Here is a 1,153,433-nt window from a genome sequence, read left to right as displayed (position 1 = left end):
AGTATTACACAATCCTCATTTTTGACACTCTCTTTGGCATTCTCTCCACCGTATCAGAATCACCATGGGAACCAGGAGACCAGACCTATGTGCAATAGTCAAAGTGAGGTCTTATCAAGGCTTTGCAAAGAGTCAAAATGACTTCCTTATCTTTACATGTCAAGCTTCGGTTCAGCATGCCATTATTCTCTGAGTTGTATTTACAATTTTTGCTATATGACTCTTGAACTTCAACTTCATCTTACTATCTACTAAAACTCCAAGATCCCCAGCCTCATCACTTTCTTCAAGCATAATCCCACAAATATAATGCGCTATTGGATATCTAATGATACCAAAGTGCATGGCCTTATATGACCTTTTATTAACATCAAAATGACAGACATTTTCATATGTCTACAATTCCAGTCTATGGTATTCAATATCCCTCGCAACCTTTGACTCCAAACTACAAAGAAGGGCGTTATAGCAGATGTTACATGTCACTGTTCACATCGCTCGGCAAGTGGAACAGAGACTGTGGTAATGGCATTTCTTATGAGGAATACGTAAAGGGAAACGTTCTCTATGAATTTGACTTATCGCCAGATCAAAAATGCTGTTGCTTCCCCCCCCCCCCCGCCCATGTCAGCCTGTTAAGAAGAGGAAGTGTGCACCTCGAAGTTAAATTTGCAAAACCTCTTCCTGAAAACATCACAGTGGTTCTTTATGCAGAATTTGAGTGTACGTTATCCATAACAAACGATCGTTCTGTGTTACTGGACTATGAACACTAAACAGTTAGAACCTACCACAAGAAAGGTGGGTTTAGGAGTTTGTGCTCGCGATGAATTGCCACAAAATCCGATCAGACAACAACAGTCGATGTTCGTCGTGAACACAGCTTCGACTTGGTTGCCAGGACAAGATTGGCAAGCTATCTATATCAAAGACAGACAAACACGGCGATTTTTTCGATAGATTCGGTCGTCCACCCGAAAGCGATATTGTTAACTTTCTGAATGTCAACACTAATATATGGCATTATCATACTTTACCTGTACAAGCCAAGGAATCTGTCACATTTTGTTTGCACTGTGTATATTTTTGAATATATTGAGATGTCGTGGTCTTCCTATGCAAAATATTATTAGAATTGCTTTCTCCCCTATCACCTATGCTGTAAGAGCTCATTTACTAAAATTAAAAAATAATTAAAAAAAACATTTTTTTTCACTTACTGTATGCCCACAGATGCGAGACCCTTTGACACTTCTGTGCATGTTAAAAGAAGGAGAATCCATTCCGTTAATAGGGTAATCAATCCGCTTGTGGGATGAGTTGTTTATTATTACACGTCGGTAAATTAACTTTTCTTTTATGAACATTGTAAAGTGGTAACTATTTTTCTTGTATAATAGTTGGAAAATTTCACACATAAAGCACGTGATTTCGCAATTGGTGACCAATTCGTACATCCTTCATTGCTTTCTCCCCTTCAGCATGAATTGACTCTTCTTGGTATGTTGCCAGACTAGGGTTTCAGATATTGGTCGGACAATACCATTTTTTCCGTAGTAGTTTCTTATTCCCACATAATTTTTGGGGAGATAAAAAGACGAAATTGTCATTGGTTCTCCGACTTCTCCTTCAGATGGGGAGTGCACCGGAAACATTTTCCTCACTGGGAGTGACTGATGTTGATGCCTGATGGGGAAGGGGCTGGGTATTCTGTTTGCACACTGTAGGATCCGGATGCTTTTTTCCTAATGTGACAGCCAATGCTCCTGTTGCTCTTCTGTGTGAGCCAGTTGGTTTTTCAAACCTAAATAGTTCTGCAGAACACTTAAATATGCTTTTACTTTTTCGCTGGATTTTCATTAGACCTTTTTAAAATGACGCTCATTTCATCGTCTAGATTGTACAATTCACACTAGTAGTTGTAGAAGCATAAATGTTTTAAGCACACGATTCATTTTCTAATAAGTGAACTCAATAAAGGAACAATGATACTGCCTAATAACGGGAATAATGCTCCCCCGTGCTGTAAAACCAGTTTTCTTCTAGAAATGAATGGAATCGATTTATTTCTTAGTGCTCTTATAATTTTTGTTTCTTTCATAGACGTGCCTTCTGGTGATTATTCAGTGGAATATTGTTAGATATAACATTTTTGCATATTTCACAGAGCGTCGTGATTTGCGCTGTGAAATCACGTGTTTTAGAGCATCATTTGCCTGTTTGGGAGAGGAATGAGATAAGTACTTGATGAGATATGCATATCGTTTGAGTCGAGCAACCATTCTGGAACGTAGACAACATTGGGTTCTTCCCCAGGCAATATTTGTGAGTGCAAATGTAAATTATCCGGTGTTTCCTGTCTAAAGTCTGAAATTAAAAATGAGTGGGATTCCCGTGTTGTGCTTATCTAAATGTCTACTAACACACCCGACTGCCCTGGAAACACTTGAGCAGCAAGATGAGAAATTTATGAGTCTTGGGGATTTTTAAATGCAATAACATAGTGGCTATTGAGAGAAATTGTCTGAAAATGTGTTCCTCGAGAGAATAAATTTTGTGTCAGCAGATTGACGCTGAGGTTACGATGATGTGAACCTTTTCTGAAAACATCAGCTATTTCCATGCTGTCCTTAGTCTGGTGAACCAAATCATCGATTATGAGTAAATTACTCACATTTGGATCAAATTCAAACCATTCACGAATTCTATGTTGGTAATTTTTTAAAATTTATCTTGATTTTCACTGTCACAGTATATGATTCGCTCCGGTGGTGGGTTGATTAGATGTTTACAATGTTCTATGACAGACAACACGAATGTTGTTTTTCCTGACTGAGTAGCTCCTGAAATAATGCATGTAAATGGATGTATGAACATATCGAAAATGATAACATAATAAGACTGTGATTATTTTTATATAATCAGAGATCATAAGAATAGATACATAATTGTTCTTTTTTAATAGCAGTTAAATCTCCCGATCAAGATTTTTTTTATCGCAGCCGCCATGTAACTATTCAAAAGTGTTCACTCAATCATGGCTGAACATTTGGGAATGAAACGTGTTTGCGCCCGATGGATTCCCAAACTCCTGACACCGGAGCAAATGCAGCATTGAGTGGATGTGTGCACAGAATGGAAAGAAAGACTGGAACAAGAAGGCGACAACTTCTTAAAACGCATCATTACGGCAGATGAAGCTTGGTTGTATCACTATGACCCTACAATGAAACAACAAAGCAGTGAATGGAAGTATCCGTCTTCGCCTACCCCCAAGAAAGCAAAAACTGTAAAATCAGCTGGTAAAGTTATGACCATAATGTTTTTTGACTACGAAGGCATTGTTTACGAACACGCTGTAGAACCCGGGAATACTGTAAACGGCTCATACTATACGGATGTTTTACGGACAATGGTACAGCACGTCAAAAGGAAGCGTCCATTGCTGAAGAATGGCTTCTTATTGCACCACGATAATGCAAGGCCACATATTTCTGGTGGTGTAGTGGAAGTTTTGCAGAAGAACAACATAGATATCCTACCACACCCTCCATACAGTCCTGATATTGCACCGTGCGATTTCTGGCTGTTTCCTCAGCTCAAGAAACCACTAAGAGGCCGCCATTTCGAAAGCAACAAAGCATGTGTAAAAGCTGCGGAGGCGGTTTTGAAAGAACTCTCAAAAAATGGACTTTCACATGTGTTTAAGAAGTGGACGCAACGTTGGGACAAATGCATCGAGTCTCACGGTAGTTACTTCGAAAAAGACCATGTAAATGATGACGATTAAAGGTAATCTGTTTTCTGTATGAATATTGTCTTATAACTTATTTAACAGCCTCCGTAACTTTATCCGACCGTAGGTAGCTGCAAATGAAGAGATGACAGCATTCCCTTTCCTATTTGCAGGCTCGGTGCCCCCCCCCTCAATAGGAGAGTAGGCAACCATCATCTGCTCTTCCGAAACTAACCGGGCATCTAGGATAACTTTACTGTTATCTAGGAATAGTTCTTTGAGGTCTTCATAACAGGAAACCACATGGGTTTGATTTCTCAATATTCTTATGCCAAGCCTTCCCCATAGGGAATTCAAACAAAGATTAGCAAGCGAATGCTTACCAGGGTTTTTACTAATGTGTTCACTATCTAACATAATACCTTCCCTTATCAAAAACTCATCCAGATAAGCTTGTTGGTTTTTACCCTCAGGCCATCCAGATGATTCTAGATGCCACTAGAATAACAGCACCTAAAGACATAGGTGATCTCTTGGCATTGTTTTCCTCCTCTAATTCTCGCATAGACGAAACATCAAATTATCTCCACAGAGTTGTCCAAAGAATTTTGAATAATCTCGTTAACAGAAATTCTCAACAATGCACTAGCTGATTCAAATACGAGAAAGGCCCGGGGTTCGACGGAGTTCACCCGGAATTTCTTATTCATGCTGGCAAAAATACCAAAAAAATGGCTTGCCCTTATCTTCTTGGAAACAATGAACATCCGCGTGTTACCGAAAGAAGTTAAGATAATAGCTCTTCCCAAACCCGGAAAATCAACTGACGACTCACAAAACTATCGTCCAATCGCACTACTAAGCTGTACATATAAGTTACTGGAAAGACTATTGTACAACCGCATAAGCAACACCATCCTTGAATAGGTTCCGATAGAACAGGTAGGTTTTAGGCCCAATTGTTGTTGTTGTAAAAGAGTTTTGGCGCTTACGTCCTATATAGAAGTGGGCTTTCAACGAAATTTAAAAACTTCTGCAGTTTTCCTTGATCTAACTGCCACATACGACAATGTCTGGAGAGCGGCCATGCTGTATAAATTAATGAAAGCACTACCGTGCCGAAGAACAATACAATTTGTTAATAATATGCTCAGCAATAGATATTTCCGTGTTGTTCTTGGAGAATATTAGTAATCAGTTGTAATAGTTGTAGTTGAAAATATCAGTTGTAGTTGATGGATTGAGTGGTCGAGACAGAGGGCTGTAGAGTAGGTGCCCTCCCTCGATGAGTCTTTGGACTCTCTGAAGGGATCACGTAATAATAATAATCAGAAGAAACTTAACAACAGCCTACCACAAGGCGCAATACTGGCCCCTCTCTTATTTATCTTATACATAGTTGACCTGCCAGATGCAGTATCTAGAAAATTCCGATATGCGGATGACAAAGCGTTAGCCTCTAGAAATAGAGAATTAAGACGGACGGAGGAAATTCTCACAAACGACTTTTCCTGTATGCATACCTACTTTAAAATATGGAGACCGCAACCAAGCCACAGTAAAACTGAAGTGTCAACTTTCCATCTCAACAATAAACTGGCACATGACGAGCTGAACATCCCATTTGGAAATTCAGTCCTACGCTATAACAAATATCCTAAATGCCTAGGAGTTAAACTTAATCGTACCCTATCATATAAAAAACACGCTGAAAACATTGCTGGAAAAATAAGAACTAGAAACAGCATTATCCAGAAATTATGTGACACTTCTTGGGGTGCAGCAGTAAACACATTACGAACATTTGTATTCGGATTGGTTTTTCGGTGGCAGAGTACAGTTCTCCAGTTTAGCTCAACAGCTGCCACACTAAACTATTTGATCGTCAGCTTAACACCACAATGTGACTTATATCTGGAATCATAAAAACAGTTCCTATCTATTGGCTTCCAATGCTAAGTAACATGATACCACCAAACCTATGAAGACGTGACGCTCTACTACGAGAATATGATAAAATACTCAGAAATACTGAATTGCCTATACATAACGACATACTAGAGCTACAGCTCAACAGTCTGAAATCAAGAAAGCCCCCTCTCAGTGAAGCTAAACATCTGAGAATGACCAACTATAATATCAAAGAACAATGGAAACGGGCATGGAACACAAATACATAATGCCCAACTCGAAACTTGGTTTGATAAGCATTGTCTCAACGTTCCAGGTACGGAATTGAGCTAAAAGACATGAATAACACTGAACAGGATTCGTACCGGCCATGGAAGATGTGCAAGCTTTCTGTACAATTGGGGAAAAATTCCCTCAACGGAGTGTGACTGCGGGCACCCGAATCAATCAATCAATCCACCATATTTCCACTGAGTGCAGTCTTTGTGCATATACAGGTCAAAGAAACGATTGCCTAGAGGCGACAACGCCTGCTATAGACTGGATCAGAGAATTCTATCTTAACTTATAAGTATTTTGTTCATTGAAAGTGTAATTGTCTTTGTTTTACTCCAACTGTTTGTCCCTTACATTTTACATACTTATATTACTGACATGTACCTTTATAACTGCCTCTAGATTGGCTTACGCTAAATAAATAAATAAATACACAACAGAAATTCTTGTCCTGATGGTTATTGATTATTAAAGCTCTCACCCGTACTATACATCTCTGGACGCTTTTATGCTCGCTTAGCATCTATCCTGTCGCAGAGAAGCAAGTGTATATTTAGCCCATCCAGTGGCCTGCCAGTTAATACATATATAAATAATATATAAATTACATATCTTCTACTTCACATTATACCCTGAATAAAGTTACATATAAATTAGTTTCGTTTTTTTATATATTCAAGTGTATATTTAGCCCATCTAATGCTTACCAGTAACAACTGACGAGTGGATTCCATCATACTAAATCCATAGCGGATTTACTAGCTTACTATCTTCTCCCCCCCCCCCTCCCACCATGCAAAGGTTGAATAAACTCCTTCCCTCGATGCTTGCTGGCTGAGTTGTTAGCGTATCCGTTTTCCAGCTAAAAGGCTGCGGGTTCGAATCCCGCCCGGGGCATAGTTGTTTGTGATTGACGATCATACTTTGTGAAAAGGGCTTCTGCGAACCTCCCACTTCTTCTAAGACTTCCCTCCCAAATCTCAATAAAGTACGGGAGTGACAAACGACGCCATAATGACGTCACCTGTGAATAATTAACTAATTGATCTGCCTTCCACTCTAAGAAAATTTGCTGTTCATTATATTTTCATATCTCATTAGACGATTTACATATCTGCTACTTCACATTATACCCTGAAGGCAGTTAAAATTCATATATATAAATTACTTTCCGTTTTTTTTTTAATTTATTCTAATGCATAAAAAAGCCGAATCCGTATTTGTACTAGGATAAGGAGTTTAAGTCACTTTTAACATGAGTTACCTTGAGTGACTTATACTTGCCGCTTGATTCAGATAATCTGATCAGAAGCTAAGGTTTTGATCAGACGGACTGACAGATGAACGACGACTATCATCTTTAAATTATACAGATTTGATGCGGGGCAAATTTATCTTGGAAGTTTAGTACAAATTCACATTGACTTGTGAATTAATTTATCAGATATTTCTTGATAACAGAAATTGGAAAATAAGTAATTGACTTCTTCTTGTGTATATACAGCTAATTCTCTTTTTATACGACCTTTTTACACGATTTCGAAATAGCACAGTTTAGAAAACAAAAGCAATTCTTATTTTACGCTGTATATTTTGATTTAACGCGGTTCCAATGGCACTTATTTTAAAAATTTTTTGTTTGAATTCAGTTCTGTGAAAAAATGGTATTTCCATTATAATTATCATTTCCTAGTATGGTATATATGTACTTAAACTTGAATTTTGGAGAATCCCCTCGATGTTTTAAATATCAGGGATTACTCCACGCTACAGAATGTAGACAAATGCCAAGTAGAACTTATATAGCGAAATCATAAAAAATTGTTGCTGGGTTTAAAGCAGCTAAGGATCGTGTGACTATTAGTTTTCAGCAGTGCTTCAGGAGATCGTATATTAAAATTATTTATTAATCGATCCCTAAGACCGCGGGCAATTAAAGGTGTGGCTTTTAACACGCTACTAGTGCACTGGAAGGCAAAAAAAACAAGGCTGGTTTACAAAAGACATTTTTAATGAATGGTTCCATCAATGTTTTGTTCCAGAAGTTAAACGCTATTTGATGGAAAAAATTTGGACTTTAAAGTTTTATCGATTATAGACAATGTGTCTGTCCATCGTATTTTAGAACACCCGAATGTGGAATTTTGTTTTCTGCCACCTAATACAACATTCTTGATGCAACCACTAGACCAGGGTGTGATTACTACCTTCAAAACTTACTATATAAGAAGAACATTCCAATACATTTTGGATAAACTAGATAAGGATAATTTACGGTCAGTTATTGATGTGAGGAAGACATTTTCTATTTTGGACTGCATTAGACTTGCTAAGTTGGCGTTAAAGGTTAGTCGATTGGTAGAGCCTCTGCTACTAATGGCTCACGCAAAAAGTTAAGCAAGTTTGAGCAGGGTTAGTAGTTGGAAGGGACAAATCGTTCGATGCTGTTGGCACACTCTCCCTCGATGAGTCTTTGGACTCCCTGGATGTGTTAAATAATAATAATTATGAAATAATTTATCAAATTGAAACCATCAACTTTAAATGCATGGAAAGCTACTTGGCCAGAATATGTGAAAAAGAAAAACTCTATACCTTTGCATACAACTGATATAACCAGATTAGCACATGCAGTTGGTGGAGAAGGATTTGATGATTTTTCGTCTGCAGATATTGAAGATTTGATGGTTGACAAGGCTGTTAGGGATGACGAAATAATAGAAGCTGTTCTTGAGAATCTCGATGAAAAAGAAAAAAGTGATGACGATGAAGAGATTCTACTCACTGCAGGATTAATTAAAGAACGGCTTCAAATGGCTAGTAAAATTGCAAAGTCATTTCTTACGCATGGTCCAAATACTGAATGAGCTGAATAGGTTAAACATGAATTGAAGTCATGTATGGTGCGATATGAAGAATTATACAAAGATCTAGTCAAAACAGGATTTCAACGATTGATTACAGAGTTCGTGGAGAATAAAAAAAAAACCTTCACAATTATTGGAAATTAGTGCTAATTTAGTTCCTTTTACCGAAGAAAACGTTTCGCCATTGCAGTTTGAACAGGATGGCCAAAGTGTTTCAAATGATGGAAGTGATTTAATTCCAGTCTCACACAAAAGAATGCGGCTACTGTGAGAAAGTGGCGGCGAATAAAATTTAACTAATAACCATATGCACGAATGTATTTGGACCTATTCGAATTTCTGTTTTATTAGTGACACACTATTTTCTTTAAGAGATGCATATATATAACAGATATTCTCTGAAAGGTTCTCGGCCTCGACCATACATGGCAATACTATCGGCAAGATTTTTTTTCCAAGTTGGTACATCTGTCATAAGCATCCTTGTGAAATTGCAAGTCATTCTATCAAGTAGTTTGTTTTCAGCTGTCTAAAGCAAACGTGTTGTCCGTATCCCTTGAAATGGATAAAATTGAGTATCGTGCGGTTATAAAATTCTTTGTAAAAGACGGTTTAACGCCAAAAGAAATTCATTCGAAGTTCATCAAAGTTTATGGGCACTCTTCTCCCTCGTCTTCGACAATTAAGAAATGGGCTGCCGAGTTTAAACGTGGCCGTACCAGCCTTTAAGATGATCCACATGATGGATGTGCAAAAAGTGTAACAACACCAAAAATCATTGATCAAGTGCACGATATGACCGGTGAGTGAACGTGCGTGAAATTGCTGAGACTATAGACATTTCAAAAGAACGTGTAGGTTATATTTTGCGTGAAGAATTGTAAATGAAAAAGCTGTGCGCAAGATGGGTGCCGCGCTTGCTCACAGCAGATCAAAAACGCACTCGCATGAAAATCTCTGAACAGTGCTTGGAGCGTTTTAACAAGAATAAAACTGATTTTGTGGGTCGAGTTATTACTACGGATGAGACTTGGATTCACCATTGCACACCAGAATCCAAACAGCAGTCAAGTGGACAGAAGCCGTTGTTCAGCACCAAAGAAGACAAAGTCGGTTTTATCAGCAGAAAAGGTCACGGCATCGGTGTTTTGGGATGCTAAAAGCATTTTGTTTATAAATGATCTTGAAAAGGGTAAAACAATAACCGGGGAATATTATTCTTATCTTTTAACCAGACTAGACAAAAAAATTCGTGAGAAAAGACCCGGTTTGAAGAAGAAAAAAATCATCTTTCATCAGGACAATGCACCTGCCCACAAAGGTGTTTTGGCAATGGGAAAATTAAGGGATCTGCAGTATGAATTGTTGGAACATCCACCCTATTCCCCAGATTTGGCTCCCTCTCACTTCTATCTCTTTCCAAAACTAAAACTCTTCCTCGCTGGTCAGTGTTTTTCTTTGAATCGAGAGATGATTGCAGCTGTAAAGGGGTATTTTGCAGATCTTACCGAGAACCACTACACGGCTGGGATAATGGCGCTGGAGCATCGCTGGAATAAATGTATTCGTCTTAAGGGAGATTATGTTGAAAAATAAAAATAATTTTGAAATTATACATTCGTTTTTTCATTGTTAGGCCGAGAACTTTTCAGACCACTCTCGTATAGCTGTGTGTGTTTTGTTTGAAAATAACTTATTGTCCGTATCGGGTTTTCACATCCTGATCCCTTTCTAATGAATAGAAAGGGATCAGGAAACCGTGTCCGCGGACAAAGGGCAGCAATAAACATGAAAATTGCTTATGACCTTAACCATATCTTCACAATATAGTGTCCTTGGAACTGCATCCTGCATCTTAAGATAAAAAAATAACTTAAATTGGAATTTGTCGTTAAAAATAATGAGGTCAAGGAAGGCATTCGGTATCAACCGAAGACTGCTGTCGGTTCAAACTCTGCTTCAAAGTCCTTTCTATAAGAATGCATAATTACAGTTAAGAAAATATTTTTTAGTATCTTGCAAAATCTATAATAATATATTCCGAGCAACTGACCTGTTTGGTCTAGTGGCTAGCGTATCCCCCCTTTCCAACGATCAGGCTGCGGGTTCGAATCCGCCGTAAGCATCTCTGATTGTTATTAGGTGGGAGATGAATTTCATGGTCTGTTGTGAGACCACTTCCTCACTTATTGGAGTCCTGAAGAGGCTTGAAAGAGTTCCGTCTCTCGTGCAAGGTTTCTGGTTTACGTAAAATAATAAATAAAAAGACCGAATCTCTCTATATATAAACAATGTTAATAGACGAAGATGAATGCGGTGGTGTGCTTCTCTGGCAAAAGTACGCTGTGATTACGAAAGGTAAATTTCTAACCACTTGCAATGAATAAAAAGTAATCTAACTCCTCGGATCATTTCAGTGTTTACTTTTTATAGACAGTCCTTCCTGATTTACTTTTACACGTGGATCCATACGATACCCCGCAGGTTTGTTAATTCCCCTGTCCAACGTCTGTATAATGGCATGTGTTCTTCTAACGGATTTGTCTGCCATGCGGTATGAAAAACCTAAATTTCCAGGAGGAAAAAAATCCTGCTACTGCCGTATGAGATCTGCACTCACCTTCAGAAGAAAAGCAGTGATAAAAGTTATTCAGGTCTTAACAAAGAAAGGTCATCGTCGAAAGCGACTAAACTACGGAGGTTCTTATATACAATACATGGTCGATAATGTAATTAAATTAGTTTATGGAGGCCTGAAAAGGTGATTATAGCTGTTTGGTCTAGAATGAATAAAAAGTAATCTATGACGAACTGTGTTTCGCTATCACATATTAAAGCTGCAATAAGATCGTACACATACCAGCCACTGAATTAGAAACCTTTAAGCAGATGTAAGCATACATCACTTATGCAGGATATATGCAAAGTACTGGTCACGTGCGTCGCAACGTGTTCTAGGCAACTATTTACGAATGCCACTCTTCAGTAATCGTCAATAGTAATCGTTGATCACAATGGGAAAAACAAAGGATCTTTCAGAGTTCGAAAAAGGCGTTAACAGACACCATATTGTGAGGAAAACAACAGCCATGGCACCCACCTTAATAAGATATAGTATCGCCTTTCGCTGCGATGACTGCAGTAATCCTACCGGGCATACTTTCCACAACCATACTATAGCGATCTTTGAGAATTTTTGACCATTCTCACGTAAGCAATTAATGAGGTCCTGGACTGTTGTGGGGTGGATGTCCCATAACATCACCTATCACTCCAATTCATAGCACAGATGTTCAATATTGTTGAAATTAGGGCTCTGTGGAGGCCAGTCAAGTGTGGTGACGTTCATGTCCACAAACCATGTAGTTACAGCAGCAGCCATATGACACATTGTCTTGTTGAAAGAGACAATGATCAGTTCCGTAGAAATTCAAGAAAGTAAGAAGCATTGCATTGTCCAGAATTGTTCATTTTCCTCTCAGATTTCAGTGTTCGTGCACAACAAACAGTGGACCGAAGCCAAACCAAGAGACGTTCAACGTGCATCCACCATATCCACACTGGTCCATCTGCTCGGTAGATGGTGTGGAGTGATTTGTCGCTCCATAAACAGCTTTTCAAGCTTCAGGCTGCTCACGCTCTTTACACCACTGAAGACCACTCTGCATGTTGGTTCGGGTAGTGTGGCATATTGCACTCCTACCATGGAAACCCATATTGTGACCCTCAGTTCTAAATGTTTTTGCGGAGATTCGTGTTCCAATCGATGCCCGGAACTCAGCATTCAATGTGTCAGCTGACGAATAGCGGTTTATACATATTAACCTTCGTAGCGCCCTACGGTCACGTTCAGTGAGTGTGGTGAGTTGTCCACTGCCAGTAGCACTTTCAGTTGACTTCCTGCACTTCCATTTCAGTAAGGTATCATTGATTATTGACTTGGGATTGCCTAATTTGTCAATAATCATAGGCCTGCAACATGGAATCCTATCACAGCACCTCTTTCAAACTCTGCCAGTTCCTTACTTGCGGTTATTTCACCCGGACGTAGTTGCACTGACTTGGGAGCATCATATTCCTCCAATTTATACTGACTACAAACACGTGATTCGTTACATGGCACGATGCACTTTGTCCATAGGGATGTCCATTGACTGCTTTCCAAGCAGTATAGGTGCTCGTCTGACTGCAGCCACAATTTTGAAAACAGCAGAGCTGACTGTGATAACGAGCCAAAAGGCTATTTTACCGGCGACATAAGTTAAGGTAAAGGGAGATGGTAAATCACGTTTTATTTTATAGCCGGGCACGAAACTCGGATCGAAATCCATAGAGTTTCATGCCGAAAAAACTATTGGCGAGCCCAAGTGTAAGTAATCACTTGGGTAGTACAACACCAGGGCAACTCCAAGCAAAGGTGGAGCAAGCTCCGTCACTAACCTTAATATTCTCTCATAATGTAAAAGGTTGAAAAAAGGTTGAAACCGGTCTGTGTAGTGACCTCTTCTCATAATGTGAAAAAGTAATACATCTCTTAGGAGCTGTGTTTTACATTATGAGAGAATATGAAGGTTAGTGACTGAGCTTGCTCCACCTTTGCTTGGAGTTGCCCTGGTGTTGTACTACCCAAGTGATTACTTACACTTGGGCTAGCCGATAGTTTTTTTCGGCACGAAACGCTATGGATTTCGATCCGAGTTTCGTACTCGGCTATAAAATAAAACGCGATTTACTATCTCCCTTTAACTTAGCAGAGCTGACTGGTTTCTCAATAGGTCAGATATAACGGGTGTTTAATCAGTGAATATATAATCCACATTACCCACACGTTTAAGAGACGTACCTATGGTCGTAAGACCATCTGTTAGGAACGAGATCGCCATCGTCTGAGAAGGCTTGTAGGGTCAAACAGAACTTCGTTTGTGCAGCAATTGACCGATTACGCAATTTAATGAAGGCTGTTGTACCAACCTATATCTCATTGAACTATGCACAGGGAATTGAAGAGGATCAGTATTGATAGTCGCATGTCTATAAGGAAGCCACTGATTTCTGCGAAGAACCAGAAAGTTCGTTGACAGTGGTGTCATTAACTCTGTGACTAGACGCTGGAAAATTGGAAAAAGGTCATGTGATGCAACGACATACTTCTTTACCGACGGTTGGGAGAGAGTTTGGCGGGAGCCTCATGAAGCAATGAACCCAGTTTGCCTTGAAAACATAACTCACAGTTCTAGAGGTGGTGTAAATGTGTAGGGCATGTTCTGGTGATACGGAACGGGTCCCCTGAGATTGCTGGAAGGTCGGATGTTCTCCAAGGAATATCTGAACATTGTTGTCAATCAAGTTCATCCTGCAATGTTGACTTTATATTCAGCAGTAATGGTTGTTTCATGGACGACAATGCTATTTTTATTCAGCAGTGGTTCAGAGAGCATAACAGCGACTTCCACCGTCTTCCTGGCCACCATAAAGCCCGGATCTGAACCCACCCCATTTCGAATATATGGAACATGTTAGAAAAACAGATCCGGGATTACAGTCCTTCTCCGTCAAATCTCAGCTAGTTAAAGGACTGTCCGATATGCTGTAATTCGGGCTAAAGGAGGTCCAACACAGTATTAAATAAAAGTTTCTAAATTCATTGGCTGGTATGTATATATGGATATACATACATATGCACATATGGATGTATCCCATTTTTTTCTTGAGTGTTAGGCTTATTGGCCTCTCACGGCTAAGTGACTTAGCTTTTTTAAAACCTCATCAATGTTCAGATAGGACAATTCATCCTATCTGAATAGTATCATATAACTGTCAATTGCGTGTATTCGTCTGGTCTGTTTGCCTGCCTGCGAGATGAAAAACCCGAGAAGAAAACCTACAAACCTCATATGAGAACGACTTGCTCACTTATATTTGAAAAGCCCTAAGAAAGAATTTACGTTATAAAAATGACAACAATTAAAAGAGAAAGAGACCAAATACTGCGATAGGTGACATGGACGACGATGCTGCCACAAAGAGATAGTAGCGTCGTCATCCTGATATCCACATCTCTGGATTGAACCGAGACCTAGATCGAGCGAATGATTAGAGACATTATTATTCCTCTAATCGGGGTATAATTTAGAAATTATATCCCGATTAGAGGAATAATAATAATTAAATACATTGTTTAGAAAAATACGGCTCGCTGCCAGCTTTTTGCCATAACCATCTCAAATAGATGCGTGTGATTTTAGGGTGCCCAAGACATAAAAATACTTTCCCTCCGACCCCTTCAAGGAACATTGGTCGCATGGAGGATGCATCGGTGAATGACGAAGATGATGCCTGGAAAAGGTGTTGGTTAGGATTCGACAGGTAACTGTAAAGTATGCATCAAGGATATGCATGCTATATGGGCGTGCACATCCTTGATGCATACTTTATACAATACTAGTTATACAATACCCAAACGCAAGGGCGTTTAGGTATTGCAGCATGAAGTATTAAAAAGAAAACTGTGTTGGGGGGGGGGGGGTCGTATCCACCCAACAGTTACTGATGAATGTTGAATACCGCAGTACTTGACAAAAGCGTTTAAAAAAAATTCTAAATATCTTTTGACTAAAAAGATTTACTGAAAACAGAAATAACAGTGCTTATAGACGAATCTTACGAAACTGGTTTACAGTTCAGAAGTAGTTTTCAGTGGAGTTTGTCCTTTTGATTTAATCAGTACACGAAGGAATAAATGAAGTAATGTGCACCGTTTACGTTTCCGTGTAAATCGGAAATTTGTGCTATTACTTTAAACTTTCTTTTTCATGCTGTGAATTCTAATGTCTGTATATCATCTGTTATGAACGAAACATTCCTGAAACAGCTGTCTTCTCAAGAACTGCCCATAAATATGTACACTAACCTTATGACACTGTTTAACTAGGTGTTAAATTTAAATAATAATCCATAATCCTAACCCTGTAGTTACTGGCACGTTTTCCTTAAGAAATTATCTTTTTCTCAGATGTGACAAAGTTTAATCAAAATGAAAAATCACAATTCTAGTTTCGTATTATTTAACTGTGAAGTGAATGTTAGTCTTCAACCTGCCTCGTGTAAGAGTTGTGCAACCTGAACTTTCCCATGCATTTAAAGAGTGCTACTGAAACGATGCGGTAGGTAAGTTATGTCTGTCAGTAGTCTTCAAAACCGATTATCTGGACGTCTTCAAGATTGCATACTCTAACATTTATCAAAATACGTACGCGTTGCTGCGGCACTCTCATTAAAATAAACAAGGTGCGGTGTCGAAACATTTAAGGTAAAAGGAGATTCCGTACATTTTTGCATTCAGAGAAAGAATTTTTTTAAGCAGAAAATTATTGAAGTAACTTCCCCCAAATTCAGTTATTTATTATAATCACTTACCAATAAATAACTGAATAGAATTTGGGGGGGAAATCATGTACACTGCCTACCTTGAATGTTATAGCACAAAGCAATAACTACTTGCAGTATGCAGACCTGCTAATTAAGCAGATATCTCATTTGATTATTGAGTAATAGAGGATGACCATAAATAATAATAATAATTAATGATGATAAAAATTTTCATTAGCATAAAATAAATTATTGTAGCTTCTGTATAATGCTTTTCAATGTCCATGATAAAAAGTTCCACGCGATAATTGATGAAACGCTCTTGTTTAAATCAGGTTTCCGATGAAGAAGCAACCAAAATTTAAACATGTGTTCTCGTCATAATGTGGATTTGATAGGCAACTGTGAATATTGCGCTGCTGTTCAATGTACCCAAACATTATTTTGAAGAAAGGATCTTAAAAATTCCAGCTTGGTTAATACACATAGGCACAAACAAATGGTTTTAGTCAAGAAAGATAAAATTGATAAAATCCTTTCTAAAGATATTTATTAGCCAAAAAAAACTAATATTTCTTAGCAGCAACTAATGTTAAGCTAATTAGTAGGCTGACGTTTTTGGAACTATCATACATTCATTGATAAGTTAGATACAAACGAAAGGTGAAATACGGTTTCCATCAGACTAAAGCCTTTCAAAGGCTGCAATATTTAGTTAGATGACGCTAAAGGTGTGGCAAGCCCTGAATGCATAAATAATGCATCGGAAACTTGTTTTATTCTCTTCTGCATTCTGATTTTCTCTGGAGATTTCTTCCACTTTTAAAATTGGACAGTTTGGTTTGTACGTAATACTAGTCATGCATCTTGAAATGGTCCTTAATCTATAATAATTCCTTTCTTCATTTAACATTTGAACATACTTCGGCTTGCACCAATTATTGCTTTTTGTTTCCAAGAAGGTTCATTATAATGCTACTGCTATTGGATGTAGAGTTAGAGGTTCATGAAAATGAGGTTGAAGAGCTGTTGCTTAACCTGGATAATTATTTGTCTATAGGGACAGGTGGAATATCTGCTCGTTTGTTAAAGGAATGTTCAACCGAATTGACTACGCGTTTCACATGTTTGTATAACTTGAGTCTCGGATCAGGAATAATACCACAAGGATGGAAGGAAAGTATGATAGTTCCATTGTACAAGGGTGGTGCAAAAACTGGTGTATCTAACTACCAACCTATCAGTATTCTGGTGTAGTAGTGAAGATTTTAGAAAAGTTGGCAAGAACTTCCACACAGAAATGGGTAGACAAACAAGATATACTCATGTTTTAGTAATTTGCTCATATTTTACAACAAAATTACGGCCGAATTGGATAAAGGAAATGGATCCACCATTGATAATGTTGGATTTTTCTAAGGTATTTGATAGGATACCACATGAAAGGCTGTTGCATAAACTGGAGAATATGGGATTGGAATATAAACTCTTGACTTGGATCAGGGGATGGCTGACAGACAGATATCAAAAAAGTGGTATACAGAGGGTGTGAATCTTCCGGATTTAAGGTGACCAGTGATGTACCTCAGGGTTCAGTCCTTGGGCCATTATTGTTCAATCTATACATTAATGAGATCAGGCTGGGTCTAACATCAGATGTGCAATTGTTTGCCGATGATGCGAAGATAAGCAGGGCAATCAGGGATGCTACTGATATTCAGCAATTACAAAATGATTTGGATAGGCTGGAAATTTGGGCAAACGAAAATGGCTATCACTTTGGCGTGATTAGAGTTCCAGTGGCATATATCAGCACTACATATGGAATACATAGTGGCATACATTCAGTGGTGTATATTAGCGGGATTATGCTGCGAGAAACTGAGGAGCAAGCGACCTTGGCGTATTGGTGGATAGGAATTTGAAGTTCAAAAGTCACATAGCAAAAATTACAAATACAACTCAGGGGATAACTGCGATGTTTAAGCGAACCTTGACATGTAAGGATAAGGATGTCATTTTGCCTCTTTATAAGGCTTTGATAAGATATAGGGGCTAAAGAAGCTGTGGAAAGGGTACAAAGATTATATCCGGATTTTGGGATTTAGATTATGAGGACAGATTGAGAGTATGTGAACTGCAGACTCTGGTAAACAGGAGAAAGACTGATGATATGATAGAGGTCTATAAACTTTTGAATGGATGTTATAGGATATCGTCTGATGAATTTTTCGTTATATGGAAGGTGGGGAGAGAACACGGGGGCATCTATGAAAGTTTGTTCACAGTCGAGAAAGGGGTAAGAGCTAGGCTTTTCTCTCACAGAGCTTGAGTGGAATAGTTTGCTTTTAGGGGTAGTGAGTGCATCTGGTGTGAATGAATTTAAGGGAAGGAATATGACAGTCCTGGATGAGTCCTTGACTCCCTGGAGGTCTCAGATAATAATTTTTTTAATGGATGGATATAATCACTCTATATTGCATACTTTTGTTACAGTTATTACACACATTACATACATTTGATTACATATAATACATTACTTACATTTGTTTACATATGATACTTACATTACATACTTTGGTTTACATGTGATACGTACATTGCATGCACTTGGTTACATATGATACATCTTGGATGAGAACTAATTTCTCTATTTAGTTTAGTCTAGAACTAAAATAATAATAATAATAATAATAATAATTTTTTTATTATTATTATTTCTCAGATAAATTACATACATTATATGAACACAATTATGCATTACAAATACTTTCTCGCACATGAAGTTTTTTTTTAAATAATAATAATAACAATAACTGTTTACAACATATATTATTATAATATTCATAATGATGATTTTTACAGATGTTTCTTTGCAATTTTACACTCTATATATACAATATCAATGGATACAATCACTCTATATTGTATACAGTTATTACATACATTTGGTTACATATGATACTTACTTTACATCCATTTGGTTACATATGATACTTACTTTACATACATTGGTTTTCATGTGATACGTACATTACATGCACTTGGTTACATATGATACATCTTGGATGAGAACTAATTTCTCTGCTTTCATCCTCGAAGCTTATATGTAATAATAATAATAATAATAATAATAATAATAATAATTTCAAACTTTTTTAAATTGGAAAAACAGAAAGAAAATATTTCTATTTAGGATTTTTTATTTTTATTTTTGGTAATAGATTCCTGTCAGGTGGACAGAAATCTTTTGTAAACTTCTCCTTTTTTACTTATTCCTTAGCATTACGAAAACATCATAGCGTATTAATTTTCATTATTTCTAGGGATTGGGAATAAAAGTCTATCTTTCGAAAATTTACAGCTTATTTCATAGAAGGATCATTGAAGGGAAAGAAAATTGCTTAATAATTGGAAATGAACTAAGATAATTAGCCATCCTGTTGGTTCATACCACGGCTTTCTTAATAAATGATTCCCCAAATCTTTTTCTCCTCTTCCATAGAAACTGGAAGAAAGTATCTCTTTCTCTGATGACTCCACCATTCCAGAACTTAGCAATATTGTATGCCTTAAATAAAACATTAATACCCGCATTAAATTTCATCCAAACTTATCTTTACCATCTAGACGTGTTTGGGATCGTATTATCTTTTCATCATTGATCGGACAAAAGAAATCATGTCTCGACTTCTTAGGTTGATGAAAGGTGATAATTCAGATGTTGATTGAAACCATTCAAGCCCATTTGCGTGCAACTAAAAGCCTGCATTTGCTGAAAATGAATGATGGTACTCTGCAAGTTGTTTTCTCTTGATTTTGCGACTCGATTAATGTGAAGTTATGGAATCACAGCTGGTTGAATCTACTGATTGAGTTATAGGGTCGTCACAGTGTTTTGCCTATCATTCATGTATTACTCGTACTGGTTTCGAAACTCTTCATGACCTTAATACTATGAACAACCATGTAAAGAAATGCAAAGCACGACCATTATGGTTTTATCTTTTTCAAATGCGTAAAAAAGTTTTTTTTTTTAAAAAAACAAAGTACAGGAAAGTGAAATTTCTTTGATTAGTAAAGAATTTAGATTTTTATTAGTTAAAATTATTAAATTATTAAATTGTTAAAGAGTTTATTATTTATTATTAAAATTTAAAATTAAAAGTGATTTATAATTTATTAAATTGTTAAATTATTAGTTAAAAAACAAAACAGGAAAGTGAAATTTTTTTGATTAGTAAAGAATTTAGATATTTTATTAGTGAAGGATTCATTTCTTGTATTATTGCAAAATTTAGGTTTTTCATTAGAAGAATAGATTAGAGCTGAGTAAATTAGAGAGGTATTAGAACAGCGGTCGATTATTGGTAAGACATGCTAGCAAAAGAAACGATGTCACAGATAAATAAAAATGAAACGAACATCTTTGTATGGAGTAATATGATTGCAATAGGCGAAATATAATCTAAAGTGAGGACTGTGCAAGCCTGAAAGTTGAAAATAGTTTGATAACATCAGAGAGCATCGTCAGTAATCTAATGAGTCTTCTGAGTTCATTATGGCTCTCTTGTAGTTGGCTACTACCCAACTACAATCGGAAGCGGAAAAGATCTGAGCATACGGAATTCCATTCCCCCCACCGTACAATATCCGTCGTGTTATGTTAATAATTCTCTCATTCCGAACACTACTGTAAGCACTGAATGGTCGTGTATTACATTAGTCTGCGTATTTCTCATTAATTTTTTTAATGTTAATCTTACCCAAACAGAGGCTGTTAGCCTATGGTACTTTTAATTGGTACTGTATGGCTTCAGTGCTGTTAAGTCCACGTTACTAATATTAATGTATTAGTATAATTTGTATTCATATAAATTAAGTGGATATTAAATCCAACTCCTTTCAAAGCCGAATACAGAAACTATAAAACAAACTAAAATTGATCAGAGAGCTTGCGGGAATACACCGCGGCCATACTACGAGTTGCCCTAGCCTGACCCTAATGGGAGAAGCACGAACCCTAAAAACGCCCGTATATTACCTTCTATTGGTCCATTTTGATAGGTTTGACTACAGCTGTCAGACTAGTGAAACCTATCAAAATGGAAAAATAGAAGGCAATATACGGGCGTTTTTAGGGTTCGTGCTTTTCCCATTAGGTTCAGCTAGGGCAACTCGTAGTATGACGGTGGTGTATTCGCGCAAAGTTCTCTGGTCAATTTTCGCAGAGAACTTTGCGGGAATACACCGTCGAAACTTTTATACTTTCTGCACGAAACTTTTATAGTTTCCGTATTCCGCTTTGAAATGGTGTTGGATTTAATATCCACTTAATTTATATAATTTTGCGTCGAAATGAAGCCTTTGGCTCTTTATTATAGTTTTTATTCATTTATATTTTGATAGCAAAACAGACGAAAATTTTCTAGAAATAAACATTTCTTCCCACTTCAGAAATACCAAGAAATAAATTTTATCTTTGCTCCTAACTTGATGAAATGTCATTGCCCGTCTATCTCTTTACTTTGATAACATCTGGTTTCTAAGAATTTCCGCGATTTTGAATTGTGATGTTCGTCTGCTTCCTTTCTCAACTATGCATACGTTGATTCCAAGAACACCAAAGACACCCACACTTTTTGTGAAAGTTTCTGCAATTTTTTTTTTTTTTTTTAGTTTTATTATTCTTTTTCTTCTCGGTACTGAATGCATGCACAATCACAAAAATGAAATCATTGTCACTTTAGCGATGTAAAGTTATCACGAATTGTCCATATCAATATAGCTTTGTTCACTATGCATTAACCAAATTAAGCAATGAAGAAAAGCATGCGGTGATTTGGGGGAAAAAATCATGTAACGCAGCATGTGATTTTGCTACAAGCAAAGTGCAGACAATTTACATTCTCGAGGAGCTGTTTTTGTTTATTTATTAATTGTATTATTTATTTATTTATTGTGAATCCGACTCACGAAAGACTATCAACCTATGTTACTATTTTACAGCTTTAATTCTTACAGTTACTAACGAACTATACGGTGCTAATGTGCTATACTATAATACAGTAAGTACATTGACACTGTGGGTGGGTTAAGGATTAAATAATTGGAAGCCCTACTCTAGAAACCAGACATGGAACCTTTTCAAGTCACTTGTGGCATTCAGTAAGCAGGGTGGTAATCTTGCACAGGGAAACAAAAACAAAACGAATCCAATATGTATTCTTGAGTGTGTTGCGACGCGCATCTAAAAATAGCCTATGAATAACTGACGAAAAATAATTAGAATGTCGATCTAGGACTAACTAATAAGAGTGTTGATAAATCACACATTAACTCAACAAGAATGGCAACCGCTAATGGAATGATAAACTGACTGCAAATTAATTACGGCTCTGTTTATAAAGTCAACATTCACAACTAATTTCACTTTTAGGGAAATACAACGTATACTAATATATTAATTAAATAACTTTAATTAATACTTCCTATATTTCGGTTATGTTACATTACCATCTTCAGGGAACATAAAAAATAATGATATGTGCACGCAGGTACCAACACTGAACAAATATGGCTGAAGACAACAACTGAAGTCGGTCCTAGAGTCCTAAAAGGTGCATCTAGTGGGCAAATTGGGTAGTAGTTTTGGCTGTTGGACTGATGTTCTAAGAATGCAAGCTTCCCATATTTGGGGCAGTCTCATGCATCCAAATTTGTCGAGGTTTGGGGAGTTTTTTTAGAGCTGAGGCTGATTCCATGAATAATCTCTCATATTTAAACTTGCTGCAGTGTAGTGAGGAGGCTTTCTTCCAGCGTATTTTATGGCGGGTGTCCAAAGCATGGTCAGCAAGTCCTGAGTGACTGTATTGGTGGGAACGGATATAATCCTTATGTTCAGATATCTTGATATTAGCTGTCTTGCCTATTTGGTCCTAGTAAGACAGTCTGCAACTACAAGGCACCTGGTATACTCCAGGTAGGTCCAGGGGAAGTGGCTGGTCCTTGGGGGAGCGGATAAGAGATGCTAATTTTTTATATGGTTTGTAACAAGTTAAGTGATATTTTTTTAGGATTTTAGTTAACTTTTCAGAAGTACCCCAAATATAAGGAATAGTGATAGATTTAGAGTAGTCCTTGTTATGGAGAGGAGGAGGTTAACTAGTTTTAATATTTTTTGGATTTTATGGGGGTTGTAGGCATTGGCTACAAAGGTGTTAAGAATATGATTAAGTTCAGTAGTAAGAGTATTATTATCTGAACCGATTAATTTTGCCCTGTTATATAGGGTTTTTGTAATCCCATATTGTTGGGAGGGGGGGGGGTGATTGCTGGTGAATGTATCTACCTGTATGTGTAGGTTTTCTGTAAACAGAGAAAGTCAGGGATCCACCAGGCTGTCTTACTACGGCCAAACAGGCCGGACAGCTAATATCAGGATATATGAACATAAGAATTATATCCGTTCCCACCAATGCAGCCACTCAGGACTTGCTGACCATGCTTTGGACACCCGCCATAAAATACGCTGGAAGAAAGCCTCCTCACTACACCGCAGCAAGTTTAAATATAAGAGATTATTCATGGAATCATCCGCAGCTGTAAAAAAACTCCCAAACCTCAACAAATTTGGATACATGAGACTGCCCCAAATATGGGAAGCTTGCATTCTTAGAACATCAGCCCAACAGCCAAGACTGCTACCTAATTTGGCCCACCAGGTGGCACCTTTTAGGACTCTAGGACTGACTTCAGTTGTCTTCAGCCATATTTGTTCAGTGTTGGTGCCTGCGTGCACATATTATTTTTTATGTTCCCTGAAGATAGTAATGTAACATTACAGAAATATAGGAAGTATTAATTAAAGTTATTTAATTAATATATTAGTATACGTTGTATTTCCATAAAAATTAACAGTAATGTATCACCAACGTATAAGTCTATCTGCAAGAATAATAATTTCACTTTTGTGAAGCCTGTTGGATATGTTTTTCCATACAAAAAACGTTTGGAGAAATCTGATAGTCGTTTGAGCTGATCTTGAAAATAATGACCTCTTTCTAAGGCGCACAGAGAGGAGCGCAAATATTAACTAAGTGATTAGCATGAATACATGACATCCTCTGTCAAGAAAGTCTGCGTGGTTAGCCGAGTGGCTGGTTGTTTCGCAACCATATGCCTGGGAAAGGAGTGTCCATTGTCAACGATTTCCTTCGCTGACATGAGTAGCTTAGGATCTTTCTTAGACAAAGCAAAGTTAGCTGGTGTTGGGCGAGGACTGCAGGGTTTTTCTCCCCAGTTTATATGGGATTTTTCCTCGCGCAAGAAGACAAACTGGCCTTGATAACGTAACGCTTCTGCAGACATAGGATACGCTGGAAGGCATAGGCCAACCACCTCATCCTCGTATAACGGTTGCCGTTATAAGGAATAGAAACCCTCGACACCGTAAAGGTAAAAGAGGGATGTATTATTTATTTAGATATCCATAATAGTTTTTATTCTTATACAGTGAAAGTAATATTTTATTGATTGGTGAGTCTCCTAATTTTTGTTTCATCTTAAAATGGAATAAATATTCTTTCTTACTTTGATACTACAGATTCTGTTGATGGAATATTAATATTCATAAAATTATAACCGCAACCGTTAGACGAAGATAAAGTGGTTGGCCTTATCCTAGTAGCCTCCCAGTGTATCCTATGTCTGTAGAAACGTTATCTTCTCAGGGCCAGTTTGCTGTTTGCTTGCTTGCTTGCGGGAGGAAAAACCCCACATAAACTGGGGAGAAAAACCCTGCAGTCCTCGCCCAAGACCGGATAACTTGGCTTCGTCTGAGAAAGATCCTACACTCCTCACGTCAACGAGGGGAATCGCACCCAGGACACTCCTTTCCCAGGCATATGGTTGTGAAGCAACCAGCCACTCGGACTAATACACAGATACATAATAAAATTATATTTTGTGAAATTTATCTTGCACTGCATTTGCATTTTATATATCGGTATTAATGCAATTCATTTTAGTTTTCTAGCGAATAACATTTTCGGCGAATTTTTTCAGCGATCAATAATAGCTTGAGCGATGAATTTTTCTGTGATGAATTTTTTTTGCGATGAATTGTCCCCACGATGAATTGTCCCCACGATGAATTGACCTCGCGATGAATTGTTCACGATGAATTGTCCGTGAACCGTGGGTGAGGCACTGTACGCTATGTTTGCAAGTCGGTAATCACATATCAGGCGATGAGATTTATATCACAACCAAAGAAATTCACTAGCAGTAGGATTTGAACCGATGACCTCAATGTTGGTGAACGGAGACGCTATCTGTTCTGCCATATAGTTATTTATTTTGTATTTTTTTTTTTTTTATGGAATTACAGCCGTAGTAAGCAAGGCTGAGAAAGCAGTGAAACGTCGGTTTACTTTTTTTCGCCCGAACTAAACACCAGGAGTTCTGGGAGTTAAAATCCGTAATGACACCACCTAGCTCATTTGCATTATGAAAAGTCCCTTATAAAAGATTTGAACCAATATCTCTAACCCAAGGGAATACTGTTTCCAGTTGAATCGCTTAATGTCCCATCATTTTTTCAATTGCACTACAAAGGCGCTTTTTTAGAATAAGAGGCCACTTGTGTTTGTGTGGTTGAATTATATGAAATTAAAGCCGAAGGAACTTAGCTATGAGACCAGTGAATTAAGCTATTAAAGGCTAATCTTCTTATGTCAGACTTTCTCTTTTCTGGGATCAAAAATCGAGTTTCCATCATGAAAAATACCTCCACTATGTTATGAGACCGTAACTCACTTTCAGAGGAAAAGCTCTTCATTTCGAAAGCAGTAACTCGAGCGTATCGAGAATGGTGGGATAAATAGAAAATCGGACATGTTACAGGAAACTACTGATAGCAAGAGAAATCGACGAAGGATCTTAAAATTGTGCAAGTGGACCAATGACTATGCAGTACAATCACGGAAGTAATGTATCTGAAAGTAAGAATTAGTTTGTCAGAAACCCTGCTTGGACTACCTGAATGAATATGATGCTTGTTCATAAAACTGCATCTACAGCGATGGTTGGCGTACAAACGTTAGCACTGACAAAGGTGTAATAGAGTGATAAATCCTGTTTCATGTTATTTTATACCCACGGAAAGTCAAGAACATGACAACAACACTAAACTATCTACTCATCTTTCTTGGTCACAAAGCGATCTCAATGTAGTGATGGTGCCGGGATATTCCCCCCCCCCCCCCCCACGCCTCTTATTCTTCTTGATACCACTAAAAAGGCTGAATTGTGCTGCCTAACTGAGCATTGTTGCCGATCACATTCACTCATCTCGTTGCAGGTGAGGGGTGGATGATTCTTTTATCCTCAAATAATGCAGTAATGATAGAGTACTACAGGCTCTGTCATATATTTTCTTCTGCATATCAGTGAATTGAAAAACACTTTACTAATTCATTTTGCCAACCTGATATGCAATTTTGATGTTCTCAGCACATTGCATCCCTCATGTCACATAAATAGTATGTGCTATTTGTAGCAATGCTAGTGATGCCTATTTTTTTTTTTTTTTGTGAAGGATATTGAAGAGATGAGGAATGGCTATAAAGTCCATTATCTCCATTCCTTATCAGTTCAGGATTCCAGTAAACGTCTAAAGCGAATCCCAGATGTTTTTGATATCACGGCATCAAGAAAAGGTAACTTGTTTCATTTTCAATTCTAAGGTAAATTTGATTTTGGAGTGAAATTGAAAAATAGATCTTCAATATTATGCTTACAGACAATAAAAATTTCATGCACATATCTCCACCAAATAGCAGGCTTAGGGTTGGCTGACGAAAGAACTTTTTCTTAATTATCCTAAAAAAGATTTGCAAAAAGCATGGGAAGGATAACGGGCTTCCCATGGTGAGGCCAAAAAGTTATATATAGACGATCGTTCCATATGAAGTAATTAGATTGTATGCACTGCTTGAAAGTCTTATAGCATCTGGTGAGAAGAGACTCATTGAGACTCTCAAACTGCCTGGAAACAAACTGGGGCATTTCTTAAAGAACCTAATTTTCCGGTTTTCAGTTCCATTTATAGGCCGAACCATCTTTCCCGTGTCATTATCATAGCAACAAACAAACATTTTTTTTGAAATTCAGTAAACAGAGGAAGCACATAATACATTTTACTTCTTCTATATTGCCTTAAGGCCACATACTGAAACTCTATCCTAGAAATGAAATATGAACATATTACATCATGAACAAGTCAAGAACAGATCAAGAAATGATTGTAATTGCTCTTCACTAGGAAAATGAAGGTAAAGTAGTATCGCCATTTGTATCTTTACTTTTTTACATTTTACTGATCTCTCCAGAGAATATTTCAGTTATCGTGAAACAAATAAAACATACAGGAAAGGTAACATCATCTCACTGTTAATCAGATCAGACAAGTTCATTGGGGGTGATACTGTTCCACACCTTTATTTCCTCGTGAAGAATAATTATATCGTTTCTAGACCTTTTCATGAAGCAGTATGTGCTGGCTTAAATAAGTAGTACGTGGCCTTTAGGAAGTACAAGTGAAGTGAAATATGTCCTGCATGCTTCTTTTGTTTACTGAATTTCAAAAAAAAAAAGTTTTTTTTTTTTTTTTTCTATGAGATTCTCATATGGGATTCTGTTGTTGAACTGGTGCTGAACCTTCAAATTAGACTCTTTAAAGAAAACAAGAAGGAAGGCTTCGAATGAACAACAGCACAAGGATGAACTAAGAGGAAGAAAATTTGTCCTGAAAGTTTGGTGGGGAATTGATGGCCTTTTTGTGTGACCAAAGGGAAAATGTCTTGAATTCGGAAAATAGAATAGCAATTCATGATTTTCTTGAGCAGTTATTTGATGTGTATTTTGAGAAATGTTTCCTGGTATCGAAATTTTATCAAACGACGTTCACTTTATCAGCATAGGAGTACAAGAAGATATAGAGATAACACAAGCCGAATTTATGACCCCCTTCAGGGGATCATAAATTTGGTTTGCAATCCCCGGAGGCTACTTCAGGGGATACTGCATTGTTCAAAACAGGGATACAAAAAACATCCCTAGTCCACACACATGACCAGGAAAATAGTCAAGGGGCATGAACACGTACATCTCTCATCCCACTAATTCCTCCCCCTCTCCACACTCTGCTGTCCCCTCTCCCCCACGGATACTCCCCACACACGACTGACTGGTATCCGCCTGGAAAACACCCACGGAACAACGAACACGTACGCTTCTCTATCCCACCACTTCCTCCTTTCTTCCTCCTAACTCCACTCTCCCCTCCCATCACCTTCCCCACCGATACTTCCCCACTCCTCGCACTTCACCAGCTGGTACTCGGGGGAAACGAACACGTCACCCTCTCTTCCCTTCTCAACACAACGACAGTCAGTTCGAAAAGCAACTGTAACCACACAAGTGGTAATTAAACACCTGGACCACATACCTCCCTTCCATCTCAACAAAAGCATGAAGAAACATGACAGGGTTTGTGAGTGACGTAATATAACCCTTCATTTCTCAGGTCTATTACTGACCAGTTCAGACAAAGACAGGGGTGCAAAAAGGTCGTGTTTACATCAGTCATTAAATAAAGTGCAGAAATCAATTTCTGATAGTTGTTACAATGGCTGGGGGTAAAAAAAAGCTTTAAAGTACACATTCTTTCGAGGATCAAAAACCACCCTACATGTTTAAAATACTGAGTGCCAGTTCTTATCCTTCAAGACAGTTTCACAGCTGTTACGTTTTCTCTCGAAGAGCGGAATGCTGTTTATTAGAAATGGATGGATATAGCGAACTATTTACAACACAGAATTGATCACGAACATTATGTAGATGAAACTCTGGTTTGGAAGGGGAACACAAATATCTTCTCATTTGAAGCAATACAAGGTAGGGATTCAAAAATCTTTACCCTGAGTAATGATGAATAACTCGATTTTTATTCAAGTTGCAGCCCATACAATTTATTTCTGCTCTTAGAATTGAAAGTCCAGGTTTCAGAATAACGAATCGAATAATTGCAAGTCATGTATGAACTTCTGTGGAGCAACGACCTAATGCAGTGCGAACAAGAAGAAACCTTTTTGCCAATATATCAACATTACTCGTTTCCCTTTTTTGACAGTTTCCCTTTATGAATCGTACTCAGTTAATGAAAGTGAACCAGTATTTACCGAGCTAATAAAAATGAACCACTTAAAAACTCGGTTCACTTGTTTTCAGATTTATAATCCTGTGGTGACAATGTTACGAGTATGTGAGTTAAAAATTTTAATGAGAAAACTGTTTTAATTGATTTGTTACTCTGTGTGTTTTGAATTTGGAAAAAATCAGGTATGCTATATTATACTTGCTCTCTTTTCTGTGTCATGCATGTTTTTAATTACAGTAACTTGATTCTGTACTTCTCACTGTATCATTAGAGCCTCCGTAGCTCAGGTGGTATAGGCGAAGCCCTTTGGTCGGAAAAACATGGTTCGATTCCCGTCCATGACGTGAGGAACTTTTATCTGATCTCTTCTGATTAAAGGTGAGTTAGCTGGTCTTATACGGAAGAAGAAGTGTTTTTCTCCCGGAAACTCGGGTTTCTCGTCCCGCAGAACAGGCAAACCGACCCCGTGAACAAACACACGCTGCTACAGTCAAAAATACATACTTAATCCCTCATTAGGAGGGTTCAACCAGTCCTAGGGGGAAGGTCGAGGAGCGGGGTGAACCCCGCACGAATAAATAAATAAACTGTATACTTTCTTGTGTAAGTTCGGCAGTCGATAGGTGGTTATGGTTTTATTTTATTATTTTAAAGATGTATTGTTGGTTTATTTTGTTTTGTAAGTACATTTGAAAATTTCGATTTCCTCTACTTGGTGGACAATTTCCGTAGTTGTTCCGGGTGGTTTATTTTAGATGTATTGTTTGTGGGAAACACACCCACTCAAAATTCAAATCACAACACATAGAAACAGCACTAGAAAACTGATAACTCAACTATTCTCGCATCCACAAAAAAATTATATCTATAGAAATCTACACTCTCATCCCACAAAAATAGATGCACCCGCCAGAACAGCCCCATTCCCGAGGCTACGTGATACAAAAAACACAAAACACCCCCACTCCTCACACGCAACCGGGGAAAAACACCCAGGATCAACAAACACATACCTCTCTCATCCCACCCATTCCTCCACATCACCTGGCCGCAGATACTTGAAAACCAATTTATAACCCCCTGAGGGGGGTAAGAATTTCAGTTTGAAGTAGTTCCATAACTTCTAGTACATTAGAGCAAGTTTGTCATTCTATTTGCCATTTTTATAAATAACTCTTAAACGATAAAAACTAAGACTTCCAAATTTGGTATACTTTTATATCAAACTTGGAGTTCCTAGCTAATGATCATCTAGCTTAGCGTTTCTCAAACTTTTCCTACGACGGAACACTTCAAAAATCCTGAAATTTTAACGGAACACCTTGGTTAGAGTCGAGTATCATCGGTCTCGTATTCAATGTAAAGCTAAGCTCACACTATCTCCGCAGCAAGTTGTATCGCATCGCAAAAATGGCGGCAGCGCACAGTACAGGCGTGCCGGGCCGCATCGCATCGCATTGACCTTGATTGTGACCGCACGAAAGATATCGCCATACTTCACTCGCTCTCGGCGGTGTCGACAATCGCGGCCGGCTGTCAGCCAGCTGCTGAGTCAAGGCCTGCGCACGCTGGCCTTAATAGCGCAATCCACACGCAAAGTGAGAAGCGCCTGATTTTCAAACATGTTTGCAGAAACCATTCCAGGCTCATATTAATTTTGATAATTTTTCACAGAACACTTATTCACTTTCCGCGGAACATAGTTGGGAAACGCTGATCTAGCTACATGAACGTTCGCAGTAGCTAGGCTGAGTTCACGAGATGTATTCAACCCTCTTTTTCGAATGTTCGCAATGAGAAACTGTTTAGTTATTTGATGATCTACTGGCGAGCAATAACAGCATTAAGCATTAAAAATTGATGTTTTTTAAAAAAATCCAGGAAAAAACAAGCCCCATTCCCGAGGCTACTTGATATAAAAAAAACATCCCCACTCCTCTAGGAAACCGGGGAATAGGGTCAACAAACACGACCTCTCTCATCCTCCCTCCCATTCCTCCACTGATACTTTCCGACTTCCCACACATGACCGTTGAACGCTTACGAAATAATAAATAGGTCGAAAATGACTGAAGAAAAATCGTGCGAAGAACAGTCTAAAAGCATAAAGAGAAGAAACGAAAAAAGAAGATAGTTTTTATCCCACTAATTAAAAAAAGAAAAGTTAATGAAGGATAAAAGACCTTCCCCATTATCCTTTTGAAGAGTAAAAGGCTTTAGAGAATTTCTTTTTATTTTATCTTCCTTAAATTTCATTAGTGATGTTGAATGAGATAAGGGCTCCAGACACGCCAGGTAGTTTTGCTAGCGTCTTGTAAAATAGTCTGGAATTTAGAATAATATACAACCTCGAATTTGTATATTATTCTAAAAAAAACTAAGTGAAATAAAATTTAATTTTGTTTGTTACGTGAAGATTAGATATATTTTACTGTTATATGTAATTAGAAGTTTGATACGCCGTGTATTTATTTATATTTTCTAGAAAACTGAATCGAGAATAGTCATTAATCAACTAATATAATATAACATGATGTCGCATACCAGACGAGCCGTGTTCAGTTTCCGAGGTGTCAAGGTATTTTAGGTTGGATAATCACCTGATTTTTAAGTGATATGTATAAAGTTTCTCAATAATATTGGCATTCTCATTTTGGCGCCGATATCTTTCTAGTCAAGATAAACTACTAACAATGAAAGATAAAAACAATCTAGAAACTGGATCAATACAAAATATTAAAATAATCTGGAAGGACTACTATCAAACATTATTTCAGAAAGAAAGAGCAGGACAGAGTATAACAGAAGAGATGATATATGAAAAGGCAGCACCCATAACTGCAGCAGAAATTATAAATGCAATGAACCAAATGAAACTCTCGAAAGCTACGGGCAAAGATGAAATATCTATAGAACTATGGAAATATGGTGGCAAGGAAGCCATTAACTTCTTAATGAAATTATTTAACCAAATTCTTTATACTGGAGTAATTCCAACTAACTGGAAAACAGGAGTTATTATACCAATTTATAAAAAGAAGAGACAAAAGAATATGTGAAAATTACAGACCCATAACACTCTTAAGTCATAGTTATAAACAATTTATCCGAATTATTCAAAAGAGAATATAGGTGCTTACAGAAAAAAATATAGAAGAATATCAAGCAGGAATCAGGCCACATAGATCCATTATAGACCACATCTTCACTATTAATAATATAGCAGAAAAATATTGGGAATGCAACCTGTCCATACACTGTTGTTTTATAGATTTCAAGCAAGCCTTTGATTCAGTTAATAGAAATAAATTGATAACCATTTTAAAAAGTATAAAAATGGATTCTGATGGTTTAACATTTATTACAAATTATTATGGAGACACTAAAGCTTTTGTTAAAACGAACAACGACCACGGATTTCAGAGTTGAGCAAGGAGTAATGCAGGGTTGCCCTCTTTCACCTCAACTCTTTATCATCTTCCTAGAAGAAGTCTGTAAAACGATAGCTAATGAACCAGGTCTAAAACCAATAGCACCAACATTAATCACATCAAATATGCTGATGATATCATTATCCTAGCAGACTCTAAATCACAGTTAGAAAAAACTATTGATATCTTAAATGACTGCTGTAAAACCTATGGTATGAAAATAAATATTCATAAAACAAAAATAATGAGGATAGGTAGAGAAGAAGAAAATATTTCTATAAATCTCGAAAATCATCCTTTGGAACAAGTTAATAAATATGTCTATCTTGGCAGTCTCATTTCTAGTAACCTCAACAACATGGAAACGGTAAAACACAGACTAAACCTTGGTTGTACCAGCATGAATAAACTAAATAAAATATGGAGAAAAAAAAATCCCAACAAGTCTAAAACTAAAATGATATAAAACAATTATCATCCCCACGGCTATCTATGCTTCAGAAACCTGGAGATTAACTCAACAACCAATCAAGAAACTTCAAGCATTTGAAATGAAATGCCTCAGAAAAATCAATAACACCCACTGGATGCAACACAAGACCAATGATCAAGTCAGATTACATTTAAACTTCCCAGAGGATATAATAGATACAATCATTAAGCATCAGCTGAGATGGTTTGGACACATCCAGAGAATAAACCCTCATAGATTGTCATATTTAGCTCTGAATGGATGTATAGGAGGTAGAAGACCTAGAGGCAGACCAAGAAGTACTTTGATAAAGTTGCTGAAAGAACATTCTCATCTCCCCAGCTATAGAGTCATGACTGAGATGACCAAAGATCGCGATAAGTGGAGAACCTTTCTTCTTAGTGGACTCAATCCGTTACCAAGCAGATGAGATGATGATGATGATCTTTCTAGTTGAGAATAATTCATCATATGGTTTTATCGAAGTGGTCTGAAGAACCTTAAAACAGTTCATTGTTTGGTCCCTGGAGCAGGGTTTCGGAATTAACTGACCCTTAGCTCATCTCTGATACTAGTAATTAATACACCGTAAGTTTACAGCCATATGTGGACGGGATTCACATAAAAAAAATAGAAAAAAAGAGCTATTTAAACTGAATGATAGGGAAGCAGACTTGCCATTTAAATTTTATTCCCCATAATCCCAGCGACTACAGTTGCATATTATGTAGTACACCAGGTAAAATAACCATGTGGGGTCTACTAAAAATTCACACCCTATTATGTAATGATATATTCAAAAAGTAAATACAGAATTTGCAGATGGGAGGAAGGACAGCATACAAAAATATCATTACACAATTTTCATAATTTTAAAGAAAAATTTTCATCATAAATATAGTGCAGTTAGTAACACTAGCTTAATTCTTCTTAATGTCAGGCAGTTAGACTTTTATTGCGTTCTTCTCTTGTAACATATCATGAAAGAAATACGTTAGTGATCAGCATGCTACCTTCAGGTAAGATGATCTATTTTTCAGATACCTCTAATTTAAAACAGCACTTGCATTATTGGTGCCAGGATCTTTTAAATTTCTCAATGAAAAGAAGTGTTTAAAAGACGATTAAGACTGTTTTGGGGACAATAAATAACCATGAAACACTGCTAAATTTAACAGTAATGCAGTTGAATATATATTTTGTCGATATTCATTTCTTTCAAATGTAAATTCGTTTTTTTTTCATTTTTTTACGGTGGGATATTTAAATGGTGGGATAAAACCTGGGTTCGAAATCCGTCTAGGACTCGAAGAAATTTTATTACGAGCTTGCATTTCAAGGCGAGCCAGCATCGAATATTTCCATCCTGCTGGAAACTCTAGTTTTTCATTTAGCAATCGGGCCAAAAAAAAACAGCCAGGAGAACACACACACACACACACACACACAATGTTGACAAAATAATTTGGACAACTAGTTGTGGTCAAAAAATGCGGTTCAATTACATTTTTATAGCGAGTGGGACCAACTTTGGCCTGAATGACAGCAACTGTCCTTTGTGGAATACTTTCAATCAAATACGTCACAACAGGAATATTCTTCCATTCCTCGCGCAAAAGCAACCCACTAATTGCTGACTAATGACTGTTGCTGTGGTCTTTAGCGAATTTGGCGTTGAAATTCGTCACAAAGATGTTCAGTGGGGTTGAGGTCTGTACTCTGGGCAGACCAGTCCAGCACTTCAACTTTGTTTTGAGGAAACCAGTCTCGGACGCACAGTGCAGTACAGTGTGAGGTATTGTCATGCTGAAACATGCAAGGATCGCTGATAACGAAGTACTTCCAGAGTGTGGGAAGCACGAAATTGTTCGGGATGTCCAGATAGCCATCAGGCGTCATGATTTTGGACACACCAATGGACTACGCCCCATCTAACTGAAACACCCCCATACGATGCAGTCCTGCCGGAACCGTTCCCCGAGTAATCTCCGGATCCAAACACAACCATTAGAGTGAAACATCTGCAAGCATGATTTGTCGTTCCATAGAACCTTTTTCGAATCATCTATGGCCCACTAATGTTAAAGACACCAGTCCATACGTCGTTTGGCTTTGAGGGGGAGATGATAATGTGTGGCTTCTTCACAACACCACTGCCATGGTAACATAAGGCATGGAACTCTCTGCAGACATTTCTAGTGCTGACATCTCCCTGTAGCATTTTACGGGTTGATTACGAGGTTCACTGTTGATAGCGTGCAGGATGCTCGAGCATTTCCGGACAGAGCTCGTCCATTTCGGTGTGTGAATGTCGGTAGCCTCCTCTGGCGTTTTTCTGATGTGGTAGCACCATCAGCTTTAAATCTACGAATGACATAAGCAACTTGGATTTCGGTATATTGAGACAAATAGCAATGCCACAGACAGAAAGTCCATACAGTACAATACATGTAGCACAACTCACCTTTTATTACCAGATTTACGCAGACACTCCCTGAATATTTTCATGTGGTAGGATCTGAAATTTGCATGGCACGTAAGGTGTCCAAATACTTTTGCCAACATAGTGTATATATATACTGTATATACACTATGTTGGCAAAAGTATTTGGACACCTTACGTGCCATGCAAATTTCAGATCCTACCACACCTCATACTGGCAGGGGATTTCGCACGCTGGATTCTGCAGACAAACAACAATGCTAAGAACCTCGACACTTACTAGCTCAGCTTCTCCAGGATGTAATCAATGACTATGAGTTCACTGACATCTTCAGACATCTGCATATGAAAAAGTGTTCTCTTGGAAGGTCAAATGTGGTCCTACCAGAGCCCTATACCCTTCGTAAGGAAAGTTACATACCATCCATCTCATGCATCAGACCATGATTCTATCCTTCTGAGCATTTGCATTCCTGGACACAACGAACACAAAGGAGGAGCATATTGGATATTTAATAACAGCCAACTACAGGACACAGAATATCTCAGAACCTCCAAAAACTATATCACAACTCTCATCAGAGACATGCCTACTTTCCAATCAATTTCCTTGGTGGTCACTCTTTAAGGTCAAAGAGTATACTTTTGGGTAAATATATATTTATCCAAAAGTATAGTCACCAGAGGAATCTAAATAAACATTCAGTCTTAAAAAATCTGTTACAACAGCAATTACATCATCCGGAATCTGAGGAACATCAGTCCCTGAAAGCCACCATACGCTCACACCTAGAGCACTCTGCAAGAGAAGCATTAATAAGAGCACGACGCAGACACATTAACTTCGCAGATGCACCCACAAAGTATTTATTTTCACTGGAAAAGCAGATATATTGGTGCACTCTTGTGCACCAATATATCTGCCATAACAACAGATAGTGGAAACATCATAGAAAATCATGACGAAATCCTTTTATATACCTTGCAGTACTGCAAAAATTTATACCAAACTCAACATCCTGGATGCCATTGATATTCTATCTGATGTGAAAAATCTCTCACCAGCAATGTGGCATAAGACAGAACTCCCCATCACGCTATACTATTGGACAACTGCCTTCACCTACTTAGCTAAAGATAAATCTCCTGGCATAGACGGGCTCACCATTGAATATTTCCAGTCCTTCTGGGAACAGCTAGGACCTATCCTCTACAGAGTATACGTCGAAGCCAATACCAATGGCTTCCCACTCAATATGCCAACACATGTTATTAAGCTTATTCCAAAGAGAGGAGACGAAACAAAATTAGGAAACAAGCGACCCATCTCCATCATAAACACCGACTGTAAATGATGTTACAGTTATAGCCCGCAAAGAAGAGGATTTCTATACCAACAATACCAAGCAGCCTCAGGAGGCAAGTCAAATGTACATAAAACTACAGGACTGTGGTGCGGCAAATTATTATTATTATTATTATTATTATTATTATTATTATTACCACGGGCTACTCCAGGAGTCCTTAGACTCATCCAGGGAGGCCCTAAACATCATGTTCACACAGCTGTTCAACATTCTCACAGTATCTATCATACCTTGCCTTGAACTCGCTCACTGTCATAGCACCCACAACAGACTCTGGCAGCTTATTCCACTCATTTACCACTGTAAAAGTAAAGAACCCAGCTCTAACACCCCTGCTAACCACACTCTTGCCCAGCTTCCATGGGTGTCCCCTAGTTCTCCCACCACCAATCCTGATCTCAAAAATATCCTCTGAATTAATCCTATAGAATCCTTTTAGCAAATTGAATGTCTCAATCATATCTCCCCTTTTCCGCCTATCAACTAGTTTCTGCAACCCACAAATCTTCAACCTGTTCTCATATGGTTCACATATACCTGCTATCATCTTAGTCACTCGCCTCTGGATCCTCTCAACCTCCTCCCCATCAAGAAGGAACCGAGGTGACCAAATCTGGGCACAGTAGTCGAGATGAGGTCTTATCAGGGCTCGGTACAGAGGTACAAGAACTTGTTTTTCTCTGCTCGTCAAGGTATTTTTCAACAACCAAGTGAGTTGATGAGCTGATTTAGCTACTTTCGCAATGTGCCCCCTAAACTTCATCTCCCTATCCACCAACACTCCCAAGTCCCTGGCCTCATCAATCTCTTGGAGTACAGTTCCACCAATGTGGTATACTGCTGCTAATCTTTCACTCCGAAATGCATAACCTTACATTTTGTCACATTAAATTGACATCCATTCTCCTTAGTCCAGAACTCCAATCTATCTAAGTCATCTTGCAAGACTTTGACATCTTCTGCATTCACTATCGCCCTACCCAACTTTGCATCATCAGCGAACAAATGAACTGTCCCACTTAGACCCTTCCCAATATCGTTAATGAACAGATTAAACAGCAGTGGTCCAAGAACAGAACCCTGTGGCACACCACTAGTCACAGGCCGTTTTTTGGACTCTAATCCTGAATAAACTACTCTTTGATATCTCTCCATCAACCACCCAGCTATCCATCTCACCAACCCTATATCCATTCCCATATGTTGTAGTTTACGGATTAGAATTCCATGTGGTATCCTGTCAAACGCCTTTGCCAGGTCCAGCAGTATCACTGTAAACCCATTTCCCTTATCCAGTTCAGCTGTCACCTTGTTATAAAACTTGAGCAAGTTACTGAGGCATGATCTACTCTTCACAAAGCCATGCTGTCCTCTGTACAGTATCTCATTTTCATCAATCCATTCCTGTATTTTTCCCTTGACTACTTTCTCCAAGACCTTGACAACGACTCCTGATATGCTGATCGGTCGGTAATTTGCAACCATAGTCTTGGATCCTCCTTTATGCAGTGAAACTATTTTCCCCTCTTTCCACGCCTTCGAGACTAAGCCAGACCTGAGACTCAGATTAAACAACATGGTCAAGGGCACTGATAATTCATTAGCCGCTTCATGCAAGACCCGTTCCGGTATACCATCCAATCCCACAGATGTATTCACATTAAGGTTCTGTAATAGACTATTCACCTCCACTTCATTCATCACAATTCCCATATAAACTAATGGTTCCTTCATTTTTTCAACGTCACCACCTGGATGATATACTTTTGCAAAGTGCGCGCTCAGTAACTCCACTATATCGACTGGTTCAGTGCACTCTTTACCATCGTCATTCCTTAAAATCATTTTGCCATGTACAGTTTTTTTCTTGCTTGCAGCATATTGAAAGAACTGTTTGGGATTCTCTTTTGCTTGCATAGCTAGTTTCCTTTCATAATCAGCTTTTGCTGTTTTTACCACACTCGGTACCCTTCTGGCCTGTACTTTATACCTTTCGTGTGCCTGCAGGTCACCCCTTTCTTTAAATTCCCTCCATAGTTGTTTCTTTTTTTTGCAGCTCAAGCTTAATGGTGTTATTCATCCATTTAACCCCTCCTTGTTTCACTATTCGGACCTTAGGTATACAATCAGCCATAACCTCCTGTAAATGCTCTCTGATCACTTCCCATGCTCTATCGACGTCCAGCCCTTGCAGTTGTACATGCCATGGCACTGATCCATGCAATCTCCTAAGCTTGTCATACTTGCCAGCACGGTAATTCCACATATACCCTGTCTTAATCACAAATTTCACACCTTTAGCCACCTCCCAGGTCAAGACCTTATGATCACTCTCACCAATAGGTGGCAACATGGTCATATTCATTATTGTCAAATTCTCAGATACTATTACCAGGTCAAGCACTCTCACACCCCTAGTATTTTCAATTACATGCTGTTTCAGATAGTTATCCCTTAATAATTGAATAAAATCCATTTCCTTCCTCACATATGTCCTCTCCTCCTTCCAATCAATGTTACCATAGTTGAAATCCCCCATAATAATTACCCTCCTTCCACTCATTTCATCAATTTGTTTATGCATACCATCTCCACCATCTATTCCATCACCTGGTCTATAGCAGCACCCAACTGTATATTTTATTCTGCCAGTATCAATCTCACACCAAATAGCCTCAAATGAGCTCCTTTCACTATCCTGCAATACTTCAATTTTCCTTGGCTGTAGTTCATCAGCTTTCATCAATAACACCCCTCCCCCAATTTTATTCGCTCTGTCCCTCCTAAACATACTATAACCTACACATTCTATCCCACTAACTATATCATCTTCCGTCAGCCATGTTTCACTAATGCCAATAACCTGTGGCCAGGAAGAGTCAATCAAGGCCAAAAATTCTTCCTTCTTGTTCCTAATACTCCTGGCATTAGTATACATGAATTGCAGTGTTCCCTTTGTCCCACCCCTATCTTGATGCGTTATTCTAAATATCCCATTCCCATTTTTTGTCCTTATTGCTGGCTCAGGTACATTATATACATTTTTACACTCAACTGTCTCACTGATGTCTGGATATCCACTTCCCCCCCTCCTTGGTAGTTCTAGTTTCCCTGGTTCTGCACATCCATTTTCACTTCATTCAGCAACACTTTTTCCAGTCTCCGCACACCAAGTCCATTCAAATGCAGGCCATCCATCTTGTATAAGTCCTTTCGCCCATCAAACTCATTCCACACGTCCACAAATTCCACACCACACCGTCCGCATAACCTGCGCATAATATCATTTGCGATTATGGCCCTCCTTGTAAACTCCTCTCTGTCATACCGCGGTAACAGACTCACCATTCTAACTCTGTCACTCTTTTCTTTCGCTACCTTTAACAATACTTTCAAGTCCTCTCTCATAAAAAATTTATCACCTTTCAATTCAGCCACAATTGTTATTTCTTTCACCCTCTGTTTTTGAACTCTAATGCTCTCACTTACATCCTTAAATTTCGCACCCGGTAAGTACGATTTAGTTACACTCCCATCTATTACTCCTCTTAATAACGACTCACCATAAAACACTCTCTCCTTCATTTCGGAAACTCGCCCACGCTGTTTATTAACGTTAGCCGAATCACTCTGGAAAGAGTTTTGCAGGTGCTCTAATTGCCGCTGCGCATCTTGTATCACTGCGCGCAGCCTAGCGATCTCACTTCCTACAAATAATTCCTCATTTTTTTTATCATTCAAACCATTTCCTCTTTCTGTATAATTGCTCTCACTCTTTCTTAGATCACCGCTCACATTGCCATCTTGTACACCGCAATTCCCTATCGAGCCACTATTTTCACTCGCGTTCTGGCTTTCTTCAACCATAACTGTCTCACAACCTGACACATACAACTTCGACTCCTCACTCTGCATACACTTTCTACACATTCTCCCACCACTATCACTTTCAATCCATACTCCAGCCTCATTCGGGAATGCATACATTCCACACCCATCACATTGGACAAATTCTCTCGCATTATAGTTTTTAAACAATGGCGTCGTATTTTTGGACGCCATTATCTTACGTCGCATTGGCGCCATATTCAAATATATGAAACGTATCGTTAAAGACTAAATTAATTTACGGAATTTACACCAAAATCACACAGACACAACAAGCTACCAAATTTAGACAATATTACGTTATGATTTTTAACATATATTCTAATTTCCATTCAAAATTGTACTTAGCTTTCGGGAGCTCCCTGAAAACACGACCGTTCCCCTGGCCCTCTAGCGGCGAATGTAAAAACCTAACCGATTCCCCAATGTCTGGTCACTGGTCCGCAGAAGGAGACAAATACCTGGGGATTTACCTAGGAAACACGCCCTCTTACGTGGATAAGAACTGGGAAACACGAATTAAACGTTTCAAGCAAGTACTAGGAAAGTGGGCAGCAATACTACCCTCTGCCTCCACAAGAGGGAAAGCAATAATCGTTAACCAAATAGCCACCAGTGTCCTTTGGCATACGTTGAAGATTCTCACGCCACCAGTGAAATTCATCAAACAAATAAATTTACTCGGGATCTACACATCTATGAAATTAATTTAACTGACTAGAACCCGAGAAAGTATAACAAAAACCTTTAATAAATCACGACTAGTTTCATCGGTGCTCCGACTTCTTCAGGTGAGAAAGAAAGAAATAACATAAGACTTATAAAAATAACAAGGTAAAAATAACATGGACTTTCGAGCTTAATAAAAAGAATTAGAATAGTAACAGTCATATTTGAATAGGTGATCGCGTGCTACCGTTAGCATGAGTTGAATGTGTGCGACAGCTAATTTTAGAGCGCCAGTACAAGATTACTGCGCTATGGGAATCAGGCAAATTGTAGCTTAGATTGTTGTTCAAGTGTGAAGGGTCCAGAACTATTTCTTTTGATTCGATAATTCTTCTTTCAAATTCATCCTTGCATATATATAAATTAGTAGTGCGTTCCCAATCAACTTGGTGTGGCTGTTCTTCAAGGTTAGAGTCCATGTTTTTTACCTTGTTATTTTTATAAGTCATGTTTTTTCTTTCTCACCTGAAGAAATCGGAGCACCGATGAAATTAGTCGTGATGTATTAAAGGTTTTTGTTATACTTTCTCGGGTTCTAATCAGTTAAATTAATTTTATAAATCTATACATCCCGAGTAAATCCTAATTTCAATAATATTTATCTACCTTCTGACGAGATTAATGTACATCTTATCAAGGATTATGAAAAAACTCTGGTAAAAATTGGACTTTTTATTAATAGGTTAGTTTTTCTGAAAAGATGCAAATTTCACTCTGTCATCCCAAAGTTTTTAGATTTTAAAGAATCGATTTGCACTAAACGTGCTCATAATATCTATCGCAAGGCTAAACTTGATTTATTATATGAAAGAATCGCAGATACCAAGTCCACATTAGCTTCTTTGTTCTGCAAAAGAGATTCTTTTGAAAATAACTTGAGTTCATCTTTAGATAACAGGTCCTGGATTAATATTAAAAACATGAGCTCTCTCCGTGCTTCTAGATCGCAACTCTCCAACAAATTAATTCTTATCAGAAAATTCAACCGACTTAAACAGGAGCAAACTCGCCAATCCCATATCAATTCACAAAATTTAAAAAATGTTGTGATTAAAAAATTCTATCACACACTTTCAGAACTTAGTGTGCTCTCAAAGGGCCTTTCTCTTGCAGAACTTAGTGTGCTCTCAATAACAGCCTTCTCTGACCTTCATTCCTAAAGAACTCTTTCTTACAAAAGTTGAAAAGACAGCTGCGCAGTTACCAAAACAAACTGCGAATCTACTTAGGATCGATGCCATCTTTACCATAAACAACAGTCGTTGTCCTACAGATAATCTATCTCCGGCAGAAAGGAAAGCAATACACCAACTTCGTAAAATATGACATTATTATCTTACCTGCTGATAAAGGGAATGCAACTGTAATCTTAGACAAAGCTAACTACCGTTCAAAGATTAACAGCTTATTAAGTTCTAATACCTATTCTATTCTAGAAAGTGATCCCACAAGAGAACTTCATAACCGTGCAAACAATCTTCTGAAATCAACTTCTGAACTTCCCCCTCTCTCCATCCCCTCATTCCTCGGTTGTACTGCCTAAGATCCATAAGGCTGACACTCCTTTAAGACCTATTGTGGAAGGTATTGACTCATCTACGTACAATCTGTCTAAATATCTTGCGGCTTCTTTAAAACATTTAGTTGGCAATTCCTCCTCCTTCATCAAAAACTCTGACGATTTCATCTCAAAAATAAAAAATTTGAATCTTATAGACTCTGACAGAATGGTGAATTTTGACATCGTATCTCTGTTTACGAATGTACCTACAGATGAAGTTCTGACTCTTCGTAAGGACAAAGTTTCTAAAAAAATGTTTGCTCTTCTAACTCACTGCATCAATTCCGGCTATTTCTGCCATGAAGATAAAATATATAAACAAACTAGCGGGTTAGCTATGGGTAGCTCTCTATTCCCCAGTCTTAGCTAACATTTTTCTAGAAGATTTTGAAGAGAAACCTAGTTCTTTAGCTACTTTAAAACCTAAACTGTGGTTACGCTACATTGATGACGTCTTCCTTATCTGATTTAAATTTAAATTTAAATTTAAATAAAAAATCTATTTTAAAATTAGCTGTCTCACACGTTCAACTCATACCAACGGTAGCACGCGGTCACCTATTCAAATATGACTGTTACTATTCTACTTCTTTTTATTAAGCTGGAAAGTCCATGATTTTTACCTTGTTATTTTTATAAGTCTTATGTTATTTCTTTCTCACCTGAAGAAGTCGGAACACCGATGAAACTAGTCGTTATTTATTAAAGGTTTTTGTTATACTTTCTCGGGTTCTAGTCAGTTAAATTAAGTATATATATATATATATATATATATATATTCATATTTATATATACTGACTATAACCGAGACTAGAATAACAATTAAATTTATTCAAAACGCAACATGTTTCATCGGATTGTCCGACTTCTTCAGTCGTGGGAACATAGAAAGCAAGTAAACACTATAAGAAACATCGTATCACTATAGAACGACTATTATAAAATCAGTTAGCTTTGAATTGTAGCTACAGTCCGTGTTGAAGTTCTATTGTTAAGTAGCTGCGTGCGTCTGATTTCACGCGCGTGCCACTATCGGATAGCAGAGCTGAAAGAGTCCGGTAGATTATAGCTGAGGTTATTATTTATATGATGAGGTTCCATAACAATTTTCTTAGACTCGACTATGCATCGCTCCACCTCGTCACGGCATATATGAAGATTTGAGGTTGTTGTCCAGTTTATCTCATGTTGACGGCCTTCATCATTTGTGTTTACTGAAAACAGTACATGGCTTGACAGGGCACTTGCTCTAGTTCTTTTGTAGGCAATGTCTCTCTGATGTTCTAGACGTAGGAGGATGGATTTTTCAGTTTGGCCATAGTATTGCTTCCCACAGTCACACGTGATTTTGTACACTCCTGGGAATTGTAGATGGTTGTGAGCTTGTTTGTAAGGATGGATTTAGCAGTCTGGTAATAGTATGGCCAGTCTGCTAAATAAATCTCAGTAATCTAAATAATTCTCAGCTTTAACAAGAGATCCCATGACGGCACTTCTTTTATTTTTCTTCTCTCTCTCTCTCTTGTAACATAACATAAATCGAAAGTAAATCCATATACTTCTACGTTTGGAAGAACACTGTAGAGATATCTCCTATAACGGGACTAGAGCCAGCGCTCTCTCTCTAGCCACGTTCTTTTTTCAGTTAACTCAGACGAAGGCCGCCAACACATTGCGAACTGGACTTCAACTTCTAAAATCCATGTGTGCTATGACGAACTCGAGAGAAAGATTGTCGAATCTAGAGAAATTTCTCTAGATTCTTCTCATATCAATAACAGCCTAAGTTTCAATCTCTCTGACGCACACATTGCCTCTGTTCAGTATTGGCGCACTCGCGACAGCGCGTAGTATACGTTTGTTTGGAACTCAAGCTCGCTCTTTGTTTTCAAACACGTTACTGTCTTTTTTGTACTTGTTCTGTTATTACAATTTTAAGTCTCTGTAATTCTTTATATACTGCTTTTATTCTGATACCTGAAGATGTTGATCAATTCAACGAAACTAATAAACTAGTAGTATTTTTTCAAATATACCATGTTATCTTTTTTTCTCTCGGTATCAGTCATTAAAGCTTTTTCATAATATTCCAACCGAGTAAAAATGAATTCTGAAAAAAAAAAATTTTTTTTAAATTAATTAATTAATTAATATATATATGTATATTGTTTTGCATTAATAATCTAGTTTTTTTTATTTTAATTATACTAATTCTATTAATACTTGAAATGTCTATTTTTGTTATGTATGCTAAGGCTAACTGAACTTAGCATACATAACACATGAAGATATGCGTATAAGTAGTCTTCAGTAACAAAGAACGGGTCATATCAATTTGTCATATCAATCATATTCTAAACATTCTGTAGTTCAAACCACTCCCATGCAATTTAAATTTTATTATTACAGTATATGAATGTATGAATAATGGCATTTACTCTTTCGTGATGCTTAGATATCACGGATTATTAATTATATATAATTTTGTATCGGAATTTAACTATTGGAATGTAATTGAAATTTAATTTAAATAATAATAGTAAATTAAAAATAAGGTCAGCCCTTCTTTCCATGATTTTTATAATCAATAAATGATATGAAGCGCACACAGAACCAACATAAAACTCTACTCACATGAAATTGTATTTTAGTACTGAGGAAGGGTGAATCCGATTTTTCAGGTTATGTGGAGCTAATAGTCATTTCTTCTTTTTCATATTTTTAGTAAATCAGATATGCTTATGTTCATTGTTGGTTCGATTCCCTGTTGTATGTAGGATCAAAGCATAAAGTTCTTTTCCTTATCAAATCAAACAGGAAGGATGCCTTCTCAGCGATCCGTTGGATTCTTCAAATATACCGGATTCTCAGCTTTAACAAGGATCCTATGAGGATCCCTTCAAATAATACTATTACCAATGTCTTTTACTATTACTTAATGTCTCTTTAGCTGAATGTTTTTTTTAAGTGAGAATTTCTTTTTTTTTATTGAGATATTCAAATAATTGAAATAATTCATTTCAATTATTTAAAATGATATTTTTTTATCTTTTGCTATCACTGGACTGTATTAATAAGAACTATGCTATTTGTATTTCTGAAAAAAGGTTAGCTGCCTGTCATCCCATTATATATGTGTGTAGTGAAGATGCTCTTTTGTTTTTTAAAACGTCTTGGTTCGATTCCCATTATATTGTGAGATGAACATCTAACCGGTGATTACGTTTTTTCTACTCCTTCGAAAAAAAAAAAAAACCTCATAGGTATAGTCCGACCACAGAAGCGGAAGCTCTCGTTGGCAGACTGCCAAGAAGAGTCAATTCATGTTGAAGAGGAGAAAGAAATAAGGCGATGTAGGAATTGCTCACCAACAAGCGAAATCACGTGCTTTATAAGTAAAATTTTCCAACTGTTATACAAGTAAAATAGTTATCACTTTAAAAACGACAATGTTAAAGTTAATTTTACGACGTGTAATAATAAACAACTCAACCCACAAGACGGATTGATTAACCCATTATTAGATTCTCCTTCTTTTAATATGCGCAGAAGTGTCGAAGGGTCTCGTATCTGTGGGCATACTATACACGCGCAGTTTATAGACATCCTCACCTCATGCCTTTCGGAAAGACGTGGGTTCGAATCCCCTGTATGAGGTGAAGAATCATTATAAAGTCGTTTTTTTTTCTTTTTAATGAATTAGCCGCTCTCCTACGGAGGTGGCAGGGTTTTTCATCCCATGAAAACATGCAAACCGTTAAGAAGAATATAAACATTCCCACACCTCATACACTAACGTATAACTTTAGTTTTTTTGGGCATTATTCAAAACGATAATCCAACCCAACCTTTGTTACTTTAATTGCATTAGAATAATCTAAGCAAAGAAACAACAACAAACTGTTCATCTTCTGTTTCTTCTAAGTAGCCGATTCAATGTGTTTTCTTGCATACCATGACAAATGAGCCTTAGTTTTTATTATAGATGTTCTATATTGACACGTGATTTCATGTTGATATACGAAATCGAGTTCGAGATCTGCATTATCTCTTTATTTCGCCAATAGTTGTCTTATCAGAGATGGCCGACTTGCCCTGTGTTCAATAAAACTACAAATTGAAGGCTAATATATTACGCAAAAATTAATTCCATATAATGTTGTACTGTACTAGTTATCATTATCCTTCATAACGGTTTCTTTCTCCTGTTATCCCTAACATAAAGTATAATGGGAGTGAGGGTATTGATAATCACATTTATAACTTATAAAGGATTGTTTTAACCTTGTCCATTGTTTTGTGTAACACTATGCTATAATAAGGCCATTGATAGAGCTGTTGACGGGGTCATGCAAATCATGAACCAGATATGTCAAAATGATCAAATCTGTAAATGTAACATGGAGAAATCGAGGAAAGAGATAAAGGAGCAAAACAGTATTATTGTTCTTGTACAACAAAAAATAATAGTTAAGAGAGCTATATTTGAAATACGAAGATCTTAGACTCATAAAAATCGTGCAGGAGAAGCAACAAAGAAATACATAAAGAGAGTCATGTTTAAGGAAGGGAAATAGAAATACACGTTTAAGGAAGGGAATGATCTCAAGCGTTTCGAGTGGCTGTCCTGTTGATAGCAACCAAACGGTAACAGCCAAATCTGACCTTTTGGACCTGAACTGCCTTCTGAGAATCAATCACGAGTTGACATATCTTATCGCCACTTTAACCTCAAAGTTTGTTAGGGTCATCTGCCACCATTTTCTTCCATGATACTTTGCGAACTCTGGCCATTGCTTTTCTGAGCACTGGTATAAAAGATGAGGTCACGCTTTTGTCCGTATAAACCGTTTTACTGCTGGCAAAGAACTGAAAGCCAGTAGAACCTTCCATTACAGCTTTCATCCGAATGCAGCGATGAACTACAAACGTGTAGTTCTGCTCTTGGCCTTCGTAGCTAGTGCAGTTGCAGGTAAGCGGATTTTTCTTTTTATGAGTCTTTGTTTTTTAACTCTCAGGACACACGTATTAAATAATATGTTGTTGCCGGAGAGTTAAATTTCATTTTGCAAAGAAGGATGCTTTTGGTTGTTCACACATTTCAGTTTTATTCAAATCATACGCATTATTAGACTGAAGTTGTTCGCCCACCCAGTGAATGATGGCCGTTCAAAATCCAAATTACACAATGGAATGACCAGAATTCTTAATGAAGAAACTAATTTTGCGCTATTGTAGAGCCATTGACAGCATAACATAAAATAAATTTGATTTTCTTCAAGAAAAATGAATAAAATGCATTTGAAAAATCTGAAGATGCCAGTGGGAACTGTGCGCTTATGAGAGATACTCACTTTGCCAAAGGCACTTTACGTTGTCACAGATTCACTGTAGAATGAATAATTACCAACAGTTCTTCCAGATGATGCCTGTGCACACTTGTGAAGATTAGTGCATTCTGGCTGGTGCACATCTCATAAATATAAATGCCTTATTTTTAAACTGCCTATTACTTTTAGAGCAGTCTGTCGTCAGTATGTAATTTCCACATGATATGTACACTACACTTTTCCTTTCAAGAGGTCGATGATTATTAAATACTACGGTAAAAATGTCAGAGATGAGGGCATAATTTTTACGACAAAACTGAAAGTGGAGGGGGGGGTAAAGATACAATTTTTTGAAGAAATTTGAGATGTTTGTAAGATAACAGATTTCGTTCATTGTTTTTTTTTATTGTTGTAGTTATTTATATTTGTTATGGGAATGCCTCTCTTCCGCTCAATCTAATAATAATGCCAACAGATTTTTACCATCAGGAGGAGCGGAGTATAATTTGGAGCCTTTTTTAGGTTGCAGTGAGCAGATAATTAGTCCATCACGGACTAATTCCTATCTCTGCAAGAAACTATATGAACTTCCCCTATCCCCAACAGCAACATTTTTCTGTCGCCTTTTCCGCTGTTCTTCAGAAAGGATGATGTCCTCCAATTGACATTGCTCCTCGATATCTAAATTGAAAAATACTTCAAGCGTATAGAGAGAGAGAGAGAGAGAAAGTGCTGAATAAATATTAAATGTGCATAAATGTTAATGAATTGAGTTATGCAATTTATTAATTAAACTATAATAACCATAATGTTGATAATTAACGATTATCAAGAATTAATAATGACAATATTTTGCTGATTATTAATAATTAATAAATGTATTCTTGCTACTTTTAATAACTAATAATTACTGATAATTAATAAGTGTGAATGAGTATATATATCACTTTCATCCACGACTGTTTTACTACTGTACTCCTATCAAGGGCCTGTATTATAATTTAAATTATATATGTTAATTGGTATTACATAACACTGCAATACCTTCATAGTGTCCTAGGACACTATGAATGAAGGTATTGTAGCGGACTTACCCTTACCGTGTAAGTCCGCTCAGAACTACAATCCAATTTAGAATTCAGTGTAGCAGATAGTGAATTAATAGAATTCACTATCTGCTACACGCTCAGTGTTTTATTTGTTAATTTCTATGTTCTTTGGCCATTTTGCACGTTTTTATGGATTTTATGAAGCCCAACTGTCGGGTTTTAACACCGACGTTTTATCCCATGCTTGGAAAGACAGGGCTCGAATAATCCCACATGACTTAATTATCCCATACGACCACAATTCCAAATAACAACAACAACCCTCGTTTGAGACCATCTAATAAACTTTCATTTGAAAGATTTCTTCCTTTCTTCTTTTTTCCAATTGAACGCTGGTATTGTGCAAATTAAACAAAACACACAAAAGTGTGTTTTGTTTAATTCTAGTACAAAGCGACTCTAGCACTTTAGTTTGGGGATATTCGTTGGGAGGGGATAGGATATTGAGAATTATTTCTTCTTTTTTTTTTATATCATACATCTCCTAGAGGAGATGTATGATGTTTTGACGGCCCCTTGCCTTTAATACAAGACATCATACATCTCCTCTAGGAGATGTGTTTTGACATTAAGGGTAAATATAAAGATTAGTGATCAGAGCTTATGCCACCTTTACCACGAGTTGTCTTGGTCTTGCACTACCTGTAGGATCAGCTAGACTTGCAACATTTGCAGGCGCAAACTTGACTTGTTTGTCTGTTTACTTACTTGGGAAATGGAGTAAAACCAGGTTTAAAATTGCTTGGTATTTTTAACATATATATATATATATGTTAACGGAATAAAATTATATTAAATATTAAATATGTTCACAGTTATTCTTCTTCTATATGGATATTACATTATGAAAGAAAGTGACGTTAAACCCGATATCAGACTTAGAGATATTCAACTCAGCTTTTCTACTTTATGCAGGTGATGTTATACTCTTAAATAAACTCAGTAGAAGTCATCGGGTTTCCCTAACTAAAGCTGCTCCCATATATTTGGTATGAAAATCAGCAATAAAAAGACAAAGACGATGAAAATAGGCAGAAATATTTAAAAACATCAACTGCATTCTGAATGGAGAAAATGCCTACAGAACAAGTAAAACATTTATAAGCTATTTATAAATATAATTCACAAAGCTGCTATGGCAGGAAGTCAACGGAATAAATTTATATTAAATAAGAGAGAAATTGGACGCGCTTCGTCAAAACTCTAAATGAGCTGTATTCAAGACCAATTTTAAACTTCTTCAAACCAATTTTGACTTATGGATCTGAGAGCTGAGTTAAAAATAAAACACTTGACCAAAGACGGGAGATCACAGATATGAGAGAGATTATGGGAATGAACAGATAGAATAAATCGCAGCATCATATTAAAAAAAAATAGAGGATATCAGGAAATAATTTTAGAATTCAGGAATGGTTATCAGAGCATATGGCCATTTAAACAAAATGGGAGAGGAAAGGTTAGCAAAATAAGTGTTCTTTGCCAAGATGGCATGAACAAGACCCAGAGGAAAACCAAGATCTTAAAAGACCGAAATATAAGATATGATAATTTGTTTACAGGAAGTTAGTAATGATATAAACGTTCCAAAATATCATAATATCTTTGCCATGATATGTACATCCGTAAGGATCATGTCAAGAATTTGATGATGATCAACAGTTATGCTTCATAAAATCTAAGTCAGGCTCTGAAGAAAATTTTCTCTCCTATGCGTATAACTGCTTTTATCTGAGATCAGTAATTACACTGAAGTATTTGCTTAATCAGTACAATTGGTTTCTTATGCGTTAAGTTGTTCTTTGTTTGCATTTTGTTGTTTGACTCGCTTCGTCTTATTTGTATTATTTTTGATGCCGAAGTAAAACCAGCAGCTCATAATTTTTATTTGAAACAGACGTTTGTCTTTGTTTTTTGAATATAGTCACAGTTCCATTTAGTTGAAATTACGTAAGGCCACAGAAATAATACATAAGTATATACTGGACAATACACATAATACGTAAGGCCATAAACATAATATACAAATATACATACATAATAAACATAATACTTAGGCCACAGACATAATGCATCATGCCTGTTAATGTTAGTGCTCAGCCGGTTTGTGTTATGCAGAATAGTTAAAAAAGAAAGAAAGAAAAGCATACAGAATCAGTTTCATTTGAAAAGCGTATATAAATACGCATTACTGTGCCCTAGACGGATTCTAAACCTAAGGGCAATAGTTACGTTGTTCTTAGGTTCTGATAACGCCGCTAAAAGCGAAAATGCGATCTTCCTTCCGGTTCTTCATTTTAAGGACCATCATGCCATGATAAAAGTCTGCTGTGCAAATACAACTAATATCTGTCGCTAAGAAACTGAAATTTCTGAGGGCAGTGCTTTGTCCGTTTTTCACCTTGCCTAAACATTAAAAAAATGGCATCATTTTCCTAATAATACTCCTAAAAAGTAACAATTTTTTTTTTACCAAAGGAAAAAAGTTCGCTGTACGTAAGCTTGAAATAATAGATGATCTTGCATCGCTCAGTGTTAGATCACTGTCCTTTTCTTTAATTAATAAATGATCCGAAGTGGTTTGAAAGAGTGCCATATATGGTCTCTAGCGTAGGATTCCTGGGTTATCTAAACTTTAGTTCCCCCCCCCCACACACACACACAGACGGTACTGATGTATTATAGGTTTCTTACTCGAAGATGGGCTATAGTTATAAAAATTCTCTACTTATCAAAAAAAAAAAAAGTGAGAGAGAAAGAGAGAAAATAAATAGCTCCCATTGCATTGTGATCATTGTGTTTCCACTCTCTTCAAAACACTCGTCTCTTTCTGTGAAAAGCACACTCCACCAAAGTAGCGTTTTTTTTTTTGTTTTTTGTTTTTTGTTTTTTTCTCACAGAGAGAGAGAGGAAAAAATAGTAACTAGCAGAAGACTATCTGTTCAAATAAGACATAGAGGGACAGTTACGAAATATTAAATGTGTGTGTGTGTGTGTGTGTGTGTGTGTGTGTGTGTGTGTGTGTGTGTGTGTGTGTGTGTGTGTGTGTGTGTTCAGACTTAAAACACACACCGATGAAAACAGAATAAATGATCTAAGAAACAAAGCAGGTCACTCACTTCGTGCTAGATGCGTAGCAAATACAATTCTTTTGTATTTGTTACGCATCAGAGTAAACATAGAAAATCATACAATGATTTTCTATGTTTACTCTGAATTTAAATCGATCAAACTGTTGTGGTTAGAAGAGTTTTGAACTGACTCGCATCCGACCATAATTTTTGTGATTTTAAATTTAACTTATGCAACAGCTTTGCTTTCTTTCATTACATTAAGTGGTTAGTTTTAGGGCATATTCAGCCTGGTTCAGTTCACTATATTTCTTTATTGCATAATATACTTTTCTTAATCTTTGCATCGGACCATAGTAGTCTATTCTGCGTGTCCGAAAAAAATACCGAATTCCCAAAAAAATGAAATGCTTTAAATTTCCTGGAAGGATAAAGAATCCTGGCGGCAATTGGTTTAAGTTGGTAAGAATTTTATCTAGTGGGTTGCACATTTCTAATTGTCTAACGTTCAGATGGTAGCTAATTATTTGCACTGCCCTTTTAATATAACATAGAAAAATGGTGTACGTGTAATAGTTAGGAAGTGGGTTAAGTAATTTTTACCAGGAATTTGGTAAGGTTTATTATTATTTTTTTTTTTTTTCGTCGCAGCTGTTTTGTTCTAAAATTGTTTGGAGAGCCCGTTATTCCAGATAGGATACTAGTCCCAGTGAAAATTCGCTCTTGAAAATACTGTCTTGAGAATGAAATCTTAAAATGTCTTGATTTAGCTGGATAGTGATATGAAGTGCCATGCACTTCACGCATACTGGCAGGTGTCTGCCGGTATACCTGGGTTTAGGATACACCAGACACGTGAGGTTTCTCTGCTACTGTCGTATTACGGAAGACCAAAGGTTCTTCATTTTCAATTTCGAAGGTCACTCTAATTCTAGGATTGGATATTATTAATAAAAAAATATAAACTATGAGAGAGAGAGAAAGAGAGAGAGACTCATGGCACTTGATGTCAAAGATTTACCTGGAAACCAAACACGCAACTTTTTTAAGCCACTTTGTCTTCAAAACACAGGGTGACAATCTCGCACCCGACGAAAGAAATTTATCTATCACCTAAAGACATTACACTAAATGTCTTTAGGTGATAGTATGGGATTCGACCCCACATCCCTTTTGGCTGGAGTACACGTACCTTTTCCACTCGGACAAAGAGGTCAGCAGACATATTGTATATATTAAGGGCACAACAGATTAATAGGCTGGATTCTGAAATGTAGCAATATGGACGACCAAAGAGTGGAACTAGCTCAACATGTTCTAGATAGTAATCCCTTCACTAGTGGAGGAAATCAAAATTATTGAAGTTTTGTGGAGTCATTTTAACTTTATCCCGAATATGCCAACCTTCGTGGCTAAGTGTATAGCGCTCTGCAATACAAACCGTGGCTTTGAATCCTCACTACGGCATGAATATTTGTGAAGGATCTTTTGATGATAGATGATTTTTATTGGCAGGCATGAAACCGCCACCTTGCATGGAGGCATGAAAGAGTTCCATGTTTGGTCATTAGGGCAGATTCATCGGACTCCCTTATGCCATTCACTATTTTAATTATGCTATAGATTATAATGAACGTTGCTAATGCAAAAAGCCGCCACATGAATTCTGACATTCATAAATTAGCATCAAGCGTACGACTTTCTTTGTTTCTTGGGTCATTCGAGTTCTGGGTTCTCGTGTGTGTGTGTGTGTGTGTGCGCGCGCGCGCATGGCCGCATGTAAATGCCTAGATAATACAAGTGAAACGCTAGTTTTGCAAATGTATAGTGCATTAATTAAAATGCTATATTCCAGTTTCCTACTAATCGTATTTCTTCTGAATGTGGAAATACAGCTGAACAATATCTATTTAGAAAAAAAAAATAATACACTTTTTTTTTTAAAGAACGAAAATGAAAAAGAAAGAAAAAAGACCACGAGTTATAAATTTTCCGGATACCTTCTTTTAATAAAGAAGATACACTTTTTTGGTTTATTCGTTTACACTGTCGGTAAAATTATAAGATTTCACTTGCCTGTTTGACTGATTCAGATCTGCATGTTATTAAATTTAATTAAACATGGTGATTATTGATGTACTTGATACTTTTCCTCCTTTTCTTTGATTGCCTTACTAATGCTTTCGTTATTCTTTTACAGTTCCGCTGGAATTCCGCAGCGAGCAATGTGCAAGGCACTGCACGGGTAAGACGAGTTTTTTTTCGTAATTTGTCTCTTTATTTAAATATGTTTTCTTAGTCAGGTAACCATTTTCGTAAACAACAAAGTGAAATTCTGTTCTCAAATAATACAGTTGCAAAGTAGAGTTTGCTTAGTTGATTGTTTAGTACCCGGATAGCGTACTTAGAGAGATGATATACGAAATGAAATATGTTTTATTTTCCCAAAATTTCCTAAATCCGTGATCAGATTGATTTGCTGTCTTCCGTGCTCTGAACTTTACAGACCGATATGTTAATTTCTGCAATTCGAATCAAGTACGCAGCTTTTTTTTTTTTTCGAGGAATCCCGCATAAAGCATCGATATTTGTAACATCGATTATCATATTAAAAGATGCGATTGAATATCATTAAATTAAAGAAACAATTGAATAATTAATGATTAAATCTATAATAATTAAGAAAAGAGTACAAACACGTTTCACATGGTCTTCCCTGAACCGAACCGTTACATATCGTGATAGCTGAACACGGATTTGGATAGCATTCCACCGTTGGGCTGTTTATATGTGCCGAAATTACATTTAGGATCATATTGACATTATCTACAGTGTATTACTGCTACCTCGTGAAAGAAACTTAACGGTGCCATAAAATCAGCTATCAAATACAAAGATTCTTTCAGAGAGCACGATGGTGTGGTTTTGATAAGTAATTGTTAAATTTGGTTCTGTTAAAGTATACAGTCGTAAATGCATTATTATTATTATTTATTACAGTAGACAAAAGCACAACCAGTTCAAAATTAATATTACTATTTATTTATTGTCTATGCATCTCCTCTCCCCTTCCTCAATGAAATTACGATAACACTTAATATTTTTACATGACAGAAATTTTACTGTTCGCTACAATACTGAGTGATTTTTATTCTGGTCTTGGTACACGCATGCAAACGGAAGCATACTTTAAAAAAAAAAATAATAAATTTATCTTAATACAGTATTTACAGATCCGTTTGTTACCATTAAGTAAGTTATTACGTATTAGTTCACCCATGGCACAATATATAATAGATTTAAAACCTTTTCCTGAGTGCGGTGTTCATAAAAAATAATGCTACCAACTTTTATACAGCAGCAGCATTTATGTAGTGCAAATAATCTTTATTTCTTTCATACAGAGAACAATGCTTTCAAATACAATCCAGGCACTTATACGTATGACTATGAAACGACAACGGAGACATCCGTTGAAGGTATGACCGAAGAAAAGTCCCGACTGCAGTTTACGGCCAAAGTTGATATTCATGTAATAACGAAGTGCGAATATGCTCTGAAAGTAAGTATGACACTTGTTTCCTTATCTTAATCTTATGTATTTTACTGCGATTTGTACATATGAAACGAAATGACAAAGATTCTAATTACGCTGCTGGGTTTAGTTTAGCTTAGCCTAGTTAAAACTAAACCTAGGTTTAGTTTTAATTAAAAGCGACAGGTAATAATTGCTGGTATCAGTGGGACTCCTAAAAGTCCAGTCCAGACTATAAGGAAAGTCTTATTTCTACACGTTTCTGAAAATAAAAATAAATAAATAAATCTTCTAGCTCTTTTTATTCCGAAGTGAATATGCAGAGACATAAATTGTGTCCTAATCAGGGCCGCCGAGAGGGGGTGACATCTGAGACTTCTGTCACGGGTCCGGCATTGAAAAAGGCCGACCGTCGGGCCCGGGAAATAATCGTATCCAGTAGATACAATTATTTCCCAATTTCACATCTTTAAAAAACATTCAGAATTTATTTTCACCAATATTAAATTTTCAAACAATGAATCATCAAGAAATTTCTGATTCGTGCAATAATTTAATAAATAAATATTCGAAAGACTTAACATCATCTCTGAAAGACGAAATCTATCACATAAAAAAGATTTATAACGCCACGTTTAAAGACGTTATACCAGGACTAGATTTATTAAATACCATTTAATATATCAATGCTCCAGGAAAGATTAAACGGCCTAGCTTTGCTATCAATAGAACATGACCTGGCAATAAAAATTGATTATGACGAGGTGATTAAAGATTTCGCTAACCATAAAGTGAGGAAGTGAATGAGGCAATAAAAATTTAAAAATTCTCTTTTTATTTAATGTTTGTATTTTGTGTGGTATGTAATGTATCGAATTTTGAATTTATTATACACTTTTTTTAAATTAATGTTTAATGTTTTATATGACTTTTTTTTATTAAACAAAAGTGATGCACTTTTTTAAGTGGGGCTCGGACCACAGACTTGTCACGGGCCCGAAAATTTCTCTCGGCGGTCCTATCTAATGTTTTGCAGATAGATGAGCAGCCAATCTATGTCTTTCAAGTCTTCACTGGAAGTGAGTCGAAGCTGTCGATAAATTAAGACTTTTCAGAGAGAGAGAGAGAGTGTTAGACAACTTCCGCCATTTTGTGGTCCTAAACTTTAACACTCGTATTATTGTCTGTAATAGTGTGGGTTCGAAAATGGATTTTTTTTTTAGATTCATGGTTTAAAACCTGAGTTTCAGGCAGAAAAAAATCCAACTTGCCCATGCCAGAGATCGACTAACTTGAAAACCAGCCTGCAGAAACTGGTAAAAATATAAACAACGTGCCGGTGTGTGTTTTAAATGAAAACTTATTATGAATGTCAGTAAGTATATTGCAACCAACTGCGCTGGTTGCAGTAACTTCATGAAATGCGATAGATGGCATAATAAGTTTAGAGGAAAATATGATCAATCTCATTCAGTTTGTGAAACTCCTTTAACTAAAAGATCCCTTATTATTGCTTATATCAAGTTCCAAATTTAAGAATTACGGAAAATTAATTGAAGTTCACAATGAAGTTCAATTTTCGTCCAGATCATGAAGTTCTGATGTCCGCTACACTTTGAACAGCAACTTCTCCTCATGCTTCGCCTTTAACTAAAAGATTAAAGGAGAAGCCAAGATATTTCTTTTTTCGTGTGATACTGCGCACTACCCTGTGGTTTGCCTTAATGGTATTACTAGACAGAAGCTACTTGTCTCTGATCAAAAGGTGTAGACTTACCTCATGGCCTGCTGAAAAATACCACGCGATTGATGTCTCAGGAAGGTATCCACCGGATTGCTTGCGATGACAAAAACACAAGTTCACGTTCCCACCTTACAACACAGAGGTTTTCTTTTGAGAACTTGTTTAGCCGTAATGGTTTTTAGTGACAGTAGAATGGTGTTGAGTTTTATGTGATTTGAAGTAATACCTTTCTGGTTTTTGTTTGCACGAAACTAAGTGTCTGGGCGAGAAAAATGCCACGCAGTAGGCTAGGATTTAATTCAGCCTCGGTTGCAATGTGTTAGAAAACTTAGTTGTGTGAAATTGTAAGGAACTTTGAACCAAGCATTTTCAACCAATAGCCAGACAGTATTATTTCATTCCGATTATCAACTGAGGCGTCTTGTGATATATGCTTAGTATTGGCAATGCAGGCTTCTCGCTTCACTCATTTATCAGTGTTTTGGTGTTCTGAGTAATAAAATGCATTTGCGATTTTGAAATATACGTACTTGAAGAATGACTGTAAACAGCTGCTCTGTAAATGGAGCAGGGACGATTCCTTTTAAGCGAAAATTTAACTGAAGATTTACGTTCCTTGACCATTTGTGTTTCTCTGTATGAAATGTTCATCGGTACATTTTGTCGTATAATACGGAAAGAAATCTTTGATATTAAATTCTACTTTTGAGAAGGGGGATATGATACCCGGTGAATATCCTTAGGTCAGTAGGTATCGACGATGTCTCCTTTGGTTGAAAAGACCTGAATCTGAATTCTGTCTAGGACACGAAGAGTCTTTATTGAGGGTTTTCTCAACTGGAATTGAGTTATCCAGTAACATAGGAAGGTGATAGGGTTTTTCATCCCGCAAGCCAGACCAGTAAAACACATGCACTCCTTATCCTATTAAAAATATGGTTACGTAAGCCAAGGATACTTTGCACGTCTTGGGCATCTCAGCACTATTGATGAATGGATGAACCCTGCTCAACGACAATTCTTTCCTAAATCGTTTCTACGATTTAGGAAAAAATCTTAACACTTTATCAGGTAGATTGTGGACGCTCTTACCACCAGAGGTCATTATAAGAGTGTGGGAAAGGAAAGAACCACTGATTGAAATTGACTAATCATTCATTTGGTGAAGTAATCTCGTTTCTTTTTGGCTTTTCGAATCGCAACCAATGAACTTATCGCCAATTGTTTATTCCACTGGTCAAATGCCTCTCGACCTACGATTTCGAGAACGGACGATAACCTTATAGTCGTTCTGACTACTACATTTATAAAAGGTCATGCTGAAGCTGTTGCACTGATATCCTGACAACATTAGCTTGGATAGTGCAGTTCACAGTTAATTTCTTTTGAAGTGCTTTCCACAATGAAGGTTGTTTACTCCGATCTTTGTAGCTCAGTTCAGTCGTAGGAATGCTGAAAACAAGATACCAGACAAGATTGACAAACATACCGTTTTGAGTGATATTTTAGTCGATGCAATACCATATTTTCTCCATATGTTCTAAACAAAATTCATGTTCTTTCAGAGATAATTAGTTGCCAGATTACTAATAATATTCTTGATAAAAAACTATTTCTTAAAAGAGAGTATAATAAATATCCCAAATGCTTTATATCTAAATAGAAAAACAATTGGAACATTTCAAACATTGCAATGAAATATGTTTATTATCTTTTTTTCCACAGAAAAAGAAAACTTTTAGACTATTTTGTTATAAACGTATATTCTTTATTATACCTCTATAAGATGTTATTTTCTGTGAAATTTGATAGTGATATGGGACCATTACTTTAAGTATATCATGTTATTATTATTATTCTGCATCATCGCGTAGTTTATATCCCCCTTTTCACAGCGTAACCCTGGCCTCTTTTTTGTAACTTACTTCAGGGTATACAATGCGTTGCGTGAAATATTTCCTTCCAACGGCCATTTCTCTTTGCCTTTATCGCGTGTAGAAGGGATGGAATTTTTATCCATTCAAAGATATACTTAAGTAACCTTCTTGTCCACTTCTGCTTTATATCCTTTACATCTTTCTCCCTTGCCAACTTAAAGTATAGATTATTTAGGCTGCATAAAAGAAGTATAGTTAGAACCAGTGGCAGCCCGTGCATAAGCACTGCGACACTGCAGCACCCCCAAGGAAAAAATTCAAAAATTAAATTTTGTGTTTATAAACAATAACAATGCTTACAACATTATAAAATGCAGTATAACATGTTAAAGGTTACAGCTTATGTTTTGACATTGATTGAATAGTTAATAATTGGAATTGTTCGATCAACGCTTTAGATTACGAAACAAATACACTGCGATCCAACGCAGTGTCGGAATTGTCAGACTTGCAGATATTCGTGTGCGCTTGTGATTGCACGTTACAAGTCATTCAGACACTGCTCGTTTGGGCAGTGTATCGTATGCTTGTACGTGCTATTTCTGTGAGATACGAAACTTTTATTATTGTTGCGTGCTCGTGGTGAGGGTGAACTATTTTTTGCAAATCTTATTTTATTCTGTTAAAATAACATATAATTATTTATTTATTATAGCAACAAGGCTGAATTATGACGAGTGTCACTGTTGAAAATATGAAAAGAATTATATTTTTTCAATTATCGTTCCATGAAACAAATACCCTGCGATCTAATGCAGTGTCAGAATTATCGCGTTTGGCCAAATGCAGCCAGACTCGCCGATATTCGTTTGCACTTGTGATTGCACGTCACAAGTCATTCTGAAACTGCTCGTTTGGGCAGTGTATCGTATGCTTGCTCGCGTTATTTCTGTGAGATACGAAACTTTTATTATTGATGTTTGCTTTATTAAAAATATTTCACCCTCACCACGAACAATTTTTTAATATGTGAATTTATTTATTAATAAATTGGTTACTGATTAGGAAAAAAAGAATTTTTATTTTTTATTTTGTATATGCAGCACCCCACTTTTGTCGTTCCCCAATTGTTTTGTTATAGTGTCTCCCTGTGTCTCAGTTAAATAATTTAATTGTAATGAGCTGCTGCTGGACCCACTCTTTCTCTTGACAATATTACGTGCATTCACAAATTAAAATGTGTGCACCAAAGCTTCAAAAATAGTATCCCCAAAGTTATCCCGTTATAAATAAGTAAAACTTTTCAGTGGTGCAACTGGTAAGTCGTAAAAAAGCAAAAGGTTCTGAGGTTTTTCTTCGCAAAAATCATTGTATTTCTGGAGGTGGGGAGTTGGGCGGCATACTGCTAAGAAAGCTATTGGATTGCTACTGTATCTGTGCTTTAATCTATGATCGCAATAAGAAACTGGAATCAGGGAGTGTGAGTAAGAAAGCGAATGCTTTGTTGTCCTGATACAAGGTCTGAAATCTTTCAAGATTATAATTAGACATTCTGTTGTCTGTAAAATGTAGATTAAATTGAAGACAAATGTCATTTTAGTGTTATTTGTACATATTAAATTTCTTTAAAATATTATTTCACCATACTTGAATATATAAAGAACTTCAATTCTTTATGTGGTCATTTCCTGTAATTTTACCGCAAATATATTTATTTCATATTCACGATTTTAAATCTTTGAATTACATCACTTCCTCCTTTTTGTTATTTTTAATTTCAGGTTCGAGAGGTAAGACTAAAACAGTCGAATCCTCAAAATCCAAGTAATGTAATTAACGTTAAAGGCAGTCGAGAGTTCTCGCGGGCAGTGGAGAAAAACACGCTGCGGTTCTCTTTCCAGGATGGTAAAATTGAAAGTCTGTGTCCTGTTGATGGCGAGTTGCCTTGGGTGCTTAACATCAAAAGAGGTATTCTGTCCGCCTTTCAGACGTCAGTAACAAATCTGGGGTCAAGAGAAAAGGTAGAAGAGGTGAGTTTAATTATGTGTTATAAAAAAGCAAAAGTAGGATTATTAACAAACTTCATTGCCATATAGATATATTAATGTATTGCATATAATGATCTTATTTTGATCCAAAGCTTGTTTTCTTCGTCATTCCCTTGTATGCCAGGGAATGTGTAGAATACTGCAATAGTTCAACATCACTAAATTTTCATTATTACTAACGAAATTTCTCTCAGTCATTTTTCTTTTACTTATAAACAGTGAGTTGTCAGGCCTCAATATTTCAGCCTTTATCTTTTCTTCTATTATTATATCCACAATAAATGTCTTTATTAGGTGAATTTTATTTCCTGCTGCGAGACTATTGCCCATGTTATTGGAAGCTGGATTATCTAACCATTACTCTACCCATAGCAACTGCTTCACTATTGGTTTACAACCTTTCGTGGGTGGAATTCACATAAAAAGTGAACAACCTCTTCTTACAGAGAATGCTAATAATGTTAAATTCTCTTATGATGTCTTCGTTTTAATTGGTTCTGCCATTGCTGACATCTTTTCTCTTGTCTAATTCATATGTGGTCCAATGTTTAATTAAGTGTTTTATTATATACTTCTAGCTTGGTGTGTTGTTTGGTTTATCTCTTGTTTCATGTTATCCATGTTAGCTTACCATATTAACTTAAAATAATTATAAACAGATAATAGAATAAGTATTATCTAGTCTCTCAACCTTTTCAGTGATCTTCCTCTTGGTCTTTTCCTCTCCATTTCATACATTCTTCTTGGTATTCTTTCTAAATTCATTCCCATTATATGATATGTGTAAACCACTTCAATCGAGAGTTCACATGCATTTCTTCAACACTTTCTAGTCCCCAAACATTCCTATCGTCTTTCTTTTTTTTGGCTCACGTCGACTTCAAAACTTTCATTTCCATTGCTTGCTATTTCACTGAGGTCTCTTTCAGGTAGTCTCCATGTTTGCTGCAGAATGCAAAATGGGCAAAAAAAGTATACTCTGTTAATCAAAAGCTTATATTTCAGTTGGACCTCACTGCCTCAAAATAGACTACTGGTAAAAAAATCTTTCTCACACTAAAATCCTCAGCATCCCCTGATATCAACTTCCATTACTGGAAAGCGCGCACTTCCCAAATGCGGGCTAGGTTTTTTTTTAAATAATTTTTGGTAATTTTTCTTTATTTGCTGCATATCCCGCAACCCCTACACTAGAGTTATATAAACATGAAACTTTTTTAATCCTCTAATATGCGAGGAAGTGGTCTTATACCGGATGTTGATATTTATCTCCACTCAAAGACAAATATACTCAGTACGGAATTTGAACCCATAGCTGTTACGAATGTTCTTTCCATTAGAACCATGCCATAACTCTTCTTGTTATGTAATGCACAATTCTGTGTCACACTGCCACTTGTTCTGTTTCTTCTTTCTCTGTTGTTAATCGTATCTAGGATACTGTTCATCATCACCGTGAACAAAAATAACCATAAGATACTTCCTTTTTCACAGCAGTCTATTCCATTATTAAGTGGAGCCACTTCGAATTACCAAATTTAGTCTTCACACAGCTCTAACATGTAACATACATAACCTTGAACAATCAGAACACATATTTCAATCTTGATTTCTTTTCCTGTTGAACTAATAGTTCAACAGGAAAAGATAGTTCATCTATCTTAAGTGATTTTCCATTCATCTTCTGAATGCATATTATCTCCCTCATTCTTGTCTCTGTATTCATTCCACTTTATTTTACAATGGCTTAGATCATTGTAAAATTTATTTTGTGGCTGGTGTTTCCGATCTCGTATTGTACCAGGCCAGCTTTGTAAGGTTTGATGAGCCTGATGTGGTCTTGATAATCACGGATGCGTTTGTTGACAGATCTTCCTATTTGTTCGTAGTAAGACAAGGTGCTTTCGACTAAAGATGAGTTAGTCGGTCTCATAGGAGATAGGGGTATTTTTTCACCTGAAAAAAAAAAAAAAAAAAAAAAAACTCGGGTTTTTCGTCCCTCAGAACAGGCAAGCCGGTCCCGTGAACACACATGGATTACAACCATGAATACGTCCCAGCTATATGCCTGTCCCGAGCCGGGGGATTGGGGGATTAGGGAAAACAATGGTGAACCACCTTGTAAAAATCTCACCAGGAATACTTTGTGGGCAATGCCTACAAAGTCACCTACGGTCGGAAACGACTGAAAGGGAAAACCAGTAACACAAGATGCGCGAGATGGTCCTTTGTACCTATGATAGGTAGCATCAATGTGTTACCAGGTAGCTATAGCCACCGATGCTACCAGCCACACAATCTAATTGGAAAACACCAAACTGTTACACAGAGCGGCATAAACATGAATGTTTATACAAGGAAAGTTCTGAAGCCCTATTCACCGACCTAATGGCAATCGTGACAACTGCCTCACCGTTCTAAAGTGTGGGAAATTGTCATCCTTAACTGTGTTAAATAATTTGTATTCTCAATTTTAACTCAAAATTATCGAATTTTATTTTATTTTCAGTCTAATATTTCTAACCATTGAACACGCAATTGTTTATATCGAGGGATTCCAATATAACGCATGCGCTCTACTGTGTTTTAAATTCCTTATTGTTCTCTGTGCACACTGATGATGTGATACGATACATAAGGCGAAATAGCTGTATAATAAATAATAAATATTTTTTACCGTGGTACACGTGTGATTCTACAATAATATTTAACTCTTTCGTTCCACCGGCGTGTTTCTTTTCCTTTTCTGCTTCTACTGCATTGAATGATTCAACTATGGTACAGTATGAGAGCAAAATAAATTTTCATTTGGAAGCTCTCTTACCAGCAAATTAAAATTTAATTATTCATTACCATCTTGTTTTGACCGGATGCTTCTCTTGAGCATTTTATCACTTGGTCTGTTAAAAAAAAATGAAGAATTAATAAATACATAAAAAAAAAAAGTCATTTTAATCTTAGATTGGAAAACTCGAAACCTCACTATCTCCAAAGAAATTAAACGCCCAGTAAATGCACCAAAGAAGCGTTACTGGTTTGGAAAAAAAAATAGTAATCTAATCAGCGATAGTAGTTACTAAATAATTGTCGTTTCTATTCGTTGTCCGTCTTTATTTTAAACACTGCGCTCAAAAACTTTCTATTAAAACTTTTCCATTGAAGGTTTGCTATTTAATGGCGTATGATTGTTATCAGAAATTATTTTATGAGACCTGTCATGTGTAATTGGTTTATTTGTTTTCCAGATTGACGTAGCTGGAAGATGTACTGCTGAATATCAGTTACTAGGAAAGAACTGGAGGGGGGCGCTTACCATCCGAAAGACCAAAGATCTCACGTTATGTACAGATCGTCAGAACAGTCAAACAGCACTTCAAGCTACTCCTTATTCAGACGACAACGTAAGTACAGCTAAACTTAATTGCAATAGAATTGAAACATTTGTGGAAATGATAAACGTCTATTTGTATAGATTGTGTGTGTGTGTGTGGGGGGGGTGATCCTGAATTTCAGGCTGTACCATATGCCGAATTGTTTGAGCATCATTTCGAGCGTATTAGTTTGTTTTCGTTGTTGTTTTAAACTCGAAACTGGTTAAAATATTTATTTTACTTCAACGTTTTCTGCCCAAAATTAAGCCTCACTGCAAAAATATATTACCTGCACACTGGCGTCAGTTGCAAATCACTCATCAGCCAGCCAAATGCTGCTTAGCGGTCTAAAGAGATTCAGGCACTCAATGCAAGATTAGCACCGTGTAGGTAATGGTCCATTAATCTCTGGGTTTTAACACTCTGTCTTATGCATAGTTTTTCTTCATTTCTTCTGTGTACAATCAATAAAACAATAATGGTTTCACGTTCTTCTTCTATGGAAAAGTACATTGCTCTACCAACGGTGTCCTTTAATGCTTTTCTAAATACACCTTCAAAATTACCAATCAACAACATGCATAGGGACTACGTACCTTTCAGACATGAGCGTCTGCGATATTTTGATTTCAAAATAGCTGTTTAATATAAATATATAACTTGACATGCCTATCGACTGACTGCATTATTTCGAACTGGTTCTTTTCGGATGCCATCAGCCGATATCAAAAAAAAAAAAAAAAAAAAAAAAAAAAAAAAAAAAAAACGGGAGATAACACGTACGTTTTTTAACGTAATTTATCATTTATAATACTTGCACAACATCAAGCACTGTTCCATAGTTTAGTGTAGTATAGTATAAAATAATATATAGTTTTATCCATTCTTCAATAAATTTTAATGTCAAACGAAGATTTATAAGTCTCTTTCTTATTATGCATACGTTTGATTTAATGTCTGTAAGGAGAAAAGGGAACTTTGCAATGCACCAATATGCTCATTTATTATCAGCTGGACAAAACATAAATCTTCATTTCAATAGGAAGTTTGTTTAGTTTGCAAACTAAAAAATAAAAGTATACTTCGATTTTCAGTCTAGTTTGCATGTTGATCAGAAGCTTGATTGCTTTGCTGTTCCTTAAATTTAATCCATGCTTGATTTTGTTTTTATCATAATACTGGATATGCTCCGTCCAAAACTATCTTCCACACATGGCCGATATCATTCCTTGGATGGTAGGAGCGCCGATGATAGAGCCTACGTAGTTCACTCGGGAATCGAACCCGGGTCGAAAAGACCCGGGTTCGATTCCCGTCCATGACGTGAGGACCTTTATTCTTTTTTTACTAAAGATGAGTTAGCCGGTCTCATACGGAGGTAAAGAGTTTATTCACCGGAAACTCGGGCTTTTCGTCCCTCAGATAGGCAAACCGGTCCGTGAACACACGGTCAAAAATACACACTTAAAATCCTTTAGCCGTCTTAAGGGACAGATGAGGAAAATTGGGGGAATCCCATACGATAACAACAATAGCACCGATGATAATGATATACAGCAAGATGATCTTTTACTTTTTAAGGGCTTCAGGCAGATAAATTAGGCGGTATTAATAATGAAAATTGAATACAGAGTTCCTGTTCCGTTAAGACTGCTAATCAGGTAAATCTATTTTACCCTTGGAATGTCTTTCAAGTAGTACACCACCAAGGCATCTTGAATTTTATGATCTATTATTTTTTAAAAATTCTTTTGAAATTTCAAACATCAGTTTTATTCTTTGTCTTCTTCCATGCATGTTTTAAATCAAATTATATTTATAAATTGTATGAAAATTGAGAACGGAAAAGGCAAAATAATGAAACCGAAATACGACGGCGTGAATAATGAAAATATAAAGACAGTAAATATACTGAGAACGTAATAGAAGTGAGAAAGAGCAAATGAAATAATGCCAAATATAAAAAAGTCCAAAATTTATGAAACAAATAAAAATTCCATATTCATTCACATTATTTACTTTTGCAAAATATATTGTAATTACAATTAATTAACCCTCAGTCTTCTAATCTAAGTAGTGAGTGGAATTATATTTCTGAGGGAATCACATAAGTTATGGAAACTTCATTCTATTCATTTCAGCTCTACAAATCCACACCTTTGGTCAAAGGAGTTCAGGAATGTGAACAGAACATCGCTGAGGGCGTCTTGCAAAGTGCAGCTTGCACCGAATCTCACACCTTCATGCCGTTCTCTCGTCAGTCGAACGGAGTTGTGACTACGGTGACACAAAAACTTGCTTACAGCAGCTTTAATTCTCAGGTGCTTGCAGGTGATGGTGAGTGTGATAATCAATATTATTATTAGTGTAGGTTTATAACAGTCTGTTGTTAATTCAGGCAGAAATCTAAAACTACACCAACTTTTCTCAGGTTACCAGTTATACGCACTTCTCCCCCCCCCCCCCGTGTGTGTGTGTGTGTGTATCAGATACTGAATCGTTGTGAAAATAATAAGATTAAAATGAAAACACTTATTTTTTAAAGAAGCTCATTCTGCGTGGGCTATTTGTGAAAAAAAGGCTTAAGGCTTGCATTCTTACATTGTTCACCTTAGTTAGAACAGAGTATCATTTAATGGAAGGTCAGTTAATTACGAGTCCTGCTATATTTCTGCCAGGTTTCTCATTCATTTTAAAGGGCATGTTACGAGCGCTGATTTAACAACTCCCTGCGTCTAGTATGCGTGTATGCACCGGTGATATACATGATGATTTACAAACCTGCATGTTACCCAGTATTGTCTATCGTGCAACCCTTCTCTTTGCAAATGAACAGACGAATAAAAAATTATCATTTAAAGAAAAAAGAAAGTAATTAAGTAAACTAAACTAATGCCAAGAGCTAAAACTTGTTCATGAGTGGCAATCAGTGTGAAACCACCACTGTAAACAGCGTGCTACTTTGGCCGAATAGCAAGGATACGGGGAGGATTTTTGACGCATTGTGTGTGTGTGTGTGAGAGAGAGAGAAAGAGAGATAGTGGGATTTTTGTTATTACTTTTGGTACGAAATCATTCCCAAACTGTTCGTACTTTCCAGATTTCTGAGGAGGGTCCTTTAATGATAATGCTTTCTTATGTAATCTTATAATGTAATCTTATGCCATCTTGCTTAATTAGTCAGGTGTACTTCTCAGTTCTGAATAGGAAACTTATCAAGCGGGTTCAGTTGTAATTCTTCTTTCTGTGGTTGCAGATTACCGACCTACAAGGGACGACATGCTGTTTGATCACGAATACGAAGATGTCCCTAAGAACGTTGAAAAACAGGCAGAAGTGGCATTAGCCGATCTCTGCCAGGCAGCAAATGACGACATCCAGTCTTCAGTGCCCGCGAAATTTGCATCTTTCGTGTACCATCTGCGCAACTTGGACAGCAAGAATTTGCATCAACTCTTCCTTAAAGTTGACAGAATTTGTAACAGTAACTCCAAAGCCAGGTAGGTGAACCTTAAGAAAGGATGAGTAGTGCATATTTATTTTTTACAAGTCAAATTTTTTTTTTTCAATTTACATGAATTGAAGAATAAACTAGGTATCCCCACAATTGCTAGAAACAGAATCTAACATGCTAACGCTTTTAATACGTTTTGAAAATATTTTAAGACAAATACTGTATTCTGTTAAAGAAGTTGGTTATAAATATCTCCAATGGAGACATCAAAAAAGTGGCCAAGACATCTGTTGATTCACGAGGTGAATGTCTGAAATATTGATGTCATACTGCCACATGCGGGAATGTGTCCACAAGCATTTCTGCTGAAGAAGTCGGTATTAAAATGCCATGGATTCACTGTTGGCATTATATTTGTTCCTCTGTGGTCAATTCGTATAGAGACATGAAATTTAAATTAACAATTAAGAAAAAGTAAAAATGATAAAATTTAAAATAACAATAACACATTCCCTAGTGATTCATTCAGATAGTGATTAGGCATTCTCTATTTTTTTTATATACTTAGTAGCTTAATTGAGGACATGTTTGAATAAACCACATACGGAAAGAAAAAAAAAACTTTGGGATGATTACGAAACGACTTGCGCCATCTAAGTTATACATAAATATCAGAAATGTAATCCGTAAAACAGAATTGAATATGTATATCAAGTAAACAAACCAAAAAATAAAAAAGTATCCTTAATTATGAGGGCGGTCTGAAACGTTCTCGGCCTCGACCATAGATGGCAACACTATCGGCATGATTTTTTTTCTAAGTTGGTACATCTGTCATGAGCATCCGTGTGAAATTGGAAGTCATTCTATCAAGTAGTTTTTTTATACAGCTGTCTGAAGCCAAAGTGTTGTCTGTATTCCATGAAATGGATAAAATTGAGTATCGTGCGGTTATAAAATTATTTTTAAAAACGGTTTAAAAGAAATTCATTCGAAGTTCATAAAAGTTTATGGGCACTCTTCTCCTTCGTTTTCGACAATTAAGAAATCGGCTGACGAGTATAACTTGGCGGTACCAGCCTTGAAGGGATCATCTTCAACACCAGAAATCATTGATCGAGTGCACAACATGGTATTGGATGACCGGCGAGTCATGCGTGAAATTGCTGAGACTATAGACATTTCAAAAGAACGTGTAGGATATATTTTGCATGAAGAATTGCAAATGAAAAAGCTTTGAGCAAGATGGGTACCGCGCTTGCTCACAGCAGATCAAAAACGCACTCACATGAAAATCTCTGAACAGTGCTTGGAGCGTTTTAACAAGAATAAAACTGATTTTGTGTGTCGATTTATTACTACAAAATGAGTCTTGTATTCTCCATTACACACACTAGAATCCAAACAGCAGTCAAAACAGTGGACAGAAGCCGGTTGTTCAGCGCCAAAGAAGACAGAGTCGGTTTCATCAGCAGGAAAGGTCATGGCATCGGTGTTTTGGGATACTAAAGGCATTTTGTTTGTTGAAAAAAAGGGTAAAACAATAACCGGGGAATATTATTCCGATCTTTTAACCAGATTAGACGAAAGAATTTGTGAGAAAAGACCCGGTTTGCAGAAGGAAAAAAATCATCTTTCATCAGGACAATGCACTTGCTAACAAAGGTGTTTTGGCAATGGGAAAATTAAGGGATCTGCACTATGAATTGTTGGAACATCCACCCTATTCCACAGATTTGGATCCCTCTAACTTCTGTCTCTTCCCAAAACTAAAACTCTTCCTTGCTGGTCAGCGTTTTTCTCCGAATCAAGAGGTGATTGCAGCTTTAGAGGGGTATTTTGCAGATCTTACTGAGAACCACTACAGGGATAGGATAATGGCGCTGGAGCATAGCTGGAATAAATGTATTAGTCTTAAGGGAGATTATGTTGAAAAATAAAAATAATTTTGAAATTATAAATTCGTTTTTTCATTGTTAGACTGAGATTTTCAGACCACCTTCGTATATGTTACCATAGATATAAGCTTATTGAAAAAAAAAAATAATAATAATAAAATCTACCAAATCATTCAAAAGTTCTCGCATGATGTCTGCTTTTTATTGTCATTTAGGAAGTTCTTTTTGGATGCTGTTCCTGTTATTGGAACAACAGATTCAATCCGCATGATGAGTGAAATGATAGCACGTCAGGAGGTTACCGAAGAAGAAATTAAATTCTGGTTGTCTTCTATAGCATTCGTCACGAAACCGACACGGGAGATGATAAACATCCTGACTGTAAGTACACATACTGTATAAATCAATGTAGTTGCAGTAGCTTTTATATATATATATAGACTGCATAATATGCTGCCTAATGGGCTATATCAAAAGGAACCCGAAAAATTCAGATTTTGTCTTAGTTCTTAATTTAGACTTCTTTAACGAGAATATCCGGTGAGTGGCATCCATCTTCTGACGGCGGGTGTCACTAACTTGTTTATATGGGCTTTGAATACAAATAGTGCAAAGTCGTGGTCACTCCTCTTATATCGTGCTGCTCCCCAGCGCCGTCGCGTGCTCTTATTTTTAGCCACGCTGGTACCTATGAAAACAAAACTTACTGCCTGAACATTTCTTGAGGATACATAGCGATTGTTACAGGGTTCCGTTTATTACGAATAATATATCGCTGACTGTAGCAAAATTCAATTTTGAAAGAATTATTGTTTTATGTTATTGGAAAATATGATTAAACTGTCTAGTTCCTGTCCCATTTTCCGGTTTCTTAAATATATTAAAAAAAAAAATAAAATACGGTCTTGGTATTAATGCAATGAATACAAAGCAACGTAGACGAACTGTCGCTTGTGCGTTGCTTTATACGTGTTACACGGGCAAGAAAACTGATGACATAGATTGTCTATAGGTACAGTATCACAGCTACATTTTCGGAATATGTCAGCTCCAAAAAAAAAAAAAAAAAAAAGTCGCAATTCATATTATTAAACTAATCTGCGAAAAAACGCAACATTTCCTGAGAAAATTAACGCTTCGTGATATTAATTTCTTGTAATTGAATAATGATAGTTATAATGAACATATATTTGGTCGTTTTCAAAAAGTATCATCGAAATGAAAAACAATACATTTTTAACTTTTTTTGTAAAAGGAAGTGCGTGATTTTAATCGAAATTAATTAAATATCTTTGTGTTCCGTGTAGCTTGACGAAGTATTTTATCTTACTGTTTTTGTAGTTTCATTGAGGAAATTGGGATTTTTATTTCTCTTGTTGCTGTTTTCTATTTTCAAGTCTATTGCCTCCTCCCTCACCACTAAAAACTCTGTACTCACTGCCTATTAGTGCGTGCTTCTCTCCCTCACTCTCACACAAAGATGTTTAGCAATTTAATTGCCTATATGTGTACAGCGTATGTTAAAGTACCGATCATAAATCCAGCTGGAGAGTCAACTTCGCTGTCGATGAAGATTCTTCACTTCATTTTTTTTTTTTTTAATCAGAACAGCGTTGCATCTGTAAGAATGCTTTTTTGAATTTTACAAGCGCTCTGTTATTGGGAGTTTGGAAGGTTGAGTACCTTTCAATCGATAATGCAATTTCCATTATCGCTTGAAAGATTTGTTCTATTAAAAAAAAACAGAAGATTCGCCATTCGTGTTGAAACATACACGTATCCGGATTTCTCCTAATTAGCGACATAATATTCTTGGATATTACGGTCTGGGCTAATACATGAAGATATCTGTAACTGCGGACGATTCCTTTCTTCGTTTGAATCACCTGCTTTCCTTTCATAGGTTTGTTTAGAAATCCAGAAATATGAAAAACCACAGGTGAAGAAATATGAAGAACTCCAAGACTCTGAAAACGACAACTTCCATTCTGTTTTTGAAGTCGTTAGTGTTAATTTTGTAGTATGGCGACCGATGTTATAACACCCGTCCTACTTAACTCTTCTGTATCTTAACTGTCTAAACTTCTTCTTTGTTAATATCACCGCATTCCAGAAATTCAATCAAGAGAGGATGCTTATAACGAAAGAATAAACAGAAATCTGGCCTTTCCTAAGATGGGTGTTTAACGTAATCTCCTGGTTGGCTGTAATGAGCGAAATTTCATTTGTTTTAGCTTGCTTTTTTTTTTTTTTTTTTTTTTTTATCTCAGTAACCACCATTTACCAAGGAATCGTGGAATTCTCGTTGAAAGATACTGATATCAGTTCTGTCGAGTTTGACATTGTAGTAGCTGAAATTTTGTTGTTCATTTGTACTTTCCTGATGGAGACAGTGGGTGCCTTGTTCGGGAAGACGCTCCATTCGGCATAATTCATTGAATAAGTTGTATGACCATCTTATGGTATGTGGTATGGCATAATCAAACTGGAGCATGTAATTTCATTCGCCAGAATTCAGGTCGTTTAGCTAATTCTCAAATTTTCATATTTTGTTCGCTTTCTTTCCAAGCGGATTTACTATTGGGAAATGTTAAGCATGGACATTGGTTCAAGCGTTATTCACATTCCAAAACTATCAGTTCGAAAGTTAATTAATTTTCAGAAATATTGGCTGAAATTCCGAAGCAGTGATCACGCATTATACAGAATTAACTCTCATACTCCACGAGCATTTGTGTGAGACGCACTTTATACTATTTCAGGCATTGAAATTTCGTTGTTTAGCTATCATTTTCTGATGAAATCAGAACCTATTGTTTCAGCAAACTCTCTAATGATTTTTGAGGATCTTTCCATATGTTTACTTATGTAATGAGACGAAAAAAGTTATAGCAATTCGAATGCGTTTCCTGCGAAACTGATAATTCAGTTTCGCAGGAAATATTTCACTGAGCCAGCCTAGTACGAAATAAGGGTGGCTACTAGAAAGTACCATTACGGGGAGGAGACCCTGTACCGATGAGTTTATTTTGTTTTGCTTTATTCACATGGCGCTGTGTGTGTGTGTGTGTGTGTGTGTGTGTGTGTGTGTGTGTTATAAAACTTGATAAATAACAAATAATATATATAAGAATGCATGAATAAAATAAAACACTGTTTCCACCAGACTGCGTTCGTGACTCCCCCCCCCCACCAACACACACATCCGTCTTCGCTGTTTGCTGACTCAGAAAATAAACACTTTCACTCGATAATCATTTTTTTTTTTTTAGAGTTATTGAAGGTTAAAAAGTGCTTTGTCATTCACACTAAAAAAAAATCTTGAATTTACAATTCTTGCATGCACTGCACATCAATGCCGTAGAGTTGAGGTCAGCATGGTATGCAAAAACGATACCATAATAATATGTAAATCATACTATGTATGATTTACCAATTTGCTATCTTAATTGGTTTTTCTCATCTCCCCCCCCCCCGATTTTCTACCTTCTGGAATGTATTCCAGATGTAGCCGTGTAAGTAGCGGACATATTAAGAATTACTTGTGTAACAATAACTATTTATTTCAGCATAGAAATTTTGATCTATGTAATATTATCACTATGAATCTATATTATAAGATGGTAGTTTAAAAGAAGGAATAACGAAAAGCAAATTACAAAAAAAAAGAGAGAGAATAAAGAGTGATACTACGGGATGTTAGAGACACATTTTATTTTGTTTGCTAATTATGTAACACGTCGTGAGTTTAAGAATTTATTGTGTTTTCATTAAATCATCTATCACATAGATGTGGTAGATTTTGGAGCAACATTGCCTAAGTTAATACCTTGTCGTAATTGGTTCCTCACTGTGTTTTTCAGCCTCTTCTAAACAGTCATGAACCAGCCATTTTAGGAATATCTGCCCTCATCCATACTTATTGTATTAACGATGGGAACTGTGGCTCCAGCTCTGAGGTTCGGGAGGCTGTGTCATCAATAGTCAACAATCTAGGAGAGAGTTGTTATGGACCCAGTGAGAGAAAGGTAATGAGTGCTGAGGAACTGAATATTGCTGTTATTCATTATTAGCTTAAAATAATTTGCAGGACATTCTGATTACAGGATTTTTATTAATTTCCAGGTAAAACCTAACAAATAATTGTCATTACATAAAATGACAAAGTGAAATTTTGCCATTCCCTATAATGACAAATCAACAGACGAAATTTAATTTTAAATATCTTGATTTAATCCTATCATGCATTTCATTATCTTCTGATACTGTTTTTGCAAAAGCAGCCTTCATATTTATTTCTTGGTGTAAGGGTGCTAAGAAATTTCTGTTTAATTTATGATTACAGGTTTTTTTTTATTTTTATGAGACTGGAACAATGTTTCTTTCGATGCTCGAATTCATAGTATATAAGCACATGGCTACTCTTTTATTTTCTCACCAGTGAAATAGTTTATTCAAAATATTGTGACCATCGGCCTAATAGTTCGTACCATCCTCTCGATGCTGGAACTGCCGCTACAGCTTGGCGTAACATAAATTCTATAAGACTTTGAACACTGCAAGTTGCCTCTGTTGATCTTTGAGTGGTTCAGGATGGCAAATTCAAACGCCAGATTTCTCGATCAGGGAAATCCCAGAGATGCCCGATGGAATTCAATCTGGAGAAATCAGCTGGCATGTTATTACGTGTCACGGCATATTATGTTGGTGGATCACCCTTATGCCATCTAGGAAGACGGTCACCATGAAGGGGTGTTCCTGATGGCCACAAGATATAGGTACTTCACAACATTCATGGTATGATCTACGGGTTTCAGGACTTCAAGAAATTTCCAAGAACCTCCCCTCCCCCATGCCATATCGGTGCCACATCCAGTCTTGCCCTGTAGGACCACTCGGGTTTCCATCTAACCCACGGTCCACACGATATAGCTAGAAACGGGATTCATTCAAAAAGTCAAATTTTTCCCTCTTCTTCAGTGGTCCAATGACATCTCCAGCTGCAAACTGTAGCTGTCGGTGATTAGATGTAATCATAGGTACATTGACTTGATTTACTGTAGAGGCACATACGGAGAAATGTGGATGAATCGTGGTCTAGGAAACAAACACTGCCATTTATTCCCTAGTTAAATTACATGATCAGTCGTTACACAGTTTTTTCTATGACTTGCACAAAGTGGAACAATTTCCGTTCACTATAAATAACCAGAAGATTCGGCACCCACTATTGTGCCGCCAGCTGTTATTCTGCCCAGTATTATTCCATTCTTAGAACACCTGAAGTACAGCACTCTGCGAACAGCCAACAAAATTGCAGCTTGCTGGATACTGCCAGCCTTCAACTGCTACCCTACAGCCATGCCTTTTATCGAAGTCCATCATGTTATGTTTTTTGTCCATTGATCAGCAGCTTCGAATGAACAGCATGTCACATGTGGATGTATGAAATAACGAGGGTGGTCTTATAACATTTTGAAGCATTTTTTCATAATTTAATGTCTACTTTTTCAAAAATATATGCGGTTCAGTTCCAATTGTTTGGAACTAAATAGCTCCAAAGTATCACTGCAAATGAACCACAATGCATAACCAGGTTTTAACTATTAATAATTGTTAACTGGTTAAGAAAAAAAAAATCTTGATTAAGTTTTAATAAGTTTCCCTGTTAAGGGCTATCCTACGGATTTTTTTTTTTTTTTTTGTAGATTTTGGCAAATTATGGAGAATCATTACGGTCATATTCTTAAAAAATAGAAAATATTATCCAGTGGTTCCTAAATAATAAAACCAAGAGTATTTTCTGCTTAGGATTTGTATTGCATGATATATGCAAGTTTCTATATAACCGCAGATATGTTTTTTTTTTAAAAAAAAACATGTTCTTTATGTGCATGTATTGTATTGCAGAATATACTAGAAAATGTATTCCACAAAGTGAATCTAAGTGCACTTCATTACCATCAGTTCAGTTAAGTGTTTCTTACAACTAGCTTGATTGGAGATAGTAATTTTATGTGAATTATTTTTACTATGAATGAACTGGAACTTCTCTTTTTCTAATATTCGCAGGTGCTGTTGAGTCTAAAAGCAATAGGAAACATTGGACAGATCTTTGGTAAAGAAGAGATCCTGAAAAAATGCTACAGCAATCCTCAAAACACCATCGAAGTGCGACTAGCAGCTATTCAAGCCTTCCGTCGTTTCTCCTGTGATATATCTGTAAGTAATGGTCCATTTTGATTTGGTGTAATACTGTGACTTAACTACAAATTGTGCGTAGGTCACACATTTGATTCTTGTCTAAGATATACACTTCGTATTTTCATGGAGGAATCTGATTTATAAGAATTACAGATTTGTTTTCATCCATTAATCTCGTCACGAAATTTCATGCATAATCTTTCTTTCTTTTTTTTTTTTTTTGTGCATGTGTGTTTGTGCATGCGCGCTCGCGTGTCAGTGGTATGAACGATCAAAGCAGATTGAAATATACATACACGCCCTTTTTAGAATTGGAATTTGACTGAATTCCGTCATATTAACTCTCACTTTAATTCCTTCAAAGCAGACATGCTTAGCACACGTAGTCCATAATAACAGCAGACAAAAATAGAGTTACAGTTAGCTCTGTTTCATCTGTTTTGATTATCCAAGATCGTGTTTGTCATAATCTTGACAAACACGTGATGGGAATTACGAAATGAATAACTATGAATAATTGGGCAACGATGGCTTTCTGAAAAAAATTTTCTTTATATATGATAATTTACATATGCTATAAAATTAAACGTATTTGTTTCATCCGTACTAATTTTAGACGTTCTTTACAATAAACATCAGGTTTTCCAACCTAACTTAAACATTTTACGTTTACTCTGCAGGTGAATTAGAATTGTCACATTTAATAACTGAACTTCACATCCTGTCTTAATATGCCACAAGGAATTAGTTTTGGTCTCCTAGATCTATAGTTTACGAGATCAACAAATTGGGAGGGTTGTGACGGAACTATCCCTTATCAAAATTTAGAGCAACTTATTTTCAGTTGGGCTCTTGAGAGTTCTGAAAAGAGAAAGGTGTATCCAGATTTAGGATTCTGCTCACTCTTATCATAAATTAACACTTTCATTGCCAAGCTGAAAATAATTGGAATTTCGTGTGGTGGGCAATTTTTTTTTTTTTTACTTTTTTATTTAGTTAGCGACGTCCACGCGATAACGCGTAATCGGCCGTTTGGTGAGAACTCGCATCGCGCGATATCGCGTGATTGGCAATGAACATGTTAATGCAGTTACTGCTTTAACTTATGATAAGAGCAGAAACGGAAAATTTTGCTTGGAGTTATTAACGTCGGTCATAATTTTTAAAAACAAGTCATGTCCAGGAAACAGAATCGGAAAACCAGTATAACCACAATTATGAAAACTCAATATTGTAAAAGCAGGTTAAAACGTTTTTATGTACTTTTATCTGCTCTGTTGAAAAATTACAATACCTTTTTTAAAAATTATGGAGATTCACTTCCCAGCGCCAAAGCGGAATATTTCTTTCACATATTGCGAACTTAAACATTTGGCATTTTGTTCGGTATTCATCAGTTCATATCAGCAAACTTTAAACTTTGAGTTTTTTTTTTTTTTTTAAACTGCGTCCCTGTGGACATTAATATGAATTTACCGAATGCTATTTACTTACTGCTTGGATGTTATTTTTCATATTTATGTGCAAAAGATGTATTGCATTTTATATAAATCTGAGTTTTAAGTAGTTTCTTTTCTGTAATTTAAAGGAGAACTGTTTTTCTTAAGAATACCTTAACGAATCTATAAATTATAACAGAGCTGGAGAATATATCTCTCGTTATTTATTCATTCAAGTGCGGTTTAAATTTTAATGATGGGTTCGTTTTTCCTGATCTAGAGAGAAGATCTGATCGATCTGTATTCCAATTACAACGAAAACACCGAGCTGCGAATTGGGGCTTACTTATCCATTACGAATTGTCCCACTCATTCAACTATCACGAGAATTAAGACAGTCCTAGAAAATGAAAGAATTAATCAGGGTAAGTTGTGCAGCAAATATATACTTTTATAACGCATTCGGCTATATAGTACAATTTCGTTTTTCCATAATGTGAGGGTTGCTGCTGATTTGATCGGAAAATTATGAAGTATGGCTATAAGGTATTGAGGATATAAACATACCAATATGACTTTTCACCTCAGAAGCTTAGAAGTAACTGATATTGTATTTCTCAATACATCCGAACCTACAAACTTCCCATCTGGCTTTTCCAAATTATTCTACGTTTCATTACCAATTTTATTTTCCAAACTCCTGAAACATCAGGAGAAATGACCGGTTTATGATGGCGTTGCATGATGTAAAGAGCACATCTTTATTAGAGTGCAAGTGAAGTTTTTCGTATATTTACTCAGGAATATCGATTGATTATTTATGCACGCCTTGCTTCTGAGAGATGCTGGACGTGGTTGCTAGAATTGGTTGATTCTGATACGCTTCTGTCGAGTTGTAATTTTGAGACTTGTACGTCATATCTTCATGGAATGGATTCTGTGGTTGTTTTTGATGAATAAATAAGAAATCTGTATTTGATCAGATATACGATGTTGAAACTGGCAAAACTCGGATAAGCAAGATATCTTGAACTGAAAAGTCTACAGGACAATATGACAAAAAAAAAAAATTCTCTTATATATATATATATATATATATATATTGATTCTTAGGCAGTTTAAATGTTCATTAATAAAGCTGAATCTTCTTGCTGTTATTTTTACGAAAATTAATTATCAGTTAATTAAAGCTTTTGTAATTACCTAAATAAAACTTAATAATTTGGCATAAGAAAAAATAAGAAAGGCGAAGGAGGGTTAGTGAGAGGTGTTCTGCTTTATGAATTCCTATTCTGATAAACTTCTTGGCCTCATTTTTTTTTTTTTTTAATTTTTCTTCTAGTTGGATCCTTCGTGTGGAGCCACTTGAACAACTTAGAGAAGATCGACAGTTCTCTCAGGCATAGTGTCGGAGAAATTCTTTCCAACTTGTACCTCATGAACAAGTTCAACGGAGATGCTCGTAAATTCTCTCGAGCTTACTCGGGTTCTGTGTTTTTCGACTCCATCAGCACTGGAGTTCACGTGGACAGTAACGTTATTTTCACGCCAGAATCTTACATCGCTACGTCAGGCATGCTTAATTTCACCTTTGACTTGTTTGGTCGGACCTGCAACTTGTTTGAGGTATTTCTGCTTCTTCCTTTGTAAGTTTTTAATGAATACATTATTTCAAAAGGAGGAACGAACCATGTTTCGTGTATTTCTTTTCAGAACCCTTATATTTACATCATCAGATAACGTAATATGAGTACCAATCAAAAAACAGCGCGGCTCTGAAAAGAAAATAATTGTAAAGAAAGAACCTTTAGATTTTTCGGAACTCAAGATAACACGTCAGAAGAGGTTTCCAGAGTTCCTGCTTACTGTCTAGAAACTCCTTTCGAACACAGTTTTCGGCATCATTAAAAGCTGCCTCGTCACAGTTAGTTTTAGTGTATTAGTGCCATCGAATATTTTGCCTTTCGAGGTTCTTCTAAGGAAACAACAGTTAAAAAAAAATCGAAGAGGGAGTCATTCCCGATACTTATATAGCGCTAATTATGCACATAGATTAATTTCTAAACGATGTGAATCATTTTTCTTATGAATAATATTATTTATAACTGTAACAAAAAAAAAAAAGATCTCGTTTTCACTTTTTTCTTTTTTCTCTATGCGAATTCACACGGAACGTCCGTGTGAATTCGCATAGAATTCACACGAATTAACAGGAAATTAACACGGATTTAACACAGAATCTAATATTTAAGGCGCTGATTTTGTTTGATTTAAATGCGATTCACAAAGCATACGCATAAAAAGACGTTACTATATACTCGCGTGTTTTTATCCATTCGTTCATCCATTTGTCCCCATACCAATAGCTAGCTAGATTTTAATAATAAATACTATTTGAGATCTGTAGTAAAAATTTTAGAACCTTTTTTTTTTTTTTTTAAATTTTGGTGTCATTTAGACAGAGTTACTATTTAGATTATGCAATATAGACACGAGGTTCTGAAATACTGTTTATTTATTTTATTCTATTAATGAAATGCGCATAAAATTATTTTTCAGTTAAGTATTGTTTCCACCTTTTTCTTTTCTTTAGATTGGAGGTCGAATTGAAGGACTGGATCAAGTGGTCGAGTCTTTCTTTGGTCCCAAAGGGTATTTTCCCAAGAGCTCAATCAGTAAGATACTTAACAACATGAGAGAGAAAAGATCAATTTCCGACAACAAAATTGATGAATTTGATTCTCAGGTAAGTTTTTTTTTCTCCGAAAACAAATAACCTTTTATTTTCTGTAAGTATGAATTACGTAGAAAAGTGAGTAATGTTAACAAGAGGAGATACCACAGATCATTCTATACAAACTCTAGAAAGAATCATCCTGTATAAATGGAAGTAAAGGTGTAAAACGGGAAAAAAAATCATAAGGGCGTACTCTGATGGTTTTCAAACAGCATCCTCCACACCTCAACTACTGAAACTATAATAGCCACCCATTGGTTGTCCAATTCAGTTCTCTTTCTTCCGTTCAGCGACCTCAAGTTATTTGCTGTTAACTAAGGCATAATATAGGTTTCCAAACTCGCCTCCTTAGCATGTCGGAAGGACAACATCATTTGCTTGAAAAGATTATGGATTTGGATCCCTTCTAAGACGCGGATTACTGAAGCTGAGTTAACCAATCTCATAATAAATGAATACGGAGGCGAGAGCTGTTCTCTCGGAAACTCGGATTTTTCTTCTTAAAAACGAACCAACCAGAGAACGAAATCAGTTGACTGAATTATGGAAATAGGATTACACTTCTGCGCGCGCGCACGCACACAGTTACCAAAATTAGGTTTATTAGAAGCTAAAAAAATACTTAAGCATAAGGGACCGTAAAATACTTGGTTCTCAAATAAGCTCCTTGTTTGACCTATATATATATAATTTGGCCACTTTTATTACGGATAAAAATATATAAAATTCGATCTTTAAAGTTTTCATTTGATTAAACTAGTATCAAAAATGCGAACTGTGAATCAAATTTATAAGTAGTGAAGAAGGGAGAGGTAGACGGCTTTGTAGATACGAGTTTGTATAGAATGATCCTAAAGTTTTCTAGGGAGAATATCGAGTGCTTGAAATTTGGTGCAAATGTATGCATATGTAAATAGCAAACATATGCCAAAACACGACAATATAATTAAAAATAAACAACTTTTATAGTAAAACGTTAAACAATATAATTATTAAGTACATTAATTCCTTATTTATTTAAATTTACCAAACTAGATTAATTATGAACACGGAAAGTAATAAAATGAGAGTTGTATGCGCAAAATTGGTAATATAAAACTACTCAACTGATCGCAGCCTCTGACAACTTCTCGTTATTGCTTATATTATTGCTCTCTTTCAGTTTGATGCCAAGTCCCGTTACTACCGAGATCCCTTAGGATCCATGTATTTAAAAGTTTTCGGCAATGAACTGTTTCACACAAGTATAGGTAGACAATTTGGCGAAGACTATGATTTCAATGTTATGGACATCATCTCTAGACTGGCTAAACAACAAGACTACGAATTCTCAAAAAGTATCATGTTTTTGGACACCACTTACACCATTCCCATGGCAACTGGCATGCCGCTTCGTTTGGATATTAATGGCACTGCAACCGTCGGACTTAAAATGGGTGGGAAGTTCCACGTAAGATCGTTCAAAGAAGTTGATATAAGAGGACGCTTCGAACCCAGGTATGAATAATATCTACTTTTAGTTTTTGTAAGTAGATCTTGATGAATTCGTGCATTTCGCTTCATGACGAGAAACTATCAGCACTTTCAACTCGATTACGTTTGCTAGAATTTGGAAGATCTTTTACTCTCTCTCCTTCTCCGTATTTTTAAACATAAGTTGAGTAATCTAAGGATAAGAAAGGACAATATAGCGACAATTCAAAACGCTGCACGTGTTTTATTTTATAATAAAAATAAATTTTCATATTTTTATGTCATTAATCGAAGAAATAAATGCTCAGGACAATGAGCTGTTTCATATTAGTCCATCTGGCTTTTATTTCGTTTTTTTTTTTAATGTAAATTGTAGAATTATCGCGAGGTGTGGTCTGGTGGGTTTTTAATTAAGATTTTTTTTTCTTTTTTTTTACTTGAAATATTAGCCATATATTTCAAGCAAAACACAATTTTCAAGTAAAACAAAATTGTAAAATTCCTTAAAATAGACTAACCTGGTAGGGGGAAGTAATTTGTACATAAGTCTGTATACTTCCTTTATGGTTTCACTTGTTATGGAATGAAGATGGATTTCATCCCGCATTTCAAGTGATTATTATTAGAGATGACGGAAATGGATGATAACTAAAATTAGATACAGTAAGTCGTCTGGTTTAGACTTCGGACTTAGACTACCCAATATTTAACCTCTTTCATCTTATTTATGTGTCCAATTTAGTTCTGTGTTTTATTAACATTAGAGAAAAATCATGTAATTGTTGAGCAAGCCAAGCCAATGACTTGGCGTGCTCAACGATTGACTCTACACGAGTCAGGTGTGATTAGCAAACGTTCAGTGTCTCGTGCTGAACTTAAAAGAAATGCTCCTGCATTTCGTTTATTGTGATTTTAATAAATTTCATTAATAGAGGAACATGATTGTATGCATTTAATTGTGAATGACTATTATTCCACAGAATTATTAATAACCGCTGCGCTTAATTAATGGACATTACCTTATCATTTGCATATCATTAGATTACATATCATTCATTTAAATTTTCTTTGAAAATGATAAAAATGTAAAGCAATGACATCCTATGTATAACCCAAGAGCATCAGTTCATCCGAGTTACAAGAAGTGGAACAAAATGCACAGCATAAATAGTACACAAAATATTGACAGTATATTTAGTGAATAATGTGTGTGTGTGTATATGTATAAAAAATACATATACACACACATTATATATATATAACTACTAGTCGTACACGTGGAATAAGAACAATGAAGTTTAGTAATTACTTGGATATTTTGTATTGGTTAATTTCTCTTGGTATAAATTGGTTAATTACTTTTTACGCAATTATTCTAAACAAGTTTTCAATATTCTTATAAAACTTTAGGTACTGTCTAATTAGATTTCTGTATGTGTTCGTGTTGTTTTCCTTTCGTATTAAGAGCGGTAAGCCGTTGAAGATTTTTGGAACCAAATAGATAGTGTTTGTGTATTATTTCTTTTTTGTGCTTTAGGGATAAAATATTTTAAGCCCGCTTTTCTGCAGAAGTAATTAAATGTCTTTTCTAATACTTACGTGTTGGTTAACAGTCTTTTGGAAAAGGAAGCATCCTGTAAATATATAGTTGTCTAAGTGGAAGGATATTTAATATTATAGGTATATTTAGCGTTCACTGTAGTGTCTCTATATTTACTGTTGGTTAAAATGCGTATTAATTTATTTTGTAAAGAGATTAATGGCGTCAGTGTGGTGTGATATGTTCCTCTCCCAGTTTAGTACGCCGTACTGTATAACAGTTTGCATCCAGGCAAAATATAATGTTCTTAACATTGTCAGAATTAAGAATCTCTTTAAGAAGAAGAGATAGCATAAATCTTACTTTGTTGCATACTTCTGTAATATAATTAAGTTTCTGTCTATTTTAATCCTCAGTAGGTTATAGTATCACGTGTTCTATCTCCATACAGTTACAATTTTGGTTACTTTTACAGTTCGTTATGTGGAAATATATGAATGGAAAAATTGGTTTTACTATTAGGTGTATTTTTGAGTTTAAAAATTATGAATTTTGTTTTTACAGCATTGAAAGTGAGTTTGTTCGCATGAAACATATTTCATAAATCTTTGAAATCGAGAGAATAATGTCTGTCGCTTAACAGATCAATATTTATGCCACCAATTATCATAACATTATCAGGAATAGAAACCCTCGACATCGTAAAGGTAAAAGAGGGAAAGATTAAGAAAGAAGAAGAAGAAAAAAATATAATTAATATATTAATATTATTAACATAATTAATATTATTAATTATAAGAAATATAATTAAACAATTAATCCAATTGCTTAATTAAATTAATACAGATTAATCAGCAAAACGGATTACGAGATTAAAATGTCTTTCATTAATGAATTACTGGTAAAAATGTTTTGTTGTACAGTATGTTGTACACAACCAATGACCTACTTCAACTTATCTCCAACCCAATACACAGTGTTGCAGATGACAGCACATTGCACTCATCCCTTTATTTTGATAAACCTTACTCCACACAACTCATCTCAATCTACAGATCAGCAACCACCACTGCCCATAATTCAGACCTCCAGGCCATCCTCCAATGGGTTCAGATAACCTAGTCAATTTCAATGCAAATAAAACTCAGTACTGTCCCATTTATCATAAAAAAGAACCAATTTCTCCCAGTATTATTTTTGACAATACTCAAATTTTCAGATAATCTGAGATTTCTCTTCTTGGAATTACCCTGACATCAAGCCTCTCCTGGCACAAACACATCACAACCACTGCATTCTCAGCTTCTAAAAAACTAGGGTTTCTCTTTCGCTCAAGACGTTTCTTCACCCCTGAACAGCTATTAACCTTATACAAATCACAAATCCGCCAAACTATCGAATACTGCTCCCACATATGGGGTGGGCCCCCAAAAGCTCCCTCAAATTCTCGACTATAATTTAATTGACCATACAGAGGAGAGCAATCAGACTTATTAATGACCCATCTCTTACCAACTCACTCCTCTTACTTTCACACAGACGATCGGTCTCTTCACTATGTGTCTTCTAAAAATATTTCCATGGAAAATTTTCATCCGAAATAGCATCAATAATTCCCCCACTTAGTACTAAGCTCATTGGAACACGTGCAGCAGCTGCTCAACATCCCTTCACATTGCACCTTGAAACCCACAGAACAAGTTTCTTCTCCTCCTCCTTCGTCCCTGCAACCGCTATAATATGGAACAGTCTTCCCCTTCATGTGCTCCCTAGGGAATACAATCTACAGTCATTCAAATCTATTGTGAACAAGTACCTTTTTTCCCAATCCATACACGGTACTAATATACTATATGTTGAGCTACCAACCTCTCGTGTATGGGCTCAAGATAAAAACTACTTACATCATTTAACTTTTATATTAATAATTCTTACAAACTGCGATATTTCTCTCTCTCTCTCTCTCTGTCTGTCTGTCTCGCACGCGCGCGTACACACACACGTTTTATATATGCAATTTTAATATCTACATAATGTGCATTAAAGGAACATCTAATTGGAGCAGTAGCACGAGATAGGTATGCTATGAACTCGTCCTTTAAAATGGAATCTCCAATTTACAATATTTAACTAGTCAGTGATGACCTCTTTAATTTTTTTTTATTTATTGTCAACTTCTTATATTTGTTGGTAAATCATTTTCTTTGTTGTATAGCGGTGCTATTGAAATCGCTACCTTAATGACGGTGGATGCTGGTAAAGCAAAGACAGGACTCCGAGTAGTTGCCACTATGCATTCTTCGTCATCTGTGGATGGGCTAGTAGAGGTCAGCAATGGTCAGGTGGTTCGGGCACAGATTAACGCTCCACGTGATAGGATGGATATTATAAATATTCAGTAAGTATGCTACTCGCCTTAGACTGATCGAAATCCTTGTAGCTTTGTATATGTATGTGTTTATTAAAATTGAAAAAAAAAACATTTTGAATAACTGGTGAAAAAAACTATTTCCATTTACAAAATTAAAACAAAAGGGATTATGAAACATAAAACAGGAATGGGGGAAATATTTTTTAAAAAAAGAAGTTTTTGTTGTAACAGGAAGCTTATAGCCTACGATTTCTGGATCACTTACAGCTTCACGAAAATCTTCATTCTTTTTTCTATTCCAAGTAAGCATATTGTGTTCCACCTTTCGTTGAATTGGGCTGGAGTTGTTTCTTTTTCTCCGTGATCATGATATACAAGAAAAAGCCTACTCTGTAGTTTCCTGCATAAGATACATGTGAAGAGTTAGTCGAATCCAGATGTTATCTGATGTCATGGGCGTCCGCAGAAAATTTTCCAGGGAGGGGGGGAAAACTTGGAGACAAATAATTACATCAATAAATTTTTATTTAATTACTTAATTTTTTGGTTTTTTTTTCACAAGTAGATCCCAGGGGAAAAGTTATCCCCCCCCCCTCTGCGGACGCCCACGTATGATGTTACAGGACCATGATAATGTTATCTATAATGATGTAGATGATGGCCATAGTGCAAGTGAGGAATTACATGGTTTGTGTCTTGTGATCTATATGGAATAAATACCAGTAGTCTTATTGAGTGTATATATATATCGTTGTAGGTTCTGAGGCAGCGTCCAGAGCATATATGATCATTTTTTATGTGAATCTTACCCACGAAAGGTGTAAACCGTACATTAGTATATCCTCTGACACAATAGTATTTGTACCGAGAACAGGGTAAAGATTACATAATCAGGAAACCATGTTCCAAAACGAAACATGCAACTTGGTAAGCCACTTCAGGCCTCCAGTAGTACATGCAAAGACATCCATTTTTACTCTCGGATTCGAACCTACAGGCTGTTGGTTGGAGGTGGAAAGTAACAAATGAAGTAACATAGATACGATTGCGAGTGTATGAAATATTTTCGTAGTGCGATTTTATACAGGCAAAGTTTTTCCTTTATTTCAGAATGATTACCCTTTATTTGGATGGCGCTTATATACTTTGTACCGTACGCGAGTGCTGAAGTAAAGGTTAGGCGGAGTGCTGCACATCAAGGTATCTCTTGTCAAACAATAGAGTAAGCGAGCGCTATATGCTGTTGAAAATGCAATCAGAAGATGAATATTCATTTTTATTTCATCAGTGTCTCAAACGTTTCTTCTCTGTACTCGTCTCTTATACTTCTCTTCTTTGGGACAGCATTTCTTTCGCTGGTATTTGTTAAAAATTACAAACACACTTGTTGGATTTCTCTTTTTCCCTACTTTGGGTCCGGGAGAAGGGAAAACTGGTATGCTATATTTGACAATCTTGTGGGGATTACTATAATAAAAACATCTGCTAGGAATGCAAAACTGGTGAAATGATGTCATAATGGGAATGAGCTACTTATTCTTCTCTAATTAAATACGAATTCTTTATAATCTCAATGTAATCAGTTCGGTTTAACAGTTCTGATGCTTTGCACAGGCTACAGCAGTGTTTCTCAACGTTTTTTGAATCATGCCCCACGTCAACGTCTCAAAGATCTTGATGTCCCCACTCTAGCATAATAGTCAACCAAGTTCTGAAAAAGTATAATATAAATATGTACATGTACATTTTCTAATTGCCCCAAAATATTCAAATTGACCCCCCTTTGGGACATACGCCCCACGTTGAGAAACACTGGTCTACAGTCTCCATTAATCCATTCTGCAAAAGTCCTCGTTGATGTCTATACCAACCTTTCCAGTCACAAACCAGGAATAAGGAAATTCTTATCCTGTCTCCCATAACGAAATAATGAATTGTTCCAGAAATTGGGCATAATCAACACATTTAACAAAATCAACTATACATTATGTGTGGATTATACCCAATTTCCGGAACAATTCATTATTTCACTATGAGAGACAGAATAAGCAATTCCTTATTCCTGGTTTGTGGCTGGAAAGGTTGGTACATACATAAGACACCCATGAATTGTATTTGTATATTAATTAATATCTTTAAAACCGTACGTTTTAAAGCAGTTTATGATAGTATCACACAAAATTTAATTTGAGAAATATATTGTCGTATTCAGTCGTATTTTGTAATCCGTTCTAAAATAGAGAAAAATACTGTAAATAAAGAATTTCTCTAAAATTTTAAATTGTGGTATATAATTCGAATCTGTTCAGATTCTAATAGCATTAGGAAGTTGTTGTTGTTGTTGTTTAAAAAAAAAAAAAAAAACAAGATTCATTACTGAGCAGTCAGTGTAGTGAGTGAGTCGTTCCATTTTTTAAACTAGGAGCAAAATATATTTGGTGCATGGACAAGAGGAAAGAGAACAGACGGGAATTACAGACGAACATATTGATGTCCGAAGATGCAGTGGAACATTCACTAGCACTGTATTCGGGATGGAATTATGCGGAGAAGTCCAGGTTCCAGGGGGAAGAAATAATGCTCCATTATTTCCCATCTCAGGTCCAGCCGCCGTTCGCATTTATCTGAAAAAAACTGATCCTTCTCTGACCAGTTACAATTTTGAAGCTAAATGGAACAAAGAAGAGGTAAGATTTTGTAATCATCATGTACACGAAATGTATAATCTCCTTTTCCTCCTTTTAGTATCGAACACAATTTAACTTTAAGTTGTTCCCCCTTTCGTATACAATGTACGATATTGTTAACTTTCACGTATTCGTTACACAGTGTTTACGGTATTATTTCTGTATGTTTCTTCTAAAACATATCACTAAGTTCTAGAAGATGCATATTTTTCAGAATTCTTCATATGCTATTTTCGTTTTTATTTACGTACTCAATTTATAAGCCAAAATTGTTAACATTATTTATTTTACTTTCCATTTTATTAAACGTTCGACATAAATTCCTCACGTGGAATGTTGTTATCATGTTATGTTATCACCATGACAGATGATGCTTCCGTGAAGGAGTAATAATGTATTTGCTAACTAAACGCTAATAGAAGGAATATTTTTTTTTTATCCTTGCGATTTGTAAAGGGTGTAACATAATGTAGACACTCACCTTAAGGGTAACCATTCATAAAATGCTTAACCGATGTTTTTGTATACGATGTTAGTAATCACTCAGGAGGGCACAAACAAATCTTGACAAAAATACCGAAAAATGTGTGACGTAACCTTGCGCCATCATTTCTGCGAAGACATCCAGTACTGTACTATTCAAGAATGTGCGACAGTTATATCGATTGAACTGATCAGTTAATTTCCATCGACAACTGTTTAGTAGCATTTCGTTACGATTATCTCTTAAAAACATTCATTTGCAAAAAAGTGACCTGAGTACTGAGGAAGATTAAAGCCTAAGGTTTACTGATGTCATTTTTCTTAGTAGTATTGTTATTGTAGAAGAAATTTTAGAAATTTTTCACTTCTCAATTACAGATAATCTGCTTCTTCGCCACTTATGATCTACGTAGGGGAGGTGGGCTTCTCAGCCTCAACAATTCCTCCCTCTCTTCATTTTAGTCTGATTAGGCCGAATTTCACAGATGACTATGAGCAACATCGTAAACGACGATATATTGGTTGAAATCAGTTGAATGATGGGGGCATGTAGAGGTTATTTAAATTAAGGGGATATTGAATCCCACATTGTTTTAAAACCGAATTAGAAACTCAAAGATTGAAATCAGAGAGTTTCATGCCGAATATAGTAAACTATAAAGTATCAGCGAACACTAGCGTGAGCTAATGCAAGTGACCCTAGTACGTAGTACAATACCGCATGTAGAGGTGTTCTTTTTTTTGTTGTTTTAATATCTTGCCGTTTTTAAATTCACTCTTGAACTTAAAAGCATAACTATTTAGTCAGAAACTTCAAGAAGGCTTCCGAAATGCTTGTCCTTCCGCTTAATGCAATAAAATCAAGCCTGGTTCCTGCACCAGATTTGGTTTTTGTTCGTCAAAAATGTCACATCTACAGACCTTGGCTACGACATGCTTTACGTTATAGTGCCCACTAATGCACCTGCTTTCACGCGTTCATTGTTTAGTTTAATTTTATCATCCGATGTTCTCTTCCTTGCTTAATGTGATAGCAATGAATCCGGATTTTTGTAACATTCACTAAGCTCCGGACGTAGCGTACGTGTCGACACACGAAACTAGTAGACATTTATTAGTTGAACAAATTAGTTTTATGCTTCTCCACGTCACATGGTCATTAAACTTGAAATTCGAAGAACGTTTTCAAAAACCACCACGGAAACCCCAAACTTTCATTTCATTCTTCGTTGTTCATTAAGATGTACAAAGAAAGTTCGCAGTAGCATGGAAAATTATATGATAGCAGCCACAAGAAAACGAGATTGAAACTATTTGTATTTTTTTAATAAAAATGATAAATGGAACAAAAATCATGTGATATTGAATCTCGAAAGCCGATAATTTTTAATAAAAGTGTTTGAATTGACATGATTTAGTTTGAACTTATTCCAATTTCGACATAATTTTAAACTATTTCATGTGTTATGTCAGATGATTTTGAAGCTCATTTTAAACGTAGCTTTTTCTGCTGGCATAAAGATTGTGATAAATCTTTGGTACAACACACCAGTGAGCACCTGACGTGATACTCATTGTTGTGTTGCAGAATTTATTAGTATTCTCTGTTGCAAAACTCAACTAATTCTTTTCCTCCTTTTTTACTTTTGTGCAGGACTCTAGAAATGAATACATCCGTCAAATTGCCATATCTTTGAACACTCCGAATTCAAACATTGACCGTGAAATAAGTGCAGACTTCCGCATCAACCAACTGGAAGGTTCAACTATGCTGAAATTGAAGACGCCGTTTAAACGCTTTGGCATGAATGGTAAGAAAATTATTAAAATTTGTGTATGTAAAACAGAATGCTCAATCAGGACAAATAAAAAAAAAAAAATGTCGGTTCGAATCCCACTGTGGCACGATGTCTTGTGGAAGTCTTTAGATGGTAAACGATTTGCATCGCCAAGTATGGTAGCTTATTAATTTATTAAAAGCATGACAGTTTGTAAAGTGTTTTCACGCTTGAGCAGAGTTTCCGATTACCTTCCCTTAGTCCCTACATGGTATTCTAAAATATGTTGTGGGTCTCAGACCTTTCATGGGTTAAAAAAATATTAAAAAGTATTATTAAAAAATATTCTTACAAGGTTTATTATTATCATACAGAGCATTTACGTAAATATATACAATTAAAACATTGTGATTACACTTACTGTTCAGTCCAAAATACTAATTAATTCATTTTATAAAGATCCACAATAATAATATAAGTTTGTGTTCAGCTTAATTTGGGGATGATATCGGATAGTGGTGGTTTTAGCTCAGTATTCAGAACACTTGAGATGTCAGTTTAACTGTTTGTTTCTGGTTTAGCATACAGAAGCGAACACACACACATTGGCCTCTTCGAAGGAGAGAGAAGGGATGTTTGCGAGGTATTTGAGAAAAATTTCAATATGCCGATTTGGAGTAATTTCTCTCTAATTTTCCATGTCGGTACAATATCGATACACTGCTCTTTTCAACTCCCTAATTAATCCCAGATTTTCTCTTACCTAATGGCAGGTTATCGATCATGTCGGTCAGTAGCACACATCTTGGGGGGGGGGGGGGTAGACGATCTGCAATGAGTGCTAATTCATAAGTAGCATATACAAATAAAAGACACGACACAACATAAATAAAAAAAAAATGAATTTTAATTAGAAAAAGATTTTTGGAAAATTTTCTACTGTTTTTTTTTTTCCTTTTTCTTTGGGGGAAGGACCAGGGCCCTTCCCCCCCTGTGTGCGCCACTGATGTCCGTTATAATATCTCCGGGTGGTTTTCTTCGTGACTGTTACATTTATATCGATATAATTTGTTGATGATGGTCTTGTTATCTGATATACTAATCTAATTATTCTGCAGTTATGATTGCAGTGGTGTTTACTTGACTGTGTAGTAGCAGGAGGATTTAATATTTTAAGATAAAACACTTTGTTCTCAGAAAATCTGTTTCATCGTTTTATATTGCAACAGTTGTAGTCTGCGTATGTTGTTATTGCATATCTTAAGATTTTTTTTTTTCACATAATGACTTATAGATTGGTGTTTTCATGTATGGGGGAATTAGTTTTAATCAGTATAGTTTGTTTGCTGTGCAGGCAGTTTATATGGCTGTCCCAGTTAAAATCGGCGTCGAAGTGACGTTCGAGGTATCGTGTTGTATTGACCTATGTGATAGTTTAGTTGTGATTTTAATAGGGATGGTTCTTCGTCTATTGGAGAACGGACGTTGGATAGTGAGATTGTTTCCGTGAGTTGGAACAGTGGGTTTTTAAATATCATTAGCTTTGATTTTTCAGAGTTTAGGTGTGTACAGTTTTCGGTTAGCCGCCAGATTAATATTTTGTTACGTAGCTGTGTTCGCATTATTTAGAGATGGTTACTATGGCGTCTGTGTATTAAAAAATATAAAGATATTACTTTTTAAAGGGAGCTGGTTAATGTGATGAGTGTGCATGTTTAGCTGAATTGGAGAAAGAAAAAATTGCTTGTAGGTCTCCACAGGTTACCTCGCATAGATTTTATGCAAAGCATGTGGCTAATTAATCAATATTTTGTTTATTTAATCAATATCCTGTCTGTTTATCGCTCCCAAATCTGCTGGCACTGACATTGATGCACCATTTGAACTTTGCCAGAAGTTGTCGAGTATCACAATTTTGGCTTAAAGCGTAGTGACTTTTAGTCCTAATTTTATACTAACAACAGGTTCAATTATGCGTTATTACGAACATCAGTAAACCAATCCGGCCTACGCCGAAAACAGGTTTCGAAGTTACTGTAATCATAAATAACAGCAGAACAAAAGTTAGTGCTTTAGCTGATCACCCGTTGTCTGTTTAATCAGAAATTATATTAGACGGCCTTATGCTGCGGCGGCTATATATTTCCGTTTCGAAGCTGGGGTTTTCATTCTTTAAAACGCAAAACCGTCAGAAAAACATACGTACTTCTGTCGACAGCAGTAATGCAATACTATAGCGTTCGTAGCATTCTACAAATCGGATGGTAGTATGCGTTAGCAGGCATAACATGTGCAGTATACTATACTTATTTCTGGGAATATGAACTGTTGGAGGTAAGTGTTCCCCAAAACATACAGACATAACTTATATTAGACGTAATTTCAGAAAAATTTTCAGTGAATTTGGAAAATACTATCTTGAAAAATAGAAAAATATCTTGGAAAATAGAGGAAGGGGAATCATCTCCATCTTTGCTAGGGGCGTGGCTCACCAGTTATTAATGTAGTGAAGGTATTAATATTACTGTTATTATTCATTAAATTTATTTACTGATCTGAGTAAAAATAGTAACTTACATTTCATTTCACCATCAAAGTTATCTAAGAATGTAACCGCTCCAGCTGAAAGTCCGGAGGTTCAACAAGATAGCTCAATTTTCTCATTAAGATTTGCAATTAGTCAGTGAATATTTTGTTACTTTATTATTTATAATATTATGAATTATGTTGTCTTCATTAAACCATTTTGCTTGTAACCGTTCATTGTCATAATTTTCCTTTCCGATTATTTTTATGAAAATTTGCAGACGAGTTTCGCAAACAAAATATTTTTGGTTTAGGAGTTTATTTAAAAAAAAAAAAAAAAACTGTTGCTAATCGTTTAATCTGGTTTTTGAGACTTATTTGCGGTAAAAAGACAGGATATGTAGAGTTTTACGAAAGAATTACATTTTAATTGATGTATCAGAAAACACTTGGATTTAAAAAAAAAAAAAGAAAAGTGATACGTGATGTCAGAGAATCAAAATATTATTCGATAAATAAAAAAACTGATTATTTAAAAAATTAAGCATGAATGCATAATAACAGTGTTGGTATTGTCTTTGTACATAATACTTTAAATGTGTTTTCAATTACTATGTCGAGGGAGTATCCGCTGATCTTGTAATCTCCAGTATTACCATCGACGTTCAGCAGCATATGAAAAATGCTGGTTGGTATAACGGTACAGATATTCTCTTATTGCTGGGTATAATTATAAAATTGTACTCTGCCACGTATACAGTATATAAATATTTTCACTTGGCACAACCGATTCTAATAGTAAATTTATCGGGTTAGTTGGCTGATGATAGCATATCCGTTCTCCATCCGCCGTGAGCGATTGTTTTTAGGTGAGAAATGAATTTAATCGCCCAGTGTGAAACCATGTCCCACTTATTGGGGAGCCTAAAGCGGTTTGTAAAAGTTCCATGCTTGGTATTTAGAACAGAGCTTCCGGACAGTGCAAAAATTAATTTTAAAAAATCCTTTGTCTACTCGCGGTAATAATGTACTATAAGCTTACAAAAAGAAACTTTTTTTTTGTAACAAAAGTTTAAGTTGACTAATCATGGATTTTTTTAATCTTTTCTCAGTTGCAATAGTGAAATTAATGTATTGTAAAGTATTCCAGTACTTTAATCCCGTTAAGGAAGCCAAGAATATATCATAGTTCTTTTCATCTGATGCTGCGATAGCCAGTCTTGAAGGAGGGTGAAAGCTTGTCCTGCAGTAAGTCCCTGAGGAGAAAACCTCCTCCCACAAAACGGAAAACCGATCGCTAAATACGCGCATCTGATTGACCTATTTATGTTACTGTGCTGTTAGAATTTTTAGTAAGAAAATGAAGGGTTGAAATTTTAAATCTCGTATTTATTACATAAGAGATTATCAGAAAGAATGAATATGTCGATGTAAAGTTGCTTTGGAATATTCAAAACCGAGGTCAAATGCAGTGCTGTGAAGTAACTGTTTGAAAGAATTGAGCTAGGAGACATTCGGTGCATCGAATCTCATCATTTTCTTTTTTTAAGTAATGAAACTGATAATTTGGATTTTGATCACCTGTGAAAGTATTTAATAAACATAAATGTTTGTTTCCTTTCAGCTAAATACGTCAATGAACCAAGTCAGAAACGTCTACACTTCAGTCTGACTGTGGATGACAAGGAAAAATTTGCTATTCACTCTGAATTGAGAACTGAAGCGGAATCTGGAGGCGTTCGCTACACCCCAGTATTAGAGATTCGTGGAGCTTCAACTCGATATTTGAGAGTAAGTGGGTCCAGTTCGCTTCGGTACGGCCAGAAATACAGCGGTCAGTTAACAGTGGAGGAACTAACAAAAACGCCAGTTGTTTTGAGAGGTTAGAATTAAAATTGAAGGTTTAATTATTTTTCTATATTCACATAAATGTATTGATGTGTACAAGATTATATATTACATTATCTAGGTGGGGGATGGCGCATATCAACTCACTGCTTCTGTAATTGTTTACCTGATATTTTTTTAAAATGTCAGGTAAACATTTTTTTAATTTTTTAAAAAAAATTTATTAATTAAAAAAAAATCATCATTCATTTTTGGCATTCGACTAATTAAAAAAGATCTTTGACTCGTCGTGCCTTTTGCATCTTCTTTTCTTCGTTTTCAAATATTCATCCTTCCTAATTGAATGTGATGGGTATAGTGTGTTCAGGAATGACAGGGAGAATAAAATGGGGGGGGGGGATATTGTTGATGATAGCTAATGAGCTGCAGCCAAGAAGAATAGAAGTTGAATTGCATGATGGAGAAAAGAGCACATTTGAGGCCATTTGGTGTGAGATTGTGGCTAGCAGAACAAAATATACAATTGGGTGCTGCTGTAGACCAGGTGATGGAAAAGGTGGTGGAGATAGTATGCATAAGCAAATAGAAGAAATGAGTGGAGCGAGGGTAATTATTATGGAAGATTTCAACTATGGTAGCATTCATTGAGTGAGGAGAGGACACACGGGAGGAAGGAATTGGATTTTATGCGGTTATTAAAGGATAACTATCTGCGACAGCATGTAATGGAAAATACTAGGGGTCAGAGAGTGCTTGACCTAGTAATTGCATCTGAGAATTTGACTGTAACTAATATGACCACATTGCCACCAATTGGTGAGAGTGATCATAGGGTCTTGACTTGGGAGGTGGCTAAAGGTGTGGAATTTACAATTAAGACAGGATACATGTGGAATTATCGGGCTGGTAAGTATGAGCTTAGGAGTTTGATTGGTTCAGTGCCATGGCATGTGCAACCGCAAGGGCAAGAAGTTGATAGTGCATGGGAGGCGGTTAAGAAGTGTTTGCAAGAAGCAATGGCTGACTGTATACCCAGAGTCCGAATAATAAATCAAGTAGGGGTTAAATGGATGAATAACACCATTAAACTTGAGTTGCAAAAAAAGAAACAACTATGGAGGGAATTTAAGGAGAAGGGTGACCGGCAGGCACATGAACGATATAAAGCACAGGCCAGAAGGGTGACGAGTGTGGTAAGAAAAGCAAAAAAGGAATTCGAAAGAACATTGGCCATGCAGGCTAAAGAGAATCCTAAACAGTTTTTTAGATATGTTGCAAGCAAAAGAAAAAATGTATATGGCAGAATGATTTTAAAGAATGCCGATGGTAGGGAGGTAACCGAATCAGTTGATATAGTTGAGTTACTGAGCGAGCACTTTGCAAGAATATATCATCGAGGTGGTGACATTGCAGAAATGAATGAACCAGTAGATTATACAGGAATTGTAGTGAATGAAGTGGAGGTGAGTAGTCTATTGCAAAACCTCAATGTCAATACATCTGTGGGATTGGATGGTATACCAGCTCGGGTCGTACGTGAAGCGGCTAAAGAATTGTCAGTGCCCTTGACCATTTTGTTTAATTTGAGTCTCGGGTATGGGTTAGTCCCGAGGGGGGTGGAAGGAGGGGAGAAAATAGTACCACTGCATAAAGGAGGTTCCAAGACTGCTGTTGTAAATTACCGACCGATTAGCATATCAGGAATCGTTGTCAAGGTCTTGGAGAAATTAGTCAAGAAAAGAATACAGGATTGGATAGATGAAAATGGGATATTGTATGGGGGACAACATGGTTTTGTGACGGGTAGATCATGCCTCAGTAACTTGCTCACGTTTTATAACACAGTGACGGCTGAAGTGGATAAGGGTAATGGGTTTACAGTGATTCTACTGGACCTTGCCAAGGCCTTTGACAGGATACCACATGGAACTCTAATCGGTAAACTGGAGCAGATGGGGATGGATATAGGGTTGGTGAGATGGATAGGAAGGTGGTTGATGGAGAGAAACCAGAGAGTGGTTTATTCAGGTGTTGAGTCCAAAAGACGGCTTGTGACTAGTGGTGTGCCGCAGGGTTCTGTTCTTGGACCACTACTTTTCAATTTGCATCATCAGCAAACAAGTGAACACTTCCTCTCAGATCCTATATCATTGATGAACAAAGTTGGGTAGAGCAATTGTGAGTGCACAGGATGTCAAAATTTTACAGGATGATTTGGATAGTTTGGAGGACTGGGCTAGGGAAAATGGATGTCAATTTAATGTGGCAAAGTGTAAGGTTATGCATTTTGGGGTGAAAAGCAGCAGTATATCACATTGGTGGAACAGCACTCCAGGAGATTTAGCCACTTTTGCAATGTGCAAAAGTCGCTAAATCAACTCATCAAATTACTTGGCTTCTGAAAAATACTTTAACAAGCAGAGACAAGTTATTGTTCCTCTGTATCGAGCCTTAATAAGACCCCATCTAGACTACTGTGACCAGATATGGGCGCCAGGGTTTCTTCTTGATGGGGAGGAGGAGGTGGAGAGGATCCAGAGACGAGTGACCAAGATGATAGCAGGTCTGTGGAATGAACCTTATGAGGACAGGTTGAAGATTTGTGGGTTGCAAAAATTGGTCGATAGGCGGAAAAGTGGTGATATGATTGAGACATTCAAATTACTGAAGGGTTTCTATAAGATTAATCCAGAAGATATTTTTGAGAACAGGACTGGTGGTGGGAGGACTAGGGGCCATACATGGAAGCTGGGCAAGAATGTGGTTAGCAGGGCTGTTACAGCTAGGTTTTATACTTGGAGAGTGGTGAATGAGTGGAATAAGCTGCCATAGTCTGTTGTGGGTGCTATGACCGTGCATGAGTTCAAGGCAAGGTATGATAGATACTGTGTGAATGTCGAATAGTTGTTCTTGACATGATGTTAGGGCCTCCCTCCCTCGATAAGTCTGTCGACTCCTTGGAGTTGCCCGTAATAATAATAATAATTTTGGTTCTAGCCTCCGACTGGAGTAACTTTTTCTCGCTCTTTGCTTTAGCTGGTCCCCCAAATCGCTGGCCCAGGCAAGTAAGGTTTTTCTACTTTTCTGGTAGAAAGGTGTCAGGATCAAGTTAGCGGCAATTGTCTCAAAACTTCTGCTTACTGTAATCCTGACATTAAAACAAACATTTATTTAACAAAACACATTTAATACGTATACCTTCAATATAATATCCACTTTATCTTACGACCGCTAACCAACATTTGAGAAAATCTTATACTCCTGTCGGCAAACATTTTTGTTAATGTGTTTAATAAGTCGGAGTGATTTTCTCAGTTTAGGAAACGGATCAAACTCTAAACGGATCTGACTCGTGAGAATTCTACTTTTCATAAGGTCGGGTACTTCTTAAAATCCATACGATGAAATTATTCCTTTAAGTCTTATTTTGCAGAAGAAGTTGAATACTAGAAATTGAAAACAAGCACACCTCGTTTTTACTCAGTCTGCCTTACAACCGATGAAAGTGGAAACTCTTACTTCATCCCATTTGCTACGCATGCGCTATGGCGATGTGCCTAACTTTTGAAAAGTGGCGTTAGTGTATATGAAATACAGTTGACCATTGAACAACGTGAAAGTTAGGGGCGCCGACCCCCCCCCCCCCCCCCCCCGCGCATTGTTCAAAAATCTGCGTGAAACTTTCTACTCCCCAGAAACTTAATTATTAATAGCCTACTCTACTGTTGATTAGATACCGATAACATAAACAGTCGATTAACACATATTTTGTATGTTGTATGTATTATATACTGTATTCTTACAATAAAGTAAGCTAGAGAAAAGAAAATGTTATTAAAAAATCATAAGGAAGTGAAAATACATTACTAAAATGCACTACATTTATCAATACTGTAAGTTTACGTCGTCTGTGTACAAGATGAATTATATGTCTGTCAGTACCTACATCAACATTATCTTATATGATACAAAACGCTCTACATTTTATTACGTATTATTACTAACACTAGATATCAATAATGGAAAGATAATGTGAAAAAGAAATTATTCGTATTTATTTACAGGTATAGCGATTCATGCATTGATAACAAAGCAGCAGCACTATGATTGCCTTATGGTAGCCTAATGCAATCGATACGATTGCTTCACGGTAGTTTAGCCTATGCACTAATGATTGAATCGTTATAATTTTTTATTTTATTCTAATTAATTTAATTTACTAATAACAGTTAATCTTATGCAGTTATGATTTAATATTACAGCTTTACGTTTGTTTACATTTCTTCGGACTGTAAATGGCGCCTTGTACAGTCTCTAAGCTTTTGTGTGCGCAAGTTTTGAAATTTTAACTTTTTATAATAGATTTGTGTATATTTTATGGTAGAAATGATAAAATAGACTAGTATCTACCAATGTTTTATGCATTCAAAACATACTTTACTTTATCTTAATTTTTTTCGATATTTCTAGCTAGCGGTTGGTCTGCGAGTTTTTTCAAATTATCGTAAATCTCCAAAAATGTTTCCAATATAGTTTCCAATAATAAAATGTAGAGCGTTTTGTATCATTAAAAAAAATCCGCGTATAAGTGTACCTGCGCAGTTCAAACTCGCATTCTTCAGAAGTCATTTGTATACTGTAATATAACCTCCAACTCTATAAGCCAAAACAGTATATATTTCATTGATTGCATATTGTCAGTGGCATGTAATGCATTTCAAAATGTGTGTGTTATACAATGTCATATGATTGGTCTGTCTGTTTGTGATATTGGTAAATAATGTCTCATTCAAAGTGACTTGTGAGCAAGGCAACATAATCGGCTGATGGTAATGTGAGGGCAGCCTCGGCCAAGAAATGCACAGAAAAATCTAAGAAGCTAAAACTGTTTTCCAACAGAGTTTTAGCTTTTTGGATTTTTCAAATTGTCACAAATTTGGAAAACCCACTCGAAAGGTAGTATGGGTGTTATCAGTGGTGGCTTGAAATGGTGGGGATGCTGCAACTTTCGAAATATACATACACACTGTATATACGTATTTGGATAAAATATCAAAATTACGGTAAAAATTAAAAAAAAATAAACATGAAAAAATATTGTTTATTATCGGTAAAATTATACAGTTTAGTATACTTAAAAATAAAATCCATTCCTTTAATTGTAATGTCCAAATATTTACTGCATATAAACGACAGTGGAACGGCGCGACGGACAGTGCCGTATTACGCTAATAGCTCGCATCTATGCAAACTATTCACTGTGACAACATGGGTTGAGGAAAATGAAGAGAGGTACACAGGTTTCAGAATTGCTTGTATAATCTCCCAGTCTGAATCCTATAAAGCATCTCTGAAATTAGAATTCTATTTGAAGGGCGAATGGAACCAGGGTATTCGACTTCACTAGGAGCGACTCATTTATATGCAGGAATGGACTGATAGCAATTTGTTGATATGGCCGAAGCAAATAAAGCTGCGATGCCAGCGTATTGTCTTTTAATTGTGCGTGTTGTTCTTGCCAGTTTGTTTAGTTTGAGGGATGAAAAAACCTGAGGTTTTTCGCGTCCTAATTCTAACCCAGGCCATTCCAACCAATGCGCGTTGTCAATACCGACTGAGCTACGGAGGCTCTGTGAAGAAATGGAAATTTTAGTGCAAAAGCATCCGAGCATCTGCAAAAAAGGAGCAAAGCATTATATCTAGGTTTATGAAAATAAGGATTTGCGAAATTCTCAAGTATCCGTATAATTTTCGTAGTATAGTTCATATAGGGAACCTCTGTAATTCGGTCTGTTTCGACTATGCACTTTAGTTGGAAAGATTTGAGTTTGAATCCCATCCAGCATACGAAAAAACATTTTTCTTGGCCTTTCAATTCAGGTGCGAGTTAGCGCAAAGGAGGTGGCAGATTTTTGGTGCCTGAAACTCGTATTTTTCATCTCGCAAAACAGGCAAACCAGCCAGAATAGCATATGGACTTGAGAACCATAATATATTGTGCAGAGAGGATTTACTGCTCTATCAAAGAATTAATCAGGTTTCGAAGAAGCCAAGCTTATTAGTCTCACCGGCTGTGAGAGGCCGGTGAGACTAATAAGCAATAGGAAATGGGATGAGATAATTTACTAGTATATGTATATATACAGCTTGTGTAGCTCAGTGGATGTGGATAATACAGAATTCCATGGATAGTAAAGTTATGTTACATTAAAAGAAAAATACTGCTCAACTCATGTAAAAAGGACTGTAGGAAGAAGCAGACACTGAGCAGATTACTGATGTTAAAAATAAGGAAAAATAAATTGTACATAATATATATTATTAAGATCAAGAAATGTAAATCAAAATGCCAATTAGAATAAGCATTCTATGTACAAATGTATATATATTTATTTGGATTGTACGTAGATGCTTTATGGTTAATAAAATATACTCAGTGGATGTGGCGTTTGCACACCACAGCACTTAACCTCACGAAGGAAGACTTTGTTTCGAATCTAGTCGGCGACTAGAGGAAATTTTTCTAAACCTTTTTGCGACCGGTTCCCGAGTTAGTCGGTCTCTGGCACAGGCAAGAGGGTTTTTTTCTCCCAGAAAATCGACCGTAGAACCCACATTATTTCGGACATTAAATATATTGTGTCAAGGTTAGGGACCACGAGATGGCGGCACTTGTGCTGTCTCTCTTCACTGCATGCTGCTTAATTAGTGATAGCCTTGGGCCAGCTATCTCTGATTGGCTACCAGTAGAGATTGAACTGCCCACTCAGTCTCCAAAAGTTAGATAGGGTAAACGGCCTCGCTTACTCCCTGTACGGGAACAAAAAGGCGTTAGCTGATTTTTTTTATGTATATATGCAATATCATGTGAATTTTACATCCTAAAAAAGGGACACTATTGAATTGCATTGTATCTTGAAGAATACCAGACAACACTTTATAAATGTAACGTAGTAAGATTCATGATAGCTTTCTCTGGAATTCAGTTCAGTTATCAAATTGAAAATAAACGTATAATAGAATATGTGTTTCTAATAATTTAACCTGCCGCTTGTATCAATACAATGATGATCAATCTATTTTCCCACCCACTACAGGGTGAAGGCTTCTCCCATTGCGGGAGGGTTGGGTCTACTTCTCCCATGGTGATCCAGTCCATTTTGGGAGAGTGTTTATTCACTTGTATGAATGAATGTATGAAGGTGGAAGACAATCGCAAACTTCCATGCGTAAGTGGGATTCGAACCCTCAGCCTCTTGGCTAAAGAGTGGATACACTAACCAATTACTTGTATTAATATTAATAATTTTTGTCATGAATAAAAATTATTTAATAAAATATAAATTTTACTGTTAGTTTATTATATGACCTATGCAAGGTTTTGTCACTGAAAAATTCGTATTAATTTATGACTGCGTTTTTCAAAATAAAAAAGTGAATGCCTAATTGGTGCAATTGCTTGATATAACAACAATTAAAATACAGTGGCGCGACTGCGAGTTAAAAATGTAGTACAGTCATTAAAATAAATGGAGTTATATATATATTTTTTTTTTCAGGAGATATAGACATCAAGGATAGGGAGAGGTACGAAGGTCAAGTTACGCTCAATTCTTATTTGCTAGACACCACAGTTAAAGGCTATACTCAATTCGTTGACAACATGGCTTGTAAACTTACTGTAGACTATCAGCTGATGCAGGGCCGTCGAGAGAAAATAGATCTGAGTGGAAAATTCCGCGATCTTTCTGCCAGTACCCTCACAAAATATACTGGAGTTTTGAACTTTCAGTCCACGGCATCACCCCAGTATTCCACCGTTCTGTCATGGGAGATGCAGAGTACAACGGGACATGTGGAGAACACCTTGCAAATCAGCATTGGTGACAGCCGTCGTAGCAGAGTCCACAAGATCACCTTACAAGAAATTGTACGCTATGAAGGATCGTTAACGAATAACAAAGGATCGGCGACTCTCAAAATGCTCTACCCTGAAAGGGGAATCAACTATGAAATCAACGTCAAGCACGAAAATACGGACACAGCCCTCAGAAATCTCGTAAATATACAATATGCAGCCGGTAAACAAATAAACACTGAGATTGATCTTACTGCTGATATGAGCGACCGCTTGCAGCTCAAAGGGGATCTGAAACTGCAATATCCCGGAAGAGAAATGCGTTTAATGACCGAACTTAAGAAAGTTCGTTCCCTTGAATATCGAGCTGTTTTCACTACCCAGTGGCAGAGAGGACAGCAAGCCACGGCAGTTGCCAATTACAAGAATCGAAGTGATAGACACCAACTGAAATATGATGTAGATGCTGAAGTGAGGATTCCTCGTCGTCGTCGTCCTTTGAAGCTTGTCGCATCTTTAGATGTTTCTGTAGGAAGGTATGATATTCTAGGGGAAGTGGATCTCGGAAATGAAAAATACAAAGTGACAGGAGAATATACCACCGATTTCCTTTCAGAGCATCGCATAAAAGTTATGGCTAACTGTAAAGAACGCACCTACACAGCAGATGCAATGTTACAGTATGATCAGGAAAACCTAAATGTCAACGTTGACTTCAAGCATGTTTCCGGCCAAAGGTTGACCTCCAAGTTTACTCTGAAAACTAATAAACTTTTGGACAGTGTATCTTTTGATGTGAAGTGGGATGCTGATCGTAATCCTTCTCGCAGAATCACAATTGATGCGGAAATTCGCTGTCCTTCATCTGGGCACCAAGGTACAATGACGATTACTATTCCTGATCGAACCATCAGAGGCTCATTTTCCACTTCCATGGATGGAAAGATATTTACTGGAAAGTTCAGAACAAATAACAGGGCAGAAATCGAATGGGCCCCAAATAAGAAGGCTGCCCTTACTCTCGATGTTAACTCTGTTCTTACCCGTGGTAACCGACAGATATTAGGGGAAATCAACGTTGCTACTCCCTTCGTAGACTGTGAAAACATCGGTTTGAAAGTAAGTCACAGCGGAAATATTCAGGAATGGAACAGTGAAATAGTAGCCCTACATGAGCAGAGGGAAGTATTCACAACATCTGTGGAAGGCAAGTACAATCGTTATGCAAAAAATATACTTGCTAGCTTGAAGTTAGCGACTCGTATTCAAGGATACGAGTCAGTCGTTTTGGGTGTAACTCACAGCAGTGGTCCATCGGAGATATCAAGTAGGGGTGAGCTTCTCTTGGGTTCAGATCAAAATTTCGCAGTCGGCATCTATGGATCTGCTGCAGAAAATGGTTTGCGTGGTGGTTTGAACATTAGTACTCCTTTCAGAAAGCTCCGCGACATTTCTGCCACTGTTGTTCACAGTTGCACTCCAGGATTTTTCAAAACTCAAGGAGAACTTCAGTGGGATGTAACAAAAAAAATCACTGTGGAATTGGAAGGCAGCCATTCCTTATCCAGAACAAGATATACATGGTCGTTGTCTGTCAAATGCAATACTCCATTCCGAGGTTATGATTCTGCATCAACGCGAATCACTTACAATAAAGAAGGCAATGCCATAATAGTAAATACTGAAATCAACTGGGGATACAACAAAGTTGGATTTGGTCTTTTCGGATCTAAAAAGAACGATTACAGAAGTCAGAATTTAGAAGGGAAAATATATTTTACTAGTCCTTTCCGTCACTACGAAAATCTTCAAGTCATAGGGACCATACAGAATGACGAAAGTGTTTTATCCGTTAATGTAGATGCTCAGCTGCCGTACAACAAAGCGATTAACCTGAAGAGTAAAGGAAAATTGATCTCCATCAACAATTTTGAATTTAATGCAATTCTCAGTTCTACATTCCGCAATTTCGAGACTGCTACACTAGACATGTCGCACAAATTTCAACAAAATCTCCGTACATCTTTCGACGTTACTTATGGTGGGAAGAAAATAACTGCTTTACTCACTGGAAGTCATAGCGGTGGTTACAAGTCGTTTGTCTGTGAATCTACTCTACTGATAACAACACCATTCGAGAGTTTTGAGGAAACGAAGGTTTCTCTTAGCCATAATAAAAGAGACACGAAATACATTACTCAAATAAGGGCCAACAGGAACAGAAATGCTATAATTCTTGCTCATGAAATGAATATAATAGATTCTTTCAACTTCAACAGTGATCTTCAAGTTTCCACTCCATTTCACATGCTGAATACTTTGCAAGTCGCAGTTAATCACGCTAATACACCTGGTGAAACCAAACACAACACAAATATACAATGGAACAGGAATAATAAAATAGAGCTCTCTAGCCATTATCTCAACAGTAGTCCAAATAATGGAAACAACAGAATTATTGCTATCAAGCTGACTACCCCTTTCAGGAAATTAAAATCTGTTGGTATTGAAGGATCTTATGAAAGTAACAGACGAGAATTCAAACCTAAGTTATCATTGCAGTGGAACGAAGACAGAGCTTTGATTGAGGGTAACCTTTTCCTCCATCATCGGCTGCAGCGTGCAAATGGTAAGCTGAGCTTCACGAGCACTGGACCGGGCTATGAGCATTTTAGTCTATCCGGCATGTATGACATTTCTACTCCTAAGAAAACCGCACAGATTGTATTACAACAAGATCGAGAATCAGTGACGTCTCTGAAGGGTTCAGTTTTCTATGACGGATCAACTGGGCAAATGGAGATCACCGCAGTTACTCCTATTCCTGAATACGAGAAAATTATTCTTAATGGAAATTACAACCAGAAATCTTTCTTAGTAACTTATGCATGGGGAATTAAACAAGTGGAATTGTCTGGAAAAATAGAAAGCAAGAACAACGGGGCACAGGGAAGTTTAACTCTCACTACACCATTTCAAAATATGAAAGAGATGGTAGCCTCAGGAAAATATGCTTTAAACAGTTATCACGTGAAGGGGGAACTAGCTTTTCAATGGGCTCCTGAAAAGAAATTGCTGATGAGTGGTGAATATGATCAAAGAAGCACCGGAATTAATTTGAAAGGACTAGTGAACTCGCCATTTCCTGGATACGAAGTATTAATAACAGAACTCAAGACAACCCAGAAAGACAACAGTAAAGTATTTAGTTGTTTCTTCCAGTGGGATGTTTTCAAAAAGGTAGAACTCGTGTCTGAGATAGAGATAATCCCTAAGAGGGGCGGTAAATTGAATGTAGTAATTCGTACCCCGTTTAATCAGTATCAACAAATTTCTTTCAACGCCATGCTGACAACAGATTATAATAATATTCAGTTAGAAGGAACCTTTCAGTGGGAGACAGAGAAAAAGATAACCCTCACCACTCAGATCGATCACAATACTGTTTACCCAACGGATATACGTCTAAATATCAACTCGCCGTTTAGTCCTTTTAGAGATGTCAAATTTACGTTTGCGGTTGACAACAGAAATCGCCAATTCGGTCTTACTTCGACTCTTGAATGGGAACGTAACAAAGCTGATTTGGTTGTGTCGTTGAAAAATTCTGACGATAGTTACATTGAGGGGATGGTGAAGCTGAACACTCCTTTCACAGACTTTCGCGAGATGGGTATAGAGGGAAGTTTAAAGAATGACTACCGACTTCTGGATGGACGACTGATGCTCAACACTCCCATAAAAGGATTAGAGACCTTTGGCATTACAGGGCAGTTAAAGACTACCGCACATGGTTACGAAAGTGAGATAGTCATTGAGTCGTCTGCCAGCAAGTACTCTGTGTCTGGTCTAATAAGAAATAATCGATTCCGGCCTTTTGAAGCCAAACTAGTAATAAATACTCCCATTGCAGACTACAAGACTTTAACATTAGCAGCAAAAGTCATCAGTGATAGCAGCACTGCTTCAGTTGATCTCACCTGCAATACACCTTCAGCCACTCACAGCTTTAATGTAGTCGTTAAAGGAGAAACTGGAGTTACTTTCGTAGAAATCAAGATAAATTCCAACGTATTAGACGTCCGTACAGTAAATCTTCTCGCAGATATTAATTACAGCGACAACTTGCAAATTATTCTGTCCTTGCACTATCTTGGGATTCAGCATAGCATCACACTTAACCACAGATCCTCACCTTTTGAGGTCATTGCCAAGTTGGAAAGTCCAATTATTGCAGAGCGGGAATTGACAATGAAAATCGTCTACAATAACAGACGTAACAGGAACATTGATGGCTTGTTCCAGATTGGCACGCAGTCAGCGTTTCATGAAATAAAAGCAAAATATGACGCCAGAAATAGACAAACTATGGCTTCAATGGAAATAATAAGCCCGTGGCTATGTTTCCGCAAAATTACAACAGAACTGAAGATAATTAACAGCAATAATAGGGATACGGAAGCAATTCTAACTTTGACTACACCCAACTCAAGACATTCTCTAACAGGGATCTTCAAAGATTATACTATAGAAAAACAAGCTGAAATAAGGATTGAGAGTCCCCTCCTTGAATTTCAGTCACTCTCTGTAACTGGAGCCATGAAGAATGATAATCAACAAATAATGGAAGGCATTTTCACAATATCAACACCAACCCAAGAGCTCCGCATAGCTGGCAACATGAAAGGTGATGGGTAAGTACACGTATATTACTGAATATTGTATGATAACATATTACTAACTATAGCTGTTTAATACAACTGTTTCACTGAAGTAAGAGCTAACAAGAATATTTAAGAAATTATTTAATATTTAACAACAGAACTGAACATAACAGCAATAACAAGCACACAGAAGCCATTCTAACTTTGTTCATACTCATTTCAAGGTATTCTCTAACAGGGATCTTCAAATATTCGCCCTATGAATATTAGCATGTGTGCGTGTCAATATTTTAAGTCTTATGGAGCAGTGCAACTCAAATCTGATGCGTCATTCCCTTGTCCATCTACTGCTACTTAACTCTTGCTTGCGTGTACGTTGCGTTCGAAGGAATCAGGAGAAAACCGCCTTACGTAACATCACAAATGCAGTGGTTATGTCTCTTCACTGCACTATTATGGAATAATTCTGCTGTGTTTAAGAGTAATATCAACTCTCTCTCTCTCTTTGAAACAAGATGCCATTCGAACATCAATTTCGCTGGTAATATAGAACAATTCAGATTCTACCTAAGAATAGTCTGTCAGGTAGCGTCGTACGATATGGGCTATTGCACGTAATGCCGTTTTTTGTAGATCAAGTTGAGTTTGTTCATGTTTAATTCTTGTAAATAGTTGGATAGCTTTTTAACATTATACCAAGATTATACCCTGATTGTTTGTTGTGATTAATTACTTGGTACTGTGATGTCAATAATACAAACTTGTCGATGTTCAATAATTGTAATGATAGGTCTACTGTGTTCCAGTGGGCGATCAGTTTTTGTTCTAACGTTTCAGAGAATTTTTATTGTTTCGTTTTCAATACTGTTTTTATTTTATGCTGCCACCAGTTATCACAAATAGAAAACTTTTTTTTTTTTTTTAGCATACATGACAATGAATTGTTTTGGCCATTTGATCATGACGGTATTCATCACTTCGTCGATATATTGCATGGTGCATAGTCGTTAACTTTGGAGTTTTGCCGTCCAATTTGTTCGGATCTTCTTTTATCCAATCTATTAAGCCAGCTGTATATCTGATCACTAGTATACCAGAAGAGTTCATTGCTCAAATTGTGTTCAATCCATTGTTTCAGAATGTTAACATTTTGGTGTATTCCTCTGATGCTTGCTATTAAACGTTTGACGGGAGAATATTATTGGCGCCTAATATTCTTAGGTATTTACAGTGCTTGCTACTTGAAATTACTTTTGTATATCTCTCCTGGTGAAAATTAAAAGCGTCATTAATTTTTCTAGTTTCTTCTTCTGCAGCTTATCCCACTTAAGTAGGATCGCCGTTTTTAATGCGTCTCCACATTTTCCTGTCTTGGGCTGTATCCATATCCAAGTTCATCCTCAGGTCCTCCTCTGCCAGCTTCCCCATCTCTTCTTTGGCCACCACCGCTTCCTCCTCCCTTGCACATCCATCTGCATGACCTTTCCTCCCTCTTCGTCACATGACCAAACCATCTCAACCTTGCCTCCTGTATCTTCACTCCTAAGTTCGTGACTTTCACCATTTCCTTTTCATAGTCATTTCCCAGACGATCCCTTCTGGTCACACCACACATCGACCTAAGCATTCTCATCTCTGCTACCTCCATCCTGCTGATGTTATTTTTTCTCAGGACCACAGTTTTAATAGCATACATCATAGCTGGTTCCACCACTGTCCTGTAGAATTTTCCCTTTAGATTGATTGGCACCCTCTTATCACATAGCACTCCAGCCATCCCTCACCACTTCCTCCATCAATCTTGTATCCTGCATCCCATTTCCTTCTCAGCCTCTGCATCCTCTTTCACTATTGAACCTAAGTACCTGAAGTCACTAACCTTCCTGATGGCATTTGCTTCCAGCTCCAGATCTGTGTCTTGGCTGCAATCCACTTGCAACACATGTACTTACTTCTGCTCAGCCTCATATCTCTCTTCCTATACTCTCCTCCATCTTTTCAGTTTACCTGCCATTCTTCTCTTCATAGTGCACAGAGCACGATGTTATCACATACAACATTGTTCAAGGCGCATCCTCTCCCACTTCTTCCTTCATCACCTCCATCACAATATTAAACAGGAACGGACATAATGCTGACCCTTGATGCAAGCCATCTGTCACTGGAAAGCTTTCTGTCTCTCCCAAGCAGGTCTGAAACTCTTGTCTTTACATCTCCTGCACCAACCTAACATATTTTTCTGATACTTTCTTCTCCCTCAGATACCTCCAGACCTCTTGCCTTGGCACTCTATCGTATGCTTTCTCCAGATCAATGAACACCAGTTGTTTCCCTCGAAACCTTTCTATCATCTACCATAACCCAAAGATAGCATCCGTCGTCGATCAACCAGGCATGAAGCCAAACTGCTCCTTTGCTGGGACATGAACTTTATTCCTCTGTAATTTCTTACCATCTTGTGCATTCCCTTTACCCTTGTAAATAGGGACAAGAGCACTTTCCCTCCACTCCTCAGGCATTTTTCCTGTTGGCAAACTTTTATGAACATATCCCACAGCAGGTAAATGCTCTTTTCTCCCGGTGTCTTCCATGCCTCTACTGGGGTCCTCTCAGGGATTTTTTTTTTGTCTAGTTTAATAGATAAAATTTACGCATTTATCCCAAAGAAATGAGCCTGTGTAGCTCAGTGGATGTGGCGTTTGCCCACCACGGCGCTTGGCCGCACGAAGGAAGACTTCGTTTCGAGTCTAGTCGGCGACTAGAGGAAATTTTTCTAAGCCTTTTTTCGACCGGTTCCCGAGTTAGTCGATCTCTGGCACGGGCAAGCGGGTTTTTCCTCCCGGAAACGCAGGTTTTTCGTCCCGTAAACTCAAGAAAATCGACCGTAGAACCCACATTATTTCAGACATTAAATATATTGTGTTAGGGTTATGGACCACGAGATGGCGGCACATTTGAGCAGTCTCTCTTCACTGTGTATCGCTTAATTGGTGATAGCCTTGGGCCATCTATCTCTGATTGGTACCAGTGGAGATTGAACTGCCCACTCAGTCTCCAAAAGTTAGATAGGGCTAAATGGCCTCGCCTACTCCCGTATTCGGGAATAAAAAGGCGGTAGTTGATTTTTTTTCCCCCAAAGAAATGTTATTTTGATTTCCTCATTGAAAATACGAACTATATTCAGTAATAAGTATTTGCTGTGCCAATTTTCCATATAACTTCAAATCATCCATATACAGCAAATGGGAAACTTTAATATTATTTTTCGGAATTTCATTATTTCATCATTATTATTTAATATATTAACCCTGTAATCTGTGGATGGATACTGTTTATAATTGTGTTACTACTGATTTTGCAGGTGGAATGACTTTGAAGCCTTTATCACCATCAACACTCCATTCAGTATTCTACGCATGGTTCGAATGGATACCAAATTCCACAATGCCATGTTCCAGGACATTGAAGGTAGCATACAAATCGAAACTTCTCACAAAGCTGTTAAAATGGCAGGCATTTCTGGAAAATTCCGCCGTGGCACCAACTTGGAAGATCTCTCTGTGATTCTACGACTGCCGAGTCATCGATACAGTTCCATTGGTCTATTGGCCAACGTCCATTATAACCAGGATTTCACATCTGTGACCCCCAGAATCACTCTTTCCTTTCCCCGGGAAAGATACAGCGTATTCGGTAAGTTTGAGAGCAAATCTGGAGAAATCTCAACTTCTGTTGGTTACGAATGGGGACAGACGGCTAAAATAGATCTCTCTTTTAATCTCCAATATGGCAGGAGTCACATCAAGAGCCAAGTTACTTTCGTAACCCCATTTAGAGGACATGAAAACTACGATCTTCTCATGACCTTTATGAGACGGGATCGACGATATGACATTGTAATAAGCTACAAAAATCCCAGTGATATGCTGAGCACAATTAAAACTATATACACCTACAAGGACTTGTTAAACTTCGATGCCGACTTTAACCTGAATACACCTCTCCGTAAATATCGAGATATATCTGCTAAAATACAACAAGAATTCATCGGAGGTCTTTGGCGTACTAACTTTGAATCATCATGGGCCAGCAGTCAGAAGATCACAATTGATATAAACCACAGATACAATGAAACTCATCATACTGGATCTGTAGAAATAAATACATCATTCAGGGCTGCGAGATCCGCTACCGTGGGTTACAATTTTAATAACAATTACTGGAATACTGAAGCCGCGATAAATGTTAACTTTAACAGTCGTAATCTAATACGAAGTGAGTTCGCATCATTGTATGACCGCCATACTCGTAAATCTGGCAAAACATTGATGGTTGATCTTCCAGCATTACCTTTCAGTGTTTCTGCATCTTCCAAGCCCTTGCCTGCAGGATATGAAATATCTGCGAAGACTGTCTATCCAACCAGGTCTTTAGGATTTCAAACCATGTACCAAATGACTACAGAGGTTTTAAGCCACGAGATGACTCTGAATTGGGATGATATTGCACATAAAGGACTGTCTTATGAGGTGCGAGTTTCCGACACTTCTCGAGGACGTGGTATTGCAAACGACATTTACGGCCGTCTGAACCTTCCGATCCGATCCTTCGAACTGAAAGGTACCCATTCGTCCAATCCGAAAGGAGTTTCATGTGGAATAGACTTTTACTGGGACGTAACACGCAGTCCTCAAAAACATATAGTGATTGGTTTTGAGCATCGGGATCTTAGCACCAGAAGTCAGTCTGCTCACATAGCGAAGATCACGATGTCACATCCACGAATGAACAAGGTAATTTTACAGATATATTTTCGTTGTATTTTTCTTTGCATTAAATGTGTTAATGTTTAGCACATTAAGCCGAACCAAACCTCGATCTTTTTCTTCCATCGCGTGTGGAAGAAAGAATACTGAACAGATTCCACTTGCTTCCCGGCAAGATAAAATCTAAGACGACACACTCCGTCATCGCTCGACTAAATAATAATTGGTAATAACTGATTTCATTAAAATAATAACAAAATGAAACTAATTCTCATATGTTAAAAAAGAAAAGTGATTCATGAATAGAGGAAATAGGAGATTGACTGCAATTTAGAAGGCTGATTCACTTACATTTTTTTTTTTTTAAAGGGCTTCTCCACACGTTATGATACTCTACGAATTTCGGAGTGCAATTTACATCTTCATAGATGTAGCTCAGCGGATGTGGCGTTTGCACACCGCCGCGCTTGGCCGCACGAAGGAAGACTTGGTTTCGAGTCTAGTCGGCGACTAGAGGAAATTTTTCTAAGCCTTTTTTCGACCGGTTCCCGAGTTAGTCGATCTCTGGCACAGGCAAGCGGGTTTTTCCTCCCGGAAACTCGGGTTTTTCGTCCTGTAAACTCAAGAAAATCGACCGTAGAACCCACATTATTTCACACATTAAATATATTGTGTTAAGGTGACCACGAGATGGCGGCACATTTGAGCCGTCTCTCTTCACTGAGTAACGCTTAATTAGTGATAGCCTGGGGCCATCTGTCTCTGATTGGGTACCAGTGGAGATTGAACTGCCCACTCAGTCTCCAAAAGTTAGATAGGGCTAAATGGCCTCGCCTACTTCCGTATTCGGGAATAAAAAGGCGTTAGCTGGGTTTTTTTTTTTTTTTAGATAAAGCAACATGCCAGCAAAATAGATGCTTATAAACTTCAAACTCCTGTTTCCTTTTAATACTTGGCTCGATTTTATGATTTTTTTTTTTTTTTGTTTTAAGAACAATCATTTTTTATGTTTTGTGAAGAATGATTGCCGATGTGACTATTATAGGGATCTAACCCACATTATTTCAGACATTAAATATATTGTGTTAGGGTTAGAGACCACGAGATGGCGGCACATTTGAGCCGTCTCTCTTCACTGAGTAACGCTTAATTAGTGATAGCCTTGGGCCATCTGTCTCTGATTGGGTACCAGTGGAGATTGAACTGCCCACTCAGTCTCCAAAAGTTAGATAGGGCTAAATGGCCTCGCCTACTCCCGTATATACGGGAATAAAAAGGCGTTAGCTGATTTTTTTTTTTTTTTTTTTTTTTAAGAAAGAAGCAAGCAACCAACCTAGGCTTACTGGCCTGGTGGATATTTGCCCTGGGACCACATATGAATGGCCTAAATATCTATTATTATTATTTGACACCTCCAGGGAGTCCAAAGACTCATCGAGGGAGAGTGTGCCAACAGCATCGAACGATTGGTCTCCTTCCAACTACTAACCGCGCTCAAACTTACTTAACTGAGCCATTAGTAGCAGAGGCTCTACCAATCGGCCAACAATATCTGCCAAGTTTTATTTTTTATTTTTTCAAGCGTAAAACAACGACCGTAAATAAAACCCGACAAAATACTGTAGTGTAACTTGCTTTAGTTAGGGCCTACTATCAATTCAAGACTTGGGCAACAGCTTATTGATTGTTCAGCTATCCATCGTTCATTTGTTTGATTAGTGAGTAATTAAATGTATTTGGGGCTGCTGAATAATTGAAATGACTATTATATAATGTTATTATGCAATAGCGTATCCATAATTATATCAAAAAGGAAAGCAAAAGGTGGTTGGGAAAAGTTAAAAACACTAAAAAAGGATGTTACAAGCCGAATTACAATGCAAGAAATTAACAGATATATTTTCAGTCACATCACACTTCAGTTGTGATTGTGATCATTATTTCACACCTAATGCAAATATTGAAGCAGAGGCAGACGGCTTTGGTTCATCACAGTTTGAAGAAATGCATAAGTTAATTAGATAAACATATCAGAGTCACAGAATTTTGAGTTTATACATAGCGACGTAGTATAATGTAATGAGGCTTTTCTGTCAATGTTAAATTCAGAAGATTTTTGCTGGTAACTGCAGTGATTTTATTTCTGTCTCATTGTTGTAGTTATCCTCAGATGAACATGAAGATAATGGACGCAAAATTTATCATTTCTTAGGCCCAAAACACATTAAATTAGTTTTCTAAGTTTCATCAGAAACAACTAAATTTTAATAGGTAATTTCTGAATCTCCCTTAATGAGTCTTTGGACTCGTTGGATGTGTCAAATAATAATAATCAGAAATTTGAAGAAATTGTTCAACAGATCCTTTTTTTCAGCATCAAACTTGTAACAATAGTAAATGAAGTCTCAGAAAACGTTTTTTTTTTTTAAATTGATTTTAAAGATAAATTGACTACTATTTAAAAAAAAAAAAAAATCCTTGAGAAACCGGTTTCATAACATACAGTCAAGTCCAAATGAAACATATTGTATAAATGTTGGTAATGTAGTAATTGATAGAGAAAGTATTGCATTGTTTGAATCAAAAATAGGTAAAATAATGTAATCTTCATGAAGAATTTTCATATTGGATTCCAGGAATTTGGAAAATATTCAAAATCGTCTCTATGAAAATGCTACTCTGAATCTGTTATTAAAAAAATCAGCAGTGCTATTCCAAAAGAAATATTACATGCAAAGCTGGCGAATTCAGCAAGAAAATGGAGAAAAATTCAGTCTATCTCTTACTGAAAATGTACCGTATGGATACGTTGACACTAACAATGATGATAACTGCAATGAGACTGTTATTTTATTGAAAATTATAAATCTTGATGTTTCATGTTAGAATGGCAGAAGAGAAACTCAAAGAACATCAGGATGTAGGTGGATTGATGAAGTAGTAGTAGTGCATTAAAAGACCAAAATATTAATTTTATCATACTGGATAATGTGATCATCCAGCGTGATCATGATAATGTGATCCTTTCTAACCTTTGGATCACAAGTATAGTCACTAACAACTAAACAAGCAACCAAGCTAAGAACATGTCAAAGAGCAATGGAAAGAAGTATGTTAAACATCAGAAGGATAGAAAAAATGAGAGCCCTAGAAATTAGACAGAAAACAAAAGTCACTGATGTATTAAGAACAATAAAAATCCCTAAAATGGAAATGGGCACGACACTTGATGAGAAAACAGGATGATACATGGGATAAACTCACCACTTATTGGATACCTAGAGGGGGAAAGGGAAGTAGAGGTAGACAGAAGACCAGATGGAGAGATGAACTTATTCTAATGGCAGGATCAACATAGTTGAGAACAGCCCAAAATAGAGATGAATGGAATAACATGGGTAACAGAAAACTCTGTTGACCATATTCCCTTAAACTGACTGCATACTCAACCTGATTATGATAGTCCTGAGACTATCATAATCAGGCATTAATCACCTTCTTATTCCCTCTTAAATAGTAGCAGTTATCTGGATAACCTTTACAACTTTCATGTGTCATGTGAACTTCAGTCCTCTATCCACTAGGATTACCAGATCACTCACTTACTCCACCTCCTGGAACAAAGTTACTCAATATAATAAACCTCATTCCATGTTCTATGCCCAGAGTTACATGTACCTCATCTTGAGGTACGTGACTTCATGCTTAGCAACATTGAAGTGATATCCCCAGAGGATCTGAATAGGATGAATAAATTTGGGCTGAATAAGTATTTCGATAGGTTGGCATGTTGGTCTCAGCCCAATGTATATCCCCTCCCCATTAAAATCCTGTTGTAACAACATCACATCAGAGCATCCTAATTTGGCTCATCAAAAAAAAGTTGAATGTTACCTGTTAAACCTCAAACTGTAGCATTAATAAATAAATTAAACAGTAGTGGTCCTAGAACAGAGAGCTCTGTATTTCTATTTATTTGGGATACTACATCCTTCGTGCCCTATCAGTAGCTGGTTCCTATCAGCCAACCATTCCTACAACCAAGCTACCAAACTATCCATAAATTCTGTTCAGTTTCAGCAGTGGTTTATCATGTAATACTATATCAAATGTTTCAGCAAAATTCAGAAAAATCACTGTGTGAGCACCAGTGGCACACTCAGGATTTAATCTTGGAGGGGGCTGAGTGCTCAGGATTTAACTTTTTTTGGGGGGGGGGGGGAGAGCGAGTTGAGTAGGCGATTTGTGAATACATGCTGCACATCGCATGCGACCTATGACTGAACATCTGCAGTGATCGCTAATTCATAAGGTATAGAAATAGAAGACACAACACAACATAAAGAAAAAAAATGAATTTTAATTAGGAAACGATTTTTGGAAAATTTTCTAGTGTTTTTTCCTTTTCTTTGGGGGGGGGGGTGCCGGGTCCCTTCCCCCCTCTGGGTGTGCCACTGGTGAGCACTCCTTTGTTTAATACATTTGTCACTGTATTATGAAATGTAACCGAGTTACTGAAGCAAAGTACAATCCATGCTGGTATTTAGTCTTGAGCCTCTTTAACACTTTCACTGCTGGATTTTATATATACACTGCTGTCAAACACCACTAACTTTGATTCTCATTTGTGCAGTGGCATTATTTTTCCTTCTTTTCACTTTTCAGGGACTTTTCCTTCCATGCTTTTGTGTAATCAACTCAAGCACACTGTCATTTTTTTTTTTTTTTTTTTTCACATTCCCTTAATATACATGATGATATCTCATCTAGTTGAATCTTATTCTGTTGGTCTTCTTACCATTCCTTATTGTTATTTCACACTGCTCTCCTCCCCCACCCCAAACATAAATATACTAACAATACTGGTGCTAGAAAATTAACACTATAATATACAGTAGTGTATTTAGATTTTGCAAAGGCTTTCGATAGATTGCCACAAGAGAAACTAGTAGTTAAATTGGAACAGATGGGGTTGGATATTAAATTAGTGCATTGGATTAGAGATTGACTGTCTGATAGATATCAGCAGGTTGTGTATGGGGAGAAGTGGTATCCCAGAAGAGGAAAGTCACTAGTGGTTTGCCCCACAGTTCTGTTTTGGGGCCATGTTGTTTAATTTGTATTGTAAATGACATTGGAAAGGGCTTAAATGGTGATATACAGTTGTTTGCAGATGATGCAAAGTTAGAGAAAGTTTTGAGAAGTAGAACAGATGTTGTAGCTTTGCAAGAAGACCTAAATAGACTGTCTGAATGTGAGTGTGTGTGTGGGGGGGGGATATCAGTTTAATATTGCAAAGCATAAGGTTTTAAACCCGTGTGTAGAGGCTTAAGTGCTGTGAGGACATCATGTTGGAGGCTTAATGGAGTGTATACAGCACTCAGAAAGGATTAAAACAGAATTTAATATTTCATCTCAGTCACTGAGACATCTTCAGGGATTACAAAAAAAAACTAATGTAACATATACACAAATACCACACAATACTAAGCCCAACCACATGGGTGACTCTAAAGTCCTATCTAGGTGAAGCGCCCTCTAAGGGCGGTTGTAGGTAGCCTTTTTTTCAGATTTTTTCATAAAATATCTGGAGAAGGGGAGAAGCTATCCCGGAAAGCTATTCAGATGCAAAGAAATCTATTTGGGTGACGAATAGATTTCTTTGCATGGAGAGTGGTAGGTAATTGGAATGCATTGCTGCAGAGTGTGGGGAGTGCAGGTACAGTAAATGCATTTAAGTCAAGGTACAATGAGCTTTGCATGTGAGAGTGGGACTTCCCATGATGAGTCTCTTGACTCCATGGAGGTCTGTTAATAATAATAATAATAATAATTTGTGGATGTGGCTATAATTGGTCCCTGGCAACTAATATGACTCTTCCACATCCATCCTTTCTTCTTGTTTGGTTTCATTAGGGCTAGTGGTAAATTAGACAAACAAATTTATGTGTATAGACACTGGATAAATGATAAATTCTGTTAAAATTGTTGAATTATTAAAATTTTGGTTTTATTAAGGTCACTATTTCTTCATCAGTTGTTTATGTCAAATTAATCAACAAAATGATGTATATAATACAACTGGATTGATATGACACCACTGTATAAGAATCCAATTGCAAACAATGAGAATGATCATATATAAGAAACCAGTTACAAGTAATTGGATTCTTGTATATGATCATTGTTATTCTTGTTGTTTACCATTTTTAGTTTTCATTTGTATTCTCATTTCTTTTTATAAGTGAAAAAAATATTATTAATACACATTTTTAATATGTCATTTCAGTTTTTTATAATATGCTTCACAAATACAATTACAAAAACTATTTTTAAAAAATCAGATTTAATATTGAGAACTGCTCAACACAAAATAGACTCACTTGTGATTTCTAACATAATAGGATATGGTTGCACTAGCACAGTACAGCTTGAATCCCTCTGAAATTCATGGAAAGATGGAACTGGATTATTCTCGTGATCATCAAAATAACATCCGTCTAGAAACCCGAGCCAAGAACTTGTCTGTCAAGAAAGAAAGCACTCACTATACTTGGTTTCTTACTGCCCAACATCCTGTTAGTAATGTTGAAATGAAATTGTCAGCTGAAGTCATTAATACTCAACAAGAGATATCCACCCAGATTCGTTTGAATCACTTAAACAGTAGGAGACAACAGTGTGTGCATGAATTGAAAGCCAAAATACTGAAGCTGAGAAATGAGATAAACTTGTTGGTAAGTTTCTTTAAATTAATATGATTTGAAATACCTTCTTTTAAATGCAAACAGACTGTCATTTTAGCCAACTATTAACTTCCATTAGAAAGCATAGATCTTTAAACTTATATATACATCTCCTTTTGAAATATATCACTTGTATGAACTTTATAGACATTAGCTTTTTTATATACGAGGGATGCCCAGAAAGTAAGTTCTGTTTTTAAATATTTTTTCACTGCAGTGCTGTGATTGCAGTGATGTACATGCATGCTGAGTTTGTTGATTCATTAGCAAGGCGTTGCTGCCATTTTCAGACATTCTCGCAGTGCATACGCTTCTTGGTGTGTGTTTATAATGTCTAAGAAAATCGAATCGCCCGCCTCATGTGAAATTAGGTCAGTTATCTGTTTCTTGAATGCGAGGAACGTTAAAGCAGCTGAAATTCATCGACAAATTATTGAGGTTTATGGAGAACACGCAATGAGTGATTCAGTGGTCAGTGTAACATAACAGCTTCTTGCCATATTTGGTTGGTAACAATTCCATCATCCCCCCATTTAGTCCTGACCTTGCGGCAAGTGACTTTCACCTGTTCAAACATCTGAAATTTTTCCTTGATGGCCAGCAGTTTTAAGACGACGACGAGGTCAAAAAACCAGTCAATACATGGTTTGCATCACAGGTGACAACCTTCTACAACGAAGGTATATAACTCTTGGTGCCCCATTAAGATAAGTGCCTGAACAGTGGTGGAAATTATGTAGAAAAGTAGTGAAAGATGTCTACTTTAATTTCCAATAAAGTTTTTTTTATAAGTATATTTTTGTTTCTCTGACAGCCTATCGGAACTTTCTTTCTGGACGTCCCTCATAAAATAATTTAGTATAGTCCAACCTCAGAAGCGAGAGCCGTAGTTGGCAGGCTGCCAAGAAGAGTCAATTCATGTTGAAGGGGAATTAGTCACCAACACGCGAAATCACATGCTTTAAAAGTAAAATTTTCCAACTGTTATACAAGCAAAATAGTTACCACTTTAAAAACTACAATGATGATAAAAGTGAAGTTAATTTTCCAACATGTAATAATAAACAACTCATCTTACAATATGGATTGATTACCCTATAATTGGAATGGATTCTCCTTCTTTTGACATGCGCAGAAGTGTGGAAGGGTCTTGCATCTGTGGGCGTACTATAACAAGCCTTAATGGATCATAATATTCATATCTAAGAAATGTTTACAAGCATTTCTTAGATATAAGTATTATATAATTCATGTGGTTTTATGATTAGAAAACATCATAGAGAATGCTCATGAATACTAATACAAATTTCAAAAATTAACACTGTCCTAATAACTTTTGAATTTTATGCCACTTAAAATTTTTCCACATATAAACTCAGTGGCCAGTTCACTAGCTTCAAGCATTTTAAACAAAGCATGGATCAAGCATAGGTTTAACTGATTTTGAACAGTGTGACTCTAAATGAAAAAAATCAGGAAATCAAGTTCAGCCAGAGTCCAGTCCTGGCTGATAGATCCGTCATATGCTGAGAAAAACCAGCATATTAAAGGTTGCTGGCTGAGTTGTTAGTATACTCCAAAAAACTGTGTTCAAATTCCACCACAGACTTGAATATTTTGGGAATGTCTAAGTCATGAATGAGTTTCAAAACAGTTTCATCACCCAGTGTGAGAATGCTAGTCACTTACTGGAGGCCTAAATCAGCTTTAAAAAGTTCCATGTTTGTCTCTAGAGCAAAGCTTCTGGAATATGGTAACATGATTCAGGTGGCAAGAGATTTGAGGTTAATGTTAGTTTGTATGGCAGACATGTGAGAGGGAAGATAGTAAACGTGTTACTCAGATATGATAATGCAGAATTGCAAAAAAGAACAGTAATAATAAATGACACAATAGCAAGAATGTGTCAAACAAGAGGCTTGGGTTATTTGTATTCCTGGAATGCATTTGACATTAACTACTCTAGTTTCCCTACTAGGGTAGGGAAACTAGAGTTGCCAGAGAGGATGGTAGTGGAGATGACCACCTGTAGGGATAGGTGAAGGTATGGTATATTGCAGAGTCAGGAGTCTTGGGGAATAGCAGTAGGTGTAGGAATAGTGATCATGCATTGATGCATCTCTATACAAATGCTGGGGGGGGTATTAAGAATGAAGGGAATGTGGTATCATTAATAGCCTCAGCCTGTCCAAAGATTATTGGGATTACTGAAACATGATTGACAGAAGAGGATATTCTGACAGGAATAGAAGTAGAGGGATACAACATGTTTTGGCAGGATAGGAAGAGTAAATGGAGTAGTGGAGTATTATAAGTAATGTTGCATCCTCTCAGAGAGCGGAGAATTTTGAGGGAAATGTTGCTAATGGTTTAGAAAGTGTATGGCATGAGATGGAGGTGGACCGGACAATATATTTAGTGGGATGAGACCAGAGAGCATAGAACAAGGAGAGTAGGAGATGTTTAGGTAGTTAAATTTGGCAAGATGCAAAAGAGTGATCGTTATTGGAGATTTTAACTACAGCAGTTTAAATTGGAAAAAGGAAATAGCAGTGATAAGGAATGGAATTTCTGGAAAATAGGTGAATATATGGTATTCACCTATTTTCAGATGGAGTCAAATGGAGTCCAGTGCATGGGAAGTAGTAAAGAAATATTTATTAGCAGCAATGGCAAGATGAATATCTCAAGTGGAAAGATAAATTGTTTTGGTGTAAAACAGATGACTAACAAAACAGAAACTACAGATGAAAAAGCAGTTATGGAAAAAGTATAAAGAGAAGGATGGAGGATAGTTGCATGAGGAATATAAGCTTATTCCTGAAAGTGACTAGCATAGTAAGGAAGACAAAACTGGACTAAGAGAAAAGATCAGCCCTGTGAACTAAAAATAGTCAAGAATAATATTCTTAGATGAAATGGAGGTTGACTGACGAATGAAAATAACAGTGGAAATGTTTAATGATTGATAGCTTTATTGGATTATTTCATCCTGGAAAAGGAGGTTTTAGTAATTACTAGCAGGGATTCGAGGTTTAGAAGTGCATGAAGAGTATGTGTTTTGAGTACAAAGTACTCTGGATGGCAATACAGCAGTTTAGCCTGGATGGGATTTTGCCACATATTTTAAGATAATGTGCTAAGATGCTGACACTCCATTGATCTGGCTTTACAGTGAAAGTCTGCTATGGGAAAGGTGCCTAGGGATTGGAAGGAGGATAAGATAGTGTCATTGCTAAGATGAAAAGCCAAACGGCTATTTTTTCTGGCGAGGTTGATAAGTAAAGGAGGATAAAAATCCCTTATTGTGTTTCAGCCAGTATGCGAAACTCTAAGATCGATAACTACGATCTAAACGTTTCATTCCGACGAACTGTCGGCGGATCCAAGCGTAAGTGACCACTTGGTAGTGCCACACCAAGGCAACTCGATGCAAAGGTGGAGCAAGATCCCTCACTATTCTTGATATTTTCTCATAATGTAAAAACACACAGCTCTTAGGAGATGTAGTACTGCTTTACATTATGAGGACCTCTCCTCATTTACATTATGAGGACCTCTCCTCATAATGTAAAGCAGTACTACATCTCCTAAGAGCTGTGTGTTTTTACATTATGAGAAAATATCAAGAATAGTGAGGGATCTTGCTCCACCTTTGCATCGAGTTGCCTTGGTGTGGCACTACCAAGTGGTCACTTACGCTTGGATCCGCCGACACTTCGTCGGCATGAAACTTTTAGATCGTAGTTATCGATCTTAGAGTTTCGCATACTGGCTGAAAAACAATAAGAGATTTTTATCCCCCTTTACTTATAGTGTCATTGCATAAGGGTGATGGTAGAATGGTGTCAAATTATAAACCAGTATGTATTTCTTCTTTGTTTAAGATTTTGGATAATTTCGTGAGTCATTGTACATCACTGGGCAAACAAGGGTAATATTATCTGTAAGGGTCAGCATGGATTTATTAAGGAAGTGCTCTTGTTTCAGTAATTTCCTTGCCTTTTATAATAAAGTAACAAGAGTTGTTAATGAAGGAAAGGCATATACTGCCATTTTTTAATTTTTTTATTTTACAAATGTATAGGCATTTGACAGAGTGCTGCATGATAAGCTGATATTAAAGTTACAACATGTGGATTTAGATATTAGGTTAAGGAACTAGTTATGAGACTAGCTGTCTGAGAGTTGAGTACAATGGGGTCATGTAAAGAAAGGTCATGTAAACAGGTGGGGTACCACAGGGCTCAGTACTAGGACTTCCACTTTTTAACCTTATGTCTATGACATTGTCAGTAGATTGCAGGGAGTGGGATATTCATTGTTTGCTGATGATGTGAATTGAGGTAGGACTATTAGTAATAGTGACAATGTAATAGCACTTCAGAAGGATTTAAATAAACTGGACAGATGAGCAAAGGAATGGGGATGTGAGTTTAATGCAACTGAGTGTAAAGTCTTGAAATTCAGGATCCACCAGTGGGAGGCTGCATACTCTATTGATGGAACTATATTAGAGGAAGTGGAGGGGCAGGGATCTTGGGGTGGCGATTGATAGAAATTTAGGGGACATATCGTGAAGGTGATAAAATTAACCCAGAGGATTGCTGTACTACCAAGAAGGACATTGATCACCAGATATAGAAGAGAGGTCATTCCATTGTATAAAGCCCTGAGCAGATCCACATGTGGATTACTGAATTCAGATCTGGCCACTGGAATTTGAATGGGATAAATTAACTTTGGAAAGGGTGCAGAGGTGGATAACAAAAATTATATCAAGATGGTCCAGTGTTGATTTTGAGGATAGGCTAAGGTGTTCTTGTGGGCTGCAGAGTTTGATGAATAGAAGATGAACAGGAGATATAATTGAGACATTTAAACTCTTAAAAACAGTTATAGGATTGGGACAGGAGATCTTTTGTATAGTAGAACAAGAGGGGGGGGGAGGATGGAGTGGTTGGCCCATGGAATTCATTGCATGGTATGGTGGTGGAAGTACAAATGGTGTAAGAGTTTAAGGCATAGTATTATTATTATTGCTCAGGATCACTATGAAGTCACAAGACTTACTGTGGGAAGCCCATGTCAGAACAATATAAACTCTGTCATACTATCTAACCCATAACCTAAGCCTACCCATGGTACTTGTTAGTAATATACTAATACTAAGGCTAACAACTTTTTGAGTGAGATTCATATTAAAGATATATATATATTCATGGAATGCACTTGATCTGATAATCCAGTTATAAATATCTTTGCTCACCAAATACATTGTTTCGTTTGATTCATTTAATTTATACACTATCAGCAAGATCCTGAAGTAGTATTTTCAGATAAATGACTAACCTCTGTTTTTTTCTTTGTTAATCTTCCATGTACTTGAATATGAACCATATCTCACTCATTGTTCTGCAGTTGAGAGATGCTATGAAATACTCTCCAAGAGTTTGGTGAATTTGAATAGTGCAATCAAACCTCGCCTGCCGCTGCTATAAAAGGGTGAGCACTATCCATTTGTGAATCAGTATGCCACCATCCAGCAAACTGAGATGCTGTATTCTTGGGTTATGTGCATTTTTGTACTGTCATGTTTTAGTAGTTTGGGATTTTATTTTCAAACTGAAATGGTGGATATTAAGGAGCAAAGCATCTGCATCAAATTTTGCTTCAACCTCAAAATCACTGCTACAGAAACCCGCCAAATGCTTAAGGAAGAATCTGTCTATCTGTAATGTGAGATCGTAGTGACTGTCATATGATTTGTGAGATTGTAGGACTGTCATATGGGACTTTGTCAATGCATTTTGTCAACCATGACATGTCTGCCCACACATCACTTATTGTTTGACAGTTCCTGGTTTTCAAAAACATAAGTTATTCACTTGACCTTTCCCCCTGTGATTTTCTGTTCCCCAAGATGAAATTCTAGGGTGTTGTCTTCATCTGATTAAGGAGATCGAAGCAGAATCGCAAGAGGTGCTCAATACAGTCACACATGAGGACTTCCAGGGATGTATGGAATTATGCAAAAACTGCTGGATTGCTATATATGTGCCCAAGGGGAACTACTTCGAAGGAGATGGTGGAAACTAGTTAGGATAAGTAAATTTTTTTTTTAATGATTAAATTTCCCTAACTTTTTAGATAGCACCTTGTATATCAGTTTAATGCAAAAGGATTCCATTATATGTGGAATTGTCATCATGCACAATGGCATTCAACAGTTATTGGGTATACATTAGGCAAATGTATATCCAATATATGTATGTACACAACCCTTGTATACATTAGTCATATGTGAATTTTAAATTAAATGGTTTACCTGTTGGGAGTTTGAGCAGAAATATACTAGGATAGTGGTTTAGCAGATTGTCGTTTGACAATGTTACGTATGAAGAGGCAAGAAGAATGAGGTATGAAGCCGCTGTATATTAATGCATGCTAGTTGTTGAGACCAAAACATCACCATGATTTGGATGTCAGCCTTTTTGGTGTTCAGTCTGCCAAATGAAAACAATTTTTCCCTAAAAAAAAAAAAAGCAGTGCCAATATGGGGCATTGCCTGTATTGTTCTTTTATTAATCCCTAATGCATTAATATTATTTCTGAGTTTTAGATCTTTTTCTCTGTTTGGAGGATTCCACAGTATGCCATCATTATGATAAATGGATAGTGCTAGTTAACTGAATAGTGCTAAATAGATGCTAAATGGATAGTGCTAGTTAAATGGAATTACACAACTGAATCACTTAATACTTCGAATAATTAGAGTTACTATGATTGAACAACATTAGTACTGTGATTGCAACATTATCATAAATTATTACTAAGATTCCTATTTCTACATAACTTGTTAATTCCATCTGACCTTATTCTCTTAGATGAAAACTAATGCCAAGGAATCACTTATTACTGGACGAATGTTTAACAGAGATGGAGATTTTACCATTGCTGTGGAGAAGAAACTTAATGAACAACATATTCTTCATTCTCATTTAAGGTTCAGCAAGAGGCATAGGAACATTGATCTCAACATAACACTTCCAGGTATGTTCAAAATATATATGCTGAGGCAGTTGAATCCATATTATTTTGATGTAATATTTAAGGAATGGGTTTATCTCTGAAATGATACTTGTAATTAAATTCCCTTAAATTGTTATCTCTTGGTGATATATACTGCTCAAAACAATTAGGGGATATTTTGGTTTTCTTCTAAATTATAAAGTTATAAAAATAATTTACAAATGTAACACATTTTATTTTATAATATTTTTAATACACAACTGCATACAAAATCATGTTAAGACTTGTTGATACGTGTCTTAGCCGTATTAGCATGTGGGTGGGGGTATAAAAGTGTAGCTTGTTGTGCTCACTTCCACAGTGCATGATTATCACTTCAGTTGCAAGCTTGTGTCACCTACCACCCATTATTTTATTAAAAATGGCAGAGCAACATGATATCCTGGAATCCATGGTTTGGAGAGCCATTGGTCGATTAGGAGCTGGACAAACGCAGCAAATTGTCGCTCATGCCATGTCGTGTATCTCAAAGCATAATTTTGCGACTTTGGAATCACTTTCTGGAGACGGGAAATTTCGCTTCAAGAGTTCGAAATCATCTTCATGCCATAGGTTTATATACTCGAAGACCAATGGTTTGCATTCCACTTACTGCAAATCACAAAAGAGCCCGAAGAATTTGGGTACAGGAACTCTGCAATTGGACCAATGAGAATTGGGCTCGTGTACTTTTTATTGATGAATCCAGGTTCAGTCTGCAACCAGATAACGCACGTATCTTGATATGGCATGAAAGTGGAACAAGAAATAATCCACAGTTTGTTCGTGAAAGACCCCAACATCAAGGTGGGAGTTTGATGGTATAGGCTGGAATAAGTATAGATGGCCATACTGATCTCTATTTTATCAGAAATGGTTCTTTAACAGCCCAAAGGTATTGCAATGAGATTTTGGAACCTATAGTTCATCCATATGCTATTGCAATTGGCCAAGAATTCATTTTTATGGCTGACAATGCTCATCCACACTGTGCAAATTTGGTACAAGAGTGGTTTGAGGAAGAAGGTATCGAACGAATGGACTGGCCTGCCTGTTCACTGGATTGTAATCCAATCAAACATACCTGGGATGCTTTAGGTAGGCACGTTTCTGCTCGAAAGGTGCTACCACGATCGCTTCAAGAGCTCGAAATTGCCCTCATAGAAGAGTGCAGAAACATCCCACAAGAATTGCTTGATCATCTTATCTGGTCCATGCAATCAAGTACTACCGCTGTTTGGCTGTTAATGGAGACCATACGCCCTATTAAAAATTAACAAAAGTTTTTGGCTATTCTTGTTAAAATTATTTCACACAAAATGTATAATTTACTAAATTTGTAATAAATATCGATTATTTAAACAATATCTCATCAATTACACCCTATCCATAAGTAAGAAATATTTATTCATGTATAAAGTACCCAATAGTTATAATTATTTGCAGAAATTTATAATTATCTGACAGAAACTAGAATATACCTAATTGTTTTGAGCAGTGTATTTTACTGATAGAAAGGAAACTTGAAAAGTAATACTTCCTATTTCCCTATCTTTCATTAAATCAATAATTAATAGTTTTCTTTAATTTTCTACAGTTTTTCAGAATCATTTTTCAATGTCTGTCTGGTCCACACATTTCTACCCATTCAGATAATTTTTCATGAGATCCTCATGTTAGAACTGAATATTTTTCGAAGGTTCTCTTGGTTTATGAGAAGAGATGTACATTTGATAGTCAAGTCGGATTTACAATGGGTGGCTGGACAATAAACTCAGTAAACTGCAATCCCCTGCAGTTCTGTGTTGGTGTGTATATCATGTGGAAGAAAAGCTACTGCCTGCCAGAGCCAATTTTTTAAATGTGTGCTTTCTGGTTTTGCAACACTGATGTGTTGCAAAACCAGAAAGCACATTCCCACACCCTTGTCAGATGAAAGTTGTTTGCCCCCACTGTGTCTGTCTGGTCCACACATTTCTACTCATTCAGATAATTTTTCATGAGATCCTCATGTTAGAACTGAATATTTTTCGAAGGTTCTCTTGGTTTATGAGAAGAGATGTACATTTGATTTGTAACTTTTGTAACTTTCATCTGCCAATAATGTTGTCAAACACTGGAATATTTTCTACATTCAGAAACTCAGTGATAGCATGCTGTTTCATCTACACTGACAGTATTATTATTATTATTATGATAAGTATCATTAAACCTTCAAGGAGTCAAAAGACTCATCATGGGAAACTAACTATAGAATCACATGTACTACAGTAAAAGTTAATTTATTATACAGATATCATCATATAAAGTCCATGGTCCCACACTAAAAAGATCAGTGAACAATGTTTTAAATCCATTTGCAATTTCTGCAATCATCAGACTCTCAAACTGCATTCCACTCAACAACCACTCTGTATACAAAGCACACTCCCTTGCTCACATCCTCCTTTTACAGCTTCCAGGGATGGCCTCTTGTTCTGCCCTTGTCTCCTTCCACTCTATGAAAAATCCCCCCCCCACATTAATGGGTAACAATCCCTTACAATTTTTGTCTCCATCACATTTCCTCCTCTATCTTCACAAGCTGTCCCACATTCCAGAGACTTGACACTGACTTAGTAAATTTTTTCTGAACCCTCTCTAATATATCTTCATTAGAAGTGAAAATCAGCTGACCAAATCTTCATACAGGAGGTCGCATATCTTACAGAATTGAATGATAACCTCTTTGCTTCGTCATATCAGGGTCCTCCTTATCATTTCCATAGTCTCTTGTGATGTTCTTACAAGAGACTATGGAAAGTCTCTAAATGTTTAGGGGTCACATTTTAGCAATGTGACCCCTAAACTTCAAATCTCTCTCCACCCCTACTTCCTGATCTCTCATCTCTTCCACCTCCTTCATAATTCCCCAATTAGTTGAGAAATTAATATACTCTGCAGTCCATTCTTGCCAACCAGATTCCAAGCCCTTACAATTTGCAACATGGAACTGGAGCTCCACACTTTTGCCCACTCATGTCTATTCATATGTTCCTGTAAGGCCACATCATCTCATAGTTCTTCACTGAACAGATCCATACAGTATATTGCTAATAACCTTCCTCTTTTGGGATATCACTCCCTATACACAACCTGCTGATACCTGTCTCAGAGCAAACCACCTATCCAACTCGCTAGTCTCTTATCCAGATGGCAATCAATCAAAGGCCTTTGTAAAATCCAAGTATATCACTATATTATTATTATTATTATTATTCAGGCCTCCAAGGAGTCAAAAGACTCATCGAGGGAGGTCCTTCCTAAGACATAAAGTCTGTCAAGACTCATCGAGGGGAGGTCCCCCCCCTTGAGAAACACAAAGTCTATCATACCACTCTTTAAACTCACTGACCGTTCTTGCTCCCACCACTCCATCAGGCAATGCATTCCACGGCTCAACCACCCTCCACCCAAAGAAACCACTCCTTACCCTCTTGCTCACAATTTCCTTTTGTAACTTCCAGGGATGGCCTCTTGTCATCGCTCCTTCCCGCTGTTCAACCAAGCGAAAGAACTCCCCGGTGTCAACACCTGTAACCACCTCTCAACAGTTTAAAAGTCTCAATCATATCACCTCTCCTTCTTCTATCCACCAAACTCTGCAGTCCACATTCTCTCACCCGATCCTCATAACTATCCTTGTACAGTCCTGAAACCATCTTTGTCATCCGTCTTTGTATCCTTTCCACAGTTAATTTATCCCCTTCAAATCCTGGGGACCAAATCTGAGAACAATAGTCCAAGTGTGGTCTGATCAGAGACTTATACAACGGAATGATAACCCTCTTATCTCTGCAGGTCAGTGTCCTTCTGATAATAGCAGCAATCCTCTGTGTTACCTTCACCACCTTTGCAATATGTCCCCTAAACTTCAGGTTTCTATCAATCATCAACCCCAGATCTCTTGTCTCCCCTACTTCCTCCAGTATAACTCCTCCCATAGAGTATGCAGCATCCCATCGATGTTTCCCAAACCTCAAGACCTTACATTTTGCTGCATTAAACTGAAACCCCCATTCATTTGCCCATCTATCTAGCTTATTTAAATCCTCTTGCAGGGCTACCACATCTGCACTATTACTAATAATCCTTCCCAGCTTCGCATCATCCGCAAACAACTGAATATCCCCCTGCAATCCACTGGCTATGTCAATGATATAAAGGTTAAACAATATAGGTCCTAGTACTGAGCCCTGTGGGATCCCACTTGTAACCCTCTGCTTCCTGGAAACTGCTCCACCATACACAACTCTCTGATACCTATCAGACAGCCAATCCTGAATCCAGTTGACCAATCTGACATCCAGACCCATGTGCTGCAACTTAAATATCAGCTTATCATGTGGCACCCTGTCAAATGCCTTCGCCAAGTCTAAGAAAATTGCAGTATATGCCTTTCCCTCATCTAATGTTCTTGTAACATTATAAAAGGCTAGCATATTGCTAAAACAAGAGTGTCCTTTCACAAATCCATGTTGATTCTCACAGATAACATTACCCTCATCTGCCCAATGCTGTATACGGTCCCTCACTACTGATGACACACAGACTGGCCTATAATTAGACACTTCCAGTCTGTTACCACCCTTATGCAATGGCACTATCTTACCTTCCTTCCTTTCCCTGGGCACCTTTGCCAAAGCCAGCCTTTCATTGAAAAGCCACGTTAAAGGCACTGTCAATTCCCTAGCACATTCTCTCAAAACTCGTGGTGAAATACCATCCAGTCCCACAGCTTTACTGACATCCAGAGTACTCAGTATCTGAAACACACTCTCCTCCTGTACCTCCAGACCTCGAACCAGTCCTATCCCTCTAGCATTAAAACTGACTCCTCTAGGATGAAATACTCCAATAAAGTGTTCATTGAACAATTCCACTATGTCCTCTGCATCAGTCACTCTATTCCCATTTTTATCCCACAATATCATTCTTCCACAGTCATTTCTCCTCCTACTGGCCACATAGCTAAAAAATTCCCTAGGATTTTCTTTGGATCTTAGGGCCAATCTCCTCTCATATTCCAGTTTCGCTTTCCTTACCACACTAGTCACTCTTCTGGCCTGTGTCTTATATTCTTCACGCATTCTCTCTTCACCTGTCTCCTTATATCTCTTCCATAGCCTCTTTTTCGCATGCAATTCCTGTTTAATATTGTTTGTCATCCACTTTACTCCAAATTGCGTCCTCTTCTTCACTCGTGGTATACAACTTACCATTGCTGCTAACAAATATTCTTTCACAATTTCCCACACACTAATGATATCCCGGCCTTCCAATTGATCCCTCCATGAAACTTCCCGAAGTTGACGTCTAAGACTATTATAATCACCTGCCTTATAATTCCACATAAGTTCCCGTCTCTTTGATACTCCTGCATGTCTATTCATTTTCCAAGTCAACACCATCTGGTCACTCTCTCCAACTGGTGGGAGAGACATCAACTCAGTTATTATCAACCCTTCTGATGCTATAACCAAATCCAAAACTTTTGAACCTCTTGTTCCCTCTGTTACATGTTGCCTAAGACATTTGTCCTTCAAGAATTCTAGAAATTCCATTCCCCTATTGCTACATGCATCTTCCTCTCTCCAATTTATACTACTGAAGTTAAAATCTCCCATAACAATCATTCTTCTTGCACTTGCCAAACTTAGCTGTCTAAACATCTCCTGGTCCCCATCCTCTGTGCTCCTGGGTCTGTAGCAACACCCCACTAAATATCCTGTCTTGCCTACCTCTACCTCACACCATATGCTCTCAAAATCATTTGTCTCACTTCCTTCCAAATTCTCCACTCTTAGAGGACATAGGTCATCACTTATCATAAGCAGTACCCCACCACCACGCTTTTCCCTCCTATCCTGACGAAAAATGCTATACCCAGCGACTTCTATTCCAGTTGTTATATCCCCTTCTGTCAACCACGTCTCAGTGATCGCAATAATTTTTGGCCAGGCTGATGCTATCTGCACCACCAATTCCTCTCCCTTATTCCGGATACTCCTAGCATTGTTTATCCAGTGAATTTGTTTCCTTGCTGTAATACCTAAGCAGATTGTTAAGACATTGCCAACTGTCACAGAGAATATTGTTCTGCCCTTGTCTCCTTCCACTCTATGAAAAATCTCCTCCCACATTAAATGGGTAACAATCCCTCACAATTTTTGTCTCCATCACATTTCCTCCCATATCTTCACAAGGCTGTCCCACATTCCAGAGACCTGACACTGACGTAGTAAATTTTCTCTGAACCCTCTCTATGAAGATATCTTCATTTATCTTCATTCCCGTGAAAATCTGCTGACTATTATCAACCCTAACCCTCATCAACTTCTCCTGCATCTTAACCACAATTGCACATGCACAGACCAGGCAATAATTTATAGCCTCTATCTTATCCATACTTCCTTTTATGAAGTGGAACAATTTTGCTCTGCTGAAAGATGAGCGCTATTAATTCTCTGGAGCATTCTTTCAAGACATGCAGTGACATGCCTTATTAAGATCAAGTTTATTATCTCCTGCTCACTCACTATCAGTCATTCTTCCACAGTATCTTCTACACTCAAGCTCCTCATGATGTTGCATTCATGTGCATATGCAGTGGCATGCTTGAACTACCCCAATAAACTGCTCATTAATTAACTCAACTTTATTCTTTGCAGCTATTAGATTGCTAACTGCTGCAAAGAATCCTTTCATCACCCTCCCATAATTCTTTCTTCTGCATGCCACATCATTTCCTCATCTGTCTCTTTTTTCTGCTATATTTTAAAGCCTCTGGCAGCAGTACAAAACTTAACCAAATGCAATACAATTTAATGTAAATTTTAGTTTACATTTGCATGTGGGTTTGCTTTATTAAGAAGGAAAAAAAAAAAAAAAAACGTGGCATTTTTCTTCTTCTAATGGATGACCTATTAGAAGAAGGCCTATAACCCATTTCTGGTTAATGGCCTTCTCCATTTGTTTTCTTCTTTCTCTGTTACAAACAATCTCCAACCCTTTCCACTAGGTCATCCTTCCATTTTTTCCTCTGATCATCCATTTATTTTCCTTCATATGGATGCCACTCAGATTGCATTGCTTTTCACCCCTCTCCAAGTATGTCTTATGCATTTCCATTTTAATTTTAAAATCTCTTCTCCTATATTCAGCACTTTTGTTTCTTTTCATATATATTCATTCTTTATTTTGTCCTGTAATCTGATAATTAGCATGGCTCTCTCTCTCTCTCCATTATGCACTCAGTTTTCCCTCTTTCTGTCCAATATTTGTTTGGTTATTGGCTGTGTCTCTGATCTATACGTATCTGTATGTATTTTGCCATTGGCTGAGTGGTTAGCGCATCTGCTCTCCAGCCAAAAGGCTATGGGTTTGAATCCTGCCGTAGGCATGAATGTTTGTAAATTTCTGTGGAAATACCAATGGTGGTGGTGAGCGGTAGATGGCGTTGGTGTAGTTGCAGTTAGTTGTAGTTGGAGACAGAGAGTTATAGAGTAAGCCCTCCCTCGATGAGTCTTTGGACTTCATGGAGGTGTCAAGTAATAATAATAATAATCAGTTTCTCGTGTTTCAAATGGTGATGTGATATTCTGTTTATTTATTTCAGATTTTTGTGCCAACAACAAAACATCCACTTCAGGCCAGCAGGCCCTTGAAAATTAAATTATTTCGAGTTAGCTAGTCTTTGGTGTCTCTGTTTGCAATATTGGCTTTTTCTTATTTGTGGGTCTTCTTGTTTCTGTACACTGATATGTTGATTTTACTGACTTTAAGAGGTCGGATTTGCTTTTGCTTTCCAGGGCTGTAAACTGGAGGTGTGTAGTAGTATATTTGGTTCTTGGTCCTAGCATTTTTATTATTGCTATATGTTTTTATTTATTACTTTTTTTGTAATTTTATTTTTCTGTTGTAATTTCCTGTAACAGTTAGGTGAAAATAATAGTTGGAAAACTTATCTTTAATCATTTTTGATATCTGTGTAACACGAGATTGTTATGATGCGTTCTGTAAATTGTGCTTTTCTTGCATCTGTCAGTGTTGTTATGACTATTATGATATTGATGGCATTTGGCAGTTTTTTTCTGTTGTTAGTGTTTGTTTTGAGTTTTTTAATATTTATGTTGAGATCATTGTTGATGTTGATAGCATTTGTAGTATTTCTTTAATTAGATGTGTACCTTATATCTTGAGTTTCTGTTCTGTATGTGATCTGCATTCTCTAGACATTTTACCTGTCTCGGCACAAATCTTGATGTATTTGCTGTGTTTGTTGTTGTTTCTCTATTTTATAATTGGGATGGCATTTTGGTATTCTTTTTTCTCCTATATGTTTTCTTTGTGTTATAATCATATTTTTAGTTATAAATAATAATTATAATTTTGTTGAAATATGACTTGGTACAGATTTTATAAAATTGTACCATGTTGAACATCCCATTGTTCATGAAATGTTCAACATGCAAACTGTAATCCTCTGATATGTAAGAGGTGGAGGCTGTTCCAGAAAAACAACAGTATAGAGTTTGAAGGTTATTTCAGATTTTGTATTTTCTTATTATTGTAAGAAAGCTAAAATTCACTAGAACTGAAATCAGATTTCTGATTCCTGATATCTCATGTCTTGTATCTTCTAGGTCACTATCTGGGTTAATTTTAATTTTCATATATCATATTTAAGGGAGAAAGAAAAGAAGATAGGATCAAAATTTAATTAATGAAAGGAACTTGAATTTAAAAAAAAAAAAAATCCAAATTCATGTTAAGTTTAAAAAAAGAAAAGTAAATGCATGTATGGAAGAAAAAACATTTAATGTCATTTTCCTTTCAGATCATAATGGTATTCATGTCAGGGGTTCCATACCAGATTCTTCTGCACAATTTAAAGTTCTTCACACAGTCAAAAGTAGACAAATATCTGATGCAAACTTTTATATAGGTCTTGAAGATCCTTATACATTGAAGTCACATCTTATCTGGCGTCCAGAACTGATGCAAGAACTTCAGGTAAAGAATTGTTGCACCTTTAGATCATTGTTATTAAAGTTGATGTTGGCTGTTAATGGAGCATAGTTAGGTGCACTTCTTAATGGTCACAGAGAAAACTTTTGAAGCATTCATTAATATTCTGTTGAAGTTTTATTTATCCTTAAAGTTTTATAAAACTATTAAATCTTTTTTGGTGTGTGTGTGTGTGGGCATTCGTGCATGCATACTTACAGTGGAAAGCCATGACAGGTAAAATTTCTTAGACTTCACTTTGATGTCATCAGTTCATTAACACTAATACTCAACAATTCATGGGAATTCCTGATGTGAGTTTCTAGATTACACCAGAGTTTTTCAAGGAACTGTTGCAAAGTAACACTGTAAATTGTTAACTGTGATATTGTTAAAGTATTAGTATGCATTTTCTGCATTATCTGAGTATTTTCTAAGTATTCTTCCATCTAGTCTTAACATCAGTTAGTACTTTGTTCTGGTGATGTAACTGTAGTTCTAACTCTATAAAGTATTTCATATGCTACGAATAATGCATTTCTTTCAGTTTTTACTTTGTTAGATTTAAAACAAGATGCTGTTTTTTTTTCTTTTTTTTTTAAACAGACCTGTTTATACCTTTCTTTTGTTATAAGAACAACATAAAGGAAGAAAGAAAAAAGAAGATAGCATCGAAATGTAATTTGATACTAATTTAATTTAAAATTTTCTTTCATTGCAGATTTTTGCAAACTATCAATTTCTTAATATCGTTCAGGATTAACATGTCCTCTCTAGTTTTGTGTTTTGCTTTCTGAGAAGACTGTTGTCTTTATTGAGTCTTAGTTCTAGCACACAAAACTCATTTATCAGTGTGAACTTCTGTATTTCCCAAATAGTGCTCCAATAAACAATAAAATTAAACAACAGATTGTATCCAAAGTTGCTAATTATTTTTGTAACATAACATTATGAAGAAAATAATGATAAGGCTGAAAATACAAATTATATACCATTCTGCATACCTGCAGTTGAAGTTAATTTTGGAGATTAATTTTGGTGAGAGTTAAGATAGAGCAGTATGTTCATAAACAGCACTATTCACTGTGATGTTCAACATGAGTTTGCTAAAGGAAGGTTATGTCAGTTGAAACATCATTTCAGTGATGAGTGTGCATTCACAAATATATTTTTGATAAATTGATATAGTAACAGGCTGCTAAGAAATTCATCCCAAATTGTATTTCAGAAAAGGAAACATCTACTTCTTGTAATTTTTTGAGATAAAGTATATGATGATAAAGTATGATTTGGGACAATAGACAAATATGACATGTTTCCATGGAAATAACAGATTTTACCTATGTGGCAAAGAAGCATGCATGTTTCACCGTGAGTAGATGTAATTTGTGGCTTAATGATAGTGGTAAAATGTGTGCTGTTATTTTGATTCTAATTGATTACACAAATATTTTTTTGAAGTGATAAAAATAAATGAATGAAATGATCAATATTTAGGCACGTTGCACAGGCAGCAAAATACTACTTATTAATAACAATAATGTATTCTTTCTGCTCATAAAAATTTTGCTTTTCAATTGTAAAGCAAGAATTTTAATGGGTAATCCTCTTGTCTGCCTCATTTAAATCCTGTTTTTGATCTGTAAAAAAAATATAAAGATGCATGTATGAATTTATCTGTATTACCACAAACAGTCTAAGATACTAATTAATTTGATTGCATGTTGTTTGAAAAGTTCCTTTATTTAGTTGGAACAGGGAGTTTATTTATTTGCAAGTCTTCAGTCTTAGCTCTTAGAAAGCTGAAAATGTTTAATGGGAAATCACACATCACATGGACCTCTTTTGATTATAGATGTCTTGTTGCTCATCCAGTCAGTTACAATCTCTGAAAAACACACACACATATGAGAGGTCATAAAACATATAATCTTCTTGTCCTGCTGTGTGCATATGTGGGTTAAGTGATTTGGGAGGAAGAAATAATCTGTTAATGTGTTTCTTGAAGAGCTGTATATTGTATTGGGTGATATTCATTGGGGAAAATTATATCGGAAAGGTTGTTCCAAAGAACAAAGGCAGACAGAATGAAAGAGGAGAATGAGAAGTTTGTTATTATTATTATTCCCTAAGCCTTCATGGAGTCAAAGGCCCATCATACCATACCTTAAATACATTCAAATTTCTGCAGATGCAGACAACATTCTCTGGCAATGCATTCCAATAATTCACTACTCTCCATACAAAAAACCTGCTTCTCACTTCTTTGCTCACACCCTGTATACAGCTTGCAGGGATGACCTCTTGTTCTGTCACCATTCTGTGAAAAACTTCAATATTTATCTGATAAGAACTCCTTACTAGCTCACCCCTCCCCCTCCTATCCACCAAACTCTGTAAATTGCATCTTATCAGCCATTCTTCATTCTCGACATTCCAGAAACTACCTTAGTCAATTCCCCTTTCCAATACTTCTTCATCCTGCAATGGAACTAGAATCTCCCTATTTCTACAAGTCAGTGTACCTCTGCATCAGTGCCAGAATTTGTTGTGTTGTCCTCACAATTTTGGATATGTATCATCTAAATTTTAGATCCATATCCACCATCACAGCCAGATCTCTTATTTCCTCCACCTCTCCAATATATTCCCACAAATTATATGCATTACATCCCATCTTTGTTTTCCAAATTTTAACAAATTATACTTTGCAGCATGGAATTGGTAATCCCACTCCTTTGTCTATTCACACAGTCTATTTAAGTCCTCTTGTAAAACTACAACATCTGCTCTACTTCTCATAGTTCTTCCAAACTTTTCATCATCTGCAAACAACTGATTATCTCCATTCACACATTTTTGCAATATTATTAACATGCAGGTTAAACAGCAGTAGCTCTATAAAAGACCTTTTTCAGGCACACCACTACTGAATTTCCTCTTCTGGGATACTGCTCCCCATACATAACTTGCTGATATTTATCTCCAGTCCAATGAACTAATCTAATATCCAACTCCATGCATTCTAGTTTAATTATCTACTTATCATGTGATAATCTATCAAGCCTTTGTAACATCTAAGTATACTACTGTGTATCTACCTCCTTGTCCAATGCACCTATCACCTTATTGTAGTAGGTATGCAGATTACTAAAATATGACCTTCCTTTAACACTTGTGCTGTCCATCAAAGAGAATACTGTGTTGTCAAATGAAATCTGGATGTTGGTTTTTGCTAACCTCTACAACACTTTAATCACAGCCTGATACACAGACTGGCCTATAATTTCAAGGTTGAGTTTTACCACCTCCTTTATGAAGCAGTGCAATCTTTCTTTCATACTGGAACCAATGTAAGATGCACATTAAACACATATGCCAAGGTAGATGTGAACTTCCTGGCACGTTCCCTCAAAGCATGTGATGACAGGTCATCAAGTCCCGCATCCTTATTAAACATTGAGTTTGTTAAATTCACTCACAGTCAGTCTCTCCTTCTCCCCCTCCCCTCCCTTCCATTGCTCTCAAACTCTGCGTGATGTCACATTCATAAGGATGAAATACCTTTATGAACTGCTCATTGAATATCTGACCTATATCCTCTGTAGCAGCAGTTCTCCTTTCAGCATTTTCTTCAATCCATGTTATGATTCTATAATCATTCTTTTTTCTGATAGCTACATCATGCTGAATGCCTAACTGCTACTTATATTTACTTTTGCTAATTTATGAACCAAGTCATTCTCCTTGCCTGTTCCTTGAACTTCTCATGTATCTGATTATTACCACTCATGTTGCCTCCATAATGCTTTTTTCCTCTGTACTGCATGCTTAATCTTTGCATTCATCGATTTCACTACTTTATTTAATCTTCTGATTCTCAGAATACATTTAGACATTGCTTCTACTAGATAATTTTTGAATATCACCCAAGCAACACTGATCTCCTTTTCACCCAACTCCTCATTCCATGTGACAGCAGCAAGCTGTTTCCTGAACTTTTCATAATCATCAGCCTTGTGGTTCCACATATATCATTTCCTCACAAAAGTCCTAACATGGCTGGCAACCACCCAAGTAATCACATCATGGTCACTCTCACCAGCAAAGAGATTTGACAATTTATTTATAATGACATCCTCTGATAAGTTGATCTTATCCAAGATACTTGATCCTCACATACCATCTGTTACAAACTGCCTAATGTGGCTTCTTTGTGATCTGATTTTCCCTTTCAGTCGTTTCCGACCATAGGTAATTTTGTAGACATTGTCCACAAAGTATTCCTGGTGAGATTTTTACAGGGTAGTTCACCATTGCTTTCCCCAATCCCCCAATTTTAATCTTGGCTCGGGACTGGCATATGGCGGGATGTATTCATGACTGTAATCCATGTGTGTTCATGGGGCCGGTTTGCCTGTTCTGGGAGACGAAAAACCTTAGTTTCTGGGTGAAAAAACCCTATCTCTGTATGAGACAGACTAACTTACCTTTAGTCGAAAGAGACAGATAAAGGTTCCTCATGAAAGGAATCGAACCCAGGGTTTTGTCTATACTGACTGAGCTACGGAGTTCTGGTTGTCTCTCAAAAACTTGAAATTAATTTCCTTTACTTTCAGATGCTACCTCTTCATTCCAATACTATAATTACAATCAGCTATAATGATCACCCTGTTTCTATTTACTTGGTTAATTTGCTTATACATCTCATAGTCACCACCCTTCACATTATCAGGTCTATAGCAACATTCAACTAAGTATTTCATTCTGTTCATTTCTATCTCACACCCTACTGCCTCAAAACCATTGCTACTATTTTCCCTATGCATTTCTACCTTGCACAATAAATTATCAGGAACAAGGGGAATGAAACTGTTGCATTGATTGAATTTATTCATCCAAAAATTGTTGGAATAAGTGAAACATGGTTGGATGAGGATAACATCCTCACAGGAAAAGAGATGAAAGGACATGATTTTTTTTGTAATAACAAAAAATGATAAAAAGGAGGTGGCTTGCTGTTTTCCATCTCTATTCCTATCAGGATGTTATCCTCATCTAGCCATGTTTCACTTATTCCAACAATATTGGGTGAATAAACTCAATCAATGCAACAGTTTTGTTCTCTTTGTTTCTAATACTTCTAATCATTCATATGCAAACACAACAGTTCATTTCTGGATCTATAACAAGTTCCACTGATACCACTTATTAGATGTGACTTCTCCATGCCTTCTTAGAACCTTTCCTTCCTGTCATTATCCATCCTGTGCCCTGTTCAAATGCAGCTGCCCCCCCCCCCTACATCTCAGGCCATCCTATTCCTTTCTTGTCTACTCACACTTTCACTTCCTCTTTGAACACAGTACTTTCTCATGCTATGTTTCCCTGTTCACTTTAGGTCTCCCCTGTTTCCCTATCTGTCTTGTGTACTTGTTCTCTTATTCTCTACAATCTATCCACTTCTTCATTCATAAACACCACTTCAATCCCTCCTTCCTTACTCTTCTGCATTGCTTCTTACATGCTCATTATGCTCCTTTCCTCCCCAGATGATTCACATCAAACTATTCAAAGTCCATCACTCCTATGCAATTCCATTCATCCTTCAAACTCATTCCACACAATCACAAACTGCACTCCTTTCTCTTCAGACATTTCTGCCAACATATTCATAATCCTTTTACTCTGCCTTATCTTGTTATTGTTTGGGAGCTGAACTATATATGGATATTACATATTGATTACACTGGCCAACAAAAAAAATTTTTTTTTTTTGCTGATTATGATCTGACACTTGTTTTTTACTAATTTGGGTGCACTGATTTCAAATATTGAACCCATTTTTCTCTATCACGTCAGGTTTTTCTTCTATGGCATTTTCTTTTTGCTAATTTGTAAGTTTTTGATAGTTTTAAGGAGGCAGTACTATTTAGAGGATCAAAAAAATCGATTTTTTAATATTATTTTCTGAAAGTACGTACTTTTAAAAATCTGTTCCTAACTTTTTATCAAGAAATTCGAAAAATTCCCGAAGATATAGCCTATTATTCAAAGCGGTGCGCAGATCAGAATCGGAACGTTCACCGCTCTTGCTTGTTAGTAAACGAATAAATGCGTAAGAACCTGCTACGCACGTATTGGCGCTTTGAATGTGAGAGAGGCTGATAACCAACCTAATACATTTAGGTGATGAAAAGTAGGCGATGACAACTGCCTAAAACAAATGAATGCTATATGCGTCATAGCGGACAAAAAAAGATCGAAATCAGTCAATCATTAACCGATCGTGAAAGTATGATGAGCACTTATAACGTTTCAGTAAAGTCTCTGTTTTTTTTTGTTTTGTTAATTGTATGTTAGTCGGCAGTGAAGAAAATACATGATGTCTACTACTCAAAATTGTGTCAATAGTGTAGATTCCTTCTGCTACATTTGTGGCAGCTTTACTGTTCCCAGTTAAAGGACAAATATCACTGATTTCATTAAGAAAGTGTACTTTGCATACTTTGACATAAAACTTGCAGATCAGGACAGTTCATGGGCTCCAAATAAGGTGTGTAAGTCATGTGTAGAAAATTTACGACAGTGGAGCAAGGGAAAATGCCAAAAATTAGCTTTCGGCATTCCAAAGATTTGGTGTGAACCGAAAAATCACGTAGATGATTGCTATTTTTGTTTAGTTCAGACTTCTGGTTATAATAAGAAGAATAAGAAAAAAATTGTGTATCCAAATCTCGACTCAGCAATTCGGCCAGTTGCTCATTCCGATGAAATAGCCATGCCAATTTATAAAGGACTTCCTTTACTTGAGAACGAGCATGATCGGGATATGCCAGATGTTCTTGAGGAGCAAGACCCGGAAGTTGATTTAGACAATGAAAATTTAATTTCTAGTTCTGGACCGCAACGTTTTACTCAAGCGGAATTGAATGACTTAGTAAGAGATTTGGGCCTATCAAAGGAATCATCGGAATTGTTAGCTTCAAGATTAAATGAAAAAAACTTACTGGAGCGAGATACGAAGATAACTTTTTATCGTAGCAGGGAAAGTAATCTTGTACAATATTTTAAACACGAGTGTGGGTTTGTTTACTGTAACAATGTGTCAGGTTTACTAACTGAAATGAGTTGTACAATATCATCCAAATGAGTGGCGTTTATTTATTGGCAGTTCAAGCAGAAGTCTCAAGTGTGTCTTACTACACAATGGGAATTTATATGGCTCAATTCCTATTGGCTATTCAGTCCACTTAAAGGAAACATATGAGGACATTAAAAAGGTTCTGAAGTTATTAAAATATACAGACCATAACTGGATCATCTGTGTGGATCTTAAAATGGTGAACTTTTTACTTGGCTTTCAAAGAGGATATACAAAGTTTCCGTGTTTTCTATGCTTCTGGGATAATCAAACGAAACAACACTGGAGTCAAAAACATTGGCCTCTTAGAATATCCTTAAATGTTGGAGAACAGAATGTTATAAATCAACCTTTAATCGACAGAGAAAAAATCATTTTTCCACCTCTACACATCAAACTAGGTCTTATGAAGCAGTATGTTAAAGCTTTAGATTTACAAGGTGACTGTTTCCAATACATATGTGAAAAATTTCCACGACTTAGTTATGAAAAAATTAAAGCCGGTGTATTTGATGGACCGCAAATTAGAACTTTAATGAAAGACCCAAATTTCATCAACTCTATGAATGAAATTGAGAAAGAGGCCTGGACTTCATTTACGATGGTTGCGAATAATTTTCTTGGAAACAAAAAAGTGTGCAATTACAAAGATCTAGTGGAAACAATGCTTGAAAATTTCCAGTGCCTTTCCAACATGAGCATAAAGCTTCATTTCCTATACAGTCATCTTGATAGATTCCCGAGAATTTAGGTGCTGTAAGCGATGAACAAGGCAAAAGATTTCATCAAGACTTAAAAACTATGGAAGATCGGTACCAAGGAAGATGGGATTCTCACATGATGGCCGAGTACTGTTGGAGTATTCAAAGGGATTGCCAAAACAGAACACACAGCAGAAATTGCTACAAACAAAAATTTATTTCCTGAAACTCATGTGTAAGTAAAATTGTTATTTTTTTATAAATATTCTTGTAATTTTTAATGAATATTGTTAAGTAGTTATGTATCTAATTATCGGCCTCTCTTGCATTCAAAGCACCAGTACGTGCCGTTGCAGGTTCTTACGCATTTATTCATTTACTAACAAGCGAGAGCGGTGAACGTTCCGATTCTGATCTGCGCACCACTTTGAATAATAGGCTATATCTTTGGGAATTTTTCGAATTTCTTGATAAAAAGTTAGGAACAGATTTTTAAAAGTACATACTTTCAGAAAATAATATTAAAAAATCGATTTTTTTGATCCTCTAAATAGTACTGCCTCCTTAAAACTATCAAAAACTTAACAAATTAGCAAAAAGAAAATGCCATAGAGGAAAAATGTGACGTGATAGAGAAAAATGGGTTTGATATTTGAAATCAGCACACACCCAAATTAGTAAAAAACAAGTCTCATATAAAAGTCAGCAAAAATTGTGTTCGACTGTGTTGTCAGCTACTCATTTTTGTATATAGAGGAGTGGTGGTGCTCAGCTCAGCAGATTAGTGCCCATGAAAATACTCATAATTAAAATACATTAAAAAACAGACAATGCAGAAATAGTGTCTCAGAAAGCTCATAGATGCTCTCATAAATTCCCTTCATAGGAACTAAGTGTCTATGGGGGGGGGGAGAGAGAGAGAGCCATCTGCTAAAGTGGATTGCCCTGTTCTGAGATTTGTGCAGGTGAGAAGTGGCATTTTGAACAAAGGAGGACACAAGTTTATTGGCGGCTTAGTAGGCTATAGATATGTGAAATCAAACCAAGAAGAGAAAATCAATCTTGACTAGAGATTGGAATAAAATCAAAAGGGTGAAGGAAGTCCTTGAATAAGAGAGGATTATGTTTTGATAGCATTGATCACTTGATTAACTTCACCCAACTTGAGAAAGGAGTTTAGGGGGAGAAGGGAGAATCATCTAATAAAGTGGAATGCCCTGTTCTGGATAGCATCGGACATTGTTAGGCAGGTGTTTGTTGGTTCATCCTTGTAATGCCCAAGTGATTCGATCTTGAAGCTTGATTCACTTCAGCATTAAATGGTTTTTACAATATAAAGAAGAACAGTAAATTAATATATTAGTACAGAGTCCCTTCCTTCACCTAGCAGCGACAGAGAAATCTAACAGAGGAAACTATCCACCATGATACACAGTGAATGGCCAGAGAGGAAACTGGATACCCAGTCACAAAGGGCAAGTGTGCAACCACAAAATGGTAACTTGGTAAGAGGGTCACTAGGTCAGACTCGATCAAATAAATGCCTTGGAAGTATCAGGAGTAACTACACTAGTGTCCAAAACCTAAGGATGAACACTGTTTCTGAAGATTACAACTGTAATTCAGACAAATCAGCTTGTGGCCATTTGTATAACTGACGATTTCCAGTGGAAAGCGAATATACATTAAAATTTTCGAATTGCAAAGGAGTCATGGGGTAGCATTGAGCATGATAGAAAGCAAAACACAGCACTAATCAAATTATTGTTTGATTAGTGCTCTTTTCATAAAGGAATAAAGTTGCAAACTCAAACTGGGATGTCTTGTAATGTCTCAAGACATCATCTAGATGATTTCAGGGAAGAATTATTGGAAAGCTGGAAGAAGGCCACAGGAGAGTTTGGAATTACTCATACTGCAAGAGAGTTTGGAATCTCACACAATGTTATATCTAGGCTCTGGGTAGCATTTCAAACCAATGGAATGTGTTCCAGAGGTTGGCTAAAAGGATGCTCTCACTCTACCATGGAGCATGAAGACAGTTTGTTCATAACAGCAAAACATAATTGACACACCATGGCAGGTCAGCTTGCAAATCAGCTTCATTCAAGAATAGGCATGCAGATGTATCAAAAAACTCTGGCAAGATATCTGCGACAAATAGGCCTATACACCCGTTGTCTGTGTCCCTTTATCCACAGCTCATCATACAGAACGTTTTCAGTCATGTTGTATTCATAAAAATTGGACAAGACACCAATGGGTTAATGTACTCTTTACAGATGAGTCACTTTCCTCCGATTTACAGATGAGTCTTTCCTCCGATTCTAGACAACAGTTCAACTGTTGTCTAGAATCGGAGGATACTGCTTACCATCACAAGGATGTTTTTGAAAGAGTTAGATACGCCGATGCTGGGGGTCATGATATGGGGAAATATTATGCTTAATAGTTACACTGAGCTACAAGTGCTGGAAAAAGGGACTGTGACTGGTGAACGATATTACAACCAAGTTCTTCAATATCATGTCATTTGATTCTTGGTGCTGTAGGCAAAGGATTCATTTTATGGATGACAATGCCACATCATATCATACACAACCAGTAGAAACACTTCTGAAGACTGAGGATATTGACTGAATCGAGTGGCCAGCATGCTTCTCGGATCTCAACCCCCCATAGAACATGTTTAGGATGCAATAAGGAGATGCATTGCTGTTCGAAATTTCCTTCTAAACAAGAAACAAGGCCTTATCCTTGCTCTGAAGGAGGAGTGGGCAGTTTGCCTCCTGAATCACTTGGTGTTAAGCATGGTACGACATTGTGAGATCTGCATCGCAGTTCAGGATGTGAAATGTCTCTCGACAGTTTTCTGTAAGCACTGTACATTAATTCCTTAGAAATTTGTAACTTTTGCCAAAAATGTACTGCAATTTAATTTGTTTGAAATTTATAATGATGCAGAAGAGGTTGTTCAGTTAATGAGTGCCCATTTCGTTAAAAGCTATCAACCTGGTGAATGCAACATTGAGCTCACTGTTACCTCTGGAAATAGATGAATAGATGAAGAAATGCAGGTGTGTGAGGCCGAGGTATTAGAGCTGTGGCACAAACTGAATAAAAATTCAGCAATAGGGAGTGATGGAATATCAGCAAGTGTAATAAAAGAGTGTTCAACTGAACTGGCCTTTCCTTTGACCAGGATGTTTAATATGAGTCTCAGAACAGGTAAGACTCTGCAGGAATGGAAGGAATGTATGGTAATTCCATTGCACAAGGATGGTGCAAAGACCGATGTATCCAACTATCGACCAATTAGTATCTCAGGAGTGGTAGTGAGGATTTTGGTTAGGGCCACATTCAGAAATGGGTTGACAGTGAATATCTACTTTGCAATGAACAACATAGGTTTACTAAGGGAAGGTCATGTTTTAGCAACTTTCTCACATTCTATAACAATGTTACCATTCAACTAGACAAGGGGAATGGATACACCATGATACTTTTTGGATTTTGCTAAGGCTTTTGACAGAATACAGCATGACAGGCTGCTGCATAAATGGAGAAAATAGGTTTGGGTTATACAATATTAGCATGGATAAAAGGATGGCTGACTGACAGATACCAAAAAGTGGTATATGGGGGATCTGAGTCTGCAAGGTTTAAGGTAACAAGTGGCGTACCACAAGGATCAGTGCTTGATCCACTGTTATTCAATCTATACATTAATGATATTGGGAAGGATTTGACAAGTGACATACAGTTATTTGCTGATGATGCAATGATAGGTAGGGTAATCAGGATTGCTGCTGATATGCAGTCTTTGCAGAATGATTTGAATAGGCTGGAATTGTGAGCATGGGAAAATGGGCATCAGTTCAATGTCAGTAAATGTAAAGTCAGTCACTTCGGCATGATTAGATATCCAATGTCATATTATATTGGTGGGATTAGGCTAGAAGAAACTGATGAGGCTAGGGACCTTGGGGTGTTAATAGATAGGAAGTTGAAGTTTACTGGCCATGTGGCAAAGATTGCAAATAAAACTCAAAAGATAATTGCACTGCTGAAACGAATGTTCACATGTAAAGATAAGGATGTTATTTTGCCTCTTTACAAGGCCTTGATAAGACCTCACTTGGACTATTGTGTGCAGGTCTGGTCTCCTGGTTTCTGTTGTGATTCTGATATATTGGAGGGAGTACAAAGGAGAGTGTTAAAAATGATAATGTCTTCATAATCAGGATTGTGGAATACTGATTATGAAGACAGATTGAGAATTTGTAGACTGCAGACACTAGCAAACACGAGAAAGAGAGATGATGATATGATTGAGACTTACAAACTTCTGAAAGGGTCATATAGGATTTCAGTTGATGGAATTTTTCAATTTATGGAGGGTAGGAAAAAAAGACAGGAGGGCATCCTTGGAAGCTAAGAATGAAGGCTGCCAAGAAGGGTGTGAGGGCTAGATTTTTCTCTCTAGCTCTCATGATTGGAATGGATCGCCATTGGATGTTGTGAGTGCAAGCAGTGTGAATGAATTCAAGAATAAGTATGATAGCTGGTGTGTGTAGTATGTGGCCTCCCTCGATGAGTTTCCGACTCCCTGGAGGTCTCTCTTAATAATAATACATTTTTATGTAATATTATTATTAAGAGAGACCTCCAGGGAGTCATGAGTTTTTCTAAACTTTTCCATTACTTGAAAGGCAGGTATGGTGGGTTGTGAGACCTACTGTGGAGTGAGAATGGTATAATCCATACTGGTAATCACCAATAATTGGTGGGCCTCCAGGTTAAGTAAAAAAAAAAAGGCTGATGATGACATTCATAATTACTTTTGATGGCTTGCTTTTATCTCTTATTTTACGGACAGGCAAAATAAAGGTGATAAACGTTCTACCATCAGGCTATCAACCTATTGCTCTCACATCAGTTTTATCCAAAATAATGGAGAAGGTTACCAAGTCAACTTTTTTTTTTGACACCTGAGAACTTTCAGCTAATTTGTGACCACCAGTATGTATTTCACCAATCTATACTAGATCCACAGGTGCTATGGAAAGGTTTAGAGAAACCTGTACTGTTGTACTTGACATTTCCATGGCATTTGATATGTTCTGGCATTGAAGGCTTCTCAACAAATTACCATAATAAAACTGCCTTTGTATTTGGATTGCCAATTTTTTTTCAGAACACTTTCACCATATAATGGTAGACGATGTTCTCTCTTCACACTTTCCTATTAATGTAGGTGTCTTTCAGGGCTTTGTTATTTCATCCACTCCCTTCCTGATACATATATATGGACTGCTCTCGCTGACTTCAAACCTATTCATAGCTTTCCTGATGGTAGCACTCTCCAACCTTCCTATGTAAACAACAAGCACTTTCAATACTTAAACGAGCAAATTAACTATCAATGTTTTGAAGCGGAGAGAGTTACACTCTTTGCAGTTTTTGCCAGCCTGGTTGGCTGAGTGGTTAGCGTATCTGCTCTCCAACCAAAAGGAAGTGGGTTCGATTTCTGCTATGGGAGGAATTCAAAAGTTTGTGATTGCCTGTGAAAATACTACTGGTGTTAGTGGGCAGTAGATGGCATTAGTGTAGATGATGTAGTTGGTGGAGACAGAATTGAGTAGGTACCCTCCCTTGATGAGTCTTTGGACTCCTTGGAGGTGTCACGTAATAATAATAAAAAATAAATAAACTTCTCAAGCCTCATGATCATCTGTAATAAGTGCCCTGAACATTGATCTCCACAGTATCTTCAGTGGGGTGAAAACAACCTAGTCACCTTCAGTGCTTTCAAAGCAGTTTTCTGGAACCATCACACCGTCTTATCACCATCCAACCTTCTTTCTTCTGTATATCAATGACCTATTTTTTTTTTGTGCAATAAAGACCTTAGATCTTCTCTACTTATTTTTGATAATGCTTAACTCAATCATGACCAGATTTCTCTTCTCAGAATGAGTCTTATTCCAAACCTTTCCTTTCATAATCACATCATTTCTATAGTATCCTCATCTTCCAGCAAAGTTGGCATCCTTTTTTGCCCAACTCCCAAACACCATAGATCTCCTCCTCACCAATTCCCTTCCAAAAAATTTGTGCAGATGGCAACACTATTGGCACAATTTTTTTTTTCCAAGTTGGTACATCTGTCATAAGCATCCATGTGAAATTGCAAGTAATTCTATCAAGTAGTTTGTTTTATACAGCTGTCTCAAACAAACGTGTTGTCTGTATCCCTTGAAATGGATAAAATTGAGTATCGTGCGGTTATAAAATTATTTTTAAAAACGGTTTAACACCAAAATAAATTCATTCAAAATTCATAAACGTTTATGGGCACTCTACTCCTTTGTTTTCGACAATTAAGAAATGGGCTGCTGAGTTTAATCGTGGCCATACTAACCTTGAAGATGATCCTTGCGAAGGACGTCCAAAAAGTGTAACAACACCAGAAATCATTGATCAAGTGCACGATATGGTATTGGATGACTGGCGAGTCAAAGTGTGTGAAATTGTTGAGACTATAGGCATTTCAAAAGAACAAGTAGGATATATTTTGCATGAAGAATTGCAAATGAAAAAGCTTTGTGCAAGATGGGTGCTGTGCTTGCTCACAGTAGATCAAAAATGCACTCGCATGAAAATTTCTGAACAGTGCTTGGAGCATTTTAACATAAATAAAATTGATTTTGTGCATCGATTTATTACTATGGATGAGACTTGGATTCACCATTACACACCAAAATCCAAACAGCAGTCAAAACAATGGACAGAAGCCGGTTGTTCAGCACCAAAGAAGACAAGGTCATGGCATCAGTGTTTTCGATGCTAAAGGCATTTTGTTTATTAATTATCTTGAAAAGTGTAAAACAATAACTGGAGAATATTATTCTGTTTTTTTAACCAGACTAGAGAGGAAAAAATTCATGAGAAAAGACCCGGTTTGAAGAAGAAAAAAATCATCTTTCATCAGGACAATGCACCTGCTCACAAAGGTGTTTTGGCAATGGGAAAATTAAGGGATCTGCACTATGAATTGTTGGAACATCCACCCTATTCCCCAGATTTGGCTCCCTCTGACTTCTATCTCTTCCCAAAACTAAAAATTTTCCTCACTGATCAGCATTTTTCTTTGAATCAAGAGGTGATTGCAGCTGTACAGGGATATTTTGCAGATCTTACTGAGAATCACTACAGGGATGGGATAATGGCGCTGAAGCATCGCTGGAATAAATGTATTAGTCTTAACAGAGATAATGTTGAAAAATAAATAGGCCGAGAACTTTTCAAACCACCCTCGTATATATTCTCTTATTCCATTTGTATCTATCCCACTGCCTGAAAATTATCCTATATTTAACCCATTTCCAAGAAGAGCGACAAATCACTGTTTTCTAACAACTGCCCTATCTCACTCACCTTAATCCTAGCTAATGTAATGGAGAAAATCATAAAATCCCAACTCCTACACTACCTCGAAGGCACCCAGCTAATAAACGACCACCAGTATGGATTCCTTTTGCTGCCGATCAATAGCAGATCTACTGACATAGATCACCCATCTCTGGACAAATGCCATGGAGAAGCTTGGCAATTTTCAAGTGGTTACACATGATATCTCCAAAGCGTTTGACCAAATCTGGCTCAAAGGCTTACTAAGCAAGCTCCCATCATTTGGACTGTCTCAGGACTTCTGCAGTTGGATTGCTAACTTTTTTTTCTGGACGCACACTATGTGTGATGGTAGATGGTTCCTTATCTTCTCACCATCCAACCTTCTTTCTTCTGTATATCAATGACCTACTTCAGTTGACCTCCAACTCAATACACAGTTTTGCAGATGACAGCACATTGCCCTCCCTTTCACAATTGATAAAACTTGCTCTACACAACTCACCTGAACCTACAGAACATTAACCACCACCACCACTGCCCTCACTTCTGATCTCCAAGCCATCCTCCAATGGGGCTCAGATAACTCTGTCAATTTCAATGCTATTAAAACCCAGTTCTGTCTTATTTCTCACAAAAAAGAATCATTTTCTCCCAGTATTATTTTGATAACACTCAAATTTCCAGACAATATGCGATTTCTCTTCTTGGAATTACCTTGCCATCAAGCCTCTCCTAGCATAAGAACATCACAACCATTGCATCTTTAACTTCTAAAAAACTAGAATTTTTCTTTCACTCAAGATATTACTTCACCTCTGAACAGCTATTAACCTTATACAAATCACAAATCTGCCCAGCCATTTAATACTGCTCACGCATTTGAAGTGGGGCTCCTAAGAGCTCCCTCAAAATGCATGACTCAATACAGAGGAGAGCAATTAGATTGATAAATGACTTATTTCTTACCAGCTTGTTTCCCCCCCACACACACACACACACTTTCGCACAACGTTCGGTTTCTGCAACGTGCATATTCTATAAATATTTTCATGGCAAATGTTCATCTGGAATAGCATCAGTAATTCCCTCACTCAGTACTAAGCCCATTGGAACATGGGGTCCAACAGGCTTAGTACTGATTGCTGTCCAACATCCCTTCATAGTACACCTTGAAACCCACAGAACAAGTTTCTTCTTATTCTCCTTCCTTCCTGCTACTGCTGTTATCCCCTGATGTGTTTTCCAAGGAATATAATATACAGGCTTTTAAATCAAATGTAAACAAGTTTCTCCTTTCCCAATCCACTACTCATATATGGTACTAATGTACTATATGTAGGTTGGTCAATCAACTTCTGGTGTATGGGCCCAACATTAAAAAAAAAAATGTCTTTGCCAAGTCTTATTTTGCTTTGTTGGTGATTTTTTTTTTTTTTTTTTTTTTTTTTTTTTTTTTTTTTTTAAGATATACTGTGAAATCTAGTGTAGTTTACTTGAATAGTGGTTGGAGGTTTTATGTGGGATAAAGCATGAAGGCCCTTGTTACAGCAAGGATTATTTCAGATATTCAGTTGAAGCAAATGTGTTTTGATCATGACTGCAGAAACAATAATCAAATCATAAAATATAGACATTTCTGAAATTCCTTGGGTTGACATATGACATAGTGCCAAGAGGAAAGCTCTTCAAAATGCTACGAAACTGTAGCGTTTTGAAGTAAAATCAGTGTGCAACAAGGATGCACATTATCTCTACTTATTCATTATTTATATGGATTATGTTATCAAGGAATGCAGTATTAAATCTGACATCAAAATTAGTGATGTTAATCTTAGCTCTTTACTTTATGCAGATGATGTTATACTTCTGAATAAATCCAGTACAAGTCTGCTAGATATCCTGCCTAAATTGAATAAGTATTGTAATAAATTTGGTATGAAAATTAGCAATGATAAGACTAAGACAACGAAAATAGGCAGAAACATTGAAAACATTAACTGTTTCCTGAATGAGAACAAATAAAACATTTCAGCTATTTAGGCACAATTTTTAGTGAAGATGGTAAATTAGATATGGAAAGACAACAGAATTGGTAAAGCTGGTATGGTAAGGAAGTCAGCTGAATAAATTTATATGGAATCAGAAAGAAATTAGTCAAAACACTAAATTATCTGTATACAAGATTGTGTCCAAACCAATTTTTAACTTATGGATTTGAGAGCTGGGTTAAAAATAAAACACTTGATCAAAGATTGGAGACCTCTAATATGAGAGTTTTGAGAAAGATTAGTTGAGTGAGTAGATGTACTGTGAATAGATGGCTGAGGAGGCCATCTATTCACAGTATCACATTAAAATGAGAATATTAGGAAAGAACTTTCCATTGTTAGCATTCAGGGATGTGTTAGTAGAGCTAATCTCAGATGATATGGTCACTTAAACACAATGATAGAGGAAAGCTTAGCAAAACAAGTGGTTGCCAGGGTAGCAGGAAAAAATCTCAGAGGAAGACCAAAATGTAGATGGATTGATACAGTAAAGAGCACCTTAAAAGATAGATAATATTGGAATCTTGACAGATTAATATGGAAGAAAATTGTTGATCTGAAGATAGTAATGGTGTAACTTTTTTTCATGTAGTACTATGATAATTATCCTGTATATCCCCTGAGAGTACATATAAGGAATTTGATGATGATAATGTTATATTTCATAGTTGGTGATATTAGAAACTTAGAGAGCAGAGAGTACAGTTGGGGTGAAATTTTTGTGAACATGACTTGCAAGACTCCAATCTAAGAATGGCTTTGGCAGTGCTCCTACATGCTACTATTCTTGGGACTTCCTCCAAACATAATCTGACAAAGTACGTAGCAGCAGGCTTATCTGCCAACTGCCACAGTTTGAATTCAAGGTTTCTTAATCTCTTGTATGGAATCTCAAATCTGAGCAATGCATGTGTTCCACCATTCTTAGGAAAGAAATCATGCAGACTGTAATTAGGATAATTAAGATGAACTACAGTGCAGCAGATGCCAGTTTTCAGTAAGTTAATAGCAGATAAGGTTTGCCACATGCTGATGTGTTAATGTTCATGTTGAAGCACCAGATGTTGGTGAAGTGGATGTGGACATTTTTTTTTCTTTTTCATGGGATTTTTTTGTTGTTTTGTCATAAAGCAAAATATGCACTGTGTCTCTTTTTATCCTAGATTTCTTTTAGTAATCCATGTTTCTTCCTCACGTAGGGTGCTCTTACTGCAAGGTATCAATATGTTAATCAGCTTCTTCTTGAAACCCCTTCCTCTGTCCTCAATGATGTTTCATCTTATTTCAAAGATAGTATGTCTGAAATAGCACACTCAATGAAAGAGGAAATTGGACCTTTCCAAAATGAATTCTCAGAAGACCTGAAGTTGCTGATGACTGATATCCGGAGGATATCGGATGATCTTTACCAGATGTACAGGAACAATGAATTCTACATGAAAGATATTGCTACATCTCTTAATACTGCCAGAAGATACTTATGGTAAGTTTTGTTAATTTGATTTGTTCAGTATGAGTTCCAAAAATAATACACCGAAGTGTCATTGAATTAGAGATAGCTATCTAGTAATATGTTGGACCACTTCTGGCCCTTGATAATGGCTGCCACATGATGAAGCAAGGAATTCACAGGCATGGCAACCCATGCATCCTCTAGAACTGTCCACAGTTCATTCAAGTTTTGGGGGCGATGGGACATGGACCTGAACACTTTACTTGATGGTATCCCAAAGATTTCAATGGGATTTAAATCAGGACTTCTAGGTGACTACTTCATTATTTCAAAGTCAACAGAATGCTCCGGGAACCAAACAATAGCCTGCCTGGACCTGCGAAATGAACAGTTGTCTTGAAAATTTATTTTTCACTTGGTCAGACTATAATAAATTTAGTTTAATCCTTTATCCAAGTGTGTGCAAACAAAGTTTGCGCCTGAAAGTATCTTCAGGACTGGAGTAAAGTGGGGCAACACCGGGCGACTCCTTGCAAAGGTGGAGCAAGCTACCAACACTCTTATCTCAGTATCTCCCATAATGCAAAACACATCTCCTTGCAGATATGCACTGTGTTTGGCCCTTCCCTTAATGCATAAAATTATACATATCCACAAGGAGATATGTTTTGCATTATGGGAGATACTGAGATAGGAGTGTTGGTAGCTTGCTCCACCTTTGCAAGGAGTTGCCTGGTGTTGTACCACTTTATCCCAGTCCTGAAGATACTTTCAGGTGCAAACTTTGTTTGCACACACTTGGATAAAGGATTAAACTAAATTTAGAACAGTCGTCTTGCTCATAGATTCCATCTCCATTGGGATGCATGATGGACATAAATGGATGTAAATGATCAGCCATGAGTTTCACGTACCAGGATTCACTGAGAGTCGTTGGTACACGTACCAAAGGCCCTAAAGATATCCAGCTGAAGACACCTCAGGCCATTACTGAGCCACTGCCAGTTTTTACAGTTCTGACTTGACAAGCAGGATCCTTGGCTTCATGGGATTTGTGCCATATCCCCAGTCTTCCATCGGCGCTATGAAGTTTAAATTATGATTCATCGCTTCAGGCTACATGTCGCCAATTTTCAGTCATTCAGTTTCGATGTTGTTTATCCCTGGCAAGGCATTCATCCCAGTGTTGTGCCACTAGAAGTGGGAGTCTCGTAGGTCAGTGGCTCCCAAAGCCGAGAAGGTGAAGTGAACATTGCACAGTCCTTGCACTAACTTTCCAGTTGGAACCCTCATTCATATGGGAGGTAACAAGATAATGTCTGGCTCCTATTGGTCCATATGATGTGAGTCAGATGGCAAGGCTAATGATCATTCATGGCTGATTGCCCTTTGCAGTTTGTTTTGGTGCTTGTTTTTTTGCCAGAATTTTCATATTCCTGGAACAGTCTTGTAACTGTTGTGTGAGAAAATCCAAGTTCACTGACAATCGGAGATCGAGTGATCCATATGTCAAGCACCTACAATCTCCCCTCTGCATCTGAAACCTGCACCTTTCCCATTATTCTTCTCATGACAAATGCTTGGAAAAGCCAACACTGGCAACTAAGTATAGCCACAGTTTCGGCCACATGTGTGCAAATGCAGGAGTTGTGTTACAGAATTTGCATAGTCTCCTATCCGTAATTCAATGGCACTTCAGCGTATATAGAAAAATCATTTTTCACTGTAGAAAGTTAAGCCTGTCCATAAATAACATAACATTGTAGAGGAGGATGAGATGGAATTAGGAAGTTAATTTTTTGTGACCTTAGGTACATTATAGACAATAATGTCATCTTGTAACATAAATTAAAGATGCCAAGAAATTATATTCTTGGTTTCATCCTTTATCTAAGTGTAAGCAAACAAAGTTTGCACATGAAGTAACTTCACGACTGGGCTACTTGTATATAGAGGCTAATGACTTCGCATTACTTGCTTAGTATCCCATAATGCAAAGCACATATCCTTACAGACAAGTATAATGCTCTGCATTATGGGTAGAGCCACTACCCAGACTGGTTTCATTAGATAAAGATCTCATTGGTATCAGAAGTGATACCAATGAGACCTTTATTGAGGTCTCATTGGTATCACTTCTGAATCTGGCTTCCACTGATGAGACTGCAATAAAGGTTGAAACCAGATATAGATAAACTAGATACTAAAACTATTTTTGATATTTACATAAAATGAGAACCTCTTAAACTTTTGGGAGAGGCATTCGTTCCGATTGAGGTTTGGCTGATGCAAAAAGGGCTTCTCAACTTTCTTTGAAAAGGCCCTGATATATAAAACTGCTTTTATGGAGAATACGAGATTCATCCTACAGGATACTATGTTTTGTGTCAATACTGTGTTGTGCCAGACCAGACTTTTGAGATTTTACGTATTCAATACTGATGTTCATTAATTCTTTTTTCCACAGAATGGCTTGTCTGCCCAAAGTATGTCAAATTACATTCACAAGGTATTCTAGCAAACACTAGGTAATGACAGAGGTGATTGTCTTTTGTAGAAGGATATCAATCACTATCTTTTTCACTACCTGGAGAAATCCATTTGATAAATCCTTGATATTTGTAAGGTGTTTGATTTCATCTGCCAGCATGGATGTCCAAACAAGCTACCATTTTGTGTTATCCCTTCTGCCCTTTATGATTGGATTGCCAGTTTCCTCTGTGGTCATTCGTTGTGTATTTTATCAGTGCTGGAGTACCCCAGAGTTCTGTTCTGTACTCTCCCTCTCTCTGACTTCAAATCCTATTCATAGTTTTGCTGATGACAATACTCTCCATTCCTCTTCTCCATTGAAAAACCCTTTAGTACACAAATGATTGAAGCCTCAAGATATTCCATAAGAAATGGCTTAAATATTGACTTCCTCATCATTCACAAGTGAGGTGAAGATGACTTAATGAATGACACTGCTATTAAAACTCTTTCCTGTCTTATTACCTGCAAGCAAGATCCTTCTTTGCTCCAACTTGATGACCAATATTCCTTCAAGATCAGTTTTTCCCTTCTTGTGCAGTCTAAAAATACTCAGCCTCTAAAACACTTGGAGTTCTTTTTTTTTTTTTTTCATACAAAGCACTGCTTCTCTCCCACTCAACTTCAAACCCTAAGTCTCAGATCTGACTAACTTTGGAATATTCTTCTCATATTTGAGGGAAGGTGCACCCAAAATCTCCCTAAGAATTCTCCGTGATATACAGAAGAGGGCGATCTGCTTAATAGGTGATCCCTCTCTCACAGACTCCCTTCAGTCACTTTCTCATTGGTTTCTGCATTGTGCTTTTCTGTAGGTACTTTCATGGGCCCCTTGAGGAAGCCTGAAATGCCTAGAGGGCACATCCTCAGATGGGAGATAGGAGAATGCCTCTCAGATGAGTGGTAGAAGAAATGAAACACTTTCAATTGAACAACAGGCAAAAGCAGTGTCTGATCTATAGTGGGCAGCTGCAATGATTTGTTCCCCATGTTAGGAGTGGCTGAAAGAACCACCAAGCTTGGTCAGATGAGTGTTGATGTGCTGATTGTAAAAACAAAACACAATTGAAATTTGATGCAATATAGAAGTGCAAAGGAAAGATATATCATATTGGCTTGGACTTTGCCTGGTAAACTAGTTCTGCTTACCCAACTGAATGAGCAAGATTGGATTGATAAATACTGAAAGAAGTATAAAACCTTATTTTGCAAAGAGATGGAGCAGTACTGATTTTAAATTCTTGGATTAGCAGAGAGATGCACTGACAGAGTCGGGAGAGATGAAAGGTAGTCTGGTCTGGCAATAGTATAAAACAGAAAAAGAGAAAGAGCAGCACCATTAGAGTACAAACCAATAAATGAAAGGATAATAATCGCAAGATTTTCAGATGTAAAAATCAGAAACCACTTCATGAAGTACTAAAGGAAGTTATTGTATAGCAATTGCTGGCCTGGTTGGCATATTTGCCCTCCAGCCAAGAGGCTGCAGCTTCGATTCCCACCATGGGCGTGGATGTTCATGATTGTCCAACTATGTGTGGAAAGGGATTCTGTGAACCCTACCACTTCTTCTAGCAAAAGGCTTCTCTGCCCCAAACCCAATGAAGTATGGGAGTGACCATGTGGTGTCAAACTGACATCAGATGTGAATAACTAACGATAGAAACTTGGAAATCTTGAAATTAGTACCAAAGAAAGATATGCTAATTCTTGGACGAGATTGGAATTTGAAGTTTGGAAATTACAATGAAGAGTGGGAAGAATAATGGGTAAATATAGACATAGAGGAAGCAATAAAAGAGGAGCAAGAATGCTTGAATTTATGTTGAAACATGGCATGGTAATTTGCAACACAAAATTCCAGCAAAAGGACTGCAGGACGGGGAGCACTTGAATGAATAAAAGAGCATTTTAGACATGATATTCCTAAGAAAAGAGATAGGACAGATCACTTCAGCAGTGTCAAACATTTTAAGGAACAGACACAGAATTGGATTATAGCTTAGCGATTGCCGATATCAAGTTGAAACTCAAGCGATAAGTGATCAGAGAGAGAGAGAGAGAGAGATAGATAGATAGATACAAGGACACTGAGTGAAGACATCACAGAGAAATTGTGTAGGAAATGCTCGAGGGAGAAATACATTATGGAAAAGGCACTGGAGGACAGAAACTACAAAGTAGTGTCTGCAATCACGAGAGCAGGGAAGCAAACAGTTCAATAGAAAAAGAAACCAAAGAAGAGGTGGATCTCACAGAAGACATTAAAGATAATTCGAGAAAAAAAGAGCATTAAAGAGTAAGAGTGAGATCGCTGTGGAAATAATGGAAGAACAGTATGGAGCAAAATGCAGTGAAGCAAAGAAAGCAGTTAGAAGAGACAAATCAAAATGGCTAGAGAAACAGTGCAAGGATATCAGTATAACATGATCGGAAATATCAACAAGAAATGGAGCCCAAAGCGGTGAACCATAAAAAATGAAAATCGTGAAATCTTGATGAACACAGAAGAAATAAGAAAGAGAGAGAAGATCTGATCCGTTATATAAGACACAGGGAGATATCGAGGTCTAAAAGAGGTTAATTGATGATTTGAGGGAAATATCACCCCCAAACACAGAGGGAGCTCTGTGCTTGATGGTGATATTCACCTCAGTATATCAGTAGATGTACTGAGATATGCAATAAAACATCTGAAAAACCATAAACGCTCCAGGAATGATGAGATCACTGGAGAGATGCTGAAACATGATGGCAAGGTAAACATAGATGAACTATACTGGTTGTGTAACAATGGAAGAACAAGATCAATCCAAATACCCATTCACAAAAAAAGAAAGCAAAATGGACTGAAAAAATCTACAGAATGATTGCTCTAATGAGTCATGTAGGAAAAGTACTTATAATGAGATTAACAGAAAGAATAAGGAAACTGATGGAAGAAAATATGGAAGATGAGTAAGCAGGATTTAGAAGATACAGAAGTACTCTGCTCCAAATATTAATTTTAAGATTAATTGTGGAGAAGGCGCTATGTAAAAATGTTTATACCTGCTTTGTTGACTTTCAGAAAACATTTAGCAGTATAGATCAGAAATTGGCATGGGCTGAACTCAAATCTTATGGAGTGGACAGAAGCCTGATATGTCTGTTGCCGAACATCAATGATAATGCAGAGGTTGCTGTGAGAAATTGTGGAGAATAGAAAAATGGTTCTGGACAACAGGAGGCACAAGACAAGGAGGCTCAATATCCAAAAGCATCTTTATAATGAATTTGGAAAGAACAATGGATGTAATAAAGCATCATATAAGGGGAATTTCAATTCATGATGCAAAACAAATAATTTAAATTTTGCAGATGACACAGTCATTATTGAAGAAGATAAATCAGAACTTGAAAGAACAGTTCTGAAGTTAAGTGAAGAAAGAAAGAGATATGGGTAATGAAATTGACAAAACAAAAAACATTGATACTTGGAGAGAACAGAATGAAAAAAAAACAAAAAAACAAATAAAGGTCAGTGGACAAGAGCTGGAAGAGGTTTGGAACTTCACATACATAGGGAGCAACATAACACATGATTTAGACTGTAAAAAAGGGATAAAATCTCTGATAACAAAAGCAAAAGTATCTACAGGTAATGGACAAGACATGGAAAAGTAAATCAGTGAGTCTTCCCATAAAGCTGAGACTACTGGAAGCATGCATAATCACAGCGCTCTCTATTGTTGCAAGACATGAGTAATGGTCAAAGATTCTGTGAAATGAATATCGGCTTTTGAAAGAACATGTTATAGAAAGAGTCTATGAATTGGATGAGTGCAAAAGGTAGCAAGTGAACTGTATAGCAAGTCCACTGCAAAGAGAATCTGATGTAGAAAATAATTTGGAGCAAACTAAAGCTTTTTTTTGGACTTATCTCTTCAGGGAGACAAGAGATCTGGGAGTGATGATTGAAGATTCTAAGGAAAATTCTAAAAATAGGATGGGTACAGAAAATCACAAATGAAGAGCTCTATCAGAAGATACAACCAAAGGAAAATCTGATGCAGAAGATTATACAATGGAAGCTGCAATTATTTGGACACATCTGCAGGATGATTGAGGACAGGAAGATAAAGACATCCATGTTTGGTATTAAGCTGTTTGCATAGTTGCAAAACGAAAATGAACCACTTTCAGTGGAATAGAATAATAAGCAGCTATCATGACATCTGCTATAAAACACATCAATAAACAAGAAGAAAGAAAGAAAGAAAAAACCTGGATAACACGAGAAGTAATCAACCTTATCGATGAAAGAAGAACATGGAAAAGAGGAGCAAATGAAGAAGAAATATTAAGATATAAAACAGTGGATAAAAGAATCAAACAGTTATGCAGAAGATTGAAAGAAAACTGGATAAATAGGCAGTGCACTGAGATAAAAGAATTACAAAATGGGAACAAAACCAGAGAAGCATTCCTGAAAGTGAAAGAACTTAATGGAAAAGCAAAATGTACACAGTCTAATAACATCAAAGACAAAGATGGAAACATAAACATAAACATAATCATAAACATAAAAATAAGGAAAAGATAAATGGAAGATGGGTGGAGTACTTATCAGATCTCTATGATAATTGTAATGGTAACGTGATAGATGATTCACAACGCCGTAACAACAGATCTACCAACAAGAAAAGAGATAGAACATGTAATTAAGAAACTTCCTAATAATAAATCCCCTGGGTGCAATAATATCTTGGCTGAGCTGCTGGAAGCTTTGACTGGCAATAATAACAACTATTTAGTGGAATCCATTTAGGATATCTATAAAACAATAGAATTACCTGAAGTTTTTACATCTGTCTACACATCAATTCCAAATAAAAATAATGCACAAAATTGTGAGGATTACAGAACTGTGAGCCTAATATCCCATAAATCTAAAATTATTTTAACCATTGTTAACAAATTGAAAGAGCCTTAATCAGTGAATTAAGAAGAGATATTATCAGAGGAATGGGAACCATTAATGCTATCCTGGAACTAAAATTTTTAATAGAAAGATCACTTGAAAGAAATAGGAACATTTACTTATGCTTCATAGACTTTCAGAAGACTTTTGACTGGGTAAAACATAATAAAATGTTCAATATATTAGATAAATTAGACATAGAAGATCATGTACCTAAGATTATAAAAATGATTTACACCAAACAGAAAATGCAGCTATTTAACTCTGAGACTTCTGTAGTGAAAATAAAAAGAGGAGTTAGACAAGGTTGTATCCTTTCACCAAATCTATTTAATATCTATAGTGAGACAGTGATGAAAAATGAAAAACAAAAAATAGGAATTAGTATCAATGATATAAAATACAACAATCTTAGATATGCTGATGATACCATTCTAATAGCAGAAAACAGAAACAAATTAATCAAATTACTGCAGCTACTAATTGAAGAAGGTAAAGAATTTGGATTAGATATAAATGCAAAAAAAGACCAAATTTATGAAAATCTCAAAAGAAACAGATCTCAGCCAGAAATACTCATAAACAATATGAAAACTGGACATACAACAGAATACAAATACTGAAGCACCTACTATACTACAGATGGAAAGCAAGATAAAGAAATTCAAATAAGAACAGCCATAGCTAAAGATGCATTCTGGAAAAATAGAGATCTGCTCAGAAGTTCTGTGAGTATTGAGACAAAGAAAAGAATGATAAAAACATTAGTGTGGCCAAATTTTCACATATAGAAGTGAAACCTGGATATTCAAGAAGAGAGTAAGGCAACAGATAATGGCCTTTGTTCTCCAGAGAATGAGAACACAGATCTTTATTACAGGAAATGATCCAGAGAAAGATGAGATTGGCAGGACATGTACTGAGTAGTTCAGCAGGACAGAGGATACTAACAGTTTTAGAAGGAAAAATTATGGGAAAAGGATCAAGAGGCAAAAAACGAAGGACATGGCTTGAATATATAAGTTCATGGACAGGATCACATAGCTATGCTGAAACAAAAAGAAAAGCCACCAATAGAGAGAACTGGAAGGACATGGTGCTGCACTCTCTCACTGAGGAAGCTACATGAAGAAGATGATTATGGATGGTGTAAAGAGAAGAGGTAGACCATACAGAGAATGAATAGATGACATAAAGGACTGGTGTGGAATGGGGCTACAGACACTGTGCACTGGACAAAAAAAAGGTGGAAGAAGATAGTGAAGGAGGTATCATACATCAACTGGCAGTGAGCCCATGGTTCGTGATGATGATGAACTTGCCAGGACACACTGTTTCAAAGAAACCTGAGCTAAAAAAAGAAAATACACTCATTGAATAGTAACAGGGTACTGTTATTAGATATATGAAGAGCCAAAGTCTTCAATTCGGCAACATATGACTGGTTTAAGTTAAGGGATATTACATCCCTTAATATATCAAGAATAGTGATCGGAGCTTGCACTACCTTAAGGGTCAGTTGCTGCAGTATCCAGGTATTTGCTTATGCTTGGAATCGCCGAACTTTATATAGTTTCTACTATATTCAGCATGAAACTCTTTGAGTTTCTTATTCGGCTGAGAAATGATATGGGATGTAATATCCCTTAACTTAAACAGGGTACTGTATTTCCTTCACCTGCTCAGGTTTCTTTGAAACGGTGCATCCTGATGCTCCTAGTGTTAAAGAAGATAGTCATTTTTGTACATTCTTCACATTGATCAATACTAGTCTGACAAGGATCTGACTAGTCTGATTAGTCTAACTCATGCTCAGTTCAAATCTAACAAGCATTAGTTTACATTTAGACTACAAGAAGCAACAAGTACTAGGAAAAACTGTGCAGAGTTTGGTATGGATTATGTACATCTCTTACCATGGAAAATAGTTTCAAGAGAAAACTAATATATCGCATCATGGAGTTAGCTAGGCTTCTCCATGATGTGATAGAATGCTCATTATTTCTATAAGAGCACATCTGCAGGACTAGTGGTTCAGTGTACACAGGCAACACACCGCTGAGAATTAAAAGTACCATATGGTCCAAAAACATACATTTTCTAAGAATGAAAGAAGGCACACATTATTATTAACATCACAGACTCTATGGCACAGACTTATCATGGAAGGCCTAATGTCTCTCTCTCTCTCGCACACCAATAATCAAACTATGCTTTTAATCTCATTCATTGTTTCTGCACTCTCAGATAATACATCCCACTCATCAATTTCGTTCAGTGCAAAAAAAAAAACTACCTCTCAGTCATACCAACTTCTCCTTCTATTTGTGGAGCTATGTGAATTATATTTCTTAAATCTTTCTTCATGGCCACCATTCCAGAGACCAGAAACTGCCTTAGTCAATCATCTCTGGATCCTTTCCTCATTCTTTTATAAACCAGGTGACTGGCATTTGGTTAAATAGATAACACTTCTACTCTCTAACAAGTAAGTTGTGTTTTGTACTAATGTATATCCTTTCATGGATGGGATTCATATATATATATATATATATATATATATAAAATGCACTGTCACACCTATCCATAAACTCATTCACTGTCAGAGCACTCACAATATCACAATACTCCAGTCATTCACCAATCTTCAAGCAAAAAATTTTGTCTTTATACCTTTATTAACCACATTCTTACATAACTTCCAAAGATAATTGTCAATATATTGTCATCATAGAGAGCATTCCACAGACCTATCACCATCCCAGTTACTCACCTTTAGATCTTCTCTACCACCACCTGATCCCTAGGAAACATGTGACCAAATCTGTGTGAATAGTAGTCCAGATGCAGCCATATCATAGCCTTATCAAGCGGGATAATAAAATCTGTAGTTGTCAATATGTTCTTCAATGTTCCAGTTCTGGCAACATTGGATGTCAAAATAATATGTCCTTTGAACCTCAATTCTCTGTCCATTAAATCACCAAATCCCTAGCCTCATTATTTTTCTGCAATATAGTACCATCAATGTAATACAGAATATGTAATCTTTTCATTCCAAAGTACATAACCTTACATTTTTCTACATTAAAGTGGCAACTACTATCTTAACATACAGTGTCAATTTCTTTAAATCACTGGAGAAACTCTGCACCATCTTTATTAACTGTTATTCTCCCCAGTTAAACAGATGCTTTCTGATGATACCAAACTGGGGAGATATACACTCCAGTAATTCCCTATATCATTAATATACAAATTAAAGCAGTGGCCCTAGTACAGAGCCCTGAAGCAGAGCACTAGATTCTATTCTATCATATCAAAGGTACCCAAGGAGTGGAAGGAAGGTGAGCTAGTGCCATTGCATAAGGGTGGTGGCAGACTGGAAGTGTCAAATTATAGACCAGTTTGTGTTTCATCACTAATTAAGATGTTGGAGAAATTAGTGAGGGACCTTATACAGCATTGTGCAAATAAGGGTAATGTTATTTATTGAGAGTCAACATGGATTTGTTAAGAGGTGCTCTTGCTTTAGTAATATGATTGCCTTTAAAGTGACAAGAGTGGCTGATGAGGAAAAGGCATTCTTTTTGGATTTTACAAAGCATTTGGCATTTGACAGGATATCACATGATAAATTGCTATTTAAATTGCAGCACATGGGTTTACATTTCAGGTTTGGCTGTCTGATAGGTATCAGAGAGTTGTGTATGGGGTGGACAGTATCAAAGAAGCAGAACGGTACAAGTGGGATCCGACAGGGCTCAGTACTGGGACTATATTGTTTAACCTTTATATTAATAACATTGTCAATGGATTGCAAGGGAATATTCAGTTGTTTGCAAATGATGTGAAGCTTGGAAAGGTTATTAGTAATAGTGCAGATGTGGTAACCCTGCAAGAGGATTTGAATAAACCAGATAGATGAATGGGGATGTCAGTTTAATGCAACCTAATGTAAAGTCTTGAAGTTTGGGATTCATCAATGGAAGGCTGCATACTCTGTTTGGGGAACTATACTGGAGGAAGTAGGGGAGGCGAGGGATCTGGAGGTGATGATTGATCAAAACCTGAAATTCAGGGAACATATTGCAAAGGTGGTGAAGGTAACCCAGAGAATTACTGCAATACTGAGAAGGACACTGACCTGCAGAGATAAAAGCATTGTCATTCCATTGTATAAAGTTCTGATCAGACCACACTTGGAATATTGTTCTCAAATTTAGTCTCCAGGATTTGAAGGAGATAAATTAACTGTGGAAGGGATGCAGAGGCAGATAACAAAGATGGTTTCAGGACTATACAACGTTAGGGAATGTGGACTGCATAGTTTCATCAGTTGAAGGAGAGGTGATATGATTGTGGCTTTTAAACTGTTTGGAGGTAGTTACAGAGTTGACACTGAGGAGTTTTTCTGCTGGTGGGAGAGGAGGAAGGAGTGAGGACAAGGGGCCATCCCTGGAAGTTATAAAAGGAAGCTGTGAGCAAGAGGGAGAGGAGTGGTTTCTTTGCATGGAGGGTGGTTGAACTGTGGAATGCATTGCCTGATAGAGTTGAGAACATGAATGGTCAATGAGTTCAAGGAATGGTATGGTAAACTTTGTGTTTCCTAGGATGGGCCTCCCACGATGATTCTTTTGGCTCCATGGAAGCCTGAATCATAATAATAATAACAACAACATACCTTTCAGCCACTTCCTTATCCATTCCCATTTCCTCTAACTACTTATGTAATAGTTTTTCATGTAATATTATAAAATATATTACAATCACAGTGTAGGCATTTCAGCTGTCACTGTATTATAAAATGTGAGTAAATTACTAAGGAAGGACCTACCTTTCATAAAGCCATGCTACTCACCATAGAGTATCACTTTCAAATCCTTCCATTCCAAAATTCTACTTTTAACCAACTTTTTGAATAACTTAACTACCATTCATAAGATACTAATTGGTTTGTAATTTGCTACTTCTGTCTTGGAGTGTTCTTTATGTAATTGGAAGTATCTTGCTCTCTTTCCATTCCCCTGGAACATTGCCGGAGATGAGATTAAATATCTTGGTCAGAAGCACTGACAGTTCTCTTAAACATTCTTGTACCTCATGGGCTAATATTCCATCCAGTCATGCCAGCCTGGTTGGCCAAGTGGTCAGCATATCTTCTCTCCATCTAATAAGCTGTGGATTTGAATTCCTCTGCAGACGTGATTGTCTTTAGGTCAAAACAAGGTGAATTTCATTGCCTAGTGTGAGACCACTATCCCACTTACCGAAGACTGAAGTGGCTTGAAAAGTATTCTCTGTCCGGTTTTAGAGCAGGGTTACTCGATTATGTATACAAATCATAAAAAAAAATGAAATTAGTAAAAAAAAAAAAAAAAAAAAGAGAGAAATTCTTAATGCACCCATGGTATGAGTGGGAGTCACATAAAAAAAAAATCCCACTGCTGTATTCACATTGATAATTCTTAATATGCTGAGCACATCCAGTTCATCTACCTCAATTCTCATCTGTCTCTGTGACATCAACAACTGCAGTTTCCTGCAATTGTTGATGTCACAGATGTACTAACTTCCTCTATGCAGATGTACTAACTGGTATCGGCTGCATCCAGGTGGATGCAGTCGATACCAGTTAGTACATCTGCATAGAGTGCAAAGGGTACAGTATTTTTAGGAAGGATAGCTGATAATGATATCAGATGATTTTAATCCTGTTAGAGTTGAGACCTATATCTGCAAATCTAGTACTAGTTTTTCATGTTGCAGTGAGTTTGAAGCCATCTGATGTGAGGCGGAGTCTAACAAGATTAAATACATAGTGGGATGATGTTACAGACCTGGTGGATCAATTGCTAGTGATGAAGAAATGCATCACCAAATATTGTAAATATGATGGGTGCGAAAAGAGTAATCATAATGGGGGACTTTAATTATCTGAACATTGATTAGGTAGCTATGAAATTACTTGGGAAGAATGAAACTGAATTTATTGAGCTGTTGTGAAACAACTTCCTCGAGCAGCATGTAACGGAAGAAACTCATGGTCAGAGAGTGTTAGATTTGATTATAGTGTCAGAGGAGGTTTCAGTTAAAGACATAAATATTCTGTTTCTGATTGGTGACAGTGATCATGCAGTACTCACTTGGTTAGACTATAAATTATATATTTAGTTTAATCCTTTATCCAGGTGTAAGCAAACAAAGTTTGCGCCTGAAGTATCTTCAAGACTGGGGCAACTTGTGGCAAAGGTGGACAAACTTCACATCACTTGCTTTAGTATCCCATAATGTAAAGCACATCTACTTGTGGACATGTATAATGCTATGCGTTATGAGAAGGTTCACAAAACCGGTCTGGGTAGTGATCCTTCCCATAATGCATAGCATTATATATGTCCGTAAGTAGATGTGCTTTGCATTATGGGATACTAAGGCAAGTGATGTGAAGTTTGTCCACCTTTGCCATGAGTTGCCCCAGTCCTAAAGATACTTCAGGTGCAAACTTTGTTTGTTTACACTTGAATAAAGGATTAAACTAAATATATAATTTCTGAATGTTCCATTCAGAAAAGTTTACATGCTGAACTTCAAAGCAGGAAATTATGACTGCCTGAGGGATATGCTGGGTTCTGTGTCATGGTATCAGTTATTAGATAGGATATCAACAGTGCATGAGGAGTGTTTAAAAAATATTTAATGATACAATATAAGAATGTGTCCCCAGAGTTTGAAGAATAAATAAAGTAGGAGTGAAATGGATGTGTAATCTAATTAGGCAAGAGATTCGTAAGAAAAAGATGACATGGAAGGAATATCATGTGCATAAGGATGATGTCAGTTATGATAATTATAAGCAGAAGGCCAGAAGAGTCACAAGGGTTGTACAGTAAGCTAAATCCGAGTATGAAAATAAACTGGCTCTGCAAGTTGAAGTCAACCCAAAAGAATTCTATCATTATGCTGCAAGAAAAAGAATGAATGAATTTGATAACTCTATGGTCAAATGCAGATGGCATGTGGATGACTGATGCAGAAGCAACAGTTCAACTAATGAGCAGCCAACCTGGTATATACAGCATTGTACTCACTGCTACCTCTTTACTGTATGAGGAAACTCATGTGGATAAGAAGGAAGTACTAGAGCTGTTGCACAAAATGAATAAGAATTCTGCAATAGGAAATGAGGGGATATCAGCACGGATGCTAAAAGAGTGTTTTCAACTGAACTGGTTATCTCCTTTGGCCTGGCTATATAATTTGTCGATGTATCCAACTATTGACCAGTCAGTATCTCCGGAATGGTGGTGAAGATTTTAGAAAAGTTGGTTAGGGCTTGCATTCAGAAATGGGTTGACAGAAATCTCTACTTTGCAACGAACAGCATGGGTTTACAAAGGGAAGGTCATGTTTTAGCAACTTGCTCACATTCTATAATAATGTTACCACTGAGTTAGATAAGGGGAATGGATACACCATGATACTTTTGGATTTTGCTAAGGCTTTTGATAGAATACAGCATGGAAGACTGTTGCATAAATTGGAGAATATGGGATTGGATTATAAATTATTGGCATGGATAAGAGCAGGGCTGCGCCAACCCGAGGGTGCAAGAGCTACACCACACCCGGGCAGCAACATTGATAGGGTGGCATTTTATGTAGCTAATATCTAATTTGGATTATACAATGCAGTATTAGGGGTGGCCGATAAAAGTTTGCACCCGGGTGGCAAATACCCTTGATGTGCCCCTGGATAAGAGGATGGCTGACTAACATACCACAAAATTGTATATGGGGGTGGAGTGAATGTGCAAGATTCATGTAACCAGTGGTGTGCCTCAAGGATCAGTCCTTGGTCCATTGCACTTGATCCATTATTCAATCTGCACATTAATGACATTGGGAAGGATTTGACATGCGACATACAGTTATTTACTGACAATGCAAAGATTAGATAGATTAATCTTAGCAAACATTATTAGCTAATTTTTGCATTCATTGATTTAAATTGAAAAATGCATATGCCCTTTGATTGTTCTCAGTTGAATGCCATTTTTATTTGTAATGGGGCTCGAAAAATCAGTTCTCAGTTATTTCAGTGCAAAAACTTGATAAATAAAATAACATCCTCCTCCTCCTCCTCCTAAAGTAAGTTTTAAAAGCATTCACCATATATAAAAACCATGGACATAACTGAAATAATATACTAATATAAACATAGCTTGACAAGTTTTACTTATTTATAAATAAGCTTTTTTCCCTTTCAGTTCTTTTACAGAGTACTTGCTTGTTCTAACTAAAGATGCTATCAGTGGTTTAATTGAGATGATGGGAACTATGGTTACCTATCTTTACAGTCAGATGATAGATGGTTTGCTGTCTGTGATGGACATAGCTAATTACTACCTCAGTGAACTTATCAGTTTGTTAAATAAACTTGAAGATTACCTCCTAAGAATCACTCAAAAGGGTTTAGAATTCACAGTAAAATATGCCATTAGTGCAGTTGAGTTCTCTATTCAGAAAGTAGAGGATGTCATTTATTTTTTCAAGGAAAGTGGTCTATATTTAATTCGTCGTTTTGTTCCATTTGTTGAAGATTGGTATGTGACAATAAAGCAACAAATGGAAGGAATTTCAGGTAGGTGCATTACTTTTTCTTCTTGATTTTATTCTCTATTTGAAAGATATTAACATTTATTTTAAGTTCATTTAAACATGTTTTTTAAATTTAGTTCTTATTATTCAGGACCTCCATGGAGTCAAAACTCATTGTGAGAAGTCCATTTTAGATAACAGTCTGTTATACTACTCCTTTAACTCATTCATTATATGTGCGCTCTATCTCAGGCATCATATATATGTTCTTGTGACATTTCATACCAAAAAGCTACTTCTCACCCTCTTATTCACCATTTTCTCTTCTATCTTCAAGGGATGGCACCTTGTTTTTATTCTCCTTGTTCTACAATATGCAAAATCTCCTCAGACTCAATCTGGTAAATGCTTTTCAACAGTTTAAATATCTCTATCATATTGATCCTTCATCTTCTCTCCACCAAACTACAGATTTTGTGACCTCTGTCTGTATGCATAACCAACATTCCATAGTCTGTCTGTTGCCACTCCAAGGTTACTTCAAATGAGTAACTTTCAAATCCTGATGCCCAAATCTGAATGCAATAATCTAAATGTGATCTGATCAGAGCTTTATACTGCAGAACCATCAGTCTCTTGTGCAGGTGGTGGTTGGATTCACCAACTCTACAGTATGTGCTCTAAGCTTCATATTTCTGTCAGTAAAGAGATTATAATTCTTTAGGATCATTATAATCCTTTAGGATTTGACAGTTCTCACTTTTGAAATACTCAAAAACTGCAGACTCAATCTAATTATAAACATATTAGATAAGAAATTATATTCTTATTTATATTAAATCCATTTTTTTTTCTATAATTGCATGTATTATTATTTTTATTTATTTTTTTTTTTTTTTTGCCTTCAGACAAATCTTTTCTCTGTAGTCTAATACTATAGATTTAAATTTCATTTCCCTGATGAACACCCAACTCAGTCAAATTTTATACTTGCATTCCTTTCAATCCAAACCTTTTTTTATAACAAATTTTGATAATACTTAATGATATTAAGATGTGTTATTTAATAAACAAAAGGAAAGAATACTAATGTGAAAAAAAAATAAGTTGGAGATTACATTCACTAGTTAATATTCCAGTTGAATTAAAATCAGCAATATCTACTGTGTGAATTTTTTGCATAAAATTAATTTTTACAATGAAAATGCAGTTTGAACGTAAAATTAGACTTACGTGGCTTAAGTATTAAGTTTCATCCAGATCACTTCATTCATTCTTGAGTTGTTTCATGTAGATAGATGGACAGATATTACAAGCTAATAGGTGCTCTTCTCTTATAAACATAACTAAATATCACATCTATTATTAATAAACAGAAAATTATGTAATTTTTTGGTTTAGTATTATATAAGAATTAGCTGATGGAAACCTCTGAGAACCTGCTGATCTTACAATTCCTTCTACCTTGAAAATTTGTGTGAATTTATACACACGAAAACTTAAGGAGTATAATGATCATGATCAGAAAAATAATAAAATGCTAATCTCTTTCTTTAAATGCTACTTAAAAAGAAATGAGATACAGGTCTCATCTATCCATGCAGAATACATGAGACACTTCAGCATCTTCAAGAAGAGAGAGAGAGGATGTTCTTTCTAGTCACTTTTTTACCTTTTTTTTATGGGACTTCCACTCCCAAAATAAACTTTTATTTATTATATTTGTGCATGCATGTGTATTTATTACATAATCCAGAGAATCTGCTCTAGGGACCAAACATGGAACTGTTTTTATCCCCTCAAGTCATTTCAGGCATCTGATAAGCAGGGCAGTGCTCTTACACTTGGAGATGAAATTCATCTCTCACCTAAAGACATTCAGAAACATATATGTTCACAGTGAGATTTCAACCTGCAACCTGCTGGCTGGAGATTAGGTATGCTAATCACGTGTCTAATTAGGCTAGCACTTATCCAGCATAAGAGCTAAATAAGTGGTGTTTTGTCTATGTACAAAATTGTTCAATGGAAATAGTATCAAAAGTCTGCATTCAGAGCTGATTTTATGATGAAATACCATGATGGGAATTTCAGGAGTAAGAAAGTAATGTAATCACTGTCTTGCTTCCTTGTAACACAGTAAAATAATTTATTTTCTAATTTAAAACATTTCCTAATTTAAAATGTAATGAAAATAAAAAAGAAGAATTTCATGAAAGATCAAGAGATTTCATAGAACATCATTGTTTTTTGCTTCATTACTGTCATATATCGTGTTTTACTTAATGTTGTATTGCTTTTATCATAGTACTCTGATTATATGTCAAGCTGACTTTAATTCATATTTCTTATGTTACTTTGTAGGTAAAATGGATGAAATGGTGACATCTATATATGAGCACCCTTATTTCTTAGCTCTGTTAAATTATTGGAATCGTGTTCTTACAACCTTTAACACCTTCCGTGAGAACAGTATACAGGTCACATACTCAGATGTTTTGAACTTCTTCCAGTCTGCTTCCGATTTAGCTGTTGAATATTACAGTGGGATCATTAACCACCCCAAAGTTGAATACATCAGTGACATTACCAATCATGCAATAACAGAGGTAAGATACTGTAAATTTTCTTATTTTTATAATTAGTAGAATTTTTAGAAAGCAGTCCTTATTCAGTTGAAATTAGTTCTGGGGTTGCTACTTTTTCTAATACATACAACATTTTCATGAAAAATTGAAGATTTGACTTATAAATGCATCAGGGGGTTTTTGTTTTGTAATGTTAATGCAAATAATATAATCAATCATATTTATTATTTTTTTTTATTTCAGAGTATTAAGATTTATAGATATTTAGGGTTGGATTCAGTGATGAAGCATTCCTTGAAATTGGCTCTTCAGCACACCAAGAATGTACTAATGGATGCCAGTCATAATGCTGTGAATGAGATCTATCGAATGAAAACTTTGCCAACATATGAAATCAAACCTGGCTTCATTAGCTTTGAATATGCAGTAATAGTCCCGGAATTTATCTTAAATGAAGTTGGTTTGGGATTATTTAAAGATTCTGAGGTCGCAGTAGCAGATGTACTATCTGAATATAGATTTTATCTATGGGATTTGTATTACAGTATGAAACGTCATCTCCATCCAAATAACTGGATCCCACCTTTCAACAGTAAGTAATCTCTTTTGTTTATAATAAAATAGTTTATTTTGGTTGTCGACTAAGGTGCATGTGACATTGTGCTTCTATATTTGCATGGAAACAATGGGTTCTGTTTTTACGCAATAATCAATGAGGTTTTTACTGTTGTCAAAAAAAAAAACATGTTAATAAATGTTCTTTATTTCTAGTTTAGTGTGTTATTAGAAATTTGTGTGTTATATATTTTTTAATTTATTTTGTTGTTTTGGCTATTAGATAATAGTTTCTGGATGATAGCATTTATTATTATTATTGCACAGGCATCTCCATGGAGTCCCACGATTTATTGTGGAAGACCCAAACAATCAACACAATATATATCGTACTTCTTGAAACCATTAACAGACAAAGCACTCAGAACTGACTCGGGAAACCAATTCCATTCATTCACTACTCTCCAAGTGAAAAATCTAGTCTTCACAACCCTACTAACTATACTTTTACTCAACTTCCAGGGATGAATTCTTGTTCTGTATCTTTTAGCCAAGTGCTGAAACACTTCCCCCATCAGTCTATAAAACCCTTTAAGTAACTTAAACATATTTGTCATATCCCACCTCCTCTTTTTTGCACTTACAACCAACTTTTGTAAATCCTCAGTCTATCCTCATAGGGAGCATTCCACAGACCACTCGCTTCTGGATCCTCTCCACCACTTCCTCATCACTAAGAAACCTGGGTGACAAGATCCACATGTGGCTTTATAAAGAGGAATGATCTTCTTCTTCTGCAGCTTCTCCCACTTAAGTGGGGTCACTGTTGATGATGAGTCTCCTCCACATCCCCCTGTCTTGGGCTGTCATCACATGCAAGTTCTTCATCCTCAAGTCCTCTTCTACCAGCTCCCTTCTATAAACAGGAATGATAACACCCTTATTAATGCTTGTTAGTGCCCTTCATAATCCTGTGAGCTACCCTGGCTACTTGAGCAATATGTCCACTAAACTTCAACTTTCTATCTACTACTATCCCCAGATCCCTGGTTTCATGGAATACAGTTCCCTGAATATGATACACAGCTTGTAATCTTTATATCCCAAAATGCTTTTTCACACTAAACTGACATCCATTGTGTTTTACCCATACTGTCAGCCTATTTAAATCATCCTGCAAGCTCTCTAAATCACCTTGATTAACTATTACTCCACCAAGCTTTGCATGATCAGCAAACAACTGAATATCTTCCTTCAGATTATTTCTTAGATCATTCATGTACAAATTAAACAGCAGTGGTAAAACACAGAGCCCTGTGGAACATCACTAGCCTTCCTACCTTCTTCCTTCCTACCTAACCTGCCTTATCCTGAATTCTGCTTCTCCATATACTACTTTTTGGTGTCTATCCATCAGCCACCATTATCCATGTCACCAGTTTCATATCCATCCCCATTTGTTGCAGTTTGAGTAACAGAATTCCATGTGGTATTCTGTCAAATGCCTTTGCAAAATCCAGCACTATCATTGTAGCCATTCCCTTTATTCAACTCAGCTGTCACTGCATTATAAAATTTTAATAGATTACTAAGGCATGGCTGACCTTTGCTAAGCCATGTTGTCACTCGTTGCGTATGATATTCTTATCCACCCATTCCTGAATTCTCTTTTTGACCAACTTTTACAGTAATTTTACCACCACCACCAATCCTGAGTTACCGATTGGTCTATAATTTTCCACTACAGACTTAGATCCTCTTTTATGAAAAGGAATTAGTTTGCTCTCCTTCCACTCTCTTGGGACTTTGCCAGATCTGTGACTTCAATTAAACAGCCTAGTCAAAGGCATCACCAGTTCTTCTGCACATTCTCTTGAAGCGCAGGCTGATATTCTATCCAATCCTACAGTTGTATTTGCATTCAGATTGCAATATCCTAAGTACCTCCAGTTCATCAACCTCTGTTCTCACATCAGTCACTTGCACCTGTTCCATAACAATATCTTCATTTGAATGATATACACTTGCAAAGTGGCAACTCAGTAGTTCAACAATTTTGTCTGCCTCTATCACCTCTCTGCCATCTGCACTCATTAAAGTTATCCTTCCATAGCCATTCTTCCTCCTGCTACTGCATAACGAAAGAACCCTTTGGGATTTTCTTTGACTTGCTCAGTCACTTTCTTCTCATAATCTGATTTTACCTTCCTTACCGTGCTGCTGGTCACTTTTCTTGCCTGATCTTTGCACTGTTCCTGAGTTAGCTTGTCACCTTTCTCCTTATATACTCTCCACAACATTTTCTTTCTTTTTTTTTTTTTCCAGCTCATACTTAATGCTACTCATTCATCTATCTCCTACCCAATTCACCCTCCCAACCTTGGATATACCACATAATACTGCTCTCTGATATTTCTTCAGTGTGATATTCCTCCAGGAATATCACACTGAAAAGAAAAATGTACTAAATGTTGAATTTTGTTGCAAACTATTTTATAGGCAGAGTGACATATATTGACTAGTGTGGAAAGCAAGATGGCAACAGTCTGTTCTGCCATGTAGCTCAACTTCAGTCAAATTGAAGTGTGAAGTAGATAAATATGTCTTTGTTAGATTATGTTGATAAGTTTCAACTGCTGTGATTGAGGTTGAAAGTCACAAGAAAATGCAGCAAAGAGGAGTGCTTGTGTGACAGCTAAGAAAGATTGTTAATGGAAGAGCATTGAGCAAATTATAAGAAAATTTCAAAAATGGGAGCAAGTAATCTTGTGAAAGAAGTCATCAATAATAGTGTGAATGGCATAAGTGATGTGGGCAGAGTGAAAGTGGGATAGAATGAATGTGGTATACTACCAGCGAATGACACAATAGACGTGTGGTGAGGGGAGGAGGAACTGCAGAAAAATTGACCCTGTTGATAAGAATAAGTGATTTGTGAGGAAGTGGACATCAAAGTGGAAGAGTGTGTGAGGGAGAACTGGAAGTATGTTGCTAAGGTATGATAGTAGTGACCTGAGATAAACAATTATTATGAATATCATGAGAGCTATGATGTGTAGGAAGAGATATCATATTTGTATATATAGAATAAATTTGAAGGTAAGAGAGCTGTTTACTGGAAATGATCTGTATTTGAGTGAGTGGCAGTGTGAAGCTGGACAGATTGATGATGAGAAGAGAAGAAGACTGCCCAGGCAGAGAAATGAAAATTAGATGATGTGCTGTGAGCAGAAGCTGCCAGGATTAGTGTGAGATAAATTATAATAGAATGAACAATAAAGATGGCCTCAGTGGGAGCAACAAAGACAAATATAATATTGAATGATGGGGTGAAGAACTGTTAGAAGGAAAGGGGGACCAAGGACAAACTACTATGCTTATACTGCAATGTTAGGTAGTATTAGGAATAAGGGGGCAGAATTTATGGCTCTGACAAAATTATTTGGCCTCCAAGTCATTGGAATTAGTGAGACATGGTTGAGAGAAGATTATATACTGACAGGAATAGAATATGATGGTTTTAGCATTTTTTGAAAAGACAGAAAGGATAAAAGAGCAGGGTGACTTATTACTGATGATCTCAGAAGAGTTTGTGTCCTCTCCATGTGTAACATCAAGGAAACTGTAGTAATATTGGCTCTGATATGAAGTTGAGGCGTACAGGAAGTCTACATATTTAATAGAGTATTGCTATATGCCAGGAAATTATAAGCATTATAATATTTCATAATCTCTGCTTATAATATTATAAGCGGATATTGGCTGAAACAGTAAAGGAAAATTCTAGAGAATATTGTACAGTTATCTGACTAGTAGAGGAAAGGATGAATATGGAAGACTGAATTTAGTTGCTAGAGATGACACGGCTTTAGAAGATATAATGTGATGTATGGAGACGTGGTGTGCAAGATAGGATGCCAGGAGTGTTTGCCTATAGGAATGATAGAAATTTGGCTATGGCAATTAAGTGGGATGAAAGGGTGGATGAGATGATTGTGATAGTGGTCACGAATGACTTGAGAGGCAATGTAAATCGGGTGGCGAGAGATCTGAGATTCTTGCTTGAGGTTGTATGAAAGAAATCGCAGAGAGGAAGCTGGGTAGGATTATTAGTAATAGTACAGATGTGGCGGCGATGCAAAAGTATTTGAATAAACTAGATAGATGGGCAAATGAATGGAGGTGTTGGTCTAATGCAGCAAAATGTAAAGTCTTGAAGTTTGGGATACATTGATGGGAGGCTGCATACTCGATTGGAGGAGCTGTACTAGAGGAAGTAGAGTAGACAAGAGATCTGGGGGATGATGATTGATAGAAAACTGAAATTCAGGGAGCATATTGCAAAAGTGGTGAAGGTAACCCAGAGGATTGCTGAAATACTGAGAAGGATGCTGATCTACAGAGATAAGAGTTATTGTTCCATTGTATAAGACCCTGATTAGACCACACTTAGACTGTTGTTCTCAAATTTGATCCCCAGGATTTGAAGGGGATAAATTAACTGTGGAAAGGGTATAGAGGTGGATAACAAAGATGGTTTCAGAACTGTACAATGTTAGTTATGAGAATTGCAGAGTTTGGTAGATAGGAGGAGAGGTGATATGATTGAGACTTTTAAACTGTTGAGAGGTAGTTACAGGGTTGACACTGGGGAGTTCTTTTGCTTGGTGGAAGAGCAGGAAGGAACGATGACAAGGGGTCATCCCTGGAAGCTATGAAAGGAAGCTGTGAACAAAGGGTGAAGAGTAGTTTCTTTGTGTGTGGGGGGTAGTTGAACCATGGAATGCGTTGCCTGATAGAGTGGTGAGAGCAAGAACAGTCAATGAGTTCAAGGAGGGTATGATAGACTTTGTGTTTCCTAGGAAGAACCTCACATGATGAATCTCTTGACTCCATGGAGGCCTGAATAATAATAATAATATAAGAAATGTTCTGTGAGTGTTTTGTCAGTATATCTTTTGTTAGTGGAAGAGGATTAGGAGCAACAGTGAGTAGCAATGATAAAGAGGAAGAAGAAGAAAAGAATACTAACAGTTCATGAATATGAAGTGTTTATTTAGAATTTTAAGTAACTTGATGTTAATAAGGCTGTAGAACTGAATTGGATATCACCATATATCTCATTCAGAAAAAAAAAAATCACTGTATGCTTATATAATGAGTTTTCTGGATTTTGCTGAAGCATCTGGTAGAGCACCACATGACAGACTGCTGTTAAAATTGAGCAGGATGGGGATGGACAGTTGGCTGGTATCCTGGTTACACAGAGGAAGGGTTACAAAGCAGGACACCACAAAATGTGATGTTTAACATAATATATATCAACAATACAGTTCAAGGTCTGAGAGGAAATTCCTCTGAGAGAGCATTTGTTGATCAGCGAAGTAATATCAACAGCTGAAAGATAATCATATTTGAAAATAATTAGTAATATTGAATTTATCTGATTATTACTACTAATGGAAGGAAAATAAAGCATTTACAATAAACTACTAATATTTCGTGATGAGTATCTCATCTTATCATTGAATATGCACAAAGAGAATGGCTCACTAAATGAAGTAAGAAAGAAATGACCAGAGATTACAGAGTGGCAGAATTCTGTTTTGCCACTATCTGGCTACTCATGTGATACTATTAGGAATCTGTGGATTCCTATATACAGGGTGTTCGGGATAAATTTGACATATTTATAATTAATTATATTTTTCCGTAAGTTACATGTATTAACACACACTTCTCTTCATTTAAAAGTTTGGACCCTTCTTCATTCATATACAAGATGTCAGAAAGGATGGATAGCTGGAACCCACCTGAATCATGGAAGAGAATAACTTGTATCATGATGATTCGTGCCCGCCATCAAAATAAGGATATTACGACTGCTGCCCAATGCTCCCTGAATACAGTAAAAACAATCAGGCATGAACTAGAGACTTGCAATGGTGACTACGAGGATGTAGCAAGAAGAAAGATCCCTAGCAGACGATCTGATTGCGTTCGTACAGCAGAATTCCTCGCAAATCTGCAGGAACAGGTGTTGAAGAACCCTGGCATTGGAATTCGGGCTTTGTTCGTGGAGTTGCTAACTGTAGTCAAGCCCTGGATAACAAGGGTAGCCAATGGTAGGCCATATGTATGGCAGCAGGATTCGGCCCCTTGCCACACCTCTGGGAAAAGTCAAAAATGGTTGTCTGAAAATTTCTACGACTTCACCAGTCCAAATGTTTGGCCTCCAAACTCCCCAGACCTTAACCCCGTGGATTATTTTGTATGGGGCGCAGTTGAAAAAGACACCAATCGCACTTCCAGTAATACAAAAGCCCAGTTAATGGATAAAATTAAAACAGTTTTTGCGGCCCTTCCCAGGGAGACTGTAGCATCAGCTTGTTCGAGGTTCCGAAGCAGAATTGAAGCTGTGATCGATGCTAATGGTGGTTATTTTGAGTAAATCTTGTTGATAGTATTGTAATTAACTCTGCCTGTAATGTTTTTTTGTCAATTCATTAAATTTAATAGATACAAAGAAGATTTTCTTTTTCCTTACGAAACTGTCAAATTTATCCCGAACACCCTGTATATATATTACTATTACTATTATTACGGGCAACTCCAGGGAGTCATTAGACTCATCGAGGGAGGCCCCAAATCATATTCATCATAACTATTCGATATTCATACAGTATCTATCATATCTCGCCTTAAACTCATTCACTGTCACAGCATCCACCACAGACTCAGGGAGCACATTCCACTCATTCACTACTCTAAAAGTAAAGAACCCAGCTCTAACACCTTTACTAACCACACTTTTGCCCAGTTTCCATGGATGTCCCCTAGTCCTCCCACAACCAGCCCTGTTCTCAAAAATATCCTCTGAATTAATTTTATAGAAACCCTTCAGTAATTTGAATGTCTCAATCATATCTCCCCTCCTCCGCCTATCAACCAATTTTTGCAACCCACAAATCCTCAACCTGTTCTCATAAGGTTCATTCCACAGACCTGCTACCATCTTGGTCACTCGCCTCTGGATCCTCTCCACCTCCTCCCGATCAAGAAGAAACCTAGGTGACCAAATCTGAGCACAGTAGTCGAGATGGGGTCTTATCAAGGCTCGATACAGAGGAACAATAACCTGCTTGTCTCTGCATGTCAACGTATTCTTCAGCAACCAAGTGATTTGATGAGCTGATTTGGCCACTTTTGCAATGTGTCCCCTAAATTTCAATTCCTTATCCACCAACACTCCTAAATCTCGTGCCTCATCAATTTCCTGGAGCACGGTTCCACCAATGCAGTAAACTGCCGCCAATCTTTTCACCCCAAAATGCATAACCTTACATTTTGCCACATTAAATTGACATCCATTCTCCTTAGCCCAGACCTCCAATCTATCCAAATCATCCTGCAAAATTTTGACGTCATCTGCATTCACTATTGCCCTACCCAACTTCGCATCATCCGCAAACAAATGAACTGTTCCTCTCAGATCCTTTCCTATATCATTTATGAACAAATTAAACAGCAGTGGTCCAAGAACAGATCCTTGTGGCACAGCACTAGTCACAGGCCATCTTGTGGACTCTACTCCTGAGTAAACCACTCTCTGATATCTCTCTGTCAACCACCCTCCTATCCATCTCACCAACCCTATGTCCATACCCAGCTGCAATTTACTGATTAGAATTCCATGTGGTATCCTGTCAAAGGCCTTAGCAAGGTCCAATAGAATCACTGTAAACCCATTACCCTTATCCAGTTCAGCTGTCACTGTGTTATAATACGTGAGCAAGTTACTGAGGCATGACCTACCCTTCACAAAACCGTGCTGTCCCCGATACAGTATCCCATTTTCTTCTATCCAATCTTGTATTTTCCTCTTGACTATTTTCTCCAAGACCTTGATAATGATTCCTGTTATGCTGATTGGCTGGTAATTTTCAACAGCAGCCTTGGAACCACCTTTGTGCAGTGGAACTATTTTCCCCTCTTTCCACCCCCTTGGGACTGACCCAGTCCTGAGGCTTAAATTAAACAAAATGGTCAAGGGCACTGACAATTCTTTAGCCGCTTCACGTATGACACGAGCTGGTATACCACATGTGGACTGAGTCAACAGCTTGTTTTTCAAAATATTCCATTAAAAAATTGTCAAGGGCGTTGGGGGGGGGGGGAACCCACAGAGGTACCTTCTGTTATTAAATTTTTTTCTTCCAAGAGAAATATCTAGAATGAATAGCAAAGGAAAACATATCTTTAATATCAGGAGGAAAAACTTTTTTTTTTTTTATAAATGATAAAGTATCATTGAAGGGAATGTGAATAGTGAGGTGATATTATTTAACATTAAATTCTCAATAGAAGTTTTAAAATTAGCAGAGTTTTTTATATCAGATGTGGTATGACCAGTGAGAGGGATAAAAGAGCTTGCTGTTTTGCTCATTTATAGCACATCTGTATCATGGGGGGGGGAGAACTGAAGGGTTTTTTTTAATTTAAATTTTTGATTTGAGATTTAGTAGGATTCTGATATAATGTCTGTGCGTGGAGGAAGCAGTCTCTGAGATTGATATCTTTTTTTTTTTTTTTAAATTGTATTCATTGGCATTAAGAATAACAATAGCACTTCCTTAAGTAGTATTCTTAGGATAAAAAATATTTAGCTTCTAACATGAGTTTTTCCTAGCACTTAAGTCTTAACACATGGAATACATTTAGCATCATTTGCTGAATGTAGGTCCTCAGGTCCTGAAATCACACAAGGTGTAAGAGTGGTTGTGCACCTAAGAAGCTCTTGATTAGTGTTATGAAAATTAAGATGCATGTTTAGTGGTATTGCTCATAATTGTATTAGATATGGTTTATATGTACTTTCAATTAAATGTGTTAAGTTTTGTGTACTGAATGTTTCATAGTGTGGCAAAGTTTAAAAAGTTTAACTGGAGAGACTTTGTGCAGTAGTGTGTGTGACATGCATCCTTTACTAAGAGTGAGTGGATTTTGGTTTGAAAATGAGAGTGGTGAGCAAATGTGCAGGAAGTGTTTGAGAGTGAATGCCAGAAATGTAAGCAAAGTCTAAGGAGATTGAGTGAAGTGGTAGATAGAGAAAAAGTGCAGAAATGATGTGAGTGATGGAGGATAGGAATGAGATAGATTAAGAATGATGGCATGTATGATGTGAGGAATGAAGAGTTAGTTTTAGTGAGAGAGCACACTTATATGAATCTATCACAAGATAAAGCATGCATATGAAAGACTACAAATGTCTGGTAAGTGGTACAACTGAGAAGAAAAAAAAAAGAGGTGCAAGGGAAGAGAAAGGAATAAGTGAGACTAAATGAGAAAGAGAGAGTGAAAAGAGAAATCAGTATGGTGATTACGTAATAAGGGGAATGCTTGACCAAAGTATGATGAAACTGTGTTTCCAGATGCAAAGGTAAGATATTAGCCCCATTAACAATGTTAATGGGGCTAATATGATACAGAAAGATAAAGTGAAAGAATTGATCATTGAAAGGCAGATACATATGATTTCAAAGAAGACAAGTATGGCATGAAGAAGGGCATGAAAGAGTTCCAGTACTGAATGCAGCAAAATAGAATTTAAGAGGGTAAAGATAGTGAAGGGAGTCTGTTGCCACAGTATGATAGAGGTGAGTTGAGAAGGAGGACCATGATTGAAAATGAGTCATTGTATGGGTTGTGCAGGAAGAATGATGTGCAGTTTGTGGATGTGTGGAGTGAGTTTGATGGATGAAAGAATCATATAAGAGTGATGGTTTGCACTTGAATGGACTACGTGTTTGGAGTCTGGAAAAAATGCTACTGAATGGAGTCAAATTGGAGGTGCAAAGTAAGGAAAACTAGATCTGTTGGAGGATTACTCAGGCAAGTGAGCATGAGAAAGAACAAAAAATGCTGATTATAGTTCTGCAAGTAACAAATCAATATGGAGAGTTGTGAATGATTGGAATGCATTGCTGTAGAGTGTTGTATCTGCAGAGAATATGAACATATTTAAGGTGTGTGTGTGTGTGTGTGTGTGTGTGTGTGTGTGTGTGTGTGTGTGTGTGTGTGTGACAGAGGGACCTCTCGCGATGAGTCTTTGACTCACCAAAGATGATAATAACAATAATATAGACCATTGCAATATTTTTAGTTTATTTCATTTGTTATTTAATTTAGAAATCAGGCAGTATAAACTGCCTGATTTCTAAATTAAATCAGGCAGTTTGCCTGATTTAATTTATGATCTGATCTGATTAAATGCCTCAAGATAATAATATTCCACTTTTTGTTTTCTAACAGCTCATGCAGTGATTGCTGGTAATCAACACTACATGACATTTGATAAATTTTTCTTTGATTTTGCTGGAGAATGTAGCTATCTCTTAGCTCGTGATTTTGTGGATGGCACATTTACTGCAGTAGTCAATTATGCCAGTGATGGGCAGCAAGTTGTCAGAAAATCTATGACAATTCTAAGTGATGGTAAAAAGATTGAAGTAAGCTCAGATTACAAAGTTACCATTGATGACATGAAAGTTGAACTACCACAGAAGATTAACCAAACTACTATTAAACGGGAAGGCCCAGTAGTTCACATACACAATGATAAAGAAATTGACATCTTCTTTAATTTTATCCATGATGTCTGCACTGTGAAAATGTCTGGTTTCTATTTTGGCAAGACTGCTGGTCTCTTAGGCATTTATGATTATGAGCCTCATCTGGATATGATGACACCCGACAGGAAGATTGCTGATAGTATTGAATCTTTTGCAAATAGTTGGGAAGTTGGAACAGGGAAGTGTCATAGTCATGGTAACATGGCTTCTGTTGCATCTAATGATTATAGGGTGAAAGAAACGTGCAGGGAGCTGTACAAGAATGAAAATTTCAGGCTGTGTCTCTCACAGGTTAGTGACCTTTCTCAGTACTTTAACTCCATTTGACTAATTACAATATTTTTTATAAATAAAATTACATTGGTATCAGTTAACAAAAAAGCATTAAAGAGTGTTTAAGCCTTAATTGATTGCAATTAATTGACTTGCTACATGTAGAAGAAACCAGAACACGTGTAATCCACTTTAACATGCTCTGCTTTTTAAAATGAACAAAACACAATTAAATGTTATCAGTTTTATCAACTAAGTCATCATAATATCCCACTTTGGCAATATTTTTATTATTGACTATTTATTCTTAACTGAAATTTAAGATGCATGATAAATGTACATAACTGTTGTTTTTAAAAGGTAATGTAATGATGCTAAGTGTTAAATAATTTAGAAATCCTGCTCTACCAATCAAATATACAACTTTTAGTTTAATCCTTTATCCAAGTGTGAGCAAACAAAGTTTGCGCCTGAAAGTATCTTCAGGATTCCCCAGTCCTGAAGATACTTTCAGGTGCAAACTTTGTTTGCTCACACTTGGATAAAGGATTAAACTAAATTTATTATATTCTAACCAAGTGAAAAATAAACTTTCAACATCTTTCTCTAAATCCAGAGTAATTTATTAAAAAGGTAGCACACCAATTGGCAACTCCTATAGGTAGAGATGACCTGCTAATGCTTCTGGCTGGTATCTCCACTTGGGCCTGGTTCCCACTGAAGAGACCTCAATAAAGGTCGAAACTAGTCTGGGTAGTGGCCCTTCCCTTAATGCATAACATTAGACATATCTGCAAGGAGATGTGTTTTGCATTAAGAGAGATACTGAGACAGGAGTGTTGGTAGCTTGCTCCACCTTTGCAAGGAGTTGTCCTGGTGTTGTACCACCTTACCCCCAGTCCTGAAGATACTTTCAGGCGCAAACTTTGTTTGCTCACACTTGGATAAAGGATTAAACTAAATTTATTATATTCTAACCAAGTGAAAAAAAAATAATAATAATAAATTTTCAATATACAACTTTTTTTTCAAGTCACTGCAGTGTGCAGGGTGGTGGTGGGGATGATAATTTCAACAAATATTATTTACCACCTAAAAACATTGTCAGCCTGATTGGCTGAGTGGTCTGCTCAAAAGGCTGCAGATTTGACTCCTGCCATAGGCATGGATGTTTGTGATTGCCCTACTAACTTTGTACGGAAAGGGCATTTGCAACCCTACCATTTCTTCTAACAGAAGGCTTCACTCCCAACACCCTATGGAGTACAGGAGTGACCATACAGTGACCAATGATGTCATATGTGATTGATTAACTAATCTAAAAACATTCACAAATATTTGTACCACAATAGAATTTAAATCCACCACCTGTGTGTTTAAGAGCAGAGATGCTGTCCATTTGGTTAGTCATCCATGGCATGGATGTTTGTGAATGACTCTAGAAGGCAGATGATTTTCATAGTATGGGTATTAAAATTATTATAGTAGGTATTAAAATTCAAAATACCACAATCTACAATGTCTACAAACCACCATTACAGTCATGACCTGATCAGATGAACTGGCCACCACCTCACCCTGCTATCTATGTTGGTGGTTTCAACTCTCATCACACCATGTGGGGCTATTCCTCTTACAATCAAGATGGTAATAATCTAGTTAATTAGTTAATTGGATGGATACATATAACCTGTATTTGATCTATGATGCCAAGCAGGAAGGCACTCTTCACTCAGCCAGATGGAGTAGAACCTACATCCCAGATCTGTGCATAATCTCTAAAGACTCTGAAGACCACCCTCTGCCAATAACCAGAACCATCCTCAACAGATTCCCTAACAGCCAATTTGAGAAACAAATTGAGCAAATCATTACAGCAATACCACCCACCCCTAATTGCTATCCCAGATTTGTTAAACTAATCAAAACTGCAGCCAAAACCTCTATTCCTAGAGGCTACAGAAAACAATACATCCCATGCTGGAGCAGGGAAACTGAGGAACTTTTAGCAAAATATGAAGAAACTGAAGACTCAACTGTTACTAAGGGGCTCATAGCAACACTCGACCAAATCTAGCTGGAAAAACTGTCACTTCTGAGTAAATTCCTGATCAATTTCATGGAGTTATCTGAATTAACTCCTGATCAAATGGCTAATCATTTACTGAAACCTACAAGATACATCCCAACTCTATCAGAAAAATGATTGTGCAATCTTCCATCAGAAAAAATCTGAAGATGGGCCCTGAACTTGTACACCCAGTATCTTGAGAAGAGGTACTAGAAGCATTAAAACTCACCAAGAATGACAAGGCTGCAAGAGTGGATGGTATCCTCCCGAGTTTCTAAAACATCTCAGCCAACGAAGTCAAACATGGCTGCCCACCCTTTTCTTAAAAATTATAACAACTGGAAATCTACCAAATCTGTGGCAGGAAGCCAAAATAACTGCCGTGCCCAAACCAGGGAAAGATCCAAATGATGTCAAAAATCTACGACCTGTCTCCTGTTGCTTTGCTCCACCTTTAAGCTTTTTGAAAGAATTCTCCGTAAAAGAATTTCACCACTCATCGAAAGAGCAAGCTGGCTTCAGGCCGGGAAGAAGTTGCTATGACCAGGTCCTTGCCCTGACAACACATTGAAGCAGGCTTCCAGAAGAAACTTAAATCCAGAGTCACTTTCATTGACCTAACATCAGCTTATGACACAGTCTGGATCAGGGGCCTCCTCCTAAAGCTAGACAATATTATAAGGTGCAAAAAACCTTTCCAGCTTTTTGAATCCATTCTCTCCAACAGAAAGATCTGGGTCCATATTGGTGGAAAAAAAGAGCAGGCCCAGATTCTTCCACAACAGTCTCCCATAGGACTCCTATGTTAGCCCCTTTACTCTTTAACATCTACGTGTCTGACTTAGCACATACCAGCTCAAGCAAATATATGTATGCCGATGACCTAGCGATCCTACACCAATCTACCTCCTTTATCAACCTTGAACATAGACCTGAACATCCTGGAAGAGTACTTCAAGCAGTGGTATCTGAAACCAAATCCAACAAAAACTGTCTCCACAGTATTCCACCTGAACAACACAGAGGCAAATTGACACCTCAACCTCTCTTTCTGTGGCAACAATGGTAGAACATGAACCTCACTCGAAATACCATGGAGTGAGCCTGGACAGAAGCCTAGCATATAAAGGTACATCACCAACCTGTCCACCAAAATTAAAACAAGAAATAATATCATTTCAAGGCTTGCTGGAACAACCTGGAGTTGTGGTGCAGAAGTCCTAAGATCGTCTGCACTAGCTGTTGCATTCTCTGCAGCAGAATACTGTGCTCCCCCATCTGGAAAAGAAGTGTGCATACTAACATTATAGACACCCAGCTAAACTCTACCATGCACAATTAGCGGGACACTGAGAAGCACCTCTCTCCCCTGGCTGCCTGTCCTATCTAACATTACTCGACCAAATATATGGAGAAGACAATCCTTGATTAAAGAATTTAATAAAGTAATGAGCAACCCACTCTTGCCTCTGCACCATACTCGCATAAATCTACCTAGTCTTCGTCTAAAATCAAGAAACCCTTTCTGGTCCATGGACGAACTCTCTTCAGCTGCCTTACCATCAACACCTGACATGTGGAGAGAACACTGGTCCAGCAATCTTCCAACAAATGGCTTCCTGGTTGAAGATCCCTGTGCTCTGCAGCCTGGTTTTGCTCTTCCTAGGAAGATTTGGTCATTTATCAACAGGATCAGAACTAACCAGGGCAGATGTGCCTACCTACTGTCTAGATGGAGACTGTCAGACCACCCTTATTGTGACTGTTCTCCTGTGGCCCAGACAATTATTCATATTGTGAATGACTGCCCAAGGCACCAATTCCACGAGGTGACGGATAAGGCCCTGGATTGGCTTTCTAGAATGGACATTGACCTGTAGCTGCTTTTTATTCCTTTTGCCATAAGAATAAATAAATAGTATGGAAACTCCCATTTTGCTTACTGGATGTCTAAAGAAGCTTGAAAAAGTCTCATGCTTGAGGCAAATTTCTTGGATTATCTAACCCTTTGTCTAACTCAATCACAGCACTAAAATGTGCTGGAGGATTCTGACCTTTCATAAGTGAGATTAATTTAAAAAAATGAGTGAAAAGTATATCAAAATTTTGAAACATACACTCACCCAGCTACTAACCATATATAAATCCCAAATCTGCTCATCCTTAGAATACTGTTCACACATTTGGGGTGGTGCTCCTAAAATTCTTGATGTTCTCCAGAGAAGGGCAATTTGGCTCATAGATGACTTTTCCCTCACACACACACACACACACACCTTTCAACATCTGTCTTGCAGACGCAGTGTTTCAGCTTTGTTTCTATTCTACAGGTCACTTTAATTGGCAAACATCATTCCTCAACTTGCTATTGGATCTGTTAAAAAAAAAGGAGCAACAGCTGCCCAACATCTCTTTTCAGTACAACTGCAAATACATTGAACCTACTTCTCCTCTTCCTCATTAATTCCATCTTCCTTGTCCTCTGAAACAGCCTTCCTCATAATGCTTGTGTCCCAACAATTTCAATAGGTTTCTTTGTTCTCAATCCATATCTGCACTTCGTGCACTGACATGCTGTAGGTTCTTGTATCTCTCTTGCATGGGATAAATATAATATATATATATTAACAGAAGAATAACTTGCAAAATGGTTATTGCATATATCCTATTTGTAAGTTACTTCCATTCAGTAGCATAATAAAATCAATTTTTTTTAAACTCCATTGTACAGGGAGGACAAGGCATGGTTGAAGATAGTGTTTGTTAGTTTTTAATGGCCTTTGTGACATAGTAACAATTATTAGATAGACATATTCACAAGAATAAAGAATAATACTTTTTATTATTGTAAGTATTTTAACCAAAAATTAATGGGCTATCATCAGTGCATCAGCATAATCACAAGGTAAAACTAGAACAAAGAACATTAATTTTATTTACAGTGCTAAGCCAAGTACTGAAGTGCCACTATAGATGTTACAAAATAAAATGAGATTGCAATTAAAGATAAAACTAAAAATAATTTTGAAATAAAGTTAGATAAATAAAATTAGTGAATGACATAGCATTATATTAAAATGAGGAGGGATGCAACCTTTGTTTGCCATTTATGAGGACAAGTCTCTCCCAAGCTTGGCAATGGATAGACAGTTATTCTGATTTAAGTGTGCGCAGTGTATCAGTGCTTCAGTACTCTGTTTAAATAACTGCTGAACTAAATTGGCACCAATGTAAAAGGTGAGTATTGGACCTGAGGATATTGTGATCTGTGTCCAGTCCATACTGAGCAAGGCCATAAAGGTAAAAATGTAGGGACTAAGCTGTATCTTTTCAGGATCTTTGCAGTTGTTTTCAAGATGTCTGTGATGTATGGGATAGGGACTTACCAGACAAATTCAGGATTAGGCTTGTAAGTGCCCAGGATCTATTTATACTTCCTTCAGGTGAAGAAGTTCTGTAGTATGTTGCATTGTATGGTGCTCAGTTTTCGTTGGAGATCCTCAGAATTGGAGCAGATAGCGTGTGCCCTATTGGCATAAAGATTTGAAGATGCCTATTTTTTGAGATGGGTGATGTTGGTCTGAATCTTGTTTTATGTAGTAAGTATTCCAGATGGGGTAGGGATGGAGGATGTCCAAGAAGGCTAATTTTCTGTCTTTTTCTTTTTTCATGGTGCAGTTGATGTTTGAGAGAGATGCTTCTGAGTCTGACCAGATGGCAAACACACCATCCATGTAACATATCCAATATTTTTCTAACCATCCTCACATCAAACACCTGTTTTACTAATATTTCCTCTCCCATTTTGTTTACAATTATCTTAGATAAGCTCTGCTCACTCATAACAAATGACAATGATGTGAAGTTCCTTTCTGATATTTTCATTATTAATAGAATTCTCCCATTGATGCTATCTGTTCACATTCCTAATTTTCTTTGATTTATTGGAAATCATAGAAAATCACACATCTGGGAAGAACACTAGATAAGATTAAAGAAGAGGGTGGAGGCATTTCAATAAATGGCATGAGAGTAAACTACCTCTGCTTTGCAGATGACATCATCCTGATTGAAGAAGACGCAGCAAGGCCGGAACAGACATTGCAAACACTATACACAGAAGGAAAAAGATATGGACTAAATGTCAATTTTGTAAAAACTAAAACAATGATATTTGGACAACAGGAGTTACTGAACAAAGTTATGATAGACAGATTTCAACTGGAAAATGTGGAACATGACACATGACTTGAACCCCAAAAAAGAGATAAAAATTAGAATAGCCAGAGCAACAACTATTTTAAAAGCCATGGACAAAATATGGAAGAGCCGAGCTATAAAGATGCAAACTAAACTGCGCATTGTAGAAACCTGTATCTTCAGCAGTATGCTCTATGGATGTGAGGCCTGGATACTCCTGAGAGAATCTGAAAGGAGGATATTAGCATTTGAGAGGAAGTGCTATAGAAAGATCTTGAGAATAAGCTGCATCCAGAAAGTGAACAATGAGGAAATCTACAGATGAATACAACCAAAAGAAAACCTGATCCAGAAAATAATCAAAAGGAAACTACATCTCTTTGGCCATGTGTGTAGAATGAATGATGAGAGGAAAATAAAAATGCTGCTGTTTGGGATGATTGATGGAAAGAACAAAAAAGGAAGACCAAACAGAGAATGGGGCGATGACACTGTCAAATGGTGGAAACTCTCTACACAAACTGAGTCATCTTGCACAAAATAGAATGCAATGGAAGAATAATATCAAGATGGCATCGGACACCTATGGGCATAGGACCCATGGTTGTTGATAATGATGATAGAAAGTTAAGAATTTATTGGAAATTTGTTGACTTATTTCTAATCTGTTTATAAAATTTCAAATCCATGGGTTAAAACTGGTTTGAACACTGTTATGCCATTAATTTAGAGTTTGGGTATCAGTTTTTTCATCTGGTTCCCTACAGTATTTGCTTTGTTATTCTGTGGCTAATTCTATAAAAACTGTGCTTAAATACTGTAGCTGAAATGTTGAATCACCTCTCCATAGAGAATGCAACTGATACTTTCCATGCTGCTACTTGTTTTCACAGATTTTTTCTTTAGTTTGTTATAATCCAAGAGACTTGCAGTGGATTTATGTATAAAAAAAAAACATAATCAAAAAAGTCTTTCAATTTTGTACTTGCTGAGATGCAAAAAAAAAAAAAAAACCTGCTGTGCTTCACTGCAGCAAATAAGAACTTGACGTTTTTTTTTAAGAATTGCAGCAGATTAAAAAACCAACCTAATATAAATAAATATGGTTGTGTTAAACTTCTCAACATTGAGAAACATTAATTCTTAGGGTGTTTAATTAGGAGTGCTTAAGGGTCAAAGCTGTATAATTGAGAGGAGACCTCTAGATATAATTGAGAGGAGACCTCTAGATAGTCTTTAAAGGAATGTAGAGAACTGACCAGAGCTTCTGACCTAATGTCCAATCCTCACCTTGTCATAGTGCACTCTGTTACCTGGATACTGAACAATGAGGATGGGCTGGCAATTTGGGATTTAGCTGACCAAATTGTATTCTTATTGGCTTAAACCACAATATAAAATGATGGTACAACATGACAGAATTTCATGCTGGCTGGGTTGTCACCCCATTAAACAAGGCTCCCATTTTTTGGGAGCTCCCATTTTTTGGAGAGAAATCCAGGGAACCAGGGCAAACAGCAAAAAGTTAGCTACTGGAACAAATCCTGAAACACACCCCAACTCGACATCACCATGGGTAACTGAAACAAAAAAGACAAAAACTGGTGATATCTTTCTGAGCAATAAATACAAAATATTATATTCAAGCAATGAAAAGAAAGAAAAGCTATAGTATTCAACACTAAATACAATGCTAATCTTCTTGAATGGCAGACAATATCAAGTAGAGTGATGTAGCAAATATTAGAATGGGGAACTAGACAATGAGACTTATTTGGGCCTGTGGTCCCACAGAAGGTTCTACTAAGGTAGAAGTGGAAGAATGTTTTGAGGCTTTAGAGAAAGCAACTGACACAATGAAAAATTGGTCCTTGTTGGTGATCTAAATAGCAGAGTAGGAAATGATTCCCAGACATACAAAAATAATTTCGGAAAATTTGGAGAAAAGAGCAAAGCTAATAATGATGGCAAATACCTGTTAGATATCTGCTCAGGACATGGACTGGTTATTACTGACTCAATGTTCCAACATAAAAATGTGCACAAATTCTCATGGAGAGAAGAGGCAAGTAATAAGAAAAGTATCATTCACTATGTTATTGTTGATAGTGATGTTTTCTCTCTGGTGCAGGATACTAGAGTATACAGAGGATTTGAAATTGGAAGTGATCACCATTTAGTCTTGAGCAGGATAAAATTGAATTTCATATTGAAAACAAGAACATATAAGAAAGTTTTAAAGCAAATAAAAATTGAGCAGCTCACAGATGTAAATGTAGACTAAATTACACAAACATTCTTGAAGAAAAATGAAAGCGTTTGAGAACAGGAACCAAACCTTTGGAGATTCAGTGGCAAGCCCTGAAGAAAACATTGATTGATTCAGCCAGTTGCAGACAACCTCACCACAGCCAGAGAGGCATTTGGTGAGGTTGTCTGCAAGGATACAAAAATCAAAACTCCATGGTGGACACAGGAAGTTAAAGAGGCAGTGAAAGAAAAGAAGAAAGCATATCAAAAGTTCCTGGCAAATATGTCAGCTTGTGCTTTTAGAGAATAAAGAGACAAATGTAAGAAAGTTAAACACTGTGTAAACCTAGCTAAACAAAAGTCATGGGAAGACTTTGGTAAGAAATATCGAGAAGGTGGCAAGATATTCTGGAGGTTGTTCAGAAATGGAGGAAAGAGTGTTATAAAAGGAATTAGAGATGACAAAGGTAACATGAAAACTGGAGAAGAAGATATCCTTGAAGTATTGAGCAACTACTTCGAGAAATTGCTAAATGAAACAATCAGTGACAGCATAGTGGTAAAACACACTGACCAGGCATTCAATCAGGAATACATATCCATACTTGAAGCTGAAAAAGCCATCAGAAGTCTGAAATGTGGAAAGGCAGCTGGAGTAGACGATACAGTTAACAAATCTGACCAGAAATGCTCAAGTATGGAGGTATAAAAGTCTTACAGTGGCTGTTCTGCATAATTCAGAAGGCCTGGACAGAGGGACAAATTCCAGATTATTGGAGTAGAGCTCTCGTAGTACCCATTTATATAAAAAAGGAAATAAAACTGAATGTGAGAATTACAGAGGTATTTCTCTACTAATTGTTCCTGGTAAGATTTATGCAAATATACTTGAGAAATGGTTGAGAAGGTTTGTGGAAAGAGAAGCTTGGTGAAGAACAAACTGGATTCAGGCCAGATAGAGGCCAGGATCAGATTTTCACTTTATGACCAATAGTTGAGATATTATTGGAATATAACAAAGATCTGTATTTAAGTTTTGTAGATCTGGAAAAGACAAGGTGCCAAGATAAAAGCTATTCCAAACGCTACAGTTGTATAGTGTCAGTGGGGCATTATATCAAGCAATACTTAGTCTTTATTTGACTTACAGTCAGCAGTTAGAATTGAAGGAAGTATAGGAAGATAATTTGATGTTAAATCTGGTGTCAGACAAGGACATACATTATCCCCTTAGTTGTTTATTATTTACATGGATCACATTATGAAGGAAAGTGGTATTAAACCTGATATCAAAATTGGAGATGTTAATCTCAGCTATTTGATTTATGCAGATGATTTTATACTTGTAAATAAATCCATCACGTCTGCAAGATTCCCTGACTAAATTGAATAAATGTTGTAATAGATATGGTATGAAAGTTAGCAATAACAAGACAAAGACAATGAAAATAGGCTGAAGCATCGAAAATATCAACTACATTGTGAATGGAGAACAAGAGTAAAACATTTCAGCTACTTAGGCACGATTTTTAGTGAAAATGGTAAATTAAATATGGAAATAGACAGACATTAGTCAAAACACTAAATTAGCTGTATACAAGACAGTATTGAAACTATTTTAACTTATGAATCTGAGAGCTGGATCAGAAGTAAAACACTTGACCAAAGACCAGAGACTGCAGATATGAGAGTCCTGAGAAAGATTAGGGGTGTGAACAGATGGCATTATCATATTAAAAACAAGAATATCAGGAAAGAACTTGACATTATTAGCATCCAGAATGTGTTAGCAGAGCTAATCTCAGGTGGTATGGTCACTTAAACAGAATGAGAGAAGAAAGATTAGCAAAACAGGTGTTCTTTGCCAGGTCGGCAGGAAAATGACCTAGAGGAAGACCAAGATATTGGTGGATTGATACAGTAAAAAGTGCCTTAGAAGATAGAAATAAGATCTGATAATGTTGGAGTCTTGATAGGTAACAGATTGATTTGGAGCAAATTTGTAGATAGGAAGTTAGTAATGATGTAAATTTTTCATGTAGTACTATCATATCCTGTACACCCCTTGAGGGTACATGTCAGGAATTTGATGATGATGATGATGATAATTCTTCGGCTCCCCACACAGCATTCTAGGACTTAAGCTTCTATTCTTCTTTTTCCACTTATTGTTTTGTGTGTTTTATTACAATTTTAATATTGTTTTTTCTTGAAGATGTTTCTGTGACAGAGATGCAACGTAGGAACTATTAAACTTTTGTTTAATTATTTCTGTGTGTTATATTCATTTTATTAAATCCAATTATGAGTGCAAAAGCTCCTAAGTCTAAATATTGGAAGATTAAGGATGACAGTAAGCCTGTTAAGATGGAGAAAGAAATTTTTTTGGCAGGCACAAATAATCTGTCAGGGAAAATGTTATACATGAAAAGCTATGGAGTTGTTATACAAGGAAAAAGGAGGAATGAGAGAGTGAAGACAGAATCTGCTGCCATGGCCATAGAGGTGAGGTGAGAAAATAAAGCTATGATTAGTGCAGGATCAATAGCATGCAATTTGTGGGTGTTTGGATAGGAGTACTTGTATATGAATGATAGATTGCATTCGAATGGATTTGGAATTAGGAGTCAAAAGAAAATGTTGTTCAGTTTGGCAGGCTTGTATAGATACATTTTAAATCTTTTATATTTTATTTCAGACGACTTTTTTTAATAACTCCTGTTAATGATTATAAGTCTAATAATAGTTTGTTTTTAGGTTTCACATGAACCTTATGAGCGTATGTGCATTAATGATCTTTCATTAGTACATGAGAGCATGTACAACACAGCTGTTTGCACATCTGCTGCAGCTTATGTCCAAGAGTGCAAAGAAGTTGGAATACCTTTGAAGATGCCCAGCTCTTGCTGTAAGTATCATCCCAGGCTATGGTTGGTAAAATTATAAACTAGTCATGAAATTCTCTCTTTTCTGATAAAAATTTATGGTTGATAAAATTATAAACCATGAAATTCTCTCTTTTCTGATAAAAACTGCATCAATAGTTTACATAAAATGTTTAATGTTTATTGTACTATATAATAATAGACTATGAATGAAATTCAGCTCAGTATATATGTAATATGGATACACAGAATTCATTTAACCATCTTACCAGCCATTATGGATCAAATATGAATCCTCATATGCTTCGTATCCAGCATATATTTCAATGTAATATCAATGGTGTTACAATTTTAATAAGCACTTTGCATCCATGATAACCTTGACGTCTATAGACGTCTTGGCCGGTAGCGTAATTAATACAATTCTTTTATGGAAATCATAGTGTAGTTCAAGTATAACAAATTCATCCACTTTAACTATATTAATGAACCTCTGTAGCTCATTTGATTTTGACAAGTCTTTTGGGTCGAAAGACCTCGTTCAAATCCTGTGTATAATGTGAGAAACCTTTATCATGTCTTTTCAATCAAATCAAATGGTGAGTTAGCCAGTGTCATATGGAGGTGGAGGGTTTTTTATTCCTCAAAAGACAAACTGGCTTGGAAAAATCCATGTAATATACAGACATATGACACTTTGGGAATAATGATTAACTGCTCTGTTCCTTCAGATTTGGTTTCAAATACCAGCACAGTGAAGTGTGGGTTATGCTACACGTGTTAGCATAAATCAAGAAGAATTATATTAATAAAGCATATAGATTATGCTGATCCTGATCTAAAGCCTATCTGAAGATGGGAGTATTCCTTTTGTTTTTGATAGACTGTGAGCTCAAATCCCATACTGACATGAATGTTTGTAAAAGTCTTTAGACAATAGATAATTTCCATCACTTGATGAGAGTCCACCACCTAGCTTATTGGATGGTTGAAGTGACCTGAACAAGCACAATGTGTGATATCTATTGATCAAGGTTTCTGGTAGTCAGCTGTTAAAAATAAATATTTTAATATTTTTTTATTAACTGGATCAGTTGCTGTGAAGGCATGTAATTGCTTCCTTGTGTGGAAGAAAACATTCTTTTTTTTGCTTAAGATTACTTAAGATAACCTAGGAATGCAGCAAAGGAAGACTAAACAACAGTAGATTCTAAAAAGCTAATGTAAATAATGTTCATGCCACCACAATGTAGCAAAAAAAAAAAAAAAAACTTGGTTTACTTTCATGTTTTTGGGGTTGTCAGCAACTGAATATATCTGCAGCCAGTAGGCATTAACCCATGACCAGAAGAATCTGTCTAGGAATTAATTAATGTAGGCATGTATTGATATGTGGAATTCACCTCTTGCTTAAATGCAAAGGCTAAGCCTTGGTGATAAAGGAGTTTCAACATCCAGTGTAGTACCACTACTTTCATTACTGGAAGCTCAAATTTATTACAATACCTTGTCAGATCACAGAGCATAGACTGGTTTACACTTTTTTTCTCCATTTCTTCCAGCATATAATACAAATGATGTTCTTGGGTTGTCAGACAACATGCTGAGACCCAACATTTTGACTTTTTTAAGGGTATATGGTTTTATTATTATTATCCCCAGACTTCCATGGAGTCAGACTCATCATGGGAGGTCTCCCAGTCATATGCACAGGTCAACATACTTTGCTTTAAATCCATTCACTTTTTCTGCAGACACCACACTCTGAAATTTCAATCCCAATCATCTGCCACATTAAATGCAAAACCTCATCTCACTCCTTTGCTCACACAATCCTTATACTGCCAGCAATGGCCTCTTGTTTTCCCATCTCTCAAAATTCTATGAAAAATGCCTTCAACATTCATTTCATAAGAAGCTTAATACATCTCCTCCTATCCACTAGACTCTAAATTGCATCTTCTCAACCATTCTTTATATTTGACATTCCAAAGACTAGAAACCACCTTAGTCACTCGCCTCTGGATCCTTTCCAATACTCTTCAAAACCAAGTGAACAAATCTGTGTATATAGCAGTCTAATCAGTGTCCTCTGCATCATTGCCAGAATTCATTGTGTTGTCCTCACAATTTTAGAAATGTTCCACATTTTAGATTCCTATCCATCAACATCCAGATCCCTTATTTCCTCCACCTTCTCCAATATATCTCCACCAAGTGTACCATCTTTGTTTTCCAAATTTTAAAACCTTACACTTTGCAACATCGAACTGGCATCCCCACTCATGTGCCTGTTCACTCAGTCTATTCAAGTCCTCTTGTAAAGCTACAACATCTGCTCGATTTTTCATAGTTTTCCCAATTTTGCATCATCTGCAAACAACCGAATATCCCCATTCAAACCTTCCCCAATATCATTTATGTACAGATTAAAATGTAATGGCCCTTAAACAGACCCTTAAGGCACACCACTAGTGATTATCTTCTTCTGGGATATTGCCCCCCCCACACACATTTCACACATTCACTGTTTGATACCTATCAGACAGTGAATATCCAATGCAAGCCATATGATAAATAAATAAATAAATATCCAATGCAATGCCACTAATCTAATTCTAGTTTAACTATTAATTTATCATGTGGTAATCTATCAAAAGCCTTTGTAAAATCTCAGTGTATTCATCTGCTTGTCCAATTACAATAAGGTGACTGATCCAATGTACCTGTCAAACTTATTGTAATAAGTAAGCAGATAAATAAAATATGACCTTTCTCCAGCAAATCTGTGCTGCCCATCAAAGCGAATGCTACTCTTGTCAACTCGATTCTGGTTCTCACTAACTGACTGACAAACTTGACCCACTATAAGACTTAAACAAGCATCCCAAGGCAGATGTGAACTCCCTGGCACATTCCCTCAAGACACCTGGTGATAGATCATCAAGTTTGCTAAATTCCCAACATACCTCTTGTCTTATTCATAGTCTTTCCTCCTCTCCTTCCATTGTTCTCAAACTCTGCATGATGATACATTCACAAGGATGAATATCTTTTTGAACTGCTCATTTCATATCTCAACTACATTCTACACAGCAGTTATCCTTTCACTATTTTCTTCAACTAATATCATCCTGTTATAGTCATTCTTTTCTGCTTGCTGCACATCAAAAGACACTCCCTAGAGTTTTTCTTAATTTTTTTTATTACCTAACTGCTGCCCATACTGCACCTTTACTACCGTTACCAACTGAGTCACCCTCTTTGCTTGTTCTTTGTACTCCTCATGGAACTGATTATTACTACTCATCTTATGAGTATTATTACTCCATTAAACCTTCTTGCTCTGTATTGCATGCTTAATTTCCGCATCCATCCATTTCACATGCACCTTATTTAACCTGCTGATCCTTGAAATACATTTAGAAATCTTTCAACTAGATAATTCTTGAATATCATGCAAGCAGCACTGATCTTTTCCACTTCTTTTCTACTTTCTTTTTTTACTATTTCTGTGAGGATGTCATCCTCATCCAACCATATCTTGCTTGTTCCAACAGTTTTGGTTGAAAACTCAGTCAGTGCAACAATTTTGTTCCCCTTATTTCTGATACTTTTCACATTCATTTACAAACATAATAGTTAATTTCTGGATCTATAATTTCTGAAACTATAACAAGTTTCATTGGTATCGCTTTTTAAATGTGACTTTTCCATGCCTTCCTTGAGCCATTCCTTTCTTCCTCATTACCCATTCCAGTACCCTCTTCAAACCCTGCTGTTCCTCATACAATGATTTAAAATGGTTTTTCTGCAGCCTGGCTGTAGGATAACATACTGGACCAAACCAGTATTTCAGCTTCTTGATTACTATGTTCAGATATGGCCAGCATGATTTAAAGAGGATGAAATGACTTTGGAGAGGATACAGGGGCAGATAGCAAAAATGATATGGCCTTCAGAACATTGGTTGTCAGGATAGACTGAGCTTGTACTCAGTCTTCCAGATAGAAGACGAAGGGGTAATACAATTAAGACATTTAAACTGTTGAGAGGTATTTACCAAACTGATTCCAGAGAGAGATTTTCAGGCCATTTCCTGGAAGTTTCTAAAAGAAGTAGATATAGTGGGTGAGAGGTAGGTTTTTGCATAGAGAACTGTTGGAGCATGGAATGCATTGCTTGAGTAGGCTAAGAGTGCAGACCATGAGAGTGCTGCATATTGATTCTTTCTAGTCTCCTAATCTCTTCTTTCACACTTGAACTCATTCCTCATACAGATGGCAAACACATCATCTACATAGTGTAACCACACTTGTGCTTGGCTTGTATATAGCTGTGTAAGTAGTTTGTTTTCAAAATTTTCCATGTAAAAATTTTGCTAACGGGGGGGTGGGGGATAGAATGTAAAATTGGGTATAAACAGCAATTCTCTCTCCACTATTGTCAACTGTCAACTATATGGTAACATTATGATGGTAAGTGGAATTAAATCTGATATTAAAATTGAAAATATTCATTCTAAACTTATGCAGATGATGTTATACTTAAACACATCGAGTCAAGTCTGCAGGACTCTTTAACTAAAACAAATAACTGCTTGAGCAAATCTGATATGAAAATCCATAACAAAAAGACAAAAAACTGTGAAAGTTGCAGGAGCATGGAAAATATCAACTACATTCTTAATAGTGGTCAGAAATTTTGCCTTAGTAGCTATAGCTACTAATAATGTCAACATAATCATATATCCTATATATTCTTTGAGAGTATTTGTCAGGAATTTTATGATAATGATGATAATAATAATATATGTATATCAAAACTGAACTGCTCTTAGTATTTTTATATCTAGTTTTAAACTGTGAATTTCTAATGTTTTTATTTCAGTACACTGTGAGATGCATGATGAAACTGTGATGAAGGTTGGAGATGCCATCAAATTTACCAAAGAGGACTCTGTTAATTCTGCTGACATTGTATTCATTGTAGAGGAACAGGAGTGCAACAAAGGCATTAGGAAAATGTTGAGCAAACTAGCACAAGGTATAGAGGATAGCTTTAAGCAAAAAGGATATCGCAAGATTCGTTATGCAGTTGTTGGATTTGGTGGTGATAACGTACATTCAGGCGCACACATCCATACCATCGATGGACAAATATTTGGCAACATCAGAGCAGTTGACTCTGCATTCTCTAGTCTTACTGTTGGTTCCACTGAGACAAACATAATTGATGCCCTCAGATATGCAGCAAACCTCCCATTCCGTGCAGGTGTTACTAAGAGCTTTGTTCTAGCCAAGTGTACAATATGCAAGGCAGAAGATGTGAAGGTAAGATTAGCTCTTGTTTATTGACTTTTCCATTTTCTAATAATTATATCAGAAAAATTTATGTGTGTTGCATTAGAAATCTGGTTGCACCATTTCTTGCAATAAATTTAATATATATATATATTTTTAATATTTTTTATATAATATATATATATATTTTTTTTATATAATATATATATAAATGAATTTAATATATGAGTTGAGGAGTGAGAGGCAGGTTTTTTTTCGTGCAGAGTTGTAAATGATTGGAACCTTGCCTGAGAGTGTGGTGTCTCTGCAAGGAGTTTGAGTGTGTTTAAGACATGGTATGATGAGCTGTATGTGATAAGAGGACATCCCAGATGAGTCTTTGACTCCATGAGGTCTTGAGGTAATAATAATAATAAATAATATATAACTAACTAATGCATATATAGATGGACATTCACAACACATAGCATAGTTGACTGCTTCTTCCTCTTTTAAGACACTGATTACTTTTCATAGTGATTTATACTTATCTGTTGGTGAAGCTATCATGCAGAGGTTGCTGTGAGAAACTTGGAGAAATAGGAAGATTGTTCTGAACAACATGACCGCACGGTTAGCCTAGTAGCTTTGCGCTTCGCAACCATATGACTGGGGAAGGAGTGTCCCAAGTTCGATTCCCGTTGTAGACGTGAGGAATTTGAGGATCTTCCTCAGGCATAGCCAAGTTAGCCGGTCTTGGGCGCGGTCAGTAGGGTTTTTTTCCGCCAGTTTAGCTGGCGTTTTTCATCCCGCAAACAGGCAAACCGGCCCTGTGAACATACACCTCTACAGTCAAAAATATATCCCCCCCCCCAGCGGCAGACCAGGCGACGGGTCGGTTGGGAGTAGTACTAACAAGTAGTCGCATCTAAGTAACACGCGGACCCTGCATGGGAAGCGGGAATAACGCGAAGAAGAAGAAGAAGAGTTCTGAACAACATGAGGCATGAGACAAGGAGACCCAATAGCTCTAAGCATCTTTATCCTGCAGTTAGAAAGAAGAGTGGATGTCAAAGGATAATGTAAGGGTAATTTCATTTCAAGGTACTTAAGATAAACAACTTGCAATTTGCAGATAATATAGTCATTATTGAAGAAGATGAAGAGGGACTAGAAAGAACAATGATGGCGTTAAGTGAAGAAGAGAAATGGGCTGATAATTAACATCAATAAAACAAAAATAATGATTTTCAGAGAGAAGAGGATGAAAAAGCAATTAAAGGTCAATAAACAAGAGCTAGAAGAGGCTAGAAACTTTGCATAAGTAGGGAGCAACATGATGCGCGAGTTAGATTGCAAGAAGAAAATAATATCTTGGATAATATGATAAGATGCCAGCCTGGTTGGCCGAGTGGTTAGTATATCTCTAGCCAAAAGGCTGCAGGTTTGAATCCTGCCATGGGCATGGATGTTTGTGATTGTGTGTAAAAACTAGTGGTGGTGGTGGGTGTTAGATGGCATTGGTGTAGCTGGTTAGTTGTAGTTAGTGAATTGAGTGGTGGAGACAGAGTTGTAGAATAGGTGCCCTCTCTTGATGAGTCTTTGGACTCCCTGGAGGTGTCACATAATAATAATAATAATAACAAAAGCTAAAGTAAACCTACAGGCAATGGACAAGATATGGAAAAGTAAATCAGTGAGCCTTCCCATAAAGCTGGGACTGTTCCAATGCACATGCTCCGGGCCCTCATGGGGAATGTGAGCACACGATTGATGTGCAATTAGTGTTGTTCGTTTATTCAGCTATCGAGGTTGTATCACTGCTGGTTACCAAATTACTACATACGCATTGTGATGTGGCCTTAATGCAGCCCTCGGATTACCTAAGGTTGGACAGCTCTGATGTAATTGATAGTTTAAAAAAAAAGAAAAAAGTGCACTTTCCTCTCTTTTGACAATATGACAAAGTTACAGAATATTTCTGATTGAATGTACCATTTTGTGTTTGCTTTGCACTTCCACATGAAAAATGTGGAAGTGCAAAGGTTTTGATTCTACATGAAAAAAATATTCATGTAGAATCAAAACGTTGAATAATCCTACACATACTGTGATAATTGTTGGAGGTTATGAGCAACACTGGTATCCTCTGTTGTGAATTCCTGTATTCATGGAGCAGAATCCTAGAGTTAATGAAATTCCAATGAGATGCTAGCACAGTCTGCAATTTTAGTCATTGATCAGTTGTGCAATTACAGCACACTTAAAGTATCTGAGAACAACAATGGATGTTATGATTAATAGATTTTGAAATGTAATGACTAAAAAAATGAGTAACAATCTAGTGGTGGTGGTGGTGGGCAGTAAATGCCGTGGTGAAGTTGCAGTTAGTTGATTGAGTGGTGGAGACAGAGTTGTAGAGTAGTTGCTCTTCCTCGATGAGTCCTTGGACTCCCTGGAGGTGTCACATAATACTACTAATAATAATAATCTGGATTGAGCTTAAAAAAAAAAGGATTGTGCATACTTCCATTTCATGCATCAGTGGAATTTTGCAATCAAGAATTCATAGTGTTGAGTTATTGCTGGAGCATTTAGAGCATTTCATACTGAACTTTGTCAGAAGATTGCTACTTACAAGTATACATCATGTGATGCATCAATGCTTGAAGGAGATCAAAACAGCAGACCATTGGAAAATTGTGGTATGAAGTGAGAAATCATGATAGACATGATTTAGTTGCAAGGAGAATGTTATTGACCGTAGTATCCCATACAGGTTTAGAACATTTTACAGATGGAATTGTTACAAACAAAAAATGAAAAAAATCTATCTGTTAGGTGTGATGTTGATACTGTTAGAGTGAGGCATGCTGCTTTCTGTGGACTTAGAACTCTTGACCATGTACCTGGAATAACAAACACTGAATTAGATTGACATTCTGGATAATTCTGTGTTGATTATGCCATGGTAGTTCTATGGAAGTAATCCACTTATGTATCATTGTGATAATACACCAGTTATATTACAAGTATTATATTAACAGGACTTAAAGTAGAATGGCTAGCACAGATTCCCAAAAGTGCTTCATAGGATTTGGGGAATCCTATGAAGCACTTTTTTTGTAATTGAAGATGATTATACATACCGTTTCATTACAGGAACTGATTGTTATTTCAGGTAGGAAAACAAGTCCAAAATATCTATACCTATTCATTTGTTGACCTTTACTTGTCACCAGAAAACATACCCAGAAAAGTAGCATGAAATGACATATTGAGCTTTGTACTGTACACTGTACTGTGTGTAATATACACCTAAAGTTGTGTATATTAAATCATATGAAAGAATTGAAGAGTACGTTTAAAAGATGGCCAAGTTTTCATATTGGTATCTGGTTATAATAAGGAAATTTTTGTTATCCTCAAGTGTGACATTAAATAAAAGTGTGCTCTCATTTTTTTAATGATGGCTCTATTCTATGATGACAAGTGTGCTGTGATAATGATAACCTGTCCTGAATGAATGAATGTGATTACATTGCTATCAAATGAACTGAAATAAAAATAGCTTAATTTTTTCATCCCACTAGGACATGGATTTTTGTGAATATCTTTAGGCAGCTGATAATTTACACTGCCTGGTGTGAGACCAAAACCACTTTCCTTATTAGAAGCCTGAAACAGTTTGATATTTGATTCCTAAAACATGGCTCTTGACATATCTTTAATTCACTAATGGATACCAATATGTTGATTTACAGCCCCTTGTGGAACTGTGATAAAAAGTTTCAGAGGGTTAAAAATAGGTTAGTTATATGAGGCTGCTGCATGTAATATGCTCTGGAGTCGTGTATTTCAAAAGCATCCATCAATCTATGGAATTCATCATAGATGAATATTCACCATATTTGTTATATTATCTTGTCAATACTCAGTCATTATGGGTTAGTTACCACAGAAAATCATCTGCTCTAAAAATATCCATAGTGTCCTTTTTTTTTTTAGAACAGTGATTTTTTTCTGTGGCTCCTCAAGCAAAGATTACATTATACTTATTTTAATTTCAAGCTTTCTTCTTAAATTATTTTATTAAATTACATTCTCTCTACTGCAATACATTTTAAAATTAATATGTTGGTTTTTAGGCCAGATATAGTGAAATGCTACGAACCTTGCTTGATAGTGACATTACCCTCCATTTACTGAGTGAACAGAGATATGACACCAAGACAACATCTAAGAAAACAAAAGTCAGCAAAGTTGTTGGTAAGATAATGCTATGTGATAATTCCAGAGATTTTTCAATTCTCATTTCATTTAAATGAAAATGCATATACTATTAATTACTCATCTTCATACATGTATGTCCTCTTAGCAAACTCATATTTCTCATCCAGATTTAATCTTTCATGACTCATTTTGATAGTTCATGAGCAATATATATGAAATGTAAAGTTTCATTTCAAAATAAGCTGTATCTAGTGCTGTCTCTATTATTATTAACAGCTGTTGCATAATAAATCTAAGAGTTCCAAAAGAAAGCAAAAGGGCTCAACTACAGTCATTAATGCAGCATATGTGTTCCTAAAAATCACCGAATTATGAAATTTCTTTATTATAAATGTATTACTGGAATATGTTGTTAATGCAGGGAGTGTTAAAGATTTTAAGATTCAGTATGATAGATATGTTGTCAGTTAAATGAATCTTCCACGATGAGTCTGCTGACCCCATGGAGGGTATAACAATATTATGTTATACCCTCCATGATAAACCTCCAATTTATATCTCCAATAATAAAGCAACAAGTTTCTTTTATTTTCACAGTGTTGTTCTGATAGTGTGTGATGTGGATTTCTATAAGCTTGTTTCTCTTGCAGTATCACATATACTCTCATTTCTTTCAATACATTTTATTTCAAGCTTCTTTTATTAAAGAGAAGCTTGAAGTAATGAAGTGTATTTCAGACTTGCCTTTTTCATTCACTACTAGATTTCTTATAACCAGAATGCTTGCTTATGTTTTGGAAGCTGTATTAAATTATTTTATTAGGAAAAGTACTTGGGAGAACAGCATGATGCAATGCATGTAGGCATAGTGGAATGAGAGAGAGAGAGAGAGAATGATGTTTATTCCTTTATTTATCAATCACACATCCATAAATTCATGCATTAACACACCTTGTAATAGAAGTCATAGAAGAAGACTTATATACCACCACTTATATATCTGGAATGAACTTGACATTGTTTACATTCAAGAATGTGTGAGCAGGTTAATCTAAGGTCACATAAAATAGAATGGAAGAGGAAAAGTTAGCAAAACAGGTGTTTAATGCCAAGGTGTTAGGAAAAAGACCCAGAGGGGACAGAGGTCTCGGTGGATTGATTCATTCAGAAGTGTCTTAGAAGAACAAAATGTTAGATAGGACAGTATTGGAATTACAGGTAATAAGCTAACAAGTAACATACTAATTTGGAGGAAAATTGGGAGATTAATAATAATGTAAACTTAATCATGTAGTACTGTCATAGTAGTCTGAATACCCCTTGGAGGCATATATCAGGAAATTGATGATGATTACATAAAGGTAAGGACTCATTGCAGGTGGGCACTCTGCTCTGCACAAGCCACCATCTGCATATGTGCCATCTACTGCCCACAATATTTTTTCTGTATGTTACATATACTTTATGGCCACTGTGACACAGGATGAAATTTGTTAAGAAAAAGCTCCAATACCTTTGTATGAGTTCAGCTAACTCACCGTCAATCAAAAAACGTGTAATTAAAAAAAAGCATTTATAAAGATTCCTGTTGTCTTGATGAGAATCAAACTCAGGTCTTTTCAATTAAAGGATGTAGTGTTCCATACTTCATCCAGTAGTGCTATGAAGGCACTGAATTTTGCAACTGAAATGAATAATAAGAGAATAATTTAAATATCACAACGGGTGCTTAAGGGTCAAAGCTGTATAACTGAGAGGAAACCTCCACATAGCCTTTAAAGTAATGCGGAGAACCATCCAGGGCTTCTGACCCAATTCTCACTTTCTCGTGGTGGTGCACCCTGTTGGATATCTACCTGGATACTGAACGAATGTGGATGGGCTGGCAGTTTGGGATTTAGCTGACCAAATTGTATTCTTATTGGCTTAAACCAAAATACAAAATGATGGTTCAACATGACAAAATTTCATTCCGGCTGGAGCGTCGCACCGTTAAACAAGGCCCCCGTTGTTTTAACCAGGGAACCAGGCTGAACAGCGAAAAGTATACTACCAGAACAAATCTGAAAAAAAAAACACCCCAACTCAACACCACCAGAATTAAAGATCGGTACTATCAACATAAGAAGCCTGAATGGCAAGGAAATGGAGCTAGCTGAGGAATTAGATAAGTACTAGATCAACATAATAGGGATGGCTGAAACAAAAAAGACAAAAACTGGTGAGATCTTTCTGAGCAATAAATACAAAACGTTATATTCAGGCAATGACAACCAAGGAAAAGAAGGAGTAGCCATTGTATTCAACACTAAATACAAGGCTAATCTTCTTGAATAGCAGGCAGTCTCAAGTAGAGTGATGTGGGCAAATATCAGAATGGGGAACTGGACAATGAGACTTATTTGTGCCTATGGTCCCACAGAAGGTTCTACTAAGGTAGAATGAAGGAAGTTTTTGAGGATTTAGAGAAAGCAGCTGACACAATGAAAAAGGAAAATTTGGTCCTTGTTGAGGATCTAAATAGCAGAGTAGGAAATGATTTTCAGACATACAAAAGTACATTGGGAAAATTTGGAGAAAGGAGCAAAGCTAATAATAATGGCAAATACCTGTTGGATTTCTGCTCAGGACATGGATTGGTTATTACTAACACCATGTTCCAACATAAAAATGTGCATAAATTCACATGGAGAGAAGAGGCAAGAAATAAGAAAAGTCTCATTGACTATGTTATTGTTGATAGTGATGTTTTCTCCCTGGTGCCACAGTGTACAGAGGATTTGAAATTGGAATGATCACTATTTAGTCTTGAGCAGGATGAAATTGAATTTCATATTGAAAAGAATAACATGTAAGAAACCTTGGAGATTCAGTGGCAAGCCTTGAAGAAAACCTTGATTGATTCAGCCAGAGAGGCATGTGGTGAGGTTGTCTGTAAGGATAGAAAAATAAGATGGTGGACACAGGAAGTTAAAGAGGCAGTGAAGGAAAAGAAGAAAGCATATCAAAAGTTCCTGGCAAACAAGTCAGCTTGTGTTCTTAGAGAATACAGAGACAAATGTAAGAAAGCTAAACACTGTGTAAAACTAGCTAAACAAAAGTCATGGGAGGACTTTGACAAGAACAAAGAGAATAAATATCAAGAAGGTGGCAAAATATTCTGTAGGTTGTTGAAGAAGCTTAGAAATGGAGGAAAGAGTGATGTAAAAGGATCTAGAGATGATAAAGGTGACATGAAAACTGGAGAAAAAGATATCCTTGAAGTATAGAGTAATTACTTCGAGAAATTGCTAAATGAAACAAGCAGTGATAGAACAGTGGTAAAAAACACTCAACAGGCATACAGTCAGGAATACTACATATCCATACTTGAAGTAGAAAAACCCATCAAAGGCTTGAAATGTGGAAAGGCAGGCAGGAGTATATGATATTTGACCAGAAAAGCTGAAGTATGGTGGTATAAAAGTCTTGCAATGGCTGCACTGCATAGTTCTGAAGGCCTGGACAGAGGGATGAATTCCTGATGATTGGAGTAGAGCTCTCATAGTACCCATATATAAAAAGGAAAATAAAACTGAATGTGAGAATTACAGAGTAGGGAAATAACTGAGAATTACAGTTATTTCCCTACTGAGTTTTCCTGGTAAGATATATGCAAGTATACTTGAGAAATGGTTGAGAAGAATTGTGGAAGAAAAGCTTGGTGAAGAACAAGCTGGATTCAGGCCAAATAGAGGCTGACAGGATCAGATCTTCACTTTACGACAAACAGTTGAGAAATCGTGGGAATATAACAAAGATCTTTATTTAAGTTTTGTAGATCTGGAAAAGGCATATGACAAGATGCCAAGAGAGAAGCTATTCAATACACTACAGTTTTATGGTGTCAATGGGGCATTATATCAAGCAATACTTAGTCTTTATTTGAGTTGTATGTCAGTAGTTAGAATTGAAGGGAGTACAGGAAGATGGTTTAATGTTAAATCTGGTGTCAGACAAGGATGTACATTATCCCCTCTTATTCATTATCTATATGGATCACATTATGAAGGAAAGTGGTATTAGACATGATATCAAAATTGGAGATGTTAATGTCAGCTCTTTGCTTTACGATGTTATACTTATCAATAAATCCGCTACAAGTCTGCAAGATTCCTTGACTAAATTGAATAACTGTTGTAATAGATATGGTATGAAGGTATACAATTAAAAGACAAAGACAATGAAAGTAGGCAGAATCGTTGAAAATGTCAACTGCGTTGTGTACGGAGAACCTGTGGAACAAGTAAAATATTTTGCCTACTTAGGCACAATTTTTATTGAAGATGGTAAATTAAATATGGAAATAGACAACAGAATCAAAAAATCTGGTATAAGACGGTGTTGAAACCAATTTTAACTTATGGATCTGAGAACTGGGTCAGAAGTAAAACACTTGATCAAAGACTAGAAACTGCAGATATGAGAATTCTGAGAAAAGTTAGAGGCATGGACAGATGGCATCAATGGCAATATCATATTAAAAACTCAGATATTAGGAAAGAACTTGACATTGTCAGCATCCAGGAATGCATTAGCAGAGCTAATCTCAGGTGGTATGGTCATTTAAACAGAATGGGTAAAGGAAGATTAACAAAACATGTGTTCTCTGCCAGGTTTCCAGGAAAACAACCCAGAGGAAGACCAAGATATAGGTGGATTGATACGGTACAAAGACGACAGAAATATAAGATTTGATAATATTGGAATCTTGACAAGTAACAGACTGATTTGGAGCAAATTTGTAGATAGGAAGTTAGTAATGATGTAAATTTTTCATGTAGTACTATCATATCCTGTACACCCCTTGAGGGTAAATGGCAGGAATTTGATGATGATGATGATGAATATCACATTCATTCAACTTTAGATGAAAAAAAAAAAATTACTTGAATATTTTTCATGCCGTAAAATTATTCTAAGTCACTGAAACATACACCTTAATAATACTAAATAACATCACTTTATTTATTTAGCTTGGAGAGGAGAAATTCCCTTTAAACTCTTAATCAAAAACAACCAATTTCTTACACAAATCTTAAAGAAGCTGCTGATATAATAAAATCAGTGCATCATTTTATTAAAAAGCAGTCATTTTTTGGCAAGAAATTAATAGTGTTTGATCATTTCAGGACTGGACAAGAAGTTTGCTTATACCATAAAAGACATAAAGGATTCTTTGCTGAAAGGAGATGCAGACTTGCTAGCTCAGCTTAGAATTGTTAAAAAGGACATTTGTGTTCCACTTGCATTGGAGACAGATGGATCATCTTTCTCATCTCAAATGTTACTGGAGAATAAGAGGAACAATTACAAGAAATTTTTTGATGTCTTCTCTCGTCGCATTGCAATGACAGCTGAACCCTCAGACTGTCAGATCTGTGAATGTATCAATAGTGAAGAAGGTATTGGTAAGAGTGTTTGCCAACGTTGCGTTTCAAGCGCTATTGCCAATATGATCTCGGTAAGTATGATGTCAAGTTATCATTAGAAATGTAGAAGTGTATGAAGTTATAAAACAGTAGTATAAATAATGTGCATCTTATTTGTTTTTACAATTTCTATTTTGTTTTATTTTTCATGCCACAACAAAAAAAAATAAAAATAAATAAAAAAAAAACAGGTGAGACTTTTAGATAACTACAAGATGTTATGTTCAGGTAATAATGATCAGGGAAATGTAGGCATAGACATAATATTCACCACTAAACACGAAGATAAACTTCTTGAATCGAGTCAAATTTTAAATGATGTGAAAAAACATGAAAATTGTAAATTAGACAATGAGACTTATTCGTATCTATGGTACCGCATAAGATTGCACTAAGGAAGAAGTGAAGAAGTGGAGGAATTTTTCAAAGGCATCTTTATTCAGATGCTTCTTTAATAAAGGCATCTGAATAAAGAAAAAGCTGGTCATTGTTTGGAGGTCTATGTTACAGAATAAAAAATAAATATCAGATATATAAGCATGAAAAATTTGGAGAAAACTGCAAAGCTAATAATAATGGTAGGTATCAGCTGAATTTCTGTTCAGGACAACAGATTAGAATAGTCATCATTAACACCATGTTCCAACATAAAGTTGTACACAAATTTATATGGAGAGAAGACACAAGAAATAAGAAAAATCTCATTAATTATATTATTGTGAAAGTGATATCTTCACACTGATTCAAAGCACAAGAGTATACAGCAGATTTGAAACAGCCATATGAAGATTTCTGAGAAGAAAGAATATATGAAGAGTTGAGCAGTAAGGAAATACATGCTGCTTGGGAACCGACACGAAATACATAATAGCACCAATGTGTGAAGTTATTCCAATAAAAAGTCTTACTAAGGTAGGTGTACAATGGATAAACGAGGGAATTAGGATGAAATCGTACTTTGAAGGCAGCAAAATATGAATACTAGTAATAATCAGTTGTATAAAGAGCAGGCTAGGAACGTTACTGAGTTGGTAAGGACAAAGTTTTTCATGAATTTTTTCAATACTTGGCAAACAGAAGGAAGGATAATTATGGTAAGATGCTGTTAATGGATGAAAGTGGGAGATTAGTGACCGCTGCAGGAGACAGTTATCATTAGAAATGTAGAGTGAAAGTGAGTGAAAGATGTTCAGTGAACAGTTCATCAGGGTGTTGCACCCTCAGCATGATATCATAAGCTCCAGTTAGAGAATAAAATGAGAGAAGACTTAATGGTGAGCAAGCAAGCAAGAGGTGTATGAGGAGGTAAATAAGCTAGATGTCAATAAGGCAATAGGACTTCATGACATATCACCACGCCTTAAGAGAATGTTCTATGGAGTTGTTTCAGCCTTGGCCTACCTGTTTAACAAGTCTTGCAACAGCACAAGTCCCAAATGAGTGGAAGGAAGGCAAAATTATAGGCCAATTTGTATATATGGAGTTAAGGTTTTGGAGAGGTTGGTGAGATATAGGATACAAAAAGTTGGTTGATAATAGTAGCATTCTTTATGCTTATCAGCATGGGTTTGTTAAGGGAAGGTCATGTTTTTACAAACTTGAATGTCTACTATAACAAGGTGATGAATGTACTGGACAAGGGAGATGCATATATATATACAGTGGTATACTTAGATTTTACAAAGGCTTTTGATAGATTGCCACACCACAAGTGATCACTAAACTGAAGCAAATGGAAATCGATGATAGACTAGTGAGTTGAATAGCTGCATAGGTATCAGCAAACTGTGTTTAGGGGAGCACACTGAATGAAAAAAAAAAATAAATAAATAAAAAATAAACGCTGCTTGGGAACTGACAAACAGATACTTAACAGCATCAGTGTGTGTGAATGTATTCCAGTCAAAAGGCTGAATAAAAATTCAATTTTTTGCTTTCTCCACTCTTTTAATTTGAGGAATTCCATGAATAGTAAGCCATGTTGAATGAAAATTTCTCTATTTATTATCTGGAGTTGTGATGAAGATACTGGAGAGATTGGTGAAAAGTAGGATACAGAATTGGGTTGAAAACAGCAGAATTCTTTGTGGTTATCAGCATGGGTTTGTAAAGGGGAGACGATGTTTTACTAGCTTACTTATGTACTATAACAAGGCGACAAGTACCTTGGACAGGGGAAATACATAAACAGTGGTGTTACTTGGATTTTGCAAAAGCTTTTGATAGGCTCCACATGACAAACTATTGACTGGCTGTCAGATAGGTATGATGTGGTGTACTGCATAGGTCAGTTTTGGAAGCATTGTTGTTCAATTTGTATATTAATGATATTGGGATGGGTTTAACTAATGATATGCAGCTGTTTGTAGATGATGCAAAATTGGGGAGAGAAATGCAGAGTCAAGCAGATGTCATGGCCTTGCAGGAGGACTTGAATAGATTCATATTCAAGAGATATGAGTACTGAGACATAAGCTAGTCAGGGATTGTTATAAGGCTGACATGGAAGAGATTTTTCATAAAATGGGAGAGGTGGGTAGAATAAGAAGCCATCGCTGGAAACTGTATGAAGAGGGTGTGAGCAGAGGAGTGAGAAGTTTCTTTGCATGGAGAGTGAGTGTTGGTGAGTGGAGTGTGTTGTGAATGTAGACACATTGAATCATTTTAAGGCACAGTTGAATGAACAATTATGAGTACCTCCCACGATGAGTCTCTGACTCCATGGAGGTTGGATGCTAATAACAGTAAAAAGAAGAAAATAGATGATTCAAGAAATTAAAGTAGAGCAAGTATTAACTAAAAAAAAAATGTTTCTAGTGAAAGATAATGTGTGTGTGTAAATTCAGAGTGGAAAAATATCTTTGCTTTATAGAAATAAATTCAAGAATTCTTTGAGAAATTGGTTATTTATATATAATGTGGTATGATGAGCTGTGCATGTGAAAGTGGGACCTCCCACACAATGAGTCTTTTGACTCCATAGAGATCTGATGATGATGATAATAAAGATTCTGAAGCCATGTTGGACTATCATATTTTCCAGCAAAAAAAAAAAAAAAAAGTACAGCAGACCATTTCCAAATTTCCCATTGACATAAGTAATTTGCAGAAAAGCAGCAATTCATTAAGTAACCCATCATCATTACAGTTTCTACTGATAAAATACTTGTGGCTTTTGAAGTAAATTTATCTGTTAAATTTGTTGAAATTTAAAGCTAGAAATGCTCTCATATACATTCTTTTAAAAGTTTATAAACTTTATCATAATAAATCAGTATAACCATTCTTCTTTTGAAATGAAACATTTCAGTATCATTTTTGCATACGAGTTCATCTATATATTCCATACCTTTACTAAATTTCTCAACTGCATCAACCCTTTCCACATATTTCCATTATACAGTTACTTTAGGAGTGCTTAAGGGTCAAAGCTGTATAACTGAGAGGAGACCTCCACATAGCCTTTAAAGAAATGTGGAGAACCAACCAAGGCTTCTGACCTAATGTCCAATCCTCACTTTCTCATGTTGCACCCTGTTGTTTTTGCCAGGAACCAGGGCAAACAGCAAAAAGTCAGCTACTGGAACAAATCTGCAAACACACCCCTTCCTTAACATCACCAGAATTCAAGATTGGTACTATCACCATAAGAAGTCTGAATGGCAAAGAAATGGAGATAGCTGAGGAATTGGATGAGTATCAGATCGACATAATATCTGTGACTGAAACAAAAAAGACAAAAACTGGTGAGATATTTCTGAGAAATAAATACAAAATGTTATATTCAGGCAATGACAATCAAGGAAAAGAAAGAGTAGCCAGAGTATTCAACGCTAAATATTGGGCTAATCTTCTTGAATGGCAGGCAGTCTCAAGTAGAGTGATGTGGGCAAATATCAGAATGCAGAACTGGTAATGAGACTTATTTGTGCCTATGGTCTACTGGAACAACAGAAGGTTCTACTAAGGTAGAAGTGGAGGAATTTTTTGAGGATTTAGAGAAAGCAACTGACACAATGAAAAAGAAAAAGTTGGTCCTTGTTGGGGATCTAAATAGCAGAGTAGGAAATGATTGTCAGACATACAAAAATATTTTGGAAAAATTTGGAGAAAAGAGCAAAGCTAATAATAATGGCAAATACCTATTGGATTTCTGCTCAGGACATGGATTGGTTATTACTAACACCATGTTCCAACATAAAAATGTGCACAAATTCACATGGAGAGAAGAGGCAAAGAATAAGAAAAGTCTCATTGACTACAATAAATTTAGTTTACTCCTTTATCCAAGTGTAAGCAAACAAAGTTTGCACCTGAAAATATCTTTATTTAAAAGTTTTAAAGAAAATAAAAGTTGAGCAGCTCTCAGATGTGAACTGTAGACTAAAATACAGAAAGATTATTGGAAAAAGAATGAAAGAGTTTGAGAACAGGAACCAAACCTTGGAGATTCAGTGGAAAGCCTTGAAGAAAATTCTAATTGATTCAGCCAGAGAGGCATGTGGTGAAGTTGTCTGCAAGGATAGAAAAATAAGATGGTGGATACAAGAAGTTAAAGAGGCAGTGAAGGAAAAGAAGAAAGCATATCAAAAGTTCTTGGGAAATAAGTCAGCTTGTGCTCTTAAAGAATACAGATACAAATGTAAGAAAGCTAAACACTCTGTAAAACTAGCTAAACAAAAGTCATGGGAAGACTTTGGTAAGAACATAGAAAATAAATATCAAGGTGGCAAGACATTCTGGACGTTGTTGAAGAAGCTCAGAAATGGAGGAAAGAGTGCTGTAAAAGGAAATAGAGATGACAAAGGTAACATGAAAACAGGAGAAAAAGATATCCTTGAAGTATGGAGTAAGTACTTCTAAAAATTGCTAAACGAAACAATCATTGACTGCACATTGTTAAAAAACACTCAACAGGGATGCAGTCAGGGATACATATCCATACTTGAAGTAGAAAAAGTAGCTGAAATATCATCTACTTTCCACATTTCAAGCCTTTGATGGCTTGAAATGTGGAAAGGCAGCAAGAGTAGATGATATTCGACCAGAAATGCTGAAGTATGGTGGTATAAAAGTCTTACAGTGGCTGCACTACATAGTTCAGAAGGCCTGGATGGAGGAACGAATTTCCGGTGAGTGGAGTAGAGCTCTCATAGTACCCATATATAAAAAGGGAAATAAAACTGAATGTGAGAATTACAGAAGTATTTCCCTACTGAGCGATTCCCATGATTTCTCAACTATTTGAGAAATCATGGGAATATAACAAAGATCTTTATTTAAGTTTTGTAGATCTGGAAAAGGCACATGACAAGGTGACAAGAGAGAAGCTATTCAATACGTTACAGTTATATGGTATCAATGGGATGTTATATCAAGCAATACTTAGTCTTTATTCGAGTTGTAAGTCAGCAGTTAGAATTGAAGGAAGTACAGATAGATGGTTTAATGTTAAATCTGGTGTCAGACAAGGATGTACATTATCTATATGGATCACATTATGAAGGAAAGTGGTATTAAATCTGATATCAAAATTGGAGATGTTAATGTTAGCTCTTTGCTTTATGCGGACGATGTTATACTTGTAAATAAATCCACTACAAGTCTGCATGATTCCCTGACTAAATTGAATAACTGCTGTAATAGATATGGTATGAAGGTCAGCAATAACAAGACAAAGACAATGAAAATAGGCAGAATCATTGAAAAAGTCAACTGCATTGTGAATGGAGAACCTGTGGAACAAGTAAAACATTTCAGCTACTTAGGCACGATTTTTAGTATAGATGGTAAATTAAATATGGAAATAGACAACAGAATCAACAAAGCTGGTATGGTAGGACGTCAGTTGAATAAATTCATATGGAATAAGAGAGAAGTAATTAGTTGGAACACTAAATTAGCTGTATACAAGACAGTGTTGAAACCAATTTTAACTTATGGATCTGAGAGCTGGGTCAGAAGTAAAACACTTGACCAAAGACTAGAAACTGCAGATATGAGAATCCTGAGAAAGATTAAAGGCATGGACAGATGGCATCAATGGCAATATCATATTAAAAACTAAGATATTAGGAAAGAACTTGACATTGTCAGCATCCAGGAATGCATTAGCAGAGCTAATCTCAGATGGTATGGTCACTTAAACATAATGGGCAACGAAAGGTTAGCAAAACAAGTGTTCTCTGCCAGGTTGGTAGGAAAACGACCCAGAGGGATACCAAGATATAGGTGGTAAAAAGCGCTTTAGACGATATAAATATAAGATCTGATAATGTTGGAGTCTTGACAAGTAACAGACTGATTTGGAGGAAAATTGTAGATAGGAAGTTAGTAATTATGTGAATTTTTCATATAGTACTATCATATCCTGTACACCCCTTGAGGGTACATGGCAGAAATTTAATGATGATGATGATGATGAGTTGCTTTACACATGCATGTACACAACTCCTATATATGAGGGTGGTCTGATAAGTTCTTGGTCTAACAATGAAAAAACAAATTTATAAATTAAAATTAATTTTTATTTTTCATCATAATCTCCCTTAAGACTAATGCATTTATTCCAGCAATGCTCCAGTGCCATTATTCCATCCCTGTAGTGCTTCTCAGTAAGATCTACAAAATACCCCTCTACAGCTGCAATCACCTCTTGATTCGAAGAAAAATGCTGACCAGCAAGGAAGAGTTTTAGTTTTGGGAAGAAATAGAAGTGAGAGGGAGCCAAATCTGGGGAATAGTTGGATGTTCCAACAATTCATAGTGCAGATTACTTAATTTTCCCATTGCCAAAACACCTTTGTGGGCAGGTGCATTATCCAGATGAAAGATGATTTTTTCTTTTGCAAACTGGGTCTTTTTTCATGAAGTTTTTCATCTAGTCTGGTTAAAAGATCGGAATAATATTCCCTTGTTATTGTTTTACCCTTTTCAAAATAATTAATAAACAAAATGCCTTTAGCATCCCAAAACACCGATGCCATGACCTTTCCTGTTGATGGAACCGACTTTCTCTTCTTTGGTGCTGAACAACCTGCTGTTTGGATTCTGGTGTGTACTGGTGAATCCAAGTCTCATCCACAGTAATAAATCGATGCACAAAAAAATCAGTTTTATTCTTGTTAAAACGCTCCAAGCACTGTTCAGAGATTTTCATGCGAGTGCATTTTTGATCTGCTGTGAGCAAGCACAGCATCCATCTTGTACAAAGCTTTTTGATTTGCAATTCTTCATGCAAAATATATCCTACATGTTCTTTTGAAATGCCTATAGTTTCAGCAATTTCACGCACTTTGACTCGCCAGTCATCCAATACCATATTGTGCACTTGATCAATGATTTCTGGCGGTGTTACACTTTTTGGACGTCCTTCACGTGGATCATCTTCACAGCTGGTACGGCCACGATTAAACTCGGCAGCCCATTTCTTAATTGTTGAAAACAAAGGAGAAGAGTGCCCATAAACTTTTATGAATTTCAAATGAATTTCTTTTGGCGTTAAACCTTCTTTTACAAAGAATTTTATAACCTCATGATACTCAATGTTATCCATTTCAAGTGATGCAGACAACACTTTTGCTTTAGACAGCTGTATAAAACAAACTACTTGATAGAATGACTTGCAATTTTACATGGATGCTTATGACAGATGTACCAACTTAGAAAAAAAAAATTGTGCCAACAGTATTGTCATCAATGGTCAAGGCCAAGAACGTTTCAGATCACCCTCGTATTTCAACTATGATTTCTAGCTTACAGTAGAAATCACATTTGAGATTTAATAGCTACTGTTCTAATACTCTCTAATATTATGCCACATTTTTTTCCTATTACAGACTGGCCTGTTTCAGAGTGTGTTCATGTACATGAATTTATTTGTTATTGTAAAACTGTTATTTAACTTTCATTTTGAGATTTCTTCTTTAGTAGCAGTGGTGTCACCAGGAGATTTTTGCAAATTATAGACTATATTCTATTATTCAATTTGGCTTAAAGTACTTAAATTGTTTTTTGGTGTAAGATGGGTGAAGATAAAAAAAAAATGTTAGAATGCGAATCAAGAAGGTAAAAGAGTTGATAGTTTGGAAGTTACAAATGATTTGAAAGTTGACAAGATTGCAGTGAAAGAGAATATAAAAGAGTTACTGAATAAAGTGAAAAAGTAAAGCAAGAGAGTAAGAGTTCTGTCAGTTGCCACAGTATAATAAAAACAGACTGAAATTTGGAGACAGTGAATGCATAGGTTATATATAAGAAAGAATGGTGTACCGTTTGTAGATATATGGAGTGAATTTAACAGACAAGGGGTTATGAACGAGATAAGTTCCTGAGAACGTCTTTAGGTCGGATTTGCATGTAACTTGGATCCCTGATGAACAGTGCGTATATGGTAATAATAATACTACTATAATGGCTCATATGTAGCAATAATAATACCCCTGTACTCTAATAATAAGTTACAAAAACTATTGTGCTCTTTCTTTTAATTCAAACAAAACAAACAGAACATAAAAAAAACTCATACATGTGGGTTTGTTTACATGCATGGAAGAAACTAGTTCCTGAATTATTAATTTAATTATTTAATTCAGTGGGTCCCAAACATTTTCAGTTCATGGCGCTCTTAGTATATCAGGATATTTTCATGGCGTCAAGTCAGAACATTTGCCTACCTAACAGTTGCAGTGCACAGTTGATGCGGTTATTTCAGTGAAAATATTGGAATATTTTGCAGGTCACAGTTTGGGAACCACTGATTTAATTATTAATTATCCTTATGGGGAGCCCATTCATAAGTACAGAATGCCATAACCCAGGGACTGCCTGTATTACTGATGGTCTATGTTTGAATGGAGATGGAGCAAGGTCTCCAAGAAAATAGAAGTTTTTCAAGAAATGGAAGTGCAGAATCAGAGAAACTAGGCTTATTGGGGATGGGGGACAGAATGCAGGTGAGTCTGTGTGAAATGGGAATGATCAAATGCTGAAGAAAGTTTCTCAAGTCTCAAATATGAATGGACAGTCATGAATCGATACAATATTGTAGAGATAAGATATTGTAGTCATAAGTTTTAATAAAGGAATACTGTGAGCAGACATATAAATACAAAATTAATAACGGAAAACTCATGTGAAAATATTATTTAATTATACCATTAAATAATCTTTTTACGTGAGTTTTCCATTATTAATTTTGTATTTATATTGTAGTCACGTATACTAATGATAGAAGTATCAGGAGGAGAAGTTTTAGCCATCGGTTAGTTTGGCATGGCCAAAAGTTATAGACTTGGAAGAATATAGTTACAAGGATGGAATGTAAGGAAAATTATATTTTCACTGAGTTCTGAGAGAAGAAGATCAGGGGAGGGATACTACTCATGACAGCAGAAGAACTGCAACCACAAGAGTAGAAATTCTTTAGGAACTCAATCATGAAAGGTAATGCATTTGAGGCTATCAAGTGGCCAAGCTAATAGGATTCATGCTAATAATTGACAGAATTGCCTAAAACAGCATGTGAAGATTCCCATGGCATTAGAAACTGCAAGAGAAGATGTTAGTAATGCATGGAAATTATATATAAGGTGTTGAGGAAAGCGCTCTCAGATTGTATATCTAGAATAATGTGGAAGTAAAATGAACTGATAACACTATTAAGCAGGAGCTGCAAAAATAAATAAAATAAAAATTAATATTTCACACACACACACAAATTTGTTAAGGAATATATGAAAAAATTTAATCAGCAAGGTCCTGTCAGTATAATATAAGTGCACTCAAGAAAGGTGGCAGCAGCAAAGAAGGTAAAATCAGATTATGCAAAAAAAAAAAAAAAAAAAAAAATCAGTTGAATAAATTAAATGTAATTAATCCCAGCATTCTATGGCAAGTAAAACGAAGAATGATTATGGAAATATAACTTTAATGCAGATGGTAGGAAGGTGAAGGAAGCAGCAGCGATAGTCTCTCACTCAGTAATTCACTTCTGTTTGGAGTGAATTACTGAGTGACTACTTTGAGAAGTTGTATCATCCTGGTAGAGAGAGATAGGTGAACAAGAGGTGCTCAGGATATTACAAAATGTTGACATCAATAAAGCTATGGGACTAAATGGTCTGTCTATTATGAGAAAATGCAAGATAATAGCACAGGCTGTTTAATCTACATGCTGACAGGAACCCTGAGAGACAAGTTGAATTTCATAAAGGAGGCTATAAGAGATAACAAATTTTAGAGTAGTCATTCTTCATGTCAGAAGTGGTAGTTAGGTCAGTGTGGATAAGAATTTAAGTTCTATAATGAAGAAACAGTTGAGTTTAATAAAAGAAATGGTACATGATTATCTTGTTGGTTTTTGCAAGGTATTTACAAGCATTCTGCATGGAAATCTATTATGTAAATTAGAACAACTGGGAATGGATGCAAGGATGGTGACATGAATAAGAGAGTGGCTGCTAAACAGATATCTAAGAATAGTATAAAGTAAAGCAGAATCAAAATAAAGGCAGATGACCACAGGACTCTGTACTTGGATGAGTGCTGTTTATTTTCTAAATTAATAATATCAGGGATGATTTTAGAGGAGAGGGAAGAATATCCAGTTGTTTGCTAATGATGTTAAACTGAAGAGGGCAATAGTGATGGAGAGATTCTGCAGGATTATTTATTATTATAATGCAGCTATCTGCACACAATACCTATAATACCTCTCCTTAAATTTGTAGACATTCAAACAGATTGATAGGGTGGGAAAAGATTAATAGCTATCAGTTCAATTTTGCAAAGTGTTATGCACTTTGGGCTGAAAAAATTACACAGTATGTATGACATTGATAGAATTCCATTGGAAGTGATGGTGGACAGAATTTAAGTTTAGAATTCAGAGAGCATACTGCCACAGTGGTCAAAATAGCTCTTAGGATCACTTGGATATTGAAAAACACACCGAGAAGATGGATAAAAAAAAGTTGTAATCCTGCTTTATAATGCAATCTTACATCCGGACTACTGTGCTTAGATTTGGTTGCAGTAGATTCGTAAATTGTTGAACCAAGAGGGTGAAAGGTCTGTAGAATGTGCCTAGTATGGAGAAAATGAAGGCTAATGAGTTACAAAAGTTTGTTAATAATCAGAAAACAGAAGAAGATATGATAGAAACATAAGTTACAATGGAGATTTTTATGTTATAGATGCAGAGGAAAATTATCAGTATTTGACCTGAGAGGAAAGAACAAACAGTTATACCTGGAAGTTGAATAAGTTGTGGTTAGCAAGATGTGAAAAGTAGATTTTTTCCCCTCCCTTCTTTCTTCTTGGAGAGGAGTGAATGATTGGAATGGCTGTCAGAGGTATACCTGGAAGCTGAGATGTGTGGTTAGCAAGGATGTGAGGACTAGATTTTTTTGTTTTATATTTGCTTGGAGAATGGTGAAAGAGTTTGAGAGGAATGATAGCCATTGTTTGAAGAAATTAATGATTAGTTTGGGCCTCCTGCAATGAGTTTCAGACTGTGAATAATAATAATTCCAGATTATTATTATTATTATTATCCACAGTGTGAAACTCCATATTATTATCCTGCAATTATCATGCTGAGACACCACTGTCAAGTTGAATAGAGACAAATGTTATTTTAGCAAGATTTTTTTATTTCTTTTCTTTTCTTTTTTTTAGGCTGATTTATCTCCTACATATTTCACAAACACAGACAAGCAAGAATTTAATGAAATAAAATAGGTATCTGTACTGAACAGAATCCTTCTCTCCAACCAAGAAACTGAAATGGAAAGGTAGATGTTTTATGTAAATTAAAAGAAGAAAGAGACAGAGGGAAAAAAAAAAAGCAGTATAAACTTTTTTATAGCTACAGAATGTTGCTGTAGTGTGTATAAAGATGTGGTGTTCATAATCAGGGAATTATAAAAATAACTTCATGTCATTCCACTAATAACTGTGTGGTGACAGTGCTTGCAGTACAATGCAATGTCCGTGTACATTGTTAATGTGTCTTGTGTGTTCATCACGTAACTACATTTTGAGGTAAGATATGCTGTGCACAACATTTCTTAAGAGCAGATTGTATCATCATTCCCTGCTAGTTTATATGCATACATACATTTTGTCAATGTTATTTACTATTGGAATTAAATAAACAAATGCTGCAGCCAAAGAGTATTATGTGAAATTATTATAATGTAATGATATGACTTTCAACATACAAACAAAATATGTAATATATAATATTAATTGTGTGTTTGCAGCTTGAATATAACGAGTTTCCTTTTGTGTATAGATTTTTTTTTAAAAATAAATAAAATACAAACTGGACACCTTGTAAAACTAGTCCAGTAATACAGGGAAAATGGTACATACTGTAGATGATATTTAATGATAAGTTTATAATTATCTTAGTAATTATAAGTTCTTTATACTGTAATATGGAAGCTTTATACAATATAAGACAAGATAGGAAGTGTTCTGAGATATGACAGATTTTATCAGTTTTTGAGAGATAAAAGGGAAACAAAAAAATAAAAATGACAGCAAATATAGTTATCAAATATCTTACATGGTATTATTGTTACTCTATTTATTTTTACACTGAGTATTTGTTTTTGTTAAAAATTACAAATAAGATAATAAAAAAGTTATCCCCAGAAATAGCACGTAATATGAAATTGTTTAAAAACACCAAGTTTTAACAAACGTGGGAAAATGTTCACACAAAATGTCTGTTAAAGCATAAACTTAATTATTACTTATTGTATTATAGGTTGTAAACCTATAGTATATCAGTACTATAAGTGGCTAAGTTTTTTTTATTTATTTATTTATAATAAATATCAATATATTTTTTATTACACAACAAATGGGATAGTTTAAAAACCAACAAATAAGTTTTTATTAGATAAAATTTTCAAAAGTGTGTCTGGCTGTATATCTGTGATAACAAGTATAAAAGTTATCAATGTTGTGGATTTAATAAGCAGTAATGGCCAACAAAGTTGCCATATTCATAATTAAATATTGATTATTACTCCTCAATAGACTAATTAGTACCTACAGTACTAATGTACTGTGAGCAGTAAAGATTTTTCAATTTTTGGTGAAAATCCATTCAATTATACCTCAATTAGAAATAAACAAAAACTGTAATAATTACACTACATAATTTCATGGACATAGAACCACTTATTCAGGGAGCAATGATCCTTCAAAAAACAATCTTTACACCTGAATTTTCAGATGTAAAGTTTCCATCAGATGGTGATGGAAACTTTTAATAGTCTCTAAAACTGTTTGAACTCAACAGTTTTCAGTATTCCACTGTATCTGAAGAACTTCTTGTATTATTTTCAGTTTCTTCCATTAATGTATTTTTCTCTCTGCTATTTTTTTTTTTTTCCTGGATGTAGTATTTTGCCTGTTAAATTTCTACAGCTTTTATCTTATCTCAATCTTGTCTGGTGGTAGATCCTGTAGCATTTAACCTCATCTCTCTTAATATTGCATTATAATATCTTTACATGCATTATTGAAGCATTTGTTTTAATTTCTGTTTGTTGTTTGTGAATTGAAAAGTTTCTTCTGCACAATGAGTAATAATCGACTTTCTATGTTTCACCCAGTTATAGGAGGAAGCAAATATTGTATAAGTTTCAGTAAGGAAATACTGTGGGGACATATTACTTACAATTATAATAACAGAATTAACTCACATAAAATATTTCCAGGTTTGAGATTTGATCATCTCATCACAGGGTGTCATTATAAATGGAGGTGTCAAATCTTCCTCCAGTTGGTGAGGGTGACCATAAAGTGATTACCTGAGTGGTTGCCAGCCATATGATGTAAGAATATATGTGCTACTACAAGCCTGGTGATTATGAATAGCTCAGGATACAGCTAGCAGCTGTCACATGTGAATGAGGAGTTGGGTGGAAAGCTGATTAGTCTATTTGCATAATATTCAAGAATTACCTAATAGATGCGACATCTAAATGTATTCCAAGGATCAGCAGGTTAAATAAGGTACACATGAAATAGATGAATGTAGAAATTAAGAATGTGATGCAGAACAACAAGGTAGCTGCAGTGAGCTAATGAAGCCAAAAAAAAAAAAAAAAACCCAAAAAAATCTAGAGAATTATTTTGATATATAACCAGCAGAAAAATGAATGATTATGAAAGGATGGCATTAGTAGAAGAAAATGGTAAAAGGATAACTGAACTGAGGGATATAATTGAGATATGCAATAAGCAGTTCATAAAGATCTTCCATTCTTGTGATTGTGACATCATGGAGAATTTGAGAGCAGTTGATGATGAGGAGGAAAGACTACGTGAGCAAAGATATATAACGAATTGAGCAAACTTTATGTTAAGGCTGTGGGACTTGATGATATATATGACTATGTGTTTTGAGGGAATGTGCTAGGAAGTTGACATCTGCAGTGACATACTTGCTTAATATGAGTCTTACATTGGGTCAAGTTCCAAAAGAGTGGAAGTAAGGCAAGATTGTAAAATTTTATAAGGGATGTGTCAGAAGTGAAGCTTCAAATTATTGGCCAACCTGTGTGTGTCAGGTGTTATGGTTAACGTGTTGGAGGGTTCATGAGAACCATATTCAGAAATGGGTTTACAAGAGTGGTATTCTCGTGATTGTGACATCATGAGAATACCACCGAATGTAATGGTTTAGCAGTCTGCTTACTTATTACAGTAAGTTGACAGGTGCATTGGGCAAATGAGATAAATACACAATAATACACATAGATTGTCATATGATAAGTTGACAGTTAAACTAGAATGGATGGATGACTTTAGATGTCAGATTAGTGCACTGGATTCGACACTGGATGTCTGATAGGTATCAGAAAGCTGTGAATGGGAGAACAATATCCCAGAAGATGAAAGTCACTAGTGGAGTACCTTACTTAGTCACATGGGATCAGAATCAGAATCACCCTTACTCCACAACTGATTGCTCTGACAGCTGGCACGTGACAGATTCAACACATAGGCAGCAAGAAACTCAGCTAATCAAAATCACAACAAAAATTCATCATTGGTTTTGTCAGAAATAGAACTTGAATGACAGCTGGGGTCAAATGGATCCCATGGTGGTTAGAACCTTAAATTTAGAAGACACATTTCTAAAATTATGAGCACAACAAAATTAATTCTGGCAACGAATGCAGAGGACACTGACTTGCAGAAGGAGATTCTGGTTCCACTGTATAAGGCCTTGATTAAGCTACATATGGACTACTGTGCATAGATTTGTTTACCTGGTTTTGAAAAGGATGAAGGGGTATAGGAATGAGAATAATGAGAAGAAAAAAAAAAGATTAAAACCCTTTTATTTATGGATGTTTATTCTGGCAAAGTAAATACTAAGAACTAAGTTTTTGAGAGGATTTCATCATTACTCTACTACTGAGTGACTATTAACTAGATTAGCAGTCTCACCTGGCTGTACCCTAAAATGCTTAACCATTAGAAGAGAATAATTAGATTTATTAATAATGCTTATTATTATTATATGGGCACCTCCATGGAGTCCAAAGACCCAATCTATCATAGCTCTCCATGAACCCATTAACAGACAAATCACTCACAACTGACTCTGGCAACTCATTCACCACTCTCCAAGCAAAAAATCTAGTCCTCACACCCCTACTGACCATGCCTATATTCAACTTCCAGGGATGAGCCCTTGTTCTAGTTCCTCTAGCCAAGTGCTGAAAGATTTCCCCTACATCTATCCTATCAAACAACTTCTGCAATCCACACACCTTCAATCTGTCCTCATAGGGAACATTCCACAGGCCACTCACCATCTTGGTCACTTGCCTCTGAATCCTCTCCACTGCTTCTTCATCCCCCAAGAAACCCTGGGGACCAGACTTGAGCATAGTAATCCAGATGTGGTTGTATCAAGGCCATAGGATTACTTCAGCCAAGTAATCTTAGGTTAATTTAGCAACCTTAGCAATATGTCCTCTAAACTTTAATTCTCTGTCTACCCCTAAATCTCTAGCTTTATTTATTTCCTGAAGTACAGTGCCATCAATGTGATACACAGTTTGTAATCTATTTATCCCAAAATGCATAACTTCACATTTCTTGACATTAAACTGACACCCATTAACTTTTCACCATACTGACAGCCTATTTATATCTTCCTGCAAGCTCTCCTCATCATCTTGATTAACTATTACCCTTCTTACTTTCACATCATCAGCAATCAACTGAATATTTCCTTTCAGGTTATTTCCTATATCGTTTATGTGCAAATTAAACAGCAATGGTCCCAGCACTGAATGTTGTGGCACACAACTAGTCATCTGTTTATGCCTCGATTCTGTCCTTCCATATACATATGTCCAGCAGCCACTCTCTTATCCACTTAACCAGTGTTCATATCCATCCCCATTTGTTCTAATTTGCATAACAGTTCGCCACGTGGAATTCTGTTAAATGCCTTTGTACAATCATCATGTAGCCATTTCCTTTATCCAACTCAGCTGTTACTCTTTAAAAATTAAAATGATAAAAATTTAGTAAATTACTAAGGCATGACCAACATTTAACAAACCATGTTGACCCTCATAGTCATATTTTTATCTAACCATTCTTGAATTCTCTTTTTTACTAAATTTTCTAGTACTTTTACCACCACATCTGAGATACTGATTGGTCTATAACTTGCTACTGTAGTCTTAGAACCTCCCTTATGCAAAGGAATAATTTTGCCCTTTTTCTACTCCCTTGGAACTCTATCAGAGCTGAGACTTAAACAACTTAGTCAAAGGCATTGCCAGTTCCCTTGCACATTCTCACAAAACCCTAGCTGACATCTCATCTAATCCCACAGCTGTATTTACATTGAGATTCTGCAATATCCTAAGAACCCCCCAATTCATCCACCTCTGTTCCCACATTAGTGTCTGTCACATATGTTAAAGTAGTAACCTCACTAGGAAGATATACGCTTGCAAAGTGGTCACTCAGTAAATCAACAATTTTATCTGCTTCTGTCTCCTCGTAGCCATCATCACTCAGTAAGGTTAATCTTCCATAGTTATTCTTCCTGTTACTTGCCATGTAACAAAAGAACTCTTTGGGATTTCCTTTGGCCAACTGGACTAAATTCTTCTCATAATCTGATTTTACCTTCCTTGCCATGCTGATCACCTTTCTCTTTATATACCCTCCACAGCATTTTCTTCTTCTGCAGCTCATGCTTAATGATGTTATTCATCCATCTAACTCCTACCCAATTAACCCTCCTTACCCTTACAATTTAATACTGCTTCCTCTAGATGACCTTAACTATATTTCATGCACTACTAACATCCTTACCCTGCAGTGTTTTTATGCCATGGTACAGATTTAAGCTTTTTCCTAAGCATCTCATAATCACCTGCTGTGTAGTTCCACAAATACCCCTTCTTGATAGAATATTCCTCATGTTTTTGGTCACTTTCACCAATTGGAGGCAATGTTGTCACCTTGGTTATGGATAGCTCTTTTGATCCTATGACCAGATCCAATACTCTCCCACCTCCATCACATGCTGCCTTAAGTAATTATCCCTCAGCAGGTGTATAAATTCTGTTTCCTTCCTGCCATGTGATCTTTCTTCCTTCCAGTCTATATCTCTATGGTCGAAGTCCTCCATAATAATCACTCCACCTGTACTCATTGTACTAATTTGGCGATTCATCTCTTCTAGATCATCTGCAGAACTCCCTGGCCTATAGCAACAACCAACTGTATATTTTGTCTTATTGGTCTTAATATCACACCAGACTGCTTCAAATGAACAGCCACCCTCCTTCCTGTCTCCTATTCTTTTTGGTTGCAATTCATCTGCTATCATTAGCAGTACTCCTCTCCCCATCCTATCATCTCTGAAAATACTAAACCCTTCACATTCAATTCCTGTAACTACATCATCTGCTGTTAGCCAGGTCTCACTAATGCCTATAACTTTTGGCAAGGTTACACTAACCAATGCCAAAATTCCTGCCTCTTGTACCTGATACTTCTGACATTAGTATATAGAAATGGCAACATCCCTTTATTCCTTCACCCACCTTTACTTTCTGAATTGACTACCCTATTCAATATTTTTGCTTGAGAGACTAAATTCCTCACTTGGTCATTCTCACACTCACTTGCTTCATGGGTGCATTCAAGCAAACTCAGTTTCTTCCACCCTAACTGCTTAAGTTTCCCTGAATTTGCACATCAGCATGCTCAGTGAACAAAGCTCTCTCCAGACATTTAATACCAAAACCATTCAGATGCAGTTCATCTGCATTATACAAATCCTTCTTTCCATAAAACAGAGACCACAGATCCACAAATTCTACATTATTCCTTTTGCACAATTTACTTATAGACTTGTTGGCTATCAATGCTCTCCTCCTCAGTTTGCCTATATCATAGCGTGGTAGGTGACTTACAGTCTTCACCTTCTCACTCAGTTTTGTGAGAAGTCTTGCCTTTCAAATCATCATTACCAACCAAGACAATCGTTTCCTTCAACTTATCTTTTTGCATCCGGAATTTTTGTCCCTGGGAAACACAATTTGGTCATATTTTCGTTAAGTACTGTCCTTATTAGTGAGTCTCCATACATAATTTTCTCTTTACCTTGTTTTTCTTGTTTGTTTGGCTGATCTTTATTATTCTTTCAGATCACCTGCTTCTTTCTTTTTTCAGCCCTGCTTAACTCTTGCCACTTCTGCAGTTTTTCAATTTTGAGCTTTGTTCTATGAAGGATAACATTTAAGCATGCTATTTCTTTATTGATATCCATTTTGTTATCCTCTATTTCTGCAGCTGCACTTTCAACATCATTTTCCATCTTATCATCGGTATTTGTTGTGTTCTCGTCACCTAACAGACACTCATTTTCAAAACACTTAATACATACATTCTCTCTTTCTCCAGTTATAATTTCCTTCTACATATTCTTTAATTTTCTCGATGCATACATTATTCACCAGTTCACTCCATTCTCTTCCAGACAGATGTCCAATTTCTGCTGTGTATATTTGTTACAATTTACACACACACACAGACATGATCACTGTTCAATGAAATTGGTAATTTCTCCACTCTGCTTTAAATCTGTTAGGATGTGTATTGCAGCTAGTCAGCATCCCTTCACAGTTCAACTCACAACTGAGATTTTGTTCATTCTCATTACCATAACAAGAAAGGCTGTTCTTGCCTCTTGTTATGTAATTCCTAAAAAGTACAATCTACAGGTCATCAGATGAAATGGTAAGTTTATTTTCTTTCTCCTTAGCTTTCTGTCTGGCAATGGCTGAATAACTACTTGTATCCACACGCATGGTTCTCGGACAGAAGTTTCCAATTATAGACCAGTCTCTATAATTGCAGCTGTAGTCAAGGTGTTGTAGAGATTGTTTAGAAATAGAATACGAGAATGGGTTGATGGACATAGTATTCTTTATGGTCAGGGTGGATTTGTAAGGTTTTGTTTTAGTAATTTACTTGCATTTTATGATAAAGTAATGAGCATGTTAGATAAGGGAGAATCATATACAGTGATATTCTTGAAGGACTTTGCAAAAGCATTTGGTAGATTACCATATGATAATTGGTGTAAAAGCCGCAGAGGATGGGAATAAATAGTATATTGGTTAGATGGATTGGTGATTAGCTCACTGAACGATAACAGCAAGTTGTGTATGATAGAGTAATGTCTCAAAAAAAGGAGGGTAACCAGTGGCATGCCCCAGGATTCTTTTCTTGGGCCCCCTGCTGTTTAACTTGTTTGTAAATGAATTTGTCAGAGGTGGAGGAAATAAGAGATCTGGGGGTGATAGTGGATAAGGATCTGAAATTTAGGGAACACATAGTCAAAATTGTGAAGACAACACAAAGGCTTCTGGGAATGATGCAGAGCACACTGATTGTAGAATTTGCTTTGATTAAGCCACACATGGACTATTGTGCCCAGATTTGGTCACCTGGTTTTCAGAAGGATGAAGAGCTGTTGGAAAGGGTCCAATGGCAACTGACTAAAGTATTTCTAACCTATGGAACATCGGTATGAGGAAAGATTGAGAAGATGCAATTTACAGAGTCTGGCAGACAGGAGGAAGAGGGGAGATATGATAGAGACCTACAAGTTAGTAAGGGGTTTTTATTGGATCAATGCTGGAGAGGTGCTACAGAAAATAGTGGGAGATCAGGGGAGAACCAGAGATCATCCCTAGAAACTGTATAAAGAGGGTGTGAGAAGCAGGTTTTTTCATGCAGAGTTGTGAATGATTGGAATTGCCTGAGAGTGTGGTGTCTGCAGAAAATTTGAGTGTGTTTAAAGCACAGTATGATGAGCTGTGTGTATGATAAAAGGACTTTTGACTCTGTGGGGTCTTGGGTAATAATAATAATATATATCATGTTGACTGACTAGGGGTCTTCAGTTGTTTGCTGATAATGCAAAGTTGGAGAGAACCCTAAGTAGCACTGCTGATGTTAATATGTGCAAGTCAAATCTTTCTGAAGGGAAGATTTGACTTAGACAGTGGGGTTGTACTCATAGATTTAACTTTAATAAGTGCATTTTGGAGTGTGGAAATATAACGCTGTGTACTACTATTGATGGTGCTGTACTGCAGGAAGTAGATGAAATTCGAGACCTGGGAGTGATGGTTGACAACAGACTGAAGTTTAGAGTGCATATTGCAAGTGTTGCGTACATCGTAATGCTGCTCTGATGAGAAGTGCACTGACATGTACAGTTAAGGAGGTAGTTGTGCCACTGGTCAGACTACACTTGGACTATTGGGCTCAAATTTGGTCACACGAATTTTGTTGTAATGTGCAAACAATGGAGAGGGTCCAGAGACAAGTGACTAAGACAGTGTCAGGATTCTGGAATGTTAGCTATGGAGAGAGGTTGAAGGAATGTGGATAGAAGGAAAAGAGGTAATATGATTGACTTTTAAGTTAGTGAGAGGATTATAAAACAAGTAGAAGGGGGAGAGGGGAAGAAGGGTGCAAGGAGTAGATTTTTTTACATAGAGAATTGTGAGTGAATGGAAAACAGCACTGGAATATGTTGTTAATCTATGGAGTGTTAAGGATTTTAAGATTCAGTATGACATGTCAGTTGAATGAACCTCCCATGATGAGTTTGCCGACTACATGGAATGTGTAATAATAATGTGAATACATAAATATCAAAGTAAGGAGGAGCCAAGTCAAACAGAGTGAAGGTCACTAGTGGTGGGGGATGGAGCATAATATCAGTTGCTTGTTTGTTTGCTGATGCTAAATTGGGATTAACAAGGATTGTTTCCGATATGAAATATCTGCAGAATCCTTTGAACACGCTTTCCACACCATCAAGACTGTGCCAGAACTAAGGCATAAGTTTGGTCAGAGGCACCACCAATTTTCTTACAAATTCTCATGACACACTGGCCGATGTGAATATCCACAGCTGTATTCACATTGTTATTTCATAATGTGTTCAAAATCTTCAATTTGTTTTTTTTTTTCTATTTTTATATTAGTAACTGTGATATCTCCACTTGGATGATACACCCTTGTAAAGCAATCACTCAGTAGCTTGACTGTTTCTACTACTTCTGTTGCTTCCTACCATCATTCTGCCTCTTGAAGAAACTATTTGGCCTGCTCATTGAATTTCCTCTCATAATCTAATTTTGTCTTAATTTTCTCTTACCATGTCAGTCAGTCTTGCTGCCTGTGCTTTATACTGCTCATGAGTCTGCTGACTGCAAACAGAATAAAGAAAAAGTAAACTTTTTTCTTTTTCCTTGCTGGCCTAGTATAACCATATTATTTATGCATGTAATTTCAACATGGTTTATCTTTCTGATCCTAGGCAATCTGTCTGATACCACTTCCCTCAGATACTCCATCTAGCCATTTTCCATGCACTACTGACATCCTTTGCAGTTTCTTATGTTGCAGAACTGCTCCTGGCTGCCTCCTAAGTTTGTCATAATCCCTGTCTCTGTAGTTCCACATATACCCTATCTTAACTAAAAATTCAGTGTTTAGAAACCTTCCTGGACAAGACAACATGATCACTCTTCTTCAGAGACAAAGTGTTACCTTGGTTATGGATATATCTTCTGATTCCCAGATACAGCTTAGGTCTGCTCTATCACATACTGTGGTAATTTCAGGTAATTTTCTTTTAGTTACACTATAATTTACATTCTGTCATACACTCTTTCCAGTCTATGTTCCCACAGTTGTTGAAGGCCTCCATTATAATTATTTGGCCTGAACTCGTGCTAATCTGCTGATGCATGGCATCACCATCTTTCTGCATTCCATTGGCAAATATAATTTGTTCTCTGTCATACCAGATAGCCTCAAATGAACCACCTCTCTTTTCATCTCTACATTCTTCTTAACTTCTACTTTTGCTGCTGTGTTTCTTCAGCTATCATCATTACCCCCCCCCCTAACATGTGTTATAAATATTAATTTTTTAATTATATCAGAATAGTAATGTGTGCCAAAAAAGATTTGAAACTTTTCATTGGCAAATGATTACCAATACATTCAGGACAATGGTATTCAGTACGTTGTAATGTGTCTTTGGAATCAGAATCTTGAGTTTTCATAGTTTATGGATAGTGACACTAAATGTCACTATACATAAACTCTTCATATATTAAAAAAAAAACACAACATCATAAACAAATAAGGAAATGTTAGTAAAAAATCATATTCTTGCATGGCAACATCATTCATTACTACACTACTGGATCTGGAACCATTTCTGGTATATGTACTGTAAACAATTCCCACTCCATAATTTTGCCTTTAGAATAGTCAAATTGAAACAACAAATTTTATTAAATTTCATCAAGCTAGGAAAATGGTTCCATTCTCATTCTCATATTGTTTTTGCAGCATGAAATGGAACTATAACAAAACACTCACGTTCAGTAGTTTAAAACCCAAGACAGGTTCAAGATTACTGCACTAAATTATTCTAATTTTAAATAAAAATATAATTATTTTAAAAAGAAGGAAATAAAAATGTATCAAGTAGTATTGAACCTAGTTTTCATTTCAACTATTCCTAATATCCTGTACATTATTATGATACCAAATCAACAATAATGTAGGCAGCATTCAATACAAAATGAGACTGTTCGAAGTAATATTTCTGATTGTTGATATTTCCTTTGGCTTCACAAAAGCTATCATGAATCTTTAGCAAAATTACATTATTTAAAGAACTTCAAGTGGTGGTGCCTCTGAAAAAAAATCCCATGAGCGTGATTTTGAACATTCTACACATCACGTCAGTAGTCATCACAATACAATGTGAATTATGCACATAAAAATATTTTGTATTGCTGATACTGCTTGTTACAAAACCCATTCAATGTAATATCAGTTGAGAATTTTATTTCACCCTCATAATGAATTATACCATAACATTATGTACACAGAACAAGTAGAGATTAAAACTTAAATTGTTCAATTAAACAGCCTCTATACTATTTTCAATTAAACTTATATATAGTCTAACACAGTGGTCGCCAAAGTGGTCGATATCGATCCCCAGGGATCAATATAACATTGTTAAGGGTCGATTTGGGCTCAGGGTCGATAGAAAAATATAAGACATCATTGTATGGGTAATATTTAATTTGGTTAACCTCCATCCTGAATGACAACACAATTAAGAGTGAATCGTGGGAACAGTGACATGAATAGGACTTGTAAGATGGAGCAAGGTCATGAAAATAGTTACAGAGGCCAATCAAGTAGGCCAAAATGACGTATTTACTAATAACAGATGTCGGCGGTTCCTGCCCGGCCGGCGCATACATGGTTGAAGCTGGTTTCAGTCATGTTAATTCCATTTTAACAAAACAAGGAAATAAGCTAGATATAGAATTCCATGGCGATTTAAGGCTGAAACTTGCTAATTTTGAACTCAACATTTCTAATCTTGTAAAGAGTCACGGAGCACACCCTTCACATTGACAACGTTAGTAAATTGTATACTAAGTTAATAAAAGTCTTATTTTCATTATTTAAATGAAGGGGATATTAAATCCCACATTATTTCAAAGCTGAATAAGAAACTCAAAGATCGGAAAAATCAAAGAGTTTCATGCCGAATCTAGGATTTAATATCCCCTTCATTTAAATAATGTTACATCGCCGAAGTGAAGCCCATTGGCTCTTTTATTTAAGTCTTATTTTCATATATATAAGGAAGATCATATTATTGTTATTTTGTTATCTAAATTAAATTTTATGTTTTACATATTATTTATCCCTCCTATCAAATATGTAATGTTAAGAAGGACGTCAAAAACGTATCCCTTTGATGTTAAGCCAATATAATAATAATATATACTATATTATACATACAATAAACACTGTAACTATAAAATAAATAATCTAAAAACTCACATAAGCGTCTTTTTTTTTGCTTGTCCTATTATAATTACGTAATAGTAAAATGGAGGGGATCGATGAAAAGTCAAGAAACTCTTGAAGGGGTCGACGGTCAAAGAAGTTTGGCGACCCCTGGTCTAACATGATAGCTGTATTCATAATTTTGTCCTAATGAATGCTGATTACTGTGTAACAGCAAAGGAAAGGATGATGATGTCCATTTGGTTTTTGGTGCTGAAGTGAGGTTGAACATCTTGGATGGGATGTAAGAGATGAGAAATGCAGGTTGAAAACAAGGAACAATAAAATATGAATATTAGCTAATTCAATGTTGAGAACATAAACTGTGTATTAAGACACTAGTAATAAAAATCTGTAACATACACTATCTACCAATAATTATCTGGACACTTTAGCAATTTACAATTGATACCAGCAGGCAAACCCTAATATCAGGTATGTCCACCTTTGGCTTTGATCACCTCCTGCACCCTTTGAGGGAGGCTTTCTACCAATGTGTGACAGACATCAGGTGGAATTTGTTTCCATTGCTCCATCAAAGCAGCACTGAGTTTAGTGACAGATCGAGGACATACTGATCTGGACCTCCATTTCTACTCCATTTCGTCCCACAGGTGTTTGATGGGGTTGAGATCAAGACTCTGTGCAGGCTAGGGCAGTTGTTTAACACCCATCTCTTCATACCATTCCATAACATGGAATTTGTGCTTGCCATGGTGATACTGGTGCTCTGGAACTCTTCAGGGATGATCTGTGCCGATTGTAGCCAGTTTTTGTGTTCCACCTGTTTTAACATTCTCCTGTACCTGTCAGTCATTTTTGGCAACTGCCCTGGGTGTTTTCCTGCGCTAATAATACCAGAACTTCTACATTTGTTGATCACATCACCAACTGCTGATTTCGGAATGCTTCAATTGAACAGCAATGGCACCAATGTAACAGCCCATGATGACAACCCTCTCGAAGTCACTGAGTTCACGTTGTGTTGCCATACCACTTGTATTCAACTGCTACAATGAAATACTGCTTCCTACTATCTGTACATTGGTTTTTATGTTATTAACAAACCTGGAATGTTCCATAACTTCAAGAAACATTCATAAAAGGCCATTCATGAATGGCCTTGAGAAATCACTATGGAAGAAAAGAATGCTGGTTATGCAATTGTCACAAATTTAACTGGTTTCAGAATATGGGAGAGTAATTTAATTTAATGTTTAGTTTGACTGGATGATTTTGATAGTTGTAAGGATTCATACTTGTAAAATGGATTTTGAATGGGTTTGATATTAGGTGTTTGAAGAAACTGTTACTCATTCACTCCAGAAGGAGTGAACGTGAATAGTCAGGGAAACTAGATTTGTTTGAGTGATTGCATGAAAGCATAGATGTATGTATTAAATTAAGGAGCCTTAATAGTGTACATTGGTACACTATTAAGTTTTTTCTCACACAGAGAGTGAGAGAAAAAAGTATGGTAATTATGGTAACTTTAGTGAAGAAAGAAACATGAAAACTATTGAAAAACATGGTAAGAGGATATGGTTGAGAAATCGATTCTAGCTTCCTATTTCTCAGAACTTATGGTAAAGGTACTGGAGAAGTTGGTCAAAGGCAAAATTCAGAAAAGGATGGATAAGAATACAATACTCTATTCAGAGCAACATGGCTTTGTTAAGGATATTTCATGCTATAGTAATTTACTCAGTTTATATAACAGAATGAGAGTTGAGATGAATAAAGTGAACAGCTGATGAATTGCAAAAGCATTACACAAGATACTGCATGGAACTCAGTTATACAAACTGTAAAGGTTAAAATTGATATGAAGCTGGTGCTATGGATACCAGATGGAGCTCATCATCAGATACTAAAGAGTAGTACAGGCAATCCCCAGGTTATGGATGAGATACGTTCCTGAAAATGTGTTTAGGTCAGATTTGTATGCAACTCGGACCCTGATGAACAGCACATATACAGTAATAATAATAATATAATGGCTCATATGTGGTAATAATAATAATACCCCTGTACTGTAATAATAAGTTACTGAAACTATTGTGCTCTTTCTTTTAATTCAAACAAACAGAACATAAAAACAAACTCATACAAACAGTTTAGATTGGAGATAGGAGAAATTTCGAAAAAAAAAAAAAAAAATTAAAGGTTAACACTCACCTAATGTTGCATCAATATCTTGCTTACTGGAAGAGGCATTTTTGAGGCAAGAAGATAAGATAACATTAATTAGAAGATGATGATGGAGATAGTGCAGTGGGTGCTGGAGAATCAGGAACAGATTCTGGTGCTAGAGAGGATGGACTTGGTGCTAGAGAATAAAGATTTAATTCTGTTGCTGGAGGAGGGGAGCTTACTAATTAAGTCGGTTGAAAAGTTATCTAGGGTTGTTTGCACAGCCTTTTTCTTTTTTTCATCATAAATGGCCTTGTAGCAGCTGACATTCTCAATAACTGCATGGTAAAACTTTGTAAACCGCTCAATATTAAAATCTTGCTCCTCAAGCTTAGCAAATCCTGCTTCAACGAGACGAAAGGCTTCAGCTAATTCTTCTGTTGTAAACTTTCTTTGCTCTGGATCTGCTGATTTTTCGTGTTCTTGTGTTTCTATCAGCTGATTCTCTATCTCCATAAGGTCTTTATTGGTTAATTCTTGTGAGTTAATTCTTACTCTAGTAAGTCAATGACATCAGTTTCATTGATGCCCAATTGTAATGCATTACCACTATCCACCATTTGTTTACATGCATGGAAGAAATTAGTTCCCAAATTGTTAATTCAATTATTTATTTATTAATTATCCTTATGGGGAGCCTTGGGAGCCTGTTCTTAAGTATGGAACACCATAAGTTGGGTTGTCTGTGACCTGGGGACTGCCTGTATATGGAAGAGAAGAATCTAGGAGAAGGCAAAAGACCAGTGGGTGCCACAGAGTTCTGTATTTGGATTTCTGCAATTTAATTTGTGCATTAATAGAAAAATGTTTTAAGGAAAATATTCAATTGTTTGTTGATGATGCAAAATTGGGTTAAGTAACAGTTGTTCAAGGCAGCAAAGCTTACAGAATGATTTGAATAGACTAACTGTATGAGAAAAAGATAATAGGTACCAGTCTAATGTGGAACACTGTAAAGTTATGCTCTCTAGCATGCAGTGTGTACCACAGTTTCAAGCTAGAGATTTGAGGTTATTGTTAGATAGGGACTTGAAATTCAGAGGGAATATTGCAAACATGAATTCAGAAGTAGAATGTTCTCTACAATAATAGCATTGAGGATATGTGGGTTGCAGAAGTTGGCTGATAGGTCGAATAAGATGATATGACAGGAACAGTTATAACAGAATTTTATAAGAGTACAGAGAAAATTTTTCAATACTTGACTAGAGGGAGCAGAACAAGACGTCATATCATACCTAAAATTAAGTAGGATTGTGGTTCACAAGGATATCAGGATAGGTTTTTTTTTTTTTTTTGGGGGGGGGGTGGTGAGTGGGCAGAGTGTGTTTCTAGAGTATTTTGTGAGTGCTTTGTTGGTGAATGTGTTGTAGGAGAGATATTATAGTTATTGCATGAAGAGAGTTATTCTAAGGAGCCTGCAATGAGCATACTATACATTCCATGCAAAGCAATAATAACAATTATAATAATTGTTATTATTGCTTTCTATTCTCTCAATCCTCACACAACATTCCAGAGACTAGAAACTGACTTGGTGAATCTGGTCTGAACTCTCTCTAGCAACTCATCATTTTGAAAACCAGGAGACCAAATCTGTGAAAAGTAATCCATAAGTGGCCTGAACAAAGCATTGTATAATAGAATCATGACATCCTTACTTCTATATGTCAGTGTTCTCTGCATCATTCCCATAATTTGCTGTGTTGTCCTCACAATTTTAGCAAAATTGTCCACAAAATTTCAAGTCTTTATTCACGATCTCCTCTAAAACATTCCCGCCAATCCTATATTCTGCATCCCATCTTTGCTTCCTAAATTTTAAAACTTTGCTACATTAAACTGACATCCCCACACACTTGTCCATTCAGACAGTCTCTTCAAGTATACATTTTCAAAAACACATTGTTCAAGTCATGTAAGGTATGACAGAGCAGAGATATCTGCTCTCAAGAATACTAAAGTTCTAAAGAGTACAGATTGTTATTACCATTATTATTATTATTGTCAACAGAACTCTATGAAGTCAAAAGACTCATCTCAGGAGGTCCCACTCTCATGCACAGCTCATCATACCTTGACTTACATGCATTCACTGTCTCTGCACTTACCACACTTTCAAGCAGTGCATTCTAATCACCCACCACTCTACATGCAAAAAATCCATCCCCCCCCTCCTCCTCTTCATATAGCTTCCTGGGATGACCTCTTGTTCTTCTTGTTTCCAAACAATTATGAAAAATCTCATGCACATTAATTGTAATTACCCCTTATCCCCACTTCCTTATAACTACTAGGCTCAGCAATTTGCATTCTCTCAATCTGTCCTCACACAAAATTCCAGAGACTAGAAACTGACTTGGTGAATTTGAAAACCAGGAGACCCAATCTGTGAAAAGTAATCCATAAGTGGCCTGAACAAAGCATTGTACAATAGAATCATGACATCCATACTTCTATATGTCAGTGTTCTCTGCATCATTCCCATAATTTGCTGTGTTGTCCTCACAATTTTAGCAAAATTGTCCACAAAATTTCAAGTCTCTATCCACGATCTCCTCTAAAACATTCCCACCAATCCTATATTCTGCATCCCATCTTTGCTTTCCAAATTTTAAAACTTCGCTACATTAAACTGACATCCCCACACACTTGTCCATTTAGATAGTCTCTTCAAGTCCTCTTGCAAGGCCACTACACCTGATCTATTTCTCCTAACTCTCCCCAATTTTGCATCATCTGCAAACATGCATATCATCACTTAAGCCCCTTCCAAAGTCATTTACATACATATTAAATAACAATGACACCAAAACAGACCCTTGGTGCATGCCACTGGTGACTTTCCTCTTGGATATCAGTCCTCCATAAACATCTTGCTGATACCTATCAGACAGCAATCTCCATTTCAACCCAATCTGTTCCAATTTAACTACTAGCCTGTCATATGGCAATTTATTGAAAGCCTTTGCATTGGATAAGGGGGATGCATATACTACCATATATGCATCCCACTTATCCAATGTATTCGTCACCTTGATATAATAAATAAGCAGATTGCTAAAACATGATCCTCCTTTAGCAAACCCATACTGTCCATTAAAGAGAATTCTGCTGCTCTCAACCCACATCTGAATCCTTGCCCTCACTAGCTTCTCCAACGCCTTGACCACAACTCCAGACAAGCAGATTGTCCTATAATTCAAAGCCAAAGTCTTATCATCCCTTTTATAAAGCAGAACAATTTTGCCCTCTTTCCACGCCTTTGGAACTAGGGCCAGTCTAAGACTCATGTTAAAAAGTTAAGTTAAAACTGTCATCAACTCCTTGAAACATTCACATAACCATTCAATATGACTATGACCATTCAATTCCTCATATACCTCCTGCTTACATCAGTCATTTAACACTGTTACACCTGATATCTTAAGAATGTAGAATTCTCAGCTATCATGGTGTAACATGAAGAATAAATAAATTAAAAACCCTGCAAAAGAGATAATAGATGAATTATTTAAAAGAAATATTCTTGCATCCAATAAAATATATAAAATATAAAGGTGTTTGTTGAACTAACTAACAAAAAGAAAGAATATATTAATGTTGTAATATGATATAAAAGAGAAAATTTAACTAAATAAGACAGAAAAGGATTAGTCGTAAGAGATGGTATGTGAGAGGCTAGAGATTAAAATATTAAGTGAATTCATAGAGAAATTTTGGAAAGGGGATTAAGTTAGAGGCTAGCAGAAGAAAAACAACAGACTATCGCTCAGGGGCGATTTCCGGATTGAGACATAGTTTGCTCGCCGACCAAAGGACGTTTGGCAGAAAAAACGCCACCCTAATTGGTCGGTGAAGTAAAATCAAAAAGGGCGTGGAGAAAAGAAGTTAAAGAGGGTGCTGTTAGGAGAGCAAGTATAAAAGGGTTGGAACCCCCCCCCCCCAGAGGAGGCTTTTGGCTCTGTTCCAGGAGAGTTCTTCGCGCGCTCTTTCGTATGGATTTCATGGTGTTTTCCTGAGTGGCGAGATAGGGGTTATATCTCCGTCGTCACAACACGGAAACGAAAGTGAGCGGGATTTCGATTCCTTACTTCCTATGTAAGAAGTGAGGAATGCCATATAGTCAAAGAAAAGAAAGCATATTCTTTGTGTTTCAACTCCAGTGTCAACTACGAGAAAGGGAAAGAAGTAAAGAAATCGATGTCCACGTCGCGAGTTGTACAGCCGTTATATAGATGATTCAAAGTGTTATGAGAGGTTAAGACCGCGTAAGCATAGTTCAGTTCCAAAAGGAACGTAGGAGAAACAGATTATCGGAGAGGTTATACCAAGATAGTTCAATCAGAAAAAGGTAGAGGCCCATATGGAAAATTCAAGAAAGAAAGGTACTGTAAAATATATCTCGTGTTAACTAAGATTCGTCTGTATTAGTTATCATTATTCTAATACTGAACTGTTGAAGTGACCAAGAAAACAATAATAACAATATATGACAGAATATAATGAAAGTAAGCTTACTAATGTTAATATTATATGAGTAATTAAGTGTCCTGAGAATTTTTCATGTCTAATATATTGTATAAGAAAGTTTAAATGTCATAGTTATGTGTCAGTGCAGTAAATGGTTTAGTTAATCTACTTAAGTTTGGATAGTTAAATAGTGTGAATTAATCTTATATGTCCGTGTTAAATGAATTTATGTGTTGAATGTGTATGGCGGCATGATCGTAATACCCATTATAGGATCATAGCTTAATTATTTATGATAAGCTAATGTCAGTTTGTAAATATTTAGTATAGCATTGAATTGAGTAATAACTAATATTTGAATTGTACCATGTTAAGGAATTTAATAAACCTTTTGTCCAATGATAAAACAGTTGTCTGAAATTGCTGTCCAATGCGCCACTTGAAAATTACGAACCTAATCACGCGGGAAATTAATGTGTTAAGAAACAAGATAAAGTGTCACGACTGCAACATAGTTTCACTTTCAGACATATTTTAGTTCTTTCTCCTTGTTTTTGTATATAATATCTTAAACTAAATGTCCCAAAAGGCACAGCATAATACAAATATTAGGGATACTAAGGGGAGAAATAACTTAAGTATTAGTAAAAATTTTGGTGATATCTCGAGCATAGATAATAGTAGAACATAGATAAGAGGAAATTACTAGATTAGAATAAAAATCATAAAATGGGACACAACAACACTCCTACTATATCCTCCTCAGTGTTTATTATATACCCATTATCATTTACCAACATCATTCTTCTTCCAATGGCCACATATCAAAAAAACTCCTAGGATTTCTTTTAGCCTCATTTGCCAAATGCTGCTCATATTGCACGTCCATTACCCTCACCAAGCAAGTTACCTCCTTTGCTTGCGTGTAACTGATTGCCATTCATCTTATGCTGCCTCCACAATGCCTTTTTCTTAAATTATAAATGAATATGCCTATTATCATTTACCAACATCATTCTTCTTCCAATGGCCACATATCAAAAAAACTTCCTAAGATTTCTTTTAGCCTCATTTGCCAAATGCTGCTCATATTGCACTTCCATTATCCTCACCAAGCAAGTTACCTCCTTTGCTTGCATGTAACTGATTGCCATTCATCTTGTGCTGCTTCCACAATGCCTTTTTCTTCAAGATTACATGCTTCGCCTCTTTAGTCATCCATTTCACACCTACCTTATTTAAATTCCTGACTTTTGGAATGCACTGTCATTGCCTCTGCCAAATAATTCTTGAGTAGGGACTGAGCAGCATTGATTTCCTTCCCATTCAATTCCTCATTTCATGATATCGCTGCAAGCCAACTATTGAGTTTGTCACAATAATTAATTATCTTGAAAAGGATAAAACAATAACTGGGAAATATTATTCCGATCTTTTAACCAGACTATACGAAAAAATTCGTGAGAAAAGATCCAGTTTGCAGGAGAAAAAAATCATCTTTCATCAGGACAATGCACCTGCCCACAAAGGTGTTTTGGCAATGGGAAAATTAAGGAATCTGCACTATGAATTGTTGGAACATCCACCCTATTCCCCAGATTTGGCTCCCTTTGACTTCTATCTCTTTCCAAAACTAAAACTCTTCCTTGCTGGTCAGCATTTTTCTTCGAATCAAGAGGTGATTGCAGCTGTAGAGGGGTATTTTGCAGATCTTACTGAGAACCACTAACGGGACAGGATAATGGCGCTGGAGCATCACTGGAATATATGTATTAGTCTTATGGGAGATTATATTGAAAATTAAAAATAATTTTGAAATTATAAATTTGTTTTTTCGTTGTTAGGCCGAGAGCTTTTCAGATCACCCTTGTATACTAATGCTAGAAAAATTCAGAATAACGGAGAAGCTCAACTTTGTCAAAGGTTATAGACATTAGTGAGACTTAGTTGACTGAGATAGTCATAGGGACAGGCTGCAGGAGATATAGTATTTTCAGAGGGGACAGAATGGAAGGTGGGTTTTACTAAAGATATTGATAATGATTGTGCAAATTAGTACAATGAGTGCAGTCGAGTAATTATTATGGAAGATTTCAACTATGGGAATAGATTGGAAGAAAGAAGTCGCAGGGAGGGAAGGAAATGAAATTTACATAGCTACAAAGAGATAATTACTTGAGATGACATGTAATGGAGGGAATGCAAAGTTCTAGAGTGCTGGATCTAGTCACAGCATCAAAGAACTTTGCAATTACAAATACAACATTTCAATGGGGAAAGCAGGAAATGGTTCATGTGGTCTTGATGTGGGAGATTGCTAAATATACAGAATTTTCTGTTACAAAGGGTATGTCTGGAATTTACAAAACAGGTGATTATGGCAAACTAAGGAGGCAGCTGAGGTCAGTGCATGGAATTAGTCACAGAGTTTGAAGAAAGCAGTTTTAGACTATATACCCAGCATCAGAAGGATGAATAGCATCATCAAGCAGGAGTTGCAGTAAAAGAAAGAAAAAAAGCATACCTATGACCAGTACATAACACAAGCAAATGAAACCTGTATGGTAAGGAAGGTCAAAGCTAATTATCAAAGGAAGCTAGCTGATGAGGCCAAAAGAAATGTGAGAGAGTTCTTTCACTATGTGACAAGTAAAAGGTAGAATGAGTATGGAAGGATGACTTTAAAAAGTGCTGATGGTAGGGAGATAATAGAAGCAAATGAAATATTTGAGATACTGAGTAATCATTTTGCAAGGAAATAGGTTCTCAGGAGTAGGTTAAGATATGGGAGAAGTTGGTAAAAGACAGAATTCAGGAGTGGTGGAGGAATATGATACTTTATAGAGAGGGCAACACGGTTTTGTGAAGAATAGGTTTTGGCTTAGTAATTTGCCTACTTTTATTAATGTTGAAATGGATAAAGGAAATGGCTATGCAGTGATATTGCTGGACTTTGCAAAGGCATTCGACTGGATTCCATGTTGAACTGTGCTACATAAATTGAAGCAAATGTTGCTCTGAATGCAGATGTATACGTAGCTAATGATTTGGATAAGAGGGTAGTTGAAACAAATTTCAAAGAATTGTCTATGGAGGTAATGAGTCCATGAGAGGGTAAGTAACTAGCATTTTACTGCAGGGTTCAGTACTTAGGCCTGTGCTTTTTAATTTATACATTGATGATATAAGAAATGATTTAAGGTAAAATATTCAGTTCTTTGCTATGATGCAAAGTTGGGAAGAGCAATAGTCAATGAAGACACTGTAGATGTTCTGCAAGATGACTTAAATAGATTGGCACTGTGGGAAAAATGCAAATGGCTGCCATTGTAACTTGAATAAGTGTAAGGTGATGCACTTTGGTTAAAAGAAGAGATCACAAGCTGTTTATTATACTGATGGAATTGAACTGCAGGAAATCAGTGAGGCCAGGGATTTGGGGATTGACTGTGGATAGGAAGTTGAAGTTTAGGGGCATATTACAAAGGTAGCTAGTATGGCACATCAGATAATGCAGTTGAAGAAGAACACAATGACAACCAGGGATCTGGAGGTTATTATTCTCTTTATACAGCCTTAAGACCACAACTAGACTTGCAATGGAATTCTGTGGGAATGAATAAGTAGTGTAGAGCAATGCTTCCCAAACTGTGGGCCGTGGCTCCCTTGGGGGCCATTAGTTTTGTTCAGGGGGGGACCATGAAATAATGAAAACAAATTTTAAAATGTTTTAAGACCATGTCAAATGGGTCTGTAAGATACTAAAAATGTAATATTTGCATTTGATTTTTGCAATATTTGCTGTATATGTTTTGTATTGAATATAAAAACAATAAATATTATAATAATATATGTCTGTATTACAATTTTTTTTTTCAATGGGGGGGGAATGAAATGTTTTAATTTTTTGAAAGGGACCTTTACATCCATAAGTTTGGGAAGCACTGGTGTAGAGGATCCAAAAGCAAGACAAAGATAGTGATAGATCTATGGAATGCTCCCTATGAGAATAGACTGAAGATCTGTGAGCTTCAAAAATTAACCAATAGGCAAAAAAAAAAGAGAAGACATGATATAAGTTGAACTTTTTTGAGTACAGGAGCAAACAATGGATTACCTCTAGAAATTGTTTTCTAGAGGTATAAGTATTGTGTGAATAACGGGTCTTCTGACTTCATGGAGATTCCCACTCTAATAATAATAACAGGGCAATATTATTGGTGGAAGAGAGTTGAAATCTGTTTAACAATGGCAAGTTGAATTTAACAAAGTAACTTACAAATATGGGGAGAGCATACACAGTAATTCTTATTAAGATTAGGCTTGTGCAATAATGCTTTGTAGTTCTTTTTTACAAAGTCTCTGCTCAGCAGAGCACTAGAGTCCTGGAGTATAAATCAGTATGATTATTAGAGAGTAAGGTGGAGTTAATATCTGTTAAAATAACAATGGTGAGGAGAATTTAACAGAAGTTCCATAAAGTGAGAGGGGTATAGACAATAATTACCATGAAATAAGCTTTTCATTTGGTTACAAAGTAAATTATAATAGACAAGAAATTATATTCTTATTCTAATCCTTTACCCAATCTTCACAACTAGGCTACTTGTGTGGAGAGGCTGCCTTAATATCCCATAATGCACATCACATTTTCTTTCAGACCTATAAGCAAATATAATTTCTATGCAATATGTTTATTTACAACTTGGGCAAAGAATTAAAACAATAATATAATTTTTTTTTCTATTATAATTTATTTTGAAATATGGAAATGATCCATGAAAGAACTAACATTTTATCTATAAGAAAAAAACCTCATTCGTCCAAGAATGATTCATTATAAATTATTTTAGAGCATTCAGATTCGTAGCTATTTTTGAGGTTCTTCCAATGAAACTCCATTGATCTTACCCAGATGGCTATAATATGAAAAGATATCATGGCACTTAACAGCAGAAATGGATAATGGATGTAATCAACATGTCTATAGGAGAAATTAAAAGAGTTTTTAGGTTAAACAATATATGTCTTGAAGATTTTATTAGATGAGTTGCACCTTTATGTGTTATTAGCCTAATTTGATAAAATTTATGCTGTTACCATTATATAACTAACGAATGCAGTGAGCATGAATGGACTTACTACAACAATGTTCTGATGGTACCAGATTTATGATTGGAGTGATGAGATAAAAACTTATGTACACTGACCCATGCAAGTTTTTTTTTTTTTTTGTGTAAACAGTCACAAGGCTCATCACAGGAAACTGAAGTCTCTACAGACAACAATGCATCACCTTGGACATATTTAGCATTGCTACACTCACCTCCCACTCCAGTATTGTATTATAATAGTTCACGACTTTCCATGAAAACAATTTACTTCTCATTTATGTGATAGGCTCCTCTCACCAACTTATATGCATCACTCCTTGTCATCCTTTCTCCTGAAATATGCTGAGCACATCCCTTCAATCTGTCCTCATATTCAATATTTCATTGTCCAAAGACAGGCCTGGTTATCACTTCTGTTTTTTTTTCTCTAATGTTTCCAGATATATTCATGTAACTAGATCAAATAGAGAAATTTAGATGTAGCCTGATCAATGCTTAATACAGTAGGAATACTACCTCCTTATTACCTATTTGTCAGCTGCATTATGGCAGTAATTTTCAATGTTCCCTGAATTTCAGCTTGCTATCTACCAACACCTCCAGATCCCTTAATGCTACCATTTTTTGAAGCAAACCTTCTGTTACAATACATCTCCTCTTGACAAAGTGCATACTTTACACTTGGTAGCACTGAACTGACATCCTTGTGAACTGGCCAAAGTGCAAACCTCTTCAAATCCTCTTATAACAAGGGCATGTCAGTGCTCTTTGCTATTACTCTCTCTAATTTAGCATAACCTGTAAAATGTTTACAGATGCCAGATGATTTTCATTGTCTTACATGAGACCACTACCCTGTTTGCTGGAAACATTGAAGTGATTCGAAAAAGTACCATATTGGAAAACTGCAGCTGAGGTTTATCTAAATCTCAGCTCACCCACAGTGCAAATGTACAACAGGTTTACCAACTGGGATATAGTGGGATTCACATTAAAAAAAAATCTCCTCTCAAACCTTAAAACTACTGTATATCATCAATATAAAATAAATTATTTTATATAAATGAACTTAATGAATGATTCTTGGATAAATGAAGTTTATTTCTTGTAGTTAAAATTTAGTTCTTCCATGAGCCATTTCCATATTGCAAAATATCCTCTACAAAATAATACTAAACTTAAATATGTGTTATATTGAGGATAATTCAGAATACTTGACTGAACTGATCAAGACTTAAATTTCTATGAGCAAACAAGCAAATTTTGTCACATAGTCAAATCCAAGTCTTTCTGACCTGGCTTCATCTGTACGCTGACTGAGCTACGGAGGCTCTATTTATATCTTTCTGCTTCGATACCTTCAGATGCTTCCAAGTCAGGACTACATGTTCACTTTCACCAATGGGGGGGAGGGGGAGGGGAGTATGCCATCTCAGTCACAATCAGATCCTCAGATGTTATATGACCAACTCTAAAACTCTTGATCCTCATGTTACCTTCATGACACAGTTCTCTCAAGAAATCAAAAAATTCAGTTCCCTTATTGCTGCATGCTGTCTGCTTTGCCCAGTTGTTATCACTATATCATCATATCATCATGAACCATGGGCTCACTGCCCGTTGGTGTCCGATGCCTCCTTCACTATCTTCTTCCACCTTTCTTAGTCCAGTGCACAGTGTCTGTACACCCATTCCACATCAGTCCTTTATATCATCTATCCATTCTCTGTACGGTCTACCTCTTCTGTTTAAACCATCCAAAATACCAAACATAAATGTTTTTATCTTCCAGTCCTCACTCATTCTACAGATGTGTCCAAATAATTGCAGCTTCCATTTTATAATCTTCTGCATTAGATTCTCTTTTAGTTGTATCTTCCAATAGAGCTCTTCATTTGTGATTTTCTGTACCCATCCTATTCTCGAAATCTTCCTGTAACAAGTTCTCCCAAAATTTTTTTTCTTGATTCCTTATTTATTACCCATGTTTCAGATCCATACAGTACACCGCTAAAGATGCATGTTTCCAGTACTTTTAGTTTTGTTTGCAGGAAACATTGAATGATCACTTTACACTTTTCCAGATGTTATCCATGGCCTTCAGATTTGTTCTTCCCTTTGCAATCCTGATCTTTATTTCTTTTTTACAGTCCAAATCATACGTCATTTTACTTCCCAAATATGTGAATTGTTCTACATTTTCTATATCAGTTCCATCCACTTGTATCTTTTGTTTCATGTTCTTCTCACCAAATACCATTGTCTTTGTTTTTTCCAAGTTCATAACAAGTCCAAATCTTTTCCCTTCCTCATTTAACAGTTTCAGTGTTTTATATAGTTCTCTTTCGTCTTCTTCAATAATAACAATGTCATCTGCAAATCTCAGATTGTTAATTCTCATTCCATGTACAGATATTTCTTTTGCATCTTCCTTAATTTTCTCCATTGCTCTTTCTAAATGTGCAATAGAAATGCTTGGTAATATTGGGTCCCCCTGTCTACTACCTCTGCTTGTTCTAAGCCATTTCCCCAAATCATCACCTATTCTAACTGCTGCAACTGCGTTCTGATAAACATCTTTTAATATCACTATTAGTTTTTTTATCAATTCCATAGTATTCCAGAACTGCTAATGTCACTTTCTGGTCAATACTGTCAAATGCTTTCTGAAAATCAACAAAGCAAGTACAGTATATATGTTTCGTTAAACTTGTGCATCCCAATTTTATCGTAATTTTATCTTTTTTGTGCAAAATAAAGTAAACGGAATACAGAGGGTACTAAGGAGCCAGTTACTTCTACACAACTCGTAAGTACCCATAGTCCTTCATATCAGTTATTTTTCAAGTAAAAAAACAGCCACGTGAAAGCCCTGATATGCCTACCATGCGAAGTAAAGATCGCAGCAACAAAGGCCAACAATGAAAGATTACTTCTAGTCCCGTCAGCGTAGCACAGCCGATAGCCAACAAACCGAAAGACAATGTGAAGTGCTGCAGTTGCAAAACCGAAGTTACCGAAAGGAAAAAAGGTATATTGTGCGATTTCTGTTGCAACTGGCTACATACCTCCTGTGCAAAAATAGATGAATCGGCACTCAAGCTTTTTATCGAACTGAACCAGCCTGTTTTCTGTTCGAAAAAACAGAAAAAGGCTTTTCCTTCTGGTAAACAGCTGTTGAACCTAGGCAAATGAGTTGAAAATCTCGAACAACACCTTAATGACACGATCGATACTTTCTCGTCCAAAATCCGAAAGTTGGAAACAAAGTTCGAGATACTCGACGACCAGCGGCCGATCGCAAGGGCATCTGTACCTGCTAACGAACTCCGTGATTTAATCGCATCAACGGTACACGAGTCGCTTGAGGCCAAAAACAGGAGATAAATGTCGTTCTTCTGAACTTTCCAGAGGAAAACGGTAAACCTTTAAAAGAAGAAGTTAGCAAACTAGCAGGTGAATGAAACTTCGATCCCAGGTATATCATCAAATGTCATTGCTTCGATCCCATAAACAAAAGAAAGGATGGAACAAACTTTACACGTCTCGTAAAAGTGATCTGTGATACACCAACAAACACTTCCAAATTAATAACGGCGATAAATAGCAAGCAAAAGGACAGTTGCCCCAATCGCGTGTATGTGCTCGACCTGACTTAACCTTTGAACAAAGATGCCTACTCCGAAGATAGCTAGAAGAAAAATGCCAAAATGGAGACAACAGCTGGACCATAGACTACAAACAAACCAAACTAGTGCAAAAACCAAGTGACGCCACTAGTAGCCACCAAGGAGACCAGTATTCAGGCACCGCATAGGAAACGTGCAAGACCCTTGCGGTCAAAGCCATTCCCCACAGACCCTTGCATATCCACTACACCAACATACATGGTCTCAACTCCAACCTTAATAGCGTTCACTATCATCTACAGTCAACCAAACCCCACCTACTCCTCTTAACAGAAACTCAAATTTCATCTTCCCGGCACCATCCATCTCAGCCGTCCAAACTATTCACTATTTAACTCCTTTCGACCCAAAGGTGCGCATATATCCGCTCTGACATACCCTATCAGAGAGCACCTAACCTAGAATCGCCCGAATTTGACCTTCTTTGGCTAAAAAATATCCCTCCCCACTCAGTAAAATTTTTCTGCTACCTCTATCGCTCTCCCAGTGCCACCAACCACTCCGAGCTCTTTAATTTCCTCTCCTCAAAAGTTGATTTCCTCCAGTCCCACTATCCTAATAGTGAAATCATCTTTCTTGGTGATTTTAATGTCCATGACACCAACTGGCTTTCCTCTTCCAGTTGTACAGATCCTGCAGGCAGAGACACCAAAATATTTGCCATCACCAACAACCTTACACAAATAGTTCACAAGCCGACCAGAATACCAGATAACCCAAATCACTCCCCAAATACCCTAGATCTCTTCCTTACCAATGACCCTTCCAAATATACAGTGAATGTAGTGAGCCCCATGGGTAATTCTGACCACAACTTAGTGCTCATCTCCTGCCCCATGCAACAATGCTTACACAGTCACACATGCACAAGAGTAGTCTGGCATTATAACAGTGCCAAATGGGACAACCTCTGTTACTACTATGCTTCATTCCCATGGTTGGACTATTGTTTGCAGTCTTCCAATCCAAACATATACACTGAACACATCACCAAAGTAATCCTCACTGGCATGATAACATACATTCCCCACACCATGCTGACCCCAACCCCTAGTTCTCCAAACGATGTGCCAAGGCTGTACTAATGAAAAACCAGGCATACTACAAATGGCTCAAATTAAGAACTCCACCCTCCTTCAGTGTCTATACTGAAGCCCGAAACAGATGCCAAAAAATTATCAATCATTCCAAAACAGAATTTGAACGGGCAAAAAGCAGGAAACTTGCAGCCTGTCCTAGCGGCAACCATGCCTTTTGGTCTCTTGCCAAAGCAATTGGTCGTAACTTTTGCCCTACACTACTTCCACCCTTATCATACACAGATGGCTCAATTGCAACATCACCCACAGAAAAAGCTAATCTCCTGGCTTCACACTTTGCCTGCAATGCACGCATAACCGACATTGGCAAATGCCCCCCAGTCATTCCAACTGCCCAACATACAATGCCCTCTGTATCCTTTTGCCAGAAAGATATCATAAACCTGTTGTCAAAATTAGACACAAAAAAAGCTGCTGGTCTTGATGGCATTCCTCCAGTTGTCCTGAAGGTCTGTGCAGCAGAACTGACTCCTATCTTATGCCGTCTGTACACACTATCTTACTCCACTGGTATATATCCCAAAGCCTGGAAATTGGCCTATATTCAACCCATTCCCAAAAACAGAGACAAATTGCTGCCATCTAACTATCACACCTTATCTCACTGACCTCAATCCTATCTAAAGTGATTGAGAAAACCATCAATTCTCGACTACCACCCTACCTTGAAGGTACCCAGCTATTAAGCGACCACCAATATGGATTCTGCTGATGCCGATCAATAGGTGAACTACTCTCATATATCACCCATCTCTGGACATATACCATGGAAAAATTTGGCGAATCCCAAGTAGTTGCACTCAATATCTCTAAAGCCTTTGACTGGGTCTGGCACAAAGGCTTACTAAGCAAACTTCCATCATTTGGACTGTCTCAGGACTTCTGCAGATGGATTGCCAGCTTCTTGTCTGGATGCACATTATGTCTAATAGTAGATGGCTCCCTATCCTCCCACTATTCAACTAATGCTGGGGTCCCACAAGGTTCAGTTCTCTCACTGACCCTCTTCCTTCTATACATCAATGACCTACTTCAGTTGACCTCCAACCCAATACACAGTTTTGCAGATGACAGCACATTGCACTCCTTCCTCTTATTTGATAAACCTTACCCTACACAACTCACTTCACTTCACAGAAGATCAACCACAACTTCCCTTAATGCAGTCCTCCAAAACACCCTCTGATGGGGCTCAGACAACCTCATCAACTTCAACGCTAGTAAAACCCAGATCTGTCTTATTTCCCCCCAGTATTATTTTTGATAACAGTCAAATCCCCAGACAAGACGAAATTTCTCTTCTCGGAATTACTATGACATCAGGCTTCTTATGGCATAAACACATCACAACCATTGCATCCTCAGCTTCCAAAAAACTAGGCTTTCTCTTTCACTCAAGATTACTTCACTTCAAAACTGCTGTTAACCTTATACAAATCACAAATCTGCCCAGCTATCGAATACTGTTCTTACATTTCGAGTAGGGCTCCTAAAAATTACCTCAAAATACTTGACTCAATACAGAGGTGAGCAATTAGACTGATCAATGATCCATCTCTTACCGATTCACTCTCCCCCCACTTTCACATAGACGTTTAGTCTCTGCAATTTGTACATTCTACAAATATTTTCATGGAAAATGCTCATCTGAAACATCAGTAATTCCCCCACTCCGTACTAAACCCACTGGAATACGTACAGCCACCTCCTAACATCCCTTCACAGTACACCTTGAAACCCACAGAACAAGTTTCTTTTCCTCCTCCTTCATCCCTGCTACTGCTGTACTGTGGAACATTCTTCCCCTGAGGTATTTCCCAAGGAATACAATATACAGGCTTTCAAATCGAATGTTAATAAGTTCCTCTTTTCCCATCCCACTACCCATATACGGTACTAAAGTACTATAGGTTGACCAGCCAACCTCTTGTATATGGGCCCAGCACAAAAAAAAAAAAAAAAAAAAAAGTTTTTGTTTTTTCTCCTAGCTTTCTCTGCTATTAACCTCATTGTCAAAATCTGTTGAATTGTAGTTCTATACTTCCTAAATCCTGCTTGCTCATCTGCAATCTTTCTGTCAATATCATCATCACTTTACCAAAGTGACTTGTCAAGGCAATTATTCTATAATTTTTACAGTCTAGTTTATTTCCTTTCTTGTATTGATTTATATTGATTTCATCCACTCCTCTGGCATTTTCCCTTCTTTCCATACCATATTACATAGTTGGTGCATTTCTGTAACCATACTTTCAGCACCATATTTAATCATTTCTCCAGTGATATTATCGTTATCAGGACTCTTGTTGTGTTTTAGCCGTCCTATTGCTTTTTCTACTTCTCCTCTTAAAATGTCCATATCATGCTCATCACCTGGTGGTGATATCTGCTTCAATTCTTCAGTCAGTTTCCCAAGCTATCTAAATCTAGTTTTTCTTCATATAACACTACAGCATCTTGTCTGCTGCTGTACAATTTTTTCTTTATTCATCAATACTTTGCCTTTTTCATCTTTAATTGTGGTCTGTTTTGGTTGCCACTTTCTATTAATGGTTCTGATCATTTTGTATACCTCCCTTGTTTTATGCTCTCCATAGTACTGTTCTAAATTGTTGCATTGGGCTTCTAACCATTTCATCTTATCCATTCTGACTGCTTTTTTCATCTCATTACACTTTCTTCTATATTGCTCCTCTATTTGTTCTGATGTATCCCTTCTTATCTGCAACATTCTTTTCTCCTGTACTAACTTCAGTGTTTCTTGTCTAATCCATTTCTTCTTGATCTCTTCTTCTGGTACTGTTTTTCAACTGCACTTCTATCGCCTTCATTACTCTTTTCACTCTTAGATTCGAGTTGTTTTTTTTCTCAACACTTTTAAGTTTCTCTTCTAACACTGTTCTGTACCTTCTCCTATTTCTGCTTCACTTATTTTTGCTGTATCTCTTCTATTCTGATGTTGGGGTTTATATTTCTTTTTTAATTTCAACTTGATGTTTGCAATCACTAAACTATGGTCCGAGTCTATATCTGCTCCTTGAAAAGTTTGACACTGCTGTACAGATGTTATCCATCTTCTTTTAACCGTAATTGTATCAATCATGTTCTTGGTTTTCCTATCACTATAGTTAGTTACATATCACTATAGTTCACCGATAATGATTGGTTGATAGCAGAAAAAGAGGGAACATGATAGAAACATTTAAGTTGCTTCAAGGATTTATAGGATTGATGCAAGGGAAATGTTTCAGCACTTGGCTGGAGGGGTCAGAACAAGGGATCATCCCTTGAAGTTGAATAAAGGTGTGGTTAGTAGGGATGTGAGACTAGATTTTTTGCTTGGAGAGTTCTGAATGAGTGGAATGGGTTGCCAGAGTCAGTTGTGAGTGCTTTATCTGTTAATAGGTTTCAAGGAGAGGTATGACAGATTGTGTGGATAATTTGGGTCTCACATGATGAGTCTTCAGACTCCATGGAAGTGCCTGTAGAATAATAATAATGATCACCTGCTTTGCATTTGCCAAACTAATTTGCTTAAACATTTTTTACTCATCACCAGTTATATTCCCTGGTCTGTAGCAACATCCTGCAAATATCTCATCTTATAAACATCTATCTCACACCATATACTCTCAAAGCCATTAGTGTTATCTCTCCACTGTAATTTTCTTCTCAGAGAGGGCATAAGTCATTTATCATGAATAACACTCCACCACAATGTTTACCCTCCCCTTATCCTGCCAAAGTATGCTATACCCTTATTTCTCTGCTAGAACACCCTCCTCAGTTAACCAAATTTTAGTGATACCAACAACCTTTGGAGAGACTGAGTCAATCAATGCCACAAGTTCATTCCCTTTATTTCTAATGTTTCTAAGATTTGTATACAGAAAAAAGAACACAAAAAAGAAAAAAGAACAGTGTACTGCCAGTATTCTTATAGCCATTATTACTCTCTTCATACTTCACCTGGATCTGTACACTCTCTGAACATTATTCCATCTACAATTCTAGTTTCTCTGCCACAATACACTCACTTCCCCAGAAAAAAAAGAAAAAACTTTTGAAATGCCTATGCCCTTCTACATTCAAATGTAATACATCTCTTGCATACGTGCTCTTCCATCCTCAAACATACTCCATGTGTACACATATTCCAAGACCTCTTTTCCTACACATTCTGTCATCTTAATATTTATTACCACTCTTCTCCTCCACTCTGCATTATCATACCAGGGCACTGCTGCCCTGGTATGATAATGCAGAGTACGTTCACTATTTTTCCTAGGACACATTTTTGCTGCACCATCTCCATCATCAACCTCAAATCTCACACTACCTCTCAGATCATTTGTCCCAATCATTACCATCATCTTCTCCACATTTTAACTCCTCTTCACTGCTAATGCCACACTACTATTCCACCAGGCAAGTACTCCTCTGTCATGCTACTCTGTACACTGAATCATCAACTCTCCATATATGATGCTCTGAACAGATTCATTCATTCTTCTCTCACTGGCATCCCTGATTCTTACAGCTACCAATCTCTCCCTCTCCTTTCTTTCCCACTCTTCCTCTCATCTCTCTATCCCTTGCTTCCACACTCTCTCAACGTTTTTCAGTTTCATCTCCCATTGTCTCTCTCCTTCTTCTCTGATTCCATTCTCTTACACTTACTCTTGTGCTTTTCGCACTAGCCTACCTCTCCATCCTCCTAATATCTTCATTCATCCTCTTCAGCTCTGTCTTCATTCCTTGCATCTCCTTTCTCAGTAGTTCTATTTCTCTCTCCACACATCCTGCTTTCAGTTACATTCGCACACACACAATCATGAACATCAGATAAACATCTCCGTCTGCTACATTGCTAAAGTTGAATCCATGTATATGTCTTTATTCTCCCCACTGCTGGTATCCACAAACTGAATTTCACCCATTTCATGAGATTGAGATACTTGTCTTCAGGAACTTCTCACTGCCTACATTTCATGCACATTCCTGTCTCACACTTGCCACATTTTTAAACAATGGGATGGTATACACCACATACAGCACGCCACAAACTCATCAACTATGCCAGCGATGGCAAACCTTTTTATGTATGCATGCCAAAAATTTATAAATCGAGTTGCTGACGTTCCCCCCACGTGCCAAAAATTTACTAATCAAGTTGCTGACGTGCCAGGCAGTTTTTAATCGCGGAAAAATTAATAGAAAATTAATCTAACATAATTTATTCATAAATTTATAATATATATATTTATTTATAATATTTTATAAATAATTATTTATAATTTTAAAAATAATATTTATTTATATATAAATTTATAATATTATTCAATGTAAAACTGATTATTATATTATTAAATTGATTTTAATGATGTTGGTTTGAAAAAAATAGTTATGCATTTAACACACCATTGAAGTTCGCTGACCAGTGGAAGCAGCAGAAGGATACCAACTTGAAGGTGAAATGCTTACATATTTATTTACTCGAAAATAACTTGCACCCCTGATTTTACTTTACAAAAAAAACACATTAAAAAGTTTTGAATATACCTCTCACATGAAAAATGTTTAAACATGTTCACTCGAGGCGATAGTAACTCACTCCCCGCAAGTAACAACACGCCCTCCCCAACACCTGTTATGCTGCAGATGCAAGAAAAAGTAGTTTTATTGTATCCCTGAATAAGGTACAGAGCCTTTTGCAGACTGCATAATATATTTCTCAACAAATAGTGTAATTACAGACAGCTGAAATAAAAACGGCACTAACTAATGAATCACATGTCCCCTCTCATAGAAACTATGCCCTATAGACTTAAGCAAATATGTTGCACTGGAAACACAGTATCTAATTAAAAATTCTTGTTCAGTTTTTCAATTACATGAAATAAGTATTTGTTTTATTGCATCTGAAATTCTCGATGTTGTTATGACAGATCACAAAGGCTAACTTCAAATAAACTTCTAGCACAAATTGAAATATGCCATATAATAATTATTATTACCACCCCAAGACCTCATGGAATCAAAGACTCATCTGGGAGGTCCTTTTATCACATGCACAACTCATCATACTGTGTTTTAAAAACATTCAAACTCTTTGCAGACACCACATTCTCAGGCAAGGCATTCCAATCATTCACAACTCTACACGAAAAAAACCTGCCTCTCACTCCCCTACTCGCACCCTCTTTATACAGTTTCCAGGGATGATCTCTGGTTCTACCCTGATCTCCCACTATTCTCGGTAAAATTTCTCCAACATTGATCCTATAACAACCCCTCACCAACTTTTAGGTCTCTATCATATCTCCCCTCTTCCACCTGTCCACCAGACTCTGCAAATTACATCTTCTCAATCTTTCCTCATACTCGACATTCCAGAGGTTAGAAACTACCTTAATCAGTCTCCTTTGTACCCTTTCCAACATCTCTTCATCATTCTGAAAACCCAGTGACCAAATCTGGGCACAATAGTCCATGTGTGGCCTAATCAAAACCATATACAATGGAACAAGAATCTCCCTACTTCTACACGTCAGTGTCCTCCACATCATTCCCAGAAGCCTTTGTGTTGTCTTTACAATGTTGGCTATGTGTCCCCTAAATTTTAGATCCTTATCCATGATCACCCCCAGATCTCTTATTTCCTCTACCTCCAACAATATATTCTCACCAAGAATAAATTCTGCATCCCATCTTTGTTTTCCAAATTTTAAAACCTTACATTTTGCAACATTGAACTCATATCCCCATTTCCGTGCCCAATCACTCAATTTATTCAAATCTTCCTGTAAGGCCACAGCATCTTCACTACACTTCATGGTTCATCCCAACTTTGCATCATCTGCAAACAACTGAATATCTCCACCCAAATCTTCACCTATATCATTAATATACAAGTTAAACAGTAATGGACTTAAAACAGCTCCCTCAGGTACTCCACTAGTGATTATCCTTTTCCTGAATATCATTTCCCATACACAACTTGTTGATACAATAGTTCCGCTGCATAAAGGTGGTTCCAAGGCTGCTATTGAAAATTACCGGCCAATCAGCATAACAGGAATCATTATCAAGGTCTTGGAGAAAATAGTCAAGAGGAAAATACAAGATTGGATAGAAGAAAATGGGATACTGTATCGGGGACAGCATGGTTTTGTGAAGGGTAAGTCATGCCTCAGTAACTTGCTCACGTATTATAACACAGTGACAGCTGAACTGGATAAGGGTAATGGGTTTACAGTGATTCTATTGGACCTTGCTAAGGCCTTTGACAGGATACCACATGGAATTCTAATCAGTAAATTGCAGCATACGGGGATGAATAAAGGGTTGGTGAGATGGATAGGAGGGTGGTTGACAGAGAGATATCAGAGAGTGGTTTATTCAGGAGTAGAATCCACAAGACGGCCTGTGACTAGTGGTGTGCCACAAGGATCTGTTCTTGGACCACTGCTGTTTAATTTGTTCATTAATGATATAGGAAAGGATCTGAGAGGAGCAGTTCATTTGTTTGCAGATGATGCAAAGTTGGGTAGGGCAATAGTGAATGCAGATGATGTCAAAATTTTGCAAGATGATTTGGATAGATTGGAGGTCTGGGCTAAGGTGAATGGATGTCAATTTAATGTGGCAAAATGTAAGGTTATGCATTTTGGGGTGAAAAGATTAGCAGCAGATTACTACATTGGTGGAACTGTACTCCAGGAAATTGATGAGGCATGAGATTTAGGAGTGTTGGCGGATAAGGAGTTGAAGTTTAGGGGCACATTGCAAAAGTGGCCAAATCAGCTCATCAAATCACTTGGTTGCTGAAAAATACATTGACAAGCAGAGATAAGCAGGTTATTGTTCCTCTGTATCGAGCCTTGATAAGACCTCATCTCGAGTACTATGCCCAGATTTGGTCACCTAGGTTTCTTCTTGATGGGGGAGGAGGTGGAGAGGATCCAGAGGCAAGTGACCAAGATGATAGCAGGTCTGTGGAATGAACCTTATGAGAACAGGTTGAGGATTTGCGGGTTGCAAAAATTGGTTGATAGGTAGAGGAGGGGAGATATGATTGAGACATTAAAATTACTGAAGGGTTTCTATAAAATTAATTCAGAAGATATTTTTGAGAACAGGGCTGGTTGTGGGAGGACTAGGGGACATCCATGGAAACTGGGCAAAAGTGTGGTTAGTAAAGGTGTTAGAGCTGGGTTCTTTACTTGTAGAGTGAGTGGTGAATGAGTGGAATGCGCTCCCAGAGTCTGTGGTGGATGCTGTGACAGTGAATGAGTTTAAGGCGAGGTATGATAGATACTGTATGAATGTAGAATAGCTGTGATGAATATGATTTGGGGCCTCCCTCGATGAGTCTAATGACTCCCTGAAGTTGCCCGTAATAATAATAATACCGATCAGATAGCCAGTCTCCAATCCAATGCACCAATCTATCCAACCCCATCTGCTCTAGTTTGACTGTCAACCTATCATGAGGTACTCTATCAAAAGCCTTTGTGAAATCCAAGTATATTACTGTGTATCCTTTTCCTCTGTTCAAGGAAGCAGTCACTTTATTGTAATAAGTAAGTAGATTACTAAAACATGACCTCCCTTTAGCAAATCCATGCTGTCCATCAAAAATAATACCATTGTTATCAATCCAACTCTGGATCCTAGTTCTCACAAGCTTCTCCAATAACGTAACCACAACACGTGACACACAGATAGGCCTATAGTTTGATGCTTGAGTTCGATCACCTACTTTATGAAGCGGCACAATCTTGCCCTCTTTCCACTCCTCAGGAACTTGACCGAGTGCAAGACTCATATTAAAAAAAATGTCAAGGCAGGTGTCAACTCCCTGGCACATTCTTTCAGAATATGTGGTGATATATTATCAAGTCCCACAGCCTTATTACCATCTAGTTTACTCAACTTCCCATACACCTCTTGCTCACCTACAGTCAGTCTCTCCTTCCCATCATCAACTGCTCTCCATGAAATCACATTCACAAGATTGAAAGATCTTTATGAACTGCTCATTAAGTATCTCCATCACACATTCTGCGTCAGCTGTTTTTATAACATTTTCTCTAATCAATGTAATCCTTCCATAATTATTCTTTCTTTTGCTGGCTACATATCGAGAGAACGCTTAGGATTCTTTTTGGCTTCATTAGCCAACTGCTGTTCATACCTCTCTTTAGCTACCCTCACCAACTAAGTCACCCTCCTTGCTTGGTCTTTGTAGACCTCATGGAATTGGTTATTTCCACTTCTCTTACGCTGCCTCCACAATGCCCTTTTTCTCTGTCGCATGCTTAATTTCTTTATTCATGCATCTCACACCCACCTTATTTAACCTTCTCACCCTTGGAATACATTTAGACATTCCATCTACTAAACAGTTTTTGAAAACCCCCCAAGCTGATTTTGATCTCTTTTCCAGCTAACTCCTCATTCTATGCTACACCTGCAAGCTGTCTCCTGAGCTCTTCATAGTTACCCCCCCTTGTATTTCCACATATACCTTTTTCTCACAGAGGTTCTCGCACTGCTGACAACCACCCAGGTAATCACCTCATGGTCAATCTCACCAATTGGTGGATGATTTGACACCTCATTTATAATTACATCCTCTTATGGGATGACCAAATCCAAGAACATCAATCCTTGTGTGCCCTCTGTTACATACTGTCTGAGGTAGTTAACCCTCAAAAACTCAAGAAACTGATATTCTTTACTTCCAGTTGCTATCTCATCATTCCAGTCTATATTGCCATAATTAACATCACCCATAATGATCACCCTTTTCTTATTTACTTGGCTAATTTGATTGTACATTTCATTACACATTGTACACCATCCACATTACCTGGTCTATGACAACATCCCACCAAGTTGATTCCATTCACCTCAATCTCACACCATATTGCCTCAAAACCACTGGCACTATTTCCCTCTTGCATCTCTACTTTATATGGACATAACTCTTTCTCTATCATCAATAGCACTCCCCCCTCCCCTTTTATCCCTTCTGTCCTCACGAAACATATCATACCCTTCCATCTCTATTCCTGTCAGGATGTCATCCTCTTCCAACCATGTCTCACTTATTCCAACAATCTTTGGGTGAACACACACAATTAGTTCAACCATTTCATCTGCCTTGTTTCTTATACTTCTAGCATTTGTATGCAAACACAACAGCTCATTTCTGGATCTATAGCTAGTTACACTGATACCACTCACTCGATGTGATCTGTCCATGCTCAACTGGGGCCATTTCCCTTTCTGTTACTTCATTTTAAAACCCTTTTTAATTCCAACTGTTTCCTCCTGATCCCTAGTCATCCCATTCCTTTCCTGCCTACACATGCTCACCTCCTCTTGGAGCATCCCCTGTCCACCCAGAGCCTCCTCGTTTCTCTGCTCCTCTTGCGCACCCATTCTCTCATTTTCTACACTCATACCACTCACTTCCCCATTCATAACCACCTCTTCAATCTCTCCTGTCTTACTCTCCCTGCTCTTCCACATCACTTCCCACTTGATCTCATTCATTCTCTCTATTCACTTCTCTACCTTCCAGCAGCAGTCTCTCCAAGCGACTCACACCGTAACCACTCAAATGCAGTCCATCGCTCTCATACAGCTCACTTCGTCCCTGAAACTCATTCCACACATTAACAAACTGTACTCCTGTCTGCTCACACATTTCAGCCAGCATATGAGGAGTTAGCTGGAAAAGAGATCAATGCAGCTTGGGGGATTTTCAAAAACTGTTTAATAGATGGAATGTCTAAATGTATTCCAAGGGTGAGAAGGTTAAATAAGGTGGGTGTGAGATGGATGAATAAAGAGATTAAGCATGCGATGCAGAGAAAAAGGGCATTGTGGAGGCAGCGTAAGAGAAGTGGAAATAACCAATTCCATGAGGTCTACAAAGACCAAGCAAGGAGGGTGACTTGGTTGGTGAGGGTAGCTAAAGAGAGGTATGAACAGCAGTTGGCTAATGAAGCCAAAAAGAATCCTAAGGCGTTCTTTCGATATGTAGCCAGCAAAAGAAAGAATAATTATGGAAGGATTACATTGATTAGAGAAAATGGTATAAAGACAGCTTATGCAGAATGTGTGGTGGAGATACTTAATGAGCAGTTCATAAATATCTTTCAATCTTGTGAATGTGACTTCATGGAGGGATTGAGAGCAGTTGATGATGGGGAGGAGAGACTGACTGTAGGTGAGCAAGAGGTGTATGGGGAGTTGAGTAAACTAGATGTTAATAAGGCTGTGTTACTTGATAATATATCACCACGTATTCTGAAAGAATGTGCCAAGGAGTTGACACCTGCCTTGACATATTTTTTTAATATGAGTCTTGCACTCGGTCAAGTTCCTAAGGAGTGGAAGGAGGGCAAGATTGTGCCAGTTCATAAAGTAGGTGATCGAACTCAAGCATCAAACTATAGGCCTATCTGTGTGTCACGTATTGTGGTTAAGTTGTTGGAGAAGCTTGTGAGAACTAGGATTCAGAGTTGGGTTGATAACAATGGTATTATCTCTGATGGACAGCATGGATTTGCTAAAGGGAGGTTATGTTTTAGTAATCTACTTACTTATTACAATAAAGTGACTGCTTCCTTGGAAAGAGGAAAAGGATACACAGTAATATACTTGGATTTCGCAAAAGCTTTTGATAGAGTACCTCATGATAACTTGACAGTCAAACTAGAGCAGATGGGGTTGGATATTAGATTAGTGTATTGGATTGGAGACTGGCTATCTGATAGGTATCAACAAGTTGTGTATGGGGGTGCAATATCCAGGAAAAGGGAAGTCACTAGTGGAGTGCCTCAGGGGTCTGTTTTGGGGCCATTTCTATTTAACTTGCATATTAATGATATTGGTGAAGATTTGGATGGAGATGTTCAGTTGTTTGCAGATGATGCAAAGTTGGTACAAACCATAAAGAGTAGTGAAGATGTTGTGGCCTTGCAAGAAGACTTGAATAAATTGAGTGAGTGGGCAAGCAAATGGGGATGTGAGTTCAATGTTGCAAAATATAAGGTTTTAAAATTTGGAAAACAAAAATGGGATGCAGAATTTATGCTTGGTGAGAATGTATTGTTGGAAGTAGAGGAAATAAGAGATCTGGGGGTGATAAGGATCTAAAATTTAGGGGACACATCGCCAAAATTGTGAAGACCAAACAAAGACTTCTGGGAATGATGCGGAGGACACTGACGTGTAGAAGTAGGGAGATTCTTGTTCCGTTTTATAAGGCTTTGATTAGGCCACACATGGACTATTGTGCCCAGATTTGGTCACCTGGTTTTCAGAAGGATGAAGAGATGTTGGAAAGGGTCCAAAGGCGACTGACTAAGGTAGTTTCTGGCCTCTATAATGTCGAGTATGAGGAAAGATTGAAAAGATGTAATTTGCAGAGTCTAGTGGAGAGAAGGAAGAGGGGAGATATGATAGAGACCTACAAGTTGGTAAGGGGTTGTTATGGTGGAGAAGTTCTACAGAGAATAGTGGGAGATCAGGGGAGAACCAGAGGTCATCCCTGGAAACTGTATAAAGAGGGTGTGAGTAGGGAAGTGAGAAGCAGGTTTGTTTCGTGCAGAGTTGTGAGTGATTGGAATGCCTTGCCTGAGAGTGTGGTGTCTGCAAGGAGTTTGAATATGTTTAAGACACGGTATGATGAGAAGTGTGTGCGAGATAAAAGGACCTCCTAGATGAGTCTTTGACTCCATCAGGTCTTGTTTAATAATAATAATCCTTTCTACAGTCTGCCATTCATTGTCAACAAAGTCTTACTAATGCCTGTGACTCTAAGGTCACAAACCAATGACAAAACCTCCTGTTGATGTTTAAAAAGTAGATTTTAAAAGTTGGATTTTGGCATTTTTAATATAAAACATACATTTATTAAATAGATTATTAAAAGGATCCCAAAAAACAAGTTTGTTTTTAAAAAAACAAGTTCTATTTTTATATTCTCTGCCTTAAAATATATAGAATCATTCACCTCTTTTGATGCTTACTATAAAATAAAATGTAGGTAAATCTTTGTGTCTGTGTGTGTAAGACAAAAACAATTTTAAAAAGAATGAAGATAAAAAAATATGGAATTTGTGAGGAAGCTATGACCAGTATGCTGCTAATATATTGTCTATAGAACTTGAGATTTAAGGTTAAGTGATAAATGATTTTTATTGTTTAGGTGCAACTCCATTTTGCTTAAAAGATGAATAGTGGCATAATAAAAAAAAATAGTGGGGTGCTTAAGCGTCAAAGCTGTATAACTGAGAGGAGACCTCCACATAGCCTCTTCAAAGGAATGCAAAGAACCGACCAGGGCATCTAACCTAATGTCCAATCCTCACCTTGTTGAAGTGCACCCTGTTAGGAATATACCTGAACACTGAATGAATGAGGATGAGCTGGCAATTTAGGATTTAGCTGACCAAATTGTATTCTTATTGGCTCAAACCATAATATACAATGATGATACAACATGACAGAATCTCATGCTGGCTGGGGTGTCGCCGGCATGAAATTCCGTCATAAACAAGCCCCCAGTTGTGTTTGCCAGGGAACCAGGGTGAACAGCAAAAAGTCAGCTACTAGAACAAATCCTGAAACACACCCCAACTCAATATTACCAGAGTTCAAGATTCATACTATCAACATAAGAAGCCTGAATGGCAAAGAAATGGAGCCAGCTGAGGAATTGGATAAGTACCAGATCGATATAATAGGGGTGACTGAAACAAAAAAGACAAAAACTGGTGAGATCTTTCTGAGCAATAAATTCAAAACGTTATATTCAGGCAATGACAACCAAGGAAAAGAAGGAGTAGCCATTGTATTCAACACTAAATACAAGGCTAATCTTCTTGAATAGCAGGCAGTCTCAAGTAGAGTGATGTGGGCAAATATCAGAATGGGGAACTGGACAATGAGACTTATTTGTGCCTATGGTCCCACAGAAGGTTCTACTAAGGTAGAAGTGGAGGAATTTTTTGAGGCTTTAGAAAAAGCAACTGACACAATGAAAAAGGAAAAGTTGGTCCTTGTTGGAGATCTAAATAGCAGAGTAGGAAATGATTGTGAGACATACAAAAATATATTGGGAAATTTGGAGAAAAGAGCAAAGCTAATAATAATGGCAAATACATGTTATATTTTTGCTCAGGACATGGACTGGCAGGGCCGAGCCATGCAGTTGTGCAGATTGTGCACCGCACAAGGGTGCTTGAAGATAGGGGTGCCATTTCAAAATGGAAAATAATAAAAAAATATATATAAATTTTCTTATTCTTGAATTATATCGTTTGAAGTGAAACGTTATCAATATTACCACAGATTTTATTTCACAGAGTAAGCATCGATTCAGTGAAAATTTTATAAATATTCTCACTTGTTTATTATATTTTTAGTGGAAATTGTTAGTTTAAGACAGACCGTGAATTCATTCTTACGCTGTGCTTTGCCCAGTACCGTCGACAGAATGTAGCATAGAGGCAGCCTGCCTCACAGCGCTGCTTAATAAGGGTGCTCGTTCAGCCGTATTACGGCAACAAGATATTTTACAAAAATACAGCATTTAGTTTACCAAATAAAAATGGCACCATTTCCCACTGACAGTTAAATATGTGATTATTAAATTTTATTAATAAAAAAATCATAGCCATACATACTAAAACTGAACATTTTAGAACACCCGCTTATTAGATACTTAAGGAAACAACCCATAAAGTATCATACGATGTGAATTTCATAAACTTTTATAGTCTATATATATAAATATATATTTATATTAAATTATATTATGCATGAATTCTCCTACTCAAATTGCGAGTCTCTATCGCCCCGAATTTCACATTTGAGCGATAATTCGCTCCCTGCAGTAAACAATACACTATCCCCAACAGCCATTATACTGCAGAAACACGAAAACCAATTAGTTTTATCATGTCACTGGATAAGGTTCACAGACATCATTTGCAGACTGTGTAATATATTTCTCAACAAATAGTGCAATTACAAACAACTGGGAATATAAACACTAACTAATGAATTACATCTTCCCTCCAACAGAAACTGCTATACACAGCAGGTGCAACATATGGTTTTGCTTGATCCATGACGGGGTAGTGATTTTCATCACTACCCCGTCATGAATGTGTTAAAACTAAGAAATATTTCTTTCAGATATTATGGAAATTGGTTTAAGAGAATTAGCATTTCAATTCAATTGTCAGCTTGTTTTGTTTGGGTAGCGCAATCTTTTGTTAATACACCAATCATATGCACTTCTTAATAGGTGGCTTTTTCTCTATTATACTGGCCTACAATCACGTACATCTTTCACTTCTCATTAGTAATTTGTCGAGGATTGTTCATTACGTATCTCAAGTCTTAAATTACTGGTAATTTTTGCTTGATATAATGGGAAAGAAGATGACTCTATTTGGGTAGATAACTTTGATTGCACACAAGGAAACCACAAGTAATACAGGAATTATATAATTATTTTTCAATATCTGTGAAGTGTTGGGCTATATTAAAAAAACATTCGTGTTTTAAATTTGAAACCATTTTCTGCTACTAGGTGGGAAAGTAGAGTAGAAGCAATAAAGCCACTTAAAAATAAATTTCCTTGATAATTTATCAGGCTCTTTTTGATATTACAGAAGATGAAACTGAAGATATTGATTCTAGAGTTCAGGCAGACAACTTAATTTCAAAGATTTATTTGTTTAAATTTATTTGCTCTGTTCATAAATGTTGTTACGAGCTCAGTCTCGTAAATGTTGCAAGCAAAATAATGCAGAATCTGACATTTGATATAGGAAAAATTACAGAAAATCTTGATTATGTTATACAAGAATTAAACACTCGCCGAACAGGCCAATATTTTGAACATATTATTAGAACTGCAAAAGAAGTAGCAAATGATCTTAATATTGATCCTATTTTTCCAGACATTCTCAAAAGAACAAAAACAAAAATGTTTGGTTACGAAGCATCAGATGAGACAACGCATGATCCTAAACAAAATTTTAAAATAAATTTTTTCTTCGCAATTTTAGACACAACAATAACTTCAGTCATGGAAAGATTCATACTGTTAAAACAACATAAGAGGACTATAATGTTATGAGACATTAGCAAATTAAAAGATTGGAGTGATGAAGATTTAATGAAACATTGTAAAGATTCGTGCTTAAAACTGAGCGACAATCAAGATGCTGATAATCGTGATATTGATGGTATAACTTTATTTGAGGAATTAAAAACTTTGCAATGTTTTATTAAAAAAGAGTCAGCTCCTCAGAATGTTTTAAATTATATATACGAAAATAAATTAACCGACACTTTTCCGAATATTTATATAACATTATCAATATCCATAGCATCAGGGGAAAGAAGTTTTCAAAACTGAAACTAATAAAAAATTATTTGTGGTCAACAATGTCTGGAGAGCATCCAAAGGATTTATCAATTATATGAATTGAAAATAATATTATGGATTCATTAGACATTATTAAAAATTTTGTGCCGGCTAAAGCAAGACTGATAAATATGTAAAATAAATCTACATTTATACTAATTGTTATATAGTTAAACGCATATCTCCAAATTATCTTTGTTATGTAATATTCCTTTTTATATTAAAATAAAAGTGATTTTTGTTTATATATATATATATGTGTGTGTGTGTGTGTGTGTGTGTGTGTGTGAGAAAAGTTTTTTTACCTTGGGAATAATACATATTAAGGATACCACCAAGTAATTTTATAAACTTGGTTTTTTCACTCCTTCTCCCAAGTAAGCAAAACAGTTAAGTTTGCACCTGAACGTAGTTCAAGTCTAAAGGTAGTGCAACACTATGGCAACTCATTGTAAAAGCTATGATTACTATTCTTAGTATTTCCCATAATGTAAAACACATCTCACTAAGAGATGTATACTGTTAAACATTATGGATGGAGGGGTCACTACCCAGATCGGTTTCAACCTTTTTTGAGGTCTCCTCAGTGAGTAGCTAGACCCTGAAATACCAAGGTTTTTAGTAATACAGAGCCTCCTTATCAACTTTACCTATACAAGTTGCTACAAGGTGCTTTTACTTTGAATAAGAAACTCTTGTGACCCCCCACCCATAATGTATAACAGTATACATCTCTTAGTGAGATGTGTTTTACATTATGGGAAATACTAAGAATAGTGATCAGAGCTTTTTTCCACCTTTACAATGAGTTGCCCTTGTATTGCACTACCTTTAGACTTGAACTACGTTCAGGTGCAAACTTAACCGTTTTGCTTACTTGGGAAAAGGAGCAAAAAAAACCAAGTTTATAAAATTACTTGGCATCCTTATTATATATATATATATATATATATATATATATTGTTGTATTTATATATTAAAATAACCATTTCGGGGTGCTTAAGGGTCAAAGCTGTATAACTTAGAGGAGACCTCCACATAGCCTTTAAAGGAATGTGGAGAACCGACCAGGGCTTCTGACCTAATGTCCAATCCTCACCTTCTCGTGGTGCACCCTGTTGGGTATCTACTTGGATATTGAACGGACGAGGATGGGCTGGCAATTTGGGATTTAGCCGACCAAATTGTATTCTTATTGGTTAAACCAAAATATAGAATGATGGTACAACATGACAAAATTTCATGCCGGCTGGGGCGTCGCCCGGTTAAACAAGGCCCCCGTTGTTTTCGCCAGGGAACCAGGGCGAACAGCGAAAAGTCAGCTACTGGAACAAATCTGAAAATAAACCCCAACTCAACATCACCAGAGTTAAAGATCGGTACAATCAACGTAAGAAGCCTGAATGGCAAAGAAAGGGAGCTAGCTGAGGAATTAGATAAGTACCAGATCGATATAATAGGGGTGACTGAAACAAAAAAGACCAAAACTGGTGAGATCTTTCTGAGCAATAAATACAAAATGTTACATTCAGGCAATGACAATCAAGGAAAAGAAGGAGTAGCCATAGTATTCAACACAAAATACGAGGCTAATCTTCTTGAATGGCAGTCAGTCTCAAGTAGAGTAATGTGGGCAAATATGAGAATGGGGAACTGGACAATGAGACTTATTTGTGCCTATGGTCCCACAGAAGGTTCTACTAAGGTAGAAGTGGAGGAATTTTTTGAGGCTTTAGAAAAAGCAACTGACACAATGAAAAATGAAAAGTTGGTCCTTGTTGGGGATCTAAATAGCAGAGTAGGAAATGATTGTGAGACATACAAAAATATTTTGGGAAAATTTGGAGAAAAGAGCAAAGCTAATAATAATGGCAAATATCTGTAGGATTTCTGCTCAGGACATGGACTGGTTATTACTAACACAATGTTTCAACATAAAAATGTGCACAAATTCACATGGAGAGAAGAGGCAAGGAATAAGAAAAGTCTCATTGACTATGTTATTGTTGATAGTGATGTTTTCTCCCTGGTGCAGGACACCAGAGTGTACAGAGGATTTGAAATTGGAAGTGATCACTATTTAGTCTTGAGCAGGATAAAATTGAATTTCATATTGAAAAGAATAACATGTAAGAAAGTTTTAAAGCGAATAAAAGTTGAGCAGCTCTCAGATGTGAGCTGTAGACTAAAATACACAAAGATTATTGAAGGAAAAATGAAAGAGTTTGAGAACAGGAATCAAACCTTGGAGATTCAGTGGCAAACTCTGAAGAAAACATTGATTGATTCTGCCAGAGAGGCATGTGGTGAGGTTGTTTGTAAGGATAAAAAAATCAGAACTCCTTGGTGGACACAGGAGGTTAAAGAGGCAGTGAAGGAAAAGAAGAAAGCATACCAAAAGTTCCTGTCAAATAAGTCAGCTTGTGCTCTTAGAGAATATAGAGACAAATGCAAGAATGCTAAACACTCTGTAAAACTAGCTAAACAAAAGTCATGGGAGGACTTTGGCAAGAATATAGAAAATAAATATCAAGAAGGTGGCAAAATATTCTGGAGGTTGTTGAAGAAGCTTAAGAATGGAGGAAAGAGTGCTATAAAAGGAATTAGAGATGATAAAGGTGACATGAAAACGGGAGAAAAAGATATCCTTGAAGTATGGAGTAATTACTTTGAAAAACTGCTAAATGAAACAAGCAGTGATAACAGCACAGTGGTAAAAAACACTGACCAGGCATGCAGTCAGGAATACATATCCATACTTGAAGTAGAAAAAGCCTTCAAAGGCTTGAAATGTGGAAAGGCAGCAGGAGTAGATGATATTCGACCAGAAATGCTGAAGTATGGTGGTATAAGTGTCTTACAGTGGCTGCACTGCATAGTTCAGAAAGCCTGGACAGAGGGACGAATTCCCGATGATTGGAGTAGAGCTCTCATAGTACCCATATATAAAAAGGGAAATAAAACTGAATGTGAGAATTACAGAGGTATTTCCCTACTTAGTGTTCCTGGCAAGATCTATGCAAGTATACTTGAGAAACGGTTGAGAAGAATTGTGGAAGAAAAGCTTGGTGAAGAACAAGCTGGATTCAGGCCAAATAGAGGCTGTCAGGATCAGATCTTCACTTTACGACAAATAGTCGAGAAAGCATGGGAATATAACAAAGATCTGTATTTAAGTTTTGTCGATCTGGAAAAGGCATATGACAAGGTGCCAAGAGAGAAGCTATTCAATACGCTGCAGTTATATGGTGTCAATGGGACATTATATCAAGCAATACTTAGTCTTTATTTGAGTTGTAAGTCAGCAGTTTGAATTGAAGGAAGTACAGGAAGATGGTTTAATGTTAAATCTGGTGTGAGACAAGGATGTACATTATCCCCTCTGTTATTCATTATCTATATAGATCACATTATGAAGGAAAGTGGTATTAAACATGATATCAAAATTGGAGATGTTAATGTCAGCTCTTTGCTTTATGCGGATGATGTTATACTTCTAAATAAATCCGCTACAAGTCTGCAAGATTCTCTGACTAAATTGAATAGCTCTTGTAATAGATATGGTATGAAGGTCAGCAATAAAAAGACAAAGACAATGAAAATAGGCAGAATCATTGAAAATGTCAACTGTGTTGTGAATGGAGAACCTGTGGAACAAGTAAAGCATTTTAGCTATTTAGGCACGATTTTTACTGAAGATGGTAAATTAAATATAGAAATAGACAACAGAATCAGCAAAGCTGGTATGGTGGGAAGTCAATTGAATAAATTCATATGGAATAAGAGAGAAATTAGTTGGAACACTAAATTAGCTGTATACAAGACAGTGTTCAAACCAGTTTTAACTTATGGATCTGAGAGCTGGGTCAGAAGTAAAACAATTGACCAAAGACTAGAGACTGCAGATATGAGAGTCCTGAGAAAGATTATAGGTGTGAACAGATGGCATCAATGGCAGTATCATATTAAAAACGAGGATATTAGGAAAGAACTTGACATTGTCAGCATCCAGGAATGCGTTAGCAGAGCTAATCTCAGGTGGTATGGTCACTTAAACAGAATGGGCGAGGAAAGATTAGCAAAACAAGTGTTCTCTGCCAGGTTGGCAGGAAAACGACCGAGAGGAAGACCAAGATATAGGTGGATTGATACGGTACAAAGTGCTTTAGACGATAGAAATATAAGATCTGATAATATTGGAGTGTTGACAAGTAACAGACTGATTTGGAGGAAAATTGTAGATAAGAAATTAATAATGATGTAATTTTTTTCATGTAGTACTATCATATCCTGTACACCCCTTGAGGGTACATGGCAGGAATTTGATGATGATGATGATGATGATGATGATGAAATAACCATTTCTATTATTAAACATTCCTTATTAATGAATTTCAGTGATTACAATGTTCTACCACTTTTAAATAACATTTATTTTTATGTATGTGTATAATTGTACTTTTAAAAAAGTAAAATTTTTCACAAAAATTTTTCATGGAAACTTATTTTATGGTGGTGCTGAAAAAAATTTTGCACAAGGGCACATCCTACCCACGGCGTGGCCCTGTGGACTGGTTATACTAACACAATGTTTCAACATAAAAATGTGCACAAATTCACATGGAGAGAAGAGGCAAGCAATAAGAAAAGTCTCATTGACTATGTTTGTTATTGTTGATAGTGATATTTTCTCATTGGTGCAGGACAGTGGCGCACTCAGGATTTAATCTTGGAGGGGGCCTGAGTAATCAAGACTTAAACTTGGGGGGAGGGAAGGGGGGGAAGAGCACTCATGATTTAATCTTCGAGGAGGGGGATGAGTTGAGTAGACGATTTGAGAATACACACAATGCATTGCATACGACCTATGACTGAGCATCTGCAGGGAACGCCAATACATGATACCCGTGATCTCTGGCCCGACTCAGGCAAAGTATTGCCCAAGCACTACTTCGTTCACCTTGCGTTCACAACGGCCGTGATTCCCAAGAGCCAGAGGGTATTCCCCTTATGTGACTGCTAATTCACAAGTAGTATAGAAAACACAACATAAATAAAAAAAATAAAGAATTATAATTAGGAAAAGATTTTTGGAAAATTTTCTATTATTTTTTCCTTTTTCTTTTGGGGGGAGCCAGGGCCCCTTGGCCCTGGGTGCGCCAATGGTGCAGGACACCAGAGTATACAGAGGATTTGAAATTGGAAGTGATCACCATTTAGTCTTGAGCAGGATAAAATGAATTTCAATTATTGAAAATAAGAACATGTAAGAAAGTTTTAAAGCAAATAAAAGTTGAGCAGCTCTCACATGTGAATTTTAGACTAAAACACACAATGTTATTCAAGAAAAAATGAAAGAGTTTGAGAACAGGAACAAAACCTTGGTGATTAGTGGCAAGCCCTCAAAAAAGATTGATATTGATCCAGCATGAGAGGCATGTGGTGAGGTTGTCTGCAAGGATAGAAAATTTAGAACTCCATCGTGGACACAGTTAAAGAGGCAATGAAGGGAAAGAAGAAAGTAAATTGAAAGTTCCTGGTGAATAAGTCAGCTTGTGCTTTGAGAATACAGAGACAAATGTAAGAAAGATAAACACTGTGTATAACTAGCTAAACAAAAGTCTTGGGAAGACTTTGGTAAGAAAATGGAAAATAAATATCAAGAGGGTGGCAAGTATTCTGGAGGATGTTGAAAATGCTCAGAAATGGTGGAAATAAAAGGAATTAGACATCATAAAGGGGATATGAAAACTGGAGAAAAAGATATCCTTGATGTATGAAGTAATTATTTCAAAAAACTGCTAAAAGAAACAATTAGTAACACCACAGTGGTAAAAAATATTCAACAGGCATGCAATCAGGAATACATATCCATATTTGAAGTAGAAAAAGCCGTCAAAAGCCTGAAATGTGGAAAGGCAGCTGGAGTAGATGACATTCGATCAGAAATGCTCAAGTATGGAGGTATAAAAGTCTTGCAGTGGCTGCACTATATAATTCAGAACGCCTGGACACAGAGACAAATTCCAGATGATTGGAGTAAAGCTTTCATAGTACCATATATAAAAAGGGAAATAAAACTGAATGTGAGAATTACAGAGCTATTTCCCTACTGAGTGTTCCTGGTGAGATCTATGCAAGTATACAGAGGAATGGTTGAGAAGAATTGTGGAAGAAAAGCTTGGTGAAGAACAAACCGGATTCAGGCCAAATTGAGGCTGTCAGGATCATATCTTAACTTTACGACAAATAGTTGAGAAATCATGGGAATATAACAGAGATCTGTATTTAAGTTTTGTAGATCTGGAAAAGGCATATGACAAGGTGCCAAGAGAAAAGCTACCTTTGTATAGTCTCAATGGGGCATTATATGAAGCGATACTTAGCCTGCATTTGAGTTATAAGTCAGCAGTTAGAATTGAAGGATATACAGGAAGATGGTTTAATGTTAAAAAAACTGGTGTCAGACAAGGATGTACATTATTCCCTCTCTTATTCATTATCAATATGGATCACATTATGAAGGAAATTGGTAATAAATATCAAAATCGGAGATGTTAATCTCAGCTATTTGCTTTATTCGGATGATGTCATGCTTGTAAATAAACTACTACAAGTCTGCAAGATTCCCTGACTAAATTGAATAGCTGTTGTAATAGATATGGTATGAAGGTCAACAATAACAACACAAAGACAATGAAAATAGGTAGAAGCATTGCCGCACCCAGGGAGGGGGCCAAGGGGTACTGCCCGCCCAAAGAAAAAGGAAAAAAAGACTAGAAAATTTTCCAAAAATCTTTTCCTAATCAAAATTCTTTTTTTTTTTATTATTATTTATGTTGTGTCGTGTCTTCTATTTCTATACTACTTATGAATTAGCGGTCACATAAGGTGGGAATACTCTCTGGCTCTCGGGAATCACGGCCATTGTGAACGCAATACATGATACCCGGGCCAGAGATCATGGGTATCATGTATTGGCGATCACTGCAGATGTTCAGTCATAGGTCGTATGCAATAGTGTGTATTCTCAAATCATCTACTCAACTCGGGCCCCTACTCGACTTTCAATCCCTTCTTTGGGTTTGAAACTTCGAAACCTCGAAACATAGATGCAGGTCATTGCCTTGTTTTCTGAAACAAAAATGACAAGAGCAGCAAGCTGCTATTTTTTGACTGAAAGCTGAAAATTCATTATTATTATTATTTGACACCTCCAGGGAGTCCAAAGACTCATCGAGGGAGGGCACCAGCTCTACAGCTGTCTTCACCACTCAATTCACTAACTGACCGCAACTACACCAATGCCATCTACCGTATTATAAGTCTCATTATTATAATTCTTATAATTTATTATAATGAATTTTAAAATTTTAATAGTTTTTAAAAAGTATGTGGCCCTGGCCTGACTAAGCCCCTGATGATGATGATGTGGCATAAAAAACGTGCTTGAATTGCACTTAGCTAACTTTTCATTCACAATTACATACATGTTTTTGGAATATATATATATAATACAATAAAAATATCACTCTGTAACAAATATTACTAATAGAAATAGTTTCAGAAGATCATGACTTTTTTTATTATTATTATTCAGGCTCATCATGGGAGGTCCTTCCTAAGAACATAAAGTCTGTCAAGATTCATCGAGGGGAGGTCCCCCTTAAGAAACACAACATCTATCATACCACTCCTTAAACTCATTGACCGTTCTCGTTCTCACCACTCCATCAGGCAATGCATTCCACGGTTTAACCACCCTCCACGCAAAGAAACCACTCCTCACCCTCTTGCTCACGGTTTCCTTTCGTAACTTCCAGGGATGGCCTCTTGTAATCACTCCTTCCCACTGTTCAACCAAGCAAAAGAACTCCCCAGTGTCAAACCTGTAACCACCTCTCAACACTTTAAAAGTCTCAATCATATCACCTCTCCTAATTCTATTCACCAAACTCTGCAGTTAACATTCCCTCAGCCGATCCTCATAACTATGCTTGTACAGTCCTAAAACCATCTTTGTCATCCGTCTTTGTATCCTTTCCACAGTTAATTTATCTCCTTCAAATACTGGGGGACTAAATCTGAGAACAACAGTCCAAGTGTGGTCTGATCAGAGACTTATACAATGGAATGATAACCCTTTTATCTCTGCAGATCAGTGACCTTCTCATAATTGTAGCAATCCTCTGTGTTACCTTCACTACCTTTGCAATATGTCCCCTAAACTTCTGGTTTCTATCAATCATCAACCCCAGATCTTGTCTCCCCTACTTCCTCCAGTTTAACTCCTCCCATAGAGTATGCAGCGTCCCATCGATGTATCCCAAACCTCAAGACCTTACATTTTGCTGCATTAAATCCTCATTCATTTGCCCATCTATCTAGCTTATTCAAATCCTCTTGCAGGGCTACCACATCTGCACTATTACTAATAATCCTTCCCAGCTTCGCATCATCCGCAAACAACTGAATATCCTCTTGCAGTCCACTGGCAATGTCATTGATATAAAGGTTAAACAATATAGGTCCTAGTACTGAGTCCTGTGGGACCCCACTCGTAACCTTCCTCCTCCTTGAAACTGCTCCACCATACACAACTCTCTGATACTATCAGACAGCCAATCCTGAATCCAGTTGACCAATCTGACATCCAGACCCATATGCTACAACTTAAATATCAGCTTATCATGTGGCACCCTGTCACATGCCTTCACTAAGTCTAAGAAAATTGCAGTATATGCCTTTCCCTCATCTAATGTTCTTGTAACTTTATTATAAAAGGCTAGCATATTGCTAAAACAAGAGCGCCCTTTCACAAATCCATGTTGACTCTCACAGATAACATTACCCTCATCTGCCCAATGCTGTATACGGTCTCTCACTACTTTCTCCAAGATCTTAACAACTACTGATGACACACAGACTGGCCTATAATTAGACACTTCCATTCTGTTACCACCCTTATGCAATGGCACTATCTTACCTTCTTTCCATTCCCTGAGCACCTTTGCTGAAGCCAGAATTTCATTGAAAAGCCAGGTTAAAAGCACTGTCAGTTCCCTAGCACATTCTCTCAAATCTAACTTTATACAAAATATCATTTGTTATAACGGATGTGGTAAGAAAAAAAATTATTTATTATTATTCTTACTAGCTTTACCAGTAAAGCTAGTAAGAATAATAATAAATAATTTTTTTACTAGCTTTACTGGTAAAGCTAGTAAAATTTGGAATTCGAGTTATTTAATGCCCTGCAACATTATTTTTACGCAGTGGCATAGCTAGAGCTGTTGCCCCCCATGGCTACAGACACCAAAAATACTACAAAATGTCAAAATGAATATATTAATTAAATTAAATAAATTAAAACACTTATGTTTATTCTTGAAGTAAAACTTTAATTTCAACATTCTAAAATGTTATTTTTCTTGCTTTTCTGTTAGCAGCAAAGGTTGGTCAATTGGTAGAGCCTCTGCTACTAATGGCTCAGCAAGTTTGAGTGCGGTTAGTAATTGGAAGGGGACCAATTGTACGATGCTGTTGGCACACTTCCCCTGGAGTTGTCACATAATAATAATAATAATAAATCATTGATGATATTGGCGAAGTCTATTTCATAGTAATGTAAGTAATTCAAAAAAATTCAAAGTGCCGCCCTGGGTGGACCGCACCTTCCTGGCTACGCCACTATTTTTATGTATTAGTTTATTATATATATTTTATATATGATATTGAAATTGCCAGAAGGTGGCACATTACATGTTACACTTCTGAAAGATAAGTCATTTTATCATAGTTTAGTTAATAATAATAATAGGTTAATGCATTGTAGTTTTTGTTTTATGAGTGTGTGATAGACTGGATTATTTAGTTTTTAAGTAAACCTAATTTTTGTTAAAATTCCGATGGTTTCAGTTTATTGTTTTCATGTGATTAGGAGGTGAATGATCGAGGATATTTAAAGTTGACTACTACTGTAATGCAAGTATGATGTGAAACTCTGGTTTTGTAGTGTAACTGCTAGATTAACTAGCAGAGACGCAATTATAGTTTTTAAATTATATGCAAGAACAGCAAGTTAACATCACAGGTAAGTGGACTGTAATTGGGCGATTCGATAGGTCTAACCGTTGTTGGAATCACCATTATCGATTAATTACTAAAAGCAACTGAATCGTAGGCTCACTGCCCCACATTGTTGAGAGTTTTTTTCGTAACCCTTACATAACTCCAGGAGACTCCCGATTGGTATGGAAGGTATCAAGGAACAGATTAAGACTCTAAACAAGGAGGAGACATTAGAAGTTTTAAAACTTATCATGGCAAAGTTTGAGACTGATTGGCCGGGTTATTTAAACCTGTACTCCCAAACAAATGATCCAGAAGTAGAGGTTAAAGAAACCCAAGGGGAATTCATAACTGTTCCACCATCTGAAAACTCCCGTCATAACAATTCACAAGAAGAGCACTCCAACAAACGGAGAACAGCAGACGATCTTATGGAGGACGACTCACCCACACAGGATGCACCGAAAAACTCGGAGAAAGTCTCCCCAGTTATTCTATGGGACAAGGAGAAATGAAATACTGTCATATCAGCCCTCAGGGAGCAAAACATCACATACTCCTGGGCAAAAAACTCAGATGAGGGAGTCAAAATTCAGCCAGCTATTGTCACTGACTACAGGCAGATAACAAGGCTACTGGACACCAAAAATCTTCCTTACCATACATTCGCTTTACCGAGTGAAAAGACCTTAAAGGTGATAATACGTGGAGTCGCAGAAGGAATCACTCCAGAAGAAATCTCAGCTGATTTAAGCAACCAGAGCCTGACCCCAATCAACGTAAATAGGATGCTCAGGTCTGATAAAAGGCCCATGCCTTTAGTACTTGTGGAGATTGATAACACCCAGAAGAAAATATATGAGCTGTCTGCAGCCTTAGAATTACTACGGAATCTCTAAGAAAGAGAGTGTCAGCAGGACAGTGCGACAGATGTCAGTGGTTTGGGCACGCCCAAAAATTATGCTGGGCCAACTTCAGGTGCTTAAAATGTGGTGAAGGCCTTCATGACTTATTTTTCACGGTATTAACAACACCACAAACACTTTTATCAACAAAGATGTTTTATTAACGCTTATATTTCGCTGATTTTCAACTCAGCATCATCAGAGCACAACACCCATGTAAACGCGACAGTGAGTGAGTGAAACAATATAATTGCAAAAGACAAAAGATCTAAAGTCCTATTTTTGGCACCCTCTAACGAGAAAAAAAAAAAAACTCGCAGTTATCCAAGAGTTTTTCTTAGGATAACCGTCTCCCAAATTTTTGGCAAATTAATGCAACCATATTTGTTAAGGTTGGGAGAATTCTTCAAAGCCATTGCTGACTCAAAAAATAATCTTTCAGATCTATAACGACTCCTAAATAGCACATTCGTTTTCCACCATCTAATCCTGTGTGAAGGAGTGTCCAAAGCGTGGTCCGCCAGTCCCGACTTGCCATAGTAATAGTAGCGAATGTATCTTTCATGTTCTTCCAGGCGGATGTTCACTGATCTTCCTGTTTGCCCATAATAGGCCAAGTCACAGTCACATGGAACTTCATACACTCCTGGGTGTGCTAAAGGGTGAAGTTTATCCTTAGGTGAGCAGATCAGAGTTGCCAGCTTGACATGAGGTTTGAAGTTGATTCTTTTTCTACTGTGAAGTGAATTTTGGGGTGTTGGCTGTTTAGGTAGGTGACAAAGGCATCCAAAGTGTCTTGTCCGTGTGGCCAGATGGCAAACACATCATCTACATAGCGCAACCACACTTGTGGCTTGTATGTAGCTGTGGTAAGTACTTTGTTTTCAAAGTGTTCCATGTAAAAATTTGCTAACGAGGGAGAGAGGGGGAACCCATAGCAGTACCATTCATCCATCATCCAGTCCAACAGTAGGGCATTTTAAAAACACACACAGAGCCAGAGCCATTTGTTCTAATGATACAGCTCTGACCACTGAACTCCAGTACCTGCACCATATGTTCTTAGCCAACGGCTACAATCCCTACAAAATAGATAAAATACTACATAGGCCCATTACTCTGCCCTCCCCTAATATACAAGAATACAACATGACCATTTCTATTCCCTATATCAGAGGTACATCGGAAAAAATAGCCAAAGTATTGTTGAAACATGGCCTTCGCACCACCTTCAAACCTCATGTCAAGCTGGCATCTCTGATCCGCTCGCCTAAGGATAAACTTCACCATTTAGCACACCCAGGAGCGTATGAAGTGCCATGTGACTGTGACTTGGCCTATTATGGGCAAACAGGAAGATCAGTGAACATCCACCTGGAAGAACATGAAAGATACATTCGCTACTATTACTATGGCAAGTCGGGACTGGCGGACCACGCTTTGGACACTCCTTCACACAGGATTAGATGGAGGAAAACGAATGTGCTATTTAGGAGTCGTTATAGATCTGAAAGATTATTTTTTGAGTCAGCAATGGCTTTGAAGAATTCTCCCAACCTTAACAAATAGGGTTACATTAATTTGCCAAAAATTTGGGAGACGGTTATCCTAAGAAAAACTCCTGAATAACTGCGAGTTTTTTTTTTTTCTCGTTAGAGGGCGCCAAAAATAGGACTTTAGATCTTTTGTCTTTTGCAATTATATTGTTTCACTCACTCACTCAGTCGTGTTTACATGTGTGTTGTGCTCTGATGATGCTGAGTTGAAAATCAGCGAAATATAAGTGTTAATAAAACATCTTTGTTGATAAAAGTGTTTGTGGTGTTGTTAATACCGTGAAAAATAAGTCATGAATAACCATCAACACCTAAGCTTATCTGTTAGAATGTGGTGAAGGCCACCAGACCATCATATGCACCAAGCCAAGATCTATGCCAGCTAATTGTGCAAACTGCAGAGGTCTTCACCCCGTCAGCTATAAAGGATGCATAGCACACCCAAAGAACCGCTGGTGTCCCAAAACCACTCATCCATCACCCAGCAGTGACACCCTGGGCAACTGTGCACATTGCCATCCAGTTCAAATAACCTCCACCTTGACAGCTCAGAAAGGAAATCAACCTGAAACCAGGACCAAAATATATGCCGAGGCTGCACAATCCAAGAATACTTCCTCTAACAAATTTACAAACTCCAACCTTACATCAGTTCTAACTGCCTCACTAGCTACCATGCTTCAGCAAAACAAATCCTACACCATCCTCCATGAAGAAATTCCTTCAAGGTACCCATTCCATTCTGATCCCTCAATCATGAGCAATAGGAAATATAAGCCTAACTCCCTTACCATAACTGAATGGAATGCAAATGGATTGAACAACAAAATCCTTGAACTACAAGAGTTCACTCACAGATATACTCCTGATATAATTCTAGTAAATTAAATACATCTCAGACCAGCTAATAACCCTAATTTATGGAACTACGCAATGTACAAAACAGACAGACTCACTGCCAGTGGAGGAGGCACAGCCATATTCATTAAAAACTACATAAGCCACAATGTACTGACCAATCCACAATTCAAGAACATAGAGATAACAGTCATTGAAGTCCATACAAACAATGCTGGCAGTATCAAAATCTATGCAGTATACAACCCATCCAGCATTCCACTACTGGTATCTGACTTGGACTCCATTCTCGGCTCCACAGACTCCATCATCATGGCTGGAGATTTCAATGCCAAGCATACAGCTTGGTATAGCTCCACAATCAATGACAAAGGCAGCACCCTAAACCATTACTCAATGCAAAATTCTATAGTTATAGCTGGACCCACAGAGCCCACTCATCACAGTCCAAAGACATACTGGACATCACAGTCCTTTAGAAACATCAGATACCAATACCAACTGGAACCGCTAAACGAATTATCATCTGATCACAACCCCATTCTGCTAAAGCTCAGTACACAAGAATAATTCTCTCCTCCACACTCCTTTATATCATGGGAAAAGCTCTCCAAAACTCTCTCAGACCACATTGGCCCAACACTCATTATCCATAACAAAGAGGAGATAGATATAGCTGTCAACACCCTCACTTACCAAATTAAAAAAGCATTAACTTCAGTCACACAAACCACAGTTTTTCATTCCAGTGGTCAGATCACTGAGAAATTATAGACCTGATCAGACTGAAAAACAGAGCCAGAAAGAGGTACCATAACACAAAAGCCCCACAAGATAAAACAACTCTGAATAATTTAAATACACAAGTCCGGAAAGCTCTACAAAAACATTGAAATCAAGATTGGGAAACCAAACTGAACAATCTGAACCAAGGATAACTCTATCTGGAAATTCTTGAGAACCCTCTGTACAAAGGCAACTCATACCCCCAATTCAGACCAAGAAAGGAGCAGCTCACACTGACCAAGAAAAAGCAGAAGCTTTGGTTGACAATTTGGAAACTCAGTGTAACCCTTCTTATGAGAATTTAAACATCAGTTTAATCTACAAGATTCACCGCAGAGTCAGGCAGGTTATAACAGAACAAAAGGAGAAGGCAGAACTCATCACACTCACCTCTCCAGGAGAAGTTATAAATATCATAACCCACTTGAATAACAACAAGGCTCCAGGTTCAGACGGAATCGCAAACAGAACAATCAAATTACTCCCCAGAAAAGCCATTGTGCACCTAGCCAATATTATCAATGCAATAATCAGATTCAAATATTTTCCCTTAGCATAGAAAACAGCTGACATCACACCAATCAAAAAGATTGGAAAAAACCCTCAACTCTCCGAAAGCTACAGGCCTATCAGCCTACTGTCCAGCCTACGTAAGGTTGTAGAAAAAGCCATCCTTACAAGGCTTTAATCAGCAACAGATAAACTAGGCATTATCCCTAATGAGCAGTTCGGATTCAGAAAAAAACCATAGCACCATACATCAGATACACCGACTGGTTGAATTTATCATCACAGGCTTCAACTGGAACCTCCACACTGCTGCAGTCTTTATAGATGCTGCGAAGGCATTTTACAAGGTGTGGCACCAGGGTCTTCTCTACAAACTCATCAAATTTAACATGCCAACTAATCTAATAAAAATCATAGATACTTACCTTAAAGACAGATTCATGCAAGTAAAAATAAATGAAACCGTATCAACCAGACGCAAGATCCTGGAAGGTGTGCCGCAGGGCTCTCTTCTGGCTCCCCTGCTGCTTTCCATCTACATAGCTGATATTCCACAAAATCCAAGTTCAACAATCACAGCATTATATGCGGATGATACCGCTTTGTTAGCAAGATCTCTCAGTCCCAAACTGCTATCAAAAGACTCCAAAACAGTATTCACACATTGGAAAAATGGCTGATGCACTGGAGGATCCAAACAAACCCACTGAATAGTTCGGCCATCCTGTTCACCTAAAAGAAGTTTCAGATCAAGGAAGATCTACAACTGCTAGGTGTCAAGATCCCATAGCAGAATGAAATCAAATACCTCGGCGTCATGCTTGACAAAAAACTCCAATTCACCAATCATATAAAACACATAAGCTCAAAGACATCCAAAGCAATCGTCCATCTCTACTCCATGATCAACAGAAGAAGTAAACTGGATATCTGGAACAAAGTACTCATATACAAGATGGTAATACGCCCAGTCATCACTTACACAACTCCTACATGGAGCCACACCTCGAATACAAATATTCAAAAACTGCAGAGGATACAGAACAAATGCCTGAGAATGATTCTGGATGCCCTATGGTTTATCAGAAACTTCCAGATTCACCGAAAAGTCGACACTCCCTACATCGCATCCCTCCTCCATGATCTAGCAGCAAAGTTCTTCACCAAGACAAACAATCATCCAAACCCGCTGATCAAGCAAGCTTCAGACTACAATGAAACAGAATTCTACAAATACAAAAGACCCAAGTCAATCTTATGCTCAGCTGACCACAGCTAATCTCACTGCCCTTCCTGGGTGAGCTTAGCGCTCAATAACTCTCCACTCAAAGAACTCCCCGTCAGACAAAGGGGAATATGAAAAGCATTTATGCTTCACCCATCAAGTCAGCAATGTTCTGCATTCTGTGTTAAAATTCCATAGTTGATATGGCACCAATGCATGGCAGAGCACTTTCAGCAAAGACATCACTGTTAGATGAAATGAATTTACATGACTTTGTATAGTGCAGTGTGTCTGTGTGTGTGAGAGAGAGAGATGTATTCGTCGCAAAAGTGAAAGGATTTGTCAGAATGCATTGTGAATGCTGGTAGTGTAAATAACTTCAAAGCTCATTATGGTAGACAAGTTGTTGGTTGAATAGGCCTCCCACAACGAATCAATTGACTCCATGAAATTTTTTTGTTGAAAGTTTATTTTTCACTTGGTTAGAGTATAATAAATTTAGTTGAATCCTTTATCCAAGTGTGAGCAAACAAAGTTTGTACCTGAAAGTATCTTCAGGACTGTCCTGAAGATACTTTCAGGCACAAACTTTGTTTGCTCACACTTGGATAAAGGATTCAACTAAATTTATTATGACTCCATGAAAGTTACCAAAATAATAATTTATGGAAGCAGAATGAAACTGGTAAATGAGTATGCACTAGGTGTTTTGAGAGTCAGTGCCAGTTGAGTGGTAAGAAAGAAGTAAATGTTAGTAGAGTAGAGTAGACCATATTGACAGTAGATTGGAAAACAATCATATCAGAATTATTGTTGAAAGTGTGGTAATGGAAGTTCAGGAGAACAAACTGGATCTTAATAAGGAACTTGCATACCTGTATGCAAGTTCCTTAGTAAGATTAATTGATGTTGTCCTTATTAATGTTGTCCTTTATAGGACAAAGTGCAAAATTGAAAACTCGAACACAAAATTGAAAACAGAAACAGCAGGACTGAGAAGAGAAAGAAGCAAGTGGTCTAAGGTAAATATCGAGATCATGTGATTAAATAAACTAGACAAATAAGGTAAGGAGAAAATTTTGTATAGAAACTCTATGATCAGAGGAGTACTTCATGAAAGTAGTGTTTCCCATGGGCAAAAATTAACGATATTGATGATGCCATTGGGATACAAAGAGGTAAGGCAAAACAACTAATCTTAGAGGTAAGAAGTATTCTGTGAGGGAGGATGTGAAGGAGTTGTTGGATGAATCAAAAAATACGAGCAAGAAGGTGAAAATTGTAAGTCTCCTGCCAATTTATAATAAACGAAAACAGAGGAGAGTACTGATAGCAAACGATATCAGCATGCAGGTTGTGCAGAAGGAATGATCTGGCATTTGTGGACCTATGGTCTGAATTAGATGAAAAGAAGGATTTTTGTAATACTGATGGACTACACCTAAATGATCTTGGTGTTAGGTGCTGGAGATGGCTTTGCTCACCAAGCAAGTGGAAGCGCAAAGTCAGGGTGGATGTAGGGGGCTTGTGCAAAGGTACCCATGAGACGAGTGAGTGTGAGAATGACCGACAAGTACGGAATCCAGTCCCTGAAGAAAAAATATTAAATAGGGTAAATTCAGGAAGCAAAGGTGGTTGGTGGGGGTGGGGACTAACAGAATGCTGCAGTTTCTATATACTAATCCCAGCAGTATCAGGAACAAGAGAGAGGTGTTTTTGGCATTGGTTAGTGCAACCATGTTTTAACAGTTATAAAATATTATTGAGACTTAGCTAACAGCAGATGATATAGTAGGATAGAATATGTGGTTTAGTATTTTCAGGGAAGACAGCATGGGGGGGGCTACTGGTGAAGATAACAGATGACTTGCAGCTAAAAAAGAATACGAGATGGGTAGGAGGGTAACTGTTCATTTGAAGCAGTCTGGTGTGGGACTGAGGCCAATCAGACAAAATATATGGTTGGCCACAGGGTTTCAGTGATGATCTGGAAGACATGCATCATCAAATTAGGACAATGAGTGCAGGTCAAGTAATTATTATCTGGGACTTCAACTACGGAGATATAGACTGGAAGGAAGAAAGATGACATGACAGGAAGGAAGGAAATGGAATTCATACACCTACTGAGAGATAATTACTTGAGGCAACATGTGATTTAGGGGACTCAACGAGCGAGAATATTGGACCTGGTCACAGGATCAGAAGAGCTTTCCATAAATAAGGTTATCACATTGCCTCCAATTGGGGAAAGTGACTATGCAGTCTTGACTTGAGATGCTGTAAAACATGAGGAATATTCTGTCGAGAATGGATATGTGTGGAACTACAAAATAGGGGATTATGACAAGCATAGGAGGAAGCTTGAAGCTGTGCCATGGCATAAAGCCTTGGAAGGATGTTGGTATTGCATGGGAGATTGTTAATGTTTTTACAGTTTGTTAATGTGTGGAATGAGTTTGAGGGACGAAGTGAGCTGTATGGGAGCGATGGACTGCATTTGAGTGGTTATGGTGTGAGTCGCTTGGAGAGACTGCTGCTGGAAGGTAGAGAAGTGAATAGAGAGAATGAATCAGATCGAGAGGGGAGTGATGTGGAAGAGCAGGAGAGTAAGACAGGAGAGATTGAAGGAGTGGAAATGAATGTGGAAGTGAGTGGTATGAGTATAGAAAATGAGAGAATGGGTGTGCAAGAGGAGCAGGGAAACAGCGAGGCTCAGGGTGGACAGGGATACACAGCGTGAGAAAGGTGGATGCTCCAAGAGGAGGTGAGGAGAATGTGTAGGCAGGAAAGTAATGGGATGATCAGGGATCAAAAGGAAACAGATGGAATTGCAAAGGGTTCTAAAATGAAGAAGCAGAAAGGGAAATGGCCCCAGTCCAGCATGGAGAGATCACATCGAGTGAGTGGTATCAGTGGAACTAGCTGTAGATCCAGAAATGAGTTGTGTTTGTATACCAATGCTAGAAGTATAAGAAACAAGGCGGATGAAATGGTTGCACTAATTGCGTCTGTGCACCCAGAGATTGTCGGAATAAGTGAGACATGGTTAGATGAGGATGACATCCTGACAGGAATAGAGATGGAAAGGTATGATGTGTTTCGTGAGGATAGAAGGGGTAAAAAGGGATGGAAGTGCTATTGATGATAGAGAAAGAGTTATGTCCATACAAGGTAGAGATGCAAGAGGGAAATGGGGCCAGTGGTTTTGAGGCAGTATGGTGTGAGATAGAGGTGAATAGAATCAAATACTTAGTGGGATGTTGTTATAGACCTGGTAATGTGGATGGTGGTGATAGTGAAATGTATAGTCAAATAAGCCAAGCAAATAAGAAAAGGGTGATCATTATGGGTGATTTTAATTATTGCAATATAGACTGGAATGAAGAGATAGCAACTGGAAGTAACGAAAATGAGTTTCTTGAGTTTTTGAGTTCAATAAGAGATTTCTTAATACCAAAATTAAACAAAGTGCCTTGTCTCTTATTTATATCAGATTTTAACTCTGTATTCCTATTACTTTTAAAAAAAATCACAGCACTCCGGTTTCAGAACAAGCACTTACACACTGCAATACGAATTTGCGAAGAAAGTATTCATTAGTAATAGATTTGAGAACTGGATACAGACTACCTTGATCTTCAATTTCAGTGGAAAAATTTTCTTTTTACTTCCTTGCTGATTGGTCACTGATATTTGCAACGCAGATGTTATTCCGTTCAGTTTTGAGAACACGCCGGCCATTGTTGTAATCAGCTTGCAGGCAATTTTTATGATCGTCATAAACAGCGGTATTCTCTTTCCCAATTGTTGAAAGATTTCGATGTGTGAAAATTAACGATAATTCATGAATATTTCCATGTTTAAAAATATGTTGCTTGGTCACTGACATTTGCTACACAGATGTCGTTTCCTTCAGTTTTGAGAACAAAAGATATGACACCAATTGTTGTAATGGACTTGCAGGCAATTTTTATGACCCATCATAAACAGCAGCATTCCCTCTCCCAAATGTTGAAAGGTTTCGATGTGTGAAAATTAACGATACACAGATGTTATAAGGTGTTCTGGGTCTGAGCTTTTCGACATATTCACGAATATTATTCTCCTCAGAATATTTTTACTATAAAATATTTATTCATGAAAAATGCTTAGAAAACTAAAATGATAAATTTCAGAACTTCTTGTGGAACACCTATTCACCTTCCGCGGAACACTAGTGTTCCGTGGAACACAGTTTGAGAAACCCTGTTTTAGATGCTGCTTGAGAAACTTGTCTCACAATGAGGGGTTGAAATAAATATCCAAAGAATCCGTTTTGATCCTTACACAATTATTCCAGAGTGGGACAATATTTTTTTTTGTAAATATATTTCTATCTAACCAAAACAATTTATGTTTAAGTTCTAGGATATCTATCTTTGAGTTAATCCAGTGGAGCAATTTTTTTTTCTGCTCCATTAGTTCACTCAGGGAATAATGCTGTCTGAGAAATACACATACATGGCGATATATGTGTATGTTTTTGGTGATGCATTTCTTCATCTCCAGTAAATGATCCATCATCCATAACACTCCACCATATATTTCATCCTGTTAGCTTCTACTTCACACCAGAGCTTCAAACTCACGGCTACACAAGGCATTATTATTACCATTGTTGCTTTCATGAGTTTCTATTCAAACTGGACTCAAGTCATATTGATTAACACGTTCGCTGCCAACTACGAGTATACTCGTATGACGCTTACCGCCGGCAACGAGATTACTGTACTGACCTTGAAGAAGTGAAAATGCTTGGCTTGTGGAGCTAGCATCAAAACTGTGTATTCTCATAGATGGTATATGCTATGCACAAGCCAACTACGAGTATACTCGTAGGACGCTTACCGCCGGTAACGAGATTACCGTACTGACCTTGAAGAAGTGAAATTGCTCGGCGTACATGAACAGACTATGCCAAAGTAGCGTTTCAGCAAACGTGTTAAAAAAAAAAAAAATTATCACAAGACATTCAATAAATTTAAATTATCAATATTCTTTTTCCTTGTTAATAGTAACAATAAATAAATGCCATTTTTGCAACATTTTTTTTTGATATCAGAATTCTTAAATTAATCCTAGTCAACAAATAAATATATATAAAAATAAATTATTAAATTTTATATGAGGGTGGTCTGAAAAGTTCTCAGCCTAACAATGAAAAAACAAATTTATAATTTCTAAATTAATTTTATTTTTCAAAATAATCTCCCTTAAGACTAATACATTTATTTCAGCGATGCTCCAGCACCATTATCCCATCCCTGTAATGCAGGGGGGTGGGGAACCCCTCGCCCGCAGTTGAAATTTCGCCCACGAGTCTATTTCAATTCGCCCCTTTGCTGATGTACTCGTATGTACATGTAAATAAATTTTATAACTTAGATTTATTATAATTAAATTTATTTAAATTTAAATAATTAAATATACAAAATCAAAAATAACTATATTACATAAAATATGATTGTCATACTTCTGGAAACCATCAAATCGAGACCAGCCATTAAAATAAAAAGAAATCAGAAGCATTTCTCATGGGTAAAGTTCAGGCTTTCTCTGATTGGTTGATTCCCAATTACCACCATGATATTTTCTCGCGTGTCAAAACATATCGACTTTTGACTTTGTTTTTCTCATGCAGTACTGCGAGTACCTTGTAATTAACCAGTTGGACAACTTTATTCAATTTATTTTTGAAATGACAAGTTGTGGTGAAAAGCATAAAAGAAGTGGTGAATATGCTCCGTTTTGTGAAAAATGGACAGAACTATACTTCTTTATTGAAATGAATGACAAGTGCATTTGTCTTTGGTCTCGTTACAGATGATGCTCCATCCATGGTAGGTCGTGAAAAAGGGCTCCTGGCATTTGAAGGAATGCCAGGAGCCCTTAAGATTAAGATTGAATTTAAGAAATATCAATTGAACCCAAATACTTTAATTTTGTGTGCCACTGCTTCATTCATAGTCACTCAAGTTACTCAAGATGAACAGTATCATGAATGTAGTAACAAATTTTAATTTGATAAAATAAAGGGTTGAACAATAGGGAATTCAAAGAATTTTTGCAAGATCTTGAAGCCGAATATGGGGACTTATTGTACCATTGTGAAGTTAGGTGGCAAAGTAGAACCCAAATGCACAAGCGATTTTATGAATGTAAAAACGAAGTGAAAATTTTCTTGGACATTAAAAGTGTCCCCATTAAAGAATTGGAGGATGAAAAGATTCAAAATGATTCAGCATTTTTAGTAGTAGACATAACTAATCATTTGAATAATCTAAATTTGAAATCACAAAGCCGCAATCAGCTAATGACCTCTTTGCTCACTTATATCAAGAGCTTTGAATTAATGCTTCAATTATTTATTTCCTAATTAAAAAAAAAAAAAAAAACTGCTTTACACATTTTCCAAAATTAAGAGAACACAATCCAAATCAACAAGTGAGTATGTTGATGAGTGTCAAAGTGTTTTGAATCAATTTCAAAGGAGATTTGAAGATATAAAAAAATCAAAGAATTGAGTTACAAATATTTGAAACACCTTTTGATATACGCCCTGAGGAAGCTTCCGATTCCTTGCAATTAGTTGATTGATTTGCAGTGTAAAAACACTTTGAGATCAAAATATAGTAATCTGCCTGTACTGGACTTTTACAAATCTGTTGAGCTGAGAAATTCCCTTCTATAAAAAATAATGCCTTGAAAATAGCTTCTCAGTTTTCTACTACTTATCAATGCGAGCAATTTTTTTCAAAATTAAGTCTGGCAAAAAATCGCCTTCGCACAAGACTCACTGACGAAAATCTCACCAATGAACTACGAGTAGCTGTCTCATCAAGGGCGGCTAATATTTCTAAGCTTTCACAAAAAAAGCAGTTTCAGCCTTCTCACTAAAAAGCTTAAGATTGAAGGTAAGCTTCATTACCTTTGATGAAATATTTATTATGGTATTATTGCTTTAATAAAGTTCTCAGTTAAAATAAAATGAATATCATTTTTTAAATAAATTAAATATAGTCTTTGCTTGATTGTTATAATTATATGTCTACACAATTGTAATTAAAAAATACCATATCAGATGAGAATGTTGCACATTTACTTATTGAGATATATATTGCACACTATATACACTATGTATAAGAGTTAAAATTTGCCATCTCCCGCAGAAGTTTTTAAATTACCAATTTTCGCCCTTGATACTCAGGTTCCCAACCCCTGCTGTAGCGGTTCTCAGTAAGATCTGCAAAATACTCCTCTACAGCTGCAATCACCTCTTGACTCAAAGAAAAACTCTGAACAGCAAGGAAAAGTTTTAGTTTTGGGAAGAGATAGAAGTCAGAGGGAGCCAAATCTGGGGAATAGGGTGGATGTTCCAACAATTCATAGTGCAGATCCCTTAATTTTTCAATTGCCAAAACACCTTTGTGTTTTGTGCATTGTCCTGATGAAAGATGATCCTTTTTCTTCTGCAAACCGGTTCTTTTCTCACGAAATTTTTTCGTCTAGTCTGGTTAAAAGATCAGAATAATATTCCCGGTTATTGTTTTACCCTTTTCAAGATAATTAATAAACAAAATGCCTTTAGCATCCCAAACCTCCGATGCCATGACCTTTCCTGCTGATGGAACTGACTTTGTCTTCTTTGGTGCTGAACAACCAGCTTCTGTCTATTGTTGACTGCTGTTTGGATTCTGATGTGTAATGGTGAATCCAAGTCTTATGCATAGTAATAAATTGATGCACAAAATCATTTTATTCTTGTTAAAACGCTCCAAGATTTTCACGTGAGTGCATTTTTGATCTGCTGCGAGCAAGCGCTGCACCCATCTTGCGCAAAGCCTTTTCATTTGCAATTCTTCATGCAAAATATATCCTACATGTTCTTTTGAAATACCTATAGTCTCAGCAATTTCACACACTTTGACTCACCAGTCATCCAATACTATATCGTGCACTTGATCAATGATTTCTGGTGTTGTTACAATTTTTGGATGTTATTCACATGGATCATCTTCAAAGCCTGGTACGGCCACGTTTAAACTTGGCAGTCCATTTCTTAATTGTCAAAAACAAAGGAGAAGAGTGCCCATAAACTTTTATGAACTTCAAATGAATTTCTTTGGGCATTAAACCTTCTTTTACAAAGAATTTTATAACTGCACGCTATTCAATTTTATCCATTTCAAGAGATACAGACAACACTTTTGCTTCACATAGCTGTATAAAACAAAATACTTGATAGAATGACTTGCAATTTCATGTGGATGCTTACGACAGATGTACCAAGTTAGAAAAAAAAAATCATGCCTATAATGTTGCCATCTATGGTCGAGGCTGAGAACTTTTCAGACCACCCTCATATAATACGATATTTGAGTCATTTACGAAAACAACAACAGTGATTTCACTAAAATGAATTCATCACTTTTTGTTATACTTAAATCCACAATCTGCTTGGCCCAGTTGGTAAACTTTTTCTTTTCCCTCCTTAGACATACTCAAAATGCCTGAATGCAAAGTCCAACCTTTCAGCAGATTCATAACAATGCTGAATGACATTCATATCACTATTATGTCTGCACATCCAAGCTGAACTTGCATTGTATGATCTAGTCTCCTCGACTCTCTGCAATATATATATATTATTTTAATAAATTTCACTAGACACCTGATACCAAATCCATTCAAGTGCAGATCATCCCTCATATACAAATCTTTTGCTACCATCAAATTTACTCCAAACATCCAAAAATTCACACCCATTTTTTCTACACACTGTGCACTGAATTATTTGTTAGCAGAGCTCTCCTTCCTAACTCATTACTATCATATCACAGTAAAAACTAAGAGTGTTTACTTTCTCACTTCTTCCATTAAGCTTTTCATATCCGCTCTCACACTGCGAGGGGTGGGAAGGTCTGGAAAGTTCTGATAAACACCTAGAAAAAAATTATATTAAAGCAACTGATATAACCACAAGAAAAAACATAAATTACCTTCATAACTCTGCTACTAGTATGTTCTTTCTTGTAGTTATATCAGTTGCTTTAATATCATTTTGTTCTAAGTGTTTATCAGAACTTTCCAGATCCCCCATCTCATATATTTATCGCTACTTTGGTTCCAACAAGCACTACCATTTCTTTTCTGTTTCCCTATTGTCACATCCTTTATTTTAGCACCTGGAGAACTCAATGTAGTGACTACATCTTCAAGTGCAAATTTAATTATCGAATCACTGTAGCATATACTTTTTTCTTATATATTAAGTTACTTACCTTGTTATTGTTATTATTATTCACTGATAACTTACAAATTTCCATGCCTTACTTCTTGTTATTGTTTTCAATTTTCTTTTCTTGCCTTAGTTCTTGTATACATTTTTATGCTTTCCCCAATTCCCTAGTTGATTTTCAGATAATTCCTTTTAATCTTGAAATTCCATACTTCAATTTTTTTCATTTATGTTATTAATATAAAAGTTCTTGCTTCCAGATTGCATGTTATTGTTATCCTTAGCTTCTGATGTTGCTCTGTTTCTGCCAAGTTTTTGGCAGTATTTTTAAAAACTATCTTAACAATTAGTCTTAAAATATATTACCAAATGCATTAAATACAATAAAATCAGTAATAACCACAATGATACAGTAAAATTACACCAATTAATCTAAAAAATACACAATAAATAAATAAATTGCCTGTTTAACAGGAGATTTACACATGCCCACACATGAAGCCTTGAATCAGACATATAATATAGCCTTCAATTAATTAATTAGAGCAACATTTAAATTAAGATCTAAGTTAGCAACCATAATGACAATTTGTCATGCATACAACTAACAATATTTATTGTAAATCACCCCTCCCCCTCAGCTGATGAATTATTCTGAATACAAAAATAAAGAGCAGTACGTAAAATCTAGGAAGGTTGAAACTTATCAGCCATAAAAGTAATTCAAATTCCTATTTTGTCATAAAAACATAATAAAGGATGATTGACAGGATACCCCCATGGAATACTGTTGCACAAATTACAGCAGATGGGGATGGATACCAAACTGGTGATATGGATAAGAGAATGGCTCATGGAGAGATACCAAAAAGTAGTGTATGGAGGAACCGAGTCCAGGATGAGGCAGGTGACTAGTGGTGTGCCTCAGGGCTCAGTGCTTGAGCCGTTATTGTTTAATCTGTACATAAATGATATAGGAAATGGCTTGAAGGGGGATATTCAGTTGTTTGCTGATAATGCAAAGTTGGGTAGCGCAATAAAAATCAAGCTGATGTTGAGAGTTTGCAGGATGATTTAAATAAGCTGGCAAAATGGGCAAAAGGTAATGGATGCAAGTTCAATGTGGAAAAGTGTAAAGTTATGCATTTTGAGATTAAAAGATTACCAGCTGTGGTAATTACACATTGATGAAATGGTACTCCAACAGATTGATGAGGCTAGGGACTTGGGGGTGTTGGTGGATAGGGAGATGAAGTTCAGAGGGCACATTGCTAATGTGCAACAAGATTGCACATAGGATTACTTGGTCAGGAATGCGGCAAGGGTATTGCTGCCTGGCAAGTACCCGGGTGCAAACTTTTATCAGCCGCCCCTTAAAAAAAATAACTAAAAGAAAAACTACATAGAATAAATATTTGATATTTGTTTCTTGTCGCCCTATCAATGTTGCCACTTGGGTGCAGTGCACCCTCGGGTTGGCGCGGCCCTGTACTTGGTTATTGAAGAACATGCTAACATCCAGAGATAAAGAGGTTATTAGTCTCCTTTATAAGGCATTGATATTTCCACATTTGGATTACTGTGCTCAAGTCTGGTCACGTGGATTCCTTGGAGATGAGGAGGTTGTGGAGAGGGTTCAGAGGAGAGTGAATAAGTTGGTGAGCAATGTAAAAAATGCTCCCTACATTGATAGATTGCAGAGGTTGGTTGTAGGCAGAGAAGAGGGATATGATAGAAACTTTTAAATTACTAAAAGGTTTTTATAAGATTGATGCAGGGGAAATATTTCAGCTGTGTGATAGTGATGGAAGAACAAGAGGTCATCCCTGGAAATTAAGGAAAAGTGTGGTTAACAAGAGTGTGCGAACTAGATTTTTTTGATTGGAGGGTGGTGAATGAGTGGAATGCGTTGCCTGACTCAGTTGCGAGTTCTTTGTCTATAAATGAATTCAAGAAGAGTATGATAGATATTGTTTTGATAGTTTGGGTCTCCTGCGATGAGTCTACTGACTCCATGGAGTTAGTATATTTGTATTTATATTTGATAATATGAAAATTAATGCAAAGTAAAAATTTAAGTTAAGTTAAAAATAGTTATTTTTCTTTTAATTATTTTTAAAGCTCCCTGATGAAAATATAAAAATTATTATACTTATAGCAAAAAGTTGGCAAATAACATATGAAGTACATATACATGAAGTACAGAAATAACTGCTCAACTAAACTGGTCTCTTTGTTTATTTATTTTTGAAATAAAATGATTAACAAACTCACATTCAACCAGAAGAACAGCTCAAACAAAACACAAAAATATAAAATATCAGAATTTTGACTCCTTCCTTGGTTAAAAACTTATATTAGCAAAAATATCTAAATTAATAATAAACACATTTTTTGCTTCTTCAATGAGTTAGGTATATTTTAGAATTGCTTTTTATTAAATTAAACTGACTTCTCTGTATAATTTCAAAGGTGTGAGAAACATTAAAATAACAATAATACTAATAAATTCAATGTAAAGTCAGTGCTAATAAAGCAAACATATAGAATACTTCAAAAAACAGAAATATTCATTCCTAATAAGAAGCTGATATTTCAATAATAACATCATTTTATCTTTGGAAGCAGCGTTAAATATTACTTATAACATTTGCCAAGTAGAGTTTTTTTTCTTTCTTTTCGTGCGGTAGAAGGTAAACTAAAAATAAAAAATATTCATTTTTATTAATAATAATAATGAATATAACAGAATCCGTATATGTGTTGTTTTTTCCCTTCTTTTCAATCAATATGAATAAAAAAAATGGTTTTTTTTCTCGAGTTTTATCACAAAAAAAGAGACATTCAATATGCATTTGTGTATCAATCAAGTGTTCTGATTAGTCACTTTTAATTTGTGCTCAATTTCTGAAGGCAAAACAATTTACTATGCAATATTGCATAGTATAACACTTTAACAAATTATCCTTCAGATTTATTGAAGAGTATTACAAACTTCATAGCAACCATTCCCTTCGTTAAACATTTAACTGCAAACCTAGAAATCAACTTTTTTTTTTTTTAATTTTTAACAAGTGATAAAATGAGAATTTGATGAAATATTTTATGTAACATTTCATACATTTATAATAAATATTTTTAATTAGGAATTCAAATCAACAATAGTTTTGAAAATATTGAACATGCATATTTTCTTATATGCGTGCACACACACACACACACATGCACAGAGGAATTATTTCTCTTTAGCTAATGCAAAAACTCTTTATAAAATTTCTTCGAAACTAGAAAAGTACATATCACATATAATGTTTAAAAATTAATAATCTGTGAGTAAGAACTTGCACATTCCCTCTATTAATTCTTGATGAAAATCATTAATGGGCAAAAATGATACATTCTATGAAATAATTCACTTGTTTCAATGCTTAATATCATGAAAATTAAATATTGGAGAGTTATATATTAACTGTTTCGATTTGTTTAAAATTATACCAAATATCTAATTATGCATTTGGAAAAGTGAGGCTTTAGCTTAGACACGAAATAACTTTATTTAGCTTATTTACTGTATTAAAAAAAAAAAAAATCATGTGTACAATTGTTTTCATGCATGTAAAAAAAAAAAATAATTAACAATTAACCCAGCACTGAACAATCATAAAAATTATGATACCAAGTAACATGATCCAAAATTTTTGGCACTTTTTTGCCTGAGTTATTAGTTGAAACTCTTAATATCTAGTTATTTCATTATATAATTGTGTAAAACAGCCACCCTCTGCCAAGTGCTCTTCAATTTAAAAATATAACTGGAGAACTTTTCACAATATATCTGTTTATTTTTGTACAGAAACATGTATCCTGCTTATGTTAATTAATGTCTTGAGACATCCAAAGACTCATCGAGGGAGGGCACCTACCTTACAACTCCCCATCTCCACCACTCACTCCCACCAACTACATCTACACCACCATCTTTGCAAGTTAACTTACAGATGAAGAATACTATTATTACCACCCCAAGACCTCATGGAGTCAAAGACTCATCTGGGAGGTCCTTTTATCACACACACACACAGCTCATCATACTGTGTTTTAAACACATTCAAACTCTTTGCAGACACCACATTCTCAGGCAAGGCATTCCAATCATTCACAACTCTGCACGAAAAAACCTGCCTCTCACTCTCGCTATTGGTAGTGCTGGTTTATGTAGATGGAGGATTAAGTGGTGGAGATGATGGGTTGTGTAGAGTTGGGTGCCCTCATGCAACAAGTCAGACTCATTACAGGCATCACTTAATACTAATATGATACATTATTATTCTCGGATATGTGGTGATGACATTACCAGGTATCTGAGAATGGGAATGTCATGTATATAAGAATTTGCTGAATATTCAAAAAAAAAAAGTATATAAAATAAAAATAATAAGCATTATCATTATTAACAATTTAAGTTTCTCAATAGGTACTTGAGATAAAAATAATAAATTCAGAATTTTGAATTATTTTTAACGTAATCGGTTGTAACTCTTCAGTAGTAATTTTGATAAGTGTTTTACTAAGAAAGTTCTAGATATAGCAGTTTAGTGCACCAGAGTTAATAAGCAGTTAAAGATAATGTTATTCTTAAGAAATATTTATCTATTAAAGAAGCTAACCGAACAATATAACATAAAATTTTTATGAATCATTTTAACACCTGCTGTTGAATATGTTTACAACAACTTAACTACTGAGAATGAAGCTAATGTAGTCCAAAGAAAGTTAATAAGGCCTCCCATGGAGGTATGTTAATAATCCTAACAGGAATTACTCTGATTACATTAACTTTAAATAAAGCTGATGCATCATAAAAATATAACTGTTTTTAACTGTGATATAATAATCTATTAAGTCCCTGAATCTGACAGAACCTGTTCTGATATTTTAAACTTACTTTATAGTATACCCTCATTTTAACGTCCATGCAAAACTTACTGTGAGCCTTTCATTATCATTTCCTGTTTGCATGGTATTCTTAGCAGATTACGATATTGGCCAGTTTGTAAGCAGATAACGAAATAACAAGTCACTGGGGATTAACACCTCACAACATTTACAAAACAGCTGCATATATAACAATAGGATACCCAATAATGATCAGATTTTGCATAAAGAGAATTATCACAAATACATCATGAACTGCAATGTATGACTGGTAAAAATTAACGGTACTTTTAGGACTACAGACAGAGAGAGAGAGAGAATATAAATCACCACTACAAAAAATGAGATTTTAAAATGAACAAAAAAGCAGGTTAAAATTATTAACAGCATCAGTCCAACAATGTTTAAGTGAGATAACTATGTGAGGCATTATGCTTCTTTCATATAAACAGTCCTAGGGAGTAGTTTTTTATGGTCATCTCTTATTACATGATTACACTTTGGACCAATCTTCAATTGAGCATTGATGAACTAACACTGTACAAATAAGGAGAACCTTCTGTACTGCAATGAACACACTTGTGGTTTGCAGGCAAGTCCACACAATTGTGCAAAGTGGCAGGTAAGTACTTTGGATTTTGAAGGGATGGGGGGAAGTGGAGCAACATTCACAAAAATTACCCATAATTTACATTATCAAATTTGATTTCATGACAATCATTGAATTTACTTGTTGATCCATTCTAATACACCTTAGACTTATCACAAATATACTGTCTGGTCATTAAAAAAAAAAAAAAAAATCAGCATGGTACGTGGATTGGACTCAGTCATTTATAGGAGAACGATATCAGCGCCTTGCTCCTGTATTTCCCCCCCCTCTTCACCTTCAGGCACTAATGGTATATTACATTTGTTGCAATCCACTGAGCCCCTTTGGGCACAGGCTATACTTTTATTAATCACATCAATCAATAGCTATAATAAAATGTTAACGAATATTGACCATACGAAAGTTTGTTGTCAATTTATAGGAATGTTAGCATCTCACTGCTAGGACTTCTTGAAGACTGTTTTTTTAACAATATCACAAACCACTTTTCATTTCACAAGCTATTTTTGTTTTCAACTTTTTCATTTCACAATATCACAAAACCCACTTTTCATTTCTGATTAGGCTACAACTCAAAACCTTTCACTATTTCACACCCAGGAATCACCAGCAGAAGGTACACCATGGTGATCATCTAGAAGAAGTGGAAGGGAAGACATATCTGTTTGACGATTCTTCTTCCTGTCCCTATTTACTTGAGCATACACTGGCTCAGTGGAGGACTGCAACTTCTGTAATAAATATTAAATATTAGTTCAAGACTGATGAATCATGTTTGGTATCAGATATTCAATGTAATTCAAATACTTCTAAAACAGATATGCTACTTATTAATCTATATAACTTATACTGTTCCCCTAGAAGAAATTATTGTAGAATTTTAAAATTTTTTTTGAAGGGAAAGACATAAACCTAAAAAACTTAACTTTTATGAAAGGCTTATACTGCTAATCGTTAAAAATAAGTTCTAAGCATTATATAAAATTCAAGTAAAAAATCTGCAAACAGATTATTATTGTTGTTGATATATAATTTATCTGTATAATTATAGGTACATTATTATTAATATATAATTCAGATAAAAATCTGAATTATATATCAATAATAATGTGAAAATAAAAATGATAAACAGAAAGTGTTTTATAAGATTGGAAACCTAAGCATCCATACATGAAAAAGAATATTATTATTATTCGTGACACCTCCAAGGAGTCCGAAGACTCATCACAGGAGGACACCCACTGTACAACTCTCTGTCTCCACTACTACACAGAACTTTTACTACCAATCACCTACATCAACGCCATCTACTGCCCACAACCACCACAGCTAGTATTTTTTGTCTGTAAATTGTGTGTTCTAAAGGGCCGATTTGTCTGTATGCAGGATGAAAAAACCCTCCTACCTATCCATATGAGATCGGCTAACTCACCTTCAATTGAAAAAGTCCATATAAAGATTCCTTCCGTCATGATGGGGAATCGAACTTAGGTCTTTTCTAATCGAAGGGCGCAACATACCGTCGTTCTTCCAATTGCGCTACGGAGGTGCTTGTTTTTTTATTAGAAATATTTACAAGGATAGAAAATAATAACACCATGGTGGACACAAGAAGTTCAAGAAGCCCTGGAAAAGAAGAAAGCATACCAAAAGTTCCTAGGAAATAAGTTGGCAGATGCCCTAAAAGAATACAAAGAAAAATGTAAGAGAGATAAGCTGTGTGTAAAAGTAGCTAAACAAAAGTCATGAGAAGACTTTAATAAGAATATACAAAATAAATATCAGGAAGTGGCAAAATGTTCTGGAGGCTATTGAAAAAAATTCGAAATGGAGGAAAGAGTTCTGTAAAAGGAATCAAAGATGATAAAGGTGAAATGAAAACTGAAGATAAGGATATCCTAGATGTCTGGAATAATTACTTTGAAAGACTGTTAAACAAACCAGCAGTAATAGAACCATACTAAACATATTTTGAGTTGAAAAATTGCCAAAAAGCTTGAGATGTGGAAAGGCAGCTGGAGTAAATGATATTCAACCAGAAATGCTTAAGTATGGAGGTATAAAAGTTTTGCAGTGGCTACACAGCATAGTTCCGAGGGCCTGGTTAGAAGGTCGAATTCCCAATAATTGGAGTAGAGCTCTCATACTGCCCATCTATAAAAAATGGAATAAAACTTAATGTGAGAATTACAGAGGAATTTCTCTGCTAAGTGTTCTGGGTAGGATTTATGCAAGCATACCTGAAAAGAGGTTGAGAAAGATTCTGGAAGAGAAACTTGGGGAAGAACAAGCTGGTTTCAGGCCAAATAGAGGTTGTCAAGATCAAATTTTCACTTATAGAAACACTCAGCAAATAGTTCAGAAATTGTTGGGAATATGACAAGGATCTGTACTTAAGGTTTGTATATCTGGAAAAGGCAGATGACAAGGTGCCCAGAGAAAAGCTTTTCAAAGCACTACAATTATATGGGGTGAATGGAACATTATACAGAGTAATACATAGTCTATATTTAAGTTGTCAAGCAGCAGTTAGAACTGAAGGAAATACAGAAAGATGTCAAACTTAGCTCTTTGCTTTATGCAGATGATGATGCACTCCTGAACACATCTAGTGCAAGTCTACAGGATTCACTAACTAATTTGAATAACAGCTGTAATAAATTTGGCATGAAAATCGGCAATAAAAAGACCAAAACTATGAAAATAGACAATAATAAGAAAAACTTCAGCTGCATTCTGAATGGAGATCCTAAAGAAAAAGTAAAATATTTCAGCTATTTGGACACAGTTTTTAGTGGAGATGGCAGGTTAAATCTGGAAAGAGACAACAGAATAAGCAAAGCTGTTATGGAGGGTAGCCAGATGAATAAATTTATATGGAATAAGAGAGAAATTAGCCAAAACACCACACTAGCAGTATACAAAACAGTGTTTAAACTAGTTTTAAGTTATGGATCTGAGAGTTGGGTTAGAAATAAAGCACTTGATCCAAGTCTAGAGACCACAGATAAGAGGGTTCTGAGAAAAATTAGGGGAGTGAATCGATGGCATCACTGGCAGAATCATTAGCAATGAAGGTATTAGAAAGGAACTTGACATTATTAGCATTCAAGAATCTGTAAGCAGAGCTAATCTAAGATGGTATGGGCACTTAAACAGAATGGGTGAAGAAAATTAGCAAACCAGGTGATTGATGTCAAGATGGCAGGAAAGAGACCCAGAGGAAGGTCAAGGTGGAGTGATTTGGTCAGAAGTGCCTTAGAATTAGCACGAAATTTAGATATGACAATACTGGAGTGCTCACAAGTAATAGACTGATTTGGAGGAAAACTGTTGATAGGAGATTAATAATAATGTAAACTTAATCACATAGTGCTGTCATAGTAACTTGAATACCCCTTTGTGGTATATATCAGGTATATATCTCCAAATCCATTCAAATTGATGATGATATTTACAACTTAATACTTAGGTATTTAATGCAGCTAATTATAATCCCCAGGAGAAACTGAAAACAGAGTCTATATAAAAATGTACCAGTACTTTTCGATTTGGTGACATCCTCGCTGGATGTGGTTGTTAATGAAGTATCTATACTGCTGCAGACTAGTGAGTGATCATATCACCAAATCTAACACTAAAACCTTGAGTCACATCCTGCATGCTGTTTAAGAAAATTATCCCTCAGAAACTCACTCTCCATATTCCCATACTTCTCCTGCTTCAAATTCACATTCCTATAATTAAAATCTCCCATTACGATCATCTTCTCACATATCTGACCAATTTGCATAAACATTTCAAAATAAGTGCTCTCTACATTTCATGTCCTATAACGACATCGTATTAGATATACTATTCCATTAATTTCAACTTCACACCAAACAACTTCATAAACTTCACAGGTACTACCATTTTCCTACTCTTGGACACAATTCCTCCATTATCATTAATAGCACTCCACCTCTCCTTCTCTTTTCGCTTTCCTAGCTTTTGAAAAAATTCTATATTCTATATCTATTCCTGACCAATCAATTCTATATCTATTCATTAAATGCAACAAACTCAGCACTCTTATTTTTGATACTTGTTACACTAGTACATAGACATAATCCCACTCTCTTTAGGGCCATCCCACCTACATTATTACTCCGTACTCTACATGTTATAATAGGCCTCTCTTTGGTCTGACCACTTCTGCTTCCCGAATTATTTCCATTCATATCCTTCACATTCCCACCTTTATACATTCATTGTTTTGTCCTGCCATAATCATTTCTTCAATCCTGTACCAATCTTTTACAACCTGCTTTACAATCTCTCCTTAACTACACTAACTTTAACTCCATGCACTCTCAGCAATTAAACGTTGCTCCAAATCCATTCAAATGCAATCCATCAACCTTACCATTCCAGTTTCTCTTCAAATTATTATTATATGGTATCTCCATGGAGTCTGAAGACTCCTCATGGGAGACCCAAACTAACGTTTATGCACACAAAACCTATCATACCTCTTCTTAAATTCATTTACTGTCAGTGCACTCACAACTAATTCTGGCAATCCATTTCACTCATTCACCACTCTCCATGTGAAAAATCTAGTCCACACACCTTTACTAACCACACTCTTATACAACTTCCATGGATGACCCCTAGTTCTCTATTTGGCATATATTGAAAAATTTCCTTTGCATCAATTTTATAAAACTATTTTAATATCTTATGAGTTTCTATCATCACACATTACTAAATCCCCTAAATTCACTCCTTATCTTTACAAACCAAAGCCCTGCTCCTTATGCCCCTGTGCACACCCTCCTTATACAGCTTACAGGTATGTCCTCTTGTTCTACCCTCCTCCTCACATTCTACAAAAAATTTCTTTCTCATTAACTGATAATCCTTTATCAGCTTAAATGTCTCAATCTTATCCCCTCTCTTCCTCCTATTTACAAGGCTTTGCAATCTCCATTTGTCCTCATATCCCACATCTCAAAGACTAGTCACAACCTTTGTTTTCTCTGCACCCTTTCTAATATATCCTCATTGCTATGAAAATGAGGAGACCAAATCTGTGCACAATAACCCATATGAGGCTTGATCAAAGCATCATACAATAGCAGAACCTCTATTTCTATAAGTTAAGGTCCTCTGCATCATTACCATAATCTGATGTGATGTCTTCGCAACATGTGCAATGTGACCTCAAAACTTCAGATCCTTGTCCACTACCACTTCAAGGTCTCTTATCTCCTCAACTTTCACTGAAATTTTCCCACCAAGTGAATACTAACATTGTGAATCCTTGAAATAATACTTTGCATCCCATTGATGCCTGCCAAACTGCAACATTACAGTTTGCAATATTGAATTGACAGTCCCATACTGTTGCCCATTCAAAGCCTTATCACCACCTTGTGAAGTGGAAAAGTTTTACCGTCCTTCCAGTCTTTTGGAACTTGTACTATTGCAAAACTCCTGTTAAACAAGTAGGCCAAAACTGATGTTAACTCCTTGGAACATTCCCTTAAGACATGTGGCAATAAGCGACACCCCACTAAATATCATGTCCTGCCTTACCTCCACCTTGCACCATATGCTACCAAAATTAGTGCCACTGTCATCCAAATCCTCCACTCTGAGAGGACTCAACTCATCACTTATCATAAGCAGTGTGCTCCACCACTGCATTTGTCCTTCCTATCCTGCCGAAAAATGTTAACTCTGCTACTTCTATTCCTGTCAGTATGTCATCTTCCATCAACCATGTTTCACTGATCCCAATAATCTTTGGACAGGCTGAGGCTGTCAGCCTCACTGATTCATCTCCTTTATTACAGATACTCCTGGCATTTGTATAAAAATTCATCAAGGTGCTGTCACTGCTTCTATACCTATCATTATCCCCTCCAGACTTCACTGTATTCAGCATTACACAATGTATTCCTGCTTCTCCCAAGTGATTATTCCCAAAAGGTCACCCCTGCTGCCATCCATCCACCCTGATAATTCTAGTTTCCCTACATCAATACACTGACTTGCTCAGAGAACAACATTCTCTCTCTCTTCATCCTTCCTCATTCAAATGCAAGCCATCTCTCAGGCTATCATACTATTCATTATTGATGCTCTTCTCCACAGCTCTGCATTATTAGACTTGGGCAGCACACTATCTTTTGTATAACTTCAAGCATGAACCTCAGATCTCTTTCACCTGATTCACACTGCCTCGGGTCATTTGTGCCCAACATCTCAATCATCTCATCCACTCTTTCACTTCACTTAACTGCAATTGTCATGCTTCCATAGTTCGTGTACTGTCTTGCTGTTCTCTTATCTCCTCTCTTTCACTGGGTTTTCTCCTATTCTCTCCCCTTCTATCATTCCCATAACTCTCTCTCTCTCACTCCAATTCTGATTCACTTCACATGCATTGTTTCCAGTCTAATAATCTCTTCTTCCATGCTAACTCATTCCTAATACATTCCACTTCTTCTTTCAGTGCATCCATCTCTCTCTCTCTGCAATCTACTTACTCAAGCTCTACATTCATCCTCCTAATCAACTTCACCCCCTCCCCCAATCAACACGATCTTCTAAAACTATACCATCTTTCAAACCTACTACACTCCCTACTTTTATATTCTCATTCATATGCAGCTCATTTTCCTCACCTTTAATGACACTACTCTTCTCGCTCTCAGTTTGTATTCACCTGTTTCTGATGTACTGCTGCCAAGGTCTGTTATGCTAATTTCTAAATCACAAAGTTCTTCCCATTTTATGCAGACATGCACTGCTTTGTCTCTCACCTGCCACATCTCTAACTGATAGGATGTGTACATGACACAAGCACTGCACATCACAACTTTTTTTTTGGTATCTTTCCTTCAGCAAAGTGCTCTATCCAATCCTCACATTCCATTTTTCACAGTTTAAGACTAATTTGCTTAAAATGTCAGACTTTTGCTATTATTCTCCAAGGGGGGGGGCAGAAAAGTTCTGATAAATACTTAGAACTAAAACGATATTAGAGCGACTGATATAACCACAAGAAACAATATATCTTAAAACCCTTTAAATCCTCCTTTCCCCCCATGTTTCATCAAATTCTAATAATTTGTTCATTTTCTTTTAGGATATATAAGAAGAGTTGCTGTAATATCATTTTTGTTCAAGGTGTTTAACAGAACTTTTCAGCCCCCTCCCATATTATAAAATGTAACTATACAATTAGCAAATCTCACAAAGATTCATGTTCCTTTCCACACTGTATTTCTGGTCCTAACCAATTTCTCATGAAATCTTAATTTCCAGTGCAGAAATTCAAACTGGTCTGTAATTCAATTTTGTGTTTATTTTTTATTCTGATTCTATACACGAGAGACACAGAGCTGAAATGAAGAGATAGAGGGATAAGGGAGTGGACAGAGTTAACAGCTGGGTGGATGAAAAATACCATCTTTGGCAAGCGAGAATACCTTGTTTTTATACATGCTGAGGATGTGATGCATTTATGCCATGAGAGGCTGGAGGTTAATGTCAGTCCAAGCAGTATGATCTTATCCTCTGGTCTTGTATTACTTAGGATAAGTGAGGTAAGCTGAGATCACTTTTGCAAGAGAAAAGATAAGACTGTGTTTTGTTAGCATTGAAGGTAACCAGATTGTCCTTGCCAGATGAAGATGGCCTTGAAGCTTGAGATGTTTAACAACAACAGTTTGTCAAATGAGTAAGATGAGTAGAGTAATATCATCAGAAAAGCTACAACAGGGCTTGAGGCATTCCTGCATTGGTAGCGAAGGTTGAAAAGAGGGAACCATGCACAACATAGATAGTAGGTAGACTGAAGGATGCCAGTTTATTTAACAGGCTTCATTCAATGCCAGACAATGATCAAAAGCTCTGGGAATGTCAAGAGTGCACTGAGAATTTAGCTGTGGTTTTGGGTTGGCAAAATCTATACTGGTGGTCACTGATTTTATGAGTTTAGGTAGCAGAGAAGTTGACTGTCGCCCTTATTTTGGAGAGGATTTAGATAATGGCAATTTGCCAATAGTAGACTATCTATCTCCTTTTTAACTGTGTGTGTGTATACACACACACACACACACACACACACACTTGCATCCATGCACTGGAATAAGTGCCAGCTAAATATAGAAGATTTAAAGATCAAACAAGACAGGTGTTAACTCCGGAGCATAATGTTTGCGTATATATGTGGAAAGAGATTTAGTATTCTCCTGATGTTTTATTTTGCTTTAAAAACCATTCAATGCATTATTCTATTCTATTCCCTTAGCCATACGGCTAGTGGGGGTAGCTATATGCTACCATACTAGAGAAACGATTATGAACAAGGTGGTTTCCAGGTGTCTTCCTTGCCGTAGCATAGTTTATGACTGTAGCCGTGTGTGTTCACGGGACTAGTTTGCCTGTTTTGAGGGAAGAAAAACCCAAGTTACCAGAAGAAAAAACTCTCCACCCCTGTATGAGACCCGTTAACTACCTTTAGTCGAAAGAAACCAGATAAAGGTTCCTCACGTCACTGATGGGAATCGAACCCAGGTCTTTTCGACCAAAGGGCTTCGTCTATACTGACTGAACTACGGAGGTACACAATGTATATGGTGCTCCATTTCTGGTGGGGCAAGAGGCAGGGAAGAAAGAGTGATAATGGGAGATCAGGTTTATATTTAGGTGTTGTAACAGTGGTGCCAGGTGGATGAGAGAGAGGGGTGGAACCACAGGTGAAGAAGTTACATCCAATGGTCTCTGCAAGAAACTAGAAAGCACAGCTTCTAGTGGGTTGTCTGCTATTGGCCTTCATGTCATGAAGTCAGATTTGGATTTGCTGATGGCTGCTTTTTCATGTTTTGCATTCTTCAGAACAGGGTGAATATGAAGCTAGGAAGCAGACAAACTAACACTTTGTTCACAGTCAATTCTTGATCTCCTTTCCCTCCAATTACATGCTGCCTGAGAATAATCTCTCAGAAACTCAAGAGATTCACTATTTTTATCTCGTATCATTAATTCTTCCATCCAAGTTTATAACATCATAACTGAAATCCCCCACCCCAAATTTTTTGCCAACATGATTGTCACATCAATTATTGTTAACACTAATTTGATCTATTATATACAATTCTGTTATCACAGAAACTCCATGAAATCATAATCTCATTATGGAAAGGTCTAGTTCAGACACCACAAAATTTATCATATGACCCCTTAAATTCATTCTGCATTCTCTGCTCTCCATGCAAAAAGAAAAACTACTTTTACTCGCTATTCTCATGCACCACTTCTAATGATGGACCTTATCTCCTCAGAAGATCACACATCCTAAACAATCTTCCACAACTCATGTGAACAGTCTAATATAATTTGTTACTTGCCTCTGTTCCCATTCTAAAGTTTTTTCATTTTCTTCCAAACCAGCAGAGATAGGTATGTCCTACTCAATACCACAGCAATCCTGTTAGTTGTCTTCACAATATTAAACTCGCTATTTACTTGCTTTAAAATAAAATCTAAGTAGCTACTTTATTACCCTTATTGCACTCATTAAATGAATTTACTTAAACATATCTTTGTTATTATCTTAATTCTACATTTCCAAAATACAGCCAGATCCTACTAAATATTTTGTCTTCTTTAATGCAGTTTATTTAATCCAACACCCAAGTTTCACACCACTATTTTCATCTGGATTCTGCACATTCTGAGGGTACAATAGATGTGATAAACAAAGTGTCCTCTCCATACTAACTTTGTTAAACAGCAAGATTAACAAAGTTACTCAAATGATCATCATGTTGAAAATTATATATAATACAAACAATTAATCCTACACAAAGAAATGAGACACAGCAGACTATACAGATAACTAATGCTCTGATAAGGATTAATCCTAAGTTTCTATGTTATTTTGTAGTAACAAGCCACCAAGCCTAAGGACAGATGAGATGAGATTATAATTACATGACACCTCCACAGAATCATCGCAGAAGGGCATTCCACTGCACACAACTCATTGTTAACTTTATTAATTTAATCTTCCACCTACATCCTATGGCACTAACCATCACCCAAGCACATAATGCCATCTACTGGCCACTAATAGTATTTATATTAACTGAATTATATTAATATATTAATTGAAGTAATAGATAATATATTAACTTCATTAAATTTAAAATGCTGTGTGTTCTTGCATTAAATTTGCAATTAGAACACACATTATGTGTTCTAATTGCAAAAAAATAACCTAGTGCAATAACAATAATCCTCTAAAATGTTATAATTAAGATGAAAAGCTAAACGGCTATATTTTCTGGTAAAGTTAATTAAATTAAGGGGATAAAAATCCCTTATTATTTTACAGCCAGTATGCGAAACTCTAAGATCGAAAACTATGATCTACGAGTTTCACCGAAGAATTATCGGCGAATCCAAGCGTAAGTGACCACTTGGTAATACAACACCAAGGCAACTCAAAGCAAAGGTGGAGCAAGATCCCTCACTAACCTTGATATTTTCTCATAATGTGAAAACACAGCTCCTAGGAGATGTAATACTGCTTTACATTATGAGGAGAGATCACTACCCAGACCGGTTTCAACCTTTTTTTTGAGGTCTCATCAAAAAAACTTAGTGTTTCGCATACTGGCTGTAAAATAATAAGGGATTTTTATCCCCGTAATTTAATCCTCTAAAATATTTGGAGGGGAAAAGGACTTAATGGTCCTAATGGAATTGTTTTATTTTTTACCTATTGGGGAAAAAAAGAAAACAATTGCTAACCTTGTTTAATCATTCTAGATTTCCATCTGGAATCATGCTTACTGCTATCAGCTCGAAACTTAGGTTGCTGTTAAACTGTCATTTAACAATTACTACACATTGCAAAATGCTATTTTCAATTCAATTAATAGACAATAATTTGATGATTAATTTTAACAAATCATCTGTGTTAACAATTTGTCAAATGTGACTAAGCCAGATTTTGTTACTTGTTAATTTATTTATGATATGCTAACAATTCTAAGTAGTAGCATTATTAATTACTTGAGTTCAAAATTAAGTAATTCATTCTTTTAATGTTGAAAGTTTATTTTTCACTTGGTTGGAGTATAATAAATTTAGTTTAATCCTTTATCCAAGTGTGAGCAAACAAAGTTTGCGCCTGAAAGTATCTTCAGGACTGAGGTAAGGTGGTACACACCAGGTCAACTCGTTGCAAAGGTGGAGCAAGCTACCAATACTCCTGTCTCAGTATCTCCTATAATGCAAAACACATCTCCTTACGGATATGTCTAATGTTCTACATTAAGGGAAGGGCCACTACCCAGACTAGTTTCGACCTTTATTGAGGTAGAATGGGAGTTCATGCCTTTCATCACTGGCCTCTTTAGATTTAAAAAAAGTTGTGCTGAGAGTCAGCTTGATAGTGAGAGAGGAGAAGAAAGATAGAGTGGATAGTAGTAGGTAGTTAAAAGAGGCCTCAGTCGATCCACCTGGCCTGACTTAAATGCCAGCACCAAGCAGATCTCCGACATCATCTCCCTCCATCCGTTCTCCTCCGCGTTCTCCGGCCAGCCACCTCTTCAGATGTCTGGCCGATGAAAGAAGTAAAAAAAACAAATGCAGGAGGACACACATAAATTGAAAATCAAAAGAACTAGGACACACATAAACAGAAACAACAAAGGAGCTAGAACACGCATAAAGAGGACAACAAAAACAGAAACAACAAAGGAGCTAGAACACGCATAAAGAGAACAACAAAAGTCGGTGAATTAACAGAAAAGTACTGCAAGAACGGGGGAAGAACCTGGCCCGAGTGATGCAGCCCGCAAGGAGCTGCACCGCCTCGCTGTAAGCCTTCGCCGCTCGGGTTCTCAGGTCTGCCCCCTCCTATGTGGATTAAGCGTGAACATACAAAAACAGAACCAAGAAACTTAGAAGGGGCTTTTTTTTTTTTTTTTTTTTTATGTCATATTTGCCCTGCTATCTCTTACCGCTTCCTCATAATCTTTTACCACGTTTTCCATCACTGTGAGTACGTGTACTGACTCTTCATCATTAAGTTGCCATATTCTCTTCAAGCATTCATTCCATTCCGCTCGGTCGTAAGTGACTTTCCCAAACTTGAGCCATATTCTAAGACTCTCTGGCTCACCTTCACATTGCAAAGCCCTTCCCTTAATGTAGAACATTAGACATATCCGTAAGGAGATGTGTTTTGCATTATAGGAGATACTGAGACAGGAGTATTGGTAGCTTGCTCCACCTTTGCAACGAGTTGACCTGGTGTGTACCACCTTACCTCAGTCCTGAAGATACTTTCAGGCGCAAACTTTGTTTGCTCACACTTGGATAAAGGATTAAACTAAATTTATTATACTCCAACCAAGTGAAAAATAAACTTTCAACATCTTTCTCTAAATCCAGAGTAATTTATTAAAAATGGGTGGCACACCATTTGGCAACTCCTATAGGTAGAGATGACCTGCGAATGCTTCTGCCTGGTATCTCAGCTTGGGCCTGGCTCCCACTGAAGAGACCTCAAGTTCCAGATTTAGCGGCCCCGAGAGAAAGCTCCATGTTCCAGTCTTCTTTTGGATTCCAGTTGCCAGTTACCAGATCCCGAGAGAGAGCTCCTATTACAGTATCGTTTGGTAAGAACCCTTCTAGTTTTTCTTTTGTTGGTTTTTATTTTTTGCGGCCTCGTTCCAATCGGTGCAGGTCCGTTTTAGGGTATTTCCTTTTGGGGACTGAAATTTGCTATTCCGTTGGTAAGGTATTTGCTTTTAAACAATGTCGAAATTCTTGCCAAGAGTTCGTACTCTCGGGATCGAAATTGACCCAAACATCGACAAAGCGACGTTTGTGAGAGCTCTTCTCAAAGTCGTCAAAGCAGAAAGTATTTATGGGCTTACCCCTTACGGGGGGGTAGATTCCAAGTAGTAACAAACAACATAGAAACAAGAGAAACGCTCCTTAAGGGTGTAGAATGTGAAGGGAAAAAATACCTACCCTTCCTAGTCGGAAGTATTTTAAAATCCATAAAAATTGACAGGTTTCCACTCGAATATCTAGAGAAAGGGGAGGAAATCATTAAAACCATTTTCTCCAAGTGGGGGACTGTCCGAAACGTAACATTCGGACAAGACGCGGATATCCCAGAGTGGAAATCAGGGGAAGTGAGCATTTCAATCGAGATGAAAACCGAGGTCCCCAACTTGATTTTTTTAGGCTCAGCAAGAGTAATAGTCAATTATCCAGGCGTAAGAAAACAATGTTTTCGGTGCACCGCTTTGGGTCACCTTAGCGCTCACTGCCCGAAAAACAACACATGCCGCAACTGCTTATCGACAGAACACACATTGAATCAATGTGAGTCACCGTGCCGTAAATGTGGGAACACATCCCATAAAATAGATATTTGTCCTAATAGGACCCTTGCAGAAAGAGCAGGAGGCTCCATAACACCTGTGGCAGTAGCCATTCCTAAGCTCACAACACAGGACTCTCGAGCTACCGGCCAAACAGTAAACGAACCACAAACAACTGAACCAGAAGAGTTTCCAGCCCTCCAACCGCCAGTTACCGCAACGACTACTGGGAGGAACGCAGAAGGGAGAATTAGGATGAAAAAGAAACAGAACACTATGAAATCTTACACCAATGAATCGGAAGGCAACAATAACAGTACAGAAACAGAGGAAATGGAAATCAACACCAGTACAACAAAACGACCCATCACACCAGAAGAAGAAGGAGAAATGAAACGAAATAAACAGGATACAAACACCAGTTCTTCTCACGCCATTACAAAACCGGTAAAAAGAAAAGAACCCCGATATGAATATTCGAATGTAACAGAACGAATCCTATTCTATCTTAGGAATAAACCCGAGATAAAAAACAAAGTCCACACAGCTGTACAGGAAAAGGGAGACGTGGCTTTGCAATGTGAAGGTGAGCTAGAGAGTCTTAGAATATGGCTCAAGTTTGGGAAAGTCACTTACGACCGAGCGGAATGGAATGAATGCTTGAAGAGAATATGGCAACTTAATGATGAAGAGTCAGTACACGTACTCACAGTGATGGAAAACGTGGTAAAAGACTATGAGGAAGCGGTAAGAGATAGCAGGGCAAATATGACATAAAAAAAAAAAAAAAAAAAAAAAAAAAAAAAAGCCCCTTCTAAGTTTCTTGGTTCTGTTTTTGTATGTTCACGCTTAATCCACATAGGAGGGGGCAGACCTGAGAACCCGAGCGGCGAAGGCTTACAGCGAGGCGGTGCAGCTCCTTGCGGGCTGCATCACTCGGGCCAGGCTCTTCCCCCGTTCTTGCAGTACTTTTCTGTTAATTCACCGACTTTTATTGTTCTCTTTATGCGTGTTCTAGCTCCTTTGTTGTTTCTGTTTATGTGTGTCCTAGTTCCTTTGATTTTCAATTTATGTGTGTCTTCCTGCATTTGTTTTTTCACTTCTTTCATCGGCCAGACATCTGAAGAGGTGGCTGGCCGGAGAACGCGGAGGAGAACGGATGGAGGGAGATAATGTCGGAGATCTGCTTGGTGCTGGCATTTAAGTCAGGCCAGGTGGATCGACTGAGGCCTCTTTTAACTACCTACTACTATCCACTCTATCTTTCTTCTCCTCTCTCTCTATCAAGCTGACTCTCAGCACAACTTTTTTTTTAAATCTAAAGAGGCCAGTGATGAAAGGCATGAACTCCCATTCTACCTCAATAAAGGTCGAAACTAGTCTGGGTAGTGGCCCTTCCCTTAATGTAGAACATTAGACATATCCGTAAGGAGATGTGTTTTGCATTATAGGAGATACTGAGACAGGAGTATTGGTAGCTTGCTCCACCTTTGCAACGAGTTGACCTGGTGTGTACCACCTTACCTCAGTCCTGAAGATACTTTCAGGCGCAAACTTTGTTTGCTCACACTTGGATAAAGGATTAAACTAAATTTATTATACTCCAACCAAGTGAAAAATAAACTTTCAACATCTTTCTCTAAATCCAGAGTAATTTATTAAAAATGGGTGGCACACCATTTGGCAACTCCTATAGGTAGAGATGACCTGCGAATGCTTCTGCCTGGTATCTCAGCTTGGGCCTGGCTCCCACTGAAGAGACCTCAATAAAGGTCGAAACTAGTCTGGGTAGTGGCCCTTCCCTTAATGTAGAACATTAGACATATCCGTAAGGAGATGTGTTTTGCATTATAGGAGATACTGAGACAGGAGTATTGGTAGCTTGCTCCACCTTTGCAACGAGTTGACCTGGTGTGTACCACCTTACCTCAGTCCTGAAGATACTTTCAGGCGCAAACTTTGTTTGCTCACACTTGGATAAAGGATTAAACTAAATTTATCATTCTTTTAATGTCAGTTCCAATCACAATAGGTTAGAAATTCACAGTACACAGTTAGAGCAATGGATGTATAAGAGTTACATAATCTGAGAAACTTGCTCGAAAGACCCAACATGGAACTTTTTCCAAGTGTTTCAATAAGTGAGATGGCATCACACTGAGTAATAAATTCATTTAGCATCTAAAGATGACAACAACCCTCTAAAAAGAAGGTGAGAGAGAGAGCAAACACTCCCCCCCCCCCACATGCCACAATGGGATTCAAATTCATAGCCTGTCGATTGATAAGTAAAGATGCAATGAAAGCTGCCAACTAGACATACAATTTAGAATTACTTTAATCATAGGTATTAGTATATATAATCTGTTATGAAATCTTACCCTCCTCTAATATGATTGATCAGTATTGCTTGGGTATATTCTATATTGTATTGCTTTGATATAATACAGGAGAGAGTTTAGCATATTACCAAAAAAGTAATTATTTCTGCAATTACATGTGTGTGTGGTTAACACCACATGATTATATTAATTATCCACTCTCAAGCAGAGCAGAATGCAAAAACCATGGTGCAGAATTTGGGTTCAAATTTGGGTAGCCTTGGCAGTAGTGCTACTATCCAAGATTTATGTGCTGCCAATATGTGTTATTTAGCATGAAAACTAGAGAAGGATTTTCATTTCACAAACACAAAATAGTATGTGCTACATGCCATGTACTAAGATTACAATCAAGTTGCAATCCCATTGTATATTAGTCTTATTATTATCCCATTATATGTCTTAGTGGCCACTAAGTACGGTATTGTATATGTTGTGTCGTTATTAGCACTGCTAATAACGACAAATAACTAAAAAATAAGTTATTTTTTCCTATTTTAGTTAATAATACTAGGTTAACTAACTGTAGTTTTAGTTTTAAAAATGAGTGTAATTGACTGAGTTATTTAGTTTGTAAGGAAAACTTGTATTTTTTGTTTAAATATGATATTGTCAGTACGGTGGCAATGCGTGATAGAGCAATGACAGTAAAGATATCATTGTTGGGTGATTTGAATTTAAGTTTAAGTGATTTTGTACAGTGTGTGTGTGTGTGCATGTGTGTGATGTATTTGTTGCAAAAGTTAAAGAATTTATGGCAGGAAAGTGAAACTTGTAAGCAACCATGTATCAAGTGTTTTGAGAGTGAGCACCAGATGGATGGAGATAATGTAGCAAGTGTTAGTAGAGTAGACAGTATCGGTGGTAAAATTACAGGAGAATAAAGTAGACTTAAATAAAGAAATAGTTTGTGTAATTGTGTGTAATTCTTCACAGGACAAAGCACAAAACTGCACATTGCAGAAGTGGCAAAAGATCAGTAGGAAATTACTGAAAAGAGAAAGAAGTAGGTGATCCAAAGTAAGAGTCAAGATCATGCGAACAAATTATTATTATTATTATTATTATGGGTGACTCCAGGGAGTCCTTAGACTCATCGAGGGAGGCCCCAAACATCATGTCACAATTATACGACATTCTCACAGTATCTATCATACCTTGAACTCACCCACTGTCATAGCACCCACAACAGACTCTGGCAGCTTATTCCACTCATTTACCACTCTAAAAGTAAAGAACCCAGCTCTAACATCCCTGCTAACCACACTCTCGCCCAGCTTCCACAGGTATCCCCTAGTTCTCCCACCACCAGTCCTGATCTCAAAATATCCTCTGAATTAATCCTATAGAAACCCTTTAGCAATTTGAATGTCTCAATCATATCTCCCCTTTTCTGCCTATCAACTAATTTCTGCAACCCACAAATCTTCAACCTGTTCTCATATGGTTCATTCCATAGACCTGCTATCATCTTAGTCACTCGCCTCTGGATCCTCTCCACCTCCTCCCCATCAATAAGGAACCTAGGTGACCAAATCTGGGTACAGTAGTCGAGATGAGGTCTTATCAAGGCTCGGTACAGAGGTACAATAACTTGCTTGTCTCTGCTCATCAAGGTATTTTTCAACAACCAAGTGAGTTGATGAGGTGATTTAGCTACTTTTGCAATGTGCCCCCTAAACTTCTCCCTATCCACCAACATTCCCAAGTCCCTGGCCTTATCAATCTCCTGGAGTACAGTTCCACCAATGTGATATACTGCTGCTAATCTTTTCACCCCAAAATGCATAACCTTACATTTTGTCACATTAAATTGACATCCATTCTCCTTAGCCCAGAACTGCAATCTATCCAAGTCATCCTGCAAGATTTTGACATCTTCTACATTCACTACTGCCCTACCCAACTTTGCATCATCAGTGAACAAATGAACTGTTCCTCTTAGATCCTTCCGTATATCGTTAATGAACAAATTAAACAGCAGTGGTCCAAGAACAGAACCCTGCGGCACACCACTAGTCACACGCCGTCTTTTGGACTCAACTCCTGAATAAACTACTCTTTGATATCTCTGCATCAACCACCCACCTATCCATCTCACCAACCCTATATCCATTCCCATATGTTGTAATTTACGGTTTAGAATTCCATGTGGTATCCTGTCAAATGCCTTTGCCAGGTCCTGCAGTATCACTGTAAACCCATTACCTGTATCCAGTTCAGCCATCACCGTGTTATAAAACTTGAACAAGTTACTGAAGCATGATCTACCCTTCACAAAGCCATGCTGTTCCCCTTACAGAATCTCATTTTCATCAATCCATTCCTGTATTTTTCACTTGACTACTTTCTCCAAGACCTTGACAACTCCTGATATGCTGACCGGTCGGTAATTTGCAACCATAGTCTTGGATCCTCCTTTATGCAGTGGAACTATTTTCCTCTCTTTCCACACCTCTGGGACTAAACCAGATCCGAGACTCAGATTAAACAACATGGTCAAGGGCACTGATAATTCTTTAGCTGCTTCATGCAAGACCCGTGCCAGTATACCATCCAATCCCACAGATGTATTCACATTAAGGTTCTGTAATAGACTATTCATCTCCACTTCATTCATCACAATTCTCGTATAAACTAATGGTTCCTTCATTTTTTCAATGTCACCACCTGGATGATATACTTTTGCAAAGCGCTCGGTCAGTAACTCTACTATATCGACTGATTCAGTGACCTCCTTACCATCGTAATTCCTTAAAATCATTCTGCCGTGTACAGTTTTTTTTTTTTTTTTTTTTTGCTTGCAGCACATTGAAAGAACTGTTTGGGATTCTCTTTAGCTTGCAAAGCTAGTTTCCTTTCATAATCTGCTTTTGCTTTTTTTACCACATTCGTTACCCTTCTGGCCTGCACTTTATACCATTCGTGCACCTGCAGGTCACCTCTTTCTTGAAATTCCCTCCACAGTTGTTTCTTTTTTTGCAGCTCAAGCTTAATGGTGTTATTCATCCATTTAACCCCTACTTGTTTTACTATTCAGACCCTAGGTATAACCAATCAGCCATAACCTCCTGTAAATGCTCCTTGACCACTTCCCATGCTCTATTGACATCCAGCCCTTGCAGTTTTACATTGCATGGCACTGATCCAAGCAATCTCCTAAGCTTGTCATACTTGCAAGCACCGTAATTCCACATATACCCTGTCTTAATCGAAAATTCCACACTTTAGCCACCTCCCAGGTCAAGACCTTATGATCACTCTCACCAATAGGTGGCAGCATGGTCATATTCATTCCAGTCAAATTCTCAGATGCTATTACCAGCATCTGAGAATACAGCACTCTCATACCTCTGGTATTTTCAATTACATGCTGTCTCAGATAGTTATCCCTTAATAATTGAATAAAATCCATTTCCTTCCTCACATGTGTCCTCTCCTCCTTCCAATCAATGTTACCATAGTTGAAATCCCCCATAATAATTACCCTCCTTCCACTCATTTCATCAATTTGTTTATGCATACTATCTCCACCATCTATTCCATCACCCGATCTATAGCAGCACCTAACTGTATATTTTATTCTGGCAGTCTCAATCTCATACCAAATAGTCTCAAATGAGCTCTTTTCGCTATCCTGCGATACAACTTCAATTCTCCTTGGCTGCAGTTCATCAGCTATCATCAATAACACCCCCCCCCCCCATTTTATTCTCTCTGTCCCTCCTAAACACACTATAACCTACACATTCTATCCCACTAACTCTCATCTTCCTTCAGCCATGTTTCACTAATGCTAATAACCTGTAGCCAGGAAGAGCCAATCAAGGCCAGAAATTCTTCCTTCTTGTTCCTAATACTCCTGGCATTAGTATACATGAAATGCAGCGATCCCTTTGTCCCACCCCTATCTTGATGCGTTATTCTAACTATCCCATTCCGATTTTTTGTCCTTGGTACTGGCTCGGGTACATTATATACATTCTTACACTCAACTGTCTCACTGATGTCCGCATATCCACCCCAGCCCCACATCCTTGGTAGTTCTAGTTTCCCTGGTTCTGCACATCCATTTTCAGTTCATTCAGCAACACTTTTCTAGTCTCCACACACCAAATCCATTCAGCTGCAGGCCATCCATCTTGTATAAATCCTTTCGCCCATCAAACTCACTCCACACCACACCATCTGCATAACCTGCGCATAATGTCATTTGCAATTATGGCCCTCCTTCTAAACTCCTCTTTGTCATACCGTGGCAATAGACTCACCATTCTAACTCTGTCACTCTTTTCTTTCGCTACCTTTAACTATACTTTCTCAAGTCCTCTCTCATAAAAAATTTATCTCCTTTCAATTCATTCGTATCCGCCACAACTATCAATTCTTTCACCCTCTGTTTTTGTACTCTAATACTCCCACTTACATCATTAAATTTCGCACCAGGTAAGTTCAATTTAGTTAAACTCCCATCTATCACTCCTCTTAATAACGAGTCACCATACACAATTATCCATCAAATGGCATGTTTGATGGTAGGACTATGTTTGAAGAGCCCAGAAAGAAAAGTTTAGTTTTAAAAAAATAGCATTATCAGTTAAAAAATTGTGCTAGAATTAGAGTGTAATGTGGAGTTAATTAGTTTAGCTTAAAAATTTTGTTTCAAATAGATACATAGCGTAGCATATGGCACCACTGCAAAGTAGAACAATGGCGTCCAAGTCCTTGTCTAAAGAATTTAATTAAAATTAGTTTATACAGTGCAATATCTGTGGAATGTATGCTTTGCCGAGAGCAGCTGGAGTTTGGTTTGAGAGCAAATTGCAAGATTGACATAATGGGTGAAAGTCAGAATATGATTGAAAATTGTGATGTAATGCCAGATAGCACTGAGAGTGAGATTAAATGCGACATGGTTGAAAGTGAGAGTAAAAGTGTAGAACGAGAGAATAGTTTGGCTGATATAAAAAATTAAGAGGTAGCTGCAATGAGGGAGATAGCTTGGTTGTACGGAGTGATACACAGGGCAAAATGGCAACTGGAGAAATTGCAAAAATGTCTACGTGGATCAGCTAATAACAAAAAAAAGCAAGTGTGAGATAAGAATCATGCCCTCATTTTTCTTATAGAAAAGATAGAAAGAAAAATTAAGGAGCGAGTGCTATATGGCAATTCAATCTTAAAAGTGTGATCAATGACAGTTTGAGAAAATCATGCTTTCCTGGTGGGAAAATTAATGATGCAAGCGAAGATATTAGGGCAGGAAAGCATAGGGTGGAAGAAATGATTGTAGTGGCCAGAATGAATGATTTAAAAGGAGAAAAGTATGGCACCAGAGAAGATTTGAAAGAATTACTGGAAGTAGCAAGAGAGAAGAGTGAGAGAGTTAAGATGGCAAGTCTGTGGCTGTGGTATGACAGAGTAGAGTTGAGAAGGAGGGCCATAATAGCAAATGAGTCGATGCATAGGTTACAGAGGAGTGGTGTGGAGTGAGTTTTATGGGAGAAAGGACTTATACAAGGACGGTTTGCATCTGAGTGGATTGGTGTTTGGAGACCGGAAAAACTGTTGTTGAATGAAGTGAAAGTGGATATGCAGAATCAGGGAAACTACAGCTTTTTGGGGGGGGGGGGGGGGAGGCTGTTGAGTGGATATGTGGACATCAGTGAGGCAGTTGGGTGCAAGAATATATATAATATGTATGAGTTAGTAGTACCAATGGTAACAAACCAGAATGGGATAATTAATGTAAGGCGTCAGCTTTACATTAATTATCAACAAGATAGGGATTAATGATGGGGTGGGAGTAGAGAGCTTTTGCACTTTATGTACACTAATGCCAGGAGCATTGGGAACAAGCACGAGGAATTTTTGGCCTTGATGGCCAAAGGTTACTGGCATTAGCGAGACATGGACAGAAGATGATATAGTTAGTGGGACAGAATGTGAAGAGTATACTGTGTTCAAGAAGGATAGAGAGAAAAGAATGGGGGGGGAAGTGTTATTGATGATAGCCGATGAATTGCATCGGCAAATAGATTCAATGAGTGGAGGACAGGTAATTATTATGGAGGATTTCAACTATGGTAACACTGATTGGAAGAAGAAGAGGACATATGGGAGAAAGGAAATGGATTTTATGTAGTTACTAGGGGATAATTACCTGAGGCAGCGTGTGATGGAATGAACTAGGGGGTTCGAGAGTGTTCGATCTAGTAATTGCATCAGAGAATTTGTCTATAATGAATATGACCACGTTGCCACCAATTGGTGAGAGTGATCATATGATCTTGACCTGGGAGGTGGCTAAATGTGTGGAATTTCAGTTAAGAAAGGGTATATCTGGAATTACCAGGCTGGCAAGTATGACAAGATTAGTAATTGCTTGGATCAGTGCCATACCATTTAAAACTGCAAGGGCTGGATGTTGATAGTGCATGGGAAGTGGTAAAGGAGTGTTTGAGGGAGGTAATGACTGACTGCATACCTAGAGTCAGGAGAGTAAATCAAGTGGGAGTTAAATGGATGAATAACACCATTAAGCTTGAGCTGCAAAAAAAGAAACAATTGTGGAGGGAAGTTAATGAGAAAGGTGATCTGCAGGCACACAAACAGTACAATGCACAGGCCAGGAGGGTAACTAGTGTGATAAGAAAAACAAAAGCAGAGAATGAAAGGAAGTTAGCAATGCAGGCTAAAGAGAATCCCAAACAGGTCTTTCGATATGTTTGCAAGGAAAAGAAAAAAATGTATACAGCAAAATGATTTTAAGTAATGCTAATGCTAGGAAGGTAACTGAATCAGTCGAAATAGTAGAATTACTAAGTGAACACTTTGCAAGATTTTCATCTAGGTGGTAATATTGCAAAAATGAGGGAACAGATAGCTTATGTGGAAACTGAGGTGAATGAAATGGAGGTGAATAGCATATTACAAAACCTTAACGTGAGTACAGCTGTGAGTAATGTGAATACTGGGATTGGATGGTATACCATCTCGAGTCTTACGTGAAGTGACAAAGGGACTGTCAGTGCCTTTGACCATATTGTTTAATCTAAGTCTCAGCTCTGGGTTAGTCCCAAGGGTGGGGAGGAATTGGGGAAAATAGTTCCATTGCATAAAGGAGGCTCCAAGACTGCTGTTGCAAATTACCGACCGATCAGCACATCAGGAGTTATTCTCCAAGTATTGGAGAAGTTAGTCAAGAGCAAAATACAGGAATGGAATGATGGAAATGGGACTCTGTATGGAGGGTAGGTCATGCCTCAGTAACTTGCTCACATTTTATAATAGTGGCAGCTGAACTGGATAAGGGTAATGGGTTTACAGTGATACTGCTGGACAATGCAAAGCCTTTGACAGGATACCACATGGAATTCTAATCAGTAAACTGCAGCACATGGAGATGGATGTAATGGATATAGATTTGGTGAGTCTTGACTACTATGTGCAGATCTGGGCACCAGAGTTTCTTGGTGATGGGGAAGAGGTAGACAGGATTAAGAGGCAAGTGACCAAGATGGTAGTTGGTCTATAGGAGGAGATGGATAGGAGAGTGGTTGATGGAGAGATATCAGAGAGTAGTTTATTAAGGAGTAGAGTCCAAAAGAAGGCCTGTGATTAGTGGTGTGCTGCAGGGTTCTGTTCTTGGACCGCTGCTATTTAATTTGTTCATTAATGATATAGGAAAGGATCTGATAGGAACTGTTCAGTTATTTGCCGATGAAGCAAAGTTGGGTAGAGCAATAGTGAATACACATCTTGTCAAAATTTTGTAGGATGATTTGGAAAAATTGGCAGACTGGGCTAAGGAGAATGAATGTCAGTTTAATGCGGTAAAGTGTAAGGTTATGCATTTTGGGGTGAAAAGATTAGCAGTAGTGTACCACATTGGTGAAACCATACTCCAGGAAATTGAAATCTAGAGACTTGGGAGTGTTAGTGGGTAGGGAGTTGAAGTTTTGGGGGTGCATATCAAAAGTGGCTAAATCAGCTCATCAGATCACTTGGTTACTGAAGAATACTTTGACGAGCATAGACAAGAAGGTTATTGTTCCTCTTTATCGAGCCTTCATAAGACCTCATCTTGACTACTGTGTGCAGATCTGGGCACCAGGGTTTTTTGGTGATGGGGAGGAAGTAGACAGGATCCAGAGGCGAGTGACCAAGATGGTAGCTGCAGAATGAACCTTATGAGAACAGGTTGAAGGTCTGTGGATTACAGAAATTGGTTGATAGGTGGAAAAGGGTGATATGATTGAGACACTCAAATTACTGAAGGGTTTTACAAGATTAATTCAGAGGAAATTTTTCAGAACAGGTTTGGTGATGGGAGAACTAGGGGCTATCCATGGAAACTCAGCAAGAGTGTTAGAACTAGGTTTTTTACTTGGAGTGTGGTGAATGAGTGGAATAAGCTGCCAGAGTTTGTTGTGGGTGCCATGACTGTAATTGAATTCAAAGCAAAGTATGATAGATACTGTGCGAATGCCGAATAGTTTTGTCTTGATATGATGTTTAGGGCCTCCCTTGATGAGTCTAAGAACTCCTTGGAGTTGCCTGTAATAATAATAATAACTATGCAAGGCAAATATGATGTACGAAGAAACTATGATCAAAGAAGTACTTAATAAAAGTATAACTAAGTCATGTTTCTGTGGAGCAAAAATTTCTGATATAATCATGCCATATGAATGCATAAATGAAAGATGAAAGAGTTTATTGTTCTTGGTTGGCACTAATGATATCAGAGGTGAGAAGTATTCTATGAATAAGAATGTGAGGGAGTTTTCTGATGAAGCAAAAAAGAAGAGCAAGAAAGTGAAGACAGTCTCCTGCTATGCTGTGATAGAGGCAAATTGAAGAGGATGTTGATAGCAAATGAAATAAATATGCAGGTTGTACAGAAGGAATGATCTGGCATTTGAGAAACAATGGTCTGAAACTTTCAAATGTGTGGGATGGCTTATGTTTTCATTGTACATGTTGATTAAAACATCAACTACACATCATATTTAAACTGTATGTGAAATTGGCAACTCTCATCCATTCACCGAAGGACAGAATCTCTCCTTTATCACATCCAGGAGTCTATGATGTGCCCTATACATGTGATGAAGCCTACTATTAATAGTCAGGAAGAACTGTGGACATCTGCTTCAGTGAACATATAAAATACATCCAGCACTATCACTATGGCAAGTTAGATCTAGCAGACCATGCTTTAGATACCCCTGCACACAGGATTGATTGAAAAAAAAAAACAGAAGTGCTGCACAGAAGCTTCTATAAGTCAAAGAGGTTATTCCTGGTATCAACAGAAGCCTTAAAACATACTCCAAATTTCAACAAGTATAGCTGTATAAATTTGCCAAAGATTTGGGAGAGGAGACAGCCATCTTAAGACCAAATTAATACCTGCTTTCTCTCTCTGTTTTTATTTATTTATTTTTCCTCAACATAGATTGCACCTAATTAGGACTTAATTAGGTGCTCTACGTTACAATTGTTCAGAGAAACCAGCCAAGTTGGCCCAAAGAGTTCTTTAATTGCATAAATAAGTTAAAGGAAGAATGACTATGAAAGAACAACCTTAAGAAGTGCTGATGAGGTGAACAGAAGCAGATAAAATAGTTGAGTTACAGAATGACCACTTTGCAAAGGTGTATTATCCAAGTGAGGTTAATGCTGTGGCATGTGTCAGAGACTGGTGTAAGAAAAGAGGTGGATGAATTGGAGGTTCTTAGGATATTGCAGAATTACAATCAGCTCACATTTTGTGAGAATGTGCAAGTGAACTGGCAATGCCTCACTAGGCTCTTTAATTTAAATCTTAGTTCTGGTAGAGTTCCAAGGGATTGGAAACAGGGCAAAATAATTCCTTTGCATAAGGCAGGTTCTAAGACTGCAGTAACAAATATATACCAATCAGTATCTCAGGAGTGGTGGTAAAAGTACTAAAAAATTGGTCAAAACAAGAATTCAAGAATGGGTGGATAAAAATATGATACTCTATGAGGGGTAATAAGGCTCTGTGAAGGGCCAGTCATGCCTTAGTAATTTACTAATTTTTTAGAATTGAGTGACAGCTGAGTTGAATAAAGGAAATCGCTACACAGTGATTCTGCTGGATTTTATTATTATTATTATTATTATTATTAATCAAGACCTCATGGAGTCAAAGACTCATCTAGGAGGTCCTTTTATCTCACACACATCTCATCATACCGGGTCTTAAACACATTCAAACTCCTTGCAGACACCACACTCTCAGGCAAGGCATTCCAATCATTCACAACTCTGCACGAAAAAAACCTGCCTCTCACTCCCCTACTCACACCCTCTTTATACAGTTTCCAGGGATGACCTCTGGTTCTCCCCTGATCTCCCACTATTCGCTGTAGAACTTCTCCACCATTGATCCTATAGCAACCCCTTACCAACTTGTAGGTCTCTATCATATCTCCCCTCTTCCTTCTCTCCACTAGTCTCTGCAAATTACATCTTTTCAATCTTTCCTCATACTCGACATTCCAGAGGTCAGAAACTACCTTAGTCAGTCGCCTTTGGACCCTTTCCAACATCTCTTCATCCTTCTGAAAACCAGGTGACCAAATCTGGGCACAATAGTCCATGTGTGGCCTAATCAAAGCCTTATACAATGGAACAAGAATCTCCCTACTTCTACACGTCAGTGTCCTCCTCATCATTCCCAGAAGTCTTTGTGTTGTCTTCACAATTTTGGCGATGTGACCCCTAAATTTTAGATCCTTATCCACTATCACTCCCAGATCTCTTATTTCCTCTACTTCCAACAATATATTCTCACCAAGCATAAATTCTGCATCCCATCTTTGTTTTCCAAATTTTAAAACCTTACATTTTGCAACATTGAACTCACATCCCCATTTGCTTGCCCAATCACTCAATTTATTCAAGTCTTCTTGCAAGGCCACAACATCTTCACTACTCTTTATGGTTCGTCCCAACTTTGCATCATCTGCAAACAACTGAATATCTCCATCCAAATCTTCGCCAATATCATTAATATATAAGTTAAACAGTAATGGCCCTAAAACAGATCCCTGAGGCACTCCACTAGTGACTTTCCTTTTCCTGGATATTGCACCCCCATACACAACTTGTTGATACCTATCAGATAGCCAGTCTCCAATCCAATGCACTAATCTAATATCCAACCCCATCTGCTCTAGTTTGACTGTCAACTTATCATGAGGTACTCTATCAAAAGCTTTTGCGAAATCCAAGTATATTACTGTGTATCCTTCTCCTCTGTCCAAGGAAGCAGTCACTTTATTGTAATAAGTAAGTAGATTACTAAAACACGACCTCCCTTTAGCAAATCCATGCTGTCCATCAAAGATTATACCATTGTTGTCAACCCAACTCTGGATCCTAGTTCTCACAAGCTTCTCCAACAACTTAACCACAACACCTGACACACAGATAGGCCTTTTGCAAAAGCATTTGACAGAATATCACATGGAACTCTGTTACACAAATTAGAACCAATGGGATGGATATGAAAGGAAATATTCAGTTGTTTGCTGCTGATGCAAAATTAGGTAGAGTAATAGCTAATCAAGACAATGTGGAAAGCTTGCAGGATGATTTAAACAGTCAGTCATAAGCAAAAGATAATGGATATCAGGTTAACATGGAGAAGTCTAAAGTTAAATATAAAATGCAAAATATGTAGTGTTTAAGACTAGAGAACATATTGCTAACATAGCTCATAAGATTACTTGGCTATTGAGGAACACAAAAACAAGTAGAGATAATGAAGTACTTAGTCCTCTTTTAAGTCATTGATACATCTATTCAAGTCTGGTCTCATGGATTTCTTGGGGAATGAAGTGGTGGAAAGGATTCTGAGGCAAGCGATCCAATTGGTGAGTGGTCTGAAATATTCTCTATTAGGATAGACTGAGGGTATGTGGATTGCAGAAGTTGGTAGACAAGCATAAAAGAGAGGAAATGATAGAAACATTTAAGTTACTTAAAGGGTTTTATAGGACTGAAGCAAGGGAAATGTTTCAGCACCTGGTTATAGAAAATGCAAAACAAGAGGTCATCTCTGGAAGTTGAGTAAAGGCATGGTTAGTAGCGATGTGAGGAAGGACTAGATTTTTCACTTGGAGAGTTGTGAATGAATGGAATGGGTTGCCAGTGTCAGTAGTGGGTGCTTTATCTATTAATGGGTTCATGGAAAAGTATGATAGTTTGTATGGATAGTTAGGGTCTCTTGCAATTAGTCTTCAAACTCCATGGAGGTGCCCATACAATAATAATAATTACTATTATTATAATATCACTTATACTATGTAAATCTTACACGACATCACTTATATCATGTAATTTGAAGGTCAGCAAATGTCTGTACTACTAAAAATCTCCTTAGATTAGCAGTGCACTAGTGTGCTACTATCCAAGCTTAATTTTCTCATAAGTTATTCTGATATGTACTATGACAGTTAGCACTGCTTTTGAGAAAGCAATTAATACAATAATTGCTTTCTTCTACTTATTATTATAACTTAATTATTAATAATATAATAACAATTAATATAATTAATATAATCACATGAGCCTCAAACCACTCACTCTCTAACCAACAAGATGCAGTTTCAGATCTCACTATGAGCATAGATATTTGTGAATGTCATTAAGTAGTATATCAATATTACCATTTAGTGCGAGATCACCACGACATTATGTATTAGACACCTTAATTGCCCTGAAAAAGTTCAATGTTTGATCTGAAGGGCAGGGTTTCTGGATTGTATAACACTTCACCCACCTAGAGTACTAGTGTATGATAAGTTTACAATTTTTTTACAAGTGCAACTAACACAAACACACATTATTTTTTCCATTCATAATTTCGTACCCTGAGAATTTTCTAAACAGATAGTGCATGTGAGCATGTATATCTTTCTTCAAGCATTGTGCTCTATGAATTTTTTTGCACTGATTATGTCAAAATGATTATTATGGTTTAACTATTGAGGACACAAATTTCATTTCACTCATTTTTTAATAAAAAATTATTAAAGGAAGAAATCTTAATCAATGAAAATTTCATAGAACCCACCCATATAGAAGGAGTGCTTTGACTGCAATAGGTTAGAAGCCATCAGGAGGAGGCTGTTAGAGGAAGAGAGAAAGAATGGTAGCAGTAAAGTTATAGACTGTTAGAAGAAAGAAAGAAAGACAAAAATGTTAATAATTATAAATGTTTGATATATATAATTTTTACCTCAAATATTCATGCATGCATAATATAAACTGAATATAAATTAAAACAGAATATGGCTACTCCTCTTTAATAAAAAAAAAAAATATTAATGCAACTATAAAGCAAAAGAATAAATGAACTATGACTAAGATTTGTCACCCAAGCATGGATGAATAATTTATGATTCTATCAATATCATTTCAATGGCCTCCAATGGTTATTTCAATTTCAATGATGTTTTGCATCCATGTTATTACTGATATGTAAACATGTCAAGTCAGGTCTGGTATAGTGTTTAAATGTCTGTTGGTTTATTTATTTAAAACACAAAAGAACTATGAACTATAATGCAAATTCCAAAATGAAACTCAGTAAAGAAGTTTACCTAATCCAGTAAAAACTACATAACTTATTACCAACTTAGGACCAACATTGAATGTTGGCTGAAGAAACTAGAATTTGGGGGGTTGGCAAATAGCATGCACTTGTTGCTAGCAAAGCAACCTAGATATACTTATAAGTGTTATGAATCCAGTCATTTCATATTAGTGTTAATAGAATATCGCTGACACACTCAGTTGAGGTTATGTGCTAAAATAGGACTTTTTTTTTTTTTGCAAATGGGGTGGGGAGGAGGTCATAAATATTTACTGAGTGAATAAGTATATTCACTCAGTAAATTAACAAAGTTTACTATGGTGAATTTACTATGGTAAATTCACAAATTTAAAAAAATGTTCGTCGCTACTATAATCTGTTTATATAAAACAGCATACTTCTCAGGTTTCTCTTTATGACGTGGAAAGATAATAAATTATTTATCAACAAATATGTTCCTCCGTAGCACAACTGGAAGAACAACGATATATTGTGACCTTCAATTGTAAAAGGCCTAAGCTTGATTCTTGTTGTTACGAGAGGAGTTTCATATAGACTATCATTTGAAGCTCAAGTTAGCAGGATTTTTTTTTTTGGTTGATATAGATGATTGGTAGTAGAGGTTTGGTGTGGTAGTGAAGACTGAGAGTTGTAGGTGTCCTCCCGTGATGAATCTACGGACTCCTTGGAGGTGTCACGAATAATAATAAAATCAGGATAAGACGAATAACAGATTTACACAAGCTGATAACGATAATGTAAACTTACATATGTAGTACTACTGGAATATCTTTTACACCCCTTGAGGATACATATCAGAAAATGATAATCAGACTAAGTATCCATTATTATTATTGTTACAGCAAACTCTATAGAGTAGGGAAATCATGAATCTCATTTAACTAGAATCATGTCTCTTATATCATCATCTGCCTTCTCATCTACCTAAGGCATGTTGAACTACCACGAACAACTTTCCAGTCCAATCTATCAGCAGCCTTAAATTTCTATAAATGTTCAGGCCACTTATACTTTTGATTTCCATGTTTAAATTTCTGTAGCTTTTGCTATTATTCATGTCAAAAAATCTGGAATAGAAAACTATGAAGACACTGGAATGCAAATAAATAATTCTAGCTAAAATTAATTATTTACAGCCAACATTTTGCTGGCTTAAGCTAGTATTATTAGAGACAATATAATACTGCACAGTCAGTGGAGACACAAACTAAAATGACCACATGCATGTATGGTGATAGTGACGTTCTTGGTGGCAATTTCTGTTGTTAATGCTGATGACTAGAAAGAAGGCAGTGCGCTAAATTCTATTTAAAATCATACTGCCCTTGTTATCAAGGCATTTTAGTTTGTCTCCCCACTGGCTGTGCAGTGTTATATTGCCTCTGATAATACTAACTTAAGATAGTGAAACATCAGCTCTAAATAATTAATTTTAGCTAGTAAATTATTTATTTATTTACATTTCAGTATCTTCATAGTTTTCTATTCCAGAAACTTCAACATGAATATTATACTCTGGATGTTTCTATTCTTTCCTTCTTGGTCTTCCAAGGTATTTTTTCTTTCTACTCTTTTGGAGAATTTGAGAAATCTCTGTAGGTATACATGTATCCATACCACTGCAAATGATTTTCTTTGATTATTTCTATAACTGGAATATGGTAGTGTAATTCTTCTCTTATCTACTGACGGGTTTTCATTTCATTCATTCATTCTGTCCATTCTGTTTCATTTATCTTCTCTGAAAAAAGCTGTTAATCTTTGTTCGTCCTTCTTTTTCTGTTTGATACAAAAGTCTCTGCACCATAAAGAACTCTGAGCTATATAAAGTAATGACCTACCTTAAGATGTTTTGCTTTATGACAATTCATATGTTAATTTTTAATTATGACTTGTCCATTTATATGATGTCATTCTCATATACAATGATTTTAATGATGTAATGCTGCTGTTATGAATCAGCCGATATATGCAGTTTTCATGGACTCCGTTTATATATGACAATGTTGCATTTCCCTGTTTCACTGTGATGGTGGATAAAAATCAGCCAATAGTAGCTAAGATTAAAATGATTAAATTTAGTGATGGTATATTGAACACAGAGATGGAGAGTAGGTTTAAAATTATCTTGGACTATTATTGTTACAGTTGTTAAAAACAAAGATCTTAGTAAAGTGAAAAATGTTACACTAGCTAATACTACAGATGTCTGTAAGCGAGATGTCTTACTCCATTTAAGTGAACATTTTCTTGTTTGCAAAAATTATTCTAAATTTTTCGTTTTTTTCTGTAAATGGCATAAATAAAGCATTTATTTACATTAGTTTATGCATATTATATATATAATATGCATAATATGTATGAATGATGTAACATGCATGTACTGACATAAAACATGACTGCTTTAAAAAGGTTATTAAATCATTATATGCATCTACAAACGGGGGAGGGGGACAGTGACTTGTTATACAACTGTGATTTGGAATGCTGTGTCATATGACTGGGATATGACTGCACTATACTTTTGGTTTTTTTGTTTGTTTGTTTTTTGAGAGATGTGTATTTTTTCATATATTTGTAAGTTTGGTCATAGTAGACTACACTAGGTTTATTCTGAGTAGTGAAAGTTTCTTTGTAATTTGACTTGTCTGTGATTACTGAATAATCTTTTTACTAAGTTTCATTCTTCTCTGTTTCTGCCTACTGGCATTGTTTTCATTTTACTAAAATTTATCTCCATTTCATAATTCTTGCTGTTTATGTGGAAGTTTTCAATCATATACTTTTAAGTTTTCCTTATTATCTGTAAATAACAATGTCATCTGTGTACTTTATATGATATAAATTTTGTCCACTAGTTATTCCTATGTTTTCTGGGAGACTCTTTTACCAGTTCATCCAGGCATAAATTAAACAAATAAGGTGAAGTGAACATCCATGGCACCTCTCACAGCTGGTATTTCAGAAGTTTCAAATACAGGAAATTTCATTAATGCCACAGTAGGACTAAAGTATAATACTGAGTATTTTCCCCTCTTTTATTTTTTGTTTTAAAATTTCAAACAATTTATTTCTGATTAGTGCTAAATGATTATTTAAAGTCTACAAAGCAACAATAAAGATTTCTTTCTTTTCTAATATATCAATTCAGATAATTGTAAAGGAGTATAGAATAAATAAAACTGGACCCTATTTACACTTCTCTTAAATGCTACTCTGCTTTAATTCTGTTTTGTATAGTTTTTATGAATAATTGATATGTGTGACTTAATAAGGTTATTAGTCTATAATCAAACATTTCTGAATACAGTCTTTTTTTATGTATAGGAGGTATTCTTCTCAATTTCCAGTATCAGGAATTTCTCCAGAATTTAATAGTTGGTTGAATAACTGCATTAAATAATGCTTTGCTGTTTCTCCTTCCTACTTTCAGGACTATCAGTATTAAATACTTCATATACAATACTTCAATGCATATAGAGATATTGTGAACTCCTCACTTTTACCAAACTTTTTTTTCATACTTTTATGTCTTAATTATTTTTGCAAAAATTTGTTTAAAACAGTCAACCCAAATTACAGAAATGTTTCTCAGATCCTCACTCTAGTGAGTATGGGAATGGCAAATCCAAGGTATCCAATGTTACCCCTGGTCTTAATTCATGCAATATACTTCAGATATATTGCCTGTAGATCATTTCCTGCCTATCTTTCATTCTCATCTCTCTCTTCCCCTCTGATACTCCATCCCCAAAGGTATTACAGTACTTGAAGGCTAGGGATGATTTTTCCTCCCTCACTGTTTTTTATTCTTCAGTTTTCTTGCAGTAGGAGTCTTTTCTCCGAAGGTTCAGGGCTTATCCTTAATGGACTCTGCAGCAGATGAGCAGCAAGGTGGTTGCAGAATTTTGCTTATAACTACTATGAACAAAATGAAACAGTCGCAAGATGTATTAAAAATTAAATTCTTGATTTAATCGTTTATCCAAGTGTAAGCAAATGTGAAAGTGCTTCATGACTGGGCTGCAAGTATATGGAGGCTAATAACTTCACTTCAATTGCCTCAGTATCCCATAATGCAAGGGCATTATGGGATACTAAGGGGGTATAATGGGATATTATACACATCCTTATGAATGTGTATAATGCTGTGCATTATGGGAAGGGCCACTACCATGACTGGTTAGATCTTTATTGAGATATATCAGTGGGAGCCAGACACAAAAGGGACACCAAGGTTGTAGTAATGCACAAGTCATATATACACTATCTACCTATAATTGTCCAGACAACCCTGTTATTTGAGGTTATGGAACAATACAGGTTTGTTAATAACATAAAAACTGGTGGATAGATAATAGGAATCAGTATTTCATCATAGCAGTTGAATACAGGTGGTATGGCAACAAACGATGAACTCAGTAACTTCGAAAGAGATGTCATCGTCGGCTGTCACACTGGTGGCATGTCCATATGTGCAACTGTTGCTCAACTGGAGCATCAAAATGGTTAGCGATGTGATCAACAAATGGAGACATTCTAGCATCACTAGTGCAGGAAAACACCCAGCTGCCCTGCCGGATGCAGAAAAACACCTTTTTCCTGTCCCTGATAGGTATTTTTGCTGCCAAAAATGCCTGTCAGGGACAGGAGGGATGTTAAAATGGAGAGATTAAATGGAGAGCTAAAATGGAGGTTATATGGTGAGTGGTCGGTGTAATTTAGCGCTCGTATAAAATTGGTGATTTTTGGTGTTTTTCCTTAGTAAATTGGTTTTATAGTATATTAGAACGATTTTCGTGTTTTTAGAGTATTTAGATTATTGTGCATCTTTACAACATATTTTATTGGGGCTGTCGCTGCTAGAGGAATTCGTAGTGTGTAGTGTTCGTGAAAGCTCCGGATAAGATAAGTATTATTTTCAGTTATCGTTGATAAATTTATTTAATATTGCGTAGTTTTGTTTGCCTTGCGTCTCTTAGTGCATCTTTTTTTGTGTTTTTGGTGTGTTATAATTTATAATTTGATAAAATACGTTGCAAGTAAGTATGGCTCCAGTACGAAGGAAAATGACGGCCAGTAATGATGGTTCGCCATCTTTATCAAAGAACGGTAGTATAAAAGAGACGATTCAGTGTACTAGCTGAGAAATGTGCGCTTTGCGGAGTGTGGTCAGAGTGTGGTTAGATGATAATAAAGGAGTGAATGTGTGTAGAAAATGTAGGGAGAATGAGAAATTGAAGAGTATTTCGGATCGTGAGTGTGATATTTTTGTCAAACTTCAGAATGAAGAAAATAGGGATATGACAAGAAACGGCGAGGTTGTACCAGAGAATTGTGAGAGTGTGAATGTAGAAAGTGTGAATGATAGTATTAATGGTTTTAATGAGAATAAAAAAAATGAGATAGACGCAATGAGTGAGATCGCATTGTTGAATGGTGCGATACTAAGGGCAAAACAGCAGCTAGAGCATATGAGCAAAAGTCGACTGAATGAACCAGCCAATAATAAAAAGTATGACAGGAAAAATAGACGTATGAGTGTGAACATGAACAAAATGAAGGATAGAGTGCTGTATGGAGACTCGTTAGTACGAGGTGTGATAGTAGAGGATTTGACAAAATCGTACCAACCTGGTGCGACCATAAAGGATGTAACTGAGTCTGTTAGAGAGCAAAAGGAAAGGGTGAAAGAAATGATTGTTGTGGCAGGTACGAATGATTTGAAAGGAGACAAAATGGAAATGATAGAAGACCTGAATGAATTGTTTGAGGTAGCAAAAGAAAAGAGTGAGAGAGTTAGAATGATTAGTCTTTTGCCATGGTATGACAGTGAAACGTTTAAAAGGAGGGCAATAATTGCGAATGACTTTATGCGTGGGTTATGTATGATGAGTGGTGTGGAAGTGTGGAGTGAGTTCGATGGGTGAAAGGATCTATATAAGATGGATGGCTTGCATTTGAATGGTTACGGTGTAAGAAGACTTGAGAAAGTGTTGCTGAATGTGGTGGATGTGCAAATTCAGGGAAACTAAATTTATTAAGGGGGGTGGGGAGTAGATATACAGTCCTTAGGGAGGCAGTTGAATGTAAGAATGAATATAATATGCTAGAGCAAATAAGGACAACAAATCAGAGTGGGATAGTTAATATAAGGCATCAAGATAGGGTTGGGGCTAATGGGGGTCTTAAATTCACGTACACTAATGCTAGGAGTATTAGGAACAAGAAGGAAGAGTTTTTGGCCATGGCTGGCACTTCCAGACCACAGGTTATTGGTATTAGTGAAACATGGCTGACTGTAGATGATATAGCTAGTGGGATTGAATGTGATGGGTATAGTGTGTTCAGGAATGACAGGGAAAATAAAATGGGGGGGGGAGGAGTATTGTTGATGATAGCTGATGAGCTGCAGCCAAGGAGAATAGAAGTTGAATTGCAGGATAGAGAAAAGAGCACATTTGAGGCCATTTGGTGTGAGATTGTGGCTAGCAGAACTAAATATACAATTGGGTGCTGCTATAGACCAGGTGATGGAAAATATGGTGGTGACAGTATGCACAAGCAAATAGAAGAAACGAGTGGAAGGAGGGTGATTATTATGGGAGATTTCAACTATGGTCGCATTGATTGGAGTGTGGAGAGGACACACGGGAGGAAGGAATTGGATTTTATGCTGTTATTAAGGGATAACTATCTGCGACAGCATGTAATGGAAAATACTAGGGATCAGAGAGTGCATGACCTTGTAATTACATCTGAGGATTTGGCTGTAACAAATATGACCACATTGCCACCAATCGGTGAGAGTGATCATAGAGTGAACCTTGACTTGAGAGGTGGCTAAAGGTGTAGAATTTTCAATTAAGACAGGGTACATGTGGAATTATCGGGCTGGAAACTATGACAAGCTTAGGAGTTTGATTGATTCAGTGCCATGGCATGTACAACTGCAAGGACTAGAAGTCGATAGTGCATGGGAGGTAGTTAAGAAGCGTTTGCATGAAGCAATGGCTGACTCTATACCTAGAGTCCGAATAATAAATCAACTAGGGGGTAAATGGATGAATAACACCATTAAGATTGAGCTGCAAAGAAAGAAACAACTATGGAGGGAATTTAAGGAGAAAGGTGACTGGCAGGCACACGAACAGTATAAAGCGCAGGCCAGAAAGGTAACGAGTGTGGTAAGAAAAGCAAAAAAGGATTACGAAAGAACATTGGCCATGCAGGCTAAAGAGAATCCCAAACAGTTTTTTAATATGTAGCAAGTAAAAGGAAAAATGTACATGGCAGAATGATTTTAAAGAATGCCAATGGTAGGGAGGTAACTGAATCAGTTGATATAGTTGAGTTACTGAGTGAGCACTTTGCAAGAATATATCATCCAGGTGGTGACATTGCAGAAATGAATGTACCAGTAGATTATACGGGAATTGTGGTGAATGAAGTGGAGGTGAGTAGTCTATTGCATAACCTCAATGTCAATACATCTGTGGGATTGGATGGTATACCAGCTTGTATTGTACGAGAAGCAGCTAAAGAATTGTCAGTACCCTTGACCATTTTGTTTAATTTGAGTCTCGGGTCTGGGTTAGTCCCAAGGGGGTGGAAAGAGGGGAAAATAGTTCCACTGCATAAAGGTGGTTCCAAGACTGCTGTTGTAAATTGCCGACCAATTAGCATATCAGGAATCATTATCAAGGTCTTGGAGAAATTACTCAAGAAAAGAATACAGGATTGGATAGATGAAAATGGGATATTGTATGGGGGACAACGTGGTTTTGTGAAGGGTTGATCATGCCTCTGTAACTTGCTCACGTTTTATAACACAGTGATGGCTGAACTGGATAGAGGTAATGGGTTTACAGTAATACTACTGGACCTTGCCAAGGCTTTTGATAGGATACCACATAGAACCCTAATCAGTAAAGTGGAGCAGATGGGGATAGATATAGAGTTGGTGAGATGGATAGGAGGGTGGTTGAAGGAGAGATACCAGAGAGTGGTTTATTCAGGAGTGGAGTCTAAAAGACGGCTTGTGACTAGTGGAGTGCCACAGGATTCTGTTCTTGGACCATTGCTTTTCAATTTGTTCATCAATGATATAGGAAAGGATTTGAGAGGAAGTGTTCACTTTTTGCTGATGATGCAAAGTTGGGTAGAGCAATTATGAGTGCACAGGATGTTAAAATTTTACAGGATGATTTGGATAGTTTGGAGGACTGGGCTAGGAAAAATGGATGTCAATTTAATGTGCCAAAGTGTAAGGTTATGCACTTTGGGGTGAAAAGAATAGCAGCAGTATATCGCATTGGTGGAACCGTACTCCAGGAGATTGATGAGGCCAGGGATTTGGGAGTGTTGGTGGATAGGGAATTGAAGTTTAGGGAGCACATTGCAAAAGTGACTAAAACAGCTCACGAAATCACTTGGCTTCCGAAAAATACTTTAACATGCAGAGACAAACAAGTTGTTGTTCCTCTGTATCGAGCCTTGATAAGACCCCATCTAGACTACTGTGCCCAGTTATGGGCACTGGGGTTTCTTCGTGATGGGGAGGAAGTGGAGAGGATCCAGAGAAGAGTGACCAAGATGATAGCAGGTCTGTGGAATGAACCTTATGAGAATAGGCTGAAGATTTGTGGGCTGCAGAAATTGGTCGATAGGCTGATATGATTGAGACATTCAAATTACTGAAGGGTTTCTATAAGATTGATCCAGAAGATATTTTTGAAAATATGACTGGTGGTGGGAGGACTAGGGGCCATGAATGGAAGCTGGGCAAGAACGTGGTTGACAAGGGTGTTAGAGCTAAGTTTTTTACTTGGAGAGTAGTGAATGAGTGGAATAAGCTTCCAGAGTCTGTTGTGGGTGCTACGACCGTGAATGAGTTCAAGGCAAGGTATGATAGATACTGTGTGAATGTCGAATAGTTGTTCTTGACATGATGTTAGGGCCTCACTCGATGAGTCTGTCGACTCCTTGGAGTTGCCCGGAACAATAATAATAAATAATAATAAGCACAGATCATCCATGATGAGTTCCAGAGTGCCAGTAACACCATGGTGAGCACTAATACTGTATAAAAAGAACTCCATTTACTGGGTTTCCATGGAAGAGCAGTGGCACACAAGCCAAACATCACAACAAGGAATAAGGTGGCTCATCTGACCTTGTGCAAAGAGCATGTGAACTGGACAACTGACTGTTTGAAAATGGTACTCTGGAGCAATGAATCAAGGTTCACCTGTTTCCAGTCTGATGGCAGGGTGTGGGTGTGGAGGCAGCCTGGTGAGCGCTTGTTACCACAGTGTGTTATACCCACAGTAAAGTTTGGTGGTGGAGAAGTAATGGTGTGGGGTGCATTCAGCTGGTTTGGAGTGGGACCACTGGTCATTGTCAATGGTTCCATGAAGGCAGCTCAGTACCTTGATATTCTGGATAATCAGGTGCTGCCTACACTGTGGAGTTCTTGTATGGAAACGACCCATGTTGCTATCAAAACGACAATGCCACAAAGCTGCGGCTGTTATGGAATGGTATGCAAAGATGGGTTTTAAGCGACTGCCCTGGCCTGTGCACAGTCCATACCTCAATCCCATCAAATACCTGTGGCACGAATTGGAGTAGCAATTAAGACCCAGAGCAGCATATCCTCAACCTGTAACTGAACTCAGTGCTACTTTGATGGAGGAATGGAGACAAATTCCATCTGATGTCTGCTGCACATTGGTGGAAATCCTTCCTCAAAGGGTGCAGGAGATGATCAAAGCCAAAGGTTGACATACCCAATATTAGGATTCACCTGCTGGTATCAATTGTAAATTGCTAAAGTGTCCGGACAATTACTGGTAGATTGTGTGTGTGTGTGTGTGTGTGTGTGTGTGTGTGTGTGTGTGTGTGTGTGTGTGTGTGTGTGTGTGTGTGTGTGTATTATTACAGGCAACTCCAAGGAGTTCTTAGACTCATCAACGGAGGCCCTAAACATCATATCAAGAACAACTATTCGGCATTCGCAGTATCTATCATACTTTGCTTTGAATTCAATTACAGTCATGGCACCCACAACAAACTCTGGCAGCTTATTCCACTCATTCACCACTCTCCAAGTAAAAAAATTTGTTCTAACACTCTTGCTGAGTTTCCATGGATAGCCCCTAGTTCTCCCATCACCAAACCTGTTCTGAAAAATTTCCTCTGAATTAATCTTGTAAAACCCTTCAGTAATTTGAGTGATTCAATCATATCACCCTTTTCTCCCTATCAACTAATTTCTGTAATCCACAGACCTTCAACCTGTTCTCATAAGGTTCATTTTACAGCTACCATCTTGGTCACTCGCATCTGGATCCTGTCTACTTCCTCCCCATCACCAAAAAACCCTGGTGCCCAGATCTGCACACAGTAGTCAAGATGGGGTCTTATGAAGGCTCGATAAAGAGATACAATAACCTGCTTGTCTATGCTCGTCAAAGTATTCTTCAGTAACCAAGTGATCTGATGAGCTAATTTAGCCACTTTTGCTATGTGTCCCCCTAAACTTCAACTCCCTATCCACCAACACACCCAAATCTCTGGCTTCGTCTACCTCCTGGAGTACACTTCCACCAATGTGATATACTGCTGCTAATTTTTTCACCCCAAAATGCATAACCTTACACTTTGCTACATTAAACTGACATCCATTCTCATTAGCCGAGACTGTCAATCTATCAAAATCATCCTGCAAAAGTTTGACATCATGTGCATTCACTATTGTTCTACCCAACTTTGCATCATCAGCAAATAAATGAACAGTTCCTATCAGATCCTTTCCTATATCATTAATGAACAAATTAAATAGCAGTGGTCCAAGAACAGAACCCTGCAGCACACCACTAGTAACAGGCCTTCTTTTGGACTCCACTCCTGTAAAAACTACTCTCTGATATCTCTCTATCAACCACCCTCCTATTCATCTCACCAACCCTATATCCATCACCACGTGTTGCAGTTTACTGATTAGAATTCCATTTGGTATCCTGTCAAAAGCCTTAGCAAAGTTCAGCAGTATCACTGTAAATCCATTACCTTTATCCAGTTCAGCCGTCACTGTATTATAAAACATGAGCAAGTTACTGAGGCATGATTTACCCTTCACAAATCATGCTATCCTCCATACAGTATCCCATTTTCATCTATCCATTTCTGATTTTGCTCTTGATTAATATCTCCAAAACTTTGACAACGATTCCTGATATGCTGATTGGGTGGTAATTTACAATAGCAGTCTTGGAACTTCCTTTATGCAATGGAACTATCTTCGCTTCTTTCCACCCCCCTCGGGACTAACCCAGAGCTGAGACTCAGATTAAACAACATGGTTACAGGAACTGACAATTCCTTTGCAGCTTCACGTAAGACTCGAGCTAGCATACTATCAAATCCCACAGACGTATTTACATTAAGGTTCTGTAATATATTATTCACCTCCATTTCATTCACTTCAATTCCTGTATCAGCCATTCTTTCTCTCATTCCTGCAATATTACAGCCTCGATGATATACTCTTGCAAAGTGTTCACTTTGTAATTCTACTATTTCAGCTACCTCCCTGCCATCGGCATTCCTTAGAATCATTTTGCCATATACTTTTTTGTTTTACTTGCAGCATATCGAAAGAATAAAAAAGAATATTGAAAGAAAGAAACTGTTTGGGATTCACTTTAGCTTGCATTGCTAATTTCCTTTCTTAATATGCTTTTGCTTTTCTTACCATACTAGTTACCCTTCTGGCCTGTGCTTTGTACTGTTTGTGTGCCTGCAGGTCACCTTTCTCATTAAATTTCATCCACAATTGTTTCCTTTTTTGATTTACTCTCCAGACTCTACGCATGCAGTCAGCCATGACCTCCCTCAAATGCTCCTTAACTACTTCCCATGCGCTATCAATATCCAGCCCTTGCAATTTAACATGCCATGGCACTGATCCAAGCAATCTCCTAAGCATTCTCCCTGTCTTAATTGAAAATTCCACACATTTAGCCACTTCCCAAGTCAAGATCTTATGATCACTCTTATCAATTGGTGTCGATATGGTGATATTCATAATAGTCAATTTTTCAGATGCAATTACAAGATCAGGCACTCTTGAATCCTTAGTATATTCCATTACATGCTGTCTCAGGTAGTTATCCCTTAGTAACTGCATAAATTTCATTTCCATCCTCCCATTTGTCCTCTCCTCCCTCCAATCAATGTTACCATAGTTGAAATCTCTCATAATAATTACCTTCCTCCACTCATTGAGTCTATTTGCCTATTCATACTGTCTCCATCATCTATTCCGTCGCATGCTTAATAGCAGCACCAAACTGTAAATTTTATTCTGCTGACCTCAATCTCACACCAGATAGCCTCAAATGTGCTATTTTCATTATCCTGAAGTGAACTTCTATTCTTTTTGGCTGCAGTTCATCAGCTATCATCAATAACACTCCACTCCCATTCTTTTCTCTTTGTCTTTCCTGAACACACTATATCCCTCACATTCTATCCCACTAGCTATATCATCTTCTGTTAGCCCTGTTTCACTAATGCCAATAACCTGTGGCCAGGAAGAACTAACCAAGGCCAAAAATTCCTCCTTATTCCATATACTCCTGGCATTAGTGTATAAAGTGCAGAAGTCCCCTAGCCCCACCCCTATTTTGATACCTTATACTAACTATCCCATTTTGGTTTGTTATTCTTTGTCTTAACTCATGCATATTATACACATTCTTACACTCAACTGCCTCACTGATGTCTGCATTCCCACCCTCCCTAAAAGATTTAGTTTCATATTCTGCACATCCACTTTCATTCATTCAGGAACAATTTTTCCAGTCTCCGAACACCAAATCTATTCAGATGCAAACCATCCTTCTTGTATAAGTCCTTTTGTCCATCAAACTCACTCCACACCACTCCTCCGTAACCTATGCATCGACTCATTTGCTATTATGGCCCTCCTTCTCAACTTTACTCTGTCATACAATGGTAACAGACTAACTATCTTAACTCTCTCACTCTTTCCTTTTGCTACCGCTAGTAATTCTTTCAAGTACTCTCTCATAGCAATTTTCATAAGGTAAAAGAAATGATAGTAGGGGCCAGCCCCTACTATCATTTCTTTTACCTTATATTTCTGTGCTCTAATAGCCTCACTTATTTTATTAGTTTTTGCACCCGGAAAGCACGATTTTGTTAAACTCGCTCATCTATTACACCTTTTACTAATGAATCACCGTATAACACTTGCTCCTTAATTTTTTTCTCACTCCCGATCATGTTCTCATTTATCTTATCATGCACTTGCTTCTTTTTTGTTAGCTGATCCACTCGGTAGATTTTTGTAATCACTCCAGCTGCCACTTCACCCTGTGTATCACTCTGCGCAACCAAGCTATCTCCCTCATTGCAGCTAACTCTTCATTTTTTTTTTTTTATCGTCAAACCATTCTCTCGCGCTGTACTTTTCCTTTCACCATCAACTGTATCACTTTTAAACTCACTATCTATGCTATCTGGCATTACATCACAATTTTCTATCACACATTCACAATTTTCTATCGTATTCTGACTTTCATCCACTACATCAATCTCACAACCTGAGACACACTTCAGATCCTCACTTTCATGACACTTTTCCACTACTATTGCTCTCAAACCAAACTCCAGCCATTCTCAGCAAAGCATACATTCCACAGACCTTACACTGGACAAATTCTCTTTGGTTAAATTCTTCAAACAAATACAGAGATTTGGACGCTATTGCCTTTCTTCGCTTTGGTGCCATGTGCTAAGCTACGTATCTTATCAAAATACTAAATTAACTCTATTTAAAACAAACTCTTTAAGCTAAACTAATTAACTCCACAATATATTCTAATTCTAGCGCAATTTTTAAACTAATAACACTATCTTTTAAAAAATTAAATAACTTATCTTTCAGAGCTCTTCAAACGCAGTACTACCATCAATGTGCCCTCTTCCTATACACACGCACACACAAAGTACTGAAGAGATGTATCACCTTATTATTAAATTACTCTGGATTAAAGAGAGATGTTGAAAGATTTTTCACTTGGTTATAGGATACTAAGGCAACTGATGTGTCATTAGCCTCTATATACTAGTAGCCCAGTCAGGAATGAAAATAAATAATTTATTAGCTAAAATTAATTACTTAAAAGTAGACACTTTGCTAGCATTATCAGAAGCAATTTAACACCAAACACTCACTGAAGAGATAAACCAAAATGATCTTGATGACAAGGACAGTCATGTGCATGGAAGGTCACAGTGGCACACTTTGTGGTGTTTCTTGCTGTTAATGCTGATAGGTAGATAGGGTGGAATTGCAGAGTCTGGTGGACAGGAGGAAGAGGGGAGATATGATAGAAACCTACAAGTCAGCAAGGGGTTGTTATAGGATCAATACTGGAAAGGTTCTACAGAAAATAGTAGGAGATCGGGGGAGGACCAGAGATCATCCCTGGAAACTGTATAAAGAGGGTGTGAGAAGCAGGTTTTTTTCATGCAGAGTTGTGAATGATTAGAATCCCTTGCCTGAGAGTGTGGTGTCTGCAGAGAATTTGAGTGTGTATAAAGCACAGTATGATGAGCTGTGTGTATGATAAAAGGACCTCCTAGATGAGTCTTTGACTCCATGGGATCTTGGATAATAATAATAATTACCTGATGTATTCCCTCTTCTCCCAAGCACCTATTCCCACAAATGACTCACAGCTATGATCCACCCTGAAAATTCTAATTTCTCTGCATTGATACACTACATTGATACCTAACTCATTCAGAGAACAGCATTGTCTCCATGTTCTTCCTAATTCAAATGCAAGCCACCTCTTGCATTTCCTTTCTGTCCTCAAATGCACTCCAAGTATTTACATATTCCAAGCCTCTCTTTTGACACATTCTGGCTATTATACTATTCATTATTGATGCCCTCTTCTACAGCTCTGTATTATCAAACTTGGGCAACACATGCACATTATCTTCTTTCTCTCAGTATTCTTACATACAACCTCAAGGATGAACATCAGATCTCTTGCCACCTGATTCACACTCCCTCTCAAGTCATTTGTGCTCACCATCACAATCATCTCATCCATCTATAATAAATTTAGTTTAATCCTTTATCCAAGTGTGTGCAAACAAAGTTTGCACCTGAAAGTATCTTCAGGACTGGGGTAAAGTGTCCCGGTGTTGTACCACTTTACCCCAGTCCTGAAGATACTTTCAGGCACAAAACTTTGTTTGCACACACTTGGATAAAGGATTAAACTAAATTTATTATAGTCTGACCAAGTGAAAAATAAACTTTCAACATCTCATCCATCCTTTCACCTCATTTAATTACCATAGTCACACTTTCTATCGTTGTTCCAGGCAAACACTCCTCAGACATTCTATGTTGCACACCATGGATCATTGTGGCTCCATACATCACACCTCTTACCACTCTTGCGTTTTTCTTATTCTCTCTCTTTTACTGGTTCTCCTACTCTGATTTGCTTTGCATTCATCATTTCCATTCACTTAATCTTTTCTTTCACACTTCTCAACTCATTCCTGAGACATTCCACTTCCTCTGTTCAAAATTTTTTTTAAGTTTCTTAAGTGGTGTGTGAAATATGATGTTTAATTTACAATGCCGAAATGAATGCATTTAGGTTCATTGATAATTACTCTTAAGCACGGACTGCTGTTCACTTATGAAAAACACAATTCTCTGAAACAGAATTGCTTTGGTACTGAATGAATTTGGTATTTGTCATTTTATGGTTTCTGCCTTATCTCTGATGAGAAATAGAAGTTTGAAACAGCTGTTAGATTAGCGAAACCTTAAACAAAAGAACTAATAAAAGACAAATATACAGACTCCTTAGCAGCATGCATCTTTTTAGTAGTGCAAGACAAGGCAACTTCGATGCTGAAGATTGTATTCTCATAAGATGTTAGTTCAATTTTCAAAAGTTTATATATATATATATATATCTACCTGCATAAAATCCAATTCCTTCGTCCCATGTGTCCTCTCCTCCTTCCAACCAATGTTACTATAGTTGAAATCCCCCATAATAATTACCCTCCTTCCACTCATTGCTTCTATTTGCTTATGCATACTATCTCCACCATCTATTCCGTCACCCGGTTTATAGCAGCACCCAATTGCATATTTTATTCTGCTAGCCTCAATCTCACACCAAATAGCCTCAAATGTGCTATTTTCCTCTATCCTGCAGTTTAACTTCTATTCTCCTTGGCTGCAGTTCATCAATCATCGTCAATAAAACTCCTCCCCCTTTTTATTCTCCCTGTCCCTCCTGAACACACTATATCCCTCACATTCAATCCAACTAGCTATATCATCTTCTGTCAGCCATGTTTCACTAATGCCAATAACCTGCAGCCTGGAAGAGCCAACCAAGGCCAAAATTTCTTCCTTCTTGTTCCTGATACTCCTGGCATACATGAAATGAATTAGTATACATGAAATGCAGAAGCCCGTTAGTCCCACCCCTATTATGATGCCTTTTACTAACTATCCCATTCTGATTTGTTGTCCTTCGTACTTGCTCGGACATATTATACACATTTATACACTCAACTGCCTCCATAAAGTCTGCATATCTACCCCCCCCCAATAACTCTAGTTTCCCTGATTCTGCACTTCCACTTCATTCAACAACACTTTTCAAGTCTCCGAACGCCAAATTCATTCAAATGCAAACCATCCATCTTATATAAATCCTTTCGCCCATCGAACTTGCTCCACACCACTCCTCCTGCATAACCTGTGCATATTCATTTGCAATTATGGCCCTCCTTCTCATTTCTTCTCTGTCGTACTGTGGCAACAGACTCACTATCCTAACTCTCTCACTCTTTTCTTTTGCTACTTCTAGTAATTCCTTCAAGTCCTCTCTCATAGCCATTTTATCCCCATTTAAGTCATTCGTTCCCGCCACTAATATCATTTCTTTCACCCTCTGCTTTTGCGCTCTGATAGACTCACTTACATCCTTAATTTTCACACCCGGTAAGTATGATTTTAACACACACTCATCTATTACACCTCTTACTAAAGAATCTCCGTACAACACTTGCTCCTTCATTTTTCTTACACTCGCGACCATACTCTTATTTTTCTTATCATACTTTTGCCTTTTATTAGCTTATGTGCTTGGTAAACAATTTTGCAAATGCTCCACCTGCCGCTTCGCCCTGTGTATCACTCCGTGCAACCATGTGATCTCACTCATTGCAGCTAACCCATCATTTTTATTATCCAATAAACCATTCACTCATTCTGTATTTTTACCTTCATTCTAACTTTCAGCACTGTTCTCAAAACTATCTGGTACCCCATCACAAATTCCTATCATATCACTATTTTCTACATTCTGACTTTCAACAACGATATCACTCTCGTGACCTGAAACACACTTTAAATCTTCACTTTCCTTACACTTTCTGCACACATTCACTCCACTATCATTATCTAACCAAACTCCAACCACTCTCCGCAAAGCATACATTTCACAGACGTTACACCGAATGTTAAAATTTTGCAACTTTAATTTTGCAACTAAAATTTTGCAACGTTAAAACTCCCTTATGTTAAAATTTTGCAACTAAAATTTTGCAACGTTAAAACTCCCTTATGTTAAAATTTTGCAACAAAGATGGCAATTTGGATGCCATTGTTTTCCTTCTTATCAGTGCCATGTGCACATTATCAATAGTATCTTATCAAAATACTAATTGAAAATAATGCCGAAAACACACAAAAATCACACAGACACGCTAAGATACGAAAAGTAAACAATACTACGTAAGATTCAAGCAATATTGCCAATTATTATTCAAAATAATACTTATCTTTTCAGGAACTCTCTACAAACACTACACACCATGCAGTCCTCTAGCAGCTATCTCTCCAAAGATTATATTAAAGAAACTGATATAACCACAAAATAGAACATTCTAGTAGCAAAATGAAAGTAACTTATGTTTTTATATATAGTCCTATGTCCATTTTGTGGTTATATCAGCTGCTTTAATATTAGTTTTGTTCTAGATGTTTATCAGAACTTTCCAGACCCCCCCCCCTTGTTTGTGTGTGTGTGTGTTAAAACATTTGTTTATAAAATTTAATTCACTGCTTCAGCCAAATTTCAAACTGAATATTCAGTGTTTCAGCCAAATCCCAGTTTCATACATCCCTATTCACAATGTAGCCATCCACATTAATACAAAATTAGTACAGTCAGTTTTCAACTTATGATGAGGTTTCTTTCCAATGATCCCATCATCAAAATGACATAAACTGGTGATCACTACTTGAGCCATAAGGTTGTGGTAGCAGTTATCATGCCTCAATGCTAAAATATGTAGGTCTATTTTTGTAATATTTTCAACTACTTTTACTCTTTGTTTAGAATGACATAATACAATTGACAAATTATAACATAAAATTACTTCACACAGTACTATACTGTAATAAAAGTTATATGAGTGCACAGTGCAGCTCTACACTTACAAATAATAATAATAATCAGCCTGAAACATAGAGAAAGAAAGCTGCTACTGGATGATTCATTGGAGGAGAGGCTAGGTCATCAACAACAAATTCTTCAAATTCAGAAATTGCAATGTGTTCTTATTATGGTTTGTTATATGCATAACTTGTGGAAGCTTTAGACAAGCAAGCAATTTCAGTTTGCATCATTCTAACTACTTTGCTAAATCTCTCCATGTTTGGCTCCATTTCATGACAACTGAATTGCCTTATTAATATAGGAGCCTCTGCCAAATTTTTCACTATTAACTATTTTTGTGCTCAATTTTTTTCTTGTTCTATTTCTCTCTTCTGCAACTTTCTGTGCTTCTGCCTCTATAAGGTTTTTGTTTGAGTTCTTCTTCCACTAACTGCTCTATTTTTCCATTGTTGACCTCCAACTATTTAGTTAGTAGCACTATTTTGTTACCAATCTCTTTTAGCTTTGTCTTTACCGAATATGTGAATGTATGAACAGGTATTTTCAGCAACTTATTCCAAACACCACTCATACTCTTCACCATCATTTCACTCCATACTGCAACTAGATTATTTGTACAATGCAAGATATTATATTCCTTCCAAAAGACTCTAAAGGTTTACTGACCTTCGGTATCAGCAACAACCTGAGCAAAAGTTTTTCATACATAAATGCCTCAAAGACAGCAATAGCACACTGGTTATATGGGTTGAAGACGTAAGATGACTATGGTGAATGTGTTCATGGAATGGCTATCATAAGTCAAGGAGTTAATGTATATAGTACAATAAAAGCAATTTCAAAAACATTGTTATACCATTAAAAATGGTAGACAATAGAAACATTTTGCCTGGTGTCTAATGTATTGAACTATAAAACTCATACAGCACCTTAGCATTCACAAAATATCATGGCAATGTGTTCTTCAACTACCATTCTCCATGTAAAAAGGCTATTCCTCACACATCCTCTTCACCATACTTTGACACAATTTCCAGGATGGTCTCATTCTTTCCTTCTCACCGTCCACTCTTTTTATAATTTCCTGGGTATTAATTCACTAAAAGTCTCATTAATATAAATATATCAGCATCAACAATGAAAACTATGTAACCAAATTTAAGCACAATATTACTATAGTCTAGGTGTGTGATCAGGCAATGCTTTATGCTGCGGCACAACCTTAAAATCTGCAGCTTATCCGTTCTTACTGCTTATCATGGAAGCAATCTGATAGGTTTTGCAATACTAGCAATGTGCCTTCTGAACTCCAGTTCACTGTCGACTATTATGTAAAGATCCCAAATCTCATCCACTTCTTAAAGAAATGAAACTGATGAATTTTTCGTATTTTCTATTATTTTCTAATTTTGGGTAATTTTCTAATTATCATTTTTTTTTTTTGTATTCGTTTATTTTTTTACATATATCTGCACCATGTCAAAGTCCTGCAGCCTACATTTATTATTATGAAAACTACAACCCTACTCATCTGCTCAAGCTATAAGTCTATTCAAATCTTTCTGAAGAGAATCAACATATGCAACACTCCTTATAATTATCTTCAACTTTGCATCACTAGCAAACAACTGAAAATTCTCAGTCAATCCACATGAAATATCATTAACAAATAAATTAAACAACAAGACCCAAGAACAGAATCCTAAAGCACACCACTGGTCACTTTCCTTTTCCGAGGGACACTACCCCATCATACACAGCATGCTGATATCATTTAGAGATCTAATCTCTAATCCATCTAACAGTCTATTATCTATTCCCATCCTCTGTAGCTTGTTCACCAACCTATCATGAAATAATTCATCAAATGCCTTTGAAAGGTCCAAGAATATCACTGTATATGAATATCTCTTATCCAACACAACTGTCAATGTATCATGAAATGGAAGTAAATTGATAAAACAAGATGTAGATTTATGATGGGTTTCTGAAGGGTACATCCATCAAGCCATGTATTCCATTCCCACCCAAATCTCTCCAATACTTTGACAACAACTACAGGTATACAGAATGATCTATAACTGGAAACGTCTATCCTAGAACTATGCATGTGGAGCGGTACTATTTTGCCTTCTTTCTACTCCGTGGGGACTTTTCCCACTGCAAGGCTTTCATTAAATAACCAATTTAATCATTAAGGTTATTAATTACCTTAATAATCCATAATGCAAAGCACACATCCTCTCGAATGTGTATAATGTTACGTATTATGGAAAGAGCCACTACCCAGAAGAGATACCAAGGTTAACTGTTCTGGCAAGATAGACTGATTGGACCTGTAGTCCTTTATTCCTTTGTTGGATTTGCAGCAAAATTTCTGAATTAAGGAATATCATTGATCACTTTGCTTGCTCATTATGAGCTACTGACTACGAGTGAGATTATCCCCCCCTCTTTTTTTTTAATTAAAAAAACAACAACAACCATTTATTCAGTATGGTTTTTTGGATATTTGATTTAGTCTACAGCTAGGTGGTAGACCATAATGGGCTTGAAATATTATTGAACTTTTGGCTTGTCCATTCTGGACATCTGTGTGTTTTTTTTGTTAAGTATGGTTTGGGGACATTTGTGGTTTGCAAGGTCATGCTTGGTGGATTGATGCCTTAGGGTGGATAGCAGCATTTGTGAAGAATTTGGTGTAGGTAAGTTTTGAACTTATGAACTGTGTTGCATTAAACACAAACATTTATTTTGGATTGGCTATAGCATGTTAATGTTTCAATCCACTGTGTGACTCCATGCTGGTCAGCCATACATCATAACTGACCTGATCAGCAACTTGTATAGCAGCAGTTTGAGTTCTGGGCTTAGCCACCCAAAACGATTCAGTAACAGGTATAGATGACCTATTTGCTTTTGAGCAGACATGATCAATATGAGTTGTAAAGCAAAGCCCTTTATCTAGTTGTACCAGTATTTGGATACTGGTTGCCAAACATGAAAAATTCACCCTCCAGGAACACTCATCTTCTTTGGATAGCACTGCAGTGCTCTTGTCTGCATTAAAATCAATTTAGCATTTCTTGAACCATTGTTCTATTACTGACACTGCATTCTGCAGTTTTTCAGTTGCCAATCTAAGTTGTAAGGAGCAGACCATTATTGAAGTATCATCTGCATAGAAAAGAGCAGAGGTGATAGTAGGGAGTCCTGGGGAACATCCATGGTGATGCAGATTTGCAAACTGAAACTAGGAGTTTGCAATCACTGAGGTATGATTTGGTAAGTTTGAGTCATCCTAGTGTGAATTTTGCCTGCAAAAGTAAAAGACGTCCATTGTACCATATTTTGTCAAATGCTTTGGCAGAGATACCAAGTTGAAGTAATACACAATGCAGAAGTGATATATATCCCATATATAAGTAGTGAAAAGGTGTAACACCTTATTATTGAAATAATAATAGTGGTGGAACAATTTTACCTTCTTTCCACTCTCTTGGAGCCTGTGCTGTCGTAAGACTCTTATTAAACAAGCATGCAAATGCTACTACCAATTCCCTGGAACATTCCCTTAAGAAGTATGGTGATATGTCATCAAATCCTATCACCTTATTGACATCAAGGTTATTTATTTCCTCAAATACCATCTGCTCACTCACAATTATGCATCTTCTCCTATGTCCTCTACACTTAAGTTCCTCGTGATTCCACTCCGATCAGGATGAAACACCCTTATAAATTGATCACTGAATACCTCAACAATATCTTCTGCAGCAGTTACCACTCTACCATTTTCATCCATTATCATCATCTTATCATGATCATTCTTCCTTCTACTTGCCAAATATCTAAAAAACTCTCTAGGGTTTTCTTTGCCTAATTTGTTAATTTCTGCTCATACTGCACTTTTGTTTTTCTTACTAACTGAGTCACTCTCTTGGCTTGTTTTTTTATACTCGTCGTGAAACTGATTATTACCATTATTCATCTTGTGCTGCCTCCAAAGTACCTTCTTCTCCAGATTTCATGCTTGAGACCCTCATTCATCTATTTTAAAACTATCTTATTCAGCCTTTTGGCCTTTCCGAATACATTCACAAATTGATGCTGTTATGTATTTCTTTGTCAGTTCCCAAGCAGCATTTATTTCCTTGTTGTTCAACTCCTCATTCGATGCTATAGCTCCAAGCTGTCTCCTAAGCTTGTCATAATCACCAGCCTTATAATTCCACATATATCCTTTCCTCACAGAAGTCCACATATGGCTAGCTACAACCCAGGCAATCACGTCATGATCATTCTCATCAACTGGAGGAAGGCGTGAAACCCCATTCATAATTACATTCGCTGATGATATGATCAGATCTAAAACTGTCAATCCTTGTGTGCCCTCCTTTACATGCTGCCTAAATTACCCGAACTATAGTTATCTCTCAAGAACTCAAAAAATTCATTTTCCTTATTCCCAAATGCTATTTCTTCATTCCAATCTATACTGCCATAATCAAAAGGTCATGCATTTTAGTGAGAATCGTTATCCAGATCATTGGAAGTTTTTCCACTTGGTTGTGCTATAAATTAAAGATGTCAAGAAATTTATAGCACAACCAAGTGGGAAAACTTCCAACATCGATCTCTATTCCAGAGTATTTTAATAATAAGGTGTGACACTGTCTACTATTATATGAAAATCTGACTTTTACATTACCTTAGTATCACCTCTGGATCTGGCACCCACTGATGAGACTTCAATAAAGGTCAAAAACAGTCTGGGTAGTGACCCTTCCCATAATACATAGCATTATACATACCCATAAGGATATGTGCTTTGCATTATGGGATACTAAGGCAAGTGATGTGAAGTCATAAGCTTCTATATAGGAGTTGCCCCAGTCCTGAAAATAGTTCAGGCACTTGTTTGCTGACACTTGGATAATGGATTAAACCAAGAATATAATTTCTTGGCATTTTTAATTTATTACCCAGATCAGTATTCACATTTATTGAGACTTCATCATTAGGAGATAGATCCATGAAGAGAGCTAGCTCAATAATAGATGCCATTATGAGAACAAAAAAAAAAAAAAAGATCAATAATGCTTGATATTATTGATATCAAGCATTATTGATTGAAGGGAGAGTGCTGTGCATTATGGGATACAGAGCAACTTTATTGTGAAATCACTTGCTGTCTATATGCAAGTTGACTAGTTATGAAACTGAAAACAAGATTATTTCTTATTAAAGCACATAAATTTGAGTAGTTCCATTCAACAGTAATGTACTCTTCAGGTTACAGTACACTAATAACACTACATACTTTTTCTTTTAATGAAGAAGCACATAAAAAATTAATTTTTGATTATTATCTTTCAAATCACGGTAAAACAAGGCTCAAAACTGGAAGGAGACTCCCAGATAACTTGGAAGGAATGTGGAGAACTGATCAGGTTTTCTGACAAAGTCCAATCCCTATTTTCTCAGAGTGCATCCAGTTATGTATCCATGAATGAGGATGGGCTGGCAATTTTGGACAAGGATGGCCTAATTATGTTATGCATTAGCTTAAACTGCAAACAAATTATCAAAAAAATGATGTCATACCAGACCAGCTGGGACATTATCCAGTTAAATAAGGCTTCTCTTATTTTCATTGCACAAGTGCAAATAGTGAAGAGTCAGCTGAGAATGTGGAAAACAATATGTTCAGGAGAATTCCCCTCCCATAACTAAATCTTTTTTTTTTTAGTATGAATCCACAGCAGACTTCAATCATGACTAACCTGGAATGTTTTTAAGTCACTCTGTGTGTAAAATAGTCATAAAATAAAATGATTTTTAAAATAGGCACACAGATTGTTGAGCTCAATCTTTTATGTTTGTTTTTTCTCATCTCCACCAAGCACATGGTGACACTAACAACACCAAATATCAGTCAATAATGATGTCAGTGTTAATGAAGGCATGAAAGGTCAAATCACTAATCCCAGTTCATGCAGGGGCAATCAAGATACTAAGTTAGCAGTCTGTCTCAAGATGTAAAAGTGTCTTCCTCAGGAAATCAATGACGATAGCAACCAGAATGATCATACAGAACTGACAGATCAGACAAAGAAACTGAAAACTTGGAAACGATATGACTAAAAATATTTGGAACATAAGATCATTAAATAAAAATGATGAATTACAGGAATCAATCATAGAAATATTGAAACAGTAGTATTATCTGAAACTAAGTAGAAAGGAAAAAAAGAATGTATAAATAACAAAGTTATGTAACAACACACAATGGGGTAAGAATGAAAGAGCAAAAGCCAGCACAGCTAGAATATTACATGAATATTGTACTGTAATATTACTAGAATATTACAGTATCGGTTAAATATAAAATAATGTAATTAAATAGCAGAAAGAATCATTCATATGTAATTAAAAATAAAAGGACATATAATAAATTTTACAGGTTTTACTGTCCTAAAAAGAAGAAACCAGAAACAGAAATAAATACATTTTTACAAACAATTACAAGACTCTACATAAAACAAAACCAATAGAAGCTGGAGATTTAAATGCATGAATTGGAAACCAGGTTCATTAATGGAATTAAATTACTGAAGTTCTGTACAGACAAAACTGAGGAAAAAAATAAAATGAAGAAATAACTTAGGAAACTTATTCACAGTACAATATATAATAATGAAGAGAAACATTATACCTGAAGAATAACTGATACCCTAGTATTAGCATGAGTTGGTTTAGGAACTGACCATGCATTACTTATTGAAAAATTAAGATTCTTTTAAAAAAATATCAAAAAAGTAACACTCAGGTTAATAAGACTAAAGAAATAAAGTTTAAGGTAGAACTGTTTTAAGAAGAAAGTAACAAAACACTATATTAATGAAGAATAGAAGTTTAACAATTTCAAAGACTGGGAAATCATTAAAAAATATTAAACAAGTAGGATATGAAGCCTAAGGAGAAAAAACAGTTGGAAATAAAAGAAAGAGATGGACTCCCTCATACTCAGAGGATGTTAAACGATTGACACAACAGAAAAAAGGTTTTCAACACATCTACAAGATAAATCTAATGAAGAAAAGTATAACTGATATAAAAGCTTAAGAAAAGGACTAAAAACAAAATCTGTGGGGAAGGGAAGAATTCTGGAATAACTACTATAAACAGTTTGAACATGATTTTTATGGCATGCAGATGCAAATAAAAAGATTAATTAGAAACCAAAAACTTCACTTCCATTCATAATATTTGAAAGAACACTTTACTAAATTGCATGAAGATGAAGGGAAAAAATAACATTACCTGAAGAATGAAAACTTAGAAATAACATTGTAAGCAAAAAAAAATTATCATTTTAAGAAACATTACAAATATAAAAAGAGTCAGAACAGGCAAAATACAAAAATTATTAAAATATCGAAGAAGAGAAATAGTAATTCACTTAACTAAACTATTAATAAAAGTTGTCTGAAAAACAATATGAAATGAATGGAGAAAAAAAAATCATGGTGCTAATTTTCTTAAAAAAAAAGAGATAAAACAAACCCAAATAATTAGAAGCATAAAGCTACTACCAACTACCTTGAAAATCTGTACAAAACTTACCCAAGAAATTATGAATGAATCTCTAATATTAAATAATGAACAACGAGATCTGGATCCGAAAGATCCAGCATAGGCACAATATTATTATTATTCAGGACGTCCATGGAGTCATGAGACCCATCTTGGGAGACCTATCTTAAACAACACAAAGTCTGTTATACCATTCCTTAAAACCCATTCACTGTTCGTGCACTCACTACACCTATCAGGCAATGCATTCCAGGTCCCACCATCCTCCAAGCAAAAAAGCACCTCACCCTCTTATACATCACTTCCATTCAAAACTTCCAGGGATGGCCTCTCGTACTTGCTCCTTCCTCTTGATCTACCATATGAGTGGTAGATGAAGAGGATCTATCACCTATTGAGTGGTATATTACAGGTAGTTACACCTATAATAACTACCACTCAACAGCTTAATCATATCACCTCTCCTTCTTCAATCGGCCAAACTGCAATCCACATGTCATCAGTCTATATTCATAACTAACATTAAAGTCCTGATATCATTTTTGTTATCTGCCTCTGCACCCTTTCCAAGGTTTATTTTATTCCCCTTCAAATCCCAATAACCAAATCTGAGCACAGTAATCCAAATGCAATCTGATCAGAGCTTTACACAATGGAATCACCACTCTTCTATCTCTGCTGGTCAATGTCCTTCTTAGTATTGCAGTAATCCACTGGATTACCTTCACCACCTTCACAATATGTCCCCTAAACTTCAAATTTCTATCAATCATCACTCCTCAAGATCCCTTATTCCCTCCACTTCTTCTAATATAGTTCCGTCAATAGAGTATGCAGTTTCCCACTGGTGGATCCCAAACTTCCAGCCTTATATTTAGTTGCATTCAATTGATACCCATATTCATTAGCCTATCTGTCCAGCTTATTCAAATCATCCTGATGGGCTACCAGTTCAGCACTATTAATAATAACCCTTCTCAGCTTCACTTCATTTGCAAACAATTGAATATTCCTCTGCAATTCATTGATAATGTCATTGATTAAGTTAAGGGAATAATAAATCCCTCATTATTTTAAAGCCGGATATGAAACTCAAAGATCGAAATCTTAGAGTTTCATGCTGAATCAATGTCATTGATTTAAAGTTTAAACAATAAGTGTCCCAATACTGAGATATGAAGAATTCACTTGTAATCTTCTACTTCTTTGATACTGATCCTTGGTACATAACTCTCTGATATCTATCAGACAGCTAATCCATTTAACTAATCTGACATCAAACTCATATGCTGTAACTTAAATATTAGCTTATCATGTAGCACTATGTCAAATGCTTATGTAAAATAAAAAAATATGGTAATACAATGGAACCTCAGTTGTCGAACTTAATTCGTTCCTGAAGGCTGTTTTCTTTTTTCACCTCTATCTTGGTTCTAACAACTTTTCTTTTTGCTTTGCTGCTATCACTATTCTTCTGCAGTCCCGGCTTAATTAATAATAATTCATAAAAAAAAACAACAACAAAACACAAAGAAAATCAAGAAAACTCACTGCAAATTTGAGCAGGTGTCTGCACTGAACGAAGGCTGCCATGTAACTGACGCTTTACCGCCTTACAGCTCAGCACGTGATTACCATTTGTCCTAGTTTCCGAAATTCTGTTTGGAAACCAGGACGATTTTTTGTTCGGAAAATATGTTCAGAAACCGAATTGTTCGAGAACAGAGGCGATCGACAACCGAGGTTCCACTGTATATGCCTTTCACTCATCAACTGCTCTTATTATTTTATTATAAAAGGCAATTAAATTACTAAAACAAGAGCATCTCTTAATAAATCCAGCTGATTCTTACAGATTCTTACTTTCATTGTCCAATAGTGTGTATTATTATTATTATTATTCAGGCCTTCATGGAGTCAAAAGACTCATCGTGGGAGGTCCTTTCTAAGAAACACAAAGTCAATCAAGACTCATCGAGGGAGGTCCCTCCCAGGAAACACAAAGTCCATCACACCCTCCTTAAATGCATTGACTGTTCTCGCTCTCACCACTCTATCAGGCAATGCATTCCATGGTTCAACCACCCTCCATGCAAAGAAACCACTCCTCACCCTCTCTCTCTCTCTCACAGTTTCCTTTCGTAACTTCCAGGGATGGCCCCTTGTCATGACTCCTTCCCGCTGTTCAACCAAGGGAAAGAACTCCCCAGTGTCAACCCTGTAACCACCTCTCAACAGTTTAAAAGTCTAAATCATATCACCTCTCCTTCTATCCACCAAACTCTGCAGTCCACACTCCCTCAACCGATCCTCATAACTAACATTGTACAGTCCTGAAACCATCTTTGTTATCCGCCGCAGTTAATTTATCTCCTTCAAATTCTGGGGACCAGATCTGAGAACAATAGTCTAAGTGTGGTCTGATCAGAGTCTTATACAATGGAATGATAACCCCTTTATCTCTGCAGGTCAGTGTCCTTCTCATTATTGCAGCAATCCTCTGTGTTACCTTCACTACCTTTGCAATATGTCCCCTAAATTTCAGGTTTCTATCAATCATCAACTCCAGATCTCGTCTCCCTTACTTCCTCCAGTATAACTCCTTCCATAGAGTATGCAGCATCCCATCGATGTTTCCCAAACCTCAAGACCTTACATTTTGCTGCATTAAACTGAAACCCCCATTCATTTGCCCATCTGTCTAGCTTATTCAAATCCTCTTGCAGGGCTACCACATCTGCATTATTACTAATAACCCTTCCCAGCTTTGCATCATCCGCAAACAACCGAATATTCCCTTGCAATCCACGGACAATGTCATTGATATAAAGGTTAAACAATATAGGTCCCAGTACTGAGCCCTGTGGAACCCCACTTGTAACCTTCTACCTCTTTGGTATTGCTCCACCATACACAACTCTCTGATACCTATCGAACAGCCAATCCTAAATCCAGTTGACCAATCTGACATTCAGAACTCAGAATATTAACTCAGAAGGAATACCATATTTACTCGAATATGATTTCTTGCTCATTTTTCCCAAATCTTTAACACCTACAGAAGAAATACAAACAGGCCTATAGCTTGACACTTCCATTCTACTATGATCCTTATGCAATGGGATTATCTTACCTTCCTTCCTTCCTTCCATTGCTTGGCACCTTTCTCATATCAGAACTCTCATAGAAAAGCCAAGTCAACAGAGCTGTTAAACACATTTTCTAAAAATACATGGTGAAATCCCATTGAGTCCCACTGCCTTATTAACATTCAGAGAGCATAGTATTTGTAACACTCTCCTCTTACACTTCCAAACCTTAAACCCTCCCCATCCCTCTAGTAATAAAGTCCTCTTTTCCAGGATGGAAAAGTCAGTAAACAACTACATTACATCTTCTGCATCAGTCAGACAAAAATGTCCATTTTCATCTACTAGTGTCATTCTTCCACTATCATTTACCCTGGACACAAAAGTCCTTGAGATTTTCCTTTGATTTCATTTAATGAAGTTTAAATGCAATTTAATAGATCTACATAAGGCATCATAATAATATAGTAAATCTTATCTGATATACAGATGATACAGTAGTGATATCAGACATGGAAGAATTTACAGAGATAACTATTTCATTTCCAATAGATTGGCCAAAAATAATATGGAAATGTGAATAGAAAAAAACCAAAACACTTGTTGTTAGTAGGCAATCACATGTAAGATAGAAATAAACAGGAAGAAAAAAATCAAATAAGTGATGAATTTTAAATACTTAGGAATTCATATTAACTCAGAAGGAATACCATATTTACTCGAAGATAAGTCACAGTTTTTTCTCCAAAATTAAAGTTAAAAAATCATGGTGCGAGATATATGTGGGGAGTTTTGGAAATTAAACTTTTTCAGAAAAAAACTAAATTAGTGTTTGTAATTAAATCCTCAGTTTTATTATAATTTATAATTCATCATCATGTAGCTTCCTCAATGCGAGAGTGCAGCACCATGTCCTTCCAGTCCTCTCTGTTGGCAACTCTTCTTTTTGTTTCAGCATAGTCACACGATTCTGTCAAACCATGTTCTTTTTTTTTTTTTTTACCTCTCCATCCTCTTCCCATAATCTTTCCTTCTAAAACTGTTAGTGTCCTCTGTCCTACTGATCCCCTCAATACATGTCCTGCCAGTCTCATCTTTCTTTGGATCATTTCCTGCAATAAAGATTTCTGTGTTTTCATTCTCTGTAGTACTTCTGCATTTGTCACATACTCTGTCCATGAGATTTTCAGGGCTCTTCTGTAGCACCACATTTCAAAAGTCTCTATCTGTTGTCTTCTTGAATACCCAAGTCTCACTTCCATATGTGAAAACTGGCCAAACTAATGTTCTTGTCATTCTCTTCTCTGTCTCTATACTCACAGAACTGAGCTGATTTTTATTTTTCCAGAAGGCATCTTTAGCTATGGCAGTTCTTATTTTTATTTCTTTCCATCTGCAATAAAGTAGGTACCTAAAAATTTGTATTCTGTTGTATGCTAATTTTTTATATTGTTTATGAATATTTCTGGCTCAGATCTATTTTCTTTTGAAACTCTCATAAATTTGGTCTTTTTTGTATTTAAATGTAGGCCAAAATATTTACCTTCTTCAATTAGTAGGTGCAGTAATTTGATTAATTTGTTTCTGTTGTCTGCAATTAGAATGGTATCATCAGCATATCTAAGCCTGTTGCATTTTATGACATTGATACTGATTCCTATATTTTGTTTTTAAATCTTTTTCACCACTGTTTCACTGTAAATATTGAACAGATTTGGTGAAAGGATGCAGCCCTGTCTACTCCTCTTTTTATTTTCACTTCATAAGTCTGAGTTAAACAGCTGCATTTTTTGTATATGGAATAAATCATTTCTATAAGTACATGATCTTCTAAGTCAAATTTTTCTAGAATATCAAACAGTTTATTGTGTTTTACTTGATCAAAGGCTTTCTTTGAATGCATTTACATTAATTATCAATGTTATTTAATTTATGCAATTGGTGGCTCACCTTTATCACAGGATATATTTGAATCTTTTAGCGACAATGCTTCTGTAATTAATTATTTCTGGTGAAATCATGTCCCAAGCTCTCAAAATCCAGTTGCACAAGTTCTAATGATGCCCTCTTAGTCTTAATACACCCCCCATGCAATGCAAGATTGTTGTATTGCATGCAAGACTGATAAGAAGTCAATGCCCTCACTCCCACATTTCCTCTACTGGTTGCTTCCATCTCTATGCGTATGATTGGTGAGGTATTAACAAAAGATCATGTGACTCGGTGACAAAGGCAAGCTGATGACTGTTGAGTTGAAATGCTGATTCTCTTCAACCGAATTCCAAAATATCTGAAACTTCCATAACAACATTCACTATCTATTTCTTAAAGTTTTAAATTTTTTTCATGTGCAAACTATATGCAAAACATTTTAATTTCTTTTTTCGTAAGGTAAAATCAGGGGTGCAAGGTATACACGAGGATAAATTATATTCAAGTAAATATGGTAACAGAAAATGAAGTAAAAGAAGGGGAAATAAGATTTATTGAAAGTTATTCCTTGATTGACATCATTAGGTTTATCGACGATCCCTGTTATTTTTTCAGGAAGCCAGAAATTTTAGTATCAGTGTCAACTTCTGATAAAAAAGCATGCAAGGTGTTATATATAAACTGTAAGTGTTAAGCAACTTGAAACAATTTTGTAAAAAATAAGAACTTAAAAATATAAAATGAGGATGTTATAGTTTACAGACATTTTGTGGGTAGGAGAAATTTAAAAAAAAAGTTACATTTGGCAGTCCTAAAATAATAAAAAAGCATTCCTTTGTCACAAAATTTGAAATTCCCCTTGAACAGAAACAGCAACTTGAAAACAATCAAGTAATTGGGAATATAAAAACATGTTACACAATGGACTATTGTCATGGCAAGACAGTGCACACATTTTGCATTTGCAAAATGAAAAAAAATCTCTCTCACATAATATGAAATTCCCCTAATTTCTCTTGAACATTACAGTAGTGGCTGGCAATCAGAAATCCTAAAATACTTCTAGAAATAACATGTGACTTGTTTAAAAGGGGAGGGGGTGAATTACTGAATCGATTGTCTGTCATGGCACAGTGCATTGGTAGATATGCAATGCACTCCCTCAGCTAGAATTCATTTCTCTCTCTCTCTCTCTCTCTCTTTCTAAATGGAATCCACTTTCTCATTTCAAATCTCCACAATAGTCCTGCTTATTGGAGGTTGAAGTGGCTTGAAAAAGTTCCATGTTTAGTCTCTAGAGCAGAGTTTCTGGACTATGTAAAAATATATAAATGACAAAACATATATAAAATTGATTTAAAAAAAAAAATCCTTAACCCACCCATAGTTACAAATGTACTATAGGTTTACTAATAACCTTTTGTGGGTGGGAACCACATAAAAACAGCTATACTTAGCTGTGCTTCTGCTTCAATATCTGCATATATGCTTCAAACCACTGGTTAAAACTCAAGGCACTCTCCTTGCAGGATGAAGCAGCATAAAATAAACTTCCAGGTAAGAAAGACTGCTTTATTATACAGAATTTAGAATACAGAATAAAGCAGTCTTTATTATACAAAAAAAGGAGAGGAAGTTGCTAAGCCCTGTCTCGAAAAATTTGCAAAATATCTTAGTGTTAAAAATGTTGTAAGAAAAGTAAACCAAATTGCTCTGTCCAAGCAAACAATTACAAGATGCATCGAAGAACTTTCCCATGATGTTACTGAGCAATTAAAAGACCATGTTCATGCTTGTGCTTTCTTTTCTTTAGCCTTGGACGAATCCGCTGATATATGTGATGTAGCCCAATTAAGCATTTTTATAAGAGGAATTGATGGTAATTTTAACATCTTTGAAGAACTTATCGGTCTTGAGTCACTTCATGGAAAAACCAGAGGGTCAGACATATTTGACAAAGTAAAGTCATGTCTAGAGAATCAACAACTAGATTGTAGTAAGCTCATCAGTGTTTGCACTGATGGAGCACTGTCAATGATAGGTAGAGTTTCTGGGACTGTAACTTGAAAGGTTTTTAGGTCGTTCTCTACTAAAGTATCACTGTATTATAAATGAAGAATCTCTGTGTGGAAAAACTCTAAATTTGAAGCATGTTATGATACCAGTTGTAAAGTGTGTGAATAAAATTAGAGCAAGAGGGTTAAACAGAAGAGAATTCAGAGAATATTGTGAACTGCTAGATATGGAATATGGTGATCTCATCCTTCATTGTGAGGTGTGCTGGCTTTCTAAAGGACAAGTTCTCAGTAGATTTTGGAAGCTGAAAGAAAGTGTTCGTAATTTTCTGGAAGAGAAGGATGAGCTGCATGAGGAAAAAGCCCTGTTGTGTGATGAGAAATGGTTTGATTTAGCATTTTTAGTTGATGTTGCCAGCCATCTCAATTATCTAAATTTGAAACTGCAGAGCAAGAACAAATTGCTTCCTAGCTTAGTAAATGACATCAGAACATTCAAAATGAAATTAAAACTGTTCATCTCCCAGTTAGAAAATGGGGATTTAAGTCAATTTCCACATTTAAAAGAACATAGTGAATCTGTTGAAAATAATGGCAACTTTACAGAATATACTGAGAAACTCAGATTATTACAAGAGTCCTTTAACATTCGTTTTAGCAATTTTGCCGAAGAAGGAGACTGCATACTTGCATTTATAAATCCCTTTTCACTTACTTACTGAACAAAAAATCTTGATGATGTCTAGTAACATACAAATGGAACTTATTGATCTCAGAACCAATTCTTTATTGAAAATGAAATTTAAGGAACTTCCATCACTCCCAGATGCTTCTGATATAATTAATTTCTGGTGATCGTTGCCCTGTGAACATTTTACAGAACTGAGAAAATTTGCTCAGAGTTATATCTGTCATTTTGGAACTACATACAGATGCGAACAAGCATTTTCATAAATGAAAATGATTAAGAACAAACTACGGTCGCGACTGACTGATTCAAATTTGAAAAACTATTTGATGCTTTCTGTAACTGATTTAACTCCAAACATTATAAGCTTAGCAAAAGCAAAGCAATTGCAAAAGTCAATAAAATAATTAATGTTTATCTTGTCTTTATATGAAATATTTTATTTAAAACTGCTAAAGTGTCTATATTACCATATATATAATAAATCATTTTATGAATAACTGTTAAATATATCCATATTACCATATTTTAAAAGCGCCGAATTATTTTAAAAGTGGTATAAGTTTGTATGGCGCATCTTAACTAAAAAATGAAAAAATTGACACATGAACTATAAAAGGTTGGCCACCCCTGGGGTAGACTGAGTAAGGGGCACAAGAGTGGGGATGCAAGTTCAATGTTGCAAAATGTAAAGTTTGAAAATTTGGAAAACAAAGATGAATGTAGAATTTACTCTTGGTGGGGATATATTGTTGGAGTGGAGGAAATACGATTTCTTGGGGTGATAGTGGGTAAGGATCTAAAATTCAGAGGACATATTGCCAAAATTGTGAGGACAAAACAATGAATTCTGACAATGGTGCAGAGGGTTTATACAATGGAAATTTGATGACGATACATATGGACTACTGGGAACAGATTTGGTAACCTGGTTTTCAAAAGGATGAAGAGATGTTGGAGAGGGTCCAGAGGTGATTGACCAAAATTGTTTCTCATCTCTGGAACGTCCAACTATGAAGAAAGGTTGAGAAGATGCAATTTACAGTCTAGTGCATGGGAGGAAGAGGAGTTATATGACAGATGTACAAGTTGGTAAGGGGTTGTTATAGGATTAACACTGAAGCAGTTTTTCCTAAAATGGTGGGAGATTAGAGGAGAACAAGAGGTCATCCCTGGAAGCTGTATAAGGAGGGTGTCAGCAAGGGGGTGAGAAGCAGGTCAAGGCACAGTATGATGAGCTGTGTGTATGATAAAGGGACCTCCAAGATGAGTCTTTGACCTCATGGAAGTCTCAAAATAATAATAATAAATTCCTGACATACCCTCAGAGGGTGTACAAGATATTATGATAGTACTACATAAAAAATGACATCATTACTAACTTCCTATCAACAATTTTTCTCCAAATTAATATCTTATCTGTCAACATTCCAATATTATCAGATCTTATATTTCTGTCTTATGAGGCACTTCTTACTGAATCAATCCAACCTAGACCTCGGGTCTTCCTCTGGAGCTTTTTCCTAACATCCTAGCAAGAACACCTGTTTTGCTGACCAGGGAAGATTTTGATAAAAAAAAATATAGAAGATATAAGTATCAACTGTAGAGACTCTATAGTTCAAAAGCAGTAAAATGTTCTGTAGTATAGTGAAAAAAGAGTTTAGAAATGGAGTAAAGAACAGTTAAAGCATTCTGAATGGTTGGAGTAATCTGAAAGATTGTTAAATGAAATAAACACCTACAGAATAGTGGAAAAAATATACCAGATGTATGCATTCAAGACTATGTTCCATACCTGGGGTAGCAAGGCCATAAGAAATTTGAAATGTGGACAGCCATCTGGGGGTATATGATATTCACAGAAATGCTTAAAATATGGAGGCATAATACTTTTTTATGAGGCTAAAATATATAATTCAGAAGGCCTGGTCAGAAGGTGGAATTCCTGAATTTGAATGTGAGAATTACACAGTAATTTCTCCATGGGGTGTTCTAGGTATGACTTCTGAAACCATACTAGCAAAGTGACAAAGAAAAATTGTGAAAAAGAAATCTGAAGAAGAATAAGAGTTCAAATCATGGTGCTTGTCAGGATTAGATTTTTCCTTTAAGACAGTTGAATGGGCATGCAATAAGGATCTGTATTCAGTGGCATAGGAATGTTATAGCATTGGTACAGCTGCATTGGGCATTGATGTAAGAAGAGTACCAGTTTGAGTAGAAGTAGAACAAGATGGCATAGTCATTTATACTGAATGGTAGAGGAAACTATAGAAAAAAAGAGATGAATACTGAAGTTCTGACAAATAGCAGATTAATTTGGAAGGAAACTGTTGATGGGAAGCTGGTAGTAATGTGACCATAATATACTCTTTTTGTATCCTGTACATACCTTGAAGGAAAATATCATGAATTTGATGATGCTGGGCCTCCCTCGATGAGACTAAGGACTCCTTGGAGCTGCCCGTAATAATAATAATACAGTATACTATAATATGCTTCAGAAAGTTGGTTTTGTTGCTTCAGGCATGTGCCTAATAAATATGTAATACAAATTTAATCCTTTCTGCATGTGGCTTCCATGAAAGGTTTCTATAAACCTATATTACCATTTGTAGCATGGGTGGAATAAGATTTTTTCCCCATTTTTATTAAATTTTGTATTTTTTCATTTATTTTTATATTGTCCAGAAACTTCAGACAGCATGGAACTTTCTCAAGCCACTTCCAATAAGTAGGGCAGTGGAAGACGAATTTCATCACGTGGTCCCACGTGATGAAATTCATCTTCCACCTAAAAACAATCACAAACACCCATGCCCATAATGGGATTCAAACCTACAACCTGTTGGTTGGAAAGCGAATATGCCCACTCAGGTAACCAGACTAGCAACTACAGACTTAGCCATGTATGACACCAATGCAAAACAGCTGTTCACATGGAACACCTTTCATTTATCTATATTTATTTATTTGTTTTTTAATTTATTTTCATTACAACTCAAGATGCTAAATGAGACCAGTTTTATAAAATGTGTGATGTGTTTTGTGAACATCAACTGAACAGAATCCTATTTTGACATGCCACTTCAGCTACATAGACCATTATAAAACAAAATGAAAACTGCTTCTGGTTGCAATTTCAATAAACTGCAATTATTTTTAAAGTATCCATAAATAAAGCCTCTTAAATAATCAGACAGCAAAATATTAAAAATTAATGCTATTATTCCAGAAATATGAATAATAAAAACAACAGAAAAATGAATGAAATTATTATTATTATACCCTCCATGGAGTTGGCACTCACTGCAGGAGGTTCAATCAACTAACAACATATCTATCATAATGAATCTCATAATCCTTAACACTCCCTGCATTAAGAACATTATGGTAATGCATTCCATTCACTGACAGTTCTCCATGTAAAAAATCTACTCCTCACACCCTCTTCACCACACTCTTACATAACTTCCAGGGTGGCCTCTGGTTTTTCCTCTCTCACCATGTACCTGTTTTATAATCCTCTCAGGATTAATCCTATAAAATCCAATCACTAACTTAAACATCTATCATGTTATCTCTCCCTTCTATCCATCAAACTCTGCAATCCACATTCCTCCACCCTCTCTCTCTATTGTCAACATTCCAGAGTCCTGATATTGTCGTAGTCACTCTTCTCTGGATCCTATCCAATGTTTCCACATCACATTGAAAACCAGGAGAACAAATCTGAGCACAATAGTCCAAGGTGGTCTAACCAGTGCATTATACAGAGGCATAACCATTTTACTTCTTATCATAGCAGCACTACGATGTGCAGTCTTTGCTATATGTCCTCTAAACTTCAGTGTACTGTCAACTATCACTCCCAAATATTTATCGAATTCCATTCACTTCCTGCAGTACAGCACCATCAATATAGTACACAGTCTTATATTTCTGCACTCCAAAATGTAATACCTTGCACTAACTAACATTAAAACTACAACCCCATGGCTTCATCCAAGTTAAAAGTCTATTCAAATCTTCCTGAAGGGAATTAACATCAGCAGTGATACTTATAATTCTCTCCAACTTTGCATCGTCAGCAAAGATTCCCAGTTAGTCCATAGGATATATCATTTACGAACAAGTTAAACAGCAGAAGTCAGAACAGAACTCTGGGGTACACTACTAGTGTACCCTCTCTTTTTGAGACACTGCTCCATCATACAAAACCTGACTCTCCCTTATCTAACAGACTCATTATCGTATCATAGAATGCAAGTAAATCATTAAAACAAGACCTACCCTTTACAACTCCATGTGGTCCATCATAAAGAATACTATGTCCATTAACCTAATCTATTTCTAACCAATCTCTGCAACACTTGACTACAACTGCAGTTATACAGATTGGTCTATAATTGGAAACTTCTCTCCTAGAACCATGCTTGTGGAATGATCCAATTTTGCCTGCTTTGCACTCCTTAGGAACATTATCCACTGCAAAACTTTCATTGAATAATTAAGTCAAGGGCATAGTTAACTGATGTGCATATTCTTTAAAAATATATGGTGATGTGTCCTCCATTCCCACAGCCTTATTAATATCTAACCCAATCAACATCTGATACACCTCTGATTCTTTCACTTTCAGTTCTAATACTTGCCTCCCTTCTATATGTTGAACAGCATCAGTTACACCAGTATGATATATGCTAATAAAGTGCTCATTCAATGATTCCACTATATTCTTTACAAAGGTCAGTCTGCTGCCATGACTATCTACCAGTGTCATCCTGCCATAATTATTATTTCTCCTGCTTACCATATAGTTGAAGAATTCCCTTGAATTAACTTTCGAGTGGCCAGCCAATCTCTTGCTGGATTGGATTCAACACCAAGACAGTTGGTGTTGAATCCAATCAACACCAACTGTCTTGTACCTCCTCCACAGTATTCTCTTTTCCACCTTGCTTGATTTCACTGTTCATCCATTTCACTCCTACTCTATTTACTCGTTTAACTCTAGGTATGCAGTTATACACTGCTTGTGTCCTATACAGCCTTATGAATTTCCATGCTGTCAACATCTTTTCTGCTCAGCTCATCTACCCAACACACTGATGTTAACTGACTATAGAGCTTCCTATAATCACTCATTTTATACTTCCACACATATCCATTTTTGGCAGTAACCTTTCTTGTTTCACCACTTCCCAAACAACCTCATGATCACTCTCACCAGCCGGAAGCAGTGTCAACACATCATTAACAACTACATCTTGTGAAGTTATCCCCAAATCCAAAACATTAAGACCTCTAGTTGCTTCAGTCACATGCTGCTGAGTGAAATGGATGAATATATTTATCTCTCAGAAATTCAACAACCTCACTCTCCTTGTTCCCATACACTACTCTTCGTTCCATTCTATATTCCTGATGTCCTGATGAAAGACTGTAATTAGTCCAGGATCATTCTTTTTACATTACCAACCAATTTGCCTAAACATTTCACAATCAGTATTCTCAACATTTCCTTGCTTATAACAGCATCCTATCAGATATATTAGCCTGTTAATTTCAACTTCATACCACACAGATTCAAAATCTGCACATGTACTATCTGTAGAGAATTCCTCTGTAATCATTAACAGCACTTTCCCCACCTCCTCTTTTCACCTTCCTATTCTTCCATTTCTATTCCTAATATCACATCATCCTCAGGTTTCACTTATACCAATTATCTTTGGGCATACTGATTCAATTAATGCAACAAACTCAGCTCTCTTATTTCAAATACTCCTTACATTTGTACACAAACATAACAATCACTATGTCTTTGAGGCCATTCTACCAGCACCAACATTCTCTATTCTAGTTGCTATACAACTACTCTCTCTCTCTCCCCCCCTTTGGTCTGACCACTCCCATTTCCCGGATTCTGACTTTGATTGTCATTCATATCTGTCTCATCATCACCCATTTATGCACTCCATCTTTCTCCTGTTGTAAAACCTGTTTAGCCGTTGTATCCTGCTTCACAAGTACCTTTCGATCATTAGCTACATTGACTTCTTGATTCTAGCCTTCTCTGCAAACAATAGCCTTTTTACATGCAGAACACCGAACTCATTCATGTGCAATCCATCAAATTTAAACCATTCTAACTTTCTTTCAAATTCGCTTCACAGATTCACAAACTGAACTTCCTTTGCCTCATATAACTCAGCCATCTTGCTATTCATTATCTCTACTCTTCTTTTCAATTCATTATTGCCATATCTGGGCAACCGACTTTACCAACACTATTATCCTTTACCTGCCGCAACAATTTCCTCAAGTCTCTATCAACATTCTTTTTTTTTCACCAAGTCATTTGTGCCCAAAACTACCACTAATTCTGATGACTGCTCTGATGATGACAGAGAAGGAATTCTCTGCAAAGCATCAGTTATCATCATTCCACCAGAAAAGCATGTTCTGTGTACTTTATTATTCATGAAACCTCTAACAATCAAGTCCCCATGCAATGATATACGATTATTCTTCGATACTTTCTTCATGACACTAACTTACTCCTTCCCATTCTCATCAGTGTTTAATATCCTCTTCCAGATGCTTCATTTCACTTTTCATTAACTCTTGCCTAAACTCTTCCATTATGATCCTGACTCTAGCTATCATTTATTTCTAATTGCTCTAACCTATCAATACACTTTTCACATGCATTACTGCTTTCCTTCTTTTTTGTTCACTGTTACAGCCAAAAATCTTTCGCATTTTTCGGTACATACATGAAGAAATTTTCACAATGCATTCAAATGGAGGAAGGGAGATATACATCAGGACTTTTCAGCCCTTAACAACAGCTGTACTATGCAATGCAAATTACTGTAATTTGATACTTGGTATACTTTGCTACAAAAGCATGATTTGCTAACCTATTCCTTCTATTAAATCTATGATGAGAGGAATCTTTATACAGGCTTTTTCAGTTGAAGGTGAGTTAGCAAAATATTTTCCTTCCCAGAACCCAGGTTTTTCATCCTGAATTGTCCCTAGTACACATGCATTTTAAAAACAAAATTTACTATTAGTGGTGGCAGCAGATGGCACTGTTAGTTGACAGATTGTTGAATTGAGGTGTAGTGTGTAGATGGTGCGTTGTGTGGGCGATGAGTCCTTGAACTACTTGGAGGTGTCACATAAAAAATGAAAGACTGATTCTGAAGAATTTGTAATTCAGTCAACAATGATAATGTCCTTTGACTGACTTTGGTTTGAATCCTGTCAAGGAGGTGAGGAACCTTTATAAGGGTTTTTCAGATAGTGTTTTAGTTACCCACATAAGGTAGTGGCAGGGATTTTTCCTCCCAGATTTTTCACCACAAGACAGACAAACAGCAAGAGAATATACTGCAATTTGCAGACCTGGCAGATAAGATTGACCACTTGTCATGGTGTAATTAGTTTCCTATAAAAAGCCATACTTAGCTGTGGCAGATCTATGACTTTGAAGACGAATACATAACTGATTCTATAAGTACTTTAAATAAAAGTACTTATATATAAAATAAAATAAAATAGATTTTATTTAGGGAAATAAAATAAAGAGGGAAATAAAATAAAGATAACCATGATTTGTTTCTGAGAAAACACATAAAGTAATTTTTTTTAATCTTCTAAAATACAGCCAAATATATGATTTGAGACTAACTGGAGAATGTACAGGAGAAACAGCAATCACTTGCTAATGTCAATCTCCACATTTTTAAATATTATACTACTATCAAGATATCTCAAATACTAACCAAAGGAGGAGGAAATACAGCAACACCACCCACTGGTCGCCTGGGTAGTTGAGGTTGAGCTACAGGTTCTGGTTGATGACCAATTTCATTTAGTGGAAGTTCTTCTGACTGCAAATAATAACAAGGGTTCGATCAAGGTCAGTACCACTTCTAACAAGTCACTGATAGTATATTTCATCATTCACAATACACAAAATTTGGATGAAATTTGAAGAGCGCAATCGAAATAAAGTTGTTTCACAAAGTGTGTTTAATAAAAATGTGATTCCATATATTGTGGAATGATGATAAAAAAAAAAAGTAAAATTAGACTGCATACTCATGATGACAAAAATTTTTATTCTGTACAGCATTTTTAATTATTCTAGTCCTGTGAGTTATGTTATAGAGGTGTTACATATATCTTATCAAGAAGTTCCTCTCACAAACTCTCAGGCAGGCAGATCAAAGCTCACCATTTCTTTCTAACCTTCCATATTCTTTTTTCACAAACAATACTCTCAATCATTTTATTATTTTTTTAAACTTTTCTTCTCTGAAGCAGGAGGTTGCAAGCATTTCTTCAACTTTCTACTTCCAAAACATTCAAAATGTCCTCACTTCTTATGTTGTCTTAGTTTTTGCATACATTAACTTCAAAACTTTCATTTGCATTGCTCAATTGTTTTTTTTTAGTCTACACATCTTTTCTGTGTAAGACAAAAGGGGTGAAAAGTAATTACAGAAGTATAACCAAAAGCTTATACTTCAGTAGGACCTCATAATATCATTGTCCCAAAGTAGACTACTAACTCTGTTAAAAAAAACTTTAGCATAGTAAAGTTCCCTCATATTAACTTCCATCACGAGAAAGTACACTTCCCAAATTGAAGACTTGTCTATTGAGTCTAACACCATCATCATGTACATTTTCACTATGATTTAAAACTATGCTGTTGCTCTTCATGATATTAATAATGTAATTCATAATTCTGTATTACATTGGTCCACTTGTGCAGTACAGCTCTTCTTATCAACAAGTTCCTCTCTTGTTGTTGATAAGAATGGGGAGAGGTTTTCAGAGCAGAGCTACCACTGAATGTCTTGTCCTGGAATGATTCAGGTTAGGAATGATGAGTATGATGAGTTTAGTGATCCTTCTGGCTCTCTCAGTGAGATTTAATGCACACTTTAACAGTACCTCAGTAAAGAGAGAGAAACCAGCCAGTAGTGACCCTTTTTCATAATGCAAAAACAATATTGATACTCTATATAGTAGTCATCATGAAGATATCTCACACACACAAACTTTGTTTGCTTATTCTTGGGTAGAGGATTAAACAAGAATAAACAGTAATCTACTGTTTATCCAACCAATAGAATGGCAATTTGCTGTTCTAATAATTAAAGAGTCGATAACTGAAATACAATTACATGGTGCTATACCAAAAGTCAACGTGTAAAAATCTCACATAAATGTTTTGCTTATTATGTTCATTTTTAATATATGTTTTGTATATGCTTAGGGAAAATTTTATTTAATGAGGAATATGTTTTGTTATGTGATAAAGTAATCTAAAAATATACATGTACAGTATATAGGTGATGAGTCCACATTTAGTAATGCAATTATATGCTTAGTATTACTGAAGCTGCTATGTGATTAATCAGTAACAATATAAAAGAAACTTAATTGTGGTTATAAGTAGCAATGTTGCTTACCATATGTTGTAATTCTTAGGGAATAGCAAAGAAATGTTGTATGTATGTATGTATGTTATTTGTAGATTTGTGTTATAGTAGTATTCATATGTCACTATTGCTGTACAACGTGCAAGCAGCGGAAGCCATTTTGTCACTTGAGTTTCAATTTGAATCTCGGTAACCGATGTGCATGTTAATTTTTGTTTTTTAATTTTTTTTTCAGAACATTTGTTGTTGGGTAACAGAAATGCTAGGAAGTAAAGAGTAGTCAAACAAGGAAGGAAGGAAAGCCAAAAGAGGTGTAATAAACTACTGAGTTAAGTTCACTAATCTTGGTAAAGTTTTCATGTGCATCTTTAATTACTCTCCAAGGATACAGACGTCTGAAGTTCATAAATGAAGTAAAGTATAATATATCAAGCCTTTGTGTATGAGAATAATTTTGTTGTGCTTAATGAAAGGTAAGTGGTATATTTTACAAGGGGCAATATGGAATCTGCAGTTAAAAGGTCCCTGTATTAGAAGTGTATTTGGAACTGCTCAATTAATGTGTATTCCTATTGTTTGAGCAATTATTCTTCATCCCTACTTCAAAATTGAAGTAGGCATTAAGAAAGACAGATGCATTAAATAAACTGGAAGACAACTTCAAGTATATTGGTCAAATGTGATATGTTTCTCAGGACTCTCATATCCATGATCTCTAGTCTTTGATCATGTGTTTTATTTCTAACCCAGCTCTCAGATCCAATAAGTTAAAATTGGTTTGAACACTGTCTTGTATACAGCTAATTTAGTGTTTTGACTCTCTCTTATTCCATATGAATATAACATACAATATAAAATGACGGTACAACAAGAATATTAATGAGCTTATTTATTATTATTATGTGACACCTCCAGGGAGTCCAAAGACTAATTGAGGGAGAGCACCCACTCCACAACTCTCCATCTCCACTACTCAAATCCACCAACTTCAACTAACCAAGACTACACCATGCCATCTACTGCCGACTACCACCATCATTAGTATTTCTACAGACAATCACAAATATCCATGCTCATGGCAGGTTCGAAATTTGACTGGAAAGCAGATACACTAACCACTAGGTCAACTAGGCCAGCTGGTAATTCTTAAAATGCCATTTAATTATTCTTTGTATGTATTATCTATTGTATATAATTATATGTTTACAGTAAATATTTTAATTTTTTAAAACTGAGTTTCATTCTTTAGAATACATAACATACTGATCCTTGAAGTCGATGCACCATCACAAATATGAATCTAAAACATTGTAATCGACTAATAAAATATAAATATATAATTATACTGTTATCTATACTCCACGACTGACTTTAATTTATAGGTTGGATATAAGTTAGGAGTAACATACTTAGAGCAAATCAAGCTCTTTAAAATATAATAAGTTGACATGCAAGGGCCAGTTAATTATTTAAAGATCAATGTATAGATGTTGTATAAATGGTAGATTAGTGTAACTCTCAAATATAAGCTATCAGTCCAATGTTGTCACAAAAACTTCTCAGTCCTGAACTACCAGAAAAAACTCTGATCATTTCAACAGGCAAATCATCTATCTGAGGCAAATTTTGCATTCTTCATCTTCATTAATGCTTCTTCCACTTCTGTCAGATTTTTGTATTAACTCTCTCTCCTTTTCACTATGACTTATCTTGGTTTAACAGAACTCTAAAATAATGTTGTCACATCATCCAAATCCCCCCCCCTCCAACACACACACACACACACACACACACACACACACACACACACACACACACACACACACACACACCAATAATTATAAGATTTCCATCTTTGTTTATTAGTAAAACCAGTTTCTAGACAGAAGCAAGAACTTTCAGAGAAACATTTAGTGCAAAAATGTGAAACCAGGTTGAGCAGATTTGGAATTTGTATAGGGTTAGCCGTTAAACAACTGAAGACATCTTGAGCAAACAAGATGCCAAGTTTTTTTGTATTTACACCTCACTGAGGATGCTAGAGAAGTGGTGCATTTCAGGAAAAGTTAGAGGTAAGTGTCAGTCCGAGATGAGAGATATGGTCTTTATTGTTGAAACTGAGTGCTATCAAAAGTAAAGGGATAACTAAGGTATTTTTTTGGACAAGAAAAAAAAGAAAAAGAATTGTTTTGGAAACTAGGTCATCATTACCCACTGAATGAGGTGAAGTTCAGTGTTTAGGACACTGGTTATAGAAGATCTTGAAACTTAGATGTTTGAAACTACAAGGTCTGTCATGCGAGTACAAGGAATGTGTCCACAAGTGCTATCATCAGCAAAACTATGGAGAATTTGAGATCAATGAGAGAAAATCATCTGCCATTATATTCAGTGAAAAACCCAAGAAAAATTGTAATTTTTCTTCGTTTAGAAAATTTATAATTGCACATACACAAAAACTAGCATCATTATAATTTTCAGTTAAGGGGTCAAAACTATATAACTGTGAGGAGTTCTGACTTAATATTTGATCCTAACCTTCTCATGGGATACCCTATTAGTGGTTATCGACCCAGAACAATGATGGACTGGAAATTTGAGATTTAGACAGCCAATTGTATTCTTTATTGGCTTAAACCAAATGACAATAAGGGTAGAATAAGATGAAAAACTTATTCTACCCTTTTTTTTTTTCAGTTTAATCAGATGAAATACCGACTAGAATTTCATCTGATTAAACAAGCCCTTCCCCCCTTACTGCTGTTTTCTTCAGATAACCAGTAAGAACAGCAAATCAGCCACTAAAACAAACTCAAACTTGATACGGCAGAATTCAAAAATATCAGATAATAGGCAATATCAAGTAGTGATGTAGACAAATATCAAAAATGGGCAGTTGAATATGACATGACTTATTTGTGCCTATCATTAGAAGGTTCAACACTAAGGAAGAAGTGGAGTCATTCCTTCAGTCATTACAGAAGGAAGGCAGCTGACAAAGGAAAAAAGAAAAGCTGGTCCTTATTATTGTTATTATTATTATTTTGTGACTCCAAAAAGTCCGAAGACTCATCAAGGGAAGACACTTACTCTACAACCCTGTCTCCACTGAACATCTACTACATCAACCTCTGCTCTAACTACAGCGACTACTACATTAACGGCATCTACTGCCCACAACCTCCATCACTAGTATTTTTGTCTGTAAATTGCTTGTTTTCTGAAGGGCAAATATGTCCGTATGCTGGATTAAAAACCTGAGTTTCCATATGAGATTGGCTAACTCACCTTCAATTGAAAAAATCCATATATGAAGATTCCTCCCATCAAGATATTGAATCAAGAATATTGGTGATCTAAAGAGCAGAGTTGGAAATGAATAACAAATATAGAAATGTATTGGAAAAATTTGGAGAAAAGGGCAAAGCTAATAATAATGGTAATTTAAATTATACTTATCAAGAAATTATATTTTTGTTTAATCTTTTACTCAAGGCTACTTGTATACTACATTACTTGTATACAGAGGCTGATGACTTCACGTCAATTGTCTCAATATCCCATAATGCAAAGCACACTTCTTTTGGATATATATAATTATTATTACGGGCAACTCCAGGGAGTCCTCAGACTCATCGAGGGAGGCCCCAAATCATGATCATAACAACTATACGACATTCATACAGCATCTATCATACCTCGCCTTAAACTCATTCACTGTCACAGCATCCACCACAGACTCTGGCAGCCCATTCCACTTATTCACCACTCTAAAAGTAAAGAACCCAGCTCTAACACCCTTACTAACCACACTTTTGCCCAGCTTCCATGGATGTCCCCTAGTCCTCCCACAACCAGCCCTGTTCTCAAAAATATCTTCTGAATTAATTTTATAGAAACCCTTCAGTAATTTGAATGTTTCAATCATATCTCCCCTCCTCTGCCTATCAACCAATTTTTGCAACCCACAAATCCTCAACCTGTTCTCATAAGGTTCATTCCACAGACCTGCTACCATCTTGGTCACTCGCCTCTGGATCCTCTCAACCTCCTCCCCATCAAGAAGAAAGCTAGGTGACCAAATCTGGGCACAGTAGTCCAGATGGGGTCTTATCAAGGCTCGATACAGAGGAACAATAACCTGCTTGTCTCTGCTTGTCAATGTATTCTTCAGCAATCAAGTGATTTGATGAGCTGATTTGGCCACATTTGCAATGTGCCCCCTAAACTTCAACTCTTTATCCACCAACACTCTCATGTCTCATCAATTTCCTGGAGTACAGTTCCACCAACGTAGTAAACTGCAGCTAATCTTTTCACCCCAAAATGTATAACCTTACATTTTGCCACATTAAATTGACATCCATTCTCCTTACCTCAGACCTCCAATCTATCCAAATCATCCTGCAAAACTTTGACATTACCTGCATTCACTATTGCCCTACCCAACTTTGCATCATCCACAAACAAATGAACTGTTCCTCTCAGATCCTTTCCTATATCATTAATGAACAAATTAAACAGCAGTGGTCCAACAACAGATCCTTGTGGCTCACCACTAGTCACAGGCATCTTGTGGACTCAACTCCTGAATAAACCACTCTCTGATATCTCTCCGTCAACCACCCTCCTATCCATCTCACCAACCCTATATCCATCCCCATATGCTGCATTTTACTAATTAGAATTCCATGTGATATCCTGTCAAAGGCTTTAGCAAGGTCCAGTAGAATCACCGTAAACCCATTACCCTTATCCAGTTCAGCCGTCACCGTGTTATAATATGTGAGCAAGTTACTGAGGCATGACCTACCCTTCACAAAACCATGCTGTCCCCGATACAGTATCCCATTTTCATCTATCCAATCTTGTATTTTCCTGTTGACCATTTTCTCCAAGATCTTGATAACGATTCCTGTTATGCTGATTGGCCGGTAATTTTCAACAGAAGCCTTGAAACCACCTTTATGCAGCGGAACTATTTTCCCCTCTTTCCACCTCATTGGGACTGCCCTAGACTCAAATTAAACAAAATGGTCAAGGGCACTGACAATTCTTTAGCCACTTCACGTACAGCACGAGCTGGTATACCATCCAATCCCACAGATGTATTGACATTGAGGTTCTGTAATAGACTATTTACCTCTACTTCATTCATCACAATTCCAGTATAAGCTGTTGGTTCTCCAATTCCTGCAATGTCACCACCTGGATGATATACTGTTGCAAAGTGCTTGCTCAGTAATTTCACTATATCGACTGATTCAGTTACCTCCCTATCCTCATCATTATTTAATATCATTCTGCCATGAACATTTTTCCTTTTACTTGCAACATATTGAAAAAACTGTTTGGGATTCTGTTTAGCCTGCATGGCCAATTTTCTTTTGTAATCTGCTTTTGCTTTTCTTACCACCCTTGTTACTTTCCTGGCCTGATCTTTATACTGTTCCTACACCTGCTGGTCACCTTTCTCCTTAAATTCCCTCCACAATTGTTTATTTTTTTACAGCTCAAACTTAATAGTGTTATTCATCCATTTAATCCCTACTTGATTTATTATTCGGACTCTTGGTATACAGTCAACCATTGCCTCCTGCAAACACTTCTTAACACGTTCACTGTCACACTACTTCGGTATAGTCTGTTCCCATACGCTGAGCAATTTCACTTCTTCAAGGTCAGTACAGTAATCTCGTTGCCGGCGGTAAGCGTCATACGAGTATACTCGTAGTTGGCTTGTGCAAAGCATATACCATCTATGAGAATACGCAGTTTTGATGCTAGCTCCACAAGCCAAGCATTTACACTTCTTCAAGGTCAGTACAGTAATCTTGTTGCCGGCGGTAAGCGTCATACGAGTATACTCGTAGCTGGCTTGTGTAGCTGGTTTACCAACTATGAGTATACTCGTAGTTGGCAGTGAATGTGTTAACCACCTCCCATGCATTATCAACATCCAGTCCTTGCAGTTTTACATGCCATGGCACTGAGCCAAGCGCACTCCTAAGCTTGTCATACTTACCAGCCCGGTAATTCCACATGTACACTTCTTCAAGGTCAGTACAGTAATCTTGTTGCCGGCGGTAAGCGTCATACGAGTATACTCGTAGTTGGCAGTGAATGTGTTAACCACCTCCCATGCATTATCAACATCCAGTCCTTGCAGTTTTACATGCCATGGCACTGAGCCAAGCGCACTCCTAAGCTTGTCATACTTACCAGCCCGGTAATTCCACATGTACCCTGTCTTAATTGTAAATTCCGCTCCTTTAGCCACCTCCCAAGTCATGACCTTATGATCACTCTCACCAATTGGTGGCAACATGGTCATGTTCGTTACAGCCACATTCTCAGATGCAATTACTAGGTCAAGCACTCTTTGCCCCCTAGTATTTTCCACTACATGCTATCGCAGATAGTTGTCCCTTAATAATCGCATAAAATCCAATTTCTTCCTCACATGTGCCCTCTCCTTCTTCCAGTCAATGTTACCATAATTGAAATCACTCATAATAATTACCCTCCTTCCACTCATTTCTTCTATTTGCCTATGCATACTATCCCCACCATCTATTCCATCACCTGGTCTATAGCAGCACCCAATTGTATATTTTGTTCTGCTAGACTATCTCACACCAAATAGCCTCAAATGTGCTATTTTCTCTATCCTGCAGTTCAACTTCTATACTCCTTGGCTGCAACTCATCAGCTATCATCAATAACACTCCTCTCCCCTTTTTATTCTCCCTGTCACTCCTGAACACGCTATACCCGTCGCATTCAATCCCACTAGCTTTATCATCTTCTGTCAGCCATGTTTCACTAATACCAACAACCTGTGGCCTGGAAGTGCTAACCAAGGCCAAAAATTCTTCCTTCTTGTTCCTAATACTAATGGCATTAGTGTACATGACTTGCAGAAGCCAATTAGTCCCATCCCTACTTTGATGCCTTATATTAACTATCCCATTTTGATATGTTGTCATTCGTACTCGCTCAGACATATTATACTCATTCATACACTCAACTGCCTCCCTGAAGTCTGCATATCTTCTCCCCCCCCCTTAATAAATCTAGTTTCCCTGAGTCTGTACATCCACTTCCACTTCATTCATCAACACTTTTTCAAGCCTCCATACAGCAAATCCATTCAAATGTAACCCATTCCATCTTATATAAATCCTTTTGCCCATCGAACTCACTCCACACATCCACAAATTCCACACCACTCTCCATGCATAACCCACGCATAAAGTCATTAGCAATTATGGCTTTCCTTCTAAACACTTCACTGTCATACCGTGGCAAAATACTCACCATCCTAATTCTCTCACTCTTCTCTTTTGCTACCCCAAGTAATTCCCTCACATCCTCTATCATTTCCATTTTGTCTTCTTTCAAATCATTTGTTCCAGCCACGACTATCAACTCTTTCATGCTCTGTTTCTGCACTCAAATAGATTCACTGACGTCCTTTATGTTCGTACCCGGTTGGTACGATTTCGTCAAACTCTCAACTATCACACCTCTTAATAGCAAATCTCCATACAGCACTTGCTCCTTCATTTTCTTTACGTTTACAAACATTCCCTTATTTTTCGTAACAGTCTTTTGCCGTTTATTAGTCGGTACGTTCAGTACACATTTTTCCATACGCTCCAGTTGCTGCTTTGCTCTGTGTATCGCTCCGCTGAACTGTGTGATTTCACTACTTGCATCTATCTCACCATTTTCATTATCATGTTGGAGGCTTAATGGATATTTTAAAACACTCAAAAAGAATTAAAATAGAATTTAATACTTCCTATATTTCGTCCTAGTCACTAGGGCATTTACGGGGATTACAAAAACAATTAATGTTTTTGTAATTAACTCTGGGTATTTCTCTTGGAAGAAAAAAATCTACAAGCAGATAGAGGGAACTGCCATGAGTTCCCCCCTTGCTAAAGCCAATTTCTATATGGAAGATTTCGAAAAACGAGCCATAGACTCAGCCCCACTCAAACCTTCTATCTGGCTAAGATATGTAGATGATGTGTTCTCTATTTGGCCTCATGGCCCAGACACGTTAGACTCCTTCCTCAGTCATCTTAATAGCCTACATCCAAGAATCCAGTTTACTATGGAAAAGGAAAAGAACAGCTGTTTACCCTTCCTAGACACCTTAGTCACAGGCCTGCCTAATGATACACTTGCCTTCACTGTATACAGAAAACGCACACACACAGGCAGATACATTCACAAACTCTCCCACCACCACCACCACCACCACCCCTCACAACAATATGGCATCATCAAAACTCTTACTAAGAGAGCCCACAATCTTTGTTCCAGTGGAACCGCCCTTACTACTGAGCTTAACCACATACACAACACTTTCCTCTCCAATGGCTACAGCGAACACAGTATCAAAAAAATAATCAGTTCCTCCCCCATTCCCCATCCTTCTCGTCAACAAGATTTTAAAAATGCCATCACCATACCCTACATCCATGGCACATCTGATAAAAATAGCCAAGAGACTAAAAAAGTACAACCTACACACAGCATATAAGCCCTACCGCAAACTTGTTACCCTTATCCATTCTACGAAAGATCAACTCCCTCCTCTCTCACTGCCTGGAGTTTACAAAGTACCCTGTTCCTGTAAGCTGGTATACTTTGGACAGACAGGCAGATCAGCATCCATCCGCCTGGATGAACACAAGTCTTACATATGCAAACATAACTATGGCCATTCAGGCTTGGCTGACCATGTTTTGGACACCACCCACAGAGTATCATGGAAGAAAACCACCATGCTCCACCACAGCAAATTCAAGAAAGAGAGACTTTTCTTAGAAGCAACAGAAGCTCTCAGAAACCAACCAAACCTTAATAAATATGGTTGTATTAAGCTTCCGAAGATTTGGGAAACACTCATCACCAGAGTCCTGCCTTACATTCCAAGCCACCTACTACCGCCCTTAGAGGGTGCTCCACCTAGATAGGACTTTAGGGTCACCCACGTGGTTGGGCTTAGTATTGCAAGATTTGTGTGTGCATGTTACATTAATTGTTTTTGTAATCCCCGTAGATGTCCTAATGACTAGGATGAAATATAGGAAGTATTAAATTCTATTTTAATTCTTTTTGAGTGTTGTAAAATATCCATTAAGCCTCCAACATGATGTCCTCACAGCACTTAAGCCTCTACATATGAATGCATTTTCATTATCATTTAAATCATCCATTCGTTCTGTATTTCTACCTTCATTTACACTTTCAAAGATGCTCTCACACTTATCTGGTACTACCTCGCAATTCCTTATCACATCACTATTTTCTATATTCAGACTTTCTTTAATGATATCACTCTCGCTACCTGAAACACGCTTTAGATACTCATTCTCCTTACACTTACATATTAAGTCCACTATCACCATCTAACCAGACTCCCACCAAAGACGCTCTCACACTTATCTGGTACTACCTCGCAATTCCTTATCACATCACTATTTTCTATATTCAGACTTTCTTTAATGATATCACTCTCGCTACCTGAAACATGCTTGAGATACTCATTCTCCTTACACTTACATATTAAGTCCACTATCACCATCTAACCAGACTCCCACCGCTCTTCGCAAAGCATACATCTCACAGACAGCACATTTCATAAACTCTTTTATATCAATACTCTTAAACAAACATGGCGACCTGGCCGCCATTTTTCTTTTTCATCGGTGCCATATGGACGCTATCTTATCTTAGAAATAATAATCAAAATAACACAGAAAACAGAAAAAATCACACAGACACACCAAGAAACGAAAAGCAAACAATACTACGTACAATTCTAGTAAGATTGCCAATGAAAACATAAAATACTACTAATCTTTTCAGGAGCTCTCGACAAGCCGACGATCATATCAGTGCGACACCTACCGATAATACTAAGCATTATGGGAAGAGTCACTACCTAGACCAGTTTCAACCTTTATTGGAGTTTCATCAGTGAGAGCCAGACCCAAGAAGATATCAAGGTTGAATTAATGCAGAAATCATATATTTTTTCCATATACAAGTAGCAAAAAATTTGTTGTATAAGATTCTGATCAGATCACACTTAGACTATTGTTCTCAGATTTGGTCCCTAGGATTTAAAGAGGATAAATTAACTGTGGAAAGGGTACAAAGGCAGATAACAAAGATGGTTTCAGGACTGTACACAAGAGGGTGAGGAATGGTTTCTTTGCATGGAGAGTGGTTGAACAATGGAATGCATTGCCTGATAGAGTGGTGAGAGCGAGAACGGTCAATGAGTTTAAGGAGTGGTATGATAGACTTTGTGTTTCTTAGGAGGGACCTCCCAAGATGAGTCTTGATAGACTGTGTTTCTTAGGAAGGACCTCCCGTGATTAGTCTTTTGACTCCATGGAGGCCTGAATGATAATAATAAAGTGTATCACAAACTTTGCTTACACTTGGGTAAAAGATTAAACAAGAACACTTTCTTGACAAGTACCTGCTGGATTTCTGTTTAAGAAATCACTAACACCATGTTCCAATATAAATACATGCACTAATATACATGGAAAGAAGATACAAGGAATAAGAAAAGTCTCATTGACTATGTTCTGGTGGATAAGTGATATCTTCACACTGGTTCAGTGTACATGGGATTTGAAACAAGAAGTGATCACCATTTAATTTTGAGTGGAATTAAAGTGGATATTACACTAAAATGAAAAAAAAAATTGTAAAAAAGTTTTAAAAAGTACCAAAGTTGAGCAGCTTTCAAATGGGAACTATAGACTTAAGTACAAATACTGTTGAAAGAAAAATAGACACAGAAGAAAACAGTGATTAGACAAAAATGCATGTGATGAAGTTGTCTGCAAGGGTAGAAAAATCAGACCTCGGTGGCACAAGGAGTGAAAGAGACAGCCCTGGAAAGGAAGAAAGGATTCTGAAAGCTACTAACAAATAAGTTCAGTAGATACTCTAAGTGAATACAATAAAAATGAAAGAAGAATAGCAGTGAGTAACAATAGCTAAACAAAGGACTTGGGGAAACTAGTACAAATATAGAAGATATAGAAGATAACCATCAGGAAGATAACAAAATGTTCTGGAGACTATTGACAAAACTTAGAAATGGAGGTAAGAGAACTATAAATGGAATCAGAGATGATAAAGGTGACATGAATATTGAATATAAAGATATCCTAGATTTTTGGGTACGTTAATTATTTTGAAAGACTTAAATGAAATGAGAATGACAGAACAGTAGTGGAAAATATTCAAGAGGAAAGCATATCAATACTTTCCTCTTGAAATGTTTCAAGTATGGAGACATAAGTTTTACAGTGGTTGCACTGCATAATTCACAATCTATGGTCAGAAACCTGACCATACTTTGAATCTGAATTCCAGATTGCAAAGTTGTCATAGTATCTATATAAGGAAAATGAACTCATTATAAGAATTACAGAGGAACTTCTCTAACAACTGTCCCAGGCCAGATTTATGCAAGTATAAATATTTCCTGGAACACTCAGTACCTGTGTTCAAGCCAAACAGGGCTTGTCAGGATCAATTTTTCTCATTAATGCAGACAGTTCAAAAATATAACATGGATATATAATGTTCTGAGATAAAAATTGTTCAAAATACTCCAATTATGTAGAATTATGCATGCTCTCAGCTTGTTACTTTTTAAAGATAACGTTACACTCTTAAATAAATCCAATATTAGTCTGCAAGATTACTTAATTAAACTGAAAATTGCAGTAGCGAATATGGCATGAAAATCTGAAATTGTGTTGCAACTTAAAAATCACCTTGGTATGTGGCACCCTGTCAAATGCATTTGAAAAATCTAAAAAACAAAAATTCTAAACAAAGAACCTACAGAACAAGTAAACATTTCAGCTATTTGAGAACAAATTTTTATTATTATGATTTTCCTGACCTCCAGAGTCACAAGACTTATCATGAGAGATCAACACAAAGTCTATCATGCCACTCCTTAAACTCATCCATTGTCTGCACATTCGCTACTCTCTCAGGCAATGCATTCCATACTCTACCACTCTCCATGTAAAAAACCTACTTATCCTTATAATTCACCACTTCCTTTTACAACTTCCAAGGATGGCCCTTTTTCTTGCTCCTTTTCCTTGTTCTACCGCATGAAAAATCTTCTCAGCGTTAACATGATAACAACCTTTCAACATCGTAAATGTCTCAATCATTGCTCCTTTGTCTTCAATCCACCAAACACTGCAGTCTGCCCTCAGCCTATCCTCATAATCAAGATCGTACAGTCCTGATATAATTTTGGTTATCTGTCTCTGCAATGTTGCTTTATTTCCTTTAAATCCCAGTGTCCAGATCTGAGCAGAGATGTGGTCTGATCAAAGCTTTATACAATGCAACCACCACATTATCTCTCATGGTAGATGACCTTCTCAACATTGCAGCAATTCTCTGAGATATCTTAACCTTTGCAGTATGTCCTCGGAAAATTTGAAATTCCTATCCCCAATCACTCAAAGGTCCCTTGCGGGATCCAAATTTTAAAACCTTACATTTTGTTGCATTAAGCTGACATTCCTATTCATTTTGCCCACCTTTTGTGCTTATTCAAATCCTCTTGAAGAGCCAAAATAAGTGCTATTACTAATAAACTTCCCAAGCTTCACATCATTTGCAAACAACTGTACATTTCCCTGTAGTCCTGACAATATCACTGACAAAAGGTGGAATTTATGTGGAATTATAAAGCAGATGGTTATAATAGTCCTAGACGTCAACGTGGGGAGGTTTTGTGGAGGGAGGAATTGGAAGGCCGGGATATCATTAGTGCGTGGGAAATTGTGAAAGAATATTTGTTAGCAGCAATGGTAAGTTGTATACCACGAGTGAAGAAGAGGACACAATTTGGAGTAAAGTGGATGACAAACAATATTAAACAGGAATTGCATGTGAAAAAGAGGCTATGGAAGAGATATAAGGAGACAGGTGAAGAGAAGATGAATGAAGAGTATAAGACACAGGCCAGAAGTGTGATTAGTATGGTACGGAAGACGAAACTGAAATATGAGAGGAGATTAGCCCTAAGATCCAAAGAAAATCATAGGGAATTTTTTAGATATGTGGCCAGTAGGAGGAGAAATGAATGTGGAAGAGTGATATTGTGGATAAAAATGGGAATAGAGTGACTGATGCAGAGAACATAGTGGAATTTTTCAATGAACACTTTATTGGAGTATTTCGTCCGGATAGAGCAGGTTCGAGGTTTAGAGGTGAAGGAGGTGAGTCTGTTCCACATACTGAGTACTCTGGATGTTAGTAAAGCTGTGGGACTGGATGGTATTTCACCATGAATTTTGAGAGAATGTGCTAAGGAACAGACAGTGCCCTTGATCTGGCTTTTCAATGAAAGTCTGCTGCTGTGCCCATGGAATGGAAAGAAGGTAAGATTGCATAGGGTGGTAGCAAACTGGAAGTATCTAATTATAGGCCAGTTTGTGTGTCATCAGTAGTTAGTAAGATCTAAGATCTTAGAGAAAGTAGTGAGGGACCATATATAGCATTGGGCAGATGAGGGTAATGCTATCAGTGAGAGTCAACATGGATTTGTGAAGGGGCGCTATTGTTTCAGCAACATGCTAGCCTTTTATGATAAAGTTACAAGAGCATTAGATGAGGGAAAGGCATATACTGCCATTTTCCTAGACTTAGCAAAAGGCATTTGACAGGGTGTCACATGATAAGCTGATATTCAAGTTGCAGCACATGGCTCTGGATGTCAGATTGGTCAACTGGATTCAGGATTGGCTGTCTGATAGGTATCAGAGAGGTGTGTATGGTGGAGCAATATCAAAGAGCAGAAGGTTACAAGTGGGGTTCTACAGGGCTCAGTACTGGGACCTATATTGTTTAACCTTTATATCAATGACATTATCCTTGGATTGCGAGGGGATATTCGGTTGTTTGCGGATGATGCGAAGCTGGGAAGGGTTATTAGTAATAGTACAGATGTGGTAGCCCTGCAAGAGGATTTGAATAAGCTAGACAGATGGGCAAATGAATGGGGGTTTCAGTTTAATGCAGCAAAATGTAAGGTCTTGGGACACATCAATGGGATGCTGCATACTCTATGGGAAGAGTTAAACTGGAGGAAGTAGGAGAGACAAGAGATCTGGGTTTGATGATTGATAGAAACCTGAAATTTAGGGGACATATTGCAAAGGTAGTGAAGGTGATGCAGAGGATTGCTGCAATTATGAGAAGGACACTGACCTGCAGAAATAAAATGGTAATCATTCCTTTGTATAAGACTCTCATCAGACCACACTTAGACTATTGTTCTCAGATCTGGTCCCCAGAATTTGAAGGGGATAAATTAACTGTGGAAAGGGTACAAAGGCATTGTTGAGACTGTACAATGTTAGTTATGAGGATCGGCTGAGGGAGTCTGGACTGAAGAATTTGGTGAATAGAAGAAGGAGGGGTGATAATTGAGACTTTTGCGGGGTGGTTACAGGGTTGACACTGGGGAGTTCCTTTCCTTTTGAATAGCGGGAAGGAGTTATGACAAGGGGCCGTCCCTGGAAGTTACGAAAGGAAACTGTGAGAAAGAGGGCGAGGAGTGGTTTCTTTGCATGGAGGGTGGCATGGAATGCATTGCCTGATGGAGTGGTGAAAGGGAGAACGGTCAATGCATTTAAAGAGTGGTATGATACTGTGTTTCCTAGGAGGAACCTCCCTCGATGAGTCTTCATAGACTTGTGTTTCTTAGAAAGGACCTCCCACGATGAGTCTTTTGACTCCATGGAGGCCTGAATAATAATAAAAATAGTGAACAGTAATTGTTCCAGTACTGAACCCTATGGAACTCCACTTGTAACCTTCCTACTCCTTGATAATGCTCCCTACTGCAATTCTCTGATATCTATCAGAGAGAAAATCACCCCAGTCCACTAATTTCATATTCAAACCCATGTGTTGCAACTTAAAAATCACCTTGTCATGTGCCACCCTGTTACCCTATTGAAAAATGTAACCAGATTACTAAAACAAAAGTGCCCTTTATGAAATCTATGCTGGCCTGCATAAATAATATTGCCATCATCTGCACAATTCGGTATACAGATTCTTACTGAAAAAATACTAACAGGCCTATAGTTTGATACCTCTATTCTATCACCACCCATTTACAATGATACTATCGTACCCTCCTTCCACTCTCCAAGAACCTGTCCTATTGAGAGACTTTCATTAAACAGCCAAGTTAATGGCATGGCCAGTTCCACAATATATTTCACCTTAAAAAACATGGTGAAATTTCATCTAATTCCCTGCCTTATTGATATTTAGGATACTCCGTATTTGGAATATATTCTCTTCATGCACTTCTAACATTCACCACTCATTATTCTTCTAGAAATAAAGCTTGCTGTACCAGGATGAGCATTGTAATAAAGCAATCATTAAATAGCTTAAGTATATCATCTGCTTTGGTCACCTGATTCCTACTTCCACCCAACCAGGTAATCCATCCACTATCGTTTTTCTTCCTACTCACCAGATAGCAAAAAAACTCCTAGGGATTTTCCTTAATTTTAGTGAAAATGGCAAGTTAAATAAGGAAATAAACAGAATTAGCCAAACTGGTATGTGGAAATCAAGTGAATAAATTTATATGGAATTACAGAGAATGAATCAGATCAAGTGGGAAGTGATGTGGAAGAGAAGACGAGTACAACATGAGAGAATGAAGGGATGGTTATGAAAGAGGAAGTGAGGGGCATGAGAATGGAAAACAAGAGAATGGGTGTGCAAGATGAACAGGGAAACGGGAAGGCACAGGGTGTACAGGGGTATACAGAGTGAGAAAAGTGGATGCACCAAGAGAACGTGAGAGCATGTGTAGACAGGAAAGGAATGGGATGACCTTGGATCAAGAGGAAACAGTTGGAATTGAAGAGGGTTCTAAAATGAATAAGAAGAAAGGGAAATGGTCCCAGTCGAGCATGGAGAGATCATATCGAATGAGTGGTATCAGTGGAACTAGCTGTAGATCCAGCAATGAGCGGTTGTATTTGTATACAAATGCCAGAAATGTAAGAAACAAGACAGATGAAATGGTTGTACTAATTGAGTCTGGTCACCCAAAAATTGTTGGAATAATAAGACATGGTTAGATGAGGACGACATCCTGACAGGAATAGAGATGGAAGGTATGATGTGTTTTATGAGGATAGAAGGGGTAAAAAGGGAGGGAAAGTGCTATTGATCATAGAGAAAGAGTTATGTCCATACAAAGTACAGATACAAGAGGAAAATAGTGCTAGTGATTTTGAGGCAGTATGGTATGAGATAGAGGTGAATAGAATGAAATGCTTGGTTGGATGTTGTTATAGACCTGGTAATGTGGATGGTAGTGACTATGAAATGTATAATCAAATTAGCCATGCAAATAAGAAAAGAGTGATCATTATAGGCAATTTTAATTATGGCAATATAGAATAGAATGATGAGATAGCAACTGGAAGTAAAGAAAATGAATTTCTTGAGTTTATGAGGGTTAACTACCACAGACAGTATGTAACAGAGGGCACACAATGATTGAGGGTCTTGGATCTGGTCATCTCTTCAGAGATTGTAATTATGAAGTGTCAAATCACCCAACAATTAGTAAGAGTGACCATGAGGTGATTACCTGGGTGGTTTCCAGCAGTGTGAGGACCTCTGTAAGAAAAGGGTATATGTGGAACTACAAGGGAGGTGATTATGAAGAGCTCAAGAGACAGCTTGCAGGTGTAGCATGGAATGAGGAGTTAGCTGGAAAAGAGATCAATGCAGCTTGGGGGATTTTCAAAACCTATCTAGTAGATACAATGTTTAAATGTATTCCAAGGGTAAGAAGGTTAAATAAGGTAGGTGTGAAATGGATAAATAAAGAGATTAATCATGCAATACAGAGAAAAAAGGCATTATGGACACAGCATAAGAGAAGTGGAAATAACTAATTCCATGAGGATTACAAAGACCAGGGATGGCAGGTGACTTGGTTAGTGACAATAGCTAAAGAGAGGTATGAACAGCAGTTAGCTAATGAAGCCAAAAAGAATGCTAAGGAGTTCTTTCGATATGTAGCCAGCAAAAGAAAGAATGATTATGGAAGGATGACATTGATTGGAGAAAATGGTATAAAGACAGCTGTTGCAGAAGGTGTGGTGGAGATACTTAATCAGCAGTTCATAAAGGTCTTTCGATCTTGTGAATGTGACTTCATGGAGAGATTGAGAGCAGTTGATGATGGGGAAGAGAGACTGACAGTAAATGAGCAAGAGGTGTATGGGGAGTTGAGCGAACTAGATATAAATAAAATCTGTGGGACTTGATAATATATCACCATGTATTCTGAAGGAATGTGCCAGGGAGTTGACACTGGCCTTGACATATTTTTTTAATATGAGTCTTGCACTGGGTCAAGTTCCTAAGGAGTGGAAGGAGGACAAGATTTTGCCGCTTCATAAAGGAGGTGATAGAACTCAAGCATCAAACTATAGGCCTCTCTGTGTGTCAGGTGTTGTAGTTAAGTTGTTGGAGAAGCTTGTGAGAACTAGGATCCAGAATTGGGTTGACAACAATGGCATTAACTTTGATGGACAGCATGAATTTGCTAAAGGGAGGTCATGTTTTAGTAATCTACTTACTTATTACAATAAGGTGACTGCTTCCATGGACAGAGGAAAAGGATACACAGTAATATACTTAGATTTTGCAAAGGCTTTTGATAGATTACCACATGGACACTGGCTATCTGATAGGTATCAACAAGTTGTGTATGGGGGAGCGACATCCAAGAAAAGGATAGTTACTAGTAGTGTTCCTCAGGGCCACTGCTGTTTAACTTGTATATTAATGATATTGGAGAAGATTTGTAATATTCAGTTGTTTCCAGATGATGCAAAGTTGGGACGAACCATGAAGAGTCGAGAAGATGTTGTGGCCATACAAGAGGACTTGAATAAATTGAGTAATTGGGCATGGGAATGCGAGTTCAATGTTGCAAAATGTAAGGTTTTAAAATCCCTGAGAACCATATAGAGGGTGTGAGTAAGGGAGTGAGAAGCAGGTTTTTTTTCATGCAGAGTTGTGAATGATTGGAATGCCTTGCTAGAGAGTGTGGTGTCTGCAGAGAATTTTAGTGTGTTTAAAGCACGGTATGATGAGCTGTGTGTGTGTGTGTGTGATAAAAGGCCCTCCTAGATGAGTTTTTGACTCCATGGGTTCTTGGGTAATAATAATAATAATGAGAGAAAATAGAACACTAAAATAGCAGTACATTGGAAAACATTTCAAGCCAGTTTTAACTTATTGATTTGAGACCTGAGTTTGATGCAAAGTGGTCTGATTGAAGACTGGAGACCATAGATATAAGTATTGTAAGAAAAATGAATGGAGTGAACAGATGTTGTTATTGGCAGAATCATATTCAAAGAAAACATTAGGAAGTAACTTGACACTGTTAGCATTCAGGAATGTGTGAATGGGAAAATTAGCAGAGCAGGAGGTGTTTGATGGTAGGACAAAAGTCCCAGAGAAGACTGTGATCTAGGTGAATTGAGGCACTTAGAAGACTGAAATATAACATCTGACAATATTGGAGTCCTGACAGATAAGACAAATTTGGAAGAAAATTTTTGATAGGAAGTAATTATAAACTTCTCATGCAGTATTACGAGGGTGGTCTGAAATGTTGTCGGCCTCGACCATAGATGGCAAGACTATCGGCACGATTTTTTTTTTTTTCTAAGTTGGTACATCTGTGATAAGCATCCTTGTGAAATTGCAAGACATTCTACAAGTAGTTTTTTTATACCGCTGTCTGAAGCAAAAGTGTTGTCTGTATCCCTTGAAATGGATAAAATTGAATATCATGTAGTTATAAAATTTTTTGTAAAAGAAGGTTTAACGCAAAAGAAATTCATCCGAAGCTCATAAAAGTTTATGGGCACTCTTCTCCTTCATTTTCGACAATTAGAAATGGGCTGCTGAGTTTAAATGTGGCCATACCACCCTTGAAGATGATCCACGAGAAGGATGTCCAAAAAGTGTAACAACGCCAGAAATCATTGATCAAGTGCATGATATGGTATTGGATGACCAGCGAGTCAAAGTGCGTGAAATTGCTGAGACTATAGGCATTTCAAAACAATGTGTAGAATGTTTTCAATCTTTCAAAAGAACATTTTCTTCAAATCAAGAGGTAATTGCAGCTGTAGAGAGATATTTTGCAGATCTTACTGAGAACCACTACAGGAACGGGATAATGGCATTGGAGCATAGCTGGAATAAATGTCTTAAGGGAGATTATGTTGAAAAATAAAAATAATTTTGAAATTGTAAATTCGTTTTTTCATATTTTGCATGAAGAATTGCAAATGAAAAAAAGCTTTGCACAAGATGGGTGTCATACTTGAACACAAGCAGATCAAAAACACACTCGCATGAAAATCTCTGAACAGTGCTTGGAACATTTTAACAAGAATAAAACTGATTTTATGTGTCGATTTATTACTATGGATGAGACTTGGATTCATCATTACATACCAGAATCCAAACAACAGTCAAAACAGTGGACAGAAGCCGCCTATTCAGTACCAAAGACGACAAAGTCAGTTCCATCAGCAGGAAAGCTCATGGCATCGATGTTCTGGGATGATGCTAAAGGCATTTTGTTTATTATCTTGAAATTACTGAGGAATATTATTCCGATCTTTTAACCACACTAGAGGAAAAACTTCGTGAGAAAAGACTCGGTTTGCAGAAGAAAAAATCAGGTTTTTTAATGGGATAATGTACCTATCTACAAAGATGTTTTGGTAATGGTAAAATTAAGGGATCTGCACTATGAATTGTTGGAACATCCACCCTATTCCCCAGATTTGGCTTCCTCTGACTTCTATCTCTTCCTCCCTGGTCAGCATTTTTCTTCGAATCAAGAGGCGATTGCAGCTGTAGAGGGGTATTTTGCAGATCTTACTGAGAACCACTACAAGGACGGGATAATGGTGCTAGAGTATCGCTGGAATAAATTTATTAGTCTTAAGAGAGATTATGTTGAAAAATAAAAATAAGTTTTAAATTCTAAATTCGTTTTTTTATTGTTAGGCCGAGAACTTTTCAGACCACCCTCGTATCATAGCATCCAGTACACCTCTCAAACATATATGAAATTTGATAGCAATGATTATTGTTATTTTTCTAGGTATTTCCAAAATGCAGAATTTCCTAAATTTTCAGTAACACCTGTGTATCCCCTCTTGGGCGGGGCAATATGAGAGAAGTCTAAATAATTATGCATTCCAACATGAATAATAAAAGTATTAACATTTGCATTACAATAAATTACAAATATGCAAAATTTTTTTTTATAAAATGCATTTTTATATGACTAATATACGTATCAGTAGAAACAAAAATTATGAAATTTAAATTTAAAGATAAGTGAAACTGTTTCTGTTGAGAAGTTAATTGGTGAAATCTGGTTCTGCATTTGTTATTTACAGTTGTAGATGGGACTCCATGTCGAGAAGCTCTTATATATATATATATAGCTCCAGAAAGTACAGAAAACCCAGTTGATGCACAAATGCATGGTGATGAAACAATCAATGAAATCTGTTGCAATTTAAGATATGAATGATTTAAAAATTTAGCTGAGGGTCCCAACTAAGTAGTTCAAGCCATCTATATGGGATGTGATTGTGCCATCAATTGGAGGCAGCCCTAACAGAAGTCAGTCAACATATGTCAAGAGAGATTTTCTTTAAACATTCTTTAAAATTTTTTAGTTATTAAAAATTACTTATAGAGCAGATATGCACTTATCTGTGACAGACAGTGAGAAAATTATAAATATAAAAAAAAAAAAAATCAGTTTAAAAAAATGCCTTGCATTCCCTAAAGACTTTTCACATACCCCTCAGGGTACATATACTACACTTTGGGAAACACCGCCATAGAGTCAAAGACTCAGTGTGCAGAGCACAGTATTCACTCAATACTTATATCTCTCCTTAAACTCATTACTGATGAAGCACTTGCCACCTCTAACAATGCATTTCACTCATTTTATCATCCTCAGCAAAACATCTAGGCCTAAATACCCTTGTTAACCACATTATTATGCTGTAATTTCCCTTTTTTCTCTCACCTTCTAGTATGTATTGAAAAAAAGTCTTTGTATCAACCTATAAAATCTCTTTAATAACTTATATGCTTCTATCATGAATCCTCTTTTTTTTACCATCATCTAGTCTTTTATAACCCATTCAATTCAATCTATCTTCATAGGAGCATTCCATAGGCCTGCCACAATCTTGATCACTCGCCTATAGATCTTCTCCATTTCCTAATCTACATGGAATTCAGATGACCAAATCTGTATGCAGTTAGTCCAGATATGGCCATGGGAAATCCTTATAAAGAGATTAACAATCTGTCTTTCCCAGCTTTTCAGTGTATTCTTCAACAGCCAAATAATCCATTATGCTATTTTGGCCATCTTTGCAATATGGTCTCTAAACTCTCCTGTCCACATTCACCTCCAGATCTCTGGCCTCAGCCATTTCCTGCAATTCAGATCCATCACTACTGCATAGCTTGTGATCTCTATATTCCAAAGAGTGAGACCTTACACTTGGCAACAAAAAATCGACAGTGGTTATCCTTTGCTCATACTAACTGTCTATTTAAGTCATCCTGCAGGATTTTTACATCATCTTCATTTACTATCACTCCTCCAATTTTTGCATCTTCAACAAATAACTGAAGAATTCCCCTTAATTCATTTCCTATATCATTAATGCATACATTAAACAACAGCAGACCCCATGATATAGCTCTAGTCCTGCTGCCTTCAATTCACCATACACTACTCTCTGATATCTATTGTGACAGGAAAGGTAGTAAGAGTGTTGCCTATGTATGACAGTAGTGAGATGAGGCAGAGAGCAAGGATTATGAATGATATGTTAGCGGATATGTGTGAGGAGAAAGGAGTGTAGTTTGTTAACATGTGGAATGAGTTTCAAGGACGAAGTGAACTGTATAAGAGTGATGGACTGTATTTGAGTGGTCTTGGTACGAGTCACTTGGAGGGACTGCTGCTGTAATGTAGAGAAGTGAGTACAGAGAATGAATCTAATCGAGTGGGAGGTGATGTGGAAGAGCAGGAGAGTAAAACAGGAGACATCGAAGAAGTGGTTATGAATGAAGAAGTGAGGGGAACAAGTATAGAGAATGAGAGAATGGGTATGCAAGACGGACAGGAAATGGGGAGACTCAGGGTTGAAAGAGGAACACAGAGTTGGAAAGGAGGATGCTCCAAGAGGATGTGAATGCATGTGTAGACAGGAAAGGAAGAAGATGACCTAGGATCAAGAGGAAACAGTTGGATTTGAAGAGGGTTCTAAAATGAATAAGGAGAAAAGTATATGGCTCGAGTTAAGCATGGAGAAATCAGGTCGAATGAATGGTATCATTGGAATTAGTTATAGATCCAGGAATGAGCTGCTGTGTTTGTATACAAATGCTAGAAGCATGTAAGAAACAAGGCAAATGAAATGGCTCTACTGAGTCTGTTCATACAAAAATTGTTGCAATAAATGAGACATGGCTAGATGAGGACAACATCTTGATAGAAACAGAGATGGAAGGGTATGATTTGTTTCGTGAGGATAGAAGTGGTAAAAAAGGGAGGGGAGAGTGTTATTGATGATAGAGAAAAGGTTATGTTCATACAAAGTAGAGATGCAAGAGGGAAATAGTGCCAGTGGCTTTGAGGTAGTATGGTGTGAGATAGAGGTGAACAGAATGAAATACATGGTTGGATGTTGTTATAGACCTGCTAATGTGGATGGCAGTGACTATGAAATGTATAATCAAATTAGCCAAGCAAATAAGAAAAAGGTGATCATTATGGGAAATTTTAATTATGGCAATATAGACTGGGATGATGACATAGCAACTGGAAGTAAAGAAAATAAGTTTCTTGAGTTTTTGAGGAATAACTACCTCAGACAGTATGTAAGAGGGCACACGAGGTTTGAGAGTCTTGGATTTGATCATCTCATCAAAGGATGTAATTATAAATGAGGTGTCCAATCACCCTCCAATTGATGAGTGTGACCATGATGCGATTATCTGGGCGGTTGCCATCAGTGTGAGGACCTCTGTGAGAAAAGGGTATATGTGGAACTACAAGGGCTGTGATTATGAAGAGCTCAAGAGACAGCTTGAAGGTGTAGCATAGAATGAAGAATTAGCTGGAAAAGAGATCCATATAGCTTGGGGGATATTCAAGAACTATCTAGTAGAAGCAATGTGTAAATGTATTCCAAAGATCAAAAGGTTAAATAAGGTAAGTGTGAAATGGATGAACGAAGAAATTACACATGCGATACAGAGAAAAAGGGCATTATGGAGGTAGCATAAGAGAAGTGGTAATAACCAATTCCATGAGGATTACAAAGACCAGGCAAGGTGGGTGACTTGGTTCGTAATGGTAGCAAAAGTGAAGTATGAGCAGCAGTTAGCGAATAAAGCCAAAAAGAATCCTAGGCAGTTCTTTTGATATGTAAAATATAAAAAAAAATAATGATTATGAAAGGATGACAGTGATTGGAGAAAATGGTATAAGGACAGCTGTAGCGGAAGATACAGTGGAAATAGTTGATGAGCAGTTCATACAGGTCTTTCATTCTTGTAAATGTGACTTCATGGAGAGATTGAGAGCAGTTGATGATGGACAGGAGAGACTGACTGTAAGTGAGCAAGAGGTGTATGGGGATTTGAGCAAAAGTGATGTTAATAAGGCTGTGGGAATTGATAATATATTACCACGTATTCTGAAGGAATGTGCCAGGGAGTTGACATCTGCCTTCACATTCTTGCATTGGGTCAAGTTCCTAAGGAGTGAAAGGAGGGCAAGGTTGTGCTGCTTCATAAGGGAGGTGATAGAACTCAATCATCAAATTATAGGCCTATCTGTGTGTCCGGTGTTGTGGTTAAGTTGCTGGAGAAGCTAGTGAGAACTAGAATCCAGAATTGGGTTCACAACAATGGTATTATCTTTGAAGGAGTGCGTGGATTTGCTGAAGGGAAGTCATGTTTTAGTAATCTACTTACTCATTACAATATAGTGACAGCTTCCTTCGACAGAGTAGAAGGATACACAGTAATATACTTGGATTTTGCAAAGGTTTTTGATAGATTACCGCATATGGTAGTCAAACTAGAGCAGATGGGAGTGGATATTAGATTAGTGCATTGGATCGGAGACTTTCTATCTGATAGGTATCAGCATGTTGTGTATGGGCGAGCAACATCCCAAAAAAAGGAAAGTCCCTAGAAGTGTACCCCAAGGATGTATTTTTTTTTTTTTTTATGTTGAGCCCATACACAGGAGGTTGGTTGGTAAACCTATAGTACATTAATACCATGTATGGGTGGTGAGTTGGGAAAGAAGGAATTTGTTTACATTTGATTTGAATGACTTTAAATTGTATTCCTTAGGAAACACAGCAGGTGGGAGACTGTTCCACAGTGCAGCAGTTGTGGGGATGAAGAAAGACAAAAAGAAACTTGTTCTGTTTGTTTCTAGGTGAACTGTGAAAGGATTCTGTGCAGCACCTGTACGTGTTCCAATGAGTTTAGGGCCATTGCTGTTTAACTTGTATATTAATGATATCGGAGAAGATTTGGATGGAGATATTCAGTTGTTTGCAGATGATACAAGGTTGGGTCGAACTATGAAGAGTGAAGATGTTGTGGCCTTACAAGAAGACTTGAATAAACTGAGTGAATGGGGATGCCAGTTTAACGTTGCGAAATGTAAGGTATTAAAATTTGGAAAACAAAGATGGGATGTAGAATTTATGATCAGTGGGGATATTGACCCATCAGTTTCTTATCCCCTGATTGGCAATTCCACATATACCCCCCCATCTAAAATTCTGCATGTCAAACAATGTCCCAGGTCAGAAACACTCTTCCCAATCAGATGAAGTGCAGCTACGTTGTCAACTGCCAATATCTCTGATGATATTACCAGATCTATACCGTTGACACTCAGCATTACATATATCTGGTAATTATCTCATAGCAGCTGTATAACTTCCATTTTCTTCTCACCATATGAAGATTCCTTATTTCCAATGTGTTTCCATAACTGAAGTCCTATATATTAATCACTTGTACTACACTCATTGCGCTAATTTTCCAATGCATGTCACCCACACTCTCTTTTATATTCCCTACCCAACTATACACCATCTATCCAAAAAGAAACCAAACTTTTCGAAAATAGAAGAAACTAGTGATGCCACCTGTTGTATCTTTTTGTTGTCGAAAGCAGCAACCTTCATTAGTGTTGTGTCAACTGTTTATGGCATTTGTTTCATTAGAAGCCGAGTTATAGTTCCAAGAGTGACAGCATGTTTTGACGAACGGTCGGAAAATGAGTTTCAAACAGAGAGCTGCAATTGACTATTGTGTTAAACTTGATAAAAGTTTTACCGAAACGCATCAAATGCTTCAAAAAGCATATGGTGATGAATGCTTATCCCGTACTCAAGTGTATGAATGATTTAAGCGATTTCAAAGTGGTTGTGAGATGCTTGAGGATGACAAAAAGCTGGGCCATTCAAAAACTGGACTGAGCAAAGTTAACATCTAAAAAGTGCGTGATTTCATCAAAGAAAACCCAAAATCATCCATGAGATTGATTGAAGATGAATTGTGGATTCCAAAATAAACTGTGCACAACATTTTGACCAAGAGTTTGGGCCTTCGTAAATTCAATTCGCCGTTTGTTCCTCACAAGTTGACCAACTACCAAAAAAAATGTACTGAATTGAACACTGCAAGGACCTCATTAAAACCGCTCGTAAGGACTCAAACTCACTATATTAACCTGATTTAGCACCCTTTGACTTCTTTCTCTTCTCCCGACTTCACTTGTCGATGAAAAGAAAGCGATACGATACCATTGAAAACGTTAAGGCAGCAGTAACCACGACCCTCAACAGTATCCCAAAACCCGATATAAAAAAATCATTTAATGAATTAATGACTGTGTCAAATGCTGTATCGAAGCTGAGGGAGAGTATATTGATTGAAATAAATGATTTGAATAATTATAATTGTCCTGTGTTTTATTTTCTATCAAAAGTTCAGTTTCTTTTTGGACAGAGGGTGTATATTTCATCCTACTGGCCTCTATATCACAAGATAGGCTGAAATGCTATCTTGTGATATAGATAGCATTTCAATGTTCTCTATATCACAAGATATCATCATCAAATAATATGATGCTATCTGCATCATATTCCATTAGTCTCCCTATAAAGCCTTACTCATTGTCTTTTATCCCTATGGCTATATGAATACATCATCCTTCATTAATCAAGCCTAGCAGCCATTAATCAAACCTTTTGACTAAGCTGGAAATAACCAATGCCAGAAACTTCTACAACTTATTCTGAATATTTTTGTATTAATATACATAAGCCGCAGTAACCACGTCATCACACAACCTCCCTCACACTTTGTGTTGATTTATCCCACTTAAGTTCAAAACCTGCAGAGAAACATCCATTAGGAGAACATCATGTGATGATACTTCCACTTACTCAACTCTGGAATCTGGGCTGCTGTCATACAAGTGTAGGTTATGCATGGCACAAAGACACAACATCTAAGGGAGTGCCATTTACATTGTAGACATCTTTATTATTTTGAATTTTATTTTTTTTTGTTTTATAACTGTTTTTATTATAACTTGGCTGAGTCCAATGATGGACGATCATAATCAATTTCTTCAAATACATCAAGGAATGTTCAGAGTGCTATAAAAGCACTAAATTTAGAATAGCTTATTCACTAAAAAGTGAATAAGCTATTCTAAACTTGTGGTCCCACATTTTATCATTATCGTAAGTGTTTATAATGCAAAATAATCAGTAAACAGAAAACTAATAGTGAATACTAAGAAGCCGATTACTTCTGCAAAACCTTTAAGTACCTATCAAATCAGTTATCCTTACAATTAAAAAAAAAAAAAAAAAATGCAAGCACCCGCTATGACTGCCATATGAAGTGAAGACGGCAGCAACAAATGCCAACGAGGAAAGAAGCACCTTGAGTCTTCTCAACGTAGCACTCTCGATCACCGACAACCCAATGACAATATGAAGTGCCGTAGCTGTAAAACTGAAGTTACCGATAAAAAAAAAAGGGGTATATGGTGCAATTTCTGTTGTCACTGGCTATATGCTTCCTGCGCAAAAATAGATGAATCAGTGCACAAGCATTTTACTGATCTCAACCAGTCTTTTTTTCTGTTCATTGTGGCTCTCTTTCGTAAAACATCTTCTGAACTTAGGAAACGACCTGAAATCTCAAACAACACCTTAATACTATGATCGCAACTTCTCTTCCAAAATCTGAACACCGAAAATTAAGGCTCGAGCTACTCAACAATCAGGGATGCAACACAACTTGCCCACTAATGAACTCCACAATCATCAACAGTACATGATCCAGACCGAAAACAGGAAAACAGGAGAGTCAATGCCATTATTTTGAACCTTCTAATGGAAAATGGTAAATCATTACAAGAAGACATCAGCAAATCAGCAAGAGAATGCATTGATTCCAGAAATATCATCAGATACCATCATTTTGAACCATAAATGAAAGGAGGGAATGAACTTTCCATGTCTCATGAAAGTGACCTGTGACACAATGACAAGCACATCCAACTAACTGGAGACAACATTTGGATCATCATCAACATACAAGTTAAATTAGTGCAAAAAATCAAGTGACACCACTAACAGCCACAATGGAAACCAGTATACAGGCACTGCATAAGAAATGTGCAAGACCCTTGCAGTTAAATATATGCCCCACAGAACCTTGTATATCCATTTCATATCCAACCTTAATAGTGTCCACTGCCATCATCAGTCCACCAAACCCCACCTACTTTTTTTAGAAACTCAAATCTCACCTCCTTCCCCCAGCACTATCCATCTCAACCTTCCAAACTACACACACTTTAACTCCTTTCGAACCAAGGGTGGTTAGGTTAGGTTTGGTATCTGTGCATATATCTGCTCTGACATACCTTGCCAGAGAGCACCCAACTTTGACCTTCTTTGGTTGAAAATATCCCTTCCCGGCTCAGTCAAATTCATTTGCTGTCTCTATCGCTCTGCTAATGCCAGCAACCTCTGAGCTCATTAATTTCTTCTACTTAAAAACTGATTTTCTCCAGTCCCACTCTCCCAAGAGTAAAATCATCCTCCTAAGAAATTTTAATGTCCACAACACAAACTGGCTTTCCTCCTCCAGTTGTACAGATATTGCAAGATATTGCTGATATTGCTGGATTAGAGATAGTTGAAGCTTTTTCACTTGGCTATGCTACTAATTATATATTTGGTTTAATCCTTTATCCAAGTGTAAGCAAACAAAGTTTGCGTCTGAAGTATTTTCAGGACCAGGGCAACTCGGTAGCATAGTTGCTCAACATGTGGAAATTTCAGTCAAGAAAAGGTATATGAAGAACTACAAAGCTAGCAATTACAACAAACTTAGGAGGCAACTCGGAGCAGTGCCATGGCTTAAACTATGGAATGAACACTCAAACGGTCAAGGACTGTTTCAGTAAGGCAGTAGAGTGCATACCCAGCATCAGAAGGATAAACCAAGTAGGGATTAAGTGAATGACTAGCAATATAAAGTGGAAGCTTCAAAAATAAAGGAAGCATTGTGGAAGGAATATAAACAAGGTGATCGCAGCATGCCCGTGAGCAGTATAAAACACAAACAAGAAGAGTAGCTAGTATAGTAAGGAAGGCTAACTCAGATTTCAAGAGAAAATTAGCTAAAAATAAGCAGGCCAAAGTAAATCCAAATGAGTTTTTTTTTACTCCATAGCAAGTAAGAGAAAGAATGATTATGGAAAGATAACGTTACTCAGTGCTGATGGTAGGAAAGTGACTGAAGCAGAAGAAATAGTTACTACGTGAATACTCTGCGAGGGCATATTATCCAGGTGATGATTTTGGAGTTATTGAGGTGACAGAGACTGATGTGAGCATTGCAGTAGATGAACTGGAGGTACTCAGTGTAATGAAAAATATCACTGTGAATACAGCAGTGGGCCTGGACAGAATGTCAGCTCATATGCTATGAGAATGTGCAAGTGAACTGGCAGTGCCTCTGAACAAAGTTATTTAAGTCTCAGCTTTGGCAAGGTTCCAAGGGAGTAGAAAGAGGGTAAGATAGTTCCACTACATAAAGGTGGCTCCAAGACAGAAGTAGCAAATTACAGACCTATCCCTAGAGTGGTAGTTAAAGTATTGGAAAAGTTGGTTAAAAGTAAAATTCAGGAATGAGTGGATAGGAACATGATACTCTATAAGGGATAGCATGGTTTTGTAAACGGTTGGTCCTACCTCAGTAATTTATTCACATTATAAGGTGACAGCAGAATTTGATAAAGGAAATGGCTACACCATGGACTTTGCAAAGGCATTTGATAAAATATCACATGAAAAACTATTACATAAAATGGAGCAAATGGGAATGGATACGAGGCTAGTGGCATGGATGGGGGAGGGGGAGCTGATAGATAGACAACATAGGGTGGTGTATGGTGGAGTAGCATCAAGTCAAATGAGGGTGACTAGTAAAGTGTCCCAGGGCTCTATACTGAGGCCACTACTTTAATTTGTATATTAATGATATAGCAGAAGATTTAAAGGTGGATATTCATTTGTTTGCCGATGATGCAAAACTAGGAAGGACAATAATTGATAAAGGTGATGTAGATATCTTACAGTATGATTTAAATAAATTGGCAGTGTGGGCAAAGGACAATGGTTGTCAATTCAATGTTGTAAAATGTAAGGCAAAATGCACTTGGGAATGAAAAGATCACACTTCGTGTCATACTGATGGTACTAGTTTAAAGGAAATTCATGAAGCTAGGGATCTATGGGTGATGGTGGATAGAGATTTGAAATTTAGAGGACATACTGCAAGAGTTGGCAAAATAGCTCAGAGGATTACTTAGATGCTGAAGAACCCACTAACAAGTAAAGATGGGGGAGGGGGGTGTTATCCCTCTTTATAAGGTTATGATTCAGCTGCATGTTGACTACTGTTAAAAAATTTGGTTACATGCATTTCTTGGGGATTGAGAGGTGATAGAGAGGATTCGGAAAAGTGACCAAGCTAGTGACAGGTTTGCGAAATGTTCCCTATGAGGATAGATTCAAGGTGTGTGGGTTGCAGAGCTGACAGGTGGAGGAGAGGGGATATGATAGAAACTTAAGTTACTAAAGAGACTTTATAAGATTGACAAAGAAGAAATTTTTCAATAGATGGGAGAAAACAAAGTCACACTTGGAAGTTTTCTAAAAGTGTGGTTAGTAAGGGTGTGTGGACCATGTTCTTTACTTGGAGAGTGGTAAATGAGTGGAATGGATTACCAGAGGTGGTTATGAGTGCCCCAACAGATTAAGTTTAAGGAAATGTATAAGCATTTGTGTTAATGGATTGGGCAGGTCTCCTGAGATGAGTCTTTTGACTCCATGAGTACCCATATAAATAATCGTCTAACCAGCTTGCCTTTCAACATTTCAAAGTTTTGGTGACTTTTCTACTTAAAGTACTGATGTGGACTCCTGTTTTCATTCCTCTTGAAAAAAATTTTACTACTGTTCTACCATTGCTTGTTTCATTTAGCAGCCTTTCAAACTAATTACTCAAGACATCGAGGATATCCTTAGTTTCAGTTTTCATATCAACTTGATTCCTTTGACAATCTTTGATTACTTTCACAATACTCTTTCCTCTATTTCACAACTTTTTTCAATAATATCTAGAACATTTTGTCACTTTCCTGATATTTATTTTCTATATTCTTACTGAAGTCTTGCCATGACTTTTGTTTAGCTTTATATTTCCACATGGATTAGCTCTCTTACATTTTTCTCTGTGTTCTTTTAGGACACCTTGTATAAGACTCTGATCAGACCACACTTAGACTGTTGTTCACAGATTTGGTCCCCAGTATTTGAAGGGGATAAATTAACTGTGGAAAGGGTACAAAGGCAGATAACAAAGATGGTTTCAGGACTGTACAATATGAGTTATGAGAATCGGCTGAGGGAATGTGGACTGCAGAGTTTCCTGGATAGAAGGAGAGGTGATATGGAGATTTTTTAAGCTATTCAGAGGTGGTTACAGGGTTGACACTGGGGAGTTCTTTTGCTTGGTTGAAAAACGTGAAGGCATGATGACAAGGGGCCATCTCTGGAAGTTACGAAAGGAGGCTGTGTGCAAGAGGGTGAGGAGTGGTTTCTTTGCATGGAGGGTGGTTGAACCATGGAATGCATTGCCTGATAGAGTGGTGAGAGCAAGAACGGTCAATGAGTTTAAGGAGTGGTATGATAGACTTTGTGTTTCTTAAGAGGGGACCTCCCATGATGAGTCTTGATAGACTTTGTGCTTCTTAAGAGGGGACCTCCCACGATGAGTCTTGATAGACTTTGTGTTTTCTAGGAAGGACCTCCCGCGATGAGTCTTTTGATTCCATGGAGACCTGAATAAGAATAGTAAGAATAATAAAAACTTTTGGCAAGCTTTTTTGTTGTGTAGAACTGCTTTTTAATTTCTTATGTCCACCATGGTGTTATTTTTCTATCATTGCACTTCACCACATGACTTCCTAGCTGAACGAATCAATGTTTTCTTCAGAGCTTGCACTGAGACTCCAAGGATTAGTTCTTGTTTGTGATAATGTTTATATAGTTGAGTATGCAATTCACCTGTAAAAACTGCTCAACTTTAACTCTTTAAAAAATTTTTTTACATACTTACTTTCTTCTTCTTTTCAATATGATATTCATTTTTTATCCTACTTAGAATCAAGCCGGCCTGGTTGGCAGAGCGGTTAGTATGTCAGCTCTCCAGTCAGAAGACTGCAGGTTTGAATCCCGCCATGGGCATGGATGTTTGCAATTGTCTGCGGAGGTGTGGAGTGGCAGGCGGTAGATAGTGTTGGTGTAGTTGCGGTTAGTTGTAGTTGGTGGATTCGAGTGGTGGAGACAGAGTTGTAGAGTAGGTGCCCTCCCTCAATGAGTCTTTGGACTCCATGGAGGTGTCATGTAATAATAATAATAATAATAAAGCTTTGGTCATTTCAAATTCCAAATCCACTGTACACTCTTGTATCGTTATCCATAACGACAGTCAATGAGGCTTTTATTTCTTGTCTTCTCTCAACATGGCCTTGTACACATCTTATGTTGGAACATAGTGTAAGCAATGACTAGTCCATATCCTGAGCAGAAATCTGGCTGATACCATTATTGTACGCTTTGCCCTTTTCTACAAATTTTCCCAAAACATTTTTATAAGCCTGGTGGTATTCATTTCCCACACTGCTGTTTAGATCTCCAATGACTTTTGCCCATTTTCTTTATGTCAGCTGAATGCTCTAATGACTCAAAAAATTTCTCCACTTTTTCCTTAGGAGAACCATCTGTTGGACCAAACACAAATAAGTTTCATTGTCCATTTTCCCATTTTGAAGTGTGCCCATATAACTTCTCTTGAAGCTACCTTCAATCAAGAAGTTTATCTTAATGATTGGAAGAGACAGATACTAACTTCATCATCATCATCAAATTCCTGCTATGTACCCACAAGGGGTGTACAGGATATGACAGTACTACATGAAAAAATTACATCATTACTAACTTCCTATCTACAATTTTCCTCCAAATCAGTCTGTTACTTGTCAGGACTCCAACATTATCAGATCTTATATTTCTATCGTCTAAGGCACTTTGTACTGTATCAATCCACCTATATCTTGGTCTTCCTCTGGGTCGTTTTCCTGCCAACCTGGCACTTGTTTTGCCAATCTTTCTCTCCCATTCTATTTAAGTGACCATACCAGCTGAGATTAGCTCTGCTAATGCATTCCTGGATGCTGACAATGTCAAGTTCTTTCCTAATATCCTCATTATTAATATGATATTGCCATTGATGCCATCTGTTCATGCCTCTAATCTTTCTCAGGACTCTCATATCTGTGGTCTCTAGTCTTTGGTCAAGTGTTTTACTTCTGACCCAGCTCTCAGATCCATAAGTTAACACTGGTTTGAACACTGTCTTGTATACAGCTAATTTGGTATTCCGACTAATTTCTCTCTTATTCCATATGAATTTATTCAATTGACTTCCCACCATACCAGCTTTGCTGATTCTGTTGTCTATTTCTATATTTAATTTACCATCTTCAGTAAATATTGTGCCTAAGTAGCTGAAATGTTTTACTTGTTCCACAGGTTCTCCATTCACAACACAGTTGACATTTTCAATGATTCTGCCTATTTTCATTGTCTTTGTCTTTTTATTGCTGACCTTCATACCATATCTATTACAACAACTATTCAATTTAGTCAGAGAATCTTGTAGACTTGTAGCGGATTTATTTAGAAGTATAACATCATCTGCATAAAGCAAAGAGCTGACATTAACATCTCCAATTTTGATATCAGGTTTAATACCACTTTCCTTCATAATGTGATCCATATATATATAATGAATAACAGAGGGGATAATGTACATCCTTGTCTCACACCAGATTTAACATTAAACCATCTTCCTGTACTTATATGTCTCAATAAGATACTAACTTATATGTCTCAATCATATCCCCACAAGGCTTTACAATTTAGATTCTCTCAATGTCTCCTCATACTTCACATTCCAAAGACCACTGACAACCTTTGTGAATCTTCTCTGCACCCTTTCTAACATATCCGCATTATCATGAAACCCACTGACCAAATCTGTGCACAATAATCCATATGAGGCCTGATCAAGGCCTATACAATGCAATCATAACCTCTTTATTTCAGTATGTCATAAGCATCATTGCCATTATCCAATGTAGCATCTTTGCAAATTTCTGCAACATGGTTTCTAAATTTTAGATCCTTGTCCACCACCACTCCCAGACGACTCATCTCCTCTACCTCGTTTAAAGTTTCCCCACCAAGTGTATACTTTTCATCCCATCATTGTTTACCAAATTTCAAAACCTTACACTTCACAACAATGAACTGACAGTTCCACTTACCTGCCCATTTGTGCAATCTATTCAAGTCCTCTTGCAAGGCCATAACATCTGCTTGACTCTGTATTGCTCTCCCCAATTTTGTATTATCTGCAAACAGCTGCATATTATCAGTTAAATGCATCCCAATATTATTAATATACAAGCTGAACAATAATGGCCCCAAAATTGACCCCTGGAGCACACCACTAGTGACCTTCCTCTTTTGGGATACTGCACCTCCATATACAACTTTATGATACCCATCCGACTACCAGTCACCAATCCAACTCAGGAGTCTGTTATCCAGTCCCATCTGTTTCAATTTATTTAACAACTTGTCACGTGGAAGTCTATCAAAAGCTTTTGTAAAATCTAAGTACACCGCTGCATACGAATCTCCCTTGTACAAGACATTTATCACCTTGTTATAGTACATAAGTAAATTAGTAAAACATGATCCATGATCTCCCTTTAAAAAACTCATGCTGATAACCACAGAGAATGCTGCTGATATTAACCCATTTCTGTATCCTGCTTCTCACCATCTCTCTCTCTTTAGTACCATCACAACTACAAATATACAGATTAGCTTATAATTTTGTACTCACAGCCTTATCACCATCTTTATGTAGTGGAACAATTTTACCTTCTTTCCACTGCTTTGAAACCTGTGCTATTGTAAGACTTTTATTATACAGGAATGCCAATTACTACTACAAATTCCCTGGAACATTCCCTTAAGACACATGATAATATGTCATCAAATCCTATTGCCTTATTGACATCAAGGTTATTTCCTCAAATACCTCCTACTCACTCACAATTAAGCCATCCTCTCCTATGTCCTCTACACTAAGTTCTTCATGATTTCACCATGATGAAGATAAAACAAAAAACTTAAACTGACCACCAAATACCTCAACAACATCTTCTGCAGCAGTTTTCATTTTCTACTATTTTCATCCATTAACATCATCTTACCATAATCATTCTTCCTTCTACTTGCCACATATCTAAAAAACTTTCTAGGGGTTTTCTTCATCTGATTTGCTAATTTCTGCTCATACTTCACTTTTGTTGTCATCCTTACTGAGTCACTGTCCTAGCTTGTTCTTTATACTCTTCATGTAACTGATTATTATCATTATTCATCTTGTACTGCCTCCAAAGTACCTTCTTCCAGATTTCATTCTTAAGCCCTCATTCATTCATTTTACATCTGCTTTATTCAGGCTTTTGACCTTTCGAATACATTCATACACTGATACTGTTATGTATTTCTTTGTAAGTTCCCATGCAGCATTTGTTTTTTTACTACTCAACTCCTCATTCCATGGTATAGTTCCCAGCTGTCTCTTAAGCTTGTCATAACCAGTCTTGTACTTCTACACATATATATACTTTCCACACAGAAGTCTACATATGGCTAGCCACAACTCAGGTGATCACTTCATGATCACTCTCACCAACTGGAGGAAAGTGTGAAACCTCAAGTTTATATTAGCTTATAAGCTCACAATTACATCCTCTGATGAAAAGATCAGATCTAAAACTCTCGATCCTCATGTGCCCTCCTCTACATATTGCCTGAGATAGTTGTCTCTCAAGAACTCAAGAAATTTGGTTTCATTATTCCCAAATGCTATCTCTTCATTCCAATCTATACTGCCATAATTAAAATCACCCTTATTTATTTCATGTACAATGATACAATGGCCATCAGGCACATATGGGGCAGGTAAGGTAGAGTACTATCTTCTTCAGTTAATTTTCAGTATTGATTAGAAACAAATGGTCTCACTACTGAAAATTAACTGAAGAACTGATAAATATTTGAATTCAGAGTACCATCTTATTAAACCAACATATGCTACTGGTTGTAATGTAATTTGTAATTTTGTTCTGTAAATTGTGTCTTTTGATCAGTTTGTCCATTTCAAGAGATGAAAAGCCCAAGTTTTTTAGAGGGGGGAGGGATACTGCTGCCTCCGAATGATATGATACACTGACCCCTCCCATAGATGATCCCCTGCCCCACTATATGTGAGAGAGGAGATTGGAAGAAGAAGAAAACCTTGCATCCTATCCAACTGTACTCTTACTTAATGTCCAGAGTACCTGAAAGATTTCACCTACCTCTATCTTATAAAATCCATAAACACCACTTATATTCATATCATTCCTACATCTATCTGCCAGAGCCCATTCCTTCAATCTCTCCTCATATTCAACATGGATCCAATAACATCTTGGTCACCCACTAACACTACACCCACTAACACTGTGTAGAGCAAATTGCTAACACATCTCTCTCCACACAAACTTGGAGACTAAATCTGAACACAACCATCAGATGTTGTTCAATCAAGACTTTGAAAGAATGACTTCCTTATTTTTATGTGCCAATGTTCTTCTCACCATTCCTTATCTCCTATGTTAGTTTACCACCCTCTGCATTTGGCAACATGGGCCTGCAGACATCATTTTAGCAATAGTAACAGACTTTTCATATTCTCTTGCAAGGACACCACATCAAAACATTCCATACTTTCCTACCCAGCTTGGCATCATCATCAGCAGCAGTAAGCAACTTGATACTTCCCTATCATTAATATACAAACTGAATAGTAATGATCCCTTCGGTATGCATGCCACTGGTTACTCTATTAAGCTCTATCCCACCATACACTACTTTCTGACAATGTCAGTCAGTCAATCAGTCATCCACTTATTCATGGCACCCATTTGTTTTCTGTTCCTAACTCTTCCAGTTCATACAGTAATTTTCCTTAGATATCATGACATTCATTCCCCTTATTCAAGTCTGCTATATCCTTATCTTGAAATGAAAATCAACTGCTGACATCTTGTTAACAAAACCATGATGTTTCCTACATTATGAATTCTCTGTATACCAATTCCTGAATCTGCACTCACACCAACTTTAAGAGAAAATATTTTCTATTAAATAAAGAATGTGCATTATAGAGACTTGATCACCACTTGATATATTGGAAGCCTATTGATTAAAATAGCATTTTTTTTTAAAAATCACAATATCATAGTGACTTTTAAACTGATATAAATTGGCCTAGCAAATCATACTCCTAATATACTAGCCATGCTGTTGACTAACATTTCAACCATACCTTATTTAGAAGAAAAATTTTACTTCAGACTTCTAAAGAAATTAGTTGAACTCATCCATTCATAAAGCTGACTGAATAAAAACCAAGGATTTATATTGAGTGACATGTGGAAATCGCTTATTAAATCCTTTCACATCATTATTAAATCACTTAAGGAATTGAACAACATAGATACGAATATAAATTAAATTACACTTTAATAAATATTTCCGATATTTCAGCAACGTCACGTTGCCATCTTCAAAAGGAACTTACAAAAAAAGGCACGTGCACCTAGGCACTACAACACAGTAACTGAGAATGAAAAGATGAAGCTATTGTTCTCCGAAAAGTCCTGATGGTGCCCTCTAGCAGGCTAAGTAGGTGTTCTTGGTCATTGGGCTGAAGGTTTGTTGATGTAAGCCTCCCAAATTTGGGGCAGTCGCATACAACCAAATTTGTTGAGGTTTTTTGGAGAGTTTCTTAGGGCTGAGGCTGATTCCATAAAGTCTTTCGAATTTGTATTTGCTATGGTGTATTATTGTAGCTTTCTTCCATCGTATTCTGTGGCGTGTATCCAGAGCATGGTCTGCAAGACCAGAATGGCTGTACTTGTGAAAACGGATGCAGTCCTTGTGTTCAGAAATTCTGATATTTGCTGTCCTGCCCGTTTAGCCAAAGTAAGACAGTTTACAGTTGCAAGGGACCTGGTATGCACCAGGTAGGTCTAGGGGAAGTGGCTGGTCTTTCGTGGAGTGGATAAGGGATGCCAATTTTCTGTATGGCCTGTAATAGGAGGACAGGTCATGTTTTTTTAAGATTTTGGTAATTTTTTCCGAAGTGCCTCGAATGTAGGGAATGGTGATGGATTTAGAACAATCCTTGTTATGGAGGGGGGGAGGGGGCGGTGGTTTGTAGGTTGTAACATTTTTTGGATTTTTTTTTTTGGGGGGGGGGGGGGGTAGCCATTGGCTGAGAAAGTGTTGAGGATGCGATTTAGTTCAGTTTTTAGGGCCATGTCGTTAGAACAGATTAGTTTAGCCCTGTTGTATAGTGTTTTCACCACTCCATATTGTTGTGAGGGGTGGGGGGGGGATTGTTGGTGAATGTATCTGTTTGTATGGGGGGGTTTTCTATAAACTGAGAAAACCAAGGTTCCATCAGGATGGCGGGTGACTAGTGTGTCTAGGAAAGGGAGGCTGTTGTTTTCCTCTTTTTCCAGGGTGAACTTGATTCTGGGATGTTGGTTGTTTAAGTGTGTTAAGAAGGAGAGAAGTGTTTTAGAGCCATGTGGCCAAATAGCAAACACATCATCAACGTAGCAAAGCCATATGGTTGGTTTTTGTGGGGAAGAGGCTAAGGCTTTTTTTTCAAAGGTCTCCATAAAGAAATTGGCCAAGGGTGGGGAGAGTGGTGAACCCATGGCTGTTCCCTCTATTTGTTTGTAGAATTTTCCCTGCCAAACGAAATAGCCTGAATTCATTGTGAACTGAAATAGGGCTGAGATATTGGGAGAAAATTTAGCTTGGATTAGCTCTAAAGTTTCCTTGAGTGGGACATTTGTGAATAAGGAGGAGACGTCAAAGCTAACCATTATGTCAGTATGTTGAAGTGTAAGGTTTTCTATGCTGGCTTTGAAGTGGGCTGAGGTTTTTATGTGTGACGGTGTGTTGCCAGTATAGTGTGTGAGCTCTTTGGCCAAATGTAATTTGCATGTGGGGGAATCAATGCCATCCACTATGGGACATAATGGCACATTTTCTTTATGTATTTTTGGGAGTCCGTAAATACGGGAGGGGGGGTATAGAGTTAAACGGCTTTAATCTGTTGGTAACTTCTATAGGCCAAGAAGTGACTTTCTTAAGGAGCCTCTGAAGTTTTCTAATTTGTAAGTTGGTGGGATTGTATTCGATAGGGAGGTAAGTAGCCCGATCTAATAGAAGAGCATTAAGCTTACCTGTGTAGTCTTTTTGGTTAAGTACTACAGTTGCATTTCCCTTATCCGCTTTGGTGATAACTAATTCTTTATTATTCCTCATTTCCTGCAGAGCTTTATATTCCTTGTTGAATATGTTGGTTTCAGGTGGATCTTGATTTGGAGAGGACAAAAGCTATATCCAGTCTTACACTGTTGGCGATTTGATGTGGAAGGTGGCGGATTCCGCGTTTGATCTGAATCATAATATCCTCACTAGGTATTTTTCTGGGAGCAATGGCGAAGTTGTTGCCACGTGAAAGCGCGTTGAGTGCTTCAGGCTTCAGGGTGACTGAAGAAAGGTTGATTATGGTGTTGGTAGGAAGTTTTGGACATTAAAGTGTAATTTAATTTATATTCGTATCTACGTTGTTCAATTCCTTAAGTGATTTAATAATGCATAACTGACATATAAGCCTGTCTATGAGAACTTTCACATCATACACTTCAATTTTGTTAACAATTACCTCCATTGCAATTGCATAACAATTGCAAACAGCTAATGCATGCCACACACCCTTACATTTATTTGTTGGCAAGAATTTTTTTTTTTCTTGTAACAGTTCTTCAGCATTTGGACTTTATCTATTTATATATATTTTTGATATTTATTAAGCCTTGATGAAGCTATGAGTTCTTTGTAGGTGCATCAAACTAGTAGGTGTAAGATTCAAATTTTAACAACTAGTTAAATATCCTTATTATTACTACTCTTACCAACTTTTACAAGACCTTAACTACCACTCTAGATCTCCTTTGGTACTGCTCTTGTGCATCAGCCTATCCTATTCTCTTTCTATTTCTACCTGTGTTGGAACTCAGACCAAAAACAACCAGATCAATGGATTTACCAATTTGCTCATGTAATCTCTTAACACATGTATAGAAATCCCATCTAATAACTACAGTAGTGTTAGCAGTGAAACATTGCAATATCTCTAATATGTCCCACTTGTGTAGCTCTATCTATCCTGTAATATGTTTTCACCACATCATCAGAAGAGCACATATAGTATTGCATGCAGCAGTATTTTCAAGGTGAAAGAAAGCAATGATAAAGCATGATATCTTAAAAATTACCTCAGCTTCTCTCTTACACAAGGAATATGATGTTCCTCTTTGGCATTTCTTAAGTAAAAATGAACAAGAAATAAACCTAAGTCTTGAACTTTACTTCATAACTGTAATTTGCAAATTTGTTATGTAGTAATAGTGTCTACACAAGCAAATAATTACCATCAGTGACAAAGAACCTCTTACCAAAGTATGGAATAATGTTAATTGTTTATCTATGGAAAATATATAATTTTTTGTGTAGAAACAAGATTAAATATTTATACTGTCATTTTTTTTTAAATATTCCTGTAACAGCATATTGCTGTACAAGTGTTAACCATTCTGGCTTTGGTAGTTCCGTTCTCAAAGGCTACAGACTTCCAGTAAAGAACAAACTGTAAAGAGGATCAGACATACAGTATGGCAAGAAAATAGCATTGAATAACGACAACGATATATGTTATGGAGTAAACAGGTTTAGTGGAATCTCAGTCGAATAAAGCATTAACAATGGTAAATCACGAGCTCGAAATCGGCACCTTGTCTTTCAAGACAGGTTTTGTAGTGAGTGCAAAGGTTCTCTTTCATCTTGGAGGAGAAGAAGAAGGTTTGGGACATCGGCTTGATATATCATCTAATTTTATCCCTTAGTTTATCAAGGCTTGAAGGTGGGCCATAGTGGAATACTCATTCCTTCAACATACCCCAAATAAAGGCATCAAGTGATGCAAGATTAGAAGAACGTGAAGGGTATTGGAATTCTGTAAACTTTGAAATGAGCCTCCTGAGGAAGTGTTTTGATAAACAGGCTCTAAAATCTGTGCACAAAACGGAATATTTTTGTATGACACATCCTATGCAAATCCTGGGTGAACAGAACCAACAGATTCTCAATGTAGTATTCAAGGTGGTTATACCACCCTTTTCAATGAAGTAGGGCCCCCAATTATGTGGTGACCTTCTTGCTGTGAAGAGGTCTCTCTCTCTCTCTCTCTCTCAGACAAATTCAGGTCTCGAGATACCAAGAAACTAAGTTCATCTGTTCAACATGATCAGATGGAAATGCGCTTCATCCAAGAACTAGACTTTATGGAGGAAAGACAGATCTTATTATTATTAACATTTGACCTCTATGGAGTCAGAGACTCATTGTGGGAGGTACTCACTAATGCATACAATACTCATCCAACTGTGTCTTAAGCTGATTCAATGTGTCCACATCCACAACACACTCAGGCAATGCATTCTACTTACCAACCACCCTCCAAAGAATCTGCTTCTCACTCCTTTGCTCACATCCTCCTTATGCAGTTTCCAGCAATGGCCTCTTGTTCTACTCACCTCTCCCATTCTATGAAAAATCTCTTCCATGTCTACCTGATAACAACCCCTGACCAGCTTATATGTCTCAATCATATCCCCCCCCCCTTCCTTCTATTCACGAGGTTCTGCAACTTACATTATCTCAATTTGTTCTCGTACTCCACATTCCAAAGACCACTGACTACCTTTGTGAATCTTCTCTGTACCCTTTCCAACATATCCTTGTCACCATGAAAACCTGGCAGTCAAATCTGTGCACAATAATCTATATGAGGCTTGATCAAGGCCTTATACAATGGCATCATAACCTCTCTATTTCTGCAAGTCAGGGTTCTCCGCATCATTGCCATTATTCTATGTGATGTCTTCACAACTTGTGCAATGTGGCCCCTGAATTTCAGGTCCTTGTCCACCATCACTCCTAGATCTCTCATCTCCTCTACTTCTGTTAAAGTTTCCCCATCAAGTGTATACTTTGCATCCAATTGTTGCTTACCAAATCTCAAAACCTTCCATTTGGCAATATTGAACTGACAGTTCTACTTACCTGCCCATTCATGCAATCTATTCAAGTGCTCTTATAAGGCATTAACATCAGCCGACTGCACATTGCTCTTCCTAGTTTTGCATCATCCGCAAACAGCTGAATATCACTAGTTAAACCCGACTCAATATCATTAATATACAAATTGAACAACAATGGTCCCAAAACTGACCCCTGCAGCACACCACTGGTGACCTTTCTCTTTCGGGATACTGCACTCTAGTATACAATTTTCTGATACCTATCTGACAGCCAGTCCCTGATCCAACAGAGAAGTCCATTATCCAATCCCATCTGTTTCAATTTATTTAAGAGTTTGTCATGTGGCAGTCTATTAAAAGCCTTTGTTATGCATCTCTTCTGTCCAAGGTATTTGTCACTTTGTTATAGTACATAAGTAAGTTAGTGAAACATGATCTCCGCTTAACAAACCCATGCTGATAACCACAGAGAATACTGCTGTTATCAACACATTTCTGTATCCTACTTCTCACCAATCTTTCCAGGACCTTCACCACAACTCCATATATACATACCAGCCTATAATTTGAAGCTACAGCCTTATCACCACCTTTATGCAGGGGAACAATTTTACCCTCTTTCCACTCCCTTGGAACCTGTGCTGTTACAGAACTCTTATTAAACAGGCAAGCCATGCTCTTGCCAGTTCCCTGGGGCATTCCCTTAAGATGCATGGTGATATATCATCAAATCCTATAGCCTTAGAAACATCAAGGTTATTTATTTCCTCAAATACCTCCTGCTCACTCACAATTAAGCTATCCTCTCCTATGTACTCAACACTTAAGTTCCTCATTATTCCACCCTGATCAGGATGAAACACACTTATAAATTGATCACTGAATACCTCAACAATGTCTTCTGCAGCAGTTACCATTCTACCACTTTCATCCCTTAACTTCATCTTTCCATGTTCATTCTTCCTTCTACTTGCCACATATCTAAAAAAACTTTCCAGGTTTTTCTTAGCCTGATTTGCCAATTTCTGCTCATACTCTACTTTTGTTTTCCTTACTGAGTCACTTTCCTGGCTTGTTCTTTATATTCTTCATGTGACTGATTACCATTATTCATCTCGTACTTCCTCCAAAAAGTACTTTCTTTTTCCAGATTTCCTGCTTAAGCTCCACATTCATCCATTTTACACTTACCTTATTCAGCCTTTTGGCCTTTGGGATATATTCGTACATGGATGCTGTTATGTATTTCTTTGTAAGTTCCCATGCAGCATTTATTTCCTTACTGCTCGACTCATCGTTCCATGTTATAGATCAAAGTTGTCTCCTAAGCTTGTCATAATCACCAGTTTTAGAGGAACATGAGAACCTCAACATTAAGGCAGTGATGACACACTCGTGCTTGGGAGATGCTTATGGAAATGACGAACAAACTGCTCACAAACATGTCGCAGGCTTTGACCATTTGCTCTACTAACTCATTTTATGAATGAAAACAATGCTCAACAATAAACGATAGCTAAATATTAATGGCATAAATTCTACATGTGCTCTTCTATTAATGTGGATGCAGTCGGACATACACTATCTCATAGTACGTGTCCTGAAGAGGATGTCGAAGTTCAGTACTGTTTTTTTTTTGCACCATACCATACAACCTATATATATATATATATACACACACACGTGTGTAAGAACAAAGTCATTTGTTACTTCAATTAAACTAAATAAATAAATATTTTAATACGTTATCATTCTGTAAAAAAAGGAGATGCAGGCAATAATTACCATTAGTATAAAATTATTAATGCATTAATAATTCTACACTAATTTTGTAAATTCTATACTATCTAGTCATAAATAGTTACAACTTGAACAGCACATAAACCTTTAATCTATCAGTACATCATTTACAAATGAAACCAATAGTTTGAGAAAAAGTTCCTTTAGTTTGTAACCAGAATAAACCTATAACTTTATTCTGTCAATCTAGAATCTATCAATCTTGTGGTACATCATGGAATGTACTACAAGGCAAAATACACTCTCTTATTACATCAGTGTTAATTACATATAAAACAGAGATTCCTTTATACTCTATTATATTAATTTTGCAGTATTCAGATTTCTGTAGTTATCAGTAATGTTTGTGTTGAATGTCCAGTTTGTGTTGAATGTAGTTATCAGCAATTATTATTATTCAGGCCTCCATGGAGTCAAAAGACTCATCGTTGGAGGTCCTTCCTAAGAACATAAAGTCTGTCAAGACTCATCGAGGGGAGGTCCCCCCTAAGAAACACAAAGTCAATCATACCACTCCTTAAACTCATTGATAGTTCTCGCTCTCACCACTCCATCAGGCAATGCATTCCACGGTTCAACTACCCTCCATGCAAAGAAACCACTCCTCACCCTCTTGCTCACAATTTCCTTTCGTAACTTCCAGGGATTGCCTCTTGTCATCACTCCTTCCTGCTGTTCAACCAAGCGAAAGAACTCCCCAGTGTCAACCCTGTAACCACCTCTCAACAGTTTAAAAGTCTCAATCATATCACCTCTCCTTCTTCAATCCACCAAACTCTGCAGTCCACATTCTCTCAGCAGATCCTCATAACTATCCTTGTACAGTCCTGAAACCATCTTTGTCATCGTCTTTGTATCCTTTCCACAGTTAATTTATCCCCTTCAAATCCTGGGGAACAGATCTGAGAACAATAGTCCAAGTGTGGTCTGATCCGAGACTTATACAATGGAATGATAACCCTCTTATCTCTGCAGGTCAGTGTCCTTCTCATAATTGCAGCAATCCTCTGTGTTACATTCACCACCTTTGCAATATGTCCCCTAAACTTCTGGTTTCTCTCAATCATCAACTCCAGATCTCTTGTCTCCCCTACTTCCTCCAGTATAACTCCTCCCATAGAGTATGCAGCATCCCATCGATGTTTCCCAAACCTCAAGACCTTACATTTTGCTGCATTAAACTGAAACCCCCATTCATTTGCCCATCTATCTAGCTTATTCAAATCCTCTTGCAGGGCTACCACATCTGCACTATTACTAATAATCCTTCCTAGCTTTGCATCATCTGCAAACAACTGAATATCCCCTTGCAATCCACTGGCAATGTCATTGATATAAAGGTTAAACAATATAGGTTCTAGTACTGAGCCCTGTGGGACCCCACTTGTAACCCTCTGCCTCCTTGAAACTGCTCCACCATACACAACTCTCTGATAGCTATCAGACAGCCAATCCTGAATCCAGTTGACCAATCTGACATCCACACCCATGTCCTGCAACTTAAATATCAGCTTATCATGTGGCACCCCGTCAAATGCCTTTGCTAAGTCTAAGAAAATTGCAGTATATGCCTTTCCCTCATCTAATGTTCTTGTAACTTTATTATAAAAGGCTAGCATATTGCTAAAACAAGAGCGCCCTTTCACAAATCCATGTTGACTCTCACAGATAATATTACCTTCATCTGCAAAATGCTGTATATGGTCCCTCACTACTTTCTCCAGGATCTTAACAACTACTTATGACACACGGACTGGCCTATAATTAGACACTTCCAGTCTGTTACCACCCTTATGCAATGGCACTATCTTACATTCCTTCCATTCCCTGAGCACCTTTGCCGAAGCCAGACTTTCATTGAAAAGCCAGGTTAAAGGCACTGTCAGTTCCTTGGCACATTCTCTCAAAAGTCGTGAAATACCATCCAATCCCAAAGCTTTACTGACATCCAGAGTACTCAGTATCTGAAACACACTCTCCTCCTGTATCTCTAAACCTCGAACCAGCCCTATCCCTCTAGCATTAAAACTGACATCTCGAGGATGAAATATTCCAATAAAATGTTCATTGAACAATTCCACTATGTCCTCTGCATCAGTCACTCTATTCCATTTTTATCCCACAATATCATTCTTCCACAGTCATTTGTCCTCCTACTGGCCACACAGCAAAAAAATTCTCTAGGATTTTCTTTGGATCTTAGGGCCAATCTCCTCTCATATTCCAGTTTCGCTTTCCTTACCACACTAATCACTCTTCTGGCCTGTGTCTTATATTCTTCATGCATCTTCTCTTCACCTGTCTCCTTATATCTCTTCCATAGCCTCTTTTTCGCATGCAATTCCTGTTTAATATTATTTGCCATCCACTTTACTCCAAATTGTGTCCTCTTCTTCACACGTGGTATACAACTTACCATTGCTGCTAACAAATATTCTTTCACAATTTCCCACACACTAATGATATCCCGGCCTTCCAATTCTTCCCTCCATGAAACTTCCCGAAGTTGATGCCTAAGACTATTATAATCACCTGCATTATAATTCCACATAAGTTCCCGTCTCTTTGATACTTCTGCATGTCCTTCATTTTCCAAGTCAAAACCATATGGTCACTCTCTCCAACTGGTGGGAGAGATAAACTCAGTTATTATCAACTCTTCTGATGCTATAACCAAATCCAAAACTCTTGAACCTCTTATTTTCCCTCTGTTACATGTTGCCTAAGACATTTGTCCCTCAAGAATTCTAGAAATTCCATTCCACTATTGCTACATGCATCTTCCTCTCTCCAATTTATACTACTGTAGTTAAAATCTCCCATAACAATCATTCTTCTTGCACTTGCCAAACTTAGCTGTCTAAACATCTCCTGGTCTCCATCCTCTGTGCTCCTGGGTCTGTAGCAGCACCCCACTAAATATCCTGTCTTGCCTACCTCTACCTCACACCATACGCTCTCGAAATCATTTGTCTCATTTCATTCCAAAGCCTCCATTCTTAGAGGATATAGGTCATCACTTATCATAAGCAGTACCTCACCACCACCATGCTTTCCCGTCCTATCCTGACAAAAATTGCTATACCCAGCGACTTCTATTCCTGTTATTATATCCCCTTCTGTCAACCACATCTCAGTGATCCCAATAATTTTTGGCCAGGCTGATGCTATCTGCACCATCAATTCCTCTCCCTTATTCCAGATACTCCTGGCATTAGTATAAAGCATATAAATGCCATTTCTATACCCAGCATTATCCCTTCTAGACTCCACTGGGCTCAGTGTTACCTGACATCGTCTCCCTTCTCCCAAGTATCCATTCCCACAAGAGGCCACCCCTGCTATCATCCTCCCTGGGCACACTGATTTTGAATGAGGAAGGATGCCTACGTCCTTCCTCATTCAAATGTAAGCGGTCTCTCGCATACAATTCCTCTCTTTCCTCAATTGCACTCCAAGCATCCACATATACCAGTCCTCTCTTGTCACACATTCTCGCTATTATGCCATTCAATATCACCGCTCTTCTGCTCAGCTCATCATTATCATACTTAGGCAACACGCACACTATTTTTCCTTTCTCTGTCTTCTTCCGTACAGCCTCAAGCAAAAATCTCATATATCTCGCTGCCCGACTTACATTACCACTCAAGTCATTCGTTCCTACCATCACAATCATCTCATCCACCCTTTCACCTCTCTTAATTGCCATAGCCACCCATTCTATTGTTCCTCCTGGCAAACACTCCTCACGCATCCTATTTTGAACACCATGGGTCATTGAGTCGCCATACATTATATCTCTTACCATTCCCTCTCTCCTATTGTTTCCATTCTCTCCTCTTCTTTCATTCCCATAGGTCTCTCTCATTCCCTCTCCTCTGCTGCTATTCTCTCTTCTAGCATTCCCATACCTCTCTCTTCTACTGTTTCCATTCTCTCCTCTTCTAGCACTTCCATATCCCTCTCTCATTCCGTGTCTCCTAATGTTTCCATCCTCTCATCTTCTAGCATTCCCATACATCTCTCTCATTCCATCTCTCCTACTGTTTCCATTCTCTCCTCTTCTAGCACTTCCATATCTCCCTCTCATTCCGTTTCTCCTACTGTTTCCATCGTCTCGTCTGCTAGCATTCCCATATCTCTCTCTCATTCCCTCTCTTCTACTGTTTCCATTCTCTCCTCTTCTAGCACCCCCATACCTCTCACTCATACTCCCAAAATTCTCTCTCCTCTACTCTGAATCGCCTTGTATTTATCTCTTCCATTCTCCTAATCTTATCTTTCATACTTCTGCTCTCATTCACAAGACATTCCACCTCCTCTTTCAGCTCATCTATCTCCCTCTGCAGGTCAGTCACTCTTAATCTAAATTCACTCTCCCAAACAAAACCATCTCCTAAACTTTCACAGTCACTCACACCTTCCACACTATCAACTATTATTTTCTCATTCATATATATATTTTTTTCATTCTCTCCTATCACACTACTTGTCTTCCTACATTCATTCCCCGTTCCTGGAGCAACAAAGTCAGATATCGACTTTGTTGATACTTTGTTTCATTACGACACTGAAAAGTCGTAATGAAAACTCCATAGGCCCAATGCCATGTTAAAGGAAATTCACTGTAGCAAACTATACCTGTGATTCCTATGCATCTGCTATATTAAGAGTTGTATATATTTAAATTTTAATGGACCAAAAATAAATATATATGAACAGTGCCATAGCTAGGCAGGTACACAGGCACAGGGCCTAAGACGAAGGGGCCCTTAAATGAGGTATAAAAAAATAACCAGTGTTATATTTTCATTTTCACATTTTAAATTTTGCTGCCATGGGAGTCAATTCATAAACATATAATATTTATAAACAAAACTTCTATTTCTGTTGTATTTTTTTTTTTTTTCCAATAAAAGCAGGATCAAAAATAAAATCATACAAACACTTAAAAGAGAGACATCAATAAAGACACAAACAAAATAGCCTAAGAATCACATTATTGATGTTAGAAGTTGTGACTATTGCACTCCTTAATCTTCTATATTCTAAGTCTTATATCATTTGTATCTTTAACTGAAGGAAAGTTAAGGCAGTGTGCCAAAATTTATTTAAAATGATGAATTACAGTGAGTCACTTCTGATGCTGTTTCAGTAGCATTCATATTGAATTTTTGGTCAAAGTTCTAAGATAAATTAGGTTTTGTAGGACTTAGGCTGATTAAAACTTGATTCAAAAATAATTATACGACTAGTTTGGCATAACCAATAACTACTTTTCTCCTGTCGTATGGCAGAATAATTTTCTGGCACACATCCTGGGAAAGACAGATTTTGATAATCTTTAATCCATCTTAGGTAGGAAGAAACATTTTCCAGCTTAACAACTTGCAATACAAGAGTATTAAGTGCTGTGAGTGAGTGAGTGTATAGCGTTTCAAATTAAAGTACTCCTATTCAAAGAAATCTGCAGAGAGAACTAGTAGACGAAATACCCTCAAATGTTAACCAGATAAGTGGAAAGATTTTGACATTAAAAAAAAAAAATAATTCAAAATTCACCAATAAGGTAAATTTTTTTCCTGTCCACAGAGGGGAAAAAATAGTGAATTTTGCATAAACAAAGAAGACTGACTGACTGACTCTGAAGTCATCTGACTTACACGAGAGTTCTCACTTTTCCTGAACATGCCTTGCAATGCATGGTTTCTGTTGAGTTGAAGAGACAGGCAATTTGATAGTCCAACTAGGAAGAGGATGTAAATTTGAAATTCTGCATATGATTGAAAATGTCACATCTGCAGTTGTTGAGCAGGCAAATGAGAACACTGTAGATTCATGCAGTGCCCATGTCATAACAAGACAAATTTCCTATACACAACAATGTGGAGAACTCTGCATAAAGTATTGCATACCTGGATAAACTCAGCTACAGCCAAGAGTTGCAAATGGAAAATTTCTGCATCCAAGAAACATTGGCATTAACATTTCTAGCATGCATGGAGGTGAACGAGGATTGGCCTTGGAATGCCTATGGATGTTCCAGTTAACATTCCAAAGTCATGCATCTGGACTGCAGAGAATCCATGTGCATTTCAACAAATTCCCTTACATTCACTAAACGTCATAGTATGGATAGCATTTATGGCCAAGTTCGTTATTGGATCATTTTTCTTCAAAGAAATCTATCAAACCAGACCTGCAATGTGCACTGTCATGGCAACATGTTATCGAGATATGATGAGCAGTTTTGTCATTGTTCAGGGTGCCTGAACACTGTGGTGCTAATGCAAGATGAAACAACTTTCCTAGATAGAATGTGAAGTTCAACAATTATTGCATCAACATTTCAGAGGATAGAGTAATCGGTCATTAGTTTTCTATGAAATGTCAAATGTATTCCTCAGACCTTATTAACCACTGTAACTTTTGCAAAACCTTTTGACAGATCAGTTGCATTTTACTGCAGACAATGCTGCAAGACAGTATTAGCTGTTGGTCCTGCACAGAGGCCAACACATTGAATGTCACTTCCATTGATTATCTGGATCTCCTTGCAGCATGTCAGCTCATTTCATAAAATAATATCACATTATTTTATGAAATGAGCAAAATAAGCACCATCGAAGAACTTTGTCATTGACTCTGAATCATTTAACAACCATATACTATCTAGTTCACATTAATGTAATTTTCTCCCATCCACAGCAGCATATTTTCCCTATCAGTCATTTCTAACTATTTTCATTTTTTTGTCAAAATCTCTTCCTCATGATATGGTTAGGATCTCAACAAATTTGAGGGTATTTCATCTACTGGTTCTCTCTATAGATTGCTCTGAATAAGGGTACTTTAATTTGAAACTCTGTATATATAAATCAGATTTAGAAAGTTGGGCTTTTTTTTTTTTTTTTTTTTTTTTTTTTTATTCAGGGCAGTTTTGTTTCTACTGTTTTTTTTTTTTTTATAGCTTGTTCCAGATAAGGGTCATGATGAAATTTACTCTGCCTTGCAGATAAAGTTTTGAAAGTGCTTAATTATTGGAGAAGGTTGTGGATGGAAAATGACATATCTGCATAGGTTTACAATGTACTGAACATGTGACTGCTTTCAGATTACTTGTAACAAATCAAGGAATTCCTTCTTTTTCAATTCAACTAATTCCAAACTAATTAAAAACTAATTCAAAAAAAGCAAATATATTTAAGAAAAGATAGGAACTCAGGATGTGTTTGGAAGAGAGCAAAATGACAAAGATACTATCTATATATGTAAAGCAAATGTTGGGTTTGATGGTGGGGGAGAGTTCAGGATTAAAAAAAAAAAGAAGATCATCACTATGTTATGGACAATCAAGAGCTAGTCAGCTCTTGATTGTCCATAATAGCTGATGGAATGATAACTCAAAAGGCACTAGAAAATGCAATCAGATGGACAAAAGTAAAGAGATTGCATAAATTGAAGTTTTAAATCAAAGACTGTTCCTGATTCATTTCCTATAAAATCTTTCAACAGCAATAGAGACGATGGCCATGTTTAAATAAATTCTGGCATTTCCCTTAAGTCCGAAGATACTACAGATTCCCTAAGGAGGGCAATGATCACACTTTTAGAATCAAGATTAAGGGGAGAGTTGAAAGAACTATATGGAGAAAATGCACTACGCAGGGAAGTAATTTATAAATTAAAATAGGTTCCACGAACATAGAACTATTGCTGACTTACCAAATTCAGGAATACCACATTCCTAAATGTGGCAAATAAGCAATACTGTAGCTGCTGCTCCAATACAAAGTCCCAAAAAAAAGAGTGCAAAATACTAGAGTACTGAACTGGACATCTCTAGGAGGACTTTAAGAAGAATAATATATAACAGCAGATTTAAACCTTATCAACCTTGCTTGATCCACAGTGTTCTAGAAAATGATGCACATAGAAGACCCCATATGTGCAAATTCTTAATCAGCATAAAAAACAATCCAGAGTTAATGAATATGATATTATTGTCCACAAAATTTCCTTTAAATTAAATGGCAAGGTCAACTAGCACAATTGTGTGCATTACTCCTTAGGCAACTGATATCACATGATAACAACTAAACCAGCCAAATGAAGGTTGATTGCACATACCTCTTTTTGAGGGCACAGTTGAGAAAATTATCACATGTTGGACTTGTACATTTTCCCAATACTTACAAAACTAACTCATCAATATTATTATTATCCAGGCCTCCATGGAGTCAAAAGACTCATTGTGGGAGGTCGCTTTTAGAAAACACAAAGTTTATCATACCATTCCTTGAACCCATGGACCGTTCCCGCTCCAACCACTCTCTCAGGCAATGCCTTCCAAGTTCAGCAATCCTCCACACAAAGAAACCACTCCTCACCCTCTTGCACACAGCCTCCTTTCGTAACGTCCAGGGATGGTCCCTTGTCATCGCCACTTATCATCAGGGTTGACAATGGAGAGTTCTTTCACCAAGTGAAAGAACTCTCCATTGTCAACCCTGTAACTGCCTCTCAACAGTTTAAAAGTCTCGATCATATCACTTTTCCTTCTTCTATCCACCCAACTCTGCAGTCCACATTCCCTCAGTTGAACCTCATAACTCGTATTGTACAGTCCTGAAACCATCTTTGTTATCCACCTATGTACCCTTTCCACAGGCAATTTATCCCCTTCAAATCCTGGGGACCAAGTGTGGTCTGATCGGGGTCTTATACAACGGAATGATAACTCTTATCTCTGCAGGTCAGCATCCTTCTCAGTATTGCAGCAATCCTCTGAGTTACCCTCATCACCTTTGCAATATGCTCCCTGAATTTCAGTTTTCTATCAACCATCACCCCCAGATCTATTGTCTCCCCCACCTCCCTTGATGAGTCTAAGGACTCCCTGGAGTCGCCCGTAATAATAATATGCCTTTCCCTCATCAACTGCTCTTGTCACTTTATTATAAAAGGCAATCATATTACTAAAGCAGGAGAACCCCTTAAATCCATGTTGATTCTCAGAGATAACATTACCCTCATCTGCCCACTGCTGTATATGGTCCCTCACTAATTTCTGCAAGACCTAAACAACTACTGATGACACACAAACAGGCCTATAATTAGACACTTCCAGTCTGCTACCGCCCTTATGTAGTGGCACTATCTTACCTTCCTTCCATTCCTGGATACCTTTCTTGCAGCCAGACTTTTATTGAAAAGCCAGGTCAACGGAGCTGTCAGTTCTTTAGCACATTCTGTCAAAACCCATGGCGAAATACTATCCAGTCTAACAGCTTTACTGGTACCGAGAGTACTCAGTATTTGGAACACACTCTCCTCAAACCCTGAAACTGCCCTATCCCTCTAGTATTAAAACCTCCTCCAGGATGAAATACTCCAATAAAGTGCTCATTGAACAACTCCACTATGTCCTCTGCATCAGTCATTCTATTCCCGTTTTTATCCTGCAATGTCATTCTTCCACAATCGTTTCTCTTCTTACTGCCAACATAGCTAAAAAATTCCCTAGGATTTTCTTTGGATCTTAGTGCCAATCTCTTTTCATATTATAGTTTTGCCTTCCTCACTGGTCACTCTACTGGCCTGTATCTTATATTTTTTGTGTATCTGTCCTCCACCGCTCTCCTTATATCTCTTCCATAATCTCTTTTTCAACTGCAGTTCCTGTTTGATATCGTTTGTCATCCACTTTACACCAAATTGTGTCCGCTTCTTCACCCATGGAATACAGCTTACTATGGCTGCTAACAAATATTCTTTCACAATTTCCCAAGCACTAATGATATCCTGGCCTTCCAATTCTGCCCTCCATGGAACTTCCCCTAGTTGATACCTAAGACTATTATAATCACTATCCTTATAATTCCACATATGTTCCCTTTTCTTTGATACACCTGCATGTCTGTTCATTTTCCAAGTCAAAACCACATGGTCACTCTCTCCAACTGATGGGAGAGATGTCATCTCACTTATTATCAGCTCCTCTGATGCTATGACCAAATCCAAAACTCTTGAACCTCTTGCTCCCTCTATTACATGCTTCCGAAGACATTTGTTCCTCAAGAATTCCAGAAATTTTACCCCCTTCTTACTACTTGCATTTTCCTCTTCCCAGCTTATACTGCCGTAGTTAAAATCTCCCATAACAATCATTCTTCTTGCACTTGCCAAGCTCAATATTTATGCAGCATGCATAAATATGCAGTACCTCACTATATTGCCAAAGTATTCCAACTGCCTGACATTGTTTAGGAGACTGGATTGGTAGATGGGATCCAACTGAGCAGGAATTTCACTCTTATGACTGGAAAGTGAACAGAGGAAAGCCCAGGAAGCTCTTAGAATTAAGAACAACAATACAGTCTGAATTTGACAAAATCAGTACCAAACTATGACAGAATATGCCACTCAGTAATAAATAGAATGGGAAAATGGTTGAGGCAAAAGGTTGAACATCTCTCGTCTAGTCAAGTTCAATTTTGATTGCAAGTTTTGTCCTAAAATGATTAAGATTCATGTCAATGTTTGATACATTTGATGTAATTTTCAAGATTTATTGATGAAGAAGATCGTTAAATGTAATTGTTGTGCATCTTCCCCCCCATACAATTATTATTATTACTCTATAATAAGCCAAAAGGCTATTTTACCGGCGACACAAGTTAAGTTAAAGGGAGATGGTAAATCCCGTTTTATTTTATAGCCGGGTACAAAACTCGGATCGAAATCCATCGATTCCATAGAGTTTCATGCCGAAAAAAAACTATCGGCAAGCCCAAGTGTAAGTGATCATTTGGGTAGTACAACACCAGGGCAACTCCAAGCAAAGGTGGAGCAAGATCCGTCACTAACTTTAATATTCTCTCATAATGTAAAACACAGCTCCTAAGAGATGTATATATACTGTTTTACATTATGAGAAGAGGTCACTACCCAGATCAGTTTCAACCTTTTTTGAGGTCTCATCAGTGAGTAGGTAGACCTGGAATATCAAGGTTTTAAGTGAACCGAACTTACATATATCTCTACTATAGAATTGCTGAACTGGTGTACTCCTATATTGTTATTACTACTATTATAAGCCAAAAGGCTATTTTACCGGTGACACAAGTTAAGTTAAAGGGAGATGGTAAATCCCGTTTTATTTTATAGCCGGGTACGAAACTCGAATCGAAATTCATCGAATTGCTTGCAGTTGCCCTGGTGTTGTACTACCCAAGTAATCACTTACACTTGGGCTCGCTGATAGTTTTTTTCGGCATGAAACTCTATGGATTTGATGGATTTCGATCCGAGTTTAGTACTCGGCTATAAAATAAAATGGGATTTACCATCTCCCTTTAACTTAATTATTATTATTGTTGTTGTTGCTGCTGCTGCACCCTCCACGGAGTTTGCAGATTCATTGTGGGAGATTCATTCAACTGACAACATATTTATCATACTGAATATTAAAATCCTTAACACTCCTTGCATTAACAACAATTCTGATAATATGTTCCATTCATTGACAATTCTCCATATATAAAATTTACTCCTTACACTCCTCTTCACCACATTCTTACGTAACTTCCAGGGATGGCCTCTAGTTCTTCCCCTCTTGCTTTCTACTCTTGTTATGATCTCATCTGGATTAATCCGATAAAATCTTCTCACTAACTTAAACATTTCTTTTCCTTCTATTCACCAAACTCTGCAATCCACATTCTTCAACCTCTCTCTCTCTCTCTCTCTCTCCATAGCCAGCATTCCAAAGTCCTGATAGTGTCTTGGTCACCTATCTCTGGACCCTCTCCAATGATTCCACATCACACTGAAAACCAGGTGACCAAATTTGAACACAAAGTCCAAGTGTGGTCTGACAAGTGCTTTATACAGTGGCACAACCACTTCCTTATCCCTACATGTTAGAATACCTCTTACCATAGTAGAACTGCAATGTGGAGTCTTTGCCACTTTGCAATATGCCCTCTAAACCTCAGCCTACTGTCTACATTACTCCCAAATCCCATCCACTAAGTATGGCACCATCAATACAGTACACAGCCTTATATTCCTGTACTCCAAAATGTAACACCTTGCACTTATTAATATTGAAACTACAACTGCACTCCTTTGTCCAAGTTAAAATCAGCAGTGCTACTTATAATTTTGTTCAACTTTGCATCTTTGGCAAACAAATGAAGATCCCAGTCAGTCCATAGGATATATCATTTATGAATAAGTTAAACAGCAGGGATCCAAGAACAGAACCATGCAACACACTGCTGATTACCCTCCTTTTTTGAGACACTTTTTTGATACACAACTTGATGGTGTCATTCAGAGAGCCAATATCCGATCCTTCTAACCAAAATACTATCTACTCCTACAGATATGAGAATTCTGAGAAAAATTAGGGGAGTAAACCAATGGCATCAATAACAGAATCATTAAAAATGAAGACATTGAAAGAAACTTGACACTATTAGCATCAAAGAATATGTTAGCACAGCTATCCTAAGTTGGTATGGCCACTTAAATAGAATAGGTGAGTAAAGGTTATCAAAACAGGCATTTGATGCCAAGGAAAGAGACCCAGAGGAAGACTAAGATCTAGGTGGATTGATTCAGTCAGAAGTGCCTTAGAAGCACGAAATGTTAGATATTACAGTATTGGAATGCTGATAAGTAACAGACTAGTCTGGAAGAAAATTGTGTATAGGAGATTAATAATCATGTAAACTTAACCATGTAGTGCTGTTATAGTAGCTTGAACACTCTTGAGGGTACAAATCAGGAGACTGATGATGACATAGTCGATTAAATAAAGTAAATTCTATTTTCAGCTTTTTTTTGCCAGAAAACTTTAAAATGAATTCTGCTACACCACATAATTCTGAAATATGTAGTGTAGGAGTTGGGCTGAATTTTTTTTCTACAGAATTTTTCAAAGTTAGGTAACATAAAGAAGAAATCATCTATACATTGGTAATGATGCAAGTGTCCCACTGATTTAATAAAAAAAAAACAAAGCAGTTTATCTGCTGGCTACTGTCTGCCTCAGTGGCTGGCAGTACTTAACCTTGTTATCAACAAGGTTATGTACAAGAAGTCTTTGGGTAGTGGATAAGCTTCACCTCCTGGTGTGATACCAGGAGGGGATAATAGAGAGCTCGGTGATAATAGAGACCTAGCCTATAAACTGAATGTGTTTAAATACAGTCTGTATGTTGATTTTACAGATGGAAAAAAATGTTTCTAGCAGGGTAAAAATCCTATTATTCTTATCTAAGACCTTCAACAGTATGGATACCTTGCTTATCAAACCTATGATGCTGCTAATGTGCTACAGCTCCACAATCAATTTTTTTTTATTACACTTAGGAAGAGTAACGGGATAAGAACTTAATAGCAAAGCTTATTTTTCCCCTCCCTCTTCTTCTGGAATATGCTATATAAAGGTATCATAAAAAACACTGGAAAAGTGAAAGCAAAGTTAAAAAAAGATAGTTTAGTTGCTATTGCACTTATCAATTATGAAGTATTGTGTGTTCTATTGCTGGGGGGAGGAGGTTACTTCGATGTTGAAAAACACGATAAGAAAATATAGGGATGTTATTATCCCTCTTTATGAACTATGGTGCATCTTGAATCATATGGTGATTCAGGTGCATCTTGACTACTGTGCACAGATTTGGTCACCTTGGTTTCTTGGGGGTCAGAAGGTAGAGAGGATTCAGAGATGAGTGACGAAGTTAGTCAGTTCTGTGGAATACTTCCAATGAGGATAGGCTGAAGGTGTGTGTGTTATAAAGTTTAGTTGATAGGAGGAAAAGAGAGGGTATGATAGAAACAATAAGATATTAAATGATTTTATAAAACTGATGCAAGGGAAATTTTTCGATACATGACAAAACAGTGAAAAAACTAGGTGTCATTCATGGAAGTTGTTTTAAGAGTGTGGTTAGTAAGAATGTGCAAACTAGATTGTTTTGCATGGAGAGTGGTGAATGAGTGGAATAGATTGCCCAAATTAGTTGTGAGTGCCCTGACAGTGAATAAGTTTAAGGATTGCCTACGATAATAAATTTAGTTTAATTCTTTATCCAAGTGTAAGCAAACAAAGTTTGCACCTGAAAATATCTTCAGGAATGAGGTAAGGTGGTACATCCCTTGGCAACTCGTAGCAAAAGGTGGACCAAGCTCTCATCACTCCTTGTCTCAGTATCTCCCATAATGGAAAGTACATCTCCTTGCGGACATGTATACTGCTAAGCATTAAGGGAAGGGCCACTACTTAGACCGGTTTCGACCTTTATTGAGGTCTCGTCGGTGGGAGGCAGACCAAGAGTAGTGATACTAAGGCAGAAGCAATGGAGAGGTCATATTTACCTATACGAGTCCAACCAGTGTACCACCTTATTATTAAATTACTCTGGATTTAGAGAAAGATGTTGGAAGTTTATTTTGCACTTGGTTAGACTATAATAAATTTAGTTTAATTCTTTATCCAAGTGTAAGCAAACAAACTTTGTGCCTGAAAATATCTTCAGGACTGGGGTAAGGGTGGTACATCCCTTGGCAACTTGTAGCAAAAGTGGACCAAGCTCTCATCACTCCTTGTCTCAGTATCTCCCATAATGCAAAGCACATCTCCTTGCGGACATGTATCTGCTATGCATTAAGGGAAGGGCAAGTGTCCAAGACTCCATGGAGATGCTGTATAATAATAATAATTTAAGGGACATTTTTTCTTCTAAATGGTCTACATAATAGTTGTATAAAACTGGAAACCAAGTTGACTCATGGCAGTTACCTCTATTTGTTTATATAGTTTACCATTCCTAGTGAAACATACTAAATTCTTAATAAATCTGAAAAGATTAACAATATCATTGGAGATTTAGGAGATTCAGAAGATCAATATTCAAGGGTGTCATTCAAGGGAACACTGGTAAAGATGATGATGATGATAAAAATGATATCACTTGCTGATACAGTTTAATGGAATAATTACAGCGTAAAGAGAAATAATTAAACAGCAAGTTTAATTGTTTTAATATTTCATCTCTGTTGCAGAGACATCTTCATGAATACAATGTTAAAGTTATAATCACTCACACAAAAGCATTTTAGTCTTTATTTAGTCTAATTTCACTTCTTCCACTCAAATAGGTATAAATATATAAGAAATTTAAAATATAGATAACTAAAACTTAAAGAAAAGAACAGATACATTGCGTATAATGAAATGGAACTAAATGGGTCCAGTTTCCTTTTTTCTTTTTCTTTTGGGTGTGTTATTACAATTTTAACATTGTATTCCTAAAGATGTCTCTGTGACAGACATGAAATGTTAAAATGATTAAATTTGCTGTTTAATTATTTCTCTTTGTGCTGCAATTATTCCATTATACTGTATTATGATGAGTGTAAACCAGCACCTCAGTAAATATTCAATATCTCCTGCAACTTATCCTATCCTATTCTAGACAAAGTCACCAATTGAAAAGCATATCTAAAAACACCAGTCATATACTACCATATTTGCTGGCATACAAGATGTACTTTTTTTCCCTAAAAATTTGTCAAAACTAGGATGCATGTTATATGCCAAAGGTTGAAATTTCAGCTAAAATTTTGATCAGTTAAAATTTGTTATTTTTATGCTTCTACTCTTGCCCATTTGTCATACGTGAGTTTGAATTAAATATGTAAGAAATTTAAAATATAGATAACTAGAACTAATTAAAGAAGAAACAGATACATTCTGTATAGTGAAATGAAACATAGTGCATCTGGTTTCCTTTAAAACAGTGCGTGCTGCTTGATGACTTGCACAGTTTCATAATGACAATTGACAAGTCCAACAGTCTTTCCAGTACACTAGAATTAGTGATATTCAAGTTTAAGATTTATTCTTATTATTAACACATGGCTCAAAATCAACATAGACATTTCTATAATATTACTTTCAGTAACTTGGAGTTATTGCATATGGAAAGGAAAATAACCAAAGAGCAGCAGCAGCATGATATTTTAGGCTGCTGCCAACTGAAAAAAATTATATGAACTTGGATAAAACAAGAACAAAACTTAAAAGAGACTAAATATAATAAATAATCTCCATGTGGAATTGCAAAATGGCCAGAACTTAAGGAAGAATTAAAAATGTGGGTATTATACAACAGAAAATCTGGTATTTCAGTATCTGCAAAAATGATTATTCACAAATCAAAACGAATGGCAACAGACAGAGGTATCATTGAATTTACAGGTTCAGCATCATGGTACTATAGGTTATGAAAAGAAATAACTCATGTATGTGAACAAAAACATCACAAAAGATGCCTGATGAATATGAAAATAAAGTTATTTTCATAAATATGTCATTAATGCTAAAAAACATGGGACTTTGAACTATCACAATTAGGAAATATGGAAAAGGTACTTATGGCATTCAATTATTGTTCAAACTTGTGGGCATGAAAACACTCATTACACTATCGTTTTGTCATGCTGTGCTGATAGCACAAAATTGTCGCCTTTTTTTTTTTATTTTTAAAAGGAAGACATTACCCAAGCAAAACTTGTCTACTGGAGTTTATATTCATGGCAGCCCTAAAGGTTGGATGGATGAAGAAAGAATGAAATTGTGGATAAGAAAAGTATAGTCCAGGCATCCTAGTGGAATGTTTAAGAAACTCGCTTTGCTAGTATGGGATCAATTTTGTTGCCACAGAACTGAGGCTATTAAGAATAAATTGAGCCAGTCAAAAACTCAGCTTTAATTCTAGGAGGTTTAACAAGCCAGCTACAACCTTTAGATGTCTCATCTCCATTAATAGGTCATTTAAATGATTTATGAAGGAGAAGTGGAATAACTGGATGCAGCCGTCAGATTTTGAAGTAACACCAAGTGAAAGAAGAAAGAAATCTACAATTTCAGAAGTGTGTGAATGGGTTAAAATCTGATGGAATGCAATAAAACTAGAGATTATTATTAAAGATGGCATTAGTAATGCCCTTCCTAGTACTGAAGATGATTTATTGTTTGAAGAAAGCAATGACTCTGTTTCAAGAATGGAAGAGATTTCAGAAGATAATTTCTCTAGTTCTGAAGATGAGATTAAAACTGTTATTGTAATCCTATATTTTCTTCCCTTGATATATAATTGTTTTACACCAAAAATCTCCAACATTGTTTTTAATCAATGTAAGATAAGATGCTATAATTATTTTCGAAAATGTATACATTTTTTTCCAAAAAATGCTCCTGAAAAATTGATGCATCGTAAATACCAGTGCATCTTATAAGCCGACAAATACGATAAATTGATTAAATACCAGAAACCAGGTATTGAAGAACATGAAATTAATAGTGGCCATGAGATTTTTTGGAATGATACAACACTACATAGATGTATCTTCAAATTTGAATCTGTTTTCAAAGAGAGTGCTGAGCTTCTTTCACATCATCGAAACCTATGCCTCTATGCAAAACATGTATGCAAAAAATCTAAGAAATTGTTACCAGCAACTGTATGATATACATATATACAGTATATTTTTAAAGATCCTAACAGTATAATGGTCTTACAACCTGACAAACTCATGCCCGCACATACTAAGATAACCATTGCTAATAGCATGCTATTTAAATCTGCTGTATTTGAAGTTTTCATTCTTTTTCTCCATGCTGAAGATGGTTTGTAATACACAAACTGAAATATCTGTTAAGCGTTTAACTGTAAAATTTTATTTAATTTTCTGCAGTTCTCTCTCTCTCTCTCTCTCTCTCCATCCCAACAAAACAATACTTCTCACCTAAGCAACTTCTGATACTGGCCAAATTCTCGCTCATATGAGATGGTACATCAAAACTTCCATATGAATACTTATTGCTATCCATAACCTTAATTGATAATCTCTCTTTCTCTGTCATGGATTCATTTGAATCAATCCATCATAGACATTCTCTTTCTGCCTTATGCCTCTTCTATAAGGATTTTCACAGACAATATTCTATTAAATCATCGTTCTTCCACTTTCTATGAGCAGCTACTGGCTAACATCCATTCACTTTGTCTTCCCCAAAGGTACAACTTTGGGGAAGACAGAGTGAGGAACAGAAGACATTTGTTCTTTCCTCAATGTGTTACAGATTTTCAATCTTTTGTGGATAGGTAGTATTACATCAGTTGAATTTTATCTTCTGTACAAAATCAACTATGTCATCAGATAATGCTGATGACATAGTTTTGATATCAAAATACAATGATATACATACAAAATCAGAAGACTTATATAAAACAGCTGAAATGGTGGGTATCAAATAAATAAATATGACTAAAGCAAAAGTGCTTCAACTAAACAGCTACCACAAAGAGATCAAAATCAATCAGCATGCTATAGAAGAAGTTAAGAATTTTGCATATTCAGGAACAAATGTAGATACTGAAACTCAGGGATATAATGCAAATACTAACAAAAGCTAATACTGCTTTCAGAAAATTAAATATATGGAAATCTTCAAAATGCCATAATAAAACCATATTTATTTATTTAGTGTATGATGTACAGGTCTCAGGATTACTTACATAAAACAGCATAAAAACAACTGTAAAAATCATATTTAAAGGGGCACAATAGGATGAAATGATTAAACATTAAAAATTAAGAATCAGAGCTTAATTCTTAAATCCCGGATCCTCCAAGGATTCTGGGGATCAGTTTAAAAAAGCCTCTTTGGTGCCTGAGAATGAGTAGATAGAGCACTTAAGCACAATGTGATTGATAGTCTGGATCCCGCTTCCACATTCACAGTTTGGAGTATCAGACCATTTCCATTTATGCAAGACATGTTTACATCTCCCATGTCCTGTTATGATCCAATTTAAAGTGGTCCATACATGTCTAAGGAGACCAAAGCCCTCCAGACAAGATGTTGGACTAAAAATGGGAATTGAAGATTAGAAGTATGTTGAAGCCAATAGTCTCCCCATGACTCGCATAAGTCGAAGTTCTAGTTGTTCATCTGTATTGCACTCCTTCAGGCAGGATGTCTGGATTTCAGTCTTTGTGAGGTATGGAAGGAAATGTTTTGGTGGATAGGTGAGGAACTGTTTCCAATTATTTTTGTCCATAATTTGCTTAAGGCTTGGATCCTGCGAAGTGAGGGAGGGACTATATTACTTGGGAGCCAGTAGCCAGGAGTAGATCTTAGAGCACCAGAGATTATTCTCATAGTTTGATTCAGATGGACTATGCACTGTTCAGCCACACAGGAGCACAATACTCTGTTGTAGAATAAACCAAAGACAGTGCAGTAGTGCGCACTGTGTTGGTATCAGCACTCCAAGAAGTACCAGCAAATTTATGCATTATATTATTACGAGTTTTTAATCTTCCAGTGATGTTTTCTAGATGATATTTAAATGTCAAACTTCTGTCTAGGGTAACTCCTAGGTATTTTGGATGATTGTTAAATTTCACATGTTTATTTCTGAAGTAAACTTTTGGAATATAGTTAGCCTGGACATTACTTAAATGAAAGGATGCAGCTACAGTTTTGTTCAGGTTGGGTTGTAATTGCCATTGTCTAAAGTATTTATCAAGTACAACCAAATCTTTAGTTTTCAAACTAAATGCCTGCATAAAATATTAAAAATATTTCCCCCCCCAACATCTAATAAACAATGACTTATATAGCTGACTGTGCAAAAAAAAAAAGCATCACCAATGAAATAAAAAAAATGGAGATGGAAATAGATTGGACACATACTGAGAATGAACAGCACAGAGATTCCTAAAGGGGCTTTCACAAGGATCCCAGAAGGAAAACAGAAAGGTGAAGTCCTAAATTGACTTAGCAGAGAATAACAGTAAAGGAAAGACTGGATGGATGGAAGAGCTGGAGAAAAGCTGAACTGCTAGCTCAGGACAGGGGTATCTGGATGAAGTAGATCTCAACCTTATGTGCCATGAGGCACAAAGAGGATAAGTAAGTAATTAGAGAGCACTTTAGAAATGGTATTATCAGACAGAGTACATTTGAATAGCATTGAATAAGTGCTATTCACAAAACAAATAACACCTTACGCAGAAGAGTCAAATGTTTAAGGTGTTTGTGCTAAGGAAGGTTGGAAGTAAATGTTAATAGAAAATAGATCTCATTTTGTCTTAAGATACTGGTATTATCATAGGTAAGAAACAGTATGGAGAAATTTTTTTTCTGGAATGATATAACACGATTAACATTTTACTTCAGTGAAGTTGAATACATCATCTTTACACCAATTAAAGATTGCATGGATTACATGACACAGGGTTCAATCAAGAGAATTTTGGTGAAATGAAAAAACCCTAGACAGGGAGTTTGGAATAAGATAAGATAATATCAGAACTATGAGAATATGTTAAGAGAATGTAATATGCCAGGCCTGATAAAAGAAATTTAAGGGAAAAAAAAAATGGAAAGAGCTAATCTTCATTCTTCACTTTTGTTGAGATAAACCATTGACAGCAGATGGACATTACTAGGGCCTTCCACAGGACAAAAAAGACCATTCTGTGCAATGCTGTATAAAGGCGTGGTGTGAAAGAAAGTGAAGAACAGGATTTCTGCAAAAAATTTGAATGAATTTAAAGTGTGACACAATAATTATTGCAGCAGTGATATTAGCCTTCCACAATGAGTCTGATTCCAGCTGCACTAATGATAATTTTTATTACTCGTTAATAATTAAAATAGCTGCCTGTTCTCAAAAAGAAGTCATTGAGTTTTATAAATTCTTCTAATTATCATTATTATTACACTGATTTAATATATATCACTAATTATTAAAAAAACACTTACTTGAGTATAAGGAACCATTCCTGTAAAAGAAAAGAGATTACAATTTAAAATTTCTGTTCAGATATACCTAAGCTGATATATACATATATAAAGGATTTCACATAATATGTATATATACTGTGTGTGTATATATATATTAGTGCATTTACCTTCTAAAACTGTTTAGCAATGGAAAAAACTATGGATCTAATCCAGTGAGCATAACGACTCCTGCATATGTAAGCTTTTTTTTCAAGAAGTACGAATCCTCACTGAAGTAAGAAATAGCATACTAAAGGGAAAGAAAGATCAAAAGAACAAAAAAAAAGACAAAAAAAGAATATGTTTAAAGCTATCTTCATTAAGTTAATATTTACGTTAGTATGTAAACACAATTATACTTACTCATATGAAAAAAGAAAGGAACAAAGAAGAGAGCCTTTATCTTCAAACTGTAGACTCATTACCAACCAAGCAATGACATGTATACATGATAGGAATGCACAGTAGTTTGTTACAAAGTTCCATCCAGCAGACTGAAGAAAGAAATCTGCATAATTAAGATTTTCCTATTTCTAGCTAATCAGGTATGATATATAAAGGAAAGGATTTTTTCTTGGTCAATAATGTAAATTTCTGACAAAAATGATGCTGGAAGATCTTACTTTGTTTTTTAACACGATTGCTGCAAAACTATCTAGTTGCATCTAGATTGTAGAATAGTGATAACTGAAATGAACAGAAGCAGTGCAATGACAGACCAAGATTCCAAATACAAATTCAAAACAAGCCTCATTTTTGAAAATAAAGTATGTTTTGAACTTTTGTTTGGGGAGGGGGGGGGAGAGAAAGAGGTGCTTATCAAGTTCATATTTTTTGGATGATTATATATTTACATTAATAATGTATATTATGCATCATGATATACATTAATACATATATACAGATACACACAGTTTGAAGAAGCGATGTATAAGCATTACATACAGAGAGATAGAGAGAGCATTATTAGATCTTTATCTGCTGAGAAGGTTAATAAACCAAGAATGAATTTAATATACATACTTATAATAGCTTATACATAATATGGACACTGAAGAAATTCAAGCTATGAATTCCTTCAGAAATAATAAACATAATTAGTACAACTAATGGGTGTGCAAGAGGAGCAGGAAAACGAGGAGGCTCAGCGTAGACAGGAGGTACACAGCATGAGAAAGGTGGATGCTCCAAGAGGAGGTGAGCATGTGCAGGCAGGAAAGGAATGGAATAACCAGGGATCAAGAGGAAACAGTTGGAATTGAAAAGGATTTTAAAATGAAGAAGCAGAAAGGGAAATGGCCCCAATTGAGCATGGAGAGATCACATCGAGTGAGTGGTATCAGTGGAACTAGCTGTAAATCCAGAAATGAGCTGTTGTGTTTGTATACAAATGCTAGAAGTATAAGAAATAAGGCAGATGAAATGGTTGCACTAATTGCGTCTGTTCACCCAAAGATTGTTGGAATAAGTGAGGCATGGTTGGAAGAGGATGACATCCTGACAGGAATAGAGATGGAAGGGTATGATGTGTTTCGTGAGGACAGAAGGGGTAAAAAGGGAGGGGGGAGAATGCTATTGATGATAGAGGAAGAGTTATGTCCATATAAAGTAGAGATGCAAGAGGGAAATGAAATAGTGCCAGTGGTTTTGAGGCAGTATGGTGTGAGATAGAGGTGAATGGAATCAAATACTTGGTGGGATGTTGTTATAGACCAGGTAATGTGGATGGCGGTGATAATGAAATGTACAATCAAATTAGCCAAGTAAATAAGAAAAGGGTAATCATTATGGGTGATTTTAATTATGGCAATATAGACTGGAATGATAAGATAGCAACTGGAAGTAAAGAAAATGAGTTTGAGTTTTTGAGGGATAACTACTTCAGACAGTATGTAACAGAGGGCACGCGAGGATTGAGGGTCTTGGATTTGGTCATCTCATCAGAGGATGTAATTATAAATGAGGTGTCAAATCATCCAGCAATTGGTGAGAGTGACCATGAGGTGATTACCTGGGTGGTTGCCAGCAGTGCAAGGACCTCTGTGAGAAAAGGGTATATGTGGAACTACAAGGGGGTGATTATGACGAGCTCAGGAGTAGCATGGGGTGTAGCATGGAATGAGGAGTTATCTGGAAAAGATATCAATGCAGCTTGGGGGATTTTCAAAAACTGTTTAGTAGATGCAATGTCTAAATGTATTCCAAGGGTGAGAAGGTTAAAAAAGGTGGGTGTGAGATGGATGAATAAAGAGATTAAGCATGCAATACAGAGAAAAAGGGCATTGTGGAGGCAGCATAAGAGAAGTGGAAATAACCAATTTCATGAGGGCTACAAAGACCAAGCAAGGAGGGCGACTTGGTTAGTGAGGGTAGCTAAAGAGAGGTATGAACAGCAGTTAGGTAATGAAACCAAAAAGAATGTTAAGGAGTTCTTTCGATATGTAGCCAGCAAAAGAAAGAATAATTATGGAAGGATGACATTGATTGGAGAAAATGGTATAAAAACAGCTGATGCAGAATGTGTGATGGAGATACTTAATGAGCAGTTCATAAAGATCTTTCAATCTTGTGAATGTGACTTCATGGAGGGATTGAGAACAGTTGGTGATGGGGAGGAGAGACCGACTGTAGGTGAGCAAGAGGTGTATGGAGAGAGAGAGATGTTAATAAGGCTGTGGGACTTGATAATATATCACCATGTATTCTGAAAGAATGTGCCACGGAGTTGACACTTGCCTTGACATATTTTTTTAATATGAGTCTTGCACTCGGTCAAGTTCCTAAGGAGTGAAAGGAGGGCAAGATTGTGCCACTTCAAAAAGGAGGTGATCGAGCTCAAGCATCAAACTATAGGCCTATCTGTGTGTCAGGTGTTGTGGTTAAGTTGTTGGAGAAGCTTGTGAGAACTAGGATCCAGAGTTGGGTTGATAACAATGGTATTATCTCTGATGCACAGCATGGATTTGCTAAAGGGAGGTTATGTTTTAGTAATCTACTTACTTATTACAATAAAGTGACTGCTTCCTTGGAAAGAGGAAAAGGATACACAGTAATATACTTGGATTTAGCAAAGGCTTTTGATAGAGAGTACCTCATGATAGGTTGACAGTGAAACTGTCAACCTATCATGAGGTACTCTCTATTATCTGCTCTATACTCTCTAGTATAGAGCAGATGGGGTTAGATATTAGATTGGTGCATTGGATTGGAGACTGGCTATCTGATAGGTATCAACAAGTTGTGTATAGGGGAGTGATATCCAGGAAAAGGAAAGTCACTAGTGGAGTGCCTCAGGGGGTCTGTTTTAGGTCCATTACTGTTTAACTTGTATATTGATGATATAGGTGAAGATTTGGATGGAGATATTCAGATATTGTGTTTGCAGATGGTGCAAAGTTGGGACGAACCCTGAAGTGTGGTGTAGATGTTGTGGCCTTACAGGAAGACTTGAATAGATTGAGTGATTGGGCATGGAAATGGGGATGCGAGTTCAATGTTGCAAAATGTAAGGTTTTAAAATTTGGAAAACAAAGATGGGATGCAGAATTTATGCTTGGTGAAAATATATATTGTTGGAGGTAGAGGAAATAAGAGATCTGGGGGTGATAGTGGATAAGGATCTAAAATTTAGGGGACATGTCATCAAAATTGTGAAGACAACACAAAGGCTTATGGGAATGATGCGGAGGACACTGACGTGTAGAAGTAGGGAGATTCTTGTTCCATTTTATAAGGCTTGGATTAGGCCACACATGGACTATTGTGCCCAGATTTGGTCACTGGGTTTTCAGAATGATGAAGAGATGTTGGAAAGGGTCCAAACGAGACTGACTAAGGTAGTTTCTGACCTCTGGAATGTCGAATAGGAGGAAAGATTGAGAAGATGTAATTTGCAGAGTCTGGTGGACAGGAGGAAGAGGGGAGATATGAAACCTACAAGTTGGTAAGGGATTGTTATAGGACCAATGCTGGAGAAGTTTTTACAGAGAATAGTGGGAGATCAGGGGAGAACCAGAAGTCATCCCTGGAAAATGTATAAAGATGGTGTGAGTAGGGGAGTGAGAGGCAGGTTTTTTTCGTGCAGAGTTGTGAACGATTGGAATGCCTTGCCTGAGAATATGGTGTCTACAAAGAGTTTGAATGTGTTTAAAACACGGTATGATGCGCTGTGTGTGTGTGTGATAAAAGGACCTCCCAGATGAGTCTTTGACTCCATGAGATCTTGGGGTGGTAATAATAATAATAATAATAATAATATAACTACTTAAACAAAAACTATAGTAATAAAAAAATTACTTGCACTTCTTGTAGATTTCTCAGCAAGTTAACAAATAAATCACCAAAGACCAAATAATTTTATAAACTAATGCCTGAAGTTGTACTATAGAAATCTGAGTGTGAATTGCTAAAAAAAGATAGTATTAACAACACCACAGAGATTATAAATGACTAATAATGATAGTCCTAATAAATCTTTTTTTGCTTGGTCAGAAAGTAAATTATACTTGACAGGAAATCATATTATTGTTTTCATCCTTTACTTAAATGTGAGCAAAGAAAAGTTTTCAAAGAAAGTATCTTCACAGCTGCACTAATTGTATACAGAGAATGTTGACTTCACATCAAATTGCCTCATAACACACTGCACTTCCTCTTAGACACATATTGCTATGCATTATGGTAAAGGTCATAAGCAGTCTTGTTTTGACCTTTACTGAGAATCTCATCACTGGAAGATAGACCTGTATAGAAACCGATAGCAAATTCACTACAGAGGTCACATTTTTTATATACAAGTAGTAAAATGGTGTATCACCATATTATTCAAGTACTCTGGATGGATGAGAGGTAGTTGTAGAAAGTTTTTTTCACTAGGTCAGAAAGTGACTTATTCCCGATAGTAAATTATGTTCTTGTGAACAAACAAGAGTTTTCTCACAAGAACATAAGCAAGCAAAATCTTCACAATCAGATTATATCTTTACAGAGGCTATTGACTTCACACCAAAATGCTTCAGTAAGCTTCTATATACAAGTAGCCAACGTTCCACTTCTATGTGGAAAATGTATCTGCATTGATTTAACCTCCTTGGTATCTTCTTGGGTGCAGATGCCACTGATGAGACCTCAATAAATGTACAACCTAGTCTGTGTAGAGACCTTTCCCATAATGTTTTTGCACAATAGAGTACTAAGGCAATTGATTTCCTGTCAAGTATAATTTACTTTCTGACCAAGCAAAAAAAGACTTATTAGGACTATCATTACTAGTCATTTATAATCTCTGTGGTGTTGTTAATACTATCTTTTTTTAGCAATTCACACTCAGATTTCTATAGTGCAACTTCAGGCATGATGACATTATTGCTTGAGGCATGCTTATGGAAACAATGAACAAACTACTAACAAACATGTTGTAAGCTTGGACCATTTGCTCTACTAACTTCGTATGAATGAAAATAATGCTCAACGATAAACATCTTTTCTTCCAATATCAACACCATTGCTACAGCTAAATGTATTGGCGTAGACTCCACATGTGCTGTTCTATTAATGCATTTGCAGTTGAATGGCATACTCATAGTGTGTATACTGAAGCCTTCTATATACAAGCAGAATAGTCATGAAGTTATTTCACACTTATGCTCATGTTTGGGGATAGAATTAAATGAATAACAATTAATACAACAAATGGATTACAAAAGGAATAAAAGAAGAAGTGCAGAAGATAAAGAGATTATGGAAGGCATGTAAATAGGGAGAACAGTTGCATGAGGAATATAATGATCAGGCTAGGAAAGTGATAGTATGGTAAGGAGAGTCTAACAGTAGGTGTTGAAGAATATTCATAACTTATATTTAACAGTATTAACAATACCAAATGAACTATTTTATAAAAAAAAAAACATGTTTATTAACTTGCTTATATTTAGCTGCATTTCAAATCAGCATCTTCAGAGCACAACATAGCATGTATATGCAATAGTGAGGAAGTGAGGTAGTCGCTCTTAAGGGCACCAAGTTTTACCACTGTTCAGAATTGACAGTGTTCCAGAGATTGTAAAATTTGTTCCAGCACATTTCCATGATTCTCATTTATGTTAAAAGTTCGTGGTCTCTCCAAATGCCCTTTGCATTGCAGCAGAACATTCGAGGTATGTTGGAACCTCTCAATTAAGGCAATGATGACATTATTGCTTGAGGCATGCTTATGGAAACAATGAACAAACTACTAACAAACATGTTGTAAGCCTGAACCATTTGCTCTACTAACTTCGTATGAATGAAAATAATGCTCAACGATAAACATCTCTTCTTCCAATATCAACACCATTGCTACAGCTAAATGTATTGGCGTAGACTCCACATGTGTTGTTCTATTAATGCATTTGCAGTCGAATGGCATATACTCATAGTGTGTATACTGAATGAAGGGGGTGTCAAAGTTCAGTGTGTTCCCCCCCCCACTATACTGTATATGGGGAAGCAGTATCAGGGAGTATGAGGTTACCAGTGGAATTTTGCAGGGTTTAGTATTGGGACCATTACTGTTCAATCTTTATGTTAATGATATTGTCACAGAACTACATGGAGATATTCAGCTGTTTTCTGGAAGTTGCAAAAGAAGGTGGTTTGGTGAGTAAAAGAGTAAGAAATAAGTTTTTTTTTGTATGGAGAGTGGCAGGAGCATGAAATGCATTTCCTGAGATGGTGGTAAACATGCACTCTGTGAATGAGTTTAAAGAGTGGTATGATACTTTGTGTTAATCTCTCACAATGAGTTGTGACTCAACGGAGGTCAGGAAAATAATAATAATATAATTTCTTAAGTATAATATACAAGTAGTCAAGTTGGGAAGATACTTCATGTTGGTTTCTGTTTGTTCATATATGGATAAAGGATGAAAATAATATAATTTCTGTCAAATATAACTTCGCTTAAGTTTTACATAGAGCATTTAATTCTTAAGGAAACTGACATCATGATACATCAGTCAGATGTAAACTTTGAAAACGTGATTTCCTCTCTGCCCTACTCTCAAAAATTAGGAATAAAGATGAAGAAGTTCTAAGTTGAAATACTATGCACCCTGAAATGTTAGATATTATTATTATACAATATGAAACAAAAATAAAAATACTGCATTTATTAATTCCAAGTACAGTAAACCCTCGATTTAACAGACTTCAGATTTAACGGACAAAATTTCCGGTCCGTATATCACATGCGAAAATTAACACCCTGTTAATTTTAAAATGCTTTTAACCAAGATTTGCTTATAATTAAATTAACAGGTTATTTTTTGTTATTAATTTCCTGTTATTTTTAACAAATTTTGGCGAATAGGCTATCATGTTGGAAAAACACTGTAGTAATTTAGCAAACATAAACGAGTCACTGCTCATAAAACATGTTCGGCGAATGATTAGGACGTCATCACATGTCCTAATCATTCTGTAATTGGTTCTTTTGTCGCGTGGCATGACTTTCTGCGGCAGTTTTATTACACACATTTTCGTAATTTTAGGGAGTTAATTATAAAAAAACAGCAGAATTCAAAAGTTCAAAAAAAAAAAAATCTATAGTTTTTTCAAAGCAGGATTACCTAAACGCTCAAACATTAACTTATCTAAAAGTGTGAAAATTGTGTTAAAAATTGTGTGTAAAACAATTTTTTTGTTATTACAGTGCTAATATTGATAAAATTGCAGTATAATGTTACAGATATTTTTATTTTAAAAAATTCATCCTCTTAGCCCCTATTAGTCCGTTAAATTGAGGGTTTACTGTATTGGATTTACAATCATTGAATGTAATGCTTTTCAGCCACTGTTAATGCAATGCTCTGCCTTATAAAATACTAACTGTTGTAATTTTTGTTCAATTCTTCTTTTCAATCAAAACAAATCTTTGTTTCCGGCTTTGTTTGATTCTTGTTTTCAACAAGAATCAAACTTTGGAGTCTCAGTAGCAAACTCTGAAGAAGACACTGACTCAACTAGGGAGGTATGTGATGAAGTTGCCTGCAAGTATCGAAAAATAATAACACCATGGTGGACAAAAGAAGTCACAGAAACTAAAGTGAAAAAAATTAACGAATGGTGAATGAATGAATTCCTCACTGTTTGACTGCCAAAAAAATTTAAGGCCTGATATTCTAAATTCAAGTGTGATACAAACATCAAAGTGTGTTGCAAAGCTATTACCAGCTTTTATGAGAGAGAGAGAGGAAATATTTAGAAGCATACAAAATATTATTATTATTTATATGGGTACTCCATGGAATCAAAAGACTCATCATGGGAGACCTACACTATCCATTAACACAATATCTATCATACATCTCTTTAAACTTATTCACTATTGGGGCACTAACACCTCTGGCAATCCATTTCACTCATTCACCACTCTCCAGGTAAAGAACTTAATCTGCATGCCTTTACAAATCACATTCTTAGACAACTTTCAGGTGTGATCCTTTGTTTAGACTCTACTCCCTATGTATTGAAAAATTTCCTTTGTGTCAATGTTATAGAACCCTTTAGTAACTTATAAGTTTCTATCATACCCCCTTTCCTCTGCCTGTCAGCTAAAATCTGCAACCCATATAGCCCTTATCAGTTCGAAGGAGTTATTAAGACTTCAATTTATCATTACATGCCAGGATCTAAATTACATTCCCAAGAATTTCCAAATTAGTTTCAAAAGCAATAGATTTGACAGGTTTTTTTTTTAAATTAAGGACTGATCTTCAAGTAGATGATATATGTATTCCAGACAAGTACTAGGAGACTCTGAAATAATAAAAAATGCCCTACAGATAAAAAAACATAACTTGAAATCATCAAAAACCAGCCACTACAAATCACTCTCCAGAATATTCATGATCTGGGTGGAAAATCATGTCGTGCCTAGCCAACAGTGGGTCCAAATAACTATGTCTGTATTCAATGTTAGGAAAGAAATTATCCAAGTAGCTTAGTTGTGAATATACTTCACACACAAATGTTGTTTGCTTACACTTGGGTAGAGGATTAAAACAAGAATATAATTTCTTGTGTATTGTAATACACAAGATATTTGATTCTTGTTGAAAACAAGAATCAAACTTTGGAGTCTCAGTAGCAAACTCTGAAGAAGACACTGACTCAACTAGGGAGGTATGTGATGAAGTTGCCTGCAAGTATCGAAAAATAATAACACCCTGGTGGACAAAAGAAGTTACAGAAGCAGTCCTGGAAAAGAAGAAAGCATACCAAAGGTTTCTAGATAATAAATCAACAGATTCATAGAGAAAAAATGTAACAGGTCTAGCTATGTGTAAAAGTAGCTAAATAAACGTCATGGGAAGCCTTTGGTAAGAGTATGGAAAATAAATATCAGGAATGTGACTAAAATATTATGGAGGCTATTGAAGAAACTTAGAAATGGGGGAAAGGATACTGTAAAAAGAATGAAAGATGATAAAGGTAACATGAAAACTGAAGATAAAGATATCCTAGATGTCTGAAGTAATTACTTTGAAAGATTGTTAAACAAACAAAGCAGTGACAGAACTGCACTAGAAAATTTTCAAGAGGAATGCAAATCCATACTTCAGGTAGAAAAGGCAGCTGGAGTAGATGATATTCAACGAGAAATGCTTAAGTATGGAGGTATAAAAGTTTCGTAATGCTTACACTGTAATTCAGAGCATCTGGATAGAAGGTGAATTCCCAATGATTGGAGTAGAGCTATCATAGTGCCCATCTATTAAAAATGGGAATAAAGCTCAATGCAAGATTTGAGGAAATTCTTTGTAAAGTGTTCTAGGTAAGATATATGCAAGCATACTGGAAAAGAGGTTGAGAAAGATTGTGGAAGAGCAACTTGGAGAAGAACAAGCTGGGTTCAGGCCAAATAAAAGTAGTCAAGATCAGATTTTCACTTGGAGTCAAATAATTGAGAAATTGTGGGAATATCACAAGTATCTGTACTAAAGGTTTGTAGCTCTGGAAAAGCATATGACAAGGTGTCCAGAGAAAAGCTTTTCAAAAAATTACAATTATATGGGCTGATGGAACATTATACAGACGAACACATATCGTATATTTAAGTTGTCAGTCAGCAGTTAGAATTGAAAGAAATACAGGAAGACGGGTTGATGTAAAATCAGGCATAAGACAAGATGCACATTATCACTGCTGTTATTCATCATCAATATGGATCACATTATGAAAGAACATTATGAAAAAACATTATGAAAGAAGTGGTATTAGGCCTGATGTCAGAATTAGACATATCAAACTTAGCTCCTTGCTTTATATAGATTAGTGTTTCCCAACGTGGGATGTATGCCCCACAGGGGGATAATTTGAATGTTTTGGGGAGCAATTAGAAAACGACGTTGCATTCATCACCTCATCACCAATATACTCAAACACTCACCACTGTCAGCAATAAACTGTGAACGTTGCAATCCTGATTTTCCAAGAAAAAAAAAAAAGCTGACATCACTAGTACAGCAGTCAATAAAAATACAGTATCAAGAAGAACTCTCAAAAATACAAAATGATGTATCTATTAGAAATTTATTTAACATAAAAGGAACAATGGCATGGCTTTCTGATGAGACAGAAACGAAATACCAAAATTCAACTAGTTTTGCAAAAAAAATACTGTTGCCTTTCCCGTCATCATATTTAGTTGAATGTGGCTTTAGTGCAGTAAATAACTTGATACTGAAAAAAGATATCACAAACAATGGGGATTTGAGATTGAAAATGACTAAATTAGTATCTCAAATAAAAACTCTTTGCTGAAAGTTTATTTTTCACTTGGTTAGACTATAATAAATTTAGTTTAATCCTTTATCCAAGTGTGAGCAAACAAAGTTTGCGCCTGAAAGTATCTTCAGGACTGGGTTAAAAAAGGTGGTACAACACCGGACATCCAGACACATGTCCTGCAACTTAAATATCAGCTTATCATGTGGCACCCCGTCAAATGCCTTTGCTAAGTCTAAGAAAATTGCAGTATATGCCTTTCCCTCATCTAATGTTCTTATCCATAAGAAACTCTGGTGCCCATATCTGGGTACAGTAGTCTAGATGGGGTCTTATCAAGGCTTGATACAGAGGAACAATAACCTGTTTGTCTCTGCTTGTTAAAGTATTTTTCAGCAACCAAGTGATTTGATGAGTTGATTTATCCACTTTTGTGATGTGCCCCCTGAACTTTAACTCCCTATCCACCAACACTCCCAAATCCCTGGCCTCGTCAATCTCCTGGACTACAGTTCCACCAATGTGATATATTGCTGCTAATCTTTTCACCCCAAAGCGCATTACCTTACATTTTGCTACATTAAATTTACATCCATTCTCCTTAGCCCAGTCCTCCAAACTATCCAAATCATCCTGTGCACTCACTATTGCTCTACCCAACTTTGCATCATCAGCAAACAAATGAACAGTTCCTCTCTGATCCTTCACAGTATCGTTAATGAACAAATTGAACAGTAGTGGTTCAAGAACAGAACCCTGTGGCACACGACTAATCAAAGGCTTTCTTTCGGACACTACTCCTGAATAAACCACTCTGATATCTCTCCATCAACTACCCTCCTATCCATTCCCATATGCTGCAGTGTACTGATTAGAATTCCATGTGGTATCTTGCCAAAGGCCTTAGCAAGGTCCGGTAGAATCACTGTAAACCCATTACCCTTATCCAGTTCAGCCGTCACTGTGCTACAAAACATGAGCAAGTTACTGAGGCATGATCTACCCTTCACAAAACCATGCTATCCCCCATACAGTATCCCATTTTCATCTATAAAATCCTGTATTTTCCTGTTAATATTTTCTCCAAGACCTTCACAACGATTCCTGATATGCTGATTGGTCGGTAATTTACAACAGCAGTCTTGGAACCTCCTTTATGCAGTGGAATTATTTTCCCCTCTTTCCACCCCCTTGGCACTAACCCAGATCCGAGACTCAAACAAAATTGTCAATGGCACTGACAATTCTTTAGCCGCTTCACGTACGACACAAGCTGGTATATCATCCAATCCCACAAATGTATTGACATTGAGGTTTTTTAATAGACTATTCACCTCCACTTCATTCACCACAATTCCCATATAAACTGTTGGTTCTTTCATTCCTGCAATGTCACCACCTGGATGATATACTCTTGCAAAGTGCTCGCTCAGTAATTCCACTATATCAACTGATTCGGTTACCTCCTTACCATTGGCATTCTTTAAAATCATTCTGCCGTATACATTTTTTCTTTTACTTGCAACATATCGAAAAAACTCTTTGGGATTCTCTTTAGCCTGCATGGCTAAAGAGTGGTATGACATGGTATAAAGCGCAGGCCAGAACTATCCTTCTTGTCGGCCTGGTTGGCCGAGTGGAACTCGCCAGCCAAAAGGCTGCGGGTTCGAATCCTGCCATGGGCATGAATGTTTGTGATTGTCTGTGAAAGCGCTAGTGGTGGTAGTCGGCGGTAGATGGCATTGTTGGTAGATGATTAAGGTTGGTGGAGTAGTGGGACGAAGAGTTGTAGAGTTGATGCCCTCCCTCGATGAGTCTTTGGACTCCCTGGAGGTGTGATGTATAATAAGAATAATAAGAATAAAAGGCTAGCATATTGCTAAAACAAGAGCACCCTTTCACAAATCCATGTTGACAGATAATATTACCCTCATCTGCCCAATGCTGTATACGGTCCCTCACTACTTTCTCCAAGATCTTAACAACTACTGATGACACACGGACTGGCCAATAATTAGACACTTCCAGTCAGTTACCACCCTTATACAATGGCACTATCTTACCTTCCTTTCCTTTCCTGGGCACATTTCCCGCAGCCAGACTTTCATTGAAAAGCCAGGTTAAAGGCACTGTCAGTTCCCTAGCACATTCTCTCAAAAGTCGTGAAATACCATCCAGTCCCAAAGCTTTACTGACATTCAGAGTACTCAGTATCTGAAACACACTCTCCTCCTGTACCTCTAAACCTCGAACCAGCCCTATCCCTCTAGCATTAAAACTGACTCCTCTAGGATGAAATACTCCAATAAAGTGTTAATTGAACAATTCCACTATGTCCTCTGCACCAGTCATTCTATTCCATTTTTATCCCACAATATCATTCTTCCACAGTCATTTCTCCTACTGACCACATAGCTAAAAAATTCCCTAGGATTTTCTTTGGATCTTAGGGCCAATCTCCTCTCATATTCCAGTTTCGTCCCACAGCCTTATTAACATCTAGTTTACTCAACTCCCCATACACCTCTTGCTCACCTACAGTCAGTGTCTTCTCCCATCATCAACTGCTCTCAATCCCTCCATGAAGTCACAATCACAAGACTGAAAGATCTTTATGAACTGTTCATTAAGTATCTCCACCACACATTCTGCATCAGTCTTTATACCGTTTTCTCCAATCAATGTCATCCTTTCATAATTATTCTTTCTTTTGCTGGCTACACGAAAATGAAGGAATTCCTTAGGATTCTTTTTGGCTTCATTAGCCAACTGCTGTTCATACCTCTCTTTAGCTACTCTCACCAACCAAGTCGCCCTCCTTGCTTGGTCTTTGTAGCCCTCATGAAATTGGTTATTTCCACTTCTCTTATGCTGCCTCCACAATGCCCTTTTTCTCTGTATCGCATGCTTAATCTCTTTATTCATCCATCTCACACCCACCTTATTTAACCTTCTCGCCCTTGGAATACATTCCATCTAATAAACAGTTTTTGAAAATCCCCCCAAGTTGCATTAATCTCTTTTCCAGGTAACTCCTCATTCCACACTATACCCGCAAGCTGTGTCCTGAGCCCTTCATAATCACTCCCCTTGTAGTTCCACATATACCCTTTTCTCACAGAGGTCCTCACACTGATGGCAACCACCCAGGTAATCACCTCATATTCACTGTCACCAATTGGTGGATGATTGGACACCTCATTTATAATTACACCCTCTGATGAGATGACCAAATCCAAGACCCTCAATCCTCGCGTGCCCTCTGTTACATACTGTCTGAAGTAGTTATCCCTCAAAAACTCAAACTCATTTTCTTTACTTCCAGTTGCTATCTCATCATTCCAGTCTATATTGCCATAATTAAAATCACCCATAATGATTACCCTTTTCTTATTTACTTGGCTAATTTGATTGTACATTTCATTATCACCGCCATCCACATTACCTGGTCTACAACAACATCTCACCAAGTATTTGATTCCGTTCACCTCTATCTCACACCATACTGCCTCAAAACCACTGGCACTATTTCATTTCCCTCTTGCATCTCTACTTTATATGGACATAACTCTTTCTCTATCATCAATAGCACTCCCCCTCCCTTTTTACCCCTTCTGTCCTCACAAAACATATCATACCCTTCCATCTCTATTCCTGTCAGGATGTCATCCTCTTCCAACCATGTCTCACTTATTTCAACAATATTTGAGTGAACAGACGCAATTAGTGCAACCATTTCATCTGCCTTATTTCTTATACTTCTAGCATTTGTATACAAACACAACAGCTCATTTCTGGATTTACAGCTAGTTCCACTGATACAAAAATTACTCAATGTGATCTCTCCATGCTCAACTGGGACCATTTCCCTTTCTGCTTCTTTATTTTAAAACCCTTTTCAATTCCAACTATTTCCTCTTGATCCCTGGTCATCCCATTCCTTTTCTGCCTACACATGCTCACCTCCTCTTGGAGCATCCACCTTTCTCATGCTGTGTACCCATGTCCACCCTGAGCCTCCCCGTTTCCCTGCTCCTCTTGCACACCCATTCTCTCATTTTCTATACTCATACCACTCACTTCCCCATTCATAACCACCTCTTCCATCTCTGCTGCCTTACTCTCCCACTCTTCCACATCACTTCCCACTCGATCTGATTCATTCTCTCTATTCACTTCTCTACCTTCCTGCACCAGTCTCTCCAAGCGACTCACACCATAACCACTCAAATGCAGTCCATCACTCCCATACAGCTCACTTCATCCCTCAAACTCATTCCACACATTAACAAACTGTATTCTCGTCTCCACACACATTTCAGCCAGCATATCATTCATAATTCTTGCTCTCCTCCTCATTTCACCACAGTCATACCTAGGCAACTGACTACTCTTTCTGTTACACTATTCTCTTTTATCCTTCCAAGCAGCCTCCTGATATCCATTCTGACATGCTCTTTGTTCTCTCTCAAATCATTTGTACCAATTAATACTATTAACTCTTTTGCTCGCTCCTGCCTCATATCCAATGCCTCAATCACTCTACTCATTTTAGCACCTGGAAAACAGTACCTTGTGCATTTTATCCTCCAGCACACCTTTAATAACGGAGTTGCCATACAACGCCACTCGCTCATCATTCGTTAACTCTTTCATGCCATCATTATTTATTTTAATAGTTTTTACTCGAATTTTCTTAATTTCATTCCGCATCCATTTCATTTCTTGCCTCATCCAATCCATTTCAACTTCCGAATCTCGCAACACATTCTGTCTGTCATTCAATCTTTCTAACTCTCGACCCCCTTTTCTTACTTTCACTCTCATTCATCCTTCTTTGTTTCAGTACTTTCAGTCCAATTTTCGCTATCATTCTTCCCATTTTCACACTCATTCATCTTTCTTTGTTTCTGTACTTTCAGTCCAACATGTGTCAAACTTTCGCTATCATTAATTCTTTTTTCGCTATCATCCATTCTTTCGATTTTTTTTACTTTCGATTTCTGCATCACCATTTCTAGTTTCATTCGTTCCCTCAATTTCGTTTCCTTCTGCCACTCTCACCTCACTTTCGTCCCGTTTAACATCCATTACGGTTATCCAACAATAGATGGTGCTAATTAGGACTTTAGTTCCTTGAAATGTCTGTTACAATTTTTTTGAACTTCTCCCATTGTTATACCAAATTGTTGCAGTTTCATGTACAGTGACAAACTGTGTTTGTGCTCTAAAGATGCAGGATATAATACCAGCAAAATATTTGCAAATAAGTGAAATAAACAATAATTATTTTCTTATCTGATGTGTTGTAAAATTAATACCATTAAATAATCCAACACATAAGCCTTTCTAAGCATTTAACATTTTAGTTTTTAATACACTGGGTTGGATAACATAACATCTCAACAGCTTCTCTGAATTGAATCTACAGACATAGCCATTGAATTCGATATATGGCATTCATGCAGAATGCCAAAGAATCCGATGTTTTACTTTGGTGGTAAGAAATGTTAATATTAATTTGTGTGCCTGCACTATTTTTCCACATCTTTGACATGTTCTTTTATGCAGATCTCATAGATTGTCCCATCTTTCTAATGAAGCAGATACTGAATGAACAGAAAAATTCTGCACACTCCAGGTCTCTTGAGAGAAGGAGCATCTTTGAATAGCTGTGGTATCATGGAGACTTTTTGTATTGGTTTGATGGCAACTTTAATGTTCTGCTATTTAAGCACTTCTCTCTCTCTCTCTCTCTCTACATTATGTATATATACATATATATATATTATATCAAGATGATAGACATGTGAATGATAGTTCATTTGAGGCGGTCTGCTGTGAAATAGTGACCAGCGCAACCAAATATACAGTTATTATTATTTGTCACCTCCAGGGAGTTCAAAGACTCATCGAAGGAGGGCATCCACTCTACAACTCTGTCTCCACTCACAAAGGGTCACATCTGCCTGGTTGACAAGGTTTTGGATCTGATCCCACTCCATGAACCAAGACAGAGACTGCATCTTGAATGTGATGCAAACAGGGACAGGACTGCCCAAGACCCACGGACCTTCATATGGAAGAGCTCTCAGCAAGGAATCGCAAGATAGCCTATGCGATTGTACGGAAATGATATAATTGGTTGCTGCTATAGGCCGGGGGGGAGGGGGGGTACAAGGGGTGATATTGAATTCATGCATCAGCAAATTAGTGCAATGAGTGCAGGGTTAGTGATTATTATGAGGGATTTTAATTATGGTGATATCAATTGGAAGGAGGAAAATATCACGTGGCAAAAAGGAAATGGAATTCATACATCTTCTATGAGATAATTACTTGAAACAGCACATAACTGAAGGGACCTGGTGATTGGTTCAGAGGATATATATATATATATATATATATATATATATGCATAAGTAAGGTGTCCTCATTACCTCCAATTGGTGAGAGCGATCATGTGGTATTGACTTGGGCGGTTGCAAAATTTGTGGATTTCTCTATTAAGAAGGGGTACATACAGAACTACAGATTAGGCAATTATAACAAGCTTCAGAATGAGCTTGCAGCCATCCCATGGCAGAACATATTGCAGGGGAAAGATGTTAGCAGTGCATGGGAAAAAATCAGCGGGTATCTGAGGAAGGCAATATTAGATTGTGTTCCCATGGTCAGGAAGACAAACAAGGTAGGTGTTAATTGGATGAGTAGTAGTATCAAGCTTGATCTTCAAAAAAAGAAAATGTTATGGAGAATTTACAAGGAGAAAGGCAATCAGTATACCCATGAGCAGTACAAGGCTCAAGCTAGGAAGGTTATTACCAGCATAGTAAAAAAAGCTAAATTAGATTATGACCTTAGCCAAGGAGATCAAGGGTAATCCCCAAAGAGTTCTTCCGCTATGTGGCAAGTAAAAGGAAGAAGGATAACCTTAGTGGGTGCTGATGGTATTGAGGTGACCAATTCAGATGTAATAGTAGAGTTACTGAGTGATCACTTTTCAAAAGTCTATCACCCAAGTGAGAATATCTGTACCTGTAGCAATAACTAAATGTGAGAATTTAAGTTAAGAAATCAGAGGTACTTAGTATATTGCAAAATTTAAATGCAAACACTGCTGTAGGTTTAGATGGAATGTCATCTCGGGTGTTGCGTGAATGTGCAAAGGAATTGTCAATGCCTCTTACTTGACTATTTAACTTAAGTTTGAGCTCTGGTTGGTCCCTAGGGAGTGGAAGGAAGGCAAAGTAGTTCCTTTGCATAAAGGTGGCTCTAAAACTGCAGTAGTTAATTACAGACCAATCACCATCTCAGGAGTAGTGGTAAAAGTATTGGAAAAGTTGGTTAAAGACAAAATTCAAGAAAGGGTGGATCAGGATATGATACTCTATAGGGGCCAACGTGGTTTTGTTAATGGTTGATCTGGCCTTAGCAATTTATTAACTTTTTATAATAGAAGGACATCTGAGTTGGACAAAAGAAATGGCTACACAGTGTTATTTCCGGATTTTGCTAAGGCTTGACAGGATATCCCATGGAATACTGTTGCGCAAATTGGAGTAGATGGGGATGGATACTAAACTGGTGATATGGATAGGAGAATGGTTCAGGAATACCAGAAGGTGGTGTAGAGGAGCAGAGTCCAGGATGAGACAGGTGACCAGTGGTGTGCCTCAGGGCTCTGTGCTTGGGCCATTGTTGTTTAATTTGTACATGATATAGGAAATGGTTTAAAGGGAGATATTCAGTTGTTTGCTGATGATGCAAGGTTGAGTAGTGATAAAAAATCAAGATGATGTTGAGAGTTTGCAGGATGATTTAAAAAAGGTAATGGATGTCAGTTCAATGTGGAAAAGTGTAAAGTTATGCATTATGGGATTAAAAGATTACCAGCAGCTGTGTACTACATTGATGAAATGGTACTCCAAGAGATTGATGAGGCTAGGGACTTAAGGGTGTTGGTGGATAGGGAGATGAAGTTCAGGGGACACATTGCTAAGGTGTCCAAGATTGCAATAGGATTACTTGGTTATTGAGGAACACACTAACATCCAGAGATAAAGAGGTTATTCAATCAAATCATTCCGGTTTTGTGACCACATTTTTATTAAAAAAAATCTTTTTTTTTTAAACTAAAAAAGTACTAAAAAACAAACCCGACAAGTTTCGTTAGTCGTCAGACTAACATCTTCAGGGGTAAAGATAACTAACAGTTTAAAGCACAAACTATAAGAAATTATGAAAAAACAAGTTCATTTATTGGTATTATGAACATCAAAAAAGTTTGTTAAAAAAACGAATAACAGATCTATACAACCGTTAATACGTGTTAGCTGGAAACAGTGCTATTTGATGTTGCATTCTGTGGTTCACTTTCACTCTGTCCGAGGTCTGAACTGGGTAAATTTTTAATAAATGCTGACCAAACTTGATTTAAATCAAGCCTTGATTTTTGTTGCATTGTGTAGGAATTTTAATCATATTTGCTGCCTCTGAATTTTCTCGTGAAACAATTTTTATCAATGTAGGACATGTTTGTTCTGTCCCAGAGTACATCATGACCAGTAGAAGTTGTACGAAATGCCAAGCCAGACTTGTTTTCTCTCTTTTTTTGTATGTTCTTTTGATGTTCGCTCATGCGGATTTCTCCCCTTCTGGCCTACGTAGCAGATGCCACAGGAACAGAGGTTATTATTATAAAGAGGTTATTATTCCCCTTTATAAATTATTCCCCTTTCGTCACCTGGATTCCTTCGAAATGAGGAAGTTGTGGAGAGGGTTCAGAGCAGAGTGACTAAGTTGTTGAGTGATGTAAAAACTGCTCCCTACATTAATAGATTGAGAGCTAGTGGATTGCAGATATTGGTTGGTTGGGTGATAGGCGGAGAAGAGGGGGATATGATAGAAACATTTAAATTACTAAAAGGTTTTTATAAGATTGATGCAGGGAAAATGTTTCAGCTATGTGATAGTGATGGAAGAACAAGAGGTCATCCCTGGAAATTAAGGAAAAGTGTGGTTAACAAGGGTGTGAGAACAAGTGGAATGCATTGCCTGACTCAGTTGCAAGTTCTTCATCTGTAAATGAATTTAAGAAGAGATATGATCGATATCGTTTTGATAGTTTGGGTCTCCCGCGATGAGTCTACTGACTCTATGGAGATAACTGTAATAATAATAACACACACACTCACACACACACATATATACTTGTGTGTTTTATGCTAGATCTGTTAATGTATTTTATCATGTCTCTGTTATTTTTTTATTTAATTCTTTGCCTGTGATACCTGAAGAGTTGAATTTTCAACGAAACTAGTCATATCTTAACAATAAACTTTTCTTTCTCGGTATAGAGTCATTTAAATTCTTTTTTATACACACACAGGTATCCCATGCTTAACGTGGGATTTGATTAATGTGCGAAAGTAATCGCAACAATCCCTTTATATACGTGGCAAGAGTTTTAATTAATGTGCCTTTAAATTTACCATGCAAAAACATGAAAGCCTTGAGGAGTGTTTCCTGGCCAAGAGAAGGAAAGTTGAGAGCATGATGACGTCGATGATAATGCACTTGGTCATCCAAACCCTCTCAATGATCTGTGAGAATGTGAAAGTTTTATTTTTTCCACCAAATACAACATCATTGCTACAACCCATGGACATGGGTGTTATTGCAACTTTCAAAGTCTATTTTCTTAAAAAGATATTCTCAAAGGCAGTTGAAATAACAATGGCAGAAAATGCAATTAGGCTCCAAGAAGTTTGGAAAAATTTTAACATTGAACACACAATTGAAAACATTCATGACTCATGGGAGCAAGTGTCTTCTAGCTACATGAAAGCTGTTTGGAAAACAGCTTTCCTGTAGCTAGAATTACTAACCACCTGAGGTTGTAGATATTAAGTAATTTTGAGAAATCTATATTTAAAGTTGATAATGTCTGTGTAAAAATTAACACAGACATTATCCACTCAGTACTGAAATGTTATTATTAGATGTATATAAGATGATCTATGTATTAGAACCATGTCAAAACAGTTCGGAGTTGCAGTGACCAATCGGCCGCAGCAATGAGAATGACGTAGTCATCAAGAGAGGGTGCTCGCTTCTTGCAATAAAAGGTCTGGCGCGAGACTCAAATCGCTCTCTTGTTTTCTGTTCCTGCGTTCCCATCCAAGTCCTGGATAGCTGTGAAAGCTTGCTGCCGGTGCCCAGCAACAATCTCCCGGTTGCTGTTGTGCCGTGTCGAGTATAATCACCAAAGGAATGAGGTCGGAATTCCAGTAAAGAGCCATTGGTTAGTTATGCCAACATGTAGTCAGCGTGAGGGCAACCTTTCAAAGATAACAGAAGTAAGTCGCTGATGCCATGAGAAAATGTGGTGAGAAAACATGGAAGTGTAATTGCAAGGAAGCCCAGCAACTCCGTGAAAAGACAAGGATGGTAATGTACAAGTTTTCATACTCATTTTAGTATAGTAACCAAGAAAGGAATAGGAACCAAGGAATTTAGGAGCTCCACACATTTAACTTTCATATGATGCCTAAAGGACTGATTTTGGACTAGTCTGTCCATGTCAAATAAGCTGGTGCCACTCTAAGCTTATGCTGAGGAAGGAACCAAACCTTCGAACTGTTTATTAGGAAGAAACTTTATGATATTATGTTAAATGTTAGCTTGAATATTAACTAAGTTGGGGAGAATAAAGCTTGAGCACAAATAAGAATATTATCCCATGTTAAAATACAAGACGGATTGTGTCTGATATGCTCTACACAAGGATTATATATAACTATGTGCATATGTTTTTTTTTTTTTTTATACGTGAGCACTGAGTAACTCTGTGTGGAATAATCGAGTCTGAAATATAATAATACAAAAACGGTGTGGGATTGTTAGATTAAAATTAGGAGTAGAAATTTTGGATATCTTAGCCTAAAGAGGGGGGGGGGGGAGTTCAGACTCTTCAGTATTGAAGTTACTACTTAAAGTGTATATATGCAAGTGTTTAAAATAAATGTATTTCTTTAACCCAAAGTTCATGAGTCTGTTCTTTTCTGAGATTTGAATTACCACTTATTAAATCTTCGGACCTGTATAAGTAAAAGGGGAATCCATTTTCATAAGAAAGAAAGAGGGGAGCTACGACTGCAAATCACGTGATCCCTTTGTTATTTTAGAGTTGTCTAATTGTGTATCAGAATTCAATTGCCGGCTGGCGCAGTCATTTTAAACAATTATAAATTTGTCGGCAACGGAATAGCTGATATCCTAAAGTGATAAATAATAGTAACTTAGAATATAAATTTACGAGGGACTGATGACGTAACACCATGTAATGCCTTCAGAATGGTGGCACTTCAATCCCTATATCACTTTGTTTGAGATAAATAAATAAAATTAAACTAAATAACACATTTAAAGTTGTAGTACTTTCCATGGCAAGTCTTTAAAAATGTTTAATTTCGAGGGACATTTTGTAAAGGTGGTAAAGATAAATCACAGCATCGTTGCAATACTAAGAAAAACATTGATCAGCAGAGATGAAGTGGTAGTAGTTCTATTGTACAAGGTTCAGATCAGATCACACCTGAATTACTGTGCTCAGATCTGGAGGGGGATACAAGGAATTTGGGATAGTACAGAGACTGCTGACAGAAAAGGATTTCAAAACTGCAGAATGTTAGCTATGATAACAGATTGAAGGCATGTAATTTTGAAAGTCTGATAGACAGAAAATGCAGAGGTGATATGATTGCATTTAATTGTTGAGAGATATTACTTGATTGGAGATAGAGATTTTTTTAAAATGACAGAAAAAAGACCAGAGGCCATCCTGAAATGTGAATCTTCTCTCTCTCTCTCTCTCTCTTTCTAATCTAGCAACACCTAATTTCTGGTATCATCTCTAATAACAATGCCTTGAATATCCATTGCAGGTAGATCCACTAAAGTCCTTCAAGGCCTCTGTCACAAGATTAACAGATAGTCCATTTCAGCAAGTTAACTCTCCAAGATTCCAACATAGAGATTTCCTAGGAAGCAGAAAAAGGGTATTCCCCCCTCTGCTTGTTATTTGATTGTCCTATTTTCTGGAAATGAGGATTATTACTTCTCACCTGTTGATAAGTGTGCACCTCCTTCCAAGCCAATCTAAAAGATGTTTAGTATTAACTTGCTTCCAACTATACTTAGTTTTTACAAAGTAATGATGTAAGGGCCACAGTTTCACCCATAATCATTTCCATGTGGTACTAGTACCATTTCTTACTTTTCATGACCACATATCCTAGAGGTATTTAAGTCATTTCATGTAATTTGTACACTAATTATCATTATCTTTTAGAAGTTCACTAAAGTACTTCAAACAAAGGAGTCATTATTTCCATTCTATTGGTGACAACTTTTTTCTTGTCCTTAATAAATTTCAGTAGACATTCTTTTCCTTTTATTTAAGTTAAGGGGATATTAAATCCCACATTATTTCAAAGCCGAATAAGAAACTCAAAGATAGAAATTATTATTTTTATTATTATTATTTTCGTGACACCTCCAAGAAGTCCAAAGACTCATCGCAGGAGGACACTCACTGTACAGCTCTAAAATCTAATCTAAGAGTTTTATGCCAAATATAGAAACTATATAAAGTTCAGCGAGTCCAAGCATAAGCCAACACCTGGTAGTGCAATGCCAGGGCAACTCGTTGCAAAGGTGGAGCAAGCACCGATCACTATTCTTGGTATTTACCCATAATGTAATGTAAAACAACAGCTCCTAGGAGATGTGTTACTGCTCTACATTATGAGAGAAAGTCACTACCCAGACCGGTTTCGACCTTTTTTTTAGGTGTATTTAAGTAAAGACCTCTCTAAAAATTAGACAATCCAGAAAGATCGCCCAACTCAGCGTTGTTCCACTCAGTGACAGTGACAGGCCCACCCCATCACCGAGAAGAACTTCTCAGCATTGGCTCTACCCAGTGGAAGGCTCACCCCACCACCAGACAGAACCATGATCTCAGTGGTGGCCCTACTCAAAAACAGGCAAAAACCTATCCCAAGCACAGTCTCATATATCCAGTATCCACCCCTCATCAGTGAGTAGGTAGACCTGAATAATACCAAGATGGTAGTGAACAGAAACTTACATATACTCTGCTATATGAATTGCCAAGAAGGTGTATCAATAAATTATTTAAAATAAAGAGCCACGAGGCTACAATTCGGCAACGTAAAAATGATTTAAGTTAAAGGGATATTAAATTCCACATTATTTCAAAGCCGAATAAGAAATTCAAAGATAGAAATCTAATCTAATGTTGTTTTACATTATAGGTAAATACCAAGAACAGGGATCGGAGCTTGTTCCACCTTTGCAACGAGTTGCCCTGGCATTGCACTACCAGGTGTTGGCTTATGCTTGGACTCGCCGAACTTTATATAGTTTCTATATTCAGCATGAAACTCTTAGATTAGATTTCTATCTTTGAGTTTCTTAATCGGCTTTGAAATAATGTGGGATTTAATATCCCCTTAACTTATATCATTTTTACGTCGCCGAATTGAAGCCTCTTGGCTCTTTATTTTAAATAACTTATTGGTACACCTTCTTGGCAATTCGTATAGCAGAGTATGTGTAAGTTTCTGTTCACTACCATCTTGGTACAGTTGAGAATGGTAGTGGCTGTCATTATGATCAGACGTATTCCTTTAGACTCTGCCTAGTTGAATTTTATATAGTTGAATTTTATATAAGGTTTTTTGGGAAGCTCGCATTGCACTGGAACTAACACAGTTCGAGACGTACCATCTCCCCATCTGTACGAAATATGCAGAGGTCTAATGGCCGGCAGGCCCCACCTGCAATGAGGATAAGTAGTGGATGAATCGTATTTTAGGGAGGTAGGTCTCTGCACTGTGTCCAAGTAAGTTCTCGAAACTCCTTTTTCCTTGTTTTTAGGATAGTCATCTATAATAAACTAACTTTTTGCTGGTAGATGCTTACTCTAAGCTGTCTACGGGATTAGCTAGTGGACTCTCAAAGTCTACAGAATCACTCACAAACTTCCCAGGAAACGCAAACAACTGCTATTTTCTCTTAGGCCAAATTATGGTCTCTCCGTATGATGAGCTTGACCTCAAACGGCTATTGGCAATCTTCAAACATGTAGGAGGCCTGCTGCAAAGGAAATGGCCAGGAAAGGTAGCAATCCACCAAATAGAAGAGGTTGAAACAGAGGACTATCAATCCCCTGACCCTCTCTCCAGCACTTTTCAAGATAACACCAGAGAGATTATTTCTTTTAGGGTTACCAGAGAGATTATGTCGCCAGTTGACAACCAGCCCCTAGTAGACTCAGATAACTCAACAGACTATCAGATTGTCAGCAGAAAGAAGTGCAAGAAGGAGTCGCCAGCTGCAGAACCTGAAATAATACCTTAACCCTTGGAACGAACAGCTCCAATGGACTTAACAGCACAACCTGATAAAAGGATAGAGACCGACTCCAGGGCACAACCCAAAGAGAGGATTCCACCAGTAATTTTAAGAACAAAAGAAAAATGGTCTTTAATTACAGAGACGATGAAGAACACAAACATCAAATTTACATCAGCCAAGAGTACAGATGAAGGAATCCGGATTCAACCTGAAGGAGCTTCGGACTATCGCCAGCTCACCAGACTTATAGATGAAATGAAAGTCCCATATCACACATTTCAGCTTACGAGTGAAAAAAATCTAAACGTGGTCATCAGAGGTCTGGCTGAAACCATACCAGCTAAAGAAATAACTACTGACCTCAGATCACAAGGCCTAAAGCCAATTAAGATATTGCACATGTACCGAGCAGACAAGCGCCCCATGCCTCTGGTCTTAGTCGAGATCAGTAAAGACCATACAGAAATTTACGACCTTAAAATAGTCTGCAGCTTAGTTATCAAGATCGAACCTCTCAGAAGAAAGGCTTCAGCTGGTCGATGCCATTGCTGCCAAAAATATGGGCATGCACAAAAACTATGCAAAGTGGATTACAATTGCGTCAAGTGCGGTGACAACCATCCCTTGCACACTTGCGTCAAACTGCGAACCACGCCTGCTAAGCGCGCAAACTGTGGCGGCCCACACCCAGCCAACTACAAGGGATGTTCACTCCACCCATCTAACCTGCAGAAGGCTAGAGAGGCACTACCCCTGCCCACTCAGAAGTGAACTACACCAGAAATCAGAACGCAGGCTGTTACTCCCGAGAAATCATACACATCTGCGGTCTCTACAAGTACCAATCCGGCATCTTGCAACCAAAATCCTGCAGCAATCCTAGCTGCTACTCTAGGAGAGATGTTAATGGCCTTTAGCAAAACAAATCCCAATCAGGGCGACACCAACAAATTCCTCAAAAACACACAAGTCATCTTCTCCGTGATTAATGGATAACACAGTTACCATAGCTAACTCAATACTGATTGGAATGCTAACGGACTAAACAACAACCTCCTAGAACTAAAAGAATTTGCTGAAAGATAAGATAGACATCCTTTTAGTCAACGAGATGCACCTTCGGTCTTGCGACAATCCCAAAATAAGGAACTACACGCTACTTAGGACAGACAGGCTCAATGCCAGAGGGGGCAGAATGGCTATATTTGTTAAAAAAAGCATAAGATACAATGAGATCAAGAAAACAACAACTACAAACCTGGAAGAAACTGTAGTTGAAATACAAACCAACAACACAGATAGTCTAAAACTATATTCAGTTCTACAACCTCACCTTCATTAACTATTAATCCCCTAATTTCTCATCATCAGTATACAACTGAATATTTTCTTTCAGGTTGTTTCCTATATTGTTTATGTACAAATGAAACAGTAGTGGTTGCAGCACTGAACCTTGCAGAACACCACTAGTCACCTGTTTTCACCTTGATTCTGCTCCTACATATATCATTTTTTGATATCTGTCCAGCAGCCACCCTCCTATCCACATAACAAGTATCATCTCCATCCCAATTTGTTCTAATTTGCATAACTTTGAGTTCCATGTGGTATTTGTCAAATACCTTGACAATTCTTTATATAATATACTATTTTTTATTTATTTCTAACATGAAAATTTAAGATGAAAGTAACTTCTTATTTCATTCACTACTAAGAAAATAACAATTTGGGTAAATAAAATATCCAAACAAAACAAGAGACAAAATTAAATTAAGAATTTATTAAATGTTAATAAATTATTTATACATCTGCCCTACTCAGACATTGTTAGTAACTACTGTCAAAAAACTTTCTAAATAACGAATACTTAAAATCCTAAAATTTTCTCTTAACACGCACACAAAAATTACAAACCTGGGTTTCCAGTGGAGTTTAGATCCCTTCCTCTTATTAATGTCCTATCCTCATAATTTGTTCCTCCCTGTGTACTCATTGGTCGGCTTAATGTATTGTTGGCACTACTGGGTGGAGAAGTGGCATTACGAGCAACCATCGTTTTGGTAATAAAATGAGATTCTTTCCATCCAGCCTTCCTATAAACTTCTCTCAATTCTTGATGTTGCCACATATTAAAGAGCAACTGTAAAATAAATAAACGAACATGCACAGACAAACAAATAATTATCACAATAACATTATTATAAGAAAAAACAAGAAAATAATATTCATTTTAGAAATTATGGACTTTACAACCATGTTATAAATAGCTAATTTTAATTTCCCGATGTTTCGACCTTCATATTAAGGTCATCATCTGAAGTATATACAAATACACAAGGACAAGCTGAGTTACATATCACACAAAGAAACAATAATATGATCAGTTATTCTACTGATCTAGAAGCATGACCTCTAGTGAAAAAAAAAACAAAAAAAAAACAGATAAACTTAAAAATTAATTAAATATTTAGAAACTACATCAAAGCTAAATTCTATTTAAGATAACATGGGAGAAACATTCTTTCATATAGATAGTTTTCTTACAGTAACAATGATGTCCAATTTATAACATGACAATTGTTATATTAGATTTAAGATTCTGGATTATCTACAGTCCTGTTTATAGTTAAGTCTTACGGAGAAAGGTTCCGTGGGTAGAATATTATTATTATTACCCAAGACCTCATGGAGTCAAAGACTCATCTGGGAGGTTCTTTTATCACACACATCTCATCATACTGTGTCTTAAACACACTCAAACTCCTTGCAGACACCACAATCTTAGGCAAGGCATTCCAATCATTCACAACGCTGCACGAAAAAAACCTGCCTCTCACTCCCCTACTCACACCCTCTTTATACAGTTTCCAGGGATGATCTATATGTGCCTTCCATATGCTTGGGATTTTTAGATCATCATTATTGTTCAGATTGGGGTGGTTGATAAGAATCTCATAGGCTTCCTTAAATTTGCATTCATACCATGTTTTGGTGATGTAAACAACTGGTGCTTTTCCAGTCAATTCTATGTCAAGTGTTCAGGACATGATCAGAAAGGCCAGCTTCACCATAGTTATATTTAATGTGTCATTTATGTTGCTTTTGTCTGATAGAAATTGGGCATCCTGTATTCCCCTATATATGGTAGATTACAGGTGCAATAAATACGGAATACTCAAGGGTGGGCCATCGGAGGGAGTGGGTCTTTGGATGAGTTGAGTAAGCTTTTTAATTTTGCAGAAGGTTTAAAGGTGGCTTTGAGGTTGTATTTCTGTAGTCTTCTGTTAATTTTATCTGATGTACCTTTAATGTAAGGAATGGTTATAGTTTTATTGTAGTCTGGTTTATCTTTGTTTTTTATTGAGGTCTTGTAGAGAATTTTGTTAATAGTGTTTTGGCAGTAACCATTTTTTATATAAGTATTGCTGATATCTTTAAATTCGTCTTTCAGTGCTTGTTCATTGGAGCAGATTTTTTTGTGTTGGGCAGTGGTAGGGGTTTATGTGTATATATTGGCCAGTATGTGTCGGTTTCCAGTAAACAGTGAAGGAAAGACTGCCAGAGGGAAGATGTGTGACAAGCGTATCTAGAAAAGGAAGCGCGTTTTGTTTTTCAATCTCAATTGTGAACTGTTTTGTATTTTTTGTTTAGGTGGTTAACCCTCCTACTGGCCAAGGTGGATGAAATAGCAAGACTACCCCAGACTTTTTCATGGATCAAAACTTCATCAGCATTCTATCTTTTATCAAGTATTTACTCTCCTCTGCTGTTAATTAATCCCTTAATGGAGATTTGAGAGCCATTAGTGGATTAACTGTGGTCGAGCGACTTTTGTGTCACTTGTCTTTACATGTACTCTGTTACTTCGAATTTTCTTCACTGCACTAGGATATTTGATCGTTTTTTTTTTTTGTTTTTTTTTTTGCTGAATAATTTATTTCTTGTGTCTCTTTCCAAAAATAGAAGTTTCACACTGCCAAAATAAATAATCAGTCTTGAAATGACCATAGATCAGCCTTTGCAATGTACTTTAGTAATAATTAATTTCCTCCACTTTACTGATTTGTTTTCGCAAATTTTCAAATGTTTGTTTACGTTTAAAATATTTTGTCAAATATTTATATTTTTAAATAACATTTAGTGAAATAAATATGACATTTTGCTTTCTTTCTTTGCAAAATACCTTTATATGGATTGTCACATTTCAATTTCAGGAATGATTGTTTTTTTTTTTTTTTTTTATGAACAACAAATGATTATAAACTGCATTACTCGGTTTCCGATATTGTATCTTTTTTAGTATCAAAAATTTATACCTAATGGTATTTTATCAGAGACTCTTCACCTTCTTCTTTTGCTGTAAATTGCAACAGAGGTTTTTTTTTTTGTAGGATGCACATTACTATAATATCCAGTGCTTAACTACTGTAGATATGTTGAAAATATAATAGGAAGGATATCCTGTATGGAATGATTAAAAATTTATGCTCATTTTTGGATTTTTTACTGCAACCCCCCCCCTTCTGTCCTGGAACTGAGTTGCATAACTACTTTAAATTTCTATAGCTTTGAAAGCTTTCAGACGGTATTCAAAATCTCTTATTTCAGTTTACCGTTTTGACAAAAGAAATAAAGCAATAATATTGTTGTATATCGAAGCTTCTAATTCTGTACTCTTTCTTTGAATCTGAAATCAGCGGTCTGCTGAAATTATTCTAAGATTTAGAAATACTATGCTGTATTTTCAACATGTAAAACCCACACAAAGAAATTTCAATTGTGTTACTTTTTTTTTTTTTAAAAAAATCTAAATATTACTACTTCTATTTCTGCTGATTGCTATTTCTGAAATACGTCTTAGAAATGCTGGACAATAATCCTCTTACCTAGAGGAAAAGCTAAAAGTCTTAGATTACTCTTTTGAGAAACACAAGACAGAAAGTTTCCTAGAAGTCACACTAAATTGCCTCAAGCAAGAATGTCTTGTTTCGTTTTCTGTTGTTCAGATATCCTAACACAGTAAAACTGACATTTCTTTTACAGGCTGATGAAGTATTTATGCCAAAAATGATTTCTTTATTTATAGTGATCAGTTTCACTTTTATTATCGAAAAATTCTAAATTATTTGATAATTATCTTGAAAAAAATTACTGCTATTACTGCTCTTGCTTGCCATCTCACAAATGAATTCTATATAGACTAACGGAGATTACCAAACCCCCCCCCCCCCCACACACACACACACTACCACCACCACTGGGAACCAGATCAAAAGAACATGCCCAGAAGGCAGCACACTAAAGTACCTCGTGCAATAACTGAATATTTTACAGGCAGAAATTCCTTGTTCTGTTTTTCCATCTTTCTGATTGATTAGCAGACATTCGAAGCATATTCTGATATTGCATTTGTAGGATGACAGTATTTTTAAATATTAATTTCCCCTATTAGCGAACGTCACATAACTTCCTGATTTATAATAATAGGGAAATAATATGTATATTTTCTTATTTATAATTTGCAAATTTATAATAATCAAAACTTAGTTTCTGTGTCGAAAAAATTAAACGTTATGTGGAACAATTATTATGGAAAAATCACGAATGAAATAAAAACTGTACCTATGTTTCATAACAGCTTTCGGGTGTCTGGTAATGTTGCAATGGGAGGGGTGATGCTATCAAAGTTGAAATAAAGTTCATTTGAAACTTTATTTCGACTTTGAAATAAATTTGAAATAAAGTTCATCTTTAATGTGAAAGGAAATGAAATTTTACATTTGATGCATTTGATATACATATTTTGAATGATAAAAATAAACAAATGTATCGCTTACTTTAAAAATTGGAGAATAAAATATCTGAATTATGCAGTAAATATCTATAACTGTTAATTTCATTTTGTAATGACCAATTATACAGGGAAACCAAGAAAGTGAAAGTACAAAGAACAGTAGATTACTATATAATATAAAGAAAAAATTTAGTGATATGATTAAAGAATTTCACGTTATTCTCTATAAAGCAAAGTTGTTCCAGCGTGTCCTAAAGGAAATCTGTGAAGTATTATTCGATTTCGATGGTTTTGTACAAAAATAAAAATAATATAATCTGGAATGTCGGCAGCCTGTTTTCTTTCCTTTTTTTAAAAGAATATTTCAAATAATTATCGTGAATTAATTTCTTCGAGAACAAAGAATAATGTTTTGTCTAGAAAGCGATTAGAAAAAAATTAGCGCAAAAAGAATTAAAAATCAAATTGGTTCTCCAAGGTAAGGCAATATTTAAGTGAAGAAATTATGCAAGACCTTTATTTTGTCCAGAAATTAAAATTGTATTGTACAATAAAAAGAGAAAACAAAAATATAAATAATTTCTCTATTTTTAGTCTATCCTGTATAACTAAAATCCAGTTGACCAGCATAGAACCAGGATGTGCGTTTCTTGTTATAGGCAACTGAGAGGTAGCTATGAACGTGAGATAATCCGATTAACCGTTCTCTTCAGGGTGAGGGTTTATCACACCTTCTAATGGACAGGATGGTCAAATTGCACTTCTTATCTGGTTCTTTAAACAGGTGGGCTGAATCATATCCAGATTTAGTTGGACGTCTATAGACGTCCTGGCCATTTGGAAGGTTAAGCAAAGTGTCTAGCGGCCATGGGGCCAGATCAGGAAAACATCGCCAACGTTTTTAAGTCAGACTTTGGGTTTCAAAGAAAAGAGGAATCTAGAGCATGTTGCTCAAAATGTTCCATATAAAAGTTAGCAACAGGGGGGGAGGAGATAATGGTGAGCCCATGGCATGTGCCTTCTTTTTGTAGATAGAAAGCGTTTTGCCATACAAAATAACCAAAATGTAATACATCCGCAAAGGGTGCCATGATATCTGGAAGGAATTTGTTCTGTAAAAGAAGGATTGTGTCATTGATTGGGACGTTAGTTATTTATTTATCGTATGGCTTGTACACATGGGTTAAAAGACAATAAGATATAATACAAGAGTATAGATAAGATACACATATATGATAAAAAAAATTATAAAAAGGGTCTACTTTCAGGCAAATACAAATATGACATTTATGACAAGCATCAGACAGAAGATTAGTCATATTTTAATATTTAGGTTTTTGATCCAGTTGATTGCCTCTGGAAATAGGTCAAAGATATCCTTAAAGTCACCTGGATATGCTGTCAGCTCACATTCCTGTACTATATGGTAAATGGTTTGGGTCTTGGCTCCACAGGGACAGTGGGGATTTGGTATCTTACTCCACTTTGAAAGTAAGTCTCCACATACACCATGGCCTGTAAGAATCCTGTTAGCCATCATCCATATATTCCTGGGCAGGTCAAATCCAGATGGTTTTTGGAAGATGTTTATGTGATTGCGAACTTCAGATGATGCTGCTTGGTACCACAGTACATCCCACCTACTCACCATACTGTCATTCTGGTTAAGAAGACTATAGGTGGTTTTTATGATAGGTCTTCTGGATTTTAGTCTATTAGATAAAGCATCTGGAATAAATTCATGTATTGAGAGATTTTGGTTATTTAAAATTCTTTTTATTCACGAAGCAATGCTTCCTGTCGTCGCAGTTCCAGAGGAGCAATATGGCTCAAAGTGAGGAGCCATTGTAAGGGTGTACTCCTAATGCAACCTGTTATTAAACACAGAGTGAAGTTAAGTTTATTGACATGGTAACTATTGAGCCAGACAGGAGCACTATACTCTGCAGCATTGACTCATTGCAGTGCACTACAGAGTTGTAGCACTTGAGCCCCATATAGTACCACAAAGCTTCTGAACTATGTTATTTCTGGTGCGAACTTTAGCAGCGATATTAATCATATGCTGTTTATATGTCAGGGTTCTATCCAGAGTTATTATCAGATATTCAGGTGTCAGATTAAAGGGACATTAGTAAAGAGGGGCAGATATGTCAAAACTGACTAATAAATCATCTTTTTCTAATATAATGCCTTTGATTATGTTTATGAAATGTTGTGCGTTTCTGATATAGGAAGGGGAATGACCTACCAACTCCTTGAATGTTGCCGCTAATTTCTTGGCTAGGTGATAATTCGGGCTGTCTATACCTTCGACTATTGGCTGTAGTGGTGTGTTTTGTTTGTGTGTCTTTGGGAGACCATAAATTCTCGGTTACGAAACGTTGGGAAATTAAAATTAGTTATTTATAACATGGCTGTAAAGTGCATAATTTCTAAAATGAGTGCTGATCACCTTGCAACACTAAAAGAAATTCTGATAATTCATGGAGATTCAACCCACAAGTGATGCAATCAATACGGCAAGTTGAAGATTAATGTTTTTGGTTTGATCAATCGACTGGCATTTTTAAAACGTTGCAGGGACAGCAATATCATTCTGAATTGCATCAAACCAAAGAGAAAATTTACCTCAGCAAAGGTGCAACGAATATACCACCGCATGGAGAAACCGTTACTCAGAGAATAGATCCAGGCTACTAGAAAAAACTTGACTATTACTCAAAATCAGGTACAATATGTAAAATCTGAACTTTCAAGTTACTTGAACACAGATATTTGGATTATCCTCAAAAAGATTAGGACAACAAGGCGAACCATATCCTTCAAACTAAGAAAGAAAATCTCATATCCAAATTTCATACACTAAAAGATCGACAAAAAGCAACAGACATATTTGAATTTCCCCACAGTGAACGTTAATAACCAGAATTGTGAACGGGAAAATTTTGAGTTTTGATTCACAAAGAATTGTGAACTGTGTAGTTTTGGGGAATCACTATTGACTTTTGATATGATCGGACATGTTATTTTAGGTTGTATCTGATTGAATTTTATATAAGGCTTTTTTGGGAAACGCACATTGCACTGGAATTAACACAGCTTGAAACCTACTGTCTCCCTATGCATGAAAAATGCATGAGGTCTGATGGTCGTGTATGTCCCACCCACTAGGACCAGTGGTGGATGTATGGTATTTTAGGGAGGGAGGTTTTCACTTGTTCTCGACACTCCTTTTCCCATTTTATTAGAGTACTATAAAACTAAAAATTACTGTTACTTCGAGCATTTTTCCAATGCTTGGTTATGCTGGCAGTCGTTTGCGGCTGCAGAATTCTCTTTGCGGGTAGACTACTGATTGGGTTTATGGGACATCTACGCAGACTCAAGGACCCACCATCTTAAACAGTGATTTAGCATCTCGTGTTCTCGATATGAGTGGGGTTGACGCTGATGCCCTAGGAGTCATTGGACAGAGAACTAGCCATAAATATACCAAAAAAGATTCTCAAAAAATTTGAACTTAATTTATACTCTATGTTGGGGGATGATGAGTATGACGACAATGCTCCAGCAGATGAGAGGAAGGACTTGTAGATCTCTGCCCCCTCAGACTTCACAGAGGTCTGCTTGTGCAAGAAGCGCAAAACCACGGCCTCCAAACCACCAAAAGAGGATGGAATGGAAGAAGACGGTCCCATTTCGGACTCCTCTGCCTCCACTAGATATCTCCCATTATACTGACAAAAAACAAAGATAGATGTCTCTAAGGACTACCATGTCCAATCTACAGATCTCTTATAACTACGCAAAAAATATCAAGATTCAGCCCACCACAGTGATGGACTACCAAAAACTCACAGGAGGAATGAATGCCAGAGGCATTCAGTATCATACCTTCTCACTTGGTTCAGAGAAAAATCTGAAGGTAGTGCTCAGAGGAGTGTCTGAAGACATATCCACAGAAGGAGTGGCTGCTGATCTACACCATCCGGACCTACCACCCATCAAGGTCAGCAGAATTACCAAAAAGGACAAGACCCCGATGCCACTAGTTAGCTGAGATCAGTCAAGCTACAAACATACAAACATACACACATACATATATATATATATATATATGACCTAATGTCCATCTGTGGACTGAAAATCAGCCCGAGCCCTTAAGGAAAAGGGCTTCAACAGGTCAGTGCCACAGATGACAAAAATGTGGCCATGCACAGAAGATGCGTAAGGCTGAGTTTAAATGGTTAAATGTGGGGACAGCCACCCAACCAATATCTGCACAAAGCTGAAAACCATCCATCTAAACGTGCCTACTGCGGTGACCCCCCCCCCACACACACACAGCCAACTACATGTCCAATCCAAAACCCAAAAAACAGAAGATCGGAGACAGACAGACACTCTTCCTTCCAAGTAGATCTACGTCAGAAGCCTCGGCTTTACAGACTCTCAAAGACCAGCAAAAATTGTCAGAAGCCTTTAAAAGAACAACTCAGCAACGACAGACAAGGACATATGCGGATGTAGTCATTTCTAAACAGATAACTCATGAACAGGATCAGCTAGTACCACACACAAACCTAACAGCTATCATCACCTCTTCTCTGGCAAATATGCTACTAGACTTCAGCAGATCCAACCCAACACCATCCTCTACTAAAAGATTCCTAAAGGATAAACAAACCATCCTCACAGAGCTCACTCATGAACAGGAATAAACTAAATTCAGACTCACTGTAGATTACTGAGTGGAACGCGAATGGCCTCAGAAATAAGGACTTGGAGCTCCAAGAGTTCACCCAAAGACATCAGCCGGATGTAGTTTTGATAAGTGAAATGCATATGAGATCATTGGAAAACCCCAAAATAATAGGATATCATCTGTACAGAACTGACAGGCTGACCGACAGAGGTGGCAGCACTGTCATTTTAATCAAGAATTACATTAGTCATTATGTAAATATCCCACCTCCCACTAATCTAGAGATTACAGGTGTAGAGGTTCTCACGAGCTCGGCTAGTAGACTAAAAATTATGATCCGATGACATACAATCCTCCATTAAAATCATTACTATCCTCGGATTTGGACGGCATCTTGGGCATCAGAGAGCTTGTCATCATTGCTGGTGACTTAAAAACCAAGCATCCTGCCTGGAACAGTCGAACTACCAATAAAAACGGCCACATACTTGCTAACTATACAGGATCCAACAACGCAGTTGTGGCAGGTCCCAATGAACCTACTTATCATAATACGTATGGCACGGCTAATGTCTTGGACATAGTCATACATAATGCAAGACTCCAATACAGTTTAATGACACTAAATGATCTTTCATCTGATCACAATCCAATACTGCTACAATTGGGAAACCAGGGAAAACTGTCTCCCCCACACAAACAAACTCATATCATGGGAAAGGTTGACCAAAGTACTCCCGAAATATATTGGTCCTGTTCCACTTATAAAATCCAAAGAAATTGAAACAGCTGTTAACGACTTGACCCAACAAATTAACACAGCATTTACAGCAGTCACTACTTCCACAACTGCCCTCAGGCCCAATCACTTGCCAGAAGATATCATGAACCTGATCTAGGAGAAAAATAACACTAGAAAAAGGTTTCACAATACCCATGCACCACAAGACAAACAAATCCTGAATAAGCTCAATTCTGCAGTGAGAGATGCCCTTAGAAGTCAACTTTGGGGAGAAAGATTGACTTCTATCTCTCCTGACAATCGCTTCATTTGGAATCGAATCAGAAAGATCAAAAACAAATATCTTCCCCCCCCCCTCCTCTCCAAACAGATCTTGGCCTCATTCACACTGATGCAGATAAAGCTGAAGCAATAGCAGAGAACTTAGACAAGCAATGTAAACCCTCATATGAACATCTAGACTTTAATCACATCTACAGGATCCATAAACATGTCAGATGTTCATTAAAATCTTCTGTAACCTGCTCCAATCAAATTGAACCCACATCACCAGCAGAAATATATGATATAATCAAGAAATTAAAAAACAAAAAGGCTCCTGGACCTGATGGCATCACTAACAAAGTGATAAAAGCTGCTGCCTTTTATAGCTATTCTACATCTGACCAACATAATTAATTCCATCCTCCATTTCAAACATTTCCCTTCCTGTTGTGGAAGGAGGTGGATATAATTCCAATCCATAAGACCGGAAAAGACCCGCACCTGCCTTAATTATCGGCCAATCAGCCTCATCTCAAATTTGGATAAAATTGCAGAGAAAGTTATTTCTTACCAGACTCCAAGCCTCCGTATGCAAGTTAAACATTCTTCCTAAAGAGCAGTTTGGGTTCTGTCAATTCCATAGTACAGCACAACAGATACATAGACTAGTCGAATGCATCTTCATCGGATACAATTGGCATCAATGCACTGGGGCTGTTTTCCCTGACATAGCCAGTGCATTTGATAAAATTTAGCATTTCAGATTACTGCATAAACTGATCTGAACTGGAATACCATTAGAAAAGGTTCACGTAATTAAATCATACCTTTTTGACAGGCGTATGCAAATCAAGATCAATGATACAGTATCAACACACAAACTGTATCTTGGCTGGAGTCCAAGGATCCTTACTAGCACTGATCTTGCCATCAAAAAACTGCAAGTAAATCTACTACTGATTGAAAAATGGTTCAGAAAATGGAGACTGCAAGTGAATCCCCAGAAGAGCATAGCCATGCTATTCGCCAGAAGACCGATGCTTCCTAAAGGGGGACATCTTCCTGTTTAACACAAAAATCCCGTGGCAAACAGAAGTCAAATACCTTCGTGTATTACTTGGACAGAAGGCTAACTTTCAGCGGCCATATCAGGGCTCCCTGTGTAAAGACATCAAAAGCCACTGCTCAACTCTATCATCTAATCAACAGGAACAGTAAGCTAAACACCAGAATCGAATCGAATTACTTATCTACAAACTGATGTTTCATCCTATACTCACTTATGCTTCTCAGGTTTGGAGCCTTACCACTGATCTGATACTAATATTCTCAAGTTACAACGTGTGCAAAATAAATGTCTACAAATGATCCTAAACGCTCCATGGTTTGTAAGAAATGCACAACTCCATCTGAACACAGATATCCCCTATATTTACACTTTCATGCAAACTACCGCAACAACGCCATTTTCAAAAGCATCTATACATCCCAACAAATTGGTTCAACTAGCTGCAAATTACAAAGCAATGGATTACTTCAAACATAAAAGACCAAAAGCCATTTCAAACTCCAACTCTAATATTTAATCTTCAAGCCTGCTCAGGGCAAGCAATTGACTCAAATTTTTCCACTCACTGTTTCCCTATCAGATAGCAGGGAGTATGAAAAGCATTTTGCTTCACCCTTTATGTCAGAAATGTTAATCGTTTATTGTTAACAACCAACCAGAAGCAAGAAACAAAAGGAGTCACCGATCGCCTGCAGGTAACAGTAACGTAGTTAACCTAGCAACCACGCCTTAAACAAAGATGAACTATCGCTACTAAGCAAAGGTCTAAATTTTGCCGTAGCACTGAGATCAGTGAGCAAACTGGATTTTATTTGTAATATTGAAAGAGGCTTAAGATTCATCCTAAATACCATAGCAGATAAAATATGTTTAGAAACTGCCAACATTTTAAAATATAAATTATAAGAAAACAATAATAAGCAACTTAACGAAAAAGAATTAACAGCAGTGAAATCATTAAAATCAAATCCAAACATCGTAATAACTAGAGCTGATAAAGGAAGTGCCAATGTTATTCTAAACCGAACCACATATTTAGAAAAAATGATTCTGATAGTCTCGGATAATAGTACATACAAACTTTTATGTACGACCCAACCAATAGAATAAAAAAGAAAACCGAGAAACTACTTAAATCAATTACTACATGGCCCAAAGTTACAGTCAAAAAAATTACTTCCACACTATGCTATCTCACCAAGAATTTACGGTATAACAAAGACATAAGATTTATGAGGAAAGATTGAGAAGATGTAATTTGCAGAGTCTGGTGAACAGGAGGAAGAGGGGAGATATGATAGAGACCTACAAGTTGGTAAGGGGTTGTAATAGGATCAATGGTGGAGAAGTTCTACAGAGAAAAGTGGGAGATCAGGGGAGAACCAGAGGTCATCCCTGGAAACTGTATAAAGAGGGTGTGAGTAGGGGAGTGAGAGGAAGGTTTTTTTTTTGTGCAGAATTGTGAATGATTGGAATGCCTTGCCTGAGAGTGTGGTGTCTGCAAGGAGTTTGAGTGTGTTTAAGACACAGTATGATGAGCTGTGTGTATGTGATAAAAGGACCTCCCAGATGAGTCATTGACTCCATGAGGTCTTGGGGTAGTAATAATAATAAAATCAGGGCAACATCAAACCACAAAAGACAATCCAAATAGACTACCACAAGTACAGGAAGTACATAGAATAGACTGAATGGACTATTAAGAACTGCTACATAAATGATAACTATACTAAATGTATTAATAAATTCAATGAGTGAAAAAAAAAAAAAAATTCCCATGAAACACAAGAAAAGAGAATGACCTGAAACCACAGAACTACTGAAAAGGAGAAAAGAACTGAAGAAATCTGAAGGATTTTTTTAGAATACAAAATTATCTGTAAGTTACTAAGGAAAAGAATTCTAGAAGACTACAAAACTTTCAGATACAAAAAAAAACTAAGGGAAGTAGTGCAGGCAAAAACTAGAGAAAAAATAGAGAAAGACTTAAATTTTAAACAGTTAATTCCATCTTCTTCTACAGGATAAAAATGGAGAGAAACATACTAACAGAAAAAATATAGAAGAAATTGTGCAGAATTTCTACAGTGACCTTTATGTAATCAAATGTCAAGTTTCAGAACCTATCATTCCAAAAGCGATATACCAGATGTACTTCCAGAAGAAATAGAACATGTCCCTTACGAAAATGAATAAAGGTAAAGCCTCAGGACTTCATCATGTTGAGGCTGAAGAAATAAAACAAAGTGGACCAACTATATTCAAAGCCTTGGCCACCAGATCTTCAAAGAAGGAAAGATTCTAGAGGAATGGAAGACCTCAAAAACCATACTATTTTCAAAAAAAGGGAACAAAGAAGATACAAAAAAGTATTTTTTTTTACATTATTTTATATTATTGTCCAGTCTGTCTACTCTCACATACATAAAATCATGAACAGAATCCAAAACACTCTCGAAGACAACTCTAGTAGAGAGCAGGCAAGATTCAGAAGAGGCTTCTCCACAACAGATCATATCCAGGTCATTTCACAATTAACAGAAAAATGCAGAGAATACCGAATCCCTCTATGTTTCCTCTTTATTGATTTTAAAAAAGCATTTGATACCATAGAACACAATGCAGTCATCAGTGCTTTACTACAGTGTTTCTCAAAGTGTGGTATGCCTACCCCGGGGGTATGTGAAAGGTCTTCAGGGGGTACGTGACAATTTTCAGCTATGCATCATTAACGCATGGAATCATTACTAAGAAAAAAAAAAGAGAATTAATTTAAACGTATATATTTTGTAATAAATTATATATATTGAGGAAACTATATATATGTATATTAAATTATATTACACATGAATTCTTCTACTCAAATTGGGAGCTACTATCACCCCAACGTTCACATCAGGGTGATAGTAACTCGCTCCGTGCTGCAAACAACACGCCCTCCGCAACAGCTACTATACTGCAAATGCATGAAAAATAATTAGTTTTACTGTGTCCTTGAATAAGGTACAGAGACATTTGCAGGCTGTGTAATATATTTCTCAACAAATAGTGCAATTAGAGACAACTGGGATAAAAATGGCACTAACTAATGAACCACATGGTTTTCATGCTAGTGAAACATATGGTTTTGTTTGAAACCACCCTGCCATGAACGTGTTAAAACTAAGAAATATATAGTGAATGTGTTTCAGATATTATGCAATTCAGTTGATGAGAATTAGCATTTCAACTCAATTGTTGAAATGAGAGCCAACTCAAATTGTCGGCTTGCTTTTGTCTTTGAGTCGCACGATCGTTTGTTAATACTGCATCAATCATATGCATGTCTTCATAGCTGTTCAATCTCTACTGGCTTACCATTGCTGTCCATTTCGCACTCTGCTTTCACTTCTCATTGGTCATTTGTGAAAGATTGTTCATTATGTATCTGAAGTCTTGTAAATTACTGGTAATTTTTGCTTGAAATAATGGGAAAGAAGATGACTTTGACGTTGCACACAAGGAAACTGCTCTCAAGGCCAGAAGTAGTGATAGCAAATAGGAGCTTCTTGGTAAGTCATGCCCATTTTCAGTTTTTTCCTGTAAACTTTAATTTCTGAAAATTACCGCATATATCTTCACCACGATTTTTTTGCATTAAGTTTTGGGTAAAAAATGCGAGTAATATTTTACTAAATACAGTATTTTTTTAGCTTTCAAATTCTTAAGTATGGATCATTGGTTAAAGGCTGGACATATAAAACGCAAAAACGAGAGCAATATAATACATACGAGTAGCTGCAAGCAACAAGAAAAAGTTGATATTATCCCTCTCACTGATGATAAATTATTCAAACTAAGTAAAAATTTGTTGTTTATTTTTTAATGGTATATATTAGAACACAGAAAAATAAGTGAATAATTAATTTATTAACTTATTACTGATATTTCGCTGGTGTTATAACCAGCATCTTCAGAGCACAAAAACACAGTTTGTCACAATACTGAGACTATAACAACATGGTGTAATCAACGGACTAGTTAAACAAAATTGTAGCAGCAACACAAAGACTAGAGTCCTGATTTTGGTGCCCTCTATCTGAAAAAAAAAAAATTGCAACTATCTGCAAGAATATTTCTATAAGAAACCCTTCCCACTATCCACCACAGAGAACTACAACAAAACAGTCACCATCCCATACATTAAAAGCACATCCAAAAAGATTTCAAGAATTCTTAATAAACATGAACTACGCACCACATTCAGACCGTGGAGCAAATTAGCAACCCTTATCCGCTCACCCAAGGATAGCATTCCCCTTTATCACATCCAGGACTCTACAAAGTACCCTGCTCACGTAATCAAGCCTACTATGGTCAAACAGGAAGTACTGTGAACATCCGCATTATCGAACACAAAAGATACATCCGGCATTATCACTATGGCAAGTCGGGCCTAGCAGACCATATTCTGGATACCCCTGCACACAGGATCAACTGGAAGAACTAAACAACTGGAAGCTCTTACAAGTCAGAGAGATTGTTCTTAGAGGCAACAGAAGCCCTGAAACACACTCCAAATCTCAACAAATATGGCTGTATAAATTTGCCTAAAATCTGGGAGACAGTCATCTTAAGTAAAAACTAGTACCGGTTTTTTTCTCTGTTTAGGACTCTAGTCTTATGTGATAGCTGCAATTGTTTTTTTTTTCAGATAGAGGGCACCAAAATCAGGACTCTAGTCTTTGTGTTACTGCTACAATTTTGTTTAACTAGTCCATTGATTACACCATATTGTTATAGTCTCGCGTATTGTGACAAACTGTGTTTTTTTTGTGCTCTGAAGATGCTGATTATAACACCAGCGAAATATCAGCAATAAGTTAATAAATTAATTATTCACTTATTTTTCTGTGTTCTAATATATACTGTTAAAAAATAAATAACATGTACGATGAACACATAAGTCTGTCCACACATTTAAGGATTCTTCACGGAGACAATATCGTACACAAGACACGACAATATGGCAAGTGGAAGTTAAAATTGGTGTGGCAACTGAACAGGTTAGCGTTCTTAAAGAGGTGCCGAGACACCAATTTAATACCGAACTGTGTTAAAATCAAAAACAAGTTCCACTCGGCCAGAGCCCAACGCATTTATAAATGAGCGAGTGTAGCGCTATTATGTGAACATCAACGCCACTCACCTGGAATTAGCAAAATCAAATTCAACCATCAACTAACTACGTGAATCACTATATAATATTCTAAATATGGAACTATGGGAGATCCTAGATAACATCACCGACGCAACGGCTAAAAAAGAATTCAACATAGTCAAAAACCGACACCAAAATAAGTTTGAAAATCTCCAACAACGCAGCACTATACAACGACCGCAATTACAACAAGATCTCGTCGTTATGGATTTATCTTCGCTCACCTTATGCAAAGAAGCCACTAGTGCTTTAAATGGAGGGCACAATTTTGCCGTGACTCCTAAACAAGTACCAAAAGCCAAAATAATGGCGGCCCTCGAACGGGGAATATACAGCCTGCCTCCAACAATAGCCAATAACATACGTTTAGATGTGGGCAACATCCTAATCAAGTCAAAGCTTCCCAAAAATAATATCCTGCATAAGGAAATCATTGCTGTAAAAGAGCTACAGAATAATAGCCAGATTATCATAACAAAAGCAGACAAATGGAATGCAACTGTGATGGACACAACAGAATATGAAGACAAAATGCACACACTGTTACAAGATCAGTCAACATACAAAATTGTAGATCGCAATCCCACCAACACACAAAAGAATAAGGCACGTAAATTATTGAAAAAAGTCACTTCCTGGCCCAAAGACACAGTAAACAAACTCAAGCCCTTCCATGTTAAAACACCTAGGATTTATGGAGCACAAAAAATTCACAAACAAGGTACACCCTTACGCCCTATTGTGGACAGTATAAATAGTCCCACATACAAACTGGCTAGATATTTAGCTAAGCTACTTGCCACCCTCACAAACAATTCTCCCTTCTTTGTCAAAAATTCAGCCCACCTAAAAAGCATCTTACAACACCATACCCTAAAAAGCTCAGACTTAATAGTAAGCTTTGATATCACCTCACTATTCACAAATGTACCACTAATAGAAAAGCTCAATCTACTGAAGTCACACTTCCCCCCTGATATATTTGAACTATTCAAATTCACAATACATGCAGGATATTTCACATGGAAAGGGAAAATATACAAACAAATAGATGGGACAGCCATGGGCTCCCCCCCCCCCCCAGCCAACTTTTACATAGAACACCTGGAAAAACTAGCAATCAATACAGCCACTCTCAAACCAACACTTTGGCTAAGCTATGTTGACGATGTGCTTACTATTGGCCACATGGCCCAGAGACATTGAAAACATTCTTAGCGCATTTAAATAGCCAGCATCCAAAAATCCACTTTACAATGGAACTGGAAGCTAATAACTGTCTGCCCTTCCTAAATACACTTATCACACGTCTTCCAGACGGTTCCCTATCATTTTCAATTTTTAGAAAACCCACACATACAGAGAGATATTTACACAAACAATCACACCATCACTCTTCTCAACAATATGGCATTTTAAAAATGCTAACCCAATGAGCGAGAGCAATCTTTTCTGATGACAACACTCTTGCTACTGAACTGGCTCACCTATGCCACACCATCTTGGCCAATGGCTATAATCCCCATAAGATAAACAAAATACAAAACACTCCTAAGAAACCCCTCCCACTATCCACCACAGAGAACTACAACAAAACAGTCACCATCCCATACATTAAAGGCACATCCGAAAAGATTTCAAGAATTCTTAATAAACATGAACTATGCACCGCATTCAGACCATTGAGCAAATTAGTACGGTCAAACAGGAAGAACTGTGAACATCCACATCAACCAACACAAAAGATACATCCGGCATTATCACTATGCCAAGTCGAGCCTAGCAGACCATATTCTGGATACCCCTGCACACAGGATCAACTGGAAGAACACAAAAGTACTGCACAGAAACTCTTACAAGTCGGAGAGATTGTTCTTAGAGGCAACAGAAGCCCTGAAACACATTCCAAATCTCAACAAATATGGCTGTATAAATTTGCCTAAAATCTGGGAGACAGTCATCTTAAGAAAAAACTAGTACCGGTTTTTTCTTTTTTTTTTTTTCTCTGTTTAGGACTCTAGGCTTATGTGATAGCTGCAATTTTTTTTTTTTTCAGATAGAGGGTGCCAAAATCAGGATTCTAGTCTTTGTGTTGCTGCTACAATTTTGTTTAACTAGTCCATTGATTACACCATGTTGTTATAGTCTCGTGTATTGTGACAAACTGTGTTTTTGTGCTCTGAAGATGCTGGTTATAACACCAGCGAAATATCAGCAATAAGTTAATAAATTAATTAATCACTTATTTTTCTGTGTTCTAATATATACCATTAAAAAATATATAACATGTATGACGAACACATAAGTCTGTCCACACGTTTAAGTAAAAATGTATAGTATCTTTATAAATGTTGTTCTATTAAAAATAAATCTTTTTTTTTTGTTTACATGTACATCTAAATTCAAATAAAATAGACATTTACAATGAAATATACTTTTTTATTTATTTTTTATTATTATTATTTTGATAAGGGATACTTGGAAATAATGAAAATTTAAGAAGGGGTACTTCATAAACACTGCCTTAGTGGAATCCTACTTACATTGACAAGATAAAAGAAAATAACAAAAATCAGACCACACAAATAGCCAGACTCAAGGATAACAGATGAACATATACAATACTCAATTGGCAACCAAGAATAAAGAGAAAACCAGGAAGACTACCTACAAGATGGGAACACCCATTACTGAAATCTATGGGTATAATGGAAGAGAGCCTCATGATCGAGATCTTGGAGGCATCTTTGAGACCTGTACTATACATTACACACTACTATGTATTATACACTACCTAAATTCTGAATGAAACATAGGTCCATCAAGGTAATGTATAATAAATTATAGAAACATTGCTGGATAAGTGTTAACTCTGGCACACAATATTTGAGAACAATTGGAGAAATGCAATCAGAACCAGAAGACTTTAGTATCCAAGTTACATTTACATTATTACTAATCACCTATCATTTTCCTCCAAATTAAACTATTATTTGTCTACACTCCAATATTGTCATATCTAACATTTTGGTTTTCTAAGGCACTTCACGTTGAATCAATCCACCCACCCAGATATTAGTCTTCTGCTGAGTCTTTTCCCTGCCATCTTGGCATCAAAGACCTGTTTTGTTAACCTTCCCTCTCACATTTTTTTTTTTTTTTTCAAAATGCTATTACACTTACAACTTAAATATATACTATGTATTGCTCTGTATAATGTTCTATTGTAGCTATTTGTTTCAATAATGAAATACCGTGAGCTGGCATACTGAAAAGAATTATAAAACTGGAGGAAAACTCATGTAAAAACTATATGACTTGATAAAAGTCATTTCCTCATAGAAGTTTTGTAAAGAAATATGTGAATACTTCAATGTCCTAACTTAAACAGATTCGATGGTCTACATCTATCCCCTTTGTTAGAGATATGAAGATTAGCTGATTTTAAAAAGTACTAACTTTATTTTGTCTCTCTCTCTCTCTCTCTCTCTCTCTATATATATATATATATGTATGTATGTATTAAAAAAAAGTTAGGAAATTATGACCTTTTATAGTTATCTTACATTAGATACCTAGGTGGCAGCACTTTTTAGAATCATCTGTTAATGCTTCATTGCCATTCTGTGTTCTTGTACTGATGATGTTTAGATGAAAATTCTATGCTAATAAAGTTTTTTTTACGCAAGTTTTCCTCTGGTGTTATAATTCTTTTCAGAATCCCGCTGTGGGCATGGATGTTTATGATTATCTGTGAAAGTACTAGTAGTGGTAGTCGGCAGTAGATGGCACTGGTGTTAGATGATGAAGGTTGGTGGAGTAGTGAGACAAAGTTGTAGAGTAGATGCCTTCCCTCGATGAGTCTTTGGACTCCCTGGAGGTGTGATGTAATAATAATAATAATAATTGTAGCATTTTCAAAATGCTACAATTATAATAATAATTGTAGCATTTTGAAAAGCTTTTTGCTGGGCACCTTGTCATATGTCTTTTCCAGATCTAATTCTTCTTCTTCCTCAAATGTTATATCGTGCTTGGTGCAGGGTCTGCTATTTTACATGATGTGACTTTAAACGATCATAACTGGCTTGTCTCAGAGCCTGATGAGACATGGGGTGGTGGTATTTATGTCTGTAGATGTGTGTTCATGGGGCCAGTTTGCCTGTTTTGAGTAATGAAAAACCTGAGTTACCAGGAGAAGAAATCCATCATCTCCATATGAGACCAGCTAACTCACCTTTAGTTGAAAGACCAGATAAAGGTTCCTTATGTCAATGATGGGAATCAAGCCCCCCGGTCTTTCCGACCAAAGGGCTTTATCTATACTGACTGAGCTATGGAGGATCTCTTTTCCAGATTTAAATAAAAAGGTTCAGTAACAAAGATATTTATTAGTCATTCATTCAATTAGTCATTAGTCAAATATGAAAAATACACCTACTAGTTTCATCAACTAAAATGGAACTGGTATCTTCAAGTCTTAATAAACATGAAAAATTACGTTAAAGTAGACAACAAAGTTGATTAAACACCCAAAACATCATATCCAACAATTGCTACTTTCTCCATTTTCGTTATGTTAACTGCATGTTCTAATGACTCAAAAAATTGTTCCACTTCTTCTGTAGGAAAACCCTCTGTTTGACTCTATGCACAAATAAGTTTCATCATTCATTTCCCCATTTTGAAGTTTATCCGCATACCTCTACTTGAACCTGCTCTCCAATTAAGAAGTTTCTTCATGTTTAATGCTATTGTTACGCCTTCTTTTCCTTGATCATTATTACCAGAATATAACATCCTTGCAAGAAGACTTGAATAAATTGAGTGATTGGGCAAGCAAATGGGGATGTGAGTTCAATGTTGCAAAATGTAAGGTTTTAAAATTTGGAAAACAAAGATGGGATGCAGAATTTATGCTTGGTGAGAATATATTGTTGGAAGTAGAGGAAATAAGAGATCTGGGAGTGATAGTGGATAAGGATCTAAAATTTAGGGGACACATCGCCAAAATTGTGAAGACAACACAAAGACTTCCGGGAATGATGAGGAAGACACTGACGTGTAGAAGTAGGGAGATTCTTGTTCCATTGTATAAGGCTTTGATTAGGCCACACATGGACTATTGTGCCCAGATTTGGTCACCTGGTTTTCAGAAGGATGAAGAGATGTTGGAAAGGGTGCAAAGGCGACTGACTAAGGTAGTTTCTGACCTCTGGAATGTCGAGTATGAGGAAAGATTGAAAAGATGTAATTTGCAGAGTCTAGTGGAGAGAAGGAAGAGGGGAGATATGATAGAGACCTACAAGTTGGTAAGGGGTTGTTATAGGATCAATGGTGGAGAAGTTCTACAGAGAATAGTGGGAGATCAGGGGAGAACCAGAGGTCATACCTGGAAACTGTATAAAGAGGGTGTGAGTAGGGGAGTGAGAGGCAGGTTTTTTCGTGCAGAGTTGTGAATGATTGGAATGCCTTGCCTGAGAGTGTGGTGTCTGCAAGGAGTTTGAATGTGTTTAAGACCCGGTATGATGAGATGTGTGTGAGATAAAAGGACCTCCTAGATGAGTCTTTGACTCCATGAGGTCTTGTTTTAATAATAATAATAATAATAATAATAATATACTTATCAATTAGTAAGATCTCACATGTTTTCGTATTTTTTGTCTTACAGTAATGCCAATTATGTCCATGTGGTATAACTTTCCAGTTGTTCTGATTTTGAGTTCATTCTTCTTCTATATGTGTTGAGTTGGTTTGTTCCAGTAGCTAACTTTTCACTGTTTGTCCTCATTCCCTAATGAAGCCAGTAGGAGCCCTTGTATAACCAGGTGGCACCCCAGCCGGCATGATATCTGATCATGTTGCCCATCCTGTGTATATTATTTGATGTATGGATATATATCTCATTTGCAATTCTTCATGTGCACTACATGTCTAATTCAGCTGTTGTGAGCACCATGACTGTTTTAAGTACTTTTACTCACTTCAGCTACTTGTCCATTATCACTCCCAGGTCCTCAGTCACATAAATTTTCTGCAGTACATCAATGAAACAAAGTCTGTAGTCTTACAATTTTACTGTAAGACAACACAGTGCATGCATCCTCTATCTTTTCCAAAAAAGACATAAAAAAATCCTCAGTAATCTACATTAGCTCTAATACAGTAAGTCACCTAGTTCAGATAGTATTTCCTCTGATTATTCTAAAGAGTTTTGCTCCAAAATTAGCATCCGTCCTTGTATTGGCTATTCCAGCTGGTATACTCATCAGTATATCAGTTGGAATAGCCAATACAAGGCTATTTCAGCTGATATACCTACCCAAAAGTAGGGAAGCAATTTACTTGAATAAAGAGCCAAAAGGTTTCAGTTCAGCAATGCAAAATTATATAAGTAAAGTGGATATTAGATCCATTAGATCCAGCATTATTTCAAAGCTGAATGTAGAAACTATGAAAGTTCTAAACGCTGCCCAATCTATATATTCGCTTTCTATTAGTCCATTCTGATAAGGTTTCACTGTCCTGACAGCTGTTTTGAACTGGTTGGTTCTCCTCAGAGACCAGACAACTATTTTAAGTAAAGCCTTCTCTAAAAATTAGGCAATCCCCCAGACCACTCCCTACAAGTGACCAAATGATCGTCCAACTCAGCATTAGTTCCATTCAGTGACAGGCTCACTCCACCACCAAGCAGAACCGTTCATATTCCAGGGAAAGGCACCCACCGACATGGTCCCGATAGAGGCTCTGCAGGAAAGCACCATTCCCTCTAGGCAAAACTCCTCTGAAATCTTAAGCCTCCTCAATGGGAGAAACCTTAAGAGAGCAAACAAAAACTCTCGTTCAGCACTAAGGAAGTTCTAAAAGTTCTAAAATGAACTGGGCGATGGACTGAGTCCTTGACTCTTTATCCCGTCATCTGAATGAAGAGAATCTGTGTGGATGGGGTGTAATTGAGCTGAAAGCTCTAGTCATGGTAACTGAGTAACGGCATTAGCCGAGCCTCAGTTAAAACTTCATTGGCTACAGCATTGCCATCCACTACCCTGGAAGTCCTGAAAAGGACTGGGTGATCTTCTAACCCTTTCAGGCTCACCGGCCAGCACTAAGGAACTTGACATGTTGGAGAGGTGTATTTTTCATAAGAGAACTCTCTGTTGGTATGTAAAAGTATTTACTAAAATAAAGAGCCAAAAGACTTCAGTTTGGTGATGTAAAATTATATAAGTAAAGTGGATATTAGATCCAGCATTATTTCAAAGCCGAATGTAGAAACTATGAAAGTTTCATAAAAATAATAAGTTGACCAGAGAGCTTACAGGAATACACTCACTGACATTCACAAGTTGCCTTAGCACGGACTACTTAGAAAACAAATGCTGCCCAAGCATCCATATATTCGCTTTCTATTAGTCCATTTTGTTAAGGTTTCACTAGCTTGACAGATAAGTAAAGAAAGAAAGTAAGCCTTTATCCAGCTCATCCTTAACATGGGAGTTAAAAGTCATCCATCAGGCAATCATCTAATTACCCTTACCTCAATACTTTCAAAATCTCCTTGCAGATTATACATATCTGCAAGGAGATGTGTTTTGCATTATGGGAGATACTGAGATAGCAGTGATGTTAGCTTGGTCCACCTTTGCTAAGAGTTGCCCAGTGTTGTACTACCTGACCCCAGTCCTGAAGATATTTTCAGGTGCAAACTTTGTTTACTCACACTTGGATAAAGGATTAAACTAAATTTATTATGATGATCTAGAATAAGTTTGAATCATGCAGGAAACCTTGAAGAGCCCAAATAATTCAAGCTTATTTCTGTAACAGAATGAGCTATCGTTACTTTTCCCCTACACTTTTTTTTGGATAATATTCTGCTTTCCAATCAAGATCAATTTTCTTGGATTGACTTTCACATTTAGCCTATCCTGGTACAAAGTCATCATCCACACACTCTCTTCAGCCTCAAAAAAGTGGAGTCTTCTTTCAACTGAAATGCTACTTTTTGCCCACCTAACTCCTAACACTCTACAAATCCCAAATCTACACAACACAGAACACTGTTTTCAGAAGGAAATAATGCACCAAAAAACTCCCTAAAAATGTTTTATGCTATCCAGAAAAAAAGTACAATCCACTTAAGAGATGACAACATCTCTCTTCCTCTCTCTTACACACACACAAACTCCCTCCAACTGCTGTTTCTGCATGTCTTTTTTGTAGATATTTTTATGGGTGATGCTCCATCAAATTGGCCACTACAATTCCTCCACTTTCCTCTAATCATAAAACAACACAAGCAGCGACTGCTCAACATCTATAAACAGCACAGCTGTTTATAGATGTCGAGCCACCTTCTTCTATTTCTCATGTATTTCTTTCATTCCATTTCCTCTTCTTTTTGGAATAGCCTTATTCAAACTGCTTACCCTAATACCATCTCCAGATCGTCATGAAACAGATTTTTTTTTTTTTATCCCTAATCACATGCCCACATATGGCACTTATGTTATACGTTTTGTGACCTTATGTGTGTGTGTGTGTGTGTGTGTGTGTGTGTGTGTGAGAGAGAGAGAGAGATTGATATTTAAAAAAAAATCTAATCCAAAATTTATAATCAAATTTTGGATTAGAATTGAACTCAAACAGGGAGAATAGTTGTTGTTAGTGATACACCAACGTTCACTAACACCTGACAATAACTATTCTCCCTGTTTGAGTTTAATTCAACTTTTGCATTTATGTGAACAAGAAATGCATTGAATTATTTTGTGCCAGTTCAACAACACTACTGCAGAAGAAAGAAAACAGTTATTATCAATAAGTAATTGGTTAATACAATAAATAATAATCAAATATTCATTTGATGTTGTTAAGTAATTATTACTTAAAATAAATAGTTCTCATATCTTGTGAAATTCATAATTTATAATACAAAGTTCTTATTTCTTTAATATTCTAGTCATTATGGAAGATCCTCAAATTAAAAAATCCGAATTGAGTGATAAAGGAAATGGTTGAAGCTTTCCAGATACATTTCCAGATCTTCACTGTCTTTCCAGATAGTGAAGTATGGCGTTATGAAGTAGAGCATTATTGACAAAAATGGCACATTATTGAGCCATAAAACTAGTTAAGCAGAATGTGGAATGTAAAAAGACATTTTGAAACAAATCATCAGTGGCCTTTGTAAAAAAGCGAGGAAGAAAGAAAGAAAGAAAGAAAGGAATATGTTTATTCAGCAGCTACACCACGAAGAGTGTCAATCAAATAACTTCCTTAAATTCTTAAGAGGCCCTGCAAATTTAATGTCAGCAAGTTTCAGCATTGCTCATTCGACAGCATGGCATGGAAAGGTCCTGAGAGAAGGAGAATTTATTAAAGAAACTCTTCTGAAATGTGCACCTGGTTTGTTTAAAGATATATGCAAAATAAAGATGCTCTTATTAAGCATATTTCTGATTTACCAATCAACAGAAATAATATTAAAGACAGAGTAATGACAATTATTTACGATTAATTGTAAATATTTTTTGATTTGTCTTGAAGAAACTACTGATGTCACCTTGTTGGCCATAATTGCTAGATTTTCCGATGATCGGACAATAAGAGAAGAGCTGATAAAGCTAGAAACAGTGCCAATAAGTACATCAGAAACAAAATATGCAACATTGTTCTAAAAATGCTCCGTGACTTGAGCATTGATATGTCTAAAGGGTTCTAGGAAAATTCTGCATAAACATTTTCAATTTAGGAAAATTATTATTATTATTACTTAAGCCTCCAAGGAGACAAAAGACTCATCGCAGGAGGTCCTTCCTAAGAAACATAAAGTCTATCAAGACTCACTGTGGGAGGTCCCTCCTAGGAAGCACAAAGTCTATCATACTACTCCTTCAACTCATTGACCATTCTCACTCTCATCACTCTATCAGGAAATGCATTTCACGGTTCAACCATCCTCCATGCAAAGAAACTACTCCTTACCCTCTTGCTCGCAGTTTCCTTTCGTAACTTCCAGGGATGGCCCCCTTGTCATCACTCCTTCCTGCTGTTCAACCAAGTAAAAGAACTCCCTGATGTCAACCCTGTAACCACCTATCAAGGGTTTAAAAGGCTCAATCATATCACCTCTCCTTCTATCTACCAAACTCTGCAGTCCATATTCCCTCAGCCGATCCTCATAACTAACACATTGTACAGTTCCTAAAACTGTCTTTGTTATCTGCCTTTGAACCACAGTTAATTTATCCCCTTCAAATCCTGGGTACCAAATCTAAGAACAATGTGGTCTGATCAGGGTCTTATACAACAGATTCCAGATCTCGTCTCCCCTACTTCCTCCAGTACAACTCCTCCAATAGAGTATGCAGCATCCCATCGATGTGTCCCAAACCTCAACAACTTACATTTTGCTGCATTAAACCAACTTCCTCATTCATTTGCCCATCTGTCTAGCTTATTCAAATCCTCTTGCAGGAATTCCACATCTGCACTATTACTAATAACCTTTCCCAGCTTCACATCATCCGTAAACAATTGAATATCCCCTTGCAATCCACTGATAATGTCACTGATATAAAGGTTAAACAATATAGATCCCAGTACTGGGCCCTGTGGGACCCCACTTGTAACCCTCTGCCTCCTTGAAACTGCCCCACCATACACAACTCTCTGATACCTATTGGACAGCCAATTCTGAATCCAGTTGACCAACCTTACATCCAAACCCATGTGCTGCAACTTAAATATCAGCTTATCATGTGGCACCCTGTCAAATCCAAGAAAATGGCAGTCCTTTCCCTCATCTACTGCTCTTATAACTTTATTATAAAAGGCTAGCATATTACTAAAACAAGAGTGCCCCTTCATAAATTCATGTTGACTCTCGCAGATAACATTACCCCCTCATCTGTCCAATGTTGTATATGGTCCCTAACTAATTTCTCCAACATCTTAACTACTGATGACACACAAACTGGCCTATAATTAGACACTTCCAGTATGCTACCGCCCTTATGCCATTCCGTGGGCACCCTTCCCGTAGTCAGACTTTCACTGAAAAGCCAGGTCAAAGGAGCTGTCAATTCTTTAGCACATTCTCTCAAAACTCGTGGTGAAATACCATCCAATTCCACAGTATCAAACATTTTCACTGCAAGACATTTTGCATTAATTTTTGTAGCTAATCAATGGATGATAAAGGGTATTATATAATCATTAAAAAGGCAACTCTTTATTAAGGTGAATGTCAGTGATACATAACATAATGAAATCATTTAAAAATTGTGCAAATTACAAGAGATGCTGCATAAATAATTAACTTTTTGTTGTGCATCGTCAATTTAACAAATCCATCAGTAACATCACTCACTGGAAGAAATGCTAATGCTGTGAAGCATTTAATTTTTGTGTTGAATTCAGCATTTGTTTGATAGTGTAACTTTAAACCAATGGCAAGAATTTTGTGATAAAGATTTTGTGCCATATGAAATAAACAACCTGTTATAGTTGTTGATGTAAATATGTTAGAAAAAGCATTAATAGTTGCTTTCTCGAAGTCTACCATTAATGTTTCAGGATCTAACGATGAACGTAAGCCCTTAAAGGCACTGAATAATCTGCTGTAAGTTAATTCTGATTTGCCAGAAAGCAAAGCAAAAAGCCGCCATGGAATCCTTAAGAATCCTTAGATGAGTGTCGATGCTTTGACTGTAAAGAAAAAACATGATTGTTATCTGATGCATATACAATCAACAGCTACAACATGCCAGCTCGGACGTTGCCCGAATCAACAAGGTCCACGATACCAATCGAACGATTCCATATCATACTCGTTACCTGGTGGTGATAATATCTACTTCAATTCTTCAGTCAGTTTCCCAACGCTATCTAGATCTAGCTTTTTTTCATATAGCTTTCACTACAGTATCTTGTCCATCACTGTACAATTTTATCTTTATTCATCAATACTTTGCCTTTTTCATCTTTAACTGTGGTCTGTTTTGGTTGTTACTTTCTATTAATGGTTCTAATCATTTTGTACACCTCCCTAGGTTTATGCTCTCCATAGTGCTGTTCTATATTATTGCATTGGGCTTCTAACCATTTCATCTTATCTGGCTGACTGCTTTTTTCATCTCATTACACTTTCTTCTATATTGTTACTCCTCTAATCATTCTGATGTATCCCTTCTTATCTTCAACATTCTTTTCTCCTGTACTAACTTCAGTGTTTCTTGTCTAATCCATTTCTTCTTGATCTTCTCTTCTTCTGGTACTGTTTCTTCAACTGCATCTTCTATCACCTTCAATACTCCTTTCACTCTTAGATCCCAATTTTTTTCTTTGTCCCCACTTTAAAGTTTCTCCTCTAACACTGTTCTGCACCTTCTTCCTATTTCTGCTTTATTTATTCTTGCTCTCTTCATTTCTGATGATTGGTTTTATATTTCTTTTTTAATTTCAACTTGATGTTTGCAATCACTAAACTATGATCCGAGTCTATATCTGCTCCTTGAAAAGTTTGACACTGCTGTAGTGATGTCATCCATCTTCTTTTAATCATATCAATCTTGTTCTTGATTTTCCCATCATTTGTTCGCCACATCCATTTTCTACACTCCTTTTGCTGGAATCTTGTGTTACAGATCATCATATCATAGTCCACAGCAAATTCTAACATTTTTTCACCTTGTTCATTTCTTTCTCCTAAATCATATTTTCCCATTACTCTTTCCCAACCATCATTATATATTCTGAGTTTGGCATTCCAATCTCCTTCAATAATTAGTACATCTTGCTTTAGTATTGTTTCTATTGTCTCTGTCAGATCTTTGTAAAATAAGTCAATATTCTCATCTGTGCTGTCAGATGTGGGTGCATATATCTGGACTATTGATATATTAAATGGTTTTGCTCGAAATCTTGCTGCTATGATTCATTCATCGACTGGTTTGTAGTCTGAGAGTGCCTTTCTAGCTTTTTTTTCATATAAGAAGGAAACCAACTCCTGCTTGATGCTTGGTGTCATGGCATGAACATATGACTTCACATCTATTTATCTTTCCTGCTGATGTCCATCGCAACTCCGCCAGTCCTAGTATATCACACTTGCTGTTATGATTCATTCATCGACTGGTTTGTAGTCTGAGAGTGCCTTTCTAGCTTTTTTCATATAAGAAGGAAACCAACTCCTGCTTGATGCTTGGTGTCATGGCATGAACATATGACTTCACATCTATTTATCTTTCCTGCTGATATCGATCGCAACTCCGCAGTCCTAGTATATCATACTGATATCTCTTCATTTCCTTGCGAAGTGATTCTAGTTTTCCTGCCATCCAAAGTGTCCATAGATTCCATGTTCCTACTGATAATAGTTCTGTTAGTTTCAGTTTTTTCCCCTTTCAGTATCCCACTTTTCGATCCAGCCCCCCCGATCGCTCGATTGGTATCACGGACCTTGTTGATCCAGGAGACGTCCGAGCTGACATGTTGTAGCTGTTGATTGTATAGGCATCAGATAATAATCATGTTTTCTATTAACAGACAGAGCATCGCCACTCATCTGACCAACCCTCCTCCTTTATTCAGGCTTGGAACTGGCATGAGACCCCTAAGGATTCCATGGCAGCTTTTTGCTTTGCGTTCTGGCAAAGCATTAACTTATAGCAGATTATTCAGTGCCTTAAAGGGCTTACGTTCATCATTTCTAACATATTTACATCAACAATTATAACAGGTTGTTTATTTCATATGGCACAAAACCTTTATCGCAAAATTCTTGCCATTGGTTTGAAGTTATGTTATCAAACAGATGCGGAATTCAACACGAAAATTAAATGCTTCACAGCATTAGCATTTCTACCAATGAGAGATGTTACTGATGGATTTGTTGAATTGACAATCTGCAGCAAAATGTTAATTATTTATGCAGCATCTCTTTTAATTTGCACAAATTGTTAAATGATTTCATTATGTTATGTATCATTGATATTCACCTTAATAAAGATTTGCCTTTTTAATGATTTTATAATGCCCTTTATCATCCATTGATTATTTACAAAAATTAATGAAAATATCTTACAGCAAAAATGTTTACAGTGAATTTTCCGATCACGGACTGAAGTTGTCTGTGACAACAGATGGGGTATTCAATATGATGGGAAAAATGTCAGATTGGTGAAACTGTTTATAGAAGCTATTGGACATCCATGTGCCATTTCATTGCATTACCCACCAGGTGATGTTGCACGGCAAGATTCACAGAACTACATGATGTAATGACAGTTGTAATAAAAATGGTGAATTTAATAGTTGCTTGATCCCTTCAGCAAGAATTTTCTGCGCTATTGCAGGAAGCTGAATAACCTTACATCGGACTGTTCATGCACAACAATGTGAAGTAGCTGAACTGAGGAAAAGTCTTCAAAAGATTTGTGGAGTGCTATGAAGAAACAGTGTCCTTAGCTCAGTGATTGTACATGGGTCAGCACACTGTTGCTTCACTCTGCAAATTTTGTCACCTGAACAAATGTTGATGATGTCCACTCTCCAGGTGCTCTGCGATGGATGGTTAGTTATAGTGAAGAAACAGGATCATTGGGAGTTAGACTTGGCAGAGGTTGCAAACCAATCAGTTCACAACAACTGAATGAAGATGCTACTGCCATGGTGAAGCAGGCCATGAATAGTAGCATTGGTTTCTGCAGTGCACATGCTGTATTAAGACCCATGGATGTGTCTTACACAACTGTCTGGAAAATTCTGCATTTCTACCCATTCAACATAACTCTGACACAGGAGTTGTGTCTGCAGAATTTTGAAAGTCAACTGACATTTACTTTAACGTTACTTTAACATCTTTTTAATCCACTCAAATACCCACACAGCATTTGAGTGGAGTCAAATGCTGTGTGGGAATGGATGATTTTGTGGGGAGATGAAGATCACTTTCACCAGAATGAAGCTGTGAATATCTGCAACTGCCAGGTAGGGGCTACGCAATTCCTTTGCATTCACCCAAGGTTACTGTCTCAGGTGAGTTTGCAGTTTCGTTTATCATTGGACCATTCTTCTTTGAGGACATTCTCCAGTTGGGCTGTGTGACCTGCTCAGTTACTGCCGAGAGGTATTACGATATAATAAACAATTTTGTTGTTCCACAGCTGTGCATGGATTCAGTGATTGTTCCAGTGACTGTGCATGGATTCAGTCATTTTCATGCAAGATTGGGCCCCCCTCTGCACATTGATCAATTCATGCCAGATGTTCTTCAAAAACATTTCACAGAAGCCAGAGTGATCAGCTGTGCATTTCCTACTATATGGTCATCTGGTTCACATGATCTGACTCCCTGTGACTTCTGGCTCTGAAGATTTCTCAAAGACAGGGTTTATCGGGATCATCCTGAAAACTTGCCAGCACTGAAAGACAGCTTAATGCAGCATGTGCACAACATCAGTTCCAACCAGCTGCATTCTGCCATTGAACACAGTGGGCAAAGGATGCAGTTTGTGGCATACTGGGAAGGGAAGCACGCTGAACAATACAGCCTATGAATACATATGGAAGTGAATAAAAATGTGTTATTTATACTTGTGTTGCTTTCTCTTTCTTACACACACAGAAAAATTACTACATCATACAGAACCCCTGGTTGTGAAATTTGGAACTACTCCCCCCATCCCCCATCAGATATCGCTTCTGCATAACACACAATGTATTCCTGCAAAGTTTTGCAGCATTTGGATGGCACTCCACAAAGTCTTAACAGATGTACTTTAATTTTCTTCACCGTGCATTACTGTACATTATTTTCTGATGACTGTTCATTTATTATTCATTCCAGCTTAATATTTATTTGTCATGTGCTCCAATGTATGTAACAGCCTTTTCATAATAAGGGCTATGATATTACAGTAGGAAATCTCCTGGGATAATGAAACTAATATAATAAAATATACTAAAACTTGTTCAGTAAGGTTTTAGTTAATCAACTTGTATAGTTTCACAAAAATTCATCTGTAAAAAAGTAATGATTAAGGAGAAAAATAGTTAATTTTTATTTATCCTTAGGAATTGAGCTATTCCTCATATACAACAGATATTTTGTAACCACACTGTACAGCATTTGTGTGTTCCTCCTCCAATGAACAGTTTACTAAAAAAATCATTGGATAAATGAATGAATAGATAACAATTATACAACAGTACTTGAGATTTTTTGATATAACTGGCTGCATTAGATGGTGCTTATAGTGAAATAGTGAACCAATGAAAAATCCTATTTGCATTATATAAATGGCACTTCCTTTCTATTATATAAAATAGATTTCATTATAAATTGGCATATGAAAAACTGCAGAAAAGTGGGTTGCAGTTTTACCATTATGCTAAATTATCTGCAAGTCACATTTAGATACATGCACTTTAAAAAATACAAAATACATATTCTTACCTGAGAGGTAAATTTAACAACTCTTGAAGAAAATTTGCCCTTCTGTTTTGTTATATATGACAACCTTTCCACACCTCCATTTTCAAACAAAGAACGAGCAAAGTCACTATTCTTGACAATAACCTCATTCAAAGTAGCTAACACTGCAGCTATGGTATCATCTGAGGTACTAGAATCATGTTGTGGAATCCGGTTTGGTAACTTCTGTACAAGGTCCTTCATTGCATACTTTCCTGTGGAATAATGTTTTCTAATAAAAATTAGTATATTACTATTATTATTATTATTATTATTATTATTGGTTGCTCCTTGGAGTCCTTAGACTCATCAAGGGAGAACCAAAACATTATGTCAAGCTCTGTCTAATACTTGCACAGTATCCATCATACTTTGCCTTGAACTCATTCACAGTCATGGCACCCACAACAGACTCTGGCAACCCATTCCACTCATTCACCACTCTCCAAGCAAAAAACATAGTTCTGAGACTCTTACTAACTACACTCTTACTCAATTTCCAAGTATGGAAATACTTGGAAATTGAGTAAGAGTGTAGTTAGTAAGAGCCTCTAGTTTTCCTCTAGTTTTCCCACCACCAGACAAGTTATGAAAAATTTCCTCTGAATTAATCTTGTAAAAAAAACCTTCAGTAATTTGTATGTCTCAATCATATCACCCCTTTTCCACCTATCAACCAATTTCTCTAATCCACAAATCTTCAACCTTTTCTCATAAGATTCTTCCATAGACCTGCTACCATCTTGGTCGCTCCACCCCCCCCCCCCCTCTGGATCCTCTCCACCTCTTCCTCATTGCCAAAACCCTGGTGACCAGATCTACATGCAGTAGATCTGGTCACCTTTCGAGTCTTATCAAGGCTCAAAAAAGAGAATTAATAGCCTGCTTGTCTCTACGACTCTACTCATCAACATATTCTTCAGTAACCAAGTAATCTGAGGAGTTGATTTAGCCATTTCTGCTCTGTACCCCTAAACTTTTACCTCTCTATCTATTAACACTCCAAAATCTCTGGCCTCATCAATTTCCTGGAGTAGAGTTCCATCAATGTGGTATACAGCTGGTAATCTTTTCACCCCAAAATGCTTACAAAACACCTTATACTTTGCCACATTAAACTGAGATCCACTCTCCTTTGCCCAGACTGCCAGCCTATCAAAATTATCCTGCAAAATTTTAAAATAATCTGTATTAACTATTGCTCTACCCAACTTTGCATTATTGGCAAACAACTGAACAGTTCCTCTCAGATCCTCTCCTATATCATTAATGTACAAATTAAACAGTAGCGGCCCAAGAACAGAGCCCTGAAGCATGCTACTAGTCACAGGCCTTCTTCTGCACTCTACACCAGAATAAACTACTCTCTGATATCTCTCCATCAACACCCGCCTATACACCTCACCAACCTTATCCATTCCCATACATTGCAGTTTACTGATTAAAATTCCATGTGGTATCCTGTCAAAGGCTTTTGCAACATCCAGCAGCATCACAGTAAATCCATTACCTTTATGCAACTCAGCTATCACCATATTATAAAATATGTTAGCAAGTTACTGAAGCATGATCTATCCTTCACAAAACCATGTTTCCTCCTATACACACACTTATACAGTATCCCATTTCCATCTATCCATTCTTGTATTTTGCTCTTGACCAACTTCTCCAGTACCTTGACAACTCCTGATATGCTGATTGGTTGGTAATTTTCTACATCAGTCTTGGAGTCTCATTTATGCAATCAAACTATTTTCCTCTCTTTCCAACCCCCCTCAGGACTAAACCCAGAACTGAGACTTAGATTAAACAATGTGATCAAGGGCACTGACAATTCCCTAGCACCTTCAAGTGAAACTCAAGCTAATATATCATCTAATTCCATAGCTGCATTCACATTAAAGTTCTGTAATATGCTTATGCACCTCCATTTCATTAACCTCAGTTCCCATATAAGCCTTTGCCTCTCTCGTTACTGCAATATCTCCACCTGGATGATTTCGACTGATTCAGTTACCTCCCTACCATCGGCATTCATTTAAATCATTCTGCCATACACAAACCTTCTTCCTTTTACTTACAACATACTGAAAGAACTCTTTGCTCTTGGGATTATCTTTTGCCTGCACTGCTAATTTCCTTTCATACTCTGCTTTTGCCTTTCTTACCACACTGGTTATCCTTCTCCTTGAATTCCTGCCACAATTTTTTTCTTTTTTTGCACCTCCAGATTAATGATGATATTAATCCATTTAACTACCACTTGACTTACTCTTCTGACTCTAGGTATGTAATCTACCATTACTTCCCTCAAACACTCCTTTACCACTTCTCATGCACTATCAACATCCAGCCCTTTGCAGTTTTGAGCCTATTTGTCAATGCATAATATCTCCATCTTTTCCATCCCTGGTCTATAGCAGCATCCAACTGTATATTTTGTTCTGCTTCACACCAGATAGCTTCAAATGTGCTATTTTCACTGGCATGCAGTTGAACTAATGCTCTCTTTGGTTGCAGTACATTGGATGTCATCAAAAACACCCCCCCCCCCATTATTTTCTCTCTATCCTCCCTGAACACACTGTACCTTTCACATTCTATCCTATTCTCAGCCAAGTGTCACTAATGCCAATAACCTTTGGCTAGAATGAACTGACCAATGCCAAAAATTCCTCCTTGTTCCAAATGCTCCTTGCATTAGTGTACATAAAGTGCAAAATCCCCTTGGGCCCACTGCTATGATATCTAAAATCCCATTCTAGTTTGTTATCAGCAGCAACAATTTAAGCATATTATACATATTCTTATGCTCAACTGCCTCACCGATGTCTGCATATCCACTCAACAGCCCTCCCCCCCCAAGATCTAGTTTCCCTGATTTTGCACGTGCACTTTCACTTCATTCAATGACACTTTTTCCAGACTGAACAACAAATCCATTCAGATACAAACCATCCTTTTTGTCTTTCACCCATCAAACTCACTCCACACATCCACAAACTCCACACCACTCCTCCTGCATAACCTATGCATCGAGTTATTCATTATTATGGACCTCCTTCTCAGCTCTACTCTGCCATACCGCGGAAACAGACTCACTATCTTAACTCTTGTTCTTTTCTTTTGCTACTTCCAGTAATTATTTCATGTCCTCTCCCTCTCTCTCTCTCTCTCTCCCTCTAATGTCATACTTTTCTCCTTTCAAATCATTCTTCCCAGCCAAGATCAACTCTTTCACTTTACCCTTTTTGTGCTCTAATAAACTCACTAACATCATTAATTTTTGCACCTGGAAAGCACAATTTTGTCAATCTCTCTCCAATCACACCTCTTATGATAGAATTTCCATACAACACTTGCTCCTTGATTTTTCTTTCTCTTTCTTAATCGAGAATTCATTTCTCTTATCTCACACTTCTTTCTTTCTGATATTATCTGATCCACTTGCCAGACCTTTCTGCATTTGTTATAGCTCCCACTTTGTGTTATTACTCCATTTAACCAAGCTATCTCCCTCATTACAGTCAACTCTTCATTCTTTGCATCCATCATACTATTGTTCTTCTTTCGATCAACACTTATTTTTTCTCTCTCTCAATCATGTCACTTTTAACATATCTTTCAATCCTATCTACCATTACATAACACGCTTTTCTCAGTTCCATCCACCATTTCAATCTTGCGACCTGACATGCACTTTTGACCCTGGCTTTCATAGCATTTCTGGCACACTTTCCCACCACCATCACTTTCAAACCAAATTCAATTTGTCTCTGGTAATGTGTACATCTTGCAGACATTGCACTGCACAAAGTCCCTTGGGTTAAATTCTTTAATCAATGATGCCTTGGACAGCATTGTTCTGCTTCACATCAGTGCAATGTGCTATGCTACATAACTAACTTACCAAAAATACTATATTGATTATATTTAAAATAAATCTTTTAACTTAAATCTAATTAATCCCACAATACATCTAATTCTAACACAATTTTTAGCTAATATACCCGAAATAAATATTTGAATTGTAGATCCTGTTTGTGGTGTATATGTTAGAACTACTGTTACAGCCATAGAACCAAAAACAGTTCTCTTAACAAAATGAATAATAAATTAAGTGATTACATTATATGTGATTTTCAGACATTACTACTATCTTGAGAGGATGCAAATTTATTACAAATACTGCCCTGGACAGACATAAATTTATTACAAATCTTCAGGAGTACAACAGTGCAAGTTTAGAACATCGTGCACAATAAACTGAGTAGCATTCTTTATTCCCTAACTGCTAAAAGGGCCTGTATTCCAATGGAAATTAAAAATTTTAAGATCTGTATAGGAAAATTCATGACAAAACTGTAGCTTACAGTAAAATTGCTGGTGGGATGCAGATTAACCTTCAAATTTGTCTAGAGTTCTACTCAAGAATTCACTGGATCCTGATCATTTTTATTGTACCAAAGATAAACACTATTACTGTAACTTAAAGTCCTAAAGACTGAAAATGATCAAAGGATATACGTGTAAGAGGGCATATGAGGATTGAGAGTCTTCGATCTAATAATTTCATCAGAGGATAACTGTGAGTGAAATATCACATTTCCCTCCAGTATAAGTGAACATGAAGTGAACACCTGGATGGTAGCCAGCCATATGAAACTTCTGTGAGGGAAAGGATATAGGTGAAACTACATGTATGTGGAACTATTGGCGTGGAATCAGGAGTTAAGTAGGAAGGTGATAAATGTTGCATGGGAAATGACCAAAAGATAATTAACAACATCAATGTGTTAATGTATTCCAAAGATCAAAGAACTAAGCACAAAATCTGGAAGAAGAAGGTACTGCGGAGGAAGTAAAAGATGAATAAATTACAAATCAATTGCATGAAGAGTACAAAGTGCAGGCAGGAAAGTGACTCAGTTTGTAAGGATAACAAAAGTGCAGTATGAGAAGAAATTAGCAAATCAGGTCACGAAAAATCCTACAGAGGATGGTTCCTTCATCCTTTAATGGATGAAGATGGTGGAATAGTAACTGCTGCAGAGGACATAACTGAGGCATTCCGTGAACAATTTATAACGGTGTTTCATCCTCAGTGTGAAATCACAAGAGTCTAAAGTGTGAAGGAAATAGGAGAGGATGGCTTAACTGTGAATGAGCAGAAGGTACATGAGGAATTATATAAGCCTGATGCCAATAAGGCAACAGGAATTGATGACATATCACCATGTCTTAAAGGAATGTTCCAAGAAGTTGGAAAGTAGCTATGGAATACCTGTTTATTAAGTCTTACAAAAGAACTGGTCCCAAAGGGAGTGGAAAGAATGTAACATTGTTTTATTGCATAAAGGTGTAGTTACAAAGTGTAGGCCAAACTGTATATTTGGAGTTATGGTTAAGGTATTGGAGAGCAGTAAGAACTAGTGTTGGATTCTGAATATATAGAGATTGGAGTAATTATTATTTGATTCAGAATCCAACATGATCTTCCATCACAAAGGCTAGACTTGTAAATATTATTTAATGTAAACAACTTATTTTACAATTTAATATTCATATAACTACTTTAATTTTGTCTAATATCTAATTATTTAATCAAAGATATATGTGTTAATAGTGATAAGACTGTATTAAATATTATTAAGCTATTTTATTTATTACTATGTTAATATTATAAGAATTTGTATTCAATATTTTAACTGCGCATTAATTGAAATGTTAATATTTTCTATTTATTCCTACTTGTAGAAGTTTAGCATTATGCAATAGCTCAATTTTATTATATTTTGTTTTGTTGTCATGGAGACGCATGTAAATAAGAGAATTGGAACACAACGTGAGAAGAAGAGTTATTGAAAAGAGTTTTAGATCACGAGAACAATTTAGGCGGGAAAAACAGATATATAAGCGACGAACGCTGGAATTATGAATGAGTTAGGAGCATTAGAGATTTATTAGAGAGGGATTGGCATTAGGTTGGAATCGGGCATTCGGGAATCACAGTGCGATAATAGCGAGTCGGCAAGTCACTCGAGCAGCTAAATAAATTCTACTAGTCGAGAGGCGGTTAGCTAATAAGTTGTAGAATAACAATTATAGCTATGGAAGACAGCTGAGTGACTACTAAATAGACTAGCAATACTTGAGTTGAGATATAATTCCAGCGCCGACCTTTCAAAGACATACGGAACCTTGAAGTAAAGCACGGAGTTACTAGAGTAGTAGAGGCTGTAAGTTAAAGTTTACCGTTAGCTGTTTTTTTGGAAATTGTAGTGTCTAAAGAATTAATTAAATGCCGGAAGAGTGAACAACTGTGCATATAAAACCTCAAGTTAAGAATTATTGTGTTCAGTAGTGATCAGTAGTGCTTCATACAAGAACGTCTGATTATATGTTTTGTGCCCGTGAATTAATTCAGTTATTGCTTAGAAGAATTATTTTAATGAGTGCCGTTTACTGTTTAAAGTGCTTACAGTTATATAAAAAGTGTTTACGTATAAGTAAATGAAGAAGAAAAGATTATCGGTAAGATTATTCTAACCTTAATGTTTCTGTACAGAGAAATGTGCGAGTTTCATCTTAGAATTCCCTGATACTAACAGTAACTACTATGAGAATTAGCCGAAGCGTAAAATTAAAAGTGATTGTTTGTGAAGAAGTGTTACTGAAATTTTTATTGTATTTGGAATTTAAGGAACTGTGAGAAGACTGTAAAGTAGAAATAGCAGAATTACCATTGTCTGAGTTTATATGACAGTATTATCAGAAAGGCTGAAGTGTTTATAATATCTTAATTAGTGATTTGATCTTAAGTGTAAAATTTGTGATTTTAAAATTAAATGTTTGTTAATCAAAAGTTGTATTTTGCCTGAATCTCTTTTACCGGACCATTCATAAAATATTCGAACCAAAGCGGGTAAATTAAGTAAGTCAAATATACTCGGCCAGTATATATTTTAAGGAGAAATAGTTGAAGGTTGATTTTTCTTCAATTCTTGAACTAATTCAGATATAGAGTGGCGCAGTCTTTAAATATAAATTTTCTCTATATTTGAATTAGAAATCAACTAGCAACTATTTTTTTGGTTAAGAACATCGTAGTGACTAACATGTCGGATCCAAGGTACAGATTAAGAAGTAGGATCCAACACTAGGATACAGAAATGAGTTGATAACAGCTGTATTCTCTGTGATTGTCAGCGTGGGTTTGTTAAAGGGATGTTTGACAAATTTGGTTATGTACTATAAGAAGGTGACAAATGCAACGGACAGGGGAGATGAATATATAGTGGTATACTGATATTTTGCGATGGTTTTTGACACACTACCTCATGACAAGTCCAATCCACATGACAGATGAGAGACTAGGAAGTTAGATAGATGATTGAATTCACAACTCACTGATAACTGTCAGATATCAGTGAGTTGTATAGTGGGATATTATGTCATAAGAGAAAAGGCACCAGTGATGTACCACAGGAGTCTATTATGGAGTTATTATTGTTCAACTTATATATTAATTATAATGGAATGGGTTCAACTGGAGATATGCAACCATTTATAGATGATGTAAAATTGGGGAGAACAATGAAAGTTAAGAATATGGAACCTTACGAGAGGACTTGAATAGATTGTATGAGTGACAGGTAGGTGGAAATATCAGTTTAATGTGCAAAGTGTCAGGTTCTGAAATTCAGTAAGCAACAATGTGATGCAAAGTATACACTTGGTGGGGAAACTTTGAAGGAGGTAGAGGAAATGATATATCTGGGAATGATGGTGGTAGTCAAGGACACGAAGTTCAGGGCAACATTGTACAAGCTGAACAGTAGTCACATCGGATTATGGCAATGAGCAGAAGACTTTGATGTGCAGAAATTAGAGGTAATGGTTCCATTGTATAAGGCCTTGAACAGGCTTCACACAAATGATTGTGCACAGATTTGGTCACTTGGTTTTCTTGATGATGAGGATACATTAGAAAGGGTTCAAAGAAGATTCACAAAGGTGGTAGTTGGTCTCTGGAATGTGGATATGACGACAGATTGAGAGAATGCAATTTATTCCTGGAAACTGCAAAAGGAGGGTACAAGTAGGTTCTCTGTATGAAGAGTGGCTTTTGAATAGAATGCAATGCCTGAGAGTGTGGTGAATACAAACACGCTGAATGCATTTAAGGCACTGTTTATTGAGCACTGTGTGTGTGATGATGTTTGCCTGCTGTGGCAAGTCCGACTCTATGGCAGTTTGATAATAATAATGTGCATACTGCTATTCATTATGGGAAGAGACACTAACCAGAGCAATTTTCGCCTTTACTAAGGTACTATTAAAAACCTCTGAGTGATCTACAAGATCACTAAATTTCTGTGTACCCCAAAGGGAATTACCACTAATTTCATTACACCTGATCTGAATCAATCGAGAACAAATCGCCCAGCAGTGGTAAGCAAAAATCTACACCAAGCAGAACTTCTCTACATCCAGGTAGCAGATGAATGTTATTAAATATGTTTTAATAAGGAAATACCATGTGCAGACATATGAATTCAAAAATATAATAACGGAATAACTCATGTAAAATATTATTTAATAATAGAATTTTTGCCAGTGTTCTCAGGCATCTTCAGTACATTTATAAAGCTAATTGAACAAAAACTGACAATTCCAAAGGGTGCCGCCTAAGTAGCTAATGTAAGATAACTAAAAAGGTCAATAAATTTTCTAACTAAAAAAAAAAAAAATATATATATATATATACACACACAATAAAAAGATAGGAAAGATTAACTGATTTATAAAGAACTATCTCCCATAAAGGGGATAGATGTAAACCATCGGATCTGTTTAAGTTAGGAGAGTGAAGTAGAGTTTCACATGTTTCTTTATAAAGTTCGGTTCCATGAGGAACTAACTTTTCTGAAGGACTCTTGTCTTGTTCCAGTGAACTCTGTGTCTAGTGATGATGGCATGTTCTGCAAGTCCAGACTGTTCAGGTTCAAGGTATTGAATACAAGACTGGTGTTCTTCTAGCCAAATAGAGGCAGATCTTCTTGTTTGTCTGAAATAAGATAATCCACAAGAGCAAGGAATCTGGTGGATAACTAAGATGTGGAAGCTTGTCCTTTGGAGAAGTGAGAAAGGTGGAGATTTTTCTGAAAGGTCAAAAGGCAACAAAAATATTCAGTGGTTTTAAAACTTTTTGCTATACGTTCACTAATGCCATGCACATAAGAAGAGAATGCTGTTATTTCTTCTATATTTGAAGAGGAAGACATATTAAAACCACTCAAAGCTCTTTTGATGACGGAATTCTTATATCCATTAAATAAAAAGGAGGAAATAATATATTGCAGTTCTTATTGTAACAGATCATCTGAAGAAGAAAAGGAGTGGGCCCGATGAACCAGTGTTTTAATAGTTCCTGCCTTTTGACTGGGATGGTGATGAGATTCAGCATGGATATAATGGCCTGTGTGAGTCTTCTTTCTATAGACTGAGAAATGTAGGTTACCATCTGGTTGACGAAGAATTAAAAGATCTAAAAAGGCTAACTGCTTATTTGATTCTACTTCTAGGGTGAACTGGATCCTTGGATGAAGTGCATTTAACATAGAGAGAAACTGTTGAAGTTCATCAGAAGAGCCATTTCAGATAGCAAAAATAGGAGAAATGTTGTCAAAAATATGTTGTTCAAAGTGCTCCATAAAGAAGTTGGCGATAGCATGAGAAAGAGGATTGCCCATTGCTGTTCCATCAATTTGTTGATACAACTTGTTTTTAAAGGAAAAATAACCAGAATGTATTACAAAATCAAATATTTTTACAATATCTGAAGGAAATTCTTGTTGCAGTAATTCAATGCTTTCAGATAAAGGAACATTTGTAAATAAAGAAACAACATCTAAACTGTTCATGATATCAGAAATGTCCAAATGAAGATCCGAAATTTTATTTTTGAAATCCCAAGTATTCTTTATAAAAGTATCAATTCTTCTAGTTGAAGAAGTGAGTAAATTTGATAAAAATTTAGAAATTTTATAAGTGGGACAACCTACACAATCTACCACTGGCCTCAATGGAATACCTGGTTTATGAACTTTCGGAAGACCATACAATCTAGGTGGACACCGAAGAAGGTTTAAAGTTTTTTCTTTTGACCTTCATCCCATGTAGATACATTATCTATAAGAGAATTAAGTTGCTTCAATCGACTCCCGGTAGGATCCAATGTAAGGGGACTATAAGTTGAATGGTCGTAGAGTAATAGAAACATTTTTCTCTCATATTCCTTCCTATCTTGAATAACTACAGGCTTCCCTTTGTCAGCTTTTGTAATAATTAAATTATTATTATTCAGTGATTTCAGGGCTTTAAATTCAGAGTAAGATAAATTAGGACGAGGAGGCTTGGCAATAAAAAGAATTTTCGCACATTCAAAACGTAATCTGTTGGCTGTTTTTTGGGATAAGGATTGAATACAATACCTCTGTCTGTATTATGAAAAAAATTCATCACGGGTACCTTATTCGGCGCAACGCTGAAATCATGTCCTTTGGATAAAACAAAACGTTCACTGTCTGTTAGTGGATGGCTGGAAACATTGATAACTACTTTATCTGTATCACTAACATCAGTACTGGATATAGGGATGCTCACCAGTGATTCAAACTTAGCTTTAACTTATCAAGGGAATCATTAAAAACCTTTAGGTAAGAATTCGAAGATGTGCAAAATAGTGTTAAAAGTTTCAGCCGTTAAAACAGACTCTAGAACGTTCTTGATGTCCACAATTTCTCTATTTAAGAGGGCTAGAGATTTTTTAGTTTCATGCAGCTGATAATTTAAAAGAGGCCTACTAGCTTTTAAACAGATCCTATGAGCTCTTAAGGTTCTAAAAACTTATTTTATTGTATAGCAGGTAAGAATAACCTGAGACATCTTACAACGCTTTAGGAATATTATTCTGTTAATGCATTTAGCCTTCTTTACCAATACTTTACCTTATCTAGCACATTGTTTGGAAGTAGACTCTCCGTAAAGTCTCGAAATATGTTTTAATAAGGAAATACTGTGAGCAGACATATGAATTAAAATATAATAACGGAATAATTCACGTAAAATATTATTTAAGAGTATAATTTTTGCCTGTGTATCGCAGGAATCTTCAGTACATTTATAAAGCTAATTGAACAAGACAATTCCAAAGGGCACCACCTAAGTAGCTAATGTAAGATAACTAAAATGTTCAATAAATTTCCTAACTAAAAAAAAAATATATATATATATATATATATATATACACACAATAAAAAAGTTAGGAAAGATTAGATGTTTTATAAAGAACTATCTCCCATAAAGGGGATAGATGTAAACCATGAGATCTCTTTAAACGTGTGGACAGACTTATGTGTTCGTCGAACATGTTGTTTATTATTTTAATGGTATAATAGAACACAGAAAGAAAGCATACGATAGAGTGCCAAGGCAAGAAGTCTGGAGGTGTCTGAGGGAGAAGAAGGTGCCGGAGAAATATGTCAGGTTGGTGCAGGAAATGTACAGAAATGTGAAGACAAGTGTTCGGACCTGTTTGGGACAGACAGAAAGTTTTCAAGTAACAGTTGGCTTGCATCAAGGGTCAGCATTAAGTCCGTTTCTGTTTAATATTGTGATGGAGGTGGTAACAGAGGAGGTGAGAGAAGATGCACCTTGGACAATGTTGTATGCAGATGACATCTTGCTGTGTGTAGATACAAGAGAAGAAGCGGAAACTAAACTGGAAAGATGGAGAAAAGTACTGGAAGAGAGAGGTATGAGACTGAGCAGAAGTAAGACAGAGTATATGTGTTGCGCAGTGGGCGGTGGCCAGGAGACAGACCTGGAGCTGGAAGGAAATGTCATCAGGAAGGTGAGAGACTTTAGATACTTAGGTTCGACAGTGGAAGAAGATGGAGGAGGTGAGAAGGAAGTGGGATGCAGGATACAAGCAGGTTGGAGGAACTGGAGGGAGATGGCTGGAGTGTTATGTGATAAGAGGGTGCCGATCAATCTGAAAGGCAAAATTTATAGGACAGTAGTGAGGCCAGCTATGACATATGCTATAGAAACTGTGGCCCTGAGGAAAAATAACATCAGCAGGATGGAAGTAGCAGAGATGAGAATGCTTAGGTGGATGTGCGGTGTGACCAGAAAGGATCATCTGAGAAATGACTATGTCAGGGGAACAGTGAAAGTTACGAACTTAGGAGCGAAAATACAGGAGGCAAGGTTGAGATGGTTTGGTCATGTGATGAGGAGGGAGGACGAATATGTGGGAAGAAGAGTCATGCAGATGGATGTGCAAGGAAGGCGGAAGCATGGGCGGCCAAAGAAGAGATGGAGGGAGCTGGTAGAAGAGGACTTGAAGATGAAGAACTTGGATGTGGTGACAGCCCAAGACAGGAAGGTGTGGAGGAGACTCATAACAAACAGTGACCCCACTTAAGTGGGAGAAGCTGCAGAAGAAGAAGAAGAAGAATAGAACACAGAAACTAAGTAAATAATTAATTTATTAACTTGATGCTGATATTTTGCTGGTGTTATAACCAGCATCTTCAGAGCACAAAAACACTGTTTGTCACAATACGCGAGACTAAAACAACATGGTGTACTTAAACAAAACATCCGCATCAGCGAACATAAAAGATACGTCCGGAATTATCATTATGGGAAGTCGGGCCTAGCAGACCATGCGCTGGATACCCCTGCACACAGGATCAACTGGAAAAACACAAAAGTACTACACAGAAACCCGTATAAATCAGAGAGATTGTTCTTAGAGGCGACAGAAGCCCTAAAACACACTCCAAATCTCAACAAATATGGCTGTATTAACTTGCCGAAGATCTGGGAGACAGTCATATTAAGAAAAAACTAGCACTTCTAGGACTCGATAGTAATATATGATAGCCTTTTTTTTTTTTTTCCCAGATAGAGGGCGCCAAAATCAGGACTCTAGTCTTTGTGTTGCTGCTACAATTTTGTTTAAGTACACCATGCTGTTTTAGTCTCGCATATTGTGACAAACAGTGTTTTTGTGCTCTGAAGATGCTGGTTATAACACCAGTGAAATATCAGCATCAAGTTAATAAATTAATTATTTACTTAGTTTCTGTGTTCTATTATACCGTTAAAATAATAAACAACGAGATCTCTTTAAGTTAGGAGAGTGAAGTAGAGTATCACATGTTTCTTTATAAAGCCGTTCCATGAGGAACCGACTTTTGTGAAGGACTCTTGTCTTGTTCCAATGAACTCTATGTCTAGTGATGATGGCATGTTCTGAAAATTCAGACTGTTCAGGTTCAAGGAATTGAATATAAGACTGGTTTTCTTCTAGATGAATAGAGGCAGATCTTCCTGTTTGTCTGAAATAAGATAATCCACAAGAGCAAGGAATCTGGTAGACTGATAGCAGGAGAAAGAGGTCATTTTTCCTTTAAAAACAAGTTGTATCAACAAATTGAAGGAACAGCAATGGGCAATCTTCTTTCTCCTGCTATCGCCAACTTCTTTATGGAGCACTCTGAACAACATATTTTTGACAACATTTCTCCCAGACGTACTCATTAATTCAGATATGTCGATGACAATTTTGCTATCTGGAATGGCTCTTCTGATGAACTTCAACAGTTTCTCTCTAAGTTAAATGCACTTCATCCAAGGATCCGGTTCACCCTAGAAGTAGAATCAAATAAGCAGTTAGCCATTTTAGATCTTTTAATTCTTTGCCAACCAGATGGTAACCTACATTTCTCAGTCTATAGAAAGAGGACTCATACAGGCCATTATATCCATGCTGAATCTCATCACCATCCTAGTTAAAAGGCAGGAACTATTAAAACACTGGTCCATCGGGCCCACTCCTTTTCTTCTTCAGATGATCTGTTACAATAAGAACTGCAATATATTATTTCCTCCTTTTTATCTAATGGATATAAGAATTCCTTCATCAAAGGAGCTTTGAGTAGTTTTAATATATCTTTCTCTTCAAATACAGAAGAAATAACACACATTTCTATCCCTTTTTGTTAATTGTTCACTAATGCATGGCATTAGTGAACAATTAACAAAAGTTTTAAAACCACTGAATATTTTTGTTGCCTTTTGACCTTTCAGAAAAATCTCCACCTTTCTCACTTCTCCAAAGGACAAGCTTCCACATCTTAGTTATCCACCAGATTCCTTGCTCTTGTGGATTATCTTATTTCAGACAAACAGGAAGATCTGCCTCTATTTGGCTAGAAGAACACCAGTCTTATATTCAATACTTTGAACCTGAACAGTCTGGACTTGCAGAACATGCCATCATCACTAGACACAGAGTTCACTGGAACAAGACAAGAGTCCTTCAGAAAAGTTAGTTCCTCATGGAACCGAACTTTATAAAGAAACATGTGAAACTCTACTTCACTCTCCTAACTTAAACAGATCCAATGGTTTATATCTATCCCCTTTATGGTAGATAGTTCTTTATAAATCAGCTAATATTTTCTCTCTCCATATATTTTTTTAGTTAGGAAATTTATTGACCTTTTTAGTTATCTTACATTAGCTACTTAGGTGGCACCCTTTGGAATTGTCAATTATTGTTCAATTAGCTTCATAAATGTACTGAAGATGCCTGCGATACACAGGCGAAAATTCTGCTATTAAATAATATTTTACGTGAGTTATTCCGTTATTTTATTTTTGAATTCAAATGTTATCAGTGAGATTCAGAAAAATACCAAAGTTTAATTAATGTAGAATTCATATATTTTCCATATACAGGTATCAAAATCGTGTATCACCTTATCATTAAAATTCTTTGGATCAGGGATCCAAAGAATTTTAATGATAAGGCGATAGCGGTAAAAAGGTTTTCTTCCCCTCTTGGTTATCAAGTAAATTAAAGCAAATAAGAAGTTACATTCATGTTGAATCCTTTAACCAAATATAAGCAAGCGAGAAAACTTTCTACAAAGAGGATTTATACACAAAAATATAAGTTAAGTCATTTAGGCATATGACTTAACTATCTTGTTCTAAAATTATGATTATGAAGAGCCAATCTGGGCAGGTGGTGGATCTTAAAGGCATGCAAATACCCCATATTATTATTATGATGATGATAAAAACTATGTAACTATATTAAAAATCAGGATATTAGGTAAGAACATGATGCTGTTAGCATTCAGGAATGTGTTAGCAGAGCTAATCTCAGAGAGTATTAGTCACTTAAACAGAATGGGAGAGGAAAGGTTCTTTACCTAGTGAGTGAAATAAGCAATTTGACACCTATTTCAATAGTTCAGTTTGAATTATGAGTTTTTCTGTTTGAATGACTGCTGTAGTTTTTTGTAAAATTTATTGTTTCTTGCCTTATATCTAACTGTGCTTGTACCCATCATGGAGGTTTCTGGATCTAACATGTTATTGCCCTGCCTGTCAACATTTAAAGATTATATTATTTTTAAGATAGTCAAGTATGTTTTTTAGCATAATGTGGCATGTACACATCCAATGGGTTAAAAGTATGGTAAATGAGTAATGGGAACACATAAGTGTGTATTAAATATAGGCTGTGGGAATTGCTGACTCAAGTGTTACAATCTCAAGCTTCAAACAGCAGCAGATATAATGCTTTAGAAATGACTTCCTCTGACTGGAACTAAAGTTGACAGGAAAGTTATGAATTTCTTGTTTTTGTTAACTGAAGAGGAAATGATGTAATAAAAAAAAAAATTTTAAAAATCGAAAAAAATCTGTTCTCTTTAAAATATTATGAAATTATATTTTAACTTTTCATAATAGAATGACATCAGAGTTAGACAAAGGAACTGGCTACACAGTGGTACTTCTGGATTTTGCTAAGGCTTTTGACAGGATACCCCATGGAACACTGTTATGCAAATTAGAGCAGATGGGAATGGATACTAAATTGGTGATATGGATAGGAGAATGGCTCAGGGAGAGATAACAGAAGGTGGTGTATGGAGGAGCTGAGTCCAGGATGAGGCAGGTGACCAGTGGTGTGCCTCAGGGCTCTGTGCTTGGGCCATTGTTGTTTAATTTGTACATAAATGATATAGGAAATGGCTTACAGGGAGATATTCAGTTGTTTGCTGATGATGCGAAGTTGGGGTAGTGCAATAAAAAATCAAGCTGATGTTGAAAGTTTGCAGGATGATTTAAATAAGCTGGTAGAATGGGCAAAAGATAATGGATGTCAGTTCAATGTGGAAAAGTGTAAAGTCATGCATTTTAGGATTAAAAGATTACCAGCTGTGTACTACATTGATGGAACAGTACAACTCCAAGAGATTGATGAGGCTGGGGACTTAGGGATGTTGGTAGATAGAGAGATGAAGTTCAGAGGACACGTTGCTAAGGTGTCCAAGATTGCCTATAGGATTACTTGGTTGTTGAGGAACACACTGACATCTAGAGATAAAGAGGTTATTATTCCCCTTTATAAAGCGTTGATACTTCCACATTTGGATTACTGTGCTCAGGGCTGGTCACCTGGATTCCTTGGAGATGAGGAGGCTGTGGAGAGGGTTCAGAGAAGAGTGACCAAGTTGGTGAGTGATGTAAAAAATGCTCCCTACATTGATAGATTGAGAGCTTGTGGATTGCAGAGGTTGGTTGATAGACGGAAAAGAGGGGATATGATAGAAACATTTAAATTACTGAAAAGTTTTTATAGGATTGATGCAGGGGAAATGTTTCAGCTGTGTGATAGTGATGGAAGAACAAGAGGTCATCCCTGGAAATTAAAGAAGAGTGTGGTTAACGAGGGTGTCAGAACAAGTTTTTTTGCCTGGAGGGTGGTGAATGAGTAGAATTCATTGCCTGACTTAGTTGTGAGCTCTTCGTCTATAAATGAATTCAAGAAGAGATATGACAGATATTGTTTTGCTAGTTTGGATCTCCCGCGATGAGTCTACTGACTTCATGGATATACTCGTAATAATAATAACTTATTCCAACAGTATAATGACAGTGGCATTCATAGTCATGCTTAAAGTAAAGCAAACTGAAGTTATTATAGTTTCAGACCAGACTCATACCTACCATGTCTCACGCTCTGAAAAGTTAATTATGGTCAGATCATGTGTTACATTTTCTCCTATCGCATGTCTTGTTACCAAGAAGTTCATTTGCATAATGGCAATGTGATGTGCATAGCTTGCTGATGATTTCACTGACTTTAAATAGCCAGGTTAGATTTTGAGGATGGAAAGCCAGAGGTGTTGGCTTCTAAGTGAAAAGGCACATATGTGATCAGACCTAAATTACTTCTTCATAACACACATAATATGGTAAAGTGGAACATTTCATCTTACATCTCTACAGTCTGGTCTAAGAGTAGGTAGCACTTTGATTTTGCTCACTTTAATCATGGACACTTCTGTCATTATGCACTTGGAGTAAGTTAAATATTATTTTGTAATGCTTATTTCAGAGAGAACTTCATGCAATATTTCTTTATTATAGAATTGCCTTTTCAAGTAACAAAAAACAAGAAATTTGTGATTTTCCTATCAATTTTAGCACATTCTGGGAAATATTTACCATTGAATTGGATTAGTAAGTGGCTTTTCTAACATCAGATTTATATATGGGGAAGTAGTATTAGGAAGTAGGAAGGTTACAAGTGGAGTTCCACAGGGTACTCAAGTGCTGACACCATTACTGTTCAATCTTTATATCAATACTAGGGGGGTCTCTTCCCCCCTGGCACCCAACCCCCCCCAAGTTCCGGGCCGATAAGCCAGAGACAAAAAACGTGACATAAAAAAAAATATATATATATATATAGAGAGAGAGAGAGAGTAGATATAAGGTTTTGAAATTTAGGATTCACAGAAGTGATGTTTCATACTCAGTTGGTGGAATTGTATTTCAAGAAGTGGAAGAAGCAAGAGATCTTGTAATGATTGCAGATGGAAATTTGAAACTCAAAGGACATATTGAAAAGGCTGCGAAGACAACTCAGAGAATTGCTGCAATACTGAGGAGCACATCTACCAGCAGAGATAAGGGTGGTGGTCTCATTGTATAAAGCTTTGATCAGATTACATCTGGATTTCTGTGCTCAGATTCAGTCACTGGGATTTGAAGGAAATGAAATAACTTTAGAGATGGAGCAGAGGTCAATAACAAAAATTATATTAGGACTAGTCAATGGTTATGAGGATAGACTGGGGCATGCAGACTGCAGAATTTGTGGATAGAAAAATAAGGGAGGGAATGAGACATTTAAGCTGTTTAATTTTTTTGGATTGACACTGAGGAGATTTTTCATTTGACAGAACAAGAGGAAGGAATAAGAACAGGACCATCCCTGGAATTTGCAAAAGAAAGTAATTAAGTAAGAGTGCAAGAAGCAAGATTTTTGCATGGAGAGCGATAGGTGAAAGGGATGCATTACCTGAGAAAAGTGATAAAGTGCAAACAGCGGACGAGTTTAAACTCATCCACTCATCCTTATGTGGTGTGATAGATTTTCTGTTGTCTAGCGGTGACCTTCCACAAAGTCTTATGACACCATGGAAATCAGGAAAATAATAACTCAGCTTACTGTAAGCCACATATAAGATTTCTTAGGAAAACAGAAGGTAAGATACTGAACATCAATTATTATGGCAGCATATTGAAAGGGTGTACACTGATTACAGTTTCTATGCCAGAGCATTGAGTGATTTGAAATGTTAAAAAACCCATGTCAGTTCAGCAAGAAATGAGGCATGATCCTATATCAGGTTGAGTCATCTTTCATTAATAACTTGGTGCATATGGACCTTGGATGGTCTCATCATGTCACTAACTACCAGAATACAATATAAAAACATGTGCACTTTTCATTGGCGTGTAGTTCTGTTCAGAGACCAGCATAAACATTAAGAGAAATTTTCATTCAATACCAAAGCAATTCTAGATCAGGAGTGTTGTTTTTCATAAGTGAACTCTTGGTTGGTGTGTAATAGTAATTACTATTATGAGTTCACTTATGAAAAACAACACTCCTGAATATAGAATTGGTTTGGTATTAAATGAAAATTTCTCTTAAGGTTTATGCTGGTCTCTGAACAGAACTAAACAGTTTGAAACAGCTGTCAAGCCAGTGAAACCATTATCAAATGCAATAAGAGTATGTGAATATATGGATGCCAGGCAGAGCTCATATCTTAAGTAGCACAAACTAAGGAAACTCCAATACCAAGGATTGTATTCTTATAAGCTCTCTAGTCAAATTTTCAGAACATTTAAAGTTTATACCTATATTCAACTTTGAAATAAGGATGCATCTGTAATATTTCTATGTAATTTGTATTTTTTTTTTCATTTTACAAATTATATGAGCATAAATAGCAGTCACATCTCTGTGGTCTCTAGGATCACACCAGATCACTGTAAGTGCAAATGGTAAAAAGAAGACTAATTCTTCTTTTCAGCCATTTTCTGTCCACTGCTGGACAAAGGCCCCCTCCAGTTCTTTCCACCTTTCTCTGTTCTTGGCAATGGTTGACCAATTTTTCCCAACAAAATTTGACAGTTCATCACTCCACCTTCTTTCAGAATGTCCTCGGCCTCGTTTCCCTTCTTTTGAAATCCAGTTTGTTATTATGGTGGTCCATCACTCATCTTCTCTTCTGGATAGATGTCCGGCCTATTTCCATTTTAGTCGCTTATGGTGAAGAATGATGTCAGTGATGTGAGTAACTTCTTATCCAGGTGTTTTGTTTCTTATCTTTTAATGTGATGCCTAGCATCAACCTCTCCATTTTTCTTTGAGTTGTTGTTAGTTTATTTGGCAGTGCTTTTGTTTCACAACCATATGTGATGACTGGAAGTATACACTGGTTAAATGTCTTCCTTTTTAAACAGAGTGGGACATCATTGTTTTCAAAAATGCTTTTCAATTTTCTGAATGCACCCCAGCCAAGTTGAACTCTCCTATTTATTCCTTTTGGAGTCCACAGTTTAGATCAATGATATGACCTAAGTATGTATATGAAGAGACTCTTTCCAAGAAATTGTTTTATATTATTATGTTTTTTGGTGTTACAAAATGATTAAACATGATTTTAGTTTTTTCTTTGTTTATTTTTAGACCAACTTTTCTGCTTTCATGATATAGGTCTATCATTATATCTACCGATATAATGTACCATTCTATCTACCGATCAGCATATCAGGAATCGTTGTCAAGGTCTTGGAGAAAATAGTCAAGAGGAAAATACAGGATTGGATGGATGAAAATGGGATACTGTATGGGGGGGGGGGGTAGCATGGTTTTGTGAAGGGTAGATCATGCCTCAGTAACTTGCTCACGTTTTATAACACAGTGATGACTGAACTGGATAAGGGCAATAGGTTTACAGTGATTCTACTGGACCTTGCTAAGGCCTTTGACAGGATACCACATGGAATTCTAATCAGTAAACTTCAGCATATGGGGATGGATATAGGGTTGGTGAGATGAATAGAAGAGTAGTTGATGGAGAGATATCAGAGAGTAGTTTATTCAGGAGTAGAGTCCAAAAGATAGCCTGTGACTAGTGGTGTGTCGCAGGGTTCTTTCTTGGACCACTACTGTTCAACTTATTCATTAACGATATAGGAAAGGATCTGAGAGGAACTGTTCGTTTGTGTGCTGATGATGCAAAGTTGGGTAGAGCAATAGTGAGTGCACAGGATATCAAAATTTTGCAGGATGATTTGGATAGTTTGGAGGACTGGGCTAAGGAGAATGGATGTCAATTTAATGTGGCAAAATGTAAGGTTATGCATTTTGGGATGAAAAGATTAACAGCAGTATATCACATTGGTAGAACTGTATTCCAGGAGATTGACGAGGCCAGGGATTTGGGAGTGTTGGTGCATAGGGAGTTGAAGTTTAGGGGGCACAATGTAAAAGTGGCTAAATCAGCTCATCAAATCACTTGGTAGCTGAAAAATACTTTAACAAACAGAGACAAACAGGTTATTGTTCCTCTGTATCGAGCCTTGATAAGACCCCATCTAGACTACTGTGACAAGATATGGGCACCAGGGTTTCTTCTGGATGGGGAAGAGGTGGAGAGGATTCAGAGACAAGTGACCAAGATGATAGCAGGTCTATGGAATGAACCTTATGAGAACAGGTTGAAGATTTGTGGGTTGCAGAAATTGGTTGATAGGCAGAAAAGGGGTGATATGATTGAGACATTCAAATTACTGAAGGGGTTTCTATAAGATTAATTCAGAAGATATTTTTGAGAATAGGACTGGTGGTGGGAGGACTAGGGACCATACATGGAAGCTGAGCAAGAGTATGGTTAGGAAGGGTGTTAGACCAAGGTTTTTACTTGGAGAGTGGTGAATGAGTGGAATAAGTTGCCAGAGTCTGCTTATTCCACTCATGTGTGCCATGACTGTGAATGAGTTCAAGGCGAAGTATGATAGATACTGTGTGAATGTCGAATAGTTGTTCTTGACATGATGTTAGTACCTCCCTCGATGAGTCTATGGACTCCTTGGAGTTGCCCGTAATAATAATAATAATAATAATATTAAGGTCTTCTGGAGTGTTTGCAAAAATTATGATATAATCTACATATCTTAGGTGTGTTAAATTTCTGTTATTAATTTTGATACCAAGGTTTGTCCAGTTTATATTGTTAAATATTTCTTGAAGGACTGCTGTAAAGATTTTGGATGATAGAGCGTCTCCTCGTCGGACACATTTTTCAAATGATATTTTATTGCTACTGGTGTGAAGTTGGATTGATGCTGTTGCAATGTGGTATATTTCCTGGAAGAGGTCCATATATTCTCCAGGAACTCCCTGATTCTGGATTGCTTTGATTACTGCATTAGTTTTGATGGAATCAAATGCTTTTTCATAATCAATAAAGATTAAACAGAGAGGCAATTGTTAAAAACATTTAATTTTCTTGACCAAAAAGCTCTGGAAAGACTTTTAATGGGATTACATTGATCAAGTGCATATAATAAACAATGATGTTATACCAACTAGTTTCACCAACTAAGGCTGTTGGCATCTTCAGGGTGCATAACTGATGTAAGGCACTAAAAAGTAAAAAACTGTTACAAACTATAATCAACCGATTCCAATTATATTAAACAAAGAACAGAGCACGTACAATACATGCATAGAGCGTGCATGATATCACTTGTTATTTAGGAACGTTCTATAGTTGGCACTATAATTCAGTTCTGGCGAGTTGAAGGATCTGATAAGGGTCTTCCAGATCATGGGCAAGATTAGTCCTTGGTTCCTGTTAAGGTTTTATATACAGCGGGAAACTGTTGTGGCCTCCATAAAAATTCGGGAGCGGAAGTCCTCCTCCATGTAAGGAATTGTGCTTCTATCCCACTCTATGGTACGGTTCATTCTTGAGAAATGAAAAGCTAAGCCTGATTTTTCTTCTCTGTTATTATTGACGTCACCTATGTGTTCTTTTTGCCTAATTTCAAGGCTCCTTGAAGTTTAGCCGATGAATTCAAGCCGCACGAGCACGGTATGTTATAAACTCCAGCATATTTGGAGTAAGGATGGCTATCTTTTGGAGATCTTAAGAATTGTCTAATCATTTCTGTGGGTTTAAAACCCACTCTTATTTTATGTGGTCTAAGGAGTCTAGCAATCTTATTGGAAACTGTCCCTAAGTATGGAATGACGATGGTAGAAATATAACGTATATCATCTTGTTGTCTTTGTCGGGGTTCAGAGAAAAGCATCTTGAGGACGAGTCTTCAAGGAAATCCATTCAGGATAAGGCTGGTGGCTATCAGGGATAGTTCTTCTTGGAGGTCTTGTTGATCTGTTATAAGGAGAAAGGCATGGTTCTTCAACATGTGTACAATACTAAGTTTCTGAGAAATGTGGTGGCAGGAAGTGAAATGTAAATAACATCCTGTATAACATATGTTATACCAACTATGTTATACTAGTTGGTATAACATAGTTGTTTATTATATGCACTGGATTAAAAGTCTTTCGAGAGGCAATTGGTTTTCTTCCGATTTTTCCATTTTATGTTTAACTGCATGAATATGATCAATTGTGTTAAAGCCTTTACAGAATCCTGCTTGTTCTACTGGTTGATTTGAGTTTAGAAGTGGGGTTAACCTGTTTGTTATTACTTTCGCGAGAATTTTGTACAGATTGGAGAGAATACTAATTGGTCTATAGTTCTTTGCTTCTTCATTGTCTCCTTTTTCAAATAACAGTATCAGAGTAGCATTTTTCCAGTTTTCTGGTATCTTCCCCTTCCCCTCTTCTAGGCATAGATTTAATAAGTTTGTGACATGGTGAATTATGTTGTTTTCTCCCCATTTAATTAATTCTATGCGAATTAGGTCTTCACCAGGCCTTTTCCATTTTTCATTTGTTTTAATGCTCATTTTATTTCATCTGAAGTGAATGGAGGGATGAATTCTATATGCCATGGAGAATAGTTATTTATATTTGATTTATCTATTGAACGATCACTATAGAGTTCTTTATAAAATTCTTCTAGCCTGTTTAGGATTTGTTCTTGGTTCCTTATTATAGTTCCATTCTTATCTTTTATTACAATTATTTGACTTTAGTCAACTGATAAATGTTTTCTTAGAAGACTAAAGATAACTATAATCAGTTCTCAGTAGTTCAACAGAAATAATGCAAACCTTGTACTAAGCCCCTGCTTTGTCATAGTCCTTAACTTTAATATCACTTCTGCAGTTTCTGCCAACTGCTTTTGTTTTTTACTAGATCTATTATAGAATTTGAAAACTGCAATAAGGCAGCAATCAATTTCCTCAATGTATATTACTCCTTAAAAGTGATTTGAGATTACTTGATGTAAATTTATTATGCTATAAAATGTATAGCTATCACATGTTGTACACAATTTCATCATTAAATTACAATCACTTCCAATCATAGGTGCTCCATCTTTTGCTAGTCAAACAAGACAGTTCATTTTTTCCAACTGAAGTGTACCTTCTTTAGTTCTTTGTCAACACTGTCTAGTCAGTCCAAAGCAGCACTACTGTCCAAGGGAACCTAGCCAAAAATGACTTTTATACTGCCATTACATACTGTGTTAATTGCTTTCTAATTCAATTAAAGCTTTTTCATGTCAGTTTATAGTTTACTATAAGGAAAACCAACTGAAACCAAATCCCAGTAAAACTCAAATGTGTCTTTTCCATCTCAATAATAGGGAGGCAAGGAGAGAGTTGAATATAGAATGGAATGGCGTGAAATTGGTCAATTAGCGAAATCCAACTCACCTAGGTGTCACACTAGATAGGACCTTAAATTATAAGCAGCACACAGAGAAGATAGCAGCTAAAATTCAAACACGTAATAATATTCTGTGCCGACTAACATCATCTCAGTGGGGTGCAAGTCCACAAGTACTGCACACCTCTGCACTGGCACTTTATGCTAGTCCTGTTTGGGAAAGATCACATGTCAAAATTATTGACAAGGTTCTTAATGAAACATGTTGGCACATTACTGGCTGCCTTAAGCCTACAAAAATTGACCATCTATATTCACTGCCTGGTATTGCATCAGAAGAACAACAGAGTAGATATGAGAGGAAACAACAACTAAATGATGAATAGCATTCTCTGTATGGACATGTTGCAGTAAATAGGAGGCTAAACTCAAGGAAAAGTTTTATTTACTCAGTGGAACCGTTGGTTGATTCGATAAAAGCCACAAGGTCCACAAGGTCAACAATGTGGCAAGAACAATCTCTAAAGGCTCTGAACTTAAACGAATCTCTTCCATCCAGCTTACATCTAGACTGGCAAAGATGGAAGATATCGAATAGACTTCGTTCCAGAACAGGCAGATCAAAGCAGAATATGGCCAAATGGAGCTACACAGACAATGACAGCTGCTCATATGGTGAAACACAAACCATGGATCATCTTCTGCAATGCTGTCTAATAGATATTAATAATATATGAACCTGAGAAGATTTAATGCAGTGTAATGAAACAGCTTTAAAGTATATTAATCACTGGATGAATGAAATTTGACATTTTATGTTTTTGTGTAATATTTTATGCAAGTGGCATTTCTGTCTCTTAATGTATGCTTTAATCTGTATTCTTTTGATGTCTATTTCTTTAAATGTATGCCTTTAATCATTTATATGTATGATCTTACATTTTCTGTAGTTCGCACATGAAATAAATAAATGTCAATGAAAGGTTTGTTGAATGGAACAATATACAAGGGTTATAAATAAAGTAGTGGCAACATGCTTAAAACATAAAACAGTTCATTTATCAAGTCTATACAATTACATCCCTTCAATGTAAACTCCTGCCACATTCTGCACTTATTTCCAAATTTGTCGGAGCTGCTGGATATCATCAGCAGAGTGCTGTCTGTTGATATCAGTGATAGCATGAACTACTGTGGAAGAATCATTTACACATCACAAAGCCTCAGACCTCTGAGGGTTTTTCATTTTGGAGAACAAATCAAAGGTCGGAAGGACTCGTATCTGGTGAATATGAAGGATGCTCCAATACTTCCCATTGCCACCCATCCAACATATCTATCACAAATTGCGACACATGACATTGTGCATTATCATGCTAGAAACCTGGTCGAGAACCCGTGAAAAAATGTGGTGCTTTCTTCTTAGAGCCAGACACAAATGGTGCTCCAGAAATCGTTGACAGTACTGTGCATTAACAGTTTGCCCTTGGGGCACAGCATGATGAAGAATGATACCTTGGATGTTGTAAGTGATGATCAGATGGTCTTTAACTTTGCTGGTTTCCTGGCAAACTTTTTCAGATATAGTGATCCTGAATTCGTTGTCTCTTCAGTTCTGGCTCATTTAAGTGCCGTCAGGAACACAGTTGGAAGAGCGATTGGACAGTGCGTCCTTTGATTGGGGTTCAATTCTCACCATGATGAGAGGAGTCTTTATATGGGCTTTTTAAATTGAAGGTGAGTTAGCCAATTTGATACATAGATAGCAGGGATTTTTCCTCTGGAAACTTTTTTTTTTTTGCTGGTCTGGTTGGTTGAATTGTGATTGTCTGTGAAAATACTGGTGGTGGTGGTGGGCGGTAGATGCCATTGGTGTAGATGATGATGGTAGTTGTGGTTTGTCGTAGTTGATGGATTGAGTGGTGAAGACAGAGTTATAGGGTAAGTGCCCTCCGCAACTGTATGCCTATACATTTTAGCATCTCAGTCAAGTGATGTAGAACCCAATGAGCTGAAATTTTGCGCATACAAACCTCTTTTTTAGGGTGTGCAAAACATTGTTGATTTATCCCAGTTTCCTGAGCTAACTGGCATACAGTCCATTGCCAATCAACTAGGATAGGTCATCGAACAAGCTCAACATGTTTATCAAATGGTGGGTCATCCTGCACAGCAATTATCATCTGGGTGATCTCACCCTGCACAAAATGCACTAACCCATCTTCCAACAGTCTGATATGGTAGGGCACTGTTGCAACAGGCTTCCCTAAGGCAAGGCAATGATAGCAATCACTCACAGTTTTACTTCCTGCAACCTGGAACTCTATCTAGGATCATTGTTCTAATCTTGTGAACATACCTTACAGCATTGCACACTAAGACTGACTTTAACCACTTTTCCACACAAGGACTTGTTAAAATTGGCTGTGCCACTTTGGGTGCATGTACAGTACATACAACTAGCTCCTCTGTCAAAAGTAACACTTGAGTTACGAACTATGTCTCCTGACAGTGCCACTCCTTTATTTACAGCCCTTGTAGTATATGTTAAAACAGTTCAGTGGCAAATGGGTGACTGAAAACTCAGTGTCAGTTAACTGGATGATGGAAAATATGGGCTATAAGTTTACTGGGAGACAAAAAAGTTTAGGTAAAGTTTAAAAAGTACTTTTATACATAAAACAATATACTTTAGATGGAAAAAAATATAAAATAATTATAAAATGACATTGATAACACAAAATATGAAATAAATCTTGTTATACAGATGGAACATAATTGTACCTAGTGCATTGCCCTTAACTATCTCTGGAACTGTGGAAATCAATAGATGACCCAGGAACCCTAGCGCTACCTTGTGTTACATCATCTTTGTACATGTTTTCAACTCGAATACTTTTAAGATGTCCTGAATCACTTTTGAGAAAAAAATTCAAACAGTTTCTTTTGTGCCATTATAAAAAAGTAGAAATATTCAAAATCAGAAAAATGGAATAAAATAAAAGCCTTATGTCTACACATGCATTACCATGTTCAAGACACACCATATAATGCATATTGCATATCTGGTGGGAAATCACTTGACCGCATGTCACATATTTCACCTCAGGCAGGTGCATTTATGCATTTTTAGAAATTTGCTAATCACCCACCTCCAGATACATGCTACGGAAAGGTTTGGAAAAACCTGTACTGTTGTACTTGATATTTATTATGCATTAGTTTATATATATATATTTAATGGAGAGCCCATCTACATGAGATTGATCAATACCTATATTACACTAGCACTATAGATGGACAATGAGGAACTTGTTCACATTTGACTTGAAAGGCTGTGGACTGTATTCCTTGGAAAACACAGTGGGAGAGGGGATAGCAGTGGAGGGGATGAATGAAGGAGGGGTAGAGAGAAAAATTTATTCTGTGGGTTTGGAGTTGAACTGTGAGAGGGTGTTGGTTGGCTGCTTCATGCATCTGAATGGATTTGACAGAGGGTAAGAGAATTATTGATGTTAATTCTGATGAGCAATTGCCATAGAAGTATTTACAAAAGAAGCTGGCTGCAGAAATGTAATGCTTGTGAGAGTATTTTTAGAGAACTCTTAAGGGCATCATCCCAATGAGAGAAATATTTAATGGTCAGGCAGATTTGTGATTTGTATAGGGTTAGGAGCTGTTTGGTTAAATATTTGCTTTCACTTATTCTTCTTTGCTCAAAGTAGCACCTCGAGTGAAAGAGAAAACAATTTTTTTGATGCAGAGGAGGCAACGTTCGTGATATGTTTGTACCAAGAGGGATTTAAAGTTAGTTACACCAAAAAGCTAAATTTCATTTTGAATAGAGATTTGGATATTGTAAAAGGTAAGACTGGAAGAAAAGAGTTCCTTTTTTGTAGGAAATAATGCATTTAAGTTCTGTTTTGCTATCGCTGGGATTGACAAGGTTATCCAAACTCCATTGATGAATGTTTTGAAGATCAGAATTAAGGTAGCAGAGGTTAAAGTTCTGTAGGTTGTAGTATTTGCCCTTTGCAAGGTTTGTCAAACAAAAAGGAGGAAGAGTTCAGCATGATGTCATCAAGCAAAACTGTACTGAACTGGTAATCAGGAATAAATCATTTATATACAGAAGGAAGAGGGTGGGTGAAAGACAGTGCCTTGTGGGAAACCCTGCATTAGTATTAGTTATATAGTTTGAAAATAAGGAGCCATCCACCAACACTTGAAGTGAGCATCCAGTCAAAAAGCTGCCTCCTAGTAGGCAGCTTTGGAGATATCAATGGTTACCATTGATATCTCCAAAGCTGTGGTAACCACATGAGATTCACCAAACCTTGCCATGATGAGAAGGAGAAGACTAAGTCTTTTGCACACTATCACACTATAGTTCAGGAAACCTGAGGAGGAGAACATTAATAGCAAATGAATCAATGCACGTCATGCAGAAGAAAAGACGTAGAGTTTGTGAACCTATCGTCTGAGTTTGAAGGAAGGAAGGATTAGTATAATGCTGATGAACCACACTTGTATTTGGCATTAGGTATCTAGAGAGCTTTGTTCACCAAGAGTACTGAAGTGTGTGTGTGAAGGCACTCATGAGGCAAGTGAGTGTCAGAATGACCAACAAATGCAGAATCTGGTCTCTCAAGCAACAATATTGAATAGGGCAGTCATTTCATTATGAGACTGACTAACATGAAAGCAAGTTAGTCAGTCTCATAAAGAGGTGGCAGAGTTTTATTCCTGGAAACCTGTTTTTACCATAAATCATGCAAACCTCAGGAGAACACATGATTAACAGATAAAAATAAATTGCATGGTAATAATGACTAATATATAAGTTTTATAACCAGTTTATACAAGTTTTATAACCTGTTGCATTTTTGAATAATTTTTTCCCTTGTATCCCCCACCCCCTCGCTTGAAAAAAATCACTTTTGTGTGCCCATGGTTGAAAGACTTCATTTTCCCAGGGTTTCGGAAAATAATACAACATTCTAAGTGTTTCTTTATATAATCTCTCAGTCTGTGATTAAAAAGATGCCATAGACAAAAACTAACATAATTTTCTTCTTCTAACTGTTTAAATTTACCATGACCAATAAAACTTACCAATTAGTTCTTTATTTCTTTGATCCATAGCTAAATTCCTTAGAGCAGTAGCTACAGCACATACAACTCTATCTACTTCCATTCTCAGAAGCTCCACTAGAATTGGTAAGCCTTTTTCTTTCCTAACAGCTGCACGGATATCTATGCTTGGCTGTATGCAACAGAAAGAATTGAATTACAATAATATTAAAAATATACCTATAAAAATGAAAGAGCAGCAACAATTAACGATGTAACTAAGATAGGATGGCTACACTAAACAAAATTAGAATGGAAAACAGAAATGTGATACAGAGCTCTATCAATATTTATGAATGTAGAAGGTTAGATAATTTTTACCATCTAGTGCAAGACCACTACCACTTTAATAGAACTATGAAGCGGCTTAAAAAATAAAGTTCCATGTTCAGTCTGTGGAGAAGGTGTTCCCATTTTTTTTCTCTTTCTTCTCAGCCTATATATTCTCCACTGTTAGGTAAAGGTGTCGTCCGTTGCAAGAGGGTTGGGTCTACTTTTCCCATGGTGACCAATTGCATCTTGGAAGAGTGCTTATACACTTATATGAATGAATGAATGTGTGAAGTGTTTCCACTATTCATTTTACTTGGGCTGCTTCTTAAATTAAGAAAATTCCCATTCTCAACATGTGTCAAAGATTTCCTATTTCTGGAAGTGTTATGGACTTAATAAGGTCATTACTTTAAGACTAAGTGGCCAAGGTAAGATTAAAAGGATGTTTGCTGATAATGGAATTTGTCTTTTGGGGAGGGGGGGTAGTTGTAATTCTGATAAAAAGAGAGCTAGTTGCTTTTTTATTTTATTTTTTTTAGCCAGCCAGTTGTTAAAAATTTATCTGCACATGCCTGGATGCAAGGATGGGGGAGAAGAAAACAAACACCAAAGAATGAGCGCACTTATACTCATTTATACAAATCTACGAATGATATGAATCCATTAATTTCATATTTTAACAGTAAATAGCATATTTTGTATCATAGAGATGCCTATGCAATGAGTCCTGGAACTACATGGAAATGAAATGTAATAATTTTATTTTATTTATCTATTTTTTTTTAAATTTTTTTGAAAAGCTGAAAGTTGTATTAGTAAAAACCTGAACACCTTGTTCAGGAACAGAGGAAAATGGGATAAAAAAAGAAAGAGAAGCAGATTTGACAATTTTGTCACTGGACTATGATGACATACTAGTGCTGCTAGTGATTGAACAAACGTAGCAAAAGGGAAGGAAGATAAATGCCAGTTCAGTAAAGCAGCGCTCACAGAAGTCCCTCTATAAAAACAGACATATGGGTGAAACTGACCGTTTGTAAGATAGTTGCTATATTGAGTTGGTTAGAAAGATTCACTGATCAGTCAAACTGCTCACTACTGAAATGAATAGCATCAAGAATTTTTGGGGGGATTTTTGATGCACTTCCCCCCCAATCATAGATATGAGAAGAATATTATACAGAAAGATGCAGATTTGAAAATGTCCATAGTTGGTAGCTGGAGGGGGGGGGGGTAAAAAGTAGCATCACAGATACCACATTTTTAGAGGCTAAGGAAGCCACTGATGTGATGTGTTAAAGGCAAGAAGGAAATGTCAGCCTAAGAAGACTGACATTGCATCAGTTATCCTCGCTACATCAAAGAATGTTATGCAGATCTACATTTAAGGTTCAGGATCACTGGTTGTGTAAGATCTCGATCCTTGAGATGTGTGTGTGCACTGTATGGTTTGTCAAATAAATAAGGGAGATGAACTGTCATCAGGAAAATTGTGAGAAATTCTTATGTGAATTTGATGGATGGATTATTATATTAAATCCAGCCCAAGTGATGGATTTGGAGTTAGGTATCCAGAGAAAGTGTTGTTCTTTGATGTTTGAAGCCACTGAGGTGAGTAGGGGGGAGGACTACAATTTATGCATGCTAATGCCAAAAGCAATGCAATAAGAAGGGAAGAGTTTTAACATTCATTACGAGGGTGATCTGAAAGGTCACATGAAGAGAGGGATATGGAATTTATACAGCCACTAAGACAACTGAAAGAAATGAGAGTGCTAGATATGGGGAAAACATAGATTTGTCAATAACCATGGTACTAGTTTGCCTTTGATAAGGAGGTTGTTATTATCTCTCTTTTTGAGGAATTAATATGGCAACATCTGACTAATGCACACAGATTTGGTTGCCATAAATTTTGAATAAGCTGAAGATCTGGAGCCTCAGAATTCAGTCTGTATAGATGGAGGAGCCCTATGGTTGGAAAGACCTGGGTTCGATTCCTGTCTATGACATGAGGAACCCTTATCAGGTGTTTGACTAAATGTGAGTTAGCTGATCTTGTACAGAGGTAGAGAGTTTTCCCTCTTGAAACTTGGGTTTTTCATCCCTCAAAACAAGCAAACTGGACCTATGAACATACACAGACTTCTGACCAATACCTCATCTCAGATCCAAATGTCAATACTGTTATCCTGGAGATGTTTCCACATACTAACAACAACAATTGAAGATCAGATCTGCAGTTTGCAAAATTTAACTGACAGAAATATATAACTTACTAAAGAGGTTTTATAGGATTTCATATAACTTACTAAAGAGGTTTTCATATAGAAATTTTTCAGTACATGAGAAGAGGGAGAACAATGGGATTACCTGGATGTTGTTTTGACTTTATATTTGTTGCAGTGAAGCATAATGATTTATTTCCATTTGATTTTGCACAAGGTATCCAAGGCATGATATGCTAGATCAAATCAACCAAAGGCATTTCTTGTGTTCTTCTACAAATCTCCTAGTTTGATATAATATATACGTTACAAGAATAAGAAACCCTGTAAACACCTTGAACAGACAGGGGAGGAAGTGGTTCCTTAGCAGAGCAGATAAGGGCAGCCAACTTCACATGAGGTTTGAAAGCGGTGCAGAAATTATATTTTAGAGCTCTGGCTATGTTATCTGAGGTGTCTCAGATAAAACAGACCATCACATAGTTATTGAATTCTTCTATTAACATGAAAAACACAAGGGATAAGTAATGCTATTTATTTAAGGCCATACATTTCAGCCTGAATATTACAAGCCATCATCAGTGGTGACAATAGTTAATTGCAAAGTAGAAAGTGAACAATGGATTGATCTGAAAAGTAAGAGCCACATGATGTTATACATAAAACAATGCAATGGTATAACTGAGGAAATATTGCAATATTGATAATGCATTAGCTATTAAAAAAATTATTGATGTGTGATTAAAATAAGACTTTCCCATATCTTAAACAGAGAGGTGCAGTCATTCCAATTTAAGTTCAGTGAAGTAAAGCCTCAACACTTTCTTTAAACAAGTGTTCAAATTTATACCTGCACTGATGAGGTAAGCATGTTTCAGATGTCTAAGAGTTCTTGCTGTAATAGTAGAGGTGTAGAACAAATAGTATGAACACATCATAATAAAGTTTTTATAATTCCAGTCTTCCATGATGGATGGTGAGCTGATTACTGTTGAATGTAACGACCAGTGAAAGTAGACTTTTCAGTTAAAGTAGGCAATGGAAGCAATTAATTCATCTGATGAAGTTAGGAGTAGAAAAGGACAATTTGTTATTTTTTTTCCATTTCCATACTAAATTTTATTCATGGATGCAGGTTGTTAATATTTGATAAAAAAAAAATGTAGGCAATACATCTTCTATAGAGTCAAATAGCAAAAATATCTGTCTATATAACGAATCCAAAATGAACGGTGAGGATGTACAAATGAAAAAGGATATCTTCTAAATAAAAGTTAGTAAGTGTAGGAAATAAAACTAAGAATTCCAGGATAAGTATTCAAAGCAGCTCAAACTTCAATTGAAAAGTTTGAGTTTCAAAGAAATACAAAGATTAATTAAAATCCAAAGAACTGAATTATGTGAGTATGTAAATATATCCTTACCTGAACAAAAATTCTAGGAAGAATTCTTTACTAAATTGTATGAAGATGATGAAAAAATAATGGTTACTGAAATATAATAATTTAGAAATAACATCACAACAAATACAAAACATTTTAAGAAAAACTGCAAGAATAGACAAAATATGGAATAAGTTAAAATATCAAGGAAGGGAAATTATATTTCAATTACTAAACCGATTAAAATAGTGTTTTTATTTAAAAAAAAAAAAAAAAAAAGCAAATTCAAGATCAATGGAGAAAAAAATATCACATTGCCAAATAATTATGGAGGGATCAATCTATTACCAGCTGCCTTGAAAATATGCATAACTTAATCAAGAAATTATAAATGAATTTCTAAATATTAAATGAACAATAAGACTTTAATATATATAGAAGATCCTATATAGATGCAAATACTACATCTGTGAAGAATCTTTAGAGTCTAAAGATCTGTGGTTCTTCAGGATCTAAAGAATATTTAGATTTTTTTTTTACGCAGGACTACGGAAAAATAAAACAATCTAAATATTGCAACTAAGACAAGTATATGTAAAAATATAATAAAATCACTTTGAGCTGAAACAGTTAAAATCAAATAGTTAAGAACTATTACAAAAATGAAACTCTTAGGAAAATTATGGGGAAAACAAAACAATCAGAAAACAAACAAAAAAAATATATATGTGCACACACAAAATGTGCCTTTCAACCAGTATATGAATAGAATAGAAAAGGGAAGGTAAAAGCATGCGGACAGAATGCAAAAAGAAAGAATAATTAGACAAACTGAAAAATGGAAACAGTTACTAGAAGACAAGTTGGATGTTAAACGAACATTCATGCTTCCAATGAAAATGGTTGAAAGATGGATTACAATAAACATTGTCATAGCAGGTCTAAGATCTAAAGTAAAAGATGAAGTCCAGCAAGGAAACTGGCTTTACTTACACCATTTATTATTATTATTACCACCCCAAGACCTCATGGAGTCAAAGACTCATCTGGAGGTCCTTTTATCACACACACACAGCTCATCATACTGTGTTTTAAACACATTCAAACTCTTTGCAGACACCACATTCTCAGGCAAGGCATTCCAATCATTCACAACTCTGCACGAAAAAAAACTGCCTCTCACTCCCCCTACTCACACCCTCTTTATATAGTTTCCAGGGATGACCTCTGGTTCTTCCCTGATCTCCCACTATTCTCTGTAAAACTTCTCTAGCACTGATCCTATAACAACCCCTTACCAACTTATAGGTCTCTATCATATCTCCTATCTTCCTCCTGTCTGCCAGACTCTGCAAATTACATCTTCTCAATCTTTCCTCATATTCGACATTCCAAAGGTCAGAAACTACCTTAGTCAGTCTCCTTTGGACCGTTTCCAACATCCTTCATCCTTCTGAAAACCTGGTGACCAAATCTGGGCACAACAGTCTCCATGTGTTGCCTAATCAAATCCTTATACAACGGAACAAGAATCTCCCTACTTCTACATGGCAGTGTCCTCCGCATCATTCCCAGAAGCCTTTGTGTTGTCTTCACAATTTTGGCGATGTGTCCCCTAAATTTTAGATCCTTATCCACTATCATTTGACATAGTTGATATGATTTATGTCTCTCTCTCTTTTGGAAAAATATGGTATTGAGCTCAGAGAATTCTTATATAGTGTTTTTTGTGTGGGCATAAATCTTTCCTTACCATGAAAAATGGAAAGGATGTATAAGTAGGCAAAGGTTTAGAAAATCCAGAATCTCTGCTCTACAGACAAAACTGAAAATATAACTTTTTCAGCCATTTTCTCTTTTTCAAGGACTCCATCTTGATTATTGACTTGCAATAATCAAGATGGAGTCCTGGATCAAGTAATGAAATGCATCCTCCACTTAAAGAAGATATTCACAAACATCTATATTCACAGTAGGAGATTCAGATCCATCAGCTGTTGATTAGAGTACAGAGGTACAGAGGTGCTATCCACTTAGCTACCTAAGCCAGCAAGATGAGGCTTGAATATGTTATAATAAGACTGAGTAAGCTAGAAGTGACAAGGATTTTTTCCTACTTTAAAACAAGACTGTTCTGAGATTGTGTAATTTACAAATAAAAATACAACTTTTATGGTAAGCATTGAGATTTATTGACCAAATGTTCCTTAATATAGGAAATCCTCCATCCCTTAATGCAGCAAAATGTAAGGTCTTGAGGTTTGGGACACATCGATGGGAAGCTGCATACTCTATCGAAGGAGTATACTGGAGGAAGTAGGGGAGACAAGAGATCTGGAGGCTGATCATTGATAGAAACCTGAAATTTAGGGGACATATTGCAAAGGTGGTGAAGGTAACACAGAGGATTACTGCAATACTAAGAAGGACGCTGACCTGCAGAGGTTATCATTCCGTTGTATAAGACCCTGATCAGACCGCATTGTTCTCAGATTTGGTCCCCAGAATTTGAAGGGGAAAAATTGACTGTGGAAAGGGTACAGAGGCAGATAACAAAGATGGTTTTAGGACTGTACAATGTTAGTTATGAGGATTGGCTGAAGGAATGTGGACAGATTTTGGTGGATAGAAGGAGAGGTGATATGATTGAGACTTTTAAACTGTTGAGAGGTGGTCACAGGGTTGACACTGGGGAGTTCTTTCGTTTGGTTAAACAGTGGGAGGAAGTGATGACAAGAGGCCATCCCTGGAAGTTACGAAAGTAAACTGTGAGCAAGAGGGTAAGGAGTGGTTTCTTTTCATGGAGGGTGGTTGAAACATGGAATGCATTGCCTGATAGAGTGGTGAGAGCGAGAATGGTCAATAAGTTTAAGGAGTGGTATGATGGACTTTGTGTTTCCTAGGAGGGACCTGCCATGATGAGTCGATAGACTTTGTGTTTCCTAGGAAGGACCTCCCGCAACGAGTCTTTTGACTACATGGAGTCCAGAACAATAATAATAATAATATTGAATGAACTTATGATATTAACTGATTAAAAATACTTCTGGCATTCTTAGTAGAACTAAAAGAAAAAATAACTAAGAACAGTATAAAAAAATTTCTAGTGTTTCTAGTAAACAGGAACCAAACCTTGGAGATTCAGTGGCAAGCCTTGAAGAAAACCTTGATTGATTCAGCCAGAGAGGCATGTGGTGAGCTTGTCTGCACGGATAGAAAACTCAGAACTCCATGATGGACACAGGAAGTTAAAGAGGCATTGAAGGAAAAGAAGAAAGCAAATCAAAAGTTACTGCCAAATAAGTCAGCTTTTGCTCTTAGAGAATACAGAGACAAATGTAAGAAAGCAAAACACTGTGTAAAACTAGCTAAACAAAAGTCATGGGAGGACTTTGGCAAGAACATAGAAAATAAATATCAAGAAGGTGGCAAGATATTCTGGAGGTTGTTGAAGCTTAGAAATGGAGGAAAGAGTGCTGTAAAAGGAATTAGAGATGATAAAGGTGACATGAAAATGGGAGAAAATGATATCTTTGAAGTATGGAATAATAACTTTGAAAAACCGCTAAATGAAACAAGCAGTGATGACAGCACAGCGATAACAAAACACTCACCAGGCATGCAGTTAGGAATACATATCCATACTTGAAATAGAAAAAGGCAGCAGGAGTAGATGATATTCGACCAGAAATGCTGAAGTATGGTGGTATAAAAATCTTACAGTGGCTGCACTGCATAGTTCAGAAAGCCTGGAAAGAGGGACGAATTCCCGATGATTGGAGTAGAGCTCTCATAGTACCCATATATAAAAAGGGAAATAAAACTGAATGTGAGAATTACAGAAGTATTTCACTACTGAGTGTTCCTGGCAAGATCTATGCAAGTATACTTGAGAAACGGTTGAGAAGAATTGTGGAAGAAAAGCTTGGTGAAGAACAAGCTGGATTCAGGCCAAATAGAGGCTGTCAGGATCAGATCTTCACTTCACGACAAATAGTGAAGAAAATATAAGCATGGGAATATAACAAAGATCTGTATTTAAGTTTTGTCGATCTGGAAAAGGCATATGACAAGGTGCCAAGAGAGAAGCTATTCAATATGCTACAGTTATATGGTGTCAATAGGACATTATATCAAGCAATACTTAGTCTTTATTTGAGCTGTTAGTCAGCAGTTAGAATTGAAGGAAGTACAGGAAGATGATTTAATGTTAAATCTGGTGTGAGACAAGGATGTACATTATCCCCTCTGTTATTCATTATCTATATGGATCACATTATGAAGAAAATGTGGTATTAAACATGATATCAAAATTGGAGATGTTAACGTCAGCTCTTTGCTTTATGCGGACGATGTTATACTTCTAAATAAATCCACTACAAGTTTGCAAGATTCCCTGACTAAATTGAATAACTGTTGTAATAGATATGGTATGAAGGTGAGCATTAAAAAGACAAAGACAATGAAAATAGGTAGAATTGTTCAAAATGTCAATTGTGTTGTGAACAGAGAATCTGTGGAACAAGTAAAACATTTCAGCTACTTAGGCACGAATTTTAGTGAAGATGGTAAATTAAACATGGAAATAGACAACAGAATCAACAAAGCTGGTATGTAGGAAGTCAATTGAATAAATTCATATGGAATAAGAGAGAAATTAGTCAGAACACTAAATTAGCTATATACAAGACAGTGTTCAAACCAGTTTTAACTTATGGATCTGAGAGCTGGGTCAGAAGTAAAACACTTGACCAAAGACTAGAGACATCAGATATGAAAGTCCTGAGAAAGATTAGAGGCGTGAACAGATGGCATCAATGGCAATATCATATTAAAAACAAGGATATTAGGAAAGAACTTGACATTGTCAGCATCCAGGAATGCGTTAGCAGAGCTAATCTCAGGTGGTATGGTCACTTAAACAGAATGGGAGAGGAAAGATTAGCAAAACAAGTGTTCTTTGCCAGGTTGGCAGAAAAACGACCCAGAGGAAGACCAAGATATAGGTGGATTGATACGGTACAAAGTGCCTTAGATGATAGAAATATAAAATCTCATAATGTTGGAGTCTTGACAAGTAACAGACTGATTTGGAGGAAAATTGTAGATAGGAAGTTAGTAATGATGTAGTTTTTTTTCATGTAGTACTATCATATCCTGTACACCCCTTGAGGGTACATGTCAGGAATTTGATGATGATGTGTTCTTAATTATTTAGCTATCATATTCAAACCAGATCTTACAATTCCTTCTGGAAGGCTCAAGCTGTTTCTTTGTATTGCATTCAAAGTGTTTGGGAAGGTAGTATTCTGTCTCATAAAAGTTACCAATATCTTTTCAAAGTTTGGTAACATCTTTAAATGTCTCTTTACAGAATTTGGGTTTTATTTTGTTATTATTGTTTGCAGCATAGAAAATTAGCAGGGCTGGACCAATAACAGTATTTATTATATAAACTGCAATCAGCTCATAAATTGTTTTCAAATCAAGAACTTGGTGAAGGTGAAGAAACTATAAGGTGTCTCAAAAAAATGTATACACACTTCAACAACTGATAACTCACTTAATGTTTGTTATTTTGCAGGTTTAACGGATTTGAAATAATGGCTGAAACCAGACTAAGTTTTGAGGAAAGAAAATTTATCCTAAAATGCTACTGGAAATATGAAAATGTAGTGGAAGTGCAAAGACAGTTCAGAAGAGAATTTCAATGAGATCCACCTACGAGACTTACTATCACTCGAATTAGAGATAAATTTGAAGAAGATGGAACTGTTCAAAATGTCCATAAGCAATGTTCGGGAAGACCATGAACAGCTACGAGGCCCGCAACAGAAGAAAGGTTGATTGAAAGACATTATCAAAGTTCAAGAAAATCTGTGCAACAAGCGTCTCATGAGATAGCAGTATCAAAATCAAGTGTCCATCGCATGTTGAAGCGCAGTCATTGGAAAAGTTACATTCCAATACACGCTCTCAACGAAGATGATCCGGATAGGAGAAAGCAGTTTTGTGAGTGGTACTTGGAAAAATGTGAAGAAGACACAATTTCCAAGATGAATTGTGTGGAGTGATGAGGCCCCATTTAAATTAAATGGGTCAATTAACTGGTACAATTGCACTTATCGGGCACCTGAGAATTCACAGGTTATGGAGGAACATCACGTAAATTTACCAGGAGTGATGCAGCTTATCAGCACACGGATTAATTGGACCATTCTTTTTCGACAGTACTGTAACTAGTGTCAATTATTTGAACTTGCTGCATGAATCTGTCATGCCACGTATTCAAGAGGATTTTGAGGATGAGGACTTTTATTTTCAACAAGATGGGGCACCCTCACACTGCCATCGAGATGTGAGGGCCTATCTTAATGAGACTCTACCCAACAGATGGATTGGAAGAAGAGGTTCTGTAGAATACCCCCCACGTTCACCAGACCTCATGCCAATGGACTTCTTATGGGGATTTATCAAGGATAAAGTTTACACTTCAAAACTGGCAACAGTGGATGACTTGAACGCAGCAATCGAAAGAGAATGCACCCAGCTACAAGATGAAATGATTCTCAGTGTTTGCAGTTCCATTGTTGCACGTTATCAGTGGTGCCTGAACCAGGATTGTCATCAGTTTGAATACAGACGTTGAGGGATGAAAAGTACATTTATGTAGTGTACTTTACAATGTGAAAGTTAACTGTATTATAATAAATACCAACTTTATGATCATTCAAAGTGTGTATACATTTTTTGAGACACCCTGTATTATTCACTTTCATGAAATATGTTAGCAACAAATTCAGATTTGGATTAATATTTAATAGGGCTGCATATAGTCTTTAATACCAAAAAAAAATATAAATAAATAAATAAAATAAAATAATAATGTGAATTACACTTTCATCTATTAAAAAACATTGAAAGCATGACAGTTTTTGTTTTATTTTGTATTTATATATGTGAGTGTTTAGAGTGCATGTACATCAAATATATATATAGAGAGAAAGAGAGAGAGAGAGAGAGTGTATATACATCTGAACAATATAGCATGTGAGTTGAAGTTCATAGTACTGAAACATCCAATATATTTTGATAAGTTATTACAAAGCATTTATATCTGCTGTTTTGACATATTCTTTTTTCTAATTTGAGAATGATTTGCTTTCTTTATATGAATTTTAGTTATTATCACATTATTCAAACATTTAAATTGCTGTCATCCTAAATCCATCAAAATAAGATGCTTTTATAGAACTAAAAATCTAAAATTAAATGGTATTTAATTTCTAGAATCTCAATGTGCAAACAGGACAAAAATATTAACATTAAAAAAACTTGACATTAAAAACTAATAGTTTTTAATGTCACAGTTTTTTAAGCTGTAAAAAGAAAAACAAATGCAGACATTAAACAAGTTTAATCGTAATGTCATATTTTATTCCCAAAATGATCCAATAAGTGAAAATTACACAAGGGAGGAGAAAAAAAAAAAAAAAAAACCTCCTAAAAAGGAAATAACAGTTTGAGTTATTGAATAACATTTTTTTTTAAAAATATAATTAACTCAACAGACTGTTTTCACTGGATTTGAAAAATGAACAGCTGAAGGGTTGGAGGAGCATTTGAGGATTTAAAGAATTTTTTTTGTTCCAAAACTTTTCAGAACGGCTTTGAAAACTCTTTTGGAGTATCAAAAGCTTATTAAATTGGAAAATTAATTTTTTACGTCAAAAAGAAAATGAATTTAGAAATCAGTAGTTTTTATTATAAGTACATCAACAATAATATCAGTAAAAGAATGGTGTTGCTAGAAGTTACTGATGAGAATTTTAATTTTAATTTAAAATTCATTTGCTGAATTTAATGGATAATTTTTCAAAATGATAAAAATATAGATGTTTCCAAAATAAGTTAACAAGCACTCTTAAAGGAAGGCTGTTCTGATATAATGCAAATATGACACATCAGTTGACTTTGATATGCATCATTTTCCACAATCACTAAAGAAGCTCATGCACATGTTCTCCCATGGACTGACAGATAGCCGCACATTAACTGTTAGTTGCAAATCACTTGTTATTTAGATATTTCAAAGAGATGGAAATCACTGGGCACAAGATCAGATTTGTGCAGTAGGTGATCCCAGAATATCTCAGTTGTGTCATTATAACCTCTCTGTAACAACCCCACATGCTTCCAATTGCTTGTGTAGTTAGTAGTAGTGTGTGTGTGCGTGTGGCACAGCGGTTGATAGCATATGCTATGGCATGATGGTGATGCCTTCATCCAGTAAATCATGTTTGTTACAAATTGCCAGCTGTAATGGATCCAACATGTCAGTAGAATTCAGCATTACCCTCCTCTTGTTAAGAAACTTAATAAGCTGATGATGCAGCTTGTCATGAATTCTTTGATGATAGCATTGCTCCTGATTTTTTTTTTTTTTTTTTTTTTTTTTTGCAGGAGTAGCTGGTAGATAATGAATGCTTTGATAAATCATATTTCTTCTAGTATAACATGATACTTTAGTTTCTGGTACTTCTGGTACCAGAAACTAAATTACGCTATGTTTCACTAACTATTTATGACCATGCTTACAACTGGTGGTGCATCTTACAACTGGTGATGCAGCTATTTAATGTCATCTCATAGTTTTAGGCACTTTATTTATTCAAATACTTTCCCATAAATAATAGTTTTCATGTGGTTGCATTTTGCCTTATATTTTTAAATGTCTTTTTCATATTTAAGGCTCCATATCATGTCTGGTATTTTGATTAACGTCTGGTGTTTCCTACATATATATTTTATGCACTTAAAAGGGCCTTTAGAATTATAAACACATACTAGCCAGACATTAGATATGCTCTCTACTGTAGCACATTGACAATAATGTTCAGTATTTTGGAACCATTTTAAATTGATGATGGGCTTATAGCATTAGACATTATAATGCTCTCATGGCCATTTATATGAGAAGGATCCATAGTAAAATTTAATATTGCTTATACAATCAAGTTTTACTGGAATATTCCATCTTTTTTGGTATAGGCTATCAATTCCTGCAGTTGCCTTTCTTTATTATACAATAACCTAGTATGATTTAAAAAAACTTTCTTGCCTATTCTTAATGCTAATCATTTTATTGATTAGTAGTCAGTAATTGTAAAATAGCAACTAATAGTCAAACCATGGCTTTAAAAAATATATATTAAAGTGGCTGTATTAGATATTTAGTTTAGATGTCTGTTATTCTACAATGTTTGTAGAACAGTGGAATATCTAGGATTTTCCTGAGAGGTGTATACAGACAGATTTTTCCTACACAGTGGATAATAATCGGTTATTATTTTTGGCATACTGATATTTTAGGGGAGAAAGGGGGAGTGTATACATAAATACATATAGCTATTTACCTTCTTGATAAGTGATAAGGCATAAGGTTGGTCCAAATTCCTTGACTTATCCCTGTGCTATTGTTGCAGAATTAGTTTTAAAAGCATATTAAGAAATTTCAATCTTTTTCATAATAAAATTTTAAATAAGTATAAGTAGTTGCCTTGAGCAATTTTTTAATAATATTGTAATAAAAATAGAGCTGGTCATTTGGTTCAATACATAATTCTCAGTAACTATCCCTCATTAAATATTGAAAATGTCATGTCATTGGTAATAATTCACATTCATAGTAATTTGAGCTAAGATCAGTGTGATGTAACAGACTACAGTTTAACTAGCATGCTCAGATCAAATAATAAAATTTCATTATTTTCTCCCAAATAGCAACTCCTGCCATTTCTGAAAATAAAAAAATTCAGTATTTTAAAATTCCCATTACTTACTTTAGTTTGTCTTATACTTTTGCTCTAATCTATTTTTTATATGTAAATGTTCTAATAATCAAGTGAATATTAGGTTCCAATCTAAAAAAAAATTAATTATAAACATTCCACACACATAATGCTTATTGGTTTATAAATTTAATTATTATTATTATTATTATTATTATTATTCAGGCCTCCATAAAGTCAAAAGACTCATCGTGGAAGGTACTTCAGAAGAAACACAAAGCCTATCAAGACTCATCGAGGGGAGGTCCCCCCTAAGAAACACAAAGTCTATCATACCACTCCTTGAACTCATTGACCGTTCTCGCTCTCACCACTCCATCAAGGCATGCATTCCATGGTTCAACCACCCTCAATGCAAAGAAACCACTCCTCACACTCTTGTTCACAGTTTCCTTTCGTAACTTCCAGGGATGGCCTCTTGTCATCACTCCTTCCCACTGTTCAACCAAGCGAAAGAACTCCCCAGTGTCAACCCTGTAACCACCTCTCAACAGTTTATCACCTCTCCTTCTTCTATCCACCAAATTCTGTAGTCCACATTCCCTCAGCTGATCCTCATAACTATCACTGTACAGTCCTGAAACCATCTTTGTTATCTGTCTTCGTACCCTTTCCACAGTTAATTTATCCTCTTCAAATCCTGGGGACCAAATCTGAGAACAATAGTCCAAGTGTGGTCTGATCAGGGTCTTATACAAAGGAATGATAACTGTTTTATCTCTGCAGATTAGTGTCTTTCTCATTATTGCAGCAATCCTTTGTGTTACCTTCACCACCTTTGCAATATGTCCCCTAAATTTCAGGTTCCTATCAATCATCAACTCCAAATCTCTAGTCTCCCCTACTTCCTCCAGTATAACTCCTCCCATAGAGTAATTCAGTGTCACATTGATGTTTTCCAAACCTCAAGACCTTACATTTTGCTGCATTAAACCGACACCCCCATTCATTTGCCAATCTATCTAGCTCATTCAAACCCTCTTGCAGAGATGCCGCATTTGCACTATTACTAATAATCCTTCCTAGCTTCACATCATCTGCAAACAACTAAATATCCCCTTGCAATCCACTGGCAATGTCATTGATATAAAGGTTAAACAATATAGATCCCAGTACTGGGCCCTGTGGGACCCCACTTGTAACCCTCTGCCTCCTTGAAACTGCCCCACCATACACAACTCTCTGATACCAATCAGACAGCCAATCCTGAATTCAGGTGACCAATCTGACATCCAGACCCATGTTCTGCAACTTAAATATCAGCTTATCATGTGGTATACTGTCAAATGCCTTTACTAAATCCAAGTAAATGGCAGTCCTTTCCCACATCTACTGGTCTTGTAACTTTATTATAAAAGGCTAGCATATTGCTAAAACAAGAGTGCTCCTTCACAAATTCATGTTGACTCTCACAGATAACATTACCCCTCATCTGTCCAATGTTGTATACGGTCCCTAACTAATTTCTGCAATGTCTTAACAACTACTGATGACACACAAACTGGCCCATAATTAGACACGTCCAGTCTGCTACCGCCCTTATGCAATAGCACTATCTTCCATTCCATGGGCACCTTTCCTGCAGCCAGACTTTCATTGAAAAGCCAGGTCAAAGGCACTGTCAGTTCCCTAGCACATTCTCTCAAAACTCCTAGTGAAAAACCATCCAGTCCCAAAGATTTACTAACATCCAGAGTACTCAGTATTTGAAACGCACTCTCCTCCTGTACCTCTAAACCTCGAACCTGCCCTACCCCTCTAGCATTAAAACTGACTCCTCCAGGATGAAATACTCCAATAAAGTGTTCTTTGAACAATTCTACTATGTCATCTGCATTAGTCACTCTATTCCCATTTTTATTCCACAATATCACTCTTCCACATTCATTTCTCCTCCTACCAGCCACATATCTAAAAAATTCCCTATGATTTTCTTTGGATCTTAGGGCTAATCTCCTCTCATATTCCAGTTTCGTCTTCCTTACCATACTAATCACTCTTCTGGCGTGTGTCTTATACTCTTCATGCATCTTCTCTTCACCTGTCTCTCTCCTTATATCTCTTCCACAGCCTCTTTTTTGCAATGCTAAACAGGAATTTTGCAATTCCTGTTTAGCATTGTTTGTCATCCACTTTACTCCAAACTGTGTCCTCCTGTTCACTAGTGGTATACAACTTACCATTGCTGCTAACAAATATTCTTTCATAATTTCCCATGCTCTAATGATATCCCGGCCTTTAAATTCCTTCTTCCATGAAACTTCCCCAAGTTGACCTCTTAGACTATTATAATCACCTACCTTATAATTCCACATACATTCCCATCTCTTTGATACTCCTGCATGTCTATTCATTTTCCAAGTCAAAACCATATGGTCACTCTCTCCAACTGGTGGGAGAGATGTCATCTCAGTTATTATCAACTCCTCTGATGCTATAACCAAACCCAAAACCCTTGAACCTCTTGTTCCCTCTCTTACATGTTGCCTAAGACATTTGTCCCTCAAGAATTCTAGAAATTCCATTCCCTTATTGCTACATGCATCTTACTCTCCCCAGTTTATACTACTGTAGTTAAAATCTCCCATAACAATCATTCTTCTTGCACTTGCCAAACTCAATTGTCTAACTTTCCAAGTCCCCACCCTCTGTACTCCTGGGTCTGTAGCAACACCCCACTAAATATCCTGTCTTGCCGACCTCTACCTCACACCATATGCTTTCAAAATCATTAATGTCACTGCCTTCCAAAGTCTCCACTCTTAGATGACATTGGTCGTCACTTATCATAAGCAGTACTCTACCACCACCACGCTTTCCCTTTCTATCCTGCCAAAAAATGCTGTACCTAGCAACTTCTATTCCTGTTATTATATCCTCTTCTATCAACCACGTCTCAGTGATCCCAATAATTTTTGGCCAGGCTGATGCTATCTGCGCCACCAATCCCTCCCCTTATTCCGGATACTCCTGGCATTAGTATATAGCATATAAATGCCGTTGTTTCTATACCCAGCATTATCCCCTCTACACTCCACTGGGCTCAGTGTTACCTGATGTCATCCCCCTTCTCCCAAGTACCCATTCCCATAATAGGATACCCCTGCTACCATCCTCCCTGGGACACACTGACTTTTTCAGAACAGCAATCTCTCTCTCCAGATGCCTACATCCTTCCTCATTCAAATGTAAGCGGTCTCTTGCATACAATTCCTCTGTCCTCAAACGCACTCCAAGCATCCATACATTCCAGTCCTCTCTCGTCACACGTTCTAGCTATTATGTCATTCAATATTACTGCTCTTCTGCTCAGTTTGTCATTATCATACCTAGGCAACACACCCACTATCTTTCCTCTGTGTGTTCTTTCATACCACCTCAAGCAAGAATCTCATATCTCTCACTGCCCTTTTTACACCACCACTCAAGTCATTTGTTCCCACCATCATAATCATCTCCTCCACCCTTTCACCTCTCTTAACTGCCAAAGCCACCCTTTCTATCGTTCCTCCTGGCAAACACTCATCACACATCCTATCTTGAACACCACGGATCATTGAGTCCCCATACATTATACCTCTTACCATTCCTTCTCTCCTATTGTTTCCATTTTCTTCTCTTCTTTCATTCCCATACCTCTCTTTCATTCCCTCTCTCCTACTGTTTCCATTTTCTCCTCTTCTAGCACTCCCATACCTCTCTCATTCCATCTTTCCTACTGTTTCCATTCTCTCCTCTTCTAGCACTCCTATACCTGTCTCTCATTCTGTCTCTCCTACTGTTTCCATTCTCCTCTTCTAGCACTCCTATACCTGTCTCTCCTACTGTTTCCATTCTCTCTTCCTCTAGCACTCCCATGCCTCTGTCTCATTCCATCTCTCATACTGTTTCCATTCTCTGCTCTTCTTTCATTCCCATACCTCCCTCTCATTCCCTCTCTTCTACTCTTTCCATTTTCTCCTCTTCTAGCACTCCCATACCTCTCTCTGCTGTTTCCATTCTCTCTTTTTTCCATTTCCAATTCCATTCTCTCCTCTTTTATCATTCACAAATTTCACTCCTCTCCTATCATTCCCAAAATTCTCTCTCTCCCCTACTCCAATTTGCCATGCATTTATCTCTTCCATTCTCCTCATACTTCTCCCAAGACATTCCACCTCCTCTTTCAGCTCCTCTATCTCCCTCTGCAGGTCAGTCACTCTAAATCGAAATTCACTCTCCCAAACAAAACCATCTCCTAAACTTTCACAATCACTCATGCCTTCTACACTATGAACTATTATTTTCTCATTCACATTTTTTTCTTCATTCTCTCCTATCACACTACTCATCTTCCTGTATTCATTTCCCGTTCCTGGAGCAACAAGGTCAGTTATTGAGATATCTGCTGCATTTATTTCCTCCAACTGCCTGCACTTTAAACACATATGCACTCCCTCTCTCAGAAGCCAGATATCCAATTCCCAAGACACATACATGCCCCAAATACTGCATGCCACAAACTCCTTTATTATATTGCTTATAATAGAGTGCCTAAATGGTGGAGGACTTGGCGACACGCCATTTGCGACTGCAGCTGAATCCACCATCATTCGTTACTGCTGAGGGACTACTAGTGTAATCATTAATTATTCAAAATAGTGTCAAAAATAAACGCTAAATAAGTATTAGGGAGTATAAATAAATAAATAAGAAAGTATAAGCAATTACAAGCAAAACAAAACATTAAGTACACTAAATAAATGAAATAAAACTAAATACAGTAATGAAAACTTAGCCTCGTCTTGTCTTCCACTGTTATGCATCCGCCCCATCTTCTCAGTAAACAAAATACACAATATATCACGACAGCATTTACTTCAAAAAACAACCACTATAGTACACTCATATTCTTGAGAAACAATTTAGCACTCAAAAACGTAAAAAAAAGGACTATTCGCCGATTAAAAATCACTTTTCAATATAGTCAGAAAAAGTAGTACAACATAGCAGTTTCTTGTTGGTTTATTAAAAATGTTTCATCTCTTCTTCTATTAAAATGTCAGGCTTAATCCTTTCCACATAGTCTGTTATATCTGATAATGCTTGTATTCGCTGCTTAATTTTCTTGGGAGAAAAATTAGAGTTGCCAAGATGGGAAAAAAAACTCTACCTTTACATGAGACCATCTAACTCACTTTAAATAGAAAAGCCTTTAAAAAGGTTTCCTTAGAGATTTAAACCATTGTCTTTCCAAAGAAAGAGAACATCATTACTGACTGAGTTACATAGCCTCAAGTGTTCTGCATGAAAATACCAGATAATTTGGTACTAGTACAACATTTGAATCTAAACAATCTGCTATGTATCCTGTTTTGTCTATATTTCCTTATTCATCTGTGGAAAAATAATACGTCATAATGTTTATATATATAAAGGGCTCACCACTTTCCAAAGTTACCATCAGTGCTTGATAGACTAATGCAAATTACGTATATCCATTTCATAGCTGTTATAGTATGAAATGTTTTACCAGTTTTAGCTCTAACAGAAAAACCTGTTACATAGATTTTCAAGTAGGGGTCACCAGAAATAATAAAATTAGTTTAAGTCATAATTATTAGATCTTGAATGATCAAGCTTGCTTTCAGGTGCTTTAAAAAAATCATTTGAAAAATTATGCCTGCTTTATTTTCTACAGGTGTATTATATGCCATGCTAGGCTGGGTGAGATGAGATTGCAATGGATACCTGTTATGTTGCCAGCCTGGTTGGCCAAGCGGTTAGCATATCCACTCTGCAGCCAAAAGGCTGTGGGTTCAAATCCTGGCGTGGGCATGGATGTTTGTGATTGTGGAAATACCAGTGGTGGTGGTGGTGGGCAGTAGATGCCATTGGTTTGGTGTAGACAATGATGGTAGTTTTGGTTTGTTGCAGCTGGTGGATATGAGTGGTGGAGACAGAGTTGTAGAGTAGGTGTCCTCCCTTGATGAGTCCCTTGGACTCCCTGGAGGTGTCATGTAATATTAATAATAATTTCTAGTGGGCACAAGCACTTTTACCAGATCACCCTAATCAATTAGTATTTTGTCAGTAATTTCTACAATGGGATTTGGGGCCAATGAGTTCTATCTTTTCAGAGATGAGATGATATTTACTCAAGATGACACTTTCACTTACCACACCAACACATGGGCCAATCAAAATCCACATGCAGTTATTCAGGCAGGACAATGTTCAGGGCAGTTATTCAGGCATGAGCCTTGTTGGAGGGAAGTGTGGTAGCCTGCAAAGATAGAGACTCCTCAATGAGCAGATCCATCCCTTGTCCTGTCATTACTATTGATGGTAGTATTTTGAGCAAGCATATCTTTGATCCACTAATAAATTTTTTATTAGTGGATTTTTGTATGGCAGGACCATCTTGGCATGACCTCAGGAGTGAGTCCATACTTATTGGTCTCCTTCGTTTGTTCAAAGGAGATGGAAAGCAGATCATGTTATACAGAAATGCTGTAAATGTTTGAAGGCAGAATCAACATATGGGTTTGGATCTATATTGAGACTATATTGATGTTAGAGAATTTACCAGATGTTGCTGCCACTTTTCTGGTATATTGCCTCTTTGACTCTTAATAAGTGATGCATTGCTCTAATTTTATTTTTTTGGATCTCCTCATCCACCAGTGGCATGTTCTGGGATTGGCCAGGCAGTCTCCTTCACAGTCGGAGCACTCTGGTATTTTGCTCTTACAATGTTTATTTTCATGCTCTTTACTGCCACATCGGACACAGATGACAGAGTTATGACAGGTAATTTGAGAAAGATCATATTTCTAGCATTTAAAGCACTATAAGGGATTTTGGACATAGAGCTTTACTGGACAGAGCTTTACAAGTTGAGATATCCTGTTTTGACAGCTGGCAGTGGTTTTGGTTTGTTGAGGGTAGGGATGATGCTTCCGGTGGAAACCAAATGTCCATCTGTATGTATCAGAATTCTTTTCAAGGCTGTCACTCCTAGATCCTTGCATTTGGAGCATATTTCTCAATCTGGAACATCAAGGGTCCCACTTTGATATTACATCTCTAGAAAAGTTTTAAGTTTTGCAATTGATTTTCTCCTGATACATTGCATGGAGTAATTTTGCCCATCGTACAACTGTAGACGCTTCAGTGAGTATCTCTCTTAAATGAAGTTTCTTTACATATTTCGAAGATCCGACCCAATTTTTCTAAATCCTTTTGAATGAAGGGGATGACATTTTTCCAATTAGACATTTATCTGTTGGTTATATGATTAAGACCAGTGGTGTATTTATTGCAGCTTGTGATGTTTTTTGTTTCTTACTTTGATTTTCTGTTTATGATAATAAAGTTTCTGAATCTGTTAGGGCTTGTTGAGAGTCTCTAATAAACAAGAGGATGAAGAAGTGTTCATTCTCAGGAAAATTTTACTTTGGCACCAGAGCTCCCTACCCACCAGAGAGCCACAAATGAACACCGAGGACTACCAAGATATTCCTTTCCATATGTCCATGGGTTACATCGCACGGCAAACATCAGTCACAGATAGCTTTCCAACAGTGGGAAGGCACTGGATCCCAGTGATGGTAGTCTGAAAGATAAGATAGTAAAAAAAAACTTAGGAGAGCCAGAATGAAAACTGCAAGAAGAAAAGCACAGAAATAAAATAAGAATGAAAAGGGCCAGTACATCACTGGGAGGTCCCCTTCACCATGAATAGGTGCTTCACGTGGAGGGAACCAGACAGATTGGTGAAGGTCATTTCAGCAGACAGGATGGTGAACTATTTCTTCATTTGAAGTAATTCAAAGCATCATGGGATAGCTATGGTACCGAGGAAAGATCAGGCAAGAGTTCTTCTTGGTTATAATCCCATTAATGACAGGATACTTTTTATTAGACTTAAGGTTTATTAGACTATTTAATCCTGCCAAATCTTGGTTGTTTTTGCCACCTACACAAATAGGCCTGCTGAAGATAGTGAGTAGTTCTATGAAAACCTACAGACCACTTTGGACTGCCTACCAAGGAGAGATGTCCTTATCATCTTCAATGCAAAAGTGAGAAAGAATATGCCAATTAGATGGAGTGTTGCAAATATGTTATCATCATCACGAACCATGGGCTCATTGCCCATTGGTGTCTGATGCCTCCTTCACTATCTTTTTCCATCTCTTTTTGTCCAGTGCAGTGTTGCAGTTTCTGTAAACCGATTTCACACCAGTCCTTTATGTTGTCTATCCATTCTTTGTATGGTCTGACTGTTCTGTTTACACCATCCATAATACCAAACATGAATATTTTTATCTTTCGGTCCTCACTCATTCTGAGGATGTATCCAAATAATTGCAGCTTCCATTGTATAATTTTCTGCATTAAATTCTCCTTTATCCTCCGATAGAGCTCTTCATTTCTGTACCCCCTCCTATTCTTAGAATCTTCCTGTAACAAGTTCTTTCAAATGCCAAAATGCTTTTTCTTGATTCCTTATTTATTACCCACGTTTCAGATCCATACAGTACACTGCTGAAGATGCATGTTTCCAGTACTCTTAGTTTTGTTTGCAAGCTGATCACTTTATTATTCCAGATGTTATCCATGGCCTTCAGATTTGTTCTTCCCTTTGCAATCCTGATCTTTATTTCTTTTTTACAGTCCAAATCATACGTCACTTTACTTCCCAATTATGTGAATTGTTCTACATTTTCTATATCAATTCCATCCACTTATATTTTTTGTTTAATGTTCTTCTCACCAAATACCACTGTCTTTGTTTTTTCCAAGTTCATAACAAGTCCAAATCTCTTCCCTTCCTCTGCTGGAAGTTTTTCTACTTGGTTATACTATAAATTAAAGATACCAAGAAATTATATACTTGGTTTAATCCTTTATCCAAGCGTAAGCAAACAAGTTTGTGCCTGAACTATTTTCAGGACTAGGCAACTCGTATATAGAAGCTAATGACTTCACATCACTTGACTTGGTATCCCATAATGCAAAGCACATATCCGTATGGGTATGTATAATGCTATGCATTATAGGAAGGGTCACTACCCAGACCAGTTTAGACCTTTATTGAGGTCTCATCACAACTTGTATATGAAAATATGACTTCTGCATTTCTTCGACCTTAGTATCACCTCTGGATCTGGCTCCCACTGATGAGACCTCAATAAAGGTCATTAGAGTTATCATTCCGTTGTATAAGATCCTGATCAGACCACACTTAGACTACTATTTTCAGATTTGGTCCCTGGGATTTGAAGGGATAAATTGACTGTGGAAAGGGTACAGAGGCAGATAACAAAGATGGTTTCAGGACTGTACAATATGAGTTATAAGGATCGACTGAGGGAATGTGGACTGCAGAGTTTGGTGGATAGAAGAAGGAGAGGTGATATGAGCAAGACTTTTAAACTGTTGAGAGGCAGTTACAGAGTAGATATTGGAGAGTTCTCTCACTTAGTGGAATGGCGGGATGGAGTGATGACAAAGGGTCATCCCTGGAAGTTACAAAAGGAGGCTGTGCGCAAGAGGATGAGGAGTGCTTTCTTTGTGTGGAGGGTGGTTGAACCTTGGAATGCATTGCCAGAGAGCGGTTGGAGCAGGAACGGTCAATGGGTTCAAGGAGTGGTATGATAAACTTCGTGTTTCCTAAAAACGACCTCCCACGATGAGTCTTGACTCCATGGAAGCTTGGATAATAATAATCATTCTATATAATAATAATAGGACTGAGGCCAAAGTTGAAGTAGAGAAAGCCAAAAATATCTGAGATCAGATACCTTTGCCTTAACCAAAGAGATTTTCTTAGAAGTATAAAGAGCTTAGATAATGTGTTTCTAATAAAATCTCTTTGGTAATGTGTTTCTAATAAAATCTCTTTGGTAATGTGTTTCATAGGTTATTCCAAAACTTTTGCCTGATCAGTATGTGAAATTGTGGGAGGTAATGAAAATAACTGGTTTTCCCCAAAACATAATCCGGTTGATAGCTAACTTGTACAATGAGCAAGAGAACACAGTAAGAACAGGTGCTGGATTAACTGATTGGTGTCAGGTAGGTAGGGAAGTTAGGCGAGGATACCTTTCTTAACTTCCTCTTCAGCCATGTTTAGTATCTATACTAAGGACAATCATGCATGCATGCATGTAGCAAAGGATGAGCTTAAGCTAAGAACTAGGATAGGTGTCAGATGGATCACTAAATCTGAGTTCTATATGTATACCGTAACAGAGAAATACGTGTATAACATAACAGAGAAATAAGCGAGAAAGTGAGCTGATTCAAGTATCTGGGAATTCCATCATTACTGTTCCTTACTGTAAAGAACTTCTGTTCAGAAGACATCAGAAGAAGATTAGAAATGGCTAAAGCAACTGTCAAAGACTGTCTAAAATCCAGAAGGATGGATCCATCTCCAGAGGAACAAAGTTGGGGATTTTGGATGCAGCTGTTTTATTCAAATAGCAACTTATGGATGTGAAACTTGGAGTCTAAAGAAATCCGATGGGAAAAAGATAACTGCGTTTGATGTGAAATGTGATGTCACAGGAGACTGTTAAGGATCTCATATACTGAAAGGTGGATAAATAGATGAGTGTTAGTAAGAATCAACAGAATTTTCAGACTACTTAAGAGTATTGACAAAAGAAGTTAAAATCCTTTGAACACAATGAAATGATTTTCAAAACAATTACAGAAAGTAAAGTTCCTGGAAACAGAGAAAATAGATGAGAGATGGATGGATGGTGTCTGGAGTAGCTGGTCTTTAGAGAGCTAGAGAGGCTTCCAGAAAAGCATACGACAGAACCACCTGGGGAGAACTGGTGTGGCACATTACCAAGGAGTACAGTGACTATGCAGCATCTGATGAGGTACAATAAATTAATAGATAGATGAAGGAATTACAAGTGCATGAAGCTGTCAATAATGAGATATCTCAAAAGCAGCAAGCTGGCATCAATGATAGTTTTTGCTGAAAGGTGATGTTTGTCCTAAAGAGTTTCTGCCAGTTATCAAGGGATTATGCCTACTTCTTGATATTCTACTTCCTAATCTACATTACAAGTTGTGTTCATGCTATGACTATAAAGGACAATATCTCAGAAATGCTAGTTGCCAAAAGCATATTAATTTTGATCTTTTTAGTAGTTATGAGGTACAGAATATGGCTTTAAAGTTTATGACAGTGGGAGAGGAATCACCCTGTATAATTTTCATTTCTATCTCACATCAAATCTCTCTCATTCTATCTCATGTCTGTTCACCACTATCACACACTATATAACCTAAAATCCACTTCCCCCTTGCTCATCACCATTGTCAAATTAAATTTTGGTCATCTGCTAACTCAGCCATTCCAGTCTTCAAGTGCAATAAGGAGAAGACACTCTCCTTCACTACAGCATAAAATGCTGATACTCTCACTTAGTTTTGCATGTCAGTCGAGGCACGGTCCCAGAGTGTGGCTGCTGGTGCACTCTACCAGCTACTTGGAGCCATAAATGAGAGTTGCAGAAATTTCAATAAATTTCTACTTGTACTGGTTGCATTTCTGTGATCATCAGCAATATGCTTTTCCCCATGATGTTCTGTCTAGCCTTCTTGAACATTCAATATTCTCTATATTCTAACCCTATAACATTTTCTACATTTTCTCTCATCCAGTCTCATTAACTTTACAATAAGTTTGGACCAAGTAGAAATAACCTCTGCTTGCTCAGCAGTTGCATCAAAATATTTGATGGCTGGGTAGAATTGGTTCCCACTGCTCATGCAACTCTCATTTATGGCTCCAAGTAGCTGGTAGAGTGCACCAGCGGCCACACTCTGGGACCGTGCCTCGACTGACATGCAAAACTAAGTGAGAGTATCAACATTTTATGCTGTAGTGAAAAAGAGTGTCTCCTCCTCGTTGCACTTGAAGACTGGAATGGCTGAGTTAGCAGATGACCAAAATTTAATTTGACAATGGTGATGAAGGCATGACAGCAAACTATGTAACATAGTCCGGGCAAACTCCAAAACAAAGCAGAGATGTGGCCAGTCACCGTGGAAGAGACAGGAACCTCACCACGTAACTTCTGTAGCAAACCATGAAACAGAGAACCATGTTGGATTTAAGCAATAGAGACAAGGTTGGACCCTCTGCAACTCTTGTCTCTTGAAAATATTACAGGGAAGAAGAGAAAGAAACTTGGGAACGTAAGATGGATACTATGAAAATAGCATATGCCAAAGATACATTAAACCCTCCAGGGAGGGTATCTCCTGATTATTCATGTCTGAAAACCAGTAATCTTTTCTTAAGGTTTGCAACTTGGAATGTAAGGACCTTATATGAAGCTGGGAAGATAGATGACTTTATACAAGAACTTGAAGCAATGAAAATTGACATTGCTGGTATCAGTGAAGTCAAATGGACTAATAGTGGAAAAATAAACAGAAAGAGCCATTCAATTATATACTCATGTGGAGACAGTCATAGGAATGGCGTAGCATTTGTACTAAAAACAAGATTGTGCAATCCTTATTTGGATTTTGGTCCATAAGTGACAGGATAATTGCATTAAAAATTGCAGCTCAACTTTTGAATATTTTTATTGTCCAAATATATGCACCTACTTCTGATTATCCAGATGAAGATGTAGAATATTTCTATGAAGACATTCAAAATGCACTAAACAACGCTAAATCAGATGACATAACTATCATTATGGGAGATCTAAATGCTGAAGTAGCTCAGAAAAGATCTCTTCTTGCATGGGAAACAAGGGCCTGGGACATAGAAATCCAAGAGGAGAAAGATTAATACAGTTCTGTGAAGAAAACAATCTAGTAATAGCAAATACTTTATTCAGCCACCCTCCTAGAAGACTTTACACATGGAAAAGTCCTGGAGACAGCTTAGGAACCAGATTGACTATATAATGATAAAAAACGATTCCAGAATAACATCTTACAAGCTAAAACATATTCAAGGGCTGATATTGGATCAGACCACAAAACATTAAAGCAGCAATAAAATTAAAGAAAACGACGAAACCTCTAAACATAGAAAAATATGATCTTGGTTCCCTTAAAAATCAAGAAATACAAGATAAATTTTTAAAGGAACTGGCACAATCCACTGGTGTTAATGTTCCTGATCCCACCAAGCATCCTTATCCTAAAGATGAGATTGAGGATAGATGGCAGAAATTTAAAGAGGGCATAAAAAAGGCAGTAAAACAACCAATTCCCAAATTTGAGAAGAAAATGAGTAAACCCTGGATGAATGACAAGATACTGAAAATGATGGAGGAAAGAAAGAAACACAAAAATCGTCCTGAATGCAAGAACTTAAACAAGGAGATCAGGAAAGGTTGGTTGATTGGTAGAGCCTCTGCTACTAATGGCTCAGTTAAGTAAGTTTGAGCGCGGTTAGTAGTTGGAAGGGGGCCAATCGTTCGATGCTGTCGGCACACTCTCCCTCGATGAGTCTTTGGACTCCCTGGAGGTGTCAAAATAATAATAATAATAATAAAAAGAACTATGGCTCAACAACAAATGCAAGGAAATTGAACTTCTGGACAAAAAGCATAAAAGCAGAGAACTTCATGAAAAATTTAGGAGTTAACTAGCAAAGATACCAGTGAAAACATCCTAATGGAGAAAGACAAAAGAAGGGATAGTTGGGTAGAGTATTCAAAAGAACTATACAATCATGATAGAATAGATAAGCCAATGCAAGAAGATTTTGGAGGGGCTACTATTCTTACCTGGGAAGTAACAAATGCCATTAGGAAAGTGAAACCAGGAAAAGCTCCAGGGATGGATGGAATTATGACAGAATATCTAAAGGCTTTAGATGATAAGGCTATAAGATCACCGACTGACATATGTAACAAAATATACAAAACTGGACACCTGTCAAAAGATTTTAAGCACTCAACGTTCCTACCAATACCTAAAAAATCGAAGACAATCAAATGTGAAGAGTACAGAACAATCAGTCACTTAGCAAAAGTTATGTTATATATCATCCTAGAAAGAAATAAACATAAAATCAAAATGGACATCAATGAAGCACAATCTGGTTTCTAGGAAAATAAAGGAACTAGAGAAGAACTCTTCAACATTAAAACTATTATAGAAAGGTATCTGGAGAAGTAGAAAGAAGTCTAGTTATGTTTTATTGACTACACAAAGGCCTTTGAGAATATACAACATGAACAACTAATAAAATGCATCAGAAATTTAGTAGATGGTAAAAATACCAGATTACTGATAAATCTACTATTGGGAGCAAACTGCTTCAATAAAAATATCAGGAGAAATCTCGGAGGAATTCCCAGTATAGAAGGGTGTCAGACAAGGCTGCGTTCTTTCTCCTATATTGTTTAACCTCTATACTGAAAATATCTTCCAGCAATTAGAAGAATTTAAAGGAGTCAGCATAGGAGGCAGGAATATAAACAACTTAAGATATGCAGATGATACATTACTGCTAGCTGAAAATGAAAAAAAAAATCTTCAAACCTACTAAAAGAGACACTGAAGCTAAGTGAAAAATATGGACTTAATTTCAACTTAAAAAAAAAAAAAAAAAATCCATGCTGGTAACAAGAGGAAAAGGGAAAATATCTGATATAAATATTAAGATCAGAGGAAATACTTTAGATCAAGTAGAATTATATATATTTGGGTCAACTAATTACAGAGAATGGAAAGTGTGATAAGGAAATATTAAGAAGAATAGAAATTGCTAGATCAACCTTCATTGGCATGAAAAACATTCTGACCTCAAGGGAAATTCACACAAAAACAAGAATTAGGCGGTCCAAATGCTATGTATGGTCAACACTGTTATATGGAGCAGAAACCTGGACAATATCAAAATACTGTGAAAATAAACAAAGCCTTTGAGATGTGGATCCTCAGAAGAATTCTTAGAGTCCTATGGACTGCCAAAAAACTAATTGAGAAATATTAGAGATGATTGGAGGATAGGAATCTGTTGAAAACCATTAAGAAAAGGAAAACTACCTACCTTGGTCACATACTAAGGCATGAACCCCTACAAAAAATACTTCTAGAAGGAATGATACAAAGAAAAAGAAGAAGAGGAAGACAAAGAATAGATTGGATCAGAAATATTAAGGACTGGACCTTTTTGTCCTATGAAGAATGCAAAAGAGTAGCACAAAATCATACATGGTGGAAGCTCATAGTAGTCAACCTCCTGGAAGGAGACGACATCTGACAAGACAAGAAATAACCAATCCCCAAACTAGTAACTCTTATTTCTGATGCCAGCAACATTTGTATTCATGAATTTCTAATGCAATGACTGTCCCATTGACCATCCCATTCAAGATCTGAGAAATTACATTCAGTATTTATTAATCATTCCTGTTCTCACACTCACGCATCTCAAAGGTGTCTGCACACATGTTCACCTGAACCTCCTTATTAGATTTACTTCCCTGATTTTGCACTTCAATCTTTCAGTAAAGAGTGTTTTCTCTAGATAACTTGAAATCCATTTGAATACAATCCATTAGTTATATATGTCCTTTCAGGAACTGTTTACAATCATTGCTCTTTTCAATTTGCTTCCATCATACCATAGCAACAGACTTATAATCTAAACTTTCTCGCTCTTCTTTTTTGCTTTTTCCCAGTAACTCTTGTGTATTTTCTTTCATTCTGCACTTTTTTTATATTGCTCCCACCCATAAAAGGTTATTAGTAAACCTATAGTACATTTTGTACCATGGGTGGACTAGAGTTTTTTTATTCCCTGTTTTATATTATTTTATTTATTTATTTTTGTATTTTTAATTTATTCTTTACCTAATCCAGAAACCTTACTCTAGACATCAAACATGGAACCTTTTTAAGCCACTTTAGGCCTCCAATAAGCAGGGCAGTGGTCTGACACTAGGTAATAAAATTCATCTGCCACCAAACTGTTATTTCTAATGCTTCCAACATTTGTACTCATCTTTAATCAAATCATTCATACCTACAAAAAAAATCAGCTCTTTCACTTCCCCTTGTTTCATTCTAACAGCATCATTAGTATCATTCATCTTACAATACCTGAAAAACAATTTCATCATGCTCTTACCAAGTACAATTCTTTTCATGAAATTAGCATACATTTACTAAGTTAATCCTTGTGAAGTGTGTAGCTTGTTTAATGCAAACTAAATATGCTCTGTCTTGATGCAGTTTGTCTAAATCCATTCATAACAGAAAATCCAAGAAAAAAACTTGAATACCCACATATCATGATTTTTTTTAAACTTAATTATGCCTGACTACATAAGAAATATTAGAATGAATATAGTGTTTGCTCAATTATATTATTAATAACTCTTATTTTTATAATTATCCCATACACGAGAGCTGGAAGACACAGTACATCGGTGCACTGTGTAGAGTAAAACATATATCATATTGGAATATTATGTAGTTTTATACAGAAATGGATTTCAAAACTGCTTCTCTAGTCCAAAGAAGATAATAAGGAGCTACACGACAGCTTACCTGCCAATAGCATGCTGCTAAATTCTGAACAGCTCCAGCAGCAGCTTCTAAAGTTTCTGGATTTGAGCACTCAGATAACAGAGCAAGATATGGTTGTACTACTTCAGGTTGCCACAACAACTCCATACCTTTTGCTGGCTCAGAGCGAGGATGTGAAGCAGGAGGTGACAGTGCAGAAGAATCTTTTTTTTGCTTCTCCAAATTATGTGATTCTTTCTTTTTTTTGCTCGTTCCAAAGCATCCTAGGTTTTCTCCAACAACTATGTAGATGAAAGAAATTTAACAGAGTTACTTTATAAATATTTTGGGTTACATTAAAAGTTTTATTATCATTACAAATATAAATTTTTACTATTTAAATATATATATATATATTCTCACACACACACACACTTGGGTCTCTTTTTATGTGCATCTTTTTTATGCAGTTTTGAAGTTATGCAGTGCATATTTCATGCAAATTTGGGGTTTCCCCGTTGTACATAATAAACGAATGAAGTACGTTGCAGCACATTCTGGCGTAACGTGAGTAATGTGTAAGCACTTTCTTTGGTAATGCAAATCACAATTTTAGATTACTTAGCAAAAGGAGAGGGATATATGGCAATTGGTAAACATTTTAATTTAGGCGAATCTACTATAAAAGCAATTAAAAAGAATGACGTCGCAATAAAAAAATCTGTCATTTCTGCACAAAACTAAGCGCCAAATTATCATCGTACTCAAGAGATGCTTTATTAGAAAAAATGGAACGAGCGCTCGTAATTTGGATTGAAGAATTAACTCAAAGAAGAATTCCTATAAGTGGTTATTTAATTACACAAAAAGCGCTTCAGTTTTATGAACAGATGAATCAATTGGAGCCATCTACTTCTGCTTCCAAGGCTGATAAAGAATTTTCGGTTAGCAAAGGATAAAAAACCGGGTTTTTAAAAAGGAATGTACTTCACAATGTGAAGATTACAGGCGAGGTTGCAGCAGCAGCAGCAGATGAAGCAACCACCAAAAATTTTCGAGAGAAGTTAGCCAAAATTATTGAAGATGGTGGATGTTGTCCCGATGTTTAATGCTGACGAAATGGATTGTTTTGGAAGAAAATGCCTAGTTGAACTTACATTATGCAAAGTCTGAGAAAAAAGCAAGTGGATTTAAAGCATGCAAAGATTGAGTAATGTTGTTACTTTGTAGTAATGCATCAGGGGGGATCAAATGTTGAAACCCCTCCTAGTAAATCAATCTCTAAGACCATGTGTTCTAAAAGGGAAAGATCTAAAACACTTGCCGGTACATTGGATGGCTAACACAATGGCCTGGATAACAACTGCTGTATTTGCTGAATGGTTCAATAATTGCTTTATACCAGAAATGGAAACATACATGAAGCAAAAAGCTCTCAATTTTAAAGTTTTTATTAATTGTTGACAAGTCATCCTCATTTAGAACATCTAAATGTGCAGGTAGTGTTTTTTCCACCTAATACAACAAGAATTATTCAGCCATTAGATAAGGCATAATTGCTACTTTTAAAAAATATCATGTTAAGCACTTTATATTGGATAAACTAGAAAATGAATCATTAACAGTAACTGATTTTTGGAAAAAATTTTCTATTTTGGACTGTTTAAATCATGTTGCATCTGCTATCGCTGAAATAAGACTACAAACTTTAAATGCCTGCTGGAAAGCAGCTTGGCCTGGATCTGATGCAAACGACCATTCAAACATCTACATTATCAGCTGAAATCATTACTTCGGCACATGAAATTGGTGAAAAAGGTTTTGATACATTTAGCCAGAATGATGTAGATAAATCTTGTGGATAATGCCTTAAGTGACGATGCAGGGTGAAGCAAACTGCTTTTCATACTCCCCACTATCTGATAGGGAAACAGTGAGTGGAAAAATTTATTAGCCAATTGCTCTCCCTGAGCGGGCTTAGAGATTAAACATCAGAATTGGAGTATAAGATGGCTTTCGGTCTTTTATCTTTGAAGTAATCCATTGGGTCATAATTTGATAGGGAAACAGTGAGTGGAAAAATTTATGAGCCAATTGCCCCCCCTGAGCAGGTTTGGAGATTAAACATCAGAATTGGAGTATAAGATAGCTTTCGGTCTTTTATGTTTGAAGTAATCCATTGCATCGTAATTTGCAGCTAGTTGAACCAATTTGTTGGGGTGTACAGATCCTTTTGAAAAGAATTTTGTTGCTATAGTTTGGGAAAGTGCAAATATAGGAGACATCTGTGTCCCGATGGAGTCGCACATTTCTTACGAACCACGGAGTGTTTAGGATCATTCGTAGACATTTACTTTACGCTCATTGTAATTTGAGAATATTAGTATCAGTGGTATGGCTCCAAAGCTGGAGAAGCACAAGTGAGTATAGGATGAACCATCAGTTTGTAGCTTAGTTTGATTCTGATGTTTAGTTTACTGTTCCTGTTGATTAGAGGATAGAGTTGAGCAATGGGTTTGGATGCCTTTACACAGAGAGCCTTGATATGGCAGCTGAAAGTTAGCCTTCTGCCAAGTAATAGTACACCAAGGTATTTTACTTCTGTTTGCCACGGGATTTTTGTGTTAAACAGGAAGATGTCCACTTTAGGAAGCATCGGACTTCTGGTGAATAGCATTGCTATCCTCTTCTGGGATACACTTGCAATCTCCATTTGGAGAAACATTTTTCACTCAGTAGTAGGTTTTCTTGCAGTTTTTTGATGGCAAGATTGGCTGTAGAGAGAGATCTGGCTAATATTGCTGTATCATCTGCGTAGAAGGCAACGATAGATGACAATGGATTGTGCGGGATATCAGACATGTATATGGAAAACAGAATTGATGCTAGTCAGGATCCTTGTGGGACTCCAGCCAAGATACATTTCTGTGCTGATACTGTACCATTGATCTTGATTTGCATATGCCTGTCAAAAAGGTATGATTTAATTAGGTGAACCATTTCCAATGGTATTCCAGTTGAGATCATTTTATGCAGTAATCCGAAATCCCAAATTTTATCAAATGCACTGGCTATGTCAAGGAAAACAGCCCCAGTGCATTGATGCCAATTGTATCCAATGGAGATGTATTCGACTAGTCTACGTGTTCGGTACTATGGAATTGATGGAACTCAAATTGTTCTTTAGGGAGAATGTACGGAGGCTTGGAGTCTGGTAAGAATAACTTTCTCTGCAATTTTACCCAAATTGAGATGAGGCTGATTGGCCAATAATTGAGGCACATGCGGGTCTTTTCCGGTCTTATCGATTGGAATTATATCCATCACCTTCCACAAAGGAAGAGAAATTTATTTTTAAGTTAACGGATATTACATCCCATATTGTTTCTTAGCCGAATATAGAAACTATATAAAGTTCGGCGATTCCAAGCATAAGCAAATACCTGGATAGTGCAACATCTGACCCATTTGGTAGTGCAACACTGAGGCAACTCATAGTAGGGGTGGAGCAGGCTCCAATCACTATTCTTGGTATTTACCCATAATGTGAACTTAGCTCCTAGGAGCTGTATTACTGTTCTACATTATGAGAGAAGGTCACTACCCAGACCGCTTTCAACCTTTATTGAGGTCTCATCAGTGAATAGGTAGACCTAGTTAATACCAAGTTTGTAGTGAACAAAACTTACATACCCTACTATGAGAATTGCCAAGAAGGTGTCCTAATAAATTACTAATTATATGAAGAGCCAAAGGCTTCAATTCGGCAACATGAACTTATTTAAGTTAAGGGATATTACATCCCATATTGTTTCTTAGCCGAATAAGAAACTCAAAGAGTTTCATGCCGAATATAGAAACTATATAAAGTTCGGCGATTCCAAGCATAAGCAAATACCTGGATAGTGCAACATGGGATGTAATATCCCTTAACTTAAATAAGTTCATGTCGCCGAATTGAAGCCTTTGGCTCTTCATATAATTAGAAAGAGAAATGTTTGAAATGGAGGATGGAATTAATTATGTTGGTCAGATACAATAGCTATACGAGGCAGCAGCTTTATCACCTTGTTGGTGATGCTGTCAGGTCCAGGAGCCTTTTTTGTTTTTTAATTTCTTGATTATATCATATATTTCTGTTGGTGATGTGGGTGCAATTTGATTGGAGTAGGTTACAAAAGATTTTAATGAACACCTGACATGTTGATGGATCTTGTAGATGTGATTAAAGTCTAGATGTTCATACGAGGGTTTACATTGCTTGTCTAAGTTTTCTGCAATTGCTTTGGCTTCATCTGCATCGGTGTCGATGAGGCCAAGATCTGTTTGGAGAGGGGGAAGAGATTTTTTTTTTATCTTTCTGATCAGATTCCAAATGGAGTGATTGTCAGGAGAGATAGAAGTTAATCTTTCTTCACAAAGTTGACTTCTAAGGGCATCTTTAAGGGCATCTCTCACTGCAGAATTGAGCTTATTCAGGATTTGTTTGTCTTGTGGTGCATGGGCATTGTGAAACCTTTTTCTAGCCTTATTTTTCTCCTTGATCAGGTTCATGATATCATCTTGCAAGTGTTTGGGCCTAAGGGCAGTTGTGGAAGTAGTGACTGCTGTTAATTTGTTGGATCAGGTATTTAACAGCTGTTTCAATTTCCTCTTTGGATTTTATAAGCAGAAGAGGACCAATATATTTCAGGAATACTTTGGTCAATCTTTCCCATGATATGAACGAGTTTCAGGGGGGTTTCTTTTTTTCCCAACTGTAGCAGCATTGGATTATGATCAGATGAAAGATCATTTAGTGTCATTAAACTGTACTGGAGTCTCACATTTCACGTTCTGCAATATGACTATGTCCAAGACATCAGCAGTGCCATACATATTATGATGGGTAGGTTCAGTAGGACCTGCCACAACTGCATTGTTGGATCATGTATGGTTAGCAAGTATGTGGCCATTCCTATTGGTAGTTCCACAGTAACAGGCAGGATGCTTGGTGTTTAAGTCACTGGCAACAATGACAGGCTCTCTGATGTCCAGGATGGCATCCAAATCTGAGGAGAGTAATGATTTTAATGGAGGATTATATGCTGCATAGATTTTTAGTCTACCAGCTGAGCTCATGAGAACCTCTACATCTGTACCCTCAAGATTAGTATGAGGTGGGATATTTACAGAGGGATGACTAATGTAATTCTTGATGAAAATGGCAGTGCCGCTTCCACTGTGGGTCAGCTTGTCAGTTCTGTACAGATGATATCCCCTGATTTTGGGGTTGTCTGATGATCTCATATGCATTGCACTTATCAAAACTACATCTGGCTGATGTCTTTGGGTGAACTCTATTAGCTCCAAGTTCGCGTTCCACATGATAATCTGCAGTGAGTCTGGATTTAGTTTATTATTGTTCATGAATGAGCGCTGTGAGGATGGTTTGTGTATCCTTTAGCAATCTTTTAACAGAGGATGGTGTAGGTTGGAGCTGCTGAAGTCTAGTAGTATATTTGCCAGAGAAGAGGAGATGATAGCTGTCAGGTTAGTGTGTGGTACTGGCTGATCCTGTTAATGAGTTATCTGTTTAGAACAGACTACATCCACATATGTCCTTGTCTGTTATTATTGAGTTGTTCTTTTAAAGGCCTCTGACTGCGGCAGATCGGCTTTTGACAATTTTTGCTGGTCAATGAGAGGCTGTGGAGCTGAGGCCTCTGGCATGGATCTACTGGGGGAGGAAGAGTGACTGTCTGTCTCTGATCATCTATTTTTTGCGTTTCGAATGCATCCTCTGTAGTTGGCTGTGTTTGGGCCACTGCAGTTGGCACATTTAGCAGGGATGGTTCTCGGCTTTGTACTGATATTGGTTGGGTGGCTCTCCCCACATTTTGGACATTTAAACTCAGCCTTACATATTTTCTGGGCATGGCCAAATTATTGACATCTGTGGCACTGACCTACTGGAGTCTTTTTCCTAAAGGATTATGGGCCGCTTTAAGTCCACGGATTGACGTCAGATCATAAATTTGTTTCTAAGATTGATGGATCTCAACTAGTAGTTGAGATCCATCAATTGGAGTCTTGTCTTTTTTGGTCATTCTGCTGACCTTGATGGGCAGCAGGTCCTGATGGAGTAGATCAGCAGTCACTTCCTCTTTGGATACGTCTTCAAACACTCCTTAGAACTCCACCTTCAGATCTTTCTCTGAGCCGAGCGAGAAGGTGTGATACTGAATGCCTCTGGCATTCATTTCTCCTGTTAGTTTTCGATAGTCCATCACTGTGGCAGGCTGTATCTTGATGCCATCAGTGACATTTTTGGTGATGATATAAGAGATTTTTAGATTGGACATGTTGGACATGTTACATTGGACTAAGAGACATCCATCTTTGTTTTTCCTGGAGTATGATTGGAGGTACCTTCTCTCTAGTGAAGGAAGAGGGCTATCTTCCATTCCATCCTCTTTTGGTTGTGGTTTTTCGCTTCTTATGTGCTCGGACCTCTGTGAAGTCTGAGGGGAGGAGATCACCAAGTCCAGCTTCTCTTCTGTTGGAGCATTGTCATTACCCTCTTCATTGTCCCCTGACATAGAGTAAAAATTTATTTCAAATTTTTCAGAATCTTTTTAAGTATGTTTATAGCTAACCTTCTGTTTAGTGACTGTACAGGGCATCAGCGTCAACTTCGCACATTTTGAGAAACTCAGGTGTAAAAGCACTGTTTAAACTTACGTCTTTGTAAAAGTTCCGTAGACCCAATCAATGATGGACTAACTACCTACCTGCAGAGAGAATCCCGCAGCCGCAAAGGACCGCCAGCAAAACCGTGAATTGGCAAAAGCTCGAAGAAGCAGCAATGATTTAAATTAAATTAACCCATGACTTAAAGGGGGGCGGTGCTGTGTGAACCAGGACCTGCCTTGTCCCTTCTTTCCACCAAGTGTATATCGGCAGCCGAAATCGCCTACTAGAGGCAGAAGACTACTGAAGGGTGCAGGGCAGGGAACATAAGCAGGCCTGGGAAATTTGCATTAAAGCCAGAACCTTACCTTGCGCTGAACGAATCCAATTGGCAAAATCCTTCCAGTCAATTCGATCACATATCCGACCAAACCTCAGAATTCCAGGTGAACACAATCAATTTTTCTTCATTGTATATCTCTACCCACGTTCACCCATTCTGATACCAAGGTTGAAGCAATGCAGAAGTCATATTTCATAATCCCAGTTGCCAAAAGGTGTCACACCTTATTATTAAATTACTCTGAATTAGAGAAAGATGTTGGAAGTTTTTTCCCACTTGGTTAGACTACAAATTATATATTTAGTTTAATCAAATGTAAGCAAACTAAGTTTGCACCTCTGAAGTATCTTCAGAACTGGGACAACTCATCGCAAAGGTGGAATGAGTTCTCATCACTTTCCATAGTATCACATAATGCAAAACACATCTCTTTGAGGACATGTATAATGCTATGCATTATTGGAAAGGTCACTACCCAGACCGGTTTCGACCTTTATTGAGGTCACTTAGATAAAGGACTAAACTAAATATATAATTTATTATTGTTTTTTTTCAGGCCTCCATTGAGTCAAAAGACTCATCAAGGGAGGTCCTTCCTAGGAAACACAAAGTCTATCAAGACTCATCGTAGAAGGTCCCTCTTAGGAAACACAAATTCTATCATACCACTCCTTAAACTCATTGACTGTTCTTGCTCTCACCACTCTATCAGAGAATGCATTCCATGGTTCAACCACCCTCCATGCAAAGAAACCACTCCTCACCCTCTTGCTCACAGTTTCCTTTCTTAATTTCCAGGAATGGCTTCTTGTCATCCCTGGAAGTTACATGATGTTCACCAAAGCGAAAGAACTCCCCAGTGTCAACCCTGTAACCACTCTCAACAGCTTAAAAGTCTCAATCATATCAACTCTCCTTATTCTATCCACCAAACTTCTGCAGTCCACATTCCCTCAGCCGATTTTCATAACTAACATTATACAGTTCTGGAACAATCTTTGTTATCTGCTTTTGTACCCTTTCCACAGTTAATTTATCCACTTCAAATCCTGGGGACTAAATCTGAGAACAATACTCTAAGTGTGGTGTGATCAGGGTCTTATACAATGGAATGATAACTATTTTATCTCTGTAGGTCAGTGTCCTTCTCATTATTGTAGCAATCCTCTGTGTTACCTTCACCACCTTTGCAATATGTCCCATAAATTTCAGGTTTCTATCAATCATCAACCCCAGATCTCTCATGTACCCTACTTCCTCCAGTATAGCTCCTCCAACAGAGTATGCAGCGTCCCATTGATGTGTCCCAAACCTCAAGACCATACATTTTGCTGCATTAAACTGATACCCCCATTCATTTGCCCATCTGTCTCTAGCTTATTCAAATCTTCTTGCAGGGCTACCACATCTGCACTATTACTAGTAACCCTTCCTAGCTTTGCATCATCTGCAAACAACTGAATATCCCATTGAAATCCACTGACAATGTTATTGATATAAAGGTTAAACAGTATAGGTCAGAGTACTCAGCCCTATGGGACCTCACTTGTAACCCTCTGCCTCCTTGAAACTGCCCCAGCATATACAACTCTCTGATACCTATCGGACAGCCAATCCTGAATCCAGCTGACCAACCTGACATACAGACCCATGTGCTGCAACTTAAATATCAGCTTTTCATATGCACCCTGTCAAATGCCTTCGCTAAATCCAAGAAAATGGCAGTATATGCCTTACCTTCACATACTGCTCTTGCAAGTTTATTATAAAAGGCCAACATACTGCTAAAACAAGAGCATCCCTTCACAAATCCATGTTGACTCTCATGGATAACATTACCCTCATCTGCCCACTGCTGTATACGGGCCCTCACTAATTTCTGCAAGATCTTAACAACTACTGATGACACACAAACTGGCCTATAATTAGACACATCCAGTCTGCTACCACCCTTATGCAATGTTACTATCTTATCTTCCTTCCATTCCATGGACAACTTTCCCATAGCTAGAATTTCATTGAAAAGCCAGGTCAATGGAGCTGTCAGTTCTTGAGCACATTCTCTCAAAACTCGTGATGAAATACCATCCAGAGTACTCAGAATCTGGTACACACTCTCCTCCTGCACTTCTAAACCTCGAACTTGCCTTATAGTATTAAAATTTACTCCTCCAGGATGAAATACTCCAACAAAGTGTACAATGAACAATTCCATTATGTCCTCTGCATCAGTCTCTCTATTACCGTTTTTTTATCCCATAATCTCAATCTTCCACAGTCATTTCTCCTCCTCCTACTGGCCACATAGCTAAAAATTTCCCTAGGATTTTCTTTGGATCTCAGAGCTAATCTCTTCTCATATTCCAGTATCGCCTTCCTTACTATACTAGTCATTCTCCTGGCCTGTGCCTTATATTCTTCATGCATCTGCTCTTCACCTATCTCCTTATATTTCTTCCATAGCTTCTTTTTCGCATGCAGTTCCTGTTTAATATTGTTTGTCATCCACTTTATTCCAAATTGTGTCCTCTTTTTCACTTGTGAAATACAGCTTACTTTTGCTGCTAACAAATATTCCTTCACAATTTCCCAAGCACTAATGATATCCGGTCCCTCCAAATCCTCCCTCCATGAATCTTCTCCAAGTTGACGTCTAAGGCTATTGTAATCACCTGCCTTATAATTCCACATACGTTCCCATCTCTTTGATACTCCTGCATGTCTATTCATCTTCCAAGTCAAAACCACATGGTCACTCTCTCCAACCAGTGGGAGAGATGTCACCTCAGTTATTATCACCTCTTCTGATGCTATGACCAAATCCAAAACTCTTGAACCTTTTATTACCTCTATTACATGTTGCCTAAGACATTTTCCCATCAAGAATTCTAGAAATTCCATTCCCTTATTGCCACATGCATCTTCCTCTCCCCAATTTATACTAATGTAGTTAAAATCTCCCATAACAATCACTCTTCTTGCACTTGCTAAACTCAACTGTCTAAACATCTCCTGGTCCCCACCATCTGTCCTCCTTGGTCTGTAGCAACACTCCACTAAATATCCTGTTTTGCCCACCGCTACCTCACCCCATATGCTTTCAAAATCATTAGTGTCACTGCCTTCCAAAGCCTCCACTCTTAGAGGACATCAGTCATCACTTACCATAAGCAGTGCTCCACCACCATGCTTTCCCTTCTTATCCTGCCGAAAAATGCTGTGCCCTGCTACTTCTATTCCTGTTATTATATCCTCTTCTGTCAACCATGTCTCAGTGATCCCAATAATCTTTGGCCAGGTTGATGCTATCAGAACCATCAATTCCTTTCCTTTATTCCGGATACTCCTGGCATTGGTGTAAAGCATAAAAATGCCATTGTTTCTATACCCAGCATTATGCCTTCTTGACTCTACTGGGCCCAGTGTTACCTGATGTCGTCCCACTTCTCCCAAGTACCGATTCCCACAAGAGTGCCACCCCTGCTACCATCCACCCTGGGACACACGAATTCGTTTGGGAACAGTAATCTCTCCAGATGCCTACGTCCATCCTCATTCAAATGCAAGCGGTCTCTCGCATACAATTCCTATCTGTCTTCAAACATCCTCCAAGCATCCGCATATGCCAATCCTCTAGTCTGACACATTCTAGCTATTATATTGTTCATTATTACTGCTCTTCTGCTCAGCTCTTCACTATCATACCTAGGCAACACACACACACACTATCTTTCCTCTCTCTGTCTTCTTTCGCACAACCTCAAGTAAGAATTTCATATCTCTCGCTGCCCAAGCTACATTAACTGTCAATTTATAATCTAACGAAATGGGAAAAAACTTCCAACATCTTTCTCTAATCCAGAGTAATTTAAGAATAAGGTGTGACACCTGCCTATGGGGTGATATTCTTGCAAGAATGAATGCCACAAGCAAGAAATTACGAAGCGGTGTAAACATTGATATAGGAAATGTATGTGAACTGTATAGGTCCCTCGAAAAATATTTCAAAGAACTAGAGTTACTCTATGAATCCTATGAAGAACAGGGCAAGAAACTTGGAGTTGACTTGTATGAGGAAGAGAAAAAGAATAAGAAAAAACCCACCAAGTGTTTTGATGACAGCTCAGAAAAAAGTAATGAAAATGAAGATGAGTACAATCCATCAGTCAGTTTCAAAACTGATACTTATGACACAATTTTGCAGTCTCTCATTCGAAATGAATCTAAGAAAAGTGTTGTATGAAAACCTCTTGAAGGAGTTCTGGTTTCTCACAACAACATGTGATAAAGGATGTCATAAAAGGGACAAAAAAAAAACTGAACACTTTACGACTGATATTGAACCTGAATTTGTAAACGAATGTCTACACTTCAGAGCGAACCTGAAATCAAGTGGCCTAGATATAAATACATTCTTACAACTTTCACAGAAAATTCGACAGGAAGCCCTACAGTGTATATATATCCCAATCTGGACACACTACTGTTACGATTTTTCTGCGTAAGATGGCAACAAATTGCTCAGCTGAATGATCGTTTTCTGCCCTCAAAAGGTTGAAAGACTACCACAGAACAACTATGACAGAAGAAAGGCTCAGCAACTTGGCAGCTCTACAAATTGAGAGCAATATTACAAAGGCACTGGACTACGAGGATGTGATAAATACCTTTGGCAAGCGAGCGGCAAGACGTAGAATATTCTAGGACATTTTGGGCGAGTCATAATATATATATATATATATTATGAATTTATGATATAAATAGGTTATGCATGTAAATTAACATATTCATTAAATATGAGGGGCAGCACTTTCTGTGGCCTAGGGGCAAGAAATACCTAAATACGCCAGTGGGTTGGAGAGTTTAACTTATGGATTCGAAATAGAACAGTTGATAGACTAGATATCAGTTATGAGAAAGTTAAGAGAGTGAAAAAACAGAATCAGGATAAAAATGATGTTATTATAAAGGAATTTGGCAACAGTACAGTAACAAGGGTATGAAGCACCTGTGGCAAGGGTCTAACTTGCACCTCCACTAACCCAAAAATGACAAAAAGTTTGAAAAATTTAAATGTAACAAGTTAAATTTTACTAAATGCAATATGTTAAATACTTACTATTAACCCCATCAAAATGAGTTGCAGTGGGTTGCAGAATTTGTGTGTCTAAAGCAGGGTATTGCCGAAATTTAAAAATACAATATAAAATAGTGGATTTTTACATCTATTTTTTTTTTTTTTTTTTTTCCATTTTTTACGTTTTGCGCCCCAAACCTCGTTGCACCTGTGGTGGGCACCTCTTTTGCCACGCCCTCGTTACGGCACTGTTTGACATTATTGGCATTCAAGAATTTGCGAGCACAACTAATCTCAGGTATTAGCACTTAAACAGACTGTAAGAGGAAAGGGTAGCAGAACATATGTTTGACCATTTGACCTGTCAGGATGTCAGGAAAAGATTCAGAGAAAGAACAAAATCTACACGCACTGATGCAGTAAGAGTACTTTAGATAACCAAAACATAAAATCTGACAATACTGGAGACCTGTCACATAAAAGATAGAAGGAAATTGTTGATAAGAAGGGTAGTAATATATAAACTTCATTATGTAGTACCATCACACTACTACGTATACACCTGAAGAATATATATACAGGCTCTCTGAAAACATCAGAAAAAAAAAATTATTTTAAAACTAGGTTCTTCACATTTTCAAATAATAATTCACATTAATTAATAAATTCACATTTTCAAACTTTTTGTATTAATCTGCTTTATTAATTTTAAATACTTTATTAAAGCCTCTATTAATTTATTCATTATCACCTGTCATAATATTAATCTAAGTATATGGTGTCATCAAATATGGTGAAACATGGCACTTCACCTGCAAAGTGTCTGGAGAGGGAAGGAAAATACATTGAGTATAATATTTACATTTTTCCCCATGTTTCCAGACTTTTTCAGAAACTGTTTCAATAATGACAATAAAGATAACTAACATACAATATTTTATTCTACTGATGTATTTAAATAGATAGGAATGCAATGAAGAATGCAAATATAACTTCTTTTTTTTTTTTGATCTAGAAAAGGCATATATAAAGGCATATATACATATATAAAGTGCCAAGAAAAATAAAACAAGGTATTTATAATAGTCTATAGCCAAAAAACCTCTGCTTAAGCAAGTCTGAAATGATTATTAAAAAAAAAAAACTTAAAGTACCTTTGATTGGAGCAAGAGCTCTAGATTGAGTAGGGAGAACAATTCTCTTATCATAATCAGGATCATCCACTTCCTGACAACGATATGATAAGTTTCTTAGAATACAAACACAATTTTCCACACTTTTATTGTCCATATCATTCTTTCCAATAGCTGCTCTAACAAGGTGTAATAAGGAATCCACAAGGCCCTCACATTCACGTAATTTTCTTCGAGCATATTCTCCAGCAGAGCTAACATTCCTGTAAAAAAGAAAATATAACTATCTTCATCCAACATAACATTTTTTTTTCTTGAATACACAAGCTCAGTGACATGAAAAGACAAAAAGAACAATTCAAAATCAATTTAGGATTTCTACAAAGAAGCTGTCAATAAATAAATAATTTTAATTCCTTTAACTATTTGTGAAGCTTTTGCCTCATTCCTTAATATTAATCTCTGATAAAGCTTGATCACAATTTATAAACCTTTAATGAAAAGTCGGAATAATGGGCAATTTCTTCAAGTACTGTTGGTCGAATTGACAAGCTACATTTTATTTATTTAGTGTGCATGTGTGAACGTGCACGCATGTGTCCGTCCTGCGACTGAAGATTGGAAATTCGAGTTGAGTGGGCAAGAGATACATCAAATGAAAACTGTGATCTATAAAACAAATATGGAAAATTTTCATAATACTTCCAATTTTTCATCATCGTCGTCATCAAATTCCTGATAAGTACCCTCAAGGGGTGTACAGGATATGATAGTACTACATGAAAAACCTACATCATTACTAACTTCCCATCTACAACTTTCCTCCAAATCAATCTGTTACCGGTCAAGACACCAACACTACCAGATGCTATATTGTGATCTTCTAAGGCACTTTGTACTATATCAATCTACCTATACCTTGGTCTTCCTCTAGCATTTTGTTTAAGTGACCATACCACCTGAGATTAGCTCTGCTAACACATTAGTCCTGCATGCTAACAATGTCAAGTTATTTCCTAATATCCTCGTTTTTAATATGATACTGCCATTCATGCCACCTGTTCACAACTGTAATCTTTCTCAGTACTGTCATATCTACGGTCTCTAGTCTTTAGTCAAGTGTTATATTTCCAGCCCAGCTCAGAGATCCATAAGTTAAAATTGGTTTCAACACTGTCCACAATACAACTAATTTAGTGTTTTGACTAATTTCTCTCTTATTCCATATAAATTTATTCAGTTGACTTCCTACCATACAAGCTTTATTGCTTTTGTTGTCTATTTCCTTATTTAATTTACCATTTTCACTAAAAATCTAAGTAGCTGAAATGTTTTACTTGTTCATTAGGCTATCCATTCACAATGCAGTTAATATTTTCATGCTTCTGCCTATTTTCATCGTCTCTGTCTTGTTAGGGCTGACCTTCATACCAAATCTATTACAACAGCTATGCAATTTAGTCAGGGAATCTTACAGACTTCTAGCGGATTTATTTAGAAGTATAATATCATATTTATAAAGTTATAAAGCTGAGATTAACATCTCCAATTTTGATATCAGATTTAATACCACTTTCCTTCATAAAGTGATCCATATAGATAACAAATAACAGAAAGGATAATGTACATCCTTGTCTAACACCAGATCTACAAAACTTAAATAGAGATCTTTGTTATACTCCCACGATTTCTCAACTATTTGTTTAAAATATTATTACATCACAGAACAGGTAGTCCAAAGACTCTTGAGGAAGGGTATCTACTCTACAGCTCAACATCTCACTACTCCATCAACCTTAATCATCTAACACCATCTACCACTGACTACACCACTAGTACTTTCACAGACAATCACAAACATCCATGCCCATGACCGAATTCGAATCTGCAGCCTTTAGGCTGGAGAGCAGATACGCTAACCACTTGGTCAACCAGGCAAATCTGATCCTGACAGCCTCTATTTGGTGTGAATCCAGCTTGTTCTTCACCAAGCTTCCCTTCCACATTTTAGAGGAGTAACATGAAAATTTTCCCAGAAATATTACCTTCTCAACCTTTTCTCAAGTATACTTGCATAAATCTTACCAGGAATACTCATTAGAGAAATACCTCTGTAATTCTCACATTCAATTTTATTTCCCTTTTTATACATGAGTACCATTAGAGCTCTATTTCAATAATTCGGAATTAGTCCCTTTGTCCAGGCATTCCAAACTATACAGTGTAGCCACTGTAAGACGTTTACACCTCCATACTTGAGCATTTCTGTTCAAATATAATCTATTCCAGTTGCCTTTCCATATTTCAGGCTTTTGATGGATTTTTCTACTTCAAGTATGTATTTATATTCCTGATTGCAGGTCTGTTGAATTTTTTTACTACTGTGCTGTCATCGCTGCCTGTTTCATTTAGCAATTTTTCAAAGTAATTACTCCATACATTAAGGATATCTTTTTCATCAGTTTTCATGTAACCTTTATCATTTCTAATGCTTTTTATGGCACTCTTTCCACCATTTCTGAGCCTTTTTCAACAGTCTCCAGAATATTTTCCACATTCTTGATATTTATTTTCTACGTTCTTACCAAAGCCTTCCCATGACTTTTGTTTAGTTAGTATACTAGCTAAACAAAAGTCATGTTTAGCTTCCTTACATTTGTCTCTGTATTCTCTAAGAGCAGATGCTGACTTATTTGCCAGGAACTTTTGATATGCTTTCTTCTTTTCGTTCACTGCCTCTTTAACTTCCTGTGCCCACCATGGAGGTCTGATTTTTCTATCCTTGCATACAACCTCATCACATGCCTCTCTGGCAGAATCAATCAATGTTTTTTTCAGGATTTCCCACTGACTCTCCAACGTTTAGTTCCTGTTCACAAACTCTTTCATTTTTTCTTGAATAATATTTGTGTATTTTAGTCTACAGTTTAAATCTGAGAGCAGACCAACTTTTATTCACTTTAAAACTTTCTTACATGTACTTCTTTTCAGTATGAAATTCAATCCTGCTCAAGACTAAATGGTGATCACTTCCAATTTCAAATCCTCTGTACACTGTAGTGTCCTGCACCAGTGAGAAAACATCACTATCAACAATAGCATAGTTAATAAGACTTTTCTTATTCTTTGATTCTTCTCTCCATGTGAATTTATGCATATATTTATGTTGGAACATTGTGTTAGCAATAACCAGTCCCTGTCCTGAGCAGAAATCAAACAGATATTTGTCATTATTATTAGCTTTGCTGTTTTCTCAAAATTATCTCAAAATATTTTTGTATGTCTGACAATCATTTCCTACTCTGCTATTTAGGACCCCAACAAGGACCAAGTTTTCATTTTTCATTGTGTCAGTTGCTTTCTCTAAAGACTCAAAAAATTCCTCCACTTCTACCTTAGCAGAACCTTCTATGGGACCATAGGCACAAATAAGTCTCATTGTCCAGTTCCCCATTCTGATATTTGCCCACATCACTCTACTTGACATTGCTTGCCATTCAAGATTAGCCTCATATTTTGTGTTCAACACTATAGCTACAACTTCTTTTCCCTGATTGTTATTGTCTGATTATAACATTTTGTATTTATTGCTCAGAAAAATAAATCTCACCAGGTTTTGTCTTTTTTGTTTCAGTCACCCCTATTATGTTGATCTGTACTTATCCAATTCCACAGCAAGCTCCTGTTCACCCCCTGATTCCCTGGTGAAAACAACAGGTTCCTTGTTAAACCGGGCAATACCCCAGCCGGCATGAAATTCTGTCATGTTGTACCATCATTTTATATTTTGGTTTAAGCCAATAAGAATACAATTTGTTTGGCTAAATCCCAAATTTCCAGCCAATCCACGTTTGTTCAATATCCAGGTAGATACCTAACAGTGTGCACCATAAGAAGGTGAAGATTGGACATTGGGTCAAAAGCCCTGGTTGGGGTTCTCTGCTTTATTTTAAAGGCTATGTGGAGGTCTCCTCTCAGTTATACTGCTTTGACCCTTAAGTACCCCACTCTCAGTTTAAAAAATAAGAAAAAATTATTTGACTATATTAATCTTAGTTTAATATAATCAAATAATTTTATCATTTTGATGACTGGAGATATCAGATATCAAGCAATATCAGGTAAATACTCCTGATATTGCCATTTATAAAAATGATAAAATTATTTGATTTAAAACAAGTAAAATAAGTTACACCAATGTAACATAAATGTAATGTTGTGGTATTACTATGACACTTAGCAAAACATATAGTTTCTTCTCTCTCTAAAATATCACACCAGATTTTACTGACTATATTTTATTAAAAATAATGTGAATTAATGAATCTAAAACATTTGTTAATCTTATTGAAACTGCTACAACCAGTATACTGGCTAGTAAATGTAATCAGCAATCACTGACACAAATTTAATTACTATAACAATATATTTATGTGAAGTTTGAAAGGAAAAAAATATATTGGGGAATAAGTAGCAACTTATACCATCATCATTATCAAATTCCTGCCATTTACCCTCAAGGGGTGTACAGGATATGATAGTACTACAAGAAAAATTTACATCATTACTAACTTCATATCTACAATTTTCCTCCAGATCAGTCTGTTACTTGTCAAGACTCCGATATTATCAGATCTTATATTTCTATCATCTAAGCCACGTTGTACCGTATTAATCCACCTATACTTAGTCTTCCTCTGGGTCGTTTTCCTACCAACCTGGCAGAGAACACTTGTTTTGCCAATCTTTCCTCGCATTCTGTTTAAATGACCATACCACCTGAGATTAGCTCTGCTAATGCGATCCTGGATGCTGACAATGTCAAGTTCTTTCCTAACATGCTCGTCGTTTTTAATATGATATTGCCATTGATGCCATCTGTTCACATCTCTAATCTTTCTGAGGATTCTCATATCTGTGGTCAAGTTACACTTCTGACCCAGCTCTCAGATTCATAAGTTAAAACTGATTTCAACACTGTCTTGTATACAGCTAATTTAGTGTTCCGACAATTTCTCTCTTATTCATTTGACTTCCCACTATACCAGCTTTATTGATTCTGTTGTCTATTTCCATATTTAATTTGCCATCTTCAATAAACATCGTGCCTGAGTAGGTGAAATGATACATGTTCCACAGGGTTCTGCTTATTTTGCCTATTTTCATTGTCTTTGTCTTTTTATTGCTGACCTTCACACCATATCTATTACAACAGTTATTCAATTTAGTCAAGGAATCTTACCGACTCGTAGCGGATTTATTGATAAGTATAACATCGTCCACATAAAGCAAAGAGCTGACATTAACATCTCCAATTTTGATATCATGTTTAATACCACTTTCCTTCATAATGTGATCCATATAGATAATGAATAACAGAGGAGATAATGTACATCCTTGTCTCACACCAGATTTAACATTAAACCATCTTCCTGTACTTTCATCAATTCTAACCGCTGACTTACAACTCAAATAAAGATTAAGTATTGCTTGATATAATACCCCACTGACACCATATAACTGTAGCGTATTGAATAGCTTCTCTCTTGGCACCTTATCATATGCCTTTTCCAGATCTAGTAAACTCAAATAGAGATCTTTGTTATATTCCCATGATTTCTCCACTATTTGCCGTAAAGTAAAGATCTGATCCTGACAGCCTCTATTTGGCCAAAATCCAGCTTGTTCCTCACCAAGCTTCTACAATTCTTCTCAAGTATACTTGCATATATCTTACCAGTAACACTCAGGAGGGAAATACCTCTGCAATTCTCACATTCAGTTTTGTTTCCCTTTTTAAATATGGATACTATGAGAGCTCTACTCCAATCATCAGCAATTCGTCCCTCTGTCCAGGCCTTCTGAACTATGCCGTGCAGCCACTGCAAGACTTTTATACTACCATACTTCAGCATTTCTGATCGAATATCATCTACTCTTACTGCCTTTCCACATTTTAAGCCTTTGATGGCTTTTTCTACTTCAAGTATGGATATGTATTCCTGACTATATGCCTGTTGAGTGTTTCGTTTAGCAATTTCTGAAAGTAATTACTCCATACTTGAAGGATTTTTCTCCCGTTTTCATGTCACCTTTATCATCTCTAACTCCTTTTACGGTACTGTTTCCTCCATTTCTAAGCTTCTTCAACAACCTCAAAAATATTTTGCCACCTTCTTGATATTTATTTTCTATGTTCTTGTCAAAGTCCTCCCATGACTTTTGTTTAGTTAGATTTACACAGTGTTTAGCTTTCTTACATTTGTCTCTGTACTCCCCAAGAGCACAAGCTGACTTATTTGCCAGGAACTTTTGATATGATTTCTTCTTTTCCTTCACTGCCTCTTTAACTTCCTGTATCCACCAGGGAGTTCTGATTTTTCCATCCTTGCAGACAACCTCACCACATGCCTCTCTGGCTGAATCAATCAAGCTTTTCTTCAAGGCTTGCCACTGAATCTCTAAAGTTTGGTTCCTGTTCTCAAATTCTTTCATTTTTTCTTCAATAATCTTTGTGTATTTTAGTCTACAGTTCACATCTGAGAGTTTCTCAACTTTAATTTGCGTTAAAATTTTCTTACATGTTATTCTTTTCAATATTAAATTCAATTTTATCCCGCTCAAGACTAAATAGTGATTGCTTCCGATTTCAAATCCTCTGTACACTCTAGTGTCCTGCACCAGTGAGAAAACATCACTATCAACAATAACATAGTCAATGAGGCTTTTCTTATTCCTTGCCTCTTCTCTCCATGTGAATTTGTGCACATTTTTATGTTGGAACATGGTGTTAGTAATAACCAGTCCATATTTGCCATTATTATTAGCTTTGCTCTTTTCTCCAAATTTTCCCAATACATTTTTGTATGTCTGACAATAATTTCCTACTCTGCAATTTAGATCCCAAACAAGGACCAACTTTTCCCTTTTCATTGTGTCAGCTGCTTTCTCTAAATCCTCAAAAAATTCCTCCACTTCTACCTTAGTAGAACCTTCTGTGGGACCATAGGCACAAATAAGTCTCACTGTCCAGTTCCCCATTCTCATATTTGCCCACATCACTCTACTTGAGACAGCCTGCCATTCAAGAAGATTAGCCTCGTATTTTGTGTTGAATACTATGGCTACTCCTTCTTTTCCTTGATTGTCATTGCCTGAATATAACATTTTGTATTTATTGCTCAGAAAGATCTCGCCAGTTTTTGTCTTTTTTGTTTCAGTCATCCCTATTATGTCGATCTGGTACTTATCTAATTCCTCAGCTAGCTCCATTTCTTTGCCATTCAGGCTTCTTATGTTGATAGTACAGATCTTTAACTCTGGTGATGTTGAGTTGGGGTGTGTTTTCAGATTTGTTCCAGTAGCTGACTTTTCGCTGTTCGCCCTGGTTCCCTGGCAAAAACAATGGGGGCCTTGTTTAACCGGGAGACACCCCAGCCAGCACGAAATTTTGTCATGTTGTACCATCATTTTTTATTTTGGTTTAACCAATAAGAATACAATTTGGTCGACTAAATCCTAAATTGCCAGCCCATCCTCGTCCGTTCTGTATCCAGGTAGATACCCAACAGGGTGCACCACGAGTCAGTTCTCCACATTCCTTTAAAGGCTATGTGGAGGTCTCCTCTCAGTTATACAGCTTTGCCCCTTAAGCACCCCAAACTTATAACATGACAATGAAAATTAGTGTAAGGATAGCCATATGGAGTATCAAAAACATCTGAACAATAATGAAATTGATTGAAACAAACTAAACGTGTTGCACAAAGAACAATATTAAGGATTACATCTTCTTTTTGATCTTAATGTAATGGGATGGGAGATCCATTCAATCAAACCTTAAATTTTATTTTTGCTTACCTCAAAACTCCACTGGCATTGCGGAAGACAGTAGACCAATATATTTCATGAGACTTAATTTGGTCACTAGGATCTCTGTTTCTGTCCCATCCTGAGTGTGGTATAATTACATGGTTGACTAATACTCCTAATGCTTCATCAATTATTGGCCTTTTCAGCTCCTAAACATGATAATTAAATATTTTAGAAAAATTTGTAGAATGTTTTCCCATAGGCAAATGCCTTTCAAATTCTTATTTAAGTGCTATATATTGATTTGTTTACTATGAAATAAATAAATCAAAAACAAATAAAAATGAAATTGAATTGTAATAAACTGGAGGAATATATATTATTATCATCATTATTATTATTATTATGCGACACCTTGAAGGAGTCCAAAGATTTATTGTGGAAGGGTGCACTACTCTATTATACACAACTCACCATCTCTCCAAGTTAATCTTCCAACTACACACAACACTACTACCATCAACACAAAATGCCATCTACTACCCACTAACACCAATAGTATTTTTTGTCTGTAAATTAATGTGTGTTCTCTTCACTGATTTGCCTGTATGTGGGATGAAAAACCTGAGTTTTGCAGGAGAAAAAAACCTGTTTTCTCCATATAAAATTGGTTAACTCACCTTCAGATGAAGACAGAGGAGTAGCTTGGGGGGGGGGGGGGGGGCACTTTTTTGGGGGTTTTCACATGAGACAATTTTATTTGTTGCCAATTCTTTTATTTATGTTAAATTAGTAATTTTATAACTTAATTAATAATTAGTTTTTAACAACTATACTTACAACTAAAATAAAATATAAATATAACAAAACCATTACATTTCCCTATCATACTATAATTCAAATTGTTAAAAATAAAACAATAAAATTCATGACACCGTGATTGCTTTATTGGTTATTGCTTATACAGTGGTGGCTGCATCTCAGCAGCAAACACCGAACAGTCAGTACACATTGGCGAAAATGTTTTTTTTTTTTTTTTTCTAATTTTGTGAATGACTAAGGCCATCAACAGGATTTGAGGGTATGTGGTTCCCTATTATTATTATTATTTGATACCTCCAGGGAGTCCAAAGACTCATCGAGGGAGAGTGTGCAAACAGCATCGAACGATTGGTCCCCTTCCAACTACTAACCATATTAGCGTTTTTGCTCAACCCTTTTGATGCATTTATGCTGTGTATAAAAATTAACATGCAGGATTCCGTTTTTACAGCAAAAAATGCTAAAATGTCCGATTCATCATTAGCTTTATTAATCTGTTACACATTTATATCATTTGGGTCGTTATCGAAACCGTTGAAAAAATATTTATTGTATTGTTTATGTATGGTTAGTCTACAGGAGGGATGGGCAGGAGAGTCAAAGGTGGCACGCCAATGACATTTTTCCAGCATGCAACCCAGGGCTCATCTTAAAAAATAATTAAATAAATAAATACATATCCAACATCTTCACTGACTTGTATATTTTAACTTAATATAATACAATTTTATTAAGTACAGCGATAACAAATGCAATAAAGAAGCAAAAGGTCCTTGTTGGGGATCTAAATAACAGAGTATGAAATGATTGTTAGACATATAAAATTATATTGGGAAAATTTTGAGAAAAGAGCAAAGCTAACAATAATGGCAAATAACTGTTGGATTTCTGCTAAGGACATGGACTGGTTATTACTACCACCATGTTACAACATAAAAGTGTACACAAATTCATGTGGAGAGAAGAGGTAAGGAATAAGAAAGTCTCATTGACTATGTTATTGTTGATTGTGATGTTTTCAACCTAGTGCAGGACATCAGAGTGTACAGAGGATATGAAATTGGAAGTGATCACCATTTAGTCTTGAGCAGGATAACATTGAATTTCATATTGAAAAGAAGAATATGTAAGAAAGTTTTAAAGCGAATAAAAGTTGAGCAGCTCTTAGATTTGAAATGCAGACTAAAAGACACAAACATGAGTGAAGAAAAAATGAAAGAGTTTGAGAACAGGAACCAAACCTTGGAGATTCAGTGGAAAGCCCTGAAAAAATACTGATAGATTCAGCCAGAATGGTATGTGGTGAGGTTGCCTGTAAGGATAGAAAAATCAGAACTTCATGGCAGATACAGGAAGTTAAAGAGGCAGTGAAAGAAAAGAAGAAAGCATATCAAAAGTTCCTGGCAAATAAGTCAGCTTGTGCTCTTAGAGAATACAGAGACAAATGTAAGAAAGCTAAACACTGTGTAAAACTAGCTCAACAAAAGTCATGGGAGGACTTTGGTAAGCACATAGAAAATAAATATCAAGAAGGAGGCAAGATATTCCAGAGGTTGTTGAAAAAGTTCAGAAATGAAGGAAAGAATGCTGTAAAAGGAATTAGAGATGATAAAGGTCACATGAAAACAGAAGAAAAAGACATCCTTGAAGTATGGAGTAATTAATTCTAAAAATTCCGAAATTAAACAAGCAGTGATGACACCACAGTGGTAAAAAACCTGACCAGGCATTCAGCCAGGAATACATATACATACTTGAAGTAGAAAAAGCCATCAAAAGCCTGAAATGTGAAAAGGCAGCAGGAGTAGATGATATTCGACCAGAAATGCTCAGGTATGGAGGTATAAAAGTCTTACAGTGGCTGCACTGCACAGTTCAGAAGGCCTGGACAGATGGAAGAAATCCAGATGATTGGAGTAGAGCTCTCATAGTACCCATATACAAAAACGGAAATCAAACTGAATGTGAAAATTACAGAGGTATTTCTCTATGAGTGTTCCTGGTAAGATATATGCAAGTATACTTGAGAAATGGTTGAGAAGGTTTGTTGAAGAGAAGCTTGGTGAAGAACAAGCTGGATTCAGACCAAATAGAGGCTGTCAGGATCAGGTTTTCGCTTTACGATATCAAGTTGACAAATCATGGGAATATAACAAAAATCTGTATTTAAGTTTTGTAGATGTGGAAAAGGCATATGACAAGGTGCTAAGAGAAACTATTCACAACGCTACAGTTATATGGTGTCAATGGGACATTATATCAAGAAATACTTAGTCTTTGTTTGAGTTGTAAGTCAGCAGTTAGAATTCAAGGAAGTACAGGAAGATGGTTTAATATTAAATCTGGTGTGAGACAAGGATGAACATTATCTCCTGTTTTCTTCATTATCTATATGGATCATGTCATGAAGGAAAGTGGTATTAAACCTGATATCAAAATTGGATATGTTAATCTCAGCTCTTTGCTTTATGCGGACAATGTCATACTTATCAATAAATCTGCTACAAGTCAGCAAGATTTCCTGACTAAAGTGAATAACTGTTGTAATAGATATGGTATAAAGGTCAGCATAAAAAAGAGAAAGACAATGAAAATAGGCCAAAACTTTGAAAATTATTATTACTATTTTTATTCAGGCCTCCATGGAGACAAAAGCCTCATCATGGAAGGTCCTTCCTAAGAAACACAAAGTCAATCAAGACTCATCGTGGAAGGTCCCTCCTAGGAAAAAAGTCTATCATACCATTCCTTAAACTCATTGACCATTCTAGCACTCCCCACTCTATCAGGCAATGCATTCCATGGTTCAACCACCCTCCACGCAAAGAAACCACTCCTCATAACTTCCAGGGATGGCTCCTTGTCATTACTCCTTCCCACTATTCAACCAAGATAAAGAACTCCCCAGTGTCAACCCTATAACCACCTCTTAACAGTTTAAAAGTCCCAATCATACCACTTCTCCTTATTCTGCAGCCCACATTCCCTCAGCCGATCCTCATAACTAACATTCTACAGTTCTGAAACCATCTTTGTTATCTGCCTTTGTACCCTTTCCACAGTTAATTTATTCCATTCAAATCCTGGGGACCAAATCTGAGAACAATAGTCCAAGTGTGGTCTGATCAGAGTCTTTTACAATGGAATGATAGCTCTTATCTCTGCAGGTCAGATCTTTGGTCTCTGCTGATCAGAGTCTTATACAATGGAATGATGACTATTTTATCTTTGCAGGTCAGTGTTCTTGTCACAATTGCAGCAATCCTCCATGTTACCTTCACCATCTTTGCAATATGTCCCCTAAATTTCAGATTTCTATCAATCATCACACCCAGATCTTTTGTCCCTCCTACTTCCTCCAGTATAACTCCTCCAACAGAGTAAGCAGTGTCCCATCGATGCATCCAAAACCTCAAGCCCTTACATTTTGCTGCATTAAACTAACACCCCCCCATTCATTTGCCCATCTGTCTAGCTTATTCAAATTCCCTTACAGGCAACCACATCAGCACTATTACTAATAACCCTTCCCAGCTTCGCATCATCTGCAAACAACTGAATAACCCTCTGCAATCCACTGACAATATCATTGATATAAAGGTTAAACAATATAGGTCCCAGTACTGAGCCCTGTGGGACCCCACTTGTGACCCTCTGCCTCTCAAAACTGCCCCAGCATACATAACTCTCTGATACCTATTGGACAGCCAATCCTGAATCGAGTTGACTAACCTGACATGCAAACCCATGTGCTGCAACTTAAATATCAGCTTATCATGCAAATGCCTTCGCTAAGTCCAAGAAAATGGCATTAAATACCTTTCCATCATCTACTGCTCTTGTAAGTTTATTATAAAAGGCCAACATACTGCTAAAATAAGAGTGGCCCTTCACAAATCCATGTTGATTCTCACAGATAACATTACCCTCATCTGCCCAATGCTGTATACGGTCCCTCAGTAATTTCTCCAAGATCTTAACAACTACAGATGATACACAAACTGGCCTATAATTACACACATCCAGTCTGCTACCAAACTTATGCAATGGTGCTATCTTGTTTTTCTTCCATTCCCTGGGCACCTTTCCTGCAGCCAGTCTTTCATTGAAAAGCCAGGTCAAAGGCGCTATCAGTTCTTTAGCACATTCTCTCAAAACTCGTGGTGAAATACCATCCAGTCCCACAGCTTTACTGACATCCAGAGTACTCAGAATCTGGAACACATTCTCCTCCTGCACTTCTAAACCTCGAACCTGCCCTATCCTTCTAGTATTAAAATTTACTGTTCCAGGATGAAATATTCCAACAAAGTGTTCATTGAACAATTTCACTATGTACTCTGCATCAGTCACTCTATTCCCGTTTTTATATCACATTGTCAATCTTCCACAGTCATTTCTCCTCATCCTGCTGGCCACAGACTAAAAATATTCCCTAGGATTTTCTTTGAATCTTAGGGCCAATCGCTTCTCGTATTCCGGTTTCGCCTTCCTTACCATACTAGTCACTCTCCTGGCCTGTGCCTTATATTCTTGATGCATCTACTCTTCATCTGTCTCCTTATATCTCTTCCATAGCCTCTTTTTCGCATGCAGTTCCTGTTTAATATTGTTTGTCATCCACTTTACTCCAAATTGTGTTGTTTTCTTCACCCGTGGAATACAGCTTACTTTTGCTGCTAACAAATATTCCTTCACAATTTCCCAAGCACTAATGATATTCCATCCCTCCAAACCCTCCCTCCATGAATCTTCTCTAAAAATATTCCCTACGATTATTTGAAATAGGATTATAGAAAGACTAAAAATATTCCCTAGGATTTTCTTTGGATCTTAGGGCCAATCGCTTCTCGTATTCCGGTTCTGCCTTCCTTACCTAAATACTAGTCACTCTCCTGGCCTGTGCCTTATATTCTTGATGCATCTACTCTTCATCTGTCTCCTTAAATCTCTTCCATAGCCTCTTTTTCGCATGCAGTTCCTGTTTAATATTGTTTGTCATCCACTTTTATCCAAATTGTGTTCTCTTCTTCACTCGTGGAATAAACATTACTATTGCTGCTAATAAATATTCCTTCACAATTTCCCATGTACTAATGATATCCCGGCCTTCCAAATCCTCCCTCCATGAATCTTCTCCAAGTTGACGTCTAAGGCTATTGTAATCACCTGCCTTATAATTCCACATACGTTCCCATCTCTTTGATGCTCCTGAATGTCTATTCATCTTCCTAATCAAAACCATATGGACTATTGTCACTCTCTACAACTGGTGGGAGAGATGTCATCTCAGTTATTATCAACTCTTCTGATGCTATGACCAAATCCAAAACTCTTGAATCTTTTGTTCCCTCTATTACATGTTGCCTAAGACATTTGTTCCTCAAGAATTCTAGAAATTCCATTCCACTATTGCTACATGCATCTTCCTCTCTCCAATTTATACTACTGTAGTTAAAATCTCCCATAACAATCATTCTTCTTGCACTTGCCAAACTCAACTGTCTAAACATCTCCTGGTCCCCCACCCTCTGTGATCCTTGGTCTGTAGCAACACCCCACTAAATACTGTACCTCACATCATATGCTTTCAAAATCATTAGTGTCACTGCCATCCAAAGCCTCCACTCTTAGAGGACATCAGTCATCACTTACCATAAGCAGTACTCCAACACCACGCTTTCCCTTCTTATCCTGCCGAAAATTGCTGTACCCTGCTACTTCTATTCCTGTTATTATATTCTCTTCTGTCAACCATGTCTCAGTGATCCAAATAATCTTTGGCCAGGTGGATGCTATCAGCACCATCAATTCCTCTACTTTATTCTGGATACTCCTGGTATTGGTGTAAAGCATAAAAATGCCATTGTTTTTATACCCAGCATTATGCCCTCTAGACTCTACTGGGCTCAGCGTTACGTGATGTTGTCCCACTTCTCCCAAGTACCCATTCCCACAAGAGGCCATCCCTGCTGCCACCCACACTGGGACACACGAATTCATTTGGGAACAGCAATTTCTTCAGATGCTTAAATCATTCCTCATTCAAATAGAAGGGGTCTCTAGTATACAATTGCTTTCTGTCCTCAAATGCCCTCCAAGCATCCACATATTCCAATCCTCTCTTCTGACACATTCTAGCTATCATGTTATTCAATATTACTGCTCTTCTGCTCAGCTCGTCATTATCACACCTAGGCAACACACACACACACACGCGCTATCCTTCCTCTTTGTGTGTTCTTTCATAACACCTCAAGCAAGAATCTTATATCTCTCACTGCCCAATTTACATTACCACTCAAGTCATTTGTTCCTACCATCACAATCATCTCATCCACCCTTTCACCAATCTTAATTGCCATAGCCACACTTTCTATCATCCCTACAGGCAAACACTCCTCACGCATCCTATCTTGAACACCAGGGATCACTGAGTCCCCATCCATTACACCTCTTACCACCCTATTCCTCGATTGCTCAAATGCATCCCTCACTCTCTCCTCTAACAATTTCTCTCTGTGCTCATCTCCCTTCTCCCAAGTACCCATTCACACAAGAGGTGGCCACCCCTGCTACCACCCACCCTGGGACACACCCACTCATTCAAGAACATTTATTCATTACATGCCTTCCTGACATCACTCTATCCATGGTTTCAGTGCTCCCTTGCATTCCTCTCATTCCCTCTCTCCTACTGTTTCCATTCTCTCCTCTTCTATCAATCCCATAACTCTCACTCATTCCTCTCGTCAACTGTTCCTATTCTCTCCTCTTCTATCTTTTCCATAACTCTCTCATTCCCTCTCATATACTGTTCCTATTCTCTCCTCTTCTATCATTCCCATAACTCTCTCATTCCTTTTTTTCTACTATTCCTATTCTCTCCTCTTCTGCCATTCCCTCTCTTCTACTGTTTCTATTCTCTCCTCTTCTATCATTCCCATTCTCATTCTATTCCATTTGCCTAATCTCATCTTTCACACTTCTCATCTCATTCGTTAGATTACCTGAAAGAGCAGGTGGAATGTCTATCTCTCTCTCTGCAAGTCAGCCACTCTTATTTGCCATTCATCCTCCCAATTGAGACCATCTCCTAAAACTTCACAATCATTTAACCTTTCCATACTCCCCACTCTCAACTGCATTGTGAATGGAGAACCTATAGAACAAGTAAAACATTTCAGCTAGTTAATCACGATTTTTAATGAAGATGGTAAATTAAATATAGACAGCAGAATCAACAAAGCTGGTATGGTAGGAAGTCAACTGAATGAATTTATATGAAATGAAATAAGAGAGAAATTAGCCGAACGCTAAATTTGCTGTATACAAGATGGTATTCAAGGCAATTTTAACTTATGGATCTGAGAGACCTGAGAAAGATTAGGATCATGAACAGATGGCATCAATGGCAATATCATATTAAAAATGAGGATATAAGGAAAGAACTTGACATTGTCAGCATCCAGGAATGTGTTAGCAGAGCTAATCTCAGGTGATATGGTCACTTGAATAGAATGGGAGAGGAAAGGTTAGCAAAACAAGTGTTCTCTGACAGGTTGACAGGAAAACGACCCAGAGGAAGACCAAGATATAGGTGGATTGATACTTAGAATGTGCCTTAGATGACAGAAATATAAGATCTGATAATATTGGAGTCTTCACAGGTAACAACAGACTGATTTGGAGGAAAATTGTAGATAGTAATGATGTAATTTTTGATGTAGTACCATCATATCCTGTACACCCCTTGAGAGTATATATCAGGAATACGATGATGATAAAGAAGCAAACCCTACCAACTGTTTTAGTAATAAGTAATAAGAAACAAAGCTCCTATTTCAAGCGATCTATCTCCGCAAAACATACTGATGTACAAGTTTCGTCCAGTTCAGTTGTTGCATCATTCGCCATGCAGCCAGACGTGGCGTGACTCCTTTACCATCATTTGATATTATTGTTTTGTCGTGTTTCGTAAAGAAAATATCCGTTTTCTAATGTGTGTATATATGTAGATTTGGATACTACTAAATCGTAAGTCAATAAAATATGGATTGAAAGTATTTATTGTCAATTAATATGTTTAACTTATTTGATATGAAAGCAAATTTCCTTTAACATTGCATAAATATACCATATTTACTCAAATATAACTTGCGCTTTTTTCCCCAAAATTAAAACTAAAAGCTGTGGTGTGAGATATATGTGGGGATTTTCCGAAACTAAAGTTTTCAGTTTTTTTCCCGGAAAATCTCCGCATATATCTCGCACCACGCTTGCTATTTCCTGCCTAGAGAGCAGTTTACTTGTGTGCCTCCTACCCAAACAGTGGCATCTTGTTTCTCATTATTTCAAGCAAAAATTAACAGTAATTTACAAGATTTGACATACTTAATGAACAATCTTCACGAATGACTAATGAGAAGTAAAACCATTTCTTATTAGTCACTGAAAGCAGAATGTGAAACAGACAGCTATGGTATTAGGCCAGTAAGGATAGAGCAGCTATGAAGACGTGCATGTGATTGGTGCAGTATTAACAAAAGATCGCACGACTCAAAGATAAAAGCAAGCCAACAATTTTTGAATTGAAATGCTAATTCTCTTCAACTGAATTCAATATCTGAAACTGCCATAACAACATTCACTATATATTTCTCAGTTTTAACATGTTTACGAATTTTAACATAGTTGAATTTTATTACTGCTTTGTGTTTGAGCTTGGGGGGGGGGAAAGACCACCACGGATCTAGTTTTTAGTTAGATACAGTGTTTGCTGATGCAACATATGGTTTTGCTTGAGTCTAAATAGCATAGTTTCTGTGGGAAGGGACATGTGATTCATTAGTTAGTGCCATTTTTATCCCAGTTATCTCTAATTACACTATTTGTTGAGAAATATATTACACAGACTGCAAATGTCTTTGTACCTTATTCAGTGATACAATAAATTGACTTGTTTTACTTGTGCCTGGAGTCACTATTGGCTACTGGGGAGGGCGTGTGGTTTACCACAGGAAGCTAGTTACTATCGCCCTAACATGAATGTGTTTAAACTTTTTTTTTCCTGTGTGAGGTATAATCACGTATATTTCACACAGGAAATTTTTCAATTTCTTTTTTCATAAAGTAAAATTCAGGGGTGCGAGTTATATTCAAGTAAATATGGTAAGTTATTTTTAAAGCTTTGTGAAATGTATTATCAATATTCAGGATTATGAAGTGTTATCTGCACGTGATTAGATTGCATGCATACTCTTCTCTTTCATTTGCATGTGTGTAGGTCGGCTTATAATTGTGGTAATATTTGGTTTGCTTAAACTTGGTTGGTATATGCAGAGAGTGATTATGATGAGATTTTCCAAGTCCAAATTATAATTTTTGTCTGTCCACATTTTTCTGTACACATTTTTACACCCCCATAATCCGATTTTCATTAAAGCTAAAAGCTGCTGTATGTAGAAAGCAATTATTTAATTGCTTTCTTATATATTTATTTGCTTCCCGCTCTTTACAGATTGAGCAGAATGTCACAACCACCACCAAAGAAACATGGATATTCCAATGAAAAAGATATTGGAGAATTTAAAGAATACTTGACTGAAAAATTTGGCATTTTATGTTCCGAATCAGTTGTTTGTAGGACGACTTCTGTAAAGAGACATTTTGAAACTGTTCATAAGAAATTAAGTAATAAAAGTAAGCAAGAACAAAGAGAATTAATTTCTTGTGAACTAAGCAAGACAAAAAAAGTCCGATTGATGAAATTATTTCAGGCAGACCTACTTCCAACTTAGCTGTTGCTAGTTTTGAGGTTTCAAAAGTTATTGCCCAACATAGAAAAACCACTCAGTGATAGAGAGTATATTAAAGAAGCATGGCTCAAATGTGATCCTTTCCTTTTTGAACAAATTTTCAGAAAAGGTAAAAAATTTTCAGCACATTAAAGAATTGTCTGTGAGTAGAAAAACAATTAAGGATAGGATACTTAAGTTGGAATGGAATACAGCAGAACAATTAACAAAAGATTTGGCTTCATGTAAGTTATTTTCTATTTTCTATTCTCTTTTCTATTCTCGATTACATCATCAGCTAGGCTGGTAATCTTTGCTCAATTTTCTAGGGATGACGAAGTATGTGAAGAGATGATTAATCTTGTAACACTACCTGAGCATATCAGCGGGGTTGAACTATGTAAAGCAGGAGTATGTTATGAATGAATTATCTATTCGCAAATTGATATTTCAAAAGTGGTATCCGTCACAAAAATGTGCACCCAGCATGATTGGTAATTAAGCAGGATTTGTAAATCTCTTTGCAAACCATGCTGTCGTCCACTGATAGGTTTTCATTGCATCCTACATGGAGAATTTATGTGCAAAATCTCGCCTAAAGGAACTTCAAGAAGTGATGCACACAGTGGGTGTTCATCACTTCTGAAATGTAATTAACAATCAAGGTTGTTAATTACATTTCTGCACATGCTTTGAATAAAAGACAATTTCAAAGTCTATTGAATAAGGTAGATTCGGTGTACAAAGGACTAATAATGTACAACAATGTTCGTTGGCTTAGTCGAGGTCTTGTTCAGAAACAATTTGTTGAATGCCTGGATGAGATCATTTCTTTTTGACTAATTAACAAATATCTTATAAAGAAATGTATGACATTGTGTGGGTTTGTAAACTGATGTTTTTTGCAGCTTTTTGTGAATTTAAATGACTTGAACCTCAAACTACAGGACATGAAATCATCTGCAAATAAACTTGCAGATGTCTTCATGGACAAATATGGATGATTTTGAAATGCAGTTGATTGATTTTCAAAGTAGCTCAATTTAGAGGCAGAAATTTGTTGACCTCAGAGTTGTTGGAAAATATTGAAAAGGAGCTATTAGAGACGGGAAGAACAAAAAGAAGTGTGGAAAAAGAGATACTAAGAACTTGGAATGCTATTCCCAAAACTTTTGTATGTTTAAAAACCCTTGCAACAGCATTATTATCCATTTTTGCATCTACATATTCTTGTGAATCATTGGTCTCAGTGATGAACTTTGTTAAGTCTCGTAACAGTTACAAAATATAAACCTGATATAAATTATCTGTCATTAGTGATGCAGCAGCAGCAGAAGTCTCATCGATGCTAAATAAATAAAATGTCCAGTATTTTTCTTTCTCTAGTTATGATTTGATGTTTTCTGCTAAAAATGGTAAAGATTAGCTTCTGTTTAATATATATGTGGGTAAAATAATTTATTTTATCTGTAATTTTTATGCATTACTTGTAATCTATCTATATGTTCACTGGGCATCTACAGATGCAGTATGGCCACTCCAATGCTCAGTGATGTGCCACACCAGGCCTCGCCATGTAGACCTTTCGTTTGCTTTTCTAGCAGCCTCAACTCTCTGAAAATCAGTCAGTCCACATACCATCCATCCATCTCATTGATGGTCTACCCCTTCCTCTTTTTCCAGGAACTTTACCTTCTATTACTGTTCTGAGAAGTCTCCCTTCCATCCTTTCTATGTGTCCAAAATATTTTAACTTTCTTCTGTAAATATCCTTAAGGAGCCTTAAAGTTCCTTAAGGTCCTTAATACAAATAAAAAATATTCATGCTATCAACAGAATAGAAGGACTTTTAAGTAAAAATACCATCACTAATTTTTACATTCATTCAATCTTAGATGACTGACAATATTCTTACAACTTACAATAAAGAATAATCACTCTTACAATATTCTTTGATTTTACCATTCTAGTATGATATCTGATTATTTGAAAGGTTTTCCCAATACTTAAAAGACACCAAATAATATGTTCCCAAAAATTTCAGTTGGCAGGTGAGAAAATTTTGCATCAAAGATTTGGTGATTTTGGCATGCACACTTAAAATAGTTGCCCACCCCTGGTCTAGAGACTAGATTTAAGCAAATCTATCATACTGCTGCACATTTGGGAGTTTACGGCAATCAGGGAGCTGCAGCGAAAACGCCTGCCAGTCTGACCAGTGGTGATGGTGACTAAGCCTCAGATTGTTAAAATTTGATCTCATTAAATGCATGTAATATCTTTGTGATTTTACATCATTCTTTTTTTTTCTGAGGTGATTTTTAAAAGTATCACAGTTTTTTAGGCATGCAAACTACACAAATTAACATTTTAAAAGAGATTTATTTATCCCTGTTATTCCTTATTTATTAGTTATTATGAATATATTTCTCTTATATATTTTTTCTTATTATTCTTTCAGTCTTACTTATGATGAAGCGAATAAAAGAAAGTGGTGAAGCCTTTAGAAAAAAGAAAATGGCTAGGGAGGAAGAATTAAAAAAGAATGAAGATGCATTACTGAAATACCTCAGTCGGGAAACTAGTACTACTGTTGCCTGAAGCAATTTCTGAATTCAAACCATTGTCAAAGTCAAGTGATTCTTCAACTTCAACAAGTGATAAGGAGTGTAATGAACAAAAAATTCCAGCTGTTGATTTAAAAGATGTTGGTCTTTGGCCAAGTAAGATTAACGATGACACACGGATATTACTGGTACATCATGGTGCGTCTGTGGTTCAACATCTAGATTCTGATTTTGGTGAAGTGATTCATGAGGGTGCATCAATCAAAGGACGAAACTGAAAACTCGCACGTGAGGGGTTTTTTCGAACTCTGCCAAATAATTAAAAAATGTTGAGGTCGTAGTTGGTGTACTCTCCTTCCTAGAAAGATCTTTACTGCTTTTGTTGCAGACTATTTGCAGACAGAAGTCATTCAAATTTTGATTCTGCAGATGGATTCAACATGTGGTGGAAACTTAATCCCAAAATATTTGACCATGAATCTAGTGTGGCCCATGTTTAATCTTTCACACAATGAAAGGAGTTGGAAAGTAGAATCCAATGTAGCACAACAATTGATAAAGAGGAACAAGAACAAGTTGAAAATGAAGTGAAGAAGTTTAGGGAGATACTTTGAAGATTGTTGGATATCACTAAATTCCTAGCTAAACAAAATTGGCTTTACGGGATCACCAAGAAGGAATTCATTACGAGACTGATTATGAAACCGAATCAACAGGAAATAGAGGAAATTTTTTGGAATTAGTTCATTTGTTGTGAAATACGATCCAGTGAAATGTGAACATATTGTAAGAATCAAGCTGGGAAAAACATTTGCTAAATCCTATATGTCGCCTACTATTCAGAACAAGTTTATAGAAATTTTGGGAGAAAATGAGATACTAATTGGTCGATAGTTGGATACATCGATCTTTGCACCAACCAAACATTTAAACTTATGCAATGAAATTATGATAGATTCTTTCCATTCCTGTGGAATCTTTCCTGTTCTGATTCAGTTCTTCATCAGTTCCCATGCACTCATATAATGCTCTTCAAATTCTTCCATCCACTAAACTGTCCCAATCTGATTTCTAAGATTATTATAATCACCTACCTTATAATTCCATATAATAATAATAAATACAGGTAACTCTCGTATAACACGATAATTATACAACACGGTCTACAAATTGTAGTAACCCTTGTTGAACGCGCTACTTATACAATGCGGTTTCGATATAAGACGGTCTACAAACTGTAGTAACCCTTTATCTTTTCAAATATTTTCCAATGCGTGACTTAAAAATCAAATTTTATCTTCTTTAAATTTGTGTCCACCTGTATTGCGCATGTAGTTATAAGTAGCGAATTTATATCAGGGGAAATACCCTTTAGCACGCATATACATCAATTGTTTATCGTATAAAGTATTTATTGTTGAAAATTGTCTTCGTTTTCTGCCAGGAAAGTGCATCAAAAATCATAAGTGTGTTAATCTCAAGCTGAGCACTTTATTTTTTTTGGTGAGTTACATACAATATGTAACTATCAAGGCTCGATACAGGGGAACAACAACTTGTTTGTCTCTGCATGTTAAAGTATTTTTCAGAAGCCAAGTGATTTGGTGAGCTGTTTTAGTCACTTTTGCAATGTGCCCCCTAAACTTCAATTCCCTATCCACCAACACTCCCAAATCCCTGGAGTACGGTTCCACCAATGCGATATACTGCTGCTATTCTTTTCACCCCAAAGTGCATAACCTTACACTTTGGCACATTAAATTGGCATCCATTTTTCCTAGCCCAGTCCTCCAAACTATCCAAATCATCCTGTAAAATTTTGACATCCTGTGCACTCATAATTGCTCTACCCAACTTTGCATCATCAGCAAACAAGTGAACACTTCCTCTCAAATCCTTTCCTATATCATTAATGAACAAATTGAAAAGCAGTGGTCCAAGAACAGAATCCTGTGGCACTCCACTAGTCACAAGCCATCTTTTAGACTCTGCTCCTGAATAAACCACTCTTTGGTATCTCTCTCCTTCAAACACCCTCCTATCCATCTCACCAACCCTATATCTATCCCCATTTGCTCCAGTTTACTGATTAGGGTTCTATGTGGTATCCTATCAAAAGCCTTGGCAAGGTCCAGTAGGATTACTGTAAACCCATTACCCCTATCCAGTTCAGCCATCACTGTGTTATAAAACATGAGCAAGTTACTGAGGCAAGATCTACCCTTCACAAAACCATGTTGTCCCCCATACAATATCCCATTTTCATCTATCCAATCCTGTATTCTTTTCTTCACTAATTTCTCTAAGACCTTGACAATGATTCCTGATATGCTAATCGGTCGGCAATTTACAACAGCAGTCTTGGAACCACCTTTATGCAGTGGAACTATTTTCCTTTCTTTCCACCCCCTCGGGACTAACCCAGACCCGAGACTCAAATTAAACAAAATGGTCAAGGGTACTGACAATTCTTTAGCTGCTTCTCGTACCACACGAGCTGGTATACCATCCAATCCCACAGATGTATTGACCTTGAGGTTATGCAATAGACTACTCACCTCCACTTCATTCACCACAATTCCCGTATAATCTGCTGGTACATTCGTTTCTGCAATGTCACCACCTGGATGATATATTCTTGCAAAGTGCTCACTCAGTAACTCAACTATATCAACTGATTCAGTTATTTCCCTACCATCGGCACTCTTTAAAATCATTCTGCCATGTAGATTTTTCCTTTTACTTGCTACATATCTAAAAAACTGTTTAGGATTCTCTTTAGCCTGCATGGCCAATGTTCTTTCGTAATCTTTTTTTGCTTTTCTCACCACACTCGTTACCTTTCTGGCCTGCGCTTTATACCGTTCGTGTGCCTGCCGGTCACCTTTCTCCTTAAATTGCCTCCATAGTTATTTCTTTTTTTGCAGCTCAAGCTTAATGGTGTTATTCATCCATTTACCCCCTAGTTGATTTATTATTCGGACTCTAGGTATAGAGTCAGCCATTGCTTCATGCAAACACTTCTTAACTACCTCCCATGCACTATCGACTTCTAGTCCTTGCAGTTGTACATGCCATGACACTGAACCAATCAAACTCCTAAGCTTGTCATACTTTCCAGCCCGATAATTCCACATGTACCCTGTCTTAATTGAAAATTCTACACCTTTAGCCACCTCCCAAGTCAAGACCCTATGATCACTCTCACCGATTAGTGGCAACGTGATCATATTTGTCACAGCCAAATCCTCAGATGTAATTACTAGGTCAAGCACTCTCTGACCTCTACTATTTTCCATTACATGCTGCCACAGATAGTTATCCTTTAATAACCGCATAAAATCCAATTCCTTCCTCCCGTGTGTCCTCTCCTCACTCCAATCAATGCGACCATAGTTGAAATCTCCCATAATAATCACCCTCCTTCCACTCATTTCTTCTATTTGCTTGTGCATTCTGTCACCACCATCTTTTCCATCACCTGGTCTATAGCAGCACCGAATTGTATATTTAGTTCTGCTAGCCACAATCTCACACCAAATGGCCTCAAATGTGCTCTTTTCTCTATCCTGCAATTCAACCTTCTATTCTCCTTGGCTGCAGCTCATCAGCTATCATCAACAATACTCCTCCCCCCCATTTTATTCTCCCTGTCATTCCTGAACACACTATACCCATCACATTCAATCCCACTAGCTATATCATCTACAGTCAGCCATGTTTCACTAATACCAATAACCTGTGGTCTGGAAGTGCCAACCATGGCCAAAAACTCTTCCTTCTTGTTCCTAATACTCCTAGCATTAGTGTACATGAATTTAAGACCCCTATTAGCCCCCACCCTAGCTTGATGCCTTATATTAATCTCTGATTTGTTGTCCTTATTTGCTCAGGCATATTATATTCATTCTTACATTCAACTGCCTCCCTAAGGACTGTATATCTATCCCCCTCCCCTTAATAAATCTAGTTTCCCTGAATTTGCACATCCATCACATTCAGCAACACTTTCTCAAGTCTTCTTACACCGTAACCATTCAAATGCAAGCCATCCATCTTATATAGATCCTTTCGCCCATCGCACTCACTCCACACATCCACAAATTCCACACCACTCGTCATGCATAACGCACGCATAAAGTCATTCGCAATTATGGCCCTCCTTTTAAACATTGCACTGTCATACCGTGGCAAAAGACTAATCATTCTAACTCTCTCAATCTTTTTTTTTTTGCTACCTCAAACAATCCATTCAGGTCTTCTATTATTTCCATTTTGTCTCCTTTCAAATCATTCGTACCTGCCACAACAATTATTTCTTTCACCCTTTCCTTTTGCTCTCTAATAGACTCAGTTACATCCTTTATGGTCGCACCAGGTTGGTACGATTTTGTCAAATCCTCTACTATCACACCTCGTACTAACGAGTCTCCATACAGCACTCTATCCTTCATTTTGTTCATGTTCACACTCATACGTCTATTTTTCCTGTCATACTTTTTATTATTGGCTGGTTCATTCAGTCGACTTTTGCTCATACGCTCTAGCTGCTGTTTTGCCCTTTGTATAGCACCGTTCAACAACGTGATCTCACTCATTACATCTGTCTCATCTTTTTTATTCTCAGTAAAACCATTAATACTATCATTCACACTTTCTACATTCACACTCTCACCATTCTCTGGTACAACCTCGCCGTTTCTTCATATCCTTATTTTCTTCATTCTGAAGTTTGACAAAAATATCACACTCACGATCCGAAATACTCTTCAATTTCTCATTCTCCCTACATTTTCTACACACATTCACTCCTTTATTTTCATCTAACCACACTCCGACCGCACTCTGCAAAGCGTACATTTTGCAGCTAGTACACTGAATCATCTCTTTTATACTACCGTTCTTTGATAAAGATGGCGAACCATCATTACTGGCTGCCATTTTCCTTCGTACTGGAGCCATACTTACTTGCAACGTATTTTATCAAATTATAACACACCAAAAACACACAAAAAGATGCACTAAGAGATGCAAGGCAAACAAAACTAGGCAATATTAAATAAATTTATCAACGATAACTGAAAATAATACTTATCTTATCCGGAGTCTTTCACAAACACTACACACTACGAATCGCTCTAGCGGCGACAGCCGCAATAAAATATGTTATAAAGATACACAAAATACTCTAAAAACACGAAAATCTTTCTAATATACTATAAAACCAATTTTCTAAGGAAAAACACACACAAAAAACACCAAAAATCACAAATTTTACACGAGCAATAATTACTGCAATCATATGGGATCTGACTGAATATGATGAATTCTGGAAATACAGCAGCACAACCAACAAAAGTCTCAGATCTTGAACCATCAGTATAGATGGGAAGGAAATTAGAGCGTTCGGATTTGTCTGAATTAAATAGCTGCATGAAGACAGATGATGGAGTTTGATACTTCGTTAGCTGTCACGGTGAGAGATTGCAAGATGGAGTGCAAACTTGCTGTGGAGGAATGCAGGAAATGTCAACATTCATGCCAACAGCAACATAATCTCTTTAATATGCATAACAAAGAGACATATAGCAGTCTGACTTTGTGATATTGAGCTTCCCAGCAAAGAAAAAAGATAATAGTCCATTCAATTGAAGCCCATATAAAGATTCCTCTCATCCTGACAAGAATATGTATCACAGCAAAAGTTTAATAAAGGCAATATTTTAACAGCAGCTATATCATATTTGCATTTATTTATCTAATGATGATCACAAAATCCACATTTACAAATTAAAAACCCAAATTTACATGCTTAATAAAATTACATAAAAAATGCAAATTTGTCAAGAATGCAAATGAACATGACTATATGTAATAGTGATGACAAAAAACTGAAAGATTTTCCTTTTTATTCATGGTAGCTGAACATTAAGTAAAAATATGTTCAGTGATAGTATTATACTGTATGAGAAAACACAGAACTCCATGTAAATTAAAAATACCAAAAATTATATTCTTGGTTTCATCCTTTATCTAAGTGTAAGCAAAGTTTGTGAATGAAGTATTGCATAACTGGGCTACTTGTATATAAGGGGCTAATGACGTCACATCAATTGCCTTAGTATTCCTTAGTGTGGAGTAATTAGTCCCCTATATACAAGTAGCCCAGTCATGAAGATACTTCATGCACAAACTTTGTTTGCTTACACTTGGATAAAGGATGAAACCAAGAATATAATGTTTTGGTATCTTTAATTTATAGTACAGTGGTATCTCGCTAATCCGAACCTCTTTAGTCCGAACCCTCCAGTAATCTGAACTGCGGTTTGAAAGGAAAAACAGTTTTATTTATTACATATTATTTTGTGTACTATTATTTTTATTTAATGATTATTAGTTTAACTATTATTATTTATTTTATTATTATTACAGTATAACCACAGTGATACACAAAAAGAAAAAATTCAAAACGTGCATAATTTGGTTAAAAACATAAATCCAGATGTTGAAATTTCACAAACAGATGTTACGGAATGGATCACAGGTAGAACCGTAAGTGAATTCAAAATCAAATCAGATTCTGAAATTATAAATATGACGATACAGAATGAATTAGAAGACGATGATGACGATAAAGAACTCGAAGAAAAAAAAGTGAAACATGAAGAGGTAATTGACAGTTTTAATGTGTGTATAGAATGGGCTAAGCAGAATGATGTGCTATTCCACAAAATATTATTGCTATCCGAGAAAAAGCATTCAAAAAAAGTTTAGCTTCCAAGAAGCAAAAGAAAATCTGTGACTTTTTTACAAAGAAATAAAAAAAAACTTTTTTTGTATTATTTTGTGAAATTTTTTTTTGTGTCGTGTACAAGGAAGTGATACCTTTCATGCAAATTAAGTTATGTACTGAACTATGCAATTTTATTAAATCATAATCTCAACAATACAAATACAGGTAGATACAAGCTAATTTTTTTTTACTAAAATAAACTTGTGTGTTGTGTTATTTTTTAAGTTTTACATTACAGTACAGTAGCTTTTTTTCCAATCAGTTAACTTCATTTATTTACAGAATTAAATTGATGTTAGAATCAGATTATTTTGGTCTTAAACCCTAGTTGCTATTGTATCTCTGGAGAAAATTCGCTAATCCGAACTTGTCCTTAATCCAAATGAGCACAGTTTTTATTAGTTCGGATTAGCGAGGTACCACTGCATAACCAAGTGAAAAAACTTTCTACAGAACTCCATGTGTTAAAGTGGTATTCTGTAAAAGTTTAAGTGCAAGAAGGACATCATGTTGGAGGTTTAATGGAGTTTGGACAGCACTAAGAAAGGATTAAAAACTAATTTTAATGCTTCCAATATTTCATCTCAGTCACTGAGACATCTTCAGAGTCCAAATAACACTTCTAACACACAGACACACACACACACACACAAAGACAATGCAATACTCAAAGAAACACATGGGTGACTAAAGTTCTATCTAGGTGGTGCACCCTCTCTGGGCATTTGTAGGTATCCTAAGATGTAAACTAGGACCTGACGAGCATTGTTTTCCAAATTTTTGAAAGTTTTATGCATCCATATTTGTTTAAATTAGGTTGATTTCTGAGTGTCACTCCATATTCCAAAAACAGTTTTTCCTTTTTAAATTTACTATGGTGAAAAATGGTGGTTTTCTTCAAGAAGATCCTGTGAGTGATGTCCAATACATGGTCTGCAAAACCATAGGAATAAGAAAGTAATTTTGCCTCTTTACAAGGCTTTCATACAACCCCATCTGGACTGTTGCATGAAGATTTTCTCTCCTGGTTTTTGAGTCATGCAGAGACACAACATTTTGGGAATGTAGATTTTGAGGAGAAATGGAAAATTTGTGGACAGCCAATGCTAGCAGACATGAGAAAGAAGTGTGATATGATATACAGACTTTTGAAACAGTCATACGCGACATTAGTAGATGAATTTTTCATCTTTATGAGGGAGGGGGCCTAGAGGGCATTTTTAAATTCTCGGAGAAAGGCTTAAACATTGGTTATACATGCTTACTAAATAACTTAAGGAAATTACAATGTACAATAGAATATACATTAAATTAAACTTTAATATATTTCCAATATTTCGGCAATGTCACATTGCTATCTTCAATAAAGACATGTGCACGCAGGCACTAAACAGTAAATGAGAAACGAAGCGAGAAAGCTATGGTTTTCCTAAAAGCCCTGATAGTGTCCCCTAGTGAGTTATGTAGGTATTCTTGGCCGTTGGGCTGAAGGTCTCCTGATGTAAGCCTCCCAAATTTGGGACAGTCTCATGCAACTAAATTTGTTGAGGTTTGGCATGTTTCTTAGGGCTGAAGCTGATTCCATGAATAGCCTTTCAAATTTGAACTTGCTACAGTGTATTATTGTGGCTTTCTTCCACCGTATTCTGTGGAATGTATCCAGAGCATGGTCTGCAAGACCAGAGTGGCTGTACTGGTGAAACCGGATGTAGTCCTTGTGTTCTGAAATTCTGATTTTCGCTGTCCTGTTTGGCCAAAGTAGGACAACTTACAGCTGCAAGGGCCCTGGTATACACCAGGGCCCTTGCTTTAATTTTTTAAGATTTTGGTAATTTTTTCCGAGGTACCTCGGATGTAGGGAATGGTGATGGATTTAGAGTAATCCTTGTTGTGAGGGGGGTTGTGGTTTACTGGTTTCAATATTTTTGGATTTTTTTTTTTTTTTTTTTTTTGTGTGTGTGTGTGGGGGGGGGGTAGCTATTGGCTGAGAAAGTGTTGATTTAGTTCATTGGTTAGGTCATTGTCATTTGAACAGATTAGTTTAGCCCTGTTGTATAGTGTCTTAACTCCTCCATATTATTGTGAGGGGGGGTATGGTGGTATTGTTGGTGAATATATCTGCCTGTATAGGTGGGTTTTCTATAAACTGAGAAAACCATGGTTCCATCAGGCTGGCAGGTGACTAGTGTGTCTAGGAAAGGGAGGCTGTTGTTTTCCTCTTTTTCCAGGGTGAACTTGATTCTGGGGTGTTGGTTGTTTAAGTGTGTTAAGAAGGAGAGGAGTGTATCAGAGCCATGTGGCCAAATAGCAAACACATCATCAACGTAGCAAAGCCATATGGTTGGTTTTTGTGGGGCAGAGTTTAAGGCTTTCTCTTCAAAGGTCTCCATAAAGAAGTTGACCAAGGGTGGGGAGAGTGGTGAACCCATGGGTGTTCCCTCTATTTGTTTGTAGAATTTTCCCTGCCAAACGAAATAGCCTGAGTTTGTTGTGGTAATTTTGTGAGATATCGGGAGGAAATTTAGCTTGGATTAGCTCAAAGGTTTCCTTGAGTGGACATTTGTGAATACGGAAGCAACGTCAAACTGATCATTATGTCAGTATGTTGGAGTGCAAGATTTTCTATGCTGGCTTTGAAGTGGGTTGAGTTTTTTATGTGATGGAGTGTTGCCAGTATAGTGTGCGAGCGTTTTGGCCAAATGTTTAGCTAATTTGTATGTGGGGGAATCAATTCCATCCACTATAGGACGTAATGGCACATTTTCTTTATGTATTTTTATTTTTGGGAGTCCATATATACGGGGGGGGGGGGGGAGATAGAGCTATACGGTTTTAATTTATTAGTAACTTCTACAGGCCAAGAAGTGACCTTCTTAAGAAGCCTGTGGAGTTTTCTAATTTGTGAGTTGGTGGGATTATATTCACTGGGGAGGTAAGTAGCCCGATCTAATAATACAGAATTAAGCTTACCTGTGTAGTTCGTTTGGTTGAGTACTATGGTGGCATTTCCTTTATCCACTTTGGTGATTATTATTTCTTTGTTTTTCCTCATTTCCTGCAGCGCTTTATATTCCTTATTGGATATGTTGGTTTTTGGTTGTCTTGCTTTGGAGAGAACACAAGCTACAGCTAGTCTAATATTGTTGATGTGGTTTGGAAGGTGGCGGATCCTATGTTTAATTTGGATCATAATATCCTCGGCGGGTATTTTTTTGGGAGCAATGGCGAAGTTGTGGCCATGTGAAAGCATGTTGAGTGCTTCAGGCTTCAGAGTAACTGAAGAAAGGTTGACTACCGTGTTGGTTGGAAGTTTTGGTTCGGAGGTCGAGTTCTTTTTTAATTTCTCAAATTTCTTGATATGTCGACCCCATATTTTCTCGAATTCTTTATCCGCTGCAGTGCACAAGACATCATATAAAATTGACCAAAGCTCATGATTTAACGTGCTGGAAAGCTCTGCTTCAAGCACCTGAATAGCTGTTTTAGTGTCAGCCAGGAGAATGCACGTGGCAGCAATTTGTTCTCGTAGCAGAGCTTGGCTCGCGTGGTTATAAATTCGGAGAGCCTTTTGTGAGAAGAAACGCTGCTTGAATTTAGCACAATTTGGGATTACCTGATTATCCCAGCAGCATTTTAGGAAAGTCACATGATTCAGTTGTCTTGATAGCTTCAGCTTCATTTTACCGTATTGGCAGGCCTTGCATGCGATGGAATCTCCGTGGATGATAGTAATTCTCGTAGTAAGGCTTAAATGTTGGTTATACATGCTTATTATATAACTTAAGGAAATTGCAACGTACAATAGAATATACATTAAATTAAACTTTAATATATTTCCAATATTTCGACAACGTCACGTTGCCATCTTCAAAGGAACTTACAATAAAGACACATGCATGCAGGCACTAAACACAGTAAATGAGAAACGAAGCGAGGAAGCTATGATTTTCCTAAAAGTTCTGATGGTGCCCCCTAGTGGGCTATTTAAAGTTGAGAACGAATGCAGTCAAGAAAGGGGTGAGAGCTAGATTTTTCTCTCATAGAGTGGTCCATGACCAAAATAGCTTACTTTTAGAAGTGGAAGGAGCAAGTAGTGTGAATGAATTTAAAAGAAGGTAGGATGTGTGATGTGAGTGATATATAGCCTCCCTTGATGAGTTCCCAACTCCCTGAAGGTCTTTTGTAATAATAATAATAACAACAAACATTTTCAGTATGAAAAATGGAAGAACAAAGATAAAGGAGGAGTTAGCCTGGTTAGCTGAGTGGATGGATAGTTTATCCACTCTCCAACCGACAGTTTGTACATTCGAATTCCCTCGTGGGCATAAACGTTTATGATTGACTTTAGGACGGAGATGAATTCCATCAGCAAACATGAGACCACTGCTCCACTTAATGGAGACCTGCAGTGGCTTAAAGTTCCATTTTTCTGTATCTAGAACTAGGTTTCTAGACCAGGTAAAAAATGTATTTAAAAATACAAAAATAGAAAAAAATAATTCTTAGCCTACCAATTGTAGAAATGCATTATAGGTTTACAACTTTTCATGGATGGGAATCACCTTAAAAAATGCAGTTATGCAATAATAAGTTGTAATAGAACAGAGCAGTTTAACTATAAACTAAGTCCGAGAAACAGGCAGCAAAAAAAAAAAAAAAAAAATGACACTGATGAGTAGCATTAAGCTACACTACTTTTAAAGGATAAATGCAGTCTTATCAGACCTATTAATATTTACCCAATGCCGTAATTGCATAACAGCTTTCCTTAAATCAAACTTCCATTAGGAACCTGGCTAATCCACAGTCCAGGCTATTCTGGCTAAAGGTGTTTAATGTGATTTTTGCAACAAACAGCAATAGCGGCAGCTCTTCCAAACTGGCCAAAGTAAGATAAATTGCAGGTGCAAGAGATCTGATAAACATCAAGGAATGTTTATCAAGGAATGAGTGCTTGGCAAAGACACTGAATGTTTGAGATGAATGTTGTGGAGAAACCATTGCTCAAAGAACTAACATTCTTTGTAGAACTTAAGAATGTTAAAGGAAGCTTATCCTTCACAAACATTAAAATGAAACTTTCAGAAAAATGGGATCAACTAAAATGTCAGAATCTAAATATCTTGTAAAGGGGAGACTTTTCTGGGGGAACTGAAGACAGAAGAGCTTTATATTTGTTTAAGGTTCTGTTGATGAGTATCACAAACTATTATATAGGAAAGTAAATTTTATGTTTTATTTCTGGTTGTAGTAAAATATCTGTGAGCAAAGAGAGCAAGTTAAATGTATAAAAATCCTTAAGAAAAAAAAAATTTCGCATGGATCATGGTGACCTCCATCTGGTTGATGAAAAATTAGGAAATCCAAGGAGATATCATTGTTATTTTCCATTTCTGATGATGAAAACTGTGTCTTGGGGAGAACGGCATTAATTTTGCTGATAAATGAGTGCTTGGTAAACATACTGAATGTCTCAGATGAATGTTGTCGAGAAATCATTGCTCAAAATTATCCAGAATGTAGTTGTTGGAAACAGAGAACTTTTCCATTGTTGTTCCTTTAATTTGTTGGTAAAGTTTATTTTGACAACTGAAATAAACTGAAGAAATTACAAATGCAGGTAGTTTGAAAATATCAAACAAGAAATCTCCTAAGCAAATTCCATGTACGTGTCAAAAGTATGGTAGTACTTTTGGGGTCCAAAAATATGTTAGTGAATAAAGTAACGATATCCAGAATGATCTGTATGTCCATGATGAAATTCAGATTCAGACCTCTTGTTTTTAAAATCAAGTGTATTTTTGAAATATAAAGAAAATTTCCCCTCAAGGACTCAACACCTTGTGAGCGTGGGAATGGCAACCCCAAGGAACCTGATGCTGGACCATACCTATTTCAAATAACAGAAACTACTATTATCTATAGGTTGGTCCCTATCTTCTTTCTGATTTCTCTTCCTTCCCTCTTCATTTTACCCACTGAAGCTATTAAAGTAATCAAGGGCTAGGAGAGAATCTTTCCTATACTGCTGAATTTATTACACTAAGCAGTCGGTGTCTGCCATCTCTCCCCAGCTACTTGACTCACCTTAATTGTGGACAATGTAACTGGTTCTTGCAGCCAGTACTAGAGAGGTAAGGAGAATTTGCCATGTGATCTGACTGTCCAAGGATCTGTCAACCTGGAAATGAGAAACTGATTGCTGCTGAAACCAAGGAAGTGGTTTTAGCAGCATGGAACGTGAATCAACCTGGAAAGTGGCAAACGTGTGTAGGGAAATAAACACTAAAACATTTGGATGTCAGAGACATTCTGGAAAGGCAATATGGAATTTTAGTTAAAAATTCCAAATGGCAAGGAGTACGAAGTTATGGGAAGTGAATGAAGAGAGTCTAGAATGACAGTTGCATTCATTATAGGAATGCAATTCATCATCATCAAATTCCTGACACATATCCTCATGGATGCATAGGATCTTATGATAGTACCACATGAAAAGTTACATCATTACAAACTTCCTATCAACAATTTTCCTCCAGATTAGCATGTTATCTGTCAACATCACAATATTATCAGATCTTATATTTCTGACTTCTAAGGCACTTTTTATTCTATCAATCCATGTAAATCTCGGTCTTCCTCTAGTCTTTTTCCTGCCAATTTGGTAAAGAACACTTGTTTAGCTAATCTTTCATCTCCTGTTCTGTTTAAGTGGCCATACCACCTGAGATTAGCTCTACTAACACATTCCTGAATGATAACAATGTCAAGTTCTTTCCTAATATCCTCATTTTTAATATGATATTGCCATTGACACCATCTATTCAGTCCTCTAATCTTTCTCAGCACTCTCATATCTGTGGTCTCCAGTCCTTGATCAAGAGTTTTATTTCCAACCCATTTCAGAGATCCATAAGTTAAAATTGATATGAACATTGTCTTGTATATAGCTAGTTTAGTGTTTTGACTAATTGCTTTCTTATTCCATATAAATTTATTCAGTTAACTTCTTATCATACCAGCTTTGAAAATTCTGCTGTCTATTACCAAATTTAATTTGCCATCTTCACTAAAAAGTATGCCTAAATAGCTGAAATGCTTTACTTGTTCTATAAGGTTCTCCATTCAGGATGCAGTTGATGTTTTAAATGTTCCTACTCTTATTTTCGTTGTCTTTGTCTTTTTAATGCTGATTTTCATAACAAATTTATTATAGCAGTGATTAAATTTGCCAACTTGTCCTGGATTAATTTAAAAGTATAATTGAGAGTGGTGAACGAGTGGAATAGGTTGCAGATCTGTTGTGGGTGCCATGACTGTGAATGAGTTCAAAGCAAAATATGATCTGCACAAATTTGAATAGTGCTTGGCATGATGTTTAGGTCCTCCAGTCTAAGAATTCTATGGAGTATCTCATAATTGCCGGCAAAGGTTGGTCGATTGGTAGAGCCTCTGCTACTAATGGCTCAGTTAAGTAAGTTTGAGCGCGGTTAGTAGTTGGAAGGGGACCAATTGTTCGATGCTGTTGGCACACTCTCCCTCGATGAGTCTTTGGACTCCCTGGAGGTGTCAAATAATAATAATAATAATAAATAATAATAATAATAATATTAATAATAATATTATTATTATTATTAAGAAGAAGAACAACAACAACATCTGCAACATCAGTAAAGAGCTGAGATTAACATCTTCAATTCTGACATCGGGGTTTAATACTGCTTTCCTTCGTAATGTGATCCATATTGATAATGAATAACAGTGGAGATACTATACACTCTTGTTGCAAGCCTGACTTAACATCAAACATCTTTCTATACCTCCTTCAATTCTAAATGTTGATTTATATAATGCCCCATTTATATAATATAATTTTTATATTATATAAATGAATCTATATAAATCTATATATAAATTATATAGATTTATATAATACACCATATACTTGCAAGAAATGACTTCCAAAAGCTATTATTCTAGTAGATATGCAGTAGTTTTGGGCAATTTTAATTATGATTAGTAGCTGCTGTGCATTAAAAGCAAATATTAATTATTAATACTTGATGTTTAAATTAATAAATAAAATTAATAATGATGAATAAAATCACAGTGATATGATTAATGAAATTTAAAAAAACATTCATTTATTTATATTGGTCGGCCTGGTTGGCCGAGTGGTTAGCGTGTCTGTTCTCCAGCCAAAAGGCTGCGGAATCGAATCCCACTATGGGCATGAATGTTTGCGTGATTGTCTGCGAAAATACCAGTGGTGGTGTTGGTGTAGTTGCAGTTAGTTGTAGTTGGATTTGAGTGGTGGAGACAGAGAGTTGTAGAGTAGGTGCCCTTCCTCGTGAGTCTTTGGACTTAATGGAGGTGTTACGTAATAATAATAATAATATCATCATGCATTATTTGTTGTACCTGCTTCTCATTCACCATAAAAAAAAAGCAACAAAGGAACATCTGTAAAGAATATATATTCTGTTAAAGGTGGGAGTGCAAATATTCACTTCATATTGTGAAATGTCCAGAAGACTGGTATCTTCAAAAAGACTGGTATCTCTCATATGTGATTCCATAAAGCAGTGTTGCTCTCCTCATATATTGTCACAGCTCTGGATATTGATTGTTCAATGCTGCAGAATTTTGGTCAAGCATCAAATGATATAACGTGTCTTGGGTGCATTTTAGTAATATTCAAGTCATTTAAAATAATAATTTCCAAATGATTTCCAATTTTTTTATATTTTAGCAAATGTAAAAATATGGAAGCACTTACTTCACAAGAGGATAAGTTCCATAATATGCCTGTGATGAGTTCTCTAATTTCATTATCTGGTGTTTTCCTTAATAACCTGACCAAAGATGGAAGACCTCCTGCATTACGAATTGCTCTCTAATGAAGGGGAATGCATCATATTATATTATTTCAAATACAATAATACTGTTCTTTCATATTTAATAATGCTGCTATTCGTAAAAAAATATTTTCAATTTCAGTGTAATCAGAATATATAAAAATTTATTTATCCTACTAATATGAATTAGATAACCAATTATATGATAAAAAGCAAGTTTCAATGGAGTACAAGAACAACATGTCACAAGAAGCATAATCTCACATAGCACTGAACATCTCTCTCTCTCCATATAAATTCATTTAACAGTATGTTCACAACTACCAGTGGTAATCCATTCCACCCGCTGAAAGATTTACAGTGGTGTGAGAGTTATGTTTCTCTGACTCTTATTCTCATTACAAAGATAGTTAAAATGTTTTCGCCCCTCTTACTATATATTAAAAGATTTTCCATGATACTGTCTTTATAACACGTGTACGGGGGAGCAATATCCCAGAAGAAGAAAGTCAGTAGGTGTACCTACCTCAGGGGTCTGTTTTAGGGCCATTGCTGTTTAACCTGTATGTTAATGATATTGAGGAAGATTTGAAAGGAGATATTCAGTTGTTTGCATATGATAAAAAGCTGGGACAAACTATGAGGAGTAGATCAGATATTGTGGTCTACTAATCATAAGAAGACTTGAATAGACATTTTCTCTATCCCGAGTCATGGGATTTCTTTCTTGATTCCTTATGGTGTGTGAGAGCATTCGAGCTACATAGAGTTCAGTGGATCAAAAGGCTGGATGGATGGCGGAGGAATGACATTATGGATAGATAAAATTTGGTCTAGGCACTCTGGCGGACTGTTGAAGAAGCTTGCCCTGCTAGTATGGGATCACTTTCGTTCTCACAGAACAGAAGATGTTAAAAATAAACTCAAGGAATTGAAAACTCAGTTAGCTGTAATTCCAAGAGGTCTAACTAGTCAGCTTCAATCTTTAGATGTCTGTATTAATAAACCATTTAAGGGATTTGTGAAGGAGAAGTGGAACAGCTGGATGCAGTCTTCAGATTTTGAGGTTATGCCACCAGGAAGAAGGAAGAGGACTAGCATTTTGCAAGTTTGTGAGTGGACCTAAGCTTCATGGGATGTTGTGAAAACTGAGACAGTGATTAAAATCATTTAAGAAGTGTGGCATAAGTAATGCACTAGATGTTACAGAAAACAATTTGTTGCATGAGGATTCAGATTCTGATTTAGAAGAGGTTTCAAGTGTCTCTTCATTTATCTCTGGAGATGAATTTCTGGATTTTGACGAAGAAGATTAAAAGGTGGATACTCTTTCTTAGTTAGATTAGGTATTAGTTGAAAGTAGACCTGCTTATTACTTTATATTTGAAATAATGTAAATTCATTTTAATATTCAGTGATAAAGTTTTTTCCCTAAAAAATGGGTGAAAAAAAGGGGGTGTGTCTTATACGCCGGCAAATACGGTAATCACTCCATACTTCAAGGATATCTTTTTCTCCAGGTTTCATGTCTCCTTTATCATCTCTAATTCCTTTAACAGCAGTCTTTCCTCCATTTCTAAGCTTCTTAAACAACCTTGAGAATATTTTCCACATTCTTGAAATTTTTTTTCTGTGTTCTTACCGGTCTTCCGAAGATTTCTGTTTAGCTAGTTTTACACAGCGTTTAGCTTTCTTACATTTGTCTCTGTATTCTCTAAGAGCACAAGCTGACATATTTGCCCTTCTGTGGGATCATAGTTACAAATAAATCTCATTGTCCAGTTCTCCATTCTGATATTTGCTTACATTACTCTACTTGAGACTGCCTGCCATTCAAGAAGATTAGCCTCGTATTTAGTGTTGAATACTATGGGTACTGATTCTTTTCCTTGATTGTCATTGCCTGAATATAACATTTTTTATTTATTGATCAGAACGATCTCACCAGAAAGATCTCACTAAAGACTAACTACATTTTTAAATTTTACATTTTTATCATGGCTACAGTAAAGTTATGTCCACATTTGTGGACATAACTTTATTGCCAGCATACTAATAAATTATATTATACAAAAAAGATGTTATAAATTTTGCACAAATTAATTGCAATCAGTTTTATGGCAAAAGTTAGAAATTTCCAAAAGACATCGTTAAAGAATTAATGAAATCGGTGGCGCTAGTGTCCTTTGATCGGTGGCGCTAGTGTCCTTGGTAAATGTGGCGGTCGAGTTTAGCTAGTCTAGAAAACGTGTTTTTAAAGTTAAATATAGTGTGGCTTTTTGTCACAAATTGTGCTAAAATTGTGCATCGGTTAGAAACAAGTGTCCTTCAGTGGTATTATTGTTTAGAACTGTGGTGTATATATTGTGTTTTCACTGCCGTTTGTATCACTATATCAACGTGTAAAGATGGCTTCCAACAAGAAACGTACGTCAGCGGCGCGCAGGACTTCTACTACTACACGAAAGGCTGGCTCAGCGTTAGATTTTTCGCAATGGATGCGTTGCGGAAACTGCTACATGTATGCACCGAAAAATGTGAAGGATCTGTGGTCGGTCTGGCAAAATGAAAAGAAAGAAAATGTCGATGTATGTGAGAAGTGTTGGGATAGGCTGGAGCGTTTAGGAATGGAAGCTGACATCGGGACCGTAGCGGAAGAACTTCAGCGGGAGTTTATGAAAATGAAAAATGACCTTCATCTTCTTCATGAGGAAGTGGAAGTGATCGGTAAGGAGATACTGGAAGTTAAAGCTGAGTTTAATGTGTTAAACAGAGAAATTAGGACTATAGAGATTACTTTAGCTGAAGTAACTAGAACAGGATTACATATGGGTGAGTCTTTGGTGAATGATTCAGTAATAAATAGTATGGGAGTGATTGGGAGTCAACATAATAAAACCACAAGTAGCCAAGAAGAAATGAGATGTAGTGAGAGTGGGGGGGTAAGTAATAGAGAGTTGAGTAATGAAGCTGGGAGAGTCATGCTGAATAGTGTAGAGAATGAGTCCATGAGTGTGAACTTGAATGAAGTTAATAGTGGTAAAATATATGGTGATTCTATGATTAAGGGTATGGAGAGTGGTATGCATGAGGAGTGCTTGGCTGATGGTACAATAGAAAGAGTGGCTTTAGCAATAAAGAGAGGGCATGAAACAGACAAGATGATAGTTATGGTGGGTACGAATGACCTGAGAGGTAGTATAAATCGGGTAGGAAAAGATTTAAGAACATTATTAGATATTGTGAAGAGGAAAAGTGTCAATGGGAGAATAGTGTGTGTGCTGCCTCGTTTTGACAATTACGAGTTAAGTAGACGAGCAATGATAATGAATGATATGATTGCAAGAATGTGCAGAAAAAGAGGTCTGGAGTTTGTTGATGTTTGGAGTGTGTTTGAAGGAAAAAGGCAGTTGTATGCTAGAGATGGACTGCATCTTAACATGGAAGGACATAAGAGATTGAAGAAGTTATTGTTTTCTGAACAGGTTGAAGTTATTGGGCAGGGAAACTAATATTGAAAAGGTTGAGTGTAAGAGAGAGAAACTTTAGCACTGATTGTGTATTTATTGATCCTTATAGGCAGAATAAATTGCAGAAGAGAGGGGAAAAAAATCGGCATAGGACTACGGTAGTTAGTGACTTATATATCAGTTCTAAAGCCGGTACAAGATCTAGAGGGAATCTGCAATTTTTGTATACCAATGCTAGAAGCATTAGAAATAAGAGAGAAGAATTTTTGGCATTAGTCAGTGAAATCTCACCAAAAGTTGTAGGCATTAGTGAAACTTGGCTGTCAGCAGAAGATGTGGTCACTGGAATTGAATGTGATGGGTACAGTATTTTCAGGGAGGATAGAGAAGATAGAACAGGAGGAGGAGTACTGTTGATGATAGCTGATGTGTTGCAGCCAAAGAAAGTAGTATATCATGATGATAGACATGTGAATGAGAGTTCATTTGAGGCAGTCTGGTGCGAAATAGTGACCAACGCAACCAAATATACAGTTGGATGCTGCTATAGGCCAGGGAGTACAGGGGGAGATATTGAATTCATGCATCAGCAACTTAGTGCAATGAGTGAAGGCTTAGTGATTATTATGGGGGATTTTAATTATGGTGATATCAATTGGAAGGAGGAAATATCACGTAGCAAAAAGGAAATGGAGTTCATACATCTGCTACGAGATAATTACTTGAAACAGCACGTAACTGAAGGGACACGTGGTGTGAGAGTGTTGGACCTGGTTATTGGTTTAGAGGTTATATGCTTAAGTAAGGTGACCTCGTTACCTCCAGTTGGTGAAAGCGATCATGTGGTATTGACTTGGGAGGTTGCAAAATCTGTGGATTTTTCTATTAAGAAGGGATATGTACGAAACTACAGGTTAGGCAATTATAACAAGCTTCGGAGTGAGCTTGCAGCCATCCCATGGCAGAACATATTGCAAGGGAAAGATGTTAGCAGTGCTTGGGATAAAATCAGCAGGTATCTGAGGAAAGCAATATCAGATTGTGTCCCCATGGTCAGAAGGTCAAACAAGGCAGGCATTAGATGGATGAGCAGTAGTATCAAGCTTGAACTACAAAAAAAGAAAATGTTATGGAGAATTTACAAGGAGAAGGGCGATCAGGACACCCATGAGGAGTACAAGGCTCAAGCTAGGAAGGTTACCAGCATAGTAAGAAAAGCTAAATCAGATTATGAGAAGACCTTAGCCAAAGAGATCAAGGGTAATCCCAAAGAGTTCTTCCGCTATGTGGCAAGTAAGAGGAAGAATGACTTCGGAAGGATAACCTTAGTGGGTGCTGATGGTATTGAGGTGACAAAATCAGATGTAATAGTCAAGTTACTGAGTGATCACTTCTCAAAAGTCTATCACCCAAGTGAGGATATCTCTATACCTATAGCAATACCTAATGTGAGAATTGAAGCTAAAGAATCAGAGGTATTAAATATATTGCGAAACTTAAATGCAAACACTGCGGTAGGCTTAGATGGAATATCAGCTCGGGTGTTGCGTGAATGTGCAAATGAATTGTCAACCCCTCTTACCTGGATATTTAATTTAAGTTTGAACTCTGGTATGGTCCCTAGGGAGTGGAAGTTAGGCAAAGTGGTTCCTTTGCATAAGGGTGGCTCTAAAACTGCAGTATTGAATTACAGACCAATCACCATCTCAGGAGTAGTGGTAAAAGTATTGGAAAAGTTGGTTAAAGACAAAATTCAAGAATGGGTGGATCAGGATATGATACTCTATAGAGGCCAACATGGTTTTGTTAAAGGTAAATCCTGCCTTAGCAATCTATTAACTATCCATAATAGAATAACATCAGAGTTGGACAAAGGAACTGGCTACACAGTGGTACTTCTGGATTTTGCTAAGGCTTTTGACAGGATACCCCATAGAACACTGTTACGCAAATTGGAGCAGATGGGAATGGATATTAAATTGGTGATATGGATAGGAGAATGGCTCAGGGAGAGATACCATAAGGTGGTGTATGGAGGAGCCGAGTCCAGAATGAGGCAGGTGACCAGTGGTGTGCCTCAGGGCTCTGTGCTTGGGCCAATGTTGTTTAATTTGTATATAAATGATATAGGAAACGGCTTAAAGGGAGATATTCAGTTGTTTGCTGATGATGCAAAGTTGTGTAGTGCAATAAAAAATCAAGCTGATGTTGAAAGTTTGCAGGAGGATTTAAATAAGCTGGTAAAATGGGCAAAAGAAAATGGATGTCAGTTCAATGTGGAAAAGTGTAAAGTCTTGCATTTTGGGATTAAAAGATTACCAGCTGTGTACTACATCGATGGAAAGGTACTCCAAGAGATTGATGAGGCTAGGGACTTAGGGGTATTGGTAGATAAGGAGATGAAGTTCAGAGGACACATTGCTAAGGTGTCCAAGATTGCACATAGGATTACTTGGTTGTTGAGGAACACACTGACATCCAGAGATAAAGAGGTTATTATTCCCCTTTATAAAGCATTGATACTTCCACATTTGGATTACTGTGCTCAGGTCTGGTCACCTGGATTCCTTGGAGATGAGGAGGCTGTGGAGAGGGTTCAGAGAAGAGTGACCAAGTTGGTGAGTGATATAAAAAATGCTCCCTACATTGATAGATTGAGAGCTTGTGGATTGCAGAGATTGGTTGATAGGCAAAGAAGAGGGGATATGATAGAAACATTCAAATTACTAAAAGGTTTTTATAGGATTGATGCAGGGGAAATGTTTCAGCTGTGTGATAGTGATGGAAGAACAAGAGGTCATCTCTGGAAATTAAAGAAGAGTGTGGTAAACAAAGGTGTCAGAACAAGGTTTTTTGCCTGGAGGGTGGTGAATGAGTGGAATTCATTGCCTGACTTTGTTGTGAGCTCTTCATCTGTAAACGAATTCAAGAAGAGATATGACAGATATTGTTTTGCTAGCTTGGGTCTCCCGCGATGAGTCTACTGACTCCATGGAGATACCCGTAATAATAATAATAATAATAAAATAAACAGTGCTACATAAGTTAATACTACAGTTACCCATAAACATAATAATCTTATTGTCAGAAAAGAAAAAAGCAGCAGTTTGCTCTACAATGGTGGTCTGGAAACTAATGTGTTGTTATGACACAGAGTATGTCTGAATGTATACTATTCATTTTCCATTCTCATGTTTACATCTTCAACAAGAAACAGCTTTTTTTTTCATTATGCCATATGCCCTCTCTTCTATGAGATCTTATAAAATATATCTGTTTATGCCTTTTATTCCCCTACAGAAAGTATGTGAGGTCGCTTCAGCCTCTTTTATCATCTCTAATTATAAACAGCATCCAGTGAAGAGATTGCAGACAAGTTCCTCCATCTCGTGGCCATAACGCAATACATTTGTCTAAAATAGTGTGGGTTCTACAGTCGATTTTCTTGAGTTCATGGGATGAAAAACCCAAGTTTCCAGGAGAAACAGTCCTCATAACCATGCCAGAAATTGACAAAAGCAGTTATTGATTGAAGAAAATGTTAGAAAAAGTTCCTCTAGTCCACAACTAGATTCAAATGAGAATGGCTTTCTTTGACGAGTGGGCTAGTGCTATAAGTGCAGATGTCACTTCCACAGGACAAACCAGACTTAGACATAAATAAGTCTATGTCCACTTTCTCATTTTGAAACATATCCACTTCACTCTACTAAAAAGGCTATTTTTGTAGAGTGATTTTTAGTAGAGCGATTTTAATCCCACCAGACAACTATTGTTAAATATGGCATCTTATTATTTTTTTTTATTTAATAATACCTCACCGGTTTTTGTCTTCTTTGTTTCATGTGTTACACCAATTATGTCAATTTTGGCCTTCTGTATTTCTTCTGTCAATTCCACTTATTTCCTGTTGATACTTCTCACAGTGATGGTGCATCACTGTGAGAGGTATCAACAGGAATATTTTTTTTCAATAGGTGAATTTTTTACATTACAACTGCATTTAATTCACCATATTAAATTTTAAATTTAATTTAAATCTAATTATATATATATATATATATATAAAAATTACCTTATTTTCATCATTTTGTCTTCCAAATGAAAGATTCCTTAGGGCTCCACAAGCATTTCTCTGTATTTCTGGAATTTCTTGATTTAGAAGATCAACAAGTGGAGGAATACCACCTAATACCCTGGAATAAAGAAACTGTTATTTAAATTTAGAAAATATGCTTTTCATATTTTCATTTCATATTTCAAATGTACACAAATTCACATGGAGAGAAAAGGCAAGGAATAAGAAAAGTCTCACTGACTATGTTATTGTTCATAGTGATGTTTTCTCCCTAGTGGAGGACACCAGAGTGTACAGAGGATTTGAAATTGGAAATGATCACCATTTAGTCTTGAGGAGGATGAAATTGAATTTCATATTGAAAAGAGGAACATGTAAGAAAGTTTTAAAGCGAATAAAAGTTGAGCAGCTCTCAGATGTGAACTGTAGACTAAAATACACAAACATTATTCAAGAAAAAATGAAAGTGTTTGAGAACAGGAACCAAACCTTGGAGAGTCAGTGGCAAATCCTGCAGAAAACATTGATTGATTCAGCCAGAGAGGCATATGGTGAGATTGTCTACAAGGATAGAAAAATCAGGACTCCATGGTGGACACAGGAAGTTAAAGAGGCAGTGAAGGAAAAGAAGAAAGCATATCAAAAGTTCCTGGCAAATAAGTCAGCTTGTGCTCTTAGAGAATACAGGGACAAATGTAAGAAAGCTAAACACTGTGTAAAACTAGCTAAACAAAAGTCTTCGGAAGACTTTGGTAAGAACATAGAAAATAAATATCAAGAATGTGGAAAATATTCTGTAGGTTGTTGAAGAAGCTCAGAAATAGAGGAAAGAGTGCTGTAAAAGGAATTAGAGATGAAATAGATGACATGAAAACTGTAGAAAAAAGATATCCTTGAAGTATGGAGTAATTACTTCTAAAAATTGCTAAACGAAACAATCAGTGACAGCACAGTAGTAAAAAAACACTTAACAGGGATGCAGTCATGAACACATAACCATTCTTGAAGTAGAAAAAGCCATCAAAAGGTTAAAATGTGGAAAGGCAGTGGAAGTACATGATATTCGACCAGAAATGCACAAGTATGGAGGTATAAAATTCTTACAGTGGCTGCAGAAGGTCTTATAGCAGAAGGTCTGGACAGAGGGACAAATTCCGAATGATTGCAGTAGAGCTCTCATAGTATCCATATATAAAAAGGGAAATCAAACTGAATGTGAGAATTACAGAGGTATTTCTCTACTGAGTGTTCCAAATAAGATTTATGTAAGTATACTGAAGAAACGGTTCAGAAGGATTGTGGAAGGAAAGCTTTTTGAAGAACAAGCTGGATTCATGCCAAATAGAGGTTGTCAGGTTCAGATTTTAACTTTACAACAAATAGTTGAGAAAGCATGGGAATATAACAAAGATCTGTATTTAAGTTTTGTAGATCAGAAAAAGGCATATTACAAGGTGCCAGGAGAGAAGCTATTCAAAACGCTACAGTTATATGATACAATGGGCATTATATCAAGCAATACTTAGTCTTTATTTGAGTAGTAAGTCTGCAGTTAGAATTGAAGAAAGTACAGGAAGATGTTTAATGTTAAATCTAGTGTCAGACAAGAATGTACAAATCCTCTCTGTTATTCATTAACTATATGGATCACATTATACAGGAAAGTGGTATTAAACCTGATATCAAACTTGGAAATGTTGATCTCAGGTCTTTACTTTATGCGAACAATGTTATACTTCTAAATAAATTCGCTAGAAGTCTGCAAGAATCCCTGACTAAATTGAATAACTGTTGTAACAGATATGGTATGGAGGTCAGTAATAACAAGGCAAAGACAATGAAAATAGGCAGAAGCATTGAAAATATCAACTGTATCATGAATGGAGAACCTATAGAACAAGTAAAACATTTCAGCTACTTAGGCACGATTTTTAGTGCACATGGTACATTAAATATGGAAATTGACTACAGAATCAACAAGGCCTGGTATGGTAGAAGTCAAATGAATAAATTTATAAGAGAGAAATTAATCAAAACACTAAATTAGCTGTATACAAGACAGTGTTCAAACCAATTTTAACTTATGGATTTGAGAGCTGGGTCAGAAATAAAACACTTGATGAAAGACTAGAGACAGGAGATAAGAGTCCTGAGAGAGATTAGGAGCATGAGTAGTTGGCATCAATGGCAATATCATATTAAAACGAGGATATTAAGAAAGTACTTGACATTGTCAGCATTCAGGAATGTGTTAGCAGAGCTAATTGCTAATTGGTGGTATGTCACATAAACAGAATGGACAGGAAAGTGTGGCAAAATGAGTGTTCTTTGCCAGATTGGCAGGAAAAAGACCCAGAGGAAGACCAAGATAGGTGGATTGATATGGTAAAAAGTACCTTAGAAGATAGAAATATAAGATCTGATAATGTTGGAGTCTTGATAGGTAACAGACTGATTTTAAGGAAAATTGCAGATAGGAAGTTACTAATGATGTAAATTTTACATGCAATACTATCATATCCTGTACACCCCTTGAGGGTACATTGCAGGAATTTGATGATGATGCTTTTCATACAAACTCAATCCTATAGGCAAAATGAGTTGTCTGTTAAAAGACAATCTTTTAAACAAGCAAAATAATAATCTCTTATTATTTTTTAACCTATACTATGAATCATTCAAATTACTTATCATTTTCTCATGTAAAAATCAAATACAGTATAATAATATTGACACTCTTTTGAGTGCCTATATATATATATATATATATATATATATATATATATATATATGTATACATATATATATATATATATACATATATATATATATATATGTATATATATATATATATATATATATATATATATATACATTATTATTATTATTATTATTATTCAGGTTAATTGGAGTCAAAAGACTCATCGTGGAAGCCCTCCTTCCTAGGAAACACAAAGTATATCATAACACTCCTTGAACTCAATGACCATTCTTGCTATCAGGCAATGCAATCCATGGTTCAACCAACCTCCATGCAAAGAAACCAATCCTCACCCTCTTACTCACAGCTTCCTTTTGTTTCTTCCAGGGATCACTCTTTGTCATCACTTCTTCCTGTTGTTTCACTAAGTGAAAGAGCTCCCCAGTGTCAACCCTGTAAGTACCTCTCAACAGTTTAAAAGTCTAAATCATATTACCTCTTCTTCTTCTTCTTCTTCTATCTACCAAACTCTGCAGTCCAAATTCCCTCAGCCGATCATCACAACTAACATTGTATAGTCCTGAAACCATCTTTGTTATCTGCCTCTGTACCCTTTCCCCATTTAATTTATCCCCTTCAAATCCTGGGGACAAAATCTGAGAACAATAATCTAAGTGTGGTCTGATCAGGGTCTTATACAATGGAATGATAACTCTTTTATCTCTGCAGCTCAGCATCCTTCTCAGTATTGCAGCAATCCACTGGGTTACTTTCATCACTTTTGCAATATGCTCCCTGAATTACAGTTGTCTATCAATCATCAACCCCAAATCTCTTGTGCCTACCCTACTTCCTCTAGTAGAACTCCTCCAATCGAGTATGCAACCTCCCATTGATGTATCCTAAACTCCAAGACTACATTTTGCTGCATTAAACCGTTACCCCCAGTCATTTGCCCATCTATCTAGTTTATTCAAATCGTCTTGCAGGTCTGTCACATCTGCACTATTACTAATAACCCTTTCCAGCTTCACATCATCTGCAAACAACAAAAAAATTATTGCGATCACTGAGACGTGGTTGACAGAAGGGGATATAACAACAGGAATAGAAGTCGCTGGGTATAGCATTTTTCGTCAGGATAGGAGGGGAAAGCGTGGTGGTGGGGTACTGCTTATGATTAGTGATGACCTATGTCCTCTAAGAGTGAAGGCTTTGGAAGGAAGTGAGACAAATGATTTTGAGAGCGTTTGGTGTGAGGTAGAGGAAGGCAAGACAGGATATTTAGTGGGGTGTTGCTACAGACCCAGGAGCACGGAGGATGGGGACCAGGAGATGTTTAGACAGCTAAGTTTGGTAAGTGCAAGAAGAATGATTGTTATGGGAGTTTTAATTACAGTAGTATAAATTGGAGAGAGGAAGATGCATGTAGCAATAGGGGAATGGAATTTCTAGAATTCTTGAGGAACAAATGTCTTAGGCAACATGTAACAGAGGGAACAAGAGTTTCAAGAGTTTTGGATTTGGTTATAGCATCAGAAGAGTTGATAATAACTGAGATGACATCTCTCCCACCAGTTGGAGAGAGTGACCATATGGTTTTGACTTGGAAAATGAATAGACATGCAGGAGTATCAAAGAGACGGGAACTTATGTGGAATTATAATGCAGGTAATTATAATAGTCTTAGACGTCAACTTCGGGAAGTTTCATGGAGGGAGGAATTGGAAGGCCGGGATATCATTAGTGTGTGGGAAATTGTGAAAGAATATTTGTTAGCAGCAATGGTAAGTTATATACCACAAGTGAAGAAGAGGACACAATTTGGAGTAAAGTGGATGACAAATAATATTAAACAGGAATTGCAAGCAAAAAAAAAGGCTATGGAAGAGATATAAGGAGACAGGTGAAGAGAAGATGCATGAAGAATATAAGACATAGGCCAGAAGACTGACTAGTGTGGCAAGGAAAGCGAAACTGGAATATGATAGAAACCTGAAGTTTAGGGGACATATTGCAAAGGTGGTGAAGGTAACACGGAGGATTGCTGCAATTATGAGAAGGACACTGACCTGCAGAGATAAGAGGGTTATCATTCCGTTGTATAAGTCTCTGATCAGACCACACTTGGACTATTGTTCTCAGATTTGGACCCCAAGATTTGAAGGGGATAAATTAACTGTGGAAAGGATACAAAGACGGATGATAAAGATAGTTTCAGGACTGTACAAGCATAGTTATGAGGATCGGCTGAGGGAATGTGGACTGCAGAGTTTGGTGGATAGTAGGAGAGGTGATATGATTGAGACTTTTAAACTGTTGAGAGGTGGTTACAGGGTTGACACTGGGGAGTTCTTTCACGTGGTTGAACAGCGGGAAGAAGTGATGACAAGAGGCCATCCCTGGAAGTTACGAAAGGAAACTGTGAGCAAGAGGGTAAGGAGTGGTTTCTTTGCGTGGAGGGTGGTTGAACCGTGGAATGCATTGCCTAATGGAGTGGTGGGAGTGAGAACGGTCAATGAGTTTAAAGAGTGGAATGATAGACTTTGTGTTTCTTAGGGGGGATCTCCCCTTAATGAGTCTTGACAGACTTTATGTTCTTAGGAGGGACCTCCCATGATGAGTCTTTTGACTCCATGGAGGCCTGAATAATAATAATAACTTAATATCCCCCCACAGCAATCCGCTGACAATGTTATTTTTATAAAGGTTAAACATTACAGGTCCCAGTACCAAGCGCTTGTAACCTTCTGCCTCCTTGATATTGCCCCACCATATACAACTCTCTGATACCTATCAGACATCTAATCCTGAATCCAGTTGACTAACCTGACATCTAAACTCATGTGCTGCAACCTAAATATCAGCTTATCATGTGGCACCATATATATATATTTTGCGCTGATGTTTGTATGTATACATATATATACATACAAACACCACACACACATAATATATATATCTTCTTCTTCTAGCTTGCAAAACAATTTTTAACCATTCTTTTCTTTTCTGCACAATATTCTTCCAATTCTTAACTTCTAAAGTGGTACGATCTGCATGTACATATTTGGGATGAATATTCTGGGTGTGGATTGCACGTCCACAACTATTTTCCCCTCTTTCCATCCCCTCGGGACTAACCCAGACCCAAGACTCAAATTAAACAAAATGGTCAAGGGCACCGACAATTCTTTAGCCGTTTCACATACGACATGAGCTAGTACACCATCCAATCCCACAGATGTATTGACATTGAGGTTTTGTAATAGACTATTCACCTCCACTTCATTCACCACAATCCTGTATAAGGTATTGGTTCATTCATTTCTGCAATGTCACCACCTGGATGATATACTCTTGCAAAGTGCTCGTTCCAGGCCACAGTTTATTGGCATTAGTGAAACATGGCTGACAGAAGATGATATAGCTAGTGGGATTGAATGTGAGGGGTATGGTGTGTTCAGGAGTGACAGGGAGAATAAAATAGGGGGAGGAGTATTATTGATGATAACTGATGAGCTGCAGCCAAGGAGAATAGAAGTGGAACTGCAGGATAGAGAAAAGAGCACGTTTGAGGCTATTTGGTGTGAGATTTAGACTAGCAGAACAAAATATACAGTTGGGTGCTGCTATAGACCAGGTGATGGAATAGATGATGGAGATAGTATGCATAAGTAAATAAAAGAAATGAGTAGAAGAAGGGTAATTATAATGGGAGATTTCAACTATGGTTGCATTGATTGGAGTGAGGAGAGGACATACGGGAGGAAGGAATTGGATTTTATGTGGTTATTAAGGGATAACTATCTGCGACAGCATGTAATGGAAAATACTAGGGGTCAGAGAGTGCTTGACCTAATAATTACATCTGAGAATTTGGTATAACGAATATGACCACGTTGCCACCAATTGGTGAGAGTGGTCATAGGGTCTTGACTTGGGAGATGGCTAAAGGTGTGGAATTTACAGTTAAGACAGAGTACATGTGGAATTATCGGGCTGGTAAGTATGACAAGCCTAGGAGTTTGATTGGTTCAGTGCCATGGCATGTAAAACTGCACGGGCTGGATGTTGATAGTGCATGGGAGGCAGTTAAGAAGTGTTTGCAGGAGGCAATGGCTGACTGTATACCTAGAGTCCGAATAATAAATCAAGTAGGGGTTAAATAGATGAATAACACCATTAAGCTTGAGCTGTAAAAAAAGAAACAACTGTGGAGGGAATTTAAGGAGAAAGGTGACCGGCAGGCACATGAACGGTATAAAGCGCAGGCCAGAAGGGTAACGAGTGTGGTAAGAAAAGCAAAAGTGGATTATGAAAGAACATTAGCCATACAAGCTAAAGAGAATATCAAACAGTTTTTTCGATATGTTGCAAGTAAAAGAAAAAATGTATATGGCAGAATGATTTTAAAGAGTGCTGATGGTAGGGAGGTAACCGAATCAGTTGATATAATGGAATTACTGAATGAGCACTTTGCAAGAGTATATCATCCAGGTGGTGACATTGCAGGAATGAATGAACCAATAGCTTATACTGGAATCGTGGTGAATGAAGTGGAGGCGAATGGTCTGTTACAAAACCTCAGTGTCAATACATCTGTGGGATTGGATGATAAACCAGCTCATGTTGTATGTGAAGTGGCTAAAGAATTGTCAGTGCCCTTGACCATTTGGTTTAATTTGAGCTTCAGGTCTGGGTTAGGCCTGAGGGAGTGGAAAGACAGGAAAATAGTTCCACTGCATAAAGGAGGTTCCAAGACTGCTGTTGTAAATTACCGACCGATCAGCATATCAGGAATCGTTGTCAAGATCTTGGAGAAAATAGTGGAGAGGAAAATACAGGATTGGATGGATGAAAATTGGGGGGGGTGGGGGGGGGGGGGGGTGGGGGGGGGGGGGGGTGGGGGGGGGGGGGGGTGGGGGGGGGGGGGGGTGGGGGGGGGGGGGGGTGGGGGGGGGGGGGGGTGGGGGGGGGGGGGGGTGGGGGGGGGGGGGGGTGGGGGGGGGGGGGGGTGGGGGGGGGGGGGGGTGGGGGGGGGGGGGGGTGGGGGGGGGGGGGGGTGGGGGGGGGGGGGGGTGGGGGGGGGGGGGGGTGGGGGGGGGGGGGGGTGGGGGGGGGGGGGGGTGGGGGGGGGGGGGGGTGGGGGGGGGGGGGGGTGGGGGGGGGGGGGGGTGGGGGGGGGGGGGGGTGGGGGGGGGGGGGGGTGGGGGGGGGGGGGGGTGGGGGGGGGGGGGGGTGGGGGGGGGGGGGGGTGGGGGGGGGGGGGGGTGGGGGGGGGGGGGGGTGGGGGGGGGGGGGGGTGGGGGGGGGGGGGGGTGGGGGGGGGGGGGGGTGGGGGGGGGGGGGGGTGGGGGGGGGGAAAAGGAACTGGCTACACAGTGGTACTTCTGGATTTTGCTAAGGCTTTTGACAGGATACCCCATAGAACACTGTTACGCAAATTGGAGCAGATGGGAATGGATATTAAATTGGTGATATGGATAGGAGAATGGCTCAGGGAGAGATACCATAAGGTGGTGTATGGAGGAGCCGAGTCCAGAATGAGGCAGGTGACCAGTGGTGTGCCTCAGGGCTCTGTGCTTGGGCCAATGTTGTTTAATTTGTATATAAATGATATAGGAAACGGCTTAAAGGGAGATATTCAGTTGTTTGCTGATGATGCAAAGTTGTGTAGTGCAATAAAAAATCAAGCTGATGTTGAAAGTTTGCAGGAGGATTTAAATAAGCTGGTAAAATGGGCAAAAGAAAATGGATGTCAGTTCAATGTGGAAAAGTGTAAAGTCTTGCATTTTGGGATTAAAAGATTACCAGCTGTGTACTACATCGATGGAAAGGTACTCCAAGAGATTGATGAGGCTAGGGACTTAGGGGTATTGGTAGATAAGGAGATGAAGTTCAGAGGACACATTGCTAAGGTGTCCAAGATTGCACATAGGATTACTTGGTTGTTGAGGAACACACTGACATCCAGAGATAAAGAGGTTATTATTCCCCTTTATAAAGCATTGATACTTCCACATTTGGATTACTGTGCTCAGGTCTGGTCACCTGGATTCCTTGGAGATGAGGAGGCTGTGGAGAGGGTTCAGAGAAGAGTGACCAAGTTGGTGAGTGATATAAAAAATGCTCCCTACATTGATAGATTGAGAGCTTGTGGATTGCAGAGATTGGTTGATAGGCAAAGAAGAGGGGATATGATAGAAACATTCAAATTACTAAAAGGTTTTTATAGGATTGATGCAGGGGAAATGTTTCAGCTGTGTGATAGTGATGGAAGAACAAGAGGTCATCTCTGGAAATTAAAGAAGAGTGTGGTAAACAAAGGTGTCAGAACAAGGTTTTTTGCCTGGAGGGTGGTGAATGAGTGGAATTCATTGCCTGACTTTGTTGTGAGCTCTTCATCTGTAAACGAATTCAAGAAGAGATATGACAGATATTGTTTTGCTAGCTTGGGTCTCCCGCGATGAGTCTACTGACTCCATGGAGATACCCGTAATAATAATAATAATAATAAAATAAACAGTGCTACATAAGTTAATACTACAGTTACCCATAAACATAATAATCTTATTGTCAGAAAAGAAAAAAGCAGCAGTTTGCTCTACAATGGTGGTCTGGAAACTAATGTGTTGTTATGACACAGAGTATGTCTGAATGTATACTATTCATTTTCCATTCTCATGTTTACATCTTCAACAAGAAACAGCTTTTTTTTTCATTATGCCATATGCCCTCTCTTCTATGAGATCTTATAAAATATATCTGTTTATGCCTTTTATTCCCCTACAGAAAGTATGTGAGGTCGCTTCAGCCTCTTTTATCATCTCTAATTATAAACAGCATCCAGTGAAGAGATTGCAGACAAGTTCCTCCATCTCGTGGCCATAACGCAATACATTTGTCTAAAATAGTGTGGGTTCTACAGTCGATTTTCTTGAGTTCATGGGATGAAAAACCCAAGTTTCCAGGAGAAACAGTCCTCATAACCATGCCAGAAATTGACAAAAGCAGTTATTGATTGAAGAAAATGTTAGAAAAAGTTCCTCTAGTCCACAACTAGATTCAAATGAGAATGGCTTTCTTTGACGAGTGGGCTAGTGCTATAAGTGCAGATGTCACTTCCACAGGACAAACCAGACTTAGACATAAATAAGTCTATGTCCACTTTCTCATTTTGAAACATATCCACTTCACTCTACTAAAAAGGCTATTTTTGTAGAGTGATTTTTAGTAGAGCGATTTTAATCCCACCAGACAACTATTGTTAAATATGGCATCTTATTATTTTTTTTTATTTAATAATACCTCACCGGTTTTTGTCTTCTTTGTTTCATGTGTTACACCAATTATGTCAATTTTGGCCTTCTGTATTTCTTCTGTCAATTCCACTTATTTCCTGTTGATACTTCTCACAGTGATGGTGCATCACTGTGAGAGGTATCAACAGGAATATTTTTTTTCAATAGGTGAATTTTTTACATTACAACTGCATTTAATTCACCATATTAAATTTTAAATTTAATTTAAATCTAATTATATATATATATATATATATAAAAATTACCTTATTTTCATCATTTTGTCTTCCAAATGAAAGATTCCTTAGGGCTCCACAAGCATTTCTCTGTATTTCTGGAATTTCTTGATTTAGAAGATCAACAAGTGGAGGAATACCACCTAATACCCTGGAATAAAGAAACTGTTATTTAAATTTAGAAAATATGCTTTTCATATTTTCATTTCATATTTCAAATGTACACAAATTCACATGGAGAGAAAAGGCAAGGAATAAGAAAAGTCTCACTGACTATGTTATTGTTCATAGTGATGTTTTCTCCCTAGTGGAGGACACCAGAGTGTACAGAGGATTTGAAATTGGAAATGATCACCATTTAGTCTTGAGGAGGATGAAATTGAATTTCATATTGAAAAGAGGAACATGTAAGAAAGTTTTAAAGCGAATAAAAGTTGAGCAGCTCTCAGATGTGAACTGTAGACTAAAATACACAAACATTATTCAAGAAAAAATGAAAGTGTTTGAGAACAGGAACCAAACCTTGGAGAGTCAGTGGCAAATCCTGCAGAAAACATTGATTGATTCAGCCAGAGAGGCATATGGTGAGATTGTCTACAAGGATAGAAAAATCAGGACTCCATGGTGGACACAGGAAGTTAAAGAGGCAGTGAAGGAAAAGAAGAAAGCATATCAAAAGTTCCTGGCAAATAAGTCAGCTTGTGCTCTTAGAGAATACAGGGACAAATGTAAGAAAGCTAAACACTGTGTAAAACTAGCTAAACAAAAGTCTTCGGAAGACTTTGGTAAGAACATAGAAAATAAATATCAAGAATGTGGAAAATATTCTGTAGGTTGTTGAAGAAGCTCAGAAATAGAGGAAAGAGTGCTGTAAAAGGAATTAGAGATGAAATAGATGACATGAAAACTGTAGAAAAAAGATATCCTTGAAGTATGGAGTAATTACTTCTAAAAATTGCTAAACGAAACAATCAGTGACAGCACAGTAGTAAAAAAAACACTTAACAGGGATGCAGTCATGAACACATAACCATTCTTGAAGTAGAAAAAGCCATCAAAAGGTTAAAATGTGGAAAGGCAGTGGAAGTACATGATATTCGACCAGAAATGCACAAGTATGGAGGTATAAAATTCTTACAGTGGCTGCAGAAGGTCTTATAGCAGAAGGTCTGGACAGAGGGACAAATTCCGAATGATTGCAGTAGAGCTCTCATAGTATCCATATATAAAAAGGGAAATCAAACTGAATGTGAGAATTACAGAGGTATTTCTCTACTGAGTGTTCCAAATAAGATTTATGTAAGTATACTGAAGAAACGGTTCAGAAGGATTGTGGAAGGAAAGCTTTTTGAAGAACAAGCTGGATTCATGCCAAATAGAGGTTGTCAGGTTCAGATTTTAACTTTACAACAAATAGTTGAGAAAGCATGGGAATATAACAAAGATCTGTATTTAAGTTTTGTAGATCAGAAAAAGGCATATTACAAGGTGCCAGGAGAGAAGCTATTCAAAACGCTACAGTTATATGATACAATGGGCATTATATCAAGCAATACTTAGTCTTTATTTGAGTAGTAAGTCTGCAGTTAGAATTGAAGAAAGTACAGGAAGATGTTTAATGTTAAATCTAGTGTCAGACAAGAATGTACAAATCCTCTCTGTTATTCATTAACTATATGGATCACATTATACAGGAAAGTGGTATTAAACCTGATATCAAACTTGGAAATGTTGATCTCAGGTCTTTACTTTATGCGAACAATGTTATACTTCTAAATAAATTCGCTAGAAGTCTGCAAGAATCCCTGACTAAATTGAATAACTGTTGTAACAGATATGGTATGGAGGTCAGTAATAACAAGGCAAAGACAATGAAAATAGGCAGAAGCATTGAAAATATCAACTGTATCATGAATGGAGAACCTATAGAACAAGTAAAACATTTCAGCTACTTAGGCACGATTTTTAGTGCACATGGTACATTAAATATGGAAATTGACTACAGAATCAACAAGGCCTGGTATGGTAGAAGTCAAATGAATAAATTTATAAGAGAGAAATTAATCAAAACACTAAATTAGCTGTATACAAGACAGTGTTCAAACCAATTTTAACTTATGGATTTGAGAGCTGGGTCAGAAATAAAACACTTGATGAAAGACTAGAGACAGGAGATAAGAGTCCTGAGAGAGATTAGGAGCATGAGTAGTTGGCATCAATGGCAATATCATATTAAAACGAGGATATTAAGAAAGTACTTGACATTGTCAGCATTCAGGAATGTGTTAGCAGAGCTAATTGCTAATTGGTGGTATGTCACATAAACAGAATGGACAGGAAAGTGTGGCAAAATGAGTGTTCTTTGCCAGATTGGCAGGAAAAAGACCCAGAGGAAGACCAAGATAGGTGGATTGATATGGTAAAAAGTACCTTAGAAGATAGAAATATAAGATCTGATAATGTTGGAGTCTTGATAGGTAACAGACTGATTTTAAGGAAAATTGCAGATAGGAAGTTACTAATGATGTAAATTTTACATGCAATACTATCATATCCTGTACACCCCTTGAGGGTACATTGCAGGAATTTGATGATGATGCTTTTCATACAAACTCAATCCTATAGGCAAAATGAGTTGTCTGTTAAAAGACAATCTTTTAAACAAGCAAAATAATAATCTCTTATTATTTTTTAACCTATACTATGAATCATTCAAATTACTTATCATTTTCTCATGTAAAAATCAAATACAGTATAATAATATTGACACTCTTTTGAGTGCCTATATATATATATATATATATATATATATATATATATATATATGTATACATATATATATATATATATACATATATATATATATATATGTATATATATATATATATATATATATATATATATATACATTATTATTATTATTATTATTATTCAGGTTAATTGGAGTCAAAAGACTCATCGTGGAAGCCCTCCTTCCTAGGAAACACAAAGTATATCATAACACTCCTTGAACTCAATGACCATTCTTGCTATCAGGCAATGCAATCCATGGTTCAACCAACCTCCATGCAAAGAAACCAATCCTCACCCTCTTACTCACAGCTTCCTTTTGTTTCTTCCAGGGATCACTCTTTGTCATCACTTCTTCCTGTTGTTTCACTAAGTGAAAGAGCTCCCCAGTGTCAACCCTGTAAGTACCTCTCAACAGTTTAAAAGTCTAAATCATATTACCTCTTCTTCTTCTTCTTCTTCTATCTACCAAACTCTGCAGTCCAAATTCCCTCAGCCGATCATCACAACTAACATTGTATAGTCCTGAAACCATCTTTGTTATCTGCCTCTGTACCCTTTCCCCATTTAATTTATCCCCTTCAAATCCTGGGGACAAAATCTGAGAACAATAATCTAAGTGTGGTCTGATCAGGGTCTTATACAATGGAATGATAACTCTTTTATCTCTGCAGCTCAGCATCCTTCTCAGTATTGCAGCAATCCACTGGGTTACTTTCATCACTTTTGCAATATGCTCCCTGAATTACAGTTGTCTATCAATCATCAACCCCAAATCTCTTGTGCCTACCCTACTTCCTCTAGTAGAACTCCTCCAATCGAGTATGCAACCTCCCATTGATGTATCCTAAACTCCAAGACTACATTTTGCTGCATTAAACCGTTACCCCCAGTCATTTGCCCATCTATCTAGTTTATTCAAATCGTCTTGCAGGTCTGTCACATCTGCACTATTACTAATAACCCTTTCCAGCTTCACATCATCTGCAAACAACAAAAAAATTATTGCGATCACTGAGACGTGGTTGACAGAAGGGGATATAACAACAGGAATAGAAGTCGCTGGGTATAGCATTTTTCGTCAGGATAGGAGGGGAAAGCGTGGTGGTGGGGTACTGCTTATGATTAGTGATGACCTATGTCCTCTAAGAGTGAAGGCTTTGGAAGGAAGTGAGACAAATGATTTTGAGAGCGTTTGGTGTGAGGTAGAGGAAGGCAAGACAGGATATTTAGTGGGGTGTTGCTACAGACCCAGGAGCACGGAGGATGGGGACCAGGAGATGTTTAGACAGCTAAGTTTGGTAAGTGCAAGAAGAATGATTGTTATGGGAGTTTTAATTACAGTAGTATAAATTGGAGAGAGGAAGATGCATGTAGCAATAGGGGAATGGAATTTCTAGAATTCTTGAGGAACAAATGTCTTAGGCAACATGTAACAGAGGGAACAAGAGTTTCAAGAGTTTTGGATTTGGTTATAGCATCAGAAGAGTTGATAATAACTGAGATGACATCTCTCCCACCAGTTGGAGAGAGTGACCATATGGTTTTGACTTGGAAAATGAATAGACATGCAGGAGTATCAAAGAGACGGGAACTTATGTGGAATTATAATGCAGGTAATTATAATAGTCTTAGACGTCAACTTCGGGAAGTTTCATGGAGGGAGGAATTGGAAGGCCGGGATATCATTAGTGTGTGGGAAATTGTGAAAGAATATTTGTTAGCAGCAATGGTAAGTTATATACCACAAGTGAAGAAGAGGACACAATTTGGAGTAAAGTGGATGACAAATAATATTAAACAGGAATTGCAAGCAAAAAAAAAGGCTATGGAAGAGATATAAGGAGACAGGTGAAGAGAAGATGCATGAAGAATATAAGACATAGGCCAGAAGACTGACTAGTGTGGCAAGGAAAGCGAAACTGGAATATGATAGAAACCTGAAGTTTAGGGGACATATTGCAAAGGTGGTGAAGGTAACACGGAGGATTGCTGCAATTATGAGAAGGACACTGACCTGCAGAGATAAGAGGGTTATCATTCCGTTGTATAAGTCTCTGATCAGACCACACTTGGACTATTGTTCTCAGATTTGGACCCCAAGATTTGAAGGGGATAAATTAACTGTGGAAAGGATACAAAGACGGATGATAAAGATAGTTTCAGGACTGTACAAGCATAGTTATGAGGATCGGCTGAGGGAATGTGGACTGCAGAGTTTGGTGGATAGTAGGAGAGGTGATATGATTGAGACTTTTAAACTGTTGAGAGGTGGTTACAGGGTTGACACTGGGGAGTTCTTTCACGTGGTTGAACAGCGGGAAGAAGTGATGACAAGAGGCCATCCCTGGAAGTTACGAAAGGAAACTGTGAGCAAGAGGGTAAGGAGTGGTTTCTTTGCGTGGAGGGTGGTTGAACCGTGGAATGCATTGCCTAATGGAGTGGTGGGAGTGAGAACGGTCAATGAGTTTAAAGAGTGGAATGATAGACTTTGTGTTTCTTAGGGGGGATCTCCCCTTAATGAGTCTTGACAGACTTTATGTTCTTAGGAGGGACCTCCCATGATGAGTCTTTTGACTCCATGGAGGCCTGAATAATAATAATAACTTAATATCCCCCCACAGCAATCCGCTGACAATGTTATTTTTATAAAGGTTAAACATTACAGGTCCCAGTACCAAGCGCTTGTAACCTTCTGCCTCCTTGATATTGCCCCACCATATACAACTCTCTGATACCTATCAGACATCTAATCCTGAATCCAGTTGACTAACCTGACATCTAAACTCATGTGCTGCAACCTAAATATCAGCTTATCATGTGGCACCATATATATATATTTTGCGCTGATGTTTGTATGTATACATATATATACATACAAACACCACACACACATAATATATATATCTTCTTCTTCTAGCTTGCAAAACAATTTTTAACCATTCTTTTCTTTTCTGCACAATATTCTTCCAATTCTTAACTTCTAAAGTGGTACGATCTGCATGTACATATTTGGGATGAATATTCTGGGTGTGGATTGCACGTCCACAACTATTTTCCCCTCTTTCCATCCCCTCGGGACTAACCCAGACCCAAGACTCAAATTAAACAAAATGGTCAAGGGCACCGACAATTCTTTAGCCGTTTCACATACGACATGAGCTAGTACACCATCCAATCCCACAGATGTATTGACATTGAGGTTTTGTAATAGACTATTCACCTCCACTTCATTCACCACAATCCTGTATAAGGTATTGGTTCATTCATTTCTGCAATGTCACCACCTGGATGATATACTCTTGCAAAGTGCTCGTTCCAGGCCACAGTTTATTGGCATTAGTGAAACATGGCTGACAGAAGATGATATAGCTAGTGGGATTGAATGTGAGGGGTATGGTGTGTTCAGGAGTGACAGGGAGAATAAAATAGGGGGAGGAGTATTATTGATGATAACTGATGAGCTGCAGCCAAGGAGAATAGAAGTGGAACTGCAGGATAGAGAAAAGAGCACGTTTGAGGCTATTTGGTGTGAGATTTAGACTAGCAGAACAAAATATACAGTTGGGTGCTGCTATAGACCAGGTGATGGAATAGATGATGGAGATAGTATGCATAAGTAAATAAAAGAAATGAGTAGAAGAAGGGTAATTATAATGGGAGATTTCAACTATGGTTGCATTGATTGGAGTGAGGAGAGGACATACGGGAGGAAGGAATTGGATTTTATGTGGTTATTAAGGGATAACTATCTGCGACAGCATGTAATGGAAAATACTAGGGGTCAGAGAGTGCTTGACCTAATAATTACATCTGAGAATTTGGTATAACGAATATGACCACGTTGCCACCAATTGGTGAGAGTGGTCATAGGGTCTTGACTTGGGAGATGGCTAAAGGTGTGGAATTTACAGTTAAGACAGAGTACATGTGGAATTATCGGGCTGGTAAGTATGACAAGCCTAGGAGTTTGATTGGTTCAGTGCCATGGCATGTAAAACTGCACGGGCTGGATGTTGATAGTGCATGGGAGGCAGTTAAGAAGTGTTTGCAGGAGGCAATGGCTGACTGTATACCTAGAGTCCGAATAATAAATCAAGTAGGGGTTAAATAGATGAATAACACCATTAAGCTTGAGCTGTAAAAAAAGAAACAACTGTGGAGGGAATTTAAGGAGAAAGGTGACCGGCAGGCACATGAACGGTATAAAGCGCAGGCCAGAAGGGTAACGAGTGTGGTAAGAAAAGCAAAAGTGGATTATGAAAGAACATTAGCCATACAAGCTAAAGAGAATATCAAACAGTTTTTTCGATATGTTGCAAGTAAAAGAAAAAATGTATATGGCAGAATGATTTTAAAGAGTGCTGATGGTAGGGAGGTAACCGAATCAGTTGATATAATGGAATTACTGAATGAGCACTTTGCAAGAGTATATCATCCAGGTGGTGACATTGCAGGAATGAATGAACCAATAGCTTATACTGGAATCGTGGTGAATGAAGTGGAGGCGAATGGTCTGTTACAAAACCTCAGTGTCAATACATCTGTGGGATTGGATGATAAACCAGCTCATGTTGTATGTGAAGTGGCTAAAGAATTGTCAGTGCCCTTGACCATTTGGTTTAATTTGAGCTTCAGGTCTGGGTTAGGCCTGAGGGAGTGGAAAGACAGGAAAATAGTTCCACTGCATAAAGGAGGTTCCAAGACTGCTGTTGTAAATTACCGACCGATCAGCATATCAGGAATCGTTGTCAAGATCTTGGAGAAAATAGTGGAGAGGAAAATACAGGATTGGATGGATGAAAATGGGATACTGTATGGAGGACAGCATGGGTTTGTGAAGGGTAGATCATGCCTCAGTAACTTGCTCACGTTTTATAACACAGTGATGGCTGAACTGTATAAGGGTAATGGGTTTACAGTGATTCTACTGGAACTAGCTAAGTTCTTTGACAGGATACTACATGGACTTCTAATCAGTAAACTGCAGCATATGGGGATGGATATAAGGTTGGTAAGATGGATAGGAGGGTGGTTGATGGAGAGATATCAAAGAGTGGCTTATTCAGGAGTAGAGTCCAAAAGACGGCCTGTGACAAGTGGTGTGCCGCAGGGTTCTGTTCTTGGACAACTACCGTTCAATTTGTTCATTAATGATATAGGAAAGAATCTGAGAGGAAGTGTTCATTTGTTTGCTGATGATGCAAAGTTGGGTAGAGCAATAGTGAGTACACAGGATGTCAAAATTTTGCAGGATGATTTGGATAGTTTGGAGGAATGGGCTAAAGAGAATGGATGTCAATTTAATGTGGCAAAGTGTAAGGTTATGCATTTTGGGGTGAAAAGATTAGCAGCAGTATATCACATTGGTGGAACCATGCTCCAGGAGATTAACGAGGCCAGGGATTTGGGAGTGTTGGTGCATAGGGAGTTGAAGTTTAGGGGGCACAATGCAAAAGTGGCTAAATCAGCTCATCAAATCACTTGGTAGCTGAAAAATACTTTAACAAACAGGTTATTGTTCCTCTGTATCAAGCCTTGATAAGATCCCATCTAGACTACTGTGACCAGATATGGGCACCAGGGTTTCTTCTGGAATGGGAAGAGGTGGTGAGGATCCAGAGATGAGTGACCAAGATGATAGCAGGTCTATGGAATGAACCTTATGTGAACAGGTTGAAGATTTGTGGGTTGCAGAAATTGGTTGCTAAGCGGAAAAGGGGTGATATGATTGAGACATTCAAATTACTGAAGGGTTTCTATAAGATTAATTCAGAAGATATTTTTGAGAATAGGACTGGTAGTGGGAGGACTAGGGGCCATACATGAAAGCTGGGCAAGTGTGTGGTTAGCAAGGGTGTTAGAGATAGGTTTGTTACTTGGAGAGTGGTGAATGAGTGGAATAAGCTGCCAGAGTCTGTTGTGGGTGCCATGACTGTGAATGAGTTCAAGGCGAGGTATGATAGATACTGTGTGAATGTCAAATAGTTGTTCTTGACATGATGTTAGGGCCTCCCTAGATGAGTCTATCGACTCCATGGAGTTTCCCGTAATAATAATAATAGTATTGCCTTAATAGTGTGTGTGAAATGTTTTCATTTTGCAGTAGCTATATATAAATTTGCATTATAAATAATGCTTATCTCTTAAACAGAAAAAGGCCTACAAAGTTACACAAAGTCATGCAAAATTCCTTGTCTTATCTTCATGATCACAGTATTATCTGAAGCAGTTAACTTCCAACTTATAAAGTACAGTTTTTTCTATTCCCAATATTGTTCAAAAACATTAAAACATAATTACTTAGCATATACCTCTTTTTCTTCTAAAACAAGAAACTATTTCATTGCACAACATTTCTTAAGAGAGAACGTATTTCTTCTTTCATATCTTCTACACAATATCAGTTCCTTTCCTATTCCTTGTGGAAACTTCTTCCTTATCCTTGAACACAAAAAGAATCCATCTCTTTCAGGTTTACAGCACTTAACTAAAACGTGTTTGATGCATAACATATCAAAAGGAACTGTCCATTGCTTTGGGAGAAACTACATATCACCTTTATCTATGCCACTTTATCTAAAAGATATTCATTGTTAATATTGGAATAACTGTTTGTTTCCCTCATACCCTATTTCTTCCCTAAACTTTCAGTTTTTCAGAATGTTGTCTCTGTTCTAATGCATTCTCTCTCACTCACTAATTCAACTTCCTCTTCCAGAACTACAATCTTTGCACAAGCATACTACTGCCTGACATAGTAAGCAACATGGCAGTGAGATGAAAGTCACTTGTTATAAACAAGACAGCAGTTCTTCAATGAAGTGAAAACACTGTCAGAAAGTTCAATATTTCTTCTCTCAATTTCTTGAGAGAAGAAAACATTATGTTACAGAAATAAAATACTAAATTAGAATTGAATCCTTTTTTACAGATAAATATCACAATCAAACACTTTTAGATGGGCCATAAGTATACAAAGATTTCTTATATAAACATTTTTAATTACAAGAAACAATGCTTTACATTTAGAAAATGTTTACATATATGATAAATAATAAAACCAGAAGTTATCCTTTCCTTTTGAGTTATTTATTTACTCAAAATTCGCAGCCTCTAAAAAAAATAATGTAAGATAATCTGATATTATCGCTAAATAGCAGATATCCTACAATGGAATGTTGATTATGAAGCAGGCAAAGTACATGGATGGCAGAGAGCAGTAAACAGGAGAAAAAGGGGTGACATAATAGAGATCTGCTGGTTGATGAAATTTTTTTCCACCTTCATTTGTATATGTTGAAAGTTTTTTTACCCTGGTTCTATTATACTTTAAAGATACCAAGAAATTATATACTTGGTTTTAATCCCATACCGAAGATAGCAAAAACAATGTTTTACATGCAAAATATATTCACATCTAAGCTACTTGTAATAGAGAGGCTAATGACTTCACATCACTTGCCTTAGTATGTATCCCATAATGCAAAGCACAGACACACCTTTTTGGACATGTAAAATACTATGCATAATGGGAAGGGCCACTACCCAGACAGGTTTCAATCTTTATTGAGGTCTCATCAGTAGGAGCCAGACCCAGGAGAGATACTAAGGTTGAAGTAATGCAGAAGTCATATATCTTTATATACAAGTAGCCAAAAGGTGTTAGACCTTATGAATAAAAAAAGGTCGGGATGAGAGAAAAATGATGATAGTTATTTTTTTTACCTTAGTTCTATTATACATATTATGCATAGCATTTTACACGTCTGAAAGGGTGTGAAGATATTTCATGTGCAAAATATTGTGTTTGCTTCCTCGGGTAAAGAATTAAAACCAAGTATATAATTTCTTGGTATCTTTAACATATAACAGAACCAAGATAAAAAACTTTCAACATCTTTCTCTCATCCAGAGATTTTTTTTTTCTTTTATAAGGTCTAACACCTTTTGGCTACATGTATATGATATATATGACTTCTGCATTACTTCAACCTTGGTATCTCTCCCAGGTCTGGCTCTCACTGATTAGCCCTCAATAAAGGTCGAAACCAGTCTAGGTATTGGCCCTTCCCATTATGCATAGCATTTTACACATCCAAAAGTTGTGTGCTTTGCATTATGGAATAATTACACACTAAGGTAAGTGATGCGAAGCATTAGCCTCTCTATATAAGTAGCAGAGATGTGAATATATTTCAAGTGAAAAACATTGTTTTTACTTCTTTGGATAAAGGATTAAAACCAAGCATATAATTTCTTGATATATATATATGAAGGTGGGAAAAGGAGAAGGGAAGAGTGCAGGCATGGAAGTTTAATTTGCCTGTGGTTAAGAAGGGATGAGATCTGAATATTTCAAAGAGAAATGAGCAATTGAAACAGTTTGCATTTTGAAGTAGTGAGTGTACCCAATGTTAATGAGTTTAAGAGAAGGTATGAGAGCTATTGTGGGCAATGTATGGCCATCCTTTATTACCTGAAAGTTTCTAATAATGATTATGATGATGATAATATCCTACATGTTTGGAGTAATTACTTTGAAAGACTTAAATGAAACAAGAAACTACGGAAGTAAACAAACATTTTCCTTAAGTGGAGCTAATATTACAAGATGCGTCCCCAGGTGGCAGATAGGGGAATGACCTTTAGATATAAAGGCTAGCTGCAAGACAAGCAAGGAAACCTGATGAATAAGCAGTTGCAGACCAACAGTGGAGGTCATTAACAGGGCCCATAGCAGCACCATTAATCTGTTTGCAGTTGTTCCACCCATGCCCTATGGGAGGAACAGCTGTGAAAATACCGTCTCACTCAAAATTTTATTTTACTAGCACAAAGACAGTACTACATCATGGCAAATCAGTGCCACCATAAAAGCACTTATATACGATGGTGGACCAGCAACATCATCAACAGAGAAGATGAGGAGGAGCAGCCAAGCAGAAGGCCAACTTATTATCATCTCAACTCTTTTGGGGTGTTGGCTGTTTAGATAGGTAACAAATGCATCCAAAGTGTCTTGTGTAGGGCCAAATGGCAAACACCATCTACATAACATAACCACTAGTGGCTTGTGTCTAGCTGTGGTAAGTACTTTGTTTACAAAGTGTACCATGTAAAAGTTTGCTAAGGGGGGAGGGGAAGGACTCATAGCAGTACCATTAATCTGTTTGCAGATTTTTCCTCCCCATGTAACATAACCTCCATACATAGTCAAAAAACAGCCAGCCCCAAAATCCACTTTGCTGTAGAAAAAGAATCTAATAACTGTTTACCATTTCTTTACACATTAGTCACCAACCTTTCAGATGGATCGCTATCTTTTTCCATTTACAGAATGCCAACACACACAGGAAGATACCTAAATAAACAATCACATCATCCAGTCCAACAGTGTGGCATTTTAAAAATACTTACACACAGCAAAATATAAGCAGTTAATAAAACATCTTTTGATAAAATTGTTTGGTGTTGTTAATACCGTTAAAAATAAGTCATGAATAATCGTCAACACCACAACCATTTCTAACAATACAGCTCTGTCCATAGAACTCAAATATCTGCACCATACGTTCTTGGCCAACAGCTACAATTTCCACAAAATATATAAAATACTACACAGCCCCATTACTCCTCCCTCCCCTAATACACAGGAAAACACAATATTATCATTTCTATTCCCTATGTTGGGGGTACATCAGAAAAGATAGCCAAAGTACTGATAAAACATGGCCTTCGCACCACTTTCAAACCTCTAGTTAAACTAGCAACTCTGATCTGCTCACCTAAGGATAAACTTCATCCGCTAGCACATACTGGAGTGTATGAATTTAGCAATGCAGGCTAAAAAAAATGACAACCAGTCCTTTCGATATGCTGGAAGTAAAAGAAAAATTTATATGGCAGAATGATTTTAAGGAATGCTGATGGTAGAAAGGTAACTGAATCAGTTGAAAGAGTAGCATTACTAAGTGAAGACTTTGCAAGAGTATACCATATAGGTGGTGATACTGCAGGAATGAGGGAACCAATGGTTTATATGTGAACTGAGATGAATGAAATGGAGGTGAATAGCATATTACAGAACATTAATGTGATTACATCTGTGGAATTGGATAGTTTACCAGCTCAAGTCTTACATGAAGCGGCAAAGGAATTGTCTGTGTCCTTGACCATATTGTTCAATCTGAGTCTCAGCTCTGGGTTAGTCCCAGCGGTGGAAATAGTGGAAAATAGTTTCATTGCATAAGGGAGAATGAAGAAAGCCAACTTGGTTTCAGAAAAGAACAAGGAAGTCAAGGTGCAATTCTGGCCTTAAGGCATCTTGGTGAATGTATGATAGAACAAGGATGACACCTGTATATATCCTTTATAGGCATCTGACATGGCCTCATTGGCATAACCTCTTCCTATTGTTGAGAGAGATAGGAGGAGAAGAGCAAATAATAAAGGCTGATCTGGCAACTGTATAAACATCAAACAGTAGTATTGTCTCTGCAAGAGGGATGGTCAGAACCAGCTAAAACTGAGAGAGGTGTAAGACAAGGATGCCTACTCTCCCCAATCCTTTTTAACATTGTTGCAGACAAAATTATGAGGGAAGCTTTAAATAAAGACTATGGAATTGTGATAAATGGCAAAAAGGTAAATGTTATTAAATTTGCAGATGACCAAGAAATAATACCAGGTTGCTCTAATGGACTGGAGAAATGCTGAAAAGGAATAAATCACAAGACATTTGAATATAGCATGAGAATAAACTTCATAAAAACAAAGGCAATGATAATAGGAAAGAAACCGCATACTGTGAACATCAAAATAGAAGATGAACCCATTAAACAAGTAACTTCCTTTCAATACTTGGGATAATTGATCACAGAGAAGATGCACAATACACAAAAGTGAAATCAAAAATTGCACAGGCAAAAAAAAGCATTTTACAGTAAACATCACATAATCACATCAAAGCAAACTGACATCGAACTAAGAAAAAGACTAGAAAAGATCTTTGTTTGGAAAGTTGCATTATATGTCAGAAACCTGGACACTCCTTAAACAAGATCAGAAATATCTACAGTCCTTTGAGATGTGGTGCTAGAGATGATTAATGGTGAGTTGGAAAGAAAAGCAATGACAAATTTCTCAAAGAAGCTGGTGAAGAAAGAAGTATATTGGAGACCATAAAGAACATCTGACTCAAATGGATAGGACACCTACTAAGGAATAAAAATTTCCTCAAAACAGTAATATTAGGGAAAATCCGGAGTAAAAGAATGAGAGGAAGATCAAGAATGAACTTCATCAAACAACTATGTGAAGATTTGGAAACAAGAAGGAACAAATGACAGGAACAGTGTGCTACAGCAACCAATCCTTGGAGTGAATGACCACACGAAGATGACAAAGATTTTAGAGTGGCTGCTGCATAATTCAGATAGCCAGTCAGAAGCTCAAATTCGAGATGGTTGGAGCACAGTTCTCACAGTACCATCTATAAAAAGGGAAATAAAACTGAATGTGAGAATTATAGAGGAATTTCCGTACTAAGTGTGTGAGGTAAGATTTTCTTTTTTTATGTGGCTACCATCAATGAATCCTTTTTTATGTAAACTTACAGTGCATTCATATTGTGGGTGTGCTAAGGATTTTCTTTTTTCCCAGTAAGCAGAACAGAGGTCTCACACTAGGAAATGAAATTCATCATCTCACCTAAATTTACTCAAGCATACATGACAACAGTCTAAGAAAAATGGGGGAAGTAAAACAATAAGAATAATAAAACTGGGTTCAGGCCAAATATGGGTTGTAAGGATCAGCTTTTCAATGTAGGACAAACAAGTGAGAAATTATAGGAATAATATGAAGATCTATATTCAAAAACAGATCCAAAAAAGGTATACGACATGGTTCCAGGAGAAAAATAGTTGAAAACATTCCGATTACACTGTGTAAATACGTTATATCAGCAATACATAAGATATATATAAGTTGTAAGTCAGCAGTTGGAAATAAAGATTTTATAAAGATTTTTTGATATAAAGATTTTATATCAAAAAAAGTTTGATATAAAATCTGGCATAAAACAAAAGTACATACTATTTCCACAGTTATTAATTTTCTATATGGATCACATTATGAAGGAAAATGGTAATAAATGTGATGTCAGTATTGGAGATACCAATATCAGCTCTCTACTTTATACAGACGACAATGTCATACTCTTAAAGAAATCCAATACACATCCGTAGGATTCCTTGAATAAACTGAATAATTAAATTAAGGGGATAAAAATCCCTTATTATTTTATGGCCAGTATGCAAAACTCTAAGATTGAAAACTATGATCTACGAGTTTCATGCCGAAGAACTATCAGCGTAAAATAATAAGGGATTTTTATCCCCTTAATTTAACTAACTTCGCCAGAAAATATAGCTGTTTGGCTTTTCATCTTAAACTGAATAATTGTTTTTAACAAATGTGGCATGATATCAGAAATAAAAATACAAACACTATGAAAATAGGCAAGAACATTTTAAACATTGGCTGCATCTTGAACTGAAAATCTACAGAACAGGTAAAACATTTCAGCTAATTAGACATAATTTTTCTTGCAGATGGCCAAATCAAATATGAAATAGAACACAGAATAAGCAAACCTTGTGTGGAAGCAAGTCAGATGAATAAATAAATTTATATGGAATAACAGTAAAATTGGTCAAATAATAAACTGAGAGCTGGATAAGACATAAGCTGTTTAAGGATTAAAAACCACAGAGTTCTGAGAAAAAAATTAGGAGAGTGAAGAGGTATTAAAAAGATGAAGAGGTATTAGGAAGGAAGTTGACACTGTCAGCATTTAATAATATATGATTAGAGCTAATCTCAAGCAGAACAGTTAATTACAGAGTGAGAGAGGAAAGGTGAGCAAAACTACTATAATGGTATAGCTGCACTTTAGAAAGTGGATGAGATTCAGGATCTTGGAGTGATAGTAGACAGTGGAAGGCACATTACAAGTGTTACAAAGACTGCTATGATAAAAAGTGCAATGACATGTAGGCATAAGGAGGTGGTGAGACCAATGCCTTATATAGAGGCATTGGTCCGACTACAAGTACTATTGTGCTCAGATTTGGTTGCCTGGTTTTCATTTTGATGTGGAAGCACTAGAGGGAGAGTTGGAGTGTTGGTTATGAAAAGCATTTGATGAAATGTTGATTACAGAGTTTGGTGGATTGAAAGAAAAGGGGAGATATGATAAAGACCTTCAAGTTAGTTAAGAGATTCTACAAGATTAATACAAAGGAATTATAAAAAGAGTGGATGTTAAGATATGAAGAACGAGAGGTCATCCCTGGAAGTTGTATAAAGATGTGGTGAAGAAGGGTGCGAGTAGATTTTTTTTTAAATGGAGAGTCGTTGGCAAGTGGAATGCATTGCCAGAGTGCATTACGAATGAAGGGAGTGGAAATAACTTCCAAGTTCATGATGATAGCCATGTTGCTGATTAAGTGGGCCTTACATGATGAGTCAGTTGACTCCATGGTAGCAAATGAAATAATAATAATAAAATAAGTGTTTGATTTTAGCGTCACAGAAAAAAAAAACTAGAGGAAGATCAATATCTAGGTGGTTTGATGCAGTTATATTTCAGTCTTCTGAGGTACCTCTAAAATCTAATATTGGAGTCCTGACAGATAACAAATTTAGAACAAACTTGTTGCTAGAAAGTTAGTAACGTAAACTTTTCACTTAGTACTATTCAACAGGATCCTGCAAAGTTCATATGCATACATATCAGGAAATTAATGTTGATGATGAAGATGCAAAGTTGCAAGAAAATGATAAAGGACACATTTCAGATACAGAACTCAAAAAATCTAGCAGATGGTAACTGCAGTTATATCTGACTAATGAAATTGTGCATATAAAGACAGACTGAAAGAATACAGTCTTCAAAGTTTGAGTGACAGATGGAAAAGATGTAATATAATCATAAAAGTTGGTAAAGGGGTATTGCATACAGACAGATTTAAGACTTTACAGCTCACAGCAATGTGATAAGGTGGTACAAAGCAATTGAGGTTTGGATTCTTTTCATGGTACACGGTAAGTGTGTAGAATGAACTACCAAGGGATATTATGAGTGCATCTTTGGGAAATGCTTTTAAAGATAAGTAATTAGACATTGTGTAATCTGGATAAGAATAAATAAAACTAGTATTCAACCATGTCCGCACAATTCTTCACAGACAATTCATTGTGGAAAAAATTCATTGCAAGAAAATATATCATGAGAAAATTTTTCGCAAGAAAATTTGAAATCTTATTGTAATGTCATTTCCATATATGAAAAAAAAAAGGAAAAAAACAAGAAAAAAAATATTTTATGTATTATTTATTATTTAGATTATATTTAGTATTCTGAAATTTTTATTCTGCATAAAATTATTAATATTCTTTCTTACTTAGATACTACAGGCTCTGTAGATGGAATATTAATTTTTACAAAACTAGGATAGGGTGGTTAGGGAGAAAGGGCACCAATAGCCAGCCTGATAGGCCGAGTGGTTAGTGTACCCACCCTCCCTCGATAAGTCTATGGACTCCTTGGAGGTGTCACATATATAATAATAATACTTATTTCCAGCTAATATTTATAGTTAACTATTTACATGTTCCTATTATTTTTATTAACTATTCTAACTATTTATAGTTAGAATAGTTATTAGGGAGAATAAAATATTTAAGAATAGTTAGGGAGAAAGGACACAATATTTAAGAATATTTATTCTTCCAACTGTTCACTATTTTTCTGCTCTGCACATTTAAATAATAAATAATATTATTTATTATTTTAATATTATTTTAAGATTTTTAACAATTTTTTTTTCCAGGATGAGTTTTCCTGCAATGAATAGTTCGCACAATGAATTTCCCCACAATGAATTGTCCATTAAACCCTATTCAACTATATTTAATAAAGCTGATTTACAGTATGCATAATATGATAACTATGTGCAATGTGAATTGACAATATAAATAACAAACTTCATAAAAAAGAAGAGCTGATCTCATATAAATGATAAACATCTTCAAACGTGTTCAAATATTGAGTAAAAGTTCTAACAGCTTTTCACATGAGTTACATCTTAAAAATGCAATCTAAGTAATGTCTGTAACTTTTATTAATGGATCTTAGTGAAGTGAGTAAACTCATCCTAAGATGTCCATTAATTACAAGTAGATTCACTTAGAACATCTTTCATATTATATCCAAAACTAATTTGCACTGTTCAAATGTTCAGAACTGTTTCCAGAAATATCTACTTATCTATCACTCTCCATTTAAAAAATAAATAAATAAATAATAAAAATATTTCCTTGCTTAAGTCATCACATTGATGACTTAACCACTACTGTAATGCTGAGGAATGACTGCAGTGTTGTAGAGAAAACTAACATAAAGGAATTCTTCTTCCACTAAAGAAGATATCAATAAGATATCTGAGTACAGAAGTCTAAATGACTTATATCTTTAATAGTATTGATATCTTACCTTTTTCCCTTTTCTGGATTCAAGGAAAAAGATCAAGGGATAGGTAGCCAAGATGATATTTGGCTAGCCTGTGAAAAATGAATATGAAAGCAGGTTGAAGAGGATGAGTTATGATAGACACTTATAATTTGGTAAGAGAATTTTACATAATTATATATGCAAGGAAACGTTTGCAGTTAAAATGGTCAGTAGGAAAACAAATAGTCATTTCTGGAAGCTAAGGATCTGGTTAGAAAGCATATTAGCTGCAGGTTCTCATGTATATGGCAATGCCCACTGCCATGAAAGGAATAACATGGCAGTGGGCATTGCTAGTACATCTTCAGTGAATGTTTCAAGAGCTATATAATAAGTATTTAAGCACTGCAATCTGCAAAGGGCCTTCTCATAGAAGAAGGAATCCCCAACATTTCATTCCTCAAGGGAAACAGGTAGCACTCTTTTAGCCATAATCTTCTGGAAAATTAGGCAGCTGATCTGCATACTACTGCTAAGGTTGAGTACAATCTCATGGTATGATAAAAACCACTGTTTCTAACACTAACTAGTATTTGTTTATATGTATTTATGTGTGCGTGCATGCATGCATGCAACACACACAACAAATGTTTTGCATTTGACATCCATGGATGCTGTATGGTCACTCCCATACCTCACAGGATTTTTTGGGAGGGAAGTCTTCTGCTAGAATAAGTGGTAGGGTTGCAGATTCCCTTTCCACACATAGTTTGCAGACAATCACAAACATCCATGTCTGTGACGGGATCCAAACCTGCAGCCACTTGGCTGGAAAGTGGACACACGAACCACTTGTCCAACCAGCCAGCCAACACACACAAGCAGACATTAATTTCAACTCAGTAAAACTGACCCTAGAACAGTGCACAATTAAAAACCGAAGTTTCTTTTGGGAAGAAAGCCGCTATTTGAATCATTTACATATTTTTCTGTTTTGAGTAATCTCTCTTAATGTGTTTTATCATATTCCAAGTCCATTCTACATTCCTTCAAGTTTTTAATTATCATCATCATAATCAGACCTGTATAGATTCAAAGCCTCATGGTGAGAGATATCTCTCTACCACATGCACAGCTCATCATACTGTGCTTTATTATTATTATAATGGGCAACTCCAAGGAGTCCTTAGACTCATTGAGGGAGGCCCTAAAACATCATATCAAGAACAACTATTCAACATTCACACAATATCTATCATACCTCACCTTGAACTCATTCACAGTCATGGCACTCACAACAGACTCTGGCAGCTTATTCCACTCATTCACCACTCTCCAAGTAAAAAAATCTAGTTCTGACACCTTTGCCAACTACACTCTTGCTCGGTTTCCATGGATGTCCCCTAGTTCTCCCACCACCAGATCTGTTCTGAAAAATTTCCTCTGAATTAATCTTGTAAAAACCACTCAGTCGAATTAGCATTTAAATGCATTCACTGTCTCTGCACTCACCAAACTTTCAGGCAATGCATTCCAATTACTCGCCAATCTCTGTGCAAAAAAATTTGCTCTCATTCCATTGCCCACACCCTCCTTATACAGCTTCTAAGTTGACCACTTGTTCTCCCTCCATCTCCCAGCATTCTATGAAATACCTCTTCAACATTAATCTGATAAGAACTCCTTACTAACTTATGTGTTTCTATCAAATCCTTCTATTATCCACTAAAGTCTGTAAATTGTAACTTCTCAATCTTTCTACATACTAAACATCTAGAAACTATCTTAGTTAATCACCTCTGGATGGTTTCCAATCTCTCTTCATCATTGTCAAACTAGGTAACCAAATCTATGCACAGTAGTTAGTCCATATTTGGCTTAATTAAAGTCTTATATAAAGGAACCACAATCTTCTTACTTCTACACATGAGTGTCCTCCACATCACTGCCAGAATCTATCATGCTGTCTGTACAATTTTAGCAATATGTCCTCTAAATTTTAAATCTCTATCCACCACCATCCCCAGATCTTTTATTTCCTCTGCATCCTCCAATATATTCCCCACACTGTATACCCTGTATCCCAACTTTGCTTTGTGAATTTTAAAACCTTGTACTTTGTAACATTAAACTGTTAACTCCCATCACTTTTCCATTCACTCAGTCCAATAAATAATCTTACAAAACCACCATCTACCCACTCCACAGTTCAAGTTCAGTATTTTGTCCACACAGTTATCGTAGTGGCTATGCGCTTCGCAACCATATGCCTGGGGAAGGAGTCTCCTAGGTTTGATCCCATCGCCAACATGAGAAGCTTAAGGATCTTTCTCAGCCATAGCCAAGTTAGCCAATCTTGGGTGTGGACAGCAGGGTTTTTCTCCTCAGTTTATATGGGAATTTTCATCCTGCAAGCAGGCAAACCGGCCCTGTGAACACACCCTACTACAGTTAAAAATACATCCCTTCCCCAGCGGCAGGCCGGTTGGGCATTGTACTAACAAAAGTTGCATCAATGTAACACGCGGACCCTGGATTGGAAGCGGGATAAACACGTAGAGGAAGAAGAGAGTATTTAGCAGGATCGTTTTTTGGTTACAATCTTCAATCATATAGAAAGAAGTCTCTCTAATTCAATTATTATAATACTTTCATTTCGAGTGCATGCATGATGAACTTGAAGCAGCCTTACCTTTCTCTCTGTATTCAGCAGCTTTGTTTAAAATTGCTCGTATAGTTGATTCACCCATTTTTGTGTTCTTGTCCTATCTTTGCTCTGGACTCACCTTGTTCATTTTCTTTATTATTTCAAGTTTTTCTTCCAATGAGATTACTTTTTGAATCATTTTCACACTTCCGTTTTATTTTTCCCACTAATTCTTTTACTCATGATGAAAGGTTGGGAAAATACTTTAAAATAAAAAAAAAAGGAAGGAAAACAATTGCAAAGGAGGCACGAGATGTGATCGTCAAAATGTTATGTAATTAGCAGACGACATAAATTTTGGCGGTAAATTTGGAACACAGTGTACATTGAAATAGTGTAGTGTGTCATTTTATACTATTACTATTATTATTTGACACTTCCAGGGCATCCAAAGACTCATATATTTCATAGTGTGCCATTAAAAAATAACTTTGAAGCATGTTTTAAATCGGTAACTAAATTATTTCATCCTAGTGAGTGATTTTTTAAAATACTTAGTCATAAAAAATGTATAGATAGAAAATTTTTAAAATCTGTAACATTTATTTTTAAGATGTATATAGGTGCATTAGTTGAACTTGGGTATAGAAAAAAATGACACACTAATCAAAAATGCACTAATCAGAGGCGCATTATATAATAGATAATAGATTACGGCAATCCATTGATTGCCGTAATCAATTATCCAACCTCATCCATTCCGATTTAATTATTAATTGTCATTGACAATCTATAAAAGGACTTTGCAAAATCTAAGTATACCGCTGTGTATGCATTTCCATCCAGTGCACATGTAACCTTATTGTAATAAGTTAGCAGATAACTGAAACATGATCACTGCTACTGTTATGAACTGAATGCTGGATTTTTCTTTTTTGTCTTCAGTAACCCATCCAACTCTTTAAATACAAATCCAGACACAGATTGGCCCCTATAATTTGAAGCTTGAGTTTTGTCGCCTCCCTTATTAAGCAAAACAATCTTACCCTTCTTCTGCAGCTTTGAGACTTGGCCAAATGTCACTCAAAACATGTGGTGATGCATCATCATCATGTTTATTCAATTCTCCATATACTTTCTGCTCACTCACAACAATAAGTTTCTCCTTCTTTCTTTCTCACTGCACTCAATCTCTGCATGATTATTATTATTATTATTATTCAGGCCTCTATGGAGTCAAAAGACTCATCGTGGGAGGTCCTTCCTAAGAACATAAAGTCTATCAAGACTCATCGAGGGGAGGTTCCCCCTAAGAAACACAAAGTCTATCATACTGCTCCTTAAACTCATTGACCGTTCTCGTCCTCACCACTCTATCAGGCAATGCATTCCACGGCTCAACCACCCTCCATGCAAAGAAACTATTCCTCACCCTCTTGCTCACAGTTTCCTTTCGTAACTTCCAGGGATGGCCGCTTGTCATCACTTCTTCCCGCTGTTCAACCAAGTGAAAGAACTCCCCAGTGTCAACCCTATAACCACCTCTCAACAGTTTAAAAGTCTCAATCATATCACCTCTCCTTCTATCCGCCAAACTCTGCAGTCCACAATCCCTCAGCCGATTCTCATAACTATCCTTGTACAGTCCTGAGACCATCTTTGTCATCCGTCTTTGTATCTTTTCCACAGTTAATTTATCCCCTTCAAATCCTAGGGACAAAATCTGAGAACAATAATCCAAGTGTGGTCTGATCAGAGACTTATACAACGGAATGATAACCTTCTTATCTCTGCAGGTCAGTGTCCTTCTCATAATTGCAGCAGTCCTCTGTGTTACCTTCACCACCTTTGCAATATGTCCCCTAAACTTCAGGTTTCTATCAATCATCAACCCCAGATCTCTTGTCTCCCCTACTTCCTCCAGTATAACTCCTCCCATAGAGTAGGCAGCATCCCATTGATGTTTCCCAAACCTCAAGACCTTACATTTTGTTGCATTAAACTAATACCCCCATTCATTTGCCCATCTATCTAGCTTATTTAAATCCTCTTGCAGGGCTACCACATCTGCACTATTACTAATAATCCTTCCCAGCTTCACATCATCTGGAAACAACTGAATATCCCCTTGCAATCCACTGGCAATGTCTTTGATATAAAGGTTAAACAATATAGCCTTCTGTCTCCTTTAAACTGCTCCACCATACACAACTCTCTGATACCTATCAGACAGCCAATCCTGAATCCAGTTGACCAATCTGACATCCAGACCCATGTGTTGCAATTTAAATATCAGCTTATCATGTGGAACCCTGTCAAATGCCTTTGCTAAGTCTAAGAAAATTGCAGTATATGCCTTTCCCTCATCTAATGTTCTTGTAACTTTATTATAAAAGGCTAGCATATTGCTAAAACAAGAGCGCCCTTTCACAAATCCATGTTGACTCTCACAGATATCATTACCCTCATCTGCCCAGTGCTGTATGCGGTCCCTCACCACTTTCTCCAAGATCTTAACAACTACTGATGACACACAGACTGGTCTATAATTAGACACTTCCAGTCTGTTACCACCCTTATGCAATGGCACTATCTTACCTTCCTTCCATTCCCTGGGCACCTTTGCCGAAGCCAGACTTTCATTGAAAAGCCAGGTTAAAGGCACTGTCAGTTTCCTAGCACATTCTCTCAAAACTCGTGGTGAAATACCATCCAGTCCAAAAGCTTTATTGACATCCAGAGTTCTCAGTATCTGAAACACACTCTCCTCCTGTACCTCTAAACCTTGAATCTGCTCTATCCCTCTAGCATTAAAACTGACTCCTCCAGGATGAAATACTCCAATGATGTCACATTCATATGGATGACACATATTTATGAACTGCTAATTTAATAAATCAACCATATTCTCTGCGGAGGTTGTCGTTTTCTACCAATTTCACTGACCAATATCGTGTATGCATTTCCATCCAGTGCACATGCAACCTTTTTGTAATAAGTTAGCAGATAACTGAAACATGATCACTGCTACTGTTATGAACTGAATGCTGGATTTTTCTTTTTTGTCTTCAGTAACCCATCCAACTCTTTACACACAAATCCAGACACACAGATTGGCCCCTATAATTTGAAGCTTGAGTTTTGTCGCCTCCCTTATTAAGCAAAACAATCTTACCTTTCTTCTGCAGCTTTGGGACTTGGCCAAATGTTACTCAAAACATGTGGTGATGCATCATCATCATGTTTCTTCAATTCTTCATATACTTTCTGCTCACTCACAATAAGTTTCTCCTTCTTTCCTTCTCACTGCACTCAATCTCTGCATGATGTCACATTCATATGGACAACACACATTTTTGAACTGCTAATTTAATAAATCAACCACATTCTCTGCAGAGGTTGTCTTTTTCTACCAATTTCACTGACCAATATCATTCTTCCATAGTCATTCTTTTCTACTGGCTTACATATCAAAAATAACTTCTTTTAATTAAATTAAGGGGATATTAGATCCCACATTGTTTTAAAACTGAATAAGAAACTCAAAGATTGGAATCAGAGAGTTTCATGCCGAATATAGTAAAAAAACTATAAAAGTGTCGGTGAATACTAGCGTGAGCTAAATGCAAGTAGTCCTAGAATGTAGTATAAACACGGGCAACTCGTTGCAAAGGTGGGCAAAATTTTGATCGCTATTCTTGGTATTTTTCATAATGTAAAAACACATTTCCTAGGAAATGTATGCTGTTATTACATTATGGTGGGAAGTCACTACCCAGACCGGTTTTAGCCTTTATTGAGGCTTCATCAGTGAGTAGCTAGATCAAATTAATACCAAAGGGTATAGCAAAAAGAACTTATATACTCTGCTATACGAGTTGTCCAAAAGGTGCACCCATTAAGTTACTTAAATATAAAGAGCCAACAGGCTTCATTTCGGCAATATTCGGTTTCATCGCTGAAATGAAGCCTGTTGGCTCTTTATATTTAAGTAACTTCTTTTATTTCTTTTTTTGTCTCATTAGCTAAGTGCTGCGCATACTGCACATTTTCAATCCTTACCAAATAATTCACCTGCTTTGCCTTTTCTTTTTCTCCACGTGAAACTGATTATTAATATTCATCTAATGCTGCCTCAGGTAACCCTTTCTTCATCCATTTTACACCCACCTTATTTTCTGACCCTTGGAATACATTTAGACATTACTTCTGCTAGACAGTTCTTAAATAGCACCCAAGTAGTACTACTGATCTCCTTTCAATACAATTGCAAACTGTCTCTGATCTTTCATAATCACCAATAATATATGTTCTCCACATGTATCTTTTCCTCACAGAAGTCCTAAAAAAGCTTGGCCACAATCCAGGTAATCACTTCATGGTCGCTTTCACAAACCAGATGAAGATTTAACATTCTAATAACATAATAACATCCCCTGATGAGATGATCAAGACATTTGATCCTAGTGTGCTCTCTGTTACATGCTGTCTAAGGTAGTTGTCCTCAAATACTTGAGAAATTCATTTTCTTTATTCCCAGATGGTATCTCTTCATCCCACTCTATATTGCATAATTAATATAACCCATAATGATCACCCTTTACTTTATTTGCTTGGCTAATTTACTTTTACCTTTCACTATCACTGCCCTCCTCATTACCAGGTCTACAGAAACATCCAACTAAATATTTCATTCTATCCTCTGCCTCTCACCATAATGCCAAAACAACTGCCACTTCCAAGCTGCTTTTTTTTAATAGTTACTTATAGTTTTTATAATAGTTAATTCCAAGTGGCAGTTGTTCAAGTTCATTTTCCCTTTACACAGAACTAACTTCTTTTCTGTCACAAACAGCACATTATACCTCCCTTTTTGCCATTTCCATCTTCATGAAAAACATCATACCTTTTAATCTTTATACCTGTGAGGATGTCATCCTCATCCAACATTTATTCCAAAAAGGTTTTGGGTGAAAACAGCCTTGATCAATGCAACAATTTGATTCCCCTTATTTCTGGGTATTCGTATACAAACATACTGGTTCATTTGGGGTCTATAATAAGTCTCATCAATACCACTTCAAAGAAGGGCCTCCTCCATACCTTCACCTAGCCATTTATTCCTCCCTCTCTCTCTCTCATTATCCCTTTCCCGATCCAAATGCTCCCCACGTCCCAAACCATCCCGTTTCTCTCTTGTCTGTTCACACATTGACTTCTGCTTCCAGTACGTACTCTTTTTGTACTTCTCCCTGTCCACTTTGACTCCTTCCCCAGTTTTCTGTCTGTCTTGCACTCCTGTTTTCTTATTCTCTGCACCCATGCTACCACCCATGCTCAACTTACCCATTCATTAGCATTCCTTTAACCTCTTTCACTTTACTTTTTTGCTCTTCCACATCATTTCTTATTTGCTCAGATCTATTACTCAGTCATTACTCTCATTTTCAGCAAAATGCTCTCTTAATGACTCTCACAAGACTATGTAAATGTAGTCCATTACTCTTATACAGTTCCATTTGTCCGTCAAACTTGTCCCACATATTCACGAACTAGTCCTCTCCTTACCCATCTATGCTAACATACTATTCAGGATTTTCACTCTCTCTCTCTTCCTCTCTCAACTCATCAGTCATAACTACCTTACTACCACCTATTATCTTTTACTCTCCTCAGCACTCTAATGATATCCATTCTCATATTTTCCTCCTTTCCAACCAAGTCATTCCTTCTGCCTACTAACATGACCAACTCTTTTTTTACTCCTCATATCCAATACTTCACTTGACTCATTCTAATTCCAGGAAAACAAACCTCGTGCACCCTCTTATTCATCATATTAATAATATGGTAATAATAATATCCCCATTTGCTATCACTTGCTATTCATAAAATTTCACCATTACTGCAACACAGTCTTTTATTTCATGTTCAGTTCTTATCTCCCACAATACTGGTTTCCCTTCTATGGCTGTTATTCCTTAAAGAGAATGTCTTGTCATTTTCAAATTCATATTTACATGTATATCAACTGATTATCATCAAATTCTTGAATTACTTCTACCCTCAAGGGTGTAGAGATAGCTACAACAATATTCATATGAAAAGTGTACATCACTAACTTTCTTTCAACACACTTCCTCCAAATTAGTTTGTTAGCTATGAGGCCAATACTGTCAGATATCATTGTTCTAAGACAATTCTAAATACACCAATCAACCTACACCTTGGCATTCCTCTGAGAATTTTTCCTTCTATCCTGCATGGAATGCCTGAGATCAGATCTGCTAACATATTCCTGAATGTTAACAATGTTAACTTCCATCCTAATGTCTCCATTTCTAATATGATTATACCATTTGTTTACTCTCCTAATTTTTCTCAGAACTGTCATATCTGTAGTCTAGTCTTTGATCAACTGTTTTATGTCTAACCTAGCTTGAATCTATAAGTTAAAATTGGTTTGAATACTGTCTTGTATACAGCTAGATTTTGACTAATTTCTCTCCTATTCAATATAAACTTATCCATTTGACTCCTTACCACACTAGTTTCACATATTATGATGTTTATTTCCATAGGTAAGGGGGGGGGGATGTTTATTTCCATAGGATCAATGCTGGAGAAGTTCTACAGAAATTAGTGGGAGATTGGGGGAAAACCAGAGGTCATTCCTGGAAACTGTATAAAGAAGGTGCGAGTAGGGGAGTAAGAGGCAAGTTTTTCTCATGCAGAGTTGTAAATGATTGGAATGCCTTGCCTGAGAGTGCGGTGTCTGCAAGGAGTTTGAATGTGTTTAAAACACAGTATGATGAGCTGTGTGTGTGATAAAAAGACTGCCCAGATGAGTCTTTGACTCCATGAGGTCTTGGAGTAATAATAATAATAATAATATTTAATTTGTTATCTTCACTAAATACTGTGCTAAATAGCTGAAATATTTTACTTGTTCTATAGGTTTTCCCATTCAAAATGCAGCTGATATTTTCATTGTTCCCTCCAAGTGACTTTTTATTGGCAATTTCATGCAAATTTTGTTACAGCAGTTATTCAGTTTAAGAATTCTATGGATATGTATTTGATTTTGAAAAAAACTACTAAAAAGGCCTGGTTGGCCAAGTGGTTAGTGTATCTGCTCTTCAGTCAAGAGATTGCAGGTTCGAATCCCATCTAGGCATGAATGTTTGCGATTGTCTTTCACCTTCATACATTCATTCATACAAGTGAATAAACAATCTCCCAAGATGGACTGAGTCACTACGGGAGAAGTAGACCCAACCCTCCCGCAATGAGAGAGGCCTTCACCCTGTAGCGGTTGGAAAAGATACGATGACCATCATCATTATCACTAAAAATTCAATGTTAAATTTCTAAGCTTCAACAACTACTGGAAAAAAGCTGTAATAAAACTGTCATTGGTCACATTCAAGCCAGAAGAGCCTTCATAGCTCAGTCGGTATAGACAAAGCACTTTGGTCAGAAAGATCTAGGTTCTATTCCTGTCCATGGCGTGAGGAACCTTTATCTGGTCTCTTTTGACTAAAGGTGAGTTAGCCGGTCTCATACAGAGGTAGAGGATTTTTTCACCTGGAAACTCAGGTTTTTCATCCCTCACAACAGGCAAACTGGCCTGTCAAGACAAATGGATCTACAGTCATAAAATAGATACTTAATCCTTCACTAAGAGGACTCAACTGGTCCTAAGGGACAGTCGAGGAATGGTAACCCACATACGAATAAATAAATAAAGCCAGAAGCTATTAGTGCGTTCAGTCCTGGACATAACTACACTATGACACTTTAAAAAATACCTGCCAAAGAAATTACAACTCAAATTGAAAGAGGGACTCACTGCTTTCTTCTTACACATTTAGCAAACAACATCAGACTGTACATCTGGCATGATTCTGGTAGAGAATGTCCTAGCACACATAATACTGCCAAGAAACAACCTCTTGAGCAATTAGCTGAAATGAAGAATAACAAAAAGAATTATAATTACAAATGCAGATAAGAGAAATGCCACTGCAGTCCTTAACCAACATTTTACCTGCCTGATTAAGGATTGCTTAATCAAGCAGGTAAGATGTTGGTTAAGGACTGCAGAGACATAAATCCTACAGACACAAAAATACCTCCACTATGGTAAAACAGGCCTGTCAGACCACGCACTCCAAACATGTCACAGAATTGAAAGAAAATTCAAAGAAGCCTGTGAAATGCTGAAACATCATCCAAATCTGAACAAGAATGGTGGATTAATTATTCCAAGAATTTGGAGACTCAACTTCAACCCATATAGCATCCAGAACAACTCAAAACAGAAGAAAATCTTAATGCGAGAGGACTTTAGAAATTGTTTAATGTAGTTTTTTTTTTTTCATAAGAGGTCAGGTGTAGGGCAAATAATTAACAAACATTTAGATTCATCTTACTTTTGTATAGTGTAATGACATGCAGCTTGTATCCTATGCACATGTATGTTTTCTTGATGATGACCTTAATACAGAGGTCAAAACATCGAATGTTACTTTCATAATGATAAGTAGAGCAATTATTCTAACATGTGTTGTGTCTCCATAAACAGTAAGCTAATGAGGCCAAAAAAAAAAAAAAAAAAATCCAAACAGTTTGAATCCTAGGGAGTTCAAAATGTCTAATAAGCAATTCACAAAGGCCTTTCATCCTTGTGAATATAACATCATGGAGATTTTGAGAGCAGTGAATGATGAGGAAGAGAGATGCTTTGTGAGTAAAGAACGAGGTATATTGGGAATTGAACAAATTTGATGTGAACAAGGCTGTAGGACTTGATATATCACTGTGTACTTTAGAAATGTGCCAGAGAGTTGAGATCTGCCTTGACATATTTGTTTAATATGAATCTTACATTGGGTCAAGTTCCAAAGGAGAATGAAGGCAGGATAAAGGAAATGACAGAATTCACGCATCAAATTGTAGGCCAGTCTGTGTGTCAAGTGTTGTGATTAAAGTGTTGAAAAGGCTGTTGAGAATCAGGATCCAGAATTGGGTTGATAACAATGGCATTATCTTTGATGGATAGCATGGATTTGCTAAAGGAAGGTCATGTTTTAGTAATCGAATTAATTATTACAATAAGATGACAATACCATTGGACACAAGAGATGGATACACTGTAGTATACTTAGACTTTGCAAAGGCTTTTTGATAGATTACTGCATGATAAATTTAGTTTAATCCTTTATCCAAGTGTGAGCAAACAAAGTTTGTGCCTGAAAGTATCTTCAGGACTGGGGTCAGGTAGTACAACACCGGGAAACTCATAGCAAAGGTGGACCAAGCTATTTACTGAGATAAAAGTGATGTTAGCTTGGTCCACCTTTGCTACGAGTTGCCCGGTGTTGTACTACCTGACCCCAGTCCTGAAGATACTTTCAGGTGCAAACTTTCTTTGCTCACACTTGGATAAAGGATTAAACTAAATTTATTATAGTCTAACCAAGTGAAAAATAAACTTTCAACATCTTTCTCTAAATCCAGAGTAATTTAATAAAAAGGTGGCACACCTTTTGGCAACTCCTATAGGTAAAGATGACCTCGCTATTGCTTCTGCCTGGTATCTGCACGTCTGGGCCTGGCTCCCACTGAAGAGACTTCAATAAAGGTCGAAACTAGTCTGGGTAGTGGCCCTTCCCTTAATGCATAACATTATACATATCCGCAAGGAGATATGTTTTGCATTATGGGAGATACTGAGATAGGAGTGATGTTAGGTTGGTCCACCTTTGCTATGAGTTTCCCGGTGTTGTACTACCTGACCCCAGTCCTGAAGATACTTTCAGGCACAAACTTTGTTTGCTCACACTTGGATGAAGGATTAAACTAAATTTATTATAGTCTAACCAAGTGAAAAATAAACTTTCGACATCTACTGCATGATAGTTGATAGTCAAACTAGAGCAGGTGGAATTTGATATTAGACTAGTGGATTGGAGATTGGCTTTCTGATAGGTATTAACAACTTGTGTATGGGGGAAGCAATATCCCAGAAGAGGAAAGTCAAGTGAACTCAATCTATTCGAGTCTTACAAGAAGACTCGAATAGATTGAGTTCATGGGCACTCACTTCAATGTTCAGGAAGCCAGTTCAATGTTGCAAAATGTAAGGTTTTAAAATTTGGAAAACAAAGATTGGATGTGGAATTTACTCTTAGTTTGGATATATTGTTGGAAGTGGAGGAAATAAGGGATCTTGGGGTGATGGTGGATAAGAATCTAAAATTTAGAGCACATATTGCCAAGTGAGGATGATACAACAAATTCTGGAAGTGATGTGGAGAACACTGACTTGTAGACTTAATTCTTTTTCCATTGTATAAGGCTCTGATTAGACCACATGTGGGCTACTGTGTACAGATTTGGTTACCTGATTTTCAAAAGGATGAAGAGATTTTGCAGAGGGTCCAGAGGAGATTGACAAAAATAGTTTCTGATCTCTGGAATGTTGAATATGAAGAAAGGTTGAGACAATGCAATTTGAAGAGTCTAGTGTATCGGTTCCCAACTGGTGGTACGTGTACCCCCATGGGTATGTGCTAGGCCATTCAGTGGTACAAGAAAAAATAATCAGTAATGGTGGAAAAATAAGTAAAGTAAACAAAATGCACTGAACAAAAGTGTCAGTATTTAAAAACAGCTATTTTAAAAACAAGGGAGTACAATTGATAGAAATGGGTTTAAAAGGGGTACACAAGTGATGGAAGTTTTTTCACATGGCTATGCTACCAATTATATATTTGGTTTAATCCTTTATCCAAGTGTAAGTAAACGAAGTTTGCGCCTGAAGTATTTTAGGCAACTCGTAGTAAAGGTAGTATTATTAGTATTTCATTCTGTTCATCTTTACCCCACACCATACCCATGCCTCAAAACTACTACAACTATTTTTCCTTTGCATCTCTACCTTTTATGGACATAATTCTTTTTCCATCATCAATAGCACTCCATCACTCTTTTTATCCTTTCTAACTTCACAAAATACATCATACCTTCCATCTCTATTCCTGTCAAGATGTCATCATCATCCAACCAAGTCTCACTTATTTCAACAATTTTTTGGAACAAACTCAATCAATGCGACCATTTCATTTCTGGCATTTGAATACAAGCGTAACAGCTTATTCCTGGATCTATAACAAGTTTCACTGATACCACTTATTAGATGTGACTTTTTCATACTTTCTTTGAGCCATTTCTTTTTCTCCTTACTCATCTCAAAATCTTCTTCAAATCCAACTGTTTTCCTTACATACTAGGGCATCTCCTTCCCTTTTTGTCTACATACACACTCACATCTTCTTGGAGCATCAACCTTTCTCATGTTGTGTTCCCCTGTCCACCCTGAATCTCCCAATTTTCCTGTTTGTCTTGCACACTTGTTCTCTCATTATCTACACTCATGCTACCCACTTCAATCTCTCCTTCCTTAAAATCCTGCTCTCTTTCACATCACTTCTTATTTGCTCAGATTCATTCTCTGCATCCGTTATCTTCCCTTCCAGCAGTCTCTCCAAATGATGGACCATTCTAATGATCCATTACTCTTATACAGTTCAATTCTTCCTTCAAATTCATTCCACACATTAAGAAACCGCACTCCTTTTTCTTCACACATTTGTACTAACATATCATTCATAATTTAAACTCTCTGACTCATCTCATTACTGTCATACCTGCACAAATGTACTGACTACTTTTATCACACTATTATCTTTTATCCTTCTCAACAACCTTCTATATCCAATCTTACATTCTCCTTGTTCCTAGTCAAGTCATTTGTCCCTACTACCACTGCCAACTCCTTTGCTCACTTATTCCTCATATCCAATGCCTCAAAAGTCTCTTTAGGACTTTAGACTTATCACTCTTGGTTTTACTTCAGTCTTTCTTACCATATGTAGTGGCTGCATACACATATCAATCGGCTCTTTGTTCCCTGAAGATAGCAATTTGACTTTGCCAAAATATCAGAAGTATTAATTAAGATTTTTTTCCACCCAATATATAGCATAGTATATATAGTATTATGAATAACCAATGTATAAGTCTTTCCATCATAATATTGTTTCAAATAATTTCAAATGAGAGTGAAGCTACATGGATATTCAGTATGATGCAAATAATACATGAATTTCATATTTCTAACTTTTCCAGCAAAATAATAATCTTCACAAAAAATTAACATCTTTAACATGGAAATGAATTAGTTTTTTTTGTAACTTAAGCATAATACAGTGACATGAAAGGGGAGGATGATTGTAAATGACAAAATAATAATGCTGTGTAAATACCGTGTTTTTTGCTTTACATTATCATCCATATAACAAAGGTGCTGAAGATAAGCTGCAGCATTAGCTCGAACTATATTATTTGGATGAGCAAGAAACTCAACTACTTCATGAAGATCTGGATCTCTCCACCGAACATCTGGAAATAAAAAGAGCTTATTTAAACAATTTAGCAGCACTATGTGTTAATGTTAATATTTCATATGTGATTTCATTCATGTTGCACTTTATTTATAGCACAAAGAGAAATAAGCAAACAAAAGGTTTAATAAATTTCAATATTTTGTCTCAGTCACAGAGGCATCATCTGTAATACAACGTTAAAATTTTAATAACACATACAAGAAACAATAAGTGGAAGAAATGAGACAGAATAAATAAAGACTAAAGTCCTATGAGGGTGCCTTCTATAGATAATATTGACTAGCCTTAGATGTTGGACAGAAGGTGTAAGAATTAAAGTTCCCAAATTTTGGGAACTTTAATGTAGCCATATTTATTAAGATTGGGTTGGTTTTTTAAGTCTGCTGCAGATTCTAAAAAAGAGTCAAGTTTGCATTTGCTGATGAAGCATGGTGGTTTTCTTTAATTTGATTCTGTGTAGGTATCCAAGGCATTGTCTGCTACACCTGATTGACCATAGTTGTGGTGGTGGATGAGTTTTTTGTGTACTTCTAGGAAGATGTTAGTAAATCTCCCAGTCTGACCATAATATGAAAATTTTGTGTGTGTGTGTGTGAGTGAGTGATACATTGTATTCCTGATGATGGCTGTGTGACTGAGATGAAATATTGAAATCAATTAAACCTGTTGTGTAATTATTTCTCTGTGTTTTAAATTATTCCATTAAAGTGCATCATAAATGTAAACCAGCACTTAAGCCTAAATACTCATTTTATATTTCATATTATTAATACTTTAATAATATTAACTCCTACTTGATGGTATCTCTAGCTAGGAAGACCCACCAGTAGCTTAGCTACTGCTGGCATAGCTCTTGAGGTCATTGGTGCATGCAATCCTCCTTACTGCATCAAGGAGGAGTTAATATTATTAAAGTATTAATAATATCAAATATAAAATGAGTATTTAGGCTTAAGTGCCGGTTTACATTTTTGTTGCACTTTAATGGAGAGGTATCATCAGGAATACAATGTTAGAATTGTAACATTGCGAGAGACAAGTGACAGATTAAGACAGATACTCCCCCAGATGTTGGGAGTTTTGCATAAGGCTGGTTACCTTACCAAGTACAAAATCTCTATAACTCAGATGCTTCAATTGGAAAATACATCGGATAAAAACAATGGATTACAAACCAGGAAAAGATAAAGGTAAATGACTAGGAATATTGAACATTTTAAAAGTGGTGACATGAAATGTAAGAAATATAACAACAGAGAAATTGCAATTAGATCAGGGGAGAACCAGAAGTCATCCCTGGAAACTGTATAAAGAGGATGTGAGTAGGGTGAGAAGCAGGTTTGTTCATGCAGAGTTGTGAATGGTTGGAATGCCTTGCCTGAAAGTGTGGCGTTTGCGGAGAATTTGAGTGTGTTTAAAGCATGGTATGATGAGCTGTGTGTATGATAAAAGGACCTCCTAGATGAGTCTTATTATTACCCAAGACTCCATGGGGTCTTGGGTAATAATAATAATAATAATAATTAGTAAAACAACTAAAAACATTAACATAGCTGTGATAACAGAAACAAAAAAGAAATTAAAGGGAATGAAATATATAGAGTTTTACTTATATAGTGCAGTCAACCAATATATCAGAGCTTCTAGTGGAGTGGCCATTTATTATTATGATTACATAGGCATTCCCACGGAGTCAAAAGACTCATTGCAGGAGATCTATTATCCATGCATTAGCTGCCATTTACACAATACCTAATATACCTCTTCTTCAACTCATTCACTAATGAAGCACTCACAACCACCTATGGTAACCCATTCCACCCATTTACCACCTTCCAAGCAAAAATTCCAGTTCTAACACCCTTGCTAACCACGCTCTTACACAACTTCCAATAGTTACCCCTTGTTCTCTCCCTTCTTGTCATGTAATGAAAAGTCTTCAGTGTCAATCCTATAAAATTCCTTTAATAACTTATATGCTTCTATCATATCTCCTCTTTTTTACCTATCAGCTAATTTTTGACGCCTACAGACCATCAATCTATTCTTATATGGAGCATTCCACAAACTTGCCACAATCTTTGTCACTTGCCTCAACTTCTTCATCCCCAAGTAATCTGAAAGTCAGATCTGTGTGCAATAGTCTGGATGTACCCTTATTCCCTGTCCATAATCACTTCCAAAATCCCTGTCCTCATCAGTTTCCTGCAGTTCAGTTCCATCAATATAGTACACAACTTCTGATCTCTTCCCAAGGTGCATCACATTAAACTTAGCCACATTAAACTAGCAGCCATTTACCTTTGCATATACTGCTAGTCTATTTAAGTCTTTCTGCAGGATCTCTGCATCACCTTCATTTACCATTGCTCTTCCCAGTTTAGCATCATCCGTAATCAAATGAACATTTCCTGTCAAATCATTTTTGATATCATTGATATACAAATTAAACAAAGAACCAAGTACTGAACTTGTGGTAAACCACTGGTCACTTGCCTTCTCCTGGACTCAACTTCTTCATAAACCACTCTTTGATATCTGCTCATCAGCCACCTTCTAATCCAAATCACCAGATTCATATTAATCCCCATTTACTTCAATTTATGCAATAGAGTTCTATATAAAATCTTGTCAAATGCTTTTGCAAAGTCCAGCAATATCTCTCCATAGCTATTTCCCATAAAACAAGTGACATTATAAATAATTTTATGTCACTTGATTATAAAAAGTAAGCAAATTACTTTACTAAGGCAAGATCGGTCCTTCACAAAACCATGTTGTCACTTATATATTATCATATCACCATCCACCCAGTCCTGAATTCTGTCTTTTGAAACCTCCTTTATTCAATGGAACTATTTTGCCCTCTTTCCACTCCATTGGCACCTTTGAGTACTGAGGCTTAAATTAGACAGCTTGGTTAGAGGAGCTGATCATTTCCTTGCACATTCTTGTAATACATGGGCCAATATGCCAACTAATCCAATGGCTGTGTTCATATTGAGCTTCTGCAATATTTCATGCACCTCCATTTCTTCAACCTCTATTCTCCTATCAGTCAATGTCACATCTGGTATCGCAACATCACCACCTAGGTGGTACATCCCTATAAAATGATCACTTAGCAATTCAACTGAGTTTGGTTCTGTTACCTCCCCACCATCAGCACTTTTTAAGATCATCCTTCCATAATCATTCCTCCTTTTACTTGACACAGAGCAAAGGAACTCTTTAGGATTTCTTCTGGACTCATCAGGTAGCTTTCTCTCATAATTAGCTTTGGCCTTCCTTACCATACTGGTTACCCTTCTTGCCTGCACCTTACACTTCTCGTGGGCATGCTGATTACTTTTTTTTTTTTATAATCCCTTCACAACCATGTCTTTGCATATAACTCCTACTTAATGAAGCTATTCATTCATCTAACTCTTACCTGATGTAACTTTCTGACTTTACGTATACATTCAGATACTGCTTTCTTCAGACACACCATGAGTACCTCCCATGCAAAACCAACATCTCTCCCCTCCAAATTCTTATGCCATGGCTCTGGTGAAAGCTGACTCCTCAGCTTGTCATAATCACCTGCTTTGTAATTCCACACATAGCTGTTCTTAACAGAAAGTTCTGCATGTCTGCAATCTCCCAGATCAAGACTACACGATCACTTTCTCCAAGCAGAGGAAGAGTATAAGTGTTAAGTTCTCTGATGCAATGATCAGATCCAGCATTCTTAAACCTCATGTCCCCTCCATTACATGTTGTTTCAGGTAACTGTCTCAGTAGCTGCATAAATTCCATTTCCTTCTCTTAATACTATTCCTCCTTCTAATCTATGTCCCCATAGTTGAAATCCTCCATAATAATTACTTGACCTGTACTCATCATGCTAATTTGCAAGTGCATGTCATCTACATTCTCCCATATACTCCTGAATTCTAACAGCAACCAATAATATATTTAGTCCTGTTGATACCAGACAGTCTCAAATGAACTGCCCTCTGAATCCCTGTCCCCCTGATGTACTTTTACTCTTTTTGGCTTAAATTTCTCTGCTATCATTAGCAAACCACCTCTCCCCATCCTGTTCCTTCTGTCCACTCTGAAGACACTATATCCCTTGCATTCTATTCCTATGACCATATCATTCTCAATCAACCATGTCTTACTAATACCTACAACTTTTGATCAAGTTGTGCTAACCAATGCCAAACACTTCTCAACCTTATTTTGAATACTTCTGACATTAGCATACATAAACTGAAATGCCTTCCACCCCTTTATTACATAACCTCCCTTACACCTTGTGTTTAGTCCACTAAAGTTAAGAACCTGTGGTGCTACATTTTGCATCAAGTGATCATTCCCACTTACTAACCTCTAGGTTGTCTGAACCCATGCTGATGTGCTTTCCCCCAAAACATTCTAGTTTTCCTGACTTTGTACTCCAGAATTTTCACTGAACAACACTTTCTCTAGACTCCTGCCACCTAATCCTATTAAGTAAGCTATCAACCTTATATAAATTCTTCTTTCCATCAAACTCCATGCTATTCCTACTGCACAATGCATACATACTGATTCATTCACAATCATAGCTGTTTCAGATCGCCTATATCATACCATGGCAAGACTCAACTTTCACTTTCTCTTTTCTGCATGTACTAGCAACTCTGTCTTATTGCATACCACACGTCACTGCTAAAGCATTTTTAACATTCCTTTCACCTTAACTTTGCATCCTTACAATATCACTAACATCTTTAATCTTAGCTCCAGAAAACACAATTTCATCACACTCTTCTTGAGGACTCCTCATAACAATGAATTGCCACATAAAACCCAATCCTTATTTTCATACTATGCTTTCTCTCCCCTTTCTTTCATTTTTGTATATACCTCCAACCACTCAATCTCAAGTTCTGTCCTATGAAGAACTCCAAGTAAGTGCACTATGTTTTCCATTACCATCTGGTCATTCTCTTCATTTTCAATGTGTTATTGTTATTTATACAGTCACTCATACAGCTTGCAACATTAACTACAACAATTGCATTATCATGAATTTCATCTTTCAACTCACTGCTATCACATGACTTACTCCTCTCTTCACGCGTCTGGCATTTGCTCACAAAACACTTTCAACAAACACATTCTCCAGTTTCATTTTCTTTCCATACATCTTTTTGTTTGCCCTTTGCCAAACATATTTTAATCAATAATAAATGGAAAAATAGAATACGAAAGTACAATTTTGTAAATGATCGAATTATAACAGTTACATTAAAAACAAATAGAAGTTGTAATAATATAGGAATATATGCCCAAAAGAGTAGAAAAGCGGATTCTGAACAGTTTTATAAAGAACTACAAAAACCGTTAATTAAATGTAATAAAAATGACTGTTAACAGCAGGGTTTTTAAATGCTAGAGTTGGAAATGATCCAATCTCAAATGTTTTAGGCAAATATGGAGAAATTTGTATGAATAATAATGGTCAAGAACTATTAACCTTCTATATTTTCAATAATTTTAAAATAACTAATACTTTAAAAAATAAAAATAAAAAATAAATATATATATATCTACTCTATAATATAAAATGATAAGCTTTTTTGTAACGTTTTTGTGTCACGTTTTTTGTCAAGTTATTTGAAACGTTTTGAAACTCAGGGGCTACCCTGAGTCTCGAGTCTTCAAAATTCGAGTCATCAAAATTCAAGGAGAACCAGCCTACCATTCCAGAACTCGAGGGGAAGGGGGTTGCTGTAGGCACTGAGGGGGGGGGGGAGAACCCCCCCCCCCCTTCAAGTCTTCAAAATTCAAGGAGAACTGCCCTACCAGTCCGGAACATGGGGGGGCGGGGGACACCAGGGGGCGGTACCCCCTTTCGAGTCATCAGAATTCAAGGAGAACCTGCTTACCAGTCCGGAACCTTGGGGGGTGGGTGTTGGCCACTGTAGGCATCAGGGAACAGAGCCACCTAGTGTGTGTGTGTGTGTGTGTGTGTGTGTGTGTGTGTGTGTATATATATATATATATATATATATATATATATATATATATATATATATATATATATATAAGGATACCTGGAATGGCAGAGGAATAAGATCTATAATTGACTATATCATTATTAATCAGAAACTAGCTCCATGTACAAAATGTTGTTTATAGAGGAAATGAAATTTTTTGATCATTACTTAATATTTCTATTTTAGAAACTACTAACAAAATGGAGTAAGGAAGTAAAGAAGAAAAAAACAACAAATAGAACAAGTATGCAGTATATCTATTAAAAGAAGAAAGCATTAGAATACTATTAACACATTACCTAAAAGAAGCCAAAATCAATGAAGATATAGAAGAATGGAAAGCTTGAATAAAGATAGTTCATAAAGCAACCACTAAAATACTTGAAAAGAAAAACATTAAAAATTTCAAACACATACAGAAAATGCAATAGAAGAAAAACAAGTATCATACAAATCATTCATTATAAAACATACAAAAACAAAAGAAATATATTATTATTATTATTATTATTATTATTATTATTTAGGCCTCCAAGGAGTCAAAAGACTCATCGTGGGAGGTCCCTCCTAGGAAACAAAGTCCACCATACCACTTCTTAAAACTCATTGACTGTTCTCACTCTCACCACTTTATCAGGCAATGCATTCCACGGTTCAACCACCCTCCATGCAAAGAAACCACTCCTCACCCTCTTGTTCATTTCCTTTCGTAACTTCCAGGGATGGCAAGTTATGAAAGGAAAAGACCTCCCCAGTGTCAACCCTGTAACCACCTTTCAACAGTTTAAAAGTCTCAATCATATCATCTCTCCTTCTTCTATCCACCAAATGCTGCAGCCCATATTTCCTCAGATGATCCTCATAACTAACATTGTACAGTCCTGAAACAATCTTTGTTATCCACCTTTGTACCCTTTCCACAGTTACTTTATTCCCTTCAAATCCTGGGGACCAAATCTGAGAACAATAGTTTAAGTGTGGTCTGATCAGGGTCTTATATAATGGAATGATAACTCTGCAGGTCAGCATCCTTCTCATTATTGTAGCAATCCTCTGTGTTACCTTCACCACCTTTGCAATATGTCCCCTGAATTTCAGGTTTCTATCAATCATCAATCCCAGATTTCTTGTCTCCCCTACTTCCTCCAGTATATCTCATCCAATAGAGTATGCAGCGTCCCATCGATGTGTCCCAAACCTCAAGACCTTACATTTTGCTGCATTAAACCGACACCCCCCCCCATTCTTTTGCCCATCTGTCTAGCTTATTCAAATCCTTTTGCATGACTACCACATCTGTACTATTACTAATAACCTTCCCAGCTTCACATCATCCGCAAACAACTGAATATCCGCTTGCAATTCACTGACAATATCATTGATATAAAGATTAAACAATATAACTAAAATCATATTTCAGAAAGCTCGTCAAGATTCTTAGGATAGATTTATTAATAAAATAGAAGACATACATGGAAGACAAGACATAGCCGACAAAATATTAAAGAAATTAAACAATGAGAAAAGAGATAGAGCACATATCAACATAAGAGAAACAACGGATAGAATATTATAAGAATTCATGGTATGACCCAAATTAATTAACAGAAAAAGTGGCATAAATACAGAACTCTGGAAATGTTATGGAAAATATTTACGAGGAAAGTCCATAAAGTAAGTTCCATTTTTAAATATTTTCACTGCAGCGCTGTGATTGCAATGGTGCGCATGCATGTTGTTGATTGCTTAGCAAGATGTTGGTGCCATTTTCAGACATTCTCGCAGTGCATACACTTCTTGGTGTGTGTGCGAGTTTATAATGTCAAAGAAAAATGAATCACCCACCGCATGCAAAATCTAATTGCGCACGGCATGTGAAATTAGGTCAGTTATCCATTTCTTGAATGCAAGGAATGTTAAAGAAGCTGAAATTCCTCGGCAAATTATTGAGATTTATGGAGAACATGCAACGAGTGATTCAGTGATATGAAGATGGGCAAGACTTTTTAATGAAGGAAGGACAGATGTGCATGATGATGAATGGAGCGGGCGACCATCTTTAGTGACTGACAATTTAGTGTGTTTAGTTGAAGAGAAGATTCAACAGAATATGGGATTCACTATAAAGTCACTCTCGCTGCAATTTCCAGATGTTTCACGTTCACGTCTTCATGAAATTGTGTGCACGCTGGATGCCAAAGTTGCTTACAGAACAACATAAATTGAATCAGCTAGGCAGTGCGTTGGAATTCTTGACAAGCTACCATGAGGATGGCAATGCTTTCCTGAGCAGACTTGTCACCAGAAATATACATTTCCGGTGACAATGAGACACGGGTGTCGCACACAACCCCTGAATCCAAACAACAGTCCATGGAGTGGAGGTACATGTTATCACCAGTCAAGATGAAATTGAAGACAAAGGTTCCCACTCAGAAAATCGTGTGCACTGTGTTTTGGGACAGAAGGAATTTTGCTGGTAGACTTCTTGGGTCAAGGTTCCACAATCAACGCGAGTATGTACTGCCAAACCCTTAAGAAACTGCATCATGTGATCCAGAATAAACAATGTGGCATGCTTACCAGGGGTGTTGTTTCGATTGACGATAACACCCAACCACCCACAGATGGCCAGCATAACACAACAACTTCTTGCCGCCTTTGGCTGGAAACAATTCCATCACCCCGAATATAATCCTGACCTCACACCAAGTGACTTTCACCTGTTCAAACATCTGAAATCTTTCCTTGCTGGCTGGCAGTTTCAAGACGATGAAGAGAGTAAAAAAGCAGTCAATAGGTGGTTTGCATTACAAGTGGCAAACTTCTAAGACGAAGGTACACAACTCTTGGTGCCCCGTTATGATACGTGCCTAAACAATGGCAGAAATTATGTAGTAAAGTAGTGAAAGATGTCTACTTTAATTTCCAATAAAGTTTTTTTTGTAAGTATATATTTGTTTCTCTGACAGCCCATCAGAACTTACTTTTTGGAAGTCTCTCATACATCACAGATTCTTAAAATTAATAAATAAGTGTTGGATAAAATGTAAGATTGCATCAAATCAGTTGAAAGCTATGGTTACATCTATCTATAAGAAAGGAGATAGGGATAACTGTGGAAATTACAGAAAGAATAAGAATCATAAACATGTTAACATAAGAATATTTTAATGTTTGCCAAATATTTCAGTCTGAAACTAACAGACTGTCCTCAGTGGCTTGAGAGGAACAGATTTTACAAGGTGGAATACAAACAATCGATCATTCAAAAGTAGAACGAGCCACGTGATGTTACATTGCTAAGTATTAAAGAGAGGTCAATTTCATCAGAGAGAGGAATAAATTATAGGTATTAATTCACATCATATAACAATCTTAATTTATAAATTCAATTAAAAAATAACATTAGACTAATGTTATTTTTTATAGATTAGATTAATTAATTAGATTAAAGGTCTCAATTAAAAAAAATAAAATAATAAAATAATAAAAAAATTTTAGTGTGTCATCCGAATTAAATTTTCCCATATTTTTGACAAGGATGCAAAATCATTTCGATTCAAGTTAAGGCGTTGAAGTAAGGCCTCAAGCACTCTCTTAGAATAGGCATTCGAATTTATAGCGACACCTGTGTAGAAGGTGAGTCTTAGACCAGAGAATGTTCTGGCTTGTCTCTATCCTGTGCCAATCCAGACTTATCAGATTTGTTGTAAAGAATGTATGATTGATGTTCTTGTATTCTTTTTTCTATACAGGAGCGTCTGGTTTGTCCAAAGTACGACAGATTGCAGTTACAAGGAACTTGATATACACCAGGCAGAGACAAAGTTGAGTGTTTATCTTTAGAAGAGGAGAAATAGGTGGATATTTTGTTAATAGGGATATAAGTGGCTGTTAAATCATATTTCTTCAGAATTCGTGAAATTGATTCTGAAATCTCAGAAATATATGGAATTGGAACTCGAAGTATTGATTCTTTGTTGTTCTGGATTGGATTGTTGGAATCGTACAGCTGTTGTGTACTTTTTTTTGGAGAAGCCATTTAATCTCATGCAATGTTTGATATTTGAAAGTTCTTTCTGTAATTCATGGGGAGTTGAGCAATTAGTTCTAGTTTGTCGAATTAAACATTTTATGATTGATATGATATGAAAATAAAATGAAGAAATAGAATGGCTTAATATAAAAACAGTACTAAATGCAGCAGCAAATGAAAGCTTAGGAAAGACCAAAAAATTCAATAAAAGAAAAAAACTGAAGATCTGGGATGATACAATCAAAGAAATAATCAAAAAGAAAAAAGAAGCCTATCACAAATGGTTAAGCAGTAAAAGATTAGAAGATGAAATAGAATATAAAAGAATAAGAGCCATAGCTAAAAGAGAAGTCAGAAAAAGACAGAGAATCATGGAATAAATTTGTTTCTAATTTAGAACATGATTTATATAAAATAAGACCCAATGTATATAAGATTTTGAAACACCTAAATGCAGATACCAAAGAAAACATAAAATTAAACACTGAATTGAAATTAGAAGAATTTATTTCTAAATTACTACACAGAACTGCGGACAGACAAATATTTTAAAAAAGACAACTGGCAAACAATTAACGAAAATGAAAAGGAAATAACTGAAGAAGAATTTGAAATCAGCCTGAAAGAAATAAGAAACGGAAAATCACCTGGAGAAGATAAGCTAGGTTCAGAACTATATAAATACGCAGGAACAAGATTCAAAGAAAGATTCTTATTATTTTAAAATAAAATTTACTCGACTGGTATCCCCCCAATAGCATGGAAAAAAGCAATTGTGATTCCTATCTTTAAGAAAGGTAATAGAGATGACCCTAAAAACTATAGAGGTATCAGTATACTAAATTCCTGTTACAAAATATATAGCAGAATCTTAAATAACAAACTAATGAAATATTCCGAAAACTTTATTCTAGAGGTACAGAATGGATTTAGAAAAGGACAATCATGTATAGACCCAGCCTTCTGCCTAAAATTAATAATAGAGAAAAGAAGAGAATATAATTTAGAAACACATATTGCATTTATTGACTTTGAAAAAGCATTTGACAAAGTTAAAAGAAACATATTATTTAACATATTAAAAGAAAGACAAATACCAAATAATATCCTAAAAGCTATCACAAGTATATATGAAAATAATCAAATACAAATAAGATTAAATCATGAGCTATCATATACAAGAGAGATAAACCAAGGGGTCCGACAGGGATGTCCCCTCTCAGCAACTCTTTTTAATATCTACTTAAATGAAATAATAATAAAATGGAGTAAAAATTTACATCAAGGAATTAAACTTTCACCTACAGTTAACTTAAACACTCTCCTCTTTGCAGACGACCAAATAATAATTACAAATTCTGAAGATAACTTACAGAAAGCTATTTTAAATCTAAATGAGATATCCAAAGATTATGGTATGATAATATCAACAGAAAAATCAAAAACTATGGCCTTTAAAGGACAAGATCCAGCAAGAACTAAAATAGTAATAGATAACAAGATCTTAGAACAGGTGAATTCATTTAACTACCTAGGATGTATGATCACATATGAAAATAAAAAAGATATAAACGTAAAAATTGCAAAATATTTAAAAATAACAGGTATAATTAACTCTATATTTAAACCAAACCTAGTTCAAAAACAAACCAGGCTAAAAGTATACAATACATTAGCCTTACCGGCCTTAATGTATGGAAGCGAAATCTGGACAATAAAACAAAAAGACAAACCAAGATTAACAACAGCAGAAATGAAGTTTATGAGAAAAACTGCAAAGTATACCCTATTTGATCACAAAAGAAACAAAGATATTATGAAAGAATTAAACCAAGAACCAGTAATAGAAAAAATTAAAAAAACATAAATGAATGGAACACATTCAAAGAATGAAAACAGAAAGATTACCAAAACAAGCCTTAAAGTACAAGCCATTAGGAAAAAGAAAACCAGGACGTCCTCTTAAACGATTCAACGATGACTTCTAAGGCCGGAATAGGCCATGCTAGGCCTAAATCCTTGATACGTATGATGATGATGATGATTCCTGTTTTTTGATAAGGATGATGGACAGATTGTTTGAGAATGTAATGTCCAGTAAAAAGTGGGTTTTCTGTAAACTGTTGTTGTCAGAATACCTGAAGGTGAGCAGATGGGGAGAATGTCTAAAAAGGATAACTTGTTGTCTTTTTCAATCTCCATGGTAAACTTAATATGAGGATGTAAGGAATGATTTTGGCTAAAAAGGAAGGTAAGGAATCTCTGTTGTGAGGCCACACTGAAAAGATATCTGTATATCTAACCCGAAAGGATGGGTGAGGAAATATAGATGAAAACAGGATGTCTTCTAGATATTCCAAATAAAAGTTGGCTAATGTAGGTGAAAGTGGACTTCCCATGGCTGTTCCTTCCACTTGGTTGTAGAATTTGTTTTGACACAAGAAATATCCAGTGTGCATCACGAAATCGAATAATTTTAGGATATCTTGTGGGAAGATGTCAGCAAGTAATTGTAAAGTCTCTTTGAGAAGTACATTAGTATATATAGATTCTACATCGAAGCTCACCATAAAATCAGTAGGCTGTAATGAGATATTTTTTTAATTTAATTTATTTAAGAAATCCGAAGAGTTTTTCAAAAAAGAGCGTGATTTGCCTATATGATTTCAATAATTTCACTAAATATTTGGCTAGGTGATAAGTAGATGAATCAATACAGTCAACTATAGGACGGAGAGGAATGTCTGTCTTGTGACAGACCTAAAAGAAAGGTCTGTCTTGTGAATTTTTGGTAGACCATAAAATCTAGGAGGTCTTGCAAAATGTGTTTTTAACCTTTCTATCATGTCTGCATCTAAACTTATCACCTCATCTAGAAGGGAATTTAAATTCTTCAGTTGCCTGTTAATGGGCTCAAGTTCTTGGTACGATCAAGTTCTTGGTATGTTGAAGGATCTCGAAGTAAAAGAGAAATTTTTCTTCTGTAGTTTGAAGAATCCATAATTACTGTCGCTTTTCCTTTGTCTGCTTTAGTGATAACGAGGTGACTGTTGCTTCTGAAGGAATGTAGCGCTTTCTTTTCAAAAGAAGATATGTTGGAAGGAGGTAGTTTGGCTTTAAGTAGCGTAGAAGCAACTTCTAGGAGAATAAAATTAGCCTTTTCACTGGAGAGATGACTAAGGTTCCATTCGATGTTAACCAGAAAATCTAAATAAGGAATCTTTTTAGGGAGTATAGTAAAATCATGTCTTTTGAGAGGATGAGTGTTTCCCTATTCGTTAAAGGGCGACCGGACACGTTGACGACCCAATTATCTGGAACATGGGAAGGCTTGATTTGTCTAGAAACAAGGACATCGAATTTGCGGTTTAGATGTCAATTCTGATTTTATATGAATGTTATCTAGTGTTTAGCCACATTAAGAACTGTCAGAGAGTTGTGGGTCTAAGTTTGCAGAGATAAAGGTATGGAGATGCAGCAACTTGACAAATGTTAATAGCAAGATCATGTTTAGCTGCTCTGAGTTGTTTACAGATTAAAGTTAAGCTTGTTCCTGTAGATTTTTTGAGCTCCAGGAGATTTGATGGTTTCTTTTATCTTAGCGAAGTTAGGAGTAATCTGATTATCGCAGCATTTTTTCAGAAAAATGATCCTCGTTCGTAACTTACCTTGTATTACAGATAGCTTACCTATTTTACCAGTTTTTTTGGTAAAGTTTTCCCCATGTAGGAACAGAATTCTATTCTTAAGAGACACTTGTGACATTGAATTAAAAATTATAAGCACGTTAACAAAAGAATATTTTAATGTTTGCCAAACCTGACACTCTATAGAAAAAAGAATACAAGAACATCAATCACACATTCTTCACAGCAAATCCGATAAGTCTGGATTGGCGCAGCACGGGATAGAGACAAGCCACAACATTCTCTGGTCTAAGACTCGCTTTCTACACAGATGTTGCTATAAATTCGAATGCCTATTCATAGAGAGAGCTGAGGCCTTACTTCAATGCCTGAACTTGAATCGAAATGATTATATATCCTTGTCAAAAATATGGGAAAGTTTAATCCAGATAACACACAATTTTTTTTTTTTTAATTGAGACCTTTAATTCTTACATTAGTCTAATGTTATCTTTAATTGAATTTATAAATTGAGATTGTTATATGAAATTGTGAATTAATCTGTAATTTATTCATTACTATGATGAAATTTACCTCTCTTTAATGCTTAGCAATGTAACATCACGCGGCTCATTCTACTTTTGAATGATCTATTGTTTGTATTCCACCTTGTAAAAACTGTTCCTATCAAGCCACTGAGGATAGTATGTTTGTTTCTGACTGAAATATTTGGCAAACATTAAAATATTCTTGTGTTAACATGTTTATAATTCTTAATTTAATGTTACAAATGTTTCTCAAGAACAGAAAGAATAAGTTAATTAAATTTTGGCTACACAAAATGAATGTTGATAACAATCAGTTGCATGAAGAGTACAAAGAGCAGGTCAGGAAGGTAATTCAGTTGGTAAAGGCAGCAAAAGGGTTAGTATGAGAAGGAGTTAGCCAATCGAGCTAAAAAAATCCTAGGGAGTTCTTTTGATTTGTGGCAAGCAGAAGGAAAAATGATTATGAGAAGATGATGCTGGTTAATGATACTGGCTAGTAACCAATGCAGAAAATATAACTGAATTATTCAATGATCATTTTATTTCATCCTAGTGATGGCAACATCAGGAGAAGCTCGAGTAACAGAGGAGGGACTGATGGTGAATGAGAAAGAAGTATATGAAGAATTAAGTAAACTTGATATTAATAAGGCAATGGGATTTGACTGTATATTGCCACATGCCTTAGATGGAATACTCCATGGAATTAAGAGCACCTTTGGTACAACTATTTAACATGAATCTTGCAATAGGTCAAGTTCCAAAGGAATGGAAGGTAGGAAAAATTGTTCTACTTCACAAAGGGGGGGGGGGGAGTAAGACTAAGGCTACAAATTATTTTTTGCCAATTTGTGTGTCTGGGGTTGTTGTGAATGCATTAGAGAAGTTGGTGAATAATAGGATTAAGAAGTAGGCTGATAGCAGTATTCTTTATCACGATCAGCATGGGTTTGTTACAGGAAGGTCATGTTTCAGCAATCTGCTTACATATTACAGCCAAGTGACAAATTCACTTCATAAAGGACACACATAAAGTGGAGTACTCAGATTTTTCAAAGGTCTTTGATAGACTGCAATTTGACAAGCTTGGGCTCGTCACATATGCACGCGTGTGCATGTGTGGCCATGAGAAGTAAAGCAAAGGTTATGGCCTTGCAGGAGGATCTCAATAGACTATATGAGTGGACAAATGAGTGAAACTATCAAACTGAAAATAGCTAAACTGAAACAGATTGGATTAGATAACAAACTAGTAAGTTAAATAGCTGACTGATTGTCAGATAGGTATTAGCAGGTTGTATATGTTGGAGTGGTATTCCAAAAGAAAAAGATCACTAGTGGAATACTTAGGTGTCTGTTTTAGGACCATTATTGTTTAACATGTGCATTAATGACATTGGGACTGGCTTAACTGGAGATATACATTTGCCAATAATGCAAAGTTGGAAAGGGCTACAAGAAGTAAAGCAGAGGTTTTGGCCTTGCAGGAGGATCTCAATAGACTGTGAGTGGACATATGAGTGAAGCTATGTTTAATGTTGCAAAGTGCAAGGTCTTGAAATTTGGTAGGCAAGGTTGAGATGACAGGTTGATGAAAGACAAGAGTTTCATTTGGAGACTCATTTGGTCTTTACAGATTATAAGAAAGCTTTTGATAAAATACACAGAGAAAAATTATTCACTACATTTGGTACAAGCTATACAAAGCTATATAAAAACACAAAAATACAGTTTGGTAATAAATTAACAGATGATACTGAAATGAATGAAGGGATTTAGTTTATCTCCAACTTTATTCAATATATATATGCATGCCGTCCTGGTTGGCCGATTGGTTAGCGTATCCGGTCTCCAGCCAAAAGGCTGCAGGTTTCGAATCCTGCATAGGCATGGATGTTTGTGATTGTCCTCTCCCAATATGGACTGAGTCACCATGGAAGTAGCAGACCCAAAACCTCCTGCAATGGAAGAGGCCTTCACCCCTGTAGTGGTTGGAAAAGATAGGCTGATCATCATCATTATCACTAAAAATTCAATTTCTAAGCTTCAACAACCACTGGAAAAAAGCTATAATAAACCTGTCATCGGTCACAATCAAGCCAAAAGAGCCTTTGTAGCTAAGTTGGTATAGACGAATTTTTTTACATACACATATATATTGAACAATTAAAATATGGACAACAAAAATAAAAGAAGACACTTGGTTAACTAAAAGAACTTATCAATACAATGATTATTATTATTATTATTTTGGCACCTCCAAGGAGTCCAAGACTCATTGAGGGAGGTCACCTACTCTACAGCTCTCCGTCTCCACCACCTGCATCATCTACACCAACCCCAGCTACTGTTCAACACTACAACGAGCATTTTTCCCAGACAATCACAAACATCCATGCCCACAGCAGGATTCGAACCCACAGCCTTTTTTCTGGAGAGTGGATACGCTAACCACTCGGCCAACAAGCCCAGCAGTATGCAATCTGATCATCTGCATACATCATGCAGATGATCAGATTATATTACCAGACAACAAAGATGACCTTCAAAAATCAGTTTATGAATTAAGCCAATAATACAATTTAAAAATTTCACAAAAGAAAACAAAAGCCATGGCATTTAAAGGTCAAGATTATGTTAGATCGAAAAATAGTCACAGAAAATAAAATAATAGAACAGGGGACACAGTTTAGCTATTTAAGCTTCACAACAGCATATCTAAAAAGGTAAAGATCATCAAATTCTTCAGCAGTGCCCTCAGGGGGTGTATACAGTACTATTATGATAGTACTACATGAAAAGTTATATCATTACTAACTGTGAATCAATAATAATAATTCACCAATTTAATTTGTTATCTGTCAAGACTCCAAGATTATCAGATCTTATATTTCTGTCTTCTAAGGCACGTTTTACTGTATTAATCCACCTATATCTTGGTCTTACTCTGGGTCTATTTTCTGCCAGAATGACACAGAACACTTCTTTTGCTAATCTTTCTTCTTCCATTTAAGTGATTGTACCACCTGAGATTAGCTCTGCTAACACATTCCTGAATGCTAACAATGTTTAGTTTTTTCCTAATATCCTCACTCTTAATAAGATACTGACATTGATGCCATCTGTTCACTCCCCTAATCTTTCTCAAAACTCTCATAAAAATAAAAGATAAAAGATATAGATGAAAAAAATTAAGAAATATGAAAAAAATCTATGGAAGTATTAAAAGGATGATGAATAAAAAAACAAGATGAGAAACTCAACTTAAATTTTATAAAGTAATGGCCACTCCATTATATGATTAAGAAATGTGGACTCTTAAAAAGAAAAAAGAAAGTAAAATACAAGCTGCAGAAATGAGATTTTTTTAAGAGCACTTAAATGATGCACAAAATTGGACAATATTAAAAATGAAGACATCATAAGAGAGCCAGATATTTAGAACATAAATGACAAGATCACAGAATACAGAAAGAAATGGAAAGAGCATTTATTTAAGATGGAAAGATTGCAGCTACCAAAAGGAATGGATAAATATAGACCAAAGGGAAGGAGAGAGAGAGAAAGGAAGACCACTGTAAGATAGAAAGATCAGTGAAGCCAGAAAAGGCAAACACCTAATCCTTGAGAAGAAAATAATAATATTAACTCTAAAAGGGTTTAATAATTTCAAAGTGTAAATACATTTTTCTTTTATTATTATTTAGGCCTCCAAGGAGTCAAAAGACTAATCGCAGCAGGTCCTTCCTAGGAAACACAAATCTATCAAGACTCATCTTGGGAGGTCCCTCCTAGGAAACAAAGTCTATCATACCACCCCTTAAACTCATTGACCGTTCTCGCTCTCACCACTCTATCAGACAATGCATTCCATGGTTCAACTACTCCTCACCCTCTTGCTCACATTTTCCTTTTATAACTTCCATGAATGGCCCCTTGTCATCACTCCTTCCTGCTGTTCAACCAAGTGAAAGAACTAACCAGTGTCAACCCTGTAACCACCTTTCGACAATTTAAAAGTCTCAAACATATCACCTCTCCTCCTCCTATCCACCAAACTCGGCATATCCATTCCCTCAGACGATACTCATAACTAATATTGTACAGTCCTGAAACTGTCTTTGTTATCAGTCTCTGTACCCTTTCCACAGTTAATTTATCCCCTTCAAATCCTGAGGACCAAATCTGAGAACAATAGTCTAAGTGTGGCCTGATCAGGGTCTTATATAACAGAATGATAACTCTTATCTCTGCAGGTCAGCATTCTACTCATTAATGCAGCAATCCTCTGTGTTACCTTCACCACCTTTGCAATATTTCCCTTGAATTTCAGGTTTCTATCAATCATCAACCCCCATATCTCTTTTCTCCTCTACTTCCTCCAGTATATCTCATCCAATAGAGTATGCAGCATCCCATTGATGTGTCCCAAACCTCAAGGCCTTACATTTTGCTGCATTAAACAGACACCCCCATTATTTTGCCCATCTGTCTAGCTTATTCAAATCCTTTTGCATGACTACCACATCTGCACTATTACTAATAACCTTCCCAGCTTCACATCATCCGCAAACAACTGAATATCTCATTGCAATTGACTGACAATGTCATTGATATAAAGGTTAAACAATATAGGTCTCCGTACTGAGCCCTGTGGGACCCCACTTGTAACCCTCTGCTTCCTTAAAATTGACCCACCATACACAACTCACTGATACCTATCTGACAGCCAATCCTGAATCCAGTTGACCAATCTGACATCCAGACCCATGTGCTGCAACTTAAATATCAGCTTATCATGTGGCACCCTGTCAAATGCCTTCGCTAAGTCTAAGAAAATGGCGTTATATGCCTTTCCCTCATCTAATGCTCTTGTAACTTTATCATAAAAGGCTAGCATACTGCTAAAACAAGAGCGGCCCTTCACAAATCCATGTTGACCCTTGCAGATAACATTACACTCATTTGTCCAATGCTGTATACGATCCCTCAGTAATTTCTTCAAGATCTTAACAACTACTGATGGCACACAAATTGGCCAATAATTAGACCCTTCCAGTCTGCTACTGCCCTTATGCAATGGCACTATCTTACCTTCCTTCCATTCCCTTGGCACCTTTCCCATAGCCAGACTTTCATTGAAAAGCCAGGTCAAAGGAGCTGTGAGTTCCTTAGTACATTCTCTCAAAACTCATGGTGAAATTCCATCCAGTCCTACAGCATTACTGACATCCAGAGTACTCAGTATTTGGAACAAGTTCTCCTCCTGCACTTCTAAACCTCGAACCTGCCCTATCCATCTAGTATTAAAATTTACTCCTCCAGGATGAAATACATCAATAAAGTGTTGAGTGAACATTCCACTATGTCTTCTGCATCAGTCACTCTATTCCGATTTTTATTCCACAATATCATTCTTCCACAATCACTTCTCCTTCTACTGGCCACATAGCTAAAAAAGTCCCGAGGATTTTCTTTGGATCTTAGGGCCAATCTCTTTTTATATTCCAGTTTTGTCTTCCTTACCATACTAGTCACTCTCCTGGCCAGTGTCTTATATTCTTCATACATCTGCTCTTCACCTGTCTCCTTAGATCTCTTCCATAGTCTCTTTTTCACATGCAGCTCCTGTTTAATATTGTTTGTCATCCACTTTACTCCAAATTATGTCCTCTTCTTGACTTGTGGAATACAGCTTACTATTGCTGCTAACAAATATTCCTTCCTTCACAATTTCCCAAGTACTAATGATATCCTGGCCTTCCAATTCCTCCCTTCATGAAACTTCCCCAAGTTGATGTCTAAGACTATTATAATCACCTGTTTTATAATTCTGCATATGTTCCCGTCTCTTTGATACTCCTGCATGTCTATTCATCTTTCAAGTCAAAACCACATGGTTGCTCTCTCCAACTGGTGGGAGAGATGTCATCTCAGTTATTATCAACTCTTCCGATGCTATGACCAAATCCAAAACTCTTGAACAGCTTGTTCCCTCTATTAAATATTGCCTAAGATATTTGTCCCTGAAGAATTCTAGAAATTCCATTCCCTTATTGCTACATGCATCTTCCTCTCCCCAATTTATACTGCTGTAGTTAAAATCTCCCATAACAAATCATTCTTCTTGCACTTCAAACTCAACTGTCTAAACATCTCCTGGTCCCCATCCTCGGTGCTTCTTGGTTTGTAGCAACACCCCACTAAATATTCCATCTTGCCTATCTCTACCTCACAGCATATGCTTTCAAAATCATTAACGTCACTGCCTTCTGAAGCCTCCACTCTTAGAGGACATAAATCGTCACTTATCATAAGCATTAGTCCACCACCATGCTTTCCCTTTCTTTCCTGCCCAAAAATACTGTACCCTGCTACTTCTATTGCTGTTATTATATCCTCTTCTATCAACCACATCTCAGTGATCCCAATAATCTTTGGGCAGGGTGATGCTATCATCGCCACCAGTTCCTCTCCTTTATTCCGAATACTCCTGGCATTAGTATAAAGCATTAAAATGCCACTACATATTTCTATACTCAGCATTATCCCCTCTAGACTCCACTGGGCTCAGTGCTACCTGATGTTGTCTCCCTTCTCCCAAGTACCACAAGGAAAACCACTTTTATGGTTTATTGTTTCTTATCATTTAGTGACCATTGGTCAAATACTAGTTGTGACCTGAACTTTAAGTCGGTATAATGATTAATATAAAATAATTATTAAATCAACCTCCATAGTCAGTGGACTCGCTATGGGTGGCTCACTCAATTAGCAACATGTCTATCAAGTTAAACCTGTATCTCATTTACACTCCTCACTTTCCAAACTGATATATGGTTTTTTGGAATAAAACCATATATCAGCAATTGACTGGCCTTGCAATGGGTAGCCCCCTCTATCCATCTTGTGCTGATCTCTTTATGGAGGATTTTGAATGTAAAATCTTAACTCAAACAGACCCTACACCCACAGTATGGTGGAGATACGTGGATGATATCTTTATCGTTTGGAACCACACAAAAAAGGACCTGTTCGACTTTCTTAAAAAAATCAACTCTCTACACCACACAATCAAATTCACTCTAGAACTTAAAGAAGATAACCAATTATCATTTCTGGACACTTTAATTAAGAAGCTTTCGAATGGCGGTATCAACCTCTCAGTTTACTGCAAACCTACCAATGTAGGACGTTTTTTACATTTCACTTCCTCACACCACATTTCTCAGAAACTTAGTATTGTACACATGTTGAAGAACCATGCCTTTCTCCTTATAACAGATCAACAAGACCTCCAAGAAGAACTATCCCTGATAGCCACCAACCTTACCATGAATGGATTTCCTTGAAGATTCGTCCACAAGATGCTTTTCTCTGAACCCCGACAAAGACAACAAGATGATGTACGTTATATTTCTACCATCGTCATTCCATACTTAGGGACAGTTTCCAATAAGATTGCTAGACTCCTTAGACCATATAAAATAAGAGTGGCCTTTAAACCCACAGAAACGATTAGACAATTCTTAAGATTTCCAAAAGATAGCCATCCTTTCTCCAAATATGCTGGAATTTATAACATACCATGCTCGTACAGCTTGAATTACATTGGCCAAACTTCAAGGAGCCTTGAAATTAGGCAAAAAGAACACATAGGTGACGTCAATAATAACAGAGAAGAAAAAATGGGGTTAGCTTTTCATTTCTCAAGAACGAACCATACCATAGAGTGGGATAGAAGCACAATTCCTTACATGGAGGAGGACTTCTGCTCCCGAATTTTTAAGGAGTTCACAACAGTTGCCCGCTGTACACAAAACCTTAACAGGAACCAAGGACTAATCTTGCCCATGATCTGGAAGACCCTTATCAGATCATTCAACTCGCCAGAACTGAATTATAGTGCCAACTATAGAACGTTCCTAAATAACAACAAGTGATATCATCCACACTCTATGAATGTATTGTACGTGCTCTGTTCTTTGTTTAATATAAATGGAATCAGTTGATTTTAGTTTGTAATAGTTTTTTACTTTTTAGTGCCTTACATCAGTTATGTACCCTGAAGATGCCAACAAACTTAGTTGGTGAAACTAGTTGGTATAACTTAGTTGTTTATTATATACACTTGATCAATATAATCCCAATAAAAGTCTTTCAGAGCTTTTTGTCAAGAAAATGAAACGTTTTTAACATGAATAGAATCCATGGGGAAACCAAAAGAAAGGTACGCCGTTTTGAATTCCTTAAATGTAAAAATGCCAAACTATTAAATCACCTCACTTTTTTGAAAAGATGTAGAGATAACAAGATTATTCCAAAGTTTCTATTTTTAAAAGAACAATTCCATTCAAGATGAGCGAAACATATTTTAAAACATCTTTGGCACTTCTACGTGAAGGGATACAGCATACCAGATTTCTTTTAAGCTAAATAGATTTAGACTTATCAGATTTATGACGATATTTCTAGTACTTTAGATCAAGATATATGGTTGCATTTGGATAGAATGGTCACTACTAGCTATGATAAAGCCTTTACAACAAGCAAACGAAACCAAATCAAAAAATTTAACGATCTTTATACAAAACATTTCAAGTCAAACCTTCTCTACCAGAAAACAAAGTTATTTTCAATTTATCGGATCATGTATTAACAAAACCAGAGATCAATATACTTAAAAAAGGGTTCAATTTTGCAACAACACCTCATAATGTCCCTAAAGTGGATATCATTTGTAATATAGAAAAGGCAGTCTCGTCGTTACCGGAACCCATAGCTAATGATATTAGATTAAAAAGTAGTATCATCCTCACATCTTCCAGAACTCCTAACAAAAACATCACTACTCTGGAAAAAAGAACATTGTATAGTTTGAAGAAAAAGAAAGACATTATCATATTGAAGGCAGATAAGGGAAATTCCACAGTGATTTTAAACACCAGTGATTATGAAGATAAGATTAACAGCTTATTATCTACATCAACCTACCGTGTCCTAGTCACAGACCCAACACTAAAGAACCACAACAATACCAACGATTTAATATGTCATATGGAGAACTGGTCTTTAGACTTAAAACAAAGATTGAAATCCATGCATCCACTAACACCAAGACTATATGGTGCTCCTAAGGTACACAAAAATGGAATACCACTATGCCCGATTGTGGATGGAATCAATTCACCAACTTATCTGTTATCTGAACACCCGGCAGGCCTCCTCAAACCTCACATCCATAATTCGGACAATTATATATACAAAATTCGCAACATTTCATTGAGAAACTGAACAACATCTCTATCTCCAATACGAATTTACTCGCCAGCCTGGATGTTACATCTTTATTCACTAACATCCCTGTGGAGGAAGTGATCAACATTTTAGGAAGTTTGCTGCCACAAGACATTACTTTTCTGTTCCGTCATTGTTTAACATCAAACTTTTTCTTATGGAATAAAACCATATATCAGCAATTGACTGGCCTTGCAATGGGTAGCCCCTCTCTCCATCTTGTGCTGATCTCTTCATGGAGGATTTTGAAAATAAAATCTTAACTCAAACAGACACTAAACCCACAGTATGGGTGGCGATACGTGGATGATATCTTTATCGTTTGGAACCACACAAAAAAGGACCTGTTCGACTTTCTTAAAAAAATCAACTCTCTACACCACACAGTCAAATTCACTCTAGAACTTGAAGAAGATAACCAATTATCATTTTTCTGGACACTTTAATTAAGAAGCTTCCGAATGGTGGTATCAACCTCTCAGTTTACCGCAAACCTACCAATACAGGACGTTATTTACATTTCACTTCCTCACACCACATTTCTCAGAAACTTAATATTGTACACATGTTGAAGAACCATGCCTTTCTCCTTATAACAGATGAACAAGACCTCCAAGAAGAACTATCCCTGATATCCACCAACCTTACCATAAATGGATTTCCTCGAAGACTCGTCCACAATATGCTTTTCTCTGAACCCCGACAAAGACGACAAGATGATGTACGTTATATTTCTACCATCGTCATTCCATACTTAGGGACAGTTTCCAATAAGATTGCTAGACTCCTTAGACCATATAAAATAAGAGTGGCCTTTAAACCCACAGAAACGATTAGACAATTCTTAAGATCTCCAAAAGATAGCCATCCTTTCTCCAAACATGCTGGAGTTTATAACATACCATGCTCGTACGGCTTCAATTACATCGGCCAAACTTCAAGGAGCCTTGAAATTAGGCAAAAAGAACACATAGGTGATGTCAATAATAACAGAGAAGAAAAAACGGGGTTAGCTTTTCATTTCTCAAGAATGAACCATACCATAGAGTGGGATAGAAGCACAATTCCTTACATGGAGGAGGACTTCTGCTCCCGAATTTTTAAGGAGGCCACAACAGTTGCCCGCTGTACACAAAACCTTAACAGGAACCAAGGACTAATCTTGCCCATGATCTGGAAGACCCTTATCAGATCATTCAACTCGCCAGAACTGAATTATAGTGCCAACTATAGAACGTTCCTAAATAACAACAAGTGATATCATCCACACTCTATGAATGTATTGTACGTGCTCTATTCTTTGTTTAATATAATTGGAATCGGTTGATTTTAGTTTGTAACAGTTTTTTACTTTTTAGTGCCTTACATCAGTTATGTACCCTGAAGATGCCAACAGACTTAGTTGGTGAAACTAGTTGGTATAACTTTGTTTATTATATACACTTGATCAATATAATCCCAATAAAAGTCTTTCAATACTACTTATAATTCTATTTGCTGCTTTATTAGCAAACAACTGAAAATCCCTTCACACAAGTCAATCCACATATAGCATTGTTAACAACACTTCAAGTATTGTTTTTTCTGAAAAGAAAGCTGATGAGTTAAACAGAAGGTGCTCCAAGGACAGAACCCTGAACTATACCACTTATCAGTTTTCTTTTCCAAAAGGTAACCAAAGTGTGATCTATCATAAACAACTTGTTGGTATTGTTCAGAGACCAATCTTCAATCGATCTACCCAATCTAACTAAATTGAAAGGTGACGTGTAATATGGGTGAATTGATAGATGTAGAAAAATAAGCAAGGTTTTTTTTTAATTTAATTAATAACATTAAGTTAATTCAACTTTTTTTGAGAGTGTGATAGAGTGAGTTGTTTAGCTTTTAACAAAAACTTTATATACATATATACATAGGTGGTCTGAAAACTTCTCGGCCTCAACCATAGATGGCAACACTATCGCCATTTTTTTTTTTTTTTTCTAAGTTGGTACATCTGTCATAAGAATCCATGTGAAATTACAAGTCATGCATCATGTAGATTGTTTTATACAGCTGTCTGAAGAAAAAGTGTTGTCTGTATCCCTTGAAATGGATAAACTTGAGTATCGTGCGGTTATAAAATTCTTTGTGAAAGAAGGTTTAACACCAAAAGAAATTTATTCGAAGTTCATAAAAGTTTATGGGCACTCTTCTTCTTCATTTTCTACAATTAAGAAATGGGCCGCTGAGTTTGAATGTGGTACCAGGCCTTGAAGATGATCCATGTGAAGGATGTCCAAAAAGTGTAACAACACAGAAATCATTGATGAAATGCACGATATGGTATTGGATGACCAGCAAGTCAAAGTGCATGAAATTGCTGAGACTATAGGCATTTCAAAAGAATGTGTAGGATATATTTTGCATGAAGAATTGCATATGAAAAAGCTTTGCCCAAGATGGGTGCCACGCTTGCTTGCAGCAGATCAAAAACGCACTCGCATGAAAATCTCTGAACAGTGCTTGGAGCATTTTAACAAGAATAAAACTGATTTTGTGTGTCAATTTATTACTACGGATGAGGCTTCCATTCAATATTGCACACCAGAATCCAAACAGCAGTGAAAATAGTGGACAGAAGCCAGTAGTTCAGGCCAAAGAAGACAAAGTCAGTTCCAGCAGGAAAAGGTCATGGCATGTTTTAGGATGCTAAAAGGCATTTTGTTTATTAATCATCTTGAAAAGGATAAAACAATAGCCAGGGAATATTATTCCGATCTTTTAACCAGACTAGACAAAACAATTTGTGAGAAAAGACCTGATTCACAGAAACAAAAAAATCATCTTTCATCAGGACAATGCACCTGCTGACAAAGGTGCATTGTCCAGTGGCAATGGGAAAATTAAGGGATCTGAACTATGAACTGTTGGAACATCCACCCTATTCCCCCAGAATTGGCTCCCACTGACTTCTATCTCTTCCCAAAACTGAAACTCTTCCTTGATGTTCAGCGTTTTTCTTCAAATCAAGAGGTGATTGCAGCTGTAGAGGGGTATTTTGCAGATCTTACTGAAAACCACTGCAAGGACAGGATAATGGTGCCGGAACATCACTGGAATAAATGTATTATTCTTAACTGAGATTATTTAAAAAAAATTATTTTGAAATTATAAATTCGTTTCTTCATTGTTAGGCTGAGAACCTTTCAGACCACCTTCATCATGTGTGTGTGTGTGTGTGTGTGTGTGTGTGTGTGTGTGTGTGTGTGTGTGTGTGTGTGTGTGTGTGTATATATATATATATATATATATATATAGTATTATACCAGATCTTGTCAGTATAGCACCAATGCATAACATAACAACACCATGCATAACATGGCAACAAAGGCATCCTTTGTTAGAGGAGTTGAATACCATTTTGTTTGGTACAATTGTGTGCAAAATGTATTCATTACAAAAGATGAAAGTTTGTGGAAGGAAAGCAATACTAATGTATAAATATGGAATAAAAAAGCATGAAAACAAATGACTGCAGAAGTATTATTCATGGAACAATATGGCTGAGAAGTGCAAGTTAAAAATGTAATACAAAACAAAAAAGAGAAGAAAAAAGTTTATAATGATTGTATGATGACTAGAGTAGGTAATGAGAGAATGAGGAGTAAATAATGAGAGAATGACCAAATCTTGTTTTCCTGAGGCAAGAATGAATATTAATGAAGCTCTCAGTATGAAAAAAAGGTAAGTGAAAAAACCGATTGTTTTGACAGGCATTAATAACTTGAAAGGTGAAAAATTTTGTATCAGAGAAGATATGAAAGAGTTACTGGAATTAGAGAAAAAGAAGACTGGGGGAATAAATACTGTGAGTGTCCTGCCATGTATAGAAGGACAGCAATGATTACAAATGAATGAACCTAAGTTGTGCAGAAGAAATAGTCTGCAGTTTGTCAACCAATGGTATGAAATTTGAATGGAAGGACTTAGAGAATACTAATGGATTGCACTTAATTAAGTGGATTTGAAGTTAGATGTCTTGATAAAATATTGTTCACTGGAAGTGTGGAAATGTAAAGTCAGAGAAACTAGAGCTATTGGGGAGGGAGGATGCAGGTGAGTGTCTACAAAGAGAGAGCGAGTGTCAAAATGACCAAAAAAAAAATGCAGAATTCAGTCTCTTGACACAACTGCATGGGATAGTCAGCATAAGATGAAAAGGCAGTTATGAACCTAAGAGGATACTCCTGTTTAATATATACTAATGTTAGAAAAATCAGGAATAAAAGGGAGGAGATTCTGGTATTGCTTGGTGTGACCTCACCAAAAGTTATAAGATTTAGGAAGAGACTGGCTGACAGCAGATAGAGTTACAGGGAATAGAATGCAAGGAATATACCATTTTCAAGGAGAATATAGAACAGGAAGGCGGAGGATTATTGCTGAAGATGGTAGATGAAATGCAGCCAAAAAAGAGTAGGAGATCATCAGGAAAACAGAGATGTAGAAGGAAGTTTGATGCAGGCAGGAGAGAAATGGAATTTATTCAACTACTAAGAGATTATTACTTGAAACAGAATGTGATGTATGAGATTCACGGTTCGAGTGCATCAAATCTAGTTGTAGTATCAAAAGATTTGTTCATTAGAGGAGTAGGTAATGAGACAAAACTGCATTGTCTCTGGAATGATCATGTGATCTTGACTTGCCAAACATGCAATTTTCAGTTAAGAAGTGGTATATGTGGACGTATGACAAGCTTAGGTAGAGGCTTGAAGCAGTACCATGATACAAGAATCTAAATGGAAGGATATTAGCAGTGAATGAGAGATGGTGAAGAGTAAAAAAAAAAATAAAATAAAATGCTGTGGAGAAATATATAAGGAGAAAGACAATCAGGAAGCTCACAAGCAGAACAAGGTACAAGTAGGAAAGATGATCAGCATGGTAAGGAAGACAAAATCAGATCATGAAAAGAAATTAGCCAAATAAGCTAAAGTTAATCCCAAAGAGTACTTTCACTATGTGGCAAGTAAGAGAAAGAATGACCATGGACTTTTGGTTGGCCAAGTAGTTAGCGTATCTGCTCTCCAACCAAAAGGCTGTGGGTTCAAATCCCGCTGTGGGTATGGATGTTTGCGATTGTCTGTGAAAATACTAGTGGTGGTAGTGGGTGGTAGATGGCATTGATGTAGATGATGATGGTAGTTGCAGTTCATTGTAGTTGGTGGACTGAGTGGTGTAGACAGAGAGTCGAAGAGTAGGTGCCCTCCCTTGATGAGTCCTTGGCCTCCCTGGAGGTGTCACATAATAATAATAAAGACAAAAGAGGAGTTACTGAATGATCATTTTACAAGTGCTATTATCCAAGTGAAGTAACTGTCACAAACTGATGTTGGAAAAGATATTGATGAACTGGATATACTTAGGATACTGTAGAATCTCAATGCAAATACTACCATGGGATTACAGGGTAGTATTTGCATTGAAATTACCATGGGATTACATGGTATATCAGCTTGCATATTACAAGGATGTGCAAAGGAATCGGCAATGCTTCTGACTAGGCTGTTTAAGTTGCAGGTCTGGTAAAGTTCCAAAGGAGGGAGAACAAAATAGTTCTAATAAAGGAAGCTCCAGACTGAGGTAGCAAATTATAGACCAATCAGAGTGATGCTGTGTGTGTTTGTGTGTGCAGGGAGAGGTGATGGGATGTCTTAGTGAAGGGTACATCTTGTCTCTTATTTTATTCATTCTTTTTTATAACAGAGTGATGGTTGAATAAGATAAAGGGAATGGCTCTAACCAATGCTGCTGCTAGATTTTACAAAGCCATTTGACAGATATCACATGAAACTGTTATATAAAATGGAGCACATAAGAATGGATATCAGCTGGCCATATCCATCCTGATACACTGAAGATAGAAGATACTGGTACATGTACCAGCATATAAAGAAACTAACTAAGCAATCATTGATTTACTGATGATGTTGCTATCTTAGGATAAGATGACAACATCATATTGTCATAAGATAACATAAGAATATGACCTTCTTCCACCTCTCAACAGTCCAATCTTTGTACACTTTTGCCCACTGGAACCTCTTTTTCTGCATTGAACTCAACAATATCATATTCAATGAAGTGAAGACAAATTAAATAAATTATACAGCAAACTAGTGAAATAAATTTTACGAAAATCATGATGACTAATACCTCAAAAATTCCAATCAACATTGAATACGTATCCGAATATGCCTATCTGTGATAAACAACATCCAACAAAAACAGACATTACCTAGAAATAAAGTCCAGAGTAATCAAAGCATGGAATAATTATTAAAGACTGAATTATTGAATGAAGGGCATTTATCCATCTTCAGAAAAGCAAGTTACCGAGTCCTATAATTGTTCTCACTTGGCCTTGAAAAAAACCTTAGAGTATGCCAGTGAGCAATGAAGAAAATATTTGGGCATTAAAAAGGCATAAGGTTAAAAAATTCAAACATTAGACATGCTACAGTACAGTTAAATTCCCAGAGAGAAAACAAGAGAGCCAGAGGATGAGATGGAGAGATAAGATCACAAGAATAGCAAAAGAAACACTAGATAAAGAGAACCTATGAAAACAAGTGGAGAAATGTAGAGCCCATTGCACAGCAGTGAGATGCAACAAACTGATAACAATAATAATAACTATCCCTTCCTTTCTTTGATCACTGTTGCCTGAATATAACACTTCAGTCATCATTTAGATTACCTGTTTTAATTTTCTTTATCTCAGTAACACCAATTTTATTTTTAAACATCAATGGCATTTTTAAAAAATTTGGCAGCATTTCAGATACATGATTTAACATGAAAATGTTAAATCTGATATCTTCCAGCTGTGGTTACAGATATTTCATAACATTTTAAAATCAAATATTTTCAGCTCACAGATATCGTTATATACTCAACATGTACGAGTTACTCTCTTTAAACTTAATCATTACAAAAAAAAAAAAGAGGAAAGAAATTTAATGGAAGATATTTGGGACAAAAGTGAAACTGGACCAACAGCATCTGATAAATGAAATGAAATGATAGAAAGAGAAAAATCACTTCTGTTGCCAACATTTGGAGGGGGGGAAAAGGGGGACATTGACAGCATGCGATCAGTCATGCTCAGATATCTGATGAACTAAAGAATAACAAACAAATGTAAAATCATAGCAGGCATATTACAAGTGTTGCAAAGACTGCACATCATAGTGCTGCTATGATAAGAAGTACCCTAACATGCAGGGATAAGAAAGTGGTTATGCCACTGTATAACACATACTGGTCAGACCACACTTGGACTAATGTGCTCAAATTCAGTCACCTGGTTTTCCGTATGATGTGGAAACATTACAGAGACCAATGACTAAGACAAAATCAGGACTTTGGAATACTGGCTATGGAAAGAGAGGTTGAAGAAATGTGGATTGACGAGTTTGGTGGATAGGAGACTAGAAGTTGATTGTGCATGGGAGGTGGTTAAGAAGTACTTGCATGAAGCAATGGCTGACTGTATACCTAGAGTCTGAATAATAAATCAAGTAGGGATTAAATGGATGAATAACACCATTAAGCTTGAGCTGCAAAAAAAGAAACAACTATGGAGGGAATTTAAGGAGAAAGGTGACCGGCAGGCACATGAACGGTATAAAGCGCAGGCCAGAAGGGTGACGAGTGTGGTAAGAAAAGCAAAAAAGGATTACGAAAGAACATTGGCCATGTGGGCTAAAGAGAATCCTAAACAGTTTTTTAGATATGCAGCAAGTAAAAGGAAAAATGTACATGGCAGAATGATTTTAAAGAATGCCGAAGGTAGGGAGGTAACTGAATCAGTTGAAATACTGATTGAGCACTTTGCAAGAATATATCATCCAGGTGGTGACATTGCAGAAACAAATAAACCAGTAGATTATATGGGAATTGTGGTGAATGAAGTGGAGGTGAGTAGTCTATTGCATAACCTCAATGTCAATACATCTGTGGGGTTGGATGGTATACCAGCTCGTGTAGTACGAGAAGCAGCTAATGAATTGTCAATACCCTTGACCATTTTGTTTAATTTGAGTCTCGGGTCAGGGTTTGTCCCGAGCGGGTGGAAGGAGGGGAAAATAGTTCCACTGCATAAAGGTGGTTCCAAGACCGCTGTTGTAAATTACCGACCGATTAGCATATCAGGAATCATTGTCAAGGTCTTAGAGAAATTAGTCAAGAAAAGAATACAGGATTGGATAGATGAAAATGGGATATTGTATGGGGGACAACATGGTTTTGTGAAGGGTAGATCATGCCTCAGTAACTTGCTCACGTTTTATAACACAGTGACAGCTGAACTGGATAGGGGTAATGGGTTTACAGTGATACTACTGGACCTTGCCAAGGCCTTTGACAGGATACCACATGGAACCCTAATCAGTAAACTGGAGCAGATGGAGATAGATATAGGGTTGGTAAGATGGATAGGAGGGTGGTTGAAGGAGAGATACCAGAGAGTGGTTTAATCAGGAGTGGAGTCAAAAAGACGTCTTGTGACTAGTGGAGTGCCGCAGGGCTCTGTTCTTGGACCACTGCTTTTCAATTTGTTCATCAATGATATTGGAAAGGATTTGAGAGGAAGTGTTCACTTGTTTGCTGATGATGCAAAGTTGGGTAGAGCAATTGTGAGTGCACAGGATGTCAAAATTTTACAGGTTGATTTGGATAGGTTGGAGGACTGGGCTAGGAAAAATGGATGTCAATTTAATGTGCCAAAGTGTAAGGTTATGCACTTTGGGGTGAAAAGAATAGCAGCAGTATATCGCATAGGTGGAACCGTACTCCAGGAGATTGATGAGGCCAGGGATTTGGGAGTGCTGGTGGATAGGGAGTTGAAGTTTAGGGGGCACATTGCAAAAGTAACTAAAACAGCTCACCAAATCACTTGGCTTATGAAAAATACTTTAACATGCAGAGAGAAGCAAGTTGTTGTTCCTCTGTATCGAGCCTTGATAAGACCCCATCTGGACTTCTGTGCCCAGTTATGGGCACCAGGGTTTCTTGGTGATGGGGAGGAAGTGGAGAGGGTCCAGAGACGAGTGACCAAGATGACAGCAGGTCTGTGGAATGAACCTTATGAGAATAGGTTGAGGATTTGTGGGTTGCAGAAATTGGACGATAGGCGAAGGAGGGGTGATATGATTGAGACATTCAAATTACTGAAGGGTTTTTATAAGATTGATCCAGAAGATATTTTTGAAAATATGACTGGTGGTGGGAGGACTAGGGGCCATGCATGGAAGCTGGGCAAGAGCGTGGTTGACAAGGGTGTTAGAGCTAGGTTTTTTACTTGGAGAGTGGTGAATGAGTGGAATAAGCTTCCAGAGTCTGTTGTGGATGCTACGACCATGAATGAGTTCAAGGCAAGATATGATAGATACTGTGTGAATGTTGAATAGTTGTTCCAGACATGATGTTAGGGCCTCCCTCGATGAGTCTGTCGACTCCTTGGAGTTTCCCGGAACAATAGTAATAGTAATAGGAGGAAAAGAGGTGATATAATGGAGACATTTAAATTACAGTGAGAGGATTTTATCAGATTAATCTAGATGGGATTATAAAAAAGAATAGAAAGCAAGAGGGAGAGAACCAGAGGCCATCCCTGGAGGTTGTGTAAGAATGTGGTGAAGAGCAAAGTAAGGAGTAGATTTTTTACATGGAGAATTGTCAGTGAATGAAACAAGTTACGAGAATATGTTGTTAATGCAAAGAGTGTTAAGGATTTTAAGATTTAGTATGATACATATGTTGTCGGTTAAATGAACCTCCTATGAGGAGTATACCAACTCCATAGAGTATTATTATTATTATTATTATTATTATTACGGGTATCTCCATGGAGTCAGTAGACTCATCGCGGGAGACCCAAACTAGCAAAACAATATCTGTCATATCTCTTCTTGAATTCATTTACAGATGAAGAGCTCACAACAAAGTCAGGCAATGAATTCCACTCATTCACCACCCTCCAGGCAAAAAACCTTGTTCTGACACCTTTGTTTACCACACTCTTCTTTAATTTCCAGAGATGACCTCTTGTTCTTCCATCACTATCACACAGCTGAAACATTTCCCCTGCATCAATCCTATAAAAACCTTTTAGTAATTTGAATGTTTCTATCATATCCCCTCTTCTTCGCCTATCAACCAATCTCTGCAATCCACAAGCTCTCAATCTATCAATGTAGGGAGCATTTTTTATATCACTCACCAACTTGGTCACTCTTCTCTGAACCCTCTCCACAGCCTCCTCATCTCCAAGGAATCCAGGTGACCAGACCTGAGCACAGTAATCCAAATGTGGAAGTATCAATGCTTTATAAAGGGGAATAATAACCTCTTTATCTCTGGATGTCAGTGTGTTCCTCAACAACCAAGTAATCCTATGTGCAATCTTGGACACCTTAGCAATGTGTCCTCTGAACTTCATCTCCTTATCTACCAATACCCCTAAGTCCCTAGCCTCATCAATCTCTTGGAGTACCTTTCCATCTATGTAGTACACAGCTGGTAATCTTTTAATCCCAAAATGCAAGACTTTACACTTTTCCACATTGAACTGACATCCATTTTCTTTTGCCCATTTTACCAGCTTATTTAAATCCTCCTGCAAACTTTCAACATCAGCTTGATTTTTTATTGCACTACACAACTTTGCATCATCAGCAAACAACTGAATATCTCCCTTTAAGCCATTTCCTATATCATTTATATACAAATTAAACAACATTGGCCCAAGCACAGAGCCCTGAGGCACACCACTGGTCACCTGCCTCATTCTGGACTCGGCTCCTCCATACACCACCTTATGGTATCTCTCCCTGAGCCATTCTCCTATCCATATCACCAATTTAATATCCATTCCCATCTGCTCCAATTTGCGTAACAGTGTTCTATGGGGTATCCTGTCAAAAGCCTTAGCAAAATCCAGAAGTACCACTGTGTAGCCAGTTCCTTTGTCCAACTCTGATGTTATTCTATTATGGATAGTTAATAGATTGCTAAGGCAGGATTTACCTTTAACAAAACCATGTTGGCCTCTATAGAGTATCATATCCTGATCCACCCATTCTTGAATTTTGTCTTTAACCAACTTTTCCAATACTTTTACCACTACTCCTGAGATGGTGATTGGTCTGTAATTCAATACTGCAGTTTTAGAGCCACCCTTATGCAAAGGAACCACTTTGCCTAACTTCCACTCCCTAGGGACCATACCAGAGTTCAAACTTAAATTAAATATCCAGGTAAGAGGGGTTGACAATTCATTTGCACATTCACGCAACACCCGAGCTGATATTCCATCTAAGCCTACCGCAGTGTTTGCATTTAAGTTTCGCAATATATTTAATACCTCTGATTCTTTAGCTTCAATTCTCACATTAGGTATTGCTATAGGTATAGAGATATCCTCACTTGGGTGATAGACTTTTGAGAAGTGATCACTCAGTAACTTGACTATTACATCTGATTTTGTCACCTCAATACCATCAGCACCCACTAAGGTTATCCTTCCGAAGTCATTCTTCCTCTTACTTGCCACATAGCGGAAGAACTCTTTGGGATTACCCTTGATCTCTTTGGCTAAGGTCTTCTCATAATCTGATTTAGCTTTTCTTACTATGCTGGTAACCTTCCTAGCTTGAGCCTTGTACTCCTCATGGGTGTCCTGATCGCCCTTCTCCTTGTAAATTCTCCATAACATTTTCTTTTTTTGTAGTTCAAGCTTGATACTACTGCTCATCCATCTAATGCCTGCCTTGTTTGACCTCCTGACCATGGGGACACAATTTGATATTGCTTTCCTCAGATACCCGCTGATTTTATCCCAAGCACTGCTAACATCTTTCCCTTGCAATATGTTCTGCCATGGGATGGCTGCAAGCTCACTCCGAAGCTTGTTATAATTGCCTAACCTGTAGTTTCGTACATACCCCTTCTTAATAGAAAAATCCACAGATTTTGCAACCTCCCAAGTCAATACCACATGATCGCTTTCACCAACTGGAGGTAACGAGGTCACCTTACTTATGCATATAACCTCTGAACCAATAACCAGGTCCAACACTCTCACACCACGTGTCCCTTCAGTTACGTGCTGTTTCAAGTAATTATCTCGTAGCAGATGTATGAACTCCATTTCCTTTTTGCTACGTGATATTTCCTCCTTCCAATTGATATCACCATAATTAAAATCCCCCATAATAATCACTAAGCCTTCACTCATTGCACTAAGTTGCTGATGCATGAATTCAATATCTCCCCCCGTACTCCCTGGCCTATAGCAGCATCCAACTGTATATTTGGTTGCGTTGGTCACTATTTCGCACCAGACTGCCTCAAATGAACTCTCATTCACATGTCTATCATCATGATATACTACTTTCTTTGGCTGCAACACATCAGCTATCATCAACAGTACTCCTCCTCCTGTTCTATCTTCTCTATCCTCCCTGAAAATACTGTACCCATCACATTCAATTCCAGTGACCACATCTTCTGCTGACAGCCAAGTTTCACTAATGCCTACAACTTTTGGTGAGATTTCACTGACTAATGCCAAAAATTCTTCTCTCTTATTTCTAATGCTTCTAGCATTGGTATACAAAAATTGCAGATTCCCTCTAGATCTTGTACCGGCTTTAGAACTGATATATAAGTCACTAACTACCGTAGTCCTATGCCGATTTTTTTCCCCTCTCTTCTGCAATTTATTCTGCCTATAAGGATCAATAAATACACAATCAGTGCTAATGTTTCTCTCTCTTACACTCAACCTTTTCAATATTAGTTTCCCTGCCCAATAACTTCAACCTGTTCAGAAAACAATAACTTCTTCAATCTCTTATGTCCTTCCATGTTAAGATGCAGTCCATCTCTAGCATACAACTGCCTTTTTCCTTCAAACACACTCCAAACATCAACAAACTCCAGACCTCTTTTTCTGCACATTCTTGCAATCATATCATTCATTATCATTGCTCGTCTACTTAACTCGTAATTGTCAAAACGAGGCAGCACGCACACTATTCTCCCATTGACACTTTTGCTCTTCACGATATCTAATAATGTTCTTAAATCTTTTCCTACCCGATTTATACTACCTCTCAGTTCATTCGTATGAGATATGTATGAGATAATAATAACAATAAGTTACATGCTGAACTACAAATCGGGAAATTATGACCAACTGAGGAGTATACTGAGTTCAGCGGAATGGGGAGAATATCGACATGCATGGGAAACATTTAAACAATACTTAAATGATGTAATATCAGATTGTGTCCCAAGAGTTCAAAGAATAAATAGGGTTGGAGTCAAATGAATGTGTAATCTTATTAAGCAAGAGATTTGTAAGAAAAGGATGATGTGGAAGGAATACTGTGTGCATAAGGATGATGTCCATTATGAAAATTATAAGCAGCAGGCTAGAATAGTCAAAACTGCTATACGGAAAGCAAAGTCTGAATATGAAATGAAACTGATTCTGCATGCTAAAGACAACCCATAAGAATTCTATTGATATGCTGCAAGTAAAAGAAAGAATTAACATGAAAGAATAACTCTTCTAAATGCAGATACAGAAGAGGTTGTTCAACTAATGAGTGTCTATTTTGTTAAAGCTATCAACCTGGTGTACACGACATTGAGCTCACTGCTACATCTTTCAATGGATGAAGAACCTCAAGTGTATGAGGATGAGGTATTAGAGCTGTTCCACAAACTGAATAAGAATTCAGCAATATTACCATACATTCTTTCCATTTCTGCAGAATCTTTCCTGTTTTGAGACTCATATTAATTCAGCAACAGGGACCGATGGGATATCAGCACAAACTGAATAAGAATTCATCAATAGGAACTGATGGGATATCACCACATGCTAAAAGCATGTTCAGCTGGACTGGCTATTCCTTTGCCCAGGCTGTTTAATATAAGTCTCAAAACAGGAAAGATTCTGCAGGAATGGAAAGAATGTATGGTAATTCCATTGTGCAAGGGTGGTACAAAGACCGATGTATCCAACTATTGACCAATTAATATCTCAGGAGTGGTGGTGAAGATTTTGCAAAAATTAGTTAAGGCTTGCATTCAGAAATGGGTTGACAGTGAATCTCTACTTTGCAATGAGCAACATGGGTTTACTAAGAGCAAATCATGTTTTAGCAACTTTTTGCTCACATTCTATAACAATGTTACCTTGAACTAGACAAGGGGGGGAATGGATACATATGGTACTTTTGGGTTTTGCTAAAGCTTTTGACAGAATACAACATGGTAGAGTGTTGTATAAACTGGAGAATATGAGTTTGGGTTATAGAATATTAGCATATCCACTCTCCAGCCAAAAGGCTGTGGGCATGGATATTTGTGATTATCTGTGAAAATACCAGTGGTGGTGGTGGTATAAATGATGCGGTTCACTGTAGTTGGTAGAGATGGGGAGTTGTGGAGTAGGTGCCCTCCCTTGATGAGTCTTTGGCCTCCTTGGAGGTGTCACGTGATAATAATAATAAGAGGATGACTGACTGACAGGTATCAAAAAGTAGTATGCAGGGGATGCGAGTCTGCAAGATTTAAGGTAACAAGTGATGTACCACAAGGATCAGTGCTTGGTCCACTGTTATTCAATCTGTACTTAATGATATTGGGAAGTATCTGACAAGCAACATACAGCTATTTGCTGATGATGCAAACTGGGTAGGGTAATCAGGAATGCTGCTGATATGAAGTACTTGCAAAATGATTTGAATAGGCTGGAACTGTGGGCATGGGAAAATGAATGGCAGTTCAATGTCAGTAAATGTAAAGTCATTCAAATTGGCATGATTATATATCCAATGTTGTATTATATTTGTGGGATTATGCTAAAAGAAATTGATAAGGTTAGGGATCTTGGAGTGTTAGTAGATAGGAAGTTGAAGTTCAGGGGCCATGTAGCAAAGATTGCAAATATGAATGGAATGAAATACTTGGTTGGATGTTGTTATAGACCAGGAAATGTGGATGGTAGTGACTATGAAATGTATAATCAAATTAGCCAAGCAAATAAGAAAAGAGTGATCATTATGGAAATTTTAATTATGGCAATATAGACTAGAATTATGAGATAGCAACTGGAAGTAAAGAAAATGAGTTTCTTGAGTTTTTGAAGGATAGCTACCTCAGACAGTATGTAACAGAGGGAACACGAGGATTGAGGATATTGGATTTGGTCATATCATCAGAGGATGCAATTATAAATGAAGTGTCAAATCACCCACCGATTTGTGAGAATGACCATGAGGTGATTACCTGGGTGGTTGCCAGCAGTGTGAGGACCTCTGTAAGAAAAGGGTATAGGTGGAATTACAAGGGGAGTGATTATGAAGAGCTCAGGAGACAGCTTGCAGGTGTAGCATGGAGTGAGGAGTTAGCTGGAAAAGAGCTCAATGCAGATTGGGGGAGTTTCAAAAACTATCTAGTAGATGCAATGTCTAAATGCATTCAAAGAGTGAATACATTTAGACATTTTTTTTAGGCAGCTAAAATATATCCAATGTCAGTATTTCCAGTATTTCACTGTTTCCCAGTGTGACTCTTATTATTTCTTTATCTTGTTTTTTCCTTAAAGCTAACCAGCTGCCTGAGATAAATATATTCATCCACAATTTCAAAAGGATTGTTTGCTAATTAATTTTTTTGTTTTTTGTTAGTTATAATTTTGTTTTCGTTATATCAATTTTTTTTTCTGCTTCTCTATCAAAGGCAAAGTTATTTATCCTTTTCTGAGCTTCTTTATTTTTTACTAAACAAAATAATGAATAATGCCATCTGCAAAATGTCATTTTACAAATGACATTGAAGATTTATCATATATAAACAATGAAAGGTGAAAATCCTTATAGACGTTTCTTGAAAACTTAATACAAATCTGATTTTATTCATGAATTGGCTTCCAAATATAATAACATAAAATTTCTTTCATGTTAATGGAATCACTGGATTAGATTTTTGTATTATTTCTCAAATTGTACATTCATACACTCCATATTACTAGAAGTTTAATATAGGATGAAAAAGAGAATAAAATTAACAGTATGCATAGGGCAGTTACACATCCATGTTTTTTTGCATATTCCTTAAGTGTACATTCCATACAAAAACACCAGAATAATGAACAAATGAAATAGCCCACATTCTTTTTTTTAAAGATACAGGTAAGTCTCCTAACAGATAATCTTTATGCAGCCAAAACTATTTTCTAGTGTGACTCAAAACAATCTTTTGAAATTGTGGACGAATATATTTATCTCAGGCAATTAGCTAGCTTTAAGGAAAAAACAAGATAAAGAAATAAACACAAGAGTTGCACCAGGAAACGGTTTGGTTGCATAAAGATAATTATGCAACCAAATTATTTTTAGGAAACTTATCTGTATCTTTAAAAAAGTGGGCTATTTAATATGTGCATTATTCCAATGCTTTTGTATGGAATGTACACTTCAATGAGGAATATACACAAAAAGACAAAAATGCAAAATGTGTAACTACCCTATGCTTACTGTTAACTTTATTCTCTTTTTTAATCCTATATTAAACTTTTAGTAATACAGTAGCAAAGAAATTAATCCAAACACATTTTTAGAAAAAAATTTAATTTTGCAAGAAAATAAGTACAAAAATTAAACTCCAACTTTACCTAATAATTTATATGTGCTCCTCTGTTCCTAATAAGTTTGCTAATTCCTTTAGAAATGGACTCTACCAATATAGAACACATTTTTTTTTTTTATTTCTGCATCTCAAAATCATACTTTTATAATGGATTATATTAAATTATCCTTTGTATCAACAATTTAATTTTCCAAGTCACTTTTTCAAAATTTCAAATTTTCTATTTGGTTATGTGAGGAGAGTTACCTGATCACTGAAGCAAAAGGATGTTGTGATTTTTGAGGAACTCTTTCACTTTATTTTGAAGTATGGCATGGAGTGAGATCCTGTTGGAAGATGAGTTATTTGTCTCTCTGGATCTGTGGGACCACCCTTTTCTCCAATTTTTTATGTATTGGTCACTTTTCGTCATACCTTCAACAGGCACAAGTGATCCTGGACTCATGTGTAAAACAACCCCAGAACTTCTTTTTAGCTGGGTGTTTAGGAGCTTCTTGACAGTGTGCAGGAGAAGTCCTCAGCTGCAGATTTGCAAACATAGGGTACTCACTCTCCTTAGACAAATAAATGGCTCTTATCTGAGAATATGACCTTCCTCTACTTCTCAACAGTCCGATCTTTGTACACTTTTGTCCACTGAAGCCACTTTTTCTGCATAGCCTCCATCAACAGTTGTTTCTTTTTTGGTCTGTGGGCTCCCTGCTTTCAACAATCTTCAATAGACTGATGAATTAATGCTTCTGACATGACATGTCATGTCAGAAGCATTAATCCCACTAGCTGCCAAATCTCTAAGTCTATAGCAGACAATCATGGATTCATTTTGCTTTCCCTAACTAATTAAATAATCTTGAGTAAGTGTAGTTTTCCTTTTTTGCCGAAATTTTCCTTTTCTGTCAGGAGAAAAAGGCACCTGTCTCCCTAAAACTGTTTAAAATCACATTAACAGTACCCAAACCAACACCACACTCACTATCAATTTGTCTTTGGGTCATGGATGTGTGCTGAAAAAGAGTACATATTTTTGAACATTTCTTGGAGATGTATCCATTTTATAGCTACACAAAATGAACATAGCACTTTGAATATCAAACTTATTTACACTATTAAAAATGTGCAACACTAAGAATAAACATCGTAGAGATAGTTAACACATTTGGTTGAGTGCATGCAGCACTCAACCAAAATAGTGAACTAAAACCAAAATTATTGTGATCTGAAACAAAAACAAATCCAAACCATAACCTTGACGAAAATTTGGCTCGTTTTCAGATTAATTAATGATGTACTGATCAGATTGAGATAATCTCAACAATTGTTGAGATTATCACAAAGCATTAAAATTAAATAAATAAATAAAATTCAGGCAATAATTCACAATCTAATATCTTTCTCATTTCAATAGCCTATTTTAAAGCATGTCTTTGGAGTGAATGGCATTAAATAACATAAAAATGAAATGACATGAATAATAGTTGGTTACTGCAAGAACAAATCTAACATTGCCAATCTATTTTTTTTTAAACATACATATAAAGCATATATTATAAAATATTTTATGTGCAATCTGCATATAAAACAGAAAATAAAGCAACAAATTTGCTTATCTACCTCTGTCTTCTCCTTCTACATGTTCCGATGCCAAATGTGAATGCCTGGGAGGAGGATATTTCCCATCACCAGTTGGCACTGTATTTCCCTCTTCCTCTATCACAGATCGTGGAGAATGAAGATAAGGAGCAGGAGGACGAGCATGTGTGGTCTGAGTCTGAGGGTGATCATCATAACTGGGTCGACGATCAAGATATCCCTGGGGTGCTGTATCATAAGGTGTATATCCTGGTGATGTTGCTGATATCTGTGATCCTGAATAGCCATATGGACCTGGGAGAAATAGATAAAATAAAAGTAGAAACAATTTAAATGAACATAACATGTACATTAATGCACTTACCAACTGATAAAAAAGAATCTCCCATATAACACTTTTTCAATGACTTCAGAAAACCAATCTTTTACAAACTAATGTTGTGTCGGAAATAACTGGCCCACTATCAGTCAGCCATTTGTTTCAGACCCAACATGATAAGATAGTGACTTACGATAAAAACATGCTTATACTCTCAAGAGCAGGGGTAAAGAGGTAATAAATAAATTGTAATCAAAAGGTATATCAACTTAATTAGTAATATTGTCGTAAAGTAGTCCAAATTGTATTCTAGAATCATGCCCAATATGGGAAAATTATGTTGAACAAATCAGAATCATATGTTAACCAATCAACGGAAGGTCAAATCACTAAGTAATAGTCCACAGTGACACAGCAGAAAACCTGTATAGTCATCTAGTAACCCCTGTCATAACAGTTCCGTGAAGAGAGGCATCGAGAAAAGAATATGACACCATCGATACCTGATGAATCAGAGATAGATAAGTGAGTGGTGAAGGCAGCGAGTGAGGGTGCTCGCGGATGAGATATAAGGAGCGGAACGCACTTTAAACACTCTCTTGCTCCTGCATTTTTCCTGTGTTCCTGTTCAAAGGCCACGAGGGCTGAGGAAAGCTTGTCCAAGGTATCCAGCAACATTCCACGTTGCTGTGGGATCCGACGTACACAAGCCGTCCAACAGAACATCGGGAGACCAGCAGACAGAGCCATTGGTAAATCTGCCACCAATGTGAGGATAGCGAAGGCGATCCTTCAAGAAGAAAGGAAAGAGATAGACAGCAGAGTGACAAAAGAATCTTGCCACATCCAAAGAAAAAAACCTGGGACTGAAGTTAAGGAGCCACTTCACTAAGGGAATAGCTGGTAAAGTGCATATCTTTTACCTTATATATATATATATATATATATATATATATCAAGTATTGTAGAACCAGATGAAATGAAAAGAAGGAGAACTTTAAGCATAGCCCTGCTAGACCCATCTAGGTGATCCATTTTTGGACTAACCATCTGTGATGAGACTTTCCTGTGGTAATTTAAACCTTTGTGCAAGAGAGACACTATAGTAGGACAGTTATGAGATGACTCATTATATGTGATAAATGTGTGAAGGCCCTGTTCTTTACATTGAGCCTATAACTTGTGTAAATTTCACAGCAAAGAGTTTTAATACTCTAACTAAGATAGTAATTGTTAAATTGAGTGAACATATCATGTGCATCTAGCTAAGGTTGTATCCAAAATTGGCGTAACCACTAGAGCATCACTTAATACTAATGCAAGGTACAAAGATAAGATTAATTAACTGATGCTCTTGGAATATAATCATATGTGCCTGTGTGATAAGAAATATGTGAGAGTGATATTAACGCTTAGAGTAATTGAGTGATTTATTACAATAGCATGACTGTTTATGCATGAGCTTGTTTTTATATTATTACATGATTTCTGTATATGATTTTTAGCTCAATTAAATGTATTCTTTTAAATCAAAGCTTGTGAGTTCTTGTGTTTAAGATTAGAAAAGTTTGGACCTGTGTAAGTGGGGGGACATTGTATGCAAGGTAATAAGGGGAGCCACAACTGCATACCATGTGATCCCTATACTCAACCAAATTGTCGAGATATTAACTAGAGTAAACCCTAGTATCAGAAACTAGTTACTGGCTGGTGCAGTCGATCCCAAAATAATTTGTCAGGAACTGATTTTTGGTATATGTAACTTAAGATATAAAACTAAAGTAAAGTATAGTAAGAAAGAAGAAAATAACAGAAGGTAAAAAAGGGATAAACTTTCATTAAAGAGGGGACTAGCGACATTACACTAAATATTATGAGGATGATATTACAATTGTTCTTTATTATGTGTTGACAGACTATTTTTGTCTATATTCCTTTTTCTTTATTCCAATTTTTGGCATGTTTCTTAGTTTTTAATGACCTACATATAATATCAAAATTATTTTTAACACAACAAAATAACTACACAGTAATAAACTTTAATGATGAAAGTAGAGCTATTTTGTACTGAAAATAACAGTACATCATCAGTGTGTGTGTGGAAACAACAAGCAAATCAAACAAGAATACAAGGTATATGCAACAACTGGTTTATCAATTGAAAATAGTTGCTGTATGCTAGAAATTAATATTAAAAAATATATTAAAACGTTTTTTGATGTTGACATAAAAAAAATCTCCTAAACTTTTCGGGGAGAGAGAGAGAGAGAGAGAATCATTCTGATTCAGGTTAGGCTGATGTAAAGTCAGAGAGTTGTGTATAGTGGGGGGCAGTTTCAAGGGGGCAGAGGGCTACAAGTGGGGTCTCACAGGGCTCAGTACTGGGACCTATATTGTTTAACCTTTATATCAATGACATTGTCAGTGGATTGCAGGGGGGAGGGGATATTCAGTTGTTTGCAGATGATGTGAAGCTGGGAAGGGTTATTAGTAATAGTACAGATGTGGTAGCCCTGCAAGAGGATTTGAATAAGCTAGACAGATGGGCAAATGAATAGGGGAGGGTGTCGGTTTAATGCAGCAAAATGTAAGTTGTTGAGGTTTGGGACACATCGATGGGATGCTGTATACTCTTTTGGAGGAGCTATACTGGAGAAAGTAGGGGAGACAAGAGATCTGGGGTTGATGCTTGATAGAAACCTGAAATTCAGGGGACATATTGCAAAGGTGGTGAAGGTAACACAGAGGATTGCTGCATTAATGAGAAGGGCACTGACCTGCAGAGATAAAATAGTTATCGTTCCATTGTATAAGACCCTGATCAGGCCACACTTAGACTATTGTTCTCAGATTTGGTCTCCAGGATTTGAAGGGGATAAATTAACTGTGGAAAGGGTACAAAGGCGGATTGCAAAGATGGTTTCAAGACTGTACAATGTTAGTTATGATGATCGGCTGAGGGGATGTGGACTGCAGAGTTTGGTGGATAGAAGAAGGAGAGATGATATGATTGAGACTTTTAAACTGTTGAAAGGTGGTTATAGGGTTGACACTAGGGAGTTCTTTCACTTGGTTGAACAGTGGAAAGGAGTGATGACAAGGGGCCATCCCTAGAAGTTACAAAAGGAAACTGTGAGCAAGAGGGTGAGGAGTGGTTTCTTTGCATGGAGGGTGGTTGAACCATGGAATGCATTGCCTGATAGAGTGGTGAGAGCAAGAACGGTCAATGATTTTAAGGAGTGGTATGATAGACTTTGTGTTTCCTATGAGGGATCTCTCATGATTGTGTTTCCTAGGAAGGACCTCCCGCTATGTGTCTTTTGACTTCGTGGAGGCCTGAATAATAATATCTGTCAGTCAATCATCCTCTTATCCAAAGCAGTAATTTATAATCTAATCCCATACTTTTCAACTTATGCAACAGCCTTCCATGCTGAATCCTGTCAAAATCTTTAGCAAAGTAGAAAAGTATCATGGTATATCTAGTCCCATTCTAATTCTAATTGAATAGTCATATTATAAAATGTGAGCAGGTTATTCCAACCAGCAGGGAGATTTTAAAACAATTCAAAATGTTAGAGTGTACGTGAGACTTAATGAGCATGCATCTCTTCTAGCAGTATGTTTGTAAAATGGGAATAAATGTCAAAGCTAATCATGATGTCTGGATCTTTGAGAAAATCATTTAAGGAGATATTGTTTGTAGAGAGGATTAATTAACTGTTTGGCAAGATTATAAGTAGGACTGTCAATGCCATCCACTAGTGGATGAAGGAGATGGGAAGGAGTGGGTATTTGATTTACTATTATAATCTTTATGCAAGCTTCTCAAGAGTGTCCAAGGCATCTCACTGAATCTCTTCTACTTACCAATGCCTAAATATCTATTGTATCTTTCCATGGACTCATTAATCAAAGATGCCCTCAACATCCATTGGTGGCCCATTCCACGCAAGTGTCATGAGAAGAGCCTAGAACTCATGTTTCGCAACCACATCCTTACTCTACAGGGATGAATCAAATTCTTCTCCAAACAAGCTGCAAAATTTCACAGGATGACCAACTTATATATTTCTATTGAAGAAAGTTTTCAAACTTTTTATTTGTAAAAAATTTAATTTATTATTTATTTATTAAATCTTGTTATGCATTTCACCATTGTGAATAAGTTTTAAACTATTAAATCCTGTCTACTGCGTCTATTGTAAAAACAGTTTACGAGTGGTATCAGATTTCTATACTGAAATCTAAGCACACAAGCAATATCCTACATTTGTGCAAATTTTCTATGATAATTTGCTATCTATTCTCAAAATTCCCATATAAAGCTAGTCAGGGGTTGTTATCAGGTTGACATGGAAGAGATTTTTCACAGAATGGGAGAAGGAAGGGGGGGGTGGATCAAGAGGCCATCACTGGAAACTGTATAGGTGTGAGCAGAGGAGTGAGGAGTAGGTTCTTCGCATGGAGAGTGGAATGCATTGCCTGAGTGTGTTGTGAATGTAGACACATTGAATCAGTTTAAAGCATGGTTGGATGAGGCATTGTGTGAAATAGTGTGTACCTCCCACGATGAGTCTCCGCCTCCATGGAGGTCAGATGTTAATAATAATAATAAAATGCAATCTTAACTTCAACAATAATTAAGTAAATTAAGTCTTCACATCTCTATATATAAAAAACATTTTAATAATATTAAGGTACATTTTAAAATATAAATACAATATTCTGAACTTTACTTTAACAACAGAAACTTGTCTTTAAATCTAAAAAGACAAATAAACAAATCACGTCATCTCTGGTTTTGGGGCTCAAACATATACTAACTAAATAAAGATTTATTGTTACAAAGACCATATATTTACAACGTACTTAAGCTCTTACAAATTGCCTAAGGGCAATTTGTAAGAGCTTAAGTATGTTGTAAATATATGGTCTTTGTAACAATAAATCTTTATTTATTGTTACAAAGACCATATATTTACAACGTACTTAAGCTCTTACAAATTGCCTAAGGGCAATTTGTAAGAGCTTAAGTATGTTGTAAATATATGGTCTTTGTAACAATAAATCTTTATTTAGTAATACTTTATGACCAAAACATGTACAATTTAAATATACCAACTAAATAAGAACATTATAGCTCTAAGTGTGTCTGGACCTCTCTTCAAAGAAATAGTTCTCCTGAAAATCATTCTAGCATTCTTCCTTTAATGCTTTCTTGAAAAATCACTTAAAAACGTTTTTTCTTTCTATTTTCATCTGCAAGATTCACAATCTTTTCCCAATTTCTGTACGAAGGACTTCCAAGGAAAAATGATCAAACACTTAATCAATTCATTGTATCCTCCAAAACAACTGTTAAAACATTACTGCACTAATGGAACCTTAAATATCCAACAAACATTTCTCTTCCTATGTCAGAAACATCATTTATCAAGGTCCTGTGACTTTCTTCCTCAACTGTTATTGTAGTTACTTTTGTAACATAACAGCTAAATAATTTTTAAAACATCTTTTGTTTTGAAAGACCATTAATAACAGAACTTTTTCTCACTAGTTCCAAAAACTCTTCCATATCACAACATATCTGTATCTCTCTCACTTACACAACTCTATCCAGCTGCTTACTAGTTACCATTTTCTTTTCATTTGCATATGCTCTAGTGCACATGATACTTCCAGTTCTACTTCAGCTATGAAGTGAGGGAAATCATGGCCATTACATTATCTTTACAGTGTTTTGCTTGAAAGCAGTAAAAACTCACGTTTTCTGTCAACTAAGTCTTTTTAACTTATGTATTTTAAACATCACTAAACATTAAACTATAACACTAATTTTGGATACAAGCAAATCTTACTACTACATCCACTTCACATTCATGTAAACATAATACGGTGAACAATGCACAACTATATATATAAATGCACATAAAAACTAGCAATTAATCATGCAATTCTCATAATATAAATGTTTACTAACAACCAAAAAATTGGAATTTAAAACAGAATAATATTCTTCTTCTTCTTCTTCTTCTGCAGCTTCTCCCACTTAAGTGGGGTCACTGTTTGTAATGAGTCTCCTCCACACCTTCCTGTCTTGGGTTGTCACCACATCCAAGTTCTTCATCTTCAAGTCCTCTTCTACCAGCTCCCTCCATCTCTTCTTTGGGCGGCCAAAGAAGAGATGGAGGGAGCTGGTAGAAGAGGACTTGAGGTAAGTTTATTTAATATTTAAACAGAATAATATTCTGTTTAAATATTAAATAAACTTAAATATTATTTAAGTTTACACTAATTTGCCCAAAATTCTGTAGAACATATATAAATATACGATGGTCTTCATTCCTATATCTCTGCTCCTCATTTCTTCAACTTTGAAGATCCATTTCCCCTTTATCTGTCCTTGTAAGCACAATTCCATAGGCTGGATGCTCATATCACCCTGGTTATATGAGCATCCAACTCAATAAGCACAGTCCAGATGTGATATTATCAAGACCATGTAAAGTAAGAAAATAATTCCTTCTTCACACAAATTAATGTGTGTTTAATAGTGCAGTTATACATAATGATTTAAATACCAGAAATGTGGCTTCTAAACTATAAATCTCTCTCTGTCTGTCTCTCTCAAGTCATTACCAGATACTTGCAGCCAGTTTTCTTCATTAATACAATATCTGCCAACAACGTTCTAAATCCAAAATGCATAAAATTAATGAACAGATAGTCTTAACAATGAACAGATGGTCTCATTTGGAACCCTGTCAAATGCCTTAGAAAAATCCAGAAGCATCACAGTATATAATGTGATAGACACTATAGTATATCATGGTTTTTGCTGGTTTGGTTGACCAAGTGGTAAGTGGTAACTATCCAACTAGTAGGCTACATGTTTGAATCCAGCCATGGGCATGGATTCAAGAATCCAATTCAAGAACTTATCTACAAGAATACAATAAGATTAAATCATGAGCTATCATATACGAGAGAGATAAACCAAGGAGTCTGACAGGGTTCTCCCCTCTCAGCAACTCTTTTTAATATTTAGCTAAATGTTTTAAACACTCTCCTTTTTGCCGACGACCAAAGAATAATTATAAACTCTGAAGATAACTAACAGAAACTATTTTAAAATTAAATGAGACAGCCGAAGATTATGGAATGATAATATCAACAGAAAAATCAAAAACGATGGCCTTTAAAGGACAAGATCTAGTAAGAACTAAAACAGTAATAGATAACAAGCTTTTAGAACAGGTGAATTCATTTAACTACCTGGGTTGTATGATTACATATGTAAATGAAAAAAGATATAAATCTAAAAATTGCAAAATATTTGAAAATAACAGGTGTAATTAACTCTATATTTAAACCAAACCTAGTTCAAAAACATACCAGACTAAAAGTGTACAATACATTAGCCCTACCAGTCCTATAGCATGGAAGTGAAATCTGGACAATAAAACAAAAAGACAAACAAAAATTCATAACAACTGAAATGAAGTTTATGAGAAAAACTGCAAAGTATGCTCTATTTGATCATGAAAGAAATGAAGAAATTATGAAAGAATTAAACCAAGAATCAGTAATAGAAAAAATTAAAAAATATAAACATAAATGGATGGAACATGTTCAAAGAATGAAAACAGAAAGATTGCCAAAACAAGCCTTAAATTACAAGTCATTAGGAAAAAGAAAACCAGGACTCCCTCGTAAAAAATTCAATGATGACTTCTAAGGCCGGAACAGGCCACTCTAGGCCATCCATGATAGGCATGATGATGATATACAAGAACATTGAAACCTTAGAAGACTGGAAAATTGGGCCACCTTCCTCTTCTTCTAAAGCCATAGTACTCAAAACCATAATCTTCCCTACTCAGTTGAACATGATAAATATTACAGACATCACAGAAGCTGAAGAAAAGCAATTATATAGTAATCCATTCATATTTATGAATTTAGGGACACAAAACACACGTGTTGAAAAGATTATTTTACTGATTAATAATGGTGCTTAAGGGTCAAAGCTGTATAACTGAGAGGAGACCTCCACATAGCCTTTAAAGGAATGAAGAGAACCGACCAGGGCTTCTGACCTAATGTCCAATCCTCACCTTCTCATGGTGCATCCTGTTGGGTATCTACCTGGATACAGAACGGACGAGGATGGGCTGGCAATTTAGGATTTAGTCGACCAAATTGTATTCTTATTGGTTAAACCAAAATAAAAAATGATGGTACAACATGACAAAATTTCATGCTGGCTGGGGTGTCTCCCGGTTAAACAAGGCCCCCATTGTTTTTGCCAGGCAACCAGGGCGAACAGCGAAAAGTCAGCTACTGGAACAAATCTGAAAACACACCCCAACTCAACATCACCAGAGTTAAAGATCGGTACTATCAACATAAGAAGCCTGAATGGCAAAGAAATGGAGCTAGCTGAGGAATTAGATAAGTACCAGATCGACATAATAGGGGTGACTGAAACAAAAAAGACAAAAACTGGTGAGATCTTTCTGAGCAATAAATACAAAATGTTATATTCAGGCAATGACAATCAAGGAAAAGAATGAGTAGTAATAGTATTCAACACAAAATACGAGGCTAAACTTTTTGAATGGCAGGCTGTCTCAAGTAGAGTGATGTAGGCAAATATGAAAATGGGAAACTGGACAATGAGACTTATTTGTGTCTATGGTCCCACAGAAGGTTCTACTAAGGTAGAAGTGGAGGAATTTTTTGATGCTTTAGAAAAAGCAACTAAAACAATGAAAAAGGAAAAATTGGTCCTTGTTGAGGATATGAATAGCAGAATAGGAAATGATTGTCAGACATACAAAAATATTTTGGGAAAATTTGGAGAAAAGAGCAAAGCTAATAATAATAGCAAATATCTGTTGGATTTCTGCTCAGGACATGGACTGGTTATTACTAACACCATGTTCCAACATAAAAATGTGCACAAATTCACATGGAGAGAAGAGGCAAGGAATAAGAAACGTCTCATTGACTATGTTATTGTTGATAGTGATGTTTTCTTCCTGGTGCAGGACATCAGAGTGTACAGAGGATTTGAAATTGGAAGTGAGCACTATTTAGTCTTGAGCAGGATAAAATTGAATTTCATATGGAAAAGAATAACATGTAAGAAAGTTTTAAAATGAATAAAAGTTCAGCAGCTCTCAGATGTAAACTGTAGACTAAAATACACAAACATTATTCAAGAAAAAATGAAAGCGTTTGAGAACAGGAACCAAACCTTGGAGAGTCAGTGGCAAATCCTGCAGAAAACATTGATTGATTCAGCCAGAGAGGCATATGGTGAGATTGTCTGCAAGGATAGAAAAATCAGGACTCCATGGTGGACACAGGAAGTTAAAGAGGCAGTGAAGGAAAAGAAGAAATCATATCAAAAGTTCCTAGCAAATAAGTCAGCTTTTGCTCTTAAAGAATACAGAGACAAATGTAAGAAAGCGAAACAGTGTGTAAAACTAGCTAAACAAAAGTCATGGGAGAAAGTCACTTTGGCAAGAACATAGAAAATAAATATGAAGAAGGTGGTAAGATATTCTGGAGGTTGTTGAAGAAGCTTAGAAATGGAGGAAAGAGTGCTGTAAAAGGAACTAGAGATGATAAAGGTTACATAAAAACAGGAGAAAAAGATATCCTTGATATATGGAGTAATTACTTAGAAAAATTACTAAATGAAACAAGCAGTGATAGCACAGTGGTAAAAAACACTCAACAGGCATTCAGTCAGTAATACATATCCATAAATGAAGTAGAAAAAGCCATTGAAGGCTTGAAATGTGGAAAGGCAGCAGGAGTAGATGATATTGGACTAGAAATGCTGACGTATGGTGGTATAAAAGTCTTGCAGTGGCTGCACTGCATAGTTCAGAAAGCCTGGACAGAGGAACGAATTCCCGATGATTGGAGTAGAGCTCTAATAGTGCCCATATGTAAAAAGGGAAATAAAACTGAATGTGAGAATTAGAGATGTATTTCCCTACTGAGTGTTCCTGCAAGTATACTTGAGAAACGGTTGAGAAGAATTGTGGAAGAAAAGCTTGGTGATGAATAAGCTGGATTCAGGCCAAATAGAGGCTGTCAGGATCAGATCTTCACTTTACGACAAATAGTCAAGAAAGCATGGGAATATAACAAAGATCTGTATTTAAGTTTTGTTGATCTGGAAAAAGCATATGACAAGGTGCCAAGAGAGAAGCTATTCAATACGCTACAGTTATATGGTGTCAATGGGGCTTTATATCAAGCAATACTTAGTCTTTATTTGAGTTGTAAGTCAGCAGTTAGAATTGAAGAAAGTACAGGAAGATGGTTTAATGTTAAATCTGGTGTCAGAGAAGGATGAACATTATCCCCTCTGTTATTCATTATCTATATGGATCACATTATGAAGGAAAGTGGTATTAAACATGATATCAGAATTGGAGGTGTTAATGTCAGCTCTTTGCTTTATGCAGATGATGTTATACTTCTAAATAAATCCACTACAAGTTTGCAAGATTCCCTGACTAAATTGAATAACTGTTGTAATAGATATGGTATGAAGGTCAGCATTAAAAAGACAAAGACAATGAAAATAGGTAGAATTATTGAAAATGTCGCTGTGTTGTGAACGGGGAACCGGTGGGAGAAGTAAAACATTTCAGCTACTTAGGCACGATTTTTAGTGAAGATGGTAAATTAAATATGGAAATAGACAACAGAATCAACAAAGCTGGTATAGCAGGAAGTCAACTGAATAAATTCATATGGAATAAGAGAAATTAGTCAGAACACTAAATTAGCTGTATACAAGACAGTGTTCAAACCCGTTTTAACTTATGGATCTGAGAACTGGGTCAGAAGTAAAACACTTGACCAAAGACTAGAGACCGCAGATATGAGAGTCCTGAGAAAGATTAGAGGTGTGAACAGATGGCATCAATGGCAATATCATATTAAAAACGAGGATATTAGGAAAGAGCTTGACATTGTCAGCATCCAGGATGCATTAGCAGAGCTAATCTCAGGTGGTATGGTCATTTAAACAGAATGGGCGAGGAAAGACTGGCAAAACAAGTGTTCTCTGCCAGGTTGGCAGGAAAACGACCCAGAGGAAGACCAAGATATAGGTGGATTGATACGGTACAATGTGCCTTAGAAGATAGAAATATAAGATCTGATAATGATAATATTGTAGTCTTGACAAGTAATAGACTGATTTGGAGGAAAATTGTAGATAGGAAGTTAGTAACGGTGTAAATTTTTCATGTAGTACTATCATATCCTGTACACCCTTGAGGGTACATGTCAGGAATTTGATGATGATGATGATGATAATAAAATAATAACTTTAAGTTTCGACAACTGTATTGAGGTCATCATCAGAAGGATACATGTGTATAAGAACCAAGCTACATGTTGTTGCACTCTATACAGGTAAATTACATCTACGTTGTTAACTAATCTTTTTTCTTAGCTGCCCTCTAGTGATTAAAAATAAAAATAAAAAATAAAATAAAAAAACTACAATAAACTCTGCTAAAGTCCTCACGTACTAGGATTCTTCTGGAATTATACAGTTCATATTGTCATATAACGATTATCTTCTGGATTTGTACTGTAAGGTTGCTATTGAATGTTCAGGGAAAAAAAAAAAAAAAAAAAACACTTCAAGTGTGTTGCCTAGGTATGATTGTGGTGAAATGAGGCGGAGAGCAAGGATTATGAATGATATTCTGGCTGAAATGTGTGAGGAGATGGGAGTACAGTTTGTTAATGTGTGGAATGAGTTTGAGGGACGAAGTGAGCTGTATGGGAACGATGGACTGCATTTGAGTGGTTATGGTGTGAGTCGCTTGGAGAGACTGCTGCTGGAAGGTAGAGAAGTGAATAGAGAGAATGAATCAGATCAAGAGGGGAGTGATGTGGAAGAGCAGGAGAGTAAGACAGGAGAGATTGAAGGAGTGGAAATGAATGTGGAAGTGAGTGGTATGAGTATAGATAATGAGAGAACGGGTGTGCAAGAGGAGCAGGGAAACGGGGAGGCTCAGGGTGGACAGGGATACACAGCGTGAGAAAGGTGGATGCTCCAAGAGGAGGTGAGAGAATGTGTAGGCAGGAAAGTAATGGGATGATCAGGGATCAAAAGGAAACAGATGGAATTGCAAAGGGTTCTAAAATGAAGAAGCAGAAAGGGAAATGGCCCCAGTCCAGCATGGAGAGATCACATCGAGTGAGTGGTATCAGTGGAACTAGCTGTAGATCCAGAAATGAGTTGTTGTGTTTGTATACCAATGCTAGAAGTATAAGAAACAAGGCGGATGAAATGGTTGCACTAATTGCGTCTGTGCACCCAGAGATTGTCGGAATAAGTGAGACATGGTTAGATGAGGATGACATCCTGACAGGAATAGAGATGGAAAGGTATGATGTGTTTCGTGAGGATAGAAGGGGTAAAAAGGGAGGGGGAGTGCTATTGATGATAGAGAAAGAGTTATGTCCATACAAGGTAGAGATGCAAGGGGGAAATGGGGCCAGTGGTTTTGAGGCAGTATGGTGTGAGATAGAGGTGAATAGAATCAAATACTTGGTGGGATGTTGTTATAGACCTGGTAATGTGGATGGTGGTGATAGTGAAATGTATAGTCAAATAAGCCAAGCAAATAAGAAAAGGGTGATCATTATGGGTGATTTTAATTATGGCAATATAGACTGGAATGAAGAGATAGCAACTGGAAGTAAAGAAAATGAGTTTCTTGAGTTTTTGAGGGATAACTACCTCAGACAGTATGTAACAGAGGGCACAAGAGGATTAAGGGTCTTGGATTTGGTCATCTCATCGGAGGATGTAATTATCAATGTGGTATCAAATCATCCACCAATTGGTGAAAGTGACCATGAGGTGATTACTTGGGTGGTTGCCAGCAGTGCAAGGACCCCTGTGAAAAAAGGGTATATGTGGAACTACAAGGGGGGTGATTATGAAGAGCTCAGGAGACAGCTTGCAGGTGTAGCATGGAATGAGGAGTTAGCTGGAAAAGAGATCAATGCAGCTTGGGGGATTTTCAAAAAATATTTAGTGGATGCAATGTCTAAATGTATACCACGGGTGAGAAGGTTAAATAAGTTAGGTGTGAGATGGATGAATAAAGAGATTAAGCATGCAATACAGAGAAAAAGGGCATTGTGGAGGCAGCATAAGAGAAGTGGAAGTAACCAATTTCATGAGTTCTACAAAGACCAGGCAAGGAGAGTGACTTGGTTGGTGAGAGTAGCTAAAGAGAGGTATGAACAGCAGTTAGCTAATGAAGCTAAAAAGAATCCTAGGGAGTTCTTTCGATATGTAGCCAGCAAAAGAAAGAATGATTATGGAAGGATGACATTGATTGGAGGAAATGGTATAAAGACAGCTGTTGCAGAATGTGTGGTGGAGATACTTAATGAGCAGTTCATAAAGATCTTTCAATCTTGTGAATGTGACTTCATGGAGAGATTAAGAGCAGTTGATGATGGGGAGGAGAGACTGACTGTAAGTGAGCAAGAGGTGTTTGGGGAGTTGAGTAAACTAGATGTAAATAAGGCTGTGGGACTTGATAATATATCACCACGTATTCTGAAGGAATGTGCCAGAGAGTTGACACCTGCCTTGACATATTTTTTTAATACGAGTCTTGCACTTGGTCAAGTCCCTAAAGAGTGGAAGGAGGGCAAGATTGTGCCACTTCATAAAGGAGGTGATCGAACTCAAGCATCAAACTATAGGCCTATCTGTGTGTCGGGTGTTGTGGTTAAGTTGTTGGAGAAGCTTGTGAGAGCTAGAATCCAGAGTTGGGTTGACAACAATGGTATAATCTTTGATGGACAGCATGGATTTGCTAAAGGGAGGTCGTGTTTTAGTAATCTACTTACTTATTACAATAAAGTGACTGCTTCCTTGGACAGAGGAGAAGGATACACAGTAATATACTTGGATTTTGCAAAAGCTTTTGATAGAGTGCCTCATGATAAGTTGACAGTCAAACTAGAGCAGATGGGGTTGGATATTAGATTAGTGCATTGGATTGGAGACTGGCTATCTGATAGGTATCAACAAGTTGTGTATGGGGGTGCAATATCCAGGAAAAGGAAAGTCACTAGTGGAGTGCCTCAGGGATCTGTTTTAGGGCCATTACTATTTAACTTGTATATTAATGATATTGGCGAAGATTTGGATGGAGATATTCAGTTGTTTGCAGATGATGCAAAGTTGGGAAGAACCATAAAGAGTAGTGAAGATGTTGTGGCCTTGCAAGAAGACTTGAATAAATTGAGTGATTGGGCAAGCAAATGGGGGTGTGAGTTCAATGTTGCAAAATGTAAGGTTTTAAAATTTGGAAAACAAAGATGGGATGCAGAATTTATGCTTGGTAAGAATATATTGTTGGAAGTAGAGGAAATAAGAGATCTGGGAGTGATAGTGGATAAGGATCTAAAATTTAGGGGTCACATCGCCAAAATTGTGAAGACAACACAAAGACTTCTGGGAATGATGAGGAAGACACTGACGTGTAGAAGTAGGGAGATTCTTGTTCCATTGTATAAGGCTTTGATTAGGCCACACATGGACTATTGTGCCCAGATTTGGTCACCTGGTTTTCAGAAGGATGAGGAGATGTTGGAAAGGGTCCAAAGGCGACTGACTAAGGTAGTTTCTGACCTCTGGAATGTCGAGTATGAGGAAAGATTGAAAAGATGTAATTTGCAGAGACTAGTGGAGAGAAGGAAGAGGGGAGATATGATAGAGACCTACAAGTTGGTAAGGGGTTGCTATAGGATCAATGGTGGAGAAGTTCTACAGCGAATAGTGGGAGATCAGGGGAGAACCAGAGGTCATCCCTGGAAACTGTATAAAGAGGGTGTGAGTAGGGGAGTGAGAGGCAGGTTTTTTTCGTGCAGAGTTGTGAATGATTGGAATGCCTTGCCTGAGAGTGTGGTGTCTGCAAGGAGTTTGAATGTGTTTAAGACCCGGTATGATGAGATGTGTGTGAGATAAAAGGACCTCCTAGATGAGTCTTTGACTCCATGAGGTCTTGTTTAATAATAATAATAATAATAATAATAATAATAATAAGTCTTCTTGTATTGAGATTTTTCTTCATGGTTGCTATGAAGGTTGCAGATGGATCTGCCACATTCTTGGAATGGTCAGACCATCATTTTTATTCAGATTATGTTTGAGCATTTCACATGCTTCTTTGAATTTCTGCTCAAACCAGGTTTTGGTGTGGCATAGGGACTTGGTACCTTTCCAATAAATTCTGTGGTATGTGTGGAGTGCGTGGTCAGAAAGGCCAGTATTTCCAAAATGGAGGTATTTTATGTGTCATTTGTGTTCATCCTTCCTGATTGGGATGGTTCGCCCTGTTTCCCCTATGTATGGTATGTTACATGTGCATTGTATTTTGTAAACCTCTGGGTGGGCTAGGTGTGGCAAAGGATCCTTGGAAGAACTGAGTAGGTGTCTTAATTTTGTCAGGGGTTTAAAGGTGGTTTTGATGTTGTATTTGTGTAGTGTTCTGTCTATTTTCTCAGAAATGCCTCTAACATATGGTATAGCAATAGCATTCTTGAAATATTTTTTGTTATTAGTGGTATCTTTGTGGAGGATCTTGCGAATGGTTTTTATACTGTATCCATTTTTTATAAAGGTATGTTTGATGGTCTCATATTCATGGTTAAGAGCCTGTTCACTTGAACAAATAGTTTGAGCTCTGTGTTTAAGGGTGCTTATGACTCCTAGTTTTTGTGTTGGGTGGTGATAAGAAGTTTTGTGTATTACTGGCCTGTGTGTGTAGGTTTGCAGTCAACTGAGAAGGAGAGACAGCCTGAAGGAAGATGTGTGACAAGTGTGTCTAGGAACAGAAGAGAGTTGTTTTTTTCTATTTCAATGGTGAATTGGATGCGTTTGTGTTATTTGTTCAGGTGGCTAAGGAATGTATTTAGTGCTTCAAGGCCATGGGGCCAAATGGCAAAAATATCGTTGACGTATCTGAGCCAAATTTTGGGTTTTAGGCAAGCCAACTCTAGAGCTCTTTGCTCAAAGTCTTCCATATAAAAGTTCACTATTGGGAGGGAGTGGTGAGCCCATGGCTGTACCCTGTTTTTGAAGGTAAAAATTGTTTTGCCAGACGAAATATCTGGAGCGGAGTACGTGGGAAAAGAGGGCCATGATGTCGTGTGGAAATATGTCCTGTAAGAGCAAGATAGTATCATTGAGTGGGACATTGGTGAAAAGGGAAGTTATGTCAAAGCTGACTAATAGATCTTGGTAGTTGAGTGTAATGTTTTTAATTTTGTTTATGAAATGTGTATTTTTTATGTAGGAAGGGGAATGACCAACCAATTCCTTGAGTGTGGCCACTAATTTTTTTAGCTAAGTGGTAATTCGGGCTGTCGATTCCTTCCACAATTGGATGTAAAGGTGTGTTTTGTGTACTTTTGGCAGACCATAAATTCTGGGTGCGTGGGCATACTGCGGTATTAATTTTTTAATTGTCTCTTCTGGCCAAGTGTTAACTGATTTAAGTAGTTCAGTAGTTTTCTTTTTGTTGCATTGTGTGGGGTTGTAATTTACCATTTGGTAGGTGTTGTGGTCCGATACCAAATGGTTTCATTTTTTCTATGTAGGCTGTCCAATTTAAAACAACAGAGGCATTCCTTTTATCTGCTTTTGTGATAATAATGTCACGGTTATTTTTTAGGGATTTGAGGGCCAGTTTTTCAGCTTTGTTTAGGTTGCTGCTTAATTTTTTGGTTGAATTTAGTAAACAGGCAGTTTCCATCAGTATTTTGTCAGCTAAATTGGCTGGAGAGGGATCTTAAACCGCTCTCGATATGATAGATTATATCTAGTTTATTTACTGACCTCAGAGCAATGGCATAATTTAAACCTTTCTCTAGTAGCGAGAGTTCACTTTGGGTGAGGTTGTAATCCGATTGGTTGATAACCAGACAGTGGCCGGATGGTGGTTGGTTGCTTCTAACTGCATTTATGGGTGATTGGCTGTTCCTTTCATTGGCGTCATAATTGTTTTGTGCTTTCCTGTAGTTTTAATGCTTGAAACTTCGTTATTAATGTTCTTTGTTTTTGAGTAATAGATGCTTGGCCGAGTCGTCTGTGATCTTGTCCAGAATATCCCAAATTTCTGGATTAAAGTAACTGGATAGCTCAAATTTTAGTTGTAACATTTTGGCTTGGGTAAATGCTAAGTTCTTTTGTGCCTCGTGGATCTGTTCTCTTAACAATGCTTTTTCTAGCCTGGCATAGATACGGAGCACTTTAGCTGATGTAAATTTCTTCTTTAGTTTAATGCAGTTGGGTATTAAGTTGCTGTCTCTACATTGTTTCAAAAAGGCTAGTCGATTAATTAACATGGAACTATGTATCTTTAGCTTACCGTAGAGACTGCACTGCATGTGGGTCACATCTCCATGGATTATGATGACTCTTTCTTTTAACGTGTAACCTTTTCCGTGTAACCTTAAAAGAAAGAATTATATAGTAAGCCTGTGCAATTTTTTGGTCTAACCGATACCAAGAAGTTATAAAGGAATTTCTTCAATTATCAAAGAAGCATGGAGGAATTGGGCTTCCAGTCTTAAAATTCTGCTATTTAAGCAATACAGCTTCAAAAATCCATAAAATATTGCAGACCATGTATAGATCTTCTCCTATACACCTGGGTTTTCATCTTCTCCTGTTTGGAGTAAATGATTATAAAAGTCCAAAAGCTGAGATTATTTCTGAATACTACAACATTCTGCACTTAACTCTAAGACTGCTACAACACTTTGGCATTGACATGCTTTCTATTAAAAAAGTAAAATTTGATATAAAGAAATCTTTAATCTCTTTATCCACGAACTTGTGCAGTTGGGTATTGACAACAACACTTTCTTTCATAACTTATTGAACTTTCAAGGATAAACATGCAGGATCTTGCTTGGAGAATTGCATATGGTCGCCTTCCAGTCATTGGAGGTGGTACCTCCAATGACTGGTATCTCCAATGTTAAAGTACCTCCATTTGTAGGTACCAGTCATTGGTATTATGGCTTGGAAACATAGAATGCATTCTACAGCTGCCCCTCTTGCCCTGTATATTTGGAACAGATTATGTAATGTGTTGGGTATTCCATTACTTACTACAGAACTGGTTATTTTTTGTGCAGTAGCCACCAGCTGTCAGCAATGAGAAAAAGAATTTTGATTTTTATAGAAGGTTAGAAAGAAACACAGATTTGAAAACCAGCAATAAGACATCTAAATGTTTTATAATATTGTAATGTGAAAATTTTATTGTTCAGTCAGCTGATTTTTGTATTTAGAAAGAAGCATTCTAGGAGATATCAAATTTTTGGCTAGCTGGTGTAGACCACCTACATTATACAATATTCACCAGGGGGAGATAAAACTCTGTCTATTTTTGCTATGAGAGGTTTTTTAAATGGCTCCATCCTCGTAATTCAATTGCAGTCAATCTTATAGTCAATTGCAGTGATGGCTAAAGAGTAATCCCACACAGAGAAGGCCAACTCAAGGTGGTTAACTCAGATAAGGCTATCAGATGACTGATAACCACCTGGGTATCAGTCATCTTTGCACTTTAGTTTCAATTGGTCATTTGATTGTTCATCTACATGAGATTAGCCTTTGGCTATATGATGATATAAATGAGCTGATGCCTTTTCTCCATCTCTCATGCTATCTATCTGTCTTTTCTTTCTCCAATACTATCAGGCTCTCCTGCACCCTATACTAACTACTCTAGGCCTATGATAAGTACCCCATTTTCACCTCAATAAAGGTCAAAACCAGTCTGGGTAGTGGCTCTTTACATAATGCATAGCATTATACATGTCCATAAGGATACATGCGTTGCATTATGAGATACTAAGGCAACTGATGTGAAGCCATTGCTTACACTTGGATAAAGGATGAAACCAAGAATGTAATTTCTTGGCATCTTTAATTTATAGCATTCTTACTAGCTATTCCATGGTCTACCAATAGCGTGGCGTATATTTATATATTTTGCTTAATATGAAAGAAATTGTTTCCTTTTAAAAACATTTCCAGTTCATCATCATTTTTTTTTTTTTTTTGGTGATGAACCGGAAATGGTTTTCTGGCTAGTTTATCTAACATTTTTAGTGATCAGTAAGAATGCTAGAATAAAGGAAAATCATTTTAGTGACCTTTCTTCCCACTATAAAATACTATTCTCTCAGTCTCTAATGAGTCAGCTACAGTCAAGATTCAACTACAGAGTAATTTTGTCCTTATGTAACCTATTATATACTAGCAAACATATAGTAGACTATTGTTAGCAGCTGGGGTGAGACTACCACCCTGATTACTAAAGACAAAGTGGCTTTAAAAAGTACTATGTTTGGTTTCTAGAGCAGAATTTCTGGATTATTCAATCCTTTGCCTACCCAGAACTTAAATGGATACTAAAGGATAGCACATTTAAATACATTTTTTTTTATTTGTAACCTAAAAATTAACTGATTAACCTAAAAATGAAGTTGAAAATTCTGTGTTTTCTATAAATATTACAAAGAAGAAATGCCATGTGTAATTAATATTTCTGAATTTATTTGAAAATATATAAAATGAAAAGTATGATTAAAATTCTGAATAAAATACCATATCTATCAGCAGGAGGAGGAGGTGGTGGTGGTGCTACAGCTGTTGGAGGATACCTGTCCTGATATTCTGTTCTTGTCTGCATTAGAGATGAATCTATATCTTCATAGGCAATAGGTCGATGGTTATAATCTGTTTCTCCTACATGAGGAACCTGAGGCATTGCTCTATGAGGCTGAGGAGATTCAGAAGCAACAGAGGGAGGAGAAGGTGGTCTCACAGGATATTCATGATACTCATATTCTGGATAACCTTGGCTGGGATGAGACTGATAAATCTCATAGTTTTGCCCAGAATTGGGAGACACAGTTCTGTATGAACCATAGTCAGATGGATAACCAATTGGAGGTGCCTGACCAGCAGGACTTGGAGGCCTGCCTACATTATAAAATGGAAATAACTAACAAACTTTCATTTTCCATAAGCATATATGCAATATTCATATTTACGAATTTAGAGACACAAAACATACATGTTGAAATGATTATTTTACTAATTATTAATAAAATAACACTTGACGTTTCGACCCCTGTATTGAGGTCATCATCAGAAGGATACATGTGTATAGGGAACCAAGCTACATGCTCTTGCACTCTATACTGGTAAATTAAATCTATGCTGTTAATTAATCTTTTTCTTAGCCTTTACCTCAAGCAATACATAAATAAAATAAAATAAAAATTGGAAAATAAATAAAAAAATATAAAATAAAAAATTTTTTAAAAATTAAATAAATAAAAAATAAATAAATAAAAATTATAATTAATAAATAAAATAAATAAATAAAAATTATAATTAATAAATAAAAAACTACAATAAACTCTGCTAAAGTCCTCATTAATTAAACGAATTAATCAAATTACTGCAGCTGCTAATTGAAGAAGGTAAAGAATTTGGATTAGATTAGAATTTGGATGAGCTCCTGATTCAGATAAGTTTTACTAGGAATAATTAAGTATATATGAGTAATTGTTTAAGTAAGAGCGGCTGTAAATGTTGTACGCTACCGATATTATTAGTGTGGGGTTTTTTCTTGCCTAAACTAAATTACGAAATCGTTATTATTAGACCTAGTAACCTGCAGAGAAAAAAAAATGGCGGTGGCATTGTCATTCCATGATTTTAATTTAGATTTCAGTCGTTTCGTTAAGTGTGAGATCTGTTATATGTATTCCTTCGATTACATAAATGATTTTGGATGTTTAGTGCAGATGGAAGAAGGGTGTGTGCGAAGTGTGACCTGAACGAGGAACTGATGAATGCGAATATGAAATTGATGACAGAAAGTGCTAGTACTGATTGTATCGCGAGTGCACATTTGAAAGAGAAGGATGGTGGGGAAGACAGGCGAAAAAATGTTAAAAAATCAGGAAAAAAGAAAAAGAGCGATTTGACAAATGTAACAGATGTTAAAAGGGACGAAAGTGAGGCAGAAAGAAAAGAAATTGAGAGAACGAATGAAAGAACAAAATGAAATGGCGTGATGCAGAAATCGCAAGTAAAAAAATTGAAAGAATAAATGATAGCAAAAAAAGAATGAATGATGGCAAACGTTGGATGCATGTTGGAACGAAAGTACTGAACCAAAGAAAGATGAATGACAGTAAAATTGAGAAGAATGATAGCGAAAGTTAGATGCATGTTAGTCCGAAAGTATGGAAACAAAGAAAGATAAATGAGAGTGAAAGTTGGACGTATGTTGGACCGAAAGTACGGAAACAAAGAAGGATGAATGAGAGGAAAGAGAGAAGAGGGGGGTCAAGAGTTAGAAAGATTTAATGATAGAGAGAATGTGTTGGGAGGTTCGGAAGGTGAATTGGATTGGATGAAGCAAGAAATGAAATGGATGTGGAATGAAATTAAGAGAATTCAGGTCAAAACTATTAAAATAAATCATGATGGCATGAAAGAGTTAATGAAAGATGAGCGAGTGGCGTTGTATGGCGACTCCATTATTAAAGGTGTGCTAGAGGATAAAATGCACAAGGTATGTTTTCCAGGCGGTAAAATGAGTAGAGTGATTGAGGCACTGGAGAGAGCAAAAGAGTTAATTGTATTAATTGGTACGAATGATTTGAGAGAGAACAAAGAGCATGTCAAAATGAATGTCAGGAGACTGCTTGGAAAGATAAAAGAGAATAGTGTGACAGGAAGGGAAGTCAGTGTGTTGCCTAGGTATGATTGTGGTGAAATGAGGTGAAGAGCAAGGATTATGAATGATATTCTGGCTGAAATGTGTGAGGAGATGGGAGTACAGTTTGTTAATGTGTGGAATGAGTTTGAGGGACGAAGTGAGCTGTATGGGAGCGATGGACTGCATTTGAGTGGTTATGGTGTGAGTCGCTTGGAGAGAATGCTGCTAGAAGGTAGAGAAGTGAATAGAGAGAATGAATCAGATCGAGAGGGGAGCAATGTGGAAGAGCAGGAGAGTAAGACAGGAGAGATTGAAGAAGTGGAAATGAATGGGGAAGTGAGTGGTATGAGTATAGAAAATGAGAGAATGGGTGTACAAGAGGAGCAGGGAAACGGGGAGGCTCAGGGTGGACAGGGGTACACAGCATGAGAAAGGTGGATGCTCCAAGAGGAGGTGAGCATGTGTAGGCTGGAAAGGAATGGGATGACCAGGGATCAAGAGGAAACAGATGGAATTGCAAAGGGTTCTAAAATGAAAAAGCAGAAAGGGAAATGGCCCCAGTCCAGCATGGAGAGATCACATCGAGTGAGTGGTATCAGTGGAACTAGCTGTAGATCCAGAAATGAGTTGTTGTGTTTGTATACCAATGCTAGAAGTATAAGAAACAAGGCGGATGAAATGGTTGCACTAATTGCGTCTGTGCACCCAAAGATTGTCGGAATAAGCGAGACATGGTTAGATGAGGACGACATCCTGACAGGAATAGAGATGGAAAGGTATGATGTGTTTCATGAGGATAGAAGGGGTAAAAAGGGAGGGGGAGTGCTATTGATGATAGAGAAAGAGTTATGTCCATACAAGGTAGAGATGCAAGAGGAAAATAGGGTCAGTGGTTTTGAGGCAGTATGGTGTGAGATAGAGGTGAATAGAATCAAATACTTGGTGGGATGTTGTTATAGACCTGGTAATGTGCATGGTGGTGATTAGTGAAATGTATAGTCAAATAAGCCAAGCAAATAAGAAAAGGGTGATCATTATAGGTGATTTTAATTATGGCAATATAGACTGGAATGAAGAGATAGCAAAGAAAATTAGTTTCTTGAGTTTTTGAAGGATAACTACCTCAGACAGTATGTAACAGAGGGCACACGAGGATTAAGGGTCTTGGATTTCTTCATCTCATCGGAGGATGTAATTATCAATGAGGTGTCAAATCATTCACCAATTGGTGAAAGTGACCATGAGGTGATTACCTGGGTGGTTGCCAGCAGTGCAAGGACCCCTGTGAAAAAAAGGGTATATGTGGAACTACAAGGGGGGATGATTATGAAGAGCTCAGGAGACTGCTTGCAGGTGTAGCATGGAATGAGGAGTTAGCAGGAAAAGAGATCAATGCAGCTTGGGGGATTTTCAAAAACTATTTAGTAGATGCAATGTCTAAATGTATACCATGGGTGAGAAGGTTAAATAAGGTAGGTGTGAGATGGAAGAATAAAGAGCTTAAGCATGCAATACAGAGAAAAAGGGCATTGTGGAGGCAGCATAAGAGAAGTGGTAGTAACCAATTTCATGAGGTCTACAAAGACCAGGCAAGGAGGGTGACTTGGTTGGTGAGAGTAGCTAAAGGGAGGTATGAACAGCAGTTAGCTAATGAAGCTAAAAAGAATCCTAGGGAGTTCTTTCGATATGTAGCCAGCAAAAGAAAGGATGATTATGGAAGGATGACACTGATTGGAGGAAATGGTATAAAGACAGCTGTTGCAGAATGTGTGGTGGAGCTACTTAATGAGCAGTTCATAAAGATCTTTCAATCTTGTGAATGTGACTTCATGGAGAGATTAAGAGCAGTTGATGATGGGGAGGAGAGACTGACTGTAAGTGAGCAAGAGGTGTTTGGGGAGTTGAGTAAACTAGATGTAAATAAGGCTGTGGGACTTGATAATATATCACCACGTATTCTGAAGGAATGTGCCAGAGAGTAGACACCTGCCTTGACATATTTTTTTAATATGAGTCTTTCACTCGGTCAAGTCCCTAAAGAGTGGAAGGAGGGCAAGATTGTGCCACTTCATAAAGGAGGTGATCGAACTCAAGCATCAAACTATAGGCCTATCTGTGTGTCAGGTGTTGTGGTTAAGTTGTTGGAGAAGCTTGTGAGAACTAGGATCCAGAGTTGGGTTGACAGCAATGGTATAATCTTTGATGGACAGCATGGATTTGCTAAAGGAGGTCATGTTTTAGTAATCTACTTACTTATTACAATAAAGTGACTGCTTCCTTGGACAGAGGAGAAGGATTCACAGTAATATACTTGGATTTCGCAAAAGCTTTTGATAGGGTACCTCATGATAAGTTGACAGTCAAACTAGAGCAGATGGGGTTCGATATTAGATTAGTGCATTGGATTGGAGACTGGCTATCTGATAGGTATCAACAAGTTGTGTATGGGGGTGCAATATCCAGGAAAAGGAAAGTCACTAGTAGAGTGCCTCAGGGATCTGTTTTAGGGCCATTACTATTTAACTTGTATATTAATGATATTGGCGAAGATTTGGATGGAGATATTCAGTTGTTTGCAGATGATGCAAAGTTGGGACGAACCATAAAGAGTAGTGAAGATGTTGTGGCCTTGCAAGAAGACTTGAATCAATTGAGCGATTGGGAAAGGAAATGGGGATGTGAGTTCAATGTTGCAAAATGTAAGGTTTTAAAATTTGGAAAACAAAGATGGGATGCAGAATTTATGCTTGGTGAGAATATATTGTTGAAGGTAGAGGAAATAAGAGATCTGGGTGTGATAGTGGATAAGGATCTAAAATTTAGGGGACACATCGCCAAAATTGTGAACACAACACAAAGACTTCTGGGAATGATGCAGAGGACACTGACGTGTAGAAGTAGGGAGATTCTTGTTCCATTGTATAAGGCTTTGATTAGGCCACACATGGACTATTGTGCCCAGATTTGGTCACCTGGTTTGAAGAGATGTTGGAAAGGGTTCAAAGGTGACTGACTAAGGTAGTTTCTGACCTCTGGAATGTTATGAGGAAAGATTGAAAAGATGTAATTTGCAGAGTCTAGTGGAGAGAAGGAAGAGGGGAGATATGATAGAGACCTACAAGTTGGTAAGGGGTTGTTATAGGATCAATGGTGGAGAAGTTCTACAGAGAATAGTGGGAGATCAGGGGAGAACCAGAGGTCATCCCTGGAAACTGTATAAAGAGGGTGTGAGTAGGGGAGTGAGAGGCAGGTTTTTTTCGTGCAGTTGTGAATGATTGGAATGCCTTGCCTGAGAGTGTGGTGTCTGCAAGGAGTTTGAATGTGTTTAAGATGCAGTATGATGAGATGTGTGTGAGATAAAAGGACCTCCTAGATGAGTCTTTGACTCCATGAGGTCTTGTTTAATAATATAAATGCAAAAAAGACCAAATTTACGAAGATCTCAAAAGAAAGCATATACGAGCTAGAAATATTCATAAACAATGTGAAAATTGACATAAAAACAGAATACAAATATTTAGGCACCTACTTTACAGCAGATGAAAAGCAAGATAAAGAAATAAAAATAAGAACAGCCATAGCTAAAGATGTATTCTGGAAAAATAAAGATCTGCTCAGACATTCTGTGAGTATCGAGACAATGAAAAGAATGATAAGAACATTAGTGTGGCCAATTTTCACATATGGAAGTGAGACCTGGATATTCAAGAAGAGAGTAAGGCAACAGATAATGGCCTTTGAAATGTGGTGCTATAGGAGAGCTCTGAAAATCCCATGGACAGAACATGTGACAAATACAGATGTCCTATAGAGAATGAGAACACGGAGATCTTTATTACAGGAAATGATCCAAAGAAAGATGAGATTGGCAGGACATGTACTGAGAGGTTCAGCAGGACAGAGAATACCAACAGTTTTAGAAGGAAAAATTATGGAAAAAGGATCAAGAGGCAAAAAACGAAGGACATGGCTTGAAGATATAAGATCATGGACAGGATCAGATGGTTATGCAGAAACAAAAAGGAAAGCAACCAACAGAGAGAACTGGAAGGACATGGTGCTGCACCCTCTTACTGAGGAAGCTACATGAAGAAGAAAGCCCTCATGTACTAAGATTCTTCTAGATTTGTACAGTTCTGATTGTTATGTTATGATTTTCTTCAGGACTTGTACAGTTCAAGTTATTATGGAATGTTAGGGGGGGGGGGACACTTCAACAATAGGATTTTGCTTTGGCTTGTTCTGGTTGCTATAAAGGTTGCAGATGGGTCCTCCACATTCTTGGAGTGGTTAGGCCATCATTTTTGTTCAGATTTGAGTTATGTTTGAGCATTTCACATGCTTCTTTGAATTTCCTCTCGAACCAGGTTTTGGTGCGGTGTAGGGACTTGGTATTTTCCCAATCAATTCTGTGGTATATTTGGAGTGCGTGGTCAAGAAAGGCCGGTTTTTCCAAAATGGAGGTATTTAATGTGTCATTTGTGTTCATCCTTCTTAATTGGGATGGTTCAGCCTGTTTCCCAATTATGCATGGTAGGTTACATGTGCATTGTATTTTGTATACCCCTGGGTGGGCTAGGTGTAGAAGAGGATCTTTGGAAGAACTGAGTAGGTGTCTTAATTTTTCCGGGAGTTTAAAGGTGGTTTTGAGGTTTTTGAAATTTTTTTTGTTTTTACTAGTATCTCTGTGAAGGAGCTTGTGAATAGTTTTTTTACTGTATCCATTTTTTGTAAATGTATGGTTGATGATCTTGTATTCCTGGTTTAGAGCTTGTTCATTCGAACAAATAGTTTGAGCTCTGTATTTAAGGATGCTTATGATACCTAGTTTTTGTGTTGGGTGGTGATAAGAATTTTTGTGTATGTACTGGCCTGTGTGTGTAGGTTTGCAGTAGACTGAGAAGGAGAGACAGCCTGATGGAAGACATGTGACAAGTGTGTCTAGAAATGGAAGAGAGTTTTTTTTCCATTTCAATGGTGAATTGGATGTGTCTGTGTTGTTTTCTCAGGTGGCTAAGGAATGTATTTAGTGCTTCACGGCCATGGAGCCAAATGGCAAAAATATCGTCGACGTATCTGAGCCAAATTTTGGGCTTTAGGCAAAAATTTGAATTCGTTGCTCAAAGTCTTCCATATAAAAGTTAGCAATTAGGGAGGAAAGTGATGAGCCCATGGCTGTACTACCCTCTTTTCAAAGGTAAAAATTAGGGACACAATATGCGTGCATTTTGTGTCCCTAAATTCGTAAATATGAATGCTGATCACACCACGTAACCTTAAAAGAAAAATATATGCAATATATCAAATCATAACCATACAACAGATATTATTTATAAGAGTTTTATACAGAAATTCCATTTTACATCTAACATGAGAAAAGAAAGTTACAAACAGCCAATCAATTGTCATATACCCATGTGCCCTCGAGGGTACAGAGGTCTGACATACGTCAGTTTACAGGCCGATGTTGACCCTGTGAGAATGGCCTCAACAGAGTGCCAACAGCATCAAATGATTGTGTCCTTTCCAACTACTAACTGCGCTCAGACTTGCTTAACTTGCGTGAGCCATTAGTAGCAGAGACTCTACCAATCGACCAACCTTTGCTGGCTACAAACAGCAAATACATACTGAAAATCTTTTAATGTTATTTAAATTAAGGGGATATTAAATCCCACATTGTTTTAAAACCAAATAAGAAACTCAAAGATTGGAATCAGAGTTTCATGCCGAATATAGTAAACTATAAAGTATCGGCGACCGCTAGCGTGAGCTAATGCAAGTGACCCTAGTACGTGGTACAATACCGGAGAACTCACAGCAAAGTCGGTAAAGTTCTGATCGCTATTCTTAGGTATTTTCCATAATGTAAAAACACATTTCCTAGGAAATGTATGCTGTTATTACATTATGGAGGCAGGTCACTACCCAGACCGGTTTCAGCCTTTTTTGAGGCTTCATCAGTGAGTAACTAGACCAAATTGATACCAAAGTGTATAGCGAAAAGAACTTATACTCTGTTATACGAGTTTCCAAACAGGTGCAATTAGCTCTTTATATTTAAGTTATTTAAATATAAAGAGCTAATAAGCTTCATTTCGGCAATATAAACATTATTTAAATTAAGGGGATATTAAATCCCACATTGTTTTAAAACCGAATAAGAAACTCGAAGATTGGAATCAGAGAGTTTCATGCCAAATATAGTAAACTATAAAGTATTGGCGACCACTAGCTACTCACTGATGAAGCCTCAAAAAAGGCTGAAACTGGTCTGGGTAGTGACCTCCCTCCATAATGTAATAACAGCATACATTTCCTAGGAAATGTGTTTTTACATTATGGAAAATACCTAGGAATAACGATCAGAACTTTACCGACTTTGCTGCGAGTTCTCCGGTATTGTGCCACGTACTAGGGTCACTTGCATTAGCTCACTAGTGGTCGTCGATACTTTATCGTTTACTATATTCGGCATGAAACTCTCCGATTCCAATCTTTGAGTTTCTCATTCGGATTTAAAACAATGTGGGATTTAATATCCTCTTAATTTAAATAATGTTATATCACTGAAATGAAGCTTATTAGCTCTTTATATTTAAGTAACTTCTTTTAATGGTTTAGAGAAATTTTATTACCTTCTAATTTAAATTTACATTTATGTTTTATCTTACATTTATGAGGAATTTACATTTATGTTTTATCTTGAATATTAGCATTATTTTGGCTTTATTTTAAAGATAAAGCCAAAATAACTGTATGCAGAAAAAAAGTAATGCATTTCACACACCTATAAAATTACAGCTGACTCTCACTTCAGCAAACATTGTAATAACTATGGAAAGTTCCTATCATAGTCCCATAGAATCAATGCAGTTCTACAGGCTATTCGCTAGGGCAAACCTTCCACTACACCCATTCCTTTTTGTACATGTGATACTCAATTTTATCCTCCTCAAACTTGAAAATATTACTATCAACAATAAGGGACTTTTCATATTTCTAGTATGTTCTTTATATGACGTAATAAAACTTAGGTTTAGGTACTGATGATTATTCCTTGCAGTGTTTCACAGTATAAACAATACCTGAAGAATAAAGTAAATAATTTATTATTATTACCAGAGCCCTCCAGGGAGTCAGAGGCTCATCAAGGGAGGTTATCATACTTTGTCTTGAACTCATTCACACCATCTGCACTCACAACCACTCAAGTCAAGCCATTCCAGTGATTGATGCACTGAGAAAAATTCCATCCAGTGTTATCCTGTATAACCTATCAGAAGTTTGTAGGTCTCTATCATACCAACCCCCTTATTAATGTTTGCTCTACACAAATTTTCAATCTATCCTCATAATCTACATTCTACAGTCCTGATATCTTTTACACTCTTTCCACTGTATCTGCATCACCTCAGAAACCAGGAGACCAGATCTACACAAAATAGTCCACATCAAAGATTTGTAAGGAGACAAAATGACTTCCTAATACTTATATGACAACTTTCATTTCAGCATTGCAATTATCTCCAAGTTGTTTTACCATGTGTTTTACCATCTTTTTACTATATGGTCCTTGTACTTCAACTTCCTATCTGCTAAAACATCATGATTCCTAGCCTGATCAGTTTCTTCTAGCATAATCATACAATATAAAAGTCATTGCATATCTCATTACACCAAAGTGCTTAACTTTACATTTACTAACACTGAACAGATAGCCATTTTCACATGCCCACAATTCCAGCCTGTTCAAATCATTCTGCAAATGTTGCTTATCAGTCTCTCATTCCCAATAATCCTGCCTATATCCTTTCCAAAGTCATTAATGGGAAGGATTGACTGATACTTAAAGGAACCAAGGACTGATACTTAAAGTACACTGGTTTTCAAAAGCTAAGGATAAACTACATTTTTACCTGTGTATGAAAAAATTTTCATGACAAGAGCCAAATGTGGATATAAATCTATTGCCAACATACTAATAAATTACATTACACAAAATGTGTTATAAATTTCATACAAATTACATTGCAGTACAATTTTGGCAAAAGTTACAAATTTCATAAGGACATAAATTAAAGATACCAAGAAATTGTACACTTGGGTTAATCCTTTATCAAAGTGTAAGCAAACAAAGTTTGCACTTGAAGTACTTTCAGGACTGGGGCAACTTGTATATAGCAGCTAATGAATTCATATCATTTGCCTTAGTATCCCATAATGCAAAGCACATGACCTTACAGACATGTATAATGCATAGCATTATACATGTCTGTAAGGAAAAAGCCACCACCCAGACTGGTTTCGACATTTATTGAGGTTTCATCAGTGGGATCCAAATCCAGATGTCATACTAAGTCCTTATAAGGACTGGCTTAAAAGGGCAAAGCAAGAATGCTTTTCATCTTCCCCATTATCTATAGAGGACAGTGTAGGGATAGGGTGTTATTAGCTATTAAAGCTCTGATCATGGCAGAGGGGTAACAGCAATAGCCGAGCCTCAGTTAGAACTTCATTGGCTACAGCATTGCCATCCATTACCCACCAAGGGTATTAATCACCGCATCTCTTGGTCGATTCAAGACCTCTCACCCTTGGCATACCAAGGTTGAAGTAATGCAGAAATCATATTTGCATATACAAGTAGCTAAAAGGTGTCACAACTTATTATTAAAATACTCTGGATTAGAGACAGTTGTTGGGTGTTTTTCCACTTGGTTATACTATAAATTAAAGATACCAAGAAATTATATACTTGGTTTAATCCCTTATTATTATTATTATTATTGTTGTTCCGGGAAACTCCAAGGAGTCGACAGACTCATCGAGGGAGGCCCTAACATCATGTCAAGAACAACTATTCAACATTCACACAGTATCTATCATACCTTGCCTTGAACTCATTCACTGTCGTAGCACCCACAACAGACTCTGGAAGCTTATTCCACTCATTTACCACTCTCCAAGTAAAGAACCTAGCTCTAACACCCTTGTCAACCACGCTCTTGCCCAGCTTCCATGCATGGCCCCTAGTCCTCCCACCAGCAGTCATATTTTCAAAAATATCTTCTGGATCAATCTTATAAAAACCCTTCAGTAATTTGAATGTCTCAATCATATCACCCCTCCTTCGCCTATCGTCCAATTTCTGCAACCCACAAATCTTCAACCTATTCTCATAAGGTTCATTCCACAGACCTGCTATCATCTTGGTCACTCGTCTCTGGACCCTCTCCACTTCCTCCCCATCACGAAGAAACCCTGGTGCCCATAGCTGGGCACAGAAGTCCAGATGGGGTCTTATCAAGGCTCGATACAGAGGAACAACAACTTGTTCGTCTCTGCATGTTAAAGTATTTTTCAGAAGCCAAGTGATTTGGTGAGCTGTTTTAGTTACTTTTGCAATGTGCCCCCTAAACTTCAACTCCCTATCCACCAACACTCCCAAATCCCTGGTCTCATCAATCTCCTGGAGTATGATTCCACCAATGCGATATACTGCTGCTATTATTTTCACCCCAAAGTGCATAACCTTACACTTTGCCACATTAAATTCACATCCATTTTTCCTAGCCAGTCCTCCAAACTATCCAAATCATCCTGTAAAATTTTGACATCTTGTGCACTCACAATTGCTCTACCCAACTTTGCATCATCAGCAAACAAGTGAACACTTCCTCTCAGATTCTTTCCAATATCATTGATGAACAAATTGAAAAGCAGTGGTCCAAGAACAGAGCCCTGTGGCACTCCACTAGTCACAAGACGTCTTTTAGACTCCACTCCTGAATAAACCACTCTTTGATATCTCTCCTTCAACCACCCTCTTATCCATCTCACCAACCCTATATCTATACCCATCTGCTCCAGTTTACTGATTAGGGTTCCATGTGGTATCCTATCAAAGGCCTTGGCAAGGTCCAGTAGTATCACTGTAAACCCATTACCCCTATCCAGTTCAGCCGTCACTGTGTTATAAAACGTGAGCAAGTTACTGAGGCATGATCTACCCTTCACAAAACCATGTTGTCCCCCATACAATATCCCATTTTCATCTATCCAATCCTGTATTCTTTTCTTGACTAATTTCTCTAAGACCTTGACAATGATTCCTGATATGCTAATCGGTCGGTAATTTGCAACAGCAGTCTTGGAACCACCTTTATGCAGTGGAACTATTTTCCCCTCTTTCCACCCGCTCGGGACTAACCCAGATCCGAGACTCAAATTAAACAAAATGGTCAAGGGTACTGACAATTCTTTAGCTGCTTCTCGTACAACACGAGCTGGTATACCATCCAATCCCACAGATGTATTGACATTGAGGTTATGCAATAGACTATTCACCTCCACTTCATTAACCACAATTCCCGTATAATCTACTGGTTTATTCGTTTGTTTAACAAACTTTGTTTGTTTACACTTATTCAAGTGTAAACAAACAAAGTTTGCACCTGAAGTATTTTAAGGACTGGGGCAACTCGAATATAGAAGATAATCACTTCACATAACTTGCCTTAGTATCCCATAATGCAAAGCACATATCCCTACTGACATGTATAATGCATACTGATGAGACCTCAATAAGGTCAAAACAGTCTGGGTAGTGACCCTTCATCCGGAGATGCTGAAAGATCAATAATTAGGCACATCACTCTTTACATCACCCTTGTGCAAATGGGATTATCATACATTCTTTCCACTCCTATGGAATTTTTGTGGAATTAAACTTTGCATTTACTAACACTGAACAGATAGCTATTTTCACATGCCCACAATTCCATCCTGCTCAAATCATTCTGCAAGTGATGCATATTAGTCTCACATTCCCGATAACCCTGCAGATAGCATTGAGCTCAATCTTGTGTATACCCAGTTGATATACTCTTAGTGGTATCAACTGGGTTACACAACCCATTTTGTGTATAACCAAAAACCCATTTTGGGTTATACACAAAATGGGCACTAATTAGTTGAACAATCTCCCCCTTCATCTGTAATCTACATATCATCTGCATTCAGTAGAGTTATTCTTCCATATTCTTGGTTTCTTTTACTTGAAGAACAACAGAATTCTTTTTGGCTTCTTTTAGCTTGCAGAGTTAGTTTCTTTAATACACAGACTTAAATTTCTGTACAATACTTATAACTCTTTTGGCCTGTGCTTTATAATTTTCATAACTGACATCATCCTTGTGCACATGATATTCCTTCCACATCATCTTTTTCTTAAGAGCATCTTCTTAATAAGAATGAAGATCCATTTCACTTCTACTCTATTTATTCTTCAAACTCTGCGGACATATTCTGATATTGCATTGTTTAAATATTTTTTTTAATGAATCTCAGGCACTACTAATATCCTTTCCACCTAGCAACCAACACCATATGATAGAACATAATTTCCCACTTTTCTTTCAATAATTTGATTTTGGTCATAATTTCCTACTTTATAGTTCAGCATATAATCTTTGTTGAATGGAACATCCATATACTTAGCCCCTTCTCTAGTCAGTACAGTATAACTACTGTCACCAACGAGAGGCAGAATAGTCACATCTTTAACTGAAACTTCCTCTGACACAATAATCAGATCTAACCCTCTTTGACCTCAAATTCCTTTTGTAATCTTTTTGCTTGAGGAATTAATTTATTAAATATATAAATATTTTGCAGGATATCTACCAAGTATCTCAGATCACAAAACAATTCCTTTTGTAAATGAAAAGAAACAAGTGTTCTATCATGAGAGGACATGTTAATATGTGGCCAAGTGTTTCCCAGATCTCTGACAAATTAATACAGCAATACTTGAAGTTAGAGAAGTGTTTTAGAGTTGAAAGCTGATTCCAAAAATAATCTTTAGACCTGTAGCAACTTCCACACAGTGCTACCCTCTTTTTTCATTTAATCCTGTTTCTGAGTATAATTTCCAGTACTGATTTGTTATATTGATGATAGCAAATGTAGTAAATTTAGCAAAAATAGCAAATTTCATGTTCTTCGAGGCAGATGTTAACAGATATACCAGTCAGCATAAACTAGGATAAATTTCAGGCATGTGAAACTTAGCATATATGGATGTTTAAGTGGATAAAGCTTATCTTTTGGAGAATAGATGAACGTTGCTAGCTAGATATGTAATTTGAACATGGAATGGAGAACATTCACTAACTTTTCAGAAGTATACCCCGAATAAAAGGAATGGGAATAATTTTGTTGCAATCTTGTGCATGTCAGGTGTGGGAGGGATAGAGGAATGCAGTATTTTGTCTTGGAAAAAAAGAGCCTTGGTTCTATGTGTAAAAGTGTTTTGAGAATGCTATCTTGTTAGAATGGATAATGGTGCAACTGCTTATTAAGTACCTTTCAGTGTCTGCAGATTTTTTATAAATTTAAAAACATAGAAAACCATCTGGTAGTCATCTAACTAGCTTGTCTAGGAAGGAAAATCAATTGCAAAGTTTTTTTGAATGTTGGCTGTCGTGTGCTAAAAATGTATCTAACATGTTTTGGCCATCACAACAAATAGTAAACACATCATAGCGAGACTGCTGGTTTGTGTGTAGAAGTGTTAACTTTTCTAGAAATTCTACATTTATGAAAATTGACTACAGAAGAAAAGAGAGAAAACAATGCCTGTGCCATCTAGCTGTCTGCATACAAAATACTGCATTTCCCTATCCCTCCTATACCTGACTATTCCCATCCCTTATATTCAAAGTATATTTCTGAGAAGCTACCAAGTAGTGATTGTATGAAGAACATCACTGTATGGGCTTTGGCAAGATAAGTTAATATGAGGGTGGTCTGAAAAGTTCTCGGCCTTGACCATAGATGGCAACACTGTTGGCATAATTTTTTTTTCTAAGCTGGTACATCTGTCATAAGCATCCATGTGAAATTGCAAGTCATTCTATCCAAGTGGTTTGTTTTATACAGCTGTCTGAAGCAAAAGTGTTGTCTGTATACCTTGAAATGGATAAAATTGAGTATTATGCAGTTATAAAATTCTTTGTAAAAGAAGGTTAACGCCAAAAGAAATTCATTCGAAGTTCATAAAAGTTTATGGGCACTCTTCATCTTCGTTTTTGACAATTAAGAAATGGACTGCTGAGTTTAAACGTGGCCGTACCAGCCTTGAAGATGATCCATGTGAAGGACGTCCAAAAAGTGTAACACCAGAAATCATTGATCAAGTGCACGATATGGAATTGGACGACCAGCGGGTCAAAGAGCATGAAATTGCTAAGACTATAGGCATTTCAAAAGAATGATATATTTTGCATGAAGAATTGCAAATGAAAAAGCTTTGTGCAAGATGGGTGCCACGCATGCATACGGCAGAACAAAAATGCACTCGCATGAAAATCTCTGAACAGTGCTTGGAACATTTTAACAAGAATAAAACTGATTTTGTGCATCGATTTATTACTATGGATGAGACTTGGATTCACTATTACACACCAGAATCCAAACAGCAGTCAAAACAGTGGACAGAAGCCGGTTGTTCTGGCTTCTGTCCACTTCAGGTCAAAGAAGACAAAGTCAGTTCCATCAGCAGGAAAGGTCATGGCATCAGTGTTTTGGGATGCATTTTGTTTATTAATTATCTTGAAAAGGGTAAAACAATAACTGGGGAATATTATTCCGATCTTTTAACAAGACTAGATGAAAAAATTTGTGAGAACAGACCTAGTTTGCAGAAGAAAAAAATCATCTTTCATCAGGACAATGCACCGGCTCACAAAGGTGTTTTGGCAATGGGAAAATTAAGGGATTTGCACTATGAATTGTTGGAACATCAACCCCTGTCCCAAGATTAGTCTCTCTCTGACTTCTATCTCTTCCCAAAACTAAAACTCTTCCTCGCTGGTCATCATTTTTCTTTGAATCAAGAGGTGATTTTGAAATTATAAATTTGTCTTTTCATTGCTAGGCTGAGAACTTTTCAGACCACCCTCGTGTGTATATATTTATTTTGGGAAAATATTATGTAATTTTTTTTATTGAGTGCTGCTATGTGATACTTATGACTGGTAGATGGTGTTTGGTTAAATTTTTTAGATGGCATTATTTTAAATTCTGTTTCTTGTTTAGCACTTTGGAACAAAATGGCAGTGAGAGGGCAACCACTAAATAGGTTGGTACAAAAAATAAAAAGTGAATGGCATGGATTGTTCAAGAAGAGTACGGTGGTGCGAATGTGATATGTTAGTGCAAGAAAATTTTGCAGCCATTTATGTGGAGAGGTTGAATAAGAGAGATTGGAAAGTGTAGATATGCAGGAAGTGTGAGGTGTGTTTGAATCAAACATGAGGTGTGTTTGAATCAAAGTAGGGAACAGAGCATCATGAGCAAAATGGATGTTGAAAAAGAGTGTGTGCATGTTTAGAAAGCATGTGAAACTGATGATGAAAAAAAAATAGCAACTACAATACAAGTGCATGCAAGAATTACAGAGAAAATCAGAGGACAATTAATGTCAAGATTTGAAAGCAGAGTAGGTAAAAATGAAGCAAGAGATGATGCATATGCAGAGTGAAACGAAGAGAACTATTAATGTGTATGGAAGAGTGAAGACAACAAATGAATGATGACCACTTGAAAGAGGTAATGAATGATTCATGAGCAACATTATATGGGGACTTAATTACTAAAGGAGATGATGAACGAGAGGATGTATGAAGTTTGTTTACCTGGAGGTAGAATTAGTAAAGTAACTGAGGCTTGGTTATAAGCCATGAGCAAAAGAGTTGATAGTGGTACTATGAATGAATGACTTGATTGGAAACAAGGAGAATGTAACAATGGATATCATGAGGTTGTTGGGGAAAATAAAAGGATTTTTATCAGATTAACATGAAAAAGGTTTTTCAATGGTAGAAGGGGTCCTACCATTCTGAAAATACTGGGGATGTTCAGTTGTTTGCATATGATGCGAGTTAAGAAGAATTATGAGGAATAGAGTTGTAGCTGCAGAAGATCTTGAATAGACTATGAGAAAAGGCACAGAATGAAGATGACATCCTGACAGGAATAGAGAGGGAAGAATATGTTTTTCAGGAAGACAGAGAAGGCAAAAGGAGGACAATGCTGATAATGATAGGAAAGGAGTTGTGGCCATGAGAGATAGAGATGCAAGTGTGGAAATAGTGAAAGTGGTTTTGGTACAGTGTGGTGCGAGATAAACAGAATGAAATACTTAGTTGGATGTTACTACAGACATGGTAAGGATTTTTTAGCAGGGTTTTTTCTCCCGGAAACTCGGATTTTTCATCCCGCATACAGACAAATTGGCCCTTTGGAACACATGCAATTTACAGACAAAAAATACTAGCTGTTGTTGGCAGTAGATGGCGCTGATGTAGATGATTGGTGTAGTGGTGAAGACGGAGAGTTGTTCAATAGGTGTCCTCCCATGATGAGTCTTCGGACTCCTTGGAGGTGTCACGAATAATAATGGTAATGTGGAGGGCAGTGGCAATGAAATGTATAAGCAAATTAGCCAAGTAAATAAGAAAAATGTGATTATTGTGGGTGATTTTCATTATGGTAATAGAGAATGGGATGATGAGTTAGCATCTGGAAGTAAAGAAAATAAATTTCTCAAGAACTGAGAAATTTATTTTCTTTACTTCACAATGTTAACATGAGAATCGAGGGTCTTGGATTTGATCATCTCATCAGAAGATATCATTATAAATTATTGAATCTTCCTCTGTATAAGCAAAGCATAATAGATTAGTACATTGGATTGGAGATTAGCTATCTGATAGCTATCAGCAAACTGTATATGGAGAAGCAATATCCTGGAAGAGAAATACCTAAAAGGTCTGTGGCCACTGTTGTTTAACTTTTAAGCAAATGATATTAGGGATGTTCAGTTGTTTGCATATGATACAAGTTAAGAAGAACTATGAGGAATAGAGTTGTAGCTGTAGAAGATCTTGAACAGACCGTGAGAAAAGGCACAGAAGTGCAGATGCCAGTTCAATGCTACAAAGTGTAAAGTTCTAAACTTCGGATAACTAAGATGGGAATTAGAGTACACAATTGTGGGAATATATTGAAAGAGATGGAGGAAATAAGAGATTCGAGGTAATAGCAGATAGAGATCTAAAATTCAGAGGACAAGGACATTGCTGAAATTGTGAGGAAAACAATGAATTCTGGCAATGATGCAGAGGAGACCAACTTGTAGATGTAAGATGATTAAGGTTCCATTGTATAAGGCCTTGATTAGACCACATATGGACTACTGTGAAGAGATGCTAGAAAGACTAAGGTAATTTGATTAGACCATGGACTACTGTGAAGAGATACTAGAAAGACTAAGGTAATTTTGTGTCCCTAGAAATGAAGTCCCTGAGTATGAAGAAAGTTTGAGATAACACGTTTGCAGAATCTAGTGGTTAGGAAGGGGTGGGGTGATAAAGTAGACACAAATGAGATGGTAAAGGATTTTTATCAGATTAACATGGAAAAGGTTTTAATGGTAGAAGGGATTCTACCATTCTGAAAATACTGAAAAGCTGAAATACTTTGAACACATTGAAAGAATGGAAAGAGGACGTCTCAAAACAGTAACAGAAGGTAAAGTCCCTGTAAAAAGAGGAAGAGTTAGACCCTCAGTATCCCTGAAAGCTGTATAAGGAAGATGTGCAACAAAGATTGAGAAGCAGGATTTTTGCATGGAGAGTGGTGAATGATTGGAATGCATTGCCTGTGTGTGATTACTGCAAAAAATGTGAATATATTTGAGGCATGTATGATAAGCTGGAAACTAAAAACAGATGGAAAGATCACCATGAGGAATTGTAGAGCAGAGCATACGGAAAATTCAGAAGAGTCCTCTCAACAGGAAAATTCCGATTAGTCATGAGGAAAAGAGCAGTTAAACAGCTTAACAACAATGAGGCCACAGGGGATGGAGGGATAAAATTGTTTCATACATTGATTACAAGGATATGGGAGATAGGATCATGGCCTAGAAACTGCAAGAAATCTGTGTTTCATACTGCTGTACAAGAAAGGAGATGTATTTCATACACTATTCCAAATATTTTGACTGTGTTCAGCATGGAAATTGTGGGAGGTAATGAAACTAAGGGATATTCTTCAAGTTGATAACTAACTTGTACAGTGAGCAAGAAACCATGGTAAGAACAGGTATTGGATTCAATGATTGGCTTTATGGAGACAAGAGAGTTAGGAGTAAGGATGCCTACTTTCTCCTCACCTGTTTACAATCTATGCTGAGGACATCATGCATGTAGCAGTGGGTATAGCTTAAGATAGGAATTAGGAGAGGTGGCAGTTGAATCAGTAATTTGAGGTATGCTGACAATACAGTACGCCTTTGTAGTTACAAGGAAGGACTAGAAAAAATCCTTGACACAGTTAAAGAGATCAGAAAGAGCAGTTGAAGACAAAGATTATGATTCTCAAAGTAAATATAAATAGAGAAGCTACCGAAAAATAACTAAGTAATTTAGCAAATTCATGTACTTGGGATCCAACGTTAATGTGAAAAATTGCTGTTCAGAAGATATCAGAAGGAGGTTAGGTATGGCTACAACAATGGTCAGAGACTTGTCTCTAAAATCTGGAAGGATGGATCTATCTCCAGAGGAACACAGCTGAGGATTCTAGATGCAGCTGTTTTTTCAATAGCAACTTGTGGATGTTAAACTTGAAGCCTAAAGAAGAGTGATAGGAAAAGGATAGCAGCTTTTCAGATGTAGTGCAACAGGAGACTGTTGACAATCTAGAGGTGAACAATGGATGAGTGCTACAAAGGATCAGTAGAAACTTTACACTACTTAAGGGTACTGACAGAAGAAATACGCTAGACACATTGAAAGAATGGAAGGAGGACTTCTCAAAACAGTAATAGAAGGTAAAGTCCCTGTAAAAAGAGGAAGAAGTAGATCTCAGTGAGATGGAGGGATAGAGTGTCTGGAATGACTGGTCTTCAAAGAGTTGTAGCCTCCAGAAAAGCATATACAACAGGACCACCTAGCAAGGGCTGATGGGGCATATTACTGAGGAGTGGAGTGACAATACTGATGATGTCGAATGAATCTATGGATATGGAGCTATGCGTGTGTGTGCATGCACATGTGTGAGATGGAGGGACTTCAAACATTTGATTGACCATATGGAGGAATTAAGTTAAAGTTTTTCTTTCCACGAAAAATAACCTGAGTCTATGGTGAATTTAAATAATTAAAATATGTCAGACGGTAGGAGATGTAACTTAATAAGGTCAAGTGCTTCTGTCGATAACACAATCGTGCCTAATGAAGTAATATAAAAGAAGCTCTAATAACGATGTATGAATTTTTTAGAACATTTTTAATAAAAGAAAGAGAGTAACGTGAAGAAAGAAAAATGATTTTGTTACCTTTCTAGCATGTTTGTAGGTTGGGCAGTCTATATTATCAACTATAGCATTTGGGGGGGGGGGGGGACAATGGGTTTATGAATTTTTGAGGACCCATATAACTTGGAATATTATTATTATTATTAATACAGGCTACGGAGTCCTTAGACTCATCAAGGGGGCCCTAAACATCGTATCAAGCACTATCCAACATTTGCACAGTATCCATCATATTTTGCTTTGAACTCATTCACACTCATGACACCCACAACTGACTCTGGCAGCCTTTTCCATTCATTCACCACTCTCTCCAAGCAAAAAATCTAGTTCTAAACACCCTTACTAACTACACTCTTACTCAGTTTCCAAGGATGGTCCCTAGTTCTCCTACCATCAGACCTGTTCTGAAAATTTTCCCTCTGAATTAATCTTGTAAAAACCCTTCAGTAATTTGTATGTCTCAATCATATCACCCCTTTTCTGCCTGTCAACCAGCTTCTGTAACCCACAAATCTTCAACCTATTCTCATAAGGTTCATTAAAAAGACCTACTACAATCTCTGTCACTCACCTCTGGAACCTCTCCAGCTCTTCCTCATTGCCAAAAAACCCTGGTGACCAGATCTCCAGACAGGCTCAATCTAGGCCCAATAATGAAGAATAATAACCTGCCTGTCTCTGCTTGTCAAAATGTTCTTCAGTAATCAATAATCTGATGAACTGCTTTAGCCACTTTTGCTATGTACCCTCTAAACTTTAACTCCCTATCCAATAACACTCTCATCAATTTCTTGGAGTACAGTTTCATCAATGTGGTATACAGCTGGTAATCTTTTCACCCCAAAATGCATAACCATAGACTTTGCCACATTAAACTGATATTGATTTTCCTTTGCCCAGCCTGCCAGTATATCCAAATCATCCTGCAAAATTTTAACATCATCTGTATTAACTATTGCTCTACCCACTTTGCATCATCAGCAAACAACTGAATAGTTCCTCTCAGATCCTTTCCTACATCATTAATGTACAAAATAAACAGTAATGGCCCAAGAACATAGCTCTGCAGAATACCACTAGTTACATGCCTTCTTCTGGACTCTACTCCTGAAAAATAGAGAAGCTGCTGAGAAATAACTGAGGACGTCAGCAAATTCATGTACATGGAATCCATCATTAATGTGAAGAATTGCTGTTCGGAAGAAAGTTAGGTATGGCTACAAAATGGTCAGAGACTTGTCACTAAAATCTAAAAGGGATGGATCTATCTCCAGAAGAGCAAAGTTGAGGATTCTGGTGGATCTGTGGTTCTGTGGATATATCCACACATATATCCAACCACTTACAGAAGGCCTAGTCAACACTCTCAAATCAAGGTCACAATTTTGCCATGACCCCCATCAAGTATCCATTTAAGAAATTGTGACCAGCATGTAACATCTATAGGAAGCCAAGGTAACTAGACTTCATAAAAACTAAATTAATATTGTAGACTATTCAGAAAAGGATATTGGGATAGTAACTGTAAATATTCTTCAGTCAGTCTGTTTCATAGAATAAAAATAATTTCTGGAAGGAAAATCACAGCCAGTTCTGTATGAGAATGATCAACTTATAAAAGTTCTTATAAAGCCCTTATAAAAGACCTTATAAAGGTTATTTTCATTACAGATTAGATTTGAATCCAGGTCTTTATAACCAAAGGATTAATCTTTGCCCTTTAATTTCAGCAGACCAGAGTTCTAGAAGCTACAGAAATGCTTATCTTCAATATTATCCAAGTTTTCAAGTACATTTGAGTTTGTCATGAATCCCAGCCAACCATATAAGGATACTGTTTAACCAATCAAAGCCTTGGTTGACACTATATTTGATAATGTCGTTTAAATGAACACAACCTGCTTAGCTAAATTCAAAATTCTTGTTGGATTTAGTAGGATGCACCAGGAAAGTAAGGAGTGAACAATGGATCAAACATCATATTCATTTCATCAGAATTATGCTGTCCTGATATTGTCAAAAAATTTATTGTTATCAATGAATGTTATCAGAGAAGTGGTTGAGGAATTGAAGGTTGGGAAAGTTATAAGAAATGATACTAAGTTTAGATCCTTCATGAGGATGTAAATACTCCAGTGTCCTAGACATATAAATGGGATTCACTTTAATTTGCTAAGAGCAATACTATATACAATGCCAATGAAAATGTGCTACAGGTGGACAATATTTGAAGATAATAACTGAAAGAAGGTTCAGGGACATGTTTCAAGAGTTGTAAGGAATTCACAGAACAGTGCTTAAAGGACAACTATTATAGATGATATGACACTAGATGAGCCTACGTAGCTCAGCAGTATAAACGAAGCCCTTTGGACAGAATGACCTGGATTCAATTCCCATCCATGACGTGAGGAACCTTTATCTGGTCTCTTTTGACGAAAGATGAGTTAGCCGATTTCATATGGAGGTAGGAGTTTTTTTCACCTGGAAACTTGGTTTTTTTGTCCCCAGAACATGCAAACCGGCCCCGTGAACACACATGGATTTCAGTCATGAATACATCCCAGCCATCTGCTAGTCCCAAGTCTGGATAAAATTGGTGGGGTTGGGAAAAGATGGTGAACTATCCTGAGAATCTCATCAGGAACACTTTGTGGGTAATGCCTACAAAGTCACCCAGGGTCAGAAATAACTGATAGGGAAACCACCACCACCACATGACACTAAATAAATACAGATGATGAGAGGAGATCTTGAGTTATAATACCACAACAATCGATCTAATAACCAAGACAGCTACTAAGTGACTAATGGGCAGGTAGAGTATACAGCGTGGATATGTCAGACAAAGGGATGATTCATGTCCTGAGCAGGACAAGATTTCATCATGCTACTCAGAACGGCACACAATTTAAAACTTATGAATCGTTTATTTCTGGAATTTTCCATTTAATATTTTTGGACCAGGGTTGACTGCAGGTAACCGAAATCACGGAAAACTAATCTGTGGATAAGGAAGGGGGGGGGGACTATTAATAGGATTTCTTTGGTGACATAATGGATAACTGCAGCACTTCTCTTGTCTGCTTTCAGTATTATACCTTACTTCTCCTGAGGTGATAAGGTGTTCTGCATTCTGTAAGAATGTATTACTTGGAGACAGATGTTTGTGTTCTTTATGATTCAAGTTATCTACCATTGCAGCTGTGAGCTTGTAGTAATGCAATGGCCACCCAACATTTTAAATAAATAGAATAAGTACTCAGTTTTTGAATATTTATAACAAAGACACACACTGAATATAGAATGGAGGAATATTATACTAGCAAAATACCTGAATCATATGCCACATAATCGTTTGACCCATCTCCAACAGGGGCATAAGTATATGCAACAAAATTGGCTGTAGATGATGGTGGCAGTGGTCCTCCAGTATAAGGAGAATAATCAGTTTGCCCATCTGGTGGTATATGTCTTGGAATTAACTTTGGAGGTGGAGTTGGTTTCATCTACGAAAAATATACGTCTATAAGCTATGAGAACTTAGTCGTAAAATCTAATATCATATCAAGATATTATGATCAATCAGGATTTCTATCACTTATACTGTTTATACAGTATCAAATAAGTTTCATTCGTATGATATAGTGATATCTAAATTACATATTTTGTTTATAGTGGTGCAAACCAGCTAAAACACTGTACAAGAAATGCTCAAACTTGTTTTTGTTTCTGCTATTAACCTGCAAAATCCATGCAGAGTTGAAGTAATTTGTTTTCATAAATAATATGAGTTACAAACCGCCAGAAAATTACCAACCAATAAAGCATGAAAGATAACTGAATTTATAAATAGTTTATACCTTACTGATATGACACTGTCCCTACAGCACACAACTCTCAGTCATGAATTTCTTTATTAAAAATATCTTTATATATTATAAGAGAGAACCAGAAGTCTGGTTGGCCAGGTGAGTAGCATATTCATTCTCAAACAACAGGCAGTTAGTTTGAATCTCTAGTGAACATTGATGTTTGAAATTGTCTTTAGTGGAAGATGAATTTCACTTCCCAGTGTGAGACCACTGCCCCACTTATTGGAGGCCTGAAGTGGTTTGAAAAAGTTCTGTGTTTGATCTAGAGTGGGGGTTCCAGATTATGAAAAATAGTGGAACTCGATTAGTTTCCCTCATGCTTTCCTACTTTCCTCTGAAAGCTGCTTATTAACATCGATTCACAATCTAACTTCATACCTAAGAACGTCAGCTTCCGTTTCATTCCATCTAAAATAAAAAGCGACATTTGTAGCAAATATTATACCCTTAATGTCATCTTTCCTCTCTCCCTCTTTTTCAAATATTTTTGTTGCCTCTACTGCTGTCCAAATGTTAGCAATAATTCTGAACTATCTGGCATTCTCTAATCCAATTTCTCTTAATCTTAATTGGAGATTTATGTTCACAACTCCGTTCTTGTTGTCTGGAATTGCAGACATGATATAGGAAATAACCTGAAAGGAAATATTCAGTTGTTTGCTAATGATGTGAAATTAGTTACAGTAATAGTTAATCAAGGTGATGTGGAGAGCTTGCAGGTGATTTAAATAGGCTGCCAGTATGGGAAAAAGTTAATGGGTATCAGTTTAATTGAGAAATGTAAAGCTATGCATTTTTGGATAAATAGATTACAAGCCATTATTATTATTATTATTATTATTATTATTAAACAAGACCTCATGGAGTCAAAGACTCATCTAGGAGGTCCTTTTATCTTACACACACATCTCATCATACCGGGTCTTAAACACATTCAAACTCCCTGCAGACACCACACTCTCAGGCAAGGCATTCCAATCATTCACAACTCTGCACGAAAAAAACCTGCCTCTCACTCCCCTACTCACACCCTCTTTATACAGTTTCCAGGGATGACCTCTGGTTCTCCCCTGATCTCCCACTATTCGCTGTAGAACTTCTCCACCATTGATCCTATAGCAACCCCTTACCAACTTGTAGGTCTCTATCATATCTCCCCTCTTCCTTCTCTCCACTAGTCTCTGCAAATTACATCTTTTCAATCTTTCCTCATACTCGACATTCCAGAGGTCAGAAACTACCTTAGTCAGTCGCCTTTGGACCCTTTCCAACATCTCTTCATCCTTCTGAAAACCAGGTGACCAAATCTGGGCACAATAGTCCATGTGTGGCCTAATCAAAGCCTTATACAATGGAACAAGAATCTCCCTACTTCTACATGTCAGTGTCCTCCTCATCATTCCCAGAAGTCTTTGTGTTGTCTTCACAATTTTGGCGATGTGACCCCTAAATTTTAGATCCTTATCCACTATCACTCCCAGATCTCTTATTTCCTCTACTTCCAACAATATATTTTCACCAAGCATAAATTCTGCATCCCATCTTTGTTTTCCAAATTTTAAAACCTTACATTTTGCAACATTGAACTCACATCCCCATTTGCTTGCCCAATCACTCAATTTATTCAAGTCTTCTTGCAAGGCCACAACATCTTCACTACTCTTTATGGTTCGTCCCAACTTTGCATCATCTGCAAACAACTGAATATCTCCATCCAAATCTTCGCCAATATCATTAATATACAAGTTAAATAGTAATGGCCCTAAAACAGATCCCTGAGGCACTCCACTAGTGACTTTCCTTTTCCTGGATATTGCACCCCCATACACAACTTGTTGATACCTATCAGATAGCCAGTCTCCAATCCAATGCACTAATCTAATATCCAACCCCATCTGCTCTAGTTTGACTGTCAACTTATCATGAGGCACTCTATCAAAAGCTTTTGCGAAATCCAAGTATATTATTGTGTATCCTTCTCCTCTGTCCAAGGAAGCAGTCACTTTATTGTAATAAGTAAGTAGATTACTAAAACACGACCTCCCTTTAGCAAATCCATGCTGTCCATCAAAGATTATACCATTGTTGTCAACCCAACTCTGGATCCTAGTTCTCACAAGCTTCTCCAACAACTTAACCACAACAGCTGACACACAGATAGGCCTATAGTTTGATGCTTGAGTTCGATCACCTCCTTTATGAAGTGGCACAATCTTGCCCTCCTTCCACTCTTTAGGGACTTGACCAAGTGCAAGACTCGTATTAAAAAAATATGTCAAGGCAGGTGTCAACTCTCTGGCACATTCCTTCAGAATACGCGGTGATATATTATCAAGTCCCACAGCCTTATTTACATCTAGTTTACTCAACTCCCCAAACACCTCTTGCTCACTTACAGTCAGTCTCTCCTCCCCATCATCAACTGCTCTTAATCTCTCCATGAAGTCACATTCACAAGATTGAAAGATCTTTATGAACTGCTCATTAAGTATCTCCACCACACATTCTGCAACAGCTGTCTTTATACCATTTCCTCCAATCAATGTCATCCTTCCATAATCATTCTTTCTTTTGCTGGCTACATATCGAAAGAACTCCCTAGGATTCTTTTTAGCTTCATTAGCTAACTGCTGTTCATACCTCTCTTTAGCTACTCTCACCAACCAAGTCACTCTCCTTGCCTGGTCTTTGTAGAACTCATGAAATTGGTTACTTCCACTTCTCTTATGCTGCCTCCACAATGCCCTTTTTCTCTGTATTGCATGCTTAATCTCTTTATTCATCCATCTCACACCTAACTTATTTAACCTTCTCACCCGTGGTATACATTTAGACATTGCATCCACTAAATATTTTTTGAAAATCCCCCAAGCTGCATTGATCTCTTTTCCAGCTAACTCCTCATTCCATGCTACATCTGCAAGCTGTCTCCTGAGCTCTTCATAATCACCCCCCTTGTAGTTCCACATATACCCTTTTTTCACAGGGGTCCTTGCACTGCTGGCAACCACCCAAGTAATCACCTCATGGTCACTTTCGCCAATTGGTGGATGATTTGATACCTCATTGATAATTACATCCTCCGATGAGATGACCAAATCCAAGACCCTTAATCCTCTTGTGCCCTCTGTTACATACTGTCTGAGGTAGTTATCCCTCAAAAACTCAAGAAACTCATTTTCTTTACTTCCAGTTGCTATCTCTTCATTCCAATCTATATTGCCATAATTAAAATCACCCATAATGATCATCCTTTTCTTATTTGCTTGGCTTATTTGACTATACATTTCACTATCACCACCATCCACATTACCAGGTCTATAACAACATCCCACCAAGTATTTGAATCTATTCACCTCTATCTCACACCATACTGCCTCAAAACCACTGGCCCCATTTCCCCCTTGCATCTCTACCTTGTATGGACATAACTCTTTCTCTATCATCAATAGCACTCCCCCTCCCTTTTTACCCCTTCTATCCTCACGAAACACATCATACCTTTCCATCTCTATTCCTGTCAGGATGTCATCCTCATCTAACCATGTCTCACTTATTCCGACAATCTCTGGGTGCACAGACGCAATTAGTGCAACCATTTCATCCGCCTTGTTTCTTATACTTCTAGCATTGGTATACAAACACAACAACTCATTTCTGGATCTACAGCTAGTTCCACTGATACCACTCACTCGATGTGATCTCTCCATGCTGGACTGGGGCCATTTCCCTTTCTGCTTCTTCATTTTAGAACCCTTTGCAATTCCATCTGTTTCCTTTTGATCCCTGATCATCCCATTACTTTCCTGCCTACACATTCTCTCACCTCCTCTTGGAGCATCCACCTTTCTCACGCTGTGTATCCCTGTCCACCCTGAGCCTCCCCGTTTCCCTGTTCCTCTTGCACACCCATTCTCTCATTATCTATACTCATACCACTCACTTCCACATTCATTTCCACTCCTTCAATCTCTCCTGTCTTACTCTCCTGCTCTTCCACATCACTCCCCTCTCGATCTGATTCATTCTCTCTATTCACTTCTCTACCTTCCAGCAGCAGTCTCTCCAAGCGACTCACACCATAACCACTCAGATGCAGTCCATCGCTCCCATACAGCTCACTTCGTCCCTCAAACTCATTCCACACATTAACAAACTGTACTCCCATCTCCTCACACATTTCAGCCAGAATATCATTCATAATCCTTGCTCTCCGCCTCATTTCACCACAATCATACCTAGGCAACACACTGACCACCCTTCCTGTCACACTATTCTCCTTTATCTTTCCAAGCAGTCTCCTGACATTCATTCTGACATGCTCCTTGTTCTCTCTCAAATCATTCGTACCAATTAATACAATTAACTCTTTTGCTCGTTCCCGCCTCATATTCAATGCCTCAATCACTCTACTCATTTTACCGCCTGGAAAACATACCTTGTGCATTTTATCCTCTAGCACACCTTTAATAATGGAGTCACCATACAATGCCACTCGCTCATCTTTTGTTAACTCTTTCATGCCATCATGATTTATTTTAATAGTTTTGACCTGCATTCTCTTAATTTCATTCCGCATCCATTTCATTTCTTGCTTCATCCAATCCAATTCACCTTCTGAACCTCGCGACACATTCACTCTATCATTAAATCTTTCTAACTTTCTAACTCTCGACCCTCTCTTCTCACTTTCCCTCTCATTCATCCTTCTTTGTTTCCGTACTTTCGGTCCAACATACGTCCAACTTTCACTGTCATTCTTCTCACTTTCACTCTCACATATCTTTCTTTGTTTCCGTACTTCCGGACTAACATGCGTCCAACTTTCGCTATCATTCTTCTCACTTTTACTGTCATTCATCTTTCTTTGGTTCAGTACTTTCGTTCCAACATGCGTCCAACTTTCGCCATCAGTCATTCTTTTTTCGCAATCATTCATTCTTTCGATTTTTTTTTACTTGCGATTTCTGCACCACGCCATTTCTACTTTCATTCGTTCTCTCAATTTCGTTTCTTTCCGCCTCACTTTCGTCCCTTTTAACATCCGTTACGGTTGTCAAATCGCTCTTTTTCTTTTTTCCTGATTTTTTAACATTTTTTTTTAACATTTTTGGATAAATAGATTACAAGCCATGTATTACATGATGGCACAGCTCCAGAAAATAGAACAAGCTAGATCAGGGCTGTCCAACCTTATGTAATCTGAGAGATGCTTAAAAAAAAAAAAAAAAAAGATTTATCTGAAGGCCACATCCAGAATAATAAATACGGTACATATCCTTAGTTGCTCTGTGTTGAGTATAAAGCACTATAATAAGAGTAGTGTCTGTTAATTTGTGTGTGTGTGTGTGTGTGTGTGTGTGTGTGTGTGTGTGTGTGTGTGTGTGTGTGTGTGTGTGTGTGTGTGTGTGTGTGTGTGTGTGTTCTTCTAGCCAGTTTGTATGTTTTGTGGGATAAAAAGCAAAGTTTCTGAGAGGAAAAACTCTTCCCCTTCCTCTCAAAACTAGCTAACTCACCTTCAGTTTAAAGACTCTTTATAAAGTTATCCTAGGTGGGATTTGAATTCAGATCTTTCCAACCAAACAGCATCAATGATACCAACTGAGTTAAGGATGGATTTCAACTGGAAGCTCTCTGCAACTCAGTTATCAACAACTACAGATACGGAGATATTCGCTATCAGCCAATGATTTCTCCCAAATTTCTTGACATCTCAACAGATTAACAAACAATTCCAACCACTTTCCAATCAATGATAATCTCTTCCTCAATAATGATCCTTATACACATACTGTACACAAATTGTATAATTGTCTAGCAAATCACATCACAACCTGACAATGATTTCTTCTCCCATGCATATCCATATGTTATAAGAATGGGAAGTGAAAGGATTTTAATTAATTTCAAGTTATTTTATAAATTTGTAAGTTTTATTCTTCAGTATCATTTATATTATTGACCTCAATCTTCGATATTAATTATCTGCAATTAATGCATCCCTGAAAAATTTTATGGATAGGACAACCTTCACTCTCTATTCCTCTTTAAATTCTCATCCATCATCTAAACCTTGGTTCTCAAAGAAAGAACATGCCAAGCATATCCAAGATGAGAATCAAGCATACTATAAGAGCTGGCTTAAAATACAATATACAGTTTCTTTTTCTACTATATTGCCTTTTCTACTGGCCAACAGCAGATGAAATAAATAAATAAACCGCCCTATGATTTTTCAAGGATAAAAACATGAGCAGCTTTCTGTTTTTTATCATTTAATTATTCTACCTCTGATATTAATTCCTTAATGACAATTTTAGAAGAATTAATGAATTAACAATTAATGAACAGAAGATGTAAGTGGAAGTGGCACTTGCATCTTCTGCGCTAGGCCACCCAAAGATAGACTTCAGTTCAAGTCTAGTCTCAGACAGGAGGAACTTTTTCTAAGCCTATCTTCGACTGGTTGGTTCCAAAGTTAGTTGATCTCTGGCATGGGCAAGTGGGTTTATCATCCCATAAACTCAAGAAAATTGACCATAGAACCCACATTAATTCAGACAGTAACATATCCTGTTAGAGTTAGGTACCAAGAGATGGCAGCCCTTGTTTGCCAGTCTCTTCTTCAGTAGCAGCTTATAATTAGCGATAGTCACAGGCCAGCTATCTCTGATTGGATTGGCTGCCAATAGAGATTGAACTGCCCACTCAGTCTCCAAAAGGTAGAGAGGGTTAAAAGGCCTTGCCCTACTCCCTATAAGTGAATAAAAAGATGTTAGCTTATTATTTTTATTATTATATTTCCCATGCACATCCACATGTTATAAGAATACAAAGTGGAATGATTTTAATTCATTTATGTTATTTTGCAAAATTTATAAATCTGTACATTTTATTCTTTATACCTTGTTTACTGCTTCACTCAGAATTTACTGTATCAGAAACTTTTCAATATTTTAACATTTTGCTTTATATATTATTTATTTTGTTGTTTATAAGAGATATAAAAATGAATATCATGTGGATTAATCTATTTCTAAATATGATATGAGATCAATCTTATCAATAAATTTATTTACTGCAGTTAACAATATTTGGCATCTTTTATTTTTTCAAATCAGTGCAACGGAACAGGATATTTTATTCTGGTTCCTTTACTGTGATGAAAATATTGCAGAAATTCTTTTCTCACTATTTTAAAATGCATCATTATCATCAATTTCTTAATGTGTACCGTCAAGGAGTGTGTTTTTAAAATGCCTGTGTTGAATATAATTATGCTTTATTAACAGAGTTCAGTAGAGAATATAAGGACTTATATGTTGAGTTTTAAGAAGCTGAAAGATAAATTATTTTAGAAAATAATTAGCCATAATTGATTTAATTTTTCAGAAATACTTTTTATGAGTGTTTGTTTTCTTGTAACAGTCAATTGTTTATTTATGTGCTGGTTAAAGGCTATTAGTTCTGTTATAAGTATACTGTACTGCACAATCATGACACCAATGCACAGAACGACAGCTGGCAATTTCAATATGCATGCTTTTGCTTGCTGCAGCATGTGCAAGATGTACTCTGCTTGGAAAGAAATCGACAGACACCATAGTACGAGTAACAAACAACCATGGCACCCACCTTAACCACGTTTGATATTACATTCAAATATGTGATGGATACGAAGCTTATGAGGATGCGTATTTGATCCATAATGGACGGTAAAGTGGTTAATAAAACGTAGGCCCTCCATTTGCTGCAATGACTGCAGCAATCCTAAAGGACATACTTTCCACAAGTGTACAATAGCAATCAGTTGGAATTTTTGGACCACATTATGGAAAATTATGTGGACAACTACCGTGTTAGAGCAAAACTTTAGTTTAATATAAACCAAAATGAACACTCAACATTTTGCCCTTCATATCAAGGTCATCTTTTGGAGCATACACATATATACAGAGAAACAAGCTGCACTACAATCTACATGGTTTGCTAAAGTTACTGACCAACTGTTGCAACAATTATTGGCCTGACCTCTGGTGAAAAAAAAAAAAAAAAAAAAAAACCTTTACATCAAAGCTAGAGGCTTATTATTATCATTATCTATTAGGTTACAAAATTAAATTGGGATGGAGAGCAATATGTTTAGCTTGGTATCTTTAACACACACACACACACACACACACACATATATATATACACATATATATATATATATATATATATATATATATATACCAAAGTAGGGATCAATTTGGGGTAGGGTGTTGAGAGCATGATCTGAGAGGCCTGCTTCACCAAAAATTGTTATATTTAATGTGTCTTTTATATTCTTTTTTAAGTATAGGGATTGTATGTCCAGTTTCACCAATATAAGGCAAGTTAAAAGTGCAGTAGATGCAATAAACTCCAGGATGTGACAATGGGAGGAGAGGATCCTTAGAGTTTATTGCATCTACTGCACATCACATAGTTTTATATATATATATATATAAACATGTCTCTCTCCAGCCCAATTTAATTTTGTAACCTAATAGATAATAACAGGACTCTAGCTTTGATGTAGTAAAGGTTTTTTTTTCACCAGAGGTCAGGCCAATAATTGTTGTAACAGTTGGTCAGTAACTTTAGCAAACCATGTAGATTGTAGTGCAGCTTGTTTCTCTGTATATATGTGTATGCTCCAGATGATGACATTGATACGAAGGTCAAAACGTAGAGTGTTTATTTTGGTTTATTTATTATTATTCAGGCCTCCATGGAGTCAAAAGACTCATTGTGGGAGGTCCTTCCTAAGAACATAAAGTCTGTCAAGACTCATCGAGAGGAGGTCCAGCCCCTAAGAAACACAAAGTCTATCATACCACTCCTTAAACTCATTGACCGTTCTCACTCTCACCACTCCATCAGGCAATGCATTCCACGGTTCAACCACCCTCCATGCAAAGAAACCACTCCTCACCCTCTTGCTCACAGTTTCCTTTCGTAACTTCCAGGGATGGCCTCTTGTCATCATTCCTTCCTGCTGTTCAACCAAGTGAAAGAACTCCCCAGTATCAACCCTGTAACACCTCTCAACAGTTTAAAAGTCTCAATCATATCACCTCTCCTTCTATCCACCAAACTCTGCAGTCCACATTCCCTCAGCCGATCCTCATAACCAAAATTGTACAGTCCTGAAACCATCTTTGTCATCCGTCTTTGTACCCTTTCCACAATTAATTTATCCCCTTCAAATCCTGGAGACCAAATCTGAGAACAATAGTCTAAGTGTGGTCTGATCAGAGACTTATACAACGGAATGATAACCCTTTTATCTCTGCAGGTCAGTGTCCTTCTCATAATTGCAGAAATCCTCTGTGTTACCTTCACCACCTTTGCAATATGTCCCCTAAATTTCAGGTTTCTATCAATCATCAACCCCAGATCTCTTGTCTCCCCTAATTCCTCCAGTATAACTCCTCCCATAGAGTATGCATATTAAAGTTTTGCTCTAACACAGTAGTTGTCTCCATAATTTTCCATAATGTATTCTGATCACCATGTAAGCATGAAAGAAAGGAATTTTGGACCATTTTTTCTGTAGGCATGTAATTAGGCCCTAGACTATTGTAGCGGTGGATGTTCCTTGATCTCATTTGAAGCTCCAGTTCATCCCACTCCAGTTCAAATAGGGTTGAGATCAGGGATAAGTGGATGCCAGTCAAGTGATGTGATGTTCATGTCCAAACCATGCAGTTACAGCAGCAGCCTTATGACATGGTGCATTGTCTTGCTGAATGAAACAATGGTAAGTTTCTTGGAAATGCTACAAAGTAGGAAGCATTACATTCTCCAAAATGTTCAGATACCTCTCTGAATTCAATGTTCGTGGTATCACAAACAGAGGTCCAAGGTCAAACCAGGGAAAAACAGGACCATACCATCACACTGCCACCTCCAAATTTCATAGTTGGGATTATGTACTCTGGTATGAGATGTTCACCAGACATCTGCCACACCCACACCTATCCATCTGCTCAGTAGAGGATGTAGTGTGATTCTTTGCTCCATAAAACAGCTTTCCAATCTTCCACATCCCATTGTACACGTTCCTTGCACTACTGAAGATGAGCTGCATGTTGGTTTGAGAAAAGTGGAGCTTACATATTGTGGTTTTGCCATGGAAACCCAAGTTGTGAGCCTTGGTTCTGAATGTTTTTGTGTAGATTCATGCTCCAGTTGATGCCCGGAACTCCACATTCAACTTATCGGCCAACGAATGGTGGTTTTACATATTACCCTTTGTTGCAACCTATGGTCATGTTCAGGGAGCGTGATGAGTTGTCCACTGTGGGTAGCAGAGTAGCACTTTCAATTGACTCCCTATGCTTCTATCTCAGTATGGTATCACCAATTGTTGAACTGGGATGACCCAATTTGTCAACAATTTGCCGAATAGACCAGCCTGCAACATGGCATCCTATCACAATGCTTCTTTTCAAACTCTGTCAGGTCCCTTCTCGCAGCCATTTCACTTGGACACAGTTGCACTGACTTGGGTGCATCATAATCCTCCAATTCATACCAGCCACAAACATGTGACTCGGTACATGGCACAATGCATCTTGTGCCATGTACCTGTCTATGGGGATGAAAACTGACTTCTTTCCAAGCAGTGCATTTGCTTCATGGAGTGAGATTTGGGTAAGAAAGTGAAACCAGTGAGCATGCTTGTTGCTGCAAGTAAAGTGCAGTAAGTGAGGATGAATGCATGATGTATACATGATAGCAAGAATGAAATGACAGAAAATGTGAAGAATGACTAGATGATAATGAGAATGAGAAAGAGAGAGAGGGAGAGAGAGAGAACATGCTTATGTGAAGTTCTCCACAGAAAAAATGTGGGATAGAATGGTTAGAGAAACACCTGTTGGATGGTATTTCATATAAGCAAAAGATGGGAAGATGCAAAGGTTGAGAAAGGGGTGGATGTGAGAAAAAAGAAAGCATAGTATGAAAGAGCAAAAGAGAGAGAATATGAATCAAATTTTGTCTGGTGATTCTATAGTAAGGACTGCTCAAATAGAGCAGGAGGAAATTGTGTTTTCCTGGGGCCAAGATTAAGGAGGTTAGTGTTGCTATAGAGAGGCAGAGTGAAAGAAAAAGAGATGATTATCTTGGCTGGTACTAATGATCTAGCAGGGAACAAGTGTCATATATGAGAAGATGTGAAAGAGAAGAGTAAGAAACTAAAACCTAAATCTGCTGCCATAGTATGATACAGCTGAGTTGAGAAAACAGTTATGATTGCAAATGAGACAATGTGCAGGTTGTGCAGGAGGAATGGTATAGAGTTTGTAGATGTGTTGTGCGAGTTTGATGGACAGAAAGACTTATATTAAGACAGATGGTTTGCATTTGAATGGATTCTGAGTTGAGAAAATATCATTCAGTGAGAATTTGGAAATGCAGAATAAGGAAAACTAGAATTGTTGGGGGGGGGGGGTGGATTGGAGGTAAGTGTAGGCACAGGCAACTTACACTTAAGTAAGTAGGAAAATGATTACATGATATTGAATGATGTTGTTCCCAAGATTTTTAACACAAAGTGTAAAGGAATGTTGTGGGTATGAATGGGGTAATGCAGTTTATGTATACTAATACTAGAAGTATTTGGAATAAGGAAGAGAAGTTTTAGTTGAACTTAGCCAAACATTATAGGCATTAGTGAGACTGGGTTGATGGACGATGACAGAATTCATCAGTGTAGAATGCAAGGGATATAGTATACTCAGAGAGAACAGAATAGATGGAGGGAGTTTTACTAATGAGAGCAGAAGTACATCAGGAGGACAGGGACACAGAGAACGGTTAATCCGAGGTTATCTGATATTAGAAACCAACAGGATAAAATTGGTTCCTGCTATAGATTGGAGATATGAAGGAATAATATAAATGGCATGCATTGACAAATTAACACAATGAGTGCAGATCAAGTAATTATTATGGAGGACTCCAACTGTGAGAACATAGACCAGAAGAAGGAATAGTCACAGGAAGGGAAGGAAATTGAATTTATACAGCTGCTAACAGATAATTACCTAAGCATGCTAGATCTGGTCACAGCATCAGAGAACTAACAGCAACCACTACAGATCATAGTGCCTCTGCTTGAAGAAAAGTGATCAAAAAAAAAAAAAAGTGGTTGTAACCTGGGAGAATGCCAGAAACGAAGAATTTTCTGTTAAGACAGGGTACCCATATGGGGAATTCTCCAAAGCAGATGATTATGACAAACTGAGGGGTCAGCTTAGAGCAATTCCAAGGAATAAGAATTTGAGAGGAGTGATGTTTGTAGTGCATGGCAGATGGTCAAGGGTGTTTGAAGAAAGAAGTATCCAAGTGTATACCAAGAGTCAGTAAGCAAAAGTAAAAAAAGGTTGTGAAGGCAATATAAAGGAAAAGGTAATCAGCAAGCACAAGAGCAATAAAAGAAATAGACAAAATGGGTGACTACTATGGTAAGGAAGGCCAAAGCTGATTATGAGAAGAAGCTAGTTGATGAGGCCAAAAGAAATTCCAAACATTTCTTTCATTATGTGGCAAATGAAAGAAGAAGAATAATTATGGAAGGATGACTTTAATGAGTGCTGATGGTAGATAGGCAACAGAAGCAAATGAAATAGTTGCATTACCAAGTGATTCAGTTGCAAATGTGTACCATCCAGGTGGAGATATTCCAGTGCCAGATGTAACACTAATTGATGGAAAATAGAGGTAGGTAAATTGAAAGTGCTTACAATATTCCAGAAGCTAAATGCAAACACAGCCATGGGACTAGATAGCATATCAGCCCATGTCTTATTATTATAAGGTATCTCCATAGAGTCTGGATACTTATCATGAAGACCCAAACTAAATATTTTACACAAAAAACCTATCATACCTCTCCTTAAATTCAATCACTGTCAGGAAACTTGTAACTAATTCCGCAATCCATTCTTCTCTCATTTCAGCAATTCATCAATTCTCCATGCAAAAACTGGTGCGCACACTCCTACTACCACAGTCTTACACAATTTCCATGGATGACCTCTAGTTCTCTGATTATTTGTCATATAGTGAAAAATTTTCTTTTGCATCAATTTTATAAAACCCCTTTAATATCTCATAAGTTTATATCATGTGCCATCTTTGCTGCCTACCAATCAAACTTTTTAACTCGCACACCTTCACAACCTATCCTTATAGGGGAGCATCCCACAGAGCTGTAACCAGCTTAGTCACTAATCTATGAATCCTCTTCTATCACTTCCTGATCCCCAAGAAACCCAGGTGACCAAATCTATGCACAGTAGTCAAGATGCTGCTGAATCATAGCCTTATAAAGAGGGAGGGATAACAACTTCCCTGTCTTTACTTGTTAGCATGTTTTTCAACATCCAAGTAATCCTTGGAGCTATTGTACCAACTTTTGCAGTATGCCCTCCGAATTTCAACTCTCTGTCCACCATTTTCCCTAAGTCATTCCACACCATATCTACATTGCTTTATCAGCTATTGACCTCTCCAGTTTTGCATCATCAGCAAACAACTGAATATTCATGCCCCCTTAAATCTTTCTCTATACAACAGACAGGCATTTACAAGTTAAAACATAGTGGCCCTAGTACAGAACCCTGAAGTGCTCTACTAGTCACCCCCCTCAATTTCCTAGATTCCGCTCCATCATATAGTGATGTGAGGCATCTGTCAGTCACCTCTACCCATGCCACCAGCTTCATGTCCATTCCCATTTGCTCCAACTTTTGTAACAGTTTGCCATGTGACATTCAGTCAAATGCCTTTTTCATTGTCCGATAGTATCATGATGTCCAATAGTACCATTTCCTTTAATCAATTCTACTGTCACTTTATTATAAAATGTGAATAAATTACTAAGACAGAACCTAATCTTTAGAAAGCCATACTGCCCACTATAAGAGTATTGTATCCCTATCCACCCACTGTTGGATTTTAATTTTAACCAACTTTTCCAATACTTCAGCAACCACCCCTGATATGACTTGGTCTGTAGTTTGCTACTTTCTGTCACAGAGACACCTTTATGTAAGAACTACTTACCCTCTTTCTACTACCTTAGAACCTTTCCTGATCTAAGACTTAGATTGAATAACTTCATCAGAGACAATGTCAATTCTCTTGCACCTTCACATAGTAAACGGGCTGATATGCCATCCAGTCTCAAATTGCTGTATTCACATTGATATTTTCTAGTATACTGAGTACCTCCAGTTCATCTACCTTGATTCTCACATCAGCAACTGCAAATCTTCACCTGTCTGATACACCTTTGCAAACTGTTCACTCAGTTGTTCACTTAACTAACAGATAAGCTTGGGTGTTGACAGTTATTATTATTATTACCATCCCAAGACCTCATGGAGTCAAAGACTCATCTGGGAGGTCCTTTTATCACACCCACAGCTCATCATACTGTGTTTTAAACACATTCAAACTCTTTGCAGACACCACGTTCTCAGGCAAGGCATTCCAATCATTCACAACTCTGCAAGAAAAAAACCTGCCTCTCACTCCCCTACTCACACCCTCTTTATACAGTTTCCAGGGATGACCTCTGGTTCTCCCCTGATCTCCCACTACTCTATGTAAAACTTCTCCAGCATTGATCCTATAACAACCCCTTACCGACTTGTAGGTCTCTATCATATCTCCCCTCTTCCTCCTGTCCACCAGACTCTGCAAATTACATCTTCTCAATCTTTCCTCATACTCGACATTCCAGAGGTCAGAAACTACCTTAGTCAGTCTCCTTTGGACCCTTTCCAACATCTCTTCATCCTTCTGAAAACCCAATGAAGTTATTCATGACTTAATTTTTTAACGGTATTAACAACACCAAACAATTCAATCAAAAGATGTTTTATTAACTGCTTTCAGTTAATAAAACATCTTTTGATTAAATTGTTTGGTGTTGTTAATACTGTTAAAAAATTAAGTCATGAATCAGCAACTTAACTATTCCATAATCATTCTTCCTCTTACTCCTTACAAAATAAAAAAACTGTTTTGGATTTACTTGGACCTGCTTAGCTAATTTTCTCACATAATCATATTTGGCCATTCTTACCATACTTTTCACCCTTCTTGCCTACACTTTGTAACGCTCATGAATTGATTGACTTTTTCTTTATATTCCCTCCACAGGGCTTTTTTTTTTTTTTTTTTTTTTTTTTTAGCAACTCTTGGTTTATATCTCTACTCATCCACTTAATCCCCATTTGGTTTATCCTCCTGACTTTGGATGCCATGGCACTGCTCGGGGATGCCTCCTGTCATAATTACCAGCTTTATAGTTCAACATAAACTCTTTCTCGACAGAAAATTCCACATTTGGCAACTTCGCAGAGCAAGACTGCAAGCCACTCTCCTCAACTGGAGGCAGAGTCTATCTTGGTTATGGATATCTTCTGATACCGTTACCAGATCCAACACTCTCAAACCGCTGCACCCTCTATGACATGTTGTTTCATGTAATTACCCCTTAGCAACTGTATAAATTCCACTTCCATCTTGCTATGTCCCATTTCCTTCCTACAATCTATGTCTCAATAGTTGAAATCTCCCATAATAATTGCTTGACTTGCACCCATTGTGCTAATCTGCTGATGCAGGCATCAGCAGATTAGCACAATGGTCTATAGTAGCTACCAACAATATATTTTGTCCTATTGGCTTTTATCTCACACCAGACAGCCTCAAATGAACCATCTCCCCACAAACTTAAAATCTTTTATAACTTCGAATTTTGTGGGTTGAAATTCTTCAGTTATAATCAGCAATACCCCACCTCTTGTCCTATTCCCTCTATCCTCTCTGAAAATACGATACTCTTTACATCTTTACATTCTATTCCTGTAACTATATAATTTCCTGTCAACCAGGTCTCACTGATGCCTGTAATTTTTGGTCAAGGCGAACTGATGAATGCCAAAAAACTCCTCTTCCTGATCCATTTGGCATTCATGTACAAGCATTTCAACATCCCCTTGTACCCACAATGATCTTCATATAATGTCATTACCAATTCATTTGAATCAGAAACCTATGGAGTAACATTCAGCATGGCAAGTCATTTCTGTACACATACATTCGTTTATCATATGGGTGGCCAGATGCATACTTGATTTCATCCTTCCCCCACCCAAATATATCTAGTTACCCTGGTTTACTGCACTCCCAAACTCTCACTATACAACATTTTCTCCAAACATTTAACTCCAAAACCATTTAAATGTAGTCCGTCAGGCATATATAAGTCTTTCCACCATTTCTCTCCATACATCTATACACTGCAAACCATTCCTCCTGCACAACCTTTTTTAGAAGGTTGTGCAGGAGGAATCTAAAAAATGAACGCATTCGTAATTATAGCCCTTCTTCTCAACTCTGTCCTATCATACAAAGGCAACAGACTCACCAGCTTTATTTTCACTTCCTTCAACAACTTTTTCATATGCATATTTCTCCCCTTTCATATTGTTTGTTCCTGCCATAACAATAATCTTCGTTTCTCCCTTTTACAAACTAACAGCTTCACTAATATCCTTGATCTTTGCCCTGGGAAACATGCTTTCATTAAGTATACCTCTTATCATCAAATCTTAATACAACACAATACAATACCATCTCCTTATTTCCAGTTTCTTACACTTTCATACTTTCCCCATTCATTTTTCTTTGCATTATCCCACCTGCCATACCACACAATTTTTCCAGTCACTCTAGCTTCTGTTTTGTCCTGTTAAGGATGCCACATAAGCATGCTATTTCACTTCTTACTGTTAATTCATCACCCACATTACTTTAAGCCACTTCTTTTATGCTCTCATTTCAGGCACTATCATCACTATTTCCACATTTGCAGAATAGCTTCTATCTTTCATTACTTTATTAATATTCATCACTTCATTTCGTGTACGAGTGCATTTCTTGCATTCACACACGAAACATTTATGACAAACTCTGTCTCCATTCTTGCTTTCACATCATAACCCATTAAATCTTCACAATGAATACACAGAACATACACTACATCATACAAACCCTTCATACTAAACTCAGTGAACAAGGAAGCCTTGGCTACCATTTTTCTTATATACATCAGTGCCACAAATAAAAACTCTAAATAATATTATTATCAATAATAATAAGAAAGACCTCCAGGGAGTCAGTGACTCATCAAGAGAGGCCACATTCTACATGCACCATCTATCATACTTATTCTTGAATTCATTCACACTGCTTGCACTCACAACATCCAATGGCAATCCATTCCAATCATGCACCACCCTATGAGTGAAAAATCTAGCCCTCACCCCCTTCTTAGCAGCATTCATTCTCAGCTTCCAAGGATCCCCCTCGTCCTTTCCCAAGAGTCCATAAATTGAAAAATTCCATCAAATGAAATCCTGTATGACCCTTTCAGAAGTTTGTAAGTCTCAATCATATAATCCCTCTTTCTACTGTTTGCTAGTGTCTGCAGTCTGCTGGCCTGATTGGTTAGTGTATCTGCTTTCCATCCAAAAGGTTGTGGGCTCAAATCCTGCCGTGGGCATGGATGTTTGCAATTGTCTGTGAAAATACTAGTGGTGGTGGTCAGCAGTAGATAGCACTGGTGTAGATGATGAAGGTAGTAGCAGTTAGTGGACTGGTGGAGACCAAGAGTTGTAAAGTAGGTGTCCTCCTTTGATGAGTCTTTGGACTTCCTGAAGGTGTTACATAATAATCATGATAATATAATCAGTATTCCACAATTCTGATATCATTTTTAACACTCTCTCCACTATATCAGAATCCCAACAGAAACCAGGAAACCTGCCTTGCACACCATAGTCCAAATGAGGTCTTATCAAGGCCTTGTAAAGAGGCAAAATGACATCCTTATCTTTACATGTGAACATTCATTTCAGCATTGAATTATCTCTTGAGTTGTATTTGCAATCTTCGGTACATGGCCCCTGAACTTCAACTTCTTATCTACTAACACTCCAGGATCCTTAGCCTCATCAGTTTCTTCTAGCATAATCCCACCAATATGATACAATATTGGATATCTAATCACATATCCTAAATATATATCCTGTATTAAATTTCACAAACAAATACACACACTCATTACAGTCTAAAAAAGTAAGATATAATTTTTTGCATAGGCTTCTGTGGGGATACGAAACTTTTAGATCTATCTTTTCTGGTATAAAACATAAAACAAAGATATGAAATAGAAACAATGTTTTTATTTTGACTAGTTTCATGAAATACTTCATTTCTCTTCATTAGGAAAGAACATGAATAAACTAAAAACTAGAAAGCAAGTAATAATAATTAACATTTCTACTGAAAAAAAAACTACATCAAGTCTAGTATTTGAAAATGCTTAAACAATGGAAAGCATGCATTAATTATTATGCTGGATGGTCATGAGATGATTTCATCACCTTTCTTAACAACATTCATCCTCTGATTAAATTCACAGCTGAATTAGAAAGAAATAGGTCTTGACCACTTTTGGATACACTAGTTGAAATAGGGCAAAAAATAGACATTCATTCCTTACAGGATAGAGCCTACAAAATTTCCACCAACATAGATAAAAGAAACCAGGAGCTACAGTATCTTAATTTTGCACTTCCAAAAAATAGCTACAACAGAACATTAGTCAAAAAATTCTTATTTTTAGAGGGACCTGTGGCATAGTATAATTATTAAAAACAACACGTAAGTCCACAGTAATAACTTTAATTAATAAATAAGGTAGATAATTCATACTAAAAATAATAGTACATCTTCAGTGTTACAAACAGATAGGAATAGAATACAAGTAACGAATATTCGGTGGATCACCTATTAAAATACAATGTTGTCGCGAGCTAGGAAATGAAAGAAATTAATAAATAATGAATATTTAAGATAATTAGTTTTTTAATGATTACATAAAATAAAAGTCTCCCAGATCTTCGAGAGAGAGGCTTAAATATTATCCTAAATATTAATTATTTATAAATTTCTTTTATTTCCTAGCTCGCGACAACATTGTATTTTAATAGGTGATCCACCGAATATTCGTTACTTGTATTCTATTCCTATCTGTTTGTAACACTGAAGATGTGCTATTATTTTTAGTATGAAATATCTACCTTATTTATTAATTAAAGTTATTACTGTGGACTTACAAGTTGTTTTTAATAATTAGTCAAAAAAACATTCTATTTCTCCAAAACAATCAAAAGAAGAAAAAAAAAGAAATACAAAGGAGCAGCGATTCTTCAATATATATATATATATATATATATTTATATATCGTCATCAAATTCCTGATATATATAACCTCAAAGAGTGTACAGGATACGATAGTACTACATGAAAAATTATATCATTACTAACTTCCTATCTACAATTTTCCTTCAAATCAGTCTGTTACCTGTCAAGAGTCCAACATTATCAGATCTTCTATTTCTATCTTCTAAGGCTCTTTTTACTATATCAATCCACCTATATCATGGTCTTCCTCTGGGTCTTTTTCCTGCCAACCTGGCAGAGAACACTTGTTTTGCTAATCTTTCCTCTCCCATTCTGTTTAAGTGACCATACCACCTGAGATTAGCTCTACTAACACATTCCTGGATGCTGACAATGTCAAATTCTTTCCTAATATCCTCATTTTTAATATGATATTGCCATTGATGCCATCTGTTCATGCCCCTAATCTTTCTCAGGACTCTCATATCTGTGGTTTCTAGTCTTTGGTCAAGTGTTTTACTTCTAACTCAGTACTCAGATCCATAAGTTAAAATTAGCTTGAATACTGTCTTGTATATAGCTAATTTAGTGTTTTGGATAATTTCTCTCTTATTCCATATAAATTTATTCAGTTGACTTCTTACCATACCAGCTTTGTTGATTCTGTTGTCTATTTCCATATTTAATTTACCATCTTCACTAAAAATCGTGCTATAATTGTTCTATAGGTTCTCCATTCAAAATGCAGTTGATATTTTCAATGTTTCTGTGTTTTTAATGCTGACCTTCATACCAAATCTATTACAACAGTTATTCACTTTAGTCAGGGAATCTTGCAGACTTGTAGCGAATTTATTTAGAAGTATAACATCGTTCGCATGAAGCAAAGAGCTGAGATCAACATCTCCAATTTGATATCAGGTTTAATGCCACTTTCCTTCATAATGTGATCCATATAGATAATGAATAACAGAGGGGATAAAGTACATCTTTGTCTGACACCAGATTTAACATTAAACCACCTACCTGTACTTCCTTCAATTCTAACTGCTGACTTACACCTCAAATAAAGACTAAGTATTGCTTGATATAATGCTCCATTGACACCATATAATTGTAGTGTTTCGAATAGCTTCTCTCTTGGCATCTTCTCATATGTCTTTTCCAGATCTACAAAACTTAAATACAGATCTTTGTTATTATTATTATTATTCGTGACACCTCCAAGGAGTCCGAAGACTCATCGTGGTAGGACACCTACTGTACAACTCTCCATCTCCACTACTACACAGAACCTCTACTACCAATCACCTACATCAACGCCATCTACTGGCCACAACCACTACCACCACGGTTAGTATTTTTTTGTCTGTAAATTGCATGTGTTCTGAAGGGCCAATCTGTCTGTATACGGGATGAAAAACCTGAGTTTAGAAAAACCCTGCTACCTCCATATGAGATCGGCTAACTCACCTATTATATTCTCATGATTTCTCAACTGTCTGTCGTAAAATGAAAATTTGATCCTGACAGCCTCTATTTGATCTGAATCAATCTTGTTCTTCACCAAGCTTCTCTTCCACAATCCTTCTCAACCGTTTCTCAAGTATACTTGCATATATCTTACCAGGAACACTCATAGAGAAATACCTCTGTAATTCTCACATTCAGTTTTTATTTCCCTTTTTGTATATGGGTACTATTAGAGCTCTACTCCAATCATCTGGAATTTGTCCCTCTGTCCAGGCGTTCTGAACTATGCTTGTATGGATATGTATTCCTGACTGCATGTCTGGTCAGTGTTTTTTCCCACTGTGCTGTCATCACTGCTTGTTTCATTTAGCAATTTTTCGAAGTAATTACCCCATACTTGAAGGATATCATTTTCTCCTGTTTTCATGTCACCTCCAATTCCTTTTACAGCACTCTTTCCTCCATTTCTGAGCTTTTTCAACAACCTCCAGAATATCTTGCCACCTTCTTGATATTTATTTTCTAGGTTCTTACCAAAGTTCTTCCTGTGACTTTTGTTTGGCTAGTTTTACACAGTGTTTATCTTTCTTACATTTGTCTCTGTATTCTCTAAGAGCACAAGCTGACTTATTTGCAAGGAACTTTTGATATGCTTTCTTCTTTTCTTTCACTGCCTCTTTAACTTCTGTCCACCATGGAGTTCTGATTTTTCTATCCTTACAGACAACCTCCACATGCCTCTCTGGCTGAATCAACCAGTGTTTTTCTCAGGGCTTGCCACTGAATTTCCAAGGTTTGGTTTCCGTTCTCAAACTCTTTCATTTTCTCTTCAATCATGTTTGTGTATTTTAGTGTACAGTTTGCATCTGAGAGCTGCTCAACTTTTATTTGCTTTAAAACTTTCTTACATGTTCTTCTTTCCAATATGAAATTCAATATATATATAAATCACACAAAAAATAGCAAGATTGCTCTGGAAATAAAACTTAGGTCTCTTTCTAAATAATCCAAAAAATCTCTGAACATCTGAAACCTCTACATCTGCCACTCAAAAAACCAGGTGTCTAAAAGATCCATTGTAATTGTGATCTAAACTACATAGGACAGAATGGCAGATCTGGTGTGATACACTGATCGGAACACTTCATGGAAGTTTAGAATGAAAGAAAGCACAAATCAGGGCTGGCAGCACATACAACAGAAACAAAACACCAAGTAGAATAGCAACAAACTGAAATGCTCAACACTGATTACCATTTTTACTCAAGAGCGTTCAAAGAATCAGCTGAAATGATGAAGCATTCTCCACAATGTAACAAAAAACAATGGACAATTTTATATCAAGTCTAGTCTTCCTTAATCCATCACAGCACACTTATATCTACCAGTAGTAGGTTATAGCAACCAACTGATGAACCAGTAGCCAGCATACTAGCAAATGCATGCTTTCCATTGTTTAAACATTTTCAAATATTTTCGCTAGAAATGTTAATTACTTTCTAGTTTTTAGTTTATTCATGTTATTTCCTGATGAAGTATTTCAAAGTATTTCAAGGAACTAGTAGAAATAAAAATATAGTTTCTATCTGACATCTTTGTTTGTGGTTTTACACTTGAAAAAATAGTTCTAAGTAAGACATAACCAAAAATAATTACTAATATTTATCTGTAGGACATGTGCAAAACAGCTTGTGATATGCGCTACACTCGACTTAAAACTACATATTAAGAGAATATACAGGGAAATTAGCACCACCTCTTACCAAGCTGATCATTTGAGCCTCTGTTCTGGAAAAGCACCATGGATGTGGAAAGATAGCAAAATAGCTCCACTACATAAAGGAGGCTCAAAGAGACAAAAAGAGTTAACTGTTTCAAGTTGAAACATATGGCAAATAAAAGTTTTTACTTTAATTATTTCATTTATCCTTGTATCTACATGTAGACAAATTTCATAGACCAATCAATATCTCAGAAATGATAGTTAAAGTAGTGAAGAAGTAAGTAAAATATAGAATCAAGCCTGTCCACCCAATATGATACTTTATAGGGGAGAGCATTGTTTTTTTGAAGGAGGATAGATTTTGCCTCTGTATTCTGCTTACTTTTTTTTATAATAAAGTGACAATTCATTTGGATAAAGGAAATGGCTACTCAATGATACTGCTAGAGACTTTGTAAAGGCATTCAAATGTGGAATTCTTCTGCATAACTTGGGGCAAAATGTGAATGGATATGAAGCTGGTGATTTGGATAAGCAGATGGCTGATAGATAGATATCAAAGATAACAAATATTCTATAACTAGATTCTAAACTGTTTCAACTATTTTATTCAAAACCATATTCTACATTTAGCCTAGTTGAACCAATTTCTATAGAAAAACTTGGATATCATTAAGACATGGGTTTAGCTTAAAATTTTAAGTAAGTTATTGTCTTTATCTTCAGGCCTGACAAAAAAATGGGTACCAAAGGGTTCTGTTATTTTACTTACTATGTTCTTTCTTTATATTAATGGCATTCTGCAACCAACTGCAAATGCAACCTACACTTTTTTTTTGCAGATGACATCTGTGCTCATATTTTGTGACAAAACTAACACTGCACAAATGAACAAAACTTTCAGAATATGTACTCCACACACTTTATGCTGATTTCCAGCTCAATCTTCAGCAGAGATCTGACACACTTGTTAATTTCATTACAAACAAAACCTAAATCTATCTTAATGAACTATTTCTTCCCACTCTTTCCTTTGGCATACTTGTATCTCCAGACAAATATAAGACTGTTCTCCTTGGAATAACTTTACTCTCCAATTTTTCTTTGCATAGCTATCATCTCCTTAGCATCTAAGAAACCAGGTTTTTCTTTTACTCTATGTATTACTTTTGAACCACAGAATGCTGTTTTCATAACTCAGGTGTTTTTCTTATAAATCTCTGACTAACTGTAGAAGAGAACAATTAGATTAGCTATGTGAGATGACCCCCCCCCTCCTCTCTCTCATCAATTCAAACCATTGTTTCACATTGTTTCTGCACAAATTTAATTTTTCTATAGAATTTCCAAGAACTGCCAGAGAATTAACATAGAAGAAAAAAGTGTGAAAATAAATAAGTCTGCTGACTTACTTATTCTTCCTGGAGTGCAGCTGACTCCAAGACTCGCAGTTGATCATCTGCTACTGCCCTTTGGAAAAGTCTTCATTTGCATATCTTTCCTCTGAGGTAAAATATATAGGTAATGAAACATTGGATTATATTTTTTTTTTTTTTTTAAATTCTTGATGTTTTGTTTCCTTTCCTCCCACTTCTCAATCCATCACTCATTTAGTGTAACAGTCTAACAAAGACTGGACAATCCAATATGTTTGATATTCCCATAAAAAAATCAGAATAATAAATAAAAATAACTTGTATTATTTGTATCAGTGACATACCTGCTGTGGCTTTGTTTGTGGAGTTGGCCGATTAAGTACTGTCCCATTTTCACCTGGCACTGATAATTGTGAAGAACTTGGAGACACACTACCATCTCGATGACCATTAGCTGGGTTTTCAAAATTTACAGTATAAGGAGTTTGGACTGGTAATGCTCGTTCTTGACCATAATAAGCATCAGGATACTGCCTGTTCGAAAAATAAAAATCTACATGAATATGCAAATTACCTAGTCTAGCCATGAATACTGTTACAACTTGAACAGTGCATAAACCTTTAATCAATCAGAAAATCATTTACAGCTTTCAGCACAATACAGCCACATGCATAATATGCATATAATAGCATTCAATGTTCAAAATGCCCCCCTTTTGCCTTCATACATACCTGAAGTCTGCAAGGACGCATATCTATGGCAGCCTGTACAATATCGAACAGAAATGCATCACTACAAATCCACCTTCAGGCTGATGATGCTGGGGTGTCATTTCTTGCAAGCTACTCTCAAGCTCTGACCACAATTTGAAGTCCACCAGATTCAGATCAGGACTTCCAGATGGCCAATTAGATTGCGATATGTTATTGGGCACATTTGCCTCCAACCCTGTTGTGTGGTCCTTGCCTTGTGTGCAGGTCCTGTTCAAAGGTCCTTCCATGAAAAATATGTTGTTCAGGGGCTATACCATAAGAATAGCCCCTGAACAACACAAAATCTGTGGTATGGCCCTGAGCACAGCATTTTCACACATTTTGGGAAAAGTCTCACTAACTATCACTCACTAACTATCACTAACTATATAACTCTCACTAACTATCACTAACGATAGGTGATGACCTCTCTGAATCCTGGGTGTTATGCAACCACCTGGGGCACATATCCAGTCGTCTTGGTGGTTAAATGACTCTTCAATAGTGAAAATCTTCTCATTTGTGAAGAGGAAATCTGTGTTGTAGTTCGTGTACTGCCAGATAAGTGCCTATAATTTTGCACCCTCTGCTGCATAAGTTGTAGTGTTAGGAAGTGTCCAGTAGAATGACTATAGACTCTCACCTCCAGGTCATCAATTTATACACAACATCATTCTCTGCAAAACATTCATCTCTCGCAACATCACTTTCTGCATTCTCAAAGAATTACAGCAGAGTCATGTCTTCAGAGCTCTCAGAAGCTGTTGCATCCTAATTCAGTATGGTCGACCTTCTCTTTGGCGGTCAGATACATCCTCTGTAGATACACAAACATCCTACTTATCCAGGGTGTTTTTTGGCCTGTTGAAAATAACAGGTGGCTGCATTCCAACCATGTGAAGTGTATTACAGCTACATGATTCTCATAATCTCCACAATGCATGTTAACCCATACAGCTAGACATCTCTCTCTCTATTGATAAACATTCAGTTAGCAAATGTCTTTAATATTGATGAATAAACACACAAATGTTGAGGCAAAGCACTACTAATGGAACCAAGCTAGCAAATTCTGTGCGTGGGTATGTGCAGGGGCATGCCAAGGGTATTGGCCGCCCCTAATACTGCATTGTTAAGTTCTGAATGAAACTTAAATTAATTCACGTTTCATACCGACTTAACATGGTCTTGCAATTTGAATCAATTATTGATATATCAGATATACTAAATTCTTGTAATTTACCAAAACATTACTAAACTGAGAATCTTTCATTTATTTATGTTATAATGTAAAGTATTGTAAATTGCTAAATTGTTTAAACCTTACTACTTTTGTGTAATTACTTATAAATTGCTGGAAGAAAAAGATAATCCGATTAAGTAAAAGTAGCCGGAACCTAATACGTGCAACAAGTAGTACACGTGCACCCTTTTGGCAAGCAAGCTGTTCCGCCCCCACACACACTCATACACTACGAAGAATACATTAGGATTCCGTGTGTGGCGCTGAGTACTGGGTGATGTGAAGTGACGCTGGAAAAGTGGAAGGAGAAATCGGTGATGTAGTGTTAACGTGTGGCACGCAATTTAAAAAGTCGTGCAGCACCAGAAAGCTCTGGCTTACTCTTAGGCTTGTGCTCTTACGCTCCAGGTCTCGTGCGGTCTTGCTGTGGTGTGTGGAACCTCCTCGTGGCATCACCTCGTTCCCCGCAGATTCGAGATAATGACTGAGGAACTTTGCCATGGATTTCCAGAAAATTTACCAATCGCGACCAGCCCAGCAGAAGATATTCACCGATACTTACAGAGATTTCGTTACGATGTTGAGCCAGTTCACCAAAGAATAACGTCTACTTATTTTTGGAGGCAGAAGTATGTGCAGAGCGAACCCTTGAAGAATGCCTCAGAAAAAGCAGAAGGAACATGGAGTCTAAAGTATTTGTCCTGACGAGATATGTGAGGTGGCCAAATAGTTTCCCCAGCAACTGGTAACGTACAGTCTAAGTTTTTTATGTAAATGTGTACAAAAAGGATATCTGTAAATTTTAGGAAGGACTTTAGAGATTACTTCTTTTAATAATAGAGTATATTATGAGTATTTTGTGAAAGAAAATGTACGAGAGCACATGGAGCCTAGGAATTGTGTCTTTTAATGAATGAATAAGTTGTAAGAATTTTGTGAGAGAAATTGTATGAGAGCACATGGAGCTACATCAGTAATTCAGTTAGCAAATGTCTTTAATATTGATGAATAAGTGTGATCTTGCAAGTATAAGTGGTAAATCATAAACTTAGCTCTTTGTCATACATGCTAAGATAGATATAGAGAATCTGAGAAATTAGTGCTCATTCAGTAGCAATTGCAGATTACTAAATCAGAGTGTATTCATAATGTGTAATATGTATCAATTGAATTAAATGTTTTGTTCTTTTTGTTTAACTGATGACATGCCTGATTTTCTTCTCTGTTGCACTTGCTCATAAATTACGGACCACAGTGGGAGATTAAATTTTGGAGAGGCTACATGACTGCAAACGTACCCTATAGTAATATAAGATTATAAGCTAAACTGTTTCTGGTTCTTTGATTCTACATTCTTTGTAAATCTAGGATTCGAGGTGGCGCAGTGAAAAATAAATTTTCCCTGAATCTGAAAAGGGAATTAGAACCAGTGTAGAGACAAAGAAGTTAGCATTGGCCATTAATATTCCCTTTGTCCTCCAAACTACTAGCATCATTCTTATATGTAAAGATCGGCCAAGAGAAATATAGAAGGTAAGAGAATAAAGTCTTACTAGAGAAGGATTATACTAAGGGCACAGACACAAGTGCAATATAAGTGCAATTAAGAATTAAGAGTACAATACGAAAAATAAAAAAAAAGAGAGATAAAATTTTACAGCATTGTATAATCCAAATTAGATATTAGCTACATAAAATGTTGCCCTATCAATGTTGCTGCCCAGGTGCGGAGCACTCCTTGCACCCTCGGGTTGGCATAGCCCTGGGGATGTGCAAGAGTTAACAGTATTTATGGCAAGACCATATTGCTAAAATTTACAAGAGAAACATTTAATCAGATAAAAAAAAATATTAACATCTAACATTTCAGATACATTGATCAATCACAGTATACACTGCATATTAATAAGGATGAAAATAAAGAAAAGATGCTTAAAAAAGTTCCATCTCAGTGCTAAAAAAAATCCATTAAAGTGACACACTAGGGTGGCCATCTTTAATAATTCAAAAAACAGACATTTTCTTATCATCCTGAATATATATATATATATACACGCGCGCACACACACTGCCGTTACTAACTTTTCGTGGCATGTGCAAGATTTTATTTTTGGCTTCCCTTTTTTTTTGGGGGGGGGGGGGGGAATATATATATATATATATATATATATATATATATAATAGAAATAGAAATTTTGTTTATAAATATTATAATATATGTTTATGAATTGGTCACCCACAGTGACAAAATTTAAAATTTAAAAATGAAAAATATAATTTTGATATCCCATTTCAGAGTCCCCTTCGTCCTGGGACCTGTTATGGGTGTCTGTGCACCCATTGCACCTGCCTACTTATGGCACTGTGTGTGTGTGTGTGTGTGTGTGTGTATTATATGTTAAAGATACCAAAATATTTTAAACTTGGTTTTAATCCTTATCCCAAGCAAGCAAAAACAATGAGGAAGCTAGGATGCATGGTTATTCAGTTTCATCTCATGGGAAATGTATGACATTCAATAATGTATGGTGGTGATAATAAGTTTCTTTGCATGGAGGGTGGTTGAACTATGGAATGCATTGCCTGGAGTGGTGAGAGCGAGAATGGTCAATGAGTTTAAGGAGCAGTATGATAGACTTTGTGTTTCTCGGGGGGGGGGGGGGGGGCTCTCCCCCTCACTGAGTCTTGATAGACTGTGTTTCTTAGGAAGGACCTCCCACGATGAGTCTTTTGACTCCATGGAGGCCTGAATAATAATAATAATAATAATAATAATAGAAGTCCCAATCACAGCTATTTCCTTTTATTAATATTATTAATATGTGACACCTCCAGAGAGTCCAAAGACTCATCAAGGGAGGGCACCCACTCTACAAATCTCTGTCTTCACCACTCAATCCAACAACTACACCAATGCCATCTAACGACCACCAACACTAGTATTTTCACAGACTATCACAAACATCCATGCCCACAGTGGAATTCAAACCTGCAGTCTTTTGGCTGAAGAGCTGATACGCTAACCACTTGGCCAACCAGGCCAGCAATCTTTTTTTTTTAGCATATGTAGTATGCTACATAAGGGTTATTTTATTAAAATAATTTAATAAAATAAAATAATAAGTTTGGATTTGTATTGATAAATAATACCCTTAATAATTATAATTACAACCCTGTCACATTCTAATGAAGAACAATTTCAGTATAACTAAGAATATGTGATCGTGACTAACTCAATCAGTCTGTAAAACTGTGGAACCTAAAATCAATAAGTCATTCTATAGTATGCCCACAGATTTGAGACCTTTCGACACTTCTGAGCATGTCAACAGGAGGAGAATCCATTCTGATAATAGGGTATTTAGTCTGCATTGTGGGATGAGTTGTTTAATACTAAACGCCAGAAAATTAACTTCTCTTTTATGATCATTGTAGTTATGTTGCTTGTATAACAGTTGGAAAATTTTACCTATAAAGCATGTGATTTCGCATGTTGGCGACCAATTCATATGTCCTTCATTTCTTTCTCCCTCTTCAGCATGAATCGACTATTCTTGGCAAGACGCCAAGCAGAGACCTACAAACTGTGGGTGAACTATATCAAGTAGTTTGTTTTATACAGCTGCCTGAAGCAAAAAGTCTTGTCTGTATCCCTTAAAATGGATAAAATTGAGTATTGTGCAGTTATAAAATTCTTTGTAAAAGAAGGTTTAACTGCAAAAGAAATTCATTCGAAGTTTATGAACTTCGAATGAATTTCTTTTGCCATTAAACGAGTGGCATTACGAGCACTCCTGCCATTCATTTTCGACAATTAAGAAATGGGCTGCCGAGTTTAACCGTGGCTATACCAGCCTTGAAGATGATCCATGTGAAGGATGTCCAAAAAGTGTAACAACACCAGAAAGCATCCAATACCATTGCACGATATGGTATTGGATGACCGGCGAATCAAAGTGCGTGAATTTGCTAAGATTATAGGCATTTCAAAATAATGTGTAGGATATATTTTGTATGAAGAATTGCAAATGAAAAAGCTTTGCCCAAGATGGGTGCCGCGCTTGCTCGCAGCAGATCAAAAACTCACTCGCATGAAAATCTCTGAACAGTGCTTGGAGCATTTTAACAAGAATAAAACTGCTTTTGTGCATCGATTTATTACTAAGGAAGAGACTTGGATTCACCTTCACACACCAGAATCCAAACAGCAGTCAAAACAGTGGGCAAAAGCCAGTTATTCACCATCAACTTCTATGACACTGACTTCTATCTCTTTCCAAAACTAAAACTCTTCCTTGTTGGTCAGCGTTTCTATTCGAATCAAGAATGATTACAGCTGTAGAGGTTTTTTTTTGCAGATCTCACTGAGAACCACTAAAAGGACGGGATAATGGCTCTGTACACCCTGTCGACTGTACTGCATTCATTCTTGCAAAAGGACCATCTTTCCATTGTAACCATAACGACTGAAATCAGAATTGGTGAAAAAAAATTGAGGGAAATTTATTTCCCTCAATTTCTTTTTTTTATTTTCTTAAAAAAAGTGTATGAAATCCTCCATAACTCTCAGACATTTTTCAGGATGATAGGACAAAGGATAAGGATTTTGGGAGTGTCCTCGGTAAACAGGGATGGCAGGCCATCCTAGTCATGTGGCAAAATCATGTTTATCTTTGAAACCACTTATAACATGACAGCTACTTATTATCTGCACTACTTCATGGAGGACAGATTCTACCCAAGAATCCATATATCCACCTTTTATAACTGCTTTTGATTAAAGGTTTTCACTTGCCTAATAGTTCTTTTAAACTGTCAGTAAAAAGTTTGAATCACATAAGAGAAAATACATTTTCCACACCATGTAATCTAGAGTTTGAATATTAAATTTTTCATAAGTGAATTCTCCATCAACATAAAAAATCATGAATATCCTGGCATAATTTAATTTTTGAAAATCATGAAAACCACTGAACTCTCAATTTCTACAAAATGAAATTCTGAAATCCAATTTCTGAAAGATTCTCCATATTTTGTGTGATAACTGAATCTTATAATGACTGGTGCTTTTCTGTAAGTTAATATGTTTTATTTTCCTTTTATAAAAATGTCTTCATTACCAGCAATAGGTCTAGTAGGGTGTTACTGTCTCTCCCCATCTTTTCAAAGGCCACTCTCCATTCCTTCTCCCTTGAGACTTATTTCTTTATCTCTCTTGGGAAGCTTCCTTCACTCATTCTTTCTGTATGTTTCTGTATAAAAATGTAATAATGATAAATAATCTGCATCTGGCCATTTATCACCATCTTCTTTAAGCTATGACTTGTCTTGACTAAGAAATTTAGCTTCATTTAATACCATTACAGAAGCTAATCCTATTTACGTCATCTGCTAATGACCATCAAAGTATGAATTCTCTGATTAGTTTATCTGCTTTGCAGGACGAAAAATCCAAGGTAAAAAAACCATAACCCATGATATCAGCTAACTAGGGGCGTGCCAGTAGTGTCCAGCACCTGTGTGCAAAACTTTAGTTGGCACCCCTATCCCCCCCTCCAATAAAAAATCACTTTAAAAAACGTTTTTTTTTTAAAGTATTTCCTCCTCTTTGGCGCCTTTACTATCCTGGTGCCTGTGTGCATCGCACACATTGAACATATGGGCGGCGCACCAATGTAGCAAACTCACCTTCAGCTGAAAAGATCTTTTAAAAGTTCCTCACATTCGAGCTGAGATTTGAATTTACATCTTTTCATCCAAAGGGTTCATATACTGACTGAGCTATGGAATCTCCTAACATACTTATTTCATCTGTAAATACCTAATCACAAAACACACAAGTCTGGCTCATACAAGTGCTAGAATTATTTCCCAAACATAATAAATTTATAAAAAATATAATTTAAAAATCAATACATTAAGAAGCTAAATTATTAATGTGTTTAATGAAATCTTATGTTTGCAATGTATTTATCACTGTCATCATTTCCTGATATGAACCTTCATAACACATTAAAAGAAAATGATTCAGCATCCAAGATAGCCATAACCAATATATATTAAACACTGATCACCTTGCCACCAATAAGATGAGGGCAACCTACTGCATTTCAATGCAATCAAGATGTCTTATTTCTCATCATTTATTTTTAATGATCTGATTTAAATTCACTCCTCTCCCTTACTTTTGATAATATTTATATCTCTAGCCAAGATAAGATGTGGTTTCTCTTCCAGGGTTGACTTAGATCTTTACCATTCTGGTGCAAACACACTGCATTCATAGTCTCCCTCAACCTTCAGAAAAAACTTGAGTTCTATTCAAGATATTACTTTTCACATGTATAATTCCTAACACTACATCAATTCCAAATCCATCTAACCTCTCAAATCTTAGGTAGTCTGCCATAAACCTCCTAAAGAATGCTTGAATGTGATTGTTTAACAGGTGAATGTTTACCTGCAGATTCCCCTCCAATCACTTTGTCATAGACCCAGTTTCTGTTTTATGCTTTTTAAGTGTTTTCATGGATACTTCTCCAAACAGTCAATGTTCCTCCATACTCTAAACATAAATCATGAGCAGTTTATGGTGAACATCAATACAATGGTCAGCTTCAAACTTGAATTGACTAATCATCCTCTTCTTTCATTCCATCCACCTCTGTTCTTCAGAACATTCTTCTTCTCCCTTCTATGTGTTAAGCCTACTGGCCTGTTACAGAACCATCTTAAGCCCTTATAAGTCGTACCTGTTCTGAGGATAAGGTGACTAGCCCTATGCCTCCCGGTATATTCTATGACTGTAGATGGGTGTGTTCACAGGGCCGGTTTGCCTGCCTGCCGGAGGAAAAACTGGGGAGAAAAACATGATCACCACTCCCTTCTCGCAGCCTCCTTCCAATTACTTTCTCAAATGCAAAGTTTCTGTTTTATGCCTTTTCTAAAAGGCATTTTCATACTAATTGAAAAGTTATATCTCCCACATATGTTCATACATTCGAGGACTGCAATAATCATTACTTATACAGAATCATACCACTCCTTAGGCTCATTCGCTAATCAAGCATTATTTGAACAACTTTGCTAACCACACTCTTAATCAAATTCCAGGGGTCACATTCATGTCTCAAATGATCACCTTCCCCTGTCATGTAGTGAAAAATTTCCTCTGTACCTATCCTATAAAATCTCTTCTAAATTTACTGCAATGGAGGATGGCGGTCTTTTTCCAACTGATTCTATGATTCCAAAGCATGGTCTGCAAGGCCCAATTGACCACAGTCATGACTGCAGATGTATATTTTGTTGTTCTTCCTAATGTTCAACATTAGGGAGAACAACAGGCTTGACATCGCCAGCATTCTTTCTCGATCTTTGCCTCCTAAAAGAAATTATCATCTTGCCAACTCAATGCCCTCAAAAAACTGCACAAAGATAGCAGTACAATCATCACCAGAACTGATAAGAGGAGTGCACTGTTATTCTTAATGCCAGTGAATACAATAGAAAAATGGACATCTTTCTGATTTTTCAAAAGAGACCACTCTACCTGTAGACCTCTAGATTACAATCCCAACAAATATTAGATCAAGAAATCGAAAAGTATGCTTGAAAAAAGTTTCTTCCTGGCATCCTGAAAAACTCAAGCCCTCTGGTTTTCTCTCCCCCTCCAGATATACGGATTAACAAAAGTAAACAAGCACAATCCCCCCACCCCAAGACTTATGGTAGATGCTACAGATTCCCTATGCTATAAATTGGCAAAACAGTTAACAAGCTCTCTTATCCCCTCAGTGATCACACCACTTCCTATATAAAAAAAGCTACCCATTTTATAACTTCTATTGAGAAATTTAACATTAAATACCAGATATTTTGGTTAGCTTTGATATTGAATCACTGTTTGCCAATATTCTCTTAAACGATACTTATTACTTATAAAGAAAGGCTTTCCTCCTGATATTACTGATCTGTTTTCCTTTGCTATCCATTATAGATATTTCTATTGGAAGCACAAAATTTATAAAAAGATAGAGGGCACCTCTATGGGTTCTCTCCTATCATTCCCCAATATTATCAATTTTTTTTTATGGAATATTTTCAAAAAACAAACTGTTGACTCAGCCCCTCTCAAATTTTTTTATCTGGTTAAGATAAGTGGATGATTGTGTTCTCCATTTTGTCTCATGGCCCAGACACATTAGACTCTTTCCTTTCTCATCTCAATAGTCTTCACTCTAGAATCCAGTAAACCATGAAAAAAGAAACTAATAATAGTTCAGCCTTTCTAGGCACCTTGGTGACATGCCTAACTAATGGTAAGTTACCTTTTTTAGTACACAGCAAGCCAACCCACACAGGCAAATACATTCACAAACTTTTCCATTGTCCCTTACCCCCCCCCCCCACTCTCAATAACATAGAATGATTAAAACACTAACCAAATGAGCCTATAACTTTTGTTCCAATTAGTATTCTCTTATAGCACAACTTAATCATATACACCACACCTTCTTATCCATTGGCTACAGTTCCCACAGTTTCAAAAAAAAAAAAAATCAATCCTTTGCCCAATCCTAGACGTTGAAAGTTTATTTTTCACTTGGTTAGACTATAATAAATTTAGTTTAATCCTTTATCCAAGTGTGAGCAAACAAAGTTTGCGCCTGAAAGTATCTTCAGGACTGGGCTAAGGTAGTACAACACCGGACAACTCGTTGCAAAAGGTGGACCAAGCTAACAATCACACCATCACACCTATCTCAGTATCTCCCATAATGCAAAACACATCTCCTTGCAGATATGTATAATGCCATGCATTAAGGGAAGGGCCACTACCCAGACTAGTTTTAACTTTTATTGAAGTCTCTTCAGTGGGAGCCAGGCCCAGAGTTGGAGATACCAGGCAGAAGCAATAGCGAGGTCATCTTTACCTATAGGAGTTGCCAAAAGGTGTGCCACCTTTTTTATTAAATTACTCTGGATTTAGAGAAAGATGTTGAAAGTTTATTTCACTTAGTTAGACTATAATAAATTTAGTTTAATCCTTTATCCAAGTGTAACCAAACAAAGTTTGCACCTGAAAGTATCTTCAGGACTGAGGTAAAATAGTACAATACCAGGCAACTCATTGCAAAGGTCTCCAACTCTGGGCCTGGCTCCCACTGAAGAGACCTCAATAAAGGTCAAAACTAGTCTGGGTGCATGGCATTATACATATCTGCAAGGAGATGTGTTTTGCATTATGGGAGATACTGAGATAGGAGTGCTGTTAGCTTGGTCCACCTTTGCAACAAGTTTCCCAGTGTTGTACTACCTTACCCCAATCCTGAAGATACTTTCAGGTGCAAACTTTGTTTGCTCACACTTGGATAAACGATTAAACTAAATTTATTATATAATCCCAATCCTAGACTTTCTCTTTAGAAAGACTTTAGTAATTCATCATCCCATATGTTCAAGATGCTTCAGAAAAAAATGGCTCAAGTCTTAAAGAAATACAATCTTCGCATGGATTTCAAGCCCCACCGAAAGCCTGCTACCCATATATGTTCTACTAAAGATCAGCTCTCTCCTCTCTCTCTCTGTGTTCTGGAGTACATAAAGTGCAATGTTCCTGAAAGTTGACTTACTATGGACAGACAGGAAGATCAGTCAACATCTATATGGAAGAGCACATCTGAAGTCATGATTACAGTCAATCTGGTCTTGAGGACCATGCTTTGGATATAGCTCATAGTTGGATGAGTGGTTAGCATACCTGGAAACCAACCAACAAGTTGCAGGTTTGAATCCCACTGCAGGCATGGCTATTTGTGATTGGCTTATCTTGTGTATTGCTATAACCTTTGATATGCCACATTAGTGACACACCAAAAGGGGGGGGGGTAAAATGAATTTTAAAAAAATATTAGAAAATTTAGAAAATTTTCTAATGTTTTTTTAAAATTCATTAGAATTTTAAAATTAAAATTCATTAGAATTTTAAAATTAAAATTCATTTTAATTTTAATTAAAATTCATTTTTTTTATTTATGTTATGTCATGTCTTCTATTTCTATACTACTTATGAAGTAGCAGTCACATAAGGTGGGAATACCCTATAGCTCTTGGGAATCATGGCCACTGTGAACACAAGGTGAACAAAGTAGTGCTCGAGTGGACCGAGCACTACTTTGTCTGAGCCGGGCCAGAGGAGATCACATTATCATGTATTGGCGATCATTGCAGATGCTCAGTCATAGGTCATATGCGATGCGTAGTGCATATTCTCAAATCATCTACTGAACTCGGGCCCCACCCCCCCCAAGATTAAATCTTGAGTGCGCCACTGTGCCACAGTATGACCTTTGCTTTCACTATGCCATCAAAACAATAAATCATCATCATCATGGCTCACAGAATCAGCTGGAAAAAGACCACCATGTTTCATTGCAATAAATTTAGAATAGAAAACTATTTTTGGAATCGCAGTTGCTCTCAGAAATCAGCCTAATTTAAATAAATATGGCTGAATTAAACTTCCCAAAATATGAGAAACACTAATACTTTGAGATCCCAGTTTACATCCTAAGCTGCCAACAGTGTCAGCAGAGGGCACCCCACATAGTTAGGACTCTAGTCTTTCGTTCCCATTTCACTTAGTTTAGTGTTGCCTTCTTGTATATGTTACAAGTCTCATATTGTACTCCCTAACAATGCCTTAATGACTGAGATGACATACTGAAAGAATTAAATATTATTATTAATCCTTTCTCAGCACTGTTTCATTCCATTAAGCTTCTAACATGAGATGATCCCCACACTTTTTTGTTAATTTAAGCAATGTATCTACAACCAATTTAGGTGATTGGGATACGAAATCTCTCTTCGAAATCTTCCTGATCTAGAAAACCAGGATGTCAAATTTCAGTACAATAATCTGATTATGGCTACATCGAGATTACTGTGCTGAGATACTGTCCCTCTTATTATAAAGAGGGACAACATTTTCCTTATTCATACTAATCAGTGCGTTTTTTTTAGCATACAGTAATCCTTTGTGTTATTCTGTCTAGTTATGCAATAACAAACTTCAAATCTTGTACAATAGGATTTCCAAGCCATCATTCAATTTCTAATAGTGCAATGCCATCAAATGATGCGAAACTTTATATATGTGGTACACACAGAATGTCAAAAGCAACTGTGCGAGTTTCTCCGAATTTCCAGAGTGTGTGAACGGAGATCACCTCAGGTGGCATGGTCACTTAAACAAAATGGAACAGGAAAGGTTAGTAATATACAGTAATCCTTTGTGCTATTCTATCTGCTTATGCACAAATCTTTTCAGCACAAAACATAAATCTGATATATATATAGTTTGTAATTTTTACAGCATGAATACCTTCCCTTTAAAAATATAGGCAACTCTTGTTACACACAGGATTTATGTTCTCAGAATAAGCACATATATCAAAAATGCATAAAATGGGAGGCTTATGAAATGGGATAATAGAGGCTGTGTTACTAAGCAAGTGAGAGTCCTAACTTTGAGATTAATTTAATCAAAAATACACTGATTTTTCATACATATTAAGGAAAAAGAGTAGTAAATAAAATATTCAGTACTTATAAAACAAATAACTATTAAAGTAGTTCTTTATTTTCACGATCAATACATCGTAATCATATCTTTTTTATCTGCCATGCTGAAGTTGAAGACTTGCAGGAGACTATAGGCTACTTTATCAAGAATTTCTCAACGGAAACCTGACTTGCAGTTTAACTTCTGATTGTAACCTCTCATTGTGTAACCTCCTATTTTTGCTTTCAAGAGAAATTAATGAAATTCTTCAGTGGTAACGTGAAGAATTTCATTAAAACTATGGAATGTGTAGCAACTCTTATTACTGTGAAACCACCCACAACTTGCAGCAAAAGGTGTCAGCTACTTTTTATCTTTTGTGAGATCACATAAATTTTTTGCCTTCCCTCATATGACTGCCCCAGACAAAGGCATGTTCTGATGCTCCATCCATATAGCCAAGCATCCTTTTCACTTTTTCAACTGCATGATGTCGAGATTTCATCACTAATCATGGCCAATTGAGCACTCATGTATCTATAATAATAATGGCATTGTATCAAGCCATTATCACTGTAGAATCACTCAGCCCTATGGCCCTTTGAATGTCAATGCTACATTAACCTCTATCAAACCAACTCAGAACTTCGAACTTCACCTCTGAAGAAATGGATTTCCTAGACCTCTTGGTCTTTATCCACATTTGTCTTTTCATTTTCGCTCTTAGTTTCCTTTGTCTCTTGCCAGACATTTTACTCAAAGAGCGCAGAAGCTATTTACAGATAAAGTGAAATATCACAGATAAGGCAGCAGGGACACAAAATGGACACTAAGCCACTGAACAAAGTAGACTGGGTGGAGGAAGAACAAGGTGCATGCACAGAAGCTTCTACACTTTATAGAGGAAACAGTGATAGTTGTTATGTACTGCAACAATGAAACAATGGATAACAAGAGTTACCTGTACATACATAACCTTACACTTTTCAATGGTTCACTACTAACAATTATTCTTTGCCAATGATCAACTTACTCAAATCCACCAGCAAGATCTCTACATTACCTTGATTTATTATTGCCTTACATGGTACATCATCCAACTACAAGATATTTCCCTTCAAATCATCTCCAGCATCTATCAGCATACAAATTCAATGGCAACAAAGTAGACACAGATAAACACACAGACAAAGCTAACCAGATCATCAATCTTCCTACCAGAATACCTGACAACATCCTTCAATTTTCCAATACACTTGATCTCCTCCTAACAAATACCCCCTTCAAAGTATACTGTGGATTGCATTTCTCCTCTTGGTAACTCAGATTCACAACTTCATACAAATTTCTTTTGCCACAGAATGACCTTCACCCACCAGTCTCAGGTCCTTTGGCAATATACAGGTACCAAATAGGATAACCTCCATAACTTCTATTCCTCCTTCCCATGGTCTGAATACTGCTTCAGTTCTCCTGATCCAAACACCTGATCTGACAGAATAACAGAAATCATCCTCGCAGGAATGAAAGCCTTCATACCTTATTCCACCATGCAAGCTTGGTTCTCAAAAGTGGGCCAACACAGTAAGAAAAAAATACTCTGCATACCACAAATGGCCCAAGACCAAAACTCCAGCTGTCCACTGTGCCTATACTGCAGCTCACAACAGGTGTAATCATCACCAAATCCAAATCAGACTTTGAAAGGACCAAATGCTGCAAACTTGCCTCCTATCCAAATGGTCGCTCCTTCTGGTCCCTTGCCAAGGCCACTGGGGCGACATTTGTACACCTACGTTTCTACCACTCACATCTGAATGGCACTGAAGTCACTGAACCTAAAGACAAGGCCAACTTATTGGCATCACTCTTCTCTTCCAATTCCTGCACTGATGATCTAAGCAAAGGTCCCCTCCACTGCACCCATACTGCTCTCTTCACATCACCCATAGTATTCCAGCAGAAAGAAACACAAAGAATCCTTAATAACCTGAACACAAACAAGGCAAAAACAAAGAATCTTTAATAACCTGAACACAAACAAGGCATCTGGTATCCTGCCAATAGTGCAAAACTTGCATCGCCAAAAGTAATCAGAAAAATCAATGAAGTGCTAGTAACAATGGTAATGAAAATGGAATGGGAAAGCTCAGGCAAGAGTTGATAAAAATAAGGAGTGTGGCATTGCTGTCTAAAGAAACAAATGACTGATGTGAATAAGGATGAAGCAAGTGTCAAAGGATTATTGAGTGACATTATATGAGAATACAGAATTGGGCAGATGAGGGCAATGTTATTTATGCAGGCCATCATAGATTTGTTAAAGGATGCTCTTGTTTTAGTAATCTGGTAAACTTTTACAACAAATTAAAAGGAGCAGTGGATGAGGGTAAGGCACTCCGATAGATACCAAAGTGTTGTGTATGGGGGAGCAATATCAGGGAGGAGTCAGAATGTCATCAATGGAGTTTTGCAGGGTTCAGTACTGGGACCATCACTGTTCCATATTTATGTTAATGATATTGTCACAGAATTCAGTCAGTTGTTTGCAGTTGATGTGAAGCATGGGAGAGTTATTAGTAATAGTGCTGATATTTTGGCTCTTGAGGAGAATTTGAATAATCTAGAAAGGTGGGCAAATGAATGGAGATATCAATTTAATGCAACTAAATTAAGGTTTAGAAATTGGGACCCAATTTCTGTTGAAGATCGGATGCTTCACACATGATGGAGTTATACTGGAAGGAAGTGAAGGAAACAAGGGATCTTGGGGATGATTGTAGATAGAAATATTAAGGTCAGAGAACATATTGAAAAAGTTGTGAAGACATTTCAGAGAACTGCTGAAATGTTGAGGACATTGATGACAAGAAATAAGTGTAGTGGTCCCATTGTAGAAAGCTTTGGTCAGACCACAACTGGATTTCTGTGCTCAGATCTGGTCAACCAGGACTTGAAAGGGACGAAGTAACTTTGAAGAGGGTGCAGAGATGGATAACAACAATTATATTAGGATTATACAATGCTGATTATGAAGACAGACTGAGTTCATGCAGACTACAGAGTTTGGTGGATAGAAGACAAAACGGATGGGGGGGAGGCCTAGAATCGTACATTTAAGCTGTTGGAGGGTTATTATTGTGTTAACACTGAGGAAATTTTTCATATGATAGAATGAGGGGAAGGAGCAAGGACAATGGCAAAAGACAATGGCAAGTAAAATGGTAAGAAGTAAATTTTTTGCATGGAGAGTGGTAGGAGCATGGAATGCATTGCTAGAGAGTGTGGTGAACGTGCAGACAGTGGATGAGTTTTAAGGAGTGGTATGCATTATATTGCCAATGGTCAGATGTCTCCACAGCTGTGAGGCTAGCAATGGAGGTTATTTTACATCGTAATACTTTCTTCCACCAGATACCAAGGGATAAATGCCTATTTCTTGACATTCTGCCTTTGATCTGCATTGCAGATTGTGCATTCATGCTACCATTACTTTCGTAACAGTAGCATGAATGCATGAAAAATAAAAGAGTCTACAGAGTGGAAAAGTGAGGTTTCTAAATCTATGTTTATTGAAATACAAACCTTATTATGAAAAACTTTCTGTTAGTTCTGAGAGTAGAACATAGCTTTAAAGTTTATGAAAGGATGTGAAATCCCCTTGTACATTTTATAAGAACTTATAATTTACACAATAACCTGCAGTGCAACATTTTGCCAAAGCCCTTTTTAAATCCAGTAATTATCACCACATATCTACTGAACATTTAGGTGCACGGATTAGTGAAATAAAATCTTCCCTTAAAGTCATTTTCTACCTTAATAAAGTTTCATATTGCTATCTATTCACTTCTGAATTCTGGTCCTAATCAACTTAACCAAATCATTTACCAATGATATGTTGGAAAGGGTTTAATATCTTCTTAAATGAAATAATAATAAAATGGAGTAAAAATTTACATCAAGGAATTAAACTTTCACCTATTTACAAAATATATAGCAGAATCTTAAATAACAAACTAATGAAATATTCCGAAAACTTTATTCTAGAGGTACAGAATGGATTTAGAAAAGGACGATCATGTATAGACCCAGCCTTTTGCCTAAAATTAATAATAGAGAAAAGAAGAGAATATAATTTAGAAACACATATTGCATTTATTGACTTTGAAAAAGCATTTGACAAAGTTAAAAGAAACATATTACTTAACATATTAAAAGAAAGACAAATACCAAATAATATCCTAAAAGCTGTCACAAGTATATATGAAAATAATCAAATACAAATACCAAATAATATCCTAAAAGCTGTCACAAGTATATATGAAAATAATCAAATACAAATAAGATTAAATCACGAGCTATCATATACAAGAGAGATAAACCAAGGGGTCCGACAGGGATGTCCCCTCTCAGCAACTCTTTTTAATATCTACTTAAATGAAATAATAATAAAATGGAGTAAAAATTTACATCAAGGAATTAAACTTTCACCTACAGTTAACTTAAACTCTCCTCTTTGCAGACGACCAAATAATAATTACAAATTCTGAAGATAACTTACAGAAAGCTATTCTAAATCTAAATGAGATATCCAAAGATTATGGTATGATAATATCAATGGAAAAATCAAAAACTATGGCCTTTATCCAGCAAGAACTAAAATAGTAATAGATAACAAGATCTTAGAACAGGTGAATTCATTTAACTACCTAGGATGTATGATCACATATGAAAAAGATATAAACATAAAAATTGCAAAATATTTAAAAATAACAGGAGTAATTAACTCTATATTTAAACCAAACCTAGTTCAAAAACAAACCAGGCTAAAAGTATACAATACATTAGCCTTACCGGTCTTAATGTATGAAAGCGAAATCTGGACAATAAAACAAAAAGACAAGCAAAGATTAACAACAGTAGAAATGAAGTTTATGAGAAAAACTACAAAGTATACCCTATTTGATCACAAAAGAAACGAAGATATTATGAAAGAATTAAACCAAGAACTAGTAACTGGTAATTAGTTTACGGAATTAGCAACGCATATAAAGTATTTTAATTAAAGGTAACTTTAATAAATAACTTCTATATTTTGGAAACGTCATGTTGCCATCTTCAGGAACATAAAAATATGGTATGTGCACGCAGGCACTAACAAAAGCAAATGAGGAAGAAGGCAAGAAACTAATATTGTTCCTAAAGTCCTAATGGTGCCCTCTGGTGGGCTAATTTGGTTGACTTGGCAGTTGGGCTGAAGTTCTCAAACGCTCACACACTATACTGGCAACACACCATCAAACATAAAAAACTCAGCCCACTTTAAAGCCAGTGTAGAAAACCTCTCACTCCAACACACTGACATAATGGTCAGTTTTGACGTCTCCTCCCTATTCACTAATGCCCCACTCAAAGAAACCCTAGAGCTCATCCAAGCCAAGTTTCCTCCCGATATCTCAGCCCTATTTCAGTTCACAATGAACTCAGGCTATTTCGTTTGGCAAGGAAAGTTCTACAAACAGATAGAGGGGACAGCCATGGGTTCACCACTTTCCCCACCCGTGGCCAATTTCTTTGTGGAGACCTTTGAAGAGAAAGCCTTAAACTCCGCCCCACAATAAACCCACTATTTGGCTTCGTTACGTGTATGATGTGTTTGCTATTTGGCCACATGGCTCAGACTCACTCCATTCCTTCCTAACACACTTAAACAACCAACAGCCCAGAGTCCAGTTCACCTTAGAAAAAGAGGAAAACAACACCCTCCCCTTCCTAGACACTTTAATCACCCGCCAGCTTGATGGATCTTTGGTTTTCTCTGTTTACAGAAAACCCACCCATACTGGCAGATACATTCACCAGCAATCCCCCCCCCCCCTCACAACAATACGGAGTTATAAAAACACTATATAACAGGGCAAAATTAATCTGCTCAGATGACAAGGCCCTAACTACTGAACTAAACCACATCCACAACACTTTCTTAGCCAATGGCTATAACCCCCAAAAAATCCAAAAAATACTCAAACCAGTAAACCACAACCCCCCTCCCCCCCTCCACAATAAAGATTACACCAAATCTATCACCATCCCCTACATCCAGGGCACCTCTGAGAAAATAACCAATATCCTCAGAAAATATGACCTTACTTCCTGTTACAGACCACATAAAAAGTTGGCATCCCTTATCTGCTCTACCAAAGACCAACCACTTCCCCTAGACCTACCTGGTGTATACCAGGTCCCTTGCAGCTGCAAATTGTCCTACTTTGGCCAAACAGGCAGAACAACAAATATCAGGATTTCAGAACACAAAGACTACATCCGGTTTCACCAGTACAGCCGCTCTGGGCTGGCAGACCATACCTTAGATACCCACCATAGAATTCGTTGGAAGAAAACAAAAATAATACACCGCAGCAAGTTTAAATATGAGAGATTATTCAAGGAATCTTCAGCAGCTCTAAAAAACGTTCCTAACCTCAACAAATTTGGGTGCATGAAACTACCCCAAATTTGGGAGACTTACATTTTGAGAACTTCAGCCCAACTGCCAAGTCAACCAAATTAGCCCACCAGAGGGCACCATTAGGACTTTAGGAACAATATTAGTTTCTTGCCTTCTTCCTCATTTGCGTTTGTTAGTGCTTGCGTGCACATACCTTATCTTTATGTTCCTGAAGATGGCAACGTGACGTCAAAATATAGAGGTTATTTATTAAAGTTACCTTTAATTAATATACTTTATATATGTTGTTAATTCCATAAACTAATTACCAGTTATGTATGACCAACGTATAAGCCTTGCTACTAGAATCAAGAACTAGTAATAGAAAAAATTAAAAAATATAGCCATAAATGGATGGAACACGTTCAAAGAATGAAAACAGAAAGATTACCAAAACAAGCCTTAAAGTACAAGCCATTAGGAAAAAGAAAACCAGGACGTCCTCTTAAACAATTCACCGATGACTGATACGTATGATGATGATGTTGGAAAGGGTCCAGAGGTGACTGATTAAAGTAGTTTCTAACCTCTGGAATGTCAAGTATGAGGAAAGATTGAGAAGATGCAACTTGCAGAGTCTGGTGGAGAGGAGAAAGAGGGAAGATATGATAGAGACCGACAAGTTAGTAAGAGGTTGTTATAGGATCATTGCTTGAGAGGTTCTACAGAAAATAGTGGGAAATCAGGGAAGAACCAGAGATCATCTCTGGAAACTGTATAAAGAGGGTGTGAGTAGAGGAGTGAGAAGCAAGTTTTTTTCATGCAGAGTTGTGAATGATTGGAATGCCTGGCCTGAGAGTGTGGTGTCTGCAGAGAATTTGAGTGTGTTTAAATCATGGTATGATGAGCTGTGTGTGTATGATAAAAGGACCTCCCAGATGAGTCTTTGACTCCATGGGGTACTGGGTAATAACAATAATAATTACCTCAGAAACAGCAACTTTCCTATAATTTGCTTGCAACCAGCCTTGTATAATGGAACTATCTTACTCTCTTTCCATTTTGACTATTACTAATTCTGGTCCTAGTCAACTTTTCTAAGACTTTAACAATTATTCTAGAAATTACAATTTTTCTATAATTTTCCACCTACATTTTTGGCCTACACTTATATGTTAGAGTACACTAAATATGCTTACTAACAAATCAGTAAGGCTACATTCTTAAAGAGGATTGATGAACTAGTTACAAAATTTTGTTCTCTCCCCCACTCTCACCTCCTCAGGCCTTTCACCTGATTTCTTCAATTCCATATCCTTATCAGTTTTTTCCTCACTCTGTTTCTTAGCTTTCTTTATTCTCTTTTCCACTATGCTCTCTATAACTTGAATCCATCAGCTACCACTTTTACTGGATTACAAAACAAAAGTAAAATTACATCTTACCATCTTCTTATAATATGGGACTGCTGTCTTCAGAAATAAAAGAATAAAATATAACATATTTCTTTTCATGAAGTCAGTATAGGTAAGAAAGAAAATGACAAATACAATCTGAATGATTTTTGTCTCCTGAAACCAGTGTTACTAAACATTAGTTTTGAAATAGATATGTTCATTATATTTCATTATTCTAATTCATTACAAATAAACTTCATCATATCAAGTTTTATGTGTGTTTTTCTACCAGGAATTCATCTAGAAAATCTTAGCCTATTTAATAGTTATATTGAATATATAATACTAATCTCAGACCAGGAAACAATGTCCAATTTTCAATTCTGAGTATTCCACGCTTCAATTGACAAGTCGGCAGGTTGGCATTGCACTGAGGATGCGATAACAGTAATCTATTAAACCAGTTCTCTGAATAGAATTGAATGCATAATGGTGGAAGAAAAAACGAAGCTAAGTTTTCATTACTGTATTTAGTTATATTTCATTTTATTTAGTGTACTTAAATGTTTTGTTTTGCTTGTAATTGTTTGTACTTTTTTTTTCTATTTATTTAACGGAATTTATTAATTAAATAATTACGATTATGCTACTCAGCAGTAAGGAATGATGACAGATTCAGCAGCAGTCGCAAGTGGCATATCGCCAAGTCCTCCGCCATTTAAGAACTCAATTATTAGCAATATCATAAGGGACTTTGTGGCATGCAGTACTTGTGGCATGTATGCATCTCGGGAATTAGATATGTGGCTTGTGAAAGAGAGCGGAGAGTATATATGCGCAAAATGCAGGCAGTTGGAGGAAATAAGTGCATTAGAAATATCGATATCCGACTTTGTTGCTCCAGGAACGAGGAATGAATGTAGGAAGACAAGTAGTGTGATAGGAGAGAATGAAAAAAAGATATATATGAATGAGAAAATAATAGTTGATAGTGTGGAAGGTGTGAGTGACTGTGGAAGTTTAGGAGATGGTTTTGTTTGGGAGAGTGAATTTAGATTAAGAGTGACTGACCTGCAGAGGGAGATAGACGAGCTGAAAGAGGAGGTGGAATGTCTTGTGAATGAGAGCAGAAGAATGAAAGATAAGATTAGGAAAATGGAAGAGAAAAATGCAAGGAGAATCAGAGTAGGAGAGAGAGAATTTAGGGAGTATGAGTGAGAGGTATGGGGGGGTGCTAGAAGAGGAGAGAATGGAAACAGTAGAAGAGAGGGAATGAGAGAGAGGTATGGGAATGCTAGAAGAGAGAGAGAATAGCAGTAGAGGAGAGGGAATGAGAGAGACCTATGGGAATGAAAGAAGAGGAGAGAATGGAAACAATAGGAGAGAGGGAATGGTAAGAGGTATAATGTATGGAGACTCAATGATCCGTGGTGTTCAAGATAGGATGCGTGAGGAGTGTTTGCCAGGAGGAACAATAGAAAGGGTGGCTATGGCAATTAAGAGAGGTGAAAGAGTGGATGAGATGATTGTGATGGCAGGAACGAATGACTTGAGTGGTAATGTAAGTCGGGCAGCGAGAGATATGAGGTTTTTGCTCGAGACTGTATGGAAGAAGACAGATAGAGGAAAAATAGTGTGTGTGTGTTGCCTAGGTATGATAATGATGAGCTGAGCAGAAGAGCAGTGATATTGAATGGCATAATAGCAAGAATGTGTGACGAGAGAGGACTGGTATATGTGGATGCTTGGAGTGCATTTGAGGAAAGAGAGGAATTGTATGCGAGAGACCATTTACATTTGAATGAGGAAGGACGTAGGCATCTGGAGAGATTGCTGTTCTGAAAGAGTCAGTGTGTCCCAGGGAGGATGATAGCAGGGGTGGCCTCTTGTAGGAATGGATACTTGGGAGAAGGGAGATGATGTCAGGTAACACTGAGCCCAGTGGAGTCTAGAAGGGATAATGCTGGGTATAGAAACAATGGCATTTATATGCTTTATACTAATGCCAGGAGTATCCGGAATAAGGGAGAGGAATTGGTGGCACAGATAGCATCAGCCTGGCCAAAAATTATTGCGATCACCGAGACGTGGTTGACAGAAGGGGATATAATAACAGGAATAGAAGTCACTGGGTATAGCATTTTTCATCAGGATGGATAGGAGGGGAAAGCGTGGTGGTGGGGTACTGCTTATGATTAGTGATGACCTATGTCCTCTAAGAGTGGAGGCTTTGGAAGGAAGTGAGACAAATGATTTTGAGAGCATATGGTGTGAGGTAGAGGTAGGCAAGACAGGATATTTAGTGGGGTGTTGCTACAGACCCAGGAGCACGGAGGATGGGGACCAGGAGATGTTTAGACAGCTAAGTTTGGCAAGTGCAAGAAGAATGATTGTTATGGGAGATTTTAACTACAGTAGTATAAATTGGAGAGAGTAAGATGCATGTAGCAATAGTGGAATGGAATTTCTAGAATTCTTGAGGGACAAATGTCTTAGGCAACATGTAACAGAGGGAACAAGAGGTTCAAGAGTTTTGGATTTGGTTAGAGCATCAGAAGAGTTGATAATAACTGAGATGACATCTCTCCCACCAGTTGGAGAGAGTGACCATATGGTTTTGACTTGGAAAATGAATAGACATGCAGGAGTATCAAAGAGACGGGAACTTATGTGGAATTATAATGCAGGTGATTATAATAGTCTTAGATGTCAACTTCGGGAAGTTTCATGGAGGGAGGAATTGGAAGGCCGGGATATCGTTAGTGCGTGGGAAATTGTGAAAGAATATTTGTTAGCAGCAATGATAAGTTGTATACCACGAGTGAAGAAGAGGACACAATTTGGAGTAAAGTGGATGACAAACAATATTAAACAGGAATTGCATGTGAAAAAGAGGCTATGGAAGAGATATAAGGAGACAGGTGAAGAGAGAATGCGTGAAGAATATAAGACACAGGCCAGAAGAGTGACTAGTGTGGTAAGGAAAGCGAAACTGGCATATGAGAGGAGATTGGCCCTAAGATCCAAAGAAAATCCTAGGGAATTTTTTAGCTATGTGGCCAGTAGGAGGAGAAATGACTGTGGAAGAATGATATTGTGGGATAAAAATCGGAATAGAGTGACTAATGCAGAGGACATTGTGGAATTGTTCAATGACCACTTTATTGGAGTATTTCATCCTGGAGGAGTCAGTTTTAATGCTAGATGGATAGGGCAGGTTCAAGGTTTAGAGGTACAGGAGGAGAGTGTGTTTTCAGATACTGAGAATTCTGGATGTCAATAAAGCTTTCGGACTGGATGGTATTTCATCACGAGTTTTGAGAGAATGTGCTAGGGAACTGACAGTGCCTTTAACCTGGCCTTTCAATGAAAGTCTGGCTTCGGCAAAGGTGCCCAGGAAATGGAAGGAAGGTAAGATAGTGCCATTGCACAAGGGTGGTAACAGACTGGAAGTGTCTAATTATAGACAGTGTGTGTCATCAGTAGTTGTTAAGATCTTGGAGAAAGTGGCGAGGGACCGTATACAGCACTGGGCAGATGAGGGTAATGTTATCTGTGAGAGTCAACATGGATTTGTGAAAAGGCGCTCTTGTTTTAGCAATATGCTAGCCTTTTATAATAAAGTTACAAGAACATTACATGAGGGAAAGGCATATACTGCAATTTTCTTAGACTTAGCAAAGGCATTTGACAGGGTGCTACATGATAAACTGATATTTAAGTTGCAACACATGGGTCTGGATGTCAGATTGGTCAACTGGATTCAGGATTGGCTGTCTGATAGGCATCAGAGAGTTATGTATGGTGGAGCAGTTTCAAGCAGACAGAAGGTTACAAGTGGGGTCCCACAGGGCTCAGTACTAGGGCCTATATTGCTTAACCTTTATATCAATGACATTGCCAGTGGATTGCAAGGGGATATTCAGTTGTTTACAGATGATGCGAAGCTGGGAAGGATTATTTGGATTGATGATTGATAGAAACCTGAAATTTAGGGGTTTCTATGATATGACAACCCTCTTATCACTGACCTGCAGAGATAAGAGGGTTATCATTCCGTTGTAAAAGTCTCTGATCAGACCACACTTGGATTATTGTTCTCAGATTTGGTTCCCAGGATTTGAAGGGGATAAATTAATTGTGAAAAAGATACAAAGACGGATGACAAAGATGGTCTCTGGACTGTACAAGGATAGTTATGAGAATCGGCTGAGGGAATGTGGACTGCAGAGTTTGGTGGATAGAAGAAGGAGAGGTGATATGATTGAGACTTTTAAACTGTTGAGAGGTGGTTACAGGGTTGACACTGGGGAGTTCTTTCGCTTGGTTGAACAGCGGGAAGGATTGATGACAAGAGGCCATCCCTGGAAGTTACAAAAGGAAACTGTGAGCAAGAGGGTGAGGAGTGGTTTCTTTGCATGGAGGGTGGTTGAGCCGTGGAATGCATTGCCTGATAGTGGTGAGGGCGAGAATGGTCAATGAGTTTAAGGAGTGGTATGATAGACTTTGTGTTTCTTAGGGGGAACCTCCCCTCGATGAGTCTTGACAGACTATGTTCTTAGGAAGGACCTCCCACGATGAGTCTTTTGACTCCATGGAGAGCTGAATAATAATAATAATAATAGCATGCCTGCAGAGTTTGGTGGATAGAAGAAGGAGAGGTGATATGATTGAGACTTTTAAACTGCTCAGAGATGGTTACAGGGTTGACAATGGAGAGTTCTTTTGCTTTGAACAGTGGGAAGAAGTGATGACAAGTGGCAATCCCTAGAAGTTATTATTATTATTATTATGAAAGGAAACTGTGAGCAAGAAAGTGAGGAGTGGTTTCTTTGCATGGAGGGTGGTTGGCTGATAGAGTGGTGACAGCGAGAATGGTCAATGAGTTTAAAGAGTAGTATGATAGACTTAATGTTTCCTAGGAGGGAGCTCCCATGATGAGTCTTGATAGAGTTTGTGTTTCCTAGGAAACACAAACTATCAAGTTTCAAGTAAGTTTCAGTGCACTCTGGTGGCAGAGTGGACTGAAACTTAGACTGAAAGCTATACTTAAGAAACATCAACAAAAAAGGTTTGATTTAGGAAAATTAAGAAACACAGAGATAAGAAACAAATTGAGTCAAGATTGATGATGACATCATGAGGGTTGATGAATCATGGAACAAATTAAAATCTGTCTTCATAGAGAAATGTACCAATACCTTGTGTCCTAATGGAGCAGCAAAAAAGAAAGATTGGATAACTGACAAAATTCTTTCTCTCATGAATCAATGCAGATCATATAAAAATCATAGCCCAACAAAATATAAAGGGGTTCAGAATTATTAAACGCAAGATCAAAGCAGCAAAAGAAATCTCGATGAATGAAAAATAGAAAGAAAGAGAAATTCTACAGGAAAAGCATGACAATTTTAATCTATTTAATCTACACAAAAAATTGAAAGAGATCTCAGGTATATTTAAGAAAAAACAATTCTGTATCCTTTGAAACAAAAAGAGAGAAATAATATCCAAAAAGGATGACAAAATACAAGAATGGGTGAAATATATAAAAGAACTCTTTACTGATAACAGACAGAACCCAGAAAATACTCATGAACATATGGAAGGTCCATGCATTCTAAGATCAGAGGTAGAATGTGCACTAAACTCAGTTAAAAATGGTAAAGACACACGGATTAAGTTCTCATCCTTATGGAACCAACTACTGGACACCTTCTATTCCTTTTATCTTTGACCTCCTTTAGGACCGGATAGAATACCAGCAGAAATAGTAAACTTATTAGAAGGCGACAACATTAATATATTAGTAAAGCTATTTAATAAGATCTACGATACAGGCATAATCCCTCAAGACTGGTTACAGTCAACCTTCATCATGCTACCTAAAAAAGCAAATGCGAAAACTTGTAATGACTATAGAATGATCAGCCTAATGAGTCACATTCTCAAAAATGTTTCTGAAAATAATTCAAAAAAGAATATACAGAAAATGTGAAGACACCATCAGTGATACCCACTTCGGCTTTCGAAAAGGTTTGGGAAGGAGAGGCTCTTTTCTGTTCTCAGATCTTATTCCAAAAATGTATTAACCAAAACAAGGAAATATTTATTTGCTTCATCGACTTTGAGAAAGCATTTGACAAAGTCCAACATGCTAAAATGATTGCACTATTAAAAAGAATTAGATTCGCTGGTAAAGACATCAGGATCATTGAAAACTTATATTGGAACCAAAAATCATCTGTTCAAGTTGATGACATTATTATAGACTCCGTTAACATCAAACGAGGAGTAAGGCAAGGTAAGGGTAAGGATATGTGTGCTGTCACCTCTTCTTTTTAACATATAATCAGAAGCCATATTTCAAAAAGTCTTGAAAGGAAGGGATTAATGTAAATGGTGAAATCATCAGTAATATCTGATATGCTGATGACACAGCTCTCCTGGCTGACAATATTCAGGATCTTCAAAATCTTCTGGAACTAGTGAATGAAGAGAGTGAAAAAATGGGATTAAAAATAAATATCACCAAAACTAAATTCATGGTCATAAGCAAGAAACCAATTCTTAAGTCAGCACTTTCTTTAAATGGAAAACAAATAGAAAGAGTGGCAAAGTTTAAATATCTCGGATGCTGGTTAAATGAAGATTGCAATCCAGAAATGGAAATAAAAGTTAGAATTAAAATGGCAAGAAAAAATTTCTCTTGATGAAATCAACACTGTGTAACCTCAGTTTAAATTTAGAGCTTAGAGTGTGCATGGTTAAATGCTATGTATGGTCTGTGCTGCTGTACAGTGCAGAAACTTGGACCTTGAAGACAACATCAATAAAAAGACTTGAAGCCTCTGAGATGTAGTAATACAGATGAATGTTAAAAATTCCATGGACCGCAATAACGTCCAATCAGGAAGTACTGGAACAAATGGGGAAATTAAGTGAACTTTTAGATACCATAAAAAGATGGGAAACTGCATATCTTGGTCACCTACTTCATAATGAAAAATATAAGATACTTCAATTGATTATAAAAGGGAAGATAAATGGAAGAAGAGGACAAAGAAGACTAAGAAAATCTTGGCTGGCAGACATCAGACAGTGGACTGGCATGAACTCTGAAAGACTGCTCAGAGTATAATTATATATATTACCCCAGTCCTGAAGATATTTTCAGGCGCAAACTTTGTTTGCTCACACTTGGATAAAGGATTAAACTAAATTTATTATAGTCTAACCAAGTGAAAAATAAACTGTCAACCGCTCAAGAGTGGCTGAGAATCGCTCAAAATTTGCCAAGATGGTCGCAGACCTCATATAGGAGATGGCACTCAAAGAAGAAGATGCACGCACATCAGACAAAAAGGGAATGCACACGCTTAGTCAATTTGCTTTCAGAATTTTTAATTCAATTTTTGAATGCACTATAAAAACGAATTATACAATAAATTCTACTTATCTCCTTTTTCACTTAGTAACTTCGCCAATAGCTCCATTCCAACACTGCTCTAATCCATTCCAACTTAGTTACTTTTAGCCTGTACCATGTGGGCGAACTCTCACTGACGTCACCAACTTGTAGAGGCATATTTCAACTTGCCAGGAAATTATATTCTTGTTTAATCCTTTATTCAAGTGTAAGCAAACACGGTTTATGTGTAAAGTATCTTCATGACTGGACTGCTTGTATATAGAGATTGATGACTTCATATCAATTGCCTTAGTATCGCACAATGCAGAGAGGCATATTTGTTTCGAGTGTCTACTGTTTGTACGATACAGTCACTTGAACTCGTGCAAACGGTAATGGATTTGTTTTTAGGTACACGGACTTAAGCGAACTAATTTTGTACTTGCAATTTTTACAGGTTACAGATAGCTGAAGACAACAACAAAAAAAGGCAATATTACACTAGCGATTTCAGTATCAAAATGTCAGTGTCGACATTAAAGCAGAAAAGGACTGCAAATTCATTTAAATTTGAGTGGCTATATAATATTTTATAAACTGCATATAAGCATTATTATCACTGTACGGTATCTTCATGGAGAGATCCAAGCTATCCACACAACATATATCACAACTCTTCTTGAATTCATTTACAGATGAAGCACTCACAACTGAATTAGGCAATGCATTTCATTCATTCATTACGCAAAAAATCTAGTCCTTACACCCTTACTTAATTTCTAGGGATGACCTCTTGTTCTTCCACCACTTTCCCACTGCTGAAATATTTCCCCTGCATCATTCTTATAAAAACCTTTTAGTAACTCAAATGTTCCTATCATATCCCCTCTTCTCTGCCTAACAACCAACCCCTGTAATCCACAAACTTTTAATCTAGGGAGCATTTCCTTACACGACTCACCAACTTGGTCACTCACCTCTGAATCTTTTCTACCACTTCATCTCCAAGGAATCCAGGCGACCAGACATGAGCACATTAATCCAGATGTGTACATATCGATACCTTATAAAGAGGAATAATAACTTCTTTGTTGCTGTTATATAAATATTTTGCGTACAATATCTTTTAACACAGCTGTTTTTAGGCATATCAAATTAAGAGTCTGTGGCTAGAAAACTTCGCTACTGTGAGCATGGACAACTACCGCACACATTGAGCAAAATAAGCAAAGTATAAAAACATGTGAAATGAGATTCATGAGCAGTGGCAGCTCGTGGCTTGAAATCATGGGGGTGATGCAACTTTCGAAATCTACATACACATTGTAGGTACAGTGTATGTGTTTGGATAAAATATAAAAATTATGGTAAAAATTTTTTTAAAAAATTAAACATGAAAAAATATTGTTTATTATCGATAAAATTATACAGTTTAGGATAATTCAAAATTTCTTAAAAATAAAATCCATTCTTCTTGTTTTGTTTCGAGCAAAAAGGTCAATAACTTTTTCCTTGATGTTTGTGACTGTTTCTCCGTTGAAATCATCACAAGTGCATTTAACCTATCCTGATTCATACTGCTCCTCAGAAATGTTTTTATTCTCTTTAATGTTGAAAAACAGTATTCAGGCTCTGATGTAGTCATAGAAATTGTCAAGAGAATTTTTATCAATACAGTAATTTCACGAAGAACACAATCTAAATTATTTTCTGTTATAAATTTTAACAAGTCAATTAATTTATAATAATCATGCATGTCAGGTCTACTGTAGAATACTCAAAGTTCAGTTTCAAGTTTTTCTTTGTTGATCATGAGATATATCGTGTTTAAGGAGTGAACATGATAAGCACTACGAACACTATTACTGGCGCAAACTGCATATAAACAATAGTGGAACTGTGCGATGGACAGTGCCACATTATGCTAATAGCTCGCATCTCACTATGACGTACAATACTCATTATGAAGATAGGAGTATTTGTAGACTGCAGACACTAGCAAACAGGAAAAAGAGGGGTGATATTAGTGTTGCCAAATGGAAATTACTAAAAACAGCTAAATCTTTTAAAAAATAGAGCTATAAAGGAGCTAAAAAGGAGTTGAAAATAAAAATTCGAAGCTAAAATTTTAAAAATAGTAGCAGTTACTTTACTCATGATGAAGTGGTACTGCATTTAAGTGGCTAAAAACATCTTCCAACTGGTCTCCTGTTAATTTGCCTGCATTTTCACTTAAATTTTCAGCTTTATTATATGTGGCCATAATTCCAATATTACTCAGTGTAGATGCTAGTAAATGATAGCCTATACAGCACTTGTTACTCCTGAGACTATACTTGACTGACAAAACAGCTGTCAGCATTGACAATTCCATCTTGTTTCTTAATTTGGTTTTAACTACATTCATGAAACTAAAAATTAGTTCAATTTCCACATTAGAATTTGGCAGTATTAATAAATTTATTGCACACTGAGCAATTTTGTTTAAATGGATTAATTCCAGATGCATCTTTATATTCTCGTACTTCAGCACAGAATAAATCAGTGTTTTCTATATTTGTCCATTCATTTAAGTGGATAGTATTGTACTGGTATTCATCAGCAACAACAACATCTTTTTCTGTTTTCAGCATTATTTCTAAGATGGGAGTAACAGGTTCTTTTATACGTTTTAGAGGTATTGTCAGCAGTAAAAGAAGAGATCATTCTTAAAATATTCAAAATTTCAGGCAATCTTTGCTTAAGCTGTTTGAAGAGACCAAGAAGAAACTGTCTTGCTCTATTTCTAAGATTGTGCTCATCATTTTGTGTTATTTTCTTTTGTATCAACTCTGAAATTTTTCTTTCAAATCTGCAACCAAGATTTGGTTTGGGATCCAAATAGTCATCAATCTCTGACTCTGGATGATGGTAGCACTAACATATTAGCAATAGAGCGAATCACACGAGAAAGGTTTTCAAATAATCTAGTCTTATCCGTACTGTTGGATTCGAAAATTTTGTTAATTTGCTAAACTTGAACTAAAACAGGATGCAAAAATAAAAGGTACAACAGATTCCTTTCATCTTTGTACATCTCCCACAAAATTTGAGCTTTGTAATATTTCTCCGTCACACTCAAAGTGAGTTTTTAATTCCAACAACTGGCTGAGAATTCTGTCTACTGCTGGTTCAATGGAGAACCACCCTGTTGCACAGTTGCTTATGTTTTTCAGAGGAGCATCATTTTCCTTGATAGTTTGATACAGCTCTTTGTATGCTACCAGTCGTAAAGAATAATGTGAAAGCAACTTATACGTTTCAGCAATTAAAAATTCTAATTTTCTTATGAGAGATTCTGCACAAGTGCGAGACATTGTCAATTGCAATGAATGGCATACACATCTAATTAAGATTAAGGAGAGAATATATGCCTTCAGTTGTTCATAAACAGCATTATTGACACCAACCATAACACTGGTGTTGTCTATACCAATTGCAATGAGATTTTTAATGTCCAGTTTCTTGGCCAAGAGCTCTCTTTTCAGTGCAACCACAATACAATAGCATTACACTTTTCTAGAACCACCATGCTCAGAAATGTATCCATAATTTTGCTGAATTTCTTGCTATAATAAATGATGGCAATTGCTAAAATCTTATTCAATATGATATCATTCAATTCATCTATTAGCAAGCTGAAATTTCCACCTCCAATATCATTTAGAATATTTAGAATATTCTTCATTGCTCATTTAGAATATTCTTCACAATTGCAGAGCAATTGGTATGGTGCATTTTTACCTTTGACATAGTTTGACTGTCTGGGATGATATTTTTGCAAAGATCTACTAGATGATCGCAACTGTTGAATAATGAATGACAACAAAGAAATAATACTAAGCTGTCTTCAAAGTTTGTTGTCTCATCAGACTTCTTCATAAGCATATTTGTAATAGGAACAGCCTTATATGGAACTGCAGCAAACTGTTTCTTAGTTTCCCTATGCTTTTCAAGCTGTCAATATTTAACAGCTATATCACCATCTGCAAAATTTACTAAATATTCCCATTTGTGACCACTCCCTCCTAAATTTTTGCTTGTAAGGGCTTTATTTGTCTCCTTGCTCATTTTTGAAGAAGAAAGTGCAACTCTTTACTGCAATGAATTACGATCAGCCTTTGAAATCACTCGTTGTAACTACCGACCAGAACACTGTGCAACAAACTAACTTGTAGAAAGTTTATTTTTCACTTGGTTAGACTATAATAAATTTAGTTTAATCCTTTATCCAAGTGCGAGCAAACAAAGTTTGTGCCTGAAAATATCTTCAGGACTGGGGAAAGGTAGTACTGGCTCCCACTGAAGAGACCTCAATAAAGGTCGAAACTAGTCTGGGTGGTGGCCCTTCCCTTAATGCATGACATTATACATATCTGCAAGGAGATGTGGTTTGCATTATGAGAGGTACTGAGATAGGAGTGATGTTAGCTTGGTCCGTCTTTGCTACAAGTTTTCCGGTGTTGCACTACCTTACCCTAGTCCTGAAGATATTTTCAGGCGCAAACTTTGTTTGCTCACATTTGGATAAAGGATTAAACTAAATTTATTATAAACTAACTTGTAGCGGTGCTATCAACTTCAAGGCAGACTATTGGTGACGTCAGCCAGGTCACTGACTGACGTCATCACGGTTTGAAACGTGTACGATACTCGCATCGAACGTACAATACAATTCTTTATCAAATGCGAACATCTGGAAAATGTTTAAAACAATATCTTTAAGACTAGGTTATAAAAATAACTAAAGAGATGAAACAAGCTCTGAAGAAGCTGGATTTGGAGCTAGGGAAGGAAAAAAGGAGCTAGATCTAGCTCCAAAAAAGCTAAATTGGCAACAATGACGTGCATATGTTTGCTCGCGTAGCAATATGACACTGTGGTAAACACAGTGCTGCTAGCGTCCTTCACCTCTCTAAGTGCTACAAAATAACAGAATTGTATTGGATTGTTGATAATAAAATTAAATATTACAAGCAAATATAAATAAATTAATAAATATATTTATACATCGAGAAAAATTGGGGATGTTGGAGTTCAGCAGTGTCCATGCACGCCCCTGTTCATGAGAATAATCGCACATTATTAGACCAAAAAAGGAATGAAGATATTTTAAAAGAACTACAAATAAAATCAATCGAAGAAAAAATAAATATAAACAAAATTGGATAGAACATGAAAACCGAAAAGCCAACACCCGATACCCTAAACAATTAATAAAATATTAACTGATCGGGTAGAGAAGGAAATATCCGTATTTAGTGTTATGATGAACTCTATAAAAATGAACTCTATTATGCTATATTTCCAATGAAAGCAGATGGAGATTTTTCGGCACCAACTTTTTAGAAAATTTGTAGGCAGTCTCGTCTCCACTTAGCTATCACTGACATCTGAATCCAAGACTATCAATAATTTCATAGGCATCAGGGTGGGGTAGGGGAGGGGACAGAACTTATCTGATGTCATCTCATGATCGTAACCTCGGGTGGCCATAACTGAAAACAACAAAAATGGCACATCTGCAGGTATGAGGGAGGGGTACATGTTCTTAAACAAAAAATAAATAAATGAATTATTTTCAATGCACTAAAATTTATTATTTTGACTTTGGAAACAAAATTAAATATTTTAATAGAATTATCCTTGTTCGCCTCTTATGTCATTTCTCACTTTCGTCCCAATTATTTTAATGTAAAATAATTGGGACGAAAGTGAGGTGAGAGTGGCAGAAGGAAACCAAATTGAGAGAACGAATGAAACTAGAAATGACATGACGCAGAAATAAAAAAAGTAAAAAAAAATCGAAAGAATGGATGATAGCGAAAAAAGAATGGATGATAGTGAAAGTTCGACTCATGTTGGACTGAAAGTACAGAAACAAAGAAAGATGAATCAGTGTGAAAATAGGAAGAATGATAGTGAATGTTGGACGCATGTTGGACCGAAAGTACAGAAACAAAGAAGGATGAATGAGAGTGAAAGTGAGAAGAGGGGGTTGAGAGTTAGAAAGATTGAATGATAGAGAGAATGTGTCGTGAGATTCGGAAGTTGAAGTGGATTGGATGAGGCAAGAAACGAAATGGATGCGGGATGAAATTAAAAAAATTCGGGTAAAAACTATTAAAATAAATAATGATGGCATGAAAGAGTTAACGAAAAATGAGCGAGTGGCGTTGTATGGCGACGCCATTATTAAAGGTGTGCTGGAGAATAAAATGCACAAGGTATGTTTTCCAGGCGCTAAAATGAGTAGAGTGATTGAGGCATTGGATATGAGGCAGGAGCGAGCAAAAGAGTTAATAGTATTAATAGGTACAAATGATTTGAGAGAGGACAAAGAGGGTGTCAGAATGGATATCAGGAGGCTGCTTAGTGTGACAGGAAGGGTAGTTAGTGTGTTGCCTAGGTATGACTGTGGTGAAATGAGGCAGAGAGCAAGGATTATGAATGATATGCTGGCTGAAATGTGTGAGGAGACGGGAGTACAGTTTGTTAATGTGTGGAATGAGTTTTGAGGGACAAAGTGAGCTGAAAGGGAGTGATGGACTGCATTTGAGTGGTTATGGTGTTAGTCGCTTGGAGAGACTGCTGCTGGAAGGTAGAGAAGTGAATAGAGAGAATGAATCAGATCGAGAGGGGAGTGATGTGTAAGAGTGGGAGAGTAAGACAGGAGAGATTGAAGAAGTGGTTATGAATGGGGAAGTGAGTGGTATGAGTATAGAAAATGAGAGAATGGGTGTGCAAGAGGAGCAGGGAATTGGGGAGGGTCAGGGTGAACAGGGGTACACAGCATGAGAAAGGTGGATGCTCCAAGAGGAGGTGAGCATGTGTAGGCAGGAAAGGAATGGGATGACCAGGGATCAACAGGAAACAGTTGGAATTGAAAAGGGTTTTAAAATGAAGAAGCAGAAAGGGAAATGACCCCAGTCCAGCATGGAGAGATCACATCAAGCGAGTGGTATCCGTGGAACTACCTGTAGATCCAGAAATGAGCTGTTATGTTTGTATAGAAATGCTAGACGTATAAGAAACAAGGTGGATGAAATGGTTGCACTAATTGCATCTGTGCACCCAGAGATTGTCAGAATAAGTGAGACATGGTTAGATGAGGACGACATCCTGACAGGAATAGAGATGGAAAGGTATGATGTGTTTCATGAGGATAGAAGGGGTAAAAAGGGAGGGGGAGTGCTATTGATGATAGAGAAAGAGTTATATCCATACAAGGTAGAGATGCAAGAGGAAAATAGGGTCAGTGGTTTTGAGGCAGTATGGTGTGAGATAGAGGTGAATAGAATCAAATACTTGGTGGGATGTTGTTATAGACCTGGTAATGTGCATGGTGGTGATTAGTGAAATGTATAGTCAAATAAGCCAAGCAAATAAGAAAAGGGTGATCATTATGGGTGATTTTAATTATGGCAATATAGACTGGAATGAAGAGATAGCAACTGGAAGTAAAGAAAATGAGTTTCTTGAGTTTTTGAGGGATAACTACCTCAGACAGTATGTAACAGAGGGTACACGAGGATTAAGGGTCTTGGATTAAAGGTCTTTGACACCTCATTGATAATTACATCTCATCGGAGAATGTAATTATCAATGAGCTGTCAAATCATTCACCAATTGGTGAAAGTGACCATGAGGTGATTACCTGGGTGGTTGCCAGCAGTGCAAGGACCCCTGTGAAAAAAAGGGTATATGTGGAACTACAAGGGGGGATGATTATGAAGAGCTCAGGAGACTGCTTGCAGGTGTAGCATGGAATGAGGAGTTAGCAGGAAAAGAGATCAATGCAGCTTGGGGGATTTTCAAAAACTATTTAGTAGATGCAATGTCTAAATGTATACCATGGGTGAGAAGGTTAAATAAGGTAGGTGTGAGATGGATGAATAAAGAGATTAAGCATGCAATACAGAGAAAAAGGGCATTGTGGAGGTAGCATAAGAGAAGTGGAAGTAAGCAATTTCATGAGGCCTACAAAGACCAGGCAAGGAGGGTGACTTGGTTGGTGAGAGTAGCTAAAGAGAGATATGAACAGCAGTTGGCTAATGAAGTCAAAAAGAATCCTTAGGAATTCTTTCAATATGTAGTCAGCAAAAGAACGAATAATTATGGAAGGATGACATTGATTGGTGAAAATGGTATAAAGATAGCTGATGCAGAATGTGTGGTGGAGATACTTAATGAACAGTTCATAAAGATCTTTCAATCTTGTGAATGTGACATCATGGAGGGCTTGAGAGCAGTTGATGATGGGGAGGAGACACTGACTGTAGGTGATCAAGAGGTGTATGGGGAGTTGAGTAAACTAGATGTTAATAAGGCTGTGGGACTTGATAATATTTCACCATGTATTCTGAAAGAATGTGCCAGAAAGTTGACACCTGCCTTGACATATTTTTTTAATACGAGTCTTGCACTTGGTCAAGTTCCTAAAGAGTGGAAAGAGGGCAAGATTGTGCCACTTCATAAAGGAGGTGATTGAAATCAAGCATCAAATTATAGGCCTATCTGTGTCAGGTGTTGTGGTTAAGTTGTTGGAGAAGCTTTTGAGAACTAGGATCCAGAGTTGGGTTGATAACAATGGTATTATCTTTGATGGACGGCATGGATTTGCTAAAGGGAAGTCATGTTTTAGTAATCTACTTACTTATTACAATAAAGTGACTGCTTCCTTAGACAGAGGAAAAGGATACACAGTAATATACTTGGATTTTGCAACAGCTTTTGATAGAGTACCTCACGATAGGTTGAGAGTCAAACTAGAGCAGACGGGGTTGGATATTAGATTAGTGCATTGGATTGGAGACTGGCTATCTGATAGGTATCAACAAGTTGTGTATGTAGGTGCGATATCCAGGAAAAGGAAAGTAACTGGTGGAGTGCCTCAGGGGTCTGTTTTAGGGCCATTACTATTTAACTTGAATATTAATGATATTGGCGAAGATTTGGATGGAGATAATCAGTTGTTTGCAGATGATGCAAAGTTGGGACGAACCATGAGATGTAGTGAAGATGTTGTGGCCTTACAGGAAGACTTGAATAGATTGAGTGATTGGACACCGAAATGGGGATGTGAGTTCAATGTTGCAAAATGTAGGTTTTAAAATTTGGAAAACAAAGATGGGATGCAGAATTTATGCTTGGTGAGAATATACTGTTGGAGGTAGAGGAAATAAGAGATCTGGGGATGATAGTAGATAATGATCCAAAATTTAGGGGACACATCGCCAAAATTGTGAAGACAACACAAAGGCTTCTGGAATTGATGCAGAGGACACTGATGCGCAGAAGCAGGGAGATTCTTGTTCTGTTGTATAAGGCTTTGATTAAGCCATACATGGACTATTGTGCCCAGATTTGGTCACTGGGTTTTCAGAAGGATGAAGAGATGTTGGAAAGGGTCCAAAGGAGACTGACTAAGGTAGTTTCTGACTTCTGGAATGTCGAGCATGAGGAAAGATTGAGAAGATGTAATTTGCAGAGTCTGGTGGACAGGAGGAAGAGGGGAGATATGAAACCTACAAGTCGGCAAGGGGTTGTTATAGGATCAATGCTGGAGAAGTTTTACAGAGAATAGTGGGAGATCAGGGGAGAACCAGAGGTCATCCCTGGAAACCGTATAAAGAGGGTGTGAGCAGGGGAGTGAGAGGCAGGTTTTTTTCGTGCAGAGTTGTGAATGATTGGAATGCCTTGCCTGAGAATGTGGTGTCTGCAAAGAGTTCGAATGTGTTTAAAACACGGTATGATGAGCTGTGTGTGTGTGTGATAAAAGGACCTCCCAGATGAGTCTTTGACTCCATGAGGTCTTGAGGTGGTAATAATAATAATAATAATTGTTTGTATCAGCTGATCAAGTGCTTAAGTAATAAAACCTAATTTAAAGGGTAAATTGGTAAATAACAAAGAAAAAATAAAATTGGCATTAAGTTTCTGATAATAAGAAAGTGAACTTTTTAAAGTAAAAATCACCTTAAAATCAATTAGCATCTTATGTAGCAGCCAATTCTATTTGTTGGAATTTTACTATGGTGGTTGATGAAGCCTAGTCTTATTGTCTCAAACACTTAGAAGAATGTACCTCTCTCTCTCTCTCTCTCTCTCTCTCTCTTTGTTTTTTCTTTTACTTAACAAACTCGTGAAGATAATCGCACTTTATTCCTTTGAAATAGGCTTTTATAATTATCGCTGATTTTATTGTGTCAATATGCAATCAATTTAAGTAAAGGGGATAAAAATCCCTTATTGTTTTTCAGCCAGTATGCGAAACTCTAAGATCGAAAAACTAAGATTTAAATGTTTCATGCCGATGAACTGTCGGCGGATCCAAGCGTAAGTGGCCAATTGGTAGTGCCACACCAAGGCAACTCAATGCAAAAGGTGGAGCAAGCTCCCTCACTATTCTTGATATTTTCTCATAATGTAAAAACACATAGCTCCTAGGAGATGTAGTACTGCTTTACATTATGAGGAGAGGTCACTACCCAGACCGGTTTCAACCTTTTTTGAGGTCGCATCAGTGAGTAGCTAGACCTAGATGATATCAAAGTTTAAGTGAAAAGAACTTACATATCTTCGCTATACGATTGCCAGAAAGGTGTGCCGCTATATTATATTATAACATATTATAACATATTATAACTAATATGAAAAGCCAAACGGCTATTTTTTCTGGCGAGGTTGATAAGTAAAGGGGATAAAAATCCCTTATTGTTTTTCAGCCAGTATGCGAAACTCTAAGATGGAAAACTACGATCTAAACGTTTCATGCTGATGAACTGTCGGCGGATCCAAGTGTAAGTGACCACTTGGTAGTGCTGTTAATTCGAATATACGAATGCCTTTCTGGCATTCGTATAGCGAAGGTATGCATGTTGGTATGCATGAAAAACAATAAGGGATAAAAATCCCTTATTGTTTTTCAGCCAGTATGCAAAACTCTAAGATCGAAAACTACGATCTAAACGTTTCATGCTGATGAACTGTCAGTGGATCCAAGTGTAAGTGACCACTTGGTAGTGCTGTTAATTCGAATATACGAATGCCTTTCTGGCATTCATATAGCGAAGGTATGCAAGTTCTTTTCATTTAAACTTTGATATCATCTAAGTCTAGCTACTCACTGATGAGACCTCAAAAAAGGTTGAAACCGGTCTGGGTAGTGACCTCTCCTCATAATGTAAAGCAGTACTACATCTCCTAGGAGATGTTTGTTTTTACATTATGAGAAAAGATCAAGAATAGTGAGAGAGCTTGCTCCACCTTTGCATCGAGTTGCCTTGGTGTGGCGCTACCAAGTGGTCACTTACGGCTTGGATCCGCCGACAGTTCGTCGGCATAAAACGTTTAGATCTTGGAGTTTCGCATACTGGCTGAAAAACAATAATGGATTTTTATCCCCTTTACTTATCAACCCCGCCAGAAAAAGTAGCCATTTGGCTTTTCATCTTAATGCAATCAATTTATTAATGAGGAAACTTTCCGAGAAACAATGGAACCAGGCAGCGTCAAAATAAATTCAAAAAGAATGCTTCTTATGAAAATAAGTCTGAATTCAGTGAATAAATTATCTTGGTGCGGACTCTGAATTTACAGTTGTCAAGAGAGTGAAGTCTTTTCAACTTTACATTTTTATTCAGTGCTGCAAAGGACATTGAATTAACTTGTTCGAAAAGAGAGCTCATTCTTGTATGTTTTTATTAGTGTTATAGAATTCATCTATGTAAATTGTGAATGCATAAGAAAACTGTCATTAATCAAATTATGCAACAACGCTTCAGTAGTGGCAGGTATATATTCTATATTATGTTTAATTTTAATTTTGGCAATGAAGATTTCAATCTCAGCTCTTACTTAAAGTTCGAATTACCTACACTTCGGAGAATTGTAGATGAAAAGATTTAACTCTGTAAGAAATTATGTATTCATATAAGCGAAAGCGGATTAAAAAAAAAATGTTAAACCTGCTTTCTCTCTTCTGCAGTAATGGCATTAACAGCAGATAAATTTTTTCCAATAGCTTGAATTTATCCAAAAGATTTAAAATATGATTACTGATTAAATTAAATATTTCTCGAAGTAAATTAGTAAACTCCAACACTTTTATTTGAACTAATTTTTCTGGTAAATAATAAAGAATTAAAATTTATACTAATTTTATGTCAATATACTTGATGTAAATCAGCTAGCAGAGTGACAAATTAACTTGACTTAAAGCAGTCGTTACTTGTTCCATTGCCCATGGAGAGAGAGAGAGAACATTGGAAATTACTGCTTGTGTTTTGGTTTGAGAGCAAGAAAACTTTGTCATACTGTTTTATTATTATTTCAAAAAAGGAATTTCTTCCTTCACTGATTCACTAAATTTACATCTTTTTTATCACATGGCTATTGATTTTAATAGCCAATTCAAATATTTTCGCAAATGTAATAATAAATGGTAACTCAAAAATATAAAAGTAATTATATAACAAAGATTATTCATCTGTCTGTAATAATGTATATTTAATTATCTATGCTTCGATAGCACTGGCAAAAAATTGCTAACCGTATTCCATGATCGTGCGCAGTTTGTTGGTAATGCACAATAGCAATAATAAGGGTCAAAGCTGTATAACTGAGAGGAGACCTCCACATAGCCTTTAAAGGAATGCGGAGAACCGACCAGGGCTTCTGACCTAATGTCCAATCCTTACCTTCTCGTGGTGCACCCTGTTGGGTATCTACTTTGATACTGAACGAACGAGGATGGGCTGGCAATTTGGGATTTAGCCGACCAAATTGTATTCTTATTGGTTAAACCAAAATAAAAAATGATGGTACAACATGACAAAATTTCATGCCGGCTGGGGCGTCGCCCGGTTAAACAAGGCCCCCGTTGTTTTCGCCAGGGAATCAGGGCGAACAGCGAAAAGTCAGCTACTGGAACAAATCTAAAACAAACCCCAATTCAACATCACCAGAGTTAAAGATCGGTACCATCAACGTAAGAAGCCTGAATGGCAGAGAAATGGAGCTAGCTGAGGAATTAGATAAGTACCAAGTCGACATAATAGGGGTGACTGAAACAAAAAAGACCAAAACTGGTGAGATCTTTCTGAGCAATAAATACAAAATGTTATATTCAGGCAATAACAATCAAGGAAAAGAAGGAGTAGCCATAGTATTCAACACAAAATACGAGGCTAATCTTCTTGAATGGCAGTCAGTCTCAAGTAGAGTAATGTGGGCAAATATGAGAATGGGGAACTGGACAATGAGACTTATTTGTGCCTATGGTCCCACAGAAGGTTCTACTAAGGTAGAAGTGGAGGAATTTTTTGAGGCTTTAGAAAAAGCAACTGACACAATGAAAAAGGAAAAGTTGGTCCTTGTTGGGGATCTAAATAGTAGAGTAGGAAATGATTGTGAGACATACAAAAATATTTTGGGAAAATTTGGAGAAAAGAGCAAAGCTAATAATAATGGCAAATATCTGTTGGATTTCTGCTCAGGACATGGACTGGTTATTACTAACACCATGTTCCAACATAAAAATGTGCACAAATTCACATGGAGAGAAGAGGCAAGGAATAAGAAAAGTCTCATTGACTATGTTATTGTTGATAGTGATGTTTTATCCCTGGTGCAGGACACCAGAGTGTACAGAGGATTTGAAATTGGAAGTGATCACTATTTAGTCTTGAGCAGGATAAAATTGAATTTCATATTGAAAAGAATAACATGTAAGAAAGTTTTAAAGCGAATAAAAGTTGAGCAGCTCTCAGATGTGAGCTGTAGACTAAAATACACAAAGATTATTGAAGAAAAAATGAAAGAGTTTGAGAACAGGAATCAAACCTTGGAGATTCAGTGGCAAACTCTGAAGAAAACATTGATTGATTCTGCCAGAGAGGCATGTGGTGAGGTTGTCTGTAAGGATAAAAAAATCAGAACTCCCTGGTGGACACAGGAAGTTAAAGAGGCAGTGAAGGAAAAGAAGTAAGCATATCAAAAGTTCCTGGCAAATAAGTCAGCTTTTACTCTTACAGAATACAGAGACAAATGTAAGAAAGCTAAACAGTGTGTAAAACTAGCTAAACAAAAGTCATGGGAGGACTTTGGCAAGAATATAGAAAATAAATATCAAGAAGGTGGCAAAATATTCTGGAGGTTGTTGAAGAAGCTTAGGAATGGAGAAAAGAGTGCTGTAAAAGGAATTAGAGATGATAAAGGTGAAATGAAAACAGGAGAAAAGATATCCTTGAAGTATGGAGTAATTACTTTGAAAAACTGCTAAATGAAACAAGCAGTGATGACAGCATAGTGATAAAAAACACTGACCAGGCATGCAGTCAGGAATACATATCCATACTTGAAGTAGAAAAAGCCATCAAAGGCTTGAAATGTGGAAAGGCAGCAGGAGTAGATGATATTCGACCAGAAATGCTGAAGTATGGTGGTATAAGAGTCTTACAGTGGCTGCACTGCATAGTTCAGAAAGCCTGGACAGAGGGACGAATTCCCGATGATTGGAGTAGAGCTCTCATAGTACCCATATATAAAAAGGGAAATAAAACTGAATGTGAGAATTACAGAGGTATTTCCCTACTGAGTGTTCCTGGCAAGATCTATGCAAGTATACTTGAGAAACAGTTGAGAAGAATTGTGGAAGAAAAGCTTGGTGAAGAACAAGCTGGATTCAGGCCAAATAGAGGCTGTCAGGATCAGATCTTCACTTTACGACAAATAGTCGAGAAAGCATGGGAATATAACAAAGATCTGTATTTAAGTTTTGTCGATTTGGAAAAGGCATATGACAAGGTGCCAAGAGAGAAGCTATTCAATACGCTGCAGTTATATGGTGTCAATGGGGCATTATATCAAGCAATACTTAGTCTTTATTTGAGTTGTAAGTCAGCAGTTAGAATTGAAGGAACTACAGGAAGATGGTTTAATGTTAAATCTGGTGTGAGACAAGGATGTACATTATCCCCTCTGTTATTCATTATCTATATGGATCACATTATGAAGGAATGTGGTATTAAACCTGATATCAAAATTGGAGATGTTAATGTCAGCTCTTTGCTTTATGCGGGTGATGTTATACTTCTAAATAAATCCGCTACAAGTCTGCAAGATTCTCTGACTAAATTGAATAGCTGTTGTAATAGATATGGTATGAAGGTCAGCAATAAAAAGACAAAGACAATGAAAATAGGCAGAATCATTGAAAATGTCAACTGTGTTGTGAATGGAGAACCTGTGGAACAAGTAAAACATTTCAGCTACTTAGGCACAATTTTTACTGAAGATGGTAAACTAAATATAGAAATAGACAACAGAATCAGCAAAGCTGGTATCGTGGGAAGTCAATTGAATAAATTCATATGGAATAAGAAAGAAATTAGTCGGAACACTAAATTAGCTGTATACAAGACTGTGTTCAAACCAATTTTAACTTATGGATCTGAGAGCTGGGTCAGAAGTAAAACACTTGACCAAAGACTAGAGACCGCAGATATGAGAGTCCTGAGAAAGATTAGAGGCGTGAACACATGGCATCAATGGCAATATCATATTAAAAATGAGGATATTAGGAAAGAACTTGACATTGTCAGCATCCAGGAATGCGTTAGCAGAGCTAATCTCAGATGGTATGGTCACTTAAATAGAATGGGAGAGGAAAGATTAACAAAACAAGTGTTCTCTGCCAGGTTGGCAGGAAAACGACCCAGAGGAAGACCAAGATATAGGTGGATTGATACGGTACAAAGTGCCTTAGACGATAGAAATATAAGATCTGATAATGTTGGAGTCTTGACAAGTAACAGACTGATTTGGAGGAAAATTGTAGATAGGAAGTTAGTAATGATGTAATTTTTTCATGTAGTACTGTCATATCCTGTACACCCCTTGAGGGTACATGGCAGGAATTTGATGATGATGATGATGATGAGAAGCAAATCAATTAGTCTCATCGGAGTCAGTCTCGTATGCAGCAGGTTTTTTCCTCTTCATGAAACTCAGCTTTTTTAATCCCAAAAACAGGCAAACTGGTCAGAAAAGATACCCGCCTTCAGCATCAATATATATACAGTATAGTTATCTCATAACCCCAGTTACTTCAAACAACATAGCTGACCTGACCTAACCTAACTGATGAGTGCAGGAAAGGATGGTAATTTTAAACTTCCTATCAGTGTTGTTTCTCATAAATTGTACATTAATGATATTGGGAAGGCTTTGCCAAGGGACATAAAGCTATTTGCTGATGATGCAAAGATGAGTAGGGTAATCAGGAATGCTGCTGATATGCAGTACTTGCACAATGATTTGAATAGGCTAGAATTGTAGGCATGGCAAAATGACCATGATTTCAATGTTAATAAATGCAAAATCACACTTTGCATGATTAAATATCCGGTATTGTATTACATTGATGGGATTATGCTTGAAGAAACTGATTAGGATCTTGAAGTATTAGCAGATTGCAAATACAACCCAAAAGATAATTGCAATGCTGATACAAACGTTCACATGTAAAGATAAGGATGTTATTTTACGTCTTTACAAGGCCTCGATAAGACCTCACTTGGACTACTCTGCACAGGTCTGGTCTCCGTTGTAATTCAGCGGAGAGAGTGCAAAGGGGATGTCAAAAATGGTATCAGGATTGCAGAGTATTGATTATGAAGGCAGATTAAAAATTTGTAGACTGCAGACAGTAGCAAACAGGAGAAAGAATAGGGTAATATGATTGAGACTTACAAGCTTCTGAAAGGGTCATACAGGATTTCAGTTGATGGAATTTTTCATTTAATGGAAGGTGGGGAAAGGTTATGAGGGCATCCTTGGAAGCTGAGAATGAACACCGCTAAGGGGAAGGGGGCTAGATTTTTCTCTCATAGGGCAGTGGTGAAAGAGGTACCCGCCAAGGGAGCAAATAGGTTTGGGGCACAAAACGTAAAAAATGTAAAAAATAAATAAATAAAAATAAATAAATACAATATAAAATAGTCTGCTATTTTATATTGTATTTTTAAATTTCAGCAATACGCCGCTTTAGACACACAAATTCTGTAACACACTGCAACTCATTTTGATGGGATTAATAGTAAGTATTTAACATATTGCATTAAAATGTAACTTGTTATATTGTCATTTTTGGGTTGGGGCAAGTTAGAAATTTGCCACAGGCACTTCATACCCTCGTTACTGTACTGTCATAGGGTGGTGCGTGATTGGAATGGATTGCCATTACTACATTGGATGTTGTGTGTGCAAGCAGTACGAATGAATTCAAGAATAAATATGATAGCTAGTGCTTGTGGTAAGTGGCCTCCCTCGATGAGTCTAAGACTCCCTGGAGGTCATCTCTTAATAATACTACTACTAATAATAATAATAACAATAAACAAAGCAGAAGAGTGCAAAGATTACACTTTTTTACATGCAGAACTGCTCAGCAACTTAATCTTCAAGCTCTTTTGGTGTTTCTATGTTATGGATATGTGTAAGTGGCCATAATTTACTGTGAGTAGTGTATATATTTTGATTTTGATATATTTTGATTTCTATATCAACTTACAGATGAGATTCTGACATCTTTAAATCATCAAGATGAACTTGTCTCCAGCGATAGGTACCGTCTTCTGATTCGAGATGAGCGATTCCGTTCTCCTCTTCACTTTGTAGTCTTGTATACTATTTAGAAAGGGAATTATGCTTAACAAAAACATTAAAATATATATAAAGATAGATATAAAAGTATAGAGTAGAAATTAATAACATATTTTTCCTTATAAAACAAGCGCACTAATTCACTATACAGGCAGCCCTCAGTTTACGCCGATTCACAATAATGCCGATTACCTGCACGTGCTTTCTTACTGTAGTGTGGTTGACTGAGAAACGACGCTAGCAGGCACTCCAGTGTTTGAATGTTTACCGTGCTACTATGATGTATATATATCAAACCTAATTTTAATGTTGAATCTACCTAATTGTTCTATTTAAATTGTGCAGAAAAAATAGCAGAACTTGGTGTTAAGAAGGCTCGGAAATCAATCACACTTGAAAAGAAGATGGAGGTGATTCGAAGAATGGAAGATGGGCAGACGTGCTAATGTCTGTAGAAGTTCATATTTCTCGTTCTATTTCCAAGACTTTCTTGGAAATAGAACAAGAAGGCTCCATTGACTGTTATTACAATTATGAAAAATGCAGATAGAATAAAACAGACTGCGCAACAATCTACGCAGCACTAAATACAAAACATGTACGTTATAGCAGGGGTAAACTTCATGAAAAAATGGAAAAATTATTATCATTATGGGTGGATGACTTGAATCAGAAAAACATTCCTCTGACGCAGGCTGTTATAACTGAGAAAGCAAAAACAATTTTTGAGGATCTTAAAAAGACAGATGGAGACGAAGAAACATTTTTAGGAAGCAAAGGTTGGTTCATGAGATTTAAGTCTTGAAGTAAGTGCCGTAGTGTCAAATTATGTGGTGAGGCGGCAAGTGCAGATGTTGCGGTAGTGGCTGCTTTTCCTAAAGAATTTCAAGACTGTGTAGAACAAGGAAGTTATCCTCCTGATCTCATTTTAAATGTTGATGAGACTGGGCTCTACTGGAAAAAATTGCCATCACGCACCTTCATTTCCTGTGAAGAATGTTACGCTCCAGGTTTTAAAGCTGCAAAAGATAGACTTATGCTTTTGTTGGGTGCAAATGTCTCCAGAACTTTGAAGCTTAAACCACTGTTGGTGTACCATTCACAGACACCATGTGCCTTCAAGGGTCTAAAAGCCATGCTGCCAGTCTATTGGAAATAGAACAAGAAAGCTTGGGTCACACAAAACGTTTTTATAGATTGGTACAGAAATTATTTTTTATACAGAATTTTTTATACTGATACAGAAACGACCTTTCGCGTACCACACTTTGAGAAACACTGCTGTAAGTTAACAGAAATATAAGCTTTCTCAGCTTCTAAGAATTTGAATATGACATTCCTCAGAAGAGGTAGGTCCCCAAACAATGGATGATCACCATGCTAATAATCTGTGTAAATAGCTGATCATCAGTAAAACGCAACACAGTGTAGACAGTTTCAAAACTGGAAACATCGTTCTCAGAAAACGTGTATATGAGGAAATCATTGACAGTGGGTAGGTATAGTCGTATCAAGGCACAGACTATCTGTGTAGGCTAATAAAAAGATCTTAGTATTTCTGCTGCACAGAGTTGCAGAAATATGCTATAATCAGATTCATTAAACACTAGTAAGCACCTACTGATATTTTGCTACAGAAAGTTACTGTAAATAATATTAATAATAATAATAGTAAATGGATTTGTTTGCAAGTCACAAAATAGAATAATATAAATTCTTCGAAGCCTTTTATTCCCCAAAGGGAATATACAAATCTCTTTTTAGCCCTAGATAAAGATAGATCTAACTAATGGTTGAACTTGTGGCTGTTGAAAATTTTGAAGGCACTGGGAAGAGAGTACAGCACACGAATCTTCATCACAAATTACAAATGTGCTTTCATCTGAAATAATCCTAATCCCACGAACTAGTTTTCTGGGTTACAGGGTTTCAAACTCGAGATTCTAGACCGAAAAAATCTGCTTGCCTGCAGTAAACACTGATTAACTTGGGGATCCTGAGAAAAGGCCAATAATATAATTATATACACACACACACACAAGGGCTGTTCAATAAGTAATAAGACTAATTTTACTGTCGTGAAACCACTCATCACAATATTAATTTCTGTGGAATAAAGGAATATTGCTGTCTGTATTAACAAAAGAGGTTAATAGATGGCGTATACGGGCTGATGTGCCAGAGTGTCATGCGACTAAACGCAAGCTTGTTTCGGCGCACCTACGAGCCGCGACCAGTCGTCGAAATGGAAGCGTCCTTGGAACAGAGTTATGCGATTAAATTTTGTGTGCATTTGCAAAAATCAGCATCGGACACTTTTAACATGTTGCGCGAAGCTTTCCACGATGAAGCAATGTCAAGGGCAAGTGTTTTTCGCTGGTATAAAACTTTTAAGGAAGGAAGGCAAAATGTGGAAGATCTTGAACGTGAGGGAAGACCTTCAACGTCCATCACAGAGACAATGATCAACACAGCAGCGATTATCATCAAGGAGGATTGCAGAATTACAGTTCCCCGGCTGCATGTTGTCCTGAATATTTCTGTGGGAAGTGTTCACTCAATCATGGCTGAACATTTGGGACTGAAACGTGCTTGAGCCCGATGGATTCCCAAACTCTTGACACCGAAGCAAATGCAGCATCGAGTGGATGTGTGCACAGAATGGAAAGAAAGACTGGAACAAGAAGGTTACAACTTCTTAAAATGCATCATTACAGCAGATGAAGCTTCGTTGTATCACTATGACCCTACAATGAAACAACAAAGCAGTGAATGGAAGCATCTGTCTTCGCCTACCCACAAGAAAGCAAAAACTGTAAAATCGCCTGGTAAAGTTATAACCATAATGTTTTTTTGACTACGAAGGCATTGTTTACCAACATGCTGTAGAACCCAGGAATACTGTAAACGGCTCATACTATGGGGATGTTTTACAGACAATGGTACAGCACGTCAAAAGGAAGCGTCCATTGCTGAAGAATGGCTTCTTACTGCACCACGATAATGCAAGGCCACATAGTGCTGGTGGTGTAGTGGACGTTTTGCAGAAGAACAACATAGATATCCTACCACACCCTCCATACAGTCCTGATTTCGCGCCGTGCGATTTCTGTCTGTTTCCTCAGCTCAAGAAACCACTAAGAGGCCGCCATTTCGAAAGCAACAAAGCATGTGTAAAAGCTGTGGAGGCAATTTTGAATGAACTCTCAAAAAACGGACTTTCACATGTGTTTAAGAAGTGGATGCAACGTTGGGACAAATGCATCGCGTCTCACGGTAGTTACTTCGAAAAAGACCATGTAAATGATGACGATTAAAGGTAATCTATTTTCTGTATAAATATAGTCTTATAACTTATTGAACAGCCTCCATATATATATATGTGTATATATATATAGAAAGCTTTTTACCTTGGGTATATATTATGTTAAAGATAGCAATTAATTTTATAAGCAAGGTTTTTAATCCTTTTTCCCAAGTAAGCAAACAGACAAGTAAGTCAAGTTTGCGGCTGCACGTAGTGCAACACTAGGCAGCTCGCTGTAAAGGTGGAGTAAGCTCTGATCACTTTCCTTAGAATTTTTCCCCTAATGCAAAGCACATTTCCTTGTGAAGATGTATGATGCTATGCAAAACCTAGCTTATAAAATTGCTTGGTATCTTTAACATAATATATACCCAAGGTAAAAATATTTTTACCTCTTACTCTCATCCTGAGATTTTTATTTATTTAATGAGATCAAAGCACCTTATGGCAACTTGTTTAGATAAAATATTTATAAGCTCTATATTACTTCACCCTTGGCATTTTTTTGGTCTGGATCCCACTGACGAGACTTCAATAAAGGTCGAAACCGGTATGGTTAGTGACCATTAACTTAATGCATAGTATCATACATCTCCACAAGGAAATGTGCTTTACATTAGGGGAAAAGGAAAGTGATCAGAGCTTACTCCACCTTTACAACGAGTTGCACTACGTGCAGCTGCAAACTTGACTTACTTGTCTGTTTGCTTACTTGAGAAAAAGGATTAAAAACCTAGCATATAGAATTGCTTGGTATCTTTAACATATATATAGCTCTTCTAGTTGGTAGAATCTATCTCCTACATAAAGATACAGTCTTTCTTCTAGCAGTCTAGCATTATGAACTCATAAGTAAACTGAAATAGTTGCTATTTTATGATCTACTATGAAAGGGACATAAACAACAATGGCTACTGATGACAGCCTCAGAGCAGATAAATATGATGCTGCATAAAAATCTGCTTCCTTCTGGAAATAAAAAGCTTTAGTAGATTTATTTGCTTCATAAAAATTAGGAAGCAATTGTCATACAGGACTTTAAGGTGAGATATCCATGTCCCATAATGTAACTTCGTAGTAACCTTCTGCTGATCTAGTGTCATGGACATTAGATAGTCGATGATGCCAGATAAAAGAAAATACTTTGTTAGTTTATAGATATAAGTGCATTATGTCTATCAAATTTCTTCACTGGCTAATTTGTCTCTTTTGCATTTTTTTTAAGTTTTTGTAATTAAAAATTCTTATGGAATAATAATTATTTTAAATAAAAGTGTTTTCTTTTTTTACATCCCAACCACACACCATCACAAAACACATGCTTAAACAATGATATGAGTAATCAGGGAGAAAGGAAGAATCTACTAAGGTATTTCTTGAACTATTGGAAGTCGTGGTCTTTGGGAAAAACAGTAGGAAGAACATCCTCTGTTCCAATGAAGAAGAGGTAGAGGGAATGAAAGAGGAAGATGAGAAGTTGGATCAATAAGTTTGATGTTACATTGTGCAGTGTTGACCAGCAGCTGCTCCTGTTTTTACATGTTGAGGTGGAGCACCACCCATGAAAAATGCCTACAGAAAAGGCATGATGCAGAAACAAAGTATGAGAAAAAGATAAGAATGAATCTGTGAGCGTATCTATTAAACAGATTGTCCCTTATACACGTAACAGCCACTGAATGAAATTTAAAAATTAATGCAGATATACGTCACTTATGCAGCGTTATGCAAAATAGCTGATCGCAACTATTTTGGATACTTTGCATGCCACGATTTCTAAGTAACTATTTAAGATACTGCTGATCGGTAATCGTCAAAGGATCTTTCGGAGTTCAATAAAGGGCTTATTGTAGGTGCCCGTCTGACCGGAGCCATGATTTAGAAAACAGCAGTCAGTTCTGTTGTTTGACTTTTGCAAAATTTGAGATATACGGGGTGTTTAATCAGTGGAAAAATAACCACATTGCTTGTCTAAGAGGAGTGACTCTGGTCCTAAGATAGTCTGTCAGAGATCGTCGTCTGAGAAGGCTTGTAAGGACAAACAGTACTTCTTGTGTGCAACAAATGACCGAGGCACTAATGAAGGCTGTTCCAGACCCATATATAACCGAGCTACGTGCAGGAAATTGAAGATGATCGGTATTGGCAGTCGCATGCCTATACACAAACCACTTATTTCTGCGAAGCTTTAATTCATGGAATTAGAAATCATGAATTAGAAAGTTCGACGAATTCTAATTTAAAAAAAAAAAATTTGAATTCAATGGCTGGTATGTGTAAATAGCATAAAGTATTCTTAGAGATGTTTTAGTGCCCTAAGAACATCTCTAAACTAGTCTGCTCTGCTGTATGAGAATAGCATTCTAAGACTGGATTGGAGATTTCTACAAACACTTCAGTGTTGGGGGGGGGGGGGGAGAAAAAAGGCCATGAATGTGGTGGTGTAAATCAGTCAAAGAGAAATCTAATCCTAACTGGATATTAGAATATTATTCAAAGAGGAGGGGGGGGGGGGTGAAGTGAAATCTTTCAGTAAAAAAAGTTGTTTTTCTTTATTATATTTCTCTGTTTCATATATCCTCATCTACCAAGGAATAGCAGATGTATAATCGTTATTGCACTTGGACATCAAAGAGTTATTAAGTTTTAAGAGCTATTATTTCATAAGTTTAAAATTTTCTTTAATTTCAAAATTTTAGAACTCTTAAAGCTTTTAAGGCAGCTTTCTTGTCTCACATCGAAGATAAGGATATTAGTTAATGTACATATTTCAAAATAAGACTTCAGCATAAAATATTTCATTACATACAATTCAAGTGGAATTATTTGTTATATTTACTTATGACTTCAATGATCATCATTTGTACATTATAAATGTGTTTATAATTATTATCATAGAACCTCCAGGGCATTGCCAGTCTCATAAAGGGAGATCTGCTCCAGTATATTGTATCTTTTAAATGCATGTGTTTGGTTGGCCAAGTGACTAGCATAACACACTCTCCAACCAACACGCTGTGGATTCAAATCTTATGGCGGGCATGAATGCTTTGAGAAAGTTTTAGGTAGGAGATGGTTTTCGTTTTCTGGTAAGACACCACTGTCCTCCTTATTAGAGAGAGGCCTGAAGGGAGTCAAACCTTTCCACATTTATTCTCCATGGATGGGATTTTTGGATTATCTACTCAATAAAACCCTCGCACGGTACCAGTGTACTTCACGCCCACTCCGTGGGTAGGATTCACATAAAAATTAATGAAACTACCATCAAAGAAATTCAAAGCGGTCTATAGTTTGATATTCCATTTAACCTTCACCCATATAGAATAACACATTTTAGCATCTTTCCACTCCTTTAAATTTTTTCCCTCCATGTGGGGCACCTGTTCATAGTGGAGGGGACCTCCCAGATGGTACTGGCCCTTTTCATTCTTCCTTTTTTTCTTCACTTTTCTTCCTGTATTCTTTGCTCTAATTTTCCTGAGTCTTTTTTATTATCCTTTTTTCCAAATCATCATCACTGGGATCCAACACCCTGCCTATGTGTTTGCCGTGCGGTGCGACCCGTGGACATCTGGAAGGGGGGGGGGGGGGGGATCCTGGTAGTCTTACACTATTTGGCCTCTGCTTTGGCAAGACGGCGGTCCTGGATGGCCCAGCCAGGATCAATCGGCTAGTGGGCTTGCCTGCAAGGGTCAATAGTGCTGCAGAAAGTCTCTCACCCCATGGTCCGGGGTCGATATCCTAGGCGTCCGGAGTAGTCCTGGTGCTCTACTCCCGATGACATTCATTGCTTGCGAGTCAGTGGATGTTCATGTGTGGCTTCATGGAAGGTGGGGAGTTCTGGCACTAAACCAAGAATTCATGCTCAAAACTCCTTGAGCATGAATTCTTCGTCCTCAAACATTTCAGGGGCTCTAATAAAAGTCCAAACCAAGTACTGATACTGTAGATACAGAATACGTAACAGAAGTAAGAAACAAAAGATATATGATACTATATAAATGTGAGCAGCGTTTTTGATTATTCGTGCAACAGGTGAAAAGCCAATATGGAAAATGTCACCCTTCTTTATTCAAAAGGGTTTAGAAGGACTGGCAAAACTGTTAAGAAATTGCGTTTTGGTGATATCCTTGTGGAAACATTGTGTCAATAACATTCCGAGAAACTACTGAGAGCAACGACAATGGGTGGAATAACAATCACGATAACACCTCATAAAATACTAAATTCCTGTGATATCAGAATGGCATCTCCTTGATGCTCCTGATGAGAAGATATGTTCAGGATTTAAAGATGAGGGATGATGGGTGTGAGACGCATCCTGATAGGTAGGGATGGTCGCCTGGTTTTAACCAGGAACATCGTCCTTACTTTTGATACACTAAGCCTCCAACATCTGTAAAAGCAGGATATCTCAGCTGTCCTGTAAGATGCTTTAAATGTCAGAAATATGGGCATGACCTGTTAGCATTGACGGAACAGGTCACTGGTTCATTTTGGCGATTTTCCTCGTAAAAGTATGGACCGATGATAACATATTCCATAAACCCGCACCCTGTGACTTTGGGCGAGTGGATAGGCATTTGCAGACACATGTGCGGATTAGCTGCAGCCCAAATGCAACAGTTGCGTGTGTTAATATCGCCGTTCAAATAAAAGTGCGCTTCGTCACTCCATAAAATCTGCCACGGCCATGCATCATCCACTTCCATGCGTGCTAAGAATCTCAAAGATAAGTCGATTCGTGTGGTCGCATCACCAGGGCGCAATTCTTGAACACGACTGATTTTATAGGGATAAAACTTCAATATCTGATGTAGGATTTTCCACACCATTGTGTATGCGATATCAGTTTGCCGGGATATTGCTCGTGCACTGCTGGTACCCTGCACATTCTTCATCTCCTGTTCCACAATAGCAGTTGTAACTTGTTCAACTTGTTGGTGATTGATTGGTTTGTGTCCCCTGCCTACCTGCACTGCTAGAGTTCCAATAGTTTCAAATCGTCGAATCAGTTTTCGTAAGTTTGTTACGCTAATCAGTCCTTTTCGTAAATTTTTCATACACCGAAAATCACGAAGACAAGCACTGGCATTATTTTTCCGCTGATAATAGTTTGACTAACAAAGCACGCTCACGTAAGGTAAGAGAAATAGAAAAGCAGGTCGTCTATGAATGATAAGAAATCTTACAAGCTTTCCTTTTATTGCATAATTGCTCACAAGAAACGCGATAATGCAAATTAATGCATTTTACTCGGTAAACAGCGCCAAAATTTCCCCTGTTGGCGACTTTTAGTACTATTTTTTTCGTTAAACCGAATCCCCATGTTCTACTGTGTACGTCTACCGAATATTGGTGTGTTTCGTCCAATACATTACTCGCTAGAGGGCTCTGAACACTTGACGTTATTTTATAATCACCCGGTATATAACAGAGTTATATACCTTATAGTATAAAACATAAAGTATATAGCATTGTCCAGGCAACAACAGCCTCCATCCTGAAAACATCATCCCGTTTATCACTCTATACAAAGCCTTGGTGGTATGCAGAATGCCAGACAACCAAAAAAGATCAACACAGAGCATGGGGTACATTTCGTAGATGCCTCACCACATCAAACTTAATAGCTTTCAAGCGTGCTCGGGCCGAAGCACGTTATGTGAGACAGTCAAAAACAATCATGGATCCAATTTACTAAATCAATTAATCAAATGACGAGTCCAAATATTGTATAGGATAAGATCGAAAATGAAAGGTAGATATAGAACATACTGTTTATCTATCTTAGACCATAATGGAAGTGTTATTGATGATCCCAAAGCTATTGCAGACACTTGGGGAGAAAATATAAAAGAAAAGTTTGCCAGAATCCCAGCAACACTTCATATCCTCCTGAAAGAACAAGAAGAGAAACAAAGGCTAAATTCCACCAATATTCTTGAGCCATACAATCAGCCATTGGTTAAGGAGGAATTAAAAAGAGTACAAGAGACTGTAGAAGAGGTCTCACCCTAGTGCAGTAGGGCCTGATAACCTCCATTATGAAATGATAAAACATCTACCATCATCTTCTATAGATCTCCTTCTCTTAATATACAACCGAATACTTGCAGAGGAAGAGTTTCCAGATTCTTGGCATAAGTCAGTTGTCATTGCTATTCCAAAACGAGGAGAGGATCCAACACAAGCATATAATTACCGACCTATTGCTCTGACCAGCTATCTTTGTAAGATACTAGAGAAAATGGTTAATGTCAGATTTCTCTGGTATTTACAAACAACGATCATCTTTCTCCAATACACAATGCTGGTTCCATAGACATCGTTCAACTTTAGACCATTTGGTTCGTTTAGTAGAAACCTGTATAAAAGATACATTTCTGAAGCAAGAACACCTTGTTTCAGTGTTCTTTGACATGGAAAAAGCTTATGATACAGACTGGAGATATGGCATATTAAAAGATCTTTATAACCTGGGTCTCAAAAGACACCTTCCTGTATTTATTAAAAATTTTCTGTCCAGGCGAACTTTCCAAGGCAGAGTGGGAAGTACGCTATCTCGACCATATCATCAAGAACAGGGTGTTCCCCAAGACTGTCTTAAGTGTGACACTTTTTGCTATTAAAGTTAACTCAATCACTGAACAGCTTCCTCCCACTGTAGACAATGCTCTATATGTTGATGACTTCACAATTTACTGTCACTCTCGTAACAAGTGGGGTAATTGAAAGACAACTTCAGCAAGCAATTGCCATGTTTCTCTGTGGACTCTTAGTAATCGGTCTAGGTTTTCAACAGAAAAAAGTATCTATGTATACTTCTGTCGAAAACGCACTCCTCACCCAGATCCAGAATTAAGAATGGGACGAACCGTTATTCCAGTAACCAAGTTCTTGGGACTCATCTTTGACAGAAAACATATTTCTAGCACACATTCGTCCACTAACAGAAAAGTGCAAGAGAGCGTTGAACCTCCTTCGCACTCTATCCTCTACTGAGTGGGATGCTGATAGATCTTCATTGCTCCGTCTTTATCGTGCACTTATACGTTCAAAGCTGGATTATGGTCTCAAGTCTATGGTTCTGCAAGACAGCGTAACCTGCGATGGTTGGATCCCATCCATCATCAGAGTATACGGATAGCTATCGGCACCTTTCGCACATCACCCACTCAGTCTTTATGTTAAAGTAAAGGAACCAGCTCTATCACTTCGATGGACACATTTGTCTCTTAATTATGCCCTAAAGATAAAGTCTCTCCCACTCTTTTCTCTGCGTTCGGAAGCTCAATATCATGTACTTCAGATTGCCATACGTCCTTTTGGTACGCGTGTTAAAGAGACTGTACAAGCTATTGGTATGAGTGTTGACAACATTGCCTACACTAAACATAACAGCATCCCTCCATGGAAGGTTTGCACTCCATCCTGCAACCTATCATTTTGTCAGTTACCGAAGTCTCATACTCCATCAACTGTCTACCTGCAGTTGTTTAATTATTATCAGTTCTTGAAACATATATACTGATGTTTCAAGAACTGATAACTCTGTTAGCTGTGCTGCTGTGTTTCCTGACATTATCTCCAACCAGATCACACCAGACTGCAGTAATTATACAGCAGCGTCACATGCCATTCAGCTTGCACTTGTGCATATAAAAGAAAACTGCTACCAAAAGTGTATAATTTATACAGACTCATTGAGCTCTTTACAGGCCATCTTCTCTCCTATGTATAATCCACATCCAGTGCTTTATGAGGTGTTACACCTGTTTTCTCTTCTTCGACCTTTTGGTTCTGCCCACTGCTGGACGAAGGTCACCCCCATGATTTACCAGACCACTCGGTTTTCTGCCTCTCCCATCCATCTCACTCCTGCGATTTGTTCCAGTTCATCCCTCCACCTTCTCCCTCTTTGTCTTGCTCCATCCATTTGTCTCCAAAATCTGTTGTTTTTCTAATAAATCTCCCGTCACTTCATCTGGCAATATGGCCAGCCCATGCCTAAAAGAATTCAGAAATTTTATACTGAACTCTATGAAGACAAAGACCGAAACATCCAAGAATCATCTATGGATAACTTGAGCGAGGAAGAACACGATGCCCCTGAGATCTTACAAGGTGAAGTGGAAATGGCACTGCGGGAAATGAAGAATGGAAAGGCCCTGGGAGAAGATGGAATTATGGTGGACTTCTTAAAATTGGGAGGAAGCCCTGTCATCAAACAGCTGACTAAACTCTTTAATAAATGTCTAAAACAGAGAAAAAAAATTGGAACAATTCACTTCTAATATTAATTAGAAGTGAATTAGCCTATTAACCTTCACAAAAATTATAAATAATAGAAGAAAATCTAAACTAGAGGGAATGCAATCCTGTGAACAAGCTGAATTTAGAAAGAATTACAATACTTTGGACCATATTCACACATTAAGACAGCTCACTGAAAAATCAATTGAATACAATAAACCCTTATGTCTGGCCTATATAGACTACGAAAAAGCATTTGATTCGGTTAAAACATCTGCAACACTAAAAGCACTTGAAACCTAGGGAACTGAGAAACCATATATTGAAACAATAAAACATATTTACAATAATGCAACTTCTATAATTAAATTACATAAAAACAGTAAAAAGTTCCCAATACAAAAAGGCATCCGGCAAGGCGACACCATATCTTCCAAAATATTTACAGCTGCACGAGAGGAAGTCTTTAGAAGCCTTGATTGGGAAACAAAATGAATAAACATAAATGGAGAAAGGCTGCATCATTTCTGAATTAACATACAATCAAATTTTCAAAAATTCCACAATAATTTAAAATTAAGAGAGTTCACCAATAAATAAAGAGAACCTTGACCGTGTTTGAACCAAATGGATTAAATATTTAATATACACCTGGTCGTCGACTTATGACCTATGCGACTTACGACCGTCCGCACTTACGACCACAAAAAAATAATAATAAATTAATGAATAAATTAATAATAAATCAGGCAGTACGCGTACGATAACTATAGGATACGATAGTTATCGTATGGTAACCCGCGTACGATAACTATCTCTCACGTATACTCAGTTGGTTTCAAGCATATGTTGCGTGTGGTGTATTAATTAAAATTCTACTGAAATACTACCCATAAAATGTCTAGTAAAAGGAAAATGCCTTCATCTACAGATACGCCAGCTAAGAAGTCAAGGAAAACTATTGATTTAGAGTGAAAAATGAAAGTTATCCTGAAGTATGAAGGTGGAAAGAAAGTGAATACGATATACGATAGCATGTGACCTGAAGTTATCACATTCCACGGTATCGACGATACTTAAGGACAAAGACAGAATTCGGGAAGCTGTGAAAGGTTTCGCACCTATGAAGTCTACGATTTTAACCAAACAACAACAGGGACCCATCCATGAAATGGAGAAATTGTTGTTTATGTGGATGGAAGATTTAATACAGAAAAATTCACCCATGAGCCTTTGCACAGTGCAAGCGAAGGCTAGAAGTCTGTTTGAGAGTTTAAAATCACGCGCCCGGAGACGATTATGCAGAAGATTTTCAGGCTAGTACTGGATGGTTTAAGCGTTTTAAAAAAAGATTTGCCTTGCATAATGTACGTGTCGCAGGAGAAGCAGTTTCGAATTCGTTGATAGTTTCGAATCTTTAATCAAAGAAGAAGGTTATCTACCGGAACAAATATTTAACGTAGATGAAACCGGCTTGCAATGGAAACGCATGCCTAATCGTACGTACATACACCAAGAAGCAAAAAGAATGCCAGGATTCAAAGCTTTTAGGGATCGGTTAACTTTGTTGCTTGGTGGGAATGCCGCGGGTTTTAAGCTGAAGCCTTTTCTCATTTATCGTTCAGAAAACCCTCGTGCATTTAAGCACATCAAGAAGCACACACTGCCCGTTTACTACCGTTCAAACCCTAAAGCTTGGATGACTCAAGCACTGTTCGAACACTGGTTCATGAACTGCTTTATTCCCCGGGCTCGTGAATATTGTGCGGAGAGAGGTATCCCTTTCAAGATTTTATTGATTATGGACAATGCCCCTGGCCACCCTCCTCATCTGGACGACCTTCAACATGATGTTAGAGTGGTTTTTATGCCACCTAACACAACCGCTCTCATTCAACCCATGGATCAGGGTGCTATTTCAGCATTCAAGGCTCACTACCTCAGAACGACATTCGCACAAGCCATCGAAGCGATAGATTCTGATGCTGATTTATCTTTGCGAGACTTTTGGAGGCAGTACAACATTCTTCAGTGTATCAAGAATATTTCGACCGCATGGGAATGTGTAACAAAGAATTATATGTCGGGAATTTGGAAAAAGTGTCTAAAATGTTATGCGAATACATTTGAAGGATTTGGAAAAGGAGGGGAACTTGAAGTGATTACAGAAAACATAGTTAAACTTGCAAAACATCTTAAATTAGGATGCGAAATAGAAGACGTAGAGGAGTTGCTAGATTGTGAAATAAAAGAACTTTCGGATGAAGAGTTGATTGAATTGGAAGCACAGAGCGTGTCAGAAGAAAAAGCGAGAGAGGAAGAAGAGAAAGAAGAAGAGGAGCCAGAAAAGAAATTCACTGCAAAAGAGTTTATCAGATTCTTTTTCGCAACTGAACAAAGCTCTCGCCAGTTTCGAAGCAATTGACCCTAATGTCGAACGATTCACAAAGGTTGAACGTATCATTCAAGATGTTGTGCGTTGTTATCGTCAGATATATTAAGAAAAAAAGAAACAAACTGCTCAAACAAAGCTCAGCATGTTCCTCATCAAGAGAACATCTCCTACCTCAACCCAAGAACATGACCCTGACGATGCACAACCCAGCACAAGCGAAGATTAAAAATTGATTTTGTAAATTTCATTTGTATTAATTTTTACATTTATTTTAGATTGTATTTTTGTGTTTACAGTATAGTATTATTTTTCACATTATGTACAATACACATAATTATAAATTTAAAAGATTATAAAAATAAATTATAAAGATGATAAAAAGATTAGAAAGGTTAAAGAATACTGTTAATAAATATATGGCCGACATACGACCTGTCAGCCAGAACAGAAGTCGGTAGTAAGTCGACGACCAAGTGTATTATATTATTTAATTTTTCTCTGACACATAACGTTATACACGCCTTCTTAATGTGAATATCACAACGAAAGACTGACGACCTTTTCTGGGTAAGATATACATTATTAATTCATTTTTTAAGCGTATGGTGATAGTACATTTGTCGTAGTACAGTACCGCAGTTCGAATAAGAGTTGGTAATCTGGAAACTATGCTCTAGAGACCTAACTTATTCAAATCTACTTCAGACCGCCAATAACCAGGTTAGTGGTCTCACACAGGATAATGAAATTCATCTACCACTACTCTGTGTAGTTTGGTGTGCTTTAATGTCACACTGCATGCCTCCCGTGTAGTGTCAGCAAAAACACATCAGAAGCAGCTTAAAGAAAATACCAAAAAAAGTCTTCCGTACTCAAAAGTTATATTCCAGAATTAACACCTATTCCATATCGTCTCTACACTCTGTTTCATACTCGGCTGGCATCGTATCCCAATACGTGGAAGAAAGGCTATATTCAGCCTTTCCAAAAAAAAAAAAGTTCTTCCATTATCAAATTATCCACCCGTCGCTCCTGCCACAGTTCTCTCCAAAAATAATAGAGCAGGTCATCATCAGTCAACTTCTCCACAACCTAGAGTCCTACCAGTACGGATTCTGCAATTGCAGATCCATCATGGATCGCTTAGCATGTATACATAACCCATTACTGGATACATGCCATGGAAAGGTTTTGAGAAACTTGTACTGGCACATTTGATAATGTTTGGTCTACTTGCCATCTTCTGTAACCGAGTATACACAGCTTTTTCTCTGATTGATCACTGTGTGTCATAGTGGACGACTTACTTTTTTCGATCTCCTCCATTAAATGCGGGAAGATATCATGATGGTACACTCAATTTCTACAGCTCATTGGACAAACTCTGTAGTGCACAAATGCCCCCAATCTTCAAGATACCTACAACCAATGCGATAATCACTGATAATACCATTCTTCCATCAGTATGATCACAACCTGGTCATCTTCAGTGCTACCGAAGGCAGCGTTGCCTTCCTTCTTGCAAAAAAAAAAAAAGATCCCAATTCATCTTCTCTCAACTTAAATAATACACAAATCACCTGATAGGTTATCATCTCTTTTCTTAGACATCTACCTCTTGCCTTTCCTTGCATAAAAACGTCATAACAGGAGCTTCCTTAACGTCTGAAAAACTAATAATCCTTTTCCACTTAAAATACTATTTTGCTATCCAGCTAACTCAGTACAAATCCCGAATCCGTCCAATTTTAGAATACTGTATACATAAGCAGGACCGCCCCGTGGGTAAGAGGCGCCTTTGTTCAAAGTTATATTTCAGAACCTCCATGAAACAGAATTTGCAAATTAAAATGAAATTAATTTCAAGAAACTGTTATTCAGTATATAAATACAAGATATACGTATAATAGAGCATCTCGATTTTTTTTTTTTTTTATTATTATCCCAAAAAATCGCAACACAATTCAAACCTGGCTTTACGCACCACTCATGAAGCGGTACGTTAAAGCAAAGCTGTTATCGGCTGTTGAGTTTCTGTTCATTTTTATTGCTTTGCTGTTTATTTAAGTCGTGCAATCTATGCAGTAAAGTTTTACTTCATGAAAAGAGCATTGTATAAAAATTTACCATTATCAGAGGCGGACTGGGTCTAAAAATATTGGTTGCCAGGAGGCAAAGCTCCCACCCCCAACTATAAGGTTATCATTTAATTTTTATAAGAAATAAATAAAATTATCAAAAAATACATAAGTGGAAAAAAGGTACAATTAAAAGTTTTGCGAAATAAATATATATTTTTTGGTAATTACAGTGTACATATATTGTACATATTACTGGCAGTATACAGTAGATACTAAATGTAAATACAGATTGTTATAATTGAATTTTTAAATTATTTTAAATAAATGGTGGATATTTTTAAATAATTTGCTTGTACTGAGCGTTTTACACATTAACAGGTAGTTCAAAGCATATTTCATGCAGTCCACTCTATTAAGAGCAATCGTTTGAATTCATTAGATGATTGTGCGAGTCTGTCAATAATTGCTTCTACATCCAATTCGCCTAACAATTCCTTTTCAATGGATAGCAACATGTATGATTCCAAGTTCTCCTCAGACAGTGAATTTCTTAGCCTTGTCTTTATGATCTTTAGCTTTTAAAATGTCCTTCCACATTGGACTTGAGTAACTGATAGTGTGCAGATACTTAATAAAGTTCATAACGGTTATCATATGCCTTTTCATGAAGTCTGTTGGATGCTAGAATTTTTAGTACACGATGGGCAAGTGCTACAAATTTTACACTTGTTGCAACTGGAATCCATATTCTCACCATCATTAAGCAATAGCTTTAATACGTCAAAGTTCGAAACAAAAGAAATCAATTCCAATATTACTTGATCTTTGCTGATTTGTGGAGACAGCTTAATAATACCTTCCAATGCTTCATCTTCAAGGCCCTTCTCTGCAATAGTTTAAAATTTTGCTGGGTCCAAGCAGGATAAATCTTTATTCAACTCTGTGTTGTACAAAGCGTAAATCTAGCGACTGGACAATGCGGTCCATTATTAGGTTAAACACAAAAAAAAAAAAAAAATCAGCTAACGCCTTTTTATTCCCGTATATACGGGAGTAGGCGAGGCCATTTAGCCCTATCTAACTTTTGGAGACTGAGTGGGCAGTTCAATCTCCACTGGTACCCAATCAGAGACAGATGGCCCAAGGCTATCACTAATTAAGCGGTACGCAGTGAAGAGAGACGGCTCAAATGTGCCGCCATCTCGTGGTCTCTAACCCTAACACAATATATTTAATGTCTGAAATAATGTGGGTTCTACGGTCGATTTTCTTGAGTTTACAGGACGAAAAACCCGAGTTTCCGGGAGGAAAAACCTGCTTGCCCGTGCCAGAGATCGACTAACTCGGGAACCGGTCATGGCAATGCTGTTTCCAAAGAGTCAATTTCCAATGTTTGATTTTCATCCATATTCAACTATGAAATTTTGTCATTACATTTATTTACGAATTCCAATGTCTTGCTGTGAACGTTATCAAATGTTCTTGTCTGTTCCTTCAACTTTGTTGTAGCTGAATTTATTAAACTCCATGCAGTAAGCATATCTAAACCATTTGTCTGTAAATAACTTGATAACGGGGCTGCAGTTTCAAATATGCTGTCAATATTGTTTCAAACTTTAGAAGACTTTGAAGCAAAACGTTTACTTCTTGTTTTGTTTTTGCATCAAACTTGTCTCAATCTTGTATCATTGATAAGCATGTCAGTAGAATTACAAAAGTACTGACAGCGGCATCATCAAAATCCAAATATAGTTGTTGCTGCATTGGATTTTCCGACCATCTTGTCTCACCAATTAGCTTCAATCGTTTCATTTTTTCTTGTCCTGGATGTTTTCCAACAACTTCTGTCCATACAGCCATTCTCGTGTATGATGTTTTCACAAAAGTTGCTAAATTCTGGAGCAAATTGAAAAAAGAAACTGCAGGCACGCAACATTTTGTTGTTTCAGTTATCACCAAATTCAAGACATGGGAATAGCACTTTATATGAACATGTTGATCAGCCACATCAGTAATTTTACTTTGTAAACCATTATACTGGCCATGGTAGCTTGCAGCTCCATCTGTACTATCAAATAAACATTTTTAGGGATTAATTTTAAGATGCTGTAATGTTTCAGTCAATAGATCAAAACGTTCCTCTCCTGTATCATCATTACTTGGCACAACTGAAAGTAGTCGCCCATAGATAACATCTTTAAGCACTGAATAATAATGCAAAGCTGATGGATGGATGGATGCATTATCTTGTGTTGAATAAACTTGAATAGGATAATATTTTGCTTGAGAAACTTCACGACTAATTCTTTCATCATATTTATCATAATTTTGATTAACATGTTAATAGTTGTTTTAATCAGGTATGTAACAAGCCACCACAGTCTTTGTTTTGAGTCTTTCATTGTTCTAATCGTTTGATTCTTTGTGTAGACTTGTTTTGTACTGCAGAAACGTTAGCTGCCATCATTATGGGTTATATTTTGCCATCAACTGCACTGTAGCTAAAAAATTGCCATAATTCAGAACCTCATTATCCAGAGTGTAGGCCGATTCATTTCTCTGACCTCGAAGAGGAATTGCTTGCTTGCCTAACATCTTTATGTCTATAATCCTCATAACAATACTCCTCTGCTTGAACACTTATTCTTTCTTTTAATTAGTGAAGATACAAAAATTATCTAGGGTGGCATCATTAACCAAAATGATAAATTGCTGAACATTTCTGACGTGTTTTTTCGATTCGTGTAAAGCCAGGTTCTGGCTGATACGCCTGTAGTCACTAAAGCCACGTACAAAGGGTAATGGATTACAATGTTGGGAGACACAAAGGCCAAGCGGAATGAACAATATAAGCACCTATTTTCTTTGTTATATGTTAGTCATTTTCTAGGGACTGAGTCATTCATAACTTTCCACTCATACAAACGAGCATCAAATGGCAGATCATCAAGTAGCTGAAATGGATGTTCAGCAAAAAAACTGTTTCAGATTTTCTCGTGATGGATATTGAAAGATTCCAGCAGTTGATCTTTTATTTTCTTTTGTAGGTTCATTTATAGGATGTGCTTCAGAAACCAAGTCATTTATGCCTGAAGGTATATCTGATTCCCTGCAACTAGTTGAAGCTACCAGAACAATGAAGCCAGAAGAAGTACTGGGCCTGGGTTGGTGAGTAAAGGATGTTGTGGAATTTGTCTCTACATTCGAAGTAGCTCTTTCCTGTTCTTGTAACTCACAAGTCATTGCATCATCACCACCGTGAGTATTGTTTTTGCTTTCTGATTATTTGTTGCGTAACTATACATTGATGTGGATGGTGGTTGTGGTATTATAAAATCTGTAATAGATTTTATAATACCACATTTATAACACCGCAGGAATCGCTAGGCTGATTCCTGCCTTTCTGCTTCTTGTTGCTCTTCGCGCTTTAGTGATCCAGTTTTCTGCTTTTTCTTTTCCATGCTGGTAGGGATAATATCCCTGAATTTAAAACTTAGTTCAAAATAATCCACGTTGGGAAAAAATGAGCACTTACAGTTACGCCACAAGAACACATCAATGGAAATATGCTCTATAGATGCATCTACACCAACAATTTTAACAATCACAGTAATTTTAACTGTAGAGTAAATAAAAAGGTATCATTATTATTAAGCTTGCATTATGCGTATATATTATTATTTGAGACTGCAGCTTAAATATATTTATTATCTAGTATTTTTACACTAATTTTATACAATGAAAGAAAATATATTATATTTAAAGGGCACAGGGCCACAGTATATAAAAAAAATATTAATTAATATGTATACCTTTTATAAAACACAGCAAGCACGAAGTGAAGGGCTGACGAAGCACACTCAAACTGAGGCCGATACAATGAAAAATATTTGCTGTCTTTGCAATGTATGCAATAGCTCGATACAAAGTTGATTCCGGCTGCACGTCACGATTCCAGGCTGGGATTCCCATCTAAGCTTCATTGCGCAGTCGCAATCTTAAAGATCCGAGCCCATATAACGTATGCGTCGGCCTCACATAACCCGAATCAGAATTATTTTTCAGGGTTATTTATTATATTCTTAAATATAAAGAATCCTCGAAAAATGATTTTATTAATTTTTTTATTAAAATAGTAATACAACGTAAATTTTAGTTGCATACAGTAATAATATTGGAACTTCTATTATATTTTAAAGCTACTAAAAGATCATTAACATTGTTAATCTATCTAATGTTTAAGGGGGCCCACTTCATCAGGGGTCCACTTGCCATCGAGCTTGCTGACACCCTGGCCAGTCCGCCACTAACCATTACTTATCATCTTGAAATGGCGCCCCTCCTGATCAGGCGCCTTTGTGCGGGGCACAACCTGTACACCCGCACGGGGCGTCCCTTTACATAAAACATTCCTAAAATTCTCCCTAAAAATTCTTGATGCTGTTCAGAAGAGAGCCATTCTGCTGGGGATGATTTTTTCTCAAAGTTCAACCGCTATACTATAGACAATCTATTTCATCGCGATGTTTTCTACAGGTACTTCCAGAGACACAGCTCCACCGGATTGGCATTCATTCACCATTCTGTGCTTCCACTGTACCTTTAAAAACACGAGAAGCAGATGACAACATCCTTTTAAAGTCCAACTGCTAACTTACTGAAACTGCTTCTCTTCTATTCCATCTGCTTCTGTTCTCTGTAACAGCCTTCCTCACACTCAAACCACCACAAACTTCATTTTCATTATAAAAGTTAATACCCTACAACTGACACCACTAATATGCTACGTTTTCTGCCACATCTCGTGTGTGGAATTTATATACGTCTTTTCCTGTTTTCCCTGGCTTGTAAAGCTAAATGGCTTGTGACAGCCAAGTAACTTGGCTTGTTTGAAACTTAATGCACACAGATAGGACGGTTAATCCTCTCTCTCTCTCTCTCTCTCTGCATAGTGTGTATATAGTGGCTGTCAATCTGTGTGTGTTCTTACCAGTTTGCCTGTTTTGAGTCATGAAAATTCCAGCTCCGGGAGAGAAAAACTCTACCACCTCCGTATGAAACCGGCTAACTCACCTTCAGATGAAAAGTCCCGACAATGTTCTTTGCATCTTAGATGGGATACCAACCAAGATCTTTCCAACTAAAGGTATCGTCGAAACCGACTGGAGCTACGAAGGCTTACATATATCTTTAAGAAAACTCAAAAATGGAATAGTAATTTAAAGTAGGTCATCATCAACAAGCAAATTAGAACGAAATGCTTTTTGGATTATTTTCAATCTTTATAACAGTTAATATAAGAATAAGTAAACAAAGTCATTTCTTATTTTTAACCGCTTTACAGAATTTTCACATTAGTTCGGCATTTTATTCTAATCGAGTGAGAGAGAAAGCGAAGCCATTGCTCTCGAGTGGAGGAAACCACAGATCAAATCGATAACGGTAATGGATTGGGAGTGCATTACTTGAGTGAGAGAGAGTAGTGCTTCTGATGCTTCTGCAAAACAGGATCATTTATTTCACTTTACAGACAATAGCCGAGTCTCGAAACAAACTTGTAGCCCGCAATATTTCACTACAATTGTCGAGATCTCTGGGATCGAAATCCAGTTGTAGAGTAATGTGTTAGGAGTTTTTGCTTCGACTACTTTCTTTCAAAGCATTTGGTACGTTGTTATTCAGAGTGACGCCAAAAATATTAATAATAATCAATAAAAGCTATTCAATCTTGAAATATAATCTCTACCGTTTTCTTTATTTCGTCAAAATACAGGAAATATGTTTAATTTTGAAGGGAATACTACTTATAGAAAATAAAGCTAATTTGATATCTGTATTTATCTGGAGTAGAGATAAGATATGGATTCGTCAAGTTTTATATATATTATTATTATTATTACGTAGTGTCTCCAGGGAGTCCAAAGACTCATCGAGGAAGGGCACCTACTCTACAACTCTTCGTCTCCTTCACTCCGCCGACCACCACCAATTTTGAACTGCACACAATTCTGAACTCATCATCGCACCAATGAGGAAGCATAAAGAAAATAACTCATATCAATGGTTAAAGCTGTTCAATAATATCCTAACAGAAGTTTCTGTAGTGACACAGAAGCTTCTGCCTACAACATTGATTAGTCCCAGTCCTGAAATAAAGGCATTATCGTTCATTAAGAAATAATACGGTGTGATCGAAACCCGATCTTTTCCGAATTCGCAGAAACAATACTTTTGGAAATCGTCACTAATGAAAGATATGGCCACAAATACATCATGAGCGGCGAATACAGATTTCTGGATACAAGCCCAGCAGCTTCAGTCACGAACTAGGCAGATAGCTAAATAGTATCAATAATTGCTCATCTTAATAGGAGCCATCAATATAAATATCCTTGACCTTACCTCTTCAGGTACTAATACCTATATATCTTGATAAGTTAGTACGACATAAACCCTACCACAAACTCCCAAACAAGAGAGCAAATACTTAGGGATTCACTAACACAATCATACATAGATCACATAAACAAATAGACTCCTATCGACACACATAATGTCATCCGTAAGTAACAACCACTAAATTCGCCAAGCGCTACCTAATTACCATTTCGTTCCAATTGTAACCTCCGCTTTTCCGATATGTAACAAAAACCGTCCAAGACCTACCCAACTATCACTGCAAAAAAGCATCGCTGATAACTTTATAAACGACACAAACTTGATACAGGCTACTTAAAACAAGTGATCCAATAATATGCTGGATCATTCCGAATATTTTGTTTGCAGCCATATTTAAAAAGCAACAAAACCTTCGAAAAAGAGGCTGCAAACAGATAATAACGATGATATCCTAAATCAGTGTTTTTCAAACTTTCTAACCGCTATCCACAATTTTTTAAAAAAAATTATATTTTGCATATACGCGCGCGCACACACACACACAGTATAAGAAGATATCCCGAGAGAGATGTCCTACGAGTTGCCGTGGTGTGGCATGACCAAGATGGGGTGGGCGAACTCTCTATCTCTTCGATGGAGGGAGGTCCAGGTCCCACCATCGCGGTGAAATGAAAACAAAAGTTTCACAAAGCAATACGCATTCTTACCACAAGTAAAAACCTAAACGTAACAAAGTTAATACCAAACATACAGTTTATTACATTTAAATACAGCATAGGAAAAGAAAAGAAAAGAAAAAAAAAAAAAAAAAAAGAAATGATGAAATATTTTATTTAATGACAGGGTGTGCTTGCCATAAAACAGAGGATTTATTTTTATTCATTGGAACGTTATTCTTTCGTTAGACGAATGAAAATGGCACTATATAGAGATAAATATCCCCCTCCCCAACAGACACCACACTCCAAATGTAAGAAAAAGGTCACAATTAGAGTGAGTGAGTGCGTGAGAGAATTCAACAATTAGTGTAAATCCGAGACATCTGGGATGAAAATAACCCGAGTCTGGATTATGATAAACAACTCCCCTCTTACAGACACTCAAATACAATCAAAAGTTAATCGAAAACATTCAAACTAGCATGCAGTATGTGCATTTAGAATTTGTAAAAATGGCCCGCTCAACGCGGAGTAGATGTCCCACTCCGGCGTGAACATGCTGAAGTTACGAAATCAATGAGATATGCTGATATTTATTTTATATTTCATTTACAGGACAATGTGCCTTAAACAATTTCTCGCTTCTAAATCCAGCCAGTGCTCAAATACCTGCGATATGTTTGTCGGCAGTTTTTGAACGAAAGTTCAAATGACGCCATTTTGATTCTTAGTGGTCATTTAGAATAATGCGACCGCTATGCGCGGCGTTATATCTTTAGTTGCCTGCCAGCGGTCTTTCGGAAATTCGTATGAACGATATGAATGTTGTATTGAGTTAAGGGAAGATTATATTGTAAATAAAAAAATGATTCACATCTTCCGGTGGTTGCTCTTTACTTTTATACGAAATGTGTCTCGTTATTTAATGGGCACACTGCGTGTTTCCAATACCGCAACAAACAATAACTAACCAGTATCATCCATAGATAAGCTTAATACAAACTTCTAGAATGTTGCACCTACAATGCTGTATATGCATAAAAATACTTCGGTGCAAAATTTGAAATATATATATCAGGGGCGAATATTCCAGGTGTGCTAAGTGTGAGGTAGTCATCCACCGAATAGTACTATCACTGATATTATATTTTTGCATTTATTCCCGCTAAAGACTCCCCTAATTTTTCCAGACTTCGCGTGATTCCTAAAAGTAAACACATTATACTAATGCTTCATCTATCCCAATGGCTTTAACAGGCCTTTAAGGGCCACAACCTTCCAAGCATGTTTGGATTTCGTAACCGAAATACGAGGATAGAATGATCACTCCTATGCCTCAAGGTATTCTTGGCTGTATCCCTGTGTGTTCACGGGGCCGGTTTGGCTGCTTGCGGGATGAAAAACGCCAGATAAACTAGCGGAAAAAACCCTACTGCCCGCGCCCAAGACCGGCTAACTTGGCTATGGCTGAGGAAGAGCCTTCAGCTCCTCACGTCTCCGACTGGAATTGAACCTAGGACACTCCTTCCCCAGGCATATGGTTGCGAAGCGCAAAGCCACTAGGCTAACCGCGCGGACACTAATGCTTCATGAAGAGGACAATTTTCGACACGTAAACATTGCATCACATTCGCGTTAATATCCCGGGTGTGGTTTCAAAATACAAACATCTGTGAGCCTTTTGAAAAGGTATTCAAAGCATATACAGTTGGCACAGTGGGTCAAATTCTTAGCGTTCTAGTAGTTTTAAACCGCTCAGAAGGCGAGGAAGGGCGAACTCTGAGACAATAGCACATAGAGGCTGTGATTGGTTATTGTGTCAACCAATCCAATTGAACGCTGTCAATTGTTATGAATTGCTGTTTTTTTGTTTTCTGCTTTTCATGTTTGCGTACGTGAAGTGCCAACTAATGTGTAGGCAAGTTTTTAGTATATAATTTTCGATACATTTAACTTTTTGTCCATATTTACAATGGGAAACAGTATTGCAGTCGAAGGAGGTAAGCCTCTTTCTCCTCTTCCAAATTTTACACCTTTGAGTAATTAAAATATACCAACCAAATATAGCATTCCCCTTCATTACTGTTTTCTAATATACAGTATCTTAAAACAAACACATTGTCCCCCACTCTCTGCAGATTTGGTTACAATTAATCGATAAATTAAAGTATTCAAAGTTATCCTACAATTAATTACATCGGACCAATTAAGATTACCACTGATGTGCTATACACTCTTAAAACTTTCATACATCGATAAAAATGCAGTCATATGGTCAAACTGACGTGAATTTTGTAACGTGGGTTGCATAAGCGACAACAGCACATCCAACCGAAATAGGCACGCCACGCCATGTATATGGGGAAAATTCCATTGTACTTACAATAAATGTTATGTGAGTGGATATAACCGCGTTTATGTACATATATTGTACGAAAAAATTATTACTTTTTTTTTAATGTATAACAGTAATAATAATAATAACAACAGTATTATTATTACTGTTGTTATACATTAAAAATTACTGCTAAATGTAATTTTATTCAACTGTAATTAGGTTTTTCTCACAAAGAGCAGTGAGTGGAATAATTTGCCCTTAGGGGTAGTGAGTGCATCTAGTGTGAATGAATTTAAGTTGGTTTAGGTGATTTATACCTTCCTCCATGAGTCCTTGACTCCCTGGAGGGCTCAGATGATAATAATAATAATAAATAATTATACTAAATTTCTCAAGTATCTTAATAAATGACTAGATTTCAAATGTACTTAAAACCAAAAACGGTAAGGGAAACGATACATTAGGAAGATCTAGATTACTTATTTTTTTTTTATTTGCAATTTGTCAAGTGCTGCAATTCTTTCAGAAATCGAATATGATTCTTCAATTTTGCATAAAAGTAATCAGTGACTCGTTACGGTACTTGGTATAACAGTTACTGCCATAACTTCGCATAAGACTATTGATTATTATAGTATCGATTCTCAGTTACATTTCGACCCTCTGGAATATCTCCGCCAAATGTTCAACTAATGAAAACTACAGAGGATTTAATTTTACTTAATGATTCTTATAATAAAAGTAGTGATGATTTGTTATGGTACTTGAAGTAACAGGTATTGTCGTAGTCTTTCATCTGCCGCATACCTCTACTACTAATCCCATCTGTTCATTCATTCATCCCCTATTTTCCCTCTTACAACTCTTATATCTCTAGTTCCTACTCTTCTATCAACACCATCTATTTATTTCTAAACTAACTCTCATAGCTGTAAGCGAAAATTGGTTTATACACTAAAATACCGCTAATTTTAGTATTTCACCTAATTTTTCTTTTATTCCATATGAAGTTATTCAACTTTCACCCCATCGGTTCTCCATTGAGCAATGCAGGCGATGATGCTTTCAATGTTTCAATCTATTTTCAGTTTTCAATTTTTTTTTTTTTGCCAATTTTTATGCCATATTTCTTAAATAATTTATGCAGTTTAGCTAAAAGTGTCTCGAATATTATTATTATTGTTAAGAGAGACCTCCAGGGAGTCAGAGACTCATCGAGGAATTCATTTACACCGCTTGCACTCACAACATCCAATGGCAATCGATTCCAATCAGGCACCACCCTCTGAGAGAAAAATCTAGTCCTCACACCCTTCTTGGCGGCCTTCATTCTCAGCTTCCATGGATGCCCTCTCGTCCTTTCTCGACCCTCCGTAAATTGAAAAATTCCATAATTGAAATGCTGTATGACCCTTTCAGAAGTTTGTAAGTCTCAATCATATCACCCCTCTTTCTCCTGTTTGCTAGTGTCTGCAGTCTACAAATTCTCAATCTGTCTTCATAATCAGTATTCCACAATTCTGATATCATTTTTAACACTTTCCTTTGTATTCTCTCTCTCTCTCTCTCTCTCTCCAATAAATCAGAATCACAACAGAAACCAGGAGACAAGACCTGCGCACAATAGTCCAAGTGAGGTCTTATCATGGCCTTGTAAAGAGGCAAAATAACATCCTTATCTTTACATGTGAAAGTTCGTTTCAGCATTGCAATTATCTTTTGAGTTGTATTTGCAATCTTTGCCACATGGCCCCTAAACTTCATCTTCCGATCTATTAACACTCCAAGACCCTTAGCCTAATCCCAGCAATATAACACAACACTGGATATCTAATCATGCCGAAGTGAGTGACTTTACATTTACTGACATTGAACTGATGCCCACAAGTCTGCCATGCTGTATTCTGTCAAAAGCCTTAGCAAAATCCAAAACTATCATGGTGTATCCATTCCCCTTGTCTAGTTCAATGGTAACATTGTTATAGAATGTAAGCAAGTTGCTAAAACATGACTTTCCCTTAGTAAACCTATGTTGTTCATTGCAAAGTACATATTCACTGTCAACCCATTTCTGAATGCGGGCCCTGACCAATTTATCCAAAATCTTCACCATCACTCCTGAGATACTAATTGGTCGATAGTTGGATACATCGGTCTTTGCACCACCCTAGTGCAATGGAATTGCCATACATTCCTTCCATTCCTGCGGAATCTTCCCTGTTCTGAGACTCATATTAAACATCGTGGTTAAAGGAATGGCCGGTTCATCTGAACATTCTTTAAGCACACGTGCTGATATTCCATCAGTCCTGTGCAACAGCTCTAATACCTCTGCCTCACACACCTACGTTTCTTCATCAAGTGAAGAGGTAACAGTGAGCTCAATGTTGCGTTCACCAGGTTGATACCTTTTAACAAAATGGGCACTCATTAACTGAACAACCTCTTCTGCATCTGTAACCCTCACGCCATCTGGATTTAGAAGTGTTATTCTTTCATATTCATTCTTTCGTTTACTTGCAGCATATCGATAGAATTCTTGTGGGTTGTCTTTAGCACGCAGAGCCAGCTTCTTTTCATAATCAGACTTTGCTTTCCATACAACAGTTGTGACTATTCTAGCCTGCTGCTTATAACGTTCATAACGGACATCATCCTTATGGAAACGGTATTCCTTCCACATCGTCTTTTTCTTACGAATCTCTTGCTTAATAAGATTACACATCAATTTGACTCCTACTCTATTTATTCTTCGAACTCTCGGAACACATTCTGATATCGCATCATTTAAGTATTGTTTAAATGCTTCCAATGCACTGTCGATATTCTTTCTATCCAGAAACCGATCCCATTCCACTGAACTCAGTATACTCCTCAGTTAGTCATAATTTCCTGCTTTGTAGTTCAGCATGACCTTTTCTGAATGGAACATTCATAAACTTAGTCACTTCCCAAGTGAGTGCCGCATGATCACTGTCACCAACTGGAGGCAAAATAGTTACATCTTTAACTGAAATGCCCTCTGACAATATAATCAAATCTAACACTCTTTGACCTCTCGAGTTCCTTCTGTCACATGCTGCTTGAGGAAGTTGTCCCGCAACAGCTCAATAAATGCATTTCCATTCTTCTCATGAGATTCCTGCTACCCAATCAATATTTGGATAATTAAAGTCTCCCATTATGATTACTCTTTTCGCGCTCATCTTTTCTATTTGGTGATGCATTTTTTCATCACTAGCAACCGATCCACCAGGTCTGTAACAACACCCCACTATGTAATTTGTCTTGTTAGATTCCACCTCACACCAGATGGCTTCAAACTCACTGCCACATCAAATATTATTAGTAGTATGACTACATTCATAGGTCAACTCTAACTGAATTAAATCATCCATATCATTATCAGCATGCTCCCTCCTCTCCTATCCACTCTATCCTTCCTAAAGATACTGTACCCATGACACTCGATACCAGTTAGTAGGTCTGATTCTGATGCCAGGTCTCACTAATTCCTACAATCTGAGGTCGCAACATATTGACTAAGGCAATAAACTCTACTCCTTTGTTTCTGATACAGACATAATAATCTACCTGCATACTCTTGTTTGCAGTCTGCCTGACACAGTTGGACATCTTGCAGATCTCTATTCTTCTCTGATGCCTTACACATGTAGACATCTTTGCACACATATGATGTGTCCGAACCGGACGAACACAAACCTGAAATCGTTCTCGCCTCGTCAACATTTCCATGACAAAGCCCATTCCAGTCAATAACACAGTTATATGCCATTGTCACTCTTACAATCACATCATTCCTCCCTTTATAATTTAGTTTCCCTGACTCTGTGTTAGGTCTCATACCAGTTATTAGTGTTTCCAGACTCCTGATACTAAACAAATTCAGGTGTAGGCTATCCCTTTTATACAAATCCAATCTTCCCTTAAACTCACTCCACACATCCAAAAACTCGCATCCATTCCTTCTACACAGCCTACGCATCGAATCATTTGCCATCATAGCCCTTCTTTTTAATTCATTTTTTATCATAGCGAGGTAAAATACTAACGATTTTCACTTTCTCACTCTTGCCTATTCCAGCAATTATATTTATTCTGCATTTATTTAGGAGAATAATACCATATGTATGACGAGCTTAGATTGTTCCATTTTGATATCAGGTTTAACGTTGCTTTTTTCATAATGTTATCCATACAGCTGATAAATAATTGTGGAGATAAAAATGCACACCGTTGTGTTATACCTCACTTGATATCTCCTGTACTTTAAGCTACTGGCTTAGAACTTAAGTAATGGCTACATATTGCTTTGTATAATGTTCACTTACATCATACAGCTGTAGAGTTTTAAATCATTTCTCTTTGGTATATGCATTTTCCAGATATAAAAAGAAAATACAAAAATTAATGATTAATTAACACAGGTTAAAATCTAGTTCTAATAACATCGGTTTGTCCTGAACCTATCCTGAATTTCGCAGGTTAATCTGCAGTTTTCTTAGTAGGGATATTAGAGCAGCTTCCATAACTCAGTCGGTATAGACCATAGGTTCCCAAAGTGGGCGATACCGCCCCCAGTGGGCGCGGAAGCCTTCTGGGGGGGGGGGGGGGCTATAATGGAATCAGAAGCATTTGGGGGCGTTCAGGCAGTCTAGTGGTCGGTGGCTCTTTATAGAAGAAATTAATAATATATATTTAGCGCCTCCGTAGCGCAATTGGAAGAACAACGGTACATTGCGCCCTTCGATTCTCGTCGCGAAGGGAGGAATCTTTATCTGGACGATTTCAATCGAAGGCGAGTTAGCCGATCTCATCTCATACGGGGGTAAGAGGGTTTTTCCTCCCGGAAACTCTGGTTTTTCATCCCGCATACAGACAAATCGGCCCTTCAGAACACACGCAATTTACAGACAAAAAAATACTAGCTGTGGAGGTGGGCGGTAGATGGCGTTGATGGAGATGATTGTAGTAGAGGTTCGGTGTAGTGGTTGAGACAGTTGCAGGTGTCCTCCCGCGATGAGTCTTCGGACTCCTTGGAGGTGTCACGAATAATAATAATAATAATTTAAAAATTAATTATTTTCGTGATTTTGCGATTAGATAGTCATTTAAAATTTAAATATTGCATTTTAATTCATCTTATGCCCGTCTTACACGATCAATTTTTTAATCAATTTTCTATTTTAATTATTTAATCATTTGAAAATTTACCATGTCAGATAGAAATAGATGTGAATTTTGTATGTCAATGAGAAAATAGAGCATGTATATGTGTGTGTATAATAGGGGGAGGCGTTAAAATATTTATGTCTTGCAAAGTGGGAGGTGGCCCGAAAAAGTTTGGGAACCTATGGTATAGACGAAGCCGTTTGGTCGAAAAGACCTCGGTTCGATTCCCATCAGTGACGTGAGGAACCTTTATCTGGTCTCTTTCGATGAAAGGTGAGTTGGCCTGTCTCATATGAATGTGGGGTTTTTTTCACCCGGAAACTCGGGTGTTTTCGTCCCCCAGAACGAGCAGACTGGCCCCATGAACACACTCGGATCAGTCAGGAATCCTTAAGACCCAGTCATAGGCCTGATTCGTAAGTTATGCCGTCTCGATCCCGGAAAAAATTATGGGGGATTGAAATAGTACCGTACTTCCCTAAAAGGGGCCCCACTGCTATTGTATCATCATACGAATAAATAAATAAGTTACTAATAATGTATATACGAGGGGGAAAGTGAAAAGGTTCCATAAAGACCTGATGATATGGTGTTTATGCAACAAGGGAAAGACTTTTTTATGAGAAGCTTGCAAATGATGCAGCAGCGTTGTAACATGGGTCTACCAAATTTCCTTCATGGTAATTATCACAACTTTTCAGCACACCCCTGTTATTAATTCTACTCATTGTGGCATAAACTAATATAGTTTCTTCGGTGAATAAACTATAATAGTTTATTATAGTAGTTGAAAAAAAAAGCTATAAATACTATATAAATAATAATAATGATTATTATTATTATTAAATAGCTAAACAGCAGAAATCATAAAATGAAAACTCCACAATATATATTTCATGGCCCTAAAGCTGAACACAAGAATACAATCTTTGAAATATTAGTCTCAAAATGAAAAGGAAAAAAACAAAAAAAGCAAATAATCAACCAAGAAATAAGACAAATTGACAGGAAACAAATAACATTATCCGATTATGTATACACTTTATACTCAAATATTAAAATATCACTTGAAAAAATATATATTAGAAAGCAACAAAGAAAATACGCTGACAAACAAGCCAAAATCCTTGGATAACACAAAACATAATGTTAGAAATGTAAAGAAACGATGCTTTATGAAATAACGAAATAAGCGATACCTAAGTATTGCTATTTAGAAGCTCAATACAAAAGATCAAACAATTTTACAACGCAGGTGTTAAACCTGCATTGTAAGATTAACGAAATTATAGAATTGTACTTCTATAATTCGAAACCACTGCCTATGAAACCATAAAACACTGCTTCATGAAAGAGGTCAAACTTTCTAACACAGCTAGAAAATGATTACAACCATAAGATTCCAACATAAGAGTATAAAGTACTCTTATGGTTGGAATGATTTGATTGACTGCAAACAACAGTTCTGATGCTTTTCCAACTTTTTTTTTTTTTTTTTTTTGTACTCTTATGGTTGGAAAAGCATCAGAACTGTTGTTTGCAGTCAATCAAATCATTCCAATCAGGTCCAGGGACAGATGGAATCAGAATCAAAGACAGTAAACAATATGTAGCTAACCTTAAATTAAGGGGATAAAAATCCCTTACTATTTCACAGCCAGTATGCGAAACTCTAAGATCGAAAACTATGATCTAAGCGTTTCAAGCCGAAGAACTAAGAACCATCGGCGAATCCAAGCGTAAGTGACCACTCGCCGATAGTTCTTTGACATGAAAAGCTTAGATCGTAGTTTTCGATCTTAGAGTTTCGCATACTGGCTGTGAAATAATAAGGGATTTTTATCCCCTTAATTTAACTTCGCTTGAAAAAATAATAGCCGTTTGGCTTTTCATCTTAATGTAGCTAATCTGTTAAAGACCATACTTATCACAATATACAGAGGAGAAAAAAAATTAAATAACTACAGATCCATAATTACACTACCAATTAACCAAATAATGGAGCTGAATGTTCTTAACAATACGGAAAATTTTCACATCGTTCCCAAACTTTGATACCGTTTCCAGAAGAGTAAGAGAACAACTTTCTTTGAGGATTTTTGAGATCTAATCAGCACTAGCATAGATAAATACAAAATAGTCACGGTAATATCCGTCTAAAGCAGTTGATACACTCAAACATGAAACTCTTCAAGAAAAGCCAAGTCATACTGGAATATGTGGACCTATCTACACATGGTTTAGAAATCGACTCCAGAACAGCAAACAAATAACGCATCTGATCATCCCGCAGTGAAGACTTACCAGAAACCTGTGGAGCTCCACAAGGAGTTGTTCTCTCTCTCTTTAACATATGCATGACATTAATCATACCACCTCTCGCAGGCAAGATCTTCCAATAGGTATCCGTTCCTACTGACATAAGCACTGCCCAAGCAAACATGCAATTCGACCTAAATCTGGCCACTAGCTAGTTCTCCATAAACTCCATCCACCTAAATAACGATCCTGTCCTCCTACACATCCATCAGTAAAACTACCACCATAATAGATTAAAGTAATACGATACCATGAAATTTATTTTATTTCAGATCTAAACGGAAAGAACTACATAAAACCCCTTCAAAGCAAGCTCCAGATAAGGACACGCGAGCTATCTAGACTGAAAGCTTTAACTCATAACCTACAAAGAACTTATATACAAAGAATTCTGTGAAACATTAAGATACGCTATAACAACTTATGCATTCTATTCAGACTATAAACTAAATAGATTAATATCACTGCACTATAAAATGGCAAAGCTCATCTCTTGTTGGCAAAGAGATTAGGTCAACTTTATGTGCACTGTAATCAAATCACGTTAAAACATCTGTCACTACACAGTTATGCTGAAGCATTACCTTCCTGCAAACTACAGAATAGCTAGAACTGCATATCGTATAACAAGACCCCAGCCAACTAACTGTATTATCACATCTAAATACAACATTTATTACAAAAATGCCAACCAGAACGTTTATATTCCAGATATGTTAAAACTACCATGTGAAAAGAGAAACCTTGCAAAGTATAGTACTCTCTAAAAAAAAAAAAAAAAAAAAAAGATTTAAGGTTACACTATGAAAATGAAATACACACTCTACATAACATACAGAGTTAACGTGACTCTGCATACGAGCTTCGACTTTCCAGTTCGGTGATGCATTATCACATTTCAGGGTATGATGTATACAGTGTATTTCTCATGCTGATGCAGGAGTATATATCTGAACCACCTTTGCCGACCAACACAAGCAACAAACTAATATGCAATAACTGTCAATGTTAGATAAGCTCAACACAAGCTTCGAGAATGCATTCACTCGTATTATAACTTTTCCAGAACCATTATTACTCGTATTAAATGAAAAATATTTCGCTTATTGTAAATATAGAGTAGTACTGTAAATGTGTTTGTAAAAATGTAAAATACAGTATTAATAATAATATTTATATAAAAGGTATTTACTTAGCTTTTGTGCTCTTTGTATTGAACAGAAAATGCAATAATATTTTAATTGTCTTAGTCTATTATTAAATGCTGTGTACTTAGAGCATATTTATAAATATTATATTATAGTCGTAAACTGAACAGAGAAACAAAAGGCGCCACGATTTTTAACAGTACTCTGCAGTCGTTCAAAAATAAATAAATAAATAAAATAAAAATGGATCCTGAAGTGTAAGAAATGCCTGAAGCAGTTATCATCTGAAGAAAATTACGCAACGCGTCAAAGATATGTTACAAATTTGTACTTTACTGGCTGGCTTTCCGAATCCAAACAGGATTCAGAAAGTGGCTTTACTGCAGGAATCTACGAGGGTGGTCTGAAACGTTCTCGGCTCGACCATAGATGGAAACGCAATCGGCACCATTTTTTTTTTAAGTTGGTACATCTGTCATAAGCATTCAGGTAAAATTGCAAGTTATTCTATCAAGTAGTTAGTTTTATACAGCTGTCTGGACCAAAAGTGTTGTTTGTATCCCTTGAGATGGATAAAAATGAATGTATCATGCAGTTATAAAATTCTTTGCAAAGAAAGGTTTAACGCCAAAAGAAATTCATTCGAAGTTCATAAAAGTTTATGGGAATTCTTCTCCCTCCCTTTTCAACAATTAAGAAATGGGCTGCCGAGTTTAAACGTGGCGGTACCAGTCTTGAAGATGATCCACATGAAGGACGTCCAAAAAGTGTAACACCAGAAATCATTGATCAAGTGCACGATATGTTATTCGATGACTGGCGAGTCAAAGTGCGTGAAATTGCTGAGACTATAGGCATTTCGAAAGAACGTGTAGGATATATTTTGCATGAAGAATCGCAAATGAAAAAGCTTTGCGCAAGATAGTTGCCGCACTTGCTTACAAAGATCAAAAACGCACTCACATGGAAATCTCTAAACGGTGCTTGGAGCGTTTTAACAAGAATAAAACTGATTTTGTGCATCGATTTATTACTATGGATGAGACTTATATTCACTATTACACCAGAATCCAAACAGCAGTCAAAACAGTGGACAGAAGCCGGTTGTTCTGGCTTCTGTCCACTTCATGCCAAAGAAGACAAAGTCAGTTCCATCAGCAGGAAAGGTCATGGCATCGGTGTTTTGGGATGCTAAAGGCATTTTGTTTGTAGTTTGTAAATTATCTTGAAAAGGGTAAAACAATAACCGGGGAATATTATTCCGATCTTTTAACCAGACTAGACGAAAAAATTAGTGAGAAAAGACCCAGTTTGCAGAAGAAAAAAATCATCTTTCATCAGGACAATGCAGCTGCCCACAAAGGTGTTTTGGCAATGGGAAAATTAAGGAATCTGCACTATGAATTGTTGGAACATCCCCCCCATTCCCGAAATCTGAATCCCTCTGACTTCTGTCTCTTCCCAAAACTAAATCTTTACCTCGCTGGTCAGCGTTTTTCTTCGAATCAAGAGGTGATTGCAGCTGTAAAGGGGTATTTTGCAGATCTTACTGAGAACCACTACAAGGATGGGATAATGGCGCTGGAATAAATGTATTAGTCTTAAGGGAGATTATGTTGAAAAATAAAAATAAATTTGAAATTATAAATTCGTTTTTTCATTGTTAGGCCGAGAACTTTTCAGACCACCCTCGTATGGCGGGGGGGCGTAACAAGTAGTCGAGGGTACAGAACAAAAAATGCACGAGCTTTTTTCTACTTTGTATTCTTTAAATTTATGACTTGAAAGGTGCCTAATTATTCTTGTTCAATGGATTTTTGACAACCAGAACAAATAGATAAAAAAAATACACGAATATGAGAACTTTGTTAATTGTAATAATTTTGCAATAGAAGTACAAACTATAAAAGATATTAAAAATTGAGTCAATGTACTATTAACAAATATCACAATCTAAGAGACATCTGAGCTGTGACAAAAACTTAATTCCTTAAAACAACCGTATGAAGTTTTAAATCAACAACAATATAAAATCATAAACAGCCTTCCTGAAATTGCGCCTACAGAAAATCCAAAAGATGTAGTTTTAAATTTAGGTCACGCTATTGGCATCCCTCTAACAACATACAAGCCGCGACCCGGCTGTCCCAAACAAGCGAAAAACAAGGCTTGTCACTACCTCCTGTCATGGTTCGGCTTATAACCAGGTCCACAAGAGACAATCTCAATAAAACCCAACAGACAGCGCTTGTCAAGGACTTGAACGTATCCCATGATGACTCACCAATCTTCCTGTCGGAGTATTTAACATCGTTCTACCAAAATCTGCTACACTAGCCAACAAAAGCAAAAAACAGAAAAATGAATAAATAAAAATTACCAATTTTTGTGGATCAGGAATGCAAATATATTCTCGAGAAAGTCAGTCTATACAAACCAAACGGATATAAAAGCTACCACAGTGAAAGCAATGGACTTTTAGAATCATCAATCATTTTAGGCAAAAGATCAGGTCTATACATGGTCGTCCTTTCCTAAATCCATTTTGTACTTCTAAAACAAAGCCTTCGAATTATTTTATTCGTTTATTTAAGTCTGCTATTGATTTAAGAACGGAAATTTAGAATACTTATACCTCAATAATTTTTTGGGTCATCTCTACTACCTGTTTTAAAAAGAGGGATCACTATTGCTTTTTTTCCATTCTATTGGTGGGTTACTTGTCGAATAGGTTTTAAAAAAAAATAATAAGAGTCTTTCTTTAAACCTTATTCCTCCATATTTATATAATTCTGAACCTAACTTATCTTCTCCAGGTGATTTTCCATTTCTTGTTTCTTTCAGGCTGATTTCTAATTCTTCTTTAGTTATTTCCTTTTCACTTTCATTAAATGTTTGCCAGTTATGTTTTTTTAAATATTTATCTGTCCATAATTCTGTATATAAATCCCACTAATTTCAATTCGGTGTTTATTTTGTTTATTTTTTTTTATTTTTGGTGGGGTCTTATTTTATATAAATCATGTTCCAAATTAGAAACAATTTTGTTCCATCATTCTCTCTGTCTTTTAGCAATGGCTCTTATTCTTTTATATTCTATTTCATCTTCTAATCTTTTACTGCTTAACCGTTTATGATATGCTTCTTTCTTTTTTCATTGTGATTATTCCTTTGATTGTATCGTCCCATATCTTCAGTTTTTTCTTCTTTTTATTGATTTTTTTTTTTTTTTGGTCTTTCGTAAGCTTTCATTTGCTGCTTTATTTAATATTGTTGTTATATTAAGCCATTCGATTTATTTATTTCATCTATTTATTGGTTAATTCTTAGTTCGTATAGCCATTGTATATTTGTGTCATTTAATAATCTAGTTTTATTTAAAAAAAGTTTTTTTCTTTCGTTTCTTGTTATTTGTAGCCATTTAGGTGGTAATCTTAATTTTATTTTAACGTGGAAGTGGTCACTACTTATTTCATATCCTCTGTGGACTCTAATATCCATTGAAAACTTCTTTTATTTTAAGATAAAGTAATCTAATATCGATTTCCATCCTCTTGCTGCCTAAGTATATTTATGTATGTCTTTATTTTATAGAAAAAATTCATTTTTTAAGATTATAAACTACAAAGTTCCTGTTTATTCGAGTATGCGTATTAGAGTATGTTCTCCATGTATTCCTATATTATTATTAAGTTTATTTTTTTCAATTCTTGCATTTAAGTCTCCGGCTAATATTACATAAATTTTTATATTTTATCTATTTTGTAATTGATTATAAAATTCAATATTATCATCTTCTATTCCTTCTTCTGAGGCATATTATTAAGAGAGACCACCAGGGAGTCAGGGACTCATCGACGGAGGCCACATACACTACACGCACCATCTATCATACTTATTCTTGAATTCATTCACACTGCTTGCACTCAACCATTGGCAATCCATTCCAATCACTCACCACCCTATGAGAGAAAAATCTAGCTCTTACCACCTCTAAGTGGCATTCATTCTCAGTTTCCGAGGATGCCCTCTTGTCCTTTTCCCACTCTCTAAAAATTGGTCTCTGTCGACTTCAATATATATTACATTAAAAGTTTCAGTTCTAATGGTTCCTTTTAATTTTTTTTGTTTGTTTGTTTCAGTGATTACTGCTATTTGAAAATTTCTTTCATTTAATATTTGATCTAATTCTATTTCTTATATGCTTTTCCTCTTACGTTCCAGTTCTCTATCTTTATATTAAATTAATATAATTTAGATTAAAATGAAAGGGGAGCCTGTGTAGCTCAGTGGATGTGGCGTTTGCCAACCACTGCGCTTGGCCGCGCGAAGGAAGTCTTGGTTTCGAGTCTAGTCGGCGACTAGAGGAAATTTTTCTAAGCCTTTCTTCGGCCGGTTCCCGAGTTAGTCGATCTCTGGCACGAGCAAGCAGGTTTTTCCTCCCGGAAACTCGGGTTTTTCGTCCTGTAAACTCAAGAAAATCGACCGTAGAACCCACATTATTTCAGACATTAAATATATTGTGTTAGGGTTAGGGACCACGAGATGGCGGCACATTTGAGCCGTCTCTCTTCACTCAGTACCGCTTAATTAGTGATAGCCTTGGGCCATTTATCTCTGATTGGTACCAGTGGAGATTGAACTGCCCACTCAATCTCCAAAAGTTAGATAGGGCTAAATGGCCTCGCCTACTCCCGTATATACGGGGAATAAAAAGGCGTTAGCCGATTTTTTTTTTTTTTTTTTTGAATGTTAATCTAAATTCACATTTTCACACCTAATGGATGAAATATTCTGGCCAATATATGTGTATTATATTTCGTCGTTTAAAGAAAGAATCATACTAACTAAAGTTATTAGTTTATTGGTATTAATTGACGTACTAATGACGAAGAAACCAGCTACCAAATTTCATGCTTTCAACAAGCCGACAAAGAAGTAGTGAGATAACAATCCCAATCAGAAAGTAATAGTAAAAGAAATTAACTTTTCTTGATCCAAAATGTACACTTGCCATATCGAACAGAAATCCCCACACATCTGCCTGCCGGCGCAAGTTTATCTTCCCGAAGAGTTAAATAACAAACGAATGTTGTTGTCATAACTCTCCCAACTTTGAATTATCTAAACAACCGAATGTGTCCCTATAAAACAAATGCCATGTTAAGTAGCACTGGCTCACAGTACAGAAACCTGTATCATCCCTTGTCACTCTTCCCCTCTGGGACTTTACTTGCTACGCAACCACTGGATGTTTACATTCTCCCGTCATCCCAATTTCGTATTTTAATACCAACCAACTTCTTCAAAACCTTCCCTATCGCTAGGTAGTCAAGGTTTTGAACAAGTGCAATTCCGATGCTGGATTTTTATCGAACAACAGAGTAAGAGGTGCAGGTCCCTTAAAAGGCGTGGTAATATTCGATCCAATACTATTTTCTTTATTGATATCAAGTTTGCTCAACACTTAGCAATATTTCACTTTCTGGCCCTCGATACCAACATATTTCCACTTACAAAATAGTAACTGAATATTCCTATTACATCTTCTGCCTCCGCCTTACTATGGTCATTCTTCCGTAATTGTCCTTCATTTACTGAACACGTAATTAAATAACTCCTTAAGATTTTCTTTAGTTTGTGCTGCTAGTCTCTTCTTTAATATTCAGGTTTCTTCTCCTTACTACAGTTTTCATTTACCTTGACTGCGATTTTATATTCATTTACAGTGGCTTCATATCCCTTGCTCTCCGCATTCATTCCAAAAATGGCACCGCAATTCAGCACCACCTACTTACAGTAGGTGGTGCTGAATGTAAGCTTCTACAAGTCAGAGAGGTTGTTCCTGGAATCAACAGAAGCCTTAAAACATACTCCAAATCTTAACAAGTATGGCTGTATAAATCTACCAAAGATTTGGGAGACAGTCATCTTAAGACCAAATTAATATTTATTACTTTTATTTTATTTCATTTTTTCAAGCTTTCTAAGACTATCATTTGGACTATTATATTTTAAAACTTGGAATTTTTTTTTTTTTAAAAACCTAGATGGCGCCGCCATATTAGGACTTTAGTCTTGTGTTGCACGCTGCCATTACTAATACTAGCCTCACTGTTAACCGGATTGTGGTTGTTTTGCATTGGTAACAAACTTCGTGTTGTGTGCTCTGAAGATGCTGGATATAATACCAGCGAAATATTAGCTTTTAAGTTAATAAATAGTTATTTTCTTAATCATCTGTGTTCATATCAAACCGTGAAATCTATTACAAAATCTGACGAACACATAAGCCTATCCACGCGTAAAAAAAAAAAACCTACTGTAAGTGATCGCACCTTCTCCTCCTCTATCTGCAGGACAAGCAAACTCTTCTTGGCAGTAGATGAAAACATGAATCAGTGGATGGTGCTTTCTAATGATTCGTAGTAGAAGTTCAATGTAGTGGTTGAGACAGTTGTAGGTATCCTCCCGCGATGAGTCCTCGGACTCCTTGGAGGTGTCAGGAATAATAATAATAATAATAATAATAATAAACGCAAGAAAAATCGATAAAGACCACACGATAAATGAAATGAATGAAAGAAGAATATTTGTTTATTATTTCTTTATTTGGTTAATTAGCTATTTCAATGAGATGTTTACTTATTCTAATTAATATTGCGATTGCAGAACAAGTTAATAATAAGAGAAACTCCGTATTTTCGAATGACTATTTTAATTTCATTCTGCAAATTTTTTCTCTCTCTCTCTCTCTCTCTCTCTCTCTCTCTCTGAATGTTTAATCTAAATTCACATTTTCACACCTAATGGTTGAAATATTCTGGCCCAAAATAACATTTTCAAATTCTTTATAATAGATGCTGAATTTTTCTGTATCTGGATTTTACAGTAGGCGCCATGATTTCTTTTTTCAATTTTCTGTATTATTGGTGGGGGAAGGAACGAAAACCGGCCCACAAATTTCAATTGAATCATTACTCTTGAAATATTAGCCATCCGACTCGGTGTTGTAGATGAGGCTGAAACTCACGATTGATTGGTTTAAAAACTCTCCTATGTGATCTTCTTTCAATGTCCAATCTGAAGCTTCTGATGGCTGTAATACAATATCAATTATAGACTGCAGAAGGGATACACTAGAAGAAGAGCAAGCTGACTTCTCAACCCACTACTGCATCCCAGTTTATTCTATTTCATCTATTCCAGTTTACATAAAGACTTTCCACGTGATATTCGAAGAAATACATTTGGCAAATCCAGCAGTATTATTTTCTCTTATTCTCTCTCTCTCTCTCTGTTGAGATTGCAAAACAACTTCACTACAGGAAAAGCCGAAGTTTCCAGTTAAGGACACTTTATGTCCTTTTCCTGACAGTAGGACATTAATAACCTGTGGATGTGGTAAGGGGTTAGGTAATCCGAAAATCCTGCTGTAGAGATCAAGAACATTTTTTTTTTCCAAATCACTTCAGTCTTCTAATGAGCGAGGTGGTGGCCTCACACCCGGCGATGTAAGTCATCTCCAAACTAAAGACATTCACAGAATTCATATCATTAGTGGGATTCGAACCCACAGTCTGTTAGTTGGAGAGCAGATATACTAACCATTCTGACAACCAAGAGGGCGATATTTATCTACCTATTTATTCATTCACATTAAATAATGAAGTTAAAGGCACTGCTAATTCTCTTATACATTCCTATAACACATATCCAATATCGGTTATATGTATCCAATATACTATTGTGCATTATTTTAGCATCTTCAGTGCTCTTCCTAGAGATGTATGCAGTCATAATATTTTCAATAACGATTACTTTTCTTATTTACTGAACTAGCGCCACCAAAGCGCTATTAATATATTTTTCTAACTAATAATATATTTATTTCAAAAGAGCTTTTTGTATTCTCATGTGAAGGTAGAAGAGATGTGAGAAGAAACTTGAATTTCCCAAGGAAAGGAGAAAAAACTGCAGGCAGGCCTGGCGTGTGCGAAGTGTGCAATATACACAAGCGCCGCAGAAGAAAAGGCGCCTAAAAGATGTCAAAAAATATAAGATAAGAGTTTAAACGAACAACGAATGGTATATATAATTATGAATGTACGTCGTCTTCCGTTCGGGCCCCTTCAAATCTTCCCGGAAACGAACAAATGAATTCTGAAATTGCATCCTGGACCCGATTATATCGCTGTAATTTTTGATTAAAATTTATGAAAATATACCTAAAATAGTTCTTTATTTTTTGATGTATCATAAATCAACTTACGTTTAATTGTCGAGTTCCGTGTAAAAAAAAAAATGTATAAGCAGGACTAATCCGTAGGTAACATTATCCTGTAACGCGGTTTTCATTTTCATTTGTTTTTCATTTTCTGTTCGTTTTATTCACACTTTATTCAAAAAAAAAAAACTTTTTTTGGAAAGGCGCGCAACATTAATCGCACACACAAGAAAAATACTAGGCGCCTGCTGCAGGTAACACATACACACTTAATCTACAAGATATAGTTGCTTTGGTATAACTATTTGTGGGCCTGGTTTTGCAAGGTGGATAGCGTACCCATTCTTTAATCTCAGGGTATGGGGTTCAAATTCCATCATGGATATACAGTCAAGAGAACACTATTCTGAACTATGTATATTTGATGAAAATACACACGCAAAACTAGTTGTTTAGTGTTAGATAATTCGAAAACTACTCTAGAGATAAAAACACAACACTTTTTAAATAGTGGAGAATAGTGTTCTCTCTTGACTGTACGCAACTAGTTTTGTGTGTTTTCATCAAATAGACAAATACACTGCAGCAACTCTTATCCCTATTTTGCGGAAAACAACCCTGCTACGAGTATGTCTGTATAAGACCGACTAACTCCCATAATATTTAAAAAATTATAAATAACACCCACCACCCCTGACACACGCGCGCGTATGTTTATCTTATGCCATCATTTTTGCCTAAGAGGTATCACAACAATTTTGAATACTTCATTATATTCTTACAAATGTAATAAGATGGATATAAACATAAATTCTTTTATTCTCAGAAAAACTGATCTCAGAAAGTTCTCTGTTATAGTATTTTTTTTAAATTAAAACTTATATAAATCCAGTAGCAGCTCCTCTCCACTTGCATCGTTACTGAATATTAATACGCTCAATTAGTAGACGCGCAGCGCCTCCGTAGCGCAGTCGGCATAGATGAAGCCCTTTGGTCGGAAAGACCTGGGTTCGATTCTTGTCCATGACGTGAGGAACTTTTATCTGGTCTCTTTCGAGTAAAGGTGAGTTCGCCGGTCTCATACGGAGGTATGTTTTTTCTTTTTTTACCCTAAAACTCGGTTTTTCTTTCCTCAAAACAAACATGCCTGCCAGTGAACAAACACGGATTTACAGCCATGAATACTTACGACAATATGTGGAAGAGATAGGGTCGTAACGCCCGTAATTAACCATGAGTCACTTCATAGTAGTCAACCTCCTAGATAGGAGATGAATGGAGTAGCACTTGAACTGAGTAGACGCACACAAGACATCCGCCGCATTTTGTGTTATGTTATTAGTCTTAGCCTAGTATTACTGTGTGAATACGGAGTGCGTTTCTATATGTTGAGGGGATAAAAATATCGCCACTCAGAAACAGACTGCGTGATATTCACACCTAGAAAAACCGTCGGGTTTTTTTTTTTTTTTTTTTTTTTGAGCGATGAAAATTGACCGTAGAATTCTGCGCGATTTTCACGCTCTAAAAACTAATGAGCTACATATCGACCAATTCGGAATTAGCGGTCAGTAACAATAATAGGTAGAATGATTTTTTTCTTTATACAGATATACACATCGTATTTATTTTTGAAATGCTAATTAATTACAGTAGTTGAGAAAATAATTTGCTTTATTGTGCGGGGTGGGTGAAGTGTTGTATTATTGCAAACACAAGAGCATGCTTAATTGTTTTTCATTTTGTAAAAAAAAAAAATAATAATAATAATAGCAATAATAAAGACTAGCTAAATACTAAATCAAGGATATACGACACTTTTTGTTTTTATTTTATTTTTTACTTTGTGCGCCAGATAAGTGCTGGTTTATTCTGTAATTAATTTTTCGATAACTTAAAAAAAAAAAAAATCTAAATGAAGTTTTAAGCAAAATGTATCCCTTGGCACATAATGAATGCCCACTTGTTAGGACCCCTTTTGGTTTAAAGCACGATCAAGTTCCAAATTTTCATTATTTAAATATAAGTAGTTCGAGTATTTCCCTGAATTGAACAACAATTTTGAATTCAATATCAGTGTTAACAAAATACGAGGCTAATTTTCTTGAATGGCAGGCAGTCTCAAGTAGAGTAATGTGGGCAAATATGAGAATGGGGAACTGGACAATGAGACTTATTTGTGCCTATGGTCCCACAGAAGGTTCTACTAAGGTAGAAGTGGAGGAATTTTTTGAGGCTTTAGAAAAAGCAACTGACACAATGAAAAATGAAAAGTTGGTCCTTGTTGGGGATCTAAATAGAAGAGTAGGAAATGATTGTGAGACATACAAAAATATTTTGGGAAAATTTGGAGAAAAGAGCAAAGCTAATAATAATGGCAAATATCTGTTGGATTTCTGCTCAGGACATGGACTGGTTATTACTAACACCATGTTCCAACATAAAAATGTGCACAAATTCACATGGAGAGAAGAGGCAAGGAATAAGAAAAGTCTCATTGACTATGTTATTGTTGATAGTGATGTTTTCTCCCTGGTGCAGGACACCAGAGTGTACAGAGGATTTGAAATTGGAAGTGATCACTATTTAGTCTTGAGCAGGATAAAATTGAATTTCATATTGAAAAGAATAACATGTAAGAAAGTTTTAAAGCGAATAAAAGTTGAGCAGCTCTCAGATGTGAGCTGTAGACTAAAATACACAAAGATTATTGAAGAAAAAATGAAAGAGTTTGAGAACAGGAATCAAACCTTGGAGATTCAGTGGCAAACTCTGAAGAAAACATTGATTGATTCTGCCAGAGAGGCATGTGGTGAGGTTGTGTGCAAGGATAAAAAAATCAGAACTCCCTGGTGGACACAGGAAGTTAAAGAGGCAGTGAAGGAAAAGAAGAAAGCATACCAAAAGTTCCTGTCAAATAAGTCAGCTTGTGCTCTTAGAGAATATAGAGACAAATGCAAGAATGCTAAACACTGTGTAAAACTAGCTAAACAAAAGTCATGGGAGGACTTTGGCAAGAATATAGAAAATAAATATCAAGAAGATGGCAAAATATTCTGGAGGTTGTTGAAGAAGCTTAAGAATGGAGGAAAGAGTGCTATAAAAGGAATTAGAGATGATAAAGGTGACATGAAAACGGGAGAAAAAGATATCCTTGAAGTATGGAGTAATTACTTTGAAAAACTGCTAAATGAAACAAGCAGTGATGACAGCACAGTGGTAAAAAACACTGACCAGGCATGTAGTCAGGAATACATATCCATACTTGAAGTAGAAAAAGCCATCAAAGGCTTGAAATGTGGAAAGGCAGCAGGAGTAGATGATATTCGACCAGAAATGCTGAAGTATGGTGGTATAAGAGTCTTACAGTGGCTGCACTGCATAGTTCAGAAAGCCTGGACAGAGGGACGAATTCCCGATTATTGGAGTACAGCTCTCATAGTACCCATATATAAAAAGGGAAATAAAACTGCATGTGAGAATTACAGAGGTATTTCCCTACTGAGTGTTCCTGGCAAGATCTATGCAAGTATACTTGAGAAACGGTTGAGAAGAATTGTGGAAGAAAAGCTTGGTGAAGAACAAGCTGGATTCAGGCCAAATAGAGGCTGTCAGGATCAGATCTTCACTTTACGACAAATAGTCGAGAAAGCATGGGAATATAACAAAGATCTGTATTTAAGTTTTGTCGATCTGGAAAAGGCATATGACAAGGTGCCAAGAGAGAAGCTATTCAATACGCTGCAGTTATATGGTATCAATGGGGCATTATATCAAGCAATACTTAGTCTTTATTTGTGTTGTAAGTCAGCAGTTAGAATTGAAGGAAGTACAGGAAGATGGTTTAATGTTAAATCTGGTGTGAGACAAGGATGTACATTATCCCCTCTGTTATTCATTATCTATATGGATGACATTATGAAGTGGTATTAAACATGATATCAAAATTGGAGATGTTAATGTCAGCTCTTTGCTTTATGCAGATGATGTTATACTTCTAAATAAATCCGCTACAAGTCTGCAAGATTCTCTGACTAAATTGAATAGCTGTTGTAATAGATATGGTATGAAGGTCAGCAATAAAAAGACAAAGACAATGAAAATAGGCAGAATCATCGAAAATGTCAACTGTGTTGTGAATGGAGAACCTGTGGAACAAGTAAAACATTTCAGCTATTTAGGCACGATTTTTACTGAAGATGGTAAATTAAATATAGAAATAGACAACAGAATCAGCAAAGCTGGTATGGTGGGAAGTCAACTGAATAAATTCATATGGAATAAGAGAGAAATTAGTTGGAACACTAAATTAGCTGTATACAAGACAGTGTTCAAACCAGTTTTAACTTATGGATCTGAGAGCTGGGTTAGAAGTAAAACACTTGACCAAAGACTAGAGACCACAGATATGAGAGTCCTGAGAAAGATTATAGGCGTGAACAGATGGCATCAATGGCAGTATCATATTAAAAACGAGGATATTAGGAAAGAACTTGACATTGTCAGCATTCAGGAATGCGTTAGCAGAGCTAATCTCAGGTGGTATGGTCACTTAAACAGAATGGGCGAAGAAAGATTAGCAAAACAAGTGTTCTCTGCCAGGTTGGCAGCAAAACGACCCAGAGGAAGACCAAGATATAGGTGGATTGATAAGGTACAAAGTGCTTTAGACGATAGAAATATAAGATCTGATAATGTTGGAGTGTTGACAAGTAACAGACTGATTTGGAGGAAAATTGTAGATAGGAAATTAATAGTGATGTAATTTTTTTCATGTAGTACTGTCATATCCTGTACACCCCTTGAGGGTACATGGCAGGAATTTGATGATGATGATATCAGTGTTGAAACGATACCAAAGAACTTGTCACAGTCAGAGGAACTATTAAAACTGGTTTCAGATAACTTTCTCAAAATTAAGTATGACCCTCGTAATGATGTATCACTGTGGGTTAAGGATTTTTTTTTTTTTTTTTCCGGCAAACGAGTATTCGTCATTAATACTGAACTTTATTTTTAATTATATAATTTTTATGTTATTCTCACCCACAAAATGATTTATACGAATATAATAGCACATTTAGTATCTTCAACTGTCTCTCTCTCTCTCTCTCTGGAAAATACCAATATATTGTACTAATAAACACACAATATCTACAAATAATACCCATTGTAGTTGCGCAATAAAATAATGCGAAACAATTACATCAGGACAGCGGGGTAAGGGAAAACGTCTAATCCGAAACCAGTCGTATTCATATTCATATTAATATTCTCAACTTTGAGTCCAGTAAGGGACGATATCTTGGACCCAACTTTTTGACTTTGTGGGAAATTTAAAAGAAGCATAACAGTTCACTGATACACAAAGAAGCCTATTCGTGTTATGAATCGATGTTACCTCAAATTGTGTTCTTTCGCCGCATGAGATGTGAAACGTAAATATCATAACAAAACAAAATTTATTAAAGCAATACTTGCGCAGCACATTTTCATCACATGCGCTTGAACTTTTAGGCTCTTTTGGTTGACATTTGCGAATGGGTTCACGTCAAGAATATGTTGTGCTTCAGGATTTTATCGTTGTTCTTCAACGATGCTGCATAAGCTTCCGTGCATAGGATTAATATTATGCAAGGAACAATGCGGTGGCTTCTGAGAATTTGTCTCCAAATAAACAGAACTGAATGAAGTACGCTGACGAATAGTCAATAGCTTCACTCACAGATTACAGTAAGAGTGGGAATGTTGTCCAAGGAACGGTTCTTCTGATATAGGTAACACGTGGTGATAACACAGAAAAATTATAAAAACTGCAATGCTGCTGTTTTGATGCTTGAGGACAGCAAGAATATTAAAGCTTTAGAAAAATCAAAAGGAAGCTCGATGAGACAGCTACAATATCTGAAGAACTGTGTTACATGGCCAACCAAACAGAGAACATTGAAGAAAACGTGGGACTGCGATTTTTTTTTTTGAAAAAAATCAGAAATTAGCCTTTATTTTTAAGTTTGCACTACTAGTCAGCACTGTTTCACACTTTGGACAGCAACAGTGGTTTGCAGAAACCTGTACTGTCTAGCATTGGAACCTAACAATCATAAGGCGAAATTACGGGTACACCTTCGATGTTATGACTGCATGCCATAACAGCAAAGTTTCTGAGATAATATTACGGATTTCAAATCGTATTCTGTTGTCGTCTATGGCGTGCTAATCACCCGATTCTTTCTCCCTCCCTCCTCACAGACATTCATTTTCTGTTAAATGTATTTTGCGCAGATATTTTTCATGGCAGTCGATGTTTACACAAAAACTGAAAATCAAAACCTGAACCTCTTATAATGCGTAAGGTAACCAGTCATCATTCATTCACAGTTCAAACTCACCGGACAAATCTTTCTTTTCATGTTTCTTTGAGACAATCTCACTTCTTAGGTATTTCCGGAAAAAATTACTGCAACCTGAAAATATTCAAATTATCGTTGTTCTGTTTATGTTTCTGCTTTCCCTCCAACAACAGTGTGCAACGAATACCCTTTTCGCGTTATTGGATCAGTATAAAACATTGATCTCATTAGTCTATTTCTCCCTTTTCCCACTCACTGCATGCATGATAATAAAAATATGAGTTTACTTCTAGTTGTGGAAATGGTTAGCCTGTGCCCTGGATCGAGCACAGGCTAATCATTTTCTACCTAACCCCGGGGTCGGCAACCTTTTGAGTCGGAAGAGTCAAAAATTACAATTGACAAAATTTCAAAGTTTTTAAAGAGCCACAAAATTTTAAAAAGTTTTTAAAGAGCCACAAGATCTTATTGTCTTCAAGGCATTTTTGCACGGCATTCGCTATATCTTCCCCTCTAGTTTGTTAGATACTAGAAATATTAGATACTTAGTTTACGAGTAAAGGTGTTATGCCCAGCTATGCCGAAATCAATGAAAATTGCCAAACATAAACTTCCGAGAGCTTCCGACGGACTGACGACAGTGACGATGCGTGTCACGGGGGAGGGGTGCGGTGAAAAGCGAGTACAAGTGGCTGAGAGATAGAATCGGTGCCTAATCCTCGTTAATCGATTCAGAACGATTTTTAAATTTTTTTTTTTTGATAAAATAAATAATATTTGCGTAAGGAACTAAAGAGCCGCAACTTCACATCCAAAGAGCCGCATGTGGCTCGCGAGCCGCAGGTTGCCGACCCCTGACCTAACCGATTGTCGTTTTGATCGGTGAGTAGTTTCTACCACCAGCTATTATGTTATTTCTCGTCTCTGGACCACGCTTTCTCCTTTGATTCAAACACAATATTTGTAATATTGCCCATACAGGTCCGTTTAGAGCACCGTTTACATGTCAATTTTAAAATGGCTTTAGTTTATTAAAACTTTAAATGATAAAGAGAGCAATTTGCAAATAATAATATTAAATACTGACAAGTTTAAAATTCCCTGATTTATTTATACTTTCTTGTCCCAAGCTAGGAAGCACATCGACGTCTTTGATTTGTAGCTTGAAGTTACAAGCTTGAAGTTGCTGAACTTCAAGGTTTCCACAGTTGTTGATTTTTTGTTTCCTTCGAATCGCAGTTACTCTCACTCTCTCTTTCTCCATGGTTATTCCGTTAATGGAGTTGCGAACGTTCTGAGTCACATGCACTGAATCGCGAATTCTAAGAAATAGTACCAAACAGCGTATGCATACCTATTGTATTGTGTAAAATTCAAACGCCTTCCTCTACTCGGAAAACATTAAAAATCTGGATTACCATCGAAGTAATAACAATCTGTGAAACATTAATTCCATTATTTAACAAATATTTTTCACATTCTCCTATTCTCGACGTTTCCTGGCCAACATAAAAAAAGTGCATCAATAAGTGAGACTTAAGATTAACAAAGGACTGAAAGGTTACTTTAACTGTTAACTGGTTGCTTAGCCATCGATAACTCATTATCTGAACACCACTTCGAATAGAGATATAAACACGTTCGATTCCACAGGCCAGAGGCAGAAGAAAAGTGCATTAAGCAAGTTTCGGACGCAGGTGTTTCAATTCCCAGCGGACGCTGTAAGCATTTGGTAGGGCTCGATTCGAAATTATTATTCCTGAAGTCTGCCGCATCGGAAAGAGAGGGAACAGAACAATTCAAATTCTGACGCATGCAACCACTTCACTGAAAATCTTTAACTTTTTTTCTTTTTTATTCCAGTTATCATGAGAGAGAGAGAGAGAGAGAGAGCTGTATGCTAACGCATTACTGCGAACACATGAAATTGTTGACAGGAGTTTGTACTGAGGAAAGAAAATGAAAAATGCTGCATTCAAAGGAGTCTCGGGGAAGCACGCACCTACTAATGCGTCATTCTCCAATACGGGTAAAGGTCTGCAGCGGTAGACATTTATTTTACAGGAAACGAGCAGTTGCGAAGTTTTCCTTAGCCTCACAAGGATATTCTTAGAACGGTAGAGCTGAATAATTAAGGGGGTTCGATTGATTCGAACTAATAAAAGCATGAATTAGAGGTCATCCAGAAATAATGCCGCGTTCTTAGAATCAGGAAAGAACGACGTAATATAGGGAAAAGTGGGGTATCTCTGATATCTTGGTGCACGTCACAAAATCAAAGAATTGAATTTTGGGTTTGTTTTTTTTTTTTTTTTTGTATTAAGAGAGAGATGGAACAAAAAAAAAAAAATCTAAAATATATGGTTTAAGACAAACCGAATAAATCTAAGTTAACTTTATTAATTATAGTAATTTTAAATGAATTACAGAAATAAATTTATCCAGAAATTTAAACAAAAAGAGGTACATCCTAATAAATTTAGTTTTTTTTTTTTTTTTTTTTTTAATTTTAAATTTGTGACCTTTACAAGGAGGACGGGAATGTCTGTAGCTGGGTGACATTTCATGAGGAGGGAGAATAGGTTCAGGTTCATACGTACCGCCTACCCCCCCCCCCAAAAAGTGATGTCACTTAATGGTAAATTAAAGATACCAAGAAATTATATTCTTGGTTTAATCCTTTATCCAAGTGTAGGCAAACAAAGTTTGCGGCTGAAGTATTTTCAGGACTGGGGCAACTCGTATAAGGAAACTAAGACTTCACATCACTTGCCTTAGTATCCCATAATGCAAAGCACGTCTCCTTGCGGAGATGTATGGTCCTGAAAATACTTCAGGAGCAAACTTTTTTTTTGCTTACACTTGGATAAAGGATTAAACTAAGAATATAATTTCTTGGTATCTTTAATTTATAGTATACCAAGTGAAAAAAAAAAAAAAACACTTCTAACTAAAATCACTTAATGATCTTTAGTGAATCCCTCCTATCCTTCCTCCTAACTAATTTGTTCTTTCAATATGGCAATATTAGGGAATCGAAGTCCTTCTGTGAAAGTACGAAAAAATAAATAAATACTTATTAAAACTCTGGCTAAAAATAATATTAAAATAACAATTGCTTGCTGCCTCTCGGGATCCTGCAAGTTTGTGTTGATGATGTTTGAAAAGTGATATAATAATCTCTTAGAAATATTCATATGATACTGCAGAGATATATTAACATTACTGCATGGCTATCTGAAAAAAATGGCAGCATATTATTTCATGAGTATTGCACTTTCTTAAAAATAACACATTTAACTATCCCACTAATTTATACAGTATATCACTAAGAAGAACTATAAGAATGTTTTGAAGTGATCTGTTTGATTTCCTCAGGCCAGCTGAAAAGATCTCTTACTAAATCATTGGTTCTGTATACGGAATGCGACTGTAGTATAGAATTCAAAGATGCAAATAAACAAGATCAATGAACCACTTAGTGATGTCAACACTTATAGACAATTAGAAAGTGACCGCACATTGACTATTCACAGCAAAGCATAAGACTTAGCAAGAGATATTTTCAACTGGCCTAAGGAAATCAAAGAACACATTACTTCAAGCCATCCCGTTATCACGCGTCCTCATGGTGTTCCAAAAATACACGAGGAATATATATATATAACTCCAAAGATTCCATACGAAATAAAAGAAATTAAACTGGGTTCCACAGACATCACGGCGAATTTGGACGTCACAAGCCTGTTTAGCAACGTTCCAAGAGAAAATCATATTAAACTTAGCAAATATTTTTCCACCTGATACTATGAAACTCTTCAAACATTTATTTTCAAGATCTCTATTATGAATAGATTGAAGGCCTAGCCATGGACGCATCCATTTCATCGCACTTCGCAAAATATACGCATGGAGACGTTTTAAAAAAGAGCTGTCAATATATATCACACTAAATCAAGGGTGAGGTATGTTGCCGATGACATCTTTGACATTTGGCAAGACTGAAGAACCCCTCCCCCCCCCCACACACACAAGTTGGTGGAATTCCTCAAGAGTAAAACCAGAAAATCCAATTTACATTAGAATTCTTTTCATTCCTAGATGTTCTCATCTCAGTAGAAAATCACTGCAATCTTTCATTTGAAGTCTAGAGGGGAAAAAACTCAACACCGGAAGATATCCATATGCCACATCACACCACCACCCGGCGTAAAAACGAATCACCAAAACTCTCAAAGGCAGGACCATTAAAATATCTAATAATGAAAAATCCAAAAACTTCTTAAGGCCGTTCTCCTAAATATGGATACAATCTAAGAACTATCAACAGCACCTTAAACAGGCCATTACATATTCCAGAGCATATACAACAAGAAGCTACAAAAGGTGTTTCTTTACCTTACATTAAAAATGTCACTGGTAAAATAAGCTATTTAGAACCCCAAGTGAGGAACAAAATATAATTAACTCAGTTTCACGATCACTGAACTTAACGCTGCCACAGACCTATTAAAACCTAGAAAACCTGCAGGCCTTGATGATGTCTGTAATGAACAAATTAAACATTTTGGATTCAGGACTAAAGAGAGTGGTTATTAAAAAGCATTAAAAATCTTTCCATTATAAAAACGTAAAAGAACATACGTGGAATAGTGGGGGGGGAGGGGCAGTGAAGAAAGCTTTAAAATAAGTTATCAAATACTTTCATGGATGCTTTTAATTAACACTCTCAATTAACAAAAAGTCCTCTGATAAATTTCACACAGAGGTATGAAATTTTACGAATTCACTTCACACCTGGTGGCACATCAAACAATCTTGAGTTAAACACAGAGATCGCACGTTTAACGGACTGTCCTAAATCCAGAATTTCAATTCTGACTTTTTGATAATAAAACAAGCATAAGTTGCTAGATGAGTTAGAACTACTCACCCTGTCTAGTTGATTGGCAACGCTTTGTCTTTCTGCTTCCAATTCTCGGCTCAGTTGCTCAAAATGAGCCTCCTGCAAATATATGAAATGAAAATTAAAATAATACAGAAATGGAGCCTACTGTTAAGCACAAATATTATAAACGAAGCCCCTTTTTTTTTTTAGCGATCTACAAACAGTAGATAGTCTCCTCTTGCACATTAGGTCAACAGTCTACCACGGCTGTGTGTATGTGTGTGTGGCAAGCCCCACGCAATTAACTAATCCAGCTTAATACAGTACACGGACCACAGCTTAGCGGCTGGGGAGTAGCTAGGCTTGACCACCCATCCAACCAAGCCAGTTGAAGCACTAAAGAAATATGAAATTTTCAAAAAAAAAAAAAAATTTTTAACCATACTACTAATTATATAAGGCTGGATGGTCTTTTAGTCATACCAAAGGAGAATGTAGGAAAAGTGCTTCTGAAAGTTGTTTCAGGACGCAAATGACTTCACACCATTATCTCCGCTGCTTTCATAAGAAGCAACCGCTATTGCTTCACCAAAAATGACTTTCCCAGTTTTTGTTTATTAATACTTTTAATGAATATAGGGTTTGCGCTCAGCCTCTTTGCAGTCAAAGAAGTGGATTTCCTCGTTGATGCAAAAACCAATGGCCTAGCAGATAAACCGTTTTTTTTTTTTTTTTTTCCTTTTTTGGGAACAATCACACTATAATTGAAATATATATACAAAATAGGAAACAATGCGGGCCTGGTGGGCCAAACAGATAACACCAACCAACAGGTCATGGGCTCAAATACCCCCTCCCGTGGGCATGTACCTATGTTTGTAAAAGCCTGCTCTGTATGACCTTGTATACAAGCTCTTGTAGCTCCTGAAGTTTATGTTTTTTTAAAATAAAAAAAAATAAACCAGATGACCGACATAACTGGCCAAGTGGATTGGTTTTCTGCTCGTGGCCTCGAATCCCACTAGTGGGGATGTTTGTGAGTATCCATGATTATAATTTCCTATTTAGAGACCACCGCCCTGTTTATTAGAAGGGGCACGAAAACAACCAGATTTTCTACAGCAGAAGCCGAGCATTATCTACCCTTTAGCTGCCTATGGTAGTCACGTGCTAGAGGATGACAACTTTTCGCGATAGGATTGTCAAAAGGAAACATAAAATGTCACAGTTGATTACAGCGTGAGGCCAGTGGCAACTTCTTCAAACCTTTCCTTCGCTTTGCCATTGGCACAAACCATGTTGCCCAAACAGCGTGAGAGGACACTTGTGGGAAGAGTAATGCTAAGTGTGCATCTTTCATCCCAACCACATCTATAAATTTCTTCTTTTGTTCCAAGCTGATAGAACATCACTCATGATCCATTAATAATGTTAAATCTGTCTTAAATATTTGTGTGTGTGTGTGTAGAAAGATTTTTACCTTGGATGTATTATACGTTAAAGATACCAAGAAATTTTATACTTGGTTTTTTTAATAATTTTCCCAAGTAAGCAAAACAAAGTTTTGCGCGTGAAAATATATTCACGTCTAAGCTACTTGTATATACAGGCTAATGACTTCATATGACTTGCCTTAGTATGCATCCCATAATGCAAAGCACGACCCCTTTCGGGCGTGTATAATGCAATGTATAATGGGAAGGGCCACTACCCGAACCGGTTTCGACCTTTATTTACTTCGACCTCGTATGACTTCTGCATTAGATCAACTTTGATATCTCTCCCGGGTCTGGCTCCCACTGAAGAGACCTCAATAAAGGTCGAAACTGGTCTGGGTAGTGGCCCATTCATTATACACACCTGAAAGCGGTTGTGCGTTGCATTATGGGATACAAATTAATGCAAGTCATATGAAGTCATTAGCCTGTATATACAAGTAGCTTAGACGTGAATATATTTCCACGCGCAAAACTTTGTTTTGCTTATTTGGGAAAAGGATTAAAAACCAAGTATAAAATTTCTTGGTATCATTAACACACACATTATATATATTTATATATATATATCAACGAATTCCAACCTTATTTTAAACCAACAATTTATGGAACATAATTATTTGAAACACTAATGTGCAATAGTTTATATTTTGTTTTCTTTTTGAAATGTCAGCGTAGTTTTATATTGGAATAAGCACAGTGTTTCTATTACTGCGCAAGCAAATGTTTCAATTGCCGTTAATCCACGAGTGTACTGCGCAACAATAAAAATGTAGCTGCCATGCATGCAAAGTCACGTGAAAGCCGGCAAAAAGAAAAAGACACACGAGAAATAACGTGCAGAAAACCCAGTGAAAAGGGTGAATATAAGTCGAATACTACACACACACAAAGAAAAACGTCGAAATTGACATGCAGTGTCTGGACGTTGTTAGGTAGCTCATCAGGACGACATGAAAACGTTTTCATAATAAAGATCCGTGTGGCTTTGGGACCTTTTGTTTGCAACAAATTATGGCAAATATCGCAAAGCATATGCACTTGAATATGGTGGATCTACCTGCTTTTATCACTGTAAATAGTTGCAGCCAATTAAAAAGAACTTCAAAAATAATAAAAAATTCTGCATACGATATATAACGCCACTCCAATACGCGGTCATTCATATTGCTGGTTTATCGTGTATCCTTATAGGATTTTTTCTATTAGTTCTTAGTGCTTTTTAATTAATAGGCTTTTTATATTTCTCTGTGTAATTATTGGTTCTCCACCTTCCACATTAGTTTCAATCTCCCAGTATTTTCGGGTCCACTTCGGTACCAAACAGCAGAAAAGAAAAAAAAAACAAATAAAAATCATTGAAGTAACTGACTGTTAAATAAACAACTAATTTCCATCGACTGATTGCGGGTTGGCTGTACAAGAACACGCATTCATTCCCACTAAGCTTTCCTATAAAACAGTAGCGTAATTGCGATTTTTATCCCTACTAAGAGCTTGGATCCCCCCCCCCCCCTTGCGAATTTGTTAATCCCTTGATTGCTTTTCCTGATTGCTTGTACTGGATCTTCTGAGTTCTGTAGAGGGGTACACCGTGTTGCGGGGGTTCTTCGGTATAATTACACTCGTGCAGTAAAAGTGAAAATTAAATTATTTCACAATAAGAAAGAATGAAAAAATCGACACGTTGCTGTGAAACGAGTTGGAACACAATTCTCAGCGCATGATGGAACGCGAAGAATGGAACCGAAAATAAAGTGAAAAACATGCTTTAATTTATTAAACGAACCTGAATGGTGTGGTGAGTACGTTATTTCGTAGTTCATAATTAAGTTTAATGGAATAAAAACAGCACAGAAATAATTAAACGTGAATTTAATAGAAATTAGGAACCCCCTTGTGAATTTTTATTTACAAATATTCCCAAGTACGCGTGGTTAGCCTGGTGGCCTTGCGCTTCGCAACCATATGCCTGGGAAAGGAGTATTCTGGGTTCGATTCCCGTCGCCGACGTGAGGAGCTTAAGGATCTTTCTCAGCCATAGCCAAGTTAGGCGGTCTTAAGCGTGGACAGCAGGGTTTTCCTCCCCAGTTTATCTGGGGGTTTCCTCCCGCAAGCAGGCAAACCTTCCCCGTGAACACACGAGTTACAGCCACAGGATATAACCGGAGTTATAGGGGCTATAGTCACCTTATCCTCGGGACGGGTACGACTTAGAAGAGCTTAAGATAACTCTGTAACAGGCCAGTAGGCCTAATACATAGAAGGGAAGAGAGAATGGAAATATTCCCCGCCCTTGATATCACCGACCTCTGCAATTCTGCCAGCAATACTACTTACTTCACTTGGCAAGGCACCATATATAAACAGATAGAGGATACAACCATGGGGCTCTCTCCTCCTCCTCAAGCCAATTCCTACATGGAACATTTTGAAAAACGCGCTCTTGATTTTGCCACTCTCAAACCTTTAACTATTTGGAAAAGTTCAACTAAATTAAAAAATACATCGATGGCGTGTTCTCCATTTGGTCACAAGGCTGAAACACTTCCTTCACCACCTCCGCCTTTTCTACATACTGTAATCACATCTCTTCCGAGGAGGCGCTTTTTTTTCTCGATTTACACAAAACCTACCCACAAGGGTGGATTAATATACAGATGTTCCCGTTCTCCTCATCCAAACAATATGATATTATATAAATAGAGCCCCAGCCAGACTTTCCTAACTGCTGAACTCTCCTTTATTCCTGTCCAATGGCTACGCATTCAAAAACCAACCTGATCTAAATAAATATAGTCGTGTTAGGCTTCACAAAATTTGGGAAACATTAATTCTTCGACCTACAGCCAAAGCCAGCTACCAGCATCAATTTTTACATTGTTATCGCACATGCCTCTGTGACAAAAGAAATATTAGAACTCTTAAACCTACGCTTCATTATTTCTACGTGCTGTTTTCATTCCATTATACTTAATTATATGTGTAATCTAGCACCCAAACCTTAATGCAGTACATGCACGTTATTTCATTTTGACTGTGGATCAAAATCCTTGCAATATGCGTAGTACGGCGCCTTAGCAGTTGCGGTGACCGTGGTCACAAATCACTTAAAAGAAGCCTTCTCGTTATATGCAGTACGCGTGACGTAAGACTTTTAACGCATTTAATACTTTATTTTTGGTTATCGGTTAATTTTTTTTTAAATAAAAATAATAATAAAAAAAATTAGGTGCGTGTGTGTCATGACTACTAAAATAATACAGGAACATCCATCTCTTTGTTAGGAACCGAAACCGGTAAAGAATTTTTACGAGCTGGGGTTATTTACACTGGTTTCTATAGATTAAGGAACAAACAGGGAGAAATTTTTATGGCATTCGGTGAAAAGCAGTGTGATATGAGATGTGGAAAAAAATGTAAACAAAGAGATTAAGTAACAAATGGTAGGTACATGAAGACGATGGTCAAAAAGAAAGACGGAGGGATGATAACACGTTCCTGGTTTTCTTCAGATCTGGGCACTCCTGGTATCGCTTAGTAGAAAGAACCAGGAAGGCGTTATCATCCCTCTAATATCTATGAAAGGGACACTTAGGTAGTGTGATGGTTTGGGAAGGCATCTGGTTGGGTGGACGCACTGACCGGTATATGCTTCCTAGCGGAACCAGAATGTCGCAACTTATGGAGACGGGATCCTGAATCTCTATGTTCGTCCGAATGCGGGTGTGATAGAGAAGACATTTAACCCACAAGACGATAATGCTCGTCCTCATCTAGCGAAGCACGTGGGCTAATATCTTCCAGAAGAGACTATCTTACGTATGGATTGGTCGGCCAGGTCTCCTGACCTTAATACTATTGAGTATATCTGGGATATGAGTTGCGCTGCTCTCAACCCCCTCCCCAAAACTTTGAGGGACTTAGGAGAACATTGCAGGAGCAATGGTTGTCAATACCACCTGAGCTCACTGTTTATAATGGACACCATTATAAACAGTGTGAAACATCGTCGTGAGCGCTTTATTGCAGGAGGGGTGACGACATTTCTTATTGACGCACTTCGACAATCTCATTTTGACCTCTTGTTTTTGACTATTGTCTTGAAACCATTTGTTACTTAAATATTCATTTACAATTTTTGTAGGCGTTTCAGTCGCATCTCATGTCATACTGTTTTTCACCTTCATTTATGGATACGAGTGTAGTTAAATTCAGTCATCAATAGGAATGATTAAAAGATTCAAGTGCAGAATTTCGATCCGCTCTTGCATTTCTCGCATTTACTAACACTATCGCTGCTTTCCAAGTGTATTCAATCGATATTCCGCACTTTTTAATTAAATCAATTATGATATTCATAATTGTAACAGCGTAATTAACTGTGAAATTCAAAATATAGCCACAGAAGTAATAATAATAAATATACAGGTGCCTATGTAGCCTTGTGGAAATGACGTTCTGTCGCTAGAAGAAAGGCCGTTAGAGATTCAGGTTTAGATTAAAATTGAATTCCTCATTTTTAGTTTTGTTTGTTTTTCAGACGGAAAGTCTGGATTTTAACCCAGTATCTCAATAAATCACTGTAGAACTCACTGTTACACATGGAGGCATGGGCGTCCGCAGAGGGAGGCAAACGGGGCACTTTTTCCCCTGGGGGTCTACTTGTGGAAAAAGAAAACAAAAAATTAAATCAAATTTATTAGTTATTATTTGTCTCCAAGCTTCCCCCCCCCCCGAAATTTTTCTGCGGACGCCCATAGATGGAGGCAGTTGTCTGTACTCTCTCTCAAATATCGTTGATTCATTAGCTCACCATCAGCGAAGGCTATAGGAATGGAGAGTGACTGCCACCTGTCTCCAAAAAGTTAGGATTAGAACTGCATCTCTCTTTAACAAAAGAGTTCTTTTGTTAAACTGTAATTTAAAATGTAACTGCTAAATTAATTTATGTAATCTTATGCGCTTATCTTATCTGCACGTAAAAATAATATTGTGTGAATTTAAATGTTTATATCGCAATATATTTAATAATCGAAAGTAATTAACTGAGCATTAATTATCTCATGTAAACTTTAATTATCTAGAATTAGTTTTGAACTGGCGCCAAACTAACAAACTGTAGCATTACACGTTACCGAAGTGTACGATCACTCTGCGACTCTCGTAAATTCACGACTCAATTGCTACCACTCCCATTCCTCCCCCCCCCCCTACTACGTAGCTCGTGTAAACATTTTCACTTTCCTCATGTTGTTATCAGGAAACCAACAAAGTACTCCTTACAACAAAAACCCTTCTAGTATTCAACATAATTTCATTGACCTTGCATGCGAAAATACTCGTACAACGGAGTTTTCTTTATCATGGCTATGAAGTTAGAAAACACCTAACCATTCTTCCAGTCATCGATGTCAATGATCTCGATAAATTTGATTTTGAATTTTTTAGAGAAAAAAAAAATAGTCCAATCTGGATACTAAAACCAGTAAATAAATAAAACAAAAATATCGTTTGCTGGTTCTAATTGGCATTTCGTGGATGTTCCTGACGATTTAACTCCTATTTTGGTGTTGCCTTTTAAACCTCTCTTGTACCACTAGTATTTATGCAGCAATTTGCAAATCAGTCCACGTCAAACCAGTTTCTAAGACAGCGAGAAATCTTCCACTTATTCTTTCTAAAGTAACCGAGCTTGCTGCATTTGAATTTCGATGGATTCTTTGCATTGGTATTATTTTTCTGCATGCACTGATAGGAATAAATGAAAAAATGATAGGAAAATTGTTATCGTCAGGATTGAATTCAAAACTTCTACAGTTTTGAATATTCTTTACCCTTCTCATTCAGATTGTTGAGCGAGAAGAATGGGGACCGCTCTCTTGTGTTTGTTATGAGCGTATGCATTTCTGAGGCAACATGAAAAAATTCGAGTATTTGGTATGAGACCGACTAACTCACCTTCCGATGAAAAGTCCTCATTTAAGTTTTTTGCATCCACGAAATGATTCGAAAGCAGGTCTCTTCAAAGGACACCGTCTATACCAACTGATCTACGGAAGTATTTTTCTCTCAGATAAGAGAGAAAAATACTGTCGAGTTGTCTGGAGGTACTACTATAAATATTTGTAGTACCCCGAGTGATATATACTTGTAGGATACCGAGGAGGGTAAAAATCTGGATCCATCATACAATATAAGAAGTACAGAAAGCGGAAAAAATCATAACCGAGTGCGTGACAATTTTACTACATAATTATTAAAAATTATATTCAGTGCAGTCAAAAAGACGCCTACGAAAGAAATAGGGAGTCCCTATGTAATTTTACATTACATACGGATAGTTAAAGTAGCGTCCATTTTGCATCTCATACGAGTGCGCATAACGAATGCTCGTTTATGTGACTGGTATTTTTTTTTTTTGTTTGTTTGTTTACGTTACGAGTGACTAACTTCTGATGCAAAGGAGCAAGATGGTTCGGTCTAGATGAAGAATGGCTTCATTATGTTTTATTTAAAGACTCCACTGATGATTCGTGATTTTCTATGGTTAGTTTATCATTTATAAGCTTATTTATTTATTCTTGTGTATTACGGTAATTATAAACTTTAGGTTGGTTTTTATGTGGTGCTGACTTTATAGTAATGCGCGATTCTTTTTTTTTTTTTCCCCTTTCATTAAGCCTTTAAAAAGGCGATCTATTTCGACTAAGGATTCGACGTAACTGTAAGTATGAAACTTAAAATGAAACAAATTAATACTAATGATAATACTTTTCCAGTAGTACTTCCACTGCCTAGCAAATGCAATAGGGAGTGCCATCCTTAGACCAGGACAAGAAGGGCGTGTGCCCTGGATCCCGGGGCTTCGCATTACACACATAAATCATTTATGAATGATGTATGTCTATTTTATTTTCGTCCAAACAAAGTTGCCAATCAAGAGAATACCAGGCATGCGCAATAATAAAATGCAGTCTTTGATATTTTGCCGATTTAAAGAAACTAACTTTACACATATTTTTCGATTTTGTCTTTACGAAGGTATATTTGTCAAGATAGGAGGATGAACTTATTTCATTTAACAGTTTAATTTGATTTATAACTTTTAAATATTTAGAGCCTCAATTTGGACTATTTTCCCGAACCCCAGATGTTAGGGGGAGGACCTGCCAATAGGTGACATTTGCTAATTAGACTAACTGTTCGTTGTCTTCTGTCTTCAGCAGGGTAGGCACTTGGATCATAGTCAGAATTGTATTTTTCTAGTGTTTGATGATAAAAACAAATAAAAGCAATAACAAAAACACTTGAATTTAAACATGAATAGAGAGAAAGAGCGCAGTATACAACTTTGGGAAAAGATATGTAATTTGCTTTATGTTCACGTTATTGTGAATCATTTTGAAGGCGAAATTTCAGTATTTTCTTCAGTCAGTCAGCAGTTAAATCATAATTCAAATGGGAAATTAGAACTTGCAATAAATCAATAAACTTAGGGATTTGGTTAGTATGAACTATAGTTAGTATACTAGTATAGTATGTTCTGAAGCCTACTTTTTTTTTTTTTTTGTTTTTGCTAGTAATGCTAAATGTTTCTCACGGTTTAAATTAAGATGTTAGAATTAAGCGCAAAATCATATAACCGTGTGGTATTTCTGTGGCCATTTTGAATGTTTCGCTTGCGTTAGAGAAAAATGGCATTTACTTCGAGTTTCTGTTGTGATGGTTATTACCTACTTGGGTCAATAACTTGTATAAAGATAATTGGCAAGGTCTGCCAAATCCCCCTTAGGGTACAATATTGGACTTCGAAATTAGAGAAAAATATCTCCCGTTGAGTCCGGTAAATTTGGTTTGCATTTTTGGTACTATTACTGTATAAGTTTGGATGTACGGTGATATATATGTTTACAGGAATTTAGGTTCAAAATAAAGGCCATTATTTTTTGGTTTCTTCGGTACTGGCACTCTGTTCAATTTAAGAAGAAGGATCCGAACTAATTAAGGCGGAAACAAACCACTGGGAATTAGCACATCATTTGAGTCTACACCGATAAATGCAACATGTTATTTTTAGACAATAGAGAAGGTTAAGGTTGCCTACGGTATTATTTTATTTCAGGCGATCCATGAAGCGACCTTTGGAGATCAATTCTAGACTATAAGAAATTCGTAAAACTCAAATTTGGTACAGATTGGACTTTGATAAAAGGAAAGCAGCATAGTTCGATCCCACGTCAAAGACATGTCCCCCTCTCTCGGCAGCCTGTCAGGGACAACTGCTTTTGGTAATATTTGCAAGGTTACGGATGTTAACTTAACAAGAGAAATCGAATAATTACCAAAAAATCCAATGACATTAAGTCATTATAAAGTTTGTCCTTACGAGTTAAGGACAGCATTTGTGGGCTGCTGTTTGACTAGATTGTTGTACACGTTGTGCGATGACTTCTGTATAAACAATCTATAGCCTAATTCTGACAATCGTTTGTCTCGCTCTTGCTACTCTAGGAAAGGGGGTTAGGGGATTGTCAAGTCGAATCATTTAGAGAAATTAGAAACACGAAAGCTATGCTACTGTAGGTGCACGTTCGATTTAGAAGAAGGAATCCCATTGCTAGGCCTCTAATATTCATCAAGAAATAGAACATGTTAGTGATGTTCATTGAGTTTTCATGTTTAAAAGTATGAGATTAGCGTATCAATCTTTGATACATTTTATTCCATTCGACTGTTAATGGAGACACTCAGCGGTTGAATTCGTTTCTGGATTTGGTTTCATTCATAAAGATTCACTGCACAGGATCATTCCCAAATACAGACTTTAAAGAATGACGTCATCTGGACATTTGTAAACAAATGTTACACTTCCGTATCACCTGTACCAGCAGTTAGATAAGTCATCATTTTAATAATATTTTGCAGACGTGAAAAGCAGCTGGCGGCAGACAGAGTTATGCATGACCAGCTGGAGGTGGTCTGTTAGGAAAAAGAGATCTGATCTGGAGCTTGAAAATTGTGTTCCTTATCCACTTGAGTCATTAAATGTTAATTCGCATTTTTAAGAGGAAGAAGATTTATTACGTCGCCATTCAGAAGGATTAATTTCCCAAAAAGGCCTTTAAATGATTTATTTCAAAATTACGCCATTTGTTGTAAAATGTTCGATGTCATCAACAAGTCAATTCGTGACACCACACTACTATGAATACTTACTGCATTTATCTTTTCGTTCTTGTGGTTAGAATTAACCACAAGAACGAAAGCCAATACGGTTATGACGCCAGCGTATTGCCAGGTAGTTGCGTGTGTTCTTTTTTGCTACCTTGCATGTTTTACTGGATGATAAATACTTTTTTTTCCCTTTAAAACGTGAATTTTACACCTTTACTAAAAAAAAAAAGTCATGCCACCCCCATATGAGGCTGGGAGTGGCACGGCTTTCTCATTGCTCTCCTCACAAATAGCAAACAAAGGCTTTTTTAAGACGGTTTTAACTTCTTTTTTATTTTATTTTATTTTTTTTTTACGTGGGTGAGATTTTTACATAATCCGGAAGCTCTACCGCTGGTAAAGAAACGTCAATTTTCACAGCATTTTATATTTCCAATAAGCAGGATTGTGGTCTCACACCGGTCGATGAAATTCATTTACCACCCAAAGACATTCATTCCCTCAGATTCGAACCCTCATCCTACATCTACTAACATCGGAAGTGCTATCCACGCAACCAACCAGGCTAATAAATTTAGCAGCACAGAAAAGCTTACCCGACATGAGAAATATTTTTTTTGCAGAATTCTCTTCTGGACGGCGTAACACACCCATCAAATCTGATTGATGATTGGCTCTCGCCATTTCTGTCTGGGATCAACTTTAATTATTAATATAGTCCAAAAGAATGTGACATCTCAAACTGGGAAACTACATAACTTTTTTTTTTTTTTTTTGTCTTAATCTTTTGTTAATTTTCTTCCCAAAGTCTCAGTTAACTTAATTTTGTTTCTTCATTTGTTTAAGCACAATCTGCGACCCATTAAAGAACTACTAATAACAGGTTATGATTCGAGTTTTTACTTCAAGCTATTGAAATAGTTGTAGCATTTCGTCACTACACGCTCATGGCATTTTCTGGTGTGTGTGTGTGGTTTATTTGTAATTACGGCCGAAGCAACTTGGGCTATAAGGCCATACGTCTGTTAATTGCGTTTGTTCTAATGTCGGTTTGCCTGCTTTGAGAGACGGCGTGCGAGACTCCCTCCAACGAAAGGCTGTAAACTTTAGTACCGAAGGTGGGCTCATGATTATTTCTATTTTTTATTAAATTTTATTGTATTGTTTACATAGTCAGGAAACTCTGCTTTAGGAACCAAACATTCGACCTGTTCAAGTCACTTCAGACTTCAAATAAGCAAGGAGGTGATCTCCCACCTAAAGACAATCGCAAACATCCATGCTCATGGCTGGGTTCAAACCTTCAAGCCTGCTGATTAGAGAGCGGATACACCAGCCACTCGGTCAACCAGGTTGGCTGAGTGGTTAGACTAGTTGACCAATAGATCAACTACTTGAATATTTCAACAAGGTTAGCTGGCGCATGAAATATACAGAGCTATACTGCTCATCCGGAATAGTGCTCCGAATTATACTTTTTTTTAAAATAATTAATCTCTTTTGTTACAGCTGATATAAACACTTTATATTAATTCTGAAATACAGCTTGCCATGCTTTCTGCATGTGTATGTAAAAAAACGCTTCTTTTTTAAGGTGCTGTACTAGTGAAAGCTAGTTTAAAAAGCTCCGAAAAGAAAGCGAAATTGTAAATGTACTGCGCGTAAAACTGGCGACAAGCAAGCCCCTGCTCGTGTTCTATTTCTTTGTCCTACAACAAACCCCATGCCAGTGCTGACCAATGCCTGAGCAAACTTCTCCCAGAGTTGATGACTCATGTATTTCAGAAATCAGCAATAAAACTATCTATTGCAGATGTAATTGAACTAAAAAAAAAAAAAAAACTTAAGAGGTTCTGTAGAATATACTTCAAACAAACTAGATGACTTTCCATCTATCGTTGTTGGCCTGACACAAGAAGTTAAGGAAAGCCAAACTAAAATGTTCTTCGACATCAACTGCGTGATGAACTAAATTAATTCATAAAAATATTAGCAATAAATTCAAACCTCAAAAATTTTGGTCCTCCATTAAGTGATCGAAGATATTATTGAAATAATAATAAAACGAAAAAAGTTTAAAAAAATTAAACAAAGTTACGTTTAATGAAAATGATATTGAGAATAGACATCGTGTTGCTAGTGGGAAAAGAAACAAAGTAAAACGTATAATTATACAATAGAATTAGATGTAAGGCGATTAGCGACAGATGGTTGAAAGAACACAAAAACATCAATTGTAGACTAAGCACCATTGATATACTCGTACATGACCATTTCAAAGATTAGCAAAATGTATCTACTTAAACACCCGACTTGAAATCTGAAGCATCGACTGTTGACAGCCAAGAAATGTAAACAAGAGGCACATTACAAATATACAGATACTGAATCAAAGAGGTGTAAACTTCATCAGAAGAAAGGATACTTCCGAAATGGGGGAAACGGCCGATGAGGAAAATAATAATTGTGATGACACTTTCACAAATTTACATATATGGTGATTTAATAGAGGAGCTTATGTTCCGACATTGTAAGTATCCAAGAAATACGAGGATGTGTTGAAAAGACACCATGAAGGAATTGAGGTAGAACCATGTAACTTGCATATTATTCTACATAATCCCCATAAAGTGTTATACACTTGTCACAAAGCTGTTGCATCATTTGCAATCCTCTGAGGGGAAAAAAAAAAAGTCTTTCCCTTGTTGCACAAACCAGTCCTCAGCTGCAGATATGACTTCACGATCTGTGGTAAATTTTATTCCTTTCAAGTGTTTCTTTAAATCTGGGAATATGAAATAGTCAGATGAGGCCAGATATGGCGATTAGGTAGGTGAGGCAGATATTGAAAGCCCAAGATGTGTATTGTCTGTTGGGTTTCATGAGCAGGTCCATTGTCCTGCAAAAGCAACACGCCTCTGCTCAGTTTCCCGCGGCGTTTTACCTTTAGTACTCCTTTCAATTCCTTCAGAACTGTTGAGTAGACTGCTGCTGTAATAATTTCACCTTTTTTTGAGGTACCATGTAAGGATTACACCATCCATATCCCAAAAGACAATGGCAAGAACCTTTCCTGCTGACTTTTGGGCTATGAACTTCTTTGGCAGTGGAGAACCTTTCTATCTCCACTCCACTGACTTGTTTGCTCTCTGGGTCATGGTGATGGAGCCAAAAAATTTGCACCTGATTTCTCAAAATGACCCAAAAACCCTTGAGATGACAGCACACGTTCTTTCTTTTGGTCGGCATTCAAGCATTTGGGGACCCACTTCACTAAGAGCTTCTGAATGTCCAGATGTTGGTGGATAATGACCGCAACTCGTGCACTGGATATTCCCAGTCTTTGCAATCTTTTTGGCTGGGATTCGTGTATCATCAAGGATCATGGCATGCACTGCATTGAAAAAAATCTGTTGTATCAGGATGCCGTTTTAAACTTGGCAGTCTTCTGGCAATTGTTGGATATGCTAGGGCACAGTCCCCTAAAGTCTCACACAAAGTTTGGCATATCTCAGTTGGGGACGGTTCTTGCAGCACGAAAAACTTGATGACGGCCTGCACACCTCTGTGTCTTCGAATTTCTTCAAAACCTGACATGTCTTCTTATATATCCTAAAAGAAAAAGAATAAATTATTACAATTTCATGAAACAAGGGGGTTAAAGGGTTTTAAGATATGTTCTTTCTTTTTTGTGGTTATATCAGTTGCTTTATTATCATTGTCATTCTAGGTGCTAATCAGAGATTTTCAGCTTCTTCCCTCGTACTGTATATAAATATAAGAAGTAGTCCGGGTGGAATGCAACAGAGAATTACTTCTCTGTTTGACTATTTGAATTATCAAGTGTGTGATGTGTATGTCTTAATATTAATAGAAATATGGATCCATAATGAAAAGGATTTGTATACCATATAAAGCAGATATTTTTTAGAAAAAAAATCATTCTAGAAATTCTAACAAATATTAATGTAACTGTTTTTATTCGAAATTCTATTAATTAATATTAGTAACATTATTGCGTGACACTTTCAAAGAGTTCTTGGACTTCTTGGTGGTGTCGCATCACACAACCCAACGTGTATATTACTTAATCCTTCACACTACGCTATCTACTGCCTACTAATAGCATTTTTGTCTGCTACTTATGTTGTGTTCTCTGATCGATTAGCCTGTATGCTGGATGAGATCAGCTGCTTCAGTTGAATAGATTCATATAAGGATTCCTCTCATCATGATGAGGATCGATTGCTCTTCATTTCCATTCTAAGGACGTAATGTCCTGCCGTTCTTCCAACTGTCAACATAAAAGTGGAAACAGCTAAAAGTGTCAACTTATACAGTATTTAGATTATTATTCTAATGTATAATAGGTCGCACTGTTAGTCAAACTTTATACAAGAACGTGAGGATATTCCAGACGAGATCAAAAATGACAAATGTTCTTATAATTGGGGATATGAATACAGACTTGCTTGAAGATTATATGGATATACTCGCATAGCCTTTAACAATAAGCTAATACACTCCACCACCAGGTGGTGGTGGAGTGTATTAGCATAGGATGTGTATTAATAACATAAGATTGGATTAGCATAGGATGTGCATATAATGTCAACACTTACTTTATTTCTCTCTCTCGTCAGGCTTGCAAATAATTTGGCTTGTTTATTCTCTTTGCAGTCAGCTATCAATGCATGTATTGTCTTGCTAGTCTGTCTGCCACGCACGAGGAGGAAGAGACAAAAAAGAATAAATCCGCCTCCCACATATGAGATCAGCTAAGTCACGGTCATAAAAAATGACAGAGATTAGAATAACGTTTTCTAACCAATAACATCTGCGAGTAGGAGGCATTATTGATAGTTATAATAGTTAAAATCGAAACTCGGATCATAGCCTAGTTGGCTGAATTATTTCAATGAAGTCAATTACCATGGATGTTATGAAATATATATGAGAGAGAGAATGCTGCAAGAAATAAGACATGATTAAGTTTTGGAAAGACCAATAGTTACCTCCTTCGCTGATAAAAATAAATAAATAAAAATCAGAACTTATCTTTTTTTAATGATGATCTGGTCGTTCGAAAAGTTGTGAATCTGTCCCACATTTTAGTACAGTAGGTAGGCTAAGAGTTAGCTAATCCAGAAACTTGCTCTGGAGATCAAATATGATTATTTCTTCAAGGCACTTCAAGTCTAAATAAAATATGATTCATCTATCACCTATTTTAGAAAATGGTCCAGAGATATTCGTGTTTTATTTATCCTGAAGTCAGGAACACACGTCATTACTGTCATCGATAAAGTTATGACGGGAATTTATAGTTGGTGATCGTAGATAAAGACAGGAAAAGAATAGAACACTCTGCCATTGGTAGAAAAGTTAGGATTACGGAAAAAAACAAACAAACCATCTTCAGGTGGGAGTGGATATCACTTTTGAGGAGTCCTTTATGTGTCGTAATATCACTAATTGAGGTTTCTCTTGAATGTGAAAGAGTGCATAACAAGAACAAGTGGCCTCCTGTTTAAAAGCAGAATCCATATTGCATTTATTATTTATTCATTTCGCACTTGCAGTATTAACAATAAACAGCACAAAGAGGATTTGTAAAAAAGCAACATAAGAAGGATAAGTGAAAAGCACAAGTTTTAGGAACAACTACAGAGCTGCGACAAAGATAGAGAATAGCACATCTTTCTCTGTCTTTTAAAAATAAAATAAATTCTCTCTCTAGCAAAGGCCAAAGATCGGTTTTCCTTTAGGCGATGTTACCGAAGCCCGCTCCTGAATGTAAAACCGGAAGGAAGTAGAAAGGGAAGAAGTCGCGAGCAGTGGCTTTGCGGGGAACCAAAAAGTGTGGCTGACATTCGGGCATGAGGTAATTTTTTTTAAAGAAAAACTGGACTTCGATTTCAACGGTTTTATTTTCAGACAGTTATTGATGGTTCATTTTTATTGCCAATTGCCTGGGCGGACTACCAAATCTTGAGTAATTCAAAGCAGAAGAATATAAAGTTACCCATCATGGTAAGAATAATTTCGATAGAGCGTTCAAAGAAACCGGGTGTCGAGATTGAAGCAATAGTCAAACCCGCGAAAACCAGAGAAGAAATATTCTCAGTACTATCATATTACCGCCAGGACAGCGAGGTAATGTGAAGCTCTTTCAGCTGTCTCTTCGCTGCAAGAGATGACTTCCCTCTTAGTGGAAGTAAACGTCAGAAATTACAGATTTAGTGGAGAAACAGTTTTGGATGATTTGTTGGTTAGATGAGCGTGATAAGGGCTCCCAGTGAAACGGACAGAAGATCAATCGTGTTGATTTTGTTGTGTTCAGTCGATAGTAATGAATAAACGGAGATTTGAATACAATTGGGTTTCCAGGCTAAGTCAGTGTCCCCCATAGCTTAATGTTAGTTTTGATGTTTGCGTGTGGCGCTGGCTTAAAATTCCAGAAGACTTCCGTTGCTTCTGGTTTGTATTCTTCTTGCAAAATATGAAAATGTAGTCGCTTTACACATGCTCGACCTTAATTGTGACTCATAAAAAAAAACACGTGCTCCGTGTTTGTGCTACTTCTGTGAACTGAATTTACTAATACTGTCTTCACGAATCCTAATTTCGGTGGACAACAATTCTTTTGGCATTAAGAAGGTTTACAATTCCTCAAAAATATCTGTCATGCAAATCATTCAGACTTTAAAATTTGGAACGATACTAAATGGTTTCAACCTCGGTCGGATTGGATCTAGGAAATAGTTTTAGCAGTTGTCAGTAATAAGAACTTCACAATCACATAGTGAAACACGAATTGTTCCATTCCAATATATGATTATGAAGGTTTCATTACCGACTTTGCGATAATTCTTCACGGTGCGTATCAATAAAGCAAGTGCCATCATGCTTAGTACCGAAATTTTCGTCAAACAGAAACGTGACTGCAATTTCCTCGTCCAAAAAGATCTCTCGTTAGTGAAGAAGGTAACTGCGCAGTGAGTTTTCAATGTTGACATTTCTCGCTGCATTTAAAACCGCAGGCTGAAGGCAAAAGTCATTTTAAAACGCAATTCCCTCTGTGGAAATAATGATTAAAAGCATTCCGTTTGATTTGGTCGAAAATGGCTTTCTTTGGTAAAAGCATTTTTATTTTATTTATCCTTTATGCAGACTGTTTAAGCATGATTAAAAAGATAGGATGTGAATGAAAAGCTAATTCGCTTTTGTGAGCTTTAGGTTGAACGAATTTTAAAAGTAAGTTAAACTCATAAAATAGCGAGATCTGCCTATTAAACAGCACAAAGAAGAAAAAAATCCGAAGTCACTTACGGATTTTTTAAAATACCAGTTCAGATAAATTTTCCTGGTACTTCAATGCAGCAGACTCAATCCATCCATCTTAATTTTCTCTCTGAGGAATCTTTCTAGAGACTGGAACTAATCTTAAAATATTTAAAGAATTCGTGACAAGAAAACAATTTCGGATCCGATACCAAGAGCCTGATACTACAATGTACTCTAAACATTCCAAAAAAAAAAAGCAATCAAAAAATTTGATTTCAACAATTTAGACGACAGAAATTATTTCTTGTATGTCTTATCAATTTATGTTATTTTCCTTACAATCACGAACAAATTGAAACATTTACTTTCGAAGTTATCAACACTGTTCCTTGATGACTCCGTATGCAACTTGGCAAATTAAGACTATTAATATATATATATATATATATATATATATATATTTTTTTTTTTTAATTAACTGCTGCTCGGTTTTTTTTTTCTTTGTCATCACTGCGTGCCTCTTGTAGTGCACATTAGATTGCTTGGTATTTGCAAATGCGTAAAATTGGAAATACATAGAGAGCTAGAAATAATCACAGAATGGTCACATAAAACGTGCTCTACCAGATACGATGCAGCAAAATTAAAACAAAGCAACTGTTGTTCGTAAACTCGCTCACCGAATCAATGATGCTACAATAGGTCAGTTTAAGCTAATTTATGTTATTTTGCTACTTTAAGTTTTATGTGCACTTCATTCATCTGAGGAAGTGTTATAAATCCATTCAAATCGCATGGGAAATTTAAAGACCGAGTGTAGCAATGAGAAATAAAAAAAGGACAAATGAAAAAAAAAAAAAAAAAAGGAAAGTCCTAATATGAGCTCACGGGTTTCTTTTCACTTCAAACCTGTCTGCAGAAAAGTACACTAACAAGGCGGTTAATATACTTACTTTTCAACCATAAGCCTAGGGGGAGGGGGTCGAAATTCCCTGTGGGAATGGATGAATTTAGAATGACTTTTGGGTAAGCCAGTTGAGATTACGATAATGCTGCTTACCGAAGGCGGCCTGATGTGTTCATATACGTATTATTAAAATTCTGTGAGAATTTTTACATGATTGATCAAATACGGAAACATTAAGCAAATAAACTAAATAAGAAATTGAATCACAAAACCAACACCTTTTTTTTTTAAATCACTAAAATATACTCTAAAGGCTTCACTTTGGCATAAGTGAGATAATGAAATCGATGATATTTAAGAATCCAACCATATTTTATAGCAAAAAAAAAAAAACTTTCATATGTTTCGGAATTTACAAGAGCTTATGTAAACTTTCTGCATTGGAGTTTCCTTTGTTTGTACTACTTAAAAGACAAGCTCTGTCCAGCAGCCCGTATTCATCTTATGCACCTACCGAGAGTTCACTTGTGATGGCTTTAACTTTCTCGCGTGGGATTCCTCGTAATGAGAGATTTTGCTTTCTAGGTTTCCGCCCGTCTCTGACAAGAAAGCTGTCAAGCCAGTAAATCCTCATTTAAGAACTAATAAAAGGCGAACACACGAGCTCCTCGGTAGAGTTCATGTCTATTAAGTAGTGGAAACCAAGGCAACTCTGATGCCGAAGGTTATATTCTCTCAACCTCTGGTAAATTTTCAAAAACTTTCTTTTTATGACTATAAAACGTGGATGCATCCATAGCATCCTCTATTTTAATATATATATATATAAAAGTTTTCAAAAAACGCGACGCTTTGAAGAACATTTTTTCTTCCGGGTTTATTAATTTTTATTTCACAATTTTATTTTTTTAGTTGCCTTCATAGCGAATTAAGCAATAATCGAAGATGGGCAAAGCTGAAATGAAATAAATAAATATTTCACGTATGGTTAAATGTAGACTGACATTTCTTCCAAATACAAAACAGTTAAAACAGCGTAACAGATGGTGGTTAATAGAAATTACATTGTTCGATAAAATAAGAATATATTGTCTATTCTCATGTCTTTAATGTTACCAGATATTTACCAAAGTAAATAGTAACAGGTGCTGCATAATGGGATTTATCACGCCGTATCTTTTTTTTTTTCTGCTTTCATATTGTTTATTCCCGTTTCAGAATTTGTTTAAATTTACAAAATGAAAAAACTCATGATATTACTACTATTATTTGGCTAAGGATTTGTTTTTACAGGCGCCTGAACTGGCTTGCTAATCCTGGAATTCTTATGGTATTTCTTCTGCTGTAGTCCCTCTTAATCGATATCATTTGTAATCGAAATGAATTTGTGTGAATGTTTAACAAAGCTATCACTCACTTAATCTGTGGAGATATTTAATCTATAGGAAAGCATTTCCGTGCAATTTCTTTCTTTTGGGGAAGAGGAGGGAGGAGCAGGTTGCCATTCTAGTTAGACAAGTATAGCAACAGTCCTATCTTTGTCATTAAAACTGGAATCAAAGTGCAGTTATTATCGAATGCTAGGAGACCAGTCTCTAGGGTTGAGTCACCAATATGTTAATTAAAGAGAAACATTTTTTTTTATTATTATTTTAAAAATAAATGAAACTCTTAGGGTGAGTGACATTTTCTCTTTCTGTTTTGAATTAACCGAAACTAGACGAAAGGCGACACGTAATTAGATAAAATGGCGTGGGTGTGGCTCTGAATTATTAAACTGTGAATGTGACAACCACAAAATACGATTAACGTAATGTTTGCGGCTACTTCCTTGTTCGTTGCACAGCAGTTCCCGTCTACAGAAAGAAATTTTCCTTTCCCCTTCGATAGCGATTTCTTTTTTCTTTTTTTTTTTTTTAACACGCAGATGTTATTGACAATCAGGTAAGGTTCATAAAAAAGAAGAAATTGCCTTTGCCACCTTCTTGGCTTTCCTTTTCGGCGCAACTACTGTTTTCAGCACATCAAAGAAAGAAAACGACACGGAAAATATTGAGCTTAAAAAAAAAAAAAAAAGACTTCGCTGTACAAAGAACGATTACCGATTTCAACTTCATTCCAAAAAAAAAAAAAAAAAAAAAAAAAACTTCAATAGAAAGAGCAATATTTTCGTGCACTAAAATTTCAGCTTTATTTTTATCCTCAGTGTGAAGAGAAAGGAACATTGCACTCTCTTTCTCGCACGAGAATGGGAAAACTTCTTTACTACTATTGAGCGCATTTTTGTGTCTTTAATTGAACAGTTTCAATTCATTCATCATCCATTTGCGTTTTTGTGTTTTTTAGTTCACTGAGTAACGACTGCCAGAGAGTTTTAAAGTACAAACTTTTCGCATTTTGAAGTGTCAGTCACTCGACATGAAGCACAGTTAAAGGAAGACCATGGTATTATTCGTGTAATTGTGTAATGAGATTAGGCAGTATCTCAGGTTTGTAATGCTTAGGATTTGTTGTCGTTAACTGGTTTCCAGGCGCAATAGGAAATGTTTCTGCGCAGTGTTTGTGATTTCGACAGGTTTCAGCATTAAAGTTGAAAATTATGCCATATGCGCAGTAGTATTCAACAAATGCTGTCGTAAATAATTATCTTGGTCTTGCTATGCTTCGATGCCTGGATGTTGATGTTTCACTCACGATGAGCTGGTTAGCATTACGGCCAATGTAACTTACACAATGAAGGATGCACGCGGAAGTGAGACTGTTTCATTCGGCAAACAGGCCCGAAAAACGCATGCAGTTAGCAGACAATACATCCAACAAACTCGCCTTCATTCGAAGAATCTTGACTAAAGGCTCGTTGCTTTCGAGATGACGTTCGAGATTTCGAGGGGAAGTGTACAACGAGAAGTGGACATGAGAAACTGTATTAAGACACTTTTATTTGTTTACCTTCTTTCTGTTGTTTGTTCCTATTTTTTGTTACCCGAATGCGGGCGGTTCGTTAAACACATATTCAGCTTTTCTCATATTCTAAAAGAGAGAATTTGTAAATATATTAAGGTCGAACATATCAAATCCTTAATAAGGAATATTTTGTGAGTTAGAATTAAAAGATCTGGAACGAGAAACAAGAATCAGCTGAGTGCTAAATCTTCTCTGCGTTTAAATCTCCTCTGCCTTAACAGCGTCATTTCGAAGTGGGAGGTATTCTTCAGCAAATGAAAAGATCTTTTTTTATGCGACTTCTACCCATGAAAGGTTGGAAACTTACAGTAAATTAGTAAATTGGGCAGCTAAGAGTATTTATTAATGTTCCAAAAACCCTGTTCTAGAAACCAAATATTTATTTGCTTTTTTCTAGTTACTTCAGACCTTCACTAAGTAAGAAGGTGGTCTCAGACCTCGTGAGGATACCACCTCCTTGGTGGTATCAGACCTCGTAATTAAATACATCTCCCACTCATCACCTATCTGGGGGAACTCCTTTTATAGCAGTGCCTTCTAAGATTAGGCAGCGGCCACGATCCTTAACCTTGCACTCATTCTATTACAATCCCAGATTCTCAATTTGGTTGATCTGAAAACCAGGACGGTGGATCAAGGAAGATTTTGTTAGGAAAGAAGTAAAATACACAAACATGCTAGCCCCATAACATGCTAGTTAATTTGGGTTCTAATAATTAATTTACATAAGTCATATGTATTTTTAATAAAATTTTGAGAGAATAATAATAATTGAAATCGAAAGAAAAAAAAAACATATATTATTTAGTTTAGCTGCGTGAGTAATGTACATGCTGGACTAAGCCACCAATGACCTTATAAGAATTCATCCTGACTTGTACTTTTGACGAAAACGCAGAACTGTAGTGTGTGTGTGTGTAACTGTATTGGTACTACCCCTGTATAAGGCAGTCGGTAGAATAAAATTTCTCTTGTCGGAAAGACAATATTTCTCACGAACACTGAGGATTTTTCCCAGCCACACAGATGCGCACGCGAACGGCGGTACCCTAAGAAGATAGGAATAATCACTTTCAAAGTTAGCACATTTCTACAAAAAAAAAAACAAATCAGGCGACCATAAAAGACTAGTCCCTTAATGGAAAATGAGGTTAGTGCAAATGCTCTTCGCGTAATGTTATAAATCAATAAATCATACCATGGTATTATCTCCATATCTAAAAATAAAAAGTTTCACATCATAAATGGAGCGGATAAAGGAGATGAAAAACGCAGACTGAATAGTTTAGAAAATTTTAGATAATCAGTAATAAAAGCAAAATTAGCATAAAAATGAAAAGCTTTAAAGGTTTTGCGGTTCGTATGGTGGGATCTTTTGAGAGTAATAAAATATTTTGAAATTCTTCAAATAATCTGCTCGATTAACTTGAAATGTTGCAAATTCTGATCTGCTCAAGTTGTATATGCAAAATGCGTCCAGTTCCTTTTCAGTCCTCATCGCGTACTGAATTCAGCTTCTATTGCAAGCGGGCTTTATTAGAAATAGCTGTTGGAATAAATCCACGAGAACAATGAAGCATAATTTCGTTACAAATGCGATTGCTTCGTGGAAGAACTGTCGCTAGTAAAATCCTATTCATGCAAGGCACATTATTTATATTGCACTGGGGAGGGAGGGATTCTTTTGGTTCTCAGGAAAAGAGAAAGAATGAATAAAAGTGACGAACGGCCATTCTTCAAAGTTATTAGGAAAATTCCTCCAACTTATTAGATGAGGCAACAAAAGCAAAAATCGATAGACAATCTTGCAAACTATTTCGGGTCACCAAAATGGCACTCCCATCACGCGCGCGCACACTGAAGCCAGGATTAAATCACTATTAAGGTACTCCATTATGGAATTTCAAACAGCTCAGGCATCTGCAGTTTCCTGTCAAGACGATAATGAAATGCTCCGGCACGAAATTCAACATTAATTTAGTAGCCGATAAATTTTCTGTTGAAATTGAAAACAAGTTTAACCCCTGAATGCTGCTCACTTAGAGCTTCTAAAAACCACGTGACAGATTTGGAAAATAAGTGCTTTAAAAAAATACCCAACTGAATATATGACCTATTTTGAAACGCACTGAACAGCCACATCCGTGAAACTAAAGAAACATTTTAAATATCCCTTATTAGGACTTTTATGAATTGTGTAATTTAAAAATGACGTCTTTGTAATTGCTTGTATCATTCGTATACAGAATGTAATGGAGTCCCAATCTGCTGTCACAAGATGATATATCTCCACTACACGTTTTCTCCCCAAAGTATGACGTACAATTGCTGCAATTGATTATGGCAAGCGGCCACTTTGGAATCAGTACTGGATGCACTCTAAAAATAAAATAATCATAAATCATCATAAGTGAAAAAAGTTTTTTTTTTTTTTTTTAGAAGCGCCATACAGAAGGTTTGAAACTGAATTCGTATTTGTTTAGTTGCGTGCTATACAAATCATATTTTATTTTAATGATATATTCAAAATTATATGCTATAAAGTTATTAATATCAGTTCATACTGGTTCGTATATACATAATATCATGCACAGTTCGCATTGCCAATGCTATCGTTTTTGCTTAGTCTGGTAACAAAATAGAAAAGAAAGAAAGACTGGAAACAATCATAAAAAGTGCGTTTTATATAGTGACGTTATTCACTGTCACTATAATTGAATCTAGATCTGTTTCGCATGTGCACTCTTTCCTCCTCCCCACTGAAATGATCCTGCCGAAATCCAAATTGAAATGATTCGACGCATTTTTAAAGTTTAATAAAAATTGTCCAGACAGAGACAATGAATGACAACATACATACGGATAGAAAGACGGAGGCCAATCTAAGAAGTTCTTTGTGCATTTTGTGAAATGCAAGTGTACATCATTCATAAGGCAGACAACGCACCACGTGCAACTCTAAATGTTTCGAAACAGTGGGAAACCAAATACACTTCAGTCGCGTATGAAGGTTATTGGATGTATTTTTCCGTTTTCTAGTTCTACGACTTGGAATTATATGAAATAAAAAATTACCGGGCCATGCAGACCGCAGGTGTAAGTTTAAGAAAAGCGAGGAGATAACTTATGGCTGTGCACAAATACCAGGAGCATCAGAAACAAAGGAGTAGAGATCGTTGTCTTGGTAAGTATCAGAGTCAGATGCAGTAACTGAAACAAACGTACAGGGTATAGTATTTTTAGGAATGATTGAAGAAATAGAAGAGGGTTACTGCTAATCAGAAATTCATGAAAGCAATAATAATGTTCAATGTGGCAGTGAGTTTGAGATTATCTGCTGAGAAGTCGAAGCTAACAGTATAAAACAGTATATGGTGGAGAGCCCTGACGGTTCGGTTGCTGGGGACAATGAAATGCATCAATAAAGTACCCTCATGGGTACTAAGCGAGTAATCTTTGTGGGTGACTTATATTATCTAAACACAGATAGAAGAGAAATCCACGATAAGAATGAAGCAGAATTTGAGATGTTGTGAGAAGACTTTCTCAAGAAGAATATGAAAGAAGAGACTCGAGGTCAAAAATATGGATTTGCTCACAGCGTCAGAAAGGATCTCAGTTACAAATGTGACTATTTAGCCACCAGTGATCATGATGTACTGCTATGGGAAGTAGCAAACTATATGGATGCTCCATTGGGATAGGTTACATGCTGAACTACAAAGAAACCACTAGAAATTATTACAAACTCAGGAGAAGATAACCTTTGGTATCATTATGAAAAATAAAAAAGATATCAGCAATGCATAGGAAGCTTTGAAAAGGTGCTTAAATGAGGCGATCTCTGAATATGATCTGAGAATAAGGGTAAGACGGGGTTATGAAATATATAAAGGGCAGGCACTTCAAGTTATAAGCATTGTACGGAAAGCTAAATCGGAGTAGGAAAAGAAACTGGCCGTGCAGGCTAAAGGCAACCCAAAAGAATTTTATTGCTATGCTGAAATAAAAAAGAAGAAAAAAATGAACGTAGAAGAATAACTTGAGTAAACGCAGATGATACCCTCGTGTCAGAAGCAGATGAGATTGCTCAAATAATGAGTGCTCACTTCGCTAAGATTTATCAATCTGGTGTACGTATGTAACATGGTGCACGATGCATTGGATGAATAGATAGAATACAAATGAATAGAATACAAATGCATTGGATGAATAGATAGAGTTGCATGAGAATGTCGTTCAAGAGTTGATGCATAACTTGGATATCAATTCAGCAAATAAGTCCAGGATATCAGCACGTGTGCTAAAGAAGAGTTTAGCCAAAATGGCTTGATCCTTAACATGTTTTTATAACTGGAGTCTCTTCTTCAAGTGTCATCCTTTAGGAGGTTGGCGACCATGTCACGGAACTTTTTTCTTTCTTCTGCTACTCTAACATTTATGGTAATTCAAGCCAGTCCAGTCCTTAATGTCTTCAAACCACATTCTCCTGGGTCTCCATCGTTTTCCATCCAGTTTCCCTTCTAATATTAATTTCTGAATGCCTTCTTGTCTAGTTAGATGTCGAAAATATTTACGTTTTCGTTCTTTAATGATTTTCATTAATGTTCTTTTCATTTTTGCTTTCTATAAAACATCTTCGTTTTTTCAGGTGTGTCTTCCGATGTGTCTAACTATCGACCTCTCAATATCTCTGGAGTGATGGTAAAGATTTTAGAAAAGTTGCTAAGAGCTCGCGTACAGAAATGGATTCACAGACAAACTATACTTTGCAAAGAACAATATGGATTTGCTAAATGGAAGTCATGTTAGCAATCTGTTCATATGTTATAATAGTATTACTGCTGAATTGGATACACTATGATAATGTTGGATTTTGCTAAGGCATTTGACAGAATACCACATGAAAGGCTGTTGCATAAACTGAAGAATATGGGATTGGAATAGAAACTTGAATAAGTGGACTGTTGACGGACGATTATCAGAAAGTGGTATATGGTGGGTGTGAATCTATCAGATTTAGAGGGACCAGTGGTGTTCCCAGGAATTAGTCCTTGGTCCATTGTTGTTTAATCTATATACCCTCTGTCGTTTGCCGATGATGCAAAGATAGACAGGGCAATTAGGGATGTTACTGACATAAGCATTTACAGAGTGACAGGCTGGACGTGTGGGCAAACGATAACGGCTCTCGATTCAATGTTACTAAGTGTAAAGTTATACACTTTGGAGCGATGGTATTTTCAGTGACATATTATATTGATATGATTATATAACAAGAAATTGATGAGGCTGAGAATTTGTAGTGGTGATGGATAGGAAACTGAATTCAAAGGTCACATTGAAAAAGTTAGAAATACAACTTCCGAGGATAATTGTGGATAAAGAAGCTGTGGAAATGGTGCAAACAGCAATAAAGACGATATTGGAATTACGAATTGTAGATTACGAGGATAAATTGAGAGTATATCGACTACAGACAAACAGGAGAAAGAGGGGCGAGATGATAGAGGTCTATAAACTTCTGAAAGGGTGTTACCAGTTATTACCTGATGAAATGTAATTTTTCGTTAAATGGAAGATGGGGAGAGAAGACGGGAGGGCATCCATGGAAGTTCGTCCGCGGTTAAGAAAGGGGCGAGAGCTAGACTTTTCCCCTTACAGAACAGTGAGCGAGTGGAATAGTTTGCCTGTTGAAGTAGTGAGTACATCTAGTGTGAATTCGTCCAACTTTTGGTAAAGGTGTGTATGCTAGGCATATTAACAAAACCTTTAAACAAGAAAGTTAAAATCTGTACGAAAAGTAGTCTCACCTGTTCCTTAACGGATTTTAGGATGCTGTCAGCTGTATGTTCTTGAGGCTCGTGGATTTGCGGGATCAGAGGTCGGTCTGGGGCCACATGTTCCGACGGCATCCTGAAAATGATGCTACGCCCTTAGATTCCTCATTTAAGTTCGCATCTGAAAGAAAAACAGTGCGTCTTATGGGGGGTGATACAGCAGTGTTTCATCGATAAATTAATTATTGGAGAAAACATTTAATCCAAATAGGACATTCCAAACGAGGCAAACCTCTAAACTGACAAATTGGGGTAGAATCTATTCAAGTAGAGATAAGGTAATGTTTAATTGATTCACTCCGTCGGATAAAGCGAGTAGGGAATTCTGTTTACAATCCACAAGGAACGCTGAAATAGGCGTCCATTTACAATATAACCTAACTGGATAATATCGTAAGTTTGTATCTGAAACTTCATTATTTTCAGTAGCGTTCACCATCTTTGAAGAATACCGCTTTGCATTTGATATTGCAACATCATCGCTGTAAAACACTTGTTACATTTATATAGTTTTCATATTTCAGTTTTCGTTTTTTTATCTGTCACAAAACAATTCACATAACAGTAAAGGACATGAGTGGATTTAGTAACACATGTTCCACCAATGAAACGTCCCCTTTAATTTTTTTTTAAAGGTCAGTCGTATTCACTTCAGTCTATAAACCTATTCTACATTATTGCCGTGGATGGGCAAAGGATTAAATAAACCAAAGGCCGTATTCTGGAGCCTACACATTTTTCGAACCATTGCAGGCTTCCAGGAAGGTCTCACACCAAGAAATCAAAATCGTCTCCCACCTAAAGACATTCACAAACGCCCATGCTCAGCGAGGGATGCGAATTCACAGTCTGTGGAATAGCGGACAGAAATCTGCTATTCCACAGACTTAGTGCCAGAAGAAATCATCTCTGGTAGGGAAGGTTGTAGCGAGATAAAGTGATAGTGGCAAAGTTCCCAATGTAGGGAGATGACGATTGTTAACCCGGTGCTGGTGAGGTGAGGTGAGAAAATGTAACAAAAGTGGTAAAGTGGGGTCCCACAGACGCACCCAAATAATGTAGTGTATTATAGAAATCCTTCTCTCTTTAATCAATATTAGATTACATATTGTTTAAGATTCTTCCTCACAGTCTTGTTCTGTATCGGACTCATGGTTACTGACTAATTCTCACTCAATTTCACTATCATCATTTCCGCTAAATGGCTCCTCGTCTGCCAAAGCGTCATCTATAAGTTGACGTAACCTCTGTTCTTCCTGCTCGTAACTCATCTGGTAAAGAAAAGATATATTATTCTCAAAATACCTTCTAAATATTTACAAAAACGTATTTGCTTATAGTTGGTATGTAAAAATATAGAAGACAGCAGTAACGATAATATTTTAGTAGAATATACATGAAAACAACCTACGTTTGGGAAGTAAATATATTCCCACTTTTGTTAAGGGGGGGGGGGTGATGGACCCAGTGGTGCTACGGAAATTTTAACAAAAGGCTCGGCTCGCATCGTCGAGCAAAATAAAAATTAAAAAAAAAAAAAAAGCCGTATTTCACGCGAAAACTTTTTATTAATACAGTTTGTGTACAAATTCCAATCAAAAAGTATGAGTAGCGGGTTACGGAAGGGGAAGCTATACTGAGGCATGACTCACTGCCATGCGTTGTTAAAAAGTTATAGTCAATTTAAAATCTTTGGGCTCTGTGACGCCCCACCTTATTAACGCCGGGTTAAATGATGCCAATTCTTTTTTTAGGGAATCGCTAACGTCTGCTACAAGTATCACGGACAGCAGGATCCCTCTCCTATCGAAATAATCACGTCACAGATTATATATACTAGGGGGGGCTCTTCCCCCCCGATGCCTACGGCGCCCCCCGATTTCCGGACTGGTAGGTCGGTTCTCCTTGAATTCTGATGACTCGAAAGGGGTGTCCTCGGCGCCCAACCCCCTGAGTTCCGGACTGGTAGGCCTGTTCTCCTTGAATTCTGATGACTCTACACTCAGGGTAGCCTGAGTTTCAAATAACTTGACAAAACACGTGACACAAAAACGTTACAAAAAAAGCCTTATCATTTTATATATATATATCTGTGATGTAATATAATATAATATGGAAACCGTGCCATTTTGAATTTTTCATATGTATGATCTTTATGTGATTGTTCTCTCTCTCTCTCTCATATATATGTTTGTTTGTTTGTTTTTACAGTGGGAATAATGTATATTAGGGTTACCAAGTAATTTTATAAACTTGATTATTTTACTCTTAATCCCAAGTAAGCAAACAGTTAAGTTTGCGCCTGAACGTAGTTCAAGTCTAAAGGTGGGTGCAAGCAACTCAAAACTTTCTTTAGATTTTCATCTTTAGACTTGAACTACGTTCAGGCGCAAACTTAACTGTTTGCTTACTTGGGATTAGGAGTAAAATAATCAAGTTTATAAAATTACTTGGTAACCCTAATATATATATATATATATATATATATATATATATATATATATACACACACACACACACATATATACTAGGGGGCTCTGGCGCCTACGGCGCCCAACCACCCGAGTTCCGGGTTGGTATGCCGGTAAACCAAAAAACGTTTCAAATTTCGGCTTATCTTTTTATATATACTAGGGAGTTACGCACCCCTAGCACCTACGGCGCCCAACCTCCCGAATTCCGGACTGGTAAGTCGGTAAGACAAAAAACTTGACATAAAACTTTCAAATTTCGACTTATTTTTATATAGAGAGAGTAGATATATAATTAGTGAACGCAAAATTTAAGCAGCGCAATTTCAGTGAGCTCCCAGTTTAACTTTTTCCTCCCACCGATTGCTTCATTTTAAGTTTGGCACAGCATTCTGTCTTATATTTGGACTACCTGTATTCACGTATCAGCGTGTCGTCATAAATGTTGCTTGAAATAGATTTATTCTAAGTTTATTCTTTCGGCCCGAATGCTGCAGCTAAAACATGGGAATGACTGTTCGAAGGAGCCTGGGAAAGTGGGGAAATCGCTATTCCCATCAACGATTATGAAAACGAAAATAACCCTTTTGTAGTTGACGTCATGGTGGTAACGATAATAAGTAGGAAATCCATTTAAGTTTGAATGTTGTTTTATTTATTTTATTGTCGAGAACTCGATCTATAATTCAAAACAGCTCGGATGGGATGACCCTTGGCTTAACAGAAGGATGCAGCCAGATTAAACAGACCTGTTGCCAGCCTCGCGTCGAAAACTAATCTTTGCGTACTTATTTTAATCCCGTCGACAAGGTTGCGCATTCATAATGAGAAACAAGCACGCAAGCGTTTCCCCTCTTTTAGAACACACAAAGACCGTGTACACATAATCGACGACAATGAGGACAGCGATTCAAAGAGGTTAGAGTGTTGTCATCGTTGTCTCACGTTTTTATGGTTTGCGACAAAAAGGAAAAGGAGGCGAATTCTCTTAATGTACACTCCAGGCGTTGATATCCTGTTGCCTTTCATTTCGATACTAGTTTTGCTTTGAACAATGTTGTGGAAATTGTTGAAAGCCACGGAAGAGAGAACGTTATAAATGCCGTATTTCAACACACCTCAGCTAATGCTTTTTTTTTTTGTTACGTTAAGTATATGAGCTGAGAATCAGCAATACATTTCTTTACTCTTCATAAAGGATAACAAAGATACTTTGACACTGAATTTTCGATTTCGGATGGAAGACCGAAGTACAACGAAATTATACCACCCAGCATTTATCTCATTTATTTTCGCTTTATTAGTTCATGTCATGCCTCAATACTCTTTTTATCGGGAAAACTGTCCTTAAAATTTTTTTTTTAAAATCTAGATATAACTCGCATATACCATACAGTTAACTTCCGCCTTTTCTCGATAGAGATTTGTGGATATTTAATCTGAACTTCGCCACAAACCCTGTCACGGAGTTCAATCCAGCCATTCAATCATCGAATTCATCCAGTTCAAAAACTTACTTATCCAACTTTTCTTCCTTTTCATTCATTTTTCTCAATCCGTTTTTCCGAGAAATTACACGCTACAGTTTAATCAAAATTTCGCCAGCGCTTCGTCTAGAAACATGCAGTACTAGCGCACTATCACACGCTGTGACTTTCCTGTATGGAATCTTATTTTCAAAAATTCCAACTATCGAGAGAAGCACTACTTACACCGTTGGGATAAGAAAGGCAGTTAATTCTTCACGGTATTTAATGCATGCACGTTTTTCAGTTCAGATCACACGAGTTCGAACGGAATTAAACTTTACACCACATTTGAAATTGATTATTTATGAATGAAGGTCGGCCTTTTGGTTCCTTCGTTGACCTTGAAACTGTTCCCATATTTAACAAGTAATGAACAATAAATTAGCCGAGCATTCTGTGAAAACGCTTCTTAATTTATTCATTCTTCTGCGGCATTTTCTTCTTTCAGCATTCGTCGCGTAAGACGCTACCTGGTTTTAAGCTGAACTGCTTGTGTCGACATATTAGGAACAGAAGAACTGTGGCAATGCGGAAATACCAGTCTGAGAAAGGAGAGGTCATTACCAGGCAACTGTTATATTTATCAACAGCTTTTTTCTCTCCCTTTTCGGTAAGGCCGTGACCCCCTGTGAAGCGAGTTATCTTTTAGTATAGATCAGATAACTGGATAAGTATTAGTTGAACTTATTGGCTTCGACCCATATCACTCACTGCTTTTAATCGTTTTAGAGCACGTTTTAAATTTAAAATTTCGTGTGCTTAAACCCGCCTCTTGAAAAACTGGATAAAAGCAATAAATATTAATAATTTTAATTATTAATAAATACTAATATATTTAATACATTTAAAAATTAAATATTAATAAATAAAAGAAGGTTATCGATTGCTGGTAACATGCCAAACGTTTTTGTCTCCTTCCGTTAACCAATTTTGTCAAGACATGTTTCACTTGACGTAACTGTAGCAGTTGCTTCTGGCTTAACAGCAACTCCTAAAATGCCAATTTGATTTTCTTTGATATCTTCAGTCTGCGTTGTTCAGCTGGTTTTTGTTAACTGCGTTTTATAAAAACAGTTTCACATGGAATGTTTGCAAGTCAAATCCATCTGAAAAACTAAAAACATTCTCTCAATCTTGACGTACTCGAACTTACAACTTTCCGACTGCACCACTGAGTCTCAGAACACACAAGATTGTGTTTAAAACAATGATCAACAGACAGAAGTCGCGGACTTAGCGGAGCAACAGTGATGTGACGCGTGCAGTGTTGCAGTGATAATACATATAATATCCGCTTGCTTTCTAAAATATTTTTAAACTAAACGGAAGCAGTTATACAAAATGACTTTATGCAATCAGCTTTATTTGCAATATTTGTGGTGGCATTTCTGCAAATTGTTTGTGATGCTCTCTCGACATTTTAGGCATTTTCATGCTGTTCGTTAGTAAGTCGTATAAGAATAGATTGGGCAGGAAAAATATTAATTACAACACAGAATAAAATATAAATAAATAAATAACAAGAAAATGCTATTCGTTGATTACAATCCAACGAGATGGCCAAGACCACAAAGTGTCAGCTATTACATGTGTGTGCGCTTTCAAGCCAATTCGTCTGTTTTGCTGGTGAGAGGTTGCCCAAGTTTCACGAAAGAAGACTTCTGCCAGCTCAGTATGAGATATTTCTTACATCGTGGATTAGACTTCAATCATTTGAACTTTGATCATTACACTTGAACTTTATGTATGGAAGCGCTTCTTAGTGGACTCGAATTCTCGGCGATTCGAAGTTCTAATCGAACTCATCAAATTTGCTTCCACGACAAGTTCTGCCATCACTCGTACATAAATAATCAGTTCCGAATTAAACCACTAGAATTTCGACTCACGTGATCCGGCGTATGTCTTTTAGAGACATACGATAATCGAAAAAGGATCTCAGAAAGCACATGGTTTTCATTTTTTTTTTTTTTGAAATTTATTTGTAGTTCCAAATATGAAGAACACAATTAAGAAAGAGAAGGAGAATTGTGTGTGTTGTAAATAACACTTTTCAGAGTTTGATAGATTTTTAATGTTGTGATATCGATATTCACCCGTATGCATATGACCTTTTTATAATTTTAGCAAAATTTGTTATAAATGAAGTGTTTACTTCTTCCGCTATCAGAAGAATCAAATATTAGGGTGAGGTAAAAGTCGAGGAGACACAAAATTAAGTAAGAATGAAATGGAATGTTAATTTTATCATTTTCACGCTGACAGTGCGACGCTCGCTCACGTTTCTCCAATTTCACTCTTTCTTAATTAAGATTACAAATTAAAACGTCTCTGATGATTCCTCCGACACACGAATGCCGGTAAATACCATCAGAATTCTCGCTGCAGCCGCAGTGTTCGAAATATTATTTCTACCTCACGAAGGTTGACCTCTCCATTTACGCGTTAGAGTTCTGTGGACTGCTGGTGTTTCTCGTGCCACTGAAATGCTCTCATGACGCCTCCTAGTGTCCTCACGAAATCGAACGCAATACATAATTACGGGAAATGAAACACTTTTATGAGGCGAAACAAGAGCGCCAAAAGAGGAGCAATGTTAGTGCAATTATTCTTGTATTTCGAATACGAAAGAGTGAACGAATTTAAAAGAGCACAAAGAGCGCCATGGAATGTTGGTGACATAGGAGACGAAATACCACATGATAATGTCTGGGTTGGGGTTGAAGCAGGAGGAGGCGATTCCTTAAGGATTTTGGTATTTGAAAATGCTCCGTATGCGTCAAAAGATCAAAATAAATTCGCGTTTAAAAGGACAGCGTTTGTATCGTTTTAATATTTAATTAGTGCAATAATAAATAAAGCAAAACAAGTGCTTTACGGCGTTGTCAGGCAGTCTTTTGAAGAGTGCACGCGACCAGGCCCGTGTGCAACGCTGCTTGCATCAGCGGAAATAATAGCGCGGTTGCTTATCCCGTGACAAAGCCGCGGAACTATTACGAGATATTAGCGTCTCGAGGTGTTGATTTACCTCGGACGACCACAACAACTTCTCTCCTATCTTAAACGGCCTATCTTTTATAGCGTTATTATATTTCAGCAATTACGTGGCGGTGGCACTCGCATCCTGTGAACAAAACAGAGATAAACACTATCCATTCTAGAAGCGGAGTGGAAGGCGCGTGTTACGGAGGACGAAATATTCGCATTCTCCCAAATTGGCTATTAAAGGCGCTGATTATAGCCTGTTTGTGCCACGGAGATGCAAAATGAAACGACAGAACTTTCAGCGATTTCTAACTGCATTAGTTCCTTTCATACGCTCTGCTTCGAGAAATGCTCAAAGTAAATCTCAGGTTCATCATTATAAACAATTCTTCTGGCACACGACGATCCCACAGAAGTACTTTCCATGTCATTTAACAAGTCGCAGTTTTTCGAATACGATAAGAAATGATTGCTAATAGCGGGAATGAGGGTTCGTCCAATAAGCGAATGTGCGAGGCGACCGCCTTACGTACCATTATTGAAAGCCGTTAAAACTCAGAGCAGGATGGTGGTCTCACATTGGGCCGAAGAAAACAGTCTGCCACCCAAATTATCATAAATGTATTTATATTTCCTTAGTATTAATATTTGTACACAGCATTCCATATTGGGCGAGTTCATAAAACTCACAACCGCCTACTCATGACTTTGTAAAAGTCTGTTTGCACATGTTGTATAATATTTATTTATTTTTAATTTTCTAAACACTTGCTTTTTTCCCTAAAAAAGAATATAGAGGATATGAGAAAACATTTAACAGTAGCACCTGCAGATGCCACTGTTAAATCAATCATGAAAAATAAATCTTAACACCTTTTCGTGATGAATTTAGCTCATCAAGCATTATTGGATTTAGCAGAGCTCGTCTTTCAGAATTACTTTGATTTTTGGTGTAGATGAATGATCAGTCATGTTCAGTGCGCTTTGTGTTGAAATGACAGTGCTCGGAACATTGGCTGAACACCGGTTGTCATAGTAGCAGATATTTCAACGCGAAAACATCAGATGCACTTTAAGACATAAATACAGTATCAAGTGATCGCCGCCATTCTGTACATATCGCATCACAATGCGTTGAAACATCAGCCGAAAATGAAGTTCAAAGAACCGACGAAGGAAGTAAGAAAAATAAAGTGAATCTGCGCAGATTGATTACCGAAATGTGGCACTTATCTGAAATTGCTACTAAACTACTTCGCGAAGACCATTTGGGGCTCAAATTTCAATCAATACAAGTTTTCAAAAGTGAATCTAAACCATGACTCGTTCTTGTGTTCTCCAGATAGCAGTGTTGTGCGATAGGTTTCGTGAGAAAGGTTTTATGGTCGCCGACATCGTATACATATTTTGCATTCAGTCACTTTTGAAGAATTAGACTAGGTACATTTACAATAAAGCTTCTTTTTTTTTTTTTTTTTTCCCCAAGTCATTGCTACAGATTAGATACGACGGAAGAACAGAATGGTTACAGAGGATATACAGTAGCTGTTGGGTGCCATCATGATCCGAATTTTGAAACTATCCGACGTCGGTAAAAACAAACGAAACCGATAGAAAGAACAATCTTAATACTGTTGAGCCAGAAAAGGGGAGAAAATAAAGTTTAGGGTTGAAAATCTATAAACATATCAGTTTTTAAAGCGATATCTTTTTTTTAACGATTCTTATTTAATGTTTGGAGAAGACAAGACAGATAACATTTTTGTTATTAGGGAATGAAAATAAATCTGCCATTAGAAATTTCGGAAATTATAAACTTATGGCAACAAATTTAATTTATATAGCGCAAATGAGCCTCCTAAGGAACTCCCAAGCGAAATCTTCTGCAAACGGCACCTTATCAAGACCGTCTTACTCTTTCAAGCATATTTGTGACACTGAATTTTGCGTGTAAACCAAAACAAAACTAGTTTTTTGCATTTTTACAACACTCATAAAATGCACGCGATTTATATCTTACAACACTTGTAAGAAAGAGCTCGTAAGAGTTGTAACTGGTGCATAGTGGGCCTGGAAATAACCACCTTGGATTACCAATTTGATAGAACATTCATAGTTATTGTTACATCTCCAACTCGGCCTGTTTCGGGTTTTTCTTTTTTTAATTTATTTTCCAAAAGGTACTTGTGACCAGAGGCGAATGCTGGTCTTGAAATTCTTCGCTTGCTCTTGATATCATTCAGGGAATGATATCAAGAGCAAGCGAAGAATTACTAACCATAATGAATTACTGACCATTTAAAACTATATATTTAGAAATTTATGTACATTTAATCATACAAATACAACATTTATTTTACAAATGATATTCTATCTTTTTCAATTTAGCTACTTGAATACAAAGTCTACCCTACGTTTCTTCTTTATGAACTGGTCAATAACATCGTCATAAAAAGTTGGTTGTAACTTAATTTTCCCAAGCAACACGCACACTTGTAAAGGCTGGCTGAAGCTCACTGGCTAGAGCTACTTTGACTGTGTGTGGCCTTATGTTTAAAACGACGTGAAGGGAGCGGAAATGGCTATGCGCGCATGAAATCACAGTGCTGCAGCGAGGACTTGGAAGCTCCTACAACCGATCAAGCCAAGGTAGCTTTGACTAGACGAGCAAGCATCGGCCTTCGATACACAATGCAAAGCTCAATTATTGCCGCGCAAGCTTGAGACGTCTTCTGTCTACAAAAATAAAAGGAATGCTTATAAATGCATGCATTTATTAACAAATAAATATTATTCTTTCTCAATTAATGAGCTTGCGCAGGAAGCATAGCAAGCATGGAGAATTCGCCACTGCTTGCGACTCGAGAGCTCTTTCCCTCCCAAAACTAATAGCATGTTGCCGAAGCTGATACATTCTATAATCTTCCGGATGTTTTAGAGTAATTCGAATATACAGAGCCCTAAAAGGCTTCAATTTGGCAGCATTGATGATATTTAATAAAGATATGAGACATCCATCATTATTTTATGGCCAGATGAAAGACACAAAAGTTTCGAATTTCACTAGAATTTACGGGAATAAACCTTCAGCAGAGGAGTTTGCGTGGCTTGCATTACTTAAAGGACACGAACACACCCAGGAGAGGAGCTCATATAGTCGCTTTTTATTATCTGATTAGGTGTCACTGGTCTGACAGCTGTTTCGAACTGTTGGTTCTCATCAGAGGCCAAGCAGAAACCTAAGGGGAAAAAATCCCCTGCATCAATACTAGAGCATTTAATTAAATATCAGTCAAATACCATCTCAGTTTTATTCGGGTGGGGAGCAGTTGACACTCTGACGTTTTGTATAAGACGGAAGGAAAATCAGTCTAAAATATAAACTGCTCCCCCCCCCCCAGGAATATAAACAGAGTATTTAATTGATAGCTAAATACGATCCTCTTTCCTGGCTAAGAAATGCAGAGCCAGTTGGGGATCATTTTAGTGGAAGGGGCGACTGCTAAATTTAAGATAATTTGGTACGGAAGCAGCAAAATCTTCCAGCATTTCAAATCTTCTGGTCTTTATGACTTGTGTTTGTTTTTAAGTTACAAAAGAACGCCTAATTAAACATACAGAAGACATGTTTGCTTTATCAGAAATAAATAAAAAAAAACAATCATCGTCCTTCCATTTCAGCATGATAATCGTTTGGCTGTTTGAAGTACTACCAAGAAACAATTGAAAGCAAAGTTTAAAATCTTTGTTTTCTTTCGATAATTTCATGAGAAATATGTGCTGCAAACCCCACATCGTGCAAGACTGTGTTTTGTGTTGTTGTTTTTTTTTCTGTTCGCGACTTTTAGGAATTTAATTAGTGAGTGATAACTAAGATTGTGGAGAACAAAGAAGTTTTTCCTTCGTAAATTTTGGCTTCAGCCGCTAACAACATTTCGCAGTCTCCGTTCTATTAAACTTTTAATCGATAAACCCAAGGAATGCAAGGACGACAGGAAGTCTGTTCTTGTCTGCATAGATAAAGAAAAAGAAAGAAACTAAGAAAACCGCTAAATAAACTGGCTCGTCAAGGCAAAGGCAGCCCAGCTGTCTCCAGTCTCACGATTACAAGATGTCCATTGAGCCGCTCGTGTAAAAGCTCGTAGCCTACCAGGGCCAGCTTCCGCCGGTCACGATTACTTCCGACCGTAATAAGGACTTTAGAAGAAGGCTACTTTTATAACTGAACAGATCGTACGGTGGTGCAATTCACGAGACGAAGAAAATTACTTCCACTCGGAATCTGTTTCCGAGCACGTGCAATATTTAGAAGGTGCTCGCCGAAGGGCTCGTCAAAGAAGAGGTTTTTTTTTTTGGAAGAAAAAAATAAGCCGGAAAGAAGCCAGTGTGAGGGGGGGGAAGAAAAATGGAAGAAAGAAATGAAATTGTACTTTTTTTTCCCCATAATATAATGGAACTGTACACTTAGAACCAGAGATTAATTGCAATACACAGAAGCTTCCAAGACTGGATTAATACCTCGTGGCTTGATATAAAAGTTTAAACATACCCATTCCTTTTAAGTGTCTTTCTTCTTAAGTTAATAAACATTCTTTGTGTGTGGCAGATGAAACAAATGATAGGCGTGTATATATATAATGAGAGTCACCAGCAAAAGTTTATAAACCTGGCATATTTGCACTGGGGGTGACTAATATTTCTATACATAAAATGCAACATAATGGAAATGAACTAAAGCTTGATAATTTTATAAGTCTTTAAATCTGACACGAACAATGTCGCAGCTGTTTTCAGAGAAAAGCAGTGTTCATGTGAAGAATACAGATGAGAAAAACGGGTCACTGTCTCAACAGAATTTCGTGATGTAAGTTGCATCCAATCATAGCAGTTGCTGTGTCTATACTATTTCGAGTAGCTCATTACAAAAGCTATAAATGATAAATTGGGAATACTTACTCGAAAGATATGTACAAAGATAATACCTTGCAAATCGACCAAAGATTAATTGTGAATCATTGAGGCGAAGCTATTTTGAAGCATCAAGGAAGATCTAAACAAACTTTTCTCTAGAAATAAATAACATCTTTTAATTGGGTTATAACCCACCTTGTCAGTAAGGTTCATAGTTTTATGACAGCTAGGTGACAAAGCAAACGCTAATGAACCCCGCTACCTAACTTTGGACGCAGTCCTCCAAATGAACTCAAGAATTACAAAGATTATCTTGCCTTATTGGCCGAGTAGTTAGCAGGCCGTGAGGTTCGAATTCCGCCATGGATATGGTTGGTTTGCGATTTCTTTAGGTGGAAATTCACAATGGAATGAAAAGTTCCATGTTTGGTCTGTAGAGCTGGGTCCCAGATTATATATTTCTTTTACCTAAGATACTAAAGGTAACAGCCTTCTGCTGGTGCGATTCACATACAAAATGGGATGTTGAATTACAAGATAAAATTAATAATGATGTGCACACAATCGCTTCAACAACTGTATTAAGACCAGTGGGGGGGGGGGGGGGGAAGAGAGAGAGAATCGAAAGTATTTGTATCTCTTAATTTCTTCTCCAATGCCTCCATTTTTCATTTGGCCTATGGCCATACCTTCACAGCAACACGCACACAGAGAGAGAGAGTGCATCTCTCGTTTGTATAAGCTTAAGATAAATACTGTAAGTACCTATGGAACAGAAAATGAGGATCAATCATTTTGATAAAATAATTCCGAAACTGTAGCCTCCCCCCTCAAAAAAGGGGGAGGGAGAATTGAGTAGTGATAGGTTGCAAAACTAAGCACATCAGTTTGCTTTCTGTATGGAAGAAATCTGACGTATTTTCTGAAAGACAGAGCGAGGAAAGCTGTTCCAAGGAATAGAGGCGGATAGAACGAAAGAGGTGGCAGAGAAGTTTGTTCTGCGAGATTGAAACTAGATAGTCAATGGGTGCTGATCAGAAGCTGCTGGTGTTCCTACAATTTTGGAAAGAAGTGAAGTGATAGTTGCCAGTTCAGCGGAATGTTGTCCATCGAAATACTTTCAGAAGAAGCATGAGATGCTGCTTTTTCTGGATATCCTCAAGTATTTATTTATGTGAAGGCCTCCGCGCACCACCTCAAATGTGTGAGGAGTACTCTAAGGCTGGACTAACTAGAAAGATTTATACTGTATTAATCGTTGTGCCGGACAGAGAAGTTACATCTTAAGCAAAAAAAAGTACGGCAAACCTCTCCGTTACCAAAAATCTATGGTGGCCGAGATGTTTGTGTCAGGAGAGGTGTAAAGTCAGCCCAAGAATGTAAATACTTTAATAAGCTGGTTCTGTTTGGCGAGATGGACATTATGAGAGGTGAAATGAGCTCTTTCTTTCAAGAGATAGAACTGTGTCCGGGAAGCACTGAAGTTCACGAAGCTATCTCGCACCACGGGAGCAAGAACATACGGCACTGGCTATGAGCGATCCCAAAGCTTTTAATGATGACACAAGATTTGTCAAACAGATGAAGAGAAATGGGATATGCCGTTGTCATCAAAACTATGGATAGGATTTTAGGTCAACGAGAGTAGGTCATGTGTAGAGAACAGAGGAAGCCAGTAATCATGACAAGCGACGAATCAACAAAAAAGGAAGTTGGCAACCCAGTTGCAAAGAGTAGGAGGCAAACAAAGATTTCTCCATCCATCAATATAATGTTGCAGCAAAATTGATGTTTAGGATTTTAATTCAAACAGTATTTCACACAGACTGTTTCAATTAAAATCTGACCCGACGGGCCCGTCGTTCGAATAGTACACAGTAGGTAACTTTTTTTTTTTATCACGATATTTTTTTTTTTTAATCAGGATTAGCAGCACATACAACCGACAAGTGTTATGGTAGCTTACCAAAATGGCTTACGTTGAGCAATTTCTTCGTCAGAAAATTCAGAGATGCATTCGCAAATGTTAAAAAGTGCACATCAATACAACAAGATGTCTTGTTTCGTTAGTTTGGTCATCTTTCAGCAAAAACCTCACGCACGCAGATCTCGGACGTTCTTCTCGTCACGTAGCTAGTCATCATACAACGTGAATCAAGCACTCACCACTGCTAGTCTTTTTACAAATATTCTCTATTATGCAGTCATTTTATTGTTTTGTTTTTATTTCGTTCTTCTGATAAAGTGCACTATAATGTACACGAAACTAGTAGAGGCTTAAACCTAATAAAATTTGCCAAGTCTCCATGTAGAATTCGTACCGAACTTAAAGGTTTGGTATGTTTTATTTATTTTCAGGTTTAATCTGATAGAGGACAGGATAGTTATAATCTGATATAATCTTGATCTGATTAGTTTGTTGTTATTATCATCCTTGTGCTGCCATGATGATTGGAACTGGTATATTAGTGGTTTGGAAGAAAAGAAAAACTAATTAGCCTAGCTGTAATACCTGCAGCCTCATCTCTCTTGATCCGAATGTAACTTCGGATCTAACATCGACAATTATCACCTAGAGTACCGTCTTTGTCTAGTATAGGCGATGTTGAATTCAAGAGAGGACCGCGTGTGTTGTATGGGTTTGGGGGTAATATACTACACTGTTTAATACTTGTAGTAAGCTTGGTCTGCATGAATAACGCATATTCGGTAGCATGAAAAAGATCGGAAGAAAATCAAAGTATTCTGTTCTAACAGCACATGGTGGGAGTAATATGCAAACATGCCCTTATACTGCTGCATCAGGTATGGGCAGCATACTCAAGAGTGATAGTTTGAACATGCTGGATTTTTTTTTTTTTTTTTTTTTTTTTTTTTTGACTCATTTAACGCATCTCACTTGGTTTTGGAATGGGAAGTCCGGGTATCCTGCTTTTACAGATGTTAATATTTCAGTCTGCCAAAATATCTCATATTTGTGATCTGAAATGGCTTAACTTTTTTTTTTTTTTTAATGATATGCCCAGAAGGTCAATCTTGAACAACACTTTTTTGCATGGCGAATAAAGTAGGTTTGCATTTGTCGAGAATGGTAAGGCACTTTGTGCTGCATCTGTGTTTTCTTAAATAGATTTTGTTTAGAAAGTTATTTTTTATTAAATAAAAAAATATTCTATTTTGTCCAGTCTGATGCTACTCGCCACAGGCGAATATATTTGTCGAGCCCTGTGTATGAGAGTGATTTATAGTCGTTCCTTGATGTTTTAGTTCAGAACATAGCTCCTCGTCGGCTATGTCGAGTTGGTCCAATGATTCTTCTAGAATAATTTAATGTTCTATGGGGTTTCACCATGACTGGTATTGTCCTTATGGGGTTTCTCTGAATGTTGTTGGCATTTCAATCACGTCATTTAATGTATTTTTTCTCATAGTTAGATTTATATTCATAAAATCTTGAAACAACTTCTGTACATGGCAGAATGAGAATGGATTCACGCTCCAACGGCAGTTATATTCTGCACCATTTATATACAGATGATCATTTATCTTTTGTTAAGTAATGAATGAACACTGGAGCGAGATATCTTGACTACCTCCTCCACTCCAATCGTATATCAGTACTGCCCTCCAGAAATATCCTAGCTGGACTATCCAGGACACCCCATCTTGCCGAAGTAATGCACATACACACAAGCGGCACCTCTCTTCTCCCCCCCCCCCTTCTTGGATGTACAAGGATTGCACTCAACGGAAGCAAGATATTGGATTCCAGTTGAGTGGCCAAGGAGATTAGAGTGAAGAAAAAAGTATAAGAGGTAGAATTTGAAAAAGGTCGGCATCATCATCACTCGATGGCTCTTTCCACCATTACAAACAGGTGCTCCGCATGGAGGGGAAGAAAAATGAAAATATATCTGTATATGGCTGGAGGAACGAATTAAACTGCTGCCTTTTTTTTTTCCTGCAGTACTGATGGCTTGTATCTAAATTATATATATCTATATCTATGTGTGTGTGTGTGTAAAAAATAATTTAAATGACTCTATACCGAGAAAGAAAAGTTTAATGTTAAGATACGACTAGTTTCGTTGAAAATTCAACTTCCTCAGGTATCACAGGCAAAAAATTAAATAAACAATAACAGAAACATGATAAATTACATTAACAGATCTAGGATAAAACACACAAGTACATTTAAAAACAGGAATGCGTGCTTGAGTTCCAAATGAAGTTGACTACGTGCGTGAGCTGACACGAGTGCGCCAGTATTGGACAGTGGCAATGTGTGCATCAGAAATATTGTAGCTAAGGCTGTTATTAATATGAGATGAATCAAGCGATATTTCTCTAGATTCAATTATTCTTCTTTCAAGTTCATCGCACACATGGATATTAGAAGTTTGTGGCCAGTCTACGAGATGTTGGCGGCCTTCATCCGAGTTGATAGAAGAGAACGTGACTAGAAAGTGCGCTGGCCCTGGATCTGCTGTAGGAAATGTCTCTTTGGTGTTCTTCCATGCGTAAAAGGATGGATTTAGCTGTCTGGCCGTAGTATGGTTTGCCACAATCAATAGACTCCTGGATACTGAGTAGAAAGATGTTTCATTTTAGGTCTTCTTAGTATGGAGCGAAGTTTAGGAAACGTAGTGAAGCAAGTTGTAATGTTGAATTTCTGAAGCATTTTGGCTAGTTTTGGGGAGAGAGGGCTGATGTATGGTAACGAAATAAAAGCTCTTGGTGAGAAGAATCTTCCAAAGCAGGTGAGCGGTGGACAGAGAGAAATTTATTAATCTTTTTAAGAGAGAATCCATTGTTAACAAAAGACCTTTGAAGAAAATTGAGTTCATATTCAATTTCTGTTTCATCTGTTAATAAAGATCTAGCTCGATGTGCCAGGGTTGAAATAATACCTTCATCCTTCTTCCCATCACTACCCTCCACAAAAGTTTGGTATTATTTCAACCCTGGCACATCGAGCTAGATCTTTATTAACAGATGAAACAGAAATTGAATATGAACTCAATTTTCTTCAAAGGTCTTTTGTTAACAATGGATTCTCTCTTAAAAAGATTAATAAATTTCTCTCTGTCCACCGCTCACCTGCTTTGGAAGATTCTTCTCACCAAGAGCTTTTATTTCGTTACCATACATCAGCTCTTTCTCCCCAAAACTAGCCAAAATACTTCAGAAATTCAACATTAGAACTTGCTTCACTATGTTTCCTAAACTTCGATCCATACTAAGAAGACCTAAAATGAAACATCTTCCTACTCAGTATCCAGGAGTATATAAGATTTTGTGTGATTGTGGCAAACCATACTACGGCCAGACAGCTAAATCCATCCTTTTACGCATGGAAGAACACCAAAGAGACATTTCCTACAGCAGATCCAGGGCCAGCGCTCTCTCTAGTCACGTTCTCTTCTCTATCAACTAGGATGAAGGCCGCCAACATCTCGTAGACTGGCCACAAACTTCTAATATCCATGTGTGCTATGATGAATGAAAGAAGAATAGTTGAATCTAGAGAAATATCGCTTGATTCATCTCATATTAATAACAGCCTTAGCTACAATATTTCTGATGCACACATTGCCACTGTCCAATACTGGCGCACTCGTGTCAGCTCACGCACGTAGTTAACTTCATTTGGAACTCAAGCACGCATTCCTGTTTTTAAATGTACTTGTGTGTTTTATACTAGATCTGTTAATGTAATTTATCGTGTTTCTGTTATTGTTTATTTAATTCTTTGCCTGTGATACCTGAAGAAGTTGAATTTTCAACGAAACTAGTCGTATTCTTAACATTAAACTTTTCTTTCTCGGGTCATTTAAATAGAGTCATTTAAATTCTTTTTTGCGTACATTTTCTACCGAGTAAAATTATGAACAATAATATATATATTGTTAGTGTAGATATGCAGTTGATATCACGAAATTGAGCTAATAATCAGAAGGCACTATTTTGCAAAACTTGATGCTAAAGGAAAACTTCCTTCCCCTTACTGGTTTCTTATATGTTAACACTCATAGTTTGCAAATAAGAACAGCATGTGTCTTGCCCCCGTTTCACTGAGGACGGAACATGTTCACCTTTTAATAACTACAACGTGATATCATATGAAATGGAACATTTATATTCCCTTATTCGGTGGAACAACTCATAAATTGGAATATAAAAACGTATTTGGATATTTGTTTATCACTTTGGGGGTTTACTAATGCCATATCCTGTCGAGCATATGCGAAATTCTGACCCATTTCCAACCTGTTCTTAAAATAAGAATTTCCGTGTTTGTAACCTTCCTTTTTTTTTTTTCCCCGCATGTCTACCTGTCAGTAAAAGTAGTGCAAAACATTTTTATGTTTTAATAACCTGTTCATGTCACCAAATTTGCAAAGCGTTCTTGACTCCCCATCCCTTAAACTGTAAGAAATCAGCTCCGGCATTTCCATAATAATAAAACTTTCTTAATAATCCAAATTGTATACTTACGTAAATTTGAGGTGAGCAGTTCAGAAGAGTGGTCACAAGGTGTCGCTACATTCCAGCGATTAATCTCAATCATAATATAGTGATTAAACATAAAACAGTTGAATTACAAAAATGTCTCGAAATTAAAATCCAGTTAACTTGTTAGGGAAATAACAAGAGATTCTTAAAACTGACTAGATGATTCAAATACTTGATTAAAAGATTCGTATTTCTTCTAAAGACAAAAAGTTATTTTATTTATCGTAAATATTTACACCTAATGGCGATTACTCGTTTGAGTTGTTAGCTCAAGGAATATTTACTGATTCGTATTAAATGCAAATCAACTTTAATTCATTTTCAGCTATTACTTCCAAATTTCCCATCAACTCGTCTTAGAGTCGTTTCCCCAGTTCATTAACAAACGCCTTGATCCTCGTTTCACTATAATGCATGAAGGAAATCAAGAAACAGTGTTTGAATGCTTACCTTGTAAAACGGCAAAGAAAAGATTCCGTTGCATTATAATGGAGGATAATATCTTTCGACACACACTGAAAATATCCTTATATTCTTAAGAAATACGCAGAGAAAAAAGTTTTAATATTTTGAACTTCATGAGAGGCTGTTCAGACAGTTAGAGCTACTGAGTGACCCAGACCGGTTTCGCAGGAAACAAGCTCAGAGGAATGACAGCAACTAAAAATACTTCCATCAAAACCAGTCTGCTTCAGGTGACCGGAGAAACCGTGAATGTAATGCCCAGTCTCATCATCGGAGAATTAAAAAAAAAAAAAATCTCGGCGGTCGGTCACATTTGGACTTGCAGTTCCTAGAAAAAGTTCGAGTAACAGTCGGCGAGTCAGGTTGTGAAAGGCGATATGCGACACTCCGTGGAACTTCCCCTGTTAAATGCCACTGCTGAAAGGCGCGTGAATTTAAATTTCGAAGTGCTAGAGAATTATCGAGCGGTGTACTTTACAAATGAATAAACCAACGAAGGAATATCTCTTAATTTCGCACGTTGCTCGAATTCACACAAGTGTTTCATGAAGTTTGGTTTTCACTTGTGCACCATGCTGATTGTGTGTCCATCCCCTCCTCCCCATGCAGGGCAAAAGTGTTAATAATTATTACGCTTGAAGGTGGACAATAAAGAACTAACATTTAAAGATATAAAGGTCAAAGTATTGAAATATGAAACTTTAAACTGAACGAATTTCAATTTTCATATCTTTCGTGAGGCAGAAGAATATACAAATATTTCGATTCACAATAAGATTTGTTCGTTGCAGGAATTATAATTCAAGGATTGCTGTTTTATTGGCTACTGTTCGAAGCACTGAACAACCATCGAAGACGTACTGGCATCAAGCATCCAAACATGGACGTCCATTTATGTCAACGAGAGACGCTCTGTAATTAAAATGGAGCACAGAATCACTCTGCGGCCGTGCAGAAGTCACAAGCGGGGAAGAAACTCGAGACAAGGATTAACAGCCGATGGGGCTGCATTCATCAAGACATAAGATGGATACAATGGCAGTAGACTATGAACACAACTCAACCTGTCTACTCTCATCTTCATGTAACGATTGTCAAATATAGCAAAAGCAATAGAGGCAGAGTGCACAAACGTTCTGAGCATACGTCACAATTGCTTTTTATCATATTTCAGAATCAGATGATGGTTCGTGTGATCCTGATGTGATGGTTCCTAACTGCTGAGGGTTTGTCGAATACCTAGATATTTTAACTTTAAATGAGTAAATGGATGCTTTGAATCCTCACGGTATCCCTTTAATAATAAATTTGCAAAGGACATATTTCCTTCAGAAGTTGTATTCATCTCTCAGTTTTAAATACGGTTCTTAAATAGTGCTATACATATTCTTTCTCCAGATAGCCGAAATAATAGAATGCATTGTTTATAGTGCCCAAGGGTACATGAAGTCAAAAACACAGAAGAAAACTACGTTCAAAATACTATATTGTGTATGCAAAGTTTGAAGTCGGATCCAATTGTAGCAACGTGATTCTCGTATTCCTATAACTAGATGCTGGTGGCCTATTAGTATCTCTGGATGAATTAATCGGTCAAGTCATCATACCAGAAAAAAAAACTACAGATGAACCCCCCCCCCCAGAAGACCAAGTATCTGTGATACTGGACAAATCCAACAACATACTTTACCACTCTGGAAACATTCCTTGTCTTCCCAGTAATCCTTCGAAGGATCATTGGTGTTATTCTCTAGACAATTCGGATTATAATCTAGATTTCATTTCTTCGCCTATGAAGCAATATCCACACAGCTACCCTAATTCGAATGTTTTCTGGCATTATAAGAATGCCAAGAAGGACGATATTCGTAATTTCTATCCTTCATTGGATTATTGTTTGTAGTCTTCTGATCGCAAGAGTCATTGTCCATTCTACTTGAAATTCTCTTCCCTTAGCTTGGTTTCCCACAAGTATTAAGGCAGTTTAAGAGAAATTTCAACATATCGCAGCATACTATGACTCCTGTACTAAAGCTAGAAATAGCCGAAAGCATGTTATCAAACACACAAAAAACTGATTTGGAAAGGAACAAAAGTGAGGAACTGTTTTAAGTCCTTTAAACAGAGGATGCATGTTACTTGGTAGGTGGAGACTGAAAATTTGTTTAATCTTTAATAGCAAGAAGAAGATACGTAACAGTGGGAGAGAAGTGCTTGACTAAGAAATGTACTATCGCTCAGAATCATCCGTATCTATCTATTTTCAAGTCTTTCCTCCAAATATTACTGTCCAAATTCCAGAATCAAATTTTTATTATCTGCGTCAGTAAATGGTATTGAAATCAGTACATTGCAAGTGCTTATTGCATACACACTTTTTTTTTTCGAATTGCCTCTGCTGATCACACTCAAAACTTATGTCTCAATGAAAATTGATGTGTATCAAGACGCAAGTACAGCATGATCTTGAATGGCATGAACGGATAAGAAAACAGTTGACAGGCCGAAATGGCGCAAAATAAAACTACCACCGAAGAACAAGAATGGTTCGAGTGCTGAAGGGGAGTTGGATTACTTAGAATTTTCTTCGCTGAAAGTAATAAAAAAAAAAAAAAAAAAAAAAAAAAAAAAAAAAAAAAAAAAAAAAAAAAAGCTGAGTTTTAGGTGACTAATTCTCTCTCTCATCGGAGGGGGACACCAAAATCGATTAGAAACTGGTCGTTTCTTTGCTTTTTTTATTTACATTTTATGAAATGTGTTTTACTTGCAACTAGTATTATATATTAAAGTAATTAGCAACTTTCATGGAGCTGCGGCACGTACAAATTTCGATACACCTTCACCCGTCCTAGAAATGCACGTGACTAAAGAGAAGCTCCGTAGTTTGACGACTGACCTTATCTTGACTACGGCAAAGCGACAAGCTTAAATACAGTTCACGAGATGCTATTTTTAGCTCACATATTTAAGAAAGAAAATTTTCAAGGTTATTTCAAAGTGGAAACGTAAGCCAAGCACACCGGGTAAACAGGTACGTGGAGGCCGAGAGAAATTGGGGCATTTCGCTTTTTTTTTTTTTGGGGGGGGGTCTTCGTTGCCAAAGTTAGTATGGGCTCGCAACCTAAATGGAAATAAACGGCTGATAATATTTCGATTTAGCTCAAAGACAATAATTCAACGAAGAGATGAGCATAACATCTTCGATGAGTTATTGGCGTCAGTATTCTATCATCCATATCCAGCTTGTACACAGATATTCCACAATCTTCAATAAAGAAAATGCAAGTAGAAGCGCTTTCTGATACTTTACGTTTATGAATGCATTTGACATTTTTCTCCATTGCAGGGATTCGCATACAAGAGAATCAGAAGGAATATGCAGTACGCAAGGTATTCTTATAAGAAGTTATATAGGACATATTTCGTTATAACGAAATATGTCCTATATAACTTTTTGTAGACAAATGGAATTAAGCCCCGAGTAAGGATTGGCGACAACTGCACATTCAGCACTAGCCGAATTTAAAAAGGCGGAGACAAACCAATCCAGTACATTCAAGATATGAGGGGAGTTTGCACGTTATGCAGTTCTTGGTTTCGGATCATTTAAGTTGAAAACCATGATCACAGCTTAAGTGGGCAACCCGTAATATAAACACTTTTTTTTTTTTTTTTTTTTGCCAAGTAGTCCTAGTCCTTGAGATACGAAATTTCGAGAATAATGAAATCCTATTTACCAGGAAATCTTTCTTAAATTCCGGGTTATTTCTGATTTGATAATGAAATTTTCAAAGGATAATCAACTGTTATACTTTTGTTATGAAAATGAATGGGTCTTTTCTGAAATGGATACTTAGCTGGCAAAAAAAAAAAAAAAAAATTAACGATTGATTAGCGACGGAACTCAGTAGGCAATATGACTTGAATCCCACAAATGACGTTGAATCTAATATTTTAGATTTTATTCTGAATAAAAATAGTAAACTTTACTCGATTTTTTGCAATTAAGAGAGAGTCTCTAACATTTTGAACTTCCCTTGCCCAAGCATTCTTATTAAAACTGTCACGTTAGCACATTGTGATCCTGAATAATACGATCGCAACCAATATCCATACTTACGATATTTTGATTTCAAATTTATAAGCGTGCCAATTAAGCTTCACTGCAACGATGATTCTCACTGAATTTGCAAGATTTCTACTTCGGTACGTGCACGCTTAGCTCAAGCGCAGACACACCTCTCCGAATAGGGATAAAAATATTTTTTCGGAGAAAACGAAAATGTATCTAGTTGATAAAGAATGATTTACTTTAAACAATAATTAGGAAAAGTAGGTTTGCTTTCATAGAAAAATCTTTTCGGTTATGAATTCTGTGAGAAAACTCCCGGCAGTTATCTTCATTATGTGTCGGCATTCATTTTTTTTTTTCTTTAATAACTGAGGAAGGTATGTAATCCCCGGAAGTATATGCCACCGAGCTGTTCCTGTGACAACTCCCCCCCCCCAAAAAAAATAAAAATACGTATTACTTCAATGACAGTTTTCTAGCCTGTGGCGTGTCGTTTAGGTGGGAAAGTAGGCCGTGGACTTTGCGATTAAGTCACTACGAGTGGACGAGCATGACATTTTATCCAGGCGAAAAAATTAACCTCGTTTAAGGAAAAACATAAATAAAAAATTACAAGATTTACAGAACTTTAATTTAAAAACACTCCTTTAAGTTGTTGAAAGAGTAGTTTAGAAGACTTCAATTAGACTACGTAAAGATGTTGAAATCGGAGTTGCCTTGATCCTGTATTACTTGACAGAAGTGATATCCATCGAAAACTTGGCTAATCGAATACAGTATTGGCAGATCTTATATTTCGGTTTTCAAGAGCTCGTTTAACTGCATCAATTCACTGATCTTGCCTCTAGATCTTTTCCTGACATCTTGGTATCAAACACCTGCTTTGCTTGCCTTTCCTACTCTGTTTAAGTGGAAGAGAAGAAAATACCTTAGATTAACTCTGCTCACTTTCTTGATAACAAGTTCCTTTCTGATAGCTTCATTTTTAATTATTTTTCCGCTGATGCAATCTGTTCACTCTCCCACTTTTTCTCAACTGTCATCCAGTCTTTTATTTCTAACCCAATTCTCCTTTCCATAACTTCAAACTGGTTTAAACACTGTCTTGTATACTGCTACTTAAGGGTTTTGATTAATTTCTCTCTTATTCCATATGAATTTATTCAACTGGCTACCCACCATACCAGCTTTGCTTATTCTGTGGTTTATTTCCATATTTAATTTGCACTAAAAACTGTGCCTAAGTAGCTGAAATGTTTTACTTGTTCCACGAGATACTGCATTGAGAATGCTGGTGATGTTTTCCATATGCTTGCTTATTTTCATGTTTTTGTTTGTTTTTTTCCTGATCTACCTAAATGGGTTACATTCAATCTAGTCTAAGGATTCTGAAGACTCGCAGTGGATTTAAAATCACACGCATAAGGAGTAAATTGAATATCTCCAATTTTGACAGCAGGTTTAATGCTACTTTCCTTCATAATGTGATTGATACAGATAATGAATAAGAGTAGAGGTAATTCTTACACCTGATTTTGCATCAAATCTTCTGTACCTCCTTCAATCTAACTGCTGACTTGCTATTGCACCACGTAACATTGTAGATATCTAAACAATCGAAACATTCCTCTGATAACCACAAATTCTGATGCTCACTAAGATATCTTGAAAATGATTTCTATCACAATTACACATACACGAAAAACTTATGTTCGAGGTATATTGCAGTCGCAACCGTAATCATACTTTGTTATAGTTTCTTAGAATGTTGGTTTCATGCAGAGTTGGTGCACCTAATCGCCCTAAAAATGCTTGATGCATTCCAGTTGACAGATTTCTTTTTTTTTTTTCCTTTGTCTTTCCTTTCATTCCTCAATCTCTGAACTTTGAAAAGAAGTGTGTTTTTTCGCACTATTTTTACTTGTTGATACGTTCAAGAACACATCAACAGGTTCCTCGTTCTCCTTAACCACTTTCCCACAGAAGTCACTGATGCGATATACGTTTTGCAACTTCTCGTAACGTGGCTGATTAAAATTAAAAAAAAAAAAAAGTCAAATAGATTAAGGTCCTGAGACTTTTTTTTAAAAAAAAGTTTAAGCTATTGAAAAAATAGCTGAATAAAAAATGACTACTTTAGGTATAGGAATAACCTATATATATACTTAATGATTTTTTTTTTCTCCTAGCAGAATCTCGCCACTGAACTTCAGCGTGAAGACGGTCCTGAAAAAAAACCTGGTGACGCTACTGATTAGCTTTAAATATGAATTAAGTATCGTACTGATAAGGAATAAAAACAACAACCAGAAATTAGTATTATTATACGGTATGTAGAGATATGAATGCAAAAGAAAACTATGTGAAATGATGAGAGACAGAGAGAAAATCATAGCTAAGAATTTGTTTTCATTAATCAAGGTTAGAAGCAGCTTTTTAACTCCCATTTGGATCGGTGGTTTGTAATCAAAATACTGCATCATATATTTTAAACCGAACTTCCAGCTCATTAGCGAAATCCATTGTCTATGCCTTTTATTGTTATTATTTTTGCCAGCGAACAAACGATTTCTTTCTTTTAGATCAGTATAATTATGTTAAAAAACACAGGTCCTCCATTTTTAATGCCTAAAAGGTTTCTTAGTAATAAACACGAATAAAAAAACTATTTCCTACAAGAGGGGGGAACCCCCCCCCGCAACAATCATTAACATTTCAGTTGTTCGTCATTATCATCGTTCTAATAGTACACAGCAGGTAACTTTTTTTTTATCCCATTTTTCTGCCGATAAATTTGAAGTGGCGCCCGAATTAATTTTGTTATTTCACGTTAATTCTCACAATTCTGGTGAATAAGAAACATTAAACAAAAAAAAAAGTTCATTGAATAGAAGGAATGAAAATGACCTACTGAACCACCATCAAAGCTACAACAACAAAAAACATAAATTCATTTCCATCATGGATGACTAATTGCAAATCATTTAAAAATTGGACAGTTACTGGATTTGAATTTATATTTTGACGCTATTCCTTAAGACTTTTGTTCCATTCATTCGCATTTTATTCTCTACTTTTTTCCATTTTTTGAGAATGTTAGAGAACAGTGGTTGTCAGGATTAGTGATATCTCGGCTGAACGATTAGAAGTCACATTTATGAAATATTTAGGCTATTTCTGGCATACGATGAGAAACTTTCATTTTTGATTGTACACATTTTCTTAGATATCACGCTGGCAATTTCTTTTTTTAAAATACAGCATCCTAAGATGGCCCAAAGCGCATTTTTTGCATTCAGGAATAACCGATCACATGTTTCCTGCAATCTGTGTCCTTGTGATTGATCGGACAAGGGGCACGGTCACCTCCCTGTAACTTTCTTTAAGCTACAGGGAGGAGTTTCCGTATTTGTTATGATATGGCATTCAGCAAAGAGTAGCTAAGATTTATATGGACGGTTATGAGCAACTATAATTATAATATTATGCACACGTGACAAAATCCATTCAACACACTAAAACTGGAGCAGTGGGACTCGGAGGAGAGGGGGGGGACGTCTCATTCTACGGAACCACACATTTTAATACATATGCGTAATACTTTTAACCTTCAACTATTCTCCCTACTATAATGCGCGAGATATTACTTTAATGCTGAAGGATGAAAATTTCTCAAAAATGCAAAAGTTGAGTTCACATTCTCTTAACATGGCTTGGAAATTTATGACCTATAGAAACGTTAGCAGTATACGGAAGTGGGCAGTATTCAAGTCAGTTTGAACTTCTGGATCTCAGACTTCGGTTAGAAAAAAAATCAATGTCTAGAGACCACACACAGGAGAATAATGAGAAAAAAATAGGAGAGTGAATAGATATCAATAGTAGATTCTCTGCAAGTTGTCATTAGCATTTATGAGTGCAAACAGAGATCCAGTTTGAAATAGGATCAACAGAATGAAAGAGGAGCGATTTGAAAAACTGGTGCTTGATGCCAGGGCGGTAGGGAAAAGACCCAGGAGGACAAGCAAGGACTAAGTGGATCGATGTAGTTAGTAGTGCCTTAGACCGCATTTGTAAGATCTGACAATACCGCAGTCTTGAGAAATAATAGATTAGTTTGGAGGGAAATTGTCGATAGGAAGCTTGTAATGATGTAAAGTTAATGACAAATCTATAATGGTAAACGAAAGTTTACATGAAGAAACCATAATGGTTGCTGATAACAATTATGTGGCATTTTGTTTGCGGTGGGAGCAAATTTATTTTTTTCATCTGGAAGCCAGTAAGTGGCTGCATCAGACCATAACCATCGACGCCTGTTGCTCTCACGTCCCTATTGTCTAAAGTAATGAAAAAGGCCATGAACAAGCAACGTCTTCGAAACCTGGAGAACCGTCAATTAACCAGTAACCACCGATATGGATTTCGCCATTCAAGCTCCAGCAGATTTCCTGGTCCCTTTTCAGACTAATGTGTTCCTCATCCACTATTTCATCAATCATCTTCCCATAAACAGCCTTTTGTTTATGGGAACCTTGACCTCAGGTGTTACCTACAGTTTTGGTGATTACAGCACTCACCTACTAATACGACAAATCTTGAGGTACTAAAATATCTCAGTTTGCGAGATAATCTATAAATAAATGTCCTAAACGCTGCCCCCCCCCTGCTGCAATCAGTCAATAACACCTTCAGTATTTCCAAAATACTTTTTTTTTTTTTTGCGACAAAAATTATCAGACTATACGCTATTGAAACCCTTTGTCATCTTCGAACCATCCATAAATTATTATTTTTTTTTAAATGGGTAAAAAGAAATAGTGAGAGGAAGCTAAACGTTTAAATACCCTCGCAACGCAGGAAACGTAGTCATATAATAATCATAGACATAAATAATCAACCAATTTTTGCCAGCAAAGGTTAGTCGATTGGTAGAGTGTCTGCTACTGATGGCTCACGCAAAAAGTTAAGCAAGTTTAAGCGTGGTTAGTAATTGGAAGGGATTCAATCGTTCGATACTATTGGCACACTCCGAGGTTTACATTCAGAACGGTCAGAGCAAAGTTCTATTTTCGTGAAATCCACTAAATTTCCTTTATTTTTATCTCCGATGCTAACCTGCTTTTTTGTGCGGTTCGATGAACACTGTAAATGACCCCAAAGGTGAAAAATGTTTGCGCTCACCTTCTGTAGGAAAGGTGCAATAAGACTTCAAGCATATCGTAACCAACCGAGGAGACCCCCAGTTAGATTGTTATAAATTCTACATCGGGCAGAAATGAATTACCGAGGAGCTCCATAAAAGATGAGAACATTAGGCAAAGAATGTTTGAAGATTAATCAGGCTGATTCACGGCAGTCGTAACAGACAGGCTAGAATATTATTTTAACTCTAAATCAAAAGCAAACAACTCGGTAATGAATTTTGGTAAATGTGTCTCATTAATTAGATAAGTTTGTATGTTCTGGGCTTAAGAAGATATTAGATAAAGAAAAATGCAATCCGCTGCCTTCTGGAAATGATCCTAATAACCTCTCTACGGAAACTTGTTTGCAATGTTCGGAGATATCTCAAATTGAAAATCAGTACTAATTTCTATGTGCTTTCCCCCTCCCCCATTTGGAACTTGTCCAACATTCGAAACAGGTCTAGTTTTCTTTCATATTTCCAGGTGCATTTCGCAACTTTCAAGAGATGGAGAAGGCAGAATCTTTTCCATAGACTTGAAAATATGTCAGAGAAAGTGGTAACGTATGTTTCTAATGATAATTAGCTCGGATTAGATTCTTTGGTACATTACACGCATGCGTAACCAAAGTAATAGAAAGAGAGATAGAAAGACGTAAACGGGCAGGAGGAAAGGGGGGACCACATTACATTATATCTCGTGATAGACCGAATCTTTCCAACTCGACGAAAAAAAATAATAATTTATGAAATAATTTAATAAAAAACAAATTAATTAAAAAACGAATATTCTCCAGTTGTACTGGAACTGTTTATTTGTCCTTCCTTGTTACAAAAAATTGGCACGAGCAATGCAAGATAGCAACATATGAGGAAACGAAATGTGGAGCCAAAGTCGCCAGCAAAACTGGGAATAAGATTCGAGGTCAACGCCAGATGGTCATCGATGTAGACAGGGTATTGGCGACAAAAAAAAAGCTTTTATTAGTATGGAACTGCGTATAAATGTAAAAGTAGCAGGCGAGGAAAACAACTTCACATTAGAATTTAACTTTGTGGCAAAAATCAGTATCCTGAGATGGTAAGGGCTACTGTTGACGTTTCTCCAACTTTTTCACGCCACTTTGCTCAGAGGTAGATAACGGAGAGAGAGAGAGAACTTGCGCACTGCTAGTTGCAGAATCATACGTCGTTTGGAAAGAAATGGAAGACCGATAGTTTGATTGCAGACCTATTTGACTGGAATAACAAAGATCGTTCCAGCAACTTTATGACTCTTCTAGATTTTAACGGCGCTCTAAAGGAGGTCGACTACTACTCCACCAGGTAAGTGACTCATAATCAGCATTTTCTGGGCAATACAAACTGTCGCACCTCAATTCAACTAAAAGATGAACAGTTTCCAATGTTCGTCTTTAAAGGTTCAACCAATGCTTTGCTGATGCATAGATAAGTGGAAATAGAAACCATCGAGAAAAGAGCGCTGCGGTTGTTATTAGCTATCGCAGATATTCGATGTTTTGCGACTGCATTCCACCATCAGGAAGTTTAAAACCACACGTGCATTTAATGGCCAAGATAAGCCACCAGGTGACACTATTTGCTTGCGATAGTATTTCAGGTTTTCAAAGTTTGTTGACTATCACGTAGTCGTATTTTAATTTATACAGACGTTCGGAAACCTGAAGCAACAGCAAGCAGCGAATGATTAACAGAGTTTATGTACGTCTCGAACACCCGAAAGGATCGGATGCATTCCTTCTAAGTGAGAAATGCCGCCGACTTGCTATAAAAAATGGCCAGATAGCAAGGACGTAAGTTGACTCGCTGCATTGCATTTCCCCCCTTCCCGAGGGGAAGCCATTACACTTACTCTTCTCCCGCTTCTGTTAGTACCGAGTAGTACTCGGAGTTTGGCGCTCTACAAGGTCAGGAGGGAGAACGCAGAGGCCCTACTGGACCCTTTGTTCTGTTTCGGCGTGTCTGCTTAATAGAAAGATATTGCGTTCCTGCTTAAGATGTTTTCAGTTCTATAGAGTTTCAAAGAAAACTTAATACTTAAAGGGGAAAAAAAAAAAAAACTTAAATCACAGTTTACATGCAAAACAGGCTCTGCAGGACTTGGCAACATCTTTGTCGTGAATTTCAATGTATCAAATATAAGGGGTGTTTGGGGAAAAAGACAACTAGCAGTCTTTGACTAAGTTGAATAAAAAGTCAATATGCTTCGCTTAAGAAAAAAAAAAGTTTTTAGTTGAACTGGGCTTTTTAAAAGGCGTATTTTGTGTGTGTGATCACAATTTCTCGATTACAAGTTGAGCAGTGGAGAGGCTACCTATCCACTGAAAAATGAGTCACTGGAAAGCTTCTCCGCTGTTCGATCAACAGGCCCCTGGTTCAAATCCCGCTTTGGTTTCAATGTCTGTGGAAATCTTCAGATGGTAGATGAATTTTTCATCGTCCAGTGTAAGGGGAAGCTCATTATATAATGAACTTCCCCTAGAAAACTCATAATGACCCGATTAAAAAAAAAAAAAAAAGGAGGCACAATGAGGAAAAGACACTCTCTTCACTCCATGTTTTTATTAGATATCAACAGATGCTGTAGGGTCACTCATTTTGTTGTTGTCACACGAATTCACCTTGCGGTTCTATTCTGGGCGTTTCTTGATGCTTCAACACTCTAAAGACCAGTTTGTCCACAAACAAAGACCATCCATCCGCCTCATTGAGAGGCTACGACTTTTTTTTTCCACTAGGAAATTTATCCAATATTACTGTTTTGAGAATTCTTTCTCTCGTTTTCTTCTATATATCTAGAGAATTCCAGCTTTCTTCTGTCAGTGCTATAAAGAAGTGTTAAAGCCTTGTCGATGCTTGATAGGACTCATCCATTTGTTCGCTTTCAGTGTAATAAATCCTCAACAGCCTCCTGTAACACTGCATTTAAAAAAGCAGCAATCCTTTTGCTATAAGACTTCTTTAGCTTCCGAATTTTGTATTCGCAAGCAGCTGCTTTTAAAAAAAAACCTACATCCAGAATCCTCGAGCTTTTCTTCAGCAGTGAGAGATTGCATTTAATTCACTCAATCACTGTACTTATAACACAAAATGCGTTTCTTTATGTTGCTTAATCTCCTAAATGGTAAAAACTAAAGCTACAAGCTTAGCATGGTCTCCCTCAACTAGTGAACTTAAAAATTCGGTGGTTCTGAAACCAGGCGGTTCGCTATAGAAAATGTCAATTTTCTATTGACAACTCTGCGTTACACGGCAAAGTCCATTATATGAAACTTCGGTTTTGGGACAATTGTAAAATATAGCTTAAAATTTCTTTCTGGCAGATACTTCTACCAAAAATATACTTTGAAATTAAAACTTATTCTCAATTTGCGGAAACCTCCCCAATCACAAAATAAACACTTCCCAAAAATTGATTAATAAATATGCAACCCGGATCTTTAAACCCCGTTTGGTTTTATTTAAAAAAGTTTGATATTATCTTAGTTCATGATGAAATAAAATTACTTTATCAATAAAATATCTTTTCATCTTAACCCCTTGTCCTACCCCCCCCCCTCACACACACAGCTGGATGTTCTGTGGGATGTAACCTCTCCTGATGCTCGTTTTGTGGTGCAGATTGTGAGGAACGTTTTCCATTTTCTGTTACTTATTCCTAGACCATTACCCTTGCTCTCTATCCATCCTTATTCTCATAAAACTACAAACCTAATCCTCAAAAAATTGCATAATTCATGGATGAGCACTTATGGGCGCATACTTTTCAATTTGCATGATATGTTCCACCTTATTTCCTAATTGCTAGTAATGAGCAATTTTATGTCTCCAGCTAGCATCGATATTTTCCTACACAGCAGCACAGAGAGGAGTAGAATGTGAAGACTTTCTCTCCCCCCCCCACCCCTCTCTCTCTAAATATGCTGCTCGAAGAAGGCGGTTTCGAATAGATTTCTATGCCTCCTTTTCTTCCGCGACAAATTTTCACGTCAAAAATTTGATTAGTTATACAGTAATCGATTCGATATCTATTCACAGAATGCTTTTCCCCCCCCCCCCGCAACAAGAGGTCACTTGTGTTTGTTTCTTGAACACTTTGGGTGATTTTCTGAAGTTTACAAACGAACGTTTGCAAACTTCAGGAAATCAGTGATAAAAATCAGTATATAGCAACATTTTCACGGATTTATAGATGTTGAAACATTTTGTACTTTTGTCCTAAAAATTTGGGAACTCTTTTACAGCTGTTAACAGATCTTATGACAGGCTTAAAAATGCTGCGAGTACAACTGCTGTAATGTTCAAACTGGATTCTTCTACACAACTCCGGCTGTAGCAGGAAAATAAGCGAAATTCGCGTTGAATTCTTTTCATCCTAATAATTGAAGGTAATTACAAAGTTACAGCAAACAAGGTGCACTATAAAAATGGCCCGTGCAGGTTAATGAATAAATACAAGGCAGTTTTATGGTACAGAATAAACAGATTAAAAAAGATAATGACCTAACGACGTATTAAATATCGAACACTGAGCAAATATACAACCCGCTGCCAAAAATTACGTTTCGGATATCAGAAAAACTGTCACGTCACACTTTCGCAATAATATAAACACATAAGAATGCTATTTGTTATGCATGTAATAAACCAATGATGTACTGAATATCACTTCTCAGGAAATAATCTTGACCCTCAGTATCATTCAGTCACGTTTGCGTAACTTTGAACCTGCCCAAAGCACCTAAAAAAATGATCTAACATTTTACAATTCACGTTGCGACAATGTTTAGACGTTACTCGCATTCAATTCTGGTTACCATTTGGTGTATTATCTTACCAACTGCAATTAACTGACGCATTACATGGAATTTATCGGCATAATTTCTACTGTTCTTGCAGAACCTATCGTGGAGCATTTTCCATTACGAGTGGGAAACATGGCTCAAGGTGATTGAGGAAAAAAAAAAGAAAAGAAATAAAAAAAGAAATAAACGAAATTCGGTTGTGAAATGATCACTTGCATCCGTCAGCAAACAAGATTTACACATAGCAAATTGCATTTACATGATTAAAGGATTAAATCAAATCCTAATGCTTAACCCTTTACAGCCGACTTCACTGTTTATAGATATTCTGCAGCTTACCAAGAACGGGATTGCGAGAAGGTTAAGCAAATTCCATCTTCGAGAGTCATAACATCAGCTTTCCTTTCCTTGGTGATCCCTCAGAAACGCTTCAGCCATTAATAAAGCGGCAAGGAAGCACAGAAAGGTAAGTTGTGTTCGTTCTTCAAATATGGAACCTTGCGGCTGGACCGAACAAGGATATCCGAAATGTGACGTCACTGCACAACGAAGAGCAACGTTCCCTCCCCGGTGACTGCAGAACAAAACATTACTTTGCAAACCCGCACTGTTTGTCCGCTCGCCCTTTTAACGTTTCACATAAAAATCAATACTGCATCATCCACAAGTTAATGCACAGAAATCAGCGAATTTACGGGGAGAAATTATTCAGCGCATCCAAAACCCTTCGCCGTCTGGGATCTGTTTGCAGGGATCTGGAATATGCAGGGGCGGGACAGAAGCGTTGCGATTCTTGCAATTATAAAATCAAAAACAACAGTGAATTAAAAAGAATAACGCGCGTACTATTAGGGGGATGCATCGATATTTGCCGGTGCCATCCAGTTGATGTTACCGAGCGAAATGCGTGGAAATACCATTATAACCAACCTTCCCCCTCCCCCTCTGCATGCATACCGGGGTGGAGCATTTAGAATAACTTACGTGCTAATGGAAGGACCTGCTTAGCGTTCCTCCGAGCGTATCTTGTTCACTAATAATCCATAGCTGTCAAAGTGCACTGCGTAGCATCCTCGCAAACGTCAGACGTCGATGCTCCGGAATTCTCAATAAAGACAGAAAGCAAAATCCCAGTCTGCTGTATGTCGATCACACCTCCGTAAACATTCCGTAAGCTGGCGAGCAGATTGACACTGCGCAGACCGTTAGGCCTACAGCCTTTTTCGAAGCAGCGAACGATCACAACAACAACAAAGAACGGTGCAGGAGCAATGGCCAACGTGTCAAAAGCTGCAAAATCCCGTCCGACTGCGGCAACACACACGCACGCACATACACTAGAAAATCGAGACAGGACTTTCGGGCAGAGGAGCTCGTTGCTGCAGTCCGGTGGTGCCCTTAGGGCACAAGCAGCTAGAGCAACGCAGGGTGATACCACGTAGGCGAGAGAGGGAGGGATGAGCGCCGAAAGGTAGTCGACAGCACGATTTAAAATCAAGCTGTCTGTGCGATGGCGTCGCCCGTTAGCTCGCGCCTTCCGTCTTTGCTCAGATCTACCTGAAGGCCGTCGACTGCTTTCTTCGTTCGGCTTAAGAACTATTCTGCAGTCATTTTTATCTGCGACCTATGAAAACCCCAGAAGTACGGAAAATATTCCTTTGTGTGCACATAGGTGGCTCGAGGCGCATGCCACAATGGCTTCACCTGCCGCGCCTTCTTACTGACGACAACGCAGAGAATAATGCAATTGTCGCCAGTGTCATTTTCCGTTCGCCCACTTCACTGTTTGCGGATATTTCGAATTTATCTCAGCTAGTTTTTGACAGAATTCGAAGCATTAAATGAAGACGCCATTTCTTAAAAGTAAGAATAAATAACATAAAACAGCCTCAGACTTCGTGTTTATGGGTAGTAACAGCAGCATCTTTTGGTCTGTCGAATGAAATATGAACTCAAAATTCGGCTCTGATAATCTTACTTGCAAGACGCTATTCAGCTAACTATGTAGATTTCGATGAATATAAGATGATTAATTAAAGCATTCTCCATGAAAATACACCAAAAATTTTTATCCTGAAGAACCGAGTAAGAAGAGACCATTACTTTGACTTTTTGTCTCAAAGGTGGAATTTATCGTAATTCATCTAATCTGGAATTTCCTCGGTGACCATCTTTTTGATCTCGACTTTTCACCATTTCTGTCAAAACAGTTCTTGCCTCTTGTTTTTCTAATGCCGGTTAGTTATCCGAACTAATTTTGATTTTCTTTCTTGAAAACCTGGATTTTCTTCAAGTCAACTTTAAAAGCAAAATCATCTTTCGGCGTAATATGGCACAATGTTTACACAAATTTATTTCTAAGACAAAATTATTTCAATTTCGATACAATCCACTGTGTCCCACCATGCAGTATTATCAGTTTGTCTATTTTGAATAGGGAAAAACCAGGATTTCAGGAAGGAAAGACACCTCCATCTACACATGAGCCTGGTAACTCACCTTCAATTTATAAGTCCTTAAATGTTCTAGACGGATCCAAAAGATTCGGATCCAGGTCTAACCAAGAGCATTGTCGCTACTGAGTCAGCATAGTTTTTTTTTTTTTTTTTATACGTACTGCTGGTGTCTATACATACTTGTTATAATCTCATTTACCTCTGTGGTTCCTTAGAAGAATTTTCTAAGAGGCTAAATGGAAAACTTCAACCGCACTGAGCAGTACTGTTCTTCTTATTGTTGATTTGCTTCATATTAGAAAGGGAATCCACACATACAGGGTGTCCCAAACTTCACGCAAGAAGTAATTTTGATAGAAAACACAGGTTTTTAATTAAAAATTGTAATTTTTGATTCATAAAGTATACAGTATAGGGTTATGCATGGAATAGCATATCGGGTAAATGGCCTCCACGGCTTTGCTGGCACATACGCGCTCTTTTGTCGAAATTTTCCATGACCGTTTTGCATAAATGTGGCTGAATTTCGTTGGAACAGTGCTCAATTTCCTCCTTCAAGGCGTGGGTGGTCGTGGGCTTGTTGGAATAAACCTTAGACTTCAAAAAACCCCAAAGAAAAAAGTCCAACGGCGTTAAGTCACATGATCTGGGCGGCCAATTCTGATCACCAAAACGGGAAATTACACGACCAGGAAATGACTCATGCAGTAATTGAATTGTTTCCATGTGGCACCATCTTGTTGAAAGCACATGTCGTCCACATCCATATCTTGCAATTTAGGCACAAAAAACTGGATTATCATGTCGCGATAGCGAGCACCATTAACTGTTATTGCCTTACCAGCCGCATTTTCGAAGAAGAATGGACCGATGATGCCTCCAGCCCAAAATCCGCACCAAACACTGACACGTTGTGGATGCATTTGTTTCTCAACAATCACTCGTGGATTTTCTGAACCCAAATGCGACAATTTTGTCGATTAACGAAGCCATCAAGATGAAAATGAGCCTCATCGCTAAGATGATTTTGTTCAAAAAATCAGCATCCACTTGTTGTTGTTCCATAATCCATTCAACGAACTCTCTTCGCTGTGTGTGGTCATTTTTAATAACCCTGAACTGTCAGCTGTCACGCTGCCTTTTTTTTCTCGTTGGCAACACTTTACCGCACAAATGGCGCTAAATTTAAATCTTGCGTGAATTTTGGGACACCCTCTACTTTCCTGAAACATTACAGAACGATTTTAACAAGAACATGTCTGTGCTACTGGCTTACTTGAATCGAGTTTTTTTAATGAATTAAAAACGCACTGGAAAGAAATTATGTTCAAGACAGGTTGTGGGTGGCAAAATCATTTTAGCTAATTCCACAAAGTATATGCTGTGCATTTTAGAAAAGAATAAAAGGGCATTACCTTAGCTAGCTGAGCCGTTTCGCGAGCACATTCAACAGAAGACGATACACTTATATAGCACAAAACTGAGATATCAAAAATGGACCATGAATCCAACCTCTCTCTCTTTCTCTCGTTATATTTTAGTATTAAGATTCTCAGATGCTCACTGGCAATATCAATTACCGGAAGAGGAAAGAGATACTACGCATGAGATAAGTTGCAATTTATTATACTTCCTGTAGGTCATGATTGACGGAGCAAAATAAATGACGCCGCTGCCATATTGGAAGCGAGCATCCAAGAGGAGGAAGTGGGCAGAAATCGCAACATGAGTTTGGGTAGTGAGCTCAGGTGTCGCGCATTCATTTCTCTAGACCGTGCTGCCCGCAACTTCCTCTCGGCTTTTATTATTATTTCTAAAGGTCACGCATCACGTGCACTGCTTACGGGATGTTAAAAAAAAAAACGGACCCAATTTTTAGTCGTTAAAAAATGTTGATTAAATAGCTAAATTCTAATTCATGTAAATTCTCCCCCCCCCCGCTAATGAAGACGTCACCAATTTCGTTTAAAAATACGTTCTGTTAGAAATGTGAATTCTGCCTTAGATGAGGTATTTAAAACTAGTAAACGGTGAGCTCGATGACCAGTGAAGTCTATTTTAGAACTATGAAATACCACATTTTCTCTCTCTCTCTCTCTCTCTTCAGCTTACGGATGCAATACTTGCATCCAAATTCTTGGCTTAAAATAGTCTAGAAATTCGTCTCTTTAAAAGCACATCTCGTTAATTCCTTCCAAAATCAGAAAAACACATCAATAATCTGTGATGTTTTCATTATCTATCTCAATGGCTTTAACAGGCCTTTAATGCCCACAACCCTCCAAGCATGCTTGGATTTCGTAACCGAAAAATAAGAGGATAGAATGGTCACCCCTATGCCACGAAGTATTCCTGGCTGTATCTGTGTGTGTGTTCACGGGGCCGGTTTGCCTGCTTCCGGGATGAAAAACGCCAGATAAACTGACGGAAAAAACTCTGCTGTCCACGCCCAAGACCATCGAACTCGACTATGGCAGATCCTTAAGCTCCTCACGTCTCCGACGGGAATCGAACCTAGGACACTCCTTCCACAGTCATACGATTGCGAAGCGCAAAGCTACTAGGCTAACCGCGCGGATAATGTTTTCATTAGTGATCCTTATATGAAGTACTCCTGATGAAAACAAATCCTGTAAGTTCGCTGAACAAACACAAGCAGAAATAACTCAGCACATTTGTATCTGATGTTGCGAACAGAATGTGCTTATAACATTCCCTATTTCAGTATTGAAGTGTTAGTCTCTTTCTCTATGTAATGGTTTCGCTTACTCTAGACGGATGTAACGTAATATTCGATAAATTACACCTTAAGATATCAACTCCCACCCACTCCTCTTGAATATCTAGAAGTTGTAGTCCTTGGGAAAAAGCGCGAGGAAGATAAAAAAAACAGAAATTAAATGAAAGCGGAAAAGAATTCAAAACTTAGTTCTGTAAATTTGAGATAGAGCGGTGTCATCTATTAACCAGATTGCTCTCCTCTGAATAGCATCAAGCAGTCTTAAGAAAGCTTTTAATAAACCACTCAAAAGATCAGAGTATTCTCTAATGTGAGGCGAATTTGGGGATTTATATAGTGAAAGCAGAGTGGAGTAGTTCAGGAGAACGCCGTTTTCTAGAGGCTGAAGAGACCATGAACGTGATATGTTCGTGCCCGGAAAGCGTCGAGGTGTGAGTCAGCTCAAGAAGAAAAATACGATCTTGCCTGGAAATCGAAATTTTATCGAAGGTAAGGGCTTGTGAAGTTGAGGTCTTTCTTAAGGTAAATAAAACTAGACTGTGTTTTGGTACCATTAAAGTTCACCAAGCTGTTCTTCTCCCGCTGGGGAATGATAAGGAGATTATCCTTAAGTCATATCCCCTTATCATTCCACAATCAATACCAGCTGGAAAATTGATTATGGAAGATCTTCAAGCTTAGAACGGAATGAGCTGCAGGGTTTGTCAAATGAAGGGAGATGGAGTTCACTGTGATCAACAAAACTATACTGGAGTTAGTGAGAGGCGGTCATTCATGTGTGGGCAGAACAGAAAGACTAGTGTGAGCCAGCATCGGCGAGAAAATCTTAAGAAACCGCAATTCAATTGCAAAGGGATTAAGGCTGACCAAGCTACTGTCTCCTATCAAATGCCCTTTGAAACCAAGACAGACCTTACGAGTCTCATTAAAACTTTTGCGACTTGTATACGAATGTCCATCAATAGTGGACATCCTTATACAGATTACGTTACTGTCGGCGGTCCGGATGGTGAAAAAGTTGGCGGCTGATCGCATTCTCCATTATTTCTGAAGTGAGGGCAATGCGACGATGTTTGATGGCTGACGTTTCTAAGGCAAGGGCTGATGTTGGCTTGCTTCCATGTTGTTTGACAGACGCCAGACAATTCTGAAAGCAATGTTCCCTCTAAGCTATGCGCTTGCACACATACACACTAATCAAAAAAGGGAGGGACACGCCTAGTAACTGCGTGCACAAAATTTTTGCTTTCAAATATGCTAATTTACGGTCGATTTTTGAACGTTTATAAAAATGAAATACAGGATAAAATCATACCCATCACTTATTTTATTTAGCAAGTTCTCCAGTGTCTCTACTCTAACCCTTCTCTACTCAATTACTCTAACCCATTCCAACTTAATGCAAAATAATTGGTAAATTCAGCCTACGCAGTGTGAGTAAACTGATGCTGATATAAACAAGTTGCAAGACTTACACTGCCTAGACAGTAGTCACTTGAACTGCAAACGGTGATGGACGTTTGTAGCAACACAGATTTAAGCGAATTAATTTAGTGCCCATATTTTACAGGTTATAGCTAGACGGGAGGAAAAAAAAACGGCAACAATAATTAAGAGAAATATTACCTTACTGAATTACATACATACATACATACATACATAGTTTATTCACATGATACAATGTGAAAAGAGATTTAGATTAAAAATTAAATATTGCAAATTATGGTCTTCCAGGTCTCTCTATCTTGAGCTAACTGGTAGATGTCAGATGGAGTTTTGCACTTCAGCATACTGATGGTTTCACATATGTATTGCCAAAATTGTTTGCATGGTCTTCCCCTACTGCGTTTGCCATCTTCTGGTTTGTACAGGATGAGGGATTCCAAAAAGGGCGAGACTTCAGGATGTCTGAGTTGATGCCCAAGCCATCCGAGTTGTAGTTTTTTGACTATACTGACAAGTGGTTCTTGCTTAGCCAGATTTAGCACAGCAGAGTTAGTGATGCGGTCCATCCAGGTGTATCCAAGGATTAGTCTGAGACATGTAGTTCCAAAGGAGTTAATTAGATCTATAGTTTTTTTTGGTGCTTGTTGTCCAGGTTTGAGAACTATACAAGAGGATGAATCTACTGGTTGCATGGTATAGTCTTAATTTTATCTTTAATGATACTAATGATGATTTCCAGATGATTTCCGGAGCTTGTTATGGAAGACTAGAGCCAGCTGTTTACGTTTTCTGATATCATTTTCTGTATTGCTGATGTACGATCTAGGGTATTGAAAGCCCTTTATTCTTTCTAAGGGTTTATTGTTGATATGAAGTATAAAGTTATCACAACCTATTGAGAATACTTTGGACTTTTGGATGTTGATCTGCAGACCAATAAGTTTAGTCTGTGCCTCTTAGTAGACTGAGATGTTTTTGTGCATTTGTTGGTTCTGTATCAATAAGTACAACATCGTCAGCAAAGCTAAGATCAGTTATTTGCATGGTGTACGTGGTTGTTTTAATGTTAAAAAACAAGATCTTCTGTGTTGATGGTCTGGAAGATGTAGTCCAAGCATATTAAAAACAAATAAGGTGCTAGTACATCACCTTGCAGGATTCCTGTTGTCACTGGAAATGATTACAGACATTATATTGGTATGCTTTCTTCCCCGTCCCTTTTTTTGGGGGGGGGGGAGGAGAGATGAGCTCTCCTAATGAAGGATTAAGTGTGTATATATTTTTTATGACTGAATCGGTGTGTGTGTTCACAGGGTCGGTTTGCCTATTTTAAGGCACGAAAAACCCGCTTTTCCGGGTGGAAAAAATACTCTACCTGAGTATGGGACCGGGCTAATTTAGTCGAAAGAGACCAGATAAAAGTTCCTCACGTCATGGACGGGAATTGAAACCAGGTCTTTCCGAACAAAGGGTTCGTCTATATCGACTGAGCTACGGAGGCTCATAAATTACATTCCATAAATTACTGAGTCAAATTTGCGCTACGCACAAAATCTTTTTTATTGGCAGGAAAAATTAGAGGGTATGAAAGATAAAAAATAAACGTTCAACCACGAAATTGTCATGACAAGAAAGAAAGAAATGGATGGATCGATGGATTTATCCAGCAGAGATCAGATAGACCATCTGACTGATATGTAGGAAACAAGCAAATAAATAAAATAAGCTTAATCGATTCCTTAATATATAATGGAAAAAAATAGTTTATTCTTTTCTCCAATTCATTAAAAAAAACGAAATATACGATATTTTATCTAGCTCTTTCAAATTACACACACAAAGTACGATTTCAGTGGGCTTGGATGACTGTGAATTTTGCAGTATTGCTGCCATGTTCTCAGGCACATTTTCCTAGCGTGAGCCACTCACGCGGACATCGGTTTAAACCGAAATCCGCGTGAATGAAGGTGCATCCCCTAAAGCTAATGCATATTGACTGATAGGTAAGGTTGGGGGGGGGGGGGGGTGCAACGCCTCAGAGACCAGGAAAGTTTTTGTGATAAAATTTGGAAGTACCGATCATTTCATTACGACGAAAATTAATACGTTATTGAAAACTATCCGGTTTACAAATAAATTCAATAACGATACTGATTACATACCAAAATAACAAAATTTATGAACAGAATCTTAGTTGTTTTTTCCTCTAAATCTTAATCATCTATCACCATTTATGAAGCTATTTAATAAAGATGAAGTTATTTTTAAGTCACGCTTTAATTTCCAAAATAAAATCCATGTTGATCCTACGCACAGAATTATTTTTAATATTTATTTTAAGCAATAACTGTAAATTATCGGTAATACTCTTAATTATTAACTATTTAAATACAGTGTCGTAATTTTAATTGAAATAATTATTAAAATAGCACTCAGAAGCTAGTTTTGCAGTGCTTGGTGTTTTTCTCATCCACCCGTCATTGGGTTATAATTCGCAGGGTAACTGAAAAGATTTATCAAGTTTGGCATGGAATGTACCTAAAGACAAGAAGCAAATGTAATTTACTAATCCACTGGGGGGGGGGTCAATATTTGTTTTCCCTTCAACAATTACCTGATCTATCTCCATCATCCCTTGAAGACCACCACTGTGCTTATTGAAACCATTAGTTCTTCTACTGTACGATAAATATTCAATAATTTATGGAATTTCTTGGGTGGAATTCACATAAAAAAAATCAATGTGCTCATTCTTATCGAAGTATGGGTTTCGTTAAGTCCGAAACGTATTTGTTTACTGGGAGACCATAGGGCGTGAAATATTATTATCTTATTATTTACCTTAACTTCTCCTTAAGTCTTTGACTCAAGGATGAGTAATGCTACAAAATGAAAGATTTATTAAGATTACGCTGCCTGTTAATGGTACAGAACAAAATGTCTACATTGAGTAAGCATTTAGCAACTCCTGTCCAGACATTATTTATAACGTGTCACCTGTGATTCCTCAAATGAAAAAATCATCAGTTGTGCTCCCATCTCACGACATATTACTGCGTCTTCTAGCCCTTGACAGTTTGCATCATCCAGCTGCTCCACAGTACTCACTGTTCATAAAAATTAAACGCAAGGATATCGGAAGATATTGCAGAAGAAATTTCGAATAACTTCATCAACTAAATGGTTATTTCCTAGTTATGTTTCATCATCTGGTTGCTGGATGATAATTTGAACAAAGATAATTGCAGTGAAAAATGCGCGGGGAGGGAGCAAGAGTTAATTGAAACTTAAACCCCTTAATGGGGTTTAAGTTTCTACTAATATCGCTGTGAAAAATAATAAATATTAATATGTTTTGATTTTACTATTTTTTTAAAGTGAAATCGAAGACTTCTACGCTCCTCTTCAACAATTATAATTCTCGCACCCACTTCGAGTCCACGTATAACAAAACTTTCTCAAACGGAACTGATAGTGTATTGAGAAGATGATTTATATCCTCGGTACTGTCTGGTAAGGTAGCTATCGGCCCAGTGAAACCTTAATCAAATGCATTAATACATAACTGAGTTGCCTTGTATTAATGCATTTGATTAATGAGCACGAAACACATTCATATGCACAGACTTCCATACAAGCGATGTCATATATGAATGGCAATCACTGGTACAGTTATCATTTTCCTACGCACATGCATTGAATGTCAGGATGAATTTGGTGTTTGGTTGTACTGGTTTCATGGCTGTTACCATTCTTACCATCCTTTGAACCATTTTGAGTAATCAGTATCTTGCTGGCCGAGTAGTTCGCGGATCAGCTTTCCAGGAAAAGGGATTCAAAGGCCGAAGTAGCTTGGAAAATTACCATGACCGAACAGCACAGCTTCGATATAAACTCTTAGCCTTCCCACCGCACTTATATCAACGTGCTCTAAGCTAACAGCCTTCATGGATGGGATTTAGGTTAAATTTTATACTTTTGTTTTATTTTATACTTTAGAATTTAAGAAAACCATTCAGTTAAATAGAATGAACGCAGCAGTCGAGACAGTTGCAATTTCTCCACTTGCTAACATCAACCTCCCTTGTTTGCACTTTTGAATTTTCAAGTGTTCAGTCTGCATTCGTTTGACTTAAAAAGAAATAAAAAGTCGATACTTTCAAAAGATAGAAAAAAAAAACATTTAAGATTATGAGAATGCGGTTAATTTCTTGCGTGCATCCTTACGGATGTCAGTATAATCTGATTCAATTATGTAAGCGGAGATGTTAACTCGATTTTTTTTTTATAACTAAATTTTGAATGTATGCTTGCTTATGTCCCTTAGGCGCCCTAACATCCACTACTAGGACACATATTTCCGAAAGGTATATAAACGTAGTTGATAGTTAATTTATAGTGTTAAGTAACAAACGGACCGAAAGCCACAACTATTATAGCAAATTCTCGTTTATTTGTAAAACAGTAGTTTAATGAGGCTGAATGATGCTCTCAGGATGGTAATACCAGTTTCTCCCAAAAAGATCCAAGTAGAATCATAAATGCTTTTACTGATGAAATGTTTAGTGGAATTAAAACCTTAAGGCTTAACTGTCAAACTCAGTACACAAAAACACCGAGAAATAAGATGAGATTTCGTACTTTTTTTTTTTCGTCCACAGAACGTGGAGGGAAAAAACTGACAGGTTGTTTCGGGTGTGGCTACTAAGTGGCAGCACTTGCATTTCTGGGTGTAGATTTGCGTCATTGCAACTGTATTAAAATGTTTTCATTTCATCCATGAATTGGAGGTCAACCTAAAACGGGTTCTCAGTTCTTCTGTTCAATGTCTACGGAACCAAACAGGCCAGAATGAGTATCATTCAAAATCTTAAATGCTATTTTACTTGTTCTTTTGCGTGACAGTATCGGAAAAGCGTTATCAGAAACATTCGATCACAGAACTTTACTATTTAAAACTTCGCTTTAAACTCTTGCCAGCAAACGACTGGAGGTGTAGTTGAACGGAGGGATGAATACATTTTCTAATGGCAGAGAATTCAGTGAATAAAATTTCTTCTTCTTCAGCCATTTTCCGTCCACTGCTGGACGAAGGTCTCTCCCAAAGTCCCCCATTCATTCCTACCTTGAACCTTTCTATGCCACTAAGTTCTTCCATCTCTTTAATCTCATCCTCTCTTTAGTCTTCCTGCAGCTCTCTTTCCATCTCTGGGACACCATTCAGATATTAACATTTCGAGTGTTACCTCTTGCCATATGACCTGCCCATTGACATGTGCATCTTTAAATGGCTGTTATAATGTCTCTCACCCTTGTCTGCGCTCTGACCAAAGTATGGCTTTTTGTCTAGAATGGTAATATCAAGCAATGACTTTCCATTTTCCTCTACTTAATCGTTACATACTTCCGATCATGACTAAGAAATTCAACTTCTTAGTCAAAGTCCACGTTTCACTTTCACATGTCATGATCGGAAGTATGCAACTGTTGAATATTTTTCTTTTAAGGAAGATTGGGATGGTTCCTATGAGTGCTTCACAGTGTTTTCCAAAGGCTATCCATCCAAGTTGAATTCCAAGTATAATTTCTTCTTCACAGTGATTCCCTCTACTGTGATCTTTTGTCCTAAGTAAACATGCGGTTACTATAGCAATTCCCTGGTGTTCCATTTGTACTGGCTTTTTGGTAATGTAATTATTATACATTATTTTTGTCCTTATTTATGTTCAATTCTTTCTTTTTACTTTCTGCATTCAATTCAGTGATCACTTGTTGAAGTTCTGCAGAGTTTCCTAAAGAGAACAACTTTATCAGAAAATCGCAAGTGATTTAGTTCTTCCCCATTTACCATAATTTCTCTATTTTTCCAAACCAAATTCTGGAAAAGTTCTTCTAGGGCTGCTGTAATAGATGCAGTTGAATTTTCACACACACACACACACACACACACACACACACACACAACCAAGTATATCAATATAAGTTTTTTTGTTTTTTTTTCAATTCCTTGATTTTAGCGCTTCTTTTTTAGAAGCTATTTTTTTATTATTTTTAGTAACTATTTTTACTTAACACTGAGATTGAATCAGATGCCATTTCAAAATCAACAAATGCCAGACCTAAGAGTTGTTGGTATTCATTTGTGGTTTCTATGATTTGTTTAATCACAAATGTGATCAATAGTGCTCGAGCGTTTTGTGAATGCTGAATGAGTGAATCTTTTTTTGAGTCCTGCTAGTTCTTGTTGGCAAGAATCTAGTTCCTTTTGTATTCTATTGCTAATTATTTTTATACAAATTTTGTATATTGCTGAAAGGAGACTGACGGGGCGGTAATTTTTAATATCTTCTCTACCTCCTTTTTAAAAAGTTTAATAAGGATAGCATTATTTCAACTCGTTGATATTCTCTTCTGTCTTAGGCGGATGTATAACTTTTACTTAACAGTCATGACTGGTTTATCACCTGCTTTCAGAACTTCTATTGATAATTCATCTTCACCTGGTGTCTTTCTCTCACTCGTCACTGCATACTGAACTTCTTTTAAAAGATCAGGGCATATTTCTTCCTCTTCCACTTGGGGTATTACATTTTTGTTTTCATATGGGTTTAAGTCTTGGGAATCAGCATACAACTTGGCATAAAATTTAGCTACTTTTTTTTTTTTTTTGCCCTTCCTTCTACACAGACAAATATTCTCTTCGTCACGAAAAGATAAAAAAATCTTCGCTACATTCTTTAGTTCTATAGCGACTTTTTAAATGCATCAATTTGTTTGCTTTTAGGAAAAAGCAATACAAAAGGCTGCGACAAAATCATAAATAAAAGTAGGAAGTGTCGCATGCAACTTTGGTGGCCATTCTGGTGGGATGATCCAATCCCTTTCGTACGTATCAGCTGGAAAGTAATGAAACTTTCTCGATTCGAGCACGTGGCGCAGGAAACAAAGAGGTTATTAATACACCAGACGAAACAGTCGTACAGTTCGCAGAGTACATTTGATGTCCGCTTGTAACCCATTTACACTCGTCTGGATTGTGTCTGGTTGCCCAACGAACTGGTATTCACGAGGAAGCCGTGATCGCATGACTTATCTGAGGAAACACACAGCGTCTCATTCTATACGCCTCTCAGTGACGAGCTCGCTTTTATCATCGGCAGCGACAGTTCGAAATACATCCCGAACTTTAGGACTGATTTCGAGCTTGGGAAACTAAGCTCGACAATCTTCGGAATTAATCTAACTCGATATAATTTCTCGATTTGATATCCAGTCAGCGAAAATGGTAGGAACAAAATTAGCCCACTCCATTCGGGCACTGCACTCTTGCTGATCAGGGGACTCGGATGTTCCTCACTGCTTATGAAATAATAGAGTGGGGGTGGTCATTATTTGAAGATGGGTAATTTCCTCCTGCAAATGGAAAATTGCCTATGCCTTTGGTTCACTGAAGAGTGGAAATAGTCCATCTACGAGAGCACCAAGTGGAACATGACGAGATCCCTTATCCCCATACGTTCTCCAACCAGTCCATTCGTCTAATTCCTCAACGGCTATCATTCAAACCTTTCTTTTATTTCTGAAGGTTTGTTCAAAATGGCATCTTCACTAACTGTCAAACTATACCTGAATAATCTTTTCCGCTCGTTCTAAACAAAGTACTGACTGGAGGTTTCAACACGATTTAAACAGTGCCGATCGCATACGAAAAAAGCGTGACACACAAGGTTAAATCCTAGGAATGTGGACGACCTTGTTTGAAATCAATCACATCTGCCGCCGTTTTTCTCATTTCGCTTTTTTTTTGGGGGGGGGGGGGGGAATGCAGTGTTGCTTACCCACGTGTAACTGCAACCGAGCTTTTTTTTTTCTTAATCTCTCTTCACTGATTTTTTTTTTTTTTTTTTTTACTCCTTAGGAATGAGATCATGTTGATTCTAATTAAATCAGCATTTCAGCTCAAACTATTTGACAACTCTCGGTGAAATTTGGAGTTGGAATAGTTATTAAAATTAGTTAAAATTGTTAATATGACGATCTGTTAAAAAAATTAACGAGTTTATATCTGTGAAGGACGCCATGGACGGTTTTTAGCATTTCGGTGTCAAAATTCAAGACGAACAGAATACGCATTTCCGTCGATAAATACCGCTCAATCAATGCAAAAAAAAAAAAAAAAACTGACAAAATAGGCAATTGAAACTTTCCTTGGGTGAGGAAGTAGAAGCCATGGTATTTGTATACCCTTATTCTCAATTCTTATCCCAGTTCTTAATTCGTATATTCCTATAATTCGTTCTTCAACAATAACTTGGATTTCTCTAATACTCCACTTGATTTTTAAAAATGTTTAACCACCTTCGTGGATAACAATTCCTCCCCCCCCCTTTCAATTTTGTTGCCTGTCATTTTTCATGTATCTCTACTTTCTTTCTACTGAATTAACTTTCGGTCCATGCTTCTGAAACTGTAAATTTAAGTTGCGATTTTTTTCAGTTTAATTTTTATTCCTCCTCTTATTTATGTTTAATATGTTTTCAAACTTCTCCCGTTAAACATTTTAGTTTTTTTTTTGTTTTGCTTGTTTTTTTAAACCAACGATATATAATATTTATATTTTTGATCTAAGCTTTCATCAGGGAATGTTACAGCAGAAAATCATGTATTAACAAGCGGTATCTTCTGTACAGAGGATGTAATGCTGACAGTTGCATGCTTAGCTCGTGTGAAAGGACAACATTTCACAGTATTCCTAAACAGCTAGGATTTCCTAGAAAACAGAAAACCAGGATCACATTTTTAGGAATCGAGATTCCTTTTCCAATACATATCGCGAAGTTAACTTAATACTTTGCAATGAGTTTTATGCGGCTACTCATTACCTGTTTCTGGTTTTCTATACATTTCCAGAACCTGAATTAAATAAATATTTATATATTTATTTGGAATAAAAAACTGACTGACATTATGAGGAGTTTAAAATCGGACTTGAACAAGTTACGGACACATACAAAAAACCTGAAACAAGTACCGATAACGCGTCTGAGCTTTCCCAAGAGAAATCGCAAAAATATGCATCGCTGAACCCACTTCGTAATATTTAGTTGCAAAGAGAACAAAAATTTGTGGCAGTTTAAAACCACTAAATAATATTCGTTGCTTTTTGTAGCCATTTAATTAAGTGAACAAGTCACTGTTTGTGTGGCACTGCTTTGAAAGAGGGTGAAACGCTTCTCCTCCTCATTGTGAGGAATTACTATCAACTGAATCAGAGGAAGTAACCCAATAATAAACAAAACTGAATCCAATAACCATACAGAAATAAAACACCGAGGAACTGATTATATAAGTGGTCCAGTAAGTAGTTAAATATCATTAATTTATTTCCAGTTTTGAATATTGAGGAGGGAGACAATTTTGCACAACACAAGTGAAAATCTCCCTCTAAAAAAGCAAGAAACTAGAATTCAAGTAAAGCCTGTTGTGTCACGTGATCTGAGAAACATTTTTGAAACGAAAACCTAGAATTAAAAAATGAAACAAAGCCTGAAAAGAACACCAGAAAATTCATTTTAAAATTCAACATCTCAGGCAAAAGCAGACATTTCTTATCAAATGTTCGGTAGAAAGAACATTAGACATCACGTGCTTACTAGATGACTTTTGGTAATCAACACCTGATCACGGTCCACATACCAGCACGCTCCCTGGTTTTAATGTCTGTACGTGTTTAGAACTCCATCAGCTATAATGGTGGCCACAGACACGAGAGCCAACATATAACTACAGTATATTACTGATCACATAAAGTATAATTTGGAAAATGTATTATGATAGCGATGCTACTAAATACGTTTACAAAACGTAGCGTAAAGATTCTGAAACTTTTTTTATAACCAAGTTTGCTTTTCTTAAATCTTTGCTCTGCTGCTGACAAGAACTTAGATGATTAAGGTGCATATAAATTTTATTCTGAGACTATAGTGGGAATCTTAATTTCACATTTCAGGAACTGATATAAGTGACTTCTTTTTCCTTCTGCTGCCCTTCTTCACTTGGAATTAGTCGGCGTATTTCCTTGAACTGCCATCACGTTGATCCTCAACAACTAAAAAGTGTTCTTGGATCAATGGAATCTTAATATTATTTTTGTTCTCTCAGGAGCCTATTACTGAATATTTATGAATCGTACTCAAATATCTCGGAGGACACATCTAGAAAACGTAGCCACGATTTTTAAATCGGTATGTTTAGAATAACGTTGCAAAACAATCCCGATAAAAAATAATGAACTCAATCACCCGATAATCCTGAAACTCGACAAACAATACGGCATTCTGTCTGCATAAAGACAAAAGAATAATTTGATATTTCCTATGTTTTATCTCCTAAAAGCTATTGTTCTTGCTGCGGCTTTATTATACAACACTTCCACGGAACAGCCTTGTTGGATCGACTTCTTATCGCGTTGTGTGTCACTTAAAATCGGCTCTTGTCTGCGACAGCAACAATCCTATCACAAAGGGTGCTGATAATAAAGTGAGTGCAGGATCAAGAACCGTAAACTTGATAACAGCGGCGATGTTGAGAGGCGTTTCGACGATATTCCGTTTGTAGCAAGTTGGATTTCATTGTGGATGAAAACCGCAGAAAGTGGAGGCTTCTCAAATGCTCTTAATATCTCGATAACGTGTTGGAACATTTCAGAATTTCCTGCTGATGCATTCGTCCGCTCGCTCAATTCCAAAGCACTTTCTTGTACGTGCAAAGAGGTGGAGCCAAAAAATACCAAAACATTCACGAGCTCATCTTGATGGCAAGTAATAATACTTTTTAATTAAAAGTATTTCAACACTAACAGCGTTTTGATAATAGTAATCCGTTATCTTACATTTCTTCAGAGAGTCTGGTATATATTAAAGAATATGCATGCACAACGGTATAATGGCTGTTAATAAATTTATTTAAAGTAAAGGAATTGCTAAATAGATAATGAACCAGACTCACAGAACAAAGCCAGTTAGAGAAGGGAATTAAAAAATTGCGTCTTTAATTTCATCTGTTTAAATCGACCTAATGCATTACATTAACAATTTCCTGCCTCGGATTGTTTATGGCGCCATAACATCCGGTTCGAGTGAAAACGGTTCTTCTGCAGTAGGTGGTTTAATTGCCGCTTGTATTTTAATTTACCCTTCAATTAAATAGAAAAGAATACAGGTCTGATGATGTGCGCTCGAAGGAAAATGAAACACTGATAACTAGTATTTTAGATACGTTTATTAAACGAACAGCAATTTTGCGAAAAGATAATCCTATCATTAGAACAGATTAGTACCGGTTGCATTAATTCAGCGGAATGTCGAGCTATTACACGCGGAAATTAGTTATCCAAAAGAAAGGTCGCAATCCAGGCATAGTCAAGGTTAGAGTTTGAAGAAGGCTAAAACTTGGAGGTGTGTAGCAGAAACACGTGCAACGACTACAAGCATTGAGGAAAAGTGAAGGTGTAACAATAGTAAACACACTCAACACCACTCAAATCAAAGAAAATTATAAAATAAAATGATCCACAAACGGAAAGAAGGTGGAAAAATCATATAGAATGAATGGATAATAGATGAGCAAAGAAGATAAAGACGAGCGGATGGAGGGTTGGTCTCGAAAACACGCACTACAAGCTAGGTTTAATAGCGAAAGCAAAAGAACGAAAGGGTATTTAAAAAAAAAAAAAAAAAATCCGCGTGAAAAACATTCAGTTCATAGGAATGAATATTCCATTTCAGAAAAGTTTCATTTATGTTGGGAACAGTTTTATGCTCTCATTGAGGACAGACATGCATCGCTGACTACTTCGAAACTTGTGAAGATCTCCCAAGTGATCCGCACATCGCCATTTCGGAAACACTACTCGGTGCTAGTTGAACTAACAGGATACAATCAGAATGAAGAAAGTGAAAGCGAAAACTTCGCGCTGTTCCTACGTCCCACAACAGAATGTAGTCTTCCCAAATTTTCCATAAATTTGTGCAAACTCAGCGCTTCTGGAATTGCATGCAGCGGTGTCTGACACCGTATTTCCCTGGATGGTAAACCAAATATTCACGTGTGGTTATTACCTGCCGTAAGCAAGCGTCTCAGTCTCTCCCTCTCTTTTCACAATCTTGTTGCTGTTGGTCCCGCACGCAGCAGTAGTTTGGTTCCCCCCCCCTCGTCCTTGACAAATTTGCAGCTTCGCTGCTTTTTATTATTATTGTGAAGAATTCCGATAAGTAGTAAAATATCCTCCCACTGGCGTCTACATCAGAAACGAATATTTTCATCGTCTCGATTTACTCAAAAAATAACCGACAAATAGCAAACCCCAACCTTCCATCAACGGAATTATAAATATTTAGGAATTCTTTTGCGATAAAATTTCGATTAAGATCAAGGTGAGATTTATCAAGATAATATCAAGCCAGGTTAACGTGACTGTCGAATTTAGTGGCCCTGGAGGAAATATTATATATCGATAACTGTAATTTGCTTCGCTAGACTAATGGTCGTTACGGTCTATGCTTCAGATCACGAAAGTCTAGCGACCAATCGCAGAGTGCTGTTATGCAGGGACACGTTGGAACGCAACAAGACGAAACCATTCGCATGCAACCTTTCATCGCTGAATGTCATTTTAAGCAACATTTCAATGAGATGACATCGACATGGTGTTCCTTAAGCAGCATTTTTTGAGGAATACCTCAGTTTATCTACGATATATCATCCTCATAAGATCTTATGGGCTCGCTAAATGCTTCGACTAAAATCACAAAAAAAAAAAAAAAGAAAAAAAAAAGCTGACATTTTATGAAAATATCTGCAGAAAATTCGCATACTAACTTTTCGTTCTACAGTCCTAGAGGAATAAAAAGCATTCGCTGTCTTTGTTGCCAGAATGCCAAATCGTTTCTGTCTGCGCATTGTAGTCTAGTTGCTTAAAGTGGACGATTGTGTGCTGGAAGTTAACAAATACTGCATAGGAATAATTTGCCATTCACTCCCCCCACCCCCACACACCTCAATGAATCATTTGCTATCATGTTCATGAGGTTTGCTATACAATACTGTCCGATATTCGTGCTATGACACTGGTGAAAACTGGTGTTATTAAATACACGTCGCATTTCTGTGCTTGTCAGTGGGGATGCGATTTCTCTTCGTGTCTTTTCGGGAAAAGTTAAGCCATTAACAACGCACAAAAATATTTAACGAGATTCCCAATTGCCTTAGTAACTGAAATCTACGACGAACTTCATGTGAGAGCGTATCAAATCTTTATGAAGTTGATTAGTATAATCATTGCTATGCATTAACATAATAATGGCTGCACATAAAACATCTCACCTCATGTAGTCACCATAAAATATGTTATTTTCAAAATGAAGTTATTGGTTATTCCCTAGCCATAATTCCCTAGCCTGTAGTGGCTACAGCCTATTAAAAAAATAATAATTTTAAGCTGCATTTAAAAGATCTTCCAAACTTAAAATATGGAGAGGATCGTATAATCACAGTTTCATGCTGCGCGAGGTACCACAGCTGGTCTTAGTAAGGGAATGCATTGCGGATGCGAGATGCTTTATTATACGAACAGTCTTTTGCACAATGTCGTTGCGGGATGAAAGGTTTGCTTCCCCAAAATGATTTAATTTTTTGGATATAAACATTATGCATACCTGTCTCAGAAAATTTCCAAAATAAAAGGTTTGAGCACTTTAATATCACTCCAACTAACGAAAGGTTCGCAGACGTATAGTACATTAGTACTGGGTGAGCGAAGGACTTTTTCATCTATTTATATATATACTTTTATTTTTACGTAATCGGGAAACCTGGCTGGGACTTTTTCAAGCCACTTCAGTCATCCAATAAGTGCGGCGGTGGTCTCACACCGGGCGATGAAATTCATCTCCCACATAAAAAGACAATCACAAACATCCCTGGAGGAATTTAACCTGCAGTTGGTTAGAGAGCCGATACTTCAAACTAAGATCAATACCACATGACAAAACCATCCTATTTGAGTAACTTGTTTTCACTGCAGTTTCAAATAGGAAAGTGGATAAATACGGCTGTTTGCTCCGTTTCATATAAATTTCTCTGTAGCAACCTGTTAATTAAATTAATTTTATTGTGAATGATATTAACTATCAAATGAATACTTTCCGCCACCTTTTTTATTTTTATTTTTATTTTAATTAAATCTAGCAAAGGAGTAGACGGAAATCGTAGTCTTTACTTTAGGAAATTGATAGACAGCCAACTGCACCCTTAGCCTCTTTGTAGACATGCTAGTGACAACAGCACGGTGGACAACTACCGCCACCTCGTGTTCCTAACCATAACTGCTTTTTTTTTTTCTCTTTCTCTTTTTTTTTTTTTTTTTTTTTTTTTTAAGACGAGTCTTATCAAATATAAGCTCGTCCAGAGCAGGCTTTTACAAACATCCATGCCCAAGGTGGAATTCGAACCCACAGCCCGTTGGTTGGAGAATGGGTGTGACTATCCAATCGACCAACATGACGGTCTTAATGGCTGAAACAGAGTGCTGGAGTCTTTTTTTTTTTTTTTTTTTTTCGGGATAGAAAATTTGCGTTCCTGGGGAGAGAGAGAGAGCCAAGGGGACCTGCCCCCCCAAAAGAAAAAGAAAAAAAAAACACTATAAACACTAGAAAATTTTCCAAAAATCTTTTCCTAATTAAAATTTGTTGTGTCGTGTCTTCCATTTCCATACTTCTTATGAATTAGCGATCATTGCAGATGCTCAGTCATAGGTCGTATGCGATGCGTAGTGTGTATTCTCAAATCATCTACTGAACTCCCCTCCCCCAGATTAAATTCTGAGTGCGCTACTGGAAAAAACTGTCTGTTTATGGCAAGATCGACTTATTTAGGAACGGCTGGAAAAAAAATCAAATAAAAAAATCTATAAAAAGTTCCTTTCATCATTGACAAGATAGCATCAACCTTATATCAGTTTTTCTTCTGCCGATTTCGTGTTACAGAAGAAGGTGCAACTAAGCGGCACAAACACCCAACCATCGAACGAACGCTTCTTTATTAACACTGTATGGGAGGGAATCGGAGAGCGACATGTCACTATTGGCATATTCCGAAATTAGGACTACGAATGCGGACTGAGTACATGCAAGTAATTAGCTTCCAAAATTTCTTCGCGGTTATTGTAACAGACTTAATCCTATGCACGCACTGTGCTGCAACATATACACGGGATCAAATACACTCGAAATTCAAGCTTCTGTTCGATTGTCCATATTTCTGTGATTGTAGCGAGTTCTGTGCCAGACCGTGTAACTTGACTGCGTTAGGCCACGTAACTTCGATGTGAAAATTGAGAAGCCTCAACAAATTTTTGTACGAATTCAAGATGCCGAATTTCAATAGATTCGGCCCAGTCTACAAAATGCTGGAATACCTTGTTTAAATATGCGAAGTTTGGAACTGCAATCGAAGCAACCAAGGCAGTGAATCCAGTGCATTCTGTCTGTTAATTGTACGTGCTCTTCCGGCTGATTTGCCAGGTTTGGGAAATGAAAAACCTGCCACGACCCTGTTCTCTGCATCCTAGGTGCGTGTGTGACAGAAGCGGAGGGTCTAAAATTCAAAAGAGCATCACGTAATTTATGGACGAATCCGCTAAAGTCTGGAAAATAAATACATTCCTTCGTGCTCATTCTTATAGAAACACGCGCAGAAAAACAGTGTGGATTACTAGCCAAGTTCTATATTTTGTTTGATACGTTTTCGTTGCGGCCACGCTTGCGTTAGATACGAGAGAACTACACCAACGACCTTCCGCATATACAGCATATTTAAAATCAATGACCTTCACGCAGATTTCCTTCCTCATATTGGCAACGCTCTGACATATTCCTTATCGAGATACGGAAGTTGAGAAATTAATATTTTCTTTTCGAAAAATCAACAAAAATTTTTAAGAAGTTATAGTAAGAAGAGATGCAATAAGACCAGAACACGCAACAGATTTCTTTGTTTTCATTTTATTTTTATTATTATTTTTTTTTATCATGAAGACTCATTCTTAGAGAAAATGATTATGACGTCTCCACTAATATGATTGCAAAAATAAATAAACGAAACGTTCCTTTTGCTAAAAGCAAGAAAGCAAGCTTAGAAACGAATAAGACAGAGGGGGAAGAACCACCACGTAAACAGAGGTTACGTTTTCAGTTTCGGGACTTTTTTTTTTACTAAAAATGATAAAATAAATATTCATGTCCACTGAAGATTGGGGTTATTTTTATACCTTACCACATGAATTCCTATTGCAATTTCAGATTAGTACAACCCCGATAACATGAACTAATGCAGCGGAAATGTTATCAACCTAGAGACCACGGGTTCGAATCCCACTCTGCATAAATATCAGTGAATGCCTTTCAGAGGTGAGAAGATTTCCGCCACTTCATGCGATACCTGCACTCTGCTTATCTAAATACGAAGTACTATGTGCGATCTGCAGGTCACGATTGAAGGATTTTGTACTCCTTAGACAACTCACGGTGTTTGGCATACTGTTTTCTGAATGAAGAATTATCTACAAATTATTGATTCTTTCTTTACATCAAAATAGGTAAAATAAATTATCTTTTTAATAATATATAAAAAGTAAATATTTACGAAATTTTTTAGGGGAGAGGCAATTCTTGCGGTGCTTATTGCAAATTTGCTTTCACAAATTCTTGACTGTCTCGGTTTTTCAGACTTTGGTATGTTACCGCGTTTCAGTCGAGTGACGTTTTGCTTGACACAACATGATGTAAATATTCACATCCGTTAAGTTAATTCACTTAAATCGAAAACTAACACAGAGTCCTGATTAACGTGGTTTCCGATTCCTGAGTTTTTACACCTATATATATATAAATTGAATATATATGCAGTACAGTACACTGTACAAGTTTCTTGAAGTGTTCAATAATTTCAGGGGGGGGGTTAATTTATTGGTTAGAAAATTGGTTCTGTCGGAACCACTTTCCAGTTCTAGGTTCACTTTTTGATTCGAAGAGCCATGCAGTGATTCTTCCTCAATAATACTGTGATGAATTCTTTGTTTTGCACGAGCTGCTCTGATAGCTCACCATCAATGGCAGTATTTCATTTGCGAGTCGCACTTTATTCAGTTGGCACATTGATTTTATGCCGTCCTTTCTGGGTCATCCTCCCGTCACCAATACAGACGATTCATGCAGAGTTGCCCTGTCTATCTTTGCTTCGGCACTTTTTCCACGTGATTATGCCACGTTGAAACAATGACACAGTTAGTGGGTGGAAAAACAAAATTATAAAAATGCGTTAATTCAAAAAAGTATTGTAATCTGAGAACAAACGCACAGTCCTAGCGCATCAATATCCTCTCACCCCACACACGCAAACACAACTAATGTAAAGGACACCGGAAGAGGACAGGGGATAGCTAATTAATATGAAAATGGCTGAAGTTGCATCTGCGCAAGTCTCTGCTAGAGAACACCAAGCAGCCTCATCGAAAGTATTTATTATTCAATTTATATCTGCGGTCACCCTATTTGACGAAGCGATCTGCATTTTTAACTCACGCAATTATTCGCTCTCGGGCTTTAAACAGTTGTCGTCAGTCCATAGTGAACCATCCGCGATGCACTCGTTGACTTAATGATAGCCAGTTAAACACGAACCTCAGTCGAACATGCACGTATGGAACAGTAACATGACCGTCAAGTGACGTCACTGTCTAGTATTCCAGTCTGGTCAGTGTGGCGTCACACTGTTCCTTCGCCGAAGTCGTTAACCTTGTACAGTATTTTGTTTTTGCAAGATTTTTGCTTACTCTTCAATAAAAAAAAAATTAAAAAAAAAAAGAGAGGCCAGCCGCCCTTTAATAACATAAAAACAGTTCGGTGTTTGTGGGGAGCGGATGTCATAAAACACTAGGTTATCCGATGTGCAAACTCTGTGGTGTTGGCATAACTATTAGAGATAACAAGTAACATAACTCAGAATATGCGGAAGAGAAAAACACAAACATTGCAATCACTTCGTCACCAGGAAACGAATGCTGTGCAAAAAGGAGATGAGAAGCAACTGCGGTTACAATTGTTCAACTACAGCGGGTACTACTGCTTGTCAGTTCATAGCGAACCTGATCCGTGATGTATTCGTTGACAACTTCATAACATTAGTTATGAATGTTGTACTAGCGAAAACAGTGGCAGGACTATCCACGTCCATTCCACTGTGTTGGAGAGCGGCTTGCGAATTTGAGTAGGACGAGTCTTTCTCTAATAAGAATTATTTCAAAGTAAGTAGTCTGATCAAGGCGATGAAAACAACAGTCCCTAAATGGGAATGCTTAGAAATAATCTTATTTCGCGCTATTACAGTGAGAGAGAGGACGTTTAGTTTCCTATACAAGATGAAATTAGTGGAGAGTAGATATTTCTAGTGTAAATGGAAGGATCGTTGGTAGGAGTCAAATTTAGAAAAGGGATGGGAAGGGTCTGAACTTCACAATTTGAATCGTTACTTAAGACACACGCTTTGGCCAACTTGGTCAGTAGGCGCAGACAAGCAAAGCAAGTTCGACTTATGTAAATTAGTCCCCAATGGAAATGACGTCACTGTAACTTCATACAACTTAATAAAAAATATATATCCTGTAACATACATTTCGAAGTTTTTAGTGTAAATACAATATGCAGTGTTAAAAATAAAAATTCTAGAAATTGTATTAAAATATCAAATACGGTTATTTGACACTTTTTATCCAGCAAAAACAGTATTTTAGTTTAGTTTAAGACATACTGACTGGTTTTTCACATAATCAGATCCGGTTATTTGCTGATTGGCGCAGCTAACCCAAGTTGGACTAACTCGGTTTGCCTGATTAAAATGCAATTATTCATCGCAGCAATCAACGAACGTACGTTAGGAAAAGGAGCAGGAGGGGGGGGGGGGGATTATAAGACGCGGTGAGATATTCTTCACCGACCCACAGCGTAAAACAGGAAAGACGGTCTTGAACAAGAGGAGTGTGGTTCGAACACATTTAATTTCTACAGTCGGACTCGTAAGACTTAAAAGGCACTTAGATTTTTACACCCACGAATGCCATAAAGATTATAAGCTTTAATTGCAATCCCCTGACTTATCGCACACTCTGAAACGGATTACCTTTTATTTTTGTTATCGCAAACTTTCGTATGGAAAATTTGCTTAATTTCTTTTTAACTTTCTTATGCCTCACCACAAACTATACATTTTTAGGATGGAAAAAAAAAATCCTATTTTGATAGTGTTCAGTTAATCGGGGTGCTGCCAGTTTTACGTATGTGCATGTGAGAGAGAGAGACTCGTGCCAAACGACAGCTTCATTTATACTGATCACGAGAGAGCGGAATTAGACTGTCAGATTCTTCTCCCGAGCCTCTTACGAAAGCGGCCACTGGATCCGAAACACAATACAGTAAATGCCGAAAGATCCCGACTGGTGAATCAATTACGGCGTGAGTTTTGTTTTAATCTGGCAGGAAAGGAAGAGAGACAGATGGAGCACACTAATTGGGTTTCGGATGCATACTTGAACCCTGCACCTCTGTTTATAACTTGAACAGTAAGCTACCAATTATGCTGTAGTAGTGAATCAAGATTTGTAGCGGGGAGAATTTCCCTCAGAAAATGCGTGTCATAAGAAAATGGCAAAATATTATAAAATATTATAAAAATTATCGTCATGAAAACATTCTGATTCGTCTTCTTGCTGAGCACTCGATAAAAGACATCTCTATGGGGTGCATTCCGTTATGTATCCTGTTATGATGTGATGGAAACGAATAAACAAGGAACACGATCTTTATAAAAAAAATTATCGGATGTTACAGAAAGGCTTTAATTTTTCCTGAGTATTGGCATTATCTCAAAATAAACAATTAAAATTTGTCTCACTTGTGGTTTTCGAGTGGTTGTTCTTGAGAGTCAGGAGTGGGCAACGAAAAAAAAAAAAAATGTATTTTTGTAGATTCCTGTTCTACTGGTGGATAAATATTCTTCTACGGGAAATTTCACCAATTATCAGGAGAATTCGATGATGCGACCAGTTCGGTTGAAAATGCGAATAAATTATGCGTTTTGGATTGGTTTTCTTCGAATTTTTTAGGAGCAGAAAATTGTGCTAGATTTTCTTGTGAACTTCCTCTTGACGCAATTTGACCCCAATCAGGAAGTGTTCACCTTACAAATTACTCCACCCAAGTATTAGACAATTTTTTTTTTTAAAAAAATTGTCATATCGTACTAAGGTGGATCGAAAAAAGAACTAACTCAGTCATTGGTAAACGACTTGACAAATGTGTTCCTTTTCTGTTACTTTACCTTTTACATCCTGAAAAAGTAATTCTCATTTGATAAATGGACTTGAAACCCCAAAATTGTCCTCATTTACTCATGCTACGGTTTCTTTCGACGGGTTTGGTAGCTGGTTTTTGGCGACTGTTGACATGCCATCCCAACTAAAAGAAGTAAGGAAATAGGCATGGACAATCTGAGGTGCGTTTCGTAAACGCATTCTTGTGTAGTGTTGTTGTTTATCATAACTGAACTTGGGCCACTAATATCGAGGTTAGGTGGTCCATTTATAAGATAAAAAATTGAATCGTTACGTACACAAAGAGTTTACCTCTAGCAATCTTGAATTAAATTACATTAACAGTTTAACAAGGAAAACCACTGCACAGTAGCGTATCCTTAGTTAGAATTAACACCCCTTACACACACACTCTCTCTCTCTCTCTCTCTCATTACAATGATCCAAATTGAATTTTTGATTGCCAACAATCGGAACTGCTTATAAAAACTCACGCCGACAAAGCCTCGTTAATAGTAATAGTAGGGGCGCTTTTGATAACATCAAGATAAGATAAGATAATGAATCGTGATGTTATTGGTTGTTAAGATGATGACGTCATTGTGTGTGTGACGTCATGAGTTTGGAAAGTTTGGAATTTCCCTGGGGGTACATGTGTCAATGGCTTCAGTTCTTGTGTTTTGTACGCGTATGGAATTATGGGTGATGATTAGAGATAAGGATTCGTGTTGTGATTGGTGGGGCACTTTGAACAAGATCAAGATAAGATAAAGGAATTATGTCATGGGGTGTGTGTCGATATCAGATGTAGATAAGTGACGTCATTTGTTAGTTGTAAATAAGTGATGTAATTGTTTTGAAAGGAAAAGGAAGATATATTAGCGGATAAGGATTCGTGTCGTGAATTGATGGGATACTATGAACAAAATAGGGGTAGGGCGAATGGGGAAGCGACGTCAGTGTCTTGGACGTGTATTGTCATAAGTTGTAGATAAGTAAATGATTTGCGTATGGCATTATGGGCAATGGATAGTGATAAAATAAAGTTTGAAATGTTTGGAATTTCGCTGGGGGGGGGGATTCTGTCAGGGACATCAGGTGGTGTGTTTGGTTCGCGTAGAGCATTATGGGTGTTTTTAGAGATAAGGAATCGTGACGTTATGTGTGTGGAAATTTCTGGGGAACATGTGTCTCTCAGTGATATCACATGGGGTTTTGATTTGCCTATGGAATTGTGGGCGATGTTTTTGAGATAAGATATCTTGGAATTTTCCCAGGGTGACACACACATCCGTCATTGTCGTCATCTTTTGTCTTTGGTTATACAGTTTGGGGTATTTCTTTCCTGTTAAAAGACTATGGGAATTAGAGTATAGTAGAGTCTAATAGCGGCAGCGTTTAGGCTTTTCTGAATAATTTAATTATATGCTGGTGTCCCTCAAACACGCACTTTTTTTTTTTCATATACATAACTCATCCGAATATTTTGATTTGTCTACATTTAAGATCTTAAACTTCATTACATTTCTAATTAATGTTATCTTTTTAACAAAATGTTTGGCTATTGGTATTATTTACTTTACAGTCAAGAGAAAATCTAAACGGCATAAAAAAATAAATTAAAATAAACGGACAGTTAAATGGGTTACAAAACCTTTTGTATGTATTCTAGAAATTTTAATGATAATTTAAATTACTTAGTCTTAACAGAATGGCTCTTCTAAATGCGAATATTCCAAAAAAGATATTCCAAAATAGTTGAATTTTATATCCACAGCACAACACAAACACTCACACATGAGTTGAAACAACAATATTTCTGTAAATAACCAGAAAATCCAGTTGACTACATCCTTTCGATTTCCAGCCGTTTGGTTCTGTTCATTAATTCCTTCCCACGGTTCTCATGCTGTTTTTCCCAAGCTATCTGTCCCCAATGACATCATACTGTTGAGCCTACTAGCGATTTCCTGTTTTTGGAATTCTGGTAGATTAATTATTAAGACTCGTAATTTTTTTTCTGTATTTTACTTGAAAATCAGTTAACTACATTTTTTTTTTGCTACCCAGAATAACTGAGCAATAAATAAATAAATAACTGTGTGTGAATTTTTTTTCCCCACAGTGGTTATATTTTCATTACTCTTTCTTGATGATTAGTCATTAATTTCCAGTCTTCTTTAAGTTCCCACGGTGACTAAGTGATTTTAGCATTCACGTGAGTTTTACAGTAGAGGAAACAATTTTCCATTAACTCAACATGTCTTTTCCTGATTATGATCCGACAAATTCTCATCTCTAGAAGTGTAGAGATGCGATTTTTTTTTTTTTTTTTTACAATAATCAAACAGAATTGCATTAAGGTATAATGTTATGAATTTCTATATCAGTTTGTAATCAGAATAACTGAGTAAAGTTTCACTGTGGAAAACGGAACAACAGCACACATCTGTGTTCATTAAGTTACAAATGCATATTTTATATTGCTCAAATATTAAATCACCAAATGCTAACAGTCGCACTTTAATTCCAAACCTCTGAACTTACTTATGTAACTGAAATTTATTTATTTTTCTTTCTTTAGCATTAGTAAGTTAAGTATCGAAAATGAGACAAAGTTTTTTTTTTGCATTCCTGACTAAAAAAAATTAAGACATTAAACTTAAAACGTGTTTGAAAGCAGGGTTATCATATTTCTTGAAAACAATATGCAACAATGTCAACCATCAAAATAAAAAAGAAAAAAAAGAAAAAAAGAAAGAAAGAAAGAAAAATTGTAAAAAAAAAAAAAAATTACCTTCAAATAAATATTTATGATCACCCCAAGCAAGAAATTCATCAGCTTCTTCAAATTTTTGAAATTCCTACCCATATTGTTTTCATCATTTGGTATCATTTAAATGAAGAACGGATCGGGCTATTAAGTTCGTTAATGTTTTTGATTTTTCTCTTCCAATGGTGAGTATTATTTGATATTTGCATGTTGATTCACTTGTTATCTGCATGCTACGATACCTTTTCATTTATACAACAAACTTTTTAAGAATTTAGTAACTTGATGGGTTAAAATATGTAATGTCTCTCTGTAAATAACCAAATTCTAACAGGCGTACTTTAAGTGCGACTGTTTTTCTAGTCTGTTGGAGGTATCTACATATATGATAAATAAATTGTCACTTTTCAGGTGAAATATTAAAGAGAAGGTACATTTTTTTTCTTCTCACACAACTGTATATGATAAAAGTTAAAATTAAGTGACTTGAGTGCGAGTCGAAACTAATTTCACAACTTTACCACCCATACATTCTAATGACGGGAGACTTAAAAACAGACACCGTAGCAAATAATGGAATTGTGATTTTGAATAAAGTACAAATGAACTGAAAAATTACAATTTTGTTCCTATATCAGTAGATAACGTCACCAGACTAGAAAAACAGTCGTACCAAATTCGAACAATACGACTGTTAGAATTTGATTATTTTACAGAGAGACTATATATTTTAACCCATCACGTTACCAAACTCTTAAAAAAGGTTGGTGTACAAAAAGAAGAAAAAAACTGGGGAAACTGATATCCTGTAATTAATTATTTTAGAAAATTGTCTAATGGTATCTATTGAGAAAGTTTGAGTTATCTGTATACATTTCGCTCACATACTCAAACCCCGAAGTGATAAAGTTTTGTATAGAAAAAAGGTTTGTACTCTCCAGATAACACAAATACAAATTTTACCTTTCCCCACACAAAGTAAGATAAGATTTGGTTATTTTACAGAGAGACTGCAGATATTTTAACCCCTCACATTACCAATCTCTTAAAAAAGCTTGGTGTAGAAAAGAAGGTACATTTTTTCTTTTCTTTCTAAAGATTTGTACGTGATAAAAGTTTAAAAACATGACTGGCAGTCAAAACTTTTTTTTTTCCAAAACTTGACAACACAAAAAAGAAAAAAAAGACAGATGTCATAGCTGATAATGTAAGTGCGTCTTTTTTTTCTTTTTTTTCTTGTGGAATTTCTTGCCACAAACTAACCAGACTTTTTTTTTGAAAAGCCACTCAGTGAATTAAGTCTTATTTGGTACATTTTTCTTTTCTTTTCAAACATTTGTACATGATATAAGTTAAAAAAACATATGACTAACAGTCGCGTTTTTTTTTCCTTCAAAATTTCGCAGCACATGCTATTCCATTAGGAGAATGGGGGGGGGGGGGAAGACAGATGTGATAGCTAGTAATGTAATTGTGTATTTTGAAATGAATAAAGCAAATGATTTTTTTTTTCTTGTGAAATTTCTTGCCACAAACTAACCAGACTTTTTTTTTTTGAAAATCGACTAAGTGAATTAAGTCTTATTTGTTCATGCAAGCCCTCAAATATTTCAAGAAACAATGTCAACTCTTGGAAAGCAAAAGGAATCGGGTATTAAATTAAAAGCCAGAATTTTAGTGGGGAATATTTCACCTGAAAAGTGACAATTTATTTATCATATATGTAGATACCTCCAACAGACTAGAAAAAACAGTCGCACTTAAAGTACGCCTGTTAGAATTTGGTTATTTACAGAGAGACATTACATATTTTAACCCATCAAGTTACTAAACTCTTAAAAAGTTTGTTGTATAAATGAAAAGGTATCGTAGCATGCAGATAACAAGTGAATCAACATGCAAATATCAAATAATACTCACCATTGGAAGAGAAAAATCAAAAAACATTAACGAACTTAATAGCCAGATCCGTTCTTCATTTAAATGATACCAAATGATGAAAACAATATGGGTAGGATTTTCAAAAATTTGAAAAAGTTGAATTTCTTGCTTGGTGTGATCATAAATACAGGTAACCCTCGTATAACGCAGATGTTAGGATCCATAGAAATTCGCGTTATATAAATCGCGTTATACAAGACTTAGATCACATAGAAAAAGTAGGGTTAGGTTCCAAAATAGTTTTTTTTTTAATTATATAAACAACAATGACATCCAACAATAATAATATTTTTATTTAATTCAGGTAATTCATGTAAGTTAAGAAAACAAACTATGAGACAAATACGTAGTATAAAATTATAAAAATTACACATAAATTTCATTGCACATAATGGATAAATGTTTTAGACACAATAAAATTAAGTGCATATTTTAATCGTCATCACTGTCTTCAGAAATAATATTTCGTAGATGTTCTTTAATTGTTCGGAGGTCATCACCAGTTGAAATCTCTTGGACATCATTTGCATAATTCTCATTGCCTAGTTCGGCTGGTTTAGTCATCAAGAAGTCAATAATAATACTTTGGTTACCACTATGATGCAATTTTTTTAAGTTCAAATATGGCGCTAAACAAATATCCAGTTGTCTCCTGAATTTTCTGGAGCGCTCCATTGAGGGATCGTTATCCGTAAAATAACTTCCTAACTTTCTTGCCAAGTCCAATCCTTCTGCTAATTTCTTTAAACCGAATTCTTTAACGGATTCATCGTAATCAGAATCTTCGGCAGAACTTTCCCTGCCATTTGGTTCAACGCCATCTATTAATTGTACCAGTTCCTCCTCATTTAAATCTATCAGTTAATTCACTAATTTCGTTTTCAACCCTATCGCAAAAGCCCTCTCCACCAAAAATGTGTGCGACGTTTATTATACGACGTAGCTCAGCATCCACTGGAGGTACGAAATTTTGTTCCAGAATGGCATCAGGCCATATTTTTTTTCCAGCAAGCATTCAGCATAGAGGGTTGCAATTTCTTAATGGACAGAGAAATAATTTTACACAATTCAATATTGAAAACTCTTTCCACGCTTGAGGCAGTGCCATGTTTGGATTAGATTCCATTTTTTCCCAAAATTAAGTGGAATGTTCGCGAAATAATATAACTTAAATGTTGATATTATTCCTTTGTCGAGTGGTTGAATAAGCGAAGTAGTATTAGGCGGCAAAAAAAGTTATTTTAATATTCGGATGGCTTAAATTTGTTAGGTGGCTTGGTGCGTTATCTAAAATTAGCAGAATTTTGAAGTCCATATTCTTTTTCTTTGTGTAACTTTCTACATCGGGTACAAAACGCATGAAAACCAATTTTTAAACATGCTAGCTGTAACCCATGCCTTTTTGTTGGCCCGCCAATAAACAGGTAGGGTGGACTTATCGAGCCCTTTCATCGCACGAGGATTTGCGAATAAGTTAACGAAAATTGGTTTTGTCATGTAATCACCTGATGCATTATTACAAAACAGTAGAGTAATTCTGTCTTTGGAAACTTTTATAGGTGCGTTTTGGTATTTTTTCCCAATATAACCCAGATTCATCCGCATTGAACACCTGGTCTGAACTGTAACCACCTTCTCTAATGATTTTTAAAAGTTCTGCTGGGTATTTCCGGGCACCTTCAACGTCTGCTGATGCTGATTCTCCCTGAATTTTAAGATTATACAAAGAAAACCGCTTTTTAAAATATTCGAACCAACCCTTACTGGCAGAAAATCCATGCTGAGAGATTTCTTCTCAAGAATCTTGATCGAGTTCTTTTAAATGTTTATAACCTTCGAGAGCTTTTTGCTTAATAAGGTGTCCATCCAAAGGAATTTTCTTTTGAGTGCAATCTTCTATTCAAATCATTAGAGATTTCTCCATTTTTCCTATTAGAATATCGCGAACACGAGCAACGCGCTTTGCACTTACCGTTGACCCAGCAATAACGCTTTATCGGATTTTATGTTCATTTCGTTTGATTGTTCGAATTGCGATTCATTTAAATTCAAAGTCCCTGCAACAATTCCTGGTTTTTCTCCAATTTTCAACCGATCCAAGATTTTAATTTTTTTCTTCGAGAGAAATGAATTTCCTCTTCAATGTTGGTTTTTCCCCTTTCATTGCAGTTTTAGTGGCCATTACAATAAAAATAAACTTTTACATAAAAAAAAAGCATTACATATGTATGTAACTCACCAGAAAATAAACTGCTCAGCTTTAGATTAACACACTTATGATTTTAAATGCGCTTTCCTGGCAGAAAACGAACACAATTTTCAACAATAAACACTTTATATAGTAAACCCTAGATGGCAAACCCATGGCACTCGTGCCAGAGGTGGCACGTCTGAGAATTTTACTGGTATGCCAATGATTTACAGGTGATATCCTTTTATAAATTATTCAAGTTTTTTTTTTTTTAATTGTTACAATACGTACAAGCTGAATTTTGTTTTATGCAAGACAGCAGCTATAAAAGCCACTCAAAGATAAAAGCAACCGACAAGTGTCGAGTTGAAATGCTAATTCTCTTCAATCGAATTCCATAAAATCTGAAACTGTCATAACAACACTCACTATTAGTTTTAACACATTCACAACAGGGTGTCATTTATCGTTCGATGGAACTTCTTATTACTGACTGGCTCAACTCACACAAACGTTTCAACCCTTGGTTGAATTTTATGGCTTCTTGGCAGGCGAACTCACGCATTCATTATATGGCATGTTTCAATTCGTGGTCGAATTTTATTTTAAGTTAGCCTTTGTGATCTGTCATAATGACATCGAGAATTTCAAATGCAATAAAAAAACACTTATTTCATAAGTGAAAAATTGGACAATAGTTTTTAGTTAGATACTGTGTTTCGGTGCAATGAATGGTTTTGCTTAAGTCTATACAGCATAGCTTCTGTGAGAGGGGACATGCGATTTATTAGTTAGCGCCGATTTTATTCCATCTGTCTCTAATTGCACTATTTGTTGAGAATGACACAGACTGCAAAAGCCTAAACTCGATACTTAACTAAATTCGATACTTATAACTACTTGCGCGATATGGGCAGACACAAATTTAACGAAGATAAAATTTGATTTTTAAGTCCCGCGGTGAAAAACATTAAAAAAAAATAAATACAGGGTACTATAAATTGTACCCCGCGTTATATTGAAACTGCGTTGAACAAGGGATACTACAATTTGTAGACCGCGTTGTATAAGTACCGCGTTATACGAGGGTTACCTGCATTTTTTGAAGGTAAACATTTTTTATTTTTCTTTACAAATTTTTCTTTCTTTCTTTTTTATTTTGATGGCTGACATTGTTGCATATTGTTTTCAAGAGATACGGTAACCCTGCTTTCAGATACGTTAAGTTTAATGTCTTAATTTTTTTTAGTCAGGAATGCGAAAAAAAACTTTGTCTCATTTTCGTTACTTAACTTACTAATGCTAAAGAAGGAAGAATAAATAAATTTCAGTTACATAAGTAAGTTCAGAGGTTTGGAATTAAAGTGCGACTGTTAGCATTTGGTGATTTAATATTTGAGCAATACAAAATATGCATTTGTAACTTAATGAACACAGATGTGTGCTGTTGTTCCGTTTTCCACAGTGAAACTTTACTCAGTTATTCTGATTACAAATTGATATATAAATTCATAACATTATACCTTAATGCAATTCTGTTTAATTATTGTAAAAAAAAAAAAAATCGCATCTCTACACTTCTAGAGATGCGAATTTGTCGGATCTTAGTCAGGAAAAGACGTTGAGTTACTGGAAAATTGTTTCCTCTACTGTAAAACTCACGTGAATGCTAAAATCACTTAGTCACCGTGGGATCTGAAAGAGGACTGAAAACTAAGACTGGAAATTAATGACATCTTCAAGAAAGGCCAATGAAAATATAACCACTGCAGGGAAAAAAAAATTCGTCCATAGTTATCTATTTATTGCTCAGTTATTCTGGGTAGGAAAAAAATGTAGTTAACTGATTTTAAAGTAAAATAGAGATAAAAAAAAATTACGAGTCTTAATAACTAATCTACCAGAATTCCAAAAACAGGAAATCGCTAGTAGGCTCAACAGTATGATGCCATTGGGGACAGATAGCTTGGGAAAAACAGCATGAGAACCATGGAAAGGAATTAATGAACAGCACCAAACGACTGGAAATCGAAAGGATGTAGTCAACTGGATTTTCTGGTTATTTACAGAAATATTGTTGTTTCAAACACTCATGTGCGAGTGTTTGTGTTGTGCTGTGGATATAAAATTCAACTATTTTGGAATATCTTTTTTGGAATATTCGCATTTAGAAGAGCCATTCTGGAAAGACTAAGTAATTTAAATTATTGAAGAATTTCTAGAATACATACAAAAAGGTTTTGTAACCCATTTAACTGTCCGTTTATTTTAATTTATTTTTTCAATGCCGTTTAGATTTTCTCTTGACTGTAAAGTAAAAAATACCAATAGCCAAACATTTTGTAAAAAAGATAACGTTAATTAGAAAAGTAATGAAGTTTAAGATCTTAAATGTAGACAAATCAAATTATTCGGATGAGTTATGTATATGAGAAAAAAAAAGTATTTGAGGGATACCAGCATATAATTAAATTATTCAGAAAAGCCTAAACACTGCCGCCAGTAGACTCTACTCTACTCTACTCTAAGAATTGCCATAGTCTTTTAACAGGAAAGAAATACCCCAAACTGTATTGGAAAATTAGTACTGGCATCTATAGACAACCAAGGACAAAACATGACGACAAGAAATGATGCTTGTCACCCTGGGAAAATTCCAAGATATCTTATCTCAAAAACATCGCCCACAATTCCATAGGCAAACCAAAACAACATGTTCCCCAGAAATTTCCAAACACATAACGTCACGATTCCATATCTCAAAAAACACCCACAATGCTATGCGTGAACCAAATACACCACCTGATGTCCCTGAAAGAAGGCCCCCCCCCACCAGCGAAATTCTAAACATTCCCAACTTTATTTTATCACTATCCATCACCCATAATGTCATACGCAAACCATTTACTTATCAACAACTCATGACAAGACACTGACGTCGCTTCCCCTATTCACCCTACCCCTATTTTGTTCATAGTATCCCACCAATTCACGCCACGAATCCTTATCCACTAATATATCTTCCTTTTCCATTCAAAACAATAACGTCACTTATTTACACCTAACAAATTACGTCACTTATCTTCATCTGATAACAACACACACCCACGACACAATTCCATATCTTATCTTATCTTGTTCAAAGTGCCCCACCAATCACGACACGAATCCTTATCTCTAATCATCACCCATAATTCCATACGCGAAAAAAACAATAACTGAAGCTATTGACACATATGCCCCAGGGAAATTCCAAACTCATGACGTCACACACACGACGACGTCATCATCTGAACAACCAATCACATCACGATTCCTTATCGTATCTTGATCTTGTCAAAAGCGCCCCTACTACTACTCGTTGTTTCGAAGTGGTAAGACCACCGAGTTGCTATTGTAGGTCTGAGATGGCTTTAAAAAGTTCCAAGTTTGGAACTTTTTATGTAAAAAATGTGTAAAAAAATACAAAATAAATAAATAAGGATAAAAAACTTTTAGAAAACTATTATTTTCCCACTATCAATGTACTATAGGCTTACACATCTTACTGAGTGGAGGGGGGGAGGACTTTAAAAAAATACCGAGTTTTTTTTGGTTTACGCTCTAGAATAATTTGTTTTGGGTAATTTTGCTACAATAAATGGTTCCATTGAAACCAAAACTGAACTGCTTGGGTATCTTTTTGTGTGTATCACAAATTTTATTAAATTCCATAATGCAATTATGGTTTAGAAATTGGACATTTTGCCCCTTTATGCATGTGCAATTGAAACAAAATGAATTGAGTCCATTTGCATAGATCCCAAATATCCAATTGGTAACATTATCGGATGTCATTGTAAAAAAATTAAAGTAAAAAGTGATAACGTATGTTTCAAACTTTCGTAATAGCGTTCGAAATGCTCTTGACATGCACACTATACACAGAATCTTGTTTCGCTTAATTTTATCGGTCCAACTATCGAAATTATGAATAGAAATTCCATGCAAACAGCTTGGAATTATTACTTTCATTTTAATGATTGCGTTGAAATCCGAATAGAAACACGGATATATCTTCTGGTATACAATTTCCTCCAGCCAGTTTTATATAATTTTTACATTAAGTGGCTAACATAAATTACTCATCGGTTCGTTCGACGTAATAATCTATACAGGTGGGCGCATTTAATAACTAATTGAATGACAGTGGCCCTTAAGTAGCAAAAGCTCCTATTTCCAGTATTACTCAACGTAATTGCCTAACTTGGCGAGTCATTCGATAAAAATAAAGGCAAGGACAAAGTCTGGTATCAACACAATTTTAAAATTAGTTTCGAAAATTTAGTTTTATGAATAATATAGCCACGTAACAAACGAAGTCCGCTCGTGATGGAGCATATTTAGTAGAGTATATTCACACTCGGTGACCACGGCATTTGCTGTAAAGCCATTCTCAGATTGAGATGCTCCTCCATTTGAAAGTCGCCGGTTATTGCAGTCCAGATGACGCCAGAACAAGGAAATCAATGGAACGAGGATATTTCCAAGATGAAACGACCATTCATTCCCGGTTTATCGGTTAATCTTAAATTATTTAAATAAATCGTTTATTTTCATATACGATTCAAATCGGAGGCAATAAGCGCTACGTACGTACAATCAGTTGTTTTTGAGTGTTCATCTGTCGGCAGTCAAACAAATATTTTTGACTGCCGTGAAAGCGCCATTTCGTTATACTATAACGCTCACCGTAATAACTCAATTAATGCATCTACTAGTGCAGTGTAGCCGTGAATTACAAAGCGGATTGTTAACAATTAAAGTCAACATGAAATAACGTACGTACTGTATCACTCTGGAAACAGCTCCTTAATCGCACTCGCAGCCAATCACAAATTCGTCGTTCGCAGGCGATTAAGGAGCGACTTACGGACTGTTTGTTCGTTAAGTTTTGCTCTGTATTCTTGCGCAATAGAATTTTAGGAAAATTTTTGCTTTTTTTTAAAATATATAATCGTTTTTAACAATATATTTTTTACAACACACAGTATAAAGATGTTATACGCATAGTCACAAGTCAAGATAAATGTCAAGGTAATGTAGATAATTGTTCTTTTTTTCTTTGAAGTGGAGGATTTGGTGCATCCCACACGCCGTTCCCTAGATCACGAATCAAACTGTCTGCAGAATCTTTCTCCAAGTTCTTCGAAAAGCACCATGACGAGATATGCCGCGCTGCAATCAGCTGACTGAAAGAATAAGCACCCCGAAGGGAGGGAACAATATCAAGACTACCCAGATATACAACCCAACACGACAGGACAACTGTAGGCCATTTCCACAAACAAATAGCAGAAATGCGTTGAACAGTCGAAGAATCTTAGGTGGCGCATTGAAGGAAACAATTCAGCATAACTGGCACGCGCTTTCAATTTCTCTACAAAAAATGATGTGCCGAATATTTTGGATGAGCCGTCTTTCGTTGCCCGGTGTGAGACCACCGCCCCACTTATTGGAAGCCTGCGATCGTCTGAAAAGTTCTTTCACGTTTAGCCAGCAAAGGTTGGTCGATTGGTAGAGCCGTTGCTACTAATCACTCACGTAAAAAGTTAAGCAAGTTTGAGCGTGATTAGTAGTTGGAAGGGAACAATCGTTCGATGTTTTTGGCACACTCTCCCTCGATGAATCTTTGGACTCCCCGGAGGTGTCACATAATAATAATGTTTAGTCCCCCAGAGGGAAAGCTACCAAATTATGCAAAAATAAATAAAAATTAAAAAATAACCGATCTATTGCTTTTAACTGATAACGTTAACTTAGCGTACTTGCATTACATTGAAAACGTGTGTTTCGAATATTTCAGTATGGGATTATAAACGTTTAATTGCTTTCATAACTGATTTCTAAAGAAGTAGTCAGTACACTCCCGTAACGAACCTTACATTGATATTCTTGCTCATATGTTGTCGACAGCCACTACCTTGCCTGTCTCCAGACGTTTTTTTTTTTTTTACCAGATCTCCCGTGTCGTTTCGTCAGTTTATTTCATATATCTCTTTATTTATTAAGTTAATCATTGCTTCTGTCTCGACGTGCAGGAGTTCTTAGGTTCGCATACACGATAGTGCAAGCAGTGACCTCTAGAGTTCAATTTCTCATCCGCCCTTTAATCAGATCTTAACAGTCTTCGATTTCTCTGACGAAGCATACGTTCGTATTAATCATCTGCCATCGATGGCGCTCGGAAATCTGTAGCTTCACTGCTTTTACATTTAAATCACATCCAAGTAAAGCCGATTACTGGTTGACGGCCGTCGTTATTATGGAGAAATGACGGCTCTCTTACGGCACGTGAATACCAAATCAAATATGGAGTTACCAAGGTAGAGATGCAGTATCTCTTTGCTGCTGTTTCGTAATTACAGTTTACGACACGGACGTGATTATTCCCGTTTAATTTTTGTATGGTTGAATCTTAATTGTGTTTTTAAGGAACGGCCAGTTCCAATGGCAGCGCGAAACAAACTTCATTTTTCTCTTTATTTTTCAAATAAAAAAATGATTAATTATTGCAAAAGCAAGTAAGCAATCTAACATTGCTTAAAAATATCACAGATGAGTTTGAAAAAATTTGGTAATAATTACTATTGTTATAAATATGAATTTGAGCAACCAATGGAGTTCATGCCCTTCGTCTCTTGGTGGAATATATTATGTAATAATCAAATTTCAAATTATGATATTACAGATATAAACAGCCGCTCGCACGGCCTTCTTAATCTCCTGAACCGTCCAAAGAGCATAAAGTAGTTTACAGACAATTCACAGTAGTAAGAAACTGTTGACAAGATTAAGGTTTCGCCTGGTAGAAGAAGGAAATTATTCATGAAGAAGAAACCTCATGGTGACCCACCTTCTAAAAGAGGGTTGCACATAATGGATGGAGCAATTTGCGGCGTAGGATGTCATTAATAGCGCGCGGATCCTCCATCCCAAGAGATCTCTTGTGTGCGTTTTTTAAACTAATTATTGTCATTCTTTTGTAATCGATATTTTAAACGCAAAGTCTGCGTTTATTAAAGGTGTTAATTATACTGACTGGAAAGTTTTTATTCACGTGGTAAGCGTGGCACTTTTTTCTTCATGAATTTTCAATCTGGGTAGGAAGGAATCTAAATGCGTTATGCAAACCTCAGAATAAAATTAGGAAACCCCAAAAGATTTTTGACATAAAAATTGACAAGAAAAGAAACAGAAACCTATCGTAAAAGGGGTCGCGTGATATAAGCCAAAGAACATAAGGACAGATTTGGGAACAACATTCTTATTCGAGGGCTCAGCAAGTAACAGAGGATGAGAACGCGAAACGTTAGGAATGTCCTTTTAAACTAAAAACTTTAACATTTTTTAAAATATTAATTACACCGTAGAGTGTTTTAATTACGATGGCAAGTTTAAATTATTTTAGTAAAACAATACTGAGAATTTTAATGTGATGCATCTCGGGGCTTCTTCCCTGATGCAGACGAGAAAGACTCACGTCTTCGATTCCAAAATCAGCCGGTTTTTAGCGCTGGTGAGTAGGATATTTTTTTGGGAAGAAATATCTCACATCTCAACAAAATCCCATAATTTTTAATCCACAACTGAACAAAATGGACTGTGGGGCACAAGCATGCATAAGGATCAAAAACGACCAGCTGCCTGCCAATTTCTAAAAAAAAAAAAAAAAGAAAGAAAGAAAGAGCAAGAAGAGTGCTGCGAACTACCTTTAGGTAATTCACCCAAGAATTTGATAATTTAATAACTGGACTTCAGTAAATTCTTTCAGGTATATCTATAAGCTAACTGCTTATTAAAGGGACGCTCAACAACAGAAAATACGCCCAGCTACTAACCGCTGTGCGTGTGTTTCCGCTTAGGAAAGGCCACGTGATGTCAAAAATGAAATGTGTATTGTATTCTTTAATGATTTTAATAGAAATTATATAAAATCAAATACAAATTATATAAAATCAAATAAAATCGAATATCACATAAAAATGCGCTGATTTTAATGCAGCGCATTTTTATGTGATAAAATATGCAGGATAATGTCGCCTCCTTTTTTTTTTTTAACCAGTATTTCTCTAGCACGTTTGACAGCAATGACCCTTTGGAAAGACTTGGGGACTCCAGAGACTCAGATATTTCCTTCAGCATTAAAAACAAAACTAGGCAGTAGATAACATGCGCAGTGACTGGACTTGGACTACGGAGTTAGTCTGCTGCATCTGTTAGGTATAAATGAAGACGAGTTGCTTGCTCTTAACATGTCACCCAGCCAATATAAGAGAAGATAGATGAGACTGGATAAGATACAAAACTTGAAAAATCTTCTTATTAGGTTACATATCACCTGAAACATAAGACGAACTGAACTGCCATTGAGAAGACCAAAATAAACAAATCTTCTCATCAAGGATTAGGCATTTTTATGTTTCAGCTTCTTCCACTAACATTTCTCTTTCTTGCTTTCCCTTTGGTCTGTATTCATCCACTTCTTTTAGTAACCAATATCTTTCCTATCTGTATACATGTTCTTTTCGTTTCTCTTTTTATTCTTTGATCTTTTAAATTGTAAGTAGCCAGATATCATAAATGTATTATCATCTTAAACATATTATTTCTGCTGTATTTTATTTTGATTTCTGAACCAAATAAAAGAGTGGGAAGTAACCATTTACCTTATAAAATTTAAGTTTGGTTTCTTGTCTTTTTTTTTTTTTTTATTACTATTCATTGTTCTTTTAATTGTCGATTCACAGATTCTGTGAAATTTATTTTTATATCTTTGTCTTTAAGATACGTTAATATGCAACTGAAATAATTAAACTGTCTCACCTGTTCTATTCGTTTATGACAAATTTTTGATCTCGACCTCTAAATGCCACGACTTCTGTTGTCTTTTGCAAAATCTTTAAATTCTATTATTATCTTACTTTATTAAATTCATAAACTAATTTTTGAAGGCCATCTTCATTGTCTTGTACTATGATCTCATCTGCATACAGCATTTCATCGATAACATTTGTGGTCAAGTGGACACCTTGTTTTGTTGTTGCTTTCCAGATTTTAACAATTTGATCAATATATACTTGAATAGAGTGAGGACATCCCTATCTTACATCTTGATTATTTGCAAATCTCTTCTGTTAATTTATTACCTAATTATAACTTTATTTTTGTGTCTTTACAAACTTCGTGTAGTTTGTACTGAACGTTATGGATATCTTGTATTATATAAAAAGCTTTATCATAATCTATAAAGGCCAGATGAGTCTAAATTAAATTATCTTCCTTTTTCAATAATTTGTTTTAGCACATAAATATTGTCTATACACGATCTTCTATCTTTGAAACTATTTGTTCTTCTGAGAGTAGATTGTTTGCAATATTTCTAAGCCATTTATTCAAAATGTTACTGTATATTTTGTAACCAGTATTTAATAAACTTATTCCTACGCAACTTCCACAATTACCTCTGTCAATTACATCTCCTCTCTTAGATTTATTCAACCAATCTGATGGAACCTCATATTTCCACCAACAGTTATTAATTTTAAAACTCTTTGATATAAATATTCTCACCATATTTACAAGGCTCTGCATTTATGCCACCTAATCCGTTTGGTTTTCTATGTTTTGATGACTTTATTGCTTCTTTTAGTTCTTCCAATTTTATTGGTTCTATATCAGTGTTGATTTCTTCATTAATCTTTTCTGTTATTAAATTTGGGTCATACCATAAATTCTTATAATGCTCTATCCATTGTTTCTCTTATATTATGTTCATGTGTGCTCTCTTTCTTCATTATTTCCCTAATCTTTTGTAGGATATGTCTTAGAATTAAAAAAAAAAATCGAGGCAACAAAATCATTTACTAACGCACCACAGCCGCTTAGCATTTATTTCTTCTGATGACTATAACTACATTTCGAACCCCTGATGGAATGAGGCAAGGAGATATGTGTGTGTGTGTGTGTGTAAAAGACAAGCCTTATAAACTCAAGGAGCTATACAAGCTTGTCCTGAACACGCTGTTACAAACACCCATGCCTGAGATGTTTGTAAAAATCACGCCAGTCAACCATGCGGGCGTGATTTTTAACCAAAGAAGGAAACGAGAGAGAGAGAGATTTCAAGTTGGACACTTTCCGAAAAGCTAAGTAGCGTCCAAGTCAGATGATTGGCGAGTGGATTGACACTCTAGTTTCTGTCCATGCTTTGTTTACGTTGATTCACTCATAGATCGTTAGCTAATTTCATTCCCGTTGGCTGTGGGAGATATTCAGTTTTTCCTAAATAGACTGCCAACGTAAAGGTTAGGCAGAATATCTGGTTGATGCAGACCAACCAGGACTGCATTCACTACCCACATTCTGATAAACTGATGGATTTATCAGTTCATCCAGGCGTTTTTAAACTTACTGGCCTAGCTGGTCATTGCAAATGCTGAAATTGTTTCTTGATAAAAAAAACGCCTTTTTTTTTTGACCCGAATTGTTTATTCTGAATGATCTGTAATTATACGCTCGAAGATAGAATCTGTGCATAGAAGAGCTTTCTGTGCATAGCATAGAACCCACATGTTTGTTTACTTTTCTTTCGATATTTCTAATCTTGTCGATTTAGACTAATCTGCATTTTATTACACTGTTCGTGATCATTACTGCGCCTGAAAGCGTCACGTGTCCGTTTCAAGTTACATCAACTGGGATAGGGAAATATCGAGGAACACGGCGTGCGTGCAGCTGAATGCTAATAGATCTGCAGTGCCACCTATATTATAAGTAACCGAACGTGGTATGGACAGTCGGCGTCAAACATTCCAATGAAAATATCACGGAAACTACCACCTGCTAAAGTATTCACGCAGAACATTGGATAAACATTCTGAGAGTACTCCTATGGTTGCTCACACGACTTATTGATGTAAGAGGTTACTTGAATCGTGCAGTCTGATAGCAGCTGGTAAAAGAGCATATTGGAGGGCTTTGAACTATCAGATGGGTGAAGAGCATCAAATGAATCCATTTATTTCTAAAATGAAATAGGTACTGATAGAGTGGACACGAGGACTTCCACTGGTACTCGAGGAGCACGAAATCTGTCTAACGGCTCAATGAGTCCCGCTTTCGGTTGTGCGCTGAATAGCGACAGGGGATCAATCACTGGACTCATCACGCTGGGGGGAACACTGCAGGCTGATGGCAGCACGGAAGGTATTATCATGGCAATTAGGTCCTCTGATTTCGATACAGCACAATGTCTAAATTCCGCAGATCGCTTAAAACCATATTTGCTGTGCCGTGCGATGTGTCAAGACAAAGATCGTTTTGGAATGATTCCGGCAGTGACTTTATTCTGCTTCGCTGGACTGATCAGTCACTGCATTTTTACACACTTAAGAATTTCTAAGATTATTCAGAACATTCCGAAAGCGAGTGTAGTAACGAACTGGTCTGTTATTGTATAAATCTCTTCATCCGGTGGAAAATTCGCATTTCGCTAACGGAAAGTGGGTTGTTCCATCGCTTTTGCTAGTTTCAATGAGCATTCCACCCATGAAGCATTGTAATCCTATCGTACGCGATGGGACAGAAGTTAACCAGAAAATGCTACTCTCTCCCCCTAGTCCGTTCAACTCCGATGTGCGTTACACTTCTGGTAAGCAGGGCAATCGTTTCACATCAGGATATGAAAATCATCTTCCACTCACTTTCAGAAACATCCATGCCGCAGCTGGATTGAAATCCAAAGCCCACTGGTTGATGAGTAGAGTTGCTTTCCACTCAGTCGGAGAATTCAACCATTTGAATCAACAAGAAAGCAATTTATCGCTCAACTAGCAATCTCTGACGTGGAGTTAGAAAATTGCATAACATTTTGCACTTAGGATAAATGCTCCAATCATCTAAAAATAAGAAATCGAACTGTGAATAATAAACATTCTTAAGAAACATGAAACCTTTCTCGCTGCACTCGCTTCAAAATAGAGGAAAAGCAAAGACTTCCTTTTCCTTCAAACCAATGTGACAAATTTTGACAAATGGTAGTTCATATCAGTACAGGTCTCAGATTGTAATATTTTTCATATCGGAGAAATGGGGGGGGGGGATAGAAGAGTGACAGGAAAAACGTGCCTGAGTTCAGGTCTCCTTTTCTTGCTGCAGTTGCGACTTATTACTTCGGGAAAAGTTTGTTATAAATTCTGTACGACGTAAAATATTGCAACAATATTATTTCTGGGATGTGAATAAAGGAAACAGAGCCGTAATATAAATCTTGGCGAAACAGCCTCACCTCAGAGCAGTAGACGTACAGCAACGTTGAAGAATGCCCCGAATAAGAACAGTTTCGAAATGTTTTCTGTTCGGTGATCAATAATACGCGCTGGTCTTCCCTAGGAAATCAACGTCGTTTTTCAGTTTTATTTTAGAATAATTGTAGCTGGAAATGAGATCGTTCTGAATATATTCAAGAATTAAAATAACCTCCGAAAAGGGACTGAAAAAATGAGTCAAGAAAGTTGAAATGCGCAGAATCGGAAAGGAGCATCGTGTGACCTAATAACGCACTTAAGATGAACGATGATGGCTCTGGAATTAAACAGCTGTTTCAACAGTTGCATATTAAAAATATTAATTATAAAAAAAAACGAATAAAGAGTTCTTAAAAATATATTAAAGAAAGCATTCGAACAAGGCGGCGGTGTAACAATATGCTGACGTTAACCTTAAAGAGCATGCTCTAGACAAGCTTTGATTTTAAAATAATTTTTGTTTTCGGATTCAGAGGAGTAATTTTCTCAAGCATGTGACCTCTTTCTGAAATCTTTTTTCTACCATATTTGTGCTCTCGGTGGCAAATGCACGGACGCTGGCCATTGACATTCAGCTGCCCGTTAATCTTATCTCAAATTCATTTAGTCAAAATCTCTTTTCTTTCCAAAAAATGCGTGGAAGAAACAGTTTGAAAAAAATGTAATTTTTAGAGCGGAACTAAACACACTGTTGGGTATTGAACGAGACTGAGCGGCGGAGATCATTCTTCGCAGATCGTATAACAGCCACTAGGCTAGAGAACGAATTAATTCTAGTCCAACTGTGGCATGGATATTTATGAATGTCCTTTAGGAGAGGGAGGGGGATTTTCATCGTCCGGTATAACCGAAGTAAGAGGGATAGATGGAAGTCAAAGTAATCGATTTTACGAAATGCGGAAGAACTAAGCCCTCAATTTATAAAAGCCCTATTGTTTATTGTAAAGACTGTAGGTTCGAATCCTACTTGAAACATGGATGTGTAAAAGAGAAGATGTGAAAGAGATACGAGAAAAATGATTGTTATTTGTACAATATGAATTAGCTCATGTTATTGTAAAGTGTGTGTGTGTGTGTGTGTGTGTGTGTGTGTGTGTGTGGATGAAGATCAGCTCTGAATTAGAAGCGTTGAATTCCAAAAGAGTTCAATCAGATGACTTTCGTATATTTATAAATTTCCCGGGGCTTTTAGATCTACTAGTCAGAACTGCGTGGAATGATGTACTAAGATGCTACATTCAAATCGTTAAGTGAATCATCCATTGGACTATCTTGCTAGTCCTACTCTGGAGCACTTGGACTAGTAATTATCAACTGCTATGTGATGCTATACAATTATAACCACGAATAAAATGCTGTACCATAACACGATTAAACAAATATGTGCTTTTTGCTTTAATTTTTTTTTTATCGAAGTGAGGTTTGCTCGCCTTGCAGGATGATTTTGTAACCTTCACTTTGAACAAGAAAGTGACTTCTGTTTAATTTGCCACATCGAAACCCACTGAACATCATTCGGTGAGGCAGAAAGAACAACCAGGCATTAAGTTATCCTTCAATTTGACTAAGATTTTTCAGTATCACTTATGCAATAACGAACGTCATTGCAGTATTCTTACTGTAGAGAAACTGGGATAAGGAGGTATCCTTGCAGAAGTCACTGAATGCGTGTTTCTCATATTGCAAGATTGCATTCCTGAAATCGCTATTGACTGTGTCATGTCATAACCAAACCCGAGGATGATCCACCGCACAAGCTTCGATGGGATTCGGGAATCAAAAATTCATGAATCCCATTCCTGAACCCTCACCTTTCATTTGCACAATCTGTGCAAATGAAAGGTGACTTAGCTCAGCAGAGGCTTGTAGATCCTCCGAAGACATCCAGCTTGTAATAGTTATCTTAATAAGGATTTTTTTCACTTGTGCACGAATAAAGAATGTTTCTCAGTCATGAGGGAGGTTTCTTTGTTGCGTTTTGTATCTGACCAGAGAAAGCATCGCAGGTCAAACCAATCGCCTTTAATATGCTTCATTAATACGCCATTTAGCCGCCATCAATCTCTCCGGTGCTCAGAGGACAGCAGAAATACCACCGTCTTTGAATGTGCAGAGACTAGACGCAGAATAAAGGAATAGGAGTGGGGAAGGGGGGGGTGGAAGGAATGAACTCAGAACTGTCGTTTACTGCTATCGGTAAGGCACGGAATTTAATAATAATGATGTTACTGCAAGACAGATTTCCACTTTATTCACTGCGGCGCGAATCAGGGATTTTGAAAGGAGAAATATTTTCAATGCGGCTTTGCAAATTCATTCCACGTCCGCACGAGTGCACCATAAAATGGCGAACGAGGTCAGGCTCGTCTAGACAGATGAGTCCCCAGATGGAAATAAATGACGATCTCTCCTTAGGGAAACCCAAACGCATCGAAGCTCGGAAAACTGCACGATTCCTAATGTGTTATCGACTAATCACGTTTTTCGTAATAAAAAGAAAGAATAAAAAGGAAGAAAGATCACACAGAAACAGCGATAGAGATCAACAGGAGACTGTTGTAGAATCATGTCTAGCAGCGAGGTGCTTTCTTCCTTTTTTTTTTTTTTTAATTTAATTTGATTTCATTTGGGAAGGTAAGTCTTGCACGATCTTCCTTAACTGCTCATCTAAGATGATCACAGTTAACATGTTTCTTTGCATTCGTGCGTTTCCTATTTCCTTTTCATGTTTGCAAATGGTCCGCTACTCCGAATATTTGTTTCTCCAGATCAGCGCAAGAAGTGCCACGACACCAAATCTTCAAAACTGTTTCTGTGAAGCAGAATGATTATAGTACTAATTTATGCTAAATTTCTTAACATGTAAATGAAACAAAGGGCTACTCAGCGAATCAGATACATATGACCTCAAAGTAAGTTACGCTTTCTGTTTGATTTTCCATCTACAAAAGTCGTAAGGAAGCAACACATTAGTACTGCGGATGGGCTATGGGAGGTAATCCGGAAACTCCGAGACCAAGCATGGAACTTTTTTTCGAGCCTCAAATAAACGAGATATCTCACACTTGGCGATAAAATCCAACCACAAGTCCTGTCATCCTAAATGTAGTCAACAGTTATCCTATGATGTCCTGGTCTATTCAAATAAGCAAATAGTTCAAGGAGAAATCTTCAAAAGGAAAGGCCCACCAAATATATTCATTTCGTAGTCCTGATTTTAATTCTGTAATTAGAGTCAGCATAATATTTATTTACTTATGTTATTTAATAGTGTTTCTTAGTATTTGAGCAGTATGTTCAAATTCCTCTGTGGGCTTTGTAACTGTCCTCAGGTGGGAGATGAACTTCATCGCGTGCATATTGGAGGCCTGAAGTGGCTTGGTAAATTCCCATGTTTTTTCCTAGGGCAGGATTTTTTTAGACCAAGTAAAAAAATCAATAAAATATAAACATTAATAAAAATAGGAAAGAAAAATTCTTAATCCACTCACGGTTCTAGGTACAGTAGGCTTACCTCTCATGAGTTAAGAGTCACAAAAAAAAAAAAAAAAAAAGACTGTTTTTGAAGAAACGATCTCTAAATAAAAATTTAAAACTAGGCTCTATTCAAGAAGAGGGCGATTGAACTGTTTGCAGTATTTCACAAATAAAAAGTGCCTAATTAGCATATTGCGCGCAAAAAATATGATTACTGTACTCTAATGCAAACTACTAGTATATCACTGAGAAAATCATAAGGAAACGAAGAATGAACGATTCGGATATTTAAAGAACGGCAGCCATTTGCACATATTCAAAGCATTGCTATTTTAAAAAGAATAGGAATGCTTTGAATTTTAAGGCGAACGAGAAGTTGCAAAATGAAGCAGACATTAAACATATATTAGCTACAATTTAAGCCTTAATAACGGAGAAATCTCCATTTTAATACCGATTTATGTGAAATCGTGAAAAAGATAATTGTGAAATCTTCAGACATAGCTAATCGGTCACTTAACAGAATGGAAAAGAAAATATGATGAAAACAACTATAAGAAGCAGAATGACAGGAGCGGGTAAGGAAAGACCAAAGTTATGAGCTGGTGTTAGGAGTGCTGCTGAGATTAAATCAAAGACCAGTAAAATGATAGAACTACAGACTAAGTTTGTAAGAATGTTGTGAATCGAAAACAAATAATCGAATATTGTGTTGGAGCACCAATCTGGTGCACCATCGAAATGTATACGCCAAGAAATGATGCTATGAAACCTTCGCATATATGGATAGTGTCCTTTACCTGAAAGTGTTAAAAAAAATCCATCATTTACCCTAACAATCCCGAACAATTATTTAGAGATATATATCAGAGAAAGCACAGTACAAATAAATGGGCATGGATGTTTTAAATACGCATTTCGAAATTTAATGGTCATTCACATGCTTTATGAGTGTACTTAGTTAGGATTTCGACTTTTCATATCGCAACAGAGTCAAACATATTTTCTTCAAGTACTGCGAAGAAATGTATACTCGCATCCGTTTTATCTCTTTCGTTCACAGAACTGCTTAAGTAAAGAACATTAAACTAGGATAATACCCACTAATCATGTTTCTTTAAGAAATTTTCTTTTTTATAATGGTTATTAACTGGCTTTGGTGCACAATCGTGTCGCCCGAAGTCTAGAAATCCCCAGCAGAAGTGAACTCAGCTACCGGTGATTACTAAGAGTGCCCACTGATTTCCAGAAGTTGGTTCCACACGAGTTCTGCCTACTCCTTTGTGGAATAAAACGCGTTAAAGGATTTATATATTTCACCCATCAGTATTTCATGATTCTCTAGAAATCCAGGTGACCAGATTTAAGTACAGCATTCCAGGTACTTAAATAGTACTGATCAGGTAATGAAATTGGGTATTCTCATTAGTACACCTATCGTCAGGATTGTTCTCACCACCACTCCAGTTCGTACTCAGAACAATCCACGAATAGTCTGCCATCCTAAGAGCCCTTGAATCCTCCAGTGTAGCCCCACTGCGGCATCCTTTTGCGGATCTAAAAGTTCAAACTTGATACTTAGTTATATTAAACCCACTGAAGAATTGCAGCCTAGCTTTTTTCTTTCTTTTTTCTATCACTTGCTTAAAACATTTCAGCAACTTCAGCAGTCTCATCGCTTTTGTTCTGTTTCTCCAGAACAAATATATTAAATTTCTGCCATATATCGAAATTATACTCTCTGCCATTTGACAAAAATCATTTTCACCCATTAATAATTACTTTACACTTCGTTGTGTTCGTTTTTAAGTGGCGGATTTTTTTGAACAGCCTTCGATTACTTTTTGATGAAATGCGGATTTTCAACTATTCTCCGATGAATTGCTGTTTTTTTTTTTGGTAAACTGTCTTTAAATGAACTGTTTTTAGACGGACTATTTCCGTTGAATTTTACACGGAATTTTCCAACGTCTGAAGTAACTGCGTTGTACAAAGTACATTAGTCTCATAAGCGGACAAAAATATTACAGCGATTGAATTAAATGTTAGTTATAGTTAAAAGCTAGAAAAGGAAGACACTTTAATCTTAGCCTCCGACGAGAGGAATTTGTGTATTTTTTTTCCTTTCAGACAATTACATAGTTAACCAATCTTAGAACAAGTAAATAAGATTTTGCTCCTGGAAAACATTATTTACTTGAGATTTTTCTCGGTTGCGGAGATCTGAATCCTGTAACTCAAAACATTCAACGATGGAACTCCGGAGATAATAAACAGTAAGAATAACTAAGATTAAGAAGAGTGAATGGCAGTAGTACTCTTAGTATTTTCGCCATACACGTCAGCTAGAAATCACTCTAGTCTTCCTGTCATTATAGAAGTGGAGATCAGATACGAACATATTTATAAAAAAAAAGCCCAAGGAATTTCACTGACTTTTTTGGGGGTATAAAAAGGTGTGGTGGATTTACGTATTTATAAATCCTGGCGCTTGCTTAGCTCAGCCAGTATCGATGTTAGCCTTCAAGTCCTCGGCGTTTCAAGTGAAGGTGAGTCAGCCAGTCTTAAAAGGAGGCGGCAGGGATTTTCATCCCGCACAGTGGTGCGAGACCGCCAACTTGTTTGGAGGTCTAAATCTGAATTTGGAGGTTTAGAATCTCGAGTTGGGTTTTTTGATTTTCTAACCCTTAGACCACAAGGTATTTAAAACGTACTATTACTTTGGAACCTTTTACCTTTGATTCATATAAAAAAAATAAATAAAAAAAAGGAAAGAAATTTTCTCCGTAAAAGAGGTCACAGTGTGAAAGTGAGCACATAAAAATTCGGCAGAACTTTAAGAAGCTCGATACTAAACACTTGCACGAATGAATGAGAATGGTAGCATTACTCGGAAGTCAAAAGAAGGAAAGAAAAAAAATTCTGATGCTACCGTTAGTTGACTTTTGTTGTGATCCTCTTGATCAGGTCACTTCAAGGCATTAAATATATATTTAACAGCCATTAAATCTTTACCCTAAGAGCGCTGTAAACATCTGAAATCTTCTCGACTTTTTTGTATAGAAACAATATTCAGATGTTTTCTTAAGAATGTGTCAACCTCATCTTACGTATAAGAAATATGTTGAACATTTTTCTTGCACATCTGAGCAAGGGCACTGAGTGTTGTTGTACAGTACTTACACAGCACTGATCTCATTAGAAAAATCCAGTTTTCCAGTAATACAATTGTGACGCTTCTTTTGAGATGTCCATGTTAATCGTTTTCAGTTCACAAATGCAAAACTTAACGTCGATTAAAATACTTTGCATTAATATTGCATCATCTCAACGTATTGTCCTTTTTTTTTTACTTCAGGTAGAAAGTTTGGAATTTTTAATGATGATGTGGTCCCTCATTTGTATATGAGGGACCACATCATCATTAAATAATCACTCTGTTCAGCATGTAGTAACTCACTGCTTGAAAAACTAAAATCCAACCTAATTCACGGTTTCTCCATTCCTGCTCAATAATAGATGCCTAATCGGAATGTATCGAGTTATCTGTGTGTGTGGGGGGGGGGGGGGGGAAGTAATTATCATACTTTCTAATCTTTTTGAAATTGCAATTTCTTTTTATTATGTAAAATGAGAGAAAATTCCCATAAATTACAGTCGGGCCTTTATAGACATTTATGACATTTAGTCAAAAATAATATCTAGTAATCACCAGGTTTTGATTTACAGTCTGATTTTTTTTTTTTTTTTTTTTTTTTAAATGCAGGGTCGAAAAACAGTAAACGCATTTACTTCATCTCTTCCCGAGAATGCTCACATTGAAAGGACATTCTTTCATTTTGGTGCTAGACATGACAAGGAGAATTGTGTTTTGTAATTTTTTTTTTTTGGGGGGGGGGAGGGGGTATGAGAAAAGAAGCTGGAAAACTGATCAGGTAACGTTTCAAAACCCAATCGCCAGGTTTCATATTCCAAGCAAAGTACTTAAAACGCATGTTTTTCTTTGCAAATGAGTTACAATGGTTTTTTTACGGCCTTCCCTTGTTCATTTGGTGCTCTGCTGTTTTTTAAATGAGAATTCAAGCAGCAAAAATTAAGCAATATCCACAGATAATAATGTCTACGATACCTCACTTCAGTGATGCAAAAGTGCCACTTCAACCGCGATCCTCTTGCAACTTAGTATTTTTCAGAGTAATTAAACGTCGGTTTCACTCCATGAATTATACCCACCGCTGCTAAAGAGACTCTGGAAGAAAGGTGGAGTATGCAACCTTCTTATAGCTGGGGACTTTCAAGCTGTTTCCAACAAATGAATATTGAAAGGCAGTCGGAAAAATAATTTATCGATTCGAGGAGTAGCGATGCAGTCATGCTTTTATCGCACTCGACTCCAAAAGACAGTACTCTCTCTCTCTCTCTCTCTAAGCAATCGCAGGATAAAATAAGCTGGATAACAACGCTCCCAGTATTGGTCCTGTTCACGAGAAATACACGAATTCTGTAATTCTAATATTTTATTCAGTTTCTGAAAAGCGCAGCAGCCCTTCGCGAAGTGTTCTCGAGGGAGCACGAGATGGGAGTGCTTTATATTCCGTTTGTTACCTCGCAACTGTTTCACCTGCAAAACAGGAAGATGGGAAATTTCCATGGAAACACCAGATGGCTTCGGGCCGCTGTAAACAGCTCGATAACAAATGCGTTTCACTGCACACAGGGTGGAACGTGATCGCACCCAGCTTGTGCCAAATGCTCGGGGATCACGAGAAATGTTTTACAACATTTACACTCCACCTTCTGCAGCACATCAACTCCTGCCATTCAAGTACGCAGATAACATGCGAAAGAGAATATTATGCGAAGGCACTTCCGGCCATCTTCACTTCACTTTATGTCTTCCGTAGGTGTGGAAGTAAAGAAGTAGACATAATCAGTTCGTGGCAGCTCAAGAACACTGGGGAAGGGATGCAGATCTGAGCAATTGGAGATTGCAGAGGGATTCGTAGCCGATACACGAAAAGAGCGTTTGTTAAATTGAAACAGTGGAATGACTGCATAAGTTCACGATAAGTAGGAGTGACCTAACTAAGAACTGAGGACGCCCAAAGGAAATAGGAAGGACGAGAAATAAAACTCGTCATGCTTGTATTTCAGTCATTCGAGAACCATCCGTAGCCAAAGTCAGCCTGCCTACACATTTTTACTTTTATTTATTTTATTTAATCGTTTTTATAATGTGAATTCCCCCCCCCCCCACGAAAGATTGCAAACGTGTCTTAGATTTCACTGCGACGGTGGGTCCACAAGGGTTAGATGATCCGGACACCCTGTTCTAGATTCGAAATATGGAACCATTTCACGCCATTTTTAGCTTCCCAAAAAGCAGCTTAGTGGTCTCTCTCTCCCCTCTCCAATTTTGCAACCTTCATCTACTGTGGTTTAGAATTCCAAAAGTTACATCACTTTTTCATCTTTAACAAATGCATAAAAATTCTTCACTTTTTCACTCGCCACATTCCCAACATGATTCCACATGAATTTGAAGGTCTGATTAGAGAGTGGATAAGAGAAAACCCTTTTTCTGAAACGAAGAAGCTTTTCCCCGCTCATTAAAGTGCATTCTTCAACACCATTCTAATATTAAAAGTAATTTAATATTTAAGAATAAGAATTGGTCAAGAAAAGTTGCGAAGTCATCGCACATTAGCATGTGGATGCTGCCATGGTTAGATAAGGTTGGAATGTGCCCTGCTTTTTAACATCTGCTTACGTTTTCAATAAGCGGGGTGGTGATCTCATGCAGGGTGTTGAATATGACCATCCGCCTGAATGACAAAATGGAACCTTTCTCGACCTCAAGGCAAGGAAAACAGCTGCTTATCTGTAAAAGTAATGTGTACGGTACTAATATTAAGATTTTCAGAACTGTGAACAGAATCTTAGGTAAGTAGCACAAAAAAACAAGACCAGACTGAATAAGGAAGGCTTATGAAGTTTTATAGTCACACTGTGTGTGCCACAAAACACACATCAGATCAGAACTCCAACGAAGGACTCAACATGTCTTTACAGATTAATTAGCTCAGTTACAAGAATAATCGAAACTGTAATGGGAACTCGTCTTTCTTGCTCTTCACATTACTCATTTTGCTCTTTATGTTAAAGGAATTAACCTTCGAGAGCGTTCGATGATAAGCAGTTGTATTTCTTGTGTTATACGTCGACAGGACACAAAGATGCACTCAGGCAATAGCGAGCAGTTCTTTCTGCTTCAGTGACACATAATTAATCATAAGCAACATGTCTCGAGAGAGACAGAGAGAGCCCCGCCTCAGGCAGTTACCTGCAAGCACAATAACCTAGTTATTGATGCATCGAACAAACTTGCCTGACGATTTTTTTCTTTTTAATTCTCACCGACAAATAACTTGTTAGAACAGCCAACTAGTTTTATCAAAGAAATAATTTAGCGTCGATCCCTCTTTTTATTTATTTTGGTAAGAAGGAAAGATTTCCAAAAAATGTGTGGAAATTTCAAATATTAAGAAGTATTCAAGTCAAAATTATATCTGCACTGACTCCGTTCTGGATGTAATTCAATAAAATTTCGAATTTATGATATCGCCACGTGGTTCAGTTCTGGTTTCAATCGGATCATTTTTATTGACAAAAGTTTGCTGAACGATTCCAATAGTAATAATTAGTGGATGCGATTTAATTAAATTTAATATTTTTGTTTAAGGAATTTGTGAAGATTTTTCAATGTTGATTTTAAAGTGGCAAATTTAAAACAAGCAAAATTATGAGATCCACATTAAAAAAAAAAAATAATAATCCTTACTCCTTTCTTTGTTAGGCAGCTACAATATAAAGCTGGTTAACCATTATAGATTATGTGACGATCCAGTTGGCACATTGCCAACTGGATCATAACATAATCATGGTTGGCAGTCTGCCAGGTTCGTTTGATATCTTCCTTCCTCTGAAATACTTCGTTGCTCAAAAAAGATAGGCGCTTGTTTATACGAAAGATTTGTTATTAACTTCAGACTGAAAATTGGAGATATTTTTATCCTCAACTAATAGATTAACTAGAATATATCGATTCGCTTTTGGCATTATTCGCGTTATTGATGGATTCTCATAAATATTCAGAATTGAATTGAAAATTTCCAAAATTTGATTACAGAGAAATTTCCAGGTATTATTATTCACAATTCATTCTTGACAACCATTAAGTTAGCAACGATTCTGATATGATTACTGAAAATCATATTCGAAAATTGTTTCCTTTATCCAGGAAAGCAGGAATATGACTCACTGAACTTTACGAATTCTCAGTCAATTTTTTTCTTCACCTCTGGTTTCTGATTACACTGCAATCTTCTTGTACCATTAAAATCGCGATTGGAAGCAGAATTGTTCCGCTTCCAATCGCATCGAGAGCAAATTATTCGCGATGGTCTTCTGCAACTATTCACGATGAACGTTCCTATACAAGATTGGACTATTTGCCATTATTTCCGAAGTATCCCAAGGCCAGTGTATTAAATCTGTTCGATTTTATGGCTGGTTTGCCTGTCTTAGATGAAAAACAAGAGTTTCTGGAAAGATAAACCATGCTAGTGTCTATACGATCAGCTAACTCATCCTCAGTTGCAAAGCCTTTATAAAGATTCATCGTGGCTCCTTATTCTCATCTACAGAGATCCTTGATTCGTTTAAAAACCCATCCATATAATGAACTACTACGACATCTTGGGGAAATATAAAAGAAAAACTATTATTCAACTTATTTATTCCCCTTATATCTTTAAACTATAAACTTCGATGTGGTTTGTCTTGGCGCTACGAAATCGATCTTTCTTCAAGTGAGAAGCCTCTCGTAGCGGATGTCGACCTGGTCACTGTCCTCTGCATTTACTCCAGCATTTTCTTCTTCATTTTTTCTAAGGCGTAGACAATCAAAGGCAGTTCCAGTTAACTACTTTTATTCGTACTAGAAAAGTTCCTAAATATTAATGAAAGAATCCCATTTTGCAGTTCCGACTATTTACAGAAATTCATTCTGGACTGCATTGCTATTCGGAATTCTTTTCTTTTTGCCACTATTGGTGAGTTGATCCAAATGCGATTACTTTATCGGACAGGGGAAAATGTCAAAAGGTACTTCGCATTTTAATCTATTAATTCGTAATTGTCCACATGGTGCGTCCTTAGTTCGAATAATGCGGTTATTAGTCTTTTGGTTTAACAAAAATTGGACTTTCTCATTGCGTGAGAAATACAACGTTTTGATCTTCTACAATTATTACCGTTGCGCTCAAAGCTATCTCCATTGGACGTTTTTGCCAGAGCAGTGTCAAATGCATCGGTCTAGAACAGTAGGTCTTACCGGTGTTCTGCGAACTGGTTACAAGTGTTCCGCCGGTGAAAGATATCACATGACATTTTTCAAAAACATTACCGGCAATATTAAAACCTGTGCTAGACCAAGTTGTAAATATGGCAAATTACATCAAGTCAATACCTTTAAAAGTAGGCCTTTTTTAAAATTAAAAAAAAAATAACTTTGCGTATCTATGGAAACCGAGTACGAATCTTTGCTTTTTCGCACTGAAATAAGATGGTTATCCAGGGGTAAAGTGCTATTCCGAATTTTAGAACTCAAGAATGAATTATTACCTTTTTTTTTTTTTTTTTTCAAAATGAAGGTACAGATGCTTTTGTAAAAATGTCTTCAAAATGATATTTGTTGTGCTAAAATGGCATATCTTAACCGATAGTTTTAATTACTTAAATAGCGTTAGTACAAATATCCAAGGGAAAATGAAAATATTTTGACATCCACTGACAAATTGTCAGCTTTTCATATAAAAGTATCTCTTTGGAAAAACCGTATATCAGAAAAAAAATGCATTTGATATGTTTCCTTCGATCCATAATAAAATGTCGAGGGAATTATTTCCGTTATAACAGAACATCTAACAATATTGGAAGAAAATATTTCAAATTACTTTCCTTACTTAAATACACACAGTTATGACTGGATACGAAATCCATTTGTCACAGTTCATACATCGATTTGTGAATTTTCATTACAAGAACAACAATTAGTTAACGGATCGTACTCTAAAAATGAAATTCTCTGAAATAACTCTTGAGGAATTTTGGATTTTTATCCAAGTCGAACACCCAGCTCTCTCCGCAAGGGCACAGAAAATTTTGTTAGTTTTCAACATCATATTTGTGCGAGCTCAATATTAACCAATATAAAAACTAAAATGCGCGAAAGACTTGCTAACATAGACAAAGAGATGAGGGTAGCTATATCAGATATTAGACCTGATATTGCTGAAATCTGCAAAAGCCAAACAAGCTCAAGTATCGCATTAAAATAAGTTCCATTTTTATAAAAGGCAATTCCATGCATATTTTTATTGTTAGTTCTATGACCCTAATGTTTTTGGTGTTCCCCAAATGTTTCTTATAATCGAAAGTGTTCGGTGACTTCGAAAAGGTTAAGAACCACTGGTCTAGAAGAAAGACGAATGTAAGCAAACTGGAAGGAACTGTTTCATTTGGAAACATTCGCTAATAACAAGGGATCAGTGTAAAGGTCTCGATTCAATCCTTGTTTATCACATATACACACACACAACATTCTCATTACGACTGTGACAATAAACATAAACTCACATGTTTCAGCGGAGAGTAAGTGGTTGAGTGACGTTGTCAACATTCTCGTGTGATCAGACTCCAGCAGTGCAAGCTATCCTCGTCACCTCGAAGGCATTAATGTCGCCAGCATCCAGCACCCCTAATTACGATGAAGAATGGGAAGCACGAACCTTCTGCAGATAGCAACTGTTATCGCATTGATGCAGGTATCTTTTCACACTCAATGAAGCACTTTATTAAAGACAGAAAGGATTAGTTTGCACGTTTACTTCCGAATTGCATCGGCTATTTTAGATTATCTTCGCATTTTAATGATAAAGAAAACAAAACCTGCTAACAACAGATGTATTAATTTACTGAATACATGCTACAAAATATATAGCAGAATACTTAATGAAAAACTAAAAATATACAGTGAAAAAATATTATTAGAATGTCAAAATGAATTTAGAAAAGGACGCTCTACAATGGATGCAGCTTTCTGTTTAAAACTACTTATAGAAAAAAGAAGAGAATTTAATTTGGAAATCCATCCTTTGTTTATAGATTAAGAAAAAGCATTTGGCAAAGTAAAAAGATATATAATGTTTGATATATTACAAAGAATAAATATACTTAATATTTTACTACATGCAATGTTGAATATATATATAAAGATAATGAAATAAAAATAAATTAAAAGTAGTCTGAAAAACAATCTATAAACCAAGGAGTAAGACAGTGATGCCCTCTGTCTCCAACACTTTTCAATATTTACATTAATGAAATATTAATACAGTGGAACACCTTAAACAATCAAGGTATAGAAATTTCCCGGAATACCAAAATAAGTACGCTATTATTTGCTGATGATCAGGAAATAATAGATGAGATAAGGAAGGCAATTTACAAAGAGCAATATATAATTTAAAACATTATAGCAGAATAGTTTGGAATGAAAATTTCCATAGTAAAACTAAAACAATGACATTTTGTGGACAAACTCCAGTTAGAAGCAAAATAGTTATTAATAATAAAATAATAGAATAGATAAATACTTTCAGTTATCTTGGATGTGAAATATCATACGAAGGAGAAAAAGACATAAAATTAAAAACTTCAAATTTATTACAGATTATAGACCTGATAAATATATATAACACTCAACCCAAATATAGTACAAAAAGAAACATGCTTGAAAATGTACACTACTTTAGCAGTGCCCACATTATTATATGACAGTGAAATTTGGGCAATAAACAAACAAGACAAAGAATAAAAACAAGTGAAATGAGATTTATAAGAACTGCAAAATACACATTATTAGATCAAAAAAAGAACGAAGACGTTTTAAAATAAAAACAAAATGAATAGAAGAAAAACTAAATTATAAACAAAAATGGATTGAACATGCAAACCGAATGGCCAACACTCGACATCCTAAACAAATACTAAAATATAAGCCAATTGAAAAGAGAAGGCAGGGTAGATCTCAAAAAAGGATATTCGATGGATAATGAGACCGGAACAGACCAATATGGTCTAGACCCGTATTTAGTGTTATGATGATGATGAGAAAAGAGATAAACAGCTGTAGTAACTGCCCTTCCTCAAAGAACCGGTTTGGACTGGAAATATTGCATACCCAATCATTTTTTGTAGTGGTCACAAGTATCTGCCACGTTTTTACGTGTGCGGTTGTTTTCGTTTTGTTATACAAGAAGGCAAAATTAACTCCATACCCAGAATACATTGATCTTGCACGCTCTTCACTGCTCACTTTGAGTTCATTAAAACCTAACTCACAAATAATCTCGCATCATGTTGGGATCCTCGTAAGTTTTGAATCCCATATACCAAATATGCACTTTTAAGGTTTTCACCAATTACCCCTAATAAAACGCGTACTTCTCTGCAGTAAAATAATTTAACAGATGCAGAAAAAGATTCCATTACACCTAAAGAAAGTGTATTTTGTTATACTCCTCACTTTTCCAGATCGAAACTGTTGGAAAAGTTCGGAACTTGTAGAAATTCCTTGTGTTCCGTTTCTTTCAAACAGTTTCTTAGATGTTGGTAACTAGAGATAAGAACTGGAATCTGGCATGATGCAGGAAATTTTTTCAATCAGCGATATCTGTTAATTAATGCGAATCTTTCTTAGGACTATTAAGTCGTAAGAAAATAAATTTTTTTTTTTTACATTATTTTTCTAAGGGGGAGGAGAGTCGTGGACGCACATAGCCGAATTTCTCTCTGAATTTGAGTTTTAATTTCTGCGAAATTACGAAATTGGATTATTAAAAAAAATATAACTGACTAGAGTCCCCATAACTTAGTAACGACAAGGCACTTTGGTTGGAAAGACTTGGGTTCGAATCCCGTCTAGGATAAAGACTTTTATCAGAGCTTTTCAAATGAAAGTTAGTAAGCCAATCACATACAGAAGTAGTAGGGTTTTTCATTCAGAAAAGTAGACAAATGAGCCAGAAGAACACGTGCAATTTACAAACATAGCAGACAATGCAGATAAGATTAACATAAGCATTATCAGGTTTCTAAGAAGCCAAGTCACTTGGTTGTGACAGGCCCTCGAACGTAACATGAAGGGAAGATGATGAGAATGATATGAATGAGATATAACACACACACACACACGACAGATTTTGATCCTTCTGGATTTTGCGTTTTTCTTTTCTTTCGAGTATTATCCTATTTGACTCTCCCTCCTTTCTTTCTTGCTATGTGAGTAAATTGTCCGCTTTTTTTTTATTTCTTCTTATGCCATTATCCCATCTTAATTTTAGTGATATTCTAACAGAATGGTTTAAGTATTGCAGATCAGTCAAATGAAATAATATTCAACAGTGGAAATAATCAACGTTTGAAAAGCACATATAAAGTGGAATAATCGTTGGTGGCATGTGGATGATTGTGTTCTCCATGCACAATCTCTCTTATTTCTCTTGTGTGTGTGGGGGGGGGAAAGAATCACGAAGGGGAAAAAGAAGGCTTTTAGCTTCATTTAAGGTTTCACGTAACGCGATCTTAAATAGATCGTAATTGTTTTTCTTATCCCAAAACGTTATTTCTAAAGACCTTGAAAATGTGCTCCTTCATTCGGGATCAGCACTGTTCATTCAGCTGCAAATGTCTGAAGCGTAAAATGCAGCGAAGACGCCACACTTTCGAAAGGATTTCTTCGAGCAATGAAAGAATGGTCTTGCTAAACAACTTAAACCAATGTTGCTTTGCATCACAACCACAGATGCAACAGAAAGCGACCATGTGTTTTCCGGACTACAATTTTTTGGAGTTTAGATTAGCAGTTGTCATTCTTTTTTAGCAGAAGGCACAACTCAATCATCTAAGCAAGATTCCCAAGGAGTAATCTTAACTCAGAAGAACAGCCAATGTGCCCGAAGAATTCCAATGTATTGCTCATCAAGGTTCTCGATACCTTTCGGATTTTGGTTTCTGTTCGCTATCAAAGCAATGCAGTGGACAATATATAGTTTCAAATACACGAGAAACGATGTTGCAAAGTGGATTTGCGGGCTTCAATATTAACCCTCACAGCAAATGCTTTGAACTATCGCATCATTTTGCTGATATTCTTGCTGCGTTTCATAATGCGAGTTGCATTTCCGAAAGTCAAGTCCCTCCTTCGCAGGCAAACACGCTTTTCACGCATCTCCGTCTTTGTACACTGAGAATCATCGACTGTCTAAACATGCTGCCGCCCTTCCTCTGTTCTCTCTTTTCCTCCTTTGCCTATTTTCTGCAAAACAGGCCAACCGACTGTATATGACGCAAGCAATTACCAGACACGAATCACAGCCTTGTTTGTTCTACGGAAATTCTAACCAACCCAAACCAATTATTGTCTATCTCTGCTACTTTCAAATTTTTTTCTCTTTCATTTTCAATAAATCCTTTTCCAATCTCTCAAAATAACTTGTATTCGTTACATTGCACTTCGATATGCAAAGGGCTTTTTTTTTTTTTTTTTTTTTCAGTTTCACACTTCTGTAATACCTTTACTTTTCATACACTGAAGTTTCAATAGCACAAGTAGGAAGACGATGCGACATTTGCCCCTCGGTTGGAAATATCTCCAATCGAACATCGTCTGGTGCGTGAGGAACTTTATTAGTGCTTTACAACTGAATGTAAGAAGGTTTTTCCTTCAAGAAACTGTTTCGTCCATCAAAACAGGCAAATCAGCTGGAGAACACGCACAGTTAACTGCATAATATACTGCCCTCATAGTCAGATACATCGATTGTAATTCCAATCAAACCGCCATCAACTTTCACTTAACATTTAGATCAATTGGATGCTTCCGTGTAATCTACCATTCCCTCTATAAGCTCCCCCCCCCACATACCGTTTTAACTTCATACCGATGTATTTCTAAGCCCAAACAAACACACAAACGTATTCAAACTCTCCAGTGTCATTATTTCTCCTGATACCTGCCTTTCCCTCTTGCTACTATCCAAAACTGATTTGGAGGTTGGTTGCTTCTTATTAATTTTTCCACTCCTTCCTGGCAAGAGTGAGATTTGTGATGTAAGGTTACAATATAAGGTGATATAGAAACCATAGATGGTATTGAGCCAGAAATCAACGACAAACTATCTTCACAGGATGAAGAAACGCTGTGAAAAACGTTTGGGATTATCAACACATCAGAAATATTGGAAGGGATGACAAATGATTCTTCCATTGCAAAATGGTAATCGGAATGGAACATATAATTTGTGAACAATTCGCCTTCGGTTATATGCTTCTTTTGTTAGTCGATATCTTTACATCCTATTCCATCTCTCTCTCTCTGTTCTTTTATTGTTATGCAGATTCTCTGTAATTCGTTTATTTTATTATTCGTTACACCTCCAAGGAGTCCGAAGACTGAACCTCTACTACCAATCATCAACATCAGCGTCATCTAGTGGTCACTACCACCACCACAGCTAGTATTTTTTTTTTGTCTGTAAATTGCGTGTGTTCTGAAGGGCCGATTTGTCTGCATGCGGGATGAAAAACCCGAGTTTCCGGGAGAAAAAACCCTGCTACCTCCGAAGGAGATCGGCTAACTCACCTTCGATTGAAAACCGTCCATATAAAGATTCCTTCCGTCATGACGAGAATCGAACTTTGACCTCTTCCAATCGAAGGGCGCAACGTACCGTCGTTCTTCCAATTGCGTTACGGAGGCGCTTATCTTCTTTATCTATACCTTGATGTTTTAGATATGATAATTTATGCAAATTTGCGAATACGTCAATAAAGCAAATATGTGCAGGGTTCAATGGTGAAAATCGTTTCTTTGCTCCACTGTTATCTGATGTCTTCGAAAGACATCCGGAGGCAACCTGAATACCTCCCGGGTGCCTCAACTGAGTGAAATATAAACGAGCTGATGAAGATAATTGCAATTTTGTGAGAGAAAGAAATGGCTGAACGAGACTAGTACATCAATGTTGATTCTAGTCGCTGATTGGAGGAATTTTTTATAGATCGTTTGTCAGACAGTTCTCGAGTTAGTCGATCTCTGATACAGGCAAGTAGGTTTTAACTTCCGTAAACTCCGGTTTTAAGCCCATATTTCAGAAAAAAAAATAGTTAACAGAACACACTAGTAACAATACCAGCATTAGTGTTTAAGATCACGAGATGACGGTAGCTGTTTTTCGTATTTCTCCTCCTCATGCCTGCAAAATCACCTATAGCTATGGACTCAGCTTTCGGAAACAACTTAAAGTGGAGACCCCTATTCTAAAAGCTAATAAGACTAAAAGAGCTGCATCTACTCCCTTTGAGGATTAAAAGGCGTAAGAGGATTGCACTTTTTTTTTTTATTCTCCTCCCTCTGAGACCGGAGGTTTTGCTTTTTGTGACATGGACATCTTGAGAAGAAAGGACAGACAATGGATTGAGTTAGAGTTTTTTTTTTAATTTATTTATTTATTTAGCGTGTTGTTGCCTTCTTTTTCGTTGAATAAAAGAGAACAAAAATGTATTCGTGCATTATAACTGCAGGAAATGTTTTTGAACTTTGGACAGAGTACTGCCCGTTGTTTCAATTAATTCATTATTTGGCGTGGGTTACACTTAAGAGTTTGTTCTTCTGTGAAACTGGATACGTTTTGTGAGTAGATGCAAAAATTAATAACTGTTGTTTGTACGTTGAATATTTTTAAAGAATATTCGCTTAAGATTCTACTGGTTTGATAGTCGACTAATTACTGTTTCATTAATATTCAGATCGATCATTATAAGGAATGGGTTTTGGAGTTCTTCAGAAATTCCTTGGAGTTCGCGCTATATAGTAATGCCATTATCAAAAATTCAATTTCCCCAACATTCAATTGCGTATAAGCAGTGCGTGCATGCTTATACACAATTGAAAAATCGACCCCTATAAAATACCATTTGTGGGAGTCGATGGAGTGGTTTGGATATTAGACTGTCCAGCGTGTAGATGGTGAATAAGCAGTGCAAACAGTGAGCTTTATGATGTACAGTACCCTCCCACAACAAGTTTGTGGACTATCAATGCAAACAATTTGCCAAATTTAAAAAAAAAGTGAACTAAATGACAAGTTCTAATTCTTCACTAAATGACAAAATTCTTCCCTCACTTAATGAAGTGAGGGAAGAATTGATAATTTCCAATCTTTGTCAAATAAAAATGGTTCAATTATAGCAAAAAATATTATTGCCATTTTTAAGATTCGTTTTTCAATTAAAAAAAAAAAAACGGAATTATAACGGAAAAATAAACCTTTTACCAACGAGAGTAAGTTTTGTTCTTCTTCAACCGTCTTGAATGCAAGACTAATCACTGACATTTCGTTGCTTTCGCAGTTGTCTGTGATAAATTTCACCTAATTTTTTTTTTTTTTATTTAAGGCGCTCTCTCGAGAGGTGGTGTTTTTCTCTAAACGAAGGAAAGTGTCAAAAGTTACAGTACGTTGACGGAATATCGACGTCCATTTTGGCCTATGCACCCTAAAGATAAATTTATTTTGACTTAATTTTACCCATAAAACTAATCCAATCGAAACAAAAATTAAAACGAATCGAGAATTTTATAGATCATCATCGTCAAATTTCTGATATGTACCCTCAAGGGATGGGATGTAGGGACCATTATAATTCTCTTGAAAAAGTTGATTACCAACTTCCTCCCGATAGCCTTCCTCCAAATTTTTCGTATCAGGACTATTATTGCCAGATCTTATATTCTTCTATTACAATCCTCCTTATTCAGTTCACTTCAATCTTTGCTATTCTCTCTGTCTTTTTCATGGTGCCATTCCCAAATCAAACACGTGTTTCTAATATGTTCATCTCCCATTCTGTTTAATTAACCACACCACTTGAGATTAAGTTTTCTCACACATTCCTGGATGTGCTAACAATGCACAAGTTCTTTCCTTATAACTTCATTTGAATGTGATACTGCCAATGATGCCATCTGTTCACTCCACTAATCTTTCTCGGAACTCTCATATCAGAAGTCTCCAGTCTTTGATCAAATGTTTTATTTCTAACCCAGATCTCAGATCCACAAGTTAAAACTATTTTCAACACAGTCTTGTTCAAACTATTAGTGTTTAAGCTAATTTCTCTCATTCCATATAAATATATTGATCTCGCTCACCACTATTTGCTAGTTTTTTTGTCTATTTCCATGTTTATTTTGTAATCTTGACTAAAAATTCTGCCTACATAGCCGAAATATTTTACTTGTGAGAATGAGGTTAATATTTTCCGTGTTATTGCACATTTCTTTGATTTTTGCCTTTTCACTGCTGATTTTCATGTCTAATTTGTTCACTAAATAGTGAACTTTACTTATACTGAATTTATTTAGAAATATAACATCGCAAATTTTCACATCAGGTTTAATGTTATTTTTCTTTATAATGTGATCCAGATAGATGGATAAGAGTGGAGATGTGCATCCATGTCTCACACCTGATTTAACGTCAAACCACCTCCCTGTACTTCCTTAAATTCTACCTGCTGACTTACAATTCAAATGCAGACAAAGTATTCCTTAATATAATGTCTTCTATCTACACCATATAAATGTAGCATTTTGAACAGCGTTTTTCTTGACACCCACCTTGTCACATGCCTTTCCTAGTTCTACAAAAATGAAATACAGATCCTTGTTATATTCCCCTGATTTTTCAACCATTTGTCGTAAACGGAAAATTGACCTTGACAAGCCCTATTTAGCCTGATCCCAGCTTGTTCTTCTCCAAATACTGTCATTATCTGCTCTTCAGGAGAGGAGTTGTTCTATATTTCAATCTGTTTCCAGGAACAGGTGTCTTGCAGGCTTAGCACACTGTTGGAAGATATGGCTTTAAGAGAGAAGACAGGAAAGAAGAAATGGATGTTCTCTCCTCAAGGGAAAGAAGGATTTATGTGGATGATAGTTCTAATTCTACTAGGCTTTTCCTAGGGAATTTGCATTGGTTGGGGGTCTCTCCATTCTTGGGGGACAAGGGCCGAGAAGTGAATTCTATCCTCGTCTTGACAAGAGGGTTTTAGTATTATCTGTGTGCGTGCGTTTATATTGAGGGCTAGTGGTAAATGCTGTTAGTTTGACCTTTTCTGCATTTAGAGAGTGTCTCAGTTATTAGTGAAGACTGTCCGGCATGGTTGCATCTGCATGTCCTTGCATTCTCTGTGGTTATTAGATGTAAAAGTGATTTACTAAAGCCTCAAAAGGCCAATTCCCTAGTAAGAAAGATATAATGGAGTGAGATCTCTTTCCTGAGAGACAGTAATTTTAGTGTGCATTGCTTAGGCGGGATGTTATGGATTGTGGAGAAGCTGCAGGATAGGAAAGTAGGTAGACATTAAGGTTAGGCTACTGTTAGACTAGTTAGTTTATACAGCGATAAGAAAAGGTGTTGAGGAAATATTCCATGCAGCCAGTTCGGAATTATCAGTCCCAGTTCCAATAATTTGGCTAAATTTCGAGAATAAAAATAAGTGCTCTGAGATTAACATCTTCTTGTGCACACCTCAAATATAATTTACGAATACGGTAAAGCAGTATTTTATAACTTTAATGTCATTCCCCCCCCCTTTACTGCCCCCTGCAAATCATCAGATTGAAAACTGAAACTGGAATGGCAGTCCGATTTTTGCGTGGATTTCCAAATTGCAAACTCCACTAAATCTGCAGCATCAGATTTCCAGAATAACTTGCATATCGACGGACAAAACTAAGCTATTCAGTCATTGGTAAGTAAGCATTTAATCATAAAACACTGAATAAATTCAAAATTTAAGTTTTACCAAGAATAATAACTGAGCAAGCTTTTCTTAAATGCAATTATTTGTCAAGTGCATAGTTTAAGATGCGATCTCCCCATTATTAAAGAATGTCCTTGTAAACATTTGCTAAATGCGTTTTGTACGCATTTGAACATAAGGAAATAAACTCCTTTCAGTTAATATTATTATTTCGTAAAAAATTCTAATTTTTGACGAGAGAAATCACCAAATGTTGCATTATTTTTCGTTCGGTTTGAAGGGTTTTCACTGAGTATTTATAATTCTTTTCTTCAGACATTTGATTTTAAGCTTATTTTAGTATATTGTATATATTGAACTGAATTTATATATAAATTAATTGTTATAATTATATTAATAATTCCAACACGAGAGGTCACAAAACCTATAGCACAGCAGTGCCGCCTGTCGGCAAGCGATTAGAACGAAATTAATTTATTAAATTAATATTTACTTTAAATAAATTAATATTTTAGAATCATTTGTCCAGATTCTGCCAATAAAAGCGATCCGATTAAAACTAAAACGACGACACTACCTGGATATCCGAAATTTTATTAACCAATTTTGCGAAACGCAGAAACTGGTGTTTCCATTGCAGCTTTGGTTGTCTCTAATAACTTGCAAACGCAAATTGAAGCCACCAGCTTTTAACGGTATCCCGATTTTCTTCTCAGATAAAGGGCAATGTTCACGGAAATTTGTTGGCATCTTGCCAGGACATTGCGATGCCGCTCTTAAGATGCCCAGTGCTGTGAGTTAGCGGTTCGTCAAGCACAATGGCGCTCTATTGCGAACTTGTATCCAGTGCTGTGAGGGGTAATCGTGTTTGTAATTTATCTGTTGATAAGTTAATAATGAAGCAGAACAGCAAATAGACGTCTTGAACGAAGAACAAGTCAATCTTATCGTACCGTTTCATTTGTATACTCCTAATGAACAGTACAAATGAATTAGAAGCGCGCTATTGTGATGATGATGTGTGGATAACATGTACCTAAATAGATGCAGCCAATATTGTAAATCGTACTCCTTAAGGTCAAGAATGAATAAGCAAGTAAGCCCATGACGTAACACAAATTGTGTTACGTCATGGGCTTACACAAAGTACTGTGACATGTAGAACAAATCTGATTTGTTCTACAATCACAGTACTCTATTATTCGAATGAAATGTATGAAGGTTGATCATTAGTCATACACACACACACATACATATATATAGACAACTTTTACAACAATATTAATGAAATACTAATAATATACAGAGTGGGCTAATTCACACACAGGGAGCTTATGGGAGGAAGGGAGTAGTGCAGTTTATGTATGCTAATACCCGAAGTATTGGGAAGAAGTGTGAAGAATTTCTGTCATTACTTAGTGCAACTTGGCCAAAAATTATAGGAATTAGTGAGACTTGGTTAACTAAGAATGATAGAGTTATAGGGATTGAATGTAAAGCAGTGTTTCTCAACGTTTTTTGGATCATGCCCCACCTCAAAGCCTCAAAGATTTTAATGCCCCCCCCCCCTAGCATAATAGTCAGCCAAGTTCTGAAAAAGTATAATATAAATATGTACTTTAAATAAAAAAAGGAAAACTGTTTTTAATTTTACTCTCTTCAATGAATATAAATTTTATATTACACTTTGTATATTATAAAACATAAATCGAACTGAACTCGGGAAAATAAAATCCAAGTTAATGCGATCCTTGAGCTTGATGTCTGCTGCAAAGAGTTTTTATTTAAGTCATTTTCAATCTCAAATCCCCATGGTTTGTGATATCCAGATGATTTCTTTTTTTCCGTAGCAAGCCATTTACAGCACTAAAGCCACATTCAACTAAATATGACGACAAGAAGGGCAACAGTATTTTTTGCAAAACTAGTTGAATTTCGGTATTTCGTTTCTGTCTCGTCAGAAAGCCATGCCATTGTTCCTTTTATGTTGAATAAATTTCTAATAGACTCATCATTTTGCTTTTCTGAGAGTTCTTCTTAATACTGAATTTATGTTGACTGCTGTACTAGTGATGTCAACTTTTTTTCTCAGAAAGCCAGGGTTGCAACATCGACAATTTATCGTCGACAATGGCCAGTTTTTTGAGTATATTATGATAAACGAAGCGTTAAAGCCAAAAAAGGTAGAAGTGTCTCAAGGTGACAGGTATGTTGAGGGAAGTTCATTTGAGGCTGTTTGGTGTGAGATAGAGATCAACAGGGCGAAATATGTAATCGGTTGTTATAATCCAAGAGTTATAAGGGAGAATGTAGAGAGTATTGGCAAATTAGCATGATGAATGAAGGTCGAGTAATTATACGGGGGATTTTAACTTTGGGGACATAGATTGGGAGAAGGAATGGTCACAAGGAACAAAGGAAATGGAGTTTATACAGTTGTTAAGAGATAACTACCTGAGACAGCATGTAATGGAAGGGACAAGAGATTCGAGTGCGTTAGATCTGGTCATCGCATCGGAGAACAAATAAAGTAATTTAGTTACACTGTCTCCACTTGGGGAAAGGATCATGTGGTCTTGACCTGGGAGACTGTAAGATGTGCTGAATATTCTGTTAAGAAGGGGTATATGTGGAATTACAAGGCTGGTGATTATGCTGAAAGCTGACTTCTCAGCTTGTCAGTGCCATGGCATGAGAATTTAAAGGGGAGAGATGTTGATGGTGTTTGGGAGATTGCCAAGGAATATTTAGAGAAAGCTGTATCAGACTGTATTACCGGATTTCAGAAGGAGAAATTAAGTAGGAGTAAGATGGATGAACAATATTATTAATCAGGAGTTGCGGATAAAGAAAAGATTGTGGTGGAAGTATAAAGAAAAAGGAGATGAGCGTTCCCATGAGCAGTACAAGGTACAAGCAAAGAGAGAGTAATCTGTATGGAGAGTAATCTGGAAAGCCAAAGCTAATTATGAGAGGAAGCTAGCTGATGAGTCCAAAAGAAATCCTAAGGAGTTCTTTCGTATATGGCAAGTAAAAGATGTTGATGGTAGGGAAATTACAGAAACAAATCAAATAGCTGAGTTAGTGATCATTTTGCAAAACGTGTATCATCTTGGTTGTGATATTGCAGTGCCGAATGTGTCATTGACTGATGAGAGTCTAGAGATAGACGAAATAGAGGTGCTTAGTATATAACAAAACGTTAATGCTAACACTACCATTGGGTTAGATGGCATATCGGCCGATGTGTTACGAGAATGTGCAAGAGAATTAGCACCTCCTCTAACCAGACTGTTTAATTTAAGCCTCGGTTCTGGTAGTTCCAATAGAGTGGAAAGAGGGAAAAATAATTCCACTTCATAAGGGAGGCTCCAAGACAGAGGTTTCAAATTATAGAACAATCAATATATCTGGAGTGATGGTTAAGGTTTAGGAGAAATTGGTAAAAATTAGAATTCAGGACTGGGTGGACAGCAACATGATACTTTATAAGGGGCAACATGGTTTTGTGAAGGGGTAGGTCTTGCCTCAGTAACTTTACTTTCTAAAATAAAGTAACACTGGAGTTGGATAAAGGAAATCCTTACTCAGTGATACTGCTGGACTTTGCAAAGACATTTGACAGGATTCCACAGGGAACTCTGTTGCATAAATTACAGCAAATGAGTATGGATCAGAAGCTGATGATTTCGATTAGAGGGTGGCTGGTGGATAGATATCAAAGAGTGATTTATGGAGGAGCTGAGTCCAGGAGAAGGCAGGTGACCAGTGGTGTACCTCAGTGCTTGGTCCTCTATTGTTTAATTTGTACATCAATGATATTGGAAATAATTTGAAAGGAAATATCCACTTGTCTGCTGATGATGCAAAATTAGGAAGAGAGAGAGAGAGATAGTCAATTCAGATGATGTAGATATCTTGCAGGATGACTTAAATAGGCTGGCAGTATGGGCTAAGGTAAATGGTTGTCAGTTTAATGTGGTGAAGTGTAAGGTGATGCACTTCTGGAGGATGAGATCACATGCTGTTTACTATATTAATGGAACTGAACTGCAAGAAGTTGACGAGGCAAGGAACTTGGGAGTTATTGTGGACAGAGAACTTAAATTAAAAGGGCATATTGCAAAGGTTGCCAAAAATCACATCAAATTACATGGTTGTTGAAAAACACACTAACAAGCAGGGATAAGGAAGTTATTGTTCCACTTTATAAGACATTAATAAGACCGCATTTGGACTACTGCGCACAGATCTGGTCACCTGGATTTCTTGATGATGAAGAAATGGTGGAGAGGATTCAGAGACAAGTTACAAAGATTGTTACAGGTATGTGTTATGTTCCCTACGAGGATAGATTGAAGATCTGTGGGCTCCAAACACTGGCTGATAGACGTAGGAGAGGAGATATGATAGAGGCATATAAATTATTAAAAGGGATTTTATAGGATTGATACTGACGACTTGAAGACCAGTGCAGAAGGGAGAGAACGAGTGGCCATCAGTGGAAATTGTGTAAGGGTGTTAGAACTAGAGATTTTTTGCTTGGAGGGTTGTGAATGGGTGGAATGCGTTGCCAAAGGTGGTTGTGAATGCTTCATCTGTGAATGAATTTAAGGAGAAGTATGATAGGTGTTGTGTAAATAATGGTTAGTGTCAATGTAGGGTCGCCTGCGATGAGTCTTTTGACTCCATGGAGACACCGTTATAATAATAATCCCCTAATGCGTTTCCCTTCTCCAAAGATAGTTGGCGACACCCTTTAAGCTACTCTTTTTTTTGAAATCAAAGATAGTTGGTCTTCGCTATCTGTGCTAGCGAAGACCTTGGGTGCTTCCCAGGGTGTGCCTGATAAGGAAGTGGTGTTTCTAATGCTAAGCAGTAATTATTCATGTAGCAGCGTGTGGTACAGTGGATTTTGAATACTTGAAAATTAAAATACTTGAACTTCGTAAGAAAAAGTTGCCCTGGAGATCGACTAATTCAGGAATTAGTCGGCGGGTGATACAAAGGAGGGTTCCTCGATTATGTAAAACAAAAATGCCAAAAAAAAAGGAAAACAAAATAATGCAAATAAAAAAATTAATTGTAATCTAACATGTCCAGCCTGGTTCAGAACAAAACCTTAGGATGAATACTCAGCATTTCCAACGTAGCTTATTACGAACTTGATTTATTTCTCAAGCTGTTCCACTAGTAAGGAATCAATCGCCACAATTAACTCCCCTACGAAGGGTTAATCCTTCATTTGATGATGATATTAATTGAGTTTCGAATACTAATACGTTATCATTTTTTGAACTAAATGATGCCTTGCCAACAAGTAATGCATCATTTGCATTATGAGATGAAGCGTTTACCAACGATAAACGGAGTCCATTATGAAGGCTCCAATTAAGCGTACAATCATAAAAAGGAAATAAGTCACTCACCCATTTGATTTTCCACAACCCAGCAAAGTTTGCACTTGTAGCTTCTAAAAACGTACAGTTGTCGGTAGCGTATATATGGGAGGGTACAAACCGCGACATAAGTTTGACAAAATATGTCACAGTAGCAGTCAATGTTAATGGTTCTGCTTTGGTTCCGTGGAATTTAATGAAATTTGGTATTTGGAACCTCCACTTAAACTTTCCACTCGCTTTAGTTTTGACTTTAACTAGACCATTTTATTAGCAAAACTAAGCAAAACAATATTATGACTCGAGTACATAAGCGAACAAATGAGGAAATGGTTTTAGACAATCATAAAATGGTAAGTTTTATAACAGCATTTTTGTATAGCATAATGTTCGAGAGAGATTAGGCTTGGAGAAGACTAGCTTGTCATTTCTCCCACACACATATCATGACATTGAATGCGATAAGAGCTTCATGCTCATAGAAGACACCTTCACTGCTCGCAACATAAAATAATCTACCATGGTCATACGCTCAAAATGCACTCGCGATAGCAACCAAGGAATGATCCTATGTGATGTTTGGAAATCGCTCAATAGATATTTGCGCATGTCAGACTAACTTTCGTGCACACATCACTAAACAATAGCTGACTCTGCCAGCTTCCACGCTCCACGTGTTTTCTGTTTTTGACTTATTGTAACGGTTCTTACATGTTTCAGTAAAATTATGGTTCATGTTAGCCCTTTATTGTAATTTTTTGTTCAATTCTAATTCTAGTCTAGAAAAAGCCACAAATATATGCGGCGAAACTAGTCGGTTTCATTTAATCGTATTAACACGGCCAAATAAACTCAATATATTCCTTCTAATAACACTACTCCAAATTTGTTTTGCCTAATTTTGAAATTAAAATCGCCCAAGTGAAATGACTTGACATATTTTAATTGCAATCCTGAACTGCTGCCACCCGCTTCATCCCGTAGGATATGCGTTAGAATCTTACCGGTGGCATGGATTTTTGTGAACGTATGCCTTTTGAATGGAAAGCAACGCCGCTTGTCATCATGCGTTGCTTTTTTTTTTTTTTTGAAGGGGGGGGAACTAATGGTTAGATAACCCGAAAACCAAGCTCTGGAGACAAACATGAAACTATTTCAAGCCACTGACACCGGGCAATGAAACTCCTTTCACGCCTAAAGACATACACGAAACATCCAAGCAGCAATGATTCGAACTCAGTACTTTAATTGAGGATCAAAAGCTTCATTCGCCCAAACAGTTGCAAATCCAGCTTTATCTCGGGAAATATAACAGTGCAGTGTCCCAGAGATCCTGCGTGTAAGTGCATCGCATGTATTTACCGAGAAAGCCCGAGAGATTAAAAATATCTTTTAATTAAGATGCAAAGTTGGATATTCGAAACTGATCTGAAACAGATGGCTTTGAAACACTGAAAGTTAAAAAAATGTTTTCGGCATTTAAAACTGGAAAGGAAACATTCTTGCATGTATGAAAGGTTAATTCAACTCGCGCTAAATAATTTTATCCTACCTCAAGTTACTCTATTGAGCCACATATTTTTAAAAACGTCGTTATTAATTCATTTTTACGGAAAACAACGAAATGTTACGATCATTTTATTTTACGGCAGACTGAAGAAATGGAGTAACTCAATTTTATTCAAGTAATATCATATTTGAAATGATTTGAATGAATGTTTTTCGATTTAAAAGAAAACTCTGTTCTGTTCAAGACCTGTAGTACACCTCCTATAGCTAATTTCATTGCAGATTACACGCGAAATTATTCCTATTTATTCATAATAAGATAAAAGTAATAACTTGAAAGAAGATAAGACAAAGCTGTTTCAATTGCTAAGCTAAAAACCCACTGATTCTACCAATTCTGTATTTTTTTTTTTTTTTTTTGGAAAGAAAAGTTCTGTTTAGTGGCGGCCACTTAAAGTTCAAGAATCGCCTTTTGTGGATTGCTTCGACGTGCATCACGACAATTAACACCAAAGTCGATATGGGAACGCCATTTGCTGTTTCCATTTAGATTTTAGTCTTGTTTATCATTACTTTCGGTCTTAATTATTTAAATTAATTCAAGTAGGATTGTGAATTTCATGTTTGAGCTACACACGAGTTTTAGATTCGTATCTCAATTTTGTCAAGCAGCATCCATTGTTAATATTTAGTAAATTTAGCGACGATCTGGGACAGCGAAAGATTTTCTTTGATGCCATTTAAATACTTCAGGCAAAATAGGATGATTTGATACTTCATGGCCTTCTTGATAAATTACGGAATTCCGTCATTTTTTAATTAAATTCCGTATTTCGAAAGTGATTTGCTTAATGACAAATTTTTCCACCAATGAAAAGTTTTAAACCTTTATTACATTAGCAATTAAGGATTTTTCCTGTTTTTATTATTAATTTAATTTTTTTTGTTTTTATTTATTTCTACATAATCCAGAAATCCCTCTCTAGAGACCAAACTGTTTTCTAGTCACTTCATGCTTCCAATAAGCAGGTCAGTAGTCTCATACCAGGCAATAAACTTAATCCCAGAGAAAGTCTTCTTATGCTAAGAACTCCATGTCTTGTGCAATTGTGACTGCTGATGCATAGTTTTGTAAAATTTTTATTCATATTATGAATCGAATTATCAGAATAAACTCATTCGCAGTGTTTCCGATTCGAGAGAATGTTCGTGCCTAACGTGCTTTCTCAGTATCCATGTTGCGACCGTTCCTGGAACTTACTATCGCATGACGGCTCTCCCCTTTTTTTTACGGACCATGGAGCACTAATGTACTCTCACATTCATCGAGCTTTTAGCCACCATCTGGTTCGTAGAATTGACTCCCCCGCGGTGTTTAACTAGTGAAAACAAATACAATCATTGCGCAGTTATTGTGCGTAAGAGAACGCACGTGTTCTCACGAAGAAAACATGTTACTAACAAGCTCATCTCTTGGGCACGCAGAACACGACCTCGTCAACTTCATTAATAGCTCGACTAAGTTAGTGCTTTTATACAGAAGGAAAGGAAAAGACGTCGTTATGTTCTCGGTTCAGGTCTTTAGAACACACCGACGTTGGCAATGCTCTCCAGTTCAAGAGCGAACGAAAAAACACTGAAAGCAGCTGTTCAGTTCGTTCCCCCCTGAACACGAAAAGTAAGGGCCAACTAACTTTTGGCACTGAAACTGCATTGAGGTTGTTCTAACGCCACTTTAAATGCTGCATTACACAGAGACAGAACACGGGGATGAAACTGGCTTATGAGAGAGAGAGAGAGAGAAAATTCGAAAAGTCTATCTGCTAATAACAACAGAAATAACTGATTTTGCGTGACAACTATTTCAAATATCACTCGTATATTTCTGTAGTGAATTTATAAATGTGTTCATTAATTATTAAACCCATTCATGAATTAATCCAAGATGAGTCATTGCAACTACATTTTCAAGGTGAATATCGTCCATGAAAAGGTGTCAACCAATCACATATTCATTAGCGTGAGTAAGAGTTTCATAATACGCGAACCTTATTCTAGAAACTAAACAAGGAATTTTTTTCAGGCCTCTAGTATTTAAGCAGGGAGGGAAGATCTCTTGAGGGTCGATAAAACACATCTCAAGACATTCTAAAGAAATAAATCTGCTACCTAAAGACGTTCACGAAGATCGTGAACGTCTGATCGTGAATTTAATCATGCAGTGTGTGAAAACAAATCCTGCTTAGTGAAGTTCTTAAGTGGCTTGGGTAAAAAGTATCGTGTTTGGTCTCTACGAAGTTCTAGAATTATTCAACCTGGCCCATCGATATTGCTAAGCGTATCATAAATTTATATAACATCCTATAGCACATAAACGCCACAAGTATCACTTCAGAGACAAAATTCTTAACTAGTACTTCGATTAAGCCCTTTACATTGATGTAGCACGTTGGAAATGAGTTTGATTTTCAAATCGTTTCTCAGAAATTCTAAAAAACACAATACTTTATACACAGGTCTCTCTAAATGCCACTTACTATCACCAAAATACGTGTTTTTCTTGATGAAAATCGGGATGCCCTAGCATAGAGAGAGAGCATTCTTCAGCTAAGGATAATAAGAATAAAACTTTGACATCAACTCAGAAATGCTGATCAATTCTCGTTGAGTACCAACAGAAAACGAAATTCGCATCAAAATAATTTTTATCTCCATTTTGAATCCACTCGTTCGTAACAATTAAGATGCTTCTTTATTCAGTTGATTTAGTGGATTTGAATCCAGTCTACATCGCGAAGGACTACTATCATGGATTTTCAGTAAAAGGTGAACTAGCCAGTCTCATAAGATGGTAGTTTCCTCCCGTAAAACACACAACAGCCAGAGAACACACAAAACAGCAGACGAACATACACCCTCTGTCCAAAAAGAAACCGAACTTTTGATAGAAAATAAAACAGGTCAATTATAATTATTCAAATCATTTATTTCAATCGATATACTCTCCCTCAGCTTCGATACAGCGTTTGGCACGGTCAATTAATTCGCTAAATGAGTTGTTTATATCGGTTTCTGGGATACTGTTGAGGGTCGTGGTTACTGCCGCTTGAACGTTTTCATGGTGTCGTATCGCTTTCCTTTCATCGGCAAATGAAGTCGGGGGAAGAGAAAGAAGTCACGGGGTGCTAAATCAGAGAAATCCGGCTGATACAACACACAAACTTGGTTTTTGGTCAAACCTGTCTCACAATGTTCGAACGATGGGTGCAAAAGCGACCAGCTGCCTGAAGCACGATATTCATGCCGAACGCAACGAATTCTTGCTATCAATCGCTTCAAAACTTCCAGATAAAACTCAGTATTGACCGTTCGACCAGGTGAAACGAATTCTTTGTAGATAATGCCCTTGGAATCGTAGAAGCAAATCAGCATTGTCTTTACTTTTGACTTCTCGAAGCGACTTTTTTTTTTTTTTTTTTTTTTCGGATGCTCCTCTTCTGGTGGTCTCCATTTAGCACTCTGGCGCTTTGTTTCGGGCTCATACCCAAAACACCACGTTTCGTCACCAGTAACGATCGTTTCAAGGAAGTTTGAGTCCTTACAAGCGGTTTTAATGAGGTCCTTGTAGTGTTCAATTCGATACATTTTTTGGTCGTCGGTCAACTTGTGGGGAACAAATCGCGAATTCAATTTACGAAGACCCAAACTCTCGGTCAAAATGTTGTGCACAGTTGATTTTAGAATCCGCAATTCATCTTCAATCAATCTCACGGACGGTTTCAGGTTTTCTTTGATGAAATCACGCACGTTTTGGATGTTAACTTCGCTCAGTCCAGTTTTTGGACAGCCCAGCTTTTCGTCGTCCTCAAGCGTCCAACGACCACTTTAAAATCGCTTAAACCACTCGTAAACTTGAATACGGGATAAAGCATTCATCACTTGAAATGCTTTTTGAAGCATTTGATGCATTTCGGTAAACTGTTTACCAAGTTTAACACAAAAGTCAATCTCAGCTCTCTGTTTGAAACTCATTTTCCGACCGTTCGTCAAAACACACTGTCACTCTTGGCACTATAACTCGACTTCTAACAAAACAAAATGTCATAAACAGTTGACACAACACTAATGAAGGTTGCCGCTTTCAAGAAAAAAAAAAAAAGATACAACAGGTGGCGCCACTAGTTTCTTCTATTTTTAAAGTTCGGTTTCTTTTTGGACAGAGGGTGTGCCTCAACTGGTTATCTTTTGTTTTTTCGGCTGTAACAACCCAAAGGAACCCAGCTAAGTTGATATTCACAGCCGGACCTGGACAAATTCTTTATGACCGCTGTCCTGGGCACCACAGTGCACTTTTGAATTCAACTTCAAGCTTTTAGCACGTAAATGTAAGCAAATTTCGAACCTAGTTGGCCGAGTAGAGAGCATACCACGCTCTCTACTCGGCCAACTGAAGACATTTAAAGACAACCGCTTAAAGACATTCGCTACACTGAACGTTTGTGAGTGTCTTTAAGCGGGAGATGAATTTCATAGCACAGTGTGAGACCGTCACTTCGCTTACTGGAGGACTTGGAGTGCTTGAAAAAGTTTCGTTTGTTGTTCAGTTTCTGGACTAGTGTAAATGCAAAACAGAATTAATTACTGGAACTATATAAAATACATAAAAAAAAATATTCCCCCTACCCATTTTCCTGTAGGTTTGCAACCGCGCATTGGTAGAATCACATTTTTAAAAATAAATACTCCTATTTGTTGTCTTGCTTCCCTTTTATTTATCTGCTTTTATTTTCCTAGCCTGCACTATGACTACTTTTAATTACGGCAATCTTTCAACGTGTAACAAAATAACATCAAAAGCTCTTTAAATAACTACCGCAACTCTTACGAGAACAGCTAAAAGGCAATTACGCAACAAGAAGGAATAGTTGCCACCACGTAGTACATGTCGACTGTGGCTTGTGAAGAACCCTAGCAAGCAGTGAGCCAAAAGTTCTGCTCTTATTCTGAACCTTTTTTTTTTCCCTTCACGTCTCCAATGAGCAAGATGGTGGTATCATTCCGGCAATGAAAATCATCAATGCATATGTTGTATCTTATGGGAAATTATTTCTCCATTTGGGCGATTTCATTTTACTGAAATTGAGGCAATAAATTTTGCAAGCGAACAGTCGATGCAAGGCCACAAGTAGCTACATAGCGGACTTTTTTTTTTATATACTTATACGTGAGGGAGAAGCAGCGGAATCAGTTTGGATCGCTTGACACTCACTCAGCCAATAAACACAGGATAAGTACGCAGCCTAGCGATTCAAACTCCAATGGAACACAAGCTGAACCATCGTCATGACATGAAAATTTTATTCTGGTGGAGACGTGATGTGAATTGTGCGTCCTCAGATAACGCTGGAATAACTGGGCAGCAACTGCCTGCTAGATATGAGAGAGAGATGAATGAAGAACTGCAGCCTCCATGAAACAGAACTTCACTAATTCAGCCTCGCCACACGCAGCCAGCTCATAATCCTTTCTGATCTTAGTTTACGATTTTACTGTTACTGAATTACTACAGTGTAGCAGTTTATGTTGCTATATACGAGAACATAAAAATAACTTCTTAAAACAACGATGCAAAGAAATAAGCTAGATCTTTAAATGACATCAGGAATTTTATTTGAACTATCGAAATAGAATGTTCAGGTAGAATAAATATAGATTATATAGGCAGAGTGGATATTAAATCCAACATTATTTCAAAGCCAACTGTTTGTAGAGCCCATGAACGTTGCGTAAGTTGATTGAGAGCTTACGAGAATACAATCCTCAGCATCCCCGAGTTGCCTTATTTTGGACTACTTAAAAGACATAGGCGCAGGCCAAGTGTCGATATATTCACCTTTTATTAGTCTATTTTGATAAGGTTTCACTGGCCTGACAACTGTTTCGAACTGGTTGGTTCTCTTCGGAGACCAGGTAGAAACCTTGAGAGCAAAAACTCTCCTTCAGTACAAAGGAAATAGAAATGTCAGAGAAATGTAAGTGAAGTCTCGGTCGGTGCGTAAAAATATTTACTAAAGAAAGCTCCAAAAGGCCTTCGGCGTTTCTACAAACATTCGACTTTGAAATAATGTTGGATTTAATATCCTCTCTGCCTATGTAATTTTACATCGCCGAAATGAAGCCTTTTGGCTCTTTCCTTAGTAATTAAATGAAGATTATTTCCTCAATTAAAGTTAACTCGTTTTAAAACATGTAACTTAGACAGCAAGCGCCATCTAGTCAGCGTTTTCTTGAAGATGTATTTACGGAATGAAATTTACACTATCCCAGTTCTCCATCGTATTGTTGGAGTAAGTTCATCAATCAAAATCGTTCTTGAATCACTTTCTTCGACTTAAGACTGAAATTCACTGTACTACAATACGCTTTGACCAAATATTGTACGATGGATAAACATCGACTTGGCTGCCTCAAACACACACACACAATTTTGTATAAAATAGCACCTACAGTTTTGTTTGTTCGCATCTGAATTTCCGATTGACTTTTTTTTCTTGTTATCGCAAGAACTATAATGAGCCTATGACACAATTTAAGTTATTCAAAGAGAGAGAGAAAGAGAGCTCTGTTAAATGATGGTGCTTTTTCTAAAAGCACGTGCGTGTGTCAAAAGTCAGATTCATTAGATATGATTTACGAAAAGTCGATTCGAGCCTATCTACTTTAAACAAAAAAAATTTTTTAATACTTTCGCTAATCCAAAATGGCATATAATCGAGGTCGTAGATACAAAATTTTATTAAACTAGTTAAATTAAATTTTGCGTCGACTAATGAATTTCAATAAAACCATCTAGCGAAAATACAGAAAACACTAGCAAACTGAAAGGTGGACAACACGAATGAATAGGTTAGCCAATGAATTTTTCGAAATTCACCTAAAATGGAATTGCCATAATTATGAAGCCTAATTATTTTGAAAGTTGCCATGGAATTAGGTAATTTGCAAAACCTAAGAAACTCCGCACCAGAATTTAGAATTAGATGATAAATCTAATCTTAGAAAAAAGATTAGATTTATCATTAGCCTGCAAAGAATTAAAAATCCTAGATGATTTAATAAGAATCATATGGGTTCGCATAGCTCTTATCAATGTTCTTCAATTGGCCAATCCGAAATTAACAGAATTTGGCCACAATTACAGAATTAAGTATCGTTAATAGATGATTTTAGCAGTATCCAGGCATATTTATACTTTAATGTAAAAAAACATCGATGTGTCAAGATACCGGGCTAATTATTTTGCAATGCCAGAATATTGAAATATACAGAATAGTGAAAGACATTTGCCTTGCACACTTGTTCAGAGTACATTGTGGCAGCAGAGATCATCAACTCAGACTAAGACCCTGAACCCTTTGGGGAATGAGTCGTCCCATTCGACAATGTCAGAATGAATCATAGAGGGAACATGACACTGTCAGATGAAGCCAATGGCATAATACAAGATACTTCCAAGAAGCATTGTCTCAATGAGAAGACCAAGAGACCCGACATGGAAGTTCAAAGGAAGGCTGAGAATTAAAGAGACTCAAGAACACAAGAGATTACATAAAGAGGTGAAGAAACGTCAGGCAGGATGTTTGGGCTAGATCAGCTTAAGCAAGTTTCTGTCCAAATTAAATGTTGTGAAGGAAAGAACATTTCTGAAGATTCAAAAGGAGATCAGGAAGAGATTAAAAGAGTGCCATGAGGATATAAGCGGACAAGACAATAAGAATTTTAAAGAGTGCCTAGTGGATTTGAACTGGAATTTCCCTCCCCTTTGGGGCATGAATTGAAAAGAACGATTAACGGACTTAATGACCGTAATGTTCCGGGAACAGATGCAATCCAGACGGTGCTAATTAAGATAACACCTGATAAGAATGTTTCCTGGATAGGCTGTGAGGAGGAGGAAGGCGAGTATAATCCAGAGACTGGAAAAGGTCTGTATTTATACTACTGCACACGATCGGAAAGACTGTTAGTTTTATAAAAGGGGTTTGAAATAGGAAGCAATCACATTTAGCAGGATCAAAAGTGAATATCGTATATAAAACAAAAAATATATTCTAAATATTTAAAAACAACCAAAATCGAGCAGCTTTTATCAAAACGAACTTAAATATACAAATACGATTCAACGAAAAATGAAAAAACTTGAAAAGAAGAACAGTTTTTCTATGTAGGGATATTAAAACCAAGAACTTCGTAGTGGACTGAAGCAGTTATCGGCAGTCGTGGAAAAGAGGAAAGCGTATGAAATTTTCCTCGCAAACAAGTCTGTAATGCCCTGAGAATGTGCAAAGACAATGTAAGACAGCTAAGCTTGAGTAGCTTATAAAGAAGTCATGGAAAGCTTTGTTAAGAAGAAAGAAAATAAATATATCAGGAAGGTGGGAAAATGTTCTGGAAACCATTAGAAAGCTTCGAAATGGACGAAAGAGTAATTGCTGTAAAAAGAAATCACAAATCATAAAGATGATGTGAACTGAAAATGAAAATATTCTGGATGTCTGGAACGATTACTTTGTTAAATGAAACAAGAAGTGAGATTTATGTATACATACTCGACAAAATGCTAAAAAAATTATGGAAGAGAAAGTTTGGGAAGACCAAGCTGGGGTTAGACTAAAAAGCGATTGTCCGGAGAACATTTCGGCTTCAGAACAAATCTTCGAGAAATTGTTGGAATATAAAAAGATCTGAATATAACTTGTTTAAGTTAAGGGATATTACATCCCATATAGTTTCTTAGCCGAATAAGAATAATAACTGAATATAAGTTTTGCAGATCTGGAAAAGCATAAGATTTCCAACAGCAAAAACTGTTCAAAAAGCTGCAATTACATGGTGTAAATAGGGCATTATATCGAACCCTAAGTATCGTACTACACCCACAGCACATAAATTGACTCTGCAATCCTGTCTGTTCTTCATCTGCAAGTTTCATCGATCAGCCATTTTCAGCACATATGCGAAGTTTGTTTCATGATTTTTAGTCATAGTAAAAGAGTATGAGAAGATCGATGTACAATCAGGTGGATGATAAGGGTGAACACCATCTCCACAGATATTCACTTCATCTCTACTGACAACGTCAGGAAGGAAAGCGCATTAAACCTGATATCAAAATTGGAGATGTTAATGCCAGCATTCTTTATTCAGCTGCCATTATACTCTTAAATAAATACAGTACGTGTCGCCAGGATTCCCTTACTAAACTGAATAACTGCCGTAATACATTAGGTATGAAAATACGCAATAAAAAAGACAACGACTATGAAAATGGAAAATATCAACTTTATTCTCAACGAAGAACTTCTGACAAGCAAAATACTTCATCTATTTAGACACATTTTTGGTGAATTTGTGATTAAATTTCAAAATAGACAATAATAAGCAAAGTAGCTATGATGAAGATATATTTAAATAAATGTATATGCAATAAGAAAGAAATCAGTATTAGATTAATATAACCCTAAACTAGCAGTATACATAATAGTGTTCAAACCAGCTTTAATTTATGAATCTGAGAGCTCAGTTAATAACAGGCTGGAAATCACAGATATACGAGCTTTGAGAAAAATTAGTAGAGTGAACACGAGTTAGAATCTTATTACAAATAAAGACAGGATTTATTTAATGCGATCCTGTATTTTTGAGAAAAAAAAACAATCATCTTAAACATAGAAAGATAAATAATAATAAAAATTAAGACAGGAACTTGACACTGTTAGCATTCAGAGATGTATGAAAAGGGCAGGTGTTTGATGCCAAAATGACAAGGAAAAGACATGTCAATTTCGGTCTTCTAATGTCGTAGAAGACAGAAAAGCCTTAGAAGTCAATGTTGGATGTGACCATATAGGAGAACAGTTTAATTTAAAAGAAAATTATTAATGATGCAAACTTAATAATGTAGTACTCTGATGGCAACTCTTACATCCTTTAGGATTCACATTGAACCATAAAAGGGAATGTAATTCCCCAATTACTTTAGGGAATTACATTCCCTAATTGTAATGATGAGTAGTTTGATGTCTCATTTTAACAGAATTCTAAAAGATGTCTAAAGTCGAGATGCCCGAGGAATTGGCCATCTAAGGAATGGGCAAGGGCACACAGCTGATCATGGAGCATTTCGACTTCCTTTGGTGATATATTGTATAAATGACTAAGATATGACTTTAGACTGCGTCCACATGTTAAACGGTGGGAGATAATGAAAGAAATGGACTCTCATCACATTATCAGAATGATAGTTCATTTCTACAAAAGGCTACTGTGAGCTGTTCTCTCTTTACATTAGAGTAAGCAAGGATACTTATTTTCCGCTCACAGCATCATCTACGCTGAGGCTATCACGCACATAACTCTGGATGACAGAAAGACATATTAAGGTAAGCGGAAGTCGACTCAAATCTGAGATACGCTGATGATACAGCAATACTCTATCACGAGTTTCTTGTCTTTTTCCATTATTTTTTTATAATTGTTTTTGCACAGTTCGGTAACCCTGATGTAGACACCAAACACGGAACTTTTTGAAAGCTGCTTTAAGTCTCGGCTAAGCGGGTCAACGGTCTCACACCAGGTAATGAAATTCATCTCCCCACCTAAAGGCAATCAAAAATACGCATTCCCACGGAGGAATTCGAATCCACAGCCTGTTGAACGGAGAGCCGATACACTACAGACTCGGCAAACTAAGCTGGCAGTTTGCAATTATTTATGCAAATTGCTAGCAGGGATTTCATTTTCGTAATAGCAACTTATGGATGTGAAATTTGAAACTTAAAGCAGACTTACAAGAAAAAAAAAGCTGCTTTTCAAATGAGATGTTAGTTAAGTTTCAGACTCTGAAAGAAAGGCGTCGAAATAAGTCTGTCTTAGAGAGGATCGATAGGGAATTTGGACTTTTAAAAAATACCGAGAAGAAAGACGAAGTACATTGGAAGACCTCTCACAACAGTCAAATTTTTGGGTAGAAATTTCCGTCTTCTGAGGCAGATCTTCAACCAGATGGGGATGATTTCATGCACCAGATCGTTCTCTTCTAGAGACTTTTCTTAGGAGAAGAGTCTCTGGAAGAGATCGGTTAATTAGATCCACCTGAGGGGAACGGTGATTCTTAGATTTTGGAGTGGCCATACGTCGTTTATCGACGTAATACGCAGTTGGTATGGTACGAGATGGCACTCGTGGTTTTAGCGAGGACCATGAAAAACAATCGCATCTGCCATTATTGCAGTTAAATTCAAACTACTGAAAGAATTTTCAGTAGTTTGAAATTTTTTTCCCCTTTTCTGAGTATTTTCTGGGCTTCACTTTTAAGCATCTTTCAAGGAATATATTTGAAAATAATCATCTTCTCTTTAAGTATGAGACTCAATGTTTTGCGGCCAAGTAACTTGGCTTCATTGAAGCCCAATTACTTCTATGATTAGGACTGCTAATCCTACTTACTCAGTCCCTATGTCTACCAACTGCCTGCATTGTCAATGGCCGGTTTGCCTCCTTTGCGAGTTCAAAAACTCGGGTTTGAGGGAGAAAGTCGTATGATACTGGCTGGCCATCTTAAATTTAAAAAATCCCTTCTAACAGTTCTTCGCGTTCTAGAAGAGATTCGAACCCAACTCTCTAACTAAAGAGCATCATCATCACTAGAGCTATGGAGATTTCTTGAAAATTATGTTTTTAATAGCAGTTCCACGATTACCTAAGGATTAGATAATCCAGGAACCGTAATCAAGAGCTCATACATCGTGCTTTTCCAACTCTTCAGGCCTCCATTACTCTCTCGACCAACCCAGACGGTTACTTAATACTATATAGTTTCTTTAAAAAAATATGTATAATAATACGATTCATGACGGCGGAGTGGTTATAACGTACTGACTCGCTGACCTCAAACGCCAAAACAGCAAGATTACTAGACCTTTTTTCATGAAAGTTTGCTGAATGGTGACAGCAGGATGGGATTTTCTCCGATAACGTTTTTCCCCCTGCGAACTCTCCCACGAACAGAGGCAGCTGTCCAAAACTGTGGGAAAAGGACAAGCATCCTATGCGAGCAAAAACTGGTTGTGAAGGCCAACTTACTTGGCCTTGACTGATCATTTGATCTAACACGTGAACCAAAGGGAGGAAATAATATTTAAATATTAGTATTATTCTATCGGTGAGGCCAGAGAAAACAAATTGTCCCTTTTTAGTGCAATTATCGCACTTCTGTGTCGAAGGTGACGCCGAACAACAACAGCAAAAAAAAAAAAAAATAATAATGCAATCATCAGTCTGTGATACTATAAAGTTAATTCACAGAATGTATAGTAACAAACACAGATTAAACCCGCGAAGAATGTTATCATTCGAAATAATTTTGGCTTCTTGCCATCGGTTTTATCGCAGTGATGCATTGTTTTTGCTTTCATCACTGAAGTCGTACTTCTACAGAACTTATCAACTTAATTTTTTTAATGCGCGCAAAAGTAGCAAGTTGAAATTAGTTCAAAGTGTACTGTTTAACAACAACATAAATTTGAAGTACAAATTATGTGACATTTAAAATTCTGTCGGCCATTCAGAGCTCTTTTTCCTTGATCGATGGAAGGTTTATAACGATAATTTGTTTATGATGCAGTCGAATAAATAATGATTAACAGTTTGTTATGTATATTCTCCAAATATGCAGAACTTTTCGGTAAACAGCTTTTGATAGGTAGATAACAATGAATTCGTTAGCATTAGAAATATTGAAAATAGTTGAACATAATGGAATAGTAGCCGCTGTGGGTCATTTGAGTTGAAGCAAGTTTCTGAAGAATGTACTCACCGAAACAGATGGGCGAGTATCTCGCATTCTTTACAATCAGAGCTCCTCGTAATTATGTACTAAAGTGAGGTTTCTTTAGAAAACGCAATAAGTTCCAGATGATTTGGATCATAAGATAGCCTTTCTTTATTCTTGTCTTGCGACTTCGAAGCTATTCAGCGATTGAATTGTCTGTCAGGTTGGATGTGTTGTCCATCTCGTTTGTCTTTTTTTGCAGCGGGGAGGGAGAAGGAACGTATTTTCCTAGATTATAATGGCTGGCTCGGTTTTATTTGAAAGGGCCTAAAAATGTTTTCGATGCGGGGTTAAAAGCACGTGTTTCCAGTCATAAGATTCGTACAATTCGTTGGACAACACGGAAACGCTGACTCATCAGAACAGCGCCCTTATTATTGTTATTATAAACGCCTTCGTGACGTTTTACGCTCGTGTAAATGTCACCAGTGAGTGGTGCTTTACACAAAAATTTGCCACTTCAGCAGGCGTCCTCGCTGAGCTCTTGTCCCCGGAATCAAAAAAAAAATTGGTGCGTGTGTGTGCACTGACAACGAATATTGCAAGCAATATTTGAGTTTAAATATGTTTGTTCTTAAATATGCAATCATCTACAAATTGTCGCAAGTACAATAAAAAAATGTGCTGCTGTTAATATTTGAAATTTTTTCTTTACCATAGCATTTGAAATTCATCCACGTCATTTCCTGCACTTATCATAACATCTTGCTGTTCTCTGGGCTTCATTTCTGTTGAATTAGCATAATGCAGACATTAATGATTTTATCTTATTAAAGCTTCTTAATACATATGGTAACACTTGCCTTTGAAACGCCGAAATATACACCGCTTGAAAATTTAAAAAAGTATATTATAATAACAAAAAAAAAAAAAAAAAAAACAATTTTCATTATTCCCTTCTTAAATGTTTTATTCTTTAAAAAAACACCAACCCATAAACGAAGTACATCGAATCTCGCCTTGGGCATTGATGTTTGTGAAACCGTTTTTGACTGGAGAGCGGACACGTAGCTAACACTATTCGGCTCAAACCAAAAGCCGGAAACGCTGCAGTACTTAAAATAAAAATGTTGGAAAAACTTTTCTATTCACACTCGCATATGTCGCCCAAATGTGACCTGCTGTAACGCCGGTTTCACCTTTGAATATATGATAGACAAATATATTAATCAAGGAATACGAGATCAGCTCTGCAAATAGGAGAAAAGGCCAAAAAATAATTGGGAGGAGTGATTGCTTTATTCCTTTCACCTAAATTTAGACACTTCCAGGTTACATTCATTCAACTGATTTTGACCAAATTTGGAATATACAGGTAATCCTCGTATAACGAGGATGTTAGGTTCCATAGAAATGCCGCGTTATATAAATCGCGTTATGCGAGACGTATATCACATAGAAAAAGTAGGATTAGGTTCCGAAATTTTTTTTTTTAAATTATATAAACAACAGTTACATACCCAAATATATATCTTTATTTAATTCAGGTAAGTTATGAAAACATAAACTACGAAACAAGTACATAGTATAAAATTATAAAAATTACAAATTGAAATTAAGCTTCATTGCACGTAATGCATAAATGTTTTGGGCAAAATAAAATAAAGCGAAATATTTTAATCGTCATCACTCTCTTCAAAAATAACATTTCGTAGATGTTCTTTATTTACTGGACCTCATGATCACTTGAAAATCTCTTGGACATCATTTTTATTATTCTCATTGCATACTTCGGCTGGTTTGGTCATCAAGACGTCAATAATAATACTTTGCTTACCACTATGCTGCAATTTTTTTTTTTTTATTAAGTTCAAATATGACGCTAAACAAATATCTAATTGTCTCCTGAATTTTCCGGAGCGCTCCATTGAGGGATCGTTATCCGTAAAATAACTTCCTAACTTTCTTGCCAAGTTCAATCCTTCTGCTAATTTCTTTAAACTGAATTCTTTAACGGATTCATCACAATCAGAATATTCGGCAGAACTTTCCCCGCCATTTGGTTCGACGTCATCTATTAATTGTACCCGTTCCTCCTCATTTAAATCTATTTCCCCATCAATTAATTCACTAATTTCGTTTTCATCCATATCGCAAAAGCGCTCTAAGTGGCCATTACTATAAAAATAAATTTTTCACATAAAAAAAAGCGTTACATATTGTATGTAACTCACCAAAAAATAAAGTGCTCAGCTTGAGATTAACACACTTATGATTTTTAATGCGCTTTCCTGGCAGAAAACGAAGACAATTTTCAACAATAAACACTTTATACGGTAAACAATTGACGTACATGCGTCAATTGTTTACCGTATAAAGTGTTTACTACATGCGCGATACGGGCAGACGCAAATTTAACGAAGATAAAATTTCATGGGCTAAACTGAAATAGTTTCGCTCTTTCTTCACGGACAGCTCTTAACACAGATGATACTCAGTTTCTCAAAAATCAAATCAACACATCTGAATTTTTCATTTTCAATAATTATTTAATTTTAGTGTCGCATTTTTTTTTTTAAAAAATTCGTTCGGCAGAACTTTTTTTGTCATCTCTTTAAACAAGAAAAAAATCCCTTTATTTTTAAGCCTTTTCTTAACCCAAGTAGTTCCCTTCTTTACTCTGCTGTTCATTCCACCATCTTCACCGCTTTAATTTCAATGCAACAAGTTACTCAAAAATGCGTAATGTTTTGTAGTCACAGTAGTTTTAAGCTCCTTCCATTCGCCAAGGAAAAGTGACGACGCTTAAGTGATGGTATAATTTCGATGCTGGAAGAACATTACAAAAGAACTTTTCTTTTGTAAAAAAAGCTTTTCTTTACTACTTGAATATAGAAATATCTGACTTCTGCATTAATTTAACGTTATTGTTTTGGTGGGCTAGTTCCCACTGATGAAGCCTCAATAAAGATCGAAACTGGTCCAGACAGCAATCCTTCCCATAATGCACAGCAATATACACATCCGAAAGGATGTGCATTTTGCATTATGGGATACCAATTGATGCGAAGTCAAGAGCTGCAGTGCACCAGCAACCTAGTCGTGAGGAAATTCATGCGTAAATTTTGTTTGATTACATAAAGGATTAAAGAAGAATATAATTTCCTGGCAAGTATAAAGAATAGTTGTATGAATTTCCTCACAAATTTCCTCACTATCACCTAAGGGATAGAATCATCCGTTCCTCAACACACACAGTCTCTCAGTATCTTCCAACCTTTTTTTTTTATAGTCTGGAGCAGATGCATGACGTCATGATGGTTTCAGTTGATAATGAGAGTGCAACTAATATGCTGGCCACTCAATGAATGATTTTATGACACGCTAAATCTACTGAATCTGTTGTGACTGTTCGTATGTTTTACCTCATACAAATCATCTCGTACATAAAAATAAATCAAAAGAATAATCTCCACAAGCAACTGCTTTTAAATTACGGCCAACTCTTATTTCCTCAGTACACTTGGTTCGCTTTTCGACATTTCTTTTCCAGAGATGTCCCTCGTTTTTAGATGTACGCAAAACATTCGACAAATAACTGATCAAAGCCACTTAAAGAAATAGATTTGTAGTCGAGTCTACGGCATTTTCGTCGTCTTCACTCTCTTTTAGGTGACTAATTTTTTGTCGGATTGTGAGGATGTTCCCGTAGAAAAAACTTCAACAAAGATAGAAATAATCGTAGTCGAAATTGGTTGAACGATACGCTATTTGCATGTTCAAATAGCCTCACGTGCAACACTTAATTCCCAGAGGAGCATAAACACTTCACTTTTGAAATCTGGTCGAATGATGTTATCTGCAGAGATTCGGGGTGAATAAAAAAAAAAAAAAAGCGTTTAGATATTTTTTCTCTATTTTCAGAGTACGTTTTATTATTATTATTAATTGGATTTAAATCTTCACATTTGATAGTGTTCTGTTGAAAACCTCCATCGAAGAAAACTGTTACATCGATAGTACTCCGTGACGAACAGGCTTAACAATCACCTCTGCCGTTCTTCATACGGATAGTCGCAATTCTCTAAGATCTACCACAATTTTTTTTTTTTTTTCATTTGGTTCTCTGACATTTATTATACACTCAACGAGAACGTCTTCTGAACACACAATTACCTCTTCGTTGTTTTACTTTTGCGTCTAAGATGCTACGTTCATTTAGCATTTAAGGCACGCGCTTTTCTCACTCCCCATTACCCACACTCAGAAGGCAAAATGCTGATAACCGTAGCACCACCGAGATATTCAAATAATGCGTCTTAGCTCAAAAGTTTGCCAAATACTATTACAATTTGGACTATTACAGTTACTATTACAGTTTGGAAACTGTTACAGTTTTTCCAAACTGTAATAAACTATTACAGTTTGGAAACTGATCTAGCGAAACCCGTCCATGATAAGAGATGTGTTCTAGACCTTTTTCAAGAAAGCAATATAGGGGGAAGCGACAGGTTCTTACTCCCGTAAAACAAATAAAATTTTTAAAAAATTCTCTAAAATACCAAAGTGCGAACAATTGGGTGGATAATGTCATGTATATATAATTTAAGAAATTAATAACAAGAGTTACACTAAATTAATCTCCTAGAGTTCCTAGGATTAGCCAATTCTAGGAACTCCAGGGCTGCCATGAATTTGTTAATCCTCCAAGACTACGTGAAACTACGTTCCGATGATTAAACACCCTTTTACTAAAAGAAAGTCTTCTAAAACCTGACCGATAATTTCGAGATGTGTGCCGACAATTCCCACGATGTCTGATATGCAATTTCTGATAAACATCCTTAAAACCAATTTATTCGCTCGCATTCCAGAGTTTACTTCCCTCGAAAAGCTTTTCAAGCAATACGCAAAGAAACATTGTTTATATACACAATTGTAATTAGTTTCCTGAAAACGAAAAATTCCATTTTTGCTCCTTTGGGAAATGACCTCCGGTCGTATTTCTGCCTTCCTCATTTTATGCCTTCGATTGCACTGCAAATGACTTGTTTACAAAAATATGCTTCCCACGTTATCTTATCCCTTAACAACAGATTCTTACTTTACAATAGACTATTTAAGAATGAACATACGGGATTGACGGTTCTAAATTTCGAAATAAGGTACTACAGGATTTCACCCCCTCTTAAGGATCAAGAATGGCATTTGCCTTTCTCATTAAATGCAGACATTTCATTCTTGCTACTCACGATCAGTCAGAATATAATATCTAAATATGAGAATTGTTCTGTTGTTGTTGTTTTGTTTTATCTAAGTTTAAAATGTACCCCCCCCCTTGTAAGCGTGATTCGCTTTTGGAGTTTCGTCAATTGTAATGTTGCCGATTTTGTTCTTCATTCCCCATTCCCCCGTTGAATTGGAGTCATTCAGTTGAACCACTACGCATCATGCAGCACAAATTAGATATAATTTTTTAATTGGCCTTTGGGTTGTCCCAGTCGACGCTAATTTTATGAGCTGAAGCAACGCGAATTAGAAATAAGACTTACTTGAAAGGCATAAATTAGTGCAGAGAATCCCGTTACTAATAGGCTTCTGCTGCACTTAGCTGAACAAGGTTCTACAACGCACCTTTCTGTTGTAGTTTGGAATGGGAACATTAAATAACCCTCGTCAATAACTTTTAGTGAAATCAGGTAATTTTTACCAATAACTTGTACCATTAATATTTACTAATGGTACAAGTTATTTAAACAATATCAGATAATTGCAGGTACGCAAACTCTGATGGTAAGCGGTATGATGAGGGGTCTGAAGAAATATTTCAGAAGATTGATTCTATTAAAAGAAAGTCAACATGAGGAACTTCAGGATAGCATTCAATATCAAATAATGAATGACCCCTATCATTCTCACACTTGTAATATTCCCTCTCATGTTGACTCGATTGTTTCCTTTTGAAACGCCATGCACTACCGGAGACTAATGGTGGATCAGATGAACTTCGATATTTAGCATAGACGAATAATGAGCATAATTTTCCGAAGGTGAAATAATTAAAAATAACTCCCCTCCCTCCTCTACGGAATACGTATTTCGTCCAGAATATTGAATCGGCGCCAATTCAAAGCACGAAAGTGCATTGCTTGCCAGTCGCTCATTATTCGGGAAAGAACACGTGTCTACCTCCACTTCTCTACGTCATCATACGGGACTGCATATCATTTCAGGCAAACGCCCTTTACAAAAGGCCATAACGCAACAAGTTTGAACCAATAGAAGTTGCTTCCAGGCAACTTATTAATCTGCAAGATCTTTGGGAATATTTATTATTCCGCCGAAAATGGTGTTCGCTTCAAAATCTCTTCTTGCGCTTGCATTTCTTGAATGAGCGAATGCTTTAACATTTTTTAAAGCTGCATAACTTTCTCACAATTGCTGCTAAAGTTTGTTATAAAAGTCGTTATAACACCCCCAACCATTTGTTGTGGGAAAATGAGGCAAAACCAGCAAACAGAATTATAACTTTTTGGCACCTTCGCCGGATTTTTTATAGAAGGACACTACTCGACAGAGTTCTTTGAGTAACTTCATCTTTGTGGTAAACATCATCGTAGTTCTAGCAAAAAACATTATAAACGTCGACAACCGAAAATTCAACTGTAACCACTTGTCTGGGTTTTCAGAATTAGAGCCGAAATAACTAACGTGACACCGTCTATGAAAAACCTTAAGTTTTTCATAGACGGTTTGTCTTTTTTTTTTTTTTTCTCTAGAAATTCGAGAATTTCTTCTTATAAAAAAACACTTCCAGATGTTTAACCCACCTTCTGCTCAACAACTTATCAACCAAGGTCTTTTTAACCCAAGGTTTTCATTGTGTATACTTACAAGGGATGTTAACTCTAACGCCAGTAACCAAGTCTATGAAAGCTAGTGTATTATGTCTGTAAATTGCGTCTTTTTTTTTGGGGGGGGGGGGATCGGTTTCGGTGGATGAAAAAACCGGAGTGTTCAGCAGTGAAAACCTTGCCACATCCGTATCGTTGGGGGCAGAGGTGCTACACAGAAATGGGTTTCTTCATCGAATATGCTCAAGACTGCGAGATGCAATTTTTATTCCTTATAATTTTATTTTTTTATTCGCAAAATGATTCTAGATGGATGCACCTTTTTAATTATCGCAAAATCAGATCATTTCTTTCCTTGTTGCTTTAAGATTTATATATATTATATTATGGTTATATGAACTGCTACGCTTAAGTACATGTAAGATTTTGATTTTACTTAAGAAAGGAATGTAGATCGTGAAATCGTTTTTGATGTCCTACATTCCTTCTTGGACTAAAGTTGCTCTACATTTACTGGCATTGCGCAATTTACAAACTTCGCGTTACTTATTACGGAAAAAAAAAACAGCTTATTGAATTTTTTAAAATGTTTTCTCATATATTTGCTAAGTAATAACTAGTTTACACTTTCAGCCACATGAAGGAATGGAATGTTAAAACATTTGGTCTTAGAAATCACGCTTTGTATAACAAACACATCAGGTCATTGCCCTTCTTAAATAAATGTCAGATAATCTTGAAGCAAGAAAGCTCTAGTACACAACCAGAAAAATTTACGTCGTTTCCCACTAAGTCTGAGAGAGATTTTACTTACTAAAGTGGATAATATTGAAAACAGCATAATCTTGCTGGCTGATAACGAAGCCAGACTTGCATTAATTTTAATTGTATGCTCAGTGAAACAAAAAAAAAAAAAAAAAAAGAAAACGAGGTAAAGGAACTTACTTGTCATTATTCCTGACCCTCGTTTCAGTAGTGAACGTACGATTACTCCACTGAAGAACACCATCAAGGGGTGCAGAACAGTAAGTTGGAAACTTGGAATTAACAGCTGTCACAATGCTCCCTGCACCGCGAGTACAGCATTAGCTAATCCCCATATTAAAGGTTGATGGGACAAAATCTGTGGAGCTCCACCGACTGGGGAGGATTTCTTCGTGCAAGATATCGAACACACACGCAGTTGACGGAAAGCAAGGGATCCCTGGTTGCGTTAATAGAAGTAGCAGCTGGTTCGGCGAATGAGGAAATGTCACTGCTGCCGCGGGGGTTTCGATAGGTCCCCTGTAAGACGAATGATAACGCTAACAAATCCAAATAACACATTTAAACACTTCTCGTTTTCCTAAAGCATCGCCTGATATTTTTGGCTCCTCGCGCAACTGCTTCCTGGGTGTCTCGGTGAGATCGCTGCAAACTACAACGAAGGCGGCTCACCCCGCTGCACGATCGATAACTACGTGCGTTTACGCCTTCTCTTGAATTATGATGGGGGCCGCACGTCGAAACTGAATCACCCCACTCAGAACTGAAGAATCTGCAGATGTGAATTCCAAAGGCGAAAAAAAAAATCCTTTCAAATGATTTCGGTGTGATCCACTGATACCGCAAGTTACCACAGAATTCGCTGCGGTATACGTCGCTGCTTCGCCACTCAAACCAACAAGTACGCATGCGCAGCTCATTGGGATGGCTCATGCGTGGCGACTGCCATTGGTCGTGCTCTGAGTTCCGGAACACATCGATATTGTTAATACCGTGTTTTCGGAGAAGAAATTCAGGTGGTTCTTTCTCAATTAGTTCGTTAAATACTCGTTCGCAACCAACCTATGAATAACATTAGAGCATCACTCCGAACTGCTGTCATCTCCTTCCCGTCCACGTCGCCGTAATTTTGCACGTTAATGGGTATCAGGCCAATAAAACAGGGAAATGCATTTGCTTAATTTCTTAAGTATTTTCGTTTACCAAACAATTCAGCAAAAGTGATCTCCCAATATCCAGGATCACGTTCAATTAAGACCAGTGGTTAAATTCTAAACGAATAAGTTTCGGGGGGCCCAATAAAAAATAACCAATTGTATTTATATTTGCATGCTATCCGGGGAAGCTCCACCCCTCCCCACCCCTTTGATCACGCGTTTGTAATCAGGCTACTGTTGATATTGATTTATATACACATCCAAAACTGTAAACAGTTGTTGAATAATAACACAATAATGTAGGCATAATTACCGTAAAGGGAGAAAAGTCACAAAACAGAAAAATGCTCCTACAAACTAACCAATTGTATTTGCCTTTGAATGTGTTCCACTGGTCGAGTGACCAGCAAGTCAGCAAATCTTTCCTTTCGTTCAGCGTATTAATATTATCGCATTGCAACTGATGGGAATCCTGTGTTTCTGCGGATTCGTTACGGACCTCTTTCTCTTCAGAAACTACACATTATAAACTGTCATTATAAACCCGTTTTATATCATCACTGTCATCCGAGCTATCTTTCCGTTTAAAGAAGGTACCAATGTACTTATCCATAGTTGAAATGCCAAACTTACTCGAATATAACTCGCACCCCTGATTTTACTTTTCGAAAAGAGAAATTAAAATTTCGCATATACCTCGCACATGAAAAAAAGCTTAAATACGTTCACGTCGGGAGATAATAACTCGCTTGCTGCGGTAAACAACACGCCCTCCCCCAATAGCCACTATATTGCAGAGGCAAGAAAAACAAGTACTTTTATTATGTCAGTGAATAAGGTATGAGCAGTCTGTAATATATTTCTCAACAAATAGTGCAATTAGAGACAACTGGGATAAAAATTACACTAATTACTGAATCGCATGTCCCCTCATACAGAAACTATGCTGTATAGACTCAAGCAAAACCATCTGTTGCACCGGCAAACAAAGTATCGAACCAAAAAAGTATTGTTCTTAATTAGATGTGTGTGAGTTCTCCTGCCGCAAAGGCAGCAATAAAATTCAACCGAACGTGTTAAAATTCGTAAAAGTGTTAAAACTAAGTAATATATATAATGAATGTTATGGCAGTTTCACATATGCAATTCGGTTGAAGACAGTTAGCATTTCAACTCAATTGCCAGCTATGCTTTTATCTTTCGCTCGAGCGATCTTTTGTTAATACCACGCCAATCATAAGCACGTCTTAATAACCTGCCATTGCTGTCTGTTTCGCGTTAGGCTTAATTACCGTAAAGGGAGAAAATTCATAAAACAGAAAAATATTCCGGGGCCCAGTGCATAAAAAAGTTCCGGGGCCGGACCCCGGAGAGTCCTTGCTGACTTTAACCACTGATTAAGACAAATCAGATATTCGATGCAAACGCAGTCACTGGAATGTGAGATGCTCTTGGGAAGATTTCTTTTGTTCTTACAGCAACCGAGATAGTGAAAATGACGAATCCCAAGGTATTCTTTCCGTGATTTTAATCTAACCGGGTAAGGATTTGAAACTTCAATCCAGAGAAATTACGAAATTCATTTCTATTAGTTAACAGGACAAGGAAACTGTAAAATTACAGTGGAGGAAATTAGCTCTTATTTTAATGATAATTTCCAATTTTAAAGTACTGTAAAATTTTCTGTTCCTAGTTTAAGTGAAAGATACCCTAAAAGCAGCTTAATCTCGATTCCCTCTCTTACTAAAAGTAAACGTGGATAAAACTCTTGAGAAAAAAGCACCTGCAATAAAACTAAAGTACTTGCTGACACACACACACATGTACGACTGCACCACCAGACATCTTAACCCGACGTGCTATTCTAACAGATGCTCAACTGTTGGCCACTGCTCATTTCAACTATCCGAACCGTACTCGGCACGATTCTTCCAGTTACAATGCCACTGGTACACTCAGGTGTGATGTCCGATCTGAGGATCATCTATGGCTCAAAATTTCTTTTCCCATTATGTGTCACTAATTTCATGTTTTTATCTCTCTCTCTCTCCAACGTCTGATAATCATTCTTGATTTTTGGAAGTACAAATACCCAAACAATGCCTTCCTTAAGAATTCAACTGGTAACTCGAATTGGATTCTCTTTTCCAGTTAAACCAATCCAAGCTGCCTGAAAGAAAGGTCGAGTTATTTGATGTTAGCAGTGACCTGACACAAAATGTCCGTTTATCCACCATGATATCAGAGAATCCTTGCTACCCTCCCCTCGATCTCTTCATAACTAGTTGTCCTTCCAAATAGGGACCTTTTCGAATCCTCATCGGCGGACAAACACGAATAAATCACTGTTGGTTATTAATAATTCTTTCCTCGTTATCATATAGGAACTTTATCTGCATGGAAATGTTCGAAGAGCAAATGGTAAAAATAAAAACGTGATGCTAACCGAAACAATATCACAAACACGCCGCTCATTTCTGATTATACAAAATTTATGCTTTTGTCGTTTGTTTCTCGAAAACGTAAAATAAATTTTAAAAACGACTAAGAGCATCTCTCTCTCTCTCTCTCTCTCTCTCTCTCTCTCTGGTGTGTGTGTGTGTGTGTGCGTGCGTGTGTGAGAGAGAGAGAGAGAGAGAAGGACAACACATTCCTCTTTCTTACTTTCTGTGGATTTTAATCAATATATGAATTCTGCTACGAATAAAACTACCGTAAACAAACAAGGATCGTGTATTAAAAAGCGACCAATGCAACTTATAGATGTGCATCCGTAATCGGGAAAAGGCTTCGGCTCAATAGATGATACGGACCGAGATTTTTCAGGATGGAATCCATACACGCACCGTGACATGTTTTTCGGATAGACTAGCTGATGCTTCTGAATTGACTCCCTCTACTGCTGCGAAACAGTTGCTGCTGCCATGACAACCGTGACTACTGGTTCGATTTTTCTCTCTTTCCACCTTTGGAAATTTGCCAAGGATGTCGGTCACTACATCACGGGATTTTGCCAGGTGATCATCCGTATAACATGAAACGTCCACATTGTTCACGAAGCAAAGAATCCGGTTTAAACCCTCATTTACTTGAAATTCCACGCTGCCGTGGAAGAAAATGTTCGATTCGGTCGGTTGATTGATCAGAATACAACGAAAGCAGATGATTAGTTTTGTCTCGACCGAAAAAAAGGTTGCATCTGCATTTGGTAATTCACTGAATGCCAACTAAAGTACTTGGTGGGGTATTTCGGCGTGAGATCCGAAAACCTTCGTATTCTTAAATAAAGAGATTCATTCTGCTGATCCCAATGTTGCTCATTAACCCCTGGCTCATTACGGTTTCCCCTCTGCTTTAACAGCGACGTATCAATTCGCTCATTAACGCTGTGTAGTGAATGTTCGTTTCGCGGTCCGTATAAACTTTTAATTTATAGGATGCGTATACAACAGACGGGTTCTAAATGAATAGAATAAATAAATAAAAATAGTTGTCTGCTTTGAGATTTTGAAGCAAAATATACACGCTCTTTTTTTTTTTTCCCCTTTTTGATAAATCTCTTGGCTTTAACTCGAAATTAAGATTGTTGAGTAAATATTCATGCAATTACTCAAATGCACACATTATAATGAGCATCAGTAGCACAGCTGGCTTCGACAGAGTCATTTGGTTGGAAAGCCCTCCTTCTCTCAAATCCCGTTTATGTGACACGAAGAAGCTTCATCAGGGCTTTTCAAATGAAGGTGAGTTAGGACATAAAGGGTCCCCCCCCCCCTCCCGGAAACTAGGGTTTTACATCCTTCAAAAAGCAAACCGGCTCTGAGAACATACATATCTATCGACATATATGCTTACTGTTATGGAAGGAAGACAACTGGAAACCACCCAATAATAATATATTTGTTAAGAAACAACAAGCTTTTTCTAATCTTGCCTATGATATACTTGTACTGCTTTCTAAGAGCTGTTATTAGAAAATCAGAACAAAGCTTCATTTTTAGCTAAAATAAATCAATTAGTAATAGAAAAGTTTTTACAATTTTTTTTTAAAATCGCGCACAATCATTTTTGAGCGTAAATGAATACAAAGTATTTCGTATAATCATTTCCTGAACATGTTTTCAGTGTAATCGTATCTGACCATTCATTTCTGGAGCAGTTCTCGATTCAAGACCAGTATGAGACCAATTCTGAACTCATTCAGTTGAAAACCGTTCTAAAGGTTCTTCATATTCATTCAGGTTCTTCCGACAGCGCTACGAATGTTCTAGAAAACGGAACAAAGTTGTTTTATTATCAGTATGATAGTAAGAGGATACGGTGACGTGCACGTCACAATATTTGTGAACGGTGCATGCCACTAACCAGCAGAAATATTTTGTGAACTGTGATTTTAAAGGTGTGTGTGCAAAGAGGCCGAGAAACGAGGAATAATAAATAATGAGTGCAATCAAGATTCATACCTGTCAGGTGATGTTTACCTGAGTGGTTATAAAGGAAATCAACTTCGGTTACCAGACTCCCCCCCACAAAAGTTCTAGACATTTGAACACCAATGAAGGGAAAGGTGAAAGGATCGTAATTAGAAGAAAACGATTGGTACGTTGAATGGAGAAGACAGAAAAAAAAAAAAAACAGTCCTGGTGAAGCCAAAAAAAAAAATTGAAAATGGGCCAAGAATGATCTCGATTAGCTGCAACTGCTAATTTCAAAAGAAGCAGAGGAAGACTGAAGTGTTGGCACGAGACCGAACGGGATCCGGTTACGCAAATTAGTGTAAGGTGAGGAATGGATGATGACAATGACGAAGCGCATTCAAACCATACGAATCCGATGTGACAAAGTTATGTGATGGCAAATCTAAATCTCCCACTGGGCATGCGTGACGTCGCGAATTATGTGCATTCGTAAGCAAGCAGGGGGTTCGAACTACTGCTCATATTGCAATTAGAGTCTGTCACTGAATATTTTCCAGAAACGTATTGCATGAGAACAATGGGGGGGGGGAGAAAAAGAACATTAGTTGGTTGAATCTAATTAAATTAAGAAAAAATTATAAATTATTAGTTAACAATGTCTAAGGCGCCTGCGCAGTCCTATGAGTGTCCACAGGAAATGACTTTCCAGTGGACACTCTTTCGAAGTCTTTTTCAGCCGTCCTTTGGTACAGATTTTTGCTCCCAAAAACTCAAGAAAACTGCCCTTAGAACTCACGCTATTGCAGATGATAGCGTATGGCATTAGTGTTAGGGACCACGAGATAGCGGCAGTTGTCTGACTTGTTTTCCTACCTATGAAATCATAGCCGTAGGCCAGTTATCAGTGGCGGCTAAGCGTGGAGTGGCTTCAAACATTTACGGCATGTAAGATGTTATTAATGATTCGTTCAAATCCTGTTTAAATAACAGAAAACAATATATCAGCTATGGCAATTCAAATAGCGCAATAAAAAGAATAAAATGTGGAGTTCCCATGATCTGTGAGTACAAATGTTTTGACAAAATGATGTCGTTTTCACTGAAGACACGATATTTGGATATACTAATGACCCTTGAGGATTTAGAAAAGAGAATTAGCTATAATAAGTTGAAACTAAATAAGTGATTTAGCAATAATGGCTGTGAAATTAATACCGATGAAACTAAGTATATAGTTCACCTTAACAGATAAATTAGATCATAATATAACTACAAAATGGCATGAAACGGTTTTGATATAAAAATTGTAACTGGAGGTTAGTCGAGAAAAAAAAAAAAAAACATGAAAATATTTGGGCTCCATATCGACAGCAACCGGAAGTGGAACTCGCACATCTCATTTTTAACAAACAAGCTGAGGTTCGTAATTAACCGAATGTTAACACAATTTAATGCAGCAGTTTTAAAATGCTTTTACTATTCATGGATAAATTTTTCGTTGCATTATGGTATCACCTGATGAGGCAGATTGCCCTACTAGTCTACGAATGCAAATATAAAAAACAGAAGCATCACTGATTTCTTCGCATATTCAACTAGTGACCGTTCTTAATATTCTGCCATTACGCTTACATATAGTATAATTGCATACTATATGTAAGAAATAACATTTTAATTTTTTTGTAGGTAATGTATGCAGTAAAAGCTGTGGCCCGAACTGCTGGTAGCTCCCAAAGCAAACAAAGAAAATCGTTCATAAATCTTGGAGTCACAACGCTAAACTGCGTAATAAAATGAAGTTTGACCTCAGAAGAAACTTAAAATTTTTACTTATTCCCCTCATGGGAATAAGTAATTCTGACTTTTATTTTAAGTGTATATTATAAGATATTAGTATGGCTTAGGGATTCCCAAACTTTCTTGGTTCAGGACTTTTAAAAAATGTTATGGCTTAGGATGATAATCTCGTTCACGATTTCTCTGCCTGACTCTCGTATTTAATTTCATAAGATTTCGACAACTAAGCAATCGGATTCTTCGTTCTTAATATTTATAATCACATTTATTAGTTAGTCTGTTAATGCAGGTGGGCAGTTTCCATGGCATCGCTCGCCACTGTTGTGCCATTACAAACACGGTAGGCCAGTCATATGCGCGCCAATCACCCTGGTGTTCCCTGTGAACGAGGATGCACAAACACTTCACTAAGCCCTAAATGAGGTACAAAGCTGACAGATGTGTTGGTCGGTAGTCGTGTAAAGGAAGGCTCGAGGTTTTCTCACACGACTAGGACCACTAAGCCGGTGACAGCGGTGACACCGTAATTAATGATATGTGCTTACCAGGACAGCATATCATGCGGTTAACAGTCAACGCTGTCCAACACACGTACCGTCTTCTGGCGGCGGGTGCCATCGCTGGCTTTGCCTTACAGATGAAGTAGAGTTTATCGTGATGTTTCAAGATGGATAATGAAATGACCACACAGATCACCGAACAAAAACTGCGTGCAGGTTGTGCATCTTCACCACTCAAACTACTTACCACCCGACATCCATAGTTAATTCACCGTGCAGAATATTTTTGGTTGTGGAGAAAGCGTTTCTGCTTACTCTAAATACTGTTGTATTTTAATTTAGCAAAGAACCGATGATCGATTGTGTTCATTTAAAGAGATATAAATGGTATTTCAGTAGACCCTGATTCTTCGGTGAAGTCTCATAAAGAAAATGTTTACAGTAAACTCAAGCGCATAATATTTTCAAGAGAATTCAACGCACAAAATATAAAAACATAGTACCGTGTATGGACAAAACTTTGCAAGCTTCAGGACCGAAAAGAGCAGGGTGGTGGTCTCATATTCCAGTGGGCAATGAAAACCCTTTACAAAGTAAAGACTTTCACAGATTCATGTCACGTGTCAAATCTAGAGGCTAGTGATTGCAGAGAAGACCTTATCCACTCGTCTGAACAGGCAAATGTCGCTGAATTTAAAGTGTACCAAAAACGGAAATTGAAGGGGAAGGCTTGATAAGAAAAGAAAATATCAACATTAAATATGTGTCGATTGGAATATTTAGAGTTCGTGATCTCTTCCGTCTTAGTACGCAGAACTCGAAGAAAGATTAAAGACAGAAATGTAAGAGTCATCAATAAAGCGGACTTTAATAATTCTCTCACTAATAAGGATGATGTCGATACCCGTCACTCCGAAGCGGCAACCGTCCACTGGTTCAGCCTAACTAACCTAGAGGACAAGGATCTCTCTCTCTCTCTCTCTCTCTCTCTGAGTCTGGCACCTCTCCCTTCACACTTTTTAAGATTCAGGAATGGAAAGTCGAAGACGAATTTTGAGACAGAATCCAAATCCTCGTGTTATTATCTCCGCCTTGTTTTCATGAGGAGCTTGCAAGTTCAATGAATTACTCCCGAGGACTTTGCTGGAAGGAGCGTAGCAGCCGATACCACGACCTTTATTGGGCGTGCGAAAGGAGAGGTGACAGACTTAGAAAGAGAGAGAGAGAGAGAGAGAGAGAGAGAGATCGCTGTCGTCTAAGATGAGCTGAACAAAATAATGTTTGCCTCTTCTTACTCAGATGCATTTAAAGTAGGGATGCACAGAAAGCGGCCCTCCGTTGATTTGCTGGCGGCACGCCTCACCGTGTATTATTTCAACTTTAACAAGTGACACGATAGGTAATTTTTAAAAATGGTACATGCGCAAAGCAAAGTAGCTGTGACGTCACGATTGCCTGTCTACTTATGATAATCGGTTAGTAATAATGTTAACAAATTTTATAATTAGTCTATTTGTCATATGCGTATTTTGTTTTCGTAGGTGTGGTTGCTACAATTAATTATCACCCCTAGAAAACGGTAAAAAATAAATTCTACAATAGATAAAGCAGAACCAAGTAGGAAACGCAAACTACAGGATGAAAAACGGCAGTTTCAGGATACCTGGACCGAAAAATATGGTTTTGTGCAGTCGTTTAATAATATCGTGCGCTTGATTTGCAAAAGTGCTGTAGCCATACCAAAAGAATACAATATAAGGGGACACTATGAAAGTCTACATTCTACATTTTCAAATCTACCCGAAGAACTACGTAAACAAAAGATTTCATTTTTGAAACGAGAATTGACACGTCAGCAAGTGATGTTTACAAAACCTATTCAAGATTCAGAAATCGCAACAGAAATAAGTTTTGAAATATCTCGCCTTATAGCAAAAAGGTGGCGACCATTTATAGACGGAGATTTTCGTTAAAGATTGCCTTGAGATAGCTGCTAAAAAAGTTTGTCCTGAATCAGCCAAAAATGTTGAGAAAATTCAGTTAAACAGGATGACCGTGCAAAGAAGAATTACTGCAATGTCGGAAAATATAAAGGACCAATTAACATCTTATTCAAAGAAATTGCCTGTTTTTCATTAGCTATTGATGAATCAACTGACATTACTTCCACAGCCCAGTTGTTAAATCTTTGCACGTGGAATAACGCAAGAGTTTGAGGTAAGTGAGGAGCTGATTGGAATGAGTTCATTGTCACATCAAACGAAAGGTAATGACATGTTCACTGGGCTTTTGGAACAGTGTTCCAAAATTGATTTAGATCTGACAAAATTATCAGGTATCACGACTGACGGAACTCCTTCCATGATAGGAGCTAATTCTGAATTGGTAACATTATTGAAACAGCATTTGGGACGGGCACGACGATGAGTTGATACAATTCCACCAGGAGAACTTGTGCCCTAAGAAACTTGGATTTGAACATGTCATGGAAGTTGCAACGATTAACTTTATAAAATCCCGTGGCCTTAATCACCGACAATTTAAAAAGTTTCTTGAAGACATTGAAAGTGAATATGGTGACTTAATTTTTTTACACAGAAGTGAGGTGGCTAAGTCGTGGACAAACATTGGAGCAGTTCCTAAATTTAATTGATGAAATTGAAATCTTCATGACTGAAGAAAACAAAAAGGTCCCTGACATAAAAAATCCGGATTGGTTATGTGACTTAGCCTTTCTGGTTGACATTACTAATCATTTAAATACGTTAAATACGCGACTTCAGGGCAAAGATCAATTGGTTAGTCAACTTTACGACACATTTTGTCTTTTCAGTGCAAGTTAAATCTAATTCAAATCCAACTGAAGTTAGGGAATTACATCCATTTTCCTAATCATAAGAAAGTTTCTGAAAAGTTCAATGTCAACTTCAAAACTGTGTATGTTGAAAAGATTGATAACTTGATATCCGTCTTCAAGGATCGGTTTACTGATTTTAAAAAAGTGAAACCGTTGCTAGATTTATTTAGCAATCCTTCTGCCAGTTTGCCCGAAAATGCACCCGAATCAGCACAGCCTGAATTCATCGACATTCAAAAATGAGAGCCTGAGGAATAAATTTAACGAAAGCAATTTAATAAACATATATTTGTGAACAAACTTTTTCAGTCATGAATATTAACAAATCGAAAAATAGGAACTGCCTGACTGATGAAAATTTAGAATCAATTTTGCGGTTGGCTACTACAAAACTCGAACCAAATATCAAAACAATTGTCAAATTAATGCAATGTCACGCATCAAATTAAAATTCACTTACTTTTTATTACTTTTTTGTAACAATTATGATAGGTATAAATAAAATAAACAATATATGGTAGATAACTCAAGTTTTTTTTTTTTTTTTTGGCGGCCCTCCAATAAGTAACAGTGGAACCTATGCGGCCCTCGGCCTTAACAAGTTTGTGCATCCCTGATTTAAAGGAAAAGAAAAGATTCTGTAGAACTAATAATAAGTAACAAAACAAACTTTAAAACAAACGCAACAAATAATTAAAAGAGAACAAAAATAGCAGCCATAACCAGAAGATTAGAATTAAGGTTTAGAATTAAGGATTAGAATTTGATTAATGAAAGAAATGGTATCGTTCGACATTAGGGTCCATTGCTTCGAAACTGGCGAGAGCTTTATTCAATTACGAAAAATAATAAGATTTAAACATAATCACGGGAGTAAATGCCCTAAAAGATGGAAATACCAATCAAAGTGAAATGTTTTACACCGATCTGTAAAATTTAATGCGGAACTGTAATACAAGGGTTATTTGATAAGTGCAGGAGACTTTAATCCTCCAATAAAGAAACAAAATGTACCACAGAATGTTGGCAAATTCAGAGAAGTACAGTTAAACCAAATTTTAAACCAAAATTGTAAAAATTTAATTGTAAATTGTAAAAACTGAAGTAAAAATAATAAACCCAGATAAAGTAAGAGAATTTTGAAAATCTTCTAAAATTACTTTAAAAAAAGAATCGACTCCGCAAATAAGGGACAATGCATTTGCTCAAACCATTTTCTTTGGCGATTCCAAAAACTGAAATTCAAGCAACAAACCTCAAGAACAATGTTAGAACTAAAGAAAAATTATTTACTCAGTTCTCATCCCAGATTTCCCCATTCTTCTCATGTAACTGATATAAGTATTGTTCTATATATAATTTCTATAAATATAAGAAAATTAAGAAAACAAAGAAAACGAATCTATAAAGTTATTGCATACAATGAGTAGCCAGTTTGTTAGCTGTATTTTCATCAGTATTCCACGTGGTTCGTCGCTTCGCCAGAGACAACGTCATATGTTGTTCGTCGAGAACAGTGTTCCCAAAGTGGACGGTACTTCCCCCTTGGGGGCGCTGGAAAGGGGGAGCCTCATGAGTAAAAGGGGGTGTTGAATCGAAGTAAAGGGGCGGTGAAAGCATAAAGGACAAAAATTAGGTGCCGAAAAAATTTATCATCTAATTTTGCTTGGAAAATATTGCTTTATTTTCCAAGGAAAAGTACAAAATGCAAGTTACAGCCGATCGGCGTTGAACTCCAACGACTGGTCTTAACAAGCAAAGTGTCGGCAGACGCGCACTATTCAAGGGATCGGGATTTTCCAAGTCCAGTACGCATCGGCAGGAACATGTGCATGTTATGACATGTTCACTGTATAATACCATAAATACGTGAGACGTATGAAATCAGTTTTAGATTGTTTCTGAATTGTGTGACAAGCAGTAAGCAATTTGATGTAGTGCATAAACATTTTAGTGCATATTCGATACTTAGTCGGTACCTTACTTACACCGATTACGCACCAAGCAAATTATTGTTATTTCAATAAAACAGCAGGTTTCACGCGAGTATTTTTGTACATTTCCTTGTAAAAAAATTTGGTTTGGGTACGTGAGAAATTGTATTTTAGTAATTTTGCAAATTTACCTTTTTTTTTTCTTTTTGCAGATAATATCATGGCTGAACCCTAGAAGAAATGTAGACAATATCGAGTATCTGAAATATTATTCAGCCGCCTACAAACAAAACATCATCAATGTGCCTGATTTGCTAAGAAGTTTTTTTCAAATGAATCTATGAAGCCTCCAAGACGAGAAGAACATTTGACAAAAGTTCATGCTGATAAAAAAAAAAGATAAGGATTTATCGTTTTTTCAAGCGCTCAAAGAAAAAAAATTGGAAACAACCAACATTGGCAGGTATGTTTTCAGCAGCATCCAAACGCGCCTCTTTTCCTTACTGATTGCAAAATCGGGAGAACCGCATAATGTTGGTGAAGAACTAATCGTACCAGCTGTTAGTGAGGTCATACGCACTGTACTGCACAAGCCAGTCTCTGGTATAACCCAGCTCTCTATACAACTTGAGGAGTCTACTTTATGAAGCCAGGAAATGAAACCTTACTTTTAGCATATGTATGATGCATAAAAGAAGAAAAAAATTGCCAAGAATTATTATTTGCTAAAAGTTTGCTAACTGACCCTAAAGGAGAATCGATATTTCATGCATTGAAAGAGGTTTTTTTTAAGGAAAAGAAATCCCTCTGAATAATATCTTATCAGTTGCTATCGATGGTGCTTCAGCGATGGTAGGGCGCTATCGCGGTTTTATTGCATATCTCAAAGATGCGGTGCCAAATATATTCACTGTACACTTTGTGATTCACCGTCAACATTTAGTTGCCAAATACCTGAGTGATCGCCTACACAGGTGATTACATTATGTAATTACAGCAGTCAACAAAATCCAAGGTTTGGACAACTTTGCACTGAAAACGATGACAAATTCAATCGCTTGCTGCTCCATACAGAAGTTCGTTGGTTATCAAAGGGTGCCAGTTTGAGTCGATTTTATAAACTCTTTGACTCAGTGCTACAGTTTTTAGAAAACAGAGATGATGCTTTACGAGCAACTCGATTATTTTCGAGATTGTTTCCAAATCTATCAACAGTGGAAAAATGTGATGAAGACGTGCTCAGCACTTGGAGGCTCTTCATTGCGAATTCAACCAACGATTTAAAGATATTCTTGAAATGAAAATACCCGATTAGGTTTTCAACCCGTTTTCAAGTACAAACACAGAAGAATCTTTACAATTACAAGAAGAACTGATAGAAGTAACAACAAATGAGGAACAGAAATTAAAATTCAAAAATGGGTACCAACAGTTCTGGTTGCAAAAGCAGATGCCCATACTTTATCCTGGATTGTGGGCTGCAGTAAAAAAAGGTTTTAAGGGCATTTCCATCATCGTATTTAGTGGAACGTGGGTTCAGTACGGTTACAAATCTTTTAACTAAAAAAAGAAAAATCGACTGCAAATAGCCCATCGTGGTGATTTAAGAATGCTGCTGACAAATTTAGAGTCAAATATCAATAAATTGGTAACAACACACCAGGCTCATCCTTCTCATTAGGATTGTTTGTAATATTACTGATCGTTATTTACTATTTTATGAGCAATTTATGTTCGTTTTCTTAATTTTAATAAGGTTATTAAATTTCATCTCCAACTTGTCCTATGTTCACGTGCAATTTAAGTTTCTTTTGTTGATTTCAATAAATAGTTTTAAAATTTCAGTTCCAAGCTGTCTTATTTCCAAACTTCAAAAATCTCTACTAGATGCACAATAAAGCGCAAATTTATTTCTCTATCTGTTTGTTCGCTTAAAGCTCGAGAACTGCTTATCTCCGATTTGTATACGATTTTCTTCTTTTATGTGTCAGGACTTAGAAAGTAGTTTCCGGGGGGGGGGATAAAATTTTTTTTTTGGTAAAAAGGGAGCAATAAGCCAGATAATTTTGGGAACCACTGTTCTAGACTGTAAAGCAGCACGCATACAGGGTCCACTTATCAGAACGATAAGCGCAGATAACACACGATATTATCTCGAAGCAGCACCACCAGTTCAGCGTTAGAAGATATTCTAATTCACTTGTGGGCCCTTCATGAGCCTTGACCCTCGATACGCAAGGATATCGACACTCCAGGATTCCATATACACTCCACAGCCGAACAGAATGAATTCTTGCAGTTCCATCATATTTTCTGGCAGTGGGTCCTTCCATTTACCCAAATGCCGAGTAATTCAGTTGAGTCAACCTGGTTGACCGGGTGGTTAGCGTAGTCGCTCTCCAACCAACAGGCTGCAGGTTCAAATCCCACCATGGGCATGAATGTCTTTAGGTGGAAGATGAATTTCAGCATCGGGTGTGACACCACCTTCTCGCTTATTGGGGGCCTGAAGTGGCTTGAAAAATTTCCATGGTTGGTCGATAGAGAAGGGTTTTCGGGTTATGCAAATATCAAAAATGGAAGGGTTTTTCTTCGGGAAAGTCTCGTTAGCTGCTTGCTGTAATTGACCAACCCGCATGTTCCAACGATGCTCATTGGAAATGAGCTTTTGAATTAAGGTACTTTTATTTTTCTGTAACCATTCATGGACGACAGATGCCCTGTAACATTATGTGTTATCCTGTTGGAGGAGTCTAACCCATGCAGAGTAAGAACTGGTTTACTGTAAAGGAGCGCTTGAGCATCAATCCGCCGCCACCGCATTGTATTGTTATCAAAACAGCGGATCCGTGACATTTCTCTTTATTCTGCATGAAATAGCAAAGACTGGGGAGAATCACTCTCCAAGAACTTTCCCCAGTTGCAGGCAAGTACTCAGATTACACTGTTTGGGCAAGGACACCCTTAAACGAATATCTCAATGAGACAGTCTGTTGATGTCGCGCGTGTTATTACTCTTATTACGGGACACTTCCAAGGAGTCTAAGGACTCAGCGTGGAAAGGCCATCTAACTACACTACGTACGTCTCACTGTTTCCCATACTTAACTTCCAACTACTCAACGACACTACTATCATCAACACACACAACGCCATCTATCGCATACTACTACCACCACCACCAACAACAATAGTATTTTTTGTCTGGAAATTGCGTATGTTCTCATGGGCGATTTGTTTGTGTGCTGGATAATAATAATAATAATAATAATAATAATAATAATAATAATAATAATAATAATAAAGATTTTCTAGGAGAGAAAACACTTTTGTGTGAGATCCGTTAACTTACCTTCAAATGAAACAGCTCGTATAATACTCTCGTCAGGCCGTGAATCGAACTTGGTTCATTTCCAACCGAACCGCGCACTATCTCGTTGTTCTTCCAGTTAAGTTACGATATTACTAGTGGATTCCATTTAAAATGGGAGATGTGAAACATTCTGATGATTGAATGCACTTTATGAAACAGGGCTGGTTTAAAATATTGTTCGATACAATATTTTAAAAAACACTTCAGCGAACATTTCACTCTTCATGGAACATAAGGGGAGGAATCCCACTAAACTGCAAAACTTTATCCTTTAATTCCAACTGGTACTCTAAGAGAAGCTGTAAAAAGCTTCTGATGTTACATGCCTTTGAGATAGGAGTGGCGACATGTCCTAAGCGTCTTACGAAAGTAACTCCCAACTTCACAAATTCGTTCGTATGACATTTCGATAAGTAGGAGGACAAGAAAAGCAACGAACACACATGCTACAGGATTTCACAATACTATTTGCGATTTATTGCGACTTTCTAAACAATTGAAAACTAATTTTGTGTTGAGAAATATTTACGTCAAAAGCTTAACCAAAGTCTCATAACTGTTGATCGATTTCCAATTCACTCTAGAGATGATTGCGACGAGCAAAACCGCATTAAATTCATCTCAGCTGCAGTTGGTGAAGCATTTAAGCAACAAATGTGGATTTCGTGTGACTGGAATTCATTCACTCACATCGATGTAAAGAGACTGCCGAAAAAAGAAATTCATGCAGCGCAGTGAAGAATTTGGATGGACGGGCGAGAATATCATCAAATTAAACTTTCATTAGGATTGCATGCTGGAAATATATTGGGAAAGGAAAGCTCTAGAAGGATAAAACCACTTTGAAGTATTACAAGAAAAATTACTTCCGACAAATTGATCGTTTCAGGATTTTTTTTTTTTTTTTTTTTCAGTAGCAGAGATGAGTAGCCAGTAAAAGGGCTGTCCTACGAAATATTGACACTTCTTGCAAATATTCACTGATTCTTAAGACAAATACATAATGAATGCATGAGAATAGGAAATTTATCTCTTTTATTATGTTAACTTTTTTTTTCAAGGTTTATACTTAATTTTTATATTAAAATAATGAAGAAGCCTCATTCTTGAAAAAAGACATACTTTCTCAATTCTGTTCCACATGCCCGTCAACGGAGTACTGAAGAATCGAACCATGACACCCGCCACTGAATTTGAAACCTTTATGCAGATGTACGTAAACATCACTTACGCACCGTGTATGCCTTGGTCGCGTGCCTCACCACGTGTTCTAATTAAGAATGCTGCTGGTCAGTAATCGTCAATAGTGATGATCACCATGGCAAAAACGAAGGATCTTCGGAGTTCGATAAAGGACTTACTGTGAGTGCCCGTCTGGCTGAAGCCATGATTTTGTAATCCGCACAGTGATTAGTTTCTCAAAAGGTGAGATATCCCGGGGGTTTAATCAGTGCAAAAATAACCCACATTGGTTGTCTAAGAGTGTGGTCCTAAGACAGTCTGTCAGGAACGAGATCGCCCTCGTCTAAGAAGGCTTGCACAGACAAACAAAACAAAACGTGCATCAATTGACCAAAGCATTTAATGAAGAATGTTCCCGACTCATCTCACCGAACTACGCGCAGGGAGTGGAAGAGGATCGGTATTGGCATTCGCATGCAGGCTTATACGGAAACCACTGATTTCTGCGAAGTCTCTAATTCAGTGGCCCACATTTCAAGCAATTTGTTATTTTTGTGTTTTTCAATGCAACCCTTCTTAGATAACGACTCTCGTGGGCAGAGCAGAATCCATCGTCGAGAAATCTGAGTTTTTGATTTCAAAACTGTTTATCAATTATTTTGAAAGCGGTCTGAGTTCAACTACGAGCTCGCGGAGCCAATCTCCTTGAAAGCTTTTGTCTCACGCGCTTTATATTTATTAATATTGAAGGTTAGAAAAATATTTTGCAATTTTAATCTCGACAGCTCCTTATTCTCTAATCAAACACGTGAAACTACTCTAACTTCGATGGTGAGAAATGAAGATTTAGTGACAGACGGGCTGGGTTAATGCACGCAGCTGAAATGATCATTCGGAGTTTTATTTTTATTTTTTAAATAGAAATCGGTAATAAACTCGGGTACCTAAACGGCGCATTCACCAGGTAACCTGAATGGTTACACACAAGGTATTTGCTTCTCTCGCATCTAAACCGTTCAAGTTTTAAAAATTGACACGAACAACACGACACCGTCCGGATAGCGTAACACTTCCCAATATTAACACAGTTAGATCAATTAGATTTTTGATTAGATCATGAACAGAGCGGCATCCGGCGTATGGTGATATGACTGAATGAAAGGGGCGGGGGAGAGAGTTTGAAATGTAGGGATAGGGAGATATGGGAGAATTGCGGGTACGGCAAGAGGGATGCCAATTTTAAAACCCAGGTTTTAAGGGTGGGATGAGAATTCTTTGCGAATAAGGTGAAAGATAGAAATCTTTGGGGAAAGGAGTGGGAGTAACAGGAGTCGTTTCGACAGTGCGTCGTCTTCGAAGCTCGTGAGAAAAGTGGAGGCTATGTCATGTCGGCTTGGTGTTTTCTATGGGTCGGAGTCGCGACCTAATTTTTATGTTTTGGAGCCTTTCAACTCTCGGAGATTATATAGGGGCGGTGAACGCTTATTGAGTTTGTCACATTTTATGGCTGTCGTTTCCGATATTCTAAGCATTGTTTCTTTTTCCTGTATGTGTTTCTGTTCAAGAGCGCGGACTGCTATTTCTGTTTTTCCTGTATTTTTTATTCTGTTTTTCTTTTGGTTATTAAGTTTCTTATTGTTTAAATGTTCAGGAATTGGTACGTTGCAGTCATGGAAGAGTAATTTTTTTTTTTAAGCTAATTTTTTTTTAAATTATTCTTTTAAAGCCGGTGAATCTAATATCCTATTCGCTTTTCTATCTACGGTTCTGTAACATCTTACGAATAACCATCAAAAAATGAGTAATTATATAAAACATGGCTAGGCGCACGAAGACAGAACGGACCCCACTCATCAGTAATGATTACGATGAGTGTAGTCTTTTCTACGTAATGTTCGATGAAGGAGAGTGATCGCCAGTTCAACGTGTTTTAGTGGTTATGGCTCGGTGAACATGTCCTACCGATGTGTTCTGACGATCCGTCCAGAAGTAGATCCATCATGATAACTGGCCCATTAATCAGGTCGCACCTGCTAACACGCAATATATTTCGTCACTGTTTGCTCTTTTAACCTGCATTTTGCATACATTTTCGAGAGTAAAAGGTAACTGCAGCATCGCCTGGTGGCAGATGGGATGGATAGGTGCCGACCGTTATCGTGTTTAGATTTTCAGTTGCTTCTTCGCTCACGCGATCCTCTCTCTACCACCCAGCTATACTGAACGACAGCTGTATTCATTGATATTTTCCACAGCACATGTGGCAATTCCTGCGCCATTTTATGCTCTCTTCATTTGTGAGGACATTATAAGCTGTAATGAGCTTTACTCTAGGTCGTCGATCGTGCTGATTTCTCATTTATTTCAGGATGTGAAGTACAAATATTAGAACCTTATTGCTGTTTATGCTGTTCGGTATAGATGGGTGGTAGAGAGAGGATCGCGTGAGCGGTTGAAAGTCACGATAACTCTCGGCATCTTATCCAATCCCTCACCCACCAGCCGACGTCTTCCATTTGCCAAATTCATTAAAATAAATTGATGGATTTACTTTGTACGTGTACTAACCCTCCCCTTCCCCTTCGGTTAGTTTTTTCCTCTTGTGATCTTCTCACACAAATCTTTCCATGTTTCTTTATGTTCTTCATGGTACATTGTCGACAATAACCCTGTCAGTCTTCAATTCGCCACTTAAAACTGTTCGACTTTAATTCTTTTTAAAATTTTGAACATAATTTTCCCTTTTCAATATGATTTTATTTTATTTTATAGGAAGCGATCACCATTTAATTTTGAGCAGGATATAATGAACGTCCAATTCAAAAAAAAAAAATATACACAAATATTTAAAAATAAGCAAGGTCGAGCAGCTTTAAATGGTGAACAGAAGACTCAAATATTAAATATCACTGGAAAAAATGGAAGTCGGAAAGATTTAAAATACTCAGTGACAGACTTTGAATAAAGTATTGATTAATTCTGCCAAACATGTGGCGAAGTTGTCTGTGAGGATAGAAAATCAGAACTCCAGAGTGAACTGAAGAAGCTAAAGAGACAGCCATGGAAAAAAGCAAGAAAGTTCGCAGCATGCGAAAAGTATGTGAGTATGTGCTCTGAGAAAACAGAGAAAAATGTAAGAAGCAAAGCACCGAGTAAAAGTAACTAAACAAAAGTCATGGGAAAACGCCTGAGAAAATCAAAATCGGGAAGGTAGCAAAATGTTCTGCAGATTATTGAAAAAGCCTAGAAATCGAGAAAATAAAAGCGACATGGAAACGGTGCCCTTCATTGTCTGTGATTTGAAACAAAATACAGGATTGCGAACGCCAAGGAACACATTTTCATATAATTCAGAATGGCGTTCACAAATTTTGTGTAACTTCTCTCCTGATGTGAGACTTCAAAATGAGGTTGTCATTGCGATCCCCCTTACTTTTAATTAAAGAATTTTTTTACAAATAATGTAATAAGTATTTATCTAAATTTAAAATAATAATAATAATAATACACTTGAAAGGATGCATAAAAATTAATACCCCACGTGTTTAGTAATATAATAAGTGTAAGATTTAGCACATGTAATGTACAATCCCTTCCCTTTTAGTAAAATTGTGTTTGAAAGAGGGAGAATATCATCGATGTTGTCACTGTAGCAGTAATTGAAATAGCATGCATGTTTGAAAGACAAACTAGTCTGATGTGCACTGATTTTGTCGTATTGAAACTTCGTCCGAAATATGTTTATATTTATGGCACTTTTGGAATTTTACTTGTTCAGCATTCGGTACTGCCTTTTTGAATCTCAAAGTTGCTTAACAACGCCTCAAAGGATGTATCCTGAGATCCTATAGGAAAAAATAAAATAAAATAAATATGAGTTCACTTACAGGCCTATCCGTAATCAGGATGTAATTCTCTTTCTTCAGTGTATCGCCATTGCAAATAGATGTGGAGAATGAATTTGTATATAGACAGAAGTGCAAATAATCATCTATTTGCCAATTGACAAAACGCCTTCGTTCACTTCCAGCGATATCGCATCTAACGGCTGAGGTTAGATAAAAATAATTCTTTCCTACGAATGTCTTTCTCTTTTCGACACTGCTAAGTAATGTGGGCATAATGTACTCGTTTCTTGCTTGAGTAAAAATGACATCCAAGTCCCTTGTTGGTTACCAGTATTTTAATAAATACTTTTTTTTTTGATGATATATATGAGCAAAATTCAGTGACACATCGCTTCCAGGAGTGAGTATCCGATAAAATCTCTCATAACGTCTTTTATCCGGATCCCCTCCATGTATGTAATTTTGTTTTCTTAGCAACTGCTTCCAACGTATTCTCTTTTGTATTTCTGTTTTTTTCTGTTGTTGTTCGTGGGCGTGCTGACTCCATTGTTTATCTACCCTCTTACGACCTCAAACAGCACTTTTTCTTTGACAATTTTCTCTCGTGTTTTCGTCCGTGCACTTAGAGAAACGAGATTTTCTAGAAGGTGCACGTCGTAAAGTACGGCAATGGAATCTTCACGTGGAATTCTGGTCGCCTTTACGTGCGTGCATTAGACTATTGTCCACCTCTTCGGGTATCTTTAGACTAATAGAATTTTCAGGGTGGAGGCGTCGGACACACGAAACAATACGCAGCACAGCTCCGCATTTTCTTCCTTCTGCAACTGGACTGGACTTCGAGTCGATGACTACGTGATCGGGTTGTTCAGATTTGAAGAAAACGTGACACCATTGCTTAATAGAGCCATTCGATAACTCCAGTAATAGTCATGGGTGGGTGGGTAGGTAGGCGCGTGATACCACGATGCTCAGCAGAGAGGCCTGTTGCTGTAGTTTAATTAGGCCTTGTTTATGGCATGAACTCTTGAAAATATTTCAGTGATTGAGGCAGTCGTCAATTACATATTTCACGCCATTTACGTTGTCCAAAACATCTACTTTGAAAAATTATTATTATTTTCCTGAAATCAGGAATCTTTCACGTGCAATGAATGATTCTCGAAATGAAAGTCGGCACAACTAGTGTTGCGAAAAAGAAGGGACAACCCTTGGTTTAAGTTGCTCGAGACAATCATTATGGTAACAATCTCATTGCTTTAATTATTGTGGCATTCTTTGCATTTACTATCCTTCATTGCAAGTGTATTAGACTATCGTCCACCTCTTCGGGTATCTTCCGACTAATAGAATTTTCAGGGTGGAGGCGTCGGACACACAAAATGTGTATCTTCGAACTTGCCGATACTTTGCATCCTAACACTATAAGGATGTACTCCATCCAAGTTTATCAGACAGATTTCGACTGCGAAAAACTTCTTTACGGTTTGTGTAAAGAAGTTTTTCGCAGTCGAAATCTGTTTCTGCTTTAAAAATAAAACCTTTCACACCTTACCAGGTTTTATTAGATCGATCCACGCATCGCGTCCGTCCCGATTCAAGGTGCCAACTATGACCTCTGTATATTATTTGAGAACTCGCTCAGGATAATCTCTTCAAAACGGAATGCAGATGTTTCTCGTGGCTTTCCGGAAGTCCTTTACTGCCAATAGGAGGGCGTGTAAACTATTTGCTATGGATTTACGTTTACACTTACAAAGCGTTTTTGTATAGACCGAGATGTTTTTCAGTGGGGTGTGCGTGTCTTCTGGAGATCTCACCTGATTGGAATATAATGATCAGTTTGAAGAAAGCTTCACGATATCCTCAAAATATGTTGTCACCATGACCAGAAATCGCACCAGCAGCTCCTTTGTATGAATGTTGTTCTCGGGTCGGTTTGGATGTGATTCGATTACGTTTTTTTAACCCTTTAGCCATTTAATATTTGTTATCGTAGGTGATTTAGTTGAGGTTTTTTGTTAAGTTTCGTTGTGTCATATAATTACAGCTAGGCCGAAATCTTTTGATCACATTAGTTTTTTTTTTTTTTTTTTTTTGTATAGGATGACTGAGTAGCATGCAGCGCTGTCCGGTATGTATTGGTTTCCTGCGCGGGAAGTGCGCTGTTTTTCTAATCTAAACATCTAGAGAAACTGTAATGTGAATCTTTCTAAAGCTCTGTGGTAAAGTGAATTTTGATAGCGTGGTTCAAGTAAATTACAGCTAGACCGCAATGCCATGCAGATTAGGAAAATTGCCATAGTTTCCTAATCGCCAATACATAATGCCATAACACCATCAAGCATTTGGTATTAAAGTGAGTTCTCTCAAATTCAATGCTGGAAGAGCTGACCTTGCAAGCAATTTGATGACAGACAGAAGAAACTCCGTTGCTAACCTGTTTCTAAAATTTCTTCCTCCACTTGAAGACATTTGCATAAGGGCAATATCAGAAAAGCGTGATTATATGAGGGTGGAGTGTTCCTTCAATGTGTCCTCTACAACTATTAGAATTCAAAGACATTCATTTAAATAATGTCAATCTAATCCTGTGGCCTCCTCTTTTAAGAGCGTTGCAGCTGATGAACAGCTCGTTTCCATGTCTCTCTGTCTCTTGCTTCTGTCTCTGACTCTTGCCCTTCCAGTCTTTTATGTTGTTCTCCATTCCAGTCGAAGGTCTTCTTCTTCCCTCTACCATCCCCTGCAATGCTATTCTGGGGAGCTCTCCAGAAGAAACACCCTCATCAAATTTCATGCAAACGCTATTTTTCTTCTTTGGATATTAGCCATATAGTCTATTTTCATCTTGAATCTTTTAAGAACCTCTTCATTGCTGACTCTTTCAGTCCAGCTGATACGATCCATTTTTCTCAAGCACCACATTTCAAATGGATTCAATCGGTTACTCATCTCCTCATCGATCGTCCAGGACTCACATCCATATGTCCCCACGCTCCAGATCATTGTCTTGAGGATTCTTACTTTTAACTATTTGTTCAGATTTCTATTTCCTAATATGTGGTGTATTTGGAAAAATGCTGCTTTTGCTTTTTTAATTATGTTCTTAATTTCATAATTAGATCTATTGTCTTCTGTTATCCAACTCCCAAGGTAGTCAAAACTTTTTAGATTCTCTATTCTTTGTCGGTTGAAAGTGATTTCCATCCCATCATTTCCTTTCCTTGAAATCTTCATCACTTTTGTCTTCTGAATGTTTATTTCATTTTATATATCTCATTTCACCCTATTCAGTCTATTCAAAATTCTTTGCAAGCATTCCTCTGTTTTGCTCATAAGTACAATACCATCTGCATATCTTATATTACTTATCAGATGTCCATTTATCAGATGTCTTTATTCCATCCTTCAGATCTTCCAAGGCCTCCTTCATCATCCATACACTATACACATTAAAAAGGAGTGGGAACATCCCACACCTTTCTTATGGAGATCCAATCAGTATCCTCTCCTTCAAATCTAACCCTGGCTTCTTGAGTTTTATATATTCTGAACAACAGTCTGATCATTTTTCCATCTATTCCTATTTTATGCAAAATATCAAATAAAACAGAATGATTAACATCATCGAAAGCTTTTTAGTGATCCACAAAGCATAGATATAAATCTTCATTGCACTCGATCATTCTTTCCCCGAATATCTTTAGTGTTGTAATAGCTTCCCTGGTTCCCCTGAAACCAAACTGTGCTTCATTTAATTCTCTCTCTATGTTCCATTCTTCTGTATATTATGTTGATTAGGACTTTTGCAACGTGGGCTAATCAAACTGATAGTGCTTTGCTTATTGCAATCCATCGTTCCTGTAGTCTTGGGAATAGGAACAAAAATAGATCTTACGAGGTCTTTAGGTATTCTATCCTCCTCCTCCAGACTTCTATTAAAGATGCTGGATAGAAGTTTTATTCCTTCCTTTCCAAATGCCCTCAGCAGCTCTCCTTGAATATCATCCACTCCTGGAACTTTCCTATCCTTTATTCTTTTAAGCTGCTTCGGTTTCCCATTCCTTAATTTCTGGGACATCGTCATTTTCGATATGATCACATTCCAGATTATCTTCATCTCCATAAAGTCCTGTTACATACTTCTTCCACCTTATTTTTTTTTTCCATTTTTTCCCCAACAAAATCTTTCCTCTTTCATCCCCCAAAGCACCGCTTTTTGTCCTTCTCTTCTTCCCTGAAATCCAGTTCAAGCCTTCATAGACCTTTCTCATATCCTTTGCTGTATTATTTTCCTCTATTCCTTGCATACCAGATTAAAAATTACAATTTTAATAAACACAGGAAATGAGGAGTGTTACTTAGGATTAACTCCCAAAATTGGTGAAGTTTAAGGCGTCACATCTCCAGGGAGTCATCGCGGCAGGGCATTCGACTCCACATATCCCACGCGTACACCACTTAATACGTATATCGCCACTACACACGCAATGCCCATCCATTAACTGTACACACCGCCATCTACCGCCACTAATGGTATTTCTTTTCAGTAAATTGGGGAGATTTTCTTTTTTCGTGCTGATTCGTTTGTCTACAGGATGAAAAAACCGAAGTTTCCAGGAGGGAAAAACCCTGCTATTCCATATAAATTTCTTTCTTTCTGCTTTCTCTGAATTTTATAAGCCATTAATGGTGACACGTAAAGCATGCAACACTGCTGTATTGCTGGAACTGCGTTCAAAGGGAGTCGTGTAATTCAAGTCATTTTATTCCATTTTTGTCCCCCGTACCTCTAATTCTGAGTCAGATTTAACAGAATGGAAATCCATTTTATCATTCATTATAACTTCAATTGCTCGCGTGCGGGCTAAAATCGCGATCCCGCCTTGCGAAAGAATCTCTGCAAATCGCCTCTGACTACTTTTTATAACTAACCGCTATAAATACTGCATAACAAACACTGAACAATCACAATTCTAAGTAGGACTACGGACAACGAACTTCGAGTATTCTTAATGTAAAAACAGTTACTGCGGTCTATTCTCATTGCGGCATCTGTGCAGAATCGCTCTTTGAAATACCAGACAGCGGAAAAAGAGTGTTTCACTCGAGATTCTCCGCATGACAATTCAACATTAAATGCATAATTTATATCGCGCTTTCGTATTCTTAGTAACGTGTTTTCATCAATTATGCAATAAATTTTGGAGCATTATGGGAAATATAAATGCTCGGGGATTTAGCTAAGTGCAGATGTGTTTCTATCCCAGCGCTTCGTGTTATCGCTTTAGCTACGAAGTCGATACTCGAATTACGCGAAGGATTTTGCAAGTCACAAAGAACGCACTGCTGATAAACAAATTGTAGTGCATACAGAAGAAAGAAAGCTAATTTAAACGGTGATGACGCATGCAGAAATCGGGAAAAGGCATCTCCTTCCCTTTGTGTTGCTTAATCCCGATATGCAATTACACGATAAGTCTAATATTCTCAGCCAGCTACGGATAGTTGCTGTCTGAGTTACCTGCAATATCCGGAGCAGTGACGTGCTCAGGAGCTTGTCATTGTTCCCATATCCTGGGAATTAGTATCGATAACACATAATATATGCGCAGAGCAGCTTCCATCATGACGCGAATGTCATCCTTTTGAATAGCTTCGATGAAATGCACTGTAGCAGAAATCCTTCATTACATTCATTGTACATTTTATAATTCACGTTGCAAAAGTAATTCAAGTAACGCGAAGATTTGTTAATGCGCAGTGACACTTGTATTGCGGGCTTAATAAGGGCGTTCGTTCTGCCATATTGCGATAGGCGCCGTCGCTACGCTAACAATTCCTGTTAATGTAGCAAATGCAGAAAGACGTTTTTCCAAGCTTAAACTGATTCAAAGTTATTTGCAAACAGCAATGATCCAAGAAAGATTGGTTGGTCTAGCAACTATATCGATAGAGGCGGACATAGCTTATAATTTAAATTCAGAAGAGCTTATAAACAGTTTTATTGTGCGATATCCCCGTAGAGCAAACATTTAATTAATATTATTATGTAATTGTTTTGGCATTAATGTTTCTCTTCTAATAAAAACAAAATAGCAATTGGAGATTTTCTTATATTTTTGTCTTATGATCCATCAAGGGCGATATTTAATTGTTTGCCTCAGGCCCGCGATCTAATCTGGCGACGACCCAGGGCAATGTAGTAAGATGCACCACGAAGAACTAACATTGTGCATTTCGAATCCACTTTATCCCCTGAAGCAGGAAATATAAAAACAAAATAAGTCGTATTTTAACACTTGTGAGTACGATGGGTTTTCTTTTATATTTTTATCTTCAGCTAATTAATTAGATAATGTTAATTAGAGCGTATGACCAAAAATACCGCAAGGTAACGGAAGTTAAAGAAGAAATTACAGAAATGTTTGTGTTAAATCTCTAAACATCGAAAATGATCCACAGCTTAGGAAAATATAATTCTTTGGTATGAGATGACTGCTTAAGACACGAATTTACTGCGAAAACTAACAAAAGAACAATAAAAGAAAATACACGCACTGTATAAGTAGTGTGCAGTGTAAAGGAAGTATACATTTCGAACGTTTGCATTCAGCTCTTGGTTCACTTAGGTAACTTTTGAAGACAAGTGTGAGGAACAAGATTCCGAAATGGTCTTGAAAAGGCACCGATATTTGGTCAGACAAGAATGCATTATAGAGAAAGCAGGAGGCCTGCCATTTAATCGAGTTGACTCCCCACGTGATCACATTGGCAAATCTCAAAACAAATGAGAAAGGTGTGTGGTTCGTGGTCAAAAAATTTTTATTCGCAAAAAAATTCTTTTTTCATCATAATTCCACCGAAAAGTAGCAAACCCGTCACATCACTGTGGGCAAATTCGATAAAAATTCGTGAAATAAATGTCCATAATGAAAAATAGGATCGCTGAATAAAAAACACAACCGCTTATGCATTTAAAAAAAAAAAACAGCTGAGATACGAAGCACCGAGAAAATGAAGTTTTGTCAAAAGTAGAAAATTAAACCACATTACCTGAGGGATGCCGAGTTAGATTTTCCGTTGAGGGAAAAGGAAGATTTGGTCAAGTTATGGCGTAGTGGCAAAGCCGGTAGAATTCACTGGTTAACAGGATTTACATTTTATGTTGATCATGATATAAGAATATGAAATAGACCTTAAGAACCTTAAAAATTAATCTTAATCTTAGTATGAAGCTTCAATTCTTACGAAATGTAGTTATTATTTAAGGGATCATCTTTAATTTGGTAGAACACTAACATGTTTATCCTTTTTGTTGTTGTTGTTGTGATGGGGGATTTACACTACGCTTGGGGGAAGATTTGATAAGACTTTTAAAAATAAAATCCTTATTATAGATAAAAATAGACAACATTTGAACTGACCTCCCCTACCCCCCCCCCGTAACTGGAAACTGCAAGAACAAGCAGAGAAGCATTTTAAAAGGTTTTCAAACACAAAAATAAAACTAGAAATGTAGTTGTTATTGTGCTTAAAAAAAGCCCCAAAACGATCTCATTCTGATTCTGCGAAGCAGGGGAAACGCACGACAGCACAGCACTGGATTTGCATATTGCACTGCATATTTTGAGTACGTAAATCAGAAATGAGGCACTTAGACTTTTGTATTTCCAGACAGCCAAAATATAAGTCACACATACAATAATACTATGCTATTTTTATTAGGATTATTATTATTTCATTTTATGTATCTTGCTGTCGGTGGGATCACCCGAATTCCAGTTCCTTGTTATTTCAGATCGTTCAAGGAAGTGAAGTACTGCGTGCAGTGCTGCTTGGCGGTTGCTTTCACTTCCCTTCTCCAACTTGAACGGTCATCTAGGGGACCTTCTTATAACCCTCTGGATCGTCGCCTTCACAACGCCTCCTCTGCACGCAAATCGAGACCGTCCTCTCTTCCTGGTGGTGACCAATTCATCACTCTCGCGGGCCATCTCTCTCCTGGGATATCTGTTGAACTTGTCCATTCCACCGTAAAGATTGACGCTGCCAGAGGTCCACGCAAGTCCATCTCTTCATAATAGTCTCGTTCCGAATTCGTTGAAGGTGAGATATACACATACGTGCAAATCCCGTCGTAAGTCACCTATCTCCATTGCTTTTAGACGACTCTTCTGGCTTGCATTCTAAGCCCCCCCCCCTCTCCCTCCCTCCCCAATCGCGACTCCGCAGCACACCACTAAGTTGCCTAATGGCATTACTGGCTTGGGTGTCACGATCGTGTGTGAAAGATGTCATCTACATCTTTCACACATGATCGTGAAATAATGGAGGTCAGCGACCGAGAGAGGTACTGGCGTCGACCGATTGCGCGTTCCTCATGATCCCACAAATGTTCGATGAGATTCAAATCAGGCATCCAGGGGAGCACACAGAATGCTTTCGACTGCTGTTCGAACCACGCTTGTACAATATCAATCTCGTGACATGCGGATTGTCTTGGAAGAATCCATCGGACCATTATCACAATACCTAGTCCGAAGCAATCGCCAAATAAGAATTGGTGTCAAGGTCTGTTCGTTGGGAATGAGAGGAAACAAGGATGTCTACGAGAACAATCCTCATGCCTGGACGGGCTATTAATGGGTAACCAGATCGCGCGATTGGCAGGAAACTGGTTGGGTGGTCAAAATGTTTTGGCCCGTGAGTGTATAACATTTTTCCTGAAATAAATGTCCATATTTGGTCTCGAGGAGAGTTTCCACATGAATTAACCCACACCGACATGGTACTATTTTTCTACAGTTTCATAGAAAATGAAAAAAAAAAAAAAAAAAAAGAATTAAGCAGTGAGTTTTGGCTTTTTTTTTTTTTTAGAATTATGCAATTCGTAGCCAAGGATTTTAGAAGCTTTAATAACATGAATTGCAGGCCGAAGCATACAAAAATATCTTTCGCAAATTACATAATAGAATTTTAAAGTAAATTTTCAAATTTAATTATACTTCAAGTGATTAATCTCGATGTTAATTATGCTTTTATGACATACTTTTCTTTTTTTATGCCGAAAAGAATACGAGATTAGCGCGGGTGATCCACACGGTAATCTCAGACGGGGTGGTCTTTGGAAGTTGAAAAATCTGAAGCAGTTTTTAAAAGGGGATTCGATAATTTCTTGAAGAAGTAAATGATGTCCAAACTGCTCACTATTAACTAGGCCAAGGCCAGTGATGTAATGAAATTTTATATGCCCCCCCCCCCAAAAAAAAACCCTTACAGAAGGATTCGTTTACCCACTTGAGTTCGAATCAGGTCTTTCCAGAGGAACGACAAATTCTGATTGATGTAAAAAAAAAAAAAAAAAAAGAAAGAAAGAAAGAAAGCTCTATAATTAGAAGTCTGCATGAGTACAGTATTTCTGGAAACGCAGTTTTTTTTTAATTTATGCGTTTTATATTAAAATTTAATACTTTCTAAATAAACCTCCGTAGTTCAGTTAGTTTAGAAGCCCTTTGGTTGAAAATACCTGGGTTCGAATCCCGTCTATGACGTGAAGGACCTTTATCAGGTGTCAGTCAAATAGTGATTAGCTGGTCTCATATGGAGGTGAAGATTTCTTCCTCCCGGAAACATTTTATTTTATCTTTTAAGCCTCTAAACAGCGGGTCAGTGGTCTCACACCGAGGGACGAAATCCATCTCCCACCTAAAGACATTCGCAACGCGATAACCGGCTAGAAGAACACACGCAACATACAGTCATAGGAATAAGAATCAACCAACCTCCGCCAGATTTGGTTTCAAATGTCTGCACGGTGAGTGCAATTCTACGCGTAAGCGCGTACCAGGAAGGAAGGACTTGTTAAATGTAATTGAGCTGAATTCTCTTCAAGTTATAAGTTCCAAATGTATCTTGGAAGAATCGTATCCATTCCGTTATGAAAATGCGAAACGCTGTGGAGCATCCACTCATTTCATGCAAACTGAATTTCCTGTTACTGCGTGTATACGCATAACAACATATAAAAGGGCGAAGTCTTTTGGTATAATTCAAAACGGTCAGATAGCACAGACGCGATTTTCATTACGTCTGGGTTCGCTGGCCGACCTGTTTTGCGGGATGGACAACCCAACAGAGAATAAACACTCGTTTACGTCCGTATGACTGCCTTCCTCACCTTCAGCTTATGAATGTTCCTTGCGTGGGGACGGGATTCGAACCATCTCAGGTCTTTCCAACCAAAGTAATATATAGATGTTTAATTTAAATTTTAAAAAGAATTGATCCTTTAGAGAAAGCCATATCAGAGACCGTGCGTCATCTGTCATTCACGATATCTGACATTTTTCCAAAAAGCACATCAATTGATTTAAATCGGATTCACTAACTTATTAGTCGGAATCTTGCTACACTCTGGGAAAAAGAAAAAAAATCCAAAAAATAAACAATCCATGGAAAGAAGAATTATCGAATAGCCTTTAGACACACGTGTTTAGCGTTATCTATAATTTTGTCGCCAATCCTGACGGTAAACATTCTCAAAAGCCTTGACGGAGAAGTTCAGAGCGCTTTGTTGCACAGCGATTACTAACCGTCTGGTGTCATCCCTTCTGATAACAAGTGAATCAACATTGATGCGTGCGCATGCGAGAAGCTGGCGGGTGTCGCGAAGATTTATCTGCCAGCATTCATTCTGTCCGTGTCTGTCATCGCTGATTCACGAGTGTCAAGTCTGCCTGAATGCAAATGACCTAAAACTCTGCGTCGGTAATTAATGATGAGATGCGAGCACCAGAAAGTCTATTGACACATCGCAGTCATCTAATTAAACAGTTGCGTCACTTATGAGAACTAAACTACGGGAAGTTGCGAACAGTGCATCATAACAGGACAGTAACGCTGGACGCCCGAGATTAGCTGCAGCGATAAATGGACAGACAGAAAGATGCTTGTGGATTTCTGTGGCAAGGGAATGTGAAATTTAAGACTGTTCCACGTCCAGTCTTTTGGGATCGTCAGCAAAGCTGACAGGAATTAGGAGTTATTAATCGGAATGTCTCCACCGAACTTGAATATTTCTTGATTGGGTTTCCGCAACTCACATACACTATTAACATGTGGTCGTTCTGTTGGACGCTTTCTACATAAGAATTAGGTTGTGATTAGATGTACTGCTATAGGCTAAATATTAGCGCATATATATTAAGGATACCCAGTAATTTTATAAACTTGGTTTTTTTACTCCTCCCAAGTAAGCAAAACAGTAAAGTTTGTGCCTGAACGTAGTTCAAGTGTAAAGGTAGTGCAACATCAGGGCAATCGTTGTAAAGATGGGAAAAGCTCTGATCACTATTCTTAGTAATTCCCATAATGTAAAACACATCTCACTAGGAGATGTATACTGTTAAAAGGTTGAAACCGGTCTGGGTAGTGACCCCCCACCCATAATGTATAACAGTATATAACAGTATACATCTCTTAGTGAGATGTGTTTTACATTATGGGAAATACTAAGAATAGTGATCAGAGCTTTTCCCATCTTTACAACGATTGCCTTGGTGTTGCACTACCTTTAGACTTGAACTACGTTCAGGCACAAACTTTACTGTTTTGCTTACTTGGGAGGAGTAAAAAAATCAAGTTTATAAAATTACTGGGTATCCTTAATATATATTATCCCCAAGGTAAAAAAAAAAAAATCTTTATATATATATATATATAAAGATTTTTTTTTACGAATATATATATATATATATATATATATATATATATATATATATTCATAAGCAGCTTTGTTCAATGCTTCTACAAGGCTGTGCAGAACCCCTATTGCTTTTCACGGGCGAACCTCATTTCACTTATGGTGATAGGGTGGACTTGCACAACATACATTGCTGGACGCGGTCATTCAGCATGAAATCAGATCCGGGAACACCAGCCAAGATTCCACTTGGATGTCTGGATGCGCATCATTGCAGACCACCTCATCGGTCAATTGTTCTCTACTGCAGCGTAACAAGAACGACTTCAGCGGAGTGGTGAGCGATACCAGCACTACTTGGAGGAGAAACGACCAGCATTGTTGGAGAATGTACCATTAGCAACACGCACGCGCATGTGGTTCATTCACATGTAACACCAGCGTATTCTGGTCGAACTGTTAGGAACCATTTTGATCGTATCAATCCCGACCGTGGAATAGGAAGAGGTGGGCCAGATGAATTGTCCGCGTGACTTATGATATGAATCCACTGGATTTCTTTGTATTGCGTAATGAACTAGCTTTCCATCAAAGGGTAGTGGATGGTTGAACAACAGTGCAGAATATTGTGACTTCTCGAAAGTGTGCAACAATCACTCAGCCGATACTGTACGGCCTCTGTTGCTTCTCAGAGAGCTCATTTCGAACATTTTTGGATACAAATTTACCTTCTCCGTGTGTGTGTGTGTGTGTGTGTGTGCGTGCGCGCTATATTTCTGTAGGAAAATCATTTCCTAACCACACTTATATGACTTATGTCATTAGAATCGGCTGTATAACAGGTATATGGCCCAGTATATGGCCAAGTATTAGGGTTAAGGAGAGGGGGAGGCACGAGTTGGGAGTAGTTATTTACATACTCCATCATCCAAAAATTAATCCCGGATTCATTGAGAGCTTGGACTATCAGTGAAAGGCTGAAGGGTGGAGAATGCCTGCTCGCATGTCCCTCCCCTCTAAAATAAGTTATGAGAAGTAAAAAGTGTTACAGGATATATCCTTCTTTACTAAAATAAAAAGCCAAAAGGCTTCACTTCGGCGATGCAAAATTATATAAATTAAGTGGATATTCAATCCAACATCATTTCAAAGCCGAATACAGAAACTACTATTAAGTTTCTGTATTCGGCTTTGAAATGATGTTGGATTTAATATCCACTTAATTTATATATCTTATTTGTTTATTCGAAGACATAGTATTTGGTGAAACTGGAGGAGGAAGGTTGTTGCCAAGAATTGAGGGTGAAGAGGAAATGCAAAAATCAATTCAGCTGGTTCGGATTTTGACTGGCAAGCTGCCACGAACCCGTAGAATGGTTTTGAGACTTTCAATGGTGGGATTATAATAAACGGAGATAAAACACCAAAAAGTTCTTTGAATTCCAGTTGCTTGCAGACTGATGTATCTATATGATAGCCCGTATGTATATCTTAGAACAAACAGCGTTGTCAGACTGATGTCAGAAAATCTGAGACTGTCTTTTTAAAAGTTGCATGATAAACTTGTGCTTTGACAGCTCATCCTCCCCGCTCAACAATTGGGAGGACTTTTTTTTTTTATTTATTAGGGTGAATACTTGCTAAAATCTAGGTTACTGATTTTCATCTTCCGATGTAACTCCACTGCTTTTCTTGTAAGAGCATTGAATTAATAATGTTCGGCCTTTACTCTGTGTGTGTGTGTGGGGGGGGGGGAGACGACTTCTTAGTATCTAAATATTAAGGATTATCTTTCATGTCTTTCTGATCAGAGGGCTATGCGGCGAGTTGTTTGTAGTATAATGGGAGGTGATTTTCTCCGGGTGCTTAAACCGGAACTGGAGGAAAAGATAATGCCAAGAGGTTAGGGCCATCACCTAAGGATGTGAAGGAATCACTCATGGAGGAGTAGGCCATTTTGAGTAAAAGGAAATTTTTTCCTCTTCTTTCTTCCCCTCCCCATCATATGAGATTGATATCTTGATTATTTTTACAGATTTTGTAGGTTGAGTGGAAGGCTAGGAATTCTGACTTCAGCCCTTTAATATATGGCGAATTTTTATCTTAAATTGCTTCAGAAGTTCTGTTAGCGAAGCAAAGCTTGGACAATAGTCGGAATTTTGTGTGGAGTGGGAACGAAGACCCTCATTCTAGCAAGGATTTATTTCAGTTATTCGATCACAGCAAATGTTTCGATTAGGAGAGCGCAAACCATCGAAAGGCACGAAAATGCTGGGAGATATCCCAAGTGGTACCGCTGTAGTGCCGGAAGACACGAGACAGAGTAGCTGGGTGGAGAGACCGATCTGTAAGGAAGAAATGGATTTGCCAATAAGAGAGCTACCATCTATTCATGTTCACAAGAAAGGCTGATTAATAAAAGTTTCAATTCTTGGGAGAAAAGAATGGTTAGATCACAGTATGCACTACGTACACGTGCACTGCGTGAATGTAAGTACCTAATGCGCTCAAGGAACTTCACCGGTATTGCAGCAAGGCGATCAGACGTCTGAGAATCTCGTGACGATCGCGTGTTGTTTCCCAGTGTTATTCATTATCCTAATTCCCGACATAAACATTACATATCTTCAATGCGATATCAGCTGCAGAGAATTTCGATTCTTTATCGGCACTCCGAGAAGGCCATTTAGGCTGCTTTAATGTGTCCCACCCTCTCCAGTGGGCGAACTCTCATTTTTCCCCTCAAGTTTCTCCGGTCGTGAATCCGATCAGAATCAACTCGCTTTGTTTCTCGCTAATTTCTGAAATACTCATCCGGGATTTGCGTTTTTAATATTCGAATTTCTCGCAATGAAAATTCCAGCTAAGGGAGAATACAAACTTGGCTTCGAAGCTGTAACTCCCCCCCCCCCCCTCCCCCCATCATTCTGTTTAAGGAATGAGGAAATGAAATGCACACGGAAATTTTCTCTGCTAAGAAAAGAAGTAAGCTTCGTTAATTCATTCCGACAAGTCACGTGCCTCGCTAGAGGAAAAGAAAAAAAAATGTACCCGCAGCATCGCCATCACAAGAAAATTTCCCACGTTTATGCTTTTAATAAAAAGACATAAAAAAAACTCTTTCCAGCATTACTTAAAAGGCACCTTTGTTGTTTACCTAAGTGTGACAGATATGAGGTTTTCATCCCGACCGCTCTCCTCCCTATAAAAATTTATACCGCACGAGGAAAAAAACAATAAACCAGCAAAAATAACATCGAATTAACGAGTTTCTTCGCAGCTGAACGTGATATTTTGTTCTGTTTTTCTGGTAACGCAAGACGAAAGAGTTAATTAACCAAAGAAATTGAGAGGCAACCACGAAGAAAGAAGGGGAAGGGGGGGTGAATTCGTTCTATCATCGAAGGTCGCTCGTCTAATTAAGAGAGCTGTTCAGTCCCGCTGAAGTCATCGGAGCATAATAAAAGTGTAATGAAAAAGCGAAGAATGGAAGGACACTCATTGCTAAGTGATGGACTGTAAACATGCGGCTACCAATCTCCCTAAGTAATAAATAATGCTCTCAGCACATCTCAAGATATTTCCGCGTGTGTTTCTCAGTGATCGTGCGTCATTTGTCACCTTATGCTTCTAGCGGTATTCCGCTTCCAAGTGCCCAATTTCTGACGTCATTATTTTTATTATTTATTTATTTCTTAATACCGAGCAATCGTTTCGGTTGAAGTATCCAGCTTATTTATTTATTTATATGGAGTTCCCTCCCTTTTCTCCCCCGTCCCTATTGGAGGGAGTTGAGTCCCCCCCCCATCTACAGCCATAAATACTTAATAGGAGTTAAGTATTTATGGCTGTAGATCCGTGTGTGTTCAGGGGCCGATTTGCTTGCTTGCGGGATGAAAAACGCCCGATAAATTGGCTGAAAAAAACCCTACTGCCCGCACCCAAGACCGGCTAACTTGGCTATGGCTGAGGAAGATCCTCAAATTCCTGACGTCTTCAACGGGAATCGAACCTGGGACACTCCTCCTCCAGTCATATGGTTGCGAAGCGCAAAGCCACTAGGCTAATGCGCTAAACGCGGATGAAGTATCCAGTGAAAACAAAAGACTCACCAATTGAATAATGATTGTTTTTGATATATTTTGTTTACTGTCTTCTCTCTATTACTCTTACCTTCGTTTTTTTTTTCACCTTTACATACGATAGGCTACCTGTAAATAAATGGCATGTGTGAACTCGAAGATTCAGTAGATTCCAGTTGAATCTGTATTGCAACAATTTGCCGTTAATTTCTCTGGTATAATAACATTAATGAATTTTTCAATAAAAGCATCACAAGGTTAAACCCTATACCTATATATAACGATTCTTCTCATCGTAAACGTGTCTAATATATATCCAATCTAATTTAATTAATTGATTAAAAAATCTATGGCGGAATCATCTCCTACTCTCATTTACATTGTATCTTATGTTGAGTTGGACAACCACAGAACTGTTGGTGGTTTTACAGCATTGATTAAACGCATGCATTCCTGAAGAGGCAAATACAATTGCCGTTAACTTGAAAAATAAAACGCACTTCTCTGGATTGACAGGTGAAGAAGCCTTTGATAAATTTCTTTTCAAATCGCTTTTATCTTCTGGAAGTTTATCTTTTGAAAACAAAATAGTTCAGTTATTCTAGGATCTCCCAGAAGCCTACGTGGCGTATTGAAAACGGAGAATATACATAATGCATCGGAATAGCATTTGTCTGCTTCCTTAAGCTCGTGGTGGCTTTCCACTTCGAATAATAAAAAGGTTCATTCTATTATTTACACCGTGCGTCTAGCGAGATCAAGGAGGTGAGTGGGGGGGGGGGGCGAAGTCCTGAAATGCTTCAAAACGGTCAATTATCCATCGAACACAAATCTACTTGTGTATTTCCCAAAAAGTTTGGAAAGATATTCTCTCTCTCTCTCTCTCTCTCTCTCTCTCTCACTCTCTCACACACACACACACACGCACCAGATTTTTCCATTGAAAATCACTTTGTCTTTCCTTCAAAGATCTTCTTTGAAATACCATCAGAGGGAGTAACGAATAGTTTGGTAAGAACTCTTGACATGTAGCCGGAATGTGATAAATAATTCAATTATGAAATCGATAACTTTCTCGATTTCTTCAGGTCATGAGATATTTGAGTGTGGTTATGAGATGGAAGTGTAACAAATTTCGCTTATTATATACGCAGCGTATATAAGCTTAACTGTTCACGTAATCACCATTGATTCCTGAAGTTTTCGAAGATTTTATTCGAAGTGGTTTACAGTATTTCGTGCATTTGACGTTAGACTTGATAAGAATTCAGCGCTAAAAGATATTTCAGTTTTTCCCATCTGCAAAAACCCGAAGTTTACATTCCAAAAATCGAGAAAAGTTAACAGAACGCATTCATGTTATAAAAATACGTTTTGAATTGGATTTATGATGTGATTGATTTATTTCCCGTGTTCATTACCAGCAAAACTGACAGTGGCAGCGTCTTACGGTTGCACTGCGTTAATGAACGTGTTCCACCAAAAGTGGTACTGATCTATACACACACACACACACACACACAGCTAATCTATGGAACTTCAGAGTTCCATAGACTAGCTGAACCATTCAGAGACGTAATTCTTTTCGTCACTAACCTGGATTTAAAAAAATGCGTAAAATATGACAGACATTTCACATCGTGTGTTTCTGGTTTATGTTGGCACTAATTATCAGCGTTTTATCCACAACACTGATAACCAGTGAGCGGAATTCGAACTTCGAGGTTCATATTTTGGCAGTTCTCACATAGTGTGCAATATTAAAATTTGCATATCGCAACGTATGCAGGACTCCTGTTTAAAGGAGATAACTAGCTCGAATTAAACACTGCCTCTTCCACTTTACCGCTGTTAATTCATACCTTTCGGGTATGAATTAACATCGGTCTACTACGAGCTGAAATGATTTTATCATACACATAGCAAACCTGTACGATTCAAAATCTGAACCTCCACCATCCTTAAGTGTTGAAAATCACCAAATCGTCCACCCTTATCCTAATCGGTGGTACTCTCTATTTATCAAAGTAACAGATCAAAGATTTTTACAGATCAAAGCAAGGGTGATCAGTAACGCTAATATCGCTTCTCATGGAAGTAATTGGTTAAGTGGGACTGGTATAGAAAAGATAAAACGTTTTAGTAAAAAATATATAAAAAAATATTTTTAAAAAAATCTAAAATCTGGTATTATATAAAAATAAACTATTCATCGTCCAAAATTCAAGATTTGTATTAAAATGTAACGAAACAGCAGAATTACTGTGATAGGATGGGAGGCAGCGTGTTCGACATTTGATATGAAATGCGAATTGAAATCGAGGCTCAAAACTAGGCACAGGAAGAGCGACATCTTTCACCAACGTAGCCGTTGGGCCTCAGCCACTACGTCACTGAACAGACAAGATCTTCCATGAGCCCCGTTTTCGAGTTTATTACGTTTCAACTGAAATCTATTTACAGCTAGAAATCCAATTACACCGACAATGACCCAAAATATCCGAGGCAGATGCGACTCTAAGAAAAGATTTATATCTGCATATTGTTTAACATTTCTTGTCACAGTGCGAGATCAATGCACATGCGTCCTACTTTACGAATTCGGATATCATTATCCCAGAAATAACATTCATCCGATAGGCGTCTTAAGGTTTCATTTCGTGAATTTTTCCTCCCATCTCCGTAACCAGGAACGTTAATTAGAAATTCTGCAGCGAGTGATCCGTAACTCAAATATCTAAGGGAAGTCGTTTTAATAATACGGAGAAGTGATTAAGATGGAAAAAAGCGCTCAACGCAATCATCACCGCCTCGGTTGTTTATTAAATATTTTCGAGACGTCACCGTGCGAGCTCCGTCGTCACTTAAATTAAGATTACAAACGCACTTTCCCATTTTTTTGTCAGCTTTACCTGATGTTGCTAGGCGACCAGCAGTAGAGAGAGAGAGAGAGAGAGAGAGAGAGAGGTCTTTTGGATTACGAGAACACTCCTAATTAAGCACGAGCACGAACAGCCGTATTTAGAATCGGAATCGGACAGGAAGTGGAACGTAATTGCGAATCCCTTCTTTCTTCACTCGAAGTCTTATTGTAATCAAGATTTCTGTGCTACATCTGCTTTAACTTAAGCCCACGATTTCATCAGTAATGTCTGCAGTTAACGTTTCTTGTTTAGAAAGACATTTCGAACAATCTGATTTTCCATTCGCTTCCGGCAAACATGTTTAGCTAACGTAACTAAGAAGTTGAAACTTCAAATTAATTCTACTGTCAAAAATCACGCGCAACTATTCAGAAGCACCGATGCAACTCCACCTTTATGTTTTTATTGAATTTATTTATTTAACACAAAGCTGTCATTTATCCCAGAAAATCCTCTAAACTACATCACTTACAATCTGATTTGTTGCAATTATCCTCTGAGAGGATAACTGCAACAAACTAATTGCGCTGCCACCAACAGTATATTGGTACATAATGTGGTACACTTCAATATTATGTTCCCAACTGTCGTGGGTCTCACATAATATTTATAGATACAACACAGTATCCTCCTTCGATAGCAACCTTCACACAACGGATTCAAACTTCAATAATTTTGGAATTAAAATTTGAATCTGCCTGAAATGCTCAAAACGATAAATTTTGACATTATTCTTTTGTGTCAAAATATCTAAATCTACATCTGCATACATACAGGTGTCTTCCGATTATTCCACTGAAATGTACAAATACTGTTTTGTTGCAATGTCTTAAGGGACGGTATGATCTTCTTTCTTCAAAATCAGCCGCTGCTCTCCTGTAACATTGCAAACTGGTGTGGTCAGATGGGCTTAGAGATACTGTATATGTTGCTATCAATTCCATGCACGTGCGTCAACAGGACCAGTGATTCACCAGACAGATATATCTGTTCCTACGCACGCATCTTCAGCTGCTTGATGTTAGCTGACTGGAGCGAACCGCAATGGAACCATCCTCGGAGTGTTTAACGTCTAAACTCTCGTGAAGTCCCACCTGAACAAGATGGCATTTTCCGTGATACTTGAGCTGCATGTATGGAACTACTATAATAGCATGGTCAAGCTTGAATTACATGAACATACGCACACACAAAAAAAAAAAAAAATTTGCTGTTGCCTACCTTCTTTTTACGACTTAGAAGAAACAAGGACAATACTCATTCTGAGGAAGCTGTGGTGAGAGGATGCAATTAATAATAGAGAGAGAGAGAGAGAAGTTTTTTGTCAGATTTCCGTTAAATCTTAAGTAGACCATAAACATTCCACAAAACGAAAACAACAAAAAAGTTCATGAGCTTCATGATGTGAAACTCTTTGATGCACGCGCTGGTTATGCTTACGTAACACGAAGAGTAAAATGCTATAAAAGTGGAATTTTTGTATCGTAAATGCAGTCATGTCCACTCAGGATTTTTGTTTTTCTTTCAAACGCTAATGGAATTTAGCCAGTGATAGACAGCAGTCTCTGAGGAGCACCTCAGCTGTCACCTGAAGTGCATTTTTTTGTTTTACCTTCGGTTTCTATGGAAACAGACAGAAAAGAAGTGACGTCGCTCCGAGGAGCGTGTGTTTTTCCCTATAAGAGAGTGACAGTTCATTTACCTACCGAGTTTGTGTGCCGCTTCGAACGAAGCAGAAATGCATTCTGATGTGCTGCTACTGGCAGAGAGGTGGATTTTCAATTGCTGGAAATGCAAGAAGTTCCAATCCTCGTTATTCCCCCACCCCATAGAAAAAAAAAAAAAATCGGAAAAATTATTTATAAAAAGAGAAATGAAATAAATAAAAGTTAAAAAAAAAAGTAGTGTACAGAAAAAAAAAAATCTTTCAAGTAACGCGACTTCTTCCGGCCACGTTTGATTAGGATCTTGCCGAAGCAACCAGGACTGCCACCGATGCCAGTTGAAGAAGTACATGAAATAAGTCGTTCTTCTCGTAAAGTGTAACGATGCAATTGTGGACGACAGCATGAAATAAATCCCTCAATGCGTATAATTAAAAAAGCATAAAAATCGGTCTTTTGAAGTAAATAATTCTGTTTCATGATTCCGGAAGTTGGCTATTGCAAAGAACTAACTATACATAGAACCGAGATACGAGGTGTCTGCTGCTGCATGTTCTAAGAATACACGTATTCACAAACACGTATAATATTGAATATAATCATTCCATCCTTACGTTTTAACGTCAATGCCACGCCTTCCACACACACACACACACACACACACACACACATACACACACACAAAAAAAAAAAACTGGACTTTTTGGACACATTGCATTTATTTTCCCGCACGTTTGACTGTCTTATCGGAGATGAAAAACCCCATTTTAGGAAGGAAAAACCCTGACACTCTGTATAAGCATTTCTTAGAAGAGATTTGAACTGAATTCTAAATAAATAAATAAATAAAAAGAGTTTGCATTAAGGCAAGGTTTAGTGTGAAAAATGAGATAAAAGTGTTAAACAGTCGCCTGCAATTCAGCATCTCATCTCATCATCATCTTCCTTTTACCCTCTTTTACCTTGCGGTGTCGAGGGTTTATTAATCATCAGACCTCAAACCGTTCACAGGATAAGGTGGTCAGCCCTACGCTTCGGTGTAGGGCTGACCACCTGTCAGCCCTACACCGGGGCTCAACACTACACTCAACACTACAAGACCGCTGTCTTGTAGTGTTGAGTTCTCAAGGCCAGTTTGCCTGCTTTGCGGATGAAAAACCCCAGGATAAACTGCGGAAAAAACCCTACTGTCCACGCCTAAGACCGTCTAACTTGGCTATGGCTGATATTTCAGCTCCTCACGTCTTCAACGGGAATCGAACCGAGGACACTCTTTCCTCAGGCATATGGTTGCGAAGCGCACAACACTAGGCTAACCGCGCGTACTTTAAGATTAAGTGCAAAATAGTTTCTAAAGGATTTGACGCTATTTTAATTTCTCAGTGCATCAACGAGGCCTCGGTACTAAATAAAGTTACGTCATCAGAATCAAAAGTTCTCATGCGAGCGTGTACTTGGATTACCATCGCGACATAAAATAGGACTTAGTGAAATTGGACAACATCATGGATTTCGCTGGAAATCGTGGTTTAATCCTTGCGTGGAAAGCAATGTCCATTCTGTTTCATGGTTTAACAAGAGCAAAAACGATAAAAGAATTTTTAGAGCCCAATTCCTTGTATGTATTGAGCAAAGATGCTACGTCTTCCATGGAAAACATCAGGGATGGCACTTTTTATTGACTTAACTGTAGCAAATGATGCTATTTTATACCAGAACTGAAGAGAAATACGAAGAAGGTGAAGAATGTTGTTCTGATCATAGTTTATTAAGTTTTATCATCAGCAACAAAAACGGAATTAACGAGTCAAACTACTGCAAGTGAAAAATTATACCCATAATCAAATCTGGCGAAAGAAGCAGTTGACGAATGTTAAAAGATCGACGGCAAAAAATCATTTCCTTAGTGGAATGATGAACAGTTTGTTAAGAAAATGTGCTAATGCACGCAGACGAATATACTAAGGAATTTCAGAATAGTAAATGCAGTCCAATTAATCTCATGAAGGTCGGTGGAAAGATACTTGAATCATCTCAAACAGGCCAAATAAACCTGTCAAGTCACGAACAGCATGCATTTAGATCGCATTCACGTATTGTAGACGCTACCTATCGAAGTTTAAAAATATCAATCACTGAAGATATCCTTCAAGGAAAAAAAAAGAAAAAAGAAAAATGCATCGTTGATCTCCCTGTAGATTCAATTAGACTGATTCTACATGGTAGCCACCCCTCATTAATCTGTTAAGGGATTTTGAATGTCCAAAAAATTTATTTAACCTTACAAAATATCATTTCAAAGATTGAAATGCAGCCATGGCATTCAAAACCACAGCTGTAGCCAAAGAAGTCAAATGAGGTTGTCCGAGAGGTCGTGTCGTGAACCAGTATTCTGGAATATCGAGGGCAACTTGTTATTGCGAATTTCTTGTAATGCTGAAACAAAAGTTGCAGCTTTTTCCAACTACGTGATGATGATGATTCGAGGATGCGATGGCTAAAAAACTGCAGCAACAGCCAATGAAGAACTCTTTAAAATTGCAGAATGCGTCGAGTGATACAAAAGTGACACTCAGCAGCACTAACTCGAAAGTGCTCCACATTTTACGTAAGCAATCAAAACAATCGAAAACGGCCACTCTAAGAGGGGAAAATTCTACAGTAGTAACCATGATAAAACACTTGGGTGTAGTAACTAACCGCACATTACACTTTAAGAAACACATCTCACACTTCCCTTACCGAAGCTTGGAAGTACTACACTTGCAAACTTGGGAGCACTCAACACAGCAAGTACATACAAGAGGAGCCATTTTGCTGCTAATGACGTATGATGCACCTGCATGGGGAGAGATACTAAAGTCTTAGAAAAACAAAAATTTAACAGAGTTCAACGTCTTTTAGTTAGACGCATAATTAACGAATACTACACGATATCTTTCGAGGCTGCTTGCGTTATTACTGGTCTAACACCGATCTGCTTAAAAATGAAAGAATTCTGTCTCATATATAAAAGGTCACTTCCGGAAAATACGACGGAAAAACCAACATCGATTCCAACCTGTACGAACTTCCCCTTCACTAGTGGATTCGCCCAACTAAGAAAATAGACGTTATGGAGAAGGAAAGCTGTGAAAGCAACGAAGAATACAACATATACACCGATAAGAAAAAAAATAAAACACGTCGGTTGTTCTTTCGTAGCATATCACAGACTTTCCATAATCGAAGTGTGTGGTTTCAAATTACACCCTCTGTCCAAAAAGAAACCGAATTTTTCGAAAATAGAAGAACCTAGTGGCGCCACCTGTTGTATCTTCTTGTTGTCGAAAGCGGCAACCTTCCTTAGTGTTGTGTCAACTGTTTATTTGTTTCATTAGAAGCCGAGTTATAGTGCCAAAAGTGACAGTGTGTTCTGACGATGGCCAGTCCTTACGATATTCATGCCGTACCCGACGAATTCTCGCTATCAATCGCTTCAAAACTTCGAGATAATACTCACCATTGACCGTTTGCCCAGGCGGAACGAGAATTCTTTGTGGCTAATGCCCTTGGAATCGTAGAACAAATCAGCATTGTTTTTACTTCGACTTCTCCAAGCGACTTTTTTTTTTTTTCGGAAGCCCCTCTTCTGGTGGTCTCCACTCAACACTCTGGCGCTTTGTTTCGGGCTCATACTCAAAACACCATGTTTCGTCACCAGTAACGATCGATTCAAGGAAGTTTGAGTCCTTACGAGCGGTTTTAATGAGGTCCTTGCAGTGTTCAATTCGATACATTTTTTGATCGTCGGTCAACTTGAGGGGAACAAATCGCGAATTCAATTTACGAAGGCCCAAACTCTCGGTCAAAATGTTGTGCACAGTTGATTTTGGAATCCACAATTCATATTCAATCAATCTCACGGACGATTTCGGGTTTTCTTTGATGAAATCACGCACTTTTTGGATGTTAATTTTGCTCAGTCCAGTTTTTGAACTCCTCGGCTTTTTGTCGTCCTCAAGCGTCTCACGACCACTTTGAAATCGCTTAAACCACTCGTAAACTTGAATACGGGATAAAGCATTCATCACTTGAAATGCTTTTTGAAGCATTTGATGCATTTCGGTAAAACGTTTACCAAGTTTAACACAAAAGTCAATCACAGCTTTCTGATTGAAACTCATTTTCCGACCGTTCGTCAAAACACACTGTCACTCTTGGCACTATAACTCGGCTTCTAACGAAATCAATGTCATAAACAGCTGACACAACACTAATGAAGGTTACCGCTTTCGAGAACAAAAAGATACAGCAGGTGGCGCCACGAGCTTCTTCTATTTTCAAAAAGTTCGGTTTCTTTTTGGACAGAGGGTGTATATCTCTCTGTTCCCATAATCCACCAGAACATCTCGTCATTGTCTATTCAACGTCATATCTCCGGGAAAATTAGAATTCAAAACCTCTCATCAAAAGACTGCAGCAGTTTAGCGTGGTAGTGCATTTTATGCAATGGAACATGTCCGGAGCATGTTGAGAATAAAATCACCTCCTGGCAGGACTGCTTATTGGGAGGAAATCAAAAACACATTCAAAATTATAAACATTTTAAGAGACATAAACAAAATCTTTTAAAAAAATGTAACTGAGCAATGCAGTTGAATAAGTCCAATTAAAAATATAAACCAAGAATACTGAAATGATAATTTCTTTTCCACTTGTTTTCTACGAGGACTTAGAGCTTTCTTTGTTTACTCCGCCCATCCACAACGAGTTCCTTAGCTTTCTTGCAATAACAACCACAGCTCCAAACTCTCAGCACGCAGCAATTGAAGCATCAACCAATCAACGTCAAAATTTACACCGTTGAATATTGCTGGTCGCGCTAAGCTGGAGACATGAAGCTCGTGAACAGTTGCTCTACACATTGGTCCATTGTCCGGCAGAAAGAGTGCGCCTAAATATTTTCTGAACATGACGTGCAGTAGTCAAAGCGGAGAAGTTTAGGAATGCTCTGTCATCTGTTAAAACTTGCATTTTTTCCAACTTTGCATTTTTTTCCCATTTTCTCCTGGAAAAATATTGTTCTTTACAATATTGTTTTCAATACAATATTGTTCTTTAGGCATTTATGTACCATAATCATTATACCTGCTTTTGCTCTTTCTACTTTTTTTACCGGACTGTAGATTTGTATATAGTTGTTTATATCTTTTGTACCTTTTTGTTTTTTCTTTGTTTCTGTTACTATACATATCTTTATGTTAGCTTGGTTTCGTTGTTTATCAAGTCTTCTTCTTTGTGTGCAGTGCTTCTCACATTCCATGTTGTACTGAAACAAACGGTAAAATTTCTGTTGGTTTGCGCCTGCGCGAGCTATAAAAAAGTTGCTACTTGTTTCTGCAAGTTGCAACTGGCGCTCAGAATTAAACTATCGCCATCAAGTGGACATGAATTCTGAACGAAGCGCACCGTTTGAGTCGAAGCAAGAAGTGAAAGATTAAGAAGTGAGGGCAGTTTATCTCACTCCACTGCAAGTGTTCGTGTCATAAATAAATATCAAAAAATTAAAATAAATGAATCGGGGAGTATTACGTTCCAGCACACCTTCAGTTTAAGTTCCGCAATCCTGTATTCCAAGAATTTAATAAATAAATAAATATAAGTTTTCCAGTCATCATGCGGTTCTTTAGCATAATTGTAGAAAGAATGGCTGTTTTCCTTCATTCCCTCTATTTTTGGATGAACCTTTCCTTTCTTTCTTTCCCACACTCTTATCTCGACAACTTCAGTTAGTTAGCTTATAATAGATGACAGAAAAGACGTAAAGTTTACATAATGGGACCACTTCAGTGTTTATGTGTTGCTTTGTATTTAAACGAACGAAATTATTGACATTTTGATTGAAAATTTCAACGTCCTTCCTCCTAATAGGCCATTTCAGTATAATAAAAGTTTGTGAACTGTTAACCGCATTGTCTTTCATGAACGTGTTCGTGTGTTGGCAGCTTGTCTTTGTAATATCAACATTAGCAGTTTGTTTGTATTAAACAAAGGCGAGCGGACATATGCCAACAATGGAAGATAAGTTGTTTGACTTCACGCGCCACTTGCTCCGTGCATCATTAACATTGATACGGTAAATGTGATGCTGACGTAGCGACGCCATTCCAGTGAAATATGTACTCGCTCACACGTTATTCTTTCTTATTTTCAAAAGCTGTTTGCAATTCCTTTCATTATTACATATTTGTGGACAAGATTTCAGAAAGAGCACTAAATTTGCGAGATTTATTAAAATTCACACAACAGCAATTTTTCTTTATTTAACTGTTGCTATGGTAAAATTTCATTATTTTATTTTGTTAAAGAACCACATTGTTTTGCGTTGGAGTCTTAACACACAGGATTTAATAAGAAGAGCGCGCACCTTATTACAGAAATACAAACGCCTATTTCATTCTTGACTACGAAACATACACTAGCTGTTCTGTCCTTGTTGCTAGGGAAACATCATGCCAGAACTGTCTCACTCAAACAAAACAAACTACTTCATTATTATTATTATGTGACACCTCCAAGGAGTCCAAAGACTCATCCAGTGAGAGCACCTACTCCATCCACACTTTTCGCCTCCACCAACCACATCATCTCCACCGACGCCATCTACTGTCCACCACCACTACTATTTTCACAGACAACCACAACCATCCATGCCCACGGCGGAATTCGAACCTGCAGCCTTTTGGCTGGAGAGCGGATACACTGGAGAGCGGATAATTACGAATTACGAAGATAATGCGAAATTATACGAGGATAATTTATGCATTCACAAAATTTTTTAGAGTATATTACAGCTTTATATCATTTTATCATATAGAAAACATTTAATAAAAACCTTTTCACTTTTTTATAATTTTTTTATTTGAAGTAATAAATTACACTATTTCGCATTTATCTTGATTCTTTTAATTTTCAGTTATTCACTACATAAACCCCACCAATTAAATGCTGAAAATCTATCGTACACTTAATATCTTGTGGATAATAGTTACATTATCCGAATCCTTTGCTCGTGTGAAGCAATGTTTCCATATTATGTATTTCATACTGCTCACACATTTAAACTATCGGTATAGTTCGATAAAAAATGATCTAACTATTATCCACACGATGTTAAGTGTACGTTAGATTTTCAGCATTTAATTGGTGGGGTTTATGTAGTGAATAACTGAAAATTAAAAGAATCAAGATAAATTCGAAAGAGTGTAATTTATTACTTCAAATAAAAAAAATATAAAAAAGTGAAAAGGTTTTTATTAAATGTTTTCTATATGATAAAATGATATAAACGCTGTAAAATACCCGAAACAATTTTAGAAAAAAAATATTACACAAGTGGCTGGTCGGTGAATAACATATAATTTACATATCCGCGATGAGTCTTCGGACTCCTTGGAGGTATCAGGAATAATAATAATAATATTATGCACCGACCGGGCGTTTCTCCTCCGTCTAGAGTAGCGTTTCAGGATTATACACTGGTGCCCAAAAGCTAAGGACGAACTACATTTTTACCTGTATATGAAAAAATTTTCACGACTACAGCCAAATGTGGACCTAAATTTATTGCCAGCATACTAATAAATTATATCACACAAAAATGCGTTATAAATTTCGTACAAATTAAATTATAGTATGTTTTGGGGTAAAGTTACAAATTAAGGGATTAATGAACATTGCTTACAGAAAACTATGCGGGAGACATTTCAATGTGGAATAAGTCCCCCCCCCCCCCCAAACTGCGATGCAGCTCTCACCACGTCGTATCATGCTTAGCACCAAATGATTCAGGAGTTATTGAGACAAACTGGCCCACTCCTCCTTCAGAGCAAGGATGAGGCCTCGTTTGTTTTCTGAGGGGGAATTTTGAACGGCTGTGCATCTCCCCTGTTGCGTCCCAAATATGTTCTATGAGGTTTGAGATCTGAGGAGCGTGCTGGCCACTCTACTCGATTAATATCTTTGGTCTCCAGAAGTATCTCCACTGCTCGTGTACGATGTGGTGTTGCATTATCATCCATAAATTACCAGGACTTGTCACTCGGTGCGTCCATTAAGCATAATGCTTTCTCACACCCGACCCCAACACCGCAGTAGAACATCCTCACGATGGTGAGGGATACCACTTTCACGCCAGATCAAGTGTCGTCAAGAATCGAAGGAAAGACTAAAACGATTCATCTGTAAAGAGTACATTAGCCCATTAGTGTCTTGTCCAATTATTATGGATGCGACACCACTGAAAAGGTGCTTTACGATGAGCTGTAGATAAAGCGGAAAAAATCTTTGCCTCACCCACGCTACTAAATGTACTATATACAGCGCGCGCGCGCGCGTGCGCGTGTACAACCTTTCGTGAGTAAAAGCCGTATTTAAAAAAAATTCGCCGATGTGAAGCTAGATTTGCTAACCAATACTGCACTTCCACTAGCTCCTGCATTTACGATGTTATGACGTAGAGTAGTGTATAAACCGGTGGTTCCCATTTGATCAGTACACCAACGTTTAGAGACGAAATATGGTATTTTTCAAGCCATTTCAGGCCTCCTCGGATAAGGAATGTAGCGATAGTCTGTCTCACATCGCGTGATGTGAGAGCAGGATTTGTCCACCGATAATATATATATATATCTTTGGCTATGATTTGATTTGAAATATCATCTTTTGAAAAGATACTTACATCCTTCATAAAATACCTTAGACTAGTTTCTTTCCATATATAGTTAGGTACCGTTAGCTAGTGGAGCTTCAATTACCGCAATTCACTGACGTATTCGTTTTATGAAAAGTTACCACCAAGTGGGTGGGGGAGGGGGGCAACGAGAAGGAGCAATATAAGGAAAATTCGGTTTCCACCGAACTTTGTATAATTTTTCTTCCCCCCACCCCCCATTTAATTCATACAGTTATGAAGAGAGAAAGAGCCTGTGTAGCTCAGTGGATGTGGCGTTTGCACACCACCGCGCTTGGCCGCACGAAGGAAGACTTGGTTTCGAGTCTAGTCGGCGACTAGAGGAAATTTTTCTAAGCCTTTTTTCGACCGGTTCCCGAGTTAGTCGATCTCTGGCACAGGCAAGCAGGTTTTTCCTCCCGGAAACTCGGGTTTTTCGTCCTGTAAACTCAAGAAAATCGACCGTAGAACCCACATTATTTCAGACATTAAATATATTGTGTTAGGGTTAGGGACCACGAGATGGCGGCACATTTGGGCCGTCTCTCTTCACTGCGTACCGCTTAATTAGTGATAGCCTTGGGCCATCTGTCTCTGATTGGGTACCAGTGGAGATTGAACTGCCCACTCAGTCTCCAAAAGTTAGATAGGGCTAAATGGCCTCGCCTACTACCCGTATACGGGAATAAAAAGGCGTTAGCTGATTTTTTTTTTTTTTTTTTGAAGAGAGAATCCAGCCGCTTCTATTTTCTTTTAGGTTTTCACTTTCCTTAATTACTTTGGAAGGGGAGAAAATACGCGATTGCTGAAGCAACTTATAATTACTTAATTATAAGGAGATTAATTTGGCACGTGTACACCCTACGCTTTGCTAGTTTCCAGATCTTACTTTTGAGGGAGCCGAAACAGCCATGAGAGGATGGAAAGTTCTCCATCCGTACTGCATCCGTTATTTAACTTGTGACGAAAACCCTCTTACAACATTTTTTTGTGTTCAGTGTCATTTGGAGTTCTAGTTTACGCTGAATAGTTATATATTTTTACCGTTACTTAAACATTCGGGTCATCTTAAATTTTTTAATTAGACCTCGGCCCTCGCAGGCCATGCAAAAAATTGTCCCTTGTGTGTGTGGACGTCCCACGTAGCAATTTGCATGGATTCAGTCTCTATACGTGTAATATTGTGACGCTGTATGGGAACAGTTCGTGTTGACATTTTTCGCACTTCTAGTAGTTTTGATCTCTATTTCTCTCAACTGGAGGGAGAGTGAAACCTGTCAAACGAGGGAGAAACAAATCAAACAGCCTCTAAAAACAACGTAGTTGTCAACTTTGACACGTTGACTACACGATGACCTTGAAAATAACCTTGGAGTTCTGTGTTTATAACTTTTAAACATCAGCATTGCCAAACGCAGATAAAAAAATAATAAAAAAAAAAGTTGAGCTGTTGCCACTGTCTCCTAAATATACACCTCGTTGTTTCCATGGCGACAGGCCTTTCCGACTGGTGTATTAGATGGGCGCATCCGGATGCATCATTACAGCGAATCGCGTGTTTTAAAACCACTTTTATGGCTGTCTGGTCCTCGCCGAATAGCTTACGAGTATCACCAGCTACAACGAGAGAACTTCTCTCTCTAGAGGGCAATAAAAATTCCCATTTCAGAAAGGTCAGAGTAGAAACTCCTCACGAGTAGCCGATATACTACACGAAACGGATCTTTGATCGGTTCCTTTGGTCTGCAATTGGCATTCATTTCGGAATCAACTAAGATCACAGTTGCTTAAATGCTAATTCACCGATAAGAAAGGGATCCTCTTCACAAAGGGGGGAGGGAACACTTTGCTAAACACCCAGCTAATTTTCTTCAGTTACGTCGGAAAATTTTTTAAGGTAATTTGTAAGATCATTGGGAGGAATTAATGTTGGTGATCACGTGGTTTTTAATTTCTATTTAAGATATTTAATGGATTGAACGAAAAACTTTTTGCAATCTATTTCTCCCGATTATTTTAATTTGGGACGTACTGGGGATATTTACCAAATGTTTTGGTTTAAATGAAAACGCTTTAGCTGCAAAATGTGGAATTCTCGAAACGATACGAAAGTATGCTGTTAGAAATGAACGACCTATGAGTTGTAACAAAAAAAAAAAAAAAAAAAAAAAAAAAAAAGCCATCTGGTGTGAAACCACCACCTTGCTTACTGGAAGACTAAAGTGACTTGCAAAAGACGTTTAACATTTGGTCTGCTTTGGCAGGATTTCTGGAATATTTAGCCCTTAGCCCATCCAAGGTGATAATGTAGGGTATATTAACAATTATTTGTAAGTGGGATCAAAAAAAAAAAAAAAATGTCAACAGTACAAAAGCTTTTAGGTTCAAATTGTTGCGATTCCACTGTACACGAACGCCAATTTGCCTTTATTATTATTTCGGATAATTTCTGTATTTGTTAACATAATTTCTTTGAATTTTTGAGAAAAGATAATAAACATCTTCAGTATGAGAATTCTCCGAAAAAAGAAACGGAACAGACTTGCTTAAAATTTCCTGAACACACTAATAAAAACAACCAATTTTGGTAATTAATAATACGTTTTTATAGATTAGCAGTAGCTTTTCAATACCGGCGATCATTCTGTATTATCAACATTATTCTGTCACGAACTTTCGTGGATGGGACTGTCATAAAAATCACCCTCTCATTACAAGGACACATCCTATTCTGCGTCTTAAAATGAGAAATTTGGCAAAGAGGAGCATCATTCATTGTTCTATTTGGTTGGACTGGGAATAAATTCATATTTAAATACCAGTAGTTCGTGCGTATATTTACAGTTTAGAATTAGTTAACGATGTGCCCAAGTTCTTGTGTTCCTGCAGTATCTTTGAAGAAGCATCTCGTTCAAAGTGCATCCCTGTTACTGGCTGATGTTTCTTTGCAATTCTTTATTGACGCCTCCTAAGTAAGGGAGATTACTTCACTTGAGATTCTCTCGTGCGTTTGTTGCCGTTAGCTTTACCGAACTACGGAAGAGATAAAGCACTTCCATTAGAACAACGAGATGAGATGCTTCCGTGCAGTGGAAGGATAAAAGAGAAAGGTGGTTTTCTTGACAACCGCGAGTCAGTTGAAACCGCTGGGGATTTAGAAGAACAACGAAGTTGCTCTGTTATCGAAGAAAGCTTTGGAAGCCAAATACTTGCATTTATCCACGAAGGAAGTTAATGTTAGGAAATTTATCAAAGAACTGGATTTGTCGGTTTGAGTTAAACGATTTAAAAAGATATCATTTATAAAGATATCTTTATCTGGGCTCAGAAGAGCTTCCGATTCGCGAAGTTAATTTGTGTAGTTATTGATAACAATACAGCCTTAATGCACTACACCTGAAACAATAAGCAAGTATGAAAACAACAACAAATTAAGGCAGGTGATGAATATTTGCCATCTTAGTTCGTCTAGTGCAGGGGTCGGCAAACTGCGGCTCGCGAGCTACATGCAGCTCTTTGGGTACGTACATGTGGCTCTGAAGTAAAATTGAAAATGAAAATAAAACTATCATAGTTCCATTTATAAAATTTTTAAAGAATTTTATTCACATAATGGTGACTAATTAGGATTAGGTTTTAGGGTGTGTATGTATATATATATATATAGTTACAATAAAACGTGTTACTGGTGAGATTTATTTTTATTATATTTTCGAATTATTGTCATTTATTATTTTGAATAATCACTTAGTTCATTTTATTTTCTTTTTATATAATGTATTTATATAACGTGTTAAATAAAATATATTGTTTAGGGTGCTTTTCAACATGGCTACGAAGAAAAACAACAGATGAGTATCGTGACTTTAAAATTGAATGGACTGAATCTTTCTCGTTTATCTCGAACTCAGATGGCCTTCCAACCTGTCTTATTTGCCAAGAAAAACTGGCGCACAACAAAAAGTCAAATTTGGAAAGACATTTTACGACAAAACATGCCACATTTGCCAAAAATATCCTGTCGGTGACACGAGAAAGAGAGCAGTTGAAGAACTTCAAAAAAATGTTGAAAAATGAAGTTCTGTATTTAATTATTGGAGAGAGTCTGCCAATGATGTTAATATTGCAAGCTTCGTACTGAGTCAGGAGATCGCTAAGAGAGGAAAACCATTCACAGATGGTGAATACATAAAATGTTGTTTTGTTAATGCATCTGAAGAACTTTTTCGGGATTTCAAAAACAAAACAGAGATTTTAAATAAAATTAAAAACATACCGTTATCTTCCAAAACAGTAGAAGAAAGGACAGTCACAATGTCCTCAAATGTGACCAACCAACAAGTCGAAAACGTTAAATTAGCTTAAGCTTTATCAATTGCGGTAGATGAGTCTTGTGACATCAAGGACACAGCCCAAGCTTCCCTTTTTGTGCGGTATGCATCATCTGAGGGTCCGAGAGAAGAACTTTGGGATTATTGCCACTCAAGGGCAAAACGCGTGGAGATACATAGCAAATGCCATCCATGAATGCATAGGAAAAAATCATATCCCACTCAATAAAATTGTATCAATTGTAACCGATGGCGCAAAAAGTATGAGGGAGCGAAAAAGGATTTTGTTTCAATTTTAAAAGGAAAAATTAATCATGAAGTGATTACTTTCCATTGTATACTCCACCAGGAAGCACTTTGTGCACAAACATTTACAGAAGAAATTGATAAAATTATGGAATTGGTAATTAAGATTACCAGCACCATAATAGCAAGGGGACTTAACCATCGACAATTTAAAGAGTTGCCAAGTGAAATTGAGAGCGAGTATTCAGATCTTCTCCAGTACAACAGGGTTCGATGGCTTTCCAGAGGCGACATGTTAAAGCGTTTTGCATCTTGCATAAATGAACTCAAACTATTCCTCGACAACTAGAATGTTCATTATCCAGAATTAACAGAGGATCAGTGGTTAAAAAATTGTACTTTATGGTGGACGTTACAGCACGATTGAATCGTAAATTACAAGGCAAGGGAAATACTGCTTTTTCAATGCTAGAGGAAGTTATTTCGTTTGAAAAGAAATTGATTCTGTTCGCTGAAGATTTAGAGAGGGGGGACTTTAGTTCATTTCCCAAACTTGTCTCAATATCGCCGAGAAAACAATGCCCTCATTAACAAAGATTATTTCAAGACAGCAGCTTTAAACATGAGAGAATCTTTTCTTAAAAGGTTTCAGGAATTCAGAAATAATAAAGCGACTCTAGCTTTTATTGCAAATCCTCTTAATGCCAATGTGAAGGAATTAAATTTTTCTCCGTTTGATATTGACACGGCTAATTTTGAAATACAATTGCTGGACTTGACAAGCAAAGACTTATGGAGCTCCAAATTTGTACGTCTTCGTACTGAAATAGAAGAACTGGAAAAAGAAAAATGCAGTCTGATTCCACAGCGCAAGCAGACTGCTATAAAAGAACTACAGAAGGCAGACTCAATGATTTTCAATACTTGGAATAGTCTTCCGGACTCATATCATGAGTTGAAAAAATTTGCATTTGGTGTTCTCAGCATCTTCGGGTCTACATCTTTATATGAGCAATCGTTTTTTAACATGAATTTCATTAAATGTAAATTGAGGAGCCAAATGACTGATGCCAACTTGGAATCGTGCCTTAAATTAAAAACGACTAGTTACAAACCGGACATACGGAAACTTTCTAAGGAAATGCAAGCTCATTGCTCACACTGATTAAAACCAACGAGAGCAATTATTTGTGTGATTTTTTCTTCATTTAATAAAGATATAATTAATATTATAACGTGTTATATATTACTCTTATTCGTAAAAATATATTTATAGCTCTCGAATGATTTTTAAATTGTTGTGATGAAGTCGTACTTGAAGTTCTGAACACAACCAGAAAAATCCAAATCTTAGTGCAGCACCACTAATTAAAAAAAGCATGTATATATGTGAAAATCTCTCTCTCTCTCTCATGACATTCCCTTCATGAGCGGTATGAACGGTACTGAATTATGTGCGGTAAGAGCTCTTACCGCTCATAATTCAGTACAATGATAGGAGAAATTAGGTGAAAAAAAATCGATGAAGTATCATATCGGATCATACTTCACAGCTGAAAATAGATCATTTCCTCGGATAACTTTCGGTCTCGTAAAAAAAAAGAAGAAAAAAAAGCGTACTGCGATGAGATATTAGCACTATCTTATTTCAAAAGCCGATACCTCTTGAAATAATTGCAAATAGTCATTTTCCCACAGAAGTACTACTTCTGTGCGAAAAGGTTATATATTAAATATATTGCCTTAGTACCGTAGGTGGGCTAAGAATTCCCCCCCCCCCACACACACACACACTTATCCTTTAATTTTTACTTGCAGTCTGGAAGCTGCGTTTTGAGAGCCCAAACGCGGAACTTTTTGCTAGGCACTTCAGATTTTCTATACGATCACCAGCGTTATTCAGAATGCACTCTACAGTGCATAATATTAGAAGTATAAACGAGCTGCGTTTGCTTGGAAAGACCTGAGTTCGAATCCAGTCTTTCGAATCAAAGAATATTTATCAGGTGAGGAAGGCGTGTTAATTGGCCTCTTATGCAAACTCGTGTTTGAAAGGCAAATTAATTTTGAGAACACGCAATTAATTGACAGCATAATATACTCTTAGTATCCTTGGTTTTGTTGTTCCAGTGAATCCAACCTACAACATTCAATCACGTAAGCAATGAATTTTGATATTTACATCCAAAAATGATCGTTGTGTATACGATATCTCCTTGCGAATTATTACGTATTGGATTGCATTATTTTGTTGCTCCGCGTGGCTCGAATAGATGAAAAGCGTGCCATGGAAAATGAGCGCTGGCAAGCGCTCATTTTCCATGACAAGTTTTGATGGAATTGTTTACAGAACGATAGGTATTCTGATAAAAGTAGTTATTAGTCCTGCTATAACAATTAATTTTTCATACTGTAACCTAAGAAAATTAGAAGAAAAGAATCTTTAAAAAAAAAATAGATGCAAAGGTAAGGGCTATAAGGGTAAGTTAAAATAAAACAAATAAACAAAGACTGCACCTTTACAGTAACTTTTAGAGGTGGGAGGGAAATGTTCCAGCGAACTCTTTATCTGCATCTGAGGTTCAGGAAATCCTTTTTCTGCGTCTTTTAACAATCTTCGCATTCCAAACTCATTAATGTGATCGATAGCGCGAGCTTGCTTACACTTGGAGGGGCCACTTTTTCTTCAGATAATTTCCCTTCCGCTTCGATGCACTTGCGAAGGGTTTATTTCAGTAACGCGCTTCGTTCTCCACTCAGTTTTGCTAAGCTGCCATAACGGCATTACCTGCTGTTATCTGACTCGAGAATATACCGCGCGCGTGCTACGAGCACGGAAAAGCCAATGAACACTCGCACCGAAGAAGATGGATGTAGAGGTTCACACTAGCAGAAAGTATGCGGAAAGAAATCGTTTCTTTTGGAATCATCTCCTTCCACCACGGAATTCGATGTAAGTAAATGACACCTCCAATGGTTCCAAACGATTCACCATCCTTAAAAATCAATTTCTTCAATCCTTGTTCTCCTGCCATCTTCGCCTTCGCAATCACTTATAGGCTGTACTTTCTAAAAGAATTATACATCTTTCTATATTTTATCCCATTTAACACGATGCTGTGACAGTATTTTTCACATGCGAACAGCTCTTTATTTGTTTTTATTTGCAGTGTTACGTTGAATGTGATGGTGGCTTTCTGAACAACCGTTGCCAAATGCGGACGCTATCACAGTAAACAAAAGAAAAACTCTGCATGGTTAAAATTGCAATGTCGTATGGTTATTGCTTTTTTTTTTTTATATTTAATTCGTTTTTGGCGAAATATTTACCGTCTAACGGAGTGCAACATCCACACTTTGAAATGAGATTCAATCAGATATGCGAAGCTGTCTAAAGAATGGAATACCATCTCATTCAAATCCCTCCCTGACATGCGCAGTTGAATATTTCTGAAATTAGTCCGTGGATTTGAGAACTTCTGTTTGTAGCAGTTGTGGAATACACATTTTAATTCATTCGTATTTGCAGATAACTCATTCGCAACAGATATATTATCTCTCTCTCTCTCTCTCTCTGTCTGATCTTAATTGACACAAATTACAAATTATAAATATCTAACTGATCGACACCCCCTTTGTTTTTTGCCTGAATTGGTGATTTATTTGAATGTTTATAATCATGGCCAAATCAGCGAAGGATGTGAGACCGGTGTATAATGTTTGTCAACTGCGTTTTATTCTGAGTGGGTCGCCTCTTTCGCGGATCAAAAACCCAATTATTTAGAAGGAAAAACTCTTCTGCAATCCCTGCCTTATGAGACAAGTTAACTCATCTTCAGATGAAAAACTCCTTATAAAGATTCTTCTCATTCTAGATGGGATTAGAATCCAGACCTTTCCTGGAACAACTGAAATGAATATAAACTTTAGTTCAATGTGTACGAATTCTTTAGCCTTATCAGAGATCAAATATTTAAGACGAACTTGATGGACCGCTAGAGCAACATTGCTTGGCTAACGGATATGTTTGCTCTGGCAACATTTCCTTTAGCCATTTCCGTTAGTAGACACCAGACTCAATCAATAAATGGTAGTATCGGAGGTCTGTGACCTTGTGCGAAGGCCCTTCTGTGATCCAACAGAAATAGCGTAATCCATGCCGTTAGAAATATCGATCATATCCGCTGAAATGACTGGGAGATCGTCTCAAGAAAATTGCAAAATCGCCCTCCTGCGAAGCTGCTATAGCCGAAATCAAGATGGACTAAATTGAAGTTTAGTCCATCACTACTTACTATTATCGGTAAATACAGTAGACACGCAGGCTGCACGAGATCGATTCCTCGTACGGTTAAAAGAAAGAAAAATTCGAAGACCACCAGTGACACGCGGATGAAAATAGCCAGAGCTACGAGATGTGTGCCAACAAGGAAAGGAAGGAAAATGAATTTTATTACTGGTTGGGTTTGTAATCAAGCTAAAGATTGTGATCAATCAGGGAGGAGCATACACCAAGTAGCGTGTTGCTTAGCTTTAAAGCAACACGCTGTTTTGTGTTTAATTTCCAAAAATCTTTCAATGTCACTTTCATATAAAATATTCTTCTCAAAGTATACTAATGAATTATTTGCTTTTTTTTTCATTCATTATCATAATCGTAATCATTTTAGTGCTTTTATCATCTTCCCAATGGAATAAGACGGTTTTTAAATAAATATTACATGTTCTAACATTGTCTATCTCACGGCCAAGATGACAATTATTAACTTGTGTATTCATAAGCACTATTTTTTACGTGTATCTATCGTTTTACAGAAATAACAGATCCATATTTTGGGTGTAGACTTTTTCATACAAGCAGATGTCTGGTATTTTGCACGTACAATTTTTAATCTTTCTACAGCAGCCATACATATAAAACACGTGTCTCAATGGCATCGTATCAACATTCTGTTCCCGAGAAATCTTACCGAAGCATTCACATTTTGCACATGATATTTCTTCAATGTTCGGTTAAAATACTCTCAAAACTGTGCTGGAAACGGGATAGTTTCAATATTATTTTCTTTATAACAACTCTATGCAACCTCCAGATTCAAAGTCGCTACAGTTAAAACAAGCGCGGGGGGGGGTTGTCATCCCATTCCAGTTTTCAGATTGAAAGGTATTGTTTACTTATAATTTACTTTATTTATAATTTAGTTATCCTTTAAGGAGGAAAGATTTCATTCAGCACCGAATCCCGCTAACACAAAGTTCACTTACCTAAACCGGAAGTTTAACATCAGATTTGAATATAATTTATAGGAAATACTTATGGATTTGTGGTGAAAACATCTTGATTTTCTTTTCCCGAGAATGAAGATAATAGTTCTAATCAAGTGGGATTAGAATCAAGTGGGATTGTTTTTCCAAGTTTGTAGAGCACGTTAAAAGCAAATGATTGGTTATTAGGATGAATCCAGTGCAAAATGGTAGAGTTGCGTACTGGCCTTCCGTGGTCGGTTCTTTGATTTCTTAGAAGTGTCAAATAATAATAATAATAACTCAAGGAATATGATTAAATACTATTTATCAAATACGGTAGTGGTATTTGTAAAATTGACGAAATATTGAAATCTAGATTCTTCAATGCCAACGCCAAGTAACTTTACTTCGTCCAAAATTGGTTAATCCTATTGACATACACCAGAACGTTAATGGGAAAGGCGAAAAAAAATTTAAATACTTCTCTCATATACCGCGGTATTCGCCTAACCATTCCGGTAGCTACGACACTGGTCTTCTTATTTTGCGCCTTTATTAACCGAGCAGGCTACGGAGCAATAGTGTACCCGACTTCCGCTGAAAAATGGTTTACTCATGTAACGCTGCTCAAGACTTTAATCTCGCTCATCTTTCATTACGATGTCAGATATGCTAACTGCTAGACTTAGGAGAAAACTTGTAAGCGTGTTAATATAAGAATTACAAAATTAAAACAATGTCAGAAAGAGAGAGAGAGAGAGAGAGAGATGTCATGGATAATTCAACACCCTCAGCTGGAGACACAAAGATAAATTACCTCTGGCTTCTAACTCATACAAACGATGGCTTCAGATTTCCCACAGGATTCGTTCTTATCTCCGCGCAAGTTTGTTTATGCTTATTGCGGGTCTCAGAAGAGAATAGTGCAATTTATATAAGTGCCAAAGGCAAAAGAGAAGAGAAAATTAGAAAGAAGTGTCCCAAATTCTGATTCTATGTGCATCCTGCAGAGAGACAGTGATCCCCTTTGGCGAGAAAAAAATTAAGACTAATTTCCTCCGACATTCTGACGTGAGAATTCGATATGTGAATTATCACAGAAGAATCGAAGAGAATTATAGAGTTGGACAGAGAGAAGCACACCAAGTTTTTTGGCGGCTGCATAAGCTGTGTTTGTACCGGGGAAGGATGGAAGTATACGTCAGTCCAAGAAGGGAAATCTGATCGTGTTTGGATAACTGGGTATGACTGAAAGTTAGAACGGATTTGAGCCCTTTCTTGCAAGAAATCAGACCAGACTGAGTTTTGGTACCACTGAAGTCTACACGGTTGTCTTTGTGCTGGAGAAATCTGAGGAGAGGAAACCCTCCACCGTGACAGAGTGAGCGATCAGAGAGAAAGTTGGCGATCCAGTAGCAGAGTGTGGAAAGCAGACCACAGGATGGCAGTTTGCTAAGTAGGCCCTGTGGCAAATCCAATCAGATGCTTTTGAAATATCGAGAGTAAATGCGTTAGATTCTCCGAATCTTTCCATGGCTCCAATCCAGAGGTGGATGGTGAAAACTGAAAACTCGGCTGCGGATTAGGAGTTAGGACCCATATTGCTGGTCACTGCTTACTTGGAAGGTGTTCTGGTGATGCAGGGGTCTTTCAAAAGCTGAGTTGTTTTTGTTGATTATTTTACAGCCATACTGTTGCCAGCATCAGTATAGGAGGAGTAAGTAGTTGGAATTTTGGTCTTGAGCCACTCGTGGTATGCAGTTTTTTCCCCCTCTTACTGCGTTGGGATACTCTTTTGAGAACCAAGATTACCTGATGTGGTTTCCTTTAGTGTGACAAACCAAGTCTGATGTTTGACCTTTTCTTCTCAATAACCGTAATGTGTTCTTTCATGTGAATCTCTCCCAAAGGTTCTTCCATTTATATCATGTTACATACAGTAGCGAATATATTAATCCGAACACTCACATTTTAAAGAAAAAAAACTAATTTCCCAAGAAAATAAGTACAAAAATTTAACTCCAACTTTACCTAATAATTTATATGCGCTCCTCTGTTCCTAATAAGTTCATTAATTCGCTTAGGCATAGACTCGACCAACGTAGAACACATTTTTCTTATTTCTGCATCTCGAAATCATACTTTTATAATGGATTGTATTAAATTATCCTTTGTATCACAATGTAATTTTCCAAGTCTCTTTTTCACTATATTCCACGAATTTTCGATGGGTTAATGTAAGGAGCGTTACGTGGCCATTGAAGCAATTGGATGTTATGATTTTCTGAGGAACTCTCACTTTTTTTGAAGTGTGGCATGGAGCAGGATTCGGTTGGAAGAAGAGTTCTTTGTCTTTCTGGATCTGTGGGACCACTCTTTTCTCCAATATTTTTACGTGTTAGTCACTTTCATCATACCGCCAACAGGCACAAGTGATCCTGTACCGTCATGTGTAAAACAGTCCCAGAACATTTTTGTAGCTGGGTGTTCAGGAGCTTGTTGAAGGTGGGAGGGAGATTTCTTCTCAGCCGCTAATTAGCGAACATAGAGTACTCACTCACCTTGGACAAAGAAATGGCTCTCATCTGAAAATATGTTCTTCCACTTCTCAACAGTTCAAAGATTGAACTGTTGAGAAGTGGAAGAAGGAGCTTCTTTTCTGCATGGTCTTCTTCAACAGTTGTTTCTTTTTTGGTCCGTGCGCGGTCCCTGCTCCCAACAATCTTCAATGGACTGTCATGTCAGAAACATTAATCTTAATAGCTTCCCAGTCTCTATTTAAGTCTACAGCAGACAATCTTGGATTCATTTGGCTTTTCTAACGAGTAAACGATCTTGATTAAGTGTAGTTTTCCTTTTCCGCCCACATTTTCCTTTTCTGTCAGGAGAAAAAGATACCTGTCTCCCTACACCTCTTTAAAATCGCATTAACAGTACTCAAACACCACACTCATCGACAATTTTACTTTGAGTCATGGATTTGTGCTGAGAAAGACTAAATATTTTTGAACGCTTTCTTGGAGATGTATCCATTTTATAGTTACACAAAATGAACCAAACACTATGAATGTCAACTTATTTACTATTAATAAACATCGTAGAGACAGTTAAAACATGCAGCACTCAACCAAAATAGTGAACTAAAACCAAAACCTAAAATAGCAAATCGAATCCCAAACCAAAAACTTGACGAAAATGGGCTTGTCCGGATACTTAATTTGTATGCAACTGTACGCACAATTTTTTTATGCATCTGGCTTCTTAAGAGGCACATGGGGATTGTTTGGATTACCCAACTATCACACACACACACACACACACACACACACACACACACACACACACACACACACACACACACACACACACACACACACACACACACACACACACACACACACACACACACACACACACAGTGTGTGTGTGTGTGTTTTATCCTTTCTTAAATATTGACATGATTACTAGTGGTTTTTTTGTAGGATATTATTAGTTTTTAGAATGCAGGTCATTTTTATAAGAAGTTCTTTGAAATAAATGATTAATTTTCCTTTCGTGTTGTTCTCATGAAATATAATCAAACGCCTAGTTGGCCGAGTGGTTAGTGTATCCGCTCTCTAACCAACAAGCTATGAATTGGGATCCCGCCGTGGGCACGGATGTCTATGAATGTCTTTAGGTAGGAAATGAATTTCATCGCCCAGTGGGAGACCACCTCCCCTCCCCTTATTGGAAGCCTGAAGTGGCTTGAAAAAAGCTCCATGTTTGTTCTCTAAAGCAGGGTTTTCGGGCTATGTAATAAATAAAAATATATATAAAATTATTAAAAAAAATAGGGGGAAGATGCTTAACCCACCCACCGTACAAACGTACGATAGATTTATAGAAGCCTTTCATGGGTGGAAGCCACGAAAAAAAAAAAAAAATATATATATATATATATATATAGAGAGAGAGAGAGAGAGAGAGAGAGAGAGAGAGTGGCACTACCATGAGTTGCCTCAGACTTGCACTACGTGCAGGCGCAAACTTAACTTACTTGTCTGTTTGCTCACTTGGGAAATAGGATTAAAAACCAAGTTTATATAAAATTACTTGGGACTTTGAATACATAATATACCCAAGTTAAAAAACTTTCTACATTATATATATATATATATATACACGAGGTATGACACAAACAAAATGACACTATAGCTTGGGAACAGAGAGTGGGAGAGAAGAGACAAAGAAATTGTTATAGAACATGTTCTAACTTGTCACCGTGAGAAAAAGCTCAATTCCCCCGCTTTACTAAGTACGAGTGGACACGTGTTCAAATATAGACGTTTTCCTACCCTCGGTTCGAAAATGTTGGAGTGCAAGAGTGAACAGCGAGTTAACATCAAGTTTCTTGTGAAACTGAAGAAATCCGCAAGGGAAACTTTTCAATTATTGACTGAGGCTTGATTGATTATTGATTGTTTGAGTGAAGACTGCATGTCTCGTGCACAAACGATTTTCGGAAGGCAGAGAAAGCGTGAAAGATGATGATCGCCCAGGCCGCCTACGCACAGCAGTTACCGATGAAAACATTAAAAACGGACGAGATGTGATTCGAAAAGACAGAAGGGTGGGTACTATAGCTGAGAAAGTTCATTTGGACAGGGAAAGTGTTCAACGCATTTTAACGGAAGAATTGAACATGAAAAAGATTTGTGAAAAAATGGTTCCAAAAATGATGTCAGATGAACAAAAAGAAAGTCGCAAGGAACTGTGTTTGAACCTTTTGCAACGCATTAAGGATGAACCAGATTTGTTGAATTCGGTAATTACTTGTGATGAAACTTGGAGATTTACGTATGATCCGGAAACCAAGCGACAATCAATGCAGTGTAAGTCAGCAACATTTCCAAGACCAAGAGTCGTTCGAAGTTCAAGGCCATGTTGATTGTTTTCCCCGATATCCAGGGTATTGTAATTGCAGAGTCAGTTCCCAGCGGTCAGACGGTAAATCAGCAGTATTGCCTTGAATTCTTGACGAAATTGCGCCAACACGTGAGAAGGAAACGACGAGAATTGTGGAGAAACGGTTCGATTTTGCGCCAAAACAACGGGCCAGTCCACAACCCTTTGTCTATGAAGCGGTTTTTAGCTAATTACAACATCACTGTGCATGAGCACCTACCCTATTCGCCAGATCTAGCTCCTTGCGACTTCTACCTCTTCCCAGAGATCAAGTCGGTGCTAAAAGGTACCAATTTTTTGTCGGTAGAAGATGTGAGAGCAGAAACGACGGAGATCCTCAACAGCCTTTCAGAAAATGATCTGCAGAATTGATTTCAACGTTGGCAGCATCGTATGCAGCTGTGTGTCAACTCAAAAGGGAACTATTTTGAAGGAGATCATAGCTGATTATCTCAATTTGTTAAGTAAAATGAGGATTGCATATGATATATATATATATATATATATATATATATATATATATATATATATATATATAGAAAGTATTAAAAATAATTAAAAAATAATTAAATAAAAATAATTAAAACAATAAAAATATTAAAAATAAAACCAGGTTTAAAATAGCTTGGTATCTTTAACATATATATATATATATATATATCATAGCGATCATTGGGAATTTTAGACATCCTTCCTGCAGGCATGTAATGCGGTCCTGGACTGTTGTGGGGTGGATGTCCCTTGACATGACACGAAGCTTCAGTTCAACCCACAGATGAACTTGAGAATAGGGTTCAGGTCAGGGTTTTATGGACTGTCACCACTCAAATGTGGTGACGTTCATGTCCACAAGCCACGCAGTTACAGCAGCAGCCCTATGACACGGTGCATTGTGCTGCTGAAAGACACAACGATCAGTTCCGTAGAAACGATGCAAAGTAGGAAGTATTGTATAGTGTTCAAAATGTTCCGATTCCTCTCGGAGTTCAATGTTAGTGGCAGCACAAACATTAAAATGTTCGCGGTGCCTTGTTCTGTATTTATTATAAAACAGTTATCTGTATATCTTCTTAATTAGTTGTAAACTTTTTTGGTATTTTGTTCCTCTTTTTTTTTATGTGATTGTTATGACTTAACTGCATTTTATCAAATGCTTTTGTTAACTCAATAAAGCACATGCAAAGAGGTTTATCGTATTCAACTGATTCTGTATTATTTGCTTTAATATAAATATTGAATCTATTGTTCATCTATTTCTCCTACATACTTGTTGCTCATCTCATAATTCAGTTAAATTATTTAATTTCCAATTCGAGGAATTCAATTAAAAATTCAAGAAAAAAAAAGTGTTTTACGATCAAGATACAACCTTTCTTGTTTTTCCTGTTTCCAAATTTGCCGCTCTTAAGTATTGTCTTGGAAACCGGGGTCATTCACAATGCAATTCAGAAAGACTGTTACAACCTGGAAATACCTCCTCCACTTCCGCATCCCTCCATACGCAGAGTACATCCGATTCCACGTTCCGACATATGACGAAAGCCTGTTAATATTGATCACGCACTGAACTCTCCCTTTGACCGTACTCTCATCCTCAACTTCCCCCAAAAAATCGAAGGCACCCCCCCATACTAGGGACTATCCCCGAATTCCAGTGATGTAGAAGTAAGTGGAATCATTTCGAATGGTCCATGATTTTAAACACGCAGACATCGCAATCGTCAACTGGAACAGAACACGTTGGCCCTCACGTTACCTTCCGTTTCTGTGAGAAGGTGCAACCGGACATAAAGGACTCTTTTATGCGTACTGCATTTGCTAACATATAACAGCAGAGTAGTTCGTTTCTGTAATATGTAATAACAACATTCAGTTCTTTGCATACAATTTTTTCATTACATTATGCACTGCTGTTTATTACGTCAACAGCTGAACATAACAAGGTAAATCCCCTTCGAATTCGATGCAGTTTATTAAACACAAAAACGTACTTTGCTTCTAAATATTTTAGAAGCAGAGTAGCAAAGCAAAAACCTCATCTCGCAGCCAAAAGCTACAAGAAGGCATATATACAATCCCATAAAACAGTTTGTTTCTAAACCATTGGTTTGGGTCATTTGCACTCCTTTCCTGCCCCCCCGTCCCCCTAAAAAATATACTTTTTCGAGGAGTGAAAATAAATTAACACGAAAACTAGATACGAGTACACGACGTGTTTTTAAATACCGAAACTTGAAAAATATTCATCCAAACAAAAATAACGATAACGAAGAAGTTGGGTTCCCGACACACACACACAAATTCAAAGCGTTTAAAATCTAGAGATTTCGGTGATCAGTTTTGTGAACATTCAGCCATCCGTTGGTGCTGATTGCTGAAGATAGCTTCCACAGCACGGGAATAAGGTGAAGGAGGCGGAGAATGTTTTCATCGTGTTAGAAGGTCATTCGATGCCGTGTAGCCAAAGGCCAAACAGAGCGGATGGATGCATTTCTTCTTGCAGAAATCATAGCTGGTGTAAGTTTCCGTATGAGACTGGATAATTTACCTTTATTTGAAAAAAAAAAAAAAGTTATAAAGGGTTTTATCCGCTGTTCGGATATTTACTCACTGGAGAGAACGAATATTTAAAATTCTCCGTGGTGAAATACTGGTAATCTCCTTCTCCCTCTCATAACACAGATCAAGAAAATATCAGCATCAATTAGCACACAGACTGCTGAGAATTTTCCATTGTCGATGACAAGTTAAGGGGTCAGTGTATCGTTCGTGAAGTGCGTGTATTCTTTGGGTGGGGGGGGGGGGGTTCTGCCTTCATAGACGAAAAGCCAGAGTTTCCGTATGAGGCTGGATAAGTTAACTTTATTTAAAAAAAAAATCATAAAGAGTGTTTATGAAGGGGTTAACGAGTTCTTCTTCTTCTCTTTCGTCTAAGACGGTTTGAGTCTCCTCTTGAGCAGGATCTTCCTGTCTTCTCTATTCCTTGCTGTTCGAAAAAGTTAATTATATGTTCCGCATCCCGAGATGTTCTTTATTAATTTCAGCCAGGTAATTCTTGGTCTTCCGGGTCTTCTTTTTTCAGTTGGAAAAGTATTGATTAGGAAGTTTGTCTGCATCCATGCGTACAGTGTGTCCAAACCATCTCGGTTGTTGTTTTCTAATTTTTTCTATTATTGTTTTTTTATACAATAATTCTTGTCTGACTGTGATGTTTGTTTTCTTTTCTATCCAACTTGTTTTATTTATTTTTCTTAAGCATTTCATTTCAAATGCCAGCAGTTTTTCCTCCTCTCTTTTCTTAACTGTCCACGCTTCTGCTTCACAGATGACTGTTGGTATAATTATTGCTTCATATAATTTGATTTTGGTTTGCTTAGATATCTTGTTTGTTTTCCAGATTTTCTGTAATTTTCCCATGATGGTCCATCCTATCGCTATTCTGTGTTTGATTGTTTTGAGTTCATCTATTGTTTCTGTTAGTTTTGATCCAAGGTATATGAAGTTGTCTACTTGATCTCCATTTAGGGTGGCTGAGATGGTAGTTCTGTTCCTCCCTATTTTCATCACTTTTGTATATTTATTGTCATGTCATATGTTTTACAGATTTCGTTTAGCTTGTTTATCAACCTTTGTAGTTCATTTGGGGTTCTTGCAAGAAGGACGAGATCATCTGCATATTTGATATTATTTATATTTAACCCATCGATATTGATTCCAGGTTCATTGTCTATTTCCTTCTTTACAACTTCGTCTAGATATATGTTGAATAGGCATAGGGACAGTGGACATCCTTGCATTACTCCTTTTTGGATCTCTATGGGTTCTGTTGTGAGTGTGTCCTTTTTAATTATTGCATTTGTCTTAGAGTAATATTTTATCAGAAACTGTATTATATATTTGTCTATTGCTTTTTCTAGTAGAACCTTAAGAAGTATTTCTCTGTTGATGCTATCGAAAGCTTGTTTAAAGTCCACTAAACAACACTATAGTTCTTTATGGCCTTCCCAGCTGAGCTCTGCTAGTTGGTGCAATGCATAAATCTGGTCTACTGTTGAATAGTTTCCTTGGAAACCAGTTTGTTCTATGCCTATCAGTTCTTCATGGTGTTTTTTAATCTATTTTGTATAATTCTTACGAATATTTTATAGGTGTGGGAGAGTAAATTGATTGGTCTGTAATTTCTGCAGTCTCTTTTGTCTCCTTTCTTGTATATTGGGATGATCTTTCCAGTTCTCCAGTCATCTGGGATCTCCCCTGTTTGTAGTATTTTATTGAATAAAGTTGTCAAATATTCTATTGATGTGCTGCCTCCATATGACCACAGTTCAGTAGGGATAGTATCAATGCCTGGTGCTTTATTGTTTTTCATTTGTTTTATTGCGTATCTAACTTCTTCTTATAAAATTTTTGGGTGGTCATTATTTTCTTCTATTGTTGGCATTGTAGTTTTGTTTCCTTGGTGGAAGATAGTCTTAAAATGGTTTGACCAGATTTTTCTTATATCTTCAATATTCCCGGTTTCAGTCATCTTGTTGTCTATCATTGTAACCTTTTGCTGAGAATTCCTTTGTAATTTCTCTTATAGTGTCATGGAAGACTTTGAAGTTGTTTTGTTGGTATTCTTCTTGGCATTTCTTAGCTTTTTCTTCTAACCATTTTCCTTTGACTTTTTTGCATAGGTTATCCAGTTTTATTTTTTAGTGCTCTGTATTTTTCTCTATTCTCTTCATTGTTCTGTTGGTTTACAAATATCTTGGCCTCTCTTTTCTCTTCTATTGTAGCTACGATTTCTTGGGTTATTCACTGTGTTTATTTTGGGTTTGCTACCTAAAGTGTCTTTTGCAATTGATAAAACTGTTTCTTTTCCTTCTTCCCAGTATTTTCCGCTGTTCTGGAAGATGAAGAGTTTTAATTTCAAGCACATCTGTTCTAAAAATCGACTTCTGCTTGAGCTATCTTTTAGTTTTGATAGGTTGATGTTTTCTTCTTTTCTGATATTGTTTTTCCTGTTGAACTTTATCCTCACTTCGGCAGTTAATATTTCGTGGTCGGTGTCAAAATCAAAGCTTCTTAATATTCGTACATTATTTACTGATCTTTTCCATTGTTTATTTATGATGATATAGTCTATACAGTTCTTTATATTATCATCTGGAGGATGTTTATGTATATTTATTATTAGCGCGTTGATAGAACAATGTGTTTGCAATCATCTTGCAATGAGGACGAGATCATCCGCATATTTGATATTATTTATATTTAAACCATCGATATTGAGTCCAGGCTCATTGTCTATTGCCTTCTTTACAACTTCGTCTAGATATATGGGGATAATGGGCATCCTTGAATTACTCCTTTTTGAATCTCTATGGGTTCTGTTGGCTTTACAGAAGTGGAGTAATTGTTCTCATCTGTCTTAAGCTCTCCGTATCCAAATTTCCACATCACATCTTTTTTTTTATCTGTTGTGAACTGTCCTATTTTAGTGTTAAAATCTCCCATCGCTATCATGAGTTCTCTATTTCTGGAATTATCTATTTCCTGTTGTAGTTCTTCATAGAAATTTTTCTATTTCTTCCTCTGAATGGTTACTGTCTGGTGCATATATTTGGATTATTTTAATTGTTTGACTTTTATCTTTTGCTTGAATTTTGGCTGTGATTATTCTAGGAGACATTGGTTTTATTTCAGTTACTGAGTGTGTAAGTTTCTTCTCAAATAATAATGCAACTCCTTCTCTTTGTATGTTATCTTTTCTTCCTGAGACGTATAGTCTTCCTTCTGGTAAATCCATGAATCTATCTTCGCTACAATGTCTCTGATAAACCTAAAATCCTCCATTTCAGTCTTTTTAAATTTTCCTGGACTAATTGCAATTTTTCAGGTCAGTATAATGATCTTATGTTGACGGTGGCCACGTGTTTCACGTCCTTGGCTGACCGCATTGCTGATTTCTCACTTACTCTATGTGGTCTTCGAGTAGGCGTGTCGGCTGTCCCGTAGGCAGTAGTACTATCTCGGTTTATAGACTTTCTCCGGCTCATGTAAGTTACTGGCATAATAATGTAGCCAGCTTGCCATGCCTCTGCTGCATCCTTTGGTCCACGGCTCTTTATTCAGAGCAACCCATTTGGGTTTCCCCCCATCCGCCACCCGGGGGACGCGCCTGGTATAAGTGTGGTCTCCTCCAAGAAAAAAGTGTTTATGAGGGTTATAAAGGGATTAACGAGTATAACGTCATAAAGAATTTGTTACACAAACGTTATGCAAAGAAGAAAATATGAAGTAAAATCATTAATCAACTTGCACTGAACTGTGAACGCAATTCCCATCGTAAAAGAACACTCATTCGTAGTTGAAATGAAGGAGCACATCGAAGACAACCGCATTCATCCGAATCTTGTAGTTGAACCGAAATGTGACGTATTGCGTAATAGAAAGGTTGGTTTCCTTTGTTTGGGATTTACTGGCACGAGGACTTTGAAAAGTTACACGGCGCCAATACAAAACATAGAACCTGTACTCAAGGTAATAGACAAAGAAATATAAATAAACAGCATCTTATGCACAGGAAACATGGTATTTAATGCAGTGCATAAAGACTAGTGTAAAATAAAGCATATAAAAACGATGAGTGTATAAAACCAACCAGATATAAAAACATGCACTAAAAAAAAAAAAACGGATGTGCATATATACCAGCACTGAATTGGAAAGGTTTATGCAGATGTACGTAAACGTCACTTACGAAGCGTATATGCAAATTACTTGGTCACGTGCGTCATCAAGTGTTCTAGGCAACTATTGCTGCTGGTCAGCAATCGTCAATAGTGTTGATCATCATCATTATTATTATTATTCGTGACCCCTCCAAGGAGTCCGAAGACTCATCGCGTGAGGACACCTACTATACAACACTCCGTCTCCACTACTACACCGAACCTCTACTACCCATCACCGCCATCTACTGCCCACAACCACCACCACAGCTAGTATTTTTTTGTCTGTAAATTGCGTGTGTTCTGAAGGGCCGATTTGCCTGTATGCGGGATGAAAAACCAGTTTCCTGGAGGAAAAACCCTGCTACCTCCGTATGAGATCGGCTAACTCGCCTTCGATTGAAATCGTCCAGATAAAGATTCCTCCCGTCGCGACGAGAATCGAACTTAGGCCTATTCCAATCGAAGGACGCAACGTACCGTCGTTCTTCCAATTGCGCTACGGAGGCGCTTAATAATAACAAAGGATCTTTCGGAGTTCGATAAAAGGGCTTAACTTATTCTGGGTGCTCTTCTGGTTGGAGCCACGAGTTTCAAAACAGCAGAGCTGACCGGTTTCTTTTGAGAAACGAGGTGCGATATCCGGGTGTTTAACCAGTGGAAAAATAATCCACTTGGCATGTTTAAGAGCAGTAACTGTGCTCCTAAGACGGTCTGTCAGGAACGAGATCGCTGACGTCTGAAAAGACTTGTGGGGACAAACAGAACTTCGTTTGTGCAGCAATTGACTGAACCATTAAATGAAGGCTGTTCCCGACCCATATCTCAGTGAACTATGCGCAGGGAATTGGAGAGGATTCGCATTACAGTCGCTAGAGTTCCAACACAGTATTAAATAACGGTTTCTAATCCAGTGGCCGGTGTCGTGACGTTGTTCTCTTGATGTTCGAATCCGCCATCTTGTTAAAAGTCACTTTCATAAAATAAAAGAAAACTAATTGTAAATTGATTACTAATCTAAGGGTAGAGAAATTTCTATTATACTGCGCCATTCTATCCTTAGATAAGTCTATATGAAATAGTAGGATCAATTCAAAGTTAGTAAGCAGTCTTCTCATTCATTCAGGCCGAAGTATTTATTTTCTCTCTTTGGGATTCCCGCTAGATTCGAATTTTTGTGAACGGTGCAGTAAAACGAATTTCAGGCAAATACAACAGTTAGGTTAACAAATAAAGCATTTAATATAGGTCATATAACACTTACATAAATTTTACTTCTAATTTTAAACAATAGAAATAAGTCAAACATTAAGTCAAGTCAATTACATTAGCACAATCTTCCAAGTCTGCACATACACCTTCTTAACTTCTGGGTTATAAAGTCTTTACACTTAAATGAATATAACTGAACATCCAATCTAATTAGTTTTCACACATTTTTCAGTCATGCTATAAGTTCAAAATATTACAGGATCTAATAGCTGAAAATATCTTTCAAACAATTCTTATCTCCAACTCTCAATCACGAAGGGTTTCCACAGTTAAAGTTAATAATACACTATGATAGACCTTACCGGAAATGGTTCCTAGAACATCTATTAAGTTGAGAGCAAACTTCTGGAATTTATTTATCACACTTAAAGAATAAAAAACACATCTACAAAACTTATCCGCAGTTATACTTAAAGCATTATCAATTACGCTTCAGAATTCTAGACATCAATTACAGGGCACTTCAACCATCCTTATTACCACTCATAAATTAATTAAAACACTGTGAGGTTCTCTTTAGGGCAAATCGGAAATAAGCTGCAATACTAGACCAGCTGGGGTTATTCAGAATTCTTCCTTGAACGTTCAGCTTTTTATTTTGTCCATTTGTAGCTTTAATTTCCCTTCTATTATTACTGCTGATTTCACTTTCAGCTAACTAAAAAATTCGTTACGTTCTTGCTCACTTGTAAAAATTATCCACTTAACTCCTACCCTTAAGAACCTTTTATTTACCTCTACTTCTTTATTTTATCACCCTGCTTCCTTTCACTTCCAAGTTTCCGTCCCAACTCCTTACTTTTTACATATATTTTTTTTTATTCTCTCTTTAGCCCACGCTCTGTTCCACTCGCGCTCGTTTATTTCACGTTGTCTCCATGACAACAGACAAACATAAACATTCTCGCCAATGTTAGACAAGGCTATACTACTACATTGAGTCATTACATACCGTTAAGCTTTATACACAAATAGGAATAATTAGAATATTTGCTTTTCAATAAATGCGTAGTTAATATTGCAAATACAAGTTTTTATAATATTGACATAACAATAAATAAAATAGCTTAATAATATTTAATACAGAATCTATTTACCATTAACACATTTCTTTGATTAAATAATTAAATATTTGATATAATTAAGGTAGTTATATGATATCAAATTATAATTTACGTTATTTACATTAAATAATATTTACAAACGCAGCCTTTGTGATGGAAATTCATGTTGAATTCTGAATCAAATAACATTTATTCTATTTTCTACATAATTAGAATCCAACACCGGTATGTATACTGTATAATATAATGCGCACTTTTTTATACATAAAACGTATATTCATACGATTATAACATTAATGCTCTGTAGAAAATTAAACACATTTCTCGGTCGCTTGGCGCTTTTGATTTTTTTTTTTTTTTTAATCATTACTAATACAATTTTTTGGTACATTATCATGTTCGAATTTTTGAAATAAGGTATCGTTTTCAATTTTATTTAAGCAATATTTTAAATTAAACATTGCTGAAAATATTTTACTTATGAAAATATAGAAATGGTTACTATTTTTACAAAATAAACAAAAAATAAGACATCTACGAAGTTTAAAAAATTATAAAATGCGCATAATTTATGAATTAAACCAGAAAAATCTGCACTTTCAGTATTAGCTTTTAATTGTTAATAATAACACGAACGATAAATTTTTAGCAAAATTTGTTTTCTGCACTTTCTTTCGTAAATGCGTCTCTGATATCATCGACATTCGTGTTATGTAATAAATCTTTCTCGATGGACAAAAGAGGTAACGCAGTCGATCTATCGTCATTCACATAACTTCTTAAATAGTTCTTCGCTCTTTTTGAAGCGGAGAATGACCTTGCAACTAACGCATCGTAAGAAACGTGGGACACATTCAACAGTGGGAAAAGTTGCATCAAAACCTTCGCTGTTTTTATTAACGTAAGGGATTTCAAAAGATTGGATTCAACCGATTGTAGCATTAATAGTAGCATTCATTCTTTGTTATGTGCTATTCCAAAATAGGATCATTTTAGTGAGCTTCGAAATGTAGTAAAAAGAAACAACAACAACTAATGTGCGTGTGTGTACGCGTAAATTAATGTAATAGCATGTAAATGGTTTGTTGTAAGCAGTCATGGGCTTGTTTTTAAACGAATTTATTATCTTCTTCTTCTCCCTTCTACGTGTTAGGCCTAATGTCCTGTTACAGAGGTGCGAATTTATTATAATAACTCTATTATCTTATTTTGTCAAGAATTTTATTTCCTATAATACACATATAGTTGTTCAACACTCAAATACTGTATATAAATTGAATTTCCCAACGGAGGGACGGCAAAGTGTTTTAATACCATTTTTCATGTCATACTATCCTTGCTAATTCTTTAGTACAACGGATATTTACTTTACACCAGGCGAATGTAAAATAGTTGTACTTTATGGATATTATTTCTGTGAAAACTCCCATGTTACTCCTCTTAACAAACTATTATATTTACGGCTATTTTGCCTGCTTCTGTTTAGGAGTGCCCCTGTTTAAATGTCATTGGCTTTTTTACTCCGTGAGTAAAAAAAGCCAATGACATTTAAACAGGAGCACTTCTAAACAGAAGCAGGCAAAATAGCAGTAAATATAATAGTTGTACTTTACTCTAAAAGATGGCGCCACTGAGATGTAATTGTGATCTACTATTAATAAATACGAAAATAGTATTCAATACAGGTCTTTACAACTTCAATGTCCTGATACTGATAAATACACATCCATTGCTCGCATTTGCAGTTTTATTTCACCAGAATACATTCAAAATTTTGCAACAAGTAAATTGGTGTCGATCAATAAATATCAAGGACTGTACAAACAGAATTGTACAGCTTTTGATTTTTAGTAGTTTAGTTTACCAAATACGCTGGCCAGAAAATTATTATTATGTGACACTTCTAGAGAAGTCCAAAGACTCATCGAGGGAGAGTGTGCCAACAGCATCGAACGATACCTTTCCAACTACTAACCGCGCTCAAACTTGCTTAAGTTTTTGCGAACCAGAAGTAGCAGAGGCACTACCCATCGACCAATCTTTGCTGGTTTGCACTTTTTCTGTCATTAAGTGTGCAGTCTACAGCAATGCAGTTTCACTTAACAAACATATTGCAGAAGTTGGGAGGCACTCCAGTATAATATTAAAAATAAATAAATAAATAAAATAGTATTTAATCCAATTGACTAGAAAATCTCCTTTCCTTATTGCGTTTTTTTTTTTTTTTTTTTTTTTTTTTTTTTTTTTTTAATGAAACCTATATAAACCGCTAACCATAAGATCCCAATTTTATAATTCATACTACGCCTTACAGTACAGTGCTTCATAAGCATTCGGATGCCATTCCGGTTAAACCTTTCCCGAAATTTGAGTTATGGTTATTAGTGATGAAATCTGTGTCCACAGCATCTTCAACAATTTCGTTTTTCTTGTGTGTTCTTTAAGAGTGAATGATAAGCAGAAACGGAACGCCCAACGGTCTCTCTCCCCCCCCTCCCCCAAGTGGTAAGACCTTAAAGCATGATAGATTTTGACTTCTGATTGGGAATTTATACTAGAATATTAACTCGAATACATGCACAATATATATATAGTTTTTTTTTTCGTCCAATATAATTTTCACCAGAAACACTATAACAGAAAGCTAATACTCTTATTTCTGAAAATGTTTCTTTTCCAACTTAATAACACTAAAGGATCACGTCTTAAATATATTTCATACAAGAGGTGACGAATATATAGAAAGACCTTACTGGCATAAAGAACTAGCGATGTGGATTCGGATTAAAACTGGTTCGAATTCCACTATACAATGAATACGAGGAATGCACTCTAGATAAAAGTTGATAGTGGACAAAGTTATTTTAATTTCATTTGTAGACAATTTTCCATAATTACCTTTATGCCATGAACTTGTACTAATACGGTGTAGGTTGTCAAACATTAGTGGACCGTACTGTCATAAAAGTAAAATATTAAAAACAAGCACAGGTAATATCGAAGTTTCCGTCTGTAACCGGAAATTTATTTATTTATTTATTTTTGTTTGAAATTCATGCAGAAGGCACTAAAGTTGTGACGCCTATATATAACATACCAAGAATTTCTGCCGTTTTGGTTACGGCAGCTCATGTAAGCCGCGCTCCAAGGATCATACCTTTTTTGGAGGTCACTGAGGGCTGACATTTTACACAACACCAATCACAGAGACAGCACCATCCGCGATGGGGTATATACTACGTTGCAGTATGATATCGGCTATCACACAGCAGTGCCATAGTCGATGTGGAATTAGCTGTTGTGCAGTTTTTGTGCAAAATGTCAGACCTCAGCGATCTCCAAAAAAGTTACGATCATTGGGGTGCAGCTTGTAGGAGCTGCTGTAACAAAAACGGCAGAAATCGTAGGTATGTCACGAGCCACAGCATCGAAGATTATGACAGGGTATGGAAACGGACAAAGCGTTGTCTCCAATCGGTTCGGTCACATTTTCCGCCTACAACATAACTGGAGCAGTTGGGACACGTTCTGCGGGAAGAATGGCCCCAAATTCCCTTATCTTATGTACACGATTTGTGTCAGTCATTTCCACGTTGAATTCATGTGTTCTAAGAGCCCGAGGCGGGCCTAGAGTTCATTAATAAAAAATTCTCCAAAAAAGTTTGTAGGTGATTCCATTATTTTGATAACCCCCTGTATCTCCAGCTTTTGTGTTTTATCCCGTAAAGCAAAGTATGTAAACTTTCCTACAAACAACGTGTAAATTGTTTGTAGGAAAAAATGTCACCCTGTATGAGACCGGTTAACTCACCGAACGGGATTCAACTCAAATCATTCCAACCGAACACCAAAATAGGTTAAGAATTCTTAACAAGGCCGCTAAAGCCATGGGGGTGGAGGTGGGGGCTATTGTGTTTGGCAGCTGCGAGCAGAATATTTTTTGGCACTGCATATCGCTACTAAGTGTGGCACCAATGGAATGGACCTAATCCCGGTTTGGATCAGAATCCTTTGTCGCAACCCAGGAAACGAACCTCTGACCTCATTTGATATTCCTTCTAATTTTATGCTGTTCTAAGCTGAGGCATTTACTATGGAAATGATCCAATTGAGTATCAACACAATAACGCACGCTGTTATATTAGAAGGTCTGCTGGCAACTGTCCGAGAAAATGGGCATTCAATAGCTGGACTGCCAACACAAAGTCGAGGAGAATAGAGTTAGAAGAGATTAGAATGCCGGGTGACGGTGTCACCAATACATCTAATCAAGAAATCAGCACTGACTGCAATTTTCGTGGAAGAACGGGCCAAATAGAAAAGGAATGTTTATTGATTAGCATTTACTCGAATCTTCCCATCTGTTTTGCAATTGTGGTTAATGTGAATAAACTACGGTTAGTGAAAAAAAAAAAAAGGTTTGTGAAAGAATAAGTACATGATAGCTATTCACGTGACCGAATGGTCTGTTGTTTAGATTTTTAACCATTACGAGGGAAAAAAAGAAGAACGAATGTGCAAGAGAGAAAGAATGAAAGAAATTTATGGGATGCTGTGAATCATTTATTGATAGTACCCCAATATTATCTACAGCACCTTATTTTTCAGCAGTTAAAAAGGATAATTTTGCAATCCAGCTCTGCATTGATAGGAATTGCAAACTGGTGATAACCTATTGATGGATCTGTACGCCAGGAAAGAAATGAAGCTAGGGATTTGGGAGTGCTGTTAGACAGAGGCTTGAAATTTACACGGCATATTGCTAAGATACGAGTTTATAAGATTACTTAGTGATTGAAGAACACATTAGCAAGCGGAGATAAGGGAGTTCTCATTCCTCTTTATGAGGATTTAATAGGACCACATCTGGACTACTGAACTCGTGTCTGGTTCACCTGGGTTTCTTGGGGACGGGAAAGTGGTGGAGAGGATCCAGAGGCGAGCGACCAAGATGGTGAGTGGTCTGCGGAATGCTCCCTATGAGAACAGATGGATAATTTTTATACGATTGATGCGGGGGGGGGATGTTTCAACATTTGTCTAGAGGGGGATCAGAACAATAGGTTAGGAAAATTTCCTGAAAATGGAGTAAGAGCGTGGTTAAATCTAGTCCTCCACAACGGTGTGGAGGAGCAGATTTTTTGATTATTGACAGGTTATTACCCGAGGAGTTGGGTAATACAAGCAAATGCACTACGACATTGCAGCTACTGTCTGCCTATTTATTACGAGGAGAAAGACTTGATAAGAAGCTGAGGAAAATCGTAAGTACAAAATAATGCTCATATAGGTAAACTGAAAGAGAGAGAAACTACGCTGTTCAGTGTACTTTCAAAGAAGCGAACGTAACGACGTTTAAAGTTCAAATGCCAAGTCGGAGGTCAATGACCTGCCGAAGCAATGCTGATGGGCATGCAGGTACAATAAGTGTCACTGACAGGTTGTGGGGAGGGGGGGGGGAGGCTTCCAGTTCATTTGTAGAATAATCACAGACCTGAACAAAACAGCAGGGGAATGCCAACAGGAACTACCCCGACTGGTCACAACGAGAATCACGGTCTCGGAAGACGAGAAATACTGGAGGGTTAACAGCGCTCGCTCTCCTGATTTGCTACATACGCAAGTTCCAATGAATTTTTCTAAATGTTTCTCACGAACATCATAAGCTCAGTATCGAGCAGTGAAGTTAGAATATTGGACCCACTCGTGCAGTTCGGACGGCTTCGTTGGCTCAGTGGTTAGTTTGCTAGCGTATCCAACTAACAGGCCGCGGGTTCGAATCCACCATGTGCATGAATGTTTGTGGATGTCTTTAAGTGGAAGATGAATTTCATCACCCCATGTAAGACCGCCGCCCTGATTACCTTGAGGTCTGAAGTGCCTCGAAAAGTAACGCGTAATTCGTACATACAGCTAACTGCGCGGCGCAAGTGCGAACGTGCGCGTTCACACACACACATGCATAAATTCTTCACTCTTCTTTAAAAAAAGCTTTCCTTAACAGAGATGCTAAGTCAATAGCAACACCTCAAAATTATTGATCAGCTTAAACAAAGAAAACATTCGATGAGTTTGTCAACGATTCATTTAGGGGGGGGGGGTATACGAAATCGTATAGACTAAAAAAATCTGCGCACCGCTTAAAATTTTCGAATCCTTTTCGAATTTTTAATCGTAAAATTTTACATTGAATCTTAGACATTTTATGCAAAAATGCGTAAAAATAATTTTACATTATTTTTACGCGTTTTGTTCATTTGGAGAAGAGTGGGAATTTCTTCTGTGCAGCAATAAAATTATCAAATGTCTTATTTTCAGTAAGATAGCATCTACAGAAGTCATAAAACGCATGAGTGTCGCGACAAAATTGTTAGTTGAAAACTTCAAAGTTTATTGAATAGTCGTTTTGGACTTTGATTTTGGTAACAACTGAAAATGTCCATGAAAAACTTCTCTGAAGTTGCAAGGAATAAAAACATAATAAAACGGATAATTCAGATACATTTCAGAAGCAAAATAGCAGCACGTTTTCCAATAAAAGAATTATCTTTCTGTCAACATCTGAATCGCGAATTGCATAGTAGAGTAACTGAATGTAATGTAATGTGGCTTCTTTGAACAAAAATAAAACCATTACAAAATGAAATGAGAAGACATGGATCGTTTAACAATTTCTCATCTTTATGGGCAACAAAGCGAGGAAAATTTCGGGAGAAATCCAACACAGTAATGCCATCAAAAATGTATTTCAATTTAAAGACTGATGCTCATCTCATCGTTCTTTTCGAACCTTTCTGATCTGTTTCTAACAAAGCAATGAAATCATTCCGAACTTCTTGGAATGTGTTCGAAGCGTCATCGAGAGTACAAAAAAGGGAAAGTAAGAGACTCTGTTTCGTATTAGTTTACCAAAATTGGCAATCAAGCAGAGAATCCCGCGGAGTTCAACGCAAGCTGACATTCCTTAACAACACGTTGCTTTCGAGCACGCGTGCAGGTTCAGAGGCCACATTCTCTGGATGATTTCTTCAATTTTTATTGTTATTTTTGTATTTTATTTTGCAAAGAAGGCGCCAAGCAAAAGTCATGTGTCATCTCTTTTGGACGCAACCCAGACTTGTTTTCCGCAGCAGTGTCGCGGTATCGCCTCTTACCTGCCAGAGTTCACCCCCCTTCTCCCCCCCCCGTTGCTTTTATTTATTTTTTATTTTATTTTTATTATTTTTTTGTCCACGTTTACCTCTGGCTGGAGAGCAGGTTCTTCGTATAACGACGAAACCTTGTTACGTCACAAGGCTGGCTGGCTGACAATTTAAGTGTTCGCAATCCTTCACGTGCCTAAATGATATCGTGACCGCTGGGTTTTCCTCCCATCGGCAATTCCGCATCCATCACCAGAAGATGAAACAAGACACAGACGTGGTGTTGTGTAATCTTGTTAGCAGATTATTATAATACGAGAGCTGACGACAGTCTAAGCTAGTCCGGCCAAGTGGCGAGAGGATTTTCAATGCCAGCAAGAACTGTCACTATGATCACTACGTTGCTGACTGTTGGACTTTTTGTATCCCAAGCTGGATCGAGTGCGATTCCGATATGGGAGCTTCAGAGATACGAGGAAAAGGTAAAAATAAAAAAAAATAAAAAATTCAGTATTTTCCATAACGAAGTATTAATTTTAATTTTATGAATTCATATTAAATAGAAATACAGATTTTAAACAATCAATTGGAACTTTTGTAAGTTAAAAAAAAACGTATTTTGTATAATACATTGTCTATTCTTGTCTTTACAAGGGAGAGATTGTCTATTCTTGTACTATCACTTTAGTTTCTTACTAAATATAACTAGCACAAGTTGAGAATTGCCGTAATAACTGCGAAGTGAAAGGAATGGTTGTTCTTAGAGGACAGGAATATCACAGTGATGTAATCGATAGCGAATGTGATGTGTGAGTGGATTAAGCAATCGTATTGGCACGCAGTGTTAGGTATGTCAATACGGATACGGGGCAAGGGAAACATCAACGCTCTCCTCCATGCGAAAGAACTTCGATGACAAATGTAGCGAGTTTGCACTAAATAATACAACTGCGTATAGTTTTTTGGTACAACACAATTTTAAATCAATGTTGTTAGCGAAAGAAGTGAAGTAAATACTTGTAAATAAGGGATGTGTAAAACGTAAATATTTCGTCGCTCCCTGAATATTTATAAATCAGCCTAAATTCGCTCCCTAATGTATAGTGAGAATAGGTGTGTTTCACGTATGCATATTAACATGCAATGTTCTATTAAGGGGAAAAAACGAAATAAAGAATTATATTTCTATAGAAATGTAGCTTCCACTTTCAATTTTTCTGGAAAAATTAGCACTTTTCAACGTTTCAATTTCGTTATTGATAGGCACGCTTGAATATCATTTTGTGATTCAAAGCCAAATTTCATTATAGCGCACATCACTGCGACCCTAGGAAACATTTAGGAAGATGCCAATTCTGAAAATCAGAAATTTTCTTCTTTATGTAGTTTGATAATTGATTATATATACTTGTTTAAATTTTTGCATTATAAATTCACTAGGATATAAAGCCGTTTTAACACCATGCTCCAACAGTTCACATCATTAATTATTATTTTATTTGTTTATTATTTTAAAAATTTTTTTTATTGTTTTTTATTTATTTATTATTGGTTTTTTTTTTTTTGCGATGTCAATTCCACACAGAAAAGTTGCCAAATCTATAACTGCGTAAAAAGAAGAATCTATTACTGTGGTTCTTGAACTACTAAAGGTTGTAGTTTCTTGGAGAATGGGGGATTCCTAAAGAACAGAAAGAGGAGAATGGGAAGATGGTTCAGGTTAAGGCTGGACAATAAAGTTGAGAAGTTGATCGTGTTCTTACATTCATATGAGAAAGGATGTTCAAGGTGGGAAAATGATGGCGATCAGTTGATTTCAACATTACCCATGAAAATACAGCATTCTCTGTCTCTCTCGGACACTGCTGAGGGAGATGTCAATTAACCGGAATGTCTTCTTATTTCTGGAAAACATTTTAAAGAAAGTTTTTCATACAACACTATAAACTTTGCAACTAATGTAGTGTTAGCGTTTGCACAGGAAATAGAGTTTTTATTCAAAAAAGATACTCAGTTTTTGAAGGCTAAAGATGAGATGTGTGTGTGTTTGGTGGTGTGGGAGAGTGCGCGCGCACACACACACACACACAGTTACAGCCAATAGCAAAATTCAAATAGCGTTAGAAAATTTTATTTAAGACTTTGAAAAGTAGCACTTGCTGATTTCAAAAACCACTTCAGCAAATAATTTCTAATAAACAGCATGATATACCAAAAAATCACCAACTTTGACAATCCTACGTTGAAGGTGTGTTTTAATCAACGTTGTTTTTTAATTATCCTCTGGGACTTGTCTGCTGTAAGTACCTCAGTATAAATTTAAGTGAGATTTTAGTGAAATGCAAGGCAATATTAAATTTTGATTAAACAGTAAATAAATGCGTTTTTTGATATTTCTGTAAACAGTAACTGATTTCTAGATGGTGATCTCATTTCTAGATGCTGAGCACATCATCTTATTTGCGGTTATTTTTATTATTTGATGTTAGATAATAATCAAAATGCCATATTTTTTTCTTAGCAATTTCTCAACAATTGCCATGTATTTTATACTGTTTTTATACTCCGTGCAGTGAAAACGCCCCTATAAATATTCTAGTAACGTTTCTATCAATTCTAAATAGCATCAGAACAATCTACTTCATAGTGATATAAGATAAGGATTAACTTAATATTACCTCCTTTCAGATGGGACGTCTTATGTACGTTTTTGTTCACCTAGTAGAGGAATACTGCAAGGCATCTTCTCTCCCAGGTAGGACCAGTAAAATTAACGGATTTTATTCATTCTTCAGTGCATTAAAAGTAGTACTGTTGATTAAATCGTTTTTTTTTCTAGTCAAAAACATGAATGAAACAAAATTCTTCAATTGTAACCAATTATGAAGTGGCTGATGGTTGATCAAGAAAACATTTTAACCATTAATTGTAATCCTTTAACACGTTTTCCTCGATGTTTCTTGAGTCAGCAATTTTGATTCGTATCATTCAATATTTTAACAGTTTTGATTTCATCTTTGTTTATAAGTTATCTAAAACTGGGAAAATGGACGTCATTTTAGATATATGCGCGCGCGCACACACACACAGTAATACTGAAAGAAGTATGGGGAAACTCTGTTTCAAAATGAAACGTACTACTACTATGCTCCTATCATTTGAACGATGAGATATCCAGAGGTTCTGTGAAGAAATGATCCCCTCTTCCTTCTGAACATCACATTTTAGACCATCTCAGGAAAACTTAACAAGTTGTTAAAATTTATTCCAAATTATTGCTCAGCTTAGATCGAAATCGCTTGGACGATGCAATTTGTAGGGATGTCTCAGTAGAAGGAAGAGGAGGGAGGACAGGAAGGAAAAACTAAATTTTGGGGGCATTTTTTTCTATAAAAATGCTCTAGTTCTTTCATTAACTGAATTTAACGCTTCAAGTCTGGCTGCCTGAGTATAATTTGAAATACTTTTGTCAAATAAAAAAACTGGTGGATCAACAGTACTTAACCGCTGCCAGCAATTCTTCACAGTATTTAATATTGGCGCTGCTATTGATACTCACAGGATACTATATCAGTTCAAAACCTTGGTAAAAGCCTGCATCACCAACTACAGTCAGCATTTATCATCTGCTAACAAAATTGTGACTGTGCCATATCGGAGAAAAAAGTACAGAAAGACCTAGATAGGCTAACATGAGTGCTCGACAGGATATGGATTATCGTCCGCCCAATGCAGAACGACAGTAGTACTTCAAATATTCTACAGGGTTTAGATTCGTAGTAGTATAATGAGCAACGCATTGTCTGCAGAAGGAAGACAGTTGCACTCAGACCAAACATCCTCCATGAGATTCTGGTATGGAGACGCTGCTGGTGTCAAGATTACTGTGCCAAGTCCACAGAGTGTTGAAATCACAAATTATGCTACACAGTTTTATGATCGGATGGACAAGAGTAGATGTGGAGGATGCTGGGAAAAGCCTTATATCCGAGTGAATGATTTCAAATGTGAAATTAGTTGGTGAAAGATATAATGGTCAGGAACTGTTTCTTCTGTGTATCACAATCATTGGCTGTATATGTTGTATATTAGTCGGTTGCATCCATAAAATGATGGAAGAAACATATTCCGACCATTATACCTTAAGTGTCCTCGCTACCAAATATCACAAACGGGATCGTGCACTTCAGGATAATGCGATAGTGTCCTACATTGAAGTAGTTTTACGGAACACATCCACCTTTCTTCTTCCACCAAACTGTCAGTCAGTTCCAGTAGTGAAGCTGGACGTTTGTTCTCGTCCTTTAACCGACTTCGCACAGGGATCACCTTGGGACTTTTTCTCTTATAGAGATTAGCTGTGACTCTCTACTGGCCTAACATTTGCTGCAAAACGGGAAAACCAGACGGAGAACATAGGCACTTAGCAGTTAATATATTGGCTATAATTACAATGAAATATGTTGTTTACATTCCCATTTTCTCCATGTCGAACAGTTCTTCGAGTATGGCATAATGCATTATCATGATATTATCGTTATTATGATTTTTCGTTGAAATATCATGTTCACGTTGGTCAAAAAAACTCCAGAGCGTAGGCAACACGGAATTTTTCAGGATCATTTATGGGATACGCCAAACAAAGATCCTGACCAAACCAAGAAAAGATCTATACGCTACCTACTACTACTTACTACCTTCGTCATAAAATTCAATGCTTAATAAATGTTAATAGAACTAGGGGCTAGAACTTGCGTGTCGATAACATCAGAAACTAGGAATATGGTTTAATGACTAAGTGCATAATATTCGTCTTGATTTTGGATTTCTATGTTTCAATATCATTTTTTTTTCATATGAATTTGTAAAATAAATACAGGACACCATGGCAGTTCACATTAAATGATGTGAGTCAATATTGAAGACTATTTCTGTCTTACGAAACGAAGAAATTTTTCTTTCAGAGGAAAAGAAAAAATTAACAGAGTTTCCAGACAGTCTGTAACGATACTAGTGAAGCATACAGAAAATCTCTACTTCTTTCCAGAGAGAAAGACTGTTGGGTAGAGTTTTATGATACTAAATGAACGCTCTACTGAAAGTATGAAATGCTTAAAAGTTGAGAAGAGCTGTTGTGAAAGCAATAATGATTAACAAACATTCTGATTGCACGGAATCTGACAGAAAATTTTAAAAAATGCGTTTCATGCTTGGGACTCGATATCTAGTTTGATGATTAACAGATTTTTCAATATATGAATTTTTCATATATTTTGTTTTGTGATATGCTGCCGTATTGTTTCTAGATGAATTTCATCGTCTGGCATTAAACCATCATTCTGCCTATTGGAGGCCTGCAACTGCTTGAAGAAGTTCCAAGTCTCTGCAGCAGCGTTTCAGGATTATCTAATCCTTGACTATCCCCACGCACACTATATTATATATATATATATATATATATATAGATTTTTTTTTATTGTAAACACAACAATCTTATGTACAGGATAAACCGGTTTTTGGTTCTCTGCAGTCAGGCAGAGAGGTTACACGCTCATACTCTTGTTCAGGTATGTATGTTACATCGAAATATCAGTTATAACGTGAATTACATTTTTTTCTTTTAAATTAAAGCCATTAACAGTTATTTTGACAGGATACTGTATAAGAACATAAAATCTCACATGTATGTGGAAGAACATAGCAGTTACTATAGGACAATATTATCTATTTATATGAGAGTAACAGCTGATTAATATTCGCACTGTTAAGAACAAAAAAACTTTCTTTCCCCCTTTCTTTGGGGGGGGATGATGTCACTTCTATGCTGGAAAGTGGATTATGATGCAGTCGCCCTGCTCAGCCAGGAGTTGATTCCGTGGATTCCAGTCTTGGTGGAAAAGACCTAAGGTGTTATTTTGGCTGTGGTGGTGATGCTCGTGTAGGATCCAAAGTAAAAGAAAGAATGCTGGCGTAGAATATTTTTGTTGTTGTTGAAAAGTGACTTAAGAAAGCAAAATTTTCTTTTAAAACATCACGGAAAATTTCCCGAAATTTTCAATGACGCGATCCTCCCCCAACTCAAAACAGGATACTTGACCGTAAGAGTCTTCCACTCTCATTTCATTCTAATTTCCAAGGTTTTCATGCATGTCACAGCCAAGTTGCCGACGAGAAACGAGAACGGTGCTAAGAGACGGGTGTGTGTGACTGGCTAACGCAAGCGGGAAATTTTTATTGTGTCCAAAGCACTTTCAAGATATGAATTAAGACGATGGAGATATTTCGTTCGTTTTGCAAATTGCACGATTGAGTTAGTGAGAGAGAGAGAGAGCATTCCTCAATGTTGAATAACTTGAAGCATAATTAGTAATGAATTCCCCTAAAGATTAAAATTAAGTTTACGAGTCACGATAATCTCATTAAAAAAAAAAAAATCGTTTCATGCGTAAACCAAGTGAACCAGAAATAGTTGTTACTGTCTTTGCGATAGTGCTGGAATTTCGGTAAAAATTACATTCTCAATTCAAACAATGATGCCAATGAAGGAACCCCTTCTCAGCTGAACCAATCTTTTGCTTCTTAGGTAATGTTAGGTGGTTCACTTTTTACATGTTTTTTTTTCACATTTTCATGAGATTTTACTTTCTTTTTAAGATTAAGTCGGTAAACCAATCGAGAAATAATTGACCGAAAAACTCAATCAATATGACCTGCGCTAGCGTCGGCGACATTAACGCTTTCTTTTTCCACTTTTCATTTTGGTCAAATTATGGGGGGACCAAAAATGTGATCTGTAGAAGTATCTGTGGAGCAGAAGGAAGGGGGGGGGAATGTTTTCTGAGAATCTTTGCGCCATTTTCAAAGTGCTCTGGTCCTCTTGGATTTAATACTTAATTTAACGCAGCCGATTTAACTGAATCAACACATTAACTGGCTTTGGTAGGCTGTTTAATAATTCTGGGAATAAAAGTGATAGACTGGTAATACTCAACTTAGAACCAGTTACGGCAGATCGAATTCTTCCTAATGATCCTTGTAATTACAATAGTCAAGAACTTGCTAGAGTAGTTTGCATTCCTGATGTGACATTTGATAATTACAACTGGATCAGACATATTTCGCCAAATTTCAAAAGGGGAAAGAAAGGGAGGAGAAAGAGAGAGAGCTTAAAATTCTTGCGAGACTTGCTACAATTTATAAATTTGGTGATGCATTAAGGCATCACCAAAATTTATTTTTATATTTTAATTTTTACGAAGGGACATATAAGAGAAATGTTCTTTAAGTACATGCTTCACACTGATAAAGAATGAATTTTAGTCATTTCTTAATCCTCAGAAATTAATGATAATAATTTGGATAAGATGTTGAGATCAATAAAATAATGAATAACAAACTTCTGTTATTTCTGTTAAACCAGTTAAAAGCATTATACATGTTTATATAATGAAATTCTTCGTGTTGATGCTACAAATGATTTATTTCTTTTTGTTTTACGTAAAAAGACTGCAGGAGGACGATGATGCTGTACGGAGTAGCAAATTTATTAAATTATGATGAAAGACAACTCGACCTTTTAGATCCAGATCAGCGTCATGGGTCACGAATGGGTAAGCTGCCTCTTTTCCAATTCGTAATATCCGTGTGTTTTCTTTTTATTGTTTTGCTAAACTTTCCAGAGAATTCAGAATCATAAGACCACTATCACTTGGCAATTGACTTTCTGAATTCTGAGGTTAAAAAAAATCTTCCTAGCAAGTTTTGGATCTAGATCAACCGACTGAACGACGTTCTTCACTATCCCAAGGATTCACGTAATTCCCCAAACACAGACGCTTCTTTTCTGTCATTTCCACAAATAACTCTTCACACTTGCTCGTCTCAGCTTTATACCTCCTTGTACCTAATTCTAACTCAATATCAGCTGAAACACGAACGGCAGCTGTACTGTAATGACAGCCACTGTCCATTTATAAGTCAATTTAAGACTCCCCCCCCCCACCCTTCAAACTAGTTTTCCTTTTCTTGATTCACTTATTCTCATACCCAGGTTCGAGGGTTTTTCCCTAAAAAAGTTACAGGTTTACAGAATTTACTAAAGTACAGCTATAAAAAGATTGCTTTCATCCTTCTTTTTTTTTTTTTTATGAGTTTCTAAATTCTCTGGAGTGCACTAAGAGAACAGTTAAACATAGCTTTATTCAATAAAGTTAGTGTTTTTCTCTATTACAGAATAAACTAGCAACAAAATTATAAAAAAATATATACGGGGTAGGTTTAGTATGTGCTACATTTTGAAAGAAAAAGTTTAATTATTACGTTTAGTCAGTAAAATATACAGTGGCTAAAATGATCCCAGTATTTACACAAAGGTCAGTGAATTGAAAGTATTCTAAAACTCAAACTTGAATCCGCTTCAGAAAACATTGTTAATTATAGATATTACTTTAAATTAATTAACTTTTTACCTTCTATTTGCATCATATACACATACTTTAAAGATACATGCAAACGTTATTCACACGGGAAACATATTTGCAATATTAACCTACTAATATATTTTACTCGGTTAAAATGGGATTTAATTAAAGTTAAACTGTCATAATTTTCCTCGTTGGATTGAGGAATAATATGGCGTTTTATAAGTACGCAGATTTTATGAAACGAAGGTTGCTCCTGATGTCAGACAATAGAAAAATAGCAGAGCTTATTAGGTTAATGGAGCTACCCCGTAACCAGAGGCTAAATAAAATGACTAACATAAAATACTTAACTTATACCGAAGAGTAATTCAAAAGACATACCTGGTAGTATATCTTCGGAAGGCGAGGATGACAAAACATTTGCAGCCTAACTTGATTGAGCCGAGAACATGTTGTTTACGAGAATGTTGTTGATACGGAAGCATAAATAACATCAGTGGGCAAAGAAAATAATGAATCAAACGGACTACACATTTTAAAAAGGAAAATTGTGAAAACTAAAAAATTTTAAAAACTAAAATGTATTAAAGTTCAAAAACTAGTGAAATATTTACTGGACCAGCAGCACAGTGCTGGCTGTTTCGTAAGAATCGTTAACTCTAAGGTGCCACGTAGTTAAGATTCGGGAGTTTGGGTGGTTCGAGATTAATGGAGAGTAACTTATTTTGTTTAATTGCTAAGAGGGTGAAATTTGATAGCGTGTTTTTGTGTTTATAGCATTGGATACTACATTTGATTTCACAAATACATGTACACAAACACACAAAACTGACGCTATACATTTTGAAAGAAAAACTTTAATTATTATGTTTATTCAGTAAAATATACACTGGCTAAAATGATCCCAGTGTTTACACAAAGTTCGCCACTTTCTCCTATCACTTATGTTCACCAATGCCAACAGGAATACACAAACATGATTTTAAAATACTGCGCTTAAGCTACATATTCGATTTTTTTAAAGTTGCCTTTCACACAACGTCATAACGGAAATTTTGCTCAAGTACACGGTAACAAACAAATTTCAGGCGTGAATTTGTTTGACAAATTCAAGCCTGAAAATCTCTTGTTTTATAAGAGATATTCATAACAGATATTAATAACAGATAATACTAAAATACAAACCTATAATATATCCATAGAAACAAAACATCGCTTAAAACGTCTTTTAGGCTCCATAGAATGGCAAAATTTTGCACGTTAATTACTTATTAATAGCAACACCTACATAATACAACGTCATGATATAAACGGAATAATCTAGCAAATTCATCAACACTACGTTCCTCACCACCACTTTCACCGCGCCCAGAACGAACAAACACAGCGCTTATTGTCTTGTTATATCCATATCCAGGTATACGCTTTCTCGAGATGAAATCGAAGTGTTAAACAAATACTTAAATTTCACGGTTCCCTCGAAAAGCTTTTACAGAAATGAATATATAATAGAAGTACAAATTAAACTTGAAAGTGACCCCAACAAAGATATGTTTTTTTTTTTTTTTTTTTTTTTTTTTTTTTTAAAAGACAAACAATATCATAAATAGCGAAATAATTCTATAATTATCCCCTTCCGATATCATTTTACTGATTCTGATTTAGCAAATTTGTTTAAATATAATGACAGCATTTATTGCAATCAGATATCAATCAACACTCTTCCATATCAAATCTACAATATCACGATGATTTTTTTTTCCTGTTGTAAGATCAAGTGAAACAAACTTTGGTTTCGTTTCGGTGTTAACAGCAAACTACGAAGGCCGTTACTTGGGTTATCAACTGTGTCCCAAGAATCATCGGAAGAAATTAAAATTTTAAAAAATTAGCATGGAATAGTCACTTTATAATGTCATTGAACCTGAAATATCTACAGACATTCTTGCAATGAACTAATGCAACAAACCATCCTTTATTCATTGCACGAAATGAACTATTTCCTGCAATGCAACGACCTCATTTTTGATTTAGGAAATCTGTTCCAACTTCGTGAACTTGAATTAGGGCGCTATGTTAAGAAGGCGGCTAATCTAATAGCTCGATTGGATTAGAGAGAATCATCGCACTTGTTATATATATTTTTAATGTTAGCGGTAACACATACACTTTTCTGACTGTCATAAGTGAACTAAAACATCGTTCAAATCAGTAAAATTCATTAACTCCGTGGAAAGTTTAAAATAAGAACAAGAAGTCATCCTTGCAATCACTCAATTTATGCAATACCGAAACTGTGGAAAAGGACATACATCATGGCATTTGGGAACAACGAACAACAGTCAACTTAAGTTCAACTTTATCCAACCTTGTTTGTCTGCCAACTGATCAGAAAGAAAGAAAGAATCGGATTACTGTGGTGATTGTAAGAAATCCAGAGTTTCTTCTAGACGAAACTTGATCCGTACACGCGTGTAATGAAAGAACTAAAGTTATGGTATTCCAAATTGGTATCTTTCTATTATTATTATTATTATTATTTAGAAAACATATGTTCCATTATCTCAGTTATTTGAGACTTTATGTTGTTACAGAGATTTTAAGGAGTGTTACCGTCTTAATAAAGCTGTGTACATCTTGTTTATTTTATTTACCAACATTTTATACCAACTCTATACCAACATTTTACTTGGTGGTAAACGGGTAACCCGTATAGCTATATAGCCTATAGCTCACATAACTTATATAGTGACCTAGCTAATAGAGGTTAGTCCTTCAGTATTCAGTCATGACTTATTTGAACACGCTTGACTTATTTAGTTTTATGTACACTGTGCATCAATAGGCCTAAGAAATCTATTTTAACGTAATGGGAAAACTTTGTAGAAAAAAAAAGCTGATTAGTAATTGATTCCAAATGAAACAGCACAAACTGAAGAACAATAACACTAGTCTTCTGACGGAGCATGACACTATGGACATTGTAGCCACAGTCGATATCACGTAGACATGATGTTCGTGATGAACACAATCTCGAACTTTTTCAGTTTTGAATCAGAAAATTGTTCCCACTTCGCGAATTTTATTTGGGTACTATATAATAGGGCTGTGATCAAACGGGTTGTACACGCTCTCTCCGCTAGCATATAGGAATGAACATGATTGCGTACAACTGGAGCCACCTAGTTGTAGTTGTAGTACGACAGTTTTTTCCTTTCTCGTAACAGAAACATTTTATAACATTCTTTTAGCCACATGGTTCATATACATTTTTATTATTATTATTAAAAGAGACCTCCAGGGAGTCAGGGACTCATCGAGGGAGGCCATATACTACACACCAGCTATCATACTTATTCTTGAATTCATTCACACTGCCTCCACACACAACATCCAATGGCAATCCATGACAATCACGCACTACCCTACGAGAGAAAAATCTAGCCCTTATCCCCCTTCTTAGCGGCGCTCATTCTCAGCTTCCAAGGATGTCCTCTTGTTCTTTCCATACCCTCCATAAAATGAAATTCCATCAGCTGAAGTCTTGTTTGGCCCTTTCAAGAGTTTCTAAGTCTCAATCATATCATCCCTCTTTCTCCTGTTTGCTAGTGTCTAAAGTCTACAAATTCTCAATCTGTGTTCATAATCGGTATTCCACAATCCTGATATCATTCGTAACACTCTCCTTTGTACTCTCTCCAATATATCTGAATTACAACGGAAACAAGGAGACCAGACCTGTGCACAATAGTACAAGTGAGGTCTTATCCAGGCCCTGTAAAGAGGCAAAATGACATCCTTATCTTCACATGTGAAAGTTCGTTTCAGCATTGCAATTATGTTTTGAGTTCTGTTTGCAATCTTTGCTACCTGGCCCCTGTACTTCATCCTATCTGCTAGCACTCCAAGATCCCTAGTCTGATCAGTTTCTTCTAACACAATCCCACCAATATAATAAGACATTGGATATCTAATCAAGCCAAAGTACATGACTTTACATTTACTGACAGTGAACTGACATCCATTTTCCCATGCCCACAATTCCAGCCTATTCAAATCATTCTGCAAGTACTGCTTATCAGCAGCATTCCTGATTACCCTACCTATCTTTGCATTATCAACAAATAGCTTTATGTCGCCTGTCAAATCCTTTCCAATGTCATTAATAACAGTGGACCAAGCGCTGATCCTTCTGATACACCACTGGTTATCTTGCAGACTCACATCCCCCGTATTCCACTTTTTGATATCTGTCAGTCAGCCATCCTCCTATCCACGCTAATATTCTATCCAAACCCATTTTCTCCAGTTTATGTAACGGTCTATCATCTTGTATTCTTTCAAAAGCCTTAGCAAAATCCAAAAGTATTATGGTGTATCCATTCTCTTTGTCTAGTTCAATCGTAATGTTGCTATAGAATGTGAGAAAGTTGCTAAAAACATTGCTTAACCTTTCCCCCAGAACTTCTTAACTGTCCAAAATCCCCACCCACACACACACAACCTCTTTAATATCCCTTTCAAACTACCGTTTCATGAGAAGTGTTCGGTTGTCAGGGGCCGAGAGAATAATTTCCATGAAACTCCGATTTAGAGGATAAATGGCTCGGTCATAAGGGGTTGGACCTCTCATGATGCCCGATGACTCTGGTCCAGTCATACCTATAGTAAAAAAATAAAGTAATACAGTTATTATTACTCTTAAAAAATAAATACCTGCTGGCCTCGATTACCACGATTAATTCGTCCGGTGAGTGCATCGCGCAAAACAGAAACGCGTTAATCGAATATAATAATCAGTAGAAAAAAAAATTAGAATTGGTCCACGTTCAGGAATGTCCAGAAAGAATTTTAAAAGTACCTTTTTAAATGTATACCATGTGACACATAATTGAAAATACGCTGTAATTATAGAATCACATGTTTAAAAATACGCAATGAAGAAACTATTTGACGGAAATATTTGAATACAATCGTTTCGTTTTTTGTATCACACGGTTTCCGATAGCCGACAACAGACTTCTCTAGGCTCTGGCGAAATGATTTGCTTCCTTAGATGTTAGGATCAACATCCTGTTGTTTCAGACTCTCTGCTAAACAAAAGAACGAGTAACACGTCAGCTTCCGATGGCTGATGAACATGCTCAGACGGAGAGCAGGCAAATACTGTTTATTGCCCATCCGTTTCGGTAATTTTAGAGCGCGATTCAAATCTTTTCAACTATCATATAAAAAAAAAGTGTTCAATTTCACTATAAATTTGCGTCGTAAAAAGTAAAAAAGTGGTATGCTTTTTTTTTCTCTCCCCAAATCGCGATAAGTGAAAAACGCGTAACACGAATTCGCATTATGCGAGGCCTGGCCGTACTTCAGAACACGTATATGGAACCACTAAAAAAAGTGAATATATGCACTCGGCTATATTAATATTAGATTCGCGTATTTTAAGTAAGATAATTCAAGCGGAAGAAGTTAGCTTTTGATTATCTTTTAAGATTTTTCTAGTTTCATAGAGAAACATTCTTTGCTATTTTGATGGTAAATCCATATGCAAAAGGTTGTTCACCCAACAGCATTGTCACAATGTGTGGTTGAGCTGAAATTTGAAAAGAAACTGGTTAACATTTAACTTTAACATTCAACATATTGTATAGCTTAGTGAGTGGAGGCACAGAGAGAGAGAGAGAGAGAGAGAGAGAGAGAGAGAGAGAGATGAACTGAAAGGAAGAAACCTATTCTATGAGTTTGAAACTGAACAGTGAATGGCTAGCTGCTGCATGTTTAATATTATTATTATTATATGAGACCTCCAGGGAGTCAAGGACTCATCGAAGGAGGCTATAAAACATCCAAACCAGATATCATACCTTCCCTTAAATTCATTTACACTAGATGCACTCATTACCCCTAAGGGGAAATTATTCCACTCACTCACTGCTCGCAGGGAGAAAAACTTATCTCGTACCCCTTTCTTGACTGCAAATAAATTTAATTTCCATGGATGCCCCCGTGTTCTCTCCCAACCTTCCATATAACGAAAAATTTAATCAGTTGATATCCTATAACAGCTATTCAAAAGTTTATAGACCTCTATCATATCACCCCTCTTTCTCCTGTTAACCAAAGTCTGGAATCCACATACAGTGCTTGCAATTTTTCCTCATAACATAAATCCCATAATCTGGATATAATCTTTGTAACTCTTCTTTGCACACCCTTTCCACAGCTTCTTTATCCCCTTGGAACCCAGGAGACAAATCTGTGCATAATGATGTAGGTGTGGTCTTATCAAAGCCTTATAAAGAGGCAAAATGACTTCCTTATGCTTACATGTCAAGGTTCGCTTCAACATCGCAATTATCCTCTGAGTCGTATTTGCAACCTTTACTGTGTGACCTTTGAACTTTAAATTCCTATCCACCAATATGCCAAGATTCCTTGCCTCTTCAGTTTCTTGTAGCATAACTCGCTAATATAATATGCCCTAAAAATTTTTTTACGAGATTTAGAAGAAAAGTGAGGAATTACCGAATAGTGGCCATAGAAGATTTGCAGAGAAGGCAGCAAGAGCTGTAAAAGAATGGTCACTGATCTTTCTCAAAAGTCAAATTATTTGCCTGAACACATAATGATAATGTTTAGTGACGGTATCATCTTTCAAGCACTGAACAGTACTCGGACAAATAGTAGTTTATAGTGGTATCTAGTTAACAGGTAAACTAATGCCTGGAGCAAATCAGAAAACTTAATTCTTGGGTTACTAGGAAGTCATATCTTTTCTCAAAAGCAACTGGCAGAAAATGGTTCAGATTTTCTGAGATGACCTAGCATTGACATTAACAAGGTAATCAGAACCCTACTGAAGAATAATTTTGAAATGAACTTCAATGCTGTAGAAGTAATCTAGAAGTTTTTTTTCCGTGTACAGGAAAAAATTAGGAGTGAAAATTGCCACCTGCCACAGGAATTGGATTTCCAATCAGAAGAATGAAGATGTGTGAATCGAGCATTAGTCAGAAGTTTTAGGATAAAGATCCATCCACTGTGGGCCAAAAAAAGAAAGCTGAACGTCGAGCTGTGAAATCAGAGTAAAGCCCACATGATGAGAGTTTTGTGACCTTTTCGTCTGTCTATTAAAGAGACGTTTGTGTCGTCTAAATATAACCGATGCCTCAGATGCATTAAGATCGGTCATTAAGATTCACAATCATCAATAAGTCTGCAGAACAGCAGCTAAATCTGGTGATCACCAGAAATAAGACTTTTTGGTATCCAAAATGGATATTGCATTCTTGATGTTTTCCTGGAGAAAAAAATCAAAGGAATTGAGTGTATTGAGCTTCATCAGGAGAAGAATATCATATCTTTTTAATTAGATCATCCGTGCAAGAAATGGGAATGAAAAGGAAAGAAAAAGCCAGAGATTATTTTATATTTATATTTCCCTTCGGTGACAAATTACATCTGGATCTGCTGGATCAATACATTTGGAAAAGGGAAGTCAATTGTGTTTATGAACATTAACAGTCAGTAATGTAAGTAATGTAATAAAAGTAAGTTCAGTAACATTAACTCCTGGGGAAAAAAATGACCATGCTATTTAGGAAAAATGGGCGACAGGAAAATTTTCGAGAAATTAAAAAGGCAAATTTGATAGAATGATAGAATAATATTGTTATCAAAGAAGCAGTTTTCGATTGGATATCTTCGATATCAGAGAGAACATTGATACTGTTATCAGTGGTGGGGAAATAACGGTTAGATAATCCTGAAATCCTGCTTTAGAAATCAAACATGAAAGTTTTTCAAGCCACCCCCAGGCTGCGATTAAGCATGATAATGATCCGATACCGTACGACGAAAATCGTCTGCTATCTAACGACAAGCGTTATTATATAATGGATTACATAATTGTACAAAACAATGAGGATTATGTTATATGACAGCAGCGCCAGGAGTCCCAAGGAACTTGCAGCCTAAAGGCTATGTCACACTACAATCTACCTGGCAAATGTATTTTTATCTGTTAATTGCGTTATTCGCCTTCCGGTTGATTGTTTCGCGGAAGGAAAAACTCGTGTTTTTCCTTCCGCAAAATTAAATTTTTTTTTTTAATTAAAAAAAAAATCTCCCTCACCTCCGCATGATAAATTATCGATGTTGCAAACCTGATTTTCCGAGAAAAAAAGCTGACATCACTAGTACAGCAGTCAACATAAATTCAGTATCAAGAAGAACTCTCAGAAAAGCAAAATGACGAGTCTATTAGAACTTTATTCAACGTAAAAGAAACGATGACATGGCTTTCTGATGAGACAGAAACGAAATACCGAAATTCAACTAGTTTTGCAAAAAAAACCCTTCCCGTCGTCATATTTAGTTGAATGTGGCTTTAGTGCTGTGAATGACTTGCTACTGAAAAAAAGAAATCATCTAATATCACAAACCGTGGGGATTTGAGATTGAAAATGACTCAAATAAAAACTCTTTGCAGCAGACATCAAGCTCAAGGATCGCATTAACTTGGATTTTATTTTCCCGAGTTCAGTTCGATTTGTGTTTTATAATATACAAAGTGTAATATAAAATTTATATTCATTGAAGAGAGTAAAATTAAAAACAGTTTTCCCTTTTTTATTTAAAGTACCTATTTATATTATACTTTTTCAGAACTTGGCTGACTATTATGCTAGGGGGGGGGGCATCAAAATCTTTGAGGTGGGGCATGATTCAAAAAACGTTGGGAAACACTGGCTTAAAGACGAAATACGCAAGTCAAAATGTTTTCTTGGGGTGTCAAAAAACCGGTTCTGCGGAGCCCTTCGTTTAGTAAACACTTCGGTTCAATTTTCACCATGATGCTTAGAATCTTTTGAGGGACTTTTTCAGGTTGAAAAAGTCCATTAAAAGATTCTGCGATTCAACTGAGGGTGAATTAGTTGTAGGGTGAATTATGTCGACTGCCATACTAGTGATGTCAGCTTTTTTCTCGGAAAGGCAGGTTTGCAACATCGACAATTTATCGCCGACAATGGTGAGTTTTTTTTTAGTATATCGGTAATGAGGTGACGAATGCAACATCATTTTATAATTGCCCCACTGTGGGGTGGCAATTATAAAACCAAGTAAACTCGGCAATAATAAAACCAAGTAAACTTCCAATATAGTCATTTTTATTTAGTATAATCACAGCTACTGAATTACAATATTGAAGAGTTCCAAATAAATTTAATTTAATTTAAAAGAATTTCTTTTTATACTGATGGAATGCCTCCCTTGTAAATGTCATGCTTCCAGCAGGCAGTTGTTTTATTGGCGTCGATCCTGAACACACGTCATGTCATTCTGCAACGATGCCATGGAGGCACTCATTGTTGTCTTTGCTTTTCATAATAATTTAATTTAATAATATTTACCAGATGCTGTTTATTATTAATGATAGTCTTGAATCAAAACTAAATTCATGGTCATAAGCAAGAAACCAATTCTTAATTCAGCACTTTCTTTAAACGGGAAACTAATAGAAAAAGTGACAAAATTTAAATATCTCAGATGCTGGTTAAACGAAGAATGCAACCCAGAAATAGAAATAAAAGATAGAATTGAAATGACAAGAAAAAAAAATTTTTTTTTTTCTTATTGCACAATTGGGGAAATCACGTGAACTTTTAGATACCACAAAAAGAAGGAAAAACTGCATATCTTGGACACCTACTTCGTAATGAAAAATATAAGATACTTCAATTGATTATAAAAGGGAAGATAAATGGAAGAAGAGGAGAAGGAAGACGAAGAAAATCTTGGCTGGCAGACACCAGGCAGTGCACTGGCATGAGCTCTGAAGGACTGTTCAGAGTAGCTGAGGAGCGATTAAAATTTGCCAAGGTGGTTGCCCACCTCCTATTGGAGATGGCACTGAAAGAAGAAGTAGTCTTGGGTCAGCTATTCTGATTGGTTACTAGTGGAGATGGAACAGTTAAATATTATATATAATATTATTCTTGATACCTCCAAGGAGTCCGAAGACTCATCGCGGGAGGACACCTACAACTGTCTCAACCACTACACCGAACTTCTACTGCGAATCATCTCCATCAACGCCATCTACCGCCCACCTCCACAACTAGTGTTCTATGTCTGTAAATTGCGTATGTTCTGAAGGGCCGATTTGTCTGTATGCGGGATGAAAAACCCGAGTTTCCTGGAGAAAAAACCCTGCTACCTCCGTATGAGATCGGCTAACTCACCTTCGATTGAAATCGTCCAGATAAAGATTCCTCCCGTCGCGACGAGAATCGAACTTAGGCCTATTCCAATCGAAGGGCGCAATGTACTGTCGTACTTCCAATTCCAGTTCCCTCACTCTCCATAAGTTGAAGGACTAAAACGGCTTCGTTTACTCCCTATAGGGAATAAAGGGCGTTATCGGATTTTTTTATTTTCTTTCCATGAAGTTATTAATATTCTCATCTTATCTGATCTCATTTTCTCCTTTGTGTTAGGCTTAATAACCCGTCCAAGTAACCTTTCTTCATGTAATCCTAATTAATACCATGATAGGGAGGCTAATCTTATCTGTTTATTCTTCCGTGTCTGTCAATTGCGTGTTTCTCTCTCTCTCTCACTCTCTCTCTCTTTCTCTCTCTTGCTTAATGAAGAAACGGAGTTGCAGGAGGAAAACTCTGTACGCATGAGACCGGCTAACTCACTTCAGTTGAAAACCCTTATAAACATTTTTCTCTTCGCAGTCGAGGTTAGAATCGTCCGGTCTGTCAAACTAAACAAAAAAAAAAAAAAAACGTGTGTTTTGAAAGATCTGGGCCACGAGGCTCGTTGTTAATAACATTCATTTACATCTATATGAAACCTCCCATGGTGTCTCCCATGTAGCGTATAGTTGACGACATGCTGATAAGACAGTGACATCGTAACACGACATGAGTCTTCTTACCAATGAACAACACAAGGAAAATAATAAATATTTAATATAAATATTTTATGTTAAATATTATATAAATTTTATAAATATTTATAAATAATAAATAACATCAAATATTATCTTTGGTCCTTCTTATAAATTAGCTGATTAGTAGGAAGAAAATGACTCCAGCATCATCGGTGATTAAGAAGTTGCCTCTCAAGTAATATTTGCACTAATCCATTGGGAGAAAATTAAATGTGATTTTTTTTTTTATAATTTTGCTAACTGCTATTCGTTAATTTCTCCCATTATGTGAATAATGTAACGAAGTGGACATACACCGCAATGAAATATTTTATTATTTGAAATGATGATATTTCATGTGTTTCTTCTAGTTTGGCATGCAGCTGTTAAGTCAAAGTTCAAATTCCCTGAATCAAAGAATGAAGAACAGAATACTCAAGGTATTATATTACTAATATTATTTTCTGCATGTTATGCCATTTCTCTTACTTTTTTTACTTTTAAAGTTTAATTAATTTTAATAATTCCATACATTAATTAAATCGTTAAGGAATTCCCTTCTTTATTTTATGCATATACTGTGTAATAAATCCTTTAACGCCCGTTATTCATAACGAGAATAGACGGAGCTCTTTTAGCCTTAACTTTATAAAAGAAGCTTTATAAAAGATTTGTGGAAGACAGTCCCCACCCTTAGACATCACTGATAGGTGAGCAACGACACGTGTACGGTACACATCTGCTAGCATCTTATACTTCTGAACCCCAATAGGTATATATTATTTTGTGAAATAGAAAGTTCTACGGTCGATTTTTTGAATCACGGAATTAAAAACCTCCGAGTAGGGGATGTGTGGGGATCCTCTTTGTCTGTTTATCTCAAAGGTCCACTTAACTCAGAAATGGCTGAAAAGGCCTTAAAATGTTTCCTCTAGTCGGTGACTTTCTCCAGAAGTCGGGAATAAAAGAGATGCTCCTTGGACAGAACTCTTTTAGCCCTAATTCTTGGAAACTGATAGACTTCATTCTTCATCATCATCTGTAGTTGAGTACATTTCTAATGACACTATATAGAGATCAGGATGACAAGAAAATATGGCAAACAGCCACTGCCATTTGGGTTCTTTATCTTAACCGGCATTACTGGTATTTAATGGAATGAATTCTAATTAATAGCTTCAATGGAACATGTTTAAATAACTTTCACAGCTTATCATATACTTCAGCTGCAACCGAGACAAGAGCTAATATACGCACGATTTATAATTCATTATTTTGATTCATCTTTTGAATGCAGTTAAATTTGTGTTACATGTGTAAGCACTAAAAGTTATTTAGTGCTTACACATGTAAGTTGATCTAGAAGTTGATTCTTATCTGGGTTGCTGGGTTAACATTTGGAAGTTTGAAAGAAAAGCTTCTACTTACTTCAATCAAAAATCGGCTTATTAACCGTCTAAGAATAGCCCAGAAAACAGGTTCTTTTGTCAGTCACTAGAATTCACGATGCGCGCGCACGCGCACGCGCGCACACACACACACACACACACACACACACACACACACACACACACACACACACACACACACACACACACACACACACACACACACACACACACACACACACACACACACACACACACACACACACACACAAAATGTTATAATCAGATGAAGCTACCCACGAAATACAGATTTTTGTTTGCTTGTTTATTTGTTTCCAAAGAACTTTCCTAAGTGGGCTACTTGAATTACTGCCTATGTAACACTTCAGTGTTACACAGGCAATAAAAAGTTACAGTCGCGCGCCATCTGGTCGCTTGTAAAGGTCACTGGGCACAACTTCTGCTCATTTGTGTCTTCGCTCATTTCTCAACCAGATGATACCAGTGCAGCAACTAATAACGATAAAAAATAACCTCCCAGCATCATTCTTCTCTTCTAGATCTTGCACACAAATGATTAAGGGAAGTTATGTTGAAACGGTGCCGATGCTACCTGTGGTCATTCAATCGAAAAACATCAAAAGATACCAGGAAAATGTTTAATGTCGATGGAATCACTTTAACTGTGCTCGACAAATTGTGTTCTAGAAATAATCCCTATGCTGTACTATTTATACATTCTTTCATACAGTTGGCACGTTCCCTAATAACAGGGAAGAAAGCTAATATTCAGCCCATTTAGTAAAGGTCAGCGATCAAATGACCGACACGTTGTGTACATTTCCAACATAATGGAAAATTGTTCTTTCTCCATTAAAATAATGGAGAGTCAGTTGTTCACCACTTGGAAACAATCAGTTTAGAGCCCGTCACTCAAGTTCCAAAGCAGATCTCCTAACCTACATCAACCACCTCTAGATATGGTTCATGGGAAGATTTGGAGAAATCTGTGCTACTCCTGATATTTTCAGAGCAATTTAAAGGCAAACCAATTTGCCTACTCAGAGGATTGGTTTGCCATCCACTCTCTGTAACTGAGTATCAAGCGTAATGCTGGAAAGACTATTACAAATTCAATTCTTGGCGCAATTACAAAAACCGCTTCAATATTTCACACACACTTTTTCTCATTCAGCTGTCGATCTCTCATATATAATACACAAATTTTTACTGTCTGGAAACTCATGTTTTTAACTCCAAATCTTAAAACAAAACAAAACAAAAAAAGACTGCAGAGATTACTTTCTGTAATTGGTAAAAGTGGAAGCTGCCAATTTACAAATTTCAAAATTTAGAATAGCTCTGACTACTTCGTTTGAATAGAATTTTCGAATAAATTTTTTTGAATAGAATTTTTTTTGTTTATTTTATAAATTCCACCAAGCTAAATTAGACATTGGCCGTTGGTTTTTAACTACTTTTTTGTGTTGTTATTCTTGCCTAACAAAGATTGTAAACATATAGATAAAACATTAGCACCACTCGTAGCCTAAGAATTAATTAAACATACCATAAATCCTGCTTTAGAGATCAAACACGATATTTGCTTCCAGTAGCGCATTCAGGGTATCTTGGGGGTGGGGTGGGGGTGGGGGGAAGTTGAGTAGACGATTTGAGAATACACACTGCATCTGTAATGATCGCTAACAAGTAGTATAGAAATAGAAGACACGACACAACATAAATAAAAAAAAAAAAGAATTTTAATTAGGAAAAGATTTTGGAAATTTTTCTAGTGTTTTTTCGTTTTTTCTTTGGGGAGGAGGAGCCCCCTCTCCCCCCCCCTCTGGGTGCCCCACTGTGTGTTTCATTATCAATAAGCATAGCAGCGACATCATATCTGACTAAGATTTTCATCATCTGGTGCTAATCAACGTACACTTCAGTCATAATTTCTAATTATGGATTAACTGCATCAGATATACACTGCTTAGAAAGAAGTCAACGGAAGCTCCTATGGGCAAGGTGCATCGTGTGATGTTTGTAGCCAGTATAAATTGGAAGAATATGATGCTCGCAAGTCAGTGCAACCGTGTTCGGGAGGAGTGACTGCGAAAAACCAACTGACGGGAGTTTGAAAGGCGCGTTGTGATAAGATGCCATGTAGCAGGCCTATCTATTCGGCAGATTGTTAGAAGCGCAGGGAGTCAACTGCAAGTGCCACCCGCAGTGAACTACTCACCACACTCACCGAACGTGACCGTAGGTGCTACGAAGGATATGTAAATATTGGCATTCTCCGACCGACACGTTGAATGCGAAGTTTCGGGCATCGACCGGAACACGAACCTGCACAAAAACGTTCAGAACCGAGGGTCCCAACATGGGTTTCCATGGTGGGATCGGAAGTCCCACATTACCCGAACCAACATACAGCGTCACCTTCAGTGGCGCAAAGCGTATGTACAGTGGGACGTGGAAGCTTGGAAATCTGTGTTATTGAGCGATGAATCACGCTACACCCTCTGTCGAACAGATTGAAGGGTGTGGTGGATGCCCGCTGAACATTTCTTGCTAGAGTGCGTGACTATGAAATTTGGAGGTGGAGGTGCGATAGTATGATGCTGTTTTTCTTGCTTTGGCCTCGGATCTGCATTTGTGGTGCCACAAACATTGAACTCCGAGAGGTATCTGAACATTCTGACCAATGAAATGCTTCCTACTTTGTGGCGTTTCCACGGCCTGACCATTGCCTCTTTCAGCAAGACAATGCACCATGTCATAAGGCTGCTGCTGATGTAACTGCGTGGTTTGTGGGCATGAACGTCACCAGACTTCACTTGCCTTCACATAGCCCCGATCTGAACCGTATTAAACATCTGTGGGATGAACTGGAGCGTCGGGTGAGGTGAATGGACGTTCGCCCAACAACAGTCCGGGAGCTCATTACATACCAGCAGGAAGTATGGTACAAAATTCCCATTCATCGCTATCGTACGCTTGTGGAAAGTATGTCGTAGGATTGCTGCAGTCATCGCAGCGAAAAGAAGTCCTACAGATTATTGAGGTGGGCGCCATGGCCGTTTGTTCCTCACACTGTGGTGTCCGTTGACTTCTTTCCAAGCAGTGTATGCATATTCCTTGAGAGAGAGAGTGATCATTTGCTATGCATGTTCGTATACATTAGCGCAATTAATTGTAAACATATATTCTTCTTCTTATTCTTCTTCAAGTGTCATCCCCTAGAAGGAAGTTAGCAGCCATGTCACGGAACTTTTTTCTTTCTTTTGCTGCACTGGAATATTTATGGTAATTCAAGCCAGCCCAATCCTTAATGTCTTCAAACCACATTCTCCTAGGTCTACCTCTCCCTCTTTTTCCATCCAATTTCCCTTCTAATATTAATTCCTGAATGCCTTCTTGTCTAATTAGATGTCCAAAATATTTAAGTTTCCGTTTTTGTAATTATTTTCATTGAAATTCTTTTCATTTTTGCTTTCTTTAAAACATCATTTTTCATTTTCTCAGTCCATGATATTTTCAACATTCTTCTGATTGCCCACATTTCGAAAGCTTCTAATTTTTTCTCTGCTTCTTTATTTAGAGTTTATGTTTCATTGTGGTAGAGAAGACTTGACGAGATATAGCATTTTATTAATCTTTTTCTTCTTTCTCTTTCTCTCTCTCTTTCTTCTCAAAACACAGATATTTCTAACTTTCTGTGATTCTAGCTTTGTAAGGTCTTCATTTGATAGCTCTTCTTCCACAGCTAAACCAAATACTCTACTTCATTGTCAGTCTCAAACTTTAGTTCCTTAGCTAGCAGTCTTGTAACCAATCATTTGTAGAGATTACTCTTTGTCGAATCCTGTGAATACATTAATATATATTTTCAGCAGTATCTTCCAAACAGCATTCATGCACTCTGTTGTCACCTTACTCCATGCTGTATCTGCAAGATATTATATTCTTTCCAAATGTTTCTGAGGTTTTCTTACCCTTATTAGCAGCAACAGCCTGAGCAAAAGCATTTCTTAATTAATATACCTTGAGGGACAGAAGTAAAGTGGTATTAGGCAAACGTGTTAACAGAATGACCGTTGTAGGTCGAGGACTGACTTTGTGCGTGTACACACACACACGCGCGCGCGCATCTTGGATATCAACATATCAACGAACATCAACATAGGTTAAAAACCTTAATTTAAATGACTGATTCTAAATTTCCTGAATGTTTAATTCAGGAAATAACACTTTGGTTTCATGTGCACGAGAAGATGGTGGTTGTGTGTACTACGCCTCACCTCGAAGCATTCAAAATCATCTCTGGACTAACTGAACTATCAGAGTTTATCGAAGGAGGAGCGGGTTGTCCATACCAATTTTCAAAAGTTAATTAGACCTAAAAGTTCCATTTTATCTTTCAAAGGAGAATAAAATAGAACACTATTTTATTCCCTCTATCACTATTTCCTCTAATACTATTTTATTCCCCTTTTAGGAATAAAATAATGTTAGAGTATTCAGTTTATTTAGTGTAATTTTACAATGAGATTTCGTTTGCTATAAACAATCATACATACCTTATTATGATCAGAAATTCCTGTTTTCATGTAATAAAAAATACATTTGAAAGCAATATAATACATGTAATGCATTATATTCCTTTCCAAACATAATTTATTTTTTTAAATTAATTTTAATAATTGTGTGGTACATTTTGTTATTGGCGCCTCCGTAGCGCAGTCAGTATAGACGAAGTCCTTTGGTCAGCCCTGGGTTCGATTCCCGTTCATGACGTAAGGAACTTTTACCTGGTCTCTTTCGACTAAAGGTGAGTGACGAAAAACCCGGAAACTCGGGTTTTTCGTCCCTCAAAACAGACAAACCGGCCAGTAAAACACACGCAATTTACAGACAAGAATATTTGGAGGCATAGGGGTAACCGCCTTATCCTCGTATTACGGTTAGGAAATCCAAGGATATTTGGAAGGCTATGGGCGCTTAAGTGTCTGTTAAACCACTGATGCATGGACATTTTATTATTTTTATGTGAATTCTGTTCACAAAAGCTGCGATAAGTTATTTATTGCACATCGGATCTATGGGTGAATTAAGCGTTACATAATTGGGGTGAGTGGCAATGGTATTCATTCAGAAACCAAGCCAACTCGGTGTTAATACTCTGAGAGGATTGTTAATTCTATCCTACCTCTGAAAAATAGAAACTTCAGGGAATATGCACTTATCATCCATGAGTCTTCTTAACGGCCGTTTGAGCAAGTGGTCAGTGCGCCCTCTGAACAACAAATAGGCTCCAGGTTCAAATCCCAACGTGGACATGGATGTCTTAGATGGGAGATGAATTTCCTTGATCGGTATGAAACTACCTTATTGGAGGCCTGAAGTGGCTTTAAAAAGTTTCATGAGTGATCTCAACAGCACGGTTTCTGATGATATATACATAAAAATATATATATAAAATTAGTAAAAAATAGAAAGCTCCTAACCCATCCACTGCACTACATGACTATAGGCTTACAGCTTTTCATGGGTGGGAATCATATAAACAAAAAAGAAAGAAAGAAATAATAAACATGAATCGGGGACGATACCCTTCGGCTGTGTTCAATTCCCATGTGTAGCATGTGAAGAATCATTGCAAGGGCTGTAGCCACTCTTATCAGGAGGCGTAAATTAATGTACTGTAGTATGGAGTGACCACCCGCATATGAGTTCTCTGACTCCATGGAAGTGCTCATCTAATAATGACAATGGCTACAAGCATCTACTAGAAATATGGGAGATAGTTCCTTATTACTCAGAAGAAAAATGGATAAGCAAAGCGACAGTGTAATTTCAAGTTATACTTAACTTCAGTAAGTATATTCACTGTATCTTTTTAACCAAGTGCCGCTTTTTTCTGTGTCTCAACCAGTGGCGGCTCGTCCATAAGGCCTACATTAAATGCAGCCCTACCTCCTTATGGACGAGCGCCAGAGTGATGCGATTCATTCTGCAAACCACATTAATAACCAATATGAACAATCAATAATACAATGCAATACAATAATACAATTAAATAACAAACTGATAATTGACCAGTTTGTTATTTAAATGATTAGATGTTAATAGTTAAGTTCAGCTAAATAAGGATTGGCATTTACATCAACGCTTACGGCATTTTATTTTATTTTTAGGAAAACATATTTAGTGTCGCCATCAATCTGGTTTTTGAAAGAATCTCAGAAGATTTTGTCCTGATCAAAGTTACCAGTTTCCTGAATTCACCGATCCTAACCATGTCAATGGATGCTCCAGTATTTCCACATTCGAAAACATTTTTAATTTGCACATTTTGGATCTCAAACCTCAAACTTTCACACATAGCAGTGCTGAGCTAGAAAAGCTTCATGTTTTCCAGCATTATCCACTATTTACTAGATAGTTTTTTAAAAATCCTTTTATGATTTAAAAGTAAATATTCTTATATATTAAAGTTCATAATTTTTTTGTCTCTTGATTTTTTCTCTCATGACGATCAAAATGGGTTTCAGTGATATGCATTTAAAAGAGAGATCTAGAAATGAAGCTAAATTTAATACATACTGTATTATTTATATTACAAATACTGTTCTTGACTCTCTCTCTCCCTCTTTTCTTTTCATACATACATATAATCACCATGCTCCCCCCCCCCCCCCGACAGTCACAAACATCCATGTCCCTGCCAGGATTCTCCCACAGTGCTCAACGCCTGCGGTCTGAAGAGGCTGCGGTTCAAATCTTGGCAGGGGCATGGATGTTTGTGACTGTCGTACTAACTCTTTGTGGAAAGGGCATTAGCAGGTTTCACTCTCAAAACCCAATGAGGTACGATAGTTACCATACGACGGCAAAATGACGTCGCATGCGAATAACTATCATTGCTAGACAGCAAACGGCTCATTACTGGTTAAATTTCAGTTTCTCGCGAGAAAAAAAAAATTCCACCTTTTTAAATCTAGTCACTGATGACAGATCTTTGGTGCAGGTAAGCGTGCATTTTCTCTCCGCAGAACTCAGGTTTTTCGCCTCACAACTGAGAAAAATGGGCCATCAATGGTAGTTATCTCCTGCACTCTAAGCTCACATCTTCAAAATCAGTTCATAAGCTCAGAACTACCAGTGATAAAAAAAAAAAAAAAAAAGCAGGTCTGGGATGCTTAGTGATTTCCAAAAGATAGGGATAAAAAGAGTTCTCCTGCTCCCTTTGAGGATAAAGCATGTTGAAACATATTTTATTATTTTTTCCCTCATCATAAAAATGTGCTTTGGACATCAAAAACCAAATCGGACAACACTAAAAACTATAGTTACATATATATATATTTTAATTATATGCACTCTGATGAGAGATGTAATATGAGTAATAAAGCTATCAAAACCATGTGAGATATCTGACATTCCTTGTAAATATTTGAGTTACATCCTAAATTTTCGGGTTCAGTTCCTGAGCACATCATTTTGCTCATTGGAGAGAAAAATAAATGTTTTTATCCTGCGAACAGGAACGTTTTACAACATATTGTCTTTACAGGAAATACATAAGAAGGGAGTTTGTTCCAAAGTATAATAGAAGAGGAACTGCACCGCGATGAAGAAAACTTTATTTTGCAAGTTTCGTGAATAACTGCAAGTCATCCATGAATGGTGGTAGCAGTTTGGTTCACTATCTTAAAAGGAATAGAAATTAAGATACCATTTTGAAGAAACTGAAACCATTGAAATATCTGTAGGAAACCAGCTATGGAATTCTGTGAAAACTGTGTGGGAGTGCGCGAATGTGGGTTGAGTGTAGATAATAGGTAATGGACACGTTATTAATCAATAATTTCTCTTTTTTCAGCACTCGACGGTTGAGATAGTTTGACAGCCGTCGTACTAAAAAAAAAGACAGAAATTATTAATAACGATCAAAAGAGAAATTATTTATTAATAGTAGTCAAAGTAATCCTTGGGAGAGAGAATCTTAATTTTTGGGAAAGTAAGAAGGTGATACACGTAATATGTTTATGCAAAAAATATTGCTGGTCATCGCAATGAATGAGAAGGAATCATATTGAGAAATTTCTCATAACAAAGTTTTCTAGTAGGTTACTACAGCTACCTCCAGTAGAGTAAATATACGTATAAGAGAAATCTGTATCCATGACATGTTAGCTGCATTATTACCCACGGATACAGCTCTCACTAAAAAAGACCACATAAATGCCGAAACCAATTTAGTAACCGTTTTCATATTATAAAGCGATATATACATCCAAGAATCGATGGCTCGCATTAAGATACATGTAGGTTGGCTTGTATTAAAATAATCTTCTCTTAATAAGCATGTGAATTATTTTTAGCTTCATGACTAGCTAAAGATAATTCACATGCCAAACTTGTTGGTCACTTACAAAAAATTAAAACATGAACGAAACCAGGAATATATAATTTGTTATCAATTACAGCAAACTATCCAACCCAGTGGAGAAATGTCCCTCTCATACACATTCATACCTTTATACACTGCTTGTAAAAAAGTCACTGACACCATAGTGTGAAGAACAAACAGTCATGGCGCCCGCCTTAATAAGATGTAACCAGTGGTGAGCTATAAAGGGCTCGCGCAAGCCCTTTGTTAATTTTTTTCTCAAATTTGGGAGCCCCTTGTTCTTTTTGTTTATTAATCTTGTAGAACTAGAAAATGCCACCGCGGAATGTATACATGCTACTATAATTGCTACTTCAAATTCATATGGATTTTTTGATAACTATTTAAAAAATTATCTCATTGCATTTTGTTCTGATGAAGCTAGTATAATGTTAGGAAACATCAGGTGTTGCAATCAAACGTCTACAAAGATTTTCCAACATTGTGATTTGGCATTGCGTAGCTCATCATTTACAATTTGCATTAGACGATTCGATAAAAAAACATTAAAGAAATAAATCATTTTGAAATATTTATGGATAAATTATGCTTTTTATCAGTAATCATCAAAAAATCAACGAGAATTAAATACGATTGCAAAAGACCTTGGCATCGAAATTTTAAAGTTTAAAGATCGGCTGTGTGTTTGGACCACGATGGGCAGCTTGCAGTTTACGAACTTGCTGTGTGGAGAAATTACCCAGCCTTATGCAAGCATTTTGCATCGAACGATAAATATAAAGGCTTTTTAAACCGACTTCTCAATTTGGAATTTTTTAAAGATCTAGCATTAATGATTGATATCCTACAGGAATTATCATATCTGTCAGAAACTCTACAAAGTCTCATTATAAGTATTATACGGGCTAAGTTAGACTTTTTTTTTTTTCGACGATGCGGGCCCTTTGTTAAAATTTCCATAGCCCACCACTGGATGTAAGGTATCCTTTGACTGCAGCAATCCTTGTAAAAGATGCCCCGTAGGATTACTGCAGCCATCGCCGCGAAAGGATACCCTACATCTTATTAAGGTGGGCGCCATGGCTGTTTGTTCCTCACACTATGGTGTCCGTGACTTACAGGAAGAATGGTTCAAGAAATTTGGACCATTCTTCTGTAGACATGTAATGAGGTAGAGAGAATGAGACAATCGTCAGTTCTGTAGAGACGCCACAAAGTAGGAAGCATTGCATTGTTCAGAATGTTCGGATACTTTTCAGAATTCAGTGTTCATGGCACTACAAACAAAGGTTCGAAGCCAAGCAAGACCATACCACCACACTACAAGACCATACTACCACACAAAGTGCGCAATCCTAACTATTTCATAGTTAGGATTGCGCACTTTGGTAAGAGACGTTCACCGGGCATCCGCCACGCATGTTCATCTGCTCGGTTGGGGTATAGCGTGAGTCGTTGCTCCATAACATTGTTTTCTAGGTTTCCGCGTCCCACTGCACATGCACTTTGCACCACTGTAAAAAAAGCAGCATGTTGGTTCGAGTAATGTGAGGCTTGCATATTGCGGTCTGCTGTGCACCCCGGTTCTGAATGTATTTATGTAGATTCATGTTCCAGTTGATGACTGAAACTCCGCATTCAACGCATCGGCCAGCGAATGACGGTTTTTGCATATTTTCCTTCATAGCACCATACGGTCACTTTCGTGAGCGTGGTGGGTCATCCACTGCAAGGACCACTTCTAGTTGATTCCCTGTGCTTCCTTTTTAACATGGTATCACTGATTGTTGACCTGAAATGAAACAATTTGTCAATAAGTTGCCTGCAACATGGCATCCTCTCACAACCGTCTTTGAAACTCGTCAATTCCCTTCTCGCAGTAATTCAACTTTGTCCGAGTGAAACTCGGACACAGTTGAATTACTTCCTACAGCATATAATGTTTCATGTTTATAGTGGTGTCGAGATCATTTGGATGATAGTCTTTTCCTGCAGAAGATATTGGTATATGAGCTTTGCGCGATGAGGATGAGCATTATCTTCTTGTAAGGAGTCTCTCTCTCATGCCGACATGTAGATGAACATATTCAGGATTTCATCTCGATAAGTTGGAGCATTGACCATTCCGTAAGGAAGCACAGGTCAATGTCTCAACAAACCATCACACTATCTCCCCCACCTCCTTAATTGTCACCTTTTACAGATATCAGTGATGATAACGTGTGCTTGGTTGTCTCCAGATCGCAGTACGAATGGCATCACTTTTTATAGCAAATCTGGACTCTGTAAACAATGCCAATTCCCATTGGTTTTGGGCCCCGTTGACGTGAAGCCTTGTCAATTTCAAACATTCTCTCCTGTGGCATGTGGATAGAACACACAAGGCTTCAGAAGGGTCGTCTTCTGTGAACAGTAGAAGCAGATAACAATGTTCCTGTAGTTGACACGGTCGGATTGTAGCTGAATTGGGGTATCACTACGGTTTCAGCAAACAGATAATCAAGGATATGTCAACCACTGCAGTTGTAGCCCGTGGTCCACCTTCACTGTATTATTTCCAGGGTGCTGTTCCTGATTGTTGAATTCCATCTGCCATCTCAGCCTGAGCTTGGTTGGTCTCGTCTTATGACTTGCCACCTAAATTCATTGGTTAAATGAAGTCTTACAGCGATATCCAAGAATTTGCTACTGCAAAATATCTTGTTAGCATATATCGCTAACAGCGCCATTCATTTTAAGATAACCAGACTTAGAATCACTTTTTTATAATATACTTGACTTTCATGATTTTTCCTTTTCAAATTATCACGCTTTTTCTTTTCCCCTTAATTTATGGAAACTTGTATATATCTCTTCTTCTGTTGATTTTACTTTCCACAGATTCCTAGAAAATGAATAAATCCTTCGATTTTTTTAATCATATTAGTTTATTTTTCATGATGTGGCAATAATAAATACTTTAAGTGTCTCTAATATTAAAATTAAATAAAAGTAAAGATGAACCTTGTGAAAAGAGTCTGTTTATAGCTCTAGACTGATAGACCATTTTAAGTTTGATTCTTGTTGATGATTAGAGGAACGTCTAGGACTTTTTTCACGTAGCTCCTAAGTCAGGTGGTGTTTAGCACAGGAAAGAATGGTTACCACCTCCGGAAACTCGTGTACTTTACCCCTGAAAAGCACATCAACTGTGAACTCGCACTACTTCAGACAACATACAGTGTTAGGGATACATGTAACCCCATTGATGACATCGGCATAATGCCTATGTAATCAAATCACTAATAGTCTTGAGAGACTATTAGTCATTTCTGAGGAGGAGATTGGTCTCTCCAATCACTTTAAAATGAAAGACAGTGGATTTTTTTTAAAGAATGTAATTTTGAGATGTAGCGTGCACATGAAGGCAAAATTTAAGAAGTATTACTGAGTGATCATTTCTGAATTAGATAAGAATGATTCTTCAGAAGTGGATGGAAGTATAATTACTTTCTCAATGAATAAACTGAAATCTAAACAAAACAAACCATTAAATATTTCCATTCATTTTGTGATAAGCAACTAAAGAGTGCTATTTTTTGTGTGTGTGTGGGGGGGGGGGGATGGATATCGCAGCTGGTCTCAACCTTTGCCATTACCAGAAAACGCTTAGCTAGTGTTGGAGAGATGCTTATCAGGCATGGAAACAAATGTGACAAGAGAATAAATTAGACAACAGCCTCCACCTTATGTCCCTAATCAAAACTTATGTATTTACTAAAAATAAAGAGCCAAAGGCTTCATGTTGGCGATGCAAAAGTATACGAATTGAATACTAAATCCAACATCATTTCAAAGCCGAGGAATTTCGTGCGAAAACTTGACCAGAGAGAGCTTACGGTAAATACGCTCGCTGCCATACTACGAGTTGCTCTAGCCGAACCTAATAGGTGGCATGCACGCTGTATAGCGTCCACATATTCGCCTCCTATTGGTTCATTTTGATAGGTTTCACTGACTCGAGAGCTGTTTCAAACTCACTGGTTTTCGTCAGGGATCAGGCAGAAACCAAAAACTCTCAGTACTAAGAAACACAACTTACATTATTACTGACCTAAGGGGCGAAGCAAAATGCTTTTCATATTCCCCGCTATCTTAAGAGAAACTGTGAGTGGAGATAGTTTTATGAGCTGATTGCTCGCCCTGAGTGGGCTAGGAGATTAGTCCTCAGTGTTATAGTTTAGGATAGCTTTTGGTCTTTTATGTTTGAAATAATCCATTGCGTCATAATCTGCAGCCAGGTTATGACGCAATGGATTGGATTAGTTGGATCAGTTTGTTAGGGTGCACAGATGCTTTTGAGAAGAATTTGGTTGCTACAATCTACATGAAAGTGTAAATATATATAGGGGACATTTGTGTCGCGATGAAGTTGCACAGTACGTACGAACCATGGGGCGTTCAGGATCATTCTGAGACATTTGTTTTGCACATGTTACAACTTAAGAATATTAGTATTAGCGGTATGACTCCAGGCCGGAGAAGCGTAGGTGAGTATTGGGCGAACCATCAGTTTATATATATGAGTAGTTTGATTCTGGTGCTCAGCTTACTGTTCCTGTTAATTAGCGGGTAGAGCTGGGCTATGATTTTTACCTGGCATCTGTTTCTTCATTTCTTCTGTTAAACAAAACCATGAATGATAACCAGTGTCTAATATCCATACCAAGTCCAATTTACCATTTCATTTCAATCAAAGGACAATGCTGATGATATACGTTTTGATTAAAATGACAGTTTCATTTTGAAAACATTACATAATAAAATAATAATCCCAATATATGGGAATTTTATATGTCAAATGTTTTTCAATCATTACACAAGTATATAACCAGGACTCAACAAATTATGCAAAATCCTACTTGACACAAAAAAACTGTACTCGCCCAAGACGCCTTCCCATTTTTATTATTATTATATTATTAATATTTTTGAGAGTTCCAAGGAGTCAAGGACTCATCGAGGGAGATCATAAATCACCCAAACCAACTGTCATACCTTCCATTAAAGCCATTCACAGTAGATGCACTCACTACCCTAAAGGCAAACTATTCCACTTGCTCACTGCTCTGTGATAGAAAAGCCCAGCTCTTATCCCTTTCTTGAGTGCAAATAAATTTAACTTCCATAGATGCCCCTGTGTTCTCTCCCTACATTCCATATAACAAAAAATTTCATCAGATGATATCCTATAACACCCATTCAAAAGTTTATAGACCTCTATTATATCACCCCTCTTTCTCCAATTAACCAGCGTCTGTAATCCACATACCTGCAATCTGTCCTCATAATCTAAATCCCATAATCTGGATACAATCTTTGTAACTCTTCTTTGCACCCTTTCCACAGCTTCTTTATTCCCTTGGAACCCAAGAGACAAATCTGTGCATAATAATGTAGGTGTGGTCTTATCAAAGCCTTATAAAGAGGCAAAATGACTTCCTTACAATTACATGTCAAGGTTCGCTTCAACATCACGATTATCCTCTGAGTTGTATTTGCAACTTTTGCTATGTGACCTTTGAACTTTAAATTCCTATCCACCAATATGCTAATACCCCTTGCCTCTTCAGTTTCTTGTAGTATAACCCTGCTAATATAATATGCCACTGAAAGCTCATCAAGCCAAAGTGCATAACTTTACACTTACTAACATTAAACTGACAGCCATTTTCGTTTGCCAAATTTCCAGCCTATTCAAATCATTTTGTAATTGCTGAATATCAGTAGCAGCCCTGATTGTCCTGCCTTCTAATGCCATCTACCGCTATGGGCATGGATGTTGTGATTGTCTGTGAAAGTACTAGTGGTGGTGGTGGTAGTCGGCGGTAGATGCCATTAGTGTTAGATGATGAAGGTTGGTGGAGTAATGAGACAAAGATTTGTAGAGTAGATGCCCTCCCTCGATGAGTCTTTGGACTCCCTGGAGGTGTGATGTAATAATAATAATATCTGATGTTAGACCCTGCCTGATGTCATTAATGTACAGATTGAACAATAATGGCCCAAGGACTGAACCCTGAGTTATACCATACAACCCCACACTATTTCAGACGATACATTTTGTAATTGCTGAATATCAGTAGCAGCCCTGATTGTCCTGCCTTCTAATGCCATCTACCGCTGTGGGCATGGATGTTGTGATTGTCTGTGAAAGTACTAGTGGTGGTGGTAGTCGGCGGTAGATGCCATTAGTGTTAGATGATGAAGGTTGTTGGAGTAGTGAGACAAAGATTTGTAGAGTAGATGCCCTCCCTCGATGAGTCTTTGGACTCCCTGGAGGTGTGATGTAATAATAATAATAATATCTGATGTTAGACCCTGCCTGATGTCATTAATGTACAGATTGAACAATAATGGCCCAAGGACTGAACCCTGAGTTATACCATACAACCCCACACTATTTCAAACGATATATTGTGTTAGGGACCACGAGATGGTGACACTTGTCTGCTGTACTCTCTTAACCCAAAGTGGTTTAAAATTAGTGATAATCTAGGTCTAACTGTCTGATTGGTTAATGGAGTTTAACTGTCTCGGTCTCCAAAAGTTAGGTAGGACTAAAATGGCCCTGGCTACTCCCTATGAGAATAAAAGGCATTAGCAGTTTTTTTATTTTTAGCCATTTATCTAACCTTCAACACAACTGTCCAATTAACTAACCATTCCATGTGAACCAATTTCTGGTACAGTACCTGTAATTCTACTTCAATTATTCAACCCTTCAATTATCTTCAAATTGTCTTTCAGAAGTGGTTGGATAAACAATAGATTACTGTACTACTAATAAGTTGAATACATTTATATGGAATACAAAAAATTAGCCACGACACTAAACTAGCAGTACATGAACCAGCTGTTCAAACCAATTTTAATTTATGGATGTGTGAGGTGGGTAAAATATAATAGTTCATTAAGGATTGCAAAATGTCCAAGAAAAATTACAGAAGTAAATAGATGGCATTAATGGCAGAATCATATTAAAAATCAAGATATTAGAAAAAAACATGACTTTAGCATTAAAGAATGTGTGAGAAATGCTAAGCTAACGTGGAGCCAAGTTTGGGCTGTACAAAGAACGTTTCACAACTTTATGCACTTCAGTGGCTAAAAAGATCAACCTTGAAGTTGTAGAATACAGTTCATACTTGTTACCACCAGAAGTCTGGTTATTTCTTAAACTGAAGACATCAAAAGTATTCATTCTGAAAATTAGAAGTCAAAGCAAAAGTGAGAAAATGTAATGCAAGGGAGTAAGATTATTCTGAGAAATAGTATATGAAAATAAAGACTTAAACTATCTTTTGTTTTTTTATTTTACTAACACTGAGGTGGAGAGCTAGTTTAAAGGGGGTATTTACTTTTGTACAGCCCTTGATTATAATCATTATTTATTCGTGCAAGAATAGGGAAATAGTATATGAAAATAAAGACTTAAACTATCTTTTGTTTTTTATTTCACTAACACTGGGGTGGAGAGCTAGTTTAAAGGAGGTATTTACTTTTGGAATAGCCCTTGATTATAATCATTATTTATTCATGCAAGAATAGAGAAATATATACAGAAGTTAACAGAGAGATCGTGGAAATATGCATGTAACTACAACTCACAGAGATAAAGTCTATTAAATGAAAGTGAGCCAAGCTGCTCTGTTGTGTGCTAACTGGTAAATGTTAGATGGGTCATGATTCTCATTTTCAAAAAGAAATTTACTTGTGTATTATCAAAACTATTTTCTTGGCCTTCCTCTCTGTTCATTAGTTGGCCTGTAGAGAACAAATCAATATATGGAAGAATGAATTATGCACAAGATCGGACCCTTGGGTCTGATCTTGTGCAGTATGCTACCAGGGAGGGGGTTTGTAGATCTATGTTAGAGTCCCAGGAGTATAAGACCTCAAATGATGCTGCAGGATCAAAGCCTCCTGGAAGTTCTGGAGCTAATGTAAGGACACAACATAAGAAAATGAACCTCAAAGAAAATACAAATATGGGCACCTGGAATGTTAATTCAATGTATCAAGCAGGGAAGATGGCCAATGTAATCAGAGAAATGAAAAGAATGAAGATATCAATTCTTGGACTCTCAGAGGTTAGATGGAAAGGGAAAGGAGATATAAGAACAGATGATGGATTTAGATTTATTTACTCAGGAGGAGAAGAGCATCAAAGGGGTGTTGAAATAATGTTGGATAAAAGGATAGCCAATATGATGGAGAAATATTGGCAGAGATCTGAAAGAGTGATTGCTTTGAAAATAAAAGACAACTATCCTCATAACTCAAGTATACTTACCAACAACACATCATACAGATGAAGAAGTTGAAGAGATCTATCAACAAATAGAGGAATGTTTACATTTGAAAAATAACAGAGATATACTGATAGTAATGGGAGATATGAATGCAAAGATAGGGAAAGGAAAAGAGGATGGTCTGGTGGGCCGTTGGTGCTTGGAGAAAGAAATGAAAGGGAAGACAGACTGGTGGAGTTTTGCAGAAAACACAAATTTATAGTGACTAACACCTGATTTCAACAACATGAGAGAAGACTTTATACTTGGAGAGCACCTGGACAGAGGGGTGAAGAAATCAGAAATCAGATTGATTATATATTAATTAACTCAAGATACAGAAATGTAATAAAAAATGCAAAAACTTATCCTGGAGCAGACTGCAATAGTGACCATAACCTGCTCAAAATGCAACTAGAAAAATAAGAATTGATGGACTAAAAAGAAAAGATATCAGAGAGAAACATCAAGCTGAACTAGAAAATAAGATCAGCAATATTGATACTGATAGACCCCTACAAGTAATCTGGAGTGATCTAAGAGAGAAATTCAAGGAATGTGCTAAAGGTCTTCTGGGTGAGGCAGAGAGGAAAGGAAGGAAGGCCTGGATTACTGAGGAGGTGATAGAAAAAAATGGACAAAAGAAGAAAATGGAAGAATAAGAACAGCAATGAAGCTCAAATCAAGTATAAAGAGATCAATAAACAAGTAAAAATTCTGGCTAAAAAGGCAAAGGAAGACTGGCTCAATCAGGTCCGCAAGGAAATAGAGGAAAATGATACAGCAAAGGATATGAGAAAGGTCTATGAAGGCTTGAACTTGATTACGGGGAAGAAGAGAAGAATAAAAAGCAGTACTTTGAAGGATGAAAGAGGAAAGATTTTGTTGGAAAAAAATGATAAGATGGAAGAAGAATGTTACAGAACTTTATGGAGACGAAGATAATCTGGAATGTGATCAGATAGAAAATGATGATGCCCCAGAAATTAAGGAATGGGAAACCGAAGCAGCCATTAAAAGGATAAGAATATAAAATATATTACACAAGAATATTATTTAATTTGCGAAATATTTCAGTCTGAATATTACAGACCATCTTCAGTGGCTACATAGAAATAGTTTAAAAAAAAACAAGGTGGAATATGAACAACTGATCATTCACAAATAGAACAAGCCGCGTGATGTCATATCATTAAGTATTAAAAGAGTAAACATTTTTTTATCAGAGTCATGATTAAATTTAAGATATTCATTCAGAAATTCATGTAATAATCTTAAATAACATTAGACTAATATAGGAAATTTAAAAAAATAAATAAAAATAAATTGTGTTATCCTGATTAAACTTTCCCAAATTTTTGATACAGATATACAGTCATTGCGATTCAAGTTAGGACGTTGAAGTAAGGCCTCCACACTTTCTTTAAATAAACGTTCAAATTTATAGCGACATCTGTGTAGGAGGTGAGTCTTGGACCAAAGGATGTTGTGGCTTGTTTCTATTCCGTGCTGAGCTAATCCAGATTTCTTGGGTTTGTTGTGTTGAATGGATGATTGATGCTCTTGAATTCCTTTTTCTATAGAGATCTATAAAGCGTCCAGTTTATCCAAAGTAGGAAAGATTACAGTACTGTAATCTTTCCTACTTTGGACAAACTGGACGCTCTATAAAAAAAAGAATTCAAGAGCATCAATCATCCATACAGTACTGTAATCTTTCCTACTCTGGACAAACTGGGCACTCTATAAAAAAAAGAATTCAAGAGCATCAATCATCCATTCAACACAACAAACCCGAGAAATCTGGATTAGCTCAGCACGGAATAGAAACAAGTCACAACATCCTTTGGTCCAAGACTCACCTCCTACACAGATGTCGCTATAAATTTGAACATTTATTTAAAGAGGCCTTACTTCAACGTCCTAACTTGAATCGTAATGACTATATCTGTATCAAAAATTTGGGAAAGTTTAATCAGGATGACACATTAATGTTTTTTAATTTTTTTTTTTTTAAATATTAGTCTAATGTTATTTAAGATTATTACATGAATTTCTGAATCATCATCATCATCAAATTCCTGCCATGTACCCTCAAGGGGTGTACAGGATATGATAATACCACATGAAAAGATTACATCATTACTAACTTCCTATATATAATTTTCTTCCACATGAGTCTGTTACTTGTCAAGACTCCAACATTATCAGATCTTATATTGCTATCGTCTAAAGCACTTTGTACCGTATCAATCCACCTATATCTGGGTCATTTTCCTGCTAACCTGGTAGAGAACACTTGTTTTGCTAATCTTTCCTCTCCCATTCTATTTAAGTGACCATACCACCTTAGATTAGCTCTGCTAATGCATTCCTGGATGCTGACAATGTCAAGTTCTTTCCTAATATCCTCGTTTTTAATATGATATTGCCATTGATGCCATCTATTCATGCCTCTAATCTTTCTCAGGACTCTCATATCTGCGGTCTCTAGTCTTTGGTCAAGTGTTTTACTTCTGACCCAGCTCTCAGATCCATAAGTTAAAACTGGTTTGAACACTGTCTTGTATACAGCTAAATTGCTGAATTAATATCTTTAATTTAATCATGACTCTGATAAAAAATGTTTACTCTTTTAATACTTAGCAATATGACATCACGTGGCTTGTTCTATTTGTGAATGATCAATTGTTTGTATTCCACCTTGTTTTTTTTTTAAAACTATTTCTATGTAGCCACTGAAGATGGTCTGTAATATTCAGACTGAAATATTTGGCAAATTAAATAATATTCTTGTGTAAACGTGTATATATTTTATAATCCTAATGTCACAAGTATCTTTAAAGAATCAAAGGATAGGAAAGTTCCAGGAGTGGATGATATTCAAGGAGAGTTACTGAAGGCATTGGGAAAGGAAGGAATAAAACTTCTATCCATCATCTTTAATAGAACTCTGGAGGAGGATAGAATACGTAAAGACTCCATAAGATCTATTTTTATTCCTATTCTCAAGACTACAGGAATGATGGATTGGTGCTAGCGAAGCACTATCAGCTTGATTAGCCACGTAAAAGTCCTAATCAACATAATATATAGAAGAATGGAACAAATGATAGAAAGGGAATTAAATGAAGCATAGTTTGGTTTTAGGAGAAACAGGGAAGCTATCACAACACTATGGATATTTGGGGAAAGAATGATCGAATGCAATAAAGATTTATATCTATGCTTTGTGGACTATGAAAAAGTTTTCGAGAATGTTAATCGCTCTGTTTTATTTGATATTTTGCATAAAATAGGAATAGATGAAAAAATTATGAGACTGTTGTTCAGAATATACAAAACTCAAGAAGCCAGGGTGGTCAGATTTGAAGGAGAGGATACTGAATGGATCCCCATAAGAAAGGGTGTGAGGCAAGGGTGTGGGATGTCCCCATTCCTTTTTAATGTCTATAGTGAATGGATGATGAGGATGGTCTTGGAAGATCTGAAGGATGGAATAAAGATAAATGGACATCTGATAAATAATATAAGATATGCAGATGACATTGTACTTATGAGCAAAACAGAGGAAAGCTTGCAAAGAATTTTGAAAAGACTGAACAGGGTTGGAAATGAGTGATATAAAACGAAAATAAACATTCAGAAGACAAAAGTGATGAAGATTTAAAGGAAAGGAAACGAATGGATGGAAATCACTTTGAACAGACAAAGAACAGAAAATGTAAAAAGTTTCGAATACGTTGGGAGTTGGATAACAGAAGACAATAGATCTAATTATGAAATTAAGAACAGAATTAAAAAAGCAAAAGCAGCATTTTTCCAAATACATATAGGAAATAGAAATCTGAACAAACAGTTGAAAATAAGAATCCTCAAAACAATGATTTGGAGCATGGGGTCATATGGATGCGAGTCCTGGATGATCAATAAGGAGATGAGTGACTGACTGAATGCATATGAAATGTGGTGCTTGAAAAAAATGGATCATATGCTGGACTGAAAGAGTGAGCAATGAAGAGGTTCTTAAAAGATTCAAAATGAAAAGAGACTATATGGCTAGTATCCAAAGAAGAAAAATAGCGTTTGCAGGACATTTGATGAAGGGTTCTTCTGGAGAGCTTCCCAGAATAGTATTGCAGGGGATGGTGGAAGGAAGGAGAGGAAGACCCCACTGCAATGGAAAGACAGCATCAAAGATTGGACAGGCAAGAGTCTTACAGAAGCAAGAGATAGACAGGCATGGAAGTATTAGGGATATGATCTTGTCATATTGTCCCAAAGCTATTAGTGATATTAACTGCTTGTTGAGTAATGATGTTTCATGTTTGGAAAACATATAAAGACAGTTTGAAAGGTAATTTTGTACAGTTAATTGGCATTTATGGTAATGAGATTGGATTTCAGATTAAATCATTCTCTGGGAATTTACATATATAATGTATGAACTGTTGCCCTCCCAAGAGATCCTGCAGGATGATTTAAACAGACTAAGAGTTTGGGCCAAGTATAATAATTACAAGTTTAACCTTGAAAAGTGTAAGATTTACACACATAAACGCACAAAAAAAAAAAAAAAAACTATGTATGGGGGAAAACACTCAAAGGATCACTTGGATACTACATAAAAACACTGATAGGCAGAGCTAACATAGTTATTATTCTGCACAGACTTTGTACAGCTTCAACTACCTAAATCTCTTGATAATGAAGAGAGAGAGAGGTGGAGAGGATCTAGAGGCAAATAATCAAAGTGGTGAATGACCTAAAGTACTCTATGTGTGTGAGAGGTTGAGGATTTATCATCATCATTAAATTCTTGATATGTACCTTCAAGGGGCATACAGAATATGATAGCACTGCATGGAAAACTTACACCATTACTAACTTCCTATCTACAATTTTCCTCGAAATCAATCTGTTACCTGTCAAGACTTCAACATTATCAGATCTGATATTTCTATCTTCTAAGGCACTTTTTACTGTATCAATTCACCTATGCCTTGATCTTCCTCTGAGTCATTTTCCTGCTAACCTGGCAAAGAACACTTGTTTTGCTAATCTTTCCTCTTCAATTCTGTTTAAATGACCATACCACCTGAGATTAGCTCTGCTAACACATTCCTGGAAGCTAACAACGCCAAGTTCTTTCCTAATATCCTCGTTTTTTAATATGACATTGCCACTGATTCACCCCTCTAATCTTTCTCAGGACTCTCATATCTGTGGTCTCTAGTCTTTGGATAAGTGTTTTATTTCTAACCCAGCTCTAAGATCCATAAGTTAAAATTGGTTTGAACACTGTCTTGTATACAGCTAATTTAGTGTTTTGACTAACTTCTCTGTTATTCTATATAAATTTATTCAGTTGACTTCCTACCATACCAGCTTTGTTGGTTCTGTTGTCTATTTCCATATTTAATTTATCATCTTCACTAAAAATCGTGCCTAAGTAGGTGAAATATTTTACTTGTTCCACAGGTTCTCCATACACAACGCAGTTGACATTTTCAACGATTCTGCCTACTTTCATTGTCTTTGTTTTTTTATTGTATACCTTCATACCATATCTATTACAACAGTTATTCAATTTAGTCAGAGAATCTTGCAGACTTGTAGTGGATTTATTGATAAGTATAACATCGTCAGCATAAAGCAAAGAGCTGACATTAACACCTCCAATTTTCATATCAGGTTTAATACTTTCCTTCAAAATGTGATCCATATAGATGATGAATAACAGAGGTGATGATATACATTAAACATTAACATTAAACCATCTTACTGTACTTCCTTCAATTCTAACTGCTGACTCACAACTCAAATAAAGACTAAGTATTGTTTGATATAATGCTCCATTGACACCATACAACTGTAGCACTTTGAACAGCTTCTCTCTTGGCACACTGTCATACGCCTTTTCCAGATCTACAAAACTTAAATACAGAACTTTGTTATATTCCCACGATTTCTCAACTATTTGTCGTAACGTGAAAATTTGATCGTGACAGTTTCTATCTGGCCTGAATCCAGCTTGTTCTTCACCAAGCTTTTCTTCCACAATTCTTCTCAACCGTTTCTCAAGTATACTTGAATAAATCTTACCAGGAACACTCAGTAGGGAAATACCTCTGTAATTCTCACATTAATTTTTATTTCCCTTTTTATATATGGGTACTATGAGAGCTCTACTCATCATCTCAAATTCGTCCCTCTGTCCAGGGTTTCTGAATTATGCTGAGCAGCCACTGTAATATAATTTTTATACCTATATACTTGATTATTTCCCATCGAATAGCATCTACTCCTGCTAACTTTCCACATTTCAAGCTTTTGATGGCTTTATCTACTTCAAGTATGGATATGTATTCCTGATTGCATGTCTGTTGAGTGTTTTTTACTACTGTGCTGTCATCATTGCTTGTTTCATTTAGCAATTTTTCTAAGCAACATCAAGGACATCTTTTTCACCAGTTTTCATATCATCTTTATCATCTCTAATTCCTTTAGCAATATTCTTTTCCCCATTTCTGAGCATTTTCAACAGCCTCCAGAATATTAAATATTCTAGCAGCCACCTTCTTGATATTTATTTTCTATGTCCTTACCAAAGTCTTCCCATGACTTTTGTTTAGCTAGTTTTATACAGTGTTTAGCTTTCTTATATTTGTCTCTGTATTCTCTAAGAGCAAAAGCTGACTTATTTGCCAGGAACTTTTGATATGCTTTCTTCTTTTCTCTCACTGCCTCTTTAACTTCCTGTGTCCACAATGGGATTCTGATTTTTCTATACTTGCAGAGAAACCTCACCACATGCCTCTCTGGCTGAATCAATCAATGTTTTCTTCAAAGCTTGCCAATGAATCTCCAAGATTTGGTCCCTGTTGTCAAACTCTTTCATTTTTTCTTGAATAATGTTTGTGAATTTTAGTCAGTTTACATCTGAGAGCTGCACAACTTTTATTCACTTTAAAACTTTCTTACATGTTCTTGTTTTCAGCATGAAATTCAATGTTATCCTGCTCAAGACTAAATGGTGATCACCTCCAATTTCAAATCCTCTGTACACTAGAGTGTACAGAGGATTTGAAATTTCCTGCACCAGTGGGAAAACATCACTCTCAACAATAACATAGTCAATGAGACTTTTCTTATTCCTTGCCTCTTCTTTCCATGTAAATTGTGCACATTGTTGGAACATTGTGTTAGTAATAACCACTTCATGTCCTTCCTGAGCAGAAATCCAACAGGCATTTGCCATTACTATTAGCTTTGCTCTTTTCTCAAAATTTTCCCAAAATATTTTTGTATGTCTGACAATCATTTCCTACTCTGCTATTTAGATCCCCTACAAGAACCAACTTTTCCTTTTTCAATGTGTCATTTGCTTTCTCCAAAGCCTCAAAAAAAATTTCTCCACTTCTTCCTTAGCGGAACTTTCTGTGGGACAATAGGCACAAATAAGTCTCATTGTCTAATTCCCCATTCTGATATTTGTCCACATCACTCTACTTGATATTGCTTGCCATTCAAGATTAGCCTCGTATTTTGTGTTCAATACTATAGCTACTCCGCGTGGTTAGCCTAGTGGCTATGCGCTTCGCAACCATATGCCTGGGGAAGGAGTGTCCTAGGTTCGATTCCTGTCGGTGACGTGAGGAGCTGAAGGATCTTCCTCAGCCATAGCCAAGTTAGCCAGTCTTGGGCGTGGACAGCAGGGTTTTTCCCCCAGTTTATTCTGGGGTTTTTCATCCCGCAAAGCAAGCAAACTGGCCTTGAGAACTCGACAGTACAGGCCATAGGATATACCGGGGCATAAGGCTGACCACCTTATCCTGTAAAATGGAGTGAGGTCCGATGATCAATGGACCCTCGACACTGCAAGGTAAAAGAGGGTATAAGGAAGATGAGATACTATAACTACACCTTCTTTTCCCTGATTGTCACTGCCTGAATATAACATTTTGTATTTATTGCTCAAAAAAACTCATCAGATTTTGTCTTTTTTATTTCAGTCACTCCTATTATATTGATCTGGTACTTATCCAATTCCTCAGCTAGCTCATGGGTAAGTTTAATTGATGAAAAAGATACAAAATAATGCTAAAGTGATTTTTATAGGATAAATGCTTAAGAAATTTTTGAATATATGACAGTAAGAGAAATAACATGGGATTGTGGAATCGAATCAAGGAAAAAGCAGTAGATTTTATGCTTGTATAGTAGTTGGTGGAGCAAAGAAGGAATTAAATAAATTTAATAAACATACAAACTTATATTGAAAAATTTTTCTTTTCAATTTTTTGATTTCCTACTTTCAATAAAACAAATATAGTGGTGCCTTGGTTAACAATGGCCTCAGATAACGATGTACTTGGTTAACGACGAGTGGCTGTAAGAAAAAAATCTCTTGGTTAACGACTCTCGATTATGTGAACCTCTATCCGATCTAAAAAACCGGAATTTTTCGATCGCATTCAGCCACACGCAGGAAGACACTGTCGAATAGAGAACAGCCATGCGGCATAGCTGTGAAGCTCAGATATGTTTGACCCATCATTGCCAGCTGTTTATGTTTTCCATTTATTGTTTCTTTTCTTGTAGTGAATTGTGCTTTATTTTAAAATTTGTGGTTATAAATGCATTTTATGATGAAAATGAGTATTTAAGCATTTATTTTTTATGTGTTGGTTCATATAAACAATAAATAGGTAGGTGCATGTCACTGTTCATTCGCCATCAAAAGGCAAATCAAATCTCATATGTATAATAATCGTTGTATCTATAAGCTGCTAATCAGTGTATGTTACGGTAAGTGCTGTATCTAATATCATCACCTTACAAGCAAAATTCACTAAGTCAAAAATTGCAGATTTCGAATTTAACTGTTAACTTTTATTTCAAAAATTTTTTTTAGAACTTTTACTTTTATTTTCAGGTGACGATATGTTCTTTGTATCTATTGTCTCAGTGTTGTACAATTTGTAATAATACCGTATTTTGCGTATCTTTTTTTTTATTGAGTGAATTTTTTTATCGTGTGACAAAATGGGTCCCAAAAAGAAAGCTAGTGAGGGGAAAAAAAAAAAAAACAGAAAAATTTTCTCTATTGAACAGAAGAAAGAAATAGCAAAACATCATGAAGGTATGAACATTATGCAGCTAGCTCTAATATATGAAACCAGTCATTCTACAATATCAACCATTTTGGCTAAGAAAGAAGAACTTTTGGTAGCTAAGGTTGCTAAGGGAACTTCAAGGCTGAATGTCAGAGGGCTTCTTTTTGAGCAAATAGAAAATCTATTACTTATTTGGAAAAAAAAAAAAACCATTTAGCCCTATCTAACTTTTGGAGACTGAGTGGGCAGTTCAATCTCCACTGGTACCCAATCAGAGATAGATGGCCCAAGGCTATCACTAATCAAGTGGTACGCAGTGAAGAGAGACGGCTCAAATGTGCCGCCATCTCGTGGTCCCTAACACAATATTTTAATGTCTGAAATAATGTGGGTTATACAGTCGATTTTCTTGAGTTTACAGGATGAAAAACCCGCTTGCCCGTGCCAGAGATCGACTAACTCAGGAACTGGTCGAAAAAAAGGCTTAAAAAAATTCCCTCTAGTCGCCAACTAGACTCGAAACCAAGTCTTCCTTCGTGCGGCCAAGCACCGTGGTGTGCAAACGCCACATTCACTGAGCTACACAGGCTCATATTATTACTTATTTGGATAAAAAAAAAAAAAAAAAGGCAGGCGATACTACATCTCAAAATGCAATCTGTCAGAAAGCTAAATAGATTTATCAAGATTTGTAAAAGAAGACTTCGGAATCAAGTTCTGAGGTAGACGATGATGATTTCAAAGGTAGCAGAGGTTGGTTTGACAACTTTAAAAAAAAAAAACAGGAATTCATAGTATGGTCAGACACGGAGAGGCAGCTAGTGCTGACAAAGCAGCAGCAGATAAATTTGTCAATAACTTTACAAGAATTATAGAAGAAGGAGAATACCTACCTCAACAAGTCTTCAATTGTGATGAGACTGGGTTATTTTGTAAGAAAATGCCCAACAGGACATTTATCACAAAAGAAGAAAAAACACTTCCTGGGCATAAACCAATGAATGATAGGTTAGCATTGCTTTTAGCAGCAAATACAAGTGGAGACTGCAAGGTAAAACCGATGTTAATCTACCACTCAGAGAATCCCCGAGCATTCAAAAAGTTCAATGTCTCTAAATCCAATCGCAGTGTTTTGTGGAAGTCTAACGGCAAAGCCTGGGTCACAAGAATAGAATTTAGAGACTGGATTCGCGAAGTGTTTGGGCCAACTGTCAAAGCCTATCTTGAACAAAACAATCTGCCTCTAAAAGCCATTTTAACCTTGAATAATGCACCT

At 36.9% G+C, this 1,153,433-nt stretch overlaps 4 protein-coding genes across 4 annotated transcripts; 3 read left to right on the top strand and 1 right to left on the bottom strand.

The window, feature by feature from the left end:
• The first annotated feature begins 48,123 nt into the window (after positions 1–48,123).
• On the top strand, positions 48,124–223,418 carry Apoltp (Apolipoprotein lipid transfer particle). The gene is made up of 33 exons (XM_090401346.1): positions 48,124–48,243; positions 54,982–55,026; positions 56,186–56,343; positions 61,719–61,967; positions 65,231–65,386; positions 67,498–67,693; positions 68,613–68,856; positions 70,924–71,089; positions 74,572–74,736; positions 76,781–76,930; positions 78,632–78,776; positions 79,694–79,977; positions 80,945–81,097; positions 82,251–82,585; positions 86,317–86,499; positions 88,895–89,159; positions 91,297–91,453; positions 95,571–95,828; positions 103,354–108,346; positions 111,678–113,109; positions 119,487–119,819; positions 126,716–126,881; positions 135,778–135,953; positions 154,456–154,739; positions 170,474–170,847; positions 173,169–173,413; positions 173,636–173,984; positions 184,259–184,869; positions 196,130–196,280; positions 201,148–201,590; positions 205,688–205,808; positions 210,944–211,275; positions 222,923–223,418. Exons 1-33 carry the CDS (start codon positions 48,189–48,191, stop codon positions 222,983–222,985), a joined length of 13,437 nt encoding a protein of 4,478 aa, XP_090257472.1. The 5' UTR covers positions 48,124–48,188; the 3' UTR covers positions 222,986–223,418.
• A 72,762-nt stretch (positions 223,419–296,180) lies between these two features.
• Positions 296,181–1,025,144, bottom strand: LOC150101218 (catenin delta-2-like). The gene is made up of 20 exons (XM_090401243.1): positions 1,024,590–1,025,144; positions 895,317–895,464; positions 867,718–867,789; positions 814,018–814,133; positions 767,924–768,113; positions 743,165–743,339; positions 719,306–719,683; positions 699,300–699,572; positions 657,284–657,419; positions 624,025–624,145; positions 606,130–606,246; positions 577,417–577,577; positions 569,578–569,819; positions 556,374–556,633; positions 526,077–526,227; positions 496,667–496,899; positions 464,339–464,564; positions 437,189–437,208; positions 370,632–370,739; positions 296,181–300,239 (listed from the first exon to the last, which is right to left on the bottom strand). The coding sequence occupies exons 2-20, from the start codon at positions 895,416–895,418 to the stop codon at positions 300,099–300,101; spliced, it is 3,222 nt and encodes a 1,073-aa protein (XP_090257369.1). The 5' UTR covers positions 895,419–895,464; positions 1,024,590–1,025,144; the 3' UTR covers positions 296,181–300,098.
• An 80,483-nt stretch (positions 1,025,145–1,105,627) lies between these two features.
• On the top strand, positions 1,105,628–1,132,803 carry Reg-5 (Rhythmically expressed gene 5). Its single transcript, XM_090402017.1, has 5 exons — positions 1,105,628–1,106,012; positions 1,108,219–1,108,285; positions 1,113,036–1,113,140; positions 1,125,270–1,125,338; positions 1,132,487–1,132,803. The coding sequence occupies exons 1-5, from the start codon at positions 1,105,899–1,105,901 to the stop codon at positions 1,132,498–1,132,500; spliced, it is 369 nt and encodes a 122-aa protein (XP_090258143.1). The 5' UTR covers positions 1,105,628–1,105,898; the 3' UTR covers positions 1,132,501–1,132,803.
• A 9,737-nt stretch (positions 1,132,804–1,142,540) lies between these two features.
• Positions 1,142,541–1,143,062, top strand: LOC150101216 (protein CFDP2-like). Its single transcript, XM_090402190.1, has one exon. The coding sequence runs from the start codon at positions 1,142,541–1,142,543 to the stop codon at positions 1,143,060–1,143,062; it is 522 nt and encodes a 173-aa protein (XP_090258316.1).
• The last annotated feature ends 10,371 nt before the right edge of the window (positions 1,143,063–1,153,433 follow it).

Source organism: Typopeltis vanoorti, chromosome 12 (genome assembly GCF_054136105.1).
Source record: "Typopeltis vanoorti isolate ZY-2024b chromosome 12, IOZ_Tvanoo_1.0, whole genome shotgun sequence".
Classification (NCBI taxonomy): domain Eukaryota; kingdom Metazoa; phylum Arthropoda; class Arachnida; order Uropygi; family Thelyphonidae; genus Typopeltis; species Typopeltis vanoorti.
This window is presented reverse-complemented; position numbering and strand designations above follow the sequence as displayed.

Coding starts and splice junctions, on each gene's coding strand:
- LOC150101218 (XM_090401243.1), bottom strand. CDS start 895,418: ATGCCGTCGGAACATGTGGCCCCAGACCGACCTCTGATCCCGCAAATC. Junction 743,340..767,923: donor CACAAACAAAGCCACAGCAG/GTATGTCACTGA, acceptor TATTTTTCGTAG/ATGAAACCAACTCCACCTCC. Junction 606,247..624,024: donor GACAAAATGATGAAAATAAG/GTAATTTTTATA, acceptor CCCCTTCATTAG/AGAGCAATTCGTAATGCAGG.
- LOC150101216 (XM_090402190.1), top strand. CDS start 1,142,541: ATGAATTATGCACAAGATCGGACCCTTGGGTCTGATCTTGTGCAGTAT.
- Apoltp (XM_090401346.1), top strand. CDS start 48,189: ATGAACTACAAACGTGTAGTTCTGCTCTTGGCCTTCGTAGCTAGTGCA. Junction 55,027..56,185: donor ATGTGCAAGGCACTGCACGG/GTAAGACGAGTT, acceptor TCTTTCATACAG/AGAACAATGCTTTCAAATAC. Junction 126,882..135,777: donor TCTCAACATAACACTTCCAG/GTATGTTCAAAA, acceptor TTTTCCTTTCAG/ATCATAATGGTATTCATGTC.
- Reg-5 (XM_090402017.1), top strand. CDS start 1,105,899: ATGCCAGCAAGAACTGTCACTATGATCACTACGTTGCTGACTGTTGGA. Junction 1,106,013..1,108,218: donor TTCAGAGATACGAGGAAAAG/GTAAAAATAAAA, acceptor ACCTCCTTTCAG/ATGGGACGTCTTATGTACGT. Junction 1,113,141..1,125,269: donor GCGTCATGGGTCACGAATGG/GTAAGCTGCCTC, acceptor TGTTTCTTCTAG/TTTGGCATGCAGCTGTTAAG.